At 41.8% G+C, this 1,153,433-nt stretch overlaps 2 protein-coding genes and 2 long non-coding RNA genes across 14 annotated transcripts; 1 reads left to right on the top strand and 3 right to left on the bottom strand.

The window, feature by feature from the left end:
* Positions 1-233,627: 233,627 nt before the first annotated feature.
* Positions 233,628-279,867, bottom strand: LOC132404291 (uncharacterized). 2 transcript variants are annotated; one of them, XR_009515489.1, is made up of 3 exons: positions 279,824-279,867; positions 242,199-242,285; positions 233,628-235,602 (listed from the first exon to the last, which is right to left on the bottom strand). It is a non-coding gene; the product is annotated as an uncharacterized LOC132404291 (long non-coding RNA). The 2 variants fall into 2 exon arrangements; XR_009515490.1 differs by lacking the exon at positions 279,824-279,867 and adding an exon at positions 270,936-272,002.
* A 118,064-nt stretch (positions 279,868-397,931) lies between these two features.
* On the bottom strand, positions 397,932-414,728 carry LOC132403424 (dentin sialophosphoprotein-like). Its single transcript, XM_059986829.1, has 2 exons — positions 414,616-414,728; positions 397,932-400,710 (listed from the first exon to the last, which is right to left on the bottom strand). The coding sequence occupies exons 1-2, from the start codon at positions 414,726-414,728 to the stop codon at positions 397,932-397,934; spliced, it is 2,892 nt and encodes a 963-aa protein (XP_059842812.1).
* A 30,745-nt stretch (positions 414,729-445,473) lies between these two features.
* LOC132404290 (uncharacterized) lies at positions 445,474-453,247 on the bottom strand. The gene is made up of 2 exons (XR_009515488.1): positions 453,108-453,247; positions 445,474-445,693 (listed from the first exon to the last, which is right to left on the bottom strand). It is a non-coding gene; the product is annotated as an uncharacterized LOC132404290 (long non-coding RNA).
* LOC132404288 (sialate:O-sulfotransferase 2-like) lies at positions 453,241-984,130 on the top strand. Of its 10 annotated transcripts, none has more exons than XR_009515487.1 (12): positions 453,241-453,381; positions 716,636-717,895; positions 844,416-844,530; positions 845,397-845,581; positions 880,892-881,013; positions 892,406-892,580; positions 894,059-894,223; positions 924,783-924,983; positions 961,060-961,086; positions 961,173-961,194; positions 961,579-961,690; positions 982,166-982,304. XR_009515487.1 is itself a non-coding variant. In XM_059988465.1 (10 exons), exons 2-9 carry the CDS (start codon positions 717,475-717,477, stop codon positions 961,062-961,064), a joined length of 1,389 nt encoding a protein of 462 aa, XP_059844448.1. In that variant the 5' UTR covers positions 453,241-453,381; positions 716,636-717,474; the 3' UTR covers positions 961,065-961,086; positions 982,166-982,299. The 10 variants fall into 10 exon arrangements, 6 of the variants coding, with proteins under 6 accessions (XP_059844448.1, XP_059844443.1, XP_059844447.1 ...); XR_009515486.1 differs by having other exon boundaries at positions 961,173-961,226; XR_009515484.1 differs by lacking the exon at positions 961,173-961,194.
* The last annotated feature ends 169,303 nt before the right edge of the window (positions 984,131-1,153,433 follow it).

Genomic DNA, 1,153,433 nt, shown 5'->3' with positions numbered 1-1,153,433 from the left:
AAATATATCTTCTTGGTGTATATGTACATGTGGTGTGCTTGGACTTTTAGAATACTTTTAATTCGGAGCAAGAAGGCTGCGAGTGAACAGCTGATTTCTGGCAGTTTTACTACTCGGGGTAAAAGAGAGGCATGACTGTGTAGGTGCATGATGTCACTCAGTAGAACACTAGGTTTAAAAAGAAGACTGTCATATCTAGCTGGCAGTGAGTAAGAGGCAGCAGAGTGATAGGGCTTTGGCTCAATGGGCTTAGGCGGTAAAGGGACAAGACAAGGTAGGTTTACCTGTATTATTTGTGGAAAGGAAGTAGTATGTGTGTGAGGCCAGTTTTCTGTGCTAGGTGTCAGATGTGGGAGATCCTGGAGTCTCCCAGCCTCGCAGATGACCATATCTGCCCCAGGTTTGTCAAGCTACGGCTCCTAAAGGACCGAGTTAGGAAACTGGAGATACAGCTCGATGACCTTCGCCTGGTCAGGGAGAGTGAGGAGGTGATAGGAGTTATAGGCAGGTGGTCACACTGGGGCCACGGGAGATAGACAAGTGGGTCACAGTCAAGAGGGGGAAGGGGAAGAGTCAGGTACTAGAGAGTACCCCTGTGGCTGTACCCCTTGACAATAAGTACTCCTGTTTGAATACTGTTGGTGGGGGGAACAGCCTACCTGGGGGAAGCGACAGTGGCCATGCCTCTAGCACAGAGTCTGGCCCTGTGGCTCAGAAAGGTAGGGAAAGGAAGAGGAAGGCAGTAGTGATAGGGGACTCTATAGTTAGAGGGGGCGGACAGGCAATTCTGTGGATGCAAGAAAGAAACTCGGGTGGTAGTTTGCCTCCCAGGTGCCAGGGTCCGGGATGTTTCAGATCACGTCCAAGATATCCTACAGTGGGAGGGAGAAAAGCCAGAGGTTGTGGTACATATTGGTACCAATGACATAGGTAGGAAAAGAGAAGAGGTCCTGAAAAAAGCCTACAGGGAGTTAGGAAGGAAGTTGAGAAGCAGGATGGCAAAGGTAGTATTCTTGGGATTACTGCCTCTGCTGTGCGACAGTGAGAATAGGAATAGGATGAGGTAGAGTATAAATGCGTGGTTGAGGGAATGGAACGGGGGCAGGGATTCAGATTTCTGGATCATTGGTACCTCTTTTGGGGCAGTTGTGACCTGTACAAACAGGACAGGTTGCACTTGAATCCCAGGGGGTCCAATATCCTGGCAGGGAGGTTTGCTAAGACTACTGGGGAAAGTTTAAACTAGAACTGTTAGGGGGTGGGAACTGAACTGAAGAGATTGGGGAAGAGGCAGTTGGCTCACAAATAGAGAAAGCTTGTAGACAGTGCAAGAGGGAGGATAGGCAGGTGATAAAGAAGGGATGTGCTCAGACTGAAGGTTTGATATGTGTCTATTTCAATGCAAGGTGTGTTGTGAACAAAGTGGATGAGCTTAGAGCGTGGATCAGTACTTGGAGATATGATGTGGTGGCCATTACAGAGACTTGGATGGCTCAGGACCAGGAATGGTTACTATAAGTGCTGGGTTTTAGATGTTTCAGAAAGGACAGGGAGGAAGGCAAAAGAGGTGGGGCATATCTCTGTTGATCAGAGATTGTGTCATGGCTGCAGAAAAGGTGAACACCATGGAGGGATTGTCTACGGAGTCTCTGTGGGTGGAGATTAGGAACAGGAAGGAGTCAATAACTTTACTGGGTGTTTTTTATAGGCCACCTAATAGTAACAGGGATATCAAGGAGCAGATAGGGAAACAGATCCTGGAAACAGGATCTGTTATAACAGTATTGCCTTGACGGGAGATTTTAATTTCCCAATTATCGATTGGCATCTCCCTAAAGCAAGGGGTTTAGATAGGGTGGAGTTGGTTACGTGTTTTCAGGAAGGTTTCTTTTTTTTAAATTTTATTTTTATTTGGACAAGGTATTCACAAATATTACACAAACTTTTTTATATATAAAGCCTTTTCCATTTTTATACATGTATAAATCTATATATATTTATACATTCACAAGTACACACTGAGATGATATTAAAAGAAAAATAGACACTTAAATAGATATTTATGTGCAATTGTAATTCCACACTATTAAACTAAATAATAATAGTTGTTAAAAATAGTAATTAGAGTGGTTGAATAATAATTTCCATGTATCTCTTTTTGTCCATTTCTTTCTTGTCCAAAATAATGTGTGTAACCTTATGTAACTTCTATCGTAGGTGTTTGTACCTTAACACATTCATGTTTGCTCCTACCCATAAACATACTTATCCAATTCCTGTCTACTTATTTACTTCAATGTATCTTTTTTCCACAAATCTTTTTCTTTACTTGTGTTGATTCAACATTTTCCAGAAATAAAACAGTGAACATTCAAACCAAGGGAGCTTACATTAACACTATTTCTATGTTGATGAGGAAAGCAGTGTGAGCATTAGGAGGATTATCTAAAATCTGCTCGCATTGGGGTTATAAATTCAATACATTTATTCCAAATTTGGTAATTTTTTTTTTCTTGAATTCTTAGGGAGTAAGTCATCGTTTCCATTTTAAATACAAACGGTTTGTATTTCCAAAATAATTTCATACCAGTCTTCTAAAGTAGGTGATACTGGATTTAGCCACTTTCTGGTGATTGATTTCTTACTTGGCACTAAAAGGGCCTGCAGCAACTTTATATCTTTCTTCTGTTCCTGTTACATACCCTGTGAGTATCTTGTGACTGTCTTATGACCATGATGTAATTGAGTATCTTGTGAGCATGATGTAATTGTCTTGTGATGGTGGGGTGATGTAATTTCCCCGCCAGTGTGAGGTCACAATTTGTAATTTTCCTGCTGGTGTGTGGTCACATGATGTTATGTTCCAACAGGTATATAAGGGGAAATTCCTGCCGTGACACAGTTAGTTCGGGGTAGCTCGTTAGTTAGCTTTGCTGCATATTTGTCTCATGATGCTGTTTCATTTTTAAAGTGGAGTTCCTGCTTTCTATTGTAAGGAGCAAAAACCGTTGTGCTGGCAGTTTCGCCAATCACTGCTGGTTCTGGTTTGTTGCATCTTTGATTTATCTTTACAGTCAAGTTGGAAAGTGAAGACTTTACCGAAGTACGGGAACCCGAAGGATTGAGTAAAGTTGGTGTCATTCAGTGGTTTTATGAAGGATCAACCTTACTGAATCTTCGTTCAGGAGAAGTGATCTGCATCTGAGATAATTCCTGCAAGATCAGGAAGGTTTGTGCAGAGTTCACTTTCCAGCAGAAAAAGGTCAGCTCCTTTAAGCCAATTTATTTCCTTCATCGTGAATCCTTTGGACAAGGCATCTCTCGACTGTGATCAGCAGATTCATCATTTTCTTTGGAGAAATTGTTGTTGCAGTGAAGTCTTTCCTTACTGACTGTATAAATCACTTAAGTCTGTGTTTAATTTACAACTTTAAGAACTATTTCAGAGTTTGGCTGTTTGTTAAATTGCTGTATAGCAGTTAACTCCTGGTTAAGTTAGTCATTTGTTTACTTTTCACTTTTGTTGAGCAGAGTTTAATAAATGTTTATGTTTGTTTATAAAACCTGACTCTATTTGATATTCATTGTTGCCGGCCACATAACATAAATTGGGGGCTCATCTGCGATATGTTCCAATTTTGAGTTTAAGTACTTGTTTAATTATCAGTTTGATTTGGAAATGGGAAATACCTGATTTTTTTTGTTTGATTGGTCCTGTGGGTGGTATTTGGCAGCAATGAATATTGATAACTTTCTGGCATCGCCAGATCCAGAGGTATTAGCGAAGGCAAAAATGGGTGATGTATCCGAGATTGCCAGAAGGTTAGACCTAAAAGGAATTTCAAAGGTTACAACAAAGCCAGTAATTCAGAGAAAAATCGAGTCACACTCTGTAGAGTTGGATGATTTTGGTGAAGAATTGTTAGATATGTTTCCAATTAGTAACATAGAGATGCAGTTAATCAAACAAATAAAGTTAGAGCAATGTAAAGTGGACTTGGAACGATGTCAGTTAGAAGATGAAAATAAAAAGAGAGAATTTGAAGCTAGAGAGCAGATAGAAAGAGGGAGCTTGAGCTAGCGATGGAGAAATTGAGGTCCAAGGATAAGGCGTCTGGTTCTAGGAAACAGTTTGTTGCTAGTTGGGAGGTTATATTGGCTCCTCCATTCAATAAGGCAGAAATAGATAAATATTTTCAGCATTTTGAAACTGTTGCTCTGATTTCAGAGTAGCTGAAAGATAAATGGCCAGTGTTATTACAAGTGTAATTTAAGTGTAATTTAACGTCTATACAGCTTTAACTGCTGAGCAAGCACTTGATTATGATATTGTGAAGCAGCATATACTGAAAGAGTATAAATTAGTTCCAGAAGCTTATAGAGAAAGATTCAGAAATTTCAAGAAATCCATGGACAAAACTTACGTGGAATTTGCTTATGATAAATCTGTGTGTTTTGAGAGATGGGTTTCCTCTAAAAATGTGAATGGGAAAAATGATAACTTAAAAGAGTTGAGTTTAATGGAGGAATTTAAAAAGTGCATCCCTGTTGAAGTAAGAACATACTTAAATGAGAGGGACACTGCTACATTGCAAGAGTCTGCTAAATTAGTAGATGAGTATGCTTTAATCCATAAGAGTAAGTTTCCTCAGGGTAGAACTTTTAAAAGGAAAAATAGCAGATAGAGTCAAAGTAAACCAGAAATTAAATCAGAAGTTAGTGAGAAAGGTAAGGATGAAGGGAAACATGTGAAGGAAAGACAGTTTGGTCATATTTGTAATTATTGTAAGAAACCTGGTCACGTAATAGCTAACTGTTTCCTACTGAAGAAGAAAGAGAAGAAGGCAGTCCCAGATGCCTGTGTGCAACATTTTGAACAACCTGTAAATCCACAGAGTTTGAGAAATATAAATGAAGATTTGTCAGAGTCTGACCAAGTTAAGAGGGGATATGATCATTTTACATCCGAAGGATTTGTATCCTTGTAAGAAGAATCCACTCCGGTGCCAATAAAAATCCTTAGGGATACTGGAGCTTCTCAGTCACATATGTTAGACAGTGTTCTAAAGTTTAGTGATGAGTCTGACACTGGTGAAGTAAACTATATATGAGGTGTTGGGTATGCCCTTATGCCTGTACATTTGCATAGAGTAAATTTAAGGTCAGGGTTAATTACAGGACCTGTTAAAGTAGGACTACAACCCAGTTTACCCGGGAATGATGTTAGGCAATGACTTAGCAGATGTACAAATTTTCCTGAAGTGCATTTGATGATTAAGCCCATCCCTGATGAACCAAAGATAGGTTCTAACATGGATTCCTCTTGTGTTGTAACCCGAGCTATGGCCAAAAAGATGGATGATGAGGATGGGTTGAAGCAGGATGGGTCTGCTACCCATAACAGTTCAACTTGGGATTCAAATTTTGAGGATATGTCAGAAACTTTCTTACCTTCATTGTTTGATCAAAACTCTTGTAGTAAGTCTGACCATGAAGATTTGTCTCTATCTCAGAAGGAGATGATAGCAGAGCAGAGTAGAGACCCTGAGATTATCAAATTAAAAGAACAAGCTCTTACAGATAGTGAAATTGAGAAGGTGCCAATAGGATATTATTTTAAGAGTGGAGTGTTAATGAGGAAGTGGAGATCATCTACAATTCCTGCAAGTGAGGAATGGGAAGTTGTTCACCAGGTAGTAGTTCCTAAAGTTTATTGGAATGAGATTTTAACTTTGGCTCATAGTATGCCCTTGGGTGGATATCAAGGTGTGATGAAAACTGTGAACAAGGTTTTTGAACATTTTTACTGGCCTGGTCTGAGAAAAGATATGGTGACATTTTGCTGAACTTGTCATACTTGTCAGATTGTGGGCAAACCTAGTCAAGTTACTCCAATGGCCCCACTGCAACCTATTCCTGTATTTGGTGAACCATTTTCCAAAATTATTGTAGATTGTGTAGGCCCATAGCCAACAACAAAAACTGGCCATCAATATTTGCTGACCATCATGCGCACAGCGTCTAGGTTTCCAGAGTCAACACCACTCAGAAATATAATGGCTAAAACTGTAACAAAGGCTCTTATAAAATTCTTTACTTACAAACGTTTGTATTTTGGGTTGCCGAAGGAAATACAGTCTGATCAAGGTAATAATTTTATGTCTGGATTGTTCCAGTAGATAGATTATAAACTGGGAGTAAACAGATTACCACGTCTGCATACCTTCCAGAACCGCAAGGAGCCTTGATGAAGTTCCATTCTACCCTCAAAACCATGATTAGGACGTATTGTGTGGAAAAGGACTGGGATGAGGGCATATATTTACTTTTATTTGCAGTACAGGTGTCAGTGCAGGATTCCTTAGGTTTTTAGTCCTTTTGAACGTGTTTGGGCCTAGAATTAGAGGACCTTTGGCCTTACTAAAAGAACAATGGATTAATAAAGAGGTACATACTAATTTGTTGGATTATGTTTTGAAATTTAAAGATAGATTGCATCAAGCTTGTAGCTTAGCCAGGGAAAATTTTAAATCGGCTCAGGAGAAAATGAAAACCTGGTATGCTAAGGCAGCTAGAATGAGGTAATTTAAGCCTAGAGATAAGGTGTTTGTTCTTTTCCCGGTGCAAACAAACCCTTTACAAACTAAATTTCATGGACCTTATGAAATTATATCTGAAGTTAATGATGTGGATTATGTGATAAAAACTCCAGATCAAAGGAAGTCAACACAGCTTTGTCATATAAATATTATAGAATCATATTATGAGAAACAATCTGCTACTATGACTGTTGTGGTTAATAATAATGGGACTGATCCCATTGGGAAGTTAATGGATGATTCATCTGAAACTCATTTTAAACCCAATATTATTTCTGCCAGATTACCAAACTCAACAATTCTGGAAAATATTGATGAGAAATTAGCTCATTTACAGCCAGAGCAGAGGCAGCAGATGAAGTAGTTACTTTTGAAATATAGGGATTTATTTCCAGATGTTCCTAAAGGAACCACAGTAGCTTCACATGATGAAGATGATAGAGATGCCAAACCCATAAATCAATATCCATATCAGATGAACATGGAAAAATGTGAACTTGCTGAGCAAGAAATTAAATATATGTTAGAAAATAATATTATTAGACCTTCTAATTTGAATTGTAGTTCACCCTGTGTTATGGTGCCTAAGTCAGACGGTAGCAGTCAGTTTTGTACTGATTACAGGAAGGTGAATGTTGTATCAAAAACAGATGTGTATCCAATCCTTAGAGTGGATGATTGTGTGGACAAAGTCGGACAACCAAAATTCCTTACAAAGATTGATTTGTTAAAAGAGTATTGGTGTGTTCCATTGATGGATAGAAGTAGAGAGATTTCTGCATTTGTAACCCCATCTTGGTTATATGAATATAATGTTCTTCCTTATGGAATGAAGAATGCCCCAGGTACTTTCCAGTGGATTATTAATTCTGTGATTCATGGGTTAAAAGATACAGATGCCTATATAGATGATTTAGATAAAGGAAATGATTTTTGGGAAGCATATATTACTGTGGTGGAGAAACTTTTTGAAAGGCTTTCAAAAGCTAACTTAACTATTAACTTAGCTAAAAATGAATTTGGTTATGCCACTGTAACCTACCTTTGCTATGTTGTGGGTCAAGGTAAATTAGCTCCTGTTCAGGCAAAAGTTCAGGCAATTTTAGAGGTACCCACTTCAACTGGTAAAGAAGGCTCTCAGAAGATTCTTGGGAATGGTAAGATATTACCAAAAAAATTGTAAGAATTTTGCTGACATTGCCCTTCCATTAACCAACCTCTTGAAGAAAGATGAAAAGTTTGTGTGGACAGTGCTTTGTCAGGAGGTATTTGAGAAATTGAAAACTATGCTATGTCATCAACCTGTGCTCAGGGCACCTGACTTTGAAAAACCATTTTCATTAGCTGTAGATGCTAGTGATGAGGCTGCAGAAGCAGTATTACTTCAAAAGAATGAGGATGACGTGGTTGATCATCCAGTAGCTTACTTTTCTAAGAAATTTAATGAGCATCAAAGAAACTATTCAACTATAGAAAAAAAGTTAATATCCCTTGTTTTGGCTTCACAACATTTTGAAGTGTACATTGGTACAACCCAGAAACCACTCATAGTTTACACCAATCATAATTTTTTAGTGTTTTTGAGTAAGATGAAAATCAAAAATAGAAGGTTACTAAATTGGAGTTTGATGTTACAGGAGTATAATGTTTTGATAACTCATATTAAAGGCAAAGATAATGTGATTGCTGACTGTCTATCTAGATGTTGAATGTATAATGTAATTTTTTTACGGAGTGGTATTTTAACATTTGTAGCACTTCTACTGTATATTAATTTGTAAGGTACTGTATGATAATTTTATGTATATTGTGTATGTTGTAGATCTTATACATTTGTTTTTTTTTAAATAGTTGTTAAAATTTTGTTCATAACAGACCAAAATTTTCCCTTTTTTGGTGGGAGGTGTTATATACCCTGTGGGTATCTTGACTGTCTTATGACCATGATGTAATTGAGTATCTTGTAAGCATGATGTAATCGTCTTGTGATGATGGGGTGATGTAATTTTCCGGCCAGGGCGAGGTCACATGATGTAATTTTCCTGTCAGTGTGTGGTCACATGATGTTGTGTTCTAACAGATATATAAGGGGAAACAGCTGCTGTGACGCAATTAGTTCGGGGTAGTTCATTAGTTAGTTTTGCTGTGTATTCGTCTCATGATGCAGTTTCATTTTTAAAGTGGAGTTTCTACTTTCTCTTGTAAGGAGCAAAAACCATTGTGCTGGCAGCTTTGCCAGTCGCTGCTGGTTCTGGTTTGTTGCATCTTTGATTTATCTTTACAGTCGAGTTGCAGAGTAAAGACTTCACTTAAGTATGGAAATCCGAAGGATTGAGTAAAGTTGGTGCAGTTCAGTGGTTTTATGAAGGATCGACCTTACTGAATCTTTGTTCAGGAAGAGTGATCTGCATCTAAGATAACTCCTGCAAGATCAGGAAGGTTTGTGCAGAGTTCACTTTCCAGCAGAAATAGGTCAGTTCCTTTAAGCCATTTTATTTCCTTCGTCATGAATCTTTTGGACAAGGCATCTCTCGACTGTGATCAGAAGATTCGTCATTTTCTTCGGAGAAATTGTTGTTGAAGTAAAGTCTCTCCTTACTGACTGTATAAATCACTTAAGACTGTGTTCGAATTTACCACTTTAAGAACTATTCCAGAGTTTGGCTGTTTGTTAAATTGCCGTATAGCAGTTAACTCCTAGTTAAGTTAGTTGTTTGATTACTTTTCACTTTTGTTGAGCAGAGTTTAATAAATGTTTATGTTTGCTTATAAAACCTGACTCAATTCGATATTCATTGTTGCCGGCCACATAATATTACAAAAACAATACATGCCCTAATTAGAGTCACAAAGTCCAGAGGTATCCATATCTTAAATACCTTAACTAATGTTCTGTGAATAACTTTCCAATATAAACTTAATTTAGGGCAATCCCAAAAAATATGGAAATGATTTGTCTCCATGGAGCCACATCTTCTCCAACATGCCGCATGTGTCTTTATATTTTCCCTGGTTTTCCGGTCTTGAAGTATCTTGTAATATTTTTCCAGCAATGTTCTGTCCAAACCAAAGAGTCAGTTGAAGACCACTGAAAGCTGCATATTTTCCTCCAAACCTCCTCTGAAAATACCAACCCCACTTCTTTCTTCCACTTCTCTTTAACATACAATTTGTTATCATTTTTGGCATGAGAGAGGGCATTATATAATCAAGAAATTGATTTGCTTGGTATTGAGTTGTAAGCTGAATTCAAAATCTTGAAAATTTTCTAATTCTGCTGTTGATAAGTCTGTACATCTACAATTCTGGTTAAAGTTGTGTCGTATTTGAAGGTACCTAAAAAAGTCATTGTGTTCTAGGCCATGTTTGTCCTGCAGGGTTTGAAAACTTTGTAATGCACTTTTATGTGTGAATGAGAGGTAGGTTGTAAAATCTTTCTTTATCAATAGTTCAAATCTTTTATCTCCTCTGCTGGGAAAAAATTTGGTATCATAAGCGCACCATCTAAAAAGTTTTAACATGTTGTAAATTCCACCATAAGTTAGTCACCTTCTGTCATACTTTTAATATGAGATTTATTTAGCTGTTTTTAATCTTTTCCAATTGGGCCATCAATCCTTTGTCTGCAATTGAGGCCTGTAGAAGAAAACTGTCAATCAACCCCAATTCTACTTCCTTCCATCTAGCCTCATATTCCCCATTACACCAGTATAACAGAGGGGTTATCTGTGAAGCATAAAAATAATTTCTCAAGCAAGGAAGTGCCATACCTCCTCCTTCCTTTCCTAACTGTAAGGTGTTAAATCGAATTCTAGGATTCTTTCCTTGCCAGATAAAGCAGGAAATCCATTTGTCCCATTCCCTAAATTGATTATCGTCTACCTCCATACGTAAATAGGAAGGTTTCTTGACACAATATGTAGATAAGCCTACAAGAGGAGAGGCTGTACTTGACGTGGTATTGGAAAATGAACCTGATTAGGTGTCAGATCTCTCAGTGAGAGAGAATTTTGGAGATAGTGATCGTGATTCTATCTCCTTTACAATAGCATTGGAGAGAGATAGGAACAGACAAGTTAGAAAAGTGTTTAATTAGAGTAAGGGGAATTATGGAAAAGGATCTTCGTGATTGTAGTGATGACTTGCAGTAGACTGAAAAGCTTGATCTCCTGATGGCATTCATGGTGTGAGGTTCAATTTGGCTTTGCTCCATTCAACTTTACTTCTATTACCTGTAGCCACCCTTATTTACTTTGTTTTATACCTACACTAAAAGGCTTATGTTATAGATATATTTTTGTATTTTAACTTTAAGTCACTGGAAATGAATACCAGATCATGAGAAGCAAAAAACGGGAAAGATTTGGATCCTAATGGAAAAAAAGTTGGTGATCCGAAACAATCTATGCAGCCTCCTTTTATTTCTGAAACGATGTGGAAACTTCTAGATGAAAAACTTACTCAAAAATTTGCCATATTCGAAGGAGTTTGAAAGATGGTTGAGGATAATTTTAGATCACTCAAACATGAATTTGAACTACAGCAAGCAATGATTTCAGAACTTGATGAAGGAGCTCAGCAGAGAGATCGGAGGTTTACAACAGTGGAACAAAATTTAACTTTGATGTCTCAACAGCTGGATCATTACAAATTGAAAGTTACTGACCTTGAAAATCGATCTCAAAGACAGAATCTACAGATAATCGGTCTCCCTGAAGATGTTCAGGAGGGTAATTCTATCAAGTTCTTTCCTCAATTTTTATTCAATGTGTTTGGCACAGAATTTCTGGACACCCCTCCATTAATCAACCACGTTCATCACACATCACGTCCAAAATCTTCTAAACCATGACCAGTTATTGTTTGTCCCCATTATGTTCATATCAAGGAACGTTTGATGCGCTCTGCTCAGCGGAAAGGCATGTTCGAATTTAAAGGTTTCAAATTTCGCTTCGTTGAAGATTTCAGCCCTGAGGTTCTGAAGGAACGAATGGCATTTAAGCCTCTGATGTTGGAATTCTTCTGAACGGGTCTCAGACCATTCCTCCTGTTCCCAGCTCAATTGAGAATTGTCCTCTCTGATAATTCCCGTTCTCTTTAAGTCATGAAATGAAGCTCAAAAATTTTTCAACCAATAAACTTCCTCTGCTATGGCCTAATTAAGGTTCCACTTTTTTTTTTGGCTTTTACTTAATTTTTTAAGCTATTTATCAGTTTATTGATCTGTTCAGTTAGAATGTGAGGGTTTTCTTTTTTGGTTTGTATTGTAGTTATTTTTAGTATTTCTAGATTAACTTTTTTGTTCCCTTTTGGGATTCTGCTTTTTTTATCTTTTGAAACTAGTTAGTAGATGTTTTAGTGTTCGATTTCTTTTTTTCAAATGGAGATGCACTCGCTCTCTTTTTTACACTTTAAGATGTTGCCCTGCTTTCTTCTTCCCATAAGATCTTATTTTCTTGCTGCGTCATTTTCAATTGTTTATGCATGAAAATAATCAACAACCTGAATTGGTGTTTGTTTTCCCCTTTTCCTGAAATACTAGTATTTTAGTACTTTGTTTCATGATATAATTTTTTTTTTAAATTGTGGTAGTTTCTTTTTCTTGTTCTCTTTTTTGATAATTTTCTTAATATATTTTTTTGGATTATGGGTAGCTTTTCTTTAAAAGCGTTTATCTTTTGGGCTGCCATCACGAGAGATGGGGTAGATTTACCTTTAACATCTCTTGGCCAATGTCTGGCTTATTTCCGGATCTTTGTGGGTGAGGGGAGGGGTTATTTCTTTTTTTAGATTGTATTTTTTTTTACCTGGGGTATTTTGAAACTACTGGAATGTCCAATATGTCATAACTTCTGGCTCCTCCTTGAACCTTTCTTCCTCTTCCAAGTTCATGAGTTTGTATTCTGGTTAACCCTTTATGTACCATATTGCTGGTTTTACTATAATGGATGAGATTATTAATTTTGTTTCGTGGAATACAAATAGTTTAAACCATCTGATTAAATGGAAAAAAATATTCAAAGTATTCTATAGAATGAATGCCCATATTATCTTTACACAAGAAACTCATGTGAGGAAAGAGGATAATCAGCATTTTTTATAGGTTTTGGGAAGATCAACAATACCATTCGAATTCTCAGGCTAAAGTGTAAGGAGTTTCTATTTTTATAGATTCTTCAATTTCATTTGTTTACTACGATATAATTTTGGATATGAATGGTAGATTTTTGTTAATTACTGGCCTACTTTGTAACAAAAAAGTGGTTATGGTTAATGTTTATGCTCCAAATGTTGACTATCCTGAATTTTTTGAACACTTATTCACATCCCTTCCTAATTAAAATGACTATAGATTGATAATGGGTGGAGATTTTAATTGCTGTTTAAATCCTTCAATGGATAGATCTAAGTCTAATTAGGCACTTCCAAATAAATCAGCTACCTTTATTAATTCCTTTTTGCTTGATTTTGGAATTTCAGAAATTTGGAGGCTTTTACATCCAAAGGATAAAGAGTTTTCATTCTTTTCCCATGTATACCACAGTTATTCTAGAATTGACTACTTTTTTATTGACTCTCATTTAATTCCCTCTGTCACTGACTGCAATTACGATTCCATTGCCATCTCTGACCATGTGCTCCTGAAACTCTCTATTAAATTAATGGATACACCTTCTAGTGTTGGACAATGGTGACTCAATTCTGTATTACTACAGGACTCGGACTTTATGAATTTCATTAAGGAACAGATTGATTTCTTCTTTTCAACAAACTCTATGGAAGAAATTTCCAGCAGGGTTCTATGGGATACCTTTAAAGCATACATCCATGGGCAGATTATCTCATATTCTGCTGGACTAAAAAAACATATAAATAAAGAGATTTGTATGTTGGTTGATAAGATTAAAGCAATCGACAAGAAATATTCTATTACTCCTAGTCAGGAGCTTTATAAAAAGAGGGTCAAACTTCAAATGGAGCATAGTTTACTTATAACATCCTTGATTGAAAATCAATTAATTAATTCTAGGAGTAAATTTTGTATACATGGTGATAAATATGGTAAACTATTGCCTGTTCAATTGAAATCTGCTTCGCTAAACATTAGATTATTAAAATTCGTAAACAACATGGAACTATGATGGTTGATCATGATGAGATAAACAAATCTTTTCAAGAATTTATCAATCAGAATTTCCTGATGACCCCACTACAATGCACAAATTCTTAAGGAAATTGAATGTTCCGAAATTATCACCTAATGAACGTTTAATATTAGGTATTCCTATTATGGAACAAGGAATAAAAAATGCTATTTCTTCAATGAATTCAGGTAAAGCACCTGGCCCAGATGGCTATACAGTAGAATTTTTAAAATCCTTCTCTGCTATACTTTCTCCCTGGTTATGTAGAATCTTTAAGGATGCATTATTTATAGGTAAACTACCACAATCTCTTTATGGTGCCTCTATTTCCTTAATTCATATAAAAGATAAAGATCCCACTGAATGTGCATCATATAGGCCTAGATCCTTATTGAATGTGGATTCTAAGATCTTTTCTAAAATATTGGCAATTAGATTGTAGAATTTATGCCTCAAATTATTTTGGTTGATCAGACAAGATTTATTAAAAACCTGATAGTCGTCCTTTAATATTAGGAGATTAATGAATATTGTTTATGCTCCCTGATCTAGAACACCAGAATGTGGCATCTCATTGGATGCAGAGAAATCGTTTGATAGAGTTGAATGACCATACTTACTTAGTATGCTTGAGAAATTCAATTTTAGCCCGCAATTTATATCATAAATTGATATATTATACTTCTATGGCTTTGGTACTTACCAATAATATAAGATCTCCTTTTTTTCAGTTGTTTCGTGGCACTAGGCAAGGCTGTCCTCTTAGCCCATTGTTATTTGATATTGCCCTGTAACCTTTACTATTGCTATTCATAACTCACCTACCATTCTTGGCATTTACCGTGGGAATGCGATAAATAAGTTATCATTATATGCAGATGATTTATTACTATATATTTTGAATCCTGAGAAATCCATTCCTGCTGTTATATCCCCGCTCACTAAGTTTAGTAACTTTTCTGGTTACAAACTGAACCTTAATAAGAGTGAACTTTTCCCCTTAAATATGCAAGTTCCAATTTACAGACATTTACCATTTAGATTGGTTACGGATCACTTTACTTATCTAGGTGTTAAAATAACTAAAAAACATAAGGATTGACGTCAGTTTGTTTAACATCGGTTTGTTACCTTTAATAACCTGGGTCAAACAATCGCTTACTAAATGGTCCTCACTGTCTATATCACTGATTGGTGGAATTAATGCTATTAAGATGATTATTTTACCTAAAGTTTTATATCTTTTCCAAACAGTACCAATCTTTATTACTAAATCCTTTTTTGATACTATTGACTCCAAAATTTCATCTTATATATGGCAGAATAAAAATCTTAGGTTAAGTAAAATGTACTTGTAGAAATCCAAAAAGAATGGTGGCCTAGCACTGCTGAATTTAATATTTTATTATTGGTGAATTAATATTGGATATTTAGTATTTTGAACACAAGATATGGATATTAATGTCAGTACACAATGGTTTAACCTTGAAAGTAATTATGCACAAGGATTTTCATTGGTTTCCATCTTGACTTCGCTTCACTTTGTTCTTTCTAAATTGAATAAACAAATGGTTATTCCAATAATTAAGCATACATTATAAATATGGTCTCAGTTTCGTAAATTTTTTGGCTTGAATAAATTTATTTTATCAAGTCCTATTATATCCAATTTTTTCTTTCAACCCTTTGTCATGATCAAGCCTTTTTGGTATGGAATATGAAGGGTATAATATGTTTTTGTGATTTATTTTTGGATAACTGTTTCATATCTTTTGAACAGTTGTCTAACAAATATAATTTGCCCAGATTTCATTTTTTTAGATATTTACAGATCAGAGATTTTTTGAGTACAATGTTACCTACTTTTCTGATTTCATATCCAACCAATATTATGGAAAATTTTTTAGGCTTAAACCCTTATCAAAAAGGTTTAATAGCAATCATTTAATATATGATTATGAAAATACAGTCAGATATATTCAATAAAATTAAAAATGAATGGGAGAAGGAACTTCAACTTTCTTTACCTATAGAAAAATCGGAGAAAATTTTTCAATTAGTTAACTTTTCTTCTATTTGTGCTAAACATACATTGATTCAATTTAAAGTGGTGCATAGGGCTCATATGTCTCAAGATAAATTAGCTTGTTTTTACTCTCATATAAATCCGATCTGCGATAGATGTCATTCTGAGCTAGCTTCTTTGACTCATATGTTTTGGTCTTGTCCCCTTTTGGAAAAATATTGGAAAGATATTTTTGATATATTCTCTACAGTTTTGCACATTGATTTACGACCTCACCCAATCACTGTGATTTTTGGTTTACCAATGATTGATCTGCCCTCCTCCGCTTGGCAGATGATTGCATTTGCTACTTTAATGGCTAGAAGATCTATTTTATTGAATTGGAAAGAGATGAATCCTCCAACTACTTCTCAGTGGTTTTCATAAACCATATCCTGTTTAAACTTAGAAAACATTAGAAGTGGTATCTTTGATCTCTCAGTTAAATTTGAAGAAACTTGGAGGTCATTTATCCAATACTTTCATGGAATGTAATTTGACTTTTTCGGATTCCTTTATATTATTTATTAATTTGAGTAGAGGAGCGGATTTGATGACATTAATGATTTTATTTGATATAATTGAATAGCCCAGCTTAGTTTAGTTTAGTTTACTTAGTTTTTGATTTTTCAGTTTGGGTTTTTTTCCCATTTTTTTATTTCCTTGTATCTTGTCTATATTAAGAGTTTGGGAGATCAATTATATTGGTGTTACCTATAGTTTCTACTCACATGTGTTAATTACCAACAATGTAATCCCACTCCCTTTGTACTATTATGACCACTATGTATTTGTCTAGAAAAATTCAATAAAAAGATAAAGAAAGAAAGAAAGAAAGAAAGAAAGAAAGAAAGAAAGAAAGAAAGAAAGAAAGAAAGAAAGAAAGAAAGAAAGAAAGAAAGAAAGAAAGAAAGAAAGAAAGAAAGAAAGAAAGAAAGAAAGAAAGAAAGAAAGAAAGAAAGAAAGAAAGAAAGAAAGAAAGAAAGAAAAAGAAAGAAAGAAAGAAAGACTGAAAAGCTTGAGCACGTAGATAGTAAGAAAGAGGATGTGCTGGAGCTTTTGGAAAGCATCAAGTTGGATAAGTCGCCGGGACCGGATGAGATGTACCCTAGGCTATTGTGAGAGGCAAGGGAGGAGATTGCTGAGCTTCTGGTGATGGTCTTTGGATCATCAATGGGGACGGAAGAGGTTCAGGAGGATTGGAGGGTTGCAGATGTTGTTCCATTATTCTAGAAAGGGAGTACAGATAGCCCAGGAAATTATAGACCAGTGAGTCTTACCTCAGTGGTTGATAAGTTGATGCAGAAGATCCTGAGAGGTAGGATTTATGAGCATTTAGAGAGGTATAATATGATTAGCAATAGTCAGCATGGCTTAGTCAAGGGCAGGCTGTGCCTTACGAGACTGACTGAATTTTTTGAGAATGTGACTGAACACATTGATGAAGGATGTAGTGTATATGGATTTCAGAAAGGGATTTGATAAGGTACCCTATGCAAGATTTATTGAGAAAGTAAGGAGGAGTGGGATCCAAGGGGACATTGCTCTGTGAATCCAGAACTGGCTTGCCCACAGAAGGCAAAGAGTGGTTGTAGACAGGTCATATTCTGCATGGAGGTCAGTCACCAGTGCAGTGTCTCAGGGATCTGTTCTGGGACCCTTACTCATCATGATTTTTATACGTTATCTGGATGAGGAAGTGGAGGGATGGGTTAGTAAGTTTGCTGATGGCACTAAGGTTGGAGGTGTTGTGTATAGAGTGAAGGGCTGTCAGAGGTTACAGAGGGACATTGATAGGATGCAAAATTGGGCTGAGAAGTAGCAGATGGAGTTCATCCAAGATAAGTGTGAAGTGGTTCATTTTGGTAGTTCAAATATGCTGGCAGAAGATAGTATTAATTGTAAGACTCTTGGCAGTGTGGAGGATCAGAGGGATCTTGGGGTCTGAGTCCATAGGACGCTCAAAGCAGCTGTGCAGGTTGACTCAGTGAGTTAAGGCATAAGGTGTATTGACCTTCATCAATTGTGAAATTAAATTTAGGAGTTGAGAGGTAATGTTGCAGCTATATAGGATCCTGGTCAGACTGCACTTGGAGTACTCTCAGTTCTGATTGCCTCACTACAGGAATGATGTGGAAACCATAGAAAGGGTGCAGAGGAGATTTACAAGGACGTTGTCTGGATTAGGGAGCATACTTTATGAGAATAGGTTGAGTGAACTCAGTCTTTTCTCTTTGGAGAAATGGAAGCTGAGAGGTGACCTGATAGAGGTGTATAAGATGATGAGAGGCAATGGTTGTATAGATAGTCAGAGGCTTGTTCCCAGGGCCGCAATGGTTGCCACAAGAGGACACAGTTTAAGATGCTGGGGAGTAGATACTGAGGAGATGTCAGGGGAAATTTTTTACTCAGAGAGTGGTGAGTGCGTGGAATGGGCTGCCAGCAACAGTGGTGGAGGCAGATATAGTAGTGTCTTTTAAGAGACTTTTGGATAGGTACATGGATCTTAGAAAAATAGAGGGCTATAGTTAAGCCTAGTAATTTCTTTTCTTTGTAATTTATTTTTTATTGAAATTCATCAAACAAATATTTCCATAAGATGTATTTCAGACATTGTACATTATATCATATAATCATATACATCACAAAATCTCCACAAAGTATTTATCTGGCGTATACACTTATAGAAAAGAGTAGAAAGAAAGAACAAGCAAAAGGAACGAACTTCAGAGGTGCATTACCAAAGTCTCTCCCCACACGCTGGCTATCTGTTAGCCGGTTCGCCGGCGCAGAAAGTGGGACGCCACATGAGCTTATTTTTTTTATCATTTTCGTTCTTGGGTCCCTAATTCTATGAATTGTATTTTCTGCTATCTTTTTTTTACACCAGTATTTTCATAGATTTTGATTCACTTTCATAATGTCTCTGTTTCAGAAACATTAAGTTTTTCCTGATTTCTTGCATAGCCAAATTATTTATTTCATTCCTAATTCTTTTAATTTCCCCTAATGTATCCTGTGCCAAATTCAATTTGTGTTTTTTCTCTAGTTCCTTCAGCCTATTTTGTAATTCCTCTAATGTTTTATTCCTTATTTTTTTCTTATATGAAGATATCGCTATAACTTTCCCTCTTAAGACCGCCTTCAGAGTATCCCATAAAATGGGAGGTGAAACCTCTCCATTATTATTAAATTCTAAGTAGAGACCAATTTCTTTTTTAATTTATTCCTTAAAGTACAGATCATGGAGTAAACTTGAATTTAGTTTCCAAATAGTATTCTTTGGTTGTAGGTTAAAATCAACAGATAAATATACAGGTGCATGGTCACTTACATCTATTGTCCCAATTCCACAGGTGTTTGTTTTGTCTTTGTCTTTTCCAAATGTTATGAAATAGTCTATTCTTGTACATACAGAATGGGGAGCAGAATAATGAGTGTAATCCCTTCTGTCAGGGAAAAGGTCCCTCCATATATCAATTCAACCAACATCCTTAAAAAGTATATTAACTTTCTTATGTAAAGATTTTGTTTCATAGGTTTTTCTATTGGAAGAGTCTAAGTTTGGTTGTAATTTTAAATTTAAATCTCCCCCACATATCAGGAGATCTTCTGTTTCCGTTACCATAATATCAGTAATTTTCTGAAATAAACCAATATCACTTCCTGGGGGTGAGTATATATTCAATAGTGTAACTGAATTGCCATCTATATTCCCCCTTACCAGAATATATCTGCCTTCTTTATCTCCCATTTCGAATACTTTTTTCAAAATTTAGCTTACTTGAGATAAGAATAGCAACTCCTCTCCTATGTCCTGATTTATATGAGGAGAAAAACAGATTAGTGAAGCCCATTCTCTTTAGTTTTTTATGCTCATTATCACTTAAATGAGTTTCCTGTAAATATACTACATGAGCTTGTTCTTTTTTTATTTTGGATAAAATTCTCTTACGTTTGATTGGATTTAGTAGCCCATTGACATTAAAAGAAATGAATTTTACCTTGCCCTTAGCCATCTGTATTTATCTGTCAATGTATCATTGAAATTCGAATAAAACTTAATCGATCTACTCCCTGAACAAATAAGAACCAAGAAATGCAAATAATAACAAAAATGGCAACGAACGTGTGATTCCAAGGGTGAGGTCTGTAGTAAATGACCCTGCATTGAGCTAGAGGAAATGGCTAGCTGTGGGGGATAACCCTTCCTACTTGTGAGTTGAGGGCCCCCATTGCAGTATTCATAAAAGTCAGTGAACAAATCCATTACACAAAAGATTTCCCTGTATACTCCCCCTATACACACACACACACACACACACACACACACACACACACACACACACACACACACACAGATATATATATATTCTCATTTTGGTGGGGGGAAAGGAGTAAGTGAGCGAATAAAGAATAACAACTAAGTAATATAAAATCCACATTATAATAAGTATTTCTTGAGATAGGTATATCACCGTCTACTTTTACTTCTGTTTAGCTTCTCAACATTTTTAAAGTTAGCCAAACCTTATGGCTCTTCTGAAGGGAGTGAGGACTATCTTTGGGAAACTCCTGCTGTCTTCTTGATATGTTTCTCTTGGCCTCATCCCGTCTCCTGCCTTCTCGTTTCTCGCACTATTTCCCAAGCCCTGTGAGACAATTCCACAGCCAGGCTTTCCTTTGTTTTGGTTATGCTGACAGGCAACCCTCTGGCCTTCATGTCAGTAGTCGCCTCTTCCACTGTCTGGTACAACCACGTCCCGTTGTCATAAAACACTCAAAGTTTAGCAGGCTATGGAGTTTGAAATCTAATCTGATTTTGCTTTAATACTCGCTTTACTTTGGAGTATTCTTTGCATTTCTGGAGGACCGCAGGGGGGTAATCGTGGTCGAAATATATTAATTTATCCTTTAAAAGCACTCTCTTCTTACCCCAGGCCCTTCGTAGAATCTCTGCCTTGGTGCTGTACCGAAGGAATTTATCTATTATTGAGCGTGGCTTTCTATCCTGGGTGGGTTTTGGGACTAATGCGTGGTGGGCTCTTTCGACTTCCAGCTTCATAGCCGGGGGAAGATCCAATGCGTCCCGCAGTAACTGTCCAACGAACTCCATCATAGATGAGCCCTCCACTCCTTCGTGAACATTGTAGATTCTGAAAATTTTCTGCCGTGATCTTCCCTCCAGGTCAAGCAGTTTACCTTCTTGGTGATGTATTATTTTTATTGTCTTACTCAGTATCTGTTCCACGGTTTGAACGTGATCTTCCACGTTCACAATGCGAGTCTCTGCCACCGCTATTTTTTATTAAAGCTGGTGAGCTCTGCCTTAATATCACGGAGCTGCTGCTCTATTTCTTTCTGGAATTCCCTTATCTCTTTCAGGATTTCGAAGATATTCGCCGCTTCATCTGAACGAGGCCCAGCAGCCACCTCCCTATCACACGGTCGGGTAGGAGAGCCGCCTGCTGCACTCCTCTTGGACACTGGCTCCGCAGTGTCACTTTTTAAAATTTCCATTTCTTTTCCCTATTCTTGCCCCTCTTTTCAGTTCAAATATTTTTCAAAAAATATTATATTTGATGGGTTAACGGGGCTTAATATGTGTTTTTCTGGAGGAGCTAGTGACTTAAGCTGCCATTCTTAACAATGACGTCACCCAAGCCTAGTAATTTCTAAGGTATGGACATGTTTGGCACAACTTTGTGGGCCGAAGGGCCTGTATTGTGTTGTAGGTTTTCTATGTTTCTGTGTTTATAAGGTTCCATAGAAGCGATGTGGCTAAGAAGATTACAGCATTTATATTTAATATACTTACAGATTACGTATTAAATTTTGGTTATTTGACAGAAACAAAGAGTGTTAACAGATTTCAGGTTGGTGGGCTTTAACTGGTGGGATGACTAAAGGATTGGTGCTTGGGTGCCAACTATTAGCAATCTATATGAATGATTTTGTTGATGGGGTCCAAGAGTAATATGTATATCCAAGCTTTCTGGTAATACAAAACTATGTGGAATTGAGAGGTCATGAGAGAAAGACTTCAAGGAGATAGAGGCAATTTGACTGAATGGGCAAAGATATGGCAGATGGAATTTAATCTGAAAAATGTGAAAATATCAGCTTTTATGCATGAACAGACATACCGAATGTCTACTAAATGACAGATGAATGGATAATATTAAGACCATAAGATATAGGGGTAGAATTTGACCATTCAGTCAGCAAATTTTCTCTGCCATTCAATCATGCCTGTTTTTTTCATTCTCCCACCTTCTCTCATAGCCCTTAATCATCTCATAAATCTAGAGCAGGGGTGGGCAAACTTTTTGACTTGTGGGCCACAAAGGGTTCTAAAATTTGACAGGGGGGCCGGACCAGGAGCAGATGGATGGAGTGTTTTGGTAATACACCTCATAAGAGAAAATAAAATATCACGGGATATGTAGAAAACCTGTGCTTTAATTTCAATTGAAAATGAACAAATGCATTACAACAATATATCTGTCTTTGAAGTCCCATGGTATTTAGCTATTTATTGAAATGACTTTTAAAACACTGAAAATTAAATGAATAAAATACAGCTTTTTTTAATAGTAACAGTTATTATTTTAAAGCACTGAAAATTCTGTTATCCTTCAAGATATTATCATCATCACTCTCCTCCTGACTGTCTTTATTTCAAAAACGGTAGGAGATGCAGGTCTACTTGTTCTGCTCCTTCTTATTCAATTGTCCCCTGTGCCAAAACTCAACAACGACCAGCACAAGGACAGAACAGTGACAGCATGCCAGTATGCGGAGCGCGTTATTTGATCTGGAGCGCATTTTTTATTTTGAGAATGTACGTGCACCTGCGCACTACTCATGTCCATCACTTAACAGAAATGGCATGTAACATGTAAGGCTTATTGAAAAAAATATTTTCAAATGCATTTTTTACATAACACAATGAAGAAACTTATTTTTAATTTCAGTGGGAATGGTGTTGTTGGTCTCCCTTTTTAGCCAGCGCATCAAAGTCTGGATTTAGTTTTGTTGTGGCGATTCTCAGGATGGATCTGAGGTGTTGGTCAGTTAACTTGGATCTGTGGCTGGCTTTGTTGATGTTCATGATGCTGAACGCCTGTTCACACAAATAGGTCGAGCGGAACAGAGAATAAAGCGCAAATGTGGAGTAATATGCTGCACCTCAACAAAGGTCAATGTATATAGAGTGCGTCATCTATTGGGAAAACGCCAGAATTGCGGGGAAAAAACGTTAACAAGGTTTATTAATATAATTTCATCAAGTTCTGCGGGCTGGATTAAAAAGCTTAACGGGCCGCATATGGCCCCCGGGCCGTAGTTTGCCCATGCCTGATCTAGAGCCTGTCATTCTCTGCCATAAAGACACCCAATGACTCAAACATTATTGCTTTAAGGGATTTTGCTTTTTCTGTACACAAACCAACATATTGCTGCATTAATCAATAAGTGAATAGAATTGCAACAGTATATTGGCCATTATTACAAGTGGTTTTGACTTTTCAGCAGTTGTCTTACTACAACTATATAGTTCAGGTTCAAGTTTATTGTCATCTAACCATACACATTTATACAGCTAAATGAAACAACCCTGGTTCATTGAGATTTACACCATACATACCACTTACTACCAAAAGAGTTCCATTTTAGTCTCATCTGACCTCAAGAAATTTTTCTCTAACTTAACAGTATTTTCTAAGTGATAATTTATAGACAATAGGCAATAGGTGCAGAAGTAGACCTTTGGCCCTTCGAGCCTGCACCGCCATTCTGAGATCGTGGCTGATCATCTACTATCAATACCCGTTTCCTGCCTTGTCCCCATATCCCTTGATTCCCCTATCCATAAGATACCTATCTAGCTCCTTCTTGAAAGCATCCAGAGAATTGGCCTCCACTGCCTTCTGAGGCAGTGCATTCCGCACCCCTACAACTCTCTGGGAGAAGAAGTTTTTCCTTAACTCTGTCCTAGATGACCTACCCCTTATTCTTAAACCATGCCCTCTGGTACTGGACTCTTCCAGCATCTGGAACATATTTCCTGCCTCTATCTTGTCCAATTCCTTAATAATCTTATACGTTGCAATCAGATCCCTTCTCGATCTCCTTAATTCCAGTGTGTACAAGCCCAGTCTCTCTAACCTCTCTGCATAAGACAGTCCAGACATCCCAGGAATTAACCTTGTGATTCAATGCTGCACTTCTCTACAACCAGGATGTTCTTCCTTAACCCTGGAGACCAAAACTGTACACAATACTCCAGGTGTGGTCTCACCAGGGCCCTGTACAAATGCAAAAGGATTTCCTTGCTTTCGTACTCAATTCCCTTTGTAATAAAGGCCAACATACCATTAGCCTTCTTCACTGCCTGCTGCACTTGCTCATTCACCTTCAGTGACTGATGAACAAGGACTCCTAGATCTCTTTGTGTTTCTCCCTTACCTAACTCTACACTGTTCAGATAATAATCTGCCTTCCTGTTTGTACTCCCAAAGTGGATAACCTCACACTTATTCACATTAAACGTCATCTGTCAAGTATCTGCCCAATCACCCAGCCTATCCAAGTCACCCTGAATTCTCCTGACATCCTCATCACATGTCATACTGCCACCCAGTTTAGTATCATCAGCAAACTTGCTGATGTTGTTCTCAATGCCTTCATCTAAATCGTTGATGTAAATCACAAACAGCTGAGGACCCAATACCGAGCCCTGTGGCGCCCCACAAGTCACTACCTGCCATTCCGAGAAACACCCATTCATTGCTACCCTTTGCTTTCTATCTGCCAACCAGTTTTCTATCCATGTCAATGCCTTCCCCCCAATGCCATGAGCTCTGATTTTACCCACCAATCTCCTATGTGGGACCTTATCAAATGCCTTCTGAAAATCGAGGTACACTACATCCACTGGATCTCCCTTGTCTAACTTCCTGGTTACATCATCGAAAACTCCAATAGATTAGTCAAGCATCATTTGCCCCTGGTAAATCCATGCTGGCTCAGCCCAATCCTATCACTGCTATCTAGAGATGCCACTATTTCATCTTTAATAATGGACTCTAGCATCTTCCCCACTACTGATGTTAGGCTGACAGGAGGATAGTTCTCTGTTTTCTCCCTCCATCCTTGAGAAACTTTGATGGGCAAGGATATGTTTATATTTTTTTCGCTGGGGTTCCTCCTTGTCACTCTTCCATAAATGCCCTTTTTTGTGCAAAACCTTAGAGCTTGTGAAGCCATGAACTTCATCTCCAGTTGCATCCATTGACTTCTGCTTTTCACTTGGAGTGACTATAGATGTCACAGTAACCTCTCTTACAAATACTATTCTTCTCCAACGATTAAGCTTAGAGGGGCATCCAGACCTAGACAGAATTACAATGGTTTCATTTATTTTCCACTTTTTTTGTAATTTGTTTTATTGAAGTTCATCATCAAACAAACATTTCCATAAGATGTATTTCAGACATTGTACATATATGTCATTTAATCATATATATCACAAATCTCCACAAAGTATTTATCTGAGGTATACTCTCATAGAAAAGAGTGGAAAGAAAAAACAAGCAAAAGGGAAGAACCATGTACAAGTAGGGAGTGATCTTTTTTTAACAACAGATTCATTGATTTGTGAGAATAAAATCAGACCCATGAGGCATTATGTAGTTAAACCATTTTTCCCAGTATGAATCAAATTGTTCCAGCTTATGATTAATAGATGCTGTTATCTTCTCCATTTTGTAAATGTCCATTGTAATTTCCATCCATGTATTTTAAGTTGGGATCTCCTGTGATAACCATTTCCTAGTGAGAGTCTTTTTACCAGCCACCAACAGTATATTCATTAAATATTTGTCTCTTTTCAACCATTCTTGAGGTATATATCCAAAATATATGGCCTTACTCTCTAAGGGTATTTCACATTTAAAGGTGTCTTGTAGGGCATTGTGTATCCCCCTCCAATAGATTTTGATAACAGGGAGACCCAAAAAATATAATTATTTGCATTTTGATTTCCATAATTTCTCCCACAAACAAGGAAGTTACTATCATAGTGGGATTTCTGAGAGGGTGTAATAAAATATCTTACCAAGCTTTTCTATCCAAACTCCCTCCATTTCTGTGAACTGGTACACTTCCATTGATACCTCCATATTGTTGTCCATTCTTCCTCAGATATAATTATCCCTTCTTCCTTCTCCCATTTTGTTTTAATGTATGAAGTTGAATGTGTTTTAAGATTTGACAACTGCTTATACATGCTTGTAAAGATACCATTATCCATGAACTGAATTATATGCTTTTCTAAAGAGCTCTATCAAGCATGTACTTGCCTTGGTTACATTTTGAAGTATCTTATTAACAAATTGTTGCATCTGTAAATACAGATAAAAATCTTGTTTTTCTAATAAGTGTTTCTCTTTAAGCATTTCAAAACTGAACAGTGTTCCTTCTTTCATTATGTTGCAAAGAACTATTATTCCTTTAGCTGTCCAGTCCTTAAATCTAGCATCCAATTTATTTGGTGTAAAACCCGAGTCATATGCACACCATTTAAGAATTGCAATATCTCCCTCTAGATTATATTCTTTTATAGTAGTTTTCCATATTTTAAGAGTCAATTTTACCCATGGGTTATCAATAGTATTTATGTATCTTTGCAGGTTGTTATCAGCCAAAATTGCTTGTATGGGGATGGGAAGTAACTGCTCCTCAATGTTTTTCCATTCAGCGTCATATGATGGGTTGCACCAACGTATCACAGCTCTCAACTGTGCTGCAAAATAATAACTCTAAGAGAAGGTAGGCCCCATCACCCCTTTTCTTTTGTTAATTGCAAAGTTTTGAGATGAACTCTAGGCCTTTTACCCTGCCAAATATACCTTGATAGCATCTTGTTCCATTCATGGAATTGATTTTGATTAATCTCTATTGGTAGGGTCTGAAAGAGATATAACAGTCTAGGCAGTATGTTAATTTTAATAGACTCAATCCTTGAACTGAGACTGAAAAAAGGAATCAGGTTCCATCTTGCCACATCTTCCTTACTTTTTTTATATAAAGGCTGATAATTACATTCTGATAATTTTGCCAAATCTTTTGGCATAATGATACCCAAATATTTGAAAGATTCTGCGTGCCGTGCCCAGGGGTATAGACTTTCAATTTCTCTTGGTGGGCTATAGTAATATGAAAGTAATTGGGTTTTATCTGTGTTGATCTTGTATCCTGATAATTGACCATATTGTTCAAAGGATTGCATCAATTTAGGTAAAGAGTATGTTGTTTGCCCTAGATAGATGAAAATGTCATCCGCATAACAAGCAAATTTATGCTCTGTCCCTTTAATAGTAATTCCCCTGATATCTTCATTTTGTCTGATGTATTGAGCTAATGGTTCCAGGTATAATGTGAAGAGTAGTGGTGACCATGCACAGCCCTGTCTCATGCCCCTTTCTAGGGTAAGACTATTTGATAAATATCCATTGGTTTTAATCCTAGAAGTAGGATTGTCATATAGTGGCTGTATAGTTCTAATAATTGTGTCTTGGAAACCAAATCTATGTAAAACTCTGTAAAGAAAATTCCAATTAACGGAATCAAATGCTTTTTCAGCGTCCATGCTTATCATTGTTGCTTCGATTTTATTTTTTTGTATATGATCCAGAATGTGAAGTGTCCTTCGTATATTGACCTGTGTCTGGCATTGTCGTATAAAACCTGTCTGATGGTTACGTATCAGTATGGGTAGAAACTCCTCTAATCGTTTGGCCATGATGGAGGTAAATAATCTATAATCTACATTAAGAATGGATATTGGTCTAAATGATCCACATTTCATTTTATCCTTACCTTCTTTCGGTATAGCTGAGATTATCGCTTTCTTCCAACTGGGTGGCATTTGTGCCTTTTTTAGAACCCAGTTCAGTGTGGGGAGTAAAACAGGAATTAACTCATTTTTAAATTCTTTGTACCACTCTGTTGTATACCCATCTGATCCTGGTGACTTGCTTAATTTAAGCCTACTAATTGCAGCTTTTAATTCAACTTCAGTTATGTTAGCAGTCATTGTTCTATTTTATTCTTCACAAAGTGGGTAACTCTAGAGAATTCAAGAAGGCGTCAATTTGGGTTATGCTTCCCCCTGGAACTTTGGAATATAGAGTTTTGTAAAACACTTCAAAAGCTTCTTGAATTTCACTTATCTTATTTTTTATCATTTTTGTTCTTGGGTCCCTAATTCTATGAATTGTATTTCTGCTATCTTTTTTTTCAGTTTCCATGGCAGTATTTTCTTAGGTTTCAATCCACTTTCATAATATCTCTGTTTCAGAAACATTAAGTTTTTCCTAATTTCTTGCATCACCAAACTATTTATTTCATTCCTAATTCTTTTAATTTCCCCTAATGTATCCTGTGCCAAATACAATTTGTGTTTTTTCACTAGTTCCTTCAGCCTATTTTGTAATTCCTCTAATGTTTTATTCCTTACTTATTTCTTATATGAAGATATCGCTATAATTTTCCCTCTTAAGACTTCCTTCAGAGTATCCCATAAAATGGGAGGTGAAACCTCTCCATTATCATTACATTCTAAGTAGAAGCCAATTTCTTTTTTAATTTGTTCCTTAAAGTATGGATCATTGAGTAGACTTGAATTTAGTTTCCAAATAGTATTCTTTGGTTGTAGGTCAAAATCAACAGATAAACATACAGGTACATGGTCACTTACATCTATTGTCCTAATTCCACAGGTGTTTATTTTGTCTTTGTCTTTTCCAAATGTTATGAAATAGTCTATTCTTGTATATACAGAATGGGGAGCAGAATAATGAGTGTAATCCCTTCTGTCAGGGAAAAGGTCCCTCCATATACCAATTAAACCAACATCTTTAAAAAATGTATTAACTTTCTTATGTAAAGATTTTGTTTCATTGGTTTTTCTATTGGAAGAGTCTAAGTTTGTTTGTAATTTTAAATTTAAGTCTCCCCCACATATCAGGAGACCTTCTGTTTCCGTTACCATAATATCAGTAATTTTCTGAAAGAAACCAATATCACTTCCTGGGGGTGCGTATATATTCAATAGAGTAACTGAATTGCCATCTATATTCCCCCTTCCCAGAATATATCTGCCTTCTTTATCTCCCATTTCGAATATTTTTTCAAAATTTAGCTTACTTAAGATAAGAACAGCTCTCCTATGTCCTGATTTATATGAGGAGAAACAGATTAGTGAAGCCCATTCTCTTTAGTTTTTTATGCTCATTATCACTTAAATGAGTTTTCTGTAAATGTACTACATGAGCTTGTTCTTTTTTTATTTTGGATAAAATTCTCTTACGTTTGATTGGATTTAATAGCCCATTGACATTAATAGAAATGAATTTTACCTTGTCCTTAGCCATCTGTATTTATCTGTCAATGTATCATTGAAATCAGAATAAAACTTAATCTTCTCCCTGAGCAAATAAGAACCAAGAAATGTAAATAATAAACAAAAATGGCAACGAACGTGTGATTCCGAGGCTGAGGTCTCCAGTAGATGACCCTGCGTTGAGCTAGAGGAAATGTCTTGCATTGGGGGATAACCTCTCCTACTCATGAGTTGAGGGCCCCCATTGCAGTATCTATAAAAGTCAGTGAACAAATCCATTACACAGAAAAGATTTCCTTGTGTACTCCTCCTATATATACACACACACACATATATTACATACATACACATATATGCACACACATATATGTTCTCATTTTGGTGGGGAAAAAGGAGTAAGTGAGTGAATAAAGAATAACAACTAAGTAATATAAAATCCACATTATAATAAATATTTCTCGAGATAGGTATATCACCGTCTACTTTTGCTTCCGTTTAGCTTCTCAACATTTTTAAAGTTAGCCAAACCTTATGGCTCTTCTGAAGCGGGTGAGCACTGTCTTTGGGAAACTCCCGCTGTCTTCCTGATATGTTTCTCTTGGCCTCATCCTGTCTCCTACCTTCTCGATTCTTGCACTATTTCCCAAATGGAACAGGATAATTCCTCAGCCAGGTTTTCCCTTGGTTTGGTCACGCTGATGGGCAATCCTCTGGCCTTCATGTCTGTAGTCGCCTCTTCCACTGTCTGGTACAACTTTGTCTCGTCGTCATAAAACACTCGGAGTTTAACAGGGTACGGAGTTTGAAATCTAATCTTTTTTTGCTTTAGGACTCGCTTTACTTCAGAGTATTCTTTGCATTTCTGGAGGACCACGGGGGGGGGGGGTTAATCTTGGTTGAAATATATTAATTTATTAATATATTAACTCTCTTCTTACCCCAGGACCTTCGTAGAATCTCTGCCTTGTGCTATACCGAAGGAATTTAATTATTATTGAGCGTGGCTTATTTTGGGTAGACTTCGGGACTAACACGCGGTGGGCTCTTTCAACTTCCAGCTTCATAGCCGGGGGAAGATCCAACTCGTCCCGCAGTAACTTTCCAACAAACTCCGTCATAGACGAGCCCTTCACTCCTTCGGGAACGTTGTAGATTCTGATATTTTTCTGCCGTTATCTTCCCTCCGGTTCAATTGGCAATTTAATATTTTTATTGTCTTACTCAGTATCCGTTCCACATTTTGAATGCGATCTTCCACCTTCTCAATTCGAATCTCTGCCACTGCTATTTTTTGATTGATGCTGGTGAGTGTCATGGTTTCTCATGCCCCACAAATGATTAGGAGATGCAGAAGATTCTTCAAGAAGGGTTAAACTTTAATTTGCAAATCAAAGCTGAGACAGTCATTGAGGTAGTCGCTGATTGCCCACCGATCTATGGACATAGCATTTTTTATAGCAATCTCTTGGTCCAGTTTCACACGTACCACTACCACACATACGTCCCATACCTCTCATTAACACACCATTGTCTTTTACATTCCTAAGATTTCATTCTCTAGCAAATAGCAAGTTTACATTCTTAATACTTCGTGACTTAATCATGTTCTAATCTACATCTCTTAGCTACCTTTCATTAACATTCTTAATATTTAATTCTCCTGCTAAATTGGGTACATGCATAGCAAATAGCAAATTTCAAAGCTGACTACATCTCTTAGTCACCTTTTATTAACACATTAACACACCATTGTCTTCTACATTCCTAGGATTTCATTTTGGATACATGCATAGCAAGCTGACTGCATAGTTTTGGTTACACAGCAAATAATACAACTTTTATATTCCATAATATTTTTATACTCCAATATATCTCCCCTTTGAGACCTAGAGGGCCTTATTCAGAGAAAGAAGACTAAGAGTCCGCGTACAAAAGCCCCAGTAAACTCAAGCATTTATTCCCAAATCTCGGGTTAAACTATAATTTCCTGCGCCAAGATCTCAAAGCATTCTCTCCGTTACCCTGGGCCGCTGAACCAAAAACCTGACCCTCTGTACCTGAGACAGGGAAAAAGACTCAGAAACCCTTACAATCTACTCCCTCACTGTCGTTTTGCTCTTTTTCATCCTGCAGGTGTTGTAGGCTGTAACGATACATTTTCCGTGTTTCTTCCTCCACTAAGCTTGCTTCAGTAATTGCCACGAGCATCGGAAATTGTTTGGTTGCAGCACGCACTACAAGAGACTTGAGACAAGGAAGAAAACAGCACAGCACAAGCGCACAGCTCAACAATACAATACTGACAGTTATTGCTATTTTAGTCAGCTATGCTCCCCATCCTCCGAGTCTACTTTCTAACCAATCAAAAAACTGATGTCCGAACCCTGCATTCTGTTTGACCTCCGTTCGCAGATTCTTTAATTTATTCATTGCTCTGGTGATAGACCCTTCTGGACTAGTATTGTTCGGTATGATTCGGGAGGCAGAGGCAGAGATAGATAGGAGTTATCAGGAGGTAGTCACACCAAAAATCCAAGAAGTAGACAGATGGGTGATGGTCCAGAGAGGCGGGGGAGCAGGCAGAGAGAGCAGAGCACCCCTGCGGCCATTCCCATTAACAATAGGTATATCGTACTGGATACTGTTGATGGGGATGACCTACCAGGAATGAGTTGTAGTGGTCCTGCCTCTGGCACAGAGGTTGAACCCTCAACTAGAAAGGGGAGGAGGGAAGAGAAGAGGGCGATAGTTTTAGGGGATTCTATAGTCAGGGGGCAGATAGGAGATCTTGTGGGGCAGATCGGGAGTCTCGGATGGTATGTTGCCTCCCTGGTGCCAGGGTCCGGGACATCTCAGATCGGGTACAGGCTATTCTTGAGAACTAGGGCATGAACCCAGATGTAGTGGTCCATGTAGGGACCAACAATGTAGGTAAGGTGAGTGAGGGGGTCCTGCTTAGAGAGTTCAGGGAGTTAGGAGTGAAGCTGAAAGGCAGGACCTCCAGGGTGACAATCTCGGGATTGCTACCTGTGCCACGTGCGAGTGAGGCAAAGAATAGAATGACTATGCACATTAATACGAGGCTGAGAGCATGGTGCAGGAAGGAAGGGTTCAGGTTTTTGGATAATTGGTCTTTGTTCCAGGGACATTAGGATCTGTTTCGAAGGGACGGTCTACATCTGAACTGGAGGGGTACTAACATTCTTGCAGGAATGTTTGCCAGTGCTGCTCGGGGGGGTTTAAACTAGATGTGCAGGGGGCAGGGATCCAGATTACGAGAGAAGATGATATGATGAAGGTTAAGGGACAGGTGGGGAATACACGTTTCCCAAATATTAATTGTGTAAAGGAGAAAGGTGAGACAGAACACGTGTTGGAAAAGTTACATGTACAGAGGGTTGGTCAGAAGGAGCATGGGGTTATTTGTGTAGAAGGTTTGGGTGATCTTGAGAAGGTCATCAAAATTCAAGGTGCAATTAGCCCGATGGAAGTTCAAGGAGCTGGGTTAGGTACAGTAGACAGTGTTTTAAGCAAAGAGAGGAGGAATGGGCTAAGAATTCTATACTTGAATGCGCGTAGTGTCAGAAATAAGACAGATGAGCTTGAAGCTCAGATGAAAATGGGGAACTACGATATTGTTGGGATAACGGAGACATGGCTGCAAGGGGATCAGACCTGGGAATTGAGTGTACCAGGGTATACGTGCTATCGTAGAGACAGAAATATAGGAAGAGGGGGTGGGGTGGCCCTGTTGGTGAGGAATGAGATTCAGTCCTTAGCAAAAGGTGACTTGGGAACAGGGGAAGTAGAGTCTGTGTGGATTGAGCTGAGGAACAGTAAGGGTAAAAAGACCCTAATGGGTGTTGTGTACAGGCCCCCAAACAGTAGCGTGGATATTGGGTACAAGTTGATTAGGGAGTTAACATTGGCATGTGCTAAAGGTAATGCAGTCGTTATGGGAGATTTCAACATGCAGGTGAACTGGAAGAATCAGGTAGGTGCTGGACCCCAGGATAGGGAGTTTGTGGAGTGTCTAAGGGATGTATTTTTGGAACAGCTTGTGCTTGAGCCAACCAGGAACGAGGCTATTTTGGACTTGGTGATGTGTAATGAACAGGAATTGATAAGTGATCTTGAAGTAAAGGAGCCATTAGGAAGTAGTGATCATAACATGATAAGTTTTTATCTACAATTTGAGAGGGATAAGGGTAGATCAGAGGTGTCAGTGTTGCAATTAAATAAAGGAGACTACGGAGCCATGAGGGAAGAGCTGGCCAAAGTTAAATGGGCGGATGCCCTGGCAGGAAAGACAGTGGATCAGCAGTGGCAGATATTCTTGGGCATAATACAAAAGATGCAAAAGCAGTTCATTCCAATGAGGATTCAAAGAGGGGGAAGGGGCCACAGTGGTTGACAAAGGAAGTCAGAGATTGTATAGCATTAAAGAAAAAGAAGTATGACAGGGCTAAGATGAGTGGGAATACAGATGATTGGGAAAGTTTTAAGGAACAGCAGATCTTAACTAAAAAAGCAATACTGAGAGAAAAAATCAGGTATGAGCTCAGTCTAGCCAGGAATATAAAAGGGGATAGCAAAAGCTTTTTTAGCTATGTGAAGAGAAAGAAGATAGTTAAGAACAATGTTGGCCCCTTGAAGAATGAATTGGGAGAAATTGTTATGGGAAACAGGGAAATGGCAACAGAATTTAACGTGTACTTTAGATCTGTCTTCACCAGGGAGGACACAAGCAATCTCCCAGATGAATGGATGGGTCAGGGTCATAAGATATCAGAGGAATTGAGACAGATTGACATTAGGAAAGAAACTGTGATGAGTAGACTGGTAGGACTGAAGGCTAATAAATCCCTGGGTCCAGGTGGTCTGCATCCAAGGGTTCTAAAAGAAGTGGCTCAGGAAATTGCGGATGCATTGGTAATCATTTTCCAATGTTCCTTAGATTCAGGATCAGTTCCTGAAGATTGGAGAGTGGCTAATGTTATCCCACTTTTCAAGAAGGGAGGGAACTATCGCCCTGTTAGCCTAACGTCAGTCATGGGGAAGATGCTTGAGTCCATTATTAAGGACGAAATAGTGGCACATCTTGATGGCAGAAATAGGATTAGGCCGAGCCAGCATGGATTTAACAAGGGCAAATCATGCTTGACTGATCTGTTGGAGGTTTTTGAGGGTGTAACAGGGATGTTAGACGAGGGTTAGCCAGTGGATGTAGTGTACCTAGATTTTCAGAAGGCATTCGATAAGGTGCCACATAGGAGATTGGTGAGTAAAATCAGAGCTCATGGCATTGGGGACAGAGTTTCAACATGGATAGAAAACTGGTTGGCAGATAGAAAGCAAAGGGTAGCAGTGAATGGATGTTTCTCGGACTGGCTGGAGGTGACTAGTGGGGTACCACAGGGCTCTGTATTGGGACCACAGCTCTTTACAATTTATGTCAACGATTTCGATGAGGGCATTGAAAACTATATCAGCAAGTTTGCTGACGATACCAAACTGGGTGGCAGTGTGACATGCGAAGAGGATGTTAGGAGAATACAGGGAGACTTGGATAGGCTGGGTGAGTGGGCAGATACTTGGCAGATGTTATTCAATGTGAATAAATGTGAAGTTATCCACTTTGGAAGCAGGAACAAGAGGGCAGAGTATTGTCTGAACGGTGTAGAGTTAGGTAAGGAAGAAATGCAAAGAGACCTAGGGGTCCTTGTTCATCAGTCAATGAAGGTGAATGAGCAAGTGCAACAGGCAGTGAAGAGGGCAAATGGAATGTTGGCCTTTATTACAAGGGGAATTGAGTACAAGAGCAAGGATGTCCTTTTGCATTTGTACAGGGCCCTGGTGAGACCACACCTGGAATATTGTGTACAGTTTTGGTCTCCAGGTTTGAGGAAGGACATTCTGGCAATTGAGGAAGTGCAGCGTAGATTCACTAGGTTGATTCCTGGGATGGCAGGGCTGTCTTACGCAGAGAGATTGGAGAGATTGGGCTTGTACACACTGGAATTGAGGAGATTGAGAGAGGATCTGATTGAAACGTTTAAGATAAGTAAAGGATTTGATAGGATTGAGGCAGGAAATATGTTCCAGATGTTGGGAGAGTCCAGTACCAGAGGGCATGGATTGAGAATAAGAGGTCAGTTATTTAAAACAGAGTTGAGGAAGAACTTCTTCTCCCAGAGAGTTGTGGAGGTGTGGAATGCACTGCCTCGGAAGATGGTGGAGGCCAATTCTCTGGATGCTTTCAAGAAGGAGCTAGATAGATATCTGATGGATAGGGGAATCAAGGGATATGGGGACAAGGCAGGGACTGGGTATTGATAGTGAATGATCAGCCATGATCTCAGAATGGCGGTGCAGACTCGAGGGGCCAAATGGTCTACTTCTGCACCTATTGTCTATTGTCTATTGAAAGTGCAGCATTGTTCTCCAAACATTACATACACACCCCCTTTTTCTGCCAAAAGCCAATCCAGTACCTATCTGTTTTGCCATGCCATCCTGCTAGTTGCATCTAGCTGTTGCCCTAAGGCCTCCAGTACATCATTGGTGTAGTTGATGAACCTCTGTTGATTGTAGTAAATATAGTTTATCCATTCAACATTTTTGCTTACCCCTATCACAGGTATGATAGCTTCCCAGCCTGCAGCAATCTCATTTCGTGCCTTGAATTCGTTAGGTATACCTCTTGGCTGTCCTATACTGTCGAGCCGGATTGTCGGATCCGGGTCATATTGTCTCTTCAGCCGTAGCAGAGTCCGCTGCTCAGGGAAGTTAGCATTGGACTGTACTTCAGGGGACATTATAACTTCCTGAAGCAGCATGACACGCGTACATGTTCCTTCCCACCTGAGGGGGAGCATAGATCTCAGACCTTCCTGTCCGCACAGCCACCAAGTGTCTGCTAATGGGATAGTCTGAGAGTCCATTGCACCCTCAGGAGGAGGGGAACCCATCAAGTGTCTCTTACCTGGGGTTATATCCCATGTCTGAGTGCAGTTGCCTCGGAAGTGGCCAACCGGGTGAGTGCCCACCCGCATGAAACATTCATAATTCAGATGGTCCTGCATTATAAGCTGTTGCAGTGTAGGTGTCTGGCTTCTTTTATTTATAGCCCAGGGTCTGCTATAATTACAGTGATAGGCAAGCTTGTTTTGGTCAAACTGCAAGGACGCCTGATATAACATACACCAATATGGGCACATTGGTGCATTGTTCAGACAGTTTTGATAACAAGGATCCATGTTAACACAAATCCTCCTGTGACAAGCCCTAACTGGAACTGAACATCATTGCTCACATTGTTCCCTGTGCTCTCTTCGCCACCGCGTGCAAGTGGAGGAGTTATCAGGCATGGGAACTACATGCTGAATGGGGCTTTCCCTTGAGCACAGGTAACAATTCTGTCTCTTCATCATTCCTGCCATGTAAGTTGCCCATTGATACCACTGATTAGTACGTGTCTGTAACCATGGTGAGGAGGTAAGTGTTGTGCTCCTCTTACTTCTTTTCTGTAGGTTACCAGTCTCATTCCATATCTGCCACACTAATGGTTCCCAAGTCTGCACTGGAGTATGTGGGTGCCTTGTCCCCAGGGGCACGACTGGTCATTCCCAGCTCATCCCCATTATCTGAAGAAGCCCTACTATCCACCACCACATCCTGAGGGTCTTCAGGCCCATCCTCAGAATCAAAAATTTCCCTTACTAATTGATCAAACTCCAGTGGTGCAGTGTCAGCTTCTTGTTCCCCCAGTCTGTTTCCTGCTAACTGCTGTTCTGCATCACTTACCTCGGACACTTCACCTGGTTGCTCTTGCAGGACTGCCCTCGTGCAATGGTTCAGATAGTATCAGGTGGAGCGTCTTTCTACCTGAACTGCGGTGGGTGATGCCTTGGTCACTGTAAAGGGTCCTTCCCTTCTTGGCTTGTTCCACTTTCTCCGAAAAACTCACACGTAAACCTGGTCTCCTGGTTTGATCAGTCCTTCCCCTTGTACGGTCTCCGGCTCTTTCTGTTTTTCCTGTGCATAAATAGACCTATGTATCACAGTTAGCTGCTGCATATATTGTTTCAATTCTCTTTCCAATTGTTCCAAACTAGGTCCCTTATACGGCCCTCTCCACTGGGGCACTGGCATGGGCCTCCCGGTGAGCATCTCATGCGGTGTCAGGCATTCGATTCGATTAGTTTGCATGCGGTAACTCATCAATGCTAACGGTAAAGCATCGACCCAATTAAGTTCAGTATCTGCTCAAATTTTGTTTAGTTTGGCTTTCAGGGTTCCATTAATTCTCTCTACCATGCCCTGCGACTGAGGGTGGTAAACACATCCAAATCTTTGCTTTATCCTCAGTGCCTGTAGTACCAGTTTGACCACTTTCTGGATAAAAGCTGAACCATTGTCTGAGCTAACTTCTGTAGGTATTCCAAATCTTGGGATCACTTCATTTGTCAGAAATTTTACCACTGTCTTTGCCCCTTGATCTCTTGAAGGTACCACCTCCACCCATCTGCTAAATCGATCAGTTACTACCAGCATGTATTTTTTCCCTCTCACTGTCTTTATCATGTCTACGTAATTGATCACTAGATGTTTAAATGGTCCTTCAGGTACAGGAATGTGACCTATTGGGGTTGTAATTCCCTTTCGAACATTATTCTGTGCGCATACCTCGCACTGTGACAACACAAAGTCCACTGAAGCCTGTAAATAAAGTGACCAAAAACTATCCTTCTTTAATTTCTTTATCACTTCCCCCCTTGCACAATAGTCCATCCCATGCGCTTCTGAAATCTGAATCGTCAGTAGAGGGGTGGGCGCTACCAACAAACCGTCTTCCATGCTCCATAAGCCTTCTGGGTTCTGCTTGGCCCCCCTTTTTCTCCACATTGTCTGTTCTGCCAAAGTTGCCTTACCTTGTATTTCAATCAGGTCATCTACCTCCGGTTCTGGAGTTAGGCTTACCTGGGGGGCAATCACAGCTAATATACACCCAGACGCTTTTCTGGCTGCCTCGTCCGCAGCTTGATTTCCCTTTGTTATTACATCATTTCCATTTTTATGTACCTGGCATTTTACTATAGCCAATGCTTTAGGTTTCATTATGGCTTTTATTAAGTCTAGAATTTGCTGACAATGTTGTATGGGATCTCCATTACTTTTTTTAAAACCTCTGTTTCCACACTGCCCTGAACAAATGGCATACTCCATGAGCATATACCGAATCAGTATAGATGTCTACTTTCTCACCTTCCATCATTTCACACGCAGCTGTCAGGGCTTTGATTTCCGCTAGTTGGGTGGAACACGGTTGGGGACAGGACTCCATCCTAATAATCTTATAGCTCGACTGATCCTGCTTCACTACTGAGAACCCTGCATGATTTCCATCATAGTCCCTATAACACGAGCGATCTACGAACAGAACCTTTTTATTTGCATCCTCTAGTGGTTCTGACCGTAAATCTGCTCTCAATTTGGCAAATGCCATCATCTTCCCTACACAATCATGGGGTTCTCCTTGATAGCCCAAAGGGATAAAATCGGCTATATTACTGGTAGTGCATCTCTGTATAGTTATGTCAGGAAATGTCAATAGCATCTGATACGCTGCTATCCTGGCTGGTGTCAACACAAATTCCCCTCTTTCCAGCAATTCTGCTACTTTGTGGTGTGTGTACAGAGTCACAGGATAGCCCAGGGTTACAGATGATGCCTTTTCATATGCATAGTACAGCGCCGCCAATCCTTGATAACAGGGTGGATACCCCTGAGCCACCTCATCTAGTCTCGTACTGTAGTATGCTATCGGCTGCTTTGCTTTTCTTGTGCCTGTCTCTTGTGTTAGAACTGCTGTGTCATAACCCTCCTGTCGGTTAGATACATACAAATGAAAAACCTTCTCGTAGTCGGGCAAAGCTAATGCTGGAGCTGACTGCAATTCCTGCTTAATAGTATTGAAATCTATCTCCGCCTCTCCATTCCACTGTAAGCCATTCTTCAAATTTGTATGTCCTGCTTCTTTCATTATCTTCCTCAAAGGTGCCACAATCTCAGCATATTCTCCTATCCAATCTGAGCTGTACCCTGTCATTCCCAAAAACGTCATCATCTGCCCTACAGTCTGGGGTTTGGGGGCCTTAGTTATTGCCTCAATCTGATCTGGTGCTATCGCCTTCACTCCCTTGGATATTACCCTGCCTAAGTACTCCACTTGCTGCGTGCAAAATTGCAGTTTCTTTTTGGATACTTTATGTCCTCTGTGCGCCAGCTTCTCTATCAGAGTTACAGTGTCCTGCTCACACTGTTCCTTACTGTGGGAGCAAATCAACAGGTCATCCACATACTGTAACAATGTACTTTCCAACGGTATACCCTCTAGGTCTGCCTTCAACACCTGATTAAAAACGTGTGGTGAATGTTTAAATCCTTGCGGCATTCTGGTATAGGTATACTGAGCACCTCTGTAAATAAATGCAAACAGATACTGACACTGGTCGGCTAGAGGAATGCTGAAGAAAGCCGAACACAAATCAATCACTGAAAAGTAACTTGCTTCTGGTGGAACATTAGTCAAAGCGTGTGTGGGTTGGGGACTACCACTGGCCACATCATTTACCACTCGCAAATCATGCACTAATCTCCACTTAGATTTATCTGCTTTTAAGACTGGCAGCAACGGGATATTGCACGGACTGTTTGTTCTTTTAAGCACCCCTATTTCAAGCAACCCCTGCAGTGTCGATGCTATTCCCTCTTCTGCTTCTTGTCTTAGAGGGTATTGTGGTCTCCTAGGTGGAATTGCTTCCCTTTTCAGCCTTATTTCCACCGGACTAGCTGTTTTTATTTTCCCTACGTCCGTGTCATGCTGTGACCTCAGAATAGACGGCAACTCAACCTTTTATCTTTCTGCTGGCCTCTTTCCTTTCCCAGCAAGGGCATGTGTGGTTGGGGAGTTATTTCGACCTCTCTCACTGTCCCTACCATATCTACACTTACCATTATTTTAATGCAATTGTTGTCTTCTGATACCCACACCTCTGGCGTGATTTTCCTCCACACTGTTATGGTTTCAACACTCTTAACTAAGGGTCCTAAGTCTTTAGACTGATATCTCTTGTTTACCAACAATGTTATGTGGGGCGCAGCCTCCGGTATCCTGTACCATTTTTCTAAAAAGGTGTTCCACTTAACTTGTAAAGCTGCCTCTTGCTTTTCAATTATCACAGCCTCCCCTTCCAGGTGCTGTTGGGTACATACCTCCAGGTGCCATCTCTCCTCTAACTCCCTGTTCTGAGTCTCGTCAAAAATCACTGTACAATGTAGCTCAGATTTGGGCATTACAGCCCTGGGTAATATAGCCTGCATGCCCTTTTTCCATTTTTCCCAGGTTCCCTGAATCTGATCTGCGATGTCTCCTATCCAAAAGACATTAGCCTTCTCGTCTTCTCGCACGATCAATTGAGCCCCTGCTCTTTCCACACTCAACCCATTTCTGGTGCATTCTAATTTTAATTCCAGTTTCAATAAGACATCTCTGCCTAACAAATTAACCGGAGTTCCTTTAAATACTAGCACCGGCAAAACAATTCCTTTATTTCCCATTCTCAACCACACTGGAGCCGTGCACTGTGTCAACTGTGTTTTCCCCGAGAACCCTACCGTCTTAATAAACTTTCCTGACATGGGAAGGTGAAGGGCATACTGTGGCTGTACACAAGTGCACGTGGCTCCAGTATCTATCATCATTGGTGTCAGTTGCCCTTCTAACATAACCTGAACAATGGGTTCCTCATCTGCCTCCCTTGTTATCATTGGGTAATGTCCCTTCCCACTCGAGTTCTCGGGGCACCCCAATACCTCGCATAGGGGTTCACAGGTCCGCTTGGGCCTGTGGGGGCTGGTCCTTGGCTAAACTTTAGTTCCCTTCTTATTGGTTCCTGCTGGTGTGTGTCAAGCCATGGTGTAAACAGACAATCTCTCTACCTCTCTTTCCCCCTGTTTCCTCACTGGTCCCCTCTGCCCATAGCTTCTCTGTCCCCTTCCTTGGGACTTCCAGTCCCGTCTGGGCTGTTTGAATTTAGTCTGTTCCTGATAGGGCATTTGTGGGAATGCTCCCCCAAAGACAATTATTGGCATGGGGTTTTCCAGCCCTTGTCTTACACTATGATCGGTCCCTCCATATAGCAGTGCTTTGTCCAGTTTGATGGCTGTACTCGGACCGGTGATTGCTGGCAGCATCTTTTTGTTTTTCTCTTTTTCCTTCTTTTTGAGCTCTTCGAGCTGCATTTGTATTAACTTTCTTTGCACCTCTTCCTGCTGCTCAGCCAACCTTTGTTTGTCTTTCCGGTATTTCTCAACCGCATGGACTACGTGGTCTCTAAATTCTTGTGGGTTCTTTGACGTTAGCCCAACCACTTCCTCCAGTTTGGATTTTACTTGTGGAGGCATTGCATCCAAAATGCCATGTCGGAACAGTGAGGTCATAAATAAACTATTCTCCACCTCTTGCTCAGTCTCCAGTCTCCACCTTTTCAACTGGTTTTCTACGTAGGCTGCTGGGTTTTCAGTGTCTCCCAGTGGATCCGCTTTTAAGGCTTTGGGGTCTACTTTGGGTGGATAAAGCTTTCTGAGGGCCTGCCTTACCCTCTGTCTCACTCTGTCAAACCCGTCTCCATCAGTTCTTGGGTTGTTCGAGTTTACTATGCCAGCCATTTCCATTAGTTCGTTAAATTTGGAGGTTCCCATCAACCTTATCAATAGTGCCTTCAAATCTCCCACAGCCAATAATTGTCCCGCCGTTTCTTCTTCAAAGGCTCTAATCCATTTCCCTGCTCTTTCATGTAGATTGGGAAGAGTGTTTTTCAGCCCTTCTAGGTCCTGGGATCCCCAAGGGATATACTGCACTTGTCCTGATCCTTTTACTAACAACGGCATCATTCTTCCTCCTTCTTCCCACCTGCCCTGGCTCTCCTCCTCACCTGACTCCCCATCTGTCTCAGGGTATGTCTTTACTGCCTCCCACACAAATGTCTCTGGGGTTCTCTTCTTCCCTTGGTCTCCTTGTGGAGTCCTTCCTTTCTGTCTTGATTCAATACTTGCTTGGCCCTTGGAGTATTTTTCGCATCTCTTCTGGCAATCCCCTCTCAGTAACTTATCTGGCACTCTCTCTACTTCCGCAAGTCGCTCCTCTACCGCCTCCTTCTGCTCTTCTAGGCTTCTGCCTCCTACCTCTTCCCCACAAATTCTCACATTCTCTCTCTCTCCACTTAACTCTTGCTCCTCCAATGAGTCACCTTCTTTTCTAGTCTGTTTATTTCTATGGTATAACCTATACTCCTCATATTCCTTTTCCTCTCTTAAGTATTTCATCCATTCAATCCCTTCTTCCTTTTCTCTCTGTGCCTGTTCCACCCTTATCTTTTCTGCCTGTATCTCCTTCCGTGTTGCCGCTTTTTCCTTCTCGTATTGTTTTTTTTTCTTCCTCATTATTCCAAACTTGTACTTCTCCCTGCATGTTTACTATCCCCGTCAGCAGGCGGCATTGCTTAGGGGTTTCTTCCTCATTATAGGGAGGGGGTTTTTCTGTTTCTTTCGCATCCGGGTGCGGAGCCGAAGCCAGCTTCTCACCGTACCCTCCTATCTAACAGGCTGTTTTTCCAGCACCTGAGTGTCTTCCTTGCTTGTAATCAATATTCTACCTGTCCTCCTCAGCCTTTCTCCCTCCATTCTGAAGAGTTTTAGCACTTCCATTTCTCGTTCTCTTTTTTGCCCTCTTTACTTAGATTTATCTTTTGGTTTTAATTTTTAATTAGTCCCTCCATTTCTTCGCACAAACTTACATCAAACGTTCCTTCTCTTAGCCACTTTGTGACCAGGTTATTGGTTCTTTTTTCCCATTTTTCTGAAGTTTTTGTGATCTCATATTTAATTAACGGGAATTTCTTGCTCAGAATCTCTACTGCCCTTCCTTTACTTGTCATGTTATTCTCTCTTTTTAAGGTATTTCAGAGATTCGCAGTTCGTTTACTGGATAATATTATTTACTCTAATTCTATGCCTAGTCTATTGTCTATCTACCAGCGCTTTAAATATATATTGGACTGTCCTTGTTTCCTATTCTGTTCTGCCTGTGCAGACTTCTATTCAGAGCGGTACCCTCAGAACTTTCTCTTTGCACCTCGTCTATTCAGACCCTTATCTCTTAAGGCGGTAACCACGAGGATTTTCTACTCTAATTCTATTCTATTTTCCTTTCCCTGCCTGTTCAGCCCTTCGTTTCATACAAAGCGGTACCCACAGGGATTTACCAACACCACGTGGACTTTTTCTTTACTTCTCATTAAATTATTTGTACTTACCCTCACTGCAGTGTTCTTGATCAATCCTCTGAGCCTCCTCTGTTAACCCCCAATTCTGCCAGATGCTTTGGACCGGAGAGACCCTTCGGCAGTGGTTCCACACTTCTGAGACTCCAAGACCTCCCCAAAGCCAACAGAATTCTTAGTCCAAATTGTCGCAAAAAGCGCTTACCTTTTGTTTGGGTGCACCCTTAATGCTGTTAGCCTTGTTGGGGTCCCGGAGGACTGGGAAGCATCCCCAGTCTGCTGGTTCCTTTCCGCGGGTCTCTTTCCGGTCCTGCCACGGTCGTCAATTTTGTCGTGGTTTCTCATGCCCCACAAATGATTAGGAGGCGCAGAAGATTCTTCAAGAAGGGTTAAACTTTAATTTGCAAATCAAAGCTGAGACAATCATTGAGCTAGTCGCTGATTGCCCACCGATCTATGGACATAGCATTTTTTATAGCAATCTCTTGGTCCAGTTTCACACGTGCCACACGTACGTCCCATTAACTTAATCATGTTCTAATCTACATCTCTTAGCTACCTTTCATTAACATTCTTAATATTTCATTCTCCTGCTAAATTGGGTACATGCATAGCAAATAGCAAGTTTCAAAGCTGACTACATCTCTTAGCTACCTTTCATTAACACATTAACACACCATTGTATTCTACATTCCTAGGATTTCATTTTGGATACATGCATAGCAAGCTGACTACATAGTTTTGGTTACACAGCAAATAATACTACTTTTATACTCCACAATATTTTTATACTCCAATATGAGCTCTGCCTTAATATCACGGAGCTGCTGCTCTATTTCTTTCTGGAACTCCCTTATCTCTTTCAGGATTTCAATCATATTCACCACTTCACCTGAACGATGCCCAGCAGCTGCCTCGCTAGCACGCGGTCGGGTAGGAGAGCTGCTCGCTGCACTCCTGTCAGCTGCAGGCTGCACAGTGTTGTTTTGTTTATTTCCATTCCTTTTCCCCATTCTTGCCCCTCTTTTCAGTTCAAATATTTTTCGAAAAATGCTATATTTGATGGGTTAACAGGGCTTAATACGCGTTTTTCCAGAGGAGCTAGTGACTTAAGCTGCCATTCTCGGCGATGACATCACCGGAAACCCCCTATTTTCCACTTTTTGATGATTGACTGCACTGAGCTTCGAGGTGTATTTAGTGTCTTTGAAAGGTTCTTGTACCCTTCCCCAGATCTGTGCTGCTCTTAGCATTTCTCTGACTTGTTTTGAATGTCTTCATTTTGGTGTGATATGTTGAAAATATACCATACTGTTGGGCCTTACAGAGAGAGGGGGTATTTATTCTTATTTTTTCATTGAAAACAGGTAAACCTCCAATTTTCTTTACCAAGAAATTGTGAGTTGGTAATGTAATACTGTATATTGTATCTGAAGAAAGTTAATGTAGTAATTACAAAGGGGATGAATACTTTTTCAGCCTCACAATCTTGGTTTTTAATATTTAGTAAATTGTTGATAAGTTTTGGAATTTTTTTGATTTGACATGTTACACAATGTTGTAAAGATTAGATCAAAAAATCCTACTTCAATATATCTTAAATTTAGAAAATGAGACAGTAAAATGTGAAAATAGTTGTGGGAGCTGAATACATTTTCAGGGCACTGTATGGACTTTGAAAATAAATTTATTTTGAACTTTGAACTGTGTTCATTCAAATTGGAGCGAGAGATTTTTTCAAAATTTAGAAATATAGTGTGGAGTAGGCTCTTCCAGCCCTTTGAACTGCACCACTCATCAACCTTCGCCTGGTTTAGCCCTAACCTAATAATTGGACAATTTACAAGGACCAATTAACATACCTGGTATGTTTTTGGACTGTGGGAGGAAACAAGAGGACCAGGAGAAAACCCTTTCATTCCACGGGGAGAATGTACAGATACTCCTTACAGAGGATGCCATGACTGAATTCCAAACTCCGATGCCCTGAGCTGTAATAGCATTGCGCTAACCACTATGCTCAAGAGAGAAAAAAAGGAAAATGAGGATAGTGCAGGAAAATGGCTCTGTAGTGGATTCTCAAATATTATATTGACGAATGGCAGTGGGATTGAAGAGGCATATGGCTTATTCCTACTGCCAGCTCTCATATCTGTGACTCATACTCTGATTCAGCCAATCTGCAGATTAGACCTTCTTCACTGCCCTTGCCAGCATTCCATATTTAAAAGCCTCCTGCTCATGAGTAATTTTTATGTGCCTAACACAATGTTCTCTGTGTATCCATGCAGATCCCATATTATAATCCTATTGATTAGAAATATAATTTGTGCCTACTTCACAGAAGTGAATCAAGTTTTGAAGACAGGGTAAGTAGCTTCAAGGGTGATGCATTGAATATAAACCTTTATTATATTATGTTTCAAACTGTTTGTGAATACCTTACATTCAATAGTCTTTCTATTGATCCAAGTGAAAGCACAGCTGAAAGAGCTATGGCTATGACTGTGCAGTATACTTACATTTTATGACTGCCTTACTGGTATTGTCTGTGGAAAAGAGCACACCGAGTATCTCAACCATTGGAAATACACTTTGTATATTCTCCTCTGACTCAGAAGGTTGTGAGTTCATTTCCTTTCCCTGAGACATAAGCACACAAATCCAGGATGACATTCAGTTTGGCTGAATTGGGTGCATTTTTGGATAGTTTTAAAATTAGGCTCCATTTACTTTCTCCACTGGCTACCAGTTTTCAACACAATCAGTACTAATCCCCTCAGTATCTATAAATTCACCAAAGACATAGCTCTTGTTGGCAGAATCTCAGATAGTGCTGAGGAGGTATACAGGAGTGAGACAGATTGGCTGATTGAGTGGTGTTCTACCAACAACCTTGCACTCAATACCAGTAAGACTAAGATATTGATTATGAACTTCAGGAAGGGGAAATTGGGAGAAAACAGCAGTCCTCAAGGAGGAGTCAGCAGTGGAAAGGATTAGCAAGTTTGAGTTCCTGGATGCCAGCTTCTCAGAAGCTCTATTCTGGTCAACATATTTATGCAGTTACGAATTATGCAGTAATTCAGCAGCTAGAGTTTAGCTTGTGTTTCACATGATCTAGAACCCCTTGTCTTCTGTTCTGTCTATTGGAATGGTCACAGTGACAAGACATTGATCTCTGCGGCTATAGATAACTTTGAGTCTTGGACTCATTCCATGATGACCCAGATCTTCACCATCTCCTACCAACTCCAAGAATACTAAGGTAGGCACCCTGTCAGGACAGTTCGACTCAGCTGAAATAGAGATCAACACTCAGCTCACTATTCCATTCTGCTAGATCCTTACTCTGGGGCCTTCAGAACCTCCAGATCCATCAGGCCCTACAGCATGAGCCTGCTCCAACACACCTGACAACTGCATTTATGTGCCGTGACTGTATGCTCTAAAGCATTCCTGTGGACCCATTGCTCTATGGCAATGCATAAAACTGAGATCTGTGCTACATATGCTAGTTGGTTGCTTACCAGGTTTAGCACTAATTTATTACAACATGATACCAATCAAGTACCAAATTGAGCAACTAAAGTAACAGGTTGGAAAAAAGTGCCCTTGTGTCATTATCAGAAGGCTTACATTAACCAATAGAGTACTGGGTACATGTGATTATGATAAAGGAAGGTTTTACATTGGTATGGTATTTCATATTCCCCCACATGGAAATAATTTAACTTACTCTTTGCAAAGAGTTCACAATATGGGTAAATATCATGAGAAGACTTGGATATTCTTAAGTAACCCACCAACACACGCTAATGTTATGACTGTTAACGGGAAAGGGATAAATTTATTAGGATGTCATAAAAGGGGAAAATCATTGGGCTTGTCCAGAAGAGAATTGTTTATTGTATATTTTGCCTGTAACTAATGAGTTCTTCTTACAATATGCCTTGGTGAAACAGGTGTGTTATAACAATAGAAGCTACGAGTTATACAAAGGGACAGAAAGAGTGTTGGAAAGTCACAGTTTTACAAGTGGTATCATGACTTTAGATTTGGCTAATGGAGGACAAACTTTGCCTCAAATAGTAGTAGAGGATGTGGCAAAGGAGAACCTTAAAGTGCTGTGAAATTTGTTAATTTAATAACAGCAGTTCAATGCAATACATAATATAGAAGAAAAATATAAAATTACAATAAATAAATAAATTACAGTGTACATGTATTGATAGATTAAAAATTGTGCAAAAAACAGAAATAATATATATTTAAAAAAGTGAGGTAGTGTTCAAGAGTTCAATGGCCATTTAGGAATCAGATAGCAGAGGGGAAGAAGCTGTTCCTGAATTGCTGAGTGTGTACCTTCAGCTTCTGTACTCCTACCTGATGGTAGCAGTGAGAAAAGGGCATTTCCTTGGTGCTGGAGGTCCTTAATAATGGATGCTGTCTTTCTGAGACATCGCTCCTTGAAGATCTCTTGGGTACTTTGTGGGCTAGTACACAAGATGGAGCCAACTAAATTTACAACCTTCTGCAGCTTCTTTTGGTCCTGTGCAGAAGCGACCCCCCCCCCCCCCCCCCGCATACCAGACAGTGATGCAGCCTGTCAGAATGCTCTCCATGGTATATTTACAGAAGTTTTTGAGTGCAGTTGTTGATATACTAAATCTCTTCAAACTCCTAATGAGGTATAGTCACTGTTTTGCCTTCTTTATAACTGCATCGATATGTTAGGACCAGGTTAGATCCTCGCAGATCTTGACACCCAGGAACTCAAAACTGCTCACTCTCTCCACTTCTGATCCCTCTATGAGGATTGGTATGTGTTCCTTTGTCTTACCCTTCCTGAAGTCCATAATCAGCTCTTTCATCTTACTGACGTTGAGTGCCAAGTTGTTGCTGTGACACCACTCCACTTGTTGGCATATCTCACTCCTGTATTTCCTCTTTGTCACCATCTGAGATTCTACCAACAATGGTTGTATCATCAGCAAATTTATAGATGATATTTCAGCTATGCCTAGCCACACAGTCATGGGTGTGGATGATGGTTTTGTAAACAAATAAGACAATTTTCTATACACAGATGTATGAATTCAGTAAGTAAATGGTACCTTTATCTTTGTATCATAGAAGTTCTGGAAGTTAATGTCAGTCTATGAGTAGTCAGTAGAATAGCGGAGGATAGTGATCCCAAGATAAATATCTTTGGATCAAGAGGATGGAGATGTTGGCCAGGAATAACTACAGTTTGCACATCAGGGAGTTCAAATGAATCAAGGACAGTGGAAGCAGATGGACCAAATGCTTTTGCTCTTGCCATGAGGGAGGAGAAAGAGACTGCCACTTTATGAAGAAGGCTGGGTTCTCCATTTTGTGAGTCAGTCACTTGGCTTGATCAGTGTTTTAGAGTAGATGCAAGGATGCCTCAGGTAATCTGCTGAATGAGGGATCATTTTCTAATATGTTATTAATAAGGTGTTCTTTAGTTGGATATAACATGCAGGTTTGTGAATTTTGAGTCAGGCCAGTAGCTGTTTGAGAACAAAGAGCCATAAATTACTAATTGTCACTTGCCTGGAAGAGGGCAATAAATGGATGCTGGCCTGCAGCAGACCCAATAAAAAGGTAAACACGATGAAATCTGCAGATGCTGGAAATTCACAGAACACACACAAAATGCTGGTGGACTGCAGAAGGCCAGGCAACATCTAGAGGAAGAAGCGCTGTCGTCATTTTGTGCAGAGACCCTTCGTCCTGATGAAGGGTCTCGGCCTGAAATGTCGACAGTGCTTCTCCTTCTCGGTGCTGCCTGGCCTGCTGCATTCCACCAATAAAAAAGTGTTTAAGGTTAGACACATGACCTATAGCCAATAACACTAGAATGCAATATTTGAAATGGTAAGAAATACCACACTGGAGGCTGCAGTAGAACAAAGGACCCTGTGGGAAATCTTGGCATGTCATCTTGACTGAACAGAGGAGCACTTTTAGTAACAGGCTAAGACAACTGCGATGCTCCGAAGAGTGCTATATGAAGTCATTCTTACCCTCAGCCATTAGGCTCTATAATGAGTCAACTTATAGCTGGGGGAGTTACGACTCCCCCCCCCATTAGAATGTTTGAGGAAACATATTTTTTATTCTTTCTTCTCTTCTAGTATTTGTATACTTGTATATCTGTACACTTGTAATACTGCTGTGTCACTGTAAGTTCCTTTGGGATCAATGAAGTATCTATCTGTCTATGAATATAAAAGCAGACACTTCAAGTGTGCTGGCAGCAGTAACTCTGTGTGAGAACAACTGTTGCTGATGTGAGGTGCCCTACAGGTGTGTAGATTCAGAACAGAAATATGAGGAACATGTGGCCAGCAGCTGAAACTCCTTTTCTGTTCTTTGACTGTTTATGGAAGGTTAGGAAAACTTATTTAGTGTGCAGATAGGTATTGGTTGTGTAAGTTCATGTTGATCTGTCAGTAATCACAGATACTCTCTGTGTCTCCCTGATCATTATTACAGTATCATTATTACATTATTAGACAGAAAGATGAGCATGTACACTAAAAACAAGATACTGCAGTGCTACATTTATTCTATCCTGACTTATGGAAGTCAATGCTGGACCATTTCCCCAGCAATGGAAGAGAGACTAGAAGCAGCTGGATTATGGTTCTACAGGAGAATGTTAAAAATATCATAGACTACACACACATCAAATGAAGAAGTTGTCAGAAAAGCCCAAACAGTTAGATCACTCATACCAACAATAAGAGAAAGACAACTCAGATTCCTAGGACACATCATGCGGAAAGATGAACTAGAAAAACTAACACTCTCTGGAAAGATTGAGGGGAGCAAACCTAGAGGAAGACCTCGGCTTATGTATAACAAAAGCCTAGCCAGGTGGCTACACATCGAGGAAGTGGAAGTCATTCAAAGAACAAGTGAAAGATCTGTATGGAAAGCCATAGTCACCAACGTTTGCATTGGATATGGTACCTAGAGAGACAGACAGACATTCTTGTAACAGGATGTTCCAACTTATCCTGTGGATCTTTAGAAAGAAAGTGTCTTTTAATTGTTAATTTAATTTAATTTTAATTAATTTAATTTAATTTGCTACTTTTAATTGTTTATTTTAATGTGACTAAACCAAACCCAGAGGTGTAGGACATACATAACCGACATAAGGATGAAGTTTTGATAGAAATTTGATAGTTGATCTGTTCCCTCTCAGCTTCAGGTTGCTGGATGTATGACATTTGTATGTTCTTCTCAAAATCATGTGTATTACAGGTGTTTTAGATTCTTCTTGTATCCAAAACATCTGCCAGTAAGTAATTGGCTATTTTAAAAATTACCTCTCCTTGTAGATAGAGGCAAAAGAATCAAAGGGGAATTGATGAACAAGTCATAAGGCTAGAGAAGAAGAAATGAAGTTGTAAATGGGAGCAATGAAGTTGCTCTATTTAGATTATTTACCACACATACATCAAAACAGACAGTGAAATGTGTCATTGGCGTTAACAACCAGCACAACCTAAGGATATGCTTGGGGCAGCCTACTAGCGTTGCCACACATTTCAGTGCCAAAATAGCATGCCTACAACGTTCAGCAGAACAATACAAACTGCAACAAGAACATGACAACAGCAACAACCCAAAACAAAACGACAGGAAAACAAGTCCATTTCCTCACACTCACACATAATTCCAGGACAGGCCACCGCTGGAAACTTTGACCCTGAACTCTTGGACTCAAAGTCATTGGGCCCAGACTCACAGATGCAGACCTGCAGACATTAGGCCTCCAACTTTGGGATAGAGTATGTAAACCTAGGGGCTTCGACTGTTGGGCTCGACTTGTGGACTCATTATCTTCAGTCTTCGATGCCTAATATTAACACCATGACTCACCAATCAGGGACTTTGAACTTCTGGCAGATTGTCACAATGTCTTTCTTTTGTGTTGGGAGTAATCAGTGTCAAAGTATTGGAGGTTGCTGGAAGAATAAGTTTTTTATTTAACTTATTTATTGAAATGCAGCGTGGAATAGACCCTTCCAGCCCTTCGAGCTACACTGCCTGGCAATCCCCTGATTTAATCATAACCTACTCAGGGGACAATTTACAATGATCAATTAACCTACCAACAGGTACACCTTTGGAATGTGGGGGGAAACTGGAGCACCTAGAGGAAATCCACATGGTCATGGGGAGAACATACAAACTCCTTACAGGCTTACAGGCAGCAGCAGGAATTGAACCCAGGTCACCTGTACTGTAAAGCGTTTGCTAACCACTATGCTACTGCTCCACATTAGAAATGTAATGTTGGTGAACATGATTTTTTGCCTACGCCTCCATTGCTTAAGAAGTATAGAGACATAAAGAAGTGTTGAAGCAGGACCTGAGAAAGTTATGTAATTCCCAGGTAAAAGTTTCACTGCTAATGTTGTACAGTGTTTCATGTGGGCCATCCATTCAGGAGAGTGGAACAGGGAGATGGTTCTGGAGAAGGCTGGGGAAGCAGCTTTGTGATTGACACTGGTGATGGGTCTTTGTCTTTGTTTGGTGAGAGATGAAGAGAGAAGATGCTGGAGAGAACTGGTTTTAGGATTCGACCCGGTAGGGAAATGCGATTCAATGAAACTAAGGTGTGTAGGTCTACTGAGGATCAGTGAATATAGCTTTTGGAAGATTTGAGCTCAAACCTGGGCACATTTGAATGTTTAATTATAATGGACCCTTCTGTATTTTCTTCTTTCTTTTCTTTACAAACTGTTTTGTTAAGTTAACGTTCACAAATATACTGCTTTATAATTGTATGCAGCATGCAATCTGTTATTTTATGCTGACAGGCTATTGCAGGGCAATAAATCATATGGGGTTTTGGTGGGCGAGACATCCCAATCTCACGGATTGTATATACTCTAGACGTGCTAAGCCAGAGAAAGGTGTGTTTATTGCTGCAGAATCCAATGGCTGTTAGCAAGGGGTTAACAAGCTGCATTTCCAGAGACACCCAGTAAAAGGAAGTTTCACTTATGATCTAGAAACATAAGTTCAAGTCTCATCATTGCATTTCAGGAATTTGATTCCACATAATTCAATAAAACTCTAGAATTTAAAAAGAAAGCTAGTTTTAGTATTGGTAACCACACATTTAGAAAAAAGAACGTGCAACACTACAGCACAGTACAGGCCATTTGGCCCACAATGTTGTACTCACCTTTTAGCCAACTCTAAGATCAACCTTACATTTCCCTCCTATGTAGCCCTCCATTTTGATCATCCATTTGCCTGTCCAAGAGTTTCTTAAATGGCCCTAATGTGTCTGCCTCTACCATCACCACTGACAGGGCATTCATGCCCTCAGTACTCCGTGTAAAAAATTATTACCTCTGACATCCCTTTATACTTTCCTCCAATTACTTTAAAATTATGCCCCTGGTATTAGCCATTTCTACACTGGAAAACATTTCCTGCATTGTCTAGTTTACCAAAGCCCTTTGGGAAGGGAAATTTACCATCCTTACTGATTACTGAGAGGATGAAAAGTCACTCATGTCATGGGAGAAACTCTCACTATGTTCAGTGGTTACCCAGACTCGCAACTATTAATTGCCAGCTTGTACTCATTTCTTCGCCCCATCTTTGTATTCTGGCTTCTTCCGCCTTTCTTTCCCATGCTGATGAAGGGCTTCAACCTCAAGCATCAACTGTTTATTCCACTCCACAGAGTGGAATGTCTGACTTGCTGGGTTCCTCCAGCACTTTGCATGTGTTACTCTGGGTTTAGAGCATCTACAGAATCTCTTATGTTTATGATTTCTGCTCCACTGTAAAATCGCTTTGAGGCATGCCTATCCTAAAGAAGTTTAAATCATCTTCGACAGGAGTGCAGGGAGATCTCTTTCACTGCACTCCTCTGTGGTATCTGCTGCTTTCCAGCTCTTTGACCATGTGCTCACTCAGAAACACACTTCTAACATCTGCCGGCTTATACTCCTTCCCCTCCTGCCATATTTTTATTCAGGCTTCTTTCCCCTTCCAACCCAATGAAGGGTCATTAGATATGGCAATGTTATTTCCCATGGTAGGGGAGTCTAATACAAGAGGGCATGACTTCAGAATTGAAGGTCATCCATTTAGAACAGAGATGCAGAGAAATTACTTTATTCAGAGGGTGGTAAATCTGTGGAATTTGTTGCCACCAAAGGCTGTGGAGGCCAAGTCATTGGGTGTATTTAAGGCAGAGATAGATAGGTTTTTTGATTAGCCAGGGCATCAAAGGGTATGGGGAGAAGGCAAGAAAGTGGGGATGGCTGGAAGAATTGGATCAACCCATGATTAAATGGTGGAACAGACTCAATGGGCCAAATAGCCTACATCTGCTTCTATGTCTTATGGTCTTATGAAATGTTGACTGTCCATTGCTCTCCATAGGTGCTGTGCAGGGGTTCGTATTTATAGGTCTAGATTTCCAACATTTGCAGAATCTCTTGTATTTATGTTCAGCATGTGACTGGATACTTGACAGACATTTGTGGATCAGGAAGTCCTTTTTGGTTAGCATGGTCCAAGTTTCTCCACAGGCCATCACAAACTCTATACTTCAAGGCTTATTAGTTTATTGGATCAAGGCATTCACCCCAATCACTGTCAGAGGTTGGTTAGTTTATGCATTATCATGTTGACCTAACATGCTAACAGGAAGAAATCTGCAGATGCTGGAAATTCAAGCAACACACACCAAATGCTGGTGGAACGCAGCAGGCCAGGCAGCATCTATTGGAAGAAGTATAGTTGATGCTTCAGGCCGGGATCCTTTGTCAGGACTAACTGAAAGAAGAGATAGCAAAAGGTATGAAAGTGAGAGGGGGAGGAGGAGATCCGAAATGATAGGAGAAGACAGGACGGGGAGGGATGAAGCTAAGAGCTGTAAAGTTGTTTGGCAAAACGGATACACAGCTGGAGAAGGGAAAGGATCACGGGACAGGAGGCCTAGGGAGAAAGAAAAGGGGAGGGGAGCACCAGAGGGAGATGGAGAGCAGGCAAGGAGTGATTGTGAGAGGGACAGAGAGAAAAAAAGAGAGAGAGAAAAGAAGAAAAAGAAAGGAAGGGAATAAATAAATAAATAAGGGATGTGATAAAAAGGGGAGGGGGTATTAACGGAAGTTAGAGAAATCAATGTTCATGCCATCAGGTTGGAGTCTACCCAGACAGAATATAAGGTGTTGTTCCTCCAACCTGGGTGTGGCTTCATCTTGACAGTAAAGGAGACCATGGATAGACATATCAGAATGGGAATGGGACGTGGAATTAAAATGTGTGGCCACTGGGAGATCCTGCTTTCTCTGGCGGACAGAGCATAGGTGTTCATCGAACCGGTCTCCCAGTCTGCGCTGAGTCTCACCAATATATAAAAGGCCACACTGGGAGCACTGGACACAGTATATCTCACCAGCTGGCTCACAGGTGAAGTGACTGTCTGGGGCCCTGAATAGTGGTGAGGGAGGAAGTGTAAAGGCAGGTGTAGCACTTGTTCCGCTTACAAGGATAAGTGCTGGGAGGGAGATTGGTGGGAAGGGATGGGGGGATTGAATGGACAAGGGAGTCACGTAGGGGGCGATCCCTGCGGAAAGCAGAAAGAGGGGGAGGAAAAGATGTGCTTGGTGGTGGGATCCCGTAGGAGGTGGCGGAAGTTATGGAGAATTATATGTTGGACCCAGAGGCTGGTGGGGTGGTAGGTGAGGACAAGGGGAACCCTATCCCTAGTCGGGTGGCAGGAGAGCAGATGTGAGTGAAATGAGAGAGATGCATTTGAGAGCAGGGTTGATGATGGAGGAAGGGATGCCCCTTTCTTTAAAAAAGGAAGACATTTCCTTCGTCTAGGAATGAAAAGCCTCATTCTGAGAGCAGATGTGGCGGAGACAGAGGAATTGTGAGAAGGGGATGGCATTTTTGCAAGAGACAGGGTGGGAAGAGGAATAGTCCAGGTAGCTGTGAGAGTCTGTAGGCTTACAGTAGATATCAGTAGATAAGCCGTCTCCAGAGATGGAGACAGAAAGATCAAAAAAGTGGAGGGAGGTGTCAGAAATAGACTGGGTAAATTTGAGGGCAGGGTGAAAGTTGGAGGCAAAGTTAATGAAGTCAATGAGCTCAGTATTTGTGCAGGAAGCAGCGCCAATGCAGTTGTTGATGTAGCGAAGGAAAAGTGTCGGACAGATGCCCGCATAGGCTTGGAACATGGACTCTTTCACAAAGCCAACAAAAAGGCAGGCATAGCTGGGAGGAAGTGGGAGGAGCCAAAGGAGAAATTATTAAGAGTAAGGACTAATTCCGCTAGACGGAGGGGAGTGGTGGTCTAGGGTAACTGGTTAGGTCTGGAATCCAAAAAGAAGTGGAGAACTTTGAGACCTTCCTGGTGGGGCATGGAAGTGTATTGTGACTGGACATCCATGGTGAAAATAAGGCATTGGGGCCAGGGAACTTAAAATCATTGAAAAATTTCAAAGCATTAGAAGTGTCACAAACAAAGGTGGGAAGGGATTGAACGGGGGTGGGGGGGGATAAAACAGTATTGAGGTATGCAGAAATGAGTTCAGTGGGGCAGGAGCAAGCTGAGACAATGGGTCTACCTGGACAGGCAGGTTTGTGGATCTTAGGTAGGAGGGAGAAACGGGAAGTGTGGGATTTGGGAACTATGAGGTTGATGGCAGTGGATGGGAAATCCCCAGAGCCGATAAGGTTGGTCATGGCCTGGCCTGCTGCGTTCCACCAGCATTTGGTGTGTGTTGCTTGACCTAACATGCTGCCTTGTTGACTTCTTAACCCCCTTGCTGCTATTCAGCCCACACGATAGAACCATGGCACCCAATGCTCCTGAATCAGTATCATGCATGCCTGTAACACTGAATGTGAACAAAAGGGAAGCAATTCAAAAGGTAGCAATTATTTTTATGTCAAATTCATCTAATTTTAATTTTTAATTTTTCAAACTCATTCTCCTGGGAAAGCTGAAAGGGCTTCTCTCTTTAGTCTTGATACTTGATTAAATGCAAACCATCTGGAGAGAGCCAAGACATTTAACTACTGTGAAATCCTTGAATTAATTCTATGAGGTGTGTGGTATTTCTATGAAGAGAACCATCAGTTTGGATAATAGGAAAGAATACCTCCCATTTGACAGGGAAATATGACCTACCTAAATGGAAAAATAGCTCACACCGTAGAATTGGCCAAACTGCCTTCCACTGTTCAGGCAACTGCACCTGAGATACCACATCTGAGATGTGATTGAGCACCTCACCTGACCGCATCCAGTGGCTTCCCAGCTTGCGGGGTAGTCCTTTCTTCCAGGAGGGGCAGTAGACCCATTCTGGGACCCCCAACACGTATAGCTGCATTGGCACACTGGGCTGGTGGCCCAGCCCCTTCTGAGATGTGCAAGTGTTGCAACAGTGCACCAATAGATCCACGTCCTGCCTCTACCCAGGCCAGTAGAAGTGTTCACGCAGTTTGCCCAATGTCTTTGTGACCCTGAAATGGCTGACCCCCACCGGCGCGTGCACTGAGCCCAGTACCATGGTGCAGAGCCCCCGGGGGACCACCAGCTGCAGGAGATGTCTGTCACCATTGGAAAACTTTCACCACTGGAACAGCAACCCGTCACACACCTCTAATGATCCCACAGAGAATATGGGGCTTTGCTTTCTGGATCCAGGATGGAGACCGCTGCTCACTCTGGCAGTCGTCCCACGCTCAGCCATCCCCTCCAGTGAGCCAGCACAGAGTCACTCACCTGCTCGCTGCACAACTGCTGGTCAAAGGAGAGGGGCCTTACCTTGCTGCCACTATCACTGATTGCCCCGGTTGCATTCGGCTGCTGCAGGGTGTGCTGCATTATGGCTGCCGGCTGTGAAACCTGTGGTGATTGTGGCTGCCCTTGCTGGGTCCGCTTTCCAGAGCTGCCTTGCTGGAGAGCCACAGCTTCAGCGTCAAAGTAGAGTGCTGCCCACAACACATCCACACGGGTCCCCCACTGGGACAGCAGGTTCAGGCCGATGATGCAGAACACCTGGATGTCAGTGAGCCATACCTCACACTCCACTGTGTTTTACCCCACTACGACATGCAGCCACTTCTTCCCTCTCTTCACCGTACAGTCACCGGTGACTGTAGCCAGCTGGACAACCATCATTGACCACCTAGGCATAGATGGCTGGTCTGTGTTGGGGAGGACAATTGAATGGATGCTGGTGATTGTTGACCCTATATCCACCACTGCACAGCATTTAATGCCCACCACCACGCAGTCTACATATAAGCCTTGCTCTTCACCCAAACAACACACCCTGAGAGGTGACAATGGAGGGATTTTTTTTGGAGGTCTTGGGCAGCGCTGCCCACTCAATGTTTCCTAATGGCTGCATTGGGTTGTGATGTGGTGCCAGTCTGAGGTAGTCCCTGGTCAAATGGCCAGCCTTACCACACCGGAAGCAGAGTTTGCTCTGTGGCACACAACAGGGCCTGAGTTGTGCTGTTTGGACCTCTCTCACGGGCTCCTCCTCATCAATTTCCTCCTCCACTTCAGTGTCACAATCCTGGGTGTTGTGGAATGCCTTGGGGGCTAAAATTATTTCTGCTCTCTCTGCCTTAGTCAATGATGACCAGGTAAACATGCTGCCAAAAACGTCCTGGTGTCAGCGCCTTTACAAAGGCATGGAGGGAAAGCTCTTCATGGGCTGTAGGAGGGACTTGTGAGTGGCAGAGATCTGCTGCGAACTTCCCCAGGCTTCCTTCCATACGGTGCTGTCTGCTGCCCAGTTCTTCCCTCATCGCCTTCTCCAATAGCCTCTACTCAAAACGCCGCTCTAATACCTGGAGGGATCTGTTGTCAGGCTGCTCAGCCAGTGTTAGTACAAGGAAGGCTGACAGGTCACCCTCCCCCATCATCAGGGCAAAACGCACCACAGTCTCAGTGGGCTCCACCCATTGTGCCATGTGGCAAGTTTAGCTTCTGCTGGGTAAGGCTCCAGGCGGCTGGGATCATTGTATCAGAGGAGCTTTACGGCGGACTTTGTGGTGTGAAATGCTGAGACCCTATGGTCTTCCTCTTGCCCCAGGGGCGTAGGTGTTGCCTGCCTTGTTGCTTGTCCTTCCATGCTGTGTCTTGGGTTCTCCAATGTGGTCCGCGAGGGAGGTGGGTGATGTGTTCCACCGTATCCCCCAGATTGGAGAGCCTGGGTGTGGTTGCTGTGTTGGGGTTCACTGGGAAGGCATGATGCTCAGTTCTCAGGTCCTTACGCTGGGTCCCACCTTCATGAGCCTGGCCTGGGGGTGTGGAGAAGGCATACTGCTCGGTACCTCGACTTATTCCCTTGGTCTCTACGTGATGTTGTAGCTCTTCAAACTTGTCACCCTCCCCCCCCCCCCCAGAGTACCACTATATATTCTCTCATTACACGTACATCGAAAAGTGACTTTTACATCAAAGACCACACGGCCTGAAGATTGGGCTGGAGGGCAGCCACATGCGTTGCCATGCTTTCAGAGCCAACATAGTATGCCGGCAATTCACTACCTTTGTAATGTGGGAGGAAACAGAATCATAATCCTTTCTACTGCCACTGGGTTTATAGCCTGGCTGAAGGAAGCAGACACAAAGAGAACCTGTGTCCGAAATGACGATTGTGAAATGACCCAGATGTGGTAAAACTCCATCTGGTCCATTAATGTCCCTTGTAGTGTTCTCGCTCAGGTGTAAGAGAACGCTGAACTAAACGCCGAGGTAAACCGTAGTCAATGAAAACAGGATTGCAGTAAGATTAACCGTTTACTGTTCACTCTTCCTCATTAACTTATGGTGAAAACTGTTGATAAAACAATACAAGATTTGTACAGTATTTGTTTCCTTCGTGATATCACATTTACATCGTAAATACTTGCAAAAGTAAAACTACAACAACTACATCACATTAAAATGCAGCATACAGTCAGAATCTACCTATGCCATTGACTGCTTTAAATACATTTCAACACAAACTATCCACAACTCTTTAACTAACGAAAACATAAACCTTATCAACCGTCATTACTTTTAACAGAATCAGTGTTAACATTTTAATTCAACATATCGATTATCTCATGAACTTACGGCATTGCTTCACTATGTTTCTAGTGCGTAGGAAGACAACTTTTCTTGCGCTGATCCTGCACATGTGAGCCCCCTCCTTCCCGTTTCTCCAAACCAGTATTTTCTCACAAGACGCGGCGAAACCAGATGTGACGTCATCGCATGCCGCGATATATCACAGACAACGAATTTACTTTAAACAATCCTAACTTTAACTAAAAAATGCTAACAAACATCTTACTAAAGCGAAAATATTATGAACTAAATAAATGCCATAAAGGCAACATCCTTCAAGGAGTGAAATCTGCCGATGTTCACTGGATCTGTTCTCAGTGGACATGAAATGTAATGTGATCAATTCCAAAATGAACTCAGTCTCACAAACCATTGAGTTGAAGGATGATTAAGGGAGGGCAATAATTACCATTGATATCAGTGTCCCTTGAAGGAATAAAGAAACATCCCTGATAACATAAAATTAAACATTGTGCAGCAACATCTCACAGAAGAATTTCAAAGCCAGTACAAAATTTACTTGCTATCACTGTCAAATCACATTTGTTTTCTACTTTGATTGAATTAAATCAGTATCTGGAAGCCAAGACATTAAGCTACAGTAGATTCAGTACAGAGTTGTGGGTGGGATGCCAGTGAAAATTATCAAATATTGAAAGTCCCAGATTAAATGGATGTGGAGATAATATTTCTCATAGTGGGGGAGTCAAAGACCAGAGGGCACAGTCTCAGAATATATGGATGTCTGCTTAGAACAAAGAGGAGGAGAAATATCTTTAGCCAGGAGGTGGTGAATTTGTGGAATTTATTGCCACGAATGGCTGTGGAGACTAAATCACTTGTAGCTCTTCAAACCTGTCACCCTCCCCCCCAGAGTACCACCATATATTTTCTCATCACACGTACATCGAAAAGTGACTTTTGCATCAAAGACCACACAGCCTGAAGATTGGGCTGGAGGGCAGCCACTTTAAAGTGGAAGTTGATAGATTTTTGATTAGTAAGGATGTCAAATGTTAGAGGGAGAAGGAGGGTGAATGGGTTAAGAGGGATATTAAATCAGCCATGATGGAATAAGAGCAGACTTGATAGGCCATATGATCTACTTCTGCTACAAGGTTGGATCAGATTTGTGTCTGATGCACTGTGTAGCTTGACAAACAATGGACTACCAATTTGTCAATGGTGATTCAAGGTAAGTAGGGAACTGGTTCCTGGACTTTGGGGATATTATGTTCTGGAATTCACAGACTACACTGTCTTCATCTGTGAGTAAATGAAGCAAGAATGGATATGTTACATCTTGGATGTGCCTGTCAGAGTAAAATTCAAGATGTTTGAATGGATAGGACAGGTTTTGTTTCTGTCTCAGTATTGTTTGATGTCATAGGTAGCTTCCCAAAGAATGATTCTTGAAATAAAGCTCCATCATCAACACCTTCTGCCTGATTTTTTTTGCCTGCAGTTGAGAGAGTGCATAAGCTTACTTTCAATGTCATTGGTAAATGGATAAATCAGAAAGTTAGCTTATTATTGTAAATGTACTGAGATATAGTGGAAAATTTCCAGGTCATCCATGTAGATCAGATTAGATCAGTGCATTGAGGTAGCACAAAGGGAATGTGATAACAGAAAGTGTTTCAGAGAAAGTGCAGTGCAGGCAGACATTAAGGTAAAGGCCATGACAAGGTAGATTGTCAGGTGCGGAACCCACCTTATTATGCAAAGAGATAGTTCAATAGCCTTATCCATTGGGGTAGAAGCTGTCTGTGAGCCTGGTGTTTTTTGTGTCATAGCAGATTCCGTAGCAGTCTGTTTTTGTCGTTATACTACACCATGACTTGTTTAATCACATCCACATTGAATGGCATGATCTGAACTGTAAGGCTAATGCCCCATTGTTCCAGACCACCTTCGGTCAGCATGCATGAGTTAGGCCAAAGGCCTGCTTGGGATTTAGCAATACAACATGGAGTAGAGCCATCTGACCCTTCGAGTCACACTGTCCCAGCAACTCCACAACCCCAATGAACCTCAACCTAATCACGAGACAATTTACAATGACCAGTGACAATTAACCTACTTTGTACGTCTCTGGACTGTGGGAAGAAACTGGAGCACCTGGGGAAAACCCATGCATTCCACGGGGAGGGCATGCAGACAGTTAGATATATGTACATACAGTTTGTGGTCTGCATTAGGCTACGTCCATACTACACTGGATAAATCCATAACTGAAGCTTTTTCTCTTCGTTTTTACCCTCTGTCCACACTAAAACGGTGTTTTTGTCCCACAAAAATGGAGCTTTTCAGAAATGCTGGCCAGAGTGTGTAACTTTGAAAACTTGGGCAGATCAGTGTTGGCGGGGTAACTGGAGAAATCTGAAAATGCTGTCAGACGGCAGCACGCCATTTCATTGTTTTCTTGAACGCAACCTCACAATTTCAGAACAGACGGCAACGAGACTGAACCCAGAAGAGTTAGAAATGTACTCATCAAATTATTTGACCCATAACTTACTGAATAAATAAGTATACTCACTTTGCCCTGTTTTCTGTCCTTGCTAGTATGAAGGTGGTTTACCTATTTATGCAAGTACTTCTCTGACAATAGATGTGTAACAGCCTAATGTAACATTGTATGGAAACACAAGATCATACTGATGCAGACATGTTTTATACATTTAACAAGGTGCTTTATTAATGCAACAGAGTTAGTCCGTTTTTCAATGTTTGTCATCAGCTGGTTCATACTGCCCGTGAACTCCCTGTCGGTTGCCTCCAAATGCTCCAGTATTTGTTTTTTTTTACTTTTAAGTCCTCCTGCGCGAGAGCCAACAGCGCCTGTCATTTAAGTTTTTCTAGTCTGTAACTGAACAAACGCGCACTTTCACAGCGAGATTCGACACCAAACATGTTGCTTGTTTTCGGTAGATGTGTTCTGTGCATGCACAGTAGGAGGAGATTCGCCGAAATCTCTGTTTCAATGTGGACGGAGATATTTTTAAAAACGCATAGTATGGACGCCTATCGTTTTTACACAAAACCGGCGTTTTCAAAATTATCCGGTCTAGTGTGGATGTAGCCTTGGTCCTAGATGCCATAACATTCCAGAAGTGTTAATGCTGCTAATTATCAGTTTTTCACTAATGTTAAGCACTATAATCACCCTTTGTTTGATATCCGTATGCAAGCTTGATCTATGTTATTACTATTTAACCAGTTTGTCCGTGGGGGCCATTTTTGCTGCATGTTTCCTACCATAGGAGAATGAGGGGAGATTCTAGAGTGTAGGAGAATGAGGGGAGATTTGATAGATGTATACAAAATTTTGTTGGGTATAGATAGGGTTAACTCAAGCAGACTTTTTCCACTGAGGTTGGGTGAGACTGGAACTAGAGGTCATGGGTTAGAAACAGAATCAGAATCAGAATCAGAAATCACATTTCTGAACCTCTGAGTGTGAGGGTGAAAGGCAAATGTTTAAGAACTAAGGAGGAACTTCTTCACTCAGAGGGTGGTGCAAGCATGGAAAAAGTTGCAAATGGAAGTGGCAGATACAGGTTTGACTATAACATTTAAGAGAAGTTCAGATAAGTACATGGATGGGAGGAGTATAGGTGGCTTTGGTCCAGATGTGGGCCAATGGGACTGGGCAGAAAAACAATTTGGTATTGACTAGAAAGGGCTGAAATGATCTATGACTTTTGAACTCTATATGATGCCCAGAATAACAGTGTTATTATGTCAGTCCAAGCAGGTTTGACGAATAGCATTGCTGTCAATTATCCTCAGAAAAAGCATGTGGCATCAGGAAGAGACATTAGAATGGAGGCATTCTGGAAGTAGGGTGCTGCATTTATTCAACCCTCTTCAGGATTCAGAGAGGCTCTTTTCATTGACTTAACTCACAAGTTAAGTTGCATTGATTTACTTCAAGCAGATTCTGAAAGATGCCAAAATGTATTTGAATCGAGAACCTTTCTCTGTGCATACAGAACACATAATTCAATCCAATCCACTGACAGCCATCATAGTGAGACACCACTCTAAGGAATTGTGGCCTGCAACAAGGTGTACAGCAGCAAGCAGTGAACTCCTCTAATTGACATTGTGTCTATGTGCCGCGCTCTGTAACACTGTGACATAAGAAGAATTGTGATAATTGGTTTGGAAAAAAACTGCAGAGAGTTGTAAGGGCAGCAAAATCCATCACGGGCACTATTCTCTCTACCATCAAGGACATATTCAAAAGTTGATGCCTTAGGAAGGTGGCATCCATCATGGACCCTCACCATCCAGGACATGCTCACTTCTCATTACTACTTCTCCGAGTGCGAGCTGACCAGAATCCTATATAGCTGTAACATTACCTCTCAGCTCTTGAACTAATCCCATGATTGACGAAGGCCAATCCTCCGTATGCCTTCTTAACCACACAGTCAACCTGTGCAGCAACTTTGAATATCCTATGAACTCGAACCCCAAGATCCTCTGATCCTCCACATTGCCAAGGTTCTTACAATTAATACTATATTCTGCCATCATATTTGAACTACCAAAATGAACCACCTCACTTATCTTGGTTCAACTCCATCTGCCACTTCTCACCCCAGTTTTGCATCCTATCGATGTCACGCTGTAACCTCTGACAGCACTCCAAACTATCCGCAACACCTCCAACCTTTGTGTCTTTGGCAAACTTACTAATCCATCCCTCCACTTCTAGGTCATTTATAAAAGTCGCAAAGAGTAAGGGTCCCAGAACAGATCCCTGAGGCACTCCACTAGTGACCAACCTCCATGCGGAATGTGACCCATCTACAACCACTCCTTGCCTTCTGTAGGCAAGCCAGTTCTGGATCCATAAAGCAATGTCCCCTTGGATCCCATGCCTCCTTACTTACTCAATAAGCATTACATGGGGTACTTTATCAAATGCCTTGCTGAAATCCACATACACTGCATCTACTGCTCTTCCTTCATCAATGTGTTCAGTCACATCCTCAAAAAATTCAATCAGGCTCGTAAGGCACGACCTGCCCTTTACAAAGCCATGCTGACTTCTCCTTGTCATATTATACCTCTCCAAATGTTCATAATTCTTGCCTCTCAGGATCTTCTCCATCAACTTACCAACCACTTATGTAAGACTCACTGGTCTATAATTTCCTGGGCTATCTCTACTCCCTTTCTTGAATAAAGGAACATCATCCGCAACCCTCCAATCCTCCGGAACCTCTCCCATCCCTATTGATGATTCAAAGATCATCGCCAGAGGCTCAGCAATCTCCTCCCTTGCCTCCCACAGTAGCCTGGGTACATCTCATTGGGTCCCGGCGACTTATCCAACTTGATGCTTTCCAAAAGCTCTAGCACATCATCTTTCTTATTATCTAGATTTTCAGTCTGCTGAAAGTCATTCCTACAATAATTTTTCCATAGTGAATACTGAAGTAAAGTATTTATTAAGTACCTCTGCTATTTCCTCTGGTTCCATACACACTTTCTCACTGTCACACTTGATAGGTCTTATTCCTTCACATCTTATCCTCTTGCTCTTCACATACATGTAGAATGCCTTGGGGTTTTACTTAATCCTTCCTGCCAAGGCCTTCTCATGACCTCTTCTGGCTCTCCTAATTTCCTCCTTAATCTCCTTCCTATTAGCCTTATAATCTTCTAGGTCTCTAACATTACCTAGCTCTCTGAACCTTTTGTAAGCTTTTCTTTCCTTCTTGACTAGATTTATTACAGCCTTTGTACACCAAGGTTCCTGTTCCTAACTTCCCTGTCTCATTGGAATGTACCTATACAGAACGCCACACAAATATTCCCTGATTATTATATAACCATATAACATATAACAATTACAGCACAGAAACAGGCCATCCTGACCCTTCTAGTCCGTGCTGAATGCTTACTCTCACCTAGTCCCACCTACCTGCACTCAGCCCATAATCCTCCATTCCTTTCCTGTCCATATACCTATCCATTTTTTTAAATGACAAAATCGAACCTGCCTCTACCACTTCTACTGGAAGCTCGTCCACACAGCTACCACTCTCTGAGTAAAGAAGTTGCCCCTCGTGTTACCCCTAAATTTTTGCTCCTTAACTCTCAACTCATGTCCTCTTAGTTGAATCTTCCCTACTCTCAATGGAAAAAGCCTATCCATGTCAACTCTATCTATCCCCCTCATAATTTTAAATACCTCTATCAAGTCCCCCCTCAACCTTCTACACTCCAAAGAATAAAGACCTAACTTGTCCAACCTTTCTCTGTAACTTAGGTGCTAAAACCCACATATCATTCTAGTAAATCTCCTCTGTACTCTCTCTAATTTGTTGACATCTTTCCTATAATTCGGTGACCAGAACTGTACACAATACTCCAAATTTGGTCTCACCAATGCTTTGTACAATTTTAACATTACATCCCAACTCCTATACTCAATGCTCTGAAATATAAAGGCCAGCATACCAAAAGCTTTCTTCACCACCCTATCCACATGAGATTCCACCTTCAGGGAACTATGCACCATTATTCCTAGATCACTCAGTTCTACTGCATTCCTCAATGCCCTACCATTTACCATGTATGTCCTATTTGGATTATTCCTACCAAAATGTAGCACCTCACACTTATCAGCATTAAACTCCATCTGCCATCTTTCAGCCCACTCTTCCAACTGGCCTAAATCTCTCTGCAAGCTTTGAAAATTTACTTCATTATCCACAATGCCACCTATCTTAGTATCATCTGCATACTTACTAATCCAATTTACCACCCCATCATCCAGATCATTAATGTATATGACAAACAACATCGGACCCAGTACAGATCCCTGAGGCACACCACTAGTCACCGGCCTCCAATCTGACAAACACTTATCCACCACTACTCTCTGGCATCTCCCATCCAGCCACTGTTGAATCCATTTTACTACTTCAATATTAATACCTAACAATTGAACCTTCCTAACTAACCTTCCATGTGGAACCTTGGCAAAGGCCTTACTGAAGTCCGTATAGACAACATCCACTGCTTTACCCTCATCAACTTTCCTTGTAACCTCTTCAAAAAATTCAATAAGATTTGTCAAACCTGATCTTCCATGCACAAATCCATGTTGACTGTTCCTAATCAGACCTTGTCTATCCAGATAATTATATATACCATCTCGAAGAATACTTTCCATTAATTTACCCACCGCTGACATCAAAATTACAGGCCGATAATTGCTAGGTTTACTCTTAGAACCCTTTTTAAACAATGGAACCACATGAGCAATACGCCAATCCTCTGGCACCATCCCAGTTTCTAATGACATTTGAAATATTTCTATCAGGGCCCCTGTTATTTCTACACTAACTTCCCTCAAGGTCCTAGGGAATATCCTGTCAGGATCCAGAGACTTATCCACTTTTATATTCTTTAAAAGCTCTAGTAGTTCCTCTTCTTCAATCATCATATTTTCCATAACTATCCTACTTGTTTCCCTTACCTTACACAATTCAATATCCTTCTCTTTAGTGAATACCAATGAAAAGAAATTGTTCAAAATCTCCCCCATCTCTTTTGGCTCCACACATAGCTGTCCACTCTGATTCTCCAAGGGACCAATTTTATCCCTTACTATCCTTTTGCTATTAATATAACTGTAGAAACCCTTTGGATTTATTTTCACCTTACTTGCCAAAGCAACCTCATATCATCTTTTAGCTTTTCTAATTTCTTTCTTAAGATTCTTCTTACATTCTTTTCTTCCTTGAGCACCTCATTTACTCCATGCTGCCTATATTTATTGTAGATCTCTCTCTTTTTCCAAACCAAGTTTTCAATATCCCTTGAAAACCATTGCTCTCTCAAACTTTTAAACTTTCCTTTCAACATAACAGGAACATAAAGCTTCTGCACCCTCAAAATTTCACCTTTAAATGACCTCCATTTCTCTATTACATCCTTCCCATAAAACAAATTGTCCCAATCCACTCTTTCTAAATCCTTTCGCATCTTCTCAAAGTTAGCCTTTCTCCAATCAAAAATCTCAACCCTGGGTCCAGTCCTATCCTTCTCCATAATTATATTGAAACTAATGGTATTGTGATCACTGGATCCAAAGTGCTCCCCAAAACATACCTCCATCACCTGACCCATTTCATTCCCTAACAGGAGATCCAACACTGCCCCTTCTCTAGTTGGTACCTCTATGTATTGCTGCAAAAAGCTATCCTGTACACATTTTACCAACTCCAAACTATCCAGCCCATTAACAGAATGGGCTTCCCAGTCTATGTGTGGAAAATTAAAATCTCCCACAATCACAGCCTTGTGCTAACCACAAATATCTGCTATCTCCTTACAAATTTGCTCCTCCAATTCTCGCTCCCCATTAGGTGGTCTATAATACACCTCCATAAGTGTTACTACACCTTTCCCATTCCTCAATTCCATCCAAATAGCCTCCTTAGATGAGCCCTGTTATCTATCCTGTCAAAGCACTGCTGGAATATTTTCTCGGACAAGCAATGCAATACCTCCGCCTCTTGTCCCTCCGATTCTATCAAACCTGAAGCAACGAAATCCAGGAATATTTAGTTGCTAATTACACCCCTCCTGCAGCCATGTTTCACTAACAGCTACAACATCATATTTCCAGGTATCAGTCCATGCTCTAAGCTCATCCACCTTTCTTACAATGCTCCTAGCATTAAAATAGATGCATTTAAGAAACTCTCCACCTCTTCCTCTCTGTTTATCCCTAATAGTGCAAACAACTTTATTATCTTTTTCTTCCTTCTCCCCTACATCTTCGGTCTGAGCACCCCCCCCTTCTCTATCACCTGCCTACCCTCCCTCACACACTGTCTACTAGCTTTCTCTATTTGTGAACTAACCTCCTCTCCATTAGTCTCTTCAAATTGATTCCCACCCCCCAACCATTCTAGTTTAAAGTCTCCCCAGTAGCCTTCGCAAATCTCCCCACCAGAATATTTGTACCCCTAGGATTCAAGTGTAACCTGTCATTTTTGTACAGTTGACTCCTGCCCCAAAAGAGGTCCCAATGATCCAGAAACTTGAATCCCTGCTCTTGCTCCAATCCCTCAGCCACGCATTTATCCTCCACTTCATTCCATTCCTACTCTCACTGTCGCATGGCACAGGCAGTAATCCTGAGATTACTACCTTTGCGGTCCTTCTTCTCAACTGCCTTCCTAACTCACTATATTCTCCTTTCAGGACCTCTTCCCTTTCCCTACCTATGTCATCGGTACCTATATGTACCACGACCTCTGGCTCCTCACCCTCCCGCTTCAGGATAACTTGGACGCGATCAGAAACATCCCGGACCCTGGCACCAGGGAGGCAAACTACCATCCGGGTCTCCTAACTGCGTCCACGTAATCGCCTATCTGACCCCCTAACTATCGAGTCCCCTATTACTACTGCCTTCCTCTTCCTTTTCCTACCCTTCTGAGCTATAGAGCTGGACTCTGTGCCAGAGGCATGGACACATTTTTTGGCCACAATATTTGCCACATTTCTTCCATACTTTCCCTGAGAACATCTGTTTCCAACTTAAGCTTCCAATTTCCTGCCTGATAGCGTCATAATTCCCTTTACTCCAATTAAACACTTTTCTAACTTGTCTGTTCCTAGCTCTCTCCAATGCTAATGTAAAGGAGATAGAATCACGATCACTATGTCCAAAATCCTCTCCCATTGAGAGATCTGACACCTGACCAGGTTCATTTCCCAATACCAAATCAAGTACAGCCTCTCCTCTAGTGGGCTTATCTACATATTGTGTCAAGAAACCTTCTTGAACCCACCTAACAAACCCCACCTCATCTAAATCCCTTGCTTTAGGGAGATGCCAATCGATACTTGGGAAATTAAAATCTCCCATCACGACAACTCTATTATTATTACACCTTTCTCTAGCTGTTTCCCTATCTGCTTTTAGATATCCCTGTTACTATTGGGCGGCCTATAAAAAACACCCTGTAAAGTTATTGACTGCTTCCTGTTCCTTACTTTCACCCAGAGACTCCGTAGACAATCTCCCCATGGCGTCCACCTTTTCTGCAGCTGTGACACTATCTCTGATCAACAGTCTCACACCCCCCACTTCTTTTGCTTTCCTCCCTGTCCTTTCTGAAACATCTGAAATCCGGCACTTGAAGTAGCCATTCCTGTCCCTGAGCCATCCAAGTCTCTGTAATGATCACCACGTCATATCTCCAAGTACTGATCCACACTCTAATCTCATCTGCTTTGTTCACAACAGTACTTGTGTTAAAATAGACACATCTCAAACCTTCGGTCTGAGTGCGTCCCTTCTCTATCACCTGCCTATCCTCCCTCTTGCACTGTCGACAAGCTTTCTCTATTTGTAAGCTAACCTCCTCTTCCCCAGTCTCTTCAGTTCGGTCCCCACCCCCCAACAATTCTAGTTTAAACTCTCCCCAGTAGCCTTAGTAAACCTCCCCACCAGGGTATTGGTCCCCCTGGGATTCAAGTGCAACCCGTTTTTTTTGTACAGGTCACACCTGCCCCAAAAGAGGTAACAATGATCCAGAAATCTGAATCCCTGCTCCCTGCTCCAATCCCTCAGCAACGCATTTATCCTCCACCTCATCCTATTCTCACTGTTGCATGGCACAGGCAGTAATCCCGAGATTGCTACCTTTTCGGTTCTGCTTCTCAACATCCTTCCTAACTCCCTGTAGTCTTTTTTCAGGACCTTTTCCCTTTTCCTACCTATGTCATTGGTACCAATATGTACCACGACCTCTGACTGTTCTCCCTCCCTTCACCGGATATCTTGGACGCAATCCGCAACATCCCGGACCCTGGCACCTGGGAGGCAAACTACCTTCTGAGTTCCTTTCCTGCATCCACAGAATCACGTGTCTGACCTCCTAACTATAGAGTCCCCTATCACTACTGCCTTCCTCTTCCCTTCCCTACTCTTCTGAGCTACAGGGCCAGACTCTGTGCCAGAGGCAGGGCCACTGCCGCTTCTCCCAGGTAGGCTGTCCCCCCAGGAGAACTTATTGTCAAGGGGTACAACCACAGGGGTACTCTCTAGTACCTGACTCTTCCCCTTCCCCCTCCTGACTGTGACCCACCTGTCTGTCTCCAGTGGCCCTGGTGTGACCACCTGCCTATAACTCCTTTCTATCACCTCCTTTACCAGGCGAAGGCCATCGAGCTGCATCTCCAGTTCCCTAACTTGGTCCTCAGGAGCTGCAGCTCGACACACCTGGTGCAGATATGGTCATCAGGGAGGCTGAGAGACTCCAGAAACCCCACATCTGACACCGAGCACAGAAAACTGGCATCACACACATACTACCTCCTTTCCACAATTAACACAGTTAAACCTACCTCACCTTGTCCCGTTACTGCCTAAGTCCATTGAGTTAAAACCCTATCACTCTGCTACCTCTCTCTCTGCTCCCCACTCTGACGCTGCCCGCTGGATATGGTAGTCTTCTTTTTAAACCTTTCTTGTGCTACTGGCTGATGTCACGCACCAGCACAGTCTCGCCTCTTTTACCCGAGTAGTAAAAAACTCCCTTCGCTCCGAAAAATCAGCCATTCACTAGCAGCCTTCTTGCTCCGAATAGTGGAGGCAAATATGAGTGAGGCATTTAAGAGGCTCTTAGATAAGCTCATGAATGTGCAGAGAATGGAGGGATATGGATATTATGTGGGTAGAAGGGTTTAGTTTAGTGAGGTATTAATTACTAGTTTAATTAGGTCAGTGCAACACCATGAGCCAAATATCCTCTTCCTGTGCTGTACAATGTTCTGTGGTGTAATTCAGTCCAAACAAATAGGTTAAACTTTTGACAGTACAGCATCACAACCAAGAGAATTGACAAAGATAAAGCTCTTGGGTTGTACTAGATTAGACCGATATAAATCCTGACCTCCGGTGTTGTTTGGAATAAGTCTGGGCCACATCCACATTGTGACAGGGTGGATTTTCTGTTGGAGCTCTTGTGTCATCCATTATCTCAAAATCTTGAGGGTTGGAAGATTTTTTGGCCAATGTATGTTGCACCTACTATGTTAGAAGTGAGTGTAATGTGGGAAGAATGGATCACAGGGAAAATTAATGGGGGAATGGAATTGTTCTGAGAGCTAGCATAAATTTGAAGCCATGATTTGTCTCCTTCTATGTCATTTGGAAATATGGAAGTGTTTGCTGCTGAACTTCCAAGGAGGCCTTACCAATCTGTTGCTAAAGCTTCAGCAGGAGGAATAGAGGTTCCTAAGAACTTCATTCAAGCTTAATAAATGGTGTTCATGCCATCTCCTAAATGGATTTGTGGTTTCAAGTCCCATTCTGGACAATCCCTCATGAAGATTCCAGTGAGGTATTGAGGGAATGTTTTATTGTTGGTGTGGCATTATTATTTGGACAGCGAGTCTTGTTCTCTCAATCAAAATCCTGTGACATCATTGGCAAGAGTGCTATTGATGCCTGAACCGAATATCAGGCAAGTAACTACTAAATATTAAAGATTAAAGCTTTATTTGTCATTGTTACGTATTCAGGCAACAACAAATATATGAGTTCGGCAAGGGTTTCTTATAATAAAACAACACGTTTATTAAACACAGAAAACAAACCCCCCAAAAGTAAACAAACACTACCGTAACCGGAAACAGCTGCTGAGCGGCTGTTCAAACAGTTCGTAAAGTGATATTCCAAAACAGTTCTTTAAAGTGGTATTGCCAAAAGTTCGATATGCTCACAGTCCATTTAAAAGGAGAGACTTTACAAGACGATTTGAATTCTCTTTCACGTCGCTTGCTTCGATTCCCGACGTCGAAATTCCCACGAAGAATTTACGAAACAGAACGGCTTAAAGGCACTGACCTTTCCTTCTCCACTACCTTCAATCCTTTCTAGGTAAACCTAGGGATTAACACGAAGATAGTCAACGAAATCCTTCCAAATAAGGATCAAACAAAGGTCGCCCCCGTTTCACCGTAGAAAGCGATTCTCCTCGATCTTTAACTTCCAACCTTGAATCTTCACTCTCCTTTAATTCTCAAACTAACAGAATCATAAAGAACCTGTTGGCATTAACCTTTTAAACTTTAGGCATTAAATAAAAACTTCATCCTTCAACTAAACTGCGTCATCACTTCAAACACGCAGTGGCATGAAGTCAACTTGGCAAATCCAGCCACGAACTGCCCCTCCTCACAGGGTGGGGTCTACCTTTTATAACCTGTAAAAACCCATCACATGATCTCTACTGGCGGGAAAATGACGTCATTCCACCATCACAAGACCATCACCTCAAGTCCAGTACAGCTTCAACCCCAGTCACATGACAAGGGCTCCACTGTCATGTGTCACGAGTACGTAACACCTCCCTCCAAAAAAAACATTTTTGGACTGACAAGAACAAAAATTTTTAACAATTGCTTACAAGAAAAACTAAGGTATAAATTTTATAACATATACAATACACAACACCATCATATAACAGCTTATAAGTCACAATACAGTAGGAGTGTTACAATTGGAAAAAAAAACCACTCCATAAAAAAAAATTACAGTGTACATTCAACATCGAGATAGACAATCAGCAACCACATTATCTTTACCTTTAATATGTGTTATCACAATATTGTACTCTTGTAACATCAAACTCCAATTTAATAACCTTCTGTTTTTGTTTTTCATCTTACTCAGAAAAACTAACGGATTATGATCAGTGTAAACAATAAGTGGTTTCTGAGTTGTACTAACATATACCTCAAAATATTCCAAAGCTAAAACAAGAGATAACAATTCTTTCTCTATTGTCGAATAATTTCTTTGATGCTTATTAAATTTCTTAGAAAAGTAAGCTACTGGATGATCAAGCTCATTCCCCTCATTCCTTTGCATTAATACAGCCTCATCACTAGCATCCACAGCCAATGAAAAAGGTTTTCCAAAGTCAGGTGCCTTAAGCACAGGTTGTTGACATATCATTGTTTTCAATTTTTCAAATGCTTCTTGACAAGGCACCGTCCATACAAACTTCTCATTCTTCCGCAGAAGATTAGTTAATGGAAGGGCAACATTAGCAAAATTCTTACAAAATTTCCGATAATATCCTACCATTCCCAAAAACCTTCTGAGAGTTTTTTTCCCCGTTGGAGTGGGAATCTCTAAAATTGCCTGAACTTTTGCCTGAACAGGAGCTACCTTACCTTGACCCACAACATAACCAAGGTAAGTCACAGTGGCATGTCCAAATTCACTCTTAGCTAAATTAATAGTTAAGTTAGCTTTTGAAAGCCTTTCAAACAATTTCTCCATCGCAATAATGTGTGCTTCCCAAGTATCATTTCCTGTCACTAAATCATCAATATAAGCATCAGTATCTTTCAATCCCTGAATCACAAAGTTAATCATCCTCTGGAAAGTACCTGGGGCATTCTTCATCCCAAATGGAAGAACATTATACTCATATAATCCAGATGGAGTTACAAATGCAGAAATCTCTCTACCTCTGTCCGTTAATGGAACACACCAATACCCTTTCAATAAATCAATCTTTGTAAGGAACTTTGCCTTTCCAACTTTATCTACACAATCATCTACTCTAGGAATTGGATATGCATCTGTTTTCGTTACAGTATTCACCTTCCTATAATCCGTACAAAACCTAATACTACCATCTGGCTTTGGCACCATAACACATGGCGAACTCCAATTCGAGTTAGAATGTCTAATGATATTATTCTCTAACATATATTCAATTTCTTTCTCAGCAAGTTCACATTTTTCCATGTTCATCCTATATGGATGTTGTTTAATAGGTTTGGCATCCCCAACATCTACATCATGTGAAGCTATAGAAGTCCTTCTCGGAACATCTGGAAACAACTCCCTATATTTAAAAATCAACTCCATCTGTTGTCTCTGCTCTAACTGTAAATGTGCTAATTTTTCATCAATATTTTCCAGAATGGTTGAATTTGGTAACCTAACAGAAACAATGTTGGATTTAGAATGAAAGTCAGATGAATCATCTATCATGTTCCTAGTTAAATCAAACTCATTCTCACTAACCACAACAGTCACAGTATCAGATTGTTTCTCAAAATATGGTTTCAACATATTTATATGGCAAAGTTGTGTTGACCTTCTACGATCTGGAGTTTTCACCACGTAATCCACATCATTAATTTTAGACACAATTTCATAAGGACCATGAAATCTAGCTTGTAAAGGATTTGTCTGCACTGGGAAAAGAACCAACACCTTATCTCCAGGCTTAAACATCCTCATCCTAGCGTCTTTATCAATTTCACTATCTAGTAAAACCTGCTCTTTTAATTTTATAATCTCAGAATCTCTATTCTGCTCTGCTATCATCTCCTTCCTAGACAAAGATAAATCTTTATAGTCAGACTTACTCCCAGAATCTTGTTCAAACAACGAAGATAAGAAAGTCTCTGACACATCCTCAAAACTCGAATCCTGAGTTGAACAGTCCTGAATAACAACCTCATTCTGCGCATCAATCTTTTTAGCCATAGCTCTAATCACAACACAGGAAGAATCTGTGTTAGAATTCATCTCTGGTTCCTCTGACTCCATTGTCAAATGCACTTCAGGAAAAACTTGTCCACCTGCCAAGTCATTACCTAACAATAAAGAAATACCATTCACAGGTAAGCTATGCTGTAATCCTATTTTAACAAATCCTGTAACTAACCCTGACTTTAAATTTACTTTATGTAAATGTACAGGCATAAAATCACTTCCAACACCTCTTATGTAATTTACCTCACCAGTATCAGACTCTTCATTAAACTTCAACACACTGTCTAACATCAATGATTGAGAAGCACCAGTATCCCTAAGGATTTTTATTGGCACCAGAGTAGATCCTTCCTTCAAGGATACAAACCCTTCAGTTACAAAATGATCATATCCCTTTCTAACTTGGTCAGACTCTAACAAAGCCTCATTTGTTTTTATCAAACCCTGTAACTTTACAGGTTCTTCAGTATGTTGCACACAAGCATCTGGAACTGCTTCCTTCTCTTTCTTTTTCAATTTGAAACAGTTAGCTATTACATGGCTAGGCTTCTTACAATAGTTACAAGTAAGACCAAACTGTCTTTCCTTCACAGGCTTTCCTTTCTCATCAACCTCCGATTTAATTTCAAATTTACCTGGAGTCTCCGTGTTATTTTTCCTCTTAAAAATTCTGCCCTGAGGAAATGTGTTCTTGTGGATCAAAACATACTCATCAGCTAATCTAGCACAGTCCTGCAATTTATCAGTATCCTTCTCATTTAAGTAGGTCCTTACTTCAACAGGAATGCTTCTTTTAAATTCCTCCATTAAAATCAGCTCTCTCAATGTATCATAGTCCCCATTTACATTTTTAGAAGAAACCCATCTCTCAAAACACATAGCTTTATCATAGGCAAATTCCACATAAGTTTTTTCCACAGACTTTTTCAAACTTCTGAATCTTTCCCTATATGCTTCTGGGACTAACTCATATGCGTTTAAAATATGACTCTTTACAATATCATAATCAAGAGCTTGTGCAGCTGTTAAAGCTGTGTAAACTTGTTGTGCTTTGCCTTTAATTACACTTTGTAACAACACTGACCATTTATCTTTCGGCCACTCTGACATCAGAGCAATAGTTTCAAAATGTTGAAAATACCTTTCCACTTCTGTTTCACTAAATGGAGGGACCAATTTAATTTCTTGACTAGCAACAAACGTTTTTTTTAGAACCAGAAGACTGATTTCCAGTCCTTAATTCCTCCATTGCATATGCAAATTCTCTCTGCTTTTGTTCCGCCTCCAATTTACACCTCTCCAATTTCATTTGTTCGATTTGCAACTGCATCTCCAGATTACTTATTGGAAACGACTCTAAAATCGATTCATCAAAAACACCCGAATCCACATAGTGTGACGCGATTTTCCTCTGTATTACAGCCTTAGAAGTCGTCTGCAAAATACCTTTAAGTCGCAATCTACTAGCTATCTCAAACACCTCAGTTTTTTTCGCCTTCGCCAACACCTCTGCAGCTGGCGAAGCCAGAAACTCATCAATATTCATTGCTGCCGAATACCACAACAAGCCAAACAAAAGAACCGAGTAATCCCCGTTTCCAAAACACCGATTTAAAAGTTAGCAAGCATGTAAACTCAAAAGTTTCAATCCCGACGCAGCCCCCATATTTAATGTTACGTATTCAGGCAACAACAAATATATGAGTTCGGCAAGGGTTTCTTATAATAAAACAACACGTTTATTAAACACAGAAAACAAACCCCCCAAAAGTAAACAAACACTACCGTAACCGGAAACAGCTGCTGAGCGGCTGTTCAAACAGTTCGTAAAGTGATATTCCAAAACAGTTCTTTAAAGTGGTATTGCCAAAAGTTCGATATGCTCACAGTCCATTTAAAAGGAGAGACTTTACAAGACGATTTGAATTCTCTTTCACGTCGCTTGCTTCGATTCCCGACGTCGAAATTCCCACGAAGAATTTACGAAACAGAACGGCTTAAAGGCACTGACCTTTCCTTCTCCACTACCTTCAATCCTTTCTAGGTAAACCTAGGGATTAACACGAAGATAGTCAACGAAATCCTTCCAAATAAGGATCAAACAAAGGTCGCCCCCGTTTCACCGTAGAAAGCGATTCTCCTCGATCTTTAACTTCCAACCTTGAATCTTCACTCTCCTTTAATTCTCAAACTAACAGAATCATAAAGAACCTGTTGGCATTAACCTTTTAAACTTTAGGCATTAAATAAAAACTTCATCCTTCAACTAAACTGCGTCATCACTTCAAACACGCAGTGGCATGAAGTCAACTTGGCAAATCCAGCCACGAACTGCCCCTCCTCACAGGGTGGGGTCTACCTTTTATAACCTGTAAAAACCCATCACATGATCTCTACTGGCGGGAAAATGACGTCATTCCACCATCACAAGACCATCACCTCAAGTCCAGTACAGCTTCAACCCCAGTCACATGACAAGGGCTCCACTGTCATGTGTCACGAGTACGTAACAGTCATATTTACATTGAAACATGAAATTTTGACTATGCATTTGCCTACTTACTAACCCTAACAATGCATCTTTGAAGTGTGGGAGGAAACTGGAGCACTCGGAGAAACCAATGTAATCACAAGGAAAATGTACAATCTCTTTAGAGCCAATGGCAGGAAATGAATAACCTGATCTTTCTTTCTTTTCTTTTCCAATATTTTTATTAGTTTCTACATAGAAGAATACAGAGTACAAGAAAGCATATATAAAAGGTCAAAAAGATTTTTAAAAACTACCAATTACATTATATCTGTTCATAATAACAATCTCATTACCCTGTATTCATGTAAGTTAATCAATAGTTATATTGAAATATACCAATTTATTACAAAAAATCTAACCCTACCAAGACTGAAACTGTTTATTAAGGTGAAAAGAAGGTAAAATACTTTTTCATATAATAAAAATTAATAATAGCTAACATCTGAGTTTAAACAATGAATTGAAGGTTTTGAAAATAATTCAGAAAAGGTTCCCATAATGTTTGAAAATCTTGACAAGATTCGGAAATTGAACAACAATTCTTCTCTAAGTCTAAACATGACATAACGTCACATAACCATTGAGCATGAGTAGGAGGATAAACACCTTTCCATTTAAACAAAAGTGTCCTCCTAGCTATAAGAGAGCTAAAAGCCAAAATATGTAAATCAGATGCCTTTAGCTTAATGTCTTGTCCTGCAACTATATTGAATAGGGCCATCAGAGGGTTAGGCTTAAAATTGACTTTAAAAAGTAAGGAAAATGTTTGAAAAACTTCCTTCTAATATTTTTCAAGATTTGGACAAGTCCAAAACATATGGATTAATGAAGCTTCTCCGTTATTGCATATGTCACAGTAGTGAGATATATCTGAATAAAAACGAGATAGCTTATCCTTAGTCATATGAGCTCAATGTATCACCTTAAATTGTATGAGGGAATGACGAGCACATAGTGATGAAGTATTAACCAGTTTAAAAATTCATCATTCCAAGTTTCCTCAGATATTGATGTCTGTAAATCCTGTTCCCAGAGATTCTTAATTTTGTCTAAAGGAACATTCCTCGTCTCCAGTAACATACCATAAATATTAGATATTGAACCATTATGAAAAGGTGTCTAACTAAAAATTACGTCCAGTATCTTCTTATCTGAGCTTATAGGAAATGTGCATAATTGAGGTCTTAAAAAGTCTCTGATTTGTAAATATCTAAAAAAGTGAGTTTTGGGTAAGCTATATTTAGCTGACATTGCTCAAATGTAAAAAGGTTTCCTCCAACAGATCCGAAAAACATTTAATACCCAACCTGTCCTATTCTTTAAAAACTAAATCAGTCATGGAGGGTTTAAAAATAAATTAGAATAAATGGGACTTGAAAGGGAAAACCTCAATAAAACAAAGTGTTGTCGAACTTGTATCCAGATCCTTAGAGTATGCTTAACTATTAAATTATCAGTTAGTTTACTTACAAATAAAGGAAGTGAGGATTCAAGAAGAGAAATAATAGAAAATGTATTAATAGAGTTAGCTTCTAAAGAGATCCATACCAGACAGTCTACACGATTAATATAATATAGCCAAAATGTAAGATATTGTATATTAACTGTCCAGAAATAAAACCTAGAATTAAGTAAGGCTAAACCTCCAGACTTTTTAGATTTTTGGAGATGAACTTTATTTAAATGAGGACATTTATTTTTCCATATATAAGAGGATAAAATAGAATCAAGAGAGTCAAAAAAGGATTTAGGAATAAAAACAGGTAAAGCCTGAAAAAGATATATGAATTTAGGTAGAATATTCATTTTGATAGAATTAATTTGTCCAATCAATGATATTGAAAGAGGTGACCAATTTAATGACATCCTTTTTACATGATTCAATAAAGTAAGAAAGTTTTCTTTAAACAGGTGTTTGTAATTCTTAGCGACTGTTACACCCAAATAAGTAAATTGATTCCTTACAACTTTAAAAGGGAGAATTGTATTAACTGATACCAAATTCTTTAAAGGAAGTAATTAACTCTTATGTAGGTTCAACTTATATCCTGAAAACTGACTAAAACAGGAGAAAAAAGAAAGTAGGCAAAGTAACAAGGTCTCAACATTAGAGATAAACAGCAATATATCATCAGCGTAAAGCAAAATTTTGTTATTAATACCTCTCCTTAAAATACCACAGATATCATTAGGTTCTCAAAAAGCAATGGCAAGGGGTTCTAAAGCTTGATCAAAGAGCAAAGGGCTCAACGGACAGCCTTGTCTAGTTCCGCGATGAAGTTTAAATGGTTTGGAATTTTGAAAATTAGTATGAACCCGAGCAAAAGGAGATAAATAAAGTAATTCAATCCATTGAATAAAATCTGGTCCAAAATTAAATTTTTCTAAGGTTTTAAATAAATTAGTCCATTCAACCCGATTGAAGGGCTTCTCAGCATCTAAGGATATCGCACATTCTGATATCTCCTGGGAGGGAGAGTAAATAACATTTAATACATGGCGTATATTAAAATGGGAATGTCGGTTTGTAATAAATCCAGTCTGATCATCAGAAATAATAGAAAATAGAATATTTTCAATTCTGTGAGCCAGAACTTTAGAAAAGATTTTAGTATCAACATTGAGTAATGAAATTGGCCTATATGAAGAACATTCAGTTAGGTCCTTGTCCTTCTTTAGGATAAGCGAAATAGAAGCTTCATAGAAAGATTGAGGCAAGCTACCCAATTTAAAAGGATCCAAAAAGACTAAGTGTAACTGCAGTATAATTAATGAAGTAAAAGCCTTATAAAGTTCTCCAGAAAATTCATCTGGACCTGGAGCCTTCCCTGAGTGTAATGAATGTATAGCCTCGGCAAGTTCCTCATAAGAAATGGGTTGATCCATCTGTTTACAGTTATCTGCAGAAAGTGAAGGGATATTTAGTTGATCTAGAAAATTATTCATTATAGTATTATCTTTAGGGGAATCAGAACTATAAAGTTTAGAATAAAACTCTCTAAAGGTATCATTTATTTCAGAGTGATCAGTTGTCCTATCATCATTAGTTTTGAAAATTTCTTTAATTTGTCATTTAACTACAGAAGTTTTTAATTGGTTGGCCAATACTTTACCTGATTTATCTCTGTGAATGTAAAATTTAGTTTAATCTTTAAGGAGTTGAGTTTCAATTGGATATGTTAACAGAAGATCATATTTAGTTTTAACTTCAACACATCTTTTATATAAAACAGGATCTGGAGCTATAGCATTTAAAAAAACAAAACTTTTTTTAATTGAAGTTTCAAATAGGTTACAGAAAGAAAAAAAGAAATTAGCAACCCTTCCCCTCTCCCCTTAACCCCTCCCCCTAACATATTCCTATAGAAAAAAAGAGAAGAAAAAAGAAAGAAAGAAAGAAAGAATGCCTGGATATCGGAAGATCCCCACATGCTCCACGGAGTTCATAAAAGCTTTAATATGTATATTTCTTTCTTTCCCCAGATAACCAATAATTTTATCTTTGGAGCACCTATATATTTAATCCTATTTTTTGTAAATAAGGACGCCAAATTTTCAGAAATATTTCATATTTATCTCTTAAATTATAAGTAATTTTTTCAAGTGGAATGCAGCTAAAAATTTCATTCTTCCAACGATCTATACTTAAGTATGAATCCAATTTCCAAGTAACTGCAATAGCCTTTTTGGCTACTGCCAAAGCAATTTTTATGAATTCTTTCTGATATTTATTCAATTTGGATTTCAATTTTATCCCTTCAGTATCGCCTAGTAAACATAATGCTGGATTATGTGGAAGTTGTATTCCAATAATTTGTTCCAGTAAAACTCTTAAATTTGTCCAAAAAGATTGAATTTTAAAACAAGACCAAGTACAGTGTAAAAAAGTACCAATTTCTTGATTACATCAGAAACATTGATCAGATACTTCTGCAGTAATTGTATTGGTAGTGTTTGGAATAAATATTGTAATCTAGGTAATATATTCATTTTTACAGCATTGACTCTACCTATTAATGTTATTGGTAACATCATCCATTTATCAAGATCCTCTTGAATTTTTTTCAATAATGGCAAATTATTTAATTTATATAAATTCTTTATATCATTATCAACTCTTATACCCAAATACCAAATACTTTATACCATTTATCGGCCATCTAAATTGAGTTATTAATCGACATTGACTATAATCTCCTTTAGTAAGGGATAGAATTTCACTTTGATCCTGATTTATTTTATACCCTGATATTTTTCCATATTCTTCCAATCTAAAAGATAATTTATGCAACGAATGCAATGGGTTAGTTAGATAAATCAGAACATCATCAGCAAATAAGTTAATCTTATATTCCTCCTGATTAACTCTGAAACCCATAATATCGGAGTCAGTTCTAATTAATTCAGCTAATGGTTCTATCGCCAACACAAATAAAGCAGGTGATAATGGACAACCTTGTCTAGTTGACCTTGTTAACTGAAATTATGTTGAAATTTGGCCATTTGTCACCACTTTAGCTTTGGGGTTAGTATTTAAGGTTTTAATCCATTTTATAAAAGATACTCCTAATCCATACTTTTCCAGTACCTTAAATAAAAAATCCCATTCCAATCTATCAAATGCTTTTTCTGCATCCAAAGCAACTGCCACTCTCATTTCTTCCCTCTTTTGTATCAAATGAATTGTGCTAAGTAACCGAGTTACATTATCTGCCGATTGTCTATTTTTAATAAATCCTGTTTGGTCCATGTGTCCAGTTTGGTAAGTATTTAGATAATCTATTAGATAAAATCTTTGCTATTATTTTATAGTCCGTGTTCAACAAAGAAATAGGTCTATATGATGTTGGCTTTGAAAGATCTGTCTTTTTTTGGCATACTATTAAAATGGCTGTCGAAAAAGATTCTGGAAGTTTATGCGTTCTTTCCGCTTGATGTATTAGCTCCATAAAAGGAGGAATTAATAAATCTTTAAACTTTTTGTAAAATTCAGGTGGAAAACCATCTTCTCCTGGAGATTTATTACTCTGAAGTGATCCTAGAGCTTCGACCTCTTTTAAGGTAAAAGGCATATCTAATCCCTTCTGTTCTTCCAATTTCAATTTTGGAAGAGTTATTTGTGATAAAAACCTTTCTATCTCAACAATATCATTTTGTGATTCTGATTGATACAGTTCAGAATAAAACATTTTAAAAGTTTCATTGATTTCTAAAGGTTTATAAGTAATTTTATTTACACTTGTTCTAATTGCATTTATCGTTTTGGAGGCCTGGTCTGTTTTTAACAGCCAAGCAAGAATCTTGTGTGATCTTTCACCTAGTTCATAATATCTCTGTTTAGTTCTCATAATTGTTTTTTCTGTTTGGTATATCTGAAGTGTATTATATTGTAGCTTCTTATTAACAAGTTGTCTTTGTTTTTCTTCTGTCATATATCTTTGAGATTCTTTTTCTAATTTTGTAATCTCTTTTTCCAATTGATCTATTTCTACCATGTATTCCTTAATTTTAGAAGTATAACATTATCTGGCCTCTCAAATATGCCTTTATTGCTTCCCATAATATAAATTTATTATCAACTGTATGTGAGTTTGTATCTAAAAAAACTGAATCTGTTTTATCATAGTCACAAAAATCTTGACGTTTTAATAATATTGAATTAAATCTCCATCTGTAAATTGATTCCTTATCCATCATTATTATTGTCATTATCAAAGGGGAATGATCTGACAATATTCTTGCTTTATATTCCATATTTTGCACTCTGTCTTGAATATTCACAGATAGTAGGAAAAAATCTATCCTTGAATAAGTTTTTTGCCTATTTGATTAAAATGAATGATCACTTTCTCTTGGGCTAATTCTTCTCCATATATCAATCAAATTTAAATCCTTCATCAATGATAAAGTTAATTTTGCTACTTTTGGTTTTGTAACAACCTTTGTTGACCTATCTAAAACTGGGTCTAGACAAAAGTTAAAGTCTCCACCTATTAATATTTTATCATGTGTGTCAGCCAAATTCAAAAAAACCTCTTGTATAAATTTGACATCATTTTCATTTGGTGCATAAAGATTCATAAGAGTCCATAGTTCTGAAAAGATTTGACAATGTATAATTACATATCTTCCCGCAGAATCAATTAATACATTTTGTATTTTAATTGGTAAAGTTTTGTTGACCAAAGCTATAACTCCCTTTGCTTTTGAATTAAATGAAGCTGCTATAACATTTCTGACCCAATCTCTCTTTAATTTCTGATGTTCTATCTCTGTTAAATGTGTTTCTTGTATAAAAGCTATATCTATTTTCATTTTCTTAATGTATGTTAAAATTCTTTTTCTTTTCACCAGTCCATTAAGCCATTAACATTAAAACTTAGAAAATTCAGTAAATTAGTCATTATTTTTAATGGGGTTACTCCAGTCTATAATAATATATTGTGGCGACCCACTTCCTAGTGCACTCGAACCGGCTCACAAATTGCCAGCGCACCGGCATAAAGGCCAGTCCCAAAAGGGCGCCAGGTCTGCTTCACCAACAAAGGGAAAAGCCCGCACGGGACTGTGAATACATGCCCCCTACAGCATCTGTGCACAGGACAGGACTGTGAATACGTGCCCCCTATAGCATCCGCGCCCGGGGAGGGCGGGACCAGGGAGGCTTTAAAGCGAGGCTGCGAAGTTCGAATAAAATCTTTTTTAACTGCAGTTTACCAACTCCGTGTCGTTATTTCAGCACTGCGTGTAGCACACCACTACAATTGGTGACCCCGATGGCCCAAACGATATTTGGGCCGAAGGTGACCGATGCCGCATCTGTTCATGTGGTTTCGTTGAAACTGCCAAGCTTCTGGACGCTGCGACCTCACCTATGGTTCCAGCAAACAGAAGCCCAATTCCACGTTCGGCAGATAACCTCAGAGGACACATGTTACTACTACGTGGTGAGCTCCCTCGACCAGGAAACAGTAGCCCAGGTTGAGGAGTTCATACAGTCTCCCCCAGCGGACAGCAAATACACGGAATTCAAAGCCCTGCTCATAAGGACTTTCGGACTCTCATGGCGCAAGTGGGCTGCCCGTTTACTGCACCTGGATGGCTTGGGAGACAGACCTCCATCGGCTTTAATGAATGAGATGTTGTCTCTGGCCGGAGGACACAAGCCCTGCCTCATGTTTGAGCAGGCATTCCTGGAGCAGCTGCCCGAGGACATCCGCCTGCTGCTGTCCGACGTGGATTTCAGCGACCCCCGGAAGGTGGCAGCCTGGGCGAACTTGCTGTGGAACGCCAAGAAGGAGAGTGGGGCGTCCGTCGCACAGATCACCAGGCCACGCTCCCAGCAGCAAACTAGACCAGGCCCGGCCACAGAGCCCACTAACTCCAGAGGCAGGGGTGGGAATACCAACGAACAATGGTGCTTCTACCACCAGCGGTGGGGTGCAGAAGCCTGCTGCTGTCACCTGCCTTGCAAGTTCCCGGGAAATGCCAGGGCCAGCCGCCGCTGATGGCTATGGCAGCTGGCCATCGGGATAGCCTCCTGTATGTGTGGGACAAGAGGTCGGGACGCCGTTTTTTGGTTGACACCGGTGCCGAGATCAGCGTCTTACCTCCAACGAGTTACGATACCCGCAACAGGGCAGTGGGTCCCACCCTGAGGGCCATGAACGGCAGCACAGTAAAGACCTATGGCACCCGCACGGTGCAGCTACAGTTCGGCTCCAGCTGGTTCACGTGGGCTTTCACACTGGCCGCCGTAGCCCAACCGCTTCTGGGTGCGGATTTTTTGCGGGCTCACAGCCTGCTGGTCGACCTGCCGAGGCAGAGACTGGTCCATGCCGAGACCTTTCAGACGTTCTTCCTGGGTGCAGCCCAGTTGCCAGCCCCTCACCTCGACTCCATCACGCTGTCCGACAACGACTTCACCAGGGTCCTGGCGGATTTTCCATTGGTTCTGGCACCGCAGTTCACAGCAGCCATGCCCCGACACGGCGTACAGCACCACATCCCGACCCAGGGACCACTCCTCCACGCCCGTGCTCGAAGGCTTCCCCCAGACAAGCTCCGACTGGCGAAGGAGGAGTTCAAGAGGATGGAGGAATTGGGGATCATACGGCGGTCTGACAGCCCGTGGGCCTCCCCCCTGCACATGGTGCCCAAAGTGACAGGGGGCTGGAGACCATGTGGTGACTACTGCAGGCTGAACGAGGCTACCACACCGGACCGCTACCCTGTGCCGTACATTCAGGACTTTGCAGCAAACCTGCACGGCGCACGGATCTTCTCCAAGGTAGACCTCGTCCGGGGATACCATCAAATCCCGATGCATCCGGACGACATCCCCAAAATGACACTTACCACCCCGTTCGGCATTTTCGAGTTCCTCCGCATGCCATTCGGCCTGAAGAATGCTGCACAGACATTCCAGCGGTTAATGGACGCGGTGGGACGCGACCTGGACTTCGCTTTTATCTATTTGGACGACATCCTCATAGCCAGCAGCAGTCGTCAGGAGCATCTGTCCCACCTCTGTCAGCTCTACGCCCGACTGAGTGAATACGGTCTAACAATCAACCCCGCCAAATGCCAGTTCGGGCTCGACACCATCAAGTTCTTGGGCCACAGGATTACTAAAGATGGGGCAACCCCTCTGTCCGCTAAGGTAGACGCAGTCCGCCATTTTCCCCAACCCAACACAATCAAAGGCCTTCAGGAACTCGTGGGTATGGTAAATTTCTACCACCGCTTCCTCCCTTCAGCTGCCCGAATCATGCCCTACTCTGTTCACCCTGATGTCAGGTCCGGGCAAGGACATTACCTGGGACGAGGAGTCTGCTGCCGCTTTCATTACAACGAAAGAAGCCTTAGCAAACGCCGCGATGCTAGTGCACCCCAGAGTGGACGTCCCTACCGCCCTCACAGTGGATGCATCTAACACGGCAGTTGGTGGGGTACTGGAGCAACTCATCGAGGGTCGTTGGCAACCCCTGGCATTTTTCAGCAAACACCTGTGGCCGCCCGAGCTCAAATACAGTGCTTTCGACTGGGAACTGTTGGCGCTATACCTGGCAATCCGGCATTTCAGGTACTTCTTAGAAGGTAGGCCCTTCACCGCGTTCACGGACCACAAGCTGCTTACCTTTACGTTCTCGAAGGTGTCCGATCCCTGGTCGTCCCGCCAGCAGCACCATCTGTCCTACATCTCTGAATACACGACGGATGTCCGGCACGTCCTGGGTAAGGACAATGTCGTGGCGGATGCGCTCTCTCGCCCTAACATTCATGCCCTTTCCCAAGGGGTAGACTTTGAGGCGCTGGCAGAGGCGCAGCAGGCAGACGAGCAGATCCCTAGTTACAGAACCGCAGTCTCCGGTTTGCAGCTCCAGGACCTCCCCATAGGCCCAGGTGAGAGGACCGTACTCTGTGACGTCACCATCGGCCAAACCCGTCCTGTTGTCCCGGCAACCTGGCGGCGACGCATTTTCGACTCCATTCATAACTTAGTGCACCCCTCCATCAGAACAACCGTCTGGATGGTCTACAGCTGGTTTGTTTGGCATGGACTCCGCAAGCAGGTCAGTGAATGGGCCAAAATGTGCATGCACTGCCAGATGGCCAAGGTGCAGCGGCACACCAAAGCCCTGCCGCAGCAGTTCCACTCTACCCACTGGCGTTTCAACCACATTCATGTGGATATCGTGGGCCCCCTGTCAGTGTTGCACGGAGCGCTGCACCTCCTCAATATCGTGGACTGGTTCACCAGATGGCCAGAGGCGATCCCGCTCACCGACACCACCTCCGAATCTTGCGCCCGGGCACTGATCACCACCTGGGTGTCCTGCTTTGGTGTACCGGCCCACATTACCTCCGACAGAGGCGCCCAGTTCACCTCCAGCCTGTGGTCAGCTATGGCCAGCCTTTTGGGGACACAGCTGCACCACACAACTGCCTACCACCCACAGTCGAATGGTCTGGTGGAGCGTTTCCACCGTCACCTAAAGTCGGCTCTCATGGCCCGCCTGTGAGGAGCTAACTGGGTGGATGAGCTTCCCTGGGTCCTACTCGGCATCCACACGGCGCTCAAAGACAATCTGCACACTTAGTCGGCCGAGTTGGTGTACGGCACACCCCTGGTCGTCCCCGGGGAGTTCATACCAGCCCCAATGGGTCACGAGGAAGAACCCGCAGCAGTCCTGGCCAGACTACGTGAGAGGCTGGGCAACCTGGCCCCCATACCCACTTCACAGCATGGGCAGAACCCAACCTGCGTACCCAAAGACCTGCAGAACTGTAAGTTTGTGTTTGTACGAAGGGGTGGGCATCGGCCACTGCTGCAACGGCCCTACAAGGGGCCGTTTGCGGTGATCAGGAACAACGGGTCCACATACGTTCTGGACGTTGGGGGGAGAGACAAACTGGCCCATGTGGACGTGGCACAACCAGTCGAGTTTCCGGCACTGCGGCGCAGGGGCCGACCTCCCAAACAGAGTCCGGCCCAGACTGTGGACATTGGGGGGGTGTATTGCCGGTTCTGGGGGGGGGGGGGGGTTATGTGGCGACCCACTTCCTAGCGCACTCGAACCGGCTCACAAATAGCCAGTGCACTGGCATAAAGGCCAGTCCCAAAAGGGTGCCAGGTCTGCTTCACCAACAAAGGGAAAAGCCCGCGCGGGACTGTGAATACGTGCCCCCTACAGCATCCACGCCCGGGGAGGGCGGGATCAGGGAGGCTTTAAAGCGAGGCCGCAAAGTTCGAATAAAATCTTTTTTAACTGCAGTTTACCAACTCCGTGTCGTTATTTCAGCGCTGCATGTAGCACACCGCTACAATATAATATTTCAACTCTCATAGTATCTTGGGGAATTATTTGAAAATTCTCCATGTTGCTATGTGTCTCCCCTCCGATCATCCAGGCAAAGAAAGAAAAATAAAAGAAAAATAGATAATAAAGAAAAAAAAACAAAAAAAAACTCTACTAATGTTGTGAATGAAAGAAAACACAACATTACTCCTCTCCATTGTGTGGGTCATGGCAAACACCATGATTACACATGTGAATCCCGTAGCGATCGATCGGAAGTTCCCCCAGCTCCCCCGTAACATGAAAAAAGTATTTAAGAGAAGAAAAAATAATATCACTACTCTCGATTAATATTTCTCAAATTTTTACCTTTCTCCCCCTGTATCATATAATTAAAAGTATATTTAAATATTCTTCTGTCCTTAATGTCCATCAACTCACTTCAGTGTCCCCATCTTCATCTTTAATCTGTTTCACTTTTAAATCTTTACTGTGTCTAGTGAATATTTGGGAGCTCTTGTGCAAACTCCTCTGCATCCCGATGATCAGTAAAAAATCTTCTTTTTCCATCATCCAAAAAAATTATCAGTGTTGCTGGGTGGCGCAATATAAATTTATAACCCTTTTCCCATAAAACTTTTTTCGCTGGATTAAAGTCCTTCTTTCTCTTCAAAAGGTCATAACTTATATCAGGATAGAAAAGAACGGATTTCCCTTCTATCATCAATGGCTCATTTCTCTTTCTGGCACATTGGGCGGCTGCCTTCAGGATCTTTTCTTTGTCTTGATATCTTAAGCATTTTATCAAGTTTGGTTGTGGGTTTTTATCAGGCTGAGATTTTGGTCTCAAGGCTCTGCGGACCCTTTTGATTTTAATCAACTGGGTTCCTTCTTCCATTTCCAAATTTTCTGGGATCCATTATTGAAAAATTTTTATTGGATTCTCTCCCTCTATCCCTTCTTTAAGACCAACAATTTTAATATTATTTCATCTTCTAAAATTTTCAAGCACGTCTATTTTTTCCAACAGTCGTTTTCTTTCTGATGTCCAGGCAAGAATATTATCTTCCATTTTATTCACTCTATCAATAGTGTCTCCCGTTATTTCTTCCAGCTTTTTAACTTTGTTGTCCGTTTTCTCCTGTTTTTTCACCATTTTATCAAACATATTCTTCATATTTTTAATATCTTCTTTTATTATTTTTTTATGTTTTTAATTCTTTTAATTCATGCATTATTTGCACCAAAGCTTCTCTTATGTCTCCAGAATATCTTACATCTCCAGCCTTTTCCTGTTGTTCTTCTTTTACCTCCTCATCTTCATCTGTATGTTCCAGAGAATCCAAATCCTCCTCGGGTTCATTTTCACTTCCGCTTCCAATCGTAGCTGGGATTTGTAGTTCAAATTTCTCATGTTTGCGCATGCCCTTTCCTGTGCACGCGCACAGTTCTTGTTGTTCCTTCTTGGAAACTGTTGATGTCGCGGTTGATTCCTGTTCTATATCGCCGGAGGTAAGATGCACTTGAGTCCGAGGCTTCTTCATGGTGGCCAGCCCAGCTTGTACTGTCTGCAAAGTAGAAGTTTTCTTCTTTGTCTGTTTAGGAGGCATATCTAAGGAAAATCCTGAGTAGTTTAGACATAGTTTTTAGAAAATATTTACTAACTTTTCTTCACTAAAACATTAACTTATTAGTTTTTTTACGGGAGAGCTGGATTACCACTTCTCGATCCTACGTCATCACGTGACGTCCCCCCTATAGCATATTTTTGATCTAATTGTTTCAATTTATTGGCTAATTCAATTCTTTCTTTATTAGCTTTATTCTTAACACTCGCAGTATAAGAAATAATGTGTCCTCTAATATAGGCCTTGAAAGTATCCCATACAATAAGATTAGAAGTCTCTTCCATTTTATTCTCTTCAAAAAACAAAATAATATGCCTCTCTAGAAATTTTTAAAATTCCTTATCAAATAACAAAGTTGTATTAAAACGCTAAAATCTTTTTGTTCGAGGAAGACCAGGGAGATTTAAAGACAGAACTACAGGAGTATGATCTGAAACAACAATTTCTTTATATTCACAGGAATGAACTGATGAAGTCATCTGACTATCAATAAAAAATAATCAATCCTGGAATATGAACATGAGAAAAAAACGAGTACTCCCTATCTAAAGGATGTAAGAAATGCTAAATATCAACAATACCCCATTTCAATAAAAAAAGATTGAATAAACAAAGTTGATATATTAAGAGACACTGGTTTCGAAGATGATCGGTCTAAAATTGGGTCTAGCCAGCAATTAAAATCTCCTCCCATCACCAAAGAATAAAGACTCAGATCTGGTAAAAATGGAAAAAAATGTTCAAAGAATCCTGGATCATCTACATTTGGGGCATACACATTGGCAAATACTATTAATTTATTATCTAGTTTTCCTGAAACTATAACAAAACATCCATTAGTATCAGAGACTACTTCATGTTGGACAAAGGAAAGTGTATTATCTATAAAAATTGAAACTCTTCTAGATTTGGCCTGAAAAGATGAATGAAAACAAAGTCAGTTCCAACGGCTAAAAAAAAACGTGGATTATCACATTTACGTATGTGAGTTTCTTGTAAAAAAATAATAGGGGCCTTAAATTTCCTAATATAAGCAAAAATCTTATTACATTTAACAGGGTGATTTAACCCTTTCACGTTAAAGCTGAGTAAATTAATAGTTTGGTCCATTTTTAATATTATTTAAAGGAAGAGGTAAAATGTAAGTTAAAACCAATCCATAAACCTTGAGAAATAGTAACCAAGCAACAATTTGGCTAAAAAAAGTTCAAAAACAGATTCTGAGAAAAATAACCATACTCCCGCCCACCTCCCAAAGAAAGAAGACCGACCAATAGAAAGCCGGCATCTACAACTACAGACAACCCCCGCAAAAAAACCTGGTGATCATCCCAATTAGTTTCATAGTTATTTATATTCCAACCTAGGCTAAACAATATCCAAACAAGAAATTCAATACTCGTATATCAAAATACAGTATTAAAAAATACAAAAGGAAATTAATTTCAAAGGTTTACCAAAAGTGAAAGATACAATTATTCATACAGAAAGACATTGAACGTTTAATCTTATATCTTCATGAGAAAACAGGCTGAGCAGTTAGTTTTCAAATTTAAATAATCTTTATGCTTCAGCTTTCAAACAAAACCATTCGAAGGATTCATCTTTAATGAGATTCTCAGTCAAGCTGGGTAGCCAAGGGACAGGTTAAAACCCTTGTTAAAAAATTCCAACAAAGCTTATTTAAACTTAGCACATTCCTGCATAACCTCAAGTGATTTGTCTTTGAGAATCCTAATATTCCATCCTATAATGAATCATGCCCCTTCAACAGGATTTGTGAATTAAAAGTTTCTCATTTAATCTTGTGTCCTTATGTAAGGACAAACTAAACAGCTAGTCTTCGGATTTTAAAAACCTTTGTGCTTCAGCGGTCAAACAAAACCATTCAAAATATCCATTTTTAAGTGTGATTCTGAGTTGGGCTGGGTAGCAAAGGGAGGGCTTGAAACCCTTGTTAAAAAATTTGGACAGGGGGGACGTCACGTGATGACGTAGGATCGAGACGCTGGAATCCAGCCCTCCCGTAAAAAAGTTAATAAATCAATGTCTAAGTGAAGAAAAGTTAATTAATACTTTTTTAAGGTTACTTATAAACTATTCCGGATTGTTTTAAGCTATGCCTCATAAACAGAGGACGAAGAAAACTGCTACCGCGAAGACCGCTCAAGTTGGAACAGAATCAAGGCCTACTTCTACCGAAGAACCGCGGACTCAGGTACAACACACCATCGGTGAAACAGAAAAGGAGACTGCGGCAGCATCGGCCATTTCTAAAGGGAAAGATCAACGAGAATTGCGCAAGCGTAAAGGAACGAGCATGCGCAAAAGAGAACAACCAGAACTACAAATCCCAGCAACGACTGAAACCGACAGTGAAAGTGAGTCTGAGAGAGAGACGGACTCTCTGGAAAAATCAGATGAAGATGGAGAAGGAGAAGATGAAAGTTCCTCTGAAAGTACAAAAAAAACTTTGAGGCAAATAATGCATGCATTAAAAGTAATTAAAAGTAACCAAAAAGTAATGACACAAAAAATAACAAACATGGAGGCTATGTTTGATAAAATGACAAAGAAACAGGAAAAAATGGAAAAGAAAATTATAGATTTGGACGTCAGAACGGAAGATATGGAGGGAAGAATGAAGAAGATGGAAGATGATAATGACGCCTGGACATCAGAAAGAAAACAACTCGTGGGAAAAATTGATAAACTTGAAAATTTTAGTAGACGCAACAATATTAAAATTGTTGGACTTAAAGAAGGTACCGAAGGAGAAGACCCAATAAATTTTTTTCAAAAATGGATTCCTGAAAAATTGGAAATGGGAGAAGAACCTTTAATTGAGATTGAAAGGGTGCACAGAGCTTTAAGACCAAGATCTCAAGATGATCAAAATCCGCGATCAATTTTGATAAGATGTTTAAGATATCAGGATAAAGAAAAGATTTTGAGGGCGGCTGCCCAGGGTGCTAAAAGAAGAAAAGGTCCGTTGATGATAGCTGAGAAACCAGTTCTTTTTTATCCTGATATAAGTTATAACCTTTTGAAGAGAAAGAAAGAATTTAACCCAGCTAAAAAGGTTTTGTGGGAAAAAGGTTATAAGTTTTCAATGCGTTACCCAGCAACACTGATAATTTTTTTGGAGGAAGGAAAAAGATTTTTTTCTGACTATCAAGATGCGGAGGTGTTTGCACAAAGACTTCCATCTATTCGTTGATTAAAAGCGGAGATTTCTAAATGTAATGGTTAAAGACGAAGACAGAGAAAGTAAATGGAACTGATGGACATTTAAGGACGATATAAGGGAGAAAAGTAATATTTTAGAAATATTAATTGAGAATGGTATGTTTTTTTTTTATATATATCTTTCATGTTGCGGGGGGGCTGGGGAGCTTTGAATCGGTTACTGCGGGATTCACGTGTGTAATCATGGCGATTGCCATGACCCGTACAATAGAGGGGGGTAATGTTGTGTTTCTTTTTTTTCACAACATTAGTAGGGGGGTATTTTGTTTTTTTCTTTATTTTCTATTTTTCTTTTATTCTTTTGCCTGGATGATTGGTGGGGACACACATAGCAACATGGAGACTTCTAAAAAGATTTCCCAGGATATAATGAGAGTTGAAAGATTAGGTATTATTATAGATTGGAGTAACATAAATAAAAATAATGACTAATTTATTGAATTTTTTAAGTTTTAATGTTAATGGGCTTAATGGACCAATAAAAAGAAAAAGAATTTTAACATACATTAAAAAAATGAAAATAGATATAGCTTTCTTACAAGAAACTCATTTAACGGATATAGAACATCAGAAATTAAAAAGAGACTGGGTTGGAAATGTTATTGCAGCTTCATTTAACTCAAAGGCAAGAGGAGTTGCAATTTTGGTTAATAAAAATTTACCAATTAAAATACAAAATGTATTAATTGATTCGGCAGAATTGAAGAAACAAATTGGTCAAGACTATGCCTTGACAGTATGACAAATACAATAAATGTTCGGTTAAGATTAGTGCAGTATAATTTTCTACATCAATTATATATTACACCACAAAAAATAAAAAAATTTAATCCAAATTTATCGGATCAGTGTTTCCGATGTAACCAGGAAACTGGTACTTTTTTACATTCGACATGGTCTTGCTCTAAAATTCAACCTTTTTGGACAAATTTAAGACTTTTACTGGAACAAATTACAGGAACACAATTTCCTCATAATCCAATATTATTTTTACTAGGTGATATTGAAGGGATAAAACCGAAACTCAAACTAAATAAGTATCAGAAAGAATTTATAAAAATTGCACTGGCAGTAGCCAAAAAAGCTATTGCAGTTACTTGGAAATCGGATTCACATTTAAGTATAGATTCGTGGAAGAAAGAAATCTATGGTTGTATTCCATTAGAAAAAATTACTTATAATTTAAGAGATAAATATGAAACATTTTTGAAAATTTGGAGCCCTTATTTACAAAAGATAGGATTAAATATATAGATGCTTTTAAGATGAAACAATTGGTTATTAGGGGAAAGAAATAAATATACATATTAAAATTATTACGAACTCCATGGAGCATGTGGAGATCTTCCAACCACCAGGCATTCTTTCTTTCTTTCTTTCTTTCTTTCTTTCTTTTTTTTCTAAGGGGCAGTTAGGGGGGAGGGGTTAAGGGGAGGGGGTATGGGTTATATACATTGTTTTTTTCATACTTTGTAATCATTTAAAAATGCAATAAAAAATTATTTAAAAAAAAAAAAAAAATTTGGACATAACTTCTTTGAACTTAGCACATTCCTGCATAACCTCAGGCGAGTAATCTTCAACAATTCTAATCTTGCAACCATGATAGTCAATCATGCCTCTTCGATGAGATTTGTGTATTAACAGTTCCTTTGTTTTAAATTCATGAAAACAAATTATTACTGATCTTGGTCTATCTCTGTTAGGAGGTCTAAACACGGCAGACCTGTGAACTCAATCAATCATAGGTAAAGACATCAAAATTTCCAGAAATAATTCTTGCAGAAAGTTTGCAAAGAATTCCATAGGATGATTACCTTCAGTTAATTCTTCGAGACCCAGAACCCATAGGTTGTTCCTTCTACTTCTATTTTTTATGTTGATAATCTTCTGTCTTTACTTTTCATTGGACCTCGATTGTTTTTCACAAAACTTTTGCAATTCATCCACTTCCATTTCCAGAGGCGACAAAATTGCTTCATTATTTTTTATACATTTATCGTGTTCATTAAGAGTTTACTGAATAGAATCCAATTTACCATCTATTTGTTTAAATTCAGAGCTAAATTGTTCAAACTTCTCAGAGGCTTCTCGTCTATGACTTTACAGCAAATCTATAATAGAATCCAAAGAAGCAGAGGGATCATCCTCCTTAGTACCTCTTCTACCCCTTAATGTAGCCATAATGAAAAAATATCACACTTAAAAAAGAAGTTTCAAGATAGGTTGGAAATAGTAAGTTAATTAGAGTTGGAGCAATGGCAGATTGCTGTTACTTCATCAGCTGCCACCAGGAAATCTCCTGATCTTTCAGTCACTGGAACTGGAAAGTATTAGGCTAACCAGATATGTTTATCGTTACTCAGAGCTGTCTATGGGATACTACAGTGTCCTAACAAGCTCACAGTCTGACCTATAGGCTCTTTATAACTCATGTTATCAGTATTACTACAGAGGATTATGGTTAACTGGGGCACCTTGGGGCTAGTACATTTTGGCCCAATTAAGTGGCTGTTGCAATTAGCAGAACTGTTTTGGAAATATTTATAAAGGTACAAAGAAGGTATTTCTTTTTTTTAACTTTTTTTATTGCATTTTTAAATGATTACAAAGTATGAAAAAACAATGTATATAACCTTTACCCCCTCCCCTTAACCCCTCCCCCCTAACTGACTATACAAAAGAAGGTATTTCTAAAGAAGACAAACTAAATAACAAATTAGGAATTTAAATTAGATACAGAACAAATCAGAACATTTCCAATGCTACAACTGCACTATAAAACTGTGCATTAGTTCCTACTAATTATCAATGAAGGAACTCATCCTGTGTATGCAATGGAGAAAATCAGTACAGGCACCTTGTTCAAAGTTCAGAGTAAAGTGTATTATCAGAGTACATATATGTCACCACATACAACTCTGAGTCTCCTTTTTTCTGTGGGCATACTTAACAAATCTATAGAACAGTAGCTGTAAACAGGGTTGCCTTCATGCAATGTTATTGATGATTACATCTTCTAAATCTTCATTGTAACATTCAAGATGTTTGTTAATACCTTCAAATTAATCATAATTCCTTGCATGTCAAAATCGTAAAATGGTTTCATTTTCACTCCTGTCCATTTCTGGAATCTCCAAGCCTTAATACTTGAAAGTGTGGTGAGCAAAACAGTTTGGAATTGTTTTACTGTTTATTTCACATCAGCTTTTAAAGACAAAACTCACTGCTTTCTGGACACAAACATATGCAACTGACAATAAATAAAATCTGTTCACTTTAAGCATGGTATAGCTCCTAATGGCCACACACGTGTGTGTGACTAATGCTAGTTAGAACCTGTTTGGCAACAAGCTCCTGCCCCAATTAAGTGGCATAGTGTCCCCAAAAAAAGGAATCCCATTTGTTTTATATCAATGAGTTTTTGTTCTTTAAGAGTTGCACAAATAGTTGGATACCCTGATTAATTGATAGTCCAATTAACCAGAATCCGCTGTATTTTTATTTGCACTATTTGTTTTCCTGTGCACATTGTTTGTTTCTCAGTCTTTGTTTATTTACATGTAGTTTTTTTTCTAAATTCTGCTAGATTTCTTTTTTTTGTAAATGCCTGCAAGATAATGATCTTAAGGTATATATATGGCAGCATTTCTGTACTTTCATAATAAATTTACTTTGCACTTTTGTACTTTGAACTTTGATCTGGCTGATGCCATTCTTAATTACAGCAAGATCTAATGCCCAAGAATATGCCTTTCATTCTAAATTGTTATTCCAGCTTCTTTTTAGTCCTTAAAACTTCACTCAAGTCTTTATTTCCCCTTTTTACTTTACTATTACCCAGGCATTTAAATTTGGAACAACAAACCACACTGCCCTGAGCCCCAGATGTGATCACAAATGGCTTCCATCAGTTTCTTTTAAAACATTATCCTTCCATTTTGTAACTAATTATGCTGCAATCTCAAGTTATATTTATGCTATTGTAAATCAGGGTTTTACTAATGGTTGCAATATATTGTTCGTTTCTGAATTGATTATTAATTTCTGATTTGTAGTGGGATGAATATTCCTTTCCTTATCCTAGGATTGACCTGTGCTTTCCTTAGGGAAAACAGGATATATGGTAGCATAGCAGTCAGCATAATCACTTTACAGCACCAGTGTTCACTGATTGGTGTTTGCTTTCTGATGCTGCTTGTAAGGAGTTTGCAAATTCTCTCTGTGATCGTGTGTAATTCCTCCAGCTTACTAACACATTTCAAAGATGTACAGCAGGAGTAGTAAGTTGAGAGCATACAATTTTGGCATAAAAAACAAGATGACAGTCCTCAGACTGCACTGGTCATTAATGCACAACAACACATTTCACTGTACGTTTCAATGTACATGTGACAAATGAAGCTAATCTCTTTGTTTTTGAGATTTAAACAGTGGAATCTCAGCAGTACTGACCTTTCTGGAACACACACACCTTCCCTCATTTTGGGGCTGAAGGACAAACAAAAGCAGGCAAAGACCATCCATGGATGATTGACTGGAATGAGACACAAACTGCTTGGGGAACTCAGAAGGTCAAACAGCATCTATGGAGGGAAAAGAATGGACAGCGCTTTGGCTAAGTTAACAGAGTAATTAAATTACTAGATTAGAATCAATAATTCAGAGACACAATTTCATAACACATAATGGCAGCTAGAAAATCCAAATTAATAGAAACATAGAAAACCTACAGCACAATACTGGCCCTTCGGCTCACAAAGTTGTGCCGAATATGTCCCTACTTTAGAAATTACTAGGCTTACCCATAGCCCTTTATTTTTCTAAGCTCCATGTACCTATCCAAAAGTCTCTTAAAAGACCCTATTGTATCGGCCTCCACCACCATTGCTGGCAGCCCATTCCACGCACTCACCACTCTCTGCATAAAAAACTTACCTGTGTCCTCTTGTGGCAGCTGATGCACCATCAATAACTCACTCTGAGATGTAAAGGCGAGATATCGGCTTTTATTGACTGGAAGAAGGAACAAGCAGTGAGTGACCACCATACTACATCCTGGTGACTGAGAGGCCGGGGTCAGGCCTCAATCGCCTTTATACAGGGGTCTGTGGGAGGAGCCACAGGAGCAGTCAGCAGGGGGCGTGTCCAGACAGGTAAATGTAGTTCACCACAGCAGCCATTTCAGTCCTGGGAAAAAGCCTCTGACTATCCACTCGATCAATGTCTTTCATCATCTTGTACACCTATATCAGGTCACTTCTTATCCTCTGTCACTTCAAGGAGAAAAGGCCGAATTCACTCAACCTCTTTTCATAAGGCATACTCCCCAATCCAGGCAACATCCTTGTAAATCTCCTCTGCACCCTTTCTATGGTTTCCACATCCCTCTTGTAGTGAGGCGATCAGAGCTGAGCACAGTACTCTAAGTGGAGTTTGACCAGGGTCCTATATAGCTGCAACATTACCTCTCAGCTCCTAAATTCAATTCCGCAATTGATGAAGGTCAATACACCGTATGCCTTCTTAACCACAGAGTCAACTTGCGCAGCTGTTTTGAGTGTCCGATGGATTCAGACCCCAAGATCCCTCTGATCCTCCACACTGCCAAGAGTCCTACCATTAATACTATATTCTGCCATCATATTTGACTTACCAAAATGAGCCACTTCACACTTATCTGGATTGAACTCCATCTGCCACTTCTCAGTCCAGTTTTGCATCCTATCGATGTCCCACTGTAACCTCTGACAGCCCTCCATACTATCCACAACACCTCCAATCTTTGTGTCATCAGCAAACTTACTAACTCATCCAGGTCACTTATAAAAAAATTAAATAAACCTGTAGATTGAGGTTACCTGTTACCTTCAGATTGCAGTTAAAAAAGTCATTTGGTTCACTAGTATCCTGAACATGAGATTTTGCAGATACTGAAAATCCGGAGTAACAAAACACAAACTGCTTGAGGAACTCAGCAAGTCAGGCAGCGTCTACAGATTGTAACAAACAGTCAACATTTCAGGCAGACACCCTTCATCAGGCTGGAAAGGAAGTGGGACAAAGCCGAATAAGAAGGTGGCTGGAGGGGAAGGTGTACGAGTTGGCAGACAATATTGTCAATATTGTTTTCTAAGTTATTTCCCCCAACTATGCTGCTTGATGCTATGAGGTAAAGACTCTTTGTGGCTGAGTTGAACTTACTGCTGAAATCTACACTGAATCTCCAAGGGCATATTGAGAGAGTGCGACAATGTCTACAATCCTTTCTCTCATTTTTTCATTCCCTTTCTTTCTCTTTCAAAGTTCAACGCAAGTCATCTCCATCAGTGCATTTTAAACTCTCTACTTAGCTTCTATACACTTGTGGACATTAAATGTGCATTGACATTCAAAGACAAATTCAAGGTAGTTTTTTATTGAAGAACATATACTGTACATCTCCATATGCTACTTTAAGATTCATCCTTTGTGGGCATTTACAAGAAAATAAAGATATACAATAAAATTTATGAAAAACTGTATATAAATAAAGACTGACAAACAACTCATGCAAAAGAAGATAAACTGCAAATAAAAATTAATACTGAGAAGTTGAGTTGTAGAGACCTTGAAAGTGAGTCTGCAGGTTGTGAAATCAGTTCAAAGTTAAAGTGAATGAAGTTATCCATGCCAGTTCAGAAGCTTGAACGTTGTCAGGTAATAACTATTCCTGAACATGGTGGTGCAGGATAGTACCAGCAAGAAGAGAGCATGGCCTGGATGTTGGAGGTCCTTGATGATGGATGCTGCTTTCTTGTGGCAATACTCCTTGTAAATGCACTCAGTAGTGGGGTGGGCTTGTCCTGTGATGTACTAGATATTTTAAGACTTTGTCTTGCCTTGAAAATGTCAAGCCTGCTATACTCCAGTGCCCTTTCTTCTACCTATCCTCATGTTGAATAAACTTCACTCAAAGTAACAGTGGGAACCCAATTCTTTTTTAAACCATATCTCTTACAGCTTGTTTTAACAATGTTAAAATCCATTTCCTATGTGTTGTTCCAGTTGTATAATTCATTAGGATCACATTCTTCCTTTGCTGGATTTAACACGGCACTCAGACATAGCGACTTCAGAAGATTTGCCTATTGTACTCTTGTTTTTGAGATGTAGATAATTTAAATAGGTTTTAACCTATGAGGATTCAAGTGCTCCATAGTCTGAAATTCTACACATTCAGAGTTTTCCTCCCAGGACTCAGATAATATGAAACAAAAAAGGAACAGAGTTAAGGAAATCACTTAGTGCTGGCAAAACTGAGTGTGGTCTCATTGCTAAATTGTTCAGATGGTTTCATATAGTTTATATCTTTCAATCTCCAGATTGAATTTCAGTCCCACTATTGTTCTTTGTAGCAATTGTTACAGCTCCTATTGTTTTGTTCGATTACATTTCCCAGCTCTGGAGAGTGGCAGACTTTCCAAAAAGGCAGACTTTCACTGCATCTTTACAATGCCAGGTGAAGTTCTTCTTGCTGCAGGAGCCTTGGACTCCAGTTTGTTATGCAGCAAACTCCAATGGACCAGAAATCACCAGACAATCTGCACTGTTGGTTCTTTTTTAATGATAAAATTTGGTCATGACACTGATTTATCCCCTTAGTATCTGTTGAAATAATTGCATATACTTATACACCACTATATTGGATCTTGTGGATTTTGGGATCTACAACTCTAGTTCCCTCAAAGATGCCATTCTAGATGAAATGGTGGTTAAGAAGGCCTATGGTGTGTTGGTTTTCATTTGCCAGGGAACTAGAGTTCAAGAGCCAATGAACTGAGCTGATGTTGCAGCTCTATAAAACTATGGTTAGACCACACTTGTATTATGTTATCTCATCAAAGGAAAGATATGAAAGCTTTAGAGAAGGTTCAGAAGAAATTTAGCAGGAGTTTGATGGATTTATAAGGGAAGGTTGGGCAAGCTAGGCTTCTCCCTTTGGAGTGAAGGAGGATGAGAGGTGACTTGATAGGTGTGTATAAGATGATAACAGTTATAGATAGAATGGACAGCCAGCACTTTTTTCCAAGAGTGGCAATGACTAATATGCTGAGAGGGCATAACCTTAAGGTGTTTGGAGGAAAGTATCGGGGGAATGTCAAAGGTAGTTCTTTTACACAGTGGTACTGCTGGGAGTGATGGTTGAAGTAGATACACTAGGAACATTTAAAAGACTCTCAGATAGGCACATGGATGAAAGAAAAATGGAGGACTATGTGGGGAAAAAGGGGTTAGATTAATCAGAGTGATTAGAAGGTCAGCATAACATTCTCTATCATCTACTATCAGTCCACTGACATGAATCCACCCATCACCTGCCAGCTCATGCTTCACCCCTTCCCTCCACCATTTTATACCATCTATCTTACCTCTTTCTTTCTGTCAAGATGAAAGGTCTCGACTCAAAATGTTGACTTTCCATCTCCCTCCACATGTGCTGACTGACCTTCTGAATTCCTCCATTATTTGATGTTTTGCTGCATTTTCCAGCTTCAGCTGACCCTTGTGCCTCCAATCCCTTTATGTTCAGTTCAAAGAGGAACCACAGTCTCAGTATAACATTCCATCCGTCAAAAAGCTCCAGCAACGGAACTCTACTCCCTTATTACTACACTGGACTGCCAGACTTGGTTTGGAAGATAAATAATACAGCAATTCCTTTTCAATTTGCATTGCACTTGGCAATGGAACGGCACCTGGGCTTTTCATAATCAGCAGTGAATCATAAAATTGAGCACTCAGCCCATCATATTCATTCTGCTCATAAGACCTACCTTGTTGAGTGAGAAATATGATTCCTAATCTTTCCACTAGCCCGCTTAGATCTATGTTCCTGAGATACAAATCTGTCTGACAAGGATGAAGCTTTTTCTGTTTGGTCAATCAAGATCTCAACTTTAGCTTCCCTCAAAAAGTAGGCACCACCAGGATAAGTGGTTTCTATTCTGAACTGCAATCTTCCATTTCCGGTGATACCCTTGTAAACCTACTCTACACTTTCTCCATTGCTACACAAACTTCCTGCAGAAAGCAGCCATATCACACCATTTAGTTAATGTTTTCTAGCCTGAATTCCCTGCTTTTACATTTCATGCATCACACAATGAAAGGAAATATCCCATATGGCATTTTAACTGTCTTATCTATCCCTCTCTGTCTTAATGGATCAGCTCAACTGCATTTGCAGATCACTCTATTGAGCTACAAATAGAAGCTGACATTTATTGTACATTCATTTCTTCCATTCTCAAATGATCCTATAAAATATGAAAAAACATAGTAGTTCCAATAACATTTGAAATACCCTAAACAGTTTCAGAGACATAGAGTCATGGAGTACCATAGCACAGAAACTGGCCCTTTGGCACACCTAGTCCATGCTGACATGTGCTTCTGCCTCATTCCATCTCCCTGCATCGAGGCCATAGCCCTCCATATCCTTCTCATTCATGTTCCTATCCAAACTTCTGTTAAATTACAAATGAGCCTACATTTACAACTTCTGCTGGTAGCTCATTCCAGTTCCCAGCCCCACATATACAAATAACTCAGGCAAATTCTCACCTTTATCCAGGTGATAATGATAATTTTAAATATTTCTGGCTTGCAAGAGTCAGAATACTTAGCCTCCTCAGACATCCACAAAAACAGAAGAAACCCAAAGAATGAATAACAGAAAACGTTAGAACTCCAAACACCCTCTCCCCCTCCCCATGTAAGCAGCAGCAAGTATTAAACCATCAGTCTCCCCCTCCCACCACACTCATTTCAGCAAAAAAGCGTCTGCACCCACCTCCCACCAAGCAATAGCAAAACAATACTAAAGAAAGACTATGATCTGTATTCAACAAAAACTATTGATTACTCGACAGTTCAACGTGCCACAGGCTCTCTCTCGCACTAACAAGGTATAGAGAGATATCACCCAGTTGCTGTTATGGTGTTACAGTCTGCCTCGTCACTTTTTATTCCAAGATTCTCGAGAATCAGCAGCAAACTCTTCCCACCATTGCGAGAAAGAGAGACAGAGTGCAATCGCTGAGCTATACGGACCTCAGTCCGTATATCCGTTGCAGTGAAATCCTGATGTTCCTTCTCCTGCTATGCCTCAGTCAGCAATAATGACCTGGAATTGGTTGTCCCCAGAACTGTGTAGGGCCGTACCCTGGAGGTGCCATCTTCCAAGCCGCGGCTGGAGAATGTTGTAAAATGGCCAGCCAGCGAGCTCCAGAAGCGGGAGCTCATCTGCTGTAAAAAACTGCAGTTTGAGTTCTGTTGCAGATTAGGACCTCGATAGAACTCCAGCCATCCTGAAAAGGGGGAAAAAAGGCACTGAAGAGACATTAAATTCACTAGACTGAATCCACATTCATACTCAATGCAAGAAGCTTGAATATTCCAATGATGTCAAGCAGATTTGACAGTTCTTCAAATTCTTTGTTTCTAAGTTCAATATATCAGTAAGCATCTTAATTGAACTAGTCTTAAGTTTCTCAGAAATGACAAATTTGAAATCACAGTATTGCTGCGATATATTTGAGATAATGGTTTTGTCATATTTCATGATAGTAGCTGAGTATTTTTTGCCAGCTGAAATTTTTTTCCATATTCATAATTGGTTGCATTTGCAATAACAACAGGTCAAAAGCTTGCCACCATCAGAAAATCTATTATCCAAGTAATTACACAAATGTTGAATGAATCGAGTAATAGGTACAGTATCAATGTCAGAACATTTAGATACAAGCAGATCTTTCATTTTCTCACTCCAATACACAGTATTGCCAAGACACTGTGACCGTAATCTGTTAAATTTAGCTTTTGTATATTGCAGTGCTTCAATTGTATTCAAACAGCTTTCCTAAAGGAATTTATAAAGAGGTGCCAGATCTTTTAATACCTTGTGAAGGACAGTTAATGCTACTCGATTTTGTGGATCTTGAGGCAGTAGTTGCTTATTGGATCATTGCATTCATCCTTTGTAATACTGTATCAAACTTGGTATTTTCTTATTGCAGCAGTAACAGTACAATGTTTTGACAGCAATCTTATTTCTTTTAGTGGTCTAAATGACACAACGTCAAATTCTGTGACATTAGCTAATTTTTCTAGATTTCCTTTTTTAACCAATGACCTGCTGAGCATTGTATATACTGGTTGTAGCAGTGCTGATATAACCTGCATAACTGATACTATTTTCCATGCATCATCTAATCCCTGGTCTTCTATGTGTGAAATGCAATCTTGCTCAGACAGAAGTTTTATTTCTCATCGAAGAGCTGCTGTCACACCATTAATCTTTCCAAGTATAACATTTGCCCTGCCTGATGTAAATACCGCCATCTTTAGAATATCAAGATTGTTGTTGATATTTTTTTTTATTTCTTCAACAACAGTGATACTGTCACAGGCAGTTAGTTCCAAAATATCCACAAACACAATCCTATATGAAGATTAATTTTTCATTCGAAACTTCAAATAAAAAATTAACATTTTCTGAACAGAAATGCCTGCGCTTTCATCAGCAATTAGTGTATAGACAGCAGATTAATGCATTTCTTCTATTATCTGTTTCTGAAATTGTTGATGCAGTCAACAAATTCAAACACATAGTCCTTGCTGTGCCAACTCTTGGGTATATATACATAATTGGTTACATGTGCATGAATTTCTTGCATGGAATGCATGGGAGCATTAATTTTAATTGCTAATTACCACTTTGACCATATCAGACTTAGACTTCTTTGCACATCTTGTTTCACTCTTGCTTCGTGCGCTCTTGGAGTTTCAGTTAACATGCACAAAATTCCACATTTCTTCAGGTTGCGTAATTTGGTAATTGCGTCTATATGAATTCTCTGAATAGGATGTTGTTTTAAGTAACCTAACTTCCATTCTTCCCATTTTTTTTTCCACTACTGAACTCACCCCCAACTTTTGTTTCCACACAAATGGTGTTAAGAACATCACCGGTATCATGATATGTAGAAATATTACCAATTTTTATTTTTTATTTTTGATGTGAAGATGGTAGTTAGGTATCTACGATTTGCAAAAGCCATTCTACCTTATCTTTTTTATAGGTTTGTTCTACAAAGCATTTAACCCTTCTTCTGCTTTTCTTTTCAACATCCCTAGGATAGTAAAAATAACAACTATTATTATTTGAGAATATTAAACATAATAAATATTATTATTATTTGAAAAATTTAACTAGGTAAGTTGAAATTTTTAAAATTTTAATAGGATAACCGCAGCTCTACAAAAAATTTTATAGAAGTGAATTTTTGCTTTGTTCTAACATTCTTTAATTTAAAAATTCTTATTTGAGGATGATTTTTTTGTAAGATTGCTTAACAAAAAAGTCAAATATAGAATTTTTCACATCAAGCAAACACAAACCACAATTCACAACACAAGTAAATGATATCAAGCAGTCAAAACAACTGACAGGCACAAAAGCAAGAATAAAATATTTTGACTAGACAGTGATGGCTTTCAACGGGCTGGCAATTTATTAGCAATAAGTTAACAATTTCCATTCTGTATGTATTGTTACAATTTGTAACAGGGTTGTAACTTGAAACACTGACAATGTAAATATGTTGAAGCTCTGAAATGTTTCAAAGTAAAGGTTGTGGTACATTTATTATACAGAAAATTTATAGATTATAGTCACTAACATATAATTATAGGATTCAGTCCTTAACATGGATTTCAAAATTATATTAGAATAATTTCAAAATTATATTAACTTGATATAAAAGCAAATCCCAGCTCTGTAGCAACAAAGGCTGTGTGCAGAAGTGCTTCAGCTACTGCACAGCCTTGCATCCACACAGCTTAGAAGGAAAGGTACACATCACCTTCTATTTTTCTTTCATCTATGTGTCTATCTAAGAGACTTTTAAATGTCCCTAGTGTATCTGTCTCTGCCCCCACCCCAGCAGTGTGTTCCATGCACTCACACTCTTTGTATAAAAAAACTACCTCTTACATTCTTCCTATAGTTTCCTTCAAATATTATAAAATTTTGCCCCCATCGTATTAGCCATTGCCACACTGGGAAAAAGGCTCTGCATTCTGCACACCAAATAATACACCTCTATTAAATCACCTTTCATTGTTCTTCACTCCAAAGGGAAAAGCCCTAGCTTGCTCAAACTTTCCTCATAAGACATGTTCTCTAGTGCAGGAAGCATCCTGGTAAATCTCCTCTGTATTCTTTCTAATGTTTTCACATTTTCCTATAATGAAATAACCAGAACTGAACACAATACACCAACTGTGGTCCAACCAGTGTTTTATAGAGCTGCAAAATTAGCTCACAGCTTTTGAATTCAATCACCCTACCATGAAGGCCAATACACCATGAGGCTTAACCACCCTATCAGTAGAATGAGTGCCAACTTTGAGGGATGTATGGACATGGACCCTAAGTTCCCTCTGTTCCTACACACTGCTAAGATTTCTACCATTAACCCTGCATTATGCCTTTAATTTTAACCTTCCAAGCTATCACTTCACAGTTTTCTGGATTGAATTCCATCAGCTCCACCTGTCAGCCCAGACCTGCATTCTCAGGAAGATCAGAATCATAATCCATTCTGACAGGAGAGATTAGGGAGATCTGAGATGCTTTTTTTTTGCAACTGTACTCACTCAGGTGATGGACACAGAAACTATAGAACTATGGCAAAATGGTATCAACTTCATGAACTCTATACAGATTATAGGGGAGGAGGGGTTTGTTGTCCTGAGGCAAATTAGGGTTGATAAATCCCCAGAGCCTGACAAGGTTTTTCTTGGACCCTGTAGAAGGCAAGTGCAGAAATTGCCATGGTTCTAGCAGAGGTATTTAAATCATCCTTAGTGACAGGTGAGGTGCTGGAGGATTGGTGGATAGCCAATGCTGTTCTGCTGTTTAAGAAAGGCTCTAAAAATAAACCAAAAATTATAGGCTGGTGAGTCAGATATCAGTATTGGGTAAGTTATTGAAAAGTATTCTAAGACTGGATATATAAGGATTTGGATGGACATGGACTGATTAAAGACAGTCAATGTGACTGTGCATAGTAGATCATGTCTAATGCAATCTTATAGATTTTTTTGAGGACGTTATCAGGGAAGTTGATGAAGGCAAACCAGTGGATATTGTCTACATGGACATAAGCAAGGTATTTGACAAAGTCCTGCATGGGAGGTTGGTCAAGGAGGTAGTATTCAAGATGAAGTAATAAATTCAATTAGTCATTGGTTTTGTGGGAAAATCTAGAAAATGGTTGTAGATGTTTGCCTCTCTGACTGGAGGCATGTGACTAGTGGAGTGTCGCAGAGATCGGTGCTGGATCCATTGCTGTTTGCCATCTATATCAATGATCTGGATGATAATGTGGTTAACTAGATGAATAAATTTGTGGATGACACTAAGATTGGGTTGTAGCAAACAGTGAGGAAGAATATCATGGCTTGCATGGGATCTAGACCAGCTGGAAAAATAGACTTAAAAATGGCAGAAGGAATTTAATGCAGACAAATGCAAGGTGTTGCACTTCGGTAGGACCAACCAGGTTAGGTCTTACACAATGAAAGATAGGGCACTGAGGAGTGTGATAGAACAAAAGGGTTGGGAATATAGGTCCATAATTCTTTGAAAGTGGTGTCACTGGTTGACAGGGTCATTTAAAAGCTTTTAGTACATTGGCCTTCATGAATCAAAGTTCCGAGTACAGGAGATTGGATGTTATGTTGAAATTGTATAAGACATTGGTGAGGCCTTCTTTGGAGTATTGTGTGCAGTTTTGGTCACTGACCCAACAGGAAAGATATAAATAAAGTTGAAAGAGTTCAGAGAAAATTTACAAGCATGTTTCCAGGTCTGTAGGAACTGAGTTATATGGAAAGATTGTATAGTTTAGGATTTCAATCCTTGGAAAGTAAAAGCTTGAGAGGACATTTCATAGAGGTATACAAAATTAAGAGGGGTATAGATAGGCTAAATTCAAACAAGTTGGGAGGGACTACAACTAGACATCATGGGTTAAAGGTGAAAAGTGAAAAGTTAAGGGGAACATGTGTCACAACCACGGATTCAGCAGTGCAGTAGATAGAGCAATTTCCCTTGTGAATATGCATGTAGTGGCTAATTATTATTTCATTGTGATAATATTTAACTCCATTTATTCCATTGTAGTATTTGTTGAGACTTGGACACAGCACAGCAATGCTTCCCTGCCTGTTTGCATTCGGCCTTGCCTGAGAAATTGAACTGTCGAGTCAACTGACTCTGAGGACTAGCGACTCTTTTTATTCTTAGTTGTTCTTTGCAGCCAAAGTTTAGGCTTTTTTTTCCATTTGAAGGTTTTAGTTAATGGCCCTGTTTGGTTTAGCGTTTCTTGTTTTCTTTACCCTTTAACATCGTTTGCATTAAAGTCTGAGAACTATCAACCTACTTCAGTGTCTCTCACACCACACTTCGGCCATATCTGAACCTGGTGACAACATGAGTAGAAGGTTCTGCACTCAGAGGGTCATAAGCATATGGAATGTACTGAATAGCTGGTGAATGCGAGCTTGATTTCAATGTTTAAAAGAAGTTTGAATAGATACATGGATAGCAGAGGTATGGAGGGTTATAGTCCCAGTGCAGGTCATAGAAACATAGAAAACTCACAGCACAATACAGGCCTTTCGGCCCACAAAGTTGTGCTGAACTTGAACCTACTTTAGAAATTACTAGGCTTATCCATAGCACTTTATTTTTCTAAGCTCCATGTACCTATCCAAAAGTCTCTTAAAAGACCCTATCGTATCCACCTCCACCAGCGTTGCTGGCAGCCCATTCCATGCACTCACCACTCCCTGCATAAAAAACTTACCCCTGACATCGCAGGTACCTACTTCCAAGCACCTTAAAACTGTGCCCTCTCATGTTAGCCACTTCAGCCCTGGGAAAAAGCCTCTGACCATCCACACGATCAATGCCTCTCATCATCTTATACACCTCTATCAGGTCACCTCTCATCCCCTGCTACTCCAAAGAGAAAAGGCCAAGTTCACTCAACCTATTCTCATAAGGCACACTCCCCAATCCAGGCAGGATCCCTGTAAATCTCCTCAGCACCTTTTCTATAGATTCTACATCTTCCTGTAGAGAGGTGACCAGAACTGAGCACAGTACTCCAAGCAGTGCCTGACCAGGGTCCTATATAGCTGTAACATTACCTCTTAGCTCTTACACTCAATCCTATGGTTGATGAAGGCCAATGCACCATATGCCTTCAAAACCAGAGTCAATCTGCACAGCAGCTTTGAGTGTCCTATGGACTCGGACCCCAAGATCTCTCTGATGCTCTACACTATCAAGAGTTGTACTATTAATACTATATTCTGCCATCATACTTCAACTGCCAAAATGGAACACCTCACACTTATCTGGGTTGAATTCCATCAGCCACTTCTCAGCCCAGTTTTGCATCCAATCGATGTCTCGCTGTAACTTCTGACAGCCCTCCACACTATCCGCAACACCCCCAACCTTTGTGTCGCCAGCAAATTTTCTAACCCATCCTTCCACTTCCTCATCCAGGTAATTTATAAAAATCATGAAGAGAAGGGATCCCAGAACAGATCCCTGAGGCATACCACTGGTCACTGACCTCCATGGAGAATATGACCCATCTACAACCACTCTTTGCCTTCTGTGGGCAAGCCAATTCTGGATCCACAAAGGAAGGTCCCCAATGATCCCATGCTTCCTTATTTTCTCAATAAACATTGCATTGGGTACATTCTCAAATGCCTTGTTAAAATCCATATACACTACATCTATGCTCTACCTTCATCAATGTGTTTAGTCACAGCCTCAAATAATTCACTCAGACTTGTAAGGCATGACTTGCCATTGACAAAGCCATGCTGACTATTCCTAATCATATTGTGCCTCTCCAAATATTACAAATCCTGCCTGTCATAAACTGTTCCTACAACTTTCCAACCACTGAAGTAAGATTCACTGGTCTATAATTTCCTGAGCTACCTCTACTCCTTTTCTTGAATAAGAGAACAACATCTGCAACACTCCAATCCTCCAGAACCTCTCCTGTCCCCATTGATGATGCAAAGATCATTGCCAGAGGCTCAGCAATCTCCTCCCTCACCTCCCACAGTAGCCTGGGATACATCTTGTCCAGTCCCAGAGACTTATCCATCTTGATGCTTTACTAAAGCTCCAGCACATACTCTTCCTTAATGTCTATATCCTTAAGCATTTCAATCCACTGTAAGTTATCCCTACAATCACCAAGATCTTTTTCTGTAGTGCATACCAAAGCAAAGTATTCATTAAGTACCTCTGCTATCTCCTCCTGTTCCACACACATTTTTCCACTGTCCTAGGGGGAGCGTTTGCTACTGCTGTTCAGGAGAATTTAAACTAATGTGGCAGGGGGATGGGAACAAGTGCAGAGAGACAGAGGGGTGTAAAATGATGGTAGAAGCAAAAAGTAGTAAGGTGAAAAGTAAAAGTGGCAGGCAGGCAAAACCAGGGCAAAAAGCAAAAAAGGTCACTTTTCAACATAATTATATAAGGGCTAAGAGTATTGTAAAAACAAGCCTGAAGGCTTTGTGTGTCAATTCAAGGAGCATTCATAACAAGGTGGATGAATTGAATGTGCAGATAGTTATTAATGAATATGATATAGTTGGGATCACAGAGACATGGCTCCAGGGTGACCAAGGATGGGAGATCAACATCCAGGGATATTAAATATTCAGGAGGGATAGACAGGAAAGAAAAGGAGGTGGGGTAGCATTGCTGGTTAGAAAGGAGATTAACACAGTAGTGCAGCGGTGTGCTACACGCAGCGCTAAAATAACGACACGGAGTCAGTAAACAGCAGTCAAAGATAATCTTATTCGAACTTCACAGCCTTGCTTTAAAGCCTCCCTCATCCCGCCCTCCCCGGGCGTGGATGCTCCAGGAGACACGTACTCACAAACCCCCACAGGCTTTTCTCCCTTGTTGCGGACCTGGCCTTTGTGCCTGCACGCTGGCTATTTGTGAGCCAGTTCAAGTGTGCTAGGAAGTGGGTCGGCACATAAACCTCCCCCAGAACTGGCGATACACCCCCCAATGTCCACAGTCTGGGCCGGACCCTGTTTGGGAGGTCGGCCTCTGTGCCGCGGTGCCGGAAACTCGACCGGTTGCGCCAGGTCCACATGGGCCGGTTTGAGTCGGTCCACCATGAAAACCTCCTCTCTCCCAATGTGGACCCATTGTTCCGGAGCACCGTAAATGGCCCCTCGTAGGGCCATTGCAGTGGTGGCTGATGCCCGCCCCTTCATACAAACACAAACTTACAGTTCTGCAGGTCTTTGGGTACGCAGGTTGGATTCTGCCCGTGCTGCGAAGTGGGTATGGGGGCCAGGTCACCGAGCCTCTTGCGTAATCTGCCCAGGACTGCTGCGGGTTCTTCCTCTTGCCCCCTTGGGGCTGGTATGAACTCCCCGGGGATGACCAGGGTGCACCGTACACCAACTTGGCCGACGAGGCATGCAGATCGTCTTTGGGCGCCGTACGGATGCCGAGAAGGACCCAGGGAAGCTCGTCCACCCAGTTAGCTCCTCGCAGGTGGGGCATTAGAGCCGACTTTAGGTGACAGTGGAAACACTCCACTAGTCCGTTCGACTGTGGGTGGTAGGCAGTGGTGTGGTGCAGTTGTGTCCCCAAAAGGCTGGCCATTGCTGCCCACAGGCTGGAGGTGAACTGGGCGCCTCTGTCGGAGGTAATGTGGGCTGGTACACCAAAACAGGACACCCAGGTGGCGATCAGTGCCCGGGCGGAAGATTCGGAGGTGGTGTCGGTGAGCGGGATCGCCTCTGGCCATCTTGTGAACCGGTCCACGATAGTCAGGAGGTGCCGCGCTCCACGCGACACTGGCAGGGGGCCCACGATATCCACATGAATGTGGTCGAAACGCCAGTGGGTGGGGTGGAACTGCTGCGGCAGAGCTTTGGTGTGCCGCTGCACCTTGGCCATCTGGCAGTGCATGCACGCTGGCTATTTGTGAGCCAGTTCGAGTGTGCTAGGAAGTGGGTCGCCACAGTAGAAAGGAAGGACATTAGCCTGGGGGATGTGGAATCGATATGGGTAGAACTGCATAACACTAAGGGGTAGAAAACGCTGGTGGGAGTTGTGTACAGGCCACCTAACAGTAGTAGTGAGGTTGGGAATGGCATTAAACAGGAAATTAGAAATGCGTGCAATAAAGGAACAGTAGTTATAATGGGTGACTTCAATCTACATATAGATTGGGTGAACCAATTGGAAGAGGATTTCTTGGAATGTATGCGGGATGGTTTTCTGATCCAACATGTCGAGGAACCAACTAAAGAGCAGGCCATTCTAGATTGGGTATTGAGCAATGAGGAAGGGTTAGTTAGCAATCTTGTTGTGCGAGACCCCTTGGGTAAGAGTGACCATAATATGGTGGAATTCTTCATTAAGATGGAGAGTGACATAGTTAATTCAGAAACAAAGGTTCTGAACTTAAAGAAGGGTAACTTTGAAGGTATGAGATGTGAAATAGGTAAGATAGACTGGCAAATCATACTTAAAGGGTTAACGGTGGATATGCAATGGCAAGCATTTAAAGATCCCATGGATGAACTACAACAATTGTTCATCCCAGTATGGCAAAAGAATAAACCTGGGAAGATAGTCCACCCGTGGCTGATAAACCAAGGAAATTAGGGATAGTATCAAGTCCAAAGAAGAAACATATAAATTAGCAAAAAAAAAGCGGCACACCTGAGGACTGGGAGAAATTCAGAGACCAGCAGAGGAGGACAAAGGGCTTAATTAGGAAAGGGAAAAAAGATAATGAGAGAAAGCTGGCAGGGAACATAAAAACTGACTGTAAAAGCTTTTATAGAGATGTGAAAAGAAAAAGATTGGTCAAGGCAAATGTAGGTCCCTTACAGTCAGAAACAGGTGAATTGATCACAGGGAACAAGAACATGGCAGACCAATTGAATAACTACTTTGGTTCTGTCTTCACTAAGGAGGACACAAATAATCTTCCGGAAATAGTAAGGGACCGAGGGTCTAGTGAGGTGGAAGAACTGAGGGAAATACATGTTAGTAGGGAAGTGGTGTTAGGTAAATTGAAGGGATTAAAGGCAGATAAATCCCCAGGGCCAGATGGTCTGCATCCCAAAGTGCTTAAGGAAGTAGCCCAAGAAATAGTGGATGCATTAGTGATAATTTTTCAAAACTCCTTAGATTCTGGATTAGTTTCTGAGGATTGGAGGGTGGCTAATGTAACCCCACTTTTTAAAAAAGGAGGGAGAGAAAAACCGGGGAATTATAGTCCGGTTAGTCTGACATCGGTGGTGGGGAAAATGCTAGAGTCGGTTATCAAAGATGTGATAACAGCACATTTGGAAAGAAGTGAAATCATTGGACAAAGTCAGCATGGATTTGTGAAAGGAAAATCATGTCTGACGAATCTTATAGAATTTTTTTGAAGATGTAACTAGTAGAGTGGATAGGGGAGAGCTAGTGGATGTGGTATATTTAGATTTTCAAAAGGCTTTTGACAAGGTCCCACAGAGGAGATTAGTGTGCAAACTTAAAGCACATGGTATTGGTATGGTATGGTGGATAGAGAATTGGTTGGCAGACAGGAAGCAAAAGAGTGGGAGTAAACAGGACCTTTTCAGAATGGCAGGCAGCAACTAATGGGTACTGCAAGGCTCAGTGCTGGGTCCCCAGTTGTTTACAATATATATTAATGATTTAGACAAGGGAATTAAATGCAGCATCTCCACGTTTGCGGATGACACGAAGTTGGGCGGCGGTGTTAGCTGTGAGGAGAATGCAGGGTGACTTGGATAGGTTAGGTGAGTGGGCAAATTCATGGCAGATGCAATTTAATGTGGATAAATGTGAGGTTATCCACTTTGGTGGCAAGAACAGGAAAACAGATTATTATCTGAATGGTGGCCGATTAGGAAAAGGGGAGCTGCAACGAGACCTGGGTGTCATTGTACACCAGTTATTGAAAGTGGGCATGCAGGTACAGCAGGTGGTGAAAAAGGCAAATGGTATGTTGCTATTCATAGCAAGAGGATCTGAGTACAGGAGTAGGGAGGTTCTACTGCAGTTTTACAAGGCCTTGGTGAGACTGCACCTAGAATATTGTGTGCAGTTTTGGTCCCCTAATCTAAGGAAAGACATTCTTGCCATAGAGGGAGTACAAAGAAGGTTCACCAGATTAATTCCTGGGATGGCAGGACTTTCATATGAAGAAAGATTGGATTGACTAGGCATATACTCACTGGAATTTAGAAGATTGAAGGGGGATCTTATTGAAACATATAAAATTCTAAAGGGATTAGACAGGCTAGATGAAGGAAGATTGTTTCTGATGTTGGGGAAGTCCAGAACGAGGGGTCACAGTTTAAGGATAAAGGGAAAGCCTTTTAAGACCGAGATGAGGAAAAACTTCTTCACACAAAGAGTGGTGAATCTATGGAATTCTCTGCAACAGGAAACAGTTGAGGCCAGTTCATTGGCTATATTTAAGAGGGAGTTAGATATGGCCCTTGTGGCTAAAGGGATCAGGGGGTATGGAGAGAATGCAGGTACAGGGTTCTGAGTTGGATGATCAGTCATGATCAAACTGAATGGCGGTGCAGGCTCAAAGGGCCGAATGGCCTACTCCTGCATCTATTTTCTATGTTTCAATGTTTCTATGGCTGGCCGTGAGAAGTAATCGGCAATGATATTATTTTTCCCCCTTGATATCTTGCTTATCAGTTTGTGACATCTGATATGTAGGTCAAGTGGTGCTGCTGCCGTTGCAGACTAAGGGCCTGATATTTTGACCATTGTGTGCACGAAGGGTTTGTAGTCAATGAATGCTATGAAATGGCGACCCTCTAGAAGAAAACAAAAATAGTGGTCGGCCAAATACAGACTGAGAAGCTCAGTCATATGTGCTGTTCTTGCTTTTGGGGGGACAGAGCTGCCAGCTGAAGAAGGTTAGCAGCTGCCACATGTCTCCAACCAACTAAATCAACTTTGGAAAAAATTAACTTTCCAGCTAAATGTGCTGAAAAGTCCTGATGTGTGGGACCAGGTAAAGATTGATGGTGGTGACCTTGTTAAGCTGTTGGTAATCCCCACATGAGCAGCAACCACCATTGGACTTAATGACCATGTGGCGGGCTGAAGCCCAGGAGCTATTCATTTGGCATACAATGCTAAGTCTATCCATGTTGACAAACTCAGTCTTCGCATTTGCCAGCTTTTCTGGGTCCAGTCTATGCTCACAGGAATGGACTAGTGGTCCAATTGTAGGAATGTGGTGCTCAATCCCACATTTTGTGACTGTAATGAAGAATGTGGACTTTGTGATGTTTGCAAATTAATCCCACAGTCAAGTAAATGTACATGTGGTGGTGTACGTTCTTTTTTGTAATTCAAATTTTTATTATTATTTATTCTTATTTTACAAAGCAGCATAGCATATGAGAGAGCAGATACAGTACAGCATATTTATACAGCCATCCCATGACAGGAAAACATATAAAACTAAGAAATAGAAAAAAAACTAATTTAAGTTTAAATTACCATACAACCAAAATTGATCCCACTCGTCTTGCACTTTCCCCTCACTGTTAATTCCTCCCAACATGTGTTCATATGATGAAATCTTAAACATTTCCTCAGTCCATTCCCTCACAGTGGGACACCTAGGTTTTTTTTTCCAGTTTTGCAATATAATTCTTGCAGCTGTAATGAGATCCACCTTTAAAATAGTATATTTGTCATTGTTTACATTAGGTATCATTGTCCTATCACCCAGGAGACAAAGCCATGGGCATAAGGGCAGTGTAGGACCCGACCAATTCTCGAACAAATCAAGAACTTTACACCAAAATGGATGAACCATGGAACACTCCCAAATCATGTGAAAATATGTGCCCACCTCATGTTTACATTTCTAGCATAAATGATTATCAACAATCCCCATTTTGAAGAGTCTAGTTAGTGTCTAATAATATGTGTACTATCTTATACTGAATAAATTTCCCTCTCGCTTCCCTAATATGTCTACCCACATTTGATAAAATATTTGACCACTCATTATCTTCAATATCACTTCCAAGATCCTTCTGCCATACTGCTTTAAGATTGTTACACAGAGTACTTGAACATTTTATAAAACTCTGATCCTTTATGAACTTCCTGTGGTAGTGTATTCAGTTAAAGGGTTACTTTGTGGGCCACCATTCTTGAATATGCTACTAACGCAATGTTTTATTTGCAAATAGTTCCAGAAATTCCCTTTATCTACAAAGTTATATTTCCTCTGCAAATCCACATACGACATAAAAATCCCATTCTAATAGAGATCACCTACTGTATTTACACCTTTAATCTTCCATTCTTTCCAGTACACCATTCTTTTCCCAATGCATATCGCAGGGTTATTCCAGAGTGAGGAGTAAAATTGATTTAAATGTGACATTTTACAAGCTTTATGAATTGTACTCCACACATTCCTTGAGTGAAATAGTATAGGATTTAGATTGGTCTTGTTTTCCACATGTTGTGAGAGAATGTTAAGGGGAGAATATGGTGCAGCCAAGCTCTGTTCTATAACTACCCAATCTAAATCAACAGCAGCCCTGTCCCAATGTTTAGCTAACTTGGTCATTTCAAAGGATAATTTATATACCCTGATGTCTGGCAGAATAAGCCCACCCAAGTCCTTGGACATACACATCTTACTCATTTTAATTCGGGCTTCTTCTTATCCCATAGAAAGTCACTAATAATTTTGTTGTATTGCTTGTAGATCAAATCTGAAATATTTAAAGGAAGCGTCATAGAAAGATAGTTAAACTGAGGTGCTATGACCATTTTAACTACATTGACTTTACCCCAGAGTGACAGTCTCAGTGGTCCCCACTTATCCAGATTATTTCTTATCCTACTCAATAATGGATCATAATTTAAAGTAATTATTTCATCCAAATTCTGACTGAGTTTGACCCCTAGATACTTCATTCCAACTGGCACCCATCTGAAATTAAACTGAGATACTGAATTTGAATAACACAATTTTGACATTGGCATAGCCTCAGATTTACTGCAGTTGATTTTATAACCAGACTCTTCAGGGTATAAGTGAATTGTTTTCATTAGTGGGGGTAAGGAATAAGGGGGGTCACTCAGTAATAAAATATCGTCAGCATATAGCATCAACTTATGCTCCTTTCTGCCTTCCTCCACCCCTCTAATATTTGGATCTGCTCTAATCATGACTGCCAACGGTTCCAAAAATATTGTAAATAACAGTGGGGAGAGGGGGCAGCATTGATGTGTCCCCTGTGAAATGTTGAAAAATGGGGATATGATACCATTTGTAATAACTGTAGCCTTAGGGTTTTTATACAATATTCTAATCCATGATTTAAAGATAGAGCCAAACCCAAAGAATGAAAAGGCCGTGGTTAAAAATCTCCACTCAACCCCGTCAAAGGCCTTTTCAGCGTCCAGGGAGATGGCAGTAACTGGGATGCTACTTGGGGAGTTCAGCCACATTAAGCGCAATAATCTCCTTAAATTGTCAGTTGGGGATCTGCCTTTAATGTAGCTAAACTGGTCAGTGTTAATTATAGATGACAGTACTTTCTCTAATCGCGAAGCCAGTGTTTTAGTCAGTATCTTACAGTCCACATTAATTAAGCTTATAGGCCTATGATTGGAAGAATCTATTGCATCCCTGGCATTTTTTTGGGATCAATGATATTAATGCTTCATTAAATGTATTAGGTAAAGATTCCAAATTAAATGCTTCTGAATAGATTTTTGTTAGAATAGGAGCCAATATGTTCAGAAATTTCTTATAATATTCAACTGGGAAACCATCCATACCTGGAGATTTCCCCACTTTCATAGCTGCAATAGCCCATCTGACCTCATCCTCAGTAACTGGGGCATCCAAGGACTCAGCTTGTTGTGGGGATAATGTAGGCAATTTTATGTTAGCAAAAAATTGATTCAGCTCCTCCTGGTCATGATTAAACGGTGATGCATATAGATGTTCATAGAATTGTTGAAAGACTTTGTTTATTTCTTTAGATGATGACACTAATGTATCCCCTTTCTTACTTACAGGTATAACACAATTCGTATTCTGCTGCTTTAAATATTGTGCCAGCAGCTTACCAGCTCTGTCACCACCTTCATAGAAACTTGTTTTTAATCTAAATAATGCATATTCTGCTTCTTTGTTATATATGTTATTTAGCTGGAATTTCAAATTGCACAGATCTTTGTATAAGTCATTGGTATATTGTCTTGATAATACCTTTTCCAATGTGGTTATTTCTGCCTCCAGATTTTTTATTTGCTCCATACTTTCTTTCTTCCTTTTAGATGTTTGTGCTATTAATTTTCCTCTTATATACGCCTTGGATGCCTCCCATACCGAGGACAGCTTTACTGTGCTCCCTACGTTCAATTCAAAATATGAAGTCAGATCCTCAGCCAGCTTAGCACTGAAATCCTCATCTTTTAACAGCATAATATTCATTCACCATCTACCCCTCCTTCCCCTTTCAGTATTTAAATCAATTTGAATTTCAACCGGTGCATGGTCTGATAATACTATTGGGCCAATTTTACAGTCTATCACCTGTTCAACAATGGAGTTGGATATTAGAAAAAAATCTGTTCTAGAGTAGGATTTATATCGATGAGAGAAAAACGTATTTTCTTTTCTGGATGGATTCACCAATCGCCGTATATCTACCAGACCGATATCCTCAATGAGGATATAAGGCTGCCCTGTCCCTAGGTAAAGGTGATGTCTGAAATTTGCTTTTATCAATAACAGGGTCCATTACTTGGTTAAAGTCCCCTGCTAAAATTACAAACATTTTTCCTTCCTTGGCTCCTAAAATTTCGTTCACCTTGTTAAGAAAGTCTGGGTCTTCCTTATTGGGTGCATATATGTTACAAAGTACTACCTTCATCCCATTAATAAGTGCATCTATACAAATTATCCTGCCTTCCTTGTCCTTAAATACTCCAAGCAATACAAAATTAAGTTTTTTGTTAACTAAAATCATTGTGCCATTTTGTTTGCTATTAAATGATGAATAGGATACCTGGCCCACCCAATCTCTTCTAAATTTCAGCGCTTCAACATCTTTAAAATGTGTTTCCTGGACAAATGCAACATCAAATTGTTTATCTTTAAGGTATAATAAAATATTTTTCCTCTTGATTGGGTTTCCACACCCGTTAATGTTCCATGATATGAAATTAACCATTTTCATGTCCTAAACTTCATGCACATGTGCAAAAATATACATTTTCCCAGATGACTGAGTCTGGAATGCAATAATTCCCAAAAAAATCTGAAGAAAAACCTGCTGTGCTCTATCCCCATGCTCAATTATTACCAACAAACACTGCAAATGCTGCACTTTCAAACAACAATTAAACAACCAACATAACTCAAAAACATAGCAATAAGATATTCCAGCCAGATTAACTAACAAATGAAAACAAATAGGTAGGATAAACTCTACAAAGAAACAGAAAAAGACACATGACATGGTCTGCGAAGTCGTGATTCCACGAACTCCCCGAACCCGACCATGGCGGCAGCCAGGTGAAAGCACGAGCTGTGTTATTTCTGCGGACTCGAAAAGCACCCCCAAAAACGCTGCCCAGCCCGAGAAGCGACCTGCTCCAGCTGCGGGAAGAAGGGCCATTTCGCCAAGGTCTGTAAGTCTAAACCACGAACGGGGTCAAGCAGCGCTGTGTGTGAGACGTGGGGGCCGCCATCTTGCATGCCCGGATGTTGGCGGCCATCTTTGTCGGCGTCAACATGCCCTGCCCCCGACCCACCGATGCTTACTGGGTACAAAGACCGCAGTTCAACTCTGGCCACCATAACCCTCGACCAAAGCGCCCCACACCAGCTTGCAAGGTCAATGATGGACATCCTGGTGGAGGGGCACAGGACTAGCTGTCTGTTTGACATGGGCAGCACTAAGAGTTTTATTGACCCGGACACGGTGCAATGCTGTGGACTCGTGACGCGGCCGGTAAGCCAGAGGGTCACCTTGGCTTCTGGGTCGTATTCCACAGACATCCGGGTGGGTTGTGTAGCGACATTGGTGGTGCAGGGCACAGAATATCGGAACTTTGCGCTACTGGTCATGCCTCAACTGTGCGCAGCTGTGCTATTGGGGCTGGACTTCCAGAGATAACTCGAAAGTGTGACTATGGCATATGATGGGCCCCTCCCACCACTCACTGTCAGGAATCCTCAGTTTGGTGGGACTTCGCCATATACCCCATTACTGCACACACACACACCGAACCACACATCCCGCCCAACGCCATGCCGACAGCTGTGCTACCGACACCACTTGCAGCCTCTCCACCCTCAAGATCCCTCCCCCATTGCTGTTCGCCAACCTGACCCCCGACTGTAAACCAGTGTCAACTAAAAGCAGGAGGTACAGTGCGGGGGACAGGGCCTTCATTCAGTCGGAGGTGCAGCGGCTGCTCGGGGAGGGGATTATCGAGCCAAGCACAAGCCCTTGGCGGTCCCAGGTGGTTGTTGTTCGGACTGGGCAGAAAGATAGGATGGTCATGGGCTATAGTCAAACCATCAATAGGTTCACGCAGCTTGACGCGTACCCCCTACCCCGCATCAACCAGATAGCTCAGTACAAGGTATACTCGACAATAGATCTGAAATCCACTTATCACCAGCTCCCCATCCGCCCGGAGGATCTCCCCTACACCGCCTTCGAGGCGGGCGGCAGGCTCTATCACTTCCTGCGTGTCCCCTTCGGTGTCACGAATGGTGTCTCTGTCTTCCAGGGGGAAATGGACCAGATGGTGGACCAGTACCAACTGAAGGCCACATTTCCCTATCAGGATAACATCACCATCTGTGGTCACGACTGGTCGGATCACGACGCCAACCTCCAACGATTTTTCCAAGTGGCCGAAGCTCTGAACCTTACTTATAACAGGGACAAGTGTGTGTTCGGAATCATCGGACTCGCTATCCTTGGGTATGCCGTGGAAAATGGGGTTATTGGCCCTGATCCCGACCGTAAGCGCCCCCTGTTAGAACTCCCTCTTCCCACCACTCTCAAAGCCCTCAGACAGTGCCTGGATTTTTTTTCCTAATACGCCCAATGGGTCCCCCATTACGCAGACAAGGCCCGCCCCCGGTCAAGTCTACCACTTTTCCCCTCTCTGCTGAGGCCTGTGTGGCCTTCAGCTGCATTAAAGGGGATATTGCCAAAGCAATGATTCATGCGGTGGACGAGACCATTCCCTTCCAAGTAGAGAGTGACGCCTCCGATTTTGCACTGGCTGCTACCCTCAATCAGGAAGGCAGGCCAGTAGCATTCTTTTCTCATACCCTTCAAGGCTCTGAAATTTGGCACTCCGCGGTGGAGAAAGAAGCCCAGGCCATAGTGGAAGCTATTAGGCACTGGAGGCACTATCTTGCCGGCAAAAGGTTCACCTTGCTGACCGACCAGCGCTCAGTTGCATTCATGTTCAGCAACCAACAGCGGGGCAAAATCAAAAATGATAAGAGTTTGCGGTAGAGAATAGAACTCTCCACCTAAAACTATGATATCCTGTACCGGCCTGGCAGACTCAATGAGCCCCCTGATGCCCTATCCCGGGGAACGTGTGCTAGCGCACAGCTCGACCAGCTTCATGCACATCTTTGCCATCCGGGGGTCACCCGATTTTACCATTTCGTGAAAGCCCAGAACCTACCGTACTCCCTGGAGGACATCAGGACGATGACCAGGGACTGCCAAATCTGCGCTGAGTGCAAACCGCACTTCTACCGTCCTGAAACGGCGCAACTTGTCAAGGCCACCCGCCCTTTTGAGCGACTGAGTGTTGACTTTAAGGGCCCCCTTCCCTTCACCGACCGCAATGTCTATTTTCTCAATATTATCGATGAGTACTCACGGTTCCCCTTTGCCATTCCCTGCCCCGACACCACTGCCACGTCCATCATAAAAGCCCTGCGCCAGCTCTTCACTCTGTTCAGATATCCCTGCTATATCCACAGTGATAGAGGGTCCTCCTTTATGAGTGACGAGCTGCGCCGGTACCTGCTAGCTAGGGGCATTGCTACTAGTCGGACCACGAGTTATAATCCCCGGGGAAATGGACAGGTGGAGAGGGAGAATGCCACAGTGTGGAAGGCCACACTTTTAGCCCTTTAGTCAAAAGGGTTGCCGGTCTCTCGATGGCAGGAGGTCCTCCCTGAGGCACTCCACTCTATCCGCTCCGTTATGTACGTCCACCAATGCCACCCCTCACGAACGCCTATTCTCTTTTCCCAGGAAGTCTGTCACTGGGACCACCCTACCAGTTTGGCTGACATCCCCAGGGCCAGTGCTGCTCCTGAAACCTGTGAGGAGTAATAAATACTCCCCGCTGGTCGAGAAGATTCACCTTCTACATGCGAACCCCCAGTATGCCTACATGGTCTTACCTGATGGGCGGGAGGACACGGTCTCCATCCACGACCTGGCACCCGCAGGAGCAGCAGACCATTACCCTGAACACTCTCCAGTAACTATGAACCCTGTACCCGAGGTGACACCGTGCACACCAGGCCCTACACAGACTCCTCACGACACTCATATACCGGGTGTTTTGTACGCGTATATACCAGGCGCCTCGCACATGCATGAGGGATCACTGATGCCTAGTGGGCTGACACCTCCAGTTAGGCCAGAACCAGCACAACCTCCGTCTCCGGTGCGAGCACCACCGGCGCATGTGCAATCACCACCACCGGCATCTGTGCAATCACAGCCGGTACTACGTAGATCGCAGCCACAGATTCGACCACCTGATAGACTTAACCTGTAAGAAGCTTCGCCACATGGGGACTCTTTTTAAAACAAAGGGGGGTGGTGAATGTGGTGAACTACATATACCTGTCTGGACACGCCCCCTGCTGACTGCTCCTGTGGCTCCTCCCACAGACCCTTGTATAAAGGCGATTGAGGCCTGAGCCCGGCCTCTCAGTCTCCAGGATGTAGTATGGTGGTCACTCACTGCTTGTTCCTTCTTCCAGTCAATAAAAGCCGATATCTCACCTTTATGTCTCAGAGGGAGTTATTGATGGTGCGTCACCATGTGAAGCGTAGAACTGCTGGATAAGTGAGTGTATACCTCACTTGACTCCTTGCAGCATTTTCCAAGCCATAGTAAATGCCCTCCGTTTTTCAGCCAATTCTCTGGACATATCTAGAAAGAAGGAGACTTTGCATCACTTCCACTCAACTCTTCTTTTTGCTTTGGCTGCTTGCAGTACTTTCTCTCTGGCTGAAGAGTGCAAGAATCATATTAGGACCAGCCTGGTGTTGGGGGGTGGGGTGGGGGGGGATCCTCGCCCGGCCTTGGAGCTGGGACCCGATGTGCCCTCTCAATCTCAAACTCTGCATTCAGTTCTATGCCAAATCCCTCGGACATGATTCTTTGCACACACTTAATCTGACCACCCATTTCTGCACCCTCCTTTAGACCGATCAGTCTGATGTTGTTGCATCTGCTCCTGTTTGCAAGCTCCTCGACATGGTTCCACAGCAGGTCCAAGCATTTATTATTCTGCCCGCTGGCACCTACCAGTTGCACAGTGGTGTCCTCCACACTGGAGAGGCGACCCTCGGCTTCCGTCAGCCTCTCTTGAATGTCATTGATGGAGTTCTTCAACTCCATTGTTGTTTCCTTAATTGTAGATACATCAGTAGCCACCCCAAGCAGAATGGAACTCATATGACTAACCTCAGCCAGTAAATTCTCCATGTTGGAGCCTTGGTCTGTTTGTGTCATTAGCATGCTTTGAGCGGATTGTGGGCCCTGTCTTGCAGCCATGTGGCTCACTGTAGCGCTCTTTGAAGGTCTTGGCATCGTGCCGAATTATCTCACAAAGTTGTTATTTTTTAGTGAAAAAAACAGTTTTTAACTGTGGAACAGCTGTATCCGATAAGGCAGGATAAATATTCTCTAATTAATAGAATTTTATGGTGGGGTGTCGGAGCTCCACTAACATGCAGCCATCTTGCCTGGCACCCACGTGACATCCCGTGGTGTACATTCTTGATAGAGTTGTTGTGGAGAACTCACTGGGGGAGCACTTCAATGACCCAAAGTCCTTGACATCCACAAGCCAGAGTTCTTAAGATCAACTAACAATCCTTGGGCACACAGGAAATCTGTACCAAACAGAGGTTTAGCCTCTTTAGCCAGGTCGAAGTTCCATGTGTAATATCGCCCACTGAAGCAGAGCGTTACCCATCATGTCCCATAGGTCCGGATCCTGCTACTGTTGGCAGCCTCCAGTGAGGTTTTTTCACTGTTTGCCTTCTCATCCATAGGCAATGCTGGCAGCACACTCACTTGAGCACTGTGTCACACAGGAAACATCACCCTGAAAGAGGGTCCGTAATGAACAGTAGACAACTCTGACAGCTGGAACCCATGGTGTTCACATACCTCTGATGTATTGATGCACTGACATTGTCAAAGCTACAAGGTGGTCGACACTTCCTAGCGTTTGTACCAAAGTGAGTGTAGAATGATGCATGACTGTCCAGCTGAGTGTAGACTATCAGTCATTTTAACAAGCTCCTATTGTCCTTCATGGGTGCATTAGTGAGGGCTATGCAAACTTCATCAGGCATTTGCTGTATGAAGAGTCCTTTAAAAATAAATCAAGGATGGTGGTATCCCAGAAAAAATAGCATGTGGTCAATTAGCTCTGAAGGCTTACCATCGCCAAGAGTGGGCAAAGAGAACAACTGTTTGGCATGCTCTGACTCTGACAATCTGTAAAAGGTGAGTTTTCAGCAATCAGTATTTATCCTGTTCAGGGAGGTGTTCAAGCAGACTCACCACTCTCTCAGCCATGGAAGTAGTAAAAAGTAGGAAAATTTGGTGCTGTGGACATGGATTTCTCGAAGAGCAAATTGAGCCACAGCTTGCACGAGCCAAGCGACAGCACTTTGCTCCCATAACTATGGCAGTTTTAATGTGACTGTGTTGGCCGACATGTTCAATAACTCTGGAATCATCCTAGAATATTGGGGTCACCTATATAGGTTTTCACCTATAAATGGCAGAGATGTCTAATGTTTCTGAAAAGCCGTAGCTACTCATTTATTAAACACCAAAAAGATGTTTGGAGAAAAATAAATTCGTACAGGGAAAGCCCAACCTTAAGGAGGATCTACTTAAATAGGGCAGCCTGTCTCAGAATTCCTCCTAATTTACTTTTATTTGCATCTGCATCTACCCTATTATCCCTAATGGCTACCAAAAAAAACACGAAGCAAAGAGATTGTTTCATAAATTTGAACAACAGTTTTGAAAAATGCAGCTTTGCTCATATGCCTGTTGGCTCTTTCCCTGCTGGCTGATTACAGCTTAATCACATTCCTTATGTTCACCCGAGGAGATCTGCAGATGCTGGAAATTCAAGCAACACACTCAAAATGCTGACAAAAGGAGTCCTGATGAAGGGTCTCGTCCCGAAATGTCGACAGTGCTTCTCCCTATAGATGTTGCCTGGCCTGCAGTGTTCCACCAGCATTTTGCGTGTGTTGCTTGTGTTCACCCGTTCATTCTCTGGTGGCTAAAATTCTGTCTTTCCAGGGGCACCAGCAAAGTACATGTATCAGGTTCACGGACTCTCTCATTGATGTACAGGAAGAGGTTGAGGTGGACTGACGGCAAAGACCTCTCCCTGGTGGCACCCCCTTCTGAACTGTCCAGTCGATAGCTCGTCCGAAAGTTGAAAGGGCCTTGTTCATTTGTATTCAGTCAAGTCAAGTTGTCACTCATAAATGCTCAACCATAACTGCTGGTACAGTACACAGTAAAAACGAGACAACGTTTTTCAGGTCATTATGCTACAAAAACTGCATTGAACTACGTAAACCAACACAAAAACTACACTAGACTACAGACCTACCCAGGACAGCATAAAGTACACAGAACAGTGCAGGCATTACAATAATTAATAAACAAGACAATAGGCACAGCAGAGGGCAGCAGGTTGATAGTATGATGGCTTGCGGGAAAATCTCTTACATAAATAAACAGCTGAATGGTGGCGTCTGGGATTCTGTCCGTTTCTGTACTCCCTCCGAGTATTTCGTTGCCACAGATATAGTCCAATTTAATGTCCATTTGAGAGTAGAATGGATGGGAGAGCTGGCCGACTAGGGCTTGCTTTTTTCCTGGCACGGACTTCTGCCTGCTCGACTTGCTTCTGCTTCCTTGCACACCGCTTACAATGTCCCCACCTCCAGCCACCGGCATGAGGCGACTCCGAGGACTGCAGGCCCAATTCCCTCAGCAAGTTGAGGTTGCGCAATCAAACCAGCAGATTTTCATGAAGGTTTGTTTTTGGGCAATCTTTGTATTGTAGCAGTATCTGGCAATGGTAGATAGTCACTCTGTTATCCATTGCCCTAAACCCTAATTGTGCCTTAAAATTAAATTAAAAAACTAAATTAAAGTAGCACCAGATCTGAAAGGCCACTGCTGCCATGTGTCACACCACCTACAGGCCTTTAACAATGCCTTTAATCAGGCTGGGAGATGATTGTCTTTAGATGCTGTGTGCAATCTTTGTCAGTGTGCCATGCCTTCGCAGTTGTGGAACCTGATGTCTCTGCTGTAACTTAATTCCCTTCCCATTTATTTTCCCCAATATCGTTTCTATTCTATGCTAATCATTTACCTTCAGCAACCAACCGTCATTACAGAGTACCATTACCATTACATGTTAACATGCTATTCATGGCTTTCTGTAACACTCTTAGTGTCTTCTGCCTTCACATTTGCTCTGGGTCTGTTTCCATTAACTGTGGTCAGGTCAGGTATGGCCAGCTAGTGTTCATCTCTTCAGTTCTCTGTAATTACATGGTCACAGAGTACGCTCTGTCTGTTAGGGGCAACAAGAAGGTGAGTCATCTGAATTCTGAGTTTCTATTGGCTGCAAATGTCATTTGTTAAAAGTACCATTGTTGGTTCTATCCATCTGGGAGTAAACCCTGCCTTTTAAGGCAGCACCTTTACCATGACATGGTTACTCAGCTGTGGTAGGACTATCTCCTTTCTTGCCGACTCTCTCTGATCAGCAATGCGCTGCTGTTGTTTTGCTCAGTCCTTCACATCTCTATGTAATCTCACTAAATTGTCAGTTGTAGTTTCTTTCTGTACACTTGTAATTTCTGTTGCTTCTGCTGCCCTCCTCACACAGATGTCTGGGCACTCGTTCCCTTTCTGCTGCTTACTATCCCTTTTCTGGTGAACCTTTACTGTAGTCAGCTCAGGCAGCAGCACTACTTCTAACAGCTCCTGACTGTGCTTGGCTCCTCCCTTTGGGATCTTCTGATGATTCCCACATGTCACTCTGCTTCTCCTCCCTGCTTGAAGCTGCTGTCACTGAGTGGGCCATGTTAGCTGCTTTGTGGGTCACACATGTGATGCACCATCAATAACTCTCGGAGATGTGAGTCGAGATAGGCTTTTATTAGGTGGAAGAAAGCACCGTCAGCAGCGTCAGCAGCAAGAGCCCACCACACAACATCCTGGAGACTGAGGTCCTCTTCAGGGGTGAAGAGATTATGAATGATTGTAATCAGGGTCAAGGGTCTTCAGGGTTCTCAACGTGATGTTGCTTGACCTCAGTAGGTGCCAACCTGACAGATACATCAGGGTAAAACCTCTCCCTGAACTATCTCCATACTAATTCCCATACAATGCAAGGCATAAATAATGGATATAAGTTAAACAGTATACACTTAAAACCGCAGTGTATGTACTTGGCAATCTGCCATTTATGTTCATCTAAAGTCATGATGCCTGTTGTAGTCCTTTGCATTTGTCCCACCATGGCACACACACTCACAAGCATGCATACTAAAATACATTCCCTGGAACAAGTATATATGCCCCCAATGGCATCCCAAACCTTCAATAACCAACCTTCGCAAATGAAAGCTTAGTTCTTTATGTAAGCACACATCCATGCACACATACACTCAACGTTTTATCTGCCAGTTCAGCTCTCCACCATGTTCGTGGTATCTAATGATACCGTAGCCACTGAACCATGCAGGTCCAAGTGTGAGTGTTAATTTAAAAAATACTCACCCTCTTAGACTGCTGACATGGCTGGTCACACAATGGGTTGCAAAGGCATTCCAGATGACCCCTAAATGTAAAAATAGAAAATAGGTGCAGGAGTAGGCTATTCGGCCCTTTGAGCCTGCACTGCCAGTATGATCATGGCTGATCATCCAACTCAGAACCCTATACCTGTTTTCTCTCCATACCCCCTGATCCCTTTAGCCACAAGGGCCATATCTAACTTCCTCTTAAATATAGCCAATGAACTGGCCTCAACTGTTTCCTGTGGCAGAGAATTCCACAGATTCACCACTCTCTGTGTGAAGTAGTTTTTCCTCATTTCGGTCCTAAAAGGCTTTCCCTTTATCCTTAAACTGTGACCTCTCGTTCTGGACTTCCCCAACATCGGAAACAATCTTCCTGCATCTAGCCTGTCCAATCCCTTTAGAATTTTATACGTTTCAATAAGATCCCCCCCATCAATCTTCTAAAATCCAGTGAGTATAAGCCTAGTCGATCCAGTCTTTCTTCATATGAAAGTCCTGCCATCCCAGGAATCAATCTGGTGAACCTTCTTTGTACTCCCTCTATGGCAACAATGTCTTTCCTTAGATTAGGGGATGAAAACTGCACACAATATTCTAGGTGCAGTCTCACCAATGCCTTGAACAACTGCAGTAGAACCTCCCTGCTCCTGTACTCAAATCCTTTTGCTATGAATGCCAACATACCATTTGCTTTTTTCACCGTCTGCTGTACCTGCATGTCCACCTTCAATGACACCCAGGTCTTGTTGCATCTCCCCTTTTCCTAATTGGCCACCGTTCAGATAATAATCTGTTTTCCTATTCTTCCAACCAAAGTGGATAACCTCACATTTATCCACATTAAATTGCATCTGCCATGAATTTGCCCACTCACCTAACCTATCCAAGTCACCCTGCATCCTCTTAGCATCCTCCTCACAGCTAACACCGCCGCCCAGCTTTGTGTCATCCGCAAACTTGGAGATGCTGCATTTAATTCTCTTGTCTAAATCATGAATATATATTGTAAACAACTGGGGTCCTAGCACTGAGCCTTGCAGTACCCCACAAGTCACTGCCTGCCATTCTGAAAAGGTCCCGTTTACTCCCACTCTTTGCTTCCTGTCTGCCAACCAATTCTCTATCCACATCACATCAATCACATCAATACCATACCCCCAATACCATGTGCTTTAAGTTTGCACACTAATCTCCTGTGTGGGACCTTGTCAAAAGCCTTTTGAAAATCTAAATATACCACATCCACTGGCTCTCCCCTATCCACTCTACTAGTTACATCTTCAAAAAATTCTCTAAGATTCATCAGACATGATTTTCCTTTCACAAATCCATGCTGACTTTGTCCGATGATTTCACCTCTTTCCAAATGTGCTGTTATCACATCTTTGATAACCGACTCCAGCATTTTCCCCACCACCGATGTCAGACTCACTGGTCTATAATTCTCCAGTTATTCCTCTCCCTCCTTTTTTAAAAAGTGGGGTTACATTAGCCACCCTCCAATCCTCAGGAACTAATCCAGAATCTAAGGAGTTTTGAAAAATTATCACTAATGCATCCACTATTTCTTGGGCTACTTCCTTAGGCACTCTGGGATGTAGACCATCTGGCCCTGGGGATTTATCTGCCTTTAATCCCTTCAATTTACCTAACACTACTTCCCTACTAACATGTATTTCCTCTGTTCCTCCATCTCACTGGACCCTCGGTCCCTTACTATTTCCTGAAGATTATTTATATCCTCCTTAGTGAAGACAGAACCAAAGCAGTTATTCAATTGGTTTGCCATGTCTTTGTTCCCTATGATCAATTCACCTGTTTCCGACTGTAAAGAACCTACATTTGTCTTGACCAATCTTTTTCTTTTCATGAGTCTATAAAAGCTTTTACAGTCAGTTTTTATGTTCCCTGCCAGCTTTCTCTCATAATCTTTTTTCCCTTTCCTAATTAAGCCCTTTGCCCTCCTCTGCTGGTCTCTGAATTTCTCCCAGTCCTCAGGTGTGCTGCTTTTTTTGCTAATTTATATGTTTCTTCTTTGGACTTGATACTATCCTTAATTTCCTTTGTCAGCCACGGGTGCACTACCTTCCCTGATTTATTCTTTTGCCAAACTGGGATGAGCAATTGTTGTAGTTCATCCATGTGATCTTTAAATTCTTGCCTTTGCATATCCACCGTCAACCCTTTCAGTATCATTTGCCAGTCTATCTTAGCTAATTCACGTCTCATACTTTCAAAGTTACCCTTCTTTAAGTTCAGAACTTTTGTTTCTGAATTAACTATGTCACTCTCCATCTTAATGAAGAATTCCACCATATTATGGTCACTCTTACCCAAGGGGCCTCGCACGACGAGATTGCTAACTAAACCTTCCTCATTGCTCAATACCCAATCGAGAATGGTCTGCTCTCTAGTTGGTTTCTCGACATGTTGGTTCAGAAAACCATCCTGCATACATTCCAAGAAATCCTCTTCCTCAGCACCCTTACCAACTTGGTTCACCCAATCTATATGTAGATTGAAGTCTCTCATTATAACTACTGTTCCTTTATTGCACGCATTTCTAATTTCCTGTTTAATGCCATCCCCAACCTCACTACTACTGTTAAGTGGCCTGTACACAACTCCCACCAGTGTTTTCTGCCCCTTAGTGTTATGCAGCTCTACCCATATTGATTCCACATCCTCCAGGCTAATGTCCTTCCTTTTTATTGCGTTAATCTCCTCTCTAACCAGCAATGCTACCCTACCTCCTTTTCTTTCCTGTCTATCCCGCCTGAATATTGAATATCCCTGGATGTTGAGCTCCCATCCTTGGTCACCCTGGAGCCATGTCTCTGTCATCCCAACTATATCATATTCATTAATAACTATCTGCACATTCAATTTAATGTAGTCTCATGAAAAAAGTCACCACAGTTGGTAAATATGAAAAGAGAGAGATCTCTCAGGGTAGTATATGGGTATATTTACATACTTTGATAATAAATTTACTTTGAACTTTGAATCGGTTTTCTCTTTACACCCTTTGGAGAATTTATATTCAACAAACTGCACTAAAACCATATTCTTCAATGAAAGGTTAAGGGTTTTACCAGAGTGCACTAGTTTTATTTTTGTGAAGATCAAGTTGAAATTCAGCATGGTCTTCTCACTCATCAGATCTTTGCCTGAGTAAGATGTTATTCACCGCACAAATACTTGGACTGTGATGTGGCAACAAGTCTTAGAGTTAGTAGTTGATAATTGCTTAACCTCTTTGGTGAAATCACTGTCATTCCCAGCCTGAGCAATGTGCTTCCTGCATATGCAGCTGGTGCTGATGAGAAATGTGAACTCACTGGAAACAATGGTCTGTTGGTAACACAGTATTGCATTTACTACTTAATAGCGCAATTAGTTTACAAGGTCATTTAACACTTTGACAATTTCATATAAATTAGCACTTTTTTCTGACTCATTACCTTTTCTTCACATAAAAAGAGCTCTTGCTCACTGTTGTGTGCAATAACTTCAATAAATATTTGAATATTATGGCTGCACACTCAGTAATGCTTCATTTTCTGTTCTGATCAGACTGAAAAAAGTCATTTTGCATTTTTCTAAATGTTTCTCTCTTCCCATCCAGCTGAGAGATACGTCTGATGTGAAGACAGTCTGGCCAGTTGCTCATGCTTTCAGATTCAGATTAGTTTATTATCATATATACTCCATGGCCACTTTAATAGGTACCTTGTAGAGTGGTCACTGAGTGTATGGTTTCTGCTGCTGTAGCCTATCCACTTTAAGGTTCAATGTGTTGTGTGTTCAGTGATGTTCTTCTTCATATCAATGTTCTATTGCAGGAGTTAGTAAGTTACTGTCACCTTCCTATTAGCTTGAACCAGTCTGGCCAGGAGACAGCAGTTTCAGAGATACTCAAGCCACCCCATCTGGCACCAACAATCATTCCACAGTCAAAGGCACTTTTATCACATTTCTTCCCCATTCTTAAGTTTCGTCTGAACAGCAACTGAACCACTTGATCATGTTTGCCCTATTTTTATGCATTGAGTTGCTGTCACGTGATTGGCTGATTAGGTATTTGCATTAACAAACAGGATTACAGGTGTACTTAATAAATTGTCCACAGAGACAACAAGGTGCAATGAAATCCCTTGTTCATGTGAAGCTAACTGGGTAAATAGTGCATATGTAATGATAAATGCAATAATAAGCACACCGAAACCCAAAGAATGGCTTATACCAGTGCAAAATGACTTAGTGCAAAAGGAAATGCAAATGTGACAATAAAGGAAGCTATGGAATTAAGGGTTGAAGGGCATGACAACACCATTGAAGAGGCAAAACCAAGAGATTCTGCAGATGTTGGAAATCCAGAGCAACATATACAAAATGCAGGCAGAACACAGCAGGTCAGGAAGCATTTATGGAGAAGAATAAACAGTTGACATTTTGGCCTGAGACCTTTGTCAGAACTGCAAAGGAAGGAGGAAGAAGCCACAAAAAGAAGGGCAAGGTGTAGAATGTGTGGGAGAGTGGGGAACGGTGAAAAGCTGGAAGGTTATAGGTGGAAGAAATAAAGGTCTGAAAAAGGAGGAATTTGATTGGAGTAGAGTGTGGATTAAATATCCCCACAGACTGGTTTGAACCAAAGAAGGCAACTCCAGCCTGGACAATCGATCCTCATAAGAATGCCTTTGCCCTGGCTATATTCTTTTAAATCTCCTGTGCACTCTCTCTAATGCAGCTCCATTAGCCCTCTTGTTAAGTTAGACTCAGTTTTGCCATCTTGGCTGTGATAAGCCAGAGAGCACACACAAAATGCTGGAGGAACTCAACTGATCAGGAAGCATCTATGGAGAAAAATACGGTAAACAGACAACATTTCAAGCCAAGCACATCAGACCTTCCAGAGCAGTTCATGTTAGGAGTTTGACAATTAATCACTAGTCTTCCCTCAAGTCTTTCCTTTCACAGCCATTCACCTTGACTGCGCAGGGTCTACACTATAAAAGAATTTCTGAACTAAAACTAAAATTGAGGAAGAAACTGGTGAGGTGTCTTAAACCTGATATGCTATGACTATGTCTCCCTCCACCTGCTGAGGTTTACAGTTCAACTTTCTACCTCCGGCTGTATATTCCAACAGGACTTTGTTCTGTCCAAAGTTTTTGTGAGATACCTCACAGTCGTGAATGATGATACTGGAATGCAAGTTAGAAACTTAAGTTAAAGGTAAATGGGGTTGGTAGAATATTTGAGTCTCTACTGATCATTGTGGCAGAAATTATTTTCCTGCTGTTAACCAAGGCAAAATTTGTCAAACATGAGTATTTAATGCAGAAGTATCCCTCTGACCATTTATCATGTTTGAGAAGAGAAAAGAAGACTTTTTTTTTACTGATCGAGGAAAAGAAACTAGACTGCGCAGGTGGGTGATGTAGTGCGCCAAAGGTTTAAAAAGGAGAGGAACTTTTCAACGGTCTTTTTAAATTGAAGCAAGAGGCTGAAAGTGAAGGACTAAAGACATCTCGGAGAGAAGACTTTTTTATTGATTGGGGAAAAGAGGAAAAGAGAAGCTAGACTGCATAGGCGCGTGACATAGCATGCCAAAGGCTTAAAAAAAAGACTGCCATCTACAATGGCCATCATCGTGGCAGACATCGTCGGAGTGGACTGAGTCAGAGTGGGACGGCTTTGGTTCAATAGGCTTTGGCGTGACCAGGCAGAGGCAAGGGTAGATTCCAGTAAGTTTTGTTTTGTTCGTTTAGAGTAGACAGAATGCGAGACAGGATGTTGGAATGCTCCTCTTGCAGGATGTGGGAAGTCAGGGCAGTCTTCCTGACAATGACTCCTGCAAGAAGTGCATCCAGCTGCAGCTCCTAATAAACAGCGTTGGGGAACTGGAGCAGGAGCTGGATGACCTCTGGATCATTTGGGAGAATGAGATATTTATAGATAATAGTTTCAGGGAGGAGGTTACGCCAAAGGAGCAGCACACAGGTAATTGGGTTACCATCAGGCGAGGGAAGGGGAAAGGGCAGGCCGAGCAGGGCTCCCCTGTGGCCATTCCCCTCAACAACAAGAATACTGATTTGGATACTGTTGGGGGGGGGATGACTGACCTGGGACAAGCTGTGGAAGCCAGATCTCTGGCACTAAGTCTGGTTCTGTAGTGCAGAAGGGAGTGTGGAAGAAGAGGAGAGCGGTAGTGATAGGGGACTCGATAGTTAGAGATACAGACAGGAGGTACTGCAGTCGTGACAGAGACTCCCGGATTGTTTATTACCTCCCGGGTCCAGGGTCAGGGATGTCTCTGATCGCGTGCACAGCATGCTGAAATGGGAGGGCGAGCAGCCAGATATTATGGTACACATCAGTACCAATGACATAGGAAGAAAGAGTGAGGAGGTCCTGAAGAGTGAGTATAGAGAGCTTGGTAGGAAGTTAAAAAGCAGGACCTCGAGGGTGGTAACCTCAGAATTGCTACCTGTGCCATGTGCCAGTGAGGGGAAGAATAGGATGCTCTGGAGGGTGAACATGTGGCTGAGGAACTGGTCGAGGGGGCAGGGTTTCAGATTTCAGGATCATTGGGACCTCTTCTCGGGCAGGTAGGACCTGTACAAGAGAGATGGGTTACACCTGAACTACAGGGGGCCAATATCCTTGCAGGGAGGTTTGTTAGTGCTATTGGTAGAGTTTAAACTAGATTTGCAGGGAGATGGGAACCAGAGTGCCAGAGTAGATAGTGGAGCAGGGGTGAAAATAAATGATGCTAAAGGTTCAAGCGAAGTCACGAATAGAAGGGTTGTGTGTTGTGGTAATAATCTTCTGAGGTGTGTCTATTTCAGTGCGAGGAGTATTGTAGGGAAGTCTGATGAGCTGAGGGTGTGGATTGACACATGGAATTATAACATCGTAGACATTAGTGAAACTTGGCTAAAGGAGGGGCAGGACTGGCAGCTTAATGTTCCAGGGTTCCGATGTTTCAGACGTGATAGAGGCAGACGGATGAAGGGTGGGGGTTGGCATTGCTAGTTAGGGAAATGTTACAGTAGTGCTCAGGCAGGACAGATTAGAGGGCTTGTCGACCAAGGTCATATGGGTGGTGCTGAGAAACAGGAAAGGTATGGCCACATTAATGGGGTTGCATTATAGACCACCCAATAGTCAGTGAGAACTGGAGGAGCAAATCTGCAGAGAGATAGCAGACAATTGCAGGAAACATAAAGTTGTGATAGTAGGTCATTATACTTTTTCATTGATTGGGACGTCCCATACTGTTGAAAGCCTAGATGGGTTAGAGTTTGTAAAATGTGTTCAGGAAAGTTTTCTAAATCAATATATAGAGGTACCGACTAGAGAGGATGCAATATTACATCTCCTATTAGGAAACAAGTTAGGACAGGTGACGGAAGTGTGTGTAGGTGAACTCTTTGGTTCCAGTGATCATAACACCATTAGTTTCAACTTGATCATGAATAAAGATAGATATGGTCCTTGGGTTGAGGTTCTAAACTGGAAAAAAGGCCAAATTTGAAGAAATGAGAAAGGATCTAAAAAGTGTGGGCTGGGACAGGTTGTTCTCTGGCAAGGATGTCATTGGTAAGTGGGAGGCCGTCAAAGGAGAAATTTTGAGAGTGCAGAGTTTGTATGTCCCTGTAAGGATTAAAGGCAAAGTGAATAAGAATAAGGAACCTTAGTTCTCTAGGGATATTGGAGCTCTGATAAAGAAGAAGAGATAAATGTATTACAAGTATAGGAAATAGGGAACAAATAAGGTACTTGAGGAGTATAAAAAACTGCAAAAAAAATGTTTAAGAAAGAAATCAGGAGGGCTAAAAGAAGACATGAAGTAGCTTTGGCAGTCAAGGCGAAGGATAATCCAAAGAGCTTCTACAGGTATATTAAGAGCAAAAAGATAGTAAGGGATAAAATTGGTCCTCTTGAAGATCAGAGTGGTTGGCTATGTATGGAACTAAAAGAAATGGGGGAGATCTTATATGGGTTTTTTACGTCTGTATTTACTAAGGAAACTGGCATGGAGTCAACGGAAATAAGGCAAACATGTAGTGAGGTCATAGAACCTATACAGATTGAAGAGGAGGAGGTGCTTGCTATCTTGAGGCAAATCAGAGTAGATAAATGCCCAGGACCTGACAGGGTATTCCCTTGGACCTTGAAGGAGACTAGTGTTGAAATTGCTGGGGCCCTGGCAGATATATTTAAAATCTCGGTATCTGTGGGTGAGGTGCCAGAGGATTGGAGGATAGCTCATGTTGTTCCATTGTTTAAAAAAGGCTCTAAAAGTAATCCAGGAAATTATAGGCTGGTAAATTTGACGTCGATAGTAGATAAATTATTGGAAGGAGTACTAAGAGACAGGATCTACAAGTATTTAGATAGAGAGGGACATTAGGGAGAGTCAACACAGCTTTGTGTGTGGTAGGTCATGTTTAACAAATCTATTAGAGTTTTTCAAGGAGGTACAAGGAAAGTGGATGAAGAGAAGGCAGTGGATGTTGTCTACATGGACTTCAGTAAGGCCTTTGACAGGGCCCTGCATGGGAGGTTAGTTAAGAAGATTCAGTTGCTAGGAATCCATGGTGAGGAAGTAAACTGGATTAGACATTGACTCAATGGGAGAAGTCAGAGAGTGGTAGTGGAGGATTGCTTCTCTGAGTGGAGGCCTGTGACTAGTGGTGTGCCACAGGGATCAGTGCTGAATCCAGTGTTATTTGTCATCTATATCAATGATCTGGATGATAATGTGGTAAATTGGATCAGCAAATTTGCTGATGATACAAAGATTGGAGATGTAGTGGACAGTGAGGAAGGTTTTCAAAGCTTGCAGAAGGATTTGAACCAGCTGGACAAATGGGCTGAAAAATAGCAGATGGAGTTTAATACAGAGGAGTGTGAGGTATTGCACTTTGGAAGGAAAAACCAAGGTAGAACATACAAGGTAAATGGTAGGGCACTGAGGAGTGCAGTAGAACAGAGGGATCTGGGAATACAGATACAAAATTCCCTAAATGTGGCATCACAGGTAGATAGAGTAGTAAAGAGAGCTTTTGGTACATTGGCCTTTATAAATCAAAGTATTGAGTATAAGAGTTGGAATGTTATGATGAGGTTGTATAAGGCATTGGTGAGGCTGAATTTGGAGTATTGTGTGCAGTTTTGGTCACTGAATTACAGGAAGGATATTAGTAAGGTTTAAAGAGTGCAAAGAAGGTTTACAAGGACGTTGCTGGGACTCGAGAAACTGAGTTAAAGAGAAAGGTTGAACAGGTTAGGATTAGAGCGTAGAAGAATGAGGGAAGATTTGATAGAGGTATATAAAATTATGATAGGTATAGATAGAGTGAATACAAGCAGGCTTTTTCCACTGAGGCTAGGGGAGAAAAAAAAACAGAGGACATGGGTTAAAGATGAAGGGGGAAAAGTTTAAAGGGAATATTAGTGGGGGCTTCTTCACACAGAGAGTATTGGGAGTGTGGAATGAGCTGCCAGATGAAGTGGTAAATGTGGGCTCACTTCAAATATTTAAGAAAAACTTGGACAGGTACATGGATGAGAAGTGTATGGAAGAATATGGTGCAGGTCAGTGGGACTAGGCAGAAAAATGGTTTGGCACAGCCAAGAAGGGTCAAAAGGCCTGTTTCTGTGTTTTAATGTTCTATGGTTCTAAATATTCAGGTCAACAGCAAAGCAAGGAATCACTCGGCCTTGCTTCTTTTATCTCTTCTATGCTACATCTGAAAAACAGGCTGCTATACATTCCTTAAGCTCTGTTTATACTGGTCTATGATCTGCAGTGTCAGAAGGGATCACAAGTATTTCCAAGCCAGCATCCTTGCTGGTAAGATGTCAGTTTTGGCTTCACATCACTAAATGCTTCCCATTAATAGGTGTTACCAGGAGAACTCTGTCAAAGTGCACGTTTAAAGGTTAATGGCGAGGCATTGATCCATCATTATAACCTACTCTGCTTTGTTGCCATTTAGTACATTAGGCAGCATTCCACTGGGATATTCCTCTATCAAGAAGCATTTTCTTTTAAAATCCTCTGGATAGACATATTTCTTCCTCATTTAAAGAGAACGTACTTGCTAGAATATAATTTTATTAAAAATTCTCACACTGAAAATTATCAGAACAGCAACAGTTATTACGCTACAACCTCTGGCTCCTGAACAGGACTGGATAACTTCATTCAACACAACTCTGAACTGATTCTACAACCTATGGACTCACTTTCAGGACCATTTTACAATTCGTGTTCTCAGTATTATTAATCTTTTTATTTGCACAGTTTATTATTCACGTCTTCTTTTGCACATTGCTCCAAGGGCTTCAGTTCCTTCCCACATTCCAAAGCTGTAAAGGTTAGTAGGTTAACTGGACAGTGTGGGGTCATTGGGCCTGAAGGCTCTGTTACCTTGCTATATTTCTAAATAAGTAAACAAATAGATAAATAAGTCAATAAAATCCCTGCTAAATATAGTTAAGGAATGGTTAATCAAGATCCCTGCTGCGCTCCACTAATAACAGACCTCCAACTCGAGTAAGTCCCTTCAATCATTACCCTCTATCTTCTATGCATAAGCCAGTTCTGAATCCAAACAGCCATTTCGCCGCAGATCCCATGCGTCTTAATCTTCTGGATTAGCTTCCCACGAGGGACTTTGTCAAATGTCTCACTAAACTTCATGTAGTCAGCATCAACTGCCCCACCCTCATCAATCTCACTTGTCATCTTGTCAAAAAACTCAGTCAAATTGGAAAGATCTGTCCTGCCATGCAAAAGGTCATGCTGGCTCTCCCTAATTAGGTCATGGGTTTCCAAATGCTCATATACCCTATTTTTCCAAAAATTTCCCTACAACTGATGTGAGATTCACCAGTCTATAGTTCCCAGGATTTTCCCTTGTTCCCTTCTTACATAGAGATACAACATTAGCCATTTGCCAGTCCTCTGGAACCTTGCCAATGCCCAGAGAGGATACAAAGATACTGGTCTCTTGCCTCAATAGTCTGGAGTAAATCCCATCAGGTCCTGGAGACTTTTCCATCTTAATACTCAATAGGAAGCCCAACATTTCCTCCTCCTTAAGCTCTAAACACCCTAACATATTGCTATACTCAGCACTGATCTACTGGTCCTTCATGTTATTTTCCTTGATAAATATTGAAGCAAAGTACTAATTAAGTACCTCATTCACATTCTTCACATCTAAGCAAATGTTATTTTCTTCAGCTTGAGTGGTCCCAGCGTCTCCCTAGTTGTTCTTGATATATGTATAGAATGTCTTCAGATTCACCTTAATCCTAGTTGCCCAAGACCTTTCATGGCCCCTTCTGGCTTTCTTTTATGGCTTCTTTATAGTCCTCATATGCTTTGTTTGATCCTGACTTCTGAAGTTTTACATACTTACTCTTTTACTTCTTGGCTAAATTCATAACCTCTCTGGACATCCAAGGTTCTCTTATCTTTCCATCTCTATCCTTCCTGCTAACAGGGTCATACCTTTCCTGTGCTTTGTGCAATTGATCTTTAAACACCCTCTACATGTCTGATGTGGACTTACCAGAGAAAGGGTGTTTCCAAATAACACTTCACAGTGCCTGCCTAATGGCTTCATAATTCATTCTACTCCAATTTAAAGCTGTACCTCTAGGACGATACATATCCTTATCTACAGCTATCCTGAAAGATAAAGATTTATGGTCACTGTTCCCTCGCTGTTCATCCACACCTTGCCAGGCTCATTACCAACACTAGGTCCAGTACGACCCTTTCTCTGGTTGGACCATCCACATACCGATTCATATAAAAAGCATAAATATAAATGTAAAAACTATCCTATAAATCACAATGTACAAACAACTGCCATATGCATAGACTAATTGCAAGTACATTACACAAATTGACACTGGTAGATATGTATGTAGTGGTGTTAGGTTAATTGGTGACCAGCATGAAGGCTTGGGGGAAGTAATTGTTTTTGAATTTTCTGGTTCTGGCGTGAATGTATAGCTTCTTCCCTCATGGGAATGGGACAAACAGTCCATAAGAAGAATGAGTGAGATCCTTCATGATATTGATGGCCTTTTTCTGGCACCTTGCTGTATATAACCTATCAACTTCTGCTTTAAGTATATCAAATGACTTGGCCTCTTCAGCAGTCTGTGGCATTGGATATCATTGTTTGTATATCAAAATTTACAAAGTGAAGAGTGCAATGCAGTGATGTTGATGTTAGTGATTTTTCAGGAGTTATGGAATTATGCAAATCTAATAACAAATATTCAAATGAGAACCAGTCTTAAGGAAATAAAACCTGTTTATAAATCAACTTCCAACTGATATTTTGTAGTTAGTAAATCCATTCAATGTGTGTGGGGATATTCTGATTCTGTCCTGTTGAAACGACATAAGGGGAAGATAACAGATGAACGTTTGTTTTTAATTGGTGATCATTGAAAACTTCAGAAAGAGATCAGGGAAGACACAAAGTGACCATCTCTTGTATTTGCACATTATTAAAGGCATATCCCAGTCTTTTAATGTGCAGTTCAGGACAGGTCTATTCTGTCACTTAACCTATGGCTAATTCTATATTCAGGGAGTTAGCTCTCAACACTGTAACAAAAGGAGTATATATTGGGTATCTAGAATTTCAGCTCAGAAGCTTTCGGAACAGACGCCAGTTTTGAATATTCAAAGGGGTTCTGCTAGTTAGGATGTGCCATCATTGTAATATGTATCTCTGGGATAATTGCCTGACTATATTCAAGATGCTAAAGTTAAGTAGCCATTGAAACAGTATTTAATAATTTATTGATATATTGTGCTAAGAAGAATAAAATATCGGGTCAGGAGAGTGAGATTCTCTTGGACTTTCTGTCCTGAAGATTTTTATATTTCCCAATTACAGCTTCCATGTGGCTCAGTTTAATCAGTCACAACATAATGTCAGTGGAGATTTAGCTTAATTAATGCTGTACAATAATTGAAGTGTGCTAATAATGCCATAAACCCCCATATCAGCAAACAGGCCTGGGCTTTACGTACAAATCCAGAAGCTGTATTCACAAATACTTCATCATAAGGGTCATTTATACTAGGTAATCATATAAGAGTTCATATGAATGAAGAGAGTAGAGGAGAGCAGTAGGGGTGGCAGGGCAGTGTAGCGATTGGCATAATGCATTACAGCATTAGTGACCAGGTTCAATTCCCATGGCTATCTGTAAGGAACTTGTATGTTCTCCCTATGATTGTTTGGGCTCCTTCTAGGTTCTCTGGTTTCCTCCCACATTCCAAAGATGTATGGGTTAGTGGGTTAATTGGGCACATGAGTGTAATTGGGAGGTGCGGGCTCATTGGGCTAGAAGCACTTGTTACCATTAAAAAACATATTGGAAAGAATGCAGGAATGTGAAGGATAAGTGAATGAAATGGAATAGTGAAAGCAAAGATTGTGATAATAAAAGAAAACAAGAGTTTCTGCAGATGGTGTGAATCAAAGTTCTTGAGGAACTCATTGAGTCAGGCAGCACCAATGAAGGGAAGTGAACAGCTAAGCATTCAGGCCAAGACCCTTCATCAGGAGTGGAAAGGAAGAGAATGGAAACCAGAATAAAAAGGTAGGAGAAGGGGGACAATGTAGGTATTAGGTCTGTACAGGTGAGGGAGAAGGTAAGAGGGTGGGGGAGGGAGATGAAAGGGTCAATATAAGAGTGGGAATGTATGGGTAGGCCAGGAATATGGAAAGGAGAGGGAGAGTGATGAGATAGGAGTCCAAGATGATTGGTAGACTCATTTTTCCACTTTATACCAGCTATCTCTTCTCTCCCTCTCAGTCCTGATGCAAGGTTTCAACTCAAAATGCTAATAACCCCTTTCCCCACAGATGCTGCCTGACCCACTAAGTTCCTCCAGTAATTTGTGTGTTGCTCCGGATACCAACACCTGCAGTCTTTTATTCCTCTAATGAAGTTGAGTGGATATTTGTGTAAAAATTAATGGTAATGCTTTTGGTAGTGTGTAGGATCAGTGAGATGCTGGGGTCCATGTCCGTAGGACACTCAAAGCTGCTGCACAGTTTGCCAGTGTTGGTCTTCATCATGTGATTGAGTTCAAGAGCCGTGAGCTAATGTTACAGCTATATAAGACCTTAATTAGACCCCACTTGGAGTACTGTTCTGGTCATCTCACTTCAGGAAAGATGTGGATTCTATAGATACAGCACAAAGGAGATTTACAAGGCTGTTACTTGGATTGGAGAGTATGCCTTATGAGAATAGGTTGAGAGAACTTAGCCTTTTCTCTTTGGAATGACAGGGGATCAGAGGTGATCTGATAGAAGTGTATAAGATGTTGAGAGGCTTTGATTGTGTTGTTAGCCAGAGGCTTTTTTCCAGGGTTGAAATGGCTAACATGAAGGGGCATAGTTTTACGGTGTTTGGAAGTAGGTACAAGGGGGATGTCAGAGGTAAGTTTTTTACACAGAGAGTGGTGGGTGTGTGGAATGCACTGCCCATGAAGGTGGTAGAGGCAGATACAATAGGGCTTTTTAAGAGACTCTTAGATAGGTACATAGAGCTTAAAAAAAATAGAGGACTATGTGGTAGGGAAATTCTAGGCAGTTTCTGGAGTAGTTAAATGGTCAGCACAACCTTGTGGACTGAAAGGCCTGTAATGTGCTGTAGATTTCTATGTTTCTATGTAAAAAGGAGGATTACTGAAGAAAGGGGAACCTGAGCAAGGGATTCCCACCATAAGGACAAGCTGCTTCTTTTTTTTTATAATTTATTTTTTTATTGAAGTTCATCATCAAACAAACATTTCCGTAAGATGTATTTCAGACATTGTACATATATATCATATAATCATATATATCACAAATTTCCACGAAGTATTTATCTGAGGAATGCACTTATAGAAAAGAGTGGAAAGGAAAAACAAGCAAAAGGAAAGAACTATGTACAAGTAGGGAGTGATCTTTGGGACTGCCCTGTTATCAAAAACTATTGGAGGGGGATACGAAATGCCCTACAAGACATCTTTAAATATGAAATACCCTTAGAAAGTAAGACCATATATTTTGGATACATACCTCAAGAATGGTTGAAAAGAGATAAATATTTAATGAATATACTCTTGGTGGCTGGTAAAAAGACTCTTACTAGGAAATGGTCATCACAGGAGATCCCAACTTTAAATACATGGATGGAAATTACACATTTACAAAATGGAGAAGATAACAGCATCTATTAATCATAAGCAGGAACAATTTGATTCATACTGGGAAAAATGGTTTAACTACATAATGCCTCATAGGCCTGATTTTATTCTCACAAATCAAGGACAAGCTGCTTTAATAAGGGAACTAATACTGGCACGTGGAAAGGGCTGCTCTTCCCAGTCATTCAGATTATTTAAATCCTCCTCCAGTTCCACTGTATTTAACTTCATCAAGGGATTGGAGAATGGGATTGATGTGGGGAGATGCCTAACCAACACATGATAAATCTTAGAGTTAAAGTTATAGTCAAGATTACAGTCAGATATAGAATCCTAGAGTCATCCAGTTATACAGAATGTAAATATCCCTTTGACCTATTGGAACATGCCTACCTAGATCCCCATTTAAGTTAGACCTATTTGTTTGCATTGGCCCATATTCCCAAATTGCCAAACACTAGTAGTATGGTGGAAGTTGCAGGTGTCAGGGGTCTTGAAGTGTATGAAGTTACCATTACTAGGGAGAAGATTCTTGGGAAACTGAAAAGCCTGAAGTTTGATAGGTCACCTGGACCAGATGGTGTACCCCCAGAGTTCTGAAAGAGCTAGCTGAAGAGATTGTGGAGGCATTGGTAATTCAAGAATCACTAGATTCTGGAATGGTTCTGGAAGACTGAAAAATTTAAAATGAGATTCCACTCTTCAAGAAAGGTGAGGGGCAGAAGAAACAAAATTATAGGCCAATTAGTCTGAGCTCAGTGGTTGGGAAGATGTTGGAGTTGATTGTTAAGGACATGGTTTCAGGATACTTGAAAGCACATGATAAAATAGGCCAAGGGAAAATCTTGCCTGACAAATCTGTTGTAATTCTTTGAAGAAACAACAAGCAGGATAGACAAAGGAGAATTGGTTGATGTTATGTACTTGGATTTTCAGAAGGCCTTTGACAAGGTGCCTCACAGGTTACAAGTCCATAGTATTACAGGAAAGATTCTAGCATGGATAAGGCAATGGCTGATTGCAGGAGGCAAAGAGTGGGAATAAAGAGAGCCTTTTCTGGTTGGCTGTCGGTGACTAGTGTTGTTCCACGGGGTCTGTGTTGGGACCAATTCTTTTCACATTATATGTCAGTGATTTGGATGATGGAATTGATGGCTTTGTTGCCAAGTTTACAGATGATATGAAAATTGGTAGAGAGCTAGGTAGTTTTGAGGAAACAAGAAAGCTGCAGAAGGACTCAGACAAATTAGGAGAATGGGCAAGGAAGTGGCAGATAGAAAACAGTTTCAGGAAGTATATGGTCATGTACTTTGTAGGAAGAAATGGAAGGGTGTACTATTTTCTAAATGGAGAGAAAATACAAAAATATGAGACGCAAAGAGATTTGGGAGGCCTTAGAGGATTCCCTAAACGTTAAATTGCAGGTTGAGTCTGTGGTGAGGAAAGCAAGTGTGATGTTAGCATTCATTTCAAGAGGACTAGAATATAAAAGCAAGTATGTAATGTTGAGACTTTATAAAGTTCTGGTGAGAGCTCACTTGGAGTATTATGAGCAGTTTCACAAAAATGATTCCAAGATTAAATGGCTTGTCAGGTAAAGAGAGTTTGATGGCTTTGGGCCTGCATTCACTAGAATTCAGAAGAATGAGGGTTGACCTCATTGAAACTTACCAAAGGGTGGAAGGCCTTGATAGTGTGGATGTGGAGAGGATGTTTTCTAGGGTGGGAGTGTCTACGAACAGAGGACCCAGCCTCAGAATATACGGGTGTCCTTTTAGATTAGAGGTGAGGATGAATTTCTTTAGCCAGAGAATAGGGAATCTGTGGAAATTGTTGCCACAGACAGCTGTGGAGGTCAAGTCATTATGTATATTTAAGGCAGAGCTTGATAGATTTTTCATTGGTCATGGCATGAAGGAATATGGGGGGATGGAAAGAGATTGGTGCTGAGAGGAAAATTGGATTAGACATGATAAATGGAGGAACAGACCTGATGGGCCAAATAGCCTAATTCTGCTCCTGCATCTTATATTCTTATGGTCTTATTCCTCTAAACCTTTCCTATCCATGGACTTGTCCAAATACCTTTTATATGTTGTGAATGTACTCTACCTGTCTCAAATATTTATTCATTAGCTCATTCCACGTACAGACCATCCTCTGGGCAAAAAGGTTGTTTCTCTGGTTCCTATTAAATCTTCCTGGTCTCACCTTAAACCCATGCCCTTTTGTTCCATCTGTGGTTTTCATGGTTTTATACACCTCTATAATATCACCCATCATTCTCCAATGCTCCAATAAAAGGTCCCAGCCTTCCCAACATCTTTTCATATTCAGTCCCTCAAGTCCCAGCAACATCCTTGTAAATCTCCTTTGCATTCCTTCCAGTTTAATGATATCTTTTCTATAGCAGCATGATGAGAACAAAACACAATATTCCAAATGTAGCTTCTCCAACATTTTGTACAAATGCAACATAACTTCACAACTTCTACAAGACTTGATGACATAATCTGCAAATTTAAGGTGAAACTCCACAGCCTTCCAGTAGTGTCTACCTCACCTACTTGAGGGGGAGTGGAAGAAACAAGCAAGTTGTAGGGAGCATATTAACTGCCCTTCTGTTCAGTTGGCTGGTGGTGTGGAGGATTAATATTTCCCTTGCATGCCCACCTTTGACTCTCCAATGTGGTTTTGAAGAGAAAGCTCACTTCCAAAGGTGCTGTCTTTGAAAGAGAAGCTCCACAGAGGAGTAATACTCTTTCATCTTCAGACAAAATCCATCCCTCACCAAACATCATCAAAGTTTGTGACATGTTGTTATCATATTTGTGTCAATGGGTTCTTGCTGTGTGTAAAATAGCTGCTGCATTTCCCACAAAACTACAATAACTACATTACAAAAAGTAATTTTTTGATTGTAGGAATGCTTTGGGACATCTTGGGGTCATCAAAGATGCTGTAATAGGTCTATGTTTCTATTGTGTTGTGTTTTCCTCCTTTAGTTTGGTTTTGTTTATACTGAGAAGCTGAATGTTCATAAATAATGAAAAACATTGAAAAATTAATGTGTGGTTCAACCCTGGCTGCAAGGAATTAATTCAGTGTTGATTTAAAACTCATTTGAAGAGATCACAGCATTCCTCTTCTTCGATATTTCTGTGCTAGTATCTTACCCATTGATTAATAATCAGTTAAATTTATTTGTATGTTGGTATAGATGGGAACTAAAGGTTTCTGGAAATGAACTGCTCTGTATTGGGAATAAAATAAATTACAAAGAGTAGTTAGGTTTCTGTGCCAATTAATTTTCAAATGACTTATATCTACCTTCTTCGGCTGAGGCAACTACCTACCTTTGGTATTTTTAACATAGTAACAGCTCCCACATTGTTCCTTTCAAGGTCTCTACAACTTATGATCTCAGTAGCTTACAGTATGATTAATTGATTGATTGATTGTATTTGTACAATTTGTCATCTTGTCAGTCTTTATTCGTGAGGTTTTTCATTGATTCTATTGCATTTCTTTGTTCTACGGTGAATGCTGCAAGAAAATTAATTTCAGGGTTGTATATGGTGAGATATAAGTACTTTGATAATAATTATTTTTGAACTTTGAATGTTGTTCCCTTTGTTTGGGAGTGAGATCCTTTTGACATCAAAATCAGGAGAGAAATTAAACAAAAGTTGCCTTAGAATCAGAATCAGAATCGGGTTTATAATCACATACTTAAAGTAGGTTGTGAAATTTGTTTTGCTGCAGCTGTATAATGCAATTCCTATAGAGCTTTGATCAGTGGCCAAACCGGACTTTGGAAGTTTGGAGAAGAGGGGACTTCAATCAGTTTCACTGCCCAAGGATAAGTGGCAGGAACGGGTCACAACAGTGTAATAGAGCTTCCCCAGCGGGCAATCTGGACATCAGAAGTTTGGGGAGGAGGGGACTTCAATCACATTCACTGCCCGAGGATAAAAGGTAGGAGCAGGTTATGACAGCCTGAGAGAATTTTTGTCCAGCGACCAATCAGTGCTTGGGATTGATTAGTAAGAGCAAATTAAAGGAAGGCAAGGGCAAGTGCAACAGCCATCGTCTAAGTGGACAGAGTCAGAGTGGTGATCTTAAGCCTTTAGCTCTTCATGGCTTCACTCAGAGAAAGCAAAGGAAATAAAAGCTCACAACCAAGAGAAAATCTGCAGAAAAGCTCCAAGTAACACACACAAAATGTTGGTGACACTTAGCAGGCCAAGCAGCACCTATGGCAAAAAGTACAGTTGGTCTGAAGGCTATGGGCTAGGGAAATTCTAGGCAGTTTCTAGAGTAGGAGACATGGTTGACACAAAATTGTAGGTTGAAGGGCCTGTAATGTGCTGTAGATTTGTATGTTCTATGAAACATTGATTTATACTCTTTCTATAGATGCTTCCTGGTCTGCTGAGTCAGCTAGGACAGTAGAGATGCCAGGCAGCATAGTGAAATTCTTCTCTTGCAGGATGTAGGAAGGCAGGGAGATTTCTAGTGTCCCTGACAACTACAAATGTGAGAAGTGCATCTAGCTGCAGCTTCAAACAAACCACATTAGGGAGCTGGAGCTGGAATTGGATGAACTCTGGATCATTCATGAGGCAGAGGGGGTGATAGACAGGACATATAGAGTGGTAGTTACACCCAAGGTGTAGGACACAGGAAACTGGGTGACAGGCTGGAAGGGGAAAGGGGTTAAGATTATAGCTGGGAGCTTAATGTCCAAGGATGTACATTGTATCAAAAGGACAGGCAGGAAGGCAGAGGGGTGGTATTGCTCTGTTGGTAAAAATGAATCTGAATTATTAGAAAGAGGTGACATAGGGTTGGAAGGTATTGAATCATTGTGGAATGAGCTAAGGAACTACAAGGGTAAAAAGACACTGATGGGAGTTGTATACAGACCCCCAAACAGTAGTAAGAATGTAGCCTACAAATTACAACAAGAGATAGAAAGTACATGCCAAAAGGGCAATGTTACAATAGTCACAGGTACTTTAAATGCATGTAGGTTGGGATAATCAGGTTGGTGCTGGATTACAAAGGGAGAATTTCTAGAATACCTATGAGATGACTTTGTCCACTTGTATCCACTAGAAGATCAGCTATTCTCAATTAAGTGTGGTGTAATGAAACAGAATTGATTGGAGAGCTTATGGTAAAAGAGCCTTTCAGGGCAGGTGATAATAATATGATTGAATTCACCCTGAAATTTGAGAAGGAGAAGCTAAAGTCATATGTATTAGTATTACAGTGGAGTAAAGGGAATTACAGAGGCATCAGAGAGGAGTTGTCCAGAGTGATTGGAAAAGAACACTGAAATGATGATGGCAGAACACCAATGGCTGGAATATTGGAAGCAATTCAGAAGGCACAGGATATTTACGTCCCAAAGAGATACACGTATTCTAAAGGAAAGATGGCTCAACCATGGCTAACAAGAAAAAGTCCAAGCCTACATAAAAGCATATAATAGAGCAAAAATTAATGGGTAGTTAGAGGATTGGGAAGCTTTTAAAAACCAACAGAGGGTAACTAAGAAAGTCATTACGGAGGTAAAGAAGGAATAAGAAAGTAAGCTAGCCAATAATATTAAAGAGGATACCAAACATTTCTTCAGATACATAAGGTGTAAGAGAGAGGCAAGGGTGGATAGCAGACCACTGGAAAACTATGCTGGAGAGGTAGTAACGGGGGACAACAAAATAATGGACAAACTGAATAAGTATTTTGCATCATTCTTCACTGTGGAAGACACTAGCTGTATAATGGATGTTCCAGGTGTCAGGGGACATGAAATGTGTGAAGTTACCATAACTAATGAGAAGTTCTTGGGAAACTGAAAGGTCTGAAGATAGATAGGTCATCTGGACCAGAAGGTATACACTCCAGAGTTTTGAAAGAGGTGACTGAAGAGATCATAGAAACATTAGTAATGGTCTTTCAAGAATTGGTAGATTATGAAATGGTTCCAGAAGACTGGAAAATTACAAATGTCACTCCACTCTTCAAGAAGGGAGACTGGTAGAAGAAAGGAAACTATAAGCCAGATGGTCTGATCTTGGTGACTGGGATGATGTTGGAGTCAATTATTAAGGATGTGGTCTCAGGGTACTTGGAGGTACATGATAAAATATGCCGTGGTCAGTATTATTTCCTCAAGGGAAAACCTTGCCTGACAAATCTGTTGGAATTCTTTGAAGAAATAACAAGCAGGAAAGACAAAGGAGAATCGGTTGATATTGTGTAACATAGAAAACCTACAGCACAATACAGGCCCTTCAGCCCACAAACTTGTGCTGAACATGAACCTACTTTAGAAATTACTAGGCTTACCCATAGCACTTTATTTTTCTAAGCTCCATGTACCTATCCAAAAGTCTCTTAAAAGACCCTATCGTATTCATCTCCACCAGCGTTGCTGGCAGCCCATTCCACGCACACACCATTCTCTGAGTAAAAAACTTACCTCTGACATCTCCTCTGTACCTACTCCCCAGCACATTAAACCTGTGTCCTTTTGTGGCAACCATTTCAGCCCTGGGAAAAAGCTTCTGACTATCCACATGATCAATGCCTCTTATCATCTTATACACCTCTATCAGATCATCTCTCATCCTCCGTCACTCCAAGGAGAAAAGGCTGACTTCACTCAACCAATTCTCATAAGCCATGCTCCCCAATCCAGTCAACATCCTTGTAAATCTCCCCTGAACCTTTTCCATAGCTTCCACATCCTTCCTGTAGTGAGGCAACCAGAACTGAGAACAGTACTCCAAGTGGGGTCTGACCCGAGTCTGATATAGCTGCAACATTACCCCTCGGCTCCAAAATTCAGTTCCACGATTGATGAAGGCAAATACACCATATGCCTTCTTAATCACAAATTCAACCTGCGCAGCTGCTTTGAGCGTCCTTTGGACTCGGACCCCAAGATCCCTCTGATCCTCCACATTGCCAAGAGTCTTACCATTAATACAATATTCTGCCATCATATTAGACCTACCAAAATGAACCTCTTCACACTTATCTGGGTTGAACTTCATCTGCCACTTCTCAGCCCAGTTTTGCTTCCCATCAATGTCCCTCTGTAACCTCTGACAACCCTGCATACTATCCACAACACCTCCAACCTTAGTGTCATCAGCAAACTTACTAACCCATCCCTGCACTTCCTCAGCCAGGTCATTTATAAAAATCACGAAGAGAAGGGGTCCCAGAACAGATGCTTGAGGCACACCACTAGTCACAGACTTTCATGGAGAATATGACCCATCTACAACCACTCTTCGCTTTCTGTGGACAAGCCAATTCTGGATCCACAAAGAAAGGTCCCCATGGATCCCATGCCTCCTTACTTTCTCAATAAACATTGCATAGGGTACCTTATCAATTGCCTTGCTAAAATCCATATTCACTACATCTACTGCTCTTCTTTCGTTAACATGTTTAGTCACATAGAACCACAGAACATTACAGTGCAGAAATGCCAAACCATTTTTCTGCCTAGTCCCACTGACCTGCACCTGGACCAGATCCCTCCATACACCTCTCATCCATGTACCTGTCCAAGTCTTTCTTAAATGTTAAAAGTGAGCCCGCATTTACCACTTCATCTGGCAGCTCATGCCACACTCCCACCACTCTCTGTGTGAAGAAGCCCCCACTAATGTTCCCTTTAAACTTTCCACCTTCACCCTTAACCCATGTCCTCTGTTTTTTTTTTCTCCCCTAACCTCAGTGGAAAAATTCTGCTTGCATTCACTCTATCTATACCCATTATAATTTTATATACCTCTATCAAATCTTCCCTCATTCTTCTACACTCCAAGGAATAAAGTCCTAACCTATTCAACCTTTCTCGGTAACTCAGTTTCTCAAGTCCCAGCAACATCCTTGTAAACCTTCTCTGCACTCTTTCAACCTTATTAATATCCTTCCTGTAATTTGGTGACCAAAACTGCACACAATACTCCAAATTTGGCCTCACCAATGCCTTATACAACTTCATGATAACATTCCAACTCATACAAAATACATTGATTTATAAAGGCCAATGTACCAAAAGCTCTCTTTACTACCCTATGCTACTTTTGGGGAATTTTGTATCAGTATTCCCAGATCCCTCTGTTCTACTGCACTTCTCAGTGCCCTACCATTTACCTTGTATGTTCTACCTTGGTTTTTCCTTCCAAAGTGCAATACCTCACACTTGTCTGTATTAAACTCCATCTGCCATTTTTCTAGCCACTGAGACTCCATAGACAATCTGTCCATGGCGTCCACCTTTTCTGCATCTGTGACACTACTTCTGTTGAACAGTTCCATGCCCCCACCTCTTTTGCCTCCTTCCCTGTCTTTCTGAAACATCTAAAACCCGGCCCTTGAAGTAACCATTCCTGTCCCTGAGCCATCCAAGTCAAGAGACAATAGGTGCAGGAGTAGGCCATTCAGAGCCAGCACCACCATTCAATGTGATCATGGCTGATAATTCACAATCAGTACCCCGTTCCTGCCTTCTCCCCATATCCCTTGACTCTGCTATCTTTAAGAGCTCTATCAAACTCTTTCTTGAAAGCATCCAGAGAATTGGCCTCCACTGCCTTCTGAGGCAGAGCATTCCATAGATCCACATCTCTCTGGGTGAAAAAGTTTTTCCTGAACTCTGTTCTAAATGGCCTACCCCTTATTCTTAAACTGTGGCCTCTGGTTCTGGACTCCCCCAACATTGGGAACATGTTTCCTACCTCTAGCGTGTCCAATTCCTTAATAATCTTATATGTTTCAATCAGATCCCCTCTGATTCCATTGTATACAAGCCCAATTGCTTGTAAATTCCATTGTATACAAGCCCAATTGCTCCAATCTTTTAACATATGACAGTCCCGCCATCCTGGGAATTAAACTCGTGAACCTACGCTGCACTCCCTCAATAGCAAGAATGTTTTTCCTCAAATTTGGAGACCAAAACTGAACACAATACTCCAGGTGTGGTCTCACCAGGGCCCTGTAGAACTGCAGAAGGACCTCTTTGCTCCTATACTCAACCCCCCTTGTTATGAAGGCCAACATGCCATTAGCTTTCTTCACTGTCTGCTGTACCTGCATGCTTACTTTTAGTGACTGATGTACAAAAACACCAAGATCTCATTGTACTTCCACTTTTCCTAACTTGACACCATTCAGATAGTAATCTGCCTTCCCTTTTTTGCCAGCAAAGTGGATAATTCACATTTATCCACATTAACCTGCATCTGCCATGCATCTGCCCACTCACCCAACCTGTCCAAGTCACCCTGCATCCTCCTGACATTTCACCCTGCCACCCAGCTTTGTGTCATCTGCAAATTTGCTAATGTTACCTTTAATCCCTTCTTCTAAATCATTAAGTTTCTGTAATGGCCACCACATCATAGCTCCAAGTACTGATCCATGCTCTAAACTCATTTGCTTTGTTCACAACACTCTTTGCATTAAAATAGATACACCTCAAACCTTCAGTCTGAGAACGTCCCTTCTCTATCACCTGCCTATCCTTCCTCACATACTGTCTCATATCTTTCTCTATTTGTGAGCCAGCCGTCTCTTCTCCAGTCTCTTCAGTTTGGTTCCCACACCCCAACAATTCTAGTTTAAATTCTCCCCAATAGCCTTAGCAAACCTCCCCGCCAGGATATTGGTCCCCTTGGGATTCAAGTGCAACCCATCCTTTTTGTACAGGTCACACCTGCCCTAAATGAGGTCCCAATGATACAGAAATTTGAATCCCTGCACCCTGCTCCAATCCCTTAGCCATGCATTTATTCTTCACTTCATTCTATTCCTATTCTCACTGTCACGTGGCACAAGCAGTAATCGCGAGATTGCTACCTTTGCCGTCCTGCTTCTCAACTTCCTTCCTAACTCCCTGTAGTCCTTTTTCAGGACCTCTTATCTTTTCCTACCTATGTCATTGGTGCCAATATGTACCACAACCTCTGGCTGTCTCCCTCCCACTGCAGGATATCTTGGACATGATCTGAAACATCCCAGACCCTAGTACTTGGGAGGAAAACTACCATCAGAGTTTCTTTTCTGCAGCCACAGAATTGTCTGTCTGACCCGCTAACTATAGAGTCCCCTATTACTACTGCATTCCTCTTCCTTTCCCCACCCTTCTAAGCCACAGCGCCAGACTCTGTACTTGGATTTTCAGAAGGCCTTTGGCAAACTGCCATATATGAGGCTGCTTAACAAGCTACAAGACATGGAATTACAGGAAAGATTCTAGCATGGATAAGGTAATGGTTGATTGGCAGGAGGCAAAGAGTGGGAATAAAGGGAACCTTTTCTGGCTAGCTGCCAGTGACTAGTGGTGTTCCACAGGGGTCTGTGTTTCCACCCATTCTTCTTACATTGTATGTCAATGATTTGGATGATGGAATTAATAGCTTTGTTATAATGTTTGCAGACAATATGAAGACAGGTGGAGAGTCAGGTGGTTTTGAGAGTCAGAGAGGTTACAGAGGACATACAGATTAGGAGAATGGGCAAATAAATGGCAGATGGAATACAGTGTTGGGAAATATATGTTTATGAACTTTGGTGGAAGAAATAAAAGGGTTAACTATTTTCTAAATGGAGAGAAAATACAAAAACCAGAGGTGCAAAAGGACTTGGAAATCCCTGGATTGATTGTGTTGACTTTACTCAAGCTAGAGTTTTGGATGAGTAATATCAAGAACTATAGAAGACCTGTTGCCAGGAACAGCAGAATGTGACTGGGCACTGTTTGATTGAGTATTGCAAATTGATCCTCTTACTAATTGTGTAACTTAATTCTGTAATATACTGTGTTTGTGTAATTGACTGAGTGGCACTGTAGTGTAGTGTTTAGAACAATTGTGTTGCACTGTCAGTGATCACTGATTAGGGTTTGATTCCTGTAAGGAATTTATATTCTCCCAATGAATGGATTTTCTATGGGTGTTCTTGTTTTCTCCCACATTCTAAAGATGTATGAGTTAGGGATTTGTAAATTGTGGGCATGTAAATTGTTGGCACCAGAAATGTGACAACATTTGTCAGTTAATCATCACTGATTTGATGCAAATGACTCATTTCTCTATTTTAATGTACCTGTGACAAATAAAGCTAATCTCTAATAACTTTATTAGAAATAAAGCTAATCTTGAATTTATTAACTGGATCAGAGCCATATTATAACTATTTTTCAACACTGCCCAATGTTCATTTACTTTACTTTATCGTCACCAAACAATTGATACTTGAGCGTACAATCATCACAGCGATATCTGATTCTGCGCTCCCTGAAGTACAAATCAAAGTAAATATAATAAAAATTTAAATTATAAATCGTAATTAGAAAATAGAAAAGGGAAAGGAAGGTTGTGCAAGTCAGGTCCAGATATTTGGAAGGTATGGCCCAGATCTGGGTCAGGATCTGTACAGGAGTCTTCTCACAGTTGGAAAGAAGCTATTCCCAAATCTGGCTGTACGAATCTTCAAGCTCCTGAACCTTCTCCCGGAGGGAAGAGGGACAAAAAGTGAGTTGGCTGGGTGGGTCGTGTCCTTGATTATCCTGGCAGTACTGCTCCGACAGGGTGCAGTGTAAAGTGAGTTCAAGGATGGAAGATTGGTTTGTGTGATGTGCTGGGCTATGTTCACGATCTTCTGCAGCTTCTTCCAGTCTTGGACAGGACAACTTCCATACCAGGTTGTGATGCACCCTAGAGGAATGCTTTCTACGGTGCATCTATAAAAATTAGTGAGGGTTTTAGGGGACAGGCCAAATTTCTTCAGCTTTCTCAGGAAGTAAAGGTGCTGGTGGGCCTTCTTGGCAGTGGATTCTGCTTGGTTAGACCAAGTCAGGTCATTTGTGATATTCACCCTGAGGAACTTAAAGCTTTTACCCTGTTCCACCTGCGCACCACCGATGTAGATGGGGTTGTGCAGTCCGCTACTCCTTCTGAAGTCAACAACCAATTCCTTTGACTTGCTGATGTTGAGGGATAGGTTATTGTCTTTGCACCATGCCACCAGGTTCTTAATTTCCTCTCTGTACTCAGACTCATCATTACCCAAGATACGGCCTATGATTGTGGTGTCATCAGTAAACTTATCTATTGAGTTCGATGGAAACTTGGCTCCACAATCATGGGTGTACAGTGAGTACAGCAGGGGGCTGAGTACATAGCCTTCTGGGGCACCGGTGCTCAGAGTGATTGTAGAGGAGAGCTTGTGCTCCTGAGTAGAGAAAAATGGATCCTACTGAGAGACAGTTGTTTTTTTTTTATTAGGTGTATCACTTTAATCTATGAGATTAATCTACTCCCAGATGACAAAACAACTTGAGGTTTACATTTGCTTCCCACCAAACATCATCAATGTGCTTTATATTCCACCCCATCTCTACTTCCTTTTTTATCATTATTTCCTCCTTAATATCTGGAAATCAGTTTTAAATGAACATTGAAACTACCAGGATGCAGAATCTCAGATTTGTCAACACCTGAGTGAAGAAAATTTCTCTTCAAATAATTACTGCTTACTCTAAAATTGTTCTGCTGCATCTAGAATTCTCAGTCAGGGTAAATGTTCCCTCTCCATTCAAACTGTTAAGATGTTGAAACTGCTGGAGTTTAGGAGAAAAATGCTGTAGCTTGGTTTGTACAGGCCCAGTGTGTGCTGCAAGAACTCTCTGCAGATGACACCAGATACTACATAGTAGCATTGCTCAGTAGTTCCATGGCAGTGAGAGTGATGGGTCTGATTGAATACCGTCCTGGATGTGAAAAATATCGCACACTCAAGACTCAGCTATTACAGACTTTGGGACTATTGGAGTCTGAGTGCGTCAAACAGTTGCTCTCCTTGCCTGGCCTGGGGTATGTCAGGCCTCCAGATCTAATGGATCACATGTTGTCTCTCTTGGGAAATTGCCATTCTTTTATTTTTAAATAACTTTGTGCAGCAAATGCCTGATCTAGTTTGCATAGCCCTCATTAATATACCCATGAATGACTATAGGTAGCTTGCTAAATTGGCTGATAGACTACACTCAGTCAGACAGAGGTGCATAATTCCTCCTTTTCCCTGCCTCAATTAACCCAGTCTTTAGAGCCTCTAACAGATGTATGCCAGTGGCTGTGAAACAGGCAACGCTAGGTCTGTGCTTTTACCATGCTCACTTTGGTGTGAATGCCAGGAAGTGCCAATCACCTTGCAGCTCCAACAGTGCCAGCTGCTAGGGTACTCTACTGTTCATCACGGACACCCTTTCAGGGTGATGCTTCCCAGGTGACGCAGGTGCTCAAGTGAGTGTGCTGCCAGTACCACCTATCAATGAGAAGGCAAAGTGCGACAAAGCCGCATTGAAGGCTGCCAATACCAGAAGGATCCAGATTTATGGGATATCATGGGTGATGCTCTAGTTCAGAGGGTGACGTTACATGTGGGTCTTCATCCTAGCTGAGATGACTAGACCTCTGCTTGGCGCATAATTTCTGTGTGCCCAAGGACTGTTAGTTGATCTTAAGAACTGCTGGTTTGTAGATGTCAAGGACTTCGGGTCATTACTCTGCTCCCCACAGTGAATCTGTCAGTGCATGCATCACCACATGTGATTTCACTTGATTGCTGGGCGAATTCCCAATTCTCTCCAAGCCCACACCGCACTCACAAAACATGGGGTCAAGCACCTCATTGCAACAACTTGCCCACTGGTCCATGCTTGCATATGTAGACTGGACCCAGAAAAGCTGACAACTGCAAAGGCCACGTCTGCCAACATGGAAAGGTTTGGCATTGCACACAAGTAGAATAGCCCTGGAATTTGCCCCTCCACATGGTCCCCAGGTCTGATGGTGGTCACTGCCCATCTGGCGATTACTGATGCCTTAATGGGGTCACCACTCCTGATCGTTACCTAGTCCCACACATCCAAGGCATTTCAGCACATTTAGCCAGAAAGTTAATTTTTTCTAAAGGTGACTTAGTGAGGGATGTGTGTGTGTGTGTGTGTGTGTGTGTGTGTGTGTGTGTGTGTGTGTGCGCTCAATACCCAGAGCTTGGACTGACACCAATTTACTGCCCTTTACTGTGCCTATTGTCTTGTTTATTATCTATTGTAATGCCTGCACTGTTTTGCGCACTTTATGCAGTCCTGGGTAGGTCTGTAGTCTAGTGTAGTTTTTTTCTGTGTTGTTTTCACGTAGTTCAGTGTAGTTTTTGTACTGTTTCATGTAGCACCATGGTCCTGAACTCGATTTTACTGTGCATTGTACCAGCAGTTATGGTTGAAATGACAATAAAAAGTGACTTGACATGACTTGCTCAGAGTACATTCCAAAGCAGCTGTGATAACCTCACTTGGCCTTTGAGTTTCTGTACATGCAGCTTGGGCTGGAAAATGCATTAGAGACTTTCCAGCGGGTCATGGACTTTCAGATTTTATTTTTGTTTACCTGTCACTAGTGCATCCAAATCTTAGTGTGTATCAGATCTCCACATACCTTTTGAGTGCTTAAGCCAACACAGTTTGATTATGAATCTTGCTACATGCCAGTTTGGGTTGTCGCCATTGACTTTCTCAGCAGAAAGTGTGAAACCTCTCCCATCAAAAGTCACCTCCATTGCAAATTTCCCATCACCAGCACTACTAAAAAAAATACAAGAGTTTTAAGGTTTGGTGGATTTCTATCACTGTTCATTCTGTGGCCTGCTGAACTTGTGCTTCCTTGTATAGTGCTTGACTGGTCAGTGGACATGACCAGGGCATTTAGTGATACCAAACAAGCTCTTTCCAATGTGACCCTACTGGTGCACCCGCTCCCCAACACACCTATAGACATTACTATTGATGCCTCAGACTGTAGTGCTAGGTGTGAACAGTTGTTTGGAGGCATGTGGTGGCAGCTCGCCTTCTTCAGGAAGTACAACATGTTTGACCTGAGCTTTTCAGTTTCTATCTGGCTCTCTGTCATTTTTCTTTTCTACTAGATGGTTGACACTTCACAGTATTTGTTGATCACAAACCCCTCATGCATGCAGTGGCCAAAATATCAGACCCTTAGTCAGCATGGCAGCAACGCACCTGGCTTGCATATCAGAGTTCACAATTGATATACAATGTATTAAGGGAAAAATAATGCTGTGGCTGATTGCCTCTCATGGCCAGTCATTGAGGCCATACGCATTGGGGCTGATGATGCTGACATGACAGCCAACCAAGCTACTGACCCAGTGGTCCAGGCTTACTGAACAGCACTCATGAGCCTGCGGTTGGTTGACATTATGTTCAGGGAAGCTCTGTTTTCTCTCCTATGCAATGTCTCAACCAGTCACTCTTGCTCCATAGTGCCCACAAACTGGAGATGGACTGTTTATGGCATGGCCTTAGAAAGGATGTGCATGATTAGAGTGCAGCCTGTGAGAGCCAGCAGGCAAAAATTAACCATCATGTTCGGGTGTCATTGGTTGCTTTTGAGATCCCTGAGCAATGGTTTGACCGTGTCAATGTGGGCCTGGTTGGTCTTTTTCTTTACCCTCTTCCACCCTCTCATGGTTTCACACAGCTCCATGGACCATACAACCTGGTGGCCAGATATCATCCCATAGCATCAACAAAGGCAATAGATGTGGCATGGGCATTCAATACCTGGCTCACTTAGTCTGGCACCCCATCTATATTTCCTCTGACCATGGTCCCCAATTCATATCAGATCTGGGCTGAAGTGCCCCAAAACTTTGGCATTAGGCTACATCACACCATGCATGAGAGTGTCAACATATCTCTGGACAAGCCAGAGGCACTTGCTGTTAGTCCAGCCATGGGACACAGGACCTGAGTCGGGCAACCCATCCAAGTTCCAACAGGCTCACAATGCTGATTTTGGATTTCTGGGGAAATCAGCCCTCCTCGTATGTTAACCCCATTCATTCCTGGAATCATCCTCGTGAACCTCGTCTGGACCCTCTGTAATGACATCACCTCCTTTCTCAGATGTGAGGCCCAAAACTGTTGATAATACTCCCAGTGTGGCCTGACTAGTATCTTATAAAGGCTCAGCACTATCTTCTTGCTTTTATATTCTATGAGAATAAGTGTCTTATGAGAATAAATTGAGTGAGCAAGGACTCTTCTTTTTGGAGTACAGGAGGATGAGAGGTGACTTGATAGAGGTGTATATGATGATAAGAGGCATAGAGTTGACAAACAGAGATTCTTTTTCTAGGGTGTAAATGGCTAACACATGGTGCATAATTTTAAGGTGATTGGGTGAAAGAATAGGGGGATGTCCAAGGTAGGTTTTTACAGGATGGAATGTGCTGCCAGAGGTGATGGTAGAGGCAGGTACATTCAGGACATTTAAGTGATTCTTGGATGAAACTCATGAATGAAAGGAAAATGAAGGGCTATGCAAGAGTGAAGGGTTAGATTGATGTTGGATTATGTTAAAAGGCTGGCATAACATCACAAGCCCTCTATTGTTCTATGTTCTATCAATCTAATCTAACCATAAAAATGTTCTATTCCATTTATTGTATCAATCTCCATTCTCTCATACATTCCATCTGTCATATTCTCACTTGCTTTGTCCATATTGCCTTGAAAGTTATTTATATACTCTTGTAAACTCATCTAGTATTTTTTTTATCAGTGAAAGTGAGATGACCATGGAAGATCAGACAGGTTTTCCTATTAGATAATACTTCAATCTAAAGAGACTCTATTGGGTAATACTCTTATCAAAAGAGACATCTATGTCCATGAACTTTATAATTTCTCTTTAGAGATGAGCACAAGTATAGGCTAATGCGAGTATTGGTGTTGAGAGAGGTTGTTTTATTTTACATACCAACTTTTAGACAGACCAGTCCACCAGTGTTCTAGCAGATTCCATGACCCAACTTGGAGAAGCCACTGAGTTCTTCTTAGTGGAGGAAAATGGGTAGTTAATACTTTAGATTGAAACCCTTCACTTGGACTCAGTCCAAATTTCTTGACCAAAATGTCAGCTATCATGGCTAACCTGCTAGTTTCTCTGGCATCTTGCTTAATCCAGATACCAGCATACCAGTTATTCCTGGTTATTCCCCTCATAAAAAATTAATAGCATAGATAATCTGCACATTGCCTTTTATGGAAGCTTACTGTGCACAGTTGTTTCTTCCTGTATTAACACATTTTAGAAATACTTCCTTTGGGAATATCATGCAATCATGAAGGAACATAAACAGCTCTTTTTTTTCCAAATAGGATTATCACTGACAGCACTTCCTGCCAGAGGGACTAATTTCTCCAATTGAATAACCTCATAATCACCTCATTCACTTCAATTAGATCAACCTTCAATCCCCTTAATCAAAGGGAATATAGTCAACTTCAGCCATTTGGACTTCAGAATTAACCCCTAAATTCTGGTTTCATTCCTGCAAAGTTAGTTTATTTCTCTTTATGTAGATGTCACTGGCACAACCTATTTGTTTCCTTGAAAGATTTGGTGGGCTACCTCAGTGAAGATGATCCCACAGTGATTTTGGGAAGAGCACTCCAGGATTTGGACTCTCCTGAATGAAGCAGTCCTTTTCTGAATCTAATAGTTCTTCTGTGTATGAACATCAGATAAAAGAAACTGGAGTTATTGCCTCATCACAGGAACTCCACTCCTTTGAGTGTAACCTCTGTTTCCAGTTTTCAGTAAAGAAAGTGCTGGAAAAACTCAGATTGGTCAATATCTGTAGTAAAACTTTAACACTTCAGTTTTGTGGCTATTCATCAGAATTAGGAAAATTAAGTCAGAGCAGGAGAATAGAAAGAACTAAGAAGGGTTGAAACAATTGAATGAAGAATGGTGTCAGGCTGAATGATTTGAATGCCAGCAGAATATCAAGAATCTAGAAACTGTGAGTTAGACTGGACTGACTCTTAAGCTTGTTAAGCTGAATGTGGTTTGCAGTGTTCCTTGTTGATAAAAATGACGCTGTTCCAAAAACTTGCATTTGAAGAGACAGTCTAAGTCAAAGACAGAAATGGGAATGTGATGGACAATTAACAAAACAGGAGACTGGAAGTTTAGCCAACCCATGGACTGAATGGAGTCACCCAATTGGCATTTAGCTTTTCCAACATGGAGGCTGAGTGCCAAATGCAATAAATTGACAGCTTGCAAATAAATTACTGTTTCACTTTTAATTTGTCCCATTTCCTTAGGTTTATTTAATTTTATTTATCTATTATTTTATTTAGAGATATGGTGCAATGCAGAACTGACCTTTCCAGTCCAACCAGTGAACCACTTAGTTACTTCTTCACAGAGCCAAGATGTACTTATCTAAACTTAATTCTTTTGCACGAGTGAACTATCAGACCTCCTGCAGAGCATTGAAAGATACAGCCATTTGATCATCATGATGTCCCAGTCTCTCAATCCTGCAGACCATTGAAAGGTACAACCATTTGATCATCATGATGTTCCAGTCTCTCAATCCTGCAGACCATTGAAAGATACAACCATTTGATCATCATGATGTCCCAGTCTCTCAATCCTGCAGACTATTTCTCTTAACCCTCACTCCCCCCCAAAAAATGAGCTGAAATATGGTAATTATCCTCCTGCTATTGCTAATCTCATTTAGAGGAAGGCAGAGTGAAATGTCGCAAAGCCTTGTTTAAACTGACAGCTGTTAGGAAATCTTTCCTTGTATCAAGCTAAAATTCTTCACTGGCACAAAGACTATAATGTCAGTAAAGAATCTTGGTGAAGAACATTCTGACATAGCTTTCTATGGAAGCTCCAATGAACAGGATTGCAGGGAGCAGTAGAGGATTGTAGACTCAGCCAGCTCCATCACAGGCATACCCTCCTTGACATCAGGACATTCTTCAAGCGGAAGTGCTTCAAGAAGGTAGTATCCTTCACTAAGGATCCTCACTATCCAGGATATGTCCTAATCTCATTCCTATCATCAGACTGGAGACACAGGAACCTGAAGACCCTCACCCAATTCAGGCAACTTGGTGACCAATTAACCTACCAAACCAACACATATAAAATGCTGGACGAACTCAGCAGATCAGGCAGCATCTATGGAAAAAACTATATTTGATGTTTTGGGCGAGACCTTTTTGCAGGACTTGAGAGAAAAAAGATGAGGAGTAGATTTAAACAGTGGGGGAGGGTAAAGAGTAACACAAGGTGGTAGGTGAAACCTGGAGGGGGAGGGATAAAGTAAAGAGCTTGGATTGCTGGAAGAGATACAGGCTGTAGTAGGGGGAATCTGATAGGGGAGGACAGAAGGCCATGGAAGAAAGAAAAGAGAGGAAGAGCACCAGAGGGAGGCAATGGGCAGGTAAGGAGATAAGGTGAAAGAGGGAAAAGGGGATGGGGAATGGTGAAGGGGGGGGGGGTGGCATTACCGGAAGTTCAAGAAATTGCTGATCATGGCATATCTTCTTGCCTGCCACCGATTTCTCAAACTTCCAGTAATGTCCCCCCTTCACCATTCACCGTTCCTTGAGGTATCCAGAGTTCCAACAACTACAGCTTAGATCTTCACTACTCTCATGTAGGATAATAACTCAAGTTTCTTGATCACAGATGCTTCCTGTTCTGGATGTCTCAAGCATCTTCCGTTCATAGTGTAGGATTGCATTTAATTTCTTTACTCTTTAATTTAACTCATTTGTTTTGTAAGAGAGTGGTTGGTGTGTGGAATGCACTGCCTGAGTCAGTGGTGGAGGCAGATACACTAGTGAAATTTAAGAGACTATTAGGCAGGTATATGGAGAAATTTAAGGTGGGGGGTTATATAGGAGGCAGGGTTTAAGGGTCGGCTCAACGTTGTGGACCGAAGAGCCTGTACTGTGCTGTACTATTCTATGTTCTATGTAACTTTTGCAAAATAATATACATATCTTTATTAAAAAGCAGGTATTGGTCAGACTAGTCTTGGGTTAACTGTCCTTATACTGTTTTTTTTCCCCACTGATAAATGCTAAAGGAAACAATCATGTTCAGAAATATGACTTCAGGCAAATTTTCATTTGTAAAACATATTCCAAGCTGGTAATATTTGTGGTATTCATGTCTAGATACAGTATATGTTCATTAGTTAAATTCACCCTAGTACACCTGAAATGAGAATTTTAACTAGCACATGTAGAACAATTATGATATTTATTTTATTTAGAGATGCAGTGCAGAATAGTCCTTTCTGACCCTTTCAGCCACACTGCCCAGCAATCTCCAGCAACCTTGATTTGACCCTAACGTAATCACAAGACAATTAACTACCTGGTACAGCTTTGGACTGTGGAAGGAATCTGGAGAACCTGGAGAAAACCCATGCATTCCATGTTGAAGACATACAAAGATTCCCTTCAGGGAACGTTGGGATGGAACTCTGAAGTTTGATGCTCTGAGCTGTAAACATGTCGCTAACCGTTATGCTACTGTGATCTATATTAGTAGCTCTGGAATATAATTTCTCACTTGCAGAGCAATCTGTGTAGCATTCCCAGGAACAGAACTCAGGGATGGCCTATAGTACCCTTTGGCTTTGAGGCCAATGTATAGCAGTACTCTTTGAAGTATAGTCGATATTGCAAAACACAAAAATGGGCAATCAAGTTGGACACAGCAGGATGCTATAGACCATTCTGCTTGGGTTTGCTCTCCCATTCAGTCATGGATGATTTATTTTGATCCAACAGATGAGACATCAATTCAAAATTTCTTTTGAAAAGTGCACCTCCCACAGTTTGGCTCTCTCCAAATTTTGTACTAGGATACCTTTGCACTATATCCCTGGACCCATTTTCTAATCAATGCACTGCAGCAAGCATCCTTTTGGGATGCATCATGGCTTACGTTGGCAACTCCTCTGCACATGAGTGCATGGAACTGCAGAGAGTTGTGGACACAGCTCAGCACATCATAGAAACCAGCCACCTCTCCATAGACTCTGGGTCTGCATTTCTCACTGACTTGATAAAGTGATCAGCATAATCAAAGATCCCACATTCTCTCTTCAGCACACCATCCCCTGTTCCCCAAACATCTGGCAGAAGAAACAAAATCCTGAAAACATATTATCAGACTCAAGGACAGTTTAATTCCCATTTTTAAGACTGTTGAATGTTTTCCTAGTACGATAAGGTAGGCTCTGACCTTAAAATCTACCTCCTCATAGAACTTGCACCTTATTAACTGCCTCCAATGCATTTGCTCTTTACTGTAACTTTATTCTGCATTGCTATTGCTTTATCTGGTATGACCTCATACACTGTGTAATGAAATGATCTGTATTGATAGTATGCAAGACAAGTTTTTCACTGCACCTAAGCATGTGACCATTATAAACCAAATTATTCAGCCTTCCCAGTCCTGAAGAAGGATCTCAGGCCAAAACATTGATTACTTATTTATTTCCATAGATGCTCCCTGACCTGCTGAGTTCTTCCAGTATTTTGTGTGTGACCTTTCTCAGTTGCTGCATCATCCAATGCTTAGAATGAACAATTCATTGTAAATTTAAACTAATCAAATTTCATCCTCCTAAGGGCCCTTATGTTGGTAATAAGTTTACCAATGGTTGTAAACTAAAAGGAAATTAGAAGCTTCTATTCTGGATCCCTTCTGTGTAATATAATTCAGTTACAGTCAGTTGAAAAGACAACTCAATGGTCAATGTGGTGGAGTCTGTTCAAGGTAGATATTTCCAAATGCAGAGAGTAATACAAGGGCTTCTGCCCACTGAGTTTATGCCAACCAATGCATCTTAATGCTATTTTTATTCTTCCCACATTGCCTCAGTTCCAGATTTTTTGCCACTCACCTACATATTAGGGGCAACTTAGTGACCAATTAACCTACCAATCCCATCGTCTGTGGCTACACTGCACGATACAAAGAACTGCACAATATTTGTTGTTGCAGAAGCATGGCTCCTGAACAACATCAATGCACCATCAATCTACAGGCCATGCCACTCGGGGATCTGGGCTGTATTTTTTAATATTATTTTTATGTAACTATGTTTTTCTGCTATCATAATTATATGTGCTGTGTGTGACTGTTGGTACTGTGTTTTGCACCTTGGCCCTAGAAGAATGATATTTTGTTTGGCTGTATGGATGTGCATGGTTGAATGACAATTAAATTTGAACTTTGTGGGAGGAAACCCACAGTTATGGAGAGAGCATGCAAACACATAATAGATGTGCTCAGGATTGACCTTGGCTCTCCAATGCTGTGTGACGGCAGCACCACTGTCAATGCTAGGTACTAAGGTGGATGGGGAAGAATTTGTTTTCAGCCATTAGACTGCTGAAATGTCCTTATCAGTTTTTTTGTTGCTTTGAAATATTCTCATATTGAACAGTACACGATCTTCCAGTAGACGAATAGGATGAAAACAGTACTGTCGAAAGTAGGTTGAAAATCAAATTCTGGCTGTTTTCATAGCTATAATGTTAGGAGTGAGCAGTGATTATTTTTGGGATAACGGCAAAATCTATAGATCAGTTGCATACATACCAGGGTGCAATGAAATTTCTTGTTTGTATTGAAGCTCACAGTAAGTCTGTTGTAATATTTGCAATGACAGTTACAAAACAGCAGAATCCGAAGTACATTTATTATCAACATATGTATACCATAGTCAACCTTGAGATTCTTCATCTTGCAGGCAGCCACAAAACAAAGAAACACAATAGAATCTACAAAAACCCGAAGACCAACAAACATCCAATGTGTGAAAAAGAACAAATCAGGCAAACAATTTTTACCAAAGTAAACAAATAATGCAGAAAACATGAACCACAGAGTCTTTAACAGTAAATGCACAACCATAGAGCCAGACTCACTTTTATTGATTCTGCCATTCATGTTCTGTGGTGCAAAATTAGTAGCAATACTGATGAAACCTTCTGTACAACAAGAGGCAATGGACTGGATGAAGGAGGTTGATGGGTTGTAATGAAGGCTTTTCATAACTTCAGAAATAAAATTTATATACATAAAAACAGTACAAAGCTCATGGCACCATTATCACTCATGTTACTCCCTGGGTAATGCACCTTTTCATTGTTTGAAGGACTTCCCCACCATACATGGCTCCTGCTATTGGACTATGGCCCTTCTACAGTCTTTTGTGTTGGTTGTGCAAGGGCTGTTCTACAACTCCCAGAGGTATGTAACTCGGAACTACAAGTATATAAGGTCAGTTCTTTTAACCGTCAATCATTTGTTTCAGGAGAGATAGTCTTGCTTTGTTTCTCAGAAGACTGAGGATTCAAGCTTGCCATTTGCTTCAGAGATTTTTTAGAAGTGCACCCACTTTGGAGTAAACACCAGAGATGCTGCAGAAAACTTGAGCAGCACACACAAAATTTTGGAGGAACTTGGTGTCAGGCCCAAAACTTGACCCAAGCATCTACTGTTTATTCCTTCCAATGATGCCGCCTGACCTGCTGAGATCCCCAGCACTTGTGTGTGTTGCCCTACACAGGAGTACTTGATTCTACAGATCTGCGTCGCACTGTAGTTGGTCCTTAAGTCAAACCAAGGGTTATTATACAAGGCAACACGAGTGAATCTGCAGATGCTGGAAATAAATAAAAGCACAAAATGCTGGCAGAACTCAGCAGGCCAGACAGCATCTATGGGAGGAGGTAGTGACAATGTTTCCGGCCGAAACCCTTCATCAGGAGTTTCCTGATCAGAAACCCTCCTGATGAAGGGTTTCGGCCGGAAACGTCGTCACTACCTCCTCCCATAGATGCTGTCTGGCCTGCTGAGTTCTGCCAGCATTTTGTGTTTTGGTTATTATATGAGGAACGTTTGATGGTTGTGGGTCTGTACTCAGTGAAACTCAGAAGGATGAGGGATGATCTCATTGAAACCTTTCAAATGTTGAAAGGCCTAGACAGAGTAGACATGGAAAAGATGTTTACCATGGTGGGAGAGTCTAGGACAAGAGGGCACAGCCTCAGGATAGAGGGGTGTCCTTTCAAAACAGAAATGCAGAGACATTTCTTTAGCCGAATGGTTGTGAATTTGTGGAATTTGTTGCCACGTGCAACTGTAGAGGCCAGTTTGTTGGGTGCACTTAAGGCAAAGTTTGATAGGTTCTTGATTAGACATGGCATCAAAGGTTACAGGGACAAGACTGGGAAGATGGGGTTGAGGAGGAGAAAAAAAAATCAGCCATGATTGAATGGCAGAGCAGATTCGATGGTCCAGATGGCCCAATTCTGCTCCTATGTCTTATGGTCTTTAAGGTCCACTTCACTTAGAACTACTGAATCTAAAAAGTACAACTTCTACTCAGGCTGCTTCTCCAGTTTGTGGCAAAACTGTTAATGAAATACATAATTTCCATCTCATTACCCTGTAATTTGCATGTCATCCTTGACTGGCAGGTGTCAGATTATACTGGCATAATTTGCACCTGGAGAAAAGGCCATAATTGCATGCAGCAAAATTCATCAAGAAATATGTGGATGCAAAGAACAGATCACTTCTAAGTAATTTTCCATTAAATTGTCATGGGCACGTTCCTCAATCCTTTGTAACACACTCTGCTACTCTGTGGAGAAAAGCCACCAGTAAAATGCAGCATTTATTCACATTCTCTTTAACTGAGATTTCAAAGCAATTCCCATTGCGAAGCTGAAATCAATGGATGAAATTCTCAGCAGCTTAGGCAGCATCTGGGAGGAAACTCATAAAGTAACAGGGAGAACATACAAACTACACACAAGGTATTCGATGTCAGGACTGAACTTGGTTGTTGGAGTCATGGGGCAGCAGCTCTTAACAGTACCAGTGTTGCACAAATGATTCCTTCTTGCCATCCCAATGCAGCTGAACTTTGATTCACATGCATGAACCTAACATTTACATTGCCAATAAACATCCTGACTTAAAATCCTTAACTTTCTGTTAGGGTGTATTCCGGAGTTAGGATATACAGCAAATATTAATTTCACCAGTAACCAATCTTCAGACACGAACATGGATTGCAGATTGAATTTAAAATGCAGTCCTGAATATCAGTTCTCCTGGAGCTGTAAGAACATAAGAAATAGGAGCAGGTGTAGGTCATCTTGCCCGTCAAGTCTGCTCCACCATTCAATAGGATCATGGCTGCTCTGGCCATGGACTCATCTCCACCTTCATGCCTTTCCCACAAAACCCTTTAATTCCCCTACTCTACACAAAAGTCTATCCAATGCTGTCTTAAATATATTTACTGAGGCAGAGAACTGGGAAAAACAGTTCCTCCTCATCTCTATTGAATCAGCAGTTCAGCCCATTCAATAAATCGAAAGCTTTCTGGTTTGACTGCTGTATCTGGCATGCTGGGAGACATCCAAGTATTGCTTAGATATAGAATACAACAATCCCTCATTTCCCTCTTATACAACGATCTTGCCCTTAGGTCCTCAGTTTTATTCTCCAGCAGCTGTATGTTTGCTAACAAGATGGTAGGTCATCGCTCTGCGTTTCAGCCTGGCTTGGAGTACCCCTCACTGCTGCCTTGCATCCGGTCACAACGATAAACCTTTGTCCATTTAAAGATGCTATACCTGCCTGGTCTGCTGAGACCTTCGGACAATTGTGAAGTATGTAGATCATTAAGCTGATTTAAAAGTACATTGCTTAGAGGGAAATTACATGGTGCAGATTGCAGAGAGAGGAATTTCAAAGAGGTGTCGTTAAAAAAGGCTGCAGTCCATTTGTGGTGAACTACATATACCTGTCTGGACATGCCCCCTGCTGACTGCTCCTGTGGCTCCTCCCACAGACCCCGGTACAAAGGCGATTGAGGCCTGAGCCCGGCCTCTCAGTCTCCAGGATGTAGTATGGTGGTCAACCACTGCTTGTTCCTTCTTCCAATCAATAAAAGCCGATATCTCACCTTTACATCTCAGAGTGAGTTATTGATGGTGCATCACCATTCACACACATTTTTCTGAGGAAACGCTAAACCAACCTTAGTGCAACCAGTTTCTGTGAGGCCTTCTGACCCAGATGTGAGACTCCATGAATGGAGTTGAAACCAGTCTGCCTCCAGTTTTCCGGGCGGTGGGAAATCCATAATAGTAGCTACCTTTAATGGTGGGGGGGGGGGGGGGGGTTTGCACCTTCTGCGGAGATGCGAAGGCAAAGTAAGTCGATGCTTGACAACTCAAACTGTGCTGTATGTATGTTTCAGTCCAAAAGGCATGCATAGAAACTCTAAAAGGCCAAACTGGGTTATCACAGCTGTTTTGGGAATGTCCTCCAAGCTCTTAACTAGATCGCTTTTGGGAAGAATTTACTTTACAGCTAAATGAGCTAAAAGTCTTGGATGTATGTGACTGGGTAATGATGATTGGGGGTGGTGACCTCATTAAGGCATCAGTAATCCCCACATGGGCAGCAACAATTGTTAGATTTGGGAACCTTATGGAGGTGTAAAGCCCGGAGACTAATCAACTGGTGTACAATACCGAGTCTTTCCATGTTGGCAGAGTCAACTTTTGCAGTTGCCATCTTTTCTGGGTCCAGTCTATGCACGTGGGCATGGACTGGCTGGCCAGTTGTGGGAGTGTGGTACTCAACCCCATGTTTTGTGACTGTCGTAGAGAATGTGGGCTTGGAGAGGTTTGGGAATTCGCCTAGCTGTTGAGTAAACTCCATGTGGTGGTGTATGCACTTGTCAGAGTCATTTTGGGGAATTTACTGAGGGAGCAGGGTAAATGCCCAAAGTCCTTGACATCCACAAGCTGGCAGTTCTTAAGATCGACCAACAGTCCTTGGGGACACAGGAAATCTGCACCGAGCAGAGGTGTAACCAGTTTAGCAAGGACGAAGTCCCATTGTAACATCGCCCACTGAAACATCACCTGTTAAGGCCCATGAAAACCGTGTTAGGGATCTGGAGCAGCAGCTGGATGACCTTTGGCTTGTATGGGAGAGTGAGGAGATAATTGATCAGAGTTACAGGGAAGTAGTCACCCCTAAGTTGCAGGAGGTGAGTAGCTGGGTGTCTGTCAGGAAGAATGGAAATGTAAATAGGCAGTTAGAGCAGAGCACACCTGTGGCCATTCCCCTCAAATATAAGTATATCGCTTTGGATACATCTGTAGGGGATGACCTCCTGGGAGAATGCCATGGTGACTGGATTACAGGCACTGGCCAAGGGTCTGTGGTGCAGAAGAGAAAGAGAGAGAGAAGAAGGGAGCGGTAGTGATAGGGGACTCGATAGTGAGGGGAACAGACAGGAGATTCTGTGGAAGTGAACAGGTCACTTGAATTGTATGTTGCCTCCTAGGTGCCATGGTCAGGGACGTCTTAGATTGTGTCCACGATATTTTGGAGAGGGAGGGAGAGCAGCCAGATGTCTTGGTAAATATTGGTACCAATGACATTGGAAGGAAAAGCAAAGAGATCCTGAAAAGAAAATTTAGAGAACAAGGCAGAAAGCTGAGAGGCAGGACCTCCAGGGTAGTAATTTCTGGATTGCTATCTTGACATGTGTCAGTGAGGGTAGAAACAGGATGGTTTGGCAGATAAATGTGTGGCTGAGAAGCTGGTATAGGGGGTAGGGCTTCAGGTTCTTGGATCATTGGGATCTCTTCTAGAGGAGGTATGTCCTGTTCAAAAGTGACGGGTTGCACCTGAACCCGAGGAGGACCAATATTCTCGTGGTTAGGTTTGTTAGAGCTGCTGGGGAGGAATCAAACTAATTTGGCAGGGGTAGTGATAGGACTCGGGATAGGACAGATGGTAAAAAATTAAAGATAGCTTGCAGTCAGACTGTCAGGAAGGGCAGGCAGGTGATGGGACATAGTAACAGCCAACAGGGTGAGTATCAGTACATTAGGGATGCAAAATCATAAAGGGTAGCAAATACAGTACTCAAGGTGTTGTATCTAAATGCGCATAGTATAAGAAATTAGGTTAATGATCTTGTTGCAATATTACAGGTATGATGTTGTAGCCATCACTGAATTGTGGCTGAAGATGGTTGTAGTTGGGAGCTGAATGTCCAAGGTTACACATTGTATTGGAGGGCTAGGAAGGTAGGTAGAGGGGTTTGTGTGGCTCTACTGGTAAAAAATGACATCCAATCAGTAGAAAGATGTGACATAAGATGGGAAGATGTTGAATCCTTGTGGGTTGAGTTAAGAAATGGCAAGGATAAAAAGACCCTGATGGCAGTTATATACAGGCTTACCAACAGTGGCTGGGAGGTTGACCACAGATTACAATAGGAAATAGAAAAGGCATGTCAAAAGGGCAATGTTATGGTAGTCCTGGGAGATTTTAACATGCAGGTTGATTGGAAAAAACCAGGTTGCTAATGGATCTCAAGAGAGTGTGTTTCTTGAATGCCTAAGAGATGGCTTTCAGAATCAGAATCAAAATCAGAATCAGGTTTATTTTCACTGGCATGTGATGTGAAATTTGTTAACTTAGCAGCAGCAGTTCAATACAATACATAATCTAGCAGAGAAAAAAAATAAACAAGTAAATTACATAAATTGAATAGATTTTTAAAAAAACATGCAAAAACAGAAAGACTGTATATTAAAAGAAGTGAGGTAGTGTCCAAAGATTCAATGTCAATGAAATCGGTGGCGGAGGGGAAGAAGCTGCTCCTGAATTGCTGAGTGTGTGCCTTCAGGCTTCTGTACTTCCTACCTGATGGTAACAGTGAGAAAAAGGCATGCCCTGGATACTGGAGGTCCTTAATAATGAATGCTGCCTTTCTGAGAAACTGCTTCCTAAAGATGTCCTGGGTACTTTGTAGTCTAATACTCAAGATGCAGCTGACTAGATTTATAACCTTCTGCACCTTCTTTCGGTCCTGTGCAGTAGCCCTTCCATACTAGACAGTGATGCAGCCTGACAGAATGCTCTCACAGTACATCTGTAAAGGTTTTTAAGTGTATTTGTACTTTTAGAGCAGTTTGTTGTTGAGCCTACTAGGGAATCAGCTATACTGGATTGGGTGTTATGTAATGAACCGGAGTGATTAGAGAGCTTAAGGTAAAATAACCCTTAGGAACCAGTGATCACAATATGATTGAGTTCAATTTGAAATTTGATTGGGAGGAAATAAAGACTTATGTAACAGTATTTCAGTGGAGTAAGGGTAATTACAGTGGTATGAGAGATGAACTGGCCAAAGTAAACTGGAAGGAGCTGTTAGCAAGGATGTCAGCAGAGCAGCAATGTTGTGTGTTTCTGGGGGAAATGAGGAAGGTGCAGTACACGTGTATTCCAAAAATGAAGAAAAACTGAAATGGCAAAATAGTACAACTGTGGCTGACAAGGAAAGTCAAAGCTAAGGTACAAACAAAAGAGAGGGCATACAACAAAGCAAAAAATAGTGGGAAGATAGAGGATTGGGAAGCTTTTAAAAACCTACAAGCAACTAAAAGAATCATTAGAAGGGAAAGATGAAATATGAAAGGAAGCTCGCAAATAATATCAATAGATAGTAAAAGCTTTTTCAAATGTGTAAAAAATAAAAGAGAGATGAAAGTGGATATAGGACTGCTAGAAAACGAGACAAGGGAAATAATAACTGGGGACAAGGAGATGGCAGATGAATTAAATGATTATTTTGTACCAGTTGTCACTGTGGAAGACAATAGTTGTGTGCCAGATGTTGTAATGTGTGAAGGAAGAGAAGTGGGTACAGTTAATATTACAAGGGAGAAGATGCTCAAAAAGCTGAAAGACATAAAAGAACATAAATCACCCGGACCAGATGAACTGCACCCTAGGGTTTTGAAAGAGGTAGCATTAGAGACTGTGGTGGCATTAGCAATGATTTTTCAAAAACCATTGGACTCTGGCATGGTGCCAGAGGACTGGAAAATTACAAATGTTATTCTACTCTTTAAGAAAGGATGAAGGTGGCAGAAAGTAAATTATGGACCAGTTAGCCTATTCTCAGTGGTTGGGAAGGTGTTGGAGTCAATTGTTAAGGACGAGGTGATGGAGTACTTAGTGACACAGGACAAGACAGTACAAAGTCAGCATGGCTTTCTTAAGGGAAAATCCTGCCTGATGAACCTCTTGGAATTCTTTGAGGAGATTACAAGTAGGATGGATAAAGGGGATGTAGTGGATGTTGTATATTTGGACTTTCAGAAGGCTTTTGACAAGGTGCCACACATGAAGCTGCTTACCAAGTTAAGAGCCCATGGCATTACAAGAAAGTTACTAGCATGGTTAGAACATTGGCTGATTGGAAGAAAACAGCAAGTAGGAATAAAAGGATCCTGGTCTGGCTGGCTACCAGTGACTAGTGGTCTTCCTCAGGGGTCAGTGTTGGGACCGCTTCTTTTATGCTGTATATAAATAATTTAGATGATGAAATAGATGGCTTTGTTGGGTGATGGGTCAGTGTTTCAAAGACAGAAAGATCAAAAGAGGAAGCACTGAGGGGTGTGGGATTTTCTCTGCTGGTTCTACTCATAGTAAGGAACTGAAATAGAACTTATTCCAAAACTACATCAGAAAGTAATGCACACACATCTCAGTATTATAAGTTATTTACATTTCTAAATGTCAGGAATTGGGACACTGAAAATGGGTTAATATGCAGAACACAGATTGATGACAAGATATTGTGCCTTGAATCAGAAAGAATGGATTGACTTGTATGGTGTGTGAAAATTCCTGTACCGTAGATAACCCTGCACACACATCCAGCTGACAATATCAGTGTAGCTTGGAACTTGCTTTATTGGTGCAGTCATCTGAGTCATTTGCTGTGATACAGGAGTGACTGACAGCTGGGAATTGCATGGCTCTCTGACTTCACATTCTGTTGTGTAACAATTGATAACATAGTTAAGGTGCAGAGGATTGTCCAGTGGGATTAGACCCATGAATCTAGGAGTGGGAGTCGTGATAAAAGTTTGATCTCCTGTCAATGAATGTAGGTAGTGAGCCAGCATTGCTAATTATAAGGGTTGTAGCTCCAATCTGTAATGGCTTCAGTTATCTGATGTGCTTCACCAGGAGACGAATATTGGTGTTGATTATTTTTGTTGTTTGTACTAAGATACAGTGAAAAGCCTGTCTTGCATACTGTTCACACAGATCAAATCATTGCACAGTGCATTCTGGTAGAACAGGATAAAATAATAACAATTTAGAATAGCTACAGAGAACACAAGAAATTCTGTAGATGCTGGAATTCCAGAGCAATACAGAAAATGCTGCAAGAATTCAGCAGGGACTCTTCAACTTGAGAGCTGACAACCCAAGAGTGTTAAGGGGCAGAAATGACTGTAATTGCTACTGCAAAGGAGAAGGTACTTTGGTTGCTAAAAAGACTGAAGGTAAGACACCTGGGCCATACCCCATGGTACTGAAAGAGGTAGCTGAAAGGATTGTGGAGCCATTAGTAGTGATCTCTCAAGAATCACTAGATTCTGGAATGGTTCCAGTGGATTGTGTAATTGCAAATATTACTCCACTCATTAAGAAGGGAATGAGGCAAAATAAAGCAAATTGTAGGCCAGTTAGCCTAATGTCATTAGTTGGGAAGATGTTGGAGTTCATTATTAAGAATGAGGTTTTGGGGTACTTGGAGACATTATAACATAGGCATGGTTTCCTTAAGGGGAAATTTTGCCTGAAAAATCTGTTAGAATTCTTTGAGTAAATAACAGGTAAGATAGACAAAGGAGGGTCGTGTACTTGGATTTTCAGAAGGCCTCTGACAAGGTGCTGCTCGTGAAACTGTTAAATCAGATAAGAACCTATGGTATTAAAGGAAATGCACTAGCATGGATAGAAGGTTGGCTAACTGGCAGGAGGTAAAAAGAGTGAATAAAGGGGTCCTTTTCTGGTTGGCTGCTGATGACTAGTGGTGTTCCAGTGATATTGGTATTGGGACTGTTTCTTTTCATGTGGAATATCATGTTGTATACTGGATGAAGGCTTTGTGGTCACGTTTGCAGCAAAATGAAGAAAGATGGAGCAGCAGGTAGTGTTAAAGAAGCAGGGAGTCTGTGGAAGAACCTGGACATATTAGGAGAATGGGCAATGAAGTGGCAAATGGAACATATGGTCATGCACTTTGGTAGAAGAAATAAAGGCACTGACTATTTTCTAAATGGGGGAACATTCAGAACTCAGAAGTACAAGGATACTTCAGAATCTTTGTGCAGTATTTCCTAAAGATTAACTTGCAAGTTGAGTCCTGGCAAGGAAAGCAATTACAATGTTAATATTCATTTTGAGTAGATGAGAACATAAAAGCAAGGATGTAATTTTGAGGCCTTATAAGGCATTGGTCAGACCATATTTGGAGTATTGTGAGCGTCTTGTCTAAGAAAGGTTTTGGGCCTTTTGTCTAAGAAAAGATGTGCTGGCTTTGGAAAGAGTCCAGAGGAGGATCAAGAGAATGATTGTAGGAATAAAATGGTTAATTTATAAGGAATATTTGATAGCTATGGGAATATACTTGATGGAGTGTAGAAGAATGAGAGGAGATTGTATTAAAACGTACGGAATATTAAAAGACCTAGATAGAGTGGATGTGAAGAAGATGTTTCCTAAAATGGAGGAGTCTAGGACCAGAGAGCACAGCCTCAGAATAGAGGGATGTCCCTTTAGAACAAAGAGGAGGAGTAATTTTGTTAGTTAGAGGATAGTGACTCTGTGGAATTCATTGCCACAGACATCTGTGGAGGCCAGTTCATTGGGTATATTTAAAGCAGATGTTAATTGGACCTTGATTAGTCAGGGCATCAAAAGTTAAGGAGAGAAAGTAGGGGAATGGGATTGAGAGGGATAATAAATCAGCCACGATGGCGTGGCGGAGCAGCCTTTATGGACCAAATGCCCTAATTCTGCTCATATGTTTTCTGAAATTGAGAACATGAGATGAAAAGTCTATTGGTTATGGGAACAGTTCAGTGATGGTCACACTGATCCAACAGCCTGATTGTTGAGGCTAATTACTGCTCCTGAACATAGGTTTTGAGGCTCCTGTACCTTCTTCCTGATGACAGCAGCTAGAAGAAAGTCCTTGGATAGAATTCCTTAAAAGTTAATTTGCAGGTTAAAGTGCATGACCTGGCCTGTATGATTCCCTGCTGATGGGTGCTGCTGTCTTGCAACAGTGCTACATTTTGATGTGCTCAATGGCGGGGAGGGCTTTACTCAAGATGGAGCAGGCCATACCCATTACTTGTTATTGGATTTTCCATTCAAGGGCAATGGTGTTTCCATACCAGGACTTGATACAATCAATCATTATACTCTCTAACATACATCTATAGAAGTTATAGATGACATGCCGAATCTTTGATATTGAAAAAAAATCTGTGCTTTCTTTGCAGTTGCATTAACAAGCTGGTCCAGGGATAGATTCTTTAAAATAAAGACTCCAAGGAATTTAAAGTTGTTGTCCCTCTCCACGATTTGCCCCTGCCCCCAATGAAGATAGGCTCACTGACCTCTGGTTTCTAGTTCCTGAAGTCAATAATGAGCTTCTTCCTCTTGCTGCCATTGAGTGAGAGGCTGTTGCTGTGGCACCACTCAGCCAGATTTTCAACCTCTTTCCTATGTGCTGATAGAAATGTAGAAAACCTACAGCACAATACAGGCCCTTTGGCCCACAAAGCTGTGCCGAACATGTTCTTACTTTAGAAATTACCTAGGGCTACATAGCTCTCTATTTTTCTAAGCTCCGTGTAGCTATCCTGGAGTCTCTTAAAAGACCCTTTTGTATGCAGGAAATACAGGGTAGTTGTCATGGGTGATTTCAACTTCCCTCGTATTGACTGGCACCTCCCGAGTGCAAGGGGGATAGATGGGGCTGAATTTGTCAGTTGTGTTCAAGAAGGATTCCTGACACTGTATGTGGACCGGCCGATGAGAGGAGAGGCCATACTGGATCTAGTTCTGGCTAATGAACCTGGTCAGGTGACAGACCTCTTGGTGGGGGAGCATTTTGGTGAGAGTGACCACAACTCCCTTAGCTTCAGCATAGCAATGGAAATGGATAAAGTCAGATGTAATGGTAAAGTGCTTAACTGGGGAAGGGCTAACTTTGGAGGGATGAGGCAGGAACTAGCGAGAGTAAATTGGAAACAGATGTTCAAAGGGGAAAGCACAGAAGTAATGTGGGAGAAGTTTAGGGACCACTTGAGCTGGGTTCAGGATAGGTTTGTCCCACTGAGGCAAGGAAAAAATGGTAGGGAAAGGGAACCGTGGTTGACGAAACATGTGAGGCAACTCATCAAGAGGAAAAAGGAAGCATATGTTAGATATAAGAAGCAGGAAGTAGGAGGGGCTTATGAGAAATATAGGGTAGCCAGGAAGGAGCTAAAGAAAGGACTTAGGAGAGCTCAAAGAGGGCATGAGAAGGACTTGGCATGTAGGATTAAGGAGAACCCCAAGGCATTCTATGCGTACATGAAGAATAGGAGGATGACGAGAATGAAGGTGGGACTGCTAAAGGATAAAGAGGGCAACATGTGCCTGGAAGTGGAGGAGGTTGGGGAGGTCCTAAATGAATACTTTGCTTCAGTATTCACAAGTGAAAAGGATCTTGATCAGGATGAGGTCAAAGTAAAGTGGGCCTGTGTGCTGGACAATGCGGAGATTAAGGAAGAAGAAGTGCTGGATCATCTTAAAAACATTAAGATTGATATACTCCAGGTTGTTGTGGGAATTGAGAGAAGAGATCGCAGGAGCATTAGCTATGATCTTTGAATCCACTTTGGCTGCAAGTGCCAGAGGACTGGAGAATGGCAAATGTAGTTCCCTTGTGTAAAAAAGGAAATAGGAGGAAACCTGGGAACTATAGACCGGTGAGTCTTACGTTGGTGGTATGCAAGCTACTGGAAAGGATTCTTAAGGATAGGATCTATGAGCATTTGGAGAAGTACAGTCTACTCATGAATAGTCAACATGGCTTTGTGAAGGGAAGATTGTGCCTCATGAGCCTGATTGAGTTTTTTGAAGAGGTAGGTAACAAAAGAAATTGATGAGGGTAGGGCAGTGGATGTGGTCTACATGGACTTTAGCAAAGCATTTGATAAGGTCCTTCATGAGAGACTCATCCAAAAAGTCATGAGGCACGGGATAAGTGGAACCTTGGCTGTTTGGTTAAAAAATTGGCTTAAAGGAAGAAAGCAGAGGGTAATTGTGGAAGGAAAGTATTCTGCCTTGAGGTGGTGACTAGTGGAGTGCCGCAGGGATCTGTTCTGGGGCCCCTGCTATTTGTGATTTTTATAAATGACCTGGATGTAGAGGCAGAAGGATGGGTGAGTAAGTTTGCAGATGACACAAAGATTGGAGGAGTTGTGGATGGAACTGTAGATTGTCAAAGGTTACAAGAGGATATAGACAGGCTGCAGAGTTGGGCAGAAAAATGGCAGATGGAGTTCAATCCAGATAAGTGTGAGGTGATGCATTTTGGAAGGACAAACCAGAAGACCGAGCACAGGATTAATGGTCAGTTACTTAAGAGTGTGGATGAACAAAGCGACCTTGGGTTTCAAATCCGTACATCCCTCAAGATCGCTGCACAGGTTCATAGGGTGGTTAAGAAGGCCTATAGGATGCTAGGCTTCATTAACAGGGGGATTGAGTTCGAAAGTAGAGAGGTCATGTTGCAACTCTACAAATCTCTGGTGAGACCGCACTTAGAGTATTGTGTTCAATTCTGGTCACCTCATTATAGGAAGGATGTGGAAGCTATGGAGAGGGTGCAGAGGAGATTTACCAGGATATTGCCTGGTTTGGAGAACAAGTCATATGAAGCAAGGTTAGCAGAGCTGGGACTTCTCTCTTTGGAGCATAGAAGAATGAGAGGGGACTTGATAGAGGTCTACAAGATTATGAGAGGCATTGATAGGGTGGATAGCCAGTACCGGTTTCCCAGGGCACGAATAGCAAACACCAAGGGGCATATGTACAAAGTTAAGGGAAGGAAATTTAGAGGAGACATCAGGGGTAAGTTTTTTTACACAGAGGGTTGTGGGTGCCTGGAATAACTTGCCAGGGATGGTGGTGGAGGCTAAAACATTAGGGGGATTCAAGAGCTTCTTGGACAGGCACATGGATGAAATAAAAATGGAGGGTTATGGGGTAGTGTGGGTTTAGTACTTTTTTTTAACGATTATATGGGTTGGCACAACATGGAGGGCTGAAGGGCCTGTACTGTGCTGTAGTGTTCTATGGTAGCCGCCTCCACAACCATCGCTGGCAGCCCAATCCACGCACTCACCACTCTCTGCATACAAAACTTACCCCGACATCTCCTGTGTACCTACTCCCAACCAACTTCAAACTGTGCCCTCTTGTGCTAGCCATCTCAGCCCTGGAAAAAAGCCTCTGACTATCCAAATGATCAATGCTTCTCATCATCTTGTACACCTCTGTCAGGTCACCTCTCATTCTCCGTCGCTCCAAGGAGAAAAGGTCGAGTTCACTCAACCTATTCTCTTAAGGCATGCTCCCCAATCCAGGCAACATCCTTCCTATAGTGGGATGACCAGAACTGAGCACAGTACTCCAAGAGGGGTCTGACCAAGGTCCTATATTGTTGCAACATTACCTCCTGACTCTTAAACGCAATCCCACAATTGATGAAATCCAATGCACCATATGCCTTCTTAACCATAGAGTCAACCAGCATAGCAGCTTTGAGTGTCCTATGGACTCAGACCCCAAGATCCCTCTGATCCTCCACACTGCCAAGAGTCTTATCATTAATACTATATTCTGCCATCATACTTGACCAACCAAAATGAACCACCTCACACTTATTTGGGTTGAACTCCATCTGCCACTTCTCAGCTCAGATTTACATCCTATCAATGTCCTGCTGTAACCTCTGACAGCCCTTCAGACTATCTAAATCTTTGTGTTATCAGCAAATTTACTCACCCATCCCTTCATTTCCTCATCCAGGTCATTTATAAAAGTCCCAGAACAGATCCATGAGGCATGCCACTGGTCACTAAACTCCATGCAGAAAATGACCCATCTACAACCACTCTTTGCTTTCTGTATGCAAGCCAGTTCTGAATCCATAAAGCAATGTCTCCTTGGATCCTATGCCTCATTACCGTCTCAATAAGCCTTGCATGGGGTACCTTATCAAATGCATTGCTGAAATCCATATACACAACATCCATTGCTTGACCTCCATCAATATGTTTAGTCACATCCTCAAAATATTCATTCAGGCTCGTAAGGCATGACCTGCCTTTGACAAAGCCATGTTGACCTTTCCTAATCAGATTATTCCTCTCCAAATGTTCATAGATTATAGAGTCACTTGTCTATAATTTCCTGGGCTATGTCTACTCCCTTTCTTGAATAAGGGAACAACATCTGCAGCCCTCTTATCCTCCAGAACCTCTCCCGTCTCCATTGATGATTTAAAGATCATCACTAGAGGTTCAGCAAACTCCTCCCTCGCTTCCCACAGTAGCCTGGGGTGCACCTTGTCTGGTCCCAGTGACTTACACAACTTGATGGTTTCCAAAAGCTCCAGCACATCCTCTTTCTTAACATCTACATGCTCATCACTACTATTGCCAAGATCCTTTTCCGCAGTGAATATTGAAGCAAAGTATTCATTAAATACCTCTGCTATCTCCTCTGGTTCCATACACTCTTTTCCACTGTCACACTTGATTGGTCCGATTCTCTCATGTCTTACCCTCTTGCTCATCACGTATTGTAGAATGCCTTGGGGATTTCCTTAATCCTGTCCACCAAGGCCTTCTCGTTGTCCCTTCTGGCTCTCCTAATCTCATTCTTAAGCTCCTTCCTGCTAGCCTTATAATCTTCTAGATCTCTATCATTACCTAGTTTTTTGAACCTTTCATAAGCTCCTCTTTTCTTCTTGAATGGATTTACAACAGCCTTTGTACACCAGTGTTCCTGTACCTTACCATCCTTTCCCTGTCTCATTGGAACGTACCTGTGCAGTACTCCATGCAAATATCCCCTGAACATTTGCTACATTTCATCAGTACATTTCCCTGGGAACATGTGTTTCCAATTTATGTTTCCAAGTTCCGGCCTGATGGCCTCATATTTCCCCTTACTCCAATTTAATGCTTTCCTAAGTTGTCTGTTCCTATCCCTCTCCAATGCTATGGTAAAGGAGATAGAATTATGATCACTATCTCCTAAATACCCCCTCACTGAGAGATCTGACACCTGACCAGGTTCATTTCCCAATACCAGATCAAGTACAGCTTCTCCTCTTGTAGGCTTATCTACATATTGTGTCAAGAAACCTTGCTGAACACACCTGACAAACTCCACCTCATCTAAACCTTTCACTCTAGGGAGATGCCAATCAATATTTGGGGAATTAAAATCTATTGCCACAACAACCATGTTATTATTACACCTTTCCAGAATCTGTCTTCCTATCTGATCCTCGATGTCCCTGTTATTATTGGATGTTTTATAAAAAACACCCACTAGAGTTATTGATCCCTTCCTGTTCCTAACTTCCATCCACAGATACTCTGTAGATAATCCCTCCATGACTTCCTCCTTTTCTGCAGCTGTGACACTATCTCTGAACATCAGTGCCACACCCCCACCTCTTGTCTCCCTCCTGTCCTTTCTGAAACTTTTAAAGCCTGGCACTCAAAGTAACCATTCCTGCTCCTGAGCCATCCAAGTCTCTGTAACGGCTATAACATCACAGCTCCAAGTACCTGATCAACACTCTAATTTCAGCATTTTGATTCAGCCAACAACAGTGGTGTCATCAGCAAACTTGAATATAGCATTGCAGTTGAACTTAGCCACACAGTCATAAGTGTAAAGCAAATAGAGCAGGGGGTTAAGCACAGAGCTTTTTGGTGCACCTGTGCTCATGGAAATTGTGGAAGAGATGTTGTTGCCAATCTGAACTGACTGGGGTCTACAAATGAGCAAACTGAGGATCCAATGAGATAAGGAGGTACTGTGGCCAAGGTCTTGAAGCTTATTGATTAGTTTTAAAGGGATGATACAATTAAATGTTGAGCTATAGTTGATAAAGAACATCCTGATATATGCAACTTTGCTGTCCAGATGTTCCAGGGTTGAGTAAAGAGCCAAAGAAATGGCATCTGTTGTGGATCTGTTGTGTTGGTAGGCAAATTGGAACAGATCCAAGTCACTTCTCAGGCAGGAGTTTGTGTTTTATTACTAACCTCTCAAAACACTTCATCACAGTGAATGTAGGTGCTACCGGATGATAGTCATTCAAGCTCGTTACCATGGTCTTCTTGGTCCTGAAGCCAGTGAGTACCTCAGACTGCTGAAGTGAGAGGTTAAAGATATCAGTTGAACAGCACCAGTCTTTTGTACTCAGCCAGGTACCAAATCTGGGCTGGATGCTTTCCATGGATTCACCCTCCTGAAGGATGTTCTTGCATCAGCCTCAGAGACTGAAATCACAGGGTCATCAGAGGCTATAGGTCTTCACGAAGATTCCTTCATGTTTTGATGGTCAAAGTGAGCATAGAAGGCATTGAGCTCATATGGTACCAAAGCCCTATTATTATTATTATTTGTATTTGCACAGTTTGTTGTCTTTTGCACATTGGTTGCTTATCCATTGCTATTGGGTTTGTTCTTTCATTGATTCTATTGTGTTTCTTGATTTAGATAGATAGATATTGTATTGATCCCAAAGGAAATTAGCATCACAGTAGCATCACGTGCACAGATATAGAAATATTAGAAGAGAAGTAAGAAAGAATGTTACCTCAAACAATCTAACAGGAGGGGGGTTATCACTTCCCTGACTATAGGTTGACTCATTACAGAGCCTAATGGTCAAGGTTAAGAACGACCTCATTTAATACTCTTTGGAGCAGCACAGTTGTCTTAGTCTATTACTAAATGTATTCCTCTGTTCAGCCAAGGTGGCATGCAGAAGGTGAGAAACATTGTTCAGAAATGCCAAGATTTTCTGTAGTGTCCTTTGTTCTAACACAGCCTCTAGTGTGTACAGTTTGACTCCTACAATAGAGCCATCATTTCCAATCAGTTTATTGAGCCTGTTGGCATCACCTGTGTTGATGCCATTGCTGCAACATACCACTGCATCGAAAATTGTATTGGCAACAACAGACTGGGAGAACATGTGAAGGAGAGGCCTGCATATTCCAAAGGACCTCAGTCTTCTCAAGTAGTAGTGGGGACACTGGCCTTCTTGTACACTACCTCTGCGGTGGTGCTGCACTCAAGAATGTCATCCAGGTACTTGTAGGTCCCAACCACGTCCACGTGCTTGCCATCAATAGTAACAGGGAGCAGAGCAGGCTTAGTCTTTCTAAAGTCCATCACCATCTCCTTTTGTGTTACTGATGTTGAACTACAGATGATTTAGCTTGCACCATTTGGCAAAGTCCTCCACCAGGGCCCTGTATTCATCCTCCTTTCCTCCCTTTATACACCCAACTATTGCTGAGTCATCAGAGAATTCCTGCAGATGACATGACTCAATGTTGTAAGGTATACAGAGTAAACAGGAAGTGAGCCAATATAGTCCTCTGAAGGCCCCATTGCTGCTTATAGCCATATCTGACACACAGCTCTGAAGCTGCACAAACTGTGGTCTACTGGTCAGGTAGTTGATTATCCTGGATACAATGGAAGTGCAAACGTGCATTGAACGAAGCTTTCTCCCCCAGCATTGAGGGCTGTATGCTATTGAAGGCACTGGAGAAATCAGGAAACACGATCCTCATGGTGCTACCTTGCTTACCCAATGGGAGCAGGCTCAGTTCAGCAGGTATCAGTTCAGATAGCATTGTCAATGACAGCATTTACTGTGTATGCCCATAAGAAAATGAACCTCAAGATTATATATAGCGACATTTATGTACTTTGATAATAGATGTATTTTGAACTTTGGACTTGCAGTCCTCTGACCTTTGGACACATTGATCTAGGGGATTCGACCTTTGGGCTTCAGTCGCTGGAATTTTTCTGGCATTTTGAGCAGCAGTGCATCATATTCAGTAATCCATTACTGATAGAAAATTGTGAGTTGGCCTGTATACACTGGAATTCAGAAGAATGAGGGATGACCTCATTGAAACCTATTGAACGGCAAAATAGCTGGATAGGGTGGATATGAAGAGAATGTTTACTATGGTGGGAGAGTCTAAAACTACAGAACATAGCCTTAGAATAGAGGGGTGTCCTTTTCAAATGGAGTTGAGGAGGAATTTCTTTAGCCTAAGTATGGTGAATCTGTAGAATTCTTTGCCACAGGCAGCTGTGGCGGCCAAGTCTTTATGTATATTTAAGACAGAGGTTAATAGATTCTTGATTGATTGTAAGGATACAGGGAGAAGCCAGGAGATTGGTGCTGAGAGGAAAATTGGATCAGCCATGATGAAATGGCTGAGCAGGCTCGATGGGTGGAATGGCCTAATTATGCTCCTGTATCTTATGGGCATCTGAGAATTGAAGATTCTTAAAACTATTACAAAACAGGAATTCATTCAACTTTTTGTATCCATACTGCCTTGTACAACAATACAGATTGCTCCACTCCCAATAGCCCAGTTATCACACATAAAATGCTGAAAGGAACCTGGAAGGTTAAGCACCATGTATGTAAAGAATAAGCAGCCAAGACCCTTCATCATGATTTCATCATGACTATCCTGTTGTGCCTCACATTTTGTATACGTTTATCTGTTTTTTCCCCATGATTTACTACTGTTCCCAAGAAATAAACTTCTCAGGCAGCACCCTTATAAATCTCTGCTGAAAAATCATATTCTTTTAACATATTGGTTCTATCCTTGACAATACCCTTGTTAATTGATTTCCGATTTAAATCTCTTTTTGGAAACTCCCAATTGACTGTTTCCAGCACTTCTACAAAGACTGATTTCAGGTCATCGTCACTCTGTAATAAAGATTTTCCTTCTTTCTTTCACCTATTACTTTGTAATTAAAAGACATTCTCTCAGAATGTGAGCTTGTCGTGCTGTCAATGGTCACCGTCTTCATTAATGCTAAAGTGGCAGAACTTCTGTTGGTGCACAGCTAAATGAGAAACCAAGAAGTAGTTGTCACAGACTCATGATTTTCTCCTTCACAGTAAATTCGTAACAACAAATTTCTAATGTAGAACACCAATCATTTCATTATTTTATTTAGCAATATAGTGCAGGACAGGCCCTCAGGCCCTTCCAACCCAACGAGCCTAATCACAGAAAAATTTACAATGACCAATTAACCTACTAATTCGTACACCTTTGGACTGTGGGAGGAAACTAGAGCTCCTGGAGAAAACACATGTGATCACAGGGAAAACGTACAAACTCCTTGCAGACAGTGCTGAAATTGAACTCTGAACTCTGACACTCCAAGTTATAATAGTGTCGTTCTGATCACTATGCTACCATGGTGGTTCTCTATAGGTTTAACAATTTAAGCGTTATTTTCATTTTAAAAACATGTTGAAAAGGATGTGTTCAATATCACAGTCACTTAGCAGAGAAACAAGCCCTTTGTCCCTTCTGTCCATGCTGACTATCAAGTAAGCATATCAATCCACTTGACTCTAACCTTCTATATCCTGACAATTCAAATTTTCATTTCTATTTCCTACATGTGAGACAAACTACCTCCATCATCCACTTGGACAGCATCCTCAAGATTCCAAATAGCCTTTGGGTGGCAGAAGTGCTTCCTGAGATTCTCTTTAATCCTCCTGACCATTATAAAACCATAATATAGAGGTGCAGGCCATTTGGCCCATTGTTTTCTCTGCCATTTCATCATGGTTGATTCATTTCCTTCTCAATCCCAATCTCCCGGCTTTCATCTGTATCCCTCCATGCCATGACTAATCAAGCATCTAGCAACCTCTGCATTAAATATACTCAATGACTTGGCCTCCAAGCTAGCTGCCTGTGCAATAAATTCCACAGATTCACCAGTCTCTGGCTAAAGAAATTCCTCCTCATCCCCATTCTAAAAGGACACCCCTCTATTCTGAAACTGCATGCTCTGGACTTGGACTTCCCCCACCACAAGAAACATCTTTCCACTTCCATTTTATCAAGGCCTTTCTGCATTAGGTCACCCCTCATTCTTCTGAATTCTAGTGAATACAGGCCCAGAACTATCAAACACTCTTCATATGACAAGCCATTTAATCCTGGAATCATTTTCATGAACCTCCTTTGAACCCCCTCCAGTTCAGCACATCTTTTCTATGATAAGGGGCCCAAACCTGCTCACAATACTCCAGCTGAGGTCTCACCAGTGCTTTATAAAGCTTCAACATTACATCCTTGCTTTTATATTCTAGCCCTCTTGAAATGAATGCTTTCCACAGACGCAACCTATAAATTAACCTTAAGGGAACCTTGCAAAAGGACTTCCAAGTTCCTTTGCACCTCCATTTTTTGTACTTTCTCTCCATTTAGAAAATAGTCAACCCTTTCATTTCTTCTACCGAAGTGCATGACCATACACTTTCTGACACTGTATTCCATCTGCCACTTCTTTGCCCATTCTCCTAATCTGTATGTCCTGTGTACAGCGGAGAGCATCCTAACTGGCTGCATGACCGTCTGGTATGGGAGGGTTACTGCACATGATTGAAGTAAGCTGCAGAAAGCTGTAAAATTACTCAGCTCCATCTTGGGCACTAGCCTCTATAGTATCCAGCACATCTTCAAGGAGCTGTGTCTCAGAAAGACAGTCCTTCATTAAGGACACCCATCACCCACTATATGCCCTCTTCTCATTGCTTCCATCCAGAAAGAGGTTCAGAAACCAGAAAGGACACACTCAATGATTCAGGAACAGCTTCTGAATAGATATTGAACACATGAATACTACCTCATTACTTTTTTATATCCTATTTTTGCACTACTTATTTAATTTAACTGTGCATTTGTACATACTTACTGTAATTCAGTTTCTTTTTCTGTTTTCATTCTACTACTACTGCAAAATTAAATTTCACGACATATGCTGGTGATATTACACCTACCTTCCCCTCCACCTATCTTCGTATTGTCCACAAACTTAGCCACAAAGCCATCAATTCCATCAGTTAAATCAAAAATCAAATGGCTCAATTTAATGTCGGGGAATGTATACTGTATACAACCTGAAATACTCACTCTTCACAGAGGTATCCACGGAACAAGAACCCTCAAAGAATGACTGATATTAATGTCAGAACCCCAAACCGCCCTCCACCCATGCACAAACTGCAGTGGAAACATCAACCCTCCCCATTCCCCCACTTGCACCAGCAGAAGCACCAACCCCCACCCCCACCATGCAAGCAATAGAAAACGTCCCCAAAGAGACTTTGAGCTAGAGTCCATCAAAAACTACTGTTCACTAACCATCACTTCAGCATCTCAGACAGACTCTATCTCACCAGTGAGGGAGAGAAAAAGGTCACTCCTGCAATAACGAAAACAGGAGACTAGCAGCTCCCTGCTCTGATGTTACAATCTTCTGTGTCACTTCTCCAAACCCCCCAACTCGAGGACCACCAGTGAGAGAGAGAGGTATCACTTCAGTACAGGGACTTTCTTCCAACAGCAGTGCACACCATATGCTGTCTCAATGTTTCAGTCTCCCACAACATTTCAGATGGCAAAATCAGTGAGGAATCGGGTTGTCTATGGTGTATGTCTTCCAGGCTGCTCCTGGAGATATCGAAATGACGGGCCACATGGCTGATGCGGCATGTTTTCTTTGGCAGTTTAACGGGGGCACAACTGCACAAGTGCGTGTAAGTCAGACCGTGAGGCAGCGGGAGTATTTAAAGAGAACAGTAGATGGAGCGGGCGATGGAGTAGAGGGGGACAGAGTAGGAAGGCTTTGTCTTGAGAGACTTCGGCAAGCAGAGGCTGAGGACGAGCTTCACTCCAAATGAGGTAAGGCCAGATAAGTTCCTTTTAAAGGAGAAAGTTTCAAAAGTTGAGGCAAGTATTGCATAGGTCATGGCAGCTGAGATCGGCCTGGTGGTTTGTTCATCCTGCAGCATGTGGGAAGTCAGGAATACTTCCAGTGTCCCTGACGACAATGTGTGCAGGAAGTGTGTCTAACTGCAGCTTCTGGCAGACCACATTGAGCGTCTGGAGCTGCGATTGGATTCATACTGGATCTTCCGCGATGCTGAGAAAGTCGTGAATAGCACAGTCAGTGAGTTGGCCACACCGCAGGTAAAGGCTACACAGGCAGAAAGGGAAGGGGTGGCCACTAGACAGTGTAGCAGTAGGCAGGTAGAGCAGGAGTCCCCTGAGGTCATCTCCCTCCTAAACAGATATACTGTTTTGGATACTGTTGGGGGAGATGTCTCATCAGGGGAAGGCAGCAGCAGCCGAGTTCATTGCACCATGGGTGGCTCTGCGGCACAGGAGGGAAGGAAAAGGAGTGGGAGAGCTATTGTGATAGGGGATTCGATTGTAAGGTGAATAGATAGGCATTTCTGCGGCCGCAAATGAGACTCCGGGATGGAATGTTGCCTCCCTGGTGCAAGGGTCAAGGATGTCTCTGAGCGGCTGCAGGACATTCTGGAATGGGAGGGTGAACAGCCAGTGGTCGTGGTGCACATAGGTACCAACGATATAGGTAAAAAGTGGGATGAGGTCCTACAAGGTGAATTTAGGGAGTTAGGAGGTAAACTAAGAAGTAGGACCACAAAGGTAATAATCTCTGGATTAATACCAGTGCCACATGCGAGTCAGAGTAGAAATAGGAGGATATTTCAGATGAATATCTGGCTTGAAAAATGGTGCAAGGCGGAGGGATTCAAATTTCTGGGGCATTGGAACCAGTTCTGGGAGAGGTGGGACCGGTATTAACAGGACGGGCTGCACCTGGGCTGGACTGGAACCAATGTCCTAGGGGGAGCGTTTGCTACTGCTATTCAGGAGGATTTAAACTAATGTAGCAGGGGGATGGGAACAAGTGCAGAGAGACAGATGGGTGTAAAATGAGGGTAGAAGCAAAAAGTAATAAGGTGAAAAGTAAAAGTGGCAGGCAGGCAAATCCAGGGCAAAAAGCAAAAAGAGCCACTTTTCAACATAATTGTATAAGGGCTAAGAGTGTTATAAAAACAAGCCTGAAGGCTTTGTGTGTCAATGCGAGGAGCATTCATAACAAGGTGGATGAATTGAATGTGCAGATAGTTATTAATGAATATGATATATTTGAGTTCACGGAGACATGGCTCCAGGGTGACCAAGGATGGGAGCTCAACATCCAGGGATATTCAATATTCAGGAGGGATAGACAGGAAAGAAAAGGAGGTGGGGTAGCATTGCTGGTTTGAGAGGAGATTAACGCAATAGAAAGGAAGGACATTAGCCTGGAGGATGTGGGATCGATATGGGTAGAGCTGCATAACACTAAGGGGCAGAAAATGCTGGTGGGAGTTGTGTACAGGTCACCTAACAGTAGTACCGAGGTTGGGGATGGCATTAAACAGGAAATTAGAAATGCTTGCATTAAAGGAACAGTAGTTATAATGGGTGACTTCAATCTACATATAGATTGGGTGAACTAAATTAGTAAGGGTGCGGAGGAAGTGGATTTCTTGGAATGTACGCGGGATGGTTTTCTGAACCAACATGTCGAGGAACCAACTGTAGAGTAGGCCATTCTAGATTGGGTTTTGAGCAATGTGGAAGGGTTAGTTAGCAATCTTGTCGTGCGAGGCCCTTTGGGTAAGAGTGACCATAATATGGTAGAATTCTTCATTAAGATGGAGAGTGACATAGTTAATTCAGAAACAAAGGTTCTGAACTTAAAGCAGGGTAACTTTGAAGCTATGAGATGTGAATTAGCTAAGATAGACTGGCAAATGATACTTAAAGGGTTGACGGTGGATACGCAATGGCAAGCATTTAAAGATCCCATGGATGAACTACAACAATTGCTCATCCCAGTTTGGCAAAAGAATAAACCAGGGAAGGTAGTGCACCTGTGGCTGACAAGGGAAATTAGGGATAGTACCAATTCCAAAGAAGAAACATGTAAATTAGCAAAAAAAAGCGGCACACCTGAGGACTGGGAGAAATTCAGAGACCAACAGAGGAGGGCAAAGGGCTTAATTAGGAAAGGGAAAAAAGATTATGAGAGAAAGCTGGCAGGGAACATAAAAACTGACTAAAAGCTTTTATAGATACGTGAAAAAAAAAATTGGTCAAGACAAATGTAGGTCCTTTACAGTCAGAAACAGGTGAATTGATCATAGGGAACAAAGACATGGCAAACCAATTGAATAACTACTTTGGTTCTGTCTTCACTAAGGAGGACGTAAATAATCTTCCGGAAATAGTAAGGGACCAAGGGTCTAGTGAGGTGGAGGAACTGAGGGAAATACATGTTAGTAGGGAAGTGGTGTTAGGTAAATTGAAGGGATTAAATGCAGCTAAATCCCCAGGGCCAGATGGTTTGCATCCCAGAGTGCTTAAGGAAGTAGCCCAAGAAGTACTGGATGCATTAGTGATAATTTTTCAAAACTCCTTAGATTCTGGATTAGTTCCTGAGGATTAGAGGGTGGCTAATGTAACCCCACTTTTTAAAAAAGGAGGGAGAGAAAAACCGGGGAATTATAGACTTGTTAGTCTGACATCGGTGGTGGGGAAAATGCTAGAGTCGGTTATCAAAGATGTGATAACAGCACATTTGGAAAGAGGTGAAATCATCAGACAAAGTCAGCATGGATTTGTGAAAGGAAAATAAATAAATAGGCTCATTACAGCTAACCAGTCCAATGAGCACATAAAGCTGGAGCTCATCCTGGAGTTGTCTGGTACTCACGCTGGGCTGTGTGAAAGCACGTACCACATTCCAAACTTCGCTCGAAATCCATCTCGAGCAAATGGGCTCTCTCTCAGGAGCATTGGCTATGGGAGTATTCTCTCTCCTTGGAGCTAGTCATTTGCACAAAGCACTTCATGTAACGGGGACGTTCCTTCCCACAGCATTCTCAGGCATCCTCCCTCCTGTCTTCTCCACAGCTCCAGGAAAAAAAAAGATGCTGAACCAAACTACTGTTCATCACAAATTTCTCTCTGCCCCGCTCTCTCTGGAACTTTCTCCTGATTTCACCATCCTGATTGGCTGACACAACATTCTTAAGTTGAACAGCAGGGTTTCTCATCTTTGGCCGAGATCAAAGCATTCTAACAGCATGACACACTGCTTTTGCAGAAACTGCTAAAATGAAATATCTACAGCAGAGCAGTAGAAACCTTAACCAGGGATTACACACCTGTACCAAGGTACAGTGAAAAGCTTGTCTTGCATACTCTTAACGCAGATCAAATCATTATCCAGTAAATTGAGGTAGAACAAGATATAACACTAATAATGTAGAATAAAGTATAAAAGCTACAGAGGAAGTGAAATGCAGGTAAACAATAAAGTGCAAGATTAGAATAAGGCAGATTGATGTGAAGAATTCATCTGTCAGCATTCTGATTGGGTGCATAATGGATCTCTTGAGTGCACCACAAAGTCATAATGTGAGTACTCAAGTTGCGTATAATGCTCTCCTAAGGGATTGCTATGAGTGGGTCCTCAAGTGGCTGTAGAGGCTGATGTGGGATCCACATATTCTGGTACAGTGTGAGCACGAGTAAGTAGTGGCAGTAGTCAGTCTTTTGGTTATTCAGTCTCTTCCTTCTCAGTTGCCCCTTGTTCTCTGTGGCATAATGGAAGTCAGTCTCATGTAGCGCAGCTCCCTCTTAAATAGATTTCCTCCAGGGGTATCTATTGAGTGTGATGCCTTCCTAGTTGTTAAATCTGAAGTTGAATTTCTTCAGGCAGATTTTAATGTTATCTTTGAAACATTCCATTTGCCTACCAGAGGGTCACTGACCTTCCTTTAACTGGGAGTAGCTGAGACCTTTTGTGAGTGGGCCAGTGAAGGAGTGGAGATTTGAGACTTTGACTCAAGAGATTCTGGCAGTTTTGGCAGTTGGACTGTGCAATCAAGTCAATCAAGATTTGAATAGCTCAGCAGTAAGCCATTGGTTAGACAATCAAGATTTGAATAGCTCAGACTCAGCAGAAAGCAGCTGATTGGGCAATCAAGGTCAGGTGACCAAGCAGTTTGAAAAGCTCAAACAAATAAAGAGAGGGTTACCTCAAGCGGAGCGGCCTGTGGAAAGTGGCCAGTGAGTGGGCCAGTGAAGAAGTGGAGATTTGAGGCTTTGACTCGAGAGGCTTCGACAAGAAGAGGCTGAGGGCAAGCTTCACTCCAAGTGAGGTAAGGCTGGGTAAGTTCCTTTCAAAGGAGAATGTTTTAAAAGATGAGGCAAGTATTGGGTGGGCCATGGCAGCTGAGATGCATGGTTTGTTCATCCTGCAACATGTGGGAAATCAGGGATACTTCCAGTGTCCCTGACGACTATGTGTGCAGGAAGTGTGTCCAACTGCAGCTTCTTGCAGACCGCATTGAGCGTCTGGAGCTGCAATTGGATTCATACTGGAGCATCCGCGATGCTGAGAAAGTCATGAATAGCACATTCAGTGAGTTGGCCACACCACAGGTAAAGTCTACACAGGCAGAAAGGGAAGGGGTGGCCACTAGACAGTGTAGCAGTAGGCAGGTAATGCAGGAGTTCCCTGAGGTAATCTCCCTCCTAAACAGATATACTGTTTTGGATACTGTTGGGGGAGATGTCTCATCAGGGGAAGGCAGCAGCAGCCGAGTTCATTGCACCATGGGTGGCTCTGCGGCACAGGAGGGAAGGAAAAGAAATGGGAGAGCTATAGTGATAGGGGATTCGATTGTAAGGGGAACGGATAGGCGTTTCTGCGGCCGCAAATGAGACTCCAGGATGGTATGTTGCCTCCCTGGTGCAAGGGTCAAGGATGTCTCTGAGCGCTGCAGGACATTCTGGAACAGCCAGTGGTCGTGGTGCACGTAGGTGAAAAATACCACCGATATAGGTAAAAAATGGGATGAGGTCCTACAAGGTGAATTTAGGGAGTTAGGAGATAAACTAAAAAGTAGGACCACAAAGGTAATAATCTCTGGATTTCTACCAGTGCCATGTGCTAGTCAGAGTAGAAATAGGAGGATATTTCAGATGAATACATGGCTTGAAAAATGGTGCAAGGGGTAGGGATTCAAATTTCTGGGGCATTGGAACCAGTTCTGGGGGAGGTGGGACCGGTATAAACAGGACTGTCTGCACCTGGGCTGGACTAGAACCAATGTCCTGGGGGAGCGTTTGCTACTGCTGTTCAGGAGGCTTTAAACTAATGTGGCAGGGGGATGGGAACAAGTGCAGAGAGACAGAGGGGTGTAAATTGAGGGTAGAAGCAAAAAGTAGTAAGGTGAAAAGTAAAAGTGGCAGGCAGGCAAATCCAGGGCAAAAAGAGCCACTTTTCAACATAATTGTATAAGGGCTAAGAGTGTTGTAAAAACAAGCCTGAAGGCTTTGTGTGTCAATGCGAGGAGCATTCGTAACAAAGTGGATGAATTGAATGTGCAGATAATTATTAATGAATATGATATAGTTGGGATCACAGAGACATGGCTCCAGGGTGACCAAGGATGGGAGCTCAACATCCAGGGATATTCAATATTCAGGAGGGATAGAAAGGAAAGAAAAGGAGGTGGGGTAGCATTGCTGGTTAGAGAGGAGATTAACGCAATAGAAAGGAAGGACATTAGCCTGGAAGATGTGGAATCGATATGGGTAGAGCTGCATAACACTAAGGGGCAGAAAATGCTGGTGGGAGTTGTGGACAGGCCACCTAACAGTAGTAGTGAGGTTGGGGATGGCATTAAACAGGAAATTAGAAAAGTGTGCAATAAAGGAACAGTAGTTGTAATGGGTGACTTCAATCTACATATACGTTGGGTGAACCAAATTGGTAAGGGTGCTGAGGAAGAGAATTTCTTGGAATGTATGCGGGATGGTTTTCTGAACCAACATGTCGAGGAACCAACTAGAGAGCAGGCCATTCTAGATTGGATATTGAGCAATGAGGAAGGGTTAGTTAGCAATCTTGTCGTGCGAGGCCCTTTGGGTAAGAGTGACCATAATATGGTAGAATTCTTCATTAAGATGGAGAGTGACATAGTTAATTCAGAAACAAAGGTTCTGAACTTAAAGCAGGGTAACTTTGAAGCTATGAGATGTGAATTAGCTAAGATAGACTGGCAAATGATACTTAAAGGGTTGACGGTGGATACGCAATGGCAAGCATTTAAAGATCCCATGGATGAACTACAACAATTGCTCATCCCAGTTTGGCAAAAGAATAAACCAGGGAAGGTAGTGCACCTGTGGCTGACAAGGGAAATTAGGGATAGTACCAATTCCAAAGAAGAAACATGTAAATTAGCAAAAAAAAGCGGCACACCTGAGGACTGGGAGAAATTCAGAGACCAACAGAGGAGGGCAAAGGGCTTAATTAGGAAAGGGAAAAAAGATTATGAGAGAAAGCTGGCAGGGAACATAAAAACTGACTAAAAGCTTTTATAGATACGTGAAAAAAAAAATTGGTCAAGACAAATGTAGGTCCTTTACAGTCAGAAACAGGTGAATTGATCATAGGGAACAAAGACATGGCAAACCAATTGAATAACTACTTTGGTTCTGTCTTCACTAAGGAGGACGTAAATAATCTTCCGGAAATAGTAAGGGACCAAGGGTCTAGTGAGGTGGAGGAACTGAGGGAAATACATGTTAGTAGGGAAGTGGTGTTAGGTAAATTGAAGGGATTAAATGCAGCTAAATCCCCAGGGCCAGATGGTTTGCATCCCAGAGTGCTTAAGGAAGTAGCCCAAGAAGTACTGGATGCATTAGTGATAATTTTTCAAAACTCCTTAGATTCTGGATTAGTTCCTGAGGATTAGAGGGTGGCTAATGTAACCCCACTTTTTAAAAAAGGAGGGAGAGAAAAACCGGGGAATTATAGACTTGTTAGTCTGACATCGGTGGTGGGGAAAATGCTAGAGTCGGTTATCAAAGATGTGATAACAGCACATTTGGAAAGAGGTGAAATCATCAGACAAAGTCAGCATGGATTTGTGAAAGGAAAATAAATAAATAGGCTCATTACAGCTAACCAGTCCAATGAGCACATAAAGCTGGAGCTCATCCTGGAGTTGTCTGGTACTCACGCTGGGCTGTGTGAAAGCACGTACCACATTCCAAACTTCGCTCGAAATCCATCTCGAGCAAATGGGCTCTCTCTCAGGAGCATTGGCTATGGGAGTATTCTCTCTCCTTGGAGCTAGTCATTTGCACAAAGCACTTCATGTAACGGGGACGTTCCTTCCCACAGCATTCTCAGGCATCCTCCCTCCTGTCTTCTCCACAGCTCCAGGAAAAAAAAAGATGCTGAACCAAACTACTGTTCATCACAAATTTCTCTCTGCCCCGCTCTCTCTGGAACTTTCTCCTGATTTCACCATCCTGATTGGCTGACACAACATTCTTAAGTTGAACAGCAGGGTTTCTCATCTTTGGCCGAGATCAAAGCATTCTAACAGCATGACACACTGCTTTTGCAGAAACTGCTAAAATGAAATATCTACAGCAGAGCAGTAGAAACCTTAACCAGGGATTACACACCTGTACCAAGGTACAGTGAAAAGCTTGTCTTGCATACTCTTAACGCAGATCAAATCATTATCCAGTAAATTGAGGTAGAACAAGATATAACACTAATAATGTAGAATAAAGTATAAAAGCTACAGAGGAAGTGAAATGCAGGTAAACAATAAAGTGCAAGATTAGAATAAGGCAGATTGATGTGAAGAATTCATCTGTCAGCATTCTGATTGGGTGCATAATGGATCTCTTGAGTGCACCACAAAGTCATAATGTGAGTACTCAAGTTGCGTATAATGCTCTCCTAAGGGATTGCTATGAGTGGGTCCTCAAGTGGCTGTAGAGGCTGATGTGGGATCCACATATTCTGGTACAGTGTGAGCACGAGTAAGTAGTGGCAGTAGTCAGTCTTTTGGTTATTCAGTCTCTTCCTTCTCAGTTGCCCCTTGTTCTCTGTGGCATAATGGAAGTCAGTCTCATGTAGCGCAGCTCCCTCTTAAATAGATTTCCTCCAGGGGTATCTATTGAGTGTGATGCCTTCCTAGTTGTTAAATCTGAAGTTGAATTTCTTCAGGCAGATTTTAATGTTATCTTTGAAACATTCCATTTGCCTACCAGAGGGTCACTGACCTTCCTTTAACTGGGAGTAGCTGAGACCTTTTGTGAGTGGGCCAGTGAAGGAGTGGAGATTTGAGACTTTGACTCAAGAGATTCTGGCAGTTTTGGCAGTTGGACTGTGCAATCAAGTCAATCAAGATTTGAATAGCTCAGCAGTAAGCCATTGGTTAGACAATCAAGATTTGAATAGCTCAGACTCAGCAGAAAGCAGCTGATTGGGCAATCAAGGTCAGGTGACCAAGCAGTTTGAAAAGCTCAAACAAATAAAGAGAGGGTTACCTCAAGCGGAGCGGCCTGTGGAAAGTGGCCAGTGAGTGGGCCAGTGAAGAAGTGGAGATTTGAGGCTTTGACTCGAGAGGCTTCGACAAGAAGAGGCTGAGGGCAAGCTTCACTCCAAGTGAGGTAAGGCTGGGTAAGTTCCTTTCAAAGGAGAATGTTTTAAAAGATGAGGCAAGTATTGGGTGGGCCATGGCAGCTGAGATGCATGGTTTGTTCATCCTGCAACATGTGGGAAATCAGGGATACTTCCAGTGTCCCTGACGACTATGTGTGCAGGAAGTGTGTCCAACTGCAGCTTCTTGCAGACCGCATTGAGCGTCTGGAGCTGCAATTGGATTCATACTGGAGCATCCGCGATGCTGAGAAAGTCATGAATAGCACATTCAGTGAGTTGGCCACACCACAGGTAAAGTCTACACAGGCAGAAAGGGAAGGGGTGGCCACTAGACAGTGTAGCAGTAGGCAGGTAATGCAGGAGTTCCCTGAGGTAATCTCCCTCCTAAACAGATATACTGTTTTGGATACTGTTGGGGGAGATGTCTCATCAGGGGAAGGCAGCAGCAGCCGAGTTCATTGCACCATGGGTGGCTCTGCAGCACAGGAGGGAAGGAAAAGAAGTGGGAGAGCTATAGTGATAGGGGATTCGATTGTAAGGGGAACGGATAGGCGTTTCTGCGGCCGCAAATGAGACTCCAGGATGGTATGTTGCCTCCCTGGTGCAAGGGTCAAGGATGTCTCTGAGCGGCTGCAGGACATTCTGGAACAGCCAGTGGTCGTGGTGCACGTAGGTAAAAAATACCACCGATATAGGTAAAAAACGGGATGAGGTCCTACAAGGTGAATTTAGGGAGTTAGGAGATAAACTAAAAAGTAGGACCACAAAGGTAATAATCTCTGGATTTCTACCAGTGCCATGTGCTAGTCAGAGTAGAAATAGGAGGATATTTCAGATGAATACATGGCTTGAAAAATGGTGCAAGGGGTAGGGATTCAAATTTCTGGGGCATTGGAACCAGTTCTGGGGGAGGTGGGACCGGTATAAACAGGACTGTCTGCACCTGGGCTGGACTAGAACCAATGTCCTGGGGGAGCGTTTGCTACTGCTGTTCAGGAGGCTTTAAACTAATGTGGCAGGGGGATGGGAACAAGTGCAGAGAGACAGAGGGGTGTAAATTGAGGGTAGAAGCAAAAAGTAGTAAGGTGAAAAGTAAAAGTGGCAGGCAGGCAAATCCAGGGCAAAAAGAGCCACTTTTCAACATAATTGTATAAGGGCTAAGAGTGTTGTAAAAACAAGCCTGAAGGCTTTGTGTGTCAATGCGAGGAGCATTCGTAACAAAGTGGATGAATTGAATGTGCAGATAATTATTAATGAATATGATATAGTTGGGATCACAGAGACATGGCTCCAGGGTGACCAAGGATGGGAGCTCAACATCCAGGGATATTCAATATTCAGGAGGGATAGAAAGGAAAGAAAAGGAGGTGGGGTAGCATTGCTGGTTAGAGAGGAGATTAACGCAATAGAAAGGAAGGACATTAGCCTGGAAGATGTGGAATCGATATGGGTAGAGCTGCATAACACTAAGGGGCAGAAAATGCTGGTGGGAGTTGTGGACAGGCCACCTAACAGTAGTAGTGAGGTTGGGGATGGCATTAAACAGGAAATTAGAAAAGTGTGCAATAAAGGAACAGTAGTTGTAATGGGTGACTTCAATCTACATATACGTTGGGTGAACCAAATTGGTAAGGGTGCTGAGGAAGAGAATTTCTTGGAATGTATGCGGGATGGTTTTCTGAACCAACATGTCGAGGAACCAACTAGAGAGCAGGCCATTCTAGATTGGATATTGAGCAATGAGGAAGGGTTAGTTAGCAATCTTGTCGTGCGAGGCCCTTTGGGTAAGAGTGACCATAATATGGTGGAATTCTTCATTAAGATGGAGAGTGACATAGTTAATTCAGAAACAAAGGTTCTGAACTTAAAGCAGGGTAACTTTGAAGCTATGAGATGTGAATTAGCTAAGATAGACTGGCAAATGATACTTAAAGGGTTGACGGTGGATATGCAATGGCAAGCATATAAAGATCACATGGATGAACTATAACAATTGTTCATCCCAGTTTGGCAAAAGAATAAACCAGGGAAGGTAGTGCACCCGTGGCTGACAAGGGAAATTAGGGATAGTATCAAGTCCAAAGAAGAAACATGTAAATTAGCAAAAAAAAGCGGCACACCTGAGGACTGGGAGAAATTCAGAGACCAGCAGAGGAGGACAAAGGGCTTAATTAGGAAAGGGAAAAAAGATAATGAGAGAAAGCTGGCAGGGAACATAAAAATTGACTGTAAAAGCTTTTGTACATATGTGAAAAGAAAAAGATTGGTCAAGACAAATGTAGGTTCTTTACAGTCAGAAATAGGTGAATTGATCATAGGGAACAAAGACATGGCAGACCAATTGAATAACTACTTTGGTTCTGTCTTCACTAAGGAGGACATAAATAATCTTCTGGAAATAGTAAGGGACTAAGGGTCTAGTGAGATGGAGGAACTGAGGGAAATACATATTAGTAGGGATGTGGTGTTAGGTAAATTGAATGGATAAAAGGCAGATAAATCCCCAGGGCCAGATGGTCTGCATCCCAGAGTGCTTAAGGAAGTAGCCCAAGAAATAGTGGATGCATTAGTGAAAATTTTTCAAAACTCCTTAGATTCTGGATTAGTTCCTGAGGATTGGAGGGTGGCTAATGTAACCCCACTTTTTAAAAAAGGAGGGAGAGAAAAACTGGGGAATTATAGTCTGGTGAGTCTGACATCGGTGGTGGGGAAAATGCTAGAGTCGGTTATCAAAGATGTGAGAACAGCATATTTGGAAATAGGTGAAATCAACGTACAAAGTCAGCATGGATTTGTGAAAGGAAAATCATGTCTGACGAATCTTATAGAATTTTTTGAAGATGTAATTAGTAGAGTGGATAGGGGAGAGCTAATGGATGGGTTGTATTTAGATTTTCAAAAGGCTTTTGACAAGGTCCCACACAGGAGATTAGTGTGCATACTTAAAGCACACGGTATTGGTATGGTATTGATGTGGATAGAGAATTGGTTGGCAGACAGGAAGCAAAGAGTGGGAGTAAACAGGACCTTTTCAGAATGGCAGGCAGTGACTAGTGGGGTACCACAAGGCTCAGTGCTGGGACCCCAGTTGTTTACAATATATATTAATGATTTAGACAAGGGAATTAAATGCAGCATCTCCAAGTTTGCGGATGACACGAAGTTGGGCGGCGGTGTTAGCTGTGAGGAGGATGCTAAGAGGATGCAGGGTAACTTGGATAGGTTAGGTGAGTGGGCAAATTCATGGCAGATGCAATTTAATGTGGATAAATGTGAGGTTATCCACTTTGGTTGCAAGAACAGGAAAACAGATTATCTGAATGGTGGCTGATTAGGAAAAGGGGAGGTGCAATGAGACCTGGGTGTCTTTGTACACCAGTCATTGAAGGTGGGCATGCAGGTACAGCAGGTGGTGAAAAGGCAAATGGTATATTGGCATTCATAGCAAAAGGATTTCAGTACAGGAGCAGGGAGGTTCTACTGCAGTTGTACAAGGTCTTGGTGAGACCGCACCTAGAATATTGTGTGCTGTTTTGGTCCCCTAACCTGAGCAAAGAAATTCTTGCCATAGAGGGAGTACAGAGAAGGTTCACCAGATTGATTCCTGGGATGGCAGGACTTTCATATGAAGAAAGACTGAATTGACTAGGCTTATACTCACTGGAATTTAGAAGATTGAGGGGGGATCTTATTGAAACGTATAAAATTCTAAAGGGATTGGACAGGCTAAATGCAGGAAGATTGTTTCCGAAGTTGGGGAAGTCCAGAATGAGGGGTCACAGTTTAAGGATAAAGGGGAAGCCTTTTAGTACTGAGATGAGGAAAAACTTCTTACCTTAAGCTCTCAAATCAACTCCAGTTCATTGCACAACACCCAATCAGAATAGCTGATCTCTTTGTGGGCTCAATCACAAGCTGTTCTAAAAATCCACCTCATAGACATTCTACACTCATATTTAAATTCCCCATGCCTATTGTAACATTGCCCTTTTGGCATGCATTTTCTATCTCCCATTGTATTTTGTAGACCACATCCTTAGTACTGTTTGAGGGGGGGTCTGTATACAACTCCCATTAGGGACTTTTTACCTCTGCAGTTCCTTTGCTCTTCCCACAGTGATTGAACATTTTCTGATCCTATATCTCCCCTTGCTCATGATTGGATTTCATTTTTAACCAACCGAGCCATGCCACCTCTGTTTGTTCTTTCGATACAATGCGTGTCCTTGAGTGTTAAGCTCTCAACTGTTATTTTTCATGCACAATTCTGTGATGTCCACTGCATCATACGTCAATTTGTAACTGTGCTACAAGTTAATCTACCTTATTCCATATACTGTGTGCATTCAAATCAAGCACCTTCAGACCTCTATGCCCCTTTTTCAACTTTGTCCGCTTTTTACATTGCAACTCATTCCGTTGACTACAATTTTGCCCTATCATCAGCCTCTCATTTAACATTGCAGCTGTTTGTAAACCAACTACCTCACCCTCAACACTATCATTTGGTACCCAACCCCTTGCTAAATTAGTCTGAACTCTCCCTCAGGTTCAGGTGTAAACCATCCCTTTTGTACAGGTCATTCCTTCCCCAGAAGAGATCACAATGATCTATAAAGCTGATCTCCTGCCCCCTGCCAAATCATTCTATTCCTCTCCTCATTGGTTTATGGCATGTGCAACAATCCAGAAGTTATTATACTGGTGGTCTTGTTTTTCAGCTTTCTACCTAGCTCCCTAAAATCACTCTTTAGGATCTGCTCATTTTTTTCTGTCTATGTTAATGGTGTCCATATGTACCTAGCCTTCCCTTTAGAATGCCATGAGCACAATCCAAGATATCCCTGACCCTGGAACCTGGGAGATAACATGTTATCCTGGTGTCTCTATCACGCCCACAGAATCCCATGTCTGTTCCTCTCTCTAGGGAAACTCCTATCATCACTCCACACTTCGTCACCTCTCTCATCTTCTGAGTCCCAGCACCAGACTCGGTGCAAGAGACCCAGTAAGGGGTTTGGCCACATGGGTATTCTGAACAGGATGCCCATTTCCTTTCCTTCTCCTGACAGTCACCCAGTTACCTGTCTCCTGCCATCTTGGAGTGACTAACTTCCTACAGCTCCTAACATTTCCATATAAACCGAAGACTCATAGACCTATCTATTTTGTTGTGCCTCTAATTTTGCGTACCTCCATCAAGCTTCTCCCATCAGTCTTCTGCTCCAAGGAAATAAATACAATGCTACATCTGATGTCACACCCTGGCGAATCTCTACAACCTCTTCAGTGCAGTCATGTACTTCTAACAATATATTGTTTCACTATTCTTGTGAAGCAGCCTCCCTGGCCTTGAAAAATGATTTTTAATAAGTGTGGGTTCACATTCTGTCAGAAGAATATTTAAAAATTCTAGAATGTTAATTAAATTAGTTTGTTATTGTCACATGTACTAAGGTACAGTGAAAAGCCTGTCTTGCATGCTGTTCATAGAGATCACATTGTTGCACTGAGGTGGTACAAAAGAAAATAATAACATTATGCAGAATAAACTGTTACAGTACAGAGGGAGGGCAGTGCAGTGAGACAATAAATTCTAAGCCCTGATGGGAGACCATCCATTAGCTTTAGCAGTGGTATAGAAGCTGTGTGTTTGATTGGGGGTTGGGGGGCAGGAAACAAATTTGTTTTTACTGTTGTTTCTTGTTTGTTGTCTTCATGTTCTTCTCCTGAACATCGTGGGCATTTTGCCAGAATGTGTGGTGACACGTGGGCTTCCCCCAGCACATACTTAGATTGTGTTCAATCTCCTCTCAAATAGGTAGGGGAAGAAGGAAGAATGTCCAGGATGGGATGTGTCTTTGATCATGCTGACTGCTTTCTGAGGCAGTGAGAAGTGTAGACAGATCCCATGAAGCTACAGTATATGCTACAAAGTGTGACTGATCTTCCCGGCAACATCAGCACTAATGCTGGAACTTGAACAGAGGTCCTAGTTTAGAATCATTTATGTGCATCGAAGCATATAGTAAAATATCTTTGTGTTAACAACCAACACAACCTAAGGATCTACTGAGGAAGGCTGCAAGTGTCACTGCACATTCTCTGCCAACATACAATGCCTACCATATTCACAGAACAACGCAAGCAACAGAATAAAAACAACAGCAAAACAAGCCCCATTCCTCCCTGTCACTCACAGACTGTCCTCCAGCCCTAGGACAGGTCACCTTTGGCCTCCAGCCTTCATTAGACCCAGACTCACAGACGCTGGGCCTTGATTTTCCACAGTGCACTTGCAGACCTGTGGCTTCGGCCACTGGGCCTTAGATTCCAGATTTTCAATTGGCCTTCAGGCTTTGACCTTTAGTATTGACCCAAGACTTAATGACAATGAATGATAACCCTGAACTCCAGGTCACGAGCTCCAGACTCACTGATGATGTGACCTTGAACTCTAGTCTTGCCAAATTTGTGTATCTAGGGGTTCACAGCTTTCAGCTTTTGCTGCATTGCTACTTCTGTCAATGAAACTTGTGGTTGCTTGGGTGCACTTCTCACAGACTAACAGGCTTTCTCTCAAGCAGGGAAATATGATCAAGTTCTGAAGTTCAACCTCTGGATCCCTGGTAGTCCCTGTTTCAATAAATAGGAGATGGCTCCTGGGATACTATCATGTTGTTACTTATGTTAAATTTTAGTACAGACATTTGCTTTTAAACTTTTCAAACATGGAGACTTTTTTAAAGAAATGATCAAAGTCTGCATATGTCACTGTACACTACCCCTGAGTTAAATTTTTTGTTCTACTGGGAATGCCTATAAGAAAATAAATCTCAGGGTAGTGCATGGTGACATATATGTACTTTGATAACAAATTTACTTCAAACTTTGAAGTGTTTTAATGAGATTTTTAATTTTCAAAATCAAGTTTGTTGTTATATACACAAGTACATGTATGCACAGGTGCAACAAAAATTTTATTGTACTCACAGCATTATCACAGGCACACATAAATGAGGGATTAGATATATAGGAGATTGTTTTGAAGGAGGTATATTAATGTCATTTGATCAATTAAAGAATAACTATGAAGTATCAAACAACACTCTTTTTTGTTACTTCCAATTAAGGGCTTATTTAAGGAAAAAATTAGGTCAAACAATGTTATTGCCAAAATCTAATGAAATAGAAACTTTAATTCAAAAAGAAAAGACTAAAAAAATTATTTCTTGTATGTATAGCTTGATTCAAAAAACAGGCAATTAAACAAGGAGTCCATAAGTCAAGACAAAAATGGGGAAGCGACTATATATTAAAATTGAAGAAACAAATTGGTCAAGACTATGTCTTGATAGTATGACAAGCACAATAAATGTTCGGTTAAGATTAGTGCAACATAATTTTTTACATCAATTGTATATTACACCACAAAAAATAAATAAATTAAACCCAAATTTATCCGATCAGTGTTTCCGATGTAAACAAGAAATTGGTACTTTTTTACATTCTACTTGGTCATGTTCTAAAATTCAACCTTTTTGTACAAATTTAAGAGTTTTATTGGAACAAATTATTGGAACACAACTTCCACATAATCCAATATTATTTTTATTAGGTGACATTGAAGGGATAAAATTGAAACCCAAATTGAATAAATATCAGAAAAATTTATAAAAATTGCACTGGCAGTAGCCAAAAAGGCTATTGCAGTTAACTTGGAAATTGGATGCATACTTAAGTGTAGATCATTGGAAGAATGAAATTTACAGCTGTATTCCACTTGAAAAAATTACTTATAATTTAAGAGATAAATATGAAACATTTTTGAAAATTTGGCGCCCTTATTTACAAAAGACAGGATTAAATATATAGGTTCTCTGAAGATAAAATAATTGGTTATTTGGGGAAAGAAATAAATACATATACTAAAGTTATTACCAACTCCATGGAGCATGTGGGGATCTCCCGATATCCAGGCACTCTTCCTTTTTTCTCTTTCTTTTTTCTATAGGGATGTTGGGGGGGGGGGGGGTTAAGGGGAGGGGGGAAGGGTATATATTTTTTAATTTATATTTTCTTTTTCTTTCTGTAATTATTTGAAAACTCAATAAAAAAGTTTTAAAAAGAAAAAAAGAAAAACATTAAACATACAGTAAATTATTTACAATTTCTGTAAGAACAAACAATTAGAAAATTAAATCAAATTTATTGCAAAGTGGTCCTAGTGATTAGGGTTGTGCCAGTTGGTTCAAGAACTGAATGGCTGGAGGGAAATGTCTATTCTTGAACCTGATAGTGTGGTTCTTCAGGCTTCTGCACTTCCTCTCCAATGGTGGCTGTGAGAAGATGGAGGGGATCTTTGATATTGCCTTATGGGGGCTGCTCCTGCTGAAGATATTTTCAAGTCGTCAGGTCACTTTTATTGTCATTTCGCCCATAACTGCTGGTACGGTACATAGTAAAAATGAGACAATATTTTTCAGGACCATGGTGTTACATGACACAGTACAAAAACCAGACTGAACTACATAAAAAACAACACAGAGAAAAAAAAACAACTACACTAGACTACAGACCTACCCAGGACTGCATAAAGTGCACAAAACTGTGCAGGCATTACAATAGATAATAAACAGGACAATAGGGCAGTAAGGTGTCAGTCCAGGCTCTGGGTTTTGAGAAGTCTGATAGTTTGGTGGAAGAAACTGTTCCATAGTCTGGTCGTAAGAGCCTGAATGCTTTGGCGCCTTTTCCCAGATGGCAGGAGGGAGAAGAGTTTGTATGAGGGGTGCGTGGGGTCCTTCATAATGCTATTTGCTTTGTGGATGCAACATGTGGTATAAATGACTGTGATGGCAGGAAAAGAGACCCCTATGATCTTCTCAGCTGACCTCACTATCCGCTGCAGGGTCTTGCGATCCGATGTGGTACAATTTCCGAACCAGGCAGTGATGCAGCTGCTCAAGATGCTCTCAATACAACCCCTGTAGAATGTGATGAGGATGGGGGGGTGGGAGATGGAGTTTCCTCAGCCTTCACAGAAAGTAGAGATGCTGCTGGGCTTTCTTTGCTATGGAGCTGGTATTAAGGCACCAGGTGAGATTCTCCGCCAGGTGAACACCAAGAAATTTGGTGCTCTTAACGATCTCTACCAAGGAGCCGTCGATGTTCAGCGGGGAGTGGTTGCTCCGTGCCCTCCTGAAGTCAACAACCATCTCTTTTATTCACATTCAGAGCCAGGTTGTTGGCTCTGCACCATTCCATTAGCCACTGCACCCCCTCTCTGTAAGCTGACTCGTCATTCTTGCTGATAAGACCCACCATGGTCGTGTCATTGGCAAACTTGATGATGTAGTTTGAGCTTGATGATGTGGTAGCTGCACAGTCGTGGGTCAGCAGAGTGAACAGCAGTGGACTGAGCACGCAACCCTGGGGGGTGCCCGTGCTCAGTGTGATGGTGTTGGAGATGCTGCTCCAAATCCAGACTGACTGAGGCTTCCCAGTCAGGAGGTCTGGGATCCAGTTGCAGAGGGAGGTGTTCAGGCCCAGTAGGCTCAGCTTTCCAATCAGTTTCTGAGGGTGATTGTGTTGAATGCTGAACTGAAGTCTATGAACAGCATCCGAATGTATGTGTCTATTTTGTCCAGGTGGATTAGGGCCAGGTTGAGGGTGATAGCAATGGTGTCATCTGCTGAGCACTCTGCTTTACTGCACTCCTCAGTGTCCTACCATTTACCTTGTATGTTCTACCTTGGCTTAACCTTCCGAAGTGCAATACCTCATACTTGTCTGCATTAAACTCCATCTGCCATTTTTCAGCCCATTACTCCAACTGGTCCAAATCCCTCTGCAAGCTTTGAAAACCTTCCTCACTGTTCACTACACCTCCAATCTTTGTTTCATCAGCAAATTTACTGATTCAATTTGCTACATTATCATCCAGATAAATAACAATGGACCCAGCACTGATCCCTGTGGCACACCACTAGTCACAGGCCTCCACTCAGAGTAGCAATCCTCCACTACCACTCTCTGGCTTCTTCCATTGAGCCAATGTCTAATCCAATTTACTACCTCTCTATGTATATCTAGCGACTGAATCTTCCTAACTAACCTCCCATGCAGGATCTTGTCAAAGGACTTACTGAAGTCCATGTATACAACATCCACTGCCTTCCCTTCATCCACTTTCCTGGTAACTTCCTCGAAAAACTCTAATAGATTGGTTAAACATGACCTACCATGCACAAAGCCATGCTGACTTTTTCTAATAAGTCCCTGTTTATCCAAATACTTGTAGATCCTATCTCTTAGTATTCCTTCCAATAATTTACCTACTACCAATGTCAAACTTACCGGCCTATAATTTCCCGGCTTACATTTTGAGCCTTTTTTAAACAACGGAACTACATGAGCTATCCTCCAATCTTCTGTCACCTGACCCATGGATATCGTCATTTTAAATATTTCTGCCAGGGCCCCAGCAATTTCAACACTAGTCTCCTTCAAGGTCCGAGGGAATACCCTGTCAGGTCCTGGGGATTTATCTACTCTGATTTGCCTCAAGGTAGCAAGCACCTCCTCCTCTTCAATCTGTATAAGTTCCATGACCTCCCTACTTGTTTGCCTTGTTTCCATAGACTCCATTCCAGTTTCCTTAGTAAATACAAATGCAAAAAACCCATTTAATATCACTCCCATTTCTTTTGGTTCCATATGTAGCCGACCACTCTGATCTTCAAGAGGACCAATTTTATCCCTTACTATCCTTTTGCTCTTATCCTACATGTAGAAGCTCTTAGGATTATCCTTCACCCTGAGTGCCAAAGCAACCTCATGTCTTCTTTTAGCCCTCCTGATTCTTTCTTAAGTATTTTCTTTCTCTTTTTATACTCCTCGAGCATCTTATTTCCTCTCTGTTCCCTATACATGTTATACATCTTCTTTATCAGAGTTCCAATATACCTCGAGAACCAAGGTTCCTTATTCTTATTAATTTTGCCTTTAACCCTGAGAGGAACATACAGACTCTGCGCTCTCAAAATTTCTCCTTTGAAGGCCTCTCACTTACCAATCACATCCTTGCCAGAGAACAATCTGTCCCAATCTACACTTTTTAGATCCTTTCTCATTTCTTCAAATTTGGCCTTTTTACTGTGTAGAACTTCAACCCGAGGACAATATCTATTTTTATCCATGATCAAGTTGAAACTAATGACATTATGATCGCTAGAACCCAAGTGTTCCCCTACACACATTTCTGTCACCTGCCCTAACTCATTTCCTAATAGGAGATCTAATATTGCATCCTCCCTAGTTGGTACATCTATATATTGATTTAGAAGACCTTCCTGAACACATTTCACAAACTCTAACCCATCTAGACCTTTAACAGTATGGGAGTCCCAATCAATAAAAAAATTAAAATCCCCTACAACTTTCTGTCTCCTGTAGTTGTCTGTTATCTCTCTGCAGATTTGCTCCTCCAATTCTCACTGACTATTGGGTGGTCTATAATACAACCCTATTAATGTGGTCATACCTCTCCTGTTTCTCAGTTCCACCCATATGGCCTCAGTAGACAAGCTCTCTAATCTGTCCTGCCGAAGCACTGCTGTAATATTTTCCCTGACTAGCAAAGCCAACTCCCCCCGCCCCCAACCCTTCATCCCTCTACCTCTATCACATCTGAAACATCGGAACCCTGGAACATTGATCTGCCAGTCCTGCCCCTCCAGTGGCCAAGTTTCAGTAATGGCTATGATGTCATAATTCCACATGTCAATCCAAGCCCTCAGCTCTTCTGCCTTCCCCACAGTACAGTACACAGAAATATTATTTCAATTATACACCACACACAAATTTACTATTTGTGACTTTGCATGAACCGCTAACATCATTTATTTTTACCCCATTCCACTATCTACTCTGGCACTCTGGTTCCCATCCCTCTGCAAATCTAATTTAAACCTTCCCCAATAACACTAGCAACCTCCTTCCCTGTGTATTGGTCCCCTTGTAGTTCAGGTGTAACCCATCTCTCTTGAACAGGTCCCATCTGCCCCAGAAGAGGTCCCAATGATCTAGAAATCTGAAACACCAGTTTCTCAGCCACATGTTCATCTGCCAGAGCATTCTACTCTTACCCTCACTTGCACGTGTCACGGGCAGCAATCCGGAGATTACTATCCTCGTGGTCCTGTTTTTCAACTTCCTACCAAGCTCTCTGTACTTAGTCTTCAGGACCTCTTGACTCTTTCTACCTGTGTCATTGGTACCGATGTGTACCACAACATCTGGCTGATCACCCTCCCACCTCAGCATGCTGTGCACGCGATCAGATACATCCCTGACCCTGGCACCTGGGAGGCAACAAACCATCTGGGAGTCTCTGTCATGACCACAGAATCTCCTGTCTGTACCCCTGACTCTGGAGTCCCCTATCACTGCTGCTCTCTTCTTCTTCCTCCCTCCCTTCTGCACTGCAGAACCAGACTCAGCGCCAGAGATCCTGCTGCTGCAGCTTGTCCCAGGTAAGCCATCCCCCCCCCAACAGTATCCAAATTGGTATACCTATTCTGGAGGGGAATGGCCACAGGGGAACCCTGCACTACCTGCCCTTTCCCCTTCCTCGCCTGACGGTAACCCAATTACTTGTGCCCTGTTCCTCAGTTGTAACTACCTCCCAGAAGCTACTATCTATAATCTGCTCAGTCTCCTGAATGATCCAGAGGTCATCCATCTCCAGCTCCAGTTCCCTAATGGGGTCTGTCAGTAGCTGCAGCTGGTTGCACTTCTTGCAGGTGTCATTGTCAGAGACACTGGAGGTCTCCCTGACTCCCCACATCCTGCAAGAGGAGCATTCCAACATCCTGCCTGGCATATTCTCTAGTCTGAACAAAAAAAAAGAAAAACAGAAATTTACAGGAACCTACCCTCGCCTCTGCCTGTTTCTTGCAGAAGCCTGATTGAGCCAAAGCCATCCCTCTCCGACTCAGTCCACTCCAATGATGGCCGCTATGACGATGGCTGTTGTATATGGCGGTCTTTCTTTTAAACCTTGGTGCGCTACATCACGCACCTGCACAGTAGACCCTCTTTTCCCTGATCAGTTAAAGAAAAGAAAAACGACCTTCCCTCCACTATGCTTCATCATCCACTCTCAGCTGCTTGCTTCGATTGAAATATTTCCAATATTTCTCAGTTACAACACTACTGAAAAAATTTCACACAAAAATTATACCCTCCGAACAGTAAAAGTGTGTTAACTCACCAAATCCCCTGGCATGATATAGCAGAGCTAAGAGGTATTGGACGCTACTCTCTGCTGATATTGTCACGCTATAGCTGGTGCTCATTATAGCTGTAGCTTCAATAAATCTTTTATTGATAGTGACTCTCCTCCAGGCGTTTCACCCTGTGGATTTCCAATCAGTAGGGTAGAGATACTAGCTACTAATTCCAGTTTTAACGTGTGTATCTTTTGTTGGTTTCTATAGTTTGCTGTGTTTCTGTCGCTTGTCCATGCCTGCATCAGTCATACCTTGTCCTTGTATAGCTCTTTCTTTCAAGTTCTTTTTAAAAAATTTGGTAAACCTTGTTTTCATACCTTCACAGATGGAGCTTTCCAACATTACATCTTTGGGTTTAATTAATCTAGGTTACCCTTACCATGAAGACATTAATCCCTATCAGATGTAAATAACCACAATTACTGTCACTAAACGGAAATTATATTGTAACCACTCAATCTTCAAAGTGTAGTTCACTTCTCTATTATAATCTCCACGTATGAGTTACCCGCTATTTGAGTGGAGGGCCCCTCCCAACCAAGGCAAAGATACTTCCAGTTAACAAAGTAGTTTAAAACACAGTTAATTTATTTTCAGTGATACACATTTAAATACAAACAACATTCTTCAAACACTTTTAAAACTCACAGAGGATTTCTATCTTATAAAACATTTCTAACTTACAAATAATTTCTAAAACATCAAGTATTTCCAAAACCCAGGTACAATTCCTCTAAACTAAAAGGACAAACAAACAATGAATGAATCATCTGTCACAGATATCAAAGCCAGAGGAATGGATTCTAGTTCACCTTGTGTTTCTTTCATGTTTCTTGATGTTCCTTAACCCATTCTTAAGACTGAACTTCTTTCTACATTTAGAGTATACAGTTTTTTGCCACTTTGGTGACTTAATACAAATATATTTCATCATATATTGTTTCTACATAGTCTAAAAGCTTTTTGAAGACTTATTGTAGATCACAGCTACCTGTAATTAATATTGTAAAGCTAACTTCTCTGAGAACATACAACTTCCAACTTTAATAGATCAGTTATTTGATGCGCTAAATTATATCATCCATCCGGTCTGCAAGCTTCCTTGAAATAAGCAACTTAGTCAGTTTTCTTGTTTGAAACAAGCCAGATTAAATAACCGATTGTCTTATACTGCACCACTTGAACAGCACTGAACCAGGTGTTGTGAACTAACAGTCTGCTCTGTCAGCAGAACTTGTTTGCAATGCTGCATTTTTAAACTTCAAACTGATTACTGCTTTCCATTTACATTTTAAGAACTAACTACTGGCTCCCATTTATGACCAGAAGTTAAACAATGTTACTTGGAAGTTTAATTACAACAGTTTGATCTCACAAGTGGGGTATGTTATGATTAGAAAGTGAGCTTGGCAAAACTTAAGACTTCATTGCTCAGGAAGCAAATATCTATCACAGGCGAAGGAATGACATTTCAGAGACAAGAGCACAGAGAGCTGTAGGAATAGTTTTATGGTTGGTGAATGTACAGGTGTAGTAAAATAAGGTAAATACACGAGTTTCTGCAGATGCTGGTGTACTGCGTATGTTAATCCAAATGTCTTCTTTGTTTGTTAAAAGTAAAAATACTCCTTTGTTATGCTAACTGGTGAGTGAGTGCTTCTTCTTGCAGAGCACTCTCGAAGCTTGTTTGGGTAATAGTAACTGATAACAAGAATTGTATTCATTTATTAACCAATTGGGATAGATGTTATTCTCTCGTGTGGGTCTGTGAGCTGTTATTGCGTGGACTTTTGGGGAGTCAGGAAGGAGACTGCGAGGAAGGCGGACGGGTGCTGGAGGCGCTGCTGGTCGATCACCGAGGGTGGTCCCAGGTGCGCAGGTTGTGGAGGTTGGAGAAGATCGAAGAATGGATGGAAGACTTGATGGTTGAGCTCCAACTATGTGCACTAATTGACTGAACTCTGATAAGTTCTGGCGCCTTTTTCTTCATTTTCTTTTCTTTCATATATATTGTATCATTATTAATCACTTAGTTCTAGTAAGATTTATAAATTGTATTCTGTAAACGTACATGGTGTGCGCTTGATATTGTGTGTGCAAGTTTGTGTTAGTGTGCATTTCACAGTATCCACATATACGGGAGGCACGGTTTGGCGGGTGGACGAATCTTCCCCTAGACATACACCAGCTAATTGCACAAGCATTACATTGGGAATCTTGATCAACACACTCAGAATGTTGGAAGAACTCAGCAAGTCAGTCAGCATTTATGGAGGGGAATAAACAGTTGATGTTTTGAGCTGAGATCCTTCATCAGTTACTTTTTATCTCAAGGTTGTTGCTTGGCTACTTGCTTTGTTAGTGCATGGGCTTGACCTTGGGTATAAGGTAATGCAGAATCAAGCTTCATGGATGAGACTAGGAAGTGCTTGGTCTTGATTGGATGGTAAAACCATGTTCATGAGGTCACATCCTTAGTGTTGAGTGGATTCTAAAACTATGTTAATGAGGTCACATACTTGGTGTTGGATGCTGCAACCATGTTAATGAGATCACATGTTGCACAGGGTGAAAAAAGATACAGAATAATTGTGTGTTAAAATCTTAGTCAAATCTAACCAATTGATCTTCCATAAACCTTGCAGGAAAGTAATCAATTTTATTGTTGTGGTTCATCACGCTCTATTGATAAATGCAGCAGTGGTTTTATTGATACCTTCAGAATAAAAAATGTTGTTTTGATCTGCTTTGTTGCAAGCTTTCTTATTACCTTCTTTTAGAGCACTAAGATCTTGCCTTTAATTGTGTCTTTCTGTGGTTTAATGTACAGTCTATTGGAAGAGGAACTGCCCTATTGACCTGAGCAACCAAGTTACTGAGAAGGAACAATTATCTTCCCTTAATTCTTCACTGAACTGATCATGTTAAATTGAAACTGTCTCATTAGTACACACTCTGAAACCACAGAAGAGATTCTGCACTCCAGTTGGATCAATTTGCTGCGGTGAGAGGAAGATATCAGAGAGATAAACATTGCAATCAGCACCCAACCACTTGCTTATGTGGTTTATTTTGAGGTCTCCACTACTCATGTCAGCAGCTGTTTGTGGTTTCTTGTCCTGGGTCTTGAATAAATTATTTCCAAACTTATTAAGTTAGCTTTTTTTGCAGTCTAAGGATGTGCTGGGGGCAGCTCACAAAAATCGCCATGTAAGATAGCATGCCCAAAACTCACTAATCCCAACCTATACATCTTTGGAACATGGGAGGAAACTAGACACCCAGAAGAAACCCATGTGGTCATGGGAAAATGTACAAACTCCTTAGATAGATAAATAGATTCTTTATTGATCCCAATGGAAATTACAACGTCACAGTAGCATTGCAAATGCACAGATATAAGTATTAGAAGAGAAGTAAAAAAGAATAAAAAAAATTAAGTTATCACAAACAGTCTAACAGGAGGAGGGTCATCACTTCTCCATCTAGAGGCTGACGTTCTAGATGGCCGAGGGTAAGAATGACATCAAATAATGCTCATTGGAGCAGCACAGTTGTCTTAGTCTATTACTGAAAGTGTTCAGCCAAGGTGGCATGCTGAGGGTGAGAAACATTGTCCAGAATTGCCAAGTTTTCCATAGGGTCTTTTGTTCTACCACAGCCTCCAGTGTGTCCAGTTTGACTCCTATAACAGAGCCAGCCTTTCTCATCAGTTTGTTGAGCCTGTTAGCATAATCCGTGTTGATGCCATTGCCCCAGCACACCACTGCGTAGAAGATTGTACTGGCGACAACAGACTGGTCAGTCTTGGGACGGTCAGCTTCAGTCGCTTTATCAATGATCTTCCTCTGATCACAAGATCAAGAGTGAGGATTTTTACTCCTCACCTCACAGCTCCTTGGACCTTGCCTGAATGCAGCATTGCCCAGACAACATTCAGACAAGGGATGAGAGTGATAAACAATATTGTTTCACTGAAATGCTAGACAATGGCCATCTCCACCAAGGAAGTATGTTACATTTGGGCATGGGCTGATAAGTGGTGAGGAACACATTTACAAAAAAAGTGCCCAGAAAATGTAATTTCATTTTATTTAGCTTTATATTTAGAGATACAGCACAGTAATAGGCTCTTCCAGCCCAGCAAGCCTGCACTGCCAAATAACACCCATGTGACATATTAACCTACTGACTTGTATGTCTTTGGAATATGGAAGGAAAATGAAACTCCCAGAGAAAGCCCACGCAGTGACGGGGACTTTTTACAGACAGAACAGGAACTGAACCTTGGCACTGTAATAGCATTATATTAATTGCTTTGCTTGCATGCTGCCTGAATAATTTCATACAAGAAAAGTGAACCCCCGCTGAAGACACACTCTGGTCTTGCCCAACCCATGAAATTGAGACGGCTCTTCTACCCCAAACACTGGTTTGTCTGGATGCTGTGTAATTTGCTACCCTGTCACAACCCAGTGCCAAGAAATAACAGAAAGCACACTGCAGATGATTGAAGGAATTATATTTCTGCATCTTACTTAACTAAAGGGTTAGTAAAGAAAAGAAAGAAAAAAAACAAAAAAGGGCCCATGATAATTAGCAGGCAAATATGTACAGGTTGGAGCTCATCTTGAACTTCCCTGTCACTCACATGCTGGGCCCTCGGTCTGCGTGAAAACACTCACCACCTGCCAATGTCACTTGCAATCCATCTCAGACAAACAGATCTTCCATCGGATCATATCCTACAACTGGTTCTCCCCAGCATCACCTCCTGCCGAATAAAAGCCCCAAGACAGTGTCCCTCACCAAAAAAAACCTCTTCCCAGTTCCACTATTCTAACTGAATGACACACATTCCTCATCATCCCTTATCTGCAACAATAACCTAAACAGGCTGAAAGCAGAACAGACTGCTCTTACAGAACTGCTAAATGAAATACCCACAACATAACAGTAAAAATGTGAACCAGGGCATTACATAAAGTCTAAATGTGCGTGCTTAACTATTCAAAGGCATGTTCCCCACCAACAAAATCCAATAACCAGAAACCATCTAGGGCGCCACAATAGTGTAGTGATTAGTGCGACGCTATTACAGCTTGGGGTATTCTGGAGCTTCAATTCTGGAGTAATAGGCTCTTCCAGCCCAGCAAGCCTGCAGCACTGTTCTGGAGTTCAATTCTGCTGCTGTTCTGTACGTCCTCCCCATTGAATGTGTGGATTTTCCCCAGGTGCTCTAGATTCCTCCCATAGTATAAAAACATATCAAGTAGATTAATTGGTCGCTGTAAATTGTTCCATGGTTAGGTTAAGGTTAATCAGGGTTGTGGGATTGCTCGGGTGGTGCAGCTTGAAGGGTCAGAAGGGTTTACTCTGTGGTGTATCACTAAGTAAAATAAAACAAAATAAATAAATAAACACTGTGACAATGATAGGTTGGGTACCCCGCAGAAAGTTGTTCACCTCCTGACATGATATTCATGTCAATTCAAGAATGTGTTGGAATATTCAGGTTCATTTATATATCACATCTACATCAAAACATACAGTGAAATGCATCATTTGTGTTAACAAGCAACACAACCTAAAGATGTGATGGGGGCAGCTTGCAACTCTCACTGCACATTCTGGTGCATAGCATGCCAACAATGTTCAGCAGTAGAATACAAGCAACAACAACAGTAACAAATCAAAGCAACAACAGCAAAACAATCCTCTTTCCTCCCTCCCAACCGCACACTCACGCACACACAACCGGAGGGTAGTCCACCTCTGGCTTTCATCCTCCAGTCCCTGGCCTGAGCCTGTAGGCTAGCTGTTCCCAAAGTGGGAGATATTGTAACCCCCCCCCCCCAGAGCCAGTGGGATGATAAAGGGGGTGGTGGGGGGTGCTCGGAAACAAGGGGGAAGCTAAGGGATTACAAGTTTAATTTAAGAATTGTATTACTTATAAGCATTTGATCCTCAGTGCCTCATAATTGATAATGTAACCACATCTTATCTTGCTAGCTCACCTTTTTCTTGGGCTTTGTTTGAAGTGTGTTATAGTTGTTGAAAAGCAACGTGACACTTCTATATTTGGCATATCATGAGAAATCTGGACTGAAGAAATTGTGTTATTTCCAGGACCAGCTTGTGCACTATTGGCTTTCACTACTGTAGTACTATGTTAGTACAATTCCATACTCTAATCACACAGTGACACAATTCCTATGAATTAGGGTCTGGTGTTCAATGGGGTAAAGTTCAAAATCCACCCTTTTGAATGGTCTTGACTGCATTTCTGAGATATCGCTGCCCCACCTTATGTACTTTCAGGCAGAGAGTCTGTTCCCAGGATGAGGCTTTATTTTCCAGAACATCAGAGATGTACTCTTTCTTCAAAGAACAGAGTTTCCCTTTCTCTGTCATTGACGTTGCCCTCACCAGCATCTCCTCCATTTCTCAAACATCCAGATTCACCTCATCTTCCCACTGCCTTAAAAGTGGTAGTGTTCCTCTTATCCTCATCTACCACCCTATGAGCCTGCACATCCAATACATTATTCTCCACAACTCTGTCATCTTCAATGGGATCCTACCACCAAATACATCTTTACCTCCCCCCAACTCTCCACTTTCCACAGGGATCGCTCCCTTCATGATTCCCTTGTCCATTAATCTCTCATTACTAATCTCCCACTTGACAAAAGTGGGATATCTGCCCATTCACCTCCACCTCACCTCTATTCAGGGCATCAAACAGTCCTTCCAGGTGAGGCAACACTTCACCTGTGAATCTGTTGGGGTTGCCTATTGTATCCAGTCCTTCTGGTGGGGCCTCCTCTATACTGGTGAGATGCGACATAAATTGGGGAACTGGTTTGTTGAAGACCCCTGCTCCATTCTCCAAAAGCAGAATTTCCCAGTGGCCAATCATCTGAAATCTGCTCCTCATTTTGCCATGTTGAGGGCACTCTCAGGGTGGAGGAGCAACACCTCATATTTGTTCTAAGTGGTCCCACTGATGGCACAAACATCAACTTCTCCTTCTGGTATTTTTTCCCTCACCCTTCCCTCTTGTTCTATTCCCCACTCTGGTCTTTTATCTCTCCTCATCACCTTCCTAACCTCAGTGCCCTCTTTCTTCCCTTTCTCCCATGAGCTACTCTTCTGTCATATCAGATTCCTTCTTCTGTAGCTCTTTACCTTTCACACCTACCTGGCTTCACTTATCACCTTCTAGCTAATTGTACATCCTCTCCCCCAACTTTTTTATTCTGGTATCTTCCCCCTTTCTTTCCTGTCCTGAAGAATGGTGTCAGACCAAAACTTCAACTATTTATTCATTTCCATAGCTACTGCTTGACCATCTGTGTTTTTCGAGCATTTTGTATTTGTTGCTTTGGATTTCAAGAATCTGCAGAATCTCCTGTGATTAATATTTTGTGTTGTTGAGTAATTTTTCAAAGAGAAGGACGTCCACTCACCAGCATTCTTGCATTGTGCAACAGATGGGGCATCATCAATGGCAGGATACAACAGTCTTAAAGAAAAGCAGTATCTAACCTTATTACCATTCATTATTTGATTCACAGATAACATCTTGTTGCAAAAATAAACTAAGCGATGAACTATACAAATCATGAAAGGCTAAATGGGGTTATCACAGCTGTTTTGGGAATGTCCTCCAAGCGCACAGGCATCCGATGGTAGCTTCTAACTAGATCAACATCAGGAGTTAACTTTCTGGTTAAACATGTTGTAAAGTCCTGAATGTGTGGGACCAGGTAACATTGGTCAGATCAGCCCTCAGACCTCTGCAGTTTGCCTACCAGGAACACATTGACATTGATGATGCTGTCCTATTGAACAGAGCCTACTCCCATTTGGATACGCAAGGCAGCACTTTGAGGATCTTGCCTTTTGATTTCTCAAGAGCCTTCAATACCATACTGCCCTCATTGCTGGGGGAAAGCTCCACTGAATGCACGTTGGCACTTCCATTGTATCATGGATATTAAATTACTTGACTAGCAGACCACTGTTTGTGTGGCTTCGGAGCTGTGTGTCAGATATGGCTATAAGCAGCAATGGGCCCCCACAGGGGACTGCATTGGCTCCTTTCCTGTTTACCCTGTAAACCTCAGACTAAAGATACAACTTTGTATCGTGTCATCTGCAGAAATTCTCTGATGACTCAGCACTAGTTGTGTGTATAAAGGGAGGATAGGAGGATGAATACAGGGTCTGGTGCAGAACTTTGTCAAATGGTGCAATTTGAATTACCTGCAGCTCAACATCAGTAAGACAGTAAGATGGACTTTAGGAAAACTAAGCCTGCACTGCTCCCTGTTACTATTGATGGTGAGGACGTGGGCGTGATGAGGACCTACAAGTACCTGGGGGTGCACCTGAAGTACAGACTTGAGAGGAGCACCAACACAGAGGCATGTTCAAGAAGGGCCAAAGTTGCCTCTATTTCCTGAGGAGACTGAAGTCCCTTTGAGTGTGCAGGCCTCTCTTTCAATGTTCTACCAATCTGTTGTCATCAGTACAATCTTTTATGCTGGGGCAATGGTATCAACATGGGTGATGCCAATGGCTCAACAAACTGATTAGAAAGCTTATCTCTGACATAGGAGTCAAACTGGACACACTGGAGACTGGTGGTAGAACAAAAGACCCTACAGAAAATCATGGCATTTCTGGACACTATTTCTCACCCTCTGCATGCCACTTTGGCTGAACAAAGGAGCACTTTTAGTAATAGACTAAGACAACATTCTTACCCTCAGCCATGAGGCTCTGTAATGAGTCAACCTATAGATGGGGAAGTGATGACCACCCTCCTGTTAGAATGTTTGATGTAACTTTGTTTTATTCTCTCTACTTCTCTTCTAATATTTATATTTGTGCACTTGTAATGCTACTGTAACATGGTAATTTCCTTTGAGATTAATGAAGTATCTATACATCTATCTATCTATCAATTGGGGATTGTGGCCTCGTTATGCATTGGTAATCACCACATGGATGGCAACCACCATTGGACGTAGGAACCACATGGAGGGGTGAAGGCAAGGGTCTGTTTGATCAGTGTACTATTCCGGGTCTTTCTATGTTGGCAAGTTCAGCATTCATGGTTGCCAGCTTTTCTTGGTTCAGTCTACATGTGTGGGCATGGACTAGCAGTCCAGTTGTGGGAATGTGGTGTCGCTCTTGGCCTTCTCATCAACAGGCGATGCTGGTAGCACACTCAATTGAGCATCCGTGTCACACAGGAAACATCATCCTGAAAGGGTGTTCATAATGAACAGTAATAAAACAAAGTGAGTTGTTTTATATTTAATAAAACCCATATCACATTTTATTGAATTCTAAAACCTACATAACCAAAGCATGCTAAAAATTCTGATGTAACTACATCATAAGTCAGACCTGCCTCTTTAAAGTGAATCCCAACTCAATGTTGGTGGTTGTGAATGATGTACATTTCTCCCAGTTACATCACCCTAAAAATGTAGCCCCAAAGATACTCCAGAAGCTGGACTCCATCCAGGGCAAAGAGTTGCCAAACATTCATAAGACCATAAAGCCATAAGACATAAAAGCAGAATTGGGCAACTTGGCCCATTGAATCTGCTCCACCATTCAATCGTGGCTGATCCTTTTCTCCCCTCCTCAACCCTGTTCCCCACCTTCTCCTTGTAACCTTGCTGGCATATCCAATAAAGAACCTATCTATCTCTGCCTTTCTTTCTTTTTCAATCTTTTTATTATTATTATTAATATCAACATAATAAGATTAATACATAGATAATGGGATTACAAACATACAAATTTAAACTGAACATGAAAGGATACATAAGCAATAGTTACAATATAAATGAGTCTTCCCAAATCATGGATGATACAAGTAACATATAAACAAAGCAAACCTAGGTATATCATAATATATATTAAAAAAACAGAAAAGAGAAAAAGAAAAAAAATATGCTAGAAAAACTAATCTAACAACCTAATAACTAATAAGGAAAAAAAATGAAAAAAGAAAAAAAAGAATGAAAAAAAGGGCTGTTTATAATATCTAACAAAAATACAATATCATCAGTGTCGTCAACTCTGATCCTCTCAACTTATGTAAAATCAAAACTGGAAAAACAAATAGGCTTGGAACAGGGTCACATTACATCATATGAAAATATTGAATAAATGGTCTCCATATCTTTTCAAATTTAATAGAAGTATCAAATACAACACTTCTAATTTTTTCTAAATTTAGACATAACGTAGTTTGAGAAAACCAATGAAATACGATAGGAGGATTAATTTCTTTCCAATTCAACAAAATAGATCTTCTAGCCATTAATGTAAGACATGCAATCATTCGACAAGCAGAAGAGGATTAATGGACTGAGTCCGTCATTGGTAAATCAAAAATTGCAGTAATAGGATGAGGTTGTAAATCAATGTTCAATATCATGGAAATAATATCAAAAATATCTTTCCAATATTTTTTCAAAAGCAGACAAGACCAAAACATATGAGTTAAAGATGCTATCTCAGAATGACATCTGTCACAAATAGGATTTATATAGGAATAAAAATGAGCCAATTTATCCTTGGACATATGAGCCCTATGCACAACTTTAAACTGTATTAATGAATGTTGAGCACATATAGATGATGAATTAACTAATTGAAGAATTTTATCCCAATTCTCAATAGGGATAGTAAGGTTAAGTTCTCTTTCCCAATCATTTTTAATCTTATAGAAGGGCTCTGAATGTATCTTCATAATTATATTGTACAGTTTTGATATTACCCCTTTCTGAGAAGGATTTAGTTCTAGCAAATTCTCCAAAATACCCGCAAGAAATACCTGCAAGACACAAGATTTGGAAAGGTAGGAAGTACAGTATTTAAGAAATTTCTAATCTGTAAATATCTAAAAAAATGAAATCTGGGCAAATTATATTTATTAGATAATTGTTCAAAAGACATAAAACAATTATCTGAAAATAAATCGGAAAATTGTAGTAATCCTTTAGTCTTCCAAGCTGAATAAGCTTGGTCTATAATAGAAGGATAAAAAAAAACAATTGGATACAATAGGAATATTTAAAACAAACTGAGTCAACCCAAAAAAATTCTGAAATTGAAACCATATACGTAAAGTATTTTAACTATTGGATTGTCAATTCGTTTCTGCAATTTAGAAAGTGCAAAGGGAAGAGAAGACCCTAAAATAGAACCCAATGAAAATCCTTGTACAGATTTAATTTCCAGATTCACCCAATGAGGGCTAAAAGATAAATCCCAATCCTTTAACCAACGTATCAAATATTGGATATTGACTGCCCAATAATAAAATCTAAAATTAGGCAATGCCAATCCACCTTCCTTTCTTGCCTTCTGTAAATATTTTTTACCTAATCTAGGATTTTTATTCTGCCATATATATCTGAGGAAATTTTTGAATCAACATTAGCAAAAAAAGATTTCGGAATAAAAATTAGTACCGCTTGAAATATATATATAAAAACTTGGGTAAAATAACCATCTTAATAGCATTAATCCAACCTATCAGAGATAAAGATAATGGTGACCATTTAGTAAACAAACATTTAATCTGATCGATTGGGGTAAAAAATTAACCTTAAATAAGTCCTTATAATTTTTTTGTGATTTTAATCCCTAAGTAAATAAAAGAGTCATTAACTAACTTAAAAGGGTTAGGGTCACTTACCAGCAAAGATAGAGAGGTCCGTTGAAGTCTGATGGTACTATTTTAACAGTATTTATTGATAAAAATACACAAAAATAATATCAATGCAAATATACAGATAATATACGTCGTCAATACTAAATCTAAAAGCGTGGGTATAATAATAATCAATAAGAAAAAGCTCTATCGTTGTCTGGGGATAATGTATTGTCCGATGGAAATATAAAAGTCACTCAAGTTCATTCAAGCTGCAGCTTTTGGTTGGAGAGAGAGACGGATTAAAACTTGCCCATTCCTTTTATGATGTCGATCCTTCGAGAGTTGTTGGGGCTGATTTATCCTTTGTTGTTAGCTAAAGCCGTTCTTCCGTGGCAAGACCCACCAATTCTGAGGCAAATGGAAAAGGACGCACGTGGGCTTTTCCACCGGCTTTCGCTATTACACTGTTACGGGAGTTCTAGTGTTTCTTCTGGTGCGTCTGACGGGCTGTTCCCACAGACCCTCTTTTATCCCCACTCACGGGGTTTCAGGTGTCAATCAGGGTGGATGGCTGCCTCCCCTCAACCAGCCCACTTTTGGTCATTCCCTGAGGGCTTCGAATAAATAGTACAGTACTCAATACACAATTCCGTCTCCAAGAGACAATGGCCGTTTCCTGTAGCTTTGTATCACCGAGGGGCCAAGACATTCCAAAAGTCTCTCTCTCTCATTTCTTGGGTCTCCTGACCCGAATTAATAGTGATCTTGTGATTCTTAAAAAGGAGGGGGCACAGGCGTAACAAGGTAAATTTCCATAAATTGGAACCTGTCTACTTAAAGGAAACAATTCACTCTTATTAAGATTTAATTTATACCTGGAAAAATTACTAAATTGAGCCAACAATGATATAACTACAGGAATGGATTTCTCAGGATCAGAAATAAATAATAATAAATCATCTGCATATAATGATAGCTTATGCATATCCGTCCCACGAGTAATGCCAAAAATGTTCAGTAGTTCTCTGATAGCAATTGCCAAGGGTTCTAAAGCAATATCAAATAATAATGGACTAAGAGGACAGCCTTGTTTAGTACCCAGAAATAAATGAAAAAAGGGAGATCTTTGATTGTTAGTAAAATCCGAGGCTACTGGAGTATGATATATCAGTTTAATCCAGGAAATGAATGTTGAACTAAATTTAAACTTCTCAAGCACAGTAAATAAGTATGGTCATTCAACTCTATCAAATGCTTTCTCTGCATCTAATGAAATGACACATTCTGAAGTGCTATGTGAAGGAGTTTAAACAATATTCAATAATCTCCTAACATTGAAAAAAGAATAGCGATTTTTAATAAAACCAGTTTGATCTTCTGAGATAATTTGAGGTAATACCTTCTCCAGTCTGGATGCCAGTAACTTGGAAAAGATCTTGGAATCTACATTCAGTAAGGATATTGGTCTATAGGATGCACAGTCAGTAGGGTCTTTATCTTTCTTCAATATTAAAGAAATGGAATCTCTATAAAAAGATTGTGGCAGATTACCCAATCTAATTGCTTCTTCAAAAACCCTGCATAACCAAGGAGAGAGGAAAAACACTAAAAAAATTCTACTGTATACCCATCTGGACCTGGTGCTTTCCCAGAATTCACAGAGGAAATAACCCCTTTAATTTCTGCATCCGTAATAGTTTCTAATATTGAAAGATCATCTGATGATAATTTTGGAAAATTCAATTTCCCAAGAAAATCATACATGATATTATAATCATGAGGGAATTCAGAATGATACAGGGAGGTATAAAACTCTTGAAAAGATTTGTTTATCTCATCATGGTTAACTGTCAGATCCCCATTCTGCTGACAAACCTTAATAATTTGGCGTTTAACCAAAGCATTCTTCAATTGACTAGCTAACAGTTTACCTGATTTATCACTATGTATATAAAAATCTGATCTGGTTTTCATTAATTGATTTTCAATCGAAGATGTAAGTAATAAACTATATTCCATTTGTTTGTAAAGCTCCTTACTAGGAGCAGTCGAATATTTCTTGTCAATCTCTTTAATTTTATCAACCAATAAAAGAGTTTCCTTCTTAATATGTTTTCTCAAACCAACGGAATAGGAGATGATCTGTCCATGTATATATGCTTTAAAAGTATCTCAAAGTGTTCCGCAAGAAATATCATCCATGGAATTAGTTGAAAAGAAGAAATGGATCTGTTCCTTCATAAATTTAATAAAATCCGGATCTTGCAGTAAGGTAGAATCAAATCGCCATTATCTAGCACTAGAAGCTGTATCCATAAATTTACTAGAAAGTTTTAATGGAGCATGGTCAGAGATGGCTATTATATCATAATTACAACCAATTACCGATGGAATAAAACAAGAGTCAATAAAAAAATAATCAATTCTCGAGTAAGAATGATAAACATGTGAGAAAAATGAAAACTCTTTGTCCTTAGAATGCTGAAATCTCCAAATATCAAAAAACTCTTTGTCCTTAGAATGCTGAAATCTCCAAATATCAAAAAAGAGTTGATATAAGTGGCTGACTTATTAGGTAAAGTCTGAGTAGATATAGATCTGTCCAACAAAGGATTTAAACAACAATTAAAGTCACCACCCATTATTAACCTATATTCATTTAGATTAGGTAAATAAGGACTTAAAAAAATTGGGATAATCCACATTTGGAGCATAAACATTAACCATAGCAGCCTTTTTGTTAAAAGTAACACAGTAATTAACAAAAATCTACCATTCGGATCCAAAAATATATTGTGTTGGACAAATGCAATAGAGGAGTCAATAAAAATTGAAATTCCCTTTACTTTAGCATTCCAATTCAAATGTTGATCCCTCCAAAACCTAAAAAAATGATAATTATCCTCTTTACTCACATGAGTTTCTTGTACAAAAATAATATGTGCATTCAGTCTTTGGAATACTTTGAAAATCTTTTTCTGTTTAATCGGATGGTTTAAGCCATTAGTATTCCAAGAGACAAAATTACTGGTCTGAGCCATATTTCTGAAATCAACCCGTTGGTATATAAAGGGTTAACCAAATTATGAACTCATGCACCCAGAAGAGGAACAAAAATAAGGGGCGGACCCGGAAGTGACGACATCATGGACATTTTAGTAGTTTAAAATCAGCCCAAATGAAGAAACTAAAAAAAAACCGATAACAAGAACATTAGATTTAGAAAAAAAAAACCATCCCCCACCCAAGAAGAGAAAGTTTCACCCCAGCCAGGAGAAGGCTGGGAAGAAAGAGGAATGAAACTAAATCTACCCCCATATCAGCAGAAGGCAACTCCGTATATAAAGGGAAAAAAACATCCACTCAAACTCTAAAAAACAAATGATCACTATACTAAAACCAAACTTCTTAATATAATTGCTAGTAAAAAAACAAAAAGAATATAATCATTAGTAACTTATAAGTCGGGTTAAAACCCAAACCAAAAAAAAAAATTAAACTGTGATAAGAAATGCATTATAGGAAGAAGACGAGAAAAAAAATGGCGAAATAAAAAAAAGCCGAAAATATTTTAGAGAAGAAACCGTCATCTTAGTTAAAAAAAAAATTTGCCTTCGAAAGATTAATAATAATGATCAAAGTACAGTGGTTAAAGTAAGTAAAATAAAAAGATTAGTACGTCGAAAAAAAACTTAACTTAGAGTATAAAATATAGAGTAAACCTACACCAATAGCCAGAAACAAAATCTGGTTTTGGAAATAAAAACGATCTTCTAATAATCAAAATCACTCATTTATTAGAGACGAGAATCTGAAGCAATAGGATAGTTCTCATTCAGAAAGCTTCGAGCTTCAGATGTAGAAGGGAAAGCACGCTGTGGTGCATTCGGAGGCGAGATTCTGAGCTTTGCAAGGTATAAGAGCGCAGGTTTTAGATTTTTCTCATAACATTCGGACATCAGAAAAAGAAGCCTTGCCTTCATTACTTCTGGACTAAAATCCTCCACTAATCGAAAATCGAATTCTGGAATTTGACCATCCCTAAACGCCGAGCCACATGAATAAGTTGCTCTTTAACATGCACATAGTGAAATTGGACAATTACAACCGGTGGTTTAGCTGAAGAACTTGATGATCGACGCATAATTCTGTGAGCACGATCAAGTAACGGAGTACTGTCTGGGAATATAGAAGGGTACGCATCCTTTAAAAGTTGAGCAAAATACTTTGAGGGGTCCCCTTGTTCAATACCTTCCGGGAGACCATGTATGCGTAAGTTCTGTCTTCTGGACCGATTTTCAAAGTCGACACTCTTGGCTTTAAGTGTTTCCACTTGTTTAATTGTCGAAGATAATTTCTGCTCCAGTTTTTCGATTATCAAGTCTCACTTCTGAGCGTCCACTTGCAAAGTTGCGATTAGAGCTTGCTGCTGGTTAACTACTGAATCAATCTTATCCATATAATCCTGAACAACCTTTATATTCTGTTTAAAAATTTGTCGTTGTTCTTCAAATTTTTCATTTAAAAGCTCCAATAACATTTTATAAGTCAATTCAGTGCGCTTAGGATCGGTCTTTTTCTTCTTTCCGTTCCCGTTAGAATCTTTCCCAGGTTCTCGCCCTTTAGATATCAAAGCCATTTCAGTACTCATTTCTTCAAAATTCACAATAGACTCTTAAGGATAAGTCCAAAAAAGTAGCAGGTATCTTTGGTGTAGGTAAAAGTAAGTTAAATAAGGGAGATCATAGGTTAAAAAAAGTAAAGTTTATGGAGCGAATCTGAAACAGTGCTCACTCCATGAGCGTCTCCTGCTGACCTCCTATCTCTGCCTTAAGTACACCCAACAACCTGGCCTCCACAGCTGACTGTGGTAATAAATTCCACAAATTCACCAGCCTCTGGCTAAAGAAATTTCTCTGCATCTCTGTTTTAAATCCTCCTCTTGTGCCCTCTTGTCCTACACTTTCCCATCATGGGTAACATCCTTTCCACACCTACTCTGTCTAGGCCTTTTAACATTCGAAAAGTTTCAATGAGATTCCCCCCATCCTAAATTGCAATGAGTACAGACCTAGAGCTATCAAATATTCCATGTATTGATAACCCTTTAATTCCCAGAATTATCCTTGTGAACAGCCTTTGGACCCTCTCCAATGCCAGAACATCTTTTCTTAGATGAGGAGCCCAAAATTGTTCGCAATACTCAAGTTGCAGCCTCACCAGTGTCTTATAAAACGTCAGCATTACACCCCTACTTTTGTATTCAAAACCTCTTGAAATTGATGCTAATATTGCATTTGCCTTCCTCACCACTGATTCAACCTGCAAGTTAACTTTTGGGGTGTTGTGCACAAGGACTCCCAATTCTCTCTGCATCTCAGATTTTTGGATTTTCTCCCTGTTTAGAGAATAGTCTGCACATTTATTTCTACTACCAAGGTGCATGACCATGCATTTTCCAACATTGTATTTCATTTGCCACTTTCTTGCCTATTCCCCTAATCTGTCTAAGTCCTTCTGCAGTCTACTTGTTTCCTCAACACTACCTGCACCAATTTTTGTATCATCTGCAAACTTGCCAACAAAGCCATCTATTCCATCAACTAAATCATTGATACACAGCATAAAAAGAAGTTGGTCCCAACACAGACCCCTGCGGAACACCACTAGTCATTGGGAGCTGACCAGATAAGGATTCTTTTATTCTTACTCGCTGTCTCCTACCAATCAGCCAATGTTCTAACCATGTTAGTAACTTCCCTGTAATACCATGGGCTCTTAACTTGGAAAGCAGCCTCATATGTGGCACCTTGTCAAAGGCCTTCTGAAAGTCCCTCTTCCTCTGGTGAACAGTGGACCAGAGTGTGTAATATCAACAAAATGTACTGTAATTACTCACACAGATTACTCTGACGGCATCTCCCAAACTCATACACTGCACCACCCTGAAGGGCAAAGGCAGCCCCAGATATACTGGAGTACCACCACCTGCACATTCCCTCCATGTCACTCACTGCCCTGACTGGGAAATCAATTGTTGCTCAACTCTCTAAATCCTGGAACTCTCTCCCAACACCACTCTGAGAGCACCTTCACCTAATGAACTGCAGCACCCAAACCTTCTCAAGGGCACACAAGATGGCCAATAAATGTTCTTTTTGCCAGTGATGTCTATTTCCAGAAAAATAAATATTAAAAGATCAAACTGACTCAATATATGAGAAATAGAAACCAAGTGATCCCTTCGACCCACCCCTCCCCCTTGCTCATGCCTAGTAGACACTGGACATTTGACTGCATGTTAATTGGTTTACTATTGTCACATGTACTGAGATCCTGTGAAAAGCTTTTGTTTGCCTGCCATCCAGACGGATCATTCCATATATAAGTACATCAAGGTCGAACAGGTAAGATTGTTTATTTCAGATCCACACATTTGAATAAGGAACACTTTCACGAACATTGTTAGACACAGAAGTTAGACTGCACACTTTCCTTTGTAAGTTCACTTGTGTATCCAATGTGATTTCTCTGTCAACAAAGGGAATGAAGTCCCATGAAATGTTTGGAAACTCATGCTTGTGCTGGAACAAGCTATCTTGGGATACCTTTCCCTTGGTCTTTCCTGGAGCATCTCTATTGCTTCAATAGACTGAGGTCCCACTAAGAGAAGCCCCATCAATTGCCTTCTCCCATTTGCTCCCAGTTCATGATAGTACCACTATTCTGGGTCATCTAGAATCTGTCCCCATCCTTACTCATAAATGTCCCTGGATTAACCTCATCATTCCTCAATGTTCTTGAGCCTCAATACCTGGCCCACTCTCCTCATATTAGAGTATTGAGTACAAGTTATATGATGTTATATGATTGTTATATATGAAGTGTTAGGAAGTTATGTTGAAGTTGTACAAGACATTGGTGAGGCCAAATTTGATATATTCTGTTCTGTTCTGGTTATCTACCTACAGGAAAGATGTCAATAAAATTGAAAAAGTACAGAAAAATTTACGAGGGTCTTGAGGACCTGAGTTATAGGGGAAGGTTGAATAGGTTAAGGCATTATTCCCTGGGGTGTAGGAAACTGAGAAGAAATTTGATAGAGGTACAGTACAGAAAATTAATAAAGGTATAGATAGGATAAATGTGGGCAGGCTTTTTAATGAGGTTGAGCGAGACAAACTAGAGGTCAGGATTAAGGTGAAAGGTGAAATATTTAAGGGGAACCTGACAGGGAACTTTTTCACTCAGAGAGTGGTGTAAGTGTGGAATGAGCTGCCAGTAGAAGTGGTGGATGCTGGTTCGACTGCAAAATTTAATAGAAGTTTGGATAGCACATGGAGCGTTATGTAGGGCTATGGTCCTGGTGTGGGTCAATGGGTCTAGACAGAACAACAGATTGCCATGGACTAGATGAACAAGGGGTCTGTTTCAATGCTGTAGTGTCCTGTGACTCAGTGAAATGAACCTAGCTGAGATGACCCCATCATCAAATTGGGTGCTTGGATAAAGTGAAGTTTATTATCAAAATACAAATATATCACGATACACTACTTTGAGCTTCATTTTCTTGCAGAAAAATAGAGATATAATAGAATTTATGGAAAAAAGCTACACATAAATAAAGACTGACAAACAACCAATGTATAAGAGAAGACAAAGTTGCAAATTATTAAAAAATGAAACATTGTTCAGCTTCAAGTGAAGACCCTGAAGCTAAAATTGATGCTGCTAAGAACAAAATCAACACTGGTATATCAGTGAATGTTGCCAGGACTTCAGGACATGAGTGAAAGGTAGAGATGAAGTAGGCTAGGAGTGTATTTCTTGGTGCATATAAGACTGAAGGGAGAACCTATACAAGTGTATAAAATCATGAGGGTATAGATGGGCTAAATGCACAGTCTTTTTCTCAGAGAAAGGGAATCAAATACCAGACAGCATAGGTTTAAGATGAGAAAGGAATTGGAGGAGCAACTTCATACAGTATGTACAGAGTATGTACGGAATCAGTTGATGAAAGTACAACTACAATATTCCAAAGACTTTTGGATAAGTATATGAATAAACATGAGAAATTCTGAAGATGCTGGTAATCCAAAGCAGCACACATAAAATGCTGGAGGAAATCAGCAGGTCAGGCAGTATCCATGGAAGTGAATAAACAGTTGACATTTCAAGCCGAGACCCTTCTTCAGGCCTGGAAAGGAAGGCAGAGTAGAAGGAGGATAGCTCAAAGGTGATGGTGAAGTATATGGATAGGAATGGTTCCAAGGGATATGGTCAAAATGTGGGCAAATACTGTAGGTCTTGCGTAGGCAGGTGTCTTGTTTGAGTTGGGCTGGAGACTTGTATCCACGCTGTATGACTCTATTGAAGGCCCTGCAATTTAATTGGAGCATTACATCACACAGAGCATGCGCCATACAGTGACTACAGAGAAGCCTTGCCTTCTGTCATTGGCAGTATCAGGATAGGATGGTAGACAAATGTAAGCTGACTGCTCAATCACCAGCTTAGAGTGTTCTCACAGATGGTGACCTATATGCACTGGTGCATTTCCAATTTTTGCAGTTGCTAGCACATACTTGTGTCTCCACATTTCCACTTCATATGCAGACATATAAATAAAATTCAGAGAGCCATGATGTATCATAGAAGCACAATATAAATGCAATTGATCATATTGTGGGAAAAGAACAGATTTAATCATGTTAAGACCATAGGTCATAGGAGCAGATTTAAGCCATTCAGCCCATTGGATCTACTCTGTCATTCCATTGTAGCTGACTTAATTTCCCTTTCAATCCCATTCTCTTCCTTTCTCCCCATAACCATTGATGCCCTTACTAATCAAGAACCTTAACAACCTCTATTTTAAATGTACCCAGTGAGTTGGGCTCCATAGCTGTCTGTGGCAATGAATTCCACAGATTTACTACCCTCTGGCTAAAGATATTCCTCTTCAGCTCTGTTCTAAAGGGACATGCTTTTATTCTGAGACTGTGCCCTCTGGACTTAGACTCTCCCACTAGTAGAAAGGAAGGGGCAGAAGTTAGAATAAGAAGATGGGGGGAGAGGAAGGTATACACACTGGCAAGTGATAGCTGAGACCAGGTGAGAGGGAAGGTGGGTGGGTGCAGGAGGATGAATACAATAAGAAGCTAGGAGGGGACTGATGGAAGAGGTAAAGGGCTGAAAGAAAGTGGAATCTAATAGAAGAGGGCAGTGGACCATAGAAGAAAGCAAGAGGGAAGGAAACTAGAGGAAAGGGATGAGACAGAATTAAAAACGGAGGGGGAGAGAAGTTGCCCAAAGGAGTTAAAACTGATTTCAAATAAAGTTTACAAAATCCATATCAATGCACAGTTCAGAAATCTTGCATTTAATCCCCAGTCCTGAAGAAAGGGATCTTGGCCCAAAATGTTGACTGTTTATTTCTTTCCATTGATGCTGCCTGATCTGCTGACTTCCTCCAGCCTTTTGAGTGTATTACTTTCTATGTTATTTAATATTCCGAAACTATTGTAAGTATGTTGTTTGATTAAGCATTCTTTGTTGTTGACATAATGGATTGAGAGTTATATGTGAAAGTACCATAAATGCCATACGTCATTACACCACCATGTCATATGTGCTCTAAAAGTAAAACTAAGTTCATGCCCAAGTTATTCCCAGCAACCTTTCTTTCCTTTCAAGTGGTTTTATTATTTTGAGTTAGAAACCATACAGTGATGACAGAGGACTGGCTAGCCATGAGATTTAATATGTGAAAACTAACAATAGACAAGCAATGTAGCTTATTCCAGAAGTGAATGGTAACTTAATTGAAATGGAATTGAACTCTGGGTCAGCTGTTTTGGTCATTCCACAAAATGAATTTGAATGGAATTTCAAAGGTAATAAACTGAAGCTTTCAGATATCTGGAGAAAAGGTCATTCATGCAGGAATGACACTGTAACATAACAGTGAAATATCACAACCAACAAGCCACATTGGGTGTATGTAGTATAAACAGAAGGGTCAACATTGTACGGATGTAATCAGCTGAGACAACTATGACTTGATTGGATATCCATCCATTATTTGCATGCCACATTTCCTACAATAAGGTCAACTGAAAGTGAATTAAGGTACTGGATAGTGCTTAACTGTCTCCATGCTGTGCATCATGAACTATTGCCCAACAAAGGGGCAAGCAGGTGTTGGTGCCAACCTCTATACCTCTGGTTGGAAAATATATTGGACCAAGAATGAACCATACTGCTCAGAGGAATCATGAATACGACAAAAGCAGTGGTCTGACTACAACAGTTATTGTAGGCAACATATCTGAGATGGCTTCTGATATGTTAATCTGATTGCAAAAGGTGGCTTGATTTCAAGGAGCTTCAGGAAAGATACAAGCATTCAGCTTTTGTGAATATAAAGAACCAGAATCTACTCTATGTGTACTTGGGTTATTACATGAGCTTCAAGTAGAAGACAGAAAGCTGTTTGTAAAAGTAGATACAAAGACGAATGGAAGGTCAAAAAGACAGGCATCAATGGAGATACAAAAGTAGAGCATTCATCAGATGGTGTTATGGATGAAGAAATCAAGGGGAGAGATCACTAGTAAAGGGAGCAATTGAAGGATTATTAACAGAATACTCCAATAAACTAAATTAGCCTTCCCAAGATCAAGAGGCACACCCTAGAAAGAAGAAAAAAGAAAAGAAAGAGAGGAATGACATATTGTAAGTGCTATGGAAATGGAAGAGGATAAACAAGACTTAATTTTATTCTTAAAATCTTTTTTAATAATTATTATTAAAGATCAACAAAAAATACATTAAGGTAATCAAGTCAATATGTCATTATGTACAACAAAGAATTAAATTAGCAAATAACTGATTAACAAAGCTAAGCAATAATAATAAGAAAAAATAAAGTGTTAAGAATTTTTGTTTTAAAAAAAGAAAAAAAAAGAACCCCAATGAACTAAGAGAAAAAAAACCCCTACTAACTAAAAAAAATGGAAACAAAAACCCTATTGGGAGCACAACACCGGAGCTATACATCATACAAGCTTCCATAAAAAAAAAACATTAATCTGCCAACTCAAATCCATTTAAACAAAAATCAGAAGGAAACCATATTAATTAACTCAAATCAGATGATAGTAGCGGGCAAATGAACCCCACTTTTTCTCAAAATCAAATCGAGGATCAAAAGTTCAACTTCTGATTTTCTCCAAACTAAGACATAGCATCACCTGAGAGAACCATTGTATCAAATTAGGAGCAGAAACATCTTTCCATTTCAATAAAATAGCCCTTCTGACCAATAATGTAACAAATGCAATTACATGTCTGATATATTGAGGGCTTATACCAAACAAAACTGTCAATTTATTAGGTTGTAAATTAACTTTTAAAACTTTAGAAATTGCAGAGAAAATAGATTTCCAAAAATGTTTCAATACAGAACACGACCAAAACATATGTGTCAATGTGGCTGTCTCGGTTTTACATCTATCACACTGACTATCAACATTAGGAAACAATTGAACTAAAGAGTGACTAGCACAGATCGAAGAAGAGTTAACCAACTTCAAAATCTGCAACCAATCCTCTGTTATCAAGGTCATGTTAAGCTCTCTCTCCCAATTTTGCTTAATCTTAAGTGAAGGGTAACTGTGCTGTTGTAATAATAAATTATACACTTTCCCAATAAAACTTTTCACTAAAGGGTTCATTTTTAAAATAATATCTAACAGGTCAGAATCCTGTATATATGGAAAATTAATTAAATATTCTTGTAAGAAGTGTCTGACCTGAAGATATTGCAAGAAATGTGAATACAAGAGAGAGTATCTTACAAGGTTACAAGGTCATCTTGAAACAGATCCATAAAGGAATAACTCCTTTATTCATCCAAAGAAGAAAAGTAGGATCACTTAATGAAGGTTTGCATAAATAACTTTGATAAATTAAACTAAAAAGTTTAAATTTTTTGAGATTAAAAGAATTATGAAACTGGAAACAAATTTGTAATGACTGCTTAATCAGAGGATATAAAATTAAATTAGCAATTTTGGCCAGTTGTACGGGTAGAGAAGCTCTTAATAATGAGTTTAAGTGGAACTGTTTCATAGCTTTCAATTCCAAATCAGCCCAAGGTGGTCGTTCATTTTTATCAGCCCAATATAACCAAAAACACATATAACATATATTAACAGTCCAATAGTACATTCTCAAATTAGGCAGAGCAAGACCTCCACCCTTTTTTAATTTTTATAAATGATATTTACCAATTCTTTGACTTTTATTATTCCAAACAAAAGATGAAATGATAGCGTCAACCTGACCAAAAAATTTCTTAGTTAAAAAAGGGATATTTTGAAATACATATAGAAATTTTGGTAAAATCATCATTTTAACAACATGAATTCAGCCAGCTACCAGAAGTGTAAGTGGATTCCATCTACAAAATAATTGCTTCATAAAATCCACTAAAGGAACCAATTTAGTTTTATAAAGGTCTTTATGATTTTAAATAATAATAATACCTAAATATTTAAAAGAGTCCATAACTCTAAAAGGAATGTCATCATATATAGAAGCAGAATCATATAGGGGAAATAATTCACTTTTATGAAGGTTTAGTTTATATCCCAAAAACTTTCCAAGTTTGTTTAATAGTTTCAATAAACTAGGAATGGATTCTTCAGGATTCGAAATATAAACTAAGAAATCATCAGCATAAAGGAAGATCTTATGAATAGTCCCATTTATGATAATTCCATGAATATCTTTAGCTTCACGAAGTGCAATAGCTAAGAGTTCCAGCACCAAATTAAATAACAAGGGACTTAACAGACATCCTTGTCTCGTATCCTGTGAAAGCTGAAAAAAAGAAGATTTGCAATTATTGGTAATAACAGTAGCAATAGGGCTTTTATATATTATTCTGATCCATTTATTAAAATTAATACCAAAGCTGAATTTCTCTAAAATGTTAAATAAATGTTTCCATTCAACTTTGTCAAATGCCTTTTCAGCATTAGGAGAGACAACACATTGGGGAGTCTTAGAAAAGGATGAATATATAACATTTAACAGTCTCCAAACATTAGAGAAGGAATAACAGCCCTTTACAAAACCTGTTTGTCAAAAAACAGTTTGGTCTGTGATAGCAAGCATTCAGCACAGACTAGAAGGGCTGAGATGGCCTGTTTCTGTGCTGTAATTGTTATATGGTTATATGGTTAAGAGACAATTTCAACTAGAATATTATCCAGCTGATTAGCCATTATTTTTGAAAGAATTTTAGCATCCACATTTAATAATGAAATCTGTCTATATGAGGCACAGTCAGCAGGGTCTTTATCTTTCTTAAGAATTAAAGAAATAGAAGCTTCATAAAATGTGGGAGGTAACTCTCCTATCAAAAAAAGAATCTTTAAGTATTTCTAACATATATGGAGAAAGCAATTTTTCAATTTTTTTATAAAATCCTATAGAATAACTATCCAGTCCAGGAGCTTTACCAGATTGCATTGAAAAAATAGCTTTCTGAATTTCATTTTCAGTAATAGGAGCATCAAGAGTTTGTTGATCTTTAATAGAAATTTGAGAAAAATCGATCTTTTGTAAAAAGGCATTCATTTTAAAAGAATCAACTGGAAACTGAGATTTATAAAGTTCAATGTAAAAGTCTTGAAACATTTTATTAATGCCTTCATAATTACATGCTAAACTACCGTCTCCCTTACGAATTTTTAAAATTTGTCTTTTAGCTCTAGCTGCTTTTAATTGAAAATGCTAATAGCTTATTATTTTTATCACCAAACACATAAAATTGACTTTTCAATTTAAGCAAATTTCTTTCAATATGTTAAGTTAATAATAAATGATATTCTGATTGGAATTCAACTCTTTGTTTGAATAAATCAATGTTAGGAGAGATTGCATAAATATTATTCAAGTCTGTGAGTGAGACTGTGATAGGGATCATGAGAGAACCCAGGACAAGGAAAAGGAACACGACTGAGAAAGGTGTCAAGAGAGATAAAGAGAGATGATAAAGAGAGAGAAAGAAGCCAGGACAGGGAGAGAAGTAAGGTCTTTTTGCTTTCAATTAGCTTTATGGTTTGGAGTTACAAAATATAACACTCTTGATTTCCAGCATCTGCAGAATCTCTTGTGTACCTGACAATAATATTCTGTGTCACTATCATTTTGTTTACTCCAATACTCAATTTAAAGCAGTTGAAACAGCATGTCAAGCACACTGCTGATGACAGAAATCTGATGTTTCTCTGCAAAGTCAAATCAATGCTGACATTTCAGCTCATCTACAGGTATAAAAATACACAATAATGAGTTCCCCTAAATAGATGATGATATAATTCATCACAAAATAGCAGGTAATTAAGTAAATATTTATGGTCCCAAAGATTACTTCAGGTCCCAGAAACATGGTTTCACTTTGCACTGTGATGGACTTGCTGTGTATGTGGGATGACTGTAATTGAATGGAGACTTCAGTGGTTGCAGAGTTGCTCACTAATTAGGGGACTGGTCTGCATTCTCTCTATGTAGCAGCATTCTCTCTATGTAGCAATGGACAGACACTTTACTTTAGGCTATTTGCATAAAATTACTGTTTGGTAGCTGTTTAAAACAGAAACACTAAATGACCTCTGAACATAATATGCATTTATTTTAACTTGGTCAAAGGCCTCGTCAATAGACTGTCCATGTTGATGTCATGGCCAAGAAAGCTCACCAATGTCTCTGCTTGGTCAGGAAGTGAAAGAAATTCAGCACATCCCTGACAACTCTTACCAATTGTCATCGATGCACCGTATCAAGTATCATTTCTGGTTCACAATGGCTTGGTATGGTAACTGCTCTGTATATGAATACAAGAACCTGCAGAGTTGTGGACAGCACTCAACACATCACGGAATCTAAACTCCCCTCCAAGGACTCTGTCTATAAGAAACAACCAACATTATCAAAGACTCCACCCAACCTAAACATTCTCTCATCTTTACTCTTCCAATGGGCAAAAGCCTGAAAACACGTACCACCAGCCTCAAAGACTGCTTCTATCCCACTGTTATCAGACTTTGAAGGTACCTCTTGTACAATAAAATGGCCTCATGATCTACCTCATTATGAGCTTGTGCTTCATCGTTTACCTGTACTTCACTTTTTCAGTGGCTTTTACACTTTATTCTACATTGTTACTGTTTTACCTGGTTTTAGTTCAATGCACTATGAAATGATTTAGTCTATATGAACAGGATGCAAGAAAAGCTTTACACTGTATTTTAGTACATGCGGCAATAATAAACCCATACCAATACCAAATATTTTTCTTTTATCCCGACCTCCTTCATCCATTCTGTTTACAACTAGCAGAGTAGTGTTCAATATCTTATCAGCCATTTTGTAAAGGAGTAGAAGCCTCAGGGTTATAGCTTTCCTTAGAGTGAAAGAGGTTGAGGAGATTACCTGACATAGGTGTACAAAATAAGATGTACTGTTAGAGGAGATAGAAGAAAATTTCCTCCCTGGAGTGAGGGTATAGTTTTAGATAAGGTATAGGAGATTTGGTGGGGGACTGAGGAGGCAATTCTGAGGCAAAATTGAATGCAACTCTGGCTGTCCCAGTATAGAAAGGATGTGGAAGCTTTGGAAAGGGTGCAGAAGATTTTTCCAGGATGCAGCCTGAATTAGAGGATATGAGCTGTAAGAAGAGGTTAGACAAACTTGGTTTGTTTTTTCAGAAGTGTTGGAAGCTGTGAGGAGACCTGATATGTTAATAAAACTATGAGAGGCAAATATGGTGTAGAAAGAATCTTTTCCCTGGTATAAATAGAGGATATGTATTTTACAAGAGAGGGGTAAAGCTTAAAGGAGAAATTTGGGGCAAGTTTTTTTTTCTACATAGAAAGTAGTGGGTGCCTGGAAGAGGCTGGCAGGGTTGGTGGTAGAAGTGGATATAATGTGTAAGAGGCTCTTGGATAGACATGAATATGCAGGGTATGGAGGTATATGGTCATGCACAGGCAGAAGAAATATGGTTTAATTTGGTATCATGTTTGGCACAGAAATCATTGGCTTGAGAACCTGTTCTGTGATCTGAAAACATTTTCACTCAGAGGGTGATTGGAATCTGGAATGGACTGGCCTGAGTGGATGGTGTAGGCAGAGAGTATCATAACATTTAGGAAGTATCTAGATAAGCACTTGAATCATCAAGGCATAGAACACTAAGGACAGAAGAATAGAGAAAGATACTGCAGTAGATGTTTCAAAAGCCTTCACACATCTCACTTTTATTTTTATGGTACTCATGCCTGGTTTAGCTATCCATCCTCAACATCTCAAGAACAAGCCCTGGGAAATTACCATATTAAGCCCCAAAGGAAAATCTCATAACTTCTTGTTACCATGGCAACAATCAGTTAATTGGCTAGCTGAGTAACAGATTTTAAATATTTTCATTTAAATTATGCGCTTTGTTTCTGCAAAAAGGTGTTTTTGTTTGGTCTAACTTTAGTGCATAATTTCATCCACGAGGTCTCATGCGTTATGTTGCTAATTTGTTTGACTGATACACTAATTCATATACTGGTTATTAATGGTAAATCTCTTTGGAAGTTGCTCATTAACCTATCTGTGCAAATTTGAAATGTAATAATCTGGTTTAGTCCCAATGAAGAGTGTGCAGTCTGCTAGGGCAGTGTCTCCATTTTCCTTTGACATTGTTGACATTAAAACCAGTATTTAAGATGGTTAAATCTCCCAATGTATGATAGAATGCAGAAGAGATTTATTTTATTTTGTATTTAGACATACAATGCAGAATAGGCCCTCAGGTCTAATGAGCCGCATTTCCCAACAACTTAAGTATTTAACCCTAGCCGTATCACAGGACAATTAACCTACTAACTGGTAGGTCTTTGAAATGTGCGAGGAAACTGTAGCACATGAATGAAATCCACATGTTCACAGGGAAGATGTACAAACTTCTTTACAATGATGTGCCTGGACTTGAGAGATTGAGTTATGGCAAGAGGTTATGTAGGTAGGGACTTTTTTCACCAAAGCATTGGAGGATGAGAGGCCATCTTATTGAGGTGTATAAATCACAAGGAGCACAGGCAGGATGAACGTGTGCAGTCTCTTTCTTAGGGTTGGGGAATCAAGATGCAGCGTTCACACCGTAACTTACCCCAACACCTTCAGGCTGATCAGCACCTTCACCCATTAACCCACCCCATCACACCACACTCTGCTACACCATCACTCTATCATCTCCTGTCAGAATCACCTTATTCACAAATACTCCTGTACCTAGCATCACTTTATATACATAAAAACAGTCAGTCTATATTCTATAAGCTAATTTTATGTATTTATGTAATGCCTTGGTTAAGATCTTTACTGCTGTGCTGTAGGTATTTCATTTTAGCAGTTCTGTAAGAGCAGTCTGTTCTGTTTTCAGCTTGTTTGGGTTTGAGCTAAGATAAGAGGTTAGTTATTCAATTTAGGAATGTGCTGTCAGCCAATCGGGATAGTGGAATTGAGAGAAGGTTCTGGAGAATGTTGGGTCTCTGTCTTGTTTGGCGGGAGCTGGAAAAAGATGGGGGAAACAATGGCTGAAGATGCCATCCCTGTTGCACAAGTGCAGCTGAGTGGCTTCAAGAAGGAAGAGCCCATACTCCCGTGGGAGACCTGTTTGTTCAAGATGGACTTTGAGTGGCATTTGGAAGGTGGGGTTGCTTCCACACAGACTGTGGGTCCAGCGTGTGAGAGACAGACATTCAAGATGAGCTCCAATTTAAGTGCACGTTTGACTGTTTAAGAGTAATGGGCCCTTTTTGTTTTTTTTTCTTTCAATTAATGAATATTTGTTTAAATTAACATTCTTAAATATACTTCTTTATAAATTGTATGCAGTGTATGATCTGTTATTTCTTTCTGGGGACTGTAAATCACACAGCGTTCCTACCAATGGTTTGGTTGGGCAAGACATCCCGACCTCACATATTTGGCAGGACCAAAGTTGTATACATCCTGGACATACAAAGCCAGACAGAAGTGGGTTTATCACTGCGGGATCCCTTGTCTGGCAGCAATGGGCTAATGAGCCAGGTTTCCTGGGATATCTGAGAAGAAAGGATTTATATTTGTGTGTTTTTTTATTGTGCTTTTTATGCTTATTCTATTTTTTATGCTACATCAGATCTGAAGTGACAATCATTCTGTTCTCCTTTATACTCATATACTAAAGAATGACAATAAACAATCTTGAATCTTGAAAAGCCAGAGGGCATAGGTTTAGGCAGAGAGAGGAGAGATTTAATAGGATCCAGAGGAGCAACTGTTCTTTTCCCAGAGAAAAGTTATAAAATGTTCTATCAGAGAAAGTGGTTGAAGTAGGTACAATAACAATATTTAAAAGGTACTGGGACAGATGGATTGAAAAGGTTTAGAGTTCCCGACCTGAATAGGGGTTCATGGCATAAAAACAGTTGGGAGCCCCTGATTTAGATGGATATAGATCAAATACGAGCACCAAATGGGATTTACTTAGATCATTCAGGCAAGTTGGCTTGCTTACATGCTGCATGACTCTTCCTCTATGATTCTAGAGGAATAACTAGTTTAGGAGACAAAGCTACCTCTGAACGTAAAGGGTCCTCATTTTCAACACAGACTGTCCCAGTTTGTTTCCTCTGCACAATTACAATCAATTTTCTCACGATCCCTTTCAAAGTGATTTCCTTTTTTTAAATCACAAACAAGAGAATGCCTGCAGATGCTGGAAATCCGAGTAACACACACAAAATGCTGGAGGAGCTCATCAGGTCGGGCAGCATCTTTGTAAAAGAGTACAGACGATGTTTCAGCTTGAAATGTTGACTGTACTCTTTTCCATAGATGCTGCCTGGCCTGTTGAGTTCCTTCAGCATTTTCTGCGTCTTGCTCCTTTTTGTTTATTCTGTGAATGTATCAACATCTTCTGTCTGCTTTGGGAATGCTCTGGACTTAGGGAGCAATTAAAAGTTAAACACATGAGAGGATTGGGAGTTATATTTTGTCCATTCTGGGTAAGGATCAAAGCTCTCTGTTTCTGAAGGTTAACAAATGAACCAGGTTAGTTTTAATGACAACCCAGCTATGATCAAGGGATCATTCAATAGTCTTATAATAGTGGGATAACCCCACCATTGACCAGAACTCACATTAGACTTTTACTAATATGAAAACAAAAGCAGGTCACAGGCACCCCACATCCTTTGTATCAACTACAAACCATAACCATGATAATATGGTTGTTATTGGTGAGACCAGCTCATTATTAGTTATTTTATTTAATTGCTTGAATTTAAATTCTTTGTACAAAAAGATGAACACTTCACATCACAATCTACCTTGTCATGCCTTAGCACTTTATTGTTTACCTGCATTGAACTTACAATAAAACTGTTGCAAAATGTAACTCTGCATTCTGCATTCTTTTGATTTTCCTTTGTATGACCTTGATATACTGGTTGTGAAATGACCTGTGTGGATAGCATGCAAAACAAAATTTTTCATGTATCTTCATACATGTGACAATATATCATTTTACCAATTCAAAAAAGGTTAGCACAATGCTTAACAGCAGCTAGATGTAAGATCGGTGCTCAATTCCCACTGCTGTCTTTAAAATTTTGTACATTCTCCCCGTGAACACATGGGTTTCCTCCAGGTGCTCCAGTTTCCTTCCACTTTCCAAAGATGTATGGTTTAGTAAGGGTTTATATTTAATATTTCAATAATATTTGAGTAATCTTGTATGTACGTATTGGTCGATTAAGTATTTTGGTTGTTTAAATAATTCATTACGGATTATATGTATAAATAAGTAAATTGCATGTGTCGTCATGCCACCACTTGATATGTGCATGCCTCACTTAAAGTAAACGTAAAGTTAGACTCATAACAAAGACTCACGTGTCTTCCCTTGAATTAGTTAATTTTTTTTTGAAGTTACAAAACATAACAAGGTTTGTAAATTGTGGGCATATGCTATGTTGGTATGGGAAGCATGACCACAGTTGTAGGCTGCCATCAGCACATTGCACTGTTGGGCATTTATGGAAATGACACATTTCACTGTATTTTTGATGCTTCATATATACCTGTGACAAGTAATGCTAATCTTTATCTTTATAGCTAGGAATGGTAATAAATGCCGTTCTTGCCCAGGAATTAAATATAGAAAACCATCTTCCTGTTCACTGGGTCTGAAGTGACCATCAGGAAATAGCTACACTAATCAGATCTTTTGCTCCCCTCTGATTCCACCAATCACTTACACACTAGTGGCAATTTAAAATCCATCAGTCTTCCAACCTGCACATCTTTCAGACATGGAGGAAACCAGAGTACCCAGGGAAAATCCACACCTTCACAGATAGAACATGTGAACTCTACACGGACAGCACCCAAAGTCAGGATCAAAGCCAAATCCTTTGAGCACTGATGCAGCGGCTCCACTTGCTGTAGTTGAGCCGCTGACCTACTCATCTGTTAATGGGGAGAGAAGAAGATGAGTGGAAGATTATTTGTATAGAGCAACACAGACAGAGGGAGCAAATGCCCTGTCTCTATGGCTCTGTGGGAGAAGCCAGAGAATGGTAAAAATGGTTGCCTCTCTGACTGGAGTGCCACAGGAATCTGTGCTCGGTCCTTTGTTGTTTGTCATCTATGTCAGTGATTTGGATTATAATGTGGTTAACTGGATCAGCAAATTTGCAGATGACATCAAGCTTGGAGGTGTAGCGGAGAGGGAGGAAGACTATCAAAACTTGCAGTAGAATATGGACCAGCTGGAAAAAACAGGCTGAAAAATGGCAGATGAAATTTAATGCAGACAAATGTGAGGTGGTGCACTTTGGGAGGACCAACCCAGGGTTGGTTTTACACAGTGGGTGGTAGGGCACTGAGGAGTGCATTAGAACAAAGGGACTAGAAATACAGTTCCATAATTCACTGGAAGTGATGTCATAGGCATATAGGGCATAAAGAAAGGCACATTGGCCTTCATAGATCAAAGTACTGAATACAGGAGTTGGAATAATATTTTGAAATTGTGTAATTGTGTAATTTGGAGTATTGCGTGCAGCTTTGGTCACCTACCTACAGGAAAGATGTAAATAAGTTTGAAAGAGTATAGATAAAATATACAAGGATGTTATTGAGACTGGAGGACCTGAGTTGGAAATATTGAATAGGTTAGAACTTTATTCCCTAGATCATAGAAGACTGAGGGGATATTTGATAGAGATATAAAAGATAATGAGGGCTATTGATAGGGTAAATGCAAGCAGACTTTTCCTACTGAGATTGGGTGAGATTACAATTAGAGGTCATAGGTTAAGGGTGAAAGGTGAAATGATTAATGGGAACATGAGGGGAAACCTCACTCAAAGGGTCATGAGACTGTGGAACAAGCTGCCAGTGGAAGTGGTGGATGTGAATTTTATTTCAACATTTAAAAGAAGTTTGAATAGGTACATTGAGATGGAGGGCTATGGTTTATGTTCAGGTTGATGAGACTAGGAAGCTTAAAGGATTTGGCATCTACTGGATAGGCCAAAGGGCCTGCTTTTGTGTTGTAATTTTCTATGACTCTATGCTCTAAACACTAGCCAGTGGTAAATTGTGCATCTAATATTTTAATTAAATCAATGTACAATTTACCATTACACTGCATTTGCCACAAGGTAAGGTTGCAACTCTTTAAAACTCCAGGTAGACCAGACTTGGAATATTGTGTTCAGGTTTTGTTACCTCATTATAAGAAGGTTATGGATATTTCCGAGAGGGTACAAATAAGATTTGCCAGGATGCTGCCTGAATTAGAGAACATGTTTTATGAGGATAGGCTGAGCAAGCTGGGACTTTTCTCTTTGGAGTTAAGGAAGATGAGAGGTAGTACAAAAGATAGAGTTATGCCTAGTGATAGGAGACATAGATAGAGCAAAGAGTCAGAGAATATTTTCCCCAGGGTGGAAATAGCAAATACCATGGGACATATCTTTAAAGTGTTTGAAGGAGAGTATAGGGAGGATATCAGAGATAACTTTTTTTTCATAGATTGTGGTAGGTGTGTGGATCATCTCATGCCACTTTCAAAGCTTCTTCCCTCAGGTAGTTATTCTGATCAACCGTTCTAGCTAGCTTCACCCCCTCCACCCCCTCCACTGCACTGCTTTGTAAACTCTTTAAACCAACTTTATAATGCTGTTTACATTGTAAATATGTGCAAGTACTTATGGATTTATGCACATTTTATTCAATTGCCATACTTGAACTTTAATTTATGTAATTCTTTAATCTGTATCATTACTGATTGTTGCATGTCACACCAATAAACCACAGCAATGTTCTAATTTATGTAAATACATATGACGAATTTAGTTGATCCTTGATCCTTGAACATGCTGCCAGCAGTGGCGGTAAAAGCAGATACACTGGGGACATTTAAGAGACTCTTAGATAGGCACACGAGGGTAGGAAAATGGAGGACTATGTGAGAAGTGTTACGTATCCGCAGAGCAAGGACTACAGTATTCGGTTTCACTGAGTCATGTTAGAAACAGAACACATCATGCAACTTACAGCATGGAAGCTATAAACCTGGCCTGCGCCAAAAGAGAGGGCCTCCCACACATATGATTGCCAAGCAATTCATCATGTGATCAATCAACCGCATGTGCATTCACTAGATTCTGGTAGTTGATCTAATGTGGTACAGGAGAGAAGGATTAGATGGATTTTGGAGCAGGTTAAAGGACCTGTATGGTGCTCTATTGTTCTATGTTCTCTGCTATCTGCAGGCACCTGTTGTATATGAATAACTTCATGTAAATACAAGGTTAAATGAAATCCCACTCATTCTGAAAGTTCTACTGAACCTGTCAGATTGGCTACAAATTTTTCAGTTTCCCAGTGAGCTCAGTCCCCTTTAGTCAGTGCCTGCTCCTTGGCTGATTTGATTCTGGTTAAGCCTGAGTTAAGAGCTGTTGTATTCTAAAGGACAGCTCTCAACAATTAACAAACCATAACTGGAAGCTTCACTGTCTTTGAGATTTGGTTGGAAACATGAGTTTCCAAATAATGCTGGCAAAGGAAGTTACTACAGGGCACTGTGAATGTTTGGTCTGTTCATTAATGTTCTTGGGAGGGTGTTCACTCACCTTCTCTGGCTCAGATTCAGATTTATTTATCACATGTACATCAAAATGTCAACACATACAAAATCCTGGAGAAACCAAGACACTTCATCAGGACTATAAGAGTGGTATCAGGGTCTTTCCCCAAAACATCCACTGTTTATTCCTTTCCAAGTTGCTGCCTGACCTGCTGAATTCCTCCAGCATTTTGTACATTTTACTCTAGAGTTCCAGCATCTGCAGAATCTCTTGTGTTAGTGAAATACATTATTTGCTTTAGAAACTAATGCTGTGCTTGGGATAGCCCAGAAGTGTTGCCACATTTTCCGGCACCAACACAATTTGTCTGGTTAGAACTTGGCTGATTTGAAGTGTTTACACTCCACTCATCTTTTTAAGGCTTTTGAAATATAGTTCATTCTCGAAGAGGCCTTCATTCTATCAGGTCTGCTTTACTCAACTGAAGCAGAGTTATAACCATATACAATTACAGCATGGAAACAGGCCATCTCAGCCCTTCTAGTCCATGCCGAACGCTTACTCTCACCTAGTCCCACTGACCCGCACTCAGCTTTAACATAACCCTCAACATAACCCGCCATTCCTTTCCTGTCCATATACCTATCCAATTTTACTTTAAATGACAATACTGAACCTGCCTCTACCACTTCTACTGGAAGCTTGTTCCACACAGCTACCACTCTCTGAGTAAAGAAATTCCCCCTCATGTTACCACAAGGAAAGGGTTAATCTCCCTCTCCACTCTATAAGACCCTAAAACATAGGAGCAGAATTAGGCCATTTTGTCTATTGACTGTACTCTGCCGTTTCACCATGGCTGATTTATTATCCCTCTTAACACCATTCTTCTTCCTTCTTCTTGTAAACTTTGATGCCCTTACTAATCAAGAACCTATCGAACTCTACTTTGAATACACAATGGCCTGGCTTTAGCAGTCCTCCGTGGCAATGAATTCAACAGATTCATTATCCCTGCCTAAAGAAATTCCTCCACTTCTGCATTCAAGACTTTTCTCTTTATTAGAGGTACTGTAGATGCTGGAATTTGGAACAACAAATGATCTGCTCAAGGAGCTCAAAGGGTCAAGCAGCATTTGTGGAAAGCAGAAAGGAGACATTGTGGATCAAAATGTTGTTGTCACCTGGTGCGGACATGGCGCAAGTGCAGTGTAGGAGACACTGAAGCAGGTCAATAGTTCCCAGACTTTAATGTGAACAGTGTTAAAGGGAAAAGAAAACAATAAACACTAGGCCAAACAGGGCCATTAACTAAAACTCTCAAATGGAAAACAAAGCCTACACTGCGGTTGAAAAGAACAACTAAGAATAAGAGGAAAAATGCTAGTCTTCAGAGTCAGTTGACTCAACAGTTCAATTTCTCAGGCAAGGCAGAATGCAAACAAGCAGTGAAGCATTGCTGTGTCCAAGTCTCAACAAATACTACCTATGACAGAATGAATGGAGTTAAATACTATCACAATGAAATAATGATTAGCTGACATGAGCATATTCATGAGTGCAATTGCCATATCTACTGTGCTGCCAAATCTATTGTTGTGACAGTTGTAGCAGGACCACTGTGAGAAGAAAGGAATTGATGACAACATGTTGATGGAGGGATTTGGCCTGAAACTTCATACTTCAAACTTCAGACCCTCCCTCTTCAGATTCTGCTCAACCCACAGAGGTCTTCCAACTGATAGTTCGTTGCTTGTGTCTGTATTCCCGGAAGCCCTCACATAGCAATAATTAACTCACGTGAATCTTGAAAGCTCCATCTATGATGGTTGGATCTCCCAGTGGCTACCCATTTCACTGCAACTTCCCATTCCCATTCTGACATGTTGGTCCATGGACTCCTCTACTGCAATGATAAGGCCAAACTCAAATTTCAGGAGCAATATCTCATATTCTGTCTAGGTTGCCTCCAACCTGATGACATGAACATTGACCTCTAACCTGACAATTTCTCCTCCTCCTCCTTCATTCATTTTCCTTTCCTCATTCTGTTTACCCTCTCATTTTTTTCTTCTATTAACCCTGTCCATCACCTCTCTCTGGTGCCTTTCCTCATATCCACTCCTATCAGATTCCTTCTTCTTCAGCCATTTAGCTCTACCGCCTATCATCTCCCATCTTCTTAATTCATCTGTCCTTACCTACCCACACACCTTCCCCCTTATCCATGCTACAATATCTTTCATGGAATACCATAGAATAGCTTGTTAAGCAGCCTCATGTGTGGCAGTTTGTGAAAGGCCTTCTGAAAATCCAAGTACACAACATCAACCAATTCACCTTTGTCTATCCTGCTTGTTATTTCTTCAAAGAATTCCAACAGATTTGTGTGGCAAGGTTTTCCCTTGAGGAAGTTATGCTGATTACAACTTATTTTATTACATACCTCTAAGTACCCTGAGACTTCATCCTTGTTAATCAACTCCAACATCTTCCCAACCACTGAGGTCAGACTAACTGGCCTATAGTTTCCTTTCTTCAGTCTCTCTCCCTTCTTGAAGAGTGAAGTGATATTTGCAATTTCCAGTCTTCTAGAAGCAATCAAGAATCAAATGATTCTTATAGACAATAGACAATAGGTGCAGAAGTAGACTATTCGGCCTTTGACCCTGCACAGCCATTCTGAGATCATGGCAGATCATCTACTATCAATACCCGGTTCCTGGCCTTGTCCCCATATCCCTTGATTCCCCTATCCATAAGATATCTATCTAGCTCCTTCTTGAAAGCATCCAGAGAATTGGCCTCCACTGCCTTCTGAGGCAGTGCATTCCACACCCCCACAATTCTCTGGGAGAAGAAGTTTTTCCTTAACTCTGTCCTAAATGACCTACCCCTTATTTTCAAACTATGCCCTCTGGTACTGGACTCTCCCAGCATTTGGAACATATTTCCTGCCTCTATCTTGTCCCATCCCTTAATAATCTTATATGTTGCAATCAGATCCCCTCTCGATCTCCTTAATTCCAACGTGTACAAGCCCAGTCTCTCTAACCTCTCTGTGTAAGACAGTCCAGACATCCCAGGAATTAACCTTGTGAATCTACGCTGCACTTCCTCTACAGCCAGGATGTCCTTCCTTAACCATGGAGACCAAAACTGTACACAATACTCCAGGTGTGGTCTCACCAGGTCCCTGTACAAATACAAAAGGATTTCCTTGCTCTTGTACTCAATTCCTTTTGTAATAAGGGCCAACATTCCATTAGCCTTCTTCACTGCCTGCTGCACTTGCTCATTCACCTTCAGTGACTGATGAACAAGGACTCCTAGATCACTTTGTATTTCTCCCTTACCGAACTCTACACTGTTCAGATAATAATCTGCCTTCTTGTTCTTACTCCCAAAGTGGATAACCTCACACTTATTCACATTAAATGTCATCTGCCAAGTATCTGCCCAGTCACCCAGCCTATCCAAGTCACCCTGAATTCTCCTAACATCCTCATCACATGTCACACTGCCATCCAGTTTAGTATCATCAGCAAACTTGCTGATGTTATTCTCAATGCCTTCATCTAAATCGTTGAAGTAAATCGTAAACAGCTGTGGTCCCAATACCAAGCCCTGTGGCACCCCACTAGTCATGACCTTCCATTCCGAGAAACACCCATTCATTGCTACCATTTCTATCTGTGAACCAGTTTTCTATCCATGTCAATATCTTCCCCCCAATGCCATGAGCACTGATTTTACCCACCAATCTCCTATGTGGGACCTTATCAAATGCCTTCTGAAAATCGAGGTACACTACATCCACTGGACCTCCCTTGTCTAACTTCCTGGTTACATCCTCGAAAAACTCCAATAGATTAGTCAAGCATGATTTGCCCTTGGTAAATCCATGCTGGCTCGGCCCAATCCTATCACTGCTATCTAGATATGCCACTATTTCATCTTTAATAATGGACTCTAGCAGCTTCCCCACTACTGACGTTAGGCTGACAGGTCGATAGTTTTCTGTTTTCTCCCTCCCTCCTTTCTTAAAAAGTGGGATAACATTAGCCATTCTCCAATCCTTAGGAACTGATCCTGAATCTAAGGAACATTGGAAAATGATTACCAATCCATCCGCAATTTCCAGAGCCACCTCCTTTAGTACCCTAGGATGCAGACCATCTGGACCTGGGGATTTGTTAGCCTTCAGTCCCATTAGTCTACTCATCACCGTTTCCTTCCTAATGTCAATCTGTTTAATTTCCTCTGTTACCCTATGACCTTGGCCCATCCATACATCTGGGAGATTGCTTGTGTCTTCCCTAGTGAAGACAGATCTAAAGTACTTATTAAATTCTTCTGCCATTTCTCTGTTTCCCATAACAATTTCACCCAATTCATTCTTCAAGGGCCCAACATTGTTCTTAACTATCTTCTTTCTCTTCACATACCTAAAAAAGCTTTTATCCTCCTTTATATTCCTGGCTAGCTTGTGTTTGTACCTCATTTTTTTCTCCCCGTATTGCCTTTTTAGTTAAGTTCTGTTGTTCCTTAAAAATTTCCCAATCATCTGTCCTCCCAGTCACCTAAGCTCTGTCATACTTCCTTTTTGTTAATGCTATGCAATCTCTGACTTCCTTTGTCAACCACTGTGGTCCCTTTCCCCCCTTTGAATCCTTCCTTCTCCGGGGGATGAACTGATTTTGCACCTTGAGCATTATTCCCAAGAATCCCTGCCATTGCTGTTCCACTGTCTTTTCTGCTAGGATATCCGTCCATTTAACTTTGGCCAGCTCCTCCCTCATGGCTCCATAGTCCCCTTTGTTCAACTGCAACACTGACACCTCCGATCTGCCCTTATCCTTCTCAAATTGCAGATAAAATCTTATCATATTAGGGTCACCACCTCCTAATGGCTCCTTTACTTCAAGATCGCTTATCAAATCCTGTTCATTACACAACACTAAGTCCAGAATAGCCTTGTCCCTGGTTGGCTCTCGTACAAGCTGTTCCAAGAATGCATCCCGTAGGCACTCTACAAACTCCCTATCTTGGGGTCCAGCACCAACCTGATTCTCCCAGTTCACCTGCATGTTGAAATCCCCCATAACTACTGCGACATTTCCTTTGCCACATGCCAATGTTAACTCCCTATTCAACTTGGACCCAATATCCATGCTACAGTTTGGTGGCCTGTAAACAACACCCATTAGGGTCTCTTTTCCCTTACTGTTCCTCAGTTCTATCCACACAGACTCTACTTCTCCTGATCCTACGCCCCCCTTGCAAAGGACTGAATCTCATTCCTCACCAACAGGGCCACCCCACCCTCTCTGTCCACATTTCTGTCCCTACGATAGCACGTATACCCTTGTACATTCATTTCCCAGGTCTGATCTCCCTGCAGCCATGTCTCTGTTATCCCAACAACATCATAGTTACCCATTTGCACCTGAGCTTCAGTCCGCTCCCCTGACTATAGAATCCCCTATCACTACTGCTCTCTTCTCTTCCCTCATCCCCTTCCTAGTCGAGGGTCCAACCTCAATGCCAGAAACAGGACCACTGCAACTTGTTCCTGGTAGGTCATCCCCACCAACAGTATCCAAAACAGTATACTTATTGTTGATGGGAATGGCCACAGGGGTGCTCTGCTCTCTCTGTCTGCTCCCCCTGCCTCTCTTGACTGTCACCCATTTGCCTACTTCCTGTCATTTCTGTGTGACTACCTCCCGATAACTCTTATCTATCTCTGCCTCTGCCTCCCGAATGATCCGTAGTTCATCTAGCTCCTGCTCCAATTCCCTAACTCGGTCTGATAGGAGCTGCAGCTGGACGCACCTTTTGCAGGTGCGGTCATCAGGGACAACTGTGTTGACTCTGACCTCCCACATACTGCATATGGAGCACACCACTGCTCTGACTGTCTCCCCCATTATCTGATCCCAGATTAGTCAGAATAAATGAAAAAAGTGCCTACTGACATTACCTTTTTTACCTCTTGAAAAATCATTACTAATGCCTCCACGATTTCTTCAGCTACCTCTTTCAGAACTCAGGGGTGTATACCATCTGGTCCAGGTGACTTCTTTACCTTCAGACCTTTCTGTTTCCTAAGAACCTTCTCTCTAATTATGGTAACTTCACACATTTCATGACCCCTGATACCTGGAACTTCCACCATAATGCTAGTGTCTTCTACAATGCAGACTGACACAAGATATTTTTTCAATCCATCTATCATTTCTTTGTCCCCCATTACTATCTCTCCAGCATCATTTTCCAGCGGTCCAATATCCATTCTCACTTCTCTTTTATACTTTATATATCTGAAGAAACATTTGGTATCATGTTTAATATTATTGGCTAGCTTGCTTTTGTATTCCATCTTTACTTTCTTAATGATTTTTTAGTTGCCTTCTGTTGGTTTTTAAAAACTTCCCAATCCTCCAACTTCTCACTAATTTTTGCCCTATTATATGTCCTCTCTTTGGCTTTTATGTTGGCTTTGACTTCTCTTGTTAGGCATGGTTGTGTCAACTTTGTAACTAATTTTGTGTTGCACAGTAAGCCAGTGTCCAGACTCTCACATAGAACTGAATAAGAGAAACTGAACTCATCAGCTTCAGGAAATGTTATTACCCCCAACCATCAGGCTTCTGAACTAGTGTGGATAACTTCACACTACAACACTCTACTGATTCCATAAGCTGTGGACTTACTTTCAAAGAGTCTACAACTCATGTTCACAATATTTATCACTTATTTTTTATTATTATTATTATTATTATTATTATTATTATTATTATTATTATTATTATTATGGTGTTTTTTGCATATGCACAATTTTGTTGTCTTTTGCCAATTGAATTAAGCAAATTAAGACCCCACTTGGAGTACTGTGCTCAGTTCTGGTCGCCTCACTAGGATGTGGAAAGGATAGAAAGGGTGCAGAGGAGATTTACAAGGATGTTGCCTGGATTGGGGAGCATGCCTTATGAAAGCAGTTTGAGTGAACTCGGCCTTTTCTCCTTGGAGCGATGGAGAATGAAAGGTAACCTGATAGAGATGTATAAGATGATGAAAGGCATTGATCATGTGGATAGTCAGGGGCTTTTTCCCAGGGCTGAAATGGCTGCCACAAGAGGGCACATATTTAAGGAGCTTGGGAGTAGGTACAAAGGAGATGTCAGAGGTAAGTCTTTTTACACAGCGAGTGGTGAATGTGTGGAATGGGCTGCTGGCAACAGTGGTGAAGGTGGATACGATAGGGTCTTATAAGAGACTTTTGGATAGGTACACGGAGAGAAAAATGGAGGGCTATGGATAAGCCTAGTATTTTCTAAGGTAGGGACATGTTCGGCACAACTTTGTGGGCCAAAGGCCCTGTATTGTGCTGTAGGTTTTCTATGTTTCTATGTTTTCTCTGTTCTAAATATCAGAAGCATTGTTTGCAAGAACAAGCAATTTTCATCTCATTCCATGTGGACGATCAGCACACAGATGGCCAGGACTCTCTGAGTTTAAAGAAGGGGAAGAATTTCTAATGATACAGGGAGTCTTGGATTGCTCTCACAGCCCCTCAGCCATGCTGAATGCTGTCAGCTGCATCAAAAAGCAATTAACCCTTTTGATGCCAAATCACAGTAGCAATATATGCCTGTACTTGTGTTTCACTTAGCCTTTCACTTGTCCACTCATCCCCATCGCTGTTCCCTCTATTTTTTAATCCCACTTGGATATTTATGGTTGCTTAAATAAAAATTTAAAATCAAATGGTGCAACTGCTGGATAATCTTAAATGAAAACAGCAAATTCTCAGCAAGTTAGTCAGCATCTATGGAGAGAGAAATAGTTAACGTCAACTGTACTCTTTTCCATAGATGCTGCCTGGCCTGCTGAGTTCCTCCAGCATTTTGCTTGAGTTGCTCAGATTTCTAACATCTGCAAATTTTCTCTTGTTTGTAATGTTTTAGGTGGAAGTGATAGGTTCCTTGAATCATCATTCATATCTTGCCATGTGTCAGTGTATGCATGCTCTTGTACTCTCTTTCCAATGGTATTTCTCACTAGAACATAAATTAAGATTAGCTTTACTTGTCACATGTACAACGAAAGATCAAAACCTATATTGAAATGCATAGCTTGCATCTAAAATGTACTGGGGGCAACCAGCAAGTGTTGACATGTTTTTAGTGCCAATATAGCATGCCTACAACATACTAACCCTAACTCCAATGTGTTTGGATTATGGGAGGAAACTAGAGTACTGAGGAAACCTACAGGGTCACTGGGAGAATGTATAAACTTCTTACAGACAGCAGAGGCAATTGAACCCTGATTTTACAGCTGGCACTGTGAAGTGTTGCACTACCATGCCACCCCAGAACCACCAATTTAAATTAATTTGATATTGGTCCCATTTTTATTCCTCCCACATTTTTATCAACTATTTCTCCCACTCATCTCCTGAGAAGGAACATCCTATAGTGGTCAATTAACCTACCAACCTATACAGGAGGAAACTGTAATGTGTGGATCTGTTTATTTTAGAACAATTAACCCCTACACCTTAACACTATGTATTGATCTGTTGCCTGCGCATGCGCATGCGCTGGTGTCTATGCATGCACTGGTGTCTACACATGCGCTTGGTGCTCTCACTCTTGTTGCAATGTAAGTACACCAGTTAAAGTCACCTTCTGCATGCATGCTTTTAGTTAATTGATATGTACTTGTGCAAAGACACATAAAACTAGTGACAAGTATGAACTTGAATGTCAGAAATATCATAAACTGCACCAACAATTACGGCACAATTATGGGAGCATTAAACGGTACAAAGAAAGCCCTCGTGTATGCAAACAAAGGTGTGAGTACAGCATAGTACACAGTGAACGACATGCTTGATTTAAAGTGAAAATAACATGGCAATGGCTTCAGTTGGGAAAGTTGGTGAATTTGATAGTGCTAATGAAGGCTGGGAGTCGTACATCGAGAGGGTTGAGCTGCATTGTAATGCGAACAACGTGGAGGAGCAAAAAAAAAGCTCCACTTCTTAGCTTAATGGGTCCAAGAATGTATAGTCTCTTACACAACTTAGTAACCCCTGCAAAGCCAGCAACACATTCAACAAAGTAGTTACAATTTTACAAAATAATTTGAGCCTTAAACAAGGGATAATAGCTGAGAGATTTGGATATCACAAAAGGAACCAGTCAAAAGATAAAAGCTTTTCTGAATGCATTGCTCAAACTTTCCCAATACTGTGACTTAGAGATGGACTTTCTAATGCATTAAGGGACAGGCTTGTATGTGGCATATATCATCAAAACATTCAAACAAGGCTACTGGCAGGAAGAGATCTAACTTTAGAATAGGTATTGACCATTGCAATATCATTAGAGACTGCAGCAAAGGATGCAGCGGAACTACAGAAGAGGAAGTTAGAATGTGAAATGCACAAAATGTTCCTGAATATTGCAAAAAAGCCAAAGATGTTATTGATGTGGCAAATCCTCCCTTGATGCAAATGACTATTGGTTCAAAGAAAAATTTTGCAGGAATTATCACAGACAAGGTCACATAAGAGAGTGTGGAAGGCAGACAAAAGGCACAGCAGAGTGAAAAGTCTCAAACACAAAACTAAGCAAACACATAAAGTTACTGAATATAAAATAAAATCAGACAACATAAAGTTTGATAAAGGTGAACTGCATGCCTGGAGCTGCATAGTATAACTAAAGCAGATCACAACACTTGCTGGATCACAATGGATGTGTCTGGTGTTAAACTGAAAATGGAGCTGGATACAGGATCAGCTTTGTCCTTAATTCCAGAGGCCGACTGCAACAGACTGTTTTCAAAGGTGCCATTACTGAAGATCTCAGTTTTGCTAAAGACCTACACAGACGAAAAAGTGTCTTCTAAATGCAAACTGAAGGTAAATTGACGGATGGAAGCCAAATTCAACAGTTTGAGCTTTATGTATTGAAAAACAGGGGGGTGGGTCGCACTTTTCTGACTTGAATGGTTGAAAAAAATCCAACTTTAATCAAAGCTCTCAGTGTGACATCAACAACAATGGCAGCCCAAATGGTAGCACTAGCCAGAGGCTGTCATAGTTGCTTAATGCTAATCAGAAGGTGTTTGAGAAGGGAGTAGATAAGCAGATCGAAGACTTGGCCAAAAACTGTTTGGGATGCCAAAAAGTTCAAAATGCACCTCCACAGGCACCGTTACAGTCATTGGAGTGGCCATCTCTGTGGCAAAGAGTACATATTGACCTTGCTGGGCCATTCATTGACTCTATGTTTCTGATTGCTGTGGATGCTCATTCAAAGTGACTGGAGGTTATACCAATGAAGTCAATCACCTCAGCAAAGACCGGCTCTTCTCTGAGGACTATCTTCACCAGAAATGGCTCACCAGAACAAACTGTGAGTGACAACAGACCACAATACACATCAGAAGAATTCCAACTGTTCATGAAGAAAAATGGAATTAGACATTTCAAGTCAGATCCTCACCACCCAGCAATGAATGGGCTAGCTGAAAGGTTTATCCAAACCTTCAAGAAGTCCATTAAAGTGATGGACAAGGAGGGCATTTCTTCACAGCACAAGGTGGCAATTTTCTTTTTGTGTATTGCAACTCTGTTCATGCGACGACAAATAAAACACCTGCAATGGTGTTCATGAACTGGAATCTGAGGTCTCACGTAGACCTCATGAAACCAAATCTATGGAGGGGAGTGCAGAACAGACAGTTCAGCCAGTTGTCAAGTGAAGCAGCAAGGAGCTTTGAGGTTGGACAGAAAGTCCTAGTGCATGATTACCAAGAAGACAAGTAGACACTCAGTAGGATAACTATAAAAATTGGACAGCTGATATATACAGTAGATGTTGGAGTTCACACATGGAGATATCATGTGGACCAGATACTGAATGTTCAACTGAAGAACACACCTGAGTCAATTGCATCCAGCAAGACAGACACATTACAGTCACTGGACTTACTTCTCAGTGTTGATGTCGCTGACAGCAATATGACACTGCAAACCAAGAACTTTGTCCTGGACTAGATACCTAGCAAACCTGATGCCACACCACAGACCCAAAGGTGTTATCCTAAAAGAAACAGAGCACCACCCAAAAAACCGAATCTTTAGAACTGTGAAATTAGTTATGGACTGTTATTGTGAAAGCATGTTTATTTGGAATATGGGTTTATAAAATTTAATGTTTTTTTCATATTCAGCTTTATGTTGCATTAATCTAAAGGGGGAGGAAGTGTAATGTATGGATCTATTTCTTTTAGAGCAATGCCCTCCCTTAGCGCTATGTATTGATCTGTTGTCTGCACATGCACTGTTATTTACTCATATACATGGCTCTCTTGCTCTCACAGCAATGTGAATACACCAGTTAAAGTCATCTCCCGCATGCATACTTTTACTTAATTGAAATGTACTGTAGGTTTGCACAGACACAACAGAAACCAGAGTATCTGAGGAAAAAACCCACAACGTCACAGTCACTATGTGAAAATTCCACATAGATGACACTCAGAATCAGGACTGATATCCTTCTAAATTATAGGCTCTAAGTTTAAAATATTTGAGTGCATTTTTCTCGATGGGAGGGAACAAGTATTTTGTTTACAAGCAGGAGTTTTGTAGTGTACAAACCATTAGCCAGAGCCCAGTTCTTACATGAAATTGTGGTTAGAAGCCCTGGCACTAAATAACCCTCTTCTCTTTTCAGTTATACTGGGAATCACCTTTCCTGTTTAATATTTTTCATCACGGAACTAAAGCAGTGCCTTGCGACAAATTTAGTGTAGCAATACAATGCAGACCATTTAAGAACTCTTGAATCCTTTATCTCACACTTCCCCTGACCTCTGAACTCCTGAGCAATTCCAACAAAGCCCAGAGTAAGCATCTTCAAAGTTCAAAGTAAATTTATTATCAAAGTACATATACATCACCATATATCATGCTGAGATTCATTTTGTTGCAGGCATTCACAGTAGGAGAAAGAAATACAATAGAATCAATGAAAAACTGTACACAGAAACTGTCAAGAAAGCAAAATAAATGAATTTCAATAAGTACTGTATCTATATGTATATTAAATAATTAAGTTAAGAATAGTTGTGCAAAAGCAGAAATTTAAATGTGAGATAGACATCGGTTCCAATGTCCATTTAAAAATCAGATGGCAGAGATGATGATGCTGTTCCTGAATTGCTGAGTCAGTGCCTTCTGTACCTCTTTCGTGATAGTAACAATGAGAAAAGGGCATTTCCTGGGTGATGGGGGTCCTTAATAATGGACGTTGCCTCTGAGGCCTCACTCCTTGAAGATGTCTTGGATACTTTGGAGGCTAGTACCTGTGATGGAACAAACTAATTTTACAACTGTAAAATCTGCATGTAGCCCAAGTAAACAGTAAACAGTCACTGTCCTAGTGATGAGACCTCATTGGTGATGGGGTATTCATTAATCTCACAACCTGAGGGAAGAAGACATTACCCAGTCTAATAGTCCTAAACCTAATACTTCTGTACCTCCTTCCTGATTGTAATAGATCAAAGAAATTGTGGGATGTTTGATAGGCTTCCTCATCATTGCTTTGGGCCTTTCATCTGCAACACTCCCAGCAAATGCCATGAATGGGGGAGGAAGATCCCAATGGTCCCTTTGGTGTTTTTTTTTTCTGTTTTCTGCAGTGTCTTACAGTCTGATGCCTTGCAGCTTCCGTATCACACAGTGATGCAGCCAGACAGGACACTCTCAATGATGCTCCTGTAGAAAGTTGTTAGAGTGGGGCAGGGAGCCTTACATGCCTCAATGTCCTCAGAAAGTGTAGACACTGCTGTGCCTTCTTGAATAATGAGGAGGTGTTATGGGTCCAGGTTAGATTGTCTGTTATGTGAACACCAAGGAATGCTCTTCACTCTTTCCATTGCAGAACCATTGATATGCAATGGAGATTGTTCAACGTGTGCGTTCCTGAAGTCCACAATAATCTCTTTTGTCTTGTCCACATTAAGACTCATATCATTTGACAAACGTCTCTATTTTCTTTCTGTATGCTGACTTCTCATTGTTGCTGATGAGGTCAACCACTGTAGTATCATCAGCAAACCATGATGTGGTTTGACCTGAAACTGACAGTGCAGTCATGAGTCAATAGCATGAACAGCAGTTTTCTGAGCTCACAACCCTGGTGGCACCAATCTCAGTGTGATGGAGCTTGAGATGTTGCTGCCAACACAGACTGACTGGCATCTGACTGTCAAGAAATCCAAGATCCAGTTACAGAGAAGGATGTTGAGTTCCAATGAGGACAGTTTACCTACCAGACTCTGAGGGATGATCATGTTGAATGCCAAGCTGAAGTTGACGAACACCATCCTGGTGTACAAGGCCATTTTCTAGATGGGAAATGATGGAGTGGAGGGCAAAGGCAATGGCAACATCAGTGGACCAGTTTGAGGATTTCTCTTTTGGGTATTGGAATGATGATGGCCGCCTTGAAGCCTGCAGGGACAGTGGATTGTTTCAGAGAAATATTAAAGATGCCTGTTAATTTAGGCCACACAGTCCCTCAGCACTTGACTGGCTTTGCAGCTATGTGTGGGTTTACACTGACTAGGATCCTCTTCATCTTAGCACTGACCAGAAAAGTTGCCTGTTCCTCAGGAAGGAAGTTTATTTTCTCAATGTCACATCAGTCAATTGGTCAAATCATGCAAAGAAAGCTTTCAGCCTATCAGGAAGAGGGGGATTGCAGTCATTGACATGCAGGATAGACTTGTAATTGGTTTATATTCCTTGCCAAATGTGCCAAATGTTCCTGATGTCACAAAGTTGTCTGTGAACTTACTGCAAATACTCACACTTTGCATTCCTGATGGCACGGGAGAGCACTGCTCTTACAGACCCTGGAGTCGTCCTGCTCCTCTCATCTGAAGGCAACATCCTGATTCCTAAGCAGTGCACAAACCTTTTCAATCAGACATATTTTGTTTGCCCTTGCAGTGTAGTGTTTAAGCATGGTAATGTCATCCATACATTTTTCTATGTAGCCAGTTACTCATCCCATGTATTCATCAATGATGATGTGATGATCATAGATAGTTGTCTCCCTGAATATGCACCTGCCCATACTTTCAAAGCTTTACTGCATTGCTAAGGTGGCACCTTCTGGTCGGGTCTTGATCTTTTCTGTGAACTGGTTTGATTCATTTAAACAGTGGTCTAGATGCAGGGATTAGCAAAGTCTACATGTGGTCTGAGCATCTGAGGTGAGGACAGGAGATAACCTTATACCATGAACGTTGTTATAAGCCATCAAGAATCTATCAGCCTCTGCCTTAGCCATACCCAGTGACTTGGCCTCCACAGCTGCCTGTGGCAATGAATTCCATAGAATCACCACTCTCTGAAATTCCTCCTCTTCTTCATTCTCTATTCTGGTCTTAGACTCCTGCACTCCTGAACCAGAGGAAATGAGCCATTTCCACCATTGGAAATTGTCTCTGGAAATCCACTCGATTAATGCCTCTTACTATCTTTTACACATCTACAAAGTCAATTCTTAGTTTCCTGTTCTTGTATAGAGAGATCTTCTGGTTTTTGTCCATTTTTTAACCAATTAACCATATAACAATATAACAATCACAGCACAGAAACAGGCCATCTCGGCCCTCCTAGTCCATGCTGAACTCTTAATCTCACCTAGTCCCACCTACCTGCACTCAGCCCATAACCCTCCACTCCTTTCCTGTCCATATACCTATCCAATTTTACCTTAAATGACACAACTGAACTGGCCTCTACTACTTCTACAGGAAGCTCATTCCACACAGCTATCACTCTCTGAGTAAAGAAATACCCCCTCGTGTTTCCCTTAAACTTCTACCCCCTAACTCTCAAATCATGTCCTCTCGTTTGAATCTCCCCTACTCTCAATGGAAACAGCCTACTCATGTCAACTCTATCTATCCTTCTCAAAATTTTAAATACCTCGATCAAATTTCCAGGATCAATCCCTAGATCCTGGAAAGCAACAGGGAAACAATATGCCTTTATTTCAATTGGCACTCTTTGGAACAAAAAACAGTCAGAGTGAGATGATTTTCAGCTCTTATGCAACTGCAATACAATGTAATTTTGAACATAACAGAAGAATAACAAAGCAGACTTTGGTAAAGTCCTGCTGTAAAGATGTATGATTCATACAGATGATGACTGACAAAATATCGATTGTCCTTGTTGGTCTCTTCAAACATACCAGGAAAGTTCAATAGGGTTCATCACTGAGAGTGTTATGATAGAGAGAAATGGAGTAAAACGGCAATGGCTACATCATAAATCACTTCAGATCAATAGTGTTTCAAATCGAACCCTACAGAAAATCCTGAATGATGAACAGCTTTGTGGCAAGTACTAATATTGCAGAAAAGGATGTGTCATTTGATGAAAGAAGTGTGAACATCACCTTATAACTAATCTCAGATCTAACAATTGGATGACAGTGAATCGTTAGTTCCTGTGGAACATAATCTCAGTCATCAAGTAGCAGTACATAGACAACCTCTGCATTTGTGCATGTGTCTGTGAGGTGGGGTACCAAACTCAATTTGTTGAATGAGGTTTTGATCATTTGCAAAGGTCTTCTCCCAACCTGCCCTTGCTTTTCCACACTACCTTTTAAAGAGATAAGAGATAAGCTTTGTCACTTGTACATTGAAATATACCGTGAAATTCATTATTGTGGGTCAATGAGTTTGAGCACCAACTTTCTAACCTTAACTCTTACATCTTGGATGGTAGAAAACCAGAGCACTTGGAGGAAAACTCACATAGTCATGAGAGAATGTACAGTCTCCTTACAGAATGCATAGGGGATTCAACTCACTGAAACTGTAAAGCAATTGATCTGACCACTACTCTACCATGCTACTTAATTTGACAATTAAGACTCATGACAAGATCTTGCCAAACGTGAACCAATGTCCGCATCTGTGGAGCCACCTCTCAGCGAGGCAGGCAAAGATTATAAAGTTCATTGTTGGCTTCAGTGCTTCAGCTTCAATTATGGATGACTGAGGGATAGTATGTTGGAAGATGAATGGTTCTGGTCTCTGCTGTATGGTCCTTAGAGAACTATATTTAATATCACAGCATTTAAAAGACACTTGCATGAGTACTTGGAGAGCAAAGGAATATGGGCAAATTTCCCGACACATGCTGGTGGGAAAAGGAATATGGGTAAATTTCATGACAAATGCCAGTGACAATAAACCTGATTCTGATTCTGAAATGGACTATTTTTAGGTTGGCAACTTGGTTGTCATGGACGAGTTGGGCCAAAGGGCCTGACTCTATGACCTGTACTCCCTATCCCAATTACCTCAAAGCATTGGAGGGATATCAGCACAAAATATTCCAAATTCATTAGCAGAATAAGAGAACCCTTCCCCAGGGAAAGGGAACTAAAAACTAGAGGTCATATGTCTAAGGTGAGAGGGGAATGATTTAAAAAGAACCTGTGGAGTAACTTTTTTACTCAGGTGTGGTGGTTATATAGAATAACTGTTCAAATAAGTGGTCGAGGCCAGTATAGTAACAACACATTAAATATGTTTGGACATGCACATGGGTAGGTGCAATAAGTTGGATCTTATTGTTTATCTGCACTGCACTTTTTCTGCAGGTGTAACACTTTATTCTGCATTTCATCTTTGCTTTTCCCTCATATTCTCAGTATCTTTTTTATTTACATGATTTTTTGCACTTCATCCTATATTGTTCTTGTTCTACATTGCTCTACTCCAATGCACTGTGTAATGACTTGATCTGGATGAACATTATGCAAGGTAAGCTTTTCCCTGCATCAATGTACATTTGATTATAAACCAATTCCAGTTCCAAATTCAAAAACTTAAAGTTGAGGTAGATACATTTTAAAATTTTGGGGAGTTGAGGGTGATGGGAAACTAGCAAAGAGAAGGATTTGGGACTTGGGGCACATCAACCATGATCATATTGAATGACAGAGCAGGCTTGTGGGGTCAATTCCATGTCCTGTTGTCTTATGTGCTTCTGTCTGCCTCATAGTTGCTTCTGATGATCAAGCTTGGATTGGAGCTTCTTTCTCAGAAGTCTAGAATCAGGTGTGTAAAGACAGTTGATTGCTCTGTGGAGCCAGATGAGTATGACTGAGGCAAGAGTGTAGAGGAGGTTGCCATGGAAGATGATGCTTGTGTTAGTTTGCTATCCTGCCAGAGTATTTAGAAAATACTCTGCCTCTGGGTTTTCAGTTCTTCATTTTCAAGCAATATTTTTCCTCAGGAAATCAAAGAGCGTTGGTGCTCTGAGGGTATGGTGAAGTGTATCATTGATTTTTTTACCTTTATTAGGAGCTGGGAAGTGGTTTGCCATTTCAACAATCAGATTGTGGACCATGTTAGCGGAAGATGGTGTTACTCAGTGAAACCAGGTTGGCCGAGAACTTATGCTTTTCATATGTTAAGTATAATGTTCATCCTTTTGTACTCTTCAGTGAAGAAGTTTACCATGACTTAGATGTAAAAGAAAGTGGTAATTCAGAAACAAGTTGATACTTATTGATGGTGTTCCCAGCACATGAGAGCTAATTTCAAACAAAGCATTCTCACCAATATTCAGCCAGAGGTACTGAGTGAATGAAGCATTTTAGCTTCCTCCTGTGATCTGCAATATTACAGAAGCCGGTCCCATCCAACTTCATTCATTCCATGTGATACAGAACATCGAATAGTACAGCACAAGAACATCAGCCCACAATGTCTGCTCCAAACGAAGTACCAAATTAAATTAACTCTCCTCTGCTTGTGTATGATCTATACCCTGCCATTCCCTGCATTTTTATGTGTCAAAGTTCAAAACTCAAAGTAAATTCATTATCAAAGTATATATACTTTATGTCACCATATGCTACCTTGAGATTCATTTTCTTTTAGGCATCTGCTTCCACTGCTCCCCCAGCAGTCGATTCCAGGCTCCTACCGGGGAAGCTGCAGCTGAGAAAGGGTTAAGATAATGTGTAGAAGCTGCAACTGCACAGGACAGAGTACTTGAGTGGCTAAGTTCCCTTGTGAACTGTAATAAAATGCCAAGGACAGGAGCAGACTCAGCAGACTATGACAAGATAAGCATGTAAGCAAAGGATTGCAAGGCACACAGTTATCTAACTATTGTACGATTGTTTTACTAGCAGCACATTATGGTTAGCCATTAATATATAGTTTTTATTGCTTATAGGCACCTGAAAATGTGTTGTAGTTGGTACTTACTGTATATATGCAAATAAGGAAATAGAAAGTGCACAAAGTTTTTGATTGGGTCAATACTCTACGCATAAAAAAATTGACAATTCTGGGCTATAGCTTCAGAGCAGTTTAGGGCTGAACTGTTCTCCTTGTGCACAAGTAAATAAAGTATAATTGAGAATTATTATGAATTGTCAGTTCAGTTAATCAGTGATGCCACTATCACCATGGCATCTGGATCAGCCTATCGTGAGGAACTTTGTCAAAAGACATTACTAAACTCTACATAGGCAATATCCACTACTGTAACCACATTGACTACCTTCATCACCTCCTCAAAAGACTCAATGAAATCTGTAAGACAGGTCCTCCATGGTAACGTAATGTTTTATAGGCAAGCGATCATGATCAGGGTTCATATACCACCGCTGTCTATAAGGAGTTTGTACATTCTCCTCATGACCATGTGCGTTTTCTCTGTGTTCCTCCCAAATTCCAAAGATGTAAGGGTTAGAGTTAGTAAGCTGTGGGCATGCAATGTTACTGCTGGAAGAATGGTTTTAAGCTTTTTCAAGAATGTAAATAATAAATGAGAGATGAGAGTGGATATAGGACGGCTTAAAATGAGATGGAGAAATAATAACGGGGAACAAGGAGATGACAGATGAGTAATTTGCATCAGTCTTCACTGAGGAAGACACCAGCAGAGTGCTAGATGCTGTAGTGTGTGAAGGGAGAGAAGTGAGTGCAGTTACTATTACAAGGGAGAAGGTGCTCAAAAAGCTGAAAGATCTAAGGGTACATAAGTCACCCAGACCAGATGAAATGCACCCTAGGGTTCTGAAAGAGGTAGCGATAGAGATTGTGGAGGCATTAGTAATGATCTTTCAAAAACAATTGGTCTCTAGCATGTTGCCAGAGGACTGGAAAATTGCAAATGTCACTCCACTCTTTAAGAAAGGGGCAAGGCAGCAGAAAGGAAATCATAGACCAGTTAGCCTGACCTCAGTGGTTGGGAAGATGCTGGAATCTGCTGTTAAGGATGAGATTATGGAGTGCTTGGTGACACAGGACAAGATAGGACAAAGTCAGTACGCTTTCCTTAAGGGAAAATCTTGCCTGAAGTACCTGTTGGTATTCTTTGAGGAGATTACAATGTTATGTATTCAGGCAACAATAAATATATGAGATAGGCAAGGGTTTATATAACAAACAACATGTTTATTAAACACTGAAAACAAACCCTCCAAAAGTAAACAAACACTAACGTCACCGGAAATCAGCTGCTGTGCGGCAGCTTGAACAGTTCTTAAAGCGATGTTGCAAAAACAGTTCTTTTATGTAGGATTGCCACAAGTTCAAAATGCTCATGGTCCATTTAAGGGAGAGACTTTATAAGACGATTTAAATTCTCTTTCATGTCGTTTTGCTTTGATCCCTGACATCGAACTTTTCCCACGAAGAATTTATGAAACGAAACGGCTTAAAGGCACTGACCTTTCCTTTATCACACTGTCCTCAATCTTCTGCTATCCCGCAGAGATTAACACGAGAACAGTCAACGAATTCCTTCCGAATAAGGATTAAACAAGGTCGAACCCGTTTCACCATCGAAAATAGATTCTCCTCGATCTTTAACTCCCGAACTCTGATCTTCACTCTCCACTGATTCTCAACTAGCAGTATTGTAAAGAAACTGCTGGCAATGACCTCTTAAACTTAAGGCATTAGATAAAAACTTCATCCTTCAACTAAACTGCGCCATCACATTAAATCACGCAGCGGCATGAAGTCAACATGGCAAATCCAGCCACAAACTGCCCCTCCTCACAGGGTGGGGTCTTCCTTTTATAACCTGTCACATGATCTCTACTGGCAGGAAAATGACATCACTCCACCATCACAAGACCATTACCTCAAGTCCAGTATAACTTCAACCCCAGTCACATGACAAGGGTACCACTGTCATGTCACGAGTATGTAACAACAAGTAGGATAGATAAAGGGGATACATTGGATGTTGTATATTTGGACTTTCAGAAGGCCTTTGACAAGGTGCCACACATGAGGCTGCTTACCAAGTTAAGAGCCCATGGTATTACAGGAAAGTTACTGGCATGGTTAGAGCATTGGCTGATCGATAGGATGCAGTGAGTAGGAAGAAAAGGATTCTATTCTGGTTGGCTGCCAGTGGATACAGCAGGAAAGCAAGAGATTGGGACTGAGAGGTAAAATGGATCAGTCAAGATGAAATGGTGGAGCAGACTCAATTGGCCAAATGACCTAATTCTGCTCTTCAATATGTTCGTCTCATGGTCTAGCACTTGCGGGCTGCTTCAGCAAATACTCAGACTGTGTTGGTCACTGATGCAAATGATGAATTTCTTTGTATGTTTCAATATTTCGATGTACATGTGACAAATAAAACTAATAAAGCCTGCCCTTCATAAGTCTATGCAGATCCTTTCTAAATCCAACTGTCCTTGTTATCAAGAAGTTGCTGAGAGCATTGGATGCAGCAAGGGCTACAGGACCAGGTACCATCCCAAATTCCTTGCAAAAATTTGCACTTCAAAACTAGCTGTGCCTCTGTCCAAGTGGTTTCAGTTCAGTTACAGCAGTGCATCTACTTGACTAAAAAGAAAATTATCCATATATGCCCCTTGTGATGGCACTTATCTGCTGGTCCAAGGACAAATATTCTGATATGATTCTGCAAAGGAATTTAAAGTTACTGACCCTCTCTACCTCCAAACCCCAAATGAGGACTGGTTCATAAATCACCTGCATTTTGTGAGCAGGGAGTATCTGGATGATTTTCTTTTTAGTCAGGTTGATGCCATTGTTGTAACTGAAACTACTTGGACAGAAGTTTGCAGAGATTTAATATGTCATCTAAAACTTCGACAAGCTTCGGAAATATCAATGCCATGAATGGAAAGGGCTACAAAAAGTGAAGGACATGGCCTAGACTATCACAGGCAAAGACCTCCTCATCATTGAGTGAATCTACAAGGAGTACTGCCACAAGAAAGTAGCATCCAACATCAAATAGCTCCACCATCCAGGCCATGCTCTCTTCCCACTTCTGCCACTGGGAAGGAGGCACAGGAGCCTTAGGTCCTCCACCACCAGGTTCACTCGTCCCCCCATCCCTTCCCATCGATCTCCCTCCTGGCACTTATCCTTGTAAGCGGAACAAGTGCTACACCTGCCCTTACACTTCCTCCCTCACCACCATTCAGGGCCCCAGACAGTCCTTCCAGGTGAGGCGACACTTCACCTGTGAGTCAGCTGATGTGACATACTGCATCTGGGGCTTCCAGTGCGGCCTTCTATATATTGGTGAGACCCAACGCAGACTGGGAGACCGTTTCGCTGAACACCTACGCTCGGTCCACCAGAGAAAGCAGGATCACCCAGTGGCCACACATTTTAATTCCACGTCCCATTCCCACTCCGATATGTCTCTCCATGGCCTCCTCTACTGTCAAAATGAGTCCAAACTCAGGTTGGAGGAACAACACCTTATATACTGGCTGGGTAGCCTCTAACCTGATGGCATGAACATTGACTTTTCTAACTTCCATTAATGCCCCTCCTCCCCTTCTTACCCCATCCCTGACATACTTAGTTGTTCGCCTGTTCTCCATCTCCCTCTGGTGCTTCCCCCACCCCCACTTTCTTTCTCCCAAGGCCTCCCGTCCCATGATCCTTTCCCTTCTCCAGCTCTGCATCACTTTCGCCAATCACCTTTCCAGCTCTTGGCTTCATCCTACCCCCTCCGGTCTTCTCCTATCATTTTGCATTTCCCCCTCCCCCCACTACTTTCAAATCTCTTACTAACTTTCCTTTCAGTTAGTCCTGACGAAGGGTCTCGGCCCAAAACGTCGACAGCGCTTCTCCCTATAGATGCTGCCTGGCCTGCTGTGTTCCACCAGCATTTTGTGTGTGTTGTTAGGAGGGGTTTAGATGTGTGAATGCATGCAGGCTTCTGCCTCTCATTATGTGAGACTAGAACTAGATGTCATAGTTTTAGGGTGAAATGTGAAATATTTAGGGGGAATCTGAGGGGGAGCTCTTTTCACACAGAGACTGGTGTGTCTATAGAAAAAAGCTGCCATTGTTAGTGATAGATGTGGGTTCAATTGCAACATTTAAGGGAGCTTGATTAAGTACATGGATGAGAGGGATTTGGAGAGCTATTGTCTAGGTGCAGGTAGGTGAGACAAGGCAGGAGACTATGATAGCATAGACTAGATGAACCAAAGGGCCTGTTTCTGAGCTGTAGAGCTCCATGAGTCTCTGTTATGGATGTACACTGACTAACCTAGAAGTACAGTGTACAGTTTTATTCACCACACTGTAGGAAGGATCGGGTAGTAATAGAAAAGGGTCAGAGGACATTCATCAGGATGTTGTCTGGAATGGGGAGCTGCTTTAATAAGGAAAGAAGGGGAGAATGGATTGATTGAGTTTATTCTTAGTGTTATGCGTCAGACTGAGGGGCGACTCTTCAAAGTTTATAACGTTATGGGAATCTCTTCTATTACAGAAGGCAAATCATCAGATTTTTTTTCCTAAGGTTGTCCTTGTTCTCAGGTGGGGGATTCTAAAACCAGTGAGCGCAGGTTTAAGATGAGAGGGGATTTTCATGCAGTAAGTGGCCATTATATTGAATGAGTGTTGAAAGCAGGTACAATTACAGGTACCTGGAAATCAGTGGAGTTGAGGGCAAATGGGACTCTCATAGATAGTCAAAAGGGCCAGCATGGATATTGGGCCAAAGGGCTTGTTCGTGTGAAAATCAGCTCTGTGGATAGACTGAATTTCAAAGAATTTCAAAGTAAATTTATTATTAAATATGTACAGTATATGTCACCTTATGAGATTCATTCTCTTGTGGGCATTCACAGTAGATACAAAGAAATACAATGGAATCATTGAAAGATTAATCCAGAATCTCAATGAATGGCAAAATAAGATTGAAAGATTAAATGGCCCCTTCCTGTCCTAATCGTGGTGCTTTGCAGCAAGGGCCACTTTTCTCATTTCTTTTCCTTGTGCACTTTTGCCACATTTGAAATCTGATTTTCAATTTAAATAAAAAAGAAAATGAAATGAAAAAAGTGAAGAAGGCTTCCAGTCTCAATGCTTGATTCCAGTCAGGAAATTAGATTGTACAGAAAATTACATGTCTCTATTAACAGGAACTGTTTTGGAGGATTTTGTGATTCAATCTCACAGCTTCAACTGACAGTATAACATCTGCACTATGCCAGCTCTCTCTGCTTTAGTCGTTGTGACAGTTACCATTATGAGGTAGATTTATAGCCTAAATATGCTTGCTCTTCAGAGCCATCCATCATACTACTCAATGAAAACCAAATCTACTTCAAGTTTTCCTTGCCTGAACAATCAAAAGGCAGTGTATCCTTTTACTGGGCTACCAATTTTACCATTGCAAAGGAAATAAACTTTTTTTTAACTTCACTTTTTTTAGAACTTCAATATCCCTATCAGATTTGTAATGTTAATAGGACAGATAGGTTTATTCAGTGCCTTGTGATACAATCATCTGATGCTGCCTTAATAAAATATTCCTATCTTTGACGTTCTGCTGAATAGCAAACATTACAGAAGGAGATCACCTTGAAGAGAATGATTGAATGCTTTTTAGAGCTATTCTTGTGCAGTGGTTAATAGCTTGGGTTATAAAATTACAGAGATGAAGCTCGCTATTGTTAATTCTATTTATATTGAAATATGATTTTAGCTTTGCTCCTCAATGTTTAATGATATTGTTCTCAAAAAAGTGTCCTTTCTGCTGCCAGAGTAATGGGCACTGGTTTGGGTGTTAATCTGCCTCCACCAGCTCTACCTTGATGGGCCTGTCACACTTGTGACTGATTCATTGTCTACTCATTGCTACAGTAGTGGAGAGAGAAGGCCTGTTGAGGTTCAGTTTATTGTCATATGCACATGTACATGTGTGCACAAGTGCAATGAAAGGTTTTTCTGCAGCATCACCACAAGCACATAGCATCAGGTAAGCAGCATTTGCAAGAAAAATATAAACATAATTTAGACAAAATTATACAAGATAGCATAAATTTGGAGCTATCCCAAGTTCATTGCAATGCAAAGTGGTCAAAGTTGTGATTATAATGCAAACTGTGGTTGTGCAGGTAGGTTCAAAAACCAAATAGTTGAAAGGAAGTAACTACTCTTGAACGTGATGATGTGGTACATTAGGCTTCTAGTGTTCTTGTGCAGGTGTAGAAACTCTGAACTAAACACTGAGTTAAACTGTAGTCAATGAAGGCAAAGATCACAGTAAGATTAACCGTTTACTGTTCACTCTTCCACATTAACATACGGTGAAAACTGTTGACAAAACAATACAAAATATATACAGTATTTGTTTCCTTCTTGGCAACACATTTACATCATAAATACTTGTAAAAGTAAAACTACAACAAACTATATTACATTAAAGTCTCATTAAAGAACAACATACAGTCTGAATCTACCTACACCATCAACAACTTTAAATACACTTCAACACAAACTTTCTAGCAACACTTTCAATAGCACAAGAAAATAAACTTTATCAATCGTCATTACTTTTAACAGAATCAGCGTTAACATTTTTACTCCAACATATCGATTGTTATATGAACTTACGGCATTGCTTCTATGATGCTTCTTAGTGCGTAGAAATGGAACTTTTCTCACGCTGATCCTGCATACTCAAGCCCCTGCCTTCCCATTTCTACAAACCGGTATTTACCTACAACATGCGGTGAAACCGGGTGTGATGTCATCGCATGCCGCGATACATCACAGATAATGAATTTACTTCCAACAACTGCAACGTAGTTATCAACCTTAACTTTAACTAGAAAATAATTACAAATGAATTACTAAAGTGAAAATGTAATAAAGCTAAACAAATGCCTTAAGGGCAATACAGTCCCCGCCTGACCTTGTAAGGTCACTATGAACATGATACAAAACTTTAGTCTCTAGATCAGTCTTTAGGTAGAAGTAGAATGACTTCTGCAACTGGTCTTTGGTAAGTTTTCACATCACCTTGGTCAGAAGTTTTCAACTCAACCTTCCTGATATGTCCATCCTTACCAGGGAATGTGGCAGTGATTCTGGCCATTGGCCAGCAGTTGCGGGCGATCTGCCTATCCCTAAGCAGGACTAAATCTCCAACTTGAAGGTTCCTGCGAGGTTCTGTTCACTTTTGTCTGCTTTGCATCAAAGGCAAATATTCATGTCTCCAATGGGACCAGAACTGATTTGCGAGAGCCTGAACCTGTCTCTATTACTTTGTGTACAAGTCCTTGTCTGAGAAGTCCCCAGGTAACCATATAACCATATAACAATCACAGCACAGAAATGAGCCATCACGGCCCTCCTAGTCCGTGCTGAACTCTTAATCTCACCTAGTCCTACCTACCCGCACTCAGCCCATAACCCTCCACTCCTTTCCTGTCCATATACCTATCCAATTTTACCTTAAATGACACAACTGAACTGGCTTCTACTACTTCTACAGGAAGCTCATTCCACACAGCTATCACACTCTGAGTAAAGAAATACCCCTTCGTGTTTCCCTTAAACTTCTGCCCCCTAACTCTCAAATCATGTCCTCTCATTTGAATCTCCCCTACTCTCAATGGAAACAGCCTATTCACGTCAACTCTATCTATCCCTCTCAAAATTTTAAATACCTCGATCAAATCCCCCCTCAACCTTCTACGCTCCAATGAATAGAGACCTAACTTGTTCAACCTTTCTCTGTAACTTAAGTACTGAAACCCAGGTAACATCCTAGTAAATCGTCTCTGCACTCTCTCTAATTTATTGATATCTTTCCTATAATTCGGTGACCAGAACTGCACACAATATTCTAAATTTGGCCTTACCAATGCCTTGTATAATTTTAACATTACATCCCAACTTCTGTACTCAATGCTTTGATTTATAAAGGCCAGCGTTCCAAAAGCCTTCTTCACCACCCTATCTACATGAGACTCCACCTTCAGGGAACTATGCACAGTTATTCCTAGATCTCTCTGTTCCTCTGCATTCCTCAATGCCCTACCATTTACTCTGTATGTTCTATTTGGATTATTCCTGCCAAAATGTAGAACCTCACACTTCTCAGCATTAAACTCCATCTGCCAACGTTCAGCTCATTCTTCTAACCGGCATAAATCTCCCTGCAAGCTTTGAAAATCCACCTCATTATCCACAACACCTCCTACCTTAGTATCATCGGCATACTTACTAATCCAATTTACCACCCCATCATCCAGATCATTTATGTATATTACAAACAACATTGGGCCCAAAACAGATCCCTGAGGCACCCTGCTAGTCACCGGCCTCCATCCCGATAAACAATTATCCACCACTACTCTCTGGCATCTCCCATCTAGCCACTATTGAATCCATTTTATTACTCCAGCATTAATACCTAACGACTGAATCTTCTTAACTAACCTTCCATGTGGAACTTTGTCAAAGGCTTTGCTGAAGTCCATATAGACTACATCCACTGCCTTACCCTCATCAACATTCCTCGTAACTTCTACAAAAAATTCAATAAGGTTTGTCAAACATGACCTTCCACGCACAAATCCATGCTGGCTACTCCTAATCAGATCCTGTCTATCCAGATAATTATTAATACTATCTCTAAGAATACTTTCCATTAATTTACCCACCACTGATCTAGAGGGGGATCTCCTGCCTTCTGCATAAGGAGCATTGATGGCGAGAGTATGAAGGGGCTTTCCGGGTTGGAAGACACAGGTAGGAGTAGTTGCGCATTTATAATAGCTGTGACCTCTGCCATTAGTGTGCCCAGTACTTCGTGGGTCAGTCGGGTGCATTGCTGCAGAAACATTGAATCAAGGATTCTTCTGGTGATTCCAATCATCAGTTCCCATGAGCCTCCCGTGTGTGGTGTGTTGAATTCACAGTTGCATCCCTGTTCACTGAGGTACCTGTGCAACGTTTTGTCCATCCCGAGCTCCTTGGGTGCTCCAACAAAGTTCGTGCCGCAATCAGACCTTAATTGTTTTGCAGGGCTTCTTAGTGCAAAGAAGCGCCTGAAAGCATTAATCTAAAGATTCGATGACCTCAATGTGTACCGCTCTTGAACTCATGTAGCTGAACATGATGGCCCACCGTTTGCTCTCTGCTTGTCCTCCTCTGGTGCGTCTAGTGATGATAGTCCAGGGACCAAATACATCGAGCCCTACATAGGTAAAGGGAGGGCAGGCATTGAGGCATTCTGGTGAGAGGTCGACCATATGTTGAACTTCCAGCTTCCCTCACAGTTTCCGGCAGGTTACACATTTGTGAAGTACTGAATTGATCAGTGTTTTGCCTCCCAAGATCCACAGTCCTGCTCCTCTGATTTCTCCCTCCGTCAGGTGACGGCCCTGATGCCTTACCTGTTCACGGTGATGGCGCGTGAGCAGTAAGGATACGTGGCTGTCTTTGGGCAGGATTACTGGGCTCTTTTCTGCTGCTGAAAGGCGAGAGTGTATTAACCAGCCTCCAATGCAAATGAGATCGTTCTTCAGGATTGGGCTGAGTTTCCTCAAAGGGCTGTCCTTTGGTATTGGTTTATTAGCTTGGAGGGCCAAAAACTCCCTTGCAAAAGCTGCTCTTTGAGTTGCTTTAAGGATGACGTCCTCTGTCTGGGCCAATTCGTCCGCAGTGCGAGGTAAGTCACATTTGCGCCATCCCTTGCATTTACTATTTTGGGATGAGTGTTTGTGGGATTTGGCCATGTGAACGAGGAACGCAAGTCCTCTCACTAAGGAATTCAAAGTAGAGAATCGCTGAAAGCGTTCGGTGGTACGTATTGATTCTTCCAGATAGGTGACTCCGGTTTGCATTTGCGTCCGAATTTCCGAGTCTCTCTCAGGTTCGATCAGCTCAAATATCTCACTCGTTTGAGTTTTTTTGCTGGTGGCTGATGCAGGAAGGGGGGTCTGGTGAACCAGAAAGTCTGTGCCAGATGGGATGCAGGCAAGGATCTTGATGCATGGTCTGCAGGGTTATCCTCTGTACGTACATAATACCATTGTTCGGGCTTTGAAGACAGGCGGATATGTTGAACTTTATTATGAACTTACACATAGAAACATTTTGATTCATTATAAATATTGCCAAGCACTACTTTGCTGTCTGTGTAGAACTTGGTGTCATCCAGCTCTAGGTCTAGCTCATCCTGGATAAGATCCGCCATTTCCACAGCTGGGACAGCTGCGCACAGTTCAAGCCTTGGAATTGTTGGCTCGGACTGAGGAGCTAGCTTGCCTTACCAGTTACAAATCCTACTTCAACTTGACCATCCCTCCCTACTACTTTCAAGTAAGCCACAGCACCGATGGGCTTGGTTGACGCATCCGAAAACATGCACAATTCTCTGTGTGCAGCCTCGGTGAGTGAGATTGCAGTGTACCTACGTGGGATATGAAGCTGTTTTAGATCTTAAAGTGAATCTCTTCCCTGAATTGTAACCGGTGCCAGTAGACCCAAGGGATTGAAAACACTGTTAACAATGGAGAGAACTCCACGGCGGGTGAATGGCTTGATCACAGTCAGCACGGAGAATGTGAATGTGTCAGTTGTAATCTCCCAAAGGAGGCCCAAACTCCTTTGAGTGGGTATCGTTTCTCCATCTAGATCTAGGTCCTTGATTGCCGGAGCACAGTCATCATGTGGGAAGGCCTCCATGATTGCCTGACAGTTTGATGCGAACTTGTGCAAGCGGAGGTTTGACTCAGTGAGTGAGGCTTGTGTTCATTGGAGCAGGTCGATTGCCTCATCTTCTTTCTGTAGCGACATCAAGCACTCATCGATGTAGAAGTGCCTTTCCACAAACTTAACAGTGTCATCGCCATGCTCCTGTGCTCCTCTGATGGCTCTTCGCAGCCCACAGATGGCCACGACAGGTGATGGACTATTGCCGAAAACATGGACTTTCATCTGGTACTCGATGACTTCCTTGGTGATGTCATTGTCCTTGTGTCATAAGAAATGGAGGAAGTTGCTAAGAAGCAATGGAACATCTGCTGGATGTCTGCTAGGATTGCAACCTTCTCTTTCCGGAAACAGAGCAGGACCCCGAGGAGGATATTGTTAAGATCGGGGCCTGTGAGTAGCATGTCATTGAGGGAGATGCCAGCACACTGGGCACTGGAGTCAAAGACCACCCTGATCTGATTGGGCTTTCATCGGTAGTAAACCCCAAGTGCTGGGAGGTACCAGTACTCCTCACCTTTTCTCAATTGCAGTGTTACCTCAGCATATCCGTTGGTGAAGATCTTTTCCATAAATGCTACATATTGTTGCTGGATCTCAGGTTTCCTTTCCAGGGTTCATTGCAAAGACGTGAACCACTTGACTGTCTGCTCTTTGTTGTTTGGCAAGCGCTGGCGTGGTTCTCTGAATGGTAGTGGGGTGACCCAGTTATTTGCTTTGTCTCTGAAGACCTTGGTGTCCATTATTTTTAAGAAGATGGTGTCTTCTACTGATGGAGCAAGTTTATTATCATGCTCAGTTTGAGCAAAGACTGACTGTCCCAGTGTCTTCTCGGTTACTTTACTACACTGTGAAAGCCTTGTTGTGCTTCCTTGAGACACATAAAGCTTGTGCAGGGTTGAAAAATTGAATGGCGGCCACTCTCTAGCACATTGGTCTTGAGTGTATTAACTATCAGTTTGTGTACATTGCCAAGGCACACCTCTCCTATCACCACCCAGCCCAGATCCAGGCATTGGGCAAAGGGGGTGTCGTGTGGTCCATTGACCTGATGCCTGACTTTGTGCACCCTGAGAACATCTCTTCCGAGTAGCAGGAGTATTTCTGCTTTTGGATCCAGTTCTGGGACGTGCTTGGCAATGTGGTGGAGATGCGGCTGGTGTAGCACTGTGCTTGGTGTCGGAATCTCGGTGCGGTTATTCAAAATCTCATTGCACTCCAAGAGCGGAGGGAGACAGATGACAACTTTACCATCCAGCGACTCAAGCTCGAAGTCTTCTGCCTTCCTGCCATATGTTTCTACGCTGCCTGAGCAAGTTCTAAGGCAGTATGGGAACTAAATAATCTCTACGTTGAACAAGTCAAAGAACTCTGGTCTGACTAGTGAGCAATTGCTCTGGTCGTCCAGAATTACACAGGTTTTGATGGCCTTGTCTTTGGATCCCTTAGGGTATACCTTAGTGAGGCAGATCTTTGAGCAAGAATGGCTTGACTGACCTTGACTGCAAACTTCTGTGCAGCTCAAGCTGACAGCAGTTGTCTTAGGGTGATCCACTCCCTCCCTGCTGTCCTCTTGTGAAGGTGAAGGAGATTTATCAGTTTGCAGTAACGGGCCGGAATGCATGACCCCATCGTGATTAATGCTGTTACATTCCGAGCACTTTACAGGGAATGTACACTCTCTAGCGAGATGAGAGGTAGAGGAACAGCATTTAAAACATATTCTTCTTTCCTTGAGAAGGGCCTTTCTCTCATCAAAGGGTTTTTTTCTAAACGTTTTGCATTTTTTGAGGGGGTGGGGTTTGTTGTGCAATGGACAATTCTTGCTAGGATCATTGTTAGCTGTGGAGACTTCAGTTTTATGCACCGAGACAGGTTTATTGATGTTAAAATTATTCAAAGTGGATTTGACTGGCTTGGTATGAATCATACTGCTACCTTGACTCATTAAGCTAGGGTTGTTTCACTTCTTCGCCTCCTTGCACACAAACTTAGTGAAACACTTAAAGGGAGGGAATCTAACACCATTCTCTTCCTTGTACTCTGAGCCAACAGACACCCACCTTTCCTGCAGCCCAAATCGAAGTTTATTCACGATTGGTGCAATTCCGTATGAAGTATCGAGATACGACAGGCCAGTTAAACAGCCATCTTCTTTAGTGCCTTCAATCTCCCTGAGTAAATCTCCAAGTTCTCTTAGCTAGTGTAGTCCTTGGCTGACACCCTAGGAAACTTTTCCAGCTGTTGAAATAGTGCTGTTTCAATAATTTCAGGGGCCGCATAGCACTTTCCCATGCTTTGCTTAAGGCTAGCTTGGAGTTGTTAACGTACACTGAACGTGTGCATTTTACCTGTTCACATGATTCTATTCCCAGCCATTTTGTCATAAAATCCAACTCTTGAGTTGCTGTGAGCTGGACCCCGCTGGTTGCATTGGCGAATGAGGAGTACCATGCACGGCAATTTTCAGGCTTATTGTCAAACTGGTATAGTCCTGAAGTGACGCAATCTCGTCATGCTAAATACTGTGCCAAGGGTTCAACCACAAGTGGGATGCTGGCTGGGGGAATATGTCAGCGGGCATATGACGTTAGTTATGGGATTTGCTGTTCTGACTTCAGCCTTTGCCTCTTCTCTCGCTAAATCTGATAAGTTTGGTGTCGAGAAGTATTTATCGTCAGCCCTTTCATTCTTGGGTTCGTCGCAAAGTTGCAAGCATAAATTGTCTTCCTCAGATGGATGTGATGCATTTAGGCTTCTCTTTGACCCTTCATGAAGTGGGACGTTAGCAAGTGAGTATGGAGAGGAAGAACGAATCTTCAGGTCCATTTGAGATCGGACATATTCGTTAGTGTGTTTCAATCTGGTCCTTTCTGAAGTAGATTTTACTTCATCTTGAACATGCATTTCTTCAGTGCTTTCTAATATTTCTGCTTCCACCAAGGCAGCTTCGGCTTCTCAGTGGAGCTCCAGCACTTCTAACTCTGTTTCTATCCTTACCTTTGCCAACTGGTTTTCGGCTTCTCTGGCAGCCTCTTCCCTTTGGTTTTTGGCTTCCCTGGCAGCCTTTTCCCTTTCTCTGGAAGCCCTTTTCATTTGGTTTTCAGCTTCTCTGGTAGCCTTTTCCATTTTCAGTTTTGCTTCCTGTTCAGCATATGACACTTGCACCTTGGCGGTTTCTGCTTTAGCTCTTGCGAGGGCAGCCTTGTTTGCTGATGCCCTACTGCTCCTGGTGCTGGATGACAATGACTTGATGCTGGATTGCGATGCCATCATACCACTTGTCGAAACACTTGATAATGCCGCCTTTTCACTGTAGTGTTCTCGTGCAGGCGTAGAAACTCTGAACTAAACACCGAGTTAAGCCGTAGTCAATGAAAGCAAGGATTGCAGTAAGATTAACCGTTTACTGTTCACTCTTCCACATTAACGTATGGTGAAAACTGTTGACAAAACAACACAAAATATATACAGTATTTGTTTTCTTCTTGGCGTCACATTTGCATCATAAATACTTGTAAAAGTAAAACTACAACAAACTATATTACATTAAAGTCTCATTAAAGAACAACATACAGTCTGAATCTACCTACATCATCAACAACTTTAAATACACTTCAACACAAACTTTCTATCAACGCTTTCAATAGCACAAGAAAATAAACTTTATCAATCATCATTACTTTTAACAGAATCAGCACTAACATTTTTACTTCAACATATCAATTGTCATATGAACTTACGGCATTGCTTCTATGATGTTTCTTATTGCGTAGAAATGGAACTTTTCTCTCACTGATCCTGCATACTCAAGCCCCCGCCTTCCCGTCGCTCCAAACTGATATTTACCCACAACACGCGATGAAACCGAGTGTGACATCATCGCATGCCGCGATACATCACAGATAATGAATTTACTTCCAACAACTGCAATGTAGTTATCAACCTTAACTTTAACTAGAAAATAATTAAAAATGAATTACTAAAGCGAAAATGTAATAAAGCTAAACAAATGCCTTAAGGGCAACAGAAGGATTCTTGGTCACAAGTGACGAAGTGTGGCATAGTTCATTCCATGATGCAATCAGTCTTTCATCTTGGATGACGTTGATATGCAAGCCAATCCAAGGCCTAATTTCATTTGACTCTAGAAGACTGAGAGGAGATCTCTTAGGTATATCCAATATTCTGATGGGATTCACAAACAGAATGTAGAAAGCCATCCTTGACCTTGGTAGTATGTGCCTTCAAGTGTTAGTATTTTCTGTCCAGTGGGAAGAGGGAGAAAAGATAAGGTCTGGGTAGGATCTATATCGTTTTACTGAGCCAATGAGATGTAGACAGAATCCATGGAAGGAATGCCAGTCTTAGTAATGCACTAAGCTGCGCCCACAGCTCTCAGCAATTTCTTATGGTTATAGTCAGTTGCCATACCAAGCTGTGATGAATTTGGATCAAACACGTTCTGTGGTGCATCTATCAACATTGATCTGTAATCTGTGTTATCTGTGTCACTATATTGTTCTGTGTCCATGAGAATGAAATGTTTCTACCTGTAATTTGAGACTTCACCAACACATCTCTGCTGTAGCATGGCAGCCTCAGATGTGAATCACAGCGTCACAGTGACCTCTCTACTGCAAAGCAAACAAGCCATTGTTTTTTTCAATAAAAGAAGGTTTTCTCCCTTATGAACTCTGATTGAAACACAAAGCCAGGAGAGTGTCGAGGGAATGCTAGGGCTGAAAGATGTTGGCTAGACGTCTGGAAATTACCTTAAAGCAGATGGAGATTGACGAGATTTTCTGTGCTGTTTTCCCCACTTGCTAGCAGCATACACTGCAGCCACCTCTGCCAAATACATCAACTGAGGTCTGTGAAATATTAACTGAAGGGGAATCAAGCATACCAAATTAGATGGTCAATTTGCCATCTTTCCATTAGTATAATGTGAGCTCTGTATGGAATTCCTGACCTACTTTAAGTATGCTGATGCATTTTACATCTCTGTCCGTTGTCACCTCCCTGAATCCCATTACCTCATACTGGAAGAATTATTTCATCCAAGCTCTCACATGTCACTGGAGTTGATGGATTTTTTCTTCTGCCTGTCAAATCAGCTTGATAGATTCTGTGCAAACATGAGGAAATCTGCAGATGCTGGAAATTCAAACAACAACACACACAAAATGCAGGTGGAACACAGCAGGCCAGGGAGCATCTATAGGGAGAAGCGCTGTCGACGTTTCAGGCTGAGACCTTTCGTCAGGACTAACTGAAAGGAAAGATAATAAGAGATGTGAAAGTAGTAGGGGGAGGGGGAAATGCGAAATGATAGGAGAAGACTGGAGGGGGTGGGATGAAGCTAAGAGCTGGAAAGGTGATTGGCGAAAGTGATACAGAGCTGGAGAAGGGAAAGGATCATGGGACGGGAGGCCTCAGGAGAAAGAAAGGAGGTGGGGGGAAGCACCAGAGGGAGATGGAGAACAGGCAAACAACTAAATATGTCAGGGATGGGGTAAGAAGGGGAGGAGGGGCATTAACGGAAGTTAGAGAAGTCAATGTTACCATGGATAGACATATCAGAATGCCAAAATGAAATCCAAAATCAAATGAATCCAAACTCAGGTTAGAGGAACAGCACCTTATATACCGGCTGGGTAGCCTCCAACCTGATGGCATGAACATTGACTTCTCTAACTTCCATTAATGCCCCTCCTCCCCTTCTTACCCCATCCCTGACATATTTAGTTGTTTGCCTGTTCTCCATCTCCCTCTGGTGCTTCCCCCCCACTTTCTTTCTCCCAAGGCCTCCCGTCCCATGATCCTTTCCCTTCTCCAGCTCTGTATCACTTTCGCCAATCCCCCTTCCAGCTCTTAGCTTCATCCCACCCCCTCCGGTCTTCTCCTATCATTTCACATCTCCCCCTCCCCCCACTATTTTCAAATCTCTTACTATCTTTCCTTTCGGTTAGTCCTGACAAAGGGTCTCGGCCCGAAACGTCGACAGCGCTTCTCCCTGTAGATGCTGCCTGGCCTGCTGTGTTCCACCAGCATTTTGTGTGTGTTGTTGATAGATTCTGGTTTTGGATTTGGGGTTGTCACTTCTATGTAATATTGATGTTCTTTGTGAGTCAAAGGAATATTATGTCCAAAATCTTGGTGGACTTATCGATAAGGAGTGACTATTAAAGTGTCTATTTACATGTAAGGGTATGCTGAACACTGTGTTAATGAGCATATTTTGCTTGATTAAAAAAAACCAGGATGAATTAATGTCATGAGAACAAAAGATCAAAGAGTTTGTCTCAGTGTGTTTCTCTATGCTTGTGAAACTTGTATTTATGTGGTACTTTCTCTGGGTTCATCAAACTTCAACCAAGGATCATAAATCATGATTGGTGCCTTGGTGGTTTCACGAGTGAGTTGGAATTCGGAACTCCCCGAACAACAGTAACAATCAAGTGGGGACTAAAAATAATGAGTCCTGAAATCTTTGTGACTTACTACAAAGTATTTTGTGTATTTTATTTGTGCTTTCTATTTTTATGATAATAAATTAGGCTACAGTTACTTTTATTATGCTTGTATGTTTATTACCACATCTCCTTGACATTCAAACAAGCTAGATGAACTCAGCAGGTCGGGCAGCATCCAGTGAAAGGAGCAGTCAAGGTTTCGGGCTGAGACTCTTCGTCAAGACTCAGGTCTTGGTCCGAAATGTTGACTGCTCCTTTCAACAGATGTTGCCCGACCTGCTGAGTTCATCCAGCTTGTTTGTACGTGTTGACTTGACCACAGCATCTGCAGTGTACTTTGTGTTTTCTTGACATTCTAATTGTTTGGGTCTCATTGACTGAGTTTATTACAGGAGGTGGTGCTAAAAATAAGAGTGTATATGTTTATGATTGGGTTGAGAAGTTATCAGGGACATCAGGGGACACTTCTTTAGGCAAAAGGTCGTGTATGTTTGAAGTGAGCCATCAGAAATAGTGGTTGACATGAGCACATTAGTTTAAAAGTCATCCAGGGATAGGAAAGGTTTAGAGAGCTATGTGCCAAATCCCAGCAGCTGGAGCTAGCTCACTGGGTAACACATTTGGCATGGGTGAATTGTGGTGAAGGGCCTGTTCTCTTGCTGTATGACTCTATGGGGAGAAGTAGCTAACTTTTAAGACCATAAGATATAGGACCACAAGATATTTGACCATCATCATCCCACTAACAACAACTAGTTGTTTCTCTGGTTTTGGTGCTTATAGGAGGAGAATTGTCCATGTGATGGACTCCAGTACCCATAGTTTTTTCAGGCTTTCCCTTGCCCATTCCAAGGGCTTCTGGTCAGGGCTCTTGGACCCACATCACATCCCATCTGAGTCCAAACCTGGGCATTTCTCACTTTGCTTTTGTTCAATATCCAATGGAAACCTCCACACCACCAGACAACTATCTTCCTGTGCAGATAATGAAGATGTTATCTAAATGTAAGCCCTTTCTGTCATCACCACAGGCAATACCTCAGGAGAGCCAATGGTGCAGACAAGCTCCACCACTTAAACACGATGAGCAGCCACTTGCAAACTTTCAGCTTTGTATTTTAATATTTAGTTGGTGCTGTGACAAATCCCACCTACAATCACAGGAAGTGTGAGTAGAGGAGGAAAGACTAGAATACAGTACATGAGCAATTTTATGGAGATTAGAACAAAACCTTTCAAAAAGCATACTAGTGGATCTATATTATCAAAACATATTCCAGTTTTAATAAAAAAGTCATCTGTGGATTTTATTCTTTCCAAATACTAAGTTGTTAAGGGAGTCTATAAATATGCAAACTCAAATTTCATTATTCCTGCCATCCCAAATCTCCCATTTGATATTGTAGCTTGAGTATGATAAGTCATTCTTATATCCCAGAGCTTTACAAGACACTTGACATGTTGGAGAGAGGCTGAAATTCTCAATGGGATTGTCTCTGCTTTGCAGTATAGTCTCTGCACTCAGGTCGCAGTTTCCCAGGCAATGTTCTTGCTGCTTAATTAGAGTAATGCCGTTGTTCATTGAGTCAGAGGTAACAGGTAGTAGTGCTTTAATCTTGCCTGGAGAGAGGACTCATTCCAAGCCCTGACATCCACAATTACACATGGATTTTATTGAGTTGTAGTTTATTGTTGTATGTCACGTGTCCTTGACAAATCAGTAAATGTTCCATTGACAAATGGACTGTTAAAATACAGAATCCATGACCTTCCCAAGGCTTTATATGATGAGCAACCCATAAAAATTTTACTACACAGAAGGGAGTTCTTTGTGTCCAGCTCATCACACTTCCCACTCTCATTGGGTGGCCTAGTTGACTAAACCACAGCAGGTGCTCATCATAAACACAAGAGATTCTGCAGATGCTGAAAAACAGAGGATGAAATATAAAATGCTGGAGGAACTCAGCAGGTCAAGCAGCATCTATAGAAAGAAATGAACAGTTGATGTTTTGGGATGAGACACTTTACCAGGACTGGAAAGGAAATTGTGAGAAGCTAGAATAAGAAGGTGCTCATCGTGGTATTTTCCAAAGGTCAAAGTAAATTTATTATTAAAGTACATATATGTTACAATTTACTACCCTGGACACAAGAAATTCTGTAGTTGTTGGAAATCCACAATAACACCCACAAAATGCTGGAGGAACTCAGCAGGTCAGGTGGCACCTATTTATTGAAAAGAATAATGAGACAACGCTTTCAACTGAGACTCTTCTTCCAGATGAAGGGTCTTAGCCTGAGACATCAGCTCTTTCTTCCCTTCTAATTTCCTGCAACATTTTGGTTGTGTTGTAATACCTTGGGATTCACTTTCTTGCAGGCATTTACAGGGAAAAAAGAAATACAATAGAATTTTTGAAAACTATGTGTAAACTCCAAAAGGAGGTGGGTTCAACAGCTTGGATAAAAATGGATAAAGTAAAAGGGAAGAAGAGTGCCAGATCCAGAATACCCTTCAACTAATTTATAAATTCAATCTTTACTCCAGCTATTGAGATTTGTGCTCAGAGCAATAATTGTTATATCCATATAACACACACACATATACACACACAGAGGAGCATAGTAACCTCAGGGCAGACAATGCAGCCAGTGTCTTCTCTCCACTGGCTTCAGATGTGCTCAGTTCTTTCCTAGCTCTGACCATGGACTGAAGACCTGTTTCTCCTTCCACAGGTGCTGACTGATCTGCTGTACTTTCCCAGCATTTTCTGCTTCTTTTTCAAATCTCTAGCACTTGTGGTTAATTTGATATTCATTTCCCATTGCGTAACCTGCCCCTTCTTTTCCAGGAGCATCAGCCTGGAGGTAGCTCTCCTCTGCTCTCTAGTGGGACTTCAGCAATTCTCTTTTGTTCCTTTTGCCCTGAGCAGTTTCTCTTTCCTTCCAGCTGTTGACCTAGACTCATCTCCACAGCCACATCAGTTTCTGTAAAAATTGACTCCGACTTCAACGTATCCCATATGGACTTCTAGTCAAATGCCACCCTTCACAATTTGGATCCATCCAGGATCAATGGCACATTCAAGCCGTCCAGTTGTGATAAAGAATTACCGATCCAAAACATTGATGGTTTCTCTCTCTACAGATGCTACTTGACCTGCTGAGTGTTTCCAGCATTTTGCTGTTTTTATTTCAGTTCAGAGGACAACCTTTTTGCCCTGAAGGAACTATTGAAATAATTTTCAGGTCTCAGGGACCCACTGCGTAATACTTATTATATCTACAACGTACGACACATCCTCAAATGTAGATATAATAATCCAAAAATAATTGTCAATTCTCTTTTGAGTAGAGATAAATTTTAGCCAACCTTTCTTAAAAAAAAACGATAGTTCAGTTTAGCTTACCTTTCTTCAAATTAATCCCTTTATTTCCCTTTCATAAATTTTAAAAACTTATAAGGCAAGCATAATATTCAATTCAATTCAATTCAGTTTAATTCATAATAAATTTTTCAATTCTGGGTCGAACTTGAGATAAACACACATGGATTTCACATTCGACTGAAATGAAATGATTTCTATCCTTGCTCTTGATGTTTGTTAAACAAGAAGAAGCTTGCTCACACATGTAAGAAGTTGAAAACTGCAGCAAAATGTTCATTGCTTCCCTATGACTGGCAGGATACTCTTCTTACACAGAAATCCAGAACTCTTTCAGGGGCAAGTCAATAAATCTCATCTTAAGTGCATGATCAGAGTGCAGATCACAAAGTTCATCCATTTCTCAAAGTTAAGTTCCTAGGCTGACCAGAAGATTCAGAGAAAAGGTCTCTCACCCAGTCATACACTTGTGTTGTAAGAGGGGAAAATACTCTTTAATTTTTTTTCTGTAGTTCTTCCAGGAGGTATTTAATAAGACTCGAGAATTTCTGATATCTTTTCTCAGTCTCAAACCCAAGCAAAGGTGGAAACGTTTCTAGATTTCCTTTTGCAGCCTGATTTTTCCAAAGATTCAGTTTCCTTTTAAATCCAAGAATCTTGTCACTTGAAGTCAGGACACTTTCTCCAGGGTCTTACAGATACTTGCTCAACTGGTTCAAATGATGAAAAATGTCTGCTAAGAGTCTCGTTTCTGCAGCTGTTCTTCACTCTCAAAGCACTCACCAAAATCTGGACTATTATTTTCTTGAACATACTCCTGCAAATCACCTTTCCAACTCAAGCACCCTGTCGAAAATCCTTCCTCTGCTAAGTCACCAGATTTCTGTATGTAGCAGGAGATGGGTGTGCTCTTTGTCCAGGTTTTCACAGTTTTTTAAACATTCTCTACTGAACTGGTCTTAAGTCTACTAAATAACTTGCTTCCTGACACTTTTTATTGACTGTGACTTTATTTTCAAAAGCTTCAATCTGTTTGTTTTGAGATTCTGTTACAAGGGAGCATTGAGAGTGGACCCAAGTGCAGGACACAGACACAGGGGTAGTATAAACAGAACAGTGTTTATTGATAGTTACTAGGAAGGCCAGGGAGCGAGGACAAAAATGTCAACCTGGACGTAAACATTGGATAACAAACTGGTAAAACCTGGACTAGGACTTAGACTTAGTCTTGACTCAGATTTGGACTTGACTCAGACTCAGAACTTGGATCTTGACTCAGACTCAGAACTTGGATCTTGACTCAGACTTGGAACTTGGATCTTGACTCGGACTTGGAACTTGGATCTTGACTCAGACTTGGAACTTGACTGGGACTCAGTCTAGAATTGGAACACAGAGCCTGGAACTGGAACACGGCTTGGAGCTTGGAAATGGAACACGGCTTGGAGCCTGGACTTGGACACGGACCATGAACCTACACCTGGACACGGACCATGAGCCTGGACTTGGACATGGACCATGAGCCTGGACTTGGACCATAAGCCTGGACTTGGAGGACTTGGACAATGAGGAGACAGATGACCCAACTTGTAGCGGCAAACGGCTGGACCTACTAGACTGGAAGGACCTGGATGACGAAGAAACAGAATACCCAACTCGGACTAGTGGCAAATGGCCGGACCTATTCAGCTGGCAGGACTAGGACAGCAGGCTCCTGACTCAACCCAGGAATAAAGGATGACAGGCTCTCGACTTCACCCAGGAACTGTGCACAGCAGGTTCCCGACTCAACCCAGGAACTGCATACGGCAGGCTCCCGACTCGACCCAGGAACTACGTGCAGCAGGCTCTGACTCGATCCAGGAACTACATATGGCAGGCTCTGACTCGATCCAGGAACTACGCACGGCAGTCTCCCAACTTGACCCAAGAACTGCGCATGACAGACTCCCGACTCGACCCAGTCTCAGCTGGCCGTGAAAACAACAGAATTTGTATCTTACTTGGAGTAACGGCAAAACAGCCAGCAACCCAGCTGGACACGAAACCGACTGAATTCACCAAGCAGCCACAGCAGTGAAGTAACTAGAGTGTATGATTCTCAGCGGCCCCAAGGCAAGCATAGCCACCTTACTGAGATGACTGGCTTTCCAGTGACTGGTTACCGGTGATGAACTTCTGATGATGGCCCAGCAAGCCAGAAGCTGTAACCCAGAGCTCTTTTGTGTTGCCAGTATGAAATGAAGATCAGGTGCCTTAATCAAGGTGCCCAATGGAACACAGGGAAAAGGAAATGACTGGAATGAGGAATCCACGGACCAGACTGTGATAGATTCCAATAGTCGCTTAAAATAATCAGCACTTTTATGTGTCATATGGCTGTGATATGTAGTGAAGTGTCTTTTCAATTTTGCTGGAGTTATTGCTGTATTTGTAAGTTGTTTGCCACAGACTAGGCACAATGGAATAGGACAACTTTGATCACCAGTTCATGTAAAATCCATTAATAAGTAGCCTTCATTGTAAGGATGAACTTTTTTGTGTCCATTGTTGCAATAGTGCAGTGAAATGACTCAAAAGGTTGCAATTCTTCATCATAAACCTTATCAGAATTGTCCATAGGCTAGACTTACAATCCTCTTCTTCCATCTCACACCTCTTCTTCAAAAATCACCACATTGGACTGCCTTTAGAATGAAAATTTCCCTCGAATTTTCTACAATGCTGGTAGTTTGTTTGCTCCCATAAGTCAGTTCACAGCATGTAGGGGGAAGGTGGGGGAGGTAATTCGGGAGAGAGAGTCTGACATCACAGTCCAAGTTGAGTGAGTCCATTCAATGCTCAGAAAACACTTTTCATGCTCCTCGTCAGCCTACCATCCTCCCTTTCATGCAGTACAGAGCATACTGATTATCAGCCTACCATCCTCCTCTCTGTGCAACCCAGTGATCATCAATTATTACCTTACTGTCCTCCCCTTGCGCAATCCAGCGCTCACCGATTATCAGCCTACTGTCCTCTCCTTCATGTAATTCAGCACTCACCATTTATCAACAGCCTCCCCTATTTTGCAACAAAAACTAAGAATGGACTCAAACAAATAAACACTCCTACTGTGCACTGCCATACTGGGCTGAGAGACTTCTAATGAGATTGCTAACAAGGCTGTTTGGTCACTGCCCACCACTGTGAGTGCTAGCATCACATGTTGCATAAAGTTCAAAATATGATGTTTATTTCTTTAATCACAATCTCTTGCAGAACTCCTAGTGACTTCTCACGGAATCCTAGGGTTCCACTGAACTCTGGTTGAGTAATCCTGCTTTAGACCATAAGCCATAGGAGCAGTATTAGGCCATCCAACCTATCAATTTCCCTGCCATTTGATCTTGGATGATTTATTATCCCTCTCAACCCCATTCTCCTGCCTTCTCCCTGTAACCTTTGATATCCTAAGTAATCAAGAACCTATCGACATCTGCTTCAAATATACTCAATGACTTGTCCTCCACATTTGTTTGTGGAAATGAATTCCACAGATACATCACCCTCTGGCTAAAGAAATACCTCCTCATCTCTGTTCTAAAAGGACATCCTTGTATTCCGAGGCTATTCCCTCTGGTCCTAGACTGCCCCACTATAGGAAATATCCTCTCCACATCTGCTCTATTCAGACCTTTCAATATTCAATAGGTTTCAATGGGATTTCCTCTCATTCTCCTAAATTTCTGAGAGTACAGATCCAGAGCCATCAAATGTTCCTCACACATTAACCCTTTCATTATCATGATCCGCTGGACCTTCTTCACTGACAGCAATCCTTTCTTACATTACAGACTGAGAGATATTGAGAAATTGTGAATGAAATTGGGAAAATCTTAACATTCTCAATGCACATTCTGCCACTGGAGTGCAAATTGATGTTTATGTTAAACCCTGTCACAACATCTTAAGCCTGAAGGAATATAATAATAGAGTATTCCGGATCACTAAGCTTAACCGCCCAGTTCTGACACCATGCTGTGTAAGCTTGAAGATTCAATTAGACTTTTGCCTCATTGCTGCCTTCAATCAGTATCAGCAGCTAGGAGGCAGCACAGTAGCATAGCAGTTAGTGTAATGCCAGTACAGTGCCAGTGATCTAGGTTCAATTCTGGCACTGTCTGTAAGGAGATTTCAATATGTAGGAAGATTGGTGCAAGATTCCAAGAGGGGGAGTTTCTAGATTGCCTACAAGATGGCTTTTTAGAACAGATCATGGTTGAGCATACCAGGTGATCAGCTGCTGTGGATTGAGTGTTGTGCAATCAACCAGAATTGATTAGAGGGCTTAAGGTAAAAGAATTTCTAGTGGAAAGAGATCATAATATGATTGAATTTACCCTCAAATTTGAGAAGGAGAAGCTAAAGTCAGATATATCAGTATTAAAGTAGAGTAAAGAAATTACAGAGACATGAGAGAGGAGTTAGCTTTAATTGATTAGAAAAGAATACTGGCAGGGATACAGTCACAGCAGCAATGGCTGGAATTTCTGGAATCAATTCAGAAGGCACAGGATATGTACATCCCAAAGAGGAAAATATATTCTAAAGGTAAGATGACACAACCATGGCTAACAAAAGAGAGGGTATACAATAGAGCAAAAATTAATGGAAAGTTAGGGGATTGGGAGCTTTTAAGTACCAACAGAAGGCAACTAGAATTTCCATAAAGCAGGAAAAACCACCACCACCACTTCCCTCTGATTCCGCTGTGTTGTGTTGGGCAGCTGCAGGATATGCTGCACAGTTGCGGCTGCTGTGAAACCAGTTCCAGTGCTGGCTGGTGCTGCCTTTGCAAGGTCCACTTCCCAGAGCTGCCCTGTCAGAGATCCACAGCTTCAGTGCTAAGGTAATGTATTGCCCCTGGCACATCCACACGAGCCCCTCAGCGGGACAGCAGGTCCAGGCCAATGACACGGGAATCCCGGATGTCGGTAAGCCACACAACGTGCTTCACACAACACACACAAAATGCTGGTGGAACACAGCAGGCCAGGCAGCATCTATAAGGAGAAGCACGGTCGACGTTTCGGGCTGAGACCCTTCGTCAAGACGTGCTTCACTGTGTTTTGCCCCACTGCAATGCACATTTGCTGGTGACTGTAGCCAGCTGCATTACCATCGTTGTCCACCCACTCTGGGATGGCTGGTCCATGCTGGTGAAGACACCCAGATGGATAATGATGATGATGATGGTTAACCCCATGTCTATCAATGCACTGTATCTGGTGCCCTCCACCACACAATCTATCTATAAGCCTTGCTCTCCACCTAAACAGATCACCTGGAGAGGTAACAATGGAGGGATTCTGCTGGAAGTCTTGGGCAGTGCTGCCTGTAGGGCATTTCCCGGTGGCTGTGTTGGGCTGTGTGTGGCACTGGTATGAGACAGTCCTGGGTCACATAGCCTTCCTCACCACACTGGTAGCAGAGATCACTCCATGGCATAGGACAGGGCCACCGCGGTGCTGGTCATACCTGTCTCACAGGCTCCTCCCCGTCATTTTCCTCCTCTGCTTTAGAGATACAAAGCTCAGGCTCGTGATGTGTGGAGTGATGCTGGGACGTCTTGGAGCGGGGCTAAAATTCTAGGCAAGTTCTAGAGCAGGTTACTTGGCTGACACAACATTGTAGGCTGAAGGGCCTGTAATGTGCTGTAGATTTCTAAGGTCTATAATATAATGAGGTTAGCGGAAGGGTGAAGCAAAAGCTGACATGTGATAGGGTGTATCCAGGTGAAGTGTGATGATGGGGAGGTGAAGTTAGTTGGGGGAGGGAAGGGGGAGAGAGTGGAGCCAATAAAGTACTGCAGAAAGGAAGGCAGAACATGAAACCAAATAAAGGAGATGGAGTGGGCAAATGCAGATTCAGATTTATTTATTGCATGTCCATGGAAACATACAGTGAAATGATTTGTTTGTGTGAACAACTAACAACCTGAGGATGTGCTGGGAACAGCCTGAGCATCGCCACTCATTCCAGTGCCAACATGGCCATGCCCACAGTGCTTGACTGGACAGCACTGACCTCAACAAAACAAAATGCAACAAGCAGCAAAACAAGTCCCTTTACTCCTTCCTACCCACCTATACATGGACAGTCCTCCAACACTAGGACAGGCCTTTGGGATCCAGTCTTCAGGTTATTGCCATTGGGCATCGGCCTTCAACTCCAGACCTATGATCATCTTTCAGGATTCAACTTTTGGTATCAACCTCCGGACTAGCCAGTAAAGGGACTCTTAGTTCCAACCTCAAAATCTAGGGTGGCCCATGTGCCTCCTTCTTGCATGGACATCCAATCCAGTGTGGGATCCATAAAAGGACTAGATGGGACAGAGTTGGTCAAATGTGTTCAGGAAAGCTTTCTTAATCAGTACGTAGAAGTCCCAATGAAAGAGTATGTGATACTGGATCTCCTGTTAAGAAATGATACAGAGCAGGTGACAAGTATTTGTGTAAGAGAGCACTTTGCATCTGGTGCTCATAATACCTTTGGTTTCAAAGTAAATATGGAAAAAAAGGTAAGTCCAGTTCATGGATTGAGATTCTAAATTGGAGAAAGGTCAATTTTGATAGTATTAGAAAGGAGCTGGCAAGTGTGGATTGGGTTAGGCTGCTTTTTGCCAAAGGTGTATTTGGTAAGTGGAAGGCCTTCAAAAGTGAAATTTTGAGAATACGAAGCTTGTATGTGCTTATCAGAATAAAAGGTAAAGGTAACAGGTTTGGGACACTTTGGTTTTCAAGAGATATTCAGGTCTTGGTTATGAAGCAAAATAAGATTCAAGCAGGGTTAGGCAGGTAAGAACAAATGAGATATTTATAAAGTATAAGAAATGCAAGAAAGCATTTGAAAGATATCAGGAGGGCCAAAAGAAATTGCCCTACCATGAGATTGCCCTAGCAGACAAGGTGAAGGAGAATCCCAGGGTATACTACGATACGTTAGAAGCAAAAGGATTGTAAGGGGCAAGATTGATTCTCTGGAAGATCAAAATGGTAATGTATGTGTGGAGCCATAAGAGACAGAGGAGAAACTAAATTGATTTTTTTGGATCTGTATTTACTCAGGAGATGAACACAGTCTATAGAAGTGAGGCAAAGTGGCGTCAACTCCATGAACCCTATGCAGATTACAGAGGAGGAAGTATTTGCTGGCTAGAGGAAAATTAGGGTGGGTAGATTCCCCAGAGCAATGCAAGGCAGTCCCTCGGACCTTGTGGGAGGCAAGTGCAGAAATTGCCGGGGCTCTAGCAGAGATATTTAAATCATCCTTAGTGACAGGGGAGATAGCAGAGAATTGGAAGATTGCTAATGTTTTCCCACTGTTTGAGGGAGGCTCTAGAAATAAATTAGGAAATTATAGGCCAGCGAGCCTGACATCAGTCTTGGGAAAGTTACTGGAATGTATTGTAAGGAAACAGATATATGAGTATTTGGACAGAGGGGCTGATTAGGGACAGTCAGAATTGCTTTGTATATGGTAAATCATGTCTAAACAATCTTATAGAATTTTTTGAGGAAGTTACCAGGAAAGTTGATGAAGGCAAGGCACTAAATATTGTCTACACGGACTTTAGCAAAGCCCTTGACAAGATCCCGTGTGTTAAGTTGGTCAGGTTGGATTATTAAATTTGCAGATAACACTAAGTGGACAGTGAGGAGCACTATCAAAGCTTGCAGCAGAGTCTGGCCCAGCTGGAAAAATGGGCTGAGAAATGGCAGATGGAATTTAATGCAGACAATTGTGAGGTGTTACATCAACCAGTGTAGGTCCCCTGCTGTTCACTGAGGAGTGTAGTGGAACAAAGGGATTTGGGAATATAGGTACATAATTCATTGAAAGTGGTGTCACAGGTAGACAGGATTGTAAAGAAAGCTTTAGTACAGGGGATGGGATGATATGTTGTTGAAGTTGTGAAAGACCTAGGTGAGGCCTAAATTGGAGTATTGTGTGCAGTTTTAGTCATTTACCTACAGGAAAGATGTAAGTAATGTTGAAAGAGTACAGAAAAAATTTACAAGGATGCTGCAGAGAATGGAGGACCTGAGTTATAAGGAAATATCAAATAGATTAGGACTTTATTTCTTAGAATGTAGAAGATTTGATAGAGGAATACAAAATGATATGGGGTATAGATAGGGTAAGTGCAAGTAGGCTTTTTCCACTGCTGTCGGATGGGCCTACAACTAGAGTTTAAGGGGACATGTGGAGAAACTTCTTTACTCAGAGGGTCTTGAGAGTGTGGAAAGAGCTGCCAGCACAAGTTGTGCATGCAAGTAGGCTTTTTTCACTGTGCAAGTTTGATTTCAACATTTAAGAGAAATTTGGATAGGTACATGGATGATAGGGCTTTGGAGGCTATTGGCCAGGTGCAGGTCGATGGAGGTAGGCAGTTTAAATGGTTAGGAACAGACTAAATGGGCCAAAGGGCCGGTTTATGTGCTGTATTTTTCTATGACTCTAATTTGGACCCACTAACCCAGGACAGCTTGACATCCATGGATTTCCGTCCACATTGCTTGCCTTTGAGCATGGACTAGAATCTGAATGCTTTTTGTCATTTTGAGTCTGGGTTTAGAAGGACCTGGGTGGATCAAAAAGAGAAAGAAATGGGCATATGAAGAATGGGCTAAGCTTATAAGCCCAGGACTAAATGCGACTCAATTAGTGATGCATTGCTTCTTTCTCTTTAACAGGGTGGCTATAAGTTACAAGTTCTGTTGACTGAGGGAGTTTCCTCTCCCTTTCTGTAACTGTATGAGTTGAATTATCACTGAGTTTATCTTAACAATGAAAACACATTTCTTGCAAAGCAAACATTGCCTCGCTTGAGGTGAAAGAATCAGGTCCTGGAGTCAGAGGGCAACGTGTTTACTGGATTGCCTCAATCCCCACAGAGACGAAACCAAAGCAATCTTACACTGTTTGCCTTCAATATTTAATTCTTCAAGCCCATTGAATCTCCACTGAATCCTGTCCCAGCTCTGGTAAATCCATGAAAGGACAACCGAATAAATACTTGAAAAGAAAAGTGAAAAGAATGAAGGAAACAGTTGCCCTCTGAAAGAGTCAATGGACACCCAAATGGACTCCATCTGAGCTCTGCTAACCAGTGGTTCTTCCAAACTACTCATTAAATGCAGGGTCTTCTAATTTCTCTAATAATCTCTTGTGTGAAACCTTCCAGACATTGTCTGCAGTCCATCTTGTCAATATGGGCTGCCTCATCTTACTTACCATGGTTGTAGTCTCCTCAAAACATCCAATTGGATTATTTATGTATGATCTCAAACCGATGTTGATTAGTATCTGTTCTAGTGCTCGGTCTAGTAAACAGTCTCAGTAACTTCATGATGATTGATGGATTAGAATTGACTTATTGTCACATGTACCAAGATACAGTGAAAAGCTTCTCTTGCATACCATTCATACAGTTCAAATCATTACACAGTGCAGTAAAGTAGAACAAAGTAAAACAATAACAATGCAGAATAAAGTTTAACAGCTATAGAGTGAAGTGCAGGTAAACAATAAAATGTAAAGGAGGAGAAGAGAGAACGTCTGGGATGGGGAGGGTTCTTGCTTCAGGAAGATAGTGGGAAGTGTAGACAGTGTCACTGGAGGAGAGGCTGGTTTGATTGCAAAACTGATGTACTGCTATGGAAGTCTATCACTATGTTCTTTATGTAAGGAAACAGGACAAAGTGTCGCCCCATCTGTAGTTTTGTTCCACAATGAAGCAAATTATTAAACTCAAGGGCATTTAGGGATGAGTAATAAATTAGATAGATGATGAGATCTTATTGCACTACGGATCTTCTTAATTGTCTTTATAACAGCAAGGTAGAAGCTGTCCTTGAGCCTGGTAATACATGCTTTCAAACTTTTGTATCTTCTGCCCAATGGGAGTGGGGAGGGAGAAGCTGGAAGGTCCTGGGTGGGTAGGATCTTTGATTATGCTGGCTAATTTGCTAAAGCAGCCTGAAGCATGCACAGAGTTCATGATGTGCTAAGCTGTGATCATTAATTTCTCCTCCCTCTTAAGTAATTGAGTGAAACAAAATTCCCACATTAAAGATGGAGGGTTTGCCGATGTATACATTCAGAGGATGTGGGTACCAGTGGGTTTTATTGGTTCAGCCAGGGTCTGCTGGGGTATAGATTCAGAGAATGTGGGTATCAATGGGTTTCATTGGCTGAGCCAGGGTCTGCCAACGTATACATTCAGAGAATGTGGGTAGCCGGCAAGTGTCGGCAGACTTCCTGTGCCAACATAGCAAGGCCACAGCTCACTAACTCTAACCCTAACCTTTGGAATGTGGAAGAACCTAGAGGAAATCAATGTGGATACTGGAAGAACATATAAACTCCTTACACTGTGACAGGAATCAAATCCTGATCAGTGACTGCTGGCACAATGAAGCCATTGTGCTAACTGTTGTGCTCACATGCCACCCTTTGTTACCATACCTCAGAGTCCAGGATGCAATAATCTATCCATTTCATTACCTACTACTTGGTCTATGGTTCAGTGAAAACCAGCAGATCTTAGGGAAATGGCACATTTTATATCCCATTAAATGGCTTGTTTTTGTTGTGCTTTAAGTCAAATAAAAGGGTTGACTTATTTTTTTAGCTTCCCAAGTACCACTAGTTTCCACAGTGCAAACATACAAACTGCTCATTTAACAAGTCTGACATTAACACTATGCTCCTGTGTTTAGTTGTCTTTAATTAGGCTGAATTCGATGAAGTATGGTTTAGTAACAAATAAAAAGTGTCTGAGTTATATTGGAAGAACAAATGCAATGAGCGAGATTTATCAGATATTAGTCTCCTTGATCCCGAAGGATTGGGTGACTCTGAGCATAAATATGCCTAATTGTATAAATGTGTCCTTTCATCCTTTCTGTTCAAGACCCTTCCACTTTATTGACATGAGGGACACTGTTATTCTGCTGAAGCAATCACAATTAAATTTCTTCTGCAGTATAACTGTTAAAGAAGCATGAGCTGGTGATTAATATACCACATAGGTAACCAGTTACAGTATTTTTTAACCTCCAATAACATTAAAATGTGCTATGGTTAGAAATAAAATTTGGTAATAATGGTAGTATTAACTAACTAGGTTGAACCCAAGGGGCAAAACGCCTAGGTAAATGATGCACCATCAACAACTCTTGGAGATGGGAGGTGAACGATAGGCTTTTATTAGCAGCAAAAGGGACTACGACATCTTGGAGACTGGGGGAGGAGCAGTGTCTCCAATTGCCTTTATACAGGTGTCTGTGGGAAGAGCCACAGGAGCAGTCAGCAGGGGGGCGTGTCCAGACAGGTATATATAGTTTACCACAGTAGGTGAGTCCAGAGGTTCGTGGCTCAATGTCTGCAAGTCCAGGCCACCGTCTGAAGGTTGGAGGCCCAGAGGTGGCCTATCCTAGATTGGAGACCTGTCTGTGTGTGTGGATGGCTGGGAGGAGGGCTGGGAAAGTGGTTTGTTTTGTTGTTGTTGCTTGTTGTACGTTAGCTGCATGTTGTTCTGCTGAACATTGTGGGATGCTATGTTGGCTCCAGAATGTGTGATGAGACTTGCGGGTTGCCGCCAGCACATCCTCAAATTGTATTGGTTGTTAACACAAACAATGTGTTTCACTATATGCTTTGATGTATTGTACATGTGTTAAATAAATCAATCTATACCCACCTAGGGTCCTGACGAAGGGTCTCGGCCCGAAACATTGACTGCTCATTTCAACGGATGCTGCCCGACCTGCTGAGTTCATCCTGCTTGTTTGTATGTGTTGATTTGATCACAGCATCTGCAGTATACTTTGTGTTTAAATCAACTATGTCCTGGGCTCTTAACTAGAGCTCTTAAACTTAAATGCTGCCTTGAAATAAATAATCACAGAAGATTTAGAAACACAAAAGAATCTCAAATACTGAGCTCATTGTAAAGTTGTTTTCTCTCCCTCCTTGAAATCTCAGGCCAGCTCACTATATTTTCCTGTGTACATAACAGAGCATGAGAATGAAACCATATAATGGCTAGGATTTCAGGTACTGCTGTACTCACCACCAAAATGTACATTGGCATAATATGGAGCAACTTAATAGCCTGCCTTTATAATACATATCACAATTTCTATGTAGAATATTGGGGAATGGTGAAGCAATTATAGAATTGTAGAGTTATAAATGCAGCTCAGTCCATCAAACAAAACAAGCGTCATCTCCAATGACGCCATCTACACTTACCTCTACATTGGGAAAGCAGCTAACATTATCAAACAACTAACCTATCCCCACCTGGCTCCTGCCCCAGTCATTCTTACTTTTCCCTTTTCCCTTCAGGCAGAAGATACAAAAGCTTGAAGCTCCAATGACAGCTTCTGTCCTGTTGTTATCAGACACCTGTTTGGGCTTTTCATACGCCCAAGTGGAATTCTTGATTTCCCAATTTTACCTTGTAGTGAACCTTGAATATCACTTATCTACTTGCACTGCACTTCCTCTGTAACAACAACACTATATTCTGCATTCTGCTTTCTATTTAGCATCTCAGTCTACTTACGTGTTACACTATCCACTTGCATGGCACGAAGTTCAAAGTTAAAGGATATAGAATCATAGAATATTACAGAACAGAAACAGGCCTTCTGGCCCTTCTTGGCTGTGCCAAACCATTTTTCTGCCTAGTCCCACTGACCTGCACATGGGCCATATCACTTCAAACTCCTCTCATCCATATACCTGTCCAAGTTTTTCTTAAATGTCAGAAGTGAGCCCGCATTTACCACTTCATCTGGCAGCTCATTCCACACTCCCACCACTCTCTGCACGAAGAAGCCCCCCCTAATGTTCCCTTTAAACTTTGCCCCTTTCAACCCATGATTTCTGGTTTTTTCCTCCCCTGGCTTCAGTGGGAAAAGCCTGCTTGCATTCACTCTATCTATACCCATCATAATTTAATACACCTCTATCAAATCACCCCTCATTCTCCGACACTCCAGGGAATAAAGTCCTAACCTATTCAACCTTTCTCTGTAACTCAGTTTCTCAAGTTCCGGTAACATCCTTGTAAACCTCCTCTGCACTCTTTCAAACTTATTAATATCCTTCCTGTAATTAGGTGACCAAAACTGCACACAATATTCCAAATTCGGTCTCACCAATGTCTTATACAACCTCACCATTACATTGCAACTCGTATACTCAATGCTTTGATTTATAAAGGCCAATGTACAAAAAGCTCTCTTTACAACCCTATCTACTTGTGACGCCACTTTTGGGGAATTATGTATCTGTACTCCTAAATCCCTCTGTTCTACTGCACTCCTCAGTGTCCTACCATTTACCTTGTATGTTCTACCTTGGTTTGACCTTCTGAAGTGCAATACCTCATATTGGTCGCATTAAACTCCACCTGCCATTTTTCTGCACATTCCTCCAACTGGTCCAAATCCCTCTGCAAGCTTTGAAAACCTTTCTCACTGTCCACTACACCTCCAATCTTTGTATCATCAGCAAATTTGCTGATCCAAATTGCCACATTATCATCCATATCATTGATATAGATGACAGATAACAATGGACCTAGCACTGATCCCTGTGGCACACCACTAGTCACAGGCCTCCACTCAGAGTAGCAATCCTCCACTACCACTCTCTGGCTTCTTCCATTGAGCCAATGTCTAATCCAATTTACTATCTCTCCATGTATATGTGGTGAACTACATATACCTGTCTGGACATGCACCTCCCCCCCCCCCCCCGCTGACTGCTCCTGTGGCTCCTCCCACAGACCCTTGTATAAAGGCGATTGGAGGCACTGCTCCTCCCTCAGTCTCCAGGATGTTGTGTGATGGTCTCCTGCTGCTGACTGCTCTCTTCCAGCTAATAAAAGCCCATCTCTCGCCTCATGACTCCGAGAGTTATTGATGGTGCATCAGTATACCTAGTGACTGAATCTTCCTAACTAACCTCCCATGCGGGACCTTGTCTAAGGCCTTAGTGAAGTCCGTGTATACAACATCCACTGCCTTCCCTTCATCCACTTTCCCGGTAACTTCCTCAAAAAACTCTAATAGATTGGTTAAACATGACCTACCATGCACAAAGCCATGCTGACTGTTTCTAATAAGTTCCTGTCTATCCAAATATTTGTAGATCCTGTCTCTTAGTATTCCTTCCAATAATTTACCTACCACTGATGTCAAACTTACCAGCCTATAATTTCCCAACTTACTTTTTGAGCCTTTTTTAAATAACGGAACTACATGAGCTATCCTCCAATCCTCCGGCACCTGACCCGTGGATATCAACATTTTAAATATTTTTGCCAGGGCCCCTACAGTTTCAACACTAGTCTCCCTCAAGGTCTGAGGGAATACCCTGTCAGGTCCTGGTGATTTATCTACTCTGATTTGTCTCAAGGCAGCAAGCACCTCCTCCTCTTTAATCTGTATAAGTTCCATGACCTCCCTACTTGTTTGCCTTGTTTCCATAGACTCCATTCCAGTTTCCTTGCAGATGCAAAAAACCCATTTAATATCACTCTCATTTATTTTCGTTCCATACATAGCCAACCACTCTGATCTTCAAGAGGACCAATTTTATCCCTTACTATCCTTTTGCTCTTAACATACCTCTTAGGATTATCCTTCACCCTGACTGCCAAAGCAACCTCATGCCTTCTTTTAGCCCTCCTGATTTCTTTCTTAAGTATTTTTTACTCTTTTTATACTCCTCAAGCATCTTATTTCCTCCCTGTTGCCTAGACATGTTATACATCTCTCTCTTCTTCTTTATCAGAGTTCCAATATCCCTCGAGAACCAAGGTTCCTTATTCTTATTCATTTTGCCTTTAACCCTGAGAGGAACATACAGACTCCGCACTCTCAAAATTTCTCCTTTGAAGGCCTCCCACTTACCAATCACATCCTTGCCAGAGAACAACCTGTCCCAATCTACGCTTTTTAGATCCTTTCTCATTTCTTCAAATTTGGCCTTTTTCCAGTTTAGAACTTCAACCCAAGGACCAGATCTATCTGTATCCATGATCAAGTTGAAACTAATGACATTATGATCACTAGAACCAAAGTGTTCCCCTACACACACATCCGTCACCTGCCCTAACTCATTTCCTAATAGAAGATCTAATATTGCATCCTCCCTCGTTGGTACATCTATATATTGATTTAGAAAACTTTCCTGAACACATTTCACAAACTCTAACCCATCTAGACCTTTAACAGTATGGGAGTCCCAATCAATGCGTGGAAAATTAAAATCCCCTACAATCACAACCTGTCTCCTGCAGTTGTCTGTTATCTCTCTGCAGATTTGCTCCTCCAATTCTTGCTGACTATTGAGTGGTCAAAAATACAACCCTATTAATGTGCTCATACTTTTCCTGTTTCTAAGCTCCACCCATATGGCCTCAGTAGACAAGCCCTCTAATCGTTCCTGCTGAAGCACTGCTGTATTATTTTCCCTGACTAGTAAAGCCACACCCCACCCTTCATCCTTCTACCTTTATCACGTCTGAAACATCAGAACCCTGGAAAATTGAACTGGCACTCCTACCCCTCCTGTAGCCAAGTTTCAGTAATGGCTATGATGTCATAATTCCACGTGTCAATCCAGGCCCTCAGCTCATCTGCCTTTCCCACAATACTCCTTGCATTGAAATATACATACCTCAGAAGATTGTTACCACCACATACAACCTTACTATTTATGACTTTGCATGAACTACTAACATCATTTATTTTTACCCCCATTCCACTATCTACTCTGGCACTCTGGTTCCCATCCCCCTGCAAATCTAGTTTAAACTCTCCCCAATAACACTAGCAAACCTTCCTGCAAGTATATTGTCCCTTTGTAGTTCAGGTGTAACCCGTCTCTCTTGTACAGGTCCTACCTGCCCCAGAAGAGATCCCAATGATCTAGAAATCTGAAACCCTGCCCCCTACACCAGTTTCTCAGCCACGTGTTCATCTGCCAGAGCATCCCACTCTTACCCTCACTTGCATGTGGCACAAGCAGCAATCCGGAGGTTACTACCCTCGAGGTCCTGTTTTTCAACTTCCTACCAAGCTCTCTGTACTCACTCTTCAGGACCTCCTGACTCTTTCTACATATGTTATTGGTACCGATGTGTACCACGACATCTGACTGATCACCCTCCCACCTCAGAGTGCTGTACACGCGATCAGAGGCATCCCTGACCTTGGCACCCGTGAGGCAACAAACCATCCGGGAGTCTCTGTCATGACCACAGAATCTCCTGTCTGTACCCCTGACTATGGAGTCCCCTATTACTACCGCTCTCCTCTTCTTCCTCCCTCCCTTCTGCACTGCAGAACCAGACTCAGTGCCAGAGATCCTGCTGCTGCAGCTTGTCCCAGGTAAGCCATCCACCCAACAGTCTCCAAATTGGTAAACCTGTTCTGGAGGGGAATGGCCACAGGGGAACCCTGAACTACCTGCCCTTTCCCCTTCCCTCGCCTGACGGTAACCCAATTACCTGTGCCCTGTTCCTTAGGTGTAACTACCTCCCGGAAGCTACTATCTATAAACTGCTCAGTCTCTCAAATGATCTGGAGGACATCCATCTCCAGCTCCAGTTCCCTAATGCGGTCTGTCAGTAGCTGCAGCTGGATGCACTTCTTGCAGGTGTCATTGTCAGGGACACCAGAGGTCTCCCTGACTTCCCACATCCTGCAAGAGGAGCATTCCAACATCCTGCCTGGCATATTCTCTAGTCTGAACAGAAAAAAAGAAGAAAAACAGAAACTTACCAGAACCTACCCTCGCCTCTGCCTGTTTCTCACCGAAGCCTGATTGAGCCAAAGCCATCCTACTCTGACTCAGTCCACTCCAATGATGGCCACTACGACGATGGCCGTTGTATATGGCGGTCTTTCTTTTAAACCTCGGTGCGCTACGTCACGCGCCTGTGCAGTAGACCCTCTTTTCCCTCATCAGTTAAAGAAAAGAAAAACGACCTTCTCTCCTCAATGCTTCATCTTCCACTCTTAGCCACTTGCTTCGATTGAAAAGACCGTTGGAAGTTTTTCTCTCCCTTTTAAACCTTGGCAGGCTACTATTTATTATCAAAGTATGTATACCATATACAACCTTGAGATTTGTCTTCTTGCAGGTAGCCAGAAAACAAAGAAATGTAATAGAAACATAATGGCCTTATAAAAAGGTTGTCTCCTTGGAATGTAGATGATGAGGAATTTCTTTAGGCAGAGGGTGGTGAATCTGTGAAATTAATTGCCACATATGGCAGTGGAGGCCAAGTCATTGGGTATATTTAAAGTGGAGATTGGTAGCTTCTTAACTAGTAAGGACATCAAAGGATACAGAGAGAAGGGAGGATAATGGGGTGAGAGGGATAATAAATCAGCTAAGATGGATTGGTGGAGCAGACTCAATGGGCCGAATGGCCTAATTTGCTGTTATGTCTTATGGTCTTTTATGTAGTGGTGGTTGTGGTGGGTTAATGGGTGAAAGTGTTGATCAGCCTAATGGCTTGGGGAAGTAATTGGTCTGGCGTAGTGGTCCTGGTGTGAATGTGGCGTGGTCTCTTTCCTGAAGGGAGTTAACATGATTGTTTAATCATGTGATTGTGAAATATGTTAATCTGTCATCTTTTCACTTCCAAATGTCTTAATTCTTATTATCTTGGTTCAGTGTCACCCGCCACAGAAAATTGCACATAATTTGCACATAAAATACTTATGTATTTGAATATTAGGAAGAGTAATACATATGGGTCGAGTTCATTTAGAATGACACAGAGATTTTTGTAAGCTTGTGTGTGACTGACATCAGCAGAGATAAAGACAGAAAATGCATATTAGACAAACTGTCAGCTTCTTCAATGCTATGTGAAATAGGGTATTCCATTATAAGGAATTAACCCTTCAGTTAACCTGGCAAGTTTAATCTTAGGCTGCTTTACAAAAGCATCATTATATAGCACACTAGAATAGAGGACAATGAAGGGCAACTTTATAGAAGTGCTTGAAATTGTGAGAAACATAGATAAAGTGGATGACAACAGTTGTAGGCACTGTAGCCTAGTGGTTAGCACAATGCTTTAGAGCACATAAGATCTGGGTTCGATTCCCATCACTGTTTGGGAACAGTTTTTTCTACAATCTTACCACGTTTCTTTGGGTTTCCTCCAGGTGCTCCAGTTTTCTCCCACATTCCAAGCAAGTGTGGGTTAAGGTTTGTGAGTTGTGTGCATGCAATATTGGCACTAAAAATGAGGTGACACTTCTGGGCTGCCAAGCACAATTTTTTCTGATCTGATTTGACGCAAACGATGTATTTCTCTATATGTTTCAAGGAAGCCTGTGATGTCCTCCTGTTGAGCACGAACAGTTTAAAAAGAAGGCCGCCATATCCAGCGGGCAGCAGAGTGAAAAGGCTTTGGTTCCATGGGCTTCGGCGATAAAGGGCTGAAGTGAGGCAGTTGTTGATTGTAAAAAGCGGTAGTATGTGTGTGAGGCTAGTTTTCTGTGGTTGGTGTCAGATGTGGGAGGTCCTGGAGTCTCCCAGTGTCCTAGATGGCCACATCTGCATCTGGTGCATCGAGCTGCAACTCCTAAGGGACCGTGTTAGGGAACTGGAGCTGCAGCTCGATGGCCCTCAGCTGGTCAGGGAGAGTGAGGAGGTGATAGAGAGGAGTTACAGACAGGTGGTCACACCGGGACCACAGGGAACAGAGAAATGGGACACAGTCAGGAGAGGGAAGGGGAAGAGTCAGGTACTGGAGAGTACCCCTGTGGCTGTACCCCTTGACAATAAATACTCCTATTTGCAGTACTGCTGGGGGGACAGCTTACCTGGGGGAAGAGACAGTGGTCGTGCCTCTGGCACAGAGTCTGGCCCTGTGGCTCAGAAGGGTAGGGAAGGAAAGAGGAAGGCAGTAATGATAGGGGACTCTATAGTCAGGGTTCTGACAGGCGATTCTGTGGATGCAGGAAAGAAACTCAGATGGTAGTTTGCCTCCCAGGTGCCAGGGTCTGGGATATCCTGCAGTGGGAGGAAGAAGAGCCAGAGGTAGTGGTACATATTGGTACCAATGACATAGGTAGGAAAAGGGAAGAGGTCCTGAAAGAAGACTACAGGGAGTTAGGAAGGAAGTTGAAAAGCAGGACCTCAAAGGTAGTAATCTCGGGATTACTGCCTGTGCCACGCGACCGTGAGAATAGGAATAGAATGAGGTGGAGGATAAATGCATGGCTGAGGGATTGGAGCAGAGGGCAGGGATTCAGATTTCTGGATTATTGGGACCTCTTTTGGGGTGGGTGTGACCTGTACAAAAAGGATGGGTTGCACTTGAATCCCAAGGAGACCAATATCCTGGCGGGCAGGTTTGATAGAGCTGTTGGGGAGGGTTTAAACTAGTTTGGCAGGGGGGTGGGAATCAGAATGTGAGTGCAGGGATTAAGGTAGAAGGACAAGGGCATGATGCTAAGAGTTCTGAATTGATGAGGAAGGACAGGCAGGGGACAGAACGTAATTGTAGCCAGTTAAAGGTGTTGAAATGTGTCTATTTCAATGCTAGGAGTATTAGAAGCAAGGAGGATGAACTTAGAGCATGGATTAATACGTGGAACTACAATGTTGTGGCTGTTACTGAAACATGGTTGGAGGAAGGGCAGGATTGGATGATGCAGGTCTCGGGGTTCAGGTGTTTTAAAAGGAATAGGGTGGGAGGTAGAAAAGGAGGGGAGTGGCATTGCTGGTCAGGGATCGTATCATGGCTATAGAAAGGGAGGACACTGCAGAAGGAGTGTCCACGGAGTCAGTCTGGGTGGAAGTCAGAAATCAATCACTGTGCTGGGAGTAGTTTATAGGCCCCCAAATAGCCCTTGGGACACCGAGGAGCAGATAAGCAGGCAGATTTTAGAATGGTGCAGGAAATACAGGGTTGTAGTTATGGGTGATTTCAACTTCCCTCATATTGACTGGCACCTCCTGAGTGCAAGGGGGATAGATGGGGCTGAATTTGTCAGTTGGGTTCAAGAAGGATTCCTGACACAATATGTGGACCAGCTGATGAGAGAAGAAGCTATACTGGATCTATTCTGGGTAATAAACCTGGTCAGGTGACAGACCTCTTGGTGGGGGAGCATTTTGGTGAGAGTGACCACAACTCCCTTAGCTTCAGCATAGCTATGGAAAGGGATAAAATCAGACGAAATGATAAAGTGCTTTACTGGGGAAGGGCTAACTTTGAAGGGATGAGGCAGGAACTAGCGAGAGTAAATTAGAAAAAGATGTTCAAAGGGGAAAGCACAGAAGTAATGTGGGAAAAGTTTAGGGACCACTTGAGCTGGGTTCAGGATAGGTTTGTCCCACTGAGGCAAGGAAAAAATGGTAGGAAAAGGGAACCATGGCTGACGAAACATGTGAGGCAACTCATCAAGAGGAAAAAGGAAGCATATGTTAGATATAAGAAGCAGGAAGTAGGAGGGGCTTATGAGAAATATAGGTAGCCAGGAAGGAGCTAAAGAAAGGACTTAGGAGAGCTTGAAGGGGGCATGAGAAGGACTTGGCATGTAGGATGAAGGAGAACCCCAAGGCATTCTATGCGTACATGAAGAATAGGAAGATGACGAGAACGAAGGTGGGACCGCTAAAAGATAAAGAGGGCAACATGTGCCTGGAAGCAGAGGAGGTTGGGGAGGTCCTAAATGAATACTTTGCTTCAGTATTCACAAGTGAAAAGGACCTTGATCAGGATGAGGTCGAAGTAGAGTGGATGTGCTGGACAATGTGGAGATTAAGTATTGATAAACATTGTTGAAAAACATTAAGGTTGATAAATCCCCAGGGCTGGATATGATACACCCTAGGTTGTTGTGGGAATTGAGGGAAGAGATTGCAGAAGTATTAGCTATGATCTTTGAATCCTCTTTGGCTGCAGGGTAAGTATTGGAGGACTGGAGAATGGCAAATGTAGTTCCCTTGTTTAAAAAAAGATAATAGGGAGAAACCTGGGAACTACAGACCAGTGTGTCTTACGTTGGTAGTCTGCAGACTACTGGAAAGTTTAGGATCTATGAGCATTTGGAATACAGTCTACTCATAGATAGTCAACATGGCTTTGTGAAGGGAAGATCGTGCCTCAGGAGCCTGATTGAGTTTTTTGAAGAGGTATCAAAAGAAATTGATGAGGGTAGGACAGTGGATGTGGTCTACATGGACTTTAGCAAAGCATTTGACAAGGTCCCTCATGAGAGACTCATCCAGAAAGTCATGAGGCATGGGATATGTGGAACCTTGGCTGTTTGGATAAAAAATTGGCTTAAAGGAAGAAAGCAGAGGGTAGTTGTGGAAGTAAAGTATGCTGCCTGGAGATTGGTGACTAGTGGAGTGCTGCAGAGATCTGTACTGGGACCCCTGCTATTTGTGATTTTTATAAATGACCTGGATGTAGAGGCAGAAGGATAGGTGAGTAAGTTTGTGGATGACACGAAGATTGGAGGAGTTGTGGATGGAGCTGTAGGTTGTCGAAGGTTACAAGAAGATATAGACAGGCTGCAGAGTTGGCAGAAAAATGGCAGATGGAGTTCAATCTGGACAAGTGTGAGGAGATACATTTTGGAAGGACAAACCAGAAGACTGAGTACAGGATTAATGGTCAGTTACTTAAGAGTGTGGATGAACAAAGGGACCTTGGGGTTCAAATCCATACATCCCTCAAGGTCGCTGCACAGGTTGATAGGGTAGTTAAGAAGTCCTATGGGATGCTAGGCTTCATTAACAGGGGGATTGAGTTCAAGAGTAGAGAGGTCATGTTACAACTCTACAAATTTCTGGTGAGACAACACTTATAGTATTGTGCTCAATTCTGGTCACCTCATTATAGGAAGGATGTGGAAGCTATGGAGAGAGTGCAGAGGAGATTTACCAGGATTTTGCCTGGTTTGGAGAACAAGTCATATGAAGCAAGGTTAGCAGAGCTGGGACTTTTCTCTTTGGAGCATAGAAAAATGAGAGGGGACTTGATAGAGGTCTACAAGATTATGAGAGGCTTAGATGGGGTGGATAGTCAGTACCTGTTTCCCAGGGCAGCAATAGCAAACACCAGAGGGCATATGTACAAAATTAAGGGAGGGAAGTTTAGGGGAGACATCAGGGGTAAGTTTTTTACACAGAGGGTTGTGAGTGCCTGGAATGACTTGCCAGGGATGGTGGTGGAGGCTAAAACATTAGGGGTATTCAAGAGCCTCTTGGACAGGCACATGGATGAAAGAAAAATGGGTTATGGGGTAGTGTGGGTTTAGTACTTTTTTTAAGGACTATATGGGTCAGCACAACATGGAGGGCTGAAGGGCCTGTACTGTGCTGTAATGTTCTATGGTTCTATGATTAGGTCTTTATTCCTGAGAAGATTGAGAGGAGTAAATAAAAACACAAAATGCTGGCAGAACTCAGCAGGCCAGACAGCATCTATGGGAGGAGGTATTGACGATGTTTCGGGCCGAAACCCTTCATCAGGAGTCATGCTAACCCTGATAAATGGTTTTGGCCCAAAATATCGTCACTACCTCCTCCCATAGATGCTGTCTGGCCTGCTGAGTTCTGCCAGCATTTTGTGTTTTTATTTATTTCAAGCATCTGCAGATTCACTCGTGTTGCCTTAAGATTGAGAAGGGATTTGATAGAGGTATACAAAACTATGAGGAGTATAGAAACTATAAATGCAAGCAGGATTTTTCCACTGAGGTTGGGAAGGGCTACAATCAGAGGTCATGGGTTAAGGGTGAAAGATGAAAAGTTTAAGGGGAAAATTAGGGGAAATTTCTTCATATATAGGGTTGTGAGAGTGTGGAATGAGTTCCCAGCACAAGTGGTGCATGCAAGCTTGATTTCAATAAGAGAAGTTTGGATAGTGCATGGAAGGTAGGGGTATGAGGGCTATGATCCTGGTGAATGTAGGACATTTAAATGATTTGGCACAGATTAGAAGGGTGGAAGTGCCTGCTTCTGTGCTGAACTTTTCTATGACTATCACTCTATTTCGAACAGATGGCAAAGTGTATGAAATGAGCTACCATAGCAAGTGGTTAAGGCAAGTTCAATAGCACCATTTAAGTAGCACTTTAAGTAGGTACATGTGGATTGTGGCTTAGAGGGATATGGGCCAAATTGGGATGAGTTGGTGGACAGTATGTCTAGTATGGACTGGTTGAGACAAACGGCCTGTTTCTGTATAGTAATTCTCTGTACTCTAAGATTGGAAACTCTGTCACATGTGAATCCATGAGGATATACAAGACATCTCTGGTAAGTGTGTTGGGAGATGCTGCAATGGTGGATTTGCAAGTTTGCAGATGTATATTGTGGGATGAAAGGCAGCAGAAAAAAGACCACTGAGGGTTTGGATGCAGTGGTTTTCTGAAAAAGAAACTAACACTTACTGCAGTAAAGTGTGTTTGCAAACCCTCTACCTTCAGGTGTCTGAATTTCAAGACTCTCAGTTCAAATAAATCTGAAAGAAAATTCAGACAGTTAAACAGAACATAGAACAGTATAGCACAGGTTAACAATGTTGTGTCAAATTAATTAAATTAGTAATGAAATGCCCAAATAAATTAATCCCTTCTGTCTACCTACTGTTCATATCTTTCCATTTCTTGCACATTCACTTCTCTATCTAAAAGCCTCTTGAATGCCTCTATCGTATTTGACAATGCCACCAGCATTAGGCCGGGCAATGCATTCTAACACGTAGCACTCTCTGTATTTAAAAACTTGCACCATACATCTCCTTTGAACCTTCCCCCTCTAACCATAAATGAACACCCTCTGAGATTAGATATTTCAACCCCAGGTAACAGATACTGGCTGTATATCTATGCCTCTCAGATACTTATAAACTTTTTACAGATTTCCCCTTATCCTCAGCTGCTCCAGAGGAAACAACCCATGGTGGTCCAAATTCTCCTGAGAGAACATGCCTTCTAATGCAGGCAGCATCCTGTTAAACCTCTTCTGCACCCTCTGCAAAGCCTCCCCATTCTTCCTATAATGAGGCGACCAGGACTGAAAGCAATATATCCTGATGTTACTATACTTGTGGAGATGCTGGAATCTACTATCCAATTATCACCTTAATAACAAGGAGTGATGACTTCATTGCCTCTCCAATTGCAAAATGTATTTATTTAGAAATACAGGGCAAAACAGGCCTTTCTGGCCCAATGACCCACCTAATCAAAGCTAGCCTAATCACAGGACAATTTACAATGACCAATTAACTTACTATGGACTGTGGGAAGAAACTGGAGCACTTGGAGAAAGTGTTCACAAAAAGCTTCTTTAATAGGACTTTGGAATTGAATTACAAACTCTGATGGCCCTAGATATAATAACACACACTAATCACTATGCCTCCATGGCACACCATATTTTTTTTGGCATTTGGATATGCGATAAGGTTGCAGACTCAAGCCTGTGTCTTAGTGAGGCTTGCTTGATCTTCCCAAGCTTTGGGTGTTTTTAAACAAGAGTGTGAAGATACATCAAGCAGGCAAAACCTGAAGTAAATGAACTATGCTTCTCTCAGTGTCCCTGATATGAGTCTGACTCTGCCTGGGTGTTTTAGACATGTTTACAAGGGTGGTTGGTATCAGATTACCCACAGGAATTAATTTAGGTTCTAATGGACAAATCTTTGTGTTTGCAGTGTGGGGTGGATAATTGGAGGATTACACCAAAGTGTTAACAGTCCAATTTATTTGTGACTTTAATTGGAATATGTTTACACATAGTTTACCCCAGAGAGGGATTCAAGTGGAGCTTACATTTAACACATAAAAATACAGTCTGCATCCTAATTCATGCTGAGTTCAGCCTTCTGCTTGCTGACCTTCTTGTTTGGAAATCCTTCCATGACCACCCCACTTCTCCATTCCTATTAGCCTCTGAGATATACACTCCCCAACAATTCTGGCTTCTTGACCATCCATGAATTTCATGGTAGAAACACCTTCATGCATTAAGACAAACATGAGGAAATCTGAAGATGCTGGAAATTCAAGCAACACACACAAAATGCTGGTGGAACGCAGCAGGCCAGGCAGCATTTATAGGGAGAAGCACTGTCGACGTTTCGGGCCGAGACCTTTCGTCAGGACTAGCTGAAAGGAAAGATAGTAAGAGATTTGAAAGTAGTGGGGGGAGGGGGAAATGCGAAATGATAGGAGAAGATCGGAGTGGGTGGGATGAAGCTGAGAGCCAGACACATGATTGGCAAAAGGGATACTGAGCTAAAGAAGGGAAAGGATCATGGGACGGGAGGCCTAGGGAGAAAGAAAGGGAGAGAGGAGCACCAGAGGGAGATGGAGAACAGGCAGAGTGATGGGCAGAGAGAGAAAGAAAAAAAGGGAGGGGGATAAAAGCTAAATATATAAGGGATGGGGTAAGAAGGGGAAGAGGGGCATTAACAGAAGTTAGAGAAGTCGATGTTCATGCCACCAGGTTGGAGGCTACCCAGCCGGTATATAAGGTGTTATTCCTCCAACCTGAGTGTGGCTTCGTCTTGACAGCAGAGGAGGCCATGGATAGACATATCAGAATGGGAATGGGACGTGGAATTAAAATGTGTAGCCACTGGGAGTTCCTGCTTTCTCTGGCAGACAGAGCGTAGGTGTTCAGCGAAATGGTCTCCCAGTCTGTGTTGGTTCTCACCAATATATAAAAGGCCACACCGGTAGCATCGGACGCAGTATACCACACCAGCCGACTCACAGGTGAAGTGTCGCCTCACCTGGAAGGACTGTCTGGGGCCCAGAATGGTGGTGAGGGAGGAAGTGTAAGGGTAGGTGTAGCACTTGTTCCGCTTACAAGGATAAGTGCCAGGAGGGAGATCGGTGGGAAGGGATGGGGGATCGAGTGGACAAGGGAGTCGCGTAGGGAGCGATCCCTGCAGAAAGCAGAAAGGTGGGGGAGGGAAAGATGTGCTTGGTAGTGGGATCCCGTTGGAGGTGGCAGAAGTTGCGGAGAATTATACGTTGGATCCGGAGGCTGGTGGGGTGGTAGGTAAGGACAAGCAGAACCCTATCCTAAGTGTGGTGATGGGCGGATGGGGTGAGGGCAGATGTGTGGGAAATGGGAGAGATGCGTTTGAGAGCAGAGTTGATGGTGGAAGAAGGAAAGCCCCTTTGTTTAAAAAAGGAAGACATCTCCTTCGACCTGGAATGAAAGGCCTCATCCTGAGAGCAGTTGCGGTGGAGGTGGAGGAATTGTGAGAAGGGGATAGCATTTTTGCAAGAGACAGGGTGGGAAGAGGAATAGTCCAGGTAGCTGTGAGAGTCTGTAGGCTTATAGTAGATATCAGTAGATAGGCTGTCTCCAGAGATGGAGACAGGAAGATCAAGAAAGGGGATGGAGGTGTCAGAAATAGGCCAGGTAAATTTGAGGGCAGGGTGAAAGTTGGAGGCAAAGTTAATGAAGTCATCGAGGTCAGCATGCGTGCAGGAGGCAGCGCCAATGCAGTTGTCAACGTAGTGAAGGAAAAGAGGGGGATGGATACCCGTATAAGCTTGAAACATGGACTGTTCCACAAAGCCAACAAAAAGGCAGGCATAACTGGGACCCGTGCGGGTGTCCATGGCTACACCTTTGGTTTGGAGGAAGTGGGAGGAGCCAAAGGAGAAATTATTGAGAGTAAGAACTAATTCCGCTTGACGGAGGAGAGTGGTAGTAGAGGGGAATTGGTTAGGTCTGGAATCCAAAAAGAAGCGGAGAGCTTTGAGACCTTCCTGGTGGGGTTGGAGGTATAATAGGGACTGGACATCCATGGTGAAAATAAGGCGGTGAGGGCCAGGGAACTTAAAATCATTGAAAAAATTCAAAGCGTGAGAAGTGTCACGAACATAGGTGGGAAGGGAAGGGATTGAACAAGGTGGGATAAAACAGTGTCAAGGTATGCAGAAATGAGTTCAGTGGGGCAGGAGCAAGCTGGGTCTACCTGGACAGGCAGGTTTGTGGATCTTAGGTAGGAGTTAGAAACGGGAAGTGCGGGGTGTGGGAACTATGAGGTTGGTGACAGTGGATGGGAGATCCCCAGAGCTGATAAGATTGGTGATGGTATAGGAGACAGTGGCCTGGTTCTCCTTAGTGGGGTCATGATCAAGGGGTTAATAAGAGGAGGTATCAGAGAGTTGTCACTGTGCCTCGGCCAGGTAAAGGTCAATATGGCAGACTACAACAGCTGCCCCCTTATCAGCAGGTTTTATAGTAAGGTTGGGATTGGTGCGGAGGGAGAGGAGAGCAGAGCATTCGGAAGGAGTTAGGTTGAAATTGAAACACTGTGTGGTGAAGTCGAGACGGTTGATGTCCTGTCGGCAATTAGCAATAAAGAGATCCAAAGCAGGCAGAAGACCAGAGCGGGGTGTCCATGAAGAGGAGGAGGGTTGAAGACGGGAGAAGGGGTCATTGGTGGCGGTAAGAGAGTCCTTACCAAAGAAGTAAGCTCGGAGACGGAGCCGGCAGAAGAAGAGTTCGGCATCATGGCGTACACGGAACTCGCTGAGGGTGTGGGCTAAGGAGGACAAAGGTGAGGCCCTTACTGAGGACAGAGCGCTCTGCCTCAGAGAGTTGAAGGTCGAAGGGGATGGTAAAGACCCGGCATGGATGAGAGATGGGATCAGAGGGGGGACGGAGGCTGGTGGTGTGGGTGGAGAGGGAAGGGTTGGGGTGAGGGGAAGATGGAGCCTCTGAGGGCCCAGGAGCTGACGATGGGATCTGAGGGAGAGAGGATTGCAGAGTGGTGGTGGGGGAAGGAGAGACAGGAGTCACAATTGCAGCATGTGAAGACCCGGCCTGGAGTTCAGGGCTGGAGTCGATGGTTGCACAATCGCTTTGAAGCAGTCCATGGTCATTGGAACCCGCGTTGATGGTGCTGGAGTCCAGGTTTTGAATATGCCCTGGGTTGCTGGGGCAGCCGAGATAGATGGCCGGGACCAATCCATGGTTGTTGGAACATGCATTGATGGTGTCCGGGTTGTGAATATGCCCTGGGTTGCTGGGGCAGCCAAGATCAACGACCGGGCCCGGGGCCACGATACAAAGTCCATGTGGCCACACATTTTAATTCCACATCCCATTCCCATTCTGATATGTCTATCTGTGGCCTCCTCTACAGTCAAAATGAATCCAAACTCAAGTTGGAGGAACAACACCTTATATACCGGCTGGGTAGCCTCCAACCTGATGGCATGAACATTGACTTCTCTGACTTCAGTTAATGCCCCTCCCCTTCTTACCCCATCCCTGATATATTTAGTTTGTTTCCCCCCCCTCCCTTTTTTTACTTTCTCTCTCTGCCCATCACTCTGCCTGTTCTCCATCTCCCTCTGGTGCTCCCTTCCCCCTTTCTTTCTCCCTAGTCCTCCTGTCTTTCCCTAGATCCTTTCCCTTCTCTAGCTCTGTATGCCTTTTGCCAATCACCTGTCTGGCTCTCAGCTTCACCCCACCCCCTCCGGTCTTCTCCTATCATTTCACATTTTCCCCTCCCCATCCTACTTTCAAATCTCTTACTAACTTTCCTTTCAGTTAGTCCTGACGAAGGGTCTCGGCCCGAAACGTCGACAGCGCTTCTCCCTATCGATGCTGCCTGGCCTGCTGTGTTCCACCAGCATTTTGTGTGTGTTTCTTCCTTCATTAAGAGCCTGGGTTCTGAACTTCCATCCTTGTAGCTGCAGGGAGAACATGCTAACTCCATATAGACAGGACAAGAGGACAAGTTTGAGCCTGGGTCACTAAATTCTCCAGTTTCGAGGTGGTGAAATTTTGACAGTACAGGTCAATGCAAAAGTGGCTGATGCTGCATCTGTAATATAACAGGATGATGCAGTAGGGCATCTAGTCGGGCAACTGCCTCAATGTTCATGCTATGGGTTTGTAAACTACCCAGGTTCAATATGAAGAGGTGTTTCCTTAGTTTGAATTTAGCCTCATCCTGGCAGTGGCGGAGACCAAGGACAGACAGTCTAGTGTGGGAATGGGGAGAATTAAAATGACCGTCAACTGGGAGCTCCAGACAGCATTGGTGCTCGGCCAATCAGTGGCCTGATTTGCAGCTGGAAAGCTGGTTGTTGACATCTCCCTCTTGCACAAGTCCCACTTCACTAGGCCAGAGCAACGGACACCCCACCCAACCCATGCACACTCAGTAACCACAGTTATATGTAACTTCAGGTTGAATATGGTGCCGTGGAGTTCTGTGAGAGCTACAGTTGCTTTAGTCACTGCACCTATGGTGAGTTCACTCCCCTCTGCAGGAAAAATTCTTCAGGATTTAGATTAGGCGCAGTAATTTCTCAACATTCCTAAATTTAGGCATAGTCACTCCAGTATCCTTGTCTGAACCACTGATGAATGCACCAGATAAGATCAGCTTCATAAATCCTAAACTGCCAACCACTAATCTCTACTCACTGCAGCTGCTTTCTAAGTAAAGCCACCACCATGAAGTTGAATTAATAAAAGTGAAACATAAAGAGATGACTGAATATAAAATCATTTATTGAATGGAGAAGCAGACTTTAGCTTTGATTCTGGCCAGCTTTAATCCCTAAAAATTCCAAATTCAAAGGTTGATACTGGCACTATGAAGCATTACAGATATCCAGAAAGCTGATGTAAAAATCCAGGGACACCTGTTCCAATGAAACCTTGCTGATATTTTGCTGACTATTACCTTCGCAGCTTTAAATCAAAGTATTAACCACAAATGAGAATCTAAAGTGAAGCTAGATACCCATAATCTGGTAGGCTATGAACCATTTCATTAACATGGATTACCGTTCCAATCAGAATACACAGCAGTGGCCCAGTATTGCCTGGGTTACCAAGTCAAATTTTACTCGAGCAAAGCATTTAGAAGTCTTTCTTAGCTGTTAAAATGAAGAAACATGGATGTTAAATGTCTGCCCTGCTATCAGGGCCTTGATCAGTTATGCAAAGACATGAGTCTGAATCCCAACATGGCAACAAAGGAATTTAAGTCCAAGTGATCAAATAAATTGGGAACAAAAAGCTAGTGTCATTAAGGTGGTGATAAAACTACAGATTGTTGTAAAACACAAGAGACACTGCAAGATTCTGCAGATGCTGGAAATCCAGAGTAACACATATAAAATGATGGAGGAACTCAGCAGGTCAGGAAGCATCTGTGGAAAAGAATGAAGAGTTAACATTTCAGGCCGAGACCCTTCATCAGGATTGCAACAGAATGGGGAGAAGGCAGAGTAAGAAGGTGGTGGGAAGTTGATAGGTGAAGCCAGGAGAGGGGAGAGGTAAGTGGGTAGGGGGGGGGGGGATGAAGTGTGAAGCTGGGAGGTGAGAGGTGGAAAAGGTAAAGGGCTGAAGAAGGAGTAAGATAGGACAGAACAGAGGACTGTGGGAGAAAGGAAAGTGGGGGGGGGCAAAGGGAGGTGATTGGCAAGTAAGGGGAAGAGAAGGGGTATGGGGGGGGCAGAGTGTAGAATATAAAAGGACAGAAGGAGGAGAGATAAGGACTTACCAGAAGTTAGAGAAATTGACATTCATACTGTAAGGTTGGAGGCTACCCAGACAGAATATGAGGTGTTATTCTTCCATCCTGAGAGTAAACTCACTGGACAGTAAAAGAGACCAGGGACCAATATGTTGGAATAGGGATGGGGAATGGAATTAAGATAGCTGGGAACAAGGAAGTCCTGCTTGTTGCAGACAGATTGAAGGTGCTGGACAAAGCAGTTCCCAATTCTACATCGGAACTCACCAATGTAGAGGAGGGCACACACAGAATGCTGGTGCAAAATTTCCATCAGGGAAAGAAATTTGCCATCCTTACTTGGTCTGATCTACTTGTGATTTCAGACCAAACCAATATAGTCTTTTTTTTGTTTCTTGAAGGTGTTTAGTTAAGGGAACACGAGCAGCTTACTGTCACAGCTCGTAGAGCATCAACCTTACAGAGTCAGATACCTGGATTCAATCCTGACATCTGATTCTGTCTGTTTACAGTTTCCACAACAAACAACCTGCTAGAGGAACATCTGTGTCAGCATGGTGGGTTGAACCCTTGGCATTAACGTATCAGAGAACCTGTCTTGGGACCATTACACAAATCTCAAGACAGAGAAGGCACAACAGTGTTTCTACTGCTTTAGAAGTCTCCGAGGATTTGGCATGTAACCAAAATCTTTAAAAACTTCCATAGATGCACAGTGGAGAGCGCCCTAACTGGTTGTATCATGCAACACACACACAAAATGCTGGTGGAATGCAGCAGGCCAGGCAGCATCTATAGGAAGAAGCACTGTTGACATTTCGGGCCGAGACCCTTCATCCTGACTTCTTCCAGTGCTCCTTCCTATAGACACTGCCTGGCCTGCTGCGTTCCACCAGCATTTTGTGTGTGTTGCTTGAATTTCCAGCATCTGCAGATTTCCTCGTGTTTGGTCGTATCATGGGCTGATATGGAAACACCAATGCCCAGGAACAGAAAAGGTGACAAAATGAAGTGGATACAGCTCAGCCCATCACAGACAGAAGTCCTCCTTAGCATTGAGTTCATTTACAAGGAGCGCTGCCACAAGGAAACAGCATCCATCATCAAGGGCCACCATCATCCAGGCTATGCTCTCTATTACTATCAGGCAGGAGGTACTGAAGCCTTAGGTCCCATACCACCAGGTTCAGGAACAGCTTTTCCTGTAAGTGAATCTTAAGCTAGTATATAGCAACATATATGAACTTTGATAATCAATAGATTTACTTTGAACTCTGCATTAGGTTCCTGCTAACTTACACAAAATCTTGTTCATCCCAGTGCCTAATCCTTGCAGAGTGACACCAGTCAATCAATGGCTTGATCTTAAACACCTCAGCCTAAATTCCAGTCATTTCCACAACGGGCAGCATGGTAGCATAATAGTTAGCACCACGCTTTACAGCACCAGCTGTAAAATTGGGTTTTGATACCTGCTGCTGTCTATAAAGAGTTTGTATGTTCTCCCTGTGACAATGTGTGTTTCCTCAGGGTGCTTTAGTTTCTTCCCACATTCCAAAGATGCACGGGTTAGAAGCAGTAAATTGTGGGCATGCTATATTGGCACTGGGAACGAGGTCACACTTCTGGGCTGCCCAGTAAAGTTCTTGCTGATTTAGTTGGATGCAGATGACATATTTCACTCTATGTTTCGATATACATTTAACAAATAAAACAAATCTCTTTAATCTTTCCTCATTTTATCACTTCACTTTCACAAAACCTAATGCCATCACTTTAGGTGTTTGGATGATACCTAAATTATTGGAAGCCGTGCCTTTAGCCGCAAGCTCTTGAAATTCCATTCTAAACCTTTTGACCTTTTTTTTCTCTCTCTTCCTTTCCCTCTCCCTCTCTCTCTCTCTTACTCTCCCTTTCTTTAAGACTCCATTAAAACCTAAATTTGTGACCAAGCTTTTGATCAACTTCTTTAGTATTTCCTTAGAGCCAGATTTTGATTGTTAATACCCTCGTAAAGCATCTTCAACCATTTTACTATCTTATTAGTTGTTCTATTAGTTGTTGTTCTAACATAAAAGGAAATGCTTATTCACAGTGTGTTTTTAATACTAGGGAGTTAGTTTATACATCAGGGTTCTTGAGAGAGAATGTTTCAATGCTGGTATTATATTAAATTTGGTAGAAAAGCAGTTTTAATCTGTACAATGGTGCTTCATGTTTAAAACGGGTGTACCACAGGAGAGTTAAATGCTACTTTACTGTTTAAGACATTGTAACTGTTGCCAATTTACTTTTGATAGAATAGTTTGTTCTGTGTTACTGCAGCTAGCTGGTGCTGTATAGTAGTTTCATAAATCTGACTGGAGATTTCTGGCTGATGAGGAAAGTAAAGAGCAACAAACAAGTTGCTGAAGGAACTCGGTGTGTCAAGCAGCATCTGTGGATGACAAATGACAGTTGTCATTTACAGTCAAGACACTTCATCTAGGCTGAAATATGAATGCTAAGTTTGCATTTACCTTCCTTACTAGCAACTCAACCTGACAATTAATGTTTAGGGAATCCTGGACAAGGACTCTCAAGTTGTTTGCACCTCTGCATTTTGAATTTTCTACCCTTGAAGAAAATAATCTACACCTTTATTCCTCCTGCTCGAACATGCACTTCCCTACATTATCTGCCACTTTATATTAAGCTCCCAAATCAAATCTGGTTCATTACACAACACTCAATCCAGAATTTCCTCTCCCCTAGTAGGCCTTCAGTCTAGATGAATGGTCTCCACCCAAAGCATTTACTGTCCATTTCCCTCTCCTGATGCTGTCTGATCCACTGATTTCCTCCAGCAAATTATTTTCTGTTCCAGGTTCTAGCGTTTGCAATCTTTTGTGTCTCCAGAGGATTTATTTTTCTTTTTTTTCTAATCAAAATTTGCTATAAAATTTTATAGCACAGTTCCATGTTTTGAAAATGACTCTACATTTAGTGTGGAGACTTGAGAGGTTACACATTGCAGTGGATATACATTATGAAAATATACATCAAAAGGCAGATAAAGTCAGAGAGCCATAAAAAAAACTACAGTACAGAAAAAGGCTCTTCAGCCTATCTAGTTCGTGCCAAACTATTTAAAGTGCCTAGTCCAATCAACCTTCACACAGACCATAGCCTTCCGTAGCATCCCCCCCCCCCCCCATCTATGTACCTATCCAGACTTCTCTTAAATGTTGAAATAGAAATCACATACACCACTTGCGCTGGCAGCTAGTTTTACACTCTTACCATTCTCTTAGTGACGAAGTGTCCCCCATGTTCCGCTTAAACTTTTCACCTTTCACCCTTAACCCGTGACCTCTAGTTCTAGTCGCCACCAACCTCAATGGAAAAAGACTGCTTGTATTTACTCTAGCTAAACCTTTCATGATTTTGTGTATCTCTATCAAATCTCCTCTCAGTCATCTACATTATGGGGAATAAAGTTCTATCCTATTCAATTTTTCCTTATAACTCAGGCCCTCCAGTCCCAGTAACATCCCTTAGATATTCTCTAGACTCTTTAAATCTTATTTACATCTTTCCTGTAGGTAGATAACCAAAACTGCACTTTTGGTAAGTTGACAGCGTGTATACGCGCAGTGGCTTCGCGGAGGCCAACAAAGGTGCTTTTTTTCTTTGTTAGATGTGTTTTTATACATGGTAAAACTATATTTGACTCCAGTAGCTACGTGTATCTACTGCATCAGCTACTCATTGTTCAGATTAGCTGGCGGGGGTATTATAAGAGCTAGCCAGTGGTTCAGAGAATGAGTTGGCCCATTGTGCCCAGAAATTCATATCGGCCTGTTGGGCTGTGAGGTCAAGACGGACCATGTGGCTGAGAGATTCTAGTCATGTCTTTGGGCCTGAGACTTCGTCGAGCTGTCAAGTCTGGGGATTTGGATTGGACCATTGGGCCTGGGAATTTGAGTTGGGACATTGGGTTTGGGTATTCAAGTTGGGGTGATGGGCCTGGGGATTTGAGTTGGGTCATCAGGCCAGGAGATTCAGTCATTTTGTTGGGCATAGGTGCCTTCAAGTTAGCACACAGGCTGCATATGGTGAAACGGTGAGTGTCTTGGATGCTTCTTTTGCAATTGCAAGACCCTGTTGGACATTGATTGCTACAGACCTGCTTCCCTTGAGTTGGGGTGAGACAGGCGGTGAGACAGCAAAGTTGCCTTGGCTGTAGCAAGGACTAGGCCTCAGTCTTCAGGCTTACATTGTAGTGTGGTATCCATGCTCAGTTGGGGTGGCCTCTCCCATCAGTACTGCCCTCCAGTGTTGGATTGGTAGATTTACAGGCTGGACTGCTGGGAACCATCAATTTGTGGGACTTATCACTTAGGGTCTTGGACTGAAAATGTGTTTTCTTACGTGACCATGTTTTTTTAAAAAATTTCTCATTATTTTGAATCCACATGTATGTCTTTCCACCTTGGGCCCAGAGAAACATTGTCTCATTCAGCTGTATCCATGTTTGGTTTGGATGAAAATTCAACTTGATTTGATTTGACAATACTCTAAATTAGACTTCACCAATGTCGTATACAATTTCAACTTAAAATCCTGACTCCTGTACTCAACACTTTGATTTATAAAGGCCAATGTACCAAAAGTTTTCTTTATGACGCTATCACCATGAGATGGCACTTTGAATAGTGATTTATGGGCTTGTATTCCCAGATCCCTTTGTCTACCACACTCCTCAGTGCCCTACCACTAATAAGACCCACCCTGATTGGTTGTGTTACAAATCAGCAACAATGAATATTTAATTTGAGACAGGTTTTTTATAACAAATAAAACATTTATTAAACATGGCTAAAAAAAACACCCAAAAGTAAATGAACAACTAACTTAACCGGAAGTCGGCTGCTGTGCGGCAGCTTGAACAGCTCTTAAAGAGAGAATGCGAAAACAGTTCTTAAAAGTGAGAATGCAAAAACAGTTCTTAGAAATAGTAATGCGAAAGTCCAAAGTTTTACCCAGTCGCTTAGGAGAGGCTTCTTGAAAATGATTTAAATTCTCCTTCGTGGCGTTACTGCTGATTCCAGCTGCAGTATGCTTTTCCCAGAGGTTTTACGATGAAGAAAGTTAAACGGCTTAAAGGCACTGACCTTTCCTTGATGAAACTTTGTACCCAACTCTCTGTTCTTCTTTTGGCAAAGCAGGAGTTATCATGGATACTCGTTACTAATTCCTCATGCGAAGATCAAACAAAGGTCGAACCTGTTTCACCGTTGACATTAACTTTACCAATCCTTCAGGATTTTCGAACTCCTTTAAAATCTTCACTCTCCATGGACTGGACTGGCAGTATTATAGCGAAACTGCCAGCAATAACCTTTGAGACTTAAAATAGAAAGATAAAACTCCACTTTTAAACAAAACTGCATCATAATATTGGAATATACAGCAGCATGGAGTCAGTGGCGAATTCAGCCACGAACTGCCCACATCATAGGGTGGGGTTCTTCTTTTATACCCTGTTGAAAAAAACTATCACATGACCTCCCACTGGCGGGAAAATTACGTCACTCTGCCATCACAAGACCATTACCTCATGTCCAGCATAGCTTCAATTACATCACAGTCAAGTGATAGGTACAAGATACCCACGGGTATGTAACAGTTGTCCCAAATTTCAACACCTCACACTTGTCTGCATTGTTTATCTACCATTTCTCAGCCCATTTTTCCAGCTGGTCCAGATCCTGCTGCAAGCTTTGATAGTACTCCTTGCTGTCCATTCCCCCCCCCCCCCAATTTTGGTATCATCTGCAAATTTGACTAAATGGTCTTTCAGTGGTTAACATAATGCTTTACAACACCAGCAGGAAAATTGGGGTTCATTTCCATCACTGCATGTAAGGAGTTTGTATGTTCTCCCCATACCACATGGAGTTCCTCTGGGTGCTCTGGTTTCCTCCCACATTCCAAAGACCTATGAGCTATGGTAAGGTATGGGCATGTTATGTTGGTGGCAGATTCATGGCAACACTTATGGGCTGTCCCCAGCATAGCCTTTGTTGATCTGATTTGACACAAATGATGCGTTTCATTGTATGTTTTGATCTACATATGACAAAGTTAATCAAATCTCTATTTCTTCTGAATAGGTCTCTATTCATTGGAGCGTAGAAGGTTGAGGGGGGATTTGATCGAGGTATTTAAAATTTTGAGAGGGATAGATAGAGTTGACGTGAACAGGCTGTTCCCATTGAGAGTAGGGGAGATTCAAACTAGAGGACATGATTTGAGAGTTAGGGGGCAGCAGTTTAAGGGAAACACGAGGGGGTATTTCTTTACTCAAAGAGTGATAGCTGTGTGGAACGAGCTTCCTGTAGAAGTAGTAGAGGCCAGTTCAGTTGTGTCATTTAAGGTAAAATTGGATAGGTATATGGACAGGAAAGGAGTGGAGGGTTATGGGCTGAGTGCGGGTAGGTGGGACTAGGTGAGATTAAGGGTTCGGCATGGACTAGGAGGGCCAAGATGGCCTGTTTCCGTGCTGTGATTGTTATATGGTTATATATGGTTAAATCTCTGGATTCTAAGTATTCAATGCTCCCTTGCAGTAGCTCCTGAAGGTTTTCTCGCCTTCCTTCTAAACTTTCCATTATACCTGGAATCTATAACTCTTCAGAGTGTTGCAGAAAAGGGAGCCTAGGAGTGCAAATATATGGTTCCCTGAAAGAGGCATCACAGGTAGTCAGGGAGGTGAAGATAGATTTTAGCATGCTGGCCTTCCTAAATCAGGCCACTGAGTATAGAAGTTGAAACATTGCGAATGTTACAGCTATACATAATGTTAATTAGAGTGCATTTGGAACACTGCGTTCAGTTTTGGACACAGAAATGCAGAGGATATTTTTCTAAAAATGTTGCCAAGACTTAGGAGATTGAGTTATAGAGAGAAGTTGAACAAGTTGGGACTTCTTTTTAATCAGAACATAGAGATGTATAAAATCATGAGGGGCATAAGTAGGGTGAATGCACATGGTCTTTTTTCCCAGGTGTGGGGAATAAAAAACTAGAGGACATAGATTTTGAATGATAGGAATCGGATTGAATAGGAGCCTGAGGGGCAACATTTTTTCACCCAGATACTTGTCCATATATGGAATGAACTACCAGAGGAAGTAATTGAGGCAAGTACATTGACAACATATAAAAGGCCATTGGGCAGGTACATGTATAGGAAAGATTTAGAGTGATATGGGTCAAAGTCAGGAAAATGAGACGAGCTTAGATGAGTATGTTAGTGAGCATGAGCCAATTGATCTGAAGGGCCTGTTTCCACATTGTATGAATAAACACACATTGACCCTGAATTCGCATTTGTTCCCGCACATTCTGATCCCATCCCATAAGGTGAGGGGCTGTTGTCTATGACTTGGAAAGTGGAATGGTTGGAAGAGAGATTGGGTACAGATACATAGCTGTGCTTGATCTGAAGATCTTGTTGAAACTATTTTAATGAGGATTCTCTAACTCCACCAAGAAAGTAGCCACTGAATATGTGGTAACTGGCTGGTTTACTATCAAACTCCTGCATCTCAGCTTCCTCAACTATTTCACCCCTCACATTGAATTAAATCATTTTTAAGCATGAATGGATATCGCTGCCTTGCAGCCATCTTCACAAAATCATATCAACTTTGTCAACTGACAAGTGAAGTCTAATGACGTTTCAGCTGTCTGTACAAATTAAACAATCAAAATGAGAACTACTTTGCCCAGTCAGAGAAACACATTGTTTTAACCTTGCTGTAGCACACACTGTATAAAGTGTTCCTTCTTTGTTACCTCTGTGAGTGGGAGGCTGTAGAACAACACTGAAGCAGTTGGACTGTTATTGCATCCAAGGTACCATCTTTCAGATGAGGCATTAACTAAGGTCGCTGTCACTCCATTTGGATATGGCCCGAGTACGGAGCAAGAGACACTGAAATGGGTCAATAGTTCACAGACTTTAATGCAAGTAGAGTTAGAGGGAAAAGAAACCAATCAACACTAGGGCAAACAGGGCTGTTAACTAAAACTCTCAAATGGAAAATGAAGCCTACACTGTGGCTGAAGGGAATAACTAAATATAAAACAAATACCGGTCGTCTTCAGAGTCGGTTGACTTGACAGTCCAATTTCTCAGGCAAGGCCGAATGCAAGCAAAATTTTGCAGTGGTTTGCTCAAGTCTCACCAAGCACTACACTGAAAAGAGTGGAATTTAATACCCTCACAATGAAATAATACCACAATTGCTGTATCTGCTGCACTGCTGAATCTGTGGTTTTGACAACCTCTGTCTGTTCCCTGGGTCATTGGGACATACGTGACCATTTCCTCCAGGTGCTCAGCTTTCCTTCCCTATTCCAAAGATGTGCATATTGCTAGATTAAGAAAACATCATTATTTAGGAAAAGAATAGAGGTGAGTATTGGAATGGGCTCAAGATCTTGCCGAAACCATTTTAATAAGGATACTCTAACTCCATCAGGGAAGTAGCCACTGAATGTGATAACTGGCTGGTTCACAATCAAACTTCTTCACCTCAGCTTCCTCTACAGTTTCACGTCTCACTTTGAATTAAGTCATATTTAAGCATGAATGGATATCACTGCCTTGCAGCCATCTTCACAGAATCATGTCAGCCTTGTCAACTGACAATTGAAGTCTAAAGACGTTTCATCTGTCTGTACAAATTAAACAATCAAAATGAGAACTCTTTTGCCCAGTCAAAGAGTAACACATTGTTTCAACCTTGCTATAGCACTTATTGTAGAAAATGTTCCTTCTTTGCTACCTCTGTGAGCACCACTGAGTGGGAGGCTGTAGAACAACACTGCAAGTGATTGAACTGTTACTGCATCCAAGGTGCTGTCTTTCGGATGAGATATTAACTAAGGTCCCTGTCAGTTCTCTGTGTCGTTGGGCATATGTGATCATTTCCTCCAGGTATGTAGGTTTCCAATCAAGATTTATTACCCAATAAGTATCCAGTCATAGAGCCAGAAACACAGAATCAGGCCCTTCGGCCCAACTCATCCATTCTGACTGTGTCACCCAGTGAATTAGTCCCATCTGCCCAGATGTGGCCCTCGGATCTCTAAACCTCTCCTATCCCTGTACTTATCTAGATGAACAAGAACGAGGGGTCACAGTTTAAGGATAAAGGGGAAGCATTTTAGGACCGAGATGAGGAAAAACTTCTTCACACAGAGAGTGGTGAACCTGTGGAATTCTCTGCCACAGGAAACAGTTGAGGCCAGTTCATTGGCTATATTTAAGAGGGAGTTAGATATGGCCCTTGTGGCTAAAGGGATCAGGGGGTATGGAGAGAAAGCAGGTACAGGGTTCTGAGTTGGATGATCAGCCATGATCATATTGAATGGCGGTGCAGGCTCGAAGGGCCGAATGGCCTACTCCTGCACCTATTTTCTATGTTTCTATGGTTTTTTAAACATTACTAATATGCCTGTCTCAATGGCCACACTCGGACAATTACTTGTATACTGTGCTTTATAGGATTGATTTTATATTTATACTTACTGTTTTCATTATGCTTATTGTGTTTTTTGTGCTGCATTGGATTCAGAGTAACAATCACATTCTTTTTTACACTTGTATATTGAAGAATGACAATAAACAATCTTGAAACTTTAATCTCAACCACTGCTTGTAGCTGCTCAGTTCAAATACACACCATCCTCCATGTGAAGAAGCTGCGCATGATGTCTCTTTAACTCTCTAGTCTCTAGTTTCTGATATTTCAGCCTGTGCCCTCTTGTTTTTACCATAGCTTTATTGGGAATAATGATGTAGGTCATTGTCACACTACTGCTTGTGGGATTTTGCTGTATACTTGGCTGTTGCCTTCCTTACATTATTACAGTGACCAGATTTCAGTAAACGCTCCAGTTCTTGTAGGGTGTTGTTGGATACCAGAAAAGGGATGTTGCAGATGCCATAACTTTTTTCTTTTAATGTCTTGGCCACTGTAATTAGATTTGGGGTTACTTAACACATATATCGAAACATATAGTGAAATGCATTATTTGCATTAACAACCAATACATCCAAGGAAGGTTTGCATGCAGGTCAGCTGGGTTACATTGTGGGTGTGTCTTGAAAAGATCTGAAGAGTTGTTGGAGACCCCAGCATTTTGGGTGGCACTGTAGCACAATGGTTAGCATAATGTTAAAACAGTACCAGCAACCTGGGTTCAACTCACACCACTGTCTGTAAGGCGTTTGTACATTCTCCTTGTGATCACGTGGGTTTCCTCTGGGTGTGCCAGTTTCCTCCCAAATTACAAAGTCATATACATTAGGCTAATTGGTAGCATCGGGGTAACTGGACACTGTGGGCTCATGGGCCAGAAGGGCCTGTTATTGTGCTGTATCTCTAAATATAATAAAATTCAATATGTGCTACAGGCAGCCTACAAGTGTTGCCACACATTCCGGCACCAACATTTGACGAGCATTGTTGTGCCCACAATGCTTGGTATAACTAACGCATTACTGCACATGGGAAGATGTTTTTGAGGGAGATGATAACCTGAGGCCCTATAATCCTCTCACATCTGTGAGAATATTCCCACCGGCTCCTGAGATTATGATGTCTCATTCACACCCTGTGTATGTATGCCAATTACAACAATAAACTTGAATTTTAACCTCAGTTTTAAAGGTTTATCTTTCAAATTCTCCATTCCTTCTTTCTCCATATTTCCTCTTTCTCCCCTGACCTTACAATCCTTGGAAGTTCTACACTTCTCCAGATCTGGCATCTTGGTCACACCTAAATTTAGATATTCCATCATTGCTGGCTGTACCTTCAGCTTCCTGAACCCCATACTCTGAAATTCCATCCCCAAACCTGTCAGCCCCTCTACCTCTTTCCTCTTTTGTGATGCTCCTTTGGACTTCTCTCCGGTCAAGGAAATTGTCCTATTTCTTCTCAGGTGGCTCAAGGCCAAATTCTGTTAGATAGTTTTCCTTGTGAATTGTCTTGGGATATTTTATTATTATGTGAAAAATGCCATCTAGACAAACAGAGAATGAACTATTCCAAAAGGGAAACATAAAATAAAATAGAACCTCAATTCTATAAACCTATGTTATCCAAGAACTCTTTCTCGCTGTCTTTGAAATCCCTAGTAATGCATTTTTGTCTCATTTTACTGACTGACAATGCTAGATTAAGAAGGGGCCCCCAAAATTCCAAACACATGTAGCTGCTGAAGCCAATCATGTCTTTGTAGCTATTATCAAAGTTACAGTTGGATAATTCCAAGCAAGAGGAGGGGAACTTAAATTTTAAAAAACTTGATTTTCTTCCTTGCTACTTTAAAGATAATCCCAGGACAAGGTACACAAAAATAATGTAATAAAATACTCTTCACTTACCTAAATGTGAGGGTCACAAGGAGTTCTGAACTATCCAGGCCAAGACAGCAAAACATTCACTCCCTCCATCATCGAAGCACAATGGCTGCAGTGTGTTCTATCTGAAAAATATGCTACCATTACTCACCCAATCCATTCCAGCAACATTTGCCAATGCAGAACTTCTACAACAAATTTCTACAGCATAGCACCACAAATTTCCCCTCCATCTCATGTTCCTTTCTCACTTAGAAAATATTACCATTCCTTCTTTTTCATTGTATCCATAATGCTGGAGATTTCAGTCCAATAACATCAGAGAACTCTTACTCCACAGACTGCAACAGTTCAAGAAGGCAGCTAATCACCAACTTCTCAAGAGCAATTAGGGATGAACAATAAACACTGTGCTTACCTGTGATGTCCACGCTCTGAAAATTGATTTTTAAAATTTCCATTTATGAAGTTGGAAACTGAATTTCAAACCTGCAAACCTGAGTTTATTTTGAAATGTCCATGAGGATGAGTGAACTGGAATTAGGAGTGAAATACCAATAATCTATATACAGATGTATCTGGCCAAGGATCAGAGACAATCATTGTATTTACTCTGGGAGTTGTGGAGAGGTTGGAACACAACGCTGAAAATTTGAGGTGATCTAATGGCTGGATGGGAAAGTTTGTGATTTTGGAGTCCATAAGATCCTAGGAACAGAATTAGGCCATTCAGCCCATCAAGTCTGCTCTACCATTCCATCATGGTTAATTTATTATCCTTCTCAACACCATTCTCCTGCCTTCTCCCCATAACCTTTGATGTTCTGATTAATCAAGAATCTATTAACCTCTGTCTTAATATTGTTACGTATCCCGTAACTGGATAACTTACCAGCAAAGATAGAGAGGTCCATTGGAGTCTGATGGCACTATTTTTGAATGTTTTTATTCATAAAGGGGGGCACAAAAGTAAGGTTAATACAAACATTCAGAACATATACATCGGCAAAACTCAATCTAAAGCGCGGGTATAGCAATAATCATCATTAAGAAATAATCTCGACTGTTGTCTAGGGGGATATATATTGTCCGTTGGAAATATAAAAGTCACTCAGAAGTCTGCAGGCTTCAGTCTTTTTGGGGAATCGCTGGGTTTCACGTGTTTTAGAGAGATTGAGGAGAAACGGAAAAACTTGCCCGGGCCTTTGATGAAGCAACTCCATTGAATCAGGGGAGCGTTGTTTCCCTGTTATTAGTTCGAAGTCCTTCTCGGTATTATCAGCCACCTGCTCCCCAGGCAAAGGAGTTACGGAGCGCACGTGGCTTTTGAATGGCTTCCAGCTATCACGGGAGCGTTGAGCGATCGAGTCCTTCTGGTGCGTTGCTGGGGTACCGCCTCCTGCAGTCCCCTTTTATCTTGACTTGCAGAGTTGTAGATGTCCATCAAAGTAAGGTGATGCAATCCCCACCCCCACATTGCCCGAGGGTGTCCATATCCGTGGTAGCTGTCACGTAGCCGGGTTATGCCCCTCGCACAGGTGTCTCAAAGAGCAATGGCCAAAACCGTTGCATTGTCTCTCATTTTCCTGGGTCCGAGACCCGAATTAATAGTGCTCTTGCGATTCTCCGGAAGGAGGGGGCTGCTCCCGCCCCTTCGGCCCCTCAGAGCTGTGGTACATTCATAACACCTCCCCTCTAAAAAAACGTTTTTTTACCAGCGGTTAAAAACAGAGTTGTACAGTCTTACAGGATTTTTAATCTAACACAATACCCAAGCTTTTTCTTTTAATTACAGAGCCATACAGTTATACACTTAGTTCAGCGTCTAGATAAACAATCCGATAGCACATTATCACTCCCCTTAATGTGCTGTTTCTTAATATCGAATTCCTGCAGCATCAGACTCCAGCTCAATAACCTCCTGTTTTTATTTTTCATATTGGCCAGGAATACCAACGGGTTGTGATCGGTATAGACCACTAGGGGTTTTTGCGTGGGACAAATGTATACTTTGAAATGTTGTATCGCCAACACAAGTGCCAACAATTCCTTTTCTATGGTAGAGTAATTCCTCTGGTGTACATTGAACTTCCGAGAGAAGTATGCTACCGGGTGCTCCACTCCATCCCCTGCTTGCTGTAAGAGGACCGCTCCTGCAGCCTCATCACTGGCGTCCGTTGCCAAGGAGAAGGGTGCTAACAAATCGGGTGCTTTTAACACCGGGTGATGGCACAATACTTTTAACTTTTCAAAAGCATTCTGACAAGAGGGACCCACTCAAATTTTTCCTCCTTCCATAGGAGTTTTGTAAGGGGGAGCGCAATGTCCGCGAAATTTTTACAGAATTTCTGATAGTATCCCACCATGCCCAAAAACCTCCTCAGGGCCCTTTTATTGTAGGGTACAGGAACCTCAGAAATAGCCTGTACCTTCGCTTGCACAGGAGCCACTTGTCCCTCTCCCACCACATACCCCAAATACGTGATAGTGGCGTGACCAAATTCACTCTTGGCAAGGTTTACTGTAAGGTGGGCTGCCGACATTCGGGTAAACAGACTTTCTACAGCCTCCAGGTGCTCCCCCCCAGGTGTCACTCCAAACTATCAAGTCATCAAGATAAGCCTTGGTGTGGGTTAACCCTTTTATCACAGCGTCTATCATCCGCTGGAATGTCCCTGGTGCATTTTTCATCCCAAACGGCATAACGTTGTACTCGTACAACCGGATGGGGTGACAAAGGCGGAAATCTCTCGAGCCCTGTCCGTTAAAGGAACGCACCAGTACCCCTTTAACAAGTCAACTTTTGTGATGTACCTCGCCTTCCCCACTTGGTCAATGCAATCATCCACCCGGGGAATAGGGTAAGCATCCGTCTGGGTGACCGCATTGACCTTCCGGTAATCGGTACAGAATCTTATGGTACCGTCCGGTTTTGGGACAACCACGCAAGGAGAAGCCCAGGCGGAAGAGGATTCGCGGATTATCCCAGCAGCTAGCATATGTTCAATCTCCTTTCCTACTAGCTGGCTCTTTTCGGAATTCATACGATAAGGTGCCTGTTTTATGGGCTGGGTTGATGTAACTATCACATCATGTTGCGTCCCACTACACCTTCGGGGAACATCTGGGCATAAGTCTGCATGCCGGTTAATGAGCTGTATTATCTGCTCCCGCTGTTCAGGCTTTAAGTGTCTAACTTTATCCGCAAGACTTGCCAATACCATAGAGTTCTCCAATCTGGTGGGGACTATACGTATCTTTTCAAACCGCTCTGGTCCCTCCGGGCCATCCCCCCCACCTCATCGGTTTTCATGGCCACACCGACCACCCCGGGGGTAGTGTCATGGTACCTTTTCATCATGTTCACATGAACTAACTGGGTTGGCTTTTGCCGATCAGGGGTTTCAATCACGTAATTTAGCGAGTCTATTTTTTTACGCACTGTATATGATCCTTGAAACCTCGCCGGAAGGGGATGGGTAACTACCGGAAATAGGACCAAAACCTTGTCACCTATGTAAAACTCTCGTTCTCTCGCTCTTGGGTTATACCACTGGCTCATTTTTTCCTGGGATTCTTTAAGGTTTTCCTTTGCCAAGGCGCGTACTTTACGCAGCCTCTCCCGGAATTTCAGAACATAGTCGATCACACTGACTTGAACGGTTGGGCTAGACCACTTTTCTCTCAGGAGGGTTAGAGGGCCCCTGGGCCTGTGACTGAAAACGAGCTCAAACGGACTGAACCCCAGTGAGCACTGGACTGTATCCCTGATGGCAAATAACAAAAGGGGTAAAGCCTCATCCCAGTCTCGAACGTTCTCCTGACAATAAGTTTTAAGCATGGTCTTTAGTGTAGCGTGGAACCTTTCCAACGCCCCTTGGGATTCCGGGTGGAACGCGGAGGCTAGAATTTGTTTGACTCCTAGCTGGGTCATCATCTGCCGAAATGCGTTAGATGTGAAGGTACTCCCCTGATCCGATTGTATCTCCTTAGGCAGCCCCACTGTGGTAAAGAATTTAATGAGGGCCCTCACCACCACAGCAGTCCTAGTATTACCCAGAGGCACAGCCTCTGGAAATCGTGTAGCGGCACACATCATGGTCATGATATACTGCCGCCCCCTCGCAGTTTTAGGTAGGGGTCCCACAAAATCCACAATGATTCGGGAGAAAGGCTCCTCGCATGCGGGGATGGGTCAGAGGGGTGCCTTAGGGATAACTTGGTTCGGCTTACCCACCATTTGGCAGGTGACACCTTTTGCAATATTCAGTAATCTCTTTTCTCAGGTTTGGCCAATAGAACTCTCTTTGAACCCGATCCACTGTCTTCGTTATTCCCAAATGCCCACCTAACGGTCCCTTATGAGCTAAGTTCAAAATTTCGTCCCGATACGCTTTCGGGACTACTATCTGATGTACCACCGCCCAGTCCTCATCGACCAACACCTTGGGGGGCCTCCACTTCCTCATCAACACACCCTCCTTCAGGTAGTAACCTTCGGGCTCGGTTTCAATCTCGGTCTCCGAAAGAACCAACTCTCTCAAGGCTATCAGCTCCTCGTCACTTTCCTGTTCCCGTACAAACTCTCGTCTGGCTAAGGGCAGGTCTACCTCCCCCTGTTTACTCTCTCCCCCCTCCTTACTCTCCGGTTTACCTTCCTCAAACCCTCACTGGTACAGAGTCGGTAAAAACGTGTCGGCCAAATCAAAACCGGCCAGATTTAAACTGCTCTCTCTCTCAGCTGTCTTTTTCGACATGCTGCGAGTGATCGCGCAGGCGGGGTATATCTTCAGATCTGAGGGAGGGGCCTCAATCCTCGCAGGCTGGGTTGTCAGCTTCACGGCTGCTCCCATTTTCCCTCCCGCTAGGTCGTTCCCCAGAAGGACATCCACGCCTTCCCCCGGCAACTCCGGCAGGACCCCCAGCTCCACTGGTCCCGACACCAACTCACAATCTAGAAGGACCCTATGCAAGGGTACCACTTCAGTCCATTTTCCTATGCCTCTCAGGGCTACCTCTCCCGTCGGAGGTCCGAACTCTAGCACTTTACGGCTAATCAATGATAGCTCAGCTCCACTGTCTCTCCAGATCCGTACTAGAATTTGTGGGCCTCCCTCCTCCAGGGACACGGTTCCTTCAGAACTAAACGTCTCACGCCCCTCCTGTACTCCGTCTACCGGGGGCCCTCTCGCCGATTTTCCGATCGACGCGATACATCCTATAGGGATAGCTGCTTTCCCTTTTTCTGGCTCCTTCCTTGGAGCGGTGCACTTAGATGCAATATGTCCCACCTTTCCACAATTAAAACAGGTCAAACCAGGAAACCTCCAGGTTTCTGGCCTGGTATACTCACTTTTCCGGCTAGCTCCCGGCTGAGTTTCTACCTTAGCCGGCGGGCTTTCCCTTCCATTCCCACGGTCTCTTGGGTAACTTTTTGTTGAGGAAAACTTTGTCTTGTGAGTTAGGGCATATTCATCTGTGAACCTAGCAAATTCTGCGACGGACCTAGTCGGCCTCTTGTTCAAATACATCCGGATCTCCTCCGGAACACAACTTTTAAATTCCTCAAACAAAAGTAACTCTCTGAGACGCCCATAATCCACGTCCACCCTTTCCGCGGTGCACCAACGGTCCAAGAGCACCCCCTTCTCATGGGCTAGCTCGGTATACGTTTGATTCCACCCTTTCCTTAAATTTCTAAACTTTTGTCTATAGGCCTCAGGTACCAATTCGTAAGCCCGGAGAATGGCCTCCTTTACTTCAGCATAATTCTCCGCTTCTCCCTCCTCCAGGGGCAACGCCGCATATGCTCGTTGGGCCTTCCCCTTTAACACACTTTGTAACAACGCCACCCACTGCTCTTTTGGCCACTTCTGATTTACTAACACCTTTTAAAAAAGCAAGAAATAACTATCACCATCTGTCTCCTCGAACGGGGGTACCAATCTCAACTCCCTACTAACATTAAACCGCTCTGCTCGGTCTAACCCTTGATCTCTTTGCTCGTTCTTCATCTTCTCAATTTCCCAGTCATGTTGCCTCTGTTTCTCTTTCTCGGCCTGTTCTTTCTCTTTCTCGACTGCTTCTAGCTCCTTTAGCTGAATTTCATGCCATCTTTGCCTCTCAGCCGCTTCCAGCTCTTTTAACTTAATTTCATGTTCCAACCTTAATTTCTCCACCTCTAACTGAACCATCCCACTTGATGGTACCTTTTCAGGGATATCTTCCAATACCTCAGCTTCAAACACATTCTTCCCAATGTAATACTGAGTTATGGCCCTTCGCACCTCCCGCTTTTTCATGGATGACCTCACTTCTGCGAGGTTCAACCCCTTCACCAAATTTAACAAGTCTGATTTGGTGGCCGCCTCTAGCGCCCCCACAGTCGGGTTTTTCATAAATTCACCCATGTCCATCTTTGCTGGTTTCCCGTCTGGCTACCCGTGTAACCAGATTCAAGTTTTGGACGACAAGCCCAATTCACTGGCCTCCCAATTTGGTGTCAAATCCCGAGACGAGAAACCCCATGTTGTTATGTATCCCGTAACTGGATAACTTACTAGCAAAGATAGAGAGGTCCGTTGGAGTCTGATGGCACTATTTTTGAATGTTTTTATTCATAAAGGGGGGCGCAAAAGTAAGGTTAATACAAACATTCAGAACATATACATCGGCAAAACTCAATCTAAAGTGCGGGTATAGCAATAATCATTATTAAGAAATAATCTCGACTGTTGTCTAGGGGATAATATATTGTCCGTTGGAAATATAAAAGTCACTCAGAAGTCTGCAGGCTTCAGTCTTTTTGGGGAATCGCTGGGTTTCACGTGTTTCAGAGAGAGTGAGGAGAAACGGAAAAACTTGCCCAGGTCTATGAGGAAGCAACTCTGTTGAATCAGGGGAGCGTTGTTTCCCTGTTATTAGTTCGAAGTTCTTCTCGGTATTATCAGCCACCCGCTCCCCAGGCAAAGGAGTTACGGAGTGCCCGTGGCTTTTGAATGGCTTCCAGCTATCACGGGAGCGTTGAGCGATGGAGTCCTTCTGGTGCGTTGCTGGGGTACCGCCTCCTGCAGTCCCCTTTTATCTTGACTTGCAAAGTTGTAGATGTCCATCAAAGTAGGGTGATGCAATCCCCATCCCTACATTGCCCGAGGGTGTCCATATCCGTGGTAGCTGTCACGTAGCAGGGTCATGCCCTTCGCACAGGTGCCTCTAAAAGCAATGGCCAAAACCGTTGCATTGTCTCTCATTTGCCGGGGTCCGAGACCCGAATTAATAGTGCTCTTGCAATTCTCCGGAAGGAGGGGGCTGCTCCTGCCCCTTCGGCCCCTCAGAGCTGTGGTACATTCATAACAATATACTCAATGAACTGGTCTGCACAGCTGTCTGTCATAATGAATTCCACTGATTCACCCATCTGGTTAAAGAAAATTTTCATAAAACATAGAAAAGTACAGCATAGGAACAGGCCCTTTAACCCACAATGGTGTACTGAACCAGATAAAAAGCAAATCAAAAACCCATAAAAACTAATCCCTCCTACCTACACAATGTCTATATCCCTCCATCTTCCTTACATCCCTTTGCCTATCTAAATGTCTCTTAAAAACTTTCAATCCTTTTGCCTCTAGCACCAGACCAGGCAGCAATTCTAAGCATCCACCCCTTACATACCCTTTGAACATACCCCTTCTCACTTTCAATGCATGCCTTCTGGTATTTGACATTTCTACCCTGGGAAACAGATATTCCCTGCCTACCCTATCTATGCCACTCATAATCTTACAAACCTCTATTAGATCTAACATTTTTCTGTCATTCATTTGTTAGGGTTCTCTTCTGTTTTTGAGGATGTCTGTGAAGAGTAGGAATTTCAGCTTGTATACTGTATACATTCTCTAATATGAAATGGAACCATTGAACTTACTAACTCACACACATACATTATCATCCAGATAATTTATATACCTGTACATCACAAATAGCAGAGGTTCCAGCACAGATCTTTGTGGAACACCACTAATTACAGACCTCCAGCTTGAATAAGCCCTTTGATCACTACTGTCTGTCTTCTATGTGCAAGCCAGTTCTGAACCCAGGCAGCCAACTTGCCACTGACCTCATCCATCTTAAACTTCCAGATTAGCCTCCCATGAGGTTCAATATCAAACACCTTAATAAATTCCACGTTAGCAACATCCACTGCTCTACCTTCATCATTCTCACATCACCTTGTCAAAAAACTCAATTAAGTTGGTAAGACATGACCTGACCTGTCCAAAACCATGCTGGCTCTCCCTAATCAGGCCATGGGTTTCCAAATGCTCATATATCCTATTTATAAGATTTTTTTCTAGCAATTTCCCTACAACTGACATGAGACTCTCTAGTCTATCAGTCCCAAGATTTTCCCTTGTTCCCCTTCTTATATAGAGGGACAATATTAGCCATTCATCAGTCCTCCGGGACCTCTCCTGTGCCTAGAGAGGACATAAAGATACTGGTCAAGAGCCCAGCAATATCGTCTCTTACCTCCTTCAATAATCTGGGGTAAATCCCATCAGATCCTAGGGACTTATCCACCTTAACACTCATTAGGAGGCCTAACATCTTCTCCTCCTTGACCTCTAAACACACTGATACATTTATACACACAACACTGATCTCCATGTCCTTTTCCTTGGTAAATACTGAAACAAAGTATTTATTAAGTACCTCATTCATATTCAAATTCCATCTGCCATTTTTCAGCTCATTTTTCCAACTGATGCAGATGCCCCTGCAACCCTAAGGACTTGAGGTGAGGGTGGTGAGTCGCTGCTTCTGGAGTACAGATTTCCTTCCTGTTGTCTGGAGGTTTGTCACACTCAGTGAGTGTGGGAGAACTAAATGAGTCTTTTTGTCAACAGATTTAAGAATAAAACCTCTTGCACTTCACCCAAACATCTGTGGCACACATGCATATGTGTAAGGTGAGGCACCATCAGATGTTGAAGATGTTGAAAAAAGATGATTTAGCTAGAGGCTTGTTGCTCTGATCATCCAAGATGACATATATCCTCATCTTCTCATGGTGGCCTTCTGGATAAACATTGACGAGGCAGATCCTTGAAGATGATTTACTAGTAGAGTTTTCCCGACAGATCTCAGCACAGTAAGAGGTGGCAACTCCTCCCTGCCATGCTGTAAGGAGGTACTTAAGTTGTTCTTCACTAACCAAGGACATGGGCCAACATGAAGAGCTGCAATGTGTCAGTCACTATCGCAGTCAGAGCACTGGATGATTGTGTTTCAGTCCCTTGCCCAGTGACTGGTTGAAAAACAGCAGCAGAAACATATGGAGTATTCTTTAAGGAAGGCCCTTTACTTCTCTAGAGGTTCTCCCTGAAGCCTCTACACCTCCAGAGAGGATGTGGTTTCCAAGGTAGAGGACATTGTGTGTTAGGATCTTCTAATGCTTTAGAATCATCATTTTGGACACCATTGTCCACCTCAGTTTTGTGCACCATGACAGGGGCTCTAACAGGTTTCTCTGATTTAAATGGCGCTGAGCTAGAGGTGGTCATGATAAATCTGGGGGTCATTCTTCATTTTGGTTTCAGTCCAGATGAAGCTAGAAAAGAAGGAGAAGGGTGGGAAGTTGACTCCATTTTCCAGTTTATATCTAGTCCCCTCTGACATCCATTTCTCCTGCAGTCTAAAGTGGAGTTTCTCCAAGATGGGATGAATTCCTTGTGCAGAGCTGAGGTAAGATAAGCTACAGAAGCAGCCTTTGGCTTTTGCTGCCTTCAACTGCAATAGCAGTCTCCTAGCTCTCACAGACAGAGGGGCTCCCTGCTAGAAATCTTGGGGAAGGAATTGAGTTTGCTAAAGGGAGCAGTCTCTGTTGCTTTCATGGCACTCTTACAGTCTTTGCCAGACTAAAGTAAGAGCAGCACTAGGGGATTTGATGTGACCTTAATCTGCTTATGCATTCAGAAAACTTGGGTCCAAGTCAACAGGTCGAGTTCTTCACTGGACTTGAGCTTGAGGTCTTCAGTGGTGTTGGAGAATGTGGACTTCAAAGCCTGGTAATTTCTGGTTTATCGTGAATTTGGTGAGTCTAGCCATCAACATATCATGATAGGCTAGGAATTTTGCAATATTTGACACATTGTGATCAGGTTGGGGTTCAGCTAGGGCCTGGTGTACCTTACCAGGTGTCTGAGCAGAGTCACCACCTGTGTTAGGCCGTGGTATGTAAGGGCTTGGAGTCTACTACTACATGGCTGTATGTTTCCTTCATATCGATGGGCAGTGAGTGGCTAGTCATTCAGCATTTTGAGATATCTGCCTGGTTGGTGTAAGTGCGAGCATGTGTGGGAGGTTCTGTCCCATTTGAGTAAAAGGTATCAAGTTTTAGGGTGTTATCCTGAGGAAGAGGAGCCCCCCCCCCCCCACCTTTCAGTCTTGTTTGGCAGTCTTGATTGAAGTCTTCAGTGTCTGCTGGTGGGTAAGTACAAGTATAAGCAGACTGGTCTTGGTTCTACTTCCTAGTCGTTCAGCTGAATCACATGGTGAGTTTAATCTAACATAGTCATCGTCATCTAGCAGCTTCCTGCCCATCTCAAAGACTTTGGGCTCTTTGTCACGCTGCGGTACCTCTAATGTGGCTTCCAGGTGGGTCTTCACTATGTTTAATTCAGCCTGTCTCACTTTAACAGCAATTTCTCTTTCTGCAAATGATGCCCTTGTTAGTGAGCTTCAACCTTTCAGTGCCACCAGTTAACACAGGCTTCCAGTGCTAAGAGGCAAGCCACTGATCCGTTAGACTGTCTAGATAATCTAGATGAATTTATTAAACACAATGACCTGGTTTCAAAGCTTCTCTTCTCCATTATCGACATTAACCTGGTTTCGGGGCTTCTTTTTTCTTTGTCTAACATTTTAACTTTCTGTTGTGCAGGAGCTCGCAGAATCAATATCAAATCCATCAGGGATGGAATCACTATTAACAGTATCATTTTACTATTCTGCCCCCTCTCAAGAGTTTTCCCCGTTTTCTTAAGCTAGACTGATAGATAGCTCCAGTCCTGATGTAGATGAAGGTGATTTTATTATTCACCAACAAGTTACAGTATGCAAAGAGCCAGTGTAAAAAGACAGTACTTCATGGCATTTTTAGAAAGGCAGTTTCAAATATTGATTGTAATTCCTTTGACTTCTGACAAGTGCTTATAACTACTGAATGAAATATACAAAGATATAAAATAGCTTACCTGATAACAAAAGCTAATAGCTGAACAATGCAATAATGAGCAATCAACAAAAGCTGTGAACCCAAGTAAGCATCGAGATCTAGCAATTAAAAATAAAATAACAATCCAAATCAGGGGAAAACAAAACACTAATACTTATATATCTGGTCCATTAGAGTACCTTCCAAGAAATTTCCTACAACTGATGTCAGACTTACTGGCCTATAATTTTGTAGTATATTTTTAGGGACTTTTTTAAACATTGAAACAACATTGGCTAATCTGCAATCTTCTGGTACATCTCCTGTCACCAAGGATGATTTAAATATCTCTGATAGAGCCCCAAAGTGTCACCATGCTTCTGACACCAACATAGCAGGCCCACAATTTATTATCACTAGCCTGTACATCTTTGGATTGTGGGAGGAAATCCGTACCAGAGGAAGCATCCTTTCCACATTCACTCTATATGGTCCTTTCACCATTCAATGGGTTTCAATGAGATCCCCTCACATTCTTCTAAATTCCAGTGAGTACAGGCCCAAAGCTACCAGACACTCCTCATTCATTCCCAGAATCATCCTTGTGAACCTCCTCTGTACAGTCTCCAATAACAATACATCCTTTCTCAGATAAGAGGCCCAAACTGTTGACAATACCTCAAGTGCAGCCTGACTACTATCTTATAAAGCTTCAGCATCATCTCCTTGTTTTTATATTCTATTCCCCTTGAAATAAATGGCAACATTGCATTTGCTTTCTTTACCATGGACTCAACCTGTGAATTAACCTTCTAGGAGTCTTGCATAAGGACTCTGAAATTGTTTTGTACCTTTGATATTTGAATTTTCTCCCCATTTAGTTAATAGTCTACACTATTGTTCCTTTCAACAAAATGCATTATCACACATTTCCCAACACTATATTCCATCTGCCACTTTTTTGTCAATTCTTCCAATTTTTCTAAATCCTGCTGCAATCACGTTGCTTCCTCAGCACTACCTACCCCTCTACCTATCTTCATCATCTGCAAATTTTGCCACAAAGCTATCAGCTCTACTGTCTAAATCACTGACAATGTGAAACATACTGGTCCCAATACTGACCCCTGCGGAACACCACTAGTCACTGGCAGCCAACCAGAAAAGGCTCCCTTTATTCCCACTCACTGCCTCCTGCATGTCAGTCTCACCTCCCTTTTATTTTTTATATATAAATGAAAAAAAACTTTTAGTATCCTGCTTTATATTATCAGTTAGTTTGCTCTCATATTTCAGCTTTTCCCTTCTTATAGCTTTTTTAGTTGCCTTTTGATGGATTTTAAAAACTTGTCAATTATTCACTCTCACTTTCTATTCTCACTCACTTTTGTCACCTTATATGCCCTTTCCTTGGCTTTTCTTTAGTCCTTAACTTTCCCTGGCAGCCATGATTGCCTAGCCCTACCATTTTAAAAACTTCCTCTGTGGGAGATAGATGCTTTGTGAATTATTCCCAGGAACTTCAGCCATCTTTGCTCTGCCATCATCCCTGTCAGTATCCCCTCCAATCCACATGAGCAAGCTCCTCTCTCATGCCTCTGTAATTCCCTTTATTCCATTGTGATATTATTACATGTGACTTATGCTTCTCCCTCTCAAATTGCAGTCTGAATTCAATCATATTATAATCACTGCCTCCTAAGAGTTCCTTTATGTTAAGCTCACTAATAAAATCTGTGTTATTACACAACACCCAATCTAAGATAGCCTTTCCTTGAGTAGGATTAAACACTAGCTGCTCTAAAAAGTCATCTCATAGGCATTGGGATCCAACACCAACCTGATTCTCCCAATCTACTTGCATATTGAAATCCCTCATAAGTATTGTAACATTGCCCTTTTGTCGAGCATTTTCTATCTCCCATTGTAATTTGTAGACCACATCCTCACTACTGTTTGTGGGTCTGTATATAACTCCCATCAGGGTCTTTTACCCTTTTAGTTCCCTCTACCCACAATGATTCAACACCTTCTAACCCTTTGTTGCCCCTTTCAAATAACAGGATTTCATTTTTTGCCAACAAAGCCATGTCACCTCCTCTGCTTAATTGCCCATCCTTTTAATTCAATGTGTATCCTTGGATACACAGCTAAAATCTTCTTTTAGTCATGATTCAGTGATGTCCATAATATCATACCTGCCAGTCTGTAACTATGTTACAAGTTCATCTACCTTATTCTGTATACTGTGCACATTCAAATATAACACCTTCAGTCCTGAATTCACTCTTTTAAATTTAGACTGCCCTTTACATTGTGCCCTTTTGACCACAATTTTGCCCTATTATTATTTCTCCTTGCTAGGCGTTTCACACAATGACCGCTCCACTTGACCCTACCTTCCTTTTATTTACTGCTGAGTTTAGTCCTCTGACCAAAAAGTCTGAATAGACGAAGAAGACCAGCATTACCTGAAGCTCCTTTTTTAACTCTCTCTCTCTCTCTCTCTCTCTCCTGACCTTTGGTAGGGCTGTTACGCTGACATTTCCTACATCTCAGTCACTGTAAAATGACTAGATTTACTCAAATCTGATCCTTTTATACCCTCACTCCTTTGGTAGGTGTGGTAGACTATGTATACCTGTCTTGACACGCCCCTCTGCTAACTGCTGCTGACTGCTCCTGTGGCTCCTCCCACAGACCCCTGTATAAAGGCATTTGGGGCACTGCTCCTCCCTCAGTCTTTGAGATGTCGTGTTCCCTTTTGCTGTTAATAAAAGCCTATCGTTCACTTCCAGTCTCCGAGAGTTACTGATGGTGCATCAGTAGGCTTCTGCCATCGATACTTACCATGCCTGTGCAACCAAAAAAAAGATCAGCCATACCTAAAATTGCTCCTTTTTTTATACCCTCTCGCTCCTGACCTTCAATAGGACTTTGACACCTTATCTCTGTTCTAAGTGGACGTCTCTCAATTCTGAGGCTGTGACCTCTGGTCCTAGATTTCCCCACAGTAGGAAATATCCTCTCCACATCCACTCTATCTGGGCCTTTCAATATACGATAAGATTAAATAAGGTCCCTACTCATTCTTCTAAGTTCCAGCAAGTACTGGCCCAGAGCCATCAAACACTATTCATTTGTTAATCCTTTCCTTCTTGTGAACCACCTTTGGACCCTCACCTTTTCTTAGATAAGAGACCCAAAACCACTCATAATATTCTTGTGTACTCTGACCAATGCTTTATAAAGCCTCAGCATTACATCCTTGCTTTTGTATACTAGTTCTCTTGAAATGAATGCTAATATTGCATTTGCCTTTCTTACCACTGCAAATTAACCTTTAGGGAATCCTGCATGAGGACTTCCTAGTCCCTTTGCACCTCTAATTTTTGAATCTTCTCCACACTTTTATTCCTTTTGTCAAAGTACAAGACCATGCAATTCCATACACTATATTCCATCTACCACTTATTTGCCCATTCCCCCAAGCTGACCAAGTCCTTTTGCAGGCACCCTGCTTCCTGAAAACTACCTGTCCCTCCAACTATCTCTGTATCATCTGCAAACTTGGCCAAAAAATTCATCAATTCCTTCATCAGAATCATTGACATACAACATGAAAAGTTGCTTTCAAATCTTCATCAAATTTGAGGCAGTTCTACATGAAGAGTATTAAAAATCTGGAGCTTATGGAGTCAGACTGACCATCAACCACCATTTACACAAATCATACATTAATCCCAAAGTAATTCTCCCAACATTTCCATCAATTCCACCTAGGTTCTACAACTCCCCTGCACACCAGGTATGATTTACATCACCCAATTAACCCACCCACCTGCACTTCTTTGGGGCATAGGAGAAAAACAGTGCACCTGGAGGAAACCAAGAAGTCACAGGGAGAACTTTCAGATGCTGTACAGACAACGTCCATGGTCAGAACTGAGTACAAGTTATTTGAACTGTGCAGCAGCTATCTCTCACCTAACAGGCATTTAGAACATTGAAGTCTCAGTGATTTAAAATTATGTATCCTGGGATATGGAGCAAAGACCAAGTAAATACCTTTGTCTTTGGATGGTGGAACAGTTTCAAGCGATCTGAAAGAATATTTATATAGTGATTGTGTCTTCTACCTGCTGACAGTAATTGGGATTTAAACAAAATCCTCACTGCATTCCCTTTCCACCACTTTGCCTTTCCAGCTTAAAAAGTACAAAATTGGACATGTTGAATAATCCACATTCCTGGACATAAGCTGATAAAATGCCTAATAAGTATCTCAGACAAAGTGTCAGGTAAATGGTGCTTATGTTACATTGCGATTAATTAAAGATTTAAAGAAAATTTAGCTTTATTTGTCACTTATACATTAAAACATACAGTGAAATGTGTCTTTGGCCAAAGCAGTCATAGGTTGTGCTGGGGGCAGCCCCAAAGTGTCACCATGCTTCCAACATCAACATAGCATGCCCACAATTTATTAACACTAGCCTGTACACCTTTGGATTGTGGGAGGAAACCAGAGCACCTGAAGGAAATCCATGTGGTCCCAGTGAAAATATGCAAACTCCTTACACAACACAGCGGGATATGAACCCCAATCACTGGTGCTGTAAAACATTACGCTAATTGCAAAGCTACCATGAAGTAAGGTTAATGCAGCATTTTGGTTAATTTACTGATAGACCAGGTCAACTGCGACATGGATCTAAATTTTACAACAGCAAGTGTCGATCTTAAATTTTGTTAATGAAATTAATCTGGTAAGAATCACTGTGAAACTACCACATTGTCATAATGCCCATTTAGTTTGCAATGTCTTTGAGGGACATAATTCACTGGTCCTTATGCATGCCCACTCTTTCAAATAAATAAAATAAATGTAAATAAAGGATCAGTGTGTAACAAAATTATAAAGAGGAATCAGAGTGGTTCTCTTCAAACCACTCACATTTAATGAGCTGGAGTTATATTAGAGTTCGGACATGTTCTATTGATGGAACTTCACAAAATGTATCAATATGTAACTAAATTACCATTCCATTTGTTTTCCCAGCCAGCCTCAGAATGATTGATAATTACACATTGAAAGCAATACAGCTGATTGTACATAGAAAAACTACAGCACAATATGGGGTCTTTGGCCCACAATGCTGTGCCGAACATGTCTTTACAGTACTTTAGAAATTACCAAGGGTTACCCATAGCCCTCGATTTTTCTGAGATCCATGTACCTATCCAGGAGTCTCTTAAAAGACCCTATTGTATCTGCCTCCACCACTGTTGCCAGCAGCCCATTCCATGCACTTACCACTCTCTAGTTAAAAATCTTACCCCTGACATCTCCTCTGTACTTACTTCCAAGCACCTTAAAACTGTGCCTTCTTGTGCTAGCTATTTCAGCCCTGGGAAAAAGCCTCTGACTATCCACACGATCAATGCCTCTCATCATCTTGTACACCTCTATCAAGTCACCTCTCATCCTCTGTTGCAACAAGGAAAAAAGGCTGAGTTCACTCATCCTATTCTCATAAGGCATGCTGCCCAATCCAGGCAACATCCTTGTAAATCTCTGCACCCTTTATATGGTTTTCACATCCTTCCTGTAGTGAGGCAACCAGAACTGAGCACAGTACTCCAAGAGGGTATGACTTGGGTCCTATATAGCTGCAACATTACCTTTCAGCTCCTAAAATCAATCCCATGATTGATGAAAGCCAATGGACCGTATGCCTTCTTAACCACAGAGTCAACCTGTGCAGCAGCTTTGAGTGTCCTTGTGGACTCAGTCCCCAAGATCCTTCTGATCCTACACACTGCTAAGAGTCCTACCATTAATACTATATTCTGCCATCATATTTGACCTACCAAAATGAACCTCCTCACACTTATCTGTGTTGAACTCCATCTGCCACTTTTCAGCCCAGTTTTGCATCTTTTTGATGTCCTGCTGTAACCTCAGAAAGCCCTCCACACTATTTACAACACCCCAACCTTTATGTCATCAGCAAATTTAGAAATCCATCCCTCCACTTTCTCATCCAGGTCATCTAAAAATGATCATGAAGAGAAGGGGTCCAAGACCAGATCCCTGAGGCACACCACTGGTCACCTACCTCCATGTAGAATATGACCTGTCTATAACCACTCTTTGCCTTTTGTAGGCAAACCAATTCTGGATCCACAAAGCACGGTCCCCTTGGATACCATGCTACCTTACTTTCTCAACAAGCCTTGCATGGGGAGCTTTATCAAATACCTTGCTGAAATCCATATACACTATATCTACTGCTCTACATCAATGTGTTTAGTCACATTCTCATAAAATTCAATCAGTTTCATAAGGCACAAATTGCCTTTGACAAACCATGCTGACTATTCCCAATCATATTATGCCTCTCCAAATGTTCATAAATCCTGCCTCTCAGAATCTTTTCCATCAACTTACCAACCACTGAAGTAAGACTCACTGGTCTAGTTTCCTGGACTATCTCTACTCCCTTTCTTGAATAAAGGAACAACATTTGCAACACTCCAATCCTCTGGACCTCTCCCATCCCCATTGATGATGCAAAGATCATTACCAGAGCCTCAGCAATCTCCTCCCTCACCTCTCACAGTAGCCTGGGGTACATCTCATCTGGTCCTGGAGACTTATCCAACTTTATGCTTTCCAAAAGCTCCAGCACATCCTATTTCTTAATGTCTATATGCTCAAGCTTTTCAATCCACTGTAAGTCACCCTTACAATCTCCAAGATCCTTTTCCATTGTGAATACTAAAGCAAAGTATTCATTAAGTACTGCTGCTATCCTCTCCATTTCTATACACACTTTTCCACTGGCACACTTGATTGGTCCTATTCTCTCATGTCTTATCTTCTTGATCTTCATATACTCATAGAATGCCTTGGGGGTTTTCTTTAATCCTGCTCGCCAAGGCCTTTTCATGGCCCTTTCTGGCTCCCTTAATTTCATTCTGAAGCTTCTTACTGCTAGCCTTATAACACTCACCTCTTGTAGCCTCTTCTCTTGTAGGCTTATCTACATACAGTGTCAGGAAACCTTCTTGAACATACTGACAAACTCCACCTCATCTAAAACCCTTGCTCTAGGGAGGTGCCAATCAATATTTGGGAAATTAAAATCTCCCACCATGACAACCCTGTTATTATTCCAGCTTTCCAGAAACCGGCTCCCTATCTGCTCCTCGATGTCCGTGATACCATTGGGTGGTTTATAAAAAACACCCAGTAATTGACTCCTTCCTGTTCCTAGCTTCCACCCACAGAGATTCAGTAGACAAATCCCTCCGTGACTTCCTCCTTTTCTGCAGCCGAGATGCTATCTCTGATCATCAATGCCTCACCCCCGCCTCTTTTGCCTCCCTCCCTGTCCTTTCTGAAACATCTAAAGCCTGGCACTCTAAGTAGCCATTCCTGTCCCCAAGCCATCCAAGTCTCTGTAATGGCCACAACATCATAGCTCCAAATAGCTCTAAGCTCATCTCCTTTGTTCATGATGCTTCTTGTATTAAAATAGACACATCTCAAACCATTGGTCTGAGTGCATCCCTTCTCTGTCATCTGCTTATCCTCCCTCTCGCACTGTCTCCAAGCTTTCTCTATTTGTGAGCCAACCGCCCCTTCCTCCATCTCTTCAGTTTGGTTCCCACACCCCAGCAATTCTAGTTTAAACCTCCCTGCCAGGATATTGGTTCCCCTCGGATTCAAGTGCAACCCATCCTTTTTGTACAGATCACGCCTACCCCAAAAAAGGTTCCATGATAATAAGCATCTCTCTCAGAGTTTGTCAATACCAGTAACAATGTAATTTAGCATCTGTCTGCGATCATACTCCCAGATGCCATATGCCATTATCTCTGATATTGAAATCTATTTATTAACCATTTGTTTATTGATAGTTGCCTGCTCTAAAAAGATTATAATTTTGCACAGCACATTTAAAAGATAGCACAAACAAAAGAAAATCTGCAGATGCAGGAAGATACCACAGTCAGTATATCTTGTGTGAGTTGTACTGTTTCAGAAATTTCTTACACACATACGCACGCACGCACACACACACACACACACACACACACACACACACACACACACACACACACACACACACACACACACACACACACACACACACACACACACACACACACTCATTTTATCATGGATATTGCCTTTGTTGTGCACATCCTTCTCCCCTACTGCCAACTAACATGTATCAATCTCTCCCTACCCCTATTCTATAAAACCCAAAACATTACAGTGTCTCTTTCTACATATGGTACCTGATCTGCTGTGGTTTTCTGTTTTTGTTTCAGATTTCCAGCATCTGCAGGTTTTCATCTTCTTTAAAGATGCTTATGTGTTTGAGGCACACTGATGCAACAGTTCCAACACTATGTTTCTTTCATTGAGGTTATGGGGGCACTAGGAACTGCGTGTGCCTATTAAGGTATTTTAATTCTGAAATTGAACAGATCAACATGTCAAACATTGGAGATTGTCTACAGTTTGAAGGGAAAGAATGAGCTAACTGAATATATGACTTGATCAAGGGAAATGATTAAGATTTACATTGGTAAAATAAATATCCAATGAATTGGGGGGGAGGCAGACATTAGTAAGTGTCCTTTCTGACCACACTGAATAGTCTTGGTATTTTGTATTGTTCTGCACCGAAATATCCATTAAGTTGTCGTTGACTGAAAAAGTCCTTAAGTAAACCGCATGGTGAGCATATGTTTGAGGTCTGTAAATGGGAAAAGTGGTTTGCCAGAGCATAATTCAAGCAATAGCAAGTGAAGGTAGTGTGTATACAATGAAAAATAACCTTTGAACTTTTTACAAGCCTGGATGATAATTACAAGATAGAGAGCAGATAGGGAGACAAATTCTGGAAATGAGTAATAATAATAAGAGTTGTCGTGGTGGGAGATTTTAATTTCCCAAATATCAATTGGCATGTCCCTAGAGTTAGGGGTTTAGATGGGGTGGAATTTGTTACATATTGTGTCAAGAAGGTTTCTTGACACAATATGCAGATAAGCCTACAAGTGGAGAGCCTATAGCTGATCCGGTACTGGGAAATGAACCTGGTCAGGTGTCAGATTGCTCACTGGGAGAGCATTTTGGTGATATTGATCACAATTCTAGTATTGGAGAGGGATAGGGACAGAAAAGTTAGGAAAGAGTTTAATTGGAGTAGGGGGAAATATGAGGCTATTAGTCAGGAACTTGGAAGCATAAATTGGAACAGATGTTCTCAGGGAAATGAATGGAAGAAATATGGCAAATATTCAGGGGATATTTGCATGAAGTTCTGCATAAGTACGTTCCAATGAGACAGGGTAAGGATGGTAGGGTACAGGAACTGTGGTGTAAAAAGGCTGTTGTAAATCTAGTCAAGAAGGAAAGAAGTGCTAACGGAAGTTCAAAAAACTAGATAATGATAGAGAAGATTATAAGGCTAGCAGGAAGGGGCTTAAGAAAGAAATCAGGAGAGCCAGAAGGGGCCATGAGAAGGCCTTGGTGGACAGGATTAAGGAAAACCCCAAGGCATTCTACACATATGTGAAGAGCAAAAGGATAAGATGTGAGAGAATAGGACCAATCAAGTGTGACAGTGGGAAAAGCAGTATGGAACCATTGGAGATAGCAGGGGTATTTAATGAGTACTTTGCTTCAGTATTCACTATGGAAAAGGATCATGGCAATTGTAGGGATAACTTACAGTGGACTGAAAAGCTTGAGCATGTAGATATTAAGAAAGAGGATGTGCTGGAGCTTTTGGAAATCATCAGCTTGGGTAAGTCGCCAGGACCAGACAAGATGGACCTCAGGCTAATGTGGGAGGTGAGGGAAGTGATTACTCAGCCTCTGGTGATGATCTTTGCATCATCAATGGGGACAGGAGAAGTTCTGGAGGAATGGAAGGTTGTGGATGCTGTTCCATTATTCAAGAAAGGGAGTAGAGATAGCCCAGAAAATTATAGACCAGTGATTGGTAAGTTGATGGAGAAGATCCTGAGAGGCAAGATTTATGAACATTTGGAGAGGCATAATATGATTAGGTGTAGTCAGCATGGTTTGTCAAAGGCAGGTCATGCCTTATGAGCCTGATTGAATTTTTTGAGGATGTGACTAAACACATTGATGAAGCTAGAGCAGTAGATGTAGTGTATATGGATTTCAGCTAGGCATTTGATAAGGTATCCCATGCAAGGCTTATTGAGAAAGTAAGGAGGCTTGGGATTCAAGGGGACATTGCTTTGTGGATCCAGAATTGACTTGCCCACAGAAGGCAAAGTGGTTGTAGACAGGTCATATTTTGCGTGGAGGTCGGTCACCAGTGGGGTGCCTCGGGGATCTGTTCTGGGACCCCTACTCTTTGTGATTTTATAAATGTCCTGGATGAGGAAGTGGAGGGATGGGTTAGTAAATTTGCTGATGACACAAAAATTGGGGGTTATTGTGGATAGTATGGAGGGCTATCAGAGGTTACTGCGGGACATTGATAGGATGTAAAACTGGGCTGAGAAGTGGCAGATGGAGTTCAATCCAGATAAGTGTGAGGTGGTTCATTTTGTTAGGTCAAATATGATGGCAGAATATGGCATTAATGGTAAGACAGTGTGGAGGATTAGAGGGATCTTGGGGTTGAGTCCAAAGGAAACTCAAAGAATGCCTCACTACAGGAAGGATGTGGAAACCATAGAAAGGGTACAGAGGAGACTTACAAGGATGTTGCGTGGATTGGGTAGCATGCCTTATTAGAAAAGGTTGAGTGAACTCAGCCTTTTTTCCTTGTAGCAACAGGGGATGAGAGGTGACCTGATAAAGGTGTACAAGATGATGAACGCATTGATTGTGTGGATAGTCAGAGGTTTTTTTTTTCCCAGTGCTGAAATGGCTAGCACGAGAGGGCACAGTTTTAAGGTGCTTGGAAGTAGGTACAGAGGAGATGTCAGGGGTAAGTTTTTTTTTTATGCAGAGTGGTGAGTGCGTGGAATGGGCTGCCGGTGGTGGAAACGATGGGGTCTTTTAAGAGACTTCTGGACAGGTACAGTACACAGAGCTTAGAAAAATAGAGGGTTATGGGTAACCCTAGGTAATTTGTCAGGTAAGGCAGAGCTTTGTTGCCTGTATTGTGCTGTAGGTTTTCTATGTTTCTATGACAAATAGACTTATTCAATTAAGCCTTGGTTTTTCAGCATAACTTTGTTGGAAGTTAGGACTGTAAAGCTTCAGTTCTCTGCTTAAGGAAGAGGGAAGATAAAGTGCCTATTAAAAGTATTCATCCCCCCCCTTTGAAGTTTTCATGTTTTATTGTTTTACAACTGAATCACCATGGATTTAGTTTGGCTTTTTTTGACACTGATCAACAGAAAAAGACTCTTTTGTGCCAAAGTGAAAACAGATCTCTACAATATGACCTAAATTAATTACAAATATAAAACACAAAGTAATTGGTTGCATAACTATTCACCCCCTTTAATATGACATACCAAATCATTACTGGTGCAGCCAATTGGTTTTTAGAAGACACACAAATGGAGATCACCGTGTGCAGAAAGGTGATTCAAATTGTTGTAGTAAAAATGCACCTGTATCTGGAAGGTCCAGCTGCTGGTGAGTCAGTATCCTTACAAAAACTACAACATGAAGACAAAAAAAAACACTCCAAGCAACTCCGCAAAAAGGTTATCGAAAAGCACAAGTCAGGAGATGGATACAAGAAAATTTCCAACTCATTGAATATCACTTGGAGTACACTTAAGTCAATCATCAAGAAATGGAAAGGATATAGCACAGCTGTAAATCTGCCTAGAGCAGGCTGTCCTCAAAAACTGAGTGATCCTGCAAGAAAGGGACTACTGAGGGAGGCCATCAAAAGACCTATGACAACTCTGGAGGAGTTACAAGCTTCAGTGGCTGAGATGGGAGAGACTCTGCATACAACAATTATTGTCCGAGTGCTTCACAGTTACAGTTTGTTGAAGAGTAGTAAATAGAAAGCCGCTGTTGAAAAAAAATCACATGAAATCTCATTTAGAGTTTGCCAGGAGGCATGTGGGAGACACTGAATGTTCTGATGAAACCAAAATTGAGCTTTTTGGCCATCAGACTAAACACCATACATCATCAAAAACACACCATTTCTACTGTGAAGCATAGTGGTGGCTGTGACATGCTGTGGGGACGCATCAGGCCCTGGAAGTCTTGTGAAGTAGAGGGCAAAATGAGTGCAGCAAAATCAGCAAAATCCTGGAGGAAAACTTGATGCAGTCTGCAAGAGAGCTGTAACTTGGGAGAAGATTGTTTTACAGAAAGACAATGACCCCAAGTACAAAGCCAAAGCTACATAGGAATGGCTTAAAAGCAACAAAAGTTAATGTCCTGGAGCAGCCAAGTCAGAGTCCAGACCTCAATCCATCAAGGACTCCGACCATCCAGGCCGTGCACTCTTCTCATTGCTGCCATCAGGAAGGAAATACTGAAGCCTTAGATCCCACACCACAAGGTTCAGGAATAGTTCTACAACCATCAGGCCCCTGAATCAGCATGGATAACTTCACTCATCTCAACTCTGAACGGACTCCACAACCTATAGACTCGCTTTCAAGCACTCACAACTTATGTTCGCAGTATTATTTATTTATTACTTGGCAGTTTATCTTTTTTACATTGGTTGTTTGTGAATATTTGTAGTTTTTCCTTGCTTCCATTGTATTTATTTGTTCTGCTGTAAGTGCCCACAGAAAATGAATCTTCGACAATAAATTTACTTTGAACATCTCCCTATGCTCTGTTGAACAACGAACAATCTGCCGGACAAACTCAATGGTTGGAGCAGCAGCTGTGGGAGGTGGAGGGAGGAAATGTCTACATTTCAGTTCGAAAACCTTCAGCAGAACTCACACAGAGGGAGAGCAGTGGGAGAGAGTCTCACAGAGCTCCCATAAGTGGGAGGAGAATATCCACATACCTTGAAGAGACTTTGTAGTGGAGTAGTACAATGTGGATTCAGGAGTCTGTAGATGCTGGAATCTGGAGCAACAAGCAGTCAACTAAAGGGTAGCACAGTAGTGTAGTGCTTAGCTTAATTTCCCTTTCTCCCGTGGGCCATTCTCCTTTCCCATCAGATTCCTTCTTCTCCAGCCCTTTTCCTTTCTCACCCACCCGGCTTCACCTCTCACCTTCTAGCTAGTCCGCCTACCCCTCTCCCCACCTTTTTATTCTGGCATCTTCCCCTTCCTTTCCAGTCCAGAATAAAGATCACAGCCTGAAACTTCAACTGCTCTTTCATTTCCATAGATGCTATCTGACCTGGTGAGTTCCTCCAGCATTTTGTGTGTGTTATTTTGAATAAACCACCCATCTTTTAGATTCCAGGGTTCTCAGAGTTAAAAGAGCCTCACAGTCACAAGGCTGGATGAAACCCAAGGATCAAAGGTGAAGAAACACCTTCTCACAACATTCTGCTAACCAGAACTTCACCATAATGGATCATTATTACATAGAGTAGTGTGTTAGAACAAAATCTTAACTTGCAATGAATAATAACTGTCTAGTTTAATGAGCTGATTATACATCATGCAATACTTTCTGATGTGCTTGCAATCTTAATTAAAAGTAATTGCGTTATAAAGAGAATAAAAGTGAAGGGATAAAATATATTTTGTCTCTCCGCTGCCATGCTCAAGACCATTTTCTCAAAAGGCCTTCTTCAGCTCTTTTTAGAGTTCCTTGAACATTCCAGCTGGAATCGGAGACCGTGTTACCAAGAGAGCTGGTCACCTGTTCTCCAACCACACCAGTGTTAAGTTGGAGTTTGAGTGAGCATAGCTTTGAGAAGATGTGGTATTCATTATTTTTCAATATGAGTGCCCCACATGCTCTTCAAGTTTTATTTTAAGGACTAAGGAGTCCTGAATGCTGGAAGGTGGAGTTGTTTTCATGTTATCTTTATTTGACAAAGTATATCAAAATATTAAAACATACAATGAAATGCATCGTTTTGCATCAATGACCAACACAGTATGAGCATGTGCTGGCGGTAGTCCACAAGTGTCACTGTACTTTCATCACCAACATAGCAGGCTTACAACTTACTAACCTTAACCTGTATGTCTTTGGAATGTGGGAGGAAATCAGAGTACCTGGAGGAAACACTGAAGTCATAAAGAGAATGTACAAACTTTACCCATGTTGGGAGTATTCTGATTGGTTGAATCATGGTCTTTGTGGCGACCCACTTTCTGCGCAGGCGAACTGGCTCACAAATAGCCAGCGCGCATGGAGAGACTTTGGTAATGCACCTCTGACGTCATTTCCGCCCGGAGAGGGTGGGTGCGAGGGATTAAATGCCAGAGCCGTGAAGTTTGAATAAATTAGTCTCGAAGCAGCTTACTGACTGCATGTCGTCTCGAGCTCTGTATGTAGTACATTGCTACATTGGTGACCCCGACAGTCCAAATGGGATCTGGACCAAAGATGACCGACTCTTCATCTGTTCACGCAATTTCGCTAAAACTGCCAACTTTCTGGACGCTGTGACCACTTGTGTGGTTTAGCCAAGCAGAAGCCCAGTTCCAGATTTGGCAGATATCCTCTGATTCCACGCGTTACTACCACGTGGTGAGCGCCCTTGACCAGGAGACGGCCGCCCAGGTTGAGGATTTCATACAGTCGCCCCTGGAAGAAGGCAAATATGAAGCATTCAAAGCGCTGCTCATTGGGACCTTTGGCCTCTCATGGCAAGAGCGGGGTGCCCACCTGCTTCACCTGGACGGTTTGGGAGACAGACTGCTGTCAGCATTGATGAACGAGATGCTGGCCCTGGCTGACGGACACAAGCCCTGCCTCATGTTCGAGCAAGCGTTCCTAGAGCAACTGCCTGAGGACATACATCTGCTGCTGGCCGACGCAGATTTCAGCGACCCACGGAAGGTGGCGGCCCGGGCAGACGTGCTGTGGAAAGCCAAGAGGGAGAGTGTGGTGTCTGTCGGTAAGATTACCAGGCCACATGCCCAACAGCAGACCTGACCAGGCCTGGCAGGGGGGTGCACACAACACAGAGACAGGAGTGAGGAGGCCAGTGAACAGTGGTGTTTCTACCACCAGTGGTGGGGCACAGAAGCCCGCCATTGTCGCCCGCCCTGCGTGGGCCAGGACTAGGGCCAGCTGCCGCTAATGACTATGGCTGGCCACCAGGACAGCCTCTTGTACGTCTGGGACAAACAGTCAGGACGCCACTTCTTGGTCGACACTGGAGCAGAAATCAGGGTCATGTCCCCGACGGGGTATGACACCCGCAACAGGAAGCCAGGACCCACCCTGAGGGCCGCAAATGGCAGCACGATATGGACCTATGGCACCCGCACAGTGCAGCTGCAGTTCGGTGCCAGCCGGTTCACGTGGGACTTCACACTGGCTGCCGTGGCCCAACCACTCCTGGGGGCGGACTTCTTGCGAGCTCACAGCCTGCTGGTCGACTTGCAAGGGAAAAGACTGGTACATGCCGAGACTTTCCAGATGTTCTCCCTGGGTGAAGCCAAGTTGCCGGCCCCACACCTGGACTCCATCACGCTGTTGGACAACGAATTCACCAGAATCCTGGCAGACTTTCCATCGATTCTGGCACCGCAGTTCACGGCAGCCATGCCCAGACACGGGGTACAGCACCACATCCCAACCAAGGGACAACCCCTCCACACCCACGCACGAAGGCTCCCCCCGGAAAAGTTCCGCCTGGCAAAGGAGGAGTTCAAGAGGATGGAGGAATTGGGGATCGTACGGAGGTCTGACAGCCCATGGGCCTCCCCCCTGCTCATGGTGCCCAAAGCAGCTGGGGGTTGGAGACCATGCGGCGACTACCACAGACTGAATGAGGCTACAACTCCAGACCGCTACCCCATGCCACACATACAGGATTTAGCAGCAAACCTGCACGGGGCAAGAGTATTTTCCAAAGTAGACCTCGTCCGGGGATACGGTCAAATCCCGGTGCACCCTGAAGACATCCCCAAAACAGCACTTATCACCCCGTTCGGCCTGTTCGAGTTTCTCTGAATACCGTTCAACCTGAAGAATGTCACACAGACGTTCCAGCGGCTAATGGATGCGGTGGGCTGTGACCTGGACTTTGCATTCATCTATTTGGACGACATCCTTATAGCCAGCAGTAGTTGCCAGGAGCATCTGTCCCACTTCCACCAGCTCTACTCCCGCCTGAGTGACTTTGGCCTCACGATTAACCTGGCCAAATGCCAGTTCAGTCTTGATACCATTGACTTCCTGGGCCACAGGATTACCAAAGATGAGGCAACACCTCTGCCCGCCAAGGTAGACGTGATCTGCCACTTTGCCTGACCCAACACGGTCAAAGGGCTGCAGGAATTCGTTGGTATGGTTAAATTTTACCAGAGGTCTCAAGATGGCACTTATGGAGTAAACCGCTTTTGGCTTTGCTCCAAACCTTTTACGTCTTTTTAACCTACAAACACCCCTTAAATGATCTTTTTTTACTTATTCTAAAGGGGTTTAAATATATAGAATTTTTCTTTTTAACTATTCGATCTATTTTCAACTCGTTGAAATGTCTAAAGCAAAAGAATCGAAACAGACGAAAGAACCGATAACTTTAGAAACTATTGTAAAGCTTATAGAAGATAAATTTGCGGGTCTGGAGAGAAAAATTACCGAACAGCTTTTTGCGTTTGATGAGTGTTTAAAATCATTCAAAGGAGAACTTAAAACGCTTTCACTGGAACTACAAAAACAACAAGCAAGTATTTTGGTACTTGAAGAAGCCGCTCGGAAGAAAGACCATATTATCGAAACTTTGAAACAAGAGCAAGCTTTGACTTCTCAACAGATGGATCGTTATAAATCTAAAATTATTGATCTTGAAAATCGCTCTCGAAGACAAAATCTTCGGCTAATTGGGATTCCGGAAAAGTTTGAGAGCGGTGATCTTACCGTTGTCTTTTCTAAACTTCTAATGGATGTTTTCGGTTCAGAAGTTCTGGACTCTCCTCCAATAATCGATCATGCACACCATGTCTCTCGCTATCATTCTGATTCAGACAAACCACGGCATGTAATTCTCCGGATCCATTACCCTCATATCAAAGAGCGACTGATTCGAGCCGCTCGGAAAAAGGGTATGATTAACTTTCAAGAATTCAAATTTTGTATTTTGGAAGATTATAGCCCTGAAGTTTTAAGGGCAAGAATGGCTTTTAGACCGGCTATGTCTAAATTTCACCAGGAAAGTGAAACAAGCAAGCGCTGTTATTTCCAGCACATTTGAGAGTTACTTCTGAAGACGGGACTGTTCGGCTGTTTAAATCTCCAGCGGATGCTCAAAGTTTTTTGGAACAATGACACTCTATCGCATTGACTAATGTAATAATTAGTCTATAAATTTCGATCTCTTATAGAATGATGGTTTTTTTTTAAGTATGGCTGACATGTATTTTTTATATGTTGTAAAATTCTGATTTTATTATTTTTTATATTTTACTAATCTATTAACCTTGAAAATAACTGATTAGGGTTCCTTTTTTTAAGTTTGTATAAGCTTTTTTTATATTTTTAATATTTAAATATTAAGATTTTTAAAAAATAATAATAATAAAATGGTGTTTCTTCTTCCCGACAGACTTTAGTGCTTGGAACGTCATATCCGTTTTGATGAATTTGAAAGTTTTAAACTCTCATTTAAAATACTAATTTAGTAGTATTTATTTATGGGTTTTATCAATTTAATTTTTTAACCCTTTTGTTATATATATATAATACTAATTTTATATTTTAACTTTTGTTATATTAATCCTTTCTTATAATATGGGTTGTTTGTATTTTTTTCAATTTTTTTTTGTCTGAGTTGCCGTCTTGAGACACGGGGGTAATTTTAGTATTAGATTGCCTGCTTGCCTCTTTTTGGCTTTTTTCCTGGGGTTTCGAGGGTGGAGGGAGGGGGATTTTTCTTTTTCTTTTTTTTCTTTTTGCTTGCTTTTTGCATAGTTTTATTTCATTGGCCTATATGAAACTACAAAAATGGTTGCAGTGCCGTGACTTCCGGTTTCTCCTTGAACTCACTTCCTTCTTCCGGGTTCATGAGTTCAGTTTTTTTTTAAACTTATGTGTTAACTGCAATAAATATTGTCAATATGGATAGGGTTATTAATTTTGTTTCTTGGAATACTAATGGTTTAAATCATCCGATCAAATGGAAAAAAATATTCAAAGTATTCCATAGAATGAATGCTAATGTTATTTTTGTGCAGGAGACTCATGTAAGGAAGGTGGATAGTCAACTTCTTTTAGGTTTTGGAAGGGCCAACAGTATCACGCAAATTCGCAAGCTAAAGTAAGAGGTGTTTCTATTTTTATAGACTCATCAACTTCTTTTATACATCATGAAACAATTTCAGATCCACAAGGTAGATTTTTGCTTATTACTGGTCTACTTTTCAATCAAAAAGTTGTCTTAGTTAACGTTTATGCTCCAAATACTGATTGTCCTGAATTTTTTAAATGCTTATTTACATCTTTTCCTAATCTGAATCAATATAGACTGATAATGGGTGGGGATTTTAACTGTTGTTTAAACCCTGTGATGGATAGATCCAAGCCTACCCAAACTCTTCCGAATAAATCGGCTTCTCTTATTAACTCTTTTATGATTGATTCAGCTATTTGTGAAATTTGGTGTTTTCTACACCCTAATGACAAAGAGTTTTCATACTTTTCCCATGTTTATCATAATTACTCAAGAATTGATTTCTTTTTCATTGATCACCATTTACTCACAGATGTTACTGATTGTAAATATGACTGTATTACCATATCTGATCATGCACCTCTGAAGTTATCTATTAAAATAACGGATTCATATATCAATACTAAATTTTGGAGGTTTAATCCTATTTTATTGCAGGATTTAGACTTTGTAAACTTTATTAAACAACAAATTGATTTGTTTTTCGCAACAAATTCTACAGTAGAGATTTCTAGTGGAATTTTGTGGGATACTTTTAAAGCATATATTCGTGGACAGATTATTTCATACTCTGCTCGATTTAGGAAACGAACTAATCCTAAAATATTAACATTAGTTGATAAAATCAAAGCAATTGATAAAATTTATTCAATGACTCCTAGTAAAGAACTTTATAAAGAAAGAGTGGAACTTCAAATGGAACATAGTTTATTATTATCCTCTTCGATTGAAAGTCAGTTAATTAAATCAAAAACTCAATTCTATATGCATGGAGATAAGTCTGGTAAATTATTGGCTAACCAATTGAAAATTTTTTCGGATAAACGACAGATTACTAGAATTCGTAAACAAGATGGTACTCTGACGATCGATCACAAAGAGATAAATAGAGCCTTTCAAGATTTTTATAACTCCTTATATCAATCAGAATTCACTAAGGACTCTTCTATAATAAATGAATTTTTAAGGAAATTGAATATTCCAAAAGTAACTGTTGAGGATAATGTAATTTTAGATACACCTATTACGGAATCTGAAATAGAAAAGGCTATTTCTTTAATGAATTCTGGTAAAGCTTCTGGTCCAGATGGTTTTCCTGTAGAATTTTTTAACTCTTTTTCTTCTATACTTTCTCCTTGGTTTTGTAAAATTTTTGAAGATGTATTAAGTGTAGGTAAACTACCACAATCTTTTTATGAAACTTCTATTTCTTTAATTCTTAAAAAAGATAAAGACCCTACTGAATGTGCATCCTATCGACCTATATCCTTATTAAATACGGATTTTAAGATTTTCAGTAAAATTTTGGCTATTAGATTAGAAAATATATTACCTCGAATTATTTCTGAAGATCAGACTGGATTTATTAAAAATCGCTATTCATCTTTTAACATTAGAAAATTAATTAATATTATTTGTACTTCTTCATCTAAAATACCAGAATGTGTTATTTCTTTAGATGCTGAAAAAGCATTTGACAGAGTTGAATGGCCATATTTATTTACTACAATGCAACAATTTAATTTTAGTTCAAAATTGATATCATGGATTAAATTAATAAACTATAAACCTTTAGCTTCGGTTTTTACCAATAATCAAAGATCCCCTTTTTTTCAGCTATTTCGTGGTACAAGGCAAGGTTGCCCTTTAAGTCCTTTACTATTTGACATTGCTTTAGAACCGTTGGCTATAGCTATTCGTGAATCACCTAATATTCTGGGTATTACCCGTGGGGAGAGGATGTATAAAGTATCATTGTATGCTGATGATCTGTTATTATATATATCTGACCCTGAAAAATCTATCCCTGCTATTTCGTCTTTGCTTGCTCAATTTAGTAATTTTTCTGGTTATAAATTGAATTTTAACAAGAGTGAACTATTTCCGTTAAATATGCAAGTTCCAATTTATAAACATTTACCATATAAAATTGTTACAGATTATTTTACTTACCTAGGTATTAAAATTACTAAAAAACATAAAGATCTATTTAAGGTTAACTTTTTACCTTTAATTGATCAAATTAAGCAACTTGCTATTAGGTAGTCTCCACTATCTTTGTCATTGGTTGGTAGAGTTAATGCTATTAAGATGATGATACTACCTAAATTCTTATATTTATTTCAAGCATTACCAATTTTTATTCCTAAAGCTTTTTTTGATACTATTGACTCTAAAATATCTTCTTATTTGTGGCAGAACAAAAATCCTAGATTGGGTAAAAAATATTTACAGAAGCCTAAGAAGGAAGGCAGCTTGGCTTTACCAAACTTAAGATTTTACTATTGGGCAGTTAATATACGGTATTTAATATTCTGGACACAAGAATGGACTATAGCTACTTGCCCACAATGGGTAAATTTGGAATGTAAATCTGTGCAAGATTTTTCATTGATTTCAATCTTAGGATCTTCACCTCCTTTTTCTTTATTCAAATTGAATAAACAGATAACTAATCCTATAGTCAGATATACATTATGAATTTGGTTTCAATTTCGTAAATTTTTTGGTTTGAATAAATTTATTTTATCATGTCCTATAATATCTAATTATTTTTTTTGGCCTTCATCTATGGATCAAGCTTTTCTTTTATGGAAAACAAAAGGTATAACATGTTTTCATGATCTGTTTCTGGATGATAACATTATGTCCTTTGAACAGCTATCTAATAAATATAATTTACCTAAAACCCATTTTTCTAGATATTTGCAAGTTAGTAATTTTTTGTATAATGAGTTACAGTCTTTTTCGGAAGAATGTCCATTGGACATTACAGATAGAATTTTAGCTCTTAATCCTTATCAAAAGGGTTTAGTAGCCATCATTTATAAGATGATCATGAATTTACAGTTAGATGTATCAGAAAAAATTAAGAAGGAATGGCAAGAAGAGTTGCATTGTCCTATATCTACTGAGCAATGGGAAAAATTTTTATTATTGGTAAATTCGTCCTCTATTTGTGCTAAACATGCCCTAATACAATTTAAGGTTGTACATAGAGCTCATATGTCTAAGGATAAATTGGCTCGATTTTATTCTCATCTTAATTCAACCTGTGATAGATGTCATTCTGATGTTGCTTCATTGACTCATATGTTCTGGTCTTGTCCTTGTTTACAAAATTATTGGAAAGATATCTTCAATATTATTTCAAAAGTCTTAAATATTAATTTTCAACCGCATCCTCTTACTGCAATTTTCGGTTTACCAATGACGGATAATAATTGTTTATCTGCTTCATCTCAACGAATGATTGCATTTGTTACATTAATAGCTAGAAGATCTATTTTATTGAATTGGAAAGAAATTAATCCTCCAACTGTATTTCAGTGGTTTTCTCAAACTATTTCTTGTTTGAGTTTAGAAAAAATTAGAAGTGTGGTTTTTGAACCAGTTAAATTTGAAGAAACTTGGAGACCTTTTATTCAACATTTTCACATGAGTTGAATTGTCTTTTCCTAAACCTTACTTATATTATCCTTAATCGATTGGATGGAGGTTCGGAGTTATTGGCACTACTGTATATGTACTTAATATTATTCAATGGCCCATGTTGGTTAGTGTTTTTTTTTTTGCTTTTTTTTCTCTCTTTTTTTTGGGGGTTTTTCTTTTTTTCTCTTTTTACTTCTTTGTTCATTATTGTTCTGGGTTTGAGAGGTTAAATATTTTTATTATTACATATCTGAATGTCTATTTAAACTATTAATTATGTACTCTCAAACATTTTGTATTCATGTTTCATTTATGTTTGTTTAAAACTAATAAAAAGATTTAAAAAAAAGAAAATTCTCCCACTGTTTCCTCCCTTCAGCAGCCTGTATCATGCGCCCTTTGTACACCCTGATGTCGGGTAAAGGCAAGGACATTACTTGGGATGAGGAGGCCGCGGCCGCTTTAGTTAAAGCCAAGGAAACCTTGGCAGATGCCGCAATGCTGGTGCACCCCAGAACAGACATTCCGACCACACTCATGGTGGATGCATCCAACACAGCAGTTGGTGGGGTGCTGGAGCAGCTCATCGAGGGGCGCTGGCAACCCTTGGCGTTCTTCAGCAAGCACCTACAACCACCCGAACTCAAGTACAGTGCTTTTGACCGGGAGCTGTTGGCACTGTATCGGGCAATCTTGTATTTCAGGTACTTCTTAGAAGGCAGGCCGTTCACCGCATTCACGGAGCACAAACCATTGACCTTCGCGTTCACGAAGGTGTCCGATCCCTGGTCGGCTCGCCAGCAGTGACATCTGTCCTACATCTCCGAGTACACGATGGACATCCGGCATGTCTCGGGAAAGGACAACGTTGTGGTGGACGCACTCTCCAGACCAGCTGTCCAGGCCCTGTCCCTAGGGGTGGACTATGCAGCACCGGCGGAGGCGCAGCAGGCAGACGACGAGATGCCCAGCTACAGGACGGCAGTCTCGGGTTTGCAGCTGCAGGACTTTCTTGTAGGCCCAGGTGAGAGGACCCTCCTGTGCGACGTGGCTACCGGCCAACCTCACCCCATCGTCCCGGCAGCCTGGAGGTGGTGAGTTTTCAACTCCATACACGGTTTGGCGCACCCATCTATCAGGAGAACTGTCTGGCTGGTCTCCAGCAAGTTCGCGTGGCACGGACTTCAGAAGCAGCTCAGTGAATGGGCCAGAACGTGCGCACAGTGCCAAACAGCCAAGGTGCAGCGGCACACTAAAGCCCCGCTGCAGCAGTTTGAACCCACCCACTGGAGGTTTGACCACATTCATGTGGATATCGTGGGCCCCCTACCAGTGTCCCGAGGAGCGCGGTACCTCCTAACTATGGTAGACCGGTTCACGAGGTGGCCAGAGGCGGTCCCGCTCACCAACACATCTGCCGATTCCTGCGCCTGAGCACTGATCGCAACCTGGATAGCACGCTTTGGGGTACCGGCCCACATTACCTCCGACAGAGGCGCCCAGTTCACCTCCAGCCTGTGGTTGGCTGTGGCCAGCCTGTTGGGAACGCAGCTACACCACACTACTGCCTACCACCCACAGTCGAAAGGACTAGTGGAACGCTTCCACCGTCACTTGAAGTCGGCTCTCATGGCCCGCCTGAGAGGACCTAACTGGGTGGACGAGCTTCCCTGGGTCCTGCTTGGAATTTGCACAGTGCCCAAGGAGGATCTGCACGCCTCGTCGGCCGAGTTGATGTACGGCGCACCCCTGGTCGTCCCAGGAGAGTTCATACCAGCCCCAATGGGGCAAGAGGAAGAACCCGCAGCAGTCCTGGACAGACTACGCGATAGGCTCGGCAACCTGGCCCCTGTACCAACTTCACAGCACGGACAGACCCCGACCCATGTATCCAAAGACCTGCAGAACTGTAAGTTTGTGTTTGTATGAAGGGGTGGACACTGGGCACCGCTATAGCAGCCGTACGAGGGGCCGTTCAAAGTGATCAATAACAACGGGTCCACTTACGTTCTGGACATTGGGGGGAAAGAGGAGGTTTTCACGGTGGACTGACTCAAACTGGCCCATGTGGACTTGGCGCAGCCGGTTGAGGTTCGGGTGCCGCAGCGCAGAGGCAGTCCTCCCAAACAGAGGCTGATCCAGACTGTGGACATTGGGGGGTGTATCGCCGGTTCTGGGGTGGGGGGGGTGGTTATGTGGCGACCCACTTTCTGCGCAGGTGAACTGGCTCACAAATAGCCAGCGCGCAGGGGGAGACTTTGGTAATGCACCTCTGATGTCATTTCCGCCCGGAGAGAACGGGCGCTAGGGATTAAATGTCAGTGCTGCGAAGTTTGAATAAATTAGTCTCAAAATGGCTTACCGACTAGGTGTCATCTCCAGCTCTGTATGTGGTATGTCACTACAGTCTGGTACAGTAATTCTTCAAAATTCAATTTCAAAGTCAGTTTATTATCAAGGACAAACACGAGGAAATCTGCAGATGCTGGAAATTCAAACAACACACACAAAATGTTGGTGGAACGCAGCAGGTCAGGCAGCATTTATAGGAAGAAGCACTGTTGACGTTTCGGGCCGAGACCCGAAGGGTCTCGGCCCGAAACGTCAACAGTGCTTCTTTCTATAGATACTGCCTGACCTGCTGTGTTCCACCAGCATTTTGTGTGTGTTGTTTTTTATTATCAAGCTGTATATATGCCACCATATACACCCTGAGATTCATTTTCTTGTAGGCAATCACAATAAATACAAGAAACACAATAGAATCATTGAAATGTTTTACCCAACAGGGTAGACAGCAATGAATGTTCAATATAAAACCCAATAAATTGTGCAAACACAAAAAGAGAGAAAAAAAGAAATATTAACAATAAATAAGCAATAAATATCAAAGATGTGATTTGAAGAGTTCTTGAAAGTGATTACAGGTCTGTGAGAACAGTTCAGTGAGGGGGTCGAGTGAAATTGAGTGAAGTTATCCAATCTCATTCAAGAACCTGAAGGATGAGGGGAAATAATTGTCACTAAACCTGGTGGTTGAGACTCCTGTACCATCTTCCTGATGGCAACAATGAGAAGGGAGCACTGGCTTGAATCATGGGGTCCTTGATGATGGATGCTGCTTTCCTGCAATAGCACTTCTTGTAGATCAGCCCAGTGGTGGGGAGGGCTTTACCCATGATGGACTGGGCCATATCAACTACTTTTTTTACACTTTCCATATGAGGGCATTGATGTTTCCATATCAGATTGTGATGCAACCAGTCAATATACTCTCCACTACTCATCTATAGAAGTTCATCAAAATTTTAGATGACATGCCAAATCTTCACAAACTTCTAAAAAAGTAGAAGTGCTGTTGTGCTTTCTTCATAATGGCACTTTGATGCTGGATCCAGGACAGATCCTCTAAAATGATAAAACACTGAGGAATTTAAAGTTGCTGACCCTCTCCACTTCTGACCTCCTGATGAGAGTTGGATCAAGGACCTCCTGTTTCTTTCTCCTGAAATCAACAATAATCTCCTTGATCTTGATGACATTGAGTGGGAGATAGTTGTTGTTGCACCACCCAGCCACATTTTGATTCTCCCTCCTGTATACTGATTCAGCCAGTGATAGTGGTGTTGTCAGCCAATTTAAATACGACACTGGAGCTGTACTGAGCCTCACAGTTATGTGGAAGTATAAAGCGATGATAGCAGGAGCTAAGCACACAGCCGTGTGGTGCTCCTGTGGTGATGGACATTGTGGAGGTGTTGTTGTCTATTTGGACTTGCTAGAGTCTGCAAGTAAGGAAATTGAGGATCCAATTGCACAAAGAATAACTGAGGCCTGGGACTTGAAACTTCAGAGAAGCTGTAGAGAGTGGTGGACTCAGCGGAAGACATCGCAGGCATATTCTTCCCCACTATGTGTCATATGTACAGGAGGTCCTGCCTCAGGAAAGCAACATCTATCATCAATGATCCCACTATACAGGCCATGCCATCTTCTCACGGCTAACATCAGGCAGGGGGTACACAGGTCTGAAGTCCTACACTACTGGGTTCGAGAATAGCTACTTCCCTTTGACCATTCACTCCTTGAGCTAACCAACAAAGCCCTGATTACTACAGTTTAGAATCACTTCAATCATTTGCTACCTAAATGGGATTTTTTTTTGTTCTGATTATGCTCTTGAAAAATTTGTGCATAATCTATGTTTAATTACCTTCTTCTTTTGAATGCTGCTATATAATGCTACGTGCCTGTGATGCTGCTGCGAACAAGTTTTTTGTTGCACCTGTGCATATATGTACTTGAGCAAATGATAAACTCAACTTTCACTTTGGCATCTTAACATTTACCCCTTAGGTTCTGTTTCAATAAGATCACTCCCTCATTCTTCTGAGCTCCAAAGAATATATATCTAACTTCTTGAGCCACTTCAGGAATTAACTTGATGACTTTCTGCTGGATTGCCTTCAATGCCAGTAAAACTTCTCTTCAAAAGAAAGACTTAACAGGACTGTGTGAAGTTGAGACTGGTTTAGATTGAGAGAACTTGCTCTCATTAACTAGTGGTTCAGGGCTCAGGGGATACAAGGGCTTGACTACACTAATTTGATCACAATTTTTTTTGTGCTTTGCGCTTCATTGAATTAAAACGAAGAATTTACATAATGTATGGACATTCCTTCAGAGGGAGAATCAATGTGCCAATGTGTTAATCAATGGGTAATTCATTAGAACAGAGTGGGACCATTCAGCTTATAGCTCTGTTCACCATTTAATGGATGGTCTGCCCAATAACTTCATTTATCTTTCTTTCTTAGATTCTCTAGCCTTATTACACTTGCATGATAAAATAAAAAATTAAGTTTATTTTTGAACTGATATTCAACAACATTTATGGACTGTGTTCCAGAACTGCACACTCCCCAATAATGAGAATCAGGATTATTATCACTGATTTGTGATTTTGTGGCAGCAGTACAGTGCAAGACATGAAAATGACTATAGTTACATAAATATATAAATAGTGCAAAGACGAATAATGAGGTAATGTTTATGGGCTTGTCAACATCATAAATCTAATGGTGAAGGGGAAGAAGCTGTTAAGGGGAAGTAATGTGAAGAGGGAATGCTTGGGATAGTGAGGGACTTTAATGATGGATGCTGCCTTCTTGAGGCACTGCCTCTTGAATATTTCCTTGATGGTGGGGAGAGTTGAGTCCATGATGGAACTGGCTGTCTACAAACCTCTGCAGTTTCTATGTGTTGGAGCCTCAGCACCAGTTGGTTATGCAACCAGTCAGAATCCACCATAGGAATTTGCAAGAATCATTGGTGACGTGCCAAATCTCAAAGTTCTAAGTAAGGTTATTATGAAAGTACATTCATGGATGTTATCATATGTTACCTCAGATTCATTTTCTTCTGGAATTTACAGGATTTACAGGGATTACTCCCGATGATACAAAGCTGCTGGCATACTTTCTTCACAGTAACCCAGTACCAGTAAAGTGCTGACTATGTGGTACTGAGGCCCTTTTGTTTGTGCTATGGGAGCACAAAGAAGTCCAGTGTAAATGTCAAAAGGAGAGGACCACCTCACAAATTACCCACTGCCCCCTGCCCCCTGCCTCATCTGTGGAAGAGTTTGTGGTTCTCACATTAGCCTGATGAACCAACTCAGTGCCCACAGAACAAGAGAGAAACGAGGTCGGGTTCGATCCTGGTAGCTTGCCTGAGGAGAGCAGACCTTCTCTGTCATGACTTTTTCAGACTCTTCCACCGGGGTTTCCCTCTTCATCTAGCCCAGACACACAAAGGCAAAAGCAGTGATTCAAACCAAAATGTCAACAATTCCTTTCCTCCCACAGATGTTACTCAACCCACTGAGTTTCTCCAGCATATTGCTCCACAAAGGCAGATGTAATGTCAGGGTTCCATTTTGAGTTTAGGGTAAAGATAAGGATAAAGATTAAAAATTAGCTTTATTTGTCACAAGTACATTGAAATATTAAAACACACAGTGAAATATGTCTTTCTGGTATCTTCCCTTTCCTTTTGAGTTCTGAAGAAATATCTCGGCCTGAAATGACAACTGTTTATTTATTTCCATAGAAGGTGCCTGATTGCTGAGTTCCTCCGGCATTTTGTGTTTGATACAGTGAAATGTGTCATTTCCTTCAACAAGTAAAACTGTCTGAGATTGTGCTGGGGAAGCCCACAAGTTTCCCATGCATTCAGCACCAAAATAGCACACCCATAACTTACTAACCCTAACCTGTAATCTTTGGAATTTTGGAGGAAACAGGAGCACCCAGAGAAAATCCACATAGTTTCAGGGAGAATGGACAACTCCTTAGAGGCAGCAGCAGGATTTGAATCCCAATTCGTGATCGCTGGTGCTGTTATAGCATAATATTAACTGCTTACTAATACAACACAGAACTGGCCATCCAGCCTACTCTGACTATGCTGACCTTCAAGCGTGTTTTTATACTAATCCTGTCTATCGGCACTTTCTCAAAGACCTATTATGTTTTAGCAATTCAAATATTTATCCATATACTTCCTGGGTTTATGACAGAACTTGCCTCCACAGAACCTTGCTCTTCTTATTTTTAATTCAATTTAAATCGAAGCAAGAGGCGGAGAGGGAAGAGGTAAGAGAAGCTCGGAGAGAAACTGTTTTTTTTAACTGATCGGGGCAAAGAGGCTAGACTGCGTGTGACGTAGCACACCAAGGTTTAAAAGAGTCCGCTATATACAGCAGCCATCATCGTAGCAGCCATTGTTGGAGTGGACTGAGGCACAGTGGGACAGCTTGGGCTCAATCAGGCTTTGGCGAGAACAGGCAGAGGCAAAGTTGAACAGGGCACGACTGCACAAGCACCTGACGGTCGGCCTCTGATATCAGCAGGGGAATTTAAAGTGAGCAGAAGCTGAGTATGAGCTTCACTCCAGATGAGGTAAGGCTGGGTAAGCTCCTTTAATTAATCTAATTAGCTTAGGAGTAGGTAATGGAGGCAGCAGTTAGGGCAGTTGAGTGCTCCGTTTGCAGTATGTGGGAAGTCAGGGCGAGCACCTGTGAAAGGTGCATCCAGCTGCAGCTCCTGACAAACCATGTTAGGGAACTGGAGCTGGAGATGGATGAACTTCGGATCATTCGGGAGATAGAGGCAGAAATAGACAGGAGTTTCAGGGAGATAGTCACCCCTAGGAGTCATGAGACAGGTAGTTGGGTGACTGTCAGGAGAGGGAAGGGGATAGACAGGAAGAGCAGAGCACCCCTGTGGCCGTTCCCATCAACAATAAGTTTTGGATATTGTTGGTTGGGACGACCTACTAGGGACAAGTTGCAGTGGTTGCATCTCTGGCACCGAGACTGGACCCTCAGCTCAGAAGGGAAGGAAGGAAAAGAGGAGAGCAGTAGTGATAGGGGATTCGATAGTTAGGGGGACAGATAGGAGGTTCTGTGGAAGAGATCGAGAATCCCGGATGGTCTGTTGCCTCCACGGTGCCAGGGTCCGCAATATCTTGGATCGAGTTCTCAGTATTCTCAAGAGGGAGGGTGAGCCGCCAGATGTCGTGGTCCATGTAGGGACCAATGACGTGGGTGGGAAGAGTGAGGAGGTCCTGAAAGGTGAGTTTAGGGAGCTAGGTGCCAAGTTAAAGAACAGGACCTCCAGGATAGCAATCTTGGGATTGCTACCAGTGCCACGTGCAGGTGGGTTTAGAAATAGTAAGATAGCGCAGATCAACATGTGGCTGAAGACATGGTGCAGGAGGGAGGGGTTCAGATTTATAGATAATTGGGCAGCTTTCCAGGGAAGGTGGGACCTGTTCCGGTGGGACGGTTTATATCTGAACTGGAGGGGGACAAATATTCTTGCAGGTAGGTTTGCTAGAGAGGCTCCAGTGGATTTAAACTAAATACGAGGGGGGGTGGGAACCAGAGTGTAGGAACAGACGTATGTGTAGGGAGAAGGAAGAAAAAGAAGACAATAAAGTTCTTTGTACTGTTAGAGATAAACAGAGAGGAAGAGGTGGAGAATTTCTTAAATGCATTTATTTTAATGCTAGGAGCATTATAAGAAAGGTGGATGAGCTTACAGCATGGATTGATACCTGGAAATATGATGTTGTAGCTATTCGTGAAACATGGTTGCAGGAGGGGTGTGATTGGCAACTAAATATTCCTGGATTTCGTTTCAGGTGTGATAGAATCGGAGGGACAAGAGGGGGAGGTGCTGCATTGCTTGTCAGTGAAAATATTACAGCGGTGCTCTGGCAGGATAAATTCAAGGGCTCGTCTAGAGAGGCTATTTGGGTGGAATTGAGGAATGGGAAAGGTGTAGTAACACTTATAGGGTGTATTATAGACCACCTAATGGGGAGCGAGAATTGGAGGAGCAAATTTGCAAGGAGATAGCAGATATTTGTAGTAAGCACAGGGTTGTGATTGTGGGAGATTTTAATTTTCCACCCATAGACTGGGAAGCCCATACTGTAATAGGGATGGATGGTTTGGAGTTTGTAAAATGTGTGCAGGATAGTTTTTTGCAGCAACACATAGAGGTACCAACTAGAAAAGGGGCAGTATTGGATCTTCTGTTAGGGAATGAAATAGGTCAGGTGACGGAGGTATGTGCTGGGGAGCACTTCGGGTCCAGTGATCACAATACCATTAGTTTCAATATAATTATGGAGAAGGATAGGACTGGACCCAGGGTTGAGATTTTTGAGAAAGGCTAAATTTGAGGAGATGCGAAAGGATTTAGAAGGAGTGGATTGGGATAATTTCTTTTATGGGAAGGATGTAATAGAGAAATGGAGGTCATTTAAAGGTGAAATTTTGAGGGTACAGAATCTTTTTGTTCCTGTTAGGTTGAAAGGAAAGGTTAAAAGTTTGAGAGAGCCATGGTTTTCAAGGGATATTGGAAACTTGGTTAGGAAAAAGAGAGATATCTACAATAAATATAGGCAGCATAGAGTAAATGAGGTGCTGGAGGAATATAAAGAATGTAAGAAGAATCTTAAGAAAGAAATTAGAAAAGCTGAAAGCTGAAAGAAGATACGAGGTTGCTTTGGCAAGTAAGGTGAAAATAAATCTGAAGGGTCTCTATGATTATATTAATAGCAAAAGGATAGTGAAGGATAAAATTGGTCCTTTAGAGAATCAGAGTAGACAGCTATGTGTGGAGACGAATGAAATGGGGGAGATTTTGAACAACTCCTTTTCTTTGGTGTTCACTAAGGAGAAGGATATTGAGTTGTGTAAGGTAAGGGAAACAAGTAGGGAAGATATGGAAACTATGACGATTAAGAGTAGGAAATACTAGCGCTCTTAAGGAATACAAAAGTGGATAAATCTCTGGGTCCTGACTGGATATTCCGTAGGACCTTGAGGGAAGTTAGTGTAGAAATAGCAGGGGCTCTGACAGAAATATTTCAAATGTCATTTTGAAATGGGGATGGTGCCAGAGGATTGGCGTATTGCTCATGTGGTTCCATTGTTTAAAAAGGGTTCTAAGAGTGAACGTAGCAATTATAGGACTGTCAGTTTGACATCAGGGGTGGGTAAATTAATGGAAAGTATTCTTAGAGATGGTATATATAATTATCTGGATAGACAGGGTCTGATTAGGAACAGCCAGCATGGATTTGTGCGTGGAAGGTCATGTTTGACAAATCTTATTGAAATTTTGAAGAGTTTACGAGGAAAGTTGATGAGGGTAAAGCAGTGGATGTTGTCTATATGGACTTCAGTAAGGTCTTTGACAAGGTTCCACACGGAAGGGTAGTTAGGAAGGTTCAATCATTAGGTATTAATATTGAAGTAGTAAAATGGATTCAACAGTGGCTGGATGGGAGATGCCAGAGAGTAGTGGTGGATAACTGTTTGTCAGGTTGGAGGCCGGTGACTAGTGGTGTGCCTCAGGGATCTGTACTGGGTCCAATGTTGTTTGTCATTTACATTAATGATCTGGATGATGGGGTGGTAAATTGGATTAGTAAGTATGCAGATGATACTAAGGTAGGTGGCGTTGTGGATAATGAAGTAGGTTTTCAAAGTTTGCAGAGAGATTTAGGCCAGTTAGAAGCATGGGCTGAGCGATGGCAGACGGAGTTTAATGCTGATAAGTGTGAGGTGCTACATTTTGGTAGGAATAATCCAAATAGGACATACATGGTAAATGGTAGGGCATTGAAGAATACAGTAGAACAGAGTGATCTAGGAATAATGATGCACAGTTCCCTGAAGGTGGAATCTCATGTGGGTAGGGTGGTGAAGAAAGCTTTTGGTATGCTGGCCTTTATAAATCAGAGCATTGAGTATAGGAGTTGGGATGTAATGTTAAAATTGTACAAGGAATTGGTAAGGCCGAATTTGGAGTATTGTGTACTGTTCTGGTCACCGAATTATAGGAAAGATGTCAACAAAATAGAGAGAGTACAGAGAAGATTTACTAGAATGTTACCTGGGTTTCAGCACTTATGTTACAGGGAAAGGTTGAACAAGTTAGGTCTTATTCTTTTGAGCGTAGAAGGTTGAGGGGGGAACTTGATAGAGGTATTTAAAATTATGAGGGGGATAGATAGAGTTGACGTGAATAAGCTTTTTCCATTGAGAGTAGGGGAGATTCAAACAAGAGGACATGAGTTGAGACTTAGGGGGCAAAAGTTTAAGGGTAGCACAAGGGGGAATTTCTTTACTCAGAGAGTGATAGCTGTGTGGATCGAGCTTCCAGTAGAAGTGGTAGAGGCAGGTTCAGTATTGTTATTTAAAGTAAAATTGGATAGGTATATGGACAGGAAAGAAATGGAGGATTTTGGGCTGAGAACGGGCCAGTGGGACTAGGTGAGAGTAAGCATTCAGCATGGACTAGAAGGGCCGAGATGGCCTGTTTTTGTGTTGTAATTGTTATATGGTTATATGGTTCTTGTGTTGTTAGTTGTGACTCACTGGACAGAAATGAATAATCTGTTTGTGAGTTCTATTCCATCCTTGCCATTGAAGCAGAAAGGTTCCAGTTTAGGTCAGTGTTCCAGTGCAAGATTAGGGGAGAGATTCCCTTTGTTAGCAATTAGTGGAAATACATTAGAGCATCAACAATCACTGATTGGGATTTGCCACTGTCTGTAAAGAGTTTGTACACTTTTCCCATGACCACATGGATTTCCTCTGGGTTGCTCCAGTTTCCATGCACATTCCAAAGACTTACTGGTGAGAGTTAGCAAGTTGTGGACATGCTATGTTGGTGTCAGAAGTATGGCGACACTAGTAGTTTGCCCCAAGCAGATCTCGGACTGTGTTGGTCATTGAAACAAGTAACACATTTAACTGAGATGTAAACAACACATTTCACTGTATGTTTTGATCTTTTGATGTACAGGTGGCAAATAAAGTTAATTTCTAATCTCTTAAAACAAGTACTTATCTCTTTAAGTATAGAAAAATATATTCTACTAAGTCTTTCAGTCTTCAAATATTGATAGGGATAGAGGGGGTGGACATAGAGAGGATGTTTTTTATAGTGGGGGTGTCTTGGACCAGAGAGCTCAGCCTCAGAAAGAAGGCTGTCCCTTTAGAAGGCACCAGAGGTTACGGTGAGAAGGTAGGAGAATAGGTTTGAGAGGGGTAATAAATCAGATATGATGGAATGGCGGATCAGAATCAATGGGGCAAATGGCCTAATTCTGGTCCTATGTCTTATGGTCTTATGAATATGAACAGTGCATGAGCAGAAATTAATCATACTTAACAGTGCTCAGGTTAGAAAGGGAAAATTTCTTCATCCAGGTGTCAGCATATTTGAACCTCAGAAAGATAAGTGCAGTGCAAGTAATTAGGAAGGCCAGAACATAGCAGTACACAAACAGACACTTCAACACAACTTGTCTGTACTCGACATGATGTCAAATTAAACCAATCCTTTCTACCTCCACGTGAACTGTAGCCCAATATTGCCTGCATATTCATGTGTGTATGTAAAAGCCTCTTATTGTACCTGCTTCTCTACCATCCCTGGCTTCCCATTTCAGGCATGCACCCCTCTCTCAGAAAAAAAATCTTGCCTCCACATTGCCTTTAAACTTTCCTACCTCTCACCTTAATGAATGGCTTTTCTCCCATTGGAAAATTATTCAAATTTTCTCTCCTATTTATATTTCTCATAATTTTATAAACTGATAAGTCTCTCCTTAACCTACACTTCAGAGAAAAATGACGAATTATCTCAAGGCATTTGTGGTGGTGGCCCTCCATTGGCCAGGGTTGATCACAGATGTTGCATCCTAATTGTTGGTGTCAAATTTGATATGCAAGCCAGTACACAAGCCAGGGCAGTATGACATGAAGAACAAACTTTTGCCCATGCACCAGGCTCCCACTCTCCACAAAAGAAATGAATCTAAAGGAATGGCAGAGACCAATATAATTTGGCACCAGCGTCATCGCAGGAATAGCTCGTCAGCTCATGGGGACTGCCTTTGGGACTCCGGCTCTGGATTTTTTCCTCCATGTTTTCTCTCAAAGGCTTCCCCATGACTGGGTATAGCTAGAAGGCAGTGAAGATTTGAGACCAGAGTTTTCCTTCTCCTAGATAAGCTGCCAATCACGGTTGACTAGCCCAATCTCAGAATCAAGTTTATTATAACCGGCATGTGTCATGAAATTTGTTAACTTGGCAGCAGTAGTTCAATGCAATACACAATACAATACAGTGAAAAAAATATAAATAAGTAAATCAATTACAGTGTATGTATATTGAATAGATTAAAAATCATGCAAAAACAGAAATACTGTATATTAAAAAAGTGAGGTAGTGTTCAAGAGTTCAAAGTCAAATTTAGGAATTGGATGGCAGAGGAGAAGAAGCTGTTTCTGAATTGCTGAGTGTGTGCCTTCAGGCTTCTGTACATCCTACCTGATGGTAACAGTGAGAAAAGAGCATACCCTGGGTGTTGGAGGTCCTTAATAATAGACGCTGCCTTTCTGAGATACCACTCCTTGAAGGTGTCCTGGATACTTTGTAGGCTAGTACCCAAGCTGGAGCCGACTAAATTTTCAACCTTCTACAGCATCTTTCGGTCCTGTGCAGTAGCACCCCTCCGCCCCCCCCCCCTTTCCCGGTACCAGACAGTGATGCAGCCTGTCAGAATACTCTCCATGGTACATCTATGGAAGTTTTTGAGTGTACATGTTGAAATACCAAGTCCCTTCAAACTCTTAATAAGGTATAGTCGCTCCTTGCCTTCTTTATAACTGCATTGATATGTTGGGACCAGGTTAGGTCCTCAGAAGTCTTGACACCCAGGAACTTGAAACTGCTCACTCTCTCCACTTCTGGTTCCTCTATGAGGATTGGTATGTGTTCCTTCATCTTATCCTTCCTGAAGTTCACAATCAGCTCTTTCATCTTACTGACATTGAGTGCCAGGTTGCAGCTGTGGCACCACTCCACTAGTTGGCATATCTAACTCCTGTGCGCCCTCTTGTCACCATCTGGCATTCTACCAACAATGGTTGTATCATCTGCAAATTTATAGATGGTATTTGAGCTATGTCTAGCTACATAGTCATGGATATAGAGAGAGTAGAATAATGGGCGAAGCACACACTCCTGAGATGTGCTAGTGTTGATCGTCAGCGAGGAGATGTTATTACCAATCCACACAGATTGTGGTCTTCCGGTTAGGAAGTTGAGGATTCAAATTGCAGAGAGATGCACAGAGGCTCAACTTTTGTAACTTTTCAATCAGTATTGTGGGAATGATGGTATTATATGCTGAGCTACAGTTGTTTGCATTGTCCAGGTGGTCCAAAGTCGTGTGAAGAGCCACTGAGATTGCATCTGCTGTTGACCTATTGTGGCGATAGGCAAATAACAATGGGTCCAGGTCCTTGCTGAGGCAGGAGTTCAACCTAGTCATGACCAACCTCTCAAAGCATTTCATTGCGGTCGATGTGAGTGCCACTGGGTGATAGTCATTAAGACAGCGTACATTATTCTTCTTAGGCACAGGTATAACTGTTGCCTTTTTGAAGCAAATAGGAACATTGCCCACCTGGACAAGCTGGCAAACACTGTGAGGGTCATGTTTTTTGACTTCTCCAGTGTGTTCAACACCATCTGCCCTGTTCTGCTGGGTGAGGAGCTGACAGTGATGCAGGTGGATGCTTCCCTGGTGTCATGGATTATTGATTACCTGACTGGCAGACCACAGTACGTGCGCTTGCAACACTGTGTGTCAGACAGAGTGGGCAGCAGCACTGGGGCTCCACAGGGGACTGTCCTGTCTCCCTTTCTCTTCACCATCTACACCTCGGACTTCAACTACAACTCTGAGTCTTGCCATCATCAGAAGTTTTCTGATGACTCTGCCATTGTTGGATGCATCAGCAAGGGAGATGAGGTGGAGTACAGGGCTACGGTGGGAAACTTCGTCACATGGTGTGAGCAGAATCATCTGCAGCTTAATGTGAAAAAGACTAAGGAGCTGGTGGTGGACCTGAGGAGGGCTAAGGCACCGGTGACCCCTGTTTCCATCCAAGGGGTCAGTGTGGACATGGTGGAGGATTACAAATACCTGGGGATACGAATGGACAATAAACTGGACTGGACAAAGAAAGGTCAGAGCCGTCTCTATTTCCAGAGGAGACTGAGGTCCTTTAACATCTGCCGGATGATGCTGAAGATGTTCTATGAGGCTGTGGTGGCCAGTGCTATCATGTTTGCTGTTGTGTGCTGGGGCAGTAGGCTGAGGGTAGCAGACACCAACAGAATCAACAAACTCATTCGTAAGGCCAGTGATGTTGTGGGGGTGGAACTGGACTCTCTGACGGTAGTGTCTGACAAGAGGATGCTGTCCAAGTTGCATGCCATCTTGGACAATAACTCCCATCCACTCCATAATGTACTGGTTAGGCACAGGACTATGTTCAGCCAGAGACTCATTCCACCGAGATGCAACACTGAACGTCATAGGAAGTCATTCCTGCCTGTGGCCATCAAACTTTACAACTCCTCCCTCAGAGTGTCAGACGCCCTGAACCAATAGGCTGGTCCTGGACTTATTTCCACTTGGCATTATTAACTTCTTATTATTTAATTATTTATGGTTTTATATTGCTATATTTCTTCACTATTCTTGGTTGGTGTGGTTGTAACGAAACCCAATTTCCCTTGGGATCAATAAAGTATGTCTGTCTGTTTGTCTGTCTGTCTGTCTATCATACCTGGTTTTCTGGTACAGGCCTGGGTTGCCAGACTTGAATGCCACAGATCTAGCCCTCAGCAGTCGACATACCTCCTGGTTCGTCCACGGCTTTTGGTTTGGGAATGTACAGTAAGTCTTTGTAGGCACACACTCATCCACACAGGTTTTAATGAAGTCAGTAACAACTGCAACATACTCATCCAGGTTCAAAGATGAAACCCTGAATACAGTCGAGACCATCGATTCAAAGCAGTCCTGTGCTTCCCTTGTCCATTCCTCTTGGTCCTCACTACTGGTGCTGCAGTGTTCAGTCTCTGCCTATACTCAGGGAGTAGAAGTACAGCCAGGTGATCAGACTTCCCGAAGTGAGGGCGTGGAATAGAATGGTAGGTATTCTTGATGGTCGTGTAACAATGGTCCAGTGTGTTGTTTCCTCTGGTATTGCAAGTGATCTGTTGATGGTAATTGCTTAGTGATTTTTTCAGACTCATACCAAAATGACCCCAGAGAACTCCTGTGGTACGTAAAAAGGACAGCACTTAACTGCTAGATATTCCAGGTCTGCTGAACAGATTTGGGACAGCACTGATATATTTGTGCACCAAGAAGAGTTTAACATGAGGCATACTCCTCTGCCTCTGCTTTTGAGAGACTATCTTGATCTTTCTAGATCTATCGATGGCGTATAGTAAACCCATCGATCTGAATCACTGCATCTGGTACGGAAGTGGTTAAACAATATTCCATGAAAGAAAGGACACTTATGTCCCTCTGATTCAGTACCCTAGCTCTGAGATCATTGATTGTATTTTGCATGTTTGCTAGCAAGATAGTCGGTACTGGGAGTTTAAAACCCCATTTCCCACACTTGTCTCCCTGACCTGCAGCCACGTTTCCCGCAAGGAATCCTACAAAGATGAATCCATCCCCAATCAGCATTGTTTCCGCAGTTTTAAGTAGTGATAGTTCGTTTAAATGCATTAAGGCATCTTTGTTGACTGTACTGACCTTGGAAGCAGTTGTGATTTCTAGCTGTATCAGGCTGAAAAGAGAAATTTAACCATATCCATTGAGAATTCTGCTGCTACACAAGTTGCCCCTAGGTATCCCGGAAGTGAATATGCCGTTTATGTTTGGAGTATAAAAATAACTGTGCAATAACTGTGCACCTTGAGTTTTAGTTTCCTCTGTTCTATGGGATATCATGGAAGCATAGCAGTTGGCACTATGCTATTACAACTGAGGGCATCAGAGTTCAAGTTCAATTTGGATATCATCTGTAAATAGTTCATCATCTCCCCGTTACCACATAGGTTTCCTCTGGGTGCTTCAACTTCCTTGCTCATTCCAAAGATGTACCAGTTAGTAGGTTAATTGGTCATTGTAAAGTGTGCTGTGATTAGGCTAGGGTTAAATAGATGGGTTGCTGAGTGGTTTGTCTTGTTGGGCTGGAAGGGCCTGTTCCACATTTCTAAGTGAATAAATAAATAATGCAAGAAAGGATGTGATTGCACTGAATGCAGAATATGTTCACTAGGCTGATTTATAAGTGGATGGAGTTTCTTATGAGGAAAGCTAAAGCAGGTGGGCCCTATTCATTTGAGTTTAACAAAACAAAAGGCAATCCTATTGAGATTTGTAGGATTCTGAGGGTATTTGACAGAGTAGAAGCTGATATAATATTTCTCCTGGCAGTAGAATCTCAAACATATTTTCAGATTAAGGAGCTGTCCATTTACAGCAGAGAAAAGATGGAATTTCTTGCTTCAGAGGAATTTTCCACCCCAGATCAGTTAACACAGACTTTCAGAGACAGCTCCTTTATCCCCATCATTAGACTTCTGAACGGTCCACTATGAAAACTACATTGCTATTTATTTTTTGTTGCACTGTTTATTTTTGTGATTTATAATAAATTTATATATTTGCATTGTACTGCTGCTATAGAACAACAAATTTCATGTCATATTTCAGTGATAGTAATCCTGATTCTGATTTGGAGTAGATATGAAAGCTAGCTCATTGAATATTTTCAAGGCAGAAGCAGTTAGATTTTAGACTTTATGGCCATCAAGGGTTATGGGGAGCAGTCAGGAAAACGCAGCTGACACCAAGATCAGATAAGCCATCAGTTTATTGAATGATGAAGTAGGCTGATGGGTTGCATGGTCAACAGTGATCCTGCTGCTTATGTTTCTGAAGAAGACTGCTCATGGATAGTGGATTTCAGGAGACATCCCCCTGTTATGTCCCCCCTCACAGTCCTCGGCAGCCCTGTGTCCACTGTGGAGAACTTCAGGTTCCTGGGAACCACCATCTCTCAGGATCTGAAGTGGGAGCAGAACATCAGCTCCATCCTGAAGAAGGCCCAGCAGCGGATGTACTTCCTGTGGCTCTTGAGGAAATATGGTCTGCCTCAGGAATTGCTGCTGCAGTTCTATACTGCAGTCATTGAGTCAGTCCTGTGCACCTCCATCACTGTGTGGTTTGGAGCCGCCACCAAGCAGGATAGAACCAGACTACAGCGCACAGTGAGGACTGCCGAGCGCATCATTGGAGCCTCCCTGCCCTCTATTGTGGACCTGTACTCTTCCAGGTTGAAGAAGAGGGCGGGGAACATCATAAAGGACTCCTCCCATCCTGCGCACGGACTGTTTGAACTGCTTCCGTCTGGTAGGCACTTCAGATCCTTCCAGACTAAGACTAATAGGCACTGGAGAAGTTTTTTTTCCTACTGCGGTCACTTTGCTGAACAGTTAACTGCCAGTTAACTGTCGGCTAACAATTACTTGGATTGCACTACTTGTTTGTATAATCTATATTTTCATTTATATTTATCATCTGTTATGAGCAGAGAGACAACATCTGCCGGAAGTAAATTCCTTGTATGTGTACAGGTACTTGGCGATTAAAGTCTGATTCTGATTCTGATTCTGATGCAGGTGTGTGTGTGTGTGTGTGTGTGTGTGTGTGTGTGTGTGTGTGTGTGTGTGTGTGTGTGTGTGTGTGTGTGTGTGTGTGTGTGTGTGTGTGTCTGTGTGTGTGTGTGTGTGTGTAATTTTAGTGAAATAAGCAATTGATGCAGAGACATTAGGCATTTAGAATTATATTGTCAAATAGAATTTCTCAGTTGAGGAAGGGAGGTCCCTTCATTGTTAAGTAACAATCCAACATAACTTTTTGCCACATTGGAGTTTCCAAGTAAATGACTTTTTTATGTATTAAGCATACAATCTTATCTATTTGGCAGCCTAACCCAACCAGTTATCATATCTGTGCATATGTCAAACTGTATTTTGTGGCAAATTCATCACAGATGGTAATTAATTGAGTTCAGGTTATTACTGTATTGAACTTGGCACATTTTGATTAAAATGTTACCACTGCAGAATAAATTCCAGCTAAAAGAAATGTTTCATGTGATTGAAAGAGAAAAGGATTTTGCAATGACTGCAATTATAAATCTTGGGTTGTCAATTAAGCAATTAAATGGACATTGGATGGCATAATACAAGTAAATGTGAGAGATGATTATTAGATTAAACTGAAACGGCTCCGGGTTCTTATAATCTGTCAATGGATAAAAACCATCTGGTTGCGTACTTGGGAAAGACTACTTGAATAAGTGAGTACAGTGAAAGCTGAACCATACACGTAGCCAGAGTGGTGCAGAGATGGAGAGAGTGCATTTAGTCCCCAATTCATGCTCCCTTGCCCCTCTCTCTCTTTGAAATCAACTCCAATTCTATAAGTTCCGAGACCTCTACACCACTTTGTTCAAGGTTTCCCAATGTTAATCACCGGTTGCATCACCACCTGATGTGGAGGGGGTCACTGCACAGGATCGGAAAAAGCTGCAGAGTAAATGTATCCAGCTCCATTGTGAGCACTGGCCTCCCCAGCATCAAGGACATTTTCAAAAGCCAATGTCTCAAAAAGGCAACATCCATAATTAAGAACCCCACCACCCAGGACATGACCTTTTCTCATTGTCTTTGCACACCACAGACAAGTCTGAGAAGTGATCTCACATATGTAATGAACAGAAGTTAATGAAAAATAAAAAAACACTGCATAAAGCAAAAACGAGTAGTACAGTCTTCTATTGAAAGAGTGGATTTGTCAGCATCAAAGCGAACATATGTCATTTAATGGTATGCTGATCATGAAACAAGCAAAGGGCTATCATGATGATCTTAAAATTGAAGGTAATCATGAATATTCAACATGCTGGTTGCAGAAATTTAAGATAAAGAATGACAGTAATTTCTGAAAGAATTGTGGTGATAAATTGCCAGCTGATCACGAAGCAGCAGAGAAGTGCATTGATGTTTGCCAAGATCATCACTGATGAAAATCTAACATGCTGAATGGCTGCATCAGTACAAGTGTGATGAATAAGCGTAAGGCAAAGTCTGCTTACCGGAAGCACATAAATTCAGAGTTGGGAATGATGGCAATGCCAACCATACACTGACTGTCCACCAGGATGGCTGAGATAATAATTTTCTGATGGTTCAATGTGCACATTATTGCTTCATGCGCAAAATTATTAAAATTATTACATAATATTATCTTCAGAGTATAGGTATAAGCCGTATATGTAATGCAAATGGATTTTGTGTTTAGACTTGGGTCCCATCCGCAAGGTATCTCGTTAAATAAATGGAAATGTTACTAAATCTACAAAAAATTGACAATCCAAAACACTTCTGGTCCCAAGCATTTTGGTTAAAGGGTGCACAACCTGTATACAACACATATGTAATTGTAAATTATAGAGAGTTTTTAATGTATGCATTGTACTGATGCAGCAAAACAACAAATTTCATGACATATGTCAGTGATATTAAATCTGTTTCTGATTCTGATTCACTGTTGTGAACTAACTTTCAAAATGCTTAGGTCCCAAACTTTGTAAGTTCTTCCTTAAACTCCCTGCTTCTCTCTCTGTTTTGTATCACACTTTGGCATAGTATGCAGTTATTCAGCTCCAGAGTTATTTCTTGTGCCTATGCACTTACATAGGCTCTGTTAGTATTAACACTCACAAGCTCCTTTCAGTTGGGATATCGACATGATTCATTAGCTCACAGTACTGGCTGAGATCAAACCGAAAGGTTGTTTAATCTGTTTATGTGCTGGTAAGTAAAACGAGCATAGCCTAGTGAGGTTACATTGCTTGGAGACAGATCTCAAGTACTAGCCTAATGAGTCTCACAAACTCAATTTATGGACATTAATAATCAAAATCTGAAAGAAAAAATGGACTATTACTTAACATTAAATAATTTTGAAATCCCTGTTGCAGGCAGAACTAAAATCATCAGTCTTATATTCATCAGTCCCATAGTGTAAGTCTAAGGGAATCCTAATAATCTCAGTTCTCTCTCCAGTTGAGAATCCTTCCAAGCCATTTATTTTTGTTTCATTAAAAATGTGGGATGAGACCATATCTCTACAGTCACTATATCTTATATAGTCATATTGAAAAATACAAGTCTCCCATACCAAGGTTGGACAGGGATCATTGGCAAAAATTTGGCAGCAATGGTTATTGTATTGGAGTAATGATTTAATACTTAGCCAATTGCAATACTGCAATAGAGCTGACCCAGGCACCCGGAGAGTCCATAACTTTATTTCTTCCTAATATTATGCATTTCAAATCCAACATATATTCTCTGCTTCCAAATATTTTATTTCTTCTGTCCTCTTACATATTCCCAGTCCTCATCAAACCGATAGTTATTCTGTGGCCTGTCTCCTAAGTTCTAGCATTCTTTCTCCAAACCTTTTTGAATTTCATCAAAACATAAAATGGAACACAGTGTTTTCAATTCTTTTCAGCCCAATGCCCACTAAAGCACTTCCATACTTCCCAATGCCCCCCAAAAGCACCTTCATACTTGCCAACACTCTTCTTAGGCACAATATACTTTCTGATGCACCTATTGGGCAAAAAACATTTCTACCACATACTAACCTGAGAAGAATGATTCTGCTTTAAACTTTTATTTGTCTTTAAAACCTAGGTTACACAGTACCTCTGCAGCTTTGATATCAATGTGACCTTTGAGCTTGATGCTTTTTAATAAGAATTGAAATATCTGGTTATGTTGTGACAGCAAAAGCCTTAAGTCCCCATGCGTCGTAATGTCCAAGCAGTTTCTTTTTTTTTTGTGAGTATGTGGTTCACTGCACTGAAGCCTCTTTCAACAAGGTAGGAGGATGAAAATGCAATGAAGAGCAGTTTGGCTCTTCTGTGAAGACCAGGAAACTTCATATGACAGTGTAGCCACATACCACAAAAGCCAACATTTTTGAAAAGAGTTTTTGTTTCTTCATCACTCTGAATTTTGATAATTTCTTCTTGTGAGCTCTCTTTCTATTCTTCTACCTTGCAAATAAATGAGTCAATTACCCAGTCAGGAATTTCCAGATCATTCAATTCCTTGAATCGATTCTGTAAATCCTTTTTCAGCGATCACAGGTGTAAGCAGTACCCTTGCAAATCACTGTCTGTGAAAGAGAGTGCCATGCTTGCCATGCAGGGAAAGTGATAACATTCTTCTTCAAAAGATTTGTTTATATATTTCCAGTTTCTGATAAAAGTGGACACTGCACTTTTTGCCTGGATTAATTTGAAATTCTTACCCTGCGGTTTCATACTTAGAACTTTCATTTTGTCATATATATCAGCTAGGTATGCCACATCTCCGTGTAGAAGTTCAATCTTGTTTCCCAAGCTCTTGTTGACTTTGAGCAAAGATTCCGCCGCAGTGTCAAAAAGATCAAAGGAATGTTTTAGGCAGCAGCCTTTTGACAGCCAACACACTTCAGTGTGAAGAAGTAAGCATTCAAACTCTTCATTATTATCTTGGCATAACTGGGAAAATATTCTGCTAGTTAATGGATGAGCTTTAATTATGTTAATAACAAATATTACAAAAGTCCTGCTTGAAAAAAGTCACTGGCTGAGGTTTTTGGCTGTGAGATATTGACGACGAATTACACAATGGATTGCAAGCATACTTAGAATTTCTTTTTTTATAAATGCCACTAAACCAGCAGGGTGACCTGTCATATATGGTGCTCCATCTGTTGCACAAGAAATCACAAGAAATCATGTTCCTAACTGGAATACTTTTATCCTCAAAATACATGTTGAGCTTGTCATACATTGAATCTCTGCCGATATTTACTTATAATTTTTTATAAAAAAGAATCTCTTCTTTAATTTTTCCACACCGTACATATGCTGTTAGCAATGCCTCATTGTCTTGCACTGTTGGCTCATCCAATTGTATCCCAAATTCTGTTTTTTGTAGCTCTGTGGATAGTTGACATTCAATGTCTTCACTCATTTCATCAATACAACCAACTACAGAATTATTACTCAGAGGAATTGATTTTGAAATACTGGTATCCATTTTGAAAACAGTGGTGAGCACTTCTGATACAGCAGGCATTATTAATCTTTCATCAATTGTATGAGATTTTCCACACATTGCTATCATTTTGGAAATGTTATAAGAAGCAATGACATCACTATCAAGGTCATTTTTAGCTCTCTTGGCAAATTACATTACTGTATTGTTATTGAGGTGTATTCCATAGACCTGTAGAGAAAGTTGAGAGGATGTACTTGACTTACCAATTGGTAAATTGTATGAACTTTTTCCATGATGCAAGTCAGGGGGAACTGTTGGGCATCCTGGTTGCTAATTTATGCATCCCTAATAATGTCTGTTTGATTGGTAAGTTTGGATGAGATTGCTAAGCTTCAGATGCATTGTGATGATGAGTGCTCACCACCTATGGTTCTTCTTGTGTTCCAGTGCCTCATCCTTTTATTGGAAGTGCCTGCTCTTCTAACGGTTGGTCAGGTCTTGTGTCTTAAGTTTGGGTTCACTTACCATCCTCAATGACTTCTATTTCCCCTAACTCCCCCTTAAGACATGAAACCGCCCCTTTTGAATATCACTAATGTAACATATCAGAGAAGGAGTATGTCATTTGGTCCCTGATAGAGTCAAAGCATAATACGTGCAACAACATGACCAAATATCTGGTTAAAATGCTCATCTTGTGTTCACATTCCTGGAGTTCAGGTGAAAAATCTGAACCTGAAATATCAACTGTCCATTTTTCTCTACAAATACTACCTGACCAGCTGAGTCCCTCCAGTGTTTTGCATGTTACTCCAGATTACAGCATCTGCAGTCTCTCTTGTGACTTCAAATCCCTCAGCGGGATCTTATGGCATCACTTGTCATTATCTTACATTACTCCTCAGTCCACCAATCACATGTTGCCCTTGCCTCACCACTCCCCTTCCCTTATTTATACCAGCCAACTCCCCTCTGCACTCTCTGTCCTGATGAAGGTTTTCAACCCAAAACGTGAACAATTTATTTCACCCACATAGATACTGCTCGACCTTCTGAATTGATCAGATTTGTTTGTTGCTCCAGATTCTAGGTTCTTTAGCCTCTTGTGTCTCTAAGATCTTATAGGGTACAGAGAAGCTCTTGATGGAATATTGTAAGCTCACCCTATTCCAAATGTGGACAGATGATAGGAGGCATAACAGTCCTCTTTTTTACCTGATTGTTTAAGTTGAGCCTAAGCATTATAAAACCATAAAGGAAAGCTGGCCCTCAAGAGACAAAGATAAATTATTCTGGTTACCATAGCAACCAAGCAACCTTACACCCACAACTGCAGTAATCCTCCAAGGTCTCTGGGATTGTCCAGTTCTGCCATCCTATATGCTCCCTGCTCCCACAATTCTGATAATTATTCTTTGGCCTGTCTCTTAAGTTTTGGACTTGCTTCTCAAAATCTTTCTGACTCTCAAAAGATTCTCAAAATCTAAGACATAAACACAAAGATTCTGTAGATGCTAGAAATCTTGAGCAATGTCTACAAGATGTTAGGTAGCATAAGTCAATAAGTCATAAGTCAATAATCAATAAGTCAGGTAGCATCTATAAAGAAGAATTAACGTTCATTTTGGGACAAGAATAAGATACAATGTGAGATATAGAAGCAGGTGTATGTCATTTGTCCCCATCATAGAGACGTAGTGTTACTCAGCATGGAAACAAATCCTTTGGCCCAACTCATCCGTGCCGACCATAATAAGGCCATAAGACTTAGGAGCAGATTAGGCTAGTCATCCCTTTAAGTCTGCTCAGCATGGAGCAGACTCCAATGGAGGGATATGGATCGTGCAGTGGGAGATTTAGTTTAATTTAGCATGTATTCAGTACAGTTATTGCAGACAGTGTATATGCTGAACACAATGCTAAATTAAACTAAATATTTCCATTAATCATGGATGGAAATTACAATGGACATTTACAAAATGGAGAAGATTAACAGCATCTGTTAATCATAAGCTGGAACAATTTGATTCATACTGGGAAAAATGGTTTAACTACATAATGCCTCATAGGCCTGATTTTATTCTCACAAATCAATGAACCTGTTGTAAAAAAAAGATCACTCCCTACTTGTACATAGTTCTTTCCTTTTGCTTGTTTTTTCTTTCCACTCTTTTCAATAAGTGTATACCTCAGATAAATACTTTGTGGAAATTTGTGATATATATGATTATATGATATATATGTACAATGTCTGAAATACATCTCATGGAAATGTTTGTTTGATGATGAACTTCAATAAAAAAATAAATTACATTAATCCAAATGGATCAATACAGCCCAGTCCATCACAGACAAAACCCCTCACCACCCTAATGAGTACATTTACATGGAGCGCTGCATCCATCATCAAGGACTCCCACCATCCAGACATGCTCCCTTCCCATTACTACCATCAGGCAGGAGGTACGGGAGACTTAGGTCCCACTCCACCAGGTCCAGAAATAGTAACTACCCCTCAACCAGTGAGGATATCTTCACTCACCTCAACTCTGACTGATTCCACAACCTATAAACTCTCTTTCAAACACTCTATCAGTCATGTTCTTGATGTTTATTTACTTGTTTTTATTTACATGATATGCTTTCTTCAGCACATTGGTTGTAAGTCTTTACTTAGGCATAATTTTTCATAAATTCTACCCTATCTCTTTATTTTCTTGTAAATGCCAACAAGAAAATCATAAATCTCAAGTAGTATAGAGTGACATATACATACTTCGATAATAAATTTACTTTGACTTTGACTTGACTTTGTTTTACGCTCGTGGCCACATTATTAGGTACCTCCTGTATCTAATAAAGTAGCTACTAAGTGTATATTCATGGTCTTCTGTTACCGTAGCCCATATACATGTTGTGCATTCAGAGATGCTATTCTCCACACCAATATAAAATGTTGTTATGTCACCTTCCTATCAGTCTGAACCAGTGTGATCATTCTTCTCCGACCTCTTTTGTGGCCCACAAAATGCCACACACTAGTTGTTTAATTTATATTTTGTGCATTATATATAGAGAATGTACTGTGTGAACGTCCCAGGAGATCAGATTTTTCTGAGTTACTCAAACCACCATGCCTGGCACCAACAGTCATTTCATGGCCAAAGTCACTTAGGTCACATTTTTTCCCTTTCTGATGTTTGGCTTGAACAGCAGCTGTACCTCTTGACCATGCCTGCATGTCTTTATGCATTGAATTACTGCCACATGATTGATTAGATATTTGCATTTATGAGCAGCTTTACAAGTGTACCAGTAAAGTGCCCAATGAACATATGTACTAGTGAACATAGAACTGTACAGCTCAGGAACAGGCCCTTCAACTCACAGTGTTGTGCTGAAACAGCTATGTATAATTTAAGAGTGGATTAAGGCTGCATTTGCACTGTTACCTTACTGTTTCTAAAGCTGTAAAAAAGATCTGAACTGCTAGTGTGTATTGTAAAAGCAGCCATCAATGATTTGCCCTTACTCATCCAATTAAGAATACATATTCTGGCCTGGGAGTGCTTGCTGTAAATGGGTACAATTCATATCTTTATCTTGCTGAACAGAAAGTTGACCTATCAGGTCACTTTCAATATTCTGCATAAATCTATACAGGAATTAAATCAGCATGTCAAACCCTGTCAAAGAAAGGTGAGGAAGTGTATGAGAAGGAGCAAAGATTTAATCAAAACTAAATCCTTGTTTTATTGTATGTTGATTCCTAGCTGAATAAAGTATTGTCTCTGTAGTCTGGCTCTTTTTTGCTTCTTCAGTCTTTTTTCTCTGAAAATATTTCAGATATTCTAACCCAAAGAGCCTTGGAAACAGGAAAGCCAAAAAATCTTAATAATAAATATTTCTGGTTACAGAGGAAACAGCAAGACAATTTTTCTGGCATTGTAGAAATAGAGTAAAGTTGATGTTTCCCTTTAGCTCCCCCTGATATTCCAAATTAAGAACAAGAGATCACCTCACACCCATTTCTAAGACAACCTTCCAAGATCTCTGGGCTTTACCAATTCTGCCCTGGAGGACTGTGAATCTGTGGAATTCATTGCAACAAACAGCTGTGAAGGCATCATTGAGTATATTTAAAGTGTGGTTGATAGGTTCTTGATTAGTAAGGGCATCAAAGGTTATGGGGATAAAGCATGAAAATGGGATTGAGAAGGATGATAAACCAGCTGTGATAGAATGGCAGAACAGACACAATGGGCTGAATGGCTTAATTATGCTCCTATATCTTATGGTCTATGGGTTTAAGATTCAAGATTGATTTATTAACAAAGAATGCATAAATTATACACCTTGAGATTTGTTTGCAAGAAAACTGAAGAATCTAATTAAAAATAAGACCATAAAAAACAAAAGAAAACACACACATCATGCAAACAATAGAAACAAATGACAGCATTCTGAACCAGATTGAGTCCTTAGATCCACTCCCCAGAGCAGCAGGAGTAGGCCCAAGCCTCAACCTTAGTTCATCATATTTGCGGGGCAAAAAACGCCATGAAACTTGCAGAACTGATGGCCACTGGAGATAGGAATGAACATCATGGGAAAACAACTGAAATCAGCTCGAACCTTTCTTCCAGTCCTGACAATCGGGCTTTCTAGTCTATCTGGGCCAGCATTTAAATTGTTCATGTACCAAGTGGTGCTTCACTCTGGGATCTGAGCAACTCACCTGTGCTGCACAGCCTGATCCGTTTTCAATTTCACTAAAACAGCTCAACGTTTGGGTCGATCCAACCTCACACCCAAGTTAGGTGGATGAGCATCAGAATTCTTCTGCATCGACTTGTCTCCAAATCATTGATTTCAATAGACAATAGACAATAGGTGCAGAAGTAGACCATTCGGCCCCTCAAGTCTGCACCGCCATTCTGAGATCATGGCTGATCATTCACTATCAATACCCAGTCCCTGCCTTGTCCCCATATCCCTTGATTCCCCTATCCATCAGATATCTATCCAGCTCCTTCTTGAAAGCATCCAGAGAATTGGCCTCCACCATCTTCCGAGGCAGTGCATTCCACACCTCCACAACTCTCTGGGAGAAGAAGCTCTTCCTCAACTCTGTTTTAAATAACTGACCTCTTAGTCTCAATCCATGGACTCTCCCAACATCTGGAACATATTTCCTGCCTCAGTCCTATCAAATCCTTTAATTATCTTAAACGTTTCAATCAGATCCCCTCTCAATCTCCTCAATTCCAGTGTGTACAAGCCCAATCTCTCCAATCTCTCTGCGTAAGACAGCCCTGCCATCCCAGGAATCAACCTAGTGAATCTACGCTGCACTTCCTCAATTGCCAGAATGTCCTTCCTTAAACCTGGAGACCAAAACTGTACACAATATTCCAGGTGTGGTCTCACCAGGGCCCTGTACAAATGCAAAAGAACATCCTTGCTCTTGTATTCAATTCCCCTTGTAACAAAGGCCAACATTCCATTTGCCCTCTTCACTGCCTGTTGCACTTGCTCATTCACCTTCATTGACTGGTGAACTAGGACTCCTAGGTCTCTGCATTTCTCCCTTACCTAACTCGACACCGTTCAGACAATACTCTGCCCTCTTGTTCCAGCTTCCAAAGTGGATAACTTCACATTTATTCACATTGAATGACATCTGCCAAATATCTGCCCATTCACTCAGCCTATCCAAGTCTCCCTGTATTCTCCTAACGTCCTCTTCGCATGTCACACTGTGTGTGTCAGTGACAGTGATATGAACAATAGTGACAGTGATATGAACTCTGTCTGTGACTGTGTCTTGAATATATTGAATATATTTGTTTGTCATATACATTAATGATCTGGATGATGGGGTGGTAAATTGGATTAGTAAGTATGCATATGATACTAAGGTAGGTGGCATTGTGGATAATGAAGTAGGTTTTCAAAGTTTGCAGAGAGATTTAGGCCAGTTAGAAGAGTGGGCTGAACGATGGCAGATGGAGTTTAATTCTGATAAGTGTGAGGTGCTACATTTTGGTAGGAATAATCCAAATAGGACATACATGGTAAATGGTAGGGCATTGAAGAATGCAGTAGAACAGAGTGATCTAGGAATAATGGTGCATAGTTCCCTGAAGGTGGAATCTCATGTGGATAGGGCGGTGAAGAAAGTTTTTGGGATGTTGTCCTTTATAAATCAGAGCATTGAGTATAGGAGTTGGGATGTAATGTTAAAATTGTGCAAGGCATTGGTAAGGCTGAATTTGGAGTATTGGGTACAGTTTTGGTCACCGAATTATAGGAAAGATGTCAACAAAATAGAGAGAGTACTGAGAAGATTTACTAGAATGTTAACTGGGTTTCAGCACCTAAGTTACAGGGAAAGGTTGAACAAGTTAGGTCTTTATTCTTTGGAGTGTAGAAGATTGAGGAGGGACTTGATAGAGGTATTTAAAATTACGAGGGGGATAGATAGAGTTGACGAGGGTAGGCTTTTTCCATTGAGTAGGGGAGATTCAAACAGGACATGAGTTGAGATTTAGGGGGCAAAAGTTTAAGGGTAACACGAGGGGGAATTTCTCTACTCAGAGAGTGGTAGTTGTGTGGAACGAGCATCCAGTAGAAGTGGTAGAAGCAAGTTTGGTATTGTCATTTAAAGTAAAATTGGATAGGTATATGGACAGGAAAGGAATGGAGGGTTATGGGCTGCGTGCAGGTCAGTGGGACTAGGTGAGAGTAAGCATACGGCATGGACTAGAAGGGCTGAGATGGCCTGTTTTTGTGCTGCAATTGTTATATGGTTATATTGCATTACAGCTTTGCAATATATCAGCGTGACTCATCTTTTGAATAAGCTTCTGCTCTGCTTGCTTCTTCGTTGTTTGTGGTGATAGTTGACCACAACTTACTTCAGAAAAGATGTTATTAGAAATGCTTTTAGTCATATCTCTTGCCCTCTGAAATACCAGTAAGCTGTCATCTAACTTCAGCAACTTTAATAACATCCTAAACTAGAAGTTTAAACATACCCAATCCTCACAGGTCTAATCATTGTTCTTTGGCCTGGCCCCGTTGTTCTAGAATTTCTTCTCAAAATCTTTTTTACTCTCATAAAGACAAGAAAATAAAGTATAAATACCAAACAAGAGAACTCTCTGAATCAAATTGGTGATGACTTCTGCCTTAGGAGAAGCATGTAATCCAGGATCGCAGGTCTGCAATGCATGTCCTTTATGGCTGATACCAGCTTATGCATCTAAACTTTAATGAAAGCACTCTTCATTTGTTCAAGCTCTACTTCAATGAGATCTGAGTAATATTTTGACTTTCCCTTGCATCAACAACCTTACTTCAACATTCCATTACTGTTAATGGGACCTTACTATGCACAAATTTCCCAGCTGGGAAAATGAGCTGAGAAATCAGGGATGGGACAGCATGGTAGCATAGTGGTTTGTGTAACACTCTACAGTGCCAGATTAAGGGTGCAATTTCCACCACTGTCTTGTACATTGTCTGCATTGTCTTCCTCCAGGTGCTCCAGTTTCCACGATATATCGGTAGGGATTAGTATGACATGAGCATGCAATGTTGGCACTGGAAGCATGGCAATGCTTATGGGCTACCACCAATACATTGCAGACTGTGCTGGTCATTGACACAAAATGATGCATTTCACTGAGTGTTTCAAAGTGTTGATGTGTATGTGACAAATAAAAATCATCTTTAATCTTTTAATCTATTGAATTTAATGCAGGCAAGTGCATAAAGACTTAGACATTGAATGGTAGGGCATTGTGGTGTGCAGTAGAACAAAGAGACCTGCATATACAGATCCAGAATTCTTTGAATCACAGGTAGATAGAATCACAAAGGGAGTTTTTGGCATATTCATCTTCATAAATCTGGGCATGGAGTACAGGAGTTGAGATGTCATGTTGAAGTTGCATAATTCACCTTCATAAATCAAGGCATTGAGTGCAGGAGTTGGGAAGTCATATTAAAGTTGTATAATTTGAAATTGATTTGGACCTAAGGACTCAATTTGGTTGGGAATGCTCTTGTTGCTCATTTCTATTGTTCATGATTTGTTTTTTTTTCTCTCTTGCTCTGTGCACATTGGGGTTGGTCTTTATTCTTTTAATTGACGTTTCTTGCTTCGCGACTGCCTGTAAGCTAACAAATCTCAAGGTTGCAGAACTTATACATTCTTTGATAATACATATACTTTGAGTACTTTGTATTAGACATTGTTGAGCTGTATTTGGATTACTGGTGCCTTACTGGTCACCTTCCTACAGGAAAGCTATCAATAAGCTTAAAAGAGTGCAGAGAAATCTGCAAGTATGTTACTGGGACTTGAGGACCTAAGTTAAGTGGAAGGTTGGATAGGTTCCCCAGAGCATAGAAGAATGAGGGGAAAGGGAAACAAAATCTCAGAGGGTGGTGCAAATGTGGTATGAGCTACCAACAGAAGTGGTGGGTGTGTGTTGAAATGTACCATTTAAGAGAAATTTGAATAAGTACATACATGGATGGGAAGAGTATAGAGTGCTATGGTCCAGGTGCCGCTCAATGGGACCAGACAGACTGCATGGACTAGATAGGCCAAAGGGCTTTATCTGTATTGTAATGTTCTGTAACTCTATGACTCTATGATGCTGAGATAAACAAAATTATGAGGGGTACAGATAGGGTATGGGCAAGCATGCTTTTTCACCTCAGTTTGGATGACATTAGAACTAGAGATCATAGGTTTAGGGTGAAAGGTAAGGAGAAACTGAGAAGGAACTTCTTCTCCCAGAGGGTAATGGAAAGAGCTGCCAGTGGGAGTGATAGATACAAGTTCAACTGCAACATCTACGAGAAGTATAGATAGGCACATGGATGAGAAATGTATGGAGGGTTATGGTGAGGGTGCAGATAGATGGGCAAGGCAGAAGACATGATTGGCATGAACTAAATGGGCTGAAGGGTCTGTTTTTATACTGTAATGTTCTGTAATTCTAGGACTCTAAATTGTCTTAACCATATAACCATATAACAATTACAGCACGGAAACAGGCCATCTCGGCCCTCCTAGTCCGTGCTGAACCCTTAATCTCACCTAGTCCCACCTACCTGCACTCAGCCCATAACCCTCCACTCCTTTCCTGTCCATATACCTATCCAATTTTACCTTAAATGACACAACTGAACTGGCCTCTACTACTTCTACAGGAAGCTCTTCTGGTTGCTTGAACGAAGACTTCACTGAAAAATGTCGTTCCTGGATTCCTCAGAACTGTAAAAGCAGTTCCAATTGCAGCTTCTTTAATTACTTTCTCAATACATTAAAGATGCCTGAACTCAACAAGAAAGTGTCATGGAGTGTTGTACATCTCCAGTAGTTGTACTGGACCTTCCAACTTCTCAAAGGTTACTCTCAGTCTTGGGATGGGAAATGAGGCAGGTGGGCCACAGGACTATGGAACATTCGGCAGGGATACCAATTTTTGCTGAAGATAACATCCCAAAACCACCAGCACAACCTGCTCCAACATCCAGATAAAGTTTGCCTCACATTGGATTGTCTCCTAGAGGTCTAGGTACAATGAAAGGGCAGGAGAACACAGAGAAATCTGCATCTCACCCTGGTTTCTACCCATCAATATAATGACAGCCCTTGATCTTGAATTCCTTCGTGGCCTTATCCCTCAGTAACTCTGCAATCTTCACCAACTATACTCAGCCCATTACATGCACTATCATCCTCCCCACTGACTGTATTGTTATTGGATTGCTACTGTCTCATTTACCAACACTGGTGAAGGGTTTCAGTTTGAAACATTAACTGTTTATTCCCTTCCATAAGTGCTGCCTGACCTGTCAAATTACTCCAGCATTTTGTGTATTAGTATTGAATTATTATTGTCACATTTACCAAGATACAGTGAAAAGCTTGTCTTGCATCCTGATTATATGATCAAATTATTACACAGTGTATTGTGCTAGAATAAGTCAAAATTATAACAATGCAGAATAGAATGTAAAAGCTACCAAAAGTGCAGTGCAGGTTAACGATAAATTGCAAGATCATAACAAAGTAGATTGTGAGATCAAGAGTCCTTCTTACTATAAAGAGGTCCATCCAAGAGTTTGATACCAATGGTATAGAAGCTGTCCTTCAGCCTGGTGATAATTCCTATTGTCATGGGTCATTCTCTTTTCTCTCCCCTCCATTGGCAGAAGATACAAAAGTTCAAAAACATGCATTACCAGGCTTAGGACAGCTTCTGTCCTGCTATCTTAAGACTCTTGAACATACTATACTTCCTCACTGACAATATTCACAGGTGCACCTTAAGGATGCATGCTTAGCCCTCTGGGTTATTCTCTTTGCACTCAGGACTGAGTCCACAAACGTCTGCAGCTTCCTTCAGTCCCCTGCATTAGTGCCTCCTCATCAGGTAGTGATGCAACCAAGTCAGAATCTCTCCTAGGTATATTTGTAGACATTTGCTGGACGGTTTGGTAACATACCAGATCTCCTCAACCTCCTAATGAAGTATAGCTACTGGTGTGTCTTCCTTATGATTGCATCATTATGTCAGGCCCAGGGTAGATCCTCTGAGATGTTGACATGCTTTAGGACACTGCTACAACTATGAAGGTAACTTTCTGCCTTCTGTTCTGAGATGTTAGCAGCTTCAAATGTTGCTGTATTAATTGTGTTAAATAAGTGAGTTGTTGTTTTACATTATGTTGTTGCTGCCCATGAAGTTTACAGCAATTGTGTCATATTATGTTTCAGAATTGATTTTGAGCCCATTCTTTATTGCATCCACTACAGAACAAAATATACTTGTTTTGGTTCAGTGAAAATAACACTTGATTATATGTTAGACAAATGGATAGCCTACAATCTGCAAACATGATGCATCAAGATGAGAGAATACTATAGAAACAACATTACAACTCATTGTGTCAGGCATCCTACAGTGATACTCCACAGTGTGGCAACCTGGGTTCCATATTCCAGCAGCTCAGCCGGCCAGGTAGGAAGATCAGAAGGGAGGGAGGAACTGAATTCTGTAATTTATATATATATATCTTTATTTTGTTAACTTAGAGATACAGCACAGAACAAAACCTTCTGACCCAACAAGCTGCACCACCCAGCAACCCACCTATTTAACCCTAGTTTAATCACAGGACAATTTACAATGACCAATTCACCTACTAACTGGTATGCCCTTGGAATTTGGGAGGAAACCAGAGCACCTAGAAGAAACACACATAGGGAGGACACATAAATTCCTTACAACCAATATCAGAATTGAAATCTGAACCCCAACACCCTGAGCTGAAATAGTGTCATGCTAACCATTACACTACCGTGGCACCTTGGCCTCCCACTCAACATTTTGATGGATTTATGCTTGGGCCGAATGAGCTATCTGGAGCTTTGCAGTCTATGACAGAGCTCAGTGAGGTTTGGAGTGGAGTGTGCAACCTGGAGGGCTGGAAACCTGGAGACCGGGGTGCGAACACATGATGGACTCCATTTCTCACTGATCTCACTGATTAAAGTGTTGAGCAAGACTGAAATTAACGTGCACAAGAGCAGAAGGCAAGTGGGTGTTCAAGGACACCTGCTTACGTGTGACCAGTCTCTTTCTCTCTCTCCCTTTCGCTCACTGCTGCCGAAGGATTGTGCTGGACTCTTGGGTCTTGGGGAAAGATTAATCCACACAGTTTTTGGATTGGATTCTGTAGTTCATTTTTCTGGTTTCTGGTTACTTCCTTTTTTTTATTGCTAATTTTGATCGAGGCAGACTGGCTCTATGGCCTACAATCAACTAACGACAGCACTAAATTGATCTGAACTGAACTAAATTGAATATTCCTAGACTGTTGCAAGGATTCTAGTTTGACGTTTTATATCCTGTATGATTTTCACTCATTTTTTGCTATTTGCTCCATTTGTTCCTTTTTTAGTTGTGTTTGATGTTTTCTTTGAACAGGTTCCATGATTTTTTTTGTTTTGTGGCTGTCTGTGGGAAGAAGAATCTCAGGGTTGTACATACTTTGATAATAAATATACTTTGAAACTTTGAATCCATGAGAGGGTCAAGAAAATCGGATTATAAGAAATGCCAGTAGGAACTGACTACTTGGTCTTGGGGTTCAGTGTGCTATTTATCTAGACATGGCTAATGTCAGCACTATCTTTCTCCACTCTCTACATAATTATGTGCGGTATTGCTCTTTGGAAGGAAAAACCAAGATCGAACATACAAGGTAAATGGTAGGGCACTGAGGAGTGCAGTAGAACAGAGGGATCTGGGAATACTGATACAAAATTCCCTAAAAGTGGCATCACAGGTAGATAGGGTAGTAAAGAGAGTTTTTGGTACATTGGCCTTTATAAATCAAAGTATTGAGTATGAGAGTTGGAATGTTATGGTGAGATTGTATAAGGCATTGGTGAGGCCGAATTTAGAGTATTGTGTGCAGTTTTGGTCACCGAATTACAGGAAGAATATTAATAAGGTTGAAAGAGTGCAGGGAAGGTTTACAAGGATGTTGCCGGGACTTGAGAAACTGAGTTACAGAGAAAGGTTGAATAGGTTAGGACTTTATTCCCTGGAGCATAGAAGAATGAAGGGAGATTTGATAGAGATATATAAAATTATGATGGGTATAGACAGAGTGAATGCAAGCAGGCTTTTTCCACTGAGGCTAGGAGAGAAAAAAAAACAGAGGACATGGGTTAAGGGTGAAGGGGGAAATGTTTAAAGGGAACATTAGGGGGAAGGCTTCTTCACACAGAGTGTGGTGGGAGTGTGGAATGAGCTGCCAGATGAAGTGATAAATGCGGGCTCACTTTTAACATTTAAGAAAAACTTGGACAGCTACTTTGATGAGAGGTGTATGGAGGGATATGGTCCAGGTGCAGGTCAGTGGGACTAGGCAGAAAATTGGTTCAGCACAGCCAAGAAGGGCCAAAAGAACTGTTTCTGTGCTGTAATGTTCTATGGTTCTAATATTTTATTCACTTAAAGTCCTATGAGATCTAGCAAACCCCCGCATCATCCAGGCTTCTCGTTTATGTTTGGTAAGTGGTACAGCCACTCCGTCACAGTTCCAGTGACCTGGTTCAGTCCTGATCATAAGTCCAGCAGAAATACGTTAGGAGCAGAATTTTGCCATTCAGCCCATTGAGTCTGCTCTTCCCTTCCATCATGGTTGATTTATTATCCTTCTCAACCCCATTCTCCTGCCTTCTCCTCATAAGATTTGACAGCCTTACTAACCAAGAACCTATCAACCTCTTTAAATATACCCAATGACTTGAGATTCAAGGTAGTCTGTGGCAGTTAATTCTACAGATTAACCATCTTCTGTCTAAATGAATTCATTTTCATCTCCATTTTAAAGTTATGTCCTTGTATTCTGAGGCTGTGCACTTTGGTCCTAGACGCTCCACTACAGGATAAGTCTTGTTGCATGCTGAGATTTGAACTCATGTCTCCAGATCACTAGTCCTGGCTGATAGATTTTAACCGCAATGCTACCAAGGCCTACTGGTGCTATCTGTATGGAGTCTGTACATTTTTCCTTATGCTCTCTGTGTGTTTCCTACAGACTTTCTGGTTTCCTCCCACATCCCAAAAACTTGTGGGTCGGTAGAATTATTGACCACTGTAAATTGACCCTTGGGTATCAGTGAGTGGTAGAATATGAAAGGAGTTATTGAGAATGTGGGGAGAACTGGTTAGAGAGAATATTCATGGGGGAAATGAAATATCTCAATGAGTCAGCATAAACTCCATGAGCCAAGTGGACTCCTCTATGTCATTAGAAAATTTGATTGTCTGGGATATAGAATTCCAATGGTTCACAACCTTTGTAAGAAAAAAAAATCCTCCTTCTCCTCTTGAGACTATTCCTCCTGGTCTTTGGTTCCCTAACAAGGTAAACATCCTCTCTGTTGTTAACTGTGGTCAAGACTGCAGTCAATGTGATCAAAGATCACTACAATAGTTAGATTGGTGATGCACACAACAGCCATTTTGGACACAGAGAGATCCTGGGTGTGGGGATGTGTTTATGGTGTTGATCGAAAGACACCATACAGGACACCAATTATTGTAGTTCTCTGTAAGAGGCCCAAGTCTCCCTGAAAGAGCGGTGTAATATCTTTTCCAAAAGACAGCACACCCGAGAGTGCAGCACTTCCTCAGTCCTAAATTGAAAAATCAGCTTGCATTGTAGTGCACACATTGATGGAGACAAAAAATTCTGCATATTTTGAAAATCTTGAGCAACCCACACAAAATGCTGGTGGAACTTAGCAAGACAGGCAGCATCTATGGCAAGGAATAAACAGTTAATGTTTCAGCCTGAGACCCCTCATCTGGACTGGTAAATAGTAAGGATGGAGCCAGAAGCCAGAATGAGAAGGTAGGGGAGGAGAAGGAGTGCCATCTGGTAGGTAATAGCAGAGACCAGGTGAGGTGGAAGATGGTGGGAAGGGGATGAAGTAAGGAGTTGGTAGGTAATAAGTGGAGGAGGTAAAGGCCTGAAGAAAAATAGGAGAGGACAGTCAACGATGGAAGAAAGAGAAAGAGGAGAGTCACCAGAGGGAGGAGGGCTGGTGAGGAGAAGAGGAGGGAAGAGAGAGTAACCAGAATGGTGAATGGAAAAAGAGAAAAGCTGGGATGGGGTAGAAAATCCCAGAAGTTGGTCCTTGATCGATACATGGCTATGGCCTGAGAAGGACATGTCACTGTGGCCCAGGACAGACACATGGCTGTGTCTTCTTCAGTCCTGGCTTCTTCCTCTTTCCTTTCCAATCCTGATGAAGGGTCTCGGTTCAACATATTGTCTGTTTATTCCCCTTCATGGAGCATTGTTGGGAACCTTATGCCTCTATTTCCAGAGAGCTCTTCAGAAGGAGACAGGACAGAGAACTCCTTACAAAAACATTGAAACCAGAGAACTCTCCAGAGGGACCAGTGACAGAGATCTTCCTGCAGACACAGAGGACCCCTCACAAAGCAAATGGTTTCCTACAGAGACACTACAGAACTGATAGAGATTGCTCTATGGAGAAAGAGATCTCTCTTCAAAGAAAGATGGCACCCCAAATACTCATTGAAAGAGATCTCCCTGCAGACACAGAGGGCTCTCTACAGACACACTACAGAACTGACAGAGATCTTCCTGCAGAGAAAGAGATCTCTTCCCAGAGACTGCTGACTGGTGGCTTCCCAGAGTCATGGCTGACTGGTGGCTTCCCAGAGTCACAGTGGACAGAGGGCTTCTCAGAGTCACAGTGGACAGAGGGCTCCCCAGAGTCACGGCTGACAGAGGTCTCCCCAGAGTCACTGCTGACAAATGTCTCCCCAGAATCACAGTGGACAGAGGTCTCCCCCGAGTCACAGTGGACAGAGGTCTTCACAGAGTCACTACTAACAAATGTCTCCCCAGAGTCACTACTGACAAATGTCTCCCCAGAGTCACAGTGGACAGAGGGCTTCCCAGAGTCATGGCTGACAGGTCGCTCATCCGAATCACTGCTGACAAAGGTGTCCCCAGATTCACTGCTGACAAAGGTCTCCCCAGAGTCACTGCTGACAAAGGTCTCCCCAGAGTCACAGTGGACAGAGGGCTTTCCAGAGTCACAGTGGACAGAGGTCTCCCCAGAGTCACAGTGGACAGAGGGCTTCCCAGAATCACAGTGGACAGAGGTCTCCCCAGAGTCACTGCTAACAAAGGTCTCCCCAGAGTCACAGTGGACAGAGGGCTTCCCAGAGTCACAGTGGACAGAGGTCTTCCCAGAGTCACTACTAACAAATGTCTCCCCAGAGTCACTACTGACAAATGTCTCCCCAGAGTCACAGTGGACAGAGGGCTTCCCAGAGTCACGGCTGACAGGTGGCTCATCTGAGTCACTGCTGACAAAGGTCTCCCCAGAGTCACAGTGGACAGAGGGCTTTCCAGAGTCACAGTGGACAGAGGTCTCCCCCGAGTCACAGTGGACAGAGGTCTCCCCAGAGTCACAGTGGACAGAGGGCTTCCCAGAGTCACAGTGGACAGAGGTCTCCCCCGAGTCACAGTGGACAGAGGTCTCCCCAGAGTCACAGTGGACAGAGGGCTTCCCAGAGTCACAGTGGACAGAGGTCTCCCCCGAGTCACAGTGGACAGAGGGCTTCCCAGAGTCACTGCTGACAGAGGTCTCCCCAGAGTCACAGTGGACAGAGGGCTTCCCAGAGTCACAGTGGACAGAGGGCTTCCCAGAGTCACTGCTGACAGAGGTCTCCCCAGAGTCACAGTGGACAGAGGGCTTCCCAGAGTCATGGCTGACAGGTGGCTCATCCGAGTCACTGCGGTCAGAGGTCTCCCCAGAGTCACAGTGGACAAATGTCTCCCCAGAGTCACAGTGGACAGAGGTCTCCCCAGAGTCACTGCTGACAAATGTCTCCCCAGAGTCACAGTGGACAGAGGTCTCCCCAGAGTCACTGCTGACAAATGTCTCCCCAGAGTCACAGTGGACAGAGGGCTTCCCAGAGTCACTGCTGGTAAATGTCTCCCCAGAGTCACGGCTGACAGGTGGCTCCCCAGATTCACTGCTGACAAAGGTCTCCCCAGATTCACTGCTGACAAAGGTCTCCCCAGAGTCACAGTGGACAGAGGGCTTCCCAGAGTCACGGCTGACAGGTGGCTCATCCGAGTCACTGCGGCCAGAGGTCTCCCCAGAGTCGCAGTGGACAGAGGGCTTCCCAGAGTCACAGTGGACAGAGGTCTCCCCCGAGTCACAGTGGACAGAGGTCTCCCCAGAGTCACAGTGGACAGAGGGCTTCCCAGAGTCACAGTGGACAGAGGTCTCCCCCGAGTCACAGTGGACAGAGGGCTTCCCAGAGTCACTGCTGACAGAGGTCTCCCCAGAGTCACAGTGGACAGAGGGCTTCCCAGAGTCACTGCTGACAGAGGTCTCCCCAGAGTCACAGTGGACAAATGTCTCCCCAGAGTCACAGTGGACAGAGGGCTTCCCAGAGTCACTGCTGACAGAGGTCTCCCCAGAGTCACAGTGGACAAATGTCTCCCCAGAGTCACAGTGGACAGAGGGCTTCACAGAGTCACGGCTGACAGGTGGCTCATCCGAGTCACTGCGGCCAGAGGTCTCCCCAGAGTCACAGTGGACAAATGTCTCCCCAGAGTCACAGTGGACAGAGGTCTCCCCAGAGTCACTGCTGACAAATGTCTCCCCAGAGTCACAGTGGACAGAGGTCTCCCCCGAGTCACAGTGGACAAATGTCTCCCCAGAGTCACAGTGGACAGAGGGCTTCCCAGAGTCACTGCTGGTAAATGTCTCCCCAGAGTCACGGCTGACAGGTGGCTCATCCGAGTCACTGCTGACAAAGGTCTCCCCAGATTCACTGCTGACAGAGGGCTTCCCAGAGTCACAGTGGACAGAGGTCTCCCCCGAGTCACAGTGGACAGAGGGCTTCCCAGAGTCACGGCTGACAGGTGGCTCATCCGAGTCACTGCGGCCAGAGGTCTCCCCAGAGTCACAGTGGACAGAGGTCTCCCCAGAGTCACTGCTGACAAATGTCTCCCCAGAGTCACAGTGGACAGAGGTCTCCCCCGAGTCACAGTGGACAGAGGTCTCCGCAGAGTCACAGTGGACACAGGTCTCCCCAGAATCACTACTGACAAATGTCTCCCCAGAGTCACTGCTGACAGAGGTCTCCCCAGAGTCACAGTGGACACAGGTCTCCCCAGAGTCACTGCTGACAAATGTCTCCCCAGAGTCACTGCTGACAGAGGTCTCCCCAGAGTCACAGTGGACACAGGTCTCCCCAGAATCACTACTGACAAATGTCTCCCCAGAGTCACAGTGGACAGAGGTCTCCCCAGAGTCACTGCTGACAGAGGTCTCCCCAGAGTCACAGTGGACACAGGTCTCCCCAGTGAGCCTGCTGACAATGAAGCAGGATGACCGGATTGAAGTCAGAGTAGAATAAAATGGAATATAGGTTTGCTTTTTATCTTTTATTAACCCACCTATTATAGTAGATGGTTTTAACTTTCCACATATTGACTGGGACTCCATAGGACTAGATAGAAATGAGTTTGTCAAAAGTGTTCAGGGAAGTTTCCAACACTGTTTGGCCTGGAAACCAAACAGTATTTTAGAGTCAGTACATAAAATATTTGCACAATGAATTAATTTATTCCTATTAACATTGAATCAATTAAACAGGAAGCACTAAAGCATTCAAGCTGAAAACAAATCCTTGCAGCTCTCTCTGCACTAACACTGATTTGTGCTGTCCTATGTTCTCAAGGAGCTGTGGTTAGTTGCATTACTGGGTAGGAGGAGATAGATAGATTAGTGGCCAAGAAAGCACAACAGCTACTCTATTTCCACAGGAAACTAAAGAAATTCAATATATCCCCATTGCCCCTCATTAATTTTTATAGATGCACCATAGAAAACATCCTATCCCGATGCATAACGGCTTGGGCTAGGGCTAAGGCACCGGAGACCCCTGTTTCCATCCAACGGGTCAGTGTGGACATGGTGGATGGAGGATTACAAATTCCTGGGGATACAAATTGACAATAAACTGGACTGGTCAAAGAACACTGAGGCTGTCTACAAGAAGGGTCAGAGCCGTCTCTATTTCCTGAGGAGACTGAGGTCCTTTAACATCTGCCGGATGATGCTGAGGATGTTCTATGAAGCTGTGGTGGCCAGTGCTATCATGTTTGCTGTTGTGTGCTGGGGCAGCAGGCTGAGTGTAGCAGACACCAACAGAATCAACAAACTCATTCATAAGGCCAGTGATGTTGTGGGGGTGGAACTGGACTCTCTGACGGTGGTGTCTGAAAAGAGGATGCTGTCCAAGTTGCATGCCATCTTGGACAATGACTCCCATCCACTCCATAATGTACTGGTTAGGCACAGGAGTACATTCAGCCAGAGACTCATTCCACCGAGATGTAACACTGGGTGTCATAGGAAGTCACTTCTGCCTGTGGTCATCAAACTTTACAACTCCTCCCTCGGAGTGTCAGACACCCTGAGCCAATAGGCTGGTCCTGGACTTATTTCCACTTGGCATGATTAACTTCTTATTATTTAATTATTTATGGTTTTATATTGCTATATTTCTACACTATTCTTGGTTGGTGCAGCTATAACGAAACTCAATTTCCCTCAGGATCAATAAAGTATGTGTCTGTCTGTCTGTTGAACTGGCAGCTGCTCTGCCACTAACCACAAGGAACTGCAGAGAGTTATACACATAGGTCAGCACATCACAGAAACCAGCCACCCCTCTGTGGACTCTGTCTACACTTCTATCTGCCTTGGTAAAGCAGTTAAAATAATCAAAGACCCTACCCACCCCAGACATTCTGCTTTGTTCTCTGTTCCATCAGGCATATAATACAAAAGCCTGAACGCAAATACAACCAGGCTCAAGAGCAGCTTCTACCCTATGTTATGGAACTATTGAATGGTTTCCTTGTCCTTGTTATGGCCTTGCAACCTATTGACTGCATGTACTGCATTTTTTTCTGTAACTGCAACACTTTAGTATGCTTTCTGTTATTCTTTATCTTTGATTAGATTAAGTGCTGGATACAGTTAGGTCCATCACAGGCAAAACCCTCCCCACTATTGAGCACATTTACAGGGAGTGCTGTCACAAGAAAACAGCATCCATCATACAGGCCATGCTTTCTTCTTACTACCATCGAGTGAGAGAAAGAGAGAGAGAGAGAGAATAGTGACTCATAGGGGAACTGAAGCCCCATCAGGTGCAAAAACAATTGCAGATTGGATGGAGTGAGAAATTTGACTTGGAGGAAAAGTTTAAACTCTAAGAACCATTTATCAGTAATTTATTGCCTGTTGGAAGAGAGTTGATTTAAACTAGAGTTGCAGGGGTATGGGAACCAGGTGCCAGAATAGTTAGTGGAGAGGTTGTGGAGACATTTGTTGTGTAGGACCTCAGATAAAGACAGGAATCAAATGTTGCAAGAAAGATAAGGTTGTTATAGTAGATGGTTTTAACTTTCCACATATTGACTGGGACTCCATAGGACTAGATAGAAATGAGTTTGTCAAAAGTGTTCAGGGAAGTTTCCTTAATCAGTACGTAGAAGTGCCAAGAAGAGAGCGTGCAATACTGGATCTGCTTTTGGGGAATCAGACAAGGCAGGTTACAGAATTTTGTGTAGAAGAACACCTGGCATCTAGTGATGATAGTACCATTAGTTTAAAAGTAAATATGGAAAAAAGATAGGTCTGGTTCACAGATTGAGATTCCAAATTAGAGAAAGGCCAATGTTGATGGCAAGTGTGAACTGGGACAGGCTGCTTTCTGGCAAAGGTATACTTGGTAAGTGGGAGGCTTTCAAAAGTGAAATTTTGAGAGTACAAAGCATATATGTGCTCGTCAGAATAAAAAGTAAAGATAACAAGTGTAGAGAACTTTGTTTGTCAAGAGATATTGAAGCCCTGGTTAACAGAAAAAAGGTGCATAGCAGGTTTAGGCAAGTAGTATCATATGAGGAGCTTATGTGGTATAAGGAATACAAGAGAACACATAAGAAAGAAATCAGGGAAACTAAAAGATGGCATGAGGTTGTTCTAGCAAATAAGGTGAAGGAGAATCCTAAGCAATTCTACTGATATGTTAAGAGCAAAAGGATTGCAAAGGACAAAATTGGTCTTTGGAAGGTCAGAATGGGTATGGAGTCAAAACAGATGGGGAAGATCTTAAGTACATTTTTTGCATTTGTATTTACTCAGGAAACTTATACAGAGTCGATAGAAGTGAGGCAGAGTGGCATCGATTTCATGGACGCTGTACAGATTACAGAGGGTGAGGTGTTTGCTATACTGAGGCAAATCAGGGTGGATATATCCCCGGGGCCTTACAGTGGGTTCCCTCAGACACTACAGGATGTAAGTGCAGAAACTGGCAGGGCCCCAGCAGATATTTAAATCATCCTTAGCAACAAGTCAGCCAGCGGCCTTTTGTGATTTAAGGAATCTCTTCTTCACCAAACATTGCAGGGTGATTTTACTCTCCTATCAGATATGTGATTTTCCTTTTTCTTCAGCACTCTACTTTTGTATGTATTGCCTCCCTTCTCTCTTCATCTCCCTCCCCACCTACCCACCTTCCTTCTCACCTGACTTCACCTATCACCTTTTAGTTTGTAATTCTTCCCCTCCCTAACTTAATTTTTTGACTTTTTCCCCTTTCCTATCTAGTCCTGATGAAGGGTCAGCTCCAAAATATCAGCTCTTTATTCCTCCCTGTAGCTGCTACCTGACCTGCTGAGTTCCTTCAGCATTTTGTCTGTATTGCTCTGATTTTTCACACTAATAGCTGCAAGCTGCATTAACCTCACTGTCACTTTGGCAACTCATTCTGTGTTTATCTCTCAAAACTTTGAGTTCTCCATTAGAGAAAATTTACATAGATTTTGCCAGTACTTGGGGACCTGAGTTATAGGGAAAAATTGAATAGGTTAGGATTTTATTCCCTACAGAGTAGGAGAATAAGAAGAGATTTGATAGAGGTATACAAAATTATGAGGGGTTTGGTTAGGGTAAATGCAAACAGGCTTTTTGCACTGAAGTTGGGTGAGATTAGTACTGGAGGTCATGCATTAAGGGTGAAAGGTAAGGGTGGTGAGAGTGTGGAACGAGCTGTCAGTAGAAATGGTGGATGTAGGTTCTACTTCAACATTGAAGAGAAATTTGGATAAGTACATAGATGGGAGAGTATGGACTGGGTGCAGGTCGATGGGTCTAGGCAAAATGATAGTTCAGCATGGACTAGATGGGCTGAAAGGCCTGTTTCTGTGCTGTAGTTTTCTATGACTCTGTCTATGACTCTATTACCCCTCACTTATTCCCATGCACAGTACGGCACTGTACACAGTGAGTAAGACTCATCTTTCACAATCAACAAAAACATGCTGTGGCATTTCTAATTTTGACTCTATCTTATGCTTCACTGAATGAGAACTATTGTCATTTTACTAATTAATCAAGATAATATTTCTGACAACAACTGAATCTGTAATTGAAACTAAAGAGACATAGAATCATAGCCTACACACAAGGAATTCTGCAGATGCTGGAAACACAGGGCAACAAACACAGAATAATGGAGGAATTCAGCAATTCAGAATCTGTGGAATTCCTCTGGTCTTAGACTCTTCCGCCATAGGAAACATTCTCTCCACGTCCAGTCTATCCAGGCCCTTCAATATTCGATCGGTTTTAATAAGATCTCTACTCACGTTTCTAAACTCCGAATGCAGGCCCAGAGCCATTTGTCACAACCACAGATATGGCAGCACAGCAGATACAGCAATTGTGCTCATGAATATGCACATTTCAGCAAATTATTATTTCATTGTGATAGTAGTTAACTCCATTCTTTTCATTGTAGTGCTTGGTGAGACTTGAGCAAAGCACAGCAACTTTTCACTGCCTGCTTGCGTTTAGCCTTGCCTGAGAAATCGGACTGTTGAGTCAACCAACTCTGAAGGCTAGCGATATTTGTTTTCTATATAGTTATTCCTTTCAGTCGCAGTGCTAGCTGCATTTTCCATTTGAGAGTTTTAGTTAATGGCTCTGTTTGGCCTAGCATTCATTGTTTTCTTTTCCCTCTAAGTCTATTCGCTTTAAAGTCTGTGAACTATTGATCCACTTCAGTGTCTCTCACTCCGCATGACTCCATATCCAAACATCATGACAGCATCAAATACTCCTCATGTGATAAACTTTTTTTGCGTGTCATTTTAGTTAAAAGAAAGCATTTAAAACCATTTCCGAACTGAAGCACAACTTACGTTTTAAAGAGTAGTTGAAATAGCTGTATCAATGTAAACAGGACACTGAGACACAATTGAGTTGCAATCAGGAAATGAAAGAGAGCATGAACAAAATTGCACCATCTAAGCAAAAACCAACCTGGGTAAACAAATTGTGTTACTATTGTGGTAGGGGCTCACATGCATCAGAACAATGCAATTTAAAAATGGAACTTGCAGAAAATGCAAAAAATAAGACACATACAAAGAGAATGTCAGGCAGACAAAAACAAATGAACTGGACAGTGAAGAGAAAAAGATAAAATGTCAAGATGCAGTTGCAAAAATAGCACAAATCTGCAAGCAGTTGATGAAAAATCTGATAATGATGGAAGTGACACAGGACTGGGTAGCCTTGAGATTTGCAAAGTGTGAATTAACGATAGACAAGCAATATAGCTTAAACCAGAAGTGAATGGCAAATTAATTAAAATGGAACTGGATACTGGCTCAGCTGTTTCAGTTATTCCACAAAATGAGTTTGAACAGCATTTCAAAGATATTGAACTGAAGCCTGCAGATATCTAACTAAGAACTTATAGCGGAGAAAAGGTAACTCCTATGGGAATGACATTTGTAACAGTGAAATACAACAACCAACAAGCCTCATTGGACTTGTATGTTGAAAAAACTGGAGTGCCAACATTGTGAGGATGTGATTGGCTGAGACAACTACAACTTGATGGGAGATCATCCACCATTTACCTGGCATGTCCCCCATAACAGAGTCAACTGAAAGTGAATTAAGCAAAGTACTCGATGTCACAGCAGTGTTCTAGGATGCCATTGGAAAACTGCAATGTGAACCCAGGTTCACAGGCTTCGTAAGTGAGACAGAAAACATTGAATACAAATAATCATTATAATCATTTATTTACAATCAGTAAAAGGCTCAACCAAAGACTCAGCTCAGCTTACGGCCTGGAATGTGTTTCCTCGGTGGTTCTTCAGCACTTTGTTATGACCTCAGTGTGAAGCATGCTCTGGGAACAAAAGAAGAGAGCCTGCGACAGGCGCTACTGTTACCTATGAGGCAGAGGGAACCGAAAATCAGTGGCACGGTGCATAAGACAACCAATGAGAAAGAGCGACCCCAATTTTTAAATGGGCCAATCAATGACTGACATGGTAGAAGCAGCTTTCAATCAGCAAATAGGCCAACTACAACGGGACAAGATTGACAATTTTACCCTCAAACTAGTGTGACCCTCATGAACATCTTACTAAGCTATATATAAAACACAAAAGTAAAATCCCAGTCATCAACCCCCAATATACTACAGTAGTCCACCAATTTCCCTGCACCCCGAAATGCCATCACCCTTCCCCGGGTTGTAATAGCCAACGAGCTGGTCCCCCCACTTATTCCTGACTCTCAGATTGCATCAGCCAGGTGAGCAATGTTCTCCGACTCGTCAGGAATGTAGGTAGTAGCATTCTTGACTAATAACAGCACATGTGCCACCTTACTTAGTGAGCAGGTAATCCAAGGCTATTGATATCAGTTACCAGGATAGCCTAGCCGTACCATGCTGGGAAAGGCTATATCATCCAAAATCTTCCTTCCTCTGTAATAGCTCTGTCACTATTCTGACCAGCCTATGTTCATCCAGGGCACTGGATGGTATATGTACAGCACCACATATCCCAAACACCAGCAGCTGGCAGCTGGACCACCCTGTGGAGAGCCATGGGTATGCCCAGGAGCTGCATGTCTAGTAAGTGCCTTTCAATGTCCAGAGAGTGCCCACCTTCACAGCACCATTAAGCATGGACACAGTTGTCCCAGGATACTGTTCCTACTCATACTCACTGTATTTCACTGACTAGTTGGACCTGTGCTTATCATACTACCTGTACCAACATTCCTTCCCTTCTCTGTCAGGTTAGAAAATCACTTTAAGAGTTGGAACCTTCCAGTTAAAGAAATGGTACATAATGAAATACCAGTCCTTAAAACATTTACTCCACCATGAGCTATTAAGGCTCAAGTTCCTTTAAGGCTGTCATCATACTATGGGTCAAGGTTAGCTGGAATATACTCTCTCCTGACATCCCCAAAACAGAATGCCAACACCCAAGGATTTCCCCAAAAGTCTTTTCCCTTGTGATTGAAAGGGATTGGTATTAATGGCATCCCTTCTGCAGTGTAGTTAGGAGTCCTCATAAAAATCTAACAATCTGACTCGTTGGTCAAGTGTGCAAACTCAAACACCATCCTCAGGAATGTATTATAGTATCTCCCACCACAAGTCAGCATCTACCACTTTGCCATTCTGTAATGCAGGGAGATACAAAGTCACTTGCTCCTGATTAGTCACTGGGTATTTAGACAAAAAACACCAAAACAAGAACTTCTAGAACTGTTCCCCAACTGCCTATTCCCTCTGAAATGTGCGTGTCTCATATCAAGAAAAAAGGTGCCGAGATTTCTACATCATTAACCCAGATTTCACATGGCCAGTGTGGAATGTGGGTTTATCCCTAAAACAAATGATGTGGGAAACAAATTTGTAACAGACTAAAACACAGACAAGACAAACCAAAATCCAGGCTTATATTTCTCTTCCTTTTGAGTTTTTGCATGTAACTGCCAAACAGAACAAACCGTTAATTCCAACAGGGAAAGCAATTAAACACACTTTCCAAGGAGCAAAAGGGAAAGAAAAAATCAACTGGGTGGGGCCCGACACATAAGTACATTCACACAGCTACATCAAGGCAAAACCCTCACTCACACACATGCGGCTAACACAAGCTCAGTAACATGTGGCTACACCTCACGCAATATTTTTCCTGCACTCAAACCATTCATACTCAATTCTTCCCTACAGGGAGTGAAACATGAGCACACTAACCAACACCACCCCCCACCAAACATGCTGCCAATGAGGGTCTGCTAGTGTCTTTTGCAAAGCTTCTAGCAAGAGACATAGGGAATTCTGAACAGAACGCAAGGAATCTAGCAGAGGAGAAGAGGATCTCTTATCAGGAAAGGGCCTGAAGACAGATCCTTCTCCCTTAATGACTTTCTGGCAGCACTGCTTCCACATTGCATAGAGAATAGGAGTGGGAACCACATTAACCTGTTCCTTCAGGACCCCAGTTTTGAGCAATGACAAAAATATTTATTTGCAGGTCATGCGGGATCCCCCATTCCCTGCTTAGCCAACTACAAGTATGTGAAAAGCAAGAGGGTAAGATGTAAGAGAATAAGAGCAATCAAGTGTGACAATGGAAAAGTGTGTATGGAACTGGAGGAGGTGGCCGAAGTACTTAATGAATACTTTACTTCAGTATTCACTATGGAAAAGGATCTTGGCAATTGTAGGGATGACTTGCAGCAGATTGAAATGCTTGAGCATATAGACATTGAGAAGGAGGATGTGCTGGAGCTTTCGGAAAGCATCAAGTGGGATAAGTCTCTGGGTCTGGACAATATGTACCCCAGGCTACTGTGGGAGGCAAGGGAGGAGATTGCTGAGCCTCTGGCAATGATCTTTACTTCATCAAAAGGGACAGGAGGATTTTCGAGGATTAGACGGTTGCAGATGTTGTTCCCTTATTCAAGAAAAGGAGTAGAAACAGCCCAGGAAATTATAGAACAGTGAGTCTTACTTCAGTGGTTGGTAAGTTGATGGAAAAGATACTGAAAGGCAGGAATTATGAACATTTGGAGAGGCATAATATGATTAGGAATAGTCAGCAAGGTTTTGTCAAAGACAGGTCATGCCTGACGAGCCTGATTGAATTTTTTGAGGATGTGACTAAACACATTGATGAAGGTAGAGCAGTAGATGTAGTGTATATGGATTTCAGCAAGGCATTTGATAAGGTACCCCATGCAAGGCTTATTGAGAAAGTAAGAAGGCATGGTATCCAAGGGGATCTAGCATTGTGGATCCAGAATTGGCTTGCCCACAGAAGGCAAAGAGTGGTTCTAGACAGGTCATATTTTGCATGGAGGTAGGTGACCAGTGGTGTGCCTCAGGGATCTGTTCTGGGACCCCTTCTCTTCGTGATTTTTATAATGACCTGGTCGAGGAAGTGGAGGGATGGGTTAGTAAATTTGCTGATGACACAAAGGTTGGGAGTGTTGTGGATAGTGTGGAGAGCTGTCAGAGGTTACAGCGGGACATCAATACGATGCAAAACTGGGTTTGAGATGTGGCAGATGGAGTTCAACCCAGATAAGCGTGAGGTGGCTCATTTTGGTAGGTCAAATATGATGGCAGAGTATAGTATTAATGGTAGGACTCTTGGCAGTGTTGAGGATCAGAGGGATCTTTGGGTCTGAGTCTATAGGACACTCAAAGCTGCTGCGCAGGTTGACTCTGTGGTTAAGAAGGCATACAATCTATTGGCCGTCATCAATCGTGGAATTGATTTTAAGAGCCGAGGTGTAATGTTGGAGCTATATAGGACCCTGGTTTTATAGGACCTCACTTGAAGTACTATGCTCAATTCTGGTCACATCAGTACATGAAAACTGTAGAAACTATAGAAAGGGTGTAGAAAAGAATTACAAGGATGTTGCCTGGATTGTGGAGCATGCCTGATGAGAAAAGGTTGAGTGAACTCGTCCTTTTCTCCTTGGAGTGGTGGAGAATGAGGGGTGACCTTATAGAGGTGTATAAGATGATGGGAGGCATTGATCGGTGTGGATAGTCAGAACCTTTTTCCCAGGCTGAAACGGCTAACACAAGAGGGCACAGTTTTAAAATGCTTGGAAATAGGTGCAGAGGAGATGTCAGGGGTATGTTTTTTAAACGGTGATTGGTGGATGCATGGAATGGGCTGCTGGTGATGGTGCTGAAGGCGGATACAACAGGGTCTTTTAAGAGAGCCCTGGATAGGTACGTGGAGCTTAGAAAAATAGAGGGCTATGGGTAACCTAGGTAATTTCTAAAGAAAGTAAATGTTTGGCACAGCATTTTGGGCTGAAGATCCTGTATTGTGCTGTAGGTTTTCTATGTTTCTATGTAACTTCCGTACCTGGTCATGCGCACCTTCTTCTACATACTCCAAGTCCTGCAACAACTGAATGACTGAGCTTACAGGACGGCTGACTGCTGGTCCTATTAAAGACAGCAGTATTCCTTTTTAATGGGAGCCCACTGCCATAACTAGATGCCCTATCATGGCAGAGGGTAGTTCAACATCTTCTGGCCGGCTATCACTATTGCTATATAATCCTGGAATAAGAGCACACTGCCTCCCTCTACTGTGCTCCATTCCACCCGGGCTTTGAATCCCATTCAAAAAATGGTATAAATGGTTCAAATGGTTCTGCTTATTGTCAGAGTATGTATATAGTACACAACCTGAAATACTTGCCTTCACAGGCATCCACGAGAAAGAACCCTAAAAGAATGAATGACTGAAAAATGTTAGAACACCAAAACCCCCTCTCCCTCTCCCCTGCACAAGCAAGAGTGCATCAACATCCCCTCCCCAATCACCTGTATCAACAAAAAGCACCAGAGCCCACCACCCACCAAGCAACAGTAAAGTACCCATAGAGATCTTCAATCAAGAAAAACTATTGTTTACCCAACAGTTCGACATGCTACAGGCTCTCTCCCTCTCTCTCTCTTACTCACTAAAAAGAGGGGGACCGGCAGTCACTGTTATGATATTAGAGTCTGCCAAGGTTGCTTTTCCATACATCCACTGCAGCAAAATCCTAACGTTCCACCTCCTGTGATGCCTCTATCAGCAATATCGGCCTGATATCAGTCATCCACAGGGCCATGCAGGGCTGCAAGGGCTTCCAAGACACGCTTGAAAAATGTCTGAAAATGATCAGCCAATGAGCTCCAGGAATGGGAACTCATCTGCCTTAAAAATACGCAACTCAAGTATCACGTGTAGACCAGGACCTCACTATAACCCCAACCATCTTGAAAAGGAAATAAGAGACATTAAAGAGAGGAATTAAGCTGTTTTTCGCACATGAGTTTGAAGAGGCACCATCTTAACTTGTTAGGGGATATGCAAGCAGGCTTTTTCCACTGAGGTTGGGTGAGACAACAAATAGAGGTCATAGCTTAATGGTGAAAAGTGAAAAGTTTAAGGGGAACATGAGGGGAAACTTCTTCACTCATAGGGTTGTGAAAGTGTGGAATGAGTTGCCTGCACAAGTGATTCATGTGAGCTTGATTTCAGTGTTTAAGAGAAGTTTGTCTAGGTACATGGATATTAAGGGCTATTGTCCTGGTGCAGGTTGTTGGGAGTAATCAATGAAAATAATTTTAGCATGGATTAGATGGGCCAAAAGGCCTGTTTCTGTGCTGTACTTCTCCATGACACTATCACTCTAAAGAGAGAAGGGTACCTGAGCCTGACCATCTCTGCTACTCCATACTGTAATGATGCATTATGCTCAGGGGAAGCAAGCAGTATCCTTAAGGCCTTATTGATCGTGTATTGGGATATTAGGCTCCCTAAAGCCCCCACCTCTCTATTAGACAGACTTATTCCCACATCAACCCCCCTCATCCTATATCATTTCCAAGATGGTGGCGCACTGCTGCTTGCAGTGGCTGCTCCGGAGCTGATTACCTGTTATTTGTGAAGTGGGGTGTCGTGCGCAATCATAATCGATTGAAAACGGATGTGGGAACATGGAGGAACATCGGGAAATCTCCAGGAAGACCTTCTTCATTGCTGCTGCTGCTGGGAGGTCCGGGACTCTGCTGAGAAGAACAGCCCCCCAGTCCTCGTGGTCGCTTTGCCGATGGCCGTTGGTGGGGCCGTCTTAATACGCTTGGCAGAGGATGGTGCTCGGAGAAGCTCGGAGGTTCGACGGACTCGGAGTTCACTACGGTCAGGTCGCTTTCGGTGTGTGCTGTGTCTGCGAGGCTGAGTTAAACGGTGCCGTGGAAGACCATAGCGGGGGTATTCCCTTCTGCTGCTGGCATGGGATGGCTAGTCTGTCAGGACCCTGGGGACTTGTGGAAACTGTGTGATGATTTCTTTTGAACTTGCAGTCCTTTAACATCTTTGGACTATTTTTACTGTGCCCATGGTCTGTTTTTTTATCAATTATGCTATTGCTTGCACTGTTGTAACTACATGGTTTTGTGCAGGTCTTGTAGCTTTAGTTTTTGGTCTTGTTTGTCTGGTGGATTTGGAGCTCCTTTCCGGGGAACACACTGGTAGCGTGATATTAATACGCAGCAGCCTCTCCGGACTCTGGATTGGGGATTGCCAAACATTATGTAGATTTTCTGGTGCAGTCTGTTTTGTCATGTGCTTTTGTGATATCATTCTGGAGGAACGTTGTCTCTTTTTTTTAACTGCATTGCATTTGTGGTTTCTAAATGACAATAAACTGAATCTGAATCTGAATCCTCAATAATAACGTGGCCAGAGATTCTCCAGGCTGTACCTATCCTCTAATCTCATCAATTCCTTCACTGACAACTCCCTGATCTCTATTGTCTTAAAGGAGCACACTGTACCATTCCCCACACATCTCAGATCCTCCTCCTCCTCTCCCTCCTGAGAGAAAGAAGCTGTGGGCCGATGCCCCCCACCCCCATGGTGGGTAGGTACTATATGATCACTGGCCTGGGCTGTACTGTTTTGGGTATGCAGGGGAGAGGGGAATCATTTCAAATATGAATCCTAAGAGACCACTCTACCCTTTCTTCTCTGTTTTCACCATCCAGTCAAAGATCCCCATCTAGGACATATATACAGAAAGATGGCAGAAAAGGGCCAGTAACATCATGAAGGATCCTATTCACCATGCTCATGCATTGTTTATCCCACTCCCATCAGGGAGGAGCCTACATAATATGCCAGGACAACCAGACTTAAAACAGTTACATTCCCCAAGCAGTAAGGCTGATCAACACTTCCACCCATTAACCCACCCTTCCACCTCCACTTTATCATTTCTGTCATTCCTCTAATATACAGACACTCCTGTATCTAGCATCACTTTTTGTACATACAATCGACCTCTGTATAGAAGCTATCTTAAGTATTTATAGTTTTTGTGTTTTATTTATTATTATGTTCTTTATCTTATTGTGTTTCTTGTGCTGCCTCGGATTCAGAGTAACATTTGCCTTTACACTTGTGTACTGAAAAAGACATTAAACCATCTTGATTTTGAATAATCACGTAATAAGGACAGGATTGCCTGCTTGAAATGATATTGGGTTGAGTATTGGCCAATGCTCTGTGAATAATTTACAAACTCTTCTTCAGAATACGGTTTTTAAAATTCACCTGGCTAACCACCTGGCATATTTAAAGCAAATATTAATAGGTACTGTATGTAATTGGTGTCAAAGGTTGTAGGGAGAAGGCAGGACAATGGGGTTGAAAGATTCTGATTCAGATTTATTTATCACATGTACATGGAAACATGCAGTGAAATGCATTGCTTGTGCTAACAATCAACACAATCTAACGATGTGCTGGGAGCAGCCTGCCAGTGTTGCCACACATTCTAGCACCAACATAGCATATCTATAATGTCCAACACAACTATTGTACAATGTAATGTTTAACACAGAACAAGTTTTTGTTGTGGTAGTCCTTTGGATTCGAAGAAGACACGCTGTTGTGCAGTTCATCTGTGAACATGGAGGTGGCTCTGCGGTCCCAGTCTGGAAACGCAGAGTCTAGCACAATGGGGGCACTGGAAGTCTGTTGTTGTAATAATTGTGGCTGCTGTTCTGTGATGCCGCTGACGGTTTTCCATCAGTTTTTGGCAGCGCCTGTCTTCAAAACTGGTGTAGGCTTCATAGCACAGGGCTTGCCAGCGGGTTCTATCAGCAGCCGCAGCTTCTAGTTCCCTTGGCTGGATGTCACAGTAGTGTAGGGTTTCCTCCACAGTGTCTTTGTAGCGCTTGCGTGGACAACCTTGAGGTCTCTTTCCAGTCTCCAGTTCACCCTACAGCAGCTGGCGAGGCATATGGTGGTCGTCCATTCTGATGATGTGTCCAACCCACCGCATCTGGGCTCTGATGATCAGGGACTCAATGCTAGTAGACTCCACGCGATCCAACAGGTTGGAGACACAGTCTTGCCAATGAATGTCGAGGATGGAGCGGAGGGCAGACATGTGAAGTTTCTCCAGTTGTTTGATGTGTCATCAGTACAGAGTCCAGGTCTCACATCCATATAGGAGAGAAGGGATGACCACAGCTCTGTAGACTTCCAGCTTTGTGGAGACACGGATGTTGTGTTGATTGAGCACTCTGGTACGCAGCCTTCCCAGAGCCTGGCTGGTCTTTCTGATACTGGAGTCAATTTCTTTGTCCAAAGACCCATCATTCGAGATGATGCTTCCCAAGTATTTGAAGCTATTTACATTTGTCAGCTGGGCGTTGTTAACAGTGGTTTTTGGTTCTATGGGGCTAGTGGTTGGCATGGGCTGGTGGAGTACTTCAGTGTTGTTCAGGCTGATAGTCAGGCCAAAGGGCATAGCAGCATCTGAGAATTTGTTCAGCATCAACTGTAGATCACTGTCTTTGCGCCAGGAGCACACAGTCATCAGCAAAGAGGGTTTCGTGAATGACTGTATGGAGGCACTTCATCCGTGTGTTCAAGCAGCAAAGGTCAAAGAGAGAGCCATCTAATAAGTACCTGATGAACACTCCCTCCTTCAGACCTTAGACAGCACGTGACAACATGCAAGTGAGGAACAGATTGAGCAGGACTGGGGCTAGTACACAGCCCTGCTTCATCCCATTGGAAATGGCAAATGCAGCTGACGTATCAGCACTGCAAAGGACCTGGCCTGTCATTCCGTCATGGGGCAGCTGAATCATCTTCAAGAATTTCTTCAGGCATCTATAGCATCTCAGGATGATCCAGAGAGATTCCCTGTTTACAGTGTCAAATGCCTTTGTCAGGTCAATGAAGACAGGGTAAATTATTAGAGTCACTGAAAGAGGCTTGTTCTGCTTGATGCACTTCTCCTGGACTTGCATTATGGCAAATATCATGTCTACTGTACTCAGTTCTGGCCAAATGCCACACTGCACCTCCAGGAGGTTTCTTTCCGAGACAGTGACAAGTCTGTTCAGGAAAATATGGGCAAAAACCTTGCCTGTGATGGACAGCAGTGAGATACCCCTGTAGTTTCCACAGTCTGATTTGCTTCCCTTGTTTTTGTAGAAAGCCACGATGAGGGCATGGCAGAAGTCGTCAGGCATCTCCGCTGTGATCCAGATGTCTTCCAGGATGTCTTGGAACACCTATAAAGTGTTTGGGCCTAATGCTTTGTAGATCTCAGCAGGAATGCCATCCTACCCTGTTGCTTTATTTGGGTTCATCTGCGAGATTGCTCTTTCGATCCGATTAGTAGAGGGCGGCAGGTCTAGGTCATCCAGGACTGGCTGCTGAGGGATCTGTTGATCAGGATCAACTGTGGACAACCTATTGAGTAGGTTGGAAAAGTGTTCCGCCCAGCGGTTTTTCAGTCCTTCGTGGTCTTTGATCAAGCTTGACCTGTCAGATGACAATCAGGAGGAGCCTCCTGATTTAGAAGGCCCATAAACAGACTTTATGGCATTGAAGAACTCTATGCTGGCATGCATGTCTGCATAGCGTTCTACCTGCTCAACCTTTCTCTGCCACCACTTGTCCTGCATTTCTCCCTGTTCTGCCTGTACTTTGGAGGTGTTTAAACTTGTCTTTCTTTGAGACAGATGACAGGTCATTCTACCAGTCTGCATAGGCCTTGTTCTTGGCCTGAAGGGCTGCTGAAATGGTCTCACGGTTTTCATTAAACCAGTCTTGATGCAGGCAGGTTTTCAGTCCGAGTACAGTTGTTGCAGTCTGCGTGATGACATCTTTGAACTGCGTCCACTTTTCAGAATAGGTTCCCACAAGCGGTGAATTGCTGGAGAGTTTTTCATTAAGTACATCTAGAAAATGTTGGACTTGACCTGGGTCTTGCCGTCTGCCTTTGTTGAATGACACTCTGACAAACTTTGGTTCCTTACAATGCAAAGGGGTTATGTGCAGGTTGAGGACTGACCTAACCCGCCTGTGATCTGTCCAACACTCAGCACCTCGCATGGCCTGGGTGATGGTGATATCTTGAAGGTCACGCTGGCGTACTATGACATAGTTGAGTAGGTGTTAGTGTTTGAACCTGGGATGCGCCCAGGTTGTTTTGTACTTGTTTGCAAGTCTGAATGTCGTGTTAGTGATGCACAGGTTGTGCTCGGCACACTTGCTCAGAAGCAGCAGGCTGTTACTGTTTAGTTTTCTCACCCCATGTCTCCTAAGGACTCCGTCCCAGGTGCCGCTGTCTGTCCCCACCCTAGCGTTGAAGTCACCCAAGATGAGATTGTCACTAGTGGAGGGTGTCTAAATAGTCTGGTCCAGGTCCTCGTAGAAACTTACCTTGTCTTTGTCTGATATCATGAGAGTTGGCGCATAGACACTAACAATGGTGATATACCGGGACTCGCTGAGAGGAAAGCAGAACTTCATGATATGTTCATTTATTCCAGTGGGTGCAGTAGGGATGTTTTTCAGCAGAGCAGTTTTAGTTCAAAACCTACTCCCTGGATCCTGTTGTCAGTCTGTGGTTTCCCTTTCCAAAAGAACGTATATCCACTCACTGCTTCTTGTAATGAACCCTCATCTGCAAGCCTGGTCTCACTGAGTGCAGTGATGTCAATGCAATAATGGCGAAGTTCAGCCGCAATGAGTGTTGCGCGTCTTTCAGGCTTTGCCACCTTGTCTCTATCCAGCAAGGTGCAGACGTTACAGGCTCCAAAGATGAATTTTCTTTGATTTGTTTTTCTTGATTCATGTCAACCGCTAAGGAGATGATCTGCCAGCCGCAGTTAGCTCGCCAGATGTGGGGCAGGCAATGTTTAGGGTACCTTTTCTAACCCCCTTTCTTATGCGAGGGTGGGCAGTTCTGCCCTGAAAAGGGCTGCCCAGTCACCCTGGAGGCTGCCGAACATCTCTGCTCCCCAGGTACAGCGACGAACGACCACTGGTCCGAAGACAACCTACATGCAGGTTTGGGACTACAACTGCCAGTGGATATCTCCAGCTGTTGCCTCGCCACTCCCCTATCGCCGCAGGGCTTGATGAGTTGAGTTTGGACCGCACAACAGAAACCTGTGCGTGATGGAGTTTTAAGTGGAATGGCCATTGCACAGGGGCAATCCCACTCTCTCAGCACTGAGGCTGTCTACAAGAGGGGTCAGAGCCGTCTCTACTTCCTGAGGAGACTGAGATCCTTTAACATCTGCCGGACGATGCTGAGGATGTTCTATGAGTCTGTGGTGGCCGGTGCTATCATGTTTGCTGTTGTGTGCTGGGGCAGCAGGCTGAGGGTATCAGACACCAACAGAATCAACAAACTCATTCGTAAGGCCAGTGATGTTGTGGGGGTGGAACTGGACTCTCTGACGGTGGTGTCGGAAAAGAGGATGCTGTCCAAGTTGCATGCCATCTTGGACAATGTCTCTCATCCACTCCATAATGTACTGGTTAGGCACAGGAGTACATTCAGCCAGAGACTCATTCCACCGAGATGCAACACTGAACGTCATAGGAAGTAATTCCTGCCTGTGGCCATCAAACTTTACAACTCCTCCCTCGGAGTGTCAGACACCCTGAGCCAATAGGCTGGTCCTGGACTTATTTCCACTTGGCATAATTTACCTATTATTATTTAATTATTTATTGTTTTATATTGCTATATTTCTACACTATTCTTGGTTGGTGCAGCTGTAATGAAACCCAATTTCCCTCAGGATCAATAAAGTATGTCTGTCTCTCTGTCTGACTGTCTGTCTTAGCTATAATCCTCCCTCCATTCCAGTTTGATTCACAGGTTACTGTTTGGGAGTGTTCATTGTTTTACCTTTTTGAATGTTTTGTCAATATATCAGTGGAATGATCCCACAGAGAGAATGGAAATTACATTTGTGTTTCAATAGCAGATGCATCTTTCCCCATTGACATGATGATTTATAACAGCCAACACAGATCATGGCTCTTTCTTTTCACATACTGGCATTGCATTTCAATACAAACATCTGTTCCTCTCCACTGCTTATTGATTATTTCTCTCCCTCCCTCAGGACCTTCCTCAATAAAGTGGTTGAAAAATTGTTTGTGGAAGGTCTTGTTCCAGGAGTTGGGAGTTGGTCTTGAGTTGACTGGCTCAGAGCTAACTTGATAACAGACATTCAGAATTGTGAGGGCTTTCGCTGAGGATAACAAGAAGGAACCACTGCCTATGCTTAAGGGTAAAACACCTAGTAATGAGCTAAGGAAAAAAATTATTTAGTTCTGAGGAAGAGTCATTGACCCAAAACATCGACTGATTGGTCTTCTGCAGATGCTGCTTGATTAGCTGATTTCTTCCAACATTCCCAGTCAATGACAGGCAAAACCCTCCTCACCATTGAGCAAACTAACATGACCACTGTCACAAGAAAGAAGTATTGATCATCAAAGACCCCACTCCATCCAGGCTACATTCCCTTATCACTACTACCATTGAGCAGGAAGTAGAGAAACCTTGTATCCAACACCACCAGGTTCAGGAACAGTTGGTACTGTACAACCATTCGGCTCCTGAACCAGTGTGGATAACTTGGATCACCCGTAATCTGAACTGATTCAACAACTTATAGACTCACTTTGAAGGACACTTTGTAACTCATGTTCTCAGTATTAATTATTTATTTTTTGCAATTTGTCTTCCTTCCTAAAGTCTTTTAAGAGAGTCTTAGATAGAAAAATAGAGGGCTATGTGGTAGAGAAATTGTATGCAGCTTCTAGAATAGATTACATGGTCAGCACAACATTGTGGGTGAAAGGCCTGTAATGTGCTATAAATCTCTATGTTCTAAGTTCCTTTGCATATTGGTTGTTTGTCAGTCTTTGTTTATGTACCATTGCTGGTAAATTCAATTGTATTTCTTTATTTTTCTGTAAATGCCTGCAAGAAAATGAAACTCAAGGTAATAAATTTTACTTTGACTTTGACATTTTCTGTTTTTTTTTGCTTCAGATTTCAGTATATGTAGTTGCATTATGAGTTGTTAAGATCCAGAATGTGGTGTCTGAAAGAACAGGAGAAGCAGAATCAGTAGTAACTGTCCAGAGGACAAACAGTCAGAAGGGATATAGTTGCAGGGTTATAGATGAACGGCAAGGGGAAACTAATTGAAAAGTTCCTAAAGAGTCAGCATGGGAGTAATGACCCAGGCAATCTCCTCAATGTTCACAAAAAAAGATTTTGTGAATCCAACCTGTCTGGTGCTGATTTCAGTGCTCCTGCTTATTTCCCAGTCTCTTCAGATGTAGCCTGTTTCTATTCTGACTCCATGATAGTCATAACCCAAAACTAAAGAGAGGAAAATAAACATCAGCATGCTCCTGAAAGTGCAAGTTCCTGAAATAGATCACAGCCACCAAGAATGGATCTTAATAATAAGGTTCGTGAGAGGGTATGTCCAATGCCAAAGGAGCATGCTTGTGGCCATCTAGCCCTGTTTTAGAATATCAGTGACAGAGTTAATCTGGAACCTAAGTGGCATAAATTTACCTGGAGTGAAGTAAGGTTCGTGGAAAAAGGCAATTTAAATATCAAATAGATTTCTTTACACTGGTTCAATGGGAAAATATTGTCAGGGCGCTTTATCCCAAACAATCAACTGTGCCCATGGTTTATGATGACAAACTTTTAGTAGAAAGAAAATCTGCCCATGAACTTGTGTTTTCTGACTTGGTTGTAGTAAACTTCAGTTTATTGCCTGGAAATCACTTTGGAATTACAAGAATAGTCTGATACTCTCTTTTCCTTTAGCAATCCTCTTTTTCCTTCAGCAATCTTTTCAAAGGAAATGTGTGGTCATGTTTGTTACACAGAGTGTTGGATGCCTGAAACATGCTGCCAGGGGCGGTGATGGAAGTAATTCAACTTCAAGTCTATTGTCATCTGACTATACATATGAATATACAACCAGATGAAACATTTCTCCAGACCACGGTGCACCCATAAAACATATTTCACACAGCACATACAACAAAATATACAATAAATGCATTAATAAAATATAATTCAAGATTGCATGTAGTGTTCAGCACAGGTAAACAGTATCAGTACAGTAAACATTAAACAGCTTGTTGTCCTAGAGATGAGACCTCAGTGGTGGCAGGGTATTCATTAGTCTCACAGCCTGAGGAAGAAGCACAGGCTGTTCAGCACAACCAGTCATGTTGACCACGGTGCTCATCCAGATGACTTAAAATCAGGTTGCAGTAATGATTATTTTTCCATTCTGCTGATCATAGAAAAGAGACAGCACAATAAAGGCCCTTCGGCCCACAAAGTTGTGCTGAACAAGTCTCTACCTTAGAAATTACTGGGCTTACCTATAGCCCACTATTTTACTAAGCTCCATGTACCTATCTAAAAGTCTCTTAAAAGACCCTTGAACATCTATTCCTTTCAACATATTCACTGTGATATCTGCCACTATTGGCCAGTCCATTGCAGCTTTTCATTGTAGCTAAAGTGGATTTTACACTTGCTACATTTAACTCTGCAAATGAGAGATATAAATCAGGTATAAATTACCTCTGTCCTGAAGGAATATGCAAGATATGATCCAGTATTACACAGTAACATCTTAACATTTAGCTAATTGTGGTTCAATAGAACTTCAAAGAGAAATATTTAAACTCAAACAACCAGATTTCCATTATATTTTGTCCCTAAAGGCATTCTTTAAAAAAAAATCTGAACAAGAAACTGTGTTTTATTATAACTATCAATAGATGTCAGTTTATTTTATGTCAGGAGTGAATACTTTAACCTTTATTTCTATCAGTAGATATACAGTCTCTTTCTTTCTCTCTCTCTCAATATATACACAGGGCATGACAATAGTGTAGTGGTTAGCGTAACACTTTACAGCACCAGTGATCGGCAGTCTGAGTTCAATTCTCACTATTGACTGCAAGGAGTTTGTACATTCTCCCCATAACCATGGAGGATTCTTGTACGTGCTTCAACTTCCTCTCATATTCCTAAAGATGTATGAGTCAGGGTTGGGGTTGTTAATTTGTGGGCATGCTATGTTGGAGCTGAAATCATGGTGACACTTGCTGGTTGCCCCCAACATATCCTCAATGCAAATGACACATTCCTCTGTATGTTTCCATGCACATATGACAATTTCAGACAATCTCATTTTTAAAAAGTTTATGTTCAAGATTAAAGATTGTTTAATGCCACTTCCAGTACACAAATGTAAAGGGGAACAAAATAATTGTTACACGAATCCAATGCAGCTCAAAAAAATCACAGTAATATAACTAACACAATAATAAAAAAGAATACAGATTTTATATATATATATATATGTTTGTACGTCAAAGTCAAAGTAAATTTATTATTAAGTGGCCAATTTATTAGGTAAAGCATTTTGCTTACCACTGCACTATTGTGCTACTCCCACCACCCCCACCTACCCGCATGCTACATGCTGCAGGTCAAACTGCAATGAAGGCAGAGGAGATAGTGGGACCAGCAGTACCCCAACCTCATCCCCTCTCACAGTTGCACAGTTCCCTCCCCAGATTGAAACTGAATGAAAGGATCCCACAGCATTGCAAGACACACACTGCTCAGAGTAATAGGAGTCACAATGTGCAGCTCTGCAGGGATTTGTGCACGAAGTTTGCTATAAATTCCAGGAGGCAAAGCACCAGTAGAAACACACTAATGAATGACAACTGTGTTACATGATGGTTAGGATTAGGATTATGGTTTGGGTGCAGATACATCAATAGAACCATATGCTTTGCCATCAGCTGACTCTAGGAAAATACTAGCCACAAAATGGTACTTGGAACTACCATGCCAATTTCCAATCAGAGTGAATTGGAAATGTTAGAGGAGAGAAGTGCAGGCCATGTCCATAAAACTGCTTTGTGCATGTAAAGCTGGTTCAAAATATCTAATACACAGGGAATGATTATTGCGTCATCAACGCATTGATGTTTCTGAAGGGCTTTCAGTGCACAAATTTGTTTGTTTCTGGTATGATAATAAAGCTGCACTGGTTCTTGATTAGACAATAGACAATAGATAATAGACAATAGGTGCAGAAGTAGACCATTCGGCCCCTCGAGTCTGCACCGCCATTCTGAGATCATGGCTGATCATTCACTATCAATACCCAGTCCCTGCCTTCTCCCCATATCCCTTGATTCCCCTATCCATCAGATATCTATCTAGCTCCTTCTTGAAAGCATCCAGAGAATTGGCCTCCACCGTCTTCCGAGGTAGTGCATTCCACACCTCCACAACTCTCTGGGAGAAGAAGCTCTTCCTCAACTCTGTTTTAAATAACTGACCTCTTATTCTCAATCCATGCCCTCTGGTACTGGACTCTCCCAACATCTGGAACATATTTCCTGCCTCAATCCTATCAAATCCTTTAATTATCTTAAACGTTTCAATCAGATCCCCTCTCAATCTCCTCAATTCCAGCGTGTACAAGCCCAATCTCTCCAATCTCTCTGCGTAAGACAGCCCTGCTATCCCAGGAATCAACCTAGTGAATCTACGCTGCACTTCCTCAACTGCCAGAATGTCCTTCCTTAAACCTGGAGACCAAAACTGTACACAATATTCCAGGTGTGGTCTCACCAGGGCCCTGTACAAATGCAAAAGGACATCCTTGCTCTTGTATTCAATTCCCCTTGTAACAAAGGCCAACATTCCATTTGCCCTCTTCACTGCCTGTTGCACTTGCTCATTCACCTTCATTGACTGGTGAACTAGGACTCCTAGGTCTCTTTGCATTTCTCCCTTACCTAACTCTACTCCGTTCAGACAATACTCTGCCCTCTTGTTCCTGCTTCCAAAGTGGATAACTTCACATTTATTCACATTGAATGACATCTGCCAAGTATCTGCCCACTCACCCAGCCTATCCAAGTCTCCCTGTATTCTCCTAACGTCCTCTTCGCATGTCACACTGCCACCCAGTTTAGTATCGTCAGCAAACTTGCTGATATAGTTTTCATTGCCCTCATCTAAATCATTGACATAAATCGTAAAGAGCTGTGGTCCCAATACAGAGCCCTGTGGTACCCCACTAGTCACCTCCAGCCAGTCCGAGAAACACCCATTCACTGCTACCCTTTGCTTTCTATCTGCCAACCAGTTTTCTATCCATGTTGAAACCCTGCCCCCAATGCCATGAGCTCTGATTTTACTCACCAATCTCCTATGTGGCACCTTATCGAATGCCTTCTGAAAATCTAGGTATACAACATCCACTGGCTTACCCTCGTCTAACATCCTTGTTACACCCTCAAAAAACTCCAACAGATTAGTCAAGCATGATTTGCCCTTGGTAAATCCATGCTGGCTCGGCCTAATCCTATTTCTGCCATCTAGATGTGCCACTATTTCGTCCTTAATAATGGACTCAAGCATCTTCCCCACGACTGACGTTAGGCTAACAGGGCGATAGTTCTCCGTTTTCTCCTTCCCTCCCTTCTTGAAAAGTGGGATAACATTAGCCACTCTCCAACCTTCAGGAACTGATCCTGAATCTAAGGAACATTGGAAAATGATTACCAATGCATCCGCAATTTCCTGAGCCACCTCTTTTAGAACCCTCGGATGCAGACCATCTGGACCCGGGGATTTATTAGCCTTCAGTCCTACCAGTCTCCTCATCACAGTTTCTTTCCTAATGTCAATCTGTCTCAATTCCTCTGATATCTTATGACCCTGGCCCATCCATACATCTGGGAGATTGCTTGTGTCCTCCCTGGTGAAGACAGATCTAAAGTACGCATTAAATTCTGTTGCCATTTCCCTGTTTCCCATAACAATTTCTCCCAATTCATTCTTCAAGGGGCCAACATTGTTCTTAACTATCTTCTTTCTCTTCACATAGCTAAAAAATCTTTTGCTATCCTCTTTTATATTCCTGGCTAGACTGAGCTCATACCTGATTTTTTCTCTCCGTATTGCTTTTTTAGTTAAGATCTGCTGCTCCTTAAAACTTTTCCAATCATCTGTATTCCCACTCATCTTAGCCCTGTCATACTTCTTTTTCTTTAATGCTATACAATCTCTGACTTCCTTTGTCAACCACTGTGGCCCCTTCCCCCTCTTTGAATCCTTCTTTCTCATTGGAATGAACTGCTTTTGCATCTTTTGTATTATGCCCAAGAATATCTGCCACTGCTGATCCACTGTCTTTCCTGCCAGGGCATCCGCCCATTTAACTTTGGCCAGCTCTTCCCTCATGGCTCCGTAGTCTCCTTTATTTAATTGCAACACTGACACCTCTGATCTGCCCTTATCCCTCTCAAATTGTAGATAAAAACTTATCATGTTATGATCACTACTTCCTAATGGCTCCTTTACTTCAAGATCACTTATCAATTCCTGTTCATTACGCATCACCAAGTCCAAAATAGCCTCGTTCCTGGTTGGCTCAAGCACAAGCTGTTCCAAAAATACATCCCTTAGACACTCCACAAACTCCCTATCCTGGGGTCCAGCACCTTCCTGATTCTCCCAGTTCACCTGCATGTTGAAATCTCCCATAACGACTACATTACCTTTAGCACATGCCAATGTTAACTCCCTAATCAACTTGTACCCAATATCCACGCTACTGTTTGGGGGCCTGTACACAACACCCATTAGGGTCTTTTTACCCTTGCTGTTCCTCAGCTCAATCCACACAGACTCTACTTCCCCTGTTCCCAAGTCACCTCTTGCTAAGGACTGAATCTCATTCCTTACCAACAGGGCCACCCCACCCCCTCTTCCCATATTTCTGTCTCTACGATAGCACATATACCCTGGTACACTCAATTCCCAGGCCTGATCCCCTTGCAGCCATGTCTCCGTTATCCCAACAATATCGTAGTTCCCCATTTTCATCTGAGCTTCAAGCTCATCTGCCTTATTTCTGACACTACGTGCATTCAAGTATAGAATTCTTAGCCCATTCCTCCTCTCTTTGCTTAAAAGACTGTCTACTGTACCTAACCCAGCTCCTTGAACTTCCATCGGGCTAATTGCACCCTGAATTTTGATGACCTTCTCAAGATTACCCAAACCTTCTACACATTTAATCCCATGCTCCTTCTGACCAACCCTCTGGATCTGGATCCCTGCCCCCTGCACATCTAGTTTAAACCCCCCCCCCGAGCAGCATTGGCAAACACTCCTGCAAGAATGCTAGTACCCCTCCGGTTCAGATGTAGACCGTCCCTTCGAAACAGATCCCAATGTCCCTGGAACAAAGACCAATTATCCAAAAACCTGAACCCTTCCTTCCTGCACCATGCTCTCAGCCTCGTATTAATGTGCATAATCATTCTATTCTTCGCCTCACTTGCACGTGGCACAGGTAGCAATCCCGAGATTGTCACCCTGGAGGTCCTGCCTTTCAGCTTCACTCCTAACTCCCTGAACCCTCTAAGCAGGACCCCCTCACTCACCTTACCTACATCGTTGGTCCCTACATGGACCACTACATCTGGGTTCATGCCCTCGTTCTCAAGAATAGCCTGCACCCGATCTGAGATGTCCCGGACCCTGGCTCCAGGGAGGCAACATACCATCCGAGACTCCCGATCTGCCCCACAAAATCTCCTATCTGCCCCCCTAACTATAGAATCCCCTAAAACTATCGCTCTCTTCTCTTCCCTCCTCCCCTTTCTAGTTGAGGGTTCAACCTCTGTGCCAGAGGCAGGACCACTGCAACTCATTCCTGGTAGGTCATCCCCATCAACAGTATCCAGTACGGTACACTTATTGTTAATGGGAATGGCCGCAGGGGTGCTCTGCTCTCTCTGCCTGCTCCCCCTGCCTCTCTGGACCGTCACCCATCTGCCTAAATCTTGGTTCTTTGGTGTGACTACCTCCTGATAACTCCTATCTATCTCTGCCTCTGCCTCCCGAATGATCCGTAGTTCATCCAGCTCCAGCTCCAACTCCCTAACTCGGGCTGATAGGAGCTGCAGCTGGACGCACCTCTTGCAGGTGTGGTCATCAGGGACAACTGTGTTGACCCTGACTTCCCACATACCGCATATGGAGCACACCACTGCTCTGACTGTCTCCCCCATACCTGAACTGAATTAATAGAATAAGTCTAAAAAGCACCTAGCGACCTTACCTTCTTCCCCTCAGCGAGCAATCACACAGCCTTACCGAAGTCCCCTTACGCCGAAGCCCACTTAGCCAAAGCCCAGGACTCTGCTTCCACGGACTCCGCTGCCCGCTCGACACTCGATTAGTAGCGGTGTCAAAAGTTATGGGGGAAAAGGCAGGAGTATGGGTTGGGAAAGATAATAAATCAGCAATGATGGAATGGCAGAGGAGACTCAATGGGTCAAAGGGCCCAATTGTGCTTCTATGTCTCATCGTCTTAAGCTAAAGTATCTCAGAGCCTCCCTGGTGAATTGGAACAACCAAAGGGAACTAGGTAGATATAGAACTTTATTTTATTTAGTGAACTTTGAAATAAGTCTTAAAAATACTCTGAATTAACTGGAGCTTTGGACATTGACCTAGAAATTGTGCAATGCCTCATTTTTGTTCTCTCCATATACCAAAGTCAAAGTGATGAAAAATGGCGTAGTTATGTGTCTTGCATGGTGCACAAAATATTTTAAATCCCACTGTCATAAAACATAGAGGAGGTTTGACCCAAACACAGAGCAGCAGAAATGATTTAAAGGTGAGCACTAACTCTAATAATAAACTGAAATAACAAGTCACAAGGGACAACAATTTAAGACAGAACAGGTACTTATCACAATAAGGCAACAAGGGATTGAAGACTAGGAGCAACCAATTGAGACTGCTGGTTCAAATGTGTGAACAAGGATTGTGAATGAGAGCTGGGTTTAAATAGGCCGCAGGTGCTGTGTTAGAAACAAGGGGCAGGTGACTCCCATTAGCTGGGTGAAGACTGAGGTGCCTGTTTGTGCAGAGCTGACACCCTCCATAAGACAGAAGCACTTATGCTCAGCTATGGCAAACAATGGTGTATAATGTTTGATAAATAGATAGATTGGTTTTATTTGCCACATGTACATCAAAACATTGAAACATACAGTGAAATGTGTCATTGGCATCAATGACCAGCACAATCTGAGGATGTGCTGAGGGCTGCTCACAAGTGTTGCTGTGCTTCCAGTGCCAACACAGCATGCCCACAATTCACTAACCCTAACTGTATATCTTTGGAATGTGGGAAAAAACCAGAGCACCTGGAGGAAACAAGCTCCTTAGAGACAGTGAAGGGAATTGAAACCCATATGCAATTTGTATCATTTGCATCTGTGTATACGGATTTTCCACAGGCTGATAATGTGGATATAGTTGTTCACAGCACCTATGAAGCTTGGCTCAGCACATGTAGGGAGCACCTACCCACACTGGATACAGGTTGAAGCTGTGAACCCAATGGGCAGATCCCCCTTTGATCCTTGTATTCATATGACTCTTCTCTATACTGGAAAAGTATAGCATAGTAGGGAAGGACCTGTTAAGTAATGCACAATCACATGCACCATTGATTTCCACTTAAACTAAAGCTCTTCATGAAACAAACCTGACACAGAATAGGGATTGCTTTATCAAGCACCTTTAATCTGTCTGCTGCAAAAGGCAGGATCTCCTGGTGACCATCCATTTCAATTTGTTTCTCCATTCACATTCAGATATGTCAATCCATGCCCTCCTCCAATGCCTTGATGAGGCTAAACTTGTGTTGGAGGAGCAACACCTCATATTCTTTCTGGATAGTCTCCAACCTGATGGCATGAACATTGAATTCTCCAGCTTTAGGTAATCTCTCATCCCTAACCCCACTTCTCTCGTTTTCTATTCCCCATTCTGATTACCTCCTCACCCTTCTCTTATTCTCACCTGCCCCTCCTCCTTCCCCCCTCCTCTGGTCCACATTCTTCTCCTATAAGATTCCTTCTTCTTCAGCTCTTCTTCCATCTATTCCCTCCCATTTTCTCACTTTCCACCCACTTACCTTCACTCTCACCTGTTCTCACTTCTCACTTGCCAACTTGTATTACTTCCCCCTCTCACCCCCCCCATTCCCACTTCATATTGTAATTGAGGTTAATTAAACCCAAAATGTAATGTTAGAAAGTTCCACCTCCAGAGGGATGAAAACGAGGTTTACCGATGAAGGGTCTTAGCCCAAAATATTAACTCTCTGGATGCTTCCTGACTTCTGAATTCCTCCATCATTTAGTGTGTGTGCTCAAATAACCATTGTGTCATATGTGGCAGTGACTAATTTCTGGACAGTTACTCATTTTTTACAGTGGTGTATATAGTAAACTCACCACCTCAGAGATATAGAGAACTGGGTTCGATCCTATCCCTGGGTGAGGTTAATGTGGTGTTTGCATGCGCTCTCTGTAACTGCGTGGATTTCCGTTGGGTGCGCCAGTCTCCTACCTCCCAAAGATGTGTGGGTTTTATATGTTAATTGACAACTGGTTATTACCCTGAGTGTGGAGGTAAGTGAGAGTAGTAGATGGGAATGTGGAGAGAATTAAAAATAGGATTAATGTAGGATTGGTGTACATGTGTGTTTGATATTCAGCATGGACTTGGTGGGCTGAAGGGCCTGTATAACACAATGATTTTCAATGGTCATTTTCAATTCTTGGCTACTGAGAACAAGTGGAAAAGCAATTTTTGCAACTTATTTCACAATTCCAAGTTGCACTAACATTAATGTTACAGTTTGCTATTGCTGGAGGCTTTTTTTGCAACTGCTTTCTTTGTGTTATTAATGTAGAGCATTCAAAATCTGCTTCAGCTCATCTGGAAAGGTTTGACAAAAGTTATTTACAACATAAGCATTCTGGTGAGCACCAGCTAGGGCTTATTTAGTTTATTTATCTCACCTGCAGGCTTCTTAAGATCTACGATAACAGTATTGTGATATAGCCAGAGACAATTGAACCAAAGGGCTTAAACCATTTTTGTAAGGCACACACATCTGCTGAGGGCTAGATCAGAGGCATTTAAGTCTGGTGACTGAGAAAAAGTTACAAGAGGTTCAGGTACGATTTCTGGAAAGCCATCTCATGGGTTACATGGCAATTCAGGACTAAACTTGAATCAATGAAGGATACTCGACAGCTCTGGCAGGGCTTGAATGCTATCACCCCTTATAAAGTAAAAACATGAGACATAAGTGACAAAAGGGCATCAATTCCAGGTGCCATCAATGCCTTCTATGATTGCTTTGATCATTGAAACATGGAGGAGCCATCATGAACTCTCACAGCTTCCGATGATCCTGTGATTTCAGTCTCTGAGGCAGACGAGTGAGCACCCTTCAGTAGGGTGAACCCTCAGAAAGCTTTGAGGTACCCACCCTCTTCAAGCAGGCCTCAATTTCACTGGTGACTAAGAACAACATGGTCACCTGCCTCAATGACTATCGTCCAGTAATACTTACATCTACAGTGATGAAGTGTTTTGAGAGGTTGATATCAACTCCTGCCTGTGAAGCTACTTGTATCCATTCTAATTTGCCTGCCTGCACAACAGGTCCAAAGCAGGGGCCATCTCATTGGCTCTTCACTTAACCCTGGAACATCTGGACAGCAAAGATGCATATATCAAGATGTGCTTTACCGACTACAGCTCATCTTTCAATACTATTGTACAATCAAAACTAGTCAATAAGCTTCAAGACCATGGCCTCTATACCTCCTTGAACAATTGGATCCTTGATTTCCTCAGTTGCAAATGCTAGTCAGTTTGGATTGACAACAACATCACCTCCAGAATCTCCATCTGCACAGGCGCACCACAAACTGTGTGCTTAGCCGTCTGCTTTGCTCGATTTACACTTATGACTGTATGGCTAAGCACAGCTCCAATATTATATTGTTTGCTGTTGACACCAAGACCAAGGAGCTGATTATAGTCTTCAGGAGGAGGAAACCAGAGGTCCATGATCCAGTCCTCAACAAGGAATCAGAGATAAAGAGGATCCTCAACTTTCAATAAGTAGTGGATACAGCCCAGTCTCTCACCACCATTGACTACATCTAGATGAAACATTGTTGCAGGAAAACAGCATCCATCATCAGAGACTCCCACCACCCAGATAATGTTCTCTTCTCACTGCTGCCATCAGGAAGAAGATACAAAAGCCTCAAGACTCACACCATCAGATTCAGAAGCAGTCAGCTATCAGGCATTGAAAGGGGATAACTTCACTCAATTTCATTTTCCCCATCACTAAAATGTCCCCATAATCCATGGACTCACTTTCAAGGACTCTTCATCTCATGCTCTCGATATTTATTTCTTATTTATTTATTAATACTATTATTAGTAGTATTATTTCTTTTTGTATTTGCACAGTTTTCTGTCTTTTGCACACTGGTTAAGGCCAAGTTGATGTGTTCTTTCATTGATTCTATTATGTTATTGGATTTATTGGGTATGCCCACAAGAAAATATATCTTAGGGTTGTATATGGTGACATATATGCACTTTGATAATAAATTTATTTTGAACTTTGAAGGTAATCAAGGGATTCTGATTCTGAGTGGGGGAGTCTGGGACTAGAGGGCACCTCATCAAAATAGAAGGACATCCACTTAGAACAGAGATGAAGAAGTATTTTTTAACCAGAGGTAGGGATTATGTGGAATTCATTGCCACAGACAGTTGTGGAGGCCAAGTCATTGGATATACTTAAAGAGAAAACTGATTGGTTCTTGATTAGTTACATCAAAGTTTACAGCGAGAAGACAGGAGAATGGGGTTGAGAGGAATAATAAATCAGCTATGAAGAAATGGTGGAACAGACTTGATGAGTTGAATGGCCTATTTCTGCTCCTATATCTTATGGTCTATGGGATTCTGGTCTACGTTTTGGGGTTTGTATTGACTATTTGAGGCCAATGGCTGCTGCAAGTTTAGCGCAAGAGCCACTGGTTTTATCAAAGAATCTTAAGAAAACTGGGTCAGGTAAATTTCTTGTAAATGTTAGTTTTCAAAATTAGACCGAGAAAAGCATTCGGGAATTTGAACAAACCTATTTTGGCCCAAAACTACTTGAAAAGTAGAATTTGTTAACAGGGTAGATCATTTTACTGGAAGGTAGAAGAGGACTGAAAAGGTAATTGGATAGACTTCCAGAAAGAGCAGGAGTTGAAGGATATCATGGAATTGGAGATGGAACATAGAGCAGTATAGCACACAATCAGGCCCTTCAGGCCACAATACAGGTGAAGCACCCCTTATCCAATATTCCAAAATCTGAAAGCCTCCAAATTCCAAAACTTTTTGTACTGACATGACGTCACAGATGGAAAATTCCACAAAGCACCGGGAAGGTTCCCAGGCTGTGTGTAAGTCTTTGCACACCATAGACAGTTCTGAGAAGTAACCTCACATATGTAATGAACAGGAATTAATGAAAAATATAATAACACTGCATAAAGAAAAAAACAAAGACCTTGATTGTGCATTGAAAGAGTGGATTTGTCAGTGTCAGAGTGAACAAATGCTGCTTAACGATATGCTGCTCATGGAACAAACAAAGATCTATCATGATGAACTGAAAATTGAAGGTCATTGAAGAATATTCAGCAGGTTAGTTGCAGAAATTTAAGAACAAGGATGGAAGTAAATTTTTAAAGAATTGAGGTGATAAAACATCTGCTGATCACAAAGCAGCAGAGCAATTCATTGATGAGTTTTCCAAGATCATCACTGATGAAAATCTAACATGCTAAACAGCTGCATCAGTACAAGTGTGATGAACAAGTATAAGGCAAAGACTGCCTACTGGTAGCACATAGATTCAGAGTCGAGAATGATAGTGACACCAAACAGCCATTGATTGTCCACCTGGGCTACTGAGCTACTGTGCACATTATTGTTTCATGCACAAAATTATTTAGAATATTATATAAAAGTACCACCACCCTCCCCCTCCCATCGTAATTGCAGTGGAATGGGAGGCAGTTTAAAATTGATGGTAGCAATTGAAAGGACTGGTGCCAACAATAAAGGATGTCTAGCTTTTTGCTGTACATCCATTCAGGGTAAAAAAGTTGCATTCGTTAGCCTATATGCCCCAACTATATTCGAGGTTGAATTTTTTCCCTCAATTACCTCACAATTACTGAAGTTAAGTGACTATATGTTGGTTCGGACATGAATGCTTTGGTAAACATTAACCTCGACAAATCTTCCTCAACTATATTGAACTCTCACGAATCTGCTTCCAAAGCACTTACCCTTTTTCTAACGGATTTAAATTCAACCGATGTGTGGAGGGTGCATAATCCATCTGTTAAAGACTATACCTTCTTCTCCACAAGACATAAAACTTTCTCTCAGATAGATTACATTCTTGTATCTTCTGGTCTGCTGCCTTTAGTACACTCAATAGAATTTTTGCCCAGACATCTATCTGATCACAACCCAGTCATATCTACTTTTAATTATGGCAAAATTAAAAATAAGGCTACTAGGTGGCGGTTTAACTCCACCCTTCTAGAAAACAACAAATTTCTATCACAACTGAGAACAAAACTGACAGAATTTATAAATTTAAATAAAAATAGTGTCTCAGATGTGACAGTGATTTGGGCCTCCATCAAAGGTTTTTTACGAAATAATGCCATATGGTTCAGTGCCCATCTACATAAAAGCCGGCTTCAAAAGATTTCCACCCAAGAAGAACAATGTAAGGTTTTGGAGAATGATCTCAAAAGGAGATACACCATAACAAAAGAAAATGAGCTCAAAACAAAACAAGCAGAATTAAATGATTTATTAAGAAGCAGGGCAGATAATATGATCCATGTAACCAAACCTAAGTATTATGCAGAAATCAGCAGACCGAGCCATCTTTTGGCACTAATGCTCAAACAACAGGAAGCTAAAAGGTCTATACCAGCGATTAGATGTGCTGAATGTGGAGTAGTATCTTCAACAGTGGAAATAAATGAGACATTCAAGAATTACTTTGAAGAACTGTATACAAGTGGCTCAGTTCCTTCTGAGAATGACTTTTCCGATTTTTTTAGTGGATTAGACCTCCCTACGTTGTCATTAGAGGACACCAAAACTCTGGACTCTCCTATTACATTAAATGAGCTACTTAAAGCAGTCAAAGCTACAAATAAGGGCCGTACACCAGGTATAGATGGCATACCTGTGGAACTTTACCTAGCACTTTGGGATATTCTTGACCAGTATGGTTAGAAACATTAAATTATGCTTTTGGAAATGGCGCTTTCCAGAGAGATCTAAACACAGCCCTGATCACAGTTATACCTAAGCCCGGTAAGGACCCCTTGGAGTGTGCCAACTACCATCCAATCTCCTTAATAAATGCTGACCTCAAGATATTTTCCAAAGTCTTAGCCAGTAGACTTGAGACAGTAGTTGGGAAAATAATTAGCCCAGATCAAACGGGCTTTATCAAGGGGCATCTCACATCTGATAATATTCACCAGCTCTTACACATACTGAGTGCAACACATAAAATCCCGCCTGCCTGTGGCCTGCTATTTCTGGGTGCTGAAAAAGCGTTCGATCGTCTTGAATGGCCACACCATTGGAGAGTTCTTAAAGAATTTAAGTTTGGCGATAAATTTATCAATATGATTCAAACATTGTATGCTGGGTTTCAGCACTTAAGTTACAGAGAAAGGTTGAACAAGTTAGGTCTCTATTCATTGGAGCGTAGAAGGTTGAGGGGGGATTTGATCGAGGTATTTAAAATTTTGAGAGGGATAGATAGAGTTGACGTGAACAGGCTGTTTCCATTGAGAGTAGGGGAGATTCAAACTAGAGGACATGATTTGAGAGTTAGGGGGCAGAAGTTTAAGGGAAACACGAGGGGGTATTTCTTTACTCAGAGAGTGATAGCTGTGTGGAATGAGCTTCCTGTAGAAGTAGTAGAGGCCAGTTCAGTTGTGTCATTTAAGGTAAAATTGGATAGGTATATGGACAGGAAAGGAGTGGAGGGTTATGGGCTGAGTGCAGGTAGGTGGGACTGGGTGAGATTAAGAGTTCGGCACGGGCTAGGAGGGCCGAGATGGCCTGTTTCTGTGCTGTGATTGTTATATGGTTATATGGTTAATCCTTCAGCCCGGGTATGTGTGGTAGGAGGTTTCTCAGAGTTATTTGATATAGGACAGGACACATGACAAGGGGACCCTTTGTCCCCTTTAATTTTTCCTATATCTATTGAACCGCTTGCACAGTTAATTAGAAACTCTCTTCAGATCTCCCCTATTACAATAGGTACAACTTCACATTCGACATCACTTTACGCGGACGACATGCTAGTTTATATGGCAAATAGACAATAGACAATAGGTGCAGAAGTAGACCATTCGGCCCCTCGAGTCTGCACCGCCATTCTGAGATCATGGCTGATCATTCACTATCAATACCCAGTCCCTGCCTTGTCCCCATATCCCTTGATTCCCCTATCCATCAGATATCTATCTAGCTCCTTCTTGAAAGCATCCAGAGAATTGGCCTCCACCGTCTTCCGAGGTAGTGCATTCCACACCTGCACAACTCTCTGGGAGAAGAAGTTCTTCCTCAACTCTGTTTTAAATAACTGACCTCTTATTCTCAATCCATGCCCTCTGGTACTGGACTCTCCCAACATCTGGATCATATTTCCTGCCTCAATCCTATCAAATCCTTTAATTATCTTAAACGTTTCAATCAGATCCCCTCTCAATCTCCTCAATTCCAGCGTGTACAAGCCCAATCTCTCCAATCTCTCTGCGTAAGACAGCCCTGCTATCCCAGGAATCAACCTAGTGAATCTACGCTGCACTTCCTCAACTGCCAGAATGTCCTTCCTTAAACCTGGAGACCAAAACTGTACACAATATTCCAGGTGTGATCTCACCAGGGCCCTGTACAAATGCAAAAGGACATCCTTGCTCTTGTATTCAATTCCCCTTGTAACAAAGGCCAACATTCCATTTGCCCTCTTCACTGCCTGTTGCCCTTGCTCATTCACCTTCATTGACTGGTGAACTAGGACTCCTAGGTCTCTTTGCATTTCTCCCTTACCTAACTCTACTCCGTTCAGACAATACTCTCCCCTCTTGTTCCTGCTTCCAAAGTGGATAACTTCACATTTATTCACATTGAATGACATCTGCCAAGTATCTGCCCACTCACCCAGCCTATCCAAGTCTCCCTGTATTCTCCTAATGTCCTCTTCGCATGTCACACTGCCACCCAGTTTAGTATCGTCAGCAAACTTGCTGATATAGTTTTCAATGCCCTCATCTAAATCATTGACATAAATTGTAAAGAGCTGTGGTCCCAATACAGAGCCCTGTGGTACCCCACTAGTCACCTCCAGCCAGTCCGAGAAACATCCATTCACTGCTACCCTTTGCTTTCTATCTGCCAACCAGTTTTCTATCCATGTTGAAACCATGTTCAACAAACTCTCCCCCATGTTTTAAAAATACTGGAGCAATTTGGATTTCTTTCAGGATACAAAGTTAATTTGTCAAAATCAGCACTGATGCTGATTAATATGGATAAAAGTAAGGTGTGTCTCCCTTCCCAGATTAAGGTTACTAATGAGGTCCGCTACTTGGGTATTAAAGTTAATACTTCCCTATCATCTGTGGCTAAAACAAATTACTCTTTCATTTTGAAAAAAAATAGAAGATATTAATAGATGGAGATACCTTCCAGCATCAGTCCCAGCCCATATGTCGGTCATTAAAATGAACATCTTACCCCGCATTAATTTTATTAGCTCAATGATCCCACTTGCACCTCCAGCAGGATATTGGCAAAGATTGGACTCCTTACATAATGCTATGTTTGGAACGGTAAATGACCCAATATAAAGTGGTCAGCTCTACAATTCAAAAAGTCAGATGGGGGATTGGCATGTCCAAATTTTAAATTGAATCACTGGGCATTTGTATTAAAAAGTCTTAGCTATTGGATGGAGGATGATGAAGTTTCATTATGGAAACATAGAGAACAAGAGTTAATAGCACCAATAAGGTTGAAGGACTTTCTCCTTATGGTATGTCTACCAAAAGATGTGATTTGTATTACTGTCCAATTTTAACCCATATGCTACAAGTGTTTAGAACAGCAGAAAAATTCCTAAAATTTAAAAGCGTATGGTGCAAATCATCTCCATTATGGACCAATAATCATTTTCTATCTGGGAGGAAACTATTCACTAACAGAACTTGGGAGAATAAAGGTATTGCTACTCTTCAAGATATTAATGGGGCAAGTACTATCCTTAGCTTTCAAGAACTGCTATCTCGATATAATATTGGTAAACACTCTCTTCTACTTCAGAGGAAGATCAGCTTGTAAAGCCTACGACGTTCCCTGGGGGTCAGATTTAAAGGACCATCCCATTTTAAATTGGATACAGGGTGCTCCAGGACAGATAGTGTCATATATCTATGATAAAATAAACCCCCAGAATTATATGCCCACATCAGGAATGAAAGCCTGGAATAGGGACATATCTGAATTGGGACAAGACTTAGAGTGGGATGTGATTTGGGATGATGCTGCCAGTGCTTCAAAAAACCCAAATCATTGGTATATACACTTGAAATTTTGTCATAGAGCATATTTAACACTGAGAATTAGACATCAATGGGACTGGTTCCTGACCCATATTGCTCATTTTGCCCCCACGGAACTGTTGGCTCTTTTATACATGTTGTATGGGAATGTCCAGGGGTTTTTGGTTTGTGGGGGAAGGTTATCAGTACTCTTACAGAACTAACAGGGGTACAATTACCAATGGACCCCGTTGCACACCTTCTAAATGATGACTCCCACCTTTCCCTTATGGAAAAAACAGCAAAGTCTGGCTGGCAGGCCTGACTGCAGCTAAGAAGATTGTAGACCAGCGTTGGAAATCTCCCCATGATATTTCATACACTGACTGGCTTCAGAGCTTTTTGGACATTTCTTATTTGGAACTTTCATCAGCAAGAGTAAATGATGCACGACCAAACACAATCTTAATGTGGACAAATTTGATATCTAACTTAAAAGATCTTTTGTTAAAATAGGAATACTTTGTCTGTGTATGCAGTACTATTCAGTTGGTTGGTGGAGGGGAGAGGGATAGATGGGGAATGTTGAGGAAGGTTGGGGGGTGACTGGGTTAAACAATCAAAATGTAATTGGCAGTTGGTTGTATTGAATGTAATTGTTGGTGTTGCAATAAAAAATTAGTAATAAAAAAAATTGATGGCTGATATGAAACACAGGGCTGGTCATTCAATAAAAGTCTGTGGAGAACCTAGCTCCATCACGTCAGACTGTGCTTTGACTGTTGATTGTTCACTCTGTGAACCTCACACCAGCTCTACATAAGCTGTATATGTTTTGTAAATGGATTTTATGTTTAGACTTGGGTCCCATCCCTGTCGTACCTCGTTATATAGATGCAAGTATTCCAAAGTTCAAAAAAATCTGAAATCCAAAGCATACCTAGCTCCTAGAATTTCAGATAAGGGATGCTTAACCTGTGTTGTGCTGAACTAGTTAAGTTATGGTCCTATTCCTACATTTCCTGTAAATTCATAGAATATCCAATATAGAACATAGAACAATACAGGCAGGCTCTTCGGCCCAAGATGTTGTACTGTCTTTTTAACCTAATCTAACAATCTAATCCTACTCGCCCACGTGGCCCTCAATTTTTCTTTCATTCATGTGCCTATCTACAAGCCTCTTAATCACTTCTATCCTATCTGCCATCACCACTCTTGACAGCACATTCCAGGCATTCACAACTCTCCATATAAATTACAACAAAACTAGTCCCATTTATCTTCTTTGAACTTTCTCCTTCATGCATGCCCTATAGTGATATGCAATTCAACCCTGGAAGAACAAAAATATTCTGGCTGCTTAGACTATTAGACATAGGAGCAGAATTAGGCCATTCAGCCCATCACATCTGCTCTGCCATTTCAACATGGCTGATTTATTATCCCCCTCAATCTCATCTTCCTGCCTTCTCTCCATGATCCTTGACTAACCAAGATCCTATCAACCTCCACAGATGTCTGTGGCAATGATTTCCAGAGATTCATGTCTATCCCACTCATAACTTTATATACTCAAATATTCAGAATTAACCTATCAAAAATAGAACATAAAACATAGAGTATAGAACATAACAGCACAGTACAGACCCTTCAGCCCACTATGTTGTGTTAACCTTTTAACATCAATCTAACCTTTCCCTCCTACATAGGCCTCCACCTTTCTATCATTCATGAGCCTATCTAAGGGTTTCTTAAATGCCCCTAATGTATCTGTCTCTGCAAGCACTGCATGGCAGTGTGTTCCATGCACCTACCAATCTTTTTTAAAAATCCCCCTATATTTTCCTCCAATAACCTTAAAATAATGCCTCCTGGTGGCCAAAACAGTGTGACCACTCGAGTTGAGTAACAGCCCCTGAGGGCTGTTTATTGGTGGGTTCTCCAGTGGCTAAAGAGGCTAATTCAGGATTCACATTTTCTGGTGCACTGTAGGCAAGAATAAGTGATGGCTATGGTTAGTCATGGGTCTTATGGTCATTTAGACTCTCCTTTCACAACTTATCAGCCCAATTTTTTTAGTCCATTCAGAAAATGCATGGGCTTTCTGTTGATGGAGTGCAGTTACTATGTGGGAAGATAATTCTCTGCCTCAGGCTGTTTCTATTAGGTGTGAGAAAGTATTTTGTCAACCAGTATTTGCAAAAGTGGCAAAAGCAGGAAATAATTTATAAAGGCTTTAGGGTTAGCACTGGTTCATTTTTCTTGCCTTTTGCCAGCAAGTGTCATTTGCTCTTGGATAACCTCCATTCTCTCCTCTTCATTGCAAGGACTAAGAATGGGAATGTGTCAGCCTATACTACCAGACAAAGCACCAGGAACAGCTGAGACCTGTAATGCTTTACCAGATTACCATGCTTAGGGACCTTAAACTAATGTTGGGACAACATGGTAGCATAGCGGTTAGTACTACACTTAACAGTGCATTAGCTGTAAGATCAAGGTTCAATTCCTGCCACTGACTGTAAGCAGTTTGCACATTCTCTCCGTGACTGCATAAGTTTCCTCTGAGTTTGGGTTAGGAAGTTGTGTGCGTGCTACGTTGGCATTGGAAATGTGGTGACATTTGCAGGCTGCCCCAGCACATTCCCAATGGAGGTGATGCATTTCACTGTTTGTTTCAATACACATGTTACAAATAAAGCTGATCTTTAAGTTCTTTAACAACAGCATTTTGAATAAGTCCCTGAAATTGTGGCCACAGTCAATATTGCTCAACCTGTTTATCTGGTCCTTGTCACATTACGTACTGTTTCTGAGAGCTTGGTGTTTGCAGATTGTCTGTGTTTCCTACATTACAACCAGTTCTCTGATTTTAAAGTCCTGATGCAGGATTTTTGACCCAAAATGATGACAACTCTTTTCCCTGCACAGATGCTACTTGATCTGCTGAGCACCTGCAGCAGATTATTCATTGATATTTTTTAAAGAATCTCAATGGAATTATAAAATATCATATTTGCACTTTATTTGTCTACTTGCACTGGACTTACTCTGTTACTGTAACACTATGTTCTACATCCTGTTATTTTACAGTCATATTAGCTCAGTCGAGATAGAATACTAACAAAGCTTTTCACTGTTCCTCAGTATATGTGAGAATAGTTACTCTGGGTTGTGACAGGTGCTACTTAAAGGCAAATCTTCTTTTCAGTTTCAGGCTTGTCCTGATCTGTGATGAAGAATGTTGTGTCCGGTGAAGTAGGCTTATATTATGAATCTATTAATGGAGCAGGAAGCAAGGCTTAAAGTAGTAACCTATCAGAGCCAAGATAGATTTTGTATCATGAGGCAGTTTGTTTCCATCCACTGTGTCAGATCAAAAATGTGAATGCAGAAAGAATTAATAAATTAAGTTTGGATGGCCGCGAAGGCTCATATAAAATATTATAATGATTTTAGATGACTCATCTGTTATGGTGGTATCATCTCTCATCTTTTTACAATTATTACCTTCCAAAGCACAGCACTATGTCAAATGCTGCAATAAGTATCTAAGGGGGATTAGAGTTTAGACAGAGGACTGAGTTGCCAAAGATAAATTTCCAAGTTAAAAATATTTGTGTAAGTGCTGGACAATTTAATCTATCAAACCAGATGCTTGTACTTACATGTTAGATATATGTTGAGAGCAGTTTCTGGGATGCATTAATGGTTGTTTCAGCTGTGACCTGTGACCTAGCAGGTGAGACTCTTGTCCCTTGAATTGAAAAATTTACAAAAATACTGTAGGTTTATTATTGTCACATGCACCAAGATGCAGTGACAGACATTGTTTTGTATGCCATCCATACAGATCACTTCTGTATGTATGTACGTAAGTACATTGAGGCAGTGGAAAGGGTAATACAGTAATAGAATGCAGGATATAGTGTTACAGTTGCAGAGAAAGTGAAGTGTAAGTAGAAGCTAAGGTGCAAGGCCAATGGCGAAGAATATTGTAACTTCACGAGTTCACCTTTATCATACAAGACGTCCATTCAAGATTCTTACAACAGCAGGATAGAACCTTGAGCCTAGCTGTACATGTTTACAAGTTATTGTATCTTCTACCATACAGAAAGGAATAGATGAGAGAATGCCTGCATCAGTGGGATCTTTGATTATGCTGGCTTCTTTCCTGAGACAGCAGGAAGTGTAGACAGAGTCCATGGAAAGGAGGCTAATAATCATGATGGACTTAGATGTGTCCACAGCTCTGCAATTTCTTCATCGGTCTTGATGAAGGGTCTTAGCCCAAAACATCAGCTCTTTATTCCTCTCTATAGATACTGCCTGACCTGCTGAGTCTCTCCAGCATTTTGTGTGTGATACTCTGCAATTTCTTGTGGTTTTGGACAAAATTTGAACCAGAGTTTTGCTACATTAGGGAGAGCCACTTCTGAGGTAAAATATTAAATGGCAGCATAGCAATTAGCTTAGTAATTAATGATCAGGGTTTAATTCCCACCACTGCCTGTAATGAGTTTCTATGTTCTCCCTGTGACACATAGGTTTCCTTTGAGTGCTCCTGTTTCCTCCCACATTCCAAAAAGTTATGGGTTAGGGTTAGTCAGTTGTGGGCATGCTATTTTAGTGTCAGAACAGAATAGAATACAACTTTATTGTCTTAGCTCAAGACAACAAGATTGTGGTGCTACTTCAGTCCATGAAAAACAGATGTTTACAATGGATGTGGTATAGCTTAATTAAAAGCAAACAAATAAACAAAAAAACTCAAATAAATAAACAAGCCAACAAATGAAATCCCCATATTTACATGCAACAAGTCACTTTGATAGTCCACACTCAAAGGTCAGTGGCAAGCCAGGGTGCAGCACTATACACCTGCACAATAGCCCTTTGAAAGAAGCTGCTTTTCAGTCTGTCTTGGCCGAGGTATTTCTGTATCTCCTACCAGATGGCATGAGATGGAACAGACAGATGGGATAGGTCCTTAAAGATGTTATGAGCTCACTATAGGCATTGAGAGTTGTATATTGTCTCCAGGTCCAGAAGTTGAGTCCCAATGATGTGCTGATCCATCTTAATCACCCATTGGAGTGCTTTGTGATCTGTCTTTCTGTAGCTAGAGTACCACACTGGCATTCTATATGTCTATATGCTTCTTTTGCACATTAATAAAAGTTGGCCATGAATTTTTGGGGTGAATTAGCTCTCTTTAAGCACCACAAGTAATATAGGCATTCTTTTGCTTTCCTTACTATTGGGGTTGTGCTGATGGACCAAGAGAGTTCCTTGGTGATGTTCTTCCCCAAAAACTTGAAACAGGAGACTCTTTCCACTACCTTACCATTTATGAATAGCAGGCTTTTTCAGGACCTCTTGCCTTTCTGAAGTCAAATATAATTTCTTTTGTCTTCTTGAACGTGAATGACAGGTTGTGGTTCCTGCACTAATCAGACAGCTTCAGCATCTCTTCTCCGTATGCAGATTTGTTATTGTTTGTGATTAGGACAAACACAATTGTGTCATCTGCAAGTTTGATGAATCAGTTTGTAGTATGAGCAAGAATGCAGTCATAGGTGAAGAGAGAGTAGAGAATTGGGTTCAGTACACAACCGTGCGGAGCACTGGTGTTCAGGGTTAGGGAGAGGCTGATGTGCATTTCCCTAGTTTCACCATAAAGGTATGATTAGTGAGGAAGTCCAATTTGATGTGCCGAGACCTAGATTGTGGAGCTTGACGAACATACCTGCAGAATGCACTGCACAATTTTTGCTGATTTAATTTTTATGCAAATGATGCTTTGCACTGTATGTTTTGATGTACATGTGACAAATAAAGCTAGTCATACTTTAAACTAATGTCCCCTAAATTTTATCCCGATGATCCACTAGAATAGGACAGCAGGGAATAGTGTGATCAACGGTATATTTATCTGTCACCACTGGTGTAGCAGGTAAACTAATTAAATTCACCTTGTTCTTAGAGGGAGCTTGTTGCGCACAAGTTGTCTACAGATTTTCTTAAGACAGCAGTCGCTCTCCATGGAGGCCACAGGTTGATGGCGGTTGGTAGCTGGGTCAGCAGTGTTTGGAAGGCTGCAAGTTGGCAGTGCGGCAGTTGCTCTCCCCAGTTGGATTGAGTTCGAGCTGCTGCTCTCCTTAGTTCTGGCGTGAGGAAGTTTTCAAAATTTTAAGATTTATGTGATTATTGGACTCTAGTTTATAGAACATAGAAGATACAACATAGAACATAGACTAGTACAGTTCAGTAAAGGCCCTTCGACCCACAATGTTGTGCCAACCCTTAAACCCTGACTCCTGTATATCCCCCCACCTTAAATTCCTCCATATACCTGTCCAGTAGTCTCTTAAATTCCCTTCAAAACCCCTTCCTCTCTACCATATGTGAATACCTTGAAAATGTTTTCCTCCTCGCTTTCATAGTTCTGTGATACCCTCTCTCACTCCTCCTCCTTTTTGATCTCTGCTGTACTCCTGTTTTTTCCAGTCTGGATGAAGGATCTCGAGCAAAATGTCAGTTTTCCATTTCCCTACATAGATGCTGTCTGACCTGTTAAGCTCAGGTGATGCCGTTGTGCATTGCTCTAGATTCCGCCATCTCTGCTTTCTTCTGACAACACATAGGAGTTGATCACATTGGTGGGTCTTGGGTCACATGCAAGATCTTGAGTAAGAGTGGCATGTTTGCAAAAAAAATGAAAGATAAGTATGTGATGGAGCAGGCTAAATATGCATATGGGATAGATTTGAGCACATTTCCAAAGGAACATAGACCACTACAGCACAGTGCAGGCCTTTGGACCACAATGTCATGCCAAACTTCTAAGCTACTAGAAAATCAACTTAACCCTGCCCTCCCTCATAGCCTTCCATTTTTCTTTCACCTATGTTCCTATCTCTTAAATGTATCTAAAATACCTGCTTATACTGTCACCCCGGGAGTACATTCCATACATGCACCACTCTCTGTGTAAAAAAAAAATTACAACTGGCATCTCCCCTATACTTTCCTTTAATCAGTTTTAAATTATCCCTCTTCCAAAGGGTAAAGTTAATTTTAAACTCACTCTGCACTGTTTCATTGTGTAGTTGGAATCCAATCAGATTCACTTCCTCCTCAATTGCCTGACCATGAAACTATTCTATCTGGTGTGTGGAACACAATTATAATGTATTTTACAACAATCCAGTGACTTGTGATCATTGTTGCGAATGACTTTTATCAGAATTCCAGAGGTACACATTGTATTAGCAGAATTTAATTCCCCAGAGCTACCATGGATCACTGGGTCCAAGGCTCTGGGCCACTGAGCAACCAGCTCTGGATTACAGAAAATGTATTCTCTATGATCATACTGGTTGAGGGCAGCCACATGCTCTCCATGGACCTCTTGGACCTCTCCAAGTCCACACTACCTTGATGTGGAAATATGTTTATTTAAAGCTACAGCATGGAGTAGGCCCTTCTGGCCCTTCAAACCACACTGCCTCAACAACCCCCAACAACTCCTATTTATCCCTAACCCAATCATGGGACAATATTCAATGAACAATTAACCTACTGGGTACATCTTCAGAGAGTGGAAGGAAACCGGTGGACCCACGAAAAACCCATGTATTCCACGGGGAAAATGTACAAATGCCTTACAGAGGATGCTGGGATTGAATTCTGAACTCTGACTCCCCAAGCTGTAATAGTGTTGTGTTACTGTGGCGCCCATTGCACTACCATGTATATATTGCTGTTCTTTCATTAATGCTTGATCTAAACCATGTCAATGTCTGTAAGAAGTTTGAATGTTCTCCCCCTGAGTATGTGGGCCTCCTCCAGGTGCTCGGGTTTCCTCCTACATTCCGAAGACATAGCTTAGGGTTAAGGGCATCCTATGTTGATGCTGGAAATGAGGTGACACTTATGGGTCACACTCAGCACAATCCTCGCTGACAAGACTTGATGAAAATGATGCATTTCACTGTATGTTTCGATGTCTCAATATACATGTGACAAATAAAACTCAATTTTAATCAATAAATGCTGGAACTCCCTCCCCAACAGTGTCGTGGGAGTACCTTCACCAGAAGGACTGCAACATTTAAGGTAGGAAACTCATCTCTGTTTTGCCAAGTGCAAATATAACTGAGCACTGAACACCAACCTTGAGAGCAATATCCAATTCCCAAACTGAATGAAAATAAATTATTTTAATATAGACGATTCTTCCATCAGGAGGTCAGATACAATTAATCAGGTGATCTTTTGATGGAACAAGTGATTCTTTGGGATTCCCATAAGATGTAGATAAAAGCAGCCTTCTGAAGGAACCAGTAGGGTGTCTGGGGAAGTTTTCCACAGGTAACTCACACCTCATTACACTGCCTCTTCCGTCTAATTCCTGGCATCACTGTGCTGCAGAGGTAGAAAAAGGGAAGATGGATTTAGTTCAAGCTTTTAAATCTCAGAATGCCCCAAAGAGTTTTAAGGTCAAAAAAGTGCTGTACTGTAGCACTTTTAACACTAATAATGTTAACATTAAGGTCTCCTGAGATTTTTTTTTATATCTGCAAAATATCATTTGATTTAAGGAAAGGGAAGTCCAGGGAACACACAACTGTCCTCAATAAGGAGTCAGCAGTTGAAAGGGTGAGCAGATTCAGTTTCCTGGCTGCCAAACATCTCAGAGGATCTATCTTGGCCCAATGCATTGATGCAATCATGAAGAAGACGGGCCAGCAGCTTGACTTCATTAGGACTCTCTCATATTTCTACAGATGTATGGAAGAGAGTACTCTCACTGGTTACATCACAGCTGGGTGTGAATCATACAATGCATAGGATCACAAGAAGCTGCAAAGGGCTGTTGACTCAGTTATTTCCATCATGGACATAACTGTCCCTGCCATTGAGGACATCTTTAAAAATCATTGTCTCAGGAGGTGGCATCCATTATTAAAGTATTAAGGACCCTCACCATCCAGGACATAAGTTGACAAATTTCACATCATATACAGGTGATAATAAACCTGATTCTTATTCTGCTCTCCTTGCATTAGTACCTTCAGGGAGAAGGTACAAGAGCCTGAAGACACAGTCAATACTTTAAGAACAGCTCCTGCTCCTCTACCATCAGAATTTAGAACAGTCCATAAACCCAAGAATACAACCTCATTATTCATCTTGTGCAATATTTATTTATTTTATAACTTACAGTAATTTTTATGCCATATATTGTACATACACATATGACACATCTCATGACATATGTCAGTGATAATAAATCTGATTCTGAGTTATGATTCTAAATTATTTTGAGCCTGACTCTGGGATACTTTCTTAGTACCTGGCCTGTTGTGCAGAGATTTCTAGTGCTACAATTTGAATCTATAATATTTTGAGTGGGAGGGTAGGGGCCAAAGTACAGACAACTTGAGTAGCTTGGAAAATGGGAACCACTGGGGGGTATATGGAGGGAAAGACCATGGGGAGGGAAGATAGACTTTTTAGTAGCTGGGGGACTGAGGCGATTTGTAACTGGACTTCCAAGTCCCTTTGTACCTCATATTTTTTTTGTATTTTCTCTCCATTTAGAAAAGTTGACCTTTTCATTCCTTCTACCAACCTACATGACCATACGCTTCCTGACACTGCACATGTCATTGCCCATTTTCCAAATCTGTCTAAGTCCTTCGATAGCCTTTCTACTTCCTCAAAGGTACCTGCCCCTCCACCTAACTTCATATCATCTGCAAATTTTGCAAGAAAGCTATTAATTCCATCATCCAAATCATTGACATATAACGTAAAAAGAATCAGTCCCAGCATAAACCCCTGTGGAACGCCACTAGTCACCGGCAGTCAACCCAGAAATGGCTCCCCTTATTCCCACTATGCCAATCAGCCACTGCTTTATCCATGCTAGAACATTTCCTGAAATACCATGGGCTTGTAGCTTGATAAGCAGGCTCATGTGTGGCACCTTGTTAAGGGCCTTCCGAAAATCCAAGTACACAACATTATACAATTCTTCTTTGTCTATCCAGCTTGATATTTCTTCAAAGAATTCCAACAGATTTGTCAGCCAAGTCTTTCCCTTGAGGAAATCATGTTAACTATGGCATATTTTATTCTGTGTGCCTCCAAGGACCCTAAGACCTCATCCTTAACAATCAACTCCTACATCTTCCCAACCACTGATATCAGACTAACTGACCTACAATTTCATTTCTTCTGCCTCTCTCCCTTCTTGAAGGGTAGAGTAACATTTGCATTTTCTAGTCTTCCAGACCCATTCCAGAATCTATTGATTCTTTAAAGATCATTATTAATGCCTCCAATCACCTCTTTCAGAACCCTGGTGAGTACACCATCTGGTCCAGCTGAATTATCTACCTTCAGACCTTTCAGTTTCCCAAGAACCTTCTCTCGAGTTATGGTAACTTCACACACTGCATGGCCCCTGACACCTGGAACATCCACCATACTGCTAGTGTATTCCATAGTGAAGATTGATGCAAAATACTCATTCGGTTCATCCTCCATTTCCTTGTCCCCATTGCTACCTCTCCAGCATACTTTACCACTAATGGTTCAATATGGAATTGATGGCTTTGTGACAAAGTTTGCAGATGATATGAAGATAGGTGGAAGGGTAGGTAAAACTGATGAAGCAATGTGAATGCAGCAGGGCTTAGACACATTGGAAGAATGGGCAAAAAGTGGCAGATGGAACACAATGTTGGGAATTGTATGATAATGCATTTTGGTAAAAGGAACAATAGTGCAGATTATTATCTAAGTGAGGAGAAGGTTCAAACATCAGATGTGCAGAGGGACTTGGGAGTCCTTGTGCAAGACACCTGGAAGGATAATTCACAGGTTGAATCTCTGGTAAAGAAAGCAAATGCAATGTTGGCATTTATTTCAAGGGAAATAGAATATAAAAGCAAGGAGATAATGATGAACCTTTATAAGCCACTAGTCAGGCCACCCTTGGAGTACTCTCAACAGTTTTGGGCCTCATATCTCAGAAAAGATGTGCTCTCATTGGAGAAAGTGCAGAGGAGGTTCACAAGGATTATTCTGGGAATGAAGGGGTTAACATATGAGGTGCATGTGGCAACTTTGGTCCTGTACTCATTGGAATTTAGAAGTATGCAGGGGAATTTCATTGAAATCTACCGAATGTTGGAAAGTCTAGATAAGGAGAAGGTGGAGAGGATGTTTCCTGTGGCAGGGGTATCCAGAACTAGAGGGCACAGCCTTGAGAGACGACCCTTTAGAACAAAGGTAAGAAGAATTTTTTTAGCCAGAGAGTAGTAAATCTGTGGAATGCTCTGCCACAAACTGTGGTGGAGGCCAAGTCCATGCGTGTTTTTAAGGCGAAAGTTGATCATTTTCTGATCGGTCAAGGCATCAAAGGATGTGGCAAGAAGGCAGGTGTATGGGCTTGAGTGAGATCCAGGATCAGCCATGATGGAATGGTAGAGCAGACTTGATGGGCTAAATGACCTAATTCTACTCCTATGTCTTATGGTCTTATGATATCCACTCTCGTCACTCTTTTACACTTTATGTATTTGAAGAAATTTTTGGTATCATTGACTAGCTTTCTTTCACAATCCATCTTTACCTTTTTAATTGCCTTTTTAGTTGCCTTCTGTTGGTTTTTAAAAGCTTCCCTATCCTCTAACTAATTTTTGCTCTATTATATGCCCTTTATTTGGCTTTTATGTTGGCTTTGACTTGCTAACCATGGTTGTGTCATCCTCTTTGGAAACTCTTCCTCTATGGGCACTTTTCTTTATTTAGTATTATATAATATTATTGTGTTTGTTGTAGTTAAAAGATTTGTCAATACAAATTTGATTTAAGTTTATATTGGTGTGAGTTAATTATTGCTGCCTGGCGAACAGTAAATTTGTATTGGTGTGTCAGCATTCCTACAAGTAACTTACCCTAGAAGGAAGATTCAAACTTTTATGTTTCTATTTACAGTTATATTGCTGTTAGCTTGATTTCACAGTAATAGCTAAATTCATTACAAGCCTACAGTGGGAGGGTTACATTTTGGGGGGCATTGTCTGTATTATTTAATGCTGTATTATGGCTGCATAATAATTGGGTAGCCTGTTTGTTTGTGTGTAACCCAATGTTACACCAGTGTTATTTTTGTGCAATTTAAAATGCATCATAATTTTGAAACTGTGATATGAATGCCATGGAGATTAAAGTTTGGTGTGATTAACAGAAATTATCAACTCGTAATGCTTGTGTATTGAGCAATGTTTCTGTTGATGTTAGCAATGCCACTTTATTTAAAGCCTTGAATCTTGTGAAAGCTCTGGAAAACAAAAAGCTCTGGAAAACATTGATCAGCATTTGAACAAATCAGATGGCAAATATTTTGTGTTAGTCCCAACCTTCAGTGATGTGACTGAACTCACTCTGCCTGATGTGATAAGATTACCTGGAGAGGCAGGGCCATGGCCAGTTCATATGTTTAGAGTTGCACAGAATACAACTGCTGCTGAGGGTGAAGATTTTCAGTTCAAGTTGCTCTTTTTTCTGAGGAATGAAGGGAAAACTCTGATGTTAAAAATCTATGTCCTTCTGCTTTGATCTAAGTTGTGAGCTGGTGTCTGCTAACACATCAGTGGCTGATAAATGCCAAAGTGTACCTGCTGAGATCGAACATTATCATAGAATGTCCTCTAGAGTCAAGCCTACATAGAATGAGAAGAGTATGTGGCTTAGGCTGAGTGGATGTCTCACTTACTAGATGAATGGCAGTGCTCAGACTTGTAGCAGAGACTTGTAGAGAGTTGAAGCAGAGACTTGTAGAGAGTTTAATGGGTCCTACTGCTGATACAGTGAGGTTCCTGAATCCAGAAATTCCACTGCCATGTCAGCCAAGCTCTGGACAATGCTTTTGGCACCTCTGAAAGTTCAGCTGATATGATGAAGTTCAGACACATATTCCAAGATGAAGGAGAAAAGTTCTCTGCCTACCTTTTCAGGTTAGATAATCTGCTGATTTGTTTGTGCCTTAAAGGGGGCATTCAGCAATCTGAGATAAGTTGCTTGAGGTAGGAACAAGTTTGGAAAGGTGTACTGTCACAAGATATGGTTGCTCAAATAACCCTCAAGACTCATGGTTACCATCTTTAATTGAGTTACTCAAAGAAGCTAGAGTGGAGGCAAAAATGTAACCCTCTCACCTTAGGCTAATAATGAGTTAGCTATTATTGTGAATACAAGCTAACAGCAAATAATTCGACAATGCTTGGGAATAATGATGAAATGGCCATTTCTAATAAATAAACAGGTTGCTTGTAAATATGATTTGGGTGAACAGACATAAAAATTTGAAAGTCTCTTTAATGGAAAGTAGGACTGTGACTTGTATGAATACTGACACACCCATGCAAATTTAGCCAGGAAGCATATAATTTAACTCACACCAGTATAAACTTAAATCAAAATTGTATTGACAAAATATTTTAAACTGTAACAAACACAATAATACCATATAATACAAAATAAATAAAAGGGCCCATTAAATATATATATAATTAGTCTATAATGTGCATGTAATAATTGTTGCATAATCAATCCAGTTTTCTTCACCATTTACTCACAATACTGAAAACAGGTTTGCACTGAAGAACCCATCACAGGAAGAAAAATATTCACGCAGCATCCAAGGAAAAGGCGTCAAAGTTTCTCCAAGGTTGTGTACTACCTAGCTAACTGAAAGTTGTCTGTACCTTCTCCATGAGACCATTATCTGCATGAGAGTTTTCCGACAGTAGCATCTATCCTTCCAAATAAGAACAAAAGAACTTAAGAAATAGGAGCAGGAGTAGGTCATTTGGACTGTTAAGCCTGCTCCGTCATTCTGTAAGCATTTCATCATGTTCTTCTCCATGCTATTATCCAGAACTAGAGGGCAAAGCCTCCAAATTGAGAGGCAACCTTTTAGAACAGGAGTAAGGAGGAACTTTTTTTAGCCAAAGAGTGGTGGATCTGTGGCATGCTCTGCTGCAGACCACAACTGAGGCCAAGTCTAAGGATATATTTATGGCTAAAGTTGATAGATTCATTGGGGCATCAAAGGACGTGGTGAGAGGGCAGGTGTTTGGGGTTGAATAGGATCCAGGATCAGCCATGATGAAATGGCAGAGTGGACTCAGTGGGCTGAATGGCCTAATTCTGCTCCTATGTCTTATGATGTTATGGTCCCAGAACTCATTCTACACAACCAGGAAAGCTCACCAACAGTTTTCATTTCTGAGGAGGCAGAAGAGTGCTTGAAGATTCTTATCTACACCCATATTGTTCTAGATGTGCAGTAATGAACATCCTGACAAGCTGCATCACTGCTTGGTATAGAATCTGCACTGTGGCGGACAAGAAGGCTCCACATTGGTAGTCAGAACTGTCCAACACATGTCTGGCACCAGCCTACCTGCCATCAAGGATATACTGTATATACAGAAAGGTGCCATAAAAAGGCCAGTAACATCATGAAAGATCCCACACACACTGCTCATTGACTTTTGTCCCACTCCAATCAGGGAGGAGGCTACCTAACATCCACACCAGGATCACCAAACTCAAAACGGTTACTTTCTGCAAGCAGTAAGACTGATCAACACCTCCACCAATTTACCTACACTTCCACACCCCCAGCCACCACTATTTCATTATTTCCCATCAATCACCTTATTCACAGACACCCCTCTGCCTATATCACTTTTGTGGACATACAAGCAATCTATGTATTTATATGTATTGTGTTCTTTATCTTACTTTTTTGTGCTCCATCAGATCTGCAGTAACAATCATTTTGTTCTCATTTACACTTTGAAATTACATTAAACTATCTTGAAATTCCTTCTCTGACACAAATTATCATATTCTTTATTATTGAACTTGGATTAAAGCTCCGCCCGTTCCGTTAAACTGTTCAACCTCAGGTCCATAAGTAGTCCTGGGAACAAGTGCGGGCCGTGAGATAATGTGATGAGTTTAGGTGTTGATTAGTAACAGACAGCCCCTAACTCCGTACCCTTATGCAACTGAACCCCTTATCTTTTTTCTAATCGGTCCTCTTTCGGATCCCAATCCTCTTTGAGAGGCTCTTCAACACCTGATGTGAGGGATCGTTACCTGATTGATCCTGGGTCCATGCCGCACTCACACACGAGTCTGGTCTCCATTTCAAAACTGATCCGGTTTTTCCCCAGATAAGGGAAGCCACCTCCGCGTCTCGCTGAAATACAAGCGATTCTGCAGATGCTGGAACTCCAGAGTAATACACACAAAATACTGGTGGAACTCAGCAGGTCAGGCAGCATCTATGAAGAAGAACTTCTCCATTTTCTAGCTTCTTCCCCCTTTATTTCCATTTCTGGGGAATGGTCTCGGCCCAAAACGTCGACTCTGTGTTCCCCTCCTTGGAGGTTGTCTGACCAGCATTTAGTGTGTATCACTCCATATCTCTCTTTGCCTTTTGCCCAACAATTCTGCATCGTTATTAATTTAGCGATAAATGCAATAAGGTGGATTATTAGGAAGTGAGGTAAAAACTGGGAATGAAACATTTTTTTTCTTTGGCGGGGGAGGAAGGGAGACAGATGAGCAGTTGAGAGGTACTCTGCTTTAAGCGGCGTGGCTGTGCTTACAACGCCTGCGTGCCGGCTGAGAGCGGAGAGGGGGGTTGCGTTTAAATTCAAATTCCAGATAACAGGAAGAGAGGAGAGAGAGGGGAAAAAAAGGAAAGAAAATAATAGTAGATCGGCGGGTGGCCCATACTTCTCACCTTAAATATCAAATAACCTAACTGCTGCGTCTCATTAGAATTAAAGACCCAAACGAAGCCCATTGAGGTTCAGTGCGCAGAGTGCTTGCTACCGGAGTTGGTGGAATTAAGAGTGGATGTATGTGGAGTTATGCGCTCGGTTTCCACACCTCTTTCTGGCCACGTTCGGTAGAGAAGAGGGGAGAATACTACGGGAGAAGAGAGCCGAACTCATCTCCAAGGCTCCAGTGACACCGGGATTCCTTCCGATGTGGCTCCCTGTACCGCCGAGCAGGTAGGAGTCGACTCGTGGTTCGGCCGAGCCCGTGTCCGCATCCGGTACTGAGGGGCAGCCGCCCCCGTGAGCTGATGGACAACTTCAGTTCGCCAGAGGAAGCGACATTCCGCGCAGTGAAACCTCGTTTCGACTTTTCCCCCACCGTTTAATATCCCCTTCCCTCCCATGTTCAGACCAGCGTAGATTGCTTGAAATATTGAAATACTTATTGGAGGCGGGCTGTTCCTCCCTTCTCGGTTCTCTGCAACTCTATGCTACTTTTAACTTTGATCCTTGGGGGAACTTGAAAGATTTGCTCTTTGTTTTATTGATACTCCGTCTGTTTTGTGGGTGCTCCTGCAGGATACAGAATGTGGGTGCTGCGGTTAGAATGGACGGCATGACAGAGCACAGCCAAGGGCTAGGGTGGGAGGTCGAATAGGGAAAGGGGAAAATGCCATGAGTAGTTGGGGAACAAGGAACGCACAGGGAGATATTGGGGGAAAGGCGGTAGACTTGGTGAGGAAGAGGTGTAATGATGGAGGGGGTTGGGTCATAGCGGAGGGGGGGGGGGTGATGTTATTTTTTCGTAACACGAGTTCAGTTATAGCAAATCTCTCTTGGTCAATCACAGGTGGCGGGGTGGCTATTTCTTCCCCAGCTAATTGTAAATAAGAATTTAAGGTGCGAGAGCGTTGTTACAATTAAATGATATGCCGGGATGGAACAGCGCGTAAAATAGGCTGGCTGTCAGTTAATCTTTCATTACTGAGAGCCGTAGAGTTCAATGAAAAACTTGAAACAAAATGAGAAATTAGATTGTTTCTGGGTGACACTTTTTCACATCCACACTGACAAATGCCACTGACTTTTAAGTATATATTCACTAGTACGATGAGACACACTGTGATTATAAAGTGACGCGCACATACACACGCTGACACCTACACACACACAAAACACACTTGTATAGCTCTGTGCTGTATCTGGGATTTTTTCGATGCTAGAGAGAGAGAGAGAACACCGCGGCGCCTTATATTGTGCGAAAGGGGCCTCTTGTAAGAATGAATGGCGTCTTTTTTTCTTGCAATTATTGCAATGGGCAAGACGGCCTTTCTCCTAAAAACCCATGAAATACAACACTTAACATTTTAATTTCGCAGCGATTTAGAAACTGCGAACCTTTGATAGGAATCTTCCCCGCGGTCTCTTTCATAGATCTACTCGGGAGATTGGTATTTAATGGTTGCTATTTCCTACGGCGCAATTAACAAAACTTGTAAACAAGAGGGACGTAATTGTTCACTACGACCTGTCACTGGAAGAGTTAAATATTGCAATTCCCAGCTGGGACTTAGTTTGTCTAACCATCTCATTGAAGTCTTTGCACCAGTTGTATCAATTGATGGTGGGGTTTCAGTCCGATCTGGTGAGTGCAATTCCCCAATACAACAGGGCGATGAGAAGGTTTCAGAGAGAGGAGTACCTGAGGAATGCTTCACTGCCTTTCGCTCTGAAGTAACACAACACCTGTAAAGGCATCATTACCACAGGATGTTTGCTGCCCATTTTAGAAAGATTTCAGGGTCTCAATTTATCAACCCCGCCCCCGGAGGCAGCGTCTTCGACAGCGTTGTCCTCCGCTTCCAGAGGGTCACTTGAACTCGCAGGGGTTGGAGGCGCGCTGCAGTCTCGCAGACTGCCCAACAGTGATTCAATTTATCCCATGTCCTTGCTCTTTCCCTGCCGCCCTGCAAATGTGTGCTTTCTTTTAGGTATTTCATTTGCCTCTTTGAAAGTTGAATTGAATTTGTTTCCGCTGCCCCTCCATTTCGCAACATGGAACTGAATCCTGGAATGGTCCCAGCAAAGGAGGGCATGCAGTCCTTGCTTGCAACCCCATTTCCATTCCCAGCAGCTTTGCGAATTATTTTCCCGTCAGGTGCCAATCGGATTGAATCTATTTCACCACCCATGGACAATTAAAGAACATTCTGCTCTTTGCCAGGCCCCTTTGATTGGTGAGTGGAGGTTTTGCCTTGCTTAAAGTTCTGGATAATAATCGAACTCGGATTCAATTCTAAGTCTGGCGTTTTGTTTGTCCATTCCGGTGGCCCTGAGGAAATTATGATGAAGCTGGCCGGCTGCGGCAGTTTTTGTGGTTTTAGTTACTTATAAACCCAGAGTACATCAGTAGTACACTCGTTACCTGACTGGGCTTTTGCTTTTTTTTTAAATGAACCGTAGAACATTACAGCACAGGACAGGCCCTTCAGCCCTCGATGTGCCCAACCATATATTCCTTTAAAAAAAAAGTACTAAACCCACACTACCCCATAACCCTCCATTTTTCTTTCATCCATGTGCCTGTCCAAGAGGCTCTTAAATACCCCTAATGTTTTAGCCTCCACCACCATCCCTGGCAAGTCATTCCAGGCACCCACAACCCTCTGTGCAAAAAACTTACCCCTGATGTCTCCCCTAAACTTCCCTCCCTTAATTTTGTACATATGCCCTCTGGTGTTTGCTATTGGTGCCCTGGGAAACAGGTACTGACTATCCACCCTATCTATGCCTCTCATAATCTTGTAGACCTCTTATCAAGTCCCCTCTCATTCTTCTACATTCCAAAGAGAAAAGTCCCAGCTCTGCTAACCTTGCTTCATATGACTTGTTCCCCAATCCAGGCAATATCCTGGTAAATCTCCTCTGAATCCTCTCCATAGCTTCCACATCCTTCCTAAAATGAGGTGACCATTAATCCTGTACTCAGCCTTCTGGTTTGTCCTTTCAAAATGCATCACCTCACACTTGTCCAGATTGAACTCCATCTGCCATTTTTCTGCCCAATTCTGCAGCCTATCTATGTCCTCTTGTAACCTTCGACCACCTATAGCTCCATCCACAATTTCTCCAATCTTTGTGTCATCTGCAAACTTACGCACCCATCCTTCTGCCTCTACATTCAGGTCATTTATAAAAATCACAAATAGCAGGAGTCCCAGGACAGATCCCTGCGGCACTCCACTAGTCACCGACCTCCAGGCAGAATACTTTCCTTCCACAACTACCCTCTGCTTTCTTCCTTTAAGCCAATTTTTTATCCGAACAGCCAGGTTCCACTTATCCCATGCCTCATGACTTTCTGGATGAGTCTCTGATGAGGGACCTTGTCAAATGCTTTGCTAACGTCCATGTAGACCACATCCACTGCCCTATCCTCATCAATTTCATTTGTTACCTCTTCAAAGAACTCAATCAGGCTTCCCTTCACAAAGCCATGTTGACTATCCATGAGTAGACAGTACTTCTCCAAATGCTCATAGATCTTATCCTTAAGAATCTTTTCCAGTAGTTTGCATACCATTGACGTAAGACTCACCAGTCTATAGTTCCCAGGTTTCTCCCTATTACCTTTTTTAAACAGGGAAACTGCATTTACCATTCTACAGTCCTCCGGCACTTCCCCTGTAGCCAAAGAGCCAAAAATGACTGCTTAGTTATGTGATCACCATCACTTCAATGGGCTCTTCATTTCTAAATTGGAACTAAGCTCAGTTTTACAAAGTTTTGTGCCAGTATGTAGTCATAAAGAATCGGTCCTTCAGCCCGACATGTCATTGCCAACTGAGGTACCTGCCTGAGCTAGCCAGTACCACACCTGTATTCAGCCATTCCTATCCATGGTACTGTCTAAATGTCTGTTTACTGTTGTAATTGTATCTGCCTCTACAGCTTGTTCGATATCTGCACTAGACTTTAAAAAGTTACCCCTCAGGTCCCTTTTGAAATCTTTTTCTTCTTACCTTAATGCTATCCACTCCAGTTTTAGACTCCCTTACCCTGCATAACAGGACCATGACCATCTTATCTAAGGTCATGGTCCATCTTATCTAAGCCTTCATGATTTTAGAAGCTTCTGTAAAGTCCCTCCAGGGAGAAAGCTCCAGCCCTATTACTCAAACCTTCCAGTCCCAGTAACATCATCCTGCCATGCTTGGTCTCTAGATTGCTGTTGCAATAGCATCTCTACTTTTCCCTCATTATGTTTAGTCAACGGTTGATCTGTACGAGATCTGTTTTCACCCAGAAATATTTGAGAAACTATGTCGATCGTAGTTGGTGCAACTGGTGCGCTTCTTCCTTCCCTTTCTCTCCTCTCCTATCAGATTCTTCCTTTGTCAGCCCTTTATCTCTTCCACCTATTCCTTTCCAGTTTCTTATATCAACCCCCATCCCTAACCCACCCCTTCCAACTCATCCGGCTTCATCTATCACCTGTCAGCCTGTACTCCTTACACTCCCCCACATTTTTAAAAAATTCTGCCTTTTGCCCCTTCCTACCAGCCCTGCAGAATCTCTTGTGTTTATGATTGTCCCATTGCAGTAGTATAGCTGCTGTCAGCTTAGCCCTGGGTTCCAACCCTCCTCCATGGGAATTATTCCCCCACCAGATTTCTGCTTCATAGGCTTGCAAAACTCTGGTTGAAAGGAGATCTACTTTGTCCATTGGCCCTGGAGCTTATGATGCTAGAAAAGAAACCAACAACCCATAATCTCTTCATATATAATATTATGAATTTATACTGACAATCCAAGGCCGGGCAGCAGTGCCCTGTTGCATTTTGGTATGAATCATCCTAGGTCGGTTGTTTCTGAGCAAACTTAAAACCATAAGGCATCAGAACAAAATTAGGCCATTTGGCCCATTCAGTCTGCTCCACTATTCCACCATGGCTGATTTATTATCCCTCTCGACAGCATTCTCTTGTGAAGCCATAACCTTTGAAGACCTTACTAATCAAGAACCTATCAACTTCTGCTTTAAATATACCCAATGTTTGGCCTTCACAGCTGATGGTGGCATAAATTCCACAAGTTGGCCACCATTTGGCTCGTCTCTGTCTGAAAGGAACATTCTTCTATTCTGCGGCTGTACCCTTTAGTCCTGGCCTTCCCCACTATAGGAAACATTCTGTCTCTGTCCACTCTGTCCAGGCCTTTCAACAGTGGGAAAAGCACCACTCTACATGGACTGGGCCCACTCACCACTGAATCTTTAGCAGGGTTCATCACATGTTTGGAAGGTGCTGCACAAGAGACTTATAAATAAGATACAGATGCATGGAGTCAGAGGAAGTGTATTGGCATGGATAGTGGATTGGTTAACCAATAGAAGGCAGGGAGTTGGTATAAATGGGTGTTTCTCCAGTTGTCAGTCTGTGGTGGGTGGGGTGCAACATGGGTCGGTGCTGGGCTTGCAGCTGTTTACCATTTACATTGATGATTTGGAAGAGGGGATTGAGTGTAGTGTAGCCAGATTTGCTGATGACACCAATCTGAGTGGAAAAGCAAATTGTACAGAGGATGAGGAGTGTCTGCAGATATAGATATGGATAGGTTAAGTGAGTGGGCCAAGGTCTGGCAGATGGAATACCACGTTGGTAAATGTGAGATCATCCACTTTGGAAGGAATAATAGAAGAGCAGATCATTATTTAAATGGTGAAAGATTGCAGCATGCTGTTGTGCAGAGGGACTTGGGAGTGCTTGTGCCTGAATCGCAAAAAGCTGGCTTGCAGGTACAACAGGTTATTAAGAAGGCAAACAGAATGTTGGCCTTCATTGCTAGGGAGATTGAATTCAAGAGCTGGGAGGTCATGCCACAACTATACAGGGTACTGGTGAGGCTGCACCTGGAGTACTGTGTGCAGTTCTGGTCTCTGTACTCGAGGAAGAATATACTGGCTTTGGAGGCAGTGCAGAGGAGGTTGACCAGGTTGATTCCAGGGATGAAGGGGTTAACCTATGAGGAGTGATTGAGTCGCCTGGGACTATACTCTTTGGAGTTCAGAAGAATGAGGGGGAATCTTGCAGAAGCATTCAAAATTTTGAAAGGGATAGATAAGATAGAAGTAGGAAAGTTGTTTCCATTGGTAGGTGAGACTTGAACTAGGGGACATTGCCTCAAGATTCAGGGGAGAAGATTTAGGACAGAGATGAGGAGAAACTTTTTCCAGAGAGTGATGAATCTGTGGAATTCTCTGCCCAGGGAAGCAGTTGAGGCTTCTTCATTAAATATATTTAAGAAACAGTTAGATAGGTTTTTACATAGTAATGGAATTAAGGGTATTGGGGAAAAGGAAGGTAGATGGAGCTGAGTTTACGGACAGATCAGCCATGATCTTATTGAATGGCAGTCAGGTTCGATGGGCTGGATTACCTACTCCTGCTCCCATTTCTTGCATTCTTATAATGCATTTGGTAAAAGGAACAATAGTGCAGATTATTATCTAAATGGGGAGAAGGTTCAAACATCAGAGGTGCAGAAGGACTTGAGAGTCCTTGTGCAAGACTCACAGAAAGTTAAGTTACAGATTAAGCCTGTGGAAAAGAAGGAAAATGCAGTTTTGCCATTTATTTCAAGGGGAATAGAATATAAAAGCAAGGAGCTAACGCTGAGCTCCTTGACACTAGTCAGGCTGCACTTGGATAATTGTGAACAGTTTTGGGCCCCATATCTCAGAAAGGATGTGTTGTCATTGGAGAGAGTCCAGAGGGGGTTAATGAGGATAATTCCAGAAATGACGGGATTAAAATAGGAGCAACTTCCTGGGCTTGGACTCACTGTAATTTAGAAGAATGTGTGGGGATCTCATTGAAAGCTACTGAATGTTGAAAGGACTAGATAAGTTGGATGTGGAGAGGATGTATCCTATGGTAGGGATATCCAGAACTAGAGGGCACAACCACCAAATTGAGGGGTGACCTTTTAGAACAGGGATGAGGAGGATCTTTTTTAGCCAGAGAGAAATGAATCTGTGGAATGCTCTGCCACACACTGCAGTGGCAGTCAAGTCCGTTTGTATATTTAAGGCAAAATTTGATCTTTTCCTGATTGGTCAGGGCATCAAAGAATATAGTGAGAAGGCAGGTGAATAGGATCTGGGATGGAATGGCAGAGCAGATTTGATGGGCTGAATGACCTAATTCTGCTCCTATGTCTTATGGTTTTATAGGACCTCTGGCATCTAGCACATCAATGGCTTTATGACACCTTCCCACCCCAGATGCAGAGTGGAAGGGCTTATTTTTAGAAGATGGCACAGTAGTGTTGAGTTAGCATAATGCTTTTATGCCACCAGCAACACGTTCAATTCCCACCACAGTCTATAAGGAGTTTGTACGTTATCTTTGTGATTGTGTGGGTTTCCTCCAGTTTGCTTTCACATTCCAAAGATTAAATTGTACCTTTGAACATGAATTAGTTAATTGCATCACATGAGTGTAATTGATGGTGGAGAATTAAAAAAAGATTGACTCCTTGGTGCTCACTTGGATCCTCTAACTGATAATCCTTCACTTGGCAGATGATGTTCAAAGGAGGTGATACACAAACTTTTTAAATATTTTTTATAAACATAACCTCAAGGTTAAATGTGTTGGTTTACTGCTTGTCAAGAAACAATGAGGGGATAGGCAGGAAAGCTCTTGTTTGAGTGCCATTGCAAAAGATCATGAAGATACTAGAGAGTACCCCTGTGGCTGACCCCCTTAACAATAAGTACTCCTGTTTGAGTACTGTTGTGGGGGGATGGCCTACCTGGGGAAAGCAACAGTGACCACGTGCTACGGGCACAGAGTCTGACCCTATGGCTCAGAAGGGTAGGGAAAGGAAGAAGGCAGCAGTAATAGGGGACTCTATAGTTAGGGGGTCGGACAGACAATTCTGTGGACACAGGAACGAAACGCGGATGGTAGTTTGCCTCCCAGGTGCCAGAGTTCAGGATGCTTCTGATCACGTCCACAACATCTTGAAGTGGGAAGCTGAACAGCCAGAGGTCATGGTACATATTGGTACCAACGACATGGGTAGGAAAAGGGAGAAGGTCCTGAAAACAGACTATAGGGAGTTAGGAAGGAAGTTGAAAAGCAGGACCACAAAGGTAGTAATCTTGGGATTATTGCCTGTGCCATGCGACAGTGAATATAGGAATAAAGTGAGGTGGAGGATAAATGCATGGCTGAGGGATTGGAGCAGGGGGCAGGGATTCAGATTTCTGGATCATTAGGACCTCTTTTGCGGCAGGCGGGACCTGTACAAAAAGGATGGGTTGCACTTGAATGTGAGGGATACCTATATCCTGGCAGGGAGGTTTGGTAAGGCTATTGGGGAGAGTTTAAACTAGATTTGTTGGGTGGTTGAAACTAGACTGAAGAGATGGAAGAAGGGGCTGTTGGCTCACAAATAGCGAAAGCTTGGAGACAGTGCATGAGGGAAGATAGGCAGTGATAGAGAAGGGTTGCACTCAGACCAATGGTTTGAGATGTGTCTATTTTAGTGTAAGAAGCATCATGAACAAAGCAGATGAGCTTAGAGCGTGGATCAGTACTTGGAGCTGTGGTGTTGTGGCCATTACAGAGACTTGTATGGTTCAGGGGCAGGAATGGTTACTTAGAGTCCCAAGCTATAGATGTTTCAGAAAGGACAGGGAGGGAGGCAAAAGAGATAGGGGCATGGCAATGCTGATCAAAGATAGTGTCACAGTTGGAGGAAGTCATGGAGGGGCTGTCTACAGAGTCTCTGTGGGTGGAGTTAGGAATAGGAAGGGATCAATACTGCTACTGGGGTTTTTTTATAGACCACCTAATGGTAACAAGGACATCGAGGAGCAGATAGGGAGACAGATTCTGTAAAGGTGTAATAGGTGTCATGGATTATTGATTACCTGACCAGCAGACCACAGTACATACACTTGCAACACTGTGTGTCAGACAGAGTGGTCAGCAGCACTGGGGCTCGACAGGGGACTGTCCTGTCTCCCTTTCTCTTCACCATCTACACCTCGGACTTCAACTACTGCAGAGAGTCTTGCCATCTTCAGAAGTTTTCTGATGACTCTGCCATAATTGGAAGCATCAGCAAGGGAGATGAGGTGGAGTACAGGGCTACAGTGGGAAACTTTGTCACATGGCGTGAGCAGAATCATCTGCAGCTTAATGTGAAAAAGACTAAGGAGCTGGTGGTGGACCTGAGGAGGGCTAAGGTACTGGTGACCCCTGTTTCCATCCAAGGGGTCAGTGGAGGATTACAAATACCTGGGGATATGAATTGACAATAAACTGGACTGGTCAAAGAACACTGAGGCTGTCTACAAGAAGGGTCAGAGCCATCTCTATTTCCTGAGGAGACTGAGGTCCTTTAACATCTGCCAGACTATGTTGAGGATGTTCTACGAGTCTGTGGTGGCTAGTGCTATCATGTTTGCTGTTGTGTGCTGGGGCAGCAGGCTGAGGGTAGCAGACACCAACAGAATCAACAAACTCATTCGTAAGGCCAGTGATGTTGTGGGGGTGGAACTGGACTCTCTGACGGTGGTGTCGGAAAAGAGGATGCTGTCCAAGTTGCATGCCATCTTGGACAATGTCTCCCATGCACTCCATAATGTACTGATTAGGCACAGGAGTACATTCAGCCAGAGACTCATTCCACCGAGATGCAAAACTGAGTGTCATAGGAAGTCATTCCTGCCTGTGGTCATCAAACTTTACAACTCTTCCCTCGCAGTGTCAGACACCCTGAGCCAATAGGCTGGTCCTGGACTTATTTCCACTTAGCATAATTTGCTTATTATTATTTAATTATTTATGGTTTTATATTGGTATATTTCTTCACTATTCTTGGTTAGTGCGACTGTAATGAAACCCAATTTCCCCTGGGATCAATAAAGTATGTCTGTCTGTCTGTCACATCAGGGTTGCAGTGGCAGGAAATTTTAATTTCCCAAATATCGATTGGCATCTCCCTAGAGTGAGGGGTTTAAATGGGGTGGAGTTTCTTAGGTGTGTTCAGGAAGGTTTCCTGACACTATATGTAGATAAGCCTACAAGAGGAGAGGCTGTACCTGATCTGGTATTGGGAAGTGAACCTGGTCAGATGTCAGGTCTTTCGGGGGAGAGCATTTTGGAGATAGTGATCAAAGCATTGGAGAGGGATAGGAACAGACAAGTTAGGAGCGTGTTTAATTGGAGTAAGGGGAAATATGAAGTTATCAGGCAGGAACTTGGAAGCATAAATTGGGAACCGATGTTCTCAGGGAAATGTACGGCGGAAATGTGGCAAGTGTTCAGGGGATATTTGCGTGAAGTTCTGCATATATGCATTTCAAGGAGACGGAAAGGATGGGTAGGGTACAGGAACCATGGTGGACAAAGTTTGGTGAAAATCTAGGCAAGAAGAAAAGAAAACTCATGTATGGTTCAAAAAACTAGGTAATGATAGAGATCTAGAAGATTATAAGTCTAGCAAGAAGGAGCTTAAAAATGAAATTAGGAGAGCCGGAAGGAGCCAAGAGAAGGCCTTGGCGAGCAGGATTAAGGAAAACCCCAAGGCATTACACAAGTATGTGAAAAGCAAGAGCATAGGACATGAGAGAATAGGACCAATCAAGTGTGACAGTGGAAAAGCGTGTATAGAACTGGAGGAGATAGCAGAGATACTTAATGAATACTTTGCTTTGATATACACTACAGAAAAAGATCTTGGTGATTGTAGGGATAACTTACAGTGGATTGAAATGCTTGAGCATATAGACATTAAGAAAGAGGATGTGCTGGAGCTTTTGGAAATCTTCAAGTTAGATAAGACTCCAGGACTGGATGAGATGTACCCCAGGCTATGGTAGGAGACGAGGGAGGAGATTGCTGAGCCTCTAGCAATGCTTTCTGCATCATCAATGGGGATAGGAGTGGCTCTGGAGGATTGGAGGGTTGCATATGCTGTTCCCTTATTCAAGAAAGGGAGCAGAGATAGCCCAGGAAATTATAGACCAGTGAGTCTTACTTCAGTGGTTGGTAAATTGATGGAGAAGTTCCTGAGAAGCAGGATTTATGAGCATTTAGAGAGGCATCATATGATTACGAATAGTCAGCATGGCTTTGTCAAAGGCAGGTCATGCTTTACGAGCCTGATTGAATTTTTTGAGGATGTGACTAAACACATTGATGAAGATGTAGTGTATATGGATTTCAGCAAGGCATTTAGTAAGGTACCCAATGCAAGGCTTATTGAGAAAGTAATTAGGCATGGTATCCAAGGGGACCTTGCTTTATGGATCCAGAATTGGCTTGCTCACAGAAGGCAAAAAGTGGTTGTAGATGGGTCATGTTCTGGATGGAGGTAGGTGACCAGTGGTGTGTCTCAGGGATCTGTTCTGGGACCCCTTCTCTTCGTGATTTTTATAAATGGCCTGGATGAGGAAGTGGAGGGATGGGTTAGTAAGTTTGCTGATGACACAAAGGTTGGAGGTGTTGTGGATAGTATGGAGGGCTGTCAAAGGTTACAGTGGGACATTGATAGGATGCAAAACTGGGCTGAGAAGTGGCAGATGGAGTTCAACGCAGATCAGTATGAGGTGGTTCATTTTGGCAGGTCAAATATGATGGCAGAATGTAGTATTAATGGTAAGACTCTTGGTAGTGTAGAGGATCAGAGGGATCTTAGGGTCGAGTCCATAGGACACTCAAAACTGCTGCACAGGTTGACTCTGGTTAAGAAGGCATATGGTGCATTGGCCTTCATCAACCATGGGATTGAGTTTAAGAGCTGAGAGGTAATGTTACAGCTATATAGGACCCTGGTCAGCCCCCACTTGGAGTACTGTGCTCAGTTCTGGTCACCTCACTACAGGAAGGATGTGGAAACTATAGAAAGGTTGCAGAGAAGATTTACAAGGATGTTGCCTGGATTGAGGAGCATGCCTTATGAGAATAGGTTGAGTGAACTTGGCTTTTTCTTCTTGGAGCGGCAGAGGATGAGAGGTGTCCTGATAGAGGTGCATAAGATGATGAGAGGCATTGATCATGTGGATAGTCAGAGGCGTTTTCCAAGGCTGAAATGGCTAACATGAGTGGGCATAGTTTTAAGGTGTTTGGACGTAAGTACCGAGGAGATGTCAGGGGTAAGTTTTTTATGCAGAGAATAGTGAGTGCATGGAATGGGCCTCAGGCGACGCTGGTGGAGGCGGATACGATAGCGTCTTTTAGGAGGTTCCTGGGTAGGGACATCGAGTTTAGAAAAATAGAGGGCTCTGTGTAACCTTAGGTAATTTCTAAGTAAATACATGTTTGGCACCGTATTGTGGGCCGAAAGGCCTGTATTGTGCTGTAGGTTTTGGTAGTTAAGAGAGAACAGAATTCAGAATATCGTGTTGCAGTTACAGAGAAAGAGGAGTGCAGACAGGCAAATAATGTGCAAAGGCCACAACAAGTTAGATTATGAAATCAAGAGTTAATCTTCAGCCTCAAGACATTATAACTGTTGCAAAATAGTTTTTTCTCTTTAATTGTAACCCGACTGAAGTAGGTCAGTTGTGGTCCTGAAGAATAATCTTCACCTTCAGTGCAGATCTGTTAGAGTCAAGATGAATGGTTACAGCAATGGAGGCTGTTTTGCCCATTGAATCTACTCTGTGAAGATATTAGCTGGGCTTTCATTAGGTAACACTCTAACTGGGAAGGGTCTGTGATCAAAAATTAATCCAATAACTGTACAGAAGGTACAGCAGTCTGGACAGATTCTTCAGCCTTCAAGAGCGGCACAGCAAGCAGAGATAATGTCTCAGTTCCAGTGATCTGGATTTTGCCCTGTCCAAGGGTGTTGTCTGTGTGGAATCTGCAGGTTCTCCCTGAAAGCACAAGGGTTTCATTCAGGCATTCCAGTTCCTTTGGAATCAGAATCATTGTCAATATCAATGCATATGTCATGAAATCTGTTGTTTTGCAGCAGCATTGCAATACATAATAAAAGCTATAAGTTACAATAAAAGGTACAATGTGTATCTGAGTGTGTGTGTGTGTATTTATCTATGTGTCTGTGTCTTCAGACTGCTGTTCCACTTCCTTGTTAGTAACAATGAGAAGAGGGCATATTGTGGGTGATGGGCTTCCTTAATGATGGATGTTGCCTTTTTGAAGCATTACTTTTTGAAGGTATCCTGGATTCTGGGGATCCCAAATGCAAGCAGGTTGGTAGGTTAATTGTTGGGTGTAGGTGACTGGTGGAATATGGGATAGTTTAAATTCAAGATGATTGTTATTGAAACATATACCATAAAATATGAGCAAAATTTGGCTATTTGGCCCACTGTGTCTGCTCTGCTATTTCATCATGGCTGATCCAGGTCCCTCTCAGCCTCGATCCCCAGCTTTCTTCCTGTAATCCTTCATGCCCTGATTAGTTAAGAACCTATCAGCCTCAGCCTGAAATATACCCAATGACTTGGCCTTCACAGATCCCTGTAGTACTGAATTTTACAGATTTGCCACTCTGGCTAAAGAAATTACTCCTCCTCTCCATTTTAAATGGACATCCCTGTACCTGAGGCTGTGCCCTCTGGTCCTAGGCTCCCCCACCAAAGGAAACGTCATCTCTGCAACCACTCTATCTGTCTGGACCTTTCAATATTCAATAGGTTTCAATGAGATCCCTCATTATTCTTCTGAATTCTACTGAGTATAGGCCCAGAGCCATCAATCAGTCATCTTGTGGTAACCCTTTCATACCCCAAGTGATTTTCGTGAACCTCCTCAGAGTCCTTTCCAATGTCAGCACATCCTTTCTTAGACAAGCGGTCCAAAGCTGCTCACAATACTCCACATGAGGCCTTACCATTGTCTTATAAAGCCTCAACATTACAACCTTGCTTTTATATTCAAGTCCTCTTGAAATGAATGCTAAAATTGTGTTTGCATTCACCACCAATTGCAGGGTTATATATGGTGATATGCACATGTACTTTGTATGGTTAGGTTGATCTTGGGGAAGGTTAAAATTTTGCAGCAATGTTGTGCGCTGAAGAGCCTGTATTGTGCTACTAATCTACGTTCTGTGATATCGGGACTCTTCACTATTAGCAAAGCTTGGTGATTATATTACTGAAGTAACTTGGATTCCATTGAAGTCTGTAATTCATTTACAGTTACCTATCAGTCATTGCTTGTGAGGTGAAAATGCCTTGCTCAGATTGTAGTTTCCTGTGCACTATTTCCTCTGTTTGTTTTAAATACTGTTTTCTCTATATATTAATGTTTGTAGTCAAATCAGCTGCTTTGTCTGAGGCCATCCATCCTCAGCAAACATCAAACCCATTGGTTGACACATGGGTTTGAAGACTTCATTCATTGAAAAGTGCTTGACAATCATAGACAATTTCTCATGATATAACCATATAACCATCTAACAATTACAGCACGGGAACAGGCCATCTCGGCCCTTCTAGTCAGTGCCGAACACTAACTCTCACCTAGTCCCACTGACCCGCATTCAGCCCATAACCCTCCATTCCTTTCCTGTCCATATACCTATCCAATTTTACTTCAAATGACAATACCGAACCTGCCTCTACCACTTCTACTGGAAGCTCATTCCACACAGCTACCACTTTCTGAGTAGAGAAATTCCCCCTCGTGTTACCCTTAAACTTTTGCCCCCTAACTCTCAACTCATGTCCTCTTGTTTGAATTTCCCCTACTCTCAATGGAAAAAGCCTATCCACATCAACTCTATCTATCCCCCTCATAATTTTAAATGCCACAAGTCCCCCCTCAACCTTCTGAGCTCCAAAGAATAAAGACCTAATTTGTTCAACCTTTCCCTGTAACTTAGTTGCTGAAACCCAGGTAACATTCTAGTAAATCTTCGCTGTACTCTCTCTTTCCTATAATTTGGTGACCAGAACTATACGCAATACTCCAAATTTGGCCTTACCAATGCCTTGTACAATTTTAACATTACATCCCAACTCCTATACTCAATGCTCGGATTTATAAAGGCCAACATACCAAAAGCTTTCTTCACCACCCTATCCACATGAGATTCCACCTTCAGGGAACTATGCAACATTATTTCTAGATCACTCTGTTCTACTGCATTCTCACTGCCCTACCATTTCCCATGTATGTCCTATTTGGATTATTCCTACCGAAATGTAGCACTTCACACTTATCAGCATTAAACTCCATCTACCATCTTTCAGCCCACTCTTCTAACTGGCCTAAATCTCTCTGCAAGCTTTGAAAACCTACTTCATTATCCACAATGCCACCTACCTTAGTATCATCTGCATACTTACTAATCCAATTTACCACTCCATCATCCAGATCATTAATGTATATGATAAACAACATTGGACCCAGTACAGATCCGATTCCTGAGGCACACCACTAGTCACCGGATGTGATCCAAAAACACATCCTACACAGTTAAGAAAAGTCACCAAAGCCTAATCTTCCTGAGGAGAGCTGGACTTTGCACATCCATACTCACTCCATACTCCATACTCACATTATTCTATAGACATGCAGAAGAGAGAATCCTAACAAGCTGCATGACTGCTTTGTACAGAAACTACACTGCAGCAGACAGGAAGGGTCTACGATGGGTAGTCAGAATTGCCTAACCCATCACTGACACCAGCCTAGCTGTTATCAAGGACATACGAAGGATGATTGATAAGTTCATGGCCCAAGGTAGAAGGAGTCAATTTTAGAAAACCTAGCACATTTATTTTTCAACATAGTCCCCTCCTACATTTACACACTTCGTCCAGCGGTCGTGGCGCATACGGATCTTGGAACTCCAGGAAGTGTCCACAGCAGGGGTGATTGATAAGTTCCTGGCCTAAGGTAGAAGGAGATGAGTTATACAGCTCTTGTTACATGCACATGGAGGTCAACTATTTGAGTGGTTATACAGAAAGCTTGAAGTTAATCACTCGTCTCCTTCTGCCTTAGGCCACAAACTTATTAATCACCCCAGATGAGTTATCTGATGAGTTACTAACTTCAAACTTTCTGCGTAATCACTCAAAGAGTTGACCTGCATATGCATGTAATGAAAGCTGTATATCTCATCTCCTTCTACCTTAGGCCACGAACATTTCAATCAGCCCGCTGTGGACACTTTCCGGAGGTCCAAGATCCGTATGCTCCACGACCACTGGACTAAGTGTGTAAATGTAGGAGGGGACTATGTTGAAAAATAAATGTGCTAGGTTTTCTAAAATTGACTCCTTCTACCTTAGGCCACGGACCTGTCAATCACCCCTTGTATATACAGAAAGATGCCAGAAAAGAGCCAGTAACATCATGAAGAATCCCACCAACCCTGCTCATAGACTGTTTGTCCCACTCCCATCAGGGAGGAGGCTACATAACATCTATACCAGGATCACCAGACTCAGAAATAGTTACCTTCCCCAAGTGGGAAGACAGGTCAACACTTCCACTCACTAATTCCTCACTACTTTATTATTTCTCTTCAGTCACCTTTTGTACAGGCTGGCATCAATTTTATGGGCATACATTCAATCTATGTATATGTATTTATATTTATTGTACAATTTTGTTGTTATTATTTTTTCTTTATCTTTTTTTGTATATGTTTGTTTTTTTTCTTTTGTACATCAGATCCAGAGTAACATTTATTTCGGTCTCCTTACACTTTTGTACAGGAAACTGCATTAAATAATCCTGACACCTCTTTTAAGTGTCTTTTCTGTATGAGTATCTAATTGGTGTCAAAATCTTTAGTGTCACTTACAACAATGTCTAATCAAAATAATAATGTAAAGGTACTTCGGATCTCTTTTAAAAACATATTTTTACTGTACATTGAAAGTTGTGTCCCAATGTTTTCTATCATGCTATTTAGCTAGCAAATATACTTGACGACATTGATTTATTGAAAAGGAAGTAGACAATTTATTTGATGATGCATGCATATTGACAATACTATCAAGTGTGCAGCATGTAATCTTGCGAAGTAAAGCAACCTATTGAGATGAGGTTAATTGCCCCTTCCAGGATCACTGGAATGCTATTGTGACATGAGGCACATCACAAACCTTGCAGATTTTCCCTGTCCTACCTAATAAGGGAAGCAGTAAGTTGTAAATTGTAAAGTTTTGTTTGTGCTGTACAAGGTCTCAAATATGAGAAGACAACCTTCAGACCAATTTCCTATTTTCAATTTAACATAACTTTCCGATACAAAAAGTTTGCGTCTTGCCTATTGCCACATCAACTCCAGCAATGTGGTTGGCACAGTAGCATTCATTCATTATGTACCATGTTGAATGTCCTGGGCAATCATGGTCTTCCATGACCATTATTGTTCTTAGCAATTTTTTCTACGGAAGTGATTTGCCATTGCTGCTTCCTTTACAATACGGGTGGCCCCAGCCATTCTGAATACTTGCATAACTAGGACTTGTGATAAGAACTAGCTGCTCATATAACCATCCAGAACCTGCTTCCATGGCTTCACATGACCCAGATCAGTAGCTAAGTAGGTGCTACACCTTACCCAAGGGTGACCTGTATGCTAGTGTAAGGCAGTAGTATCTTATGTCTCCACTAGAGTAGTGTAGTGTTTAGCATAATGCTTTAAAGTGCCAGCGATTGGGTTTCAATTCCTTCCATTGTCTGTAAGGAATCTGTGCTTTCTCCCTATAATCGTGGGTTTCCTCCAGGTGCTCAGGTTTCCTCCCACATCATAAAGGAGTACTAGTGAGTGTTAGTAAGTTGTGGCATGCTGTGTTGGTGCCAGAAGCATGGTGATACTTGCCCCCAGCACAGATTCTGACTATTGACACAAATGGTGCATTTCACTGTATGTTTCATATGATAAATAAAGCTAATATTATCCTAACATTGTTTCACTAGAAAAATACACAATTTCAACAGGTGATAGTGTTCTTGTCTGAGTGGAAGGTTGCTGGTTCGAAACCCATTCCAGTCATGCATAGATGAGTGAATAAATGGTATTTCTGTAAGCCCTCAGTACTTCCATGTTATGTTTAGTGAGTTGTCTGTACCTATGTGCCTGTGACACTGCTGCATTGTACCTGTATCTCACCATGCTTGTGTGCAGGCAATAATCTTGACTTGAGGCTGCACATGATTGGACTGCTTGTCCCTCTCCCATCAGAGAAGAGTCTATGCTGCGTCCATGGCAGGGCCACCAGACTCAAAAACAGTTGCTTCCCCCAAGCGTTAAGCTGATCAAAACTTCCACTCATTAACCACCCCCCCACCATGCTCCCCAAAACCTTTCCTGTCACATTTCCTGTTACAGTCACCTTATGTGCAGATACTCCTGTACTAAGTGTCACTTTACATGCATAAAGTTTATGCATATAAGCCAGTCTAAGTATTTATGCAACACACACAAAATGCAGAAGGAACTCAGCAGGCCAGGCAGCATCTGTAGGAAAGGGCAAACAGTTGACATTTTAGGCCGAGACCCAGGGACTTTTTTTTCAGCCTGGCCTGCTGAATTCCTCCTGCATTTCAAGTGTGCTACTTGGATGTCCAGCCTCTGTAGATATTCTCTTGTGTGTGCCTAAGTATTAATATTTATTGTCTTTTTGTTGTTCTTTATACTGACTGTGTTATTTTAGGCTTCTTTACACTTGTGAACTGACAAATTACAATTAGTAATCTTGAACCCTGAATCATTGTGGTCAATGTCACTCTCTCCTTTGAGCCACGTGTCTGGGTTCAAAGTTCACTCTCATTACAGGTTCTACATTGTTGGAGGTGCCATTATCTTATTCTCTTCGTGGGAAATCAGACACTCTAAGGCACTGTTTCAGATAAAACCAGTGACGATAGCCCAGTCAATATGATAGACGTGGCTTGTATAATATTGGGTATGTACCCTTTTAAGAACTGTGACATGTGACCTACTGGTCTGTGCATTGGTTTCAGTTAACAGCTTTGTTGAAATATTCTGTAAATGTAAACCTCAAGGAAATTCTGCTTTATACTGTATATGTGTTTTTTTTATAAATAGTCTTTGTTGGGTAAATTACTAAAAATTCTCCAGAACTTGAATGGATGAATGAGAGAGGGAGGCTGAGATGTGGTATCAAAAGTGCTGATGAATGTAATTTTGAAACTTTGATCCTGTGTCTGAATCTAAATATTATCCACCAGACAGGATATGTCAAACTTCAGTTAATCCTTGTTTTGCCGCTTTCAGACATTGGAGAGAGGAAAAGTCTGCTCGTTATCTCACTGTTGTGGGATCTTGCTATAAACTATTATATGGATAGGAGAGATTTTTTAGGGATATGGGTCAAACCCAGGTAAATGGGACTAGCTTGGTGTACACCATGGTTGGCATGGCCGAGTTGGGCTAAAGGGCTTGTTTTTGTGCTGCGTTACTCTGCGACTCCATGTATAAATTAACTGGCATGTACTGTAAACATTTTAAACCAATCATTTGCAAAATGTAATTCATGAAACAATTTAAAAATTATTTCATTGGGTGTAATATGTTCCATGGTCATAAAAAGTGCTATTGTTTCTTCCTTACTGTGGCATTCTGAGATTCTGAAAAGAGCTGTTCACTTATGGTGTACTTGAACTGTCTGTCGCAGGGGCACAGCAGCCCACCACAGCCTGCGGACACTTCCATTTCTCACTCACTATCTTCCATGTGACCATTGGCAGGCAGCTTGCTAAATCAGTACTAATTAATGCCGGGCTTGACAAGAATGTCACACTGTGCAGCCTGGACTTCCACCAGGGACTGATGAAACTGTCCAGGTCTGCTGTCTGTGATCAAGGTCTTGAATAATCATTAATGTACCTTTTATAAAGGAAGGATGCACAGAGCCAATAATCAGCCTTCCATGTCTGTTTCAACACCACACAAACAAAATAAAAACCAGTCAAGATAAAGTCTGAGAAATTAGATTTAGATTGTAGAGTTTGCATTTATACTGGATCTTCTGTTTCCCAATTGAACATACTCGCATTAAATTTGTATCCCTGTTATTTTAACACGGGCATTAATTTCTTTTAGCTTTTATGTGAGACCAGCAGAGGTAGATTATCTAATTCCTTTACGTCCTGTGAAATTAGCTTTGCAATAATCTTTAATAAGCAATGCAGCTCACTGTAGCAGCTGTCCATAATCCACTTTCTATTGGCTCAGCTTGAAGTCACATTCCTGGGTCTCAAGCACTGAAAATAAAGCAGCAAGCACTGCATTGGTTCAGCAGGCCTGGAGGTGTCTGTAGACAGCAAGTGTCAGGGAAGAATAAGCAGTAAGGTGTTGAGCTGTAAGGTTCAAGACCAATTATTATCCTTCAACCATTAGACTCTTGAACCAGAGTGGACATCTTCACTCACAACACTGAACTAATCACTGAACACAACCTATGCACTCGCTTTCAAGGACTCTACAGCTCATGTTCTCAGTATTATTTATTTATTATTATAATTTTTTTTGTATTTACAGAATTTGTCAGTCTTTGTGTACAATGTTTCATTGATTCTAATGTATTTCTTTGTTCTACTGTGACTGCCTGCAAGAAAATGAATCTCAGGGTAGCATTTTGTGACACGTACAGCACTCCGATAATAAATTGACTCTGACCTTTGAGTTTTGAGAAGGATGAGGGAAGGCAGAGAACCATAGGGAAGATGGGTGATAGACTGGAAGCTGTGCTGGAATTGGTAGTTGCACATTTGAAAGCGATTGGAGAGCTTGATCAGAGTCGTAGGCACGGGAAGAGATTGCTGAGCCTCTGGCTAGGATCTTTATGTCCTCGTTGTCCACAGGAATAGTGCCAGAGGATTGGAGGGAGGTGAATGTTGTCCCCTTGTTCAAAAAAGGTAGTAGGGATAGTCCAGGTAATTATAGACCAGTGAGCCTTACGTCTGTGGTGGGAAAGCTGTTGGAAAAGATTCTTAGAGATAGGATCTATGGGCATTTAGAGAATCATGGTCTGATCATGGACAGTCAGCATGGCTTTGTGAAGGGCAGATCATGCCTAACAAGCCTGATGGAGTTCTTTGAGGAGGTGACCAGGCATATAGATGAGGGTAGTGCAGTGGATGTGATCTACATGGATTTTAGTAAGGCATTTGATAAGGTTCCACATGGTAGGCTTATTCAGAAAGTCAGAAGGCATGGGATCCAGGGAAGTTTGGCCAGGTGGATTCAGAATTGGCTTGCCTGCAGAAGGCAGAGGGTCATGGTGGAGGGAGTACATTCAGATTGGAGGTTTGTGACTAGTGGTGTCCCACAAGGATGTGTTCTGGGACCTCTTCTTTTCGTGATTTTTATTAACAACCTGGATGTGGGGGTAGAAGGGTGGATTGGCAAGTTTGCAGATGACACAAAGATTGGTGGTGTCGTAGATAGTGTAGAGGATTGTCAAAGATTGCAGAGAGACATTGATAGGATGCAGAAGTGGGCTGAGCAGTGGCAGATGGAGTTCAACCCGGAGAAGTGTGAGGTGGTACACTTTGGAAGGACAAACTCCAAGGCAGAGTACAAAGTAAGTGGCAGGATACTTGGAAGTGTGAAGGAGCAGAGGGATCTGGGGGTGCATGTCCACAGATCCCTGAAAGTTGCCTCACAGGTAGATAGGGTAGTTAAGAAATCTTATGGGGTGTTAGCTTTCATAAGTCGAGGGATAGAGTTTAAGAGACGCGATGTAATGATGCAGCTCTATAAAACTCTAGTTAGGCCACACTTGGAGTACTGTGTCAAGTTCTGGTCACCTCACTATAGGAAGGATGTGGAAGCATTGGAAAGGGTACAGAGGAGATTTACCAGGATGCTGCCTGGTTTAGAGAGTATGGATTATGATCAGAGATTAAGGGAGCTAGGGCTTTACTCTTTGGAGAGAAGGAGGGTGAGAGGAGACATTATAGAGGTATACAAGATATTAAGAGGAATAGACAGAGTGGACAGCCAGCGCCTCTTCCCCAGGGCATCACTGCTCAGTACAAGAGGACGTGGCTTTAAGTTAAGGGGAGGGAAGTTCAAGGGGGATATTAGGGGAAGGTTTTTCACTCAGAGAGTGGTTGGTGCTTGGAATGCACTGCCTGAGTCAGTGGTGGAGGCAAACACACTAGTGAAGTTTAAGAAACTACTAGACAAGTATATGGAGGAATTTAAGGTGGGAGGTTATATGGGAGGCAGGGTTTGAGGGTTGGCACAACATTGTGGGCCTGAGGGCCTGTAATGTGCTGTACTTTTCTATTTTCTATGACAAGAACGAAGTCGGGACTGCTGAAGGATAAAGAAGGCAACATGTGGCTGGAGGCTGGGGAGGTCCTAAATGAATACTTAAGTATTCACAAGTGAAAAGGGCATTGATCAGGGTGAGGTTGAAATAGAACAGGCCAGTGTGCTGGACAATGTGGAGATTAAGGACGAAGAAGTGTTGGATCTTCTTAAAAACATCAAGATTGATAAGTCCCCAGGGCTGGACATGATATACCCCAGGTTGCTGTGGGAAGTGAGAGAAGAGATTGCTGGAGCAGTAGCTATGATCTTTGAATCCTCTTTGGCTGCTGGGGAGGTTGCCAGAGGACTGGAGAATGGTAAATGTAGTTCCCTTGTTTGAAAAAGGTAATAAGGAGAATCCTGGGAACTATAGACCGGTGAGTCTTATGTCGATGGTCTGCAAACTATTGGAAAGGATTCTAAAGGATAGGATCTATGCGCATTTGGAGAAGTACAGTCTGCTCAAAGATAGTCAACATGACTTTGTGAAGGGAAGGTCGTGCTTCACGAACCTAATTGAGTTTTTTGAAGCGATAACAAAAGAACTTGATGAGGGTAGGGCGGTAGATGTGGTCTACATGGATTTTAGCAAGGCATTTGACAAGGTCCCCCACGAGAGACTCATTCAGAAGGTCATGAGGAGTGGGATCAGTGAAACCTTGGCTATTTGGATAAAAAAAAGTTGGCTTACAGGAAGAAAGCAGAGGGTAGTAGTGGAAGGAAAGTATTCTGCCTGAAGGTTCGTGACTAGTGGAGTACCGCAGGGATCTGTCCTGGGACCCCTGCTATTTGTGATTTTTATAAATTATCTGGATGAAGAGGCTGAAGGATGGGTGAGCAAGTTTGCAGTTGAGCAAGTTTGCAAAAGATTGGAGGAGTTGTGGATGGAGCTGTAAGTTGTGGAACGTTACAAGAGAATATAGACAGGATACAGAGTTAGGCCAAAAAGTGGTAGATGGAGTTCAATCCGGATAAGTGTGAGGTGATGCATTTTGGAAGGACAAACCAGAAAGCTGAGTACAGGATTAATGGTCAGTTACTTAAGGGTGTGGATGAACAAAGGGCCCTTGGGGTTCAAATCCATACATCCCTCAAGGTCGCTGCACAGGTTGATGGGATAGTTACGAAAACCTATGGGATGCTAGGCTTCATTAATAGGGGGATTGAGTTCAAGAGTAGAGAGGTCATGTTGCAACTCTACAAATCTCTGGTGAGACCACACTTAGAGTATTGTGTTCAGTTCTCTTCACCTCATTATAGGAAGGATGTGGAAGCTATGGAGAGAGTGCAGAGGAGATTTACCAGGATGTTACCTGGATTACCAGGATTGGAGAACATGTCTTATGAGGCAAGCTTAGCAGAGCTGGGACTTTTCTCTTTGGAGTGTAGAAGGATGAGAGGGGACTTGATAGAGGTCTACAAGATTATGAGAGGCATTGATAGGGTGGATAGCCAGTACCGGTTTCCCAGGGCACGAATAGCAAACACCAAGGGGCATATGTACAAAGTTAAGGGAAGGAAATTTAGAGGAGACATCAGGGGTAAGTTTTTTACACAGAGGGTTGTGGGTGCCTGGAATAACTTGCCAGGGATGGTGGTGGAGGCTAAAATATTAGGGGTATTTAAGAGCTTCTTGAACAGGGACATGGATGAAAGAAAAATACAGGGTTATGGGGTAGTGTGGGTTTAGTACTTTTTTTTAAAGGAATATATGGTTCGGCACATAGAGGGCTGAAGGAGCCTGTACTGTGTTTAAGTATTCTAGTGTTCTAGCAATTTGTATGATGCATTTTCAGCAAGGAAACAGGCCCTTCATGATGACCAAGATGCCCATCTAAGCTGATCCCATTTGCCTGCATTTAGCCTACAGCTCTCTAGCCTTTTCTGATCCATATGCTGTCCAAATTTCCTCTGGCAGCTCTTTCCATACATGAGCCACCTTCTGGGTGAAGGTGTTACCCTTTGGGCCCCTTTTGAATCATTCCCCTCTCACTTCAAACATGAGATTCTGTAGGTGCTGAAAATTCAGAGCAACAGGCATAAAATGCTGAAGGAACAGCAGGTCAGGCAGCATCTATAGAGAGGAATAAACACTTGACATTTTGGGTGAGTTCCTCCATCAGTTTTAAAGAAGGGGTCAAAAGCCAGAGTAAGAAGGTAGAGGAAGGGCTTGGGGTATAAACTCTGACAAGTGATAGGTGAAACCAGGAGAGTGGATGGGGAGGGGGGCATTTGTCCTTGAACCTATGATCTTTGGTCTGAAGGAGGTGTAGATATATGGCGTATCAGCAAAGAAAGAGAACTGTGATACAGATTCAGTTGCTGCTTATTATGTGAAGTTACAGACCTGAGTGTTTAGCCTATTAGTCTGTCACATGCCCAGTACCTGAGCACCTTAATGCCAGAGTGAGGGAGCCCTGCTCTGTTCCTAGTGCCTCTTCACTCATTGACGTATTAAACTGAGGCCCTGTCTATTCTCTCAACTGCAATTGTGTTTCCATGGCACTATTCCAAAACAGCCTGGGAATCCTTCCCAGTTTTTGGAGAAATAATCTCTTTGTTGATTTTCTTGATTTAAAAAAAAAGATATTCTGTATTAATATGGTGTATAAGCTTCTGTACATGTTGGCTGCTACATTTCTCATGGTAGTTGTGGTTACATTTAAATAAATATTTGGAGTCATAGAGCACTACAGCACAGAAACAGGCTGTTCAGCCCACCTAGTCCATGCCAAGCTGTTATTCTGTCTACTCCCATCCATCTGTACTTGGACCATATCATTCCATATCCCTCCCATCCATGTACTTACCCAAACTTCTCAAGTGTTGTAGTCGAACCTGTATTTCATTCCACACGCATATCATCCTCTGAGTGAAGAAATTCTCCTTAAATATTTCACCTTACACCCTTAACCTATGACTTCTTGTTCCAGTATTGTCCAACTATCACTTTTTTTTTCTCAAAACTTGTCACCCACATCTCCTTTAAACTTTGTCTTCTCAGCTTAAATGCAAGTCTTCTAGTACTTGACATTTTTACAGTGCGTATACAGATTATGATTGTCAATTTTATTTTGGTTTATTATAGGCATTTTTTTAAATATTGGTTGTTACTTATAAAACACAGCAACAGACCCTTCAGCCCAACAAACTTGCACCAGCCATGTAATCAATTAATCTACTAACCCTTGCATCTTTGGAATGTGGAAGGAAACCAAAACACCAGGGGAAAACCCACATAGTCACGGGGAGAATGTACAAACCACTTACTGACAGTAGCGGAATTGAACGTGGGTTGCTGGCGTTGTAATAGCATTACTTTAACTGCTGTAGCCCCTATTTAATATGCTTGTATTAAATTTGTTTTTGACGTTAGTGTCATAGAGGACTACAGCACAACAACAGGCCCTTTGGCCTATTTAATTAAAGAGTTAACATCTGAGGAGCGTTTGGCTCTGGCCTGTACTTGATGGAGTTTAGAAGAATGAGGAGGGAAACTTATTGAAACCTTTCACATATTGAAAGGCCTAGACAATGGAGAGGATGAAGATGTTTTCTATAATGGGGAATTATTCTTTGGAGCGTAGAAGGTTGAGGGGGGACGATAGAGATATTTAAAATTATGAGGGGGATAGATACAGTTGATGTGCATAGGCTTTTTCCATTGAGAAAGGAACGGAAAGGAATGGAGGGTTATGGACTGAGTGCAGGTAGTTGGGACTAGGTGAGAGTAAGCGTTCGGTACAGACTAGAAGGGCCGAGATGGCCTGTTTCTGTGCTGTAATTGTTATATGGTTATATGGAAGTCTACGACCAGAAGGCACAGCCTCAGAATACAGAAAATCCTTTTAGAACAGAAATGAGGAAGAATTTCTTTAACCAAAAAGTAGTGAATCTGTGGAATTCACTGCCATTGACTGCTATGGAGGCCAAGCGATGGGTTGAAGTTGATAGGTTCTTGGTCAGTTAACAAATTTCACAATACTCCCCAGTGGTAATAAACCTGATTCTAATCAGTAAGGGTGTTAAAGGTTTTTGGGAGAAGCAGAAGACTGGGATGAAGGGGGATAATAAATCAGCTGATGGAATTGTGGAGCAGGCTTAATGGGCCGAATGAAACAATTCTGCTCTGATACAGTATCTTATAGTCTTGCCACAGAAAAAGGTCCAACTAGCCCATGCCAAAATAGAATAAATATTCAGAAAAGAGTAGGCCCCATCTATTTGCACCTGCAACATAAAGCTCAAATACATATTCCTTTCCAAGGTATCATTGCAAGATATTGCTATTATAATGGTAATGTCTCCATGTGCAATGCAGATACAGTCAATTCTTGCTATAGAAACCTCCACAACCTTTTGATCAGAGATGCCTATCCTTGAGTGAGGGATAGATGACGTATCTCATTAATCAGTTAATCCTCACTGCAAATTCTGCAACAAATTTCCTGCTCTGTCATTAAATTTGAACACAGTAATTGCCTGACCTTTCTGGTTTAGAAGCTTGTGGTAATTTAATTGAGCCTTAATTCTGTTCTCTAATATTGGCAAAATGCAGAATATCACCTGATAATCCTATTGTGATTATGTTCCCATTGTCCATCCTTCAGCGAGATGGAAAACCAGGCTGGAAAAGTCTTAATTCACTGCTGTGAGCATTAATGCAGTGCTTGACAGCTACCCAATAGCAGCTGAGGAATACAAAGTAAAACCTATCCAAAGAGTGGGTGGAAGAACTCCTGTCAATTCGTGGTGGCCAATGCTAAATTGTTCATTCGGTGGTTGAAGATCTTGCCTGAATGATTGTTTACTAACATTCTTGAAGCAGATTAACTCTCTTTGATCTCAGCTGTATGTATTTGAATCAGAGTCGGGTTTATTATCACTGGCACCTGCGTGAAATTTGTTAACTTGGGAGCAGCAGTACAATGCAATACATGATATTATAGAAAGGGAAAAAAATAAATAACCAAGTAAATCAATTACAGTAAATATATATATATTTACTGCTCCTTGTAGATGTCCTGGCTACTATGGAGGCTAGTATCCAAGATGGAGCTGACTAATTTTACAACTTTTTGTAGTTTCTTTCGGTTCTGCGCAGTAGCCCCCCCCCCCCCCCCCCACCACCTTTACAGAGAGTGATGCAGCTTGTCAGGATGCTCTCCATGGTACATCTGTAGAAGTTTTCAAGTGTTTTAGGTGACAAACCAAATCTCTTCAAACTCCTGATGAAATGTAGCTGCCGCCTAGTCTTTATAGCTGCATCAATGTGTTGGGAGCAGGTTAGATCCTCAGAGATTGACTCCCAGGAACTTGAAATTGCTCACTTTCTCTATTTCTGATCCCTCTCAAGATTGTTTGTTTGTCCTTGTCTTGCCCTTCCTAAAGTCCACAATCAGCTCTTTCATCTTACTGACATTGCTTGTAAGCTTGTTCTGTGACACCACTCAGCCAGCTGGTATACAGTATCTCGCTCCTGTACCCACTTTCATCTCCATCTGAGGTTCTACCAAAAATGGTTGTAACATCAGTTTGAATCATATTTTGCAGAAGAAGGCTTTTCAGCCCATTATGCTGATGCTCGCTCCTGAAGTGAACCATTCCATTAATCCTGTGGCTCTGCTCAGATACACTCAAAACTTCTATAGCTGTACTGTGGAGAGCATTCTGACAGGCTGCATCACTGTCTGGTATGGGGGGGAAGGGGGCTACTGCACAGGACCGAAAGATGCTACAGAGGGTTGAAAATTTAGTTAGCTGTACCTTGGGTACTAGCCTACGAAGTACCCAGGACGTCTTCAGGGAGTAGTGTCTCAGAAAAGCAGCGTCCATTATTAAGGACCTCCAACACCAATGGCATGCCCTTTTCTCACTGTTACCATCAGGTAGGAAGTACAGAAGCCTGAAGGCACACACTCAACGATTCAGGAACAGCTTCTTCCCCTCTGCCACCCGTTTCCTAAATGGACATTGAACCTATGTGCCTATTAAAGGTATTCCCCCTGCCCCCCCGGAAGTTTTCAAGTTTTATTGTTTTAAAACAGTGAAACACAATGGATTTAATTTTGCTTTTTTTGATACTGATCAACAGAAAAAGACTTCTGTGTCAAAGTGGAAACAGATCTACAGAGTGATCTTTTCATAGTGTCTGTATATAAAAATATTAGTCTATAACATGCACGTAATCATTAGCTCATTATTGCGTAACGAATGCAGTTTGCTTCACTTCATTTACTTACAGTACTGAAATGGTTTTGTACTGAAGAACCCATCCCGGGAGGAAAAAAATGTTCACATAACGTCCAAGGAAAGGCGTTCAACTTTCTCCAAGGTCATGTACTAACTAGCTAATTAAAAATTATCTACACATTCTTCATGAGACCATTGGCTGCATGAAGATTTTCCAGCAGTAGTATCTGTCCTCCCAAGTGGGTTCTGCAAACACTTCACCATGTTCTTCTACTACATTTGTTCTCAGTTTCCTTTCTCTTTCTTCGATCCTGCACTCTCTCGACAATGACTATCCTGTTCTTTTCTTCCACGTGCTTTCTAGAATATTCCTAAGACAAATCCTTTTGCTAATTCAACAAGCCTAACTTGTCAATCAACTGAATATTTACTACAGAAAAAATGAAGTACTTGATTGTACAATGAAGTTAAAGGAACACATTGCACTTTAAGAAAATCTGCAGAAAATAAAATACCCAACTGTGTAACTATATTAATAAAATAAAACATAGTCTTAAACTAGGGTATTACATGTCAAACAAATTATCATTAGCTGAAGAGGAACTATGCCCTTGTTGGAGTGAAGCTAAAATTGCCCAGTCTGACTGGAGCTGAGTAATTGAAAGTGTATGTACAGTTGATGGAAGGGGACATAGTGCAGGCAAGGACAGGATAGAAATGGCTGAAGTTTGTGGCTGAGGAGAGAGATTAGGTCAAATTTAAAAAAAAAACACTAAAAGAAGCATTCAGAAAATAAAGCTTCTAGATCATATACAAAATCAGAAACCTTATTTGCAGTAGCAACACTTCATATTCCATCAGGTTAGCATCCACTATGATGGCATAACTGGCAATTTCTATCCCCTTCCCTCTTCTCTCTTTTCCATTCTCGATTCTGGCTCTCCTCTTGGCTCCTCTTCTCCTCACCTGCCTATTACCTCCCTTCTCCTTCCCTTTCTCCCACAATCTACTCTTCCCTCCTACCAGACTCTTTCTTCAGCCTGTCCACCTGTCACCTCTTAGTGTCTATTTTCATCTTTCTTCTCCCCACCCACCAGGCTTCCTCCTCTCACAGCCACCTGCTTCTTCTATCACCTTCTAGCTTCTACTCCTTTTCCTCTGAATCTGAATCTGAAATGCTAGAGGAACTCAGCAGGTCAGACTACATCTATGTAGAGGAATGACCAGTCGATGTTTCAGACCGAGACCCTTTAGACTAGCCCTGATGAACAGTCTTGGCATAAAACATTGATAGTTTATTTCCCTCAATAGATACTGTCTGACCTGCTGAGTTCTTCAAGTATCTTGTGTATGTTGCTTTGGATTTCCAGTGTCTGCAGAATCTTTTGATAGTGTCTTGTCTCTTATTGATGTTCTCCAGCACCCTAGTGGGAATTGAATGCTTGGCTCTGGATTCCAATGGAGCAATTTAATCCTTGAGCTACCATAACACAATAATATGAGAAAGGTCCTACTTCAAATCAGAGCTGGGCTGTTTTCCATAGTGCCTTACCAGTGTCCATCCGTCAATAAATTATGTCTGATTCTTCAAAGGGAGCTTGCTGTGTACCAATTAGATACTGTTACTGATGCACCATCAATAACTCTTGGAGACGGGAGGCAAACGATAGGCTTTTATTAGCTGCAATCGTGACCACAACATCTTGGAGACTGAAGGAGGAAAAGTGCCTCCAATCACCTTCATACAGGGGTCTGTGCGAGGAGCCACAGGAGCAGTCAGCAGAGGGGTGTGTCCAGACAGGTATACACATAGTTTATCACAGTTACCTATCCCATAGCAGTGATTATGCTACAGAAGAATATCCTTACCTGCAAAGTGCTTTGGAACTATTAGACATAAAATTAGCTATTTGGCACATCAAGTCTGCTCTGTGATTCCACCATGGCTGATTTATTATTCCTCTCAAACCCCATTCTCTTGCCTTCTCCTCATATCCTTTGGTGCCTTTACTAGTTAAGAACCTATCGATCTCCACTTTAAATATACCCAATGTCTTGGCTTCCACAGCTATCTGTGGCAATGAATTCCTCAGATTCACTACCCCCTGTGAAAGAAATTTCTCCAGCCCCAGGAGTATTAATGTCCAACATCCCAGAACTGTGCAAAAGCACTGGATAACGCAACACCATTCATTTCTGCTGAGGGTGTTTTGATATGGTGTGAACAGGCAGAAAAATAGTAAATTCCAAGCCAGCATTTTGATGATGTTCTGTGAAATTTGCAATCCAACATCAAATTACAATGCTCATACAGAACCAATCTGATGTGCTCTGATGTCTGTAGGGTAACAGAATGGGACTGTCTCTTGGGAGCAAGAAAAAAAGTTGTGTTCTGGCTGAAGTTTAAAGGGACAGACAGGCTCTCATGCCCGCACATACACTTGCACAACACACATGCACTTTACTAGTTTAATTTCTTTCCCAGTAAACCACAGGCTAGAACATACTTCCTGGGTTATGTTTGGCTTGTCAAAGATTAATGGAGCGAGGGGGTGAAGTTATGGTTGGCCACCGCAGTGTGATTGGATGCACCACGTTTGCTTTAAAGTGGGTTAGGATGAAAAATGAGGCATGATTGATCGGCATTGGAAGATCAGGAAGGGTCTCTTTCTTTGCTCTGAATGCACCTGAGGTGTAAAAAGAAGATTCTACAGTGCAATCTGGTAGATAACTTTTGGCAAAAGGTGTTGTTTGTCAGCCTGCTAGAATAGAATCTAGTTGGCTGGTGATGGAATAAGTGATCGGTATTTGTGTCAGTGTGTTGTGTGAGTTGCTTGTCTAGGGTCATTATGTTGAATTGGTAAAAGTGAGTGTTACCCTGACTAGCTGCTGCTCTCTATCCCACTGTGGTCAAGAGTCTCACTGTGGCGTTGTCCTGGAATCTGCAGAAACTAATCTCCTGAACAGAACTTCAAGCATCCTGCCAGAAAACTAGACCTATTACAAGTTTATTGAAATCCAAATGATTTAAAAATATTATGTATCTCAATTGTACAGAGTTCATGAGACTGCAAATTCTGGAATCTTTATTATATAATTATTACCCAATTTCCCTTGGGATCAATAAAGTATGTCTGTCTGTCTGTCTGTCTGTAAAAGCCAGATTCGTGGTTAGAGATCAGTCAGTCACAGGCTGCTGCTGGCAGTACAGGTTTTTAGGTCATAAATTCTGAACAGAATGAATATTTGTGGAATATAGCCATGTTTTATAAATAGCAGAAGTACTTGCTGTATTTGTATAATCTCCTTACCAGCCTCTGTGTTCCCAATGTAAAGTTGTGCTCATTCTATGCTGTGGTTTGTTCTAATTCACAGCACCCAGCTTTGCATCACCTCTCTGAGAAGCAGAACCGGGTTCATTATCACTGACTTGTTGTGAAATTTATTTTGCTGCAGGATTTCAGCGCAATACTTTAATAAAACTGCTGTATGTTACTATAAAAACTGTATTAAAAAGTGCAAAATAATGAGGTTTCATGGATTGTTCAGAAATCTGATGGTGGAGGGCAGGTTCCTCAAACACTGTGTTGCTCAGGCTCCTGTACCTCCCCCCTGATGGTAGTAATGAGAAGAGGTCATGCCCTAGATGGTGAAGGTCTTTAATAATGGATGTCGCCTTCTTGAGGCACCACCTCTTGAAGATGTCGTCTGGAGGGGAAGCTAGTGCCCATGAAGGAGCTAGTTGAGTCTAAAACCTTCTGCAGGTTTTTCCAATCCAGTATATTTGAGTTTCCATACCAGATGGTGATGCAACCAATCAGAATACTCTTCCCAGTACAAATGTAGAAAATTGCAGGAGTCTCTTCAATCTCCTAATGAAGTATAGCTGCTGTTGGGCCTTCTTCATGCAGCTTCTCAGACCTGCAATGCCTCAGTTATAAGCACATCAACTACTTGGACCTCCATCTACCTTCATATTGTCTGCAAACTTTGCAAAAACCCATCAATTCCATCATCCAAATCATTGACAGATAACATAAAAAGAATCGGTCCCAGCACAAACCCCTGTGGAACACCCCTTGTCACTGGCAGCCAGCCAGAAAGGGCTCCTTCTATTTCCACTCTTTGGATCCTGCTAATCAGCCACTGCTTTATCCATTCAAGAATCTTTCCTATAATGCTATGGGCTCACTGCTTGTTAAGCAATCTCCTGTATGGCACCATATGAAAGGCCTTCTGAAAATCCAAGTACACAACATCAACCAATTTTCCTTTGCCTATCCTGCTTGTTATTTCTTCAAAGAATTCCAACAGATTTGTCAGGCAAGGTTTTCTCTTAAGAAAACCATGCCGACTATGGCCTATTTTACCATCTGCCTCCAAGTACCCAGAGACCTCATCCTCAATAATTGACTCCAGCATCTTCTCAACCATTGAGGTCAGACTAATTGGCCTATAGTTTCCTTTCTTCTGCCACTTTCCCTTCTTGAAGAGTGGAGTGACATTTGCAATTTTCCAGTCTTCCAGAACCATTCCAGAATTTAGTGATTCTTGAAAGATCATTACTAATACTTCCACAATCTCTTCAGCCACCTCTTTCAGAATTCTGGGATGTATACCATCAGCTCCAGGTGACTCATCCACCTTTGGCCCTTTCAGTTTCCCAACAACCTTCTCTCTAGCTATGGTAACTTCATACACTTCATGACCCCAATGCCTGGAATTTCCAGCATACTGCTGTTGTCTTCCACAATGAAATATACTTATTCAGTTTGTCAACTATTTCATTGTTCCTCCTTACTAATTTTTTGGCACTGTTTTCCAGCAGTCTGACCATCACTCTCGCCTCTCTTTTACACTTTATGTATCTGAAGAAATGCTTGGTATCTTCTTTAATATTGCTGGCTAGCTTTCATTTTCCATCTTTACCACCTTATTGACTTTTTTAGTTTTTTAGCTTCCGTTGGTTTTTAAATGCATCTTGATCCTCTAACTTCCCATTCATTTTTGCTCTGTTGTATGCCCCCTCTTTGGCTTTGATGTTGGCTTCGATTTCTCTTGTTAGCCATGGTTGAGTCATCTTTCCTTTAGAATACTTCTTCCTCTTTGGGATGTATATATTCTGTGCCTTCCGAATTGCCTCCAGAAATTCTAGCCATTGCTGCTGTGGCATAATCCCTGCCCGTGTTCTTTTTCAATCAGTTCTGGCCAACTCTTCTCATGATGGCCATTGGCAACGGCCACTGCCTTCCTCTAATTTGCTCTTACTAATCAATCCCAAATGCCTAAATCCCAAAATTTAGAAATACAGCATGCTAACAACCCTTTCAAGCCCTTTTACACCCATTTGACCAACTAACTTACTAACCTATATGTATTTGGATTGTGGGTGGAAACCTGAGCACCCAGAGGAAACCTACACAGTCATGGCAAGAATGTACAAACTCCTTACAAATGACGTTGAAAGTGCATTGGGCTGTTGGTGCTATAATAGTGTTGTGCTAACCGCTATGCTACCAAAACACTAACTCTTTCCCCCTTGCCTCTATTATGTTTGCAAGATACTTAATGAGTGAGTGAGGAGAGAATGGAGAGGGAGAGAGATCTTCTCACCAGAACACTGAATGTTTTGGCCTTTGCTTTTTACCCGCTTCTGCCATTAATTCAGTTCTTGGAAAATCTCTGAAGCAGTAATACCTTTGGCAAAAGTGAGCCTCTAAGTCATAATGTTGTAGATTTAAGTCCTGCTACACAAAGCTGAGCACAGAAATCTAGGGAGGACCATTGGTGCAGTGCTAAGGGAGAGCTGAACTGTCTGTGTTGCTGTTTTCCATTTGAAGAAGTAAGCTGTAGACTCACTGTTGCATTGATGAAAAATATCTCAGGCCACCCTTTCAAAGTTCAAATTGCAAAGTAAATTTATTATTAATGTACATAAATGTACATATTCAGAAAAACCCCAAAAATTATTAGAATCAATGAAAGACCTTATCTTACAGGATAGACAAACACAATGTGCAAAAGATAACAACCTGTACAAATACGAAAGAGAAAATGGAGATAGTAATAAATATAAAAAACAATAAATATCAAGGACATGAGGTGAAGGTGGTGTGAGATGTTGAATTCTTAAAAGTGAATTCATAGATCGCAGTAACAGTGAGGCAAATGAAGTTAAGTAAAGTTACCCTCATAAAACTTGATGATTTATGGGTAATAACTTCCTGAGGTTCCTGCACCACCTTCCTGATGGCAGCAATGTAAAGAGAGGATGGCCAGGGTGGTAGGAGTCCCTGAGGATGGGTGCTGCTTTCCTGTGACAATGCTCTGTATAGATGTGCTCAATGACGAGGAGAGCTTTACCTGTGATGGACTTGGCTGCATCCACTACTTTTTAAGAGGATTTTCCATTCAAAGACATTGGTGTTTTCATACCAGACTGTGATGCAAACTTCTAGGAATTAGAGGCACTGCAGTGCTTTCTTCATAATTGCACTTGCATGCTAGGCCCAGGATAGAACCTCGGAAATGATAACCTCAAGGAATTTAAAGTTTGCTGACCTTCTCTACCTCTGTTCCTCTAACAAGAGCTGGCTCATGGACCTTGGTTTCCTTCTCCTGAAATCAATAATCAGCTCCTTGGTCTTGCTGACATTAATTGAGAGATTGTTATTGTGGCACCAGTCAGCCAGATTTTCAGTCTCTCTCCTAAAAGCTGAATAAAGCAGCATCTCTTCAACCATGCTACCCAGTGAAGATTTCAAACCATTTTTACATTCTAGGATCTTCTGAATGCAAATGGACTATGACATTCCTATGTTATAACAGTGACTGTATTGAGTCACTGTAATTCACTGTGATATCTTGAGAAGCTGAATTAAGTTATATAGATTTTCACTGGCTCTGCAGCAGCGAGAGGCCTGGACTACCATTCAGGAGATTTGAGTCCAAACCCCACCACAGTCATTTAAATTCTGTCAATAATCTGGAGTTTATCAATGATAAATTTTTATTAATGACCACAAAACAACTGGAGTGTTAAAAAACCTATCCTGTTTACTAATGTTCTTCAGGAAAGGAAATCAATTCTCCTTTCTTGTTCTGGTGTATATGTACTCCAGAACCATCAAATAATTAATTCATTATTGCCCTCTGAGGGGGCCTAGTTAGTCAAGGGCAAAAAGAGATTAAGAATAAATGCTGGCTTTTTCAATAATGTCCACATACAGAAAACTGATTTAGAAACAACAGAATGAAGCTCATCTTGCTCAGAGTCATACAGTATGAAAACAAGCCCTTCAGCTCAACACCTCACCTCTCTATTTTATACTTCAGGTGACTTTAGAATGAGCTGCCTCAGGTTCTACTTCTGACAACTCTTCTAAGTATGCTCCACCCTTTGTGTGAAAGGGTTGTCCCAATGTCCCTTTTAAAAAAAATCTCTTGCCTTTGATCTTAAACCTATTCCTTGTTTTCAGCATATCCTACCAGGGAAAAAGACTGCTATGCCCTTCATAATCTGGTATTCCTCTATTAGGTTGCCCCTGAACTTTTACTTTCCAGGAATAAAACCTTAGTCTATGCATCTTCTTCTTGTGTTTAAGGGCCTCACACCCAGGCAACAAAGTGATAAAAAGTCATATAACCATATAACAATTACAGCATGGAAATAGGCCATCTCGGCCCTTCTAGTCCGTGCCGAACACTTACTCTCACCTAGTCCCACTGAGCCGCACTCAGCCCATAACCCTCCATTCCTTTCCTGTCCATATACCTATCCAATTTTACTTTAAATGACAATACCGAACCTGCCTCTACCACTTCTACTGGAAGTTTGTTCCACACAGCTACCACTCTCTGAGTAAAGAAATTCCCCCTCGTGTTACCCATAAACTTTTGTCCCCTAACTTTCAACTCATATCCTCTTGTTTGAATCTCCTTGACTCCCAATGGAAAAAGCCTATCCACGTCAACTCTATCTATCCCCTCATAATTTTAAATACCTTTATCAAGTCCCCCCTCAACCTTCTACGCTCCAAGGAATAAAGACCTAACTTGTTCAACCTTTCTCTGTAACTTAGGTGCTGAAACCCAGGTAACATTCTAATAAATCTTCTCTGTACTCTCTCTATTTTGTTGACATCTTTCCTATAATTCAGTGACCAGAACTGTGCACAATACTCTAAATTCGGCCTTACCAATGCCTTGTTCAATTTTAACATTACATCCCAACTCCTATACTCAATGCTCTGATTTATGAAGGCCAACGTACCAAAAACTTTCTTCACCACCCTATCCACATGAGATTCCACCTTCAGGGCACTATGCACCATTATTCCTAGATCACTCTGTTCTACTGCATTCTTTAATGCCCTACCATTTACCATGTATGTTCTATTTGGATTATTCCTACCAAAATGTAGCACCTCATATTTATCAGCATTAAACTCCATCTGCCATTGTTCAGCCCACTCTTCTAACTGGCCTAAATCTCTCTGCAAACTTTGAAAACCTACTTCATTATCCACAACGCCACCTACCTTAGTATCATCTGCATACTTACTAATCCAATTTACCTCCCCATCATCCAGATCATTAATGTATATGATCATTTATGCACTGTTTGTAATTTAATGTTTTCCCCTTTAACATGGTGACCAATACTGCGTAATATGCCAAGTGAGGCCTTGCCAATGAGTAGTATAACTGCAGCATAATTTCCCAGCTCCCATATTCAGTGCTTCAACTGCTGAAAGCCAATTTTAGCAAGCTTTACAAAGATTAACGAAGAATAAGCTTTAATATCACCGCATACAGTATGTCATGAAATTTGTTAACTTTATGGCAGCAGTACAATGCAAAACATGATAAATATAGGAAAAACTGAATTACTATACATATATTTAGGTATCTTAAATAGTTAAGAGTGAGATAGCGTTCATGGGTTTAATGACCATTTAGAAATTGAATGGCAGAGGGCAGGAAGTTGTTCCTGAATCAGTGTCCTATACCTCTTTCCTGATGGTAACAATGAGAAAAGGGCATGTCCTGGGTGGTTAGGGTCCTTAATCATGGATGCTGCCTTCCTGAGGCACCGTTCCTTGAAGATGTCACAATACTACAAAGTATGCATAATGGAGTTGACCTATTTTACAACTTTCTGCAACTTACTTCGATCCTGTACAATAGCATCCCCTGCACCCCCGCACACCAGACAGTGATTCAACCAGCCAGAATGCTCTCCATGGTGCTTCTGTAAAGGTTTTTGAGAGTTTTAGGTGACAAACCAATTCTCTTCAAACTCCTAATGAAATAGAGCCACTGCCTTGCCTTCTTTATAGCTGCATCAATATGTTGCAACTAGGTTAGGTACTCAGAGATATTAGCACCCAGGAACTTGTAGTTACTCACTTTCTCCACTTCTGATCCCTGTGAGGATTAATTCATGTTCCCTCATCTAAACCGTCCTGAAGTCCACAATCAGCTCTTTGGTCTTACTGACATTAAGTACAAGGTTGTTGCTATGGCACTAATCAACTAGCTGGTATATCTCACTCTTGTATGCCTTCTTGTCACCATTTGCCAACAATGATTGTATCATCAACAAACTTATAGATGGCATTTGAGTTATGCCTAGACACTTAGTCCTGGGTGTAGAGAAATAGAGTAGTGGGCTAAGCACACATCCCCGTGGTGCGGTTAATTGTTAAGGAATATTAATATATCTAGTGTTCTAAAATTTCTCCGCCTTACAGTGTAGCTGAGGTGGTGTCCTGGGGTGTTCTATCACAGGTTTCTCGGAGAGGAGCAAATATCTCTTCAAATTGCCATGGCTTGGTACAGATCTTGAAAGCTACAGTTGTTGGAAGTTGGTTTCTCTAGGGATTCATCATGGAGTCATACAGCATGCAAACAAGCCCTTCAGCCGTACTGGTCCATACACCATCCAAGCCAGTTCCGTTTGACTGCATTTGATCCATAACCTCTGAACCAAGGGTTCCCAAACTAGGCTTCACAGACCTCTCAGCTAATGAGAGGTGCTCATGGCATAAAAAGGTTAGGAACCATTGTTCTAAACCTTTCCTATCCAGTAGCCTGTCCGGCTGTGTTTTAGTTAATGGCCATTTCTCTGGTCAGGCCCTGGAACAATCCTTGTAACCAGCACTGTGTAATGGTGCTGTGGGGGGGGGGGGGGAGGAGGGGTAGGTGGGATTTTGCCTCTACAGCCTTTATTTCAGGTTGCCTGCAAGGTTCTAAGGTAAACTTTTGGGGCGACGTGGTAACGTAGCTGTTAGCACACTGCTCATACGGCTCAGGGTGTTCAAGAGTTCTAAGATCAATTATGGCACTGTCTGTAAGGAGTTTGTGACTGCATGGGTTTCCTTCCACATTCCAAAGACATATCAGTTAGTGGGTTAATTGGTCATTGTAAATTGTCCAGTGATTTGGATAGGATTGAACAGTTGGGTTAAAGGACACTGTGGTTTGTTGCGCCAGAAGGGCACAATAAAAAAAATAAAATAACAAGTTTATGAATAAAATATTACTGAGATGCAGGAGGTTGTGAATTATGTGGACTGCACTGTGCATCACTGAGCAGGTCTTGGAGATTAACAGTGATGAATTGGCTTGAGGTGTGAATTTTGACACTTTATACCATTAGTTAACTAGAAGCAATAATTCCTTCGCAATTTCATTGTTCTGAGGCAGGGTGGACCGGCCTAACCTTTGTCAGTAGTTCCTTATCCCAGGATCGACATGTCCAATACTACAGGGCATGCATTGAAGGTGAGAGGGTATAAGTCCAAAGGAGATGTGTATGGCCAATTGGTTACTCAGTGGTCAGCGCCTGGAATATCTGCCAGGAATGATGGTGGAGATAAGTATGATAGAGGCATTTAAAAAGCTCTCAGATAGGTATATAACTATGTAGAGAATGAGCAGATTCATTATTAAGGATTGTCACCAACCAAGATGTGCCTTTTTATTACTACCATCAGGGAGGAGCTACAGGAGCCTAAAGTCCCACACTCAATGTTTTAAGAGTAGCTCTTTCCCATTCACTATCTGATTTATGAATAGTCAATGAAGACTAGCTCTCAATAGTGCTCTCTTTTTGTACTATTTATTTATGTAATTTTTAAAATTGTAATTTATAGTAATTTTAATGTATTTCATTATATTGCTTTTGAAAAACAACAAATTTCACAACATATGCCTCTGATTTAGTTAGGTGCTTAATTTAGAAGTTTAATTAATTTGGCACAACATCATGGGACCAAGGTCCTATTTCTAAGATGTACTGTTCTAATGTTCCATGTGAATCTGACGTGGTTCCTTCACTGTACTTCAAGGGAGGTGTATAGGGTGCTGCATTGATCTAGGTGGCTGACCCATTCCACACCCCACCCACACTTACATTCCACTCTAGCTGGGTGACAAGTTGACTGAAAATGTGTTTGTACTGGGAAGAGTGCAAAGGAGTTTCACCAGGGTGTTGCCTGTGCTCAAATACTTATATGTGTGGAGAATTGGGAAGGTTGAACAAAGGAGGCTGAAGGGCAATCTGTGTAAGTTTATCAGAGGCATTGATCAGGTAGAGAGTTGAAATCTTTTCCCATGTAAAGGGTACCAAAAGCATCATGCAAAAAAATGATGGAGGATTTCAAAAAGTCGGGCAGCAGCTTTAGAAGGGGGTCCCCCTTTGTCTCCTACTTTGCAACGTTACAGGCATATAACATTATAGAAACAGCTTTCATAGAACACAGAACAGTACAGCACAGCTGTCTATGACAATGAATTTCACAGATTCACCACCATCTACCTAATGAAAATGTTCAAACAACATTTCAGCACAGGAACAGACCCTTCATCCCACTATGTCGTGCTGAACCAGATAAAAAGTAAATTTTAAAAAACCATAAAAACTAATCCCTCCTACCTACACAATTGTTCATATCCCTCCTATATCCTTGCAAACCTGTGCCTAACTAAATGTCTCTTAAAAGCTGCTAATGTATTTGGCTCCAGCACCAAACCAAGCAGCAGATTTCAAACATCAAACCCTCTGTGAGTAAAACTTATCCCTCACATACCCATTGAACTATCCCATCTCACCTTCAGTACATACCCTCTGTTATTAGACATTTCAACCCTGGGAAAAGAAACTTCCTGTCTATTTTACCTATGATGCCTTTCCCTTTCATAATCATATAAACCTCTTATCAGATCTCCCCTCAGCCTCTACTGCTCCAAAAAAAAACATGTTTGTCCAGCCTCTCATGATAGCACATGCCTTCTAAACCAGGCAGCGTCCTTGTAAACCTGGCTAGCATGGTTTGGGAGGGTTTAAACTAATGTGCAAGGGGGATGGAACCCGAGTGATAGAGCAGTGGAAGAAGTGCATGGAGTAAAGGCAGATCTAACATATAGAGAGGCTTTGAGGAAAGAGAAGGAGAATAAAGGGTGTAAAGGTAGTAAGGTAGAAGGGCTAAAGTGTGTGTACTTCAATGCAAGAAGCATCAGGAACAAAGGTGATGAACTGAGAGCTTGGATACATACATGGAATTATGATGTAGTGACCATTACGGAGACTTGGCTGGCACCAGGGCAGGAACGGATTCTCAATATTCCTGGATTTCAGTGCTTTAAAAGAGATAGAGAGAAGGGAAAGGGGAGGAGGGGTGGCGTTACTGGTCAGGGATACTATTACAGCTACAAAAGGGTGGGTAATGTAGCAGGATCCTCTTTTGAGTCAGTATTGGTGGAAGTCAGGAACAGGAAGGGAGCAGTTACTCTACTGGGGGTATTCTATAGGCCCCCCGGTAGCAGCAGAGATGCCAAGAAGCAGATTGGGAGGCAGAGTTTGGAAAGATGCAAAAATAACAGGGTTGTTCTCATGGGTGACTTTAACTTGGTGCGGCTGTAATGACACCCAATTTCCCTCAGGATCAATAAAGTATGTCTATCTGTCTTCCATAATATTGATTGGCACTTGATTAGTTCCAAGGGTTTAGATGGGGCAGAGTTTGTTAAGTGTGCCCAGGATGGATTCCTGTCACAGTATGTTGACAGGCCAACTAGGGGGAATGCCATACTAGATCTAGTATAAGGTAACGAACTGGGTCAGGTCACAGATCTGTCAGTGGGTGAGCATCTGGGGGACAGTGATCACCGCTCCCTGAACTTTAGCATTATCATAGAAAAGGATAGAATCAGAGAGGACAGGAAAATTTTTAATTGGGGAAGAGCAAATTATGAGGCTATAAGGCTAGAACTTGCGGGTGTGAATTGGGATGATGTTTTTGCAGGGAAATGTACTATGGACATGTGGTCGATGTTTAAGGATCTCTTGCAGGATGTTAGGGATAAATTTGTCCTGGTGAGGAAGATAAAGAATGCTAGGGTGAAGGAACCATGGGTGACAAGTGAGGTGGAAAATCTAGTCAGAAGGAAGAAGGCAGCATACATGAGGTTTAGGAAGCAAGGATCAGGTGGGTCTATTGAGGAATATAGGGTATCAAGAAAGGAGCTTAAGAAGGGGCTGAGAAGAGCAAGAAGGGAGCATGAGAAGGCCTTGGCGAGTAGGGTAAAGGAAAACCCGAAGGCATTCTTCAATTATGTGAAGAACAAAAGGATGACAGGAGAGAAGGTAGGACCAACTAGAGATAAAAGTGGGAAGATGTGCCTGGAGGCTGTGGAAGTGAGTGAGGTCCTCAATGAATACTTCTCTTTGGTATTCACCAATGAGAGGGAACTTGATGAAGGTGAGGACAATATGAGCGAGGTTGATGTTCTGGAGCATGTTGATATTAAGGGAGAGGAGGTGTTGGAGTTGTTAAAATACATTAGGATGGATAAGTCCCCGGGGCCTGATTGAATATTCCCCAGGCTACTCCATGAGGCGAGGGAAGAGATTGCTGAACCTCTGGCTAGGATCTTTATGTCTTCATTGTCCACAGGAATGGTACCGGAGGATTGGAGGGAGGCGAATGTTGTCTTCTTGTTCAAAAAGGTAGTAGGGATTGTCCAGGTAATTATAGACCAGTGAGCCTCACGTCTGTGGTGGGAAAACTGTTGGAAAAGATTCTTAGAGATAGGATCTATGGGCATTTAGAGAATCATGGTCTGATCAGGGACCTTCAGCATGGCTTTGTGAAGGGCAGATCATGCCTAACAAGCCTGATGGAGTTCTTTGAGGAGGTGACCAGGCATATAGATGAGGGTAGTGCAGTGGAAGTAATCTACATGGATTTTAGTAAGGCATTTGACAAGGTTCCGCACAGTAGGCTTATTCAGAAAGTCAGAAGGCATGGGATCCAGGGAAGTTTGGCCATTTGGATTCAGAATTGGCTTGCCTGCAGAAGGCAGAGGGTCATGGTGGAGGGTTGTGACTAGTGGTGTCCCACAAGGATCTGTTCTAGGACCTCTACTTTTCGTGATTTTTATTAACGACCTGGATGTGGGAGTAGAGGGGTGGATTGGCAAGTTTGAAGATGACACAAAGATTGGTGGTGTTGTAGATAGTGTAGAGGATTGTCAAAGATTGCAGAGAGACATTGATAGGATGCAGAAGTGGGCTGAGAAGTGGCAGATGGAGTTCAACCCAGAGAAGTGTGAGGTGGTACACTTTGGAAGGACAAACTCCAAGGCAGAGTACAAAGTAAGTGGCAGGATACTTGGTAGTGTGGAGGAGCAGAGGGATCTGGGGGTACATGTCCATAGATCCCTGAAAGTTGCCTCACAGGTAGATAGGGTAGTTAAGAAAGCTTATGGGGTGTTAGCTTTCATAAGTCGAGGGATAGAGTTTAAGAGACGCGATGTAATGATACAGCTCTATAAAACTCTGGTTAGGTCACACTTGGAGTACTGTGTCCAGTTCTGGTTGCCTCAGTATTGGAAGGATGTGGAAGCATTGGAAAGGGTACAGAGGAGATTTACCAGGATGCTGACTAGTTTAGAGAGTATGGATTATGATCTGAGATTAAGGGAGCTAGGGCTTTACTCTTTGAAGAGGAGGAGGATGAGAGGAGACATGATTGAGGTGTACAAGATATTAAGAGGAATAGACAGAGTGGACAGCCAGCGCCTCTTCCCCAGGGCACCACTGCTCAGTACAAGAGGACATGGCCTTAAGGTAAGGGGAGGGAAGTTCAAGCAGGATATTAGAGGAAGGTTTTTCACTCAGAGAGTGGTTGGTGCGTGGAATGCATTGCCTGAGTCAGTGGCGGAGGCAGATACACTAGTGAAGTTTAAGAGACTACTAGATAGGTATATGGGGGAATTTAAGCTGGGGGATTATATGGGAGGCAGGGTTTGAGGGTTGGCACAACATTGAGGGCTGAAGGGCCTGTAATGTGCTGTACTATTCTATGTTCTATAAACCTCTTCTGCACCCTCTCCATGGCCTCAGCATCCTATAGTGAGGCGACCAGAACTGTATGCAATACTGCAGATGTGGCTTCTTCAGAGTTCTATAAAGTTGCAACATAACTTCTTGACTTATGGAACTCAGTCCCTCCACTAATAAAATCAAACGTTCAATAAGTCTTCTTAACCACCCTGTCAAACTGTGTAGCCACTCTAATGGAGTTATGAACTTGGACATCAATATCTGTCTGCTCAGCAATACTGTTAATGGTCTTGCCCTGTCTCCTTGTATTTGCATTGCTAAGGCACAACACCTCAGTCATCAGGAAAACATTTCAGTTTGAAGTAAATTAAATCTATGTCACCATGTATATCCCTGAAATTCATTTTCTTGCGGGCAATCACAGTAAATACAAGACCACACCCAACAGAACAACTAATGTGCAAAAGACAACAAACTGCAAATACAAAATTAGAGGAAAAATTTTTAAAAAATAAGAATAATCAATATGGGGAGCATGTGATAAAGAGTCCCTGAAAGGGTGTCCTTCAGTTGTGAGAACAGTTCAATGATGGGGTAAGTGAACTTATCGTCTCTGGTTCCAGAGCCTGATAGCTGAAGAGTAATAACTGTTCCTGAACCTAGTGATATGTGTTCTGTGGCTTCTGTGCCACCTTCTTGTTGGCAGTGGTGAGAAGAGAGTATGGTGTAGATGGTGGGGGTCCCTGATGATGGATATTGCTTTCCATGTAGATGTGCTTACTGGTGAGGAAGGCTTTAGCCACGATGGACTGGGCTGTGTCCTCCTCTTTTTGCAAACAGGCTAAATACTCTCAACTATATATCTATAGAAGTTTATCAAAGTTTTAGATGACACGCTGAATCTTCACAAATGTCTAAGGAAGTAAAGATGTTGCCATGCTTTCTTCATAATGGCACTTGCATGCTGGACCTATGCCAGTTAACGCCCTGGAATTTAAAGTTGCTGACACTCTCCACCTCTGATCCCTGGATGAAGACTGGCTCATAGAACTTTGCTTTCCTTCTCCTGTAGTCAACAAGCAACTCCTTGCTCTTGCTGAGATCGAGTGATAGGTTATTGTTTTGGCACCACTCGGCAAAATTTTCAATCTCCCTTTTGTATGCTTATTTGTCACCTCTTTTGATTTGGCTAACAGAAGTTAAATATAAATGTATTAAGTATAAGTTATACACAGTTTCAACAAGAAATAACACAACTATAATGAAAGAAAAACAGTCCATTTTAGTGCAAAGTATTCACAGTGGTTGTATGTTGAAAACTATGATTAGTATCAGTTGGTTTGGTATCTGAATGGTTGAAAGGAAGTAGCTGTTTCTTGAACTTTGTAGAGTAGGACTTCAGGCTTTTGTACCTCCTGTCCAATGGTAGCTGTAAGATGATGACAGGGCCAGGGATTTGGGGATCTTTGGATGGTTTCTTCTTGAGATAACACCTCCCTGTAGATCAGGGGTGTCAAACTCATTTTAGGTCACGGGCCGGATTGAGCAAAATGCAGCTTCATGCGGGCCGGATCAGTCGGACGCGTGCGAACGCAGCTTTCATTGCCTCCGTTTTTTCAGCCTGCTCTCATGTGTCTCATTCTCTGCTATAACTACAAAGTGTTTCACTTTACAAATTCCGTTTCTTATGAAGAAGACTGCCGAATAAACACTAAAAACCCTGAAAACCTGGTACCTGAATAAACTCAGCATTAGCCATATCATACGCCATAGGCGCTTCGATTACTGGGGCCAGCTTTAATAGTAATTAGATGTTATCTCGTGGGCCAAAGATAATTCCACTGCGGGCTGGATTTGGCCTGTGGGCCTTGAGTTTGAAATATATGCTGTAGATGGTTCTGATGGTGGGGAGGGGCTTGCCGGTGATGTATTGTGCTGCGTCCTTCATTCTCTGCAGCTTTTCCCATTCCTGCACATTTGAATTACTATATCAAATTATGATGCAACCAGTCAGGATACTTTGAACAGTTAGTTTTTCTTTAATTCTGAATATGTCAATTAACACATCCCATCCCCTTTACATTCTAATGAACCCCATGTTTCCTTATGATGGAGAATGAAAACACCCATGTTCTTAACTCTGAAGAAAGAATCTCTGTGGTTTAGTTGGCTTCTGAAGCAATCCACAAACCAGGTGGGCACTAGGATCTCAGGACATTCCTCTGTAGTGTTGGTGGCTCCCATTCCTGCAAGGTTGTCATACATCAGGAGGCAAACGTAATTGTATTCAGAATAATGACAGTCAAGAAGAAAGAAAACACTCGTGGGTTTATAGATTTGATGCAGAGCCCAATTAAAACCCGAAGGGTGGGCTCCATGGTTTATCACAATACAGCTCAAAAAAAGTTCACAGAAGTTTTGGTATCTGCTTTTATCATGCTAAAAGCAGTGATTTAAGGGTTTCAGTGGTATATGTTATGTTGACGGGAAGCTTCCTAACTCTGTGAAGCCTCAGATGGGTGTGAAGGACAAGTTATTGGGTACAAGTAAAGCAAAGGTTGAAAGGCACTTGATTAGTAATGGTGTTAAAGGTTATAAGGAAAAGGCAGGAAAATGGATTGAGAGGGCAGATAAATCAACCAGGATCAAATGGAGCAGGCTTGATGTGTTGAATGGCCTAATTCTACTCCCATGTCTTATGGTCTTAAGAAACTCACATTGGCAATGGGCGAACATGAAATTTCCTTACAGACAGTAGGGAATTGAACCCAGTTTGGTGGTGCTGTAACATCCTGTCCAAAAGTAATGCTGGGATCTGAACATGATTCCCTGTTTACTAGACAGGTGCTTTGACCAGTTAACCCATGGTAGCATAGCAATTAGCGTAATGCTTTAAGCACCAACAATTGGGGTTCAATTCCCGCTGCTGTCAATATTACTCCATGACTGTATGGTCTGCAAGGAAAGCCCAACTCTGCAGACATAATCCTTCCAGAAAATAAAGCAAATTATGATCAATGTATGCAGTTATTAACAGGTTAACTAGTCAGTCGCTAGTTCAAGGAATTCTGTTGTGAGTTAATAACCTCCAGAACTTGCTGCTCCATTTACACTGCTCCGGTTGTTTAATGTCATTTCCAGTATAAAGGGAACAAAATAATTGTTACTCCTGATCCAATGTAGCAATAATAAAAAAAAACACAATAAATATAAATACAATTAATCTATGCATATAAGCTATTTAATGTATGTCCATAAAGTGATGCTAGGCACAGGTGTGTCTGCACATAAGGTGACTCCTACAGGAAATGATAAAGTAGTGGTGGTGGGGTTGTGGAGGGTGGGTTAGAGGGTGGATGTGTTGATTTGCCTTGCTGCTTGGGAAAATAAATTTGTTTTGATTCTGGTGGTCCTGACAGATGCTACAAAGCCTCCTCCCTGATGGGAGTGGGACAAACAGACCATAAGCAGGGTGGGTGGGATCCTTCATAATGTTACTGGCCTTTTCCTGCCTTATTTCTGCATATGTCCTTGATGGTAGGTCGGCTGGTGCCTGTGATGCATTGGGCAGTTTTGACTAACTGTTCTGTTCTCTCTGCATAAATCACACCCTTGGCCCAAGTGCCTTTTGAATGTCCTATAAATGCACCCGACTGCTAATGGAAAACAGATGGTGACTGTCCTGAGTAAAGTGAATCATTTGATCAAAACAACAACAAATTTGACACAAGTTTTAAATTATTAATTAAAAATTGAGCCAGCAAAGGAGATGTTGGGGCATATCATCAAAGGTTTGGTCTAAGAGGGAGATTTTAATGAGATTCTGAAAGGCAATTGGGATGGTATAGAGGTTCATGGAAGCTACTTTCAGAGCTTGAAGTCAGGAAAGCTGGAGAAATGTCTGACGATAGTGGTACGAGTGAAAATTTGATGCCAAAGAGGCCAGTATTAGAGACCTGGACCAGTTATAGCTCTGGAGCTGAGCTCAGATCCTGTGAGGAGTAAGGCCATGAAAGAGATTTAAAAGCAGATTGAGAAGTTTATGATTAAATTGTTCAACATGGCAACTGCACAGGTCGCAGGAATGATGAACGAACAGGACAAGTCTGGGCCAGATAAATGTCCATAATTTTGGATGGCCTTGTGGTATTGGAGAATGGGCTGTGGAAATCTAGCCAGACATGTGTTACAGAAATCATGTCTGCAGTGACAACTTCACAATGAGGATTAGTGCTACTGTTTGTCAGAGCTCACTATGTGCAGAATTGCCCTACGTAAAAGGTGACTGTAAAAGTAATTTGTTGGTCATGAAACACAAGGGTAAAGCCCAAGGACTTTGACAAAGCATCAAAGTGAGTTCTGCTTCCTCTTCACAGACTCCCCCACATGCCACAAAATAATCATGTCCAACACTAGTGAGTTAATGTACTTATTTAAAGTCATTTGGTGGCTTTGAATGGAAGGTTGTGATACACTTCTCTCGTGCTCTGTAATAACTGTTTTCTGTGTGTGTTGCTGCATGGTTTTCAGAAGCCCAGCATGAAATAAGAATGTGCATGAATTGCAAAATAAATTGCACTGCCAATTTCCCATCTCATCCCTTTATCAGAGGTACAGTGCAAAGGAATTCAGGCATTAACCTCCACTTCTTCATCACTTTTGTTCACTGAAAACCACAGTATGAGGTCTCTGAAAGCACAGATATCCTCTTTATGGCTGGTTGAAGTCAAGCATATTTTAAATATCTTTCAATCGAAGCATTTGTTTGAGAACAGAGGTGATAGAAGTCAACTGATAAAAGATAGTTTGTTGAATGCAAGCTATTTAAAATTGGAAGATGGAAATCTCAAAACTAACAGCATTGATGCATTGTACAGTCAAAAACAGCTCCACTGAATATTTATACTCAGTGGCCACTTTATTAGGTACAGAGTGGAATTCAGTGTGGCCTTCTGCTGCAATCTCAGACTGGCTGGAGGTGACTAGTGGGGTACCACAGGGCTCTGTATTGGGACCACAGCTCTTTACGATTTATTTCAACGATTTAGATGAGGGCATTGAAAACTATATCAGCAAGTTTGCTGACGATACTAAACTGGGTGGCAGTGTGACATGCGAAGAGGACGTTAGGAGAATACAGGGAGACTTGGATAGGCTGAGTGAATGGGCAGATACTTGGCAGATGTCATTCAATGTGAATAAATGTGAAGTTATCCACTTTGGAAGCAGGAACAAGAGGGCAGAGTATTGTCTGAACGGTGTAGAGTTAGGTAAGGGAGAAATGCAAAGAGACCTAGGAGTCCTAGTTCATCAGTCAATGAAGGTGAATGAGCAAGTGCAACAGGCAGTGAAGAGGGCAAATGGAATGTTGGCCTTTGTTACAAGGGGAATTGAATACAAGAGCAAGGATGTCCTTTTGCATTTGTACAGGGCCCTGGTGAGACCACACCTGGAATATTGTGTACAGTTTTGGTCTCCAGGTTTAAGGAAAGACATTCTGGCAGTTGAGGAAGTGCAGAGTAGATTCACTAGGTTGATTCCTGGGATGGCAGGGCTGTCTTACGCAGAGAGATTGGAGAGATTGGGCTTGTACACACTGGAATTGAGGAGATTGAGAGGGGATCTGATTGAAACGTTTAAGATAATTAAAGGATTTGATAGGATTGAGGCAGGAAATATGTTCCAGATGTTGGGAGAGTCCAGTACCAGAGGGCATGGATTGAGAATAAGAGGTCAGTTATTTAAAACAGAGTTGAGGAAGAGCTTCTTCTCCCAGAGAGTTGTGGAGGTGTGGAATGCACTGCCTCGGAAGACAGTGGAGGCCAATTCTCTGGATGCTTTCAAGAAGGAGCTAGATAGATATCTGATGGATAGGGGAATCAAGGGATATGGGGACAAGGCAGGAACTGGGTATTGATAGTGAATGATCAGCCATGATCTCAGAATGGTGGTGCAGACTCGAGGGGCCGAATGTTCTACTTCTGCACCTATTGTCTATTGTCTATTGTCTAATCCATCCATTTTTAGGTTTGACATGTTAAGCACTCAAAGATCCTCCTTTGCACAACACTGTTGTAATGTGTGGTCATCTGAGTTACTGCCACCTTCCTGTTAGCTTGAGCCAGTGTGGCCATTCTCCTTGGACCTCTTTCATTAACAAGGTGTTTTTGTCCACAGAACTGCTGCTAACTGAATGTTACTGTGTATTGCAGCATTCTCTACAAACTCTTGAAACTGTTATGTGTGAAAATCCCAGGAGATCAGCAGGTTCTGAGATATTTAAATCACCTCGTCTGGCATCAACAATCATTCTACAGCCAGTCACTTAGATCACGTTTCTGATGTTTGTTCTGAAAAACAATTCAACCTCTTGACCATGTCTGCATGGTTTTATGCATTGAGTTGCTGCCACATGATTGGCTGATTAGATATTGGGGTGCCTAATAAAGTGGACACTGAGTGTATTTGCAATGTATATGATAGAGATAGGCCTTTTTATCTTCTGGATTGGTTCATTCAAATACCATTTACCTTGGTCTTGGTCATTGGTTTACACATTTGCTCTGCTTTTGGCTGAACAGGGAAGCAGTTGCCAATCAGTGGGACATAAACACAAGAGATTCTGCAGATGCTGGAAATCCAGAGCAAAACACACACAGAATGCTGGAGGAAGTCAGTGGGTCAGCCATCATCTATGGAGGGGAATAAATGATCAGACTTTAGGGGCTGAAAGCATTCAAGTCCTGATTGAAGAGTCTCTGCCCAAAACATCATCTGTTTATTTGCCTCTATAGCTGTTGCCTTACTTGCTGAGTTTCTCCAGCATTTTGTGTGTTGTCAATCAGTGGAAAGAGATGCAGATATAGATGTAGCCTCCCATGCCACATCCTCCATCTCCCCATTCCTTGCCCAAGCATGCCACTCCCACTTTTTGTGGTTCTAGGCAAAATTAACTGGACTGCCTCAAACTAACACACAGTCGTTAATTGGACATAACTGCATCACTGTACATTGATAGAAGCTTTGTTATTGGAGAGGATTTTGAGCTGGAGCTATGTGGTGTGGAGAAAGAGGAACATAAAATGGTTGAATGAATGATGTTCATTGGTGGTCTTATTGAGAAAGAGAAGGTGATACTGCCTTTAGCTCATGCTGAGCATGAAGTGTTGGTACTGAAGGCAGATACTGAGATGTGATGAATGTATCCTCTTTAGAAATGAACACTCACTGAAGATGACTGTGTGCTCCCTAATATATAAAATAATGCTGTGAATTATTAGTCCTGAGATAAGTATAATGAAATGCAGTGGCTTAGTGTTAAGGATTGGATTTTGGACGACTTTTAATTTATTCATCTTTTAGAATCTAGATTACACTGGAGTGCAGGTGAATGAGGGAGATCTTACAGATGTATACAAGTTAGGGTGAGTGCATGCACACTTTTGCCCCTCAGGTTGGGCAAGAGTCGAACTGGAGGTCATCAGTTTATGGTGTAAGGTGAAATATTTGAAGGGAATATGAGGGGGAATCTTCTTCACTTAGGGCATGCTGCATGTATGGAATGAGCTGCCAGCAGAAGTGGTAAGTGAAGGTTCAATTGTAACAATTAAGAGGAGTTCGGATAGGTGCATGGATGGAAGGAGTGTCAAAATTCAAGATTGTTTAATGTCATTTCCAGTACACCAGTGCAAAGGAGAACAAAATAATTGCTACTCTGAATCCTGTGCAGCACAGAAGAGACACTATGATAAAGAACAGATTAAAAACACAATAAATATGTTTAATAAAATAGCTTATGCATAGATTTATAATATATATAAAGTGATGCTAAGTACAGGAGTGTCTGTACATAAGGTGACTGATGGAAATGATGAAGTAGTGGTGGAAGGGGGGTGGAGTAGTGAGTTAGTAGGTGGAGGAGTTGATCGGCCTTACTGCTTGGGAAAAGTAACTGTATTTGAGTCTGGTGCTTCTGTTGTGGATGCTACGTAGCCTATGATCCAGGTGTAGCTAGACGGGATGAGGCAGGAGATTGGGTTGGGATATACTAGATGGGCCAAAGTGGCTGCCTCTGTGGCTAGTGCACTTTGACTATGTGCTCCATCCCCTGAGAATATGACAGCCAATTGCCTTGAACAATTTCAGTAGAGTGGAAAAACAAACAAGATGCTGGAGGTATTCAGTCAATCAGGCAGCACCTGTGGAGAGAAAGGAGCAGTCACTCTGCTTAGCTGGGACCTTCCGTTGGTCCGTTTCCCTACATTGATACTGCCTGACCCAGTGAGATCCTCCACCAGATTGTTTATTGCTCCCGATTCCAGCATTTTCAGTCACCATTCCTGGAGTGGCGTTGGAATGAAGTTCTAGGATTTGGAACTATTGATGATAAAGAAACATCCATGCATTTCCAAGACAGGGTGGCATGTGACTTGAAGTGGAAATTTCAGTGGGGGGGGGGGGTTGTCATCCATCTCTGCTGCCCTTGTCCTTGATGGTAGAGACCAATGGTTTTGGAGATGCTATGAGATGTGTGTGAATGACTGATTGCAATGCATTTTATGCATGGTAGACACAGTTTGCCAACGGAGATAATGAATGCTATTGCAATTACGTTGAATTTTACTAATTTCTTGCAATACATTTATATTGAACATTGTGAACTATTGTCCACCTTTTCCTACAAGTTAAGATATTTCATTGGCTGTGAACATCCTGAGATGTTTTGAGAGCTAGACCTACAGCAGTGTCCTCCTTGCTAGTTCCAATTGCCCTTGTTTGGCCCATAACCTTCAAAGCCCCTCCCCTCTGTATACCTATCCAAATGCCTCTTAAGTGTTGAATCACAAACATGAGACCATTTGCAGATGCTGGAAACCGCAGTAATACATAAAAAAATGCTGGAGGAACTCAGCAGGCCTGGCAGCATCTGTTGAAAAGAGTAAACAGTTGATGTTTTGGGTCAATACCCTTCGTCAGGACTGATATATGCTGCCTGGTCTGCTGAGTTTCTCCAGCATTTTGTGCCTCTTAAATGTTGCAATTTTACACACCTTGACCACTTCCTCCTGTAGTTTATTCCAGGTACTCTCTACCTTCTGCACAAAAGTTACCTCTCAGATTTCTTTTTAAATTTTTCCCCTCTCATGTTGTATCTGGGCTTCCCGATCCTGGCGAAAAGAATAGTGCCCTGACTGATGAAGCCAGCATGCTAAATACTTTCTTAACCACCCTGATTTCAGTGAACTGTGCATTTGTAATCCCAGGTCCCTCTTTTCTACAACAGTTGTCAGTGCCCAGCCATTCACTGCACAAGTTCTCTCTGTAGTAGTGAATGGCACCACATAAATGCAAGTCGTTTGGGTATTCACTCTGTGTTTGAATCCAGGATCAAAGGACATAGCACAATGATTTGACTAGATTGGTACTAGTCAGCTCCTATGGATTGTTCCCTCCTGTGAATGTGTCCAATGACCTACACTGTGCATTGTAGAATATATAAAATAGCACCCAAGTTTACTAATGGGGTGAAATTCCTTTGGCAATGAAGTGTTTAACAAGTTCATGTAAAATTTTAACACCATCATTAAAATGTTTATCTTAGGCACATGAGTAACTGTTTGTGTGGTGCAGAGAGTAATTCTGCGTAATCTCACCAGTGTGAATGAAAGCCCAATGTAATGCAGCAAAGGAATTGTGCATAGTATGTCAATAAAAGAAATGCTGAAGTAAGCCACAAACCCTTTATAATTAATGCTTTGCATCTAGTGCATCCTTTTACAGAGTTGCCATACCTACACGCCCAGGATGTCACATTTCAAGTCCCACAGTCAGGCTATCAGTGGAATTGTACCAGACTTGGAAACAGATTGGACATCCTTTGAGACTGAGAGAAAGGCGTGACTGCTTATGTAAGTCCGGTGATCTGTAAGCCCTCTGTAACATTGGTTATGAAGTTGAAAAGAAAGTGGTGGAAAGCAGAGGTAAATTTTGTTTTTCCACCCACTGAGAGCACCTCACAGCAAAATATAGGAAATAAAGTATAGTAGACAACTTTGAGGTTGTCCTTTTGGAATGTGTAGAGTCCAAATTAGAAATAAATCCATGGTAATTGAAACTTTGGAGATTGTGAGTCTTTAAGTTAAATTGGTGTTCAATGAGTTTTTGAAGTAGAATCAGAATAGTACATTAGAAATGATTATATACAGTAGGCCTATATAATCATTGAAACAAAATGACAATACAATAGTATAAATACATGGATATTATTTGTGGCTCTATGATACTGTGTAAAGCTTTGTGTATGTAAAAAAATATTCCATCTGTTTAAGCTAGAGTGGCTTTGAAAGAGTTAGGTGAAATATAGGGATTTCAGATAGAACATAGAGCAGTACACCAGAGTGCAGGCCCTTCAGCCCACAATGCTGTGCTATTCTATAGAAATGTACTCGATCAATCCCGCAAGCCTACGCAGCCCATAAACGTCCATGTTGCTGTTGTATCAGCTTCTACCACCATCTCCAGCAGTGCGTTTCAGGTATCTACCATTCTCTGTAAAAATTAAACCTACCTCAGATATCTCTCCTAAACATTTCTCCATACATATTAAATGAATGTCCTCTGGCATTGCTCATTGCTGTCTTGGGAATAAGGTGCAGGCTATCCACTGATGACCTGATGAAGGGTCTCAGCCCAAAACGTTGGCTACTCTTTTCTCACGGATGCTGCCTGGCCTGCTGAGTTCTTCCAGCGTTGTGCACATATTCTCTAATCATTAGACTTGTTGGCAGGAGAATCACTTAAACATTTCTGCTGTGGCAAAGACATAGAGCTGTTGCTACATGCAGTCGTAAATAAAATGAAAGGTATTCTGAGATTATAGCAATAAACTAGTTCATTTATTTAATGAGTCTGGTAAAGAGTTTGTTAATTGTTTTTGTAATTATGTAGTAACCATAATGACAGTGGAGCTTCAAAATTCAAAAGGAATAGCAATTTTATTTTATTGTAAACTTTACTCACTTTTTAATGCAATGTAATGTTAAAGAACAATTATTTTTCCCCTCTAGTGTTACAAAATTTTTTCCAGGCCATTCCACCTTATTGTGATATTTGACTGGGCTCTTCCTGATAAAAATGACAATTGTACCCACAGAATTCAACATGCAATATTCCTTGGGTTATTCTCCATTCTCCTGAACCAGTGTGGATAACTTCACTCACCTCAACTTTGAGCTGATTCCCTAGTCTACAGACTCATTTTGAAGAACTCTTTACAACTTGTGTTTTCAATATTTTTTTTTGTCTTTTTTACATGATTTTTCATCTTTTGCCCATTGGTTGCTTGTCAGTATTTGTTTATATATAGATTTTATTATAAAATCTATTGTATTTCTTTATTTTCCTGTAAATCCCTACAAGAAAATAAATCTCCAAGATAGTATATGATAACATATAGGTACTTTGGTAATAAATTTTACTTTTGAACTTTCCAGTCAGTGCTAGAGTTTGTTGATTCTTTTAAAGCAAAACTGGCAGTGTACTTGGAGTTGAAATTGCACTTCAAAGTACTTTTGAGGCAGTAATTGTACATGGCCAATGGCCAGCACAGGGGTGATGGACAAACCAATCCCTATCTATGCTACAAACCTCTGCATCCAGTCAATTTCCTAACCCCTTCACCCTCCATCCCCCCCACCTCACCTCTGTACCTGCCCAAACTACATTGTGTTGGCCTTGTGGCAAAGCAGCTTATTCAAGGATACTGATGCCTTTTTAAAAGGAGATAAATTAATATCTGTTGAGAAGTCAGGCTGAGGGTTAGGGAGACATGAAGTGCCCTGTATGGGGTCTCAGTCTTAGCAGTGGGAAAACCAGGCAATAGGGTGAACTTGATTGGGAAGAAAATAGCAAGTGCTGATCAACAGGGGAAGAAAAACAAAGCAGTAATGCTCTGCGTTAACTCAAAATATCTTTCATTATTGCTGAAGGGAGAGTGGTGGTGAAATGGGCTGTGAGATTTTAAAGCAGCAGCCAAGTGTAAGAATGCTATGCTGTAACTGATATGGGGAGGGGGGAGCTGAAGTAAGCAGGACTGGTGGGGTTGGTGTGCCATGGGATCAGACAGTCTAGGGCCATTTAGGATGCATTGTAAGTAATTCCCACTAGTTTAAGATGGAACAGCTGCATAGTGGTTAACTTAATGTCTTACAGTGCGCCAGCTGGAAGATCAGAGTTCAATTCCTGCCACTATCTGTAAAATGTCTGTACATTCGTATGGGTTTCCTCCCTCATTCCAAAGACATGGTTAGAGTTAGTGAGTTGTGGGCATGCCATGTTGACGCCTGAAGTGTGGTAACACTTGCTGGTTGTGCAGCACAATCCTCTCTGCTTTGATTTGATGCAAATGATGCATTTCACTCTATGTTTTGATGCACATATAATAAGTAAAGCTAATTTTTATCTTTAGCATCCTTCAGTAAACTTTTGGATTTTTTTGCCCATTTCAATGACATATTTTCCATCCTTTTAGAGCTTTTAGGCCATTGTTTAATTTACTTGGATCTCCTTCAATTTCATTACTTGAATGCACTTCTTCAGGCAACAATACTGCCCCACCATAATCAAGACCCTACTTACCAGCTTTCCATTGTTGGTCAAACCTTCCTCCCCATCTCACATTTGCTTTCATAGTGAAGAGATGAGACTTGGGGCCCTCTGTAGGTGGGTCGACCATAGATATTGCATCGTAGATTTCTATGTGATAGGCAGTCCAGGGCAGTGTGATATAGAGCGCATGCTGTTGCCCATGCAGCAGATTCCTCCTCCCCCCATCCCACCCCCACCCTCCCCACAGAGCTGATGAATCCAAAGGATTGTGTTTGAGAAATTGGCATATAATGCGAAGTTTGTTGTTTTGCAACAACAGTACAAAGCAGAAAGTAATGCAGAAGAAATAATGAGTTAGTATTATTGGGCCATGGACCACTCAAAGTTTGAGTGTGGGTCTTTCAGCTCCTGTACCACCACCTCGATGATAGTAATGAGAAGAGGGCATGTCCTGATGATGAGGGTCCTTAATAATGGATACTGCCTTCTTGAGGCAGAGTCTCAATCTAAAACATTAACTGTCTCTTTGCCTTCATAGATATTTAGTGACCTGCTGAGTTCCTCCAGCACTTTGTGTGAGTTGTTCAAGATTTTCAGCATCTGTAGAATGCATTGTGGTTATGGAAGTTTACATTGCAACTTTACAAAATATTGGTTAGACTGCATGTGAAGAACTGTGCACAGTTTTGGTAACCACACAGTAAGAAGGATATGGTTACGCTGGAGAGAGTACAGAGAAGATTCACCAGGTTGTTGCCTGTATCAGAGAACTATAGTTATAGGGTTTGAGTGGATAGGCTGGATTTCTTTTCCCTGGACTGGAGGAGCTTGATAGATACCTGTTAGATATATATATGAAGAATTATAAGAAGCGTAGATTGTGTAGGTAATCAGAATTTTTTTTCCATGGCATAAGTATTTTAAAACAGGAGGGCATAGGTTTAAGATGTGAGGAAGGAGCTTGAAAGAGGATTTGGGGGGGAAGTTTTTCTTTATACTCAGTGGTTGATACCTGGAGCATGTTGCCAGAGGGATTGCAGGAGCCTGGGGTAATTACTACATTAACCGTTGACCTTCTATGTACATTACCTTTGACCTTCTATGTTGTGCCAAACTTTTAACAAAATCCAAGATCAATCTACCCATCAGACCATAAGATGTAAGAGCGGTATTACACTATTTTGCCCATTGAGTCTAATCCGCCATTTCATCATTCCTGATCCAATTTTCCTTTCACCCCCAGTCTCCTGCCTTTTCCCCGTATCCCTTCATGCCCTGACCAATCAAGAATCTATCAACCTCTGCCTTAAGTATATGTAAATATTTGACCTCCTCAGCTGCCTGTAGCAAGGAATTCCACAGATTCACCACTTTATAGCTAAAGAAATTCCTCCTCATTTCCATTCTAAAAGGATGCCCCTCTATTCTGAGGCTGTGTCTTCTGGTCATAGACTCTCCCACCAGAGGAAGCATCCTCTCCACATCCACTTTATCAAGGCCTTTCACCATTCGATAGGTTTCAATGAGGTCAACCCCCATTCTTCTGAATTGTAGTGTATACAGGGCCAGAGCCATCAAATGTTATTCATATGACAAACCATACAATCATGGAATCATTTTCGTGAGCCTCCTTTGAACCCTCTCCAGTTTCAGCACATGCTTTCTCAGATGAGAAATTGCTCTCTATACTCCGTGCGGCCTCACCAGTACTTTATAAAGTTTCAACATTATACCCTTGCTTTTATATTCTAATCATCTTGAAATTAATGCTAACATTGCATTTGCTTTCCTCACCACAGACTCAACCTGCAAATTAACCCAAGTCCCTTTGCATCAGTTTTTTGTATTTTCTCTCCATTCAGAAAATAGCCAACCCTTTAACTTCTTCAGCTGAAGTGCATGACCATACACTTTCCAACACTATATTCCACTATATATCCCTTCACTTCCAAATAACTCACCTTTCCTCTTTCATTCATGTGCCTATGTAAGAGTCTCTAAAAGTCCCTAATTCAACTGCCTCTACCACCACCCCTAGCAATGTGTTCCATGCACTTGTTGTTCTGTTTATTTAAAAAAAAGCTAGCTCTGATATCTCCCCCCCCCCGATACTTTACTCCAAACACCTTAAAGTTATGTCCTACTGTGTTAGCCATTTCTGGCCGTGGAAAAAATCACTGGCTGCCACTTGATTTATGTATCTTTTCAACTTGTACACCACTATCAATGGCATATATACAGAAAGATGCTGGAAAAGGGCCAGTAACATCATAAAGGATCCCACCCACCCTGGTTATGGACTGTTTGTCCCACTCCCATCGGAGAGGAGGATATGTAGCATCTATACCATGACCACCAGTCTCCAAAACACTTACCCCAAACTTCCAAGCAGTAAGGCAGATTAACACCTCCACCACTATTTTATTATTTCTTGTAAGTCACCCTACGTACAGCCTCGTGTCATGTTATGGACAAACAATCAATCTATGTATATAAGCTATCTTATGTATTTTTATTGTGTATGTTCCTTATCTTTTGTGTTTATTTTTGTGCTGCATCAGATCCAGAGTAACAATTATTTCATAGCTAGGGCACTCGCATGGGTCCTAGCTATGTCTGCCACTTCATGGGTTATGTGGAACAGTCTATGCACCAAATCTATAGTGGTACTGCTCCCCAACTTTTCCTTCAATACATTGATGACTATATTGGTGCTGCTTCCTGCACCCACGCTGAGCTCGTCAATTTCATCGACTTTGCCTCTAACTTTCACCCAGCCCTCAAATTCACTTGGTCCATCTCGGGCACTTCTCTCCCCTTTCTCAATCTCTCGGTCTCCATCTCTGGAGATAGACTGTCCACTGACATCTTCTATAAACCCACTGACTCCCATAACTACCTTGATGATACCTCTTCTCACCCTGCCAAATGCAAAAATTCTGTTCTTTTTTCCCAGTCCCTCCGCCGCATCTGTTCCAAGGATGAGGCTTTCCATTCCAGAACATCCCAAATGTCCTCTTTCTTTAAGAATTGTGCTTTCCCTTCTGCCGTCATCAATGATGCCCTCACCCGCATCTCCTCCATTTCCCGCACTTCGGCCCTCACCCCATCCTCCTGTCACCACAACAGGGACCGTGTCCCCCTTGTCCTCACCTATCACCCCACCAGCCTCCAGATCCAGCATATTATCCTCCGCAACTTCCGTCACCTTCAACAGGACCCCACCCCAACAATAAGGCCATCTTTCCCTCTCTACCCCTCTCTGCTTTTTGCAGGGATCGTTCCCTCCGTGACTGCCTGGTCCACACGTCCCTCCCCACAGATCTCCCACCTGGCACTTATCCCTGCAAGTGTAAGTGCTGCCTACACCTGTCTCTACACCTCCTCTCTCACCACCATTCAGGGCCCCAAACAGTCCTTCCAGGTGAGGCAACACTTCACTTGTGAGTCTGTTGGGATTGCATCCGGTGCTCCTGGTGAGGCCTCCTCTACATTGGCGAGACCCGATGCAGATTGGGGGACCTTCGTCGAGCACCTTCGCTCCGTCCGTCACAACAGACAGGATCTCCCGGTTGCCACTCCCATCAACTCTCCTTCATATTCCCATTCGGATATGTCCATACACGGTCTCCTCTACTGCCATGATGAGGCCAAACTTCAGTTGGAGGAACAATATCTCACATATCGTCTGGGTAGTCTCCAGCCCCTTGGCATGAACATCGAATTCTCCAACTTCCGGTAATTCCCTCCCTCTCCCTTCCCCCATCCCACCTTCATTCTGTCTTCACTTCTAGCTGCCTATCACCTCTCACGACTCTGCCTTCTTCTACTACCCATAGTGCTTTCCCCTTAGATTCCTTCTTCACCTCTCCTGCCTATCCCCTCCCTGCTTCCCCTCCCCCACCCCTTGATCTTTCCTCTGATTGGTTTTCCACCCTCCCTCCACCTTCTTTATAGGGCCCCTGCCTCCGCTTTAGTCCTGATGAAGGGTCTCGGCCCGAAATGTTGACTGCTCCTTTCAACGGATGCGGTTCGACCTGCTGAGTTCATCCAGCTTGTTTGTACGTCAATAATTATTTCATTCTCCTTACACTTGTGTATAGGAAATGAACATTAAACAATCTTGAGTCTTGCATCAAGTTCCCTCTTACCCCTTTACATTACTTTGGGCAGCAGACTGATGCAATACATTCCAGAAACTTTGTGCAAAAAAAATAAGCTACCATACTTAAACCCAATCACCTTAAAAATGTGTCCTCACATGTTAGCCATTGCTATTCTGGGAACAAAACACTGGCTATCACTTTATCTATGGCTCTTACCATCTTATACACCTCTGTCAAGTTGCCTCTCGACCTCTTTCACTCCAAAAACAAAAGCCCAAGCTCAGATCACCTTTCCTCATGTGACATGTTCTCTAATCCAGGCAGCTGCCTGATAAATCACCTCAATGCCTTCTTTAATGCTCAGTGTAGATGGGCACAGATTTATTAAGGGTAAATAGGATTAGAGATGATGATGGTCAAATTGTTCAGCATGGACATAATAGGCTGAAGAACAGTTTCTGTGCTATACATCTCTGAGTCCAATGTCAAAGGGTATAAAAAGTGCAAAAAAAATACTTGAGAAGGAAGTCAGGAGGGCTAAAGGAAGACACGAGGTTGCTTTGGCAGTGAAGGTGGAGGATAATCCAAATAGTTTCTACAGGTATATTAAGAGCAAAAGAATAGTAAGGGATAAAGTTGGTCCTCTTGAAGATCAGAGTGGTCAGCTATGTATGGAACCAAAAGAAATGGGGGAGATCTTAAATGTTTTTTTTGTGTCTGTATTTACTAAGGAAATTGGTATGGAGTCAATGGAAGTAAGGCAAACAAGTAGTGAGGTCATGGAGCCCATACAGATTGAAGAGGAGGAGATGCTTGTTATCTTGAGGCAAATGAATAAATCCCCAGGACCTGACAGGGTATTCCCTCGGACCTTGAAGGAGACTAGTGTTGAAATTTCAGGGACCCTGGCAGATATATTTAAAATGTTGGTATCTATAGGTGAGGTGCCAGAGGATTGGAGGATAGCTCATGTTGTTCTGTTGTTTAAAAAAGGCTCTAAAAGTAATCCAGGAAATGATAGGCCGGTAAGTTTGACGTGGGTAAACTATTGGTAGGTAATAGGTAAATTATTGGAAGGAGTACTAATAGATAGAATCTACAAGTGTTTGGTTAGACAGGGACTTATTAGGGAGAATCAACATGGCTTTGTGTGTGGTAGGTCATGTTTAACAAATCTATTAGAGTTTTTTGAGGAGGTTACCAGGAAAGTGGATGAAGGGAAGGCAGTGGATGTTGTTTACATGTTCTTCAAGTAAGGCCTTTGATAAGGTCTTGCATGGCAGGTTAGTTAGGAAGATTCAGTCGCTAGGTATACATGGTGAGGTAGTAAATTGGATTAGACATTGGCTCAATGGGAGAAGCCAGAGAGTGGTAGTGGAGGATTGCTTCTCTGAGTGGAGGCCTGTGACTAGTGAGCCCCATAGGGATCAGTGCTGGGTCCATTGTTATTTGTCATCTATATTAATGACCTGGATGATAATGTGGTAAATTGAATCAGCAAATTTGCTGATGATACAAAGATTGGAGGTGTAGTGGACAGTGAGGAAGGTTTTCAAAGCTTGCAGAGGGATTTAGACCAGCTGGAAAAATGGGCTGGAAAATGGCAGATGGAGTTTAATACAGACAAGTGTGAGGTATTGCACTTTGGAAGGACAAACCAAGGTAGAACATACAAGGTAAATGGTAGGGCACTGAGGAGTGCAGTAGAACAGAGGGATCTGGGAATACAGATACAAAGTTCCCTAAAAGTGGTGTCACGGGTAGATGGGGTCTTAAAGAGAGCTTTTGGTACAAAAGCTAAATTTGCAGGGGGTGGGGATCCAGAATGTGAGAGAGGATAGTGAGATGAAGAATAAAGGACAGGTGGTCATAAAGGTCATAAATGGTACATTGGCCTTTATAAATCAAAGTATTGAGTATAAAAGTTGGAATGTAATGGTGAGGTTGTATAAGGCATTGGTGAGGCCGAATTTGGAGACTTGTGTGCAGCTTTGGTCACCGAATTACAGGAAGGATATTAATAAGGTTGAAAGAGTGCAGAGAAGGTTTACAAGGCCGTTGCCGGGACTTGAGAAACTGAGTTCCACAGAAAGGTTGAATAGGTTAGGACTTTATTCCCTGGAGCGTTGAAGAATGAGGAGAGATTTGATAGAGGTATATAAAATTATGATGGGTATAGATAGAGTGAATGCAAGCAGGCTTTTTCCACTGAGGCTAGGGGAGAAAAAAAACAGAGGACATGGGTTAAGGGTGAAGGGGGGAAAGTTTAAAGGGAACATTAGGGGGGCTTCTTCACACAGAGTGATGGATGTGTGGAATGAGCTGCCAGATGAAGTAGTAAATGCGGGCTCATTTTTAACATTTAAGAAAAACTTGGACAGGTACATAGATGAGAGGTGTATGGAGGGATATGGTCCAGGTGCAGGTCAGTGGGACTAGGCAGAAAAATGGTTTGGCACAGCCAAGAAGGGCCAAAAGGCCTGTTTCTGTGCTGTAATGATCTGTGGTTCTATGGTTCCAAAGTAATAGTCCGATTTTGTGCTGCTGACCTATAGCCTGTCTAATCTGTCTCTCCACAGCTACCCTGGAAGACCTTGAATGTGATTGTACCTTTAACCTAACTTGTGTCCTTTTTAGATATTGATTCACTCACTGAATGTTGTCTCGGGAAAAGTTTAGATCTTCTCATTGAACAGGTTATTGAGATTGTTGCATTCTACATTGGTTCTGCCAAGTACTTGAGGCTAAAGTTGATAGCTGGGCATCTGGTTGGCATAGGACAAGCTGGTGATGTGCCACTTTGGCATTGATTTTCAATTGACATTGAAAGTTGCCACCTCTTTACCACAGTTAGGGAAGGATTCAAAACAAAAACTGAAAATTCTGGAAACACTCAGCAAATCAAACATCATCAAGTTTTTAAACATTATAGAACGTAGAATTGTAAAGCACAGGAACATGCCCTTCAAAGGGTAATTAAATGTAATTAATTAAAGTAATCCCTTCTGCTATGCAATGTCCTCATTCCTCCATTCCCTGCATATGCAAAGCATTCTGTTGGATTGCATTCTAGCATTGTATTGTAGTTGCTCTGGCCTGGACTATCAGAACCTGCCAAGAGAGGTAAACAGAGCCCAGTCCATCAGAGACTCATCGCGTTATCCCTCCCCATCTAGTCCATCTTCATGGTGTGATGCATCAGGAAGACTTTCTCTTTTCTCTCCATCTTCTAGAAGTAGACACAGGAGATTGCAATTCTAAGCATGCATACTCAAGGCCAGCTTCTTCCCATTGCTGTCAGCCTCCTGAACCAATCACCACTTTCATCTTCCCTTTCTGGCAGTGTCACCATTTTCTCAGACTCTTAATCCTACTTCTTCCATCATTTTCAATTTAACCTTTCTTTTCACACTAAGTTTGCATTGCTGTACTTTGCACCTTTCTGCTGTTTTGAGCCCATTATTACCACACATTGTATATTCTGTGAGCTTTTTCGCACAAGCAAATAATTTAATTGCACACTGATGTATATACAATAAACTAATCTGCACAATGGTGTAGCTAGTAGAGCTGCTGCTTCATAAGACCAGCAAGCCAGGATCAATCCTCACCTCTGGTACCAATGTGCGGAGATGGTACAACCTCCCTATGACCCATTGCCTCTGGGTCCTCTAGTTTCTTCCCGCATTACAATTGGCCACTGTAGGTTATCTGATGTGTGTTGGGTGGTTGGGGTGCTAATGTGAAAGTAGGGAATTAAATTAAATAAGGTAGGGAGATGAGACAGGTTGGCACAGTATCATAGCTATTAATGTAGTGCTATTACAGCACCACAGACCCAGGTTCAATTCCCACGGTTGTCTGTAAGGAGTTTATATGCTCTCCCTGTTTCTGGGTTCTCCATTTCCTTCCACGTTCCAAAGACCTACAGGTTAGTAGATTAATTGGTCACATGGGTATAATTGGTAGCATGGGCTTGATGGACCAAGAAGGTGAAGGGTCAGAAGGGCTGGAGTGCCTTGACCTGAAACATTAACTGTTTTTCCCCTACAGAGGTACTGCCTGACTTTCTGAGTTCCTCCAGCATTTTGTGTATTGGTATTGGTTTATTATTGTCAAATGTACCAAGATGTAGTGAAAAACTTGTCTTGCATACAGATCAAATTCATTAGACAGTGTATTGAAGTAGAACCAGGTAAAACAGCAATGCAGAATAAAGTGTAAACACTACAACAAAAGTGTGGTGTGGGTAAACAATGAAGTGAGCAAGATTGAGAGTTCAAGAATAATTTTCCAAGTTCTGATAAAGGCTATCTGACTTGAAGCATCAGGTCCTGTTTTTCTTTCCACAGATGCTATCTGATCTGTTATTCCCCACTTTTTGTTTCAGATTTCTCGTGGCTGGGGGACTTAAGCTTGCATTTAGTGGGAGAGGATTTGCTGCCTTGTTCCACACGACTTTGCCCCATCACTTTTCCCTAACCATTGTGTTGGATTGTAGGAATGCAGTGTTCTCCTCCACTGTTACAGTAATGTCACCCCCTGATATTCCAATATTAACAACCTTGTGAGGAATGTAACTTTAACAGGAGTTAAGGGGACAAGGAAAGGCTATGAAGGGCTAATTAATGCAAAGGCCTCATCTGCCAAGGAAGGAGATTTGCAGAGCTGCAGCGTCAGTGTCTGAACTGACTGAAGAAGAATGAAAGATAGGTGAAGAAAACCTGCCAGTTCTGAAAGGAAAAATCTGTTTTGTCTGTTAAAAGCTTGATGGATTTGAGCTCTGGGTTCTTTTGAATCTTTATACCTTTCAATTTATTCCAGCTTGGGCCTGGGCATTTATCGTCACAATTATGTGGTTTCTCTCTTAGGGCCCAACACATAATTACTTGTTCAGAGGGAGCCTTTTAAATAGGCCAGTTCAAGCAGCAGTTGTCTATCAATCACAACTTCTGGAAGAAGGTTCAAGAGCATGCCATGAAAGTTGGAGTGGTGGTGGGGGAGGAATGAGTTGCAAGTGGGATTTGCCATCTATCTTGGTAATGAAAACATGAAAGCCTACAAAAAATGGTGGATACTGCCCAGTTTATTACAGGCAAAGCTGCCCTTACCATTAAACACATCTTCAAGGAGGACAGACACAAAATTGCAGCATCCATCATTAAGGACCACTACCACCTAGGCCATGCTCTCTTCTTGCTGCTGCCACCAGGAAGGAGGTACAGGTGTCAGGTTCAGGAACAGTTATTACCCTCAGCCATCAGGCTCGTGAACCAGGGTAGATAACTTGACTCACTTCAACGCTGAAATGATTCCCTTCCCCCATTTTCTTAATCTGACTCCTAAACTTTTTCTCCAGTCCTGCCGAAGTCTCGGCCCAAAATGTTGACTGTACTCTTTTCCATAGATGCTGTCTGGCCTGCTGAGTTCCTCCAGTATTTTGTGTGTGTTGACTGCAATGATTCTATAACCTATAGACTCACTATCAGGGACTCTCCAACTCATGTTCTAAGTTAGTTAGTTATTCATTCATTGATTCATTCATTTATTGATTTGTTCATTTGTTCTTCTTTAGTATTTGCAGTTTGTCCTTTGCACATTGGTTGTCAGCCTTTATGTGTAGTTTTCCATTGATTCTATTGTATTTCTTTGTACTACTGTGAATGCCTGCAAGAAAATCTCAGGGTTGTATATGGTGATGTATACATACTTTGATAATAAATTTATTCTGAAGTTTGAGAGGTTTAAAGGGCAAAGAGTGAGCTACAGTCCAGTGGAAAATTCTGAGTGTTGGTCTTTACATAATGCAGGAAGGCTTTCCAATCAGCAAAACCCTGACAACGAACCAAAATGTGCAAATGAGAAGATGTGAGCAAAGCCTAGGGCAGGGGTCGGCAACGTTTACCACTGAAAGAACCAATATGGACCCATTTCCCACAGAAAAGAAAACACTGGGAGCCACAAAACCCATTTGACATTTAAAATGAAATAACACTGCATACAACGGTTTTTTTTGCCTTTATGCTATGTATAAACAAACTATAATGTGTTGCATTTATGAAATTGATGAGCTCCTGCAGAGAAAACGAAATTACATTTCTGCATGCAACAAAAACATTTTGAACTCCGAAAAAAAAGACGTTGGGTTGAAGGTTACTCCATAGGTAGCCTACCTTGGATCGAAGAATTAAAAGAAAGCGCGCACTGGCGGGTGTCAGGCATTGGCAGTGGTGATGTATATTAATAGCGATAAAAAAACACGTTGTAGCGGTGTGCTACACGCAGCGCTAAGATAATGACACTGCAGTCAAAGATAACTTTATTCGAACTAAACAGCCTTGCTTTAAAGCCTCCCTCAACCTGTCCCCGTGGGTGCGGATGCTCCAAAAGACACATACTCACAAACCCCCATAGGTTATCTCCCTTAGCCGGAACGGTGGCTAATTGTGAGCCGGTTCAGATGTGCCAGGAAATGGGGTCTCCACAACATTTTATTTAGATTGTACAAGATCACCATGATCTTCAAATTTCGAATTACATTTCAAAAACTAACAAACCACGGGGAGCCGCAGCACAGAGATGAAAGAGACGCATGCGGCTCCGGAGCCGCGGGTTGCCGACCCCTGGCCTAGGGATATGTGAGCAGCAGGGTCAGCCCAAAGCAGAGTCTGTGTGGCTGAAAGCTGTGCTAGTTAGTGAGGCCTGAGTCTTTTGGTAACCAGCGACTGAATCAGACCAAATCTAATTAGGGTCAAATTACACTCCAGACAAAACTACTAGACAATTCCTCTGTGGTAAGTGAGAATATATCAGGTATTTTTTTTAAAAGTTAGCAATATTAGGGATAAAATCACAGCACAGAACCATACATGAGGTGCATGTAAGACTCTTCTTCCATAGAGGCCAGTTCAGTTGTGTCATTTAAGGTAAAATTGGATAGGTATATGGACAGGAAAGGAGTGGAGGGTTATGGGCTGAGTGCGGGTAGGTGGGACTAGGTGAGATTAAGAGTTCGGCACGGACTAGGAGGGCCGAGATGGCCCGTTTCCGTGCTGTGATTGTTATATGGTTATATGGTTATCTCAATTTACTCTTGTGCTCCCTTTTCATTCAAATGTGTATTTCCCTTAATTTAATCCCAGCTGTTTCTCTAGGCTTCTTGCAGTGAGTCGCATCATGAGAACTTTTTATGAATTAATTCACTGACATCACAGCTACAAACCTGCTCTTCTTTGGAACATAGGGGGAAACCAGAGTGCATGTCACAGAACAAACTTGCAAACTGCATGAGGTCGGGATTGAAACCAGGGTCTCTGGTATTGTGAGAGAGTAGCTTTATGAACTGTGCTACAATGCTACTCTGTAATCACTGCTTTCAAAAACAGGTTTATTGTCACTGACATAAGTCATGAAATTTGTTTTATGGCAGCAGTACAGTACAGACATAAGAAATTACTATAAGTTACACTTAAGATATATAGTGCAAAAAGCAGAATAGCAAGGTAGTGTTCATGGGTTCGTGGACAGTTCAGAAGTCTGAAGGCAGCAGGAATGAAGCTGTTCCTAAAATGAAGAGACTCACTCTAGATGTAGTTACAATTGAAAAAGCTGGCCTGGATGTTTGGAAGCTTATTACTTTTCATTCTGTGTAAAATATATAAAATTCCTAATTAGAGTGGAGCAGTAATTCCAGGTCTATTCATACTCCTGTTAAAGTCCTGCATGGTACGGCTCTGTCTTCTGTCAATGGGACTCCTTAAGCATTGCTCGGAGATTTGGGTGGACAGTTTCTGAGGATTAGCTGTTGCTGACTTCTCTTGAGACAATAGCTAACTTTGCTCGACCTGCAAAATGTGAATCACTTGATCCCCTTAAGCCGATCATTGCCCAACATTGGGAGCTTGACATGTCCTTTTCAGCTTAACAGAGAGGAAGGAAGCAAGGAAATAGGCCATTCAGCCCACAAGTTCTATGCCTACAGTTAAGTCCCTACATTCATGAGTCCTATATTTATCTCATTTTGTTCCCAGCACTTTACTATCGGCTTCTGGATTCTACTACTCACTACTTACAGTGACTAATTAATCTAGCAGACTGTCCTTTGGGATGTGGGAGTAAACAAGTGCACCTGGGAGAAACACACATGACAACAGGAGAATGTGTAAACTCCTTGCAGGTGGCACCAGACTGACCCTGGGGTCTCTGGTCCTGTGAGACAGTGACTCCATGAGTTGCGCTAATACACTACTCTGTAATTACTGAGCTCAGTCAACACTTCTGCTCTGGACTGATCCTGCTTGTTGGCTTGCCAGCACATTGAGATGCCCATAGAGGAATGCTGCTGACTGGCACATTCCAGGCTGCAGGAGTACGTGCTGAGGGAAGCACTGAAGCTCAGTGCAACTACCACGAGAGCTTGGTGGAGAAGGACCACAGTATAAGCTTCTTCCCCTGCTGGAGAGAAGGGGACCTGGCTGGGTAAGGAATTATTGCAGTAGTGAACTACCGAGGGAGCCACATGAGTGGTAACAGTACTATTGGTTTAAAGATGTGTAATAGAACACTACATAATGCATTGACTATGAATGCAAGAATGAAAGAGATTGCATGGTTTATTCTTGTAAATACTTTTTCTATTATGAACAAAGCTTATTTGATAGAAAACTATGAGACATGTACAACATGCTGGAGGAACTCAGCAGGTTAGGTAGCATTTATGGAGAGGAATAAGCCATTAACATTTTGGGCAAGACCCTTTATCAGGCTGTGAAACCTTTTTCTGCTTCCCTTGGTCCACTGGAACGAATGGTCAGGGGGTGTGCTCTGAAATTTCTGGTGTTGACAGTGTCAGGATCTTGCCGGTTTTTGTTCAATCTCATGAAGAGCAGAAGTCACATTGATTAGAATGGTGCTGAGTGGAGGTGTCAGGATGAGTGTATCCGACAGCAAGACCAGCTAAGAAGCTGTATTTATTTCCTCCCCTATCTCCAAAGTATATAAAAGAAAAAAAAAAGTCTCAGTTGCTATTTGAAATAAATTAAAGTTGACAGGTCTGGCTTTGAGAGCATTCAGGACCACAAGGGAATTCTCTATGCTTGTTCTCCATGAACAATTGTTGTTTTGCATTTAATATTTCAGTAATATTTGAGTGTGAGTGTGTATATTTGTATATGCATATGTATCTGTGTGTGTATATACAATATATATATATGTGTATTAAGCATTCTTGTTCATTTATGGGTTATCCTTATGGGTTTTATATATATAAATTAATGAATTGCATACGTCATCAAGCTACCACATAATACATGTACACCTCTCTTAAAGAACGAACTTAAGACTCACATCTCTCAGCTCTCTTGTTTTCATTTGAATTAGTCCAATGTCTTGAAGTTACAAAACTTAAGTTGTCAGGTGCTGTATGGGGGCTTGGAGACAGAATGCCAGTCTACTTTGCTTAAGAGGGGATGCTTTCAGATCTCATCCCCACCCCCTTGGAGCACTGCCTCACCCTTCCCCTGCTGACGTCTGCCTCCATTAGAGTAGATCAGGTTTGTTTGTCACACGTACATCAAAACATGCAGTGAAATGCATCATTTGAGTTAAGAAGGATGTACTGGGTGTAGCCGCGTCTCTGAAAACAGCATAACATGCCCACATTGTTCAGCAGAACAACATATCATCAATATATAACAAGACAGACAGAGCAACAGCAAAACAAATGCCTTGCTGCTCAGCAGCCCTCATTCTTAGAGCCCGACAAACTCAGTCCTTGACCTTAGAGATAGCAGGTCTTTGACCTCAGTGCCTGCTCTACTGACCTCTGTCCTCCGGGATCATTGGAGCTCAACATTCGGACCTGCTGACCCATCTTGGACTTCTGCATATGTAAAATAGCCTCAGGCCTCCTAACCTGGTCCATGTGCACCTCTGACCCAGGACTCACTGACCTTGGGTGGGTCACTGGCTCTCGTCCTCAGGGCCGGCTGACCTCAGAGATCACTGGTCTTTGGCCTCAGCATCTGCCAACCCACCCACACTTGCGGGCTGCTCCCAGCACATCTTTGAACTGTTAGCCATTGACACAAATGACGGATTTCACTGTATGTTTCAATGAACATGTGACAAGTAAAAGTGATCTTATGGATGCTACAGGAAGGATCCCCCGGCCCCCCTGTGGTTGTTTGAGCTGCCCAGTGGACCTTCAGAGAGAATGGACCAGGGGGACAGTCTGCATGACCACAGCCTGGTGGAGAGTGGTACTGATGAGTTCCAAGACTTCCTTTGCCAAGGGATCCATGCAACTTCATCAGAGGTGCTGGTCTCCCAGAGGAAGGTGAACGCTCACAACCTGTTCCAAGATGAGCAGAAAACGTTAGCTAAAACTCAGGCCATCACAGACAAAACGCTCCCCACCATTGAGCACATCTATAAGGCACACTGGCAAAAGAAAGCAGCGTCCATCATCAAGGGCACTCACCATCCAGCCATGCTTCCTTTTTTGCTTCTATCATTGGGTAGGGGTTACAGAAGCCTTGGGTTCCACACTGCCTGTGATGGTGTTGGATTTGCTGATTGTGAAGTTCTAAACTCAAACAACCTTATTGGACATAAATAGCCACAAGTACTCACCTAAAGGGAGATTATATTGTATCTACTGAATCTTCAAAGACTAGTTTATTTCCCTGTTTATACTCCACAGTGAGTTCAGTTGCCAATATCCACCATTCCCTCTTCCTACCAAGAAGATACTTCCAGCTAGCAAAGTACTTTAAAATACAGTCAATTTATTTTCAGTGATACACGTATAAATCCAAACAGCACTCTTAAAATCTATTTAAAACCTATATAAAAAAAGGTTGGAGGAACAACACTTTATAGACCGGCTGGGTAGCCTCCAACCATATGGCGTGAACATTGACTTCTCTAACTTCTGTTAATGCCCCTCCCCTTCTTACCCCATCCCTGATATATTTAGTTTTTTTTCTCTCTCTGCCCATCACTCTGCCTCTTCTCCATCTCCCTGTGGTGCTCCCCTCCCTCTTTCTCTCTCCCTAGGCCTCCCGTCCCATGATCCTTTCCCTTCTCTAGCTCTGTATCCCTTTTGCCAATCACCTGTCTGGCTTTCAGCTTCACCCCACCCCTTCTGGTCTTCTCCTATCATTTCGCATTTTTCCCTCCCCCTCCTACTTTCAAATCTCTTACTATCTTTCCTTTCAGTTAGTCCTGACGAAGGGTCTCAGCCCGAAAAGTCAACAGCACTTCTCCCTATAGATGCTGCCTGATCTGCTGCATTCCACCATCATTTTGTGTGTGTTGCTTACAACTTTGAGGATTTTTATTTTAAACATTTTTAACTTTTCACAAAGGATTTCTATCTTATCTTGAATTATTGAAACATTATCATGACTCGTTGAAACATTATAAAACATTTCCAAATTGCAAACTATTTCTAAAACACAAACCATAAAGCACAAAGCATTAAGGATTTCTTAAACTCAAAGGTTTTCCAAAATACATTACAATTCCTATAAAGTCATACCAAAATGCAGACAAATAAATCATCCATCTTAGAGACTGAAGCTGGAAGAATGGATTCTAGTTGACTCTTTGTTTCATCCATGATTCTTCTTGATGTCTTTACCCTATTCCTAATAAGCCTGATCTGTTCTTTACATTTATACCCCTTTTCTCCCACTTGGATGACTTTACAAGCATGTGATAATTCCTCTGATACTCTTTTAACTCAAATGGTATGAGAGCATTTTTTTGGAGATATAGATCTCAACTAGTGCTGTGAAGCTAACTTCCTGAGCGCATAAAACTTTCAAACTATATTCACATCAGTTACTGATATTCTAAATGATATTATCCATATAGTCTACAAACTTTCTGAACTAAACAATTTGTTTGCTTGTCTGTTTGAAACACCCCAAATTAAATAACCCATTGTCTTATACTCTACCTTGAGCTGTAATAGAGCAGATGCAGCAACAAGCATCTATAGAGATAGAGCATTTGCAAAATACAGAGCTTGTTTACAAAGCTGTTCTATAGTCCGTACTTTGTTTTAACTTCAATTTGATTACTGCTTTCCATTTACATTTTAAGAACTGGAAACTAACTTCCATTTACGACCAGAAGTTAAACAACTCAATATATCTGAAAGTTTACTTATGACCTATATCATAAATGATCATATAAATGGGAGCTACTATTTAGGAAACAAGCTTATCAAAAAACCAATAAGTGAATATCCATCACATACCAGGTTCAGGAACAGTTATTACCCTACAACCAGGAGGCTCCTGAACTCGTAGGATATCTTTACTCAGCACAACACTGAACTGACAACACAACCTATAGACTTATTTTCAAGGACTATACCTCATGTTCTCAATACTACTTAATTTTTTAAATTTATCATTGGCACAATCTGTCTTTTGTACAATGGATGTTTGTCCTTGTTATCTTTATTTTTTCATAAAGTCCATGGTATTTCTTTACTTTTGGGTATATGATTGTAAAAATGAATCTCATGGTAGCATGCAGTGACATTAATGTGCGTTGATAATAAAAGTACTTTGAAATTTGAGGCCAGGAGGTTATATGGCTAACTGTTCTAAAGGGAGGAGATAGAATAGCAGGATCTTGAACCAGGGAAGGGATACTGGAACAAGATATAAAACAGTGAGTAATGAGCTACAGAAGAGCACTTACCATCTTTTTATTAGATCAGACCCTACCATCTCATTATATTCTGCACCATTTTCCCTTCATAAAATCCCTTCTAATTACCTTTTAAATCTATTTTCACTGTCTGATTTGCATAGATTTATTCCACAGCTCCATTATCCTCAGATGGAGATGTATTATCTGATGTCCCTGGGGCCCTGGGTTTCTTTCACTTGCTTTGGAGTCATGCAGCAAACAAGATGCTGGAGGAACTCAGCAGGTTAGACTGCATCTGTGCAGGAGTGGACAGTTGACATATGGTTGAGACCTTTTATCTGGACTAGTCTCAACTGAAAATGTTGACTGTCCATTTCCCTCCAGAGATTCTGCCTGACCCGTTGTTATTACCATGTCCCTTTGTTCAAGATGGATGGGAGATGCCAGAGAGTAGTGGTGGATAACTGTTTATCAGGTTGGAGGCCGGTGACTAGTGGTGTACCTCAGGGATCTGTACTGGGTCCATTGTTGTTTGTCATATACATTAATGATCTGGATGATGAGGTGGTAAATTGGATTAGTAAGTATGCAGATGATACTAAGGTAGATGGCATTGTGGATAATGAAGTAGGTTTTCAAAGCTTGTAGAGAGATTTAGGCCAGTTAGAAGAGTGGGCTGAACGATGGCAGATGGAGTTTAATGCTGATAAGTGTGAGGTACTACATTTTGGTAGGAATGATCCAAATAGGACATACATGGTAAATGGTAGGGCATTGAAGAATGCAGTAGAACAGAGTGATCTAGGAATAATGGTGCATAGTTCCCTGAAGGTGAAATCTCATGTGGATAGGGTGGTGAAGAAAGCTTTTGGTATGCTGGCCTTTATAAATCAGAGCATTAAGTATAGAAGTTGGGATGTAATGTTAAAATTGGCATTGGTAAGGCCGAATTTGGAGTATTGTGTATAGTTCTGGTCATCAAATTATAGAAAAGATGTCAACAAATTAGAGCGAGTACAGAGAAGATTTACTAGAATGTTACCTGGGTTTCAGCATCTAAGTTACAGGGAAAGGTTGAACAAGTTAGGTCTTTATTCTTTGGAGCATAGACTGTTGAGGGGGGACTTGATAGAGGTATTTAAAATTATGAGGGGATAGATAGAGTTGACGTGGATATGCTTTTTCCATTGGGAGTAGGGGAGATTCAAACAAGAGGACATGAGTTGAAAGTTAGGGGGCAAAAGTTTAAGGGTAACATGTGGGGGAATTTCTCTACTCAGAGAGTGGTAGCTGTGTGGAACGAGCTTCCAGTAGAAGTGGTAGAGGCAGGTTCGGGATTGTCATTTAAAGTAAAATTGGATAGGTATTTGGACAGGAAAGGAGTGGAGGGTTATGATCTGAGTGCGGGCCAGTGGGACTAGGTGAGAGTAAGCATTCAGCATGGAATAGAAGGGCCGAGATGGCCTGTTTCCGTGCTGTAATTGTTATATGGTTATATCTGAGTCTCCAACTTCGGAGTTGTCCATTGCTTATATTGCCTTCATTGTTTCTTTTAAATCTATTACTCCTTTTTTAAACTTCTGCCATCTTTAAGGGGTCCCCACTGGCTGCATTCATCATTAAGGACCCTCACCATTCTGAACATGCCATCTTCTCATTAGAATATAGAACAAGACAGTACAGCACAAGAACTGGCCATTTTATCCACAGTGTTGTACTAAACCAATTAAGTAATAATCAAGTGGCTAACTAATCTCTTCTGCCTACACAATGTCCATGTCATTCCATTTTTCTCACGTTCATGTGCCAATCTAAATGGCTAGTACAAGTCCCTAACGTCTCTGCCTCTACTTCCACACCAAATTATACATTTCAGATACCCACTGCTCTGCAAAAATAAAATTGCGCCTTTAAAGTTATTCCCCCTAACCTAAAATGCATGATGCCATCTGATTTTAGATATTTCAACCCTTGGAAAAAGATATTGTCTGTCTACTCTGTCTCCCATAATTTTATAAACCTCTATCAGATATCCCCTCAGCCTCCATCACTCCAGAGAAAACAACCCAAGTTTGTACAACCTTTCATTATCATACATGCCCTCTAATCCAGGCAACATCCTGGTAAACCTCTTCTGCATCCTCTCTAAAGCCTTGACATTCCTTTTATCACGAACAAGAGAAAATCTGTGGGTGCTAGAATTCCGAGCAACACACACACAAAATGCTGGAGGAACTCAGCAGGCCAGGCTGCATCTATGGAAAAGTGTATTTTTTGTGAGGTCCTTTTTGTAATAGGGCAACCAGATCTATATGCAATATTCCAGATATGGCCTAACTAGAGTTTTATAAACCTGCCACATAACTTCTTGAATTTTGAACGCAATACTTTGGACTAACAAAGGCAAGCATGCCATGTTCCTTCTTAACTACAAATTTTGCTGGGTTGAACTCCATCTGCTTTTTCTCACCCCATGTCTGCAACTGATCTATATCCCACTGTATTCTTTGCAGGTCTTCTGTGCTATCCACAACATTATCAATCTTTGTATCATCTGCTGACTTACTAACCTACTCATCTACATTATCATCCAGGTCATCTGTATACATCACAAATAGCAGAGGTCCCAGTATTGATCCCCGCAGAACACCACTAATCACAGATCAATATCTAGAAATAATCCCTTTGACCACTACGCTCTGTCTTCTACGGGCAAGTCTGTTCTGAATCCAAATAGCCAATTCACATGAATCCCATGCTTTTTTAATCTTCTGGTTGAGCCTCTCTTAAGGGAGACCTTGTCAAACACAGGAATAAAATCCATGTAGACAATATCCACAGCTCTACCTTCATCAATCATCTGCAACACCACTTCCAAAACTTCAATTAAATTAGTAAGACACAATTGCCAATCAAAAAGCCATACAGTCTCTCCGTAATAGACCAAGCTTTTCCAAATGCTCATAAATCCCATACCTAAAAATTTTCTCCTGTAACTTCCGTACCACTGAGACTCATCAGTGTATAGTTTCCAGGATTATTCCTGGTTCCTTTCTTGAATAATGGATCAACATTAGCTACTCACCAGACTTCTGGGACCTCACATATATATCCCATCAGACCCTGGGGACTTATCCATCTTAATGCTCTGACTCCTCTTTTAGGATGGAGGTACAGGAGCCTGAAGACACAACTCAACATTTTAAGAACAGCTTTTTCTGCTCTGCCGTTGGATTTCTGAACAGTCCCTTTATGCACTACTTATTTTTTTTCTATTCCTTACTCTGTAACTTATAGAACTTTTTTATGTGTTACACTGTTCTGCTACCGCAAATAAATTTCATGACATATGCAGGTGATAACAAACCTGATTCTGATTCCCTTAATCAAGGAAAACTATCACCCTTACCAGGCCTGTCCTAAATGGACTCCTGCCTGACAGTAGCTGCAAGATGATTGCATGGCTTGGCTGGTGGAGATCTTTGATGATAGATGTTGTCTTCTTTTGGTAGTGCCTCATAAATGTATCACTGCTGCTGGTGGGTTATTTATTTATTGCAGAATCAGGTTTAATATCACCAGCATGTTGTGAAATTTGTTAACTTAGCAGCAGCAGTACAATACAATATATGACAATATAGAAAATAAATAAGTAAATCAATCACAGTAAGTATATCTCTGTATATTAAATAGATTAAAACGTGCAAAAACAGAAATAATAAAAGTGAGGTAGTCTTCATGGGTTCAATGTCCATTAAAGAATCAGATGACAGAGGGGAAGAAGCTATTCTTCAATCACTGTGTGTGTGCCTTCAGGCTTCTGTACCTCCTTCCTGAAGGTAATATGTCCTGGGTGATAGGGGTCTTTAATAATGGCCACCACCTTTCAGAGGCATCACTCCTTGAAGATGTCTTGGATACTGTAGAGGCTAGTACCCAAGGTGGAACTGACTACTTTTACAACTTTCTGTAGATTTTTTTTTTATCCTGTGCAGTAGACCTGCCACCATACCCAACAGTAGTGCAGCATGTCAGAATGCTTTTCACTGTACATCTGTAGAAGTTTTGGAATGTCTTCGGTGACAAACCAAATCCCCTCAAACTCCTAATGAAATATAGCTGCTGTCTTGCCACCTTTATAGCTTCATCGACGTGTTGGGACCAGGTTAGATCCTCAAAGATCTTGACACTCAGGAATTTGAAATTGCTCACTCTCTCCACTTCTGGACCCCTACCTCCTTAGTACTATGTATTGATTTGTTGTGTGCTCATGCACTGTTGTCAACACATGTGCATTGTTATTCCCCCTCCCCTCCATTAAGGGAAGGCTTGTATGTGGCATGCATACTCAAAGCATTTAAATGAGGCTACTGGCAGAAAGAGACCTAACCTTAAAATGGGCATTGACCATTGCAGTATCGTTAGAGACTACAGCAAAGGATGCAACAGAACTACAGAAAAGGAGGTTAGAATGTGAAAAACACAAAATGACCCTGAATGGTGCAAAAAGCCAAAGGTGTTATCAATGTGGCAAATTCTCTCATGATGCTAATGATTGTTGGTTCAAACAGTCTGCAGAAAGTGTCACAGACAAGGTCACATAGTGAGAATGTGCAAGGCAGACAAAAAGCACAAGAAGTGAAAAGTCCCTAACACAAAACTAAACAAATGCATTAAGTTACCAAATGTAAAACAGAATCAGACAACATAGAGTCTGAGAAAAGGGAATTGTCATGCCTAGAACTGCATAGAATAACTGAAGCAGATCACAAAATCATCTGAATCACAATAGATGCATCTGGTTTCAACCTTCAAATGGAGCTGAGTACAAGGTCATCTTCCTCTATAATTCCAGAGGCTGTCTACAACACTTTGTTAAGATACCATTAGAGAAGACCTTAGAGACGCTAAAGGCAAAAAAGTGTCTCCCAAAGGCAAACTGAAAGTAAATGTGATCTAAGGAGGCAATCATAACAGTTAGTGCGTAGAGATTTATGTATTGAAAAGTGGAGGGCCAGCACTTTGCAGATGTGAATGGTTGAGAAAAATCCAACTAGATAAGCACTTAATCAAAGCTCTCAGCATGGCATTAACGGACAACTGCTGCCTAGATGGTATCATTAACTAGAGGCTGTCAGAGCTGCTTAATGCTAATCAGAAGGTGTTTGAGAAGGGAATAGGTAAACAGATTGAAGACTTGGCCAAAAGCTGTTCGGGATGCCAAAAAGTTCAAAATGCACCCCCACAGGCACCGTTACACCCATTGGACTGGCCGTCTCACTGTGGCAAAGAGTACATATTGACCTTGCCGGGCCATTCATAGACTCCATGTTTCTGATTGGTGTGGATGCTCATTCAAAGTGGCCGGAGGTCATACCAATGAAGTCAATCACCTCAGCAAAGACTGTCTCCGCTCTGAGGACTATCTTCACCAGAAACAGCTTACCAGAACAAGCTGTGAGTGACAGCAGACCACAATACACGTCAGAAGAATTCCAACTGTTCATGAAGAAAAATAGCATCAGACATTTCAAGTCAGCTCCTCACCACCCAGCAATGAATGGGTTAGCAGAAAGGTTTATCCAAACCTTCAAGAAGTTCATTAAAGCAATGGACAACATGGACAATTTCCTTTTAGTGTATTGGAACTCTGTTCATGCGACAACAAATCAAACACCTGCAATGCTGTTCATGAACAGGAATCTGAGATCTCAAATAAACCTCATGAAACCAGATCTATGGAGGGATGTGCAGAATAAATAGTTCAGCCAGTTGCCAAGTAAAACAGTAAGGAGCTTCAAGATTGGACTAGAAGTCCCAGTGCAGGATTACCGAGAAGACAAGTGGACACCATGTCTGTCCATGGCCTCCTCTACCATCAGGATGAGGCCACACGCAGGTTGATGGAGCAATACCTTATCTCCCATCTAGGTAGCCTCCTACCTGCCGGCATGAACATTCAACTCACAGACCTCCGTTGATACCCCTGCTCCCCCCCTTACCCCATCCCTATCTAAAATTTTAGTCTGGTTCTCTTGCTCTCTCTTTTTCCCCCCTCACTATAATCTCTCCCAGCCCTATCTTTCTTCCTCTTTTATTTCCCATAATTCTCCACCTTCCCCCTAGCCTATTTCCTTTCAGCCTATCACTTCCCAGCTCTCTACTTCATCCCTCCCCCCATTTCTTATCCCCCCTCGACCATCCCATGTTACTTCACTGGGATTCTATATTACTATGTTACTTCACTGTTTCTATAGTCAGGGGTGGATAGGAGATTTTGTGGGGAAATTTGGGAGTCTTGGATGGTATGTTGCCTCCCTGGTGCCGGGGTCCGAGACATCTCAGATCGGGTGCAGGTTGTTCTCGAGATGGAGGGCAAGAACCCAGATGTTATGGTCCATGTAGGGACCAACGACGTGGGTAGGATGAGTGAGTGGGTCCTGCGTAGTGAGTTCAGGGAGCTAGGTGCGAAGCTGAAGGGCAGGACCTCCAGGGTAACAATCTCAGGATTGCTACCTGTGCCACGTGAGAGTGAGGCAAGGAACAGAAGGATTATACAGGTTAATACGTGGCTGAGAGGATGGTGCAGGAGAGAGGGCTTCAGGTTTTTAGATAATTGGGCTTTGTTCCATGGAAGCTGGGATCCGTTCCGACGGGATGGCTTACACCTGAACTGGAGTGGTACTAACATTCTTGCAGGAAAGTTTGCTAGTGCTTCTCGGGGGGGGGGGGGGGGGGGGTTTAAACTAAATTTGCAGGGAGTGGGGATCCAGAATGCGAGAGAGGATAGCGAGATGAAGAATAAAGGACAGGTGGGGACTACACGGTTCCGGAATATTAAGTGTGTAGTAGAGAAAGGTGAGGCGGAACAAGTGATAAGGAGGACACGTACAGAGGGATGGTCTGACGGAAAATGGAGTTAAATGTGCAGAAAGAATAAGTAAATTTAGGAAGGACAACAAAATTCAAGGGGCGTATAGCCCGATGGGAGTTTGGGGAGCTGGGTTAAGCATGATAGGCAGTGATTTAAATAGAGAGAGCAGAAATGGGCTAAAAATTCTATATCTCAATGCACAAAGTGTCAGAAATAAGGCGGATGAGCTTGAAGCTCAGGTGCAAATGGATAACTATGATGTTGTTGGGATAACGGAGACATGGCTGCAGGGAAATCAGTCCTGGGAAATGAATGTACAAGGGTATACGTGCTATCGTAGGGACAGAAATGTGGGCAGAGGAGGTGGGGTGGCCCTGTTGGTGAGGAATGATTCAGTCCTTTGCAAGGGGGGACATAGGATCAGGAGAAGTAGAATCTGTGTGGATAGAACTAAGAAACAGTAAGAGCAAAAAGACCCTAATGGGTGTTGTCTACAGGCCACCAAACAGTAGCATGGATATTGGGTGCAAGTTGAATAGGGAGTTAACATTGGCATGTGGCAAAGGAAATGTCGCAGTAGTTACGGGGGATTTCAACATGCAGGTGAACTGGGAGAATCAGATTGGTGCTGGACCCCAGGATAGGGAGTTTGTAGAGTGCCTATGGGATGCATTCTTGGAACAGCTTGTACGAGAGCTGACCAGGGACAAGGCTATTCTGGATTTAGTGTTGTGTAATGAACTGGATTTGATAAGCAACCTTGAAGTAAAGGAGCCATTAGGAGGTGGTGACCATAATATGATAAGTTTTTATCTGCAACTTGAGAAGGATAGGGGCAGATCAGACGTGTCAATGTTGCAGTTGAACAAAGGAGTCTATGGAGCCATGGGGGAGGAGCTGACCAAAGTTAACTGGACGGATATCCTAGCAGAAAAGACAGTGGAACAGCAATGGCAGGTATTCTTGGGAATAATGCACAAGGTGCAAAATCAGTTCATCCCCTGGAGAAGGAAGGATTCAAAGGGGGGAAAGGGGCCACAGTGGTTGACAAAGGAAGTCAGAGATTGCATAGCATTAACAAAAAGGAAGTATGACAGAGAGGTGACTGGGAGGACAGATGATTGGGAAATTTTTAAGGAACAACAGAACTTAACTTAAAAGGCAATATGGGGAGAAAAAATGAGGTACGAACACAAGCTAGCCAGGAATATAAAGGAGGATAGCAAAAGCTTTTTTAGGTATGTGAAGAGAAGGAAGATAGTTAAGAACAATAGTTGAGAACAATGTTGGGCCCTTGAAGAATGAATTGGGTGAAATTGTTATGGGAAACAGAGAAATGGCAGAAGAATTTAATAAGTACTTTAGATCTGTCTTCACTAGGGAAGACACAAGCAATCTCCCAGATGTATGGATGGGCCAAGGACATAGGGTAACAGAGGAAATGAAACAGATTGACATTAGGAAGGAAACGGTGATGAGTAGACTGATGGGACTGAAGGCTGACAGATCCCCAGGTCCGGATGGTTTGCATCCTAGGGTACTAAAGGAGGTGGCTCTGGAAATTGTGGATGCATTGGTAATCATTTTCCAATGTTCCTTAGATTCAGGATCAGTTCCTGAGGATTGGAGATGGCTAATGTTATCCCACTTTTTAAGAAAGGAGGGAGGGAGAAATTAGAGAACTATCATCCTGTCAGCCTAACATCAGTAGTGGGGAAGATGCTAGAGTCCATTATTAAAGATGAAATAGTGGCATATCTAGGTAGCAGTGATAGGATTGGGCCGAGCCAGCATGGATTTACCAAGGGCAAATCATGCTTGACTAATCTATTGGAGTTTTTCGAGGATGTAACCAGGAAGTTAGACAAGGGAGATCCAGTGGATGTAGTGTACCTCGATTTTCAGAAGGCATTTGATAAGGTCCCACATAGGAGATTGGTGGGTAAAATCACTTGGTATTGGGACCACAGCTGTTTACGATTTACATCAACAATTTAGATGAAGGCATTGAGAATAACATCAGCAACTTTGCTGATGATACTAAGCTGGGTGGCAGTGTGACGTGTGATGAGGATGTTAGGAGAATTCAGGGTGACTTGGATAGGCTGGGTTAGAGGGCAGATACTTTGCAGATGATGTTTAATGTGAATAAGTGTGAGGTTATCCACTTTGGGAGTAAGAACAGGAAGGCAGATTATTATGTGAACGGTGTAGAGTTAGGTAAGGGAGAAATACAAAGAGATCTAGGAGTCCTTGTTCATCAGTCACTGAAGGTGAATGAGCAAGTGCAGCAGGCAGTGAAGAAGGCTAATAGAATTTTGGCTATTATTACAAAGGGAATTGAGTACAAGAGCAAGGAAATCCTTTTGCATTTGTACAGGGCCCTGGTGAGACCACACCTGGAGTATTGTATACAGTTTTGGTCTCCAGGGTTAATGAAGGACATCCTGGCTGTAGAGGAAGTGCAGCGAAGATTCACAAGGTTAATTCCTGGGATGTCAGGACTGTCTTACGCAGAGAGGTTAGAGAGACTGGGCTTGTACACGCTGGAATTAAGGATATTGAGAGGGGATCTGATTGCAACATATAAGATTATTAAGGGATTGGAGAAGGTAGAGGCAGGAAATATGTTCCATATGCTGGGAGAGTCCAGTACCAGAGGGCATGGTTTGAGAATAAGGGGTAGGTCATTTAGGACAGAGTTAAGGAAAAACTTCTCCCAGAGAGATGTGGGGGTGTGGAATGCACTGCCTCGGAAGGCAGTGGAGGCCAATTCTCTGGATGCTTTCAAGAAGGAGCTAGATACGTATCTTATGGATAGGGGAATCAAGGGATATGGGGACAAGGCAGGAACCGGGTATTGATAGTAGATGATCAGCCATGATCTCAAAATGGTGGTGCAGGCTCGAAGGGCCAAATGGTCTACTCCTGCACCTATTGTCTATTCTCTATTGTCACTCCTGATGAAGGGTTTAGGCCCGAAATGTCATCACTACCTCCTCCCATAGATGCTGTCTGGCCTGCTGAGTTCTGCCAGCATTTTGTGTTTTTATTTATTTCCAGCATCTGCAGATTCAGTCGTATTGTAAGTGGACTCCCAGTAGGATAGCTACAAGAAATGTATGTTGGAGTTCAGACATGGAGGTATCTTGTGGACCAGATACTGGATGCTCAACTGAAGAACATACCTGAGTCAAATGTATTCAACAAGGTGGACACATTACAGTCATCGGACTTGCCTCTCAGTAATGATATCATTGACAGCAAAATTACACCAGAAATGGAGAACATTGTCTTAGACAAGACACTACCAAATTTGGTGCCATGCCACAGATCCAGAGGCGTGATGAGAATGTTAACACTGACAAGGCACCTACCAAATCTAATGCCACTCCACAAGTCCAGAGGCACTAGGAGAGCGCTATCATTGATAAGACACCTGCCAAGCCTGATGTCACTCCTCAGATCCAGAGGTGCTATCCTGGAAGAAACAGAGCACCACCCAAAAGACTGAATCTTTTCAACTGTGACATTAGTTATAGACTAGTAGTGTGAAAGCAAGTTTATTTGGAATATGGATATATCAGTGGAAAATTGAATGTTTTGTCGATATTCAGTTTTATGTTGCATTAATCTAAAGGGGAAGGAAGTGTATGGATCTATTTCTTTTAAAGCAATGACCCCACCACAGCACTACATATTGATATGTCTGCACATGCACTTTCGTCTATGTGCACATTGTTTTTCTCCTCCTCCTCTCCCCCACACCAGTTAAAACCATCTTCCATATGCTTTTATTTAAGCAATATGTAGTTGTCCACAGACACAACAATCAGCAATCTTATAAAGGTGTGTAACATGATGAGAGGCATTGATCGTGTGGATAGTCAGAGGCTTTTTCCCAGGGCTGAAATGGCTAGCATGAGAGGGCACAGTTTTAAGGTGCTTGGAAGTAGGTACAGCCGAGATGTCAGGGGTAATTTTTTTTTATGCAGAGAGTGGTGAGTGCATGGAATGGGCTGCAGGTGATGGTGGTGGACATGGATACAATAGGGACAGGTACATGGAGCTCAGAAAAACAGAGGGCTATGGGTAACCCTAGGTAATTTCTAAGCTAAGGACATGTTCAGCACAGCTTTGTACCGATCCACACGGATTGTGGTTAGGAACTGAAGGATCCAATTATTTATTTATTTTAGTGATAGAGCATTGAGTAGTCCCTTCTGGCCTTTCCAGCCTGCCTGCCCCAGCAACCCCCAACAAACCTGATTAACCCTGATTAATCGCAGGACAATTTACACTGACCAATTAACCTACCCAGTACATCTTTGGAATGTGAAAGGAAACTGGAAGACTTGGGGAATAAAACCACACATTCCATGGGGAGGATGTATAGATACTCCTTTAAGAATGGCGCTGGAAATGCCCTGAGCTGTAATAGCATCGAGCTAACTATTACGCTACTGTAGTGTCCATATGTGATGTGCCTGTGATATATTGGGCTATGTCAATCAATCTCTGCAGCCTCTTATGTTCCTGTAAATTGCAGTATAGACCATGATGAACCAAATAGAATACTTTATAGAGTCGTTCTGGTATTATGTTAATCTACACAGTTTTCAGGTTTGGTAAATGGGCCAGAACATGCTGAATATGAGTAATCACATGAACCATTTATTTACAGACAAGCAACAGTTCCAGAAACTATTTTGGCTGGCTGCTGGTTAGCAGCGGAGCTCCACAGGGGTCAGTTGGGACCGTTGCTTTTTACGATGTAAATGATTTGGACTATGGGATTAATGGATTTGTAGCTAAATTTGCCAATGATTCAAATATATGTGGAGGAAACAGAGAGCCAGCAGAGAGAGACTGTTTATGGGAATGCGCAAAGTAGTGGCAAATGAAATACAATGTTGGAAAGTGTATGGTCATGCACTTTAGTGGAAGAAATAAATGGGCAGATTATTATTTAGATGGGGAGAGAACTCAAAATGCAGAGAAGTAAAGGGACTTGGGAGTACTTGTGCAGAATAGCCTAGTGGTTAACCTCCAGGCTGAGTCAGTGGTGAAGAAGGTAAAGACAATGTTGGCATTTGTTTCTAAAGGCATAGAATATAAGAGCAGGGATGTGATGAGGCTCTGTAAGGCACTCATGAGACCACACGGAGTATTGTTTGCAGTTTTAGAAAGGATGTACTAACATTGGAGGGGGTTCAGAGAAGATTCACAAGAATAATTTCAGGAATGGAAAGGTTACTGTATGAGGAATGTCTGGAGAGAGTTCAAGAATGGAGGGAGGCAGAAGAAAGGAAACTATAGGCCAGTTAGTCTGATCTCAGTGGTTGGGAAGATGCTGGAGTCAATTATTAAGGATGAGGTCTCTGGGTAATTGGAGGCACATGGTAAATAAGCCATAGTCAGCATGGTTTCCTCAAGTCAGCCTGACAAATTTGTTGGAATTCTTTGAAGAATGAATAGATAATGCAGGATAGACAAAAGAGGATCAACTGATGTTGTGTATTTGCATTTTCGTACCTTCGCCAAGGTGCCACACATGAGGCTACCTAACAAACTATGAGCCCATGGTACTACAAGGAAGATTCTAGCTTGTATAAAGTAGTGACTGATTGGCAGTAGGCAAAGAGAGGGAATAAAGGGAACCTTTTCTAATGGCTGACAGTGAGTGGTGGTTTTCCACAATGGTCTGTGTTGGGACCAATTCTTTTTATGTTATATGTCAATGATTTGGATGATGGAATTGATGGCTTTGTTGCAGGTAGTTTTGAGGAAGTAGAGAGGCTACAGAAGAATTTAGATGAGTAGAATGGCAAAGAAATGGCAGATAGAATAATGTCAGGAAGTGTACGGTCATGCGCTTTGGAAGAAATCGAAGGGTTGACTATTTTCTAAATCGAGGGAAAATACAAAAAACTGAGGCGCAAAGGGACTTAGGAATCCTTGTACAGGATTTCCTAAAGGTTATTTTGCAGGTTGAGTCTGTGGTGAGGAAGGCAAATACGATGTTAGCGTTCATATTAGACAACCTGTAATATAAATACAAGGAAGTAATGTTGAGACCTCACCTGGAGTATTGTGAGCAGTTTGGGGCCCTTTATCTTAGAGGTGCTGACACTGGAGAGGGCTCAAAAGAGGTTCACGAAAATAATTCCTGGATTGACTAGCTTGTCATATGAAGAGTGTTTAATGGCTCTGGGTCTGTATTCATGAGAATTCAGAAGAATGAGAGGTGACCTCATTGAAACCTATTGAATGGTGAAACACCTTAATAAAGTGGATGTGGAGAGGATGTTTCCTATGTGGAAGTGAGTAAGACAAGGGGGCAAAGCCTCAAAGTAAAGGGGTGTCCTCTTAGAATGGAGATGAGGAATTTCTTTAGTCAGAGAGTTTAAGAAGCTGCAGAGTTGTGAATGGAGACCTTTCCATCACGATAACTAGCCTCCCTTCTCACTTCTCACTGCCTTGGGAAAGCAGCCAACATAATCAAGATTCCTCCTATTCCAGTCATTCTCACTTCTCTGCATCTTCAAGGGGTGGAAAATAGAAAAGCTTTGAGAACATGTTCCACCAGACACAAGAAAGCTTTGATTTCATAAGTGCAGCTTAGAGAGAGCCAGTAATACAGCTTGAAGCAAATAATTGGCCTTGTTTGTGGCTAAATGAATTTCTATCTTTCATAATCTATTAGTATGATGGCTGGAGAAGACTTGCTGCAATTCAATGTGTAACCCAGGGATCAGAGGCATACTCAGGTGCAAAATTATAACTCAACCCCAAATATAAACAATTTAAATACCGCCTGATTCTGGGCACCTTAGTCTCCGAGACCAGCTCATGGGGAATTTGTCCCAGATTTAGCCTGGTTGATTCCTGGATTGTATTTGCTATACAATGCCTAGATGAAACTAAAGCATCTCACCATGCTAGGAAATTGGGAGAGGTAATACCAGGAGCAGGAGTCAAGTTTACTTTGTCATTCAGTAAGCTTATGATGACCTGATCATTGGCTCTGGACCCCACAAGAGAGGTGTCACCTTGTGTGGTAAACTTGTTTACAAATCATTATATTATGCAAGGTAGGAAAAAGTTGCAGAGGGTTCTAGACTTGGCCACCTCCATCATAGGTATTCATGACTCCCCCCCCCCATTGAAAACATCTTCAAAAGGCAATGCCTCAAGAAAGGGGCATCCATCATGAAACATAAAAACATAGAAAACCTACAGCACAGTACAGGCACTTCGGCCTACAAAGTTGTGCTGAACATGTCCCTACCTCAGAAGTTACTAGGCTTACCCATTGCCCTCTATTTTTCTAAGCTCCACCTACCTATCCAAAAGTCTCTTAAAAGACTCTATCGTATCCACCTCCACAGTCATTTCCGGCAGCCCATTCCACGCACTCACCACTGTCTCAGTAAAAAAAAACTTACCCCTGACATCTCCTCTGTAACTGCTCCCCGGCACCTTAAACCTGTGTCCTCATGTGGCAACCATTTCAGCCCTGGGGAAAAAGCCTCTGAATATCCATACAATCAATGCCTCTCATCATCTTGTACACCTCTATCTGGTCACCTCTCATTCTTCTTCGCTGCAAGGAGAAAAGGCCGAGTTCACTCAACCTATTCTCTTAAGGCTTGCTCCCCAATCCAGGCAACATCCTTGTAAATCTCCTCTGTACCACGTCCTTCCTGTAGCGACGCGACCAAAACTGAGCACAGTACACCAAGTGGGGTCTGACCAAGGTCCTATATAGATGCAACATTACCTCTTGGCTCCTAAATTAAATTCCATGATTGATGAAGACCAATACACTGTATGCCTTCTTAACCACCAAATCAACCTGCACAGCTACTTTGAGCATCCTATGGACTTGGACCCCAAGATCCCTCTGATCCTCCACACTACCAAGAGTCTTACCATTAATACTACATTCTGTCATCATATTTGACCTATCAAAATGAACCACTTCACGTTTATTTGGGTTGAACTCCATCTGCCTCTTCTGAGCCCAGTTTTGCATCCTATCAATGTCCCACTGTAACCTCTGACAGCCCTCCACACTATCCACAACACCTCCAATCTTTGGGTCATCAGCAAACTTACTAACCCATCCCTCCACTTCTTCATCCAGGTCATTTATAAAAATCATGAAGAGTAAGGGTCCCAGAACAGATCCCTGAGGCACTCCACTGGTCACCGACCTGCAGAATATGACCTGTCTACAACCACCTTTTGCCTTCTGTGGGAAGCCAGTTCTGGATCCACAAAGCAATGTCCCCTTAGATCCCATGCCTCCTTACTTTCTCAATAAGCCTTGAATGGGATACCTTATCAAATGCCTTGCTGAAATCCATGTACACTACATCTACTGCTATTCCTTCATCAATGTGTTTTGTCACATCCTCAAAAAATTCCATCCGACTCATAAAGCACGACCTGCCCTTGACAAAGCCATGCTGACTATTCCTAATCACATTATACCTCTCCAAATGTCCATAAATCCTGCCTCTCAGGATCTCCATCAACTTACCAACCACTGAGATAAGACTCACTGGTCTATAATTTCCTGGGCTATCTCTTCTCCCTTTCTTGAATAAAGGAACAACATCCGCAACCCTCCAATCCTCCAAAACCTCTCCCATCCCCACTGATGATGCAAAGATCACCAGAGGCTCAGCAATCTCCTCCCTTGCCTCTCACGGTAGCCTGGGGTACATCTCATCCGGTCCCAGTTACTTATCCAATTAGATGCTTTCCAAAAGCTCCAGCACTTCCTGTTTCTTAATATCTACATGCTCAAGCTTTTCAATCTATTGCAAGTCATCACTACAATCACCAATTTCCTTTTCCATAGTGAATACTGAAGTAAAATATTTATTCAGTACCTCTGCAACCAGAGGAAATAGCATACACACTTTCCCACTGTCACACTTCATAGGTCTTATTCTTTCACGTCTTATCCCTTTGCTCTTCACATGCTTGTAGAATGCCTTGGGGTTTTCATTAATCCTGCCTGCCAAGGCCTTCTCATGGCCCATTCTGGCTCTCCTAATTTCCTCCTTAAGCTACTTCCTATTAGCCTTATAATCTTCTAGATCTCTAACATTACCTAGCTCTCTGAACCCTTTTGTAAGCTTTTCTTTTCTTCTTGACTAGATTTATTACAGCCTTTGTTCACCACAGTACCTATACCCTGCCATAACTTCCTATGCAGAACTCCACACAAATATCCCGAGTATTTGCAACATTTCTTCTCTACTTTTCCCTGAGAATATGTTTCCATTTTAAGCTTCCAATTTCTTGACTGATAGCCTGATAATTCCCCTTACTCCAATTAAACGCTTTTCTAACTTGTCTGTTCCTATCTCTCGCCAATGCTTTTATAAAGGAGATAGAATTATGATCACTATCAACAAAATGCTCTCCCACTGAGAGATCTTACACCTGACCAGGTTCATTTCCCAATACCAAATCAAGTACAGCCTCTCCTCTTGTGGGCTTATCTACATATCGTGTCAAGAAACCTTCCTGAACACACCTAACAAACTCCACCCCATCTAAACCCCTCGCTCTAGGGAGATGCCAATCGATATTTGGGAAATTAAAATCTCCCATCACAACAACTCTGTTATTATTACACCTTTCCAGGATCTGTTTCCCTATCTGCTCCTTGATATCCCTGTTACTATTGAGCAGCCTATAAAAAGCACCCAGTAAAGTTATTGACCCCTTCCTGTTCCTAACCTCCACCCACAGACTCCGTAGACAATCTGTCCATGGTGTCCACCTTTTCAGCAGTCATGACACTATCTCTGATCAACAGCGACATGCCCCCACCTCTTTTGCCTCCCTCCCTGACTTTTCTGAAACATTTAAAACCTGGCACTTGAAGTAACCATTCCTGTCCCTGAACCATCCAAGTCTCTGTAATGGCCACCACATCATCTCTCCAAGTACTGATCCACGCACCAAGCTCATCCGCTTTGTTCACAACACTCCTTTCATTAAAATGGATGCATCTCAAACCTTGGGTCTGAGCACATCCTTTCTCTGTCACCTCCCTATCCTCCCTCTCACACTCTCTACAAGCTTTCTCTATTTGTGAGCCAACTCCTCTTCCCCAGTCTCTTCAGTTCGGTTCCCACCCCAAAACAGTTCTAGTTTAAACTCTCCCCAGTAGCCTTAGCAAACCTCCCTGCCACGATATTGATCCCCCTGGGATTCAAGTCATCCTGTCCTTTTTGTATAGGTCATACCTGCCCCAAAAGAGGTCCCAATGATCCAGAAATCTGGATCCCTGTCCTCACCCTCCAGGACATGCCTTCCTCTCATTATTATCTGATGGTACCATCAGGGAGGAGGTATGGGAGCCCTGAAGACCCACACTCAGCATTGTAAGAACAGCTACATCCTCTTCACCATCAGAATACTGAAAAGTCCTTAAACCCATGAACAATACCTCACTATTTTGGACTCTTTTACACTATTTTTTATATGTTTATGTTGTCATCTATAGACAATTCTTTGTATTACACTATACTGCTGCCACAAAACAACAAATGTCATGTCCTGTGTCATGGATATTAAATCCGCTTCTGAATATTCAGATAACCAGAGATCTCATTCAGAGTCTGTGTCTAAATAGGGTTGTCAATGACTGTGTATAACACTAGCTGGGGGAACCACTGCTAAGGGAGTAGTCATTGATGCACTGACTCACCTGAAAGTTTTCATTTACACTTCAGCACAGTTTAAATACACAGCTCAATTTTTAAAATCATTACCACAAAATTACTTTCAATGTTCTGACTGAGTTGTGGTTGTAGAAGATTGTGCCATTTCTCTGTGTATTGCCACCTTGTCGTGGTGGGGAGGCTTGTGACTTTCTGAGATCTTGAGAAAGATGCCATCTAGAGTTTGGCTATCAGGTATTTAGCTCCTGGTAGGGTCACTCATGGTGAAAATGTTTCAGACAAAGAGTGATCCTACTAAAGCCTCAACAGTGTAGCTGGCGGAAGATGACAGAGAATTGCTTTAGCTGGAGAGTGGTGAATTTGTGGAATTTGTTGTCACAGATAGCTGTGGAGGTCAAGTATTTATTTATATTTAAGGCAGAGGTTGATAGCTTCTTGATTGGTCAGGGCATGAAGGGATATAGCCGAAAGGTAAGAGATTGGGTCTGAGAGGAAAGTTGGATCAGCCATGATGAAATGGTGAAACAGAGTCGATGGGCCAAATGGCCTAATTCTGTTGCTATATCTTATGGGAGTGTGGTGTTATTTGGCCCATTTCCTTCTCAAATTTTCATATCCATTCACCTGCCCTTCTAGATGTACCTTCCTCAGCCTCTTCCTCTGGCAGTTCATACCATATATTGAATACTGCCTGGATGAAAACATTGCCCCTTGGGTTTCATCAAGCCTAGATAGAGTGGATGTGGAGAGGATGTTTCCTACAGTGAGAGAGTCTAGGACTAGAGGTCACAGCCTCAGAATACAAGGATGTCCCTTTAGAACAGAGTTGAGGATGAATTTCTTTATCTAGATGGTAGTGAATCTGTGGTATTCATTGCCATTGACAGTTGTAGAAGCCAAATCATTGGGTATATATAAAGCAGAGGTTGATAGGTCCTTGATTAATAAGGTCATCAAAGTTACAAGGAGAAAGTAGAAGAATGGGGTTGAGAGGGAGAATAAAATATTGTCATGATAGAATGGTGGAACAAACGATGAGCCAAATGACCTAATTCTGCTCCTTATCATCTTATGAATAAATCTCTCTGTTCTGAGCTTAAATCTATACAATCTGGTTCTTGATCCTCCAACCCTGGTAAAAAGACTATGCACCTTCACCCTACCTATGCCCCTCATGATTTTATAAACCTTTCTAAGATAGAGCACTACAGAATAGAAACGGGCTCTGCAGCCCATCTAGTTTGTGCCAGCCTGGTCTTCTGTCTAGTTCCATTTACCTGTACTTGGCCCAGAGCTCTCCATACTTCTTTCAACCTGTTCCAATCCAAACTTCTCATAAGTATTGCAATCAAATTTGCATCCATCTCTTCCCCATGTTCCACGCTCACACCATACACTGAATGAAGAAGTAATCTCTCAGATTCCCCTTAAATATTTCATCTTTTACCCTAAGCCTGTGTCCTCTGGCTCTGCTGTCACACAACCTGAGAGGCAAAAGCCTGCATGCATTCACTTTATCTCTACCCTCATAATTTTGTCTACTGTACCTCTATAAGATTTCCCCTCATTCTCCTGAACTCCAGAGACTGAAATCCTAACCTTTTCAACCTTTCCCTAAAACTCTGCTCCTCAATTCCTGGCAATATCCTTTTAAATGTACAAGATGTCCTCTATAAGATCATCCCTCTATTATTAACAGGCCAATAATGTCCCATTCTCACCTTCACCTCTGACCGTTAAACATTAACTTTATTTGTCACATAAACATCGAAACATGTGTTGTCTGCATTAGCTGCCAACACAGTCCAAGGACATGTTAGGAGCAGCCACAAGTGTTGTTGCCACCCACAACTTACTAACCCTAATATGTATTGTTTGAAATGTAGGAAGAAACTAGGAAACCTACCCAGGTATTCACTAGGAAAATGTACAAAGTTCTTCAAGACAGCGGCAGGAGGCGAACCCTATTTACTGGCACTGTGATGTGCCACTCTTGAAATGACAAGGACCAATGTGGGGCAATTTAGAATGATGGTAGGTAAAGACATTTAGAGTGAGGAATAAGTACAGTAGAGGATATCAGAGTTTGATCACTGCTGTGCAGTTTGGAGACAGAATTAAGCAGCTGCTGTGCAGTTATATTTATAATAAATTAAAGGCAGAATGAACTGGAATCAATTAAAGTACAATTCCACGCATCAAAAGATTCAAACCAGTTGTGAAACCAAGACACTCCTCTGCAGCCTACCAATGCGGATGGAGTATGAGGGCCAATGTCCAAACTATCACATTCCAGTCAGCAAAATAACCTCACTTCAATTTAACTGGTAATTTATGATGGAGCCATTTTCAGTACCATTGCAGCATTCAAAATTACAGTCTGTGCCCCTGCTGATACACAGTAGTTCACACTATTGTGTCCTTATGAAATTGTGGCTGCATTCTAATAAAAGAAATGAAATCTCCACGACCTCTTCACCAAGAGCACTGGCATGGTTACTGTTCTTTCAATCTTCCATTCTGTGCATGCAACCCACTGGATACGATGGGTCTTCTCCAGTGGAAATGCAAGAAGTCAAAGGTGTGATGGAAAGATATTTCTCTGATTGGAGTCTGTAACCAGTGGTGTGACCTGACAGAATTAAATTTCGAGGCATGAATAGGGTAAATGGTTAGAATCTTTATCCAGTGGTAGGGTTATAAGAAACAGAAGGGCATGGATTTACACTGAGAGGAGGAGTTTGAAAGGGGATCTGAGGGGATAAGGTTTTTTTTAACAGTGTTTGATGTCTGGAACTTGCTACCAGAGGAGGAGATGGAAGCAGGTACAAATACTATACATTTAGACAAAGTAGAATCATAGAACACTACACTAGAGAACCAGGTCCTTCAAACCATCTAGTTCATGCCATCCTGATCTTCTGCTTAGTTCCATTGACCTGCACCAAAACCATAGACTTTTGTACACTTCTCATCCATGTACCTATCCAGACTTCTTTTAAGTGCATGTATGAGGCTCCTTAACAGGATAAAAGCCCATAGTATTACAGGAAAGACACTAGCATGGATAGAAACAAAAGAAAATCTGCAGATGCTGGAAATCTAAGCAACACATACGAAATGCTGGATGAATTTAACAGGCCAGGCAGTACCAATGGAAAAGAGTACAGTTGTGTAGCATGGATAGAGCATTGGTGATTGGCAGGAGGCAGAATGGGAATAAAGAGGCCTTTTCTGGTAGGGAAGTGTACAATCATGCACTTTGGCAGAAGAATAACGACATAGAGTACTTTCTAAAGAGGGAGAAATCTCAAAACTCAGAGGTGCAAAGGGACTTGGGAGACATTGCGTAGGATACCTTAGAGGTTAACTTGCAGATTGAGTTGGTGGTAAGGAAGGCAAATGCAATGTTAACATTCATTTTGTGAAGACCAGAGTATAAGAGTAAGGATGTAATGCTGAGGCTTTACAAGACACTGGTCAGACCACACTGAGTATTGTGAGCAGTTTTGGGCCACTTATCTAAGAAAATATATGCTGACATTAGAGCGGGTCCAGAGGTCGTTTACAAGAACTATTCTGAGAATGGAAAGGTATGAGGAGTGTTTGATGGCTCACTAGTGCTTAGAAAACTGAACAGGGATACCATTGAATCCCCATCAAACATTGAATGGCCTAGGTAGAGTGGATACAGGGAGGATGTTTCCTATAGTGGATTAGTCTAGGACCAGAGGGCACAGCCTCAGACTAGAGGGATGATCATTTAGAACAGAGATGAAGATGTATTTCTTTATCCAGTGGGTAGTGAATCTGTGGAATTCATTGCCACAGGCAGCTGCAGAGGCCAAGTCATTGAGTATATTTAAAGCAGAGTTTCATAGGTACTTAATTAGTCAAGACATCAAAGGTTATGGGGAGAAGACAGGAGAATGTGGTTAAGAGGGATAACAGAATGGTGGAGCAGATTTGATGGGCCTAATAGCCTAATTCTACTGCTGTGTCTTAGGCCTAATCTTACAATTAAACCCGCATCCACCACTTCTAGCCATACTCTCTGAGTGAAGAAGCTCCCCCTCAGATTCCTCTTAAATATTTCACCTTTCATCCTAACGTCTAATTCTAGTTTCACCCATCCTGGGGGGAGAATACCTGCCAGCATTCACCCAATCTATATCCTTCATAATTTTATCTACCTTTGTAAGATCTCCCCTCATTTTGCTCAGTAGGCAAGTCCTACAAACAGACCCAATAAGGCACATGTGGTTAGTGTGATGACCCAGAAGGCTTGTTTTGGTTCTGTACAACCTGATGATTCTGTGAGAGCCTGGGGCTGTTCCTTTGTCAGGATTAGACAATGGGCCTCACTGCTGTTGATGGAGAGAGGAAGGAGAAATTCCTTATGCCACTCCATGCCTGTACTACCTCACTTGCTGGGAAATGGAGGTGAACTTCCTGATCCAGAGGGTGGACCAACCAAAATCTGTTCCCCTCAGTTCTGGCTTCAAAGCCATTTCAGATTCCCGAGCAAAAGAGAAAATGGTGTAAACATGCAGTGGGTCAGGCAGCATTAGTGGAAAGATGGACATGGATGGTTAGAACAGAGGGAATATCACAGATAGGATGAGACCAAGTGACCTGAACTAGCTTTTAAAAGCCCATTAACTTACTTAATACTCAACAACACAAAAACAACACGTTTCATATTATAGACACAAGAAGTATTGCAGATGTTGGAAATCTAGATACACAATGTGCTGGAGGAACCCAGCAGGTCAGGCAGCATCAATGGATGGGAATAAGCAGATGAAATTTTGGGCTGAGACCCTTCATCAAGACTATAATATCATATGTCAGTGATAAGAAATCTGATTCTAATTCTTTATTGTGCCTTGCTGTTTGACATGCCCAAACATGACAGACTAAACTAATAGAAAGAGGAAAACTAAGAAATTAGGGGAGAGATGTCCTCTTTGTTCTGTACATATCTCCTCCATCTTCTCTGCTACTGCAGACTAACTTTCTCTCTTTCCCAGCTCTGACAAATGGTCTCAGATCTAAAATATTTTTCTTCCCACAGATACTACCAGACCTGGCAAGTGTTTCCTGGATTTCCAGTTTTATCTCAGATTTCTGCTTTTCATAAAGATGCTCTTGTTTTTTCCTTTTCTTCTTTTTACTCGTTCACCCAATATCTGTGTCTATGTGTATGCATCCAACATAATCAAAGACCCCTCCCACCTCAAACACTCTCTCTTCACCCTCTTCCCACAGGCAAAAGATACAGAAATTTGAAAACATGTACCACCAGGTTCAAGGACAGCTTCTATCCTGTTGTTAAAAGACTATTGAATAGATTCCTTGGATAATAAAGTTAAATTCTTGAACTTGCAGTCTCCCTTGTTCTGTTTTTTGTTCCTTATTGTCTACTTGCTGTGCACGTTTATTTGATAACTATAACATTTTATTTTTCACTGTATCACTTGTACGTATGACAATAACAAACTGAATCAATTATATACTGTGTATCTGCACCAACCACTTCTCTCTGCCAACTATACCCATCTGGTTTCCTTCTGCAAAGTTCTTTTCGATGTGTGTGTTTGTGTGTCTGTCTTCTTGCAACGTGGCAGTATTATTAACTATTGAAACATAAAATAATCATTTCTGGTCACCTCATTATAGGAAGGACGTGGAAGCTTGAGAGATGTTGCAAAGCAGATTTACCAGAATGCTGATTAGATTAGAGGGCATGTCTTCTGAAAATAGCTTGAGTGAACTTGGGTTTTTCTCTTCAGAGAGAAAGAGAATGACGTGGCTTGAAAGAGGTGTATCAGATGATAAGAGGTATAGATAGAGTAGTCAACAAAATACTTTTTCATAGGGTGGAAATGGGTAAAAGCGACAAAATTTTAAGGTGACTGGAGGAAAGTATAGGGAGGCTGTCAGCAATGTTCCCTCTAATTTTTAGTAGTCAAGTGTGCGCAAAAATCTTATGTTGTGCAATTTTTTTTTCCTGTGACAAAAATATGTCACACTGAATGCACACATGGCACAGTTTATGTAGGTTTATAAATTATTTAACATAAAACTGCACAGAATAACAACAAAATAACATACATATTTAAGTCACTCAGTTATTTTTTCTCTTTCCTGTCTTTGGCATTTACCCATTCTCTGTAAACACTATCCAGACTAATAGAAATTCCATCCAATTGATAGCTTTTGATTCTCATTAACATATCCAAAGGACATTCACCTAAATGGTTTCTCAGCTTGTTTTTGAGTTGATTCATTAGGCTAAAACTTCGCTCACAGTCTGCACTAGATGCAAGAAAGGTTCCCTCAATGTCCATCAACTGTGCAAGGTTGCAAAACTGTTCATTTTGAAGTACAAATGCCACTATTTGAGCAAAGTTTGAAATCAGTTTGGATTTAATTTTTCCTTGCATGGAAAATTTGTAATCATTTAACTGTCTAACTATTACAGTATTTGCAGCTAGACAATCATGATATTGGAATGCCATTATGCAGCTGCACAAACTGGAACAGGAAGGTGAAGTGATGTAAATTAGTGACGTGCATTGTGGTATTTGAAAAACCGACTAACTAGTTAACAGAAACATTTAGCTAAAAGATTATTTTCAGTAAGTATATTTATTAATTACTACATTATTTTAGGTAACTAGTCTTTTGTGTGCACATTAATTTCCTTTGTGTGCTGGTTGAAACACATGCACAGCTTAGAGGGAACATAGCCTGTCAGAAATGAGTGTGTCGAATGCATTAGCAAGGGTGGTGATAGAGGCAGATACATTAGGTGCATTTAATAAACTATTAGATAGATGCATGGATGGTAGAAAAATGGAGGGCTATGTATGAGGGTATGGTTAGATTGATCTTAGAGTAGGTTAAAAGGTCAGCACAATATCATGAGCTGAAGGGCCTGCACAGCGCTGTTTCAAAACTCAGCACAATTATAGCCAAAGAGAAATGGGTCAACTCTTCCCTAAACTCTGGGGAAAATAAATGCCAACTTTTAATTTAAAAGAAAATTCAGAGCAAGGTACTAATGAGAGCAGGAAAATCAGCCCACATGTGCTTCTAAATATTTAAGTTCAAAGTAAATTTATTATCCAAGTACTTACTATATATGGCACCATACACACCCCTGAGATTTATTTTCTGGTGGGCATACTCAATAATACCACAATAGAATAATAATCATAATAGAATCAATGAAAGACCACACCAACTTGGGCCTTCAACCAGATTACAAAAGGCAGCAAACTGCCAAATACAAAAAGAAAGAAGTAGTAATATTTTAAAAAAACAATAAATATTAAGAACATAAGATGAAGAGTCTAAAAGACTACCCTTTGTAGGATTTTCTGTTCAAGGGCATTGGTGTTTCCATAACAGGCTGTGATGCAGCCAGTCAATATAATCTCCAGCACACATCTATAGACGTTTGTCAAAATTTTAGATGTCATGCTGAGTCTTTACAATCTCCTAAGTAATTAGAGGCGCAACTAATTGGTTTTCTGAAATGATTAACACTAAGGAGTTTAAAGGGGTTGACCCCCTCCACCTCTGATCCTCCAATGAGGGCTGGTTCATGTACCTCTGGTTTCTTTCCCCTGAAGACAATAATCTGCTTTGTGGTCTTGTTGACATTGAGTAAGAAGTTGTTGCTGTGGCATCACTCTCCCTCTTGTATGTTATTTAATCACCACCATTGATTTGACCTATGACAGTGGTGTCATCAGCAAACTTGAATACGGCATTGGAGTTGTACATAGCCACCAGTCTTAAGGGTAAAGCAAGTAGAGCAGGGGGCTAAGCACACAGCCTTATGGTGCACCTGTGCTGATGGAGACTGTGGAAGAGATGTTGTTGCCAATCCAGACAGACTGGGATCAGCAAGTGAGGAAATCAAAGTTCCATTTGCACTGGGAGGCATTGATGCCAAGTTCTTGAAGCATATTGATTTGATTTGGGGCGGTAATGGTATTGAGTGTTGAGCTGTAGTTGTTAAGATGAGACAAAACTTTATTTATCCCAAAGGAAATTATTGTTGCAGATTTGCTCAGTCAGAAATATATAGTTTAAAATATAAAATGTAAGGATTGAAGTATGAAAAAATACAAAACGTGCATTAAAAAGTAATAGTGCAAAGTACAGATGGTCAATGAAACCATGTATAATTACAGCTACTTGGTCTTGTAGCCACAGGGAGAAAGGATCCTCTGTAGTGTACTGTGGTGCACCTCGGTGGAATCGGTCTGTTTTGAAAGGTGCTCCTCTGTTTGTCCAGTATGTCATGCTGGAGTGAGGGGGTTCTCCATAATGCTCCTCCTGATGTTTCTTAATGTATGCGTCTTTGCTGTCCAGATGTTGCAGGGCTGAATGAAGAGCCAATGACCTAGAATATGATGTGAAGTGTAAGGCAAATTGAAGTGGATCCAAGTTACTTCTCCGGCAGAAGTTGGTATGTTTTGTCAAAGTACTTCATCGTTGTGGATATAAATGCTACTGGATGATAGTTATCGAGGCAGATTAACATTTTTTTCTCAAAAACCAGGATAAGTGAAGTCTGCTTGAAGCAGGTGGGTACCTTGGATTGCCAAAGTGAGAGGTTAAAGATCTCAGTGAACACTCCAGCCCGTTGATCAGCACAGGTCTTTAGTGCTTGGCCAGGTACCCCGTCTGGGCCAGATGCTTCTTGTGGGTTCACCATCCTGAAAGTTGCTTGCACGCCAGCCTCAGGCTAGAATCATAGGATCATCAGGGGCTGTGGGAACCTCTGATGGTTCCTCCATGTTTTGATGGTCAAAGCAAATATTAATCTTGCACTGTCCAGATTTTACCTGCACAGCAAGCCAGTGTGAGTAAGCTGGTGATAAGCACATGGGTGGCTTGCAAAGAAATGTTTCACTTCATTTGGGATAACACTAGGATTTGGATTTCTTGGCCTGGGGAAGCGAGAGACAGTTTGTAGATCCCCATATCACTGTAAACTTGGTGGTTGGAAGGCAGCATAGACTAAGCAAAGATATGGAGTGATTAATTGTACCTAGTGGACAGGATTTGGCTGCACAGTGAGACTTATCTCTTAGGAGATTCCAAGAGATTGTGCATGTTAGGATCTGGTGCACAAAAAACAAACTGCTGGAAGAACTCAAAGGATCAGGCAGCATCTGTGGAGGCAAAGGGATGTTTGAAGTTTTGGTTGTTATGCCCTTGACTTGGTGCTGAACATGTGGAAGGGAAGGTGGGAAAGTGAACAGTATAACACTGCTGGCAGTTTATACATGATGAGACCTGGGTGGTGGCTGAAAGTTTAATAGTCTCATGGCCTTGAAGAAGCTGTTCTCATCATAACAGTCCTTGCCCTAATGCTACAGTACCTTCTTCCTGAGAGTAGGGGATCAAAGAGATTGTTGGACAGAGGGAAGTGATCCTTGACAATACTAAGGGCTAAAAAAAAGAATTGTTTTGTTAATAAACCCAGCTGTGCATTGTCACTTCGGTGCAGTATCTGAAAAGCATCATTTTATATGTTTTCCACCCTTAGTCTTTGAGGTTTTCAAACCATCCTATAGTTTTACTCTTCTCTTGTCTTTTGTTTGTAACATCAGGCAGGTTTCTGAAGTATACAAGCTTGACTAGCTCTAACAGCCAGGCTTTAAAAAAAAGATTAACTACTTTTGCGAACTTTCTGCTAGATTTCTCTGTAATCAAGGAAAGTAAAAAACTATATTAGTTTCAAAAGAATCACAATGTATAATTTTATTCTTTATATTGAAAAAGTAGCCCTTTGAAAACATCTGTTGCTGTTAACTCCATTCTGCAATGCTAGGAGATCTCTAGGGCTTTGTTTTCTTTTCCTGGGAGTGCATCAGACCTCTTTGACTGCACAGTGGAAGTCCTTTGTACATGAGTAATCTGTTGTTGCTTCAGTGAATATTGCGGCTTAGTAGCAAAGGAAAAAATATATTCAAAATGCTAATTTGAAAGGAAAATAAATAAGAATTTATTTTCCCTTGGTGAGTTTTGGGTTGCAGACAATGAACATGTTATGTGCTGAATAGTGTAATATAAATTCTGCCATGTTCTTTTTGAAGTCACGTGTCCCTGAGTAATGCATTTACTGGTGGGTGTTACATATTGGCCTCCGAACAGTCACCGGAATGTGGGCTACAAATTATAACAGGAGATAGAAAATGTATGTCAAAATATAAAAATCATAATTATTATTATGGTTTATATTATATTACATTATTATTTATATTAGGCAAGAAACGGTGTTGGATAGACTGTTGAGCCTGAAGGCTGATAAGTCCCCGGGACCTGATGGTCTGCATCCCAGGGTACTTACAGAGGTGGCTCTAGAAATCGTGGACGCATTGGTAATCATTTTCCAATGTTCTATAGATTCAGGAACAGTTCCTGCTGATTGGAGGGTGGCTAATGTTGTCCCACTTTTCAAGAAAGGAGGGAGAGAGAAAACAGGGAATCATAGACCGGTTAGCCTGACGTCGGTGGTGGGAAAGATGCTGGAGTCAATTATAAAAGAGGAAATTACGACACATTTGGATAGCAGTAGAAGGATCAGTCCGAGTCAGCATGGATTTATGGAGGGAAAATCATGCTTGACTAATCTTCTGGAGTTTTTTGAGGATGTAACTATGAAAATGGACAAGGGAGAGCCAGTGGATGTAGTGTACCTGGACTTCCAGAAAGCTTTTGATAAAGTCCAAAATAGGAGATTAGTGGGCAAAATTAGGGCACATGGTATTGAGGGCAGAGTACTGACATGGATTGAAAATTGGCTGGCTGACAGGAAACAAAGAGTCGTGATTAACGGGCCCCTTTCAGAATGGCAGGCTGTGACCAGTGAGGTACTGTAAGGTGCGGTGCTGGGACCGCAGCTGTTTACAATATACATTAATGATTTAGATGAAGGGATTAAAAGTAACATTAGCAAATTTGCTGATGACACAAAGCTGGGTGGCAGTGTGAAATGTCAGAAGGATGTTATGAGAATGCAGGGTGACTTGGGCAGGTTGCGTGAGTGGGCAAATGTATGGCAGATGCAGTTTAATGTGGATAAACGTGAGGTTATCCACTTTGGTGGCAAGAACAGGAAGGCAGATTACTATCTAAATGGAGTCAAGTTAGGAAAAGGGGAAGTACAATGAGATCTAGATGTTCTTGTACATCAGTCAATGAAAGCAAGCATGCAGGTACAGCAGGCAGTGAAGAAAGCTAATGGCATGCTGGCTTTTATAACAAGAGGAATTGAGTATAGGAGTAAAGAGGTCCTTCTGCAGCTGTACAGGGCCCTGGCGAGACCCCACCTGGAGTATTGTGTGCAGTTTTGGTCTCCAAATTTGAGGAAGGACATTCTTGCTATTGAGGGAATGCAGCGTAGGTTCACAAGGTTAATTCCCGGAATGGCGGGACTGTCATATGTTGAAAGATTGGAGCGACTGGGCTTGTATACACTGGAATTTAGAAGGATGAGAGGGGATCTGATTGAGACATATAAGATTATTAAGGGATTGGACACACTGGAGGCAGGAAGCATGTTCCCACTGATGGGTGAGCCCAGAACTAGAGGCCACAATTTAAGAATAAGGGGTAGGCCATTTAGAACAGAGATGCGGAAATAACTTTTTCACCCAGAGAGTGGTGGATATGTGGAATGCTGTGCCCCAGAAGGCAGTGGAGGCCAAGTCTCTGGATGCATTCAAGAGAGAGTTAGATAGAGCTCTTATAGATAGCGGGGTCAAGGGCTATGGGGAGAGGGCAGGAACGGGGTACTGATTGTGTATGATCAGCCATGATCACAGTGAATGGCGGTGCTGGCTAGAAGGGTCGAATGGCCTACTCCTGCACCTACTGTCTATTGTCTATAAGTCTGAAAAAGTACACAGTCCAGAAATGCAATAGTGCAATGCATAAACCCAGAACCATGATACCATTTTCAGATATCACTGACATTCATCAAGAGAGGGACACCAACGAGTGCAGAGACCTACCCGCCTGCCACAGTGAGCCACGCAGCAATAAGCCTCTCACAGGCTCCTCCTCTGGCAGCGATCAAAAGGCAGGCAGTCGGCACTGAAACTCTTGCTCAGCCTCCGCATTCACCTTGATGTCTCAACGCTTTAAATGCCAATTAATGGATGCTTTAACTGGCAAAATGGAGTCAAACATCAGCTCATGCCCTGTATTGAAGTTTCTTTGCATCAAGGCCAAGTGCACACTTGCTTCCCAAAATCTTCTCAGAGCTAGCGAAGTACTGGATCACTCAGACGATCTCCAAGCTGTGAATTGCAGGCTCTAACAGTCCCAAAAACCCATTGAAGATGAAAAACAGACATAAAAGAAGTAAAGAAAAAAGCTAATTCTGTGAACTATCTGGAAGATGTCGACTGAGGGAGCGTTGCTCACTGGCACCATCTTGACTTTATCAAGATGCTCTATGTGCAGGATTCTCTAAAGGTTAACTTGCAGTTTGAGGCACTGGTGAGGAAGGCAAATGCAGGGTTAACATTTATTTTGACAGAATTAAAATATGAATACAAGGATATAACACTGAAGCTTTATAAGAAACTGGTGAGGCCTCACTTGGAGTATTGTGAGCAGTTTTGGGCCCCTTATCTAAGACAGGATGCATTGATGTTGGAGAGAGTTCACAAAGATGATTCCAGGATTGAATGGTTTATCATATGAGGAGTGTTTGATGGCTCTGGGCCTATACTCACTGGAATTTAGAGGCATGATGGGGGAATCTTATTGAAACCTATCAAATATTGAAAGGCCTGGATAGAGTGGATGTGGAGATGATGATTCCTATAGTGGGGGATCTAGGACCAGAGGGCACAACCTCAGAATAGAGGGAGGTCCATTTCGAATGGAGTTGAGGAGGAATTTCTTTTGCCAGATGGTGGTGAATCTGTGGAATTTGTCTGTGGAACTCAGCTCATTTGGTATATTTAAGGAGGTTGATACATTTTTGATAAGTCAGGGCATGAAAGGTTATGGGAGAAGACAGGAGAATGGGGTTAAGAGGGAAATGGACTGGCATGATAAAATGACAGAGAAGATTTGGTGGGCTGAATGGCCTAATTCTACTCCAATCTTTTACGGACTTTCTGCTTATTTATTTTTTTCTCAGCGATATTCCCTCTGTTCCAACCATTCCATCCCCACCTTTCCACTGATGGATGTTACTCTCTGTTTAATTATCATGTTTCAGAGGCATTTGGGTAGACAGAAATAGGTGAGGTGTGGCAGGACAGAATTCTAACAAGAGCAACTAGGACAAGTGGGATTTGCATAGATGGGCAAAACAGTCAGCATGGACAAGATAGGCTGAAGGGACTGGTTGTCTGCTGTCTGATTCTAGAACTCAGCATCACATTTCCTTTCTACCATAGATGGGCCTTAAAGGATCTCAAATCAATTCAATTATTGAATGTGCACCAGCTTTTTAATTACATATTTGATTTAATTAACCAAATTTAGAATGCTCTGCAGCTGTAATAGGGCTGAATTTGTGATATCCTTAATCAAACTGCAGAATTATTAGCCCACCAACGTAACCACTAAATCTTTGGCTTAGCCTGTGTTGGGTTGGCAGCCTGCCGCCTGTTAACTCAACTCAGGGCAAGTGCCTGTTAAATGTGGCTTAATTCTGAGCAGCATCTGGCCATGGAGCCCTGATTTCTGCATGGAGCTCTGACCTGATGTGTAGGATGCAGCAAGCTACTGCTCGGATGGGCATGAACATTCAAATAGTAAATTAACATTCCTTTCAGCAAGATCATGTTGCAAAGAATAAGTGAGTGGCAATTATTGGGCTGACCTTGCATTTCATAGAATATAGAGCACACAAATAGGCTTTTAGTAAAACTGGATGATGCAGGTGTTTATGAATGCTCCCCACCCTTTTTCAACAGCAAATTCTTCTCTTTTTGTCCTTGAACAAACATAGAACAGAACAGGACAGCACATGCCATTTAACACACATTATTGGGACCATCTACTTCACAATCAATTGAAACCATTCTCTTCTACACAGCCCATGACCCTCTTTTCACTCATCCTTGTGCTTAACTAAGCATCTCTTAAATGTCCCTAGTGTACAGCCTTTGCCACTATCCCTGGCAGTGCATTTCAGGCACCAAGTTCAGGAATATTTATTACCCTACAACTGTTAGGCTCCCAGACCAGTGTGGAATACTTCATTCATCTGAACTGTTTCCAAGACCTTCAGACTCACTTTCAAGGGCTCTTTCCAATTCATATTCTCAGTATTGCTTACCACTCCATGTGTAAAAGAAAACTACCCCATTCACCTTAAAAGGACGTCTTCTGGCATGAGTCATTGCCTCCCTGAGAAAAAAGGTGTTGGCTGTCCACTTAATCTATGCCTCTTGTAATGTTATAACCTCTATCAAACTGCACCTCATCGTCCTTCATTCCATTGACATTAGACCTAGCTCATTCAGCAGCTTTCCTCTAAAAAGCACTGGCCTCAATGCTTAAGGAGTATTCACTGGTGTGAAGCACACAGAGGATCTCCAAATGTTGCTATACGTGTGCAGATTTTTCCATTTCTTCCCTTGGGGAGGAGCTCACATTCTCTTTCCATTGAGGGAAAAGACATTGAAGACATTGCTCTTTGAGCTTGATCTCTGAAAAGATGAGGTTATCTAAAGATGTGCAAAAACTTGTGGGGTATAGACAGTGGAGAGGGAGACATTATTCCGTTTGTCAGAAGAGGTGAGAACCAGGGCACAAAGAATACAGGTTAGCAAATGAACTTACAAAGACATAAGACAGATTTTTAACACTGCCAGTGGTTAGTGTGGAATGCATTGTTGGAGGTAGTAGTGGAGATAAATTCTGCTGTGGCATGAGAAGAGAGCTGGATAAGTAAATGATATGTGCAGGGTAGTGGGACTTACCTGATGGTCTTATACAGACCTGGTAATGACTCAGGAACCAAATGGTCTTCTATCATACTGTGATGCATTCTCTGAATCTATGAAATCCCTGTTAGATTTATTTGTAGGTCGTATTTATGGTGGTCCCATACTAATGGAGTCATGCATCCTACATCAACGGTGTAGAGTCATAGAATCATAGAAAAGTACCACACAGGAACAGGCCCCTCAGCCCATCTAGTGGATATGGAACCATTTTAACTGTCTACTCCCATTGATCTGCAACGGGACCAGAGCGCTCCAGACCCTTACCATCCATGCATCTTATCCGTATTTTACTTAAACACTGACATCAAGTTTGCATGCACCACTTGTGCTGGGAACTTGTTCCATATTCTCATGATCCTCTGAGTGAAGAAGTTTCCCCTCATGTACCACTTAAACTTTTCACCTTTTTCCCTTAACCCATAACTTCTGGTTGTTGTCCTATCCAACCTCAGTGGAAAAAGTCTGCTTGCATTTACTTTACCTATACCTGTCATAATTTTGTATACCTTTATCAAATCTCCTCAATCTTCTGTATTCCAGGAAAAAAAGTCCTAACCTAATCCAACTTTTCTTATAACTCAGATCCTCCAGACCTGGCAACATCCTTGTAAATGTTCCTTGTACTCTTCAACCTTATTTACAACTTTCCTGTGGTAGGTGACCAAAACTGCACACAATTGTCTGGTGTGATTATCCAATTTTAGGATTATTAAAAGAAAACATCAATTATATGCCTAAAAGAGGCAGTGCCGAGATAGTTCAGATTTGTTTATTATCACATGTACATTAAAACATCATGTTGTTTGCAGTAACAATCAACACAAAATAAGGATATGCTAGGGACAGCCCACAAGTATAGACAGATTCCAGTACCAACATAGCCTTCTCACAATTCACAGCAAGAAAACAAAAACAAACGGCAAAACAAGCCCCTATCTCACCCTCTCTCCCATGCAACCACTCAACACGCAGTTAGACCAACCCCGAGACAGGCTGCATCTGGGCCTGGACTGTCAGACATGCAGATATTGGGGCTCATTCCTTGCAGCACACACAAAATGTTGGAGGAACTCAGCAGGCCAGGCAGCATCTATGGAAAAGAGTACAGTCGACATTTCAGGCCTAAACCCTTCTGAGTTTTTAGTGTGTGTTGCTTGGATTTCCAGCAATCTGTAGATTTTCTCGTTTGGACCTCATTCCTTATTCCTATTCATGGAGTTTTGTAGCTTTCACAGCTAAGAACATGGCAAACATACACCATAAGAGCATTAGTCATCCAGTTAGTCCATTACCCCACCATTCAACAGCGTCATCTCTGATTCTGTATCTCAACTTCACTTTCCTTCCCTATTCCTTGTCTTTATGTCTGTTGATTCCCTTGATATCCAAAATGCCTAACAACTTCAGATCTGAAATCTTACTGGGTCATATTGAAATAATCTTTAAAATTGATTAAAATTCAGATATTTAGGTGGAAAGGTAGAGATGTGTCTCCACCAAAGAAGGTGTAAAGCACTCCTTCCCTCCACTAGCCTGTAGGTTACCCTTGGGCAGGGTAGTGCCTGCTTATCCCCTTGATATGGGTTACATGAAGCCATGAGAGCAGGTGGTGCATTATCATATGAGCAGATGGTGCTTATCACAAGTCCTGGTTATGTGAGCACTGATCCCGGGCAGACAATTTCTAAAAAGTATTGATAATGGCAGGGGTCACCTGTCTTGTAAACACTACCCAAAACAAGGCAATGGCAAACCACATCTGTCAGAAAACTTGCCAAGAACAATGAGACCATGATCATCTATGTCAATGATATGGCACATGATGATGATCTATTATTTACATTGATTTAGTGATACAGCGTGGGTAAACCCTTTGAGCCGCACTGTCAGACAACCCCCAACAAATCCAATTAACCCTAACCTAATCTTGGGACAATTTACAATGAATAATTAACCTAGTTCCTAGAGCACCAGGGGAAAATCCGTACATTCTACAGGTATGGGCAAGTAGAATAGAATCAGGTTTATTATCACAGACGTAAACTGTGAAGTTTGTTGTTCTGCCACAGCAGTATAATGCAATACAAAAAATATAACATAAATTGCAATGAGAAATCTCCTGAAACTGCAAATGAAATATAGTCACTGGCATACCTTCATAACTGCATCAGTATATGTTGGGCCCAAGATAGATTTTCAAAGTTCAAAGTAAATTTTATTATCAAAGTACATATATGTCAACACATGCATCACTGAGATTAATTCTCCTGCAGGCATACTCAGCAAATCTATAGAACAGTAACTATAACAGGATCAATGAAAGATGAAATAGAGTGCAGAAGACAACAAAATGTGCAAATACAAATATAAATAAATAGCAACAAATAACAAGAACATGAAATAACAAGATAAAAAGTCCTTAAAGTGAGATCATTGGTCTCACTTGTTGATGGACTACTGGTGGATAACTGTTTGTCAGGTTGGAGGCCAGTGACTAGCGGTGTGCTTCAGGGATCTGTACTGGGTCCAATGTTGTTTGTCATTTACATTAATGATCTGGATGATGGAGTGGTAAATTGGATTAGTAAGTATGCAGATGATACTAAGGTAGGTGGCGTTGTGGATAATGAAGTAGGTTTTCAAAGCTTACATAGAGATTTAGGCCAGTTAGAAGAGTAGGCTGAACGATGGCCGATGGAGTTTAATGCTGATAAGTATGAGGTGCTACATTTTAGTGGGAATAATCCAAATAGGACATACATGGCAAATGGTAGGGCATTGAAGAATGCAGTAGAACAGCGTGATCTAGAAATAATGGTGCATAGTTGCCTGAAGGTAGAATCTCATGTGGATAGGGTGGTGAAGAAAGCTTTTGGTATGTTGGCCTTTATAAATCAGAGCATTGAGTATAGGAGTTGGGATGTAATGTTAAAATTGTACAAGGCATTGGTAAGGCTGAAGGTGGAGTATTGTGTACAGTTCTGGTCACTGAATTATAGGAAAGATATCAACAAAATAGAAAGAGTACAGAGAAGATTTACTAGAACGTTACCTGGGTTTCAGCACCTAAGTTACAGGGAAAGGTTGAACAAGTTAGGTCTTTATTCCTTGGAGTGTAGAAGGTTGAGGGGGGACTTGATAGAGGTATTTAAAATTATGAGGGGGATAGAGATTAACTTTGATAGGCTTTTTCCATTGGGAGTAGGGGAGATTCAAACAAGAGGACATGAGTTGAGAGTTAGGGGGCAAAAGATTAAGGGTAACGTGAGGGGGATTTTCTTTACTCAGAGAGTGGTAACCATGTGGAATGAGCTTCCAGTAGAAGTGGTAGAGGCAGGTTCGGTATTGTCATTTAAAGTAAAAGTGGATAGGTATATGGACAGGAAAGGAATGGAGGATTATGGGCTGAGTGCAGTCCAGTGGGACTAGGTGAGAGTAAGTGTTCGGCACGGACTAGCTGAGATGGCCTGTTTCTGTGCTGTAATCATTATATGGTTGGGTAAATGTAGTTAATCCCTTTTGTTCAAGGGTGTAATGGTTGTGGAGTAGTAAATGTTCTTGAACCTGGTGGTGCAAATCCTGTTGGCAGCAGCAAGTAAAGAGCCTGGCCTGGGTGGTGAGAGTCTCTGATGATGGATGATGCTTTACTATGAATTGTAGATGTGCTCAGTGGTTGGGAGGGTTTTATCCACTACCTTTTGTAGGATTTTCTGTTCAAGGGCATTGGTTTTCTCATGTCAGGCTGTGTTACAGTCAGCTAATATACTCTCCACTATACATCTATAGGTTTGTTAAAGTTTTAGATGGCATGTCGAATCTCCACAGACTCCCAAGGAAGTAGAGGCTTTGGGTCCAGGACAGGTCCTCTGACATAGTAACACCCAGGAACTTCAAGTTGCTAGCACTCTCCATCTCTGATCCTCTGATGATGACTGGCTCATGGACCTCTGGTATTCTTCTCCTAAATTCAACAATCATTTCCTTGGTCTTGCTGACACTGAGTGAGAGATTGTTGTTACAACTCTTCTCAGCCAAATTTTCAACCTCCCTCCTGTATCAGAGATGTTAACACAGAGAAACGCAAAACAGTTCACCCTTTCCTCTGCTGACCCCTCAATGAGGACTGTTTTGTGTAAAATATCAGAGCAGAATTAAGTTATTCAGCCAATTGAGCCTGCTCCACCATTCCATTGTGGTTTATGTATCATCTCTCTTAAGCCCATTCCCCTACCTTCTCTCCATAACCTTTAATGCACTTTCTAATCAAGAACTTGTCAAACTCTGCTTTAAACATACCGAGTAACTTGGCCTTCAAAGCCATCCGTGGCAATAAATTCCCCAGATTCACCATGCTCTGGCTAAAGAAATTGCTCCTCATCTCTGTTCGAAAGTTGACGTCCTTCTATTTGAGGCTGTACTTACTGGTCCTAGAGCCCCTCACTGTAGGAAACATCCTCTCCATTGTATCTAGGTCTTTCAATATTTGATAGGTTTCAATGAGAACACCCCAGTTTTCTAAACTCCAGATAGTACAGGCCCAGAGCCATCAAACGCCCCTTATACATGGATCCTTTCAATCCCAGGATCATTCTCATGAACCTGCTCTGGACCCTTTCCAGTGTCAGCACATCCTTGCAGCCTGAAACTGAGAAATAAGACCAATGCCTTATACAGCCTCAGCATTACAACTGTACATTTATATTTCAGTCCTCTCAAAATGAATGCCAAATGCTTATAAAAGAGGTGAAGTCAGGGCAGATCAGTATTGTATTGAACAATGGACCTGGCTTGAGGGGCTGAGTGGCCTATTCTTGCTACTACTCCCTTGTGTTGCGGTACATGTTCAACAATAACACTCTCAGTCCTCTGGGATGGGGATTTCCAAAAGATATATAGCCTTCTGCGTAAACACCAAAACTTCATGAATGGGCAACAAGAGTCAAGCAGTATGTTGCAACATTTTTTAGTTCAAAAGGATTTATTTTGTAATTTGATATTGCATGTGAAAACTTTAGGAATGAGGAAGCTATAGAAGCATAGCGTCATGCAAAAGGGCAGCACTGAAGTAGGTACCTTGGCCCATCCAAACTTTTCACTTTTCACCTGTAACCTATGATCTCTAGTTTACCTCTATCAAATATCATCTAAATCTTCTATGTTTCAAGGAATAAAGATCTAACCTACTCAGTCATTCCATATAACTCAGATCCTCCAAACCTGGTAACATCTTTGTAAATTTTCTCTGTATTCTTTCAACCTGATTTGCATCTTTCCTGTTGGTAGGTGACCAAAACTGCAAACATTACTCCAAATTAGGCCAAACCAATATCTTACACAACTTCAACAGAATGTCTCATCTTCTATATTTTGAACTTTGATTTATGAAGACAAATACGCAAAAAGCTTTCTTTACAACCCTATCTACCTGAGACACCACTTTCAATGAATTATGGATCTGTATTTCCAGATCCTTTTGTTGTGCCGGACTCCTCAGTGCCCTACTGTTCACAATGCGAGACCTACCCTGGTTCATCCTACCGAAGTGCAACACTTCATTCTTGGTTGCATTAAATTGCATCTGCTATTTTTCAGCCCACTTTTCCAGCTGGTCCAGATCTCACTGAAAGCCATGATAGTCTTCCTCACTGTCCACTACACCCCCAATCTTGGTGTCATCTGCTAATTTGCTGATCCAATGCATCACATTATCATCCAGATCATTGATATAAATGACAAACAACCAATCCTTGCACCGATCCTTGCGGCACTTTACTAGTCACAGGCCTGTAGTCGGACAGACAACCATCTATCACTAATCTGTGGCTTCTCCCATAAAACCAACGTCTAATCTTATTTACTAACTCATCTTTAATGCCGAGTGACTGAACCTTCTTGACCAACCTCTCATGCAGGACCTCATCAAATGTCTTGCTTTTCTTGTAAACAACATTCACTGCATTGCTTCCGTCAAAATTCCTGGTAACTTCTTCGAGGAAGTCTATAAGATTGGTTTAACACAACCTACCACACATGAAGCCATGCTGATTATCCTTAATCAACCCATGTCTATTCAAATATTCATAAATCCAGTCCCTTAGCATTACTTTCCACTACTGATGTCAGGTTCACCAGCCTATTATTTCTGATCTATTATTTCCTGGTTTCTTAAATATTTCTTAAACAGCAGAACAACACTGGCTATACTCCAATCCTCTGGTGCCTTACCTGTCACTAAGCATGATTTATATATCTCTGCTAGGGCCCCAGCAATTTCTGTACTTGTCTCCCTCAGGGTCCGATGGAACACCTTATCAGGCCCTTTAATCCCTCCACTCTGTTGCGTCTAAAGCAATTGCACCCCAGAATATTGAGCTGCCAGTCCTGCCCCTCCTGCAACCATGTTTCACTAAGGCTACAATATTATAATTCCAGGTGTTGATCCCTGCCCTGAGCTCATCTGCCTTTCCTACAATACTTCTTGCATTGAAATTTATGTAGCTCAGGACACTAGTTGCACCATGCTCAATCTTTTGATTCCTGACTTTGCCCGAGGTTTTAACTATAGTGGTAGTTAATAGGTTATTCTTATGGTAGTTAATATGTTAGCTGCTCCCACATGAGAGGAGTTCACATACTGTACAAGTAAATTTATCGATAAAATTCAGAATATCCTGCAAGGCTGGCGTCCAGCTGTCTCTCTGCCCTGTCCTTCGCTATTGAGTACAACATGATGTCAGAGGTGGTTGATTGTCGATGAAGTATTGCTATAGACCAAGTGAGATCCCCAACAAGAAAAAATTTACAGTAAGTCTGTTCTTGTTCGCATATATCTATGAAAATTATCTGGAGATTTATCAACCTAAACTGCCAATGCTCAGCTGTATGCCCTATGGAGCATGAGCTGTGTATTAGCCAGCGTTGCTAGGTAATGCTTTCTAGCTACACCCAAAAGTGTAATAATTTGTGGGCCACTAGCCCACAGTGCAGGAGAAATTCAAAGAATATTTCACAGGAAAGCAAAGTGTGATATATGAGAGAAATAAGGTGCAATCCAAAAGAGCTAACAGTAGAGTTCAGCTCAAACAAAACAGACAAAGAACAGGTAAAATGTCCAACTGCAGGATATGTATCAAGTCTCTATTCCATGCCAAAGAGTTCTGTCCTGCAAATAAGTGAAATGTCACCAATGCAATAGAGTTGGCCATTATAAAAGCCAGAGTCACTCAAAAACAGTTCTTCAGGAGCTTGAAGAAGACTGTGATTCAGATGAAGAGAGAGCTTTCTTTGGGGCCTCTAAGTTCAAATAGGCAAGGCTGGTGTATTAAGGTTCATTTGCAAATTGAGGCAGTTGTTCAAAATGGACACTGGAGCAGATGTCACAGCCACCCCAAATGTCTGTTCACAAAATTGGCGAAGAAAAACAGGCATTACACTAAACCCAACAAAGAAAGTGCTCAGGAAACGAGGGAAATGTAAGCTCAGTGTGAAAGGAATGTTAACTACCTCCATCCGTAAAAATGAGAAACAGTTAAAAGATTATGTCTACGTTGTTCAGAACCTCTTCTCAGCACTACTGGGATGAAATGCCATCGAGGAGCTGAACCTCATTCCAAGCTTGGATTTGCTAACAGTGGCAGGAGAAGTACTTGGAATTGTTCACTAGCTTTGGGTTACTGAAAGAAGAGTACCTTATACAACTGAGGCCAGGATTGCCACCCTACTCTCTGACCACAGCAAGCCATATACCAGTCCCATTGATGAACAAGGTCAAAACTGAACTTGAGAGAATTGAGACACTTGACATAATAACTAAAGTGAATGGACCTACAGGTTGGTATGTGAGCATTGTTCCAGTTCCCAAACCAGATGGTACAGTAAGGATCTATGTTGATCTAACAAAGTTGAATAATACAGTGAGGTAGGAGAAGTTTACTCTAGTCTGAGCACACAGCTGGGAGATTATGTTAAGCAATGTGAAGGGTGCAGAAAACTATACAAAAATCATGTCAATTGTTCAGACCAAACATCAGAAAGGAGAACAAATGTGATCTCAGTGACTTTAACCGTCAAATGATTGTTGGTGATTGTTGATTGTTGCTTTGAGTATCTCAAAAACTGTTGAACTCCTGGGCTCAGCTTATCAGTTTTCCCATGGTTAGTTTGGCTAGAATCAAGGGCCTATAGTCCAGAATAAGTCAGCTGTTTGGGACAGAGATGTGGAGAAACATTTTATTGCTGAGGGCTGTGAAAGCTCAGTCATTGACAGAGATCAAAGAGACTTACATATTAAATAAACCAAACATTATGAGTTTAAGGCAGGAAAATAGTGCTGAGGGAATGAACCAGTCATGATATTATTGACAGAGTGAGCAACTATGAGGGGCTGAATGTCCTACTTCTTCTAATTAGAGTCATAGGGTCATAAGACAGGAGCAGAATCAGGCTATTTGGCTCATTGAGTCTGCTCTGCCATTCCAACATGGCTGACTTATTATCTCTCTTAACCCTATTCTCCTGCTTTCTCCCTGTAACCTTTGATGCCTTGAATAATCAAGAACCTATCAATCTCAGCTTTAAATATACCCATTGACTAGGCCTCCACAGCTGTCTGTGTCACTAAATTCCACAGATTCACTACCCTCTGGCCAAAGAAATTTGTCCTCATCTCTGTTCCTGTGACTAGTGGTGTGCCACAGTGATCATAGAACATAGAATAGTACAACACAGTACAGGCCCTTCAGCCCACAATGTTGTGCCGACCCTTAAACCCTGCCTCCCATATATCCCCCCACCTGTCTAATAGTCTCTTAAATTTCACTATTGTATCTGCCTCCACCACAGACTCAGGCAGAGCATTTCACGCACCAACCACTCTCTGAGTAAAAAAACCTTCCTCTAATATCCCCTTGAACTTTTCACCCCTTACCTTAAAGCCATGTCCTCTTGTATTGAACAGTGGTGCCCTGGGGAAGAGGCGCTGGCTGTCCTTTATATCTATTCCTCTTAATGCTCTGTCAATGCTTAATCAGTGCTGGGTCCATTGTTATTTGTCATCTATATCAATGATCTGGATGATAATGTGGTAAAATGGATCAGCAAATTTGCTGATGATACAAAGACTGGAGCTGGAGTGGACAGTGAGAAAGGTTTTCAAAGCTTGCAGAGGGATTTGGACCAGCTGGAAAAATGGGCTAAAAAATGGCAGATGGAGTTTAATACAGACAAGTGTGAGGTATTGCACTTTGGCAGGACAAACCAAGGTCAAACATACAAGGTAAATGGTCGGGCATTGAGGAGTGCAGTCGAACAGAGGGATCTGGGAATACAGATGAGAAATTCCTTAAAAGTGGCATCACAGGTAGATGGGGTCTTAAAGAGAGCTTTTGGTACAAAAGCTAAATTTGCAGGGGGTGGGGATCCAGAATGTGAGAGAGGATAGTGAGATGAAGAATAAAGGACTGGTGGGGACTACACGGTTCCGAAATATTAAGGCGAAACAAGTGATAAGGAGGACACATGTACAGAGGGATGGTCTGACGGAACATGGAGCTAAATGTGTAGAAAAAATAAGTAAATTTAGGAAGGACAACAAAATTCTAGGGGTGTATAGCCCGATGGGAGTTCGGGGAGCTGGGTTAAGCACAATAGGCAGAGATTCAAACAGAGAGAGGAAAAATAGGCTAAAAATTCTATATCTGAATGCATGAAGTGTCAGAAATAAGGCGGATGAGCTTGAAGCTCAGGTGTGAATGGGTAACTATGATGTTGTTGGGATAACGGAGACATGGCTGCAGGGAAATCAGACCTGGGAAATGAATGTACAAGGGTATATGTGCTATCGTAGGGACAGAAATGTGGGAAGAGGGGGTGGGGTGGCCCTGTTGGTGAGGAATGAGATTCAGTCCTTTGCAAGGGGGGACATAGGATCAGGAGAAGTGGAGTCTGTGTGGATAGAATTGAGGAACAGTAAGGGCAAAAGGACCCTAATGGGTGTTGTCTATAGGCCACCAAACAGTAGAATGGATATTGGGTGCAAGTTGAATAGGGAGTTAACATTGGCATGTGGCAAAGGAAATGTCGCAGTAGTTATGGGGGATTTCAACATGCAGGTGAACTGGGAGAATCAGGTTGGTGCTGGACCACAGGATAGGGAGTTTGTAGAGTGCCTACGGGATGCATTCTTGGAACAGCTTGTATGAGAGCTGACCAGGGACAAGGCTATTCTGGATTTAGTGTTTTGTAATGAACAGGATTTGATAAGCGATCTTGAAGTAAAGGAGCCATTAGGAGGTAGTGACAGTAATATGATAAGTTTTTATCTGCTATTTGAGAAGGATAAGGGCAGCTTGGAGGTGTCAATGTTGCAGTTGAACAAAGGAGACTATGGAGCCATGAGGGAGGAGCTGGCCAAGGTTAACTGGACGGATAGCCTAGCAGAAAAGACAGTGGAACAGCAATGGCAGGTACTCTTGGGAATAATGCACAAGGTGCAAAATCAGTTCATCCCCCAGAGAAGGGAGGATTCAAAGAGGGGAAAGGGGCCACAGTGGTTGACAAAGGGAGTCAGAGATTGCATAACATTAAAAAAAAGGAAGTATGACAGAGCTAAGGTGAGTGGGAGGACAGATGATTGGGAAATTTTTAAGGAACAACAGAACTTAACTAAAAAGGCAATACAGGGAGAAAAAAATGAGGTACGAACGCAAGCTAGCCAGGAATATAAAGGAGTATAGCAAAAGCTTTTTTAGGTATGAGAAGAGAAAGAAGATAGTTAAGAACACTGTTGGGCCCTTGAAGAATGAATTGGGTGAAATTATTATGGGAAACAGAGAAATGGCAGAAGAATTTAATAAGTACTTTAGATCTGTCTCCACTAAGGAAGACACAAGCAATCTCCCAGATTTATGGATGGGCCAAGGACATAGGGTAACAGAGGAACTGAAACAGATTGACATTAGGAAGGAAACGGTGATGAGTAGACTGATGGGACTGAAGGCTGACAGATCCCCAGGTCCGGATGGTCTGCATCCTAGGGTACTAAAGGAGGTGGCTCTGGAAATTGCGGATGCGTTGGTAATCATTTTCCAATGTTCCTTAGATTCAGGATCAGTTCCTGAGGATTGGAGAATGGCAAATGTTATCCCACTTTTTAAGAAAGGAGGGAGGGAGAAAACAGAGAACTATCATCCTGTCAGCCTAACATCAGTAGTGGGGAAGATGCTAGAGTCCATTATTAAAGATGAAATAGTGGCATATCTAGATAGCAGTGATAGGATTGGGCTGAGCCAGCATGGATTTACCAAGGGCAAATCATGCTTGACTAATCTATTGGAGTTTTTCAAGGATGTAACCAAGAAGTTAGACAAGGGAGATCCAGTGGATGTAGTGTACCTCGATTTTCAGAAGGCATTTGATAAGGTCCCACATAGGAGATTGGTGGGTAAAGTCAAAGCTCATGGCATTGGGGGAAAGACATTGACATGGATAGAAAACTGGTTGGCAGATAGAAAGCATAGAGTAGCGGTGAATGGGTGTTTCTTGGAATGGCAGGTGGTGACCAGTGGGGTGCCACAGGGCTTGGTATTGGGACCACAGCTGTTTACGATTTACATCAACAATTTAGATGAAGGCATTGAGAATAACATCAGCAACTTTGCTGATGATACTAAGCTGGGTGGCAGTGTGACATGTGATGAGGATGTTAGGAGAATTCAGGGTGACTTGGATAGGCTGGGTGAGTGGGCAGATACTTTGCAGATGATGTTTAATGTGAATAAGTGTGAGTAAGAACAGGAAGGCAGATTATTATCTGAACGGTGTAAAGTTAGGTAAGGGAGAAATAAGAAGAGATCTAGGAGTCCTTGTTCATCAGTCATTGAAGGTGAATGAGCAAGTGCAGCAGGCAGTGAAGAAGGCTAATAGAATGTTGGCCTTTATTACAAAGGGAATTGAGTACAAGAGCAAGGAATTCCTCTTGCATTCGTACAGGGCCCTGGTGAAACCACACCTGGAGTATTGTGTACAGTTTTGGTCTCCAGTGTTAAGGAAGGACATCCTGGCTGTAGAGGAAGTGCAGCGTTGATTCCCAAGTTTAATTCCTGGGATGTCAGGACTGTCTTACTCAGAGAGGTTAGAGAGACTGGGCTTGTACACGCTGGAATTAAGGAGATTGAGAGGGGATCTAATTGCAACATATAAGATTATTAAGGGATTGGACAAGGTAGAGGCAGGAAATATGTTCCAGATGCTGGGAGAGTCCAGTACCAGAGGGCATGGTTTGAGAATAAGGGGTAATTCATTTAAGACAGAGTTAAGGAAAAACTTCTTCTCCCAGAGAGTTGTGGGGGTGTGGAATGCACTGCCTCAGAAGGCAGTGGAGGCCAATTCTCTAGATGCTTTCAAGAAGGAGCTAGATAAGTATCTTATGGATAGGGGAATCAAGGGATATGGGGACAAGACAGGAACCGGGTATTGATAGTAGATGATCAGCCATGATCTCAAAATGGCGGTGCAGGCTCGAAGGGCCGAATGATCTACTTCTGCACCTATTGTCTATTGTCTATCGGCTTCTTCACACAGAGAGCGGTGGGATTGTGGAATGAGCTGCCAGATGAAGTGGTAAATGTGGGCACACTTTTAACATTTAAGCAAAACTTGGACAGGTACATGGATGAGAGGTGTATGGAGGGATATGGTGCAGGTCAGTGAGACTAGGCAGAAAAATGGTTTGGCGCAGCCAAGAAGGGCCAAAAGGCCCGTTTCTGTTCTGTAATGTTCTGTGGTTCTAAATAGAGAGGGCTAGAAAATTAGAGGGTTATGGGTAACCTTATGTAATTTCTAAGGTAAGGACATGTTCGGCACAGCTTTGTGGGCTGAAGGGCATGTATTGTGCCATAGGTTTTCTATGTTTCTAAATTAACACTCTTCTACTCTGAGGCTGTGCCCTCTGGTCCTAGACTCACCCACTATAGGAAACACTCCCTCCAAGTCTACTCTATCTAGATCTTTTCAATATTCGGTATTGACCCTCATTCTTCTAATCTCTGGTGATTACAGGTCCAGAGCCATCAAACACTCTTCATACATTAAACCTTTCATTTCCAGTATCACTCTCGTGAACATCCTCTGGAACCCTCTTGCGATGACAGCAAATATTTTCTTTGATAAGGAGCACAAACTGCTCACAAGTGCAGTCTGACCAATGCCTTAGGAAGCCTCACCATCACATCCTTGCTCTTATATTCTAGTCCTCTTCAAATAATTGCGAGCTTTGCATTTGTCTTCCTTATCACTGACTCAACCTACAAGGTAACCTTTAGAAAATCCTGCACATGAACTCCTAAAACCCTTGGCATCTCTAACTTCTGGATTATATTCCTGTTTAGAAAACAGTCTACATCTTTAATCCTTCTACCAAAGTGCATGACTACATACTTCCCTACACTATGTTTCATCTGCCACTTCTTTATCCACTCTCCTAACCTGTATAAATCTTACTGCAAACTGTAGGCTTACTCAACATTATCTGTTCCTCCATTTACCATTCATTTCATTTTTAGAATCTTTTTATTGATACCTAATCTTCTACAACTATAAAATGATACAAAACTTCAACAAATTAATATATATACAATTAATAAAGCTAAAGAAAATGAAAGCTGATTGTAATATATAAAAATGAAAAAAAAGAAAAAGAAAGGAAAAATGAACCCCATCTAACTGAAAAAAATGAAAAAAAAATAAGAAAAGGAAAGGAGAAAAATAACCCTATCTAACTAAGAAAAAAAAACAACTGACTACAAAAATGAAAAAAAAAATAAGAAAAGGAAAGGAGAAAAATAACCCTATCTAACTAAGAAAAAAAAACAACTGACTACAAAAAGGGAAAAAAAAAACCCATTAGGAATCAAACCCCGGAGCAATATGTCTTATCATCATCTATATATATATATATATAAAGAAAAAGAATCATCAACTGCCAATTCATATTTATATAGAATAAGATTGGAAGGATCTGATATCTCGGATCAATCGCAGATCTCGGTTCCAGTTCTCAGTATTCTCAAGAGGAAGGGTGAGCAGCCGGATGTCGTGGTCCATGTAGGGACCAATGACGTGGTTAGGAAGAGTGAGGAGGTCCTGAAAAGTGAGTTTAGGGAGCTAGGTGCCAAGTTAATGCTAGGAAAATTGTAAGAAAGGTGGATGAGCTTAGAGCATGGATTGATACCAGGAAATATGATGTTGTAGCTATTAGTGAAACATGGTTGCAGGAGGGGTGTGATTGGCAACTAAATATTCCTGGATTTCGTTTCAGGTGTGATAGAATCGGAGGGACAAGGGGGGAGGTGCTGCATTGCTTGCCAGAGAAAATATTACAGCGGTGCTCTGGCAGGATAATTTCGAGGGCTCGTCTAGAGAGGCTATTTGGGTGGAATTGAGGAATGGGAAAGGTGTAGTAACACTTATAGGAGTGTATCATAGACCACCAAATGGGGAGAAGCTCTTGGAGGAGCAAATTTGCAAGGAGATAGCAGATATTTGTAGTAAGCGCAGGATTGTGATTGTGGGAGATTTTAATTTTCCACACATAGACTGGGAAGCCCATACTGTAATAGGGATGGATGGTTTGGAGTTTGTAAAATGTGTGCTGGATAGTTTTTTTGCAGCAATACATAGAGGTACCAACTAGAAAAGGGGCAGTGTTGGATCTTCTGTTAGGGAATGAAATAGGTCAGGTGATGGAGGTATGTGCTGGGGAGCACTTCGGGTCCAGTGATCACAATACCATTAGTTTCAATATAATTATGGAGAAGGATAGGACTGGACCCAAGGTTGAGATTTTTGATTGGAGAAAGGCTAACTTTGAGGAGATGTGAAAGGATTTAGAAGGAGTGAATTGGGAAAATTTCTTTTATGGGAAGGATGTAACAGAGAAATGGAGGTCATTTAAAGGTGAAATTTTGAGGGTACAGAATCTTTATGTTCCTTTTAGGTTGAAAGGAAAGGTTAAAAGTTTGAGAGGGCCATGGTTTTCAACGGATATTGGAAACTTGGTTAGGGAAAAGAGAGATATCTACAATAAATATAGGCAGCATAGAGTAAATGAGGTGCTGGAGGAATATAAAGAATGTAAGAAGAATCTTAAGAAAGAAATTAGAAAAGCTGAAAGAAGATATGAGGTTGCTTTGGCAAGTAAGGTGAAAATAAATCCGAAGGGTCTCTACAGTTATATTAATAGCAAAAGGATAGTGAAGGATAAAATTGGTCCTTTAGAGAATCACAGTGGACGACTATGTGTGGAGCCGAAAGAGATGGGGTAGATTTTGAACAATTTTTTTTCTCGGTATTCACTAAGGAGAAAGATGTTGAATTGTGTAAGGTAAGGGAAACAAGTAGGGAAGTTATGGAAACTATGACAATTAAAGAGGAGGAAGTACTGGCGCTTTTAAGGAATATAAAAGTGGATAATTCTCCGGGTTTTGACAGGATATTCTTAGGACCTTGAGGGAAGTTAGTGTAGAAATATGACAGAAATATTTTAAATGTCATTAAAAATGGGGATGGTGCCGGATGATTGGTGTACTGCTCATGTGGTTCCATTGTTTAAATAGGGTCCTAAGAGTAAACTTAGCGATTATAGGCCTGTCAGTTGACGTCAGTGGTGGGTAAATTAATGGAAAGTATTCTTAGAGATGGCATATATAATTATCTGGATAGACAGGGTCTGATTAGGAATAGTCAGCATGGATTTGTGCGTGGAAGGTCATGTTTGACAAATCTTATTGAATTTTTTGAAGCGGTTACGAGGAAAGTTGACGAGGGTAAAGCAGTGGATGATGTCTATATGGACTTCAGTAAGGCCTTTGACAAGGTTCCACATGGAAGGTTAGTTAGGAAGGTTCAATCGTTAGGTATTAATATTGAAGTAGTAAAATGGATTCAACAGTGGGGGAGATGCCAGAGAGTAATGGTGGATAACTGTTTGTCAGGTTGGAGGTCAGTGACTAGTGGTGTGTCTCAGGGATCTGTACTGGGTCCAATGTTGTTTGTCATTTCATTAATGATCTGGATGATCATTGCTGCCAGTACTACATGATAGTGATGGTAAGAATTGGAGGAGATGGTATTTGAATGCGTGGCTGAGCAGTTGGTGTAGGGTGCAGGGTTTAGATTTTTGGACCATTGGGATCTTTTCTGGGAAAGGTGGAACCTGTACAGATTGGATGGGTTGCACCTGAACTCGAGGGGGAGCAATATCCTTGCTTGTAGGTTTGCTAGCATGGTTCGGGAGGGTTTAAACTAATTTGCAAGGGGGGTGGGACCCAGAACAATAGAGCAGTGAAAGAAGTGCATGGAGTAAAGCCAGATCTGACATATAGAGAGGCTTTGAGGAAAGAGCAGCAGAATAAAGTGTATACAGGTAGTAAGGTAGAAGGGCTAAAGTGTGTGTACTTCAATGCAAGAAGCATCAGAAACAAAGGTGATGAACTGAGAGCTTGGATACATACATGGAATTATGATGTAGTGGCCATTATGGAGACTTGGCTGGCACCAGGGCAGGAATGGATACTCAATATTCCTGGATTTCAGTGCTTTAAAAGGGATAGAGAAGGGGAAAAAGGGGAGGAGGGGTGGCATTACTGGTCAGGGATACTATTACAGCTGCAGAAAGGGTGGGTAATGTAGCAGGATCCTCTTTTGAGTCAGTATGGGTGGAAGTCAGGAACAGGAAGGGAGCAGTTACTCTACTGGGGGTATTCTATAGGCCCCCTGGTAGCAGCAGAGATACCGAGGAGCAGATCGGAAGGCAGATTTTGGAAAGGTGCAAAAATAACAGGGTTGTTATCATGGGTGACTTTAACTTCCCTAATATTGATTGGCACTTGTTTAGTTCCAAGGGTTTAGATGGGGCAGAGTTTGTTAAGTGTGTCCAGGATAGATTCCTGTCACAGTATGTTGACAGGCTGACCGGGGGGAATGCCATACTAGATCCAGTATTAGGTAACGAACTGGGTCAGGTCACAGATCTGTCAGTGGGTGAGCATCTGGGGGACAGTGATCACCGCTCCCTGACCTTTAGCATTATCATGGAAAAGGATAGAATCAGAGAGGACAGGAAAATTTTTAATTGGATAAGGGCAAGTTATGAGGCTATAAGGCTAGAACTTGCAGATGTGAATTGGGATGATGTTTTTGCAGGGAAATGTACTATGGACATGTGGTCGATGTTTAAGGATCTCTTGCAGGATGTTAGGGATAAATTTGTCCGGTGAGGAAGATAAAGAATGGTAGGGTGAAGGAACCATGGGTGACAAGTGAGGTGGAAAATCTAGTCAGGTGGAAGAAGGCAGCATACATGAGGTTTAGGAAGCAAGGATCAGATGGGTCTATTGAGGAATATAGGGTAGCAAGAAAGGAGCTTAAGAAGGGGCTGAGAAGAGCAAGAAGGGGTCATGAGAAGGCCTTGGCGAGTAGGGTAAAGGAAATCCCCAAGGCATTCTTCAATTATGTGAAGAACAAAAGGATGACAGGAGTGAAGGTATGACCGATTAGAGATAAAAGTGGGAAGATGTGCCTGGAGGCTGTGGAAGTGAGTGAGGTCCTCAATGAATACTTCTCTTCGGTATTCACCACTGAGAGGGAACTTGATGACGGTGAGGACAATATGAGTGAGGTTGATGTTCTGAAGCATGTTGATATTAAGGGAGAGGAGGTGTTGGAGTTGTTAAAATACATTAGGACGGATAAGTCCCCCGGTCCTGATGGAATATTCCCCAGGCTGCTCCACGAGGCAAGGGAAGAGATTGCTGAACGGCTGACTAGGATCTTTATGTCCTCATTGTCCACGGGAATGGTACCAGAGGATTGGAGGGAGGCGAATGTTGTCCCCTTGTTCAAAAAAAGTAGTAGGGATCGTCCAGGTAATTATAGCCTCACGTCTGTGGTGGGAAAGCTGTTGGAAAGATTCTTAGAGATAGGATGGGCATTTAGAGAATCATGGTCTGATCAGGGACAGTCAGCATGACTTTGTGAAGGACAGATCATGTCTAACAAGCCTGATACAGTTCTTTGAGGAGGTGACCAGGCATATAGATGAGTTAGTGCAATGGATGTGATCTACATGGATTTTTGTAAGGCATTTGACAAGGTTCCACATGGTAGGCTTATTCAGAAAGTCAGAAGGCATAGGATCCAGGGAAATTTGGCCAGGTGGATTAAGAATTGTCTTGCCTGCAGAAGGCAGAGGGTCGTGGTGGAGGGAGTACACTCTGATTGGAGGGTTATACTAGTGGTGTCCCACAAGGATCTGTTCTGGGACCTCTACTTTTTGTGATTTTTTTTTAACAACCTGGATGAGGGGGTAGAAGGGTAGGTTGGCAAGTTTGCAGATGACACAAAGGTTGGTGGTGTTGTAGATAGTGTAGAGGATTGTCGAAGAATGCAGAGAGACATTGCAGAAGTGGGCTGACAAGTGGCAGATGGAGTTCAACCCGGAGAAGTGTGAGGTGGTACACTTTGGAAGGACAAACTCCAAGGCAGAGTACAAAGTAAATGGCAGTATACTTGGTAGTGTGGAGGGACAGAGGGATCTGGGGGTACATGTCCACAGATCCCTGAAAGCTGCCTCACAGGTAGATAGGGTAGTTAAGAAAGCTTATGGGGTGTTAGCTTTCCTAAGTCGAGGGATAGAGTTTAAGAGACGCGATGTAATGATGCAGCTCTATAAAACTCTAGTTAGGCCACACTTGGAGTACTGTGTCCAGTTCTGGTTGCCTCAGTATAGGAAGGATGTGGAAGCATTGGAAAGGGTACAGAGGAGATTTACCAGGATGCTGCCTGGTTTAGAGAGTATGGATTATGATCAGAGATTAAGGGAGCTAGGGCTTTCTCTTTGGAGAGAAGGAGGATGAGAGGAGACATGATAGAGGTGTACAAGATATTAAGAGGAATAGACAGAGTGGACAGCCACCACCTCTTCCCCAGGGCACCACTGCTCAGTACAAGAGGACATGGCTTTAAGTTAAGGGGAGAGAAGTTCAAGGGGGATGTTAAAGGAAGGTTTTTCACTCAGAGAGTGGTTAGTGCTTGGAATGCACTGCCTGAGTCAGTGGTGGAGGCAAACACACTAGTGAAGTTTAAGAGACTACTAGACAAGTATATTGAAGAATTTAAGGTGGGGGTTTATATGGGAGGCAGGGTTTTGAGGGTCGGCACAACATTGTGGGCCGAAAGGCCTGTAATGTGCTCTACTATTCTATGTTCTATGTTCTATGATGGGGTGGTAACTTGGATTAGTAAGTATGCAGATGATACTAAGGTAGGTAGTGTTGTGGATAATGAAGTAGATTTTCAAAGCTTGCAGAGAGATTTAGTTCAGTTAGAAGAGTGGGCTGAACGATGGCAGATGGAGTTTAATGCTGATAACTGTGAGGTGCTACATTTTGGTAGGAATAATTCAAATAGGACATACATGCTAAATGGTAGGGCATTGAAGAATGCAGTAGAACAGAGTGATCTAGGAATAATGGTGCATCGTTCCCTGAAGGTAGAATCTCATGTGGGTAGGATGGTGAAGAAAGCTTTTGGTATGCTGGCCTTTATAAATCAGAGCATTGAGTGTAGGAGTTGGGATGTAATGTTAAAATTGTACAAGGCATTGGTGAGGCCAAATTTGGAGCATTGTGTACATTTCTGGTCACCAAGTTATAGGAAAGATATCAACAAAATAGAGAGAGTACAGAGAAGATTTACTAGAATGTTACCTGGGTTTCAGCATCTCAGTTACAGGGAAAGGTTGAACAAGTTAGGTTTTTAGGTTGAGGGGGAACTTGATAGAGGTATTTAAAATTATGAGGTGGATAGATAGAGTTGACATTGATAGGCTTTTTCCATTGAGAGTAGGGGAGATTCAAACAAGAGGACATGAATAGAGAGTTAGGGGGCAAAAGATTAAGGGTAACATGAGGGGGAGTTTCTTTACTCAGAGAGTGGTAGCTGTGTGGAATGAGCTTCCAGTAGAAGTGGTAGGGGCAGGTTTGGTATTGTCATTTAAAGTAAAATTGGTTAGGTATATGGACAGGAAAGGAATGGAGGGTTATGGGCTGAGTGAGGGCCAGTGGGAAAAGGTGAGAGTAAGCGTTTAGCATGAAGTAGAAGGGCCGAGATGGTTATATATAGAAACCATATAAAATAATTCAAATTAAATGATAATATTTGGCAAAAGAGCCCCATCTTCTCTCAAAATTGAATTGGGGATCAAAAGTTCTACTTCTAATTTTTTCCAAAATGAGACATAACATTACTTGAGAAAACCATTCAATTAGTTTAGGGACAGAGTTATCTTTCTATTTTAATAAAATAGCTCTTCTGTTGATCTGAAGATGAAATACCCTGAATATGATGCAGAACTATTTCAAATAGAGCATTCAATCTATTAGGTTGTAAATTAATTGTCAGAGCGTTAGAAATTGTAGAAAATAAAGATTTCCAAAACAATTTTAATGAAGAACATGACCAGAACATATGTGACAAAGTAGCTACTTCAGTTTTACATCTATCACAGTAGTTGTCTATACTAGGAAATATTTTAGATAGTCTCTCCTTTGTTAAGTAATAACGGTGAACAATTTTAAACTGAATTAAACAGTGATTGGCACATATAGAAGAAGAATTTATGTTTTTCAAAACTCGCAACTAATCTTCATTAACAAAGGTCATATTAAGTTCTCTCTCCCAATCTTGTTTAATCTTTAGTGAGAGATTTCTCTTTGTAAAAAAAATAAATTATAAATTCTACTAATGGAACCTTTCACTAAAGGATTCGACTTCAAATGGTATCCAGCAAATCTGATTCTTGCAAATATGGGAACTTAGATAAATATTGTTGTAAAAAATGTCTAACCTGAAGATATTGCAGAAAATGTGTATGAGCGAGAGGATATTTGTTAATTAACTCTTCAAAAGTCATCAATCGATCATCACAAAATAAATCTATAAAAGAACGGATCCCTTTATTTCTCCATAGGAGAAAAATGTGATCAGTTATTGAAGGTTGAAATAAGAAGTTTCAATATAAAAAAAACTAGGCAACTTAAGTTGTTTAAAATTTTAAAAATTGCGAAACTGAAACCAAATCCATAAGGATTGTTTAATAACAGGATAAAGGTTTAAATTTGGAATTTTAGAGAGTTGTAAAGGTAATGGAGCTCCTAGTATTGAAGTTAAATGAAATTGTTTGACAGCTTTTAATTCCAAATCAACCCATAAGTGGTTTTCAGCACTTGTTGAGCCAATATAGCCAAAAACATAATTGTCTGATATTAACAATCCAATAATACCATCTTAAATTAGGAAGTGTAAGTCCACCATATTTTTTAGATTTTTCTAAATGATACTTACTAATTCTTGGTCTCTTATTGTTCCAAATAAAGGAAGAAATAAGAGAGTCAGTTTGATCAAAAAAATTTTTAGTTAAAAAGATAGGTATATTTTGGAAAATATATAAAAATCTAGGTAAAATCATCATTTTCACAGCATGGATATGACCTATTAAAGAGAGAGTAAGTGGATTCTATCTAGAAAATAGTTGTTTCATGGAGTCTATTAAAGGAACTATATTAACTTTATAAAGATCTTTATATTTTTTAGTAATTATAATAGCTAAATATCTAAATGTATTAACGATTCTAAAAGGAATATCATTATATATAAAAACAGGGGCATTTAATGGAAACAATTCAGTTTTATTCAAGTTAAGTTTATATCCTGAAAATTTACCAAAATCTTTTAGTGTTTTCAAAAGATTAGGAATTGATTCCTCATGATTTGAAATAAAAACCAAAATACCATCTGCATAAAGAGAAATCTTATGTACGGTTCCATTCATAGAGCTACCATGAATATTTTTAGCTTCACGTAGTGTTATGGTCAAAGGCTCCAATGCAAGATTAAATAATAAAGGGCTTAATGGACATCTCTGTCTAGTACCACAAGAAAGTGAAAAAAAAGAGGACCTGAAATTATTAGTAATAACCGTGGCAATAGGATTCTTATAAATCATTTGAATCCACCTATTGAAATTATTACCAAAACCAAATTTTTCTAATACTTTAAACAAATATGGCCACTCAACTCTATCAAATGCCTTTTCTGTGTCGAGAGAAATAACACATTGAGGTTGCTTAGATAATGGTGGATTATATAATGTTCATCAATCTCCGAACATTAGAGAAAGAGTAACGGCCTTTAATAAAGCCCGTTTGATCCATAGAGATGATTTTAATTAAATTATTTTCCAAGTGGTTAGCCATTATCTTAGAGAAAATATTTACATCCACATTTAATAGTGAAATAGGTCTATATGATGAACATTCAGTAGGATCTTTATCTTTCTTAAGGATTAAGGAAATAGATGCTTCGTAAAAAGAAGGTAAACCACCCTTCTCAAAGGATTCATGAAATATTTCCAAAAGATATGGAGAAAGTAACCTTCCAAATTTTTTGTAAAATCCTACCAAATAACCATCAAGTCCAGGAGCTTTACCTGATTGCATTAATAAAATAGCTTTCTGTATTTCATGCTCGGTAATTGGAGCATCAAGCATCTGTTGATCTTCAACAGAAATTTGAGGAAATTTAATCTTATGTAAAAAAAAGCCTTCATTTTGGAGGAACCGGCAGGAAATTGAGATCTATGAAGATCAGAATAAAAATCTTGAAAAATATTATTAATGTCTTTATGGTTACTTGCTATATCTCCATTATTTTAATAAATCTTTAAAATTTGTCTTTTAGCTCTAGCTGCTCTTAATTGGGAAGCTAAGAGCTTATTATTTTTATCCCCAAAAATATAAAACTGACTTTTCAATTTAAGCAAATATCCTTCAATAGGATATGTTAATAATAAATTATATTGTGATTGTAATTCTACTCTTTTAAATGAAACAATATTTGGAGAGATTACATTGATGTTATCTAATTCTTTAATTTGTTTAGAGATTTTATCTAATTCCATTCATTTGTTTCTTCAGTTCAGCTATATATGAAATAATCTGACCACGTAAATAGGCTTTTAATGTATCCCAAATTACTAACTTTGAGATGTTCCTGTATAATTAAAGAGAAAAAACTCCTTTATCTGAGTTTCAATAAACTCAACAAATTCTGAACTTTGTAATAGGTGTTCTGGAAAATGCCAAAATGGTCTGGTAGAAACAACATCTTTCAGTTCAAATATTAGGTTTAAAGGAGCATGATCAGAGATAACAATTGAATCATACTCACATTTTTGAACATTAAATAAAAGTTGAGGGTCTACTGTAAAATAGTCGATTCTTGAATATTTATTATGAACATGTGAGAAAAAAGAGTATTCTCTATCACTAGAATGCATATGCCTCCAAATTTCAATTAAACCATAATCAATTTAAAAGGAATTAATAAGTGACGCAGAATGAATAGGGAGTTGATGTTTAGATGATGACTTATCCATTAAAGGATTTAAACAAGTATTAAAATCACCACTCATTAATAACATATATTCATTTAAAACAGGTTATGGAGCAAAAACAGCTTTAAAAATGAGGGATCATCAACATTTGGTTCATAAATATTAACCAAAACTGTTTTCCTATTATAAATTATTCCTTTAATAATCAAAAATCTACCATTAATATCCACTATAATATCCTCTTGATTAAAAGGGATATTGGAATCAATAAAAATAGAAACACCTCTAATTTTACTCTGAGAGTTTGCATGAAACTGAGGACCCTACCAAGATTTATAAAATCAATTTTTATCACATAACCTGATATGCATCTCTTGAGCAAAGATTATATCAAGTTGGAATGGGTTAATAATTTTAAATGTTTTCTTACACTTAATAGGATGATTCCAACCACGGACATTCCAACTTAAAACATTTAACTGTTTAGATATCATCATGAGACTTTGTATCTAAAAAGAGTAGTTAGACGCATGTCAGGATAAAGTAGTCGAAAATGGCAGAGATGAAGAACAATAATAATAATAATTTGCATATGCGCTGGGATTCCATAATGGAGATAAAAAAAGAAGAAAAAAAAACCCACCCAAACTACAAAGCCCAGAAATAAGTCGATATTGATCGATGCAAGCCCCAAGAAAAGCATAGAAAGCAAATATAAACTCCACCTACCTAAATAAAAAAATGAAAAAAGTAATCTCTGTCTCCCTCTACTGAACATAGAACTTGTTACAGTCGAGATGTATCTCAATATAATTAAATTGGAAGGAACAGTGTTTTTTTTTTGTAAAACAAAACGACTTTCAATTTTGGAAGTAACCTTCATAATATTAGATAAGGGAAGAAAAACACATCCAAAACAATTCTTGAAATACTTGTACAAAGGAAAAACAATCACCATCTTTAAATTATCCAATCTATCTTTAAAACGTAAGGAAATCCAAATAATTATTTAAAAGATCTTTACAAATGCAAACAGAACAAAAACAAAACAATTAGTTCATTTAAATGCTGCAGAGAAAAAAAATTCTAGATGGTTCAAAATTATCTACAGTCTTTCAACAGTTCTCCCGTTATGTCTCCTGAGGTTAAAATCATCCAAACCAGTCTTTTTCAGAGATAAAAATACATTTTAAGGTAAAGACTTTCTATAACCATCAAATCTTCCAATTTCATCACTCTTCATGCTGCGAGACAATCAAACCATTGTAAATCATTCAAACTTAAGGCTTCAGACTCATCATCAGACTTGTCAGGCAAAGAGTTAATAAAACACAATGTTTCAACTGGGTCATCAAAAATACGAGCCCCAGAATTTTTGACAAAAAGCCTTAATTTAGCTGGATATTGTAACGAAGGAAAGAGCTTTTTTTGGTACGCTAATCTCATGGCTGAGGCAAATCTAGCACGCTTCTTAACAATTTCACGTGGAAAATCTTCAAAAAAGCGAATCTCCGAACCTTGAAATTGAAACAACCTTTGTTTTCTTGCCAGTTTAATAATGCGGTCTTTGTCTCTAAAATGGAGAAAACGTACGACAATATGCCTATTTTTCCCTTGATCCAAAAGTTTTAAAGTACCAGTTCTGTGAGCTATTTCAACATCCGGAGGTAGCGAAAAAACCTCCGTAAGTAAAGACTGAAACATTTTAGCAAAATAATCCAGTGTGTCGGCTGATTCTGATTTCTCTTTTAATCCAACAATTCGAATATTATTCCAACGCGACCGAGCTTCCAGATCGACGATTCGTTGTTGAGCCTTTTCCAAATGAGAAGAAAGGTCAGCGGCATTTCGAGGCTCAGAGAGTCAATTTTTTCTTCAAATTTCTCTTTTAGTTGAGTTATTTCAGTGCTGATACTGCTAATTTGAGACTCTAATTCTCTTCACCCAAGGGGGTTCCTCCAAGAACTCGTCAGCTTTTTTAGGCTCTCTGTTGCCTAGGTTCGTTATTCCTTTTGGTGCTTCTTAGAGTAGTCATAATTATAACTGTTGCTCTACAGATCTGACTGAATAAAGTTGAAATTTCAAAGTTTTAGTCGGAAAAGGGAGAGATTAAAGGCAGAGAGAAAGAAACTATGGCCATGAGCGGAAGGCGGAGTCCATTTACCTTTGTATCATCCACAAACTTGGCCACAAAGCCATCAATTCCGTCATTCAAATCATTGACATATAACATGAAGTGTTCCCAGTACCGACCTCTACAGAACACTACTATTCACTAGCAGCCAGTTCTGAAAGTCTGCACACCCCAGTTTTCGGAGGTGCTGATGGATATATTCAACCTCTCTCTGGAACAATCCATTGTCCTTTTGGTTTTCAACTTAGCAGCCATTATTTCAGTGCCAAAGAAGGCAACAGTAACCTGCCTAAATTACTATCATTTGGTGGCATTAAAATCAACCATTGTAAAATGCTTTAAGCAGATGGTCATCAAGCACACTTTCTCCCAGCTACATTTGACCCTTTCTGGTTCACTTATCGCTCAAACTGATCCACTAACAATGCAATAGCCTCTGACCTTCACTTTCTTCTGTCCCACCTTGAAAATGGGGTCTCTCAAGCCAGACTACTGTTTATAGACTTCTGCTCGGCATTAAACACCATCATACCCCAGAAACTGTCCTCGCTGGGTCTCAACACCTCCCTCTGCAACTGGATACTGGACTTCTTAACAGTAAGGCCACAGTCAGTCCATGTAGGCAGCAACATCTCTCGTCCCATTACACTGAGCACCAGAGCACTCCAAGGCTCTGTGTTCAGCCCACTGCTGGAGTATGACTGTGTTACAGGATCAAGCTCGAACCATGTCATCAAGTTTGTGGGTTTCACTATTGTAGTTGGCTTCATCAAGAACAACGACAGAGTACAGAGAGAAAGTGGTACGACTGTTGGATTGGTGTGAGAAGAACAACCTAAGCCTGAATATGGAGAAGACCAAGGAAATCATTGTAGACTTGAGGGTGGTGCAGATGAACCATCTCCCTCTGCAAATACGTGACTTCTCCTTAGAGAGAGTTAAGTGTAGCAAGTTCCAAGGAGTACACATCACAGATTACCTTACCTGGTCCTTTAAGATTACATCCCTTAACAAGAAGGCAAAGCGACACCTCCATTTCCTAAGAAGATTGAGGCAAGCAAGGCTTCCCCCTCCCATCTTAGCTGCGTTTTACAGGAACACCATTGAGAGCATCCTGACAAGTTGTATCTCCATATGGTATGGGAGCAGCTGAACATCAGACAGAACACTCCAACAAAGGACTATGAGAAAAGCTGAGAGGATTGTAGGGGTCTCCATCAGGAACATTTAACAGGAGTGCTGCATATGCAGAGCCCTTAGTATTATTAGGGATTCCTCCCATCCATCCAGCATCTTCTTTTATATTTTACCATCAGGCAAGAGACTAAGATGCATAAAAACAAGAATGGTCAGGAGGAGAAACAGTTTCTTCCCCCAGACCACTAGGCTTCTGAACTCCCTGCTGCACCATAATCAGTGTCACTGGGTAATCTGTTCTATACAATATTTAATATTAATTCATTTTAGTTTGTTATTTTTGTGTGATTAATCTGTAGATTTTATCTTTACCTTCATAAGTTATGTGTTATGTGTAGTATTGTGCTTTACATCCTGGTTCAGAAAAATGTTATCTTGTTTCTATATACATTGTATGGTTATGTATGTTATATGCATGTATATAGTCAAAAGACAATAGACTTGACTTGACACACCAGAAAAGGCCCCTTTTATTCCCACTCTTTGCCTCCTCCCAGTCAGCCAGTTTCTCCATGCTAGTGTCTTTCCTGTAATACTATGGTCTTTTCTTTTGTTAATCAGTCTTGTGTGGAGCATTTTTTCAAAGGCCTTCTGAAAATCCAAGTAAACAACATCCAGACTCTTTCTTGTCTATTTTGCCTGTTGCTTCCTCAAATTATTCCAACATATTTGTCAGGCAAGATTTCCTCTTAAGGAAACCATGCTGACTTTGGCCTATTTTAATATGTCTGCAACTACCCCTAAACCTCATCCTTAATAATGGACTCCACCATCTTCCCAACCACTGAAGTTGTTCAGAGAGCACAGAAATAGGTGTGTCGGCCCAATTTGTCAATACCAAGGAAAATTTCCTGCCCAAGCAAGCCTTTCCCATTTGCTGGCACTTGGCCATCACCTTCTGAACTCTCCCAATCTATGAGGCTGTCCAAATGTCTTTTAAAAGTTGTTATTGTGTCTACCTTGACCACATCCTCTGGCAACTCATTTTACATGCATATTACTTTCTGTGTAAAAGAGATTTATCCCTCAAGTTCCTATTAAATCATTCCTTTCTTATCTTAAACCTATATCCTCAAGTTATCAATTCATCAGAAAAATCTATATGCATTTGCTGTATCTATCTCCCTCATGATTTTATATATCTTTATAAGATCACTCCTCAGTGTCCTACACTGTAAGGAATAAAGCCCTAGCCTGTCCATCTGCTTCCTACAACCCAGTTCCTCAAGTCTTGGCAACATCATTGTAGCTATTCTACAATCTTTCTAGTTTAATAGCATCTTCTTTATAGCAGGTGACTGAAACTGAATGCAATACTCCAAGTGCAGTATCAAAGAGTGCTGTACAACTTTTACACTTGGTGCTCTGACTGATGAAGGCCAGCATGTCAACAGTCTTTTCTAGCACCCTGTCTACTTGCAAACAATGTATTTGAACTCTTTGGTCCCACTGTCCTGCAACAGTGAATTTAAATTTAATTAATAAATTAAGCCAATTGGGAACTACAGAATTTAAGTCATTAACAGTGACTGTGAAACTAATAGACAGTCTTGCTGAGTCATACACTTCAGGGAAGTGAATCTGTCATTCTTACCCAGTCTGATTTATGTGTGCCTCCACAGCACAGAGCAGTGGTTGATTCCACAATTCCCTCTAAAATGTACCAGTCACTTCAAGGGCTAGATAGGGATGGGCATGAAAGGAACAAATGCCAGTTATTCCCAGATAATATTAAGTATTAAAACAAGCTGACACTTTATAAGGCATTAGCCAAACCACACATGGAGTACTCTGAACAAGAGAAAATCAGCAGATGCTGGAAATCCAAGCAACACACATAAAATGCTGGAGGAACTCAGCAGGCCAGGCAGCAGCTGTGGAAAACAGTAGAGTCAATGTTTTGGGCTGGGGGGGATCCTTGGGGCCAATGGGTTGCTTGGAGTATTGTAAGCAGTTTTGGGCCCTTTACTTAAGAGGTGATGTGCTGGCATTGGAGATGGTCCAGAGGAGGTTCATGAGAATGATTCCTGAATGATAGGGTTAATATATGAGGAGCGTCTACACCTGTATTCACTGAAATCTCATTGAAACCTATCAAATACTTAAAGGCTTAGACAGAGTGGATGTGGAGAGTATGTTTCCTATTGCAGTGGAGTCTAGGGCCAGGGGTAAAGCCCAGGAGTAATGTCCCTTTAGAACATAGTTGAGGTATAATTTCTTTAGCCAGAGGGTGGTGAATTTGTGGAAGTCATTGTCTCAGGTAACTGTGGAAGCCAAGTCATTTAGTACAGTATATTGAAGAGGAGTTTGATATGTTCTTGATTTCTAAGGGTGTCAAAGGTTATGGGGAGAAAACAGGTGAATGGGGTTGAGAGAGATAATAAATCAGCCATGATTGAATGATGGAGCCCACTTGATGGGCTGAATGGCCTAAATCTGCTCCTATGTCTTATGGTCTATGTGGCTGATGAAGTGCATACAATTGCTTTTACTTTAAAAAAAAATCTCAAAACTTGTCCTGATCCAACCAAGCAGAGGCCATGGTCAAGAAAGCGCACCAGTGCCTCTACCTCCTCAGGAGGTTAATAAACAATCTAGCAAGTCCCCTTTGATCATCACCTGTTTTTATTGATGCACCACAGCAGCCTCTTATCCATTTCATCACAGGTTGCTATGGCAATGGTTCTTTCCAAACTAGCAAACAATTGCAGTCCATCACAGAAAACAGATTCTGCTCAACTTCTCACTGCCTCATTTAAGCAGCCAATGTAATCAAAGAACACACCCACTCCACTCACTCACTCACTCGTCAGGCAGAAGATACAAAAGCAGGAAAGCATATTGGACAACTTCTGTCCCATTTTTATAAGATTACTGAATGGTCCCTTAGTATGATAAGACTCTTGATCTCACATTCTACCTCATCAAGATCTTATACTTTCTCTGTAACTCTAACACGTCATTTTGCATTCTGTTATTGGCATGCACGCAGATATTTTTTGGTACTTTGGCAGTAATATTCCAATTCCAATCCCAAAAGCTGGAATTAGGTGAGCTACAACTGCACTTCATTTATTTATATTTTTAATGGAATATTTTTTGAAAAATGTACTTTATTTATAATATATACATGGCAAATTTACTTGATAATGTCATCTGTATTAATTGTGTTGGATATTCAATACATTCCTTACAATGTTTCAGCACATTCAATGTTTCTTCCTAAGCAATGCAGCTGTGAAATATTTGAGTGATGATTTCACAGGATTTACCTTATCAGTCCAATGGTGGGAGGTTCATTTGTGATGACGATGCACACCTTTGTTGTTCATCCATCACTGATCCAGAACTAATGCAGTAGATAAGAACTTGGAGTAGGTAGGGTTCAGTCCATGTCAACATTTTGCACATCTTCCCTAATCCCATCTGCCCACTTTAGGATGGTATCCTTCTTTCTCTTATCTATTTATGTGTCTGCCCAAATGTCTCTTAAATTCTACTACTTCCTCTGGCAGTGAATTCCAGATATAAACTACTGCTGGGCGGGAGATCCCACACAACCGAGTTCAGGAACAGTTATTACCCTGCAAACATCAGGCTCCTGAGCCGGCGTGGACAACTTTATTCAACTTCATTCAGAACTGAATCTATGACGTATGGACTCACTTTCAATGTCTCTTTATGACACATGTTATCAGTATTATCTTTATGTGAAGTTTGTCTTCATTTGTACTTTAGTTGTTTTACTGTCTTTATGTGCAGTTTTTCATAAATTCTTTTGTATTTTATATTTTCCTGTAAATATCTTGAAGTAAATGATTTTCAGAGTAATATATGGTAACATATATGGTGCAGCACGGTAGCGTAGTAGTTAGTACAATGCTTTACAGTACAGGTGATCAGGGATTCAATTTCTGCCACTGCCTGTAAGGAGTTTATACATTCTCACCATGTCCACATGGGTTTCCTCCAGGTGCTCTGGTTTCCTCCCACAGTCCAAAGACGTACTGGTTTGTAGGGTAATTGGTTATTGTAACTTGTCCCGTGATTAGGCTTGGATTAAATTGGGCAGCATGGTTTGAAGGGTGTTCTGCATTGTATCTCAATAAGTAAATAAATGGATGTTTTTGTTGTTCTAAATGATAGAACTGAAGTTACGAGTAAGTAGAGAGGACAAGACGAAGTCAAGTCCTGATGAAGGGTCTCAGGCCACAACATTGACTGCTTCTTCCTCTTCATAGATGCTGCCTGACCTGCTGAGTTCCTCCAACATTTTGTGTATGCTGCTTTGAAATCAATAGGATCTTTTCTCCCCGCTTGGTAGAATGTGTTTTGGGATACATCAGAATGATAGAGAAGGAATTTAAGAGAAAGTAGGTCTCTGGATTCAGAAACAGAAAGTTTTGTTGTGGATAAAGATGTTTTTTTGTTCCCAGAGAAGAAACAAAATCCCTGAATTCATTCAAGTGCAAGTTTAGTTCCAGATTCTCTCTTCCAATGCCAATTATTTTTGTGTAAATCTAGCTCAGAAAAGGTCATCTCCAAAACCTGTGAGCCTTACCATCTTACCGTCTTGGAAGGCAGGGGCATGATGAGGGGGCGGTTGCTGCCATCTACTAGTACTCCAAAAGGCACACAAATGCTGACTTGGCTAGATCTTGTAGGTCATCACTGTCTGTATCCTGAGATTCCCTGTCCACTGTAGCACTGTGGGATACCTTCACCACACTGCAGTGGTTTAAAAAAAGAAAAATCCCTCAAGATCTACCTTTCTTGTTCAATCACAATGGAAGCTGCTATCTATGGAATTGAACTTTGGAACTTACAAAAGAGATCTGGGGATAATTCAGACTATAGCTGGCTGAATACTGCAGTGAACAGTGAAATCTATGTTCTATTGATGTTAGCAATCTGACTGGAGAAAAACTGAATAATGGATTCTATAGGGATCTGGCTAAATCCTGAAGATTTAACTTCCTGGAAAGTTTTATTCATGATTATTCACTCCTCAGGGGAATGAAGAAACTGATGATGGGTAAAACTGCAGTCTGCACCAACACCATACTGAATATTTTCCTATGGAATTGTTCATCCCAACTCGTGAATATCCTAGGCTTACTTCTATTGTTTGCACCTCTGAGTCCTTTCCAGGAAGATAAGATTTTCATTTTATGTGCAGCATGGTATGATAGCAATTAGCATAATACTCCACGGTACCAGCACCTCAGATTCATTCCTCGCTGAGTTTGCAAGTTCTACCTGTGACTGTTTTGTTTTTTTTCTGGGTGCTCTGGAAGCCTCTCACATTGCAAAGACGTATGGGGTAGGGTTGGTCAGTTGTGTGCATGCAGTGTTGGCCCTGAAAGAGTGACGACACTCGCGGGCTGTCGCAGCACATCGTCAGATTGTGTGGGTTGTTGATGTAAGTAACATATTTCACTGTATCATTTCAATGTCTTGATGTACATGTGACAAATAATGTTATTCTAATCTAATCTATCATAGAAAAGTTCCTCATACCTAGAATTCTACTTGCCAAGAGTTACCGTGTCACTTTAACATTTCCTGTCAGAGTCACCTTGTGTTCAGATACTCCTGCATCTACCATCTCTTTATATACATTCACTCAGAATACATCATCAGGTGCCATGCCCTGTTTGAACATTGACTGCCATGGCCCACACAGTCCTGTTTCGGGTTAAGTGGATCAATTCATTGGTGTTCATTTCCAGTTATCTGGTTGCTGTCTCCATTATCATTTGTCTTTGCTTTCCTCTTGCTTTCTTCCCTTCAATCTTTCCCATAATTACTGTGCATTCTAACTCCTTTTTCCTAATCACATGTCCAATGAAGTTATGTTGCCTTTTCATGCTCTCATACATTATTTCTCAGAATATATAAGCTAACCTTATGTATATACAGGCACACTCAACAGTTACTTGTACATTGTATTTTTATAGGATTACTTTTATATATTATATTTTATAATTTATATTTATATCATTTTTTTATGTTTGTTATGATTTTATGCTGCATCAGATCTGAACCTGAATCAGGTTTAATATCACTGACCTATGTTACGAAATCTGTTGTTTAACAGCAGTAGTACAGTGTAATACATAAAAATAAAAACTATAAACTACAATAAAACCATAAATTACAAAAAGGAGTAAGAGGGAGAAAATAGGTAATGATCCTGTTTCATTGTCCATTCAGAAGTGAGATGGTGGATAGATGGAGCTGTTCCTAAAATGTTGAGTGTGAGTCTTAGCTCCTGTACCTCTACCTTGATGGTAGTAATGCGAGAAGAGCATGTTGTGGGTGATGGGGGTCCTTGAAGATGGACGCTGCCTTTCTGAGACATCACCTTTTGAAGGTGTCACCTTCTGGAGAGGCTAGTGTCCATGATGGAGCTGGCAGATTTTTCAACTTACTGCAGCTTTTTCTGATCCTGTGCAACAGCCCTTCCTTACCAAACAGTGATGCCACCAGTTAGAAAGTTCTCTACTGTACTTCTGTAGAAATTTGTGAGTGTCTTTAGTGACATGCAATTCTCCTCAAACTTGTAAGGAAGAGTAGCTGCTGTCATACCTTCTTTCTAATTGCATCTATATGTTGGGCCCAGGATGGTTCCTCAGAGATGTTGACACCCAGGAGCTTGAAACTGCTTACCAGTTCTGATCCTCCAATGAGGATTGGTGTGTGTTCCTTCAACTTCCCCTTCCTGAAGTCTACACTGAGTTCTTTGGTCTCATTGATATTGAGTGCAAGGTCGTTGCTGCAACACCACTCAACTAGCTGGTCTGTCTCATTCCTGTATACCTCTTCATCACCATGTGAAATTCTGCCAACAGTTGTGTCACTGGCAAATTTATAGATATCATTTGGGCTGTGCCTAGTCACACAATTGGTGTTGTAGAGAGAGTAATGCAGGGGGCTAAGCACACATCCTTGAGGTGTGCAAGTGTTGATTGTCAATGAGAAGCGGATGTTATTGGAGTAACAGTCATTTTGTTCTCAGTTACACGTGTGTACTAAAGAATGACAATAAGTGACCTTTAATATTGAATCTTGAATTAAAATAACCTCAGTCATATAGAAACAAAATTGTGGAGAAATTCAGTGAGACAAGCAACATCAGTGGAGGGAAGTGTATTGCCATCTGGATCTCAGCCAAAATGTGGACTATCCATTTCTTTTTACAGATGCTGCCTAACTTGCTGAGCTCTTCCAGTATTATGTTTGTTGTTCCATATTTCAGATTCAAAGACTCAAAGCAGATTTATGATCAAAGTATGTGTATAGAATACAACTCTGAAATTCATCCTCCACATGCAGTCACAAAAGAGTAGAAGCAAAGAAACACCATGGAACTTGTTCAAAGAAAACATCAAACACACAACATGCAAAAAGAGAACAAATTGCGCAAGCAGCAAAAAATGAGCGCACAACACATAGAATGTCAAACATCACACCACGAGTCCAGGAGAATTCAGTTTAGTTCAGTTCAGTCAATCTTTGCCAAAGCACCCCAGTCCGTATTGATCGCCCTGATCAAACACTCAAAAATAGCAAAATAAAGAGTAACCACAATCCAGAAGTACATACAACACAAACCTCAAAATTCCCCAAAATGAGTCCGCAGCCATGAGCCTCACCAATCAATCCTTGGAACATGGAACCTAAGACTCTGGCACTTTCCTCTGACAGCAGCTAGCTAGAGGAAGAGGAAGATGTGGGCAGATGATGCCAAACACTGCCCATCTTCAGATCTCATCTTCATTGATTTCAACCTTACTTGACGGTTCAATTGGAGAGAAGCAATGGTGTCTATCATGAACTCGCAGCCTATCTCCAGGCATCCAGAACACACACTCTACTCCCATCATTAACAAACTCCCTCAGAGATAGCAAAGTGCCAGATCTCTCATTGGCCCAAAAACACACATTAAAATTAAGTCACAGGTTTGAATTGCACACAGCTTAATATCAGAATCGTATTTGAAAGAAGAAATAGAAGAAGTAGCTTTATGGATTGTGTAGTGTTCTCACACAGATGTAAAAACTCTGAACTAAACACGCAGTATAAACCGGAGTCAATGAGGCGCGATCACAGTAAGATTAACTGTTTACTGTTCGCTCCTCCTCATTAACATATGGTGAAAACTGTTGATAAAACAATACAAAATATATACAGTATTTGTTTCCTTCTTGGCATCACATTTACATCATAAATACTTGCAAAAATAAAACTACAACAAACTATATTACATTAAAGTACAACATACAGTCAGAATCTACCTATGCCATCGACTGGCTTTAAATACACTTCAACACAAACTATCTGCAACTCTTTAAATAACAAAGAACATAAACTTTATCAACCGTCATTACTTTTAACAGAATCAGCGATAACATTTTTACTTCAACATATCGATTATCTTATGAACTTTCGGCGTTGCTTCTATGATGTTTCTAGTGCGTAGAAAGAAAACTTCTCTCGTGCTGATCCTGCACACACAAGCCCCCGCTTTCCCATTTCTCCAAACCGGTATTTTCCCACAGGACGCAGCAAAACCGGGTGTGACGTCATCGCATGCCGCAATATATCACAGACAACAAATTTACTTTCAACAACCTTAACTTTAACTAGAAGATGATTACAAATGAATTACTAAAGTGAAAATATAATAAACTAAATGAATGTCTTAAGGGCAACACAGATTGTCTGTAGGATGTCGCCACTGGCCGTGTTGTTTGCTGGCATCATTTTGCTTATCCACCTGCAGCACCTTGTGTCTCAGTTGTATACAGCAGAGTAGTCATCAAGGCAGATACAAGAGACACAAGGTGCTGGAATCTAGAGCAACAAACAATCTGCTGGAGGAATTCAATGTATCAAGCAGCATCTGAGTGGGGGGGGGAAGGAATTGTTCATGTGTCAGGTCAATACCCTCTTCAATCTTAGGTAACCCCATCACTGCCACACTGGCTGGCTGTAACTCTGTATCTGCACACAGCCAGTAGAGCTGCTGTTCCTGGGCAATGCTCAAGGCCATCTTTATGTGGAATTTAAAAGAAAATTCCTCTACCTGTGTCTCCTCAGTTAAGAAGCCACTCTGAAACTAAACTTATTGAAGCATATGTGGCTCACTTTCTTGCCATACTCGGCTGTGTTGTACTGTTATATGTCAAAAACATGTCAGCCAATTTGTGTACAGTGAATTCAAGCAAAGTACAACTGATGCTAATTAGATGACCTGCTTTTTATACTTTATTGTTTTAGCGGGTAAGTAATGGTCAGGATGCTGGGGATAACTACACTTCTTTAAATAGATCTACTGGGGTTTCAGTATAAAACAATAGACAATAGACAATAGGTGCAGAAGTAGACCATTCGGCCCCTCGAGTCTGCACCGCCATTCTGAGATCATGGCCGATCATTCACTATCAATACCCAGTCCCTGCCTTGTCCCCATATCCCGTGATTCCCCTATCCATCAGATATCTATCCAGCTCCTTCTTGGAAGCATCCAGAGAATTGGCCTCCACCGTCTTCCGAGGCAGTGCATTCCACACCTCCACAACTCTCTGGGAGAAGAAGCTCTTCCTCAACTCTGTTTTAAATAACTGACCTCTTATTCTCAATCCATGGACTCTCCCAACATCTGGAACATATTTCCTGCCTCAATCCTATCAAATCCTTTAATTATCTTAAACGTTTCAATCAGATCCCCTCTCAATCTCCTCAATTCCAGCGTGTACAAGCCCAATCTCTCCAATCTCTCTGCGTAAGACAGCCCTGCCATCCCAGGAATCAACCTAGTGAATCTACGCTGCACTTCCTCAATTGCCAGAATGTCCTTCCTTAAACCTGGAGACCAAAACTGTACACAATATTCCAGGTGTGGTCTCACCAGGGCCCTGTACAAATGCAAAAGAACATCCTTGCTCTTGTTGATAGTTCACTCCTCTATCACTGCAGCTCTTACTCAAGTAAACACCAGAATGTCACCGCAGATTTTTGTGCTGGAGTCTCAGAGACAAGCATATCATGTGGAGCAGAACTCCCAGCCTGTTCCAGCAGATTCAACATGAAATTTAAAATGTTGACAAAATTTTGAAGATGCGCAGTGTAGAGTATACTGACCGGTTGCATCATAACCTGGTAAGGAAACATCAATACCCATGAACAGAAAAAACCTACAGAAAGTGGTGGACACAGCCCAGTCCATCACATGTAAAGTCCTCCCCACCACTGAGTGCATCTACAAGGAGCAATGCCACAAGAAAGCAGCATCCATTATCAAAGACCTCCGCCATCCATGCTATGCTCTCTTCTCACTGCAGACATTGAGAAAGAGGGGGTTTTGCCTCACTCTTCTGGGTTCAAGGACAGTGTTATCCTTCATCCTGAACCAGTTTCGACAACTCCACTCACCTCAACTCTGAACTGATTCCACAATCTATGGACTCACCTTCAAGTACTTGACAACTGATGTTCTCAGTATTACTTATTTATTGCAGATGCTGGAAATCCTGAGTAACACACACAAAATGCTGGAGGAACTCAGCATTTCATAGAACTGGTCTTGGACCAAAACAGGGTCTCAGCCTGAAACTTCAACTGTTTATTCCCCTCAAGAGATGCTGCCTGACTTGCTAAGATTCTCCAGTATGTTGTCCATCACGGTGTGTCCCTCTTCACCTAGTAATTTGATTATAAGTGGAGAATTTTTTTGCCAAGTATGGAGTTTGATATTCTTACATCTATTTCTCTCATTCACATTACAAGTTCCTATAAATATCTGCTCAGATCAAGGGTTTAAAACCACAATGCCAAGGGCCACCTAGTGAGTAGAATAATTTTTCATTGTCTCACTGTTGGCTGTAGGTAATCTGAATGTAAGAGGGGTATTGGCTAGTTCTAGAAGTCAAGTAAAGCTACATTACTACCAAATTTAAAGTCAAGTTTGTCATGTGCACAAGTACATGTATGCCCAGGTGCAGTGAAAAACTTGCTTGCAGCAACATCACAAGCATGTAGCATTAGAGTCACAACAGTCACAAGAAAAACATAAATTACAGAAGAAAGAACACAATAGAACAAAAAACATTGTTTATTTTAATGCAATGTAGTCAAAGTGGCAATAGTACTGCTATACTGAAATAGTGATTAGGATTGTGCCAGTTGGTTTAAGAACCAAATAATTGAAGGGAAATAGTGATATCATGGAGAGAGTAGCCTCATTCTTTCTTCCTCTTAGTATGTACTTTCTTGATGGCAATACAATAGAAAGATCTGCCTCAGGAAGAGTAACACACACAAAACGCTGGATGAACTCAGCAAGTCCTAATTCCTGCAGCATTTTGTGTGTGTGTTACTCTAGATTTCGAACATCTGCAAATTATCTTGTGTTTATTCCTCAAGAAGAGGCTAGGTGAATATATTTGCAAGTGAATAGCTGTGGGTTGGTGGTGTAAATGACACACAGACAGCACCAGAGGTTAGGGTGGAATATGAGTAACTGGAACTGTGAGACAACAGGTCTACCAGCTGTACCATAGTCTTCCCTGGATGAATTGGGCACGGTTTGTTGTCAATTGTCACTTAATAAACTGCTCTCTCTCTCTCTCTCTCTCTCTCTCTCTCTCTCTCGAGCCAGTCAATTTTGAGTTTATACTTCACATAAACTCAAGGATCAGCTTTATTCTTCAAATACATTTACATGTATTAGGAATTTGTTGTGGTGTGTTGGTCAGGACACAACAGGCAAAAAAAATGTGCAAAAATACATGCATAAATAACAGCTTGCAAACAATTTAAATGTCGTTATAAAAACTAGTTTAAAGTGTTTATGGTGCAGGGGTAATAAATAGTGAGAACAGAGGCTAACTAGAATAGTTGTTAAGATTAATTGCCTGGGGGAAGAAACTTTTAAAATGGTGTGATACTATTGTTTTAATAGCTTCCAGAAGGGTGCTTTTGGAAAAGACAGTTTGCAAGGTGGGTAATGTCCACAATGATTTTTATTGCCCACTTCTTCCACCTGGTCACATACAAGTCCTTCACAAAGAAGTGGGCAGATACTCCACTCTGGAGAAGGAAAGCACAACAGTTCAGCTTGCCCTTGCAATCCATGACTGAGGGAGTCCCGCACTGCTGGAGGTCCCATATTTCAGATCCATTGTTAGTCTTAAAACACGAGACCCCGTGACAGTAGTTCGAAGGGCAGGTGTATTCACCTTGACCAGTATTTAGCTCTCAATGGATATAATAAAAAGCTATGAATTGTATACTTTTGTTTGTGGGACTTTGCTGAGCATAGTTGACTGTGGAACTTTGATTTTATTACATCAGTGACTGTATTTTAATTCCAGTCTGCATTCCCATTCCAACATATCTGTCCATGGCCTGCTCAACTGCCACAATGAGGCCACTGTCAGGTTCGAGGAGCAATACCTCGTATTCCGTCTGAGTAGCCTCCAACCTGACAGTATGATCATCAATTTATCTAACCTATGGTAATTTTCCCCCTCCCCTCCCACTTCTCTCTGTTTAATTCTCAATTATGTCTCCCCTATTACCCCTTCTCTTCTCCTCACCTACCTACACCATCTTTAGGTGCCCCTCCTCCTTCCCTTTCTCCCATTGTCCACTCTCTTCTCCTATCAGATTCCTTCTTCTTCAGCCCATACCTTGTCTACCTATCACCTCCCAGTTTCTCCCTTTATCCCACCCTCTCCCATCCACTTACCTTTCCCGTCACCTGGTCTTACCTATCACCTTCTAGCTTGTACTCCCTCTTCCCTCCCACCCACGTTCTTATTGTGGCTTCTTCCTCCTTCCTTTTCAGTCCGGATGAAGGGTCTTGGCCCAAAACTTTGACTATTTATTCACTTCCATAGATGCTGCCTGACCTGTTGTGTTACTCTAAAATTTTCTGCATGTTACTCTGAATTTCTGAATTGCTGCAAAGTACTTTACAATGACCTGAAAACTATATAAATGCAAGTCTTTTTTTCCAGCAGCCCTTGAGTGTGCCAAGTGTTTCGTTGTTAGTTTTAAGGATTGCAAGAAAAATATAAATCTGCCAACTGTCCAAACCAGGTTTAGAAAGGTTTTTAATCAGAATTATCCAACCCATGGAGTCTTTCTATTAGTACTGAAGGCCAGGGTGATGTTTACCAATATATTATAAGGTTGGCATTCTAAATAGCAAGATAAATCTATGTGATCTGGTGTGCAAATCAATATAAGGTGCAAGCATCGGATCAGCTTTGTTTTTTTTCCATCAGACATTAAGGAGTAAGATATAGGAGCTGAATAGGCCATTCGGATTATTGAGTTTGCTCCGCCATTAGATCATGGCCAATTTATTATCCTTCTAAACCCCATTACTTGCCTTTTACCCAAAACTTTTGGTGCAATTACTAATCACGAACCAAGAAATTCTTCCTCTACTCTGTTCTGAAGGGATGTCCTTCTATTCTAAGGCTGTGACCTCTGGTCCTAGATTCCCCCACTATAGGAAAAATCCCTCCAAGTCCATCTCCATTTCAAAGGAAGTGAAATCAGCTTTTTTTTGTAATTTATTTTTTATTGAAGTTCATCATCAAACAAACGTTTCCATAAGATATATTTCAGCTATTGTACATATATATCATATAGTCATATTTGCCACAAATCTCCACATAATATTTACCCCAGGTATACACTTATAAAAAAGAGAAGAAAGAAAGAACAAAAGGAGAAAACTATGTACAAGTAGGGAGTGATCCATTGTTTTACAACATATTCATTGATTTGTGAGAATAAAATCAGCTCTATGAGGTGTTATGTAGTTAAACCATTTTTCCCAGTATGAATCAAATTGTTTCAACTTATGATTAACAGATGCTGTTATCTTCTCCATTTTGTAAATGTCCATTGTAATTTCCATCCATGCATTTAAAGTTGGGCTCTCTTGTGATAACCATCTCCTGGTAAGAGTCTTTTTACCAGCTACCAGCAGTATATTCGTTAAATATTTATCTCTTTTCAACTATTCTTGATGTATATACCCAAAATATATGGTCTTACTCTCTAAGGGTATTTCACATTTAAAGATGTCATGTAGAGCATTGTGTATCCCCCTCCAATAGTCTTTGATAACGGGGCATTCCCAGAAAATATGATAATAGTTTGCATTTTGATTTCCACAATTTCCCCTGCAAACAGGGAGGTTACTAACATAATAGGATTACTGAGAGGGTGTAATAAAATATCTTATCAAGTTTTTCCATCCGAACTCCCTCCATTACTGTGAACTGGTACACTTCCGTTGATACCTCCATATTATTGTTTATTCTTCCTCAGATATAATTATCCCTCTTTCCTTCTCCCATTTTGTTTTAATGTATGAAATCAAATGTGTTTTAAGATTTGACAAACCCTTATACATGCTTGAAATGATTCTACTACCATTATCTGAATTACATGCTTTTCTAAATAGCTCTATCAAACATGTACTTGCCTTGGTTACATTTTTAACCCTCCTATTTACATACTGTCGCATCTGTAAATACGGATAAAAGTCTTGTTTTTCTAATAAGTGTTTCTCTTTAAGCGTTTCAAAACTCAACGGCGTTCCTTCTTTCATTATAATGCAAAGAACCTTTATTCTTTTAGCTGTTCAGTCCTTAAATCTAGCATCCAGTTTATTTGGCATAAAATCCGAGTCATATGCACACCGTTTAAGAATTGCAGTATCTCCCTCTAGTTTATATTCTTTTGTAACAGTTTTCAACAGTTTTCAATATTTTGAGTCCATTTCACCCAAGGGTTATTGATCAATTTAAAGGATTACATCAATTTAGGTAAAAAGTATGTTGGTTGCCCTAGATCAGAGGTCGGCAACCTGCGGCTCCGGAGCCACATGCGGCTCTTTCATCTCTGTGATGCGGCTCCCCGTGGTTCGTTAGCTTTTGAAATGTAATTCGAAATTTGAAGATTATGGTGATCTTGTACAATCTGAAAACTTTGTGGAGACACCATTTCCTGGCACATCCGAACTTGCTCACAATTAGCCACCGTTCCGGCTAAGGGAGATAGCCTACGGGGGTTTGTGAATACGTGTCTTTTGGAGCATCCGCGCCCACGGGGACGGGTTGAGGGAGGCTTTAAAGCAAGGCTGTTTAGTTCGAATAAAGTTACCTTTGACTGCAGTCTTTATTTTAGCACTGCGTGTAGCACACCGCTACAACGTGTTTTTTATCGATATTAATACACATCACCACTTCCAATGCCTGACACCCGCCAGTGCGCGCTTTCTTTTAATTCTTCGATCCAAGGTAGGCTAACTATGGAGTAACCTTCAACCCAACGTCTTTTTTTCGGAGTTCAAAATGTTTTTGTTGCATGCAGAAATGTAATTTCGTTTTCTCTGCAGGAGTTCATCAATTTCATAAATGCAACACATTATAGTTTGTTTATACATAGCATAAAGGCAAAAAAAACCCGTTGTATGCAGTGTTATTTCATTTTGTGGCTCCCAGTGTTTTCTTTTCTGTGGGAAATGGGTCCATATTGGCTCTTTCAGTGGTAAACGTTGCCGACCCCTGCCCTAGATAGATCAAAAGGAGTGAAATTAGCTTTAAGAGGAATGTTCTCAGGGAAGCAGATCAAGAATGCTTATGTTAGGATGTGTGATACAAGTGAGATCAGTACAAGCATAAATTTGATGCAGAGGTTCTACGGTGATGTTACTGAATTTTAGAACAGGTGTAAGGAATCAAGAATTAGAAATAGTAGGTTTATAGTGAGAGAGGAACCTGAGAGGTGGCTGTTTGACATTGAGGGTGGTACGTACATTATATTGAATGATTTTCTAGAAGAAGTAGTTGAAGCAGGTAAAATAGCAATGTTTAAAGGACATTTGGACAGGTACATCACTGGAAATGTTTAGAGGAATATGGACCAAATCTGGCAAATAAAGAAATTAAAGATTAGCTTTATTTGTCAGATGTACATTGAAACGTACAGTGAAATATGTGGTTTACGTCAACAACCAACAGAATCTAATGATGTGCTGGGGGCAGCCCACAAGTGTCACTATGCTTGCAACTTACTAATCTATACATCTGTGGACTGTGGGAGGAAACCACATAGTCATGGGGAGAATGTGCAAAGTCCTTACTGATACCAGTGGGAATTCAACCCTTGTTGCTAGTGCTTCAAAGTGTTACACTAATTGCTATGTTACCATACCACCTGGATGGCATGATAATGGGTCTAGCTTGGATGGAAATCTTGGTTAGCAAGGACTAGTTGGGCCAAAAACTCTGTTTTCATGCTGTATGACTCTATGAGGCTAGTGAGCCTAAGTGGCCTATTTCTTTGTCCATGGACATGCTCGTAACTTAAAGATGCCAGCATTTGGATGGGGATGTAGCCACACCTCTGATCATTAGCCTGTTGTTTCAATTCAACTGTGATTCTCATCTCTAAGTCAAAATGTCAAAGGTTCAAGCCCCATCCCTGAGAGATGAACATGATGTTCTAGACCAGTACAGTACCAAGGGACAGCTGCTGTGCTAGGGGCACGATTTTTCAATAAAAAGTTAACAAGATGCTGACCACTTCCTCGTAAAAATTCCCAAGGCACCATATAACTGAAAAGAAAAGATATCCCTGTACAAAAGCAGAGGAAGCTAGAAACCCTCAGAGGGTCTGAAAGCATCTGTGGAGAGAGAGACAGAGACAGCTAACATTTCAGTACAAAGACCCTTTATTCAAACTAGAAAAGATGATTAATAAGTGAGGGGAAAACAAAACTAAGCTGTTTATCTCTTGACTAGTTCTAGTAGCTAGCCATCTGGACACAAGCTGGGGTCTGATCAGCCCCGGCTGGATCACCTGGAGGAGGGTGTATGATGTTGAAAGACCCGAAACACCCAATGATTCCAGGAACATCACTGATGATGTGTCCAGAAGCATCAGTGGATGTATGCACAGAACAGTAATCTTTAATCATTAACTCCATTTCTCTCTCCACAGATGCTCTTTAATCATACTTACCAATGATTTTTCATGGTTCCTCCTGGCTTTCCCAATTCACTTCTTAAATTCTATTCTGGCTTCTTTAAATTACTCAAGACCCCTGTTTGATTCTAGCTCCTGAGCTTTACCTACTTTCACTTTTTCTTCTTGACTAGATTCATCACCTCTCTCGATACCCAAGGTTCTCTTAACTTGCCATTCTTGTTCTTCCTTCTGACTGGAACATACCTGTCCTGTACACTACCTTCTTGCTGTGATAGTCATCCCTCTATCAACAACACAGAAGTGGATTGTCTCATCTGATGTGTAGATTGTAAAACTATTTTGTATGTCCCTAGGCCATAAAATGTGCCATAAAAACACAATAGTTTTTGTTCTACAGACCAACAATCATGACTACTGTGAAGTATGTAGAGTAAAGGTTAGTGTAGAGCTTTACAGCACCAGTAACATGGGTCCATTTCCTGCTGTTGTCTATAAGGGATTTGTACGTTCTCCTTGACTGCGTGGGTTTCCTCTGGGTTCTTCTGTTTCTTCATACCTTCCAAAGATGTATGGGTTAGTAGGTTAATTGGTCATACAAGTATTTTTCCAGATGCCCCCAAAATTATGTCCTTCAAATACCTACTTAAGAAGCCAAACCTGGATAGTAAGGTACTAGCTAACTACAGGCCTATATGAAGTCTTTCCTTCTTGGGCAAGATTCAGCAGCTTTCTGAATGAGAACAATATTCTAGAAAAGTTTCAGTCAGGATCCAGAGAAAACCACAGCACGGTGATGGCCTTTACCAAAACAGTTGGTGACCTTAGGCTTAGCAGTGATGTCAGTTATAATTCTCCTATATTGAAGTGCTGCCTTCAATGCAATTGACAACAACATTCTTCTAGATTGTCTTGAGAACTGAGTTGGCCTCTCTGGTAGCACCCTTATTTGGTTTTGCTCATATATCTCAGAGATAACATTTTTTTTGTCTGTCTTTGAGACTATTTTTCTAAGAGATGCGATGTACCTTTTGGTATTGTTCAGGGAAGCTGTCTCAGTCCCCTACTCTTCTCCTTATAAATGCTCTCTATAGAGGACATCACTAAAGAGCATAAGCTTGAATTCCACAGTTATGTTAATGACACACAATTGTATATCTTGGTCAACACCCCATCTTCTCAGACTTCTGGTCTGGCTGCAATAAACAAATGGATGAGCAATAATTTCCTAACTAAATGAGGATAAAACTGATATACTTTTAGTTAGCCCAAAGTCCAAAAGAAATAAACTTGGGAACTTGTCTTCCGTTGTAAAATTGGAAGTAACAAGTCTTGATTCAGATTTAAAGTTTAAATCTCAGTTAAATAAAATGGCCAGAGCAGCATTTTTACTCTTAGAAACATTGCAAAGGTATGTCCATTTCTGTCATGTTCCACATGCTGAAAAACTAACTCATGCTTTCATATTGAAAAGACTAGATAACTGAAACATACCTTTTACTGGCCTTCCAAAGCAATCTATTAACAAACTTCAGCCCATTCAGAATGTTGTTGCTAGACTTTAACCAAAACCAGGATGAGGGAGCAGATCACTCCCCTCCTAACTATTCTGCAAAGGCTTCCTGAATCTTTTAAAATAAACTTAAAGTTCTCTTAATTATTTTTAAACCTCTCAATGATTTGGAACCAGATCAGAGAATCACTTCTGTTTTATAATCTTGCTCCACCAGTCTCTTAAATTTAAACAATCTCCCTCAAAAGATAACTGGAAAGTCAGTTTTTTTAACCACACTCCTAAAATGTGGAACTCAGTACTTAAAACTATAAGGGATGCAGACTCTGTTGCCACTTTTAAACTCTAGCTCAAAACCTATTTATTTAATCTTGCTTTTAACTAGCATAATTTTATATTTTACTTTTAATATGCTTTTATAATGCACTTTGAACTACATCGTTTGTATGAAAAGTGCTCTATAAATAAGTATTTACTATTGTATTTTTATTTTTTTCTCAGCTTAAGCTGTTAAAAGCTAAGATACGGGCATAGCCAAGCACACTCATTTCTCAATTGCTAAGAACTCTTGGACTAATCTAGTTGTGTTTATTCTGTGGAGATTTATATAGATATTGCTGTGAAGCCATAATTGTTCAATATTATTGTGTAATGACTTTGGAATGACATCATTTGACAATGTATACCCTGCTCATGTTCCATAGTCTTTCAATTTCTCTCTTAATTCAGCATATTTCTGGTGTTTCTCACTTATCGATTTCTGTTGTGTGAGTTTGGAATGACTGTATCTATTAAGTAAGTTGTTCTTGTTTGCTTATCCTGTAATATTATATCCGGATAGTTATTACAGATAGTTCTATCTGTAATAATTGATCGGTCGTAATATAATTTGTGGAACTCTGACTCTAAAGTTGGATCATGCTTGCATTTGTAGTAAGGTAATGGTATCATTTACGAGGTTTTGGTGAATGATGTTTGCCGCTTGATTGTGTCTGTGTAAGTAATCAGATTGAGTTAAACTGCAACAGGATTATTATTAGTAGCAGTAGTAGTAATGGTTGTAGCAGCAGTCGTCTTTGTTGTTGTTGTTGTAGTAGTAGCAGCAGCAGCCGCCACCACCATAGTAGTAGTGATCGTAGTTGTAGTCGTAATAGTAGTATTATTCAGACAGTGCAGGCTCATTGGGCTGGAAGGGCCTGCTACTGTGCTGTATCTCTAAATAAGAAAATGAAATATTGTTACTCCATTGTATCATTCTATGGACAGATGCTGTAAATTCATTCAGACGTGACTAGATATTTGTGAGCACCAGCCTTCAACTGGCAGTATAATAGCTGTCAGAACAGCAGCTAACATTATATGACATTTAATATTTAAAAATGCATCAAAGTCCAGCTATGGGTATGAAAGATATCACAAGCCAAGCCTCGGATTCAATAGACAACTCGATAAGGTTACAGAATTGGAGAATCCAAATAGAGAAAAAGTCTAATTGAGCTTCACAATCTTTCCTTTTCATTAGAAAATAATTATCTTCACTTATGTTTTTACAACTTTTCTGTCCAGCTTGCTAGCTACCTGTCTGGGTTGTTATGTGTCCTAGTCTATATCTGTAAAATTTCCTGTATTTATATTCAACCCTTGTTTTCTGTCCCTACCTGGGGAAATATGGGTCTGTATATTAGCCTGGTGGAGTTGCAGCAGCATCAGTACCTGAGGAAGGTCACATCCATCATTAAGGACCCTCACAAGCGAGGATATACTAATATATATTTATATTTATGTTTCTATAGATGTCTATTTATTTATTTTTGTGACTTACAGAACTTTTCTGTATTGTACTCTGATTGCTGACACAAAACAACTAACTTCATGACATATATAATATCCTGATTCAGATTCTGATTCAAAATCCAAATTAACGTGATTATATTTGCAGTTCAAAGCACACAAGGAGTGACACACCATGTTCTGACCTTCTGTACACAACTACAGTTCCCTATATCTAACTTCTAGAACACTGCATGTGTAGCTACTTCTGAGAGATTTTCATTTTCGCAGAGCTAAAACATTCTCCATTCATATTTCAACAATTTCAAGCACTCTTATCGTTTAAAGGCTTGGTTAACAGACAGTGCTATTTGATTGAAGAGAATTTTCCTGTTTCTGTTCCAAGTGCTTTACTTGTGGGTGTCAACTCTGACATGATGTCTTTTGCACATCTTTTACCTTCCCAGATGCTGTGCTAATACGTAAAACCTTATGTTTCTATTTCCCTGGAGTAAGGCCCTCCCGGTGTGAAACTAGCCTTTGGCCTGGGGTTGAGGTGATCAGATGTTTTCTGCTCACCTGAGTAATTCTACCTCAAACACGAGGAAATCTGCAGATGCTGGAAATTCAAACAACAACACACACAAAATGCTGGTGGAACACAGTAGGCCAGGCAGCATCTATAAGGAGAAGCACTGTCGACATTTCGGGCCAAGACCCTTCGTCAGGACTAACAAAGGGTCTCGGCCCGAAACGTCAACAGTGCTTCTCCTTATAGATGCTGCCTAATTCTACCTCATTTTATTATCATTACAGATTTCCTGCATCTGCAGTTTTTATTTGAATTTTCATTCTGAGTTACACTGTACTAATGGTAACTTTTCATCAAATGCTGGCTAGAAACATTTATGTGTCTGGCATAGTGACGTAGTGGTTAGTATATTATTGTAACACTAGCAACACAAGTTCAGTTCCCACTGTTGTCTGTAAAAGGCTGGTACATTCTCCTCATGACCGCGTGGGCTCCCCCCCACCATATTCCAAAGGCGTACAGGTTAGTCAATTATTCGAATAGGTGTAATTGGAGAGTGCAGGACTGGCCAGCCCATTACTGTGCTGGTTATCTGAATAACTAAAGTAAATAAAGCCATTTTGGGCATCCCCACTTGATGAAAGGGGAAGAGCTGAGGCCAGTCACATGCTTCTTTAAACACTGATGAGTCTTCTTGAGACTTATCAGTTCATAAGGTCATACAGCACAGAAACAGGCCCTTCAGCCCCCCCCCCCCATAATGGTATTTTTGCCCATCTACACCAATCCCATTTGCCTATATTAGGACTTTATCATTCTCTGCCTTATCTGTTTGTCTGCCCTAATGCTTCCTAATGTTAGCAATTGTATCTGATTCCACCACCTTCTTAGGCAGCAAGATCAAACATCCTCTGTAAGAAAAAGGATTTTTTCCCTCAGAACCCTCTGAAAACTCCTTCCTCTCACCTTAAACCCATTCCCCTTGTTCTGATACCCATTTCATGGAAAACAGATTTTATCTACACCGTCTATGCTTCTCGTCATTTGAGGTACTTCCACCAGGCAACATCTCAACCTCCTTTCCTCTTTACCTTCTTTCCAATCTCTCCCCAATAACTAAAGTCCTCCAAGTCAGGCAACATTCTAGCAGTTCTCCATTGCATTCTCTCCAACAAAATCACATCTTTCCAACCACATTGACGCCACAACCAAGAAAACTCACCACTGCCCCCACTTCCTGAGGAGGATAAAGAAATTTGTCCTATCCCCATTGACTCTTATCAATTTTTATTGATGAACCATTAAAAGCATTCTGTCTGGATGGGCAACAGCTTGATAGGGGACACAAATCAGCACATCATGGGAACCAGCCACTCCTCCATGGACTCTATCTATACTTCTCGTTGCCTGAATAAAGCAACTACCCTTCCTGAGCATTCTCTTTTCTCCCCTCTCCCATTGGGCAGAAGATATGAAAGACAAAGGCACTTATCATCATGTTTAAGGACTTCCATCTCACTGTTATCAGACTCGTTTTTTATTGTCACCTGTAACCCCTCATCGGGCACTGATACAAACTTGGCTTGTTAGCCGGCACTGCTAACAGTCACATGACTAAGCGGTGCGAAAGCCACATTTCACCATTACATTTTGGGTCAGTATGATTTGGGGTTCAACCAAATGGGAGTGTTGTGATGTTCCAATTATAGAAACCTCAAATGAAGTGAACCCTGTGTAAACATAACCCATACACAATTGTAAGTCAGCAAGAAATAACAGATAATATACCTCATAAAATTATAAAGAAAGTATATTTACAAATTTCAGCTTTATCAAACAGCTAAGCCAGCACTCCTGCAGTCCCTGAGGTGAGGGTACACGCACAGTGCTGTTAGGGAGGAAATTCTATGATTTTGACCCAGCAACAATGAACGAACGGTGATATGTTTCCAATTCAGAATGGTGAATAACTTGGAGGGGGATTTACAAGTGGTGCTGTTCCCAGGTATCTGCTGTTCTTGTCCTTCTAGATAGTAGTGGTCGTAGGAAAGGGGAAGTGTAGATGGTAGTAGGAAAGGGAAAAGAAAAAATAAATAAATGGGCTCATTACAGCTAACCAGTCCAAAGAGCACATAAAGCTGGAGCTCATCCTGGAGTTGTCTGGTACTCACGCTGGGCTGTGTTAAAGCACGTACCACATTCCGAACTTCGCTCGAAATCCATCTCGAGCAAATGGGCTCTCTCTCAGGAGCATTGGCTATGGGAGTATTCTCTCTCCTTGGAGCTAGTCATTTGCACAAAGCACTTCATGTAACGGGGACGTTCCTTCCCACAGCATTCTCAGGCATCCTCCCTCCTGTCTTCTCCACAGCTCCAGGAAAAAAAAAGATGCTGAACCAAACTACTGTACATCACAAATTTCTCTCTGCCCCACTCTCTCTAGAACTTTCTCCTGATTTCACCATCCTGATTGGCTGACACAACATTCTTAAGTTGAACAGCAGGGTTTCTCATCTTTGGCCGAGATCAAAGCATTCTAACAGCATGACACACTGCTTTTGCAGAAACTGCTAAAATGAAATATCTACAGCAGAGCAGTAGAAACCTTAACCAGGGATTACACACCTGTACCAAGGTACAGTGAAAAGCTTGTCTTGCATACTCTTAACGCAGATCAAATCATTATCCAGTAAATTGTGGTAGAACAAGATATAACACTAATAATGTAGAATAAAGTATAAAAGCTACAGAGGAAGTGAAATGCAGGTAAACAATAAAGTGCAAGATTAGAATAAGGCAGATTGATGTGAAGAATTCATCTGTCAGCATTCTGGTTGGATGCATAATGGATCTCTTGAGTGCACCACAAAGTCATAATGTGAGTACTCAAGTTGCGTATAATGCTCTCCTAAGGGATTGCTATGAGTGGGTCCTCAAGTGGCTGTAGAGGCTGATGTGGGATCCACATATTCTGGTACAGTGTGAGCACGAGTAAGTAGTGGCAGTGGTCAGTCTTTTGGTTATTCAGTCTCTTCCTTCTCAGTTGCCCCTTGTTCTCTGTGGCATAATGGAAGTCAGTCTCATGTAGCGCAGCTCCCTCTTAAATAGATTTCCTCCAGGGGTATCTATTGAGTGTGATGCCTTCCTAGTTGTTAAATCTGAAGTTGAATTTCTTCAGGCAGATTTTAATGTTATCTTTGAAGCATTCCATTTGCCTACCAGAGGGTCACTGACCTTCCTTTAACTGGGAGTAGCTGAGACCTTTTGTGAGTGGGCCAGTGAAGGAGTGGAGATTTGAGGCTTTGACTCAAGAGATTCTGGCAGCTTTGGCAGTTGGACTGTGCAATCAAGTCAATCAAGATTTGAATAGCTCAGCAGTAAGCCATTGATTAGACAATCAAGATTTGAATAGCTCAGACTCAGCAGAAAGCAGCTGATTGGGCAATCGAGGTCAGGTGACCAAGCAGTTTGAAAAGCTCAAACAAATAAAGAGAGGGTTACCTCAAGCGGAGCGGCCTGTGGAAAGTGGCCAGTGAGTGGGCCAGTGAAGGAGTGGAGATTTGAGGCTTTGACTTGAGAGGAAAGCGGCCAGTGAATGGGCCAGTGAAGGAATGGAGATTTGAGGCTTTGACTCAAGAGGAAAGCGGCCAGTGAGTGAGTGAGTGGGCCAGTGAAGGAGTGGAGATTTGAGGCTTTGACTCGAAAGGCTTCGACAAGAAGAGGCTGAGGGCAAGCTTCACTCCAAGTGAGGTAAGGCTGGGTAAGTTCCTTTCAAAGGAGAATGTTTTAAAAGATGAGGCAAGTATTGGGTGGGTCATGGCAGCTGAGATGCATGGTTTGTTCATCCTGCAACATGTGGGAAATCAGGGATACTTCCAGTGTCCCTGACGACTATGTGTGCAGGAAGTGTGTCCAACTGCAGCTTCTTGCAGTCCGCATTGAGCGTCTGGAGCTGCAATTGGATTCATACTGGAGCATCCGCGATGCTGAGAAAGTCATGAATAGCACATTCAGTGAGTTGGCCACACCACAGGTAAAGGCTACACAGGCAGAAAGGGAAGGGGTGGCCACTAGACAGTGTAGCAGTAGGCAGGTAATGCAGGAGTTCCCTGAGGTCATCTCCCTCCTAAACAGATATACTGTTTTGGATACTGTTGGGGGAGATGTCTCATCAGGGGAAGGCAGCAGCAGCCGAGTTCATTGCACCATGGGTGGCTCTGCGGCACAGGAGGGAAGGAAAAGAAGTGGGAGAGCTATAGTGATAGGGGATTCGATTGTAAGGGGAACGGATAGGCGTTTCTGCGGCCACAAATGAGACTCCAGGATGGTATGTGGCCTCCCTGGTGCAAGGGTCAAGGATGTCTCTGAGCGGCTGCAGGACATTCTGGAACAGCCAGTGGTCGTGGTGCACGTAGGTAAAAAATACCACCGATATAGGTAAAAAACGGGATGAGGTCCTACAAGGTGAATTTAGGGAGTTAGGAGATAAACTAAAAAGTAGGACCACAAAGGTAATAATCTCTGGATTACTACCAGTGCCATGTGCTAGTCAGAGTAGAAATAGGAGGATATTTCAGATGAATACGCGGCTTGAAAAGTGGTGCAAGGGGTAGGGATTCAAATTTCTGGGGCATTGGAACCAGTTCTGGGGGAGGTGGGACCGGTATAAACAAGACTGTCTGCACCTGGGCTGGACTAGAACCAAAGTCCTAGGGGGAGCGTTTGCTACTGCTGTTCAGGAGGCTTTAAACTAATGTGGCAGGGGGATGGGAACAAGTGCAGAGAGACAGAGGGGTGTAAATTGAGGGTAGAAGCAAAAAGTAGTAAGGTGAAAAGTAAAAGTGGCAGGCAGGCAAATCCAGGGCAAAAAGAGCCACTTTTCAACATAATTGTATAAGGGCTAAGAGTGTTATAAAAACAAGCCTGAAGGCTTTGTGTGTCAATGCGAGGAGCATTCGCAACAAAGTGGATGAATTGAATGTGCAGATAATTATTAATGAATATGATATAGTTGGGATCACAGAGACATGGCTCCAGGGTGACCGAGGATGGGAGCTCAACATCCCGGGATATTCAATATTCAGGAGGGATAGACAGGAAAGAAAAGGAGGTGGGGTAGCATTGCTGGTTAGAGAGGAGATTAACGCAATAGAAAGGAAGGGCATTAGCCTGGAAGATGTGGAATCGATATGGGTAGAGCTGCATAACACTAAGGGGCAGAAAATGCTGGTGGGAGTTGTGGACAGGCCACCTAACAGTAGTAGTGAGGTTGGGGATGGCATGAAACAGGAAATTAGAAATGAGTGCAATAAAGGAACAGTAGTTGTAATGGGTGACTTCAATCTACATTTACATTGGGTGAACCAAATTGGTAAGGGTGCTGAGGAAGAGAATTTCTTGGAATGTATGCGGGATTGTTTTCTGAACCAACATGTTGAGGAACCAACTAGAGAGCAGGCCATTCTAGATTGGATATTGAGCAATGAGGAAGGGTTAGTTAGCAATCTTGTCGTGCAAGGCCCCTTGGGTAAGAGTGACCATAATATGGTGGAATTCTTCATTAAGATGGAGAGTGACATAGTTAATTCAGAAACAAAGGTTCTGAACTTAAAGCAGGGTAACTTTGAAGCTATGAGATGTGAAGTAGCTAAGATAGACTGGCAAATGATACTTAAAGGGTTGACGGTGGATATGCAATGGCAAGCATATAAAGATCACATGGATGAACTATAACAATTGTTCATCCCAGTTTGACAAAAGAATAAACCAGGGAAGGTAGTGCACCCGTGGCTGACAAGGGAAATTAGGGATAGTATAAAGTCCAAAGAAGAAACATATAAATTAGCAAAAAAAAGCGGCACACCTGAGGACTGGGAGAAATTCAGAGTTCAGCAGAGGAGGACAAAAGGCTTAATTAGGAAAGGGAAAAAAGATAATGAGAGAAAGCTGGCAGGGTACATAAAAACTGACTGTAAATGCTTTTGTACATACGTGAAAAGAAAAAGATTGGTCAAGACAAATGTAGGTTCTTTACAGTCAGAAATAGGTGAATTAATCATAGGGAACAAAGACATGGCAGACCAATTGAATAACTACTTTGGTTCTGTCTGCACTAAGGAGGACATAAATAATCTTCCAGAAACAGTAAGGGACTAAGGGTCTAGTGAGATGGAGGAACTGAGGGAAATACATGTTAGTAGGGATGTGGTGTTAGGTAAATTGAAGGGATAAAGGGCAGATAAATCCCCAGGGCCAGATGGTCTGCATCCCAGTGCTTAAGGAAGTAGCCCAAGAAATAGTGGATGCATTAGTGATAATTTTTAAAAACTCCTTAGATTCTGGATTAGTTCCTGAGGATTGGAGGGTGGCTAATGTAACCCCACTTTTTAAAAAAGGAGGGAGAGAAAAACCGGGGAATTATAGTCTGGTGAGTCTGACATCGGTGGTGGGAAAAATGCTAGAGTCGGTTATCAAAGATGTGAGAACAGCATATTTGGAAATAGGTGAAATCAACGTACAAAGTCAGCATGGATTTGTGAAAGGAAAATCATGTCTGACGAATCTTACAGAATTTTTTGAAGATGTAGTTAGTAGAGTGGATAGGGGAGAGCTAGTGGATGGGGTGTATTTAGATTTTCAAAAGGCTTTTGACAAGGTCCCACACAGGAGATTAGTGTGCATACTTAAAGCACACGGTATTGGTATGGTATTGATGTGGATAGAGAATTGGTTGGCAGACAGGAAGCGAAGAGTGGGAGTAAACAGGACCTTTTCAGAATGGCAGGCAGTGACTAGTGGGATACCACAAGGCTCAGTGCTGGGACCCCAGTTGTTTACAATATATATTAATGATTTAGACGAGGGAATTAAATGCAGCATCTCCAAGTTTGCGGATGACACGAAGTTGGGCGGCGGTGTTAGCTGTGAGGAGGATACTAAGAGGATGCAGGGTAACTTGGATAGGTTAGTTGGGTGGGCAAATTCATGGCGGATGCAATTTAATGTGGATAAATGTGAGGTTATCCACCTTGGTTGCAAGAACAGGAAAACAGATTATTATCTGAATGGTGGCCGATTAGGAAAAGGGGAGGTGCAATGAGACCCGGGTGTCTTTGTACACCAGTCATTGAAGGTGGGCATGTAGGTACAGCAGGCGGTGAAAAGGCAAATGGTATATTGGCATTCATAGCAAAAGGATTTGAGTACAGGAGCAGGGAGGTTCTACTGCAGTTGTACAAGGCCTTGGTGAGACCGCACCTGGAATATTGTGTGCAGTTTTGGTCCCCTAATCTGCAGAAAGACATTCTTGCCATAGAGGGAGTACAGAGAAGGTTTACCAGATTGATTCCTGGGATGGCAGGACTTTCATATGAAGAAAGACTGAATCGACTAGGCTTATACTCACTGGAATTTAGAAGATTGAGGGGGGATCTTATTGAAATGTTTAAAATTCTAAAGGGATTGGACAGGCTAGATGCAGGAAGATTGTTTCTGATGTTGGGGAAGTCCAGAACGAGGGGTCACAGTTTAAGGATAAAGGGGAAGCCTTTTAGGACCAAGATTAGGAAAAACTTCTTCACACAGAGAGTGGTGAATCTGTGGAATTCTCTGCCACAGGAAACAGTTGAGGCCAGTTCATTGGCTATATTTAAGGGGAAGTTAGATATGGCCCTTGTGGCTAAAGGGATCAGGGGGTATGGAGAGAAAGCAAGTACAGGGTTCTGAGTTGGATGATCAGCCATGATCATACTGAATGGCGGTGCAGGCTCGAAGAGCCAAATGGCCTACTCCTGCACCTATTTTCTATGTTTCCAGCAGCATCCTTGTAAAATTTTGTCTGCACTTTTTCAAATTTATTTGTATCTTTACTATACATAGGTGACCAGACCTACACACAATACTCTAAATTTGGCCTCACCATCTTGTACAAATTCAACATAGCATTCCAACTCCTGTATTCAGTGCCCTGATTTACGAAGGCAAATGTGCCAAAAGCTTTCTTTATGATGCTACCTACATATATACATATGTAGAGTGAATAGCCAGAGACTTTTTCCAAGGGTGGTATTGGCTAATATGAGAGAGGATAACTTTAAGGTGATTAGTGGAAAATATAAAGGGCATGTCGGAGGAAGCTTTTTTTTTAACAGGTAGAGTGGTGGGTGGGTGGTTGTGGTAGAGGTTAGGGATCTGTAAGGGAATCTTAGATCGGCACATGGATTAAAAAAAAAACGTGGCTCAGAAGGGTTAGATTGATTTTAGAGTAGGCTTAAATATTGGCATGATATTGTGGGCCAAAGAGCCATAGTGTGCTGTATGGTTCTATGTTCTGTGTCGTACCTCTCATGCCACTTTAAAGGAATTATGGATCTGTATTCCCAGATCCCTTTGTTCTACTATACACCTCAGTGTCAATCCATTCATTGTGTAAGTCTTATCCTGCTTTGTCTTGGCAAAGTGTAACACCTGTAACACACTTGTCTGCATTAAATTCCATCTTCCATTTCTCAATGTTACTCATCACCTCTTATCTCCTTGGTTCTATTTATTAATTGGCTGCATTTTGAAGTGAAGACTAAATCAGAGCCGTGCAATATTACTTGAGTTTAAAAGAAACAATGCATTGAAGTTTCTGGATTGCATTATCTACCAGCCAATTCCCTCATAAGTCATGAAAAAATTATTCTAAAGAAGGTACAGGGTTATTGTCAACCTCTAATTTCCAACTACTGTGGTTAAACAAATAATAACAAATGAACAATTAATCAAAATTAATAAATAATAAACACGTTGCATATGTTGCCAATGATAATAATGTGAATGTTGTAATATTATAGACAGTCCTGTTTGCCAAGAACTAATTCAAAAGGCAGTGAAACATTAAACAAAATGATCTACTTGCAGACAATATTGGGAATACTTGAAATGCTAAAGGAATAACCTTGTTGCAGATGGTTACACTCAATCCCCCGTCTCCAAACTCATATTCCAAAGCCTTTCATTTTCAGTACATTATAACTCGTCTCCTTAATGATCTTCACCCTGGTTTTTATGTTATCTTATCAGCTTAAGATCAGATCATAATGCTTTCTGATCAAGATAATTATTTTAAATTGCAAGAATACACATTTACCACAACAAGTCTATATGCATTTGCAATCTGTGACCATTTGTTAGGCATCTCTGTAAAGTCTATAATATTAAAATGATATTAAAGTGGCCACTGAGTGTATGTTTATGGGCTTCTGCTGCCATAGCCCATCCAGTTCAAGATTTGACATGTTCTGCATTCAGGTATGTTCTTCTGTGCACCACTGTTGTAACATGTGGTTATTTCAGTTACTGTGATATTCCTGTTAGCTTGAACATTTTCACTCATAGAAGAGATGCAAAGGTTGAGTATGTGGTGAGGAAGGCAAGTGCAATGTTAGTATTCATTTCAAGAGGACCAGAATATAAAAGGAAGGATGTAATTTTGAGGCTTCACTTGGAGTATTGTGAGCAATTTTGAGCCTCTCATCTTAGAAAGTATGTGCTGAAACTGGAGAGGGCTCAAAGAGGTTCATGAAAATAATTTCAGGATTGAATGGCTTGTCATATGAAGAGCATTTGATGGTTCTGGGACTGCATACTCTAGAATTCAGAAGAATGAGGGGTGACCTCATTGAAACTTAATGAATAACAAAAGGCCTTGATAGATTGGATGTTTCCTATTGTGGGAGAGTCTAAGACCAGAGGACACGGCCTCAAGATAGAGAGGCATCCTTTTTGAACGGAGTTGAAGAATTTCTTGAGCCAAAAACAAGAGAAAATCTGCGAATGCTGGAAATCCAAGCAACACACAAAAAGTGCTGAAGAAACTTGGCAAGGCAGGCAGCATCTATGGAAAAGAGTACAGTCAATGTTTCAGGCCAAGACCCTTCATCAAGACTGGAGAAAAATGATGAGAAATCAGAGTAAGAAAGTGAGGGGAGGGGAGGCAGAAACACAAGGTGATAGGTGAAACCGGGATGGGAAGGAGTGAGGTAAAGAGCTGGAAAGTTGATTAGTGAAAGAGATATGGGACTGGAGAAGGGGGGGAGGTCTAATAGGAGAGGACAGAAAGCCAAAATAAGGAAGAAAGAAAAGGGGAGAGTAGCACCAGAAAGAGGTAATGGGGAGGCAAGGAGATAGGTGAGAGTTGGAGGCTACACCAGATGGAAGCTAAGGTGTTGTTCCTCCAATCTGAGTGTGGCCATATTGCAGTAGTAGAGAAGGCTGTGGATAGACATATCGGAATGGGAATGAGAACCGGAATTAAAATGGGTCGCCACTGGGAGATCCTGCTTTTTCTGGAGGATGGATTGTAGGTGCTCAGTGAAACAGTTCGCAGTCTACATTGGGTCTTTAGCCAATGAGTGGTGAATCTGTGGAATTCTTTGCCGCAGGCAGCTGTGGAGACCAAGTATATATGTATATTTAAGGTAGAGGTTGATAAGTTCTTGACAGGTGTATCCAATTAAATGTGGGTTTCCTACGGGTGCTTTGGTTTCTTTCCACATTACAAGATGTTCAGTTAGGATATGTTCCTCCCATCCTACTTCATCTTACTCCATCAACATTATTTCTTATTTCCTCTCCTTCACATGCATATATATTCCATTTTTTTAACACAAAAGTATTCACATTGATTCTTCTCTGTGCTCTCAGGTTCCACAACCTCATTGGGTAAAGACATTTCTTCTGAATTCCTTAGCTTATGGGGAACCTTGGGCATTCTATCAACATACAGTGGGGTTGGAAATCTGAAACCTGAAAACATTGGAAGTAGTTGGCATAAAGTAAGAGTGTCATAAAAAATGGAAGTTAGTTCTGTAGTCCATTGTTCCTTTGCTGACCATCAAGTACCATATGGAGGGCATGGTATCATAGCGGTTATTTCAATTGCTTTTCAACAGCCTTCACTGTGGAAGACACTAGCAGAGTTGCAGATGTTGAAGGGGGCTGCACAAATTCCTCCACCAGAATGCTTGTTGCTCCAGGTTATAACATCTGCAGTCTCCTATTAATCCAGTGTTAAGTAAGAATTGTTTATCTCCATTTCTCACCCAATTCTGCACCTCTCATTCTGGTTTTACTATTATAGGACAGATGGAAATTTTGAAACAAGTGTGAACAGACTTTTCTTTTTAAGTGTGCACCATCAGGGAGTCCGACTGACTGCTGTGCATTTTCATCTGCCATTCTTTATAACCATGCACAGAAACTACTCTGTTGCTCTGTATTCTGATCATGTTGAGAAAAATGTGCAACTTCCCACAGTTCTTGCATTAGTTTCTCACTTTTCATAACAAAGGCTAAGGGGAGGGGGCAGAAATAATATAGTTCTGAAAATTCAGAATTCATCATGGAGCACAAAGCAAACTGCTGGAGGATCCCAGCAATTCTGGCTGATAGGAATTGCTGAAGTTTCAGATAAAAACCCTGCATCAAGCCCATATGCAGGGTTTTTGATTGGTCTGTTGATGCAGGGTTTCATCCTGGGAAACATAGACAATTGCTTTCCTACCACAGATGCTGCTCAACTCTATTCCATCATATCATACATCAACCCTTCCCTTTCTGCCTGTGTAGCCTTTACCTGCGGTGTAGCCAACTCACTGAACGTGCTATTCACGACTTTCTCAGCATCAAGGAGGCTCCAGTATGAATCCAATTGCAGCTCCAGACGCTCAATGCAGTCTGCCAGAAGCTGCAGTTGAACACACTTCCTGCACACATAGTCGTCAGGGACACTGGAAGTATCCCTGATTTCCCACATGCTGCAGGATGAACAAACTACGGGGCCAATCTCAGCTGCCATGACCTACCCAATACTTGCCTCAACTTTTGAAATTTTCTCCTTTGAAAGGAACTTACCCGGCCTTACCTCACTGAAGCTCGTCCTCAGCCTCTTCTCATCGAAGCCTCTCAAGTCAAAGCCTCAAATCTCCACTCCTTCACTGGCCCACTCACTCACTGGCTGCTTTCCTCTTGAGTCAAAGCCTCAAATCTCCACTCCTTCACTGGCCCACTCACTCACTGGCTGCTTTCCTCTTGAGTCAAAGCCTCAAATCTCCACTCCTTCACTGGCCCACTCACTCACTGGCCACTTTCGCAGGAGACATTAATGAACTTGTGGACAAAATTTATCGGGAAGACCGAATAGGTTAGGACTTTATTCCCTGGAGCACAGGTGAATGAGGGGACATCTTATGGAGATATATAAAATTATGAGAGATACACACTTTCCCCCTCAGCTTAAGTAAGTCTAGAATTAGAAGAGATAGGTTTGAGAGTAAAGGTGTCTTCACTCAGAAGGTTGTATGAATGTGGAACAAGCTGCCAAGTGATGGATGTAGGTTCAATTGTAAATTTGAAAAGGTTGGATAGGTACATGCATGGGAGGGGTTTGGAGAGATATGGTCCTGGTGCAAGTAGATGTGACTAGATAGAAGATCAGGTCAGCATGGACTGGATGGGCCAAGTGGCCTGCTTCTGTACTGTAATACTTTATGAGGTACTTCTTCACATATTGAGGGATTGAGGCACTTATTGAGGGATTTCATCATATGGTTGGCAGAGACGTATAAATGTTGGATGTATTTAACATGACACAATTGCATAACCTTTTAGTCAAATAGCCCAGAAGGAGACATTAATGAAGCACAGAAATGTTTAAGGGGAGCATTGTGCTTTTGAGGGGATTTAACCTCACTGATCACTGTTCAGAATTTTGCTATTCTACGAGAATCCAAGCTCAATTTAGAATTAAAACAGAATGTGACATTTTTGGCCTTGAGGAAGGGGAGGGAGATGAGCTGGGCACACACCCAAAACCAGTAATGATGACTGACAATTCAAAGGAAAATTGCCCCCTGCCAAAAACATACCTTCATCATGAAAATAAAAATAGATTCGATTTGCATTTTGGCCCAAGTTGTAGAAGATTCTCCCTTGGGTTACTTAGATTGTAACTTAATTTGGATGGGATCACTGAATGATCTAAACCGGGGGTCGGCAACCCGCGGCTCCGGAGCCACATGTGGCTCTTTTACGTCTGTGCTGCGGCTCCCTGTTGCTTTGAGAAATAATTGGTTGTGGCGACCCTTTTCCTGGCACATCCGAACCGACTCACAATTAGATAGCCTACGGGGGTTTGCGAGCACAGAGCTTTGGAGCCTTTGCGCCATGGGGGCAGGTTGAGGGAGACTTAAAAGTGAGGCTGAAGATTTCGAATAAAGTTTTTTCCTTCGACTGCAGTTACCGACTCCGTGTCGTAATTTTAGCGCTGCGTGTAGCACACCGCTACATGGTCAGTATTTAATTAAAATGTATTTTATGTTAGTTTGTTAGTTTTTGAAATGTAAATCTAAATTTGAAGATTATGGTGATCTTGTACAATCTAAATAAGACGTTGTGGCGACCCATTTCCTGACACATCCGAACCGGCTCACAATTAGCCAGCGTTCAGGCTAAGGGAGATAGCCTACGGGGGTTTGTGAGTACGTGTCTTTTGCAGCATCCGCGCCCATGGGGGGCGGGTTGAGGGAGGCTTAAAAGCAAGGCTGTTTAGTTCGAATAAAGCTATCTTTGACTGCAGTTTACTGACTGCGTGTAGCACACCGCTACAACGTGTTTTTATCGCTGGCTGTCCAGAGGGGAGGTGCTGAAACGCTTTGTCGCGTGTCTGGAAGAAATGAAAACTTTCCTGGGCAGCAAGGGGCTCACCTTTCCTGAGCTGGAACAGCCAGAGTGGCTGGAAAAGCTACACTTCATGGTAGACATGACAGCGCACCTGAACATGCTGAACACAGCTCTTCAACGGGGTAAGGACGTACAGCCCTGCACATGTTGGAGGATGTTTTGGCATTCGAGCGCAAGTTGACAGTGCTTGCCAGAGATTTACAGAAAGGCACATTGTCTCACTTCCCCAATTTGAGAGAGTTCAAACAAGGTCACGACTTGATAAATTCGGAGTATTTACATTCTGCAATCATCGCAATGCAAACATCGTTTGGGAAACGCTTCTGTGAGTTCAGAGAGGAAAAAAACACATTATCCTTCCCGGTCACTCCCCTAAGCATCGATCCATCCCTACTGAATACGACTGCATTGTCAGGTGTGAGTCAACCTGAACAAGGATGATAAATATTTTAATTGCCTATTATTTTGCGTATATTTATATGTTTTCATTGTTCAGTGAAATAGTCCTTTTATTTTTCAGGTTGACAGCTGGCTGACGTTATTTTTGGTTTGCTGCTGGCGGCAAATTTAAGTTTGGCGTTTTTCATAAATACAAGAAGGACTCAAATAGACATTGAGTATTTTACTTAAAAGTAACCTTCAACCCAACGTCTTTTTTTCGGAGGTCAAAATGTTTTTGTTGCATGCAGAAAAGTAATTTCGTTTTCTCTGCAGGAGTTCATCAATTTCATAAATGCAACACATTATAGTTTGTTTATACATAGCATAAAGGCAAAACAAAACGTTGTATGCAGTGTAATTTCATTTTAAATGTCAAACGGGTTTTGCGGCTCCCAGTGTTTTCTTTTCTTTGGGAAACGGGTCCAAGTGGCTCTTTCAGTGGTAAAGGTTGCTGACCCCTGATCTAAACCATCATTGAAATATGAGTCCAGACAGAATCCAGAACTTGTTTGTAGAGGTTCACTTTAACTCCATCTGTTATTAGCATACCTGTTGGCAGCAAGGTAACAAGGAGGCATGGTGTGTGGTTAAAAATAGCCAAAACACTTACGTGACTTGTAGGATAGGCAAAGAGGAACAAAATATAGAAATAAAATGCAGTGAGTTACCATTGTTGACACAAACACTCAGTTCCAATTATCAGCAGTAGCTTGACTTATCTACCAATGCATTGGGGCAGCTCACCAAGAGTCCTTTGACAGCATCTTCCGAACACAGGAACTCTACCAGCTAAGAGGACAAGAGCAGCCAAAGCATGGGAACACCACCAGCCAGAAGTTGCCCTCCAAGCCACATACCATCCTGACCTGCAAACATATTGTCATTTCTTCACAGTCACTGGTCAAACTATTGGAAATCTCTATCTAATAGCATTATAGGTATACCAACACCCCAATGAGTGCAGATGTTTAAGAAGCCAGCTCACCATCACCTTCTCAAGGGCAGTTGTAGATGGGCATTAACTGCTGGCTCAACCTGCAAGTACACCATCCATTGATGGATTAAAACAAAGAAACATACAGAGACAGGCCCTTTGGTCCATGGAAGTAATGCCAAGCATCAAATCCCCACCTATACCTGAAGACACAATCAAGATTTTACGAACATCTTCTTCTGAGGTTAGCAGACACCAACAGAATCAACAAACTCATTCGTAAGGCCAGTGATGTTGTTGGGGTGGAACTGGACTCTTAGATGGTGGTGTCTGAAAAAAGGATGCTGTCCAAGTTACATGCCATCTTGGACAATGTCTCTCATCCACTCCATAATGTACTGGTTAGGCACAGGAGTACATTCAGCCAGAGACTCATTCCACCAAGATGCAACATTGAGCGTCATAGGAAGTCATTCCTGCCTGTGGCCATCAAACTTTACAACTCCTCCCTCAGAGTGTCAGACACCCTGAGCCAATAGGCTGGTCCTGGACTTATTTCCACTTGGAATAATTTACTTATTATTATTTAATTATTTATGGTTTTATATTGCTATATTTCTACACTATTCTTGGTGCGACTGTAACGAAACCCAATTTCCCTTGGGATCAATAAAGTATGTCTGTCTGTCTGTTCTTCTGCCATCAGATTTATGAGTGGGCCATAAACACTACTTCACTATTTTGTTCTCTTTTTCCAATACTTTTTAAAAAATATGTATTTCTTATTGTAACTTATAGGCAATTTTTATAGGTTTGGTACTGTACTTCTGCTGCAAATTGCATGATATATATCAGCGACAATAAAGCTAATTCTGATTCCGATTCTAATCCTGTTGACCAGCACTTGACTATGGTCTACCATGCCTTCATGATTCAAATACACCCAGATGCTTTTTAACTACTGTGAAAGTACCAGCCTCCTCCAGTTTCTCACGTAGTGCATTCAAGATTGTAACTGCCCTCTGAATAATGAAATTCTGGCATTTTCCCCCTTCCATTTCAGTCATGATAAAGGGTCTCAGCCTGAGGTGTTAACTGTTTATTCCTCTCCATTGATGCTGTCTGACCTGCTGTGTTCTTCCAGCATTTTGTGTGAGTTGCTCTGGATTTCTAGCATCTGCCGAATATCTTGTGTTTACGAAGTTCTTTCTCATATCCTCTCTGAACCTTCTACCCTATCTAATCTGGGACACCTATACATTATTGGAGTGGAGGGGCAGATGTTCATGATTAAGACACATGGGTTTGGTACTCAGCTTGGGGGCCAATGAGACTGGTGAGTTTATAATCAGTATCTACAGATGGCACTCTGGTTATTGGTACAGGCTTTCCTGACAGCATCCCATGCCACTCCCCCACCCGGTATCCTGACAGCATCCCACACCACACCCACACTCCCCCCCACCCGGTAACCACCACCCAAGTGTGAGATCATCATCATCTGTAGTTTCTCCTCAAACTAGCATGCCATATTGACTTTCACCAGTCTCTCATCATCATAGAGTTGAAACTTTGGAAATCCCTCCTCTGCACTCTATAGGAGTCTCTTCACTTGGACAGTTACAACTCACCAACACTTTCTCAACTGCTATTTGAAATGAACAGTAAAAAATAACTTAGACATGAAGTTCAAAACTGAAAAAAGAAATGGGGAAAATGGCTAGTTTTTTCTGGCTCCCCTCTTACCCCTTCTCTCCTCCTCACCTGCCCTTCAATTCCCTCTGGTGCCCCCCTTCCTTTTTTCCCATGGTCCGCTGCTTTCACCTATCAGATTCCTCCTTCTTCAGCCCTTTACTTCTTCCACCTTTCACTTCCCAGCTTTTCACTTATCCCACCTCTGCCATTCATGTAGTTTCACACATCACCTGCCAGTTTGTATTTCTCCCTCCTCCACCGTTTTTTCTGGTTTCCATCCCCATTATAGTTAGTAATTTAAACTAATAACATAAGTTGTTTATTAAATTGTAGCTTGGAGAGACAGGTCAGCATTTCCTGTTATTACGGTCTCCACATTTTAGATTTACCAGAAAGTAAACTGAATCCATGAGTTAAGTTATAAAAATAAATTATAGCAACTGGGTTGTGTTCCTTGGAGTCTAGAAAATTAAAGGCTAATCAAAGCGTTCAACATATCGAAGGTTACAGATTAACACATGCAAAACTGTTGGAGGGACTTAGCAGGTCAGGCAGCATCTATGGAAATAAATAAACAGTCTGCCTTTCAGGCCGACACCCTTCTTCAGGACTAAGAAGGAAGGGGGAAAATTCCAGAATAAAACTATTGGGGAGGAAGGGAAAATGCTAGCTGGAAGGTGACAGGTGAAGCCAGGTGGGTGAGGAAGGTCAAGGGCTGGAGAAGAAGGAATCTGATAAGAGAAGAATGTGAACCATAGGAAAAAAGAGAAAGAAGAGGGGAAGAAATAGGCAGGTGAGAAGAGATACAAGGGAAGATTGGGTAATAGAGGATGGGGGAAGGGAAATTGTTTTACCGGCAGGAGGAATAAATATTCATTCCATCAAGTTGGAGGCTACCCTAACAGAATATAAGGTGGTGCTCCTCCACTCTGGAGCTGGCTTATTCTTGGCATGAGAGAAGACCATGGACTGACATAGAAGCATAGAAAACCTACAGCACAATACAGGCCCTTTGGCCTACAAGGTTGTGCCAAACATGTCCCTACCCTATAAATTACTAAGCTTACCCACAGCCCTCTATTACTCTAAGCTCCATGTATCTACCCAAAAGTCTCTTAAAAGACCCTGTCAGGTGGTATCCGCCTCCACCACCATTGCCGGCAAGCCATTCCACTCACTCACCACTCTCTGAGTAAAAAACTTAGCCTTGACATCTCCTCTGTACCTACTCCCCAGCAGCTTAAACCTGTGCCCTCTTGCGGCAACCATTTCAGCCCTGGGAAAAAGCTTCTTACTATCCACATGATCGATGCCTCTCAACATCTTATACACCTTTATCAGGTCACCTCTCATCCCCCGTTGCTCCAAGGAGAAAAGGCCAAGTTCACTCAACCTATCCTCATATGACACACTCCCCAATCCAGGCAACATCCTTGTAAATCTCCTTTATACCCTTTCTATGGCTTCCACATCCTTCCTGTTGTAGTGAGGCGACAAAAACTGAGCATAGTACTCCAAGTGGGGTCTGACCAGGGTCCTATATAGCTACAACATTACCTCTCAGCTCCTGAATTCAATTCCATGATTGATGAAGGCTAATACACCGTACACCTTCTTAACCACTGAGTCAACCTGCGCAGCTGCTTTGAGTGTCCTATGGACTCGGACCCCCAGGATCCCTCTGATCCTCCACACTGCCAAGAGTCTTACCATTAATGCTATATTCTGCCAACCTATTTGACCTACCAAAATTAACCACTTCACACTTATCTGGGTTGAGCTCCATCTGCAACTTCTCAGCCCATTTTTGTATCCTATCAATGTCCCGCTGTAACCTATGACAGCCCTCCACACTATACACACCTCCAACCTTAGTGTCATCAGCAAACTTACAAACCCATCCCTCCACTTCCTCATCCAGGAAGAAGGAGAAGGAGAATGTAAGAAAGGATGTAATAATGTAAGAAGGAGAATGGAAATGTAAATGTTTGGTTGGCCACTGGGAAGTTTGGCTTGTGGTGGTGCTCAACATAGCAGTCCCCAAGTTACAGCAGACCTCACCAAAGCAGAGGAGGCTGCATTAGCAGCACCAGACACAATTGACAACCCCAGCAGATTTGCACGTGAAGTGTTGCCTCACCTAGAAGGACTGTTTGGGGCCCTGAATGGAGGTGAGGGAGGTGGTGTATAGGCCACTTGTGGACTTGTGGAAATAAGTGCTGGGAGGGAGATTAGTGGGGAGGGATGAATGGTCAAGGAAATCATGGAGGGGGTGATCCCTGAGGAAAGCAGAGGGGCGGTGGGAGGTGATGTTTAGTGGTAGGATCCCTTTGGAGATGGTGGAAGTTGTAGAGGACAATGTGTTGGATGCAGACATTGAATGGGTGGAATGTAAGGACAAGAGGAACTCTATCATTGTTAAGGTGGCAGGAAGATGGGGTAAGTGCAGATGTGCAGAAATGGAAGAGATGCAGGTGAGGGCAGCAACAATAGTGGAGGAAAGGAAACCCGCATTCTTTGTAAAAAGAGGGCATCTCTGATGTCCTGGAACTAAAAGCCACATCCTGGGAACAGATGGGATAGTAATTAGTTTTGCTAGTTCTAGAGTGTAGTATATTTAGGTATGGATAAGATCAGTGAATATATGATATAAAGATGTCACTAAATTTATGACATAAGCAAGTGTAAATAATTCTTCAGTAAGTCACATTCAACACAAGGCCAATGGCTGATTTTCAAGCTCATCCTGATAAGCTTTTGTTATGAGAGCATGTTGGGGAATGCTGCCTATATAGAGATTTGTTACAGATGCATCACAAGCTCACTGAAGAGAGGAAAAATTGTGAAGTACAGAATGGCCATTTGTTCCTATACCCTCAGTCATTCATAAGAAGCTTTAATACCTATGTAAGACAGCTGGCTTTTACAGATCTTTAGTGTAGCGGCTAGCGTATTGCTTTACAGCACCAACAATTTGGGTTCTATCCCGGCCTATGTCTGTAGGGAGTTTGTCTGTTCTTTCCATGACCATGTGGTTTTCTTCTGGGTGCTCCAGTTTCCTAACACGTTCCAAATACGTAGCAATTAGTAAATTGTAGCCATGATATGATGGTGCATGATGCACGGTGACACCTATGGGCTTTCCCAGCACATCTCAAACTGTGCTGGTCATTGATACAAATGATGTATTTTGCTGCACATGTGCCAAATAAAACTAATCTTGAAACTTTACAAAACCATTTCCAGAATTCCATGAATTTGAAAATAATGAGGAAAGAGTTCCTCATTATATGCTCCTCATAGAGAAGCTTAACTTGCTCATTAAACATGAGTCAATCAGATGTTACTGAAGCAGAGTTGAAGATTGTGCCAAGATCAGATTGAAGAACGGTTTCAAGGGATATTGTAAACTTGGTTCAGAAAAAGAGAGAGATCTACAATAAATATAGGCAGCATGGAGTAAATGAGGTGCTTGAGGAATAGAAAGAATGTAAAAGGAATTTTAAGAAAGAAATTAGAAAAGCTAAAAGAAGATATGAGGTTGCTTTGGCAAGTAAGGTGAAAATAAATCCAAAGGTTATATTAATAGCAAAAGGATAGTGAGGGATAAAATTGGTCCCTTAGAGAATCAGAGTGGACAGCTATGTGTGGAGTCAAAGGAGATGGGAGAAATTTTGAACAATTTATTTTCTTCGGTATTCACTAAGGAGAAGGATATTGAATTGTGTAAGGTAAGAGAAACACGTAGGATAGTAATGGAAACTATGATGATTAAAGAAGAGGAAGTGATAGAGCTTTTAAAGAATATAAAAGTGGATACGTCTCTGAGTCCTGACAGGATATTCCCTAGGACCTTGAGGGAAGTTAGTGTAGAAATAGCAGGGGCTCTGACAGAAATATTTCAAATGTCATTAGAAACGGGGATGGTGCTGGAAGATTGGTGTATTGTTCATGTGGTTCCATTGTTTAAAAAGGGTTCTAAGAGTAAACCTAGCAATTATCGTCCTGTAAGTTTGACATCAGTGGTGGGTAAATTAATGGAAAGTATTCTTAGAGATGGTATATATAATTATCTGGATAGACAGGGTCTGATTAGGAGCAGTCAGCATGGATTTGTGCGTGGAAGGTCATGTTTGACAAATCTTATTGAATTTTTTGAAGAGGTTGCTAGGAAAGTTGACGAGGGTAAAGCAGTGGATGTTGTCTATATGGACTTTAGTAATGCTTTTGACAAGGTTCCATGTGGAAGGTTAGTTAGGAAGGTTCAATCATTAGGTATTAATATTGAAGCAGTAAAATAGATTCAACAGTGGCTGGATGGGAGATGCCAGAGAGTGGTGGTGGATAACTGTTTGTCACGTTTGAGGTCAGTGACTAGTGGTGTGCCTCAGGGATCTGTACTGGGTCCAATTTTGTTTGTCATATACATTAATGATCTGGATGAAGGAGTGGTAAATTGGATTAGTAAGTATGCAGATGATACTAAGGTAGGTGGCGTTGTGGATAATGAAGTAGGTTTTCAAAGCTTGCAGAGAGATTTAGGCCTGTTAGAAGAGTGAGCTGAAAGATGGCAGATGGAGTTTAATGCTGATAAGTGTGAGGTGCTACATTTTGGTATGAATAATCAAAATAGGACATACATGGTAAATGGTAGGGCATTGGGGAATGCAGTAGAACAGAGTCATCTAGGAATAATGGTGCATAGTTCCCTGAAGGTGGAATCTCATGTGGATAGGATGGTGAAAAAAGTTTTTGGTATGCTGGCCTTTATAAATCAGAGAATTGAGTATGGGAGTTGGGATGTAATGTTAAAATTGTACAAGGCATTGGTGAGGCCGAATTTGGAGTATTGTGTACAGTTCTGGTCACCGAATTACAGGAAAGCTGTCAACAAAATAGAGAGTACACTGGAGATTTACTAGAATGTTACCTGGGTTTCAGCACCTAAGTTACAGAGAAAGGTTGAACAAGTTAGGTCTTTATTCTTTGGAGCATAGAAGGTTGAGGGGGGACTTGATAGAGGTATTTAAAATTATGAGGGGGATAGATAGAGTTGACATGGATAGGCTTTTTTCATTGAGAGTAGGGGAGATTCAAACAAGAGGACATGAGTTGAGAGTTAAGGGGCAAAAGTTTAGGGGTAACATGAGGGGAAACTTCTTTACTCAGAGAGTGGTAGCTATGTGGAACGAGCTTCCAGTAGAAATGGTAGAGGCAGGTTCGATTTTGTCATTTTAAAAAAATTGGATAGTTATATGGACAGGAAAGGAATGGAGGGTTATGGGCTGAGTGCAGGTAGGTGGGACTAGGTGAGAGTAAGCATTCAGCAGGGACTAGAAGGGTCAAGATGGCCTGTTTCTGTGCTGTAATTGTTATATGGTTATATGGTAGTATATGTTGACATATACAGTACGTATGTTAATACTATGTTTGCATTGAACTTTGAACTATTTTCTGCTTTTAATCCTGATTTCTAATAGCTTGCTGTTTTGTTCACTTTCATCAGCACATTAAAATGAACAGCATTTGAATGGCAGCATGTAGTATAGGAGTTAGTGTAACACTGTTATAGCACTAGTGACCTGGGTTCAATTCCCACCGTTGTCTGTAAAGAGTTTGTATATTTTTTCCATGACTGTATGGGTTTCTTCTGGGTGCTCTGGGTGTTCTGAGATAAAATTGTAAGGACAGATCTTGACAGATTTATTTCAACTAATATCATGTGTTTTCCTGGAGTTTTCCATTAACTCATGCCAGGAACAACAGTGGAAACGTAGTGCTTCATGCTCTTTGGGGTTGCATGAAACAATTTATCTCCTTCAAGTGAATCAGTGAAAGGGAATTTCTGTGATCCACCAGGTGTGATCATACTCTGGGTCTGATGGTCTCACAGTCTTTCTAGCTTTAAACCTTTGACCCCTGCCTTCCTGAGAAATGTCAGTGAATGTTTGAAGGATTATCCATTAGAACAGCATCACATCAAAATCTATCATGTTGATACCTGGGGGACTGCCATTTTTATCTTGTCAAATTGAACATTTTGGTTTCCTTCCATGTCCTGCCTGCCAGCTCAAGCCCTTTGAAGGCAATAGTCCTTTATTCACAGCAGGGTGTTTGAGTGAGATCAAGAGCGCCAGATTGTGTAGAGGACGTGGAAAGTCTGCAGAGAGATATGCAACCAGTGGTCACTTTATTAGGCACAGGAGTGGAATCTGATGTAGTCTTCTGCTGCTGTAGCCCATTTGCTTCAAGTTTCAACATGTTGCATGTTCAGAGCCATTCTTCTGTATAGCGCCGTTGTAATGTGTAGTTATTTGTGTTACCTTCCTGAGAGCTTGAACCCGTCTGGCCATTCTCCCTGACCTCTCTTATTAACAGGGTATTTTTTCCCACAGAACTGAAGCTCACTGCATATTTGTGTTATGCATCATTCTGTAAAGTATAGAGACTGTTATGCATGATCAGTGGTTTCTGAGATACTCAACACTAACAATCATTCCACTTCAGTCATTTAGATCATATTTCTTCCCCATTCTGATATTTGGTCTGAACAACCGAACCTCATGACCATGTCTGAATGCTTTTATGCATTGAGTTGCTACCATTTGAGTGCCTGATTAGATATTTACATTAATGAGCAGGTGTACTTGTGTACCTAATAAAGTGACTACTGAGGCAGATAGGTTGAGTGAGTAGGCAAGGGTCTGGCAGATGGAGTACAATGATAGTAAATGTGAGGTCATTCATTTTGGAAAGAAAAATAGGAGGTCAAATTATTATTTAAATTAAGACAGATTGCAGCTTGGCATGGGGCTATCAACCCCATCCTGTGAAAAGGAATAATCCGTTGGCAGCTTATGTCCCAACAGGGGTAATAGGTTTAAGAGGAAGGTGAGGAAGAAAGATTGCAGCATGATGCTACAGAGGAACTTGGGAGTTATTGTGCATGAATCACATAGCTTGGTTTTGCAGATGCAGAAGATTATCAGAATGTTAGACTTCATTGCTAGAGGGATTGAATTTAAGAGCAGGGAGGTTATGTTGCTACTGAACAGGGTACTGGTGAGGGCACACCTGGAGTTCTGTGTGCAGTTATAGTCTCCTTACTTGAGAAAATATATACTGGTGCTGGAGGTGGTGCAGAGGAGATTCACCAGATTGATTCCATAGATAAGAGGGTTAGCCTGTCAGGTGACAATGAGTTGCCTGTATTGTGCATTTAATATTTCAGTCATACATATTTGAGTAATATTGTAAATATACTGTTTTATTGTTTACATAATGCATTGTGGGTTATCTGTAAATAGATAAATGGCATATGTCATTACATCACTACGTGATGTGTGCGTGCCTCGCTTAAAAAAAATGAATGGAGTTAGACTCACATCTTGGATTCCCTCGTATTCCTTTTAATTAACAAAACATCCTGGGAACAGACTCGCTGGAATTCAGACAAATGAGAGGGTATCTTAGACCATAAGACATTGGAGCAGAATTAGGCCATTCAGCCCATTGAGTGCTCTGCCATTTGAACATGACTGATCCATTTCCTTCTCAATCCCATTCTACTGCCTTCTTCCCATAACCTTTGACACACTGATGTATCAACAATCTATAAACCTCTCCCTTAGATACCCTCAATGACCTAGTCTCCACAGCTGCATATGGCAATGAATTCTACAGATTCATCCCATCTGGCTAAAGAAATTTGTCCTCATCTTTGTTCTAAGTGGACGTCCCTCTATTCTGAGGTTGTGCCCTCTAGTCTTAGATCCTCCAACTATAGGAAACATCCTCTCCAAATCACTCTATCTAGGCCTTTCAACATTTGATAGGTTTCAATGAGATCTCTTCTGTCATTCTTCTGAATTCCAGTGAATACAGGTCCAGAGCCATCAAAAGCTCCTCATATGATAAACCTTTCAATCCCGATATAATTTTCATGAAAATCCTTTGAACTATCTCCAATGTCAGACATTCTTTCTGAGAGAACAGGCCCAAAGCTGCTCACAGTACTCAGCAGTGCCTTTAAAAGCCTCTTGGCCACAAAGCCATCAATTCTGTCATCAAAACAATGCAAATAGTCACCTGCACCCAATCAGAAGAGGCTCCCTTTATTCCTATTCTTTGCCTCTTCCCAATCAGTCAATGCTCTATCCATGCTAGTATCTTTCCTTAATACCTTGGGCTCTTATCTTGCTGAGCAGCCTCACGTGTGGCATCTTGTCAAAAGCCTTCTGGAAATCTAAGGTCACAACATCGACCAATTTTCCTTTGTCTTTCCTGTTTGATATTTCCTCAAGTAATTCCAACAGATTTTTCAGGCAAAATTTTCCCTTAAGCCTATTTTATCATGTGCTTCCAAGTACCCCGAACCCTCAGCCTTAACACTAGTCTCCAGCACCTTCCCAACTGTTGTGGTCATACCAATTGGCCTATAATTTCCTTTCTTCTGGCCCCCTCCTTTCTTTAAAAGTGCAGAGATATTTGCAATTTTCCAGTCCTCCAGAACTATGCCAGAATCTAGAGATTCATGAAAGACCATTACTAATGCTTCCACAATTTCTTCACCTACCTCTTTCAGAACAGGGGTGTTGTCCATCTTGTCCAGGTGACCCTTCTACCTTCAGACCTTTCACCTTCCCAAACACCTTCTCCCTTGTAACAGCAACTGCTGCACAAATGAGGCTGTGGGAGAGCTCACTGCTCTATTTAGCAGCTGGTTATTTTAATCTCCATCCTTCACACACATTTTTCTCAAAGTGTTGAAGACACTTTCTAGTTTCTGGGCATCCTTATTAGATTAGCTTTAGTTGTCTCACATACATCGAAACATTGAAATGTGTTGTTGGGGTCAGTGACCGACAGACTCCAAGGATTGTGCTGGGGGAATTAGCCGGCATGTGTCACATTGCTTCTGGCACTATCATAACATGCTCATAACTTACTAACCCGTATGCCTTTTGGAATATGGGAGGAAACAGCAGCATCCAGAGGAAATCTATGCAATCACAGGGAGAACATACAAACTCTTTACAGATAGTGGTGGGAATTGAACCCTAATCACTGGCACTGTAAAGCTTTACACCAACCACTGCACTACCCTGTTGGTTAATGGTATGCTGGCCTTTATTACATGAGGAATTGAGAATTGGAGTGAAGTTATCATGATGTGATAGAACATAGAACACCAAACACATAATAGTACAACATCAGACCCTTTGGCCCAGAATGTCTGTGCTGACTATCAGACCAATTTAAACTGTGTATGTGCCTGCACATAGTTTATATCCCTCCATTGCCTTTCTGTTCATTTGTCAGTCTAAATGCCTCTTAAAATTTGCTTTCATATCTGCTTCCACCACCTCCACTGGCAGTGAATTCCAGGCATCAATCACCTTCTGTATAAAAGAAAAACTTGCCTTGCAAATCTTGAAATCTTCCCCTTCATTCAAAATCCTGGAAACATGTAACATCAGGCTCAAAACCTGCTTCTATCCTGCTGTTATAAGTCTATTATATCCAAAGAGGAGTACACAGCATCAATGACCAGCTACATCAGCAAGTGCATTGATGATGTCACTCTGTCCAAGACCATCTCTATACGCGCTAACCAGAAGCCATGGATGACCGCGGAGGTGCGTGCGCTGCTGAGGTCCCATGACTCTGCCTTTGGAGCAGGCGACAAGGCAGCTCTAACAACAGCAAGGGCCAAACTGTCCCGAGCCATCAGAGAGGCAAAGCGTGCACACGCCCAGCTAATCCACAGCCACTTCCAGGACAGCGGCAACACGACGCGCATGTGGAAGGGCATCCAGGACATCACCAATTACAGGACAACATCACCTGACTGTGCAGGTGATGCCTCCATCCCAGATGCGCTGAATAACTTCTATGCCCGGTTTGAGGCAGAAAATGACGTGGCGGCAAGGAAGTCCACCCCTTCTACAAATGACCAGGTGCTGTGTCTCACCGTGGCCGACGTGAGAAGAACCCTGTGCAGGGTCAACCCACAGACGGCTGCTGGACCAGACAACATCCCTGGTAGGATGTTGCTCATAGACTTCAGTTCAGCATTCAACACAATCATCCCTCAGAAACTGATTGGAAAGCTGAGCCTACTGGGCCTGAACACCTCCCTCTGCAACTGGATCCTAGACTTCCTGACTGGGAGCAGCATCTCCAACACCATCACACTGAGTATGGGGGGGGGCTCCCCAGGTCTGTGTGCTCAGTCCACTGCTGCTCACTCTGCTGACCCATGACTGTACTGCAACACACAACTCGAACCATATCATCAAGTTCACTGATGACATGACCGTGGTGGGTCTCATCAGCAAGAATGACGAGTCAGCTTACAGAGAGGAGGTGCAGCGGCTAACAGACTAGTGCAGAGCCAACAACCTGTCTCAATGTGAACAAAACAAAAGAGATGATTGTTGACTTCAGGAGGGCACAGAGCGACCACTCCCCACTGAACATCGATGGCTCCTCGGTAGAGATTGTAAAGAGCACCAGATTTCTTGGTGTTCACCTGGCGGAGAATCTCACCTTGTCCCTCAACACCAGCTCCATAGCAAAGAAAGCCCAGCAGCGTCTCTACCTTCTGCGAAGGCTGAGGGAAGTCCATCTCCCACTCCCCATCCTCATCACATTCTACAGGGGTTGTATTGAGAGCATCCTGAGCAGCTGCATCACTGCCTGGTTTGGAAATTGCACCATCTCGGATCGCAAGACCCTGCAGCGGATAGTGAGGTCAGCTGAGAAGATCATTGGGGTCTCTCTTCCTGCCATCACAGACATTTACACTATCCACTGCATCCACAAAGGAAACAGCATTATGAAGGACCCCATGCACCCCTCATACAATCTCTTCTCCCTCCTGCCATCTTTGAAAAGGCTCCGTAGCATTCGGGTTCTCGCGGCCAGACTATGTAACAGTTTCTTACCCCAAGCTATCAGACTCCTCAATACCCAAAGCCTGGACTGACACCTTGCCCTATTGTCCTGTTTATTATTTATTGTAATGCCTGCACTGTTTTTGTGCACTTTATGTAGTCATGTGTAGGTCTGTAGTCGAGTGTACCTTTCTCTGTTTTTTTTTTATGTAGTTCAGTCTAGTTTTTGTACTGTTTCATGTAATACCATGGTCCTGAAAAACATTGTCTCATTTTTACTATGTACTGTACCAGCAGTTATGGTCAAAATGACAATAAAAGTGACTTGACTATTGAATGCTTCTCTAGTACAATAAGATGGATTATTGATTTCTACCTTGTCATGCCTTGCACCTTATTGTCTACCTGCACTGCACTTTCTGTGTAACTCTACCTCCAATAAAGATGATTGCTACACAGTGAATGGATGCTACAATGTTGGGGGTTTACAGGAGATTAAGGAGAATTTAAGTTTGATTTAAACACTGAACACAGTTGGATGGAGTGACCAGTCACTTACTGCAGACTTTAATCTCTGCAAAGATACTGGTTGGTTAAGAGATACACACCTGGCAGTAAGTGACCTCGTCTGCCCGTGACACATTGAACTCTGCCATTAGCTTCCTTCCTATGACCAACAATAAGAAGCAGGTATCTGGAGCAGATAATAATTTGCTGAGTAGATGAATATAGAATTAGTATATTTTTAATATGACTCAAAGATGTTGTTTTCATCTTTCATGTGATGCAAGACCAGCATTTATTGCCCATCTTTTTCTGTCCTTGTGAAGGTGGTGATGAGCTGTCCTAGATCACAGTGGAGAGCATTCTTTTTACCACTGTAGTCCTTAAAGTGAAAGGGCTCCCTCAATGCTCTTGGGTAGGGAGTTGCATAATTTATAAACAGTGACAAAGGGATCTTGGAGCGAGCATCATTTAACATGAGGTTGGAGGCTATCCACAAAGAATATAAGGTATTGTTCCTCCAACCTGATGGCATGAACATCGATTTCTCAAACTTCCAGTAATGCCCACCCAATACCCCCCACACCCCACTTCTCAATTTTCCATCCCCTTTTCCCCCTCTCACCTCATCTCTCCAATCAACTTCCCATCTCCTTACTTCATCCCTCCAGGTTTCACCTATCACCTGGTGTTTCTATCTCCCCTCAGAATCAGAATCAGGTTTATTATCACTGACATGAGACATGAAATTTGTTAACTTAGCAGCAGCAATTCAATACAGTACATAATATAACGGAGGGAGAGAGAAAAAATAACAATAAAATAAGGCATAATAATAAATAAACAAGTAAATCAATTATGTATAATGAATAGATTTTTTTAAATGTGCAAAAAACAGAAATGCTGTATATTAAAAAAGTGAGGTAGTGTCCAAAACTTCAAAGTCCATTTAAGAATTGGATGGCAGAGGGGAAGAAGCTGTTCCTGAATTGCTGAGTGTGTGTCTTCAGGCTTCTATACCTCCTACTTGATGGTAACAGTGAGAAAAGGACATGCCCTGGGTACTGGAGATCCTTAAAATGGACGCTACCTTTCTGAGACACCGCTCCCTAAAGATGTCCTAGTAGGCTAGTGCCCAAGATGGAGCTGACTAGATTTACAATCTTCTGCAGCTTCAATTGGTCCTGTGCAGTAGCCCCTCCATACCAGACAGTGTTGCAGCCTATCAGAATGCTCTCTACGGTACAACTATAGAAGTTTTTGAGTGTATTTGTTGACATGTCAAATCCCTTTAAATTCATAATAAAGTAATAAACCTCACTTTTTAAATCTGCTCCTCAGCATTTTTTCTCTAGCCCTGCCAAAGGGTTTCAGCTCAAAATGTTGACCGTACTTTTTTACATAGATGATGCCTGGCCTGGTGAGTTCCTCCAGCATTTTGTGTGTGTTGCTCAGATTTCCAGTATCTGCAGATTTTCTCTTCTTGTCAGTTGCATCTCTGTCAGCTCTCTCCATATATACAGTGATTTCAACTGCTCTTTTAAATGAGATATGCCTTTAGTTAGGAACTGTATTTTAATGCTTTCTTGTAAGGTACCACAAACTAAATGATCTTTCAATGTATCATTAACCCCATTACTGAACTGGCAACTCTTAGACAATTTCTTCAAATCGGCCATGAATGCCAAAATGCTTTTTGATTCTGTTTATGAAATCTAAAGCGTTCTGCAATCAACAATGGTTTTGGTTGTAAATGTCTCTGTATTACATTCATGATATCAGCAAAATTCATTTCGACAGGTTATGTTGGACAGTCAAATTTCTAAGCAAGCTGTATGCTTTTCCTCCTTTACACTCAGTAACACTTTTCATTGGTTATTTAATTTGTTCCAAAATACTGCTGTATTCATTCAGTATGCATCATACATGTGGTCCTTTCCAACGTATCTATCTTTCCAATATAGCCAGCCACTTCTGCTTTTTATTTATGATTATTATCACCCAGTACTCACTGTTTATGAACCTGTGAACATCATCTGTTTTCTACCTTTTAAAAAAAATTCAACCATCTCTGTCCCCAGCGAAGAAACAAGTGCTATGCTTTTTTAAAAACTCGAACGTCTCCTTCTCTCCTCTTCCGAATAAAAAAAAACTTCTTGCACTTCAACAGGTAAGTAGTAGTTTCAGGTTTCTTTTTTAAACTTTCTCAGTGCCATTTGAAGTTTTGTAACTCAAAGCAACTAATTGCAAAGAAAGCAAGGAAGCCAGGAATGTGTGTCTACCCAACTTTTAGCAACTTTTAACTCTGAGATGGTGGCGTAATGTCTTATAATGTTTACATACTTCTATATATAAGCTGTAATGAATTATGTAAACAACAAGGAGTGCTTAACCAAACAATATATTTGTGATATTACTGAAATATTAAATGCACAGCACTGACCATCTCCACCTCTGATTCCCCCCCCCCCACCCCGATGAGGACTGGTTCATGGTTTCCTCCTCCTGAAGTCAACAATTAGCTCCTTGCTCTTGCTGACATTAAGTGAAATGTTGTTGTAGTAGCACCACACAGACAGATTTTCAAACCACCTCCTATATGCTGATTCGTCACCACCTTTGATTCAGCCAATGACAGCAAGCTTAAATAAGGCATCGGAGCTGTACTTAGCCACACAGTCATGAGTGCAAAGCTAGTAAAACAGGGGGCTAAGCTCGCATCATTGATGATGGAGATTGTGGAGGAAATGTTGTTGCTATCCAAAGTGATTGGGTGCAAATGAGGAAATCAAAGAAACAATCATACAAGGAGGTATTGAGGCCGAGGTCTTGTGTTACAAAGCTTATTGATTATACAGTTTTGAGAGATGATAGTGTTAAATGTCAGGCTCTGGTTGATAAAGAGTATTCTGACGTATGCATCATTGCTATCCAGATGTTCCAGAGTTGAGTGCCAATGAGATAGCGCCTCCTGTGGACTTGTGCCAATTGTCAAATTAGAGTGGATTCAAGACGCTTCTCAGGAGTTGATATGTTTCATAACCAACCTCTCAAAGAACTTCATCACAGTGGATGTCAGTGCTACTGGATGATGGTCATTGAGGCAGGTTACCTCATACTTCTTAGGACCAGTATAACTGAAGCCTGCTTGAAGCAAATGGGTACCTCAGACTACCGAAGCTAGAGGTTAAAGACCTCAGTGAACACTCTAGGAAACTGGCCAGCTCAGGTCTTTAGTATTCAGCCAGGTACTCCATCTGGGCCAAATGCTTCCCACCTGAAGGATGCTTCTACATTGGCCTCCGAGTCTGAGTTCATAGGATCATCGGGGGCTGTGGGAGTTTGTGAAGTTTCTTCCATGTCTTGACAGTCAAAGCGAGCATTGAAGGCATTGAGTTCAACTGGGAGTGAAGCCCTATAATCCCCTATGTTGCTTCGTTTCACTTTGTAGGAAGCAATTACATTCAAGCCCTGCCAGAGCTGTAAAGGATCCCTCAATGACTCGTTTGGTCCAGAACTGCCACTTCACATGTGAGATGGTTTTCCAGCGATAATATTTGGAATTCTTGTATCTTACTTGGTTGCCAGACCTGAATGCCATTGATCTGACCCTCAACAGATTGCTAATCTCATGGTTCATCCAGATCTTATGGTGGGAAAAGCCTGACAAGTATTTTGTGGGGACACACTAATGGCTGTTTTTCTAAAGTCCATGATAACCATGGTGTATTCCTTCAAATCCTCTGATGAGTGCTTGAACACAGACAGTCTACTGACTCAAAGCAATCCTGTCGGCACTCCTCTGCCTCCCATGACTACCTCTCTGTTGCCACTACACAGGTAGTAGGATAGCCTAATGAGCAGATTTCCCAAAATGCAGACGTCCAGACAAGGAACAGTAGGCATACCTAATCATAGTATAGCAGTGGTCTAGTGTGTTTGGAACCTTGGTACTGCAGGTTTTACAATATTCTGATGATAATTGGGCAGAGATTTCTTCAAACAAGCCTGATTGAAGTCCTCACCTATAATTTGAAATGTGTTGGCTTGGAACTTTGGAAACAGCAGCAAAGTAAGCCTCAGCTTCCCTGGCATGTTCTGTCTTTCACTTAGTGTCTTGTGGCTTCCTGCTCTCTCCCATTAACATTTTAGTTCCTTGGTTTTCAAATGTCTACCAAACTCAAAACAATTCTGATGCACCATCAATAACTCTCGGAGACAGAAGGCGAACGATAGGCTTTTATTAGCTGCAAGAAACCATGATTAGTAGCAAGAGACCACCACATAACATCCTGGAGACTGAGGGAGGAGCAGTGCCTCCAACCGCCTTTATACAGGGGTCTGTGGGAGGAGCCACAGGAGCAGTCAGCAGAGGGGCATGTCCAGACAGGTATATGTAGTTCACCACAAATTCCCAAACGTTACAGTTGTTCTTTGACCTCGTAGGTATTCCCAACATCCACTATGCTGTCGTTGCTTTGCCTTAAAAATTTAAATGGATGGGGTGAGTGAAAAATTATTTTTTTCACACAACAGCTTATTAACATTTAAAGTTCAAAGTAAGTTTATTAGCAAAGTATGTACTGTATATGTCACCATATAATACCTTGAAATTTATTTTTTGCAGGCATGCACAATAGATCAAAAAACAGAATAGAATCTGTACTATATAACCTACTGTATAATATAGGATTACTTTATGTTGTACATCATATTGAGCATGCGCTATTAGGTGCTTATTGATCTGTATGGGTGTGTTCAGTTCAGTTTTAGCTAGTAAATAACCCTGTTAATGCAGCTCCAGTATCCAGTGTTTTTCATCAATGATATTGTTGTGTAAATGGCCACAAACACAACAGAATCAATGAAAAACTAAGCACAAGACTGACAAACAACCAATGTGCAAAAGAAAACAAACCATGCAAAGAAAAAAACAATAAATAAATAAATAAATAAATAATACAGAGAACATGAACCCTTGGAAAGTGAGGCCTTAAGTTGTGGAATCAGTTCAGAGTTGAGGTGAGTGAAGTAATCCATGTTGTTTCAGGAGCCTGATCGTGAAAGGATATTAACTGTGCCTGGGACCTAATGTCTCTGTACCTCCTTCCCGATGGCTGCAGTTAGAAGAGAACATGGAATGGACAGCATGTGTCCTTGATGATGGATGCTGCTTTCTTGTCGAATTTTCCTTGTAGATGAGTTCAATGGTGGGAATGGCTTTTCCTGGAATGTACTGGCTGTATACTCTACTTTTTGTACGCTTCTCCATTCATGGGCATTGGTGCTTCCATACCAGTCAGGATACTCTCCACTGTGCATCTACAAAAAGTTGTTAAGGGTTTAGATGGCATGCTGAATCTGCACAATCTTCTAAAAAGGTACAGGCATTGCCATGCCTTCTTTGTAACGGCACTTAGGTGCTGGGCCCAGGACAGATCCTCTGAAATGATAACGCCAAGGAACTTAAAGTTACTAACCCTTTCCACCTCTGATCCCCGAAAGAGGACTGGCTCATGGACCTCCAGTTTCTTCCTCCTATGGTCAATAAATAGCTTGGAATGCTGCCTTTAAGTGGTTGCCAGTAGATAGGAGAGCCTCGATAGCTTTGTGTCAGCTCATGAACTAGCAAAAAAGGCCAGAAGATCCTTTTGTTTTCTGTTTCTCCTTGTGCTGCAGAAAATAAGTTTTAAATAATTGTCCCTTAATCCTCTGATATCATTTTCTCTGCATCTGCCCTTCCCACTGCCTTGAGACTCTAAACGGAAACGCCTTTGTGATTTAAAGTCAGATGTGAGCCATATTACTCAACAGCCTGCCTGTTCAAGAATAGTATCCTGACTATATTCAAACACTTCAAGAATTTTCATATAGAAAGAATCAAAGAAACCTGCGTCTGCTGATGGCAATAAAAATAACAATGAACAGGACTGCAACTCTGGCAAGTTTTTTTAGTAATGCATTATTTAGTTTATTAATTATTTCAAAAATTCTGACAGGAATTTTGATGGATCTTGCTGGAGGTGTAGTGAAGCAGTGAATTGAATTCTGGATCTCCTTGTAAAATACCTGAAGCAATAAATTCAGTCACTTCACCCTACAAGCAGAAGAAGAGCTATGTCTGTCCTCCCTTACCTCCATTCAGGGCCAAAACAGTCCTTTGTTGGTGAGGCAACACTTCACCTGCAAGTCTATCAGGGTCTTCTACTGTACTAGTTTGGAGTGAAACCTGATGTAGATTGGGGGATCACCTTGTTGAGCACATTTGTTCCATAGGCAACAAGTAGGATATCCTGCTGGCCAACCATTTTAATTCCAATCTCTAATCTCATTCCGATGTGTCAGTCCATGGCTACCCCTACTGCCATGATGATGTCACTCTCAGGTTGGAAGGGGCAACACCTTATATTACATCTGGGTAGCCTCCAATCTGATGGCATGAACATCAATGTCTCTAACTTCCAGCAATTTCTGACCTCTCCCCACCCCTTCTTTCTTCTTCCATTCCCTATTCTGGCTCCCCTCGTGCCTCTTCTCTTCTCCTCGCCTTCCTATCACATCCCTCTGGTGTCCCACCTCCTCTTTCTCCCATGTTCCACTCTCCTCTCCAATCAGATTCCTTCTTCTTCCGCCTTCTACCTTCTTCACATATAACCTCCCAGATTCTCCCTTAATCTCCTACCCCCACCTTCTTATTCTGGCTTCTTCCCCCTTCCTTCCCAGTCCTGATGAAGGTTCTCAGCCCAAAACATCAACTTTTTATTCCTTTCCAAAGATGTTGCCTGACTTGCTGAGTTCCTCCAGCATTTTCTGTGTGTTGCTCTAGATTCCTAGCATCTGCAATATCTCTTGTGTTTACAATGAACTCAAGGTTAGCTTTCAACTGAAGGGTGCACCTCATATTTTAAGAAATTTAAGGTCATGATAAATAAGGAGTTATCTGTATGACCACCCATTCTGAAAATATCATGTAATAAAATTATGACTACAACCATGGCCTTATTGCAACTTTCTTAGCTCATTCCCATGCCCTCTGATTCACATAGAGTCCAAAAATATTTTACAAAGAGAAGCATCGCAAAAATTGACCCTACAGCCAAACTAATCCATGCTGATCACCAAGTACCCATTACACTAATTCTCCATTCATTCAACCTTTTCCATTCTCCCCATTTTCCCATTAACATCCCAAAGGTTCTGCCAGCCACCTTCACACCATGGATGAACTACCATAGCTGATTAACCCACTAAATGGCTCATCTTAGAGAAATTGGAGGAAGCTGGGGCACTCAGAAGAAGTCCATATGGTCACAGGGGGGACAATAGATAGATAGGCCCCAAGGTTAGGACTGAGTCTAGGCCTCTGGTGATATGAGGCAGTAGTTCTCCCAGCAGGCCCTCTACACTGTTTGAAATAGACTTAACAATATTTATAGTCATGGAAGCATTTGATTGCTCTGAGGTTTCTGTGCTTGTGGAAGTATGGACATTTATGGAAATGATTGTCCTGCGCTTGCAGCTTGAGGAAGATCTGACCAGCCTAAACCAACATCACAGCTTCTGGTCTGATGTGATACAGGTTACTCTCAACCATGGCTCATCCAAGTTAGTTTTAAATGCGGTGAGGACTACTGCCTCCACCAGCCTCTCAGGTAGTGAGTTCTCTTTTATCACTTTCTCAGTGAAAAAGGAATTCTGTTATTTCCCCTCTGACCACTTCACAATGACCTTAAATTCAATGCTTCCTGCCCCACCAGTTCTTGAAATCCTCTTCCATCCTCTCCATTCCACAGTTTCTGGCCATCTCACAAACTTATTTAAGCCAGTTCAATCTTCTTGTACAAAGAATCCTAACCATTCACAACTTTCTTATTGTACCTGCCTGAACTACTGCCCCTGGCAGCTTGTTTCATATATTGTCAGCTGCTGTGTGAAGAAGTTGCTCCCAGGTCCCTCTTAAATCTTTGCCCTCTCCCCTTTAGGTTTTGATTCCTTTTCCTTAGGAAAGATACTGAGTACATTTACCCCTTCCTATAACTCTATAAGATCACCCCTCAGTCTCCAAATGCCAAGGAATAAAGCCTGCTCAACCCAAGCGAAGGAGGGTGAGACAAGAGGCATAGTTCAAGTCGATAGCCAGAGACTTTTGCCAGCAGAGCAATGGCTAATGTAAGCGGGAGCACTTTAAGGTGATTGGAAGAAAGTATTGGGGGGGATCAGAATGTGTTTTTTACACGGAGAGTGGTACGAACATGAAACACACTGCCACTGGTGGTGGTGGAGGCAGATACATTAGAGACATTTTGGAGACTCTTAGATAGACAGATGGATGAAAGAAAAATGGAAGACAATGGGGAAGAGAAGGGTTACATTGATAATAGAGTAGGTTTAAAGGTCAGCACAACATCGTGGGCTAAAGGGCTATGTTCTTTGTTAACCTCTTCTTATAACTCAGACCATCAAGTCCTGGCAACATATGTTCAAATGAATTGTCATTATAGTCATGGAGCAGCTGAGAAACCACTTTAAAACCATGCCTTCAAGCTCTGATTTTCAAATAAAGTATTGCTAATTCCAAGCTGACCTCCCCTACTCACACGGTCAAGATGTATCAAAGTAGTCCAGGTTGGCCATCAGTTTGTTGACAGCTTGGGGTCTAGGCATTGACACTGATCTTCATGCAGCTTACAGGTTCCTGTTGACCTCAAGAGAATCGTGGGTGATTAGTGGTGGATTCCACTGCTGCCTGTTGGAGTTTGTACATTCTTCCCATGACTTTATGAGTTTCCTATGGGTGCTCTGGTTTCCCCCCACGATGTAAAGACTTGCTGATTGGTAGGTTCATTGGTCAATAGACAATAGACGACAGACAATAGGTGCAGAAGTAGACCATTTGGCCCTTCGAGCCTGCACCACCATTCTGAGATCATGGCTGATCATCTACTATCAATACCCGGTTCCTGCCTGGTCCCCATATCCCTTGATTCCCCTATCCATAAGATACCTATTTAGCTCCTTCTTGAAAGCATCCAGAGAACTGGCCTCCACTGCCTTCTGAGGCAGTGCATTCCACACCCCCACAACTCTCTGGGAGAAGAAGTTGTTCCTTAACTTTGTCCTAAATGACCTACCCCTTATTCTCAAACCATGCCCTCTGGTACTGGACTGTCCCAGCATCTGGAACATATTTCCTGCCTCTATCTTGTCCAATCCCTTAATAATCTTATACGTTGCAATCAGATCCCCTCTCAATCTCCTTAATTCCAGCGTGTACAAGCCCAGTCTCTCTAACCTCTCTGCGTAAGACAGTCCGGACATCCCAGGAATTAACCTCGTGAATCTACGCTGCACTTCCTCTACAGCCAGGATGTCCTTCCTTAACCCTGGAGACCAAAACTGTACATAATACTCCAGGTGTGGTCTCACCAGGGCCCTGTACAAATGCAATGGCCATTGTCTCATGATAAGGCTAAAATTAAGCTGGGGGATTGCTGGGCGGCATGGCACGAAGGGCTGAAAGGACCATTTCTGCTCTGTATCCCAATAAATCAAATAAATAAATAAATAAATAAATAAATAAATAAATAAAGATCAACAAAGCCGAAATAAACTTGTAATTCGGAATTCAGGTTCAGCTAGGCCCCCAGCCATTTTCCTTTTTCTGATGCCTCTTCACTGGGTCAGAGAAGTGTCAGAGTGATATATCCACATGAGAGGGAGAGTGGGAAAGAGCACTGATGATCTTAAATGCAGAAGGTTAGCAATTAAAGTTGAAGTACTAGCTGTGAACATAAAGCATCTGTATAGCATACAACTACTTTAATGTTGAATTTAATTTAGCTAATAATTTCCCATGCAGTAGAACAACATACAACAATTGTAATAACTTTGTTTCATGACGTGAAGTAATTATTTTGGAGAGAAATACATCAGAATAGGTTAATATTTTTAAACTGACGTAAGTGAATAGCAGCCTGAATGAATGTATAACTCTGGAAATGGGAGGAGTGGAGAAGATGATCAGAATCTGGTTTATTGTCACTGATATATGTCATGGCATTTGTTGTTTTGTGGCAGCATTACAGTGCAATACAGAAATAATTACTGTCAGATAGAAAAATAAATATATAAATAGTGAAGAAGATGAATAAGGAATAGTGAGACAGTGTTCATGGACCATTCAGAAATCTGATGGAGGAGGGGAAGCACCTGTTTCTAAAACATTATGACTGGGTCCTCCTACCTGTTGGTAGCAATGAGAAGAAGGCATGTCCTGGGTGGTGAGGGATCTTAATGATAGCTGTTATCTTTTTGAGTGAACACCTTTTGAGGATGCGACAATGTGTTGATCTGGTCCCGTACATGTGATTGTACAAGGCAAGGATTGGAGCTATTGATAGAGGGATCAAATGGTTAGTCATGCCAGTTACCAAGGAACTTCAGTGAGTTGTAAACATAGCTCAGCACTTCACAGTAACCAGCTTTCTTTGCATACTCACATGAAATTTTGCAGATGCTGGAAATCCAGAGCAACACACCCAAAATACTGGAGGATCTCAGCAAGTCAGGCAGCCTCTATGGAGGTGAATAACTGGTCAACTTTTCAGGCCAAGGCCTTTCAGGATGTGAAGGGTCTCAGCCTGAAATATCCACTGTTGATTTCCCTCCACAGCTGCTGTCTGACCTGTTCCAGCATTTTGTGTGTGTTGTCCTTTCCTTACATTCTGTCTATACTCCTCACAGCAGTGCTGCTAACATAATCAAAGACCCCTACCACCCTGAGCATTCTCTCTTCTATCCCCTTCCATTAGGCAGAAGATTCCAAAGCCTTAAAGCATGTACAACCAGTTTTTATCCCTCTCTTAGAAAACCATTAAACAGTCCCCTAGTACAATAAAATGGACTCTCAACCATACAATCTACCTAATTGTAGCCTTGTATCCTATTGTCTGCCTGGACTGCACTGTAACACTTTACTATCTATGTATTCTTTTATTGCTTTTCCATTGTACTACCCCGATGTACTGATGTGATGAAATGATGGCATATAAATCAAAATTTCTCACAGTAACTTGGTACATGTGACAATAATGAATGAATATACCAATTTATTGATTTTTATCAGACTGAGAGCTATGGACCGTGTTTCATGGACCCTGTACTCTCTGGGATTTTTCCAGGGATAAACATTGAAATCAACATTGGCTGCCACTGGAAGTTCATCATTTTGGTGAACAAAGCACCTAGGTCTGCATGAAACTTGCTGACCTTCCAGCTAATGGAGAAGTACTCAAGGGAACACTACCATGGTTAGGACAATGTGCTGAGGGATGCACTTAAAGCTGCTGCAGCCCTATATAGGCCATGTAGACATTGAGCAGTTGGGTCCTGTGTAATAACTTCTCAAGATTAATTACTGATGAAGTTTTGTGAGATGAAACGTGATGAAACGTGATGTCCTGCTGCTATAGCATGAATTTATTTTATTTAGAGATACAGCACAGTATTCCAACAAGCCTGCACCATCCAATTACATCCATGTGACTAATTAACCTACTGTCCTATGCATCTTTTAAGTGTGGAAGGAATCTAAGTACCAAGAGAAAACCCATGTCGTCACAAGGAGAATGTACAAAATCCTTGCACTTAATATTCACTTAATGAGTATAATGAACATTCATAATATTAAATGAATATTCCCAGTGAGTACGATACTTTGCAGATTGTAGAAGTTATGAATTGAGTATCTATTAGCAGAAGGAAAAGCATGTGGGAAGTTTGGAGCCTATGTAGTGCAGATTTACCCTCAATTGATAGGTAGATGAAGAAATTAATTTCCAACCCACAGGACGTCAAGGTGGATGTTCGGGGACAGAGACTGTTGTGATAAAATCTGTACAACAAATGAAGATGAATATCATCAAAGAAACCCACCATCCTGTCCATGTCATCTTCTCACAGCTGCCATCAGGCAGGAGATACAGAAGCCTAACGTCCCACATTAACAGGTTCAGGAACATCTACTTCCCTTCAACCATTTGGTTCTTGAACCAACCTGCACAATCTTAATCACTACCTTAGTAAAGCAAAACTGTAACCAGTTTGCTCTACAATTGCCTTAGTTCTTTGTTAAAAATGTGCTCTGTCTTGAATAATATTTGTATAATTTGATTAATATGTATTTTACAATAGATTATTTTATGTTTTTCTTATGAATGCTACAGTGTCATGTGCCAGTGAGAGGAAGAATAGGATGACTTGGCAGCTGAATATATGGCTGAGAAACTGGTGCAGGGGTCAGGGGTTCAGATTTATGGATCATTGGAATCTCTTCTGGGGAAGATACGACCTGTACAAAAGGGATTGATTACACTTGAACCTGAGGGGGTCCAATATCCTGTGGGCAGGTTAGCAAGAGTTGTTCAGGTGGGTTTAAACTAATTTGTCAGTGGGATGGGAACCAGAGTGATAGTGCTGAAGATGAGTTAGTTGGTTTACTAACAGAGTCAATATGTAATAAGACTGTAGCAAGGAAAGGCTGATGATAGGGCAGAACTGCAGTCAAAGGGATGAGTTGCAATGTAAAATGCAGACAAAATCAAAAAAGGTGAATATAGGATGGAACATATATTTGAATGTGCACAGTGTATGGAATAAGGCAAAAGAACTTGTAGCACTGTTACAAGTTGGCATGTATGATGTTGTAGGCATCACGGAATCATGGCTGAAACAAGATTATAGATGGCAGACTTAATGTCAAAGGATACACATTATATCAAAAGGACAGGCAGGAAGGCAGAGGGGGTGGCGTTACTCTGTTGGTAATAAATGAAATCAAATCATTAGAAAGAGATGACAGAGGATTGGAAGGTGTTGAATCATTGTGTATAGAAATAAGGTACTGCAAGGGTATAAAGACACCAATGGGTGTTATATACAGACCCCCAAACAGTAGTAAGGATTTGGTCTACAAGTTACAATGGTAGATAAAAAATGCAGGATTTTAGTATGCAGGTAGACTGAGAAAATAAGTTTGGTACTGGACTCCAAATGAAGTGTGAAGAGCAGCTCTTGCTTGAGCCCACTTGGAGATCAGCTATTCTGGATTGGGTGTTACGCAAAGAGCCAAAATTGATTAGAGAGCTTAAGGTAAAAGAACCCCAAGGGGTATGATCATAATATGATTGAATGCACCCTGAAATTTGAGAGGGAGAAGCTAAAGCCTGATATATCAGTATTACACAGTGGAGTAAAGGGAATTACAGAGGCATGAGAGAGGAGTTGGCCAGAATTAATTAGAGAAGAACACTGGCAGGGATGATGGCAAAACTGCACAAGTTGGAATTTCTGGAAGCAGTTCAGAAGGCACGGGATATATACACTCCAAAGGGGAAGGAGTATTCTAAAGGAAAGATGACACAAACCAATGCTAACAAGAGAAGTTAAAGCCAAGATAAAAGCAAAAGAGAGGGCATATAATAGAGGGAAAATTACTGACAGTTAGGGGTTTGGGAAACTTCTAAAATAAAACAGAAGGCAACTAAAAAAAGTCATCAAAGGTGAAGATGGAGAACAAAAGTAAATTAGCCAATAATATTAAAGAGGATGCCAAAAGTTTCTTCAAATACAGAAGGTGTAAAAGAGAGGTGAGAATAGATATCAGACCACTGAAAAACAATCCTGGACAGGTATTAATGGACAAGGAAATGGCAGATGAACTGAATAAGTAGTTTGTGGCAGTCTTCACTGTGGAAGATGCTAGCACTATGCCAGAAGTTACAGGTGTCAGGGGTCATGAAGTGTGTAACGTTACCATAACTAGAGAGAAGGTCCTTGGGAAACTGAAAGGTCTGAAATTAGATAAGTCACCTGGACCAGATAGTGTACATCCCATGGTTCTGAAAGAGGTGGCTGAAGAGATTGGGAAGGTATTCTTAATGATCTTTCAAGAATCACAAGATTCTGGAATGGTTCTGGAAGACTGGAAAATAGCAAAGGTCACTCTACTCTCCAAGAAGAGAGAGAGGCAGAAGAAAGAAAATTATAGGCCAGTTAGTCTAACGTCAGAGGTTGGAAAGGTAGTGCAGTCAGTTGTTAAGGATATGGTTTTGGAATGCTTGGAGGCACATGATAAAATAGTTATAGTCTGCATGGTTTCCTCAAGGGAAAATGTTGCCTGACAAATCTGTTGGAATTCTTTGAAGAAATAATAAGCAGGATAGACAAAGGAGAATTGGTTGATGTGTATTTGGATTTACAGAAGGCCTTTGACAAGCTATATGGCTGCTTAACAATCTACAAGCCCATGGTATTACAGGAAAAATTCTAGCATGGATAAAGCAATGGCAGATTGACAGGAGGCAAAGAGTGGAATAAAGGGAGCCTTTTCTGGTTGGCTGCCAATGACTAGTGGAATTCCATAGGAGTCTGTGTTGGGACCAATGCTTTTTACATTATACTTCCACTATTTAGATGATGGAATTTATGGTTTTGTTGCATAATTTGCAGATGATACGAAGATTGGTGGAGGGCAAGTAGTTTTAAGGAAGTAAAGAGGCTACGAAGGATTTAGACATATTAGGAGAATGAGCAAAAAGGTTGCAGATGGAATACAGTGTTGGGGAGTGTATAGTAATGCACTTTAGTAGAGGAAATGAAAGGGTTGACTATTCTTTAACTGGAGAGAATATACAAAAAACTGAGGGGCAAAGAGATGAGAGTTCTTGTGCAGGATTCCCTAAATGTTAGTTTGCAGGTTGAGTCTGTGGTGAGGAAGGCAAATGTGATGTTAGCATTCATTTCAAGAGGACTGGAATATAAAAGTAAGGATGTAACGTTGACACTTTATAAAGCACTGGTGAGAGCTCACTTGGATTATTGTGAGCAGTTTTGGGCCCCTTAGAAGAAATGTGCTGAAACTGGAAAGGGTTCTAAGCAGTTTTACAACAATGATTCCAGGATTGAATGGCTTGTCATCTGAAGAGTGTTTGATGATCTTAGGTCTGTATTCGCTATAATTCAGAAGAATGAGGGGTGATCTAATTGAAACCTATGGAATGGTGAAAGGCCTTGATAGAGGAGTGTCCTTGTAGAACAGAGATGAGGAGGATTAAAATTAATCAGCCATGATGAAATGGAGGAGCAAATTTGATGGGCCAAATAGTCTAATTCTGCTCCTATATCTTATAGTCTTATAGACTTATATGATTCAGCGTGTCTGTGATGCTGTTGCAAGGAAGTCCCTTACTGCATGTACTCTATGCACGTGCACATTTGTGCATATGATAATAAACTTGACATTTAACTCTTTTTGATGAATCAGGATGCAGGTGCAAACCCAAGGTAAATTGATATACAGCCCATCTCCTTTATCAGTGACTCCCATTGAATCCTAACCTGGAACGGACATTGACTCACTGGTAAAGCCCTACATTTGTAGCCTATGCTTTTACTGAACAATTTTCAAATATGCAATCCAACCACACATCATTGCTTTTATTCTATAGTTCTAATTGACATGCTGTGTTCATGTCTAAGAGCATAAACCCACTCACTTTCCTTGGTAATTAACACCTCTAGTTATCTGTGGCAGAAGAGAGTTATTATAAAACACATGTCTCCATGGCAATAAGAATTTCTTGACTGCTTAACAGTACATACTTTCAGCATTGAGGCAATGGTACTGCTGGTTATCAAGAGACACAACTCTCGTCCTCCATAACTTGTTCAATTGGTACCAGTCACTGTACAGGGATTACAGAGCATAGCTTGAGCATACTTTCCTGTTTGCACGCATCAATCTTCTGCAGACTAAGGAGAATAATGGCCAACTTATGTGCTGTAAATCTTTTATTTTTTTTAATGACTGCTGTGGGAATATGAAACAGTTTGCTACATTCAGAAGAAAGATTGCCCAGCACCTTCTGATGGTTGCCGACACCACAGGAGTGGTGGCCCTGCCACACTGCAGTTTATGTTTTAAATTAGGGTGAAAGGTTTATTAGAGTTGATGTGTTCAAGGGGTGCATTGCCTGGCTGCTTTGCAGTTAATTGACTATAAATGTAGTCCATTAAAATTTTATGTGACTGGCTGGGTCTTGCTGTGCATAAGCACTTGCTATCTATAATGCAGCATGCTTTGAAGAATTTAGCTTTGAAAAAAGGGCAAATGAAGAGAATAGGGTTGGTTGAAGACCTAAACACAAGAGATTCTGCAGAGCTGGAAATCCAGAAAAACAAATTCAAAATGCTAGAGAAATCAACAGGTCAGGCAGCATCGATAGAGAGAAATAAAGAGTCAAACTTTCAGGCCAAGATCCTTCATAGGGACTGAAAAAGAAGGGGGAAGAAGCCAGAACTAGGTGGGGGACAGGAAGGAATACAAGTGGGAAGATGATAGGTGAAGCCAGGTGTGGGTAAGGTAGATGGGTAGGGAAAGGAGATGAAGTGAGAAGATGAGAAGTGATAAATGGAAGAAGTAAAGGGCTCAAGAAGAAGGAATCAGATAGGAGAGGAGAATGGACCATTGGGGAAGGGGAAGGAGGAGGGGCACCAGAGGGAGATGACAGGTAGATGAGGAGAAAAGAAGGGGTAAGAGGGGAGCCAGAATGGGGAATGTGATCGAATCCCTTTTTTTAGAGGAGGAATTCAGCTTGTAGAAAGAGGAGAGAGAGGAGGTGGTGAGACAGGGGCTAGTTGGTGATAGGTGGACGGAGGTGTCTTGAAGTTTGCCATTTTGTGTCAGTAGTATAATACAAATGATAAAAATTGTCCTAAGTTACAAAAACAAATTATCATCCACAAATTTGCTGATTCAGTTAACCACATTATCATCCAAATCATTGATACAGATGACAAAGAACAATGGACCCAGCATCAAACCCTGTGACATTCCACTAGTCACAAGTTTCCAGTCAGTGAGGCAAACATCTACTACCACTCTCTGGCTTCATCCGCAAAGCCAATGTCAATTCCAATTTACTACCTCATCATGAATGCCAAGTAGCTGAACCTCCTTGACCAACCTTCTATGAGAGTCCTTGTCAAGTACCTTGCTGAAGTCCAATAAGGCAACGTCAATTGCCTTGCCTTTATCAATTTTCCTGCTAACATCCTTGAAAAACACTTTAGGATAGGTTAAATATGACCTACTAAACACAAAGCCATAGTGACTATCACTAATTAATCCCTGTCAATCCAAATTTTCATGTCCCCATTTGCTTGGAGTGCCTTCCAATAATATTCTCACTACTACTATTAAGCTCACTGACCTATAATTTATTTATTCTTAGAACAGTGGAACAACATTAGCTATCCTCCAATCCTCCGGCACCTCACCTGTTGCTAAGGATGCTTTAAATATTTCTCCTTTAAATTCAGGAATCCATGAAAGGCTAGAATTTGATGAGCACTGTGTTATGGCAGTTTTCAATTTTGGAATAACATAGAAACATAGAAAACCTACAGCACAATACAGGCCCTTCAGCCCACAAAGTTGTGCTGAACATGTCCCTACTTTAGAAATTACTAGGATTACCCATAGCCCTCTATTTTTCTAAGCTCCATGTACCTATCTAAAAGTCTCTTAAAAGACCCTATCGTATCCACCTCCACCACCGTTTTGGGCAGCCGATTCCACACACTCACCACTCTCTGCAAAAAAAAACTTACCCCTGACGTCTCCTCTGTACCTACTCCACAGCACCTTAAACCCGTGTCCTCTTCTGTCAACCACTTCAGCCCTGGGAAAAAGCCTCTGACTGTCCACATGATCAATGCCTGTCATTGTCTTATACACCTCTATCAGGTCCCCTCTCAAACTCCATTGCTCCAAGAAGGAAAAGCCAAGTTTACTCAACCTATTCTCATAAGGCATGCTCTCCAATCCAGGCAACATCCTTGTTAATCTCCTCTGCGCCCTTTCTATGGCTTCCATATCCTTCCTGTAGTGAGACAACCAGACCTGAGCACAGTACTCCAAATGAGATCTGACCAGGGTCCTATATAGCTGCAACATTACCTCTCGGCTCCTAAATTCAATTCCATGATTGATGAAGGCCAATACACCGTACCCCTTCTTAACCACAGAGTCAACCTGAGCAGCTGCTTTGAGCATCCTATGGACTTGGACCCCAAGATCCCTTTGATCCTCCACACTGCCAAGTGTCTTACCATTAATACTATACTGTATTCTGCCATCATATTTGACCTACCAAAATGAACTACTTCACATTTATCTGGGTTGAACTCCATCTGCCTCTTCTCAGCCCAGTTTTGCATCCTATCAATGTCCCACTGTAACCTCTGACAGCCCTCCACACTATCCACAACACCTCCAACCTTTGTGTCATCAGCAAACTTACTAACCCATCCCTCCACTTCCTCATCCAGGCCATTTATAAAAATCACGAAGAGTAAGGGTCCCAGAACAGATCCCTGAGGCATTCTACTGGTGACTGACCTCCAGGCACAATATAACCCATCTATAGCCACTCTTTGTCCTCTGTGGGCAAGCTAGTTCTGGATCCACAAAGCAATGTCCCCTTGGATCCCATGCCTCTTTACTTTCTCAATAAGTCTTGCATGGGGTACCTTATCAAATGCCTTGCTGAAATCCATATACACTACATCTACTGTTCTTCCTTCATCAATGCGTTTAGTCACATCCTCAAAAAATTCCATCAGGCTCGTAAGGCATGACCTGCCCTTGACAAAGCCATGCTGACTACTCCTAATCATATTATACCTCTCCAAATGTTCATAAATCCTGCCCCTCAAGAGTTTCTCCATCAACTTACCAACCACTGAGGTAAGACTCACTGGTCTATAATTTCCTGGGCTATCTCTACTCCCTTTCTTGAATAAAGGAACAACATTCGCAACCCTCCAATCCTCTGGGATCTCTCCTGTCCCCATTGATGATGCAAAGATCAACGCCAGAGATCCCACAATCTCCCCCTCGCCTCCCACAATAGCTTGAGGTACATCTCATCTGGACCCGGCAACCTATCCAACTTGATGCTTTCCAAAAGCTCCAGTACATCCTCTTTCTTAATATATACTTACTCAAGCTTTTCGGTCTGCTGAAAGTCATCACCACAATCACCAAGATCCTTTTCCATGGTGAATACTGAAGTAAAGTATTCATTAAGTACCTCTGCTATTTCCTCCAGTTCTATACACACTTTCCCACTGTCACACTTGATAGGTCCTGTTCTTTCACGTCTTATCCTCTTGCTCTTCACATACTTGTAGATTGCCTTGGGGTTTTCCTTAATCCTATTCACCAAGGCCTTCTCTTGGCCCCTTCTAGCTCTCCTAATTTCCTTCTTAAGCTCCTTCCTATTAGCCTTATAATCTTCTACATCTCTAATATTACCTAGCTCTCTAAATTGTTTGCAAGCTTTTTTCTTCTTGACTAGATTTATTACAGCATTTGTACACCATGGTTCCTGTACCCTACCATAACTTCCCTGTCTCATTGGAATGTACCTATTCAGAACTCTATGCAAATATCCCTGAATATTTGCTACATCTCTTCTGTATTTTTCCCTGAGAACATCTGCTTCCAATTTAAGCTTCCAATTTCCTGCCTGATGGCTTCATAATTCCCCTTACTCCAATTCAGTGCTTTTCTAACTTGTCTGTTCCTATCTCTCTCCAATGCTATTTTAAAGGAAACAGAATTATGACCACTATCTCCAAAATGCTCTTCCACTGAGAGATCTGACACCCGACCAGGTTCATTTCCCAATACCAAATCAAGTACAGCCTCTCCTCTTGTAGGATTATCTACATATTGTGTCAAGAAGCCTTCCTGAATACACCTAACTCTACCCCATCTAAACCCCTTGCTCTAGGTAGATGCCAATCGATATTTGGGAAATTAAAATTTCCCATCACGACAACTCTGTTATTATTACATCTTTTCCAGGATCTGAATAAGCAAAAATATTGAAGCATTTAGATGTAAGAATGACCATTTTAAAATCTGTGTATTCTGACATTTCCAAGTGAATATCCTCTTTTGTATCTTCCTCATCCTGTTCCAGCTTCCAAGGCAGACACCTGTCTAATGATCCAGTTCTAGGACTTTAACTTAACTTAAATGCTAATCTTTCTCCACACAGCAGATGTTAAGCACTTTCTGTATTTTTCTTTTATAGATTCTCATCATCTGCAGTCCTTTAATCCTTACAAAGAGCTCAGCATGCATTTGTGATTAAGCCACCTTGTAGATGACTGGCTTGATCAGACAAATTCTTTTATTAATAACTTGTCAGAAGCTGATTGTTAAGGACACTTCTTAAATGGGAATCTGAAATTGATGAGACTGTGGAAGAGTGAGGGACATCCTAGTGAAGATATTTCTTCACTAGTGATGAGTGTGCTATTGATTTCAGAATCAGTTTATTATTACTGACATATTGTACGTCATGAAATTTGTTGTTCTACACCTGCCGTACAGTACAATACGTAAAAAGATCACTACAAGTTGCAATAATAAATATATAAAAAATAAATAAGTAGTACAAAAAGTGAGGTAGTTCTCATGGTTCATTCAGAAACCTGACAGCAGAGGGGAAGAAGCTGTTTTTAAAACATTGAATGGGTGTTCTCAGCCTTCTATACCTTTTCCCTGACAGTAGCAATGAGAAGAGGGCATGTCCTGATTGGTGAAGGTTCTTGATAATAGATGTAGCCTTCCTGAGGCATTTCCTTTCAAAGGATTCTTGAGAAAGGTGCCTGAGCTATGATCCTGAGGTCAAAAATCATTGCAGGAAATCTGCTCCTTCTTCCTTCAGCACAGCAAGATCCTAATTAGCATTGTTCTCTCTTACTAAAACTCTGCAGACCTTTGCAACCATCTTCCATTGGTGAGCAGGTTCTACACAAGCACACACATTGCCCCGTTTAACACACTCATTGGCATCCAGATGATGGAGTGTGCATTCAGGTACCATGGTTCTAGTGGGCAATGATCCTATCTTGACAGGGATGAATGAGAAGGACCTGGGTAAACATGGCAGTGCACATTGTATTAAAATAGACAAGGACTCATGTCTTCAAGGGTTACATTTCCGCACCACACCCAAGGGGAATGCAGTCAATGTTCCCACTCAACTGTGGCCTCCTGAGACCAATTACATCTTCTTCTGTGGCAGTTCCTCTAGAGTCAGTAGTGACTTCACTCCCGTTTGAAATCTCAACATCTATTTCTCTAACTTTTGGTATTTTCTCTCTCCTCCCCTTCTTTCTTTTTTCAGTCCCCATTCTGGGTCCCCTCTTGCCTCTTCCTTAACTGCCCATCACCTCCCTCTGTTGCCCCTTTTCCTTCCATGATCTTCTGGCCTCTCTCTCAGTTTCCATCATCTTCATCCCTTTATTTCTTCTGCTTATACCTCCCAGTTTCTTACTTCTTCACCACTCACCCATCTTCTTCCTCACCTGGTCTCATCTGTCATCTGTCAGTTTGTAGTCCTTCCCCTACCTCCACCTTCTTATTCTGAATTCTCCCCGCTTCCTTTCCAGTCCTGATGAAAGGTGTCAACCTGAAATGTCAACTGTTTATTCCCTTCCAGTGATGCTGCCTGACCTACTGAGTTTCTGCAGCATTTTGTGTGTATGGCTGAAGATTTCCGGCATCTGTTGCATTGCTTGTTTTAATTCTTTTTCATTGTTCTTCCCTGCCTATAAAACACCAAGCAGACATCACAATATCAAAACCCAGTGAAAGCAATGGAGAGCCATCTCCCTCCGTTCACCTTCAAGGTTGCTGTAATTAACAGGATTGTTTAAATATTATTTTTGTATTCTGAAAAACCGTGAATATCTTTGTTTTGCATACTATCCATACAAATCATTTAATCACAACAGTGCATGAGATAGTACAAGGGAAAATGAATGAAGTGTTACAGTTACAGGGAAAGTGCACTGCAGGCAGACAATACGGTGCAAAGCGACTCAGTGACAATAGATTGCCTTTGTCTAAAAAATAAAATCCTCCTCATCTCCGTTCTTAATGGTATGTCCTTGTACTTTGAGGCTGTACTCTATGGTCCTAGACTCTCTCACCATTGGACACATCCTCACCAAATCCACTCTATTCCTCCATCACCTTAAACCAGTGCACTGTAGTTTTTATCCCCTCTCGCCTTAAACCAAGTGACCTCTAATTTTTGGTTTTCCTCCTGGGGAAAAAAAAGACTGCATGTATTCTCCCTATCTATGCTCCCTCGTGACTTTGTGCATCTCTGTATGGTCACCTCTCAGTCTTCTACACTCCAAGAAGTAAATTCCTAGCTTGCCCAAACTCGCCCAACCTCTCAGGCCCTGAGTCATGGTAAAATTCTTGTAAATCTTTGCATTATTTCCAGCCTTCCAGTTCAGTGGTATAACCACCACCCCATTGCCCCCACTCTCGCATTCAAGCCAACGATTGCAATAAGTTTTCCGCAGTTCTTTTCCAAGCATCTGACTGGCTGCAATGAAAGCAGCACTCTTTCTGAGTACCAAACACCAAAATACTGAAGGTTAATTTGTTTGTCTGATAATTTTTTTTCTTTCTCTTCCTTTCTTGGAGGTTGCAGTTGTATGAATGTTGAAAATTAAAGGATGTTGTAATTGAAATGATCACAATGATTGAAGGACCCTGTGGGGGCGGGAGTTATTATTACATTGGGCTGGTAGTGTCTGTGAGTGATTAAAGCATACAGTATGGAAACAGATTTAGATTCAGATTTATTGAACACATGTACATCAAAACAAATATTTTGTTTATGTTAAGAACTAATACAATCTGAGTATGTGCTGGGGGCAGTTTGCAAGTGTCACCATGCATTCCAGCACCAACATAGAATGTTCACAATGTTTAGAAGAACATTACAAGCAACAACAACAGCAAAACCAAACCAGATCCCTTTCCCACTCTCCCAACCACCCACTCACCAACATGCACACACAGTCAGTCCACCAAATGCAGGAGAGGCCACATTTGACTTCCAGTCCTTTGCCCTAGACTCTCAGACTCTCAGACTCATAAACATCAGGCTTCCAACCTCCAGTCCCTGTCCTCAGCCATTAGGTCCACCATGTCCATTCTAGTCAGTGGGCATCTATTCTTATAGATCCCATCTCTTAGCACTTGGCATAAAATTCAATGCCCAGTTATCTTAAAGTATAGAGGTCGAAGTTTAAAGTAAACTTCTTATTATAAAAGTACATAAATGTCTCCATATACAACCCTGAGGTTCATTCTCTTGTGGGCATACTCAATAAATCCAAAAACTATAATAGAATCAATGAAAGGCCATACCAACTGGCTGTATAACCAAAGCACAAATGACACCAAACTGTACAAAAACAAAAAGAAAGAAATAATAATAATAAATAAGCAAAATGTATTGAGAACACGAGATGAAGAGTCCTTGAAAGTGAGTCCAGTTCAGTGATGAGGCGAGTAAAGCTATCTGGTTCAAGAGCCTGATGGATATGGAGTAGTAACTGTTCCTGTACCTGGTGGTGTGCGTCCTGAGGCTCCTGTACCACTTCCTCTCAACAGCAGTGGTAAGAGAGCATGTCCTAGGTGGTGGGAGTTCTTGGTGGATGCTGCTTTCCTGCAACAACACTCCATGTACAATGGTGCTAAATGGTGGGGAGGGCTTTACCCATAACAGATTGGGCCATATCCACTATTTTTTGTAGGATTTTCCGTTCAAGGACATTGTTGTATCCATAACATGCTGTGAAGCAGGAAGTCAATACCTCATCTAACGAAGTTCGTCAAGATTTTAGATGTTATTCCAAATCTCCACAAATTCCTAAGGAGTTAGAGGCAATGCCTCACTTTCTTTGTAATTGCACCTACATGTTGGGCCCAGGACATGTTCCCCACAATAATAACGTCTAGGCATTTAAAGTTGCTATCATTCTGCACCTCTGATCCTCCGATGAGGACTGGTTCCTGGACCTCTAGTTTCCTTCTCCTGAAGTCTATAATTAGTTTCTTGGTCTTGCTGACATTGGGTGAGAGGTTGTTGTTATGATACCACCCAGTCAGATTTTCAATCTCCCTTCTATATGCTGAATCATCACCACCTTTGATTCAGCCTATGACAGTGGTGTCATCAGCAAACATGAATATGGTATTGGAAATGTGCCTAGTAACACAATCATAACTGAGTCGTGCAGGGGACTAAAAACACAGCCTTATGGTGCACCTGTACTGATGGAGATTGTGAAGGAGATGTTGTTGCCAATCTGAACTGACTGGGATCTGATTGGGTTGAGTTGTTCTCCAATCTTTTACTTGGAAATGTTTTGTCACCATATGAAGAGGGGTAATCAGTGCACTGTTAAGTGTGGTGTCCTCCAAGTGCTTAGCTGTTATATACTTATCAATCAACTGATTGATCTTCATTACGGAAACTCATTTGTGATGTAGGTAGGAAGTCTCATCACTGATTGGTTATGTGGTGAACATTATGCATAGTGGTTTAGAATTTTGCCCACATTGGCTCATAAATAGGATCGAGGTCTATGTGTCTATTTACAGAATTGCTTGTGGAAAACCATGCTTCTAGGAATTTTCTTGCATGCCATGTATTAGTTTGCACCATGACTTTCAATGATGCCCAGTCGGATTTGTGCCCCTCCTGATCTTCATGGGTAGAGAATAGGGAGAGTTGGTCATGCCACTTGACAGACATTTGAAATTCTTGGCTCCTTGTGGATAGTTTTCTCCCAGTTTGGCCGACGTAATATAGGCTGCAGTCTCTGTATCAGATTTTCTAGACTACATTAGTCTTACCCAATAGCTTGATTTATTCTTTAGGTCTGAAGAGTTCTCTCCTCAATGTTGCTGTGGTTTATGTGCAACCAAAATTCTGTTCTTGGAGCAGTCAGGCTATCATTTCTGAGGTGTTTCAAATGTATGGAAGGACATGCTGTTTGGTCGCGTCTTGGCTGGTGCGTTGTTAGCCTCATAGGCATCTTCGTGTGAAATTCTGTGGGTATCAGTTTCATGCAAATACTTTGAAGAGACATTTCTCCTCTTTTTCCTTTAGCTCCACTGTGCTGCAGTTTGTCTCTGCTCTTTGGAATAAAGTTTTGATGCAGCTCTTTTTTTGTGTATTTGGGTGGTTAATGTGATAGTTTAAGATCTGATCTGGGGTCTGTAACTGAGGAAATCAAGGATCTAATTGCACAAGGATGTATTGAGGTCAAGGTCTTGGAGCTTACTCATTAGTTTTGAGGGAATGATGGTAGTAGTCAATAAGGAGCATCCTGATGGATGCATTTTTGTCATCGAGATGTTCCAGAGTTGAGAGAGAATCCAATGAAATAGCATCTGCTGTGGACCTGTTGATCTGGTAGGCAAATTGGAGTGGACCTAAGTCACCTCTCAGGCAGGAGTTGACATGTTTCATCACAAACTTTGCAAAACATTTCATCACTGTGGATATAAGAGCTACTGGGTGACAGCCATTGAGGCAGGTCACTGGTTTAACTAAAGACTGCTTGAAGCAGCTGGGTACCATACACTGCTGAAGTGAGAGGTTAAAAATCTCAGTGAGCAACTAGCCAGTTGATCAGCACAGATCTTAAGTACATGGTTAGGGCCCTTATCTGGCTGGATGCTTTCCATGGGTTCATCCTCCTGAAGGCAACTTGCATGCTGCCTTCAGAGACTGAGATCATAGAGTCATCAGGGGATGTAGGAGTTTGTGATGGTTCCTCCATGTTTTGACTGTCAAAGCGAGCATAGATGGCATTGAGCTCATCTGGAAGGGAAGCCCTGATTTAACTTTATAAGAGGTGGTTGTATTCAAGTTCTGACACAACTGCTGAGCACCCTTCATTGATTCAATTTTGGTACCGAATTTCCACTTTGCTCATCAGATGTCTTTCCGGAGATCGTATCTGGACCTCTTGTAACTTTGTGACCACCAGAGATGATTGCCTCTGATCTGGCTCTCAGCAGATTTAGGATCTCATGGTTGATCCAGGGCTTCTGAATGATTTTGTGGGGTCACCCTTGCCTACAGCTGTTTTAATAAGGTCCATGTATTCATTTAGATCCCTAGATGAGTCCTTGAACATGGCACAGTCCATGGACTTGAAGCAATTCCATAGCTGTTCCTCTGCTTCCTGTGACCACCTCTTTGTTCCCCTAAAATGCAGTCTGGGCATGGAACAGTAGGCATTCCTTATTTTAGTGTAACAGTGGTCAGGTATGTTGGGACCTCTGGTGTTACAGGTTATATGCTGATGGTAATTGGGCAGGGTTTTCTTCAGATAAACCAAGTTGAAGTCTCTGACTGTGATTTGAAATGCATTGGGATGGATTGTTTCTTGTTTGGAGATGGCATCATAAAGTATCTCAACCACTTGATTATAATCGGCTGCTGGAGGTATGTAAGCTGCAGTCAGGATTATGGAGGGGGAACTCCCTAGGTAAATAGAATGGACAGAATTTGATCATTAAGTGTTCCAAGCCCAGGGGACGTGAATTCAACAAAACTGCCATATCAGAGAACCACCAAGGGTTTATCATAAAACACAATCCTCATCTTTTGCCTTTTCTGAATCAGCAATTTGGTCCATTCTGTAAATTATGAAGCCTACAGGTCTGATCTCTGTATCTAGATTGCCTGGAGAAAGCCATGTTTCAATCAAGTATACAATAGAACAGGATCTCATTTCTCTCTGATACAACAGTCTTGTTCTCCATCGATTGCATATTTCCAACATGCTGCTGGGTAGAGGTGGTTTTATTCCTCTAAATTTCAGCCTAGCTTTAATCCCACTCTCTTACCTCACTTTCAGCCATGGCGATGAACCTTCGTCCTTTCAAAGGTGCCTGCCTGGTCCACCAAGTCCTTAAGTCAATCGTGAAGATCATGCAATTGATTTAAAACTCCATTGCTTAGAGGAATACTATATGCTGCAGATTGCAGAGAGAGTAATTCAATTAAGAGAGAGAGTCTACAGGCCACAGAATTCGCTGATGATTGCTGGCATCATTTTGAGGTTTCGTCTGAAATGCCATCAGTAACTCTGCTTCCACCATTGTCTCCGGCAGTGCATTCCTGAATGGGAAAAAATGGTCCCCACCAGATGGTTGTTGACTTCAGGAGGGCACAGAGCGACCACTCCCTGCTAAACATCGACGGCTCCTCGGTAGAGCATCGAATTTGTTGGTGTTCACCTGGTGGAGAATCTCACCTGGTCCCTCAACACCAACTCCATTGCAAAGAAAGCCCAGCAGCGTCTTTACTTTCTGCGAAGGATGAGGAAAGTCCATCTCCCACTCCCCATCCTCATCACATTCTACAGGGGTTGTATTGAGAGCATCCTGAGCAGCTGCATCACTGCCTGGTTTGGAAATGCACCATCTCGGATCGCAAGACCCTGCAGCAGATAGTGAGGTCAGCTGAGAAGATCATCGGGGTCTCTCTTCCCGCCATTATGGACATATACACTACACGCTGCATCTGCAAAGCAAACAGCATTATGAAGGACCCCACGCACCCCTCATACAAACTCTTCTCCCTCCTGCCATCTGGGAAAAGGCGCCAAAGCATCCGGGCTCTCACGACCAGACTATGTAACAGTTTCTTCCCCCAAGCTATCAGATTCCTCAATACCCAGAGCCTGAACTGACACCTTACTGCCCTATTGTCTTGTTTATTATTTATTGTAATGCCTGCACTGTTTTGTACACTTTATGCAGTCCTGGTTAGGTCTGTAGTCTAGTGTAGTTTTTTTCTGTGTTTTTTACGGAGTTCAGTCTAGTTTTTGTACTGTGTCATGAAACACCATAGTCCTGAAAAACGGTGTCTCATTTTTACTATGTACTGTACCAGCAGTTATGGTCGAAATGACAGTAAAAGTGACTTGACTTAACTTAAACCTCGATCTATATCCTCCAGTTTTATGCAGCACCAATATGGGGAAACATTTCCTGCTGTCTACCCCTTCTACAGCCATCATCATTTTATAACTTCAATTATGTTTTTGAGATGTGGGAGAAAACCGGAGCACCCAGAGGAATGCTACACAGTCATAGGGAGAACATGCAGGTTCCACACAGGTGGTACTCAAGGACAGCATTAAATCCAGCTCTCTCACACTGTGAGGAAGTGGCTCTATTTGTTATTAAGATGCTGTTTGTTTCAGCAGTGCAGCCACTTTGCATGTTGCTTTCATCCAACTTTCCTGGCACAAGTTTCCTCTTAAAGGCAACAGTATGGTTTACCTCAGCTATACGTGATTCCATGATCCAGTCATTCTCTTACTAAAGCTCTATAAACACACCTGTAAAAAGGGCAGGAATTAAAACTAGAATGGGCCCTTTTGGAATTTGACAGCAGCTTGAGATTTCATGGTTTATTAGGTACTTTGTAAAGGTCTATAAGAAGTGTGCTATAAACAGAGCAGCCATTTTGGGAATGGGCAGGGTTAAAGTGGGCACCTTGATGTTTGTACTCAAGAGGTTTCAGTGAGAAGGAACTTCCTCCACATCTAATTTTCTCAAAGTCAACGCTAACAATGTAATTTTGCAATTGGAATTTGTTTATTGTTGTCACATGTACTGAGATACTTGCATACTCAGTGGATTGAGGTAGAAAAGGTAAGACTATAGCAAAAACACAAGCAATTCTACAGAAACTAGAGTCTTGAAAAATGCACACAAGATATTTCAGGAACTTAGCCGGACAAGCAGCATCCACCAGGATGAATAAACGGTCAACATATTGGTTGAGTGCCTTCATCAGAGCTGGAAAGGAAAGAGGAAGAAGCAAGAATAAGAAGTTGGGGGTGGAAAAGGCATTCATGTTGCCAGGTGATAGGTTAAACCAGCTGAGGAGGAAAGTGGGTAGTTGGGGGAGTGGGATGAAGTAAGAAGCTGAGAGGTGGAAGAGGAAAGGTGGAAGTAGAAGGAATCTATAGGAGGAATGGTGCGCCATAAGAGTAAGGGAAGGAGGCGGTGAACCAGATGGAGAGAATGAGCAGGTGAGGAAAAGAAAGGAAGAAAGATTAGAGCCAGAATGGGGAGTGGAAAAAGAGAGGTGGTGGGGGGGGGGGGAGAAATTGCTATAAGCTGGAGAAATTGATATCCCTGGTATTAGCTTACCAACGACAGTAAAAATGCAGAATAAAGTTTAATATCTACAGAAAAAGTGTGGTGTAGACAGACAATAAGTTGCAACATCATAATAAGGTAGTTTGCAAGTGCAGGAGTCTATCTTATCTGGTTCAGGGAGGAGGTGCAGGAGCCATAGGTCCACACCACCAGGTTCAGGAATATTATTACCCTTCAACCTTCAGGCACCTGAACCAGTATGGATAACTTCACTCAGCTCAACACTCAACTGATTCCACTCACTTTCAAGAACTCTACAACTCATGTTCTCAATATTAATATTTATTTATGTATCATTATTGTTATTATCTGTATTTGAAGTTTGTGTTCCTTTGCACATTGGTTGTTTGTCCATATTTGTATGTAATTTTTCATTAATTCTATGCTGTTTCTTTGTATCTACTGTGAATGCTGCAAGAAAGTGGATTTCAATGTACTATATAGTGACATATTCATACCTTGATAGTATATTTACTTTGAACTTATTAGGGAACAATTCAATTGTCTTAAAGTAACAGCATAGAAGCTGTCCTTGAGTTTGGTTCTATGAGCTTCCAGGTTTTTGTATCTTCTGCCCAGTGGAAGCGGGGAGACAAGAGAATGTCTGGAGTGGTGTGGTATTTAATCATGTTGACTGCTTTACTGAGGTAGCAAGAAGTATAGACGAATTCCAAGGAAGAGACCCCTATGAGGGTATAGAGAGTAATTTGACATCCTTACATCTTCTTTACAGGTTAAGTCTACAAGGGTGGAATAGATCATTGGTAACAGGGTAGATATTGATGCCTTGAACTGGCACTGGCATTCATTGCGATCAATGATGATCCATCTAGTCCCGTTGCCCATTCAATCCCTCAAATGAAGGAATGGATTGGAGGTGGGGGGGAGGTAGAAAACAATTTCAGTTTTGTAAAACTTTTGAGAGCCCTCTCATTATCTGCTCGTCATTACATTGAGGTTTCTGGGTATCTATCCTGCTGAGTATCTATCAGCCTTTCTCCACAGTCTGACTTGTACCATGCACCAGTTACTTCATTGGTTCTCAAGTGCTGTAGGACATCCTGGAGCGACTACAAAACTGCAAGCTCGTGTGCTCGTTCCACACACTCATTGCTCAGTGACACAGTTTAATCAGATCTCTTAGCAAGAAGATGATGTTGCAGTAATTTAGGTAGCCTGCTTCTCAAATCCCAGAGCTCAGTCCTGTTGGCATGGAAACAGTGGTGTTTATATCGCAAGGTGATGTTTGCAGCTGTCAGGCAGATTTAAGAACAGTGCACAGTTGTTTTACACTTGCTGCCTATGATTACTTCATTGCTGAGAGTACCAGCTCTCACTGAGGTCTAAGTATGAAACTAGCAGCAACAACACTGAGAATAGAGCAAAATCAGGACCCAGGAGCAAGCCAAGGATCTCATCCCAGTACATTTGATCCTGCTATTTTCACTGAAAGATCATGAGCAGGGAAACCACAGGGATAGGCATTCAATGTCATCACATGGAACTTCCCTGGAACTTGCCACCATTCACCTTGCACCCAATGTTAGTCGCAAGTCAGGAGCAGTGGGACTTTTTAAGCTGTGACCAACCGAAAGACTTTTTCTTTGGCAATGAATCAAAGATCAAGCAACTGAGACTATCCAACTACTTGACCAGTGTGGAATGGTATGCTCCATCTTTTAAGTTCATCTATTGGATGTTAACATAAGTGGCAAGACCCAGATTCATTGACCACCCTAACTATCCTTCAGAAGATGGTGGTAAGTCATTTACTTGTGCTGCGGCATTCCCTCTGGTTATTGTAAGTCCATGGACTGTTAGATAGAAAGTACCAAGATTTAATTAATTGGCAGTAAAAGAATGGACAATTTATTTCCATGTTAAGATGGTGTGTAACTTTGAGCTGATGGTCTTCCTCTAACTTGCTGCTATTGTCCCTCATGTATTTAGGCAGTGCTGTCAAGGAAGGGTTGGTGAGTTGCTGAGTCTACTGTGTTCATGGGACACACTGCAGTTATAATGCAGAGGTGTGAAGTGTTAATCAACTGAGCTACTTCGACCTTGTTGGGTGGGGGGAAGGGCTTGTTCTGCTGTTGTTTTGTTGTTATTGTTGCTGCTTGTGTTGTATTATCAAACATTGTGGGCATGCTATGTTGACGCCAGAATATGCAGGGACATCTTCTGGCCCCAAGCACATCCTTAGGCTGGGTTAGTTGTTAAAACAACCAGCATATTTCACTATATGTTTTGATGTTCATGTGATAAATAAAATGAAGCTGTGCTAATTTAGGCAAATGGAGACTATTGTATCATGCTCCTGAAATGCATTATCAGACAGAAATTTCATTGGAGAGCTACAGAATAAATTTGACCTGTTCTGGTAGCAACCAACATAATGAAGACCCACCCACCCCTGACATTCTCCCTTCTCCCCTCTTCTATCAGGCAGAAAATGAAAAAGCTTGAAACATGTACCATTAGGCCCAAGGACAGCTTCTATGCCGCTGTTATCAGTATTTAAGATTTAGGATTCAAGATAAGACCATAAGACTTAGAAGCAGAATTAGGCCATTCAACCCATCGAGTCTGCACCGCCATTCCATCATGGCTGATCCCAGATTCCACTCAACCCCAGACACCTGCCTTCTCATCATATGCCCTGACCGATCAGGAAACGATCGACTTCTGCCTTAAATATATACACGGACTTGGCCTCCACGGTCTGTGACAGATCATTCTACAGACTTGCTACTCTCTGGCTAAAAAAAATTCTCCTTATCTCCATTCTAAAGAGTCACCCCTCAATTTTGAGGCTGTGCTCTCTAGTTCTGGATACCCCCACCATAGGAAACATCCTCTCCACATTCACCCTATCTAGTCCTTTCAACATTTGGTGTGTTTCAATGAGATCCCCACGTATTTTTCTAAATTCCAGTGAGTACAGGCCCAAACCTGCCAAATGCGCCTCATATGTTAACCCCTTCGTTTCCAGAATCATCTTCGTGAACCTCCTCTGGACTCTCTCTAATGACAACACATCCTTTCTGAGATATGAGGCTCAAAACTGTTGACAATATTTCAAGTGCAGCCTGACTAGTGTCTTATAAAGGCTGAGCATTATCTCTTTGCTTTTATATTCTATTCTCCTTGAAATGCCAACATTGCATTTGCCTTCTTTACCACAGACTCAACCTGTAAATTAGTACATTCCTTAGTAAATGAATGGAAAGGAGGATGAAATGATTGTTGCGCTTGGTCCATTGGAGCCTAAAAACAGAATAAGCATGAAAAATGCAATAAATTTAAAAACAATCCTATAAAACGCTATGTCCCAGTAAAGTGAAGATTCATGGGGGAATGAAGAGTGCTAAGGGGCTGTAGAGAGGATTGGCTGATGTGGATGTAGTGATGAACCAGTTTCTAGTTCAACAAGATGTACTCTCACAATCTACCTTGTTATGACATTGCACCTTACTGTCTACTTGCACAGTACTTCATTTTACACTCTGTTGTTATTTTGCCTTGTTCAACTTCAGTGTAATGTTGCAATTAATTCATCTGTATGGATGGCATACAAAACAGGCTATTCATTTTACCTCAGTATGTGTGAAAATAATAAACCAATTTACCAATCTTCATGGGCTGTCCCACCTACCCTCTATATTAGTGAAAATATGGTAAAACCTCAGAAAAAATTTCCTGAAGGGTAGTCTTTAACAGCAGTCACTGAGTCACTTGTCAGAACAATTTGCTCATTCATTGTAGAATTTATTGGATTTTCCATTGGTTTTAAGATTACAATTCCTCTCCCTTTCACTCTGCTGCTAGTGAAATGAGAACACTTCCACAGCTTTATTGTTGTTGACCTTGGGTGATCATAATTTATGGGTCCAATTCTAACAGATTAAGTGAGATTACCATTAGATTGTGATTCTTAACAAGTAGCTTCAGTTGATACTTGGTAATGTATCAGTAGCAACACACTCAAAACGCTCAAGGAAATAGAGTGTCATTGTTTTGGGCTGAGAACCTGCTGCTTAGTTCCCTCCATAGATGCTGCCTGACCTGCTAACCTTCAACAATTTGTGTGTGTCTCTCAACCTTTCCAGCTTTAGTAGAATCTCTTGTGCTTGTATTGTATCAGAAGAGCAGGTTTCCACCTATTAAATAAGTTCCATGGTGCACTATTTTGTTCAGAAATTTCTAGGAGGCTGAATTTTAAAAATCATGTTTGTTTAAGCAAACATAATAGTGTTTGGTTAAGCCCTGTTGAAAGCCCTGATCAACACTGGCACACCTCAAGGATGTGTGCTTAAGCCCGCTGCTCTACTCTCTCTACACCCATGATTGTGTGGCTAGGCACAGCTCAAACGCCATCTATAAATATGCAGGTGACAGAACCATTGTTGGCAAAATTTCAGATGGTGATGAAGAGGTGTTCTGGAGTGAGATCAGCTGGCTGAGTGGTGTTGCAACAACAACCTTGCACTCAACATCAGTAAAATCAAGGAATTGATTTGTGGATTTCAGGAAGAGGAAGTCAGGGGAACACACACAAATCCTCATCGAGGGATCAGCAGTGGAAAGCATGAACAGGTCCAAGTTTATGGCGTTAAGATCTCTGAAGATACATCGTGGGTCCAACATATTGATGCAATTACAAAGAAAACACGACAGAGGCTATATTTCATTAGGAGTTTCAGGAGACTTGATATGTCACCAAAGACGCTTTCAAATTTCTACAGGCATACTGTGGAGAGCATCCTAACTGGTTACATGACTGTCTGGTATGGAGGGGCCGCTACACAGGATTGGAAAAAACTGCAGAAAGTTGCAAACTCAGCCAGCTTCCTTGTGAGTAAGGATATCGTCAAAAAGCAATGCTTCAAAAAGACAGCATTGTCACTGAGGACATTCCCTCTTCTCGTCACTACCAGATACAGGAACCTGAAGACACACAATCAGTATTTCAGGAACAGCTTTTTCTCCTTTTAAGTCAAGTCAAGTCACTTTTTACTGTCATTTTGACCATAACTGCTGGTACAGTACATAGTAAAAATGAGACTCCGTTTTTCAGGACCATGGTGTTTCATGTCACAGTACAAAAACTACACTGAACTACATAAAAACAACACAGAAAAAAAACTACACTAGACTACAGACCTACCCAGGACTGCATAAAGTGCACAAAACAGTGCAGGCATTACAATAAATAATAAACAAGACAATAGGGCAAGGTGTCAGTCCAGGCTCTGGGTATTGAGGAATCTGATAGCTTGGGGGAAGAAACTGTTACATAGTCTGGTCGTGAGAGCCCGAATGCTTTGGCGCCTTTTCCCAGATGGCAGGAGGGAGAAGAGTTTGTATGAGGGGTGCGTGGGGTCCTTCATAATGCTGTTTGCTTTGCAGATGCAGCGTGTAGTGTATATGTCCGTAATGGTGGGAAGAGAGACCCTGATGATCTTCTCAGCTGACCTCACTATCCGCTGCAGGGTCTTGCGATCCGAGATGGTGCAATTTCCAAACCAGGCAGTGATGCAGCTGCTCAGGATGCTCTCAATACAACCCCTGTAGAATGTGATGAGGATGGGGAGTGGGAGATGGACTTCCCTCAGCCTTCGCAGAAGGTAGAGACGCTGCTGGGCTTTCTTTGCAATGGAGCTGGTGTTGAGGGACAAGGTGCCATCAGATTTCAAAATGAACAATGATCCCATTAACACTATCACATTTTTTCTCTCTTTTTGCACTACTTAATTAATTAATTTTTTAAATATATTTCTTTTTGTAATTTATAGTTTTAAAAAATTATTATGTATTGCAATGTATTGCTGCCACAAAATGACAAATTTCACAACATATGCCAGTGATATTAAACCTAATCCCATTCTGATTCTGAACTAACCAAGCCATCTTTACTAGATCTCTCCAAATGTGGAACATAGAACAAAGCACGGCAACAGGGTTTTGGTCCACAATTTGTTGCCAAATTATTTATACTACCAATTAAACTCTTACGTAAACTAGACACTTCTGCTTACACAGAATGTCCAAATGCCTCCATTTTCTGTACATTTATGTGCTTATGCAAGGAGCAGATGATATTTCCGATCTGCACAAACTGCCGTCTCCCAGTGAGAAGTCGAGGATCCAATTGCGAAGGGAGGTACAGATGTTTTGAAGCTTGTTGATTAGAACTGAGCTTATGATTGTGTTAAACACTGAGCTATAGTCAATAAACAGCAGCCTGGCATACAGTAGGTATTACTATTGTGCAGATGAACTAAGGCCAAGTGGATAGTCAGTGAAACTGCATATGATGTAGGCATATTATGATGATAGGCAAATTGCAGTGGTTACGAGTCTTTGCTTAGGTAAGAGTCGATTCTGGCCATGATTAACCTCTCAATGCACTTCATCACAGTAGAGGTGAATGCACCTGGATGATAGTCATTGAGGCAGCTCACCTTGTTCTTCTTGGACACTAGTATGATTGTCACCCTTTTGAAGCAGTTGGCAACCTCCAGCTGCAGCAGTGAGAGATGGAAGATGTTCTTGAACACTCTTACCAGTTGGTTGGCACAGGTTTTCAACCCCTACCAGGTACACCATCAGGACCTGACACTTTGCAAGGGTTCACTCTCTTGAAAGATTTTCTGACGTTGGCCTCCAAGACAGAGATCACAGGGTTATCAGATGCAGATTTAAAATCAAAGTCAGAGTCTGAATCAGATTTGTTATCACTGTTATACTATCTATAGTGTGGCGCGTGGCCAAGAGGTTTAGGCATTGGACTAGTGATCTGAAGGTCTTGTGTCCTTGAGCAGGCACTTAATCACACATTGCTCCAGTCCACCTAGCTGAAAATGTGTACCAGCAAAATGCTGGGGGTTAACCTCATGATAGACTAACGCCCCATCTGGGGGGGGGAGTTTCATACTCTCAGTCGCTTCTCGCCACGGAAGCCGACATATGCACCGGCCTGATGAGCCTATAAGGCTCGGGACAGACTTTAACTAACTATCTATAGTGAAATTTGTGGTCTTGCAGCCACAGTACAATGCAAGACATAAAATTTACAATGTTATAAGCAATATATAAGAAATTGGTGTGAAAAGAGTGTAAAAAGTGAGGTAGTGTTCATGGGTTCATGGTCCATTCAGAAATGTGAATGGGAAGAAGTTTTTCCTAAAACATTCAGTGTGTGCCTTCAGACTTCTGTACCTCCTTTCTGATTGCAGCAGTGAGAAGAGGCATGCCTTGGATGGTAAGGGTCCTTAATGATGGATGCTGCTTTCTTGAGGTATCACCTGTTGAAGGTATCCTCGATGATGTGGAGGCTAATGCCCAAGATGGAGCTGGCTGAGATTACACCCCTCTGCAGTTTTATCTGATCCTGTGCATTGGTGCCTCCATGCCAGCAGGTAATGCAGCCAATCAAGATGATCACTCTTGTACATCTGTAGAAACCTGATAGAGTCTTTGTTAACATACCAAATCTCCTCAAGCTCTGAATAAAATAAACACGAAGTACACTGCAGATGCTGTGGTCAAAGCAACATGTACAACACACTGGAGGAACTCAGCAGGTCAGGCAGCATCTGTGCAAATGAGCAGTCAACCTTTCCATGGATGCTGCCCAACCTGCTGAGTTCCTCCAGCATGTTGTACCTGTTGCTCTGAATGAAATATGCCTGCAGACATACCTTCTTTATAATTGCATCAACATGCTGCATCCAGGATAGATCTTCAGAGATGTTAACAGCCAGGAATTTGAAGCTTTTTCACTACTGAACCTTTGATAAGGACTGGTATGTGTTCTCTTGACATTGGCTTTATGAATTATACATTGCAATTATGGAGCAGAGGTGAATGCGTAAGGCAAAAGATAATGTAGTGATCAAGCAGATGAGCTTCATTAATGATTTTAAAGTTGTATTCATCTAGATTCCTTTGTCCCAATTTACTTCAACACCACCTAATGTAGAGAAATTCATTCCATGAAATGCATTCTCCACACCATGATCCAAAGACCTATCGTATTTTTGAGACATCAAAGCCAGCATTTGTAAGCCAAAACACAAGAGATTCTGCAGGTGCTAGAAACTAGGAGTAAAAACAGAATATGCTGGAGGAACTCGGCAGACAACATCTATGGAGAGAAATAAAGAGCTAGTGTTTCAGGCCGAGACACTTCATCAGGACCCAAGTGCATCCTTGAAACTCGTTGGAATGAAAATTGTGGCACATACTGGCCAACAAAATACTCTATATTCTCAGTTTAAAGACCTATAATTCACATTCAAGTACTTACCCACATTTGTTTTAAATATGATGAGGCTTTTGTATTCATTACACTCTCAGGGAGTTCCACATCTCGAACACAATTGAGTATGATCAATTTTGTTTTCCTAATTTCTCATTAAACCTTCAACCAATTAACTTAAAGCTCTTCCACTGAATTATTAACACCTTGACATAATGTTAAAGGCACCATTCAAATGTAACTATGTGTGTTTCTCCTTGTTGAATAGTGAGGATGTGCATGATGTTTGGTTCTGGGGTTTTGGGGAATGTAGCCGGGGCAATTACCTCCTGACTTCAAAAATAAATCAGCAGTCTGACCAAGATGGTTCTGAATTCATCCATCCTCACAATCATTGCATTTATTCAAATTATTCAAACACATTCAATCACAAATTCTTCTCAGCATCTTACATTTCAATTAGACAATGGCCTTGAAAAAATGTCTAATTGATTATATGTGCCAAAATCTTTTCCAAGCTCTTAACAGATTTTGATGTCTCGTGTTTGAGTAATGATCCTCACAACAATTGATTTTATTTTTGCCTTTTTGTGTCCAAATATCTGACTGTGCAAAAATTCTGAAGCAATTTCTGAAGGATACATTATGCATACAGAGTGTTTTAGACTACAGTGATGTCTTCCTGGTATTGGGCTCCTGTCCATCAGAAAAAAAATCAAACTCTAAAGTACAGTTGGAGATGGAGTCATAAAATCATAAAATATGGGAGAAGAAGTAGGCCATGCAGGCCATTGATCAAAGGGGATACAGCAGGAAAAATGGGCTTTGAACCATTGTGTCTGTACCAACCAACAACTATGCATTTGCATTAACCCAATATTAATCCCATCTTTTATTTTCCCCACATTCCTATCAACCTCCCCTAAGCTTCTACCACTCACCCACAAACTCAAGACGTTTTACAGTGGGAAATTAACTCACCAGCCCACACATGTCTGGATTATGGGAAGAAACTGAAACTCCACACAATCACAGAGAGAGAAAGCACACTCCAGTGGGTCTCTACACCTTGCACCACAGGGCCACTCTATTCTTAACTGAATAATTGAATTGACTTTATTACTTACGTCCTTCATATATATGAGTAAAAAACTTTACGTTACGTCTCTGTTCAAATGTGCAATTATAGTAACTTATAAATATTATGTACAACTGGATAGTCAATATAACAAAGAAATACAATTGTGCCGGTGTGAGTTAATCAGTCTGATGGCCCGACGGAAGAAGCTGTCCCAGAACCTGTTGGTCCTGACCTTTATGCTGTGGTACCATTTCCCAGATGGTAGAAGATGGAACAGTTTGTGGTCAGGGTGAATCGGTCAGGCCCTTTTAACACACCTGTCTTTGTAAATGTCCTGAATAGTGGGAAGATCACATCTACAGATGTGCTGGGCTGTCTGCACCACTCTCTGCGGAGTCCTGCGATTGAGGGAAGTACAATTCCCATACCAGGCAGTGATGCAGCCAGTCAAGATGCTCTCAATTGTGCCCCTATGGTAAGTTCTTAGAATCTCTGGTGAGACCACACTTAGAGAATTGTGTACAATTCTGGTCACCTCATTATAGGAAGGATGTGGAAGCTATGGAGAGAGTGCAGAGGAGATTTACCAAGATGTTGCCTGGATTGGAAAACAAGTCATATGAAGCAAGGTTAGCAGAGCTGGGACTTTTCTCTTTGGAGCGTAGAAGAATGAGAGGGGACTTGATAGAGGTCTATAAGACTATGAGAGGCATAGATAGGGTGGATAGTCAGTACCTGTTTCCCAGGGCACCAATAGCAAACACCAGAGGGCATATGTACAAAATTAAGGGAGGGAAGTTTAGGGGCGACATTGGGGGTAAGTTTTTTACACAGAGGGTTGTGGGTGCCTGGAATGACTTGCCAGGGATGGTGATGAAGGCTAAAACATTAGGGGTATTTAAGAGCCTCTTGGACAGGCACATAGATGAAAGAAAAATAGAGGGTTATGGGGTAGTGTGGGTTTACTACTTTTTTTTAAAGGATTATATGGGTTGGCACAACATGGAGGGCTGAAGGGCCTATACTGTGCTGTAATGTTCTATGGTTCTAAGTTGGGGGCCATAGCAAACTTCTTCAACCATCTGAGGTGAAAGAGGCACTGTTGTACCTTTATCATCATACAGCTGGTATGTATAGAACATGTGAGATCATCAGTGATGTATATGCCAAGGAACTTAAAGCTGTTCACCCTCTCAACCCCAGATCCATTGATATCTATAGGGGCTAGTCTGTCTCCATTCCTCATTTGTTTTTGCGACATTGACAATAGACAATAGACAATAAACAGTAGGTGCAGCAGTAGGCCATTCGGCCATTCTAGCCAGCACCGCCATTCACTGATCATACACAATCAGTACCCCGTTCCTGCCCTCTCCCCATATCCCTTGACCCCACTATCTATAAGAGCTCTATCTAACTCTCTCTTGAATGCATCCAGAAACTTGGCCTCCACTGCCTGAGGAAGAGGTTATTTTCTTGACACCATTGTGTCAGGGTGATGACTTCCTCCTGTAGGCTGCCTCATTATTGTTTGAGATATGGGCATATCAGGTTGAGCTTACAGTACAGACATTGGCCATTTGGTCCTTTGCAACTATTTTTGTGAGCCAATACACACCCTACACTCTCATCTTACTTGAAAAGCAAAATACTGTAGATGCTGGAAGCCTGAGATAAAAGAAAAAGTGCTACAAATACTCAGCAAGTCAGCCAGTATCCTTGCTCACAGAAAATCAGAGTTAATATTTAATATTAATGAACTTTTATTGATACTATCAACATGTCCTTTCTTTGTTCCTTTGCCTACCTGTACTCTGTTATACTGTTTGATTCAATTTCTGAGCCAGATTGTTAAATATATACAGGGAGAGGTTAGATATTGGTCTTAAGGCTAGAGAGATATGGGGAAATGAGGACAGAGCAGGAAAATGACAGAATTTGGATGCCCAGCCATGATGGTATATAATGGCATAGTGGCTTGAAGGGCCAAATGACTTACCCCTGTTCCAATTTTCTATGGTCCTCCTTCCTCTCTGAGTGTTCTCCAAATTATAACCCTTCTGTTGGAAAACATAGAACATAACACAACCCAGTACAGTCTCTTTTGCTCACAAAATTGTGCTGACCTCTTAACTAACTCCATTATCAATTTAACTCTTCCCTCCTATACAGCCCATAACCCTCCATTTTTCATTCATCCATATGCCTATCTAAGAGTCTCTTAAATATCCTAGGGTATCAGCCTCTAACACCACCCCTCAGTGTATTCCAGGCACTTAACATCCTTGGTATTAGAAAACCTAGGTAAGGGGTTTCTTCTTCATGTTACTGCATATGTTAATCAAAATGGCTTCTTTGTTATGTTAAAAGTAAGAATGCTTCTTTGTTATGTTAACTAGTGAGAGAGTGCTTTCTCTGGCAGCTTGTTTGGGTTATAATTACTGATAACGGGAATTGTATTCATTTGTTAACCAATTGGGATAGATGTTATTCTTTCTTGTGGGTTTGTAAGCTAGTGTTGCACGGACTTTTGGGGAGTTGGAGGGGAGATTGGGAGAAAGGAGGATGTGCTGGATACGCTCTGGTCAACCACTGAGGTTGGACCCAGGTGGCAGGTTGAGGAGGTCGGAGAAGATCGAATAGTGGACGGAAGACTTCGATAGTTGAGCTCCAAAGGTTGTGCACGAATTGACTGAACTCTGATAAGTTTTGGCGCCTTTTCTTTCTTTTCTTTTATAAATATTGTATCGCTATTAATTACCTAGTTCTAGTAAGATTTATAAAGTGTACTTTGTAAAATGTACATTGTGTGCTGGCTGATGATTGATGTTTGAGGCCGTATCAGGTGGCATTGCACAACAACCGACGCAACCGTGAAACAAGTTTGGGCAGGGGACGGAGTTTCCCCTAGATGCATACGAGCCAATATAGCTGAGCGTTACATTGTGGGGGCTCATCCAGGATTGAATTTTCGGTAAACTGTGTAAAGCATCACATTAAGTAGTGAGGAGATAGATTGAGATAAGATTGTAAACTGGTGTGAGTTAGAGGACATACCGGTGAATCTTGCGTGAATGTTAAGCGGGGTGGAATTCCGCATTTCGGGAGATGCATTAGTGCGGGGGTTGAGTTTGGTCAAAGGTATGGGGCAGGTAGAACTGGTAGCTAAAAGGTGCGGTAAAGAAGTGGAGTCTAGTTGGGTGTTAGTTTGTACGAGTGCTGTCGTCATGACGTTGGAACTGCCATTGGCGGTCAGCGTCTCAGGGGAGGCGGGGCTGTGGGACCTCCACACCCTCCTGGAGGACGAAAGTGAGGAGACACCAGAGGAAGAGCTAGATGAGACCCCAGGGGAGGTGCCAGTGACCAGTATGGGGTGGTCAGAGTGGGAAGACTTGGCCTGGCCCTGCCCCCCCATCTAGAGGTGAGATCTCTTAGCTAGCAGCTGCCCTTATCTCCCTGGTGAAAGGGGCCAAGAGGCCACGGCCCAAGCTGAGGTTTTTTTTCAGGAGCCATACCTACCCCAGAAGGGGAGGATGACTACAATACCTGTATCAAAAGCACATCCCTGGTGTTCGAGGCATGGCCAGGCTTGGATGAGGAAAAGAGACAGCAACTGGTGGGAAGTTTGAGGGGCATGGCAGCTGGAGTTGTCCAGGAGCTGAATGCTGAACAGCCCTCGGCTTCATTGGCGGAGTATTTAGAAGCTTTGGAGGGAGTGTTTGGAATGTCAGGGGATTCCTGGGAGCTTTTAGTGGAGTTTCACCACATGGGGCAGGGTAGAGGGGAAAAAGCTCTCAGAATACATATTTCGGCTGGAGAGAATGCTTACTGGGTTGTTTGGCACTGGGGGGGGGGGGTAGTGAAGGTAGACAAAGTTGTCAGAGTGAGGATAAGTCAGATATTTAGTGGTTACCTGGAGGAGGACAAGGTGGTGTGGAGTCTCTGGCAGTCCTATAAAAATGGCCCCCCTCCATCATTCAGGCAGCTAATTAGAGAGGAGTGGGAGGAAGAGAGTACACTGGGCCGAAAAAGGGGCTCGGGCCACCGGGGGTGATTCTCAGTGGTACAGGAAGTGGTGGCCGGGTTGAGGACCGAGAAACCCAAGGGGTCCCAGGGGAGTAGGGACCCCCCTGTTTGATGGGATGGACAGGGAGAGTACCCCCTTCAGGGGATGACCCATGCAGTGGGCTGGGAGAAGCGGGCGTCCCTAGAGAGGAGGGGCGGCGGGTAGCGTGTGCTATAACTTTGGGAAAGAGGGGCATTTCTGGCGGGAATGTGAGCAGCCAGGCGTGTGCTACAGCTGTGGGGAAGAGGGTCACTTTCGGAGGGAATGTGAGAGACAAGGCGCCCCGCGGAGGGCAAGCCCCCGGGCAACCAAGAAGGGGGAGGTGTTGGGAAAAATAGGAGAGACTCAGTGAAGGAACGGACTGGAGTCTTTGGAGGAACACGTTCCCAGAAATCAGCCAGGGGACCACTGAAAACCCAAGTCTTTATTCTGGTTGGGCTGGTGGGACCCCGTTCCAGCATATACCTACAGATAGAGGGAATTTATGCAAAAGCCATCCTCGACACAGGATCGCAGGTTACCTTATTCTACCAGTCGTTCTACAATGGATATCTAAAGCACTTGCCAGTAACCCCATTTAGTGCACTGGAGATTTAGGGTGTAAGTGAGGGTGATTATCCGTACCATGGATACCTATCAGTGAGACTGGGGTTCTCGGAGGGCGATGTGGGAGTGGCTGAAGCTATTGAGACATTGGTGTTGGTTTGTCTGGACCCGGTGGAAACAGGTGGCGCTGCCCTTCTGGTGGGGACTAATTCCTCTCTTTTGCAACGGCTCCTGAGAGCCTGTAAGGAGAAGGCAGGGGAGAACTTTCTGGAGACCCATTCGGTGCACCCAATGTTTCGAGCAGTATTTGAAGAAGTGTGTGACCCCCAAGGGCTGGATCCTGAGTGCAAACAAGGGACGGTGTGGTGTACTCAGACGAGGCCAGGGGTGGTGGCACGAGCGATGGGGACTCCCAGATTACCCGGAGTGCCGGTGGGCGAGGCCCTGTTAGTAGACGCCCTGGAAGATCTTGAGGGGGAGTCCCGGTTCCCGGCTGGGGTGCTGGTGAGACCTGAATTGCAGAGGCTCTCAGTTCTACAGGCATGCCAAATGGGGGTGATTGTAAGGAACACAACGGAGGGAGAGATCACCTTTAAGCGCGGGATGCCTCTCGCGCACTTGTTCCCGGTGACAGTGTTGACTAACGCCCACATGAGGCCCACTGGAGGAAAACTCTTGGAGAACTGGGGACAGCTGACGGAGGAGGCCTTTAATTTTAAGGACTTCCCCCATACCGGTGGAGTATAAGAGCAGGCTGGTGGAGAAGATGCTGGAGCTAGGGGATGTCTTTTCTCAGGGCGAGTTTGATGTGGGCTGTTCCAAGAGCACTCATCACTCTATCCGGGAGACAAATGACACCCCATTTAGAGAAAGGTCACGGCGGTTGGCCCCAGCAGATGTGGGAGATGTGTGGCAATTGAAGGATGCTGGGATTATCGAGGAATCCTGGACCCCCAATGCATCCCCCATAGTTGCGGCTAGGAAGAAAAATGGGAAGGTATGCATGTGCGTGGACTATAGGACCCTGAACCGCCTCACTGTCCCCGATCAGTATACGGTCCCGAGGGTTGAAGATGCATTGGCCTGTCTGAGCGGTGCACAGTGGTTTACTGTTTTGGATTTGCCGAGTGGATATTACCAGATTCCGATGAGTGAGGCCGATAAAGAGAAGACAGCCTTTATCTGCCTACTGGGATTCTTTCAGTTCGAATGAATGGTCCAAAGCATATCAGGGGCCCCAGCCACCTTCCAGAGACTCGTGGAGAGGACTGCGGGGGATATGAACCTGCTCGAGGTGTTGGTGTATCTGGATGATCTGATAGTGTTTGCATCTACTTTGGAGGAACATGAGGAGCGGCTGCTGAAGGTGTTAAGCCAGCTGAAAGAGGAATGGTTGAAACTTTCCCTGGACAAATGCCTGTTCTGTAAACCATCGATCAGCTATGTTGGCTGCATAATTTCGCGAGAAGGAGTGGCTACTGATCCAGCTAAGATAGACACAGTGACCACCTGGCCGAGACCCCAGAAGGTGAGCGCCCTACACTCATTTTTGGGGGTTCACTGGGTACTACCGGCGATTTGTGAAAGGATACGCTAAAATAAGTCACCCGTTGAACCAGCTATTGTGTGGCTATCCACCTGTGGGGAAGAAATGGAAGGGGGACCAAGAGCAGGAAGCAGGAGGATACTGGAACCCAGTGGAGCCTTTTGGATCGAGATGGGATGATCAATGTGAGGAGGCATTCCAATCTCTGAAAAGGGCGCTAATACAGGATCCGGTGCTGGCTTTTGCTGATCGCTGGAAGCCATATGTGCTGCACACTGATGCCAGCTGAGAGGGTCTAGGGGCTGTCCTGTACCAGGAACAGGGCAGCGCATTCAGGCCAGTGGCATTTGTCAGCCGAAGTTTGTCGCCATCTGAGAGATACTATCCCACGCACAAGTTGGAGTTCCTGGCGCTGAAATAGGCGGTGATGGACAAGTTGAGCAACTATCTATATGGGGCCAAGTTTGAGGTGAGAACGGATAACAATCCTCTCACTTATATTCTGACCTCGACAAAACTGGACGCTACTGGGCATCGGTGGTTGGCGGCCTTGTCTGTCTATGAGTTCAGCCTGAAGTACCAGCCGGGAAGTCGGAACATCGATGCAGATGCTTTATCTCATCGAGCGCATGAGGGGTCGGGCACGGATGAGGAGTGGGAGAGTGTCCCTGCCCTGGGAGTGAAGGCCATGTGTCACTTTGCAAGCGACAATGAAGCAGGAGTCCCGATGGGGCCGGATCGGGCAGTGGATCAATTGGAGGCTGATGAAGACGCACTACCCACTGTGTACTATAAGTTGACTGCTCTGAGGAACAGGCAGCTGCTGGAGGTGAGCCCCCAGGAACTGGGGGCGGCTCGGCATGATGACCCGAGCATTGGCACTATTTGGTACACGGTCAGAAAGGAGGATGTGGCCCAGGCGGAGAAGGCGAAGCACGCCTCCGTGCCCTTACTACTGAAGGAGTGGCCTCAATTAAAGTTAGAGAACCAAGTCTTGTAAGGGGCCACGTTGTCCCCGGACCACCCGCAGCATTGGCAGCTGGTCATGCCTGAGAAATATCCGAAGACTGTGCTCCAGGCACTGCATGATGATTCCGGACACTTGGGGGTGGAAAAGACCTATGGATTACTCAATGACTGGTTTCACTGGCCCCGGATGAGGGGGGAGGTTGAAGAATATTGTAAGAAGTGCAGTCGTTGCATCAGGAGGAAGATTCTGCCTGCACAGGCAGCTCCTTTGTCACACTTGCAGAGTGCGGGACCCATGGACCTGGTGCGTATGGACCAGTTAGCTTGCTATATTGGAAAAGTTAACGTATTTGACTATATAACAGTAATGGACCATGAATACTGAGCTACTGGATCAGTATTTTGAAGCAATTGAAATAACCAATGAGAAACAAGTTACCAATTTTGCAAAGTGTATTGGGTTCAAAGGCATACAGTTTGCTTTGAAGTTTGACTACTCCAACTAAACCAGCCACAATGAGCTTTGCTAATATTGTCAAAATAATGCAGGAGCATTTAGAACCATAGTTATTGTTGTTCGCAAAACACTTTAGGTTTCATAAGCAGAATTAAAAAGAAGTGAAGTCCATTTCAGATTAAGTGACTGAATTGAAGAGATTTGTCTGGTCAATGTCAGTTAGGTAAAAGGCTTAATGATGCACAGAGAGATCATTTAGTTTGTGGAATCTAACAGGAAAGTATTCAAAAACAGCACCCAAATGAAGCAGTACATTTAAAAGAGCAGCTGAATTTGATGTTTCAATGGATACAGCTGACAGAAATGCAATTCAGTTGCAGCCACAAATGAAAGTTGAAGTGAACAAAATTGCAATATCTGAATGGTAACTGCCTGGCTCAACAAATTGTATTACCATTATGGCGGGGGCTTACGGACACCAAACAAATGCGGGTTAAAGGTGAAGCTTACAGAAAATGCAGCAAAATAGGATATATACAAAGGGTGTGTTGGGCAGACAAAAATAAATGGACTGCTCAGGGAAGAGAAAAATGAAAAAGGTTGCAGCTTCAAAAAGAGCACTAATCTGCATGCTGTTAATCAAAAATCTGATAATGTTGGGAATGAACAGGATTTTAAGTTGGAGATTTACAATGTGAAAATTAACAATAGACAATCAGTATAGATTATGTCAAAGAGAATGTCACTGGTTCAGCTGCTTTACTCATTCCACAAAAAGAGTTTGAGAGGCAATTGAACGATATTAAACTGAAGCCTACAGATATCCAAATAAGAACATATACTGGAGAAAAGGTAACTCCTGTGGGAATGACAGTCTTACATCATGGAGTCATAGAGAAGTACAGCACAGAAACAGGGCCTTCGACCCATCTAGTCCATGTCAAAACCATTTAAGCTGCCTACTCCCACTGACCTGCACCCGGATCTTAGCTCTCCGTATCACTACTATCCATGTACAGTACCTACCAAACTTCTTTTAAATATTTAAATCGAGCTTGCATGGACCACTTGTGCTGGTAGCTCATTCCACACTCTTACAACCGTCTGAATGATGAAGTTTCTCCTCATGATCCCCTTAAATTTTTCATCTTTCATCCTTAAGCCATGACCTCTGATTATAGTCCCAACCAACTCAGTGGAAAAAACTGCTTGCATTTTCCCTGTCTATACTCTTCATAATTTTGCATACCTCTATCAAAGTCATATCCTCCAGAACCAGCAACAACCTTGTCAATTTTCTCTCTACTCTTTCAAGATTGTGTACATCTTTCCTGTTGGTGACCAAAACTGCACACAATACTCCAACATCTTATACAACTTCAACATCGCATTCCATTTTCTTTACTCAATGCATTGATTTTTGAAGGGTAATGTGCCAAAAACTTTTTTTATGATCCTATCTACCCATGATGCTACTTTCAATGAATTATGTGCCTGTATTCCCAGATATCCCTTTTCTTTTACCATGCTTGTTAGTGCCCTACCATTCACTGTGTAAGACATACCCTGGTTGGTCTTACAAAAGTTCAAGATCTCACACTTATCTACATTAAATTCAATCTGCCATTATTCAGCCCAATTACTCCAGTTAATGGGGCAGGGTGTGGCACATGGCCAAATGGTTAAGGTGTTGGTCCAGTGATCTGAAGGTCGCTAGTTCAAGCCTCAGCGTGTTGTGTCCTTGACCAAGGCATTTAACCACACTTTGCTCTGCGACAACACCGGTGCCAAGCTGTATTGGCCCTTGTATTTCCCTTGAACAACATCGGTAGCATGGAGAGGGCAGATTTGCAGCATGGGCAACTGCTGGTCTCCCATACAACCCTGCCCAGGCCTGCGCCCTGGAAACTTTCCAAGGTGCAAATCCATGCTCTCTCAAGACTAACAGATGCCAATATATGCAGATCCCTCTGCCAGCCAGGGGAACTTTTCTCACTGTCCACTACATCCCCAACCTTGGTGTCGTCCACAAATTTGCTGATCCAGTTAACCACATTATCATCCAGATCGTTGATATAGATGACAAACAACAACAGACACAGCACCAGTTTCTATGGCACACCACTGGTCACAGGCATCCAATCAAATCATCTACTACCATTTTGTGGGCTTGTCCCACAAAGCCAACGTCTTATCCAATTTACTACCTCATCCTGAATGCCAACCTACTTGACCAATCTCCCATGCGGGACCCTGTCAAATGATTTACTAAAGTCTTTGTAGACAACTTCCACTGCCTTGCCTTCATCCACTTTCTTGGTAACTTTCTTAAAAAATTCTGAGATATGTTACACATGACCTACCATGCACAAAACCATGCTGACTATCCTTAATCAGTCCATTTCTTCCCAAATACTTAGATCTGTCCTGCTGAAGCGTCTTGGCCTGAAACGTCAACTATACATTTTCCCATAGATGCTGCCTGGCCTGCTGAGTTCCTCCAGCATTTTGTGTGTGTTACTTATTTATCTGGTCCCTTATAATACCTTCCAAAACTTTCCCACAACTGATGTCAGATTAACCAGCCTATAATTTTCTATTTACTGTTTAGTGCCCTTTTTAAACAGTGGAACAACATCCTCTATCTTCCAATCTTCTGGAACCTAAGAGTGTTTCAAATATCTCTTCTAGAGCCCTGGCAATTTCTGTACTTGCCTCCCATAGGGTCCAAGGGAACATCTTGCCAGGTCCTGGGCACTTATCCATATTGATTTGCCTCAAGGTAGCAAACCCCTCCTCCTCTGTTTTATGTGCAGAGTCCATTAAGCTCATGCTGCTTTGCCTCACTTCTATAGACTCTGTATCTGTCTCCTGAATAAATACAGATGCAAGTATCTGGGAGTGCAGTTAGACGAGAAGCTAGACTGGACTGCCAACACAGATGCCCTGTGCAGGAAAGCACAGAGTTGACTGTATTTCCTCAGAAGGCTGGTGTCATTCAATGTTTATAGTGAGATGCTGAAGATGTTCTATCGGTCAGTTGTGGAAAGCGCCCTCTTCTTTGTGGTGGCGTGCTGGAGAGGCAGCATTAAGAAGAGGGACGCCTCATGCTTTAATAAGCTGGTAAGGAAGGCAGCCTCTGTCGTGGGCACAGAACTGGAGAGTATGACATCAGTGGCAGAGCGGAGGGTGCTGAGTAGGCTACGGTCAATCATGGAAAACCCTGAACATCCTCTGCACAGCACCATCCAGAGACAGAGAAGCAGCTTCAGCGGCAAGTTGCTATCAATGCAATGCTCCTCAGTCAGGATGAAGAGATCATTACTCCCCAATGCCATTCGGCTCTACAATTCAACCACCAGGGGCAAGACATGTTAAAGTGCTGGGGTTAGGACTGAGCTTAAATTACCACTCAATGCACTTTAGTAAACTATTTAAGAACTTTTTAAAAGCTATTTATTAATGCTTTTTGGGAGGGTGCTTTTAGATGCATATCATATTTATACTAAGTTAAATACTGTCTGTAATTAGTTTTGCTACAATAAGTGTATGGGACACTGGAAAAATGTTGAATTTCCCCTTGGGGATGAATAAAGTATCTATCTATCTATCTATCTATCACTGATCCCTGTGGCACTCCACTAGTCACAGGCCTCCACTCAGAGTAGCAATCCTCCACTACCACTCTCTGGCTTCTTCCATTGAGCCAATGTCTAATCCAATTTACTACCTCTCTATGTATATCTAGCGACTGAATCTTCCTAACTAACCTCCCATGCAGGACCTTGTCAAAGGCCTTACTGAAGTCCATGTATACAACATCCACTGCCTTCCCTTCATCCACTTTCCTGGTAACTTCCTCAAAAATCTCTAATAGATTGGTTAAACATGACCTACCATGCACAAAGCCAATGCTGACTGTTTCTAATAAGTCCCTGTCTATCCAAATACTTGTAGATCCTATCTCTTTGTATTCCTTCCAATAATTTACCTACTACCAATATCAAACTTACCGGCCTATAATTTCCCGGCTTACTTTTTGAGCCTCTTTAAACAACGGAACTACATGGGAAAAGCCAGAGAGTGGTAGTGGAGGATTGCTTCTCTGAGTGGAGGACTGTGACTAGTGGTGTGCCACAGGGATCAGTGCTGGGTCCATTGTTATTTATCATCTATACCAATGATCTGGATGATAATGTGGTAAATTGGATCAGCAAATTTGCTGATGATACAAAGATTGGAGATGTAGTGGACAGTGAAGAAGGTTTTCAAAGCTTGTAGAGAGATCTGGACCAGTTGGAAAAATGGGCTGGAAAATGGCAGATAGAGTTTAATACAGACAAGTGTGAGGTATTGCACATTGGAAAGAAAAACCATGGTAGAACATACAAGGTAAATGGTAGGGCACTGAGGAGTGCAGTAGAATAGAGGGATCTAGGAATACAGATACAAAATTCCCTAAAAGTGGCGTCACAGGTAGATAGAGTAGTAAAGAGAGCTTTTGGTACATTGGCCTTTATAAATCAAAGTATTGAGTATGAGAGTTGGAATGTTATGGTGAGGTTGTATAAGATATTGGTGAGGCAGAATTTGGAGTATTGTGTGCAGTTTTGGTCACCGAATTACAGGAAGGATATTAATAAGGTTGAAAGAGTGCAGAGAAGGTTTACAAGGATGTTGCCTGGACTTGAGAAACTGAGTTCCAGAGAAAGGTTGAATAGGTTAGGACTTTATTTCCTGGAGCATAGAAGAATGAGGGGAGATTTGATAGAGGTATATAAAATTATGATAGGTATAGATAGAGTGAATGCAAGCAGGCTTTTTCCACTGAGACTGGGGAAGAAAAAAAAAACAGAGGACATGGGTTAAGGGTGAAGGGGGAAAAGTTTAAAAGGAACATTAGGGGGGGGGGGGCTTTTTCACACAGAGAATGGTGGGAGTGTGGAATGAGCTGCCAGATGAAGTGGAAAATACGGGCTCACTTTTAACATTTAAGAAAAACTTGGACAGGTACATGGATGAGAGGTGTATGGAGGGATATGGGCCAGGTGCAGATCAGTGGGAGTAGGCAGAAAAATGGTTCGGCATAGCCAAGGAGGGCCAAAAGGCCTGTTTCTATGCTGTAATGTTCTACTGACCTAGTTCTATATGGTTCTAGTTTCCTGAGCTGTATATATATCAATGCAAGAAGTATCGTAGAAAAGGTGGATAATAATGCTGAAGATGAGGTAGCTAGTTTACAAACAGATGAAATACGTAGTGAGGAGAGGCAGTTAACGGGGCAATATTGCAGTCAACAGGATGAGTTGCAACATAAAAAGCAGACAAAATTGAAAAGGGTGATTACAGGACTAAAGGTGTTGTATTTCAACGTGTAGAGTATATGGAATAAGGTAGATGAACTTGCAGCATAGTTGCAGATTGGTAGGTATGATGGTGTAGGCATCAATGAATCATAGCTGGAAGAAGCTTATAGCTGGGAGCTGTATGCCCAAGGATACACTTTGTCTTGAAAGGACAGGGAGGAAGGCAGAGGAAATGGTGTTGCTCTGTTGGTAAAAACTGAAATCAAATCATTAGAAAGAGGTGATATATGGTCGGAAGGTGTTGAATCATTGTGGATAGAGCGAACGAACTGCAAGAATAAAAAGACTCTGACTGGAGTTGTATACAGACTCCCAACAGTATTAAGGAAGTGGCCTAAAAATTACAATGGGAGATAGAAAATGCATGCCAAAAAGTCAATGTTACAATAGTCACGGGGGCTTCAGTATGCAGATAGATTAGGAAAATCAAGTTGGTTCTGCATTCCAGGAGGAGGAAACTCTAGAGTGCCTTCAAAGTGGCTTTTTAGAGCAGCTCATGGTTGATCCCACTAGGGATCAGTTATTCTGGATTGGGTACAATGAATCAGAATTCATTAGAGGGCTTAAGGTCAAAGAACCCTTAAGGGAAAATTATGATCAAATTCAAATTCACCCTGAAATTTGAGGAGAAGCTAAAGTCAGGTTTATCAGTATTACAATGGAGTAAAAGGGAATTACAGAGGTATGAGAGAGGAGTTGGCCAGAATTGATTGGTAAAGAACACTGGCAGGGATGACTACAGAGCAGCAACGGCTGAAATTTCTGGAAGCAATTTGGAAGTCACAGGATATATACATCCCAAAGCGGAAGAAGTATTCTAAAGGAAAGCTGACACAACTGTGGATGACAAGAGAATTTAAAGCCAAAATAAAAGCAAAAGACAGTGCATATAACAGAGCAAAAATTAATGGGAAGTTAGAAGATTGGGAAGCCTTTAAAAACCAACAGACTGCAGCAAAAAATGTCATTGAGAATGAGATGGAGTATGAAATTAAGCTAGCCAGTAGGGCCATAGATCCTCAAGGGAAAATCTTGCCTGACAAGTCTGTTGGAATTCTTTGAAGATATAACAAGCAGAATAGACAGAAGAGAATTACTTGATGTTATGTACTTGGAGTTTCAGAAGGCCTTTGACAAGGTGTCACATATGAGGCTGCTTAACAAGCTACAAGCCCATGATATTACAGGAAAGATTCTAGCATGGATAAAGCAGTGGCTGATTGGCAGGAGGCAAAGATGGGTATGAAGGGAGCCTTTTCTGGTTAGCTGCCAGTAACTAGTGGTGTTCCACAGAGGTCTGTGTTGGGCCTGATTTTTTTTTGTTACATGTCAATGATTGGGATGCTGGATTTGATGGCTTTCTTGCAAAGTTTGCAGAAGATAGGTGGAACCGCAGGTAGTTTTGAGGAAGTAGAGAGGCAACAAAAGGACTTAGACAGTATAGGAGAATGGGGAAAGTAGTGGCAAATGGAAAACAGCATTGGGAAGTGTATGGTCATGCACCTTGGTAGAAGAAATGAAAGGGTTGACTATTAACTAAATGGAGAGAAAATACAAAAAATTGAGGTGCAACGGGACTTAGGAGTCCTTGTACAGGACTCCCTAAAGCTTAATTTGAAGGTTCAGACTGTGCTGAGGAAGGCAAATGCAATTTTCACATTTATTTCAAGAGGACTAGAATATAAAAACAAGAATGAAATGTTGAGACTTTAGAAAGCACTGGTGAGGCCTGTCATGTACCCCGTGACCGGGTTAAAGAACCAGCAGAAATGGGAAACACAATGGAGTCTGGCATTGCTATAAACTAATAATGTTTATTAGTAAACTACACAATACAGTACTATAAATGCAAATATATCAAACAGGTTAGCATTGATATATATATATATATATGGAGATAGGAACAAAAATAGGCTCTTTCAAATCTAGGGGTAAATAGGTACAGTCTTACTAGATGATGAAGAGAGTTCAGTTCAGTTTGAGGTATTTAGTTGAGAAACGTTGGAGAGAGAGAGAGGTGAGCTGTTGCCATCGATCTTCCTGTTGTCATCTGAAATTCTGTTGTAGTCATCGACTATGACCATAACACATATGACCATTCTTCAGTGGTAGAATTATCACCCAGGCAAGGGTGGACACTCGAATAATTCCCCACCGGTCACCTTTTCACACTGAGCCACTGATCGATTTCCCCGAATCGATCCTCCAAAACCCCACCTTCACGTGGGTGCACAAAGCTCGTTCAGTGTCCGACACTGTGTGTGCCTCGTGGTGTGTCTCGGTGTGTCTGTTTGTGTAACAGCAGATCTGCTTTTTGTCTCCACATGTTGGACACCAGTTGTCCATCAACCTGCTCTGCCCATCACTTTCTGCAGACTCTCTACAAGCAGGCAAGTGACCTTGGAGAAAGGTAAACAATCAGTAGAGGAACCATAACATCATTCTTTCAAGCAGTTTCTGTCTCTTGCTACCATTGTGCTGGATGCCTCCCTCTCTCTCTCTCTCTTAATAGCAGCACAGTTCATAGGATCCCATCTCTTCTGGACCCTTCTCCCTGACTAGGGTGACGCCTAACACCCCCTTCCTTTTAAGAATTTTTTATGGAGGAAAAATTTCAGGTTAAATGTGTATTACAGTTTTAAACAATACATAAGTAATCATTAGATAACAGAGTAAAACGGGTACAATTTCAAACTTAACATCTAGATAAAAAATCGGCTATAATGTTGTCAGTACGTACCTTTGACATGTCTAATTTTTAGGTCATATTCTTGCAATATCAGACTGCAATTCAACAACCTTCTGTTCTTATTTTTCATATTAGCCAGAAATACTAATGGATTATGATCTGTGTAAACTATCAGTAGCTTCTGGGTAGCACAAATATAAACTTCGAAATGGTGCAAAGCCAGAATAAGTGATAGTAACTCTTTTTCCACAGTGGAATAATTTTTCTGGTGTACATTACATTTCTTGGAGAAATAAGCCACTGGGTGTTCAATGTCATCCGCACCCTTTTGCAATAATACTGCTCCAGCAGCCTTGTCACTAGCGTCTTTTGCTGTGGAGAATGGTTTTGAAAAGTCAGGTGCTCTGAGTATGGGATGATGACACAGCATAGTTTTTAGTCATTTAACAGCCTCCTGGCAAAGGTCAGTCCATACAAATCTCTCATTCTTCCCCAGGAGCCTTGTAAGGGGAGAGCGATATCTGCAAAGTTTTTACAGAACTTTCGGTAATATCCCACCATTCCTAAAAACCTTCTTGTCAGTCGGAACAAGAACCTCAGCAATAGCCTGTACCTTGGCTTGTACAGGAGCCAGTTGCCACTGACCTACTACATACCCCAGATACGTGACAGTATTGTGGCAGAACTCTTTAGCGAGGTTCACTGTTAGATTGGCCCCAGACAGCCGTTTGAACAGTTTTTCCACAGCCACAATGTGCTCTTCCCACGTGTCACTCCAGACCACTAAATCATCGATATAAGCCCGTGTTTTCCAAACCTCTAATTACCAAGTCAATCATCCTTTGAAATGTCCTTGGAGCATTTTTCATTCTGAAAGTTAAAACATTATGTTCATACAACCCTGAAGGTGTGACAAACGCTGAGATTTCTCTAGCCCTTTCAGTCAGTGGAACACACTGATATCCTTTCAGCAGGTCAATTTTTGTAAGGTACCTAGCCGTCCCCACTTTAACAATGCAATCATCTACTCTTGGGATAGGATAAGCATCTGTCTCTGTGATGGCATTGACTTTCCTGTAGTCAGTACAGAATCTCATGCTGCCATCTGACTTCGGTACAAGAACACAAGGCGCTGCCCAGTCTGAGGTAGATTGCCTAATGATACCGGCTGCTAGCATGTATTCAATTTCCTTTTCCACCAGCTTGCTTTTCTCTAAGTTCATTCTATAGGGATGTTGTTTAATGGTCTGGGCTGAATTTACAATAACATCATGCATTGCAATATGTGCACCGTCGTGGAACATCAGGAAATAAATCCTCATGCCTGTTAATTAATTCTGTCTGTTGCGTTCTCTGGGTAATCTCCAAGTGATAGACTTTATCAGTAAGGTCAGTCAAAATAATGGAATTCTCCAGTCTGGTTGACACTATATTTAACTTATTCAAATGCTCTTGCTCCTCGTTATCGGATTCCATCCCCTCATTTGTTTCCATGACAACACTAATTGGTACCAATTGGGGGTCATGATATGGTTTGAGCATATTCACATGACCTAGCTGATTAACCTTTCGCCTTTCAGGAGTTTCAATAACATAGTTCAAAGAGTCAATCTTTTTAATCACTTCATAGAGTCCCTGGAATCCAGTGTGGAGGGGTCTGGTCACCAAGAGAAACAAAACCAGGACCCTATCTTCAACTTCAAACACCTGTTCTCTTGCTCGCTTATCATACCAATGCTTCATTTTGACTTGGGAGTCCTGTAAATTTTTCCTTGCAAGGTCACACCCCTTATTAAGTCTCTCGCGGAATTTCAGAACATAATCTATCACACTGACACACACTGTTGGGTTAGACCACTGCTCTCTGAGTAAGGTCAAAGGTGACACAATATATTTAACTCTCAACTCTTTAACTATCCCCTGAAATGTTTTTAAAGTAAAGTTAATACCTGGACAGATTGGATTTCTTTAGAAGACCTACCAGTATAGAAAATTTGATAAGTGCTTTAACCACAGTCTTGGCCTTGATGTTCCAGAGGAGCACCACTCCATGGAACCTAGACACAGCACACATGATAGTTAACAAATACTCGTAGCCAGCTACAGTCCTTGGCAATGGGTCCACACAATCCACTATGATCCTGGAAAATGGTTCAGCAAAAACAGGTATCGACCTAAATGGTGCTGCTGGGATCACCTGATTAGGTTTTCCTGCACCCTGACAGGTATGGCAAGTCCTGCACAAGTTCACAACATCCTTAAATTAGGCCGGTAGAATTCCTTCACAATCCTATTTACTATCCTTTCCACTTCGAAGTGCCCACCTAAAGACATACTATGAGCCACGTTTAAAATCTCAGCCCTGTAAACTGTCGGGACCACTACTTGATGTACAATCGCCCAATCCTCACTTGCAAGCACAGTAGGTGGTCTCCACTTCCTCATCAACACCCCATCCTTACAGTAATATCCTACTGACTCTCTCTGAATCGTCTCTTCTGTGAGAGCTGTCTTCTTTAACGCAGCAATTTCAGAATCTTGACTTTGTTCTGCTACAAATTCATCCATCGACAAGGACAAACCTTTCTCATCCTCCTTACTCCCCAAATCCTGATGTAACATGAAAGGTAGAAAAGTCTCTGACAAACTCCTATAAATTAAACTCCTGTCTTTGCTAACTGCGTCAGTATATGTGCGTTAGTCGCCATCCACAAGCTTGCTTCCTTTCAGCTATCCTGATAAATTAAGTTCACCCTGGATAGGTGCCAATTTAATGTTTACCAAACTTAACACCATCAATAAGCTTGCGAAGACTATGTTTACATTCTGAAAGTTCCCAAACAATCCATTGATTCTGTTTTCCCGACCCTTACTTCGATTCGTCTCCATAGTAATGCAGACAGGTGGCTTCTCAGAGCCAAAACAATCTTTTTCTCCTACTTTGTAATCATGAACAACAGCTTCATAACCTTGGAGTGGTTTACTTCCAACTTCTAAAACAGTACTTAACAAGCTGACACATTCTTCAACAGACCATCGTCCTGCAAGCAGGGTCAAAAGTCGCGAAACCAGTCTAAACTTCACAAGTTCTTTATTTAAAAATCCAGAAACAGCCCCTTTCTCACTATTGTCCATAAAATTCCCATCACCAGCTTTCAACTCATCACCAACTTTTAGAACACCGTCTGACACAAATGACTGAGAATCCTCAATTTCCTCTGGCACCAAGGTTAACCCTTCATTCACTGAACCAAGTCCATCTGACACAAAAAAACTGCATTCTTTTTCAACCAAGTCAGACACCTCAGATCTTAACTGAGTTTCAACACAAGGTTCAACTCCCTGGAAATTCACAGGTGCTTCAACAACCTGAACACAGGTAAATGGGTCAGCTGCCTCTTCTAGGCTTTCAATAACAGTCCCAGTTTCAAATTCCAGGTTCCCCTGTTCCTTCCAGCTACTCTCTGGGCAACTCCCATCCGGAGTAAACTCAACCTTGTGGGTTAAAACAACCTCATCTGCTAACCCAGCAGACTCCCGCAAGATAGCGGCATCCTTTTCATCTTGGAATGCCCTTACATCATCAGGAACACACTTCTTAAATTCAGTAATAACAACTAGGTCTTTCGAGCTATAAAAATCACCAGGGTCCCACACTGGACCTCCCAGCTGCCATATCTCCCTCTTGAACTGTCTGTCTTTCCCTTTCCTCCCTCTGTCTTGCCGCTTCTGCTCTCTACCTTTCTGCTACCTCAGCCTCCGGCTTGTTTACTCGTAACTCAAACTTGTGATGTTGCGCTCTTCACTTCTCCTCAGCCTCCAGCCTTAATCTTTCAAACTGAAACTGGGTCTCAAACCCACTAGGTTTACTTTCAGGAAACAACTCCAACTCCTCTACTTGAAACACCTCCTTGGACACATAATAATTGGCTATGGCTCTCTGCATCTCTGACATCTTCATTGTCGATTTCACCTTTGAAAGGTTCAATTTTTTTGCAATACGCAACAGCTCCCCCTTTCTGGCGTCCTCTAATGCCTCAGGGGTTGGCTCCTCCAGAAATTTAGCAACATCCATTTCTGCTGTTTTTCCACACAACCAAATCAAATAAGGGAAGTTCTCCAATCAATTCAAACAAGCCCTCACAGAATTTTTGTTCAAATCTCGGACATAGACCCCAGCTTTGTCATGTACTCCATGACCGGGTTAAAGAACCAGCAGAAATGGAAAACACAATGGAGTCTGGTATTGCTATAAACTAATAGTGTTTATTAGTAAACTACACAATACAGTACTATAAATGTAAATATATCAAACAGGTTAGCAATGATATATCTATATATATGTGTGTGTGTGTGGGGGGGGGGGAATAGGTACAGTCTTATGAGATGATGAAGAGAGTTCAGTTCATTTCGAGGTAGTTAGTTGAAAAACGTTGGAGAGGGAGGTGAGCTGTTGCCGTCGATCTTCCCATTGTCTTCCAAAATCCTATTGTAATCACCAGCTATGACTATAACACGTGCAACCATTCTTCAGTGGTAGAATTATCACCCAGGCAAGGGTGGGCACACAAGTAATTCTCCACCAGTCACACCTTTTCACATTGTGAGCCACTGATCGATTTCCCCGAATCAATCCTCCAAAACCCCACCTTCACATGGGTGCACAAAGCTCGTTCAGTGTCCGACACTGTGTGTGCCTCGTGGTGTGTCTCGGTGTGTCTGTCTGTGTAACAGCGGATCTGCTTTTTATCTCCACATGTTGGACACCAGTTGTCCATCAACCTGCTCTGCCCACCACTTTCTGCAGACTCTCTACAAGCAGGCAAGTGACCTTGGAGAAAGGTAAACAATCAGTAGAGGAACCATAACATCATTCTTTCAAGCAGTTTCTGTCTCTTGCTCTCTCATTGCACTGGACGCCTCCCTCTCTCTCCCTTAATAGCAGGACAGTTCATAGAGTCTCTTTTGGACCCCTTTCCCCAACGAGGGTGACCCCTAACAGGCCTCACTTGGAGTATTGTGAGCAGTTTTGGGCCCCTTATCTGAGAAAGGATGTGCTGAAACTGGAGAGTTCAAAGGAGGTTCACGAAAATGATTCCAGTATTAAATGCCTTGTCATATGAAGAACATTTGATGGCTCTAGCACTGTATTCATTAGAACTTAGCAGACTGAGTGGTGACATCATTAAAACCTATTGAATAGTGAAAGGCCTTGATCATGTGGTTCTGGAGAAGATGTTTCCTATGGTGGGAGAGTCTAAGACCAGAGGACACAGAATATAGGGATGTCCTTTTAGAATGGAGATGAAGAGGAATTACTTTAGCCACAGATTCTGTGGAATTCTTTGCCATGGGCAGCTGCAGAGGTGAAGCCTTTATGTATATTTAAGGCAGAGTTTGATAGATTCTTCATTGGTCAGGGCATGAAGGGATATGGGGAGAAGACAACAGTTCGAGGGGCTAAAAGGAAATTTGGATCAACCATGATGCAATGGTGGATCAGACTCAATGGACCAAATGGCCTAATTCTGCTCCTATATCTTATGGTCTTATTAATGTGGTCATACCTTTCTTATTCTTCATTTCCATCCATAACACCTCCCAAGCTGAGTTTTCCGGCCTGTCCAGACTGAGCACAGCTATGACATATTTTCTGACCTCTCCTCCTTTAATCCCTCTCATTCTGTCACATCTAAAACAACAGAACCCCAGAATACTGAGATACCAGTCCTACCATTCTCACAAACAAGTCTCACTAATGCCTACAACATCCTAATTCCAGGTGTATATCCATGCCCTGAGCTCATACGCCTTTCCTGCAAGATTTCTTGTACTGAAATATTTGCAGATCAGGGCACTATAAGACCTTAACAGTATAAGGCATAGGAGCATAGGAGCCATTTAGCCCATCAAGTCTGCTCCGACATCCCACTTAACCCCATACACCTGCCTTTTCACCATATCCTTTGATGCCCTGACCAATTAGGAAACACTCAACTTCAGGTTTAAATATACTATAGTCGCACCATTCTCAACCTTTTGATTCTTAGCTTTTATCTGAGGTCTTACCAACATCTCCCTCTACAACCTCTCCACTAATTGTTCTGGGACCCTGGTTCCCATCCCCCTGCATCTCTAGTTTAAACCTCACTATGTAGCATTAACAAACCTTCCTGCTAGGATATTAGTCTACCTCCAATTCAGGTGCAAACCATCCCTTTTGTACAGGCCCCACCTTCTCTGGAAGAGAGACCAATGATCCAAAAATCTTATACCCTCCCTCCTACACCTACTCTTTAGCCACTTATTAAACTGTATAATCGTCATAGTCCTGGCCTCATTCGCAAGTGACATGGGTTGCAGTCCTCAGATTACAACCCTGGAGATCCTGCCCTTTAACTTAGCACCTAACTCCCTGAACTCTCTATACAGATCATTGTCATTCATCCTACCCATTTTGTTGCTATCTACATGGCCCACAACCTCTGGCAGTTCACCCTTCCATGTAAGAATGCTGAGAACTTGATTTGAGATGTCCCAGGCCCAGGCACCCAGGAGGCAACATACCATCCGGGAATTTCATTCTCACCCTCAAAATCTCCTCTCTGTTTCCCTGACTAACGCATCCCCTTTCACCACAGCACACCTCTTCTCCACCCTGTCCCCTTCCCTTCTGAGACAAGCAGCCAGTGCCAGAGACCTGACCACTGTGACTTTCCTCTGTTAGGTCAATCCATTCCACCCCTGACAGTATCCAAAGTGATGTACCTGTTGTTGAGTGGGATGGCCACTGGGGTATTCTGCATTGGCTCCTTAACCCCTTTCCCCTTCCTGAATATCACCCAGTTTCCTGTGTCCTGCACCTTGGGTGTAACTACCTCTCTATATGTCCTACCTATCTCCTTCTGCCTCCTGAATGATCCAGAGTTCATCCAGTTCCAGCTCCAACTCAACATGGATATAACTCTACAGTTATATTAATAGCAAAAGGATAGTGAGGGATAAAATTGGTCCCATTAGAGAATCAGAGTGGATGGCTATGTGTGGAGCCAAAAGAGATGGGGGAGATTTTGAACAATTTCTTTTCTTCAGTATTCACTAAGGAGAAGGATATTGAATTGTGTAAGGTAAAAGAAATAAGTAGGGTAGTTATGGAAACTATGATGATTAAAGAAGAGGAAGTACTGGAGATTTTAAGGAATATAAAAGTGGATAAGTCTCCAGGTCCTGACAGGATATTCCCTAGGACCTTGAGGGAAGTTAGTGTAGAAATAACAGGGGCTCTGGCAGAAATATTTCAAATGTCATTAGAAACAGGGATGGTGCCAGAAGATTGGCGTATTACTCATGTGGTTCCATTGTTTAAAAAGGGTACTAAGAGTAAACCTAGCAATTATTGGCCTGTAAGTTTGAAATCAGTGGTGGGTAAATTAATGTAAAGTGTTCTTAGAGGTGGTATATATAATTATCTGGATAGACAGGGTCTGATTAGGAACAGTCAACATGGATTTGTGCATGGAAGATTCATGTTTGACAAATCTTATTGAATCTTTTGCAGTGGTTAATAGGAAAGTTGACGAGGGTAAAGCAGTGGATGTTGTCTATATGGACTTCCGTAAGGCCTTTGACAGGGTTCCACACAGAAGGTTAGTTAGGAAGGTTCAATCATTAGGTATTAATATTGAAGCAGTAAGATAGATTCAACAGTGGCTGGATGGGAGATGCCAGAGAGTAGTGGTGGATAACTGTTTGTCAGGTTGGAGGCCAGTGACTAGCAGTGTGCTTCAGGGATCTGTACTGGGTCCAATGTTGTTTGTCATATACATTAATGATTTGGATGGAGGGGTGCTAAATTGGATTAGTAAGTATGCAGGTGATACTAAGATAGGTAGCATTGTGGATAATGAAGTAGGTTTTCAAAGCTTTAGAGATTTAGGCCAGTAGAAGAGTGGGCTGAAAGATGGCAGATGGAATTTAATGCTGATAAGTGTGAGGTGCTACATTTTGGTAGGACTAATCAAAATAAGACATACATGGGGAATGGTAGGGCATTGAGGAATGCAGTAGAACAGAGTGATCTACGAATAATAGTGCATAGTTCCCTCAAGGTGGAATCTCATGTGGATAGGGTGGTGAATAAAGTTTTTTGAATGTTGGCCTTTATAAATCAGAGCATTGAGTATAGGAGTTGGGATGTAATGTTAAAATTGGACAATGCATTGGTGAGGCCAAATGTGGAGTATTGTGTACAGTTCTGGTCACTGAATTATAGGAATGATGTCAACAAAATAGAGAGAGTACAGAGAAGATTTACTAGAATGTTACCTGGGTTTCAGCACCTAAGTTACAGAGAGAGATTGAACAAGTTAGGTCTTTATTCTTTGGAGCGTAGAAGGTTGAGGGGGGACTTGATAGAGGTATTTAAAATTATGGGAGGGAAAGATAGAGTTGACGTGGATAGGCTTTTTTCCATTGAAAGTAGGGGAAATTCATACAAGAGGACATGAGATGAGAGTTAGGGGGCAAAAGTTTAGGGGTAACACAAGGGGGAACTTCTTTACTCAGAGAGTGGTAGCTGTGTGGAATGAGCTTCCAGTAGAAGTGGTAGAGGCAGGTTCGATATTGTCATTAAAAAAAAATTGGATAAGTATGTGGACAGGAAAGGAATGGAGGGTTATGGGCTGAGTGCAGGTCAGTGGGACTAGGTGAGAGTAAGCATTCAGCACGGACTAGAAGGGCTGAGTTTCCATGCTTTAATTGTTATATGGTTATATGGATTGTTAGAAGCTGCAGCTGGATGCACTTTCTCAGTTGTATTTGTCAAGGACCCTGGAGGTGTCCCTGCCTTCCCACATAGCACAAGGAACATTCCACTCTCCTGCCTGACATCTCTACTGTCCTAGCTGAGCAGATATAAAAAAGGAAAAGAAAACCTAACCTAGAGCTTTTCTTTTCTTTGCTTTCTCTGACTGAAACCTTTCTTCCCTGAAGCATCAAAGAGCTAAAGCCGCAAGATTACCAACCCTGTCTGCTCAGATGATTGGCCGCAATGAAGACAGCTGCTGTACTTGCCACTGCTTTCCTTTAATTTAATTTTTCTAATCAATCTCAAATGCTCATTAAAGCTGTCATGACCTGCTGCTCCCTTTTTCTGTTTTTGCAGTGGGCATGAGCAAAATCACTTCCTCTCAAATTTCCGATGTTTGGATTGTTTGCTGGTCAAAGCTCTATTACGCTGCCGTGACCCACTGCTCCCTTTTTCTTCTCAGGCAGTAAACCTGAGTGATTCAACAGTGAAATACAACAACCAACAAGCCACATTAAACTGATATGTTTTAAAAACAGGAGGACCAGCATTGTGGGGATGTGAGTGGCTGAGACAACTACAACTTGATTGGAGATCCATCCGCCACTTGCATGCCATATTGCCTGCAATGAAACCAACTAGAAGTGAATTAAGAAAGGTACTGGATGATGTTACAACTGTGTCCATGCCAAGCACCATGAATCATTGCCCAACAGGAGACAAAAAGATATTAGTGCCAATCTCTATGCCTCTGGTTGGAAAGCATATTGGACCAAGGAAGGACCATGTTGCTCAGAGGAATCCTGAACGTGATGAAAGCAGTAGTCCGACTACAATAGTTTTTGTAGGCAACATATATTAGAAAGCTTCTGGTATGTTAATCAGGCATTTACTTACAAAACGTGGCTTGGTTTTAAGCTGAAAAAGAGTTCAAGGAGCTTCACGAGAGATGCAAGCATTCAGCTTTTGTGAGTATAAAGAACCAAAATCTTCTCTGTGTGCATTAAGTTAATTGCATGAATTTCAATGGGAGGCAAAAAGCTGCTAAGATAAATAAATGCTGAGGCCAACGCCCAGCTGGATGAATGGAAGGCCAAAAAGAAAGGAGTCAATGAAGATACGAAAACAGAGGATTTGTCAGATGATATTGTGCATGAGGAAACCAAGAGAAGAGATCAGATTATAAAGGGAGCATTAGAAGGATTAATAAGGGAATATAGTGAACTGAATGCACTTTCACAAGATCAAGATGCAGAAACCAGAAGAAAGAAATAGAAGAAGAAAGATGTCCAGAGCTGTCAGAACTACTTCCTGCAGTCTGAGTCAACTTTTACAGTCACCACAGAAGAGGCCCAAGAATCTGAGATTGCTTTCACAGCCACAAGTCTCACCGGAAAAGGAGAGTGATCTCTGTCAGGAAAGGCATTATCTCACAAGAATAAGAAATCCTCGATGGTGATTAAACCTTTAGGCCTGAGTAGGACAATTTAAAATTTGCTATGCTGTAGATGTCTCTAATTAGTAGTTGTATTATATAGTATACTGTGTATATTGTTGAGATGCATTCTCTATTGAGTTGGTGTTGACAGCTCAGCAGGGAGGAGTTGTGTTGTGTATTTAATATTTCAATAATATTTCAGTGATCTTACATTTATAAATTGTTTGATTAAGGATCCTTGTTCGAATAAATAGTTAATTACAGGTTATACGTAAAATCATGTTAATTGCATTTGTCGTCGTGCTCTACATGATAGGTGCATGCCTCGCTTAAAGTAAACACGAAGATAGCCTCATATTTCAGACTCCCGTGTCTTCCTTTAAATTAGTTTAATGCATTGAAGTTACAGAACATAACAATGGCAAATAGGCTGCTACTGGTGATGTGATGGGCAGTTTAGGCTACCTGTCGTAGGGTCTTCCAGTCCGCCACAGTGCAGTTTCCATACTACGCTGTGATGCACACGTTAGGATGCTCTCTACTGTGCATCAGTATTAATGTGCATAGTCTAGCTCTCTTCAGCCTTCTCAGAAGATAGAGCCATTGGTGAGATTTCTTGATTGTGTAGGATGTGTTCTGGGACCTTAAGAGTTTGTGTAAGATGTGCATTCCCAGGAGTTCGAAGCTGCTCACATTTTCCACAGTGCCGCCAGTGTAAAAAGGGGTGTGAATGCTACAAGTTCTCCTGAAGTCACTAACCATCTCCTTTGTCATTTTGACATTGAGGAAGGGGTTATTCACCTGGCATCAGGCTTCGAGCTCTTCCACTTACTCTCTGTAGGCTATCTCATTATTGTCGATGATGAGACCCACCGTTGTCGTGCCATCGATGCTTCAGTTTGAAATATTGACAGCTGCTTTCATCCCCTGGATGCTACATGACCTGTTTGAGATTCCCCAGTAGGTTGTTTCTTACCTGTTGTGGCAATTTACATTTTGTGCTGATGATTTTTTACAAGAACAAGAAAGAAAAAGATCCAGCATTCTGAAAGTCATTTGGAAATTCTGATCTCTGCCTGCACTTTCTCTCTAATACTATATTCTGCATCCTGTTTTTTTTTTCATTTTGTACTATCTCAATATACACTTAGTGGCCACTTTACTAGGTAGATTCTGACTGGAATCCATGTGGTCTACAAAACCTGTTCCTTCATCCACCCTGTGTTGTTAAGGGGAAAGATTTGCTGATCTCTGTACACTGGAAACTACCTTCCCTGGCCACACACTAACACTGCTAGGTGATAAATGTTGAGCAGTGTATGCATTCTTTCAGTCTTACCTGACAAATTAGAATGAGTGGCAGTTTGGCTGCAGGGTTTTGCTTGGAGCTGTGTGATTCAAAACCAAATGTACATTAGTATTTTTCTCTTGTCTTTCATAAATTATGAAAGGAGCTGAAACAGACCAGACATCATTCACATCGGAGTAAATCTTGATTCAAGCCCTCCCTGAAATTCAACTCTGATATAGCAATATATCACCACTCTTTCAACATCGCTGAGTTCAAATCCTGGAGCCCCTTTCCCAAATGCATAATTGGATTTCAATAATTTCAACACTCAGATTCAAGAAGGCAGCCCACTGCCAAATTCTCAGGGGATAGGTAGTAAATTGTGGTCTTTGCAATGATGCCCACATTCTGTATATACATCCCCCACACAAACTCAAAGACTTATAATTCTATACATAGTTGATGAAATTGTGTCCATTGTATAACATACTGAATTTTAACACATAATTGATCATTTCTTTACTATTGTCACATGTACTGAGATACAGTGAAAAGCTTTCTTTTGCATGCTATCCATACAGATCATTACAAACTAAAGTACATGGAGGCAGCACAAGGGAAAGATAATAACAGAATGCACAATACAGTCTCACTGTTATAGTTAAAGTATTAAACTGGTTGACCCAACTAACCTTGAACCAAAATGTTTAATGATAACATAGTCAAGTTGTGCCAGCTAGTTTATTGTCCCGTTCAGTCCCAAAGTCCCAGAATCCTTTAGTGTTCAAATCCAAATTGGGAATGATTGAAATCTTGGAATTGCACCCTCTCAATCTAATAATAATCAACAGATCTTTGAATGTTTATCCAATGGCTTAACACAAACACGCTAGTGAGATGATAACAGAAGGTGGTGAATGCGGGCTCACTTCTGACATTTAAGGAAAACTTGGACAGGTATATGGATGAGATGGGTTTGGAGGGATATGGCCCAGGTGCAGGTCAGTGGGACTAGGAAGAAAAATGGTTCAGCACAGCCAAGAAGGGCCAAAAAGCCTTTTTCTGTGCTGTAATGTTCTATGTTCTATGTAGGTAGAGCTTAAAATTTTCAATACTTCAGTTCAGTTTGAGTGTATAGGTTTTTTGTTATTACGTGATAAAAATGTGGAATGCATCAATTTTTAAAAAATAATACACAACTAAATCAAAATTGTAAATAATAGCAATTGCAGACTTTTGGCATGATTTCAATTGATTATTTCTTAGATCATAGAACAGTATTGCACAACATGGGCTTTTTGACCCACGATGTTGTGTTGACCAACATAAACCTACTCTGTAATCAATCTAACCCTCCCCTTATGCACAGCCCATAACATTTAATCTTCCATATGCCTAAGAGTCTCTTATACACCCCTTTTATATCAGACTCTACCACCATAACCTGCAGTGCATTGCATGTACCCATCACTCTGTGTAAAAAAAAAACCTAAATTGACATCTCCCCTAATCTTTCCTCCACTCACCTTAAAAGGATGTCCTCAGGTATTGTCCATTGCTGCCCTGGGAAAAAGGTGGTAGCTGCCCACTCTATCTATGTCTCCCATAATCTTATACACCTCCATCAAGTCATCTCTCATCCTTCACTTTAAAGAAAAAAGAAGCCTTAGCTTACTCAATTTTTCTTTGTAAGACACGTTCTCTAATCCAAGATAGCATCCTGATAAATCTCTTCTGCACCCTCTCTAAACCTTCCACATCCTTTCTATAATGAGGTAACAAGAGGTGAACAAAATACTTCAAGGAAGTGTTCAACTTTAACAAAGTTTCTGTAGCTTTGCAACAACCCATTGTCTTTGTTTTCCATTTTCCACTTACCTTTGCAATCCTCCATCCTTCATCATTTCCAACACTCCATTTGTGGAAGTTGCGGCATAACAGGGGTTAAGTAAAGTCTAGGCAAGATAGATTGCAGATAGAGTACAGGCAACCAAGGCAAAAAATGTCTTTAAAGAGCATAGTTTCCCTTTTTGCAGCAATGAACCAGAGACTTCTGACTTACAGAGACGAAATAAGGATTATTATCAAAGGATATAAGGGACACACTCAGCAACTAGTAGACAATTACTTTACTAACATCAAAATGCCATTGATTGTTAGCTTGTATTTTCTATTGACTTTTAACACTTGTATTATGAATGGTGAATGACCTTGCAAGTAAAGAGTTCAAGCATGCACAGTTTACTAGACCATCGATATCCGTAACTGCTAGTCAATTCTGTACAAAAATGGCATTTGTCTGTTGAGACTTCAGAATAGTGTGGTGACAGGAGCCATGCCATTCACCTTGTGCAGAAGTACATTGATTGAGAAATAAGTGTGAGTTTTCAGAGTCCTGTTCATTGGCAACAACACTGATTAGCAGCTCCCACAGATGAGCAATGTTGGTGATAAAAGCCACGTATGCAAAATAAACAAGAATGTAAATTGTGTATTGCTGCCACAGAGATTTATTATTGAAAACAAAAACATTTTTTTTGTTCCCCAGATAAGCCTTGCAAATTTTAATGGTTAAAAACTAAGCATTTAGACCCTAGGGACCAGATAAGTGAACAGGGAACATTAAGCAAATGTGAGATGTGGGAGGCATTCTCATTAGGCACAAGAAAATAGATCAAAGTTTTTTCCAAAATAACTAGGTGCTAGAATGTGTGGAGCAGCAAGAAGATTTAAAGGATCCAGGTGTAACACCTACTGGTATATGCTGGTATATGTCTAGGGGAAAAGGAGATCCAGCCACTCACCAACCCCACCTCCCGTACACGCAGGTGCTGTGAGAATCAAGTTTATGCTGCGCGTACCACACAATATCAGACTCACACCAGATACCGTTATGGAATACACTTTAAAGATTTTACTAAAACTAAAAGAGTACTAACAATATAGTATATATGAAGGAAAAGAAAATAAAGTAAAAGGTGCCAAACTTATCAAAGTTCAATCAGTTTTTTGCACATCGTTGGAGCTCAACCATCAAACCAATCGACCCCTCGTCACTTGCCTCTGACCTCCACGTCCTCGCACCTGGGACCACCCCGGTGGTCGACCGAGCAGTGCAGCGCACGTCCACCTTCCTCGGCGTCTCCTTCCCGCCTCCCCTGAAAAGACCGCGAAACCCCCAAGCTCCCAGCCCCACAAGACAAAATAACATTCCCCATTGGTTAAAAAATGAATACAATCCCCATATCAGCAAGTCCAAAGCTAAACAACTGCGAGAGAAAGCACTTATCAAACATAAAAGCATTCCTACTCTAGCAAACCAAAGAAGCCATTTTGATTAACATACACAATACATTGTACATTCTCCCCCCATCAGCAAATGTCATGCCCTCATGACATTACCAGAGTTCCCCAAGGCTTCTTGCAACACACAAAACCCAACCCAGGTGCAAAAAGCAGTGACATAACTACCCAGAGCAGTAGCAATCACACTCAGTTCTCCTGGCACCACATATGTCAACCGCTCTGGGGGTCTCCTACTCCTCTAAGACCTCCGTACCCCTTCCGCCTCACTGGGCTCCCTCTTCACCTGTGAACCCTCTGCCTCGGACATCCCAGGTCTATCTGTCAGATCCTCACTCCCTCCCTCACTAGGCTCCCCCCTCACCTGAGAACCCTCTGGCTCACGTTCAGGTTCCACCCTCTCTCCCGCCAACGCTGGCTGTCTCTCCATCTGACCATCAACACCTTCCCCCCTCTCACCCAACTCAGTAGGGGAAGGGCCAGGAGCCTCCTCTTCTGGTACTGAAACGCCAACAAATGGGAGCAGGGGCCACTCATCTGAGTTGTCATCTTCTGAATCGGTATCCATTCACAGGTTAAGGACCCGTCTCAGCTCTTCAGCAGCGGGCTCTTCCCTTGCTCCGCACCCTCGCAGAGTCCTTGTACTAGGCACAACCTCCCACTCTGGCTTCTTGTCCACCCACACCGCTTGACCCAGGGGCAGCAAGTGATTCCGATGGAGTACCTTGATAGGCCCATTCCCATCCTCAGGTTTCACCCGGTAAACTGGTAATTTTGGCATCTGGCCCTCTATTACGTAGGGGCTGGCCGCCCATTGATCTGCCAACTTGTGCTTACCAGGGAGTCCCAAATTCTGTAAAAGGACCCAGTCACCCGGCAATAATTGGGCAAACTTCACCTTTTGATCTTATCTCATCTTATTCCTCTGATTTTGTTTGGTAGCCGCCGCCTCGGACAATTTGTACGTCCTTTTCAACTCTTTCCTCATATCGGACACATACCTTAGATACGGCTTCCCAGGTAATTCATCAGCTTCAGCCCCAAAACACAAGTCAATGGGCAACCTCACTTCCCGCCCGAACATCAGATAATAAGGCGAGTACCCTGTAGCATCATTGCGAGTACAATTGTAACAGTGAACCAATTGTCCAATATGACGACTCCATCTACTTTTCTGCCTAATCTCCAGTGTCCCAAGCATATCCAACAGGGTCCAGTTAAACCTCTTAGGCTGAGGATCACCCTGTGGGTGATAAAGGGTAGTCCTGGATTTCTCAACCCCAAGCATAGTCAGTAACTCATGGATAAGGCGGCTCTCAAATTTCTCAAAGTCCCGCCCCTGATCACTATGGATTCGCCTGGGAAGGCCGTAATGAACAAAATACTTCTCCCATGACACCTTCGCCGCTGTCGTCACCTTCTGATCCTTGGTGGGAAATGCCTGAGCATAGCGAGTGTAATGATCCGTGATGACTAAGACATTTGCGGTGTTGCTGGTGTCAGGCTCAATCAACAGGAAATCCATACATACCAGGTCCAGAGGTCCCGCGCTCTGCAAGTGCGACAGTGGAGCCGCCGACGCTGGCAGGGTCTTCCTCCAGATGCAACGACTGCATCCCCTACAGTATTCTTCGACCTCCCCCCTCATCCGGGGCCAGTAGAACCGGTCTGAGTAATCCATAGGTCTTTTCCACCCCCAAGTGTCCGGAATCATCATGCAAGGCCTGGAGTACAGTCTGTCAATACTTCTCCGGCATAACCAGTTGCCAATGGCGGGGTTGGTCCTGAGGTGCCATGACCCGGTACAAGACTTAGTTCTTTAACTTTAACCGAGGCCACTCCTTCAATAACAGAGGCCCTTCTCTACCGCTCTCCACACAGTGCCAAGACCCGGGTTATTTTGCTGAGCAGCTGCCACTTCCCCCGGACTCAATTCCGGCAACTGTTTAGTCCGCAGTGCGGTCAGGTCACAGTAAGCTAGGGGTATGGCTTTGTCAAAAACCCTCAAATGGTCCATGGCTCGCTCCAGCCTCCCTCTTCCCTCGGCCTTCATGGTGATAGCAAACTGACACATCGGCTTCACTCCAGGGGCAGGGACACACTCCCACTCCTCGTCCTTCTCCTGTTTCCCCGGCTCCCGACGTGACAAAGCATCTGCATCGACATTCTTGCTTCCTGGGCGGTACCTCAAGCTGAAATCATATACCGACAAGGCCGCCAGCCACCGATGTCCTGTGGCATCCAGCTTAGCCGAAGTCAGAATATAAGTGAGAGGATTGTCATCCGTTCTCACCTCAAACTTGGCTCCATACAGGTAATCGCTTAACTTGTCCACCACCGCCCACTTCAGCGCCAGGAACTCCAACTTGTGCGTGGGATAGTTCCTCTCAGAGGGCGACAAGCTTCGGCTGACAAAGGCTACCGTTCTTAATGCTTTGCCATGCCCCTGGTACAGAACAGCCCCTAGACCCTCTCGGCTGGCATCCGTGTGCAGCACATAGGGCTTCTGGGGATCAGCAAAAGCCAGCACCGGGGCCTGGGTCAGCGCCCTTTTCAAAGATCGGAATGCCTCTTCACATCGATCATCCCGTCTTGAGCCAAAAGGTTCTGCCTGAAATGCCCCTCTTTCCCACAGTTAAAGCACACGCTGCCCACTGCCCCTCCTCTCCCAGGATGCCCCCGCTCCCAACCCACTGCACAGGCCGCCCCCGGGAGTGAGTACTTTCCCTGTTCTTCCCCTCCAGAGAGGGGTCCCTACTCCCCTGGGGGTTTTCAGTCCTCCACCCAGCCACCACTTCCTGTATTGCTGAGACTCGCTCCCGGTGGCCCGAACCCCTTTTCCACCCCAACGCTCTCTCTTCCTCCCGCACCTCTCTAATCAGTTGCCTGAATGATGGAGGGGGACCTTTCCTATAAGCCTGCCGGATAGTCCACGCCACCTTGTCCTCCTCCAGAGAGCCACTGAATATCTGACTCATCCTCACGCTAGCCACATTGGGCACCTTCACTACCCCCGGCGCCGCAACCCCGTAAGCATCCCCTCCATCCGAAATATGTACTCGGAGAGCTTTTCCCCTCTCCGTTGTTCCAGGCATTGAAACTCTGCTAAAAGCAGCCAGGGTTCCCCTGACAACCCAAACGCTCCCTCCAAAACTTCTATGCATTCCTCCACTGAAGCCGCAGGCTTTTCAGCTTTCAACTCGCGGACTGTTTTGGCTGCCGAACCCCTCAAACTTCCCACCAACCGCTGCCTCTTCTCCTCCGAGCCTGGCCACTCCTCTAACATCAAGGACGTATGCTCGATCCAGGTCTCATAGTCCACCTCCCCATCTGGGGTGGGCTTGGCTCCGGAGAACACCCCCAGTTTCAGCTGTGGCCTCTCGGCCACCCCCACCAGGGAGTTAAGTGCGGCTGCCAGCTCCGAGGCTTCCACCCTACCTGGGGGGCGGGGCCTAGTCACGCCTTCCCCCTCCGACCCCCCTTTACTAGTGACGGGCACTTCTAGCTCTAGTGTCCTCCAGTGTCCAGCTCTAGCTCCTCCTCCAGTGTCTTGTCATCCTTATCCTCGGAGAAGGTGTGGAGCCCCCACAGCCCCACCTCCCCCTGAACACTGACCTTCACTGCAGTTCCAACGTCATGACATCAGCACTCGTACGAACCAACACCCAACTAGACTCTACCTCTTTACGACACTGTCTAGCTACCAATTCTACCTGCCCAATACCATTTACCAAACTTAACCCCCGCATTTTATGCGTCTCCCAAAACTTGAAAATCCACTCTGCTCACTACACAGGCATACTGCACCGGTACATCTTCCAACTCGCACCAGTTAACAATCTTAACTCTGTCCATCTCCGCTCTGCTGCCTGCACGATTCCACAGACCCTGACAATCCAATCCCGGGATGAGCACCCCACAAATATAACACTTTCCCAACAGGCTGGTATATGTCTAGGGGAAAAGGAGATCCAGCCACTCACCAATCCCACCTCCCGTACACGCAGGTGCTGTGAGAATCAAGTTTATGCCGTGTGCGCACACACAATATCAAACTCACACCAGATACCGTTATGGAATACACTTTAAAGATTTTACTAAAACTAAAAGAGTACTATGCAATACAGTATATATGAAGGAAAAGAAAATAAAGTAAAAGACGCCAACTTATCAAAGTTCAGTCAGTTTAGTGCACATCGTTGGAGCTCAACCATTGAACCATTTGACCCCTCGTCACTTCCCTCCGACCTCCACGTCCTCGCACCTGGGACCACCCGGTGGTCGACTGAGCAGTGCAGCGCACGTCCACCTTCCTCGGCGTCTCCTTCCCGCCTCTCCTGAAAAGACCGCAAAACCCCCCAAGCTCCCAGCCCCACAAGACAAAATAACATTCCCCATTGGTTAACAAATGAATACAATCCCAATATCAGCAAGTCCAAAGCTAAACAACTGCAAGAGAAAACTCTTATCAAACATAAAAGCATTCCTACTCTAGCAAACCAAAGAAGCCATTTTGATTATCATACACAATACATTGTACACAGGTCTAACAGTCATTAAAGACTAGCAGACATTAACATGATGCAATTAAAGAGGCTAATGGACCCTCATTTCAATGTGATAAGAGTAAATGACTGCTATATAAATATCTAGTCTGAACCCATCTGGAACACTGCAGACTATTGAGATGAGACTGAAGAATAAAACATTGGACTGGAAGTGAGCTAATTCATTCAGGGAAGTTACTGGAAACTCAGAGATTTACTGCCTGTTCCTAATTGCATCAGGAAGCAGTTAGTTGTGATTTCAACACAGACCAAATCACCTAGGATGTGATAAAGGGTCTTCAATCTAAAATGTTCATAGTGTCCTGTTTCACAAATGCTGAGTGTTCTTGGCATTTTCTGCTTATTTTTGGATTTACAGCATCAGCATTTTTTTCAGACTTTTAAGAGTAACAGATAATTTTCTTTAAAATATGATTGTGGAGTATTTATAGCAATCAGATAATTTCATACTGCTGATATTTACAATTTCAATTCCAAATTCAACTGAACTGAAATATCCCATTTTCTGAGCTGAGATTTGAACTTAAGACTCTTGATCCATGCTGCAGAACTCCAGCTGCTATTCAATTGACATAGGCAATGTACCACTGGAACTCAAGATTACTGGGTTCACATTGTTCACTTTTGGGAGATTGGTTCCCTTTCTGAGGCTTTTATTGCTGAGTATAGTGATTGAGGGTGATCTGATAGAGGTTTCCTGGGTGAATTGGGTGGAACTACTGTCTGCTGTTAAAAGAAGGTTGGATAAATATCTAAAAGGGAAGAGTTTTCAGGGCAATGTGGGAAAGGGTGGAGGACATAGACTGGCAGGGTTTTCTCTTAAGTGGAAACTGCATGAAGTTGAAAAACTAAAAGGATTCCTTCCACACATGATTATATAAATTCCTCCAGCCCACAATAAGGGGACATAATGCATATGGAACTCAGCTATCAGAAGACATCCTTTTATTCAATGGAGATGAAAAACTGGGTGTCATTTGAAAAGCAAGTCCCTGATGTAAGTTCAGTTCAATTCCTCAGGCATGTGACATCAGGTATCAGCACTGAAACAAGAACTTCAACTCAAATGGTCCATACTGACTAAGATTCTCTTCTATATTAGTCCCTTTAACCAGCATTAGGTCCACATCCTTCTAAAACTTTCCTATCCCTGTACCTATCCATCTAGCTTTTAAGTGTTGTTAATGTACCTGCCTGTACCACTTCCTCTGGCAGCTCATTCCATTTCTTTAACATCTTCTGGGTAAAGATATTTTGACAAACCACACAAAATGCTGGAGCAGTTTGGCAGGCTGGGCAGCATCTATGGAAAAGAGCAAATAGTCGATGTTTCGGGCCAAGACCCTTCATCAGGATTGTTTGCCCAAAATGCCAACTCTTTGCTTTTTTCCATAGATGCTCTCTGACCTACTGAGTTGCTCCAGCATTTTGTGTGTGTTGCTTGCATTTTCAACGTCTTCAGATTTTCTCTTGTTGGTGAATAATATTTTGACTCTCATTTTTCTAATAAATTTCTCCGCTCTCACCTTAAACCTATGCCCTCTAATTCTTGATTCCCCAACCCTGGGGAAAAGAATGTGTACATTCAGCCTATCTATGCTCCTCATAATTGTATACACCGCTATAAGAGTACTTCACACTCTCCTTCCTGCACTCAGATGAAGAAGTCCCAACATGCTCATCTTCTGTCCATAACCCAAAATTTCTAGTCCAGGCATCACCCATATGAAAACACTAACCATGATGTCTTACAGCACCGGTGATTGGAAGATTGGGGTTTAATGCCCATTGCTGTCAGTGTATACATTCTCCCCGTGTGGGTTTCCCCTGGGTGCTCCTGTTTCCTCCCAAATTCCAGATGTTATACTGGTTGGGGTTAGTAAGGTTAGTGTATATTAGTCAGTGATGCAAATGACTTATTTCACTGGATATTTCAATATTTTGATGCACATGTGATAAAACTAATCAGAATCAGATTTATTATCTCTGACATATGTAATGAATGTTGCAAGGGGCGACTGAGGAGAATCCAAGTTCAGGACACCGGCACATTGACTGGGTTGGGGACGCTGGCATAGACGTGAACGTAGAACAGCAAATCGGAGGAATCTTGACAAGGAGACGGGATTTACAGGGACTATCTTGAAACTAGAGCTGACTTAGAACTAATGGTTCTAATCAGACAATGGAACGAAGTATCACACAAGAATAGACCAACAAACTGGCAGCCTGTCATAGTGACACCATCGTACTTATTTCACAGTCTCTGATGAAAACCAGTTGTACTATAATTAAGTAAACTAGCAGCAATTGGAAATCTAATGACTGAAATTAGGGCATAATCAGGGAGAAAGAAGCATTAAAGGGGAACAGCCAAACAGAACCATGACAATGAAATTTATTGTTTTAGGGTAGCAGTACAGCACAATACTTAAAATATAATATCAGAATCAGAATCAGGTTTATTATCACTGGCAAGTAACGTGAAATTTGTTAACTTAATAGCAGCAGTTCAATGCAATACATAATATAGAAGAGAAAAAAATAAAAATAATAATAAATAAGTAAATCAATTACAGTATACATATATTGAATAGATTAAAAAATGTGCAAAAAATCAGAAATACTGTATATTAAAAAAAGCAAGGTAGTGTCCAAGGGTTCAATGTTCATTTAGGAATTGGATGGCAGAGGGGAAGAAGCTGTTCCTGAATCACTGAGTGTGTGTCTTCAGGCTTCTGCACTTCCTACCTGATGGTAACAGTGAGAAAAGGGCATGCCCTGGATGCTGAAGGTCCTTAATAATGGATGCTGCCTTTCTGAAACATCTCCCTGAAGATGTCCTGGGTAGTTTGTAGACTAGTACCCAAGATGGAGCGGACTAGATTTACAACCCTCTGCAGCTTCTTTCAGTCCTTTGCAGCAGCCCCCCATACCAGACAGTGATACAGTCTGTCAGAATGCTCACTACAGTACATCTATAGAGGTTTTTGTGTATTTGTTGACATGCCAAATCTCTTCAAATTCCTAATGAATTATGACCGCTGTCTTGCCTTCTTTATAGCTACATCGATATGTTGGGACCAGGTTAGAGATCTTGACACCCAGGAACTTGAAACTGCTCACTCTCTCCACTTCTGATCAGTCTATGAGGATTGGTATGTGTTCCTTCATCTTACCCTTCCTGAAGTCCACAATCAGCTCTTTCGTCTTTCTGATGTTGAGTGTCAGTTTGCTGCTGCGGTACCACTTCACTAGTTGGCATATCTCACTCCTGTTCCCCCTCTCATCACCACCTGAGATTCTACCAACAATAGTATTATCATCAGCAAATTTACAAATGATATTTGAGCTATGCCTAGCAAACACAGTCATGTGTGTATAGAAAGTAGAGAAGTGGGCTAAGCACACGCCCCGAGGTGTGTCAGTGTTGATTGTCAGCAAGAAGGGTATGTTATCACCAATCCGCACAAATTGTCTTCCAGTTAGGAAGTCGAGGATTCAATTGCAGAGGGAGGTACAGAGGCCCAGGTTCTACAACTTCTCAATCAGGATGGTGAGAATGGTGGTATTAAATGCTGAGCTATAGTCGATGAACAGTATCCTGATATAGGTGTTTGTGTTGTCCAGGTGGTCTAAAACCTTATGGAGAGCCATTGAGATTGAGTCTGCTGTTGACCTATTGAGGGGATAGGCAAGTTGCAATGGGTCCAGGTCCTTGCTGAGGCAGGAATTCAGTCTAGTCATGACCAACCTCTCAAACCATTTCATCACTGTAGATATGTATTTGGAAGCATTATAAAACGTTTTCAAATTACAAATCATTTCCAAAGCACAAAACACAAAAGCATAAAGCATTTCTGAAACATAGGGGCAAAAGATTCCTGAACACAAAAGATTTCCAAAGCATAGTTACAATTCCTATACACTCAAAAGACATACTAAGATGCAGTTGAACATGTCATCCGTTGCAAAAAAAATGGAAGCTGGAGGAATAGATTCAATGGATTTTTTTCAGGCTTCTTCTTTATATTCTTTACTTCATTCCTAATAAGCTTGACCTTCTCTTTACATTTATACCCTTTTCATCCACTTGTATGACTTCACAAGCATAGGATACTTCCTCTTTTAACACAAATGATTTAAAAGCATTTTTTAGAGACATAGATCTGAGCTTACTGTAGATTAAGCATAGCTTAATTTTTCACAATTCAAAGTTAATGCTGTAAAGCTAACTTCTCTTGAGTACATAAAACTCTCAATAACAAACACATTAGTTATTGATATGCTAAATTATATTATCCATCAGTTCTCAAGCTTCGTTGAAATGAGCAATTCAAGAGTCAGCTTGTCTGTTTGAAACAGCCAAAATTAAACAATCCATTGTCTTCCCTCTATGTTGAGCAGTAATAAAGCAGGTGCAGTGACTAGCATCTGCTTCTACACAGAGTGTCTGCAAAATAGAGAGCTTGTTTGCAAAGTTGTACTTTCAAGTTCAAGCTGATTACTGCTTTCCATTTACATTTTAAGAACTGAAGACTGACTTCCATTTATGAACATAAGTTAAACAAACTGTTAGTTGGAAGTTTACTTACAAGTATTTGTAATCATTCAAGTGGCAGCTAAGTTTAGAAAGCAAGGTTAGCAGAAAACCAAGAGCTAAATATCTATTGCAGTGCAGGTGTACCTAATAAAGTAGCCACTGTGTGTGTGTGTGTGTGTGTATGTGTGTGTATGTGTGTGTGTACTTTCTTGTGTTGTTTTGCAGAGTTAATCCAATTGGGGCCTGTGTTTTTCTGGTAGCAATCCAGGTTAGTGAATGCGATAATGAAACTACATTCAATATCTGCCTCAAAGAGGCATGGGTCAGCATTACTGCTGAATATGGGTTATAGCTTATAGCATTGCCCTTCTGCACTTATTTCTTTACAAGCTGTAAGTGCGGCACAGCAACGCATCTTCTATGAGGACCACAGAATCAAGTTTTGTTATCAATGACTTAAAAGATGTAAAATTTGTGGCTTTGTGGCAGGAGTGCGCTGCAAAGACATAAAAAATAAATTGATAGTGCAAACAATAAGGAATAAAGAGGCAGCATTATTGGGTTCATGAACCATTCAGAAATCAGATTGTAGAGGGGCAAAAGCTGTTCCTGAATCATTGAGTGTTGGTCTTCAGGCTCCTGTACTTCCTCCCACATGGTGTTTATGAGAAGTGGGCCTGTCTTAGATGGTGAGGGACCTTAATGATTGATGCCATTTTCTAAAGGTATTGCTCTTTGATAATGGTCTGAATAATACTATCTCACTAATTCTTTCTGTTACATTAGCTATTTATAAAAAAAAATAATGAGATATTATTAATGGGTTCATGGAATGCTCAGAAATCTGATGGCAGGTGCAAACAAGCTATTCCTAAAGTACTAAGAAAAGGTTTTCAACATCCCGACCTCTCTCTGATGGTAGTAACAAGAGGAGGCATGTCCCTGATGGGGAGGGTCTTAGTGATGATTGCTGCCTTTTGATGTGCTGCCTTCTCGAGGCATCATCTCTTGAAGATGTCCTTGATGATGAGGAGGGATGGAGCTGGTTGAGTCTCCAACCATCTGCAGCCTCTTGTGACCCTATGCTTTGGAAGCTCCACATCAGGTTGAGATGCAACCAGTCAGAATGCTTCAGCCACCCTACTTCTGTAGAAATTGGCACGAGTCTTTGCTAACACACCAAGTTTCCTCAGACTCCTTATAGAGTAGAGCCGCTGTAAAGTCTATACGGTAGAACCTTGAAACAAACAAGAAGGGAGGACTGAATCAACTGTTATCTATAAAAGTAGCACAAGAAATAAACATTTCAGATTAAAACTACAGTAATAGGGAGAAATGTCCTTACTCAAGCAGGGAAGCACTTGTGCAATTGTTGGTGAGACCACACCAGAAGAACTGCATACAGGTTTGTACTCTATTTCTAAACAAAGGTACTCTTGCACTTGCGGGATGGCAGCGAATGTTTACCAGCTTCATTCTTGGATGAAAGGGTTATTTTAAAATGAAATATCAGATAGATTTGTTCTTACTGTGAAGTTTAAAGTATGGAAGTGTCTGTATACAAACATATACTTTAAGAAGGATTGATAGAGTAGAGGTCAAGGAGACCTATATCCTTGTTGGGGACTGTACAACAGAGATGTAGTTTTAGAAGGTGGAAGTCACTTATTTGGTAAGAAAGTGAAGAGGAATTCCTTCCGCAGTACTGCTGAAGGGTTTTGGCCTGAAACGTTGACTGTACTCTTTTCCATAGATGCTGCTTGACCTGCTGAGTTCCTCCAGCATTTTGTGTGTGTTGCAGGAATTTCTTCTCTCTCAAGGTGATGAATCTTTGGAATTTCTACTGCAGAGAGCAATGTTGGTGGATCATTGAATTAAGTTCAAGTTTAACTTCAGCTTTAATTGTCATTCAACCATGTAGATGCATACAGTTAAATGAAGCAGCATTTCTCAGGCAAACGACAGTACAGTACATTCACTTACAGACAGCACACAGTACATATAATTACAATGCAATAACCCATACAGACACAAAGTAATATTGGAATAAGTCCCTGACCTGCTTGGCCTGTAGATTAACAGTGCATGGAATGTTGTCCTGGAGCCACATTTCTGCAATGACAAGAACATAGCAGTTCCTGATCTCTCAATGAGTCACTCCAGCCAATGAAGCCAATCCAGCTGTTCTTCCAGGGAATATGTACCATATGGAGAAAGGTTTTGTACACTTGAGGGATTGAGCAGGGTCAAGAACTTGAGGCACAGAATCCATCATGATCTCACTGGAGAGGAGGATAGACCCAAGGGACTGTGTGGTTTGTTCCTGCTACTGTTGTATATTCTCAGTCAAATACAGCATGATGGCTGTAATTTTATTGGAATTGCTGACATTTTACAAATTTGTTAACAACTGGAAAATGCATCCCTTGATCAATAAAGGTAATTTCCTCTTTAAGTTATAAATTGGCAATTGCCATAATTCAGAAACACATGAGATTCTGCAGATGCTTGAAATATTGAGTAGCACACACTCAATATTCTGCTGGAGGAAATCAACAAGTCAGGCAGTATCAATGGAGGGAAATGAACAGTCATCACTACAAGCCAAGAGCTTTCATCTAGGCTAGAAAGGAAAGGGGATAGTAACCAGAATAAGAAGGTGGAGGGAAGGAAAAAGAATATAAGCTGGCAGGTGATCAGTGAGACCAGGTGAGGGGGGAGGTGGAATGAAGTGAGATGTTGGAGGTTAGAGGTGGAAGAGGTAAATGGTTGAAGAAGAAGCAATATCATAGGAGAGGACAGTGGACCAAGGAAGAAAGGGAAGAAGGAGGGGAGATAATAGGCAGGCAGGCAGGTGAGAAGGAGGTGGAAAGCTTCTTACTTAATCTTCTTCCTCCCCCCCCCCCCACTCATCCTCCTTCCCCATCACCTGGACTCACCTATCACCAGCTTGTGCTCCTTACTCTCTCCCCAACTTATACTGGCCTCTGCCCTTTTCCTTTCCATTTCTGATGAAGGGGCTTAACCCAAAAATGTCAACCCAAAATATTCCCCTCCATGCTGACTGAAATGCTGAGTTCCTTTAACATTTTGTGTTAGCTCAAAAAAGCTATATTTCCTTGTTTTTTTCTCACTTTCTCTCTCACCTTCTCTCTTCCTCTCCCCTCTCCCCTCTACCCATTCCCCTTCCTCCCTCTTTCCCACTCTCCCCTTTCCCTTTGCCCCCTATTCCCCACTCCCTCTCTCCCCCTCTGCCTCTGCACAGGACACTGCAAAATTCTGTGCCCAGCAGCTGCGCTCCCCAGGATCACAAGGAACTGCAGCGAGTTGTGAGCACAGATTAATCTATCATCTATATGAATCTCCTCTTCTTTAACTCCTTCTACACTTCCCACTATCTCGGGAAAGCAGCCAATAAAATCAAAAACTTCTCCCACCTCAGACATTCTCTGGTCTCCCCCCTTCCATCGGGCAGAAGATTCAAAACTCTGAAAGCATCTGCCACTATGTTGAAGGATGACTTCTATCCCACTGTTATCAGACTCTTAAATGGACTTCTCATAATCGAAAAGGTGAATTCTTGATCTCCCAGTCTACCTTATGATAGCCCCCGCACTTTATTTGTCTACTTTCTCTGTTGTAGCTACACTATGTTCTGTGTTCTGTTTTAAGTGTGCTGTGTTTGGATCTTGTGCTTTTCTCTGCATCTCATTACATGTTACAATAATGAACCAATGCCAATACCATTGTTCTGTTCTCTTGCAGCGGCTAATCCTTTGCCAACTGATGGAATGAGCATCAAGCTGATGAAGAGAGAGTGCCTTTGATTTGCTGCTTCTTACTCCTGAGTCTACCTCGTCTGTGATCTTAGCAAGCTTCATTTGTATGAAAGGAAAGGCGAGGGAATTTTTTTTTGGGGGGGATGAGCATCACAGGAAAGAAAAGATGCCCGCAAGAATGCTGCTTGTAAGATTCAAAGGGAAATTGAGAAACGTGTCTATTCATCTACTTTTAAGCCGTCTCCACTCTCGTGATTTTCCAGATAAACATTCTGTCACAAGTCTCCCTCGGCTTCCAAAGAATTTAAACAGGGAAAAGATATAAAAATACTCTGCTAAGACAGACCCCGAGTAGAATATAACATTACAGCCTGCTCAACCAAACACTATCTCAGTAGATAGAAATTTGGTCAACTGGATAACCATCTTCAGGTGGACTGTTGGTGGGGGTAAGGACAGTGGAGCCAGGTTTAGTGGAGGAAGGATTTGCTTTGGGTTTTTCCCTTACTGATGGCAGGACACTATTAACTCCCTGAATTTGACAACGATATTGACTACGTTGTAAGTGATTGGCTGGGAGATCTGTGAGGCTCATTTGGTGACTCTGTCCTAATATTGAATGGAGGAACAAGGCACAAAACAGATGAAGCACGAAGTTGGAAGAAAATAGTTGCAGAGCTACAGGACAATCGTGTGATTCCTCTGGCTCTGGATTACAAAATATTTTGTATGTTTTTTTGCGTGAAATGCTTGTCTGAAATATCCATATTTTTATATTCACTGTCCTGAAGTTACGACACACTTAAGGAAGGTTATGTATTGGGAATGGCCAGATTAGCGATCAAGATACATCGCTGTTTCCGCAGAAAGCCTTTGCGTTTCTTCACCTTTATCATGGTTTACCTCATGGCTGGAAGTCTGGTGTTCCTGCACTCGGGCTTTGTGGAGGACAGCACCATTACTGGGAGGGCCTCACCACATGGAGAGGGGACAGCTCACACAGCCCTGGGTGCCCCTCGTGGCCTGCAACAGTTCTCCTTCCTGCCCTTTGGAAGGTCACACAAGGAGGCACCAGAAAAGAAGCAGTGGCCAGAGGAGCTCCCAGCCCTGCCCAGGAGATACGGACCTCCGTGGTTGAAACCAGTTTCGCAAGATGCTCTGGACAAGCCGAGGTCTGGGGAGCACATCGGCAGCTGGAGTCGGGCGCTAAAGGGGAAAATGTCAAGGGACCAGGAGGAGAACCGAGGTGGGTGAGATCCTTCATCAGGAATAGTTGCTCTTGCACCTCTCCTTTCCTTCATAGGAGTAGAATGTGTGGAGGGTGATAGCAAACCAATCTCATCTTCTCACAAACTTGCTGAGGAATTGAAACACAATGCCAGAGGAACTCAGCAGGTCAAGCAATGTCTGCAGAGAGAACTGGAGGATCAATGAAAGAGTAGAGGGAATATGGCCGGTATAAAGAGAAAGGACTGGAGCAGGAACAAGCAGGCAATAGGTGGCTCCAGATTTGGATGGGCTGACAGGCTGGTGGAGGAATTAGAATCAGGTTTAATATCACTGGCATATGTCATGAAATTTGTTGTTTTATAGCAGCAGTATATTGCAATACATAAAAATAAAAACAAGCTATAAATTACACTAAGAAATATATATATAAAATTTTTAAAAATTAATAGAGTGGGAATAGTGACAGAGGTTGAAAGATGTTATTTGGAAGTGATAAGATGCTGTGGATGTTGGAATCTGATAGGAGAGGAAGATGGAGAATGTACGGTAATAAAGAAAATGGCACTTTGTTCCATGATCCACCTGCTTCTCCAATCAGATTCCCACCATCTGCAGCCCTTTGCTGCCTCCACCCATCAACTCTCAACCTCTGTCACTATTCCCACTCTCCCCTGCTCTGTCTGCCTCACCTGGATCTACCTATCACCTGCCAACTTTTGCTCCAGTCCTTCCCCTCATCTCCGTATACCAGCAATCTGCCCTCTACTCTTTCAGTCCAGATGTAGGATTTTCACCCAAGATGTCGACTGTCCATTTTTCTCCATAGAATATGCCTGACCTGCTGTGTCCTTCCAGATTTTAGTGTGTTACATTAATTAGAGTCCACTTATGTTTCCATTGCAGCTCCCAGCCCTCCACATCGAACCAATCACAATAATCTTCATCGTGGTTGTGTATACCTTCCCTTTTGAATATGTCTTTTAATTCCTCTCTGCCTTTGTACATGGTAGCAAACTCCAGATCCTTTTAAAACTTTTGTTCAACTATTGTCTGCCTACCAAAACTGGATTATTAGTGCAACATAACCCCAGGGTGCGTACTTTTCTGTCTGTACACTGAATTTGGTTTGTGACTCAGCTGTATTGTTTTGGACCTCTCTTGCATTCATGTGGATCCATTTTGATCTCTGAGCTGAATTATTAATGGCCATAATATCACTGTTACAGTTTATGGTAATCCTGCATTAAATTACTTGCTTGTGATGACTCATTTTAATGAATTTATATTGCATTACATGAGTGACCTAATAATACTCTAATGGATACAAAACAGGTCACCAGAAATAACAATCCCACTGATCCATCTGCCCATTAAATTCTCAATCATTTCTCCTCCCAGCTGAAATGCAATGCATTCTGTTTTGAATCTATGTGTACAATCTTTTGAAGTGACTTTATTTAGGAATTTATTTATTTTATTTAGAGGTACAGTATGTATCTCTGTTGTGTTCTTCCGGACCAATGAACTTTGAGAAATTTCACTTTGAAAAAATGGGATGTGATTCGATTAAATTTCCATCCAGAGCCTGTTGGATTGCATTTATGTTTTTATCAAGAGTATAGTTTGTGTATGTAAATGCACAACAAGGTAGTGCAGTGGTTATCATTCACCTGGGTTCAAATCCTGCCGCTGTTTGTATGGACTCCCTGTGACTGTGAGTTTCCTCCCACAGTCCAAAACCATACTGGTCGGTAGGTTAATGGGTCCTTGTGAATTGTCCTGTGATTAGGCTAGGGTTAAATTGGTGCTTGCTGACCACACAGGTCAGAGGGCCAAAAGGGCCTATTTTGCCCTGTATTTCAATAAATAAATAAATAACAAGGTTTGAAATTCTAAATTTATTGCACTTGCTTTTACTGGCTGTGTCTCTGGCCACTCTGATGGTGCTATGGTTTGGTTTGGGCTTTATCATCTCACAGATTCTTGATTGTTTGTCTTCTGCATTTTATTGTGACAAGAAAGATACAACCAAAAGGGACAAACGTTCTGCTGGAGCTAAATTGTTCCAGGGGAATAACAATAACACTATCAAATTAAAGTTCAATGTTGTTTTAAGTATAATTGCACAGGATATAAATGTAATGAAAATTCACTATTTGCAGCAGCAGCAACACAGTACATCATTTACAAGATGTCATTTCACCAGATCACAAAGTGTCTTTGACCCTAAACCTTGACTCATATTCCCTGCCCACAGATACTACCTGTCCAGCTGAGTGCTCCCAGTATTTTTATTTTTGATCTCCAGTATCTATAGTTTTTAAAAATATATTTCACTTCTTCCATTCCAACTTTTCCATCTGTTCATCATTCCTCCCCACCACCCTGCCACACCACCCACCCTCCTTCTTGGATATTATATAACCATATAACTATTACAGCACAGAAACAGGCCATCTCGGCCCTTCTAGTCCATGCCGAACATTTATCTCACCTAGTCCCACTGACCCGCACTCAGCCCATAACCCTCCATTCCTTTCCTGTCCATATACCTATCCAATTTTACTTTAAATGACAATATTGAACGTGCCTCTACCAGTTCTACTGGAAGCTCCTTCCACACAGCTACCACTCTCTGAGTAAAGAAATTCCCCCTCGTGTTACCCTTAAACTTTTGCCCCCTAACTCTCAACTCATGTCCTTTTGTTTGAGTCTCCCCTGCTCTCAATGGAAAAAGCCTATCCACGTCAACTCTATCTATCCCCTTCATAATTTTAAATATCTCTATCAAGTCCCCCCTCAACCTTCTACGCTCCAAAGAATAAAGACTTAACTTGTTCAACCTTTCCCTGTAATTCACGAGCTGAAACCTAGGTAACATTCTAGTAAATCTTCTCTGTACTCTCTCTATTTTGTTGACATCTTTCCTATAATTCAGTTACCAGAACTGTACACAATACTCCAAATTCAGCCTTACCAATGCCTTGTACAATTTTAACATTATATCCCAACTCCTATACTCAATGCTCTGATGTATAAAGGCCAACATACCAAAAGCTTTCTTCACCACCCTATCCACATGAGGTTCCACCTTCAGGCAACTATGCACCATTATTCCTAGATCACTCTGTTCTACTGCATTCCTCAATGCCCTACCATTTACCATGTATGTCCTATTTTGATTATTCGTACCAAAATGTAGCACCTCACACTTGTCAGCATTAAACTCCATCTGCCATTGTTCAGCCCACTCTTCTAACTGGCCTAAATCTCCCTGCAAGCTTTGAAAACCAACTTCATTATCCACAACGCCACCTACCTTAGTATCATCTGCATACTTACTAAACCAATTTACCACCCCATCATCCAAATCATTAATGTAAATGACAAACAACTTTGGACCCAGGACAGATCCCTGAGGCACACTACTAGTCACTGACCTCAAACCTGACAAACAGTTATCCACCACTACTCTCTGGCATCGCCCATCCAGCCACTGTTGAATCCATTTTTACTACTTCAATATTAATACCTAACAATTGAACCTTCCTAACTAACCTTCCGTGTGAAACTATCATGCATTTAATTTTTTCTCATTCATTTCTGATAAGCACCTGAGTTGTAACTGTTTTTCTTCCCACAGATACAGCTTGACCTGCTGAACTTTTCCCACAATTTCTGTTTTTACTTTTGATTTTCATTATCTGCAGTTATTTCGTTGAGACAAGTTGCTGAAGGAAAGTTGGCCACGCATTGATAGGCATCACATTGATCTGAAACCATTCTCTGCTTCACTGCAGTGACCTCACTGACTTGCTGCAGAAGCTAATTCTACTCTTATTCACTCAGTAATCTTTCCCAGATGTACAACACTATGCCAGCAAAATGCATCAAGAAGGTATGTGCCTGTGAAGATATTCTGGCAATTTTTAACAAAAATAATTCGTGGTAATTAGCATGCAAGAGAAATGCTGAGGGAGAACTTCAAAACATCTATGTCGTCAGTAGCTGACAGAAAAAAAAAGCTTTATTTAAAGAACAGAAATTGTTCTACCTATCAAAATCTTAATGTCATAAGACATAGGAACAGAATGAGGCCACTTGACTCATCCTGTCTGCTCCGGCATTCCATCATGGCTGATTTATTATCCCTCTCAACCCCACTCTCCGGCCCCCTTTATTCCAACACTTTACCTCCTGCCAGTCAGCCAATTTTCTGCCCATGCTAGTATCTTTCCTGTAATTCCAGGGGTCTTATCCTGTTAAGCAACCTCATGTGCAGCACCTGTCAAAAGACTTCTGAAATCCAAATAAACAACATCCACTGACTCTCCTTTTCTATCCTCTTTGTAATTTTCTTAAATACTTACAATAGATCTCCAAGTACCCCAAAACCTCATTCTTAATAATAGACTTCAACATCTTTCCAACCACTGAAGTCAGACTAACTGGCCTATAATTTATTTGGATTGACTTCATTACTTACATCCTTCACATACATGAAGAGTAAAAATCTTTATGTTACAACTCTGTCTAAATGTACAGTGTACAATTTATAGTAATTTGTAATAAATGGTATGTACAACAGGACAGTCAAAATAGCATAGAAATATTAGAGTGAATTAATCAGCCTGATGGCCTGGTGGAAGAAGCTGTTCCGAAGCCTGTTGGTCTTAGCTTTTATGCTGCAGTACCGTCTCCCAGATGGTAGCAGCTGAAACAGATTCTGGTTAGGGTGACTCAGGTCCCCAATGATACTTCAGACCCTTTTTACACACCTGCCTTTGTAAATGTCCAGAATAGTGGGAAGTTCACACCTACAGATGCGCTGGGCTATCTACACCACTCTCTGCAGAGTCCTGTGATTGAGGGAAGTACAGTCCCCATACCTGGCAGTGATACAGCCAGTCAAAATGCTCTCAGTTGTGCCCCTGTAGAAAGTTCTTAGGATTTGGGGACCCATACCAAACTTCTTCAACCTCCTGAGATGAAAGAGGCGCTGTTGTGCCTTTCTCACCACACAGATGGTGTGTACAGACCATGTGAGATCCTCAGTATGTTTATGCTGAGGAACTTAAAGCTGTTCAACCCTCTCAACCCCAGATCCATTGATATCAGTAAGGGTTAGCCTGTCTCCATTCCTCCTGTAGTCCACAACCAACTCCTTTGACACTGAGGGAGAGATTGTTTTCTGGACAGCACTGTGTAAGGGTGATGACTTCTTCTCTGTAGGCTGCCTTGTTACTATTTGAGATTAAGCCAATCAATGTATATAAGAACATAAGACATAGGAGCAGGAGCAGGCCATCCAGCCCATCAAGCCTGCCCCACCATTCAATAAGTTCATGGCTGATCTGTCCAGTAAACTCAGCTCCATCTACCTACCTTTTCCCCGTAACCCTTAATTCCCCTACTATATAAAGATCTATCTAACTGTATCTTAAATATATTTAGTGAAGAAGCCTCAACTGCTTCCCTGGGCAGAGAATTCCAAAGATTCACCACTCTCTGGAAAAACAGTTTCTCTTCATCTCAGTCCTAAATCTTCTCCCCTGAATCTTGAGGCAGTGTCCCCTAGTTCTAGTCTCCTCTAACAATGGAAACAACTTTCCTACTTCTATTTTAAAATTTTGGATGTTTCTAAAAGATCCCCTCTCATTCTTCTGAATTCCAGAGAGTATAGTCCTATGCAACTCAAACTTTCCTCATAGGTTAACCCCTTCATTTCTGGAATCATCCTGGTGAACCTCCTCTGCACTGTCTCCAAAGCTAATATATCCTTCCTCAAGTATGGAGACCAGAACTTCACACCGTACTCCAGGTGTGACCTAACCAGTACCCTGTATGGTTGCAGAATGACCTCCCTGCTCTTGAATTCAATTCCTCTAGCAATAAAGGCCAACATTCCGTTTGCCTTCTTAATAACCTGTTGTACCTGCAAGCCAACTTCTTGCAATTCATGAACAAGCACTCCCAAGTCCTTCTGCACAACAGCATGTTGCAAACTTTCACTATTTAAAGAATAATCTGCTCTCCTATTGTTCCGTCCAAAGTGGAGATCTTGCATTCACCAACTTTGTATTCCATCTGCCAAACCTTGGCCCACTCATTTAACCTATCTATATCCCTCCGCAGACTCTCCACATCCTCTGTACAATTTGCTTTTCTACTCAATTTAGCGTCATCAGCAAATTTTGCTACACTACACTCAGTCCCCTCTTTCAATTAATCTTTGTAAATGGTAAACAGCTGCAGACCCAGCACCGACTGCTGTGGCACCCCACTCAGTACCGACTGCCAACCGGAGAAACACCCATTTATACCAACTACACCCATTTATACAATGTACTATCATCAGCAGATTGGAGCTATGGATGGCGACACAGTCATGGGTATACAGAGAGTAAAGGAGAGGTCTTAGGACACAGCCCTGAGGGGCCATAGGGGCAGAGGTAAGGAAACCCACTCTTAACACCTGCCGGCAAGCCGACGGGAAGTCCAGGGTCCAGCTGCACGAGGCAGGGTCAAGGCCAAGGTCTCCGAGCTTCTTATCAAGCCTGAAGGGAATTATGGTGTTGGGTGCTGAACCGTAGTCCAAGAACTGCATTCTCACATAAGCATCCTTCTTCTTCAGATGTGTAATGATGGTGTGTACAGCTCTGGCTATTTGAGTCATCCGTCAGTTGGTTGTGTCAGTAGGCAAATTGTAGGGGGCCCAGTGTGGGTGGTAGCATGCTGCAGCCTCTCAAAGCATTTGCTTCTTATTGAGGTGTGTGTGACAGGACACCAGTCATGCAGACATGTTACCTTGGTCTTTTTAGATACAGAGACAGTGGTGAATATTTTGAAGCAGGAGGGCATACTACACTGGGAGAGGGAGAGATTAAAGAGGTCTGTAAACACTCCTGCCAGTTGGGCCATGCACATCCTATGTCCTTCCTTTCTTAAAGGGTTGAGTGATATTTGCAATTTCTCAGTCCTGTAGAATCATTCCAAAATCTGATGATACTTGAAAGTTCATTACTAATGCCTCCACAATACCTTCAGCTACCACTTTCAGAACCCTGGTGTGTAGTCCATTTGGTCCAGGTGACATACCTACCTTTTCAGCATCTCCAGCACTTTCTCCTTCATAAGAACAATGACAATTGCTTCTGCCTTCTGACACTCACATTTCTGGCATTCTGCTAGTGTTTCAACAGTGAAGACTGAAGCAAAATACTTATCAAGCTTGTCCACCATTTCTTTATCCTGTAGTATTACTTCTCCAGCGTAATTTTCCATTTAATCAATCATTTGCCAAATACATCTTTCTTTGTAGTCTTTCACATTCCTTGTTTATACCTTTTCTACCTTAGCATTTGTCCCAGAAATTCAAAGTGAGGTTTGACAATTCTAGTGCCACAGGCAGCCCCACCACCCCACCCTACGCTCACACACACAAAATGCTAGAGGAGCTCAGCAGGTCAGGCAGCATCTATTGAAATGAATAAACAGTCGACATTTTGGGCCAAGACATTTCAAAGAGTACTGTTCATTCATTTTCTTAGGTTTTGCCTGACCTGCTGAGTTCCTCCAGCATTTTGTCTGTGTTGCTTTGGACTTCCAGAATCTGCAGAATTTCTCATGTTTATGAATTGCTTCTCACACATCTTGCCCTCTGATTGAGACACATAATATTCAATCAGCAGTACAATCCCACAGACCAACTAAAGCTGCTGGAAAAAAGTGAAAGAGGACTGATGAGCAAGGTCCATCGGTTGTATGACCATGAAAGGGTTTAGCCATTAAACTAGCATTAGGATCTGTGTGTCTAATGGAGACTGCACTAGGTGACTTCCACCTTGACTTTCTCAGCTTCTTTCAGGTATGTCTGATTGCTTGGTTATCAAATCAGAATCAGGTTTATTACCACTGACATATGTCACAAAATGTGCTGTTTTGTGGCAGTAGTACAGTGCAAGACATAAAATTCTCTATAATTTAGAATAAAAAGTGATATAAAGCAAAAGTGCAAAAGAGGAATAGTGATGCAGGGTCCACAGGTCATGACAGTTCAGAGATCTGGATGGATTTATGCAAAGATAAAGAAGGTAACTTAACAGTGTTATAAAACTGATAAAGGACAAATATAGAGAGGACAACCTACATTTTTTTATTCCCCAGGATGGCAATAGCTAATGCAAGAGGACATATTTTTAAATCTAGTTAGAATAAAGTATTGGGGGGGGGGGGTATGTCAGATATGATTTTTTTTTACACAAGGAGTGATAAGTGCAAGGAACTCGCTGCCAGTAGTGGTGGTAGAGGTAGATAAATTAGGGACATTTAAAAGTGTCTTAGGTAAGCACATAGATGAAAGAAAAGTGAAGGCCTATGTGGGAGGAAAGGGTTTGATTGATTGCACAACATTCTGTGCTGTACTGTTCAGTATCTATGACAATATTTCATTCTTAACTTCAAGAGCAGTTTTGGTATTCTTTTGTCAGGAATGAAGTTTTGCAACAGTAATTTTATTTTGAAGGAGTTCTTAGTGTTTTTTGTCTTCACACTGTCACAATCTGAAACATATTCTGCAACCTCTAGAGAAACTATGTATAAAGGAATCTAAGTTTTATTAATGCAAACATCACTTCAGGAGAGCTTCCATGACTGGTGCTGTACGATTCTCTTCAGCATCTCCCTGCTGATGGAGGACTATGTACAGTAGGAGAGAAGGGTTAGATATATCACAGAGCAGGTTAAAGGTTGGCACAATACTGTGAATCAAAGGGCCTGTACATTGCTGTAACGTTCTACATTCTATGTTCTGATTAAGCCTTAGTCCAATTCACTAACCTCAAACAATGCATTGGCTCTTATTTTGTACTAAGTGAGGAAAACAAAGCTAGTTGAAACTCTCAATGCTTTCACAACCTGCAAAGAGAAAAGTTATGGCCCAGGGATTCCCAGGAGTCATCAGGGAATGTTACATTTCTTCAAGGAAGCCTTCAGCATGCACTTGAAAATGTAGTTATAGATTGTGATTAAACTTAAATAAGGAGCTAGAATTCTGGCACCCTGATTTTTGGTCTCCTGGGACCAGTGAGAATGGGAGATGGTCCCATTCCAATGATGTGCTGTGATGGTAATTACAGCACCTAAATATATGGGTCAAAAGGCCACCCCTTAAAATCAGTGCAAAGAAACAAATGGTAAAGTAGTAATAGCACAGAGTCATAGAGCATTACAGCACAGAAACAGGTCCTTGCAGGCCCACTTTATTGTCTAGTTCCATCTACCAACACCTGCATCACAGCCCTCCATATCCCTCTTATCCATGCACCTCTCTAAACTTTTCTTATTTTTCACAATTGAACCCACATATACCATTTCTTAGGCAACTGGCAACATTTCACAGCCACACACCCTCTGCGTGAAGTATTTGCAGAATCAGAATGATGTTTATTTTTAGGAACATATGTTGTGATATACAGTATGTTGTTTTGCAGCAGCAATACAGTGAAATACATAGGGAATAAGATCCCCCTCAATTCCTCTCAAATACTTTACTGTTTGCCCCAAACCATTTCTAGTCTCACCCAACCTGAGGGGGAAAAAGCTGCATGCATTCGTTCTATCCAGTATTGAGCTGGTGGGCTCAGTAGGATGAAGTAAGGAATTTAGCACCCTGAGGTTTGTGCACTGCTGAGCTCAACACTGGATAGAGTAGGAGATGACCCACAAAAGGGAAATATATCCCATTGCAGTTACAGACTCTACAGCACAAAAGCAGACCCTACAGCCCATTGCAACAGTTGACTATCTACCACACATTATGATCCTCACTGATCTGTGGCAGATTTTCCTAATTCTCCAAACATGCACCTAGAGAAGCCAGTTAACCTAGCAAGTAGCACGTCCTAGGCAGATGGGAGTTAACAAGAGCACCCCAAGGAAACGTATGCAGTCACAGTTAGATTGTGCAAACTTCTCACTGGGAGCATCAGAGTTAAGGATTGACACTTCTAACTGGAGCTATGCAACAACTGCATTGTATCACAGTCAAAACTAAAATGCACTCAATGGCCACTGCATTAGCAACCCCCTGTGCCTAACCGAGTGGCAACTCAGTGTAAGTTCATGGTTTTCTACTACTGTAGCCCATTCACATCAAGGTTCGACATATTGCATGTTCAGAGATGCTCTTCTGCACACCACTATTGTAATATGTGATTATCTGAGTTACTGTCACCTTCCTGTCAGCTTGTACCAGTCAGACCATTCTTCACTGATCTCTCTCATTAACAAGGTACTTTTGCCTGCAAAACTGCTGCTCACAGGATTTTTTTTTGTTATTCACACCATTCCCTGGAGCTCTAGAGACTGTTCTGCATGAAAACTCCAGAAGGTCAGCAGTTTCTGAGATACTCAAACCACCCCATCTGGCACCAAAGATCACTCCACATGCAAAGTTACATAGATCATATTTCTTCCCCATTCTGATAATTGGTTTGAACAATAACTGAACCTCTTGACCATGCCTGTATACTTTCATGCATTGTCTTGTCTCCACATGATTGGCTGGTGATATTAACAGGCTGCTATACAAATGTACCTAATAAAATGGCCACTGAGTGCAGTTGCAATTTAGGACAGAATGGGAAAATTGGTGCATTAACCTTTTATAAAAGTTCTTTCTTAATATTCAACATACAAAATTTTCCAAACAATATCAATAACAGTAAATTACCTCGAGATGGATCAAAAATAAAACCTAGCTTAATATCGTAATAATGGCTAGGTGGCATTGCAGTGCTTAGAATGTAGTAAGATTAATAATTATTTGTTTGAACTAATATGCTTTGATTCATGGGAAGTATGAACAACTCTAACTTAATTATTGTCTCCTCACAACTAAACATATAACATTTTAAGTGTGGTTCTATATTAAGCCAGTGTGACTTCAGCTTATCTTTATATCACAATGGCTCACTGGAAATGTTGTTGCCTCAGTGTTTCATTCAGCAGCATATTTTGATTTGCCAGCCATTGGCATTCATGAGTTCTTTCCAACGTGCCATTCTTAACTCTACTTATATCCAATGTCTCCTGCTCCCAGTCCTGAGAAAGCCCTGAAGGATAAGGTGGGGATCTCATTGAAACCTATCAAATATTACAAGACCATAAGACCATAAGATATAGGATCAGAATTAGGCCATTTGGCCCATTAAGTCTGCTCTGCCATTTAACCATGGCTGCTCCATTTTCCCTCTCGGCCCCATTCCCTTCCTGTCTCCCCATATCTCTTCACACCTTGACTAATCAAGAATCTATCAACCTCTGCCTTAAATATACCCAAACACTTGGCCTCCACAGCCTCCTGAGGCAATGAATTCCATAGATTCACCACTCTCTGGCTAAAGAAACTCCTTCATATCTCTATTCTAAATGGATGTCCCTCTATTCTGAGGCTATGTCCTCTGGTATTAGATTGTCCTATCATAGGAAATATCCTCTCCACATCCACTCTATTAAGACCTTTCAACATTTGATAGGATTCAACGAGATCCCTCCCCTCCCCAATCCTCTGAATTCCAGTGAATACAGGCCCAAAGCAATCAGGCGCTTCTCATATGATATGCCTTTCAATCCCAGAATAATTTTCATGAACCTCCTTTGAACCCTCTTCAATGTCAACATGTCCTTTCTTAGATAAGGGGCCCAAAACTGCTCACAATATTCCAAGTGAGTCCTCACCAGCACATTATAAAGCCTTAAAATTAAATCCTTTCTTTTATATTCTAATCGTCTTGAAATGAATACTAACATTGCATTTACCTTCCTCACCACCAACTCAAACTGCAAATTAAACTTTAGGGAACTGTGCATGAGGACTCCCAAGTCCCTTTGCACCTCAGAGTTTTAAATTTTCCCTCCATTCAGATGATAGTCTACACTTTTATTTCTTCTACCAAAATGCATGACCACGCACTTCTCGACACTATATTCCATTTGCCACTTCTTTGCCCATTCACCTAATCTATCTAAATTCTTCTGCAGCCTCTCTGATTCTTCAGCACTATCTGCCCTTCCACCTATCTTCATACCTTCCACAAACCTGGTGACCTTTATCCAAATCATTGACATATAATGTAAAAAGAAGCTAGTCAAAGCAGCCAACCAGAAAAGGCTCCCTTGATTCCCACTCTTTGCCTCCTACATATCAGCTAATGCTCTATCCATGCTAGAATCTTTCCTGTAATACCATTGGCTTTTAACTTGTTAAGCAACTTCATGTGTGGCAGTTTGTCAAAGGCCTTTTGAAAATCCAAGTATATCACATTCACTTATTCTCCTTCATCTATGCTGTTTGTTATTTCTTCAAAGAATTCCAACAGATTTGTCAAGCAAGATTTCTCTTTAGGAAACCATGCTGACTTTGGCCTATTTTATCATATGCCTCCAAGTACCCTGAAACCTCATCCTTAACAATCAACTCCAATATCTTCCAACTCCAACATCAATTGACTCAACCACTGAGGTCTGGCTAACTGACCTATAATTTTCCTTTTCAGCCTCTCTCCCTTCTTGAAGAGTGACATTTGCAATTTTCCAGTCCTCTGGAACCAAGCAGAATACACTGTTCTGAAAGGTCATTACTAATGCCCCCACAATCTCTTCAGCCAGCTCTTTCAGAACCCTGGGGTGTACACCATTAGGTCCAAGTGATGTATCTATCTTCAGACCTTTCAGTTTCCCAAGCACCTTCTACCTAGTAATGGCAACTTCACATATCACTGCCCTCTGACACTCTCAAAATTCCAGCATACTGCTTATGTCTTCAACAGTGAAGAGTTGTGCAAAATACTCTTTCAGTTTGTCTGCTATTACTACCTCTTCAGCATCATTTTCCAGCAGTCCTATATCTACTCTAGCCTCTTTCATAATTTATAATTGTGAAGAAAATCTTGGTATCCGCTTTAATATTATTAGCTAGTTTACCTTCACATTCCATCTTTTCCTTTATGACTCTTTTAGTTGACTTCTGTTGGTTTTTAAAATTTTCTCAATCCTCTAATTTTTGTTTGGTTATATGCCCTCTCTTTGGCTTTTATGTTGACTTTGTCTTCTCTTGTCAGCCATGGTTGCATCATCCTGCCTTTAGAATATGTCTTTTTTTGTGTGATGTAGCTATCCTGTACTATCCGAATTGCTCCCAAAGCTCCACCATCATACTTGTTAATGTTCCCTTCCAATCAGCTTTGACCAGCTTCTCTCTTATGCCACTGTAATTCGCCTTACTCCACTGTAATACTGATACATCTAACCTTAGCTTCTCATTCTCAAATTTCAGGGTGAATTCTATCATATTATGACCAGTGCCTCCTCAGAGTTTGTTTACCTTAAGCTGTGTAATCGATTCTGTTTCATTCTACTACACCCAATCCAGAATAACTGATCCCCTAGTGGACTGTACCAGGAGCAGTTCTAAAAAGTCATCTTGTCGGCATTTAAAAATTTCCTCCTCTTGGGATCCAGCACCAACCTGATTTTCCTAAACAACCTGCATTCTTTCTGCAATGCCTTGATAGATTGGACGTGGAGAGGATTCTTCCAGTAGTGGAGAGTCTAGGACCAGAGGACATGGTGTCACAAATACTTGCTCATAGACAGAAATTAGGAAAAATTTCTGTAGCCAGACCGTGGTGACTCTGTGGAATTCATTGCCATAGACATTTGTGGAGGACATTCATTGGCTATATTTAAAGCAGAGGTTGATAGGTTCTTGATTAGTAAGGGCATCATAGGATGTGTGGAGAAGGCAAGTGAATGGGGTTGAGAAGGATTAGAAATCCACCATGATGCAGAATAGACCTGGCAGGCTGAATGGCCAATATCCACTCCTACATCCATGGTCTTGGCTTGAAACTTTGATGATTTATTCCATTCCATAGATGCAGCCTAACTTGCAAAGTTCCTCCAGCATTTGTTATTTGATGCTCAAGATTTCCACCATCTGAAAAATTTATTGTGTCTCCTTCTGGTGATATTCAGTAGGGGGTAAGGGGAAGTGACTTCAAGCCCTCACCCCCATCGACGATGCAGGATACTGGTGGCTTCATGCAATATGCATAAATATAAAACCATGAAATAAACCATTAACCTTATCCTTCCAAGTGGAATGCATTGATGTTTTGGCAGCAGCTGTGAAAGAATATTGTGCAGCTTATTTTGTAGATGGGATGTACTTGCAACCATGGTGCACCAGTTTTGGTATTGGTATTTGTAGCTTACTGTTTTTGCCTTTGGTAGTTCATTGGCATTGTTGTTCATAGCTTCTTGGTAGTGGTTTGGTAAGTTATTGTATTTATAGGATATTAATAAGTTACTGAGATAGGTACATGTGACAATAGTAAACCTTGTGAAAAGTTTGTCTTTCATACTGTTTGTATAGATTTATTCATTACACAAAGCATTGAGGTAGAATTCTATGCAGAATGAAGTGTAACAGCGGCAGACAAACTGCAGTGCAGATTGAAGATAAAATGCAAGATCTGAGAGAGGTAGATTTTGAGGTCAAGAGTCCATTTCATCATACAAGAGATCCATTCAAGGTTTTGTTAAAAATTAATAGAAGTTGTCCTTGAGCTTGGTGCTACGTGCTTTCAGACTTTTTAATCTAAAGCCTGATCAGAGAGGGGAAAAGGAAGAATGGCTAGTAATGACTATGGTGGGTATGCTGAACCACGTCTTCCTAAATGTGCTCTAATTTCAGATGTACTGAAGTCAAATGCTCAGCAATTATTTATTCCTGCATTCCACTAACAACTTTACATTCTTCAGTCCTGTGACAGCTCAGAAATCAATGTCTCTACTTGAACATCCAAGTTTAAATATGTTTGTCCTTACTCTATAATCCTCAAACTCTGCCCAGCTTTAATCTGAGCAAGTTCCTTCATACATTATTGGTTGCATTGTAACATGCTATACAGACTGATGGCAAAATCCCTCTCCTCACTACTGGTACAATACATGTTAGACAGGGAGACTAACAAAAGGGGAGTGTAATAATTTGTGTGAGGCACACTATATTTTTAGCTCAAACAACACAAAGCCTACTTTTCAAAATCTGGAAAGCCATAATCGTTGAGCAGATTAATGGGTTATATCTGTTAATCAGATTAATTAGAAGTCTTGCTCCCCTAGAATTTCAAACTTGATTTTTAATGAGTCCAGAACTTTTGTGATAGGAAATATACGTGTGCACTATAAATAGCAAGTCTTGTTAGTCTCTGTAAAGGGAAAAGTGAGGTGTGTTTTTTTAATTCAATATATTTTGTACTTATTTAAAAATGCAAATTCAGAACAATTAAGTTAATACTTTCATTATGTCATATTATTCCTATTATTTAAAGTTGGCACAGCCTCAGCTATTATTAATCTGCAAGCCTTGAACAAAAGTTCATGGAGTTTGCACAGATTCTAATATCAATGTGCATTGATCATTAGCATTACCCATAAGGCACTTGCAGAGGCTGCACACAGCTTCGGTACAAACCTTAGAACTCTGGCAAATTTGCAGTATGGTAGATTCCGGTTAATTTAGCCATTGGTTAATCAGAGTACACACACAAAATACCGGTGGAACACAGCAGGCCAGGCAGCATCTATAGGAAGAAGTACAGTCAACATTTCAGGCCGACACCCTTCGTCAGGACTGACTGAAAGTAAAGATAGTAAGAGATATGAATGTGGGAGGGGGAGGGGAAATCAGAAATGATAGGAGAAGACCGGAGGGGGTGGGATAAAGCTAAGAGCTGGAAAGGTGATTGGCGAAAGTGATACAGAGCTAGAGAAGGGAAAGGATCATGGGATGGGAGGCCTAGGGAGAAAGAAAGGGGGAGGAGAGCACCAGAGGGAGATGGAGAACAAGCAAGGAGTGATAGTGAGAGGGGCAGAGAGAGAAAAAAAGGAGAGAGGAAAAAGGGGGGGAATAAATAAATAGATACATAGATAGATAAGAGATGGGGTGAGAAGGGGAGGAGGGGCATTAACGGAAGTTAGAGAAATCAATGTTCATGCCATCAGGTTGGAGGCTACCCAAACCGAAGTGTCCTTGTGTTTGGGTTAATCAGGGTAGATACTTATATGGGACAACTCTTAAAGAACAAAAATAATTAAGAAAATAGCTGGGATTCCCTTTGTTAATTTTGGACACTCTGCCATTTAATTAGGACAGGAGGCTGTTACAGAACAGTTTCTATCTTGCATCAGCCACATGCACTTGCCTGACCGTTATATGCCACGCCATGCTTCAAGTGAACAGTTATTAAATAACATCAGTTGTGTGTATTTGCTTTCAAAAAGCATCGAAGTTTCTCACTGTTTGTTGGTGAGAAATAAGCAATAAGACAATTCAGACTGTTTTGCTCACTGTGGTTTTGAGCATTCAAGCTTGGAGATGCTAGAAACAGGAGTGAAAATGAAATTATTTCACTACTTCAACAAGTTAGGAACTACCAAGAATTTGAAGGTATTGTGGCGGCTCATTTCCTAGCGTATGCGAACCGACTCACAATTAGATAGCCTACGGGGGTTTGCGAGCACAGAGCTTTGGAGCCTCTTCGCCATGGGGGGCCGGTTGACAGAGGCTTAAAAGTGAGGCTGAAGTTTTCGAATAAAGTTTTTCCTTCGACTGCAGTTACCGACTCCGTGTCGTAATTTTAGCGCTGTTTGTAGCACACCGCTACAATTGGTGACCCCGACGGTCCAAACGATTTTTGGACCAGAAATGACCGACGCCGCCTCTGTTCATGCGGTTTCGTTGACACTGCCGGGTTTCTGGACACAGCGCCCGGACCTATGGTTCCAGCAAGCCGAAGCCCAATTCCACGTTCGCCGGATCACCTCAGAAGACACCCGCTACTACTACGTGGTGGGCTCCCTCGACCAGGACACAGCTGCCCAGGTCGCGGAGTTCGTACAGTCGCCCCCGGCAGACGGCAAGTACACGGAATTCAAAGCCCTGCTCCTCAGGACTTTCGGACTCTCACGGCGCGAGCGGGCTGCCCGTTTACTGCACCTGGATGGCTTGGGCGACAGACCTCCATCGGCTTTAATGAATGAGATGTTGTCTCTGGCCGAGGGACACACAGGCCTCATGTTTGAGCAGGCATTCCTGGAGCAGCTGCCCGAGGACATACGCCTGCTGCTGTCCGACGCGGATTTCAGTGACCCCCGGAAGGTGGCAGCCCGGGCGGACTTGCTGTGGAACGCCAAAAAGGTGAGCGGGGCGTCCATCGCACAGATCACCCAGCCACGCTCCCGGCAGCAAACCAGTCCAGGCCCGGCCGCAGAGCCCACTAACCCCCGGCCCAATGACCACTGGTGCTTCTACCACCAGCGGTGGGGCGCAGAAGCCCGCCGTTGCCGCCCGCCCTGCAAGTTCCCGGGAAACGCCAGGGCCAGCCGCCGCTGATGGCTACGGCGGCTGGCCATCGGGATAGCCTCCTGTATGTGTGGGATAGCAGGTCGGGACGCCGCTTTTTGGTCGATACTGGGGCTGAGGTCAGCGTTTTACCTCCGACAAGTTACGACACTCGCAGCAGGGCACCGGGTCCCCCCCTGAGGGCCGTGAATGGCAGCACAGTAAGGACCTATGGCACCCGTCAGGTGCAGCTACAGTTCGGCCCCAGCCAGTTCACGTGGGACTTCACACTGGCCGCCGTAGCCCAACCGCTTCTGGGTGCGGATTTTTTGCGAGCTCACAGCCTGCTGGTTGACCTGCCCAGGAAGAGACTGGTACACGCCGAGACCTTTCAGACGTTCTCCCTGGGCGCGGCCCAGTTGCCAGCCCCTCACCTCGGCTCCATCACGCTGTCCGACAACGACTTCACCAGGGTCCTGGCGGAGTTCCCATCGGTTCTGGCACCGCAGTTCACAGCAGCCATGCCCAGGCACGGCGTACAGCACCACATCCCGACACAGGGACCACCCCTCCATGCCCGTGCTCGGCGGCTTCCCCCGGACAAGCTCCGACTGGCGAAGGAGGAGTTCCAGAGAATGGAGGAATTGGGGATCATCCGGCGGTCCGACAGCCCCTGGGCTTCCCCCCTGCACATGGTGCCCAAAGCGACGGGGGGCTGGAGACCGTGCGGCGACTACCGCAGGCTGAACGAGGCTACCACACCGGACCGCTACCCTGTGCCGCACATTCAGGACTTTGCGGCAAACCTGCACGGCGCCCGGATCTTCTCCAAGGTCGACCTTGTCCGAGGGTACCATCAAATCCCGATGCATCCTGACGACGTCCCCAAGACGGCTCTCATCACCCCGTTTGGCCTCTTCGAGTTCCTCCGCATGCCGTTCGGCCTGAAGAATGCCGCACAGACGTTCCAGCGGTTAATGGACGCGGTGGGACGGGACCTGGACTTCGCGTTCATCTATTTGGATGACATCCTCATAGCCAGCGGCAGTCGTCAGGAGCATCTGTCCCACCTCCGTCAACTCTGCGCCCGACTGAGTGAGTACGGTCTTACAATCAACCCTGCCAAATGCCAGTTCGGACTTGATACCATTGACTTCCTGGGCCACAGGATTACTAAAGACGGGGCAACCCCTCTGCCCGCTAAGGTAGATGCGGTCCGCCACTTCCCCCGACCCACCACGGTCAAAGGCCTTCAGGAATTCGTAGGTATGGTCAATTTCTACCGCCGCTTCCTCCCTTCAGCTGCCCGGATCATGCGCCCCCTGTTCGCCCTGATGTCGGGTCCGAGCAAGGACATTACCTGGGACGAGGAGTCCGCCGCCGCTTTCGTTCGAACGAAGGAAGCTTTGGCTGACGCCGCAATGCTAGTACATCCCAGAATGGACACCCCTACCGCCCTCACAGTGGACGCATCAAACACGGCAGTCGGTGGGGTGCTGGAGCAGCTCATCGCAGGTCGCTGGCAACCCCTGGCGTTTTTCAGCAGACACCTGCGGCCACCCGAGCTCAAGTACAGTGCTTTTGACCGGGAACTGTTGGCGCTCTACCTGGCAATCCGGCATTTCAGGTACTTCCTAGAAGGTCGGCCCTTCACCGCGTTCACGGACCACAAACCGCTTACCTTTGCGTTTACGAAAGCATCCGACCCCTGGTCATCCCGCCAGCAACGCCACCTGTCCTACATCTCTGAATACACAACGGATGTCCGGCACGTCTCGGGTAAGGACAATGTCGTGGCGGATGCGCTCTCTCGCCCTACCGTTCATGCCCTTTCCCAAGGGGTAGACTTTGAGGCACTGGCAGAGGCACAGCAGGCAGATGAGGAGATTCCGAGTTACAGGACTGCAGTCTCTGGTTTGCAGCTCCAGGACCTCCCCGTGGGCCCAGGTGAGAGGACCCTACTCTGTGACGTCGCCACCAACCAGCCCCGTCCGGTCGTCCCCGCAGCCTGGCGGCGACGTGTTTTCGACTCCATTCATAACTTGGCGCATCCCTCCATCCGGACAACTGTCCGGATGGTTTCCAGCAGGTTCGTTTGGCACGGACTCCGCAAACAGGTCAGTGAATGGGCCAGGACGTGCATGCACTGCCAGACGGCCAAGGTTCAGCGGCACACCAAAGCCCCACCGCAGCAGTTCCATCCCGCCCACCGGCGTTTCGACCACATTCATGTGGATATCGTGGGCCCCCTGCCAGTGTCGCGCGGAGCGCAGCACCTCCTGACTATCGTGGACCGGTTCACCAGATGGCCAGAGGCGATCCCGCTCACCGACACCACCTCCGAATCTTGCGCCCGAGCCCTGATCGCCACCTGGATATCCCGCTTTGGTGTACCAGCCCACATTACCTCCGACAGAGGCGCCCAGTTCACCTCCAGCCTGTGGTCAGCTATGGCCAGCCTTTTGGGGACTCAGCTGCACCACACCACTGCCTACCACCCACAGTCGAACGGGCTAGTGGAGCGTTTCCACCGTCACCTGAAGTCGGCCCTCATGGCCCGCCTGCGAGGAGCCAACTGGGCGGACGAGCTTCCCTGGGTCCTTCTCGGCATCCGCACAGCGCCCAAGGACGACCTGCACGCCTCGTCGGCCGAGTTGGTATACGGCGCGCCCCTGGCCGTCCCCGGGGAGTTCCTACCAGCCCCGAGGGGGCAAGAGGAAGAACCCGCTGCAGTCCTGGGCAGACTTCGCGAGAAGCTCGGTAACCTGGCCCCCATACCCACTTCACAGCATGGGCGGCACCCGACCTGCGTACCCAAAGACCTACGGAACTGTAAGTTTGTGTTTGTACGAAGGGGCGGGCATCGGCCACCGCTGCAGCGGCCATACGAGGGGCCGTTTACGGTGCTCCGGAACAACGGGTCCACGTTCGTGCTGGACGTTGGGGGGAAGGAGGAGGTTTTCACGGTGGACCGCCTCAAGCCGGCCCATGTGGACCTGGCGCAACCGGCCGAGTTTCCGGCGCCTCGGCGCAGAGGCCGACCTCCCAAGCAGGTTCTGGCCCAGGCTGTGGACATTGGGGGGTGTATCGCCGGTTCTGGGGGGGGGTTATGTGGCGGCTCATTTCCTAGCGTATGCGAACCGACTCACAATTAGATAGCCTACGGGGGTTTGCGAGCACAGAGCTTTGGAGCCTTTTCGCCATGGGGGGCCGGTTGACAGAGGCTTAAAAGTGAGGCTGAAGTTTTCGAATAAAGTTTTTCCTTCGACTGCAGTTACCGACTCCGTGTCGTAATTTTAGCGCTGTTTGTAGCACACCGCTACAGTATCACCAATCATTTTGAATGTTACAATGAAAATGAAGATTTGGAGGATGCAATAATCAAAAGCATTTTATGAAGGAAGTCCATTATCTGTGTGGTTTTGTTCATTTACAGTCAATCAAAAGAACATGACAGCATACACTAGATGAATTCCTCTATCAGTAACTAGTAGGATCTAATGCACAGTTTTATAGAACAGTAATAACATTGGTAGTGTTCTAATTTGTTCTGAATTTCACTTAAATACGTAATTTGTTACTCAGTTTGTAGTTTGTATTTTTATATCTTTTTTAACTATTTCCATGAAACTTAGGAAATTGGGACAGCTGCTTAACTGTATTAGACCCAATGTGTCCCAATTAACCAGAATCCATTGTATTTGGTAACAGTCAAAGCCTTGCTTGGGGACATTAGCGAGTTATGGGCATCTTTCGCCATGTCGATGGTTTCTCTACAGCAATTGATATTAATTAAGGAATGTCCTTGATAACAACACTGAGCCCCATGTTAATTTATTAGGTACACCTATACACCCACTCGTTAATGCAAATATTTAATCAGACAATCATATGGCAGCAAATCCATGCATAAAAGTAGGCAGACATAGTCAAGAGGTTAAGTTGTTGTTCAAACCAAGCACTAGAATGGGGAAGAAACATGATCTAAGTGACTATGACTGAGGTATGATTGTTGGTGCCATACAGGATAGAGTATCTCAGAAACTGCTAATCTCCTGAGATTTTCACGCACAACATTCTCTAAAGTTTACAGAGAATGGTGCGAACATCCCGTTAGCAGCAGTTATGTAGGTGAAAATGCCTTGTTAATCAGAGATCAGAGAATGCCTAGACTGGTTCAAGCTAACAGGAAGGCAACAGAAACTGAGAGAGCTGCATGTTACAACAAAGGTGTGCTGAAGATCATCTCTGAACACACAGCACATCGAACCTTGAAGACCACAACAGCAGAAGACCACAAACATGTATTCATTGCCCAGTTTATTAGGTACAAGAGGTGCCTAGTAGTGGCAAGTGAGGTGTGTGTGTGTGTGTGTGTGTGTGTGTGTGTGTGTGTGTGTGTGTGTGTGTGTGTGTGTGTGTGTGTGTGTGTGTGTGTGTGTGTGTGTGTGTGTGTCCATTCAGATATCTGATGGTGGAGAGGAAGTTGTTTCTAAAATATTCAGTGTGTGTCTTCAGGCTCCTATATCTCCTTTCTGATGCTAGCAATTCAAATGTGTGGTGGGGTTCCTTAATGATGGATGCCGACTTTTTTGGGGCAATGATTTTTGAAGGTGTCCTCACTGGTGAGGAGACCAGTACCCATGACGGAGCTGATAGTGTTTACAGCCATCTTCAGCTTTTTCTGATCCTATGCAGTGGCCCCTCCATACCAGACGGTGATGCAACCAGTTGGAATGTTCTCCATAGTACAAATGTAGACATTTGCTGGAGTCTTCAGTGTTATGTTGACATTTCTAACCTGTACCTTCTTGGCAAAAAGCATTCCAAGAAGATGAGCAACATTCTTGTTTCCAGCACAGTCAAACAGGAAATATGGAGTGTGGCCAATATTTTGACCAGTCCCATAGGAACTGACAGGAGGGACCTTTCTCGCCATCAACCAGTCTTTTTCAGTTTCAGTGAATGTTCAGGTAGTGAATTCACTCTGAATGACAATAGTTTGAAAGTTAGTTCTGTACAGGTCTTAATATCGGTCATAGTAAGTGAACATCTTATTTCCATAATATTTTTACATATGTTTTTAGATTGCCAAGTTTTTCCAGAGTTTTATATTAAACATTCTAATATAATTCCTGCTGCTTACTGCCTGTCATTTTTGAAAACCTATTCTGAATTTTTTGTTTGCTTTGCACTGGAAATAGACAGAGAAGATTAACATAGATGAGAAAATAGATATTGAGTCTGAGTGGAGAAATGAGGACATTGAGCATTGTACAATATCACACACAAACAGTCCCTTCAGCCCTTGATATCTGTGCCAACCCTGATTCCAATTGAAACTAACCCCATCTGCCTGCACACCACCCATTCAGCAAACGATTTTTTTTCCAAAAGCTTCCTTCTGGAAAGTACATTAAGGCTGTTAAAACAAAAACAAAATCACACCATCTTTAAGTTTCTTCCCCCTGGGTAGTTAATCTGATCAACTGTTCTAGTTAGCTTCTGTTGAAAGAAGCAGTCAACGTTTCGGGTCGAAACCCTTCATCAGGACTAAAGAATGAGGGGGCAGGGGCCCTACAAAGAAGGTGGGAAGAGGGTGGAAAACCAATCAGAGGAAAGATCAAGGGGTGGGGGAGGGGAAGCAGGGAGGTGATAGGCAGGAGAGGGGAAGAAGGAATCTAAGGGGAAAGCACTATGGGTAGTAGAAGAAGGCAGAGTCATGAGAGGTGATTGGCAGCTAGAAGAGGAGACAAAGTAAAGGTGGGATGGGGAAAGGAGAGGGAGGGAATTACCAGAAGTTGGAGAATTCGATGCTCATACCAAGGGGCTGGAGACTACCCAGACGGTACATGAGATGTTGTTCCTCCAACCGAAATTTGGCCTCATCATGGCAGTAGAGGAGGCCATGTATGGACACATCAAAATGGGAATGAGTGGGAGAGTTGAAGTGAGTGGCAACTGGGAGATCCTGTCTATTGTGGTGGACTGAGCGTAGGTGCTTGACAAAGCGGTCCCCCAATCTGCGTCGGGTCTCGCCAATGTAGAGGATGCCGCACCGGGAGCACCGGATGCAATAGATTACCCCAACAGACTCACAAGTCCCTGTTGTGGTGACGGGAGGATGGGGTGAGGGCTGAAGTGCGGGAAATAGCCTCCAGATCCAGCATATTATCCTCCGAAACTTCCGCCACCTTCAACAGGACCCCACCACTAAGGACATCTTTCCCTCTTTACCCCTCTCTGCTTTTTGAAGGGATTGTTCCCTCCGCGACTGCCTGGTCTACACGTCCCTCCCCACAGATCTCCCACTTGGCACTTATCCCTGTAAGCATAAGTGCTACACCTGTCCCTACACCTCATCTCTTACCACCATTCAGGGCCCCAAACAGTCCTTCCAGGTGAGGCAACACTTTTGAGTCTGTTGGGGTAATCTATTGCATCCGGTGCTCCCAGTGCAGTCTCCTCTACATCGGCGAGACCCGACGCAGATTGGGGGACCGCTTCGTCAAGCACCTCCGCTCTATCCACCACAACAGACAGGATCTCCCGGTTGCCACTCCAACTCTCCCTCTCATTCCCATTCGGATATGTCCATACATGGCCTCCTCTACTGCCATGATGAGGCCAAACTTCGGTTGGAGGAACAACATCTCATCTACCGTCTGGGTAGTCTCCAGCCCCTTAGTATGAACATCGATTTCTCCAACTTCCGGTAATTCCCTCCTTCTGCCTTCCCCATCCCACCTTCACTCTATCTCCTCTTCTAGCTGCCTATCACCTCTCATGATTCTGCCTTCTTCTACTACCCATAGTGCTTTCCCCTTACATTCCTTCTTCACCTCTCCTGCCTATCCCCTCCCCGCTTTCCGTCCCCCACCCCTTGATCTTTCCTCTGATTGGTTTTGCACCCTCTCCCCACCAGGGGCAGGAGCCCATGCCCACTCCTTCTTTAGTTCTGACGAAGGGTCTTGACCCGAAATGCTGACTGCTTCTTTCAACAGATGCTGCCCAACCCGCTGAGTTCATCCAGCTTTTTTGTACGTCTTGATTTGACCACAGCATCTGCAGTGCACTTAGTGTTCTAGTTAGCTACCTGCATCCCCATTTATCTGCAACCACCCCCCCCCCACATCACTGCACTGTAAACCCTTCAAACCATTTTTTATAATGCTGTTTACATCGTAAATACATGCAGGTATTTATGCACATTTTGTTCCTTGTCTGTACTTTAATCTCTAAGTTTATTGTTTATATAATTTTTTAATTCTATAAATTTTTGAATGTTGCTTTTTTGCATGTTTTGTTAACATACCACTGCGAGTTCCCAATATACGTAAATGTATGTGCCAAATAAAGTTGATCATTGAACATTAATGGTCTGTCCCCTGGCTGTTCCTGTGTCAATCTAAGTAGCTCTTCAATGTAGCTATTGAACGCAACCTCCCATGGCAGCACATTCCAGGAACCCACCACTCTGTGTAAAAAACACTTTGTTATGTAACTTTCTTTAGGATGCTCCACTGTTCACCTTAAAGCCACACCCTCTAGTTGTTGGCATTCTCACCCTGAGAAAAAGTCTTTGATTCTCACCTCGACCTTTGTCTCTTATAATGTTATAAATTTCTAAAAGGTTGTCCTCAGCTTCCAATGCTCCAGTGAAAGCAACCAGTTTTTCCTGCCTCTTCTTATTGCTGAGAATCTCCAGTCTAGCAGCAGACTGCTGAGCTGATTCCAGCATTTACAGTCACTTGGGTTTGCTCCGGGTAGTACGGTTTGCTCCAGGTACTACGGTTTGTTCTCAGTCCAAAGATGTACCACTCGGTAAGTCATTATAAATTGTCTTGTGATTAGGCCAGAGTTAAATTAAGGGTCGCTGGGCTGTACGCTCGAAGGGCTGAGAGAAAGTACTCTGCGCTGTATATCAATAAATAAATAAGTCATTTATTTATAAGTCATTTAATTATATACACGTATACTCCCAGTGGTGGGAAAGATGCTGGAGTCAATTATAAAAGAGGAAATTACGACACATTTGGATAGCAGTAGAAGGATCAGTCCGAGTCAGCATGGATTTATGAAGGGAAAATCACGCTTGACTAATCTTCTGGAGTTTTTTGAGGATGTAACTATGACAATGGACAAGGGCGAGCCAGTGGATGTAGTGTACCTGGACTTCCAGAAAGCTTTTGATAAAGTCCAAAATAGGAGATTAGTGGGCAAAATTAGGGCACATGGTATTGGGGGCAGAGTACTGACATGGCTGACAGGAAACAAAGAGTAGTGATTAACGGGTCCCTTTCGGAAAGGCAGGCTGTGACCAGTGGGGTACTGCAAGGTTCGGTTCTGGGACCACAGCTGTTTACAATATACATTAATGATTTAGATGAAGGGATTAAAAGTAACATTAGCAAATTTGTTGATGACACAAAGCTGGGTGGCAGTGTGAAATGTCAGGAGGATGTTATGAGAATGCAGGGTGATTTGGACAGGTTGGGTGAGTGGGCAAATGTATGGCAGATGCAGTTTAATGTGGATAAATGTGAGGTTATCCACTTTGGTGGCAAGAACAGGAAGGCAGATTACTATCTAAATGGAGTCAAGTTAGGAAAAGGGGAAGTACAACAAGATCTAGGTGTTCTTGTACATCAGTCAATGAAAGCAAGCATGCAGGTACAGCAGGCAGTGAAGAAAGCTAATGGCATGCTGGCTTTTATAACAAGAGTAAATGAGTATAGGAGTAAAGAGCTCCTTCTGCATTTGTACAGGGCCTGGTGAGACCCCACTTGGAGTATTGTGTGCAGTTTTGGTCTCCAAATTTGAGGAAGGACATTCTTGCTATTGAGGGAGTGCAGCGTAGGTTCACAAGGTTAATTCCCGGAATGGCGGGACTGTCATATGTTGAAAGATTGGAGTGACTGGGCTTGTATACACTGGAATTTAGAAGGACGAGAGGGGATCTGATTGAAACATATAAGATTATTAAGGGATTGGACACACTGGAGGCAGGAAGCATGTTCCCGCTGATGGGTAAGTCCAGAACTAGAGGCCACAGTTTAAGAATAAGGGGTAGGCCATTTAGAACAGAGATGCGGAAAAACTTTTTCACCCAGAGAGTGGTGGATGTGTGGAATGCTCTGCCTCAGAAGGCAGAGGAGGCCAAGTCTCTGGATGCATTCAAGAGAGAGTTAGATAGAGCTCTTATAGATAGTGGGGTCAAGGGATATGGGGAGAGGGCAGGAACGGGATACTGATTGTGTATGATCAGCCATGATCACAGTGAATGGTGGTGCTGGCTAGAAGGGCCAAATGGCCTACTCCTGCACCTACCGTCTATTGTCTATTGTCAAATGAGGCAACGTTTCTCTGGACCAGGGTGTAAAGCACACTCGTACACATAATACATATATCACACACAGTAACTTAGATAAGTAGATACTTTATCAATTACAAAAGAAGTTATAGTGTCACCATAGCACTTTTTATTGATTCACAGCAAGCAGGTAGTGGAGTAAGTCGCCGTTTATTGGGAGAAAATTCAGATTTTTTTTAACTACTTGGGATAAAAGAGGCACGATTGCGCAGACGCATGACCTCAGAGCGCGGAAGGTTTAAAAAGGGAAGCAATCTTCAACATTTTTTTTCGATTCACAGCAAGCAGGCAGCGGAGTAAGTTGCCATTTTTCAGGAGAGAACGATTTTTTTTACTACTTGGAAGAAAAGAGGCACAACTGTGCAGGCGCGTGACCTCAGAGCGCGGAAGGCTTAAAAAGAACACCGCCATATCCAGCAGGCAGCAGAGTGAGAGGGTGCGGAGTGATGGGGCTTTGGTTCAACGAGCTTAGGCGCAAACAGGAAGAGGCTACCTGTGACTGTTGAGTCTTATAGTAAAGGGGTAAGATACAGGGTTATTTATTTAGTAATAACAGTAGCACTAGAGGTATTAATCTAGGATTAGCGTTATGCTTTGAGTGCCAGATGTGGGGACCTTGGGAGACTCCCAGCCTCCCCAAGGACTACATCTGCACCAGATGCATTGAGATGAGGCTCCTTAAGGACCATGTTAAGGATCTGGACCTGCAACTTGATGACTTTCAGCTAATTAGGGAAAGTGAGAAGGTGATTGATAATACCTATAGAGAGGTAGTGGACAGCACCTCTGTGACAGTCCCTCTCAGAAAATGATATATCGTTTTAGATACTGTTGGAGAGGTTGACCTGACAGAAGCAGACCACAGTGAATGGGTCTCTGGCACTCTGCCCAGTGCCGTGATCAAGAAAGCAAGAAGAAATGCAGTAGTTATAGGGGATTCCATAGTGTGGGGAACAGACAAGAGATTCTGTGAGTCAGACAAGGATACCCAGATGGTGTGTTGCCTCCCTGGTGTCAGGGTACGGGATGTCTCAGATCGGGTCCATGTTGGTACCAATGACATAGACAGAAAAAGAGAAGAGATCCTGAAGGAAGATTACTGGGAGCTAGGAAGAAAATTGAAAAGCCGGACCTCCAGAGTAAAGGATATGACATTATGGCCATCACTGAGTCATGGCTAAATGATGGATGTGATTGGGAGAAGTATGTCCTGGGATACACAGTGTATAGGAAAGGTAGGAAGGTAGGTAAAGAGGGTGGCATGGCCCTGATGGTAAGCAACAATATCAGATCACTAGAAAGAAGGGACATAGGATCAGAAGAGGTAGAATCCTTATGGGTCGAGTTAAGAAATGGCAAGGGTAAAAAGACACTAATTGCAGTTATATACAGGCCTCCAAACAGCAGCCAGGATGTAGACTACAAGTTACAGCTGGAAATAGAAATAGCACGTCAGAAGGAAAATGTCAAGATAATTATGGGGGATTTTAATATGAAAGTGGATTGGGAAAGTCAGGAAGGTACTGGATCTCAGGAGAGGGAGTTTGTAGAATGCCTACGGGATTGCTTTTTGGAGCAGCTTGTCCATAAGCCCACCAGAGGATCAGTTGTTTTGGATTGGGTGCTATGTAATGAACCTGAGGCGATTAGGGAGCTAGAGGTAATGGAACCCCTTGTAAGTAGTGATCATAATATGATTGAGTTCAGTTTCAAATTTGAAAAGGAGAAGCTGGTATCAGGTGTATCAATATTTCAGTGGAACAAAGGAAATTACAGTGGTATTAGAGAGGAGCTGGCCCAAGTTGATTGGAAAAGTAAGTTAGACGGAGGGACGGTAGAGCAGAATTGGATGAAATTCCTACAAGAAATATGGAAAGTGCAGGAAAAATATATTCCAAGAAAAAATAAAATCATGAATGGAAAAATGGCACAAATGTGGCTGATGAGAGAGGTTAAAGCTACAATAAAAGCAAAAGAGACGGCGTACAAGGAAGCAAAAATTAGTAGGAAAACTGAGGACTGGACGACTTTTAAAAATTACAGGAGGAAACTAAGAAAGAAAAGATGAATTATGAAAGGAAGTTGGCAATTAACATGAAAAGGATACTGAGAGTATTTTTAATTATATGAAGAGTAAATGAGTGACACAGGTAGATTATAGGACAATTGAAAATGATGCTGGAGAAATTATAATGGGTAACAAAGAGATGGCAGAGGAACTAAATGACTATTTTGCATCAGTCTTCAAAGTGGAAGACAATAGCAACATACCTGATAGCCAGAGGTCTCAGGGAATAGAATTAGGTACAGTCAAGATTACTAGAGAGAAAGTGCTTGGGAAGCTAAATGGACTAAGGATAGATAAGTCTCCCAGATTGGATGAGGTGCACCCACAGGTTCTGAAGGAGGTGGCTTTGGAGATTGTGGAGGCATTGGAAATGATCTTCCAGGAATCAATAGACTCTGGCATGGTTCCGGAAGACTGGAAGGTCACAAGTGTAGTTCCACTGTTTAAGAAGGGAGGGACGCAGCAAAAAGAAAATTACAGACCTATTAGTCTGACATCGGTAGTTGGAAAGTTATTGGAGTCGATCCTCAAGGACGAGGTTATGAAATACCCCGAGGTGCATGACAAGATAGGCCCAAGCCAGCATGGTTTCATGAAGGGAAGATCCTGCCTCACAAACCTATTGGAATTTTTTGAGTTGATCTCAAATAGGATTGACAAGGGAGAGGCTGTCTTGTGTCTTATGTGGATGATATGTATTTAGATTTTCAAAAGGCCTTCACTAAGGTGCCGCATAAGAGGCTGCTTAATAAGATGAGAGCCCATAGAATTACAGGAAAGATATTGGAATGGATGGAGCATTGGCTGATAGGTAGAAAGCAAAGATTGGGAATAAAGGGATCCTATTCTGGTTGGTTGCCGGTTACTAGTGGTGTTCCGCAGGTGTTGGTGTTGGGGCTGCTTCTTTTTACACTGCATATCGATGATTTAGATTATGGATTAAATAGTCTTGTGGCTAAGTTTGCGGCTGACACCAAGATAGGTGGAGGAGCAGGAAATGTTGAAGAAATGGAAAGGTTGCAGAGAGACTTGGTCAGTTTAGGAGAGTGGACAAAGAAATGGCAGATGAGATACAATGTTGAGAAATATACTGTTGTACATTTTGAAAGAAGAAATAATCGGGCAGATTATTATTTAGATGGGGAGAAAATTCAAATATCGGAAGTGCAAAGGGACTTGGGGTATCCTAGTGCAGGATACCCTAAAGGTTAACCACCAGGTTGGATCGGCAGTAAGGAAGGCAAATGCTATATTGGCATTCATTTCAAGAAGAATAGTGTATAAGAGTAAGGAGGTGTTGATGAGGCTCTATGGGGCACTGGTGAGACCCCATTTGGAATACTGTGTGCAGTTTCTTAGAAGGGATGTACTGATGTTGGAAAGAGTTAAGAGAAGATTTACGAGGATGATTTCTGGAATGCAGGGGCTAACATATGAGGAGTGTTTGTCAGCTCTTGGACTGTATTCATTAGAGTATAGAAGAATGAGAGGGGGATCTCATAGAAGCATTTCGAATGTTGAAAGGGTTGGACAGAGTAGATGTGGAAAGGCTGTTTCCCTTGGTGGGTGAGTCCAGGACAAGAGGCCACAGTCTTAGAATTAGAGGGTACCCATTTAAAACAGAGATGAGGAGAAATTTTTTTAGCCAGAGGGTCATGGATTTATGGAATTCGTTGCCATATACAGCCGTGGAGGCCCGATCATTGAGGATGTTTAAGGAGGAGATTGATAGGTATCTAATTAGTCAGGGTATCAAGGGATATGGGGAAAAAATTGGAAATTGGAACTAGATGGGAGAATAGTTTAGCTCATGGTGGAATGGCAGAGCAGATTCAATGGGCCGAATGCCTACTTCTGCTCCTTTGTCTTGTGATCTTGTGATGACAAATATTAGAAGAGAAATAAGAAATAATTAAAAAAATAAGTTACTTCGAACAGTCTAACAGGAGGGGGTCATCTCTTCCCTGGCTATAGGTTGATTTATGATAGAGTCTAATGGCTAAGGGTAAGATTAACCTTGTATAGCACACTTTGGAGCAGTGTAGTTGTCTTAGTCTATTACTAAAATTGTTCCTCTGTTCAGCCAAGTTGGCATGCAGAGGGTAAGAAATATTGTCCAGAATTTTCTATTGAGTCCCTTGTTTTACCACAGCCTCCAGTGTGTCCAATTTGATCAGCCTTCCTGATCAATTTATTGAGCCTATTGGCATCACCAGTGTTGATGCCACTGCCCCAGCACACCAACGCATTGTAAGATTGTACTGGCCACAGCAGACTGGTAGAACATGTGAAGGCGAGGAAGAATTAAATCTACAAATGAATTAAACATAGACAAACAAAGTGCATAAATAAAATATTGCAGGGCACACCACAATTTATTTGGTGACACTTAGAATGTGATGCAAGAGGGAGTTCAGAAACCTGATAGTAGAATCTCAAAGAGGATGCTAGATGGATAGGTGAAATCCTGCACACACTGTGCTCCTGATAACTGTCCCTGAAAGCTGGCAGGAAGACCTCTATGGTCCTCTTGGCTGTTCTGATTGTCTTTTCGTAGGGACTTCCAGTCCGATGCTTTGCTGCTTTCGTACCAGATGGAGATATACTACTACACTGAGCACCATTTTCTTGCAGGTATTCTCGATAGAAACAAGAAATAAAATAAAATCAATGAAAAACTACCCACAGAGACTGACAGATGACCAATGTGCAAATACATATAAGTAAATAAATGTGAGTTGTGGAGTCCTTGGTAGTGATTTCCTGAACCAAGTGGTGTGAAACTGAAGGCTTTTGTATCTCCTTCCTGATGGTAGTGAGAAAAAAAATCAGCATGGGCTGGATGGTAGAGTCCTTAATGGTGGCTGTTGCTTTCCTGAAGGCAATGCTCCTTGTAAATGTGCTCAATGGAGGGGAGGGTTTTTCCTGTAATGGACTGGGCTGTATCCATTACTTTCTGTAGGCTTTTCTGTTACCATGACTATCATGACAGCTTTGCAATCAGCAACAGTATAGCCAGAGCCATGAATGTTGATGCAGACGCCAACGTCAATACCAATTATGTTGCTATGGTATTTAGGGAAATCAAAATACATTGTTCAACAAGGCTGAAGAGCAGATAAGCAGCAGAATGCACGGAGAGACAGTGAAATCTGTCATCGAGGTTTGGAAAAGTTTTGATGCACTAGTGAAGAAGCAGTGTTTAAAAGCCGGGTGGTTTGCAATTATTGCACCCATTTGAAGTTTCCCTTCATACTGAAGTTGCACAGTTCACTGGGTGCTTGACAGGAGGGCAAGATGTGGCTGTACTCTTCCTGTCATCATTTCCTGTACGTGTCCATGCATGAGGATGCTGCCCCGGGGAACCTTTCTGCTGGGCAATCTGCAGATGCTGTTTGTCTGTGTGGTGCACGAATCACACCAGACTGAGCAGAGTGTACCAGAGTTAATGGCAGCAAACTCTCCATTGACTGTAAGCTAATCACCAAAGGCAAATGTCCAAAGGTATTTGAGGCTTTCATAACGATGGTGATGTTGGGAGTTATCACACATGAACTTGTGTCCTGCAGGGTCTTTCCTGGATCACTAAAGATGGAACCTTTTGGCCAGTGGTCACACATTTATTGTGTGTGAGGCTTGGGGACCCTGTGACAATCTCTATCAAACTCTGTTCTCTCTTTTCCTCTGTCTCTGACTTAATATCGATTTCTCCTTCTTTCTCTCTTTCTATCTCTTCCTCTCTCTTTCTTTGTCTCTGCCTCTCTTTCTCTGATCTCCTTCTTTCCCTGTCTCTCCCCCTCTCTTATCCTGTCTCTCTCCCCTTCTCCTCTTTCTTTCTCCACTCCTCTCTCTCCACTCTTCTACCCTTCCCTGTGCCTGTATGTGAGTCTCTCTTCCTTTCTTTCTTTCTCTAATTTCCCTCATTCTCCTTCCCTCTCTCCTCCTCCATCCCCATAAACACTAAGTAATGTGGCACTCTGACTGAATTGTTAATAAAATCTTTGGAAAGGGAAAGCCTGTATTTCTGTAGCATCTTTCATGGTTTCAGGCTGTATGAATATACTTTGCAGCAATTGACATCTTTCTAAATTGTACTCACTCTATACTTGTCAATTTGCCTTCCATAGTTCTCATAACAAGTCCTTGTGTACATGATGTGTGTGTTTGTGGTTTGATGTGTGTGCATACATGCACATGTATTTGTTCTCTGTAACAAACCCTAACCTCTATCTGTCTGGAGCCTCCTTGCCTCTGGATAAAGATCTCATCCTGTGGAGATATGTGAGGACAACCTCATTTTAATGGGTTCATGCACAGGCATCTTCCACCTCTTCAACTCCACATGGTGATGGCAGGTAGAGCCACTGCCTCACTGGTTCAGCAGCCTGGGTTCAATCCTGACTTCTGTGCTGTCTGTGTAGATTTTATTATATCTTACTTAGAGATACAACCCTCTTGCCCAATGAACTCGCACTGCCCAATTACACCCATGTTGTGGTGACCCATTTCCTAGCACATCCGAACCGGCTCACAATTAGATAGCCTACGGGGGTTTGCGAGCACAGAGCTTTGGAGCCTCTGCGCCATGGGGGCAGGTTGAGGGAGGCTTAAAAAGCGAGGCTGAGGATTTCGAATAAAGTTTTTCCTTCGACTGCAGTTACCGACTCCGTGTCGTAATTTTAGCGCTGCGTGTAGCACACCGCTACAATATGACCATTTAATCTACTAACCTGTATGTTTATGGAACATGGGAGGAAACCAGAATACCTGGAAGAACTCCACAGGGTCACAGGGAAAACAAGCAAACTCTTTACAGACAGTAGTGGAAATGAACCAGCCTAAAGGTGATGATCTCATCTTGCAGATGTGATGATGTACATGTGCAAAGCTCCCTGCTGATTTGGCCCTGTCAGAGGAAAATCCCATCTGCCTGTTACTTTCATCATGCACTTACTTACAGTCTCTTCAAGAAATAATGAAGGCAGGAAAATCTCCGTGTCTCCCTTCTCAGCATTGAAGGACGTAACAGATCTACTAAGTGATGACTATTGATTCGTCGAATGCTTTACCAGGATCAGAAATATGAAATAATTACATTCCTTTCTGACCGATGAACTCAGCACCACCTCACTCCCTGAGCAGGTGACACAGCTTTTAATAGTGCTTTCCAGATATATTGATTGCTAGTTATCTTTTATCAGCCTTTGTCAGACCAGTTCCATTATATAAACCTAGCTGCTTTGGAGTTTCTAGGGTCGATAACTATCTGCTTCAAATGCAATAAACGTTTCTGTAGAAACACATTGGGACTCAATTGAAATGTAAACATTTATATAGAATATGCTGCAGCCCATTGTCAAGTTATTCTGCAGAATTTTATTTTCTGCAAAATCTCCAATTATCTGCTTTGTGCCAGGAGTTGAGTGAATCCATCACAATTTCTTGTAGTGATTGAAATTAATTGATAACTTGTCAACTTGCATTTATATATTTGCAATGATGACACTTTTTTCATATATTTTTCAAGATATATACTAGAAGTGTGTAAGATTATGAAAGAAATAGGGTAGGTAGTGAGAAACAAAAGCAAGAGGGCAAACATTTAACATGAAAGGAAGGATTTTTTAAAAGGAATCTGAGGAGTATTTTTTTTTACACAGAGTGGTTGATATAGGCTGCATACGAGCTTGATTTCAACTTTTAAGAGAAGCTTGGATGGGTAAATGTATGGTAGGGGTATGGAGGGCTCTGGTCCTGTTGCAAGTAGATGGGAGTAGGCAGTTTAAATGGTTCAGCACAGACTAGATAGGCCAAAGGGCTGTTTCTGTGCTGTACTTTTCTATGATTCTATGAGCGCAGTCCCAGAGGTCATGGTAGAATCAGATGCAATCATTATGTATTTAATGTGTTCTAGTGCGAAACAGGCTTGTTTAGTTCTGTTGCTTGATTTGTTCCATTGAACATTGTGGGCATGCTGTGTTGGCACTGGAAGCACGGTAACTCTTGTGAGCAGCCCTCAGCACATCCTCAGATTGTGCTGGCTGTTAGTGCAAATGATTGTCTTAATGTACATGTGATAAATGAATTTGAATCTTTAAAAGGCATATAATCCAGCTATTTAAACAGGCAAAACATGTACAACAGCATTAATGTGGGCAGATAAGATTAGTTCTATAATGTAACTCATGTTTACATACAGTAACAGTTCTCTGTGGTTAAATGACTTGACCTCTGGTCACAGACCCAAGTTCGAATCCCCCACAGCAGCAGTGACATTTAATTTCTGTTAATAATCAAATGTTAAGAAATAAGATAAGTGACACAAAACTACCAGATCTTTATAAAATTGTCTCTAGCTCCTTATTGTCACAGTGAGGAAATCGGTCACACTTATGCATCTCTTGATACATGTTTCCAGAACCATCAAGAACTGAGGGTTGATTCTCAGAAGCCCTTGGAAATAATCCTGCAAGCAGGACCTTTGGATGGTAATTTAGCAATGGGCAATAAATGGTGATATTTCCATACCAGATCCTGAAAATTTTTAAAAAGTCAGGTAATGGGAGATGATGGCACTTACTTAAAAAGATACCTTCAGGGATTAATGATACTAGTAAGTACTTACATTTATTAATAGGTTTCATTAGGTACATTTAATGTCAGAGAAACGTATACAATATACATCCTGAAATCCTTTTTCTTTGCAAACATTCATAAAAACAGAGGAGTGCCCTAAAGAAAAAATGACAGTTAAATGTTAGAACCCCAAAGCCCCCCCAACTGATTCATCTGTTGTCGGCCCCCAACCAACACATACTCCACTCTCCCCTCCTACCCCTCCTCACTGCTCCCCACCCTGCTCTCGTGACTACACCCCTCCCTCACCTGAAACCACCACGGTGGGCTTCACAGCTGAACAGGTAAGAAGACAGCTGAAATGTCTCCATCCAAGCAAGGCTGCAGGCCCGGATGGTGTCAGACCCAGGGTGCTCAAAGTCTGTGTCCCCCAGTTATGTGGAGTACTTCACCATGTCTTCAACCTGAGCCTGAGTCTCCAGAGGGTTCCTGTGCTGTGGAAGACGTCCTGCCTCGTTCCTGTACCGAAGACACCGTGCCCCAGTGGCTCCAATGACTACAGACCGGTGGCATTGACCTCCCACATCATGAAGACCCTGGAGAGACTTGTTCTAGAGCAGCTCCAGCCTATGGTTAGGCCACACTTAGACCCCCCCCCCCCCAATTCACCTACCAACCCTGACTAGGAGTTGAGGATGCCATCATCTATCTGCTGAACCATGTCTATGCCCACCTGGACAAGCCGGCGAGCACTGTGAGGGTCATGTTTTTTGACTTCCCCAGTGCATTCAACACCATCCACCCTGCTCTGCTGGGTGAGAAGCTGACAGTGATGCAGGTGGATGCTTCCCTGGTGTCATGGAGTATTGATTACCTGACTGGCAGACCACAGTACGTGCGCTTGCAACACTGTGTGTCAGACAGAGTGGTCAGCAGCACTGGGGCTCCACAGGGGACTGTCCTGTCTCCCTTTCTCTTTACCATCTACACCTCGGACTTCAACTACTGCACAGAGTCTTGCCATCTTCAGAAGTTTTCTGATGACTCTGCCTTAGTTGGAAGCATCAGCAAGGGAGATGAGGCTGATTACAGGGCTACGGTGGGAAACTTTGTCACATGGTGTGAGCAGAATCATCTGCAGCTTAATGTGAAAAAGGCTAAGGAGCTGGTGGTGGACCTGAGGAGGGCTAAGGCACCGGTGACCCCTGTTTCCATCCAAGGGGTCAGTGTGGACATAGTGGAGGATTACAAATACCTGGCGATACGAATTGATAATAAACTGGACTGGTCAAAGAACACTGAGGCTGTCTACAAGAAGGGTCAGAGCCATCTCTATTTCCTGAGGAGACTGAGGTCCTTTAACATCTGCCGGATGTTGCTGAGGATGTTCTACGAGTCTGTGGTGGCCAGTGCTATCATGTTTGCTGTTGTGTGCTGGGGCAGCAGGCTGAGGGTAGCAGACACCAACAAAATCAACAAACTCATTCTTAAGGCCAGTGATGTTGTGGGGGTGGAACTGGACTCTCTGACGGTGGTGTCTGAAAAGAGGACGCTATCCAAGTTACATGTCATCTTGGACAATGACTCCCATCCACTCCATAATGTACTGGTTAGGCACAGGAGTACATTCAGCCAGAGACTCATTCCACTGAGATGTAACACTGAGCATCATAGGAAGTCATTCCTGCCTATGGCCATCAAACTTTACAACTCCTCCCTCAGGGTGTCAGACACCCTGAGCCAATAGGCTGGTCCTGGACTTATTTCCAATTGGTATGATTAACTTATTATTATTTAATTATGTATGATTTTATATTGCTATATTTCTTTACTATTCTTGGTTGGTGCGGCTATAATGAAATCCAATTTCCCTCGGGATCAAAAAAGTATGTCTGTCTGTCTCCCCCCTCCCACGCATTAGCAGTAGCAAAACAATGATGCCACTCGCCCCCCCCCCCACCGGTAAAAAGCATCGACACCCCTCACCAAGCACTCAAGCATGCAGCAAAGCATCAATAAAGACACAAACTTGCAGTACCCCAAAGGCTACTCGTTCACCCGGTATTCTACATACCACAGGCTCTCTCTCTCTAATAAGGGAAAAAACGATGTCTCCATTTCAAGTTGAGAGGGGAGACATAACAAACAATTCACAGATTTATGGTGATAAATGTATGTTGTGGTCCTTTTTCCAAGCTCTGTGCCCAAAGAACTTTTTATAGAGTAACTTATTATACTTCCACTGACTGATAAAGTGTTTATTACAGTTTTGCTTTACATTAGGAGATGGTCCCATTGCTGTTCCACTTTTCAAGTATTTATATATACATCTAGCTTTCTGCATTTAATTATTCACCACTACACATGAACAATCAGTGACCATTTTATTAGGTACACTTGCACACCTGATCGTTAATGCAAATATCTACAAACATTTGTAATTAGCCAATCATATGGAGGCAACCTAATAATAAAAGCATACAGGCATGCTGAAGGGTTTCAGTTGTTGTTCAGACCAAACATCAGAATGAGGAAGAAATGTGATCTAAGTAACTTTGGCCGTTGAAGGATTGTTGGCACCAGATGGAGTGGTTTGAATATTTCAGAAGGGATTTTTATAGGATCATATTTGATATTGTTGGTATAAGTTGTGAAATGTGTTGTTTTGCAGCTACAGTACATTACAGTACATAATAAAAATTTTAAATTACAGTAAGGAGTAAATATATAACCCTCTCACTGTAACCTCGTAATGAGTTAGTCATTACTGTGAATGCAAACTAACAGCAATTAACTCTACAGTGCATGAAGAATGACAATGAAAGGGTCATTTCCAGTAAGTTAATAGGTCTAGGATGGATATCATTTGGGTAAAAACAAAAGATAGAAGTTTGAATGTTTCTTCTAGGGGAAAATAAGACAAATTACCTGTATGACTACTGACACACCCATACAAATTTACTGTTTATAATTTAGCTCACACCATTATAAACTTAGAGAGAAATTGTATTAAAATAATTTAAACAATAACAGCAAAATAAATAAAAGGGCCCATCACATTTCTAACAGTCTATAGTCTGCAGGCAATTGTTGGAGCTCAGTGTTGTGTAACCAATCCAGTTTGCTTCACTTCATTAACTCATGGTACCGAAATAGTTTTGTGCTGAAAAACCAGTCCAAGTGAAACATGAATAAATATTCATACAACAACCCAAGAAAAAGGCGTCAAACTTTCTCCAACATTGTTATCTGCACATTAACCGTGAAACCATAGTCTGCATGAAGATTTTCTGATATCTGTATCTGTCCTTCCAAATTGGGGTCTGTGAGTGTTTCACCATGTTCTTCCACTATTTTCATTGTCTATTTCCATTCTCCATCTTTTAGCCTGTTCCTTGAAACTCCATCGATCCCACGCTTTCTATTGAAACAAAATGGCTACAGGTTCTTCTCCTGGGCACCTTCTTGGCGAAAATGGTAACAAGAAAAATCTTATTAGCTCATTCAACTAGCCTAACTTATCAAGAACTGATATTTTATTTTAAACAGCAAAAATAAAAAATATGTGATTATATAATATAAAGAAATACTTTTTACGTAGATTACCATTTGAGATCTGCAAAAAATAAATGCCCAACAACATAACTGTATTAATAAAATAAAGCATGGCTTTAAACCAAGATATTTTATATATGGATTCAATGACCATTCAGAAATCTGATAGCAGAGGGTAAGAAGCTATTCATGAATCATTGAGAGTGTGTGTTCTGGATCCTGTGCCTCCTCCCTAATGCTAGTAACAATTAGGGGCGTGTCCTGGGTGATGGGAGTTCTTAATGATGAATGCATCACTCCTTGAAGATGTCCTGGATACTATGGAGGCTAGGGCCCATAATGGAGCTGACTGAGTTTACAATTTTCTGCCGTTTATTTTGATCCTGTTCCCTCCCCTCCCCCCATACCAGACAGTGATGCACTCAATTAGGATGCTCTTCACAGTACATCTTTGAGTGTTTCTGGTGACATACCAAAGCTCCTCAAAGAATAACTGCTGTTGTGCCGCCTTTGTAATTGCATTAATGTGTTAGGCCCTGGATAGATCCTCAGAGATATTGACTCCCAGGAACTTAAAGTTGCTCAACTTTTCCACTTCTCATCCCTCAAAGGGGACTGGTGTGTTTTTTCTTCATCTTGCCCTTTCTGAAGTCTATAATCAGTTCTTTGGTCTTACTGATGTTGAATGCAGGGTTGTTGCTGCAACATCATTCAACCAGCTGATCTATCTCACTCCTGTAAACCTTCTTGTCACCATCTGAAATTCTGCCAAATTCAGTTATATGGTCAGCAAATTTTTAGATGGTATTTGAGCTATACCTAGCTACAAAGTAATGGGTGTAGAGAGAAAGTGAAGAAGTGGGCCAAGCACACATTGTTGATTATAAATGAGATGGAGATGTTACTTCCAATCCGAACCAATTGTGGTCTTCTGGTGACGAAGTCAAGGATCTAGTTGCAGAGGGAGGTACAGAGCCCCAGGTTTTAAAGCTTTTTGATCAGAACTGTAGGAATGTTTATGTTAAACAATGAGTCGTGGTCAATAAACAGCAGCCTGATGTCAGTATTAGTGTTGTCCAGGTGATCCAAGGCTGTATGAAGAGCCAATAAGATTGCATCTGCTCTGGATCTATTGAGACAATAGGTAAATTGCAGTGTGTCCAGGTCCTTGCTTAGGAAGGTTCTAGCCATCTCTCAATGCGTTTTGTCACTGTGGATATGAGTGCTACTAAATGATAGCCCTCCATAAGTTGTACCTAGCCTTTTTTTGTAGTCCTTGATCACCAGACTTGGATGCCATAGATCAAGCCCTCAGCAGACTACAAATCTCCTGGTTGGTCCATGACTTCTGATTCAGGTATGTACGACATATTCTCATAGACACACACTCTTCCATGTAGATTTTAATGAAATCAGTGACAACTGTGATGTATTCATACGACCCAAAGATAAATCCCTGAATACTATCCAGTCCACTGACTCAAAGCATTCCTGTAAAACACTCCTATGCCTCTCTTGGTCCTCCCAACTGCAGTTCTCAGTCTCTGCCTATATTAAGGTGATCAGTCTTTCCAAAGTGTGGGAGTGGGATGGCATAGTAGGTGTTCTTGATGGCAGTGTAAAGAGAGTCCATTGTGCTGGCCCCTCTGGTCCCATGACTGATATGTTGGTGATAAGTCTTTTTCAAGCTGGTCTGGTTAAAATCCCCCCAAAATGATGGGGAAAGCATCCGACTGTTTCATTCTTGTTTCATGCCTGTTGATTACATCACTTAATTTGTCTGTCCTGTTTGATAATGGCCAGTGGCGGAATGTACACCGCTACCAAGATGATGGCAGAAAACTTTCAAGACAGGTTAAATGGAGACCACTTGATGGCTAGATGTTCCAGATCTCATGAGCAGATCTGGGACAGAACCACCATGCTTGTGGAACACAACAGTCTGTAGAGTTCACCAGGAATGGTGCAAAAAATTTAAAAAATTAATTGAGTGGCAGTTCTGCGGGCAAAAATGCCATGTTAATTAGAGTTGTCAGAGGAGAATGGCCAGACTGGCTCAAGCTGACAGGAAGATGACAGTAACACAAATAAAACTACAAGATATAGGAGCAGAATTAGGCCATTTGGCCCATCATGCCTGTTCCGCCATTTCATCAATTTTCCTGGCAGCCCCAATCTTCTGCCTTCTCCTTGTATCCCTTCATGCCCTGGCCATGATTACAATTACAGCATGGAAACAGGCCATCTCAGCCCTTCTACGTGTTACAACAGTGGTGTGCAGAAGAGCACCTCTGAATACATAAAACATTGAGTCTTGAAGTGGATGGACTACATCAGTAGATGACCACACTGGGTTCCGCTCATGTTGTTCTATTTTTCAAGTACTAATATATACATGTAGTTTTCTACATTTAATTATTTGCCACTCCACATATGCTACAGAGACCCTGAGCAAATAATCAAGGATGACATTCTGGTATAGTAACAGGAGTGTTGCTTTATCAAAGACACTATATGTCAGACATGCCATTCCACTGAAGCAAATGTAATTGATACCAAGGCTTTAGTTCAAAGAGGAGTGACCTGACTGATATTTAGATATGGTTAACATCACTGAAGGAAGTTGTTTGGTCTGTCTAGGGAAGGTCTGTGTAATTACTTTCCTGCACTTTAAAATGCTCCTTTCAGGGAAAGTTTTTTCTTGTTCTCATTTATTGAATAGAAAAGCAGTCATAAACTCAAACAGCATGGGAACAGATCCTTCTGCCCATCGAATTCATGCTTACCATCTAGTCAAGTCAAGACAGGTAAAGTTTATTGTCTCCCCTCTCGCTGTGAAATGGAGACACCTTTTTTTCCTCTATTAGGGAGAGGGAGAGCCTGTGGTGTGTCAAATACTGGGTGAACAATTAGTCTTTGGGGTGCTGCAAGTCTGTGTCTTTGCTGTTGCTTTGCTCACATTTCAGTGCTCAGTGGTGGGTGCTGATGCTTTTTTTGCTGGTGGGAGAGGGAGAATTGTTGCTTGCTACCACTTATGTACGGGAGGGAGGGGAGCTGGGAGTGATCTTGGGGTTCTAACATTTAGAAACATAGGAAACATAGAAACATAGAAAACTTACAGCACAATATAGGCCCTTTGGCCCACAATGTTGTGCCGAATATGTCCCTACCCTAGAAATGACTAGGCTTACCTATAGCCCTCTATTTTTCTAAGATCCATGTACCTATCCAAAAGTCTCTTAAAAGACCCTATTATATCCACCTCCACCAGCTTTGCCGGCAGCCCATCCCACACATTCATCACTCTCTGAGTAAAAAACTTACCACTGACATCTCCTCCATACCTACTCCCCAGCACCTTAAACCTATGTCCTCTTGTGGCAACCATTTCAGCCCTGGGAGAAAGCCTCTGACTATCCACACAATCAATGCCTCTCAACATTTAACTGTCACTCATTCTTTGGTGGCACTCCTCTGTTTTTGTGGATGGTTACGAAGAAAATGCATTTCAGGATATATATTTTAATATATTTCTTTGACATTACATGTCCCTTAGAAAGCTTTAAATTTAACTATCTACATGTATACCTTCAAACAAGACAATATTTCTCCAGACCAAGGTGTAATACACATAACACACATATAACAGACAATAACTTGGGAAAATAAGAATAAAATCTATAGATGAATTACCCATAAATAAGCAAAGTAAAATGCATAAATTAAATATTGTAAGGTACAGAATAAATTAACCAGTGACACTTCAAACACTCATTTGCACCAGTCGGTTATTAATTCCATTTTATTCTCCCCACGTTCCCATCAGTAACCCATAGGTTTTACCACTAATATTCTTACATGTAGTAGTAGTGTGATCACTCGAGATCAGTGTGATGTGATCCTAAGGAGTTCTCTGTTGGTAGATCTTCAGGCGGCTATAGAGGCCAGGATCCACATATCCAGGATGTTGGGGTATATTCCCTAAATAGAAAATATCTGTGTGTGACTTTGTTTAACATGGGGAGACTGATGCACAGGGAGCCACCATAGGTCCTTGACAGATTGGGATCAGGGTCCAGTGGCATGGAATGCAAATTCACTGGGGACCTCTCACTGCTACAGCCTTCCTGCTCCTTCACTGCCATTGTGATATGTCAACATTGTCTGCCAGCTCTACCATTGAAGTCTTGGTTGGAACACTTTTTGGTTGGAGCTTGCCTTTGACCATACCACCATGGGTAACCCTACAAAGAGTTAATCACCAGATGGCTAAACTCCAGATGGCATCACTCTCAGAATCTGAGGAACTATCAAGGTGACAACCCTTCAAGAAGAATAGTTGGCTATCAAAGATGGCTATTTCATTGGTGGCCTCAAAGAGGAGTGTTTAGCTAAGGAAAGTAGCTCAAGTTCAAAAACCATATGTTTACCATTTTCACTTTGGCAGGAGTTAGAATGGGATGCACATGTTTGCATTTAATTTTGGAGGGATAGTTCCTATCACTGACTAATTTGCCCCAGATCTTGCATCAGAATAAATTTCTCAGTATTCAGAGTGGACACAAGAACCCCCTTCACCAGAGATGCTCCACCTCCCCGTTCATGATAGCATATTCCATGTGAATTTCTTTGTTGATAACTATTAGGAGCTAATACACAGTTTAATCGTACTGTATTAGTATTGGTAATGTTCTAATTTGCTCTGTATTTCATTTAAGTACATGATTTGTTACTCAGTTAAATGACATTGTCTTTTTTATACCTTTTTAACTGTTTCCATGAAACTTTGGCTAATTGAGGCAAATGCTTGTTTGGGCCAAAATGTACTGGACCTGATGGGTCCCAATTAACCAGAATCCACTATATTTTATACTCTCCCTGCTCATTCCCATTGCTCTGTAAATTATTTTTCCTTTAAATATTTATCCTTTTTTTTGATTTACAAATTTAACCCTCTCTCCAGAGAAGGAATATGATCTTGAACTGCTTGGCAGCTGCTGAAAGATAAGATATTCATTGGATACTACAGGACAGGCCAAACATATTTTATCTGTCCTCTCCCTAATTAACTATGTCATATTACTGATGACAGCTGTGAGGCTGCATGAAATTACATCATGGAAACAAGGCATTCAATTCATCAAAATTAATGTGTCTTTTCGTTCTGTTAACTACAATGTTCTGTTAGTTTTATCTTTCTTTTCCATTTTGATTCCCTATTTCTGGCTTTTATCTTATTAATTTTTTAGAAGCTTGTTCATTAATTATATATTATATTTATTTTATAAAAGACAAAAGGCCATTTTAGACCTTACAGCCATAGTATCATAGAACACCACAACTCAGAAACAGATCCTTTAATCTCCCTAGTCCCATCGAATTGCACCCAGATTATAGCCAACCATACCCCTCCCACCCATGTACCTATCCAAATCTCTATTAAATGTTGAAATCAACCACTCACCCACCACTTGTGTTGGCAACTCATTCCACACTCTCACCATTTTCTGACTGAAGAAGTTCCCCCTCATGTTCCTCTTAAACATTTCACCCTTCATCTTAACCTATGATCTCAACTCCTCCACTCACCCAACCTCAGCGGAAAAAGTCTGCTTGCCTTTAATCTATCTATACTCCTCATAATTCTGTTACCTCTATCAAATCTCCTCTCATTCTACTAAACTCTAGGGAATATAGTCCTAGCCTATTCAAGTTTTCCCTATTACTCAGGTCCTCAAGTCCTAGCAACATCCTTGTCAATTTTCTCTGTACTCTTTCTATCTTTCCTGCAGGTAGGTGACCAAAACTGCACAGAATGCACAACTGCACTCCAAATTAGACCTCACATACAACTTCAACATAATCTACCAACTCCTGTACTCAGTACTTTGCTTTATGAAGGCCAATGTACCAAATGTTTTCTTTACAACCCTATCTACATGTGACACCACTATCAGTGAATTTTGGAACTGTATTCCCAGATCCCTCTGTGCTACTGCACTCACCCATACCCTGCCACTCACCATGTAAGTCCTACCCTGGTTTGTCCTCCCAAAGTGCAACACCTCACACTTAAATACATTAAATTCCATTAAAGTCCTTCTTATTATGAAGACCTTGAAGATATGAGAATGATCCCCGTATGAGATGCATTTGATTGCTCTGGGTCTGTACTCATTGCAGTTTAGAAGAATGAGTGGGGATATCATTGAAACCTACCCAATAGTGAAAGGCCTTAATAGATTTGATGTGGAGAGGATGTTTCCAATAATGGAAGAGTCTAATAGCTGAAGGAACAGCCTCAGAAGAGAAGGACATCCTTTCAGGGAAAGATGAGAAGATATTTCTTTAACCAGTGTCTGGTGAAACTGTGGAATTCATTGCACAGACAGCCATGGAGGCCAAGTCATTGGGTATATTTAAAGAGGAGTTTGAAAGGTACTTGATTAGTAAGGGTGTCAAAAGTTGTGGGGAGAAAGCTGGAGAATGGGGCTGAGAGAAACAAAATAAGTTAGCCATGATTGAATGTTGGAGTTAACTTGATAAGCCAAATGGCTTAATTCTACTCCTATGTTTTATGGTTTAATGGTTCCATGGACAATTCTCATTTGGCTGTTGGCATACCTCGTCATCTTCATTCAAGTCAAAGAGTTGCTATCCCACTTTCAAAAAAAACAAGATCCCTCATGTTCACAAAGTTGACACAGAGTGTTGGCTGGTTCCACTGGTTCAATTATTTGTATCATGTTTATACTTCCTCTGTGTAATTTCCTATGGAATTAGAACAGGGTGATCAAGTGATAATTGATGTGACTACCAAAGTGCTTTAATGGTTCTTTTTTTAGAATATCCTTTCCCACTGTCCCCACCTCTGCACTTTGCCAGCCTCTCGCAAGGAAATTAAACCCAAAGTGTAACCATTCATTCAGCAGCACTCCAGACATGAATAAAGGAAATCAAAAAAGACTCTGCACAGCTTTTGAAAGAAAGTAAATGATTAACCTCCTCTCTGAAAAGTAACTCGACTTACCATGATAATTTAAATTAGAACATGGAAACAGAGACTCTTTTACTTGTATTAGGGAGAGAGAGAATACTGGGTGAATGTGTTGTCTTTGAGGTACTGCAAGTCTGTGTCTTTATTGATGCTTTGCTGCACACCTGAGACTTGGTGGAGGGTGCCAATACCTTTTTGCTGGTGAGGGAGGGGATGGTCGTTGCTTTGCTGCTACTTATGTGTGGGAGGGGGATTTGGAGGTGGCTTTGGGGTTCTAACATTTAACTGTCATTCATTCTTTGGGGCACTCCTTTGTATTCATGGATGTTTGCAAAGAAAAATAATTTCAAGATTTATATTTTATACATTTCTAAGACATTAAATGTATCTATTGAATGTTCCTAACACACAAATGGAAAATAATTATTGTGAGCCAGGGTAAATCTACATGTTGCATCTTCTGTTTCAGGCCACATGCGATGTGCCTTATACAATTAATCTGTTTCTAAAATTGACGTGAATATGTCCTGACAGGCTTTGATTATGTTCTCAGGAAGAGATGCTGTTCAGGATGGAGGCAGGTTTTGGGCATCCCTGTCAGTGGTGCTTTTGTCACAGTCATTTGGTGTGAAGCTCCCTCAAATGATGTCAGAGGTAGTGTTGGATGTAAAACTCAGTTGCAGTGATATTTTCAGCCACACTGTTCTGACAGACATTAATTTTCCTATCCTCAAAGAACAAGTGGGCTTTATTAACTCTGTATCTTTGGAAGTGTTCTATTTAAAGGGACTACAGTCAAACTGTGTTTGTCCCAACACAGATCTGTGATCTAAGACCTTAAACTCACCTTTGGACATGAAGGCCAGGGTTACCATGACTATGTCCCAGGATCTCACCAGGCCTCTAACCCCTGCCCCATCTCACAGCTTGTTACAGCAGGAAAGCCAAGACAACCACCCTCAAGAAGACTTCATCTACTTTATCTACCACCTACAGGGCAGCCATAGTAGACACAGACATTTCCTTATATTGTACCTTTCCCCAGACAAGTGACCTTCACAAACTTTATTCATGTCCCTGCTAAATCTCCTGCCAAAATGATCTGTTCTTGCCCCTTGACAGTCCCTCCCATGCCCCTTCCACTTATCACCATTTTTCTATGGTGCTGTTCTGAGCCAGCCTATTCTGGTTCCCGTGACTCCCCAGGAGCCTTCTCCCATTCTTCTTTAGTTATTACAGCACCCATCCAGTGCTAACTCAACAAAGCTGTTAGCACAATTGCTTTACTATGCCAATAATTATTGACCAGGTTTGACTCCCACCTCTGTCTATAAGGAGTTTGTATGTTCTCTCAATGACTGCACGGGTTTCCTCTGGGTGCTCTGGTTTCTTCCCACATTCCAAAGATGTACTGTTAGGGTTAATGAGTGTGGGCACGCTATGTCAGCACCAGTGGGGTAGCAACGCTTGCAAACTTCCCCCAGCTCCACCCTCAGACAGTGTTGTTTGTTTGTATGTTATTTGTCTGTATGTTTCAACATATAGTACATGTGACAAATAAAGGTAATCTTTAAACTTTAAGCACAAACAATTCTACATATGCTGGAAATCCAGAGTCACACACACAAAATGCTAGAGGTCATCAGGCAGTATATATGGAAAGGAATAAACGGTCAACTTTTCAGGCCAAGAAGACCCTTTATCAGGACTTTAATTTCATTCATTCATCAGCAACACTCACTCCGCAGGAAATGTTGTTTTGCAGTGTGTCCTGTGAGAGCTGGCTGCTGAGACTGCACCTGCTAGGTTACATGCTGGCAGCTGTGAGAACTTGCTTTACCAACATCAGTTTCAGCACTGGATTACATAGGGAGACTCAACTGTGCTGCTCTGAAAACTGCACATCAGAAGCTTTTGCTCTTTATCTGACTTTCACTAGTTATTTTGGGTTGAGCCATAGTGCTGTGCCACCGATAAAGGAAAAATGACACAAAGCAATTTTAAGGACCCTATTTTAAGGTTACACATTCTAGTAACATTGGGCAAATGCCTGAGACAAAGGTTGCAGCATATGGCTTTAAAATGAATACAATCTTTTTGGTTAAAAGTAAAAATGCTTATAGGCTACACAGGCTACATATGCTACTCAACCTAATTAGATCAGCTAGTGCATTGTCTAAATTGTAATTTTTCTTGTAATTTGCATGTGGCTTGCTTATAATCACATTTTTTTTCTGACAGTGTTCTGTGGATTTTCAGTGATTTGATCCTTTATTTCTATAGTTTCTTTGTCTGTAAGCCTAACATGTTGTGGCAATGTCCTTATTGTCTCACAGGCTTTGCCTATCAGTGAATTCCCCTATCTTTCCAGCATTAGATCAGCTAAGTGATACAATTATGCTCAAATTTCTCATCTTAACCATTAATTACAGACTCACCTTCAAGATCTGTACAATCCATGTTTTAGGAATTATTTATTTATAATTTTATTTATTTGCACAGTTTGTCTTCTTTAGCACATTGGTTGTCATTCTCTATGCATATTTTTTGTAAATTCAATTGTATTTCTTTATTTTCCAGTAAATGCCTGCAAGAAATAAATTTCAAGGTAGTGTATGGAGCCATATACATACTTTTAAATATATTTACTTGGGCTTTGAATTTTCTTGGCAAATCTTCAACTTTTCCACTTGATTCCTTTCTTTGGTGACAGTCACATCCCAGATTTGCCAGGAGTCCTCAGTCCAGTGCTGTGGGATGCACCAGTACTGGTGGGGTGTCAAATTTCCATCAAGTTGCTAAACCAAAACCAGATTGTCAGGAATCACCAGTTTAGAAATGTAGGAGTGGGAGTGCAATTTGTTAGTTGAGTTGCTAAATAAGAACTCTCTGTCCAATATTTATCTCTCAACTCTCCTCACTACAGGTAGAGACACAAGAGACTACAAGATGCTAGAATCTTGGGGGGGGACACATGATGCTGGAAGAACTCAATGAGTCAGGCAGCATCTGTGGAAGGAGGTTGTATTTTAAATTGAGACCCTTTCATCTGGATTGAAAGATAGAGGAAGGATAGCCAGTATTGAACCGTGAAGAGAAGGGAATGATAATGACTAATGGTGGATCATTTAGTCATGAACCTGATAGCATGACATCAATTTTTCCAACTTGGCAATTTCCCCCCTCCCCCTCCCTCTTCTTCAATTCTCCACACTGGTCTCTTACCTCTTTTCCTCACCTACCAATCACCTCCCTCTGGTGCCCTTCCTCAGACGCTAGTCAGAGGCTTTTTGATAGTCCGAGGCTTTTTCCCAGGGCTGAAATGGTTGCTGCAAGAGGATACAGGTTTAATGTGCTGGGGAGTAGGTACAGAGGAGATGTCAGGGGTAAGTCTTTTATGCAGAGAGTGGTGAGTGTGTGGAATGGGCTGCCGGCAACAGTGGTGGAGGCGGATACGATAGGGTTTTTTTAGAGACTTTTGGATAGGTACATGGTAACCCTAGTAATTTTTAGGGTAGGGACATGTTCGGCATAACTTTGTGGGCCAAAGGGCCTGTATTGTGCTGTAGGTTTTTCTGTTTCCTCCTTCCCTTTCTCCCATGGACCACTTTTCTTTCCTATCAAATTGCTTCTTCTCCGTCTCTTTACCTTTTCCACCTATCACCTTCCAACTTCTTACTTCATCCCCCCCCTCCCCCACCCACTTGGCTTCACCTATCGCCTTCTAGCTTTTCCTCCTTCCTCTCCCACTACTCCCGCCTTCTTATTCTGGCATTTTCCACCTTCCTTTCCAGTCCTGATGAAGGGTGTCAGCACAAAATGTCAACACTTATTCATTTTCATAGATGCTGCCTATGCTGCTAAGTTTCTCCAGCATTTTCAGTATCTTACTCAATTATGGCCATAGTTCCTTTCTTGGGAACTTGCAGAATGCAAATTGGCTTTTATTTTTTCCTTCACTTTAAGATTATTTTTTGTCTTTTCCTGTACACAAGTGTCAGGAGAACAAAATAATTGTGATTCTGGATTCGAAGTAGCACAGAAGAAGATACAAAGATAAAGAACACAATAACAATAATAAAAAAGACACAATAAATATAAATACATAACTATATACATAGATTGTATGTCCATAAAGTGATGCGAGGCTGTACATAAGGTGACTGACGTGAAATAATAAGGTGACCCTACAACTAGAGATCATGGGTTTGGGGTGAAAGGTGAAGTGTTTAAGGGGAACATGAGGGGAACTTCTTCACTCAGTGTGGAATGACCCCTGTCCACAAGTGGTGGACAGGGGTCAATTTCAACATTCAAACGAAATTTGGATAGGTACATAGATGGGAAAGATATGGAGGATTATGGTCCAGGTGCAGATTGATAGAATGAGGCAGGTTCAGCATAGACTAGATGAATAGAAGGGTCTGTTTCTGTGCTGTAGTGTTCTATGACTCTGTAACTTCGTGAGTCTAGTGGTGGAAGGTGTGGGTGAAGGTGTTGATCAGCCTTACAGCTTGAGGAAAGTAACTAATTTTTGGTCTTGGCATGGATGCTACATAGCCTTCTTCCACAAATCCTCTTCATGAGAAAAACAGTCCATGAAGAGGATTTGTGGGATCCTTCACGATGTTACTGACTGTTTTCCAGCACTGTTCTGTATATATGTCCTTGATATATATTCAGTTTAAGATGGCACTGGTGATGCTCAGTGACTACTTATTGGCAGCAAAATGCAAAACAAAGAAAGCTACAAAACACTTTGCCAATAAAATGTTATTAATAACATTCACTGCTAACAATAGAGAGGTGAACAGCTGAGTGGCGGCGGAGGCAAAGGTGAGACATGGCAGTGGCAAGTGGAGGTGAAGTTGGGAGCAGAGGAAGTCCTGACATCTGATTGATTTAAGTGCTGAGCTGACTTGGAAAGATCAAGTACAGGCCAAATTTTGGTGGCACATTCCAGGTCCCAGAGCTGTCCGAAAACAAAAAACAACCTGATGTTTGGATGATTTAACTGTGGCGCCAGATTGAAAAGGTCAGGGTGTTGGGACCAGAGCAAGAGATGGACTGGTTCTGCTCGGTTCTGCTCACTGCTCAGTGATGTTTTCTCAGACCTGAGTTGACCTGAAGCTGTGGCCTATTGCAGCTGCAGTGCTACTTGGCTTTGTGTCTTTTGTAAAGCTTCAGTTCTGTGTTATTTGCTTACTTTTATTGTTTATTTTTCTCTCTTTTTCTGCACGTTGGTTGTTTGTTAGTCTTTTGTGAGCTGAGTTCTTTTGGGGTTTCTTTGTTTTGTGGCTGTTTGTAAGGAGACAAATCTCAAGGTTGTTTAATATATGTATGATCTTTGAACTTTGATAGTGGCTCGACTCATTGTAGAGACTTCCTGTCCTCCACAGTGCATTTTCCATACTATGCAGTGATGCAGATTGTTAGGTGCTTTCTACCGCACATTTGTAGAAGGTTGTGGGTATCGATGTACAAAGTCCGTCTCTCTTCAGCCTCCTCAGAAAGTAGAGGTTTTGGTGAACTTTCTTGACCATGTAGGATGTCTTCTGGGGCCGAGTTTGTGTGTGATGTGCACTCCTCGGAGTATGAAGCTGCTTGCAGTTTCCATTGCTGTCCGCCGATTTAAAAGGGGGGGGGCTGAGAGTGGTGCAAGTTCTGAATTTGATACCATTCCTTTATCTTGTTGACATTAAGGAAAAGGTTATTTGCCTGGCATCATGCCTCGAGCCCTTCCACCTCATTTCTGTAGGCTATCTCATCATTTCTAGCTTTCCAAAGTATGTCACTGGTTGTAAAGTTCTTTGGGCTGTTTTTAAGTTGAGTCAGGGACATTTTTACACTTTCTCTTGAAAATGAATAGAGGCAAGAGAACAGAATGATCATAGACTCATCCATCTATTATTGACACAGAAATCTGCACATTGAAAACACAGAATCATTAATTCTCCAGATTATCCATCATTCCACCATTGTTGTGAGTAGGTCAGTGTTTGGAGTGGCTTTGGCTCATTAGGCTTAGGCCTTTTGTTCTTAGTTATCCATTCCTGGTCTATTTGGGCATAGTAGTTTAGTGAGAATGGTATAACAGGAAAGTTACTGACATTTTTAGAGCAGTGGCTGATTGGTAGGAGACAGCAAGTGGGAATAAAAGGATCCTTTTCTGGTTGGCTGCCAGTGTCTAATGGTGTTCTGCAGGGGTTGGAACAATTTCCTTTTATGCCGTATATCAATGAATTAGATGATGGAATAGATTACTTAGCCAAGTTTGCAGATGATATGAAAATTGGTGGAAGAGCAGGTAGTTTTGAGGAAACATGTAGGCTGCAGAAGGAGTTAGACAGATTAGGAGAGTGGGCGAGAGAGTGACAAATGAAATACAATATTGAAAAATGCATGGACATCCACTTTGGTAGTAGAAATAAATGTGCAGACTATTTTCTAACCAGGGAAAAAAATCAAAAAATCTGAGATGCAAAGGGACTTGGGAGTCTTTGTGCAGAACACCCTAAAGGTTAACTTGCAGGTTGAATCAATGGTAAAGAAGGCAAATGCAATGTTAGTAGGTCAAGTGGTCTAGAATATAAGAACAGGGATATGATGCTAACACTGTATAAGGCACTGGTGAGGCCTCACCTTGAGTATTGTGAACAGTTTTGGGCTTCTTATCCACAAAAAGATGTGCTGGCATTGGAGAGGATTCTGAGAGGGTCTCAAGAGCAATAGTGGGAATGAAAGGTTTAACCAGTGATGAACATTGAATGGCTTTGCACCTGTACTCACTGGAATTTAGAAGGATGACGGGGAGATCTCATTAAAATACGTCGGCTGCAGAAGGAGTGTTGAAAGGCCTAGACAGATAGATGTGGAAAGGATGTTTCCCATAGTAGGGGAGTCTAGGACAAGAGGGCACAGCTTAGGGATAGAGGGGCATCCATTTAAAACAGAGTTGTGGAGAAATTTCTTGAGCTAGAGAATGGTGAATTTGTGTAATTTGTTACCACAGGCAGCTGTGGAGGCCAGGTTGGTGGGTGTATTTAAGGCAGAGATTGATAGCTTCTTGTTTGGCCACAGCATCAAAGGTTATGGGGAGAAGGCTGGGGAGTGGGACTGAGGAAAGGGAAAAAATAAGCCATGATTGAGTGACAGAGTAGACTAGATGAGCCAAATGGCTTAATTCTGCTCCTATGTCTTATGGTCTTGCGATGAAATGGCAGAGCAGGCTTGATGGGCCAAATTACCTTATTCTGCTCCTATCTCTATAGATTTATGGTCTTAAACAAAGGAAAGCAATTTTCTGTCATCTATTTGTGCAACACTGGATCATCAGTCCCATCCCCTTTGTCTAATAATTCCTGTTGATCAGTGTAAAGCTTTAACTATTGTAATTGATAGAATTGCATCAATTTAAACAATTGATTGTGCTGTGCTAATCTGTGTCTATAACTCTTTTCAGTTTCTTGTAGTATATTGCAAGAGCAGTTACCATACCAAGCTGTGATGTGTCCAGATAGGATGCTTTTTGTAGTGCATTAATAAAAATTGGCAAGTCAAAAAAAAATTATTTTCACAAATAATCTTACTTTATCCTTGATTTTGTGACTGTATAGTTGAGAAAATAAAAACAAATATCCTCAGTACCAGGAATGTCTGACACATTCATCACCACCATCGGTGGAAGATGAGAGTCATTATACAACATGAGAACTTGAGTCATCAAGACAAGGCATTGCAGTGGTTCTGAAAGGCAAGATATCATCCTGGGCGACAGCAGGAAATGGCCCTGCCAAGCTATGAAAAAGACAATTCCGAAGCAGAGTGCTGTCTCTCAGCAGGCAACCTGCTATTCAGACTGGTGAAAGTAGTGGCCTCTGTTCTAGGGTGGAACTTATTAAGGGAAATGACAAAGGATTTTACAATAAGGCTGCTGGTGGTTTCTGATCTTAAGACTGCTTGCTTACAGGAGGGGAAAATGCAAGGATGTATATGAATTAGTGTTGCACTCACCAATATTCACAGTGCTCTGTACATACAATTCATTTTACAGGACCGTTTCAGAAGTTAATGTTGCTTCAATATTCCCAAACACACACCCTTAATCATCAGCAGCAAAGGGCAAGCATATTGTATTTGTTTGTATAAATACATAAGATTCTGCAAATGCTGGAAGTCTTGAGCAACACACACAAGATGCTGGAAGAACTGAGCGAGTCTGGCAGCATCTATTGAGGGGAAGAAACAGTTGATGTTTCGAACTAAGACCCTTCATCAGTCCCTCACCCACAGCTGGCATGTGTACATAGAGTCAGGGTGTTTTGATGAAAAGAATTCTGAATGGCAAAATAGGCCCAATGACAAAATGGCATATTCTGAGTGGCTAAAATTCCTATTGAAGGGTTTCAGCCCGAAATGTCAACTCTTCATTCCTCTCCATAGATGCTACCTGACTTGCTGAGTTCCCCCAGCATTTTGTGTATTTATGGCTGAATGGCATGTTCAATTTTCTAAAATTATTAAATAATTAATTGGAAAAATACATTTTAGTTTCTTCCAATTCTCTGACCAAGTTTCTCACTAATAGTTCAGCCATAAACAGTGGAGTGGATTTTGGCTCCAGGCTTTTTCATGTAGAGTTTAATGAGACATTTAATGTAGTATGCAGCTCATCACCATATCCTAAAGATTAATATACCCATGATGGTCAGGGCCAATTATAATCCATCATTTTGTCCAAATCTGAAACCGCTTATTTTTCTTCAGAATAATCTGACTGAACTATCTCAAAGTTCACTAAGTTTTGAGTAGTGGCTATTAAAGTTTATCTTTCACAATATAAACAAAGGTTTGACCACAACCAACAACCAGAAGGTCAAGTTGGCATTTATTTAGTGTCTTTCACAAATTTGGTGCATCTTGCAGCTAATTAATTACAGCTACTGGTTTAATACTACAGTAGAAGCATAGCCACCTGCTTCTAAGCAGCAAGTTCTCACCAACAATAATAAGTTAACAACTGTTAGTTTTCTGAATAATATTGTTCAAAGTTCAAAGTGTAAACTTATTATCACATTATGTTCTGTGCATATTACTATATACTACCTTGAGATTCATCTTCTTGCAGACATTCACAGTAAAACTAAGATATACAGTAGAATCAATGAAAAACAATGCAGACTGACAACCAATGTGCAAAAGAAGGCAGAAAGTGCAAATAAAAAATAAACAAATAAATAGTTCTAAGAATATGAGTTGTAGAATCCTTGAAAGTGAGTCCATGGGCTGTGGAATTAGCTTAGTTTAGAGGTGAGTGAAGTTATCCACATTGATTCAGAAGCCTAGTGCTTGAAGGCTAATAATTGTTCCTGACACGGTGGTGTGGGACCTAAGGCTCCTGTACCTCCTTTCTGATTGCAGCTGCAAGATGTGTGCATGATCTGTATGGTGGCAGTCCTTGCTGATGGATGCTAATTTCTTGAGTCAGTGCTCCTTGTACAAACTTTGTAGATGTACTCAGTGGTGGGCAGGTCAATGCCTATGTGTGGATTAAGCAAAGACTGGATCCCTTGATAAATCCTTTGCTGGTTCCATGAGATCTCCTACATCCATCCTTGATTCAAGATTCAAGTTTTTTTTATCAGGTGTATATTGCACTTCCTGTGAATGTGTCATTTGTGTTAACAACCAATAAACCCAAGGATGTGCTAGGGGCAGCCTGCAAATTTTGTTACACAATGCTTGGCTGAACAATACAGGACACAACAAAACAACAGGAAAACAAGCTCTGTTCCTCCCTCCCACTCACACATTCATGCACAGAGTCCTCCCATCTCAGGAAAGGTCACCTTTGGCCACCAGTTTGCAGCCTCCAGCTCACTGCAGACTCAAACTCGGGCTCACAGACATTGGTTTTTGACTTCCCTGGTGGACTCACAGAGATTCACAAACTCAGGTGCTCTGGCCATCCTTCCTCAACTTCCGATTGACTCTCAGGCCTCACTACTCAGCATCAATCCCAGGACCAAGGGAGCAAATAATGCCTTGTTTTAGAACTCATCTGAAATGAAAGATCAGTCACAGTGTAACATTCCTTCTGTCCCTCTCACTGGAGTGCTAGCCCACTTTGTATGTAATCTGGTTTTCGAATCCCCAACCCTGGGAAAACGATCACTCACATAGTTTTAAGTTTAGAGGTGAATGGTTTAATAAGCACAACATTTTTACACAGCAGGTGGCAGATGTATGGAGCCAGTTGCCGGAGGAAGTGATTCAGGTAGGTATATTAGGTACAGAACTGTCTAAAAGTCTTAGCCACATACATATAGCTATGGTACAGAACTGTATATTATCTTCCCAGTTACCAAATCACACAATACTACTGAGCTAATACAGAGCTAAGTGCTCTTATTTCTTCCTGTACAGAACTGTGCAAAAATCTTTGGCACCCTTGCTATGTATATGTTCCCAAGACTTTTGCACAGTAATATACACAGAAGAGATATTTGGACAGGTATTTGGATATCTTAGAGGGATATGTGCCAGGTGCTAGGAAATGGGATTAGCTTAAATACACACTTGCAATAGACAAGAATGGGCAGAGGTGCCTTTTTTTCCATTCCATACAATGTTATGATTCTAAGTGCCTGACTTCTTATATAGTCCCTCTGGATCAAGAATAACTTGCTTCCACTTGAAACAGACTAATGTATCTGGCATTTATTATACTCTTATTTGTTGGAGATCTCTGTCTGGCATGATTCCTACAGTATTGCAGCAACTATACGTAAACAAAATATTTTTCTTTGTATGCAAGATCTGAAAGCTGCTACAAAATTGGCAAGCTTTCAGTTTTACCTGTTCTGCAATGTGAAATATAGCAACAGTCTTCTATAAGCCACTCCAAACCTGCACAAGTCACCAGAAGGGTTTTTATTGATGAAATTTATCAACAGCAGTGGCTCAGGAGTTGACAGCCACCAGCAGTGCCTGGGAGCACCTGAGAAAGTGTGTGATGGCAGCTTTCAGTCCATAAATTTATGTGGCAAGCTTGTGATCTGAGTCAACTGCCGTATGGTATCATCCGATAACATCTCAGTTCCTGTACTATTGTTACAGTGAGGTTAATCAATTACGGTGTGCTTCTGTGACCCCAGCTGATATTTCTATTGAGAAACAACATGACAAGCTCATTTTGCCAGAGATCCTGTTGCAAGAACAGTCCGTCAATCATTTGTGCAAAGGGAATTTAATCCACAGAGCTGCCTTTCTTCAAAGGAACTATCTTGAACACTGCCTTGGCAAACAGAGTTAGATTACAGGGACAACAACACAGATGTTTTTTTTTGGCAGAAGGGTTGGGGTGAAGTATCCAGGCATTGAGAAAAAGCCCTGCATTTATTCCCCAGACATTAGTGTCCTCGAGAAGGTGGTGACGAATGCAAACATGCAGAAGGTAGTTATGGGTCACAATAGGATATAGACAGGATGTGGAGCTGGGTGAAGTGGCACATGCAGATGATTGGGTGGCTAAGAAAGTGTATGGTGTGTTGGGCTTTATTAGTCAAGGATTGAGTTCAAGAACCATGAGGTAATATTGCAACTCTATAAAATTACGGTTAGAATATCTTGTATTCAGTTTGAGTGTTGTATTTGAGTATTATAGATAGAGGCAGGAAATATGTTCCAGATGCTGGGAGAGTCCAGTACCAGAGGGCATGGTTTAAGAATAAGGGGTAGGTCATTTAGGACAGAGTTAAGGAAAAACGTCTTCTCCCAGAGATTTGTGGGGGTCTGGAATGCACTGCCTCAGAAGGCAGTGGAGGCCAATTCTCTAGATGCTTTCAAGAAGGAACTAGATAGGTATCTTATGAATAGGGGAATCAAGGGATATGGAGACAAGGCAGGAACCGGGTATTGATAGTAGATGATCAGTCACGATCTCAGAATGGCAGTACAGGCTCGAAGGGCTGAATGGTCTACTTCTGCACCTATTGTCTATTGTCTTTTGTATTCAGACAGAGTATTATATCCATTTTTGCTTGCAGTATTGGAAAGATGTGGAAGCTTTAGAGAGGAGATTTACCAGGATGATACCTGGATTAGAGAGCATGTGTTATGAGGAAAGCTTGAGCCAACTGAGGGAGAAGGAGAAGTATAACAACATCATTTACTTGTTTTGAGTTTGCAGCAACGTGGTTACAGTAAAACATTGGAGTCATAAAGTTAAAGTTAATGTTGAGTCATATGCACAAGTCCATGTATAAACAGGTGCAATATAAAACACTTGCAGCAGCATCACAGGTGCAGAGCATCAGATAAATATCATTCATAAGAAAAACAAAAATAAATTATACACAGAAGACAGATTTTACAAGAAAAAAGGGCAATTACAACAGAAAAATGTCAATTGCAGAGGAAATGGTTGTTTCTATACTGAGGTAGTGATAAGGATTGTGCAGTTTGATTCAAGCAGTCTCATGGTTGAAGGGAAGTAGCTGTTCTTGCGTGGGATTTTAGGCTTCTGTACCTCCTACCCATTAATAATAATAGTAAGTAAATGGTCTGGTGGGGATCATTGATGATAAGTGCTGGCTTTTTGAAGAAACGCTTCATGTAGATTCTGCTGTTGGTGGGGAGGGATGTTCCCATGAAATATTGAGCTGAGACCATGATTCTCTACAGCTTCATATAGATTGGAAAACAGGTCCTTCGGCTCAACTCATCCATTCTGAGGTAGTCCCCTTGCCTGTGTTTCATTAGCTTAGCTGTTGCTGGTTCTCATTACGTGTTATTTAATTTCCTGTCTTAATATCTCCATTCCAACAGGGGAAGATTTGTAGAGTAAATACTTGATCACAGAGCTAGTATCTTGGAAGTACCTTTTAGAAGAAGACAGGTCTAGAAAGGGGAGTGCAGAGTTGAAATGGTGATGGTATGGTCACAGGAATTCAGGAAGCCAGAAGGCTTTCTTTGAGAAACATAGGGGTGGATGAGACAGAGAGGGTCACGATGATGGAAGGACATTTATGGTGTAATGTTCTGATGTATGGTCCTCACTGTAATTGCCAGTGAACTAGTTAATTACATATGCCTTGTTATATGTTTGTCTTCATCACTATCTGCCACATTAATAGGCAATATTAGTTTGGTGATAGGCCTTCCATTAAACTTTTGAGTAGTTATTCGCAGATGCTGCTTCCCAAATCCTCCATGTAAGGTAATTTATTCATGGCTTTTGTAGCTTTTTGCAAAACTATGTAAAGTAAAATGGATGAAGGTATTAAATAGACATTTCACTGGAGATGCTTTCTAGTACAACACTGTCTTTACATGAAAGCTATAAAGTTAAGTGAGCTGTTGCTGCTTCCCATTTATAGTGTCATGATGTGTTGAATTTATATTGCATCCTCTTTCCTTACCAATTAAAGTAAATGATAGCTATTAAATTATCTTCTCCTTCCATTTACTCCATCGCTGCTAATTTTCCAGCTTTATTTAATGCTATTACTCTGCTAACATTGGGGAAGTGTTAATGCAACAATTGTGAACTGTTTGTCATTAAGCAAACACTAAAATCACTGCAATTTCTTACTTTATTTCCTATAAACTTCCTTTGGAGGTTCACATGTTTGATCCCAGGATCAGACAAGTTAACACAGCCTACTCCTTTACATCTAATCTGCAGATAGAGAGGTTGGGTTAAAAAAAAAGGGGGGGAGGAGGAGGAGGAGGAGGAGGAGAGAGAGAGAGAGAGAGAGAGAGAGAGAGAGAGAGAGAGAGAAAATCAATCGGCTCAGGATAGGATCAAATTAAATGAAAGCCCCCTTTTCGCTGAACGTATATGGGACACAAGGCATCAATGACCCAACACTTCACACTGGGAAACAACCATTGAATTCCTTTAACTCAACTGGGGAACCAGATGATCAACACACCGCTGAACCTATAGAGTCATACATTGTGGAAAAAGACCCTTCAGCCCTTCAGGTCCATGCTGACCAAAATTCCCAGCTGAACTAGTCCCATTTACCCACATTTGGCCTAAATCCCTCTGAACTCTTCCTATCCATGTACCTATCCAAGTGCATCTTAAATGCTGTACTTGCCTCAGCATTTCCTCTGGCTGCTTGTTTGATACACATATATTAACCTGTAACTTTATTTTTTATATAATTCTTTATAATTGTTGAAGTGTTGGTGTTTTTTGTTGTATGTTGAACCCTGACCAACACAACACAGCAAATACCCAATACACGTAAATGCATATGGTGAATAAAGTTGATTCATGATCCTTAATCTGTTGAAAACTTATCCTAGTCAATGCCTGTGGTATAACTCCATTCTCTAATAATGTGATCTAAGATTAATTTTCCTACATTGTAGCAGCAAGTACTCCTCAAAAAGGAGAGAACCTCAATGGATGCAAAGCTTTTGACAATGATTTGGAGTTATAAAGTCATGATAGAAGTACAAGTCCTTTCAAGGAGTGGAAGCAGGGGAGCTGTTACACTACCTGACATTATTGTCTGAGGCTGTTCAACAGCTTTATTCAGAAATATAATTACTCCTGGAATGGTAACCCATCTCACCAGACAGTTACTATGCTAATTGTCCTTCACTTACTTCTGCAGTCTTTTCACGTAGAATGTTTGATTGTGAAATCATATCCATCAAGGCCTGTGCTTCTGGAAATAATCATAAACCCTTTCTTCATTTTAACAGAAATATCACAGCTATATTAAGCAAAAACTCAGCTGGCAGTCTTTGCACCTCTGATGGATTGCCTAGATGGTATGTGGGGCGGTTGCCTAAGAGTCCCAGTGGTCTAATCCTATCATGTTTCTTACCACTGCCTGTGTGTAGTTTCCCTGATCTCCTCATGCGCTTATGGGTTTCCTCTGGGTGCTCTGGTTTCTTCCCACACACCATGAATAAGCAACTGGTGCATTAGTTGGTGACTGAATTGTCCCAGGTGTAGGTGAGCAGCGGAATTGGAATTGGTTTTGGTTTATTAATGTCACATGTCCAAGATACAGTGAAAAGCTTGTTCATACAGATCAGATCATTACACAGTGCATGAAGGTAAAACAATTACAATATACAGAGTAACAACTACAGAGAAATTACAGTGCAGGGAATCAATCATAATGAGGTAGATTGCGAGGTCACAATATTGATATTGATATTGGTTTATTAGTGTCACATGGACTGAGATACAGTGAAAAGCTTGTCTTGCATAATGTTCATACAGATCAATTTGTTGCACTGTGTATTGAGGTAGAACAAGGTAAAACAATAATGATGAAGAATAAAGGCGCTACAGTAGTGTAGTGGTTAGCACGGCAATATTACAGCTTAAGGCATTGGAGTTCGGTGTTCAATTCTGATGTCATTCCTCTCAGGGAAAGTGTGTGTTTCCTCTCAGTGCTCCATTTCCCCCCACAGTCCAACGGTGTACCTCTTGGTAGGTTAATTGGTCATTGTAAATTATTCTGTGATTAGGCTAGGGTTAAATAGGTGGCTGGTAGGCAGCATGGCTCGTTCAGCGGGGAGGTCTGCTCTGCGCTGTTTCTCTAAATAAATAAATATAGAGGCTACAGGAAAAGCGCAAGTTCATAACAAGGTAGATCATGAGGCTCAGCGTCCAACAGGTCTGTTCACCATTCTGATAATAGTGGGGTAGAAATTGTCCTTTATCCTGGTGGTATGCACTTTCAGATTTATGTTTCTTCTGCCTGTTGGAGGAGAGGAGAAGAGAAAATTGGGAGATGGGGGAGTTGGTGAGAATATTGGGAAAATAGAATGGAGTTAGTGCAGATGGGTCCTTGGTGGTCAATGCGAATATGTGGACCAAAGGGCTAGTTCTTGTGTATCACTTAATTCTGTGACCAAAGGACAATGTCACAGAGTTCAGAAAAAAATATTCTTAATGTTTCCAAAGATGTGTGCTTCAGGAATCATTTTAGGCCAGAGGCAGAGATGTTAAATTTTGTTTAAGAACATTCCTACCATGAACAATCGAATCTTTCTGCCTTGTTAAAAGATTTATGAATGAAAAATTCTCTTATTGGTTATTGTGAATTCATATAGTTTGGAAAGTATGAAGAGAAGAGATGTTCTATAAAGGAAATATTGCAGCTTTATCCCTGGGCATAGTTTCTAATTTGGCTGCATCAGATCAATTCAGTCTTGAACACAACTTGGAATTGTGATATTAAAGCAGCTATGACAAAAAATGTTACAGTCAGGGCTGTCAATTAATTAATTACAATTGATTAATTGGCTGGAATTTCAATCAGCAGTTACTAACAGGATCAATTAATCTTTCCTTGATTTCTTCTGGGGCTAGTAGCTCAGGGACTGACCTAGCCAGCCTGGCTCTGGCAGTCCTGCTCACACACCAATGTGAGGAGGCACCAGATCTTTATCCTCATGAGTTTTTTTGCCATAGAATTAGCAGTTCAGGGAAGGTGTGATTAGTCTGAGCTGAGGGTTACTTCTTTTGAATGAAGTGAGAGCTTGTATAATTTGAGAGTTTCTGTGGACAAAAAAAATGATCCAAAACAGGTTACTGCTAAGTGGAGGTATTTTAAACACTAGAATTTCAATTCCAGTTTGCAGCATCTTACTGTGGTCCGCACAGGTTCAAAGTTGAACATACACATATTATCAAAGTATGTATACAGCATACAACCTTGAGATTCATCTTCTTGCAGGCAGCCACAAAACAAACACAATAGAACACGTTCAAATAAAAACCCCACACAACAAGACCATTAAGTACCCAATGCGAGATAAAAGAACAAATCATGCAAACAGTATCCAGAGTGCCCAAAAGTGAACCCTCTTCATTGTACTGGTACAGAGTTAGTTCAGGGCTGAAGCATTTCAGTCAAATCATGCAAATAGTTAAATAACACAAGGAGCAAGAACTGCAGAATCCCCGAAGCAAGTCCACAACTGCAGAGCACGTTCAGCACTGAGGTGTGTCTGTCCAGAAGCTCAATGATTGCAGGCAGCAACTGCTCCCGAACCAAATCTCCTGCACCTTCTGCCCACTGGCAGGAGCAGGAGAAACCGATCAAACGTAGGCAGATAGTGCAGAATGCTTGTTTGTTTTCTGTTCTCATCCTTGACAATTTTAATCTTGCTTGACACCTTAATCAGCGGAGAGTAATGGAGCTGGCCATGGGTTCGTGTTCCACTATTAGGAATCGACACAAAATCTCATCCACACCGAATTCCCCCAGGAGATTGCAGAAGTACCAGGTTGTTCAATCGGCACAAAAATGCATTCTTAAAATTGAATTCACAGGCTGCAATCGATTGCCATTCAAAAGAGGAAGTACATCTAGCAGAAGAAGAGTTTCTGGTAGTTTTGCAAGCTGTCTGTAAGATGTTGCCATTGGTCACGGGTACCACTTTGCTGAGTACCACCAGGCTCGTAAGACCCTTGAATGAACTTTTGCTCTGATAAAGAAAAACACTTGATCTCTCAACAATACACACAAAAATGCTGGAGGAATTCAGCAGGTCAGGCAATATCAATGGCAAGAAATAAATGGTTGATCCTTTGGGCTAAGACCCTTCATCAGGATGGGAAAGGAAGCCAGAATAAGAAATTGAAGTTAGGGGATTGAATACAGGCTGGCAGGTGATAGGTGACAAGTTCCCAGGAACCCTCTCTCACTGCTCCCTGTCTGTGATCTCTGCTGCTTTCCAACTATGTGCTCAACCAGCCTCGCTACAGTAGCCACAAGTCCTTTTTGGGTGTTCGTTGCTCATAATCTGCTGGGTTTTTTTACATCCACTTCCAGATAGGACCTCCACCTTGTTTTTTAATGATATCAAATTAAAATAAAAGCCCAATGTCTGTTTTCAAAGAGTTTGTACTTTCTCCCTATCACCATGTGGGTTTCCTCCAGATGCTCCTGTAGTAGGCAGTGGGCATGCTATGTTGGTATCAAAAGCATGGAAACTCTTGCAGGCTGCTCACAGCACATCCTCAAATTGTGCATATCTTGACGTAAATGTGAGAAATAAAGCTAAATTTTAATAACCTCAATTTTCATGCAGTTTCTTGACTCAGAGTGTTGCCCTTCCCCTCTGCCTTCACAAATGCCAATTACCATTGAACTTGTCCCACAGCTTGAATTTTGATCTTGAACGTCATGATTGGCTTGGTACGGTGTTGAAAGACAATGCACTGTCTCCTGGAGTACCACAATATAGTTTATGAATAAGATATGTTTTTTGGAAATATAATACATTTGGCAAGGTGCTAAATGAAGGAAAGTCTTTGATTTCTTTATTTTTTTCACATATGAGTTCCAGTTTCTTTATAAAATAAGGATCAGGCACCGATGGGTGATGAAAGGTACATTCAAGTAGCAGATCATTACTCGTAACATTTTTCAATGTGAGAAAGCTTGAGTAGTCATTCCATTGATTCCGCTTCCGCTTCCACTCAGACCCTGTGACACTGGAGCAAGTATTAATAATGCAGAGCCAGGCTTCAGAAAATCAGACTCGATTACTAAAATATAAACCTTACACAACGAAGACACCAAAAATATACAAGATGCAGGTGAATAATGTTCATGTCCCTGGAGTCATGATACAATAGATTCAAATCTTGCCAAGACAATTTGAAGAATTTATATTTAGATATAAAAACAACGAATTGGCATTTAGAGAATCATGGTCTGATCAGGGACAGTCAGCATGGTTTTGTGAAGGGTGGATCGTGTCTAACAAGCCTGACAGAGTGTTTTTGAGGAGGTGACCAGGCATATAGATGAGAGTAGTGCAGTGGATGTGATCTACATGGATTTTAGTAAGGCATTTGACAAGGTTCCACATGGTAGGCTTATTCAGAAAGTCAGAAGGCATGGGATCCAGGGAAGTTTGGCCAGGTGGATTCAGAATTGGCTTGCCAGCAGAAAAAAGAGGGTCATGGTGGAGGGAGTACATTCGGATTGGTTAGGGTTGTGACTAGTGGTGTCCCACAAGGATCGGTTCTGGGACCTCTACTTTACGTGATTTTTGTTAACGACCTGGATGTGGGGGTAGAAGGGTGGATTGGTAGGTTTGGAAATGACACAAAGGTTGGTGGTGCTGTGGATAGTGTTGAGAATTGTCGAAGATTGGAGAGAGACATTGATAGGATGCAGAAGTGGGCTGAGAAGTGGCAGATGGAGTTCAACCTGGAGAAGTGTGACATGGTACACTTTGGAAGGACAAACTCCAAGGCAGAGTTCAAAGTAAATGGCAGGATACTTGGGAGTGTGGAGGAGCAGAGGGATCTGGGGGTACATGTCCACAGATCCCTGAAAGTTGCCTCACAGGTAGATAGGGTAGTTAAGAAAGCTTATGGAGTGTTAGCTTTCATAAGTCAAGGGATAGAGTTTAAGAGTCATGGGGTAATGATGCAGCTCTATAGAACTCTGGTTAGGCCACACTTGGAGTATTGTGTCCAGTTCTGGTTGTCTCACTATAGGAAGGATGTGGAAGCATTGGAAAGGGTACAGAGGATATTTACCAGGATTCTACCTGGGTTGGAGAGTTTGCATTATGATCAGAGATTAAGGGAGCTAGGACTTTACTCTCTGGAGAGAAGGAGGATGAGAGGAGACATGATAGAGGTATACAAGATATTAACAGGAATAGACAGAGTGGACAGCCAGCACCTCTTCCTCAGGGCACCACTGCTCAGTACAAGAGGACATGGCTTTGAGGTAAAGAGAGGAAAGTTCAAGGGAGATATTAGAGGAAGGTTTTTTATTCAGAGAGTGGTTGGTGCATGGAATGTACTGCCTGAGTCAGTGCTGGAAGCAGTTATACTAATGAAATTTAAGAGACTACTACACAGGTATATGGAGGAATTTAAGGTGGAGGGTTATATGGGAGGCAGGGTTTAAGGGTCAGCACAACATTATGTGCTGAATGGCCTGTGCTGTATCATTCTTTGTTCTTTGTTTTATTGTCATCACTGCTTCAACCAGTGAGACAGAGATATCACAGGAGGAAGTCTCATAAACTGTGCTCCAAACAAAATCAGTTTTAGTGGAAAATGAGGGTGAACATCTTCACTCCCAGAGGGTGAAGGTTTGGAACAAGCTGCCAGTGGAACTGTGGATGTGGATTGGATTTCAACATCTAAGAAAAATATGGATAGTTACATGGATGGAAGAGATCTCGAGGGCTATGGGCCAGATGCAAGTAAATGGGACAAAGCAGAATAATAGTTCAGCATGGATAAGAAGGGCAAATTTTTTATGTTCTATGACTTTAGTTTATTCAGAAAACAGTCTAATTTAAAGAATGAAGGTAAAAATTGCAGCGACTCCCCCCAGTACAAGTGGAGTAATTTCTCCAGGATACAGAGAGTCGATTACAGTCACTTACAGCACTGGGATCGCCCAATCAGAGGGGTGGTGGTGGTGGATTTCTCCAGAGCAACAGAAAGTCGATCACAATCACTTACAGAACCGGGATCACCCAATCAGAGCGGTGGTGGTGGATTTACCCTGTTACCTTATGGCCTGACTAACAGCTTTGTTGCTGGATTCAAGAATAACAAATGGTTGGAAAGGAAAAGCTTTTGATCAAGCCAGGCATTGAGCTGTCAGGCGGTTCGACAGACCTTTTTGGTATTCTCTCTGGTTTCTATCCATGCGATTTACTGTACTTTGCATCTGGCAGGTTTCAGGTGAAGAAGTTTGATATTGAATAGGATTATCATTTCTTTATTCATCAAAAAATCTGTCCAGGTTTAGCAGTAACAAAACTTAGAACAGTACAGCACAGTACGGTTCCCTGCAACCCACAATGTTGTGCAGAGATTTTAATCTACTCTAAGATCAATCTAACCCTTCGTTCCTACATAGCCCTCCATTTTTCTATCATCCATGTGCCTATCTAAGAATTTCTTAATTGCCCTTAATGTATCTACCGCTACAGCTACCCCTGGGTGTTCCACACATTTACCACTTCCCAGGTCAGCAGTGGAAAGGATAAGGAGTTGCTATATACATGTGACAAATAGACTGATCTTTCAAAGATCTTTAAATATTTTTAAGAAAACAATTTTCAAGAAAATAAGTTCAACTGTGATAAATATTGAAGGGTCTCTCTGTCATCTGCTACATGGAAAAATATCTCTAGGGTTCTACTCTGTTGGGACAAATACTGTTTTTGTCCATTCGGAGACATGACCTTCACCATGTCCAACCTAGTTGCAATATCCAACCTAAGTGCAACCTAGTTGCACTTCAACTAATGCAATTTTTTGAGGAAATTACAAGTAGGCTAGACAAGGGAGATGCAGTGGATGTTGTATATTTGGATTTTCAGAAGGCCTTTGACAAGGTGCCGCACATGAGGCTGCTAAACAAGATAAGAGCCCATGGAATTACGGGAAAGTTACATACGTGGATAGAGTGTTGGTTGATTGGCAGGAAAAAGAGAGTGGGAATAAAGGGATCCCATTCTGGTTGGCTGCCGGTTACCAGTGGTTTTCCACAGGGGTCCGTGTTGGGGCCGCTTCTTTTTACATTGTATATGAATTATTTGGATTATGGAATAGATAGCTTTGTGGCTAAGTTTGCTGATGATACAAAGATTGGTGGAGGGGCCGGTAGTGCTGAGGAAACAGAGAGTCTGCAGAGAGACTTGGATAGATTGGGGGAATGGGCAAAGAAGTGGCAAATGAATTACAATGTCAGAAAGTGTATGGTCATGCACTTTGGTATAAGAAATAAACGGGCAGACTATTATTTAAGTAGGGAGAGAATTCAAAGTTCTGAGATGCAACGGGACTTGGGAGTCCTTGTGCAGGATGCCCTTAAGGTTAACCTAGAGGTTGAGTTGGTGGTGAATAAGGCGAAAGCAATGTTGGCATTCATTTCTAGAGGAATAGAGTATAGCAGCAGAGGTGTGATGTTGAGGCTCTATAAGGCACTGGTAAGACCTCACTTGGAATACTGTGTGCAGTTTTGGGCTCCTTATTTAAGAAAGGATGTGCTGACGTTAGAGAGGGTTCAGAGAAGATTCACTAGAAGGATTCCAGGAATGAGGGGGTTAATAATATGAGGAACGTTTGACCACTCTTGGACTGTACTCCTTGGAGTTTAGAAGAATGAGGGGGGACCTCATAGAAACATTTCGAATGTTGAAAGGCATGGAGAGAGTGGATGTAGCAAAGTTGTTTACCATGGTCCGGGAGTCTAGTATGAGAGGACATGACTTGAGGATTGCAGAGCGCCCATTCAGAACAGAGATGTGAAAAAAATTTTCTAGCCAGAGGGTGGTGAATCTATGGTATTTGTTGCCACGGGCAGCAGTGGAGGCCAAGTCATTGGGTGTTCTTAAGGCAGAGATTGATTGATATATGAGTAGTAAGGGCATCAAAGGTTATGGTGAGAAGGCGGGGTAATGGGACTAAAGGGGAGATTAGATAAGCTCATCATGATATGGCGGAGCAGACTCGATGGGCCAAATGGCCGACTTCTGCTACTTTGTCTTATGGTCTTATGTGCCGAGTTCAAGAACTATGATAAAGATTGTGTTTATGGCCTCCCTTAATTGTGAGCAGTTATGGAGGTCCCTTGTCAACATCGGTTGTCCTCAATAATTCAAAACCTTTCCCATCTGCCATAGGATGCCATGGTAGCCATGATATTCAGAATGGGTCCACAAGTACAAGTGCAGGCTGGAGTCAAGTAAGGTCCTGTTCTTGCACCAGCCCTGTTCTCAGTCTTTCTCTCTGTGGCACTGCACCTCATTTGAAACAACTTTCCTGGCAAAATATGGGAAATTATTCAACCTCATCCATAATTTAGAACCAAGATCACACTGACCTGTTGTGTGCTACATCATCTGTGCACATATATACTGGAATGGTTAGCTCCAAACTCATTGATTCAGTCTCACATAAGGTTGGGGTCCAATGCTAGGCCATGGTCCTTCACTCCCCTGCCTCCAACAACCCAAATCCCCCATGAGCCTATGGATAATGTTGAGCATGAGGTAGAGCATGGTGCAGCTAATGGTCTGAGCTACATATTTCAATGCAAGGCATATCATAAAAAAGGCAGGTGAGCTCAGAGCATGGATCAACACATGGAATTATGATATAGTAGTCATTAGTGAGACTTGGTTACAGGAGAGGCAGGACTGGCAGGTCTGTATTCCAGGGTTCTGGTGTTTTAGACACAACAGAGCAGGAGGGAGGAGGGATTAAAGGATGAAGGGTGGCATTACTACTCAAGGAAGATGTCACGGCACTGCTCAGTCAGGACGGACTCATCTAGTAAGGTGTTATTGGTGGAAATGAGTAATAAAAAATGTATGACCATGCCAATAAGGCTATATTACAGACCACCAAACAGTCCGAGGGATTTAGAGGATCAAGTTTGTAGAGAGACCACAGACTGTTGTGAGAAACATAAAGTTGTCATAGTAAACAAGAGAAAATCCTCAGATGCCGGAAATCCGAGCAACACACACAAAATGGTGGAGGAACTCAGCAAACCAAGCAGCATCTATGGAAAAGAGTACAGTTGACAGTTCAGGCCAACACCCTTCAGAAGTTGTTATCGTCAGTGATTTTAACTTTCTACATATTGACTGGGACTCCCACACTGTAAAAGGACTAGATGGGATAGAGATTGTTGCATATGTTCAGGTAAGTTTTCTTAATCAGTGCATAGAAGTCCCAATGACAGAGTGTGTGAAACTTGATCTGCTATTAGGGAATGGGACAGGGCAGGTGACCAAAGGTGGTGAATGGCCTGCAGAGTTCCTCCAGCATTTTGTGTGCATTGACAGTAATTTGTTTAGGTGAACACCTTGCATCTAGTGATCACAATGCCATTAGTTTCAAGGTAAATATGCAAAAAGATAGGTCTGGTTCTAAACTGGGGAAAGGCTAATTTTGATGGTATCAGAAAAGATCTGGCAAGTGTGGATTGGGACAGGCTGTTTTCTGGCAAAGGTGTACAAAGGTGGGACACTTTCAAAAGACAAATTTGATTGTGCCTGTCAGAATAACAGATAAAGAAACAGGCATAGGAAACCATGGGTTACAAGCAAAATTGAGGCCCTGGTGAAGAAAAAAAGATGCGTTGCAGGTATAGGCAGGTAGGAACAAATAAGGTGCTTATGGAGTATAAGAAATGCAAGAGAACATTTAAGGAAGAAATCAGGAGGGTTAAAAGGAGGCATGAAGTTGCCTTAGCATACAAGGAGAAGGAGAATCCTAAGGTATTCTACTGATAGGTTAAGAGCAAAAAGATTGCAAGGAACAAAATTGGTCCTCTGGAAGATCAGAATGGTAAACCATGTGTGGAGCCTGAAGAGATGGGAGAGATTGTAAATGCTTTTTTTTTGCATCTGTATTCACTCAGAATACAGACAGAGAGTCTATAGGAGTGAGGCTAATTGACATCAACTTCATGGTCTCTTTACAGATTATAGAGAAGGATATGTTTGCTGCCTTGAGGTCTGACAAGGTGATTCCTCAGACCCTGTGGAAGGTAAGTGCAGAAATTACTAGGGCCCTAGCAGAGATATTTAAATCATTCTTAGTGACAGTTGAGGTGCTGGAGGATTGGAGGATAGCTAATGTTGTTCTGCTGTTTAAGAAAGGCTCAAAAAGTAAACCATGAAATTATAGGCCAGTCAGCCTGACATAAGTAGTGGGAAAGTTATTGGAAGGTATTCTAAAGGACTGGATATATGATAGACATGGACTGATTAAGGATAGTCAGCATTGCTTCATGTGTAGTAGGTCATGTCTAACCAATCTTGTAGAGTTTTCAAGGAAGCTACCAGGAAAGCAGATGAAGGCAAGTCAGTGGATGTATACATGCACTTTAGCAAGGCATTTGACAACATCCTATATGGGAAGTTGGTCAAGGAGGTTATGTTGTTCAGCATTCAAGATGAGGTAGTAATTTGTGGGAGAAGCCAGAGAGGGGTAATAAATCATTGCCACTTTGACTGTATGACTGTGACTAGTAGAGTGCAGCACAGACCAGTGCTGGGTCCATTGCTGTTTGTCATCTATCTCAATGATCTGGATGATAATGTGGTTAGCTGGATCAGCAAATTTGCAGGTGACACCAAGATTGAAGGGTGTAGTGGACAGTGAGGAAGACTATCATGGCTTGCATTGAGATTCAGATCAGCTGGAAAAATGGGCTGAAAAATGGCAGATGGAATTTAGAAACATAGACAACCGTACAGCACAATACAGGCCCTTCAGCCCACAAAGCTGTACCAAACATGTCCTTACCTTAGAAATTACCTAAGGTTACCCATAGCCCTCTATTTTTATGAGCTCTACGTACCTGTCCAGGAGTCTCTTAAAAAAGACCCTATCGTATCTGCCTCCACCACCATTCTTGGCAGCCCATTCCATGCACTTCCTGAGTAAAAAAACTTACCCCTGAAATCTCCTCTGTCCCTGCTTCCAAGCACCTTAAAACTGTGCCTTCTTGTGGTAGCCATTTCAGCCTTGGGAAAAAGCCTCTGACTATCCACATGATCAATACCTCTCATCATCTTATACACCTCTATCAGGTCACCTCTCACACTCCGTCATTCCAAGGAAAAATTACCAGTTTCACTCATAAGGGCATGGTCCCCAAACCAGGCAACATCCTTATAAATCTCCTCTGCACCCTTTCTATGGTTTCCACATCCTTCCTATAGTGAGGCAATCAGAACTGAGCACAGTACTCCAAGTGGGGTCTGATCAAGGTCCTATACAACTGCAACATTACCTCTTGGCTCCTAAATTCATTCCCACGTTTGGTGAAGGCCAGTATACCATACGCTTTCTTAACCACAGAGTCAACCTGCGCAGTAGTGTTGAGTGTCCTATGGACTCATTCCTCAAGATCCCTTTGATTCTCCACACCACCAAGAGTCTTACCAGTAATACTATATTCTGTCATCATATTTGACCTACCAAATGAACCACCTCGCACTTAGCTGGGTTGAACTCCATCTGCCACTTCTCAGCCCAGTTTTGCATCCTATCAATGTCCCGCTGTAACCTTTGACAGCCCTCCACACTATCCACAACACACCCAACCTTTGTGTCATCAGCAAATTTACTAACCCATCCCTCCACTTCCTCATCCAGGTCATTTATAAAAATCAGGAAGAGTAATGCAGACTACTGAGATGCTGCACTTCGGTAGGACCAACCAGGGTAGGTCTTACACAGTGAATGGTAGGGCACTGAGGAGTGTGGTGGAACAAAGGGATCTGGGAATACAGGTACACAATTCATTGAAAGTGGCATTATAGGTTGAAAGCATCATAAAGAAAGCTTTTGACACATTGGCCTTTATAAATCAAAGTACTGAATACAGGAGATGGGATATTATGTTGAAGTTGTAGAAGACATTGGTGAGGCGTGTGCACTTTTGGTCATCTACCTACAGGAAAGATGTAAATAAGGTTGAAAGAGTAAAACAAGTTTTTGCATGTCTGAAACACAAAACATTCTATTTCAAATCTTTCGTGGGAAGAATATATCTGGTGGAGAGAGGAAAAGATTCAAGGATGTGTTCCAAATCCTCTCTGGCTCCTGGCCATGACTGCTCACAATGGAGAGGGAGAATTCAGAATAATGTTGAATATCTCAAAGCTACAGGAGAACACAGGAGCCCTGCATAAGCAGTGGAAGAAGAAGACCAACCCCCAAACTTCTACCCCAACTGTAGAGGCGATAGGGGTTACCACAACAACCTTATTGTTCTACAAAACTATAGTGTCAAATAAATCAGTGTATACTCCCTCCTCTTTATTTCCCTTCAGAATCATGCTTTAGTGGCAATAAGACTTTTGTATTTTGCTCACCAGACAAGCAGGTCATGCAGTTAAAGTTGTCCACAATGCAACCTCTGGGCAATGTGACTCTTCCCTCCAGCCATAACATTTCCCTTCCAAAAATAAGAACGAGGTTCATCACTTTTGAAGGTTACTTATTAATGTGATTGGCATCTCCTTGGTGCTGTCAGTGCCAAGGCACCCCTCAGTGGTTGTTGGTGAGTGATAGGTTAACAACTCTGTTCTTAAACAGGATAAGGAAAGCTTTTAATTCATCTCGGCCTGAAATGTCAACTATACTTTTCTCCATAGATGCTGCCTGGCCTGCTGAGTTCCTCCAGCATTTTGTATGTGTTGCTTTAATTCACCTATGCTTGTATTTTCATTGCAGTGAATGGATTTTCTTCTCTCCAAGCAACTAAAATGGCTTAGTTCAAGTTTGATATTGCTGTTCTCACATTGATTTACTCACGATTAATTGTTCAGTTCTGATTCACATCCTGGAGTGCTTCCTATTCATTCAGTCCCTGTTGCCCAACGGAGAGGGAATCCCTCAGGATTGAACCTGTGGCCAGCTGAGTAAACATCCTTGGCCACAAGGTTGTCTTGATTTAGAGACTTGATGGCAATATATCTGAGTAAAACTGCACTGTTGGTGAGGAAGGAACTGACGTCTTTTGAAGGTAATGTTGGGCTGAAGCCTTGTGGAGATAAAACAATCAAAGTTCGATGTTCAAAATATATTTATTATCAAAGTGCAAAGTTCACAAGGAAACAAGCTGAATGGGTTAAAATTACTTCTGATTAAAATTGTTTCCACAAGGTAATGTTGTAGCTCTATAAAGCCCTGGTATATTGGAGTATTGTGTTCAGTCATTATAGGAAGGATGTAGAGACTTTAGAGAGGGTGAAGAGGAGATTTACCAGGATGCTGTTTGGGGTAGAGAGCATGTTTTCTGAGGTAAGGTTGAACAAGCTCAGGAATTTCTCTTTGGAATGAAAGAATGAGAAGTGATTTGATAGAGGGTAACAGGGTGATATGAGGCATAGACTGAATGGAGAGCCAAAGAACCCCCCCCCACCACCTCCCCTGAGTAGAAATGGCCATACAAGGAGGCATAATTTTATATGAGAGATTTTTTAAAAAAATACAGAGAGTGGTGGGTGCATGGAACACACTGCCAGGGCTGGTAGGCACAGTTACATCAGAAGCATTTAAAAAAAACTCGTGGATGATAGAAAAATGGAGGTCTATGTGGGAGGGTAGATTGATCTTAAAGTAGGTTAAAAGGTCAGCACAAAAGCTTATACTATACAGTAATGTTCTATGTTATATGTTCTATGCTATATTCTACGTTCCATAATCTTCCCTAGACCCTGTACCAATCTGACATAAGACAACAATTTGATATTGGCCATTTATGATCAAATCCAGTGGTAAACTCTCTGTGCTAAAACATTCTTCTGTTTTAGACCTTTTTAACAAGGGTTGAGAAAATCAGTTTGACTAACCCTTGAACCTTGAAGTGAAGTGAAGAATAATTATTAAGATGTATCATAAACATATGTATTTATCAGTGTTCAGCAGAAATTTGCAAAATAAAACAAAAATCTTCACAACAACATGTGTAAATTGAGAGAAATATAGTCCAAGGTAGAATTAGAGCTTTTGAGGTAGATTCAAGAACCAAATGACAGTGGGGAAGAAGCTGTTGTTGAACCTTGAGGTGTGAGTCTTCAGATGCCTCTACCTCCTGCCTAATGGCAGCAACAGGAAAAGATCATGACCTGGATAGTGGCGGTTCCCTGATGGTAGATGCTATGTAGGGAGAGTTCACATTACTGAATGTTTCTAAACAGTGTGCCACCGAGTGTTTTTAACTCCTGTAGACAACAAAAAAATTGGTGGGTATTTCTTTTAATAAATGCGATCGATATGTCTAAAAATACAAGCATTCACAGTTACTAATTTGAAAAATACACCCTGTGGCCACTTTATTAGGTACAGGAGGTACCCAATAAAGAGGCCACTGAGTGTATATTATGTTCAATTGTTGAAATATACCAATTATCATATGATTATTATTACTACCTTGAAAATTTCTTTTAAAATCTCTGGAAGAATTTGCATAGTTGGTTTTGGTAAATCAGGTTTTTCATAACCTGAAGAGTCCCTGTACTATTAATTACTGGATTAATCATTGAGTGATTGCAACACAATGATGGGGCTGAGCCACCTCTACTTGCCAGCAAACACAAAGGGAAATACAGTCATATCTTTTGAGGATCTGTCGTAATGAGATGGGTCTCCACGGCCAACTTCAGCCTGCTTGGCTAGATCAAGAAACAATCAGAAAATATTTGGCAGTCACTCAGATGCTTAGCCAGCTGTCAAGTATATCAATAATATTCAATCTCTCTGACATCTAAAACCTATTAAATATCAATGAAATTATTAAAATATTTTAATAATTATTATAATACAAAAGCATAAAAGCACATAAAGCCTTTAATGCAAACTCCGACCAAACTTACATTTATCGGCCTTACATAGAAATGCACATCCAGGGTAAGCACACATCACAATGACTGCTGCAACTGAAAGTCATGATATGACATGTTAAGGCAACTTAATAGAGTTGGTTTAAGGGCATTAATCCTGAGTATCTTCTTGTAGCAGACTATCCATGGGAAACGGAAGACCTGTGGGATTTGAAATCTCAAGCATTGACATTCATCCACCTTGTGATAATCCATTTAGCAGAGATTTTCAGGGACTTGAACAATGAGAAAAAGATTAGGTCAGGACACTACACTGAACATAGCATCAGTAATGAAACTTCGGAATATGTTTAAAGGAACTTGTGCCTGTGTGAGACTGAACAGTGTGATCTATGGCTGCGTTGATTGCTTGTGGAGGCTGAAATTTAGTACACAGCCCACCAGTGTGCACTCTGACAAATTAACTGCCTTCATGGTGATCCTTGTTAATACCTGAGAACAGGGAATTACGGAGACTTTATATTGTGGGTCTGCCAGCTTGTCAACTGATACCTAATTCATTTCCAATCCTGGGTTATTAATCTTGCAGTGGTGAAGTTAAGTGTAAAGACAAAGCGAACATCTGCAGTGTTTAAATATTAGAAAAGAAACTGTTTCCAGTGGATGGAATTTCAATAGTCAGGGGATTTAAAGTAATTGGCAAAAAGGACAGGAGGGGACACAAGGAAAAGTATTGTTACACGACATGTGGTTAGCATTTGGAATGCAGTAGCTGATAGAAGCTCAATGGAAGCCATGGAAATGGAATTCTATAAATACTTGAAGAGTGAAATCTTGCCAGAGGAGTGGGAAGTCCATCATCAAAAATAAATCTGGAGAAGTATAGAAAGAATAGGCCATACAGCTCCTCGAGCCTGCTCACTATTCAATAGAGTTATTTCTAAAATCAGTGAGGATCATAGATTCAAACAGCACAGAAAAAGGCCGTTTTGCATTACAACCCTGGTTTCTGCTTACACCAATCCTATTTGCCTATAAAAAGCCCATAACCCTCTATGCCTTTCCTGTCTAAGTACCCGTCCACATGCATTTTGAGAAGGAAAAATTCATCAAAGATCCCGATCATCTTCTCAAAACTACCATCTGACAGGAGGTACAGAAGTCTGATGTTCCATACCATCAGCTTTAGGTACAGATGTCTGATATTCCATACCATCAAGCAGGAGGTACGGAAATCTGATATTCCATAGCATCAGCTTTAGGTACTGATGTCTGATATTCCATATTCCATCAAGCAGGAGGTACAACAGTCTGATCTGATGTTCCATACCAAGGAGGTACGGAAGTCTAATGGTCCATACAATCTGGTTCGGGTACGGAAGTCTGATGTTCCATATCATCAGGTTCAGGTATGGAAGTCTGACGTTCCATACCATCAGGCAGGAGGTACAGAAGTCTAATGTTCCATACCATCAGGTTCAGGTACGGAAGTCTGATGTTCCATACCATCAGGCAGGAGGTACAGAAGTCTGATGTTCCATACCATCAAGCAGGTGGTACAGAAGTCTGATGTTCCATACCATCAAGCAGATGGTACGGAAGTCTGATGTTTCATATCATCAGGTTCAGGTACGGAAGTCTGATGTTTCCTACCATCAGGTTCAGGTACGGAAGTCTGATGTTCCATACCATCAGGCAGGAGGTACAGAAGTCTGATGTTCCATACCATCAAGCAGATGGTACGGAAGTCTGATGTTTCATACCATCAGGTTCAGGTACAGCTTCTTCACTTCAACCATTCAGTCCTTGAATCAATTGGCACAACACTAATCACTACAGTTTAACAACACCTTGACCATTTTGATCACTTTGCACTAAAATAGACTTTTCTTTTGTTCTGATTAAGTTCTTTTTTGTACATTTCATGTTAATCTATGTTTTTGTTGAGAATGTTTTATCTTTAATGCCATGTGCCTGTGATGTTTCTGCAATAGGTTTTCCATCGCATCTGTGCATACATGTACTTGTATATATGACAATAAAATCAACTTTACATAGAAGCATAGAAAACCTAAGGCACAATACAGGCCCTTCAGCCCACAAAGTTGTGCTGAACATATCCCTACCTTAGAAATGACTAGGCTTACCTATAGCCCTCTATTTTACTAAGCTCCATGTACCTATCTAAAAGCCTCTTAAAAGACCCTATTGTATCCGCCTCCTCCATCATTGCCAGCAGCCCATTCCACGCACTCATTACTCTCTGAGTAAAAAACTTACCCCTGACATCTCCTCTGTACCTTCTTCCCAGCAACTTAAACCTGTGTCCTCTTGTGGCAACCATTTCAGCCCTTTGAAAAAGCCTCTGACCATCCACACAATCAATGCCTCTCATCATCTTGTACACCTCTGTCAGGTCACCTCTCATCCTCCTTCGCTCCAAGGAGAAAAGGCCGAGTTCACTCAACCTATTCTCATAAGGCATGCTCCCCAATCCAGGCAACATCCATGTAAATTTCAGTTTATGAGTTGACCAAAATTTTATTTCCATTTTCCCCTATTTTTAATAACCTTTGGCCATCCTGTAGTCCAAAAAAACAACAACCTTGAACATATTTAATGAATCCAAAATCATGGTTCCCTGGGGTGGGGAATACCAAAGATTCACAACCTCTGAAAAGAAATTGCTGCTCATTGTCTTACATCTATTATCCCCTTATCTTGAGACATTTCCCTTGGTTTTAGATTCACCCACTCAGGGGATAAAACATCTTCACAGAATCTTCCCCTTAAAGCCACTTCTCAGTCTTGTATCTAAATTAAATCAGTTCTTATCATTTGTCACAGCTTTACATCATGGGACAATGTGTTCACACTAGGGAACAATAAAGTGAAGGCTGAGTCACTGGGCCAAGCAACATCACTATGTGCCACTTCATGATTAATGATCTTCACCCTGGTCCAAATTCAGGTTATCAGTTAGACTTTTTACATCATTATAGGATATACAGTCAGTGACCACTTTATTAGGTACACCTGCTCGTTAATGCAAATAAATAATCAGCTGATCATGTGGCAGCAACTCAATGCAAAAGAAAATATGCAGGCACTATCAAAAGTCTCAGGGCAAACATCAGAATAGGGAAGACGTGATCTAAGTGTGGGTGAAAATGCTTTGTAGATGAGAGACTTCGGAGGAAAATGGCCAGAATGGTTCAATCTGACAGGAGAGTGACAGTAGTTCAAATCACAGTGCATTACAACTGCTGTGTGCAGATCATGTTGAACCTTGAAGTAGATGGACTGCAGCAGCAGAACACCAAAAATATACACTCTGTGGCTACTTTATTAGATACAGGAGGTACCTAACAACATGGCTACTGAGTGCATGTTTCTATTGAATAATGGAGTTCAGGACCAAGGTTAAAAAGCATGAGACAATACAAGAACCAGACAATGCCAGATCAGATAATGCAAAGGTGTGTTGTGCAGTTTGTAGAGATACTTCCTCTATGCCCCAATACATAGGGTTTGTTCCTGAACTTGGGAGCTATCCATGTGGCGTTTTCACATTCTTCCTGGGGACTGCATGGGTTTCCTACTAGATGTTCCATTTTCCTCCCACATTCTAAAACCATGCAGGTCAGTAGATTAATTGGCCACTGTAAGTTTCCCTGAATGTGTGTGTATGGAGGGGGAGGAATCTGGTGAGGGGAATTAATATGGGGAGAATAAAAGTTAGATTGTTGTAGGACTTGATGGTCATCACAGACTCATTAAGCCATGGGGCCAATTTCCCTGCTATAGGACTCTAGGACAGAAGTAAGGTGACTCCAAGCTTGAGAAGTTGGGAAGGCAGATGGTGCAGAGGTCATGAGACAGGCTTGAGGCAGAGGTATTGATTGTTCTGTCATGTGTGGAGATAAGAAAGCAGATGCAATAAAAGAAAAGAAGCATCTATCACCTTTCACATGTCAGGATGTTCCAGAGACAAATGTGTAACAAGGACTTTACCCATTGACATTACCCATCACACACTGTCTTAAACGCATCCTGATTGTGATTTGTATATTAAAATATACAGCTAGATATTTTTCATATTGTATTTCATCTGCAATGACCATTGTAACATTAGAAATGGAGCACACAAGACAATTAACAGGTAACCTGTTTTGTTGATATGGATTGAAGGATGAATATTGGTCAGGACACAGGAGAGAATAAACTCTTCTGGGACTTCCAGCCAGATACAGGCATCCATTTTAAATGACGCACTGATGGTGGAATTTGTCATCGAAACATTGGTTAAAATCAATACTTGGTCCCGGCTGGAAGCCCGAGTAGAGTTTATTTGTCATATACGCTGGGAAAGCTCTAGATCCTTTTTTAAATGAGAGAACATTGATTTAGACAACAGAAAATGCTTGTCATTGTATTTTTCTCTGTGCTGAACAGTGTCAACCTGGCATTTTCTGCTCAAGTCACTGATGTGCTTGGCCCTATATCAATTTTGTTGGGTCTGAATGTCATAATTCCAAGTTTGTTAACAATCGACATTTCAGGCCAAGATCCTTCAACTGTCCTGATGAAAAGTCTCAGCCTGAAATGTCAACTGATTATTCCTCTTCATAGATGCTGCCTGACCTACTGAGTTCCTTCAGCATTGTGTGTGTGTTACTCTCCATTTAATAATCAACTGCATTATTGGATGTGGAGTTAATTGCAGGCCAGACTGGGCAAGGATTACAAATTTTCTTTCTTGAAGGACATTAGTGAGTCAGCTGAGTTTTTACAACAAACTGTTACTTTTGCAGCCATCATTACTAATGATAGCTTACAAGGAAAAGTTCCAGAAGGATAACTGAATTTAAATTCCATAGCTGTCACTGTGGGTTTCGACTCAAGTCTCTGGATTGTTAGTACAAGTCTCTCTGTTACCAGTCCAGAAATCTAACTGCTCTCCAACCAGCATAGTCTAATAGCTCATTTAATTATCTTAAACATCTCCACCCCTGGATCTTCCATCTGTCCAATTAATAAATATATTACAGGCAGGAATTTAAAAACATAAGGAATCATCCTCTGCTTTTCAACTATACAAACATTTCTGTTTCTCACACCTCTTTTGTTTTTGCACTAATGTTTCAATATTATTAAACTGAAAAGGGTGCAGGAAAGATTTACAGTGCCTAAAGGTAGTGTTCACCCCACAGTGGAAGTTTTAATGTTTTATAGTCTTACCACATCAAATCACAGTGGACTTCATTTGGCTTTTTTGACACTGATTAACAGAAAAAAAAACTCGTGTCAAAGTGAAAACAGATCTGTACAGAGATCTAAATTAATTACAAATATAAAAGACAAAATAATTGATTGTATAAGTATTCACTCCCTTAATAGTAGGCAGCCATCAATCCCAGGGGATGATGGGTTTGCGCCTCTGGTGGACTGTGTCCTCTCCAGGGCGCAAGCCTAGGCGGGAAGATTTGAAAAACCGGCTGTTGCTTATGCAGTGGGTTCCCCCTCTCCATGTCACTGATGTAGTCCAAGGGAAGGGAAAGCGCCGATACAGCTTGGCTCCAGTGTCGTTGCTAGAGTGAAGTTGTAAACAACATCAAACTGCCTTAGAGTCCCCGGCTCTGGACTTCTTTCTCAGGGGATTACTCCCGAAGCCTTTCTCATGGGTGGCTGTGGTCGCAAGGCAGCGGTGATTTAAAATCAGTTTTCCTTCTCCTAGGCAGGCTGCCATCCAAGGCTGACAAGCCTCATCTGCCCAAAGCAACCAGTTTTGAGGCACCACTGGTTCACCTATGCCCGTTCTCTTATCAGTAGAAATGTTCTACCGGGTCTTGTAGCTAAGCCACACATGAAGGCTAAGAATTGGATTTGGTTGTCCAAGGCTGTTAGAGATGCATGCCACTGGGAGCACTTTACAGTTTTAGAGGTCATGTAGTTAGTTAAATGGGGATCACCTGTGTGCATTCAAGGTGTTTCATTTCATTATAGTAAAAACACACCTGTATCTGGAAGGTCCAACTACTTGGAGTCTGTATCCTGGCAAAAACTACACCATAAAGACAAAAGAACACTCCAAGCAACTCCACAAACAGATTATTGAAAAGCACAAGTCAGGAGATAGATATAAGAAAAATTCCAAGTCACTAAATATCCCTTGGAATACAGTTAAGACAATCATCAAGAAATTGAAAGAATATGACACAGCTGTGAATCTCCCTAGAGCAGGCTGTCCTCAAAAACTAAGTGACTATGCAAGAAGAGGACTAGTGAGGGAGGCTACCAAGAGGCCCATGACAACTCTGGAGGAGTTACAAGCTTTAGTGGCTGAGATGGGAGAGAACGTGCATACAACTGTTGCCCAAATATTTCACCAGCCGCAGCTTTATGGGAGACTAGCAAAGGGAAAGCCACTATTGAAAAAAAACATATGAAATCTCCACTACTATTTGCCAGAAGATATGTGGGAGACTCCAAGGTTAGCTGGAAGAAAGTTCCATGGTCTGATGAAACCAAAATTTTTGGCTGTCAGACTAAGCACTATGTTTGATGTAAGCTAAACATCGCTCACCATCTCTACCATGAAGCATGGTGGTGGTTACATCATGCTGTGGGGATGCTTCACTGCAGCAGGCCCTGGAAGGCTTGTGAAGGTAAGGGGTAAAATGAATGCAGATAAATACAGGGAAATCCTGGAGGAAAACCTAATGCATCAGTGAGAGAATTGCAACTTGGGAGAAGATTTGTTTTACCAGTAAGTTGATGATCGCAAACATAAAGCCAAAGCTACACTGGAATGGCTCAAGAACAACAAAGTTAATGTCCTGCACTGGACAAGTCAGAGCTCAAGTCCAGACCTCAATCCAATTGAGAATTTGTGGCTGATCTTGAGAAGGACTGTTCACTCATGATCCTTATGCAATCTGACTGAGCTTGAGCAGTTTTGTAAAGAAGAATGGGGAAAAAATTGTAGTTTCCAGATGTGCAAAGCTGATAGAGACCTATCCACACAGACTCAAGGCTGTAATTGCTGCTAAAGGTGCAACTACTAAATAATGACTTGAAAGGGGTGAGTAATTACACAATCAAATATTTTGTATTTAATCATTGTAATAAATTTAGACCAATTTGTAGAAATTTGTTTTCACTTTGACACGAAAGAATGTTTTCTGTTGATCGGTGTCAAAAAGCCAAATTGTAAAACAATAAAGCATGAAAACTTCCAAGTTTGGGGGGGTGGGGGGGGGTGTGGTAGTGAATACTCTTTATAGTCACTGTTCAAGATTCTAGCAAATCTTGAGGGACTGGGTTATAGGAAGAGATCAGATAGGCTAGGATTCTATACCTTAGGGTGTAGGAGACAGAGGACTGAACTTACAGAGGGGTATAAAATCTTTAGCGTATATAGACAGGGTGCATTCACCCTGTCTTTTCCCCAAGGTTGGGGAATCAGAAGCTGGAAGTTTCAATAAGAGGGAAAGATTTAATAGGAACCAGAGGTACAAGCTTTTTACACAAAGGGTGCTACCTGTGAGAAGAAATGGTTTAAAAACTTCAAAGTAAGCTTATTACCAAAGTATTTATATGTCATCATACACTACCTTGAGATTCGTTTCACTGAAGGCATTTATAGGAAAATAAAGAAATACAATAGCATTTATGAAAAAAAAAACCTAGAAGTAACAAAGACTGACAAACAACCATTGCAGAAGACAAATCATGCAAATAACTAAAATAAAATAAATAAATTATACTGAGAACATGAGTTGTGGAGTCCTTGAAAGTGAGTCTGTAGGTTATGGAATCAGTTCAGCATTGAAGTGAGTAAGTATATCCACGTTAGTTCAACAGCCAGATGTTTGCAGGGTAAACCTGAGGGTTGAGGCAGATATCATAATAACATTTAAAAGACAGATGGACAGGTACGTGGATAACAAAAGCTTAGAATGTTATTGGCCAAATGCTGATGAATAAGACTAACATGGATGGGGCATTTTTGTCAGCATGGACCAGTTGGGTCAAAGAGACAGTTTCTATTCTGTATAACTATGCCTCTGTGACTCTAATGTCTTGTTATGCACACCGTCTCTTTCTTTTTGCTGTCTTGGTACAACTTGTGTATAATAATTTTCTGAATGTTGTCTGAACCTGTATGCCCGTGATGCTGCGGCAAGTAAGTCTTTCCATAATCTGTACCTCACTGGACCTCACTGGACCTGGAGATTCTCCTGTGGAATACATTTGTATAATTATATGGAACCTAACAGCTTCAGGGCATTCAAACCATCTAGTTTGTGGCTCACAAGGCTATCCTCCCAGTTACCTTAACAACAAAATAAAACTAATTTTTACAACCACAAGAAGTTCTGCAGATGCTGGAACACAGAGGAACAGAGGCAAGAAAGCCGGAGGAGCTCAGCAAGTCAGGTGGCATCAATGGAAATGAATAAACAGTTTACATTTTGGGACAAGATACTTTTATTTTATTTGTTTAAATATATTTTGAACAAAAAGCACACAACACACCATTCAAAATATCATTTAAATAAATGAATGTAATAAAAATGCAGAGTGTATTGGTCAGAGCAGTAGCTGACTAACATTTCAGTAATTCAGACTCTCTAAAAATGCATCTTTCTATTTGAAGTAACACACACAAAATGCTGGAGGAACTCAGCAGGCCTGGCAACATCTATGGAAAAGAGTATGGTCGATATTTCAGGCCAAGACCCTTTAGCAGGACTAGAGGAAAAAGATGAGTCGGATTTACTTAAGTCCAGAACGAGGGGTCACAGTTTAAGGATAAAGGGAAGCCTTTTAGGACTGAGATGAGGAAAAACTTCTTCACACAGAGAGTGGTGGACCTGTGGAATTCTCTGCCACAGGAAACAGTTGAGGCCGGTTCATTGGCTATATTTAAGAGGAAATTAGATATGGCCCTTGTGGCTAAAGGGGTCGAGAGTATGGAGAGAAAGCAGGTACAGGGTTCTGAGTTGGATGATCAGCCATGATCATACTGAATGGTGGTGCAGGCTCAAAGGGCCAAATGGCCTACTCCTGCACCTATTTTCTATGTTTCTATTTAGAAGGTGGGTGGGTGGGTGGGAGAGAGAAACAAGGTGATAAGTGAAGCATAGAGGGAGAGAGATGAAGTAAAGGACTGGGAATCTAGGAAGTTGATTCGTGAGAGAGATACGAGTCTGGAAAGGGTAATCTAATAAGAGAGGACAGAAGGCCATGGAAGGAAGAAGAGGGGGGGGGAGAGTACCAGAGGGAGGTGATGGGTAGGCAAGGAGATGAGGTAAGAGACAGAAAGAGGAATGGGAACAGAAGGGAAGAGAGTCTATTACAGAAGCTCGAGGAATCAATGTTCATGCCATCAGGTTGGAGATAGAATATAAGGTGTTGCTCCTCCAACCTGAGTGTGGCTTCATCGGAGCAATAGAGGGACCATGGATTGACTTGTCGGAATGGGTCAAAGAATTAAAATGAATGGCCACTGGGAGATCCTGCTTTTTTTGGTGGATGGAGTATAGGTGCTTGGCAAAATGGTCTCCTAATCTATGCCAGGTGTCACTGATATACAGGAGGCCACAGCAAGTGCACCAGATACAGTAGATGACCCCAATAGACTCATAGATGAAGTATTGCCTCACCTGGAAGAACTGAATGGGAGGAGCCCATGGAAGGAATATTTGGGGCCCTGAATGGTAGTGAGGGAGGAGGTGTGGAGGCAGGTATAGCACTTGTTCCACTTGCAACCATTTTAATTCTACTTCCCATTCTGTGAAGTCAATCCATGGCTACATCTACTGTTGCGATGAGGCTACACTTAGGCATGTTGGAGGAGCACCACCTTGTATTACATTTGGATAGCCTCCAACCTGATGGTATTAACATCAATTTCTCAAATTTCCAGTAACGCCTCCCTGCCCCTTCACTATTTCCCATCCCCTTTTCTCCCTTTCACCTGGTCTCCTTGCCTGTCCATCACCTCCATCTGGTACTCTTCCCCTTTTTCTTTCTTCCATGGCCTTCTGTTCTGTCTTGTTAGATTCCCCCTTCTCCAGGCCTGTATCTCTCTTACCAATCAACTTCCCAGCTCTTTGCTTTATCCTTTCCCCTCCCATTCCAGGTTTCACTTATCACCTTGTGTTTCTCCCTTCCCTGTCCCTTCACCCTCACCCTCTAATTGACTCCACATCTTTTCATTCTCCAGTACTGCTGAAGGGTCTTGGCCCAAAACATTGAATGTTTACTCTACTCCATTGATGCTGAGTTCCTCCAGCATTTTATGTGTGTTGCTTGGATTTACAGCATCTGCGGATTTTATCTTGTTCGTGATTGGTTTCTTTCCATTTAAAATTTATTTGGCTCTATCAGCAGTTTGTGTTGGATTCCATTATTTGAGTTCTTTCCAGTTCTTAGATAAACCATTAGGAAAGTCTTAGAGAGTGGGATATTAATCTTCCAAGTGCATATCAGTAAAGGAACATTTCATTTCATGTTGAACCTCCTGCAGAATCCATTCCTCCAAGCAGGGCTTGGTATGGTGCAGTGAGGGTATAATTAGTGGCTGGAATGTGAGAGTTTGGTAGAATGTGTGCTCAGGCTCTGACCGTTCTGCCAGCAGCCAGGCACTGATTCAGTTGGCTGTATGTGTCCAAAATCTTGCAGAATGCAGATCCGGGCACAGGTGCTGAAAGATTTGCAGCTTCAGGTTGCCAGTGGGGAATAGACTGAAGATTGTTAGTTTGCATAATTCATCAGGCAAATCTGTGTCAAGGGAAGCAGATTTTTCCTGACTGTGCTGGCACTTAGCACTCAGATTCTTTACTTAAACAGCTGAAAATTTGAAAAAGATTGCAAAGTGAGAAGAAAGATTAGAGAAAACTGAAAAGTTTTAGAAAGTTATGAATGGGTCTGGAATTGAAATATTCCATTGGGATTGGACATAAGGAGTTTCCCCAGGTTACAATAGGGTGCCATTCCTGAGTGCTGTTTGTAACATTAACAATAAGCAAGTGGAAATGCGACTGTGAAGTGAGTTCCCACATGGAAAAGATGCCTGTAGCTGACAAAACCAATAGGCTGGTCTCCTAAATGTTCACTTGTATGTTTTGGTATTGGTTGATTATTGTCGCATGTATCTAGGAACATTGAAAAGCTTGTCTTGCATACTGTACATGGAAATCAAATCATTACACAATGCATTAAGCTAGAATAAAGTTTAACTATAGTTAAGCAGCATAAAGTGTAAAGCCACTGAAAAAGTGCAGTGCAGTTAAATGATAAAGTGTAAAAATCACAACAAAGTAGATTATGAGGCCAAAAGTTTATCTTATCACACAAGAGATCCATTCAAGGATCTGGTAACAGTGAGATCGAAGCTGTCCTAGAGCCTGATGGTGGGTGCTTTCAAGCTATTGTATCTTCTGGTGAATTAGAGAGAGAAGAGAGAATGCTGGAGGTGGGTGAGGTCTGGATTATGCTGGCTGCTTTACTGAGGCAGCAAGAGGTATAGATAGTCCAAAATATACTGTATAAAGCTGAAATATTTTTTAGTTTATTCTAGTTTATTAATTTTGAATTTATTATCGAAGTATATTTATGTCACCATAGTCAACTCTGAGAATCATTTTCTTGCAGGTGTACTCAATAAATCCAAGAAGTAGTGTAGAATCAATGAAAGACCACACCTAACATGATAGGCAAAGAACCAATGTGCAAAAGACAACAAACTGTTCAAATAAGAGAAAATAATCAATAAGTAGATGGATGGATAGATAGATAGATAGATAAACAAGCAAGCAATAAATATCAAGAACTCAAGATGAAGAGTCCTTGAAATAGGTCTATAGATTGTGGGAATAGTTCAGTGATGGGGCAAGTGAAGTTGAGTGTGGTTATTCCCATTGGTTGAGGAGCAATAACTGTTCCTCAGCCTGGTTGTATGTGTGCCCTGAGACTCCAGTACCTGCTTCCTGATGGCAGGAGTGAGATGACAGCATGGCCTGGGTGTTAGTGGTCCCTGATGTTGGATGCTGTTTTCCTACAACAGCATTCCTTTTAGATGTATTCAGTGGTGGGGAGGGGATTAACTGTAGTGGACTGGACCCTGTCCGATACTTTCTATAGGATTTTCCATTCAAAGGTATTGGTGTTTCCATACCAGGTCATGATGCAACTAGTCAAGGTACTCTCCACCACACATCTGTAGAAACTTGTCAAAGTTGTAGATGATATTCTGAATCTTCACAAACTTCTAAGGAAGTAGAAGCACTGCTGTGCTTTTTTGTAATTGCACTTACATTGCTGGGGCCCAGGATAGGTCCTCTGAAATTATAACACAGAGGAATTTAAAGTTGGTGAACCTCTCCACTTCTGATCTTCCAATGACAACTGGCTCATGGACCTTCAGTTTCGCTCTCCTGAAGTCAATAATCAGCTCCCTGGTTTTGTTGACATTGCGTGAGTGGTTGTTGTTGTGTCAACACTCAGCCAGATTTTCAATCTTCCTTTTATCTTCTGATTTGTTACTGTCTTTGATTCAGCCTACAACAGTGGTGTCATCAACAATCTTAAACATGGCATTGGATTTAAAAATGCAAACACCAGGAAATCTGCAGATGCTGGAAATTTAAGCAACACACAAAATGCTGGTGGAACACAGCAGGCCAGGCAGCATCTATAGGAAGAAGTACAGTCGACGTTTCGGGCCGAGACCCTTCGTCAGGACTAACTGAAAGGAAAGATAGTAAGAGATTTGAAAGCGGGAGCTGGAGGGGGAAATCCAAAATGACAGGAGAAGACAGGAGGGGGAGGGAGAAAGGTAAGAGCTGGAAAGTTGATTGGCAAAAGGGATACACAGCTGGAGGAGGGAAATGATCATGGGACTGGAGGCCTAGGGAGAAGGAAAGGGGGAGGGGAGCACCAGAGGGAGATGGAGAACAGGCAAAGAGTGATTGTGAGAGGGACAGAGAAAAGAAAAGGAAAGAAAAAAAGGGGAGGGGGAGAAACAATAAATAAGTAGATAGATAGATAAATAAGGGATGAGATAAGAAGGGGAGGAGGAGCATTAACGGAAGTTAGAGAAATCAATGTTCATGCCATCAGGTTGGAGGCTACCCAGGCGGAATATAAGAGTGTATTCCTGAGCGTGGCTTCATCTTGACATTAGGCAGCGCGGCACACGGCAGCAACGGCCTTTCAGATCAGGTACTACTTTAATTTAGTTTTTAAAATTTAATCTTAAATTAAAATTTTATTTTAAGGCACAATTAGGGTTTAGGGCAATTGATAACAGAGTGACTATCTACCAACGCCAGTCACTGCTACGATACAGAGTTCGACCAAAAACAAACCTTCAGGAAAATCTGCTGGGTAGATTGTGCGACCTCGGCTTGCTCAGGGAATTGGGCCTGCAGTCCTCGGAGTCGCTTGATGCTGGTAGCTGGAGTTGGGGACGTCGTAGGCGGTGTGTGAGGAAGCGGAAGCGAGGCGAGCGGGCAGGAGTCCATGGCAGGAAAAAAGTAAGCCCTAGCCGGCCAACTCTCCCGTCCATTCTGCTCTCCAATGTCTGCCTGCTGAGGGAATCGGGCCTGCAGTCCTCAGAGTCGCCTCATGCCGGTGGCCGGAGGTGGGAACTGCGTAAGCGGCGTGCAAGGAAGCGGAAGTGAGGCAAGTGGGCAGGAGTCCATGCCGGAAAATAGCAAGCCCTAGCCGGCCGGCTCTCCCGTCTATTCTGCTCTCAAATGGACATTAAATTGGACCACATCTGTGGCAACGAAATACTCGGTGGGAGTACAGAAACGGACGGAATCCCAGACACCGCCATTTAGCTGATTATTTATGTAACAGTTTTTCCCCCAAGCCATCAAACTACCGCCCTACTGACCTCTGCTGTGCCTATTGTCTTGTTTATTATTTATTGTAATGCTTGCACAGTTCTGTGTACTTTATGCAGTCCTGGGTAGGTCTGTAGTCTAGTGTAGTTTTTGTGTTGGTTTACGTAGTTCAGTGCAGATTTTGTATTGTTCATGTAGCACCATGGTCCTAAAAAAGGTTGTCTCGTTTTTACTGTGTACTGTACCAGCAGTTATGGTTGAAATGACAATAAAAACCAACTTAACTTGACAGTAGAGGAGGCCATGGATAGACATATCAGAATGGGCATGGGACATGGACTTAAAATGTATTGCCACTGGGAGACCCTGCTTTCTGTGGTGGACAGAGCGTAGGTGTTCAGCAAAATGGTCTCCCAGTCTGCGTCGGGTCTCACTGCGTCCGGTGCTCCCGGTGTGGCCTTCTATATATTGGTTAGACCCTATTCAGACTGGGAGACCGTTTCTGATGAGGTTGTATGCTGATGAGGTCGTTGAGCAGATGTTGCCAATCCTGCTGACTCAAAGCCCCAGTGTTCCTGGTTAAATCCTGAGTTTGGGTGCTATCTATGACTTTATTTTTTGATCGATCGCTTTCAGCTACTTTTACTGCAGTAAATAAATTACTTTATGCAAATGTTTTTTTTTAAATTAATCTTATTATTTTAACATTGACTGTAAGAAATTGCAGGGAGTTGTGACCACAGCCCAGTCCATCACACAAACCAGCCATTGATTTTATCTATACTGTACTTCTCACTGCCTCAGTAAACCAGGCAGCATAATCAAATACCCCACACAATCCAGTCATTCTCTCTCTAGCTTATTACTCTTGATTTCCTAATTCAGCACATCAAGAACTTTGTATTTCATTTCTTTACCATACTTCATTTTCTGCTGCTGCTACACTATATTCTGTATTCTGCTTACTTATTACTACTTCGATGTATGGGCTGATTTATCTGCATCAATAATTAGGAGACAAGTTCTTCAGGCAATTGGAAAGAAATGAGAAGGGCTAGAAGAAAGTTAGACACACCTGGAGGGTGGTGGGAAATCACTTCCTGAAAATGCTTTGAATCATTACCTGTTTGAGCTCTTGGATTGCTCCAACCCACAAAGCTGTGAGCTGAGTGTGTCATGGTGCACTCACAAAGGATTAGACCCAGGTGTGGAGAAACGGCACAGTCCCCAGGAAGAAACGGTAACAAGAGGCTAAGCACTGAAATCAGAGCCTCAGAAGAGTGACAGAGTGACACCAAGAGGTAATTCATCCTCTCTGATACAATGACCCCACCGAGGTACTGAATGTGACATCTTTAAATAATCATAGAATGCAGAAAACATATGCCTGTTACATTTAACTTGACAAGATTAAACAAAATCACAAGGGCTTAACAATTCTAGTTAAGATATTGTTTAGTAAATATATGTGCTTAGAAACTCCAGAAGCTCAACCCTCTATGGCAAGCCACAGGGCTCATGGCAGTAAATTCCTCCCCCACCTCTCCAAGCCCCCAGGAGCACTTGAGGCAGGTCTGAAAAACACAAAGCAGACCTCGAGCTTGAAGCAGCACTAGAAACTCCAGAACAGATCTGGTGTTACCAAGGCCAGTCCAAAAAAACACAAGGCAGGCCTGGAGTTCAAGGCAGTTCTGGGAAATCCAGAGCAGTTCTGATGTTCCCAAGGCAAATCTGAAAAAGCACGAGGCAGATCATTTGGGGCAGGGCTACAAAATCCGAAACAGACCTGGAGCTCTCGAGGCAGTCTGAAATAAAACACAAGGCAGATTTGAAGCTCAATTTATAGCATGTAACTTGGAAACATGGCATTTGCTTGGGCTACAATTTGTTCCATGGTGAAGCTCTTAATTTTTCCAAACTCTTTTACTCAGGTTCAGATCAAACTATGATTCCCTTCTCTTCATATTTATCACCAGTTTGCTTGGATCTGAATTATAGAATCAGAAAATTATAACAGCATCGAAGGAGGCTTTTTGGCAACCACACTCCTGCCAGCTTTTAGTCCAGCAACTACCCACAAAGAAGAATGGCAAGTTTATTCTGGATGAAAACACAGAGATGCGCAAGTCAAAATCATTGCAAGTAGCTCTGCTAGGTATTGAGATTTCCAGAAAATAGACTTAGATTTGGTCCATGCATAATTAAAGCTATATTATGAATGTTTAAATTTATCCTTTGATTTAAGTCAGAATAAATCAGCCATGACTGAATGGCTGAGCAGACACAGTAAGCCAAATGAGTGAGTTCTACTCCTGTGTGTTATGATGACCCAAAGCAATATGTTGGAAAGTCAATAGCTGGTTTATGCATTGTTTACTCACTCAAGTGGTCAATGCAAGAATAATCAAGTCATTATCATGATGCTAATAGTGAAATATTAGATGAGCCACAGTACTGTTTAGAATGATTACTCTGGGCGTTCTATTCACCTTCATCTCCTGTGAATACACACAACCACCTCTTGACAACAAGTGCTTGAGGATTAGGAAATTTGCTGGATATCAGGAGATTTACCTGTAGAACAGAGATGAAAAGGAATTTCTTCAACAAAATGGTGGTAAATCTGTTGGCTTAGAGGGCTGTGGAGTCTAGGTCATTGGATGTATTTAAGGCAGAGATTGACAGGTTCTTTACTGGTAAGGGAGTTAAGCATTATGGAGAGAAGGTGGGAGGGAATAAATGATGGAGCAGTCATTGTCAATGGGCCAAATGGCCTAATGTTTATTCTATGTCTCAACTTGGGGCCTTATGGAAGAAAGACAGCAAAATAATTCTCAACCAAAGGGCTCTTGGCCATGAGGATAGGCTTACGGACCTGGGTCTTTCATCAAGAAGTGGTAGGTGGCTGATACACAGGTTGTTTTTATAATCCTGATATTTGATATTTTTTAAATCTTTCACTTTAGTTGTTTTCCTTCATTGCTGCCTAACTTTATAAAAATGTCTTTGATCCATAACCTCTTCTTTGACTGCATATCACATCAATAATGCAGTTTCTCTAGTCACTGGAAGCCACTTTCATTTATGGTTTCTTCAAGACCGTCCAAACTGATCAGTCAGTGCTAGGAATCCCTGGGTCCCCTTGGATTGCAAGGTTGCAAATATAGTCTCAGAATCCAAATAAAGGGACAGAGACAGAAAGAAGGGAACTAAAAGCTAGGTATCTTCTGAAAATAGCTGTAATTTATTATTAGGAACCTGGTTAGGCCAGCTGGTGGTGCATTGACATCAGAGCCGGACTCCGGAACGGAGGTTCCCGGGTTCAAATCCAATCAGGCCATTCCCGAGTACGCTTTCCTCCATGCCGGGTTGAGTGTTGAGTAAAATAAAGAAAAATACTGTGAAATGACCGTGTGAGGAGTGACGCGCCACACAATCTTTCGTTCCGCGCCTTGTAAGGCAGGAAAATGCCCGACGCTGGCCTCTCTGGCCTGAGTTGGCGTCATCATCATCAACTTGGTAATGATTTGAAAGTTGTCTGACCAGGGCATTCTTACTGCGGCACATAGCAAGTCAAGCAGCATCTGATAAGTAAAAGGAACTGTTGACATTTTGGGTTGAAACTCAACATTGGGACTGGTAGTGGAGAGGAGATAGCCAATATAAATTGGCAAAAGGAAATACACTATCATATCAGTTAGCACAACACTGTACAGCACCAGTGATTGAGGTTCAATTCTTGCAGCTGCCTGTTTGTTCTCCCCAGTTATCCTTCGGGTGCCCCAGTTATCTTTTGCATTCCAACGTTGAAGGGGTTAGGGTTAATAAGTTGTGTGCATGCTGAAAGCATGCCAACACTCGTGGGCTGTCCCCAGCACATCCTTGTTGGTATCATTTGCAAGGATCATTGGGTTGGTCATTGAAGCAAATTGACACATTTCAATGTATGTTTCAATGTGCATGTGATAAATAAAGCTAATGTTTGAAACAGATGAGGGATGATTGGTGGACTGAAGCAGGAGGGGATGTTGAGTGATGAAACGGATGAGGGATGATTGGTGGACTGAAGCAGGAGGGGATGTTGAGTGATGAAACAGATGAGGGATGATTGGTGGACTGAAGCAGGAGGGGATGTTGAGTGATGAAACAGATGAGGGATGATTGGTGGACTGAAGCAGGAGGGGATGTTGAGGGATGATTGGTGGACTGAAGCAGGAGGGGATGTTGAGTGATGAAACGGATGAGGGATGATTGGTGGACTGAAGCAGGAGGGGATGTTGAGGGATGATTGGTGGACTGAAGCAGGAGGGGATGTTGAGTGATGAAACAGATGAGGAATGATTGGTGGACAGAAGCAGGAGGGGATGTTGAGTGATGAAGCAGATGAGGGATGATTGGTGGACTGAAGCAGGAGGGGATGTTGAGGGATGATTGGTGGACTGAAGCAGGAGGGGATGTTGAGGGATGATTGGTGGACTGAAGCAGGAGGGGATGTTGAGGGATGATTGGTGGACTGAAGCAGGAGGGGATGTTGAGGGATGAAATGGATGAGGGATGATTGGTGGACAGAAGCAGGAGGGGATGTTGAGTGATGAAACGGATGAGGGATGATTGGTGGACTGAGACAGGAGTGGTTGTTGAAGGATGATAGTTATTCTTACTGCTTTGATCTGAGACTTTGCATTTGTCTCTCCTCACCTGAAGATCCCCTCCCCACCTGGTATCTGTGTCACCTGTCTGATACAACCTTTAATATTACAATATTTCTAACATTATTTCTGTGATACATTCCAGGTGGTCGGTCTTAAACTTTTAGCTTCAATGAAGCTTCAAACGGAAAAATAGTTTTGAGGCAATTACACATTGGCAATGCCTAGCATACCAGATGGGAGATAAAAAAAAATTAAAGCTTCCCAGCACCTGTTCACTTTTTATTACCAAACAGTTTGTGAAACTAGTGATCTTCCTGCGGGCATTGTTTTCAACACTTAATGATTTTTGGAGCTTGTACAATAATATTATCACTCTATGGGTGATCAAAAATAAAGCAAATCAAAAGCACTTCTCTGTCTATCTCAGTATTTCATGTAGACATAGAACATAAAACACTACAGCACAGTACAGGCCCTTAGGCCCATAATGTTGAGCCAACATCTTAACCTACTCTAAAATCAATCTGACCCTCACCCCTGTTACATACACATAACCTTGTAACAGTATCAGCAAACTCATTCAAACTCAGGTGGTAAGAGGTATAGTCTTACGATGGTATGTAAGAAAGTTCAGTTCAAAACCCAGGTTAATTAATGTGAGATATTTGTAATCCAAAGCAAATGTTGTGAGAAGGCAATTAGGTCGATATTTCACAGATCCCACAACAGCATTACAAGATAACAATAGCAGTAGGTTTTATCTCTGAAGTTGTTCCACTCCACACACGAAGTATCACTGACAGTGATCTTCAACGAATGTCCTTTCAACACAAGTAGTACCACACCCGAATTCAGCTACGGGACATCCCAAAGTGGTGGCCACAGGATACTCAAACAGAATCCGTGTATGGATTATCACCAACAGTAGCTTATCACAAAGGGGACCCTCTTCCAGGGAAAACTACCACCCAGGAAAGGGTAGACACACCGGTAGATTCCACAAGGTTATCCAACCACACAACGTGATAGGCACTTATCTAGTTCCACAACATACGAAATAACTCCAACAGTGATTTGCCACAGGGGTGCCTTCTTCAGTGAAATACCACACTCAGACAAAGTTAAACACACACGTGGTATTCACAAAGGTTTCCCCTCACCAGAGAACCCACTCCTGTGGATTAACTATGTGACAATCACATTTTCGTGTTCAAATGGAATCAAACTCACCCTTGCAGGCTACTTGGAGAGAGAGTCCAAACAATGATCTCTTTGTCACCAGGTTTCTTCTGTTTCAAACCTTCCTCTCCTCTCTCTCTGCAAACTTCTTCTAGTTGTAGCACTTGTGAGAGTCATTTATCAATACTCTGGATCGATCTCAACTCACTCCCTCTGGGCTACTGAAAGTTTAAACCAGCAACCCAACTGACTGGTGTCTTTCATTGACCGGAACCATCTCCAATCTGACTATATGTGTCTATGTGAAAGTCATCTGACCTTGCTTGTCAAAACAAGCCACGAACTGGTATTCATTGTCCATCAAATAACTCCACCTCTCTCACCATAGTAACCCAGTAATTCTGTAGTCAGCAGAAATCCATGTGTCCAAAAGTCAGTCTTTCACTGAAAAGCCCTAGTTTGCTTAACCTATCCCGATAAGACACACCCTCAAATCCAGGCAGCATCCTGGTAAGTCTCCTGTACACCGTTTCCAAGGCGATTATAAAGTTACATATTTCACTGAACCTTGGTTCAATTTCTGGGACTGTGGTTATGTGTTTTCTCCTGTACCCATTGATGTTGGTTCAATCCACCACTCATTACAGTGTCACATGGCTTAAAGAGCTTACTCTTAAGGTAAAATCCTGTAAAGCAGGAAAGTAAAGCCAAGGACAAGATCACAATGACCACGATTTTATGGTTTGGCAGAGGACTGAATAGCCAGTTCCTTCTTCTATTTCTCGTGGTTCTTATACAATGAGTTCAGTTCCATCCTCACTCGTGTACTCACTGACCTGTTGTCTCCTGATCCATTTAATGCTTTGAATTTCAACTTCTCTGTCAAGCTTTGGTTAGAATGGGATAAGGTCTAGCTTAATGCTAAATTCAGTCATTTAATATTCTCGTGTATTTCTAAGCTTGTTTTATTTCCAGGTAAGGCAATCTCCCCGGTAATGAGAGTTTCAGCTTCAGTTGCCCTCACTAACATAGAATGTCACACAATGTTGCCACTTACAGAGGGAGGGTCAGATTCCAGAGATAGATTATATGGTGACCTGTAAGGTCATATTTGTTCCTGTGGAATGGGTAAATTGAAATCTTCAGCTCCTCTGCTTGCTCCATTTGTCTGCTTTACTTCTGATGTATTTTGATACCTGCTGTCCTTCACTTGTCCAGCTATGCTTTGCATATTTCTTCCTGATTTTGTATCACTCTACATCATATGCAGCTGACCTGCTCTTGAATCTTGTCCCAAAAGTACTCACTACTTCCTATCCTAAGGACATTTTTTTAGACCAGAATATATAGGAGCAGAATTAGGCCATTTGGCCAATCGAGTCTGGTCCGCTATTCCATTATGGCTGATTTATTATCCATCTCAACCCCATTCTCCTGCTTTATCCCCATAACCTTTGACACCCGTACTAATCAAGAGCCAATCAAACTCCACTTTAAATATACTCAATGACTTGGCCTCCACAGCTATCTGTGGCAATGTATTCCACAGATTCATGACCCTCTGGCTAAAGAAATTCCTCCTCGTCTCTGTTCTAAAGGTACATTACTCTATTTTGAGGCTGTGCTCACTAATCCTAGACTCCACCACTATATGAACCATCCTCTCGATGACCACTCTATTCAGGCCTTTCAATAGTCAATAGGTTTCAATGAGATCACCCATTATACTTTGAAAATTCAATGAGTACTGGCCCAGAGCCATTAAATGCTCCTCATTCATTAACCCTTCCATTCCTAGGATCATTCACATGAACCTCCTCTGGACTCTTTCCAATGCCAGTACATCCTTTCTTGGATAAGAGGCTCAGTGACCGGTTCAATGAATCTTCCATTGTAAGTGGCAACATTATGGGTTCAATGCCTAAAGCACCCAAGGAACCCAACAGGTCAGGTAGCATCTATAAAGGAAAATGGAAGTCTACATTTCAGGCCAAGACCCTTCATGTGGGCCAGATGAAGTGCAGACCTTAAGTCCAGATTAGTCTTGATATTTCTACCCTGTAAAAGGATTCTGACTGTTTATTTATGCTTCTCATAATTTTATAAGCTTCTAGTCATTTTCCTTCAGCCAGTGCTGCTCTAGAGAATACGACACTAACTTATCCAACTTCTCCTTAAAGCTCACACTCTTTAATTCATGCTGCATCCTTTAAACCTTGTCTGCACCCTTCCACATCTTTCCTGTAAAAGCATGATCAGAAATGCACATAGTACTCCAAGTGCAGGTTAACCAAAGTTTCGTACAGCTGCAACTTGACTACCATACGCTAATATTCAATGCTCCAACCAATGAAGGCAAACAAGCCATGTGCCTTCTTCACCACTTATTTAATCCACACTCACGCCTTGTTAATAAGTGTGGTCAGAAGAGAATGACCAGACTGGTTCAAGCTGATAGGAAGGCAATACAGCAGTGGTGTCCAGAAGAGCATCTCTGAATATGCATCACACTGAATCTTGAAGTGGATGGGCAACACAGCAGAAACCATGAATCTACACTCAGTGGTCACTATACTAGGTACAGGATGTTCCTAATAAAGCGGCCACTGCATATAAAACATCAGAGCCCTGTCCATGCTGAAGTAATTAAGCTAATGACACCTAATTCCTTCTGCCTTCACATAGTCATAGAGCAGTAAAGTACAGAAACAGACCCTTCAGTCCATCTAGCCCATGCTGGCATGATCTTCTGCCTAGTCCCATCTACCTGCACCTTGACCATAGCCCTCATACCTCCCTCTTCAATGTGCCTATCCAAACTTCTCATAATTTTTTCAATTGAACTGTCATCGATCACATCCCCTAGCAGCACATTCCACACTCACACCTCCCTCTCCATTCTCTGCACATTCATGAACCTGTCTAAAAGTACACTTTAAATGCCTCTATGCTGTCTGCCTCTGCCAGCACCCCAGAGAACACATTCCAACCACCCACCCCATTTTGAAAGAAAAACTCAAGTTAATTTGCAAACAGATGTAATCCGCTGCTCTATTAGGACTGCATTATTCCATCAGCAAGTTTTTTTTTAATTTAACAGGAAGTGTCTATGGAACGAAAAAATTTGTACACTCTGTTATTACTTCCTGACCTCTCCCAGCAGCAGTGGCATCCATTTGAAATCTGGAAGCTTTATTGAAGATACATGTTTTTCTGCTGCCCTGACCTGGGACAGCAGTAATGTTTTCCATCACATTTCCTTCACTGTCCCTCTTTAAATCATTGTGATATCCCATCAAGTTACTTCCACATTCATCAAAGCATCAGTACTTAATGTTCTTTATCACTTTCCCAAGGATTACAATCAGACAATAAGGAGTAATTAAATTCATGACTCTTTGCTGCCCTTGCTTGGGCTGTCATTCACTGGAATATGATGGTGTGCAGTCCACCACACCCAAATGGGCAATGTCAAAATTAGCTGATTCATTCTGACTTCTCCCTCTCCTTTCTAAACTGTTAAGTGGAATAGAGTTATTACAGCACGGAAATAGGTCCTTCAACTCTTCAATCCATGCCAGCCAGGACTACCATACAAGCTAGTCCCATTTGCCCACATTTGGCCCATAACCTTCCAAACTTTTCCTATCCATGTACCTGACCAACTGTCTTTTAATATTGTTATTGTTCCTGCTTCAACTACTTCTTCTGGCAGCTCATTTAGCTTGCACCACCCCCTGTGTGAAATGTTAAACTGGAAAGAGGGTAGAAGATTTTACAAGAATATTGTCAGGATGTGAGGGACTAAGATGCCCATTTACTTGAATCTCACTTACCTGCATTTGGCCTGTATCCATCTGAAGCTTTCTTATCCATGTACCTGCCAGTGTCTTTTAAACATTGCAACTGTATCCACTTCTACACTTCCTCTGGCAACTCATTCATATACCAACCACATTCTGTATGAAAAAGTTGTACCAAAGTCCCTTTTAAATCTCTTCCTTTTTAGTTTTAGTCTCTCCTCTCCTGCAAAAAAATACTTTGACTTTCTGCCCTATTAATGCCCCATATAATTTTATAAATGTCTACAACGTCACACCTCAGCCTCCTTGTAAAAGGAACATTGGGGAATTGATTTGAATCAGGTGGCTGATGTTAATTAAAAAGATAAATTTAGCTAAGGTTTGCTATCTTTCTCAATAATCCTAACAGATTTATGTTTTAATTAGCAGTAATTTAAAATCAGATCATTAGTTTTTAGAGAATGTACTTTTTAAAATTATTTAAATTTATTTGAGCTTTGCATACATGTCCAGAGAGTTGTCAAATACCATTGGGTTGGTGCTGGGGGTAATCTAAGAATTAGGCAACTATACACAGTCTGTCTAGATGGTCATGGAACCAAGGGCTTGAGATCACTGATAGCTACACAGTCGCTGGGGATCAGCATGACTGTGATAATAAACATGGGTAGTAAAGTGCAGGTGACAGGTTTGGATCAAATTCAATCCAGTTTACTAATTCTACCTCTCCCACTTCAACTAATCAGTTGTTTCTTCCCTTGTCCTACAATTGCACATCTACAGAAAAGTTTGATGGTTAAAAAACCCAAGGCCTGATCTTTGAATCCAAAACTTGATCTTAAATCCCATCACAAATGTGGAATTTACATTCAGCTATTGATTTGGAATCTTAAAACAGCTAGTAACTGGTAACATTGAGAACAAAACTTTAGACCTGAATCTTTCAAGCTTTTTATTTTATTTAGAGATACAGCACTGTAACAGACCCTTCTCAATTACATCCATGTGACCACTTAACCTACTAATCGGTATGTCCTTGGGATGTGAGGCTAAACCGGAGCACCCAGATGAAATCCATGCTGTCACGGAGAACATACAAACTCCTTACAGACACTGGTAGAACTGAACCGACATCACTGGCATTTAATATTGCTATGCTAACCCACTATGTTACCATACCTCCCTCTTTTTCCACAGATGCTGCCTGATAGGCTGAATATTTCCAATATTTTCTGTTTTTATTTCATATTCCCAACATCTCGTGTTATTTGAGTTTCATAAACATTTAGATTATGGAGAAAATGAAACAAAGTACAGTACAGAAACTGACCCTTCTGCCCACAAATATTGTCAAATTAAACCAATACCTTCTGCCTGTACACTCAGTGTTTCAGGAACAGCTTCTTCCCCTCTGCCATACATTTCCTAAATGGATATTGAACCCTTGAACACTTACCTCACTTATTAAAATGTATATTATTTCTGTATTTGTAGTATTTTTAATCTATTTAACATACATATATATACTTACTATAATTGATTTACTTGTTATTTACTTATTTTCTTTCAATATTATCATATTTTGCATTGTATTGCTGCTGCTGTTAATAAATTTCACAACACATGCTGGTGATAATAAATCTAATTCTGATTCTAATTCTAATCCATGTCCCTCCATTCCCTGTATGCATGTGTCTGTATAAATGCCTCTTAAACACCACTATTCCATCTGTTTCCATCACCTCCCTGGCAGCACATCCCAGGTACCCTGGGGGAAAGACACTGACTGTCTCACTTATCGATACCTTCCATAATTTTATAAATTTTTATCAATTCTCTCCTTAGTCTCCAGTGCTCTAGAGAATATAATCCAAGTTTGTCCAATCTCTACTGATATACCTGAATCCAGGCAACATCCTGGTAGACCTCTTTTACATGATGATCTTCAATACTTCTATACTTCCTGTAACAGTATGACAGAAATCCATGGAATACTGTAGGTGTAACCTAACCAAGGTTCTACACAGCAGCAACATGGCTTCATGAGTTTTATACTCAATGGTCTAACTGGTGAAGACAAGCCATCAACACTACTCATCCTTGGTTTGTCATTCTCAGGGAGTTACAGATTTGGTCTCCAAGATCCCTCTGTGGAAAAGTGTCAATAAAGAACCCCCCATTAACTGTATAGTTCCACTTACATTTAACCTCCCAAAGTTTGACACCTCACACTTGCTTGGAATAAACTCCATCAACCATTTTTTGTAAAATAGTGTGCAGGTTGACAGGTGTTTGGTGGGTCTGAGTGGGGGAGGGGAAATAATGTGACAATATGGGAGGTGATAGATGGCCACCACCCATCTATCTTCCTCCTCACCTGGTCTCACCTCTCACTTGCCAGATTGTACTCCTTCCCCCTTCCCCCACCTTCTTATTCTTGTTTCTGCTCCCTTACTTTGCAGTCCTGATGAAGTGTCTCACCATGAAGCATTAACTGTTTACACCCCACCAGAGAAGTTTCCCGACCTGCTGAGTTCCTTCTGTATTTTGTGTGTGTTGTTCTGGTGTTCTTGCATCTGCAGGATCTCGTGTGTTGTAAGAATCAGTCTGGCTCAAATGCCCTTCAAGGGATGAAATCTTTGTTCCATTTTGACTCTTAAATAACCCCTGAAATGTCCTGGTGCATTTCTCAGTTCAAGGGCACTGAGGGATGGGCAGTAAGTGGTGTCCTCGGGCCTGATGCCTAGGTCTTTGGAATCAGAATTAGGTATATTATCACTAACATATGTCATGAAATTTGTTGTTTTGCAATATCAGCACTGTAAATAAGTTATAATATAAATTATAATAGGAAATATAGTTAAAAAGTTAAGAAGCACTGCAAGAGAGAGCAACAAAATAATGAGGTATGCTCATGGGGTCTTTGCCCATTCAGAAGTCTGTTAATAGAGGGGAAGAAGCTGTTCGTAAAATGTTAACTGTCTGTCTTCAGCCTTCTGTACCTCATCTCTAATGGTAGCAATGAGAAGAAGGCATATCTTGGGTGATGGTTGAACCATTCAAAATAAAATATTTAAATATTTCATTGAATCTTCATTTCAAGAGAGGAATACAGAAAGTACAAATTAAGTTACAGTTGTTTGAAGTTTTGGCTAGCCCTATTTTAGAATTCAGCAATCAGTCCACACACTGCTTATGAATTGAAAGTTGCCCGGTTGCCAAAAATGAAAGCAGGGGAAAATCATTTAAAGTATGAGAACCAAAAAAAAAGAAAGGCTAAATAAATCAGTTCAACTCTGGATTGATCCCATAACCTGCAGCTCACAAGTCCACAACTCGTATTATCAAAATTATTTATTTTCTATTTGTACAATTTGTCTTCTTTTGCACATTGAATGTTTGTCAGTCTTTGTTTTTGGATATTTTTTTCATAAATTCTATTGTACTTTTTATTATCCTGTAAATACCTACAAGAAATGAATCTCAAGGTAGTACATGGTAACATATACATACTTTGTCTTTGACAGAAAGGAGAAGACAGATACAATATAGAGGAACTTAGCAAGTGTGTGTGTTCAGTTCCTGTCTGCTCTGTTCTCCTGCCTGGCTCCTAGTATAGCTGCCCTCCTCTGTCAATCCACCCTGATCACATGGGAGCTGGCTTTTAATGTCTTAAGAAGGAAAATTCACATGAGATTTTTAAGGAGATCAGAGCTCAGATCTGGGGATGGAAGTCAGCAATTTCTTACCATCAGCCTCATAGTGGAGAGCCCAGGGGTTATAATTTACTATCCAACACAGTAAAACAGAAATTATTTTTGTTCAGGAAGGGTATTGAGGCTTTGGGGACTAAAGCAAAGAGAATCATATTCTTGACTGCAGAGTGGAATAACAACAGAGAGCTGAATAATTTATCTTTCCTTTCAACACAGAAGACCATTTGGCCCATCCCCTTCATAGATTCTCTCTATACCTTTTGCCGCCTCAGCCAATGTAATCAAGGATCCCACCCAACCCCTGACATTTTCTCTTCTCTCCTCTTCCCTTGGGAAGAAGATACAAAAGCTTGAAAGCACTCACTACCAGGCTCAAGGAGAGCTTCTAACCCACTATTACAAGACTATTAAATACTTCCCTAGTACAATAAACTGGACTCTTCACCTCACAATCTAAAGCATTATAATTTTGACTGTTACGCACTATACTTCATTTGCAGATTTTACACTTTATTCTGCAAAGTTATTGTTTTACCTTGTTCTACCTCAATGCACAGTGTAATGATCTGATCTGTATGAACAGTATCCAAGACAAGCTTTTTGCTGTATTATGGACAGGTAACAATAATAAACCAATTCCAATTCCATTGAGTTAATGCAAATAATCATATTATCCTCTTATTACCCTCTAACCTTCTTTGAACACTGAATAAATATCAAAGAGCAAACACGAGGAAATCTGCAGATGCTGGAAATTCAAACAACAACACACACAAAATGCTGGTGGAACACAGCAGGCCAGGCAGCATCTATAGTGAGAAGCGCTGTCAACGTTTTGGGCCGAGACCCTTCATCAGGACTAACCAAAAGGAAAGATAGTAAGAGATTTGAAAGTAGTTTGAAAATAAATATCAAATGTAGTTTTGGTCATCCGGCTATAGGAAAGACATCATTAAACTGGAAAGGGTGCAGACAAGAATTACAAGCTGCTGCCAGGATTCCTTGAAGCACAGGAAGTGATCTTATAGATGTGTATAAAATCATGAGGAATATAGATAGGGTGAATGTACGCGGGATTGGGCAATCAAGAACTAGCGAGCATAGGTTTAAAGTGATAGGGGAAAATATTTAATAGGAGCATGAGGGGCAATATTTTCATGCAGAGGGTGGTACATTTGCAGAACAAGCTGCCAGAGGAAGAGGTTTAGGCAGGTACAATAACAATATTTTAAAAACACTTTGACAGGTACCTGGATAAGAAAGATTTAGAAGAATATAGCCTAAATGTCTATCCTGTATGGGCATCTTGGTCAGTGCGGACCAGTTGGGCTGAGGGGTCTGTTTCTGTGCTGTATGACTCCGTCACTCTGCCAAAGGGTCACCACCTGAAACGTCATTGTAGTCTTTTCCATAGATGCTGCCTGGCCTGCTGAGTTCCTCCAGCATTTTGTGTGTGTTGCTTGGATTTCCAGCATCTGCTGATTTCCTCTTGTTTGTGATTTTACCCTTTCTCTGTCTCTCAGTAATCAGTCTCACCATCATACTTTGGTGCTGACTGTATCTCCATTGATGTTAATCCACTTATTACCCTCTTTGCACAGATTCAGCATGTAATCTAAAACTTTGTCAAACTTCTACAGATGCACAGTGCAGATATCCTAACTGGTTGCATCACGAACTGGTATGGAAAACTCCAATGCCCAAGAATGGAAATGTATACAGCCAACCTATCACAGACAAAGCCCTATCCACTACTAAGCACATCTACATGGAGCCCTGCTACAAGAAAGCAGGGTCCACCATCAATGACAGCCCACCATCTAGGCAATGCTCTCCCCTCACTGTTGCCATTGGAAAGGAGGCACACAGTCTTTGATCCCACACCACCAGGCTCAGGAATAGTCTCACTGGCCAATTTCTCCACTACTGATTCCACATTGATGCTCTTCCGAGCAAGACTGCATTTCCCCCACTATGGAGTGTTATTATTCAAGAATGTTCTGTCTCTGTAGTAGTCCTTCATTGGCAGCCTCACACAAATGGATAGTAGGTGATATCACATATGCCAGGTAACAACCAATCCCTCCATGTCTTTGGTTCATGCCAAAGATCCCATTAGAAATGAACAGGATTCAGAAGGAGAGTGGAAGTATAGAGATTGCTTCTAAGTCTTGTTGCATTGGCGAGAGTCATTTATGGTCAGTGGTTAGAGTTGTATTGGCTAGAGTCATTTCTGGGCAGTGCAGTCCCCTGCTTGTCTCACAGCTCTAGTCTTGTTATCAATCTGAGAAACAGAACCCAATGCAGATTCAAAGATATTGGTTGCAGTGACAACCCACCTCAAGAATGTTTGGGCCCTCTGGAACAAATCTAACAGTACTACTGGTTAGTACACAAGGCATATTCATAACGAAGACAAAGAAAAGTGTTAGGACTGTTATTGTCATGAGACCGTTTTGTGTTTATATGAAATCATATGCACAAACTGTCCAAAATGTGTAACATATAATGATCACTGACGGTTGCTAGCAGTAATAATCAAATGCTTCACCTAGTCAGTCCTATCATCGGGGTTTTTCTGGCTACTGGTTCCCTGGTCTGAGGCACCACTGGAATCAGGAACAGCTTCTTCCCCTCTGCCATCTGATTCCTAAATGGACATTGAACCCGTGAACACTACCTCACTTTTTTAATGTATATTATTTCAGTTTTTGTATGATTTTTAATATGTTCAATATATGTATACTGTAATAGATTTACTTATTTATTTATTATTAATATTTCTTTTTCTGCATTATGTATTGTATTGAACTGCTACTGCTAAGTTAACAAATTTCACAACACATGCCAGAGATAATAAACCTGATTCTGATTCTGATAATGTTCAATGCATGGACTCAAGTCTGCTTCCCCTGGACCTTCAGAGCAGTATATGTGGTTAACAGTACTTGAAGTGGACCATCCCACCAGGCTCAAAGCAATTCTTTTGTTGATAGGATTTCACCAGTATACAATCTCCTGGCACTCTATGGAGAGAGAAACAATTAGCTTTTTGCAAAAAGGACCATTCATCAGAAGTTCTCATGAGGTGTTCCATATTTGGAAAGTCAACTATTTTTCTCTGTCTATAACTGCACCTGACTTGCAGTGTGTTTACAACATTTTCCATGAGCATTTCTCTGTGTGAGTTTCTTGTAATGAGCTAATTTCTTCCACTGAATCATTTAAAAGGAATGAAAGTGATTGAAAAGAAGGTGCTAGTTTTAGGCTTCCTGGAGTATTTAACAAATACACATGGCAAAATGTTAATGATCTGGATGACGACATTGCTGACTTTGTGCCCAAGTCTGTGGATGACCCAAACAGGGATACTGAAAAAGGACTTAGACAGATGGATAGAATGGGGAAAGAAGTGACAGATGGAATATAGTGTATGGTCATGCACTTCTGTAAAATAAATAAAGGCATAGACTATTTTCAAAACAGAAAGCAAATTCAAAAATTGAAGGTGCAAAGGAACCTAGGAGCACTCATAGAGGATTCTCCAAAGGTAAACTTGCAAGTTCAGTAAATGGTAAGGAAGGCAAATGCAATATTAGCATTCATTTTGAGAGGACTACAATCTGAAAGCAAGGAGCAATACTGAGGCTTTATCAGGCAATGGTCAGACCACACTTGGAGCATGTGAGCAGTTTTGGACCCCATATCTAAGCAAATTGTGCTAACATTGGAGAGGAGATTTACATAAATGATCCCAAGAATGAAAGTGTATGAGGAGCATTTGATGGCTCAGGTCCTGTACTTGCTACAGATTAGAAGAACTCATTGAAACCTACAAATATTAAGATTAGATTAAGGTCTAGATAGAGTTGACATTTAAAGAATCTTTCCAAATTCTGGGAGAATCTAGGTCCAGAGGGCACAGTCTCAGAATAGGACATTGGTTTAGAAAATAAATGATGAGGGATTTCTTTAGCCAGAGTGTGGTGAATCTGTGGAATTCATTGTCATAGATGGCTGTAGAAACCAAGTCATTGGGTATATTTAAAGTGGAGGTTAATAGGCTCTGGATTAGTAAGGTTGTCAAAGTTTACAAGGAAAAGATAGGAGAATGAGGTTGAGAGGGAAAATAAATTAGCCCTGGTCAAATAACAGAGAAGACCCAAGGCTCAAATGGCCTAGGTCTGCTCCTATATCTTATGGTCAATAGTGATTTGTGTGTTTCTGTCTTCCTGCATCACATACTACTCTGAACCAAATTTGAACTAGATTACAATTCCAGGGAGTATTTCCTCCAGCTGCCAGAAACAAGCTATCCTTAGAAGTTTGAACCCTGGAATCATGGTTAGGTTGCCCCTTCCATGGGTCACCATGGATTTCTCAATGTAAGAGCATCTCCAGATGACAATGCCTTCAGCAGGCTATTAATAATGAGAGAAGGAAGTGTCACTTGTTGCAACTAAAATTCCAGCTGGGTTATATTGGAATATAGTCCTAGAATCACAACACAGAAGCAGGCCCTTTGGCCTATCTAGTCCATGACAAACTGTTTTTCTGTCTAATATCATTGACTTGCATCTGGACCACAGCACTCTATATTCCTCCCATCCACGTACTTATCCAAACATCTCTTAAATATTGAAATCTAACCAGCATCCCCCACTTTCACTGGCCTCTCATTCCATATTCACACTACCCTCTGAGTGAAGAAATTCCCACTCATCTTTCCCTTAAATATTTCACCTTTCATCCTTAACCTGTGACCTCTAGTTCTAGTCTCACCTAACTTCAATGGAAAAAGCCTGCTTGCATTAACCCTATAGATACCTCTTATATTTTGTATACCTCTATCAAATCTCCCCTCATTCTCGTACGCTCCAGGGAACAGTGCAACATGCAATTTGAAATGAAATAAACAAACACCAAGAAGAGCTTTAACAAAGAACAGGGCTATGGAGTAATAAATCATTCACTGGCAGAGCCAAAGCAAGACAATGATAGCTCAGGAAATACACTGAGAGCTATTCAATACAAGTAGCAGAGTGTTCCTTGTTATTGGGGGAAATGAGCACACGGCAAGTCCATTGGGACACTGTTATTCTCATGCAAATTCACAGTTCATTAAGCGAGGTGCTGATCATGATGCTTTTTCTTGAGGAAAAATGATTAATTATAATCATGCAAAATAAATATTAAAGATCAGAGGAGAATACTTTATATAATGCTGGTATGACTCAGCGTACCAAAGGGTCAAAGTCATTGACTGCTGTTGTCGAAGTACATAAAAAAAGTTATGCATAAATGGTAATTTGTTGTTATGACGGTCTCTCTCACTGGTTAAAGCTGGTTATTAGCATAGTCATGTAAATGAGCAGTGATTTGAATACATTGGTATAATAGCAATTATCCAGAGTTCTCCACAGTCCAGGTATTTCTATAGAGATTAAATCCCAATAAAAAGTGAAAAGAAACCATTATCATTTTTCCCCACAAAGAATAGATGGTATGAACAGGAGAGGGACAGACCATTCCTTAGCCCAGGCTCCTGTATGTTCTGCATGATGGCAGCTAAGATCAAGTGTAGTGGAGCAATAAAGAATATTTTGTTTAAAAAAAAGTGGAGCAGGCCGCTTCTCGGCCTTTTGGCTAAGATCAAGTGTAGTATCCTTTGGGACACGTGACGATCAGAAGGCAGAGAAGGTTTTGTACTGACACAGGGGTGGATCCTAATGCTGATTGGCTCCCAATCTAACACCCCTTTCCAGGGATGAAGACAAATGTTCACAGTGCAGATGTTCAACCCATATGTGCTGGTGGACGACGTCCTTACATTCCTCGCTCGATATGTGGAGAGTGTAGGAACTAGTATGGACGTGAAGGACAGCCTGGGGTTCTGGACCAGCAAGCGGCAGATTAAGGTGAAGCTGAGAGTGGCCTCTAACAGCTGTGTCATCCACCCCATCTCGGTCTTCACCATCGGAGGGAACCGAGGCTACATGGTCTACGCCAGGCAACCCAGGGTGTGCCACAACTGTAGCAAGGCGGGGCTCATCGCAGCCCAGTGCAGGGCTGTAATCTGCAGGAACTGTAAGGTGGAGGGCCGCCTCACCAAGGACTGCACACAGGACAAGTCCTGCAATCTCTGCGGGGGGGGGGGGGGCTCCTGTACAGGGCCTGTCCGAGATGTGCTGGCACCTATGCGCAGGCAACCAGGGGAGGTGCTGGCACTGAAAGGGCCCCGGCAGGTTCGAACGTACTCGCCACCCCTGCACCCGAAGCGACCAAAGATGCCAGCAGGGAAGAAGGCACAGCCACCCCGAGGGCCCCCACCCCCTCGCAGACTCTCCAGGACCCGCACAGGAAAAGGAGGAGGAGTCCATGGAGGAGGGGAGAGCCGAGGGGGGGAAGGCTGGAGCGTCGTGGGGAAACGGAAGAAGATCCAAAAAGCTCCGGCCAAACGACAGCAGGCAGAGCGGAAGGAGCACGGGAAGAGAAGGGCAAGGGATCACACAGCCTCCGGTAACCTGTCCACTTCGGAGGAGGAAGGAATTGGGGGGAGGCCAGCAGCTGTCCCGGCAGAGGAAGCAGCGGACAAAGCCAGCGGAGAGAAGGAGAGAGGGTGGTGAAAGTCTGCTGGCCACCCCCCCAGGTACAAGCACAGGAGGCAGTGACCACCAGAGAACCCAGGAGCGGAGCCACGTCTGGTGCCCCGCAGCCTGAAGGGGCAGCAGGCCTGGGAGACAGCAACCCCCCAGGCATAGAACCAGAATTGCCACACCCAGGGGAGGATGACCTGCAGTTCCTGAGCCCACAGAAGGTGAAGGACTTCACAAAGGTGGTGGGCATGAAGACTCAGGACTGCGAAGGTAAGGATGGTGACCAGTTGCAATAAAGAACTTTAAATCATGATGGGCATTTCACTGGCATCCATTAATGTGTGCAGTTTGGGCGATGCGTCAGCATGGTCCAGTCCTTGGACACGGTAAAGGCAGACTCGCCCTTCCTCCAGGAGTGTGGACTGCCACACCTCCACAACTACCGGAGGTGGTCAATTTTGTTGAACCAAGGGTTTGTCGGTGTGGTCGGGGGGCAACGACTGTCGCACTTCCGGCCTGGGGATTCTGCTACGGGGAGGCAACTTCTCAATCACCCAGGTCAAAGAGGTGGTTGCAGAGTGCCTCCTGGTAGCAGACGTCAAATACCGAGGCACTCTGCTCCGGCTGATTAACATGTATGCCTCTCAGTGAGAGAGCGGCTCCCACCACTGCTGGTGATGTCCCGGCGGTCGTTCTGGGCAGAGACTTCAACTGCACCATCGATGCGGCCGGACGATCCAGCAGCGCTGACAGCAGGCTGCACGATACCTCCAGACTCCTGACGGAAACGGTAAAGACCGCCAAGCTGCACGACGCCTTTGGCGCCCCCACAGGTGCAGCTCAGCCGCAAGCCACCTGGACACAATCGGACGGCTCAGCCCACTCCCAGATCTTCCTGTCAGGGTCCCTCACGGTCAGAACCACCGACGTCACGCCGGTGTTCTTCTCTGACCACTGCCTTCTGCGAGCCACCTGTCACCTACTGGAGGACTGGAAGGCTGGTAGGGGGACGTGGAAGCTGAATGTTAAGCTGCTGACCCCAGAGAACATCGAGGAACTAGAGACGGAGTACACAGGTTGGAAAACCTTGAAAGCCTTCTTTGATTCCCCGGTTCACTGGTGGGAAGCCACCAAGGAGAACATCAAGAGGTTCTTCATCCGCAAGGGTATCCAGAAAACAAGGCAGGGCAGAGGGAACTGCATAAACTCCAGACAGAGTTGCAGCAACTCCTCCTTCTGCAGATGAGGGATGTGGATGTCAGGGAGGAACTGCGAGAGGTGAAGGGCTGGCAAGCCCAGCACTTTGCTGCCATAACCTCCAAGATCATCTTCTGATCAAGGGTCTAAACCATGGAGCAGGACAAGATGTGCTCATGATTCTTCTTCCAAAAGGTGCACGGAGGAGCTCTGTGATCCACAACCTTAAGGAAGAGGACGGCTCAGTCGCATCCTCGCAGACAGACATACTGAGGATCTGCAGGTCCTTCTATGCCGGTCTGTACAGAGAAAAGGCCACTGACTCCACAGCCTCCCACAACTTCCTGTCGTCTCTCACACAGGTCTTAGACGACGGCAAGCGGAAGAGTCTGGAGTGGCCACTGACCCTGGACGAGCTGACTGGCTCCATCCGTTCCTTTGAGTCGGGTCGGACTCCCGGAAGCGACGGCTTACCGGTTGGGTTGTATTCGGCTCTGTGGAACCGGATGGGCCCCGACCTGCTGGAAGTGTACAACGCTACGCTCCTGGCGGGCAGCATGTCAGAATCCATGGGGAAGGGCATCATCACCCTCATCCACAAGCAGAAGGGGGAGAGGGAAGACATTAGAAATTGGAGGCCCATCTCACTTCTGAATGGGGACTACAAGATCCTGTCCAAGGCTATCACCAACAGGGTCAAGTCTGCACTGGAGCAAGTGATCCATCCGGACCAAACCTGTGCTGTACCAGGCAGGAAGATCTCAGACAGCCTCGCGCTGTTGAGGGACACCATCGCCTACGTACAGGATGGGGGGGTGGATGCCTGCCTGGTCAGCTTGGACCAGGAGAAAGCATTCGACAGGACATCACACATGTACATGGCGGATGTACTCTCCAAAATGGGAATTGGGGAGGGAATCGGGAATTGGATCAAACTGCTCTACACAGACACCTGTAGCATAGTCCAGGTCAACGGGTGGGAAACAGACAGCTTCCCCACCAGGTCTGGAGTCAGGCAGGGCTGCCCTCTCTTCCCTGTCTTGTTCGTGTGCTGCATAGAACCCTTTGCCGAAGCCATCAGGAGGGATGAGGGCATAAGAGGGGTGAGGCTGCCAGGCAGTGGAGGGACCCAAGTCAAAACTTCCCTGTACATGGATGACATCACTGTCTTCTGCTCTGATCTGAGGTCAGTTCACAGGCTGATCAGCATCTGCGAACAGTTCTGCAGGCGTCGGGGGCCAGGGTCAACCGCACGAAGAGCAAAGCTATGCTCTTCGGCAACTGGCCCGACCGATCCAGCATCCCCTTCGCCATCAGGTCTGATCATGTGAAGGTGTTGGGGATCTGGTTCAGAGGAGCCAAAGCGTGCAACAAGAACCGGCAGGAGCGGACTGCCAAGGTCAAAAAGAAACTGGGACTGTGGGGAGGGCACTCCCTATCGATAACAGGCAAGAACCTGGTCATCAGGTGTGAGGTGCTCTCAGAGCTGCTGTACTTGGTGCAGGTGTGGCCAGTTCCCCGTTCCTTCAGCTCGGAAATCACCCAAGCCGTCTTCAGTTTCGTCTGGAGATCCAAGATGGAGCGGGTCAGACGGACCACCATGCACAAGTCCCTGGACAACTGGACCAAAAACGTTCCCAACGTCACCCTCACCCTGATGGTCAGATTCATGTGTGGCTGCATCAGGTTGTGTGTGGATCCCAGGTATGTGGGCACCAAGTACCACTACGTGCCCAGGTTCTACCTGTTGCCCTGGCTACGAAGGATGGGTCTGGCCCCTTTACCGCGCAACACTCCTGTCAGCCGGTCGTTGCCGCCATACCTGTCCTTCATAGAGAAGTTCTTTCAGGTCAACACCTTTGACCAAAGGGCCATCAGGCAGTGGTCAGCACATAAGGTCCTGCAGGCACTGCAGGAGAAGGATGTGATGGACACAGTGGGGTGGTTCCCTGAGCAGACCGTCCAGTTCATCTGGAAAAATGCCTCTTCGCCAGACCTCACCAACAGGCACCAGGACCTCACCTGGCTGGCAGTGAGAGTAGCCCTCCCAGTCCAATCCCTCCTGTACGCCTGGAACATCGTCTCCACATCCCACTGCCCACGGGAGGACTGCAGTGAGGAGGAGTTGGTGACCCACCTCTTTGCACACTGTGGGTTCGCGGAGAAGATGTGGAGAAGGATGGAAGGGACAGTGTCAAGCTTCATCCCCAGCAGCTGCGTAACAGAGGACTCTCTGATCTATGGGCTGTTTCCAGGGATTCACACGGAGACCAACATCCAGTGCTGTTGGCAGATCATCAACTCGGTGAAAGACACTCTTTGGTCGGCCCGAAACTTGGTGGCCTACCAGCACACAGAGATGTCCGTGGGGGAATGCTGCCAACTGGCACATCCTCGGCTGCAGGAGTACGTGCTGAGGGACGCACTCAAACTTGGTGCAGCCACTGTAAGGGCCCAGTGGGGAAGGACCACAGTTTAGGGTTCTTCTCCCGTGAGAGTTGAGGGGTAGGGGAGCGGGGTGTATACCCCTCAACAAGGGTATGTAAATATGGGTGCCACATGGGTGGCAAAAAGTGTGGAATCGTAAAGACCATAATGGAAACAGTTGTAAAGGGTTGAGAGTCATTGAATGGTATATTGTACATAATTTTATTTTTGAATAAAATATGTTTTGTTTAATTTAAAGGATCTCCTGGGTTGTGGCTTCTCAAAGATGGATATTGCCTTCCTAAGACATTATCTCTTGTAGATGTCCCCAGTTTTGGGGAGAGTTGCACTGGAAATGGAACTGGCTGAGTCCACTACTCCCTGTATCACTGTGTATTGGAGTTCCCATACCAGGAAGTGATGCAGCCAGTCTGAAAGGTTTCCACTGTAAATCTGAAAAAATTTTGAAGTTTTATTATCAATGTATGTATATGTTACCACATACTACCTTGAGATTAATGTTCTTGCAGACATTTACAAGAAAATAAAGGAATACAATAACATTTACAAAAGAACTATGCATAAGTAAAGACTGACAATAATCAACATACAAAAGAAGACACATTATTCAAATAAGAATGATAACATGAATCAAGGAGTCCTTGAAAGTGAGTCTGGAGGTTGGAGAACCAGTTTAAAGTTGTGGTGAGGGAAGTTATACACACTGGTTCAGGCTGATGGTTTATCAGAGGTATTAAGATCCTGGACACCATTACAAAGTGAGGTACATCATCCATCCTTCATTTAGAGGTTATAATGTAACCAGCTTTTCTGTTTATGGATTGTTAAATCAGAGCTTAGGTGAGGTTAGAATGATAATGCAGAGACTTAACTTTAAAAATTGTCCTAATCTTTACTTTAGGTTCAAAAACAGTTACTTCCTCAGTTACTGATCAACACCTCCACTCATTAACCACCTTACCACCACTACATACATATCACCTAGTGTCACATACAATTAGTCTATGCACTGTATATTACAGTTACCTGTACATAAACACCAAGAGATTCTGCAGATGCTGGAAATCTGGAGTAGCACATACAAAATTCTGGAGGAACTCAGCAATTCAGGCAGATTCAATGAAGAGGAATAAATGTCAACAGTTACTTGTACATTAGAACATAGAAAAGCTGCAGTACAATACAGGCCCTTTGGCCCACAATGCTGTGCCGAACATGTACTTACTTAGAAATTACCTAAGGTTACCCATAGCCATCTATTTTTCTGAGCACCCTGTATTTATCCAGGAGTCTCTTAAAAGACCCTATCATATTCACCTCCACCACCATTGCCGGCATCCCATTTCCACACACTCACCACTCTCTGTGTAAAAAACTTACCCCTGACATCTCCTCTGTACCTACTTCCAAGCACCTTAAAACTATGCCCTCCCATGGCAGCCATTTCAGCCCTGGGAAAAAACCTTTGACTATCCACATGATTAATGCCCCTCATCATCTTATACACCTCAATCAGGTCACCTCTCATACTTTGTCACTCCAAGGAGAAAAGGCCAAGTTTACTCAACCTGTTCTCATAAGATGTGCTCCCCAATCCAGGCAACATCCCTATAAATCTCCTCTGTACCCTTTCTAAAGCTTCCACATCCTTCCTATAGTGAAGTGACCAGAAATGAGCACAGTACTAAGTGGGGCCGGACCATGGTCCTATATAGCTGTAACATTACCTTTCGGCTGTTAAACTCAGTCCCATGGTTGAAGAAGGCCAATGCACCATATGCCTTCTTAACCACAGAGACAACTGCACAGCAACTTTGAGTGTCCTATGGACTCAGACCCCAAGATCCCTCTGATCCTCCACACTGCCAAGAGTCCTACCATTAATACTATATTCTGTCATCATATTTGACCCACCAAAATGAACCACCTCACACTTATCTGGGTTGAACTCCACCTGCCACTTCTCAGCCCAGTTTTGCATCCTATCAATGTCCCACTGTAACCTCTGACAGCACTCCACACTATCCACAACATCCCCAACTTTTGTGTCATCAAATTGTACATTGTATATTGTTTCATTGGATTTAATTAGATTTATATTTATTGTGTTTCTTTATTGTGTCTTTTATGTTTATTGTGTTCATTTAGCTGCATGGGTTCTGGAGTGACAATCATTTCATTCTCCTTTGCACTTGTGTACTGAAGAATGACGGTAATCAATCTTGAATCCTGAAATCAGTAGGGCAAGTTCCCGGGCAGTCAGTTTGATGAGTCCTCAATAGATCAAATGGTTGCTGACAGTAATGAGGGATGATCTCTCACAAAATTGACCACTCATGGTTAATATTGAAATTGCTTTGATGCTAATGGGGAGCTTATGGATTTTCATTAGCTTGGCGTGTGGACCAAAAAGTCTAGTTCAACACCAAGTGCCATGTATGCTCATATCAGTGATGTGACTGAGTATTTTGAGGCTTCATAAACAGAGTTCCAAACCAGCTCCCACAAGCCAAGTAATTATGGTTACACCTGATTACATCTAATTCTCGCTGGAATCACCTGTCACAATTATCCCAGCACACCGAACACTCAGTGAGGTTACTCAAGCAATGCTGGAGAAATTCAGCAGGTCAAGCGTATATATGTTGGGGAATAGACAGTGAACATTTTGGGCTGAGACTTCATCAGGACAGGAAACAAAGAGGGCAGAAGTCAGCATAAGAAGATGAGGGAAGGGAAAGGATTGCAAACTGGCGGATGATAGGTGAGACTAGGTAGGGAGGGGGCGATAGGTGGAAGAGGTAAAGGGCTGAAGAAGGAATCTGGTAGAAGAAAGTGGACCATGGAAGAAAGAGAAAGAGGAGGGGAATAAGAGGGAGGTGATGAAGAAAGGGGAGGAGAGGAGAAGAGAAGGCATGAGAGGGTCACCAGAATGGGAAATGGGAAAAGTGAAGGTGGAGGGAATAAATGGGGAATAATCATAGGGAGGCTGCTCTTTTGTTTTACTCCCTCATGAATTTATGAAAGTAAGAATGAGCAGCACAAATAGCCTACTCCATCATTTAATGAAATCACAGTTGATCCAATTCAACTTGACTTTTCTCCATGTAATCCTCCATTTCCACACTGCTGCAACAATATATGTATTAAAACTTTAACAATTTGCTTCTTAATGTCTGAAGCAAAGCCAAGCTTCTGGAACCGTATCTGAATATTAAACTCCAGTGCTATTAAAAAGCTTAATAACATCACCAAAAACAATCCCCAATGAAGGGAATGCTTGTACTATAACAGCAGCAACACTAACAAAAGCCAGCCCTTACCATATGAAACCTACTGAATCCCTTTCCATACATCTCCTCCTGAATGCATTGATGGTTCATTTTACTGATGTCTTCATTGCCAAGGTTAAATTTTTGAAAGGTTGTGAAGAATCCTTTAAAATTGGGGAGCATGAGAACTTTGTGTTGGGATTTCATATGTACTCCCTTCCGCGACAGGTTTCAAGAGCATTAGTTCTGAAGAGAAATTTTAGCAATTCTACTTTATTGCTTTTCTACACTATTTTTCTGTGGACTTTTATGGTATCTCTTTAAATTTTGCTTTGTGTTGTGCTCAGCGCCTTTATAGCAGTGGAAAGTTGAGATTCGTCCATGGGGAAATTCAGATAGTGTTTGCAAAGGTATTGTAATAGCCATCTGGAATGAGATTGAGTCCAGCTGAGCTGGCACAATTAAATGTGATGAACAAAGGGTCAATCGAAATACAAAGAGTAACTGCCTCATCTCTCTAAGGAATGGGCCATTTAGAAGGTGAGACAGGGTCTGGTGGTGCTGCAAAGCATAGCTTCAAACTACAGCCCCAAATATCATCCCTTCATGATGAGATAAGAGATTATCATATGGCATTTGAGCAACAGCCAGTCAGAGATTGGGAGTGAGAAAAGAGGTGACTCACACAGGTTGGCAAATGTGCATTAAAAAACAGCCTTTTGAGAGAGTTTTGGTGTTTAAGCAGCAGACAATGAGAGATCATGAATGAGAGAAGAGGTGAATTACATAGGTCGGCAAGTGTGCATTAAAAAGCAGCCATTCACAGTAGTTTCAGCATTTCAACAGTGGCCAATCAGAGATCAGGATTCATTAGCAAGGGCAAATAAAAATAAGGTGGGGCAAACGGAGTGACCTTTGTTGGACACAAAGGAGTGGACAGTGTTAGAGTGGAGATCTGAGGCTTTAGCTCTTTGATGCTTTAGCAAAGAGAACGTGAATGTGAGACAGTGAAAAGCTGTGGGTAGATCTGTTTTCTCAGTTTATTTATTGTTTCATTTTTTATCATTGTACAGTTGGAGTAGTAGGGATACCAGGCAGGATAGTTGAAAGCTCCTCTTATGGGATGTGGGAAGGCAGGGAAACCTCCAGAGTCCCTACAAGAAGTGCATCTAGCTGCAGCTTGTAACACATCGTGTTAAGGAGTTGGAGCTGAAGCTGGATGAACTCCAGATCGTGTGGGTGGCCGAGGGGGTGGATAGACAGGGTATATAGAGCGGTAGCTACATCCAAGGATACAGGAAACTGGGTGACATTCAAGAGAGTAAAAGGGGTTAAACAGCCAGTGTAGGGTACCCTTGTGGCCATCCCTTCAACAAGAGGTATACCTCTTTGGATACTGTTGGGAGAAAGTCACAGCTGTCAGGTCTCTGGCACTAAGTTTGTTCTGTGATTCAGAAGAGAAAGGGGGAGAAGAAGCAAGCTGTGGTAGGGGATTAGTATGTTAGAGGGACAGAAAGGAGGTTCTGTGGATGAGAACTAGATTCCCAAGTGGTATGGTGCCTCCTGGGTGCCAGGGTCCATGACATCTTGGATCAAGAGGGAAGGTGAGCAGCCAGCGTTCATGGTCCACATAGGTATCAGTGACATAGGTAGGATGAGGGATTAAATTCTACCAAGTGCGCTCAGGGCATTAGATGCTAAGTTAAAGGACGAGGTCGCCATGGTTTTGATCTCAGGGTTGCTACCCATGCCAAGTGTTAGTGAAGCCAAAAATAGGAAGATCATGCAGTTTAACACATGACTAAGGACTTAGTGTACGACAAGATCAGAAAAAACTGTGGCGAGTTGTAAATTCAGTGAGTACCATCATGGATACTAGCCTCCTTAGCCTCCAGGACACCTTCAACAGGTGATGCATCAAAAATGAGGCGTCTATCGTTAAGGACCCTCATCACTCAGGACATGCCCTCTTCTCATTTTTGCCATCAAGTAGGAGTTACTGGATCCTGAAGACACACACTCGACATCTCCTCTCCACCTTAGGACAAGAGGGCACAGCCTCAGGATAGAGGGGCGCCCTTTCAAAACAGAGATGTGGAGAAATGAGCAGTCAATGTTTTGGGCCGAGACCCTTCGTCAGGACTGAAGAAGGAGGGGGCAGGGGCCCTATAAAGAAGGTGGGTGGAAGGTGCCAGGTGAAAAACCAATCAGAGGAAAGATTAAGGGGTGGGGGAGGGGAAGCAGAGAGGAGATAGGCAGGAGAGATGAAGGAATGTAAGGGGAAAGCACTATAGGTAGTAGAAGACGGCAGAATCATGAGGGAGGTGATAGGCAGCTGGAAGAGGAGGCAGAGTGAAAACGGGATGGGGGAAGGGAGAGGGAGGGAATTACCGAAAGTTGGAGAATTCGATGTTCATGCCAAGGAGCTGGAGACTACCCAGACAGTATATGAGGTGTTGCTCCTCCAACCTGAGTTTGGCCTCATCATGGCAGTAGAGGTGGCCATGTATGGACATATCTGAATGGGAATGTGAAGCAGAGTTGAAGTGGGTGGCAACCGGGAGATCCTGTCTGTTGTGGCGGGCGGAGCGTAGGTGCTCGATGAAGCGGTCCCCCAATCTGCGTCGGGTCTCGCCGATGTAGAGGAGGCCACACAGGGAGCACCGGAGCAACACCTCATATACCGTCTGGGTAGTCTCCAGCCCCTTGGTATGAACATCGAATTCTCCAACTTCCAGTAATTCCCTTCCTCTCCCTTCCCCCATCCTGCTTTCACTCTGCCTCCTCTTCTAGCTGCCTATCACCTCTCTCATGATTCTGCCTTCTTCTACTACCCATAGTGCTTTCCCCTTACATTCCTTCTTCACCTCTCCTGCCTATCCCCTCCCCGCTTTCCGTCCCCCGCCCCTTGATCTTTCCTCTGATTGATTTTTCACCTGGCACCTTCCACCCTCCCCCCCACCTTCTTTATAGGGCCCCTGCCCCCTCCTTCTTCAGTCCTGACGAAGGGTCTCAGCCCGAAACGTTGACTGTTCGTTTCCACGGATGCTGCCCCACCTGCTGAGTTCCTCCAGCTTGTTTGTACGTGTTGAAAAATGGAGTACTCTGGGAGGGAAGGGTTAGATTGATCTTGGATCAAGTTAAAAGGTTGGCACAAGATCATACTGGGTTGTACTGATCTATGTTCTATTCTCTGGAATGTGGAGGAAGAACATTTGAAACAACACTTTAAAGGTGTGAGAGTTAGAAATAAAGAAAGCTGTTTGGGCGGGAGAATTTTGTTCATATTTTATAGATACTACTTGTGCCAAGGATGCATATTGTAAGTCAGTTGTTAACCTTTCATTCCAGAATTCTAGTTTCAAACGCCCTGAAGGAAATAAAATCCAAATTGGCATCTTTTCAGTATTCTCTGGCAGGATGTTAACATAAAGTGGTTGTCTGTTGGGAATGGCTTTGACTACTCTGTTGGAATGTTTGAAGATTATGTGTCTAAGATTGGAGATTGTTTTCCACTTGTAGTAGAACTTTCTTTTATACAGGTGGAGGTATGGAATTGCTTCATGTAGCCCTGGCCCTACCTTTTCCCTTATCCAGCCTATCACCTCCCCCTGGTGCCTCTCCTCCTTTCACTTCTTCCATGTCTCCTCTCCTCTCCTATCAGATTCCTTCTTCTCCAGTTATTTACATTTTCTACCAATCACCTTCCAGCTTCTTACTTCAACACCCCTCCCTTCTAGCTTGTACTCCTTCCACTCACCCCACCTTCTTATTCTGGCATCTTTCCCCTTCCTTTCTAGTCCCAGTGATGGATTGCAGCCCATAATGTTGACTGTTCATTCATTTCCATAGATGCTGCCTGACCTGCTGATTTCCTCCATCATTTTGTAGGTGTTGCTCTGGATTTCCAGCACTTGCTGAATCACTTCTGCTTAAATCCTGTTTCAAAATTTCTTTCCTTCACATAGAACATGGAACATGGAGAATGCTAAAGATTCCCAAACTTTTCAATGAAAAAAGATAAGCAACACATACAAAATGCTGGTGGAACGCAGCAGGCCAGGCAGCATCTATAGGGAGAAGATCTGTCGATGTTTCAGGCCGAGACCCTTTGTCAGGACTAACTGAAAGGAAAGATAGTAAGAGATTTGAAAGTAGGAGGGGGAGGGGAAAATGAGAAATTATAGTAGAAGACAGGAGGGGGTGGGGTGAAGCTGAGAGCTGGAAAGGTGATTGGCAAAAGGGTTACAGAGCTAGAGATGGGAAATGATCATGGGACAGGAGGCCTAGGGAGAAAGAAAGGGGGAGAGGAGCACCAGAGGGAGATGGAGAACAGGCAGAGTGATGGGTAAAAAGAGAGAAAAGAAAAGGAGGAGGGGGGGAAAAAGCTAAATATATCAGGGATGATGTAAGAAGGGGAGGAGGGGCATTAACAGAAGTTAGAGAAATCAATATTCATGGCATCAGGTTGGAAGCTACCCAGCTGGTATATAAGATGTTGTTCCTCCAACCTGAGTGTGGCTTCATCTTGACAGTATTTCCCCCCTCCTTTTCTTTCTCTCTTTCTGCCCATCACTCTGCTTGTTCTCCATCTCCCTCTGGTGCTCCCCTCCCCCTTTCTTTCTCCCGAGGCCTCCCATCCCATGATCCTTTCCCTTCTCCAGCTCGGTATCCCTCTTGCCAATCACCTTTCCGGCTCTCAGCTTCACCTCACCCCCTCCGGACTTCTATCATTTTGCATTTCCCCTCCCCCTCCTACTTTCAAATCTCTTACTATCTTTGCTTTCGGTTAGTCCTGACAAAGGGTCTCGGCCCGAAACATTGACAGCGCTTCTCCTTATAGGTGTTGCCTGACCTGCTGCGTTCCACCAGCATTTTGTGTGTGTTGCTTGAATTTCCAGCATCTGCAGATTTCCTTGTGTTTGCCAATGAAAAAAGACTCACACTTTATGCTAAAACTATACCCTAAGTATTTGGTTGAGGGGTATTGAGGGCTATGGTCCAGATCAGATCATTGTGTCTATGGCTGGGGACAGTTTTGAATGTATTGGAGCTTTTCTTTAGGTGGGAATATGCAGAATAACAGATTGGCTAGACTAGAATGGCTAAAGGGCCCATTTCTGTGTTACTGTGCTTTATAACTCTATGTCTGTGACTCTGGCAAGAGAGGCACTCAATGTCTATCTTGCCAGACCCTATTAAGAGAGAGTTTGAGGCTATCATTCTTCATTCCCTCTGAGGTGACCATATTTGTTGTTAACTAAAGAAACCAAGACTGACCAGGAATTTTGAATTAGCTATTTTCAACCATTAGCTGGAAGCTGTAAAACTCTTCAATCCCTTTCCACCTGGAGCCCAAGTGGCCTACAAGCCCAATAATGCCACCTTCATTTGTTCAAATGGCCAGGAATTTGATCTAAGCTTCTCAGTGATTAAAAAGGAAATTAAAAAAATAATCCAGCCTGACAGCATGTTTGAATGAGTGTTTTATCAGCTAATCTTCTCCATTTGTCAGCAAATTTTACGAATTTAATCTTTAATTTATGAATAAGATGCCCTCTAGCCTCACAATACACAACCCCATGAAGTTAGCTATGAAACCAAATTAACATGAGCTTGTTTATGCAAGGGTTTCTGATAAATAGGTCATTGTGTGACACAAGAGTACTCGTTGTAATTATTAGTGCCTTTTGGAGGAATTTCAGTTTCCTATGTTTAATATTCGTTGAGGGATTACCTGACATTCAGTGAAACTTACTTTACAAACCATTACTGAATATACAGCCCCAAACTCCAGGGCTAATTCAATCTGTGTTAACAGCACAATCCTTTTATACTATTGAAGTACTGTCTTTTTCTCCTTTAGTTACCTTTGAAGCCCCTGAATTTCATAGGATTTCTAGAACAATTTGCAAGGAAATGACATATTTTGGGAGACTATAAACAAAAAGAAGAGATTCGTCTTCTGGGAGCTTATCCTCTGGCTGTCTTAGCTACTACTAAATCTCCTTAAGGGTGTTACAATATTCTGGGTTAGCTACCAAATCATTTATTATTGTCTACCCTATTTTCTATTGTGTTTTAATAATAGCGATAGTTCCATAGATCTCCACAAGATATTTCACAGAATGCAAAATGAATGTATTTGCAATCTTTCAGTGCTACAGTTGGAAGTTCCCACCTGCTTCAAAAGGGCAACAGTTATACCACTGTCCAAGAAGAGCAGGGTGAGCTGTCTAAATGTCTATCATCCAGGAGCACTTGCATCTACAGTGCTGAAGTGCTTTGAGAGGTTGATTATGACTAGAATCAATTCCTGCTGTAGCAAGGATGTGGACCCACTGCAACTTGTCTTTTGACATAATGGGTCTACAGCAGATGTGATCTCATTGGCTCTTCACATGGTCTTGGATCACCTGGATAATACTAATACTTATATCAGGTTGCTGTTTATCGACCACTGCTCATGTTTAACACAATCACTCCTACAGTTCTGATCAAAAGAACTTCACACCTGGGCCTCTGTACTTACCTTTGCAACTGGATCCTTGACCTCTTTACAGGAAGACTATAGTCTGCGCAGATCAGAAGTAATATTTCCACCTCGCTGACAATCAACACTGGTGCACCTCAAGGATGTGTGCTTAGCCCAATGCTCTACTCTCTCTACACCCATGATGGTGTGGCTAGGCGCAGCTCAAATGCCATCTATAAATTTGCTGATGACAGAATTTGTTTTTGTTGGCAGAATTTCAGATGGTGACGAGAAGGCATACAGGAGTGAGATAGATCAACTGGTTGAGACATGTTGTAGTAACAGCCTTGCATTCAATATCTGTAAGACCAAGGTATTGATTGTGAACTTCAGAAAGGATACAGTGTAGGAACACACAGCAGTCCTCATGGAGGGATCAGAAGTGGAAAGTGTGAGCTGTGTCAAGTTCCTGATTGTCTGAGGACCTATCTTGGGTCCAACATATCAATGCAGTTACAAAGAAGGCACAACACTGGTTATATTTTATTCATAGTTTGAGGAGATTTCATATGTCACCAAAGACATCTGCAGTTTTCTACTGATGTACTGTGGAGATCATTCCAACTGGCTGTATTACCATTGATATGAAGGGGCAACTGCATAGGATTGAAATAAGGTGCATAAGGTTGTAAACACAGCCACTTCCGTTATAGGCACTAGCCTCCCCAGCATCCAGAATGTCTTTAAGGAACGATGTCTCAAAAAGACAGCATCCATCATTAAGGATCCCCATCACCCAGGACATGTCCTTTTCTCATTGATGCCATCAGGGAGGAGGTACAGGAACCTGAAGGCACACCCTCAACAGTTCAAGAATAGCTTCTTCCCCTCTGACCATCAGATTTCTGAGTGGACATCAAACCCATGAACATGACCTTACTACTTTTTTTGTCTTGTTGCACTACATGTTTAAATTAACTTTTTAAATATAGAGTGTGTGTGTGTATATATATACACACTTACTATAATTTAATGTATTGAAATGTACTGCTGCTGCATAACAAAAAAAATTTCACATGTACTAGTGATATTAAACCTGATTCTGATTCTGAAGTAAATATCCAGCCTACAAATTATTTTCTATCACAAAAATGCCAAACAATAGCTATCTGCAACACGAGAGAATCTAACCAGCTCAAAGTCAAATTTATTATCAAATAAACTATATGTTACCCACATACAACCTTGAGATTCAAGGTAGATAGATTTACATTTATAGATAAATCAAGGAGTAGAATTTACAAAAAAATATGCAATTTCTGACAACAACCAATGTGCAAAACAGAAAAAGTATGCAAATAAAATAAATAATACTGAGACATGAGTTGTAAAATCCTTGAAAGTGAGTTTATAGGTTGTGGAATCAGTTGAGTGTTATGGGTGAAGTTATTCACACTGGTTGAGGAGGCTGATGGATGTAGGGTAATAACTGCTCCTGAGCCTGATTGTATGGGATCTATGTCTTCTGCTTCAGGCCTGTTTCAGGCATCCACCACTCCGTGTTTTTAAAAAAAAACTTACCGCTTACATTTCCTTTAAACTTTGCCCCCTCACCTTAAATGCATGTTCATCTGCTGCCAGAGGAAGATATATAAGCCAATACCATTTCCACCTTTAAAAGACATTTGGATTAGAACAGAGGGGAGATGTTCAGAGGGTGATAGGCTGAACGCAGGCAACTAGAACTAGCAAGGAGGATGCTGTAGTTGGCATGGACCAGTTAGACCAAAGGGGCAGTTTCTGTGCTACATTATTCTATGACTATTTAACATTTCTATCCTGGGGAAAAGATTCTGTTGTCCACCGTAACTAAGCTCACTACCGTGGTCCTTCATAGAGTGCGGTGTTGGGTGCTTTGCGCTATAGTAGTTTGAATTCTCAGAATCAGAAGCGAGAAAGGGAACTGGTGATGAGGGGGAATAGGAACTAGCTGTACTGGCAAGAAGGACTAATATTTTTCACAGATTGGTTTGTAATAGTTCTGCACTGATTTCTATTTTCTTCCTCCTGATTGGGATTATTACAAGAATCAGCAAATATTGCTTGTCTTATCTAAGTTGCCTTGCTTCAATATTGGAAGGATAATCTTTTCTGAAATAGGTGTCATGAGTAGACAAGATGGTGAAGAAGGCTTTTGATCAGTCAGAGTATTGAGTATTGAGGTTGGGATATGAGGCTGTATTTGGAATATTGTGTGGAATTTTGATTAACCTGCTATAGGGAAGATGCCATTAAGCTGGGAGGAGTGCAGAAATTATTTACAAGAACAGTACCAGGACTCAAGGGACTGAATAATTTTGAGCAGGCTAGGATTTTATTCACTAGAGTATTAGACAATGAGTTGTAATCTTACAGTGGTGTATAAAATCAAGAGGAGTATATATAGGATCAAGGCACTCAGATACTCAGAATTCTTTTTTTCCCAGAATTGGGGAATCAAAAACTAGAGAGTGTAGGTTTGTCATGCGAGGAGGGATATTTCAAGGAACCTGAAGAGCAGCTTCTTTTTTTCATCCAGAGGGTGTATGCAGAATGAGCTACCCGAGGAAGTGGTTGAGGCAGGTACATTAACAATATTTAAAAAGGTTTTTGAACAGGAACATCAATAGGGATGTTTTTAAGGTGATCTGAGCCAAACCTAGGCAAATGGGTTGGCATAGACCAGGTGGGTTGAAGGGCTTGTGTCCATGCACTGTACCTCTAAGACATATAGTGCCATTGAAATTTTGGACAAGAGCATTCAAGTGTATGAAGTAAGAGTAGTAGTCAGCACACAAGCCCAGCAGACAGCTCCAATGTTCAACAAGACTTTGGCTGGTCTGATTGTAATCTCACCTCTGTATTCCCTCCTAACTCCTGTCAGCTTTCACCCCCTCGCTAGCCTGACCAATCAGCTAAAGTCTGGCCTTCCAACGGAAGACCAGACTTGGGTCACACCAAAGAGGTAATGTGGTCCAAGGACAGGCAACCAGTGAGCTCAGACAGCAGAATCTCTGGCCCATTACCCTCTTCACCTTCCCCAACAACACTCTCTCAGTGGAGTCTTGGACATCCAGGCATGAAGTCTTCAGGACTGCTTTGGTAAACAAGAGACCATGGAACCTAACAGGGACCAGCACAGAATAGGCAAATCTGGCCCTTTGAGCCAAGCCACCCAGCAAATCTCAATTTAATCCTCATCTAATCACAGGACAATTTACAATGATCAATTATATTACCAACTGGTACGTCTTTGGACTGTGGGAGGAAACTGGAGTACCCAAACGAAACCCACACATTCCATAGGGAGGGCATAGAAACTTCTTACAGACTACACTGGAATTGAATTCTGAACTCCGACACCCCAGACAGCAATAGCATAATGCTAACTGGTATGATACTAAGGCACTATGGCTGTTGTAAAACAGGAGAATTTTTATCAGAAAGTAGCAGTGGGATTTTTTTTGCCCCAGGGCATATATCATGCTGTGTGGGTGGCGGGGGGAATCTCAGTAAAACCTATCGAAAATTGAAAGGCCTAGATAGAGTGGATATGAAGATGATGTTTACTATTGTGGGAGAGTCAAGAACCAGAGAGCACAGCCTCAGAATAGAGAGATGTGATTTAGAACACAGGTGAAGAGAAATTTCTTTAACCATAGGGTGGTGAATCTATAGAGCTGATTGCCATAGCTTTGGAGGCCAAGTAATTGAGCATATTTAAAGCAGAGGTTGATAGGTTCTTGATTACTCAGGGCATCAAAGGTCATGGGGACAAGGCAGGAGAATAGGCTTGAGAGGATAGTAAAATCAATCATGAGGGAATGACCAAGCAGTCTCAATGGGCTAAATGGCCTAATTCAGCTCCAATGTCTTATGGCCTTATGGTGAATCACCACACTATACCTCCAGGTTTTATTTATTGCTGTTGTGTGAAACTTATTTACTTTCTCTTCCTCTCCATTCTAGCAAAATATATTGGTTGTTATCTTGACACCACCAAGCAGAGGGCATTAAGGGGAACAGCATTCTTTGACTACAGAAAGATGACCATATTTCGTTGCCAGGATAACTGTGCTGAAAGGTAAGGTCATGGAATTCCATCTATCATTCTCTTTTTTGTTCATGCTCATGACGTGTACAGTACACAGTGGTCAATTTGTCTTGGTACTGTATCACCTGTACCTAATAAAGTGGCCACTGAGTGTATGTTTGTTGTCTTCTTCTGCTGTAGCCCATCCACTTCAAGGGTTGATGTGTTGTGTGTTCAGGGATGCTCTTCTGCACATCACTGTTATAACGCATGGTTATTTGAGTTACTGTCACTTTCCTATCAGCTTGACCCAGTCTGGTCATTCTCCTCTGATCCCTGTCATGTTTTCACCACTGAACTGTCGCTCACTGGATGTTTTGTTTTGTTTTTCACACCATTCTTTGTAAATTCTAGAGATTGTTGTGTGTGAAAATCACAGGTGATAAGCACTTTCTGAGATACTCAAACTGCCCCATCTGGCACCCAATCATTCCATACCAAAATCATTTAGATCACATTTCTTCACCATTCTGATGTTCGGTCTGAACAACAACTACACCTCTTGATGATGATTGCCACAATTTACTAACCCTATTCCATATGTCTTTGGAATGTGGGAGGAAACTGGAGTACCTGGAGGAATTCCATGTAGTCATGTGGAGAAAATACAAATTTTTTATAGGCAGTGGTGGGAATTGGACACCAATCACTGGTGCTATAAAACCTTACACTAGCCACTTTTCTACCAAGCCACCTCTCTCAAAACCCCCAGCATGATTTGGAGAATGTGCAAACTCCGCTCACACAGTAACTGAGCTAGGGACTGCATCCAACTCAGCTGAAGCTGTATGGTTGCAGCTCGATTTGCTGTGCCACAGTGTAACCCTGTTGACAGCCTTTCTTATTTGTATCTCCAGGGGCTATCAGTATGCTGGCCTGGAGTTTGGAGCTGAATGTTACTGTGGGCACAAAATCCAGGCCCAGAACACCAGTGACTCCGAATGCAGCATGGAATGTAAAGGGGAAAAGAGCAGCACATGTGGAGGCCCAAACCGGCTGTCTGTCTACCGACTGGAGCTGACCCATGAATCTGCCAGACGATGTAAGCCCAGTAACAAATGCTCAGCGCATTTCCCTCTATAGCACTGCAGTGTGAAACGTTCTCACACATAGTTTAGATATACATCAGCTTCTTAATCGAAGGCTATGCAAAGTGACATCACTTGTCTTTGAGTGGATTGGAACTGATTGGGCCAATCATGTCTAAAGATTTAGTAAATGGCGCGATTAAGAAGATTTGATGTGTAAAATTCAAATTGCATAACCAACCCCCAGCTGTTGCTGAATCAATTATTATTGCAAGACTTTGCAGTAGTTTTGGCCTTGATTTCTTTCGCTGCTGTTTACGAAATTTCAATTTACATGGACTATGTTTTGCTGTTTGCTCAGAAACAGAATCAAGATTATTATCATGAAATTTATTTTCATCTGCACAGCAGTACTGTGCAATACATATGTTAAAATACTGTAAGTTAAAATGAGAAATATAAAAATTTTAAGTAAGTAGTGAAAAAGAGTAAGGTAGTTAGTGTTCTTTCAAACTACAAACCCAGAAACCATTGGAAGAAAAGGAGTCTTCCTGTGCTGTTTCACTCTAACCAAAATCCATCAAGCTTTAATAGAAAATTTTTCCTGCATTGTACTCAATAGGGAAAAAAAATTTTCTGGAAACACTCAATAGGTCAAGCAGCATCTGTAGTTAATGTTTCAGATCAAAGATCTTCCCTCAAGATGAGCCAATATCTCACTCTATTCAAAATAATTAGTGGACAATTCTCAAGGTTGTATTATTTATATATACCTTGACAATAAAATGTACTTTGAACTTTGAAATATCCCCTTTGTCCTATCCAGACTTTCTCTTTCTCAGTTCTGACGAAGACTCTTCAACACAAGTTTCAATTTCTTCGCTGCACAGCTACTGCCTGACCTGATGAGTATCATTTCAGCTTCTTGCCATTTGCAGTTTTTTTTAAATTTTCAAATGAAATAATAGTTCACAACCAGATTTTTCTCCAACTAAACCCAAGTGCCAGAAAATAAAGGAAAGAACTACACAAGCAAAAATAAAACTAAAACTTAAACACATTTGCCTCAATATTTCAAAGTCAAAATCAATTTATCATCAAATTACATAATATGTTACCATATACCGGACAATCTTGAAATACAGGAAAATAAAGAAATACATTTTATAAAACATATATGTATAAATAAAGGCTGACAAGCACCCAATTTGCAAAAGAGGTACATTAAGCAAATAAAAAAAACTAACAAATACTGAGAATACGAGTTGTAGAGTCCTTGAAAGTGAATCTGAAGGTTATGTAATCAATTCAGGGCTGTGGTGACTGAAGTTACCTACACCAGTTCAGGAACGATCATTGTAGGGTAATAACTGTTTCTGAACCTGAGGTTCCTTTAACTCCTGCCTAATGGTAGTAGTGAGAAGAGAGCATGGCTTGAATGCTGGAGGTCTTAATGCTGCTTTCTTATGGCAGTGCTGCATGGGTGATTCATCTCTCAAGCACTGAAGAGGAAATGATTTTTGGAAAAAGTGATAAGAACTGTTAGAAGTAGGGACTAGTGGAGACAGAATCAGTACTAGTGAGAATAAAAGGAACTTGATGGGTACTAGAAATGTGGAACCTGGGATAAGTTGGATGCTCCTGCAGAGAGTCAATCTGGACTTTGTGTTCCTACTGACCTCTATCAGTCTGATTTGGGATCAAGTGGTGGAGAAGGGTGAGGATGACTCACTAATTCAGCAGAAAACACAGGAGTCATAAATGCGTCTAACTTTGTTCTTTAAGTGAGGCACACACCTATCACATGGTAGCGTGATGACATATGCAAATTGCGTATTTTTACATATAACCTGCAATAAATGATTTAAATGAGCAAGAATGTTAAATCAAACTGCATGCATAAACAAATAAACACACACACACACACACACACACACACACACACACACACGCACATACACACACACACACACACACACACACACACACACACATACACACAGGGGAGTTGCGTAGGAAGCGATCTCTGCAGAAAGCAGAAAGAGGGGGGAGGGAAAGATGTGTCATCTTGACAGACATGGATAGACATATCAGAATGGGAATGGGACGTGGAATTAAAATGTGTGGCCACTGGGAGATCCTGCTGGTGGACAGAGAACTCAGGTTGGAGGAACAACACGTTATATTCCGTCCGGGTAGCCTCCAACCTGATGGCATGAACATTGATTTTTCTAACTTCCATTAATGCCCCTCCTCCCCTTCTTACCCCATCCCTGATTTATTCCCCCCCTCCTTTTTTTCCTCTCTCTGCCCATCACTCTTTGCCAGTTCTCCATCTCCCTCTGGTGCTTCCCCCCCTCCTTCTTTCTTCCTAGGCCTCCCGTCCCATGATCCTTTCCCTTCTCCAGCTCTGTATCCCTTTTGCCAATCACTTTTCCAGCTTTTACCTTTATCCCTCTCCCTGTCTTCTCCTATCATTTTGGATTTCCCCCTCCCCCTCTTACTTTCAAATCTCTTAATATCTTTTCTTTCAGTTAGGCCCGAAACATCGACAGTGCTTCTTCCTATCGATGCTGTCTGGCCTGCTGCATTCCACCAGCATTTTGTGTGTGTTACTTTTAAACAGAGAGCAGTTTGGCAGAACAAATGGTAATACAATTGCGGCAGGGGCTCACATACATCAGACCAATGCCAGTTTAAGGGTGAAACATGCAGAAAATGCAAAAAAGTAGGACACATTATGTCAGGCAGACAAAAATAAATGGACTGCACAGGGAAGAGGAAAAGATAAAAAGTCAAGCAGCAGTTTCAATAAGACCACGAATCTGCATGCTGTTGATGAAAATCTGATAATGATGAGAGTGACACAGGACTGTGTAATCTTGAGATTTACATTGTGAGAATGAACAATAGACAAGCAATATGGCTTACACCAGAAGTGAACAGTTAGTTAATTACAATGGCATTGGACTCTGGCTCAGCTGTCTTAGTCATTCTTCGCAATGAACTTGAATGGCATTTCAAAGATAATGAACTGAAGTCTGCAGATATCCAGCTAAGAAATTATTCTGGAAAAAGGATAACTCTTGTGAGAATGACTTTTGTAACAGCAAAATACAACAACCAACAAGCCACTTTGGGCTTGTATGTGGTCAAAGCAGGAGGGCCAGCTTTGTAGCTGAAACAACTACAACTTGAATGAAGATCCATCCACTATTTGCATGCCACACCCCCTGCAATAAATTCAACTGAAAGTGAATTAAGATAGGTACTGGATGATGCCACAGCTGTCTCCATGCTGTACACTATGAACCATTGCCCAACAGAGGACAAGCAGATATTGGTGCCAGCCTCTGTGCCTCTGATTGGAAAATGTATTGGACCAAGAAAAGGATCATGTTGCTCAGAGGAATCATGATAGTGATGAAAGCAGTGATTTGACTACAACAGTTCTTGTAGACAACGTATCTAAGAAAGCTTCTGATACATTAATCAGGCAGTTACTTCTGAAATGTGGCTTTGTCTTAAGCTGGAAGATAGTTCAATGAACTTTGGGAAAGTTGCAAGCATTTGGCTTTTTTGAATACTGTATAAAGAACCAGAATCCACTGTACGTGCATTAAGATTATTGCATGAACTTCAAGTGGGAGACAAAAAGCTGCCTGTAAAAGTAGATGCAAAGACCAATGCCCAGCTGGATGAATGGAAAGCCAAAAAGAATGGAGTCAATGGAGATATGAAAACAGATGATTCGTTGGGTGATATTATAGATGAGGAAACCAAGAGGAGAGATCAGATTGTAAAGGAAGTAATAGAAGGACTAATAGGAGAACCTGAGTTTGTTTTCACAGCCACGAGTCTCACCTGCCAAGCAGAGTGACCTCCCTTGTCAGAAAAGGCTTTATTCCACAAGAGTAAGAAGTCCTCCACAGAGATTAAATCATTAGGCCTGAATGGGATTATCTGAAAAATTATTATGCTGTTGAAGTCTGCGTAGTAATTGTATTATATAGTATATTGTGTGTATAGTTGAGATGCATTCTATATTGTGTTGGAGTTTATCACTAAGTAGGGAGTAGGGTTGTGTATTTAATATTTCAGTAATATTTGAATAGTCTTGTGTATATTATATATGTAGTTGATTAAGTATTCTTTTTTGTTTAAATAGTTCATTACGGGTTATATATAAAAATTCATGAAATACATGCGTAATCCCGTTACTACATGATATGTGTGTGCCTTGCTTTAAGTAAAAAAAATGAAGTTAGGCTCACATCTCAAACTCCTGTGTCTTCCTTTTAATTAGTTTAATGTTTTGAAGTTACAAAACATGACATATGGGACTTTCCATATTTAGAAATGAGTAATGAAATGCCATATGAAGCACACAGATCATCACTGTTTTGTTGTGAATTTTAAGCAAAACATGTTTTGAAGTGTTTTCCATTTCTGAAAGTTTTCACAAAGTGACTGAAAATAAACCAAGTTCTTGTTTGCTTAATTAGAGTGCATTCTCTTCAAATGTTCAAGGAACCTGGACTATATCATTGCCTCTTTTGAAAAATCTAAAGACAGCAGACACACTGGCTGCTGTCAGTTGCTTGATGCTGGTATGAATCTATATTTCAGATACTCCACAGTGTACTGTCTAAACTTCTTTTCCATTTGGTCTGCTTCTGCCATTTTCATTATGGATTAACAAGCACAGTCAATTGGCAATTGTTTAAGTCCAACCTCAGGCACCACGATCAATAAAGAAGAAAGTTATGACATCCTAATTGGCATGTTTTGTAACTTCAAAGCATTAAACTAATTCAAAGGAGGGCACAGAAGTCTGAAGTGTGAGTCTGACTTTGTGTTTTTCTTTAAGGCACATACATATCATATGGTAGTGTGCAGACATTTGCAATTCCCGTAGTTTTACATGTAACCATTATGATTTACATAAACAACAAAGAATGCTTAATCAAACTATGTATTTACTAAATTACTCAAATATTATTGAAATAATAAATACACAACACTCTTCACTGCTTAGTTCTAAATTCCAATGCAATGAAGAATGCACCTCAACTATATAAACTGTATATTATATAAAACAACTACCACATACAGACATCCACAGCATAATAAATTCTAAATTGTCACATTCAGGCTTAAATATTTAATTGCTGTGGAGGATTTCTTATTCTTGAGATAGCATCTTTCCTGATAAGGGGAATCACTCTATTTAGCAGGTGAAACTTTTGGCTATGAAACAACCTCAGGCTCTGGGACCTCCTCTGAGATGGCTGTAGGAGATGACTTTCAGATTGCAGGAAGTGGGTCTGCCACCTTTTCTCTCCAGCAATTGATCTGCTCTTCTCAACTGATCAATAGGTTTCCTCCAGATGATATCTGTTGCAATTTCCATTGTGGTCTAGATCTGTCCTTAATCTTTCCAAATACCCACTTTTGATCACCTCTGTAGTCCCTCACCAGAACAGCATGTCTATGATTGATCCTCCTTGTTTGATGAGCTTTCATTTTGTCTCAGCTGTTTGTCCTGCACACTCCTCTGAGATTGGGTTTGAGGCGATCCAAGCGCGACAGCCCTGGAACAGCATTGCTGCTGATTTGTTGGTTGTGGCGTGTGCTGCATTGTGATATGCAAGGAGGAAATTGGCAAGCTGCTGATTCAGTGTCAGTGTAGTGTGTTATATTGACATTGCTCGCAGTGTGTTCTTTAAACTCTTGACAAACCTTTCTGCCAAGCCATTCGCAACAAAAACCATTCAGGAAAGTCTGAAACTGTTCTGCCACAAACTGTGGTTCTTTCTCACTGACTAAGTGTTCTAGAACACCAGTCCTTGAGAAAAAGTTTCTCAACACATCAACAATATGTGAGGTTGTGGTGGAGGCTATTGGGAAAACTTGTAGCTGCATAGGCTACTATCAAGAAATTTGTGCCCATGAATGGTCCGTCAAAATCCACATGAATCCTCTGCCAGGGTAATGCAGGCCATTCCCAGGTTTGGAGAGGCATTGCTCTTAGCATCTTCTGGACATGTTGGCATCCTGCACGGTGCACAGCAAACTGCTCAATCTGCTGATCTCTTCTGGGCCACTAGACAAAGCTTCGAGCCAACTCAAAAATGAAAATTTGAACCTCTCCTAGATGATGAGCATATAGCTCCTCCCAACATTTTGCCTCTCAGCTTGGATGATACTACAACTCTCAATCCCTGCATAAGGCAACCTCTGTCAAGGGCAAGTTCATCTCAGTGCTGGTAAAAACAATGGAACTGGAGTTTCTGCTGCCATTTTGGGTGGTTATGTAGACCTGAGTCAGTGTGAGGTCTTTTCATGTTTCCTTTTGGATCATCTCTGCCATAATAGAGAGATTTTTGATTTGTGTTGGGGAGAATATGTCAAGAGGTGTGTCTTTTTTGTACATTTTTCCACTATTTCCTTTTCCATGGGTAAACAAGGCATTTCCATGATTATTTGTCCTCTTGAATTCAGTCTTTTAATTGTGTCCTCCAAGAAACAGAACCCATCTGTCCATTCACACTGCTGCAGTTAATGGAACACACTTGTGTGGATTGAAAATAGACACTATCAGTTATGAGGGTAAACTCTCTCCCATGCAAGTATTGGTTAAAATGTTTTACACCCCAAACCAGACTCAAGGTCTTTCTGTCAATCTGTGCATAATTTTTCTCTGCATTAGTAAGGAGCGTAATGCAAAGACTATGGGGTGCTCACTTCCATCACTCATAACATGTGACATTACTGCACCTATACAGGTGAGGTGTCACAGGCAAGTTTCAGTGGATGATGTTGCTCATAATATGTGAGTATAATGTCACCATTTCCTTTACCCTTTTGAAAGCCACTTCACACTGCTTTGTCTATTGCCATTTCTTCTGCAGTAAAGAGTTCAAGGAATGGATAACATCAGCCAGGCTTGGCAGGAACCTGTTATAGTCGTCGACAAATCCTAAAAAAAAACTTCAACTGTGACACATCTTTTGTCCTTGGGACATCCATCACTGCTTGACCTTTTTCAGCAGATTTGTGTATCAATAGTGCTTTATCTACAGAGCTCCCACTTGCTCTGTGTCTATAATCTTCTAATTTTTTTAACAGTGTCTTGAGATTTTGGAGATGTCCTTGTCATCCTTACTGGTAACAATGATGTCATCCAGGTAACACTGAGGGCCTGGGCAGCCTTGCATCACCTGGTCCATAGCTTTTTACCATAGTGCAAGTGCAGAGGCTACTCCAAAAATAAGCCTATTCTAGTATTAAAACCTTTTGTGAGAGTTTATGGTGAGGAACACTTTGGACTCTTCTTCCATTTCTATCTGCAAGTATGCCTCAGCTAAGACCACATTGTCGAAGAGTTAACCTCCAGAAAGGTTTACAAATGTATCCTCTATCCTGTGCAGAGGGTATTGATCTGCTTTCAGTACTGGGTTGTCGATCATGACCTTAAAATCACCACAGATTCTCGTAGTGAATAGCCTCCACTGGTTGCTTTATTTAGAAGCTGTCATTGCCAGATTCCAGTATTTTCTCACACACACACACACACACACTCACTCTGTCTCTGTTTCTTTCTTTCTCTTCTCTGGCCACCATCACCTCATCTTCAACATAGATGTCCAAAGTCCAGTCTCTATACTGTGCATCAGGAAGACTGTAGGACATTTCATTTTTCTGGAACATACATCCAATCAATTTCCCTCTCCTACATCTATTTGAACTTGTTCTTGGGCTTAGCAACTTTCCTTTGGATTCCACTAATTTCCAACAGATCAATGATGTGGCCATAGGCCCTCACATCTGGCCCAGTTATATCCTCCTTTTCATTGACTCAAGCCCAGACCTATGCTGACACCACTCATGACTTCAATTTCCACTCTCAAAGTCTATCTCTAAATAATACTTTGAAACTTAGATGAGGTGAAAGTTCTTCATATAGAGACTCATGAATCTTTGAAATTGTCTATCTCAGCAAGCGGTCATTTTTTCATTCCAAGGCAGATTTAGGGATATCAGGGAATTAAGGTAATTGGGAATCGGGCAGGAAATGATGTTTGATGAGATCAGCCATTAACTTGTTTAAGTTGCTACAGTGAACTTGAGGGGCCAAATAGCCTCCTCCTGCACCTATTTTTAATTTTCTTTTAATTGATCTGAGTATGAAAGTCTCATTAAGCCACTGAAAAATTAAAAATTAAAAGTTATTTCGAAACACTAGAAATTTAATTAAATGTCAATTTATGCTAAATCTTTTATTATGAATGAAAACAATTGCATTATGGTTTACCGACTTATGTGAAGTCCCATCTGCATTCATGATACAGAAACAGCAGAGCTTAAATCACTTATACCGTATTATGTATTCTTGAAGATCAAATGTGCTGATGAACTTTGCCTGGAGACTTGAAAGAGTTATCCAAAAAATCCATACATAATTTAATGTTAATAATTACAGTTACTTTCCTAATGATAATCTTGCACTCTTTCATAATTATTTTTTAATTATTCTTACATTCATTAACGAATTATCATTCAGTTCCACTTTCCCCTCAGTGTTATTAGTCTGATGTTACTGCTTCTGTTATGGGGTTAACTACTGGCTGATACTCCATGGCTGTACATGTTCACTCTTGGTTGTTTATTCTTGATGTACTGGATGTTAAAAGGGGAAATGCTGAATGTTCTGTTTAATTGCAGTTACATATCAAGCAAATAGAATGTGCACAGATTAATATTGTACATAGGCAATGTCCTTTTTTTAATTTGGGAAAGATTTGTACCAGAAATGATCCCTGTAGTCTTAATTCCATTTTCATTCAAATTAAACCACATACTTCATACATCATTGTTTCAATAACCTTCAGTTGAGTTTCAAGAATATCTCCTCATCAAAGCATTAGACCTTAAGACCAAAGGATACACAGTAGGACCAGAATTACACTTTTGCCATTGAACCTGCTCTACCACTCTGTCATGGCTAATTTATTATATCCCTCAACCGCATTCTCCTGTCTTTTCCTGGTAACCTTTGACTTCTTTACTAACCAAGAAACTATCAAACTCTGGTTGAAATATACCTAATCATTTGGCCTCCACAGCCATCAGTGGCAACGGATTCTACAGATTTATCACCCACTGGCTAAAGAAAATCCTTCTCATCTCTGTTTTAGAGGGATGTCCTTCTACTCTGATGCTATGTCCTCTGGTCCTAAAACTCCACTAATATAGGAAACATCTTCTCCACATCCACTCTATCCAGGCCTTTCAATATTTGATAGGTTTCAATGAGATCACTCCTCAATTGTCTAAATTCTGGTGAATACAGAGTCAGAGCCATCAAACGCTCCTCATATATTAACCCTTTCTTTTGCAGGATCATATTCGCAAACCTCCTCTACACCCTCTCCAATGCCAACCCAATCAAGGAGCCAAAAATTGTTCACAATACTTCAAGTGTGGACTGACCAATACTTTGTTGCATCTGCAGTTTTCATCACCATATTCAGACACACAGCTTTCTCATTTACAGACTATCTTTTATGATGTCACCACATCAATGCCAAAATCCAGATCATGAACAAAGCGGATGAGCTTAGAGCATGAATCAGTACTTGGAGCTATGATGCTGTGGCCATTACAGAGACTTGGATGGCTCAGGGGCAGGAATGGCTACTTAGAGTGCCAGGCTTTAGTTGTTTCAGAAAGGACAGGGAGGAAGACAAATGAAGTGGGGCATGGCACTGCTGATCTGAGAGGTGAGGGCACAGCTGCAAAAAAGGAGGAAGTTGTGGAGGGATTGGCTACTGAGTCTCTGTGGTGGAAGTTAGACACAGGAAGGGGTCAATAACTCTACTGATGTTTTTTATAGACCACCCAATAGTAACAGGGACATCAAGGAGCAGACAGGGAGACAGATTCTGGAACATTGCAGTAATAACATGGTTGTGGTGATGGAGGATTTTAATTTCCCCAATATTGATTGGCATCTCCCTCAAGCGAGGTGTTTAGATGGGGTGGAGTTTCTTAGGTGTGCTCAGGAAGGTTTCTTGACACTATATGTAGATAAGCCAACTAGAGGAGAGGCTGTACTTGATCTGGTATTGGGAAATGAACCTGCTCAGGTGTCAGGTCTCTCAGTGGGAGAGCATTTTGGAGATAGTGATCATAATTCTATCTCCTTCATAGCATTGGAGAGGGATAAGAACAGACAAGTTAGGAAAGTGTTTAATTGGAGTAAGAGGAAATATGAAGCTATTAGGCAGGAACTTGGAAGCATAAATTGAGAACAGATGTTCTCAGGGAAATGTATGGCAGAAATGTGGCAAATGTTCAGGGGCTATTTGAGTGGCATTCTGCACAGGTACATTCTAATGAGACAGGGAAAGGATGGTAGGGTACAGGAACTGTGGTGCACAAAGGCAGTTGAAAATCTAGTCAAGAAGAAAGAAAAGCTTATGAAAGGTTCAAAAAACTAGGTAATGATAGAGATCTAGAAGATTAGAAGGTTAGCAGGAAGGAGCTTAAGAATGAAGTTAGGAGAGGCAGAAGGGACCATGAGAAGGCCTTGGCAAGCAGGATTATGGAAAACCCCAAGGCATTCTACTAGTATGTGAAGAACAAGAGGATAAGACGTGTGACAGTGAAAAAGTGTGTATGGAACTGGAGGAGGTAGTGGAAATTTGTAATGAATACTTCGCTTCAGTATTCACTACGGACAAGGATCTTGGGTGATTGTAGGGATTACTTACAGTGGACTGAAAAGCTTGAGCATACAGACATTAAGAAAGAGGATGTGCTGGAGTTTTTGGAAAGCATCAAGTTAGATAAGTCACCAGGACCAGATGAGATATCACTCAGGTTACTGTGGGAGGTGAGGGAGGAGATTGCTGAGCCTCTGGCAATGATCTTTGCATCATCAATGGGAATGAGTGAGGTTCTGGAGGATTGGAGAGTTGCAGATGTTGTTCTCTAGTTCAAGAAAGGGGGTAGAGATAACCCAGGAAATTATAGACCAGTGAGTCTTACTTCAGTGGTTGGTAAGTTGATGGAGAAGATCCTGGGAGGCAGGACTTATGAATATTTGGAGAGGCATAATGTGATTAGGAATAGTCAGCAGGCTTTGTCAAAGGCTGGTTGTGCCTTACAAGCCTGATTGAAATTTTTGAGGATATAACTAAACACATTGATGAAGGTAGAGCAGTGGATGTAGTGTATATGGATTTCAGCAAGACATTTGATAAGTTACGCCATGCAAGGCTTATTGAGAAAGTAAAGAGGCATGGGATCCAATGGAACATTGCTCTGTGGATCTAGAACTGGCTTCCACACAGAAGGCAAGGAGTGGTTGTAGATGGGTCATATTCTGCATGGAGGTCAGTGACCAGTGGTGTGCTTCAGGGATCTGTTCTGGGACCCCCTCTCTTTGTGATTTTTATAAATAACTTAGATGATGAAGTGAAGAGATATTTAGTAAATTTGCTGATGACACAGAGGTTGGGGCTGTTGTGGATAGTGTGGAGGGCTGTCAGAGGTTACAGCAGGACATTGATAGGATGTAAAACTGGGCTGAGAAATGGCAGATGGAGTTAACCCAGATAAGTGTGAGGTTGTTCATTTTGGTAGGTCAAATATGATGGCAGAAAATAGTATTAATGGTAAGACTCTTGGCAGTGTGGAGGATCAGAGGGATCCTAGGTCCATATCTATAGGACACTCAAAGCTGCTGCGCAGGTTGACTGTGTGGTTAAGAAGGCGTTCATCAACCGTGGGATTGAGTTCAAAAGCTGAGAGGTAATGTTACAGCTGTATAGTACACTGGGCAGATCCCACTTGGATTACTGTGCTCAGTTCTGGTCACCTCACTACAGGAAGGATGTGGAAACTATAGAAAGGGTGCAGAGGAGATTTACAAGGATGTTGCCTGGATTGGTGAGCATGCCTTATGGGAATAGGTTGAGTGAACTTGACCTTTTCTTCTTGGAGCAATGTAAGATGAGAACTGACCTGATAGAGGTGTAAAAGATGATGAGAAACATTTATTGGGTGGATAGTCAGAGGCTTTTTCCCAGGGCTGAAAAGGCTAACACAAGAGGATACAGTTTTAAGGTCCTTGGAAGCAGGTACAGAGGAGATGTCAGGGGTAAGTTTTTTAAGCAGAGAGTGGTGAGTGCGTGGAATGGGCTGCAGGCGATGGTGGTGGAAGCTGATATATTATGGTCTTTGAAGAGACTCCTGTAAAAGTACATAGCTTAGAAAAATTAAAGGGATATGGGTAATCCGAGACAATTTCTAAAGTAAGTATATGTTTGGCACAGCACTGTGGGCTGAAGAGCCTGTACTGTGCTGTAGGTTTTCTATGTTCCTATGTTTCTATCTTGATTTATATATCTTTCTAGGACTTTGGTCCTTTATATTTCACAGTCTCATCCAGCTCCATTGAATGCAACCTCATGCCTCACCTGTTCATGCTGCCGTACCCACAAGTGGCAGTCTTCATTCTGAGTACATGGCATTAGCAAGTCATATTGCAGCTATATAAACTCTAGTTAGGCCACATTTGGAGTATTGTGTGCAGTTCTGGCTGCTGCATTATAGAAAAGAAGTGGTAGCTTTGGAGAGGGTGCAGAAGTGGTTCAATTGGATGTTGCTGGGATGAAAGAGTATTAGCTATAAGGTAAAGATGAAGAAAGTTGGAACTTCTTTTCTGTGCAGCAGATTTAAGGGTGATCTGATAGAAATATGTAAAATTATGAGAGGATGAGATGAGGTGAATAGACAGAGCCTTTATCCCAGGGTGGAATTAGGGTTTAAGATGAGTGTAGGAAAGTTTAGAGGAGTTTTATGAAGCAGACTTTTTTTTAAATCCTGGAACACACTGCCAGGAGAGGTGTGACTGCAAATATGATAACAATGTTCAAGTCAAGTCAAGTCAACTTTTATTGTCATTTCGACCATAACTGCTGGTACAGTGCATAATAAAAATGAGACAACATTTTTCAGGACTACGGTTTACATGACACAGTACAAAAAACTAGATTGAACTACGTAATAAAAAAAACATAGAGAAAGCTATACTAGACTACAGACCTACACTAGACTGCATAAAGTGCACAAAAACAGTGCAGGCATTACAATAAATAATAAACAGGACAGTAGGACAAGGTGTCAGTCCAGGCTTTGGGTATTGAGGAGTCTGATAGCTTGGGGGAAGAAACTGTTACATAGTCTGGCCGTGAGAACCCGAATGTTTCGGAGCCTTTTCCCAGACGGCAGGAGGGAGAAGAGATTGTATGAGGGGTGCATGGAGTCCTTCAGAATGCTGTTTCCTTTTCGGATACAGCGTGTAGTGTAAATGTCCGTGATAGCGGGAAGAGAGACCCTGATGATCTTCTCAGCTGACCTCACTATCCGCTGCAGGGTCTTGTGATCCAAGTCGGTGCAATTTCCGAACCAGGCAGTGATGCAGCTGCTCAGGATGCTCTCAATACAACCCCTGTAGAATGTGATGAGGATGGGGGGTGGGAGATGGAGTTTCCTCAGCCTTCACAGAAAGTAGAGATGCTGCTGGGCTTTCTTTTCTATGGAGCTGGTGTTGAGGGACCAGGTGAGATTCTCCGCCAGGTGAACACCAAGAAATTTGGTGCTCTTAACGATCTCTACCGAGGAGCCGTCGATGTTCAGTGGGGAGTGGTCGCTCTGTGCCCTCCTGAAGTCAACAACCATTTCTTTTGTTTTGTTCACATTCAGAAACAGGTTGTTGGCTCTGCACCAGTCCGTTAGCCGCTGCACCTCCTCTCTGTAAGCTGACTCGTTGTTCTTGCTGATGAGGCCCACCACGGTTGTGTCATCGGCGATGGTATGGTTCAAGCTGTGTGTTGCAGCACGGTCATGGGTCAGCAGAGTGAACAACAGTGGACTGAGCACACAGCCCTGGGGGGCCCCCATGCTCAGTGTGATGGTGTTGGAGATGCTGCTCCCGATCCAGACTGACTGAGGTCTCCCAGTCAGGAAGTCTAGGATCCGGTTGCAGAGGGAGGTGTTCAGGCCCAATAGGCTCAGCTTTCCAATCAGTTTCTGAGGGATGATTGTGTTGAATGCTGAACTAAAGTCTATGAACAGCATCTGAACGTATGTGTCTTTTTTGTCCAGGTGGGTTAGGGCCAGGTGGAGGGTGGTGGCAATGGCATCACCTGTTGAGCGGTTGGGACGGTACGCAAACTGCAGGGGGTCCAGTGAGGGGGACAGCAGGGTCTTGATGTGCCTCATGACGAGCCTCGTGAAACACTTCATGATGATGGATGTGAGTGCAACGGGACGGTAGTCATTGAGGCAGGACACTGAAGACTTCTTCGGCACGGGGACGATGGTTGTGGCCTTGAAGCACATTGGAATGGTGGCGCTGCTCAGGGAGATGTTGAAGATGTCAGTAAGGACATCTGCTAGCTGGTCTGCACATCCTCTGAGCACTCTACCAGGGATGTTGTCTGGTCCAGCAGCCTTCCGTGGGCTGACCCTGCACAGGGTTCTTCTCACATCGGCCATGGAGAGACACAGCACCTGATCATTCGTAGGAGGAGTAGACTTCCTCACTGCCACGTCATTTTCCATCTCAAACCGGGCGTAGAAGTTATTCAGCGCATTTGGGAGGGAGGCATCACCTGCACAGTCAGGTGATGTTGTCTTGTAATTGGTGATGTCCTGGATGCCCTTCCACATGCACCGCATGTCGCCACTGTCCTGTAAGTGGCTGTAGATTAGCTGGGCATGTGCACGCTTTGCCCCTCTGATGGCCCGGGACAGTTTGGCCCTTGCTGTTGTTAGAGCTGCATTGTCGCCTTCTCTGAAGGTGGAGTCGCGGGTCCTCAGCAGCGCACGCACCTCCGCGGTCATCCATGGCTTCTGGTTAGCGCGTTTAGAGATGGTCTTGGACAGAGTAACATCATCAATGCACTTGCTGATGTAGCTGGTCACTGATGCTGTGTACTCCTCTAAGCTGGTAGAGTCGCCATCGGTTGCAGCCTCCCTGAACAGCCAGTCAGTGTGCTCAAAGCAGTCTTGAAGACCAGAAATGGCTCCTGCTGGCCAGGTTTTCACTTGCTTCTGAACTGGTCTGGAGCGTCTGTATGCTGGGATTAGCATAACAGAGATGTGGTCTGAGTATCCAAGGTGGGGGCAGGACTCTGCCCGGTACGTGTTGGGGATGTTTGTGTAAACCAGGTCCAATGCGTTCTCCCCCCTCATTGCAAAGTCCACATACTGATGGAATTTGGGGAGCACTGACTTAAGGTTCGCATGGTTAAAATCACCGGTGACAATAAACAGACCATCAGGATGTGCGTTCTGCAGTTCGCTAATAGCCCCGTACAGTTCACAGAGCGCCTCCTTAGCATTAGCGCTGGGGGGGGAATGTAGACACCGACTATAAGGACAGAGGTGAATTCCTGTGGCAAATAAAATGGTCTGCATCGAACTGCCACAAACTCCACTGATGATGAGCAGTGTCTGGAAACCAGCACGGAGTTCTAACACCATTCCGTGTTGATGTAAACACATACACCACCACCACGAGTCTTACTGGACGACTGCTGCATCTCTGTCCGAACGAAACAAAGATAGCCTGTCGAGCTGGATGGAAGCATCTGAAATCCCATCAGTGAGCCACGTCTCTGTGAAGACAAACACGGAGCAAACTCTGTACTCCCACCGAGTATTATGTTGGAGTTGGATGTAGTCCATTTTATTGTCCAGGGAGCGGACATTGGAGAGCAGAATGGACAGGAGAGTCGGCCGGCTAGGGTTTGCTTTTAGCCTGGCACGGACCCCTGCCCGTTTACCTTGCTTCTGCTTCTTCACACATCGCTTTTGATGTCTCCATCTCCGGCTCCCAGCATCAGGCAAGTCCAAGGATAGTAGGCCCGTTCCCCTCAGCAAGCCGACGTCGCGTAACTAAGCCAGCAGATCTTTGTGAAGGTTTGTTTTTGGTCGATCTCTGTATTGTAGTAATATCTGGCAATGGTAGATAGCCGCTCTGTTATTCATGTGCCCTAATTGAAAGTTGTGTATCAAACTTAAAATAGAAAATTAAATTAAAGTAACAGCAGGTCTGAAAGGCCACTGCTGCCGTGCCATGCCGTCTCATGGGAAACTTGTTCAAAAAGAATTTAGATGGGCAGATGAACAGGCAGGGAATAGAAAGATAAAGACCTGATATAGTAGAGAGAGTCATTTGGCATCATGGTTGGCACTGATATCATGGGCTGAAAGGCCTGATCTTGTGCTGTACTGTTTTCATTTGCCTGTGCAATTGTGAAAATCACCCATTCAATTGTTGGTATCAGTATTGGGTGGATTAAAGAATGGTTATCTCATAGAAGACTGAGTTGAAATAAATTGGTATTTTCTAGAGTAGAAAGATATAATTAGAGGTTTGTCCAAGGTTTGCTCAAATATTTTCCATTTATCAGAATATCAGAGTTATTATCCCTGACATATGTTGAGAAATTTGTTGTTTTGTGGCAGCAGTACAGTCCTAGGTATAAAAAATTACTATAACTTTCAATCAATCATTAAATAAATAAATAATGTGAAAGCGGAACAGTGAAGTAGTGTCAATGGGTTCATGGACCATGCAGAATTCTGATGGCAGAAGGGAAGAAACTGTTCCTATGACACTGAGTGTGTGTCTTCAGGCTCCTATACCTCTTCCCTGATGGAAGTAATGAGAAGAGGGCATGTCTCAGGTAGTGAGTGTCCTTAATGATGGCTGCTACCTTCCTGAGGCACCACCTTTAGAAAATATCCTCAATGGTGGGGATGGTAGTGCCCATAATGGAGCTGTATGTGTCTATAACCCTCTGCAGCCTCTTGTGATCCTGTTCATACCGGTCCTAAAAGAATAGACAGAATATAACATACGCAAGTTTGTCAATGGTGCAGACCTAGGTAGAAGATCATGTTGTGAGAAAGGTATCATGACTACAATGGAATATAAGTAGCAAAAACCAAGATGCTGGAGGAACTCAGTGGTTCAGGCAACATCTGTGGAGGGAAATAGACAGTTGAAATTTCAGGTCAACACCCTTCATCTGGACCCTTCAGTTACCTCCACAGATGCTGCCTGACCCACTGAGTTCCTCCACCAGCTCATTGTCCTGCTCCAGATTCCAGTTTCTGCAGTCTCTTGTTTCTCCAGAATAGAGATCGTTTAGGTGAAATCTTGGTAAATGGAGCTTAATGTGAAAAAGCATGAGGTTCTTGCTAAATAGAATCAAAACAAGGTATCATCTTAATGGAGCTAGATTGTAAATGAGTGACGTGTAGAGGGATCTAAGTGTTATTCTGCATAAATCAAATGAAAGGGTTGCCAAGCAGATGCAGTGTAATGCAGAGTGAAGACAGTATATTGGTCTTTTTTGTAAAGTGGTTGGAGTTTAGAATAGCGAAACATTGTTATAATAACAACAACCTCTCACTCAATATCAACAAAACCAAGGTCCAAGCCGAAGCCGGAGGTCCAAGCACCAGTCCTCAGTAGGTGATCGGAGATGGGGAAGATCAGTAACTTTAAATTCCTTGTTGCTACCATATTGCAGGATCTGTCCTGGGACGCATACATAGGTTTCATTATAAATGCACGCCAGCTCCTCTACTTTCTTAGTGTACCTCTACCTTGTATGTGTAGATTTGGCATGTCATCTAAAACTTCGACAAACTTCTATAGGTGCACAGTGGAGAGTATTCTGTCTGGTTGCATCATGGCCTGGTATGGAAACGTAAGTGCCCTGGAGTGGAACAGTCTACAAAACGTTATGCATACAGCCGAGTCCATCACAGAGCCCTCCCCATCAGTGAGCACATTTACATGGAGCACTGCCGCAAGAAAGAGCCCCACCATCCAGGCACTACTACCCTCAGACAGGAGATACAGGAAATTTAGGTCCCACACCACCAGGTTCAGGAATAGTTAATAACCTTCAACCATCAGTCTCATAAACTAGCGTGGATTACTTCACACACCTCAGTGCTGACCTGAACCCACAACTATCAATTCATTGTGAGGGCCCAACAACTCATGTTCTCAGTATTATTTATTTTTTACTTGCACAGTTTGTCTTCTTTTGCACATTGGCTGTTTGTCAGTCTTTATTTATGTATAGTTTTGCACAAATTATTTTATATTTCTTCATTTCATTTAAATGCTTACAAGAAAATGAGTCTCACCACAGCATATGGTGACATATATGCCTTTTGATAACAATACTTTAATTTTGAATTTGAATTGTACAGGGATGTTGTTGAGATCACACTTGCAGTATTTGTGTGACGAGCTATGTTTTGAGGCCAGGAGTCCAACTTGTTGTATTAGGCAGCTGTTAATTAGTCTTATAACAGCAGGGTAGAAACTCTCCTTGGTACGTGCCTTCAAGCTTTTGTATTTGAATAAAGCCTGTTTCAACATGACGATGAATAATTACTAGAGGAATTAAAATGAAACTTCTTTACAAAGGCCTACATTTTGGTAGCACCCTTCATTGATTTCCAAAGACATTCCAAGTTACTCTACATCCTACCTATGAATTGTAAACACAAAGTACTCTGCAGATGCTGTTGTCAAATCAACATGTACAAACATGCTGGAGGAACTCAGCAGGTCAAGCAGCAGCCGTGGAAACGAGCAGTCAATGTTTCGGGCCGAGACCCTATGAATTGCTTTTGAAGAGCAGTCACTGTTGTAACCTTGGGCACACAACAGCCAATTTGTACTTCCACACTCAGCAATTGGATAGTTAGTAGGTAATGCAGTTTGTTTTTTTCAGTAATTTGGAATGAGGGCTTGCTGTTGGTCAGGACATCAGGGAGGCTTCAGCTCAGGGTATCACACACATCTCAGAGAGCAGGGCTGAGGTCAATATTTCATTAACGTCAAACAATGCAGGAAGGCTTCAATACATCAGCCTCGATGTTCATACTCAATCCCTGGAGTATTTTTTTTATTTAGAGATACACAAGCCCTTCTGGCCAAACAATCTCATTCCACTGAAATACACCGATGTGACCAACTAACCTTTACTTCTTTTGCATTGTTTGCATCAAATCAAATCAGCAAAGATTGTGCTAGGCAGCCAACAAGAGTTGCTACACTTCTGGCACCATCATAGCCTACATAACCCTAACTGTACAGATTTGGAATGTGGGAGACTCCTGGAGTTCCTGGAGTCACAGACAGTGCATATTAAACTCCTTACAGATTCCTCTGGCATTGTAAATTGTTATGCTAACTTCTACACTACCGTGCCATCCCACTATTTGACTCCACAGCCTTCAATATCAGCGGTAAGAATATTACCCACTAAAGTACAACTAATGGGCTTACAAAGAAAAGCCCAAATGGATCAGAGGTCTTTATTGAGCTGGCATTGTTCATATGCCTCCCAGCTACTGATGGGCAGTATTCAAAGACAAAATCCCTAATTACAAATTCCACAATCATTGCACTTAGGTAAAAGGTAATTAAGAACTAATGATATCTTCCTATATTCCATTTCTGTGTAGCCTGAGATGAAAGAAATAATATAAAATTTGATATATTATCCATTTTCTATCCATTATTAGGCCCAGTACTTGAGAAATGAATTTGAAACATCCTCAGTCTCCTTGAAAGAGTATTTAAAATGATAGATGGCTGTACTTTCTCAGAATAAGGGTCTGGAAGTTCAAGATTCAGATAAGCCTTTGGTACCACACCATCAGATTCAGGAATAGTTATTACCCTACAACCATCAGGTTCCTGAAAAGCTGTGGATAACTACACTCACGTCTAAACTGAACTGATTCCACAACCTATTGACAATAATGTCTGCCCCAGCTCCCTTTCTCTGAAACTTTATATCTCTCTACAACCCTATAGGATCATTGACCTGAAATATTACCTCTGTTTATATCTCTCTATAAATGCTGAATATTTACAACTTCTTTCTGTTTTTATTACTGAAAATAACACCTGTCATTGCAAAGTTTGTGGAGAAAATGTGGCAAAAATGCAGCACAATCCTTTTTAGAATAATTGCAATCCAAGTACAGTCAAGGATGTCGCCAATGTCGTTTGTGTCCATAATTTATTCTGTCATTCCTTCTGTGTAGATAAGTCAGTGTCTGTATCATTTTTAAGAGAAAGGACAAAGTGCCTGCACACTTTAAAGGGAATGAATAAGTTAACTGGGAACCTCTTTTGAATAGGTGCATAACAAATGAAAAATGATTGTGCAAAATCAGCTTGTTACTGAATTTCTTCAAGCACGTTCAATGCTGCCTATTACATTTTGCATTTAATGAATTCACCTATATATATAAAAGGACGGCTTGTGGTGTAGAGGCATCTGCACTGGACTTCGAGGTGAGTGGTCCAGTGTTCGAATCCAGCCGGCTCCTTGCACTGTTTCCATCCATGCTGGGTTGAACGTCAAGCTGGCACTCAGCCTCGTGAAAAAAAACAGTTAAATGCTACAGAAATGGCAAAAAATGCTGCAAGATGTGAAGAGGACATTGGACAGCAAGTAACAACCTGCCAAATTCACCTATATTCAGAGGCCACTTGATTAGGTACCTCGAATACTGAATAAACTGGCCACTGAGAATATATTCGTAGTCTTCTGTTGATGTAGCCTGTCCATTTCAGGGTTTGATGTGCTGTGTGTTCATAGATGCTTTTCTGCACAGCACTGCTGAAATGCATGGTTATTTGAGTTACTGTCGCCTTCCTATCAGTTTGAACCAGTTAGACCGTTCTCCTCTGATCTCTCTCATTAACAAGCTGTTTTTGCCCATAGAACTGCCACACACTGATTTTTTTTTTGGAAAAAAAAACAATTATCTGTAAACTCTAGAGACTGTTGTGTGTGACAGGAGACCAGCAGCTTCTGAGATTCTCAAACCACCCTGACTGGCATCAACAATCATTCCACGGTCAGTCACTTAGAAATAGTTTGTTTCCAGATTATGCTTCTAAGATCTTCTTTGACAGACTGGAACCTGGAGAAAGAGGAGCTGGTTTAAAAACTCTGCTCTTTGTTCCACTTGAAGTATATCAATACTTCACGTTCATTTTCTGATATTGTTACATAATTGTCTTTAAACAAGGACATTATCACCTTGCCATATACAGAACTCATAGCAAGACCACGACAACTGATATCCTCTGTTCTCTGAAATCCTGAAGCTCTCGTTTAAAATTTTAAAGATTACCTTTATTTATCACATGTGTACCAAAGCACAGAAACATACAGTGAAATGCATCAATAGTGTTAACGGTCAACACTGCCCACGGATGTGCTGGGGGCAACCTACAAGTGCTGCCATGTCATGCCCACAACTTTGGAAAAAGTAAACAGTTGATGTTTCAGGCCAAGACCCTTCATCAGTACTGGAAAGAAAGAGGAGAAATCAGAGTAAGAAATGGGGGAAGTAGAAGAAATACAAGGTGAGTAGGTGATTGGTGAAGCATGGAGAGGGGGAAGGGGTGAATTAAAGAGTGGGAAGTTGATTGGTGAAAGGGATGAAGGGCTGGAGAAGAGGGAATCTGGCAGGAGAGGATAGAAGTCCATGGAAGAAAGAGAAGGACAAAGAGTTCCAAACGGAGATAATGGGCAGGTAAGGGGGAAAGGTGTGAGAGGGAAACAGGAATGGAAAATGGTGAAGGAGAAGGAGGGGGGCATTATCAAAAGTTCGAGAAATTGATATTCATGCCTTCAGATTGGAGGCTACTCAGGCAGAACCTAAAGTGTTGCTCCTCCAACCTGAGTGTGACCTGTTGTAGCAGTAGAGGAGGCTATGGACTGCCATGTTGGAAAGGGAATGGGAAGTAGAAGTGAAATTGGTGGCCACCAGGACATCCTGCTTTTCCTGGTGTGTGCTCAGTGAAGCAGTCTTTCAATCTACAAACATATGTACGTCGGTTCTCAATGATATACAGGAGGTCACACTGGAAGCATAGGACACAATAGATGAGCCCATCAGACTCACAGGTGAAGTGACACCTCACCTGGAAAGACTATTTGGGGCCATGAATGGTAGTGAGGCAGGAGGTGTAGGGGCAAGTGTGGCACTTGTTCCACTTGTTTACTTGTAAAAATGCCATCTCCTTATCACAGTTCCTCTGTCTCCAACACATCTGCTCCTCAGAATGAGACTTTTCATTCCCAAACTACTGAGGCTCCCTGTTTCTTCAAAGAAAGGGGCTTTCCTTCTTCCACCATTAAGTCTGCCCTCATCTGCATCTCTTCCATTTCACACATGTCTGCCTTCCTCCCATCCACCCACCACCACACCAGAAAGACACTATGAATGGTGGAAGTCCTAGGTCTCAGGGGTCATGAAGGGTGTGAAGTTAGCATTACTAGAGAGAACTCTTGGGAAACTGAAAGGTCTGAATGTAGATAAGTCACCTGGACCAGATAGTATACATACCAGGGTTCTGAAAAAGATGGCTGAAGAGATTGTGGAGGCAATACTAATGACCTTTCAAGAATCACTAGATTCTGGAATGGTTCCGGAAGACTGGAAAATTTTAAATGTCACTCTACTCTTCAAGAAGGGAGAGAGGTGGAAGAAAGTAAAGTATAGGCCAGTTAGTCTGACCTCACTGGTTGGAAAGATGTTAGAGTCAATTATATTAGGGTTAGTCAATTAGAGTCAATTATTAAGGATGAGGTCTCAGGATACTTAGAGTCACATGATTAAATAGGCCATAGTCAGCATGGTTTCCAAAAGGGAAAATCTTGCTCAACAAATCAGTTGGAATTCTTTAAGAATAAAAAAAAAGGATAGAGAAAGGAGAATTGGTAGATGTTGTGTACTTGGATTTTCAAAAGGCCTTTGACAAGGTATGATTAAAAGAAAGATTCTAGCATAGATAAAGCAGTGGCTGATCGGCAGGAGACAAAAAGTGGAGCCTTTCCTGGCTAGCTGCCGGTGACTAGTGATGTTCCACAGGGGTCTGTGTTGGGACCGATTCTTTTTACATTATACATCAATGATTTGGATGATGAAATTGACAGCTTTGTTGCAAAGTTTGCAGATGATATGAAGATAGGTGGAGGAGCAGGTAGTTTTGCGGAAGTAGAGAGGCCTCAGAAGGATTTTGTCAGATTAGGAGAATAGGCAAAGAAATTGCAGATGGAATACAGTGTTAGGAAGTGTATGGTCATGAATTTTGGTAGAAGAAATAAAACAGACTATGGAGAGAAAATGCAAAAAACTGAAGTGTAAAGGGACTTGGGAGTACTTGTGCAGGATTCCCTAAATGTTAATTTGCAGGTTGAGTCTATGGTGAAGAAGGCAAATGCAATGTTAGCATCCATTTCAAGAAGACCAGAATATAAAAGCAAGGATGTAATGTTCAAACTTTATAAATCACTGGTGCGGCCTTAGTTGGAGTATTGAGAGAAATTTTGGGCCCCTTGTCTTAGAAAGGATGTGCTAAAACTTGAGAGAGTTCAAAAGAGGTTTACGAAAATGATTCCAGGATTGAATGGCTTGTCATATGAAGAGTGTTTGATTGCTCTGTATCTGTATTCACTGGAATTCAGAGGAATAAGGGGTGACCTCATTGAATCCTATTGAATGCTGAAAGGCCTTGATCAAATGAATGTGGAGAGGATGGTGGGAGAGCCTAAGACCAGAGGACACAGCCTGAGAATAGAGGAGCACCCTAGTAGAACGGAGATGAGGAGGAAATCCTTAGCCAGAGACCGGTGTATCTGTTGAATTCATTGCCACAGGCAACTTTGGGGACCAACTCTTAATGTATATTTAAGGCAGAAGTTGATATGTTCCTGAGTGATCAAGGCCTGGATAGATAAATAGATAATGTGAGAAGGCAGGAGATTGAGGCTGAGAGGGGAAATGCATCAGCTATGCTTGAATGACAGAACAGACTTGATGAGCCAAAATGGCCTAATTCCACTCCTATATTTTATGGTCTTACGGAAGCCCTGAATACTGCCAGAGGTGGGAACTTACATTTCTGCCCTAAACACCAGCAGTGTAACATCTGTAAGTAAGATGGTGTATTTACAAAAATGTACCTTTTCGGCTGAGGTTATGCCATCTGGATTATCTTCTTACTTGACCTGGTCAATTTTTTTCTGGTTGTTTATGATGTTCCAGTGAATCACCTTAAAATAGTTCAGTCTCTATGTAAATGCAGATTGTTGTGGTGTTGTGAAGGCTTTGAAAAACCTCTCCAGAGCCAACTGAGGATCCTTTCTGTCAGCTGAATGCAAAACAAGTGCAGCTCATAATTTATTTCCATTGCCTTGATAAAATTACAAAAGGAAAAAGGAAAACTAGAAGGGTTTTGTGTGTTAAGTTCTTTCTTGACAACAATTATACTTGTTCAGTGAAGTGTCATTCCACCAGGGAAACGACTTGCCATATACTGTATCAGCAATCTCTTGGCTGTCTCAGCTTCCCATTAAAGACATCCTCCTCCTGGGCAATTGATTTGCCAGCACACTTTTGCTGGAGTTGATTTATAGGTCACACTGGTGACTTTTCTTTAATTAGAATTGTTGATAAATTAATTCCCCTTATTGGTCTGTGCATTACTCATCTTTGAAGATTTCAACAGAAGACTAATTAAATTTGTTTAATTACATCTTCCATGTGGTGCAGTTGACTCTAGACTAAGTTGTTTGCCTTTTACTGAAGTGGGATGCCACAGGATACAGCAGTTAGTGCAGTGCAATTACAGCTCGGAGCGTTGCGGAATTTGGAATTTAATTCCAGCACTGTCTGTAAGGAGTTTGTGCATTCTCCCATGAACTGCAGGTTCTCCAGGTACTCCATCCTCCCACATTCCAAAGATGTTAATTGTAAAGTGTAAATTGTGTGTGATTTGACTAGGGTTAAATAGGTATGTGGGTCACTAGGCTGGAAGGGCTTGTCCTGTGCTGTATATCTACATAAATAAATAGATGATAGATCAATCCTAGAGATTTTAAACATTATAAGAACTACAGCCACACTTAATATCTCAATAAAGAGTTGTTAAGTTATCCGTGGCATCCAGTTAGTCACAGAGAGTCATAGAACAGGGAAATAAGCCCCTTGGACCATCATTCTCAAGGTTCAAGGTTTAAAGTTCAAAGTAATTATATTACCAAAGTACATATATGTCACTCTATACAACCCTGAGATACATTTTCTTGAGGGCATATTCAATAAATCCATGATAGAGCAATATCCATGATAGAATCAATGAAAGAGCACACCAACTTGGGAGTTCAACCAATGTGTTTTAAAAAAAACAAGCTGTGCAAATACAAAAATAAATAATAATCATAATAATAATAATAAAAAATAAGCAATAGATATCAAGAACATGAGATGAAGAATCCTTGAATGTGAGTCCATAGTTTGTGGGAACATTTCAATAATGGGGCAAGTGAAGTTGAGCGAAGTTCACATTGACTATCAAGTACTTATCTATACTAATCCCATGGACCAGCATTTGGTCCATAACCTGAAATGTCTTAGTGATTCAACTGCTCATTCAGCTACTTTTTATGATTGGTAAGAGTACTTGAGTGCAAAGCAGAAGCCATTTGTGAACCAGATGGGTTTTTACAATAGTCCAGTAGTTTTACTGTCACTGTTACTGAGTTACACTTTAATGTCAGATTTATTTAATGAGTTGAAGTCCCCAGCTGCCGTGGTGGGATTCAAACTCATGCCTCTGAACCAGTGGTCCAGAACACTAGCTGCTCATTCAGTAAGTGCACCTCCTAGTCAGTCTAGGCATTTACTTTCCTAAGTCTCTGGAGGAAGATACACATCTCCTCAACAGAACAAAGGTCTGACCCACTGGGGCAGGACTGACACCAGAGCAGAAACCACAGAATAAAGCAAAAAGCAAACGCATCAGAAGTATTTTGACCACTTTGTGATTTTCCAAGAATTCAATCAAGCAATACTAGCCTCAAATAAATCTCTGTGTGGAGTAGCACACGTGTTAATTTGTTTGCATGACACTGACTAAGTGAAATGTAATTTAATTTTGAATACCTTAGTTAAAGTAGATTGTAATGATTGTTATTTAATGCATCATTTTCTGTAATTTGCTTCTCCTCTGAGGCGTACATTAGCATTTATTCACTGACTCACTAGAATGACATGATCAACTCCTTCAATTAATGTACAGAATATTACTTCAGAATGGCTCACAGGAATAGAGGAAACACTCCAGTAACATGGGCAACAGCTGCTAAAGGCTTTAAAGGGGTATTTTTCTTTGATGGAGATTTGGACATGCATCAACCAACGGCTGCCACTCCTCCACATTCCTGCCTCTTGCATAATCAGATGTTGTTACTCCTGTGTTGCTCTTTTCCACCCCGATCCTTTAGGAGATGAGATGAGACTCTATATCTCTACAAATTTCCATTTCTGTTGAGATAAAACCTGGTGGACAATTTAAGATTCAATGCTTCAATGGATTGTTTAATGTCTCTACCAGCACATGCAGAAATTGTCAACGAGAACAAAATAATTGTTACTCTGGATCCAGTGCAGCACAAAAAAACACAGTAAAATAAAGAACACAATAATAGAACTAATACACAATAAATATGAAGTGATTGATTATCCATAAATTGATACTAGGCTAGGAGTGTCTGTACACAAGGTGCCTTCGTCAGGAAATAATAAAGTAGTGGTGTTGGGGGAGGGTGTGAAGGGTGGGTTAGTGGGTGGATGGAAGTGCTGATCAGTCTTACTGCTTGGGGAAAGTAACTGTTTTTGAGTCTGGTGGTCCTGGCATGGATAAATCGTCGCTCTTCCTTGATGAGATGAGCAGAGTGGGTAAGATCCTTCATGACATTGCTGGCCTTTTTCTGACACCTCTCTGTATATATGTCCTTGATGGTAGCTAGGCTGTGCCAGAGATGCACTGGACAGTTTTGACCTCTTGCTTCTGAGCCCTTCTGTCTGTTCCAGTCATTGATGCAGTATGTCAGGATGCTCTCTACTGTGTATCTGTGGAAAAAAAATGGTGATACAGACATGTATCCACCAATGGCTGTCACTCTTCCACATCCCTGCTTCACGTGTTATCAGATGCTGGTACTCCACCTCAGTTGCTCTTTCACTCCCCCATTCTGTTTAGGAGTAAGTCCCAGAGAAAAGAACCTCTACGTCGCTACAGTTTTCTTTCTGTTGGTAAGATAAGTCTTGAAGGATGATGCAAAGCAGACTTCTTGTTCACTATTGATAATTTGGTAATTTGATATTGTTACATGTGCTAAGGTAGAGTGGAACACAGACCATTTCCATGGAGTGTGATTCTGTGACTCTACACTCAGTAGCCACTTTATTAGGTACACCTGTGCACCTGCTCTTTAATACAAATAAATAATCAGCCAATCATGTGGCAGCAACTTAACGCATAAAAGCATGCCGACATGACCAAGAGGTTCAGTTGTTGTTCAAACCAATCATCAGAATGGGGAAGAAATGTGACCTAAGTAATTTTGACTATGGAATGATTGGGCAATTTGAGTACCTCAGAAGCTGCTGATCTCCTAGGATTTTCACAGAACATCCACAACAGTGTCTAGAATTTACAAAGAATCATGCGAAAAACAAAAAAAAAATCCAGTGAGTGTTAGTTCTGCGGGTGAAAACACTTGGTTAATGAAAGGGGTCAGAGGAGAATAATCAGACGGGTTCAAGCTGACAGGTAGGTGCCAGTAACTCACATACCCACGTATTACAACAGCGGTATACAGAAGAGTTTCTCTGAATGCGCAGCACATTGAACCTTTGAGTGGTTGGGCTACCACAGCAGAAAACCACGAACGTCCACCCAGTGGCCACTTTATTAGGAGGCATTTAATAAAATGGCCACCAAGCATATATTGTTGTTATTTAGCACTGTAGACACAGGAGATTTTGCAAACATTGGAAATCCAAACACACAAAAAATATAGGAGGAACTCAGAGGGTCAAAAATCCTCTATGGAGGAAAAGAACAGTCAGTATTTCAGGCCAAGACCCTTCAATGAGACTAATGTTGTCTGATCAGCTGAGTTTCATAGAACATAGAATTGTACAGCACATTACAGGCCTTTCAGCCCGCAATGTTGAGCCAACCCTCAAACCCTGCCATATAACCCCCCACCTTAAATTCCTCCATATACCTGTCTAGTAGTCTCTTAAACTTCACTAGTGTATCTGCCTCCACCACTGACTGAGGCAGTGCATTCCACGCACCAACCACTCTCTGAGTGAAAGACCTTCCTCTAATATCCCCCTTGAACTTCCCTCCCCTTACCTTAAGCCATGTCCTCTTGTATTGAGCAGTGGTGCCCTGGGGAAGAGGCGCTGGCTGTCCACTCTATCTATTCTTCCTAATATCTTAATATTCCTCTATCATGTCTCCTCTCCTCCGCCTCCTCCTTTCCAAAGAGTAAATCCCTAGCTCCTTTAATCTCTGATCATAATCCATACTCTCTAAACCAGTTAGCATCCTGGTAAATCTCCTCTGTACCCTTTCCAATGCTTCCACATCCTTCCTATACTGAAGTGACCAGAACTGGACACAGTACTCCAAGTGTGGCCTAACTAGAGTTTTATAGAGCTGCATCATTACATCGCGTCTCTTAAACTCTATCCCTCGACTTATGAAAGCTAACACCCCATAAGCTTTCTTAACTACCCTATCTACCTGTGAGGCAACTTTCAGGGATCTGTGGACAAGTACCCTCAGATCCCTCTGCTCCTCCACATTACCAAGTATCCTGCCATTTACTTTGTACTCTGCCTTGGAGTTTGTCCTTCAAAAGTGTACCACCTCACACTTCTCTGGGTTGAACTCCATCTGCCTCTTCTCAGCCCACTCCAGCATCCTATCAATGTCTCTCTGCAATCTTCGACAATTCTCTACACTATCTGCAACACCACCAACCTTTGTGTTGTCTGCAAACTTGCCAACCCACCCTTCTACCCCCACATCCAGGTCTCCAGTATTTTGTGTGTGATTAGAATTGTGTTAGATTTGGAAGGGAGGGGGCAAAATGGAGGGGTTTGAGTTTGAAGTAGGGTCCAGTAGCAAAATTGATCTGAAACTTGAGTTCAGGAAATAATGGGTATGATTCGCTGCCTGCACATCAACCATACCGTAGTGTGTGGGGATGGAACCACTTATCATTAATCTGGGTTAAGTGGCTCATTATCTGCTTATAAAGTGTTAAAGCAGCATTAATGCAGGTGCACACTGTTGTGTTTCTTTATTCATTCCTGCTGATGAGATTGCATTCAGCGAATGTTACACGTTTAACAGCCAGTGATTTCATTAGCAGTTTGTGAAAATGCAAGGAAAAGAAACTGATTTAACGCTTCATAGCAGAGTGAGGGAAGCCAGTAAAATTGGAGTTGAAGGAGGATGCTGATTTGTCGAATACAAATCATTAAAATCATTAACACAAAATGGAAAACTGTCCCTCCATTCACTGTTTTGTCTGCTGTTTCATCAGTTTCCAAGCAGCTTAGATTCAACTTCATTTACAAATGTACAGAAAGAAAGAGTAATAACCCTCTATTTAAAGATAAAAGGATTTTCTTCTTTAAAATCTTACCTGAAGAAAGGTCTTGGCCCATAATATCAGCTGTTTATTCCCCTTCATGGATGTGCCTGATCTATAGAGTTTCTGAAGCATTTTGTGTGTAGGTTTTTCTCGGTTTCCAACATCTGCAGATTCTCTTGTGTCTATAATTTTACACATACTTAATGTATCTGATTTTTATTTCACTATTGCTACAGTGCAGCATTTGTCATAATTACTTAGCAAAGCCTGAGTCTCATATAAAGGAAGTATCGTGTGGTTTATAAGGCATTGGTGAGACCACTCTTGAAATATTGTGAACAGTTTTGGGCCCCTTATCTCAGAGAGGATGTGCTGCCATTGGAGAGAATCCAGAGGAGGTTTATGAGAATGATTCCATGAATGAAAGGGTTAATGAATGAAGCATGTTTGATGGCTCTGAGCCTGTATTTATTTACTTAGAGGTACAGCACAGTAACAGGTCCTTCCAACCCAACAAGCCCAAGCCGCCCAATTGCACCCATTTGACCATTAATCTACTAGCACATACGTATTTGGAATGTTGGAGGAAACTGGAGCCCCTGGAGGAAACACACAGGGAAAATATAAAAACCCTTTAAAGACAGGGGCCAAAATTGAACCCAGGTTGCTAGCAATGCTATAGCGTTGTACTAGCTGCTGCCTACTATGCCACTCCTGTACTCACTGGCGCTTAAAAGAATGAGGGGGGATCTCACTGAAATCTGTTAAATGTTGAAAGGTCTAGATAGAGTGGACATGCAGAGGATGTTTCAAATAATGGACAGGTCGAGGACCAGTGGGTACAGAATCAGAATAGAAGAACATCCCTTTAGAATGTAGATGAGGAGAAATTTCTTTAGCCAGAGGGTGGTGAATCTGTGGAATTCATTGCCACAGACAGCTATGGAAGCCAAGTTATTAATTATATTTAAAGTGAGGATTGATAGGTTCATGATTAATAAGGGCATCAGAGTTATGGGGAAAAGGAAATAGCCTGGGGTAGAAAGAGAAAATAGAGGGGGACCATAATTGAATGGTGGAGCAGTCTCGAAGGGCCAAATGGCCTAATTCTGCTCCTATGTCATATGGTCGTGTTGACTTATCTTTCAGTGTGTGACACCCCGTCCTGACATCATTCTTTCACTCTGTAGATGTCCTTCTACGGCTGGGGCCAATTAGTATCTGGTACATGCAATTTATGACTTCAGTACTGAAACTGTATGGCATATAGAGATGCTCACACCCAACTTGGTGAGCAACTTGGTCTGGCATCTTATATGAATACAATATTAAAGGAAAATGTAGTGGACCCTTAGTACTGCACTGGAAGGTTAGCCTAAAGAGATTTGATTCTAGTCTGTTGATATAAGACCATAACATATAGGAGCAGAAGTAGGCCATTAGGCCTGTCAAGTCAGTTCCACCATTCAATCATGGCCTGATCCAACTCTTCCAGTCATCCCCACTCCCCTGCCTTCTACCCATACCCTTTGATGCCCTGGCTAATCAAGAACCTTCTATCTCTGCCTTAAATGCACCAATTGGCTTGGCCTCCACAGCTGCCTGTGGCAACAAATTTCACAGATTTACCACCATCTGACTAAAGTAATTTCTCCACATCTCTGTTCTAAATGGACGTCCTTCAATCCTGAAGTCATGCCCTCTTGTCCTAGACTCCCCTACCATGGGAAAAAACTTTGCCATATCTAATCTGTTCAGGCCTTTTAACATTCGGAATGTTTCTATGAGATCCCCCCTCATTCTCCTGATCTCCAGGGAATACAGCCCAAGAAGTGCCAGAAATTCCTCATATGGTAACCCTTGCATTCTTGGAATTATTCTTGTGAATCTTCTCTGAACCCTCTCCATTGTCAGTATACCCTTTCTAAAGTAAAGAGCCCAATACTGCACACAATACTCCAAGTGTGATCTCACGAGTGCCTGAAAGAGCCTCAACATCACATCCCCACTCTTATATTCTATACCTCTAGAAATGAATGCCAACATTGCATTTGCCTTCTGCACCACCAACTGAACCTGGAGGTTAACCTTTAGGGTATCCTGTACAAGGACTCCCAAGTCCCTTTGCATCTCGAATACTCTCCCCATCCAAATAATACTGTCCATTTATTTCTTCCGCCAAAGTGCATGGCCATACATTTTCCAACATTTTATTTCATTTGCCACTTTTCCCATTCACCTAAGCTATTTATGCAGGCTCTGTTTCCTCAACACTACCTGCTCCTCCACCTCATCATTAAATTTAGCTACAAATCCATTAATCCCATAGTCCAAATCATTAACATACATCGTAAAAAGCAGCGGTCCCAACTTCCACCCTGTGGAACTCCACTGGTAACCAGCAGCCAGCCAGAATAGGATCCCCTTATTCCCATTCTCAGTTTTCTGCTGATTAGCCAATGCTCCACCCACATATTTGACAAGTTCTGAATTCCTTGGAGCTTAACAAAGAGTTGATTTTATAGAAATGTATATAATTCTGTGAGGGCACAAGATAAAGTTGCAATGTTTCCAGTGATGGGTGAATCTTGAATGAAAGCATAGTTTTACAAGATAAGGGTGAGTCAATTAAATCTGAGATATACTGTAAAGAAATTTCTTCTCAGATGGTGCTGATTCTCCGCAACCCTCTTCCCCAGAGATTGTGGATGTTTTGAATGATCAGGGAATTGAAGCCTGCCCTAGTATAGAAAGAAGTTGAAGCCTGGGACAGGTCAGCCATAATTGTATCAAGAATTGACTTTATTCATTAGATACATTTGCATGTGTTTGGAATTTGCTGTGGTGTGTTGATACAACATACAGCTAAAACATCAACGATAAAAAAATAGAGAATTATATTAAAATAAAGTTACAAGTTAAAGGAATCAAATAAAAGTGCATAAATATATAAATGCCAGAATTTATTTTCAATGTAAACAGCATTATAAGTAGTGATTCAAAGTGCAGTGACTGAGGTAAGAGATAAAGGGGGGTCAGGATCTATTTAGAATGGTAAAAGAGATTAACTGCCTGGGGAATAAACTTTTAAGATGGCTTGAAGGTTTTCTTTCAATAGTCCCATAGTGTTTTTCAAAAGGGAACTCTGAGCAGGGCAGGGCAGGGCAGGCTTGAGAGGCCACGTGCCCTACTTGTACTCTGATTGCCTCAAAGACTGAGGAATGCAATCTCAAAGTGAAGGTCAAAAAACACAAGCAGTGGCGAAGGTGAGGAGTGAAGCAAGATTTCCTTGTACAGGGTGATCAGCTGCAGTACACAGATGCAGGAGCAGTGGCACCAGAGCCTATCAGGGCCTCTTGAAAGGGAATCGAAGAGGGAATACAAGAGCTATAGGGAAAGAGTGGTGAATAGGACAGATTGTATTATCCTAAAGATGGACAGCATTGTTCCAATATTTTTAGTGACCTCCTCTGACATCTGATGGCCAGCATGTACTCAATAGGCAGAGTGGCCTCCTGATAGGATTTTCTGAAGGCAGCTCCCTACTCTCTACAAGAACATTAAATGCTGGTCTTTCATGTTGATCCCCCTGCCTCGAGAGGGTATCATCTAACATGGCAAATTAATAAACATCTTACAATTTCATACAACTTCATCTTCATTAATACTTAATAAGCACAAGAGGTTCTGTAGATGCTGGTAATCCAGACTAACACAAAATGCTGGAGGATCTCAGCAGGTTGGGCAGCATCTATGGAAAGGAATAAACAGTCAATGTTTTCAGCTGAAACTTGATGATCTCCACTAAAAACATCAACTGTTTTTACCCTGCATATGTGCTGCCCAACCTGCTGAGTTCCTCCAGCATTTTGTATGTGTTACTCACTAATACTTAATTTGCTTAAAATATACTGAAGCTCAATTAGCCCCAATAAATTTATTTGTGTTTACATTCAACTCATTGTTCTGGCTTGCCACCTATTATATTGAACTACAAAATTCACAGCTATATTTGGAGATGTTGAGTTTGCTTTCCTTGGACAAGAGGAGGCTGAGGGTTGACCTGACAGAAGAATAAAAGGTTATGAGAGGCACAGAAGGGGCAGATAGTTGAAGGCCTCCTTCTAAAAACAAGAGGGCATCTGGTTAAAGTGAGCAGTTGCTACTTTTGCACTAATCTACCCAACCCATTTTATTCTCCCCACATTAACATCAACTACCCCCAGATTCTATTATTTACCTGCATGCTACGAGCAATTTACAGTGGACAATTGACATCCTCCAACCTGCACGTCATTGCTACATAGGTGGATGCTGAAGAAGCCCACATGGCCACAGTGAGAACATGCAAGCTCCACACCTACAGCATCAAAGGTCAGGGTTGAACCTAGATTACTGGAAATGTGACATTCATCTTTTTCCAGTTGTATACCTGTGTCTTGCACTGCTGTACTATAAGTAATGTGGATACACAGCAAGCTTCCAAAAACAGCACACAAGTTAAGGGGAACATTTTTTTTAAAACAGAGATTTACTTGATATCTGGAATGTAATGCTAGAAAAGGTGGTACAATCAGATACAGTTACTATGTTGATGAGGCTTTTCGACAGGCACTTGAATAGGCAAGGCATGGAAGAATAGCTTCCTGACTTGATGGGCTGAAGGGCCTTGTTTAGGGCTTACAATACTATGACTGTAATTAATCTAATCAAAAGATGAAGATATAGTTATTTCTATGCCTAAAAAGATTTTGCCAATTTGCTAAATGCAAGAGATTCTGCAGTTCTGCTGAATCCCTCCAGCATTTTTAATGTGTTGCTGCCAATTTGCTGACTGGTTTCTCACCTTCCTCTCTTCTCAGGATAGCTGGCAGGAGCATTAACAATCCCAGAATGTCTACCTTGCTTCAAGACCCACCAGTGTCATCGACATCTGCTTCCAGGATCCCTGCACAGTCATCCCCACATCTCCTGATTCTTGAGATCATATCTCTAGGGTTGGGTGAACGGGAAACATTTGCTCCATGATTTTCTAATGCATCCTCAATTTAGTCATCTTTGTGACCACAAGGGGCCCTCAACATTCAGTGTCTGTTGATTCCATTGTCAGATTCACTGAATTGGAATTGGTTTGTTATTGTCACGTTTACTGAGATACAGAGAAAAGCTTGTCCTGAATACTGTTCATACAGATCAATTCATTACACAATGAACAAGGTAAAATAATAACAATGCAAAACAAAGTATAACAGCTTCAGAGGAAGTGTAGTACAGGCAGACAATAAGGTAGAAGGGCCATGTTGAAGTAGATTTTGAGGTCAAGAGTTCACCTTTATCACACAAGAATTCAGTTCAATAGTCTAATAACAGTAGAGAGGTGCCTGGTGTCCTTGAATCTGGCGATGTGTGTTTTCAAGCTTTTGAACCTTCAGCCAATGAAACAGGCAGAAAAGAGAATGGCTAGGACAAGTTAGGCCTTTGATTATGTTTCAGAAGTGGAGGAGGAAGGATGGTTTTCATGGGACTGAGCTGTGTCTACAACACACTGCAATGTCTGTTTAGTGCTCACAATTGTGTGGTGTTAGCATAAAGTTGGCTTCTTTTCCTTTCAAGCTTTGTAGACTATTAACCATTAAGCACATAGTTACAACATAGAGATAAAAGAGTGCATAATATTCATGCTGTTTTCCCTTCATCTTTGATGTCCGGTTGCAGATGGGAATGCCTTGTTCCGAGGATGTTTTAAAAGACCAGACAGTGTTTCCCTTGCCCTGCCAACCAGCAGCATCTTGCCGAATATGTCTGTGGATAAGTGTGTGGACTACTGTACTGAGAAGGTAACTCGCAAAACATTCATTTACACTGGAGTAGGTATCCACTGACAGATTTGGCATTAACTCTTGACATTGCTGCCAGTCCTCTGATAAGAAGGCATAAGAGGTTAGATAAACATGGATTGTTTCTTTCAGGAGTGTCAGATGCCTAGGGGAGACCTGATAGAAGCTGATAAAGTGATGAGAGGCATAGACAAGGTGAAAGTTGTAGGATCAGTTCAGTGTTGAGTTGAGTAAAGTCTTCCACAATGGGTCAGGAGCCTGGTGGTTGAAAGGTAATAACTGTTCCTGAACCTGCAACCTAGAATTTATGAAAAATCAAGTCAGTTTTTTCTCTAGAATAGAACATTTGATTGCTTTGGGCAATTGCTATTTAATTGCTTGAGTTTTGGTTCTTCTCCTGCCTTGACAGGACTTGAACCTAACAATACAAGTCTCTTGATACTTGTCTACTATCTTAACCATTCTATTACTCTGTCCTTAATTGGAGATGTGCTCAGCCGAGTGAAGCAATCCCACTGAGCAGTGATTCATCCTACTTGCTAAGCCAGTAATCAGATACGGGCAGCACAACTAATGCACCAATTGTATTAGAGCTTCATAAATTTGAAATCAAGTTGCCATGTTTCATCTGTCCATACAGCTTTTAAAGTCTATTGATTTTTGCATTGCTTTCTGAAACATTACATTTAGATATAGTATTCATGGTATTGTATGGGAACCACCCTCCTGTTGAGATAAATTGAATCTGTCTTTTTGAAAGAAAGATAAGTATGTTGACTTAGGCAAGGCTTTGGGTGATCTCAGGATATTCTGAGACTCTTGAAGTGTAGTTACTTTTTCCAGTCATAATGATAGCGAACAGAAGCAAATCCTTCTGTCCACCTAGTCTGCACCAATCATCAAAAACTCATCTTTACACTAATCCTGAGTAACACACAATACATACAGTAATCCTACACATCTTATTTTATTCTCCCCATGTTAAGACCATAAGATATAGGAGAAGAACTAGGCCATTTGACCTTCCAAGTCTCCTCCACCACTTTGTCATAGCTGATCCATTTTTCCCCTCAGCTCCAATTTTCTGCCTTCCCCACGCATCCCTTCATGCCCTGACCAATTAAGGGATCTATCAACATCTGCATTAAATATACATAAAGACTTAGCCTCCACAGCTGCCTTTGGCAATGAATTCCAGATTCACCATTCACCAGCTAAAGAAATTCCTCCTCATCTCTATTATTAAAAGATGCACCCTTATTCAGAGGCTGTGTCCTCTGGACTTATACACTCCCATTATAGCAAACATCCTCTCAGCCAAAGTGTTCACCATTCAATAGGTTTCAATGTGGTCACCCCTCATTCTTCTGAATTTGAGTGAATACAGGTCCAGAGCCATCAAATGCTCCTTACATGACAAGCCATTCAATCCTGGAAACATTTCAGTGAACCTCCTTTGAACTCTCTCCAGTTTCAGAATGTCCTTCCTAGGATAAGGGGCCCAAACCTGCTCATAATACTCCAAATAAGGCTTCACCAGTGCTTTTAAAAATCTCAACATTACAGCCTTGCTTTTATATTTTAATCTTGAAATGACTACTAACATTGCATTTGCCTTCCTCACCACAGTCACAACCTGCAAATTAACCTTTAGGGAATCCTGCACAAGGACTCCCAAGTCTGTCTGGGTTTCAGTTTATTGTATTTTCTCTCCATTTAGAAAATAGACTACCCTTTCATTTCTTCTACTGAAGTACATGACCATACATTTGCTGACACTGTATTCCATCTGCCATTTCTTTGCCTGTTCTCCTAATCTGCAGCCTCTCCACTTTCATAAAACTACCTGTCCCTCCACCCATCGTCATATTTTCTGCAAGCTTTGCAACAAAGCCATTGATTCTATCATCCAAATCATTGACATATAATGTGAAAAGAAGTGGCCCCAACATAGACCCCTATGGAACACTACTAGTCACTGGTAGACTTCCAGAAAAAGGCTCCCTTTACTCCCACTCTTTGCTTTCTGCCAATTAGCCACTGCTTTCTCCATGTTAGAATCTTTACTGTAATACCATGGGCTCATAATTTGTTAAGCAGCTTCATGTGTGGCATCTTGACAAAGGCCTTCTGAAAATCCAAGTACACAACATCAACTTATTCTGTTTTGTATATCCTGCTTGTTATTTCTTCAAAGAATTAAAACAGGTTTGTCAGGCAAGATTTTCCCTTGAGGAATCCATACTGACTACAACATATTTTATCATTTACCTCCAAGTACCCTGTGACCTCATCCTTAATAATCAACTCCAACATCTTTCTAACCACTGAGGTCAGACTAGCCAGCCTATACTTTACCTTCTCCTACTTCTCTCCTTTCTTGAAGAGTGGAGTGACATTTGTAATTTTCCAGTCTTCTGGAACCATTCCAGAATCTAGTGATTCTTGAAAGATCATTAGTAATGTCTCCACAGTCTCTTCAGCCATCCTTTTCAGAACCCTGAAGTGTACACCATCTGATTGAGATGACTTACCTATCTTCAGACCTTTCAGTTTCCCAACAACCTTCTCTCTAGTAATGGTAACTGCATGATTCCTGACTCATGGAACTTCCACCATACTGCTAGTGCCTTCCACAGTGAAGACTGATGCAAAATACTTATTCAGTTCATCTGCCATTTTCCTGTCCTCTATTACTACCTCTCTAGCATCATTTTCCCGTGGTCCAATATCCACTCTCATCTCTCTTTTACACTTTATGTATCTGAAGAAACTTTTAGTCTCCTCTTTAATATTGGCTAGTTTACTTTTGCATTCCCTCGATGCCTTCTTAATGACTATTGTTTTTAATTGCCTTCTGTTGTTTCTTAAAAGCTTCCCAATATTCTAACTACCCACTAATTTTTGCCCTATTATATGCCCTCTTTGGCTTTAACGTTAACTTTGTTACTTCTCGTGTTTGCCACTTGTCATCTTGCCTTTAGAATTCTTCTTTCTCTTTGGGATGTATACATCCTGTGCCTTCCTTTGCACCATAGAACACTACAGCACAGAAAGCAGGCCATTCAACCCTTTTATTCTGTGTTGAAGCTTTATTCCACTAGTCCCATTGACCTGCACCCAGTCCACAACCCTCCAGACCTCTCCCATCCATGTATCTATCCAATTTATTCTTAAAACTTAAGAGTGAGCCCACATTTACCACATCAGATGGCAGCTCATTCCACACTCCCACCACCCTGAGTGAAGAAGTTCCCCCTAAAACTCTCCCCTTTCACCCTAAAGCCATGTCCTCTTGTATTTATCTCTCTTAATCTAGGTGGAAAGAGCCTACTCGCATTTACTCTGTCTATATCCCTCAATTTTGTTGACCTCTATCAAATCCCCCCTCATTCTTCTACACTCCAAGGAATAAAATCCTAACCTGTTCAATCTTTCCCTGTAACTGAACTCCTGAAGACTAATTTTGTCCTTTTCTATCCTTTTCCTCTTAATATACTTGTAGAAATCCTTCAGTTTACCTTCACATTATCTGCCAAAGCAACCTCATGTCTTCTTTTTTGCCTTCCTGATTTCCTTCTTTAGTATTTTCTTACATTTTCTATACTCTTCAAGTACTTATTTGTTCCTTGTTGCCTATATCTGCTATACACCTCTTTTTCTTAACCAGATTGCCAATATCGCTTGAAAGGCAAGGTTCCCTATACCTGTTAACTTTCCCTATAATCCTGGAGGAACATGCAAACTCTTGCACTCAAACTTTCACTTTTGAAGGCCTTCCACTTACTAAACACATCCTTGCCAAAAAACAACTTATCCCAATCTACTCTTCCTAGATCATTTCTCATTTCCACAAATTGGCCCTTCTTCAATTTAGAACCTCAACTGGAGGACCAGACCATCGAGACCTTATCCATAATTAACTTAAAACTAATGATATTATGGTCACTAGACCCAAAATGTTTGCCTACACATACTTCTGTCACCTGACCCGTCTGGTTCCCGAATAAGAGATCAAGTATTGCATCCTCATGTATTGCATAATACAACCCTATTAGTGTGGTCACACCTTTCCCATTCCTCAGCTCCACCCATATGGCCTCTGTAGATGAGCCCTCCGGGCTGTCCTGTCTACATACAACTGTGATATTTTCCCTGACTAGTAATTCCACTCCTCCCCCTTTCATCCCTCCCCCTCTATCACGTCTGAAACAACGGAATCCCGGAACATTAAGCTACCAATCCTGTCCCTCCTGCAACCAAGTCACACTATTAGCAATAATGTCGTAATCCCACGTGCCAATCCACGCTCCAAGCTCATCTGCCTTACCTACAATACTCCTTGCATTAAAATAGATGCACCTGAGAACATTTCTATCGAGTACAAACCTTTGATTTCTGTCTATACATGCAGTCCTCACATCACCTTTATCCTTTCCACATCACTATCTGCTCCAACACTCTGGTTCCCCTCCCCCTGCAAATCTAGTTTAAACCCCCCGGAGCAGCACTAGAAAATCCATCTGCAAGGATGCTAGACCCCCTCCAGTACAAGTGGAAACCGTCCTGTCAGAACAGGCCCAACCTTCCTTGGAACAAAGCCCAATTGTCCAGAAACATGAAGCCCTCCTTAGCCATGTATTCAGAAACATAGGAAACCTACAACACAACACAGGCCCTTCAGCCCACAAAGTTCTGCCGAACAAGTCCCTACCTTAGAAATTAATAGGCTTACCTATAGCCCTCTATTTTTCTAAGCTCCATGTACCTATCCAAAAGTTTCTTAAAAGACCCTATCTTACCCTAGCACCACCGTTGCTGGCAGCCCATTCCACGCACTCACCACTCTGAGTAAAAAACTTACCCCTGACATCTCCTCTGTACCTACTCCCCAGCACCTTAAACCTGTGTCCTCTTGTGGCAACCATTTCAGCCTCTGACTATCCACACTATCAATGCCTCTCATCATCTTTTACACCTCTATCAGGTCATCTCTCATCCTCCTTTGCTCCAAGGAGAAAAGGCTGAGTTCACTCAACCTATTCTCATAAGGCAGGCTCCCCAATCCAGGAAACATCCTTGTAAATCTCCTCTGCACCCTTTCTATGGCTTCCACATCCTTCCTGTAGTGAGGCAACCAGACATGAGCAGAATATTCGAAGTGGGGTCTGACCAGGGTCCAAAATAGCTGCAACTTTAACTCTCGGCTCCTAAATTCAATTCCACGATTGATGAAGGCCACTGCACCATACACCTTCTTAACCACAGGGTCAACCTGCGCAGCAGCTTTGAGCATCCTATGGACTTGGATCCCAAGATCTCTCTGATCCTCCACACTGCCAAGAGTCTTACCATTAATACTATATCCTGCTATCATATTTGATCTAACAATATGAACCACTTCACACTTATCTGCGTTAAACTCCATCTGCCACTTCTCAGCCCAGTTTTGCATCCTATCAATGTCCCACTGTAACCTCTGACAGCCCTCCACACTATCCACAACACCTTCAACTTTTGTGTCATCAGCAAATTTACTAACCCATCCCTCCACTTCCTCATCCAGGTCATATATAAAAATCATGAAGAGTAAGAGACCCAGAACAGATCCTTGAGGCACTCTACTGGTGACAAACCTCCATGAAGAATATGACCCGTCTACAACCACTCTGATTTCTGTGGACAAGCCAGTTCTGGATCCACAAAGCAATGTACCCTTGGATCCCATGCCTCCTTACTTTCTCAAGAAGTCTCACATGGGGTACCTTATCAAATACCTTGCTGAAATCCATATACACTACATCTACTGCTCTTCCTTCATCAATGTGTTTAGTCACATCCTGAAAAAGTTCAATCAAGCTCGTAAGGCACGACATGCCCTTGACAAAGCCACGCTGACTATTCCTAATCATATTATACCTCTCCAAATGGTCATAAATCCTGTCTCTCAGGATCTTCTCCATCAACTTATCAACCACTGAGGTAAGACTCACTGGTCTATAATTTCATGGGCTATCTCTACTCCTTTTCTTGAATAAAGGAACAACATCCACAACCCTCCAATCCTCCAGAATCTCCCCCGTCCCCATTGATGATACAAAGATCATCGCCAGAGGCTCAGCAATCTCCTCCCTCGCCTCCCACAGTAGCTTGGGGGACATCTCATCCAGTCCCAGTGACATATCCAACTTGATGCTTTCCAAAAGCTCCAGCACATCGTCGTTCTTAATATCTACATGCTCAAGCTTTTCAGTCTGCTGCAAGTCATCCCTACAATCACTGAGATCCTTTTCCATAGGGAATACTGAAGTAAAGTATTCGTTAAGTACCTCTGCTATTTCCTCTGGTTCCATACACACTTTCCCACTGTCACACTTGATAGGTCCTATTCTTTCACATCTTATCCTCTTGCTCTCCACATACTTGTAGAATGCCTTGGGGTTTTCCTTAATCCTGCCCGCCAAGGCCTTCTCATGGCCCATCGGGCTCTCCTAATTTCCTTCTTAAGTCCCTTCCTTTTAGCCTTATAATCTTCTAGATCGCTAACATTACCTAGCTCTCTGAACCTTTTGTAAGCTTTGCTTTTCTAGTTGCATTATCTTCCTATTTCTAGTTCTTACCATTACCCTACGGTGGGATCTGTCCCTTCCTGTCCTTGCCTCCGTTGGGTAAGTCAGGCCGTCTTTGCCATTACCCCAAGGCTGGATTGTTCCCTTCCTTCCCTCTGAAGCCTGGCCTGTTGCCCTGATAGCTACCCACACTTGCATCCTCGGCTGTATCGCCATCAAGTTCAGCCACCAGGGTGAGACCGGAGCCTTGCCATGCCAACAGGAGGAACTATCTATCATTGAGCTTGGAACTGTCTCTTTGTGGCCCTGTGTTTAGTGTCCATGTATAAATCCCAGCCCCATGTCCTGTCCCCAAGGAGGGGTCCCGGCTCTGTGTTCCTGTGCTCAAGTCCAAGGCTCCATGGAGGTTCCAGTCCATGTCCAAGGCTCCGAGGAGGTTCCAGTCCATGTCCAAGGCTCCGAGGAGGTTCCAGTCCATGTCCAAGTTGTAGCCTAGGCCCTGAGTCCTGGTCTCATCCAGGGCTAGTGTCCATGTCCAGCTACACCTCTCCCTGCTTCTGCTTTGCTCTCTCTCAACCTAAGCTCTGCATTCCTGCTTTCCCTCGATCAAGACCAAGTCTAAACCTCATGTCCTCGTCCAAGTCTGAGCTTCATGTCCTCATCCAGCCCTGAAGTCCCACTTCCTGCCCCAACGTCCAGTCCTGTTGCCTTGCCACATCCAGTCCTCACCTGGATCCAGAGTCTGAGCCCGAGTCAAGACCCAGGTTCCAGGTCCCTGCCCAGTCTCTGGCTCGGAGTCCTTGTCCAGGTTCCTAGTTCCTCATCCAAGTCCCACTTTCCTACTTTAGTCCTAGCCCATGCCCTGTCTCCTAGTCTTGTCCAGGGCCTGCATCTTGTCCAGCATCATTTCTTCCCCACTTCCCTTGCTTTCTTGATACACCTAGTCCTCTCCCTGGTACTTCAGTGTCTGTGTCTTGCATTTGGGTCCATTCTCAACACCCCCCTTATGACAACTCCTAAGTTAATTAAATGAATTAAAGGAACCGGAACCAGAACCAGCCTCAGCCTCAGCCTCAGCCTCAGCCTCAGCCTCAGCCTCAGCCTCAGCCTCAGCCTCAGCCTCAGCCTCAGCCTCAGCCTCAAAGCTCCACTCCTACCCTGAGCCACTCACACACTGGCCACTCTACTTCAGTTACCCCTCCTTTTATTTGTCCCTGCCAATTATCTCAAGTACTCACTACCTCTAATCAACTAATCAACACTCTGTTTAACCCTTAAGTTGCCTCCATACTCCTTTTAAAGCACACTTACCTCAGCTCCTCAGCTCCTTTCCAGCACTCAGCACTCTCCTGAGCCCCTCGCTCCTCCTCCTGCTGCGACGGTCCCGTGATCAATTGTGAATTGCTTCCAGAAAACCCAACTATTCCTGCTCTGCCATCATCCCTGCCAGTGTTCTTTTCCAATCAATTCTAGCCAACTCCTTTCTCATTTCTCTTTAATTTCTTCTACTCCACTGTAATACTGATACATCTGACTTGAGCTTCTCCTTCTCAAATTTCAGGGTGTACTCAATTGTATTATGATCACTTCCCCTAAGTGTTCTTTTTCCTTAAGCTCTCTAATTAATTCTGGATAACATTAACTACCCAAATTCCACCACCTACCCGCACACTAGAAGCAATTTACAGGAGACAATTGACACCCTTCAACCTACATGTCATTAGTATATGGGAGGAAGCTTGAGAATGCCCGCAAGGCCATAGGGACAACGTGCAAACTTTGCACTGATAGCACCGAAGGTTAGGGTTGAAGCTGCATTGATAGAGACATGAAATACTAACCCTACTAGTTACATCCCTGTGCTGCCCATAGTTAAACTGTAAGACATGTGGATACTCAACAAGCTGCCACATATAGCAATGTGTGTAAATGCTGTTTTTTGGCATCTGAGGTTTATAGGGAGCGATATTGTTGGCATAAATTTCCCCAGTTTTTCTTCAGGTAATGTGATAGAATTGTATTTGTCAACAGGAGGTACATGGGCTTTACAGTTTCCACACCACCAGGTTCAGGAAGGTGTATTAATCAGGTTCCTGAACCACCACAGACAACTTCACTCACCTCAACTCTGAACTGATTCGACATCACTCTCAAGGACTCTGCAACTCATGTTCTCAGTATCATTTATTTATTTATTTATTTATTATTATTATTATTTCTTGTTATATAATCACACTCTGTCTTCTTTTGTACATTAATTGTCAGTCTTTGTGTATAGTTTTTCATTTCTTTGTTCTATTGTGAATATCTGCAAGAAGCTGACTCTCAAGGTAGTATACAGTCATATATACTTACTTTGAACTCGGAAGTTTGAATGGTTCTCCCACATCTCATTTCTTTTACAGAAGCATCAGCTAGCTTATGCAATGTAAAGATGAAGATTAGTATTAGTTGGCACATCAGAACATACAGTGATTGCATAATTTGCCAACACAATCCAAAGATGCGCTGGGGGCAGCTTGCAAGTGTCATCATGCTTCCAATGCTAACATAGTATGCCCACAACTCACTAAGCCTAACCTGTACGTCTTTGGAATGTGGGAGGAAACCGGAGAACCCAGAGGAAACCTACACGGTCAGGGGGAGAATGTATAGAGCCCTTACAGACAGAGGTGGGAACTGAACCCTGATGGCTGATAATATGAAGCGTTATGCTACCATGCCACCTGTTCTCTGGAGTGACACAGTGTGGTGAACTATGTGCCTGTCTGGACACGCCCCCTGCTGAATGCTCCTGTGGCTCCTCCCACAGGCCCCTGTATAAAGGCGATCTGAGGCCTGACGCTCGGCCTCAGTCTCCAGGACATAGTATGATAGACACTCACTCCTGGTTCCTTCTTCCAGTCAATAAAAGCCGATATCTCGCCTTATGTCTCAGTGTGAGTTATTGATGGTGCATCACACAGTGACTCAGATATGTATAACATAGACCAGAGAAAGTACAGCACAGGAACAGGCCCCTTGGCCTGCAATATTGAGCCAAACTAATGACATTAATAAATAAATGTCTAACTAAATTGATCTCTTCTGCCTCCACCAAGGTCCATTTGCCTCCATTCTCTGCACATTCATGCTCCTATTTAAGAGCCTTTGAGATGCCTCCATGGTGTCCATTCCACCCTGTCAACCCACATTCCAGGCACCCACCACTCTCTGATAAAATTTTTGTCCCATACATCTCCTTTGAATTGAACCGTCTCACCTTAAATGCATACCTTCTAGTATTAGACATTTCGATCCTGAGGTCAAGGTACTGCCTGTCCATTCTATCTATGCCTCTCATAATCTTATAAACCCGTATCAGGTTTCCCCATAGTCTCTGCAACTCCAGAGGACACAACCCAGGTTTATCCAACCTCTTCTTATAGCAAATACACTCTAATCCAGGCAACATCTGGTAAACCTCTCCAAAGCCTTCACATCATTCCTGCAATGAGGCGACCTTTGACTTTTACTTTTCAGAGATGGAAGAAGGCTTGGAGTAAGGGGGATCACATAAAATCCAAGGGAGACAACAGAAATGTCTGAGAATTTCTTTTTGGATGAGGAAGCTGTAAAACTTACATTTATTAATAGGATGTGAACATACGGGCATTTATTTCTGTCTCTGTGATGTACCTTTCAGAGTGAAACATACTATTTTCTCCATGCACGTGTATGTGTTTGCATTGTGATCTAATTGGGATGTTTGCTTCTCAATCAATGTAACAGTGTCATAAATAGCCTGTCTTCCAGTCTGCAATTAGCGTGTTGCCTGGTCAATAAACCTTTTTTGTGGCCGTACATCTATTGTCTGAATGTATTGTGAAATCATTGTGGAAGCAGTTAGGAGATTGGAGTCACACATAAGCTACATTGGATAAGGGTGACAGATTTCCTCCTGTGAAGGTCTTTAATGAATCAGAAGTGTCTTGCATTTTAAGATTCAAGTTTACCACTATTAGTAATAGATCTTTTATTTGGATTTATTTGATTACTTTTATTGAAAGTCTTCTGTGACCCTGATGGACATTGAATTTCTGTGCCTGGATTAATGGTTAAGGAACTTAACCATTACTGTACTACAGCACATATACAAGTCAATAAGATATGTTGCAGCTTTATAAAGCTGTATCCAGGCCACATCCTCAGTATGACATCTAGTTCTGATCACCCCATTTGAGGAAGGGTATGGAGATTTTGGACAGGGTGCAGAAGATATCCACCAGGATTCTGCATGGATTAGAGGGCATCAGCTGTAAGGTGAGTTTGGATAGACTTAAGTTGTTTTCTCTGGGCTGCAGAGACTGAGGGGAGACCTGTAGATCTTGAGAGGCATAGAATAGCCTGTACCTTTTTTATTCCATGGTCAAATTGTCTCATATTAGAGGGCATACATATAAAATGAGAAGGGGGTAAATTCAAAGGAGATATGCAGAGCAAGTTTTTATTGCAGAGAGTGTTGGGTGTCTCTGCCAGTGGTGCTGGTGGAAGCAAACAGGATAGGCATTTAGGAACCTCTTAGATGGGCACATGAACGTATAAAGTATTGAAGGATACAGCTACTGTGTAGGCAGAAGGGTTTGTTAAGCTGTGTAGGCTTTGTTAAGCTTCTAATTACTAATTTAATTAGTTCAGCACAGCATAAAGGAGCAAAAGGCCTGTTCTTGTGATGTACTGTTCTAAGTTTCAGGATTCAATCTACAGTGATGTGTTTATATGAAGAAGTTCTATTTTTTCTTTAAATAAGGGTTTATTTTGTACTGAAGCCACTCTCTCCGCAGGACTATACCCTGGCTGTGCTTGGTGGTGAAACATGTCACTGCGGCTTTCCTACCATGCATTTCACACTGCACGATCCAGAGGACGAACACCTATGCACACAGAAATGCACCAGTGAGGAATACGAGCACTGTGGGAATGCAGAATACTATGTCGTTTATCAAACACAAGTGCAAGGTAGGATTCAAAATCAAAAGCAAGTTTATTGTTGCATACACAAGTACATTTAACACAGCTGCATTGAAAAACTTACTCAGAGTAGGATTAGAGACACAATATTCACAAGGAACACATTAATTAGACAAAACTATGCTAGGGAGCGCAAAGCACAGAAACAAATATCACTGTGATGATTGTATGCTCTAGTACCAATTGGTGACAATAAAAGTATAATAATAATAATAATAAAGGAACTCAATTAGAACAAAAATGAATGTCCATTGTATTGCACTGGTCATGGTGTTGTTATAATAAGCTAGTGATTAGAATTATGCAGGTTGGTTCAGTAAGTTGGTTGAAGTAGTTGTTCTTGGACCTAGTGGTACCTCCTGCTCAATGGTAGCTGTGATAAGATGTCACAGTCCAGAAGGTAGGGATCTTTAATGATATTGTTGGCTACTTAGGGCTGTCCCTCAATGTAGGTATTGGGGAGGGATATTCCTGTGATGCATTGGGCTGATTCCACTACTCTCTGAAGCTTCTTGCATTCCTCTGCATTCATATTGCCTTAGCAGACAATATTGCAACCAGTTTTTCAACATAGAACAGTACAGGCCTTTCAGCCCAAGATGTTATGCTGACTTTCTAACCTACTCCAAACCAATCTAACCCTTCCCTCCTACATAGCCCTCCATTACTCTTCCATCCATGTGAATCTACCATGTTAGTTACATTGAGCTTCCCTGAAACTAGCATTGATAACTTGGTCACACATATGTTGAGAAATGGTAAAAAGGTAGAAAGATATACATTTCTATAGCGCTCTTCACAAACATGGAAAGCTTCAATGTGCTTTACAGCCAAAGAAGTATTGTTTTAGCACAGAAATTGTTGAAACATATGAAACTTGGAGGCAATTTACTTACTCAATATGTAATGAGTAGGTTGCTTTTCAAACAATAAGTTTGAGTTGTAAAAGGTAAACTTATTCAACTGAATGGGATTGACAAGATAATGCTACTCTGGCTGGGGACTCTGGGCCAGAAGGTGCAGATTGAAGATAAGATATCAGCTACTTGGGTCTGAGGAGAAACCTCTTCAATCAAGACTATTCTTCCAAAGAGCTGTGGATGATCAGTAGTTGGGTATATTCATGGGTTGGTAGATGAACTAAGGAAATTCGATCAGACAGGATTTTGGCAAGGTTTAACATTAGAAATGGAGATCCTTGAATCTGGAATAAAAAAAAAGCAAACCAATAGCAGAATCTATAGAGAGAAAGGAATTACTAACATCTTGGGTTGAGACCCTCCATCAGTGCCTCTCACTTGTTGATAATCCCTTCTCTCCCACCAACCACCTCCCCACCCCCGCCACCACATGTTGTCATCACTTGTTGAGATCCTTATTTCTTGTGTAGCATTAATCGTGATCTTACTGAAAGGAACGGACTCAAAGGACCTGCTGTGATATTTAATGTGTAATTGTTCTTACAGATAACCGTTGCATGGACCGGCGGTTTCTGCCCATACGTTCAAAGCGCCTTGTGGCCTTGGCCAGCTTCCCAGGAGCGGGGAACACGTGGAGCCGTCACCTGATGGAGCTCACCACAGGCTACTACACGGGCAGCTATTACTTTGATGGCTCCCTCTACAACAAAGGTAGGATCCTTGCTCCAGAGGTGCTCCTCCTGAGATGGAATTAGAACTTGGGTTCAAGGCCCAACAAGTATCTCCAGATAGGATTCTGAGTCCTGATGCAGAAGAAGGCTAAAGCAAAATTGTTGTTTGATCATGGTCACTGCCATGCCGCTATCCATGGGTTTGCTTAGCTAGGAGCTGGCATGGACAGGATGGGTTGAAAGGCCTCTGTGTCATAGCAAGCAAGTTATTTCTCATGTTCATTGTTTCACTACTGGCAGCTGTACTTTCCATATTCCTGCCTTCTAGAACTCTTCACCCACCCCATCACATCTCTGCATCTTTCTCTTTCTCCTCGCCCTCCTCTCTCTCTCTCTTGTGTGCGCTTGCTCTCTCTCTTCTTCTCAATCTTCTTCTCTCTGTCTCCTCTCTCTCCCTTTCTCACTTTCTCTATGTCTCTGTCTCTCTCTCGCTTTCTCTCCAGCTCTCTCTCCCACCTCTCACTCTCTATCTCTCTCTCTCTCTGCCTCCCATTCTCTCTTTTTTCTTTTTTCCTTTCCTCTCTGCCATTCTCTCAATGTTTGAAATTCATCTGTTAGTCACCAGACATATAAAACATCCCTGCATGATTCTGTGTCACACCTTGTTTATTAATACAGGATTATATTTGTAAATTAAGGCGACTATCTAAATACAGGCTATTGTCAATGTAAATAGCTCCACCTGCACTAAAATAAGTGATCTCAAAGAAGTACAACAAAACCTATGTATTGTTCCAAATTTTCTATGCTTACTTGTAACTGGGCTGACTCAATGTATCTAATATCTCAGTGCAAAAAATGAAGTGGCATTTTCACTCCCAGTGAGCACAGAGCAAGGGCAGCTTGCAGAACTGTTGATCTCCTCCTGTCCTCTCCTTCCTCCTCTGACTGGTGTTGCTTTGCTGACTTCACACCATAACCTAATTAAATTGAGCAAGGTCTATTTTGTCCCTCTCATGCTATTTGTTGTCCTTTCTCAGAACATAGAAATTTACAGCACAGTACAGGCCCTTCGGCCCACAATGCTGTGCCAACCATGTAGCCTACTCTAGAGACAGCCTAGAATTTCCCTAGTGCATAGCCCTCTATTTTTCTAGTTCTATCTAACAGGCTCTTAAAAAACCCTATTGTATTGTATTTCATAGTCATAGAACACTACAGCACAGAAACAGACCCTTCAGCCCATCTAATCTGTGCCAATCTATTATTCTGCCTTGTCCCATCAACTATCCAGACCATAATCCTCCATTCCCTTTCATTCATGTACCAATCATGTTGACATCAAACACACGTCCACCATTTCCACTGGCAGCTCATTCCACTGTCTCACCACTCTCTTAGTGAAGAACCACCCCCTCATGTTCCCCTTTCACCCCTAACCCATGACCTCTAGTTCTAGTTTCACCGAATCTCAGTGGAAAAAACCTACTAGCATTTACCCTATCTATACCCCTCATAATTTTGTGTACCCCTATCAAATCTCCCCTCTTCTCCTATGCTTCAGTGAATAAAGTCAGTCTTTCAATCTTTCCCTGTAACTTGGGTTCTCCAGGAATTTCAGTGGAAAGGGGCTTTGCAGGAGGCAACATTGTGGTTGGTCAAAGGCAAAATTGCAGCTGGATCTGTTGTCTATGTGTCCTGCTATTGCAGGGGCTCTCTCAAGCAAGAAAAAGAAGCTCTTCAGTGGTAACAAAGTGAATAAAATAACCTATTGTGGAGCTACTCTCAGAGCTCAAGCAATCATCTTCCACTCTTTATATCTTTCTCTGAAGACTCCTTTTAAGGCCAATAGAAAGCACCATAAACAGCAGACTTCCCAGAACCAACCTGTTGCAGATTCTGTCATTGAAGGACTCTCTGTGTTAAAACTCTCACTGTTTGTCACCAAATAAATGTATTTATTTTATTTAGGATACAGCATGTTAATAGGTTGTTCAGGCCAAATGAACCCATGGTGCCCAACCCACTCATGCAACTCATTAACCTACTAACCCATACATCTTTGGAATGTGGAAGGAAACCAGAGCCTCTGGAGAAAACCCATGCTGTCCCAGGGAGAATGCACAAACTCCTTAAAGACAGCAACGGAAATCAGCACACATCCCTGGTGTTGTAATAGCTTACCCTCACATGCCCCCCTAAGTTATATTAAGAAAATAATCAGGAATGTTTGTGAATTCCTGTTGGTTTATTTGAACAGAATATTATTTACCTGACACATTAGTTTAATTATGCAGCAAGTTTGAAATTATAGAGCATTTGATGTATTTGGGACTATACTCAGTGGACTTCAGGAGCATGAGCGAGTATTTCAGTGAAACCTGATGATAGGCCTAGATGGAGTAGACATGGAGAAGATGTTTCCATGAGTAGCAGAATCTGGATCTGAGGCCACATCCTCACAATACTTTGTACAATTTTAACATTACATCCCAACTCCTATTCTCAATGCTCTGATTTATAAAGGCCAGCATACCAAAAGCTTTCTTCACCACCCTATCCACATGAGATTCCACCTTCAGGGAACTATGCATCATTATTCCTAGATCACTCTGTTCTACTGCATTCCTCAATGCCCTACCATTTCCCATGTATGTCTTATTTTGATTATTCCTACCAAAATGTAGCACCTCACACTTATCAGCATTAAACTCTATCTGCCATCGTTCAGCCCACTCTTCTAACTGGTCTAAATCTCTCTGCAAACTTTGAAAACCTACTTCATTATCCACAAAGCCACCCACCTTAGAATCATCTGCATACTTACTAATCCAATTTACCACCCCATCATCCAGATCATTAATGTATATGACAAACAACATTGGACCCAGTACAGATCCCTGAGGCACACCACTAGTCACCGGCCTCCAACCTGACAAACAGTTATCCACCACTACTCTCTGGCATCTCCCATCGAGCCACTGTTGAATCCATTTTACTACTTCAATATTAATACCTAACAATTGAACCTTCCTAACTAACCTTCCATGTGGAACCTTGTCAAAGGCCTTACTGAAGTCCATATAGACAACATCCACTGCTTTACCCTTGTCAACTTTCCTCGTAACCTCTTCAAAAAATTCAATAAGTTTTGTCAAACGTGACATTCCACGCACAAATCGATGCTAACTGTTCCTAATCAGACTCTGTCTATCCAGTAATTATATATACCATCTCTAAGAATACTTTCCATTAATTTACCCACCACTGACATCAAACTTACAGGCCTATAATTGCTAGGGATACTCTTAGAACCCTTTTTAAACAATGGAACAACATGAGCAATACGCCAATCCTCCGGCACCATCCCCGTTTCAAATGACATTTGAAATATTTCTGTCAGAGCCCCTGTTATTTCTACACTAAACTCCCTCAACGTCCTAGGGAATATCCTGTCAGGATCTGGAGATTTATCCACTTTTATATTCTTTAAAAGCGCCGGTACTTCCTCCTCTTTAATCGTCATAGTTTCCATAACTTCCCTATTTGTTTCCCTTACCTTACACAATACAATATCCTTCTTCATAGTGAATACCGAAGAAAACGAATTGTTCAAAATCTCCCCCATCTCTGTCGGCTCCACACATAGCTGTCCACTCTGATTCTCTAAGGGACCAATTTTATCGCTCACTATCCTTTTGCTGTTAATATAACTGTAGAAACCCTTCAGATTTATTTTCACCTTACTTGCTAAAGCAACCTTGTATCTTCTTTTAGCTCTTATAATTTCTTTCTTAAGATTCTTTTTATATTCTTTATATTCCTCGAGCACCTCATTTACTCCATGCTGCCTGTATTTATTGTAAATATCTCTCTTTTTCCTAACCAAGTTTCCAATATCCCTTGAAAACCATGGCTCTCTCAAACTTTTAACCTTTCCTTTCAACCTAACAGGAACATAAAGATTCTGTACCCTCAAAATTTCACCTTTAAATGACCGCTATTTCTCTATTTACATCCTTCCCATAAAACAAATTGTCCCAATCCACTCCTTCTAAATCTTTTCGCATCTCCTCAAAGTTAGCCTTTCTCCAATCAAAAATCTCAACCCTGGGTCCAGTCCTATCCTTCTCCATAATTATATTGAAACTAATGGTATTGTGATCACTGGACCCGAAGTGCTCCCCAACACATAACTCCGTCACCTGACCCATCTCATTCCCTAACAGAATATCCAACACTGCCCCTTCTCTAGTTGGTACCTCTATGTATTGCTGCAAAAACCTATCCTGCACACATTTTACAAACTCCAAACCATCCAGCCCTTTTATAGTATGGCCTCCCCAGTCTATGTGCGGAAAATTAAAATCTCCCACAATCACAACCCTGCGCTTACTACAAATATCTGCTATCTCCTTACAAATTTGCTCCTCCAATTCTCGCTCCCCATTAGGTGGCCTATAATACACCCTATAAGTGTTACTACACCTTTCCCATTCCTCAATTCCACCCAAGTAGCCACCCTAGACGAGCCCTCTAATCTATCCTGCCAGAGCACCGCTGTAATATTTTCTCTGACAAGCAATACAACACTTCCCCCTCTTGTCCCTCCGATTCTATCACTCCTGAAGCAACAAAATCCAGGAATATTTAGTTGCCAATCACACCCCTCCTGCAACCATGTTTCACTAATAGCTACAACATTATATTTCCAGGTACCAAACCATGCTGTATGCTCATCCACCTTTCTTACAATGCTCCTAGCATTAAAATAAATGCATTTAAGAAATTCTCCACCTCTTCCTCTCTGTTTATCTTTAACAGTACAAAAAACTTTACTGTCTTCTTTTTCTTCTTTCTCCCATACATCTGTACCTACACTCTGGTTCTCCTCCTCCCACATATCTAGTTTAAATCCACTGGAGCCTCTCTAGCAAACCTACCTGCAAGACTATTTTTCCCCCTCCTGTTCAGATGTAAACTGTCCCACCGGAACAGGTCCCACCTTCCCTGGAAAGCTGCCCAATTATCTATAAATCTGAACCCCTCCCTCCTGCACCATGTCTTCAGGCACGTGTTGATCTGCACTATCTTACTATTTCTAAACCCGCCTGCACATGGCACTGGTAGCAATCCTGAGATTACCATCCTGGAGGTCCTGTCCTTTAACTCGGCACCTAGCTCCCTAAACTCACCTTTCAGGACCTCCTCACTCTTCCTACCCACATCATTGGTCCCTACATGGACCACGACATCCGGCTGCTCACCCTTCCTCTTGAGAATACTGAGAACTCGATCCGAAGTATCGTGGACCCTGGCACCAGGGAGGCAACAGACCATCTGGGATTCTCGATCTCTTCCACAGAACCTCCTATCTGTCCCCCTAACTATCGAATCCCCTATCACTACTGCTCTCCTCTTTTCCCTCCTTTCCTTCTGAGCTGAGGGTCCAGTCTCGGTGCCAGAGAAGCGACCACTGCAACTTGTCTCTGGTAGGTCGTCCCCACCAACAGGTATCCAAAACAGTATACTTATTATTGATGGGAACGGTCACAGGGGTGCTCTGCTCTTCCTGTCTATCCCCTTCCCTCTCCTGACAGTCACCCAACTACCTGTCTCTTGACTCCTTGGGTTGACTATCTCCCTGAAACCCCTGTCTATTTCTGTCTCTGCCTCCCGAATGATCCAAAGTTCATCCAGCTCCAGTTCCAGTTCCCTAACATGGTTTGTCAGGAGCTGCAGCTGGATGCACCTTTCACAGGTGCTCGCCCTGACTTCCCACATACTGCAAACAGAGCACTCAACTGCCCTAACTTCTGCCTCCATTACCTACTCCTAAGCTAATTAGATTAATTAAAGGAGCTTACCCAGCCTTACCTCATCTGGAGTGAAGCTCATACTCAGCTTCTGCTCACTTTAAATTCCCCTGCTGATATCAGAGGCCAACTTTCACGCGCCTGCGCAGTCTAGCCTCTTTGTCCCAATCAGTTTAAAAAAAACAGGTTCTCTCCGAGCTTCTCTTACCTCTTCCCTCTCCACCTCTTGCTGCGATTTTTAAAAAAGACTAGAGTAGAGATAAGGAAGACTTTCTTTAGCCAGAGAGACAAAGACGTCACTTTAGGGCAGAGCCTTGTGGTTTTTGTTTTGATGCTCCTGTAACGTTTGCCTGATGGCAGAAGAACAAACCATTTATGGAGAGGGTGTGAGGGGTCTTTAATGTTGTACCGTGTCTTCTGGAGGCATCGACTCTGAAAGAGGTCTTGGACAGAAGGTAGGGAGACCCCAATAACCTTCTCTGCTCTCCTAACCACCCTCTGCAAGGATTTTTTTGTCAGCAGCACTGCAGCTGCAGTACCAGGTTGTGATGCAAAAGGTCAGCCCACTCTCAACCTTGCCTCTATAGAATGTAGTTAAGATGTTAGTGGGGAGTGATGCTTGTTTAAGCTTCCTCAGAAAGTGCAGTCTCTGCTGGGCCCGTTTCACAATCCCAGTGGTGTTCCTGGACCAAGTGAGATCGTCCGAGATCTGCACCCCAAGGATCTTGATGTTTTCCACTCTCTCCACTGTGGAGCCGCTGATGCTGAGGGGTGTGTGCTCAGGCTGAGACCATCTAAAATCAACAATCATCTCCATGGTTTTGGTGACATTAAGCAACAATTTGTTGTCACTGCATCAGCTCTCTAGGTGTTTGACCTCCTCATTGTTTTCATCATTTTTGCTGATGAGCCCCACCACTGTGGTATCATCAGCAAATTTAATGATCAGGTTCCCCTTGAATCTGGCTGCACAGTCATGTGTTAGCAATGTAAACAGCAGTGGGCTGAGCACACAGCCTTGTGAGTATCCAGTGTTCAGTGTGATGGAGTCAGAGATGTTCCTGCCAACACAGACTGACTGTGGTCTCTACTGTCAAGTAGCAGTAACCATGGAATTACCAAATTGTCATAAAAACCCATCCAGTTTTCTGACGTCCTACAGGGAAGAAAAACTACCACCATACCTTGTTCAGACCTATGTGACTCCAGAATACTAATATAGCTTACTTCTCCTTAGCTCAGGTAATTCAGCATAGATAATAAATACTGGCATTACTGGTGATGCCAGTACTTTGTGTGTAGATACAGGAACAGGTTCCCCAGACCTTTAGCACAGGCAATGATATATTCAGAATTCATTGCTCAGTGTTTGCCAGGAGAAGAGATCCTGAAAGCTGGTTTATAGATAAATAAGGCAAGAATCATCAACTGGATTTAAAGACAGCCTGAATACAGAATGAAAGCAAGAAGTCGGTGAAAGCAAAATTAGCATTGTTTAATATTCATTGATAGTGCCAAAGCATTGTTGTACATTGCCAGCTTACATGGAGTCCCAATGTTCTTCTCTGGGAGTGATGTGGTAAAATCTAGGAATCTTTAGACTTCTAGTCTTCTAAAGAATAGACATGTAATTAGAATTCAGAGGTCTTTCTGAAGAATCAGATTCAGAATTATTGTCACTGACACACTGTATGCCAGTGATACTATCTATACCTGATTCTATTCTGACACACAAAATTTGTTTTGCAGCAGCTTTACAGTGCAAGATCATGGAATAATTGATTTATAGAGCAGAAAACACAGGAACAGGCCTTTTGGCCCATCTGTGCCAAACTGATGTTTTGCCTGCACTCATTGATTCACACCTGGACCATAGCCTTCCATACACCTCCCATCCATGTACTTATTGAAACTTCCCTTAAACATTGAAGTCAATCCTCCACCCACCACTTCAGCTGGCAGTTCGTTCCACATTCTCACCATCATCTGCATGTAGAAGTTTCTCCTCAATTTCCCCTTAAACTTCTCAGCTTTCACCCTTAACCTACCAGCTCTAGTTCTAAAATTACTAAAATTGCAAATAAATAAATAAATAATGCCAGAGAAAGAATAATGAGGGATATTTCATGGGTCCATGGACCATTCAGAAATCTGACTATGGATAAAGGAAGAGGCTGGTCCAGAATGATCGAATCTGTGTATTCAGGCCCCAATATCTCCTCCCCAATGGTAGTTATAAGAAAAGGGTATGTTCCTGGTGAATGATGGATGCCACTTTCTTGAAGCACTGTCTCTTGAAGATATCCTTGATGGCGAGAGGGTTGTGCCTGTGATAGAGCTGCCTGAGTCTACAGCTGCCTGCAGCCACTTGCAATCCTGTGCATGCGTTGGCATCTCCATATCAGGCAGTGATGTAATTAGAATGCTCTCCCCCCATACATCTATAGAAATATGTAGGATTCTTTGGTGACATGCCAATTCTCCTCAATCTCCCAACAAAATAGATAGAGCCTAGTCCCATGTTATTTTAACCTTACTTGCCAGGTATTTAGATCTTACCCATGTTGGCAGACGAAACTACTTGTGATTCTGGCACTGGGGATCACAGCCTTAAAATAGAGGAGGTCCATATGAGTCCAAGAACACTCAAGATCCAAGTTTATTTGTCATGTGTACATTGAAAAATATAGAGAAACATGTTATTTGCATCAACCACCAACAGACCCCAGAGTTTGCTGGGGACAGCCCACAAGTGTCACTACACATTCCTGCATAAATATAGTAATGCTCAGCAGAACAATACAGAGCGCAACAAGCAACAACAGCAAAAACACTAAAATGACCTGTAACTCCCATCTATGACCCCAAAACCACTCTTACAAACCTAAAAATCAATTAAAAACATTAATATGGGGTAAACATGAGGAAATCTGCAGATGCTGGAAATTCAAACAACAACACTCACAAAGGGTCCTGACGAAGGGTCTTGGCCTGAAACGTCGACAGTCCTTCTACCTATCAATGCTGCCTGGCCCATTAATATGGGGTGGCATTTTGCACCTATGCTGTGCAGGGGGAAGTATCATAATGCAGCAGGTGAAGAACCTTTGCAATTCTCTGCCCACAGGATTGTGATTGGTAGGCTATCATAAGGAGTGGTTGTTTCAGTTCCATTTATTCCCAGGAGATGAGATACTTTGTTGCAATTATATGGGCCCTCAAGGAAAACACATCTGATACAGTTCTGCCCTCACACAGATATTTTGCACATATCATTAAAATATTGTAGCAAAGATTAGGGACTGGTTCCTAGAATAGTAGACCTGCCCTTGAGTCAGTTTAGATCTTGAGTTGGAGGAATGAGAGGGAACCTTATTGAAACATATAGAAGTACTGTTGGGTTCATCAGGCTGGAGACAGGGTTGGTAGCTCTCTGTCTAATTTGGGAAGCCAAGGATCAAAGTCAAAAAATGAGGGAGGTCCATTTGATTCTGAAACAGGAGTAAGACAAAAGAGCTGACTGGGGATTTCAGGAAGGGTAAGACAAAGAAACAAATACCAATCTTCATAGAGGGATCAGAAGTGGAGAGAGTGAGCAGAAGTTCCTGGGTGTCAAGATCTCTGAGAATATAACCTGGTCCCAACATATCGATGTAGCTATAAAGAAGGCAAGACAGCGGCTATACTTTATTAGGAGTTTGAAGAGATTTGGCATGTTAACAAATACACTCAAAACTTTCTATAGTTGTACCATGGTGAGCATTCTGACTGGCTGCATCACTGTCTGGTATGGGGGGCTGCTGCACAGGATTGATAGAAGCTTCAGAAGGTTGTAAATCTCGTCAGCTCCATCTAGGGTACTAGCCCACAAGGTACCCAGGACATCTTCAGGGAGCAGTGTCTCAGAAAGGCAGCATCCAATATTAAGGACCTCCAGCATCCAGGGCATGCCCTTTGCTCACTGTTACCATCAGGTAGGAGGTACAGCAGCCTGAAGGCACACACTCAGTGATTCAGGAACAGCTTCCTCCCCTCTGTCATCCAATTCCTAAATGGACATTGAATCTTTGGACCCTACTTCATATTTTTTTATTGGTCAGTATTTCTGTTTTTTTTAAAAAATCTATTCAGTAATTGATTGACTCGTTTATTTATTCTTTTTTTTCTTTGCTAGATTATGTATTGCATTGAACTGCTGCTGCTATACTAGGAAATTTCACGTCACATGCCAGTGATAATAAACTTGATTCTGATTCTGATGTCTTCTTGCACAGGGCAATGGACTTTGGAATTCTCTACACCAGAGATTTGTGGGGGCTTGGTGATTAAGAACAGTGAACAAAAAGCTTCTTGGCCAGACAGAAGTTGGAGATATGGGGACATGGCAACAAAAAGTCACTTAGGTAGATCAGTCAGGATCTTGATAAATGATGGGGTAGGCTAGAAGGACTGAATGGCCTATTCTTGCTCCTAGTTCTTATGCTCTCTTTGCTACAAAATAATTTAAGAAAATCCATTTAATTAACTAAATACAAATGGACTAATCTTTTGTCTGTCACAGCAATGCCTCTCCTGTGAAATGAATGGAGTCACTGTTCCATGGGGCGATTCTTGACAATGCACACTCACTTAAAATTATTCCAAAAACTGGGACACTTCAAAACCACATCTTTTATTAAAACTTAATTTTATTAGTTTTTGACAGTGGCTAGACAGCGCCATGCAGTTTCAGCTGAAGAATGTGTTATATAAGAGCCAGCTCATCCATAATTCATTTATTTTAATGCAAATAGTGATAATTTACAGGTTAAGTGATTGTGGTTTATTACCTGTCAAGTTGTCCGTGGTTATTTATGGAGCCATCCAATCATGCAAACACAAAGGGCTCCTTTCAGTTTGTCTCTATTAATAATTAAAGCAGGGACTGGACTAATTCTTCAGGAGATGGGATAAAAGTTCTTAAGTGAAGTGATGGTAGTGTAACTTTTTCCATCAACTTCTAAGCAGTCAATTCTCATCTACTGTCTCTGTGCCATTCTTGTGTTTCAAACCCTTGTCTAAAATAAAGTTTATGATTATAGTGCCAATAATTTACGTCAGATGCTGACAAACAAGCAAAGGCAGTTTGGTGTAACAAACCTGCCCTGTTCACATGCCTAAACCACTCATTACATTCACATCACCTTCCCAATGTTGCTGCCACAAATTTGGATTCTTAGTTCTACCTCACTAAGTTATTCTGCTATTGTCACTTCAGCATTTCAGAATCAGGTTTACTATCACGGTCATACACTCATTGGCCACTTTATTAAGAACACCTGTACACCTGCTTGTTAATGCAAATATCTAATCAGTCCATCATGTGGCAGCAATTCAAAAAAATCATGCAGGCATGGTCAAGAGGTCTGTTGTTATTCAGCCCAAAATTCAGAATATGGAAGAAATATGATCAAAGTGATTTTGACCATGGACTGCCAGACAGGGTTGTTTGACCACCTCAAAATTGCTGAAATGCACAACATGTCGAACTTTGAACTGGGTAATCTATAGCAACAGAAGTCCACAGGCATTGCTGTAATCGCTGTAAGTTTCAATAAATAAATAAATGGTTAAAATGATGTAGTGTTCAGAAATCTGATGGTGGAGGGAGTGAAGTTGTTCCTCAGGTATTGAGTGTGGGTCTTCAAGCTACTGTCCCTCCTCCATAATGATAGCAATGAGAAAAGGGTATGTCCCAGATGGTGAGTGTCCTTAATGATGGGGACCTCCTCTTGAAGCTGTCCTCGATGGTGGGGAGGCTTCTTGTGGCAGTAATCAAGCTGGCTGAGTCAATATCCCTCTGCAGCCTCTTTAGATCCTGCACATTGGAGCCTCCATACAAGGTGGTGATGCAACCAGTCAGGATGCTCTCCACCATACATCTGTAGGAATTTGCTCGTCTTTGGTAAGATACCAAATCTCCTCAGACTCCTAATTTGGAGCTACTGTCATTCCTTCTTTGTGATTGCACTTGTTTTTACACTATTCAGCTTGCATTACAACCTTTACGCAATTCTGCTTTTTGCAGTTGTCACTGTACTTTTTGTTGAATTTATACTTACTATGTATATGAATGATCTCACCTGGTCCCTCAACACCACTTCTTTAGTTAAGAAAGCACAGCAATGTCTCCTGAGGAGATTGAGCTGAACACAGCAACCCCCAACCCCATTCAAACCAATGTTTACAGGAGCACATTTGAGAGGGCTCTAACTAGCTGCATCACCCTCCACAATGGGAATTGCAAGGCATCTGACTGCAAAGCCGTACAAAGGATAGAGAGGACTGCTGAGAGGATCATCAGACTCTCTCTTCCACCCATCTGAGATATTTGTCAGGAGTGCTGTAAACACAGGGCCCTTAGCAATGCTAATGATTCGTCCCCATCTGTCCAACAATCTCTTTGACCTCCTACCATCAGACAGGAGATATTGTAACATTACGACAAGGACTGTTAGCATGGGAAACAGCTTCTTCCCTGGGCTGTGAGCATACTGAACTCCCTGACACCACCCAGCTGTCATCATATATAAACTGTGAGTAGCAGATATTATTTACCTTCTGGCTTTGCCATATATGTACCTTATTATTTGTTAATTTATTTGTGATAGTATTACCGTTGTGTTGTTTGTGAATTCTATGCACCGTGTTGTGTACTTGGTCTGGAGGAACACTGTTTCATTTAGTGGTAAACATCCATATGGTTGAATGACAGCAAACTTTAACTTGTTTACTATGTGAGCCTTACATGCGCAAAGAATTTCATGGCACTCTGATATAATTGGTAATTGGTTTATTATTATTGTGCCATTTACCAAGATGCAGTGAAAGACTTTAGATCTGCATGCCATCCAAACAGATTATTCCATACTTAAATATATTAAGGTAGTTCAAATGTAATAAAACACAGATTTCAGAATATAGTGTTACAGTTACAGAGAAAGTGCAGTGCAGGTAGACAACTAAGATGCACGAGCTACAACAAGTAATTTGAAAGATTAAGAATTCATCTTCATCATTTCCATTCAAGTGTCTAAGTGGTGCAAAGAAGCTGTCGTTCAGTCTAGTCGGTCTTCAGGCTAATGGGAAGGAGAAGAGTGAATGACCAAGGAGGAAGGGGCCTTTGATAAAGTTGGCTGCTTTCCCAAGGCACAGGAAGTGTAGACAGAGGAGTGACAGGTTTTTGTGATGGATGGGCTTTGTTCATAACTCTGCAATTTTTTGCAATTACAGGTATATGACAATACATTCATCTGAATCTAATCTGAAGTGTCCTGACTACACATTTGTTTTTCCCATGAAAATAGGTTGAGTGAACTCAGCCTTTTCTCCTTGGATTGACAGAGGATGAGAGATGATCTGATAGAGGTGTATACGATGATGAGATGCATTGATTGTATGGATAGTCAGAGGCTTTTTCCCAGGTCTGAAATGGGTAACAGGAGAGGGCACAGCTTTAGGGTGCTTGGAAGTAGGTACAGAGGAGGTATCAGGGGTGAGTTTTTTACACAGAGAGTGGTGTGTGTAGAATGGGCTGCTGGCACCGGTGGTGGAGGCAGATATGATAGGGTCTTTTAAGAAACTCATGGATAGGTACATGGAGCTTAGGAAAATAGAGGGCTATGGGTAGTCTGAGGTAATTTCTAAAGTAAGTAAGTAACGTGGGCCGAAGGGCCTGTATTGAGCTGTAGGTTTTCTATATTTCCATGTCTTCCCCCCCCCCCCACTCCCCCCACTCCCAATCCAGAAAGAGGGAACATAACAGAGAACAAAACATACGACCAATGTGTGAAAAAAGCTGGATGAATTTCCTTTGACCCTCCAAAGTTACTAAAACTTCATTATGGGGACAGAGTGGGAAAATTACCACTTGCTAAAGATCCAGGAATTCCTTCCTGACCAAGGTTCACTTCTCAACCAATAGTTCTCATACTTCACAGTAAATTATGTTTGCCATCACAAGATCAGTGCCTTTTCTTTGCAAGTAGCTTGAAGCTTTTCCAAATATATTGAGGGATGTTTAAAAGCTGGCAGGTAAATGATATCTTCCTTTAACAAAGAACAGTTACAAATTAATGACCAAAATACAAGCCACCCTGACTCAAAAAAATACTACTGTTGTTTCATTGTGGGTCTAAAGTTTGATGTTCCCTCTCTGGCAACATTATGGGAACACCTTCACCACACAGACAGCATGAAAACTGATCAAACAGCAGTATGTAACCATTCTTAAATATATTAAGAAAATTTTCTTTTAATTTCGAGATTCTGTTTTAAATTATTTGCCCAGTTATGTTAGGAGATGGCGGATTATGTACTTCACTTATATGAAAATATATTTGAACAGGTATCCTAAAAACACTTCTGAAAATGTTCAATTTTTCCCACATCATAATTAGTTTCATGTTCTAACTACAAGCAGCTCCCAAGTTATGAAAGGGTTTTCTACCTGGGATCTCTCTATCACCTTATTTCTCCATCAGCCAGGAATATCTGTTTACTGTCATTATCCATTTAGATCCTGTTTACACTTCTATAATCCTTTCATCAAAATATTCTCTCCAACGCATTCATAATTAAAAAAAGGAATATGTACTGCATTCTCTGCCATCCGAGTCCTAAATAGACATTGAACCCATGAACTCTACCTCACTTTTTTAAATATTATTTCTGTTTTTGCACTATTTTTAATTTAACTATCTAATATATATATTTATTGTAATTGATTTACTTTTTTCCCATATTATGTATTGTAAAGCTGCTAAGTTGACAAATTTCATGACATGTGCCAGTGATATTAAACCTGATTCTGATTTAGTTGTTGTAAAAGCATTATATGATTATTATTATTATCCTGAACATTTCTTTAAAAATTATGGGAGAATTTGCATAGGGTTGGGTTTTGTTAAATTGGGTTTCCATAACCTGAAGAGCCCCTGTACTATTAATTACTAGATTTATCACTGAGTGATTGCAACACAATGATGGGGCTGAGCCACCTCTACTTGCCAGCAAACACAAAGGGAAATGCAGTCATATCTTTTGAAGATCTGTCGTAATTAGATAGCTATCCACAGCCACCCTTATCCTAATTGGCTGGATCATGAAATCACCAGAAAAGATTTGGCAGTTACTCCAAGGGTTAGCTAGCTGTCAAATTTATCAATAATATTCAATGTCTCTGACATCTAAAAACTATTCAAATTTAGTGAAACCATTAAAGCATTTTAATAATTATTATAATGTAAAAGCATAAAAGCACTTAAAGCTATTGAAGCAATCTTCTGAAAAAATGTAAATTATCTCATATCTGATAGGTTGAGTAAAATAAAGATTTTTTCTTTGAAGAGAAAGAAGATGAGAGGTGACTTGATAGAGGTGTACAAGAAGATAAGAGGCATTAATTGGATAGCCAGAGCCTATTTCCCAGGGAGAAATGGCCATAATTTTAAGGTCAGTGGAAGAAAGTATAGGGGGATGTCAAAGGTAAGTTACTTACAAAGCGCGTGTAAGTTGGACCGTGAGGCAGCAGGAGTACTTAAAAGAGAGCAGTTTGATGGAGCGGGTCAACATTGTAGCAGGCGACGGAGTAGAGGGAGACAGAGTAGGAAGGCTTTGTCTCCAGAGGCTGAGGACGAGCTTCACTCCAAGTGAGGTAAGGCCGGGTAAATTCCTTTAAAAGGAGAACGTTTCAAAAGTTGAGGCAACGTATTGGGTAGGCCATGACAGCTGAGATTGGCCCTGTGGTTTGTTCATCCTGCAAAATGTGGGAAATCAGGGATACTTCCAGCATCTCTGACAACTATGTGTGCAGGAAATGTGTCCAGCTGCAGCTTCTGGCAGACCGCATTGAGTGGCTGGAGCTGCGACTGGATTCATACTGGAGCATCCGCGACGCTGAGAAAGTCATGAATAACACGTTCAGTGAGTTGGCCACACTGCAGGAAAAGGCTACACAGGCAGAAAGGGAATGAGTGGCAACTAGACAGCGTAGCAGTAGGCAGGTAGTGCAGGAGTCCCCTGAGGTCATCTCCCTCCTAACCAGATATACTGTTTTGGATTCTGTTGGGGGAGATGTCTCATCAGGGGAAGGCAGCAGCAGCCGAGTTCATTGCACCATGGGTGGCTCTACGGCACAGGAGGGAAGGAAAAGGAATGGGAGAGCTATAGTGATAGGGGATTTGATTGTAAGGGGAATGGATAGGTGTTTCTGTGGTCGCAAATGAGACTCCGGGATGGAATGCCTCCCTGTTGCAAGGGTCAAGGATGTCTCTGAGCGGCTGCAGGACATTCTGGAATGGGAGGGTGAACAGCCAGTGGTCATGGTGCACATAGGTACCAATGATATAGGTAAAAAATGGGATGAGGTCCTACAAGGTGAATTTAGGGAGTTAGGAGATAAACTAAAAAGTAGGATCACAAAGGTAATAATCTCTGGATTACTACCAGTGCCACGTGCTGGTCAAAGTAGAAATAGGAGAATATTTCAGATGAATTTGTGGCTTGAAAAATGGTGCAAGGGGAAGGGATTCAAATTTCTGGGGCATTGGAACCGGTTCTTGGGGAAGTGGGACCGATATAAACAGGACGGTCTGCACCTGGGCTGGACTGGAACCAATGTCCTAGGGGGAGCGTTTGCTACTGCTGTTCAGGAGGCTTTAAACTAATGTGGCAGGGGGATGGGAACAAGTGCAGAGAGACAGAGGGGTGTAAAATGAGGGTAGAAGCAAAAAGCAGTAAGGTGAAAAGTAAAAGTGGCAGGCAGGCAAATCCAGGGCAAAATCAGAAAGGGCCACTTTTCAACATAATTGTATAAGGGCTAAGAGTGTTGTAAAAACAAGCCTGAAGGCTTTTTGTGTCAATGCGAGGAGCATTCGTAACAAGGTGGATGAATTGAATGTGCAGATAGTTATTAATGAATATGATATAGTTGGGATCACAGAGACATGGTTCCAGGGTGACCAAGGATGGGAGCTCAACGTCCAGGGATATTCAATATTCAGGAGGGATAGACAGGAAAGAAAAGGAGATGGGGTAGCATTGCTGGTTAGAGAGGAGATTAACGCAATAGAAAGGAAGGACATTAGCCTGGAGGATGTGGAATCGATATGGGTAGAGCTGCATAACACTAAAGGGCAAAAAACGCTGGTGGGAGTTGTCTACAGGCCACCTAACAGTAGTAGTGAGGTTGGGAATGGCATTAAACAGGAAATTAGAAATGCGTGCAATAAAGGAACAGTAGTTATAATGGATGACTTCAATCTACGTATAGATTGGGTGAACCAAATTGGTAAGGGTGCTAAGGAAGAGGATTTCTTGGAATGCATGCGGGACGGTTTTCTGAACCTTGTTGAGGAACCAACTAGAGAGCAGGCCATTCTAGATTGGGTATTCAGCAATGAGGAAGGGTTAGTTAGCAATCTTGTCGTGCAAGGCCCCTTGAGTAAGAGTGACCACAATATGGTGGAGTTCTTCATTAAGATGGAGAGTGACATAGTTAATTCAGAAACAAAGGTTCTGAACTTAAAGAAGGGTAACTTTGAAGGTATGAGACGTGAATTAGTTTAGATAGACTGGCAAATGATACTTAAACGGTTGACGGTGGATATGCAAAGGCAAGATCACATGGATGAACTACAACAATTGTTCATCCTAGTTTGGCAAAAGAATAAACCAGGGAAGGTAGTGCACTCGTGGCTGACAAGGGAAATTAGGAATAGTATCAAGTCCAAAGAAGAAACATGTAAATTAGCAAAAAAAAAGCGGCACACCTGAGGACTGGGAGAAATTCAGAGACCAGCAGAGGAGGACAAAGGGCTTAATTAGGAAAGGGAAAAAAGATTATGAGAGAAAGCTGGCAGGGAACATAAAAACTGACTGTAAAAGCTTTTATAGATATGTGAAAAGAAAAAGATTGGTTAAGACAAATGTAGGTCCCTTACAGTCAGAAATAGGTTAATTGATCATGGGGAACAAAGACATGGCAGACCAATTGAATAACTACTTTGGTTCTGTCTTCACTAAGGAGGACACAAGTAATCTTCCGGAAATAGTAAGGGACCGAGGGTCTCGTGAGATGGAGGAACTGAAGGAAATACATGTTAGTGGGGAAGTGGTGTTAGGTAAATTGAAGGGATTAAAGGCAGATAAATCCCCAGGGCCAGATGGTCTGCATCTCAGAGTGCTTAAGGAAGTAGCCCAAGAAATAGAGGATGCATTAGTGACAATTTTTCAAAACTCTTTAGATTCTGGATTAGTTCCTGAGGATTGGAGGGTGGCTAATGTAACCCCACTTTTTAAAAAAGGAGGGAGAGAGAAACCGGGGAATTATAAACTGGTTAGCCTGACATCGGTGATGGGGAAAATGCTAAAGTCAGTTATCAAAGATGTGATAAAAGCACATTTGGAAAGTGGTGAAATCATCGGACAAAATCAGCATGGATTTGTGAAAGGAAAATCATGTCTGATGGATCTTACAGAATTTTTTGAGGATGTAACTGGTAGAGTCGATAGGGGAGAACCAGTGGATGTGACATATTTGGATTTTCAAAAGGTTTTTGACAAGGTCCCACTCAGGAGATTAGTGTGCAAACTTAAAGCACACGGTATTGGGAGTATGGTATTGATGTGGATAGAGAATTGGTCGGCAGACAGGAAGCGAAGAGTGGGAATAAACGGGACCTTTTCAGAATGGCAGGCAGTGACTCGCGGGCTACCGCAAGTCTCAGTGCTGGGACCCCAGTTGTTTATAATATATATGAATGATTTAGATGAGGAAATTAAATAAGCACCATGCTGCAAACATCCTGCACCTTCAAAACTTCAGCTCACCGCAGAAATGTCAGATCGTATATGCAGTTCTAAAGTTCGGCTCTGAAAGGGAAGTTACAGACTATTGATTGCAGTAATCATTTACCAGAAAAAAAGTGTGATCAATCAATTAGTTAGTAGTTTTCTTTGCTTTGTTTGCTGCACGCACATACTCACTGTGTTTCACCAGTGCCGTCTTGCCCTGTAACTTTGGCATACAGGTGATAGAGAAATGGTGAGCTCTTCAGGAGGGAAAGGTTAGATTGATCTCAGAGTTGGTTGAAAGGTCAGCATAACATTGTGGGCTGAAGGGTCTGTACTGTGCTGTAGTGTTCTTTATTCTATGTACTATATTCTATCTAATGATTACTTGAGTTACTCAAGAACTTTCCTCTGCACAGAAATGAAAGGAATTGTTTTTCATCATATTACAGCTAGCAATAGAGACAGTGCAGAGAAGTTTTATGAGAATATTGCTTGGGAGGGGGGCTGTGGTTACAATGAGAGATTGGAGTAAACTGGGTTTATTCTCACTGGGAAGTGTGTTATCTGAAATTATGAGCCAGCAGTATTGGGGAAAGCAAAATTTTCACTGAAGCTAAACCCGGCCATACTTCTACAAACGACAAACTCAACTTCACTTGAGAAGGATGACGAATGAACATGGAAATTTATAAAATTATGAGGACAGAGACAAAGTAGATAGACCTTTTCCTAGGATGGAAGAGTCCAGAACTAGAGGCACAGACTTAAGTTGAGACAGTAGAAGTTTAAAAGTGCTCGAAAGAGGAAGTTTTACACACAGTGTTGTGGAATAAGCTGCCAAAGAAGGTGATGGAGACATTTACAATATACAACATTTAAAAGGCATTTAGACAGGTACATGGATAGGAAAGGCATTGAGGTATATAAGCCTAATTTGGGCAATGGGTTTAATGTAGATGACCATCATGGTCAGTATAAATGAGGTGGGCTAAAGGATCTCCTTCTGTGCCAAACAATTCTATGATTTAATGGACAAGCAGGTTTACAGTGGTACTGCAGGGGAATTGCTGTAAGATTGTGTTCTGCCTTTGTTAGGCCATTGGGAAAATACTGGTGAAGAGTGGCCAGATACTTGGGTCTTCTGTGGTTTCACAAGAATCCCAGTCTGGATGACAAAGAGACGTCCAATTAGAATGGAGGTGAGGAAGAATTTCTTTAGCCAGAGAGTGGTGAATCTGTGGAATTTGTTGCCACAGGCAGCTGGGGAGACCAAGTCATTGGGTATATTTAAGGGAGAGTTTGATAGATACTTGATTATTCAGGGCATGAAGGGATCTGAAAAGAAGACAGGATTGGGGCTGAGAGGGAAATTGTTCAGCCATGATGAAATAGTGGAGCAGACTCAATAAGCCATGTGGCCTAATTCTGCTCCTATATCTTATGGTCTTATGGACATTTACCTCAAAATATCTCCACACAAAGCTGCCAGAGATTACCAGTGAGTTCCAGCTTGTGCCTGTGGCTTTCTGTTCCAATCTCACTTGGAGACACTTGGAGGCACATGGCATAGTACATTACAATCCTAATGCCAGCAAATAAAAATTAGCTTTATTTGTTACATGTACATTGAAATGTGCAGTGAAATGCAATGTTTGTGTCAAAACAAATCAGTGAGGATTGTCTTGAGAAAGCATTGCCATGCTTTCAGGGCCAATATAGCTTGCCCTCAACTCATTCACCTAACTGTCAGTCTTTGGAATGTAGGAGGATGCCGGAAAATCTGATCACAGGGAGAACATACAAACTCTTTACAGACAGCAGCAGGAATTGAATCCGAATGGGTGATTGCTGGTGCTGTAATGGTGTTACACTACCATGCCAGATGAGCATTGGCATAGACCTGTGAGATGAAGGGCTCATTTGAGTGCTTAATCTCTATGACTCTGTCTTCACAATATCTACCATCCGTGAAGTCTGCTAATGCTAGAATCTGGAGCACCATAGACAGCATTGGAAGAGAACCCCAGTGGATCATTCAACATTTATGGAAGGAAATGGACAGCTGACTTTACAGATTGAGATCTTTCAGTTCTGAATTAGATTGAATTGAACTGAATTGGCTTTATTACTTACATCCTTCATACATATGAGTAAAAACCTTTGCGTTACATCTCCGTCTAAATGTGCAATTTATAGTCACTTATAATAAATAGTATGTACAGGATAGTCAATATAACATAGAAATACAGTGGGGTCAGCATGAATTAATCAGTCTGATGGCCTGGTGGAAGAAGCTGTCCTGGAGCCTGCTGGTCCTGGCTTTTATGCAGTGGTACTGTTTCCTGGATGGTAGCAGCTGGTGTAGTTTGTGGTTGGGGTGACTCAGGTCCCCAATCATTCTTCGGGCCCATTTTACACACCTCTCTTTGTAAATGTCCCAAATAATGTGAAGTTCACATCTACAGATGTGCTGGGCTGTCCAACCATCCTCTGCAGGGTCCTGTGATTGTGGGAGGTACAGTTCCCACACCAGCCAGTGATGCAGCCATTCAGGATGCTCTCAATTGTGCCCCCGTAGAAAGTTCTAAGGATCTGGGGGCCCACACCAAACTTCTTCAATCGTCTGAGGTGAAAGAGGCCTGTTGTGCCTTTTTCACCAGACAACAGGTATGTACAGAGAACGTGAGATCCTTGGTGACGTTTATTCTGAGGAACTTAAAGCTGTTCACCCTCTCAATCCCAGATCCATTTATATCAATAGGGGCTAGTTTGTCACCATTCCTCCTGTAATCCACAACCAGCTCCTTTGTTTTTCACAGCAGAGTCCAATATCATGCTACTCACTTAACTGAGTGACAGGAGCCCTTCCAAATAATAGTTTTGAATATTCTTTAGATGCTGTGAAAATTCAGGGACATTTAAATCTTATGACATATTTGATTGTTGGCTAAGCCATGGGGTGTGACATAGTTAACAGCCTACATTTGTAGCTTTTTGGTCTGCAATCCTAGTCTTCAGTGAGAAAAGAGAGAACCAACAGACAGGATGATGAATAGTGTGTTCTGACAATTTATTGTTGAAGGATGTTAATAAAAATTCAGCAGCTTATATGTTTAATAACTCTAAAGCAGCCTACTGCTTGAAGATAATTGCTAATACTGCTAGAATTTATCCTCTCATTATCACTTTTAGCCACGGAATTTTTCACTTTACAGAAGCAATGAAATTAGTCATGCAAGAACTCCATGCTACACTGACAGAAAGCTTTTCTTAAACAAATTTCAGTAATATGCAATTAGTTACAGTGTAGAGCTCTTTTTATCAGTGCTGCTAGAAAGTTTGAGGTTCTCTAAATCATCTGTTTATTCTTGATGGTTTATTGGGTGGCAATGGTTTCTGCTGGTAAGTCAGATCTGGAGTAACAATTATTTCATTCTCCTTTATACTTGTGTACTGGAAATGACATTAAGCAATCTCGAATCTTGAAATGGCTTCTGAATTTCTAAACGCCCACATCTTGCTTATTCCTTAACAACTACCTCTTTGCTCATACTTTTACCCATCAATTTCAAAAATTGTTAAGAGTGTGAGGCACTATGTGCCTCTCTACCTTAATGAGGTGGTAAATAAATGTAAGTTGTTGTTGTGTACAGGCCGACTCCACATGATGAATGGGTACCAGTTTTACAGACATCTACAGGTGTTAGCCAATTTTTCAAAAAATGTACAAAATTACTCAACAGAGTCTCAAACCTCAACAATATTGTAATGGCGGCCAATTAGCATGAATATTTATTTATTGTTTCCCCTGCCTAGTTACAATGATACAAGATTGATTGATTGATTGATTGATTTACAAGGTAGGACAGGCCCTTCAGGCCCAATGAGCAGTGCCACCCAGCAACTCACCTATTTAACACTAGCCTAATCACAAGATAATTTACAATGACCAATTAACCAACTAACCAGTACATCTCTTTGGATTGTGAGAGGAATATGGAGCACTTGGAGGAAACCCTTGCCATCATGGGGAGAACATACAAACTCCTTACAGACGGTGTGAAATTGGACTCCAAACTCCTATGACCCAAGCATTGTGCTAATCATTAGCTATTGTAGTGACCTAAGATCTGGGTGTCCCCCACATTCAGTGGCTGGTCTTAATGGCCAGGAAGTATCAGTGCATGTTACATTGAGTAACCATCAAAAGAAGTGATAGATTTTGAATGTCTAAAGCAAATCTCTTAAGTAGCATCCCATGGTGAAACCAGCAGCCTGTGTTCTTAAGATGTTTTGATGCTTGATACTGTGGATATGTAACATGAGAATAAGTTGTTTTTGCAAGACTCTTCATTTTAAGTTTAGTAATATTTTTGTGAACTGAGTGCCCACAAGATCAGCATTTGTAAGCCAGGGAGGTACTGTAGGAAAAATCAAACTCAATCTGTGCACAGTGAGATCCTGCTCCAGATATTGCAATAATGTTCAGATAGAGCAGTGCATAAACACGAGAGATTCTGCAGATGTTGCAAATCCAGAGCCAGACACATAAAATGCCGGGGGATCTCAGCAGGTGAGGCAGCATCTATGGAGAGAAATAAACAAATGACATGTCAGGCCAAGACTCTTCATGAACTAGAGCATTGCTTCCTCCTGCAAAAGGCTTGCAATCCTGCAGAGTGTTTTTATTCAGTTGAGAGAGTCCTTTGAAAAGAGTCACAGGAGTTTTGGTCCAGTGTATTTTGAACGACATCCAGAAGTCGAGTCCCAATGGCCAAAGTGTTGGATCTGCAAGTTCACTGGGGAAGTTAGGCCAATGTCTGTGAGTCTAATGGAAGTCTGCACTGTCTTAGGGTTGGAGGACTCTCTGTCAATACAAGTGTATTGTGTGATTTACAATATCATAGAGTAGAATTCTAAACCAAAGACATGTACCCCAAATTATTAATAATGTTACAGGAAACATTCATAAATTGAGCATTTGAAGATCAAGGAATATCAGTAATCTAGTCTTTGGGGAAGGAGTTGATGGATAGAAGTTGTCAGGACACTAACAATAGGAATCAAACAAAGAGTTTCCTTGTGATCATTAAGTCCATATCTGTTTCCTTAAGCCATAGGAGGCCATTCAGCCCACTGAGTCCATTACAGCTCTTAGAGCAATCTTAATCCTTCACTACTTTTTCCTATAACCCCTTGTCCCCACATTCACATCCCTCTTACACAGTATAGAGTAGCCAGTTCATCTACCACGCTGCACAGCTTCGGCACGTTGGATGAAACTGGACTACCCAGGGGAAACCATTCCACTCACAGGGAAAACACAGCTAGCACCAAACAGACAGCAGTGGAGGTTGCTGGAGCTGCAAGACAACAGCTTCTCCAGTTGTGTCATTTGTCTCAGAAGGCAGATGAGATCTCAACTTAAAACCTCACCCAAAGGGGATCCCAGGTAGGATGCTCAATTCTCTTTTGGGGGCTTAAACTCACAACATTTAGAATCAGGATCAGAATTAGGTTTATTATGATTGACATATGTCATGCAATTTGTTGTTTTGCAGCAGCAGTACATTGCAAGACAAAAAATTACTATAAATTACAAAAAGAAAATAATAAAAATTAGTAAGTTGTTCAAAAAGAGATCAAAAGATGATATAGTGTTCATGGGTTTAGTGTTCATTCGGAAACCTGAGGGTGGAGGGGAAAAGCTGTTCCTAAAACATTGAGTGTGTGTCTTCAGTCTCCTGTACCTCCTCCCTGATGGAAGTAATGAGAAGAGAGCATTTCCTGGGAGATAGGATGCCAGTTTTTTGAGGAAGAAGTCCTCAACGGTACGGAGGCTCATGCCCAATGTGGAATTGGCTGAGTTTACAACCTTCTGCAGCTTTTTCCAATCCTGTGCATTGGCACCCCAATACCAGATCGTGTTGCGACCAGTCAGAACGCTCTCCGCGGTACACATGTAGAAATCTGCTAGTCTTAGGTGGCATACCAAATCTTCTCAAATCCTAATGCCATGGAAACAATTTAGATTCTAAGAGAGCTTGATAGATTGATGCTGAGAAGATAATTCCCCAGCTGAAGGAATCTATGACCAAGGTTCATACTATCAGTATAAGGGGTAACCCAATTTATACCACATAGTTAGAACAGTACTTCATAGGAACAGGCCTTCAGCTAATCATGCCTTTGATGTATTAAATCTAATGTTGTCTGCCTTACCTGATCCATATCCATCCTTCTGTTTTCATTTTTCTGTTTTAAGCCTCTTAAAAGACCCTCATATGTGCTGATATTGGACAGAATCCAGAGGAGGTTCACAAGAATGATCCCAGCACTGAAAGGATTAATAGAACATAGAAAACTTACAGCGCAATACAGGCCTTTTAGCCCATGAAGTTGTGCTGAACATATCCCTACCTCAGAAATTACTAGGATTACCCATAGCCCTCTATTTTTCTAAAATTCATGTACCTATCTAAAAGTCTCTTAAAAGACCCTATCGTATCCACCTCCACCACCGTTGCCGGCAGCCCATTTCATGCACTCACCATTCTGAGTAAAAAACGTACCCCTGACATCTCCTCTGTACCTACTCCCCAGCAACTTAAACCTCTGTCTTTTTGTGGCAATCATTTCAGCCCTGGGAAAAAGCCTCTGACTATCCACACAATCAATGAGTCTCATCATCTTATACACCTCTCATCCTCTGTCGCTCCAAGGAGAAAAGGCCGAGTTCACTCAACCTATTCTCATAAAGCATGCTCCCCAATCCAGGCAACATCCTTGTAAATCTCCTCTGCACCCTTTATATGGCTTCCACATCCTTTCCGTAGTGATGTAACCAGAACTGAGCACAGTACTCTAAATGGGGTCTGACCAGGGCCCTATATAGCTGCAAAATTACCCCTTGGCTCCTAAATTCAATTCCACGATTGATTGAGTGATTGTATGAGGAACACACATAAAATGCTGGAGGAACTCAGCAGGCCAGGCAGCATCTAGGAAAAGAGTACAGTCGATGTTTCAAAACTGAGTTTCTCCAGCATTTTGTGTGTGTTGCTCAGATTTCAAGTATCTGCAGATTTTCTCTTGTTTGTGAATGTATGAGGAATGTTTGATGGTTCAGGGCCTGTACTTGGAATTCAGAATAATAATAATAAATAAATAGTATATTAATAAAACTGAGAACATGAGTTGTAGACTTCTTGGAAGTGAGTCCATAGGTTATGGAATCATTTCAATGAGGAGGTTAGTGAATTATGTACTCTGGTTAGAGATGGGGTTAAAGTTACTTGAGGTAAAGACAGACTGATCAAAGAAGACAACATAAAGCTGAGTTTCTTATTAACACGCTGACATTAAGTATTGGTGTCATGACCCAAATAGATTCTTTGGAGTTTGTTTCAATACCTTTCAGGATCAGCGAGAACTCTTTGCATAAATTTCCCTCAGGACATTTAGTAAGTAGAGCAGTGTGCAGAAGGGCAGATCAAACCTGATCCATCAGATTAATGAGCAACCTGACTTTTCTGAGGCCATTGTTCAAGTTCTTGATGTTAGCAAAAGCATTGCAGAATTTAAAAAGATGAAATGTCCTGCTCACGTTTGGCTTCCTAACTCTGAAAGTTCTTTCACACCTGCAATGAGTGCATGTTTTCTATGACATGGCCAAGAATGCACTTTAGAAAAGCTTCATTCGCTGTAGATTTTGGAATATTGTGATAGGTGCTATGCAAATATACCATTCGTTTTTCTATATGGATGGTGCACGCTGATGCTCCAAAATCATGCATACATTTAGTGCCCACTTTCTTTGGTACAGGAGTGGAACCCAGTGTAGTCTACTGCTACTGTAACTCATTGGCTTCAAAATTCAACATGTAGTGCATACAGAGCTGTTTTTCTGCACACTTCTGTTGCAATGTGTGGTTATTTGAGTTGCTGTTGCCTTCCTGTCGGTTTGCACCAGTCTGGTTCTTCACTGACCTCTTTCGTTTTGCAACCACGTCTGTGTGTTTTCATGCACTGAGATGCTGCCACAGGCTTGGCTGATTAGATATTTGCATGAAGTGACCACTGAGTGTAGATGATTGTAATGCCTCTTTAGCTACTGTTCAAGCAGAGCCTGCCACTGCAGAGCGCCTGGTTGATTCTTTTTGATCGTTTCTTCTCCTCTCTCCACTATTTATTACTGCTTCCTATTGTGGGTCTTGCTCCTTCAACCAGTGACTGCAGATAAGGATTCTTTTTAAAGACAAACTTTTCATTATTAAATTTCTCCTTTTCATTTCAACTCTCAGTTATTCTACCAAAGTAAGAACTCATTACTATGCAGTAACACAGCACAGAAAGAGGCTCCTCATCTGGTCTGATCCATAGTGACTAAGATCCCCACTAAGTCAATCCCATTTGCTCAAATATGGCCTATGTTTTTCTAAACCTTTCCTATCTAGATACAGGTCCACATATCTTTTAAGTATTGTTATTGTACATGCCTTAGCCACTTCTTCTGACAGCTAAGTCTATATACGCAACATCTTCTGCTTGAAGTTGTCCCTCACGTCCCTTTTAAATCTAGTCTCTCACATATTAAGATTCAAGGTACATGTATTAGCAAAGTACTTATGCAGTACACAACCCTGAGATTCGTCTTCCCCATGGACAATCACGAAACAAAGAAAACCATGGAACCTGTTCAAGAAACAACTCACCCCCACATGCAAAAGAAATAGTGCAAACGATAACTAAAATAAGAGTGAAAAACACAGAATATAAAACACAAAATGGAAAGAGTCCAGGCTTATTCAGCTCAGCTCAGTGTTCATTATCTACAGACTGTCCTGATTGAAAATCAACCAAATTACAGACAAAAAAAGAGTAACCAGAAACATATTCCAATCTACTAACCCCCGTGATTAAACCTTCCCCAAAACCCAGAACTTCAGACAGCGTCGACAGAGAGAGAGACCATTCAAACACAGGGACCTCCCTTCAGGAGCAGTGAGGAAGAGGGAGAGAGAGACCATCACAGCAGACACCCTCCTCCAGTAACAGCAAGCGATAGGCTGGTAGATGACACTTAATGCCGTCCACAGTTGCCTTGGCGATTTCAATCTTCCTTGGTGCTTTAATCAGTGAGACCGACAAGAAGTGGAGTCGATCACTGTCTCCTATACACTCTAGCTTTTGATTCCCCAACACTGATTAAAGGTCTTTGCATTCACTGTATCAATGCCCTATATCATTTTATACACCTCCATAAGATCACCTGTCAGTCTACAACATTACAAGGAAGCCCTAGCCTGCCCAACCTCCCCCTATAGAAAAATAGATGATTGAAGATTATGAGATTAACTTTCTTTGTCAATTACATCAAAACATAGAGTGAAATGTACCATTTGTATCAAACCAATACAGCAAGGCATTTGCTGGATAGCCCGTACATGTTGCCACACTTCCTGCATCAAAGTAATATGCCTACAACTCACTAGCACTAACTGTAAATACTTGGAATGTGTGAGGAAGCCCATGAAGTCACAGGGAGAACATACACATACCTTATGGACGATGGCATGAATTGAATCAGAATCAGGTTTATTATCACCGGCATGTGTCGTGAAATTTGTTAACTTAGCAGCAGCAGTCAATGCAATACATAATATAAAAGAAAAAATAAAATAATAATAATAATAGTAATAAATAAGTAAATCAATTACAGTATATGCATATTGAATAGATTAAAAATCATGCAAAAACAGAAATAATATATATTTTAAAAATGAAGTAGTGTCCAAGGATTCAATGTCCATTTAGGAATCAGATGACAGAGGGGAAGAAGCTGTTCCTGAATCGCTGAGTGTGTGCCCTCAGGCTTCTGTACTTCCCACCTGATGGTAACAGTGAGAAAAGGGCATGACCTGGGTGCTGGAGTTGCTTAATAATGGACACTGCCTTTCTGAAACCCCGCTCCTTGAAGATGTCCTGAGTACTTTGCAGATTAGAACCCATGATGGAGCCAACTAATTTTACAACCCTCTGCAGCTTTTTTCAGTCCTGTGCAGCAGCCACACCATCAGCCCATACCAGACAGTGATGCAGTCTGTCAGAATGCTCTCCATGGTACATTTATAGAAGTTTTTGAGTGTATTTGTTGACATACCAAATCCCTTCAAACTCCTAATGAGGTATAGCTGCTGTGTTCCTTCCTTTATAACTGCATCGGTAGATTGGGACCAGATCTTTCAGTTGCCACTGTAAAGCATTGTGTTAACTACTTTGTTCACATGCTGTAGCTCAGGCCCTCAGTCCTGGCAACATTGTAAGTGTAGGATAGCAGACAGAAGTTGCTGACAAGTGCCTCACAAGGATACAGAGCAATGTGAGTTGAGTCTTGTGTAAGAGGGGAAGACTAAAGACTTCATATTGGAACAAGATTGTGAATAGATCAGCTTGATTTACAATGTCAGTATGCAAGTTTGGTCTGTTTTGAGTTGAGAGCTGCTAGAAAGCATTTAAAGAGAATTTTTCTGCAAAAATAATGAGGCATGGTTTTCTCTGTCTCGTAAACAGTACTTCAAAAGCAATTTCCCATCAGTATTCTCCGTAACTTGAAAGAAAATGAGCTTTATTATTGCTTTTCATTTCTTTTCCCTGGATTGTAACCAAGTCTAGGCTGAGATGAAAGAGGAAATAATTGTGCAGCACCTTAACATACTCTTAGTGGCCTCCTCTGCCTAACAAAGTGGCCACTGAGTGTATGCTGATTGTCTCATGCTGTTGTCGGTGATCCATTTCATAGTTCAACATGTTGTGCACTTGAGATGCTCTTCGCCACACCGCTGTTGTCTAGTGACTGATGTGTGTGAGAAAATCTCAGGAGATCAGCAGTTTCTGAGATACTCAAACCACCCCGTTTAGCAGAAACAATCATTCCACAGTCAAAAATCACTTAGATTGCATGTCTTCTGCATTTTGATATTTGGTCTGAACAACAACTGAACCTCTTGACCACGTCTGCATGCTTTGATGCATTGAGTTGCTCCCACATGATTGGATGATTAGATATTGCATTAATACCATAATTCCACATATACAAAATGCTGGAGGAATTCAGCTGTTCAGGCAGCACCTCTGGAAAGGAACAACCAGTTGACATTTTGGGATGAAACCCTTTGTCATGAGTCCTGATGAAGGTTCTTAGCTCAATACGTCAACCCTTTATTCTCCTCCATGGATGCTGCCTGACCTGCTGAGTTCTTCCAGCATTTTGTGGGTGTTGCTCTGGTTTTTCAGCACCCTGCAGAATCTCTTGTGTCTAGACTTTGGTGTAATATCTCATATGAAAATAGATAACTTTTTTTAATATCATCGTGTTTACTTTATACTGAAAGGCTATCAGTTTATCTCTCACATCCAAATCTAAAGATAGTGCATTTAACTAGTAAATTGAATTTAACAACCTAGATTTAATTGCCAAGGGAGTGTTGAGAGGTGCACAATCTTTGGAGGAGAGACATCTGTCTCTCTCAGGTGGATATAGAAGACCATATGATCGTGGAAGATGAGCAATAGACTAATTCCACAGATCCTGTATAACATGGCTAAAGCTACCTGTTTGCTATATGAAGGAGTAAAAAACTAGCAGGTGATATGTGAGACCAGGTGAGGGGGAAGGAAGTTGGGTGGGGGAGAGAGGAATGAAGTGAGAAGCTGAGAGGTGATAGGTGGAAGAGATAAAGGGCTGAAGAAGATTGAAGATGATAGGAGAGGACAGTGAACTGTAGGAGAAAGGGAAGGAGAAGGGACCAGAGAGAGATGATGGGTAGGTGAGGAGAAGAGTTTCCTTTTTCCAGAGGGTGGCTTTACTTCAACCCAGAACTGCTCAGTGCCCAACAGGATTAGCTACAGATAGTGACGCCTGTTCTCTCCTTTAATCTTTTCCCTCAGGCTTCAAGGGAGAGCGGGACCACTGGAAAAGTGGGCGGCTGATTTGTATAAAGACGCATGAGAGTGGCAAGAAGGAAATCGAATCATTCGATGCCGCAATCCTTCTCATCCGGAATCCTTACAAAGCACTAATGGCTGAATTTAACCGTAAATATGGAGGCCATATTGGCTTTGCCTCTGAGGCCCACTGGAGGGGGAAAGGTAGGTTGTAGTGTGTTGCCTCCTACTTGATTGAAGACCAAGGTTTCAGTTACTGGGTGAGGCCAAGGGAAGTTGAGAACATGCACCAAACAGAATGCAGAATATGGTGTTACATGTACAAAGGAAGTGCAATGCAGGTTTACAAATCAAGTGCAAGAGCCATGCTGAGGTTGATTCAGAGGTCAAGAATTCAATTTATTGTATAAGAATCTGTTTAAGAGTTTTATAACAATGGAATAGATGTTGTCATTGAGCTTAGTGGAACGTGCTCTCTACCTTTTGATGGGAGGGTTATGGAGAATGACCTGGGTTGGAAGGATTCTTGATTAATTTTGGCTGCTTCATAATCAGAGTCCACGGAGTGGAGGCTGATATTTATGTTGAACTGGGTTGTGTACACAACTCTGCAGTTCCTTGTAGTCACAGGCAGAGCAGTTGCCTTACCTAGCCATGATACATCTGAATAGGATGCTTTCAATGGTTCATCTGTAAAAAATCATGAAGGTTAATGGGAACATGTCAAACATCTTAGGAAGCAGGCTTGCTGGTGCGCTTCCTGAGCATAGCATTACATGGATGGACCAAGATTAACTGAATCCCAATCAGAATTATTGTCACTGACTTACATGGCATGAAACTTGTTGTTTTGCAGCAGCAGTACAGTACAAAAGCATAAAATCATTATAAGTTACATAAATAATGTACAGAAAGGAATAATGTGTTAATGTTCATAGGTTCAGAAACTCAATAGCGGAGGGAAAGAAGCTCTTACTGAATTGTTGAGTATGTGTCTTCAGGCTCTTTTACCTCCTCCGTAATAGCAGATGAGGATCCTTAGTGATGAATATTGCCTTTTTCAGCCACTGTTTTCCTTTCCAGTCTTGATGAACTGTTTCTGCCTGAAACACTCTTTTTAGTTTCCTCCATAGATGGCTGCCTGACCTGCTGAGTTTCTCCAGCAATTTGAATGTGTTGCTTAAGATTTCCAGTATCTTCAGAATCTCTTGTGCCTCATGGTTCATCTTGCCTATTTTGTCCACTTATCTGGAGTGAACAGTAGGTGATTTTTCCCTGTAACAATGTGACTCCCTGCCATCATCATTACTCCGAATAAACTGCTCCAGTTTGGTATGGAGACATTTGAGTAGTGGAAAATTAAAGCCCTCTGCCATTGTCTCTGGTGACAGATTCCATTTTCCCCTTAACGCTCTCTCCAAATGGCCAAGTGATAATAGGGACAATGGTACCTTAATTTAAATATTTTTCAAACTATATAGCACAGTGGAACATAAAATTATCATCTCCCAGAAAATGGAGTTCAAACTTGTTAATGCAGCAAACTGTCAGAAATGGAATTGGGTAATGTGTGAATGGAAGATAGTGTGAGTTATAATGCAAACAACAGAGTTTGGGGGAAGTTCAGGTTTGTAAATTGGTGATAAGGTACAAGGATATAAATGTCTGCAGAGAGGGACATCTCAGCACTCTACACAGGTGATGAGCATTGCAGGTAGAATAGAAGTGGTTCTAATTTTGAGGTATTTTCTCAGTCAGGTGTCATTTCCCTGGTAGAATAAGCAGTTTACTTGGAGACACAAGAAACTTCAGATGATAGTATATGGAGCAAAAAACAAACTGCTGGAGGAACTCAATAGGTCAAGTAGCATCCATGGAGGAAGATAGTTCTTTTCCCCCAACATAATCCACAAGTTTACTATGCCCATTATGTTCATTGATCAGATTCTGTGATAACAAATTCCATGAGATAAATATTTCTGAAACTGTTCCAGAAAGTATGTACATGTGAGGAAAAGACACAGAATAGAACTTTCAGTCCCTTGTATCTGTTTCACCATTCAGTAAGATCAAGGTTGGCCTTTTACCACTTTCCTGCATGAAACCCAGATAAAACAGCCATTTTAGTGCATAACAAGACACCACTAGCCACCATATAATGATGACAAAATTATTTCTCCTCAAGGTCATATGAAAGAATGGAACAGCTATCAGAAAGCTTGTTTTAAATAACTGCCCAAATGGTTTTATCCCAACACAAATGTAACTGAAATAGGACAAATAGTTTTTCAGTTTCTATGCACAAAATGTAAAAACAAGAGTGATCAACTCCTTCAACAACATACTTTCTAGAGAGGGAAATTAATTTTAGGAGTAATCATTGTATTGTGGCGGCTCATTTCCTAGCGTATGCGAACCGACTCACAATTAGATAGCCTACGGGGGTTTGCGAGCACAGAGCTTTGGAGCCTCTTCGCCATGGGGGGCCGGTTGACAGAGGCTTAAAAGTGAGGCTGAAGTTTTCGAATAAAGTTTTTCCTTCGACTGCAGTTACCGACTCCGTGTCGTAATTTTAGCGCTGTTTGTAGCACACCGCTACAATTGGTGACCCCGACGGTCCAAACGATTTTTGGACCAGAAATGACCGACGCCGCCTCTGTTCATGCGGTTTCGTTGAAACTGCCGGGTTTCTGGACACAGCGCCCGGACCTATGGTTCCAGCAAGCCGAAGCCCAATTCCACGTTCGCCGGATCACCTCAGAAGACACCCGCTACTACTACGTGGTGGGCTCCCTCGACCAGGACACAGCTGCCCAGGTCGCGGAGTTCGTACAGTCGCCCCCGGCAGACGGCAAGTACACGGAATTCAAAGCCCTGCTCCTCAGGACTTTCGGACTCTCACGGCGCGAGCGGGCTGCCCGTTTACTGCACCTGGACGGCTTGGGCGACAGACCTCCATCGGCTTTAATGAACGAGATGTTGTCTCTGGCCGAGGGACACACAGGCCTCATGTTTGAGCAGGCATTCCTGGAGCAGCTGCCCGAGGACATACGCCTGCTGCTGTCCGACGCGGATTTCAGTGACCCCCGGAAGGTGGCAGCCCGGGCGGACTTGCTGTGGAACGCCAAAAAGGTGAGCGGGGCGTCCATCGCACAGATCTCCCAGCCACTCTCCCGGCAGCAAACCAGTCCAGGCCCGGCCGCAGAGCCCACTAACCCCCGGCCCAATGACCACTGGTGCTTCTACCACCAGCGGTGGGGCGCAGAAGCCCGCCGTTGCCGCCCGCCCTGCAAGTTCCCGGGAAACGCCAGGGCCAGCCGCCGCTGATGGCTACGGCGGCTGGCCATCGGGATAGCCTCCTGTATGTGTGGGATAGCAGGTCGGGACGCCGCTTTTTGGTCGATACTGGGGCTGAGGTCAGCGTTTTACCTCCGACAAGTTACGACACTCGCAGCAGGGCACCGGGTCCCCCCCTGAGGGCCGTGAATGGCAGCACAGTAAGGACCTATGGCACCCGTCAGGTGCAGCTACAGTTCGGCCCCAGCCAGTTCACGTGGGACTTCACACTGGCCGCCGTAGCCCAACCGCTTCTGGGTGCGGATTTTTTGCGAGCTCACAGCCTGCTGGTTGACCTGCCCAGGAAGAGACTGGTACACGCCGAGACCTTTCAGACGTTCTCCCTGGGTGCAGCCCAGTTGCCGGCCCCTCACCTCGGCTCCATCACGCTGTCCGACAACGACTTCACCAGGGTCCTGGCGGAGTTCCCATCGGTTCTGGCACCGCAGTTCACAGCAGCCATGCCCAGGCACGGCGTACAGCACCACATCCCGACACAGGGACCACCCCTCCATGCCCGTGCTCGGCGGCTTCCCCCGGACAAGCTCCGACTGGCGAAGGAGGAGTTCCAGAGAATGGAGGAATTGGGGATCATCCGGCGGTCCGACAGCCCCTGGGCTTCCCCCCTGCACATGGTGCCCAAAGCGACGGGGGGCTGGAGACCGTGCGGCGACTACCGCAGGCTGAACGAGGCTACCACACCGGACCGCTACCCTGTGCCGCACATTCAGGACTTTGCGGCAAACCTGCACGGCGCCCGGATCTTCTCCAAGGTCGACCTTGTCCGAGGGTACCATCAAATCCCGATGCATCCTGACGACGTCCCCAAGACGGCTCTCATCACCCCGTTTGGCCTCTTCGAGTTCCTCCGCATGCCGTTCGGCCTGAAGAATGCCGCACAGACGTTCCAGCGGTTAATGGACGCGGTGGGACGGGACCTGGACTTCGCGTTCATCTATTTGGATGACATCCTCATAGCCAGCGGCAGTCGTCAGGAGCATCTGTCCCACCTCCGTCAACTCTGCGCCCGACTGAGTGAGTACGGTCTTACAATCAACCCTGCCAAATGCCAGTTCGGACTTGATACCATTGACTTCCTGGGCCACAGGATTACTAAAGACGGGGCAACCCCTCTGCCCGCTAAGGTAGATGCGGTCCGCCACTTCCCCCGACCCACCACGGTCAAAGGGCTTCAGGAATTCGTAGGTATGGTCAATTTCTACCGCCGCTTCCTCCCTTCAGCTGCCCGGATCATGCGCCCCCTGTTCGCCCTGATGTCGGGTCCGAGCAAGGACATTACCTGGGACGAGGAGTCCGCCGCCGCTTTCGTTCAAACGAAGGAAGCTTTGGCTGACGCCGCAATGCTAGTACATCCCAGAATGGACACCCCTACCGCCCTCACAGTGGACGCATCAAACACGGCAGTCGGTGGGGTGCTGGAGCAGCTCATCGCAGGTCGCTGGCAACCCCTGGCGTTTTTCAGCAAACACCTGCGGCCACCCGAGCTCAAGTACAGTGCTTTTGACCGGGAACTGTTGGCGCTCTACCTGGCAATCCGGCATTTCAGGTACTTCCTAGAATGTCGGCCCTTCACCGCGTTCACGGGCCACAAACCGCTTACCTTTGCGTTTACGAAAGCATCCGACCCCTGGTCATCCCGCCAGCAACGCCACCTGTCCTACATCTCTGAATACACAACGGATGTCCGGCACGTCTCGGGTAAGGACAATGTCGTGGCGGATGCGCTCTCTCGCCCTACCGTTCATGCCCTTTCCCAAGGGGTAGACTTTGAGGCACTGGCAGAGGCACAGCAGGTAGATGAGGAGATTCCGAGTTACAGGACTGCAGTCTCTGGTTTGCAGCTCCAGGACTTCCCCGTGGGCCCAGGTGAGAGGACCCTACTCTGTGACGTCGCCACCAACCAGCCCCGTCCGGTCGTCCCCGCAGCCTGGCGGCGACGTGTTTTCGACTCCATTCATAACTTGGCGCATCCCTCCATCCGGACAACTGTCCGGATGGTTTCCAGCAGGTTCGTTTGGCACGGACTCCGCAAACAGGTCAGTGAATGGGCCAGGACGTGCATGCACTGCCAGACGGCCAAGGTTCAGCGGCACACCAAAGCCCCACCGCAGCAGTTCCATCCCGCCCACCGGCGTTTCGACCACATTCATGTGGATATCGTGGGCCCCCTGCCAGTGTCGCGCGGAGCGCGTTACCTCCTGACTATCGTGGACCGGTTCACAAGATGGCCAGAGGCGGTCCCGCTCACCGACACCACCTCCGAATCTTGCGCCCGAGCCCTGATCGCCACCTGGATATCCCGCTTTGGTGTACCAGCCCACATTACCTCCGACAGAGGCGCCCAGTTCACCTCCAGCCTGTGGTCAGCTATGGCCAGCCTTTTGGGGACTCAGCTGCACCACACCACTGCCTACCACCCACAGTCGAACGGGCTAGTGGAGCGTTTCCACCGTCACCTGAAGTCGGCCCTCATGGCCCGCCTGCGAGGAGCCAACTGGGCGGACGAGCTTCCCTGGGTCCTTCTCGGCATCCGCACAGCGCCCAAGGACGACCTGCACGCCTCGTCGGCCGAGTTGGTATACGGCGCGCCCCTGGCCGTCCCCGGGGAGTTCCTACCAGCCCCGAGGGGGCAAGAGGAAGAACCCGCTGCAGTCCTGGGCAGACTTCGCGAGAAGCTCGGTAACCTGGCCCCCATACCCACTTCACAGCATGGGCGGCACCCGACCTGCGTACCCAAAGACCTACGGAACTGTAAGTTTGTGTTTGTACGAAGGGGCGGGCATCGGCCACCGCTGCAGCGGCCATACGAGGGGCCGTTTACGGTGCTCCGGAACAACGGGTCCACGTTCGTGCTGGACGTTGGGGGGAAGGAGGAGGTTTTCACGGTGGACCGCCTCAAGCCGGCCCATGTGGACCTGGCGCAACCGGCCGAGTTTCCGGCGCCTCGGCGCAGAGGCCGACCTCCCAAGCAGGTTCTGGCCCAGGCTGTGGACATTGGGGGGTGTATCGCCGGTTCTGGGGGGGGGTTATGTGGCGGCTCATTTCCTAGCGTATGCGAACCGACTCACAATTAGATAGCCTACGGGGGTTTGCGAGCACAGAGCTTTGGAGCCTCTTCGCCATGGGGGGCCGGTTGACAGAGGCTTAAAAGTGAGGCTGAAGTTTTCGAATAAAGTTTTTCCTTCGACTGCAGTTACCGACTCCGTGTCGTAATTTTAGCGCTGTTTGTAGCACACCGCTACAGTATTATCTAAGGAACACAGCAAGTGATTTGTGCAAGCTCCCACAACAAGCAATGGATGACTAGAGAACTTGTCAGTGATCTTGTTTGTAGAACTCTCTTCTGTCTTCTCAAATTAACAACATGAGACACATTGCCTGGTTGAGCGAACAACTGATGCAAATGTCACCGTGACAATGCAATGCCTGGCCATCAGGGTCCACTCCATTGCTTCTGTTTCTATTTGGAACAAGTACATTTGAGTAACTTATCGTAAGACTATAACACATAATAGCAGTATTGGAGCTATATAGCAGTCCATCCAATCTGCTCTGCCATTCAAACATGACTGATTTATTTTCCCTCTCAACCCCATTCTCCTGCCTTCTCCCTGTAACCTTTGATGCCTTATTAATATAAAACCTAAAATCTAAAAACTGAATTTTAATTTATTTAAATTAATCAATTTTAAGAATCTGAAAACTCTGCTTTTAATATACCCAATGATTTGGCCTCTACAAAAATGAATTCCACAGATTTATCACCCTCTGGCTAAAGAAATTACTCTTCACTTCTGTTCTAAAGGGGCATCTTACTATTCTGAGGTTGTGCCCTTTAAGAGGACATGCCCTCTTCTTATTACTACCATCAGGGTGAAGGTACAGGAGCCTTAAAGACCAGATTGACTGTTTTAGAAACAGCTTCTTCCCCTCCGCCATCAGATTTCTGAACAGTCCTTGAACCCATGAACACTATCCTGCTACTCCTCTTTTGCACTATTTATGTATATATTTTTAAATTATATATTTATATTAATTTTTATGTCTTTCCCTGTACTGCTGCGACAAAACAACAAGCGTATGTTGTGATAATAATATAGATTCTGATTCTGACTTATTCCCCCCTCCCTTTTAAGTTGGTCAGTTTCAAGCCAGATCCTTCCCTTCCTCCCTCCCCCCAAAGGCTTTGCTCATAGCATCAGAACTAAAGAATATAGGAGAAGGCCATTTGGCCCATCGAGCCTGCTCCACCATCTGGCCATGGACTACCTCTCTGCTTTTTCCCCATGAATCTTAATTCCCCTACTATGCAAAATTCTATCTAACTTTGTCTTAATTATATTTACTGAGGTAGCCTCCTCTTCTTCATTAGAAGAAAATTCCACAAATTTACCACCTTCTTGGAAAAGCAGTTCCTCCTCATCTCCATCCTATATCTACTCCCTCCCGAATCTTGAGGCTATTTCCCCTAGTTCTAGTCTCACCTATCAGTGAAAACAACTTTCCTGCCTCTTTTTTTATCTATCCCTTTCATAATTTTATATGTTTCTATAAGATCTCCTCTCATTCTTCTGAATTCCAGCAATTACAGTCCCAGGCAACTCAATCTCTGCTCATAATCTAACCCACTCATCCCTAGAATCAATCTGGTGAACTTCCTCTGCACCGCCTCCAAAGCCAGTATATCCTTCCTCAAATAAGGAGACCAGAACTGCACACAGTACTCCAGGTGTAGCCCCACCAGTACCCTGTACAGTTGCAGCACAAACTCCCTGCTCTTAAATTCAATCCCTCCACCTGTGAAGGCCAACATACCATTTGCCATTTTAACAGCCTGCTGCACTTGCAAACCAACCTTTTGTGATTCATGCACAAGCATTCCCAAGTCCCTCTGCACAGCAGCATGCTGCAATCTTTCACCATTTAAATAATAATCTGATCTTCCATTTTTCCTCCCAGTGGATGACCTCACATTTACCAATATTGTATTCCATCCATGAGTTTCCTCAAAACACTCATTTCACAGGAGGGGAATGGGAACAAAGACAACTCATTTTAATTGTTTTCTGAAGGATAAAGTGCTGATGAAAATACAACTGTCAATTCCAAGAGCTTACTAGGTGTTGTAAACTCATAATGATTAACATTGTTCCCATAGCCAAGTGATGGAGGAAAACGTGGAGAGTTACCCTCCCTTGTTTGAACCAAACTAGGCCAGAGAGCTTTTGTTTTCCTTTGACCTGATTTATTTCTTAAGAATGTTTCAGAAATGAACATTTAGTAGCTACAGTTCCCAGGATCCCTGTACTGATTTAAGATATTGCCTATGTGTCATCCTTTTTTTTCTTCTCTCCCTCACTTACTCTCTCTCTCTCTCTTTCACTCTCTCTCAGTCTCTCACTATCATTCCATCTCCCTGTCAGTCTCTCCCTCTTTCTCTCTCCCCTCCCCACCCAATATGATGACATCAGTAATCATACACATCCACACCAAATTAGTGGAGAGTTAGACCTATTGAATTACCCTTGTGATGCCTCACCTTCTCACACATATGGATATGGAAACCCTTGTGCCACCCTTGTAATTAAAGTGAGGCAAGGAGTAGAAGTGATGGGGATTGATTCTCTTACGTGCACATCTGCAGAAGCCGGAACAGAAGACAGCACTGACACAGAGAGTAGAGCTGCTGCCTCAGAACCCCAGGTTTGATCCTGACCCTTGGTGCTGTCTGCAGAGAATGTATGTGTCCAACCGTTTTAGTTAATTACTCAGCTAGATTCTACATCTTATCTCCACACAACCTAGGCTTCATCCTATCAAACATATTTTTATCCATCATTCCCCCAACCTCTCTAAAACTTAAAATGCCTTCAAGGACTTTTAACTGGAAGCATTAATTCCAGTTCACTCTACTCTCCACTGGTGCTGCCTAACCTGCTGAGTGTTTTCAGCAAATCCTGATTTTGTTTGAGATTTTCAGCTTCTGCAATTCCATTTCACAGTGCACAGGAGGTTGAAAATGTAGATTCCTGGAAGAAAGGGTGGGCATAAGAAGAAATATTAAGAAGGCTGAAACATCAAAAAATGCTGCAAGTACTCAGTAGGTCAGGCAGGAGACATGGAGAAAGAAATGGTGTTAATGTTGCAAATTCATAAGATAACAATTTCCTTAGTCAGAACACCATCTAGTTCATTTGTTTTCAGAGGGGCATCTGCTAAGAGAAACAGCAAAATGATTATTTGCTTGTGTGAATAATCAATACTGCTTGTAATTGATGGCTTATTGAATAGACCTGAGACCTTTGGATTTCATTAAAGGGGGAGTAGGCAGCTTTGCTCTGTAGTTTTTGCGTAGCACACTGCAATGGGAATGTAAATAAAAGGAGCGTCAGCCACATGGTTTACAGGGAAACAAATCAGCTGCAATCTGCACTCTGCTTGTGGATTTACTATAAGTCTGGGCTGGTTGCCGTAAATCACCTTTGCGCTGGAATTAAGCACCCCTCAGTACTCACTTAAAATGCTGCAGTGCAGCAAGAGGAGAGTCTGTGTGGAGCAAAGTGTGACACCAGAGAATAACACTTTTTTCCTTGAGGTTTCCACAACTTTATCAATGGCCTCATGCTGTGCAACCAACATGCTGTTGGTTCTCCTCAGAACTGTGGGTTTCAAGCTTCTGATGAAAAACTAAAGATCTTGTAATCAATGGCTTATTAAGGGGAAATCTTACCTGACAACCGTTGGAATTTTTTGAGGAAACAACAAGCAGTGTATACAAAGGACAAATCAGTGAATGTGGCTATCTTGCATTTTCAGAAGGCCTTTGACAAGGTGCTGCACATGAAGCTGCATAACAAGATAAGAGCCCATGGTATTACAGAAAAGATTCTAGTGTAGATAGAGGACTGATTGACTGGCAGGAGGCAAAGAGTGGGAATAGAGGGAACCTTTTCTGGTTGGCTGCCGGTGACTAGTGGTGTTCCGCAGGGGTCTGTGTTGGGATTGATTCTTTTTACATTATATGTCAATGGTTTGGATGATGGAATTGATGGCTTTTTTGCAAAATTTGCAGACAATATGAAGATAGGTGGAGGGGCAGGTTGTTTTGAGGAAGTAGAGGAGCTACAAAAGGACTTGGACAGATTGGAGAAAGGGCAAAAAAAATGGCAGATGGAAAACAGTGTCAGGAAGTGTATGGTCATGCACTTTAGCAAAAGAAATGAAAGGATTGACTATTTTCTAAATGGAGAGAAAATTAAAAAATATTAAGGTGAAAAATAAGTGGGAGTCCTTGTACAGGATTCCCTCCAGGTTAATTTGCAGATTGAGTCTGTTGTGGGGAAGGCAAATGTGATGTCAGCACTCATTTCAAGAGGACCAGAGCATAAAAGCAAGGATATAATGTGAGACTTTATAAAGCACTGGTGAGGCCTCACTTTGAGTATTGTAAGCAGTTTTGGGCCCCTTATCTTAGAAGGGATATGCTGAAACTGGAGAGGGTTCAAAGGAGGTTCACTAAAATTCAGAAGAATGGGGGGGGGGGGGGTGACCTCAGTGAAACCTATCAAATGGTGAAAGGCCTTGATAAAGTGGATGTGGAGATGTTGTTTCCTGTTGTGGGAGAGTCTAAGACCAGAGAACACAGGTTCAGAATAGAGAGGCATCTTGTCAGAACAGAGATGAGGAGGAATTTCTTTAGCTAAGGAGTGGTGAATCTGTGGAATTTTTTGCCACAGTCAGCTGTGATGGCCAAGACTTCATGAATATTTAAGGCAGAGGTTGATAGATTCTTGATTGGTCAGAGCATGAAGGGATACAGGGAGAAGTCAGGAGATTGGGGCTGAGAGGAAAATTGGATCAGCCATGGTGAAATGGCAGAGCAGGCTCAATGGGCCAAATGGCCTAATTCTGTTCCTTTATTTTATGGTCTTTTGACTTTAGACACATTGGGAGAATGAACAAAGAAGTGGGTGATGGAATGTACAGTAGCGTAGGGAAGTGTCAGGTTGTGCACTTTGCTAGAAGGAATAAAGGTGTAGACTATTTTCTAAATGGGGAGAAAATTCAAAAATTAGATGTCCAAAGGGAATTGGGTGAGTCATGCAGGATCCCCTAAATGTTAACTTGTAGGCTGAGTCAGTGGTAGGACCTTCCAATAAGATAGCGATGTCCTCAGTCACATCCACTTCTAAGGTGTCAACCAAAGGTGTTAGTAGCTTTTTAAAATCTATTTTATACAAGTGCAAGATCCTGCTGGATGTTAATAACTTAAAGTGCTGTAGGTCTACCCTATCTGCAAGTTGCTCATTGGCGGAGAAACTAAAGGAACTGGACTTGAAGTGGATCATGCTGCTGCCTACGCCAGAGAGGTGTTGGAGGAGTCGGTGCGCAAAGGCGCTGTACATGCTATCTTAAAAGTGCCATATGTGCTATGTGACTGTTGGTACTGTGTTTTGCACCTTGGTCCCAGAGTACACCACTTCATTTGGCTGTACTTATGGATATTCAAGAATGGTTGAATGACAATTGAACTTGAATTTGAAGGCAAATGCAATGTTAACGTTCATTTTGAAAGGACTAGAATATAAAACTGAGGGTGTGCTGCTGAGACTTTATAAGGTATTGGTCAGACTACATTTGGAGTATTGCAAGCAGTTTGGAACCCTTAGCTAAGAAAATATGTGCTGGCATTGGAGAGGGGCCAGAGGAACTTCATGAGAATGATTCCAGGAATGAAAGAGTTAACATATGAGAAGCGCTTGACGACTGCACCTGTACTCAACAAACTCATCTCGTTGAAACCTATCAAATATTGAAAGGCCAAGACAGAGTGGATGTGGAGAGGATGTTTCCGATAGTGGGGGAATCTAAGACCAGAGGGCACAGCCTCAGATAGAGAGATGTTCATTTAGAACAGAGATGAAAACGAATTTATTCAGCCAGATGGTAGTGATTCTGTGGAATTCATTGCCAAAGATGGCAATGGAGGCCAAGTCACTGGGGATACATAAACTGAAGGTTGATAGGTTCTTGATGAGTCAGGACATCAAAGTTTATGGGGAAAAGGCAGGAGAATGGTGTTGAGAGTGATAATAAGTTAGCCACAATGGAATGGTGGAGCAGACTCAATGAGCCAAATGGCCTAATTTTGCTCCTGTGTCATATGATCTAATTAGATTGACCTTAGATCTTTAGATTTCATTGTTTTGAGTGGATAGGCCTCCAATAGGACCCCAGTTTTCTGAAAAGTTTTGTTCTGGGACCAATTGTCCTTTTAACTCCTTGTCAGTTTTGTGTAATGGTGTCCATGGACATATAGAACATGGAACAATGCAGCACAGTACAGGCCCTTCAGCCCTCAAGGTTGTGCTGACCCTTTAACCTACTCTATGATCTAAGTAACCCTCCATTTTATTCATATACCTGTCTAACAGTCTCTAAGTGTCACTATTTTGCCGTACTTTACCACCTCTATCACACCTGCCAGTGTGTTCTATGCGTCCAGTAGTCTCTGTGTGAAAAAAATTAACTCTGACATCCCACCACCCCCCCCTCCCCATATCATTTCTCCAATCCACTCAAAGTTATGGCCCCTTGTATTTGCCATTCCCACTCTGGGAACAAGTCTCTAGATGTCCACTCTACCTATGCCTGTTATCACCTTGCACACCTCTATCAGAATGTATGTACATCTCCACTGGATCATTACAGATTGAGGAGTGACTTGATAGAAGTTTATAAAATAATAAAAGGAGTAGACAGAGTTGAGAGTCAGAATATTTTTCCCAGCTTGGAAATGTGAAATACTTGAGGCATGCTTTATAGAATACAGTTGATTTCAATATAGTGACCTCCATTGTAGCTTAGCAGTTTGTGTAATGCTTTACAGCACCAGCAATCAGGGATAAAGGACTGTGTTCGTGGGTGAGAAGCAGGAATAGGACTTGTTTTGCTGCTTGTTGTGATCTGTGTTGTTCTGCCAAGCATTGTGGACATGGTATGTTGGTACAGAGATGTGTAGCAACACTTACAAGCTGCCCCTGGCACATCCTGGATGGTGTTGTTTGAGATTGTTCAATGTAATTTCCAGTACACAAGCATAAAGGGGGACAAAATAATTGCTACTCTGGATCTGATGCAGCACAAAAAGAAACACAATAACATAAAGAACATAATAATAAATAAAGCAATAAATATAAATATATAAGATAGCTTATTTACATAGATTGATTGATCGTTTGTCCCGAAAGTGACACTAAGCACAGATATGTCTGTACATGAGGTTAATGCATATGTCTCATTTCACTGTACATTTCGATGTACATGTGACAAATAAACTTGAAATCCTAACTTCCTACTGCTGTCTGTATGGAGTTTGTATGCTCTTGCTGTGACCATGCTGGCTTCCCCCCACATTCCAAACTCATACCAGTTATCGTTAATAAATTGTGGGCATACTATGTTAGTGCTGGAAACATGGTGACCTGCACATCATCAGACTCTGTTGGTTGTTGATGCAAATGACACAATTCATGTTATGTTTTGATGTTTTCATGTGCATAGGACAAATAAAGCTAATCTTTAAACTTTAACCAGACCTGCAAGCAGGTGCAAGATCACCAAGGTATTTGAGAATGATTTTCAGACAAAGTTCTGTGTTGACTGAAGGAGTTGTACACCAGAGGTTATTTATTAGCACTTAAGAAAACCAGGAAAAGTGCTAGATAATCTTACCATCTTGTTCCCAGTCAAGATTAGCTTTAAATCCCCACATAGCCTCTGGTTAGGGAGAGATCCACTGTTTTGCACCCATGCAGCTTTTGAAAACAATTTCACATTAATTAATCACAGCTTCAAAGATGCACAACTCGAGGTTTCTCTTTCCCATCCCATGTTGGCACGTTGGCTTTATCTCAGAATGGTGTGCATCATTTTCATAAACCGTTCATCTTCCCTGAAGTATCTCAAAATGGTGGTTACTGTACTCAAAAGGACAGATGGTGTCTTAATCTTCTAGTAGTTTTAAGCTACTTTGCCAAATAAAGAATTTTAAAATATGAAATCAATGCTTGAAGCTGTCATAGGAAACTTGAATTACATTCAGTGAAGTTGTCCTTAGACCATAAGAAATTGATAATTATGAATTGAGTGCTATATTTTGATGAAATCTAGTGCTTGAAACATAAAAATCTACAGCTGTCCCACTCTTTGCCAGGGATGTCAATCCAGACCAATGTTATATAGGCACAGGCGATATCAGTTGAATACTTAAGTCTACATTTAAGTTAGAGGTGGCACGCTGCTGTAGCAGTGCCAGCAATAGGAATGTCAAGGTTCATTTCCTGCCACTGTCTATAAGGTATTAGCATATTCTTCTCATGACCTCATTACCTCATTAATTTTCTCCAAGTGCTCTGGTTTCCTATCACATTCCAAAGACATACAATTAAGGTTTGGGTTAGTAAATAGTGAGCATTTTGGTGCTGGAAACCTGGTGGCATTTGTGGGCTGCCTCCAGGACATCCTCAGACTTTGTTGGTCATTGACACAAATGTTACATTCCATTGTATGTTTCAATAACCCTGTGTGGCTTTGATATGCTTTATGTGGAGATGGCAGAAATAGGCAGCTTGCCACATTGTCAAGTAGATATATGTTTTATAACTCCAAAACATCAAGCTAATTGCAAGAAAAAGTTGGGAGACCAGGAGAATGTGTCTTAGTTTCATTTTTACTCTAAGTGACGCACATACGTTTGATATGGTGGCATGATGACGTATGACATTCACACAGCATAAAACCATAAAATACAGGAGCAGAGGTAGGCCATTCGGCCATCGAGTCTACTCTGCCATTCAGTCATGGGCTGATCCAATTCTTCCAGTCATCCCCACTTCCCTGCCTTCTCCCCATACCCATTGATGCCCTGGCTAATCAAGAACCTATCTGTCTCTGCCCTAAATGCACCCATTGACTTGGCCTCCACAGCCACTCATGGCAACAAATTCCACAGATTTACCTCCCTCTGACTTAAAGTAATTTCTCTGCATCTTAGTTCTAAAAGGATGTCCTTCAATCCTGAAGTCATGCCCTCTTGTCCTAGACTCACCTACCATGCAAAATAATTGTGAATCTTCTCTGAACCCTCCAATGTCAGTGTATCCTTTCTAAAATAAGGAGCCCAAAACTGCACACAATACTCAAGTGTGGTCTCATGAGTGCCTTATAGAGCCGCAACATCACACTCCTACTCTTATATTCTATACCTCTGGAAATCAATGCCAACATTGCATTCACCTTCTTCATCACCAACTCAACATGGATGTTAACCTTTAGGGTACAAGGACTCCCAAGTCCCTTTGCAGTCTGCATTTTGAATTCTCTCTCCATCTAATTAATAGTCTGCCCATTTATTTCTTCTACCTAAGTGAATGACCATACACTTTCCAATGCTTATATATAACCCATAATGAACCATTCAAACTTTATCATTTTCATTGTGTTTCAAATAGATAAACATAACAATGATAATAATAGATTGGGATTACGTTAATAACGGTTAACGTATAGATAAACAGACTCCGAATAACATGTAATCTAAGCCTCCCAATCTCTTAGTAACTAAACATGAGGAAGATTCAAAGAAAAAAGAGTTTTACAAGAGAAAAGAAATAATCCCCCTAAACTAACAAAAAAAAACTAAAAACAAAACAAAACGAAAGCTGTGCTGCCATATTTCATCAGTTAAAATTGGTATTTGTCATTAGCTCCGCTCCTCTATAAATGAACAAAAAGTTATTGAAAAGCATTCACAAAAGGTCAGCTTACATCAAATGAAAATGTTGAATAAATGGTCTCCAAGTTTCTTCAAATTTAACCGAAGGGTCGATAGTCCCACTCTTAATTTTTTCCAAATTTAAATATGTTATAGTTTGGAAAAACCATTGAAATGTAGTACGGGGATTAGAATCTTTAAATAAAATGGACCTTCTGGCTATCAATGTAACAAATGCAATCAAACAGCAAACTGAAGGGGATAATTGACTAGAGTCCATCACTGGTAATCCAAAAATTGCAGTAGGATGAGGTTGTATATCAATACACAAAACTGCTGAAATAATATCAAAAGTATCTTTCCAATATTTCCCCAAAAGAGGGCAAGACCAGAACATATGTGTCAAGGAAGCTACTTCAGACTTACATCTGTCACAGACAGGATTTATATGGCAATAAAAATGAGCTAATTTATCCTTGGACATATGGGCCCTATGATATGGGCCCTTTGATACCTTAAATTGTATCAAAGCATGTCTAGCACACATTGAAGAAGTGTTAACTAGTTGGAGAATTTTCTCCCATTTCTCTATAGGTAAAAACACCTGAAGTTCTCTTTCCCATTCATTCTTAATTTTATTAGATGTACCTAGATGTATTTTTGTAGTCAGATCATAAATAATTGCTATTAAACTCTTCTGATTGGGGTTTAAACCTAAAAAATTTTCTGTAATTTCAGTTTGATGTGATATCAGAAAAGTAGGTAAAATAATATTCAAGAAGTTTCTAATCTGTAAATATCTGAAAAAATGTGACCTAGGCAAACTATATTTATTAGACAACTGTTCAAAAGACATGAGACAGTTATCCATGAATAAGTCACGAAAACATGTTAGTCCCTTCGTTCTCCATAAAAGAAAAGCTTGATCAATTCTGGATAGTTGGAAGAAAAAATTAGATGTAATAGGACTTGATAGTATAAATTTATTCAATCCAAAAACTTTACGAAATTGAAACCATATTCGTATTGCATGTTTAGTTATTGGATTAGTCATTTGTTTATTCAGTTTAGTAAGTGCAAAGGGAAGTGAGGCCTCTGAAATAGAAGACAATGAGAACCCCTGTACAGGTTCACCCGTCGTGGACAATGAATTTCATCCAGATCTTGTGTCCAAAACATTAAATATCGAATATTAATTGCCCAATAATAGAATCTTAAATTCAGCATTGCCAAACTGCCCTCCTTTTTTGATTTCTGTAAATATTTCTTACTTAACCTAGGATTTTTATTCTGCCATATATATGAAGAAATATTAGAATCAATAATATCAAAAAAGGATTTAGAAATGAAAATTGGTACCATCTGAAATAGATACAGAAACTTAGGTAAAATAATTATTTTAATAGTATTAATTCTACCAATCAACGATAAGGAAAATGGGGACCATTTAGTAAGCAGTTGTTTAACATGATCAATTTTAAAGTTAACTTTAAATAGATCCTTATGCTTCTTAGTACTTTTAACACCCAAATAAGTAATCAGTAACCAGTCTGAATGGTGATTGTCTATAGATTGGAGCTTGCATATTTAATGGGAAAAGCTCACTCTTATTAAGGTTCAATTTATAACTGAAAAGGTACTCTTCAGGCTTATTCAGAAAGTCTGAAGGCATAGGATCCAGGGAAGTTTGGCCAGGTGGATTCAGAATTGGCTTGCCTGCAGAAGGCAGAGGGTCATGGTGGAGGAAGTACATTCAGATTGGAGGGTTGTGACTAGTGGTGTCCCACAAGGATCTGTTCTGGGACCTCTACTTTTTGTGATTTTTATCAATGGCCTGGATGTGGGGGTAGAAGGGTGGGTTGGCAGGTTTGCAGACGACACAAAGGTTGGTGGTGTCGTAGATAGTGTAGAGGATTGTTGAAGATTGCAGAAGTGGGCTGAGAAGTGGCAGTTGGAGTTCAACCCGGAGAAGTGTGAGGTGGTACACTTTGGAAGGACAAACTCCAAGTCAGAGTACAAAGTAAATGGCAGGATTCTTGGTAGTATGGAGGAGCAGAGGGATCTGGGGGTACATATCCACAGATCCCTGAAAGTTGCCTCACAGGTAGATAGGGTAGTTAAGAAAGTTTATGGGGTGTTAGCTTTCATAAGTTGAGGGATAGTGTTTAAGAGATGCGATGTAATGATGCAGCTCTATAAAACTCTAATTAGGCCACTCTTGGAGTACTGTGTCCAGTTCTGGTCACCTCTATATAGGAAGGATGTGGAAGCATTGGAAAGAGTACAGAGGAGATTTACCAGGATGCTGCCTAGTTTAGAAAGTATGGATTATAATCAGAGATTAAGGGAGCTGGGGCTTTACTCTTTGGAGAGAAGGAGGATGAGAGGAGACTTGACAGAGGTGTACAAAATATTAAGAGGAATAGACAGAGTGGACAGCCAGTGTCTCTTCCCCAGGGCAGCACTGCTCAGTACAAGAGGACGTGGCTTTAAGGTAAGGGGAGGGAAGTTCAAGGGGGATATTAGTGGAAAGTTTTTTACTCAGAGAGTGGTTGGTGTGTGGGATGCACTGCCTGAATCTGTGGTGGAGGCAGATACACTAGTGAAATTTAAAAGTCTACTAGACAGGTATATATTTAAGGTGGAGAGTTATATGGGAGGCAGGGTTTGAGGGTTGGCACAACATTGTGGGCTGAAGGGCCTGTAATGTGCTGTACTACTCTATGTTCTATGTCTTCCAGCTTCATCGAGTTCAGATATTTGCTGCTGTTGTTTTTCACTCTCCTGCTTAAGAGCTCCCAGTCTGCTTTCCTTTAATAATAATCCTTTAATAATTATTTTTTAATAATACTTCCAAAGTAGAATATTTTTTAATCGAATTTATCATCCAGGAGTTTCGACATAGCTTCCAAAGTGACTGGAGATTGTTTAAGTTGTTTAGAATAACCTTCTTTCCTTCCACTTCCAAAAGGCTGATGCCTTTTGCCCTCTGGTATTCATTTTCAGTGATTAAAAATCAAAGTTCAGGCATATGAAAGTGTTATAAACGCTTTAATATAGATAGTGACAGGGTGGTAAAAAAAAATTGAAAAATGAATGAACTAAAGCCAAAATACAACTTAGTCCATCTAGTGCTCCAAGAGAATTCCCCCCATTCAAAATAACAAGAATGTCCAATCAAATAGTACACCTGGAATCTTACTGAAATAATACATACATAACAATGCCATGTAGATCCTACACTAGAGTAGTTTGGCTGGAAGGGCATCTAGTTGTGGAGTGCAGGTCATCAATTGTACAGCTGGGTTGCTGACTGCTCCCCAATTGTATCAATTGATCTCAGCTTTTCTTGACACCTAGAGTGAATGGAATTGACTCAAGATAAACATTTGTAATGGTAAGGATCACAGATAGGAGTCAGGATGGGTCATCTTTTTGGCCCTTATGTTTGGGTGTAGCTTTAGCCTTGTTTTTAATCTAGACCCCAGGTCATTGGGAATGGACACATTCCAGGAGCCTCCTCCACCCACCTTTTAACTATGTGCCTTACACCACCATTGATGATTAAATGCAATAGAACAGCAGAGTTTCATCTGATCCACTGGTTAGAGTTGGAATTGCAATTGGAACTACAATTAGTTTGTTATTATCACGTGTACTGAGGTTCAGTGAAAAACTTGTCTTGCATACTGTTCATTGAGATCAGATCAATACAATAGTGCACTGAAATATAACAGTAACTGTGCAGAATAAAGTGTGAGAGCTACAGAGAAATAGTAGTGCAGTAAGCAAGTGCAAGATCGTAAAAAGATAGATTGTGATGTCAAGAGTCCATCGTACAAGAGGTCTGTTCAGTAGTCTTGTAACAGTGGGATAGAAGCTGTTCTTGAGCCTGGTGGTACCTGCTTTCAGACTTTTCTATCTTCTGCCTGATGGGTGGGGAGAAGAGAGAATGACTGGGTAGGGTGAGGTCTTTGATTATGCTGGCTGCTTTACCATGGCACACGAAGTATAGAGAGAGTCCACAGAAGGGAGACTGGTTTTTGTGATGTGCTGAGCTGTGTCCACAACTCTCTACAGAGCAGTTGCTGTAGTTGCATTCAGACAGAAGGCATTGATAGAAATTGGTTGTGAGATCACTTAGTTCTGCCTGTTGCATGCTCTTCTTGCTACATAGCAAGTATGTAGTCCCAAGTTGCAATTTCACCACAACACCTGCCATCACCTCATTCAGAGATGTCCAAGTCGTGCACCTTCCTTTTTTAATTCAGCAATTTTCCTGCTAATCTTGATAAGTTATCAAGAACTGAAACGACACACTGGAAGCCTGGAGACATGGCACAACCCCATGATCAACTCCATTGCTTGCCTCCGATTATGGTGCAGAGCAAAGTTGAAGCTGATGAAGACGAGAGCAGGGAACATGGTGGGTGTTCACTCGCTTTTCCTCATTTTTTCACGTGTGTTGGAAGATAGATGTTTTCTTGAACAGGTTACATGGTGTTTCTTTGCTTTGTGGCTGCCTGCAGGAGGATGAATCTCAGAATTGTATTCTGTGTACATACTTTGATAATAAATGTCCTTTGAGTAGACTTTTAACTTTGACTTATGATTCAACTGCTTCACTTCCCTTGGTTCTGTCAATTGATATTGTTTAAAAACAAGTTTTTTTTTCCACTAATTGGCTCCAAGAAGAGTATTTCTTTATAATTGGTTCTAACTCTTGAACTGCTATCCCTGGTTGCTGGGACAGACCATCCATATCTGTCTGGTGGTCACTAAGGCCCAGGTGCTACCTGGTTTCAAACTAGTCAAGGTTCCCCTAATTAGCCAAGGTTGATGGTCCCTATGCACAAAAGCTCATCTCTATACTAAAGCCAGGTTAGCCACTGGGCCTGGCTTTCTGTAATTAGGTGAATTTATCTGTTCCTGTAAGATGTGGTACATTTCCAGATATCACTGATCAAAATTCTTTTCTAGCCAGCTCAAAGATTCTGCTGACACTTGCCTTTAAATTAAAAGCATGAATTCTCTCTGTACTTTGCTGCAGACTGTTTTCTATCTACTGTTAATCCATTATGGTTCCATAAATCTGTCTTACCAATCAATATAAACATGAAAGCAACCTGATTACCTTTCCTGATTGTAGTTGTATTAGTTAATTCACTATCCAGGCCATGCTCCCTTCTCCCTGCTTTCATTGGAAAGAGGTACAGGAGCTTTAGGTCCCACACCACCAAATTCAGGAACAGTTATTACCTGTTAAACATCAGGTTACTGAAGCAGCATGGGTAACTTCGCTCACCACAACACTGATCTGATCACTGAACACAACCTATGGACTCACTTTCAAGGGCTCTACAGCTCATGTTCTTAATATTATTTATTTATTTTTCCTCTTTTTGTATTTGCACAGTTTGTCTTCTTTTGAACATAGGTTATTTGTCAGTCGTTTTGTGTAGTTTTCACTCATTCTATTGCATTTCTTTGTTCTACTATGAATGCCTGCAAGAGAATGAAACCCATGGTAGTATCTGGTGATAGATGCATACTTTGATAATGAATTTACTTTGAACTATATCTAAATAATAGGAAATTAAATTGTAACCTAAAATCCAAAGGCTATTTCCAGCCTTTCTATTCCTTTGACTAGAGACAAGGACAAGGTGACTTAAGTTCAGATCTGAAAGGGATTGAAAAGGTTGAGGAAGAGATATTGTTTTCACTCTTTGGAGAATACAGAAGTAAGAGGGAAGGTTAAAGTAGGAGCCAGATCATAAACAAAGGGAAATAGTATCCCCAAAAGGATGAGAAGCCAGCTATGATGAAGGATCTTGACCTAAACAGTCAACTGTCCACCCCTCCATAGTTGCTGCCAGACCTGTTGAATTCCTCCAGGTTCCTTGTGTGTTGCTCCAGATTTCAAACATCTACACTCTCTTATTTCTCCATTCTCTGGGTGGTGACCAGTCCTGTACAGATTTTGAAAAATGTCAAGAAAATATTTTGGTTCCGTTTATGAATCCAAGGCAGAAAGTCAGAGTTTAAACATAGATCAGCAATGATCATATCATTCAAGAGATGGAACGGTGTCTTTTTACTCCTATGTAGTCACTCAGTTCTTCTTCTCAGACACCAGTTTCTGTGTTGTGGTGTCAGTAAATTATAGAATCATTCAAAACAAAAGATCTTTGTGTCCATGTCACACAAACAATCCCACCAGGATACACAAGAGACTACAAGTACAGAAATCCGAAGCAATAAACAAAGTGCAGGAGAAAGTCAGGCAGCATCTATGGAAGGAAAGAGACAGTCAATGTTTCAGTTGAGACCATTATCTGAACTCTTCATCTAGTCTAGATAATGGTCTCAATTTGAAATATCAACTGTCCATTGACTCAGCATTTTGTTTGTTGCAAACAATCTCAATTCCCTGCTCTAAAACCATAGTTAATTCTCTTCTTAAAGGTGGTGAAGACTTCTGCCCACATCACCTTTTCAGTACATGCTCCAAGCCCTCACAACTCGCTGGATAAAATTCCTCTAATCCTTCTACCAAATAACTTACACCCTTATAACCTCTCATTATTGACCTCTGTACCATGGGAAATAAAACCTTCCCTTTCATACTGTCCAGTGACTCATAACTAACCTGTCTACTTCGCACCAAACACTACAACTTTAGCCTGGGCAGTCTTCCCCCTCATAAATACAATGCTATTGATATACTATTATCACTTGTGCTATGATGCAATGAAAAGCCTGTTTTGCATACTGCTTATCCAGATCTAATCATTACACAGTATATTGAGCTAGAACAAGGTAAAACAATAACAATGCAGAATAAAGTGTAAAAGCTATTTAAAAAGTGCAGTGCAGGTAAAGTGCAAAATTATAGTGAGATAGATAGTGAGGCTAAGAGTCCACCTTATTGTACAAGATGTCCATTCAATAGTCTTATAACAGTGGGATAGAAGCTGCCCTTCAGCCTGGCAGTATGTGCTTTAGGCTTGTGTATCTTCTGCCTGATGGGAGGGGGAGAAAAGAAAATGTCAGGGGTGGGTGAAGTCTTTGATTATACTGGCTGTTTTACTGAGGCAACAAGATGTGTAGACAGAGTCCAAAGAGATGACTCCAAGTTTGGTTGTAAAACTCTCCTGTGCACCCTCTCTAGAACTGTCACATCCATTCTCTGGGTAGTGACTAGAATCATACACTATCTGAAAAGCACTGGACTCCTGTAACCCTGATCACTTTAACATTCACCTAAATGCCTCTGTGTTGACTTGAATAGGATTTAAACATCTGAGCTACTTTGCCTTAGGAGCAGGTTATTGAATTATGCCCTGGAACACTGCCAAATCAAGAGAAAGTCTCAAGGGTTTTTTCAATGATATACACAATTGAGCTGTAAGCTTGTTAGAAATTAACTGTAATTCATTGAGCTATGCTTTCAGGATCCCTTTAAATAAAGAAACAGAATATTTCATTAAACTATTAAAGTAAATATTAACTGAGGTGAAATACATTAATCAAATCAAGAAAAGGGAATTGAAAGTTATTTCTACCATCTTTGGCACAGGGGGCTGAGACTCATCCATAACACTGCTTGGAAACTAGATGGATGTAGGTGTCATATAAACTGTTGCTTGGTTAATCATTATGATTAAGTTTTCTTCCCTCTGCATTGGAATCTCATGGAATATGCTGACCATTCAGCCCAACTAATCTCTGCCAGTCTTCAGGCTCCTCGTCTATCTCCACCTTTAAGCAAGTTAATCAGCATTAGTGAGTTGTGCGCATGCTATGTAGGTGTCAGAAGCATTGTGACACTTGCAGGCAACCCACAGCACAGCCTTGGACTGTGTTGCTCTTTGATGGGAATGATGCTTTTCACTGTATAATTTGATGTACATGTGACAAAAAAAAATTAACTTTATGTCTGAACAACACTTTGATGTATAGATTTTCCCATTTGTTACTAAAGCCTCCTTTCCTTTCTCTGGGACCCCCTCCAGATCGACAACATTCCAGTACTATGCACTTCTAATTCTGCCTTGAGTTGATACGTTCCCTTCATCACTGACTGCCAAGGTCTGAGCTCTGAAATTCTGTCATCCATCTTCACCCCCTCCTCACCTTCTTCCTGGAATGCACCTCATCTTCTTGGGCATCACCTTGGTAGACTTGTCTAATAAATAGGCAGTACAGTAGCATGGCGGTAGCGTAACACTTTACACCACCAGCAACCTGGGTTCAATTCCCACCACTGACTGTAGGGAATTCTGTCTTCTCCCTGTAACCACGTGGGTTTCCTCTGGGTGTTCCAGTTTCCTTCCACATTCCAGAGACATACTGGTTAATAGGTTAATTGATCACAAGGTGTAATTGGATGACATGGGCTCATTAGGTCAGAAGGCCTGATGGCTATGCAGTATAAATAAACAAATAGGTGATGCCTAAAAATGGTGTCATCCCTCATTAAGGAACTCCATCATCTAGGATATGCTCCCTTCTCATTGCTACCATCAAGGAGGAGGTATAGGAGCCTGAAGACACGCACTCAAAATTTCAGGTTCAGCTTCTTCCCCTCCATCATCAGATTTCTGAATGGACATTGAACCCACAAGTATTCTGTTTCCTCTCTTTTTGCACTGCTTATTTAATTTGATTTTCTTTTTTACTTCTTATTTTAATTTATTCTTTTTACAATTATGTATGGCAATGTACCGCTGCAGCAAAACGAGATTTCCTGACACATGCAGGTGATAATGAACCTGATTCTAAGTAAAAAAATGGTTCGGCATCAATCTCCTGTTCAGTAATGCCCCAGCAAAGAATCCGTGAGGTTGATGATGGAACTGTTTCAATAAAATTCTTGGTTCTCCTCACTTAACATGTTTTTTGGTTCTTACTTTAATATATCCTTCTTTCTGAAGCTGGTTACCCTTGCATTCATTTCAGGGTTCACTGAATTTTAAGATGGATCATTGATTCCATGGCAACAAAGAGAGGTTAAGCATCAAAGCTAGAAGAGCCAAGGATACAAATGGAACTGACTTATCAGTTAGATCACTGAGGCACTGCAATTTTGCAGATGACTGGGGGTGCAGTGGATAGTGAGGAAGGAGATCATGGCTTGCAGAAGGACCTGCAGCAGTTGGATAAATGGGCTAAAAAATTGCAGACGGAATTGAACGCAGACAAGTGCGAGGTTTTGCATTTCAGTCGGACCAACCAAGGTAGGCCTTGCACGGTGAATGATAGGCCACTGAGGAGTGTGGTAGAACGAGGGGGTCTGGGAATACAGGTACACAATTTATTGAAGCAGGGCATTACAGGTAGATAGAGTTGTAAATAAAGCTTTTTGCACATTGGCCTTTAATAATCAAAGTACTGAGTTCAGGAGATGGGAGGTTATGTTGAGGTTGTATGAGATGTTAGTGAGGTCTAAGTTGGGGTATTGTGCGCGGTTTTGGCCACCTACCTACAGGAAAGATGTAAATGAGGTTGAAAGAGTGCAGAGAAAATTTACAAGGATGTTGCCAGGTCTGGAGGTCCTGAGTTATAAGGAAAGATTGAATAGGTTTGGACTGTATTCTGATTCATTGCCCTGACCAATGAAGGCACACATACTATTTGCCTTCTTTACTATCCTATCCATTCATAAGGAGTGATCCACTCAGCCAGTCCATAATTAGCGTGGTTTATAACAAGAAGGGAAAACATAAGAGTGGCAAGAAATATCAGAAATGAATGCACAGTGGCAGAAACATGCTGAAGCAGATATTGACATGAAATTAACATTTCCACATTAGTTAGATGCTATCCATTTTAACAATCTATTTTTTTTTTTGTCATGGCTTTAAATTATGTTGATTTTATATAACAAAATAAGTTATGCTGAAGAGTCCCTTAAATTGTAAACTCTGTTATGCCAAATATTGATTGTTAAAATATGCTCATTAGACTCATCCTTGCTCTAAGGGAGCTAACTCACTCACAGACCCCATTCTGACTGGCCTCAGAATAGAGGGACATTCACTTAATTATGAAAAGGAAAATTTTCTGTAGCAAGAGACTGGTGAAATGGTTATGGGAAAAAGGCTGGAGAATGGAGTTGAGAAGGGTAATAAATCAGCCGTGATCGAATAGCAGAATAGAGTTGATGGGCCAAATGGCCTAATTCTGCTCCTATGTCTTATGGTCTTAAGTACATGTGAATGTGGCTATATATACATACATAAGATTATATAATATACAGAGACAGAGTGTATATACATGAAGTAGGTTGTAGTGAGTAGTGTGTTAGTAGGGTGGGTTAATGAAGGGAGGTGTTGATCAGCCTGGCAGCTTGGGGGAAGTAACTGCTATTGAGTCTGAAGATCCTGGCATGGATGTTGCATAGCCTCTTCTCTGATCAGAGTGGGATAATCAATAAACAGGTAGGGTGGGATCCTTCATGACAGTGCTGTCCATTTTCCAGAACCTTTCTATACATGTATGTCCTTGATTTTGGGTAGGCTGGTTTGGTCAATTTTAGCTACCTTTTGTAGAGCTGCAGTGTCCATACCACATTGTCCACCCATTCCTTCTTGGCCCAGTCACAGGAAGGTCTGGTTTGCCTTTCAGTGCTGCTCTGATCTCTGAACCAGAGTTGCTCACTCTGATGAGACTAGCAGTTACTATCAATTCACCAAGGCAAAATTCTACACTTGGCATTATTCTCACAAGCCAATTTTGCAAAGGTTTTCTGATGAATAATACGGTAGTTAGCAGGAATCATTTCCTCTGGTGAGGGAAATCCTTAAAAAAGGCAGCTTAAAATTTGAGCCAAGCTTTTGTGGAGTTCTCTATACAAAAGGTCATGGGAGTTTGGGACTCCCTCAAATGCAATGGGTCAAGTGAAAATTTGAAAACTAAGACTGTCAAGGTTTTGTTTGCTGACAGTATTAAGGAGAAATGAACAAAACTGGGTGGAATGTTGTTAATAGAGTCAAAGAGTCATACAGCATTGAAAGAGGATCCACTGTCAATGACCCATAGAACAGAACACTCCAGGAACAGGCCTTTCAGCCCACAATGCCTGTGCTAAACCCAGTGCAGAATTAAATTAAATGCTTACTGCCTGTATCTGATTTGTATCCCTGCATACCCTGTATATTCGTCTGTCTATTCAAAAGCCTCATTATCAAACAAACAAATTGATGTGTAGTTATCCTCCACTTACTGTTAAAATAATAAGAGACTAAAATTATTCAACTAATGTAATCCTTTAAAAATAAAAGAATATTGTTATCACCTTCTTCAACACGTTAAACCAATTAAAAGAAAGACTTGGGAGTCCAAAATGCGAGTCTAGCTTCAAGTGAGATGTGTACGTATCACATGGTATTGTGATGACGTATGCAATTCACACATTTATCCAAGCAGGAATCACTTTGCTTGGCATGTGAAGCTTGTGGCTGTAAAACAATCTCAGGTTCTGGGGCCTCATCCAGGTTGTAGAGTTTGAATCTGAGACTGCAAGAAGTGGTTCTGAGGTGGTAGGTCTACTAGCTGTGCCATCAGGCCACTGGGGCGCACAGTAGCATAGCAGTTAGCGGAATGCCAGTACAGTTCAGGGCATCTGAGTTCAGAGCTACTTGTAAGGAGTTTGTATGTTCCCCCCCTTGACTTCATGGGTTTCCTCCCTCCAAGCACTCTGGTTCCCTCCCACAGTCCAAAGATGTACCAGTTTGTTGGTTCATTGGTCATCGTAAATTGTCCTGTGACTAGGCTAGTGTTAAATAGGTGGGTTGCTGGAAGGCACTGCTTGTAAGAGCAGAAGGGCTGGTTCCACATTGTATCTCCAAATAAGTACATAGTGGGTCCGCTGTGACCTGACTGAATTGTGATGGAAGAGAGAGGGTGTAAACTCCAATTCCCACATTTCCAGCTCTCTTTTCCCCAACCCCATCCACCAGTGTAGAGCTGAATCCATTTCTCCAGAACCATGCACCAACCAGCAAAGCAGAATTAGAATCAGATTAATTATCACTGACATATGTTGTGAAATATTAACTCCAGCAATGGATTCCTAAGCCCTCACTGCAAAGTTTTGCCTAGTTGCTCTATCACAGGTGCAACTTCTGGCTGCTTAGTTCAGCTCTGTGGGACCTGTCTGTTCAGTGTCCTCTCAGTCTGTGTCCCAGCATGACTGCACAACTGTTGACGTTTGGTTTAAGGGAGCCCTGATTACTTAGCAGTAATGGTGTGATTCTACTTCTGATGTTAAACAGTTATACTTCCCACCCGAATCTGGCTGAATTTTGGGGAAGATTAATAAAGGTGATACAACAAAACTTTATTTTTAAACATATTCCAAATTACTGTGCTGCCCAAAGCAAGGTGGAAGTTAAATAAACTGTTGTCCATAAGAGAATCAGATAAATACAGTACTTGAAGGGAAGGAAAGCTACAGGGCTACAAGAAATGAACAGGAAACTGGATTAATTGGATAGTTTTGCTGGAGGTGTTACACAAGCTCAAAAGGCTAGACTGGTGGTTTCATTTCATGAAATATTTATTGAAGTGAAATACTTGCAGAATTTTTCCCAATTCATCATTTCCTTTTACTTTCAAGTTGAAATTCACATCAACTCAAGTTGTTTATGACTACAGTCAAGAAAGGCAGAAATGCATTGGCTGTAAGCACAGCAGATTCATTCAGATGTATCCAATATTTAGAAGAAATAATTAGATAGTCATAGTCTGCTCCTTGAAACCTTAGGGACTGGGCATCTGTCTGAGGGAGACACAAGCTCATTACCCCTGCTGTGTCCTGGTGGCTGGAAATGATCTTCCTTCTGATTGCTCTCTCTTCTGCTTTCCCCTTCATTTTCTCTCTCTTACTCTGCTCTCTCTCTCTTGCTCTCTATCTCTCTTGCTCCCATCTCTCATTGATTTCAGTCTTTTTATTGATTTTCAAATAAAGAATATACAAATCAGAGGAGGAGTTTAGCAAACAGATAATGCAAAAGACATATAAACAGCAATAAAAATACAAAAAGTATATAATGTCAAAATCAGATAGGTAAAATGTTACGCTGTTATGTACAATATACAATATAGTCAAAAAAAACTACAACTCCTCATAGCAATCATAAAAAAAAGATTAGAAAGTTTATTTGATAAACGGGGAGAAAACCCACTAACTAAACTAAAACAAAAAAAAGAGAAAGGCAAAAGAAAGAAAAAGAAAGATTGGGCAGTCCAATTGAGGATAGAATTAGAAAAAAGAGAAAGAGAGAAAAAACATCCTTCCAGTCATCTCCGAACCTTCACGGATAAGGATTTTAAAGAGAATAAAGAAAAATAAATAAATAAAAAATAAATTACATCATGTGAAAATATTGAATAAAGGGTCACCAGACTTGTTCAAAATTAAAGGATGTATCAAATGTCTGGTTTCTAATTTTCTCCAAGCTTAGGCATGACATAATGGAGGAGAGCCAATAAAAAACAGTGGGTGGGTTAGAGTCTTTCCAGTAGAGCAAGATATCTCTCCTTGCCAGTAAAGTTGAAAAGGCCTATCATATGTTGAGCGGAAGCAGACACTTTGCATGCTTCCTCTGGAATAATCCCAAAAATTGCTGAAAGTGAATTGGGTTGAACATCCACATCTATAACTTTAGATAATATTCAAAACACATCCCTCCAAAAATTGTTTAAGCTTACACATGACCAAAATATATGAGTTAGAGTAGCCACTTCTGCATTACGTCTGTCACAAATAGGGCTTATATTAGGAAAAATATGCACCAATTTATCTTTGGACATATAGGCCCTGTGTACTATCTTAAACTGAATTAAGGTATGGTGTGTGCAGATAGATGAATTATTGACTAGATAATAAATTTTATTCCATTGATTATCTGAAAGTAAATGTTGAAGTTCTACTTCCCAGATGCATTGAACCCTATCATTAGGCGACATGCGAGCATTCATTAACTGTTTATAAATGATAGCTATTAATCGTTTTTGAAAAGGTTTAAGCTGAAAAATAGCATAAGCCAAATTTAAAGAGCAGGCCAAGGGGTAATTCGATAAAAAAATCATGTAAAAAATTCTTAACCTGTAAGTATCTAAAAAAATGTGTATTAGAGATATCATATTTATCCATTAACTGCGAAAAGGACATTAAACAGTCCTGTAAAAACAAATCTAAAAAAGTTTTTATTCCCTTAATTCTCCATGTTAAAAAAGCCTTATCCAAAGTTGATGGTTTAAAAAAGAAATTAGAATAAATATTACTAGAAAGTAGAAAATCATTTAATTCAAAAAATCTACGAAACTGAAACCAAATTTTTAAAGTATGTTTAACAATAGAGTTGAGAGCTTGCCGACCTATTCTGGAGAACGAAAACAGAAGAGGAGCTCCTAATAAAGAAACTAACAAAAACCCCGTTACTGAATTTTCCTTCAACTGTAACCATGAAGGACAATCATCTATATGATAAATCCAAAAAGTAATATAACAAATATTAATTGCCCAATAATAAAATCTAAAGTTTGGTAAGACCAGTCCTCCATCTTTTTCTGGTTTTTGCAATAAAAGTTTATTCACTCTAGAGCTTTTATTATTCCAAACATAAGACAAAATCAGAGAATCTATTTTATCAAAAAATGTTTTTGGAACAAAAGAGGGAACTGCTTGAAATATATATAAAAATTTTGGTAGAATAACCATTTTTATAGCATTTATTCGACCTATCAATGACATCGACATAGGTGACCATTTAGAAAGCGCCTGTTGAGTATATTTAACAAAAGGGGAGAAATTATACCTACATAGGTCTTTAAAATTTTTTATTAATTTTGATACCAAGGTAAGTGAAATGGTTTTTGGCAATATTAAAAGGTATTTGATCATAATAATCAGAATAATTATTAATAGGAAATAATTCACTTTTATGTAAATTAAGTTTATATTCAGAAAAAAATACCAAATTCTGTAAATATAGATAACATAAAAGGAATAGATTTCCTAGGATTTGAAATGTAAACTAATAAATCATCTGCGTATAACAAAACCTTATGTAATTTATCCCCTCTCTTAATACCCTGCACAGAATTAGAATCCCTAAGAGCAATAGCAAGTGGTTCTAAAGCCAAATTAAATAATAAAGGACTAATGGGACAGCCCTGACGGGTACCTCTATATAATCTAAAATAAAGAGACTTTTGATTATTAGTTATAACCGTAGCTACCGGAGCCTGATAAATCAATTTAATCCAGGAAATAAATCCTGGACCAAAATTAAACCTCTTCAAAACCTAAAATAGATAAGGCCACTCCACCCTATCAAAAGTTTTCTCTGCATCCAGAGACAACACATTCAGATTCCTTAACTGAGGGGAATAAGTGATATTTAACAATCTTCAAATATTAAAATGTGAGTACCTATTTTTGATAAATCCTGTTTAATCATTTGAGATAAAATTAAGCAAGATATTCTCAAGCCTATTTGCTAGAATCTTAGAGAGGATTTTAAAATCTATATTCAATAAAGAAATAGGTCTATAGGATACACATTCCAGTGGGTTTTTTCCTTTTTTTGGAATCAATGAAATTAGTGCCTCATAAAAAGTTTTAGGATGGTTCCCAGAAGATGTAGAATCAGTAAACGTTTGATGAAGATGTGGTATAAGCGTTTCATGAAAAGTCTTGTAAAATTCTACCATATAACCATCTGGTCCCGGAGCTTCACCTAATTGTGTAGAGGATATAGCATCTAACACATCAACATCTTGAATCGAAATTTGAGGTATGTTTAACCTTTGCAAAAATCTATTCATAATAGTAGTGCTATCAGAGAATTCAGATTTATAAAGATTAGAATAGAAGTCCATAAATATCTTATTAATTTCATAAGGATCTAAAGTTTCTGTTCTATCTGGTCGACAAATTTTTAAAATCTGTCTTCTGACCATCCCAGCCCCATCTCTCTTTCTCAGTTCAAGTTCAAAGTAAATTTATTGGCAAAGTACATACGTATAAGTCACCATATATTAGCCTGAGATTCTCCTATTTCTTTCATTCTTTCTCTATATCTTGCTCTTGCTTTCTCTCTCCCTCTCCTTTATCTCACTCTCTCTCACTTGCTTTTTCTTTCTCTCTCTCTCTATTTCTCTTACTACTATCTCTCTCACTTGTTCTTTCTTTCTCAATCTTTCTATCTCGTGCTCTTGTTCTTTCTCGTGCTTTCTGTTTCCTCCCTTTATCTATGTCTCTCACTCTCTCCCTCGAATTCTACATTTCTTTACATTAGTTTTCTTTGATCTTAATGCTAACAATCTCCTGAGTTATTTTATCTCTGCTGAATACATTACTTACCCCATTTCTACTTGACCAGATAGAAACCCTGTTTGCTTTCTCAGGGACCAACACTGATTATCAGGCACCCCAACACAAATGTCACTTGCTTCAGTAACGTGTCCTTTAGATGCTTCATCCCTTTCCTCGCTATCTCTTAACTGGTGTCCTGGCCCTAGCTTACTTCTTTCAAGTGCGTTGTTCCCATGTTCTTTGTAGATGAAAGAACACTTGATTTTTATTTTGAAGTACAGCAGGGTAACAGCCTCTACTGCTCATGAGCCCAAGCTGCCCAATTGTACCCATATGACCGATTAACCAATCAACCCATATGCCTTTGGAACGTGGGAGGAAATCTGAGCACCTGGAGGAAACCCTCACAGTTATGGGAGAACGTAACCCTATCCTTGTAGATAGTGGTGAGAATTGAACACAGGTCGTTGGTAATGTAAATTTCATTACGCTAACCACAAATCTACTGTGCCGTGCTTTTTCTATCTCAAGCTACCTGTCAGCTTCCAGTGTAACACCATGGTGCAACATAGTGCCCTGACCTTCACAGTCTGCAAGCTTCAAATCTAATTCTGCTTAGCACTGTCTTTGTCCTTAAAACCATTTTAACTGATCATCATGCTTTGCTTCATGACTTGACACCATGTTGAATTTACTTCCTCAATCTTTACAACACTGTTACATTATAACAATATAAAAACACTAAGGCAGATCCGTGTTATATTTTGTAACTTCAAAACATTAAACTAATTGGAAGAAAGACATGGGAGTCTGGGAATGCTTGGCAGGTGAGGCTTGTGGCTGTGAAAACAATCTCAAGTTCTAGGCCCTCCTCTGTGGCAGTTGTAAGAGTGGACTCTGAGACTGCAGGAAGTGGTCCTGATAGTGGTAGCCACGTTACTACTTCTTTCTTTCTGCTTCATTTTTCTTCTTCTAATTTGTGTATCTTTGTCTTGGGAAGGTGCATTTAGTTCACTGGAATATTCTCTTATTAATCCTCTATTGTTCCCTTTACCATCTGATCTCTCGTCTTGTTTTCCTCGTCCACAACATCATCTGAAGAATCTTCTCTTTTTTTTATCTCAATTGACTCCTTTCATTTTGGCCTTCCATTCACCCAGCTGAACTTGATGCAAAAATCTTAATGTACGCAGAGTAGAATCTGGTTCTTTATACTCACAAAAGCCAAGTGCTTGCAACAGTCCTGAAACTCTATACTTTCTTCCTGCTTAAGACCAAGCCAAATTTGCAAGTAACTAAGAGGAAATCGGCAGATGCTGGAAATTCAAACAACACACACAAAATGCTGGTGGAACACAGCAGGCCAGGCAGCATCTATAAGGAGAATCACTGTCGACGTTTTGGGCCGAGACCCTTCGTCAGAACTAACTGAAAGGAAAGATACTAAGAGATTTGAAAGTAGTGGGGGGAGGGGCAAATGCGAAATGATAGGAGAAGACCGGAGGGGGTGGGATGAAGCTAAGAGCTGGAAAGGTGATTGGCAGAAGTGATACAGAGCTGGAGAAGGGAAAGGATCATGGGACAGGAGCCTCGGGAGAAAGAAAGGGGGAGGGGAGGGAGCACCAGAGGGAGATGGAGAACAGGCAGAGTGATGGGCAGAGAGAGAGAAAAAAACAAACAACTAAATGCGTCAGGGATGGGGTAAGAAGGGGAGGAGGGGCATTAACGGAAGTTAGAGAAGTTAATGTTCATGCCATCAGGTTGGAGGCTACCCAGCCAGTATATAAAATGTTGTTCTTCCAACCTGAGTGTGGCTTCATCTTGACAGTAGAGGAGGCCATGGATAGACATATCAGAATGGGAATGGGACGTGGAATTAAAATGTGTGGCCATTGGGAGATCCTGCTTTCTCTGGAGGACCGAGTGTAGATGTTCAGCGAAACAGTCTCCTAGTCTGCGTCAGGTCTCACCAATATATAAAAGGCCACATTGGGAGCACTGGACGCAGTATACCACACCAGCCAACTCACAGGTGAAGTGTCACCTCACCTGGAAGGACTGTCTGGCGTCCTGAATGGTGGTGAGGGAGGAAGTGTAAGGGCAGGTGTAGCACTTGTTCCATTTACAAGGATAAGTGCCAGGAGGGAGATCGGTGGGAAGGGATGGGGAGGGACAAGTGGACAAGGGAGTCGCATAGGGAGTGGTCCCTGCAGAAAGCAGAAAGGGGGGGGGAGGGAAAGATGTGCTTGGTAGTGGGATCCCATTGGAGGTGGCGGAAGCTATGGAGAATTATATGTTGGACCTCGAGGCTGGTGGGGTGGTAGGTGAGGACAAGGGGAACCCTATCCCGAGTGGAGTGGCGGGCAGATGGGGTGAGAGCAGATGTGCGGGAAATGGGAGAGATGCGTTTGAGAACAGAGTTGATGGTGGAAGAAGGGAAGCCCCTTTGTTTAAAAAAGGAAGACATCTCCTTCGTCCTGGAATGAAAAGCCTCATCCTGAGAGCAGATGTGGCGGAGACAGAGGAATTGTGAGAAGGGGGTAGCATTTTTGCAAGAGACAGGGTGGGAAGAGGAATAGTCCAGGTAGCTGTGAGAGTCTGTAGGCTTATAGTAGATATCAGTAGATAAGCCATCTCCAGAGATGGAGACAGAAAGATCACTGTCTCCTGCACACATGCTGAGCCCGTTGACTTCATTAACTTTGCCTCCAACTTTCACCCTGCCCTCAAATTTACCTGACCCATTTCCGACACCTCCCTCCCCTTTCTAGATCTTTCTGCTCTTTTTGAAACTACAACTTGACTTTTTATTCCTTCTCTGTGCAGTCCATTTATTTTTGTCTCCCAACATGCTCTTTGAATGTGTTCTACTTTGTTGCATTCTCTGCAAGTTTCACCTTTAAATCTGCATTTGGCTGGTGTATGTAAGCCCCTGCTATAGCAGTAGCACAATTTGTTTAGCTATGCTGTTTTCTGTTGAAATGCTGCAATTTTGTTCGTGTCCACTTTCATTCCTGAATGCAACTCAATTGCATCTCTGTCTGCTGTTTCCATTAATACCGTGATCTCGGCTGCTCTTTTAAATGTAAGATGTGCTTCAGTTGGGAGTCATTTTTGAATCCTTTTTTTGTAAGATTCCACAAACTAACTGATTTCTTGGTGTATCATTAAGCCAATTATTGAACTGACAATGCTCAGGCAATCTCTTCAATTCAGACACATACACTGAAATAGACCCCCCCACCCTTCTTTTTGATTCTGCTTATGAAACCTGAAGCATTCTGCAGGATGGTGCATGGTTAGGAGGGAATGAGCTATAAAGAGAGGTGGTACAAACTGGGGTTGCTTTCTCCAAAGTGACGGAAGCTGAGAAGGGATCTGATAGAAGGATCTAAATGATCCTACATTACTTTAATAATATTAGCAAAGCTCATTTCTGTAGCTTTGGTTGGAACAGTTAAACTTCAAAGCAAACTGTATGCCATTAAACCCAATGCGCTCAGCAATGTTGGTACTCCCTTCTCATAGGCTATTTCACTTACTTCAAATTATTCTTTAATTGGCTCAGTACATAAAATCCAGTTATCTTTTGTGTAATCACACATGTCACTCTTTCCAATGCAGCCAGCCATTTCTGCTTTTCTTATGATTATTATTACCCATTACTCACTCTTTATGAACCTATGAAGCTTTCCTTTCTCTTTAGGAACCTGTTTTCTGCCTTATTTTAAATACTCAGTCATGTCCTCCCTTTAAAAGAACATGTTTTGCACTAATTTTTCTGTAATTTGTCTGTCTCTCACTGTGCTTTTTTTTAGTTTGAACATCTCACTGTGCTTCAGCAGGTCAGTAGCCATCTCAGATTTGTTTTAAAAATACTTCATCATCAATGTTATGATTGCTAACTTCAAAACATTAAACTAATTCAAAGGAAGACATGGGAGCCCTGAAAGGTGGGTCTACCTTCATGCTTACTTTAAGCAAGGTGCGTACGTATCACATGGTAGTGTGAAGACATATGCAATTCGTATATATACATATAACCTGTAATTAATTATTGAAATTAATAAGAATGCTTAATCAACCAATATATATATACAAGATTACTCAAATATTACTTAAATATTAAATACACAACAATCAGAATCATATTAAATTAGTTTTGTTTGTTTACAGCTGTTCACAGTCTAAGTTACCTTGCACATATTGTCACGATATAATCTGCATGAAAGATCAGACACTGAATGGTGGAGCACTGGTTGTGTTTTTCTAATTGCATTTGATGAAACAAACTATAAATCATCTGAGTGGGTGCTCTTGATGTTTTCTTCACCAAGATCGTAAAGAATACTTAGAACATCCAGGGTACAGCACAGAGACGGACTCTTCAGTGTGCAATGTGCCAGACTGATTAAACAGCAAGCTAACTAGTCCTATCTGCCTACAAAGGTCCGTCCTCTACACATATTTTAATTATTTGCGTGATTTGTTTTCTTTTGCAGATTGGTAGTTTGTCAATTTTTGTTTTTTATAGTTTTTCATAAATTCTATTGTATTTCCTTATTTTCCTGTAATTGCCTGCAAGAAAATGAATCTCAAGGTCGTATATGGTGATATATGCACATACTCTGATAATAAATCTATTTTCAAACTTTGAACACTGTACATTCTTGTCTCTATCTGCCTGCACATCTCCTTTAAACTTACCTACTCTCAGTTTAAATACATGCTTATGAGGATTAGATATTACAGCTCTGAGAGAAAGATACAATTGTCTATACTATTTATGAATCTCTTAATTTTATAAACTTCTATCAGATCCCCTCTCAGCTTCCGCCACTTTGGAGAAAGCAACACCAGTTTGTACCACCTCTCCTTGTAGCTCATTCCTTCTTAACCATGCACCATCCTGGTAAACCTCCTCTGCACCCTCTCCAAAACCATTACATCTTCCATAGTGGCAACCAGAAATATTCCAGATGCAGTCTAACCAGAGTTTTATACTTGCTTTAAGTTTCTGAAGGTTGAGTAGGTGGGGGAGGAGAGGATGGGGTGAGCTCTACATAATTTTAGAGGGATTACAAAGAATGGTGTTGGAGGTGGAGAACATCAAACCTGATGGCCTTATGTATTATAATAATACGCTCTGTGTTCTAATGATTTTATCCATGCACTAAAATGGAAATGTGTCTTTCAAGTGGGAGTATATAATTGTCAAAGAGCTTTATATACTTCATATTTTCCCTACATTGCTACATTTCTTTATGATAAAGATGCCGAATACACTATCTACAATAGTGGTCACCAAATTTTTTAAGCCCAAGATCCCCTACCTCGGCCTCAGTAAAAGGCAAGATCAACCCCAGATCAATTAGTTACATGCATGCGCACCGGAGCAGAAAAGACCAGAAGTAAAACCCCGCAACCCAGAAGTAGAAATAATGTATAAACACCAGGGGTACCACCCTTTTTTTGCACCGCGGTCCAGTTTAATATTGATGATATTCTTTTGGACCAGCCAACTTGGGGGTGGGGGTGGTGTTAAACACGATGGGAATACAGCGATACTCGAAGCAGGTTCCTTATGTCCAGTCTATTCCACAATTTAGTTTTTGCGACTCTCGGCACATAGCTCCTGTCCCGTGCTGCTCACATTTTTTCCGCTGAAAAAGCTCAGTGGGTTTGTCTTTAAGTGCAGGATTCTTGGAAGCAGTTTTGAGGGCTTCATTGCATCATTAGACAGCTTCCGGGTCTGAGCTCCAGCCTCCCGCCCATCACCAGATGCCTTGGCCAGGTGCAGCTGGTTGTGGGTCAGGTGAGAGGACAAGGTCAGGGCCGGAGGTCCTTGTGTTGGGGCAGCGGCAGTCGCAGTCCAGAGAAAGTGACCAACCGAGCGACAGGGTGCACACCTGCCCCCCTTGTAGGATCTATCGGCCAACAAAAGTTTGTTTCAGTAGATCACAGCGCGGTAGCTGCTCTGAAACTTATGAAACCCTGAGCCCAAATTAGGTCGGCTGCGAATATTTTAGCATCGGATTCCCCGCGAACACTCGGTGTGTTAAATAGGTTTAGAGGCAGCGCCCATCTGTCCGCGCTCTAGGCCAACTGCAACGCGCGAGCCAACCAGTGATCCCTGCTGCGAGGGTGCCACTGCGGTTAGGTGACTGTGCGTTCAAGTTCAACAGTGGGCCATGACAGGGAATGAGGAAAGGTGCAGCTGACTCATACCGTTTCCTCACAGTTTGGTGTTTGGGGACCACTAAAGTACACTGTGTAGTGCGGGGAAGCTACACACATGCGCACTGGGCAGAAAGAACGGAACTAAAACCCTGCAACCCGGAAACAATCTCTCAACAGTATTTGTGTATTTATTTTTCTTTTTTTTTGAGATCTACTGGGAAAGTCTCAAAGATCGACTAGTCAATCACCATTGATGGGTTGGCGACCACTAATCTATAGGATGTGATATGATCTATATACATGAGCAACTGAGCCACTGTTTGATTTTAATATTTTTGTAATGCCTAATTCAAACCCAGACCCTAGGTTAACAATGTAACATGCTTGTAATATATGCAGCTAATAATTATGAAATAATGTTGATATTTATAGGATCTGACCAACTGTTGATGGTTCCTGTGATTAATTCACAAGCTCTCAACCCCATGCCCAATAAGCTCATAAAGGACAAACTCATTGTATTGTCTTTGGTATGTTGATAACTTGAAGCACCTAATCCATTACATCTCGTTCTTATTGCTAGGCCAAGACCTTCATGCCACCTCTGTGGAACATTAAATATTTACTGCACAAGGACCAAAAATATCTAAAGTCCAATTGCCATACTTGGCACACAGAAAATTAATAAACACTTGCGTATACAGTACATTCAGTGGCTCCTTTGTTAGCTACAATACTACCTTCTAATGTGGCCACTGAGTCTGTGTTTGTGGCCTTCTTCTGAGTGGAGTTAACTTAGCTGGGCACTTAAGAAAGAATAAATCACATGGCTGTGGGAATAAAGTGGGGAATGGAATAATGACCCTATGAGTGAAGAAGTTTCCCCTCATGCTCCCCTTAAACTTTTCACCTTTCATCCTTAACCCATGATGTTCAGTCATAGTCCCACCCAACCTCACTGGAAAAAACCCACTTGCACTTATCTGTTCTATACCCCTAATAATTTTTTTATATATCTCTATCAAATCTCCCTTCTGTATTCCAAGGAATAAAGTCCTAACCTATTCAATCTTTCCTTATAACTCAAGTTCTCCAGTCACCACAACATCCTTGTAAATTTTCTCTACACTCTTTCAATCTTGTTTACATCTTTCCTGTAATTCAGTGACCAAAACTGCACACAATACTCCAAATTAGGCCTCACCAATGTCTGATACAACTTCAATATAACATCCCAACTTCTGTTTTTAATACTTTGATTTATGAAGGCCAATTCACCTTTCCGACTCTATCTGCCTGTGCCGCCACTTTCAATGAGTTATGGACTTGTATTCCCAGATCCTTTTGTTCTACCATACTCTTCAGTGCCCTCTGTTATGGTCCAGTCCGGAGCCTGCATTCTGGGTCTTGATCTGGTCCATGGACTCCGGACTCCGGGTCTTGTAGCTGTCCCTCCTTTCACCCTTAAGCCCAAATAGGATCATCTTGGCTTAAGGAGGTGTACCTGAGACCTATTGGCTGGCAGTTGTATATAAGGGGCTCTGGGACTGAGTCTAGTTGGGGTGGGGGGTTGTCCTGTTCCTCTTGTACCTGCTGTCCTGTCTGGTTTGCCTTGTTCATGCTGTTGTGTTGTTTGCCTGGCTATTCCATTTTGACCCTGGCTTGGAGTACCCACTGTTAATCATCTAGTTCTGTAAGTCTGTTCTTGTAGTCACCCTGGACTGAGCTCCCTTCTGATCCCTTGCCTCTGTTAGGTAAGCAGGCTGGACTGCTGTTGCCTGGTGGGGGGACTCTGGCATTTTCCTACGTCTTGCTTCTGATGGGTTGTGTCCTGCAACCTGCCCAGGTGCCCTGTGACCTGCCCAGGCCCCTGTGTTCCTACCTGGGAGGCTGGGCCCTGCCCAGAAGGGCTATCCTCCCAGCATTCCTTGTCCCATAGACCCATCCTTTGCCATGAGCTTTCTGAACCCCAGGATCACTGTTGCATGCCATGGTCTCCCCATCTTCTTCTATCCTTTAGTTGTTCCTGTCCTGCCCCTAGTACTTCAGTGCCTGTGTTCTGCATTTGGGTTCAGTTTCCATGTCCCCATTGTGACACCCTCAGTAAGACCTACCATGTATGGTCCTACCAAAGTGCACACCTCACACTTGTTGGCATTAAATTCCATCTGCCATTCTTCAGCCCATTTTTCCAGCTGGCCTAGATCCTGCTGCAAGCTCTGATAGCCTTCCTTGCTATCCACTACACCTCCAGTCTTTGTGTCATCCACAAATTTGCTGATACAATTAATCATATTAACATTGATATAGATAATGACAACAATGGACGGCATCAATCCTTATGGCATTCCACTGGTTGCATGCTTCCAGTCAGAGAGGTAGCATTCTGCTACCACTCTCTGGCTTCTCCCACAAAGTCAAAGTCTAATCCAATTTATTACCTCATCTTAAATGCTAAGTGACTGAACCTTCCTGACCAATCTCCCATATGGGAGCTTGCTAAAGCCCATATGGACAACATCCACTACCTTGCCTTCATCAACTTTCCTGGTAAATTCCTCAAAAAACTTTATAAGATTGTTTAGATGCAACCTACCAGACACAAAGCCATGCTGACTAATCTTAATCAGTCCATGTCTATACAAATACTCATATCCGGTCCCTTTGAATACCTTCCAATAACTTTTCCACTATTGATTTTGGCCTCACCAATGTCTAATTCCCTGGTTTACTTTCAAAGTTTTTCTTATACAGCAGAACAATATTAGCTATCCTCCAATCCTCTGGCAGCACACTTTTTGTTAAGTATGATTTAAATATCTCTGCTAGGGCCCTAAAATTTCCGCACTTGTCTCCCACAGGGTCTGAGAGAACACCTTGTCAGGCCCTAGGGATTATTCCACTCTAATTTGCTTCAGACAGCAAACACCTCCCTCTCTGTAACCTGGGTCCATGACTTTGCCTCATTTCTAACCACTCTGTGTCTGACTCCTGAGTAAGTACAGATGGGAGAAAATCCCTTAAGGTCTCCCCCACCTCTTTTGGCTCCATGCATAGATTATCATTTTGATCTTCCAGATGACTATGTTTGTCCCTTACAATCCTTTTGCTCTTAACATACCTCTGAACTCCCTTAGGATTCTCCTTCATCTTGTCTGCCTTCTTTTAGCCCCCCTGATTTCTTTCTTAAGTATTTTCTTACATTTCTTATACACCACAAGTACTTCATTTGTTTCTACCTGCCCATACCTGCTATGCAAATGCATTTATTTCTTAACCAAGGTCTCAAATTCCTTAAAACTAAGGTTCCCTAAATCTATTATCTTTACCTTTTATCCGAACAGGTGCATACAAGCTTTGTACTCTCAGAATTTCCTCTTACCAAGTACACCTTTGCCAGAAAACAACCTGTCCCAATCTACACTTGCCAGATCCTTTCTGACACCATCAAAATTGGCCTTTCTCCAAATTAGAATCTCAATTTGCCGACCAGACCAATTCTTTTCCGTATTTACTTTGAAACTAATGGCACTATGAGCACTAGAGGCAAAGTGTTCCCCTACACAAATTTCTGTCACCTGCCCTGTCTCATTCCCTCATAGCAGATCAAATATCAGGAACTCTCTTGTTGGGACTGCTATGTACTGATAAAGGAAATCTCAAATATGTTCAGGGAGAAACTCTATCCCATCTAGTCCTTTTACAGTATGGGATGATGATAAGGTGCTTGGTACAAAAGAACTGAATGCAATATTTCTCAAGGGAAAATAGGTTTTGTATTTGTGTACAGAACAAAAATTTGACAAGAAGAATGAAACAAAGTGAGGTATTCAAAGGACAGAGAATGCCAGGATTAGGGAGTCAGACCAACATTTGGGCCTCTCTACCAAAGCATCAATCTGTGATGAGCGCTGAAAGCACATATTGACGAGCCGCAGGTTTCTGTCACCACCACAAAATCAATGCAGCCAACCAGAATAAAGCTCAGAGACCTATTAGTGAACAGATATTTCAGTAATAGGTGATCTGCAGGCAGGTTCCATTGGGAGGGAAGAGAAGCAATTGTCCATTTACACTGAGCATGGCTGTTGGTGTGGTAATTTCTTTCCTATTAGCAAAGTGAAAAGTCAACGTTGATCATGGGAACAGTGCCCAGGATGGAACCAGTAGGAAGGGAAAATATACAACTGAGGGAAGAAGTTTTGAAAGTTATGCATGCTGAAAGAATTGTTTTGTCTTCAGACAATCTTTATAAGGATGAAAGAAGAAAGCAGCAGTTCTGTGGGTGAAAATACCTTGTTAATGAGGAAAGTCAGAAGAGAATGGCCAGTCTGGTTCAAGGTGAGACAAAGGTAACAGTAACTCACATAATTGCATGTTACAACAATGCTATGCAGAAGCCATTTCTGAAAGCACAACATATGAAACATTGAAGTGGATGGGCTACAGCAGCTGAAGACCATGAACACACACTCAGTGGCCACTTTATAAGGTACAGGAGGTAGGTAATAAAGCAGCCACAGAATATAATTGCAAGTTTAGTGTAAATGGGCACCTAGCAAAGCTCACAGTTGCAGTTAGGTGTTGCATGGCAGCAGTAAATGAATCTGCTATCCAGAGACAATAAAAATGTACTTCACACAAAGTACTGTAGTGAATCCAAGACAGTAAGCTTGTTGATAATTTTATGTGTTAAATTGTAAATGAAGTGTTGACAGAGATTAGTTTCAGTTCCAGTGCCAGTTCCTTCTCCTTGTTTTTAAGGTCTAACAGAAAGTTAGATTTGGATTTTAATTCCTTAATTTCAAGATGTTAATAGGATGCATCTTAATTTGTAAGGAGCATGGGACTCATTTAGTCAATGATGGTGTAACATCTGCTGTTGAACCAAAGCAGTTTCATCCAAGTGAGATCATTTTTTTCACCCAGACTGTGGGCTGAGGTATTATATCTACATTGCTCACGCCCAATATGTAGTGAGCCCTGGCTTTAGCTTCGGCAACAGTTTATGGAGAATGGTCGTGCATGTTAGAGGAAGGAATAAAGACATAGACTATTTTCAAACTGGGAGCAAATTCAAATATCAGAGGTTCAAACTTCAAAGCTGCAGTTATCAAAGTACGTGTACTATATAGAACAATATTCTTCCAGGCAGCCGCAAAACAAAGAAACACAATGGAATCTATTTAAAAAAACACACACAATAAAGACTGTCAAACACCAATGTGTGATAAAAACAAATTATGCTAACAATAACACAAAGAACATGAACAACAGAGTCTCTGAGAGTGAGTGCACGGACACAGAGCCAGTTCAGCACTGCCCCAAAGACTTCACATCTCACACCGGCATTCAACATGCCACAGGTTCCCTCTCTCCCAGATAAGGTAGAGGAAGGTGTCACCATTTTCCCAGCAAGTGGGGCGATATAGCAAACAACTCACTGGTTTACTATGTTAAAAGTCCATTATGTTGCTTTTCTGGAGCTCTGTGCCTGAAGAGCACAAAGATCTTGGGTCTTCGGGCACACAGAAGAAGATTTTCTGACTCACCCAATGACACATGGGTCTCCTGCCGTGATACCGACCCTCGATCTGCCCATCTCCAGAGCCCCAAGATCTTAGGCTTCTAAATATGAGCCAGATTCTCAGACTGAACCCTTGGTGTGCCAAACAACAGCCAGTCCTGAAACCCAAGAATGGGTCCCATTCCTGCAAAGAACTGAAGTCAGCGTGTAACTCCAAGTCAGGGTCTTCAAAACAACCCTGAAAGGAAAAAAATTAAGATATTGAAGATGGAAATAGAACTGTTTCTAAAGACGCAAGCAAAGGAGTCACCGTTTAGTGTCATCTTAACTCTGCCTCCATCTCTGTCTATCTAAGATAAACCCGTCTATTTCCATCCCCTTCTGTCTGGGCCCCTGATCAAGAAAAGATAGAACCATAGAACATTACAGCACAGTACAGGCCTTTCAGCCCTCCATGTTATGCCGACCCATATAATCCTTGAAAAAAAGTACTAAACCCATACTACCCCATAACCCTCCATTTTGCTTTCATCCATGTGCCTGTCCAAGTGGCTCTTAAGTGGCTCCCTAATGCTTTAGCCCCCGCTACCATTGCTGGCAAGTCATTCCAGGCATTCACAACCCTCTGTGTAAAAAAAAACTTACCCCTGATGTCTCCCCTAAACTTACCTCCCTTAATTTTGTACGTATGCCCTCTGGTGTTTGCTGTTGGTGCCCTGCAAAACAGGTACTGACTATCCACCCTAGCTATGCCTCTCATAATCTTGTAGACCTCTATCAAGTCCCCTCTCATCCTTCTATGCTTCAAAGAGAAAAGTCCCAGCTCTGCTAACCTTGCTTCATATGACTTGTTCTCCAAAACAGGCAACATCCTGGTAAATCTCCTCTGCACCCTCTCCATAGCTTCCACATCCTTCCTGTAATGTGGTGACCAGAATTGAACACTATACTCTAAGTGTGGTCTCACCAGAGATTTGTATAGTTGCAACATGACCTCTCTACTCTTGAACTCAATCCCCCATTAATAAAGCCTAGCATCCCATAGACCTTCTTAAGTACCCTATCAACCTGTGCAGCGACCTTGAGGGATGCATGGATTTGAGCCCCAAGATCCCTTTGTTCATCCACACTCTTAAGTAACTGACCATTAATCCTGTATTCAGTCTTCTGGTTTGTCCTTCCAAAATGTATCTCCTCACACTTGTCCAGATTGAACTCCATCTGCCATTTTTCTGCCCAACTCTGCAGCCTGTCTACATCCTCTTGTAACATTCGACCACCTACAGCTCCATCCACAACTCCTCCAATCTTCATTTCATCTGCAAACTTATTCACCCATCCTTCTGCCTCTACATCCAGGTCATTTATAAAAATCACAAATAGCAGGGGTCCCAGGATAGATCCCTGCGGTACTCCACTAGTCACCGATCTCCAGGCAGAATACTTCCCTTCCACAACTACCCTCTGCTTTCTTCCTTTAAGCCAATTTTTTATCCGAACAGCCAAGGTTCCACTGATCCCATGTCTCATGACTTTCTGGATGAGTCTCTCACGAAGGACCTTGTCAAATACTTTGCTAAAGTCCATGTACACCACATCCACTGCCCTACCCTCATCAATTTCCTTTGTTACCAATGCCAGATGTATTGGCATTGGAAAGAATCCAGAGGAGATTCACAAGAATAATTCTGTTAATGTATGAAGAGTGCTTAATGGCTTTGAGCCTGTATTCGCAGGAGTTCAGAAGAATGAAGGGAGTTTCTCATTGAAACATATTGAAAAGCCTAGAGTAGACATGAGGAGGATCTTTCCTATCATGGAGGCATCTAGTACCAGAGTGCACAGCCTCAGAATAGAAGGATGTTGCTTTACAACAGAGATGAAAAGGAATTATTTTACCCAGAGGGTGGTGAATCTGCGGAATTCATTGTTACAGGCGTCTATGGAGTACAACTAATTGGGTATATTTAAAACAGAGTTTGATTGATTCTTGATTAGTGAAGGTGGCAAAGGTTACAGGGAGGAGTCAGGAGAACAGGGTTTGAGGGAGATAATAAGCTGCCATTATGGAATGGTGGAGCAGACTTGATGGGCCAAATGGAATAAATTCTGCTCTTATACCTAATGGTCTATTTCTCCCCAAAGGATGGCTCAATTGTAAAGCTCCAGTGTTCCAGATGTATTACACCACCTCGATCACATATGCTCCAAAAAAGAATAAGAATCAGAAATCAGAATGAGAGTCAGAATCAGGTTTATTATCACTAACATATGTTGTGAAATTTGTCATTTGTGGCAACAGCACAATTAAGGACATAAAAAGTCATTATGTTATAATAAAGGTAAATAAATAAATAGTGAAAAAAAGAATAGTGAGGCTGTTTTCATGAACTATTCAAAACTGTGATGACAAAGGGGAGGAAGCTATTCCTAAAATGTTGTGTGTGTATCTTCAGGCCTCTATACTTCCTCCCCAATAGTAGTAATGAAAAGATTCCTTAATTATAGATGCCACTTTTTGAGGCAATGCTTTTTGAAAGTGTTCTTGATGGTGGGAAGGCTTGTGCTTGCGATGGAGCTGGCTGAGTCTACACCTTTAATCCTATGCATCGGAACTTTTATACCCGGCAGAGATGCCGAGAGACAGAACATATGAAATTCTTGCCAAGGAACAGAATCGGAAGCAGAATCAGGTTTATCATAACCGACATGTGGTGTGAAATATATTAACTTAGCAGCAGCAGTTCAATGCAGTTCATTATATGGAACATAGAAGAAAGAAAGAAAGAAAGAAAGAAAGAAAGAAAGAAAGAAAGAAAGAAAGAAAGAAAGAAAGAAAGAAAGAAAGAAAGAAAGAAAGAAAGAAAGAAAGAAAGAAAGAAAGAAAGAAAGAAAGAAAGAAAGAAAGAAAGAAAGATAGATAGACAGGTAGATAGATAGACAGACAGACAGACAGACAGATAGATAGATAGATGGATAAATCAATTGCAGTATATGTATATTGAATAGATTAAAAATCATGCAAAAACTGAAATAGTATATATTTAAAAAGTGAGGTAGTGTTAACAGATTCAGTGTTCACTTAGGGATCAGATGGCAGAGGGAAAGAAGCTGTTCCTGAATCACTGAGTGTGTGTCTTCAGGCTTCTGTACCTCCTACCTGATGGTAACAGTGAGAAAAGTGCAAGCCCTGGGTGCTGAAGGTCCTTAATAATGGACACTGCCTTTCTGAGACACCGCTCCTTAAAGATGTCCTGTGTAGTTTGTAGGCTAGTGCCCAAGATGGAGCCAACTAAACTTATAACCCTCTGCAGCTTCTTTCGGTCCTGTGCAGTAACCCCCGTTCCCCCATACCAGACAGTGATGTGGTCTGTTAGAATGTTCTCCACAGTACATCTATAGAAGTTTTTAACTGTTTTGTTGACATGACAAATCTCTTCAAACTCCTAATGAAGCATAGTCACTGTGTGCCTTCTTTATAGCTGCATCAATATGTTGGAACCAGGTTAGGTCATCTGAGATCTTGACATCCAGGAACTTGAAACTGCTCACTCTCTCCACTTCTGATCCCTCTATGAGGGTTGGTATGTGTTCCTTCATCTTACCCTTCCTGAAGTCCACAATCAGCTCTTTCATCTTACTGACATTGAGTGCAAGGCTGTTGCTGCGACACCTCTCCACTAGTTGGTATATCTCACTCCTGTACGTCCTCTTTTCTCCATCTGAGATTCCACCAACAATGTTTGTATCATCAGCAAATTTATAGATAGTATTTGAGTTATGCCTGGCCACGCAGTCACGAGTATAGAAAGAGTAGAACAGTGGGCTAAGCACACACCCCTGTGGTGTATCAGTGTTGATCATCAGCGAGGAGGAGATATTATCACCAATCCGCACAGATTGTGGTCTTCCAGTTAGGAAGTTGAGGAATCAATTGCAGAGGAAAGTACAGAGGCCCAGGTCTTGTAACTTTTCAATCAGGATTATGGGAATGATGGTATTAAATGCTGAGCTATAGTCAATGAACAGCATCCTGATGTAGGTGTCTGTATTGTCCAGGTGGTCTAAGGCCATGTGAAGAACCATTGAGATTGTGCCTGCCATTGACCTATTGTGGTGATAGGCAAATTGCAATGGGCCCAGGTCCTTGCTGAGGCAGAAGTTCAGTCTAGTTGTGACCAACCTCTCAAATCATTTTATCACTGTAGATGTGAGTGCTACCAAGCGGTAGTCATTAAGGCAGCTCACATTACTCTTCTTAGACACTGGTATAAATGTTGCTTTTTTGAAGCAAGTGGGAACTTCTGCCTGTATCAGTGAAAGGTTGAAAATGTCCTTGAATTCTCCCGTGAATTGGCTGGCACAAGTTTTCAGAGCCTTACCAGGTACTCCATTGGGGCCTTCCGCCTTGCGATGGTTCACCCTCTTTAAAGACGGCCTAACACTAGCCTCTGAGACAGGATCACAGGATCTTCACAGCTGCAGTTATATTCTCCCTTTCAAAGAACTAAGAAGTGTTGGAAGATCCCAAGCTGTGATGGAAACTATTAAATTGATGGGTCTGAATTAGTTAATTAACATTAAGCATAGTTTAATTGTTCTTGAAATTCTATTGCAAGGGCAGGGATGTTCTGGTACGTATACTCTAGTAATCTTGCAGACTTGACTAAAACCCCTGCCTTGTCCTACAGCTCCAGCTATGTTGCCCCAGCTGTTTCCTTTGACATGATTGAAGTGTCTGTAAAATTGTCACACTGTTCCATGGCATTAGTTTTATGTTCTCCTCAGGGCCATTGTAAAGCAAAGCTTTATGTGCTATGATTACACAAGGTGAATTGCCCTGAATCTGGTAATGAAACAGCTTCTATCTCTGATGATTCAGTGGGGAGTTTGCTGCTTAATCAGGCATCTGCTCTGGTACATGTGATCATAGAGCAAGAAGCAACACTGACTCTGTCCCAGCCTGCTCTGAGTCAGTCAGCTGCGACACCACGTTGAGAAATGTTTGCTGGCAATTTTGGTTTAGAAAAGAAGAAATGGCTATTTTTAATTCTCTCTCTGTGGTTGTATACATACTTTCCCTGGATTACGAACACCCAACTTATACTCAGTGAGCACTTTATTAAGTTCCTACTGTACCTAACAAAGTGGTCCCTAAGTGTGTGTTCATGGTCTTCTGCTTCTCTAGCCCATCTGCTTCAAGGTTCAATATTTTGTGCATCCAGAGATGGTCTTCTACACACCACTGTTGTCATGCAAGGTTATTTGAGTTATTGTTGCATTCCTGTCAGCTTGAACCAGTCTGGCCATTCTCCTTTGACCTCTCTCATTAACAACACATTTTCGCCAACAGAACTTCAGCTCACCGGCTGTTTTTATTTCTGTTTTCTGCACCACTCTGAAAACTCTACCAGCTGTTTTGTGTGAAAATTACAGATCAGCAGTTCAGGTCACGTCGTCACTTTTTATTGTCATTTCGACCATAACTGCTGGTACAGTACATAGTAAAAATGAGACAACGTTTTTCAGGACCATGGTGCTACAAGAACAATGCAAGAACTACACTGAACTATGTAAACCAACACAAAAACTACACTAGATTACAGACCTACCCAGGACTGCAGAAGTACACAAAACAGTGCAGGCATTAAAATAAATAATAAACAAGACAATAGGCACAGCAGAGGGCAGTAGGTTGGTAGTCCAATAGGTTGAGGGCAAATCTGTTACATAAATAAACAGCTGAATGGCAGCGTCTGGGATTCCATCTGTTTCTGTACTCCTGCCGAGTATTTCATTGCCACAGATGTAGTCCAGTTTAATGTCCATTGGAGAGCAGAATGGACAGGAGAGCCAGCCGACTAGGCCTTGCTTTTTTCCTGGCATGGACTCCTGCCTGCTCGCCTCCCTTCCGCTTCCTCGCACACCGCTTACGACGTCTTCACCTCCGACCACCGGCATGAGGCGACTCCGAGGACTGCAGGCCCAATTCCCTCAGCAAGCCGAGGTCACACAATCTAACCAGCAGATTTTCATGAAGGTTTGTTTTTGGGAGATCTCTGCATTGTAGCAGGATCTGGTGATGGTAGATAGTCGCTTTGTTATCCATTCCCTAAACCTTAACTGTGCCTTAAAATTATATTTAAAAACTAAATTAAGGTAGCACCAGATCCGAAAGGCTGCTGCTGCTGCTGTGTGCCACACCGCCTGCTGGCAATCTGAGGTACTGTTTCTGAAATACTCAAACCACCCTATCTGGCACCAACAATCATTTTATGGTCAACATCACTTAGAATTATGTTTCTTCCCCATTCTAGTTTGGTCTGAACAATACCTACAGGTCTTGACCATGTCTGCAAGCATTTATGTATTGAGTTTTTGCCATGTGTGGCTGATTAAGTATTTATATTAACGAGCATATTAAAATCAACAATCTGACACACGTGCTCTTTCCACTTCATGAAATTGTTCCTTCGTATCAGTCTGATGTGTTTTTGATGCCGTACATTACAACACTGTAGAGGTTTAGTTATCATTTCAAATAATTTCTGTTTATTTTTCAACTTATGGACAAAGTTAACTAATGGATAACTGTAAAAATTCAAACTGTTCATTACTAAACATAGAGGCCACACTCTTACAGTGTTACCCCTTGTCCTTTGATCTGAAGTATTTGCATCAATTCTGGTCACCACTAGGATTTATTCTGTAGTAGGAGGTGAGATTATTTTATTCTTCCCCCAAATTTATCCCTTTTACAATAATCTCTGATAATCCAGTACATTTGGAGCTCTGATGGTGACAGACTGGTGGATTTTCTGAGTTGTGGGTGTAATGTAGAGGAGAGGGGGAAAAGTCTCAGAACAAAAGGCTGAATAAAAGGCTATCCCTTTAGACAAGAGATGAGGAAGAATCTTTTTAGCCATAGGATGGTGCATCTGTGTGTGGAGTTTATTGCCACAGATGGCTATGGAGGCCAAGTTTTTGGGTACATTTGAATCAGAGGTTAATAGGTTCTTGACTAACTAGGGCATCAAATGTTACGGAGAGAAGATAGGAGAATGGGGTTAAGAGGGATAATAGATCAGTCCTGATGAAATGGTGGAGCAGATTTGGTAAGCCAAATGACAAAATTTCACACTGGAGGCTGGTCAAGAAGATTCAGTCACTCAGTATTCAGGATGAGGTAGTAAATTGAATTAGACATTTGCTTTGTGAGAGAAACCAGAGAGTGGTAGTAGAGGATTTTGCTTTCTGATTCAAGGCCTGGAACTAGTAGGAGGCCACAGGGATCGGTGCTGGGTTCTTTGTTGTTTATTATCTATATAAATGGTCTGGAAGATAATGTGGTTAACTGGATCAGCAAATTTGCAGATGACACCAGGGTAGGGGGTGACCTGGACAGTGAGGAAGGCTATCAAGGCTTGCAGAGGGATCTGCATCAGCTGGAAAAATGGCAGATAAAATTTAACACAGACATCTGTGAGATTTTGCACTGGTAGGCTCAGCCAGAATAGGTTTACACAGTGAATGGGCACTGGTTGTGTGGTAGATCAATGGAATCTGGCAATACAGGTCCATGATTTGTTGAAAGTGGAGTCACAGGTCATACAAAATGTTTCTGGCACATTGGCCTTCATAAATCAATATGTTGAGCTCAGGAGATGGGATGTTATGTTGAAATTGTATAAGGCATTGTTAAGACCTAATTTGGATTATTGTGTGCAGTTTTGGCCACCTACCTACAGGAAAACTGTCAACAAAGTTGAAAGAGTATAGAGAAAATTGACAAGGATGTTGCCTGGTCTGGAGGAGTTGAGTTCTAAAGAAAGATTCAATAGGTTAGGAATGCATTCTTTAGAACGTAGAAGATATTGAGGAGATTTGATAGAGGTATACAAAATTATGATGTGTTTACATAGGGTATAAATAGGCTTTTTTCACTGAGGTTGGGTAGGACTACAGAGGTCGGGGTTAAGGGTGAAAAGTGAGAAGTTTAAAGGATACATGAGGGGAAACTTCACTCAGAGGGTCATGAGAGCATGGAATGAGCTGCAAACACAAGTGGTGCATGCAATCTCGATTTCAACGTTTATGAGAAGTTTGGAGTAGGTACATGGATAGTAGGAGAATGGAGGGCCATGGTTCTGGCAGAGATCCATGGGAGTAGCAGGTTAAATGGTTTCAACATGGACTAAATGGACTGAAGGGCCTGTTTCTGTACTGTACTTCTCTATAACTCTATGCTCCTGTATCTTATGGTCTTATGGTAATTTCTATTAATAAACAAAACACATTTTAATTTACCTTTTTAGATGTTTCACAGTATCATACAAATATTTGTGTGAACTGGGTAAACTGGAAAGCAGCAGTGGGTGGAAGGTGTGTACAGAATGGAGTACCAAATGCTGAACAATTGGGATCTCTGTATAGGTGGACAGCAAATGCTGTCATTGGTTCTTCTGAACTGAATTGATTGACTTTATTTCTTACATCCTTCACATACATGAAGTAAAACTTTACGTTATGTTTCCGTCTAAATGTGCAATGTGCAATTTATAGTAAATTATAATCAATAGTATGTACAACAGGATAGTCAATATCACATAGAAATACAGTTGTGTTAGCATGAGTTAAGCAGTATGATGGCATACTGGAAGAAGCTGTCCCGGAATCTGTTGGTCCTGGCTTTTATGCTGTGGTAGCATTTCCCAGATGGTAGCAGGTGAAAGATTGTGGTTGAGGTGACTCAGGTCCCCAGTGATCCTTCGGGCCCTTTTTTTCACACCTGTCTTTGTAAATGTCCTGAATCATGGGAAGTTCACATCTACAGATGCACTGGGCTATCCGCACTACTCTCTGCAGAGTCCTGCAATTAAAGGAAATACAGTTCTCATACCAGGCAGTGATACAGCCAGTCAGGATGCTCTCAATTGTGCTCCTGTAGAAAGTTCTTAGGATTTGGGGGTCCTCTATCTTGAGCCAGACTTTCAAGTTGTCCTCGGGTTTAGTTCATCTTTGAAGATCCTTCCTCTCTGAGGATGTCTTTGAAGCTTCTGTTAAAGTTTCTGTAGCTTTGGTTTTTAATTGATGGGGTTACTAGTCCCATGGTCAACCCTCCTCCTTTCACAGCTGGGCTTGAGATTATTCATGGCAGAATTCAGTGTACGGTTCAATAGCATGAAATGGACCTGCATTTCTTCATGATGTGTATTAATCAAGTGGATTTAGCCAAGTGTGTTGCCAGATGTTTAGTAACTTGACAACTTGCCAGTTTTGTCACTCTAGACTGCAGAGGTATAAGGGAGCCAAGAGCTGTAGAAGAAAAGAAATGCTGGGGAGGTTGAAGAGTAAAGCAAGAATGAGGGTAGGTTACCTGAAAAGGAAGGACATGTGTCTCTTAGCAAATAGGTCAATAATTAAGGGTAATACACACAAAATGCTGGAGGAACTCAACAGATCAGGCAGCATCCATGGAGAGAAATAAACAGTCAATGAGATTCAGGCTGAGATCCTTCTAGAAAGTAATTGCGAAGAAGGCAGAATAAGAACATGGGGGGAGAAAAAGCAATACAAACCAACAGGTAATAGGTCAGAACAGGTGAGTGGGAAGGTCCGTAGGTGGGGGAGAGTGGAATGAAGTGGGAAGCTGGGAGGTGATGGGTGGAAAAGGTAAAGGACTGAAGAAGAAGGAATCAGGAAAGGAGTGTTGAACATAGGAGAAAGGGAAGGAGGAGGAGCACCAGATGGTGAAGAACAAGTGAGGAGAGGAGAAAGAGTAAGAGGAGATCCAGAACGGGGAATGGAGAAAGAGAGAAACAACTAAGGATGTCAATTTAAGATAACTGTTGTGGGTGAACAAGCCATTGAATGGTTGACATTTGAAAAATTGGACTGATCGTCTAATATTATTTATCAATGTTAAAATTGAACTGCAACACACCAGAAGTGAAAAAGTCCTCTATTCAAGGAGAAGAACACTTACAAAGATGAGATTGGAGTAACAGTCAGAGGGAATCTCCACAAAGTCAAATGGATCCATTCCGAATCTGAATCAGAATCAGTTTCAGGTTCGTTATCACTGACATACACTCAGCAGCCACTTTAATAGGTGTCTTCTGAACCTGATAAAGTGCCATTGAGTGTATTTCTGTATGTTTTTAGTCTTCTGCTGCTGTAGCCCATCAATGTGCAACACGTTTGTGCATTCAGAGATATTCTTCCACACACCACTGTTGTAATAAGTGGTTATTTGAGTTACTGTTGCCTTCCTGTCAGCGTGGCCATTCTCCTCAGACCTCTCTCATTATTAGGCGTTTTCACACACAGACAGCTGCTTGATAATTTTTTTTTGCAGCATTCCCTGTAAACTCGAGAGGCTGGCGTGCATGAAAATCCCAGGTGATCAGCAGTTTCTGAGATTCTCAAACCACCCCATAAGACTATATGACATAGGAGCAGAATTAGGCCATTCAGCCCATTGAGTCTGCTCTGCCATTCCATCATGGTTAATCCCAGATCCCACTCAATCCCATACACCTGCACTCTCGCCATTATCCTTTGATGCCCTGACTGATCAGGAAAGTATCAACTTATGTCTTACTTATACCCATGGACTTGGCCTTCACCATAGCTACCATAGCTTGTGGCAGAGAATTTGACAGGTTCACTACGCTCTGGCAAAAAAAAAAATCCAAATTACCTCTGTTCTAAAAGGTCACCTCTCAATTTTGTGGCTGTGCCCTCTAGTTCTGGATTCCCCCACCATAGGAAACATCCTCTCCACATCAACCCTATCTAGTCCTTTCAACTTTCAGTAGATTTGAATGAGATCCTTCCCCCCCCCCCCACCTCCGCATTCTTCTAAATTCCAGTGAGTACAGGCCCAAAGTCACCAAATGCTCCTCATATGTTAACCCCTTCATTCCCAGAATCATCCTCGTGAACCTCCTCTGGATTCTCTCCAATAAGAACTCATCCTTTCTGAGAAAACTGTTGACAATACTTCAAGTGCGACCTGACTAGTGTCTTATAAAGCCTCAGCATTATCTCCTTGCTTTTGTATTCTATTCCCCTTGAAATAAATGCCAACATTGGATTTGACTTCTTTGCCACAGACTCAACCTCCTGGGAGTCTTGCATGAGGACTCCTAAGTCCCTCTGCAACTCTGATGTTTGAACCCTCTCCCCATTTAGATAATAGTTTGCACTATCGTTGCTTTTACCAAAGAGCATTATTGTACGTTTCTCAACACTGTGTTCCATCGGCCTCTTTTTTGCCTATTCTTCCAATTTGTCTACATCTTCCTGCAATCGCATTGCTTCCTCAGCACTACCTACCCCTCCACCTATCTTCGTATCATCCACAGCCATTGATAAACAATGTGAAAAGTAGCGGTCTTAATACTGACCTGTGAAGAACAACGCTAGTCACTGGCTACCAACCAGAAAAGGCCCCTTTTATTCCCACTTGCTCCCTCCTGCCTGTCAGCCATTCCTCTATCCATGCCATTATCTTTCCTGTGATGCCAAAGGATTTTATCTTGTTAAGCAGCCTCATGTTTGGCACCTTAGCAAATGCCTTCTGCAAATCCAAGTAAATGACATCCACTGCCTCTCCTTTGTCCACCCTGCTTGTTACTTCCTCAAAGAACTCTAATGGATTTGTCAGGCAAGATTTCCCTTTACAGAAACCATGCTGATTTTGACTTATTTTATCATTCAAATACCCTGTAACCTCATGCTTAATAATAGACTCCAACACCTTCCCAACCACTGAGGTTAGGCTAACTGGCCCATAATTTCCTTTCTTTTGCCTTCTTCCCTTCTTAAAGAGTGGAGTAACACTTGTAATTTTCCAGTCCTCTGGGACCATGCCAGAATCAAGTGATTCTTGAAAGATCATGACCAATGCACCCGTTATCACTTCAGCAACCTCTCTCAGAACTCTGGGATGTAGTCCATAAGATGGCTTATCCACCTTAAGACCTTTCAGTTTGCCTAGCACTTTTTTCTTTGTAATAGCAATGGTACTCACTCCTGCTCCCTGACGTTCAGTAACATCTGGTAAACTGCTGGCATCTTCCACAGTGAAGACAGATGCAAAGTACCTATTAAGTTCGTCTGCCATTTCTTTGTCACCCATTACTACCTCAGTGGTCCAATATCAACTCTCACCTCACATTTACTGTTTATATAATTGAAAAATCTTTTAGTGTCCTGTGTTATATTGTTGGTTAGTTTTCCCTTCTTCCATTGTTTTTCCTTCTCATATCGTTTTTTATTTGCCTTTTGTTGGATTTTAAAAGTTTCCCAGTCATCCAACTTCCCATTCATTTTCACTACCTTATATGTCCTTTCCTTGGCTTTTAGGGAGTCCTTAACTTCCCTTGTCAGCCACAGTTGTTGACCCTGCCATTTGAGATCTTCTTCTGTGGGACGTATCTATCCTGCGCCTTGTGAACTATTCCAAGAAACTCCAGCCACCTCTGCTCTGCTGTCATCCCTGTCTGACACCAATAAAATATTCCACGTTCAAATTCACTTCTTCCCTATTGTGATGTTTAGTCTGAACAAGATCATTTGTATTAACGAGCAGGTGTATCTAATGAAGTGGCCACTAAGAGAATGTCTTGAAATTTGTTATTTTGCAGAGTAGTACAATGCAATGCATAAAAGGCTACTATAATTTACAATAAGAAATACTTTAAAAATTGGAGCGGCATAGTAGTATAATAGCACAACACTTTACAATACAAACGACCTGGGTTCAATTGCTACCACTGTCTCTAAGGAGTTTGCACGTTCTCCCAGTGACAGCGTGGGTTTCCTCTCAGTGCTCTCATTTCCTCCCACAGTCCAGAGACATACTAGTCAGTTGGCTAATTGGTCTTTGTAAATTGTTTTATGATTAGGCTAGGATTAAATCGGGGAATTGCTGGACAGCACAGCTGAAGTGGCTAGAAGGGCCTATTGCATGCTGTATCTCAATAAAATAAAAATAAATACATAGAGTGAAGTAGTGTTTATTGGTTCATGGTCCATTCAGAAATAGAATGGAAGCAGGGAAGAAGCTGTTCTAAAGCACTGAGTGTGTGTCTTCAGGTTTCTGTATGTCCTGGGTGGTGGGGTCCTTAATGATGGACACTGTCTCCTTGAGGCATCACCTGTTGAAGTGTTGGAAATTTTAATATCTGATGTTTCTGTTTGTTCAACAGAGTGGCCTGAGTTTGTGAGGAACTACGCACCTTGGTGGGCATCCCACACTCTCGACTGGTTAAAGTATGGCAAAGAAGTCCTTGTGGTCCATTATGAAGACCTGAAGCACGATCTGTTTAACCAGCTGAAAAAGATGGTGTCAATCCTGGGCCTCAGTGTCTCTGATGACAGACTGCTCTGTGTGGAGAGCCAAAAGGATGGGAACTTCAAACGTTCCGGCCTCAGGAAACTGGAATATGATCCCTATACTCCTGAGATGAGAAAAATGATTGACTCTTTTGTTAAGATTGTAGATGTGGCCCTCAAACTGAGAAACCTAACAGGTGTTCCTGAAGATTATGCTCCCAGATGATCTTGTTGGTAAATGCTATTGGGACATGGCTGTGTTCTCTCCTTCCCCAGCCAGTACTCCTTCCCACCCCTTGGGTGGCTTCTTTTACTATTCTGCAGCTATTAGCTTTCTGAGTGCTTCTAGCTTCTAGAGTAAAGTTCTCTGGATACAGCTGGGGGTGCCAGTAACTGTACAGCATGATTATGCTAGGAAGCAAACTTTAGGAAGTGAAGTGTCACCGGAGTCGATGGCTGCCTGGAGTTTGCCACAATGTGGAAGGAGCTATCAGTGTGGCTTGTGGGCTTTGTGGTGTGCAGGAGCTGGACTTTGCCCTTTGCTACTGCTTTTAGTGCTGTGCTTGGACTGTCAAAGCTGGGGCTGAGATGCAGAGAAAAGAGGAGCCTGTGATTGGTTGGAATGAATGTGAGGGGGAAATCAAACAAGAGCTGGCCTGCCTTGTACAAAGGAGAAGGCGGGGGGGGGGGGGGGGGAGAGAAGGCGCAAACTGAGAGAAAGCATGTATTTCTTAATTTAAATTAACACCCACCCATCTGGATCACACCACATTTGCCAGTTAGTGGTTATCAGGATGTAAAACTACCTTGCTCTGGTTGAGAACATAGTCACTGCCTTGCTCTTTCACATCTTCCTCAAAATCTGAATTGATTTTGGGCTGCTGTTTAGAGTCCAGGACTGCCGAGTTTTTTAAATGAGCATCTGGGACAATCAACATATTTAATGTGACGAGACATTACCAGCTTGTTTCCTGCTCTTTTCAGATCACAGTTAACCATTTCTTTCCTTTGTTACCTGATGAACTGTGGTGACTTGTATTAGAAAGAAATTTGTATATTTTATAAACACAGTAGCAGATCTCACCTCACGAGCATGTTTTGTTGTGGAGGTTTGTTGGGTTATTTACAATCCAGTTTGCCAAGGGTAGATCAGTGGAGGAAGAATGGGGCTCTCTTGAACCAAGACATTTTAGGCCTTGAGAGCACTGAGAGTGAATCAAAGTACTGGGAAACAAAGAAATTAATGTGATGAATCCTTGCCTGCGAATAACCATATCTAGAGTGATAGAGAGAGAGAAGAAGGGAGATGGAGGAAGGGAGAGAGAGTGTTAGAAAGTGAGGGAGAGAGTGTTAGAAAGTGAGGGAGAGAGAGAGAGGGTGAGGGATGACACACAGCACTGAGGAAATTTCTCAAATCAGTACAGGGATCCTGGCAATTGTAGTTACTAAATGTTCATTTCTGCAAGTTTCTTAAGAAATAAATCAGGATAAAGGAAAACACAAGCTCTCTGGCCTAGTTTGGTTCAAACAGGGGGAGGGTAACCCCCTCGTTTGATTGGGGTCAATAACTTAGTTAATTCAATAAAGCATTCATTTCTATTCAATTTTCTTTGAGAAGCTAAATGAGTGGTTTCGGAGAGTAATTAAATTAAACTATATAAAACTGAAGATAAATTGAAAGGATACAGTGGACAAAATGCACTCCTGCTGTGCTATAATTTTTTAGTTAATATTCTCTAATTAATTACATTCATTTGAGAATCATTAAGAAGAAGATTGTGTTATAGTTTAGTTGGGCTTGCAGAATAAATGGCTTAGCACTGCCGAGCTGTGTACTGGATTTAATTTTCCCAAAACTTGCTTGATCTTTCCCCTATTTCTAACAAACAGCTTGTTCAGAAACTGTCCAGTTTTGCACAGACTACCTTATAGATGCCATGTACCTGGAACTAGAATGGCAAACATTCAGATTCAGATTAGTTTGTTATCACATTCACCAGAGTGCAATGAAATTGCACTCATGTGAAACTCACAGAGTAAACTCATGGTAATGATAAATAGAACAATAAGTACACTGATGATAACAAAGCAGTGAGGTGGTTCACAGTATTGCAATGCAAACTGAAGTAATATAAAGAAAAATGCCCAAGTGATGATGACAAAAAATTCAGGTTCAAGAACATGCCTGGCAGTACCACTGGGAAGGGGATGTGAAAGAGGTGATTGGGTCAGAAGTCTGCAGTGGGGAAGAAACTGTTCTCGAGTCTGGTTACCTGGGCTTTCTTGCTCCTGTATCTTCTCCCAGAAGTAGAAGAGAGAAATGGAATAGCCAGGGTAATGGGCATCCTGGATGATAATATTCACTTTCATGATCCATCACACCATGAAGTTAATTTTTAAAACTTCAATCATAAATGTTAACTCTGCTTAGTAACACACAAAACGTGGTGGAGGAACACCAGCATTTTGTATGTGCTGCTCTGGATTTCTAGCATCTGTAGAACCTCTTGTGTTAATTCTGCTTGTCTCCGTAGATGTTACCTGACTGAATAGGTATTTTGTTGGTACAATCTGCTTACAGACAGCGGAGGAATTGAACCTGGGTCACTGGTTCTGAAATAGTGTTATCCTAATCATTACACTACACTACCATGACACCCCTAATCCCCTACTTGGATCAGATGACAGAAGAGTATTGAGTCCCATGCCATTATAGCCAATCTTTTCTGTTAGTTTTTGCCCCCAGCTCATTTGGAAGTTCCCTAACACATGAAGGAGGGGAATGATTTATCCTCAGCGAAGCAAAATGGAAGACAGAAAGGAGTGGGGAGGAGAACGTGTGGCTGGTGTTGGGGTCTCATGGCAGCTGGTGGAAATTCCAAAGGTTGATGTGTTGGGTACAGAGGTTCATGAGGTGACAGGTGATGACCTGGAGAACTGTTCTATCTGATAGGAGGTGGGGTGAGAGCAGAAGAACAAGAAACACAGGAGATTGGAGAATGGCTCAATCAACCACAGCAGAAGGGAAGCTATTCTTCTTGACAAAAGAGAAGGTTTCAGATGACCTGGAATGGAAAATCCCATCCTGACAGCAGATTTGGTAGAAAAAGGGAAACTGAGGGGAAAGAACGACATCCTTACAAGATACATAATGGAATGAAGTATGGGAGTCAATGAGGCTACAGGAAGTATAAATGGAGTGTTTATTTTCTGAGATAGAGACAGAGAGTCACAGTCATAAAGCACCACAGTACCAAAAGATACTTTGATCAGGTACTTTCTGTCAGAAATCAGGAAGAAGGAGGAAAGTGTCAGAAATGGTCCATGAGAATTTGAGTGTTGGAAGTTAGAGGTGAAGGTGATAAAATTGATGGTGTAAAAAACAGTGAAGTGATGAATGGAAGGATTTACTCAGCGATGGCAGGTTATGTTCCTCATCATCTCTCGAAAATATATTGGAGGTTATACCCCTGCCCAGACTGCCTTCATCAATTAAATGGGATTTTCTCAAAGAAGGTAGGATTTTACTGCATCAGCATCGCAGATTTCTCTATGCTGTTTCATTCCAGTTACAGCTTGAGGTTGGTGGGGTGGCCCAGGAAAATTCAGGACCTTTTTAATAAGAAATCATCCCCATGCCATAGACATAAGACACACTTAAAAGCACGACAATGCACAGATGTGTGATTTACAGTGCAATGTTAGTTTTGGTGCACCAGTAAAATTCCTGTTCAGAAGTGAACCATTCCACCACTGTTGTCAATGGCAACCTGAAAGAGGAATAGCATCTCCTGAGAAATTACAGATCAAAGCAAAAAGAAGCATGAATCTGACTGTATGATTAGCAATTCTAGTTTCCATGGGTGGTAGGTGGTGCAACAAGAAATTCTGATTTAAAAGTCAGAGTGTCTTTTAAGACTGGCCAATAAGATACTTCCAATCCGAACAAGAAGTTTTTGGGTATAGAAGGTGTTGCCGATGAAAAGAGTTGAATAAGACAGACAGACAGACATACTTTATTGATCCTGAGGGAAATTGGGCAATAATTCCTCTGTTTGTTGCTTGTAGTGATTCTTTGAAGACATTCATCAAGGTTATTTTGCTGATAATGCTGGAATTGGGAATGTGTTGGATAAGAATGTGGCAATCAGAGAAATCCCAATCTCTCATAAATACTGTGACTCAAGGGTGTGAGTCAGTAAATTGAAGTGCACAGACATAGACACGCACATTTAATTTTATAGAACTTGCCTGTCAAAGTCCAAATTCAGCTTATTGTCCTAAGCACAAATCCGTGTGTGCACAGGTATAATAGAAAGCCTACTTGCAACAGCAGCACAGGAATATAGCATCACATAAGCAACATTCACAGGAGAAACACAAATTAAACATACATTACACAAATCTTTGTAAGAAAGAAGACAACTAGAACCAAAAATAATCCATCATAATATAAAGTGATCAGAGTAGTCATTGAGTTGTTATACTGAGGCAATCATTTGGGTTGTGCAGGTTGGCTTAAGGACTGAAGGGAAGTAACTATTCTTGAACCTGGCAGTATAGGACTTCAGGCTGCTGTACCTAATAGTAGCTGTGAGAAGATAGCATGGCTTGGATGGTGGGGATCTTTGATAATGGGTGTTGTCTTCCTGAAGCATCGCCTCCTGTAGATACTGATGGTAGGGACAGATATAAAGACAGGGTCCTTTATTCTGTGCAGTTTCTTGCATTCCTGTGTCATCACCAATAAAAATATCTTTCACAAGCCAGCCTGGCAAGTTCCCAGAGTAGAAACACTACAATCCAGAAATGTTCAGTCTCAATAGACTTTGACAGCAATCCCACACAGTGGGATGCAAAGAGAGAGTGAACAGGTGGTACATCAGTGGTATGATGTGCGCCGGATAACAACAGCCCCTCCATAGCTTTGGTTCAAGTCGAAGCTGCTATTTTACAAGCAGTATCCTGGTAGCCACTGATAGACCTATTGGCCACATATCCAGTAAGTACTATTAATGGGATTTGGAGGCTAGAGACATTGTATGTACTGTCCCATCCCTTGATGATTGCAGTAACGTACTTCATCCTTATCTTCATGAAGTAGCTCCATAGCAGGGGACGTTATACTTGTATATTCTAAGTAGATTTATACTATCCCTCAAAACAGTTTCATTGGCAAGAGTCATTTCTATGGACAGTGCAGTCCTGTGTTCCCTTTATAGTTCTAATTTTGTTATCACAATAAAACATAGAAACAAACTCACTGTGATCCAGGAATATAAACACATTGACAAGCCACCTTCTTAACGTGTCAGCGCTCTCTAGAGCACAGCCAACAACCTGACCAGTTAGTTTGTGATGCATCTTCATAGCTACGGTGAAGAAAAGTGTTAGGAGTATTAGTGTTGTGTGATACTTATGCATTTAGGTAGAAAAAAGTAGCAAATAGCAAAAACCAAGAGCTCAATCCATCTGTTGTTATCAATAAGCATTCTTCTGGTCAACTTTTCCCTGGTCCATAGCAGTGCTGGCTTAACATGCAGGGCATGTATCCACATTAGTTTTCCTTGGACCTTTAAAGCAATATATGTGATCAGCAACACTTGGAATGGACCTTCCTAGAGGAGCTGCAGGCTGTTCTTTCATTGGTAAGCTCTCACCAGCACGCAATCTCCCAGATGGTAAGTTCAGACACTCTGCAGCCAGCACAGCCTTTTGGGCTTCAAACCCCTGCTTGGAAACCTTTATGAGCTTATATTAGTGCTATACAATAATACAACATGCTTCCACTCATAATATGGATGTCCATCTGTTTAATTAAAAAGGGAGGGCTGACTGACAATTCTGGCTGCCCCAAACAATCTCATACTGAGATAAGCCTGTTACTCAGTTTGGAGCGCAATGCATTGTCAGACGGCAAGTGAAAGCACTTCTGGCCACTCTACCTTGGCCTTGGTGCACAATTTGACACCACAGTAGCACAGCAGATAGCGTGAGACTATTACAACACTGAGCATCAGAGTTCAAACTTCAATTCCGTCATAATCTGTAAGGAATCTATACATCCTCCCTGTGGAATGTGTAGGATTTCCCCAGACACTTTTGTTTTTAACCCACTGTCCAAAGGTGTACCTATTAAGTTAATTGGACATTGTTCATTGCCCTGTGCCTAGGTTAGGATTACATCAGGGTTATTGGGAGTTGCTGGGGAGTGCAGCTCAAAGGGCTGGAAGGGCCTATTCTACGCAGTATTGATAAATAAATGTTAAATAAAGTAATAAATAAATTTATCTAACTTGCATTTCAGGGCACCATTCTGTACTTCAGCTGCTCTGGAAGACTGAGGGTGGTAAGGGCAGGTGAATTTATGCTTACACTACAAGGCTGTCGCCAACTCATATAACTTTACCCATAAAGTGAGGAATCTTATCATTTGAGACTTCCTTGGGGATCCCAAACCTAGGAATAAATTCTCATAATAAAATTATCAACAGTTACGGCATCATTTCTCTGAGTTGGATAAGCTTTGACCCATAGAGATAACAAATAAAATAACAAGTACATTATCATGACCCATATATTTAGGAACAACTAACCTCCAGAGGGAGGACCTAGTGGCGGTGGTACCACCGGTGTCTTTTGGGATCATGTCTCTGGCAAATCATACAGTTACTGCTACTTTTTTTGCTATGGTCAAGAATCTGTCATTTTCACTTATCCATAATCCTTTATAGTTTTGCACTTAGTGTGCTGTAGTTTATCAAATCCTTTCAGCCTCTGACGCATAAAGTTGTAATTGTATTAGTTCATCATAAGAAATTGGAAAGTATTGGCAACTGAATCACACTGGAGTGCTACGTGGCTGTAAAGATCTGCTATTGTTGCCTTAGCTAAGGAGTCAGCAGGGAAAATTATCTGGTTCACCTTCGGACTCTGCTGCTAATTGTTTCTTTTCAAACATTGAGGTAGACACTATTATCTTTTATCTGTTCTTCCTGCATTCTTTAACTTTTACTCACTTTCTCTTTTTATTGCAGGATTCATCAAACTGTTTTTGCATTTCACATTTACATTGAACAATCACAGGGCACCCTACAGTCTTCTCCCATTTTTTGTTCTCTAACAATGTCTGCAGACACTCACTTAGTTCATTCTTCCCATACGATGTACTTTTCAACATACTTAATGCTTTCTGATCCAAAATGTACAAACATGCACACTACTGGTGTCCTTAAGAAGCTGTGACAGGGGACTTTCACACTACCATTCATGCACACACAATCAGGGCACGCACACCCACAGATACATACATGTCAGAATTCCTCTTTTGTTCTCAACCCATGCACTTACTGAATTTTCATGTGCTTTGTAAGGGACCCAACCTGGACCAAGGCAACTTTGTTTGGGACATGACCCAGACCATGGCAACCTCATAGTCATGATCCCAACCATATCAATCTTGTGTGGGACACAACCCATATCACAGCAAGTTTTCTAGCGCTGCAGCTTCCTATATTGACAACTAAGGTGTTGGCATACCTTGACTATTCCACACAGGAGATATTTGAGTTCCAGTAGCAGACTCAGTCCCTTCCCTCAGATATGAGCATGTTAAGGTTTAGGACTGATTGGCTACAAGAAATGAATTTCTTTCTCCGGTATAATGAACCCTCAAATAACTGTCTTCTCCGATAATAAAATAACTAAATTAACTGAGCCCAGATCACACACACTCTTATGCCTCAAAACATATTGTTATTTTACTTGTGCACAAGGAGAATAGTCATCCACATCATTCTGATATCTGAACAGAAAACTACTGTTTTTATACAGAATTGGCTTATCAGTCATGGATATTAACTATCTGGTAAATTGTATGTGTTTGAATTCCTTACTTGCAATATCAATCACCATTCAGAATAGAGGTGTTAAAAATCATTTGAAACTTCAAGCTGAGAACCAATGACATTTTGAAGTTAGCAAAGCAATTGTCCCTTATAGTGCAGAACTAGGTCCTTCGGCTTAGTTAGTCCATGCTGAACTATTATTCTGCCTAGTCCCATCTACCTGCATCCAAACCATATTCCTCCATACCCCTTCTATTCAAATGCCAATACAAATTTCCTTAAATGTTGAAATCAAAATCACATCTACCACTTCTGCTGGCAGCTCATTCCACAGTCTCACCACAATCTGAGTGAAGAAGTTCCCCCTCATGTTCCCCTTAAACATTTCACCTTAACAATTTCACCTTAGTCTCAGTGGAAAAAAGCCTGCTTGCATTTACCCTATCTATGCCCCTCATAATTATGTATAGCTTTATCAAATTTCCCTTTATTCTTCCACGCTCTACGGAATAAATTCCTAACCTATTCAACCTTTCCTATAACTCAGGTCCTCAAGTCCCAGCAATGATGAAAGGAATTTTGTTCACAGATCTGTACAATCAATAACACCAGAGATTCTGCAGATGTTGGAAATCCAGAGTAACGCTGACAAAAAGATGCAGGAACTCAGCAGGTTGGGCAACATCAATGGAGATGAAAAAACAGTTGATGTTTCAGGCTGAGAATCTTCATCAGGACTCCTTCCATTCCAGATTGTGAAGGTTATTTTTATCTGAACTTGGGTTAGTCAAATATTCTTGTTATTTCTCTATTAACTGAAACCTCAAAAAACTGAATAGCTTTATTTGTCATATTTACATTGAAACATTCAGTGAAGTGTGTCACTTGTGCTGAGGATGTGCTGGGGTAGCCACAAGTGTTGCCAACATATTCAGTGAAGGTAACTTCAGTTTTCTATTATTCATAAGGTTTGTTTAACAGAAATTGGGTTTGGAAAGATGTATACATCAGGATGTGCTTCATCAACTACAGTTCAGCATTCAATATCATTATCCCCTCAAAATTAATCCATCAGCTTTAAGACCTTGGCCTCAATACCTTCTTGTGCAATTGGATCCTGGATTTTCTTATTTTCAGATCTCAGTTTGGATTGGCAACAACATACCTCCCAAAATCTCCATCAGCACTGGGGCACCACAAGGCTGTGTGCATAACCCCCTGCTCTACTCGCTTTACACATGACTGTGTGGCTAAATAAAGCTCCAATGCTATAGTTAAGTTTGCTGATGACACCACTGTCATAGGCTGAATCATTGGTGATGATGAATCAGTATTTAGGGGGGAGATTGAAAATCAGGCTGAGTGGTGCCACAACAACAACAACTCACTCAATGTCAGCAAGAGCAAGGAGTGATTATTGACTCACAGAAGTCCATGAGTCAGTCATCATCTGGGAACCAGTGATGGAGAGGGTCAATAAAATTAAATTCTCCAGTGTTATCATTTCAGAGAACCTGTCCTGGGCCCAGCACGTAGGTGCAATTATGAGCAAAGCATGGCGGTGTGTCTACTTTCTTAGCAGTTTCCGAAGATTTGTCATGACATCTAAAATTTTGAAAAACTTCTATACATGTGTGGTGGAGAGTATCTTGACTTTCTGCATCACAGCCTGGTATGGGAGCGCCAATGCCTTGAATGGAAAATCATACAAAAAGTAGTGGATATGGGCCAATCCATCACTCAGCATATCTACTATACATGGAGTCACATGAAAGCAATATCCATCGTCAAGAACCCCCACCACCCAGGACACGCTCTCTTCCCACTACTATTATGAGGAAGAAGGTACAGGAACCTCAGGACTCACACCATCAGGTTCAGGAACAGTTACTACTCCACAACCATCAGGCTCTTGAACCGGAGAGGATAACTTTACTCGCCCTGTCACTGTACTGGACTCACTTTCAAGGAATCTTCATCTCATGTTCTCAATATCTGTTGCTTATGTTTTAGTTATTATTGTTTCTTTCTTTTTGTATTTGCACAGTTTGTTGTCATTTGCACACAAGTTGTATACCCAGTTGGTATGGTCTTTCATTGATTCTATTATAGTTATTGCATTTATTGAGTATGCCCACAAGAAAGTGTATCTCAGGGTTGTATATGGTTACATATATATATATTGTTAATAAATTTACTTTGAACTTCGAACTTTGCTCTAAAACTTCCAGTTAAGTCACACCTTTTTAACATAACTGAAAAATTCTAAGTCACTTCACAGGAGTGTTACTAATCCAAAGAGTGTTGATGATCCTTACATGGTGCTACTTGGAATTCTTAACTTAAAGCTTGTTCAAAGAAGTAAGTTTTAAAGGAAGAAAGGTCCATGGGCCATTCAGTAGTTTTGGGAAGGAATGGTAGAGCCTAGGGACTTGACAAAGGGGGTAGTGGTTGGTTATGTCCAAGGCGTTCTTAAAATTCTTGACAGTGGTGTCACGGGTGGATGGGGCTATAAAGAGAGCTTTTGGCAAATTGGTCATCATAAGTCAGAGTATTGAGTACTGGAGTTGAGATATTATGTTGAAGTTGTATAAGAAGCTATTGAGGCCAAATTTGGAGTATTGAGTGAAACTCTGGTCTCCTATCCAGAGGAAAGATGGCAATGAGAGTGAAAGAACACAGAGAAAATCAGTAAGAATGTTGTTAGGATTTGAGGACCTGAGTTACAGGGAAAGATTTAGTAGGTTAGAATTTTATACCCTGGACTATTGGAGAATGAGTGGAGACTTGATATAGGTATACAAAATTGAGAGGTATAGATAGGGTTAATGTAAGGCCACTGAGCCTGCGAGAGACTAGAACTAGTGGTCATAGGTTAGGGGTGAAAGGTGAGATGTTTAAGGGGAATGTGTAGGGGAACCTTCTCACTCAGAAGGTGGAGCGAGTATGGAGCAAACTGCCAACAGAAGTGGTAAGTGATTGCAAGATTTAAGAGAAGTTTGGATAAGTACATGGGTATGGAGGGCTATGATCCAGGTGTGGGTTGATGGGAATGGGTAGGATAACTGTTCAGCACAGACGAGATGAAATGAAGGGCCTGTTTCTGTGCTGCAGTGTTCTATAACTCAATGACTATGAGTCAAATATGGAGGAACATGGCTATCTCAGAGTGGTTCTTAGGTAAGGGGACTTTAAAATAATAGGTAAATATTGAAAAATGAAGACATTGCTTAATTGAGAGTCAAAGGAGGCCAGCAAACCCTGGGCCTTGTGCAAGTCACCACTAGAACAGATATTGCTTAACTTCAAATTTACTTAAGAGTAGAATTAGGGAGGTTAGCTATCACTTGGGTAGAACAGTCAAGTGCATAGATAAAGCATGGGTGAGAGACAAGATAGGAATGAAGTTGGTAATGAAAATGAGAAGTTTGTGAAGATGGCACAGGAATGATTCACATAAGGTTGTCATGGTAGCAAAGGTTCAAAATGCATTGTGATGGAAAAACAGGCCTGCTCATTTATTGAGTAGTTTACAAAAGAAATGAATCAATACCTGACCCAGCAAATGTTTAGTTCTTGGTACAGTAGTGTGTACAAATGAAGTTGGATGAGGTTAAGTACTTGTGGGTTGTGCATCATCATTTTAAGAGCATTTGAAAAGGAAGCAGTTAACGCCTTTCACTACATCCCTGTAATTCACTCTGAGGCTACATCCACACTACACTGGATAAATCAGTAACCGAAGCTTTTTCACTTCGTTTTTACCCTTCGTCCACCCTAAAACAGCGTTTTCATCCCCCAAAACCAGAGCTTTTCAGAAACACTCTCCAAAGTGTGTATTTTTGCAAACGCCCGCTTGGGCAGATCAGTGTGGACGGGGTAACTGGAGAAATCTGAAAACGCTGTCAGATGGCAGCGTGCTATTTCATTGTTTTCTTGAACACAACCTAACAATTTCAGAACAGACGGCAACGAGACTGAACCCAGAAGAGTTAGAAATGTACTCACCAAATACTTTGACCCATAACCTACTGAATAAATAAGTATGCTCACTTGGCCCTGTTTTCTGTCCTTGCTCATATGAAGGTGGTTTACCTATTTATGCAAGTACTTCTCTGACAATAGATGTGTAACAGCCTAATGTAACATTGTATGGAAATACAAGATAACACTGATGCAGACATGTTTTATACATTTAACAAGGTACTTTATTAAAACAACAGAGTTAGTCAGTTTTTCAATGTTCGTCGTCAGCCAGGTCAATCTGTCCATGAACTCCCTGTTGATTGCCACCGTACACTCCAGTATTTGTTTTTTTTTTACTTTTAAGTTCTCCTGCACGAAAGCCAACAGCTGTCCGTCATTTTAAGTTTTTCTAGTCTGTAACTACACAAACGGGCACTTTTACGGAGAGATTCAACACCAAACATGTCATTTGTTTTCGGTAAATGTGTCCTGCGCATGCACAGTAGGAGGAGATTCGCCGAAATCTCTGTTTCAATGTGGATAGAATTTTTTTTAATGCATAGTGTGGACACCTATCATTTTTACGCCAAACCAGCATTTTCAAAATTATCCAGTCTAGTGCGGACGTAGCCTGAGTCTTAACTTGCTGTTCAGCCAGTAAAGTCCTCTTCAAAGTGACTTGGTATTTTATTTGTCATTTTTTATTTATGCTGATTTAATTTGTACAAAAACAAAACATAGGTCTTCCTCACATTGTGTACAGCTCTAACATACATGCACACATTTGAGAAGTCAGTGAGATGTAATTGTTTGATGCTGTGAGGCTGCAGGCATCATCTGTTGTTTGGGAATTCAGTTTATTGCTACATTTCTGATTTGCAAACTGTTTGAATTACAAGGAATTCTTGGAAACAAAATCCTGGGAGGAGCTCAGGGAGGCAATTTGAAGTAAAGGACCAAAAATGCTGGAAACAGCAAGTCACTCAGCAACTAAATGAAGTTGTTGTTTGAGTTAGTAATTATTCACCAGAAAATGCAAGAAATATTAATCTAATTCTCTCTGTGTTTGCTGCCTAATCAGAGTATTTACAGCAGTGGTATTTTGATCTGTACAATTGGGTGCTGAAGAATGTAGCCTTAAAACATTGTGTTTCCATGAGCATCTGTTTTGTTCTTTACAGTGTCAAATGTTGTACTTGTATGGATGGTGAATATCTGCTCTGGAGAAGGTGTAATTCATGCTTACCTCATTCCACCTTGATGATCATCCCAGGATCCAAGAGCAAACTTGCTCAGGAGTAACTTGAGCTGCTTGGACATTGTTGTAGCTCTGATATCACACCAAAGGCTGCTAATCCTTATTGAAGTGCCAAGAGTATTATTACAATGAGGTGTCTGATCCCTAATTTCTTTTGTGCTTGGCATTTTGCCTGATATTCACATCCACCCAGCTACAAAAATCAGTTTAAATTTCCCTTGTCCAACCTGCACATAAGCAAAATTTGTTCGTCATGAACTACTTTTAATTTCAAGTTCTTAACTTTTTCCTGCAGGATGTACAGTATCTTCTAATTGAAATTCTAAAAAAAAAAATTGGACCATGTACTGTAAGTATTTAAAAACAGCTTACTTTTTTATGCTGAAACATTAATGACAAAAATTTCATTTTTACGCTGAAAGCTTTCTATAATCAAAATTGAAGAGGTGTTTGATTTTGAAGATGCTTTCTACATTGCACTGGATTTGTAAGTGCCATTGTTGAGTGTGTTGGTTAGAATCAGCTGCTGAAGCCGTGAAACCTGTTCTGCTGTAACAGAGGCTATACTGGTGTAGAGAAAAGTAAAATAGTGAAACATTCTTTAGGTTATATGTAGAAATTGAGCTCATTAGAATGAGAGTCTTAATTCAGAGAGTATTTTGTAGGTTACTGATTCCTTGCCTACAGATGTGGAATATGAATAGACAATAGGTGCAAAAGTAGACCATTCGACCCTTTGAGCCTGCACTGCCATTCTGAGATCACGGCTGATCATCTACTATCAATACCCGGTTCCTGCTTTGTCCAAATATCCCTCGATTCCCCTATCCATAAGATACCTATCTAGCTCCTTCTTGAAAGCATCCAGAGAATTGGCCTCCATGGCCTTCCGAGGCAGTGCATTCCAGACCCCCACAACTCTCTGAGAGAAGAAGTTTTTCCTTAACTCTGTCCTAAATGAACTACCCCTTATTCTCAATCCATGCCCTCTGGTACTGGACTCTCCCAGCATCTGGAACATATTTCCTGCCTCAATCCTAGCAAATCCTTTAATTATCTTAAATGTTTCAATCAGATCCCCTCTCAATCTCCTCAATTCCAGTGTGTACAAGCCCAATCTCTCCAATCTCTCTGCGTAAGACAGCCCTGCCATCCCAGGAATCAACCTAGTGAATCTACGCTGCACTTCCTCAACTGCCAGAATGTCCTTCCTTAAACCTGGAGACCAAAACTGTACACAATATTCCAGGTGTGGTCTCACCAGGGCCCTGTACAAATGCAAAAGGACATCCTTGCTCTTGTACTCAATTCCCCTTGTAATAAAGGCCAACATTCCATTTGCCCTCTTCACTGCCTGTTGCACTTGCTCATTCACCTTCATTGACTGATGAACTAGGACTCCTAGGTCTCTTTGCATTTCTCCCTTACCTAACTCTACACTGTTCAGACAATACTCTGCCCTCTTGTTCCTGCTTCCAAAGTGGATAACTTCACATTTATTCACATTGAATGACATCTGCCAAGTATCTGCCCACTCACCCAGCCTATCCAAGTCTCCCTGTATTCTCCTAACGACCTCTTCGCATGTCACACTGCCACCCAGTTTAGTATCGTCAGCAAACTTGCTGATATAGTTTTCAATGCCCTCATCTAAATCGTTGACATAACAATTTCCCATAACAATTTCACCCAATTCATTCTTCAAGGCCCCAACATCGTTCTTAACTATTTTCTTTCTCTTCACATACCTAAAAAAGTTTTTGCTATCCTCCTTTATATTCCTGGCTAGCTTGCATTCATACCTCATTTTTTCTCCCTGTATTGCCTTTTTAGTTAAGTTCTGTTGTTCCTTAAAAATTTCCCAATCATCTGTCTTCCCACTCACCTTAGCTCTGTCATACTTTTTTTTAAATGCTATGCAATCTCTGACTTCCTTTGTCAACCACTGTGGCCCCTTTCCCCCCTTTGAATCCTTGGTGGATGAATTGATTTTGCACCTTGTGCATTATTCCCAAGAATACCTGCCATTGCTGTTCCACTGTATTTTCTGCTAGGCTATCCGTCCAGTCAACTTTGGCCAGCAACTCTCTCATGGCTCCATAGTTTCCCCTGTTCAACTGCTACACTGACACCTCTGAGCTGCCCTTATCCTTCTTAAATTGCAGATAAAAACTTATCATATTATGATCACTACCTCCTAATGGCTCCTTTACTGCAAGATCGCTTATCAAATCCTGTTCATTACATAACACTAAATCCAGAATAGCCTTGTCCCTGGTCGGCTCTCGTACAAGCTGTTCCAAGAATGCATCCTGTAGGCACTCTACAAACTCCCTATCCTGTGGTCCAGCACCAACCTGATTCTCCCAGTTCACCTGCATGTTGAAATCCCCCATAACTACTGCGACATTAACTTTGCCACATGCCAATGTTAACTCCCTGTTCAACTTGCATCCAATATCTGTGCTACTGTTTGGTGGCCTGTAGACAACAACCATTAGGGTCTTCTTGCCCTTACTGTTCCTCAGTTCTATCCACACAGACTCTACTTCTCCTGATCCTATGTCCCCCCTTGTAAAGGACTGAATCTCATTCCTCACCAACAGGGCCACCCCACCCCCTTTGCCCACATTTCTGTCCCTACGATAGCACGTATACCCTTGTACATTCATTTCCCAGGTCTGATCTCCCTGCAGCCATGTCTCCGTTATCCCAACGACATCATAGTTACCCATTCACACCTGAGTTTCAAGCTGATCCGCCTTATTTCTGACACTTCGTGCATTCAGATATAGAATTTTTAGCCCATTTCTCCTCTCTCTGTTTAAATTGCTGCCTATTGTGCTTAACCCAGCTCCCCGAACTCCCATCGGGCTATACGCCCCTTGAATTTTGTTGTCCTTCCTAAATTTACTTATTCTTTCTGCACATTTAACTCCATGTTCCGTCAGAGCATCCCTCTGTACATGTGTCCTCCTTATCACTTGTTCCGCCTCACCTTTCTCTACTACACACTTAATATTCTGGAACCGTGTAGTCCCCACCTGTCCTTTATTCTTCATCTTGCTATCCTCTCTCACATTCTGGATCCCTGCCCCCTGCAAAATTAGTTTAAACCCCCCCCAAGAAGCATTAGCAAATTTTCCTTCAAGAATGTTAGTACCGCTCCAGTTCAGGTGTAAACCGTCCCGTCGGACCAGATCCCACCATCCTTGGAACAAAGCTCAATTGTCTAAAAATCTGAAGATATGCAAGAAGATTAGGAAAATCAGGTTGGTGTTGGATCGCAAGAGAAGGAATTTGTTGAATGCCTAGGAGATGGGCTTATAGAGGAGCTTGTGTTTAACCCTACTAGGGGAAAGGCTGTCTTAGATTGGGTGTTGTGTATTAACCCAGATCTCATTAGGGAGCTTAACGTAAAGGAACTCTTAGGAGGCAGCGATCATAATATGATTGAATTCATACTGCAATTTGAGATGGAGAAAGAAAAGTCACATGTATCAGTATTTCAATGAAATAAAGGGAGCTACAGAGGTACAAAAGAGGAGCTTGCCCAGGTGGATTGAAGGAGGATACTGGTGGAGATGACGACAGAACAGAGGTGGCTGAAGTTTCTGTGAATAGTTCACAAGGTGCAGGATAGGTATGCCCCACAGAAGATGTTCTCAAATGGCAAGGGTAGGCAACCATAGTTGACAAGGGAACTTAAGGACTGCATAAAAGCCAAGGAAAGGGCATATAAAGTAGCAAAAGTGAGTGGGAAGTTGGATGACTGAGAAGCATTTAAAATCTAACAAAAGGCAACTAAAAGAGCTAGAAGGGAAAAGGAGAAATAAGAGGGCAAACTAACCAAAAAAAAAAGCAAAACGGTAATTTTTTTTTCCATTATATAAACAGTAAAGTGGGAGTGAGAGTTGCTAATAGACAGCTGGAAAATAATGCTAGTGGGATAGTAATAGGGGACAAAGAAATGGCAGATGAACTTAATGAGTATTTTGCATCTGTCTTCACTGTGGAAGACACTAGCAGTGTGCCAGAGGTCCGCGAGAGTCAGGGAGTAGGAGTGAATGACATTGCAATAATGAAGGCAAAAGTGCCAGGCAAACTGTTGGGTCTTAAGGTGGATAAGTCACCTGGATCAAAGAGACTACATCTCAGAGTCCTGAAAGAGAATGGATGCATTGGTCATGATTTTTCAGGAATCACTTGATTCTGGCATGGTTCCGGAGGACTGGAAAATTGCAAATGTCCTCCACTCTTTAAGAAGGGAGGAAGGCAAAAGAAAGGAAATTATAGGCCAGTTAGACTAACCTCAGTGGTTGGGAAAGTGTTGGAGTCCATTATTAATGATGAGGTTTCAGTGTACTTGGAGACTAATGATAAAAGTCAAAGTCAGCATGGTTTCTGTAAAGGGATATCTTGCCTGACAAATCTGTTCTTCGAGGAAGTAACCAGCAAGGTGGACAACAGAGAGGCAGTGGATGTAAGTTACTTTAGATTTCAAAAGGCATTTGATAAGATGCCACACATGAGGCTTCTCCTCAAGATAAAATCCTATGGCATTACAAGAAAGATACTGGCATGGACAGAGGAATGGCCAAAAGGGAGGAGGCAGCGAGGTGGAATAAAGGGGGCCATTTTTGGTTGGCTGACCGTAAATAGTGGTGTACCTCAGGGCTCAGTATTGGGACTGCTGCTTTTCACATTGCTTGTCAATGATACAGATAATGGAATTGATAACATTGTGGCAGAGTTTGCAGATGATACAAAGATAGGTGCAGGGATAGGTAGTGCTGAGGAAGCAATGCGATTTCAGCGGAACTTAGACAAATTGGAAGAATGGGCAAAAATGTGGCAGATTGTACACAGTGTTGGGAAATGTATGATAATGCAGTTTGGTAAAAGGAACAATAGTGCAGACTACTATCTAAGTGGGGAAAAGGTTCAAACATCAGAAGTGCAGAGGGACTTTGGAGTCCTTATGCAAGACTCCCAGAAGGTTAATTTACAGGTTGAGTCTGTGGTAAAGAAGGCAAATGCAATGTTAGCATTTATTTCAATTGGAATAGAATATAAAAGCAAGGAGGTAATGCTGAGGCTTTATAAGATACTAGTCAGGCCGCACTTGGAGTATTGTCAACAGTTTTGATCCACATATCTCAGAAAGGATGTGTTGTCATCGGAGACAGTCCAGAGAGGGTTCATGAGAGGGTGATTCTGGGAATAAAGGGGTTAACATATGAGGAGCGTCTGACAGCTTTGGGCTTGTACTCACTGGAATTTAGAAGAATATGGGGAGGATCTTAATGAAGCCTACCAAATGTTGAAATGTTGAAAGGTGGATGTTAAAAGTAGTAGCAATAGTAACAGGCCACCATTAGTCTCGCTAGACCATGGATTTGCACCTTGGAAAGTTTCCAGGGCACAAGCCTGGGCAAGGTTTTTTCTTATGGAAGACCAGCAGTTGCCCAAGCTGCAAGTTTCCCCTCTCTGCGCCACTGATGTTGTCCAAGGGAAGGGCATAAGGACACATACAGCTTGGCGCCAATGTCATTGCAGAGCAATGTGTGGTTAAGTGCCTTGTTCAAGGACACACACGCAGCCTCAGCCAAGGCTCAAACTAACAACTTCAGATCACTAGACAAACGCCTTAACCACTTGGCCACGAGCCAACAAGAAAAGTAGTGAAACTGTGAAATGCAATGCCACAGACTGTGGTGGAGACGAAGTCTGTCGATATATCTAAAGCAGGTTGATAGTTTCCTGATTGGTCAGGGCATCAAAGGACATGGCGAGAAGGCAGGTATATGGGGTTGAGTGGGTTTGGGATCAGTGGGAACAGACTCAGTGGGCTGAATGGCCTAATTTGACTCCTGTTTTATGGTCTCTAATGATTGAAACAATATTGCAGGTGATATATTCCATGACCAGCAGCCAGGCAGAACCCATCGATGCCCTCGCCCATCCTGTCTGACATTCCTAATCATGATCGTCGCTAATTGGCTGAGAGCTAATGCCTTCATTTATGGTGGATGTGCTTATTGGTTTAGAATTCTGGAGGTAGATCCAGACTGGATGAAACATCGGCTCCCAGTGACTGGTGTATAGGATGGTGGGTGAGGGGAAGCATCGGCATAGGTTGGGGAAAATGTCTTCAGGCTTGACTTCCAGGTGAGATGTTCTTTGGATACTCTTCCTTTGGAGACCACACCATGGTGCTTTCTTCCCTGCCTTTCCAGCTCCCCTGCTGGGGGAACTGTGAGTACGCTCCAGAATTCAGGTTGATGACACCCAAAGACAGCTCAGGAGGAGGAACAAACAGGCCCAGCAACTCCACTCAAAACCAAAGGGGGCAACCAGAAGGGGGGAAAATGCCACATTGCCTGTAGAATTAAGAGGAGCTTGCAAAGGAACAGTGAGCAAAAGACCAGCTTCCAAGGGAGCTGATCTTCACCCAGTCATTCTCCTCACACTGCTGGTGACTAGCCACGCAGCCCAGAGGATGAGTAGGCAGAAGGGCCTAGCTGGGAAGAGAGGCTTAAAGTGACCTGGACAGACATGATTAAAGGGAGCATTCTCCATGAATGCCACATGGCTGGGATTCTCAAATCTGATGGACATTCAGTCTTAAAACATCAATCAGAAGATGGAAGGTGCAGATCTGTGCCCTGACCATTCAGCTCCTGCTTGGGTCTGGTAATGGCATCCAGAAATAACGCTCGTTTGGATCAATTTACCCTGGGAGCCAGAATCTGTTCCCTTACAGGTTCTGCCCTCCCTACCCTGGGGTCCAGAAACATAGAAACATAGAAAACCTACAGCACAATACAAGCCCTTCAACCGACAAGGTTGTGCCAAACACGTCCCTACCCTAGAAATTACTAGGATTACCCATAGCCCTCTATCTTTCTAAGCTCCAAAAGTCTCTTAAAAGGTCCTATCGAATCCGCCTCCACCACCGTTGCCGGCAGCCCATTCCACGTACTCACCACTCTCTGAGTAAAAAACTTACCCCTAACATCTCTTCTGTACCTACTCCCCAGCACCTTAAACCTATGTCCTCTTGTGGCAACTATTTCAACCATGGGAAAAAGCCTCTGACTATCTACACGATCAACACCTCTCAACAACTTATACACCTCTGTCAGGTCACCTCTCATCCTCCGTCACTCCAAGGAGAAAAGGCCAAGTTCACTCAACCTATTCTCATAAGGCACGCTCCCCAATCCAGGCAACATCCTTGTAAGTCTCCTCTGCACCCTTTCTGTGGCTTCCATATCTTTCCTGTAATGAGGCAACCAAAACTGAGCACAGTACTCTAAGTGGGGTCTGACCAGGGTCCTATATAGCTGCAACATTACCTCTGGGCTCCTAAATTCAATTCCACGATTGATGAAGGCCAATACACCATATGCCTTCTTAACCACAGAGTCAACCTGCGTAGCAGCTTTGAGTGTCCTATGGACTCAGACCCCAAGATCCCTCTGATCCTCCACACTGCCAAGAGGCTTACCATTAATACTATATTCTGACATCATATTTGTAATTTTTTTATTGAAGTTCATCATCAAACAAACATTTCCATAAGATGTATTTCAGACTGTACATATATATCATATAATCATATCTGTCACAAATATCCACAGTATTTATCTCAGGTATACACTTATAGTAAAGAGTGGAAAGAAAAAACAAGCAAAAGGAAAGAACTATGTACAAGTAGGAAGTGATTTTTTTTTACAACATATTTTTTTACAACATACAACATTGATTTGTGAGAATAAAATCAGGCCTATGAGGTATTATGTAGTTAAACCATTTTTCCCAGTGTGAATCAAATTGTTCCAGCTTATGATTAACAGATGCTGTTATCTTCTCCATTTTGTAAATGCCCATTGTAATTTCCATCCATGCATTTAAAGTTGGGCTCTCCTGTGATAACCATTTCCTAGTGAGAGTTTTTTTACCAGCCACCAACAGTATATTCATTAAATATTTATCTCTTTTCAACCATTCTTGAGGTATATGCCCAAAATATATCATCTTACTCTCTAAGATTATTTCATATTTAAAGATGTCTTGTAGGGCATTGTGTATCCCCCTCCAATAGTCTTTGATAACAGGGCAGTCTCAAAAAATATGATAATGATTTGCATTTTGATTTCCACAATTTCTCCAGCAAACGGGGAGGTTACTAACATAATAGGATTACTGAAAGGGTGTAAGAAAATATCTTATCAAGTTTTTCCATCCAAACTCCCTCCATTTCTGTGAACTGGTACACTTCCATTGATACCTCCATATTATTGTCCATTCTTCCTCAGATATAATTATCCCTCCTTCCTTCTCCCATTTTGTTTTAATGTATGAAATTGAATGTGTTTTAAGATTTGACAAACCCTTATACATGCTTGAAATGATTCTACTACCGGTATCTGAATTATATGCTTTTCTAAATAGCTCTATCAAGCATGAACTTGGTTACATTTTTAAGCATCCTGTTAACATATTGTTGCAACTGTAAATACCGATAAAAATCTTATTTTCCTAATAAGTGTTTCTCTTTAAGCATTTCAAAACTGAACAGTGTTCCTTCTTTCATTATGTTGCAAAGAACTGTGATTCCTTTAGCTGTCCAGTCCTTAAATCTAACATCCAGTTTATTCGGTGTAAAATCTGAGTCATATGTACACCACTTAAGAATTGCAATATCTCCGTCTAGATTAAATTCTTTTATAGTAGTTTTCCACATTTTAAGAGTCAATTTCACCCATGGGTTATCAATAGTATTTATGTACCTTTGCAGGTTGTTATCAGCCAAAATTGCTTGTATAGGGATGGGAAGTACATGCTCCTCAATGTTTTTCATTGAGCATCATATGATGGGTTGCACCAACAGATCACAGCTCTCAACTGGCCTGCAAAATAATAACTCTAAGAGAAGGTAGGCCCCATTCCCCCTTTTCCTTTGCTAATTGCAAAGTTTTGAGACGTACTCCAGGCCTTTTACCCTGCCAAATATACCTTGATAACATCTTGTTCCATTCATTGAATTGATTTTGATTAATCTCTATTGGTAGGGTCTGAAAGAGATATAACAGTCTGGGCAGTATATTCATTTTAATAGACTCAATCCTTGAAGTGAGACTGAAAAAAGGAATCAAGTTCCATCTTGCCATATCTTCCTTAATTTTTTTATATAAAGGCTGATAATTGCATTCTGATAATTTTGCCAAATCTTTTGGCATAATGATGCCCAAATATTTGAAAGACTCTGCCGTGCCCAGGGATATCTACTTTCAATTTCTCTTGGTGGGCTATAGTAATATGAAAGTAATTGAGTTTTATCTATGTTGATCTTGTATCCTGATAATTGACCATATTGTTCAAAGGATTGCGTCAATTTAGGTAAAGAGTATGTTGGTTGCCCGAGATAGGTCAAAATGTCATCCGCGTAACAAACCAATCTATGCCCTGTCCCTTTAATAGTAATTCCCCTGATATCTTCATTTTGTCTGATGTATTGAGATAATGGTTCCAGATATAATGCAAAGAGTAGTGGTGGCTATGCACAGCACTGTCTCATGCCCCTTTCTAGGGTAAGACTATTTGATAAATATCCATTGATTTTAATCCTAGCAGTAGGGTTGTCATATAGTGTCTGTACAGTTTTAATAATTGTGTCTTGGAAACCAAATCTATGTAAAACTCTGTAAAGAAAAATCCAATTAACCGAATCAAATGCCTTTTCAGCATCCATGCTTATCACTATTGCTTCGATTTTTTTTTGTATATGATCCAGAATGTGAAGTGTCCTTCGTATATTGTCTTGTGTTTGGCGTTGTTGTATAAAACCTGTCTGATTGTTACGTATCAGTATGGGTAGAAACTCCTCTAATCGTTTGGCCATGATGAAGGTAAATATTCTGTAATCTACATTAAGAATGGATATTGGTCTAAATGACCCACATTCTATTTTATCCTTCCCTTCTTTCAGTATAGCTGAGATTATCGCTTCCTTCCAACTGGGTGGCATTTATGCCTTTTTTAGAACCCAGTTCAGTGTGGGGAGTAAAATAGGAATTAACTCATTTTTAAATTCTTTGTACCACTCTGCCGTATACCCATCTGATCCTGGTGACTTGCTTAATTTAAGCCTACTAATTGCAGCTTTTAATTCAACTTCAGTTGTGTCAGCAGTCATCGTTCTATTTTGTTCTTCGCTTAAAGTGGGAAACTCTAGAGAATTCAAAAAGGTGTCAATTTAGGTTATGCATCCCCCTGGAACTTTGGAATATAGAGTTTTGTAAAACACTTCAAAAGCTTCTTGAATTTCACTTAGCTTATTTTTTTTTATCATTTTCGTACTTGGGTCCCTAATTCTTTGAATTGTATTTTCTTCTATTTTTTTTCCAGTTTCCACACCAGTATTTTCATAGACTTTGATCCACTTTCATAGTGTCTCTGTTTCAGAAACATTAACTTTTTCTTGATTTCTTGCATAGCCAAACTATTAATTTCATTCCTAATTCTTTTAATTGTCTCTAATGTATCCTGTGCCAAATTCAATTTGTGTTTTTTTCTAGTTCCTTCAGCCGATTTTGTGATTCCTCTAATGTTTTATTCCTTATTTTTTTTCCTATGAGAAGATATCACTATAATTTTCCCTCTTAAGACAGCCTTCAGAGGATCCAATAAAATGGGAAGTGAAACCTCTCCATTATCATTGAGTTCTAAGTAGAGACCAATTTCTTTTTTAATTTGTTCCTTAAAGTACGGATCATTGAGTAGACTTGAATTTAGTTTCCAAATAGTATTCTTTGGTTGTAGATCAAAATCAACAGATAAATATATAGGTGCATGGTCACTTACATCTATTGTCCCAATTCCACAGGTGTTTATTTTGTCTTTGTCTTTTCCAAATGTGATGAAATAGTCTATTCATGTATAGACAGAATGGGGAGCAGAATAATGAGTGTAATCCCTTCTGTTGGGGGAAAGGTCCCTCCATATATCAATTAAACCAACATCCTCAAAAAGTGTATTAACTTTCTTATGTAAGGATTTTGTTTCATAGGTTTTTCTATTGGAAGAGTCTGACTTTGGTTGTAATTGTAAATTTAAGTCTCCCTGACATATCAGGAGACCTTCTGTTTCCGTTACCATAATATCAGTAATTTTCTGAAAGAAACCAATATCACTTCCCGGGGTGCATATATATTCAACAGAGTAACTGAATTTCCATCTATATTCCCACTTACAAGAATATATCTGCCCTCCTTATCTCCCATTTTAAAAACTTTTTCAAAATTTAGCTTACTTGAGATAAATATAGCAACTCCTCTCCTATGTCCTGATCTATACAAGGACAAAAACAAATTAGTGAAGCCCATTCTCTTTAGTTTTCTATGCTCATTATCACTTAAGTGAGTTTCCTGTAAATATACTACGTGGTCTTGTTCTTTTTTCATTTTGGATGGAATTCTATAACATTTGATTGGATTTAATAACCCATTGACATTAAAAGAAATGAATTTTACTTTGTCTTTATCCACCTGTATTTATCTGTCAATGTATCATTGAAATTAGAACACAGAACATACAATAGTACAGCACATTACAGGCCTTTCGGCCCACAATGTTATGCCGACCCTCAAACCCTGCCTCCCATATAACCCCCCATCTTAAATTCCTCCATATACCTGTCTAGTAGTCTCTTAAATTTCACTAGTGTGTCTGCCTCCACCACTGACTCAGGCAGTGCATTCCACACACCAACCACTCTGAGTGAAAAACCTTCCACTGATATTCCCCTTGAACTACCCTCCCCTTACCTTAAAGCCATGTCCTCTTGAACTGAGCAGTGGTGCCCTGGGGAAGAGGTGCTGGCTATCCACTATCTATTCCTCTTAATATTTTGTACACCTCTATCATGTCTCCTCTCATCCTCCTTCTCTTCAAAGAGTAAAGCCCTAGCTCCCTTAATCTCTGATTATAATCCATACTCTCTAAACCAGGCAGCATCCTGGTAAATCTCCTCTGTACACTTTCCAATGCTTCCACATCCTTCCTATAGTGAGGCGACCAGAACTGGACACAGTACTCCAAGTGTGGCCTAACTAGAGTTTTATAGAGCTGCATCATTACATCGCGTCTCTTAAATTCTATCCCTCGACTTATGAAAGCTAACACCCCATAAGCTTTCTTAACTACCCTATCTACCTGTGAGGCAACTTTCAGGGATTTGTGGACATGTACCCCCAGATCCCTCTGCTCTTCCACACTCCCAAGTATCCTGCCATTTACTTTGTACTCTGCCTTGGAGTTTGTCCTTCCAAAGTGTACCACCTCACACTTCTCCGGGTTGAACTCCATCTGCCACTTCTCAGCCCAATTCTGCATCCTATCAATGTCTCTCTGCAATCTTTGACAATCCTCTACACTATCTGCAACACACCAACCTTTGTGTTGTTTGCAAACTTGCCAACCCACCCTTCTACCCCCACATCCAGGTCGTAATAAAAATCACAAAAAGTAGAGGTCCCAGAACAGATGCTTGTGGGACACCAATAGTCACAACCCTCCAATCTGAATGTATACCCTCCACCATGACCCTCTGCCTTCTGCAGACAAGCCAATTCTGAATCCACCTGGCCAAACTTCCCTGGATCCCATGCCTTCAGACTTTCTGAATAAGCCTACCGTGTGGAACCTTGTCAAATGCCTTACTGAAATCCATGTAGATCACATGCACTGCACTACCCCCATCTATATGCCTGGTCACCTCCTCAAAGAACTCTATCAGGCTTGTTAGACATGATCTGCCCTTGCCCTTCACAAAGCCATGCTGACTGTCCATGATCAGACCATGATTCTCTAAATGCCCATAGATCCTATCTCTAAGAATCTTTTCCAACAGCTTTCCACCACAGACGCAAGGCTCACTGGTCTATAATTACCTGGACTATCCCTACTATCTTTTTTGATCCAGGGGACAACATTCGCCTCCCTCCAATCCTCTGGTACCATTCCCGTGGACAACGAGGACATAAAGATCCTAGCCAGAGGCTCAGCAATCTCTTCCCTCACCTTGTGGAGCAGCCTGAGGAATATTCCCTCAAGCCCTGGGGACTTAACCATCCTAATGTATTTTAACAATTCCAACACCTCATCTCCCTTAATATCAACATGCTCCAGAACATCAACCTCACTCATATTGTCCTCACTGTCATCAAGTTCCCTCTCATTGGTGAATACCAAAGAGAAGTATTCATTGAGGACCTCACTCGCTTCCACAGCCTCCAGCACATCTTCCCACCTTTATCTCTAATCGGTCCTACCTTCACTCCTGTCATCCTTTTGTTCTTCACATAATTGAAGAATGCCTTGGGGTTTTCCTTTACCCTACTTGCCAAGGCCTTCTCATGCCCCCTTCTTGCTCTTCTCAGCCCCTACTTAAGCTCCTTTCTTGCTACCCTATATTCCTCAATAGACCCATCTGATCCTTTCTTCCTAAACCTCATGTATGCTGCCTTCTTCCACCTGACTAGATTTTCCACCTCACTTGTCACCCATGGTTCCTGCACCCTACCATTCTTTATCTTCCTCACCGGGACAAATTTATCCCTAACATCCTGCAAGAGATCCCTAAACGCTGACCACTTGTCCATAGTACATTTCCTTGCAAAAACATCATCCCAATTCACATATGCAAGTTCTAGCTTTATAGCCTTCTAATTTGCCCTTCCCCAATTAAAATTTTCCCTGTCCTCTCTGATTCTATCCTTTTCGATGATAATGCTAAAGGCCAGGGAGCAGTGTTCACTGTCCCCCAGATGCTCACCCACTGACAGATCTGTGACCTGACCCAGTTCGTTACCTAATACTAGATCTAGTATAGCATTCCCCCTAGTTGGCCTGTCAACATACTGTGACAGAAATCCATCCTGGACACACTTAACAAACTCTGCCCCATCTAAACCCTTGGAACGAATCAAGTGCTAATCAATATTAGGGAAGTTAAAGTCACCCATGATAACCACCCTGTTATTTTTGCACCTTTCCAAAATCTGCTTCCCAATCTGCTTCTCTGTATCTCTGCTGCTACCAGGGCGCCTATAGAATACCCCCAGTAGAGTAACTGTTCCCTTCCTGTTCCTAACTTCCACCCATACTGACTCAAAAGAGGATCCTGCTACATTACCCACCCTTTCTCTAGCTGCAATAGTATCCCTGACCAGTAATGCCACCTTTCATCCCCTTTCCCCCACCTCTCTATCCCTTTTAAAGCACTGAAATCCAGGAATGTTGAGAATCCATGCCTGCCCTGGTGCCAGCTAACTCTCCATAATGGCCATTACATCATAATTTCATGTATGTATCCAAGCTCTCAGTTCATTACCTTTGTTCCTGATGCTTCTTGCATTGAAGTACACACACTTTAGCCCTTCTACCTTACTACCTTTACACCCTTTATTCTCCTTCTCTTTCCTCAAAGCCTCTCTATATGTTAGATCTGCCTTTACTCCATGCACTTCTTTCACTGTTCTATCAATCTGGGTCCCATTCCCTTTGCAAATTAGTTTAAACCCTCCTGAACCATGCTAACAAACCTACCTGCAAGGATATTGCTCCCCCTCGAGTTCAGGTGCAACCCATCCAATCTGTACAGGTCCCACCTTTCCCAGAAGAGATCCCAATGGTCCAAAAATCTAAAACCCTGCCCCCTGCACCAACTCCTCAACCACACATTCAACTGCCATCTCCTCCAGTTCTTACCGTCACTATCACGTAGCACTGGCAGCAACCCTGAGAACGCCACCCTTGAGGTCCTGTTCTTCAGCCTTCTGCCTAGTTCCTGAAACTCACACTTCAGGACCTCATCCCTCTTCCTGCCTATGTCGTTGGTACCAACATATATCACGACTTCTGGTTACTCTCTCTCTCTTACCAGGATGTCATGCACCCGGTCAGAGACATCCCGGACCCTGGCACCCGGGAGGCAACAATCCATGTGGGTGTCTTTCTCACATCCACAAAATCTCCTGTCTGCTCCCCTGTCTATAGAGTCTCCAATGATGACAGCTCTCCTCTTTTCCATCCTATCTTTCTGCACCACAGGGTCAGACTCAGTGCCAGAGGCCCTGCCACCGTGGCTCACACCTGGTCGGTCATCTTCACCAACAGTATCCAAGACGGTAAACTTATTATTCAAGGGAATGGCTACAGGGGTGCTCTGCACTACCTGTCTACTCACCTTCACTTTCCTCCCTCTGACTGTCACCCAACAACCTGCTTCCAGCAGCCTAGGTGTGACTACCTCCCTGTAGCTCTCATCTATGACTGTCTCATTCTCCCTTATGAGTCAAAGGTCATCCCCCTGCTGCTCCAGATTCCTCACACAGTCTTCCAGATCGCCCAGCCACAAGCACTTCTGGCAGATGTGACTCTGCGGGAGAGGGGAGTACCCCCAGACTGCAACATCTCACAGGAGAGGCACATCACCATTTCAGGAGGCATTATAAAGACTAATTGGGAACAAGCTCATCCTGTCTCTTCTCATCGTAGCCTCTCGAGTCAAAGTCTCTAAGCTCCACTCCTTCACTTTCCACAGGCTGCTCCACTTGAGGTAACCCTCTATTTATTTGTTGGAGCTTTTCAAACTGCTTGGTCACCTGACCTCAATTGCCCAATCAGCTGCTTTCGGCTGAGTCTGAGCTATTCAAATCTTGATTGTCTAATCAACAGCTTTCTGCTGAGCTATTCAAATCTTGATTGACTTGATTGCACAGTCCAACTGCCAAAGCTGCCAGAATCTCTCCAGTCAAAGCCTCAAAGTTCCACTCCTTCACTGGCCCACTCACTCACTGGCCGCTTTCTACAGCAGAATAAAACTTAATCGATCTGCTCCCTGAACAAATAAGAACCAAGAAATGCAAATAATAACAAAAAAAGGCAATGTAGGTGTGATTCCAAGGCTGAGGTCTCTGGTAGATGACCCAGGGTTGAACTAGAGGAAATGTTTACCTGCGGGGGATAACCCCTCCTACTTGTGAGTTGAGGGCCCCCATTGCAGTATTCATAAAAGTCAGTGAACAAATCCATTACCACAAAAGATTTCCCTGTGTACTCCTCCTCTATACATATATATATATATTTATACACACACACACACACACACACACATACACACATATATATTCTCATTTTTGGTGGGGAAAAAAGGAGTAAGCGAATAAAGAAGAATAACTGAGTAATATAAAATCCACATTATAATAAGTATTTCTCGAGATAGGTATGTCACTGTCTACTTTTGCTTCCGTCTAGCTTCTCAACATTTTTAAAGTTAGCCAAACCTTATGGCTCCTCTGGAGGGGGTGAGAACTGACTTTGGAAATCACCCAGTCTCTTCCTGATATACTTCTCTCCCTCCTCACGTCTCCTACTTTCTCGATTCTCACATTATTTCCCAAGCAGAGCAGGGTAATTCCTCTGCCAGGCTTTCCCTCGGTTTGATCACGCTGACAGGCAACCCTTTGGCCTTCATGTCTGTAGTCGCCTCTTCCATTGTCTGATATGGTTGGATCCCATCTTGATAAAGCACTCGCAGTTTAGCAGGGTATGGAGTTTGAAATCTAATCCTTTCTCGCTTTACTTCAGAGTATTCTTTACATTTCTGCAGGACCGTGGGGGGTAATCTTGATTGAAATATATTAATCTACTGTCTAAAAACACCCTCTTCTTAACCCAGGCCCTTCGTAGAATCTCCACCTTGGTACTGTATTGAAGGAATTTAATTACTATTGAGTGTGGCTTATCTTCTCTGTCTCGAGTAGGCCACAGGACGATTGCACGATGCACCCTCTCAATTTCCATAGTCAAAGGAATCTCCAGTGCATCCCGCAGCAACTTTCGTACAAACTCCATCATAAAAAAACCCTCCGCTCCTTCGGGAATGTTGTATATCCTGATATTTTTCCGTCGTGATCTTCCCTCCAGGTCAAGCAGTTTACCTTCTTGTTGATTTAATATTTTTATTATCTTATTTAGCATTTGTTCCACATTTTGTACGCAATCTTCCACCTTCCACCCCAATTAGTCTCTGCCACCGCTATTTTTTGATTGACGTTGGTGAGCTCTGATTTAATATCATGTAGCTGCTGTTTTATATCTTTTTGGAACTCCCATATCTCTTTCAAAATTTTGATCAAATTTGCCGCTTCCCCTGAACAAGGCCCATCGTCAGCCTCGCTAGCACGTAGTCAGGTAGGAGAGCATCTCGTTGCACCCCTCTCGTCCACAGACTCCACAGTGTTGCTTTTTTAATTTCCATTTTTTCCCCATTCTTTCCCCTCTTATCAGTTCAAATACTTTTGAAAAATCCTATATTTGATGGGTTAACGGGGCAAAATATGTGTTTTTCTGGAGGAGCTATTGACTTAAGCTGCCATTCTCGACGATGATGTCACCGGAACCCTGCCATCATATTTGACCTACCAAAATGAACCACTTCACACTTACCTGGGTTGAACTCCATCTGCCACTTCTCAGCCCAGTTTTGCATCCTTTCAATGTCCTGCTGAATCCTCTGACAGCCTCCAAACTATCCACAACACGCCCCACCTTTGTGTCATCAGCAAGCTTACTAACCCATCCCTCCAATTCCTCATCCAGGTCATTTATAAAAATCACTAAGAGCAAGGGTCCTAGAATAGATCCCTGAGGCACTCCACTGGTCACTGACCTCCATGCAGAACATGACCTGTCTGCAACCACTTTTTGGTTTCTGTGGACAAGCCAGTTCTGGATCCACAAAGCAATGTTCCCTTGGATTCCATGCCTCCTTACTTCCTCAAGTTGGACAGTGGCCAGCAATGAGTGGAGTATGTTGGAATGAAGAGATACCCTGCAGAAGGGAGGCTCATCTTTAAACATCAGGTGATTTGGCATTCTCCTGGAGCTCCTGCATCAGCCCGACAGTAGTAAAACACAAGGGTGAATGAGGAGGACGAGTTGTGAGGCCAGGAAAAAGTTAACCATGACCACCATCCACTGCACTAACTGATAGCATCCTTGAGATCAGGCAGCTCCGAGCACCAGGAGCTGGAAAAGAGCCACAAATGGTGGAGCCTCTGCCCCATCCAACCGAGGTCGAACTAAATGGTGATTTCCAGGGATGCAAGCAGTTTGCTCATCCTGGTAACTCCTCCTGAGTCCAAAAGTGATTCTGGACTGTCTCCATGTGGATCATCCAAACGTGAAGGTAGAGTTCGGTGCAGCTGAGAAAGCCAGCTGTTGAATTGTCCAACCCCAGCGGATATAGCAAGAGTCTCACCCTGTCACTCAAGCACCAATGGGAAGCAGTGTGTCACCAAGACAGAGAGACACAGGAGGGGTTCTCAGTCTACCTGCAGAGCCCTGGACTCTGGACATACTGTCTGGAGAAACACCACATTAACCCTGCCCTGAGCCTGGAACTGGATAGCATCCGTTGTGCTCTTCACTTTCCAAGCCTATAGAAATGCCAGGGGAACACATCCACATCCATTAGACCAGAAGCCCACTGGCTCTGAAGCATATCAAGGGCACCAGGGCCACAGCATTGTCCAGAAAAGGCTGGCATCTGGGATCCTGGCAGTTCACATGCTACAAAACGGGAGATCTGTGGACACTTTCCCAGTGGAGGAAGGTGCATCCTGAGGCTTCAGGAGAACTCTCCCTGGCTGTGGATAGTTGGAGACCAGGACATCACCTGCCATTGTGTTCCCAGTAGCAGGTCCTGCTTAGCACCAACCAAACCCACATTGAGAGCAACATGGGGTCTTAGAGTATGAAAGTAGATGGTCCTCTCTCCTTCAGGTCTCCTGGACCCAAGCACTGAACTGAGTCACCCCTAGTGCTTCCCCAGCGAATCACTGGCAGTGATCCACTCTGCCTGTTCCATGCTGGTCCCTCTGGGAGACGAAAGAGCAAATGTAAGTCCAGCTTATGAATAGACAATAATAGGACCGTTTGCACTTAAGAGTTACAGAGATGACCGCACAGGAGCAAGCCCACACCGTCTACCTGTGTCACCAATCTTAGGGAACTCTTTACTTGTACATGTTAGTCTGTGTTTTTCAACTTTCCCCAGGGCTTTGTCATCACTCTGTTATGCTGTTGTTTAACTTCCCAGAATCTGTCCCATTGCACTTGTCCCAATTAAGTTCCATTTATCATTATTTGGCCCACATTGTAATCTTAGAAAACCCTCACTTTTAGCTCTCATCAATTTTGGTGTCATCCACAGGCTAATTGTACTAACTACATTCTCCTGCAGATCATTAACACATGTGACAAAGGGCAGATTAAAACAAGACCATTTGCACCTCTGGGTTCCAATGGAGGTTGAAGCTCTGCCTGAGTATTAAAGGCAGCAGGTTTCCAAGTCAACAACTGGACAACGGGAACCATCTTCAGACAAGCCTGAGGGGAAGAAGTACATGCTGACAGGTGAAAGATGAGACCAGGGTAAGGGGGAATGTGGGTGGGTATGAGAGGGTGGATGTAGTAAGAAGCTGGGAAGGAATAAGTGGAAGAGGTAAAGGAGCATGAGAAGAAGGCATTTGATAGGAGAGGAGAGTGGATTGTTGGAGAAAGGAAAGGAGGAAGGTTCTCTCTCTCAGAAAGTCTCTCCATTTTGTGCAGATTTCTTCCTTGCTCCTCAGATGTCCCCACTATTCTCCACATCCATCTCTCTTCTCTTCAGAGATTTGACATGGAATATTTAGTTAAGGAAAGTCAGTCAAGGCCGGAGAGATCCCACCAAGATTCAATATCCTGATTCTCAGGAGGAGGTCTTTCATCCAATCATGGTGTTGATACATTCTCAATGTCACCATCCAGGGATCAGTGGAATCTGCAGCCAGAAGGATGCTTTTAAATGCCTCATGCCTACACTAACCTGCAGATCAGCAAGCTGCCCTCCAGCAATGGTGAAGGACAGTGCTTTTCTGCCTCTGTTCTTCAGGTGACCAGAGTTTGAAATCTGATGTGATGCTGCATCTCATTGTGATATAACCCACTGGTGTCATGGTAGCCCTGTAGTTTCAGGGATGGACCTCTCACTAAATGATCAACCTCAACATTTCCATATTTAGTAAAACTCCTGCTTGTTGGCTGGGTTACAATGACATGACGAGAATGATAGGAACATCTGGTTTCCATGGTGACCCTGAGTCTGTGACCTTGGGAATGGTTGATGTGGGATTGTTCATTCTCCCTACCCCCTTGTCTAGCTTAAGGGACATTCAATGCTAAAATGGTGCTTGGGAACAAGAAAATAGCTGAGACATCACACAAGATATTTGAATAATTATCAGTTTAAATAAACCTCAAAGAATTGAGAATTAATGTTGAATATTATAGGGAGAAATATAACTGAATTGTGAAAATAACAATTACAAATGGTATTTTCTTGTGAACACTGCCCCACTTTCTGCTGACTCCTTGAATACATTTCTACACTTGGGATGCCTTGTGAGCACCGTCATACTTCTGGGAGTTTCCTATGACCACCATGTCACTCCTGGGATCCTTTACTGAAAATGACTGTCCCACAAGGTGAACACTCCTGTCTTTAGTAAAAGTTACGGAGAAGGATTAATCATCTGATTTCCATGATTCCCCTGCTAATCCCATGTATCCTGCGTCTCAAAGGACTCCATCCATTCTCCCAAAGCCTCCCTTACTGAAGGTCTCCTGATATGTAGTAATTCTTGAGTCCCAGCCCATATTCTCTACTAACCAATCCACAAGAAAAGATTTTTTGTTTACCTTCGTCCTTGACTCTGGTCTTCTCTGCCCTTGAGTCCACGTGATCTAAGTCTCTCCTGATAGACTACTGGTTAAAGATATCGAACTTTATCGTAACAATCGCAGTTCAAACTTAGACTGACAACCACTCCTGTTACAGTATCCTCCTCTACAACTTCTTCTGGCAGATCATTCCATGTACGCAGTGTGAAGAACTTTCCCTCCGAGCCCCTTTTAAACTTTCTGCTTTCTTGAACTGGTATAGCACTCATCCCCAACTCAAAGTAATTTAATTTTTCTTTCACAACAACCAATCTTTTGGAAGAACTCAAAAGTCATGCAGCATCTGAGAGAGGAAAGGAACTCTCAATGTTTTGGGTGAAACCCTGCATCAGGACTACAAGTTGACAATTCTTTTCCTTGCACAGATGCTGCCCGACCAGCTGAGTTCCTCCAGCAGATTGATTGTTGCTCCAGATTTCAGCAACTGCAGTCAAAATCAGATTCTGAATCAGAATCAGAACCAAGTTTAATATCACTGGCATATAGCACATTGTGAAATTTGTTGTTTTATGGCAGCAGTAAAATACAATACTGAAAAAGCACTCTAAGTTACAATAAGAATATATAGAAATAAAAAATGCAAAAAAGAATAAAATAGTGAGGTAGTGTTCATGGATTCATGGACCATTCAGAAAGAGATCAGAAGTCTTTTGTATCACTTTCTTTCTGTCTATATCAGAACTGGCCATATTCCTTGTTGGATTAGAGCATAGAATTAATATGTTTATGTATTTTCCTTGTAGTTTAACTATTTCAGAAACATAGAAATATAGAAAACCTACAGCACAATACAGGCCACAATGCTGTGCTGAATATGTACTTTAGAAATTATTTAGGGTTACCCATAGCCCTCTATTTTTTTAAGCTCCAAGTACCTGTCCAGGAGTCTCTTAAAAGACCTTATCGTATCCGCCTCCACCACCGTCGCTGGCAGCCAATTCACTCACCACTCTCTGCGTTTATATAAAAAAAAACTTACCCATGATAGGCTTTTTCCACTGAGAGTAGGGGAGATTCAAACAAGAGGATATGATTTGAGAGTTGGGGGCAAAAGTTTAAGGGTAACATGAGGGGGAATTTCTTTACTCAGAGTGGTAGCTGTGTGGAATGAGCTTCCTGTAGAAGTGGTAGAGGTAGGTTCGGTATTGTCATTTAAAGTAAAATTGGATAGGTATATGGACAGAAAAGGAATGGAGGGTTATGGGCTGAGTGCAGGTAGTTGGGACTAGGTGAGAGTGAGTGTTCGGCATGGACCAGAAGGGCCAAGATGGCCTGTTTCTATGTTGTAATTGTTATATGGTAATATGGTTATATTGACATCTCCTCTGTACCTACTTCCAAGCACCTTAAAACTGTGCCCTCTCGTGTTAGCCATAATTTATATGTGCTTACAATTTTTATATAAATCACCTGTATGAATTCAACTTTTCAGTGAATTTTCTAGCAACCGTGATATAGCTGATTCTGTAATTTTTTTTTTTAGAAGTTTCTCATTTCTTTGGCAGCAAGTGTCACACCACCAGAATCTGAGTATTCCATGCATTACATTTTATCAGTGAAATGTGATTCATTTTTAGTCTCAGTCCGTGACAATTACAACTTCCTTTTTTGTCTGCTTTTCTTTCTTTGCTCTTTGTTCTTGTAACACTCAACCAAACAGACATAACCACCAAGTTTTAAGGCTCAATTTTGACTTCCAAAGAGTCTCTGGACTAATATCACCAGATCCAACACCATCAATCATCCATTTATGATTTTTGTCTCAGTGTTACTCTCCACTACTTCAGCCAGAGCTGCTGGACAATTCCAAAAGCCCTACTGTTGGCAACTCACAAACCAGATATAGAGGCATCATCTGCTCCCAACAATTCATTTTGTCCCTCCCTACTAGACATTCTCTTTTCTCTACCCATCCCTTCTATCTTCTTTGCAAATGAAAACAAACAATTTTTCATAAACATGGAAGTTTCTGTAACACACACAAAGCACTGAAAGAACTTACCATGTCATTCAGTGTCTATGGAAGGGACATGTCAGGCCGAGACCCTTCATCTGCACTGGGAAGGATGGGGCAGAAATGAGAATAAGAAGGTGGGAAGCTGAGGAAGGACTACAAGCTGGCAGGTGAGGGGGAAGGTGAGTGAGTAGGGGTGGGGGGTTGAAGTAAGCAGCTGGGAAGGGCTGAAGAAGAAAACATCTAATAAAAGATATTGGACCATGGTAGAAAGAGAGAGGGAGGAGGGAGGATGAGGGGGGGAGACGGAGACGGAGACAGAGACGTGAGGAAAAGATGAACAATGAGAGGGCAACCAGAATGGAGAATAGACAAAAAGAAGGGGGGAGGGAATGCCTTGGCGTGACTTCCATGACCAGCACACCTTAAAGATCTCTCACCCTTCTGTGCAGCAAAGTGTGGGGAACTATGAAGAACTAAATGATATTCTGTAGAGAATCTAAAGGTCCCTTCATGAAGCCTGTTTCTAGGAAAAACCACCCCATCATCTCCAACATCTTATTGACAATTTTGTGATTCTACTATGGAAGTGTGTTGGCATGAAATACAGTGATATTCAGGTACAGTAAAAATTGGCACCGTTGAATTTCTAGAAAATTGTCATTTAATTCTTTCTCAGTGCCTCCAAGTACAGCCAGTTCATTGGATTTCTTTAGGCTTTGTTCATACAGCACTCATATCAACTTATTACAGAACTTGGGAAAAAGGAAATGTAATTTCCTTTCTATATGAAAAATAACATTGAATAGCATAGATAAGGGTAGAATACATGACACCGGAAATTAGATGTACAGTCTGTTGAACAGCATTATTCCCCATAATAAGTTTATTTTAAATCAATTTTATTTCCAAAATGACTTGTGTAGAGTGTGCTTACACCAATATAATAATAAGAATCTATATAAACTAGTGGGAACAACAGGATAATGTAATGGTTAGCATAACACAATTACAGCACTGACATCCCAGGTTAAATTTCAGTGCTGTCTGCAGAGTTCTTAAGTTCTCTCCATGACCATGTGAGTGTCCTCTGGGTGCTTCAGTTTCCTCCCACATACAAAAGACATATAAGTTGGTAGGTTAATTAGTTTAATGGGTGTAATTGGGCAGTGTGGGCTTGTTAGTCCACAATGGCCTGTTGTCATGCTATATCTCTTAAATAAAGGTAGGGCTGAAAGTCAGGTATGAGACTAAAGGAGTTGAATCATGAGGACAGATATTTACATAAGACCATAAGACATTTGAGCAGAATTAAGCCATTCAGCCCAATGAGTCTGCTCTGCCATTCAATCATGGCTAATTTATTTTCCCTCTCAACCCCATTCTTCTGCCTTCTCCTGTAATCTTTGACATCTTTACTAATTAAGAAGCTATCAACAACTGCTTTAAATATACCCAATGACTTGGCTTCCGAAGCTGTCTATGACAATGAATTCCACAGATTCACTGCCGTCTGGATAAAGATATTCATCCTCCTGTCTGTCCTTATATTCTGAGGTTGTATTCTCTGGTCCTAGAGGCATCCAATGTTGGATTCTCTCCATGTCCACTCTACTTAGGCCTTTCAATATTCAATAGGTTTCAATGGGATCCCTTCTTATTCTCCTAAACTCCAGCGAGTTCAAGCCCAGAGCCTTCAAACACTCTTCATTTGTTAACCCTTTTTCTCCAGGATCATTTTCAAGAACCTCCAAGATGCAGGCATCTTTGCATCTCTGTCCTCATGAATTAACCTTTTAACCTGCATACTCAGCCTCAAAACTCACAGCAAGAGTTCTCCTTTATGAGTCTGGAGATTAGCCAAGTCCTAAGGACTTGGACAGGCAGGTGTTAATATCATTGAATTGTTTAATATTGAATAATTTAACGGGATGCATGAAAAGGAAAAAAGGGAGTTGAGACAGTGATGATACCAACCTGCATGAACTGTTGGAAAACTGTTCCTTCCAAAGATGACATTGTTTCAACTAGAGATGCCAACAATGAGATTGAACAAAGTATGCTTATTAAGTGACCTAGAACTCATGCTAGTTCATTGAGTCAAGCCCTGAGCCATGATAGAATTGTGGAGCAAACTCAATGGGCTGAATGGCCTAATTCTGTTCCTACATCTTATGTCTCCTGAGTCAAGACCAAGCTATGTTGGATGTCATGGCCAAGAACGCTCATCAATGCCTCTACTGTGACAATAATAAGCCAATACCAAAACCGAGATACAATTTAGCCCTGCTCGAATAGAATAGCAGGACAGGCTTGAGAAGCTCAATCAACTTTTCCTTTTCGTAAAATGCTTAGTAGTCTTGGTTATTCTCTTGGATGAGCTGCTCACTCAATATCAGCAAGACCAAGAAGCTTATTATAGACCAGGAAGAGGAAACCAGAGACCATAAGACAAAGGAGCAGAAGTCAGCCATTCGGCCCATCGTGTCTGCTCCACCAATTCATCATGAGCTGATCCAATCTCCCTTTTAGTCCCATTCCCCCACCTTCTTACCATAACCTTTGATGCCTTGACTACTCAGATACCTATCAATCTCTGCCTTAAATAAACCCAATGACTTGGCCTCCACTGCCACCCATGGCAACAAATTCCATTGAGTCACCACCCTCTGGCTAAAAACTTTTTTCGCATCTCTGTTCTAAATGGGCGCCCTGCAATCCTCAAGTCATGTCCTCTTGTACTAGACTCCCCCACCATGGGAAACAACTTTGCCACTTCCACTCTGAACATGCCTTTCAACATTTGAAATGTTTCTATGAGGTCCCCCCTCATTCTTCTAAACTCCAAGGAGTACAGTCCAAGAGTGGTCAAATGTTCCTTATATGTTAACCCTCTCATTCCAGGAATCATTCTAGTGAATCTTCTCTGAACCCTCTCCAAAGTCAGCACATCCTTTCTTAAATAAGGAGCCCAAAACTGCACACAGTATTCCAAGTGAGGTCTTACCAGTGCCTTATAGAGCCTCAACATCACATCCCTGCTGCTATACTCTATTCCTCTAGAAATGAATGCCAACATTGCATTTGCCTTCTTCACCACCGACTGAACCTGGAGGTTAACCTTAAGGGTATCCTGCACGAAGTCTCCCAAGTCCCGTTGCATCTCAGAACTTTGAATTCTCTCCCCATTTAAATAATAGTCTGCCCGTTTATTTCTTCTACCAAAGTGCATGACCGTACACTTTCCGACATTGTAATTCATTCGCCACTTCTTTGCCCATTCTCCTAATCTATCCAAGTCTCTCTGCAGACTCTCTGTTCCCTCAGCACTACCGGCCTCTCCACCTATCTTTGTGTCATCAGCAAATTTAGCCAGAAAGCAATCTATTCCATAATCCAAATCGTTGATATACAACGTAAAAAGAAGCAACCCCAATACGGACCCCTGTGGAACACCACTGGTAACCGGTAGCCAACCAGAATGGGATCCCTTTATCCTCATTCTCTGTTTCCTGTCAATCAACCAATGCTCTACCCACGTATGTAACTTTCCCGTAATTCCATGGGCTCTTATCTTGTTTAGCAGCCTCATGTGCGGCACCTTGTCAAAGGCCTTCTGAAAATCCAAATACACAACATCCACTGCATCTCCCTTGTCTAGCCTACTTGTAATTTCCTCAAAAAATTGCACTAGGTTTGTCAGGCAGGATTTTCCTTTAAGGAAAACATGCTGAGTTCTGTCTATTTTGTCATATGCCTCCAGGTACTCAGTAACCTCATTCTTGACAATCGACTCCAATGACTTCACAACTGCTGATGTCAAGCTAACAGGTCTATAATTTCCTTTTTGCTTCCTTGCCCCCTTCTTAAATAGCGGAGTGACATTTGCAATCTTCCAGTCCTCCGGAACCAGGCCAGAATCAATTGACTTTTGAAAGATCATTGCTAATGCCTCCGTAATCTCCACTGCTACTTCCTTCAGAACAAGAGGGTGTGTTCCATCTGGTCCAGGAGAGTTATCTACCCTTAGACTATTCAACTTTCTGAGTACTTCCTCTGTCGTAATTGTGACTGTGCATATTTCTCTTCCGACACCCTTGAATGTCCATGAGCCAATCATCAGAGATGTAGAGGGCGATCACCTTTAAATTCCTTAATGTTATCATTTCAGAGGACCTGTCCTGAGCTCAGAACATAAGTGCCATTATGAAGAAAGTATGATGGAACCTCTACTTCCGTAGAAGCTTGCAAAGATTTAGCATGACATTAAACACTTTGACAAACTTCTAGAGGTATGTGGTGGAGAGTATATTGACTGGTTGCATCAAGGCCATGGTGTGGAAACACCAATTCCCTTGAACAGAAAATATCTACAAGAAACAATGGATACAGCCCAGTCCATCATGGGTAAAGCCCTCCCCACCACTGAGCATGTCTACACGAGCACTATTGCAGGAAAACAGCATTCATGCTGAATGTTCCCCCCATCATCCAGGCTATGTTCTTTCCTCACTGTGGCATCAGGAAGAAGGTACAGGAGCCTCAAGACCCACAATATCAGGATCAATAACAGTTGTTACTCCTCAGGCTCTTGAACCAGAGGAGATAACTTCACTCAACTCAATTCATCACTGACCTGTTCCCACAACCCGTGGACTCACTTCATCTCATGTTCTTGATATTTATTCTTTTTTTTCTGTTGTATTTTCAGTTTATTGTCTTTTGTACATTAGTTGTTTGTCCATTCTGTAGCATGCAGATTTTCATTGAATCTATGGTATTGTTTTGTTCTACTGTAAATGCCTGCAAGAAAATTAATCTCAGGGTTGTATATGGTGATATATTTGATAATAAATTTTCTTTTTACTTTATACTAGTTTCTAGAGTAGGTTACATGGTCAGCACAACATTGTGGGCTGAAGGGACTGCAATGTGCCAAAGATTTCTATTTTCTATTTTCTATATTCTATGTACATTTTTCCAATATAGTTGCAGAGAGATTAATTAAACAATCTGAACATTTTAAAGCAAGAATTATTTTCAACTATTTCATGGCAAATGCATTACATTTACGTATACTGTGAGGCTTTTAAAAATGTCAGTTACTCTGCAACTTTCACAAACTTTCTACAATAATGCATCCACCTGGGAGATTTCTAAAATTAATTGTTAATGTTCATAGGAAGATCGAGGTTGAACTCCCATTCAGTGACCAAAAAGATCATTAATCTTGAATGAACAGGGAGTTAACTAGAAAATCTACAGGCCCATAGATTCCTTAATTGTATTAAACAAGTACCTGCCTGAATCAACAGATACTCCTTGTATAACTGACTGTAGAGTCTCAGATTTTTTAATTGACCTACTTACTGTGACAGTTCTTCATAGTATTCTGCCAAGTTCTGTGTCATAGACCATTCCTGTAGGTGAATCTCAAGTTTTCTAAGAGCTGGAGTTTTCCCTTCTCAAGCCACCCCCTCTGTAAATTGTAAACCGTAGGGAGTTCTAGGGATCCAAAGAAAAGTAATAACTCTATGTCAGCTGTGTGGGACGTACCGTGGCAGACTCGTACACCTAGTTTACACACTATTTGTGCTGCTCTTCTTTCTAATACAAAGCTCATTAGTTCATCGCCTGCTGAGATTGTGGACCGTTGCCTTTGGTGAGAACTAGGGAGTAAGACAATTCACAACTGTTTTGCTCACCGCAGTTTTAAACTTTGAGACTTGGAGATGTTCCCTACTTCAACAATTGAGGAATTACCAAGGTATCAACAATCATCTTGAATGTTACAATGAAAGTGAAGATTTGGAGCATGCAATTGTCTAAAACATTTTATGAAGGCAGACCGTTATCTGCACTAGGTGTCTACATTGATTTTATTCATTGAAAGTCAATCAAAAGAATACAGCAGATGAGTACCTCTGTCAATGACTATTAAGAACTAATACACTTTTATAGTACTGTGGAGGTATTAGTAGTGCTCTAATTTGTTATGTATTTCATTTAAATACATAAATTATTACTCAGTTTAACAGTAGTTTATCTTTTATTTTCCTTCCAACTATTTCCACAAAATATTGGCTAATTGTGGCAGCCGCTTAATTGGGTCAGAATGTACTGATACTGATGTGTGCTATTGTACTTAGAAAATCTGCCCTGCAAATTAATGTGAGAGCTCTCCAGGTATCAGAGACATTAGTCAATTAGGTGACAATTAACATTACACTCAGTTAATATTAAGTGATGAAACTCCCCTTCTTGACAGAAATCAAGATCCTGATGAACATTAATTAATTTTCCCTTGTGTGAACAAAATACACTTTTTCTCCAAATCCCAGAAACAAATTACAATGCATATTGTTACTGGTAAAAATGTTCTTCAAAAATATTATCTCAAATGACTAGAAAGTACATTTTAATCACAATTATATCAATAAAGTGTTCCACATTTGTGGTTTTGTTACATTTTTCCTCTTCAAAGTGAATAGACGAGTGGAGCAAGGAGAAAATTCTTAGTTAAGGTACCACAGATTGAGACCATTCGGCCTGTTGTTGCTATACTGGCTCATGAAGTTATTATTCAATTACTCTCATTTCCTGTCTCTTGACCTCCAGCCTGTAACCTTTTACCTTCAGATCTTGCCCCTTTCCCATTTGATAATTCCAGTTGGATTTCCTTCCACTGGTCATTCATCCAGAAAGTTCATTCCTCTCCATGTCATCATAAACACCAGAGATTCTGCTGAATGTGGAAATCTTGAGGAACCACACAAAACACTGGAGGAACTCAGCAGGTCAGGCAGCTTATATGGGGAGGAATAAGCAGCCAATGTTTCAGGAATGATGAAGGTCCTCAGTCCAAAATGTCACCAATCACAGGCCAGCACCTGCATCTGACCCTGACCCTGACTGACCCAGCTTCTAGTCCAAGCCCCAAACTCAAAATGCTGGAGGAACCCAGCAGGTCAGGTAGCTTATATGGGGAGGAATAAGCAGCCAATGTTTCAGGAATGATGAAGGTCCTCAGTCCAAAATGTCGCCAATCACAGGCCAGCACCTGCATCTGACCCTGACCCTGACTGACCCAGCTTCTAGTCCAAGCCCCAAACTCAAAATGCTGGAGGAACCCAGCAGGTCAGGTAGCTTATATGGGGAGGAATAAGCAGCCAATGTTTCAGGAATGATGAAGGTCCTCAGTCCAAAATGTCACCAATCACAGGCCAGCACCTGCATCTGACCCTGACCCTGACTGACCCAGCTTCTAGTCCAAGCCCCAAACTCAAAATGCTGGAGGAACCCAGCAGGTCAGGTAGCTTATATGGGGAGGAATAAGCAGCCAATGTTTCAGGAATGATGAAGGTCCTCAGTCCAAAATGTCACCAATCACAGGCCAGCACCTGCATCTGACCCTGACCCTGACTGACCCAGCTTCTAGTCCAAGCCCCAAACTCAAAATGCTGGAGGAACCCAGCAGGTCAGGCAGCTTATATGGGGAGGAATAAGCAGACTATGTGTAGGGCCAAGACTTTCTGTGTCAGATGATTTTCCATGTTTCACCACTATTTCATCTGTAAATCTGTGTACATTAATAAGGCAAACTCTGGCCATTGGAAAATAATTCTTATTATTTATGTATTAAATGCATACTGTCTTTTTCCCAGTTTCGAGGAGTCAAGAACGAGAGGGCATAGGTTTAAGATGAGAGGGAAAAGATTTAATAAGAAACTGAGGGGCAACTTCTTCACTTAAGAGTGTTGTCAGTATATGGAATGAGCTACCAGGAAAAGTGGTTGAGGTAGGTACATTAACATAACAGTATTTAAAAGACTATTAGACAGGAACATGGATAGGAAAGGCTAAGTGGGATTTAGATCAAACACAGGCAAATGGGATTAGCTTAGATGGGATTTGGTTGGCATGAAGCAGCTGGGCCGAGCTGCCTGTTTCTGGACTTTATGGCTCTAACTATAGATAAAAAAAAGTAGAAATATCTGTCCATCATCAGGCATTTACAGTAAAACAAGGAAATATAATAATCAATGAAAACTACAGACCGACAACCATCAATATACAAAAATGATAAACTGCAAGTACAGAGCAATAATTATTAAATAAACAAACAATACTGAGAGCATGAGTTGCAGAGTCCTTGAAAGTGAGTGCATGGGCAGTGCAATCAGTTCAGTGGTTGAGGTCAGTGAAGTTATCCATGTTGGTTGAAGTGTAATACAGTAACTGTGGCTGAACTTGGTGGTGTGGAATCCTGCTCCACCATTCAATATGATCATGGCTGATCAGTGCCATTCTTCATCGCTTCTTCTTTACTAGTTCAACTTAGTCCTCAATTCCCTGATATAGCTACCTGCACTTTAAATGCTGCCAGTTGTCCAGATTCCAGAATCTTCTGGCTCACAGCATTCCAGATATCTATAACCCAGATTTGGCAAGTAAGAGACTGACAGGTGTGGTGAACAAAATGCTGGTCAAATAAGGACATTCTTAAGGATCCTTAAAGATGAAGATTCTGGAGCCAGGTTCAGTCACAAATGGAGGAACAAGCTACATTAGGGATGTATTAGAAAATGGAAACTAAAGCAGAAAAATATCTTCAATTCCCAACAGGTCAGGCAGCATCCTTGGTGACAGAAACAGAGTTAATATTTCACTCATAGAACATAGAATAGTACAGCACAGTACAGGCCCTTTGGCCCACAATGAAGTGCTGACCCTTAAACCCTGCCTCCCTTATAATCCCCCACCTTAAATTCCTCCATATACCTGTCTAGTTTTCTCTTAAATTTCACTAGTGTATTTGCCTCCACCACGAACTCAGGCAGTGCATTCCACACACCAACCACTCTGTAAAAAAAACCTTCCTCTAATATCCCCCTTAAACTTCCCATCCCTTACCTTAAAGCCAAGTCCTCTTGAATTGAGCAGTGGTGCCCTGGGGAGGAGGTGCTGGCTGTCCACTCTATCTATTCCTCTTAATATCCTCTATCATGTCTCCTCTCATCCTCCTTCTCTCCAAAGAGTAAAGGCCTAGTTCCCTTAATCTCTGATCATAATCCATACTCTCTAAACCAGGCAGCATCTTGGTAAGTCTCCTCTGTACCCTTTCCAGTGTTTCCACATCCTTCCTATCGTGAGGCAACCAGAAATGGACACAGTACTCCAAGTGTGGCCTAACCAGAGTTTTATAGAGCTGCATAATTACCTCACAACTCTTAAACTCTATCCCTCGACTTATGAAAGCTAACACCCCATAAGCTTTCTTAACTACCCTATCTACCTTGTGAGGCAATTTTCAGGGATCTGTGGACATGTACCTCCAGATCCCTCTGCTCCTCCACACTACCATCTATCCTGCCATATACTTTGTACTCTGCCTTGGAGTTTGTCCTTCCAAAGTGTACCACCTCACACTTCTCTGGGTTGAACTCCATCTGCCACTTATCGCCCACTTCTGCATCCTATCAATGTCTTTCTGCAATCTTTGACAATCCCGTACACTATTATTCACAACTCCACCAACTTTTGTGTCATCTGCAAACTTGCCAACCCACCCTTCTACCCCCACATCCAGGTCATTAATAAAAATCACGAAAAGATATGGTCCCAGAACCGATCCTTGTGGGACACCACTAGTCACAACCCTCCAATGCAAATGTACTCCCTCCACCACAACCCTCTGCTTTCTGCAGGCAAGCTAATTCTGAATCCACCTGGCCAAACTTCCCTGGATCCTATGGTTTCTGACTTTCTGAATAAGCCTACCATGTGGAACCTTATCAAATACCTTACTAAAATCCATGTAGATCACATCCACTGCACTACCCTCATCTATATGCCTGGTCACCTCCTCAAAGAACTCTATCAGGCTTGTAAGACACGATCCACCCTTCACAAAACCATGCTGACTGTCCCTGATCAGACCATGATTCTCTATATGCCCATAGATCCTATCTCTAAGAATCTTTTCCGACAGCTTTCCCACCACAGACATAAGGCTCACTGGTCTATAATTACCCAGACTATCCCTACTACCTTTTTTGAACAAAGGGACAACATTCGCCTCTCTCCAATCCTCCGGTACCATTCCCGTGGACAACGAGGACATAAAGATCCTAGCTGGAGGCTCAGCAACCTCTTCCCTCAGTGTAAGGGCAGGTGTAGCCCTGAATGGTGGTGAGGGAGGAAGTGTAAGTGCTTCCTACCGATCTCCCTCCTGGCACTTATCCTTATAAGCGGAACAAGTGCTACACCTGCCCTTACACTTCCTCCCTCACCACCATTCAGGACCCCAGACAGTCCTTCCAGGTGAGGCAACACTTCACCTGTGAGTCGGCTGGTGTGGTATACTGTGCTCCCGGTGTGGCCTTTTATATATTGGTGAGACCCAATGCAGACTGGGAGACCGTTTCGCTGAACATCTACGCTCAGTCCGCCAGAGAAAGCATGATCTCCCAGTGGCCACACATTTTAATTCCACATCCCATTCCCATTCTGATATGTCTATCCATGGCCTCCCCTACTGTCAAGATGAAGCCACACTCTGGTTGGAGGAACAACACAGGCCCTTGTGGCTAAAGGGATCAGGGGGTATGGAGAGAAAGCAGGTAGAGGGTTCTGAGTTGGATGATCAGCCATGATCATACTGAATGGCGGTGCAGGCTCAAAGGGCCAAATGGCCTACTCCTGCACCTATTTTCTATGTAACACTTTATATATTGGCTGGGTAGCCTCCAACCTGATGGCATGAACATTGACTTCTCTAACTTCCGTTAATGCCCCTCCTGCCCTTCTTACCCCATCCCTGACATATTTAGTTGTTTGTTTTTTTCTCTCTCTCTGCCCATCATTCTGCCTGTTCTCCATCTCCCTCTGGTGCTCCCCCCCTCCCCCTTTCTTTCTCCCGAGGCCTCCCATCCCATGATCCTTTCCCTTCTCCAGCTCTGTATCACTTTCGCCAATCACCTTTCCAGCTCTTGGCTTCATTCCACCCCTTCGGTCTTCTCCTATCATTTCACATCTCCCCCTCCCCCCACTACTTTCAAATCTCTTAGTATCTCTCCTTTCAGTTAGTCCTGACGAAGGGTCTCGGCCCGAAACATCGACAGTGCTTCTCCCCATAGATGCTGCCTGGCCTGCTGTGTTTCACCAGCATTTTGTGTTTTGTAGTTATGATAGGATGGAGCCCACTGAAATGACTCAATGCAGTCTTTGGAGAATTATGCTCCAATGTTTCTCGTCCATATCTTATGGAAAGCTGTGACAAGCTCAGATAGGTTATGAGTATTGCTTTTAGGAGCACCAAATACTGTGAATTTAAAATGAATTGGAATACATAGAACTGGCTAATAGAAGACTGAATTGTAGGAATACAGAAACTAAGAGCCTTTGAAGGGTGAGTTGCTTCTTTTGTGTGAATGACTTTTACCTCAAACCTAAAAGCAAAATCCATGGATCATTGCAAATTAAATGGAACAAAGGAAGGAGACATCTTCTGGTGATCTCTCTGTTCTAACTATAGAAGAGGAGAGTGCATGCGTGTTAGGTTAACTTGGAGCTTCTCAGCGGAAGGTAAGGAATTGCTTTTAAACATAATTTAATGTTTACTTGTGTCTCTAGTTTGAGCGTGTCATCCAAATACAAGGTTGCAACCCAGCCACCAACAATACAGTTAATATGACATTGATACAATCTGGCTTTGAGTACACCCAAGATGACTGGTCATAGCAACACACACTTAAAGCTGGAGGAACTCAGCAAGCCGGGCAGCCTCTATGGAAAAGAGTACAGTCAGCGTTTCAGGCTGAAACCCTTCTGCAGGACCTGAAACATTGACTGTACTCTTTTCCTAGATAATGCCTGGCCTGCTGAGTTCCTCCAGCATTTTGTAGGTGTTGCTCAAATTTCCAGCATTTGCAGATTTTCTCTTTTTTATGACTGGTCATAGATTCTGTTAGTGTCAGAATCGGATTTCTTACTGTCACGTAACTTCTTGTCTTAAAGGCTGCCAACTACTTATTCAGAGGCATTACCACTTAGCTGTCCTGTTGCTTCTCAAAACCTTTCCTTTCAATGCCATTGACTCAAATGATGTTTTAAAATGCAATGATATGAGATTCTATGTCACCAAATCACCAGTTTTTGATATGATGACTGTTGCTAAGTTACAGAGGAACAGAAGATATTCAGGCTAATTATCAACTACATTTCCAGCCCCCCAACCTCAAGAATGTCTAGATGTAAAAGTAAATATCAGCATAAGAACATAGAACTGTACAGGTTTTTCAGCCCACGATATTGTGTTGACCTTTTAACCTACTGAGATCAATCTAACCCTTCCCTCCCATATAGACCTCCAATTATCTTTCATCCACAAGTCCATCTAAGAGTCTCTTAAGAGTCCTTAATGTACCTGACTCTACCATCACTGTTGGCAACTTAGTCCATGCACCCACCACTCTCTGTGAAAAAGTCCTACCTCTGACATACCGTTGTATTTTCCTCCAATCTCCTTAAAATTAAGCACCCTCATTTTTTCTAATGCTGTCCTAGGAAAAGGAAAATTGCTGGCTATCTACTGTATCTATTCCACTTATATATGTCTATAGAAAAATAGAAACATAGAAAATAGGTGCAGGAGTAGGCCATTCGGCCCTTCAAGCCTGCACTGCCATTCAGTATGATCATGGTTGATCATCCAACTCAGAACCCTGTACCTGCTTTCTCTCCATACTCCCGATCCCTTTAGCCACAAGGGCCATATCTAACTTCCTCTTAAATATAGCCAATGATCCGGCCTCGACTGTTTCCTGTGGCACAGAATTCCACAGATTCACCACTCTCTGTGTGAAGAAGATTTTCCTCATCTCGGTCCTAAAAGGCTTCTCCTTTATCCTTAAACTATGACCCCTCGTTCTGGACTTCCCCGACATCGGAAACAATCTTCCTGCATCTAGCCTGTCCAATCCCTTTAGAATTTTATACGTTTCAATAAGATCCCCCCCCCCTTCAATCTTCTAAATTCCAGTGAGTATAAGGCTAGTCAATCCAGTCTTTCTTCATATGAAAGTCCTGCCATCCCAAGAATCAATCTGGTGAACCTTCTCTGTACTCCCTCTATGGCAAGAATGTCTTTCCTTAGATTAGGAGACCAAAACTGCACACAATATTCTAGGTGCGGTCTCACCAAGGCCTTGTACAACTGCAGTAGAACCTCCCTGCCCCTGTACTCAAATCCTTTTGCTATGAATGCCAACATACCATTTACCTTTTTCACCGCCTGCTGTACCTGCATGCCCACCTTCAATGATTAGTGTACAATGACACCCAGGTCTCGTTGCATCTCCCCTTTTCCTAATCGGCCACTGTTCAGATAATAATCTATTTTCCTGTTCTTGCAACCAAAGTGGATAGCCTCACATTTATCCACATTAAATTGCATCTGCCATGAATTTGCCCACTCACCTAACCTATCAAAGTCACCATGCATCCTCTTAGCATCCTCCTCACAGCTAACACCGCTGCCCAGCTTCGTGTCATCCGCAAACTTGGAGATGCTGCATTTAATTCCCTCTTCTAAATCATTAATATATGTTGTAAACAACTGGGGTCCTAGCACTGAGTCTTGCAGTATCCCACTATTCACTGCCTGCCATTCTGAAAAGGTCCTGTTTACTCCCACTCTTTGCTTCCTGTCTGCCAGCCAATTCTCTATCCACATCAATACCATACCGCCAATACTGTGTGTTTTAAGTTTGCACACTAATCTCCTGTGTGGGACCTTGTTAAAAGCCTTTTGAAAATCTAAATATACCACATCCACTGGCTCTCCCCTACATGATTTTCCTTTCACAAATCCATGCTGACTTTGTCCGATGATTTCACCTCTTTCCAAATGTGCTGTTATCACATCTTTGATAACTGACTCTAGCATTTTCCCCACCACCGATGTCAGACTAACCAGTCTATAATTCCCCGGTTTTTCTCTCCCTCCTTTCTTAAAAAGTAGGGTTACATTAGCCACCCTCCAATCCTCAGGAACTAATCCAGAATCTAAGGAGTTTTGAAAAATTATCACTAATGCATCCACTATTTCTTGGGCTACTTCCTTAAGCATTCTGGGATGCAGACCATCTGGCCCTGGGGATTTATCTGCCTTTAATCCCTTCAATTTACCTAACACCACTTCCCTACTAACATGTATTTCCCTCAGTTCCTCCATCTCACTAGACCCTCGGTCCCTTTCTATTTCCGGAAGATTATTTGTATCCTCCTTAGTGAAGACAGAACCAAAGTAGTTATTCAATTGGTCTGCCATGTATTTGTTCCCTATGATCAATTCACCTGTTTCTGACTGTAAAGGACCTACATTTGTCTTGACCAATTTTTTTTTTCACATATCTATAAAAGCTTTTACAGTCAGTTTTTATGTTCCCTGCCAGCTTTCTCTCATAATCTTTTTTCCCCTTTCCTAATTAAGCCCTTTGTCCTCCTCTGCTGGTCTCTGAATTTCTCCCAGTCCTCAGGTGTGCCACTTTTTTTTGCTAATTTATATGTTTCTTCTTTGGACTTGATACTATCCCTAATTTCCCTTGTCAGCCATGGGTGCACTACCTTCCCTGGTTTATTCTTTTGCCAAACTGGGATGAACAATTGTAGTTCATCCATACAATCTTTAAATGCTTGCCATTGCATATCCACCGTCAACCCTTTAAGTCTCATTTGCCAGTCTATCTTAGTTAATTCACATCTCATACCTTCAAAGTTACCCTTCTTTAAGTTCAGAACCTTTGTTTCTGAATTAACTATCTTAATGAAGAATTCCACCATATTATGGTCACTCTTACCCAAGGGGCCTCACACAACAAGATTAACTAACCCTTCCTCATTGCTCAATACCCAATCTAGAATGGCCTGCTCTCTAGTTGGTTCCTTGACATGTTGGTTCAGAAAACAATCCCGCATACATTCCAAGAAATCCTCTTCCTCAGCACCCTTACCAATTTGGTTCACCCAATCTATATGTAGATTGAAGTCACCCATTATAACTACTGTTCCTTTATTGCACTCATTTCTAATTTCCTGTTTAATGCCAACCCCAACCTCTCTACTACTGTTAGGTGGCCTGTACACAACTCCCACCAGCATTTTCTGCCCCTTAGTGTTATGCAGCTCTACCCATATTGATTCCACATCCTCCAGGCTAATGTCCTTCTTTTCTATTGTGTTAATCTCCTCTCTAACCAGCAATGCTACCCCACCTCCTTTTCTTTCCTGTCTATCCCTCCTGAATATTGAATATCCCTGGATGTTGAGCTCCCATCCTTGGTCACCCTGGAGCCATGTCTCTGATCCCAACTATATCATATTCATTATTAACTATCTGCACATTCAATTCATCCACCTTGTTAACGAATGCTCTTCACAGTGACACACAAAGCCTTCAGGCTTGTTTTTATAACACTCTTAGCCCTTATACAATTATGTTGAAAAGTGGCTCTTTTTGCTTTTTGCCCTAGATTTGCCTGCCTGACACTTTTACTTTTCACCTTATTACTTTTTGCTTCTACCCTCATTTTACACTCCTCTGTCTCTCTGCACTTGTTCCCATCCCCCTGCCACATTAGTTTAAAGCCTCCTGAACAGCAGTAGCAAAGCCCCCCCCCCCCCCCCAGGACATTGGTTCCAGTCCAGCCCAGGTGCAGACCGTCCTGTTTATACTGGTCTCACCTCCCCCAGAACTGGTTCCAATGCCCCAGAAATCTGAATTCCTCCCCCTTGCACCACTTTTCAAGCCGCGTATTCATCTGAAATATCCTCCTATTTCTACTCTGACTAGCACATGGCACTGGTAGTAATCCAGAGATTATTACCCTTGTGATCCTACTTTTTAGTTTATCTCCTAACTCCCTAAATTCACCTTGTAGGACCTCATACCATTTTTTACCTATATCGTTGGTACCTATGTGCACCACGACCACTGGCTGTTCACCCTCCCATTCCAGAATGTCCTGCAGCCGCTCAGAGACATCCTTGACCCTTGCACCAGGGAGGCAACATACCATCCTGGAGTCTCATTTGCGGCCACAGAAACGCCTATCTATTCCCCTTACAATCGAATCCCCTATCACTATAGCTCTCCCACTCCTTTTCCTTCCCTCCTGTGCCGCAGAGCCACCCATGGTGCCATGAACTCGGCTGCTGCTGACTTCCCCTGATGAGACATCTCCCCCAACAGTATCCAAGATAGTATATCTGTTTAGGAGGGAGATGACCTCAGGGGACTCCTGCACTACCTGCCTACTGTTACGCTGTCTAGTGGCCACCCCTTCCCTTTCTGCCTGTGTAGCCTTTACCTGCGGTGTGGCCAACTCACTGAACGTGCTATTCACGACTTTCTCAGCATCGCGGATGCTCCAGTATGAATCCAATTGCAGCTCCAGATGCTCAATGCGGTCTGCCAGAAGCTGCAGTTGGACACACTTCCTGCACACATAGTCATCAGGAACACTGGAAGTATCCCTGATTTCCCACATGCTACAGGATGAACAAACCACAGGGCCGATCTCAGCTGCCATGACCTACCCAATACTTGCCTCAACTTTTGAAACTTTCTCTTTTGAAAGGAACTTACCCGGCCTTACCTCACTTGGAGTGAAGCTCGTCCTCAGCCTCTTCTTGTCGAAGCCTCTCGAGTCAAAGCCTCAAATCTTCACTCCTTCACTGGCCCACTCACTTACTCACTGGCCGCTTTCCACAATAACTTCTATCAAGTTACCTCTCATCCATCTTCACTCCAAATAGTTCACTCACTCAACCTATTCTTGAAAGACATACTCTCTAATCCTGGCAGCATTCTAGTAAAACTCATCTGTATCCCCTCTAAAGCTATCACATCCTTCTATCAGAAGGTGACCAGAACTGAACCCAATATTCCAAGCAACACACACACAAAGGGTCTCAGCCCAAAACATTGACTGTACTTCTTCCTATAGATGCTGCCTGGCCTGCTGTGTTCCACCAGCATTTTGTGTGTGTTGCTTGAATTTTCAACTTCTGCAGATTTCCTTTTGTTTGCGTTTTTAAATCCAATATTCCAAGTGAGGTCTAACCAGACTTTTATAGAGCTGCACCATTACCTTGTGGCTCCTGAACTCAAGCTCCAACTAATGAAGGCCAACACATCATTGCTTTCTTAGCTACCCTATCAACTTGTGTGGCAACTCTGAGGGATCTGTGGACCTGTTCCCCAAGATCTACCTCAAACAGCTTTGTTGAAATTACTGAGATAGCAGAGAGATTAGATGATAGTGATGGAGGAAATCTAATTTATATAGATTTTCATAAAAACCTTGCTAAGTTACCCAGTACTAGATGAGTTAATAAGGCAGATTAATCCTGAGCTGGGGAGATGTAGCAGATAGATTGCTAAATGGTTCCTGTGAGAAATTCAGGAGTACAATTAAGAGCTAAGTAATTGGTAATTGTCTTATTAACATCAAATGTACTGACAGATGATTCCAAGCATAAGCACATTAGGTAGTACACAAAAAAACAGAATGCAGAATATAGTCTTATAGAGTGCTGCACAAATAGACAAATAAACTGCAGCCTCTCAAAGCATTTGCTTATCATTGAGGTGAGTGCAACAGAACGCCAGTCATTCAAGCATGTTCCCTGGGTCTTTTTGCTACAGGGACAATAGTGGATAATTTGAAGCAGGAGAGCACTCTACATTGGGAGAGGGAGAGATTAAAAGTGTCTGTAAAAAAAAAAAACACCTGCCAGTTGTGCTGCACATCCTGAGTACTCACCCTGGGATGCTGTCCGGTCCCACAGCCTTGCGACTGTTCACCCATTGGAACCATCTCCATATCTTGGCCTCAGAGATGACCAAGTTGCAGTTCTTCTGTAACTGATTCCATTCGCTTCACTACTGACTTCCTTCCCTACTTTGGCATTATCTGTAAATTTAGAATTTGTTTCTAAACTTAATGAAAGTTTTTGAAAGTTTACAATTTGTTTAAGTCATGAATATAAATTGTGAGTGACAGAGTCCTTGCACAGATACTGGTGAAATATCGTTGCCTATCTTCTCTCCAAGACTGCAAGAAAGTGCAGAACCCAGCCTACTAGAGAAAACAGTCTTCCCTCATGGACCCTGTCTTTACTTCCCACTGCATCAGAAAAGCAGCAAACATAATCAAAGACCCTACCCAAACTCTTAAATTGAATTCTTATATAATAAAGATGAACTCTTGATCTCTCAATCTACCTTGTTATAGTCCTTATAGTTTATTTGCCTATTTATGCAGCACTCTCTCTATAACTATAAGAATATATTCTGCATTCTGTTTTTTTTGTACTACCTAATGGAGGGGGATGCACTATGGGATGATCAGTCTCCTCCAACCACTCATTAACAAGGTGCTTTCACCCACAGATTCGAAATTCAATGGAACTGAATGTAAAATACTCACACATACTCACAAATATTCACCATTGGCATATAGAGAGGAATTTCATGCTTCAATAAGATTTCTTTTTCCAGGACTTTTCTCCAAGTACCATTCTGGAGATTAGGTTTCAATCCCTTGATAATCCAGGTATCCCTGTATGGCTTGTGAATCTATTTGTTAGTGTTTTAGGGGAAGCAAAGCAACAAATGCATCACAGAGATTTAGCCAGATAGGATCAGACATTCATAAAACTAAATATCCGCCTACTAGAATTGCATTGAATTTTCATTGAGTTGTTATGGCACACCAAAGGATTTCACTCAGTCCATTGAATCTATGTCAGCTCCCAAGAGAATAACTTCATCAATCTCATTTCCTTCTCTTTTCCTGCACCCCTGCAAATTGCTCTCTCAAGCATCTCTCCAATTCCCTTTCAAATGAACTAGCTGATTCTGCTTTCACCAGGCAGTAAATTCCCTAACTGTTCCCCATGTAAAATATGTTTCTCCTCATATCTCCTTCATATCTTGTACACATATATACTGGTATCCCTCAGTCCTTGAGACCATAAGACACAGGAGCAGAATTAGGCCATTTGGCCCATCTAGTCGGCACTGCCATTTCTTCATGGCTGATCCATTTTTTCCTCTCTGCCCCAATCTCCTGCCTTCCCTCCATATTCCTTCATAGCCTGATTAATTAATCAAGAAACTATCAACCTCTGCCCTAAATACACACAATGACTTGGCCTCCACAGCTGCCTGTGGCAAAAAATTCCTTAGATTCACCATTCTCTGGCTAAAGAAATTCCTCCTCATCTCTGTTCAAAATGGACACCCCTCTGTTCAAAAGGCTGTCTCCTCTGGTCTTAGATTCCCCTACCCACAGGAAACATCTTCTGCACATCCAGTTTATCAAGGCCCTTCAACATTCAAAAGGTTTCAGTGAGGTCACTCCTCATTCTTCTGAATTCCAGAGAATATAGGCCTAGAGCCATCTAATGCTCTTCATATGACAATCCATTCAATCCTGGAATTATAACTGTTTGATTAATCATTAGTCTAACACTACCCAACAGTCTCGTGTCCCTTTTGTATCAGCCTGTACTACTGTTCCCAGCAGTGCATTTCAGATAGCCAACACACTCTGTGTAGGAAAAAAAACTACCTCTGGCATCTCCCTCTAAACTTCCCCTTGCTCATCTGTAATAGATGACCTCTGGAATTGGCTATTGCCACCCTCAGAGAAAGGCACTGGCTGCCCACTCTGTCTACACCTCTCATAATCTCATACACATCTATCAAGTTGCTTTTCCTTCACTCCAAAGAGAAAAGTCATAGCTCACTCAACATTTCCTCAAAAGGTAAGTACGTTTCTGCATTTACTAAATCCGAACAGTGATTGAAGTATTTCATCTGTCTCAAAGTCACGAAAGTAAACGGCTCTTGTATCTCTTTATTAACACTCTTGAATATTTCAAAGAACAGTGAGATCTATAAAGACCATGCAAAATTCTCCATTGGGGACCTGGCAAGAAGATTGGTTTTAGAATGTTTTCTACACTGCAGGAAGTGTGGAGTAAATTAACAGAAGAGATGATGGGCAGAAGGAATATTCATCACGATAAACAAAGCTTTGCAGATGAAGGCAATAAAAGAGCATCAAAACCAACTGCTTAGTCCAAAAATAAATCACAAATTTAGCCTGGCAGAGTATCAGAAATAAAATGACACAAAAAGGACATCTCAACACATATGACCTTCAGTGAATTGTTGGAAATCAATTTTGCTGATGAACTTAGGATTACCAGGAGTATTGACAGTGGGGAAATGAAATTGAATTAACTGTCATGTGCTCAAGTACAGTAAGGTACAGCTCTAATCTTATTTGTAGAAACATAATTGCCACATGGGTTCAGTCAAAAGAACAGAACTGAAAATTGTAAATAAGTTATACAGAAAATTATCCCACAGAGTGGGGAGGTAGACACACCAAAAAGACAGGAGGTAGGCAAATGGGTGACAGTCAGGAGAGACAGGGGGAGCAGACAGAGAGAGAAGAGCACCTCTGTGGCCGTTCCCTTCAAAAATAAGTATACCGTTTTGGATACTGTTGGTGGGGATGACCTACCAGGAACAAGCTGCAGTGGTCCTGTCTCTGGCACTGAGGTTGAACCCTCGACTAGGAAGGGGAGGAGGGAAGAGAAGAGAGCAGTATTGATAGGGGATTCTATAGTCAGGGGGTGGATAGGAGATTTTGTGGGGAAGATTGGGAGTCTTGGATGGTATGTTGCTTCCCTGGTGCCGGGGTCCGAGACATCTCAGATCGGGTGCAGGTTATTCTCGAGAGGGAGGGCAAGAATCCAGATGTTGTGGTCCATGTAGGGACCAGTGACATGGGTAGGATGAGTGAGGGGGTCCTGTGTAGGGAGTTCAGGGAGTTAGGTGCAAAGCTGAAGAGCAGGACCTCCAGGGTAACAATCTCAGGATTGCTACTTGTGCCATGTGCAAGTGAGGGAAGGAACAGAAAGATTATAAAGATTAATACATGGCTAAGAGGATGGTACAGGAGGGAGGGCTTCAAGTTTGTAGATAATTGGGCTTTGTTCCAGGGAAGGTGGGAGCTGTTCCGAAGGGATGGTTTACACCTGAACTGGAGCAGTACTAACATTCTTGCAGGGAACTTTGCTAGTGCTTCTTGGGAGGGTTTAAACTAAATTTGCAGGGGGTGGGGATCCAGAATGTGAGAGAGGATAGCGAGAGGAAGAATGAAGGACAGGTGGGGACTACATGGTTCCGGAATATTAAGTGTGTGGTAGAGAAAGGTGAGGCGGAACAAGTGATAAGGAGGACACATGTACAGAGGGATGGTCTGATGGAACATGAAGTTAAATGTGTTGAAAGAATAAATAAATTTAGGAAGGACAACAAAATTCCAGGGGCATATAGCCCGATGGGAGTTTGGGGATCTGGGTTAAGCACAATAGGCAGCGATTCAAACAGAGAGAGGAGAAATGGGCTAAAAATTCTATATCTGAATACACGAAGTGTCAGAAATAAGGCGGATGAGCTTGAAGCTCAGGTGTGAATGGGTAACTATGATATTGTTGGGATAACAGAGACACGGCTGCAGGGAGATCAGACCTGGGAAATGAATGTACAAGGGTATACGTGCTATCATAGGGACAGAAATGTGGGCAAAGGGGGTGGGGTAGCCCTGTTGGTGAGGAATGAGATTCAGCCCTTTACAAGGGTAGACATAGGGTCAAGAGAAGTAGAGTCTGTGTGGATAGAACTGAGGAACGGTAAGGGCAAAAGGACCCAAATGGATGTTGTGTACAGGCCACCAAACAGTAGCATGGATATTGGGTCCAAGTTGAATAGGGAGTTAACATTGGCATGTGGCAAAGTTAATGTCACAGTAGTTACGGGGGATTTCAACATGCAGGTGAACGGGGAGAATCAGGTTGGTGCTGGACCACAGGATAAGGAGTTTGTAGAGTGCCTACAGGATGCATTCTTGGAACAGCTTGTACGAGAGCCAACCAGGGACAAGACTATTCTGGATTTAGTGTTATGTAATGAACAGGATTTGACAAGCGATCTTGCAGTAAAGGAGCCATTAGGAGATAGTGATCATAATATGATAAGTTTTTATCTGCAATTTAAGAAGGATAAGGGCAGCTCGGAGGTGTCAGTGTAGCAGTTGAACAGGGGAAACTATGGAGCCATGAGAGAGTTGCTGGCCAAAGTTGACTGGACGGATAGCCTAGCAGAAAATACAGTGGAACAGCAATGGCAGGTATTCTTGGGAATAATGCACAAGGTGCAAAATCAGTTCATCCCCTAGAGAAGGAAGGATTCAAAGGGAGGAAAGGGGCCACAGTGGTTGACAAAGGAAGTCAGAGATTGCATAGCATTAAAAAAAAAAGGAAGTATGACAGAACTAAGGTGAGTGGGAAGACAGATGATTGGGAAATTTTTAAGGAACAACAGAACTTGACTAAAAAGACAATACGGGGAGAAAAAATGAGGTACGAACGCAAGCTAGCCAGGAATATAAAGGAAGATAGCAAAAGCTTTTTTTGGTGTGTGAAGAGAAAGAAGATAGTAAAGAACAATGTTGGGCCCTTGAAGAATGAATTGGGTGAAATTGTTATGGGAAACAGAGAAATGGCAGAAGAATTTAATGAGTACTTCAGATCTGTTTTCACTAAGGAAGTTACAAGCAATCTCCCAGATGAATGGATGGGCCAAGGACATAGGGTAACAGAGGAAATGAAACAGATTGACATTAGGAAGGAAACGGTGATGAGAAGACTGATGGGACTGAAGGCTGACAAATCCCCAGGTCCAGATGGTCTGCATCCTAGGCTACTAAAGGAGGTGGCTCTGGAAATTGCGGATGCACTGGTAATCATTTTCCAATGTTCCTTAGATTCAGGACCAGTTCCTGAGGATTGGAGAATGGCTAATGTTATCCCACTTTTTAAGAAAGGATGGAGGGAGAAAACAGAGAACTATCAACCTGTCAGCCTGATATCAGTGGTGGGGAAGATGCTAGAGTCCATTATTAAGGATGAAATAGTGGCATATCTAGATAGCAGTGATAGGATTGGCCCGAGCCAGCATGGATTTACCAAGGCTAAGTCATGCTTGACTAATCTATTGGTGTTTTTCGAGGATGTAACCAGGAAGTTAGACAAGGGAGATCCAGTGGATGTAGTGTACCTCGATTTTCAGAAGGCATTTGATAAGGTCCCACATAGGAGATTGGTGGGTAAAATAAAATAAAAATTGGGGGGAAGACATTGACATGGATAGAAAACTGGTTGGCAGATAGAAAGCAAAGGGTAACGGTGAATGGGTGTTTCTCGGAATGGCAGGTGGTGACTAGTGGGGTGCCACAGGGCTTGGTATTGGGACCACAGCTGTTTACAATTTACATCAACGATTTAGATGAAGGCATTGAGAATAACATCAGCAACTTTGCTGATGATACTTAGCTGGGTGGCAGTGTGACATGTGATGAGGATGTTAGGAGAATTCAGGGTGACTTGGATAGGCTGGGTGAGTGGGTAGATACTTGGCAGATGACGTTTAATGTGAATAAGTGTGAGGTTATCCATTTTGGGAGTAAGAACAGGAAAGCAAATTATTATCTGAATGGTGTAGAGTTAGGTAAGGGAGAAATACAAAGAGATCTAGGAGTCCTTGTTCATCTGTCACTGAAGGTGAATGAGGGAATTGAGTACAAGAGCAAAGAAATACTTTTGCATTTGTATAGGGCCCTGGTGAGACCACACCTGGAGTATTGTGTACAGTTTTGGTCTCCAGGGTTAATGAAGGACATCCTGGCTGTCGAGGAAGTGCAGCGTAGATTCACGAGGTTAATTCCTGGGATGTCTGGACTGTCTTACACAGAGAGGTTAGAGAGACTGGGCTTGTACACGCTGGAATTAAGGAGATTGAGAGGGGATCTGATTGAAACATATAAGATTATTAAGGGATTGGACAAGATAGAGGCAGGAAATATGTTCCAGATGCTGGGAGAGTCTAGTACCAGAGGGCATGGTTTGAAAATAAGGGGTAGGTCATTTAGGACAGAGTTAAGGAAAAACTTCTTCTCCCAGAGAGTTGTGGGGGTCTGGAATGCACTGCCCTGGAAGGTAGTGGAGGCCAATTCTCTGGATGCTTTCAAGAAGGAGCTAGATAGGTATCTTATGGATAGGGGAATCAAGGGTTATGGAGACAAGGCAGGAACCGGGTATTGATAGTAGTTGATCAGCCATGATCTCAAAATGGCGGTGCAGACTCGAAGGGCCAAATGGTCTACTTCTGCACCTATTGTCTATTGTCTAAAACACAGGACCTCAGTTGGAAAGAAAAAGCAAAGACACAATTGAAGACAAGTCCACAGTATTTCAAGAGGTTGTCCATAGTGTTCCATTGCTGAAGTAGGGTTCGGGATGTGCAGGTTAGTTCAAGAACCTGATGGTCATAGGAGAATAGTTGTTCCTGAATCTGATGGTGTGGGACTTCAGGGTTGTGTACCTCTTCTCTGATGAAAGTAGTGAGAAGCGGGCATGACCTGGATGAAGGCAATCCTTGATATCAGGTACTGCCCTGTTGTGAAAGCACCTCCCCTAGATGCTGTCAGTTGTGAGGAGGCCTGCTCATATTGGCCAAGGTTGTGTCCATTGCCTCTTGAGTTCTTGAGCATTGTATTTACTAGTGAATGATGCATCCAGTCAGGATACTTTTGAAGTGTGCATCTGGAGAAGATAAATAATTTGGTGATAAGCTATTAAGAAAGTAAAGATGTTGTTGTGCAATATTCAAGATTGCATCAATGTGCTGGGCCCAGGACAGATTATTTGAAATGTTAAATCCCAGGAATCTGAAACTGTTAACACTTTCCACATCTGACCCATCAATGAGAAATGGTACACACACAAATTGCTGGAGAAACTCAGCAGGTCAGGTAGCAGTTATGGAGAGGAGTAAACAGTTGATATTTTAGGTTGAAACCCTTTATCAGGACTGGAAAGGAAGGGGGAAGAAGCCAGAACAAGAAGGTGGGGGGGGGCAGGAGTATAATGTGGCAGATGGTAGGTGAGACCAGATGAGGGGTAAGATGAGTGGGGATGAAGTAAGAAGCTGTGAGCGAAAAGCTGGAAGAGGTAAAGGGTTGAAGAAGAAAGAATCTGGTAGAAGATTACTGGAATCACTTGTGTTAATGAGAAATAGCATGTGGTCTCCCAACCTCGCCTCTCTGAATTCAATAATTAGCTCCTTAATTTTATAGACATTAGGCATGAAGTTGTTACTGTGAGAACAATGGAGAGCTCACCATTGTTTCAGAATATTATCTCTGCCCATGATTCACAAATTTGATTAGATGCTTCAAATCACAAAGTTTGTAATATTTTTTGTTATAGATAAGTTTTGATCATCAGTGTGAGTTGTATCAACATCAGCAGCATATTAGATAAAATTTCTGTTCTACGCAATGCAGATTTTTCATACACATGAGCCACTAAAGTAACAGAAGGTAATGGGAGCACTCAAATTTAAGCAGCATCAGTGGAGAGATTACATGAACTTCTGGTCTTTATTTGGAAAGGGAGGCTGAGGTAGGAATGGGCATAGGTCAGAGTGATGGTCTCCTATTTCTCCTTGCTTATAGGTAATTGTATGATGGTACTTATCACAGCATGTGGCTGTGCTTTCCTCTCTTCAGCTACTGGCTTTTCCCCAGTGCCTGAAACACCTGTCCAGCCATCATGAAATCTAGGAAACAGGTCAAGAAGGTGAAACCTAAAAGGGAGGTCATGGATATATATATATATGCAGAAAGAAGCTGAAAAAGGACCAGTAACATCATAAAGGACCCCACCCACCCTGCTCATGGATTCTTAGTCCCACTCTCATCAGAGAAGAGGCTACATGGTATTCATGTCAGGACCATCAAACTTGAAAAGTTACTTTCTTCAAGCAGTAAGGTTGATCAGCACCTCCACCAACAAACCCACCCTCCACGTCCCCCACCATCACTACTTTAACATTTCCTGTAGGAGTCATCTTAAGTGCAGACACTCTTACGCCTAGAATCACTGTATGGGCATGCAGTTGATCTGTGTATATAAGCTATGTTATGTATTTATATTTATTGTGTTTTTTATTATTGTGTTCTTTGTTTATTTTCTGTTTTGATTTGTGCTGCTTTGGATCCAAAGTAACAATTATTTTATTCTCCTTTATAATTGTGTACTGGAAATGACATAAAACAATCTAGAATATTAAGTCTTAAAGTCAGCTAAGTTCACTAAAATAACTAAAATGCCAACTGGAGTATTGACAATGTTACCATGTGGCACATTAGTCTAGTGGTTAGTTCAATCACTTTATAGTGCCAGCTGTTAGAATGAGGTTTGATTCCCTCTGCTATCTGTATGTCCTTATTATATTTTATAACTTCAAAACATTAAACTAATTCAAAGGAAGACACAGGAGTCTGAAAAGTGAGTCTAACTTTGTGTTCTTTTTAAGCGAGCCATGCATGTACCATGTGGTATCGTGACATATACAATTCACGTATTTATATATATTACCCATAATGAATTACTTCAACAAACAAGAATGCTTAATCAAACTATATGTACATATGTACACACACACAAGATTACTCAAATAATAGTGAAATGTTAAATTCACAGCATTCCTCCCTGCTTAGCTATAATGTCCAACTCAATAGAGAATGCATCTCAGCTATATACACAGTTTACTATATAATGCAACTACTATATACAGACATCCACAGCATAGTAAATTTAAAATTATCCCATGCAGGCCTAAAAATTTAATTGCTTTGGAGGCTTTTTTACTCTTGTGGGATAATGTCTTTCCTGATGAGGGGGAATCATGCTACTTGGTAGGTGGAACTTGTGGCTGAAAAATTGTTCTACTCCCTACTCCCTGGTGGTTGTAGGAGTTGACTGCAAGACTGCAGAAAGTGCTTGTGACAGCTCTGGAAATCTTTCTTCTCCTTTTCTCTCTCAGGATCTACTTCAATCCCTTTCTTTTTCTTCAATAGGTTCAATAGGTGTATTTAATGTCAGAGAAAGGTATACAACATACATCTAAAATTCTTTTTCTTCTCATGCTCCTTCTTTCTTGTTCTCATTCTTTCTCTCCATCTCTTCCCTCCTTTTTCTTCTTCTGGTTTGTGCATCTTCATCTTGGGAAGGTGCATTTAGTTCACTGGAGTGTTCTCTTATTAACCCTTGCTCCCTTTAGAACCTAATCTCATCTCTTGGTTTCCTCATCCACAACATCATCTGATGAATCCTCTGTTTTCATACGTCCAATGAATCTCTTCAGTGGATTCCGGCTCTTTTCCCTCAATAAAGCCAAATACCTGCAGCTTTCCTGAAGCTCCATGAACTCATTTCCAGCTTAAAACCAAGCTACATTTTGCCAGTAACTGCTTGAATAACATATTAGAAACTTTTATCAGATGTTACCTATAAAAATTGTTGTAGTTGGGCCACTGCTTTTGTCATCTTCATGATTCTTCTGAACAGTTTGGACCTTCCAACGTGCTTTCCAACCAGAGACACAGAGCTTGGCGCAAACATCTGTTGTCCTCTGATGGGAACAGTTCACAGTGTTTGGCATGGAGACAGTTGTGGCATCATCCAGTACCTACCTTAATTCACTTTCTGTTGGCTTCCTTGCTGGGGATATGAAATGCAAATAGAGGATTGATCTCCAACTAAGTGGTAGTTGTCTCAGCCAATCACATCTCCACAATGTTGGCCCTCCTGCTTTTACCACATACAAGCTCAATGTAGCTTGTTGGTTGTTGTATTTTACTGTTACAAATATCATTCCCATAGGAATTATCTTTTCTCCAGCAAAGTTCTTAGCTGAGTATCTGTAGGCTTCAGTTTAGTATCTTTAAAATGCTGTTCAAACTTATTTTGTGGAATAACTGAAACGGTAGAGCCAGCGTCCAATTCTACTTTAATTAATTTGTTGTTCATATCCGGCATAAGCCATGTCTGTTGTTAATTTTCACACTGTAAATTTCAAGGCTACACAGTCCTGAGTCACTCTCATCATTATCAGATTTTTCAACAGCATGCAGATTAGTGCTCTTTTTAAAACTGCAGCTTAACATTTCATCTTTTTCTTTTCTCTGTGCAGTCCATTTATTTTTGTCTCTTTGTATGTGTCCTACTTTGCTGCATTTTTTACAAGTTTCACCTTTAAATCTGCATTGGTCTAGTGTATGTGAGCCCCTGCCACAACAGTAACACAATTTCTTCAGTGAGTTTGTTCTCCATCTAGATAGATAGATACGTTATTGATCCCAAAGGAAATCACAGTGTCACAGTAACATTACACGTGCACAGATATACAAATATTAGAAGAGAAGTAAGAAAGAATCAAAGAAAAGTTACCTCAAACAGTCCAACAGGAGGGGGTCATCACTTCCCCAGCTGTAGGTAGTCTCATTATATAGCCCAATTGGCAAGGGTAAGAATGACCTCACGTAGTGCTCCTTGGAGCAGTGCAGTTGTCTTGGTCTGTTACTAAAAGTGCTCCTCTGTTCAGCCAAGGTGGCATGCTGAGGGTGAGAAACATTGTCCAGAATTGCCAGGTTTTCCATAGGGTCTTTTGTTCTACCACAGCCTCCAGTGTGTCCAGTTTGACTCCTATAACAGAGCCAGCCTTTCTAATCAGTTTGTTGAGTCTATTGGCATCATTCGTGTTTATGCCATTGCCCCAGTACATCACCACATAGAAGGCTGTACCAGCAACAACAGATTGGTGGAACATGTGAAGGAGAGGCCTGCATATGCCAAAGGACCTCAGTCTCCTCAGGAAGTAGAGGTGATGCTGTCCCTTCTTATACACAGCCTCTGTGTTGTTACTCCACTCAAGTCTGTCATCCAGGTACTTGTAGGTCCTCACCACATCCACGTCCTCACCATCAATAGTAACAGGGAGCAGTGCAGGCTTAGTTTTCCTAAAGTCCAGTATCATCCACTTCGTCTTACTGATATTGAGCTGCAGGTAGTTCAACTTGCACCATTTGATAAAGTCCTCCAACAGGGCCCTGTGTTCATCCTCCCATCATCTCTTTATACACCCAACTATTGCTGTGTCATCAGAGAATTCCAGCAAATGACATGACTCCGTGTTGTATCTAAAGTCCAAGGTATACAGAGTAAACAGGAAGTGAGCCAATACAGTCCCTGTGGGGGTCACAGTGCTGCTTATAGCCATGTCTGACACACAGCTCTGAAGCCATAGGAACCATGGTCTGCCAGTCAGGTAGTCCATTATCCAAGATACAATGGAAGTTCCAACCTGCATTGAACGGAGCTTTTCCCCAGCAATGCGGGCTGTATGGTATTGAAGACACTTGAGAAATCAAAAAACATGATCCTGACAGTGCTGCAGTTCTGTTCACACTCACTTTCATTCCCAACTGCAACTCAATTGTGTTTCTGTCTGTTGTTTCCATTGATAAATAATTTCAATTACTCTGAAATATAAATTGTGCTTCAGTTAGGAGTCACTTTGAATACTTTCTTTTAAGATTCCACAAACTAAACAATCTCTCAGTGCATCATCATTAAGTCCACCACTGAACTGACAATTCTCAGTCAATCTCTTCAGTTCTGCCATGTACACTGAAATCCTTTTGATTCTGTTTTTGAAACCTAAAGCATTTTGCAGTCAACAATGGTTTCAGTTGTAAGTGTCCCTGCATTAATTTTACAATATCAGCAAAGCTTATTTCTGTTTAATAGGAGTAGTCAATTTTTGAAGCAATCTGGATGCCTTTAAACCCAACGCACTCAGCAAAATTGGTACTTATTTCTTATTGGCTATTTCATTTGCTTCAAAATACTCTTCAATTAGCTCAGTATTCATGAACCAGATATCTCTTATGGAATCAAACATGCAATCTTTCCACTGTAGCCAATTATTTCTACTCTTTTTTTATGACTGTTATCACCTGGTGTTCACTTTTTATGAACCTGTAAATTCTTCCATTTTCTGACTTTTTAAAAAAACTCAATTTTGTCTTCCATTCTGAAGAACATGCGGCACTGCTTTTTTTTTAACTCAATCATCTTTGCACATGGTGGGCTGCATTTGTTTTTAGTTTGAACATCTTGCAGCACTTCAAGTTGATGGCGGTCTCGTTTCTTTTAAAAATACCTCGTTGCCAGTATTATATTTTGTAATTTAAAAACATTAAACTAAATCAAAGGAAGACACAGGAGCCTGAAATGTGAGTCTAGCTTTGTGTTTACTTTAAGTGATACATGCAATAATCACATGGTAGCCCATAATAAATTATTTAAATAAACAAGAATGCTTAATCTTGTGTGTGTATCACACACAGGATTACTCAAATATTCCTGAGATATTAAATGCAGTGCAGTTCTCCCCATGACTGTGTGGGTTCCCATTTCATTTCACACTCCAAGAATGTACGGTTAGGATTATTGAGTTGTGGGCATGCTCTGTTGGTGCTGAAAGCATGGTAATACTTGGGGGCAGCTCAACACAACCCTGATTTGATTTGATGTAAATGACGTATGTCAGTGCATAGTTCAATGTACACATGACAAATTAAGCTAATCTTTTAAATGTCTCTTCACTTTGTCCCACATCAAGCTTCAAGTTCCTGGGTGTCAACACCTCGGAGGTCTGTCCTGGGCCCAACATATCAATGCAAGCATGAAGAGGGCACTTTTCGTGATAGCATCAATATGCTGGGTCGAGGATTAATCTGCTGTAAACTCAGCCAACCCCATCATGAGCACTAGTCTTTCCATCATTGAGGACATTGTAGGATTAGATTGTATAATCATTATTTTCTTTGCAGTTTAACTTTCCTATGCTTGCATGTATTTTTATATAATTACCTATATATAAGAAATTGTTTAATATGTTTTCTAGTGGCCAAAGAATAGATATGCAATTTTCAGTATGTTTCTTATGGTTACAGTTCTGTCTCTTTCTGGGAGCTGCTCAGGAATCCCATTAGGGGCTATCTGATTGGTTAACTCCTATCTATGGAAATGCAATGGAATTAGAAAACTGATATAATAGTTCAGAGCATGGGGGGGGGGGTAGGTGAACTCAGTTTCTCTTTTTTCTCCTTCCCCATCGTCACTGTCTCTCTTGCTTCTCCACAATTCTTTTATTCTTTTAGCACTTAATAAAATGATTGTGAGCAACAAATTTTACATCTCATTCTTGACTTCTGAAAGAATCTTGGATCAAAAACATCAGCACCAACAATACCTTCAATAGGCAAAGCCTCAGGAAGACAGCTTCCAACATTCATGACCCTTACCATCCAGGACATGCCCTCTTCTCACTTCTACCATCAGGGAGGAGGTAAAGGAGTCTAAGGATGCAGATGCAACATTTTAGAAATTTCTTTCCCTCCACCATCAGATTTTAATAATTGTCCATGAACCCATGAATATTACCTTACTATTTTGTACTATTTTAATTTTTTTAAATTGTAACCCATATTAATTTTTCATTTCTTGCATTTATTGCTGCCACAAAATAAAAAATTTCATGAAAATATGTCAGTGATAATAAATCTGAATCTGATTTTAATTCTGAAACCAGTGTGTTTGTGGTTTGATACTGGGTCTGTAACACCCACAACCCATCATTTGCTCACATCCATTAAAATGACACCATTCTTTGCAGGATTTGGAGCGGATTTAGAAAAGACTCACCAAGATGCTGCCAGGATTAGAGAGCATATGCTGTAAGGAGAGGTTGGACAAACTTGGGTCATTTTCTCTGAAGCAGCAGAGATCGAGAGAAGACCAGATAAAAGTTTATGTTTGAGAGGGGCATTGATAGAATGGAGAGCTGGTATCTTTTTCCCAGGGTTGAAATTCTTAATAGTAGAGGGCATCCATTTAAAGTAAGAGGGCTAAAATTCAGAGGAAATGTGTAGGGGCAAGTTGTTTATAGAGAATGTAGTTGGTGTCTGGAATGCAATGCCAGAGGTGGTGGCGGAAACAAGTACGATAGTGGTATGTAAGAGTCTCTTAGATAGGCACATGGATGTGCAAAGAATGCAGGGATTATGGACATCGAGTAGGAAGAAGGATCAGCTTAGTAAGTTATTAATTCCTAGTTTAATTATTTGGCATAACTTCATGGGCTGAATTGCTTGTTTCCACTCTGTACTCCTCTATGCACATGAAACAGAGTGTCATTAATTCACAAAAAAGGAAAATTATTGCGGTCTTCTCCTAATCATCAGCAATTTTCCAGGGAAGTAGCTATTATTTCTCCCAAAATAAGGTCAATGTCTGTATTTAAGTTTTTCTTTTATCCCTGTCAGTCATGGGTTAAAATCAGTATTACTGCCTAATGTGGATCCCATCCGTTTATTTTACAAGTTAAGTTGGATTCCAAACAATACCTCGAATTACTTTTAAGGTCCTCTAGCCCAAAGTCATCCTGGGAAGCAAACTAAGGATTTTGGAAGTCATACCCTGTTACTTAGTATATTCATTGAAAATGTCGACAAATGTTAGTTCATCTGCCAAGGGAAAGATATTGAACACTGACTGGTCCATTAAACAGAAACAATTTCTGTGTGTTTGCTGCTCAACATTGGTATGTCTCTTGGTATTTGAAGGCTGGATTACCAGTTTAAGGAACAATGGTTTTGTTTCAGAGCAACATAGAGAGATAATATTACATATCATGAATGCAGTATGAATACATCAATTCTTTTGGCTCTAAATCTTTTCGTTCAATGTAAATAGACTCATAGAGTCAAGTAGGCCATTGGCTCATCATACCTGTGCCAGCTCTTTGAAAGACCTTTCTTCCTAGCCCTCTCCTTTCCCAACGCCCTTCAATTTCTTTTAAATTTTTAAATAGTTGCTGTCTGCAAACTGCTGTTAAACTGTTTCTATCACTCATTGGGACAGTGTATGTTAAATTAAAGTTAAACCATATAACCATATAACAATCACAGCATGGAAACAGGCCATCTCGGCCCTCCTAGTCCGTGCCGAACTCTTAATCTCACCTAGTCCCACCTACCCACACTCAGCCCATAACCCTCCACTCCTTTCCTGTCCATATACCTATCCAGAGTCGAGTCATTGTCATCTGTACAAGTGCATATTGGCAATGAGAAAATTACTTGCAACAACATTACTGGCACAGAGCATCAGATACATAACGTTCACAAGAAGAGCATAAATTAAATATAAAATATATATACAGGAGAAGGTCTGCAGATGCTGAAAATCCAAAGCAACACACACAAAATGCTGGAGGAACTCAGTAGGTCAGAGAGTATCTATGGAAATGAATAAACTTAAGGCCAAGGCCCTTCTTCAGGACTGAGAATAAAGTGGAAAGACACCAGAATAAAAATGTGGGGATAGGGGAAGGAGGCTAGCTGGAAGGTGATAAATAAAACCAGGTGAGTGGGAAAGGTCAAGACCTGGAGAAGAAGAAATCTGATAAGAAAGGAGAGTAGACCACAGGAGGAGGAGCAGGAGGAGGGGACCCATGGGGAAGTAATAGGTAGGTGAGAAGAGGTGAAAAGTCAGAGTGGGAAATGATGTGAGGGGAGGATTTTTTTTACAAGAAGAAGAAATCGATAGTCATGCCTTCAGGTTGGAGGCTCCCCAGACAGAATATAAGGTGTTGCTTTTCCACCCTGAGAATGGCCTCATCTTCGCACAAGAGAAGGCCATGAACTGACATGTTGAAATGGGAAATGGGAATCAAAATTAAAATGTTCGGCCACTGGGAAGTTTCATTGTGACAGATGGAGCAGAAATGCTTGATGAAGCCGTTCCCCCAATTTTTGATGCCACTCACTAATGTAGAGGAGGTGTCATTGGGAGCGCTGGACACAATAAATGATTCCAGCAAATGATATAAGAAAGAACAGAATGAGTTGTAGTTCAAAATGCTCACAGTGTTGCTCTGCTGAAGTAGTGATTAAGATTGTGCAGGTTGGTTCAAGAACCAAAGAGTTGAAAGAAAATAGCTGTCCTTGAACTTGGTGGTGTGGGATTTCAGGTTTCTATACCTCCTAGCCAAGGACAGCTTCGAGAAGATGGCATGGCTCAGATGCAGGGACCTTTGATGACAGAAGCATGGATAACCAATCATCTCAATATTGAACTGGTTCCACAGCCTATAGACTCACTTGCAAGCACTCAACAATATTATTTATTAATTTATTTTTCTGTTTGCACAGTCTGTCTTTAGTCATTAGTTGCTTTGTCAGACTTTGTGTGTAGTTTTTCATTGATTCTATTGTATTTATCTGTTCTACTGTGAACACCTGCAGGAAAAAGAAACTCAGGATAGTATATGGTGATATTCAGCATCTGTACCTTGATAATAAATTTATTTTGAACTTTGAAATTTCTTGAGGCAGCTCCTCTGACAGATTGTTCGGCACATCCCTCCCACCAATGGTAGGGAGCGATGTGCCCATAAAGTGTGAGTCCACTACTCTGCGCTGATTTGGGTTTGGTTCCATTCACAATAATCCAGATGAAGGTGTTGCCCAAGAACATCAACTGCTCATTTCCTTCTGCTGATGATGCTGATTCATTGTGTAACGACAATCTCTCCCTTCTCCATGCTTTTGTCTTTGCCAATTTCCTGAAATCCATGGATCCAGATCCTCCCGTGATTCACTTACCTATTGACACAAACAGTTATTACCCCTTAACCATAAGGCTGTTGAACCAGAGAGGACAATTTCATCCATTCCAACACTGAACTGATCCAACAATCTGACTCACTCTTAATGACTCTACAATTCATGTTCTCGATATTTATTGCTTTTTTAAACTTTTTTATATTTGCACTGTTTGCACATTCGTCCTTTGTCTTTGCTGTATGTGTTTTTTCATTGATTCTATTGTGTTTCTTTGCATCTACTGTGAATGCCTACAAGAAAATCAATTTCAAGGTAGTAACTGGTAACATACATGTACTTTGATAATAAATTTGCTTTGGTCTTTAAACAGAACTGGGCACACAATAGCTACAGGTAAGCGGTGGACAATTGCTGCTCACGATACAATGCTAATGTGCAAGCAGAGGCCAGTAAAGGAAACAAGAATGACACTGAAGTGAAATATGCAGGTCTGAGTCTCAATAGGCTGATCTGTGGCAAATTGTTGACATTATGCCTCAGGGATCTGTTCTGGGACCCCTATTCTTTGTGATTTTTATAAATGACCGGGATGAGGAAGTAGAAGGATGGGTTAGTAAATTGCTGATGACACAAAGGTTGGGGGTGTTGTGGATAGTGTGGAGGGCTGTCAGAGGTTACAGCGGGACATTGATAGGATGCAAAACTGGGCTGAGAAGTGGCAGATGGAGTTCAACCCAGATAAGTATGAAGTGGTTCATTTTGGTAGGTCAAATATGATGGCAGAATATAGTATTAATGGTAAGACTCTTGGCAGTGTAGAGGATCAGAGGGATCCTGGGGTCCGAGTCCATAGGACACTCAAAGATGCTACGCAGATTGACACTGTGGTTAAGAAGGTGCATGGTGTATTGGCCTTCATCCATTGTGGAATTGAATTTAGGAGCCAAGAGGTAATGTTGCAGCTATATAGGACCTGGACAGACTCCACTTGGAGTACTGTGCTCAGTTCTGATCACCTCACTACAGGAAGGATGTGGAAACCATAGAAAGGGTACAGAGGAGATTTACAAGGATGTTGCCTGCATTGGGGAACATGCCTTATGAGAATAGATTGAGTGAACTCAGCCTTTTCTCCTTAGAGCGACAGAGGATGAGAGGTGACCTGATAGAGGTGTACAAGATAATGAGAAGCATTGATCATGTGGATAGTCAGAGGTTTTCACAGGGCTGAAATGGCTAGCACAAGAGGGCATAGTTTTAAGGTGCTTGGAAGTAGGTATAGAGGAGATGTCAGGGTTTTTTTTAACATAGAAATTGGTGAATGTGTGGAATGGGCTGCCTGCAGTGACAGTGGAGGCTGAAACGATAGGGTCTTTTAAGAGACTTCTGGATAGGTACATGGAGCTTAGAAAAATAGAGAACTATAGGTAAGCCCAGGTAGTTCTAAGGTAGGGACATGTTTGGCACAGCTTTGTGGGCCGAAGGGCCTGTATTGTGCTGTAGGTTTTCTATGTTTCTATCAGTCCTCTCCTCATCCCTTCAGCTAGCTATTTTCTGTATAAATCAGATGCAGGAACCTTTGCTAACTGTCTTTTAGTCTGATATAATGCTAATCATGAACATTTAGGGTATCAACAAGCCCTGAGTTCCGATGAAGGGTCTCAGCCTGTACTGTCAACTCTTTATTCCCCTCCATAGATGAGGCCTGACCTGCTGGGTTCCACCAACATTTTGTATGTTACTCTGGATATTCAGCATCTGCAGAATCACTTGCATGTTTCAGATGTCAGGACAGTAAAATCAGTCTGTGCTCAAAAAGCTTTCACAAACTGCAATATGGTGATATCTTGATAGATTTGGTGATGTTGACTGGTAGATATATCTTGACAGAAGCAAAACAAAATAACAAATAGATGTAGGAGTAAGGTAAGCATTCTTTGCTACTTAATAACGTTTGTTGTGATCTTTGCTATTTATTGTGATCCAAATCTTAAGATCTAATTTCCTGCCCATTTCTGATATTCTCTGTTTTCTTTGGTGCCCAGTGTTAACTCCTTGTGGATATAATCAGTGTTGTCACATCATACAGATTATGCCAAGTTTATAATTTATATGTGTGTATAGTTAAAACAGAACTCCCACAGTAGCTATCAATGATTTAATACTCCTTCAAAGGCAGACCTATTCTGCTCCTTCCTTCACAAAATAATTAGGAACTTGGCAATACTTTGCATATATTCAGAATCATAGAATCAAAGTTCAAAGTTCAAGTTCAAAGGACATTTATTATCAAAGTATGTATACATTTTTGATAGAAAGGTTTGGCAGTGGAAATTCTCCCACTAACTTTGCCCCTTTGCCTGGTTAGTCACTCACGCTGGTTTTGTCTCTGGTCTAGTTTCTGCAGTAGTTCACATACTTTGCCCTCCCATTCTGCAGTTCACCATTTACACACCCTAACAGTAAAGCAATTGCTAGCTTGGCTAATCAAAACAATTCCTTCATTAACATGTTCTACTGGTTTGTAGCTTATAAAGATAAGGTTTCTAGACGTAGGCATTCCAATCAGTTCCATTTACTTTCACTCACACAATTACACTGGTTTGTTCTCAGCAGAACGGCCCCAAAAGACCCGAGAGGCAGTTTGGGGTGTCTAATATATTGCCTGGGTTACTAGGAGCAGGCACACTACACCCTACGCAGGCAGATCTGAACTCTTAGTTTGACTTTGCTAGGAGGTATAAATGTTGGATTTACCAGTTGGTTAATACTTGTATTGGAAAGTTAAAAACGAAGTTTGTCATGGAGAAAGCCTCTGTATATTGGTAAATTTTTGTACATACATGTTTGTTTCCATTCGTATATTTGTAAATACTTTTTTTCTTCACAAGTTTTATCAGTTTTTGCTCTTTTTTTCACCTGGCACTATATATAACTCCTTGCACTAACGGGCTGTGCAGACTACCATTTGTTTTGTTTCAACTGGTGACCCTTGTCAGGCATGTTTACCCACACCTGATAAGCGTGGAGTGACAACATTATACAGCCTCGAGATTCGCCTCCTAACAGGCAGCCACGAAACAAAGAAATCCAAAGACAAACCCCATATACGTGAAAAGAGACAGTCTAACACCCAATGTGCAGGGAATTAAAAAACACATCGTTCCTCAGGAAAATAATAGAACAAAATACCCATAGAAAGGACCCAACATGCAATGAATGCAAACAGTAACTGCAAGCAAATATCATTTCTGAACTGAAGTCCACGAAGAGAGTCCAAGACCCATAGTTCAGCACAGAGCCGAGTAAATGTCGCCTGTAAAATCAGCCTGTACCTCGCCTCAAGCCCCGACACATCGACCTTTTCAATCTGGCCTGGCGCTTAACTCTCCATTTGAACATCAGGATCTACCACTTCAAGCAGTGATCTGAAATGGCTCACTCCTCACCACCCTGACCTCTTCGATTTGACATGGCACTTTAACTCTCCATCAGAATGAGTTCTGCCACTTGGATCCACCAGACTTTGCCACCTTGTTTCGGCCTGTAAATCGCCATCTGAACAGTGGATTCTGTTGTTTGGATACACTGGACTTCACCGCCTCAATTCAGCCTGTAAATCTCCATCTGAACAGTGGGTTCTGTTGCTTGGATATGCTGGACTTCACCGCCTCAATTCAGCCTGTAAATCTCCATCTGAACAGTGGGTTCAGTCACGTCAATATGCTCTGGGACCTGGACCCCGTGCCTTCGATCTGGTTTGTGACCAATCTTTCTTGCTCTTCCACACCCTTGGTGACAGGCCCGCTGTCCCGCCTTGCCTCGGCTCTGCAACATTGAATTGCCTCCAAGTCCAAAGGGAAGTTGCAGACTATTACTTGTGATGACTGTTTGTCAGAAAAAATGTCGTTAACTAAGTATTTAATTGCTATCCTTGCTTCGTTAGTCACCAGCCAGAAGTTGCAGAGATTTACCTGCACCTTCTTAAACCAGATTGCCTACACTATGGAAAATTAGCCTACTAACTTCTTACCAGCTTTATGTAAAAGCAATCCTACTAGTCCCACACCCTTCTGCCTTCTCTCCACATCCTGCAATTTGATGTCATTAACATATGAGTGGGATGGTAACAAAGCAGTTAGCTATTACAATTCCACCGCTACCTGTAAGAAGTTTGTACGTCCTCTTTGCTTCCTCCAGGAGCTCCAGTTTCCTCCCACTTTCCAAAGATGTACTGTTACAGTTAGTAAGTTGTGGGCTTGTAAGACAGCGGTGCGTTCGGATGTGGTGGCCACTTGGAGGGCCCAACCAAAGTGTTTTTATCTTTTATAAATGTCTTTTTATTATAATTACAAGACAATACTGGAAATTAATAACTTCAGGTATTGTAGACCTACCCCATCAGCGAGCTGCCTATTGGTGGAGGAGCTGAATTTGGTGCGGACCGTGATACTGCCTGCTACAGGAAGGCATTGGAGTTGGTGCATGAAGATGGTGTGCAGTTTAACAGCCAGTGATTGTCTCGGTGATTTCTCTGTTGGACTGTAAAATGCTGCAACTCTGTTTCCCTTGTTTATTGGTGAGACAAATGTTGGGGGCTGTGGGGTCTCAGTTATAGTGAGGACTAGACTTCAAGCCTTGATCTTACCTGTTGCAACAGGCGAGGTGAGAAACTGGAGCTAGTGTAGTGTAGCATCTGTGCTGCATTGGTGGCTGGCCCCTCCTGTCAGCGCTGCCCTCTGTGTTTGACTGCTGGATTGCGTGTACCAATCTGCTGAGTACTGTTTGTTCTTGCCAATAACACCCATCCTCCATCAGTTTACAGGATATGTCACTCAGGAACTTGGTCTATATATGTATTTTTTGTGTGTGGCTATGTTTACTTGCTATCTAATATGTACCTGGTGCTGTGTATGACTCTGGGTACTGCGTTTTGCAACTTGGCCTCAGAGTAGTGCTGTTTCATTTGGCTGTATTCATGGGTATTCATGTACGGTTGAATGACAATTCATCTTGAACCTGAATTTGGCATGCTATGTTGGTGCCAGAAGCAGGGTAACACTTGCAAACTGTCTCTGTTGTATTCTCAGACTGTGTTGATCATTGATGCACTTCATTGTATGTTTTGATGTTTTGATGTAAAAATAAAAGTGATCTAATTCATCTATTTATCAAGGTCCCTTTTAAGTATTACAATGAAATCTTCCTCAATTATTACCCTTGGGAGTAAATTCCAGATAACAGCCAACCCCTGCATGAGAAGTTTCTTTTTCATGTCACTTTTGCTACTTACAAATTTATTCTTGTAAAATGCTCTGAAGGTGTTAGGCCATAAAACTGTAAGATGGAGAAGCATAATTAGGCCATTTGGCACATCAAATCTGCTTCACCAATTCATCATGGCTGATCCATTTTCCCTCTAAGCCCCAGTCTCCTGCCTTCTCCACACATCCCTTAATGCCTTAACTAATCAAGAATCTATCAACATCTGCCTTAAATATACCCATTGACTTGGCCTCTACAGCTACCTGTGACAATGAATTCCACAGATTCACCACTCTTTGGCTAAAGAAATTCCTCCTCTTCTCCATTCTAGAAGGACATCCCTCGATTCTAAGACTGGGTCCTCTGGTCTTAGACTCCACCACCATAGAAAGCATTCTCTCCACATCCACTCTAAAGGGGCCTGCACTGCGTATGTTAATCAAAATGGCTTCTTTGTTTGTTAAAAGTAAAACTGCTTCTTTGTTATGCTAACTGGTGAGAGAATGTTGTCTTGCAGAGCATTCTCGAAGCTTCTCGCAGCCTGTTTAGGTTTAGAATTGCTGATAACGGGGATTGTATTCAGTTGTTAACCAATGGTGTTGGATGTCATTTTTTTTCTTGTGGGTCTGGGAGCTGGGATTTCGCGGTCTTTTTGGGAATCGGGGAAGAAGATGCCAAAGAAGGTGGACATCTGCTGCACTGCTCAGTCGACCACTTCAGGTGGTCCCAGGTGCGAGGTCATGGAGGTCGGAGGAGAGCAAAGATGGGTTGAATGGTTTGATGGTTGAGCTCCAATGATGTGCACTAAATTGACTGAACTCTGATAAGTTTGGCGCCTTTTTCTTTATTTTCTTTTCCTTCATATATACTGTATCATTAGTAACTACTTAGTTTTAGTAAAATCCTTAAAGTATATTCTATAACTGTATCTGGTGTGAGCTTGATATTGTGTGTGCGACGCTGCGTTTTCCACAGCAACTGCGTATACAGGAGGTGGGGTTGGCGAGAGGCTGGAAATTTCCCCCTAAACATATACCAGTCTGTCGCGTAAGTGTTACAGGCCTTTCAACATTCTATAGATTTCAATGAGGTCACCTCTCATTCTTCTGAGTTCCAGTGTGTAGAGACCCAGAATCATCAAACACTCCTTTTATGACAAGCCAGAGTCATTTCCATAAACCCCCTTTGAACCTTCTCTAATGTCAGTACATCCTGTCTTAAACAGGAGACCCAAAACCCTAATCCTCCAAGTGCCTCACCAGTGCTTTATAAAGCCTCAACATTATATTGTTGCTTTTATATTCTAGACCCCTCAAAATGAATGCTAATATTGCAATTGCCTTCCTCATCACCCACTCAACCTGAAAATTAACTTTAGAGATTCCTGCAAAAGGACTCCCTTTTGCACCTTGAATTTATAAACTTTCTCTCCATTTAGAAAGTATGTTTTTAATTCTTCTACCAAAATGCATGACCATACATTTCCTGACACTATTATTCCATCTGCCACTTCTTTGACCATTCTCCTAATCTGTCTAAGTCCTTCTGTGGCATCTCTATTTCCTCAAAACAACCTGTCCTACCTGTCTTCATATTACCTGCAAACTTTGCAACAGAATAACTAAGAAGTTTCTGAAAAAATGTAGAAGCGGCTATACCACAATCACTGGAAAATTCACTGAAAAAATTACACAATAAAGTATAAGCAAGCATCAGAAAATTTAATCTATCAAAAAATAACAATTTTACACTCTGATCCAGCACTGTAGCCAGTACAATCTCAAATGGTGACAAGGAAACATGCAGGAGAGAGATTGATGATCTGGTTGACAGGAATAGACAGTCAATATTTTAGATCAAGACCCTTCTTCTGGAAGCATCGACTGTGCATTTTGCTCCACAGATGCTGCCTGACCATTCAAGTTCTTCCAGCATCTTGTTTGTTGTATCCTGGAAATCCCTTAACCAAAAGCAATGAAGCGTTGAAAATGAGGATGCCCATACACCAGGGGACGGTAGATCTTTGAGCACAGTTTTCTTTCTCATTGGCAAATGTCATCATTAATGGCTGAATCCTAGCCATGAATCTGATTAAACACGTAAGTTTTATTGTTAACAGATATAGTCAAAATTGCTGCTATAGTTTGATTTTTCTCATTTTATGGTCAATGACCACTCATCTACTAAATTATTTAATGTGATTTGGATGAATACTTTCCTGAGCAGAGATTCCAGCTGTACTCTCCTTGTAATCAAACTATTCCTCTCTGTTTAACAACCATGTTGCTATTCTAATTGGCTAATCACTTAGAGGTGCTTATTGATCTCAATAGGATTGCAGGTACATTAGGAAGCTTTCTGCAACTACTACCCTCCACTTAATCTTGAGAATTTCCCTTTTTAATATTGTAGACACACAGCAGTTTCATCATCCTGGGCTGTTGACTTCATTAGTTCCTCTTCCTGCTGCCAGGGGGTCAGAAGGTTAATTTCTGAATGGGATCACTCAATTACAACAGTGGGTTTGGGTGAATCACAGCATATTGTTTCCACTGACTTCCAGCACATTTTTTATTTAGAGTGATATGTAGTAACAGGCTCTTCTGGCCTGACGAACCCCCACCACCCAAGTACACCCATGTGACCAATTTTCCTACCTAACCCGTAGGTCTTTGTAATGTGAGTGGAAGCTGGAGCACCTGGAAGAAACCCACACAGTCACAGAGAGAGCATCCAAACTCCTTATGGACAGTGTCAGAATTGAACCAGAGTCACTGTCACTGTAATAGCATTGTGCTAACCACTATGCTAACCTGTCACCCCTAATATCTCACTGTGTTTTCCCAAATCACAGAATCATGGAAGTACAGTTTTATAATGTGTTAGAAATCCATTCAGCCTATCATGTCCATGCCAGTTAATAACCTTCCGAGCTGCTTGTTTCCCCTTGCATTTTTGCCTTCTGGGATCTTTCTTTAACATTAGCTTTTCACTATCTATCACCATTCACTATTCACAGTAGCACAGAGGTTAGTGCAGTGTTTTACAATGCCAGCAATATCGAACGGGATCCAATTCCTATCACTGTCTATAAAGAGTTTGGAAATTCACCTCGTGACTACTTGGGTTTCCTCTGGGTGCTCCAGCTTCCACACACGTTGCAGAGCAGACTCAATGGGCAGAATGGCCAAATTCTGTTCCTATGTCTAATGGTCCAAAGATGTACGGTTAGGATTAGGCTTAGTAAGTAGTCAGCGTGCTATATTGGCACTAGAATTGTGTGCTCTGCCCTCCAGCACAATTCTTAGAGTGTATTTGTCATTGACACAGATGTTTATATTTAAATGTTTCAATGGACATGTGGCAAATAATTCTAATCTTTTTAATATTCTGCCTTTGTGTTTTTCTTAGCAAAGTAGATAATTTCAAATTCAGTCATATTACTCTGCAATTGGGATGTATTTGCTAACTCATTGAACTTGTCTAAATCACCATGAAGCCTTGTAGCTTCACACAAACCATGTTAAGGTGTTGGAGCTGGAACTGGATGTACTGTGGATCATTCGGGAGGCTGAGGGGATGATAGATACGACATATAGAGAGGTAGTTACACCAAAGGTGCAGGACACAGGAAACTAGATGACTGTCAGGAAGGGGAAAGCCGTCAAGAAGCCAATGCAGAGTAGCCTTGCAGCTATTCCCCTCAACAACAGATATATATCACTTTGGATACAGAGGAAGGTCACACTGGTCGGGTCTCTGGCACAGAGTCTGCCTCTGTGACTCAGAAGTGAGTGGGTGGGGAGGAATGAAAAGAAGCATGCTGTGGTAATGGGAAATTCATTAGTTAGATTCTGTGGGCGAGAATGAGATTCCCAGATGAAATGTTTCCTCCTCGTCGCCAGTGTCTGGAACATCTCAGATCCAGTCCTCAGCATTCTTAAGTGGGAGGGTGAACAGACAGAAGTCGTGGTCCATGTAGGTACCAATGGCCTGGGTAAGACAAGTGACAAGGTTCTGAAAAGGGAGTTCAGGAAGTTATGTGATAAGTTAAATGGCAGGATCTTTAGGGTTGCAATCTCAGGATTGCTATCCATGCCACGTGTTAGTGAGGCCAGAACTAGGAAGATTATACATTTTAATATGCGGCTGAGGAGTTGGTGTAGGAGGGAGGGCATAAGATTTTTGGATCATTGAGCTCTCTTCCAGGGAAGGGGGAACCTGTACAGAATGGACTGTTCGCACCCGAACTAGAGGGGTTAAATATCCTAGCAGGAAGATTTGTAAATGCTGCACCATGGGGTTTAAACTATACTTGCAGGGGAATGGAAACCAGAGTGCCAAAACAGTTAGTGGAGAAGTTGTGGAGGCACATGTTGGTAAGACCTCAGTCAAAGCAGGGAATCAAAATGTTGACACAACACACACAAAATGCTGGTGGAACACAGCAGGCCAGGCAGCATCTATAGGGAGAAGCACTGTCAACGTTTCAGGCCGAGACCCTTCGTCAGGACTAACTGAAAGGAAAGATACTAAGAAATTTGAGAGGGAGGGGGAAATGCAAAATGATAGGAGAAGACCGGAGGGGGTGGGATGAAGCTAAGAGCTGGAAAGGTGATTGGTGAAAGTGATACAGAGCTGGAGAGGGGAAAGGATCATGGGACGGGAGGCCTAGGGAGAAAGAAAGGGGGAGGGGAGCACCAGAGGAAGATGGAGAACAGGCAGAGTGATGGGCAGAGAGAGAGAGAGAAAAAAAAACAAATGACTAAATATGTCAGGGATGGGGTAAGAAGGGGAGGAGGGGCATTAACGGATGTTAGAGAAGTCAATGTTCATGCCATCAGGTTGGAGGCTACCCAGCTGGTATATAAGGTGTTGTTTCTCCAACCTGAGTGTGGCTTCATCGTGACAGTAGAGGAGGCCATGGATAAACATATCAGAATGGGAATGGGAAGAGGAATTAAAATGTGTGGGGATGCAACTAGTGTCCTGAGCTGTCTATATTTCAATGCAAGAAGTAATGTAGGAAAGGCAGATAAGAAAGGAGGAAAGCAGAGCAGAAAGGAAGTTATAGACCAGTTAGCCTGACCTCAGTGGTTGGCAAGATGTTGGAGTCAATTGTCAAGTCAAGTCAAGTCAAGTCACTTATTATTGTCATTTCGACCATAACTGCTGGTACAGTACACAGTAAAAATGAGACAATGTTTTTCAGGACCATGGTGCTACATAAAACAGTAGGAAAACTACACAGAACTACGTAAAAACAACACAGACAAAAAAACTACACTAGACTACAGACCTACCCAGGACTGCATAAAGTACACAAAACAGTGCAGGCATTACAATAAATAATAAGCAAGACAATAGGCACAGTAGAGGGCAGTAAGTTGGTGTCAGTCCAGGCTCGGGGTATTGAGGAGTCTGATGGCTTGGGGGAAGAAACTGTTACATAGTCTGGTCATAAGAGCCCGAATGCTTCGGTGCTTTTTCCCAGATGGCAGGAGGGAGAAGAGTTTGTATGAGGGGTGCATAGGGTCCTTCATAATGCTGTTTGTTTTGCAGATGCAGCGTGTAGTGTAAATGTCCGTAATGGTGGGAAGAGAGACCCTGATGATCTTCTCAACTGACCTCACTATCCGCTGCAGGGTCTTGTGATCCAAGTCGGTGCAATTTCCGAACCAGGCAGTGATGCAGCTGCTCAGGATGCTCTCAATACAACCCCTGTAGAATGTGATGAGGATGGCGGGTGGGAGATGGACTTTCCTCAGCCTTCGCAGAAAGTAGAGATGCTGCTGGGCTTTCTTTGCTATGGAGTTGGTGTTTAGGGACCAGGTGAGATTCTCTGCCAGGTGAACACCAAGAAATTTGGTGCAATTAACGATCATTACCGAGGAGCCGTCGATGTTCAGCAGGGGTGTGGTCACTCTATGCCCTCCTGAAGTCAACAACCATCTCTTTTGTTTTGTTCACATTCAGAGACAGGTTATTGGCTCTGCACCAGTCCGTTAGCTGCTGCACCTCCTCTCTGTACTCTGTCTTGTCGTTCTTGCTGATGAGACCCACCACGGTCGTGTTATCGGCGAACTTGATGTGGTTCGAGCTGTGTGTTGTAGCACAGTCATGGGTCAGCAGAGTGAACAGCAGTGGACTGAGCACACAGCCCTGGGGGGCCCCCGTGCTCAGTGTGATGGTGTTGGAGATGCTGCTCCTGATCCGGACTGACTGATGTCTCCCTCAGGATGTGGTAATGGAGTACTTGGAAACACAGAATAAGATAGGACAAAGTTACCATGATTTCCTTAAGGGAAAATCTTGCCTGACAAACCTGTAGGAATTCTTTCAGGAGATTGTACATAGGATAGATAAAGGGGATGCAGTGGATGTTGTATATTTGGACTTCCAGAAAATCTTTGACAAAGTGCCACACATGAGGCTGCTTACCAAGTTAAGAGCCCATGGTATGACAGGAAAGTTACTGGCATGGTTAAAACATTGGCTAATTGGAAGGAGGCAATGAGTGGGAATAAAATAATCCTTTTCTGGTTGGCTGCCAGTGACTAGTTGTGTTCTGCAGGGGTTAGTGTTGGGATTGCTTCTTTTAATGCTGCATGCCAATGATTTAGATGATTAAATAATGGCTCTGTTGCCAGATTTTCTGATGATATGAAGATTGGTGGAGGGGCAGGTAGTGTTACGGAAACAGGTAGGCTGCAGAAGGACTTAGATTCAGAGAATGAGCAAGTGAGTGGCAAATGAAATACAATGTTGGAAGATGCATGGTCATGCACTTTGGTAGTAGAAATAAATGTGCAGACTATTTTCTAAACGGGCAGAAAATCCAAAAATCTGAGATGCAAAGGGACTTGGGAGTCCTTGTGCAGAATAACCTAAGGGTTAACTTGCAGGTACAGTCGGTGGTCAGGAAGACAAATCAATGTTAGCCTTCATTTCAAGTGGTCTAGAATACAAGAGCAGGGATATGATGCTGAGGCTTTATAAGGCACTGGTGAGGCCTCATCTTGAGTATTGTGAACTCATCTAAGAAAAGCTGTGCTGACATTGGAGATGATTCAGAGGAAGTTCACAAGGATAATTTTGGGAATGAAAGGAACACTTGACAGCTCTGTGTCTGTACTCGCTGGAATTTAGAAGGATGGGGGAGGATCTCATGGAAACCTTTTGAATGTTGAAAGGGTAGATGTGGAAAGGATGTTTTCCATCATGGGGAATCTAGGACAAGTAGGCACAGTCTCAGAGTAGAGGGGCATCCATTTAAAACAGAGATAAGGAGAAATTTCTTTAGCCAGAGGATGGTGAATTTGTGGAATTTATTACCACAGGCAGCTATGGAGGCCAGGGAGTTGGGCTGAGAAGGGGAAAGAGGATCAGACATGATTGAATGACAGAGCAGGCTCGACAGGCCAAATGGCCTAATTCTGCTCCTATGTACTATGGTCTTCTAGTCTTATAATAGTGCTGAAGATGAGGTAGCTAGTTTACAAACAGAGGTAATATGTAGTGAGCAGAGTCTGTTGATAAGGAAAAATTGCAGTCAACAGGACGATTTGCAATGTTAAGGGTGGACAAAGTCGAAAAGGGTAAATATAGAACTGGAATGTTGTATCGGAATGAGCACAATATATGGAATAAGGTAGATGAACTTGCAGCACAGTTACAGACTGGCTGGTACAATGCTGTAGGCATCACTGAATCATGGCTGAAAGATTATAGTTGGGAGCTTAATGTCCCAGGATACATATTGAATCAAAAGGACAGACGGGAAAGCAGACAGGGTGGTGTTACTCTGTTGGTAAAAAATTAAATCAAATCATTAGAAAGAGGTGACATAGAGTCAGAGGGTGTTGAATTATTGTGCGTAGAGCTAAGGAACTGCAAGGGTAAAAAGACCCTGATGGAAGTTGTATACAGACTCCAAAAAGTGGTAAGGATGCAAATTATAATGGGAGATGGAAAAAGCATGCCAAAAAGGTACTGTTACAATAGTCAAGAGGGACTTCAATATTTGAGAAGATTGGGAAAATCAGGTTGGTGCTGGATTACAGGAGTGGGAATTTAGAGTGCCTCAGAGATGGCTTTTTCGAGCAGTTTGTGGTTGAGCCCACTATGGGATCAGTTATTCTGGATTGGGTGTTGTGCAATGAACCAGAATTGATTAGAGAGTATAAGGTAAACTCTCTCTCTTCCTACCATTACAGACATTTACACCACATGCTGCATCCACAAAGCAAAGCATTATGAAGGACCCCACGCATCACTCATACAAACTCACCTCCCTCCTGCCATCTGGGAAAAGGCTCCGAAGCATTCAGGCTGTCACAACCAGACTATGTAACAGTTTCTTCTCCCAAGTCATCAGACTCCACAATACCCAGAGTCTGGACTGACACCAACTTACTGCCTTCTACTGCACCTATTGTCTTGTTTATTATTTATTGTAATGCCTGCACTGTTGTGCACTTTATGCAGTCCTGGATAGGTCTGTAGTCTAGTCCTGGCAAAAGGTCTCGGCCCGAAATATCAACAGTGCTTCTCACTATAGATGCTGCCTGGCCTGCTGTGTTCCACCAGCATTTTGTGTGTGTTGCTTGAATTTCCAACATCTGCAGATTTCTTCATGTTTCTGTAGACTAGTGTAGTTTTTGTGTTGTTTTACATAGCTCAGTGTAGTTTTTGTATTGTTTCATGAAGCACCACGGTCCTGAAAAACGTTGTCTCATTTTTACTGTGTATTGTACCAGCAGTTATGTTCGAAATGACAATAAAAAGTGACTTGACTTGACTTGAAAAGAACCCTTAAAGGAAAATGAACATAATATGATTGAATTCATTCTAAAATTTGAGAAGAGGAAGCTAAAGTCAGATGTATCAGTATTACAGTGAAGTGAAGGGAATTACGGAGTTGTGAGATAGGATTATGCCAGAATCGACTGGAAAAGAACACTGGCAGCAATGATGACAGAGCAGCAGTGGTTGGAATTTTCAGAAACAATTTGGAAGGCACAAGATATACTGTATGCCTACCAAAGAGGACGAAGTATTCTAATGGTAAGATGACACAACTGTGGCTAATAAGAGAAGTCAAAGCCAACATAAAAGCCAAAGAGAGGGCATATAGTAGAGCAAAATTAGTGCGAATTTAGAGGACTGGAATTCAGAAGTCAGGAGTGACTTGGCCTCCACAGCTGTCTGTGGCAAAGGATTCCACAGATTCACCACCCTCCAGCTAAAGGAATTCCTCTTCATCTCCATTCTAAAAAGTCACTACTCTATATGAGGCTGTGTCCTCTGATCTTAGACTCTCCCAACATAGGAAACACCATAGATCCACTCTATCAGGCCTTTCACCATTTAATAGGCTTCAATGATGTCTCCCCTCATTCTTCTAAATTCCAGTGAATACAGGCCCACAGCCATCAAATGTTCTTCATATGACAAGCCATTCAATTCTCATATTATTTTCATGAACCTCCTTTGAACCCTCTCCAGCTTCAGTACACCCTTTCCAAGATAAGAGTCATAAACCTGTCCATAATACTCCAGGTGAGGTCTCACCAGTGTTTTATAAAGTTTCTACATTCCATCCTTGTTTTTGTATTCTGGTCCTCTTGAAATGAATGCTAAACTTACATTTTCCTTCCTCACCACAGACTCAACCTGTAAATTAATCTTTAGGGAATCCTGCACAATGACTCCGAAGTCCCTTAGCACCTCAGTTTTTGTATTCTCTCTGCATTTAGAAAATCATCTACCCTTTCATTTCTTTTACCAAAGTGCATGACCATACTCTTCCTGACACTGTATTCCATCTGCCAGTTCTTTGCCTATTCTCCTAATCTATCTGAGTCCTTCTGTGGTCTCTCTACTTCCTCAGAAATACCTGCCCCTCCCCCTATCTTCATATTGTCTGCAAACTTTGCACAAAAGCCATCAATTCCATCATCCAAATCATTTACAAATAATGTAAAAAGAATTGGTCCCAACACAGACTCCTGAGGAACACCACTGATCACTGGCAGCCAAAAAGAAAAGTTTCCATTTATTCACACTCTTTGCCTCCTGCCACTCAGCCAAAGCTTTATTATGCTAGAGTCTTTCCTGTAATACCATGGGCTTGTAGCTTGTTAAGCAGCCTAATGTGTGGCACACACAAAATGCTGGAGGAACTCAGCAGGCCAGGCAGCGTCTATGGAAAAAGGTACAGTTGACGTTTCAGGCTGAAACACTTCAACAGGACTGGAGAAAAAAAAGGAGTATGAACAGTTTTGGTCACCTACCTACAGGAAAGAAGTAAATAAGGTTGAACGAGTACAGTGAAACTTTAAAACGTTGTTGGCATGTCTAGAGGACCTGAGTTATAAGGAAAGATTGAATCGGTTAGGACATCATTCCTTGGAATGAGAAGATTGAGGGAAGATTTGATAGAGGTATCCAGAATTATGAGGGGCAGAGATAAGGTAAATGCAAAGAGGTTTTTTCCACTGAGATTGGGCGGGACTACAACGAGAGTTTATGGGTTAAGTGTGATAGGTTAAAAGTGTAAGGGGAATATGAGGAGAAAACTCTTCACTCAGAGGGTTGTGAGAGTGTAGAATGAGCTGCCAACATAAGTCATACATGTGAGCTTCATTTCAGTTTGGATATGTGCATGGATGTTAGGGTTATGGAGGGCTATGATCCCAGTGCAGTTCAATGGGTGTAGGCAGTTTAAATGGTTTGGCATGTTCTAGATAGGGTGATGGGCCTGTTTTTGTTATGTAATTTTCTATGACTCTATGACTCTGCTAGTGAATACTGCAGTTTTGCTCAATGGGTTGTACGCATCTTCACCCCAGTGACGTCATTTCTTTCACACAGCCCTCGGAATCAGTGTAACTCCAACAACTCCATTTGTGCCATAAAAGGAGGAAAATCTTTCATTTGGTAATGCCCTATCATTTACACTAAGACAGATGTGGTAGGGTAATGGTTAAGTTACTGAGACATAGAAATAAATAGCATGTAAATGACCCTTCCGCCCAGGGAATCCATGTCATCCACAGATTCATCACCCTCTGACTAAAGAAATACCTCTTCATCATCTCTGTTCCAAAGGGACATCCTTCTATTCTGAGCATGTGTCCTTTGGTCTGAGGCTCCCCACAATAGGAAACATCCTGTTCTAAACCACTCTATCTAGAACTTTCAATATTCTTCCAAACTCCAGCAAGTACAGGCCCAGAGCCATCAAACACTCCTCGTGCATTAGCCCTTTCATTTCCAGGATTATTCTCTTGAACCTCCTCTGTACCCTCCCCAATGCCAGCACATTCTTTCTTAGAGAAAGGGCCCAAAACTGTTCACAATACTCCAAGTGCAGTCTGAACAATGACTTATAAAGCCTCAGCCCCATGTAGGCCAATTACACTCGTGTCACCAACTAACTGTTTGGAATATGGAAGTAAACTGGAGCACCCAAAGGAAACCCACACAGGAATGGGGCAAATGGGCTCAGAGGCAACAGCTGAATTGAATCTATGTTGTTGTAACTGTAATAACACTACTAATGGCTACGTGCAGGTGGAGCTAACTGCCAGCAAAAGAAAAAAAGAAAGGCATATTTTTCTGAATGGATCTTACTGAATCACAGAAGTTTTGGTTACATTCTATTGATTTCATGGTAACTGTTATTAAAACAGCATTTTACCAGAAAAAAAACTCCTTGTCCCTGTTGTGAGATTTGAACTTATGACTCTTGACTTCAAGTTATAGTGAGTATCACTGTGGTGCAGCTGGTAGAGCTACTGCTTTATAGTGCCAGAAACCCTGGTTCAAGCCTAACCCCGGGTGCTGTCAGATTTGAGTTTATTTGTCCCCCTTGTGATCATGTGGGTTTTCCCCTGAGTGCTCCAGATTTCTCCCACGTCCCACAGACGTGCAGGCTGCTTCTGCCCCTATTGTGTGTGTGAACAGTCAGAACAGGAAGAGTTCATGAGTATGTGAGGAGAATTCCAAAAATGGGGTGAATGTAGGATTAGTGTTGGTGAGTGGTAGATGGATAGCAGTAGATAGGATCTTTCCAATGGTAGGGAAGTCTAGCACCCAAGAACACAGCCTCACAACAGAAGGATGAGGAAGAATAAAACAGGGATGAGGAGGAATAAAACAGAGATGCAGAGGAATTTCTTTAGCCAGAATGCACTGAATCTGTTGAACTCATAGCAACAAATAGCTGTAGAGGCTGTCATTAGGTATATACAAAGTGGAGGTTGATAGGTTCTTAATAAGGGCAACAAAGGTTGTGGGGAGAAAGCAAGAGAATCGGGTTGAGAGGGATAATAAATCAGCCACATGGAAAGGAAGAGCAGATTCAATGGTCCAAATGGCCTAATTCTGCTCCTGTCTTACGATCTCATGTGCTCATTGGGCTAGAAGGATGTGTTAGCATGTTGTCTCCAAAAAGAAATAAATAATAAACAACAATGCTGAATGTGAAGTGTAAGCAAAATGCACGTGCGGATAATTATTCCCAAAAGATAATCCTTCCCCTTTCATTACAAGACTTGACTGATTGCATTGCCCTAATGAAAGTTTAAATAATGTTAGACTGAGCTGAAGACCAGTTGTAACTGCATTTTACTTCCAAATCCCTATTAAGTGAAACATAGCAATAATGGAATAAAATTATGAATGACCTTCATTTCTCAAATTAAGTGCAGTGCTCAAGGTATCTACCTTTTTACTCCACTAGTACATACCAGATTAGATTTATGTTTTCAAGGCTATGTTGACGAAAGGGGAACAGAATTTCAGCTTATTTTGAAATTCAGGACAGTTGCTTAGATGGAAAAGATTAAAATAATATAAACTGTGTCTCAGATAGTATGGTATTCATACTGCAATCAGAAAATGTCACTCATGAAAATTATTCCTGCTGCAAGTAATTTACAGACCTAAGTAATTCTCATTAATAGTCTCTGCCCCTCTGAAGCAAAGCTGGAATTGCTGAGTATGTGATGATAAAAAGTCATCCATGATATACAAAATCAAATTACACTCCAACTTTCAGAAGCTGTAACTGAATTTCAAAATAAAGTGGACCCAAGTTTGTCATGAAAATCTATTCCATTTAAGTTGTGATGTTTATAATGTAAAGGAAGCAACAGCCCCTTATAACATCTTTCACAATCGCTGCAGCTTTCAAAAGTACTTCACAACTAATTAAACACTTCTGAGCTATAAGATAGAGAAAAAAAATCTTGACAACACTACATCATCCAAGTATCCAACAAATACAAGTTACTTGGAAAACAATGTTCACCTAAGAAGGATTGGAGTTTAGAAATAGGATAACCTAATGATTTTTCCCTTGGAGTGAAGGTGGTCGAAGGGTGACTAGAAGTGTAGCAGATCACAAGATACATAGATAAGGTAGATGATCACAGTCTTTTCCCCAAAACTAGAGATTACCATCTTAAAATTGGGAGGGAAAAGATTTAAAAGGACCCTGAGGGACAAAGTTTTTCACACAGAGACAGAATCAGAATCTGGTTTAATATCACTGGCATATATCGTGAAATGAGTTGTCTTTGCGACAGCGGTAGCATGCAATACGTAATAATAGAAAAAACAGTGAATTACAGTGACTGTGTGTATACATACATATATACATACATACATATATTTATATACACACACACACACATATACAAATAGCTAAATTAAATAAGTAATTGCAAAAATAGAAATAAAAATGTGAGGTAGTGTTCATGGGTTCAATGTCTATTTAGGAATTGGATGGCAGAGGGGAAGAAGCTGTTCCTGAATCATTGAGCGTGTGCCTTCAGGCTTCTCTACCTCCTTCCTAATCATAGCAATGAGTACAAGGCATGACCTGGGTGGTGGGGGTCCTTAATGATGAACACCTCCTTTTAGAGGCATAGTCTTTGAAGATGTCCTGGATACTATGGAGATTAGTGCCAATGATGGAGCTGACTCTCTGTAGCTTACTTCGATCCTTTGCAGTAGCCCCCATACCAGACAGGGATGAAGCCAGTTAGAATGCTCTCCACCGTACATCTATAGAAATTTGCAAGTGTTTTTGGTGACATGCCAAATCTCCTCAAACTCCTACTGAAATGTAGCCGCTGTTCTGCCTACTTTTTAGCTGCATCGATATGTCGGGTCCAAGTTAGAACCTCAGAGATACTGACACCAAGGAACCTGAAATTGGTCACTCTTTCCACTTCTGATCCCTCTATGGGGACTGGTGTGTGTTCCTTTGATTTACCCTTTCTGAAGTTCACATCAGTTCTTTGATCTTACTAACATTGACAGCACTCAACTAGCTGATATATCTTACCCCTGTACACCTTCTTGTCACCATCTGAGATTCTGCCATCAATAAGTGAATCATCAGCAAATTTACAGATGGCATTTGAGCTGTGTCTGGCTTCACAGTCATGGGTGTAGAGAGAGTAGAGCAGTGGGCCAAGCACTCACCCCTGAGGTGCAACAATTTTTATTATCAGTGGTCTTCCGGTTAGGAAGTCAAGGATCCAGTTGCAGAGGGAGGTAGAGAGGCCCAGATTCTGTGGCTTTTTGATCAGAACTGTAGGATTGATTGTGTTAATTGCTGAGCCATAGTCAATAAACAGCACCCTTACATAGGTATTTGTATTGTCCAGGTGACCTAAGGCCAGGTAAAGAGCCATTGAGATTGCATCCGCCTTAGACCTAGTATGGCGATAGGCAAATTGCAGTGGGTCCATGTCCTTGCAGGGACAGAATTAATTCTAGACATAACCAGCCTCTCAGAGCACTTTATCACCACAATTGTGTCTGCTCACCCTGCTCTTATTGGGCACTGGTATATTTGTTGACCTTTTGAAGCAGGTGGGTACTTACAAATGTAGCAATGAGAGATAGGCCTATCTTTTTGCATATTTACTTTGAAACTAATGGAATTGTGATTACTAGATGCAATGTGTCCCTCTAAACAAAGTTCTGTTTCCTGTCTTGTCTCATTCCCTAATAGCAGATCAAGTATTGCACACTCTCTCATTGATTGAAAATAAAAAACAGAATCTCATGTGAGCAGAATAAAATTCTAAAATTACTATTAGCAATTAATAACTGAATTCCTGCTCCACTGTTCCCATCTTCCTCACATGATTCCATGCTCTTACTCTCTCTCCAATCAGATTCCATCATCTGCAGCCTTTAGTCATCTGCACCCGTCACCACCCAGCCTCTGCCACTATTTTTACTTATCTGTCTATCACCCTTCCTCACCTAGATCCTTTTGCCATCTCTTGGTCCACCCCTTTTCTCACTTGTAATCTGCCCTCTACCTTTCAGTCCAGTTTGGGGCCTTGACTGCAAATGCTAACTGTCCAATTCCCTTCATAAATGTTGGAGTTGGAATACTGTCCATGAGCATAGGTGGGTGGGAGGGAGGGAAGGTAAGAGAGGGAGGAACAGAGATTGATTTGTTGGTGTCTTGTTGCTTGCTATGTTCTGTTTTGGTCTTCCAAGGATTGTGGGCATACTATGTTGGTACCAAAATATGTGGCAATATTTGTGGGCTGCTCCCAGCACACCCTCGGGTGTATTGGTTGTTAATGCAAATGACACATCTCACTGTCTGTTTCAATGTCCATGTGTTAGGTATTACCCTTCAACCATCGGGCTCCTGAACCAGTGTGGATAACTTCATTCTCCTCAACACCAAACTGATTCCATAGCCTATGGACTCATGTTCTCAATATTATGTATTTTTGTATTTGGACAGGTTGTCTCCCTTTGCAGAATGATTGTTTGTCAGTCTTTGTCAGTAGTCTATCTTTTTTTCTGCTTTTTTTTGTTCTAATATGAATGCCTACAAGAAAATGAACCTCAGTGTGGTATATGGTGACATACAATGTACTTTGATAATAAATTACTTTGAGCTTTGAACTTTGACATAAATCTGAATCTAAATGCTGCTTGACCCATTGAGTTCCTCGAGCATTTTGTGTGTAGCCTTAAGACTGAACTCATCTATAGTTTTCTGGCATTTTGCACTGATTTAGTATGCCATTTATTCACATTCCCAATCAATTACAACATATAAACAGCTTCTTGTGAACAATACCTTTCCTCAATAAGAATAACCTTATGTCAGCATTTTAATGCATCTTGAAGTGGCCACTGTGTAACCGAGGGTTACATTTGAATGTTTAATGCACTCAACTCCTGCAAGCGCTATTTACTCCTGTGATCTTACTCACAAATTTTCCAACCCTGTAACTTTCAAGTCTGTTGCATTTTAATGATGTTATGCCTCCAAAACTGCATAACATCTCATGTATTTTATTTCAGAGAAACACACAGTTTTGGATACTCCAGTCAGGATAAATATTACTGTTGTAGCTGTGATTAGTGAATCAAGACCTAATGACACATACTTCGGAGAAAGGACACTCTCCATTTCACATCAGTGCCATCGCACATCTGGCAGTTTTACAGAGATGAAAGACATGCATACAAATGTACTGCTGCTCAGAAAACAAGAATAATGATTAACATATATCAGGGGGACATTTTTCCCTGAGGGAAAATCAGTCACTTTCCTTCAGAACTAACCTGTTCAATGCTCCATTATTTTCTCCATCAACCCTTCTTTCTTATTGCAAATAGCACAGTTGGAGACCATGCCTTCCACTGTCCTTGTGTGTGGATCGACCAATATGCCCCTCCATTTCCCTGCTCCCCCCTTACAGTCCCAAAATTTTCTCCTTTTCAAGTATTTACCTCTAAAAGGTAAGATTAAATTTTCAATATCCTTTTAGGGAAGGGAATCTACAGCATAATACACTGTCATTTGAAAATAAAGTCTTCAATTCATCCCCATTTTTTATGCCAAGTAATTTATCTCTGGTTTGTGGATCTTACTGGGCGTTAATTGGCCACCGTACTTCTGACATTACAGCTGTGACAAATCATCACAAACCACGATGCTGTGATTGGCTATATTGCAATATAAAAGCATTTCAATGCACACTGAAATAATCATTGATATTCAAAGCTACTTTTCAGCTGCACTCATCTCAAAGTTTAAAGTTCAAAGTACATATTCCAGTTCTTGCCCCACTCCCCCACAGATGCTGTCTGATCCATTGCTTTCCTCCAGCAGATTGTTAGTTGCTCCAGATTTCAGCATCTACATTTCCTGTGCTTCCAACTAAAGGTGAGTGACCAGATCAAGATGAATTTAACTTAGTGTAAACAGAAGAGATTCTGCAGGCGCTACTGATACACCATCAATAACTCTGGGAGACGTGAGACGAGATATAGGCTTTTATTGGCTGGAAGAAAGAACTAGCAGCAAGTAACCACCATACTACATCCTGGAGACTGAGGCCAGGGCTGTGCCTCCAATTGCCTTTATACCGGGGTCTGTGGGAGGAGCCACAGGAGCAGTCAGCGGGGGGGAGGGTGGGGGCGTGTCCAGACAGGTATATGTAGTTCACCACAGCTACAAGTCCAGGGTAACACCACAGCAGATCAAGCAGCATCTATGGAAAGGAATAAAGAGTCAAAGTTTTTGGCTGAGACCCTTCATCACAACTGGAAAGTAAGGGGGAAGAATGGGAGGTCATTGTATACTACCCTGAGATTCATTTTCTTGTGGACATTCATAGTCGAACAATGACATTCAATAGAATCAATGAAAAATGCACTCGAAGGCTGTCAAAAGGTCAACGTGCAAAAGAGGACAATCTGTGAAACTACTAAAAAAGCAAATAATAATAATAAATAAATAATAAATTGTAATACTGAGAACATGAGTTGTAAAGTCCTTGAAAGTGAGTCCATAAATTGTGGAACCATCTCAGTGTTGAGATGCCTCTTCAATAAAATAAGTGTGAAACACATTAGAATGGACAAAAATTACTGAATAGCACCCACTGTAAAGGATGACCATATCTGAATTCTCAAGGCTTTCACTTCTAATGCAAGAGAATTTGTGCATCATTTAAGCATGAGCCCAGCGACAGTGGGGGATTAAGGGACTGGAGAGAATGGTAGATGGATGAGTGGACTGATCGGAAAGGAAGGTGTTTTGCTGAGCTTGCTGGCCTCCTGGTTTCTGAAGCTCGGCGGCAGTCAGTGTGGTGGTCCCATTTATTACAGGAGCATATAGAAGCGACTCAATTATCCACTGATCATCGTCCAGTATCCTTTCCAAGGTACAAGAAGGTTTGGTAATATAATGGAGCCAGAGCCCAGAGTTTGCGAGTCACTGCAAGTTGACAGGGTAGTCAAAGGCCCAGTGTCCCTTTAGAAGAACACCCTTTTGAAAAAAAGATGAGGACGGATTTCTTTAGTTAGAGGGTGGTGAATCTGTGGAGGCCAAGTCATTGGGTACATTTAAAGTGGAAGTTGATAGTTTCTTGATCAGTAATGGTGTCAAAGGTTACGGGGAGAAGGAAGGAAAGTTGAGTTGAGAGAGATAATAAATCAGCCATGATGGAATGGCAGAGCAGAGTCAATGAGCCAAGTAGCCTAATACTGCTCCTATGTCTTATGTCTAATGTCCGTCGATCTGAGTCAATATCTGAGTCCACTGGAGGCTGGAGGTCAAAGAAGACAGCCTGTCTTGGGGTTAGAACATTGTGTATATACTTTGGTGGGAGGGAGGAACAAGACTTGTTCTTCTGTTGTTATTTTGTTGCTTGTGGTGTTCTGCCAAATCTGTTGGTGCTGGAATGTGTGACGACACTTGCGGCTGCTACCAGCACACCCTCGGGTGTGTTGGTTGTTAACGCAAATGATAAATGCAAACAGGAATGTTTCAATGAACACCCGATAACTAGACTTCAGTCTTGAATTTTAAAACCAGTCAGTGATGATGCAAACTTTCTGAGAGCGTTGGCCTTAGTTACCTAGGTGATCTAATAGAATCGTATATACCTACTGTGGGAGCCTCTTGATGGTGACTTTCCAGGCAGCTGTCCATTTGTGATCTTGTGTCATATTTTGACTCCAAACTGTTTTCAGGCAACAGGACCATATCTAGTTCCAGTCTCCTTTCTCCAACTCTGTAAGAGTCTGATTCCAACACCTTCTCAGCAAACTTAACACTGAAACTCTCACCTATGCTTTTGTTACCTCTGGACCTGACTCTCCCACCTCGGCCTTCTCCTCTGCCCTCTTGCCGTCTAAGATCTTGCTATCTATGACATAACTCATGCACCTTCCCTTCGCCCTCCTTCCATTTATCGACCTACATTGACTGCTGAATAAGCAACATCTTAAATTCAATCTCGTAGGTTTTGCTTTTATACTCTTCCATTGTCTCTCCCTTTATTTCCTCTGCCCTAGAACTTGCTGAGATAGGATAACATCCCTTATCTCTTCCACTGCACCTGTACCAGTCTTCAGTTGCCAAGGCTCTGAAGTTCATCTCAGTGCTGCCATTGGGCAGGAGGTGCAGGGCATAAAGTCCAATACAACCGGTTAGGGAACTGTTACTTTCATACAGCAATTAAGTTCCTGAACTAGCCAATGTAATCCTAATTCTACCTCAGCAATGTAAAATGTGGATGATCTCTACCATGAATTTCTCTCTGACCGTGTTGTTTTTTGTACCGATGTCTTGAGTCACATAACCTTTTCTTTCCTTCATTATTTGATATAATCAGTAAAAGGTTTTGACCTATGATAAGATGTATCTTGACCTCACAGTCTACCTCATTATTGCCCATGCACTTATTATCTACCTGGCCTGCACTTTCTCTGTAACTCCAACACTTCATTCTGCATTCTGTCATTGTCTTCCCTTGGGTTACCTTTTGTAATGAAATGATTTTTTATGGATGGCATGCGCAACAAATTGTTTTCACTGTGTCTCAGTACATCAATTTACCAACTTAGCAATAATTTATATTCTGGTTTGTTGTCTGAGCCTGCAAACCTATGATGCTGCACGTACAACAAGCTGGAGGAACTCAGCAGGTTGGGCAGCATCCATGGAAATAAGCAGTCAACATTTCGGGCCAAGACCCTTTGTCAGGGCAGTCCTGACGAGTTCCTCCAGCTTGTTGTACTTGTTGCTTTGACCCCAGCATCTGCAGTGTACTTCATGTTTACGATACCTATGATGCTGCTGTAAGCAAGGTTTTCATTGTAGAGCAACAAGCACTCTGTTAGAGGAACTCTGCAGGTTGAGCAGAATCTGTGAGAGGAAAGGAGATGCCCATATGTTGGGTAAAAATCCTGAAGTTCATTATTCATCCAGCTTTGGAGAGCACCTTGGTTGTCAGGGACAAGTTGATTCAAAGGGAATCATTCCAGGCTGTATTGATTGACAGGCTGATTGACAGGCCTGTGTTGATTAGAGTTAGGGTTAGGTTTAACCCTAACCCATCTATCATTAACTTATTACACTAGTTTAAGAGACAACCACATTGTTGAGAGTTTGGAGTCAATTATAGGCCAGAGTTTTCATTCTACTTGTACCCCACTATATTAGTGCACATGACAATAAACTCAACTTGACTTGATTTTGACGAGCAGCCCAGTAGTGTAATGGTTAGCATAACACCAGTGATCAGAAGATTGGAATTCAATACCTGCCACTGTTGTACGTTCTTCTCATGACTGAGTGAGTTTCATCCGGGTGCTCCTGTTTCCTCACACATTCCAAAGACATACAGGTCAGGGTTAGTAAGATGTGACCATGCATTGATCGTGCTGGAAGTATGGCAACACTTGTGGGCTGTCCCCAGCACATCCCTGTGCTGTGTTGGTCATTGACACAAATGCTGTATTTCACTATATGTTTCAATGCATCAATATCCATGTGACAAATAAAGTTAATCCCTCTCTAATTGCTCGCTCCCTCTCTATTTCTCTTTTGCATCTTTGACTAGGCTTTTAGTTCATTTATCCTAGAGTCATTGAGCACTACAACCCAGAAACAGGGCCCTTGGACCATTTAGTAAACCTTGTCCCATCAATTTGCACTTGGACCAGAGCCCTCCAAACCCCTCCTATCTACATACTTATCCAAATTTCCTATAAATGTCGAAATTGAATCCAAATCCACCTCTCCTGCTGGCAGCTCATTCATCACACACCACCCTCTAAGTGAAGAAGATCTTCCTAAGGTTCCCAATAAATATTTCATCTTTCACCGTTAACTTATGGCCTCTAGTTCTCACCCCACTCAACTTTAGTGGAAAATTCCTGCTTGCATTTATCATATCTATACCCCTCATAATTTTGTATACCTCTGTAAATCTCTCCTCATTCTCCTACATTCCAGAGAATAAAATCCTAAACTATTCAACCTTCCCAAATAACTCAGGTCCTCAAGTCATGGCAACAACCTTGTAAATTTTCTATGTATCTTTCAATTTTGATGATACCTTTCCTCTCGGTAGATGACCAGAGCTGCATATAATAATGTCCTAATGTCTCTTCAACATTTTTTTTTATTTGCTGGTGATGCATATGGAATTTTTCTTTGTGTTTCATTAAGGGCTTTCTTTATGATATTGTTTGAACTCTTAAACTCAAAATGGAGTTTCTTATCAGTGCTCCTGATCGTTAATCTAATGTCTGGATCAGGAACATTCAGCAATGAATTGTCACTCCTTGCTACACCTCAACTACATTTGATTTATATAGTCAATATTATATAAATCCAGAAGAGCCTGCAATATTATTTTTATGCAACAGAAGTTCATCTCCAGGATAATCCTATTTCAGATATGGCTTCAGATGAAGACTTTTAATACCACTTTAAGATGACAAAAACCAGCAATTGAAAGCAGTGGCAATTTCAGATAGAAAAATTATTCCCTATTAGAGTCGAATTTATTTTACATATATATATGTGTGTGTGTGTGTGTCTGTCTGTCTGTCTGTCTGTCTGTCTATGTATGTATACATATACCATGCTTATATAATCTTACAGGTAATTTATTCCGAATTCTCCACTGACCAAACAATTTACATTACCTTTCATTTTGTTAGGGCAAAATGCCATAAACTGCACTCTACAGCCATATAAAAATCATTTATTAAGCCAATCTCTGTTTTACAATAAAGACTTTTGGATTCTTGAGTTAGCAGTACCCTTGTTCCTGGCTTGGAAGCTGAAGGGCTTGAGCCCTGCTCCAGACATCTGAATGCAGAAATGAAAGCTGATTCCAATTTTTCCCTCCTGTCATTCAGAAGAGCCACTTATCCAGAGGTTTGGTGATCGTCCAGAGATCCGAGTTCATATCCCACCACCACGACTATGGAATTCATACTGTATTAGAATTCTGGAGCTGAAAGCTAAAAAGTAATCTTTAATGATTACATATATGACTTCAAAACTGTCATTTTGACATAGAACATAAACACAAGGAAATCTGCAGATGCTGGAAATTAAAGCCACACAAAATGCTGGTGGAACGCAGCAGGCCAGGCAGCATCTATAGGAAGAAACACTGTCAACATCCGAGCCGAGAAGCTGCTTTGCTTCACTAAAACCTTTCAGGGTGAGAAGTTTGCCACCTTTGCCTATTCTGAGCTGCATTGACTCTTGACCACCAACACTGACCACTGGAAAGCAGCCAGTGAGTGAGTGGGCCAGTGAAGGAGTGAAGCTTTGAGGCTTTGACTCAAGAGGCTTCGATGAGAAGAGGCGAAAGACAAGCTTGTTCCCAGTTAGTCTTTACAATGCCTCCTGAGACAGTGATGTGCCTCTCCTGTGAGATGTGGCAGTCCTGGGGGATCCCCTCTCCCGCAGAGTCACATCTACCAGAAGTGCTTGCGGCTGGACGATCTGGAAAACCGTGTGAGGAATCTGGAGCAGCAGCTGGATGACCTTTGACTCATAAGGGAGAATGAGACAGTCATAGATGAGAGCTACAGGGAGGTAGGCTGCCGGAAGCAGGTCGTAGGGTGACAGTCCAAGGGGGGAAAGCGAAGGAAAGTAGACAGGTAGTGCAGAGCACCCCTGTAGCCATTCCCATGAATAATAAGTTTACCGTCCTGGATGCTGTTGGTGAGGATGACCGACCAGGTGTGAGCCACGGTGGCAGGGCCTCTGGCACTGAGTCTGACCCTGGGTGCAGAAGGATGGGACGGGGAAGAGGAGAGCTGTCATCATTGGAGACTCTATAGTCAGGGGAGCAGACAGGAGATTTTGTGGACATGAGAAGGAAACCTGCATGGTTTGTTGCCTCCTGGGTGTCAGGGTCTGGGATGTCTCTGACCGGGTGCACGACATCCTGGTACCAGAGGGAAAGCAATCAGAAGTCATGATACATGTTGGTACCAACAACATGGGCAGGAAGAGGGATGAGGTCCTGAAGTGTGAGTTTCGGGAACTAGGCAGAAGGCTGAAGAACAGGACCTCAAGGGTGGCGTTCTCAGGATCGCTGCCGGTGCTACGTGATAGTGATGGTAAGAATTGGAGGAGATGGCAGTTGAATGCATGGCTGAGGAGTTGGTGCAGGGGGCAGGGTTTCAGATTTTTGGATCATTGGGATCTCTTCTGGGGAAGGTGGGACCTGTACAGATTGGATGGGTTGCACCTGAAGTCGAGGGGGAGCAATATCCTTGCAGGTAGGTTTGCTAGCATGGTTTGGGAAGGTTGAAACTAATTTGCCAGGGGGATGGGACCCGGAGCGATAGAGCAGTGAAAGAAGTGCATGGAGTAAAGCCAGATCTAACATATAGAGAGGCTTTGAGGAAAGAGAAGCAGAATGAAGGGTGTAAAGGTAGTAAGGTAGAAGGACTAAAGTGTGGGTACTTCAATGCAAGAAGCATCAGGAACAAAGGTGATGAACTGAGAGCTTGGATACATACATGGAATTATGATGTAGTGGCCATTACAGAGACTTGGCTGGCACCAGGGCAGGAATGGATTCTCAATATCCCTGGATTTCAGTGCTTTAAAAGGGATAGAGAGGGGGGAGAAAGGGGAGAAGGGGTGGCATTACTGGTCGGGGATACTATAACAGCTACAGAAAGGGTGGGTAATGTAGCAGGATCCTCTTTTGAGTCAGTATGGGTGGAAGTCAGGAATGGGAAGGGAGCAGTTACTCTACTGGGGGTATTCTATAGGCCCCCTGGTAGCAGCAGAGATATCGAGGAGCAGATTGGGAAGCAGATTTTGGAAAGGTGCAAAAATAACAGGGTGGTTATCATGGGTGACTTTAAGTTCCCAAATATTGATTGGCACCTGATTAGTTCCAAGGGTTTAGATGGGTCAGAGTTTGTTAAGTGTGTCCAGGACAGATTCTTGTCACAGTATGTTGACAGGCCGACTAGGGGGAATGCCATACTAGATCCAGTATTAGATAACGAACTGGGTCAGGTCACAGATCTGTCAGTGGGTGAGCATCTGGGGGACAGTGATCACCGCACCCTGACCTTTAGCATTATCATGGAAAAGGATAGAATCAGAGAGGACAGGAAAATTTTTAATTGGGGAAGGGCAAATTATGAGGCTATAAGGCTAGAACTGGCGGGTGTGTATTGGGATGATGTTTTTGCAGGGACATATACTATGGACATGTGGTCGATGTTTAGGGATCTCTTGCAGGATGTTAGGGATAAATTTGTCCCGGTGAGGAAGATAAAGAATGGTAGGGTGAAGGAACCATGGGTGACAAGTGAAGTGGAAAATCTAGTCAGGTGGAAGAAGGCAGCATACATGAGGTTTAGGAAGCAAGGATCAGATGGGTCGATTGAGGAATATAGGGTAGCAAGAAAGGAGCTTAAGAAGGGGCTAAGAAGAGCAAGAATTGGGCATGAGAAGGCCTTGGCGAGTAGGGTAAAGAAAAACCCCAAGGCATTCTTCAATTATGTGAAGAACAAAAGGATGACAGGAGTGAAGGTAGGACCAATTAGAGATAAAAGTGGGAAGATGTGCCTGGAGGCTGTGGAAGTGAGTGAGGTCCTCAATGAATATTTCTCTTCAGTATTCACCAATGAGAGGGAACTTGATGACGGTGAGGACAATATGAGTGAGGTTGATGTTCTGGAGCATGTTGATTTTAAGGGAGATGAGGTGTTGGAGTTGTTAAAATATATTAGGACGGGTAAGTGTCCAGGGCCTGATGGGATATTCGCCAGGCTGCTCCACGAGGCAAGGGAAGAGATTGCTGAGCCTCTGGCTAGGATCTTTATGTCCTCGTTGTCCATGGGAATGGTACCAGAGGATCGGAGGGAGGCGAATGTTGTCTCCTTGTTCTAAAAAGGTAGTAGGGATAGTCCAGGTAAGTATAGACCAGTGAGCCTTACATCTGTGGTGGGAAAGCTGTTGGAAAAGATTCTTAGAGTTAGGATCTACGGCCATTTAGAGAAGCATGGTCTGATCAGGGACAGTCAACATGGCTTTGTGAAGGGCAGATCGTGTCTAACAAGCCTGATAGAGTTCTTTGAGGAAGTGACCAGGCATATAGATGAGTATAGTGCACTGGATGTGATCTACATGGATTTTAATAAGGTATTTGACAAGGTTCCACATGATAGGCTTATTCAGAAAGTCAGAAGGCATGGGATCCAGGGAAGTTTGGCCAGGTAGATTCAGAATTGACTTGCCTGCAGAGGGTCATGGTGGAGGGAGTACATTCAGATTGGAGGGTTGTGACTAGTGGTGTCCTACAAGCATCTGTTCTGGGACCTCTACTTTTCATGATTTTTATTAACGACCTGAATGTAGGGGTAGAAGGGTGGGTTGGCAAGTTTGCAGATGTTGCACTACCAACGAAGGTTGGTAGTGTTGTAGATAGTGTAGAGGATTGTTGAAGATTGCAGAGAGACATTGATAGGATGCAGAAGTGGGCTGAGAAGTGGCAGATGGAGTTCAACCCGAAGAAGTTTGAGGTGGTACACTTTGGAAGGACAAACTCCAAGGCAGAGTACAAAGTAAATGGCAGGATAGATGGTAGTGTGGAGGAGCAGAGGGATCTGGAGGTAAATGTCCACTGATCCCTGAAAGTTGCCTCACAGGTAGATAGGGTAGTTAAGAAAGCTTATGGGGTGTTAGCTTTCATAAGTCGAGGGATAGAGTTTAAGAGATGTGATGTAATGATGCAGTTCTATAAAACCCTGGTTAGGCCGCACTTGGAGTACTGTGTCCAGTTCTGGTCGCCTCACTATAGGAAGGATGTGGAAGCATTGTAAAGGGTACAGAGGAGATTTACCAGGATGCTGCCTGGTTTAGAGAGTATGGATTATGATCAGAGATTAAGGGAGCTAGGGCTTTACTCTTTGAAGAGGAGGAGGATGAGAGGAGACATGATAGAGGTGTACAAAATATTAAGAGGAATAGATAGTGGATAGCCAGCACCTCTTCCCCAGGGCACCACTGCTCAGTTCAAGAGGACATGGCTTTAAGGTAAGGGGAGGGTAGTTCAAGGGGAATATCAGTGGAAGGTTTTTCACTCAGAGAGTGGTTGGTGCGTGGAATGCATTGCCTGAGTCAGTGGTGGAGGCAGATACACTAGTGAAGTTTAAGAAACTGTTAGACAGGTATATGGAGGAATTTAAGGTGGAGGGTTATATGGGAGGCAGGGTTTGAGGGTCGGCACAACATTGTGGGCCGAAGAGCCTGTAAAGTACTGTACTATTCTATGTTCTAAGATTGAAGATTCAAGATTTAGGTTTACTGTATTTGTCAAGGTTACAACAAAACATACAGTGAAATGTGTTGTTTGTGTTAACCTGAGCATGTGCTGGGGACAGCCCAGTCACCACACATTGTGATCCCTGCTTAGCATACCCACAATGCTCAGCAGAACAACACAGAACACAACGAGCAACAAACAACAGCAAAACAATCCCTATTCCTCCTTCCCACACATACACAGTACTTTTACCCCAGGACAGACCTCCAGGCTCCAGCGAACACAGACTCAGGCCTGTAGAAACCGGGCTTCAACCACCCAGCAGACTTGCAGAGATACATGGACTCTTCTCTGGCCAAACTCTTAAAATGTTTTCTAAACTGGCCTAGCAAGTTAACAAATGGCGGGCAGTGAACATGGCCTTTGAATCCTAAAAATAAAATTTAAAGAACAATTTTATGACTTGGTTAACAACTTTGCACTAAAATACACTTCACTTTTTATAAAAATAGCTGACGTTTCAGGCAGAGAACCTTCATTAGGACACGAAAGGAAGTGGGACGAAAACAAAAAGATACATCGATAGGAAAGGTTTACAGTGATAGGGGTCAAACATGAGCAAATAGCACAAGCTGAAATGGGCATTTTGGTTGATGTGGAAAATTTGGGCTGAAGTGCCTGTTTCCATGTTGAATTGAATTGTCTTTATTACTTACATCCTTCATATACACGAGGAGTAAAAATCTTTGTTATGTCTCTGTCTAAATGTGCAAAATGCAATTTATAATAATCTATAATAAATAGTATGTACAACAGGACAGTCAATATAACATAGAAAAACAGTTGTCTCAGCATGAATTAAGCAGTCTGATGGCCTGCTGGAAGAAGCTGTCCCAGTGCCTGTTGGTCCTGGCTTTTATGTTGCAATACTGTTTCCCGGATGGTAGCCGCTGGAACAGTTTGTCGTTGGGGTGACACAGGTCCCCAGTGATCCTTCAGGCCCTTTTTACACACCCATCTTTGAAAATGTCCTGAATAGTGAGAAGTTCACAACTACAGATTTGCTGGGCTGTCCGCACCACTCTCTGCAGGGTCATGTGATTGTGGGAAGTACAGTTCCCATACCAGGCAGTGATGCAGCCAGTCAGGATGCTCTCAATTATGCCCCTATAGAAAGTTCTTGGGATTTGGGGGCTCATACCAAACTTCTTCAACAATCTGAGGTGAAAGAGGCATTATTGTGCCTTTTTCACCACACAGCTGATATGTACAGACCACGTGGGATGCCAAGGTATTTAAAGCTGTTCACCCTCTTAACCCCAGATCCATCAATGTCAATAGGGGTTAGCCTGTCTCCATTCCTCCTGTAGTCCACAACCAGCTCCTTTGTTTTTGTGACATTGAGGGAGAGGTTGTTTTCTTGACACCACTGTGTCAGGGTGATGACTTCTCTTCTGTAGGCTGCCTCATTATTACTTGAGATTAGGCCAATCAATGTAGAGTCATCAGCAAATTTAATTAGCAGATTGGAGATGTAGGTGTGTGGTTCTTGTATGACTCAATGACTCTAAAACCTCTGGAAAAGGGTGAAAGGAGTCAGCTAGAGTGCTGTTATCAAACAATGATTAATTTCCACTTTTGAACTGCTGGAACACAACTCCTTTTGCAATTGAAGAGGCATTTCTTACTGTGTGAAATATTAATAGAGGAGAAGAAAGAGGTTTGGCAGCATCTTCAGAATAGGTACACACTCTCTGCTGTACTTGTCTACACTGAAGAGAGATGTTTGCCAGCCTTTGAGTTCCTTCTCCAGCTCTGTGAGGCAGATAATTGGATTGGTTTCTTCATGCCAAGGACAGAAACAATGAACTGTTAATAGATCCACTCGACTTGCTTAATTGACAAGTGGGAAGCATATTGATCGCGATGCCAAAGCAAAGTGCTGATCACCACTTGTCGGCTCGAAAGACAAGCAATTCTATCATAGTTCAGGGACAAGGCCAGTGGCAGAGATTTCTCTCTTATAGCAGTCCCATGGGAGAGCAACATTCTGGCACCTTGCCTCAGCTTCTAATATGGAGTCTCTAATGAACATTGTAGAAACTGATGCAAGGATTGTTTAGGATCAAGCACTGAGTAAGGAGTTCTGCTATAACACATGCTTGCAACACAAATTGGTTATGATGTGGATGATAGATTAGAGAACGTTATTTGTGCTATATGGGAGATCTGCATATCACTGAAGACTTTAGCAAACTTCTACAAATCTACTGTTATAAGTATCTGAATGGCTGCATCATTGACTAGTACATGAATGCACAGGAACACAGAAAGTTGTAGAAATAATGGCCTCTGCCAGATATACCACGGGCACAGCTCTCCCCACCACTAGAAGTATCTAATGCATATGAGGTATCGCATCAAGAAGGCAATATCCATCATCAAAGATCTTTATTATCCGGGCCACATCATCTGCTTGCAACTACAATTGGGCAGAAGGTAGAGAAGCCTGAAGCTCAACACCAGCAGGTTCAACAACAGATACATTAGGGACATTTAAGAAATTCCTATACAGGCACAGGGATAACAGAAAAATAGAGGGCTGTATAGGAGGGAAGAGCTAGATTGATCTTAGAACAGGTTAAAAGGTCAGCACAACATTGTGGACCAAATGGCCTGTATTTGCTGTAGTGTTCCATCCTTAACAGCAACTCCCTTTCAACTATATGATTCTTGAGTCAACCTGCACAACCCTGATCACCACCTCAGTATAGCAACACTATGAGCACTTTTATCACTTTCACTAAAATGGACTTCAATTTTTGGTTTTAATTGCGTTATTTTTGTGTAATTTTGTTTAATTATGTTTATAATTGTTTGTTTTTTCTTGTGAATGTTACATAGCTAATGCTATGTGCCTGTGATGCTGCTGTAAGGCAGATTTTCATTGTATCTGTGAATACATGCACATGGCAATAAGCTCAGTTTGGATTTTGATTACCTATAGTGTGATTGCGATCAGGAAAACTGATTTAGAAGTCTACTACAATCTGTTCTACTATAACAAAGTTTTCTATAACACAAGCTTTCTTAGCTACTTAACTATAGAGTTAGAGGAGATCTATCTATACTTTCAGACTGATAAGGGAAAGGGCATTCAGGGGTTCTGAGAGTGAAGAACTGAGAAGATGAAGGAGCCTGGTTGAGCTGGCGGTGTTCCTGTGACCTGGGTTCAGTTCTCACTTCATCTGTAAGGAGTTTACACGTTCTCCTTGTGGCTGCCTTGATTTTCTCTTGGTGCTCCAATTTCTTCTCTTATCTAGAATACGTATGGAACGGAAAGTAGGAGTTATAAATTTATACAAAGTAAAAACAGGGCCTTCAGCTGACTGATTTGCCTACTGAATTAGTCCTATGTGCCTGTGTTTGGCTCTAAAGCTTTCCTATCCACGTACCTGTCCAAATGTCTTTCAGACATTGTAACTTTGCCTGCTTCGATCACTTCCTCTAGCAATACATTGAATAAACTAACCACCTGTTTAAAAATATTGCCCTTTAGTTCCTTTTTGTCTTTCCCCTCCTTAAGCCTTTGCTTTATTGCTTTATGCTTCCTGAACCAACATAGCATGGCCACAACGAGGTAATCCTAACCCATATGTCCTTAGAATGTGTGAGGAAACCAGAACACCCAGTGGAAACCCATGCAATCATGGGGAAGAAGTTTAAATTCCTTATATACACTGGTGGGAATCGAACCCCAACTAATGACCACTGGTGCTGTAAAGCATTGTGCCTACTACTATGCTGTATGTCTGTATTAATATGATCACTGTTGGAAAAGGGAGTATGTAAATGGAAGGCATTGTTACAGTCTTATATACATAATTTAAACCAACCAGCTAATCTTTTCCTTTCTGTGTTGTTCTTCATCAGTCATCCACAAGTGCATCATCAGAAAATCGTTTTCCAAGCCAGGATACGCACAATTTCCAACATTGCCAGGGAGATCCAGACAAGCTAATTTCTGTAAGATATAGGAATAGAATTCAGCCATTCAGCCCTGGATTCTGCTCTGTCCCAGTACTATCCCCTCACTCAGCAGTGACTCTCAGCCTTTCTCCTCATCCACACCTATCTCTCTCCATTGATTCCTGGGAATAAGGTTGCCCTTTAAGAGGAATTTACAAAGCTAAGGGAGGAATGATGCTATTGAAACTGAAAGGTCTAGATAGAGTGGACATGAAGGGGATGTTTCCTATACTGTAGTGGGAGAGTCTAGCACCAGAGCATACAGTCTCGGAATAGGAGATGTCCTTTTAGATATCTTCGAGGATTATGCTGGGATTGGAGAGAGTCCAGAGAAGGTTCACAAGAATGATACCAGGAATGAAAGGGCTCACATATGCTGAGACTTTGATGGCTTTAGGTCTGTACTCACTTGAGTTTATAAGTCGGGGGGGGGGGGGGATCTCATTGATACCTACAGAATATTAGTAGGCTGAGACGGAGTGGATGTGGAGAAGATTTTCCAACAATGGGGGAGTCTCATTAGACTCAAGGGCATGAGTTGGGTATACAGGAAGATACCTTCAGAACACAGGTGAGAAAGAATTTCTTCAGCCAAAGGTTGTTGATCTGTGAAATCCATTGCCATAAATAACTGTACAGGCCAAGTATATTGGATATATTTAAAGCAGGGTTTGATTGGTTCTCAATTCTTAAATGTCAAAGGTTACAAGAAGATGGCAGGAGAATGGGATTGAGAGGAAAAACAAAATGAGCCAAGATTGAATGGCAGAGCAGACTCAATGGGCCAAATGGCCTAATTCTGCTCCCATGTCTTTACAGTCTTATAGAAATGCATTAGATTCTGAGAAGGATCAAAACAGTTTATGAGGACATATTATTTCCTCTGGCTGGCGAGACTAGAGCCTGAGGGCTCGGGGAACTTAGGTTACTGAACAGCCACTTTGGAACAACCTCAGGAGAAATTGTGAGTTGTGCTGAGACAGCTGTGGATGGTCAGTTGTTGAAGATATCTAACACTGAAGTCAACACACAGAATCAGAGGAAACAGGAATCAACAGGAAGCATAGAATCCACCGTGATTTTGTTTTGTGATCCTGTGTCCAACATATTGATGCAATTACACATCAGCAGTTATATTTCATTATAAAGTTTGAGGAGATTTGGTATATTACCAAAGACGTTAGCACATTTCTACAGATGTACAGTGGACAGTTTTCTAACTCGTTACATCACCGTCTGGTATGGAGGGGCCACTGCACAGGATCAGAAAAAGCTACAAAAATGTTGCAAATTCAGCCAGCTCCGTCATGACCACTTGCCTTCCCAGCACTGAGGATATCTTCAAAAGGTGATGCCTCAAAAAGGCAACGTTATTCATCAAGGACCCCCATGATCCAGGACATGCCCTCTTCTCATCGCTACCATCAGGGAGAAGATAGAGGAACCTGAAGACACACACTCAAGATTTTAGGAACAGCTTTTTCCCATCCACCATCAAATTTCTGAATGAACAATGAACCAACTCAAACACTATCTCACTAGTTGTGCTTTCTATTTGCAGATTTACTTAATTTAAATTTTTAATATATCACTTACCATGCAGCGATGTGCTACATACAGCGCTGAAATAACAACACGCAGTCGGTAAGTCGTTTGGAGACTAGTTTATTCAAACTTCGCGGCGCTGGCATTTAAATCCCCAGCGCCCGCCCTGTTCGAGTGGAAATGACATCAGAGGTGCATTACCAAAGTCTCCCCCGCGTGCTAGCTATTTGTGAGCCGGTTCGCCTGCGCAAAAAGTTGGTCGCCACAACCATAACTTATAGTTTTTTATGTGTTGCACTGTACTTCTGCTGCAAAATAACAAATTTCACGGCATATGATTTTAAACATGAGTCAGTCCTGCTTTTATTTCTTATCTTTACACATACAAAGGTTATTGTTTCTGCGCCTGGCTATTGGAACCAATGATAAAACAATTGGTAAAACACATTGGTAAAACAATGAGCAACTCAGGAATTCACTCCAATATCTCTCTTCTTGCAAAACAAGGCTGCCCAAACTGTTTTTTTAAACAAATATTTTTGCATCTGTTCTGGGAATTCCAGTTTATTGAAGTAATTAGAACTTAGTGCAAGACAAACTTAGCTGGTCTTGTGGGATATACTATAATGGGGAATTAAGACACCAGCTCTCAAACTGGTATTGTGATTAAAGAATTGGTATTCTGATGCTCCTATATAACTGATTGCACATTAATTGTAGGATGCACTATGAAATATTGATGTTATAAACGTTTGCAACTCAATACAAAATCCATCACAACTACAACCTGTTTTTTATTCTGTCAGTAAACATTGATTTTTCAATCTCTTCTAACCACCCATATCCAACAGCAGGAAAAGTTATTCAAATATTTATTTAGTTTTATCTTTCTTTCTCCCTAATTCTGCAATATCTATTTGCCATTTCTGAATAAGCCTACAAGCACCAATTAAACAAAAGCTGTTGCAATGTATTCTGAACACTGAAATTGTAAGTAAATTATACGTATGGATAATTATTGCAATGCTGATCCTTTAAACTGCAAGGAGTTAATGATATTTTCTTCTTAAAACAATTCAAAGTCCTTTTTAATCTTTGTATCCAGCATCTCCACATACACTCAGTGGCCATTTTAGCAGGAACCCCCTGTACCTAATAAAGTAACCACTGATTACATGTTCCTGGCCTTTTGCTGTAGCTCTTCAGAATCAGATTTAATACCACTGGCATATGTCATGAAATGTGTAGATATGCAGCAGCAGTACACTGTAATACATCATAGTTTAAACCATATATTACAATAAGTATATATAAAAATAAATTAGTGTAAAAAGAGAGCAAAAAATAGCAAGGTAGTGTCCATGGGTTCATTGACCATTCAGAAATCTGATGGTTGAGGCAAAGTAGTTGTTCCTGAAACGTGCCTTCAGCTTCCTGTATCACCACCTTGATGGTAGCAATCAGGAGAGGACAAGTAAGTCCTACATATTGGGGGTCCTTAATGATGGATACACAAAACACATATACAGTATAACACACAATAACTTAGGAAGGTAAGGATAAAATCTGCTGACAAATTACACATAAATAAACAAAGTAAAATGCATAAATTAAATATTGCAGCATAAGAACAAATGAACTGGTGATACTTCAAATGCAATGCAGCAGGGAGTTCAGAAGCCTAATGGCCTGAGAGAAGAAACTGTTTCTCATCCTAACTGCTCTTGTCTTTATGCATCAGAGTCTTTTGCCTGATGGTAGAAAGCTGAAGAGGATGCTGGATGGATGGTTGAGATCCTTAATAATACTAAAGGCTCTGCGTACACAACGGTCCTGATAAATGTCCTGATGGATGGAAGGGAGACCCCTGTGGTCCTCTCAGCTGTTCTCATAGTCCTCTGTTGGCACTTCTGGTCTAATGCTCAACTGCTCCCATTCCAAATGGAGAAACAGCTTGTCAGGATGCTCTCAATGGCGTTCCTGTAAAATTCAATTACAATGCAAGGTGGGAGGGTCCTCACTTGCTTCAATCTCCTTAGGAAGTGAATGCGCTGTTGATATTGAGGGGTCAGGTGATGTTATCTGTGATGTGAACTCCCAGGAATGTATGCATTAATACATCTTAATACACTCGGCAGAGGAAGGTGCTCGGAGATGCTGTGCTGGAGGGGATGGTCGTCGGCTCGGAGGTTCGACGGACTCGGGTCGCTTTCGGTGTGCGCTGCATCTGCGAGGCTGGTTTCAACGGAGCTTCCTTTGTGTGCTGCGTCTGCGAGGCTGAGTCGGGCGGCGCTTTGGAATTCCATAGCAGGGGTATTCCCTTCTGCCACCAGCATGGGATGGTGAATCTGTCAGGACCCTGGGGACTTGTGGAAACTATGGTGATTTCTTTTGAACTTACTGTCCTTTAACATCTTGGACTATTTTTACTGTGCCCATAGTCTGTTTTTTTTAATCAATTATGCTAATGTTTGCACTGTTGTAATTATGTGGTTTTGTGCAGGTCTTGTAGCTTTAGTTTTTGGTCTTGTTTGTCTGGTGGGTTTGGAGCTCCTTTCCGGGGAACACACTAAGACGGTAGCGCGATATTAATATGCAAGAGCCTCTCCGGACTCTGGATTGGGGATTGCCAAACGTTACATGGATTTTCTGGTGTAGTCGGTTTTGTCATATGCTTTTGTGATATCATTCTGGGGGAATGTTGTCTCATTTTTTAACTGCATTGCATTTGTGGTTTCTAAATGACAATAAACTGAATCTGAATCTGAATCTGAATTTAACTGTCTCTACAGAGCAACTATGTTTGTGTAATGGGGATGGTTCTTCTGCACCTTCCTGAAGTCCACAATCATTTCCTTGGTCTTCTCCATGTTCAGATGTGGGTTAACATTTTCACCACCAGCCACTCCACTTCCTCTCTATACTCCATCTCATCATCGTTCTTGATGAGGCCAATGACTGTGTGTCATCCATAAACTTGGTAACACAATTTGAGCTGAATCCTGTGACGCAGACATGTATCAGTAGTGTGAACGGTAGCAAGCTGAGTACACAGCCCTGAGGAGCACCAATGGACTGTTCCAGAGAGATATTGAATATATCTGTCAGCACCTCAGTTAGTTAAGCTGCACAGTCTTTCAAAACCCAACCTGGAATATTATTGGACCCTGCAGTTCTGCATGTTTGTCTCTGGCCAGGGTCATCCTTACCTCAGTTTCAGCCAGACAGAGTGTCTGCTCCCCTGGGGGAAGGGGTGCCTTCCTCAACAGCACTTCATTCTGTTCATCAAACTTCCAGCCTGTCAGGGAGTGAGGAGTCCTGGTCACAGATGTGCAGGATAGACTTGTAGTCTGTAATCCTCTGAATTTCCTGCTACATGTGCCTTGTGTCTCTGGTATCTCAGAAATGGTTGTATATTCTCTGAGAATACTCCAGTTTCACCTTCCTGATGTAGTGGTAAAGCACATTCTTGCTTCCCTGAGAGCAGTCACGTCCCCCAATCTAAGGGCAGTGTCATGACCTCTGCAGTAAGCCATGACTTCTGATTTGCACACACATAGATTTGTTTTGTGATTGTAATATCCACAGCACTCTTCTCTATGTAGCTGGTCACAGAAATCATATATTCCTCAATGTTAACATGGTTGCTATAGTTAGCAGCCTCCCTGAATGCTCTCTAGTGTGTGTTTTCAAAGCAGTCATGCAATGAAGAGATTGCCACCTTAAGCCAGGTTTTCAACCATGTTAGAACTGGTTTAGCCCATTTGATCAATTCCTTGGCCTTACTGACATTGAGTGCAATATTGTTGCAGCAACTCCACTCAACCAGCAGATCTACAGTATCTGGCTACTATACACCTCCACATCATCACTTGAAAATCTGCCAACAATCATCCAATTCATGGTTTGGCATGTTGTACATTCAGAAATGCTCTTCTGCACACCACTATTGTAACACAGTTACTTGCGTTACTGTCGCCTCCCTGTCAGCTTGAAGCAGACTGGTCCGTTCTCCGCTGATCTGTCCTCATGAGCAAGGCATTTTTGCCAACAGAACTGACACTCACTGGATGTTGTTTGTTTGTCACATCATTCTCTGTAAACTCCAGAAACCTGTGTGTGAAGATCTCGCGACATTAGTAGTTTCTGAGATACTCAAACTACCTGGTCTAGAACCAGCAATCATTCCACATTTAGATCACATGTCTTACACATTCTAATATTTGGTCTGAATAACTGAACTTATTTGTGTGTTTTTATGCATTGAGTTGCTGCTACATGATTGGCTGATTAGATATTTGCATTAACGAGCAGGTGTACTGCAGTAACCAATAAAGCGGAGCATAGAGAGACACGGAGAAGAGATTTTCTGCACGTTATTGATAAAGATTTTTTAAAAGATAGGAGGTAAACACATTAATACAAGAAACTTTCCTTTGAAATTGGACTTGGTAGCTGTAGTAAGTTCATAGTAGGGAAGAAATGGGGGGAGGGATGAGCATGTAGTAGTTAGATAAAGGGGGTACAAACCAGTTTGATACTAGGCAGTGAATATATATGAAAGGCTCACTAAAGTGAACTCATACTTGGCTACTCACCTAGGAATGGTTTCATAAAACTCCAGGATGGCACAATCACAAAGGCTGCTGTGGAGATGAGGGATGGGGTAAGGAAATGTTCTGTTCTGAACATGGACAATCATCCATCTCACTATCATCTTCCCTACTAGAGATTGGAGGCCATGCATGAAGATGATGAGAAAGGCAGATGTTGCTATGGTGAAGTTTTAGATATATTAAGTCCAGGGGAATTAACTGGCTGGTGCCGTCAATGCCTTAGAGCACTCTGAGATCTCATTTGTGATCTCAGCACAATGTTCTCTGAGATATTTCTGTGATTGTTCAGTAAAAATTGTATGTTACACTTAAAAGGTACAATTCGTGTAGGTAAGGGCAGAAGTGTGCAATGTATGACTTGTGATCTTTAAGGTGAATTCCACAAGGAAATATCTGGACCCATTTCCCAATGCATTCAATTTCAGCGATACAGTAAGTACTGTATGTCATCACTTCCAGCCAATCATCACCACATCCCCAAATGCAAAGAAAAAATATATTTTTCCTCAAAAAACAACTAGTCAAAGGTTAACTTACAACACGTTGGCACAAATAATCCTCAACATGATCACAAGATCTAAGTAAAATCCAATGGCTTGAAGTAAGATAGAATCATTATAATGATGGAAGCCTTATATGATTACGGTATCTCAATAAGAAAAATCAAGTGTAATCTAATGAATTAGATACAGTAAGAACTTCAGAAAATAACTAATTTCAAATTAAATGGATCAGATCTCTCTATCTCTCCACATTGCTCTTTCCCTCTTTCTTTTTCCCCTTGTTCTCAGAGGACCAACCTGCATTTATTCCTTGAACGTTTATGCTGTTAATTGTTCAATAAACAACACCAACAACATTTGGTTTTAAATTGCATGACTGTGACTATTATTATGGTGAGTGAATCTTCGCTGTTCCCATCGGTATGACAGGTCTGTCAAACACTCAGCCTCTGTATCTATCAATAAATTCCTTTTTCTCTCCCTTGCTGCATTAATTCTTTTCACACTGTATCATGCCCAATGCTGCATGTGAATGGAAGGAACAAGTAAATTGTTTGACCCTTTCCTTGCACCTGCACCTTTGTGTGAGAGTTGGGAACTCAATTGTTTATTTCCCATCAGGCTTTTCTTCCCCTACCATTCAAGCCCCACTCTCTAGAGACACAAGTCAAGGACAGTAGAATCCACAGACCTAGACAAAAGTCCACCTAATCACTAGATGTACTGCCAACAAAACTGAGTTAATTATCCCAGAAAACCAACACATCAAAATTACCTTATTGAAAGAAATTTAAAACTTCTCATCAGACAGTTGCCTCAAACTGTCCCATTAGATCATCACATCAAGCTGTACCTGAATCCTTTCAAATCAATGCATCCAACTGTCCCAGTGGGATCATATCATCAGAATGCACATTTCCAATGAAGCTCAATGTAAACTTAAAGAACTGTGCCCCATTTTTTTGACCAGCTGTGTAACAGCCTTCTGGACAGAGCCACCGAGATCAACAATTTTAGGCTAAGTTTCTGCATTTTTCATTTATAACCTCACCCCGCCCCCCTCCAAACCTGTCCCTATTCTAGCTACTTACCATTTACTTCATATCATTTAATCTCTTTCTACCCAATAAAGATCTTCTTTTGTGCTGCTTTACAATCACAACGAAGAACTAGGCCGTTCGGCCCACTGAGTGCCTATCAAACACCCATTTACACTACTCTCATTTTTACTCTCTGCATATTCACACCAGCTTTCTCCAGATTCTACCACTCATCTACATATTAAGAGCAATTTACCATGCCAACCAACACCTTTGGAATGTGTGCTAAACCTTTACCATACTCTCTCCACATTCATGACTCTGTGGCTAAGTGCAGCTCAAGCACCATCTATAAGTTTGCCAATGATACTGTCAGAACCTCAGAATACAGTGAGAAAGCTTACAGGAATGAGATAGATTGGGTGGTTAAGTGGTGTCTCAACAACAACCTCACATGCAAGGTCAGCAGGACCAGGAACTTACTCATGAACTTCAGGAATGCGAAGTCAGGAAACACAAACCAGTTTTCATTGAGGGGCAGTATGAAAAGGGTGAGCAGCTTCAAGTTCGTAAGCATGATAATCTCAGAGGAGCGATCATGAGCCCAATCCAGCGTTGCAATCACAAAAAAATGCACACAAGCAACTCTACTTTGTTATGAGTTTGAGGTGATTCCATATGTCACCAATGACTCTTAACGATTGGCTACACAATAGATATACTGTACAATGGAGAGCATTCTGACTGGCTGTATCACAGATTGGTATGGAGGCACCAGTACACAGGATTGCCAAAAGCTGCAGAGGGTTATAGACACAGCCAACTCCATCAAGGACATCTTCAAAGGGTGTTGCCTCAAGAAGACAGGATCCTCTATTAAGGATGCTCACTATCTATGACATGTCCTTTTGTAGTCACTACCCTCGGTGAGGAGATACAGGTCATTGGTGACAAAACAAATCACCTCAAACTCCTAACAAAGTAGAACTGCTGGTGTGCCTTTTTTGTGTTTCATCAACGCAATGGGCTCAGGTTAGATCCTCTAAAATATTGATGCTTAAGAACTTGAAGCTGCTCCCCCTTTCCACCAATGACACCTCAGTAAAGACTGGTGTGTGTTGTCCTGACTTCTGCTTCCAGAACACCCACATTCAATTTTCTTAGGAACAGCTTCTTCTGCACTGCCATCAGATTTCTGAATTGTACAAGGACTCCACCTTCTAATCCTCTTTTGCACAATTTATTTTCATTGTAACTTATAGTAATTTGTTCGGACTGCATCCTACTGCTGCCAAAAAACCAACACATTTCATGACTTATGTCAGTGACAATAAACCTAATTCTGACTCTCATGAAAGGTTGAATTGGAACCTTAACTTTATTTCTATTCCTTCAGAATAATTTCAAATATTTTCTGATTTTATTTTGCTTTGCTCTTTGGACATTGAGTCTGCTTTACCATAATAATGTACACAGTATTTTTATCAACTCAGAGTGAAACTAAGAGAAATATCTTGCTAGAAACTACTCTTGACAGGTCAGCTTTCAATAATTGCATTCAATCAATGGTTACTTTATTTGTTACCTCCTCCTTGTGGTCTTCTGCTGCTGTAGCCCTTCTACTTCAAGGTTTGACGTGTTGTGCATTCAGAAATGCTTTTCCACACACCACTGTTATAATTTGTGGTTATTTGAGTCACTGCCGCCTTCCTGTCGACTTGAACCAGTCTGGCCATTCTCCTCTGACCTCTTTATTGACAAGCCATTTTTGCCCATAGAAGTGGCAATCACTGTTTTTTGTTTCTCACGCCATTCTCTTTAAACTCTAGAGACTGTTGTGCTTGAAAATCTCAGAAGATCAGCAGTTTCTGAGATACTCAAACCACCTTGTCTGGCACCAAAAATCATTCAACGGTCAAAGTCACTTAGATTTCATTTCTTCCCCATTCTGACATTTGGACTGAACAATCTCTTGACATGTACGTATGCATTTGTGCATTTGCTGATTAGATACCTGCATTAATGAGCAGGTGTACCCAATAAAGTGACCACTGAGGGTACTTGATCGATGGTATTGAATTTACTTTTCAATATGCAAAATGCCTTCACAAAACTGTGACTCACCCAGGCGTTAGTGAAGGAAATCGCTGATTTTGACAGTTATTTTAGATGGTTGCTAGGCAGCTCTCCCAAAGGCTGGAATTTGAAAGACCTTGGATCATAAAGGGCTGGACCTATAAAAGAGAACTGTCTGTGCAGACCTGGAAGTATAATATACTTCTACAGTTTTCTCACATAGACAGGCGCTTGCCATTTCCTCTGAACACAAGCATCCTGTAGTTATGAAGAAAACTAAGTGTCATGTTACCTGGAGGCCACTGATATTCCCTTTGTGGGTATTAATAATCACTAACTACACTTTCAAAGATTCTACAGCTAATGTTCTCAATAATTATTATTTGTTTATTTATTTATTATTATTTTGTTTTTTTTCTTCTTGAATTTGCACAATTTGTCTTTTGCATATTGATTGTTCATCTGTCTTTATTTGCATGCAGTTTTTCAATGATTCTATTGTGTTTCTTTGAATTCACTGTGAATGTCTACAAGAAAATAAATCTCTGGGCAGTATCTACAGATGAATATGCACTTTGATAATAAGTTTACTATGAACTTTGAACTAACCTGTCAAAAAGTTTTAAAATAGAACAGGACGCTCTTTGCCTACAGTAGATTAACACACCATTTTAGCTTCTGCACGAGCTTTCGATTCCAGCACCAGTTAAGATCTTGGGTGTCAGTCAAAATCTAAAGAATGAAAGCATTGAAGGTTCTGAGGGAAATAGATGCTGGATGGCTGTTTTCTCAGGCTGGAGAGTCTTGGGAGAAGGGGATGGACATCTCAGACTGAGATGAAGAGAGATTTCTTCTCTCTGAAGGTTGTAAATCTTTGGTAGTCTCCATCTCTGAAGTCAGTGGATGTTTAGTTATTGAGGATATTCTAGACTGAGAGCAACATCTGAGATAGAACAGGAAAAAGGGCATAAAGCATGAGAAATGCATATTTTTACATATTGTTAGATGATCAGGAGGGTGGGCCATGTCAGACAGCAGAATACCTTATGGAGAACTGACTGAGAACAATCACATAGTGAATAGAAAAAAGAGATTCAAAGACCCTCATATAACACCTCTGGAAAGAATCAGAATCAAGTTTATTATCACGGCATGTGTCGTGAAATCTATTAACTTAGCAACAGCAGTTCATAATATGAAAGAAAAAAAGTAAAAATAAATAAGAATTCCAATTCTAAATTTTCAGTGCATGTTTGACAGAGCAACCCAACACTTAATGTCACTGAAAAACAAACAAAAATACTGCAAATTCTGGAAATCTGAAATAGACATGCTGGAATGCTCAGCAGGTCAAGCAGCATCTATGGAGGGAGAAATAATGATTAATAGACAATAGGTGCAGAAGTAGACCATTCGGCCCCTCGAGTCTGCACCGCCATTCTGAGATCATGGCTGATCATTCACTATCAATACCTAGTCCCTGCCTTGTCCCCATATCCCTTGATTCCCCTATCCAACAGATATCTATCTAGCTCCTTCTTGAAAGCATCCAGAGAATTGGCCTCCACTGTCTTCCGAGGCAGTGCATTCCACACCTCCACAACTCTCTTCCTCAACTCTGTTTTAAATAACTGACCTCTTATTCTCAATCCATGCCCTCTGGTACTGGACTCTCCCAACATCTGGAACATATTTCCTGCCTCAATCCTATCAAATCCTTTAATTATCTTAAACTTTTCAATCAGATCCCCTCTCAATCTCCTCAATTCCAGCGTGTACAAGCCCAATCTCTCCAATCTCTCTACGTAAGACAGCCCTGCCATCCCAGGAATCAACCTAGTGAATCTACGCTGCACTTCCTCAATTGCCAGAATGTCCTTCCTCAAACCTGGAGACCAAAACTGTACACAATATTCCAGGTGTGGTCTCACCAGGGCCCTGTACAAATGCAAAAGGACACCCTTGCTCTTGTACTCAATTCCCCTTGTAACATTCCATTTGCCCTCTTCACTGCCTGTTGCACTTGCTCATTCACCTTCATTGACTGATGAACTAGGACTCCTAGGTCTCTTTGCATTTCTCCCTTACCTAACTCTACACCGTTCAGACAATACTCTGCCCTCTTGTTCCTGCTTCCAAAGTGGATAACTTCACATTTATTCACATTGAATGACATCTGCCAAGTATCTGCCCACTCACCCAGCCTATCCAAGTCTCCCTGTATTCTCCTAACGTCTTCTTCGCATGTCACACTGCCACCCAGTTTAGTATCGTCAGCAAACTTGCTGACATAGTTTTCAATGCCCTCATCTAAATCGTTGACATAAATCGTTAAGAGCTGTGGTCCCAATACAGAGCCCTGTGGTACCCCACTAGTCACCTCCAGCCAGTCCGAGAAACACCCATTCACTGCTACCCTTTGCTTTCTACCTGCCAACCAGTTTTCTATCCATGCTGAAACCTGGCCCCCAATGCCACGAGCTCTGATTTTACTCACCAATCTCCTATGTGGCACCTTATCGAATGCCTTCTGAAAATCTAGGTACACAACATCCACTGGCTTGCCCTCGTCTAACATCCTTGTTACACCCTCAAAAAACTCCAACAGATTAGTCAAGCATGATTTGCCCTTGGTAAATCCATGCTGGCTTGGCCTAATCCTATTTCTGCCATCAAGATGTACCACTATTTCGTCCTTAATAATGGACTCAAGCATCTTCCCCATGACTGACATTAGGCTAACAGGGCGATAGTTCTCCGTTTTCTCCTTCCCTCCCTTCTTGAAAAGTGGGATAACATTAGCCACTCTCCAATCTTCAGGAACTGATCCTGAATCTAAGGAACATTGGAAAATGATTACCAATGCATCCGCAATTTCCTGAGCCACCTCTTTTAGAACCCTCGGATGCAGACCATCTGGACCCGGGGATTTATTAGCCTTCAGTCCTACCAGTCTACTCATCACAGTTTCTTTCCTAATGTCAATCTGCCTCAATTCCTCTGATATCTTATGACCCTGGCCCATCCATACATCTGGGAGATTGCTTGTGTCCTCCCTGGTGAAGACAGATCTAAAGTACGCATTAAATTCTGTTGCCATTTCCCTGTTTCCCATAACAATTTCTCCCAATTCATTCTTCAAGGGGCCAACATTGTTCTTAACTATCTTCTTTCTCTTCACATAGCTAAAAAATCTTTTGCTATCCCCTTTTATATTCCTGCCTAGACTGAGCTCATACCTGATTTTTTCTCTCCGTATTGCTTTTTTAGTTAAGATCTGCTGTTCCTTAAAACTTTCCCAATCATCTGTATTCCCACTCATCTTAGCCCTGTCATTCTTCTTTTTCTTTAATGCTATACAATCTCTGACTTCCTTTGTCAACCACTGTGGCCCCATCCCCCTCTTTGAATCCTTCCTTCTCCTTGGAATGAACTGCTTTTGCATCTTTTGTATTATCCCCAAGAATATCTGCCACTGCTGATCCACTGTCTTTCCTGCCAGGGCATCCGCCCATTTAACTTTGGCCAGCTCTTCCCTCATGGCTCTGTAGTCTCCTTTATTTAATTGCAACACTGACACCTCTGATCTGCCCTTATCCCTCTCAAATTGCAGATAAAAACTTTAAATGTTATGATCACTACTTCCTAATGGCTCCTTTACTTCAAGATCACTTGTCAATTCCTGTTCATTACACATCACCAAGTCCAAAATAGCCTCGTTCCTGGTTGGCTCAAGCACAAGCTGTTCCAAAAATACATCCCTTAGACACTCCACAAACTCCCTATCCTGGGGTCCAGCACCTACCTGATTCTCCCAGTTCACCTGCATGTTGAAATCTCCCATAACGACTGCATTACCTTTAGCACATGCCAATGTTAACTCCCTAATCAACTTGTACCCAATATCCACGCTACTGTTTGGGGGCCTGTACACAACACCCATTAGGGTCTTTTTACCCTTACTGTTCCTCAGCTCAATCCACACAGACTCTACTTCCCCTGTTCCCAAGTCACCTCTTGCTAAGGACTGAATCTCATTCCTCACCAACAGGGCCACCCCACCCCCTCTTCCCATATTTCGGTCTCTACGATAGCACGTATACCCTGATACACTCAATTCCCAGGCCTGATCCCCTTGCAGCCATGTCTCCGTTATCCCAACAATATTGTAGTTCCCTATTTTCATCTGAGCTTCAAGCTCATCTGTCTTATTTCTGACACTACGTGCATTCAAGTATAGAATTCTTAGCCCATTCCTCCTCTCTTTGCTTAAAACACTGTCTACTGTACCTAACCCAGCTCCTTGAACTTCCATCGGGCTAAATGCACCCTGAATTTTGATGACCTTCTCAAGATCACCCAAACCTTCTACACATTTAACCCCATGCTCCTTCTGACCAATGCTGACCAATCTGGATCCCTGCCCCCTGCACATCTAGTTTAAACCCCCCCGAGCAGCACTGGCAAACACTCCTGCAAGAATGTTAGTACCCCTCCGGTTCAGATGTAGACCATCCCTTCGAAACAGATCCCAATGTCCCTGGAACAAAGACCAATTATCCAAAAACCTGAACCCTTCCTTCCTGCACCATGCTCTCAGCCTTGTATTAATGTGCATAATCATTCTATTCTTCGCCTCACTCGCACGTGGCACAGGTAGCAACCCCGAGATTGTCACCCTGGAGGTCCTGCCTTTCAGCTTCACTCCTAACTCCCTGAACTCTCTAAGCAGGACCCCCTCACTCACCTTACCTACATCGTTGGTCCCTACATGGACCACTACATCTGGGTTCATGCCCTCGTTAATGTTCTGGACCCTTCCTCAGAACAGGGAGGGAGAGAAAAATGAGTTAGTTCAGATAGAAAAAGAAAATGGTAGATGGGGGGGGGGGTGGAACAAAGGGAATATCTCTGCTAGGGTGAGACTAAGAAATCTAGTATGAGAATTAAGATCAGATTAAGATTCTTTATCTGTGCAATGTATCCTGAGTGATAAGGCTGAGGGATATGCATAGCTAGCCAGCCAGGCAGAAAATAAGTAAAGAATAATGGAGCCAAGATGATGCAAAAAGTGGCCAGTACTGATGCATACAAAACATAGAACATAGAATACTACAGCACATTACAGGCCCTTCGGCCCACAAACCCTGCCTCCTATATAACTCCCCCATCTTAAATTCCTCCATATACCTGTCTAATAGTCTCTTAAACTTCACTAGTGTATCTGCCTCCACCACTGACTCAGACAGTGCATTCCATGCACCAACCACTCTCTAAGTAAAAAACCTTCCTCTAATATCCCCCTTGAACTTCCCTCCCCTTACCTTAAAGCCATGTCCTCTTGTATTGAGCAGTGGTGCCCTGGAGAAGAGGCACTGGCTGTCCACTCTATCTATTCCTCTTAATATCTTGTACACTTCTATCATGTCTCCTCTCATCCTCCTTCTCTCCAAAGAGTAAATCCCTAGCTCCCTTAATCTCTGATCATAATCCAGACTCTCTAAACCAGGCAGAATCCTGGTAAATCTCCTCTGTACCCTTTCCAATGCTTCCACATCCTTCCTATAGTGAGGCGACCAGAACTGGACACAGTACTCCAAGTATGGCCTAACCAGAGTTTTATTAAGCTGCATCATTACATCGCAACTCTTAAACTCTATCCCTTGATTTATGAAAGCTAACACCCTATAAGCTTTCTTCACTACTCTATCTACCTGTGAGGTAACTTTCAGGGATCAGTGGACATGTACCCCCAGATCCCTCTGCTCCACCACACTCCCAAGTATCCCGCAAAGAAAGCCTAAAGTTAAACAATTTGATCTTGATTCCTGCAGGGTGGTCAGACAGAAGATGAGGTGTTGTTCTTCGTCTCCTCATCCAGTTATGCCCTAACAGAGAAGTTCCTATTCCTTTCCTTCACCTTCATTGCTATCCCAAAACTAATTTGTTTCTCCTCTCCTGTTGTTGATAAAGGATTACAGTCCTGAAACAGTCATTGATTCTTGTTCTGCTGACCTGTTGAACATTTTCTGGTATTTCCTGGAAAAAAATTCACACTCTATCTGGCTATCACCTACACATTCATCCATCTGCTTCCCTTCACCACATCCTTCCATTTATTCCATGGCCCATTGTCCTTTCCTATTGGGTTTCATCTTCTTCAGCCCCTTGTCACTTTCACCAATCACCTCTTGCCCTCTTACACCATTTTGACTATTCCCACTCCATCATCTGTCTATCAATACCACCTCTGTCACCTGGATCTACCTATTGGATATAGCCAAAGAGTCAGAGCACAATACCACAGAAACAGGCATTTCAGCTCATCTAGTCCATGCTGCACTGTTATTCTGCCTACGCCCATTGACCCATAGCTGGACCTTCCTTCACCTTTCGTCATGTACTTATCCAAACTTCTCTTAACTGTTGACATCAAACCACATCCACCACTTCCTCTGCCAGTTCATTCTGCACACACACCACCCTGTGAAGAAGTTCCTCCCTGGGTTCTCTTTAAAAGTTTCACTTTCACCTATGACCTCCACTTCTAGTCTCACCCAGCCCCAGTACAAAAAGCCTGCTTGCATCTTATATACACCCTTAATAATTTTGCAAATTTTATATTCATCTATCAAATCTCCTCTCATTCTCTTGTGCTTCAAAAAATAAAGTGCTAACTTAGAAACATAGAAAACCTACAGCACAATACAGGTCCATCAGCCCACAAAGCTGTGCCAAACATGTCCTTGCCTTAGAAATTACCTAGGGTTACCCATCGCCCTCTATTTTCTGAGCTCTGTGTACCTGTCTAGGAGTCTCTTAAAAGACCCTATCTTTTCCGCCTGCACCACCCGTTCCATGCACTCACAACTCTCTGCATAAAAAACTTACCCCAACATCTCCTCTGTACCTATTCCCAAGCACCTTAAAGCTGTGCCCTCTCATGATAGCCATTTCAGCCCTGGAAAAAAGCCTCTGACTGTCCACACAATCAATGCCTCTCATCATCTTATACAACTTACTGAACCTTTCCCTATAACTCAGGTCCTGAACTCCCAGTAACATCCTTGTAAACTTTCTCTGTACTCTTTCAATCTTATTGATATATTTCCTGAACTGCACACAATACTCTAAATTTGGCCTCAGCATCATCTTATACAACTTCAACATAACATCACCTGCTAGGTCTGGCTCTGACAGTTGCCCATCTTTTTTATACTAGCTACTCGCCCTCTATTTTTTCCAGTGCTGGTGAAGGATCTCTCCCCAAAATGTCAACTTTCAATTTCCCACCAGGGATCTGACTGATCTGCTGATATCCTGCAGCATATTGTCTGCTGCTCCATCATTTTCTGGGTTTATTGCAGACTTTCAACCTTTCAGTTTGTCATCAATAACTTACTTATTGATCAAGAAATCGAGTATCCACGAGTATATCATGAGTATCAAGAAATCTAATGTTACCTGGCATCCAAATAAGGCCCTAGAAAGGGCTCCATTGGAAGAGAATTAAAACTCAGTGGCCACTTTATTAGGTACATATTTACACCAGATAGTTAAAGCAAGCAGCTTATCAGCCAAACATGTGGCAGCAACTCAATGCATAAAAGCATGCAGTCACGGTCAAAAGGCTCAGTTGTTGTTCAGACTAAACATCAAAATGGGGAAGAAATGTTACTTTGACTGTGGAATGATTATTGGAGCTAGACAGGGTGGTTTGAATATTTCAGAAACTGCTGATCTCCTGGGATTTTCACACACAACAGTCTCTCAAGTTTACAGAAAATGGGGTAAAAAAAAGGAACACAAGAAATCGAGAGGGCAGCACTTCTGTGGGCGATAAAGCCTTGTTAATGAGAGTCCAGAGGAGAATGGCTAAGCTGGTTCAAGCTAACAGGAAGGCGACAGTAACTCAAATAATCATTCTGTACAACTGTGGTGTGCAGAATAGCATCTTAGAGTGTACAACGTGTCAAACCATGAAGTGGATGGGCTACAGCAGAAGACCACAGACATACACTCAGCAGCCACTTTATTAGGTACAGGAGGTATCATATAAAGTTGCCACTGAATGCATAAGTGAGGCCAGTTGTGGAAACCATTAAATTGGATGAAGGGTAGGATGAATCAATCCATCACACAGGTTGGGAATGATGGCCTAAAAGGCCTATTTCCATTTCTAAACCGTCTTAATTTATTAGTAAGTGCAAGTGATAAACTGTTGGCACAGAGGAAGTCTGTCATGAACAAGCTTACAGTAATGTTTAAAAGAAAGCACATTAACCTGAGATAAGCACCGAATAATGTCCCTATGGTTTATTGCCTTGAGCCCCCAGGGGTGGGTGAAAATAACTACTCATAGAAACATTGTCAGTCAATCATAACAATTTCTCTTTGTATGTGTGATGTGTGTATAGCTATGAGATTATCACAATTTAATGTGTCTTACAAATTGTCAGACGATATCAGGGCATCATTTACTGAACGCCTGGCAGCAAGAATCACAGCCCCATTAAGCATTAATGGCAGGAGAAGCCTTGCTAATATGACAGCATTTCACCTTCATAGATCAGGTTTAATTTTTTTGGCATGAAAGGTGTTTTTCTAGTGTTTTGAAATATAGTTTCATGACCCAATGGAAATGAAGTTAATAAATTTTCCTAAGGAGCTTTTAATGAACCCATAAAGTTGGTTGTTTTAATGCCTTGGGTCATGCAATAGGTTGGATATTAACTTGTTGAATGCAGGCTAGGTTAGAAAATTGGCAATGTGGATCAGAGTGAAGTGGGAAGGGAGTTCATTTGCCAAAAATCACCATAATCATATTCATAGTATCATATTCACAAGAGCAGGGCCTTTGCTCCATTGTATCTGAGATGATTATCAAGCTGCTATGTACACAAATCCTATTCTTAGATTATAAGACATTGGAGCAGAATTAAGTCATCTGGCCCATCAAGCCTAGTCCACCATTCAACATCCCTCTCATCCTCCTTATTGTAACCTTCAACGCCCTAACTGATCACAAACCTTCCAATCTCTACTTTAAATATACCCACAAACTTGGCTTCACAGCCATATGATGTAATGAATTCCACAGATTCACCACGTTCTGACCAAAGATCTTCTTCCTCATCTCTGTTCTATTCTGAGACTGTGCCCTAACCTCCTCATCTATAGAAAATATCTTCTTCACGTCCCTCTGGCCTTCCAATATTCTTCCCTTTGTAAGTCAAAGTCAAATCTATTATCAAAGTGTATATATTACTATATACTACTTTGAGAATAATTTTCAAGCAGGTGTTTCAGGGAAATAAAGAAATACAATAGAATTTACAAAAAACAATATGGAAACAAAGATCGACAAATAACCAATGTGCAAAACATGAGTACATGTACTGAGAACACGAGTTGTAGTCTGCTTGAAAGTGAGTCTGCAGCTCAGACGCAGTTCAGAGTTATGGTGAGTGAAGTTGTCCACGCCAGTTCAAGAGCCTGAGGGTTGTAGGGTAATAGCTGTTCCTGAACCCACCAGTGTGGGACCAAAGGTTTTGGTACCTCCTGCCCCATGGAAATAGCAAAGGGAACATGGCTGGGGTAACAGGTGCTGCTTTCTTGTGGCAGTGCTTCATGTAGATGTGCTCAATGATAGTCAGGTGTTTGCTTGTGATGGACTGGGCTGCATCCACAATGTTCTGTGGACTCCTTGCTGTATTCCCAAGATTTTCTTTTAGGAGAAGAAATATAAGGTGTGGGAGGAAGGGGGGATTGAAGTTTATTAGTCAAAATATGCAATACCCATAAAGAGCAGAAAATTTATTCAGCTCTTCAGAGAGAAATTCCAGATAGAAGTGTGCAGATATAGAGAGGACAAATTGATTCATTCATCACGTCAGGAAGGGATACTGATTGCATAACTTTGTTACCTAAAGCATTTTGAGCCATACCTTTAGTTCCCTTCACTTTCTTAGGTGATATAAGCTGATCCAAAATAAGGAATGGAAGGTGATTTGGGTCCCGCACTGCACTGAATATGAAGTTGCAAAAAATAAAAATTCACAGGGATGTAGAAACCAAGTATCCCAGGTCATCTTTATCCAGTTTGGCAACTCTGCCAAACTGTGTCTGTAAGATCTGAACCCCAGTATTAGAGAAAAATACTGCTGTACTACAATGAATTTTGGAAACAATCATGCAAACCATAATCACTACAGTTTAGTCAGGTTATGATCATTTCACACTACAATGGATTTTCTTTTTGCTCTTACCGTGGGACAAAATAAAAATTTTGCAGTATTTATGTTTGATTTATGTTTTTCTTCTGAATGTTGTGTATCTCATGTTTTGTGTCTGTGATGCTGTTGTAAGTTATGCTTTCAATTGCACCTATGCATACATGTACTTGTGCATATGATTTGCTTTATGTGTGTCATTTACATCAAATCATCTTGAGAAATGCAAAATTTACATTAATGACACACGGTCTGAGGATGTGCTGGGAACAGCCCACAAGTCACAGTGCTTCCGGAACAGACATTGTATGCCCATAGCTTATTAAGCCTAAAACATACAATATTGTCCAAAAGTCATAGGCACAGATATTTGCTAGGGTGCCAAAGACTTTTGCACTGGCAATGTACAGAGACTGGAGCATTCTGGGAAGAGGTATGAGCTATAATTGGGAAAATTATTTCAAAACAAGTATCACTGGACCCTAAACTCTTTCTGTTGGGATTGTACCTAGAGAAACACAATTGCAGTAAAAATGAACAAGCATTTATAGATCTCATCTTACTTCATGCTAAAAAATGTATTGCACAATTATGGAAAAGTACTCATAGACCAAGCACTACTCAATGGATAAGGCAGATGTTATCAAGTCTCCCATTGGAAAGGATAACCTATATATTAAGGTCTAAACAGCAGATATTTGAGAATATATGGAGACCCTTCATTGACTATATCAAGGATTTGGACTGAACAGAAGATTAAAAGAGTATTACCTTCTGTAGACAATGCAGTTTCCAAACTTGTAGAACTTTTATATTATTTATTGATTTTTAAAATTATATTATAAATACCTGTTAAATTTTACACATTTTTATATATAGATTACCACTTGTTGAAATAGGAGTAGCATTTTTTTGTTTTTTGTGTGTGTTGTTTGTTGTGTTAATACAGCAACTTCTGTATTATCTGAATAATATAAAAGTATAGGAAGGTAGAAGCTGTATTTCACGGTACTAAAATGCAAATAAACATATTGTGGCAAAAAAGACTTTTGCATAGTACTGTAAACTGTTCTTATATAATTCCCTGGGTGAGTTAATTTTGATTTGACCTGAAGCACACGGTGGAAAAACATTCTTCTCCATCCTCTCTTTATTTGCCCTTGAAACAGCAATACGAGTCTGGTTTTTTTGTTAATATTGGTAAACATTTAGTAGATACATTTCTGTGCAAAAGTCTAGCTATATGCATATGTACCCAAGACTTTTGCACAGTACTGTATTCCTTTGGAATATATGTGGGAGGAAACCAGATCACCTGGACAAAACCCACATAGTCATGGGTACAAAAGCTGCTAACTGGATGGCACACATTCCACGTCATCCCTTATTTTCAACAGTAACCCAACAGGCTGAAAACAGAACAGGCTGCTCTTACAGAGTTGCTAAATGAAATACCTATAGCATAACAGTAAAGATGTGAATCCCAGGGCATTACATAAGAATGGAAACTTTGTGCCTTCAGGTCGTTTTTTGTTGGAAACCTAATTCTTGCTCTGTGTACTTGCAGATTCCGGGGCATCCATGTACTTTGCAAAATGCTTCCACCAATCAGTGATTTCCAGTCAGCTGCCCACTCAATGAGTGAAGCAGTTTCTTTCTCAACTTCCTCTTAATTCTTGCCAATAAATTAAATTATAGACTCAGAGATTCGAAGAATTATGCAATTTATTAACAGGCCCCTCGGTCAATCCATCCTGGCCATCAAAATGCCCATCTCATCTATTCCCATTTGCCTGCATTTGGCCCATATTCAACCCTTTCTAGTCCATGAAACTGTCCAAGTGTCTTTTAAGAATTGTAGTTATACCCTCCTCTGCCACTTACTCTGGCAGCTCATTTTGTATACCCACAGCCCTCTACGTGAAAACTTTCACCTCAGGTCTCTTTTAAATTTTTTCCTTTTCACTGTAAGCCTATGCCTCTAACTTTATACTGCCCAACCATGAGAAGATGACTGACTATCTGTGCCTGTCATCATTTTATAAATTGCTACGAGGTTACCCTTTGGTCACCTGTTTACTGATTTTTCTGCCAAGGAAAATGGCAGAACTGGGTTATCATTGTCACGTGTACAGTGAACAGATTATCTTGCATACTGTTCATACAGATCAGATTATCATGTGCTGAATTGAGGTAGTACAAGATAGAGCAATAACAGAATGCTTCCATCTAGGTAACCTCCAACCTGATGGCATGAACATCAATTTCTCAAATTCCAGTAATTGCCCCTCCCCTTAACTATTCTCATCTCTCACCTCATCTCCTTACCTGCCCATCACCTCCCTCTGGTGTTCCTCCCCCTTCCCTTGCTTCCATGGTCATCTACACTCTCCAATCAGATTCCCCCTTCTCCACCCCTTTATCTCTTTCATCTATCAGCTTCCCAGCTCTTTACTTCATCCCCCCTCCCAATTTCTTCCTCCTACCTCCTTGCTCTAACTTCTCATCATCCTTTCCAGTCCTGATGAAGGGTCTTGGCCTGAAATATCAACTGCTTACTCTTTTCCATAGATGCTGCCCGGTCTGCTGAGCTCCTCCAGCACTTTGTGTGTACTGCTCACTCTCGTTTCCAACTCACTGCTGTGACTCTAAGCTTAGTCTTTCATGTCTGCAAAACATGATTTTTTTCTGACAAGTACTGTATGTAAATCCATTGCTGGTTTGCAATTTACCAGACATGAAACAGATAATGTTGGCTCAACAGGGATAAGCTTCAGCTATTAATCATATTGATCTGTTGAAAACCATGTACAAACCTTTCAAAACTTCACTTTGTTGGATCACTACAAATTAAAAGATTATTTTTAACATAACTAATTAACAGTGCATAAAACCTTTTAAACATGTGGAAAAATTATTAATGCAACAACAGTGCCTGCATCACTGTGACAACAGGATCTAGTAGCAATGGTTTTCATTTATGATTGAAGCAAGGTGTTTTGAATGAACTTTATCAGACAAAATGTGAGTTATATGAGGACTCTACAATTCATATTCCAGCAATATTTATTTATTTTGTATTTGCATAGTTTGTCTTCTTTACACGTTGGTTGTTTGTCAATTCTTGTGTGTAGTTTTTCATCGATTCTGTTGCATTTCTTTGTTCTTTTCTGAATGCCTGTAAGAAAATGAATCTCAGGGTAGAAGATGATGACATGTGCATAATTTGATAATAAACTTACTTTTGACTTTGAACTTTGAGATGGTAGGACAGGTGCAAAGAGCTATGGCATAAGAATTGTCATAAACAAAGAGTGTGAGTGGGAGAGGTTTGGTGAAGAAATTCAGAGATTTGAACTCAGCCAACTGAAAACTCGGCTGCTAATGGTGGAACAACTGAATCTGATCCAGGCCAAGATCCCCAAATTGGAGAACAGAGAACTTGGAGTGTTGTAGAATTACAAGACAAACAAGGCTGAAAAAGTAAAGGCTTTTGAAGCAAGATTGAGAATGTTAAGATCAAGATGTTATTTAAGTGGATGCCAGTACTGCTGAACCACCACAGTGGCAATGAGTGAAACAGAGATGGTGGGAGTTAGAATATGGTAGAAGAACTTCAAATGATATTTTGAGAGGAAAGTAATCAGGATGTTTCCCTCTCCATGTTCAAATGCAGCAGCCTCACTGGATCCAACCAAAGCTACAATCATTCTTCTTTGATGTCTGTTTTACAACCACAAGACAAGTACGGCAGGTCTACCCTCCTAGCGGGTTGCTGGATAGTGCTGGAGCTGACCTGGTGTGCACCATGTTGCTACATGCTTCATCAGTGCCGGTGCACGGTGCAATGTGGGTTCCAACAGACTGTGCAAATGGTTCTCTTGAACATTTTTGTTGGGATTGCAAGACCCTGTTGGACATTGATAATGTAGAATACCTCAAGTCCATTGGCAAGACCAACAGTGGCTAGATGTGTGGCCTCAGTTGTGGCACGGTCCAGGCCCTCATTTATGCCTTGAGCTTGTCTGTTGTGGCCGCCAAGGAAGGAGAACCCAGAGTTGGTTGTATGCTGTTGGGTTGCACGCTCTATTGGACGCTGGCCCTCCTGGTGGGCTTATCCTCCATTGTTCATTCAATGGGAGACAAGCTGGACTGCGTACTTCTGTGTCTGTACTGCGAGCTATGAGGAATTGCTGTCAGCTGTTCTTGCAAAAACGTGGCTCCAAGACAGCATCCATGTACCATCAATCCACAGGCCTTGACACTTTGGATGTAACTATGTTTTTCTGTTATTCTGCTGTATGTGACTGCTGGTCCGCTGTTTTGCACCTTGGCCCCGGAGGAACAGAGTTCCATTTCGCTGTATTCATGGGTATGGTTGACTGACAATTAAACTTGAACAGCTGCAATGGTCAAAGGAGAATGACCAGACTGGTTCAAGCTGACAGGAAGGCAACTATAACTCAAATAACCATCTGTTACATCAGTGGTGTGCAGAAGTTCATCTCTGAATGCTTGAACTTTCAAACATCTCAGCCTAAAATGCCAACTGTACTCTTTTGCATAGATGCTGCCTGGCCTGCTAATTTTCTCCAACATTTTGTGTGTTCCTTGGATTTCCAGCATCTTCAGATTTTGTCTTGGTTATGAATAAAATAGCTTTGTTATTCCTTATGATTTATTCATACCGGTCATCCCCGAGTTACGAACACCCCTTCATATCAACAAGCTCCCACAATATTATTAAATTCAAAAGCACAAATATGTTTGTTCCTATGAATGGCAAACGAGTGTCCTCTCTCTATTTTTTGTAATTGTTTTCTCTCATCAACCTTGTGTTTTTGAGGCTGATATTAGGCACAATTCATAGAAACATAGAAAATAGGTGCAGGAGTAGGCCATTCTGTCCTTCAAGCCTGCACTGCCATTCAGTATGATCATGGCTGATCATCCAACTCAGAACCCTGTACCTGCTTTCTCTCCATACCCCCTGATCCCTTTAGCCCCAAGGGCCATATCTAACTTCCTCTTAAATATCGCCAATGAACCGGCCTCAACTGTTTCCTGTGGCAGAAAATTCAACAGATTCACCACTCTCTGTATGAAGAAGTTTTTCCTCATCTCGGTCCTAAAAGGCTTCCCCTTTATCCTTAAACTGTGACCCCTCGTTCTGGACTTCCCCAACATCGGAAACAATCTTCCTGCATCTAACCTGTCCAATCCCTTCAGAATTCTATACGTTTCAATAAGATTCCCCCCACCCCAATCGTCTAAATTCCAGTGAGTATAAGCCTAGTTGATCCAGTCTTTTTTCATATGAGTCCTGCCATCCCAGGAATCAATCTGGTGAACCTTCTCTGTACTCCCCCTATGGCAAGAATGTCTTTCCTCAGATTAGGGTACCAAAACTGCACACAATATTCCAGGTGCGGTCTCACCAAGGCCTTGTACAACTGCAGTAGAACCTCCCTGCTCCTGTACTCAAATCCTTTTGCTATGAATGCCAACATACCATTTGCCTTTTTCACTGCCTGCTGTACCTGCATGCCCACCTTCAATGACTGGTGTACAATGACACCCAGGTCTCGTTGCATCTCCCCTTTTCCTAATTGGCCACCGTTCAGATAATAATCTGTTTTCCTGTTTTTGCAACCAAAGTGGATAACCTCATATTTATCCACGTTAAATTGCATCTGCCATGAATTTGCCCACTCACCTAACCTATCAAAGTCACCCTGCATCCTCTTAGCATCCTCCTCACAGCTAACACCACCGCCCAGCTTCGTGTCATCCGCATTAGGGTTAGTTTAATTCCCTCATCTAAATCATTAATATATATTATAAACAACTGGGGTCCCAGCACTGAGCCTTGCGGTACCCCACTAGTCACAGCCTGCCATTCTGAAAAGGTCCCAATTACTCCCACTGTTTGCTTCCTGTCTGCCAACCAATTCTCTATCCACATCAATACCATACCTCCAATACCGTGTGCTTTAAGTTTGCACACTAATCTCTTGTGTGACCTTGTTAAAAGCCTTTTGAAAATCTAAATATACCACATCCACTGGCTCTCCCCTATCCACTCTACTAGTTACATCTTCAAAAAATTCTCTAAGATTCGTCAGACATGATTTTCCTTTCACAAATCCATGCTGACTTTGTCCGATGATTTCACCTCTTTCCAAATGTGCTGCTATCACATCTTTGAGAACCGACTCTAGCATTTTCCCACCACCGATGTCAGACTAACCGGTCTATAATTCCCCGGTTTCTCTCTTCCTCCTTTTTTAAAAAGTTGGGTTACATTAGCCACCCTCCAATCCTCAGGAACTAATCCAGAATCTAAGGAGTTCTGAAAAATTATCACTAATGCATCCACTATTTCTTGGGCTACTTCCTTAAGCACTCTGGGATGCAGACCATCTGGCCCTGGGGATTTATCTGCCTTTAATCCCTTCAATTTACTGAACACCACTTCCCTACTAACATGTATTTCCCTCAGTACAGTACAATTCAATACAAACGGAATCCAAGTTTTTTCCTGTGTAAACCCAGATCCTGTCCCTTGGTCATGCTGAATGATGGAGTGTTTGCCAAAGTTAATAATTTTTACAAAGGGATTTTGGAACCAAATTGAATAAAAATTGTAAAACTCCATCCAAATTCCTTTCCAAATCTCAAAACAGGGACATCATCACCCACAGGTTCCCTCCAAGTTACACACAATATGGCATAGAAATATACCTTCATGGTCACTAGGTCTAATTCTTGGAACTCCCACCTCAACAGTAACATAAAAGCACTTTCCCCAGAAGGATGCAGTGTTTCAGATAGGCAGCTCACCACCACCTTCAAGGACATTGGAATATAGGCAATAAATGCTAAAGTTGCAGCAACATCTACAACCTGAAAAATTAATTTGTCAGAAAAAAGATTTAATTGTAAAGTGACAGAATGATTTACAAACTAACATTTATAAATTTCAGTTCAATGACATTCAACTCATCAATCCATTCTAAGAGTTTATTGAGTGATTACAACTTCAATGTCTAGGTTATAATTTGAATAACTCAAACTTTTTTTTGCTACTGACTAGTAAAACTGAATGCCTTTTCCATTTTGTGAAGCAGTAAATAATAGCAGGAATGCAGGGTATAAAACGCACCACATTGCTGCAGAAAGCCGACATAGCTGAATCAGCATCGATGTGTTCAAAAATGAATTATGTAGCAGGATACTTAAATACACAGCATTGCATTGCATTGAGTAAGCACTTCACGTGTTAAGCTGCAAAAATCTCCATAATTTCAGGATCACACTTTTGCTGAGCTTTGTCAATTTTATAGAAACTGTCAGAAAGATGATAATAGCAGGAAACAAAAGCAAAAATCAAAGATGGGAGTTAAAAATAAAAAGGGAAGTACTGATGATGCTCTTCAGGCTGGATGGCACCAGGAAAGAGAAACAGGAGTTACTGCTTCAGGACAATCACCAATTTGGGGCAAAGCTGGAGACGAATAAAGTTTAAAAGAGCAAGTAAAAAAGAGGAAGAGGGTGTGTCATGAAGGGGTGGGAAGGGATCAGAGATGTTGTAATCATGTGGAGAACAGGAGAACCCAAGAGTCATGGATGACCGTGAATCATGCACAAAAGTCTGGAGGAACTCAGCAGGTCAGGCAACATTTGTGGGAAGGAGTCAACAGTAAACAATTCAGGCTGAGACTCTTTATCATGACCTCAGGTCTCATCGAGTATCAGCCCCAAATGTCAACTGCTTACTCCTCTCCATAGATTTGCCTGACCAGCATTTTGTGTGTTTTCCTTAACATTTCCAGCATCTGCAGAATCTCTTGGATTTTCAGAAGGCCTTTGACAAGGTGCTACATGAGAGGCTACTTAACAAGTTAAGAGCCCGTGGTATTACAGGAAAGATACTAGCATGGGTAAAGAAATGGCTGATTGGCAGGAGGCAAAGATCATGAATAAAGGGAGCCTCTTCTAGTTGGCTGTTGGTGACTAGGGGTGTTCCACAAGGGTCAGTGTTGGGACCAATTCTTTTTATGTTATATGTCAATGACTTGGATGATGGAATTGATGACTTTGTTGCAAAGTTTGCAGACAATATGAAGAGAAGTGGAGAGGCAGGTAGCTTTGAGGAAGTAGCAAGGCTACATGTCTTAAACAGATTTGGAGAATGAGCAAAGAAGTGGCAGATAGAATATAGTGTTGGGAATTGTATGATCATACACTTTGGTAGAAGAAATAAAAGTGTAGACTATTTTCTAAATGGAGAGAAAATTCAAAAATCTGTGGAGCAAAGGGAATTGGAAGTCCTTATGCAAGATTCGCTAAAGAATTTGCAGGTTGAGTCTGTGGTGAGGAAGGCAAATGCAATGCCAACATTTATTTCAAGAGGACCAGAATATAAAAGCCAAGATGTAATGTCGAAGCTTTATAAAGCACTGGAGAGATCACACTTGGAGTATTGTGAGCAGCTTTGGGCCTCTTATCTAAGAAAGGGTGTGCTGACACTGGAGAGGGTTCAGAGATGGTTCATAAAAATGATACCAGGATTGAATGACTTGTCATTTGGAGAGCATTTGATGGTTTTGGGCCTATATTCACTGGAATTCAGAAGAATGAGGGGAGCTGACCGATTTGAAATCTATCACATGTTTGAAGGCCTCGATAAAGTGGAGGTGGAGAGGATGTTTCCTCTGATGGGAGACTCTAGGCCTCAGAATAGAGGGGCATCTTTTCAGAATGGAGATGAGGAATTTCTTTAGCCAGAAAATGGTAAAACCATGGAATTTGTTGTCACAGGTGGTCATAGAGTGTAAATCATTAGGTATATTTAAGGAAGAGGTTGATGATTCTTGTTTAGTCAGGGCATAGAGATATGGGGAGAAGGCAGGAGATTGGAGCTAAGAGCATAACTGGATCACCCATGATGAAATGGCAGTGCAGAAACGATGGGCCAAATGGTCTAATTCTGCTCCTATATCTTATGGTCTTATGTTTTTGGATGTCAGTGGAGCTGGTTGAGGAAGGGTGGCACAGACCAGTCAAGATGATTTTACTGCCATGTGCAGAAATTTGGTAAGGTACAGATACAATGAGAAACAGCATCACAGGCACTGAGGTCCAGAGAACATAATTTATGCATCAACATAGGTTTTTCACACAGAGAGTGCTGGATGCTTGGAATGCACTGCCAGGTGGTACAGGGAATACATTAGGGGCATTTAAGAAACTTGGGCACGTGGAGGGATACAAGCAGTGTAGGTGGGAAGGGTTAGATAGATCATGGAGGCAGATAGGTCAGCAAAACATTGTGGGCCAAAGTGCCCATACTGTACTATACTTTTCTATGTTCTATAAAATTACACAAGACAGTGAAGAGAGAGAAAATAATAGTGAAAAAAAGACAAGATATTGTTGCAAAAAAAAAAAGATACAAGTCCATGATAGTGCAGAGGTGGTCCATAGTGTTCTGTTGCTGAGGCAGGGTTAGTTTCAGAGTCCTGATGGTTGTAGCAAAATAGGGTGTTGTGGGATTTCAGGTTTCTATACCTCCTACAGTAGTAGGAGGGCATGACGGTGGGGATCTTTTTGAGGTTGCTCTCAGTTGAGGAGGGCAATATCCATGATAGACCTGATTGTGAACTACTCTCTGCAACCACTTGTGTTCCTCTTCATTGGAAACACCATATCTAGCTGGGATGCAACCAGTCAGGATAAACAGGAGAAATAGAACAATACCCAAAAGGAAAAATATGGAGACACAAGGACAAATGATGCAAATAGCTGGAATGGCAGCCTGTCCAAAAATCATTGAGTCCAAAGGCTGCCATGTTCCTTCAGGTTTTAGATTGTGTTTAAAGTGTGTTGTTATACAGGTCACAAGCTTAAGTGGACAACAATACAAAATCAAGAAAGTAATGCTGAGATTTTGTAAGGCATTGGTCAGACCATTTTTGGAGTACTGTGAGCAGCTCTCAGCCCCTTATCTAAAAAAAAAGATGTGCTAGCATTGGAGAAGGTTCAGAATTGGTTCATAACAATGATCCCAGGGATGAAAGGGTTAATATATGAGCTGCATTTGTTGGCTCTGGGCCTAAACTTACTGGAGTTAGGAAGAATGTGGGGATCATAATGAAACCAATCGAATTTTGTAAGGCCTAGATAGAGTGGACATGGAGGAGATATTTCTGTTAGTGGGAGAGTCTAGGACCAAAGGACACAGGAAAAAAAAGGATATCCCTTTATAAGAGAGATGAAGAGGCGTTTCTTTGGCAGGACGGTGGTGAATCTGTGGAATTCATTTTCATTGACGGCTGTGGATTCATCATTGGGTATTTGGTAGGTTCTTATAACCATATAGCAATTACAGCATGGAAACAGGCCATCTCGGCCCTTCTAGTCCATGCTGAATGCTTACTCTCACTTAGTCCCACCTACCTGCACTCAGCCCATAACCCTCCATTCCTTTCCTGTCCATATACCTATCCAATTTTACTTTAGATGACAATATCGAACCTGCCTCTACCACTTCTACTGGAAGCTTATTCCACACAGCTACCACTCTGAGTAAAGAAGTTCCCCCTCGTGTTACCCCTAAACTTTTGCCCCCTAACTCTCAACTCATGTCCTCTGGTTTGAATCTTCCCTATTCTCAATGGAAAAAGCCTATCCTCGTCAACTATCTATCCCCCTCATAATTTTAAATACCTCTATCAAGTCCCCCCTCAACCTTCTACACTTCAAAGAATAAAGACCTAACTTGTTCAACCTTTCCCTGTAACTTAGGTGCTGAAACCCAGGTAACATTTTAGAAAATCTCTTCTGTACTCTCTCTATTTTGTTGACATCTTTCCTATAATTCAGTAACCAGAACTGTACACAATACTCCAAATTTGGCCTTACCAATGCCTTGTAACAATTTTAACATTGCATCCCAACTCCTATACTCAATGCTCTGATTTATAAAGGCCAACATCCCAAAAGCTTTCTTCACCACCCTATTCACATGAGATTCCACCTTCAGGGAATGATGCACAATTATTCCTAGATAACTCTGTTCTACTGCATTCTTTGTGTTGGCACGTGGCCTAGTGGATAAGGCATCGGTCTAGTGATCTGAAGGTCCCTGGGTCGAGCCTCAACTGAGGCAGCATGTTGAGTCCTTGAGCAAGGCACTTAACAACACATTGCTCTGCGACGACACCAATGCCAAGCTGCTTGGGTCCTAGTGCCCTTCCCTTGGACAACATCGGTGGCATGGAGAGGCAACTGCCAGTCTCCCTTACAACCCTGCTCAGGCCTGTGCCCTGGAAACCTTCCAAGGTACAAATCCATGGTCTCACGAGACTAACGGATGCCTATATAACTGCATTCTTCAATGCCCTTTACCATGTATATCCTATTTTGATTAGTCCTACCAAAATGTAGCAGCTCACACTTACCAGCATTAAACTCCATCTGCCATCTTTCAGCCCACTGGCCTTCTGCAAGCTTTGAAAACCTACTTCATTATCCACAATGCCACCCATCTTAGTACCATCTGCAAACTTACTAATCCAATTTACCACCCCATCATCCAGATCATTAATGTATATGACAAACAACACTGGACCCAGTATAGATCCCTGAGGCACACCACTAGGCACCGGCCTCCAACCTGACAAACAGTTATCCACCACTACTCTCTGGCATCTCCCATCCAGCCACTGTTGAATCCATTATACTACTTCAATATTAATACCTAATGATTGAACCTTCCTAACTACCCTTCCATGTGGAACCTTGTCAAAGGCCTTACTGAAGTCCACATAGACAACATCCACTGCTTTACCCTCGTCAACTTTCCTAGTAACCTCTTCAAAAAAGTCAATAAGATTTGTCAAACATGACCTTCCACACACAAATTCATGTTGACTGCTCCTAATCAGATCCTGTCTATCCAGATAATTATACATACCATCTCTAAGAATACTTTCCATTAATTTACCCACCACTGACGTCAAACTTACAAGCCTATAATTGCTAGGTTTATTCTTAGAAACATTTTTAAACAATGGAACAACATGAGCAATATTCCAATCCTCCAGCACCATCCCCGTTACTAATAACATCTGAAATATTTCTGTCAGAGCCCCTGCTATTTCTACACTAACTTCCCTCAAGGTCCTAGGAAATATCCTGTCAGGACCCAGAGACTTATCCATTTTTACATTCCTTAAAAGCACCAATACTTCCTCTTCTTTAATCATCATAGTTTCCATAACTACCCTACTTGTTTCCCTTACTTTACACAATTCAATATCTTTCTCCTTAGTGAATACCAAAGAAAAGAAATTGTTCAAAATCTCCCCCATCTCTTTCGGTTCCACACATAGCTGTCCACTCTGATTCTCTAAGGGACCAATTTAATCCCTCACTATCCTTTTGCTATTAATATAACTGTAAAAACCCTTTTGGATTTATTTTCACCTTACTTGCCAAAGCAACCTCGTATCTTCTTTTAGCTTTTCTAATTTCTTTAAGATTCTTCTTACATTCTTTATATTCCTCGAGCACCTTATTTACTCCATGCTGTCTATATTATTGCAGATATCTCTCTTTTTCCAAACCAAGTTTCCAATATCCCTTGAAAACCATGGCTCTCTCAAACTGTTAACCTTTCCTTTCAACCTAACAGAAACATAAAGATTCTGTACCCTCAAAATTCCACCTTTAAATGACCTCCATTTCTCTATTACATCCTTCCCATAAAACAAATTGTCCCAATCCACTCCTTCTAAATCCTTTCACATCTCCTCGAAGTTAGCCTTTCTCCAATCAAAAATCTCAACCCTGGGTCCAGTCCTATCCTTCTCCATAATTATATTGAAACTAATGGCATTGTGATCACTGGACCCGAAGTGCTCCCCAACACACATCTCCATCACCTGACCTATCTCATTACCTAATAGGAGATCAAACACTGCCCCTTCTCTGGTTGGTACCTCTATGTATTGCTGCAAAAAAATCCTGCACACATTTTACAAACTCCAAACTATCCAGCCCTTTTACAGTATGGGCTTCCCAGTCTATGTGTGGAAAACTAAAATCTCCCACAATCACAATACTGCGCTTACTACAAATATCTGCTATCTCCTTGCAAATTTGCTCCTCCAATTCTCGCTCCCCATTAGGTGGTCTATAATACACCCCTATAAGTGTTACTACACCTTTCCCATTCCTCAATTCCACCCAAATAGTCTCCCTAGATGAGCCCTCTAATCTATCCTGCCAGCACCGCTGTAATAGTTTCTGACAAGCAAAGCAACACCTCCCCCTCTTGCCCCTTCAATTCTATCACACCTGAAGAAACGAAATCCAGGAATATTTAATTGCCAATCACACCCTTCCTGCAACCATGTTTCACTAATAGCTACAACATCGTATTTCCAGGTATCAATCCATGCTCTAAGCTCATCCACCTTTCTTACAATGCTCCTAGCATTAAAATAAATGCATTTAAGAATTTCTCCACCTCTCACTCTGTTTATCTCTAACAGTGCAAACAACTTTACTAACTTTTTTCTTCCTTCTCCCATACATCTGTTCCTACACTCTGGTTCCCCTCCCCCCTCATATCTAGTTTAAATCCACTGGAGCCTCTCTAGCAAACCTACCTGCAAGAATATTTGTCACTCTCCTTTATTCAGTAAAAGTGTCAAAGGCTACAGGGTTAAGGCAGGAGAATAGGGTTGACAGGGAAAACAAATTAGCCATGAAGACCCAATAGATCAAATGGCCTAATTCTGCTCCTTTGTCTTATAGTCTTATGGTTTTGGGTTTGAGGGGCTTTGAGGTACAGAAGCCCAGACAAAGGATGAACACAGTCATAGGAATATGAGAGCTTAAGAACTAACACTCAAGGAGGCCAATTCACCTTTTGAGCCTGATCCACCATTTATCATGAATGTGGTTTATCTTCAACTACCTTCACCAGTTTAAATCAGAAGCAGCACAGAAAGCATCTGATCCGTCTGTACAAGACTGCAAGAAACTGCAAAGAGTTGTGGATGTAGCCCAGTGCAGAGACCAACCCCTCCTCCATGAACACCTGTCTACTCTTCCTGCTGCCTTGGAAAAGCCGCCAACATAATCAAAGATCCCATTCTCCTTTCTCACCTTCCATTGGACAGAAGGTACAAAGGTTTGAAAACACCTACACCAGGCCCAAACAAAGCTTTGAGTCCACTGTTAGGACACCTCATGAGACTTTGAATGAACCTCATGTACAATAAAGATGGACTCTTGATCTCTCACCTGTTTGTCTTTCTGATTGCCACTGTGACACTGCACTCTGCATTATTTTATTGTTTTCCTTGTGTACTATCTTGATGTACTGATGTGATGAAATGATCTGTATGGATAGATGGATGGATGGATGGATGCAAAACAAGGTTTTTTCCCCCCACTATATATCAGTACATATAACAATAATAAACCAATTGCTAATTTTCCACTGACCTCTCCTATCAGATCCCTTCTTCAGCCCTTTACCTTTTCCACCTATCACCTCCCAGCTTCTTTCTTTATCCCCCATCCCCCACCCTCCTTCCCCCTCACCTGGCTTCACCCATCACCTGCCAACTTGTATTCTCGCTCTCCCCACCTCCTCACTCTGGCTTCTGCTCCCTTCCTTTCCAGTCCTGATAAAGACTTTCAGCCTGAAATGTTGACTGTCTATTTCTCTCCATAGATGCCTCCTGACTTGCTGAGTTCCTGCAGAATTCTGTGTGCGTTGCTCAAGGTTTCCAGCATCTGCAGAATCCCTTGTGTTTATCTTTTAATCTGTTTTTGAATAAACTCTGACTGAACCTTCAGTCTTCAGTAAAGAAGTTCTAATGTTCAGAGTGAAGATATTTTTCCTCATTTCAGTTCTGAATTCACTGTCTTATTCTAAATGAGTGCCCTGGTGTAGACTTTCCAGCTGGGAGAAACATTCTCCCAGCATCCAAACAAAGGAACCCTGAAGTAAGTTTGTAAGTTTCAGTGAAATTTGCCTTCATCCTGATTCCCCGTTCCTAGTTTGTCATGGCTTAGCTGATCTTCTCCAAGGTAGCAATGGATTTATCAGCTTAGCCAATGTGGCCCTAAGCATGGCAGGGATCCTGCTCCTGATCACTTGTGGGAAGATCTCAGGGGCTTTTGGCATATATGTCAAAGGCTCCTTGTAAAGGCAGTGCAGACAGCAGTTGGGATTGAACTAGGGTCGCTGGTACAGTAAAGCGTTATGCCATTCCACCACGTGATCAATCAATCACATGTCACATTCGTGCAATTGATCTGATGTGGTGATAGTCAGAGGCTTTTTCCCAGGGCTGAAATGGTTGCCACAGGAGGACATAGGTTTAAGGTGCTGGGGAGTAGGTACAGAGGAGATGTCAGGGGTAGGTTTCTTACTCAGAGTGGTGAGTGCGTGGAATGGGCTGCCAGCAACAGTGGTGGAGGTGGATACAATAGGGTCTTTTAAGAGACTTTTGGATAGGTACATTGAGCTCAGAAAAATAGACAGCTAAAGGTAAGCCTAGTAATTTCCAAGGTAGGGAAATGTTCGGCACAGCTTTGTGGGCCAAAAGGCCTGTATTGTGCTGTAGGTTTTCTATGTTTCTATGGTACAGGCAGGGAGGTTGTGCTCCAACTTTATAAAACATTGATCTGACCACAGTTCAAGTAGTGCCTGCAGGCCTGGTCCTGCATGATGGGAAGAACATGACAGTGTTGAAGATGTTGCATGGGATATTCACTGTGGTTGTGATGCTATTGCATTTGTTGACCATAAAGTTCTAAACTCAAACAAAGACCTTAAGCCCTGTCCGATATCCACAAGTACCCTCAATAAAAGGCTGTTATACTATAAATACCCAATCTTCAAAGACTTGTTCACTTCCCTGTTTATCCTCCAAGGTGAGTTTATTATCAAAGTACCTAATGTTACCAATTACTACCTTGAAATTCATTTACCTGCAAGCAATTACAGGAACATTAAGAAATACAATAGAACTTATAGAAAAAATCTATACACAAACAGACAAAGACTACAAACCACCAATGTGCTAAAGAAGGCAAATTGTGCAAAATAATAATAGCATACTATAAATGCACACCTGATTCCATTTTAGAGTCAGAGTCCTACAAATTATATTATGACTGATTTATTATTACAGATAGGGTAATCTATAATAACTGGCTGGATATAGTATAACAGGATAAACAAGAATGAACAAGCTATTTAATAAATATAGCCTTTCAAAACACACATAATATACAGAAATCAATGTGAAAAACACCAGAAATATGCTGAATTTACAGAGGGAATTGAAAGACTATGGAACATGAACAGGGTATATATTTCCATTAGTAATATTTACAACTGGTGTCATCCCAAAGTCACTACATGATAAAATTTAACAATTAGGCCTACCCAGTAATATTTGTGTAAAATTCCAGAAAGCCACAATGGTAAACATCACAAAAATAGCATGAAAGTTCCCAGCAATTGAAAATTGAGTGTACGCATATCTCAGGTTTTACCAGCTTGAGCTGAAAAAATGGTGGGCCAAAGGGCCTGTAATGTGCTGTAGATTTCTAAAATAAAAATAATAAATAAATAATACTGAGAGCATGAGTTGTAGAGCTCTAGAAAGTGAGTTCATAGGTTGTGATCAGATCAGTGTTGAGGTCAGTGAAGTTATTCACACTTGTTCTGGAGCCTGACAGTTGAAAGGTAATAAAATGAGAGACAGAACCAGGTTCTGTAGTAACCAGCTCCGTTCATGGCATTTGCAATTGCGTCCATCGCAAATAATATAACCAATTATCCAGCAAGTACATATTCTGTGTCAAAGATTAATTGCATAGTTAACCACTGCCACCTTCTTCTTCAGCATCAATACATTCCTTCTTCTCACTCATTCCTGTATGAGTAACTTCTTTTGCATACATAATCAGGTAGCTCTCTGAAGTACAATTTGCAGCAATTTCAAATTTAAATAAGAAATTAGGTTAGCCCTGGTGAGTTTGATGTGCCATCAATCATTGTTGTTTAAAGGAGTGTTGGTTCTGATGAACTGGTTACTCTCATTAACAAGGGAGAACGGTGCTGACCCACAAAGACCTTTCCTAATCACCCATCTCATTACAGATCTGACGTGTTGTCTGACATGTACTATTGTAGAAACAAAGAAGAACACGTTCTTATTTACTCTGCTCCTGCTTCTTTGTGGTGCTATTGCAGAAGCAATCGGCAGCAACACAAGCTGGACTGTCCATTGTGAGCTGTGTGGTGTGGTTTTGCAGGAAATGGAGAACTTCGTTATCACCATTGCAGAGTTGTAGAATGTGTTAGAATTGTGGAAATGTTACAGCACTGAACTACTAAACTAATCAAATGCCTTTTCAAATCATTAATTTCAAGTTCAAAAATTAAAATTTCAAAGTAATTTTATTATCAAAGTACATATATGGAACCATATACTACACTGAGATTAATTTTCTTGCAGGCATTCACAGGGAACAAAAACTGAATCAATGAAAAAGTACACAAAGTCTAACAAATTGTACAAATGCAAAAAGAAACAGTGATAAATAAATAAATAAATAAATAAATAAATAAATAAATAGATAAATATACTGAGAACACCAGTTGTAGATTACTTGAAAGTGAGTCCATAATTCATGTGTAACGTTGTGGTGAGTATGGTGTTGTGATTGCCACAATAACATAACGGTTGGCACAACACTTTTACAGATTGGGGCGCTCCAGAGTTCAGAATTCAATTCCAGCACCCTCTGTAAGGAATTTGTACATTCATTTCATGAACCATGTCTGCTTCCTCCTGATGCTCCGGTTTCCTCCCTCAGTCCAAAGATGTACCAGTTAGTAGGTAAATTGGTCATTATAAATTGTGCTGCGATTAAGCCAGGGTTAAACAGGTGGGTTGTGGGGCAGTGCAGCATGTTGGTTTGGAAGGATCTGTTCTGCGCTCTACCTCTAAATAAAGATGTCCATGTTGGTAGAGGAGTATGATGGCACATTGCCTTATTTTGATTTTTATTAATTATGGTCCATTATTAAGTTTATCTGCTCCTATACCCCACTGTTCTGTCTGTGTAACACTGCTCAATCAAACTTTTCACAATTTTGAGGGGTTCTTTCCAATTTCCTCTTCGCCTCCAGAAGATCTATCGCAGCTGTTTCCAGTGTGCCATAACTGATTTAGTAAATAACAAACAGAGGAGCAGAAGCACAAGACAATGTAAGAGCACCATGTACAGTAATGAGGTACTCAGATAGCACCTTTCACATGCACAGGACATCCCTCAAAGAACAAACACGAGAAAATCTGCAGATGCTGGAAATTCAAACAACACACACAAAATGCTGGTGGAACACAGCAGGCCAGGCAGCATCTATAGGAAGAAGCACTGTCGACATTTCAGGCCAAGACCCTTCGTCAGGACTAACTGAAAGGAGAGAAACCAAGAGATTTGAAAGTAGTAACTACCATCACCTCCAACAGGATCCCACTACCAAGCACATCTTTCCCTCCCCTCCTATTTGCTTTCCGCAGGATCACTCCCTACGTGACTCCCTTGTCCACTCGTCCCCCCCATCCCTTCCCATCGATCTCCCTCCCGGCACTTATCCTCGTAAGCAGAACAAGTGCTACACCTGCCCTTACACTTCCTCCCTCAACACCATTCAGGGCCCCAGACAGTCCTTCCAGGTGAGGCAACACTTCACCTGTGAGTCGGCTGGTGTGGTATACTGCGTCCAGTGCTCCCCGGCGTGGCCTTTTATATATTGGTGAGACCCGATGCAGACTGGGAGACCGTTTCACTGAACACCTATGCTCGGTCCACCAGAGAAAGCAGGATCTCCCAGTGGCCATACATTTTAATTCCACGTCCCATTCCCATTCTGATATGTCTATCCATGGCCTCCTCTACTGTTAAGATGAATCCACACTCAGATTGAAGGAACAACACCTTATATACTGGCTGGGTAGCCTCCAATCTGATGGCATGAACATTGACTTCTCTAACTTCCATTAATGCCCCTCCTCCCCTTCTTACCCCATCCCTGACATATTTAGTTGTTTGTTTTTTTTCTCTCTCTCTACTCATCACTCTGCCTGTTCTCCATCTCCCTCTGGTGCTCCCCCCACCCTTTCTTTCTCCTGAGGCCTCCCGTCCCATGATCCTTTCCCTTCTCCAGCTCTGTATCACTTTCGCCAATCACCTTCCCAGCTCTTAGCTTCATCCCACCCCCTCCACTCTTCTATCATTTCGCATTTCCCTCTCCCCCCACTACTTTCAAATCTCTTAGTATCTCTCCTTTCAGTTAGTCCTGACCAAGGGTCTCGGCCCGAAACATCGACAGTGCTTCTTCCTATAGATGCTGCCTGGCCTGCTGTGCTCTGCTTAGTCTGACATCAGTGGTGGGGAAAATGCTAGAGTCGGTTATCAAAGATGTGATAACAGCATATTTGGAAAGAGGTGAAATCATTGGACAAAGTCAGCATGGATTTGTGAAAGGAAATTATGTCTGACGAATCTTATAGAATTTTTTGAAGATGTAACTAGTAGAGTGGATAGGGGAGAGCCAGTGGATGTGGTATATTTAGATTTTCAAAAGGCTTTTGACAAGATCCCACACAGGAGATTAGTGTGCAAACTTAAAGCACACAATATTGGGGGTATGGTATTGATGAGGATAGAGAATTGGTTGGCAGACAGGAAGCAAAGAGTGGGAGTAAACAGGACCTTTTCAGAATGGCAGGCAGTGACTAGCGGGGTACCACAAGGCTCAGTGCTGGTACCCCAGTAGTTTACAATATATATTAATGATTTAGACGGGGGAATTAAATGTAGCATCTCCAAGTTTGCGGATGACACGAAGCTGGGCGGCGGTGTTAGCTGTGAGGAGAATGCTAAGAGGATGCAGGGTGACTTGGATAGGTTAGGTGAGAGGGCAAATTCATGGCAGATGCAATTTAATGTGGATAAATGTGAGGTTATCCACTTTGGTTGCAAGAACGGGAAAACAGATTATTATCTGAACGGTGGCCGATTAGGAAAAGGGGAAATGCAACGAGACCTGGGTGTCATTGTACACCAGTCATTGAAGGTGAGCATGCAGGTACAGCAGGCGGTGAAAAAGGCAAATGGTATGTTGGCATTCATAGCAAAAGGATTTGAGTACAGGAGCAGGGAGGTTCTACTGCAGTTGTACAAGGCCTTGGTGAGACTGCACCTGGAATATTGTGTGCAGTTTTGGTCCCCTAATCTGAGGAAAGACATTCTTGCCATAGAGGGAGTACAGAGAAGGTTCACCAGATTGATTCCTGGGGTGGCAGGACTTTCATATGAAGAAAGATTGGATTGACTAGGCTTGTACTCACTGGAATTTAGACGATTGAGGAGGGATCTTATTGAAATGTATAAAATTCTAAAGGGATTAGACAGGCTAGATGCAGGAAGATTGTTTCTGATATTGGGTAATTCCAGAACGAGGGGTCACAGTTTAAGGATAAAGGGGAAGCCTTTTTGGACCGAGATGAGGAAAAACTTCTTCACACAGAGAGTGGTGAATCTGTGGAATTCTCTGCCACAGGAAACAGTTGAGGCCGGTTCATTGGTGATATTTAAGAGGAAGTTAGATATGGTCCTTGTGGCTAAAGGGATCGGGGGTATGGAGAGAAAGCAGGTACAGGGTTCTGAGTTGGATGATCAGCCATGATCATACTGAATGGCAGTGCAGGCTCGAAGGGCCAAATGACCTACTCCTGCACCTATTTTCTATGTTTCTATGTTCCACCAGCATTGTTTGTGTGTGTTATCCCACAATGAAACACAACTCTTTACTAACCTCTGTATATAGGAAAACAACAGGGCCAATATATGCACAACCTAAAATGGCAATGTTAAAGTAACCAGATCAAATGTTTAATGATAATGCCTGGCTTCTTAGAAAGAGGATATTTCATATTCACTCTGTTCCCTTCCCCCTCCCTCCTGGTGTCATGTGCCACTTAGCACTGGTCCTGATTCCTGCCCAAAGAAGTAGCTCCTTTTCATACCTTTCAAAAACACAACCAAGTACTTTTCCATTTTACCAGGCTATACCTTCTTATCTACTTCTGACCTTCAGCCTATGTATGTAACTTAAAGACAGAGACATCAGGTTTTGAAGGAAAACATGTTTTCAACATTATCTACCCTCAAGACTAGGTACTAGGACTCCTGAACATTATCAAAACATTCCACACATTCCTAGCAGACAGAATTTTGTCTTACACCCTTTTGCACAATCTAAGCAGAAACCAAATTTAGTTTTTGGAATCTGTCTGACTGGCATGCAAACAAAGTTTTTTACTTCATCTCAGTATTGTGACAATAATAAAAAGTGAACATTTTTATCAGTTTTGTTTTATATCAAACACTTAAAACATTAAGTACACTGCAGATGCTGTGGTCAAATCAAGACGTACAAAAAAGCTGGATGAACTCAGCAGGTCGGGCAGCATCCGTTGAAAGAACATTAAAACATTCCTTCCTGCCCTTTCAATAGGGTCCAAAAAAAGTACTTTGAAAAAACAGAGAAGTTCACCTCAACGTCAAAATCACTACTATTCCTAACTGAATGGGTGTCCCGTGGAAAAGATCATTGGAATTCCCACTGAATATTGGATATCACAACACTTCAAAATTCTTTATTGGCTGTAAAGCATCAATATTAATATCTCAGTTATAGGAGATGTTACAGAATTCACATTTTCTTTATCGTTGGTAGAGAAACTTTTGGTGCATTAGACAGACTTCTGGTTCTTGCAGGTAGCTTTGACACTGAGTATATTACTACAGATATAAAGGTCTGTTAGCTTTCTGTTTTTGCATTCTCTCAGGTGTTTTCCTCAAGTATTTTGATTGGAAAGAGTTCATTTATACATAATAGGTAATTCCTCACAATGTTTGCACTATAAAGGATCTTCTTTAGTGTGGAGACTGGTGTTGTCTTGTATGTAGGTACCAATGCATTTGGTAATCAATATTTGCAATGAATGCTGAGAACATAAAAGGAGGAAACCCCCTTGAATCCTGTTTTCTTTAATAGTGATTTATATTGTTATTAAATTGTGTATAAATCACTTGCAAATATATCCTAGGGAGATTACTAGTGAGTGTAATCAAAAATGTTATGGAATATGGTTTACAGTAAACTATCACAGAAAAAGAATTGGAAGCACTCTCATCCTATTAAGGTGCAAATATAATGATGACACTTGCACCATTTATGATTCATCTGAACATGTATAATCTTGTCATATTTAATATCAGGTTCACAGTATATTAGCAGTGCAATGGTTATAACTTATGAATAATTAAATTTTTTAATGAAAAGCAATCTGTTATTCTCTATTGCAGTCATTGCTCGCATTATTTAAGAAAATACTCCTGTGTTGTATAGTATCTACAACTGGGAATTCAAATTGAAATACGTATACATGCCCAGAAATGCGTCCTTTTGAGATCCATTACTGTAAGAAGTGTGCAAAAGGATGCAACAGAGCTTCACTAGGAATGAAACGCTTTCATTTTGTAGTATAAAAATGAGAATATATCCTTTTTTAATGATTGAGAGTCATTGTAGTAGTAAAGGAACCCATGCAACACATGTGATCCTCGTAGAGAAAAAGAAGAGCCATCGTCTCTGGCTTTTTCCCCCATAGCCCTGCAAATAATTTTCCCACCATAAAGCCTATCCAACTCCCCTTTGAAAGTTCCAATTTTGTTTCCACTAACAGGCAATGAATTGCACGTCACTGCTCGATAGCTCCCCTGTATCTATCCGGCACTTCAATTCAGAATTATCCTGCTTCAAGGGCAGAGAGACTTGAATAACCCAAAAGCAACAATGAAAGGCTATTGTGTAGTTAGAGATGCTTTGGATGAAATAATGTGAGTAAATAATAGATTAAAATTATATTAAGTTAGAAATCACTTCCAATGGCAAAGAAGTCAGTAAGTGTGCAGCACAGATGTAGGGTAATTAGCAAAATACTCTGTGAAGGGAGAAAAGTTTAAAGGGAACATTGGGGGGGGGGTGCTTCTTCACACAGAGAGTGGTGGGAGTGTGGAATGAGCTGCCAGATGAAGTAGTAAATGTGGGCTCACTTTCAACATTTAAGAAAAATTTGGACAAGTACAAACTTGTACATGGAGAAGAGGGGAATGGAGGGATATGGTCCACGTGCAAGTCAGTGGGACTAGGCAGAAAAATGGTTCAGTACAGCCAAGAAGGGCCAAAAGGCCTGATTCTGTGCTGTAATGTTCTAAGGTTCTATATACACTCAGTGGCCACTTTATTAGGTAAAACCATAAGATATAAAAGCAGTCTGCTCTACCATTTCAACATTGCTAATCCAATTTTCCTCTCAGCCCCAATCTCCTGCCTTCTCCCCATACCCCTTCATGCCCTGACCAATCAAGAATCTATCAACCTCAGCCTTACATATACATAAGGACATGGCTTCAACAGCTGCCTGTGGTAAAGAATTCCACAGATTCACCACTCTCTGGTCCATTTTGTCTATTTTTTTGTCTATTTATTAGAGTGCATAAAATAATGAGTACACTTCTAAAAGTACCAATGTGATATGACTATTGAAATGTTGTTGTACCAGGTACTGATGATAGTTGATACTCTCTGCCTTCTATGAAGAATGTCTATGCAGAACAGTACAGCATAGTACAGGCCTTTGGCCCACAAAGTTGTCCTAACCAATATAAGCTTACTCCATGATCAATCAAACACTTCCATCCTACATGGCCTATAGACTTCCATCTTTCTTACATCCTTGTGCCAAACTATGAGTCTTTTAAATGTCCCTGTTGTAGCGATCTCTACCAGAATCCCTGGCAGTGCATTTTAGGCACCTACCAACCTCTAAAAGAAAACTTAGCTCTGATATCCACTCATCTTAAATAGATGCCCTCTGATATTGACCATCATTGCCCTGGAAAAAAGGTGCTGGCTGTCCAATCTATCTATTTCTCTCATAATTGATGCACCTCTATCCAACTGCCTCTCATCCTCCATCGGTCTAAAGAATAAAGCCCTTGAGCACTCAACCTCATAAGACATGGTCTCCAAACCATGCAGCATCCTGGTCTGGTATCTATCCTCTGCACCCTCACTAAAGTTTCCAAATCCTTCCAAATCTGGGATGACTAGATATGAAATTATACTCTTAGGGTAATCTGTGAATTGTTTCACTCATCATTCTCCTTTATGTGGACCAGGCTGTACACACGCAGCAAGTCTAGCTTTGTGAATACCTTTGCCCCTTGGCGAATCTCATTGTCAGCATTTTGGCGTACAAGGGTCTAAAATTAGATAAGTCACCTGAACCAGATGGAGTTCAGGGTTCTGAAAGAGGTGGCTGATGAGACTGTGGAGGCATTAGTAATGATCTTTCAAGAATCACTAGATCTGGAATGGTTCTGGCAGACTGGAAATTTGAAAATGTCACACCACTCTTCAAGAAGGGAGAGTGGCAGTTAAAAGGAAATTATAGACTATTCATGGTTGAGGATTTTCAGAAGGCCTTTGACAAGGTGCCACTGATGAGGCTGCTTAACAAGATACGAGCCTATGGTATTACAGGAAAGATTCTAGCATGGATAAACCAGTGGCTGATTGCAGGAGGCAAAGAGTAGGAATAAAGGGAGCCTTTTCTGGCTGACTGAAATGACTAGTGGTGTTCCACAGGGGTCAGTGTTGGGACTGATCCTTTTTACATTATATGTCAATGGCTTGGATGATGAAGTTGAAGTTTTTGCTGCAAAATGTGCAGATGTTGCAAAGATAGTATTGAGGAAGTAGAGAGGCTACAGAAGAACTTGGACAGATTAGGAGAAAATTGGCAAAGTCCCAGATGGAATATGTGTTTGGAAGTGTATGGTCATGTACTTTGATTGAAGTAAAAAGGGTTGACTACTTTCTAAATGGAGAGAAAATTCAAAAATCTGAGGCGTGAAGAGATTTGGGAGTCTTTGCGCAGGATTCCCTAAAGATTAATTTGCAGTTGTGTCTGTGGTCAGGAAGCCAAATACGATGCTAGTTTTCAATTCAAGAGGACTAGAATATAAAAGCCAGGATGTAATATCAAGACTTAATAATACACTGGAATATTGTAAGCAGATATGTGCTCCTCATCTTAGAATGGATGTGATGAAACTGGAGAGGGTTCAAAGACAATTCACAAAAATAATTCCAGTATTGAATAGTTTGTCCTATGAAATACATTTGATGGCTCTGGGCCTGAATTCACTAGAATTCAGAAGAATGAGGGGTGACCGCATTGAAACCTATTGAATGCTGAAAGGCCTTGATAGGGTAGATGTGGAGAGGATGTTTCCTGTGGTGGGAGAGTCTAAGACCAGAGGACACAGCCTCAGAATATAGGGGCATCTAAGAACGGAGATGAGGAGGAATTGCTTTAGCCAGGGAGTGGTGAATTTGTGGAATTCCTTGCCATGGGCAGCTGTGGAAGCCAAGTCTTCATGTCTATTTAAGACAGAGATGAATAGATTCTTGATTGGTCAGGACATGAAGAAATACTGGGAGAAGGCAGGAGATTGGGGCTGAGAAGAAAAATGGTTCAGCCATAATGAAATGGCAGAGCAGACTTAATGAGCAAAATGGCTTAATTCCACTCCTATATTTTATGGATTTATAGTCTCACTAGGGTTGCATCAGGTTCCTGTCTTGAGAAAGGTGACACTTGTTAACTCAGTTACTCCTTCAAACACCAAAGGTTCAAAGGTACAAAGAGGTCCAAAAGTACAATTTAATGTCAGAGAAATGTATACAATATACATTCTGAAATGCTTTTTCTTCGCAGCCATCCACAAAAACAGAGGAGAGCCCCAAAGAATGAACAACAGTTAGAAACCCAAAGACCTCCCCCCAAGCTCCCCCTCCCACGTGTAAGTGTCAGCAAGCAACAATCTCCCCTTCCCCACTGGCAAAAAAATGCAAGCATCGGCACCGCCACTGAGCACTCAAGTGTGAGCAAAGCAGTAACAAAGACATAGACTTACAGTTACCCAAAGACTTTGCATTTCACCTGGTGCTTGACATACCACTCTCTCACTAATAAGAGAGAAAATTGTGTCTCCATTTTCCCAGCGAGCAGGGAGACATAACAAATAACTTGAAGAGTTTCGGCCCAAAACGTCGTCATTACCTCCTCCCTTAGATGCTGTCTGGCCTGCTGAGTTCTACCAGCATTTTGTGTTTTCATAACAAACAACCTGCTGGTTTATGATGTTAAAAGTCCATTACGTCACTTTTTTCGAGCTCTGTGCCTGAAGGTCGTGAAGATCCCAGGTCTCCAGGCACACAGCAGATATTCAGACTCCTGAACCAACATGCATATCTACACTGGCAATACTGGATTTTGATGGGCTCTACAACTCTTGTTCTCAGTATTATTTATGTATTTATTTATCATTGGTACAGTTATGCACCAAGTTGTCTGGCTGCTCACCCTCGTCCTTGAGAATGAAATTGGTCTGATCTGAGACATCCCTAACCCTGGCACCAGAGAGGCATCATACCATCCAGATGTCTCTATCACACCCACAGAACCTCTTCACTGTTCCTCTGACTGAAGAATTTCCTTTCAATACTACAGTCCTCTTCATCTCTCTGCTCTTCTGAGCCAGAGCACTAGATCTAGTGCTAGAGACCCAGTCACTGTTGCTCCCCAATAGGTTGCTCCCATCAATAGTTTCTAACATTGTATACTTATTATTGAAGGGAATGGCCACAGGTGTACTCTGCATTAGTTGTGAATTTCCCTTCTTTCTACCCTCAGTCACCCTGTCAGTTACCTGTCTTCTGCAACCTAGGAGTGACTACCTTCATGTAGTTTCTGTCAATCACCTTTGTATTCTGTTATATGAGCAGAAGGTTATCTAGCTGCAGCTCCAGTTTCTTAATACATTCTCTTAGGATCTGCTACACAGTGCACCTAGTGCAGATGTGTTTATCTGGGACACTTGAGGCTCCCAAACTTCCCACATCCCACACAGAGTACAAAACACTGACCCTGCCTGGAGCCATCTTCACTCAACTACTATGCTCTAACAGACAATGAATGAACAAATAAGAACGGAGAGAAAGTAACTTACAAGAGATTTTTACCTCACCCAAGCCAAGCCTGCTGAGCCAAAGCTACTCTAAACACTGGCACACTCCAAAAGAATAGCTGCTCTGCTTGCAATTGCATTATTTTTATTGGTCCTTTCTAATGAACCCCTCTTTCTGATTGGTCACTGCTCAACTCAGAAAAACTGTAACGAAACTCTGCCTTTAAAATCTCAATCACAATATTGATGAAAATGTAGTTTTTTTATGCACTCCTAACGTTGCTTGTCCACTCAAAGAAAATTGCAGCAAAGCTCTGTTTTTTAAATCTTGAAGGCAGGCCTGACTGAAAGGTTGCTCTTCTTATGCATTGTCCTTTGCTGATTAGTCACTCCTCAATTCAGAGAAACTGCCTCAGAATTCTGCATTTAAAATCTCAATTGCAGTCCTGATGAAAAGGTAGCTCTTTTTACACACTCCTGACATTGCTTGTCCAACTCATTCCTTTGTGAAATTCAAAGTGAGCCTAGATCTATAAATACAAAATAAGGAATATATTATTGCAATTTCAAAAAGAGGAAGGAATCATACTTTTTCTAAGTAAATGAAATGTATATAAATGCAGAGACAGGTACTGTAGCTGGAGAGAGTGAAATCTACAAGATGCATATGTTACACCTCTTCTCTGGTCTCGAAGTGATTAATTACATTCCTACCACCATGTACCTTTAGAATAAGTACTCACTCATTTACTACCAAATTCTTCCTGCAAAACAATTGTAGATCTTGACCTGATTCACATCCAGAAGTTCACTATCAGTCAACAGCGCTCAGTACGAAATATGGCACTGCACTTCATTTTGAAATTTGGTTCTAATAGACTCAATTTAAGACTGGAGCACAACACAGAGATGCTTAATATTATACTTGGCATTTTTAAGAAGAGTTGATGTTGTCCTCTACATTGCAATTGATTAGATTTTAAGCCATTTCAAAGGAGAGTTCATTCAAGCATGTTATTGTGGAACAGAAGTTATAAATAGGAATAAACAAGAAGAAGGTGGCAGACTCTCATCTTAAAGAGCTTTGTGCAAACCGATGGCTCTTTTTAACAATGGAATTGCTTAATGGTCAACTTGATTAATAACTACAGACAAGGTGCAGGTGGAGCTCAGTAGGTCAGGCAGCATCTATGGAAAGAAAGTGGATGGTTAACATTTTGGGTCGAGACCCAAAATAGTGACTAAGGTTGGGAGATGATAGGAGGAAGTAACACAGGGCTAAAGATAATTGAATCTCATAGGAGAGAAAAGTGGAGCATGGAACCAAATAATGGAGGTGGAGAGGGCAGATGGAAATGGGGGAGGGAACCAGTGGGAGGAGCATGTGGGTGATGGGCAGATGGAATAAGTGGAGGGGAAAGAAATAAGGTGTAGGGAAGCCTGGGGTGAGGGTAGGTGGAATTAAGTAGATCAGGAGCAGAGAAAAAAGAGTCAGAGTGAGAGAAGTTTACCAGGAGCTGGAGAATTGAATGGTTAAGATTAAGAAATTAAAATGAAGACAAAGATTAGGTTTAGTTGCTACAAAACATCATCAGTGAAATGCACTACCCTGAAGCACTTTCATACCCTTTCTCCCCCCCCCCCCAGCTTTCTATTCATTTCTACAGACACCGCCTGAACTGCTGAGTCTGTGTGTTGTTTTGTATCCTGTGTTCACTATTTGTAATCCAGACTGTGTGTAAGTCAGAAATAAAGAGAAACAGTGGGTGGGGGCAGATGGCAGAAACAGCAATGACAGGAGAGTGAGCAGGAACAGGAAGAGTGGCCACTGTTTGGTCTCACTGACTCACTGAGTGAGCAAGTCAGTGTGCTCAGTGTTCCCACTGCTGGGGCCAACCTGTCCCTTTGACTGTTCTAGCACACGAGATGTGTTCTCCTTTCATTAGCACCATCAGAGAGGAGGTTCAAGGGCCTGAAGACACACACTCAACATTTTAAAAACAGTTTCTTCCCATATGCCATCAGACAATGAATGGACGTGAACACTACCTTGCTGTTTTCCCTTTCTGTTGAATTATGTATTTAATTTTATAGAAATAAATAGGAACTATGCATCCTATTGTAATTTATAGTATTTTATGCATTGCACTGTACAGCTGCTGCAAAACAACAAATATGATGACATAAGTCAGTGATAATAAACTGATTCTGATTGTTGCAGCTCAAGCAGAAGAACAGAGAACTCAAAGTCAAAGTTGAGTTTATTGTCACATGCACAAATACAATGAAAAACATCTCAGCCACATAGCATTCTATAAGCAGCATTCACAAGAAAAACCAAGTAAGCGGAAAATATGCACAACTTTTACAATGCAGAGCAGAACTATTAAACTCAAAATTTATCCACAACTTCTTAGCAACTTTTGCCAACATCAATGGAACCCTACTACAAAACACATCTTTACCTCTACTCTCTCTGTTTTCCACAGAAATTGTTCCCTCTGTGATTCTTTTCCATACCTGTCCATTCGTCATTTCCCACTAATCTCTTTCCTGGCACTCCCTATGAGCAGGAGAGGTGGTACACCTGCCCATTCACCTCCTCCCTCACCTCCATTCTGTCCTCCAAACAATCCTTCCAGGTGAGGCAGCATTTCACTTGCGGATTTTTGGGTCATATAATGTATCCGGTGCTCCTGATGCGGCCTCCTCTATATTGGTGAGAACAGATGTAGATTGGTTGACCACTTTGCTGAGAATCTTCACTCCACTCACAAAAAGCAGGATTTCCTGGTGGCCAACCATTTTAATTCCTATCCCCATTCCCCTTCTGACATGTCAGTCCACGGCCTCGTTGAAGCCACACTCAGATTGGAGGAGCAACAACATATATTCCTTCAGGGTAGCCTCCAAACTGATGGTATGGACATCGAATTATCCACATTCCAGTAATTTCTCCCCCTCTCCCTTCCCTTTTCTTCAATTTCCCATTCTGCCCCACCTCATTACATCTTTTTTCATCACCTGCCTATCACCTCCCACTGGTGTTCCTCTTCTTTCCATTTCTCCCATGGTCAACTTTCCTCTCCGGTCAGATTCCTTCTTCTCCAGTCCTTTACCCTTTCCATCTATCACCTCCCAGCTTCTTACTTCATCCTTCCTCAGCCACGCACCTGGCTTTACCTATCACCTCTAGCTTGTACTCCTTCTCATCCCACTATCTTCTTATCCTGGTACCTTTTCCCTTCCTTTCCAGTCCTGAAGTACGGTCTCAGCCCAAAATGTCAATTGCTTATTCATTTCAGTAGATGCTGCCTGACCTGCTGAGGTCCTCCAGCATTTTGTATGTGTTACTCTGGATTTTCAGCATCTACAAAACCACGTTTAAAAATTTGTCCATTTTAGTGCAAAGTGGTCATAATTATGCTAAACTGTAATGATTAAGTTTGTGCCTCTTTATGCTGAATATTTGAAGGAAGAAGCTGTTCCTGAACCTGGTGCTGTGGAACTTCTGTACCTCCTGCTAGATGGTTACTGTGAAGAGATGGCATAATCCTGGTGGAGATGATGGATGTTGCCTTCTTGAGGCAGCACCTCCTGTAGATTTCACCAATGGTAGGGAAGAAAGTTCTCGTGCTGTACTGGGCTGAGTCCACTACTCTCTGCAGCTTCTTACTTTCCTGCTATCAAGGTATGTGGACATATCCCCGATAAAGCCAGCAGAAGATGACTGCAGCCACCAAATCCATTCTTCCGCTGTACGGGATGTCTGTGTTTGTAACCTGTGTTCACTGTAGTCAAATGCAGCAGATGGTTTTCACTTGGCTGTGTCCTAAGGTTATTTTTGATTACAGTATTTACTGGAAGAAACCAGGACACCAGGGCTGCCTCCCCCTCCTCACTTACAGCAGCAGTGCCTTCAGGTCCCTACTTCAACTTGAAAGTTTTGAACTGAAGGCTGTATGAGTGGAACTCGAACTCACAACTTGCTATCTCAGCTGAAGGAGAAAAGTTCAACAATGAGCAGATAATTCCAGGCATTTCCAACATATATTGAGGAAGGACTTCATTTTTGTTGGCCTTCATTAGTCAGGGGGTTGAGTTCAAAAGCCGTGAGGTAACATTGCAGCTCTATAAAACCGTGGTTAGACCCCACTAGGACTACTGCGTTCAGTTCTGGTTTACTCATTATAAAAAGACTGTGCAAGCTTTAGAGAGGGTGCAGAGGAGATTTACCAAGATGCTGCCTGGATTAGAGAAGACATCATATGAGGAAAGGTTGAGCAAGCTAGGGCTGTGGTAACTTCTACTTTACAAAAAGACCACTCGCCAAAAGAACATCTGTATCTGGGACGGCAAACGATATTTACAATACAGAGGCTTCCAGGTACCTCGTGCGGCATGGGTGAAGGAACTGTATACAATGCACACTGGGAGTATAGAGAGTGGAAGTAAAGACCCCGCCAATCCCGGATCCCGCCTCCTGCTACCAACAGCTTCCTGATTAGTATTAACTTGTTTTTAATAATACTCACATTACTACACTTCTCCCCCTTTAAAATCCAACATTCCCCAAATATAGAAGAACTGGGAAATAAAAACAGTGGTATCACTAGCAACAGGTTACCAATACAAAAACACCTAAAACAAAAACATGGCAAATTCAATATTCAATCTAACAACAAAAGAAACTATCCAATCAAAGATTCAGTCTGTCAGGAAGTTTGAGAGGGCGCTGTGATCTACGCACTACCCCCGGTGACCCAGCAGGCATCTCTGGTGAGTATGTTTTCAGTGGATCTAGTGTTAGGGACATGAGAGGGGTCTGTGTGTCCGCGTGAGAATGTCCATCCTCCTCAGGGGACTCTGCCCCCTCTGCCAGTGTGTCTCCCTCTGGCAAAGTCACTGGTGGACATGCTTCACGTCAAGCTGCATGAACCTATTGATGGTCTGTCTATAGTCCACGACCATCCTATTTTTCTGCCCAATCTGGCAACTGTCTGCCCACCTGGGCCCTCCAAAGACTTGTGCTTGAGATCCCCTCCCTGAGTAGCAGCTGCACCTCCGACTGAATGAAGGTCCTGTCCCCCGCGCTGTACCTCCTGCTTTTAGTTGCCACAGGTTTACAGTCGGGGGTCAGGTTGGCAAACAGCGGTAGGGGAGGGATCTTGAGGGTGGAGAGGCTGCAAGTGGTGTCAGTAGCGTGGCTGTTGGCATGGTGCTGGGTGGGATAACGGGTCGGTGTGTGTGTGTGTGGTCAGTAGCGGGGTATATGACGAAGTCCCACAGAACTGAGGATTTCTGATAGTGATTGGTGGGTGGGACCCGTCATACTCCATTGTCACACTTTTCAGGTGGCTCTGGAAGTCGAGCCCCAATAGCACATGGGCACATAGTTGAGGCATGACCAGTCACGCAAAGTCCCGATATTCTGTGCCCTGCACCACCAATGTCGCTACACAACCCCCCCTCCCCCGGATGTCTGTGGAATGCAATCCAGAATCCATGGTGACCCTCTGGCTTACCGTCCATGTCACGAGTCCGCAGCATTGCACCGTGTCCAGGTGAATAAAACTCTCCATGCTGCCTGTGTCAAACGGGCAGCTTGTCCTGTGCCCCTCCACCAGGATGTCCATCATTGACCTTGCAAGCTGGTGTGGAGCGCTTTGGTCGAGGGTCATGGAGGCCAGAGTTGAATCAGCGTCTTGGTGCCTGGTAAGCACCCGTGGGTCAGAGGCGGGGCGTGGTGGCCCCAACAAAGATGGCCGCCCCCATGCCTCGCACATGGCGGGTAGGCAAGATGGAGGTGACCAAGACAGCAACCCCCATGCCTCACCCCCATGCTGCTCGACCCCGCTCGTGGTTTGGACTTACAGGCCTTGGCGAAGTGGCCCTTCTTGCCGCAGCTGGAGCAGATAGCTTCTCAGGCCACGCAGCATTTTCGGGGGTGCTTTTCAAGTACGCAGAAGTAACACTGTGCAGACTCGTGACTGGCAGTAGCCGAGGTCGATTCGCCAGTGGGTTGCGGGGTCTGCAGCGTCCATGAGGCCGGCAGGAGATTGTGCACCTGGACAGCGTCAGAGTTGTGTAGAGCGGCCTCCAGTGTGTCAGCCAGCTTGATCACTGAATGTAAGGTAAGATCGGTGTGTTCCAGCAGCCGCTGGCGCACATACACTGACCTGATCCCCATAACGAAGGCGTCTCTTACTAGCAGCTCCACATGCTGTTCCGCCGTCAGTCCCCTGCAGTTGCAGGCCCACACAAGTGTCTGCAGGGCCTGGACAAACTCAGCGCTCGACTCTCCAGCCCGCTGCCGCCATGTCACTAAGTGATGTCTTGCATAGACGGTGTTCACCTGGCTTCTGGATATGGCTGTGAAATTTGAACCATTGAACTATCACCAAAGGCTTCGGATTGTGGTGGTTCCCCAAGAGCTTGACCAGCTCGTCATATGGAATTTCTCCCGGTTTCCGCAGTGTAGCTAAGTTCCGTATCAGCTTGTATATCCGTGCCCCACACACACTCAGGAGAATAGAGTGCTTCTCAGCCTCCTCAGTAATTCCATTAGCACAGAAAAAGCGGCCCAACCTTTCCTCGTACTCCGGTCAGTCCTCGATTTGCTCACTGAACACACCAACCGTTCTGAATGTAGCCATCCAAACACAAGGCTCCCGATTGAAACACGCCGACCCAGCCACAAAACCAGTTTACCTCGTTGCCAAAAATATGTGGTAACTTCTACCTTACAAAAAGACCACTCGCCAAAAGAGCGTCTTTATCTGGGATGGCAGACGATATTTACAATACAGAGGCTTCCAGGTACCTCGTGCGGCCTGGGTGGAGGAACTATATACAATGCACACTGGGAGTAAAAAGAGCGGAAGTAAAGACCCCCGCCAACCCCGGATCCCGCCTCTTGCTACTAACAGCTTCCCGATTAGTATTAACTTACTTTTAATAATACTCACATTACAACAAGGGCTTTTCTCTTTGGAGCAAAGGAGGTGTGAGGGTTTGAGAGAGGTTGTGCAAGATGTAGGATGCATGGATAGAGTGCCAACCAGAGGCTTCATTTCCCAGGGCAGAAATGGCTAATATGAGAGGGTATTATTTTAAGATGATTGGAGGAAAGTATGGGGGGATCTGTCAGAGGTGGGTGCATAGTATGCATTGCCAGGGGTGGTGGTAGAGGCAGATACATTAGGGGCATTTAAGAGACTCAGGTAGGCTCATGGATGATATAAAAATGCAGAGTAATGTGGAGGAAAGAGTAAGATTGATCTTAGAGCAGGTGAAAGGGTTGGCACAACTTTGTGGACTGAAGGGCCTTACTGTGCTGTACTGTTCTATATTGTATGTTAAGGAGAGAAATTAACTCTTATCTGATTCTCTTGCTGTGCACGTCACATCTTCAGTTAATATAAGGCAAAGTCTTACCTGCCATACTTACACTGCTAATACAGTTAACTGGGTTATGATTAAGAGCCTCACTGTGTGCCTTGCTGCACAGTTCTTTTGATATTTTCCTTTCAAAAGCATGGCTTTTGTTGGCTGTGAGAATGTTTAAAATGCACTTCCAGCAGCTGTCACAACAGGGCACCACCTCTGTTCTGAAATTAGCCCCTGAAGTCTCTCTGTGGTGAAGTATGTCCCAGTCACCGTACGCCCCCCCCCCCCACCCACACCATACACTTGGCCGCAACGCAAGTATAGCCACGTTCCTATTACCTGCCAGAGGATGATTAATGTCTATGTGGCTTGATAAAGATCTCCCACACAGCTTGCTACTCTCTGGCTTACCGATCACTTAGATGCTGAATAGAAATTAGTTTTCAAACCTTGGGCTTATTTCCTGGGCCTCAACCCATGCCTGTCAAGGCACTGGGAGAACAAGTTCCACTGATGTGTTGTGCAGCTGACATTGTGTTTGCTGTTCAAGTTCCCCTTCACTTTGACTGATGAAAGCAGCTTGCACAGTTCCATAGTATAGATTTTTTTTTACCTCTCAATCCATCACATACATCAGTTAAGCATTAGCTTTTAGTCTTTCTTTCAGGTCCCAGGTAATTGTTATACAGAACCTCCTGGGTTATAGCAACAACAACCTTAAAAAGGTTGCAGCAACCTCTGGCAACGTCATTGTTAGCAATGGAAATTTCAAGTCGTGCTTCTCTCAGTTATAGAGCAGCTTATGTTAATAAAATCAATTAATTAGTTGATAATAATAAAGAATTATTAATTGAATAAATCTAACATGAACCAAATGGATCACTGTTAAAATTCATCTTGTTTACTACTGTCTGCTGAAGAAAGGTATTTATAGAAACATAGAAAGCCTACAGCACAATTCAACCCCTTGGACCCACAATGCTGTGCCGAACATGTACTTACTTTAGAAATTAACCAGGGTTACCCATAGCCCTCTATTGTTCTACAGTCATTACTAGCTCTGGACTACAGGCAGAACTCCATTGTTGCTGCTGAGTCTGCGCTTGGTGGATTGCTTAGAATTTTTGTCACACTGTTGTAGAAAGGATGTTATTAACTTGGAAAAAGTGCAAAGAACATTTAGGGGAATATTATTAGGATTTGAGGACCTGGGTTATAGGGAGAGGTTGGACAGGCTGAGTCTTCGTTTACTGAAGTATAGAAGATTTTTAGGAGGTGTATAAAATTATAATGGACAGTGACAGGCAAAAGCACAAAGTTTGTTTCACAGGGAAAGGAATTCAAAATCTAGAAGGCAGAACTAGAATTCGTGGATCATCCAAGACGATCCCAGCCATCTCCACCTCAGATGGTAGCTCATCCAACCAATGAGTTTACAGGCCTTCGAAAAACGATCATCAATTAGCGTGATGACCATCTTCCCTTTGGATGGCTGAAGACCCATGACAAGGTCCATAGAGATATGCGCCCATGGTTCGACTGGAACCGGTAGAGGGTGGAGGAACCCTTGAGGTTGGGTATGGGGCTCCTTCTTCTGAGCACACACCTCGCATGCCCACATGAATTGTCAAACCTCCTTCACCATTCCAGGCCACCACTACCTTCTCTGCGGAATTTGAAGGTTCTGGCAATTCCTGGATGAGTGGTCATTCTCAGTGAATGTCCCCTGTGGCCTGCCAGAACCTGAGACAAACATACACCCTGATGGACCATTCTCAGAAACACCCACCCCTTGCGCCTGAAACTTGTGAACAAGTTTGCCGATTCCCCAATTGGGGCTATCACCTTGGTCTAGGGCAAAAATAGTGAGAGGCTGCTCACCTCTTTCGGGTTCATCGAACTGACAAAACAAGGTGTCACGTTTCTGGTTCTTTGACCCCCGTCAAAGGTCAGGACAAAATTAAAATAGTTAAAAGTAAGAAACCACATGCCCTGCTGGGAATTCAGTCTCTTGGCCTCTTGTATATAAGCCAGGTTCTTGTGGTCTGTCCAGTCAATAAAAGGGTTCTTGGCCCCCTCAAGCCTGTAACACCATTCCTCCAAGGCCAACTTAGCTGCAAGTAGCACCCGATTCCCAATGCCATAGATTCTCTTTGCCACCAGTAGAAGCCTGGAGAAAAATGCACGCAAGTGCAAGTTACTGTCTGAAGATGGCTGTTGAGACAACCCTGTACCCTGTCCGACATCTGAGGCATCCACCTCAGTGATGAAGGGAAGAACTGGATTAAGTGAAACCAAGATGAGAGCTGATGTGAACCATTGTTTGAGCTTTGCAAAAGCAGCCTCCTCTTCGGTAGTCCAGACAAAAGGGCCCATGGTTAGTTACATCCAGTAGAAGTTGGCAAATACCAGGAATCACTGGACTTGTTCAACACTGGGTGCCTGTGGACAATCTCTGACTGCCTGGATCTTGGTAGAGTCCACCATTAGATTGCCATTGGAGATGATGGACGCCAAAAATGAAATGGTTGTCACATGAATTTCAGACTTCTCCAGATTAGCATAAAATCCATTGGTCTAAAATGTCCCTGATATGAGTAATGTGCTTCTCTGTGGACTCCAAGAAGATTAGGATATCATCCAAGTGGACAAAGGTGTACTTGTGGGAGTATAAAGGCCTGAAAAACTGCTGAGGTGTCCACCAGACAGAAAGGCAAAGCCAAGTGCTCGTAGTGCCCCATCGGTGTATTGAATACAGTACTCCACTCATCATCCACCTTTATGCAGACTAGATTGTACGTATTACAAGTCTAGCTTTGTGACTACTCTTACCCCTTGGAGAATCTCGAAGGCAGTGTTCATGAGTGGGAGGTATACAACTTTTGACCGTTTTGCAGTTCAACCCTCTATAATCAATTTGGTACAAAGAAGAAGCTTGCAGTGGTTGGTGCGTTGGAGGGCCAAATGAAACCCATAGCAAGAGCCTCCTTTATATATTTTTCCATTGCGCTTCCCTCTAGGTCTAAGAGTGCATATAATCGACCCCGTGGAGGACAAGTAGGTCAATAGAACGGTTGCAGGATTGATGCAGTGAGAGTCGAGGCCTTTCCCTTTCTGAAGTCGTCCTTGAAGGAATGTTCTGAGGAACTTGCAACACTTGGAATATTCCTTTAAGGATGACTCCTGAAGCTTCTTAATTGGCAGGATGATTCGACAGAGCTCAGTGTCCTCCCGAGGTTCACTAGTCTCCATTGTTGAACCAGCAGTTGAATCAGAATTGAAATCCTCATCTGCATCCTCAGGTGATGGCAACGAGATGGTACAGATGGTCCTTGCTCCCCCGGGATCAGGCTCCAGGGGTCTGCGTTTAGGGGTCTTTCCCTGAACTACAGATTCCCTCATGCCCCCAAGTAGGCAGGGTCAGGACTCACACAGTCCCATTGGCCAGCACTGATTTGTCAGTCTTTGAGGGCAGGACTAGATCTCCAGGAGCTTCAGGTTAACTTGCACTGAAGTTTTCCCCCTTGCTGGTCAATGGTCTCAGGTGAGGCTTGTGGTCGGATCCCAATGCTGTAAACATACCCTATCACAATGACTGGAACAAGCAATGATTTTCCCTTCCTTCCAGTTCATGGAAGGGTAATGCCAGGGTAGGCAAGGGTGTCTGAGGATCTGAGGTATGAGTGATGTAGAAACTAATGTCCTCCATGGGATCCTCAAACCTCATCTGTTGCGGGACCGGCTGTTCAAGGTGGTTGCAGACGTGGATGGGCTGAAATCTCGCAGCAGTACGTTGAGCCAGTAGGTGGTCCCCAAGTTCAGGAAATTACCAGCTGCCCCAGAGTCCACAAAAACCTTCAGCTCCCTTTGGTTCTCACCCCAGGAGATCTCCACCAGAATCCATAGGGTGGGAGTGGTGACTGCTACCGTCGCAGGATGGTCTCAGCAGTTCTCCCGACAGCTGCAGCCTTGAGCATTTGGCCTGCCGCTCACCGGCCTTCCTGCAGTCATTGCAGCAGCAGCCCTGAATCCGATGCTGGGACCTGTCAGCGGCAGAGAGACTTGTGTAACCAATCTGCATGGGCTTGACTGAGTCCTGATCAGGAGAAGGGCAGGCCATGATCTTGGATCTGGTGGGTGGAACTGCAATGTGCTGAGGCTGGGCTCAGGATAGCCCTCTTCAACTTTTTTATGTAGTCGCATTTATGCACCACTAGATGATTATCAAGGCAGAAGGACTGGTCAATCAGGACCTCTAATTCTCCGGCTGGCTCTCCAAAGGTGAGGACGTCCTTAAAGGCCCTGATCCACCAGTCCATCTGCCTCAATAGTCATTTGGCTCAGTGTAAGTGGGACTACATTAAAGAGTTGAAGAAGGCTAGCCCAAACCTGGCCTTAACCCATCACAGTTCCACACCATCCCACCCCAATCTTGGACCATGCCCAACTTGTCTACTGTTTGGGATTCTGTCGAGCCCATGCAGACCGGTTACATTAGACTGTCCACTAACGAAAGGTCCCGGCATTGGAATCAAGACTGCTGTTATTACTGCAGGGAGACAGGTCACCGGCAGGATGAATACCCGAGGCTGCAGCTGTCGGGAAAACTGCTAAGATTGTCCAGTGTTAGAAGGGATGTGAAGTTAGCAGACACCAATCCCAACTCACAAACAAGAGAGAATCTGCAGATGCTGGAAGTCTGAGCAACACACACAAAATGCTGAAGGAACTAAGCAGGCCAGGCAGCATCTATGGAAAGGAGTCCAATCAACATTTCGGGCCGAAGCCCTTTGGCAGGACTGAGGTCCCCCAGAACATCTTACACTATTTGGCGCATGGGATGTCACCATTTGAGTGCCATTTTGGTTATTCTCCGCTGCTCTTCCCGAAGCAGGAGACTAAGATGGGCTTCCTGCAGCCGAAGATCTCATCCAACACTGCAAGCAGAAGTTCTACTTTCATATTTCATATAGATGTGCTCGGTAGTTGGGAGGGCTTTGCTCATGGCGTACTGATCCAAATCCATTACCTTTTGTAGGATTTTCTGTCAAAGGCATTGACATTCCCATGCCAGCCCACAAGGCGTCTGGTCAATACACTTTCTACTGTAGTCTATCGAAGTTTGTCAACGTTTTTGATGTCATGCCAAATCTCCACAGACTCCTAAGGAAGTAGAAGCACTATTGTGCTTTCTTTGCAATTATATTTATATGATGGGTCCAGGACAGGTCCTCTGAGATAGTGATACCCAGGAATTTAAAGTTGCTGACCCTCTCCACCTCTGATCCTCCGATGGACTAGCTCACGGACCTCTGCTTTCCTTCTCCTGAAGTCTACAATCAGTTCCTCAGTCTTCCTGACACTGAATGAGAAATTGCTTTGATGCACCACTCAGCCAAATTTTCAACCTCCCTTCTGTTTGCTGATTCATCACCACCTTTGATATGGCCTATAATGATGGTGTCATCAGCAAACTTGTATATGGTGTTGGAGCTGTACTTCGCCACACAGTCATAGGTGTAAAGCAAGTATAGAAGGGAGCTAAGAACACATCTCTGTGGTGCTCTTGTGCTGATGGAGATTGTGGAGGAGATGTTTTTGTCAATCTGGACTGACTGGAGTCTGAAAGTGAGGAAATCCAGCATCCAATTGCACAAGGAGGAATTGAGGGCTGGGTGTTGAAGTTTACTGATTAGTTTTGAGGGGATGATGGTATTAAATGCTGAGTTGTAATAAATAAAGGGCATCCTGATGTATGCAGTTTTCCTGTCCTGATATTCCAGGGTTGTGTGAGCAGCCAGTGAGAAGGCCTCTGCTGTGCACCTGTTGCTCTGGTAGGCAAAATGGAACAGATCGAGGTTGCCACTCAGGCAGGAGCTAATATGTTTCATTATCAGCCTCTCAAAACACTTCATCACAATGGATGTAATGCTACTGAGTGATAGTCATTGGGGCAGGTTGCCAAGCTCTTTTTGGGCACCAGTATAATTGAAAGCTGCTTGAAGCAGGTGGGCACCACACACGGACAAAGCAAGAAGTTGAAGATATCCATGAATACACTAGCCAGTTGGTCAGTACAAGTATTCAGCCAGGTATTCCATCCCAACTGGATGCTTCCCTTGGATTCACCCTCTTGAAGGCAGCCCACACGTCATCTTCAGATACTGAGACCAAAGGATTATCAGGAGATGTGTGGAGAGTGATGGTTCCTCCATTTTCTGATGGTCAAAGCAAGCATAGAAGGCATTGAGCTCATCTGGAAGTGAAGCTGTGCTGTTCCCTATGTCGCTTAATTTAACTTTGTGGGAGGTTATGGCATTCAAACCCTGTCACAGCTGTCGAGCATCCCTCGTTGATTCCAGTCTAGTACGGAAACTCTACTTCACCCATGAGGTGGCTTTCTGGAGATCATACCTCCAGTAGCATTCTTGATCTCTGGACTTGAATGCCTGATCTAGTCCTTAGCAAATTCCAGATCTCATGGTTCATCCAGGGCTTCTGATTGGGGAAGACCTTGAATCATTTTGTGGGGACACACTTACCTAGAGCTGTTTAATAAAGTCTGTTACAACCTTGGTGTAGTCATTCAGATTCTCAGATGAATGCTTGAACACAGCCCAGGCCACTGGCTCAAAGCAATCCAGAAATCGTTCCCCTGCCTGCCACGACCACCTCTTAGTTGTCTTAGTCTCTGGAGCCTTGTCAGTTGTCTGTCAGTTTCAATTGCAAAGTGATCAGAGTGGTCATGGTGTTTCTGAGTTGTAGTGATTAGGGTTGTGTCAGTCACTTCAAGAAGTAAATTGTTCTAGGGAAATAACTGTTCTATAACTATATTGGACAGTGACTACATAATGAATTTATACATAACTCAATCAGGCTCTCTTGTGTATCTGGGTTTAAACTCTCCGTATTTATTTATTTAGAAATACAGCATGGTAACAGGCCCTTCTGGCTCAATGAGACCATACTAATGTGAACTACTAACCTGTTCTCTTTGCAATGTGGGAGGAAACTGGAGCACCCAGAGGAAACCAGTTCAGTAGCAGAACTGAACCTTAATCACTGGCACTGTAACAGTGGCATGTGAACTACTAGAACAGGGGTACAAACTAATACAGAGGGATTATAGCTATAGATTATAGTTGTGCAAAATTAATTGAGCTTTCATGTTCTGTCGCAAACATTGGTAAATTGAACGTAGAACATAGAACGTAAAAATCTCCAGCACATTGCAGGCCCTTCAGCTCACAATGTTGTGCTGACCCTGTAACCTACTGTAGAAACTGCCTAAATTGGTTTATTATTGTCACATGTATCGAGTACAATGAAAAACAAGTTGCATACTGTTCATACAGATTAAGGCATTCATGTTGAAGGCATTCCCATAACGCTGACACAGACACGATGGAGTCTGGAATCAGGAGCCAAAAACAGACTGCTGGAGGGACTCAGTGGATCTGTGGAGGGAGTGGGACAGCCAAAATCTCAGGACTCTTCACATATCTTTTATTCTGCATTCTGCTGTTGTTTTTCCCTCATAAAACTTCAATTATCAATGCAATGAAATGATCTACATGGGTGGCATACAAAGCAAAGTTTTTCACTGTCCCTCGGTTTATGTGACAATAATAAACCATTTTACCAGTTTCAATAATTTATCCACTGTACACCCTTACTACCCTGACTACTCAGATGACATCTGTCTATAAATGTAACTGTGGAGTTATTTTGAGAATACAGTTTATTTAACCCATATGCCATCAAAGCTCTCATATTTACAGGACAAAATGAATCCATAAGACATAAGACATAGGAGTAGAATTAGGCCATTTGCCCCATTAAGTCCATTCCTTGCTCTCATTCCGTTACATTCTTGTTACCTACTCAACTCCCAACAGTTATCCAATTTACTCTTACATTATGCAGTTCTCTCCACTGCACCATCTCTCCCTCTGGCAGTATCAAAGCTACTGGACTGGTATCCTGAAGCTGAGGCTAGTGATTGAGAGAGATGAGTTCACATCCAGCCATAAATCCTTTGATAATCAATAGGTGTCAGTTTGGTCAAGTGAGTTTAATGGAATCACAGCTATGGGATAAGTGCTGAGGTGTGAAGTCTGGGTCCTCCACTGGTTACAAACACTAGGTTTCTGGACATCCCAGTGCCACCTCTTTTCAGACTGTGTGTTAATGAGGAAGGTATGGAGAGAAGAGAAAGGACCCTGGTGGAAGTATTAGTGGAGCCGGTCGCAAGGAATAAAATGTAAAAGCAAGGATGTAATGCCAAGGCTTTGGTCAGACCACACTTGGAATTTGGTGTGCAGTTTGAGGCCCTTTTCTAAAAAAGATGTACAGGCATTGGAGAAGATCCAGAGGAGGTTTACAAGAAAAAAATGGGTACAAGGGGTGTTCGATGTCTCTGGGTTTCTACTCACTGGAGTTTAGAAGAATGAGAGAGGATCTCATTGAAACTTATCAAATATTGAATGGCCTAGACAGAATGGGTGTAAAGAGGAATATCAGCGATTACAGAATGGTAGAAAAGATTTGATGAGCTAATGACCTAATTCTGCTCCTATGTCTTAAGGCCTTATGGCTTGTGTCACAGTTCATCCTGAGCAGCTAAGTGATGAGGACTCTCTGATCTATGGGCTGTTCCCAGAGATGCAGACGCACAGACAGACATCTTGCTGCCGGAAGATCATCGACTCAGTGAAAGACGCCCTTTGGTCGGCCTGAAATTTGTTGGTTTGATATCACCTTGAGATGCTGCTGACTGGCACATTCCAGACACATTAAAATCAAATTTAGTATCGAAGTATGTATACGTTACTATAGACTAATGAGATTCATGTTCTTCCACACTGGTTCAAGAACCTGCTGGCTGTAGGGTAATAACTGTTCCTAGACCTGGTGGTGTGTGACCTAAGGCTCCTGTACCTGCTTCCCAATGACAGCAGTGAGGAGAGAGCATGGCCTGGATGATGGATGCTGCTTTCTTGTGGCAGTGTTCCTTGTAAATTTCACACTGAAGCTCAGACACTGCAAGGGCTCAGCGGGGGGACCACAACAGAGGGTTCTTCTGCCACAGGATAGGGAGAAGCTAGGTAGGGTGAATTCCCTTAATGGAGATTGCTTGTGTGTGACTTTGTTTAAAGTGGAGAGGCTGATGCACGGGCAGCCACCACACGGTCCTTGACAGATCAGGGGCAAGGTCCAGTAACATGAAATGCAAGACAAATGAGGGCCGTGCACTGCTGCAGCCTTCCTCTGCCTTCCCTGCCATTATAGCTTCCTCCCTTCTCACTGCTACCAAATTGTCGTGTTCATGCTGCCAGGTTTCGGGAGTAATTGTTGCCCTGCAGCCATCGGGCTCCTAGACCAGTTTCACTCACTTCAGCACTGGACTAGCTTCATGCTTGTGCACTCACTTTCAGAGACTCTGCAGTTCATATTCTGTGTACTATTTGTTTGCATAACACATTTACTTCGAACTTTGAAGTTGGTTACGTCATCATCTTCCACCAACTCCACTGTTGTGGTCTTTGTATGGAACCTACCCTTAACCTTACCACTATGGATTACCCTACAAGGAGCTATGCACTGGATGGCTGAACTGCAGACAGCACACACTTGGAATCTCAGGAATTCACAAGCCTCTCGCCATAACATGGTAATGATCCTCAGAGAAGATGTGCGCCTAGTAGGATAATGTTGAGTGACTCTTCTTTCACTAGCACTCAAGCAATGGGCTGAATGGCCTCTCGCTGCATCTGATACTCATGGAGCTGCGGGTACATAGGCATTGAGTGCATTAAAAGCTGAGGTAATTGATTTTTGGACTTCAAATTTTCCACAAGGCATCTGGATTTAGAGAAGCAATAGCAATGCACTCAGACCAGGTTGATAATGGTAAGTGAGAGAGATAAAATTATGTCACAAATGGTCCCTGTAACCTTGAATAGCCTCAATGCACGATAGTTTGCTCTCAGCCAAAATTAGGTATTTGAAAGTAAGCTGTTTCATGATGCCTTGTAGGGAAA

This window comes from Hypanus sabinus, chromosome 13 (genome assembly GCF_030144855.1).
Source record: "Hypanus sabinus isolate sHypSab1 chromosome 13, sHypSab1.hap1, whole genome shotgun sequence".
Lineage (NCBI taxonomy): Eukaryota > Metazoa > Chordata > Chondrichthyes > Myliobatiformes > Dasyatidae > Hypanus > Hypanus sabinus.
Note: the sequence above shows the minus strand (reverse complement) of the source record. Positions and strands in the feature narration are given on the sequence as shown.

Bases quoted from the DNA above. Each gene is read 5' to 3' on its own strand.
- LOC132404288 (XM_059988460.1), top strand. From the start codon at position 717,475: ATGGCCAGATTAGCGATCAAGATACATCGCTGTTTCCGCAGAAAGCCT. The intron at 894,224-924,782 runs GTAGGATCCTTG...CTTTTCCCTCAG, and splicing joins TGGCTCCCTCTACAACAAAG to GCTTCAAGGGAGAGCGGGAC. The intron at 924,984-982,165 runs GTAGGTTGTAGT...TTTGTTCAACAG, and splicing joins GGCCCACTGGAGGGGGAAAG to AGTGGCCTGAGTTTGTGAGG.
- LOC132403424 (XM_059986829.1), bottom strand. From the start codon at position 414,728: ATGTCTGCCCTCCGCTCCATCCTCGACATTCATTGGCAAGACTGTGTC. The intron at 400,711-414,615 runs GTGGGTTGGACA...CATTGTCAGCAG, and splicing joins ATCATCAGAGCCCAGATGCG to GCTCACTGGGGAGACCTGTG.